At 42.2% G+C, this 1,153,433-nt stretch overlaps 8 protein-coding genes, 3 long non-coding RNA genes and 2 pseudogenes across 21 annotated transcripts in view; 7 read left to right on the forward strand and 6 right to left on the reverse strand.

Annotated features, from left to right (window-relative positions):
* Positions 1–26,986: 26,986 nt before the first annotated feature.
* On the forward strand, positions 26,987–73,848 carry LOC139538342 (ly6/PLAUR domain-containing protein 1-like). Its single transcript, XM_071340289.1, has 3 exons — positions 26,987–27,218; positions 32,743–32,877; positions 70,668–73,848. Exons 1-3 carry the CDS (start codon positions 27,170–27,172, stop codon positions 70,922–70,924), a joined length of 441 nt encoding a protein of 146 aa, XP_071196390.1. The 5' UTR covers positions 26,987–27,169; the 3' UTR covers positions 70,925–73,848.
* Positions 49,233–53,330, reverse strand: LOC139538345 (uncharacterized). Of its 2 annotated transcripts, XR_011667713.1 has the most exons (5): positions 52,959–53,330; positions 51,980–52,062; positions 51,413–51,502; positions 50,256–50,402; positions 49,233–50,159 (listed from the first exon to the last, which is right to left on the reverse strand). It is a non-coding gene; the product is annotated as an uncharacterized lncRNA (long non-coding RNA). The 2 variants fall into 2 exon arrangements; XR_011667712.1 differs by having other exon boundaries at positions 51,980–53,330.
* Positions 73,849–75,442: 1,594 nt separating the features above from the next.
* Positions 75,443–106,641, reverse strand: LOC139538341 (G-protein coupled receptor 39-like). Its single transcript, XM_071340288.1, has 2 exons — positions 105,285–106,641; positions 75,443–80,421 (listed from the first exon to the last, which is right to left on the reverse strand). The coding sequence occupies exons 1-2, from the start codon at positions 106,069–106,071 to the stop codon at positions 79,919–79,921; spliced, it is 1,290 nt and encodes a 429-aa protein (XP_071196389.1). The 5' UTR covers positions 106,072–106,641; the 3' UTR covers positions 75,443–79,918.
* Positions 106,642–113,965: 7,324 nt separating this feature from the next.
* Positions 113,966–145,717, reverse strand: LOC139538346 (solute carrier family 35 member F5-like). 8 transcript variants are annotated; one of them, XM_071340292.1, is made up of 18 exons: positions 144,694–145,715; positions 144,149–144,237; positions 143,804–143,863; positions 143,648–143,720; positions 143,387–143,528; positions 142,710–142,859; positions 142,475–142,540; positions 142,242–142,323; positions 133,392–133,582; positions 132,693–132,774; positions 132,352–132,439; positions 132,200–132,264; positions 131,737–131,841; positions 119,935–120,094; positions 119,221–119,311; positions 117,885–118,042; positions 117,425–117,525; positions 113,966–116,454 (listed from the first exon to the last, which is right to left on the reverse strand). In XM_071340292.1, the coding sequence occupies exons 5-17, from the start codon at positions 143,519–143,521 to the stop codon at positions 117,444–117,446; spliced, it is 1,455 nt and encodes a 484-aa protein (XP_071196393.1). In that variant the 5' UTR covers positions 143,522–143,528; positions 143,648–143,720; positions 143,804–143,863; positions 144,149–144,237; positions 144,694–145,715; the 3' UTR covers positions 113,966–116,454; positions 117,425–117,443. The 8 variants fall into 8 exon arrangements, with proteins under 8 accessions (XP_071196393.1, XP_071196392.1, XP_071196395.1 ...); XM_071340291.1 differs by having other exon boundaries at positions 144,064–144,237; XM_071340294.1 differs by lacking the exon at positions 143,804–143,863.
* A 47,785-nt stretch (positions 145,718–193,502) lies between these two features.
* LOC139538347 (actin-related protein 3-like) lies at positions 193,503–212,845 on the forward strand. Its single transcript, XM_071340299.1, has 13 exons — positions 193,503–193,761; positions 197,072–197,127; positions 197,498–197,610; positions 198,974–199,084; positions 199,745–199,840; positions 200,076–200,183; positions 203,912–204,055; positions 206,615–206,788; positions 208,013–208,105; positions 208,323–208,448; positions 210,909–210,992; positions 211,756–211,874; positions 212,626–212,845. The coding sequence occupies exons 1-12, from the start codon at positions 193,718–193,720 to the stop codon at positions 211,849–211,851; spliced, it is 1,245 nt and encodes a 414-aa protein (XP_071196400.1). The 5' UTR covers positions 193,503–193,717; the 3' UTR covers positions 211,852–211,874; positions 212,626–212,845.
* A 127,066-nt stretch (positions 212,846–339,911) lies between these two features.
* LOC139538348 (inactive dipeptidyl peptidase 10-like) lies at positions 339,912–640,126 on the forward strand. Of its 2 annotated transcripts, none has more exons than XM_071340300.1 (26): positions 339,912–340,239; positions 517,297–517,411; positions 520,105–520,200; positions 574,287–574,381; positions 574,529–574,603; positions 583,822–583,874; positions 584,196–584,277; positions 598,662–598,782; positions 604,939–605,093; positions 608,303–608,400; positions 608,581–608,704; positions 610,744–610,782; positions 611,250–611,357; positions 611,797–611,888; positions 613,825–613,872; positions 614,378–614,499; positions 622,493–622,537; positions 623,701–623,799; positions 623,897–623,966; positions 624,149–624,343; positions 624,555–624,609; positions 626,914–627,013; positions 628,603–628,661; positions 630,532–630,604; positions 631,057–631,130; positions 631,694–640,126. In XM_071340300.1, exons 1-26 carry the CDS (start codon positions 340,168–340,170, stop codon positions 631,832–631,834), a joined length of 2,406 nt encoding a protein of 801 aa, XP_071196401.1. In that variant the 5' UTR covers positions 339,912–340,167; the 3' UTR covers positions 631,835–640,126. The 2 variants fall into 2 exon arrangements, with proteins under 2 accessions (XP_071196401.1, XP_071196402.1); XM_071340301.1 differs by lacking the exon at positions 339,912–340,239 and adding an exon at positions 499,349–499,778.
* A 3,966-nt stretch (positions 640,127–644,092) lies between these two features.
* LOC139539207 (inactive dipeptidyl peptidase 10-like) lies at positions 644,093–841,907 on the reverse strand (annotated as a pseudogene).
* A 20,193-nt stretch (positions 841,908–862,100) lies between these two features.
* On the reverse strand, positions 862,101–863,406 carry LOC139539208 (desmin-like; annotated as a pseudogene).
* Positions 863,407–1,007,983: 144,577 nt separating this feature from the next.
* Positions 1,007,984–1,022,913, forward strand: LOC139538349 (ATP-dependent RNA helicase DDX18-like). The gene is made up of 14 exons (XM_071340302.1): positions 1,007,984–1,008,221; positions 1,008,717–1,008,905; positions 1,009,040–1,009,216; positions 1,010,262–1,010,397; positions 1,010,625–1,010,725; positions 1,012,786–1,012,985; positions 1,014,775–1,014,889; positions 1,015,006–1,015,145; positions 1,015,425–1,015,586; positions 1,016,973–1,017,125; positions 1,017,248–1,017,361; positions 1,017,496–1,017,552; positions 1,021,990–1,022,167; positions 1,022,374–1,022,913. Exons 1-14 carry the CDS (start codon positions 1,008,032–1,008,034, stop codon positions 1,022,517–1,022,519), a joined length of 2,058 nt encoding a protein of 685 aa, XP_071196403.1. The 5' UTR covers positions 1,007,984–1,008,031; the 3' UTR covers positions 1,022,520–1,022,913.
* Positions 1,022,914–1,056,310: 33,397 nt separating this feature from the next.
* Positions 1,056,311–1,064,358, forward strand: LOC139538364 (gap junction gamma-1 protein-like). Of its 2 annotated transcripts, none has more exons than XM_071340334.1 (3): positions 1,056,311–1,056,554; positions 1,060,724–1,061,903; positions 1,062,093–1,064,358. In XM_071340334.1, exons 2-3 carry the CDS (start codon positions 1,060,760–1,060,762, stop codon positions 1,062,104–1,062,106), a joined length of 1,158 nt encoding a protein of 385 aa, XP_071196435.1. In that variant the 5' UTR covers positions 1,056,311–1,056,554; positions 1,060,724–1,060,759; the 3' UTR covers positions 1,062,107–1,064,358. The 2 variants fall into 2 exon arrangements, with proteins under 2 accessions (XP_071196435.1, XP_071196436.1); XM_071340335.1 differs by having other exon boundaries at positions 1,056,418–1,056,538; positions 1,062,093–1,063,158.
* On the reverse strand, positions 1,057,172–1,058,027 carry LOC139538366 (uncharacterized). Its single transcript, XR_011667722.1, has 2 exons — positions 1,057,948–1,058,027; positions 1,057,172–1,057,859 (listed from the first exon to the last, which is right to left on the reverse strand). It is a non-coding gene; the product is annotated as an uncharacterized lncRNA (long non-coding RNA).
* A 31,460-nt stretch (positions 1,064,359–1,095,818) lies between the features above and the next one.
* Positions 1,095,819–1,097,873, forward strand: LOC139538173 (uncharacterized). Its single transcript, XR_011667679.1, has 3 exons — positions 1,095,819–1,095,944; positions 1,097,591–1,097,667; positions 1,097,745–1,097,873. It is a non-coding gene; the product is annotated as an uncharacterized lncRNA (long non-coding RNA).
* A 15,342-nt stretch (positions 1,097,874–1,113,215) lies between these two features.
* hdac4 (histone deacetylase 4) overlaps positions 1,113,216–1,153,433 on the forward strand; it is a 244,528-nt gene continuing 204,310 nt past the window's right edge. The window contains exons 1-2 of the mRNA XM_071340306.1: positions 1,113,216–1,113,671; positions 1,128,339–1,128,586. Coding sequence (XP_071196407.1) covers positions 1,128,565–1,128,586 — 22 coding nt within the window. The 5' untranslated portion in view covers positions 1,113,216–1,113,671; positions 1,128,339–1,128,564. The remainder of the gene's footprint in view (positions 1,113,672–1,128,338; positions 1,128,587–1,153,433) is intronic.

Below are 1,153,433 nucleotides of genomic sequence, written 5' to 3' on the forward strand. Positions count from 1 at the left end.
ATGGACTACATCTGATACTTTTTTAGGGCCCAGTGCAGTCAAAAATGATGTGGTGTTTTATATATATTTACACACTCTGAGGTTGGAATAATACTGTGAAATTATTTTAGCGTAAGAGCTGTTTGAAAAGCCTCCCTGAAATTTCAGCCTGTTTTGGTGGGATGGAGTTTTGGCCTGCCTGGTGACGTCACCAGGTCGTAATTTGGTAATAGACCAATAAGAAAGAGTTCCAAACCTCTCTGCCAATAACAGCTAGTTTTCCCTTCCCAACTCAGACCACCCCCAGACAGTCCTAGCTAAATTCTTGCTTGAGAAATGGCTATTTTCTCAGAACCATTTTAATTTAAAACAATCACAGTAATGTACTTAATTGTTCACCAAAATGTGTTTTCCATTCGTCCAACTTGATCTAAAATGGCTGTGTGAGGTATTGCGTGTAGGCAACTCCATTTTAAGCTCCAAATATAATGTATATTGTCTGACCTTTTCATTGTTATGAATGCATCCTGACATGTTTGGCAACTTAAGCTGCTATATGAAATGTTTTACTTCCCTAACGCTTTTGGAAAATGATTCCCTGCCTTGCCTTGTATAAATTGTGATGACCATTTACCTCAGGGCGGTCTCTCTCCTCTTGGGTATATAGTTCATCTTCAGTCCTGGTAACCTGGGGTATATATAAAAAAAAATACTTAGAGGAAATTGGCACACTACTCCAACAATACAACAACATAGGCCTATGTATCCTAAGCAGGGTTCATACAGACATTGGCAAGTCAAATTCAAGGACTTTCATGGACTTTTTCATGCACTTCATTGTTATTTTCAAGGACCTCAATGTTATATAATTGTACATATAGTATAGAATATATTATATAGAACTCCCTGTCCCCACAAAAAGCATGCAAAAATTGTCCAAAAAGTTGCCTTTTTTCTGTAGCCTACAGTATGTGGCCGACGTAGGCACACATAATTAGACATGCACAGCGGTAGCATGAATCTCACCATTTGAATCTCACCATCGCTGTTTTTAATAATGAGAAAGTGACCAAAAGCGAAGTTATTCTTTTAATGGAAGGATTTGTATGGAAAGCCAAGTCGAAGCCAACATTAAATGCTGTTGTCCTCATAATAACCGCAAATGGTTTTACCGCAACATAGTAGTGCAACACCTTTCAATTGAAGAGGCAGGAAACAAATGAAAGTGGCCACACTGCTCACAAAAATGGTTCAAAAAATAAATAACAGATAATTATAAGGGGGAGGGATAACTTATACATCGGCTCCAATAAACATTAGAACTTTTCAAGCATCAAATTGAGGATTGTCTGAAGGTAGACCTAATGCAGTACTTGAATTTCGGAGCTTCAAATTCAAGAAGGCTACTTCAAGCCCCTGGTATTGTTTAACATTGCAGGTCTAACATGGAAAACAAAATGTATTTGTCATGTTATTTCATTACCAGATCATATTGTGAATAAGCCCATTAGGCTATGTCATTTTGTCATTATATCCAGAATAATTAATAATGTTGCGTGTTGCTCAATAGTCTATCCTACACAATTGCTCACAGTAGACTCAGTGTCCAATCCATGGCACAAAAACATATAAAAACATGAACTCATTAACGTGACTCTTTCTCTGTTAAATCTAACGAGACCCTGCTGTAAATCAAGCAAGACAACAACAGATGATCAACATCAATTCACTAGGGATATTAGATCCAATGTGGATCCAGGCACAATCACTGGTGTAACAGATGAGACAAAAATATTCTGGACATTCCTCGCAAACACCCTTTTTCCAGCACTTGGGTTGTTGTTGGACCACATGCCCTATCACAACATCAGTTTTCACTTGACTGTCATTCTGAAAATTCCTTCCTGGATCAGATGATGTGTGACAATATCATGGGGTAACTAATCAGCTAGACACCAAATGCGCATCCAATAAGTAGTATGCATAATTATTGAAGAATCCCATTAATGACAGTATCGATTTAGGTTTTAAGTATCAAGGTAAGGGGATACTTTTGGTTAGAAGCATTTGATTTTGCAACGCATACATTATTTTGGATTTATGTGCCCATGAAAACTGTTCAACCCCTAACATAAAGAGGCACAAAATGTTACATAGTTACACTGCTTTTCTGAAATCCTTATAGAAGAAACTGTCGGACAGCTGGATCCAGGATTCAAGTTCAAAGTTCCACTTAACTGATTAATTCTCAATATATGATAAAACGACAACTTACACAGCCGTAAATGCAAGGCCAGAAAAGTAATGTTTTATGTCACACGATTTTGGACAAAATCCGCCAAAACACCAACCATAAAGGGTTAAACATAGGTTTTAAATCAACTCATTCATTGTATTGAATATAGCTATGATTCCCCTTATATCTTAATGTAATGACATAAAAAAAATGGCTGATTATTATCAATGACTTATCAACAGCTGTAACAAGTTGTCCAGTGTAGGAAATCCTCACTGGTACCCTAGTTTATTAAAAAATATATATTACCTATTGTATTGCCCCCATATTCCCAACTGACCATAGTCCAGCCTACATCATCACTCATGACAAAATGGGTAAATGTATTATGACAGAAAAAGCCTTTGGGCTTTCTGAGAATCAAGCCAAAAACTCCCTAAAACTATTGGGATACATACCGGGTACATTTTCAATATGACTACTCTATGTATACTCCCTATAAACAGATAAGGGGAAATCTGCAGTTCAAACAATTACAAAGCATATCCCCGCCACCGTTTTGGTAAAAATCTGGTGGGGCTTGAGAAATGTAACCACTCTCAAATTCATAGACAGGGATATAGATGCAAGGACTGACCATCCATGATATCAAAATTATAGTTTTAACCATGTTTTGAGGATGTAGAGTGTTTGTTTACAATTACATTGTGACAAACAATGGAGTAAAACAAGCTTATATTTTGGGTTCTGAAGGGGTATGACAATCAAACTAAGCTAATGGGCCATTTGTAAGTTAAACTCTTTTAAAACCAATGGGCATATATCATTCATTTAAAAGTCCAAAAATGGATACAACCGCAGATTGCCCCTTTAAACTATTGCGTAACATTAATTGACGACAATGAAATGTTTGTCAACAGATTGTAATGCAATTTCAAACAAATAAGTAATTTGACTAGATGCCACTTAAAATATTCTGCTTTCCCCCTAATACACACTAACACGTGCATATCAATGTTTACACTCATTATAACCCTTTAATTATTGCAATATTTTATTTATTTGTAAGAAAATAGGAGTAACTGTCCATTGTTGTTTTGAGTCTCGCAATATACAGGTAACTGCAAAAATAAAGGAAACACCAACATAAAGTGTCTTAATAGGGCGTTGGGCCACCACAAACCGCCAGAACCTCACACTTTAAAACCCCTATGCTCCTTTGAGACCCCTATTTCTAAGTCACTGAGATATCTTCTAGCCATGGTAGCCAAAATAATAGGCAACTGGTAATTTTTTTATAAAAAGCTCGGACACCCATGCATACCCCACAAGACATGCCACCAGAGGTCTCTTCACAGTCCCCAAGTCCAGAACAGACTATGGGAGGCGCACAGTACTACATAGAGCCATGACTACGTGGAACTCTATTCCACATCAATTAACTGATGCAAGCAGTAGAATCATATTTTTAAAAAACAGGTAAAAATTTCACCTTGGAACAACGGGGACTGTGAAGAGACACACAAAGGTACAGACACATGCATACGCACACATTGTGATATTGTTGTATGGTGGTATTGAACATTGTGTTGTGGATATGTGATGGTGTCGGGATGTTATATGACGCACTGTTTTATCTTTAGCTCATTCAGTACAAACATAGTTCATTGTTTTATCTTTTGTTTTATATATAATTTGGCTTTGGTGTGTTTGGACCCCAGGAAGAGTAGCTGATGGCTTGGCAGCAGCTAATGGGGATCCCTGATAAATACAAATACAAATGATGGGATGTTGATGGCTTATTAATTAACTCAGGAACCACACCTGTGTGGAAGCACCTGCTTTCAATATACTTTGTATCCCTCATTTACTCAAGTGTTTCCTTTATTTTGGCAGTTGCCTATACATGTGTAACGTATACTAGCCATTTAAACCATTCTAAAGTGTCAATCAAGTCTTCCGATGTGGTACTAGTAGAGAGAGCATAGAGTCGTGTGTTTTGATATTTATGGAGAGTCAATTTCAAAGGACTATTGTATTTTTCTAGCGTTCCTGTCTTAATACCCAGTATTTGTATGCTGTACTATGTATTATGATTCGTGTTCTTCACCATTTCTTCTCAGCTGCCTGTTTTTCTATGAACCCAATGCCAGTTATGTTCCCACGTGTGATCATTTCTCCAATGTTTGACAGTAATATCTTCTGTTTCATGCTAAACTGTTATCAGGGTGAAATAAACTACTTCAGCACTTATGGTGTTGCTACAACCATAGGACATTGTTGCGGTGTTATATTGACCAAAGAACATTTGTGTGTTGTGTGACGTATTTATGTCTGTGTGTGAAGAGTCAATCTGGCTTGTGAGGGCATTAGTAGATACAATTGCGATATACTGTACGTACAAAATCTACTTGCGGAGTATACTGTACATAAGACTCACAAAGCTGTCACATTGCCTTAAAATCATTGTTGAGCGTTAAGTCCATGGGTCAAATAATCATTGATCACCTAAGGCCACAAGTGACCCCGAACCTCACCTGTGCAAAGACAACCTATCTTTTCTCCCAACTCTGTCTCTGAATGTGGATCTACTGTACTTCCAACTAATCCTCTAAAAGTAAAGGTGACTTTAACCTTGAGCGGTGAGCGCTGTCAACGTGTTATTAAGTGGACCTTCCACTGATCGGATTGACTCTCGGCCTTAGTATCATTCTGCAGCATCAATAATAGGGATAATAAGACAAAGGACAACATCTCTACGTTTCACAAAATGTTAAATATTCTCACCCTATAGAGAGGGCAAGCTTCCTTGATAACAATCTGGTGGATTACAGTCGATGTGAGCCTAAGTTACGGCAGGTACAGTAGCCTAGTGGTTAGAGCGTTGGACCAGTAACCGAAAGGTTCAAATCCCCGAGCTGACTAGGTGAAAAAAGATGTTGATTTGCCCTTGAGCAAGGCACTTAACCCTAATTGCACCCGGGTCTCCGTAAACAATGGCTGATCCCTGGCGGTGACCCCACTCTCCGAAGGTGAGTGGGATATGCAAAAAACACATTTCCCATTTCACACCACACACTTGTACAGGTTACACACTTGAGTTAGAGATTAGGTTATTTTAAACTTAATAAAACAATCTTATTTTTGTAATGCCCTAAGGGGTTTATTTCAAAAAGTAATCTGAATCCCCAAAAATACCTGAACTTTTGTTCTGGCCTACTGGGGCTAATTAGGAGATTTTGAGCTCTGCTGAAGCAGGGTACTCATAACAATTAACAGTCTCTCAATGGGCAATTGTGGAGGAATAAATAAAGCTAATTAACTAATCTCCGTAGCCAATGTCAAGAGTGACTCCTTGATAGCCCTCTGATCCTCTATGTCAAGAGGTTATGATGGAGGAATGTTGGGAGTACGCGGTAGTCCGTCCCTGCCTCCACACTCCTCCCCCACATCACTATGGCAAGAGTGTGGTTGCCATGCTCACTGTTAAGTCAGGGGACACAAACTTTTCATGCCATTTCGCCCAGTGGGCTGTGCTATACCTCACGGTGGGCGTAGATTTCAATGCGCACACGGGTGCACACAGCTTCAAGAACAAGCCGAGCACTCACTCAAGGGTTAGTGCTATTCGAAATCCTTGGGATGTCCCTACCCTAAACCATAACCTAACCTTAAACCTTGCCTTACCCATTTTAAATTGAAACTTCAATGGGTATATACAGTGCATTCGGAAAGTATTCAGACCCCTTGACTCTTTCCATATTTTGTAACATTACAGCCTTATTCAAAAATTGATTAAATTGTTCTGTTTTTCCTCATCAATCTACACACAATACCCCATAATGACAAAGAAAAAACTTTTTTTTAACAAATAGAAGAAAAAAAATCGGACCCTTTACTCAACTACCTTTGGCAGCGATTACAGCCTCGTCATCTTGGGTATAACGCTACAAGCTTGGCACACCTGTATTTGGGGAGTTTCTCCCATTCTTCTCTGCAGATCCTCTCAAACTCTGTCAGGTTGGATGGGGAGTATTGCTGCACAGCTATTTTCAGGTCTCTTTGTTTTAAGTTTCACAAAATAAAGATGTGGAACTCAGAGCACGCTGCACCTTGGTCCGTCTCTACACACAGCCGTGACAGAAGATCCCACCACAACAGGACCAAGCAGCGTGCCCAGGTGGAGAAAGTATCATGGACTTGGGAGGAGATTTTGGATGGGAAGGGATCCTGGACTTGGGAGGAGATCCTGGCAGGACAGGATCGCCTTCCCTGGCGGGAGACGCAAGGAGAGAAGGGAGCAACGACGCAGGGGTTCGCGGCCACAGAGTAAGCCCAAAAGACAGCCCAAATTGTTTTGGTGGGGGGGCACACGGGGTGGTTGGCGGAACCGAGGAATGAGCCAGAGACCATCAGGGAGTCGAAGGAGGAACTCAACGAAAGATTCCGGAGAGAGGTGGTGGCGATGAGAGTGCTGCAGAGCGGGCGTGCTGAGGAGCGTGACACCAGTCCGGTGTCATCTGCACCAGTTTCACGCATCTGGCTTCCAGTGCGCCTCCCCAGTCCGGTACGTCCGGTGTCTCCTCCTCGCACTCGCCCTGAAGTATGTGTCCCCAGTCCGGTATGTCCTGTGCCTGCTCCCGGTACTCGCCCTGAAGTACGTGTCCCCAGTCTGGTACGTCCTGTGCCTGCTCCCCGTACTCACCCTGATGTACGCCTCCACAGCCCAGTACGTCCTGTGCTAGCTCCCCAAACTCGCCGTGCGAAGTGTGTCATTGTTCCGGTACAAGTTGTACCGGCCCCACGGATCAGGCCTCCAGTGCGCCTCCACAGCCCAGTACGTCCTGTATTTGCTCCTCGCGCTCGCCCTGATGTGCGTGTCACCAGTCCGGTACCACCAGTGCCGGCCCCACGCGCCAGACTTCCTGCGACGATCCCCAGGCCAGAGCTTCCGGCGACAGTTCCCAGTCCAGAGCTTCCGGCGACAGTTCCCAGTCCAGAGCTTCCGGCGACAGTTCCCAGTCCAGAGCTTCCGGCGACGTTTCACGGTCCGGAACCTCCAGAGACGGTCCACGGTCCGGAACCTCCAGAGACGGTCCACGGTCCGGAACCTCCAGAGACGGTCCACGGTCCGGAACCTCCAGAGACGGTCCACGGTCCGGAACCTCCAGAGACGGTCCACGGTCCGGAACCTCCTGAGACGGTCCACGGTCCGGAACCTCCTGAGACGGTCCACGGTCCGGGACCTCCTGAGACGGTCCACGGTCCGGAACCTTCTGTGACGGTCCACGGTCCAGAACCTCTGGCTCCAGGGCAGGAGCCTTCCTCTGCGCCGATGCCCAGTCCAAGCACGGCGTCTAGTCCCGCTCCATGGCAGGAGCCTTCCTCTGTGCCGATGCCCAGTCCGAGCATGGCGTCCAGTTCCATGGCAGGAGCCCTTCTCTGCGCCGATGCCCAGTCCAGGCACGGCGACCAGTCCCGCTCCAAGGCCGGAGCCTTCCTCTGTGCCGGTGCCCAGTCCAGGCACAGTGTCCGGTCCCGCTCCATGGGAGGAACCTTCCTCTGCGCCGATGCCCAGTGCAGGCACGGCAGCCAACTCAGCTCCATGGCAGGAGCCTCTTTCTGCGCCGATGCCCAGTCCAGACACGGCGTCCAGTCCCGCTCCATGGCAGGAGCCTTCCTCGGCGCCGATGTCCAGTCCAGGCACGGCGTCCAGTCCCGCTCCAGGGCCGGATCTTTCCTCTGCGCCGGTGCCCAGCCCAGGCACGGTGGCCAGTCCCGCTCCATGGCAGGAGCCTTCCTCTGCGCCGATGTCCAGTCCAGGCACGGCGTCCAGTCCCGTCTAGACTTTGAGGGTGATGTGGTTGCCCATTTTTTCAGTGAGATATTGATTGTCCCACCCCTATCCCAACCATTTCCTTTCCCTCTCAGGACCTGGTTTGCAGACTTCTTCCTGGTTAACCTGATCTTGTGGGTGGAGGACTTCAAGGCAGCCATCCCCTTCGGCATGCTGGAGGCCATCTTTGCTTTGTGGTTTGGCATCTCCGTGCCCCTTACCTTTGTGGGCGGCTAGCCTACTTCGGCTTCAAGAGGCCTGTGAGTTTCACCTATTAATCAGTCTGTATGAATAACTCTTTCAGGTCATCTCACATCATGTGCATTTCCCTCGTGTTTGCAACCTCTTTCACACTGGCATAACAGAGAAAACATGGCACACTAACAAGCGTCTAATGTGTTTCTATGCTACTCCCTGTGCTCAAGACGATTGAGCAGCCATTGCGAACCAAGAGGATCCCTTGGCAGGTCCATGAACATTCTTTCTTTACCAAGCCCGTGTCCAGAATCATCATGGAGGCATCCATCCCTTTGGCTGCATCTTCATCCTCAACAGTATCTGGTTTGGGTTTCTGTTCCTGGTGTTCATAATTTTCCTTATCACCTGCTCCAAGGGCACCATCCTGCTGTGCTACTTCCACTTGTGGGTGGAGCCATACATGCATGGATATGGTTATCACAATATTGGCATACTGTGCTCTCTTTGCATGTAAATGCATTGTGTAATACCTGTAAAATGGATTTCCAACATTTCCAGTTTGCCAGATTATCTGTGCATTTTTGTTAAGATACCAAGTGTAGTCTTCGTGTTAACAGTAAATCTATTTTAGTTTTATGAAAACATACTAAATGATGCAACTGTTTCTTTCTCATATCACTCCAATTTCTCTGCTCATTGATCCAAGCACTTAGACCTCACTAGTGTCAAAAATGTCTATTGAGCCAAACCTAAAGAGTGTGTTGTATAGGACTCACTGGTGGTGGCACTCCTTCCTGAACATCTCTTCATGGCAGTCTACCTGCTGGTCTACGACATGCACTACTTCTTCTCGAAGCTGCAGATCATCCGTGCTGCCACTACCATCCTCTACTTCACCATGATCATCATCTTCACCACCACCACATGGCTAGACAGTAACATGTTTTTGCAAATGAGTTCAAACAAATGGGGTATCTACTGATTTTCAATTTAACAAACACAATGCTGGAACTTTTGGCAGACTTTGGTCAATTTGTCAGCTGTTTCCAGCCACCTTTCTCAATCGGAATTTTATCCGCCTTTAATAAATGGAAATTGGTGGTGCTGTAATAACGAGCCGAGTCAGTTGAAAATATTGATGCCAGGGATATTTTTTGTGTCTGTTTACTTTTTCATTAGTTTCTGCTTTTATTTATTTATTTCTGGTACCCTCCAACCTGCGTGGCGTTTCATTGTTAAAATCATCCCAGTTTTGAGATGAAATGCCTGTGTGTTGCAAAGCCACATGCTCTAAGTCCTCTCTGCTCTACCTAGGTGTTTTAAATGGGCAGATGTGGGTACTACTAATACAGAGAACCATTGTAAATGTATTTTCTCCTCTTTAATGCTTTTTAAACCATTGTTTACCAAGTCAAAGCCCTTAAATCTGTAGTTTGAAGCATATATAAAACCTTTGGTTCACTATTACATATCCAACAAACATATCACACTCTTTTACAAGGGTATCTGACAGAGGTGTGGACTCGAGTCACATGACTTGGATTTGAGTCAGACTCGAGTCACAAATATGATGACTTGCAACTCGACTTTAACACCAATGACTCGTGACTTGACTTGGACTTGAGCCTTATGACTCGACCTGACTTGATACCCTCTCGAAGCCCAAATATAAAAAATTATGCTATTAAAAAAGTGTGCAGTGCATCAACTCTTCATTTAACGGATTACAGTTTGAATCGGACAGCAGCCAATCAAATTGTGCAAGCTGAGAAAAAGTTCTGCGTGGCAGTGCAGAGGAACGTCGGCGGGTGAATTCAGATGGAGCCCTTGGAAAGATGATACCCAATATTATTATTTTCGGATATAAAGACGACGCTGTATCAACAAAAAACGGATTGCAACTTGCAAAACATGCGGGAAGAAAATTACAGACGGAGGCGCAATAATTTCCAACTTTGTTCGACATTTGAAGATGCACAAAGAATGGTAAGTCGTGGCTAATATAGCCGACAGCTATATATTTGATTACTTTACTGGTGTACCATGTAGGCTAACGTAATGTTAAATCAATGAGCCTCCACACTATCAGTCAGTGCGGGAACATGATCATTGCACCCAAGATTGAGCTACAACTGGCTAGGCAGTTGGTAATAAATCCTGCCTTGATGTTACTGCTCTTCCTAAAACCATTGACATACGTTAGCCTATTGTAACCACACAGAGAGAGTGTGTGTGTGTGTTAAGGTTGGGCAATTGTGTACAAGCCTACATCGCCCGATCGCGCCCCATAGAGATCCTCGATAGTCGATCACTATGGGGGGGGGGGTGTCTTTCATGGTTACCCATGTATTTCCATGGAAATATAACGTTTATTTGGAAAGTAATAAATATATAGATATTTTTAAAAGCATTCATGATTTGCGTAAATGTAATATACCATTACTCTTGTTAAAAATATGAAATAGTATTACATTTGGTGAACAGCACATTATGACTTCTTTAGGACTCGAAACTCAAAGTTTAGGACTTGAGACTTGACTTGATACTTGATGGTCTTGACATGGGACTTGACTTGGGACTTGAGTGCTAAGACTTGAGACTCACTTGTGACTTGTAAAACAATGACTTGGTATCTGATGATTCTTGTCATCCAATAATGTATGTCTGCTTTCTCTTCTGGTCAATATTAGTTTTATATGTTTAGGTTTTTAGCACTCACGTCCACTTTACATGCATACTTAAAACACATCCGAGGTTGACGAGTGCTAATTTCACGGAACTTTTTAAAAAGGGGAGACATTTACAGATGTGACGCAGTGGTCTAAGGCACTGCATCTCAGTGCAAGAGGCGTCACTATAGTACCTGGTTTCGAATCCAGGCTGTATCACATCCGGCCATGACTGGGAGACTCATAGGGCTGCACACAATTGGTCCAGCGTCGTCTGGGTTTGGCCGCTGTAGGCTGTCATTGTAAATAAGAATTTGTTCTTAACTGACTTGCCTAGTTAAATTAAGGTGAAATATTTATTTTTTTCTTTTTTTTACATTTTTAAAAAGTGAAAGTAGGTTCAGGAATGACACTACCTCACCCGATTGGTCAGAAGAAAAATCCCTCAACCAGAGCTCGTGTTTTCTGTGCTGTCTGTTTACAGATAAACATTTTTTACAACTGCAACACTTTTGGCACAGGTTAGTTGCAAAATTAGTGCCAAAACTCTATAGTGTAGGGCTCTTTAGGACTACTGTCATTAACATACTTGTTGGATGAAGTGGATGCAAATTGGTGTCAAGCTGTAGCCTAGTTGTCTAGTGATATTGTCGAACATCAGCTGATCCAGGAAAGAAAACAAATATTGATAGAAAACAATAAAGATAAATGGTTGACTACTTCTGGCCACTGATGGCACGGAGAACACCAGTACCTGCGCACACCTGAAAAACAAAGCAATGAGTGCTCTAAACAGCTGATTGACAAAAGCAAAGAATAATAAATAAACATAAATCTAATGCATTGGAATGAAGGGGGGGTGTCTGTTTCATTTGAGAGGTTTTCTTTTCATATTTACCACTGCATTTTGAAGTAGGAGAATGGGTAAATTAGCATTATTTAGAGACTCCACAAAGTTGTACTTTTGTTGCATTTAGGGGAGGTAACATCTCATTCAGGGGAGCTGAGCCCCCCCCACCGAATGACTTGTAACTAGGGTGCGGCAATTAACTAAGGCCATTAAAATTAACAAGTGTGCCCTCTGCGGTCAAGACGGGCAAAATCAACACCATTACAATGAATATCTTTAAATCGCTCCCATTTCCTGGTTGTTCAAATTCTAATAGTAAGCCAAATGGGAGTGTGAAAAAACAAGCAATTTATAGTGTAAAGAATCATTGTACCATCTAAACCGCTGTAAAATATCTGTTCAGCAACCAAAAATGTTGTCTTTTCAGCTGTTTGAAGCTGGTGTTCAAAACTGAAAGTAAGACACAAAAATGAAACCGCTTCTTAATTTTGCTTTCAATGAGAATGACACATATATAACTCACATTTCTATGTAAATTGGGTCGGGTTTCCCAAAAAGTTACATATTGCAGCTTTAATATGGCTGTTTGCTGAACAACATGTTGTCTTGTGTCAAACTTTCGTTTGAAATTTAGCTATCCTCTAGGGACAAGGGCACATCTATGCTGTTGGCAGTGGGTCAACATATGGAATGCCATATAACAATGGCGTGTGAACTCTACTAAGGTGACCTCGAGAGCTCATTGAATGGCCTCTCCAACAATCCATTGCATGTATAATAATCAGAGAGCACATGTTTCATAAGTCTGTAAGCTAGTAATTTATATTTGATATTAATTTTGGCTTACATAATCGTAGCCTTGCTCAAGTGGTGCTTTGTAATTTTATCAATTGATTCGTCAGCAATTCATATGGAATATGTCATCCATGCTTTATGAGCTCAGTAGACCTACTACTGCCTTTAAAACTCTTCACTCTTGGCATTTTTATTTCATTTGTATTTCATCTCCTCATAAACAAAATGTATTCCGTTTACTTGATATGTCGTGTCAGTCACTGCAATCAGTTCTATCTCGAATAATGGCGATATTCCTCAGCAGCAAACTATTGTATGTGGCAGGGTGGTCATCGACAGTAATATGTCAATTAAGAACGGTGGCTTACAGCTTCAGTTATGTTGCGCGTAGCTTACTAATTCAATTTCACGGTTTTGTCATTATTCTAACAATTTGTCGCAGGTGGAGCTTCAGTCCCGTAAGAACAGGTGACACCTTGCCGAACTGATCCGGGGGAAATGCTTCTTTATGCAAGCTTCAGACATCCTGCCCTACTAACAACGGTTTGGTCCCATAGCCACCATCTTGCAAATTTAAGGCTACATAGCAATGGGGTCACCACTCTGTTTCCTATACTGCTACCGCTCATCTGGCACCTGCACGGGTTTGGGTAGCACTCTGTTTCCTATACTGCTACCGCTCATCTGGCACCTGCACGGGTTTGGGTAGCACTCTGTTTCCTATACTGCTACCGCTCATCTGGCACCTGCACGGGTTTGGGTAGCACTCTGTTTCCTATACTGCTACCGCTCATCTGGCACCTGCACGGGTTTGGGTAGCACTCTGTTTCCTATACTGCTACCGCTCATCTGGCACCTGCACGGGTTTGGGTAGCACTCTGTTTCCTATACTGCTACCGCTCATCTGGCACCTGCACGGGTTTGGGTAGCACTCCGTTTTCTATAACACATTTACACAAGTGCCTTTTTTAAGGCTGGTCCCACAGTTTCTATGGTCATGTTGCAATATCGCCTGATTTCAGATCTCATTATGGGTTAGACCACATGTGCCAAACTCATTCCATGGAGGGCCAAGTGCCTGCAGGTTTTCGCTCTTCCCTTGTAGTTGAATAATGGTCACTAATTAGTAAGGAACTCCCCTCACCTGGTTGGCTATGAAAAGCCAACTGACATTTATTCTTGAGGTGCTGACCTGTTTCATCCTCTACAACCACTGTGCTTATTATTTGACCCTGTTGGGCATCTATGAACGTTTGAACATCTTGAAGAACGATCTGGCCTTAATGGCCATGTACTCTTATAATCTCCTCTCGGCACAGCCAGAAGAGGACTGGCCACCCCTCAGAGCCTGGTCCCTCTCTAGGTTTCTTCCTAGCTTCCTGTTTTTCTAGCGAGTTTTTCCTAGCCACCGTGCTTCTACATCTGCATTGCTTGCCGTTTGGAGTTTTAGACTGTGTTTCTGTAAAACACTTTGTGACATCTGCTGATGTAAAAAGGGCTTTATAAATATATTTGATTGATAGGTCTTAAGTGAAAGTAAAAACCCGCAGATACTCGGCCCTCCGTGGAATGAGTTTGACACCCCTAGTTTAAGACGGTTGGCTCTGAGTACGGTTTTACTACAGACGCTTCCCATCAATGTACATCTGGGGGAATTTTTAGACTAGTAGTCTGCAGTTAATCGGTTTTAGGTTACGGATAACTGGTTCATCTTTAGGGGGCCTGACTCATAGGCCTAGTGTCAGCATATCTCACACTAGGCGAATCACATTAGTCAGGCACTACGTCTAGTTGCGTCGTCTCGTGCCATCTTTTCCCATTTATATCCAATCAGAACGACTGTTCATTGCAACAGAACAATTTTAAGGCAAGGGGTGGGTACTTTGAATAATTTGTTTAACACTTTTTTGCTTTCTACATGATTCCATATGTGTTATTTCATAGTTTGATGTCTTCACTATTATTCTACAATGTAGACTTTTGAATAACTTTTAAATAAAAAAAACATGAGCTGGCGCACAGCCAGAATAATAGTTTGTGTTGAAGGTGCTGACTAACGGTGAATAAACTATAAACTATCAAAATGAAGTCGCACACTCCATGTGTCATCTCCCAGCAATTTAATGGGTATTTACCAACGTTTCGGCATCACTGTGCCTTCCTCAGGGTCTGAGGAAGGCACAAGGCACAGTGATGCCAAAATGTAGGTAAATACCCATTAAAATTGTTTGTACTGTATAGTTGGTACTTTATACTGAACAAAAATATAAAACGCAACATGCAAAAATGTCAAAGATTTTACTGAGGCACAGTTCAAAGGAAATCAGTCAATTTCAATAAATTAATTAGGCCCTAATCTATGGATTTCACATGGCTGGGAATACAGATATGCATCTGCAGGTCACAGATTCCAAAAAAAAAAAAGTGGGCCTCGCAATGGGCCTCTGGATCTCATCATGGTATTTTTGTGCATTCAAATTGCCATCGATAAAATGTAATTGTGTTTGTTGTCCAAAGCTTATACCCGCCCATACCATAACCCCATGGCCACCATGGGGCACTTTGTTCACAACGTTGGCATCAGCAAACCGCTCGCCCACACAACACTATACACATGGTCTGCGGTTGAGAGGCCGGTTGACATTCAATTCTCTGGCAACATTATTAGTTAACATTCTTGCAGTCAGCATGCCAATTGCACATTCCTTCAACTTGAGACATCTGTGGCATTGGGTTGTGTGACAAAACTGCACATTTTAGTGTGGCCTTTTATTGCCCCCCAGCACAAGGTGCACCTGTGTAACAATCATACTGTTTAATCAGCTTCTTGATATGCCACTCCTGTTATGTGGATGGATTATCTTGGCAAAGGAGAAATGCACTTTGTGACATTGGCTAATGTAAAAAGGGCTTTAGAAATACATTTGATTATAAATGCTTTTGATTGAAGTGCTCACTAACAGGGATGTAAAGAAATGTGTGCACAAAATGTAAGAAAAAAGCTTTTAGTGCATATGGAACATTTCTGAGATTTCTTTCAGCTCATGAAACATGGGACCAACGCTTTACATGTTACGTTTATATTTTTGTTCAGTGTAGTTACGGAAGTTCAAATCAGTAATGCTGGTCTGAATGGATCGTCACTTTTCATTAATCTCGTAAACTCATGATTTACATGACTTCCTATTTCACTCATCAGCATAGCTGGTATTTGTATGGTAGTGTCTATAATGTTACCTCGTCAGCTTAGAATCACGTCTCACTTCCTTCTTTCCTATTAGCAAGCGTGTGGAATGTCATTCACATAATAAACTGCAGCTTATGAGCATGGCACACTAATGCAATTCTACCATGGTTGCTGATTAACCAATTGGCTCACTTGTGCAATAATCACTATCCTTTCTTTCAACCAATGGGCATGAATCTGGAGGAGTATTTATATGTCAACTCAAACCTTGTCTCCCACTTGTTGTTTTGCAGCAACAGTCTTCCAATGACCTTCCACTTCCCCACTACCACCAGCATAATAACCTTAAGGCCCGACATTGGAACACCTTTCCCCCAGCCGGGGGGTTTCGATTCTAGCTGCCCAGCATAGGGCAACCTGTCATCAGCATCTGACTCTGAGGAGCAATCCTCAGAGACGAGGCCTACCCCAAACGATTCAATAAAATTCCTTATTATATACTGTCTCTTGTCATTCAGTTAAGCCTGTACACGATTGAACCTCGACTAACCGGTACCCCTTGTATATATTCTCATTATTATTATTTTATTGTGTTACTTTTTATTTTTGACTTTAGTATATTTAGTAAATATTATCTTAACTCTATTTCTTGAATTGCATTGTTGGTTAAGGCCTTGTAAGTAAGCATTTCACGGTATTCGGCGCATTCGGCATTTGATACATGGGCCAGTATCCCTATGGAAAGCTTTCGACCCTTTGTAGTCCATGCCCCGACGGATCGAGGCTGTTCTGAGGGCAAAAGGGACACCATACAGCGTATGGTGTGAGTTTTATAGTAGACCCATCTACATATCATAGATTTCTTCAGCTGGATAAAAGTCTGTTTTTGATAGTTGAAGTTATTGTGTAGATAAATTAATATTGTTTAATAAAGGAAATCTGAAGACTAATCTACAGAAGTTCTATCAACACATCTCATGTTCTACTCACGCATCGAGCACTCTTGACCATTGCTACTCGCCCTTCCGGGATGGCTACAAGGACCTTCTCCGCCCTCATCAGATCACACCTCCATTTCTCTACTCCCCTCCTACAGCCAGAAACTTAAACAGGAAGTACCCGTGGTAAGGACTGTTCAACGTTGGTCTGACCAATCGAAATGTTCCGGTTTGCCTCTGAAAATAGTATAGACGTATACACTGACTCTGACTGAGTTCATCAGGAAGTGAGTAGAGGATGTTGTTCTCACTGTGACGATTAGAATTTATCCAAACCAAAAACCATGGATAGATGGCAGCATTCGCGCAAAACTGAAAGTCCGAACAAACGTATTTAAACACGGTAAGTTGACTGGGAACATGGATGTGTACAAACAGACCAGCTATGCCCTCCGTAAGGCAATTAAAGAGGAAAAACAACAGAACGCGGACAAAGTGGAGTCGCAATTTAACATCTCAGACACAAGATGTACAGTGGAGCAAAAAAGTATTTAGTAAGCCACCAGTTGTGCAAGTTCTCCCACTTAAAAAGATGAGAGGCCTGTCATTTTCATCATAGGTACACTTCAACTATGACAGACAAAATGAGAAAAAAAATCCAGAAAATCTCATTGTACGATTTTTAATGAATTTATTTGCAAATTATGGTGGAAAATAAATATTTGGTCACCTACAAACAAGCAAGATTTCTGGCTCTCACAGACCTGTAAATTCTTCTTTAAGAGGCTCCTCTGTCCTCCACTCGTTACCTGTATTAATGGCACCTGTTTGAACTTGTTATCAGTATAACAGACACCTGTCCACAACCTAAAACAGTCACACTCCAAACTCCACTATGGCCAAGACCAAAGAGCTGTCAAAGGACACCAGAAACAAAATTGTAGACCTGCACCAGGCTGGGAAGACTGAATCTGCAATAGGTAAGCAGCTTGGTTTGAAGAAATCAACTGTGGGAGCAATTATTAGGAAATGGAGGACATACAAGACCACTGATAATCTCCCTCGATCTGGGGCTCCACGCAAGATCTCACCCCGTGGGGTCAAAATGATCACAAGAACGGTGAGCAAAAATCCCAGAACCACACGGGGGGGCCTAGTGAATGACCTGCAGAGAGCTGGGACCAAAGTAACAAAGCCTACCATCAGTAACACACTACGCCGCCAGGTACTCAAATCCTGCAGTGCCAGACATGTCCCCCTGCTTAAGCCAGTACATGTCCAGGCCCGCCTGAAGTCTGCTAGAGAGCATTTGGATGATCCAGAAGAAGATTGGGAGAATGTCATATGGTCAGATGAAACCAAAATAGAACTTTTTGGTAAAAACTCAACTCGTCGTGTTTGGAGGACAACGAATGCTGAGTTGCATCCAAAGAACACCATACCTACTGTGAAGCATGGGGGTGGAAACATCATGCTTTGGGGCTGTATTTCTGCAAAGGGACCAGGACGACTGATCCGTGTAAAGGAAAGAATGAATGGGGCCATGTATCGTGAGATTTTGAGTGAAAACCTCCTTCCATCAGCAAGGGCATTGAAGATGAAACGTGGCTGGGTCTTTCAGCATGACAATGATCCCAAACACACCGCCCGGGCAACAAAGGAGTGGCTTCGTAAGAAGCATTTCAAGGTCCTGGAGTGGCCTAGCCAGTCTCCAGATCTCAACCCCATAGAAAATCTTTGGAGGGAGTTGAAAGTCCATGTTGTCCAGCAACAGCCCCAAAACATCACTGCTCTAGAGGAGATCTGCATGGAGGAATGGGTCAAAATACCAGCAACAGTATGTGAAAACCTTGTGAAGACTTACAGAAAACGTTTGACCTCTGTCATTGCCAACAAAGGGTATATAACAAAGTATTGAGATACTTTTGTTATTGACCAAATACTTATTTTCCAGCATAATTTGCAAATAAATTCATTTAAAAAAAATCCTACAATGTGATTTTCTGGATTTATACAGGCCTCTCTCATCTTTTTAAGTGGGAGAACTTGCACAATTGGTGGCTGACTAAATACTTTTTTGCCCCACTGTATGTGGCAGGGACTCCAGACAATGACAGATTATAATGGGAAAGCCAGCCAAGTCGCAGATACCAACACCTCGCTACCGAACAAGCTAAACACCTTCTTTGCTCGCTTCGAGGAAAACACTGAGCCAAAGACGCGGGCCACCGCCACTCACAAAGACTGTGAGCTCTTGTTTTCCATCGCTGGTGTGAGAAAGACAATTAAGCGTGTTAACCTTCGCAAGGCTGCCGGCCCAGACAGCATTCCAAGCCGTGTCCGCATAGCATGTGCAGACAAGCTGGCGGAGTGTTTACAGATATATTCACTCTCCCTATCCCAGTCTGTTGTCCCCACTGGCTTCAAGATGTCCACCATTGTTCCTGTACCCAAGAAAGCAAAGGTAGCTGAACTAAATGACTATTGCCGCGTTCCCGACAAGCCGACCCCAGGTGATGAAGGTAGGCAACAACACCTCCGCCACGCTGATCCCCAACACGAGGGCCCTACAAGGGTACTCCCTGTTCCCCAATGACTGCTTGGCCACGCACGTCTCCAACTCAATCATCAAGTTTGCTGACGACACAACAGTGGTAGTTTTGATTACCAACAATGACGAGACAGCCTACAGGGAGGAGGTGAGGGCCCCGGCAGAGTGGTGCCAGGAAAATAACCTCTCCCTCAACATCAACAAATCGAAGGAGCTAATCGTGGACTTCAGGAGAGAGCAGAGCGAGCACGTTCTTATCCACATCGACAGGGCCACAGTGGAGAGGGTGAAAAGCTTCAAGTTCCTCAGCGTGCACATCTCTGACAACCTGAAATGGTCCATTCACACATACAGTGTGGTGAAGAAGGCCCACAGCACCTATTCAACCTCAGGAGGCTGAAGAATTTTGTCTTGGCCACTTAGACCCTCACAAACTTCTACAGATGCACCATTGATAGCATCCTGTCGGGCTGTATCACCGCCTGATACAGCAATTGCACCGTGCGCAACCCGCAGCGCTCTCCAGAGGGCCCAACGCATCACTGGTGGCACACTACCTGCTCTACAGGACACCTAAGCCAGAAGGTGGAGACCATACAGGTGCATCAAAGCTGAGACCGAGAAACTGAAAAAAAATACTTCTATCTCGAGGCCATCAGATTGTTACATTTATTTTTTCTTTATTTAACTAGGCAAGTCAGTTAATAACAAATTCTTATTTTCAATGATGGCCTAGGAACAGTGGGTTAACTGCCTTGTTCAGGGACAGAACAACAGATTTCTACCTTGTCAGCTCAGGGATTCGATCTTGCAACCTTTCAGTTACTAGTCCAATGCTCTAACCACTAGGCTACTTGCCGCCCCAAATAGTCACCATTCGCCTAGTGTACCCTGCCCTGAACCTTAGTCACTGTTACTAGCCAGCTACTTTACCACTCGGTACTCTACCCTGCACCTTAGAGACTGCTGTGTACATAGTCATTAAACATTGGTCAATTTTTACATACTGTTTTACACACTTCATACGTACAGTGGGGAGAACAAGTATTTGATACACTGCCGATTTTGCAGGTTTTCCTACTTACAAAGCATGTAGAGGTCTGTAATTTTTATCATAGGTACACTTCAACTATGAGAGACTGAATCTAAAACAAAAATCCAGAAAATCACATTGTATGATTTTTAAGTAATTAATTTGCATTTTATTGCATGACATAAGTATTTGATACATCAGAAAAGCAGAACTTAATATTTGGTACAGAAACCTTTGTTTGCAATTACAGAGATCATACGTTTCCTGTAGTTCTTGACTAGGTTTGCACACACTGCAGCAGGGATTTTGGCCCACTCCTCCCTACAGATCTTCTCCAGATCCTTCAGGTTTCGGGGCTGTCGCTGGGCAATACGGAGTTTCAGCTCCCTCCAAAGATTTTCTATTGGGTTCAGGTCTGGAGACTGGCTAGGCCACTCCAGGACCTTGAGATGCTTCTTACGGAGCCACTCCTTAGTTGCCATGGCTGTGTGCTTCGTGTCGTTGTCATGCTGGAAGACCCAGCCACGACCCATCTTCAATGCTCTTACTGAGGGAAGGAGGTTGTTGGCCAAGATCTCGCGATACATGGCCCCATCCATCCTCCCCTCAATACGGTGCAGTCGTCCTGTCCCCTTTGCAGAAAAGCAGCCCCAAAGAATGATGTTTCCACCTCCATGCTTCACGGTTGGGATGGTGTTCTTGGGGTTGTACTCATACTTCTTCTTCCTCCAAACACGGCGAGTGGAGTTAGACCAAAAAGCTCTATTTTTGTCTCATCAGACCACATGACCTTCTCCCATTCCTCCTCTGGATCATCCAGATGGTCATTGGCAAACTTCAGACAGGCCTGGACATGCACTGGCTTAAGCAGGGGGACCTTGCGTGCGCTGCAGGATTTTAATCCATGACGGCGTAGTGTGTTACTAATGGTTTTCTTTGAGACTGTGGTCCCAGCTCTCTTCAGGTCATTGACTAGGTCCTGCCGTGTAGTTCTGGGCTGATCCCTCACCTTCCTCATGATCATTGATGCCCCACGAGGTGAAATCTTGCATGGAGCCCCAGACCGAGGGTGATTGACCGTCATCTTGAACTTCTTCCATTTTCTAATAATTGCGCCAACAGTTGTTTCCTTCTCACCAAGCTGCTTGCCTATTGTCCTGTAGCCCATCCCAGCCTTGTGCAGGTCTACAATTTTATCCCTGATGTCCTTACACAGCTCTCTGGTCTTGGCCATTGTGGAGAGGTTGGAATCTGTTTGATTGAGTGTGTGGACAGGTGTCTTTTATACAGGTAACGAGTTCAAACAGGTGCAGTTAATACAGGTAATGAGTGGAGAACAGGAGGGCTTCTTAAAGAAAAACTAACAGGTCTGTGAGAGCCGGAATTCTTACTGGTTGGTAGGTGATCAAATACTTATGTCATGCAATAAAATGCAAATTAATTATTTAAAAATCATACAATGTGAGTTTCTGGATTTTTGTTTTAGATTCCGTCTCTCACAGTTGAAGTGTACCTATGATAAAAATTACAGACCTCTACATGCTTTGTAAGTAGGAAAACCTGCAAAATCGGCAGTGTATCAAATACTTGTTCTCCCCACTGTATATACTGTATTCTAGTCAATGTTCATCTTATATAGCTACTGCTGTACACACCTTTTCTATTCATATACTGTCCATTTCACACCATTATATATATATATATACAGAGCATTCAGAAAGTATTCAGACCCATTGACTTTTTCCACATTTTGTTACATTACAGCCTTATTATAAAATGGATTAAATACAAATAGATTCTCATCAATCTACACACAATACCCCATAATAACAAATTGAAAACAGGTGGAGTCCATCTGTGGTAAATTTCAATTGATTGGACATGATTTGGACAGGCACACACCTGTCTATATAAGGTCCTACAGTTGACAGTGTATGTCAGAGCAAAAACCAAGCCATGATGTCGAAGGAATTGTCCGTAGAGCTCTGAGACAGGATTGTGTCGAGGCACAGATCTGGGGGGGGAAAAAACTCTGCAGCATTGAAGGTCCCCTTGAACACAGTGGCCTCCATCATTCTTATATGGAAGAAGTTTGGAACCACCAAGACTCTTCCTAGCGCTGGCCGCCCGGCCAAATTGAGCAATCGGGGGAGGACCCGATAGTCACTCTGACAGAGCTCCAGAGTTTCAAGATTCCCTGGTCTGATGAAAACAAGATTGAACTCTTTGAATGCCAACCGTCACGTCTGGAGGAAACCTGGCACCATCCCTATGTTGAAGCATGGTGGTGACAGCATCATGCTGTGGGGATATTTTTCAACGGCAGGGACTGGGAGAATAGTCAGGATTGAGAGAAAGATGAACGAAGCAAAGTACAGAGAGATTCTGGATGAAAAGCTGCTCCAGAGCACTCAGGACCTCAGACTGGGCAAAGGTTCAACTTCCAACAGGACAACGACCTTAAGCACACAACCAAGACAACACAGGATTGGCTTCGGGACAAGTCTCTGAATTGAGTGGCCCAGCCAGAGCCCAGACTTCAACCCGATTGAACAGGTTCAGGTCTCTGGAGAGAACTGAAAATAGATGTGCTGTGACGTTCCCCATACAACCTGATAGAGCTTGAGAGGATCTTCAGAGAAGAATGGGAGAAACAGACCAAATACAGTTGTGCCAAGCTTGGAGCGCCATACCCAAGAAGACTCGAGGCTGTATTCACTGCCAAAGGTGCTTCAACAAAGTACTGAGTAAAGTGTCTGAGTTCTTATGTAAATTTGATTTCATTTTTGTATTTTTTATAAATTAGCAAAAATGTCTTAAACTTTTTTTGCTTTGTCATTATGGGGTGTTGTGTGTAGATTGATGAGGGGGGAAATTATTTAATCCATTTTAGAATAAGGCTGTAATGTATCAAAATGTAGAAAAAGTCAAGGGGTCTGAATACTTTCCGAATTAACTGTTTTTCACCAGTATTACAGTGCCTTCAGAAAGTATTCATACCCATTGACTAATTCCACATTTCGCTGTGTTACAGACTGAATTCCTTGTGTTTTAGGTTATCCTGCTGAAAGGTAAATTCATCTCCCTTTTACTCTGTCTAATCAGGACATAAAGTGATTTTCTTTGCCACATTTTTGGAAGTTTTACTTTAGTGCCTTATTGCAAACAGGATACATGTTTTATTCTGTACAGGCTTCTTTTCACTCTGTCATTTAGGTTAGTATTGTGGAGTAACTACACTTTTGTTGATCCATCCTCAGTTTTCTCCTATCACAGCCATTAAACTCTAACTGTTTTAAAACCATCATTGGTCTGGTGAAAATCCCTGAGCGGTTTCCTTCCTCTCCGGCAACTGAGTTAGGAAGGACATCTGTATCTTTGTAGTGACTGGGTGTATTGATACACCATCCAAAGTGTAATTAATAACTTCACCATGCTGAAAGGGATATTCAATGTCTGCTTTTTATTTTTTACCCATCTACCAATAGGCGCTCTTCTTTGCGAGGAATTGGAAAACCTCCATGGTCTTTGTGGTTGAATCTGTTTAAAATTCGCTGCTCAACTGAGGGATCTTACTAATGCTATTAGTATGTGTGGGGCACAGGAGGTAGTCATTAAAAATGCATGTTAAACACTATTATTGCCCACAGAGTGAGTCTATGCAACTTATTATGTGACTTGTTAATAAGCAAATTCTTACTCCTACATTTACTTAAGTTTGCCGTAACAAAGGGGCTAAATACTTATTGGCTCAAGATATTTCAGCTTTTGATTTTTTATTAATTTGTAGAACTTTCGAAAAACCCTAATTCCATTTTGACATTATGGGTTATTGTGTGTAGGCCACAAAATCTGAATGTAATCCATTTTAACTTCAGGCTGTAACACAAAATGGTGAAGAAGACAAGGGGTGTGAACACTTTCTGAAGGCACTGTAAACGCTGTTAATCCCAGTCGTTTGGTTACATTCATTTATGTTAATGTATTAATTGCAGAGTTCACAACAAAACAAGTTTTGGTTTATTTCATAACCATCATTTACGAGATTTGTAAATGTTTTCATTGTCTTTTGTTTTGAGTGCATGTGAGCATATGTCTGGTTTCTCTGTCCTGATAATGTTGAGGGAGTGCGTCTGCCTGAGCACGCATAGAAGTACCTGGCCTGCAGCGAGCAAATGTAGGAAAGTGTTTGTTTTTTTAACATCCATTGCAAATGATAATATATTAAAACTTTAGTTCCTCACAGTAAGCTATTTGAAAGATCTTTCCAACAATCTCCCCTTCGACAATCAACCATCCTCGGTGTGAAAGAGCAATGACCGGCGATGGATCACGTTGTATCAATGTGTCAATATGGCAGAGGTTGATGATCTCGCAATAGTTTACTTTTAACTTTGAGATTTTGATCATTTTAATTCAGGCTGTAACACAAAATGGGGCGGCAGGTAGCCTAGTGGTTAAAGCGTTGGGCCAGTAACCAAAAAGTTGCTAGATCAAATCCCTGAGCTGACATCTGTCGTTCTGCACCTGAACAAGGCAGTTAACCCACTGTTCCTAGGCTGTCATTGTAAATAAGAATTTGTTCTTAACTGACTTGCCTAGTTAAATAAAGGTTTTTAAAAAATTCGATTTTTCTGATTAAACACATGACATTACGACCACAAGATGTCACAAATTTATTTTCCCAACACTTTCCCTGGCTGCCACTGCTCTTGCTCAACAAAAAGTTCCTCTGTGTCATCACAATTTGTGGACAAAAATATAGTATTTCCACTGAAATGTTAAACATGCTAATTGCTAACCCGTTAGCTAACATTTTAACGACACCAATAATCACAAAACATTGATGGCTTGATTACAACATAACACTGTTGAAGCGAATATATTTTTATATACGCTAGATAGCTACGTTTTGAAGAGAGAGCTTTTCAATTGGTATCTCTCCCCCTGTTTTCAGTCACTGGATTAGGTGTGAGCAGTGCAGTGGTGGACTCATGAGTTGGGCTGCAAATTTACTGGGGATAGCTTTATTTGTGACCTATGTACAAATTAGCATCGTGCAATAGCAGAGCATAAGAGAGTTGCCACATCAATGTTACACTGAGTTAATTAGTTAAGTTATTGTTATTAAATGGTATTCCAATGTAATTTAATGCTATTAGTTATATTCTATTCCAATATTCTATTCCAATTAATATTTTTTATATGAATTAAAAACAAGTATTGAAAACATTTTGTTCCTGAACATCATATTAAAGACGGCTGGATATTAACATTTTTGTCACGCCCTGATCTGTTTCACATGTCCTTGTGCTTGTCTCCACCCCCCCTCCAGGTGTCACCCATCCTCCCCATTATCCCCTGGGTACATACACCCGTGTTCTCTGTTTGTCTGTTGCCAGTTCGTCTTGTTTGTCAAGTCAACCAGCGTTTTGTCTCAGCTCTTGCTTTTCCACAGTCTCTCTTTTTCTTGCCCTCCTGGTTTTGACCCTTGCCTGTCCTGACTCTGAGCCCGCCTGCCTGACCTCTCTCGTGGGAGGCCTTTGCAGGGCAAAGGGAACAACTACTTCAAGGTCTCACAGCGAGTGACGTCACCGATTCAAACACTATTATTAACCCCCCCGCTAACTAGCAAGCCATTTCACATTGGTTACATGTGCATAGCCACCACGGGTAATAAGGGTGCTGAGGGTGCTGCAGCACCCCCTGAAAATATGAATCCGAAAAAATGTATATACTGTATATTAGAAAAAATCTATTTCCACAAAAGTAGTGCACTGTTAGCAGAACGACGTAGCCATCTGTAGTGTGGGCAAATGTATTTTTTGGGGGTGCCCATTGTCGTGCCATTCATCTGCCGCCATCACCTCATGTTTCAGCATGATAATCCACGGCTCCATTTCGCAAGGATCTGTGTACTCACCAGACATGTCACCCAATGAGCATGTTTAGGATGCTCTGGACTACATGTATGACGGTGTGTTCCAGTTCCCGCCAATATCCAGCAACTTTGCACAGCCATGGAAGAGGAGTGGGACAACATTCCACCAGCCACAATCAACAGCCATATCAACTCTATACAAAGGAGATGTGTTGCACTGCATGAGGGAAATGGTGGTCACACCAGATACTGACTGGTTTTCTGATCCACGTCCTTACCTTTTTTAAAGATATATGTGACCAACCGATGCATGTCTGTATACCCAGTCATGTGAAATCCATAGATTAGGGCCTAATTTCTTTCTTTCATTGAACTGATTTCCTCATACAAACTGTAACTCAGTAAAATCTTTAAAATTGTTGCATGTAGCTTTTATTTTTGTTCAGTATATTACTGCATGTTGACTAACCAATTGCAGTAACATTTGATTAAACATAGTCATGATCAGTTTCATGTATTTCATTCAAGGTAAATTTAGTAGATTGGCTTGATAGCAACATTGACGTTGTTTGGTTGGCTCCCATGCAAAACTTGATGTTACACATCGTTCACTTTTGGGAAAACGGGTCCAGCCACTTGGTAGCTATCGTTAGTTCAAATAAAGCTGAATTGTGTAATAATATTAACAGTGCAACAGTAAACTATAAAGCATAAACCCACCATAATGATGTCGGTGAAGAAGTTAGGAATGACCGCCAAGTCAGAGGATTCTCGGTTGAACGTGGACGCGCATCGGACAGTCCTTGCACTTTGAAACCCACGCCCATCGTGACGTGCGGCACCGCATGAAATGGAGTGAAAAGAGTGTGTCCCCTTAAAATCAGAGGTTTCCAGCGCTGGACGTGTATAGGAGGCTACCGTGGACGTTCGTCGGATCCATGTATGAACTCTAACTCTGAGCTCCTCTCAACTTTGCCAGGTCTAATGTTTCCTTACCAAGTGACACCAGCGAGAGAATGCGGGCTCTTACTTACACAAGTTTGTTCTGGTTTATGCTCAAGTCAGGTATGTTACCCCCGGGATGTGTTAATTGTAATGCCAAGCGCGTCTCTTGCAGTTTTGGAACACAATAGCCTACCTAAATTATTTGTAATAACATCAATGTACTAATTGTTTGTTTAAAACGATCTAACAATATTTGGAAAGGAAGAGAAGCTCAGGGTGGGTAATTGATGGCCAGTAGGCTACCATGCAGGGCAGGCAATGATCCTTGGTTATTTGTTAATGGGAAAACATTTGGGGGTCTTCCGTTGAAACCGTTATAATAGCAAACTTGTCGGTACTATTTTGTGACATTTCCTAATGCGTCTTTACGCACGGTTTGGAACGGTTGACGTATGAACGCAAAATATTTTTTCACACCAGCTTGTGGATGTGAAGAGAACCAGACAGGCTTGATTTCAGATGGAAACATTGTTTGAAAATGTTTCACAAATAAGGGTAAGCTACCCGTAGATTGAACGTGGTGTGTATTGATGTTTACATTACGGTATATCTGTTTTTGTTTTGTTTGAGAATAGATTATGGGTAGTTCGACATATGAATGTGTTTTACTCACAAATACAGAAGGAGCTTAATGCTAATAGAACTGCGCTGTACTACTTGTGCAGTCATTCTTGTTTTCTTTCTTTGAGTCACTACTCAACTGTTGATGGATTTAGTTGCTTGCTGTGTCGTAGTTGGTAGGAAGTGAATAGTCTGCATTTAGATTTTATTCAGGTGCATTTTCAAGTTGAATAAGGTCTGACAGGGCTTTCTTACTCTCGTGAAGAAAATTGTATTTGCATCTACCATGTCGTAATATCTGATGATCTGCCAGGGGAGCACATTCTTCAACATGCACAGTGCATCAGGTAAATGTTTCTTTCCATGTCTGCCATTGTCAAGGTATGTGGTTTTGGTGAATTACAACACATACTTTATGATTACATGACTTAACCACAGTAATTGCAGCTACAGTTAGGTAATTCAGCAATCTGTTCAACTCTAATAAGCCACTTGCACATTATCACCATTATCTATTCATCAACAGTGGTGTAAAAATACTTAAGTACTACTTTTTTGTTTTTTGGGTATCTGTACTTTACTTAAATATTTATATTTTTGACTACTTTTACTTTTACTTCACTACATGACTTAAGAAAATATTGTACTTTTTACATTTTCCATGACACCCAAAAGTACTTGTTACATTTTGAATGCTTTGCTGGACAGGAAAATATTTCAATTCACGCACTTATCAACCGAACATCCCTGGTTCCGTATTGCCTAAACACATGCTTCGTTTGTAAATTATGTCTAAATGTTGGAGTGTGCCCGTTGCTTTCCATAAATAAAAAAAATGGTGCCATCTGGTTTGCTTAATATAAGGAATTTGAAATGATTAATACTTTTACTTTTGATACATAAGTATATTTTAAACCAAATACTTTTCGACTTTTACTCAAGTAGAATTTTACTGGGTGACTTTTACTTGAGTCATTTTCTATTAAGGTATCTTTACTTTTACTCAAGTATGACAGTTGGGTACTTTTTCCACCAGTGTTCATCAATAAGATTGTCCCTTATTTTCTTCATCAGCTATGACTCATATTATGAAAAGGTATGCCTACATGCATTCACCTAAAAGGGTTCTTCTGCTGTCCCCATAGGAGAACCCTTTGAAGAACCCTTTTTGGTTCCAATTAGAACCCTTTTTGGTTCCAATTAGAACCCTGTTTAATGGGTTCTGGTATTTAATGGCGCCGAAGGAGATGGCTGCCGTTTTACAATCCCGTAACCAATTGTGCTATTGTGTATGTTCTTTTTTTTGTTGTTGTGTTATTTGTAACTTATTTTGAACATAATGTTTCTGCCACCATGTCTTATGACCAAAAAGAGCTTCTTGATATCAGGGCAGCGATTACTCATCCTGTACTGGAGGAATTCTTCAACGAGTCGGACGGGAGGGATTTACACCAGACACCCGGCAAGGCTCTCATCCCAGTCATTTGCAGGAGGAAAAGATGAAGACATCGTGGACGACGGTCCGGGTGCCTTGTAAGGATCCGTCGCAGAGAGTGTAATTTTCCTTTACCATCGGTCTTATTAGCCAATGTACAATCAATCGATAATAAAATAGACGAACTACGAGCACGTATATCCTACCAACGGGACATTAAAAACTGTAATATGTTATGTTTCACCGAGTCGTGGCTGAACGACGACATGATTAACATACAGCTGGCGGGTTTTAAGCTTTTTCATCAGGATAGAACAGCGGCTGGTAAGACAAGGGGTGGCGGTCTTATGTTTATTTGTTTGCTGTTGCATGAAATCTAAGGAAGTCTCGAGGGGTTGTTCGCCTGAGGTAGAGTATCATGATAATCTGTAGACCACACTATTTACCAAGAGAGTTTGCATCTGTATTTTTCGTAGCTGTCTATATACCACCGCAGACCAATGCTGGCACTAAGACCACACTCAATGAGCTGTATACAGCCATAAGCAAACAGGAAAACGCTAATCAAGAGGAGGCACTCCTAGTGGTTGGGGACTTTAATGCAGGGAAATAAATCAGTTTTACTTAATTTCTATCAGCTTGTTAAATGTGCAACTAGAGGGAAAAAATTCTAGACCAGCTTTACTCCACACAGAAACAGTGTACAAAGCACTCCCCCGCCCTCCATTTGGCAAATCTGACCACAATTATATCCTCCTGATTCCTGCTTTCAAGCAAAAACTTAAGCAGGATGCACCAGTGACTCGGTCAATAAGAAAGTGGTCAGATTAATCAGATGCTAAGCTACAGGACGGTTTTGCTAGCACAGACTGGAATATGTTCTGGGATTCTTCCGATGGCATTGAGGAGTACATCATATCTGTCACTGGCTTCATCAATACGTGCATCGATGACGTCATCCCCATAGTGACCGTACGTACATACCCCAACCAGAAGCCATGGATTACAGGCAACATCCGCACTGAGTTAAAGGGTAGAGCTGCCGCTTTCAAGGAGCGGGACTCAAATCCAGAAGCCTATAAGAAATCCCGCTATGCCCTCCGACGAACCATCAAACAGGCATACAGGACTAAGATTGAATCGTACTACACCGACTCTGACGCTCGTCGGATGTGGCAGGGCAAACTATTACAGACTACAAAGTGAAGCACAGCCACAAGCTGCCCAGTGACACGAACCTGCCAGACAAGCTAAATGACTTCTATGCTCGCTTTGAGGCAAGTAGCACTGAAACTTGTATGACAGCACCAGCTGTTCCAGACGACTGTGTGATCACGCTCTCCGTAGCCAATGTGAGTAAGACGTTTAAACAGGTCAACATTCACAAGGCCACAGGGCCAGACGGATTACCAGGACGTGTACTCAACACCAAAGTGCCCTCAAAGCTCATCACTAAGCTAAGGACCCTGGGACTAAACACGTCGCTCTGAAACAGGATCCTGGACTTCCTGACGGGCCGCCCCCAGGTGGTAAGTGTAGGGAACAACGCATCCGCCACGCTGATCCACAACACGGGAGCCCCTCAGGGGTGCGTGCTCAGTCTCCTCCTGTACTGCCTGTTCACTCATGACTGCATGGCCAGGTACGACTCCAACACCATCGTCAAGTTTGCCGATGACACAACAGTTGTAGGCCTGATCACCGACAATGATGAGACAGCCTATAGGGAGGAGGTCAGAGACCTGGTTGTGTGGTGCCAGGACAACAACCTCTCCCTCAACGTGATCAAGACAAAGGAGATGATTGTGGACCACAGGAAAAGGAGGACTGAGCATGCATCATTCTCATCGACGGGGCTGTAGTGGAACAGGTTGAGAGCTTCAAGTTCCTTGGTGTCCACATCACCAGCAAACTGTCATGGTCCAAACACACTAAGACAGTCAAGAAGAAATGGCAAGACAAAGCCTATTCCCCCTCAGGAGACTGAAAAGATTTGGCATGGGTCCTCAGATCTTCAAAAGGTTCTACAGCTGCACCATCGAGAGCAACCTGACTGGTTGCATCACTGCCTGGTATGGCAACTGCTCGGCCTCCGACCGCAAGACACTACAGAGGGTAGTTCGATAGACCCAGTACCTCACGGGGGCCAAGCTTCCTGCCATCCAGGACCTCTATATCAGGCAGTGTCAGAGGATGGCCCTAAAAATTGTCAGACTCCAGCCACCCTAGTCATGGACTGTTCTCTCTACTACCGCACGGCAAGCGGTACCGGAGCGCCAAGTCTAGGTCCAAAATGCTTCTTAATAGCTTCTACCCCCCCCAAGCAATAAGACTCCTGAACCACTGATCAAAGTGCTACCCAGACCCCTCTTTACGCTGCTGCTACTCTCTGTTTATAATCTATGTATAGTCACTTTATCTCTACCTACATGTACATATTACCTCAACTAACCGGTGCCCCCGCACATTGACTCTGTACCGGTACCCCCTCTATATAGCCTTGCTTGTCATTTTACTGCTGCTGTTTACTTTTTTTAAATGTATTTATGTATTTTTAACTGAGCACTTAAAACATGTTTCTTAACTGTAAGCATTGTTGGTTAAGGGCTTGTAAGTAAGCATTTCACTGTAATGTCTACACCTGTTGTATTCAGCGCATGTGACAAATACATTTTGATTTGATGTAGAACCCTTTACCCAGAGGGTTCTACATGGAACCCAAAATAGTTCTACCTGGAACCAAAAAGGGTTATCTTATGGGTACAGCCGAATAACCTTTTTTGGAACCCTTTTTTCTAAGAGTGTAGTAGAGTTTGGACATATCAACACATATATTTGTGAACTGTTTGATAGTATTACCATGCCATATGTCCTCTGAAATATACTGTACACTGTCCATGGCGTAACAGGCTTTGGTTTTTCCAATTATGTTTTGAGGTTGGACTTTAGCACGTACTGCACAGCAATTAGTGTCACCTCTCTAGTCAGTATGTGTTACACCGGTGCTGGCTTGTCCATCTCGTTAGTAGGAAGGTGTTTCACCTGTGCTGGCCCAGGTGCTTTTTAAGAGTGGCTGGCCCAGTACTCCAGGTATCTTGATAGATTCGGTGGGTTAACCTTTAGTTGGCGCTCCCTATTTAGATTCCTAGACAAACAATCTGTTATCTGATTTCTCTGATTTAGTTTTGCTCTACCTTTTTGGTTTGCTTCTTGTCTTTAAGTTTGGCCTGGGCTTTTCTTTTGTTTACCTCATCTTGGGCAAATTTAGTGGGTGCTCATGGTGGGTCTCTTTTTAAAATTTTATTTTAGGGTCCAGTTGTTGTTGCTAGTCAACTGTCAGTGGACACCCCATGAGTGTCTTTCAGATCTCCTTCTAAACCCCCATCTGTTTTGTTTTGGTTGTTGGTCCACTGACTTTTAGTTCATTCATCTGTTTGAGTGACATTTCGGTCTTCTTGCTCGGGAATGTAACAATGGGTATACCAGTGTCTCACTTGATACTTTTGTATTGTACTTTGCAATTCATGCAGGTAAGTCCATTAAGAACAGATTTGGAATGACAACCTGTGATCCTCCTGTATGTTGTAGGGCTGGCTCTGCAGATCCAGTGTTATCAGTGTGAAGAGGTCACTCAAAATGACTGCTCCACACCTGAGTTCATCGTCAACTGCACTGTCAACGTTCAGGACATGTGCCAGAAGGAGGTATTAGTGACAGAAGACGGTAAGCCAAATGTGATATGAATTTACTTGACTTAAACCCTTCTACTCTGTGAGGAACATACAATAGGTCTTCCCTTGCTGAGAAAGCGTTGTTTTGGTGGTTTGTTCTTGCTGACGAATGTGTTGATCTTTCTGCAAGGTGCCTTCTATCTGTAATGTGTACAAAAATTATACATAAATAGGTGGATATACGCTCTGTCTTGAATAAGAAATGAATGGATCCAAATGAACATGGACTGTCCGGCCTCAACCTATCCACCTGCTGCTAGATAGCCAACTTCTATCGTCTACTGGGTTCACAGACCCAGGATCAGCAGAGTTTCAATTAGCCCACGGTTAGTCAATGGTTTTGATGAAAGGCGAAATGATTGCAGTGCAGCATTAAGTCAGTATTCAAAATCATAGTCAGTTAACCATAATGACTGTGATGAATGTGAAATTATAATATTAAAACATTCATCAGAGCCATTATGGCCAAGTCAGAGTTGTAATCTCAACTAATACACATGACCCTTTGTATTCTTTAATTTGTGTGTTTTTATAGCTTTGAACAAAGAAACATTCACGAAAACTAAGTAGTGAGTAGAAGGGAAATCATGTTTAACCTTTTCACGTGTGAGTTCCAAATTACTCTAACGGTCGCCCCAACGCTAGTTATTTTTTGTTTATATGTGCGTGATGTCAATGCACTCACTGTTCCAAAATGTGATTGTTATACAATAGGACAGTTGACCCGCACTGCCCTCAAACCAAGGTACGCTGCCTGCTAATTATCTATGTTTCAACTTGTCAATTTCAAATAATTTTCTAACAGTTTGAATTGAGGTGTGTTCCGCCTCATTAATTCATATAACAAGTAGCCCATTTCACTGTTGCGGACCATTTATTTGATGCTTTACTGAGCCGGACAAACTTCTCTCTTCAACGATAGCCCAATCACTTCCCCAGTGTTTCCAAAGATCAAGTATGAAGACAATGCGCATCTCCAGTCAAAACAGGCCTTGCACAAACTTTTTCCACCGGCACATTTTCTGGATGGCGCCCACATTTCCTTCATTGTTTTCCTTAGAAACTGGACTTTGACCGTGTGGCTCTATCAAAGTAAGGGGCTTATTTTCTGTGTATCATGTTGTCGTTTCTACAGTAGCACACCAAGTGTATGTATGGATCATAATGTATTTGCTGTTTAATTCATGTGTTTTCAAGTACTGGTTGCAAGTCATGCATTCCAATTCTTGCATAGATTGTAATGGACACGTGTGTGTTGTGATACTTTTTTGAAAGTTGTACTGATTATGATGAGCTAATGCTAAGCTATTTGCCAGCTATGTGTGGCGCCATGTTTGTTGACATCATACAATGCATTCTGGTTGTCACGTAAGCATCGGTCAGACCAAAGATGTTATAACAAGGGATAGTTCACTCGACTGACATATGGTGCTTTCAAGACAACTGGGAACAACTGGGAAAAATACTAGGTCAAATCGTGACGTCAGTGATCTTCAGGTCGGAAAGTCGGAGCTCTAGATAGAGGCCCGTGTTGGATGACCGTTCAATACAACTTTTCCCAGTCGGAGCTAGTTTTTTTCAGATTTCCCAGTTGTCTTGAAGTCAGATTCCAAGTTCCCAGTTCTGAACGCAGCATCAGGCTAACTTTGGCACCTCAGAGTTACCAGCTTAGACCCTCTATTTTATTTACCATATAAACTTCCCCTGTGTTTGCCCCTCATTTATTGATAGAGGATTTATCATAGTAATATTTCCTGCATCATATCCCTCCACAATACCTTCCCCCATGGACTTGAACACCCCCCACATATGAAATGAATCCCCCCTAAAATGGTTTCATCCCTGTTTTAGCTTTTGCGCTACGGTTAGGCAGTAGGCTTGTATTTGTTCTGATGTTCCGAGGTAAAGTTTTATTTGCTTTGTGATTTGTCAGTGTTAGATGACTTGTCAAGTCATGTGCTCTGCTTCTTGAATACACTGTAACAAGTACATTGAAGATTTGTATTATGCTGATCTTTTGACTTTTTATTTGCGTCTTAAAGTGAATTCTGGGATTAGCGAGTGTTCGCCAAGTCCAACATAAACAAATGTGGCTGCCATCATAAAGAATGAATGTGCTATTAGCTTAGCTGACGCATCTCTTTTCTAAACAATCAAATATTTTCCCCTTGTGCTCACCAGAGATGTGGTACATTGTAAACAAGTCTAGCTGTTAGGTTGTGCTGACAAAAAATAAAAAGTTAGCGACCTAACTATTTAGCAGCTTGAAGCTTCCGCTCCATTACAGCCCCGTCAATGTGAATGGGGGCGTGCTTGGCGCTCAGTTTCCGTTTTTTGCGTAGCTGTTGCAACTGGAACACCTCATTTGTGCATCAGGTGGTTCCAATGCTTTGACTGAGTATTATAAACCTTGGGGGGGGGGAATTCTTTCAAGTAAAAATATTTGAAGTTAAAACGGAACCATGTTACGGTACGCGCTGCTGACAGCTGGGTTACTGAGGGGCTGGGAGGTTACAGTCGTGGTAGACTGCCTAACCGACAACCCACAGAATTGCTCCAGCAATGTATTCAATGCGCGGTCATGGCATACTGCCAAGGTCTGGAAACCTTCCATAAGACAACGAAGCAACTCCTCGTGCCTTCCAATGGTGGCTCCTTGGGAGGAGATGGCGTTGTGGAGCGGGTCCGAGTTTGCTGGGTCCGCCATGGACAGTTCGTACTATCACGACTCAGGATAAGACCCAGATGCAGACAGTTCGAATAACCAACGTTTATTATAAAACGGGGCAGGCAGAGTCCGTAAGAGTCCGTAAGATACAGAGTGGCAGGTAGGGTCAGGGAAGGCAGAGGTCAGTAATCAAGGGCAGTGTCAAAAGGTACAGAACGGCAGGGTCAGGGCAGGCAGAATGATCAAAACCAGAAAAACTTACTGGTATGCTTGACAAGACGGACTGGCAACAGACAGAGAACACAGGTATAAATACACAGGGGATAATGGGGTGGCTGGGCGACACCTGGAGAGGGGTGGAGACATGCACAAGACAGGTGAAACAGATCAGGGTATGACACTAATCTCTTTTGACCTAAATTGAGTATTGAATTTCATGGCCTCTAATGGCACATTTTAAAAATATCCTATAAAATAAGGGGATGTATTGTAACTATATGTTATCCAAGGAAAAGTCAGTTTATAAATGATTTTGTCTTGGTTAATTAAGTGCTGCTTGTCATCTAGTAGGCTTTGATAAAATGTCAAATCCCTGACCCATGTGGAAATTCAATAACAGTTACAGTGCCTTCAGAAAGTATTCATACCCCTTGACTTATTCCACATTTTGTTGTATTACAGCCTAAATTCAAAATGGGTTGAATCTTCTTTTTTCACCCATCTACACACAATACCCTATAATGACAATGTAGAATTTTTAGCAAATGTATTGAAAATGAAATGCAGAAACATCTAATTTACATACGTATTCACACCCCAGAGTCAATACATGTTAGAATCACCTTTGGCAACAATTACAGCTGTCTTTCTGGGTAAGTTTCTAAGAGCTTTGCACACCTGGATTGTACAATATTTGCACATTGTTCTTTTTAAATTTCTGTCAAATTTGTTGTTGATCATTTCTAGACAGCCATTTTCAAGTCTTGCCATAGATTTTTAAGCAGATTTAAGTCAAAACTAACTCTGCCAATCAGGAACACTGTTTTCTTGGTAAGCAACTCCAGTGTAGATTTGGCATTTTGTTTTAGGTTATTGTCCTGCTGAAAGGTAAATTCTTATCCCAGGTTTTCCTCTGGGATTTTGCCTGTGCTAAGCTCTATTGCGTTTTTCTTTTTTTTATCCTGAAAAACTCCTCAGTCCTTAACGATTACAAGCATACCAATAACATGATGCAGCCACCACTATGCTGAAAATTAGTGATACTAAGTAATATGTTTGGGGCTAATCCAATACAACACTTTGTATTCAGGACAAAAAGGGAATTGCTTTGCCACATTTTGTGCAGTTCTATGTTCTGGAATATTCTTATTCTGTAAAAACGTCCTTTTCACTCTGTCAATTAGGTTATTATGGTTGAGTAACTTGTCTATCCATCCTCAGTTTTCTCCTATCAGTCATTAAACTCTTAACTGTTTTTAAAGTCTCCATTAGCATCATGGTGAAATCCCTGAGTGGTTTCCTTCCTCCTCAGCCACATAACAAAATAAAGGAAAAGGGGTGGGAGAAGAAGTAAGAACCTATTAAATAGAGAAAAATAAATGAAATAGTACTGAGGACAATAAAACCTAAACCAGATTCTAAGATGACTCCAACACAATTTTTTTGCTGTTATCTTTCTGTGTGTTGTATCTTTCTGTATGTTGTTTTTTTGGGTTGTTTGTTTCTCCCTGGTGTTTGGTCTGTCATCATCAGTTTCTTAGCCCTGGGTCTACTTTTATCACACTCCTTGAAATTGGGTAATTTTGTTAGGGGGCATTTTCCCCTCCAGACGAACAAAATCAATGTCTTTGAATGTACAGATGTAGGATCTTAATTTGATCACTCTTTTTGGTGCTGAAAATGTCAGACTTGATTTGCCCTAATGAAAAATGTGTTAACCCCTACTGAAAATGTCCATTTATTAATTATAATCTACATAATAATTCACATTTGCTGTTGCTGCAGGATTATTTTCCTGCTGTAGAAACCTGGCTCAAATTAAGATCCTACATCTATATGATCCAAAGGACATGAACATTGTACTGCGGAGTCGACAGCTCTTTTTAATAAGAAAATGTCCACATGAATGCTCATGTACATTTATGCTTTTATCATTATCGGCTCCGCTGTGCCACAAGGTTTGGGGAATTCCTCTGACCAGTTTAAGCCTTATCACTGTTTGAAATGTAATACATACATTTCCAATTTTGTAGGACTCTCTGGGACAACATTTAATTAAAAACCACAATCAGTCTGTTTGAGTTAGGTAAATTAACTTAGCTTCAGTATTTCATTGGCTTCCTAGAAAGAGCTTCCTAGAAAGATGGAAGTGTCTGAAGTATGTCTGTTCTAGCATAGATTAAGGACTAGATCCCAAGCCAGGTACTCAATCTGTCTACTTCCATGAACAATCCCAATTATTCTCAGCCAAGTGGCTGATGGTAGAATATTGGAGTTTCTATGAACATCGCCCAAAAGAGCCATCTATGAAGAAAATCCATCTGAGGAAAAAAATCAACACTTCATATTCAAAGGATGGTCATATTCAGCCATGCTCCCTCCTTACCCACCTCTGATTAGGTCTTGAGAAATGACAGGGTGTGCGACTGCTTCACTTGGCCTGGAGTGCTTTCTCAACTCTCCTGGCTGGGTTGATGATTGCTTGTCTCTGCTTGGTTGCAGTTCATTTCAATGGCTGCTTGCTCTTTTGTGGAGCGCTTCAACCAAACAAGCGTGGACTACTAGAGGACTCCAGTGGCTGATAAATTGCCTCTCCCCTGCGTAGATGGTCTGTCATTAAGAATGTATAATATGGCCACCAGGGTTGATTCCATTAATTAAATTCCTGCTCCATTTAATTCAATTCAAGTTCCAGGTCAGTCTCAGTAATTAAATTCCATTGTTAGGTAAATTCCAATAATTAAATTCCCAATTCAATATTATGCCCAACAATTTCACATTCAAATTAAATTCCCTCAGGCTTTCAGGCTGATCATGTCACTGTTCAGACAGCATAGCTATACTGGAAATATAGAAGTTTAAATTATTTAGTGACTCTTGTAGTCAATTTTTGATACCAAGTGCATTCACTCCATTAAAGCTGCAATATGTCACTTTTTGGGCGACCCGACCAAATTCACATAGAAATGTGAGTTATAGTTCTGTCATTCTCATTGAAAGTATGTCTTAGAACATCTTCTATGTGCTCTATTTCTAAGTTTCCTGTATTTAAGTTTTGTTTTTGCGTCTCTTGGTTTTGTACATCAGCTTCAAACGGCTAAAAATACAATATTTTGGGAAATGCACTCTGAAATGTGCAAAAATTGAATTCCAAAAATATAGATTTGTTTAAATTGGAAAAAAATATAACTTGAATATTATTGAAATTCTAATTTGAATTCAACATTTTCCACTTCATGAGTGAATTTAATTGGAATTTCTAATTAGGAGAAATGGCCACCTGTCACACAGTATGTTGGCAGCCATCTTTACAATAGCTTGTAAATAATTCAGTATAATCATACAAACAGGATGGGAAATCAAGGCATAAACGTAAAATTGATGGATACTGCTTGCCTCTGTCTGAGTGGGCATTTTTGTTATTTGTGGTTCAACACAGAATGCTCATATAGTGGGACATGTATGTATTCTTTTTGGACAGTATACAACATTACTGAAAGATAATTTGATTGCCTTACTAACAAGGTAATAATTCCTGACAACCATTCGGAGCTGTAGGCTACAGGTTTACTGATGTGGTCCATTTAATGATTTTTTATTTGTTAGATCTTGCTATGTATGTACTCCACATGCAGTAAAGGCAGCATAACATATGAACATTAACATGTCAACTCCTTAATTCATACAATATGATTTAATGTACATGGTAAGCAGCATTAACATCAATTACTGACTGTTTCATATGTTTTATGACACATACCAGTGATATGCTTACAATTAGTCTGCCTTATTTGCTGTGTATACAGTATGTCACTTGTTCAGCTTGTTTATTCTAAGGGATCTGTTCATTCTATTGTCACTTGTGAATATTAACTGGGAGAGGCGGTGTGCTTGTCTTGATGACAAGACAAATAAGTGTAATGATTCCCTTTCGATTTGGCTGAAGGACCATCTGAATACCAAGCAATAGCAGTGAATCACTTGTGCTTTGAGGCTTTCCAGGTGGTACCGGTATCCATAGATAAGTACCGTGCCACCAGCCGAGCAGAAGAAAGAAAACATGTAACGGGGGTGCTTATAAAGATTTGCTCCAATCAATATGTTTTCAATGAAAATGATAGCTATTATGACATAGATTGTTCTGTCAATAATCAGCTATAGGCTTACCTAAAAGGAGGCATTTTGGGTCAAAATACCTTTATGATGTGAGAAAAGCTTGTGTACATTTTGTGTTGGTCCTGTAATCCGGTCCAAGTAAAGAGTCATGCACAGAAGCTGAGGTCGCCTTGTTGATAGTTATGTATTTGGGGAAGCACACATCATCTTTGTTCATACAATTTACTATGCACTCAGAAAATGTTGTACCGTTTGTGCCATTGTGAAATCATAGACTCCTGGACAGAGCACGGACTAGCTTCTCAGCAGAAATACCCCACCTTATTTTGCAGTTTATCTAAATAAGGAATTACTATTCATAATGATTAATTCAATTCTATGAAGGCTAAAGCATGCGCTGATCTTGTTTCGCCAAGTTGACTTCAGCTAGCTAGCATAGTTTGGTGATAGCTGCATCTGGCTATCCTAACATCTCATTCCGAAATCATGGGCATTAATACGGAGTTGCTGTAGTGTTAAGTTTAATTTCACTGGAACTAAGGGGCCTAGCCCGAACCATGAAAAACAGCCCCAGATCATTATTCCTCCTCCACCAAACTTTACAGTTGGCCTATGTGTCACTGGTGTGGAAAGTAGTAGGCAAAAGGCAGTCACAGGTTTAGAACTACTGAATTTATTTAAGCACCATAGATCAAAGCGGGACGAAACCCAAACGCTGTTGTGCTCAAAATATATCTTCATAAACAAAAACGCACAGGGCGAATGCAAAGTGCGTATTATAAAATATTCAGGACATAGTAGGAGAGATTCCTCTCAGGAAAACAAGTAACATTTACAAAGACAAATGGCAGAGGGAGTATATATACAGTGATAGCGGGGATTGGAACCAGGTGTTTGTAATATGACGATCCAGGATGTCCCGCTCGGGAACCCAGCACCACTCTTCGGGACCGTACCCCTCCCAGTCGACCAGGTACTGGCGAAGATCCCCACGAGGCCGTGAGTGCAACACGCTGCGTACGTCATGGGGTCCAGCACTAGCCAAGGGACCAGCTGCTACCGGCCTGAGAGATGCATGAAATGAGGGTGAGATACGGTAATTGACAGGGAGCTGTAATCTGTACGTCACCTCATTGGCTCTCCTCATGACTTTGAACGGCCCCACAAACTGCAGGCTCAGTTTCCGGCATGGCAGGCGGAGGGGCAGGTCGTTCGTAGAAAGCCAGACCCTGTCACAGAGGTGAAAGACCTGGGCCAGAAACTGCTCTGGAGATGGGTGTTCCATTCATCTTCGGCACGTCGGAACTAGTCGTCCACCGCAGTAGCCTCGATCTGACTCCAGTGCCAGGGCCGGCTGATAGCCTAGAACATACTGAAAGGGTGTGAGTTTAGTGGAGGAGTGAAGGAGGGAGTTTTGTGCGTATTCTGCCCAAGGCAGAAATGCAGCCCACTCCCCCAGCCAGTCCTGACAGTAACTACGAAGGTACCTACCCAGTTCTTGATGTACCCTTTCCACCTGCCCATTTGATTGGGGATGGTACCCAGAGGTGAGGCTGACCGTGATCCACAGTCGTTCCATGAAGGCCTTCCAGACACTGGAGGTGAACTGAGGACCACGGTCAGACACGATGTCCTCCGGGATCCCGTAGTGCCGGAAGACGTGAGAGAAGAGGGGAGACAGGGCCATAAGGAGACCAGGCAGAGGAATCAAATGACAGGCTTTGGAAAACCGATCCACAACGACAAGGATTGTGGTGTGCCCCTCCAAAGGGGGAAGGTCTGTGACAAACCCGGATATCCCGGGCCAAGGTGGGCCACCAGTACTTGGCGGAGAGACAGTCGATAGCATGGGCTATACCAGGGTGCCCCGACACAGGTGCTGTGTGTGCCCAGGCGAGGAGACGGTCCCGCACATCAGAGGGCACGTAGATACGCCACTTGGGACAGTGGTCAGGTGAGGGCTCCTGTCGTAGGGCTCGACGGATGTCCACATTCCACACAACAGGAGCCACAATGCGTTACAGGGGAATAATGGGTGTGAATTTCTCCCTCCGATCCCCTGTGTAATGCACCTGGGACAACGCATCTGCCTTAACATTCTTTGATCCCGGCCGGTAGGAGAGGGTAAAGTAAAATTTGAATAGGGCCCACCTGGCCTGACACGGGTTCAGCCTCTTCGCCGCTCAAATGTACTCCAAGTTTCTGTGGTCCGTCCAGACAATGTATGGGTGTTTAGCACCATCCAGCCAGTGCCGCCATGCTTTCTGCGCCTTCTTGACGGCCAACAACTCACAATCCACCACGTCGTAATTCCGCTCCGCATTAGACAGCTTCCTTGAGTAGAAGGAGCGTGGATGGGGTTTAGGCGGTGATCCAGTGCATTGGGAGAGAACAGCCCCAACTCCAACCTCGGAGGCGTCCACCTCCATGATGAAGGGCAGAGACGGGTCAGGGTGAGCCAGAACAGGTGTGTTAGTAAAACGTTCCTTGAGCGCACGGAAGGATTCGTTGGCCTCCCTAGTCCCGCACAGCTGTCGAAGACCTTCCTTCGGGAGGGAGGTGAGAGGGGCCACCACTGTGCTGAAACCCCTAATGAAATGCCGGAAATATTTGGCAAAACCAAGGAAGCGCTGCACCGCCTTGATGTTGGATGGAACAGGCCAAGACCGTACTGCACTGACCCTCTGCTCTTCCATCTCCACTCCCGCAGTGGATATCCGATATACCAGGAAGGAGACTGCTGAAAGAAAAGGCACTTTTCCACCTTGCCGTACAGGTGATGCCCTATCAGCCTCTCCAAAATGGACCTGACATGAGACATGTTGCTCGCATTTAGTCAAGTACACCAAGATGTTGTCTATGTACACCACTACATAGCTACCCAACATGTCTCTAAACACTTCGTTAATTAATGATTGAAACAGAGGGTGTATTTGTCAGGCCGTAGGGCATTACTCTGTATTCGTAGTGCCCGGTGCTGGTGCTGAAGGCGGTCTTCTATTCATCCCTCTCTCTGATGCACTCCCAGGTTGTAGGCACTGCGTAAATCCAATTTAATAAAGTACTTACCCACTGATCGAACATATGCACAGTGCTATGAGAAGCAGGGGATAACTGAATTTAACAGTAGCTTTATTCAGTGTCCGGTAATCGATACAGGGACGGAGACCTCCCTCCTTCATGAAAAATAAGCTGGAGGCGGTAGGAGAGTTGGACGGACGGATGAATCCTTGGGGCTGTGACTCCTGGACGTAGGCATCCTGGCTTTGGTCTCTGCATGTGAGAGATGCCTGAGCTGGCCGGCGGGTGGGAACCAAAGCGAAGGATGGTGTGACACTGCATTGGGGCAGTTAGCGTTCTCCTGGCATCCGCCAAACCCAGATTTGTCCATCGGACTGCCAGATGGTGAAGAGTGATTCATCACTGCAGAGAACGCGTTTCCACTGCTCCAGATTACAATGGCGGTGCGCTTTACACCACTCCAGCCAAGACTTGGCATTGCGCATGGAAACGGCCATGAAAACCCATTGCATGAAGCTCCCCATGAACAGCTCTTGTCCTGACGTTGCTTCCAGAGGCAGTTTGGAACTCGGTAGTGAGTGTTGCTATCGAGGGCAGACAATTTTTACTCAAAATGCGCTTCAGCACTCGGCGGTCCTGTACTGTGAGCGTGTGTGACCGACAGTTGGAAGTTTACATACATTTAGGTTGGAGTCATTAAAACTTCTTTTTTTTTCAACCACTCCACAAATGTCAACCACTCCACATAGTCGGTTAAGGACATCTACTTTGTGCATGACACAAGTCATTTTTCCAACAATTGTTTACAGACAGATTATTTCACTTATAATTCACTGTATCACAATTCCAGTGGGTCAGAAGTTTACATACACTAAGTTGACTGTGCCTTTAAACAGCTTGTAAAATTCCAGAAAATGAGGTCATGGCTTTAGAAACTTATGATTGGCTAATTGACATAATTTGAGTCAATTGGAGGTGTACCTGTGGATGTATTTCAAGGCCTACCTTCAAACTCTGTGCCTCTTTCTTGACATCATGGTAAAATTGAAAGAAATCAGCCAAGACCTCAGAAATACAATTGCAGACTTCCACAAGTCTGGTTCATCCTTGGGAGCAATTTCAAAACGCCTGAAGGTACCACGTTCACCTGTAAAAACAATAGTACGCAAGTATAAACACCATGGGACCACGCAGCCGTCATACCGTTCAGGAAGGAGACGCGTTCTGTATCCAAGACATGAACGTACTTTGGTGTGAAAAGTGAAAATCAATCCCAGAACAACAGCAAAGGACCTTGTGAAGATTTTTATTTATTTATTTATTTATTTATCCGTTATTTTACCAGGTAAGTTGACTGAGAACACGTTCTCATTTGCAGCAACGACCTGGGGAATAGTTACAGGGGAGAGGAGGGGGATGAATGAGCCAATTGTAAACTGGGGATTATTAGGTGACCGTGATGGTTGAGGGCCAGATTGGGAATTTAGCCAGGACACCGGGGTTAACACCCCTACTCTTACGATAAGTGCCATGGGATCTTTAATGACCTCAGAGAGTCAGGACACCCGTTTAACGTCCCATCCGAAAGACGGCACCCTACACAGAGCAGTGTCCCCAATCACTGCCCTGGGGCATTGGGATCTTTGTTTAGACCAGAGGAAAGAGTGCCTCCTACTGGCCCTCCAACACCACTTCAAGATGCTTGAGGAACAGGTAAAAAAGTATATATATCCACAGTAAAACTAGTCCTGTATCGACAACCTGGAAGGCCGCTCAGCAAGGAAGCAGCCACTGCTCCAAAACCGCCATAAAAAAGCCAGGCTACGGTTTGCAACTACACATGGGGACAAAGATCGTACTTTTTGGAGAAATGTCCTCTGGTCTGATGGAACAAAAATAGAATTGTTTGGCCATAATGATCATTGTTATGTTTGGAGGAAAAAGGGGGAGGCTTGCAAGCTGAAGAACACCATCCCAACCGTGAAGCACAGGGGTTGCGGCATCATGTTGTGGGGGTGCTTTGCTGCAGGAGGTACTGGTGCACTTCACAAAATAGATGGCATCATGAGGACAGGAAATTATGTGGATATATTAAAGCAACATCTCAAGACATCAGTCAGCAAGTTAAAGCTTGGTCGCAAATGGGTCTCCAAATGGAAAATGACCCCAAGCATACTTCCAAAGTTGTGGCAAAATGGCTTAAGGACAACAGTCAAGGTATTGGAGTGGCCATCACAAAGCCCTGACCTCCATCCTATAGTAAATGTGATAATAGCAAAAAATAGATATTTCCCAAATAAATTGTTGAATCTTTCATGTACTGTAGCTACAACATGTACATGACAGAAATGTGAACACTATGGGGATGTTGACCATAGGATGTTTAAAGGGACAACTACTGAATTATTTACATGAACCAAGTGATAACTGAGCAATAGATGTCAACCAATGGAAGTTTAAAAGATAAATAAAAATATGTATAATTAAAACAAACTAAATCGACCCCAATTCAGAACTATTTACTTTTTGGGTGAGCTTTGGCGATGGCGGCCCTGTGGAAGTCCTTTGTCCAAATCTTGTTGAATGCATGCATGCACTGAAACTATCAGAAAACGCAAAACAAACAAATTAGGATGCTGAAAACTATTTACAATTTAGCATTTTAAAAGGAAGCAATTGAGTTATGCCTAATATGGCAATTCATATTATTTTTCCAAAATAAGTTGTTACTCTAAAAGATGCTATGTTATAAATAACCCAATTTGGTTAATTTCGACAACCCAGCGGTGGGTCAATATTGGACAAACACAGCATTAGGTTAATTCAACCCAGCGGGTTTGGGTTGTGCTTCTAACCCAGTGTCTTGGGTTGAGCACTTGACCAAACTGCTGGTTAATATTGGACTATATTGCTGGGTTAAAACCCAGTGTGTTGGGACATAAACCCAGTACATTAGGTTGAGAAAATGGCCCATTTTAGCTCGGTAATTTTTTAAATGTAATCCTTATTATTATTTTCAGTGTCATTCTAATTTAAATTTTGCTTGCAAATTGTTGCCTTCTCTACCATCCCACCCCCTCCATTTCCTACACACACAATCAAGATGCAACGTTGTATTTCAAATGATTTAATTTGTATTGCTTGCATTTCAGAACATCGTCAGACAATTGTCCACAATGTACAAGAATATATACATTTTTTAAATAGCACATTGAAACAAAACCCAATTGTCTAAATACTGCATTTGGAAAGTAATTCAGACCCCTTGACTTTCTCCACATTTTGTTAGATTACAGCATTAATCTAAAATGAACTAATTTGTATTTTTCCCTCATGAATCCACACACAATACCCCATAATGATAAAAGAAAAACAGGTTTTTATACAGTAGCAGTCTAAAGTTTGGACACAGTCATTCAAGATTTTATTTTATTTTTTTACTATTTTCAACGTTGTAGAATAATTGTGAAGACATCAAGATAATGAAATAACACATATGGGATCATGTAGTAACCAAAAAAGTGTTAAAGAAATCAATCTGTTTAATATTTGAGATTCTTCAGAGTAGCAACCCTTTCCCTTTGACCGCTTTGCACTCTCTTGGCATTCTCAACCAGCTTCATGAGGTAGTCACCTGGAATGCATTTCAATTAACAGGTGTGCCTTGTTAAAAGTTAATTTGTGGCATTTCTTTATGTGTTTGAGCCAATCAGCTGTGTTGTGACAAAGTAGGGGTGGTATACATAGCCCTATTTGATAAAAGACCACAAGTCCATATTATGGCAAGAACAGCTCAAATAAGCAAAGAGAAACGACAGTCCATTGTTACTTTAAGACATGGATGTCAGTCAATCCGGAAAATGTCAAGAACTTTGAACGTTTCTTCAAGTGCAGTCGCAAAAACCATTGAGCGCTATGATGAAACTGGCTCTCATGAGGACCGCCACAGGAAAGGAAGACCCGGACTTACCTCTGCTGCAGAGGATCGGTTCATTAGAGTTACCAGCCTCAAAAATCGGCAATTAACTGCATCTCAGATTGCATCTCAAATAAATGTTTCACAGAGTTCAAGTAACAGACACGTCTCAACATCAGCTATTCAGAGGAGACTGGGGCCAAGAAACACAAGCAATGGACAATAAACCGCTGGAAATCTGTCATTTGGTCTGATGTGTCCAAATTTAACCACTGTGTCTTTGTGAGACGCAGAGAAGGTGAACGGATGATCTCCTAATGTGGGGTTCCCACCGTGAAGCATGGAGGAGGTGTGGTGGTGCTTTCCTGGTGAAACGGTCAGTGATTTATTTAGAATTCAAGGCACACTTAACCAGCATGCATACCGCAGCGATACGCCATCCCATCTGGTTTGCACTTAGTGGGACTCTCATTTGTTTTTCAACAGAAAAATGACCCAACACACCTCGAGGCTATTTGACCAAGAAGGAGTGATGGAGTGCTGCATCAGATGACCTGGCCTCCACAATCACCTGACCTCAAGCCAATTGAGATGGTTTGGGATGAGTTGGGAACTCCAAGTCTGTGATGGCATTGTCAGTGTGCATCCATGCTCTGCACAAGTCCTCATATTCTAAAAATCAAATGATTTCTCTAACAGGTTGGGACAAACATGGTTGAGTACCTGCACCAGGCGGAGGTGACCAGACCCTACCCATTTGTGTTGGCTCTTGGGGACTGCTCACATGTTTACAGTCATTAGTGGACCAGCATTGGAGCTAGGTACATTGCTGGGGGCGCTGGATGTGTGCTTCAAGTCGTATTATTTATTTGATAAATCAACTTTCTCAGACTGTTTGCCCCAGAATGGGAATTCCTACAGACCACAGTGTATCAGTTGCCAGGAACAGAATCCCTCGCAATTTTTTCCACTGAACAATAGTGTATACAGTGGGGAGAACAAGTATTTGATACACTGACAATTTTGCAGGTTTTCCTACTTACAAAGCATGTAGAGGTCTGTAATTTTTATCATAGGTACACTTCAACTGTGAGAGAAGGAATCTAAAACAAAAATCCAGAAAATCACATTGTATGATTTTTAAGTAATTAATTTGCATTTTATTGCATGACATAAGTATTTGATACATCAGAAAAGCAGAACTGAATATTTGATACAGAAACCTTAGTTTGCAATTACAGAGATCATACGTTTCCTGTAGTTCTTGACCAGGTTTGCACACACTGCAGCAGGGATTTTGGCCCACTCCTCCATACAGACCTTCTCCAGATCCTTCAGGTTTCGGGGCTGTCGCTGGGCAATACGGACTTTCGGCTCCCTCCAAAGATTTTCTATTGGGTTCAGGTCTGGAGACTGGCTAGGCCACTCCAGGACCTTGAGATGCTTCTTACGGAGCCACTCCTTAGTTGCCCTGGCTGTGTGTTTCGGGTCGTTGTCATGCTGGAAGACCCAGCCACGACCCATCTTCAATGCTCTTACTGAGGGAAGGAGGTTGTTGGTCAAGATCTCGCGATACATGGCCCCATCCATCCTCCCCTCAATACGGTGCAGTCGTCCTGTCCCCTTTGCAGAAAAGCATCCCCAAAGAATGATGTTTCCACCTCCATGCTTCACGGTTGGGATGGTGTTCTTGGGGTTGTACTCATCCTTCTATTCCTCCAAACACGGCGAGTGGAGTTTAGAGCAAAAAGCTCTATTTTTGTCTCATCAGACCACATGACCTTCTCCCATTCCTCCTCTGGATCATCCAGATGGTCATTGGCAAACTTCAGACGGGCCTGGACATGCGCTGGCTTGAGCAGGGGGACCTTGCGTGCGCTGCAGGATTTTAATCCATGACGGCGTAGTGTGTTACTAATGGTTTTCTTTGAGACTGTGGTCCCAGCTCTCTTCAGGTCATTGACCAGGTCCTGCCGTGTAGTTCTGGGCTGATCCCTCACATTCCTCATGATCATTGATGCCCCACGAGGTGAGATCTTGCATGGAGCCCCAGACCGAGGGTGATTGACCGTCATCTTGAACTTCTTCCATTTTCTAATAATTGTGCCAACAGTTGTTGCCTTCTCACCAAGCTGCTTGGCTATTGTCCTGTAGCCCATCCCAGCCTTGTACAGGTCTACAATTTATCCCTGATGTCCTTACACAGCTCTCTGGTCTTGGCCATTGTGGAGAGGTTGGAGTCTGTTTGATTGAGTGTGTGGACAGGTGTCTTTTATACAGGTAACGAGTTCAAACAGGTGCAGTTAATACAGGTAATGAGTGGAGAACAGGAGGGCTTCTTAAAGAAAAACTAACAGGTCTGTGAGAGCCGGAATTCTTACTGGTTGGTAGGTGATCAAATACTTATGTCATGCAATAAAATGCAAATTAATTACTTAAAAATCATACAATGTGATTTTCTGGATTTTTGTTTTAGATTCCGTCTCTCACAGTTGAAGTGTACCTATGATAAAAATGACAGACCTCTACATGCTTTGTAAGTAGGAAAACCTGCAAAATCGGCAGTGTATCAAATACTTGTTCTCCCCACTGTATGTATCTGCACTTCTATGTAGTGTGAGAAGTGACCGGAGGAAGCACAGCCCTCCGTCTGTTTTCCTGTGAATTAATCGATCAAAAAAGCCCTATTTATAGCTCTTACATTGACTTAAAAAAAAAAAATGTATATGCAAATGTACCCACTTTATGCATACAGTCCTGTATGTGGCTCGTTTGCCTTTAGTTCAGCTACTGAAGGACGTTATGGTACGCTTTCATTCTATCACAACAAAAATAAATACAAATGTTACATTTTGAAGATTGTGAAAAGTGCTTTATGAATTACATAGTTATTACTTAAGTAATGAGTCATTCATATATGTCCTTAGTAGAGTCAACCCAATTGTAGACCATTTATTTTATGACAAAACAGCATTGTGTGTGTGTGGTCACCTAAGATAGCTGAGGTGTGTCAGGTAATGTGAATATCTATTGATAAGCTCTGGCACTGTCTGATAGACAGATCTGTTTTAATACCACTTAAGACAGACAGTGGTATTCTCCGGTGGGAAAATGTGCATATTGTTTTATGCAGATTTTAGAATATTCTCATGATAATGTGTCGCAAATTGGATGGAAGTCAAGGTTTACAAATGCTATCATCTAATTTCCCCCATCAATCTCCCTATACCTATCCACTATTTAAACTTAGACTGCAAGTCAATGAAGGACTTTCTGGACTCATTGAAGCTGGGTCGGAATGTCTATAAGATAGTCACGATGTCACCTTGTGTATCTGGAGAGAAGAATGTTTAGTAAATAACTTGATTGTTTCAGGCAAAAAATAAATGAGCATCTGAAGCACCGACAGCAGTATAATTTCAAACTATACCTGCACTTCAAAGAGAAGATCTTGGGACTGCTTCTCTCTGGGCTGCTTCTCCCTATACCTGCTTCTTTTGTCCTTGACGATCGTGATCCAGTATTCAGAGAGTTTCCCTGAGCAGTCCGGGTTGAAAATGTAGAAGTCCTTAGCAATCTGTAGTAAAGCAGACAATTACATTTTAAACATTTTACGTTTAGGTTTTTTGACAAACCAAAACATACATTGACAAAAATGTAACATTTACATACATTTCCAGAAACATTAATAACATCATGCTTGCTCAGATCCACATGTTCCCACCGTATCCACACCCAATGCTGTTTCTAATGCTTGTGAGACTTCATATGACTTAAAATTCTGTTATGTTGGAGCCAGACAATTTACTTTTCCATTGCAGTTAATCACTAGTCAGGTGTTAGCCAAACTCTCAATGTCCTTCTGACTTCAGTCTGGAATGGCTTTTTGATGTCGGCGCAATGCGTCAAATGAAGGGTGCTGTGATTTTACTGGTTGGCTCGCTTGTCTGTCTTTCTCACTCAAACACTCACAGCCCCGAGTGCCGCTCTATTACAATGGTTGGATTTTCAAATCCAAACAATGAGAGAAAAATAATTATTTGAGAGAATCCCATTGCACAATTTATTCATTAGCCTCCTTTCCAGAACAGTGTGGTCACAGCTCTCTGCGCTGTGAGTCATGTGGGTCATGTCAGCCAGGCTAGTAAATCACAGCAAACAGAATCAAATTCAAGTCTGTTTTTGTAAAAAATTTACCCCACCATAGCTGGACTATCCAGCAGACACAGATACTTTCGAACTATTTCGAATGTCTTTGCTCCATTCTGTCTGGTCCACTGAGACCTCTGGATCACGGTCTCCTTCGTGTACTCCGTAAACTGGTTTGCCGGACAGATGTTCAGCCACATCTGGGCTACCCTTTCACATTTGACTCTTGTGAACACACAATATTCCAATTAATTATACATTCCTTTTAAAAATTAGTTTTCAAAATACACATCTTTCAATATGTACCTAGCAAGACCAGGGTACTGCCAAAGATTGGTGTGTCGCTTGGTGCGTCCACAGTTCTATGTATTCACGTTTGTGTGTCCCGAGGACCTCCCCTAGTGTATAAAAAAAATGTGGCGTTTACAGAATACTCACTGCGTGTAAGGCTTTTATGTTCTTCTTTAAGCTTCAGGCTATAGTCGAGTCGTCCAAAAGCAAAAGAGCTTTCCTGGTCCATCTCCTCTGCTGCAAAAGTGAGGGTAAAAGGGAAAGGGGATAACCAATCAGTTGCACAACTGAATGCATTTTACCGAAATGTGTCTTCTGCATTTAACCCAGTACTACCTACTGCAGTTGTGCCCTTGAGCAGAACACTTTACCACTAAGTGCCCATGAGCTGCTTCCAGCCTGTGATGTGTGTCAGGTTGGTCATTGTGACAGAATATCTGTTCAAATGACCCAATAAAACAAGTATGGTCAAATTAAAGCCAGGCTATATATGGTAGCTGTGCATGTAATGTATCTAGTCCAAAATTGGCTACATGGTTCTAAGAGGCTCTGGTTAAGTTGTCTTTCAAGTTTCCATTAAGGTTATACTATTGGTTATCGATGACAATGTGAAAGACATAGATGCTGTTTTACACAGGGTCAATAAAAATCTGTTTTTTTTTCACCCCAAAGCCTGTCCCCACTCTCAAAAAATAATTTCTCAGTTTTACTTACACTCCAACTTTTGAATCAAAGATTCTAGGTTCCACTCATTCAGCGTAGCCTTTACAAAGCTGTCCATTCATTGGCCTTAGTCACTGCATTTAAGTACAGAAATAAATAAATGTTAAACATTACTAGCTCGCTATACTAACTTGGCTACATCAAATATAAGGCACTCTGTTAGCTAGCTAACAGAATTTGCGTCCGTCCTCCTCAACTTAACAAGTCCAACTAATGCTGCCACTGTCAGAAACCATTGAAAACCAGTACAGTAACGCTAGCTAACTCAATCAATCACCATGCAAGCAAGAGATAAGCCTGCCAAATAGCTTAAATTTAACCCAGATGAAGAATAAGTCAAATCTAGCTACGGTGCATTTGGAAAGTATTCAGACCCCTTCCCTTTTTCCACATGTTACGTTACAGCCTTATTCTAAAATGTATTGAATTAATTTGTTACCTTATCAATTTACACACAATACCCCATAATGACAAAGCAAATACCAGGTTTTTAGACATTTTACAAATATGAACAAATCAAGCAAAGATGCACTGTGTTTAAAGGTAGGCTTTGAAATACATCCACAGGTACACCTCCAATTGACTCAAATCATGTCAATTAGCCTATCAGAAGCTTATAAAGCCATGACGTAATTTTCTGGAATTTCCCAAGCTGTTTAAAGGCACATTCAACTTAGTGTATGTAAACATCTGACCCACTGGAATTGTGATACAGTAAAATGATCTGTCTGTAAACAATTGTTGGAAAAATTGCTTGTGTCATGCACAAAGTAGATGTCCTAACCATCTTGCCAAAACTATAGTTTGTTAACAAGAAATTTGTGGAGTGGTTGAAAAACAAATTTTAATGATTCAAACCTAAGTGTATGTAAACTTCCGACTTCAACTGTAAATATAATAGCTATAAGTAAAATCCATAAAACAACTTAATCATGGCCATAAGGCGTGCCTCCCTGGCAGTCACCACCACCTTCCGCTTCTCTTCCCTCTCCCTCCGCTCTTCACGCTGCCGTGCCGCCTCCGTCCTTTCGGCGTTCTTTCGGCATCCTTTACAGCTGCCAACCTTCCATCTTCTCAATGTCCGTCAGCACAGCCATCCACTCTGGTTCCTTATTCTTTTTATTAGGAGGACTGAAGGATCCCTCCTCCACTTCTGGACCCTTCTGGGAGGGAGAGGAGCCCACAGCCGCACGCTGGGAGGAGGATGATATGATGAGAGATAGTGGCCGTGGGGTGATGGAGTGGCAGCCCCTCAGCGCCTCATCGATCACCGCAAGTCACTTCCAGGATGCGGCTGTGGCCTCCCCTCCCTCCATGCTGCCTCCGGTGGGGGGAGCTTTCAACTTCTGAAATGATAGAAAAGGATAGCTTTCAACAACTAGTATTGCATAACATGAACATTACAGTCAGCTCAACACAGATAAACGGACGTGACAAATCAAGACACTGTAAAAAAAAGTCCAGTCTTTTACAGTTAATTACTGTAAAAGTATAGTATATTCACTGTCTCAAATTTACAGGATGATACTGTCAATATAAAAAACTAAGTTACAGTATTTTATAAATGTACAGTATTCCTGGCAGCACAGTAGAACCTTTGTTTAGGAGAACTACAGCGAAAATAGAGTACATGTACATATCAGTCTAATGTACATTACCACACAAATATGGAGAGTCTGTGGACACATGTGAATGACCGACACATTGTTATTTAAGGTAAAATCAATAGGCTGGACCACAAAATGAGCTATGGAAGAGGACTCTAGACTATAACATCCAATTGAGCATATAATTACTTGTTTGCCTTCTCCTAAAATAATAAAACAGGATGTTAGCCTTTTCAAACAAAGACACGGAGGCTTTTAGAACATGCAATCATAACATAGGCATTAAAGTCATCCATTCCAAAACATGTTAATCTGTTAATCAGAACTAGAGTGAATACAGATGCAATGGTTGCCTCGCTCTTGCCTGCCCCTCTCCTCTCGTGTGTGTTAATATTTGTCCTATTTCACAAGTTTGTAATTTATACATGTGTATTGGAAATGTATTTTTTGCATCTCTCACTCTCCCTGAGACCCCCTCAGAGTGTGGTCCATAGCCAGGGTCAGCCATTTTGAACGGCACCGCTGCAGCAATTCGGGTTAAGTGCCTCAAGGGCAGATCGACAGATTTTTCACCTTGTCGGCTCAAGGATTTGAACAAGCAACCTTTCAGTTACTGGCCCTGCGCTTTAACTGTGTGCAAAAAAAAAAACACAAATGAAAAGGATCGAGTTTCCACTCTTGCGTCTTCAACAAACTGGGACGTCAAATGTTTTTTTTTTACATTTCGGTCCTTGAAGCCTTCAACCAAAATATAGAAGCCATTATGCAGGTAACTGAAATAGTCTGCTCTCAACATTGCAATTGTCCAAATGTATACTGTGTCATTCATACCTTCAGAACCACATAACAGAACCACATAACAGAACTCCAGAAGCGCCCCAGTCCGCCGATCCTTTTTGCCCAGGTCTCCCCTAAATGAATCCCAAAATTCAGGCAGTGAGAGAAACAATAACAAATCATATACAGTATGTTACTTCAACCAATAACATTCAAATGAGCATACTGTATACAGTGCCTTCAAAAAGTATTCACACCCCTTTTTCCACGTTTTGGTGCTACAGCCTGAATTGAAAATGGATTAATGTCGAAGTGAAATTTGTTTTTATACAGATTAATAAAAAATGAAAAGCTGAAATGTCTTGCATCAATAACTATTCAACCCCTTTGTTATGGCAAGCCTAAAAGAATACAGGAGTAAAAATGTGCTTAACAAGTCACAAGTTGCATGGACTCTTAATAATAGTGGTTAACATGATCACCCTATCTCTGTACCACACACATACAATTATGTGTAAGGTCCCTCAGTTGAGAAGTGAGTTTCTAGCACAGATTCAACCACAAAGACTAGGGAGGTTTTCCAATGCCTCACAACGGTCACCTATTGGTAGATGGGATAAAATAAAAAAGCAGACACTGAATATCCCTTTGAGCATGGTGAAGTTATTAATTACGCTTTGGATGGTGTATGAAGACACTCAGTCACTACAAAGATACAGGCGTCCTTCCTAACTCCGTTGCCTGAGACGAAGGAAACCGCTCAGGGATTTCACCATGATGCCAATCAATGGTGACTTTAAAAGAGTTAGAGTTTAATGGCTGTTATAGGAGAACTGAGGATTGATCAACAACACTGCAGTTACTCCACAATGCTAAACTAAATGACAGCATGAAAAGGAAGCCTGAACAGAATAAATAAGTAAAATAAAATATATATATTCCAAAACATGCATCCTTTAATACTGCAAAAAATGTGTCAAAAAAATTAACTGTTTTGTTCTGACTACAAAGCAGTGTGTTTGGGGCAAGCACAATACATCACTGACTACCACTCTTCATATTTTCAAGCATAGTGGTAGCTGCGTTATGGTATGCTTGTCATCATCATGGACCACGTTGTAATTTTTTTTACAGGTTTGACATCAGCTTGAAAATCTATGGCAAGACTTGAAAATGGCTGTCTAGCAATGATCAATCAACTTGAGAGCTTGAACAATGAAAATATAAATAATGGGCAAATATTTTACCATCCAAGTATGCAAATCTCTTAGACTTACCCCAAAACACTCACAGCTGTAATAGCTGCCAAAGGTGATTCTAACATGTATTGACTAATCAAGAGAGAGTATTGTTTATAATTTTTTTATCATAGAATTTGCATTAGTTTTTGTATGTTTGTGGATCGTTGACAAAGGACAATTTTAATCCCACTTTGTAACATAAGAAAATGTGTAAAAATTCAAGAGGGTGAAGACTTTCTGAAGGCACTTGAGAGGTTTTGAATTAGCCAATTAGCCAAATAACTAGAAATACAGCATATGTCAAATGTAAGCATAGCTACAGTTGGTCTAAACAACATGAACCACTCATGTCTATCAACCAAGATTCGGTGGCCCATAATGTTGGCTATATTTCTCAGACTAACTGACACTTCAGAAGGAAAACCAACAACAACCATTTACAAAAAATAGAGGCACAAAAACCAGTATCTAGCTTGCTAGCTCAATAGCACAGCTGAGGGTAGCCAAACGTCAGTCTAGTTAGCGATCATAAAACATGCATGCAAATCGATTGCTAGCTTCCTGCGTAAACAGGAAGTGACTTAATTGGGGGTCATATGGGCGGTTTCGAGGGGTTAAAAAGGTTACTCTTCCCAAATTGTACATTTTTGTGACTGGGGGACCCGACATGCCATTTTTTCCCCCATTTTTTTTCAGTTTTAGAACTGGGAGCCTTGTTATGAAGAGGATATTGGCCACATTGTTTAAGACTGACTTGAAATTGTTTGCCTGTCTGTCTATGGGAGAGGGGGGACAAAAGTGAGAAGGGGGAGTAAGAGAGAAGACAATAAGGGGATAAAGAGGGAGAGCGACTGACATGAGAAATTTAAACCATGTGACACTGATCTTTTCCCATTGACTTCAATGTATTGATAAAAATGTCAGCTAATGTGCAAAAAACGTGTCAGGATGACGTTTTCCTATGATATGTTGTGTTTTGTTGTTTACTTGAAGAGAACTATCAAAACTCGAAACCCGCCTTTTTACAAGGTTCCAATACATTGTGTGGGTTTGAAATTCCCAAAATGTGTGCAGTGAATTCTACTAGCTGAAAAGCCGAAATGAGTATAACATACTGGCATTTTAAGCATACTCGATTTCAAAATTTCACATACTATAAAACCAAAAATGTGCGTACCCAAAATGTCTACTATTTAGAACGCAAGTACGTGTATTCGGACACGGCCACTATCTCTCTGCCTGGTAAAGAACCTTGAGCCAGGAAGTTTCCGACCCTTAAATTTGTTGAACAGTGACTGTAAGATATTAGCCAAGACCCTTGCCCCAAACCCTTAGAGACGATAATCCATCTAGACCAGTTTGGGTTCATCCCAGTTCGTCTCTCTGCGAAAAACATTTGAAGGCTAACTCTCTTTATAACCCCAGTGATGGCAGCATCCTTGCCGAGAAGACCTTTGGCAGGATAGAATGACCGTACCGGTTTCATACACTCACCAAATTTGGCTATGGTCCCATGTTCATTAGCTGGGTTAGGGCCTTATACAGCACCCATAATAAAAGATGGGCAACTCTCCCCTTTATGGTGTAGAGCTGAAATCTTGAAGATTAATGCAGTGCCTAAGCTAGCCTATTTCATCGCTTCCATCCCTATCCAGTTCGGGCAAACTCTCTCCCTGCAGTTCTTATGGAAGAATCAGAAACCCAGGTTAGGGTATTGGAAAGTAACTACCTATATTCAAAGGTGGACTAGAGACCTATTCGCATGGGACTAGTATTACCAAAGAATGTTGGTTATGCAATTATTACCCCAGAATGTCGCCATTCCAGAGGACATTTCGGATGGTACTTAAAAATTTAAAATAAATCAATAAATGTACAACTATGACGAAAGCCTAGAGGTTTCTATTCTAGGCGTGAGGCTATTTCAGCATGTCCAAGTGATAACAGGCTACAAAGAACTCGAGCTTGGCTCCCAAGTATCTAAACCATACCAAACCATCTTTTGTAAAGGGTCGCCATAATACTTGAATTGAAGAAGTGTGATCATAATCATTAGGATATTTTATCTATACACAATACCTGCATAATAAATAAAAATGTATTGAATTAAATGCACGTCTCGTTTACATGCCCTTCCATTCGGAAAGTATTCAGACCCCTTGACTTTTCCCACATTTTGTTACGTTACAGCCTTATTCTAAAATTGATTATATTGTTTTGTTTTCATCATCAATCTACACACAATACCCCATAATGACAAAGCAAACACCGGTTTTTAAAATTTTTTGAAAAGTTATTAAAAAGAAAAAGCTGAAATATCACATTTACAGAAGTTTTCAGAGACTTGTTGAAGCTCCTTTTGGCAGCGATTTTTTTATTTATTTTATTTTATTTTATTTTACCGTTATTTTACCAGGTAAGTTGACTGAGAACACGTTCTCATTTGCAGCAACGACCTGGGGAATAGTTACAGGGGAGAGGAGGGGGATGAATGAGCCAATTGTAAACTGGGGATTATTAGGTGACCGTGATGGTTGAGGGCCAGATTGGGAATTTAGCCAGGACACCGGGGTTAACACCCCTACTCTTACGATAAGTGCCATGGGATCTTTAATGACCTCAGAGAGTCAGGACACCCGTTTAACGTCCCATCCGAAAGACGGCACCCTACACAGAGCAGTGTCCCCAATCACTGCCCTGGGGCATCAATGCCTCAATTCTTCTTGGGTGTGACGCTACAAGTTTGGCACACCTGTATTTGGGGAGTTTCTCCCATTCTTCTCTGCAGATCCTCTCAAGCTCTGTCAGGTTGGATGGGGAGCGTCGCTGCACAGGTATTTTCAGGTCTCTCCAGAGATGTTTGATCAGTTTCAAGTCCGGGCTCTGGCTGGGCCACTCAAGGACATTGAGACTTGTCCTGAAGCCACTCCTGCGCTGTCTTGGCTGTGTGCTTAGGGCCTCTGTCCTGTTGGAAGGTGAACCTTCGCCCCGGTCTGAGGTCCTGAGCCCTCTGGAGCAGGTTTTCATAAAGGATCTCTCTGTACATTGCTCCGTTCATCTTTCCCTTGATTCTGACTAGTCTCCCAGTCCTTCACCACAGCATGATGCTGCCACCACCATGTTTCACCGTAGGGATGGTGCCAGGTTTCCTCCAGATGTGACGCTTGGTATTCAGGCCAAAGAGTTAAGTCTTGGTTTCATCAGACCAGAGAATCTTGTTTCTTGTGGTCTGAGAGTCTTTAGGTGCCTTTTGGCAAACTCCAAGCAGGCTGTCATGTGCCTTTTACTGAGGAGTGGCATCCGTCTGGCCACTCTACCATAAAGCATTAATTGGTGGAGTGCTGCAGAGATGATTGTCCTTCTGGAAGGTTCTCCCGTCTCCACAGCGGAACTCTGGAGCTCATTCAGTGGCCATCGAGTTCTTGGTCACCTCCCTGACCAAGGCACTTCTCCCTGATTGCTCAGTTTGGCTAGGCAGCCAGCTCAAGGAGAGTCTTGGTGGTTCCAAACTTCTTACATTCAATTTTAAGAATGATGGAGGCCACTGTGTGCTTAAGGACTTTCAGTGCTGCAGAAATGTTTGTGTCCTTCCCCAGATCTGTGCCTCGACACAGTTATGTCTCGGAGCTCTACCGACAATACCTTTGACCTCATGGCTTGTTTTTTGCTCTGACATGCACTGTCAACTGTGGGACCTTATATAGACAGGTGTGTGCCTTTCCAAAGTTTATTTGTCACGTGCGCCGAATACAACATGTGTAGACCTTACAGTGAAATGCTTACTTACTAACCAATGGTGCAAAAAAGGTATTAGGTGAACAATAGGTAGGTAAAGAAATAAAAACAACAGTAAAAAGACAGTGAAAAACAGTAGCGAGGCTATATACAGTAGCGAGGCTACATACAGACACCAGTTAGTCAGGCTGATTGAGGTAGTATGTACATGTAGATATGGTTAAAGTGACTATGCACATATGATGAACAGAGAGTAGCTGTAGCGTAAAGAGGGGTTGGTGGGTGGGTGGGACACAATGCAGATGGCCCGGTTAGCCAATGTGCGGGAGCATTGGTTGGTCGGGCCAATTGAGGTAGTATGTACATGAATGTATAGTTAAAGTGACTGTGCATATATGATAAACAGAGAGTAGCAGCAGTGTAAAAGAGGGGTTGGTTGGTTGGGGGGGGGGGCACACAATTACAATCATGTCCAATCAATTGAATTTACCACAGGTGGACACCAATCAAGTTGTAGAAACATCTCATGGATGGACAATGGAAAAGGGATGTACCTGAGCTCAATTTCGAGTCTCATAGTAAAGGGTCTGAATACATTTATATATAAAGTGTTTGTGTTTTTATTTTTAATAAATTAATGTCTAAAAACCTGTTTTTGCTTTGTCATTATGGCGTAATGTGTGTAGATTAAGGATTTTTTTTTACATTTAATCCATTTTAGAGTAAGGCTGTAACGTAACAACAAAATGTGGAAAAAGTCAAGGGGTCTGAATGCACTGTAAATGTTATTCACACCTCTAAGTCAAATATATGTTAGAATTACGAATACAGCAGTAAGTCTTTCTGGGTAAGTCTCTAAGAGCTTTGCACACCTGGATTGTACAATATTTGCCCAGTTTTTTATATTCTTAAAGCTGTTGATCATTGCTAGACAGCCATTTATGTCTTGCTGTAGATTTTCACACCGATTTTAAGTCAAAATTGTAACTAGGCGGGCCTCCCGGGTGGCGCAGTGGTCTAGGGCACTGCATCGCAGCGCAAGCTGCGCCACCAGAGTCTCTGGGTTCGCGCCCAGGCTCTGTCGCAGCTGGCCGCGACCGGGAGGTCCGTGGGGCGACGCACAATTGGCCTAGCGTCTTCCGGGTTAGGGAGGGTTTGGCCGGTAGGGATATCCTTGTCTCATCGCGCTCCAGCGACTCCTGTGGTGTGCTGGGCGCAGTGCGCGCTAACCGAGGGGGCCAGGTGCACGGTGTTTCCTCCGACACATTGGTGCGGCTGGCGTCCGGTGTAGCGATGATACAAGATAGTAATTACTAGCGATTGGATACCACGAAAATTGGGGAGAAAAGGGGGTAAAATTTAAATTTAAAAAAAAATTGTAACTAGGCTACTCAGCAACTTGCAATGTTGTCTTGGTAAGCAACTCCAGTGGATATTTGGCCTTGTGTTTTAGGTTATTGTTCTGCTGAAAGTGAATTTGTCTCCCAGTGTCTGTTGGAAAACAGACTGAACCAGGTTTTCCTGTAGTATTTTGCCTGTGCTTAGCTCTATTCGGTTTCTTTTTATTATAAAAAAAACTTTCTAGTCCACCACGCACAGAACGAGCAGTATGACTGATTTCCTGCAAGACAGGAATGTCAGTGTGCTGCCATGGCCAGCGAAGAGCCCGGATCTCAATCCCATTGAGCACATCTAGGAGCTGCTGGATCGGAGGGCTTGGGCCATTCCCCCCAGAAATGTCTGGGAACTTGCAGGTGCCTTGGAAGAGTGGGGTAACATCTCACAGCAAGAACAGGCAAATCTGGTGCAGTCAATGAGGAGGAGATGCACTGCAGTACTTAATGCAGCTGGTGGCCACACCAGATACGGACTTACTTTTGATTTTGACCCCCCCCTTTGTTCAGGCACACATTATTCAATTTCTGTTAGTCACATGTCTGTGGAACTTGTTCAGTTTATGTCTCAGTTGTTGAATCTTGTTATGTTCATACAAATATTTACACATGTTAATTTTGCTAAAGCGCAGTTGACAGTGAGAGGACGTTTTATTTTTTTGCTGAGTTTGTTTTTACACAGGGAGTCCTTCAAGGATGTCTCAGCCAGCTCAGAGATGACAGGTACTAACTATAGAATATTGATTGTTTGTGCTGAAATACATTGCAGTACAGTAGATGTAGATGATGTAGAACAGTAGATGTTCTAGCCACATGCTTTGTTGTGGGGCTAGTTTGCGAAGGCCATTGAGTAGGGGTGTCTGCTTCTCTGCCTTAATGGCACAGCAGAACTCTCATGTAAAAGTTAAATCCTACCGATCCACACAAGGGTTGAGATGTATGATTGTTTGCTGCTGTTCGTGCAGCCAATCATAGCATCTCATTAGTGTTTGGGAGCACTTGGTCCATTTTTTTACTCTTTGCCTACAGACTACCTCAAAATTATATTTTAGACTGGGTAGTGCTACAGACACTTTGGAGTTCCACTCTGAAATTGGAATGAAATCCCTCTAGCGGAAAAATGGTCTAAACACGATTGCTTCTGAAATCTTTATGGTCGTTCATGCAATATGAATTGAGTGTTTCACCGTTGCCTTGTGTTGTGAGATTTATTGTAATGATTTTGACCAAACATACCCGGCACATCAAACACACACTTTTTGAGTTACAACTGCATTACTGGTGGTATGGAATACAATCATAATGCATAATACATAAAGGTGTAGTGGCACTGTGACTTTAAAGCGTGTTAACCCTCGCAAGGCTGCCGGCCCAGACGGCATCTCTAGTGGCGTCATCAGAGCATGCGCAGACCAGCTGTTTACGGATATATTCAATGTCCCCACATGCTTCAAGATGTCCACCATTGTTCCTGTACCCAAGAAAGCAAAGGTAACTGAACTAAATGACTATCGCCTCGTAGCACTCACCTCTGTCATCATGAAGTGCTTTGAGAGACTAGTCAGGATCACATCACCTCTACCTTATCTGACACCCTAGAATCACTTAAATTTGCTTACCGCCCCAATAGATCCACAGACCATGCAATCGCCATCACACTGCCCTATCCCATCTGGACAAGGAGAATACCTATGTAAGAATGCTGTTCATTGACTATGCATGTAGCTCAGCATTCAAAACCATAGTACTCATCATTAAGCTTGGGGCCTTGGGAATGAACCCCGCCATGTGCAACTGGGTCCTGGACTTCCTGACGAGCCGCCGCCAGGTGGTGAAGGTAGGAAACAAAACCTCCACTTCGCTGATCCTCAACACAGGGGCACCACAAAGGTGTGTGCTCAGCCCCTTCCTGTACTCCTTGTTCACCCATGACTGCGTGATCACGCACGCCTCCAACTCAATCATCAAGTTTGCAGACAACACAAAAGTAGTGTGCCTGATTAACAACAATGACAAGACAGCCTACAGGGAGGAGGTGCCAGGAAATTAACCTCTCACTCAATGTCAACAAAACAAAGGAGCTGATCGTCTACTTCAGGAAACAGCAGAGGTTGCACTCCCCTATCCACATCGACAGGACCGCAGTGAAGGTGGAAAGCTTCAAGTTCCTTGGCGTACACATCACTGACAAACTGAAATGGTCCACCCACACAGACAGTGTGGTGAAAAATGCGCAACAGCACCTCTCCAACCTCAGAGGCTGAATAAATTTGGCTTGGCACCTAAAACCCTCACAAACTTCTACAGATGCACAATTGAGAGCATCCTGTTGGGATGTATCACCGCCTGGTACGGCAACTGCACCACCCGCAACCATAGGGCTCTCCAGAGGGTGGTGCAGTCTGCCCAAAGCATAACCAGGGGCAAACTACCTGCCCTGCAGGACACCAACAGCACCCAATGTCACAGGAAGGCCAAAAAGACCAAGGACAACAACCACCTGAGCCACTGCCTGTTCACCCCGCTATCATCCAGAAGGCGAGGTCAGTACAAGTGCATTAAAGTTGGGACAGAGACAGAATCTGTTTTTCAATCTCAAGGCCATCAGACTGTTAAATAGCCATCACTAGCACCTTAGAGGCTGCTGCCCTATATACGTAGACTTGAAATCCCTGGACACTTTAATAATGGAACACGAGTCACTTAAACAATGTTTACATATTTTGCATTACTCATTTCATATGTTTATACTTTATTCTATTTTACTGCATTTTAGTCTATGCCGCACCGACATTACTCGTCCAAATATTTATATATTCTTAATTCCATTCCTTTACTTTAGATATGTGTGCATTTTTGTGAAATTGTTAGATATTACTGCACGTGTTGGCCTAGAAACACATGCGTTTCGCTACACCCGCAATAACATCTGCTAAAAATGTGATTTTAATTTGAATTCTAATCTAAATGATGGCAAACAGTGCCTCAGTAATCGTATACAAAGTTCAGGATAATACATGCAGTCATCCATATTATTGAAATAGCTTAAAAATATGATGTTATTTGTATTTCTATGATCTCACGAGGTACCAATTATTGGACATTAGGTACGTACATCAAACACAAGGTGACAGTTTGAATTGTTCTTGAATCTTGTTAATTTCATGTTGCACTGTTGTAGCCTGACAATAGAAAACAAACTATTGCATACTTCTCTGGTTGCTATGCTGTCATGGACTACTCATCAAAGATCTTCTTTTTTCCCCAGAACTTTTCATAAACTGTCATGTTTACCTGCTTAGGATGCCACTGCGATGACAAATATGTGGACAAAGACCTTTAATTGGAATTATGTCACCGCCTCAGTTTCCACTTTTATAGTGGAAAGGCACCGTGACAGTGTAAACTCCATGGTTGAAATGGCACACTAATAGGAATGCTACATGGGCTTTCTGAGACAAGGTGTCGGCTGAGCACTTTCTCGGCACCAACATTTGTTTTGACACAATGTTCAAAGGTTTGCTAGCACCGGTAGTATTTATACTTTGACATTCAGGCATGTATGTAGTCTATTGGGCTTGACTAACACTGACGTCAAGACTTTTGTAGGTGCACATTTTTGTTGTTTTCTGAATGGTCGTGTACAAACTGAGATTTGAGTTGTCTGTATTTTGAGTCATGACCGTTTTTCCTTGAATTAGATTAGGAACAACTCATGGGTCTGTTTACTTGCAATATGACATTGTTGCTTGTACAGTGAAAGGATTACATAACACAGTAACCTGTTAGACATTAACACTAAATGGAAAATAACCATCAGACAAACAATTTTGTTAAATCTGGCTAATTTTAAATTAGATCCTAAGTGGGGGGGGAAAGTATTTTAATATATCAAGTATACTTAAATATACAGAAATAAGAAATGTCCTCGCACTGCCAACTATGTTTATTTTCAGCAAACTTAACATAAGATTCAACAACTGAGACATAAACTGAACAAGTTCCACAGACATGTGACTAACAAAAATAGAATAATGTGTCCCTGAACAAAGGGGGGTCAAAATCAAAAGTAACAGTCAGTACTGGGTGTGGCCACCAGCTGCATTAAGTCCTGCAGTGCATCTCCTCCTCATGGACTGCACCAGATTTGCCAGTTCTTGCTGTGAGATGTTACCTCACTCTTCCACCAAGGCACCTGCCAGTTCCTGGACATTTCTGGGGGGAATGGCCCTAGCCCTCACCCTCCAATCCAACAGGGTGAGTGCTAGGGCGTTCCCAATGGGATTGAGATCCGGGCTCTTCGCTGGCCATGGCAGAACACTGACATTCCTGTCTTGCAGGAAATCACGCACAGAACGAGCAGTATGGCTGGTGGCATTGTCATATTGGAGGGTCATGTCAGGATGAGCCTGCAGGAAGGGTACCACATGAGGGAGGAGGATGTCTTCCCTGTAACGCACAGTGTTGAGATTGCCTGCAATGACAAAAAGCTCAGTCCGATGATGCTGTGACACACCGCCCCAGACCATGAGAGACCTTCCACCTCCAAATCGATCCCACTACAGAGTACAGGCCTCGGTGTAACGCTCATTCCTTCGACGATAAACGCGAATACGACCATCACCCCTGGTGAGACAAAACCGTGACCCATCAGTGAAGAGCACTTTTTGCCAGTCCTGTCTGGTCCAGCGACGGCGGGTTTGTGCCCATAAGTGACATCGTTGCCGGTGATGTCTGGTGAGGACCTGCCTACAAGCTCAAGCTCTGTCCAGCCTCTCTCAGCCTATTGCGGACAGTCTGAGCACTGATGGAGGGATTGTGCGTTCCTGGTGTAACTGGGGCAGTTGTTGTTGCCATCCTGTACCTGTCCCGCAGGTGTGATGTTCAGATGTACCGATCCTGTGCAGATGTTGTTACACGTGGTCTGCCACTGCGAGGACAATCAGCTGTCCATCCCGTCTCCCTGTCGCGCTGTCTTAGGCGTCTCACAGTATGGACATTGCAATTCATTGCCCTGGCCACATCTGCAGTCCTCATGCCTCCTTGCAGCATGTCGAAGGCGCATTCACGCAGATGAGCAGGGACCCTGGGCATCTTTCTTTTGGGGATTTTCAGAGTCAGTAAAAAGGCCTCTTTAGTGTCCCAAGTTTTCATAACTGTGACCTTAATTGCCTACCGTCTGTAACCTGTTACTGTCTTAACAACCGTTCCACAGGTGCATGTTCATTAATTGTTTAAAGTTCATTGAACAAGCATGGGAAACAGTGTTTAAACCCTTTACAATGAGATCTGTGAAGTTATTTGGATTTTTACGAATTATCAATGAAAGACAGGGTCCTGAAAAAGGGACGTTTCTTTTTTTCAGAGTTTATACATATACTGTCATTACATTTCAACACACTTATTAAAAGTGTAATTTATATTCATTGTCTTTTAGTATACTATGTTCACAATCATTAAACTTAAACCCACTCATTCAATGGATGTGATGGTAGATCTGAGAATGGATCAACAACATTATATTGACTCACATTTAATGATTTAAATGACGGTGAAATAATACAAATATACAGAATAAATGCAAAGTCTTGTGTTTGGGGCAAATCCAACACATCACTGAGTAACTGACGCCTTATTTTCAAGCATGGTGGTGGCTGCATCATGGTATGCGTTACATTGGCAAAATACTGGAGTTTTTCCAGATAAAAAGAAACGGGATGGCGCTAAGCAAGGCAAAATCCTACAACAGGACACCTACAGCACCCAATGTCACAGGAAGGCCAAAAATATCAAGGACAACAACCACCGTAGCCACTGCCTGTTCACCCACTATCATCCAGAAGGCACGGTCAGTACAGGTGCATCCTAGCTGGTACAGAGAGACTGAAAAACATCTTCTATCTCAAGGCCATCAGACTGTTAAATAGCCATCACTAGCACAGAGGGGCTGCTGCCTATATACACAGACTTGAAATCATTGGCCACTTTTAATAAATGGAACACTAGTCACTTTGATGTCACTTTAATAATGTTTGCATATCTTGCATTACTCATCTAATATGTATATACAGTATTCTATACTATTCTACTGTAGCTTTGACATTGCTCGTCCATATATTTATATATTCTTAATTCCATTCCTTTACTTAGATTTATGTGTATTGGGTATATGTTGTGAAATTCTTAGATATTACTTGTTAGAAGCGCAAGCATTTCGCTACACCCGCAATAACCTCTGCTAAACATGTGTATGCGACCAATAAAGTTTGATTTGATTTGAATTCACCTTTCAGCAGGACAGTAACCTACAACACAAAGTACCTACAGCAGGACAGTAACCTACAACTCTACACTGGAGTTGCTTACCAAGAAGACAGTGGAGGTTCCTGAGTGGTTACAAGTTACAGTTGTGACAAAAATCTGCTTGCTTTAAAATTGCTGTGTAGGCATGAGCACCAACATCTTGACAGAGCTTGAAGAATTATGAAAATAATGAAGGGCTAATATTGCACAATCCAGGTGTGCAAAGCTCTTAGAGACTTACCCAAGAAGACTCACCGCTGTAATCGCTGCCGACGGTGTTTCTAGCATGTATGCAATGACAATTTTAGTTGTTAAAAAATAAATAGAAATCTTCCACTTTGACATTCAAGTATTTTTGTGTAGATTGTTGTCAAAAATTACAATTAAATCCATTTTTAAACCAACTTTTTAACAACATTTGAAAAATCCAAGGCGTATGAATACTTTTGGCAGGCACTGTACTTTCTGAATTCCTGTTCAGAGGAGTGCAGAGAAAGTTGACAATAACGGTTGTTTATTGCACTGCTGAGTATACTTTTTCATATCTCAAGAAAATATACTTTTTTGAAAGTATACTTAAATGTCCACAAAATATATTAAAAGTATATTTTCAGAAACGCATGTGCACAAAAATGAGCATATTCCCCAGCATCCTTTTCTGCAGCTCAAGTTTTGATTTATAATATATTGTTCCTCGTATATAGCTTATTCAATATATCGTAGTAGGGATAGTTTCAAGTCTCAGTTAAACATTTGTCATTTTGCGAGACAGTGTTTTTGATGTGTCTTTTCTAACATATTGTCATCTGAAATGAAGTCTCCCTATAGGCACAGACATCAGTTCAATGTCTAGTTTTGATTTGTATTCGGTTGAGTTGTCAACTAACGTGAATTCAACGTGAAATAACCAAAAAATGTCACCATGTCATTGGATTTAGGCTCAAGGTTGGGTGAAAGAAAATACTAAATTCCTTTTACGTTGATTACTTTTTGCAAATCCAATCTATTTTCCAAGTAGATTCAACCATCACATTTCATTTTTTTGTTGAAATGACGTGGAAACAACGTGTGTGACAGAATGAACTGTGGTTCGTCAATAGATTGTGTAATGGTGACAGTCATAACAAGGGTTTAGGAGTTTAAATGAAAAGACATATCAAATGTTAGAAATTCACCCACTCAGCTGCTTTCGCCAGAATTGGAGTCCGAAATATGCCGCCACTAAGTTCCACAGCAATTCTCTCGACGTGAGTTAAATGCAAAGGTAAGTCAACAAGTTTTTCAAAAAGATGGCTTTAATAAACTGGGTCATCTTTGGTATGAAGTCTGTAGCTGCAGGATACTTTCTATTCAGAAGAACAGATTATTTGATAGCCATCTTTGATAGCCATCAAATAAGAGCAAAAGGTCTTATGATACGTTTTGACATACTTTTTTGGGAAGTAAAAACAGGTCTGCTATAATGATAGGTAGCTGTCATGATATTCGTATGGACAATTTTTTGAGACACTAAGGGGATATGGTGAACTGACAGGAATTGAAAACATGTTTTTTGAGTAAAATGCTTCTTTAAAGAATGTGAGTACTGGAACAACAAATATCTATTGTTGCCTCTCAAGTGAATTTTCAGATGCCTTGTTTACTTGATAGAAAAGGAGAACGCTATTGTCTTGCATTTAAGCACAGCGTTCCACCACCTGACAGCTCTGCATGTAACTTACACTGATGTGTTCGTCCTGTAAAGATGTGAGTCAGGTTTGATGGCCCAGTGTCTTTGTGGTGTGGTAGGATATCCCCTTGTTTTTAGCCCACAAAGCCATAATGTTCTAGGCTATACTTCATCTGTTCAGAATTGAAGGTTTGATACCAGTTGGGGAGAGAAGTGGATTTACAATAGCATCTTTAAATGTAGCTGCCAACTGTGAACCATTTATGACATTGTTTTGCGTTTAGGCAGTGGCGATTTTAGCATGTAAATCTTCGTGGGGCAAACTCAAAAAAATGGTTTTAGATGCATGCCAGCAAAGCCACAACACAACACTAAACAATACATGAATTGCACTATAATGATGGCAAACAGTGTCTACAAACTGTTAGGGCCTACTTAAAGCTGTCCCAACAGCAAAGTCCAAACGGCAGTCCCAACACTTTACCACTGTTACACATGGCTATCAGCGGCGCTTTGTCTGGCACTGAAATAGTAAAAAAACATAGCTGTACATTTTTTATTTAACCTTTACTTAACTAGGCAAGTCGGTTAAGAACAAATTCTTATTTACAATGACGGCCAAACCCGGCCAAAGTAGATTGTCGACTTGATTCATGATGATGCTTGCTAGCTAAGATTTTGGAAGTATAATGTTGAGTCCAGTCCAATCAAAGCTACTGTAGATATAACGTGATTTGAACACTGAGCTAATCACGGTGCAACTAGAGAACATTACTAACCCCTATGCTCCGTATTTTCTGCTAACTGCCCCACCACTACAGAAAGCACTGAGCTAGGCTGAAACACCTGCATTTTGGAGCTGCCTTATTCAAGAAAGCAAATAAGCATGTTTGTACAGTATGTGGCTTTTTTAACAAAAATGTTTTTCTTCATTGATGGCAAACTGATATGTGACACGTATTAATGCCAAAATAACATGCAAAACATGTAAAATATGTATTTATTTTTAGCTAAACAGGTGGGGCTCAAAACAGTGGCGACCCTGAACGACGGGTTGCCCCTGCGTGTTAGGCATCTCCCTATTACTGCATTTCATGCTTTGCATGTACTGTTAACACTGGTTATTCCCCCATAAATATCAGTCTGATTATGGCAAATTGTCTTTCCTACATTGTATGCCACAGGTCTACATGTACATTGAGGTCTGAAAGATGAGCATTGTTCTCTCACAAAATGATTATACTACCACAGACTATGTGTAGCAAATTAATCCTGACAAAATATTTTACTAAATCATTCTCAAGAGCCCGGTATCATGAACATTGCAGCATCATTCTTGATAGCCTAGCCGCAAGCCACTGGCAGCATCGGGGTAAATCTCTGGAATGTAGAATGCTGAAACAACATGACATCAAGTCATGTTGCGCTTGTTTGTAATTAGCATAGCCAGACACAGAACATAACATGGGCATGTGACAAAAGTTAGAGAAAAACAAAAATTTTCAAAAGAAAATTGCCTAGAGAAGTAATAAGATTATTGTGTTGGTTGTTCAAAAGTAAACATTGCCATCATCCAATTGTGTGGGCACGTCCCATCTAGGAGTGGTATCTGCATTCGTTACAAATGCCGGACTTTGTGGTTCACTGAGCAGCCAAATACACAGGAAGTTGAAACGTCTCGAATCTTGCAATGCAATGAAAATGTGCTCGTTCTAGGTTGTGGTTACGATCATTTTTATGTTTATGATAACGTAATAATGTCAATATAGTAATGACTATATGCCGTTGAGCCAGAGTGAAGTTTCCCTTTTAAATAGTATTTATTAGTTTTACTAGCTCTGTGCATCTTCAAATTTAAAAAAGTGAGGGAGTGCCGCTCCCTCACGCTCTGGCAGCACTACACCCGTGCTGCGCAAACAGCATCTAATGGCCACGTTTCTGTTCTTGTTCCAGGGAAGCACTACCGCAAGTCCTGTGCATCGTCTGGGGCCTGCCTCATCGCCTCCTCTGGCTACCAGCAGTTCTGCACAGGGAAGCTCTACTCGGTGTGCATCAGCTGCTGCAACACTCCCCTCTGTAATGGACCCCGTCAGAAGAAACAGAGTTCCAGTAACAGAGTTCCGTCTGCCGCCTCGTCCCTAAGCCCACTACACAGCCTCTCCCTCCTTTTTCTTCCCTTCCTCCTGCGCCCACCCTCCATATTCAGCTGAGAGCCTATGATTGGCTGGTTTGGTCTCATCAAGACTGTGGTTCAAATTTTTGATGTACGGTGTCCATATCGTCAATGGATGTATGACGCTGTCCTAACATAGACACTGTATTTAGTTGATGTCCTAATAAGGACAGCAACTACCGGTCGAAGGTCATTGTTTGAAGAAACGTTCTGAAGGAACCTCCCTAATATGTTTATAGTGTCAGTGATATGCACCACAGGAAAGGACTTTGGCGAGTGGAAGTGAGATGGCCATGGAGCAATATCATTTCCAATGGGTCCCAAAAAAATCTGTGGACTCTATGGTGCTGATCTTTACATTGTCATCACTGATTGACAGACATTGACTGGCCAACTGAGGGCACTACAAGGTAATATGTACAGTTGAAGTCGGAAGTTTACATACACCTTAGCCAAATACATTTAAACTCAGTTTCACAATTCCTGACATTTAATCCAAGTAAAAATTCCCTGTTTTAGGTCAGTTAAGATCATTAATTTATTTTAAGAATGTGAAATGTCAGAATAATAGTAGAGTGAATGATTTATTTCAGCTTTTATTTCTTTCATCACATTCCCAGTGGGCCAAAGGATTTCATACACTCAATTCGTATTTGGTGACATTGCCTTTGAATTGTTTAACTTGGGTCAAACGTTTCGGGTAGCCTTCCACAAGCTTCCAACAATAAGTTGGGTGAATTTTGGCACATTCCTCTTGACAGAGCTGGTGTAACTGAGTCAGGTTTGTAGGCCTCCTTGCTCGCACACGCCTTTTCAGTTCTGCCCACAAATATTCTATAGGATTGAGGTCAGGGCTTTGTGATGGCCACGCCAATACCTTGACTTTGTTGTCCTTAAGCCTGTTTGCCACAACTTTGGGAGTATGCTTGGGGTCATTGTCCATTTGGAAGACCCATTTGCGACCAAGCTTTAACTTCCTAACTGATGTCTTGAGATGTTGCTTCTATAGATCCACGTAATTTTCCTGCCTCTTGATGCCATCTATTTTGTGAAGTGCACCAGCCCCTTGCAGCAAAGCACCCCCACAACATGGGATGGTGTTCTTCGGCTTGCAAGCCTCCCCCTTTTTCCTCCTAACATAACGGTGGTCGTTATGGCCAAACTCTTTTTGTTTCATCAGACCAGAGGACATTTCTCCAAAAAGTACAATCTTTGTCCCCATGTGCAGTTGCAAACCGTAGTATGGCTTTTCTATGGCAGTTTTTGAGCAGTGGCTTCTTCCTTGCTGAGCGGCCTTTCAGGTTATGTCGATATAGGACTCGTTTTACTGTGGATATAGATACTTTTGTACCTGTTTCCTCCAGTATCTTCACAAGGTCTTTTGCTGTTGTTCTGGGATTGATTTTCACTTTTCGCACCAAAGTACGTTCATCTCTAGGAGACAGAACGCGTCTCTTTCCTGAGCGGTATGGCGGCTGCGTGGTCCCATGGTGTTTATACTTGCGTACTATTGTTTGTACAGATGAACGTGGTACCTTCAGGTGTTTTTTAAATTGCTCCCAAGGATGAACCAGACTTGTGGAGGTCTACAATTTTCTTTTCTGAGGTGTTGGCTGATTTTATTTTGATTTTCCCATGATGTCAAGCAAAGATTCACTGAGTTTGAAGGTAGGCCTTGAAATACATCCACAGGTACACCTCCAATTGACTCAAATGATGTCAATTAGCCTATCAGAAGCTTCTAAAGCCATGACATCATTTTCTGGAATGTTCCAAGCTGTTTAAAGGAACAGTCAACTTAGTGTATGTAAACTTCTGACCCACTGGAATTGTGATACAGTGAATTATAAGTGAAATAATCTGTCAAAACAATTGTTGGAAAAATTACTTGTCATGCAGAAAGCCGACTTGCCAAAACTATAGTTTGTTAACAAGAAATTTGAGGAGTGTTTGAAAAACGAGTTTTAATGACTCCAAGCTAAGTGTATGTAAACTTCAGACTTCAACTGTATATTTTGTAGATGAGCTGGAAGAGGTATATTTGTACAGTAAGGGCTCTATTCAATCGGTATCGCTGAAGCGCTAAATCTTGCGCGCTACTATACAAATGTTAATTTCTGATTGAGTCTCTGCGACAGCGGGAACGTTGTCTCTAATTGTGAATCGTGCTATAAAGCTGAACTGGACTACAGACACAAAATGAACAAAAACACAAATAAACCAACAGAGTAATTTACAATTTTTTGGATTACGGCATCCATTTTAGGAAGTTGTCAACTCTGTCAGTGGTCAGTTATGGATGCCATGCAAATCAATGGAAAATAATACTTTGGACACAATGTACAATGCAGTCACCAGGTCATGGTGAACAGTGTTGAGAACATTTGGTGAATGTGATAATATGAGTTACAGTATGGAGAAGTGTTTATCTCTTGTCAAGGAAACAAATCACTGTAATCAACACTTCCAATACGAACCTTTTCCAATGTTCCAACTTTTAAAATGTACAGTATGAGATGAAATTGGTAAAAAATGATCCTGACTGTGCTTTGACTGCATGTAATATGTTCGACTCCTCACGTCTTTAGTCTGTAGAGGCACCACACTTAGAAATCAGCTTGTGACAGATTGTTGCAGTGTTTGTTGGACGATATGCTGTATTCCTCTCTGATTGATTGATTGAATACTGTAATAGAGAAGACAGCTTAGTGGCTCTCCTTGGGTTCAACTTTCATGGTCACCTAGAAGTCATTCTTGACTGTGTTTGACTCACCACATCAATTCTACTTCATAACCGAAGCCAAGAAGCATATTTAGTCACGTTTATCAAATCAAATTGTATTTGTCACATGCGCCAAATACAACATGAAATGCTTACTTACAAGCCCTTAACCAACAATGCAACAATGCAACTTTTTGAAAATAAGAGTTAAGAAAATATTTACTGAATAAACTAAAGTTTTTTAAAAGTTACAATGAAAGAACAGTAACGAGGCTAAGTACAGGGGGTACCGGTACTGAGTCAATGTGCGGGGGTACAGGTTAGTTGAGGTAATATGGGCGATCAATGCAAATAGTCCGTGTAGCCTTTTGATTCATTGTTCAGCAGTCTTATGGCTTGGGGGTATTTTGCAGCTATCAATAAAGTGCAGAAATTGTCCAAACTAATGCGTAAAAGTACATAGCTTTTTGTGAGCGTGAGTGCGGCCACTGTCTAATATACTCTGATGTAGGCTTCAATAAAAAGGAAACTTTAGATTACTTTTAGATTTACACTTTATTCCTTTTATAAATCCATTTGCATTGCATGCGTACTCCTTTGCACTTTTTAATCGATTTGACGCTATTATCCATGCATTTTCATAATGTGACCACATGCCTACAGTAGGTTATCATATTGAGGTTCCGTTAGTGAATAATCAATGATTTGGAGGAAAGTAAACCACGTCGTTCTCCCAGCATGTCACTTTTTTTCTTGTTGGTACTGTTTAGGTACAGTATATACTAAAGTTTATTTTCAATGCAAGATTACAATAATATAAAGACAACGTACACTACTGTTCAAAAGTTTGGGGTCACTTAGAAATGTCCTTGTTTTTGAAAGAAAAGCAAAAAAAATGTGTCCATTAAAATAACATCAAATTGATCAGAAATACAGTGTATACATTGTTAATGTTGTAAATGACTATTGTAGCTGAAAACTGCAGATTTTTTTATGGAATATGTACGCATATGTAGAGAGGCCCATTATCAGCGACTCCGGGATGCTGGCCTTCTAGACAGAGTTCCTCTGTCCAGTGTTCTTTTGCCAATCTTAATCTTTTCTTTTTATTGGCCAGTCTGAGATATGGCTTTTTCTTTGCAACTCTGCCTAGAAGGCCAGCATCACAGAGTTGCCTCTTCACTGTTGATGTTGAGACTGGTGTTTTGCTGGTACTATTTAATGAAGCTGCCAGTTGAGAACTTGTGAGTTTCTTAAACTAGACACTTTAATGTACTTGTCCTCTTGCTCAGTTGTGCACCGGGGCCTCCCACTCCTCTTTCTATTCTGGTTAGAGCAAGTTTGCGCTGTTCTATGAAGGGAGTAGTACACAGCACTGTACGAGATGTTCAGTTTCTTGGCAATTTCTCGCATGGAATAGCCTTAATTTCTCTGAACAAGAATAGACTGACGAGTTTCAGAAGAAAGGTATATGAGCCTGGCTATTTTGAGCCTGTAATCGAACCCAAAAATGCTGATGCTCCCGATACTCAACTAGTCTAAAGAAGGCCAGTTTTATTGCTTCTTTAATGAGCACAGCAGTTTTCAGCTGTGCTAACATAATTGCAAAATGGTTTTCTAATGATCAATTAGCCTTTTAAAATTATAAACTTGGATAAGCTAACACAACGTGCCAATGGAACACATGAGTAATGGTTGCTGATAATGGGCCTCTACACCTATGTAGATATTCCATTAAAGATCTGCCGTTTCCAGCTACAATGGTCATTTACAACATTAACAATGTCTACACTGTATTTCTGATCAATTTGATGTTATTTTAATGGACAAAAAATTAGCTTTTCTTTCAAAAACTAGGACATTTCTAAGTGACCCCAAACTTTTGAACTGTAGTGTATGTAAACATACATGCGTAAAGAACAGACCTGTTTGGATAATGCATTGTGTCATTTGGAGATACACTTTGTAGCCTATTCTACTCTGTGCATTAGGGCCTAAGTGTCATTTTATTTATACTGTGCAGTAATTGTACTTTGTACACACACCAGATACTCAGCTCGTCTGTGTGGTGAATTGTTTTATGGCTGGGAGAGATACTCTGAATATTTATTTGTACGGCTGTGGACAGGTCGAGGTTATCGGGACAGTAGCCCCGCACTGGGCACAAACTGGTTGAATCAACATTGTTTGAAAGTAATTTGTCAACGCATTGTGACGTTGAATCTGCTTGGCAAATGTATTGGATTTGAAAAAAGTATATTAAGGCCTATAAAGCATTTGCAAAGCCATCAACAGCTATTGTTTCAATTCACCCCAGAATTCAACTATAAATAAACAATACAATAGGCCTAGTTCTGGTTGATTTTAAATTGAAGGATATTTAATTATATTTAATTGTTTGGTTGTCAGTGCAACCAAATATCAACAGTTAAAGAATAGCACTAAATCAAATCAACCTTTTATTTAAATTGCATTTCAAGTTTGATTTGACTTAGTCCTATTCTTTAACTTAGATTTTTGGTTGAGATGGAGACATGAATTCAATATATCAATTATACATTTGTAGACAAACTGGAATTAAAGGCAGACTAAGTCGGTGGCACAGATGGTACTATCCAATCAGAAGATGCATCTCCTTCAAATGGTGATATTTGGTTAAATTGACATCAAAACACAATGCAATATAACTTATGAAATTCAATAAATAGCCTCCTAACTTGTTAACCAATTATTTGTTGGATCAACTCAGCCATAAACAAAGATTAAAGAATGGGATTAAGCCAGTGGCTCAGATGCTGCCATCTAAGCAGTAGATAAATCGTCTTTAAATGTTGATATTTGGTTGTGTTAACCAGACGCAATTCAATATTACTTTTGTAATACAGAAAGTAGTCTAAAGTTAAGACTAATGTAACATTCAACCTTAAAATGAGTAACACATCCATGGACACATTTTGAGGTCACTCAAACTATTAGTTTCTTCTAATGTAGTCACATAAAGCGCGCATGTTCACGATAGCATGCCTAGGTCATCGCAGGTCTGTGGAGATCTTCACAATTGCTGTAATAATCTGCAGAGAATCTCAAAGGACAATAATCACTTGTACTATGTCCTTTTAATTTAATCTCAACTGCAATCATGGTTCATGATGATGCACAGTGATGACACAGTCTGTTTTATACAACAGTTTTGTTGAATACTAGCTTCTGATTAGCTAGAAGGGCAATCTAGAATGTACATTAAAGCAAGATAACGGGACAGTTAGAAGAGATATTGGGACACCTTGCAATCATGACGCAAAAGGCGCCTACACGCAGACCGTACTTGCTACAAAATTACAGAACGCTAAACCAACAATCACAAACTGAAATTGGATACATTATAAATGCAGGTCCAACGACAAAAAAATGTAGCTAGCTAACATAGATTTCGTTTTTGCAGAGACATTGTATCCATAAATATCGAACAAACGACTGGGTCACGTCTCAAGCAACCAAAAGATGAAAATATGAATTTGCATATATAAATGAAAATATCAACGAAATGTTTTTATTGTATTGGTAAATGTATGCTTATAATATTGTTTCCTTTGGCAACTGTGGTATACGCGGGATAAAAGCTTAAACAAACGCAACAGAATAAAATATACTGTCATTATGGCTGACGAGGTTGTGTAGCTGTAGCTAGCTAGCAGCAAGCAAGGGATATGAACGTTGCCACTGAGCATGGCAACGGAACATAAAGATCGAACGACTGGGTCTCATTCACAAATATCGAACGAACGACTGGGTCGCATGTCTAGCAACAAGAAGGTATGAATTCGCTTATATAAATAAATAAAAAGTATTTCTACCAGTAAATGTGTGCTTTCATATTGTTTTCTTTGGCAACTGTGGCACAAGCGTGATAAATGCCACCGTTCTGTACATTACTTTGGAAAAATTAACTCTGCAAAGTGACGAGGCGGTCGTCATCCATTATTTCCAAGGTAATGTAGTGTATGTAGGCATTTATCCCATAAATAAACAAAACATCTGACATTGTATTCCCATTTGAACGTTGATGTGCTTTTAAATGGTTGAATGCACAAAAAATAAATGGCTTTGAGATAAAAAATAATATTATTACACATCCTACACGTAACGTTAGCTAGCGAGCCAGTCAGCTAACGTTAGCTAGCTAACAGTACGCTTTAACTTGAAATTAAACAACTTTCTGACAAAATTAGAAATATGTAATATCTGAAAATATAGCTAGCTAGACTATCTTACCCGTTTACATATGTGGACGCTTCTCCCCATGTGTCATGGATGCCTTGGTTGCCCTTAGTTTGAAGATGTAATCTGGAAACAGGTGTTTTATACAACAGCAATGTGTTCTCTTTTCGACTCCCACTGCATATTTGCAATCAAACGCCAGAATTTTCTCCATCTCCTTAGCTATCATACTCCAATTCCACTGATTTCAAAACTCATGGCTAGCGGGAAGGTTCTTGTCTTTTTTCTGAGACTTGTAATTTAACAAATGTATTCCTATTTACAGATGGCATACAAGTTTGTTATTAAGGCACACAAAAGTTCACATGTTCCAGAAGGCATTTCTGCCCAAAAACGCATTTTGATAAAATAAAATTTTTTTTACATTCAAATGGCTCTCCTGTGAAGTAATGACACGTGACATTATGCCTAGTTTCCTGAAATGAGTCACAATTTTAATTCAGCCAATCATCAGTCATTTGTGTCAGTTTGCTAAGCACTTGTAACAGGCTAATTGGTCAGCTGTTTGAACCGTTTAAAGGGTTTTCTGTGCTTCTTGAGTAGATGAGTGACCTTTTCCTCCTTCCATGTCTGTGTCTTCTTGGCTTAAATTGAAGATGTGGCAAACAGGAGTCACAATTTATTTCGCTACCAACCTCAGCAATTTACCATCCAGGTTGTCGGTACCAGGTGGTTTGTCCTTATTTATTTATAGGAACAATTTTTTCCCCTCTTCCACACCCAAATTGTGGAACTCAAAACTACAGTGTTCATCTTTCATTATTTGGTCCATTATGCATGAATATGAAGGCTCAGCATTTGTTTATTGCATGTCATGCCTATGTTTGCTAATCTTTCCAAAAAAAAGTTCTTACTGGTAGGTAATATCAAAAGGTTTTGCTATGAACAAGCCACCTGCCTCAATGAAGTATGGAGCCGAGTTTGCTATTTTGCCTAGAATTTCATTTTAAGCTTTTTACTATCATTCTTTATATAATGTATCTTTGTTCCATAGTATAGTTTATTCATCTTTCGGTTTAGTTTATTCGTCTTTCGGTTTAGTTATGTGATTTCTCAATATACTGTATGTTTGCCAGTCTGCTGTGTTGTCAGACTTATTTGCTATTCCCTTTGCCTCATCCCTCTCAGTCATTCAGTTTTTCATTTAATCATCTAGCCATGGGGATTTATCAGTTCTAACAGTGTTTCTTAATGGGCGCATGCCTATCAGTAACCGGAAGAAGTAGTTTCATAAATGCTTCAAGTGCAACGTCAGGATGTTCCTCATTACACTCATCAGACAAACAAATATTTTTCACATCTTCGATGTCATTGCAAAATGATCGTTTACACACAATTTTAGGCCCAGGCTTTGGAACTTAGATAATTTTTTAGATATAGCTATTATATTATGATCACTACATCCGAAGGGTGTGGACACTGCTTTAGAGCAGATTTCTGCAACATTAGTAAAGATGTGATCAATACATGTGGATTATTTAGTTCCTGTTCTGTTTGTAAATACTCTGGTTGGTTGATTGATAACATGAACCAGATTGCAGATGGTTGAAAGCATAGTGAAAACACACTGGAAATTAAACTAACTTTTGACTGTCTTTGGAGTGGGTGAATAACGGTTGCAATCTCATTGATCAACGTCTCAACCAAATATTACCCAATTATCCACGTTGAAATGACGTGGTTTGCCCAGTGGGCTATTGCGCTCAGTCTTGAATTGTCAATAACAAAATTAGGCTGTAATGATGAGAGTATAAAACTATTGACTATAAAAGTGCGCTGTTTTGTCGATTTATACAGTTTGTGTCATATCGGCAGGTTGGATTAATTTGCATACAGGGAGGGAACCAGGAAATCTGGTCACAAAACGGACTAAATGTTATTACCATGTGTCGAAGCAACAAATCTCGATCAGATAGTGATCGGATCATCTCGTTCGGATGACGACAACCACATGTTAATATAAGGTGTAAACACAAGCCAACTTTATGATACATGTATTTGAATAAACTTCAAAGCACCAAATGCGTCCCCTTATATTTCAGTCTCATCAGGCTCATTTCCCTTTCGCACTGAAAACGAGCGTGATTCATTGGTTGTGGGAAGGGCCTCCTCAGGGCTGGGAGCTGGAGTTTCCTTAGGAATATGTAAGGTAGTGAACGTAGGCATCTCGAACTCCAAGCTCTGAGTCTGAGTAGACCTGCCGCCATGACCACAACGCAGCGACTTTAGCAGGGGCCGCAACGAGCGGGCCGAGTTGGCCTCGGAGCTCCTCAGAGTCCGTTTGTTGACATGCTCAATGGTGAGGCGGCAGCGCAGCACCTGGACAAAGACCTGTTGGAACTGGCGGGAGGAGAGGTTGTACAGGAAGGGGTTGAGCACGGAGCTGAGGTAAAAGAAGGTGTCGGCCACGGGGTGCAGCGCCACATAGCTGCGGAAGTAGGGCATGGTCCAGCTGGACTTGGGCACGGCGGCGGTCATCAGGCGACGCACCTGGTTGGGAAGCCAGCAGACAGTGAGGGAGCCCAATATTAAACCTGAGAAAAGAGGGATGGAGACGGAGCGAGAGAGGGGGAAGAAGAGAGAGGGGGAGTAAGTAATTAAGAATAGGGAAGTAGACTAATGAATAATGCTAATAAATGTCAGTGCATGGAGGTCTGTGCTGGTGTACAAAAACCGGGCAGTTAGTCCTTAGGGTATCGCGTTGATTTCAAATTACATTTCAATAATTTTGTTGTATTTATATTCATATTGGCATACCACTAAATGGTCCACTGATTATGAATTGAGGGCTTGAAATGCTGTGAAATCCGAAAATAAATGATGAGCTACGTAAATATTTTATTCAGCCCTCTGTCACGGTGAAGTGGAGTTGAGAGTTGAAGAGGTGCATTATAAGTCGACAGTGAGTAGTCCATTAGAGAGGGTACTTACACATTCTTGCTGACTCCTTGATTGTTTTAGTGAATCTCAAGTCTACAACAGTACCTGTTCTAATGGTAAAAATTCTACAACAAATAAAGAAAAAACAGCAACAGGCAAATGTCTTTTTATACAATTTATGTTTTCATTCATGGGGGTGTTATTTGATGTGTAACAATTATTTTAAAAGAAAACCTCAGAATAAAGGCAACTACTGAAAAACATTGTCTGAACATTATCCTTGCCAAAATAAATAAAATGGGGTTTTAATATGAATTTAAAAAAAAAAAAACATTAATTGAGTGTATAAGTTCTCTGTGATGATGAGGTTCAGGTTCGAGAAACATTCCTCCCTGGCTAATGTATGTACTCTTTGGGGAAAACACTGATGAATAGGTTATACACTGCATGAAAAAGTGGTAGAATAACTCAGAATAACACAGTTACCTATCTTTGTAATTTATTGTAAAACTTTTTAAGTGTTTAAATTAAATAAGTATTAAACATACTGTCGTCTAACAATTTGTAGGTGTTACAATACATGTTTAACACTGTTTAATTAACTAACACTTTTTAAGTGTTGAAATAATTAAAACGGTATAGTTTGCTTACCAACATGTACATAAAGTTGTTGATTCTAGACATACATATCTGCACTGTTCTTATTTCCAGTACATACTATGCTGCTTATCTAAAAATTCACATGCAAATTGGTCAAATCCCACTGCATATGGGTCCTTTTGGCTTTGGCTTATACATCTTTTTTTGTGCAGACTTGAATACAGGTTGATCTTACAGAATTCTTCCAAAGTGTGAATGCACCATGAGGCAAAGTCATACAGTAGCAAGTGTCAGGAATGGGTCTCAGAAAACTCAAGACAGAGACATTTTAAATGTGAAATGTACAGTATGCTATTTATGACTGGAAAGTAGGCTTAGATTATATGGCATCAGCCTGGTGTGTATGCTTTAGCAGGTGCATAAACCATGAAGTATGGTCTCAGCACATATTTATCATATGCTTTAAGCCTCATGCTAAAGTAGACTAAGCTGACAGTAAAGCATGTGGAGATTAAACTCCAACCCTTGGTGGTAGTGAGTTTGGAGTCTTATAGCTAAGCTATTCTATTACCTACAAACATGCCGGAATTGTGTTGAAGATACAATATCCACACTCAACCATATTTCTAATGCTAAATGAATAATGCTTAGTTCCACATCAAAAATGCCTCCTGAAGAGACACATTCCTGAGAGCATTGATCGACTGCATCAAGAACTCAAACGTAACCGGTCGATGGGCTCCAATTTCCCAATTGAAATCAAGTTAAGGAAATAGAAATTGGCTAGATCCACAAGTCAAGTTACATAGGAGGCAAAAAAACGTCTGGTTTTACTAAAATATTTTATTAATTTCAAACATGGCTCTAGACAATACATGCCTAGAGGGGTAAACAGAAAACTGATAGAGATACTATAAGTCAAATGGAAACTTCTCACTGAATATTTAGCGGGAACATATGAATACCAAAACTTTCAAAGCAGGATTTGCTTATGTCATCAAAAAGACTCCAATGGTGTTCGAAACATTCTTACATTTTGAATCTAATATACACATTATTAATGAATGGATATGAATGCTGTTATGAGTCCTAATGTAAGACAGTTTTGTCAAAATTGGCACGTTTTTCAGTGTGTACGGCTGTGCATTAATATTTAAGAGATTATTATAACAAACATTATATTACATTATATCCAAGGGTTTTGTGGTAATTTGACGATCAATAATAGATCTGGCTATTTGTTTTCCACAGACAAAGTTGTTCTTGTGGAAGTTGGCCTTACAATTACTTCATAATTGAAAATTAGCTTTATAATCTTGAGTGTTTTTCATTCCTCTCATTCAACTGTCATGTGGTTTGAGCCGTATCATTTTTACAGACAAATAATGAAATTAGAGAACAATGCCTGAACTGGAAGTGGTCTAATCTGCTCATAAAAGCCACTACTTTACTTATACTTTCCCTCCTAACAGCAAGGTCCTGAGCTAGTCGACACACAACATGCAGACAGCTACCAAATGCCATCAGTGGCCACCCTTCCAACAATGCAGCAAATGGACAAATGGGACTGGAATGAAAGCAGTGTATACACTGCTCCTGTGCTTTATTCCTACACATACACACATTACTCCCCATACATATGGGACTGGAGCTTGGCATAAGACCCAGTGAAACTGCTGGAGGTGCGTTTTGGGACATGGAAATGATGGAACATAATTATTCATTTATTTGATTGTGGAGACATCTATGAAGTCTGAAAAGGATTTAACTCCCTTTGTGTGGAATATTTGTTTTTGTTAGTTCTGCACAGGCTATGAAATACCAAGGCCGCCTATTCAGAACAACATGGCTCTGCAGTGCCTAGTCCAGGTGTTGGCACACTACAGTCAGACAGGATGTCTTGGATGTCAACACTGGTTCTCCCTGACAGGTTTACCATTCTTATAGAATCGATTAAGTCTGTCCTTCGCGTGACCATTTAGCTAATACCATGTCCAAATGTTGAGCAGAGAACCATGAAGACAATTCCCGACAGCTATTTGCTCCAAATTCCTGGGGAGGAGATCGATCTGAGTTTGGTTCTTCCTATCCCAAGGCCTCCTCATTCTAGAGTGGCCAGTCACCTGGAAAATTGGCATTGGGCCCGCATGGATTGGTGCCGTAAAACCGTAATTGAATTAAACTGTAAAACATTAAAACGTTATAGCTTCCATAATGGTAGTTGTCAATGATTGTTGATTGATGTTGTATTTTTATGTCTTTTTGAGTTGTGGGTCTTTGGTTGAATACAGTGTCTAGTATCTGTCTTATGCCATAACAATATAACACATAATGCCAAAACACACACACACATACACCTCAAAACATTTGTAGTAAGATCTTGTTGTCAAGGCACACAAAAGGTACACAAATGGTGCACATCTACACACACATGCACACGCAGGCACGCGCACAAACACATGCACACACACACACACAGATCCTCCCCCCACACACTGTACACCACCACCATTCACCATTATCGTCCTTTAAAAGCGAGTACTTGGCGAAACACACACTCATATTCTGGCTCAGGGTCTGTTTTTTCTTCGGCTATCCTGCTGGGCGCTCCTGCTGCCTCACACTGCAAATGAAAGAACAGTCTGGACAGCCTGGTCCCCTGACACACACACACACAGGCATGCACAGGGTTGGGGAGAAACGGATTACATGTAAGTACCGTAACTGATCTGCTAAAATATTGTAATCCGAATACAGACACTTTTTAAAAACGAAATGATTACTTCTAGGATTACTTTAAAATTCAGAACGTTTTTTTTCTTTCTGTTTCTCAATGACATTCAAATCAGCATAAAAAAGGTGCAAGTTTAAGTTTGTTCCACCAGCGTGAGTCTGACCCACTGTTTTACATATACACTAGATGATTGATAGGGAGGTGCTGTGTTGAAGTCACAATGCCTCCATCTTAGCAAACCCCCATCAGTGTAAAGAATATTTTGGAAACAATAGAAATGCATTTATTGATGTCTACATTTGTTTTTGCCAAGCGCAACATTCAGCGTGTAACTTAGCTAGAAAGTTGTGTTGGCATCGAGTAATTGTCTCTGGCCGCCTCCCAGTAAGAGGGAGTGGTGAAGCTCTACAGCAGACTCACACAACTCAATCTCTGATTGAAAACTGTTTTCTGTCCCTCCCAAAAGAGAGAATTTGTAGATAACTGGCCTGTTGAGGAGTGACAGACTCCATCAAAGCTGGAGGGGTGTTCTCATCTTATCTATCAACATATACATGGGTCTAACTCCTCTAGCTCGACAATGGTATAGGGTGTGGGCCAGGCAGCAGGCAGTTAGCCAGTCTGCCAGCTTAGTGGAGTCTGCCACTAGCACAGTCAATGTAGTCAGCTCAGCTTTCCCCATTGAGACCGTGTAAGCCTCGATCTAGGTCTGCAAAACTTAACATGGCGGTGTTCGCCTTAACAATCTCACTGGAATAAAGACCTCCTCCATTCCTGTCATTATTGAAAGAGATTGTGACAATATCTCACATCTCAAAATAGGACTACTTAATGTTAGATCCCTCACTTCCAAGGCAGTCAGTCAATTAATTAATCACTGATCATAACCTTGATGAGATTGGCCTGACTTGGTTCAAGCCTGATTTATTTACTGTGTTAATTGAGGCCTCTCCTCCTGGTTACACTAGTAACCATATCCCACAAAGGCGGAAGTATAACATTTACGACATAAATTTTTGTTATGAACGGTTTTCATCTTTTGCGCTTCTAGTCATGAAATCTATGCAGCCTACTCAATGACTTTTTATAACTACTGTTCAAAGGCCTCCTGGGCCGTATACAGCGTTCCTCACTTCTTCACGGACCTTGTAGTCATTTTGGTGACTTCAATATTCACATGGAAAGTCCACAGAACAACTCCAAAAGGCTTTTGGAGCCATCATCAATTCAGTGAGTTTTGTCCAACATGTCTCTGGATCTACGCATTGCCACTGTCATACCCTGGATCTACTGTAGTTTTGTCCTGTGGAATAAATATTCTGTATTTAAATGTTTTTCTCATAATCCTGGACTAACGGATCACAAATAACAAATAATCCAACCAAGAATTATCAAAAGCTGGGACAATCCAATTCTTGACAACCTAAAGATTCCTAGACGCCCTCTTAGACTCCCTCCACCTACCCAAGGACGTCCACGTACAAAAATCAGTTAACCACCTAACCAAGGATCCAAATTAAACCTTGCGTAATACCCTAGATCCAGTCGCACCTCTAAAAACAAAAACATATGTCACAAGAGATTAGCTTCCTGGTATATAGAAAATAACCGAGCGCTGTGGCAAGCTTCCAGAAAATAGAAAAAAATGTTTTGACTAGCTGTAACGTCTGCTTCCAACTCACACTCTCAAACACATAGATCTCCTGAACGCAGCTCACTCTCCAGATCCCAATCAACTGAATTCTGATCACCTGTTCACACACCTGTATGTCATTATCACACACTATTTAGTTCAGTTCTTTGCACCCCATCATTGTGAAGTATTGTTTGTTTTGTGACACACTTCTATTCAGAGTGCTGTTTTTCCCCATAATTAATCCTCCTGTGTATGATAGTTTTTGCCCGCCTCACTAACGACGCCTATTCCCTGCCTGTACCTTAGCCTATCGGATTTCCTGTTATTGCCTAATCTCCCGGACGACGTTACTAGCCTTTTCCCTGCCTGTACTGTTGCTTTGTTGTGTATGACCTTCTGCCTGCCTCCTCCTGTGGTCCTTCACAATATACACCTGCTGCGCCCTGCGCTTGAAACTAGCTCTCTGTCTCCCATCGTGTTCATTACACTAGCTTGATAAGACAGTACCATGCAATATCAACGAGCCCTCACTGCTGCTCGATCAGTCTACTTTTTCAACTTAATAAAACTGAATAAAAACAATAAAACATTTATTTTTGATACTGTCGCAAAGCTAACTAAAAGGCTGCATCCCCCAAGATAGGATGGCCTTCACTTCAGCAGTGATGAATTCATAAATTTCTTCTACGAAAAGATCATGAATATTAGAAAGGAAGTTACGGACTCCTCTTTGAATCTGCATATTAATCCAAAACTGAGTTGTCCTGAGTCTGCACAGAACTGCCAGGATCTAGAATCAATGGAGACACTCAAGTTTTTAAATCCTGTATCTCTTGACACATTCATGAAAATAGTCATGGCCTTTAAACCTTCCAGCTGCCTTACTGGGCCCTATTCCAACTAAACTACTGAAAGAGCTACTTCCTGGGCTTGGCCCTCCTATGTTGACGATAATAAATGGCTCCCTATCCTCCATATGTGTACCAAACTCGCTAAATTTGGCAGTAATAAAGCCTCTACTGAAAAAGCCAAACATTGACCCGAAATGTATTAAAAACCCGTAGCGCAGCAACTCACTGCCTTCCTGAAGACAAATCATGTATATGAAATGCTCCAGTCTGGTTTTAGACCCCATCATAATACTGAAACTGCGCTCACGAAGGTGATCAATTATTTTTTAATGGCTTCAGACCAAGGCTCTGCACCTGTGCTCGTAATCCTCGACCTTAGTGCCGCTTTTGACACCATCAATCACTTTATTCTTTTGGAGAGATTGAAAACCCTAATTGGTCTACACGGACAAGTTCTTGCCTGGTTTTGATCTTATCTGTCAGAAAGATATCAGTTTGTCTCTGTGGATAGTTTGTCCTCTGACAAATCAATTGTAAGTTTCGTTGTTCCTCAAGGTTCCGTTTTAATTAAGACCACTATTGTTTTCACTATATATTATACCTCTTGGTGATGTCATTCGGAAACACAAGGTCAATTTCCACTGCTATGCGGGCAACACACAGCTGTATATTTTGATGAGATATGGTGAATCCCCAAAATTGCCTACCCTTGGAAGCCTGTGTTCAGACATAAGGAAGTGGATGGCGACAAATGTTTTGCTTTTAAACTCGGACAAAACAGATATGCTAGAACTGTCCCTACTGGGGAGTACCAATATGGCTGACTGGTGGCTTCAAAGCCTCTCAATGGCCAATACATAGGATCAACAATCCAGGGTTTATTTACATCATCGGTCTGACCACAAGACAGAGACTATTATGGTGACACACCGAATGCGTTTGATGGATTGAGGGAAAAGAGCAGGAGTAAATCTAAGCTATTTCTATGTCTCCAAAGATTATCCAACTTGAATAAACGCTTGCAGGTAAGGATGACAGCAGTGTTGTAGCCTACGGGTGGCGCGATACAGATATCAATTATTATTGATATCTACATAGCGCATTGACATGAATTACACTGCTGCTCTCTCATTCAGGGCTCGATTGAATTCGCAACGCCGAAGTTCAGCTTTACAGCGTGATTGAAATTTAAAGGCAACTGTTGTACTTTAGCGGAGACTGCATTCACGGTAAACGCTGCATGTGTCGGCTCAATCGGAAATGACCTTTATATTTCCATTGTGGAATCTGTAACGCTGAAGATGAAGACAGGTTGAATAGAGCCCTTAGCTATTTGCGCCTTACTGATTGTGGTTGTTGTGGATGGCTGTTCACAAATGTACACTGAGTATACAAAACAATAAGAACACCTGCTCTTTCCATGACATGGACTGACCAGGTGAATCCAGGTGAAAGCTATGATCCCTTATTGATGTCACTTGTTAAATCCACTTCAATCAGTGTAGATGAAGGGGAGCAGAAAAGCTAAAGAAGGATTTTTATGCCTTGAGACAATTGAAACATGGATTGTGTGTGTGTATAATTCAGAGGGTGAATGGGCCAGACAAACATTTAAGTGCCTTTGAACGGGGTATGGTAGTAGGTGCGGGGAATGATAACTCTGCTGGGTTTTTCATGCTCAACAGTTTCTTGTGTATATCAAGAATGGTCCACCACCCAAAGGAAATACAACCAACTTGACACAACTGTGAGAAGCATTGGAGTCAACATGGGCCAGCATCCCTGTGAAACGCTTTCGACACTTTGTGGATTCCATGCCCCGACGAATTGAGGCTGTTTTGAGGGCAAAAGGGGGGAAGGGGTGCAACTCAATATTATAAAGGTGTTCCTAATGTTTGGTATGTTCAGTGTACAGTGCATTCGGAAAGTATTCAGACCCCTTGACTTGGTCCACATTTTGTTATGTTACAGCCTGATTATAAAATGGATTGAATTATTTCCCCTCTCATCAATCTACACAACCAAACCCATAATGACAAAGTAAAAACAGGTTTTTAGAAATTTCGGCAAATGTATCAAAAAATCAATAAAATGAAATATCACATTTACATAAGTATTCAGACCATTTACTCAGTACTTTGCGATTACAGCCTTGAGTCTTCTTGGGTGTGACGCTACAAGCTTGGCACACCTGTATTTGAAGAGTTTCTCCCATTCTTCTCTATAGATCCTCTCAAGCTCTGTCAGGTTGGATGGGGAGCGTCGCTGCACAGTTATTTTTAAGTCTGTCCAGAGATGTTCAATTGCGTTCAAGTCTGGGCCTCTGGCTGGGCCATTCAAGGACATTGAGACTTGTCAAAAATGACCTCGAGTGGGGGTTTTATTGCTCAATCTAATTCGTGCTGAACAGACTTAAAACGTGTGCACTTAAACAGATACACTTAAACAGCTGCAAATGATCAAGTTATGAAAGTGTTAACAAAAAAATGTAAACAAAATTTCGATAGCAAATGGAGCATATGGCATTAATAAAAGCTCAATCAGACCTCCATGACAACAAAATCATAAACAACAGAGTAGGGCAGGCCAATAAGTCCTTTGCTGACTAAATTCACTCCATGGTAGTCAGCGTATAAGTCCTTTGTTTTTTGGGTTATGTTCAGATAAAACAATTTGGATAATCTATAATTACATATTTTCCCTATCCTATTTTTGAAGATCAAGGGGTATTCAATGACTTAGAATGATGGAAATCTCACAGACTTTGTTTTTTTATGTATTATGTATTTTTAATCATATTATTTATCTGTAGTACAAGCAATGGGTTAGAAAAAGTAATGCAACCTCCATTTAGGGCCAGTTATGAAACTCTAACATTGATTTGTCCAGCAATAGATGTCGTTCAATTACATTTTACATTTACATTTTAGTCATTTAGCAGACGCTCTTATCCAGAGCAACTTACAGTAGAGTGCATACATTTTATTACATTTTTACATACTGAGACAAGGATATCCCTACCGGCCAAGAGCAGACGCTCTTATCCAGAGCGACTTACTGTAGAGTGCATACATTTTATTACATTATTATTATTATTATATTTTTATATATATATATATATTTTTTTTTTTACATACTGAGACAAGGATATCCCTACCGGCCAAACCCTCCCTACCGGCCAAACCCTCCCTAACCCGGACGACGCTATGCCAATTGTGCATCGCCCCACGGATCTCCCGGTTGCGGCCGGCTGCGACAGAGCCTGGGCGCGAACCCAGCCCAGCCTGGGCGCGAACCCAGAGACTCTGGTGGCGCAGCTAGCACTGCGATGCAGTGCCCTAGACCACTGCGCCACCCGGGAGAGCTAATTGATATTACTATCAATTAGTAATATATCTGATTTGTCTTCTTCTAAAGGATCTTAAAGGGAGAGTAATCTAAAAGTAAAGTAATCAGATTACGTTACTGAGTTTGGATAATCCCAAAATTACGTAACTGATTACAATGTTGGACAAGTAACTAGTAACTGTGAGGAATTACATTTAGAAAGTAACCTACCCAACCCTGCACACCAGAGGGTGGTGGGAGGAGCTATAGGAGGACAGGCTCATTGTAATGGTTGGAATGGAACAAATGGAACGGAGTCAAACGTGGTTTCATGCCATTCCAGGCATTACAATGAGTCCATCCTCCTACAGCTCCTCCCACCAGCCCCCTCTGCTGCACACACAGGCACACACACACACGACACCACAGAGCCCCGTAAATATGGACAATATGCCAAGCTACTAATTAGAAAACAATTAAAGCTGATTATTCAACCAATTCATTCCATGTCTCTTCTGTAATTGGAATCTCTGATTGAGCCTTTGGTTTCTATTGTGTGGCCAGACATCGCTCTGTGGTGGTTATACCACTATTGTTACGTACTGCAAACAAGTTATAAAACCTGTAAGCAAATGTGAGGTGTAGAGATGCATGCAAATAACGGTTTGTGTTTAGGCCCTAAAGTTTGTAAGTGCTTGAGTATCACAGTGTAATAAAAAGCATAATATGATATAAAACAGCAAACTCACAGTGTGTGTGTGTGTGTGTGTGTGTGTGTGTGTGTGTGTGTGTGTGTGTGTGTGTGTGTGTGTGTGTGTGTGTGTGTGTGTGTGTGTGTGTGTGTGTGTGTGTGTGTGTGTGTGTGTGTGTGTGTGTGTGTGTGTGTGTGTGTGTGTGTGTGTGTGAGTGTGTATGTGTGCGTGCCTGCCTGTGTGGGGAAGATAATACGTCTTCATTATATCTAAGTCCATGGATCCAGTAAGGACACTTATAAGCCTGGGAAAATCTCCAGTCTTTTTCAAGTCTGTCAGTCACAAATGTACTGGCTGCCCTAGCTACCGCGTGTGAGCAAATTCATTTGCTAGCTAATAGAATATCCTCTGTCGTTAAGCCACTCGAGCAACTTCATTCATTCCGAAGAGGATATTAGTGCAATGATACTGGACTGCAACGTCCAGAGGCAAACAGAGTTTCTACATTTGCTTTGGCCATGTCCAAAATCTGTCTTGCCTACTACTTACTAAAACGGCATACTGTGCTGTGTAGTAATCGTGATTCATATGATTTAGAATGTAATGCTTAGCCAAAAAACAACAGCTAGCAACAAATGTCAACATGCTACGGTCATCCATACTGATCATTTGTATCTAGTGCACAATTTAATTGATTCCCGCCATTCGTTCGTTTTGGGAACCCGTCCCCTTCTCTGATTATCAGCTGTTTTTAAACATATGTGGGTCGGGAAAGATGATTCTCTTATTTTATAGTGTGCAGCGAATTTTACTTGATGAATAGCCGAAATGAGTATGACATCCTGGCATTTAAATCATACTACATTTTTCAAATTTCACGCTACAAAACGTTCTATTTTTTGCATACCCAAAATGCCTACTATTCAGAACGAAAGTACTGGTATTTGGACACGGCCTGTGTGATTTCTTCGGAAGAATCACTAGGCATTGGAAAATGTCAGAATCGGATCTGAAAAGACTGGTAGTGCCATGTCATAAAAGATAATGTCATACCACATTAAATAGTGTTTTTAGTCCAGCTTACAACTGGCATAGTAGGCAGGGTGTGACTACATAAAAGGTATAATGACAATACTGTCTCATTACAACGCCACAAAGCTGTTTGTCAAGTTGCCTCAAGCCAATGTGGATTCGGTGGTGCAGCTATATAAAGAAGGGGTACCGGTCGTATCTGTGTCATAGGACCACCAATCACTGCTACTGGCAGGACACTGACACTAACTACCTCACACCTCCAAATGAACAGAGAGGAGTATCGCTCGGTTTTAATCATGCTAATGCTGTAGAGGGAACCTGGGCCCTGGCTTCCATTGGTTTTACCCTGATTAAAACAGGAGGCCCATAACAATGCTTTATGGAAAACAATGACTGCGGTCCAGAGCAAAAAAAAGAATGCCTCCCTTGCTCCATCCATTCATCTCTCAATATGACTCATACTGATCCTCAAGGCATTTTACAGCTGAGTAGCAATAAGGAACAGATTCTTATTTCCAGGTCATTTCACAGTCACAGCCTGAAGGCGGAAGGGATGGCAGGAGCGAGAGAAGGAAAGAAATAAAGAGTGGATAAAAGGTGTTTGTAAGTTTTCGGACATCTTGCTAGACGCTTCTGATATGCCAATTGGGAAGCTAAAGGCATACAACACACCTTTTGTCTGTTTAAAGCTTTGACTTCCAGAAGTGCTCTGGTTGGTATGATAAATCTCAACGATAAAGCTCTAGAACTAATTGAATGCCAACAGACAAAGTAGCAAACACTGCTCAATGCTAAGCTACTAACACTGTGTTCCATGATGCAGAAAATTAGACTAGACTGTTGCATGACTGGAGCTTGCCATCTGCCTCTCTTGACCATATGGATGTGTTTAGTCTCTATTATTTACTCCTTCATATCTGACTAGACGAGATTGATATTCTCAAAAATCTACCCACAAAGGAAAAGGGTTGAATCATCTCTAGGAAAAACACAGCAGGTATACAGGAACCTCCGGTAAAAGAGAATATTAACATATAAGTTAATATTTTAACAAGTAATACTTTTTTTCTCAAAAAGATAGGGGTCAAAATTATTGATACCCCATATTTCAATACCTTTCAATTCCTTACCATGCTTGGATAACGGCCCTGAGCGTTTTTCTCAAACGAGTTGGAGAACACATTGGGAGGGATTTTAGACCATTCCTCCATACAGAACCCTTCCAGATCCTTGATATCCTTTGTCTGCGCTTATGGACTGCCCTCTTCATTTCAAACCACAGGTTTTCAGTGGGTTTCAAGTCCGGATACTGAGAGGGCCAATTATCCATTTCTTTGTGGATTTTGATTTGTGCTTGGAGTTATTGTTTTGCTGGAATAACCAGTTATTCTGAAACCAAGTTTCAGCTTCCTGGCAGAGGTAGGGTTGCAAAGGAAGGGTATATTACTGGAAATTGTATACGTTTATAAGTAAACTACGAGAATGTTGGTAACTTTCAAGGAATATATAGAATTTTATTAGAGGACATCTAGTGGCCTTTTTAGGTACTTCAGAATTTCACTGGTGTCTGTAATTATCTCTGGCCCTCTGTGTGACCTTATCACATGTACAATATATACAGCACCAGTCAAAAGTTTGGACACACCTACTCATTCAAGGGTTTTTCTTTATTTTTACTATTTTCTACATTGTAGAATAATAGTGAAGACATCAAAAGTATGAAATAACACATATGGAATCATGTAGTAACCAAAAAAGTGTTAAACAAATGTTATATTTGAGATTCTTCAAAGCAGCCACCCTTTTCCTTGATGACAGCTTTGCACACTCTTGGCATTCTCTCAACCAGCTGGAATGCATTTCAATTGACAGGTGTGCCTTATTAAAAGTTAATTTGTGGAATTTCTTTCCTTCTTAATGTGTTTGAGCCAATCAGTTGTGTTGTGAGAAGGTAAGTGTAGTATACAGAATATAGCCCTATTTGGTAAAAGACCAAATCCATGTTATGGAAAGAACAGCTCAAATAAGCAAAGAGAAACGACAGTCCATCATTACTTTAAGACATGAAGGTCAGTCAATCCAGATGAATTGTTTTATTTAATTTATTTAGCCTTTATTTAACCAGGAAGGGCACATTGAGATTTAAAATATATTTTTCAAGAGCTTCCTGGCCAAGATAGGCAGCACCAAGTCATTACACAATTACAATTATTGTTATTTATCTTCTTGCTCTTTTGCACCCAAGTATCTCTACTTGCACATCATCATCTGCACATCTATCACTCCAGTCTTAATTCTAAATTGTAATTATTTTGCCTCTATGGCCTATTTATTGCCTTACCTCCCTACTCTCCTACATTTGCACACACTGTACATAGATTTTGTTCTATTGTGTTATTGACTGTACGTTTGTTTATGTGCAACTCTGTGTTGTTGTTTTTGTCGCACTGCTTTGCTTTATCTTGGCCAGGTCACAGTTGTAAATGAGAACTTGTTCTCAACTGGCCTACCTGGTTAAATAAAGGGTAAATAAAATAAATAAAAATAAACAGACAGACAACATGAAAAACTACAAGTAATCTAGTAAAAAACATAGAAATCACAGGAGTATAACGAAATACGTAAACAACCATTTAAAAACATTGTCAGGTCAAGGAATCAGCCTCAAAATCCTTCATCAATGATTTAAAAACAGCAATCGGGACAAGTTCATCCAGTTTAAAACTATTTTGTAAGGCGTTCCAAATTCAGTTCGGACATTTGAAACAGTTAGCAGGGTAAAGTCCTGCGAACGAAGACAATACCCACCACATTTGTGAAGTATAAAAATGCACAAGTAAAATGGTAATAAACCAAATATGGCTTTGTAAATAAAATGATGTCAGTGACTGAGCCTACGAGGTAGCCAACCCTGGTATATAAAGTGCAGTGGTGCGTAAGGGTTTTGCCGTTTAAAATAGGTCTCAATGCTCCATGGTAAAAGGTGTAAATTGATCTCAAACACTGAGCGGAAACGTTCATATATAATATGACCATAGTCTACAATAGGTATAAATGTACCTAATACTAGCCTCCTTCTGACTTCAAAAGAAAAACAGGCCTTATTTTTCAAAAACACACCTTACTCTTCAAGTGCAGTTGCAAAAACCATTAAGCTCAATGATGAAACTAGCTCTCATGAGGACCACCACAGGAAAGGAAGACCCAGAGTTACTTTTGCTGCAGAGGATAAGTTCATTAGAGTTACCAGCTTCAGAAATCGCAGCCCAAATAAATGCTTCACAGAGTTCAGGTAACAGACACATCTCAACATGGTCAAATTGCTGCAAAGAAACCACTACTCAAGGGTGTGCAAAGCTGTCATCAAGGCAAAAGGGGCTTTAGAGAATCTCAAATATATAATATATTTTGATTTGTTTAACAGTTTTTTTATGTGTTATTTCATAGTTTTGATGTCTTCGCTATTATTCTACAATGTAGAAAATAGTAAAAATAAAGAAAAACCCTTGAATGAGTAGGTGTGTCCAAACTTTTTACTGGTACTGTAAATCAAAACACAATAATGTTGAAGTAAAGACCCCTGCCAACTAATATCTACACATTTAGTTTTGGAAAAATGATTTGCCTTAGAAACATTGCCATGTTATTCCGCTACCAAAAACCCACATATTTTTAAACATATCTGAAAGTGACTAGGCAACAAAATAGATAATAATTGTACTGTACTGTACATATCTACTTCCCTGTACTATACTCTACTCTAAGATTTGGTCTTGTGGTCTTGTTTGGGGGCTGAACTCATTAAAATAATTGCCAGTGTGTTGAACAATACCCAAATATGCAACGTGTGATATTGCATATTTCTACCTTTGTGTACCTATTCAGGATACATCACCATGAAGAGAATGACATTCATATCCATAATTATGCATTTCTGTATAGTACAGATCAGGGACCCATGATGTAATTCCGTTACCTTAATTCTGTTACCGGTTGTAAATCCACTTTGCCTACTGTAGTTCAATAACCAAAATAAATGTTTTCTAACTTAAGGTGTCATGTCATCGCTGACACCTCATTCTTTCTGCAGACATCTTTGAATCCTAATTCGGAGCAGATATTTAACAGAGTTTTAAGAAAACGTGCTTGCATAAAAAACTGAGGGAGATTTTAACGTAATTCTGTTACCAAATTTGCATCTGCACAGTTCTTCCAGTACATGTGTTTTTGTGACATTTTCTGTGTAAATTGTTCAAGGTAGTCCTTGTACATAGGGTTGTATGGTTTGTTAAACTTTGAAATCATTGGGTTGTAGTTTAGTATACATTTTAAATGGAAAAATCTGAGTCAGAGTGTAATTTTGTTACCGTGGAATTGCCCTCTACTATAAAAATAATGTTGAAGCCACCAACTGAGAGAAAGGAATCAAACCAACCACTCTGTATGTCTATGCCTCAAAGCACTTACAGCTTTCACCACTCCACATCTCTATCTGACCAGTGTGAGATAATACACAGAAAGAGAATGTTCACATCAGGGCACGTGTCAAAGGCTAAATGCGGCAAAACAACATTTCTGTTCGTTTCAGATATGCAAAGCTGCCTGTGACTGACAAAAAATATCTAAAGCAATTAACCTTGTGTCCTAGCTGTGATTTGTGGGCAACTTAACGAGGTGGCACACTGCTTTTAATTACTCTCCAAAGTCACAGTCGGCTCGAGATTAAAAGTTATTTTGGAGGTAAAGTGGCACAGTGACAGGGGCGTGACTCGCCCTTTCAGAGATAATTGACAACGGCAATCACCACAGCCAGGTTTTTTTTCAGTGAGCTCGTCGAATAACCACTTACAGATACATTGTGACTACTCTCACCATCTGAGCTCTTATATAGGCCTTGCCTATACAGTACACTGAGTGTATAAAACATTAAGAACACCTGCCCTTTCCATGACATAGACTGACCAGGTGAAAGCTATGATCCCTTATTGATGTCACTTGTTAAATCCACTTCAATCAGTGTAGATGAAGGGAAGGCAAGACAAAATATTTCAGCAACTCAATATTAGGAAGGTGTTCTTAAAGGTTTGTACACTCAGTGTATACTGTAGGTTCACTACTATCATCCCAAAGGCATTTAACCATATTGGACCAGCAGTAAGCAAGTTTTCCTACGAGATGGGAGAACTGCATTCCAAACCTGCATGCAGCATTGCGCTTTTGCCATTCACTACAATATTGTCATGTCAGCTTGATTAACTTTAGTTGAAATCCTAGCAGAGAAATACACTATGATACATAAAGCTCAAACCTATTTAAATGTGTAAGTCTCCTGTAGAAGGATGTCGCTTTGAGTTATAAAAAAAAAAATCTACGCAAGCACAAAGTTGGCCCTAAACTCAATAACACTCAATAACACATTGGAAAATGGTGCAATGCATCTCTGAATGTATTGCTGCTGCACTTCCTGTCTCTCAATATTAAGCAGTTATGAATTTTATAGTAGCTGAGAGTGATATGATAATTTTACGATGCTGAGGGGAGCGAGGAAGAGCCAGGTGAAGTAGATTGATTCAAATAAGCCGAAGGCAATGGCACCCATTTTTTACCCATGGCCATCATTTGCACTGAGGGTCTGTGCAGTGGCTCTTGTAATATTCCAATTTCTTAATATTGCTAAGTTGCACTTAAGCTGTAAATCAAATGTAATTTCAGCAAAACTTGTTGGATTCAGTATCTTTCTAATTAGCTTTGCATAATTTGATTGTTTTGTACTTTGATTCATGGGGAAGAAAGGTACAGATTAAGGTTATTGTAGGCCTATGTATCACCCATTTGAAATTAAACAAATTACTATATACTGTTATCAACTAATATACAGTACATAGGGCTGTATATATGCCTACATCTTAGTAAAGTAGGCCTAGAAAAAGACATTAATAAAGACCTAATGATAAGATTCACACAAATACATAACTACACATGCATAGACAATTTATATTTTTCAATTGAAGTTTATTATAGGGAGTTGATTATATCTATTATATCTTCTGGTTAAAAGCAGTCGAGATTGACTAATGTATTATGTTAGTTTATAGGAGCAGAGTAAAGCAAGTCCCTCAACCGCTCAACACAAAACACAGTGATACAGCACAAAAAAGCATTCTGAATAATTGATGTGTTTACAACGTAAGAGACAAGGATCAACATCTTTGCACAAGGCAAATTGACACGCAAAAAAGTCCAACAAATTCTACTCAAGAATAGAAACTCGGAAGCTTTTTCCCGTGCATGAGCTTGACAGAGTATATACAGTAAATTATTTAGCGTATTAGTGGAGAATACTAATGGAAAACGGTTTTGCTCCGGTGCTGTAAATCAAATATACTGAAAACACAACACACTTTAGGGGGAATACATGGTCATGACTTTGCAATTATGGCCTATGACTTTTTTTGTGTGTGTGTGTGTGTATTTTTACAGTTTTCTTGCTATTTAAGAGTTAGGCTAACATTAACCCCATTAACCATTTGCAACATATAGCCAGGTAAAGAAACAATGGAACAGAAACAGTGCCCTTCCATGCATTCATTTCAAGGTATGGAACTATACAACTGAACTACAGTATCACTGTAAAAACTTGCTGAAAAGTGGCATAAAATCCTTTTCTAATTTGGTTAAGTGGGGTTTTGCATATTCTTGACTCAATTTGTTTGTCACACATAGCTGTGATTTGCCTGCTGTTCTCTCTCAAGTGGGGGATATTAGTCTGATTGTGTGTCTGTTGTAATCTGAATGAGAACAGCTGTTCATCTCTGATCTCCACTTGAGACACTCGTGGTGCTTTTCGAACAATCTCAGAATTCATCAGTCCTAACAAACACTGAGGTTTTGTTCAAAGATTAGCTTTCCTGTGAAGCTGATCAGACAGCAATTCATGCAACATACTGTAGGCTACAATAATTGAGTGTATACTACTGGAATTTAATTTATACTCATAAAATACCATTCTCTTAAAAGTGAAGCAGTACAATTAGACTTGCTAGATTAATCCAAAGTAAACATGCACAATCTAAGACGACTCCAAAATAAATTTTTTACCAGGACTACACCGAACTCATTGACAAAGTGAGTTGTGTCAAAGAAGCATGACGAATGTATAGATCATCACTTAAAATAGGTTCCAGGTCATTTCTCCCCCCATGTACATCCAACATACTCGTCAGGAGTATGAGTCCAAGAATTTGCCAGAGAGTCAGAGGGGCGATTTGCTTAAGGGACGAGGCTGGAGGCAAAGGCAGTGACCCACGGTAACAGATGAAGAAGACAAAGGGGGCATCATAAAACTGAGGTACCATGCAGGGGAAGAGCAGAATCACTGGCCTCCTCATCACAGCTACAGTATCTGTGGACTGGCCTCCGGTCTGGTGAGAGAGCTCTTCAACGTCAACACCCTGATGAACTGCACACCTAGTCATACATTCTACAGCGAGAGCACTGCACTGGCTTCCATCGAAGATGTAGCAGGTTTGGATGGACATTTGGATTTGTAATTCATAGTTAGCTGCTATGACTTAAGACAATAGCAGATTGAGAGAATATTCTTACTCATCCTTTTCATTATTGGCTAATTGTATATTAAATGCATAACAATCATTTTGACTGTAAAAACAAGAAATGTATCATTATGTAAATACATTTGTATGACATAGTTGATATAGTTTAGTATAAATAATGCTATCAGGGATATCATTATTTATATGTAGGGATGCAAAAGGGATGACAAGTTTGGTCATTTATAATTGAATATTTATTTTAATATGTATTCATATTTTTTTCATGATCTTTATATTTGTGTTAATGTTGTCCATGTGTGCCTTGTACATAGACCATGTGGTTCAGGAGAAAAAAGCCTAAATAATGAAAACAATGGCTTATTTTGCTATTAACTCTGTAACTCTTCCAACTATTAACTTCTTTCACAACTGCCACCAGTTCGGCCCCAAAACATATACAACAAAGATTATGTTGACATAGTAAAATAAAGTTGTGGAAAGTTGATGGGTTAAATTTAGGATAATGTTTTACAGCCTTGTGATTATTATTTATTATTACTAATAATATATTATTTTACATCTTATGGAAACTTCATGTAGTGCATCCAAATTCTGATATATTTGCCTATTAACTTATGATTGGTTTATTATACTTAAAATAAATTAAAGCTGGCGTCAATTTTATATTGTCACCCTTGTCTGTGTAGTAACTTACTTATAAGCAATATTATCTCTACTAACACTGATAATATACTGAACAAAAATATAAACGCAACATGTAAAGTGTTGGTCCCATTTTTCATGAGCTGAAATAAAAGATCCCAGAAATTTTCCATATTCAAAAAAAGCTTATTTCTCTCAAATGTTGTGCATACATTTGTTTACATCCCTGTTAGTGAAGTAAACAAGATAATCCATCCACCTGACAGGTGTGGCATATAAAGAAGCTGATTAAACAGCATGATCATTACACAGGTGCACTTTTTGCTGGGGACAGTTAAAAGCCACTCTAAAATGTGCAGTTTTGTCACACAACACAATGCCACAGATGTCTCAAGTTTTGAGGGAGCATACAATTGGCATGCTGACTGCAGGAATGTCCACCAGAGCTGTTGCCAGAGAATTTAATGGTAATTTCTTTACCATAAGCTGCCTCCAACGTCGTTTTATAGAATTTGGCAGTACGTCCAACCGGCCTCAAACCGCAGACCACTCGTAACCACCAATGCATAGGACCTCCTGCGGGATCATCTGAGACCAGCCATCCGGACAGCTGATGAAACTGCGAATCCCGGTTTCAACTGTACTGGGCAGTATGGTGTTGTGTGGGCGAGCAGTTTGCTGATGTCAAAGTTGTGAACAGAGCGCCCTATGGTGGTGGTGGGGTTATGGTAAGGGCAGGCATAAGCAATGGACAACGAACACAATTACATTTTATCGATGGCAATGTGAATGCACAGAGATGTTTCAGCATGAAAATGCACAGCCCCATGTCGCAAGGATCTGTACACAATTCCTGGAATCTAAAAATGTCCCAGTTCTTCCATGGCCTGCATACTCACCAAACATGTCACCCATTAAGCATGTTTGGGATGCTCTGGATTGACATGTATGACAGCGTATTCCAGTTCCTGCCAATATCCAGCAACTTCGCACAGCCATTGACGAGGAGTGGGACAACATTCCACGGGCCACAATCAACAGCTTGATCAACTCTACGCAAAGGAGATGTTATTCGCTGCATGAGGCAAATGCTGGTCACACCAGATACGGACTGGTTTTCTGATCAACGTCTCTACTTTCTTTAAGGTATCTGTGACCAACAGATGCATATCTGTATTCACAGTCATGTGAAATCCATAGATTAGGGCCTAATGAATTTATATCAATTGACTGATTTCCTTATATGAACTGTAACTCAGTAAAAACGTTGAAATTGTTGTATGTTGCGTTTATATTTTTGTTCAGTGTAGTAAGATACCGGTAAGAAAACCCCAACCTGATTCAAAAGGTCGTTATCAATAAAAAAGTCACAATAGCGTTCGATTTGGCTGCTGGGGGGCAAGGAGACCCCCAACTCCATTAAAACCATTGACAACTATGTGCCATTTTCAAGGGATTGTTAAATAAACCGCAGAACTATTTGGTTTTAATATCATCACCTCTTGAAGAGAATAGTCAGAAGTACACATTCCCGATTAAAAAATGAAAATGATAAAATGAATAATATAATAATAATAAAATATACTATTATATATTGCGTAATGCATGTGATATGTGCACATATGAGTGAGCTTGGGGGAAGCTGCTAATAAATGTATATTTTTTTGCTGCATTAGCTGTACAAGTTTAGGATAAGGTTTCAGTAGAGGATGCAACTCATAAAACCAATGTGCTACTGTACTGTACATCAATGTGTCTTGTGTTAATACAGTAAAAGCACAAGCGTTTGATACTACAGAATCTTGTTACAGGTAAAGTGGCTAGAAATGGTAGCATTGCACCCTCTACTCAAATCAGCAGGCTGGTTGCATTAGTTATTCTCTCACATTAGCCTAGCTCGTGAGAAACACTGTTGTAGACTGGCTGAGGAATTCTTTCTTCCCCAACTTACTGGGAGGCTGATAAATGACTGAAGCTACTGGCTAAATTGCAGTCAAGCTAATGGAACATTATGTAGTCGAGCCCTTTCTAATGAAAAGGGGGAGCAGATGGTACAAATCCTGACAGGATAAATCATCCCACACAATAAAGACTAGATGAGACAATGAGGGTTTTATGAACATCCCCATAGCAAATTTGGGCGGAAGCCCAGACTAGAATTTTACCCAAGACCAGCAACCATCAACCAGGGACTGTTTTACAGTCTTTCCCAAAATGGCACTTGCTCCATGACACTGTTTATTTATTTTGACCATAGACTGGTACATAAGCTAACTACATTCTGAGTGGAATACAAACTCAAGGATGCTGTTGCAATACTAGCTGCTGAATACAACCGCACCGCTCTGAAAACAAATGCACAGTGAGACCTGTCACTTGTCAAGAGGCAGCAGACCAGCTAGGCGCTGAAATCTATACCTTGCAATCAGTTGAAACACAGCTCTTCAGGCACCACTCAATGAGCTGTTATACCTTCAAGTAGTGATCACTGGGCTAGTAGTGGAATGGAAGCCGAGATAGCACCACCAATTGTGGAGATTGCTGTCGCCTGAAAGGGCTGTGATGGGATTTAGGAATGGAGAAGCCTTAGGAAAAACAGGTACAAGGTAACTAAAGAGAATACTAATTTCTAATGTGAATACAATGATGATTTAGCATGGCTGGTTTACAAGCTTACATAATATGGTTAGCTTGGATGCTACTGTAGGCATAGGCTAAATTTGATTTCTTAGAATATTGGACATCCTGCAAACAGATTTAGTTGAATCATTTATAATAGATGACTGGACAAATATGTTGACACACCGAAATGCAAAATATGCAAGGATATGTTTTCTGCATTTTAAATATTAATATTTCCACTCTGAATGGGTCGAATAGGTGGTTGAGAAGAGTAGAGAGCCGTTATGAGGAGATATGAGGTTAACAATTCTCCGTCTACATTATCAAGTGCCAAATTGAAGTAAATCTGCCCATTTTCATTTAGATTACACAGCAAGTACCCCCATAGAGAACTACTGAACCTGTCATTTCCTACATTATGTTCACATTGGCTTCCGATTCTTTTTGCCATGCGGTAATATTTGCTGTTGAGATAAACTATTGCCTGCAAACCCTGTAACCAATTTAGAGCAAACACTTAAGTACATGCTGATTTGACTACACGCAGCCGCACATATTAATCCTATAGACATTGTTAACCTCTACGGGATTGGTGTCCTTTCAAATGGTATCAAGAATATGCATATCCTTGCTTCAGGGCCTGAGCTACAGGCAGTTAGATTTGGGTATTGCATTTTAGGCGAAAATTGAAAAAAAGGGTTGAATCCTGAAGAGGTTGGATTTGTGAACAAATGTATACAAGGCTACCTGCTTCCAATACCCGAGTACTTTACAACAATTCAACACAAGGAAATACAATAATACAGTCCAGAAAAAATTAAGAAATAACTTTGAATACTAAATGTTGTGTAGTATTTTCAGTGCATTCGGAAATAATTCAGATCCCTTGACTTTTTCCACATTTTGCTATGTTACAGCCTTATTCTAAAATTGATTAAATTACTTTCTTTCCTCTTCAATCTACACATGATACCCCATTCAGATCCCTTGACTTTTTCCACATTTTGTTACAAAGCAAAAACACGTTTTTAGAATTTTTTGCAAATTGATTAAACCCTAAAAAACTGAAATACCTAATTTACAGAAGTATTCAGACCCTTTGCTATGAAACTCGAATTTGAGCTCAGGTGCATCCTGATCATCATTGATATGTTTCTACAACTTGATTGGAGTCCACCTGTGGTAAATTCAATTGATTGGACATGATTTGGAAAGGCTCACACCTGTCTATATAAGGTCCCACAGTTGACAGTGCATGTCAAGACAAAAACCAAGCCATGAGGTCGAAGGAGATGTCTGTCGAGGCATAGATTTGGGAAAGGGTACCAAAACATTTCTGCAGCATTGAAGGTCCCCAAGAACACAGTGGTCTCCATCATTCTTAAATGGAAGAAGTTTGGAACCAAGAAGACTCTTCCTAGAGCTGGCCGCCCGAGTTCCTCGTTGGAGATGGGAGAACCTTCCAGAAGGACAACCATCTCTGCAGCACTCCACCAATCATGCCTTTATGATAGAGTGGCCAGATGGAAGCCCCTCCTCAGTAAAAGACACACAACAGCCTGCTTGGAGTTTGCCAAAAGGCACCTAAAGGACTCTCAGACCATGAAAAACAAGATTCTCTGGCCTGATGAAACCAAGATTGTTCTCTTTGGCCTGAACACCATCCCCACAGTGAAGCATGGAGGTGGCAGCATCATGCTGCGGGGATGTTTTTCATCGGCGGGGACTGGGAGACTAGTCATGATTGAGGGAAAGATGAACGGAGCAAAGTACATAGAAATCCTTTATGAAAACCTGCTCCAGAGCACTCAGGACCTCAGACTGGGGCAAAGGTTCACCTTCCAACAGGACAACAACCATAAGCATACAGCCAAGACAATGCAGGACTGGCTTCGGGACAAATCTCTTAATGTCCTTAAGTGGCCCAGCCAGAGCCCGGACTTGAACCCGATCCAACATCTCTGGAGAGACCTGAAAATAGCTGTGCAGCGACGCTCCCCATCCAACCTGACAGAGCTTGAGAGGATCTGCAGAGAAAAATGGGAGAAACTCCCCAAATACAGGTGTGCCAAGCTTGTAGTTTCATACCCAAGAAGACTCGAGGCTGTAATTGCTGCTAAAGGTGCTTCAACGAAGTACTGAGTATAGGGTCTGAATAGTAATGTAAATGTAATATTTCAGTTAGTTATTTTTAATACATTTGCAAAAATGTCTAAAAATCTGTTTTTGCTTTGTCATTATGGGGTATTGTGTGTAGATTGATGAGGGGGAAAAATACTATTTAATCAATTTTAGATTAAGGCTGTAACGTCACAAAATGTGGAAAAGGTTTAGGGGTCTGAATACTTTCCGAATGCACTGTATTTCTTTCCACATGTGAAATCAATATAACATGATCAAAACAAGGAATGTTCTTTGTGTGAGTTCTCTTGAGATTATCTGTGGACGGTAATGGCACAGACCACCCCAAACAGAAGATGTGTGGGAAATCAATCATTTGAATGGTCATAACATTTCAAAATAGTTTGTTTCAACATGTGTCTTGTGGAGTCAATCAGAGGTTGCTGCCCAGAGTGGTTTTTCCACTGTTAGATAAACAAAGGTGAAGTCGAACAGACATGTCTCAACAACTCCAGTTGGAATGCAATGGTGTACACCCCCTTTGTAACACAAACATGCACACGCACACACACACATTGTGGCCACCAGCTGGCTTAACAAAATGTATCAACATCCATTCCAAATTGCAATCGGTAACATTTTAGATATTTTGGGTAGAGTGTATACTGTAAGTGTTAACATACCTAGAAAAAGTATGGTTTGCTTCTTGGCGGCTTTGACCCGGGCACTCTCGTGTTTTGGCGTGCCCTCTTCTCCGTTGACCCCTCCTCCCATGGGCCTCATGGTTTTCTGAAGGACCAGGATCATGCCCCGACACATGACCCCAACGCTGACCAGCACCACCATGTACACGATGAACGCCACAAAGATACTGGCCCTGTACACCCCCCACTGCTCCCTCAGGTTGGTGCAGAATGTCAGGTTCTGGACCGGCCCAACGTCTGGCTCTATGACGTGGCCCTCCATTCCCGTGGTGAACAGCAGCGGGATAGCCACGAACACGGACGTGACCCAGGCAAGAGCAATGAGGCCCCCCGTTCGCTCTCCTGCCAGGGCCTTAAAGCGGAATGGGTGGCAAATGGCCATGTAGCGTTCAAAGCTGAGTGTCGCCACGTTCAAGATGGTGGCATAACTGCAGGCTTCGAACAGGAAATTGTAGATCTTGCAGGAAGCGTCACCCGAGGTGGAGGTGAAGGGGAACCACGTGGCGCTGTAGAGCTCCACGGGCATGCCTATGAGGAGGACCAGAAGGTCGGAGCACGCCAGGCTCACCAGGTGGTCCGTCACGTACTTCTGCATGTAGCCATTATGCTGCAGCACCTGCATCACCTGGATGGTGACTCCATTACCCACAATGCCTGTGAGCAGGATGAGGCTGTACAGGACGGTGAGGAAGATTTTAATGGCATAGTTGGGCTCCAGCTCTTTCCAGTCTTTCTCCTTAGATATCTCAGCCTCCCCCTCATTCATAGTAAAGGATTTATCTGTTAGAGTTTCGATTTCCAAATATATACTTTTTAAAAAAGCTTTTCAGATCAGCAGGGCAGAGTCTTTGTAATGGATTCCAAGAGGAAATCCAATCCAAACAGCCAGGGAGAAATGTATTTTTTCAGAGATAAAGTAATAGATTTCAGACTCCTTCGTCTAAAACTGTGATTGAGTCCAAAAGTAGATTATCCCACGTGTGTTGCGACACAACACATTTCTCACCACGGGCCACTTGGTTGCCCAGATAAACTATATCACAGAAGAAGATTAGGATCCCATTTGCCATACCAGAAAGTTTCTTCCTCGTTTCAGGTTTTCCGAGAAACACTCCTGTGAATAAGCCCTCAAAGTGGCAGGACTTGAGTTTTGTAGGCAGCCATAGGTCGTCCGTACAGTTCTTCTTCCAGAAAGTGGATTTACATGGCTTGGACCATGCTTCAAGCTGCACTCTGACAGCAGGCACTGATCTCCTCCCTCCTACTAGTTAAACATTAAACTTCAGAGCAGGGGAGATAGATCACAGCCCTGTTTTGTTATCACTATTCAAGTTTAGTATGGCTCTACTTCAAGGTAAAGGGTGATTGTGTGTAGGCGGGACCAAGGGTTACTACACATCTCTTTCGTCATACAGAGGTGTTCCTTACCCGAACATTATCACCTCCCATTTAGGTGAATACGCCTTAGCCTATATGTAGAGTAGACTACGGGCCAGAACAACTCAACTAAGATCATGTCGTTATTCTTAGGCTTATTTACATACATTTAAACTATACTGAACAAAGATAGAAACACAACATGCAACAACTTCAAAGATATTACTGAGTTACAGTTCATATGAGTAAATCAGTCAAATTAAATGAATTCATTAGGCTCTAATCTATGGATTTCACATGACTGGGGGGAAGAAAATAGGCCTCAGGATCTCTACATGACCAAAAGTATGTTGCCACCTGCTTGTTGAACATCTCATTCCAAAATCATTGGCATTAATATTGATTTGCCCCGTCCCCCTTTTACTGCTTTAAACAGCCTCCACTCTTCTGGGAAGGCTTTCCACTAGATGTTGGAACATTGTTGCGGGGACTTGTTTTCATTCAGCCACAAGAGCATTAGTGAGGTCGGGAACTGATGTTGGGCGATTAGGCCTGGCTTGCAGTCAACGTTCCAATTCACCCCAAAGGTGTTTGATGGGGTTGAGGTCAGGGCTCTGTGCAGCCCAGTCAAGTTCTTCAACACCGATCTTGACGAACAATTTCTGTATGGACCTCGCTTTGTGCACGGTGGCATTCTCATGCGGAAACAGGAAAGGGCCTTCTCCAAACTGTTACCACAAAGCTGGAAGCACAGAATCGTCTAGAATGTCATTATATGCTGTAGCGTTAAGATTTCTATTCACTGGAACTAAGGGGTCTAGCCTGAACCATGAAAAACAGCCCCAGACCATTATTCCTCCTTCACCAAACTTTACAGTCTGCACCTGCATTGGGGCAGGTAGCGGTCTCATGGAATCCACCAAACACAGAATCGTCCGTCGGACTGCCAGATGGTGAGGCTACATGCTTCAGCACTCGGCGGTCCCGTTCTGTGAGCTTGTGTGGCCTACCACTTCGCGGCTGGGCCGTTGTTGCTCCTAGACGTTTCCACTTCACAATAACAGTACTTACAGGTGACCGAGGCAGCTCTAGCAGGGCAGAAATTTGACAAACTGACTTGTTGGAATGGTGGCATCCTATGACGGTGCCACATTGAAAGTCACTGACCTCTTCAGTAAGGCCAATGTTTGTCTAGGGAGACTGCATGGCTGTGTCCTCGATGTTATACACCTGTCAGCAACATCAGAAAACTGATCGCCCACACAACGCCATAAACATGGTCTGTGGTTGTGAGGCCGGTTGGATGTACTGCCAATTTTTCTAAAACAATGTTGGAAGCGGCTTATGGTAGAGAAATTAACATTCAATTCTCTGGCAACAGCTCTGATGGACATTCCTGCAGTTGGCATGCCAATTGCACACTCCCTCAAAACTTGAGACATCTGTGGCATTGTGTTGTGTGATAAAACTGCACATTTTAGAGTGGGCTTTTATTGTGCATATGGAACATTTATGGGATCTTTTATTTCAGCTCATGGGACCAACACTTTACATGTTGCGTTCATATTTTTGTTCAATGTAGAATTTACAAGTGACTGACACGCTTTCACGTACCCTCTTATTTTCCAGTGGTCCGCGGTTGTTCTGTGTAGTTTTGCTAATATATTTGAGAAAAGTGTATTGCAGTTAATTTGATCTATGACCTAATAAGAAAGATACAGTATCTTTGAGTAGCAGCCAGGGACACAAGTCCCACTTTTTAATAGAAGACTTTCTACTTGGTGTTGTTGGATTATCTACTGACCAGTGCTTGAAATAAATTGTTTATTTGAAAACATTGCCCTGACTGAGGTTAGAACATTCAGCTTTTTTTCTGTGTGAGTGTGGTGCTGCTTACCTGAATTCTTTGTATTATCTTGTTACCAGAACAACATTATTGACTTTACTCGACTGGTGCTTGAAATAAGTTGTGTTTCTTTGGAAACATTGGCCTGACAGACATGACAATTACATTAAGAGGAAAGGATCAACAGACAGAGGCTTTTATCTTCTATTTGTAATGCTGGCTGCCATGGTTAAAATGAACACAGGACATTGAATGCTACCTGAATTGACTCAGAAAAGTAACATAAATAGGCCTACACCATCACGGCCATGTAAAACACCCAGGTCTGTGTGTGTGTGTGTGTGCGCGCTGGTGCCATTGGATAGCCAGATTATCTAGTGTCCACAGAAACACTATTATTCTCTACCAATTCTTGTGGTGTACTGTGGTTTTAGGCATGCTCTCACTAACCCCATCTCCCCTGCCTGAGGCTCTAGGACCACAGCTGAGTTATCTTGCAAATTGAGCAGGCCATGGTGTAAAATAGGCTATTAGAAGCGCCATCTTTCTTCTTATTACGTATCGTTAATGCCATCTTTGGTGTGCTTTATCAATGCACAAGCACTTTTTTCCCCATTACTATCGATACATTTTTATTAAATGTCCAATGCAGCTTTTTTTATCTCAATATCAAATTATTTCTGCGTAACAATTAAGTACCCTACTGTCTGTTTTAAATTAAAAAGGTAAAAAATGATATAACTTCTTAGCAAAGATAAATTTCTCAAGCAACAATTTTGCTAGAACTGTCTGGCAGTGGTCTGAGTGGGGAGGGGAAAACTGAATACTAGCTGTTATTGGCAGAGAGGTCCGTAACTCTCTTTCTTATTGGTTTATTAACCAGTGGTGTCACCAGGCAGGCCAAAACTACATCCCACCAGGCAGTCTTTTCAAACAGCTCTTACAGGGCATTATCATAATTTTCACAATTTCCCAGTATTAGTCCAACCTCATAGTGTGTAAGTATATATCTATAGGCGTCACTACAGACCCTGGTTCGATTCCAGGCTGTATCATAACCTGCCGTGATTGGGAGTCCCACGATTGGGTTAAATAAATAAAATAAATATATAAAACATACATTTTTTTGGTACTGCACTGGGCCGTTAAGTCATACAAAAGTTTTACTCTGCATTAAGTTGCAAATGCATGCTGTTAATACTAAATGTGTATTTGCAAGAGGAAGCGACGCAGGTAGAGGACAAAGAGCCGGATGCCTGGTCAGATCCCGAAAAAGGCGAGTGGGAAAGCTGCCGTTACCGTCAATACTACTCACCAACGTGCAATCATTGGACAATAAACTAGACGAGGTACGATCACGAATATCCTACCAACGGGACATCAAAAACTGTAATATCCAATGTTTCACGGAATCGTGGCTGAATGACGACATGGATATTCAGCTAGCAGGATATCAAATCAAATCAAAGTGTATTTGTCACGTGCAGGTGTATTTGTCACAACAGGTGTAGTAGACCTGACAGTGAAATGCTTACTTACAGGCTCTAACCAATGGTGCGAGAAAAAAAAGGTATGTGTGTGTGTGTGTAGCATCAGCTGTTCCAGGCGACTGTGTGATCATGCTCTCCGTAGCCGACGTGAGTAAGACCTTTAAACAGGTCAACATACACAAGGCTGCGGGGCCAGACGGATTACCAGGACGTGTGCTCCGGGCATGTGCTGACCAACTGGCAGGTGTCTTCACTGACATTTTCAACATGTCCCCGATTAAGTCTGTAATACCAACATGTTTCAAGCAGACCACCATAGTCCGTGCCCAAGAACGCAAAGGCAACCTGCCTAAATGACTACAGACCTGTAGCACTCACATCTGTAGCCATGAAGTGCTTTGAAGGGCTGGTAATGGCTCACATCAACACCATTATCCCAGAAACCCTTGACCCACTCCAATTTGCATACCGCCCAAACAGATCCACAGATGATGCAATCTCTATTGCACTCCACACTGCCCTTTCCCACCTGGACAAAAGGAACACTTACGTGAAAATGCTATTCATTGACTACAGCTCAGCGTTCAACACCATAGTACCCTCAAAGCTCATCACTAGCTAAGGATCCTGGGACTAAACACCTCCCTCTGAAACTGGATCCTGGACTTCCTGACGGGCCTCCCCCAGGTAGTGAGGTTAGGCAACAACACATCTGCCACTCTGATCCTCAACACTGGGGCTCCCCAGGGGTGCGTCCTCAGTCCCCTCCTGTACTCCCTGTTCACCCACGACTGCATGGCCAGGCACGACTCCAACACCATCATTAAGTTTGCAGACGACACAACAGTGATAGGCCTGATCACCGACAACGACGAGACAGCCTAAAGGGAGGAAGTCAGAGACCTGGCCGGGTGGTGTCAGAATAACAACCTATCCCTCAACGTAACCAAGACTAAGGAGATTATTGTGGACTACAGGAAAAGGAGGACCGAGCATGCCCCCATTCTCATCGACGAGGCTGTAGTGGAGCAGGTTGAGAGCTTCAAGTTTCTTGGTGTCCACGTCAACAACAAACTAGAATGGTCCAAACACACCAAGACAGTCGTGAAGAGGGCATGACAAAGTATATTCCCCCTCAGGAAACTAAAAAGATTTGGCATGCGTCCTGAGATCCTCAAAAGGTTCTACAGCTGCAACATCGAGAGCATCCTGACTGGTTGCATCACTGCCTGGTACGGCAACTACTCGGCCTCTGACTGCAAGGCACTACAGAGGGTAGTGTGTACGGCCCAGTACATCACTGGGGCTAAGCTGCCTGCCATCCAGGACCTCTACACCAGGCAGTGTCAGAGGAAGGCCCTAAAAATTGTCAAAGACCCCAGCCACCCTAGTCATAGACTGTTCTCTCTACTACCGCATGGCAAGCGGTACCAGAGTGCCAAGTCTAGGGCAAAAAGGCTTCTCAACAGTTTTTACCCCCAAGCCATAAGACTCCTGAACAGGTAATCAAATGGGTACCCGGACTATTTGCATTGTGTAAGCATTTCACTGTAAGGTCTACCTACACCTGTTGTATTCTGCACACGTGACAAATAAACTTTGATTTGGATTTGATTTGATAGTTTTTTTGTTAACAGTAATATTAAAATGCCTAAGTTTTTGATTAATACCATATACTTTTATTTTATTTATTTAGTCAGGAGAAATCAGAGACTAGGGTCTCATTATCAAAGGTGCCCAAGCAGAGCAATACAACTATAAAATGATCACTCTAACAAAGATAAAATAAACACAAGTTACAACTTTCAACAGTTTTTATTTAACTAGGAAAGTCAGTTAAGAACAAATTCTTATTTACAATGACGGCCTAGGAACAGTGGGTTAACTGCCTTGTTCAGGGATTCGTTCTAGCAACCTTTCGGTTACTGGCCCAACGCTCTAACCACTAGGCTACCTGCCACCCCAAATTACAACCACAACAATTTCTTAATTCAGTCAAAACATCTGCACCTCTCATTCAACACATCTAATAGTAGTCTTAAATTGCCCTGGCAGCAACAAGGAATCAAGATGCAAGGAGTTCTGCAGGCTATTCCAAGATGAGTTTATTTATTTATATAAATATATATATATTTTTGTAATATTTTTTATTTATTTTAATTTTTTATTCATAGTACAAAAATCAACTTACATTGCTACATCAAACATGTCTAGCAAACCAAACACAGGTATTAACATTACTCAAACATACAAAAAATATCAATAAAAATACAAATAAAATCATTCAAAAAATAAACAATTTAAGTGCAATTATATTCACTCTGAAAAGATCTTATAATGATTTATGAAGATGATATTCTTGTTGTTATTCACTAGGGTTAATGTTTTAATAAGATAATTAAATTCAATCAGAAAAATTTGTAATTTTGGTATAGAATTTTGGAATCTTTGTTTGTGTATAAAGTATTTGGCAACAAGAATATACAAATTAACAATCATTTCAGTGGTTTTGTTATCATTGCAATAGTAACATATTATATATTTTATGTTAAAAATATAGGCAGTGTTCATAATGGTAAATAAGTACTTTGCAAGGTTTTCCCAAAATCCTGACACAAATTTACATTCAAAGAACAAGTGAGACAGATTCTCACCTTCTTTTTCACAGAAAACACAGATATTATCAATAGCCACAAATTTGGAAATCATAGAATTACATGGATATATCTTATGTAAAATTTTGAAGTGCACTTCCTTATCTTTGTTTGGTATACAGTATTTGTAAGGCCTTAACCATGCATTTTTCCAGACAATGTCAGGAATAAGCATGTTCCAGAAAAACTTTCCTCTCGGTGTAAGTTGGTTTTGTGAATGAAGGATTTGTCTTATATATTTATTACAACAAGATCTCTCAAGTAAGCCCACGCCTTCCAATCTGAGTTCTGGATAAACTTCGTGATCATTCCCAAAATGAAGATGACTTTTCATAAGTGTAGTTAGACCACTGGGAACAGCTTTGATCACAGAAATAAACTCTCTGAAAGGTATTGGAAACTCTTTCAATGTTATAAATTGTTCATATGTGAGAATATTACCCTTGTTGTCGAAAATATCAAGAACAAAGTCAATATTCCTCTCATGCCAGCTGGGGTAGAACAATTACTTATTCTATTCCAAGATGAGTTGTCTTCCTCATGAAGGGAATGATGACGCAATCATTGCGAGACAGAGGGAATATGGTCCTCAACTCGTGGCTCAGACACTTCTTTCGGGGTAAATGGGGTTAGCCCTGAGTTCGCTTGCCGCGAAGCAGGTTAGTTCTGAAGGATTTGTTGCCATATAAAAATATCTAAAAGGTAAACCACTTTCGTGTCACCAGCTATCCCGAGTTAAAGTCAGAGTTGAACAAAGTTAGCTCGCTATGACTCTTCTATCTTGCGTACAACACTCGTCCTGAGTTGAGCCTTGGGTCTTTTGTAGGCCGCCCTGTGTCCAATAACAGATACAGAACACCTCACACACAAAATTGAAAAGTGTGAACCAACACACAAACAACACAAACTGTGGCAAACAAATCCTAAGCAACCTGCCATGTAGTGAGTACATGTTGTTTGAAGCACAGTAGACCAATATAACTACAGTAATTTAGCAGGTGTCAAAGCTGCTGGAAAACCTTCCTAGTGCATATGTGAATTTCAGGATGTGATGCTCATTTGAATTTCTTAGCTTTTTCAGCTTTTGACCAGTCAACATTAATTGTGATTTTATTTAAATAGGTTTATATTTTAAGATCACAATAGTAAATGATATGGCAAAAATAAGTATCTTCATTTAGGGAGAAGGTGGGGATACCAGGACAAAAATCACTATTAAGACATCATTCTTACAAAAAACATAGCACTGCCTACATGCCTACATTGAAAAGACAATTATGGCAGAGACAAGAATGAAAATACATCTTCACATCATTTTAATAGTGCAGCATAACATTGAAAAGGGACTTACGGAACAACAAAGACTAAGGAAAGATTCACCTTCACCCATTTTTTTATTTTTAACATATTTTTTTGTGCATGATCCCAGGAATAAATAGAACATCGCTCAGAGACGCACAAAAACGATAAAACATTCAAAATGGGTGAATCTTCCCATTAAAAGAACTTGTGATGATACAGTAAACTACGATAATCACACTTTTATAAATCAGTATACATCTTTTAAAAAGAGATCCATTAATAAAGGAAGGGACATTATCAAAACAAAATCTGATTGGACAAAGGAGAATAAAGTAAAAGTACCTGAGAGAGAAAAAAAATTACTTCATACGATATACGCACATTCCGTAAGCACCATTGAATTTTTTTTGTTGCATTTTTGAAAACACACACATTTTAAAAACATGAGTTTTGAAAAAAAATTACAAACTCCATAAATGGATGATATGGGGCATATGATCATTTGTTTCATATCTACATTTTAGCTTACCAATTTTCATAGGATGTAGTTTCAGAGTTCCTGTTTTTTTTTGCAAATATAAATAGACTACAGGAACCCCATGAATTAAACAACAAAATACATCTCACAGCTGACTTCCTTTGTGCATTAATCATAGCTGATGGTGATAAACGCTATTGGCTAAGATATATATTTTTTTGTTGACAATGTGAATGTAAAAACTGTGAGTTAGACAAAGTTAAAGATGGCTCGAGGGGCTGAACTTTTTTACAGTTTACAGGGCAAGTAATTACTTCCTGCAGTTATCTCTAGTCATAAAATAAGTCCTATCCACACGAGCACTGGGCAAACACTCCATAAAGTTCTGTACACAGGTTGACAGCTGATGGAAAAATATTGATAACATGCACCTTGTCATGGTGTACATCAAGGGTTACAGAGACAAAAAAAACAAAAAATATATGCTTTTTACTCATCAAATTAAATCAGCATCAAAATAAGAGTGAGTGGGTGATTGATTTGCATTGTATGTGCTGATCAAACAAAATGTGTCTAAAGTACAATTGTTGGACATACAAACATTATCATGGCATACATTTTACCAATAAACATAATTGTTGAAAGATAATCAAATCAGATCAAGTCTCCATTCATGGCTCCTAATGCCCACCGAGGAGTGGTAGAAATGATACAACAGTTCATTATTAGGTAATGGTCTCTATTAAGACTAAGGGAACTTAATTGGATGGTAAATAGTGCTTTTGTAAAACATACTGCAAAATATATTTACTTGGTCTGTCTTAAATCCATGCCACCTTTTTTAGTGTCATAATATAGTTAAGATTTACAAAAACAAGTAGAGTAAAACATCTAAGATATTATTTGTATAGAAGGGTCATTATGTGAAATACAAACTAAAGTAACAATTTATTTGCATTTCATGGCATAGTACAGTATTTACACCTGTTTGGAGATGGCAACTGTTTTCAGTTGAAAAGGCAGCAGCATTATAACTTTTGTATTGTAGCTTAGTTTAGTTGAGGGGTTAGTCTTAGTTCACATTAAAACGCATACAAACGTCTTCATCACAGATTTCCTTCATGATCCAGCATTGCCTGGCTGCCAGGGGCCAGAGATGGAGGGATGTAGAGTACGGGGGAGAAATCAAAGGCTGTAGTCAACAGCTGTGCTCAGCTCTCTTCTAATCTCAAACTTCAGATACTGCTTGTTCACAGTGATTCTGAGCAGGCACTGCACAAATGGGCCTGTATTAAAAAAAGTGTCCTTAAGTACCAGTGCTGATATAGTGCAGGTCCTCTGTGTCCATATAATCATAGTCATTATGATCTAAAAGGCTAAACAAATCCTATATCAATACTCCTACTCTGAGACCATTGATGAATATGGACAGATCTGTAAATCAGATTCGTAAATCACCTAAACAGCCTGATAATGAAGTGCATGACCAACTTTTTTCCCACCCATACTATTTCTAGATTAACAGGTCTGAATTGTGCATGCTCCAAACCCACACCTGTGAACAAGCAGTGAGGCGATAGAAAACCAACAAGAGGATACATCTACATTAGCCAATCAGAGCACTTTTCTCCTCGCAACAAAGACAATACCCTTGCTTTTCTCCTTATGGCTTGACTGAAGCCTCTGTCCCATTATTTAAACGTGTACCATTTCAAGTGGTATGAACCATTGATAAAAGGCTGGCACTTTCAGTACCATAAAGTTTTTCTTTTTACACAACGAAATCCGATGTAACAAAACACACACGATCTCAGTCGACGACGAGTCGCGTCAACGTTGTACAAAGGAAAAAAAGAGTTCATCTTGTAGAGATGGATCGGTCATCTCCACACTGCAGAGAATATATAGGTTGAACGAGAGGCACTGGGGGTAAGGTCTCTGTTTGGTCGTTTTGAGATTGTCACTTCACCTTCCGCACGCTGTTCTGCGCCGTACTCACCATCTGGTGAGAGAAAGACACACATTTGAGGAGTATACCTAGTTTTCTCTATTGGAGACCAATATAAACAGACTCACCAATGCACCGCACATTTTTCTGTAATGAACTTTACTCTGTTATACAATGGGCGAGATGAGAGACATCCATTTCGTGTGCATGTTGTTCACTCAAATGATCACATTTTTCATCTTGCCGGTGGTTGGGCTGTTTGATGCACCAAGGAGGGTACAAATGGATGTACTCCTACATTTTGATCAAGTCATAATTTTTGCTATGAAACCACTGACAGCCTTCAGCTGGTTTGTTTGATAAAAACCTAGCTACATCATCATCAGCATAAATCCAGCAGAATACTAGGAGGGTACTTATCAGACAAATCCTGGATAGCCTGGAACCCTCAGAATAGGATAGGAATAAGTACTCAATATCCTTGGGTAGCTCTAATACAGCATTCACCAACGGCACATCTATGAGACACCATGTCTTCATTTACAATGTATCGAAAACCAATAACAGGGAAAACAAATTATATTATTTTTTTCATGGTAAAATCCAGATTCCTTGGAGTGGCTGGGCGATGGTCTAATCTAAAATATTTACATTATGAACATCCTCTACGTCATGTCCTACCTCTCTCACTCGACACTATGTATAAACATTTAATAAAGTAGGCCTAGATAAATGCATAACAGATGCTCAAAGACAAACAAGTTGTGATTATAAGAAGCGAGTTAATCCAGTGTTTTCCTGATGATGTGGCAAATAGCATTGGACAAAAATAGATCCATGTTTGTGTCTCTTATGCAGCTATTCATCAATACTGTACATTGGCCATTCTCTGTATACTACTTGATTGGAAAAACTAGTTTGTAACTAAAAGTTCAACAACAAAAAAAACATTCATTATTATTTCACAGGTAACCTCAGATTGTAACAGGACGTAAAAGAAACAGGAAGTTGGATGTCTCCTTACCTTGTGATTGGCTGGTGCATCACGAGCAGAAGCTTTCATCGTCATGGGAGACCGTGTGTAAGGGAATAAGGCTTTCACACTGTTCGCAGTCTTCTGGCAATCTGACGGAAGAGGACTATCATGATCAACATGATCATAATCACTACCTGAATGGGAACAACTAGCATTCAGTTTAAAATTGAGGGCCATCACAATAATGCAAATAAATGAACGTCATAAAGGCAAACAAATTGAAATACAACGAACTCCACAAGCCTAAAAGTAACCAACGCTATCCATTGTCCTTGATTCAACGTCAGGGAAAAGACTTTATAACACAGATTTGGATAATATAAGAGTGATTCTGTGTGTGTGCGTACATGCATGTGTGTGTTTACAATTATTGTGAAAGTAAAACCTTGCAAAGCATCGGCCAAGTTAACAGCACAATACAAAGAGTAGCAAGTGGTTTCCCCAGCACCTTTGAATCCGGTGTTTCGAGCGGCATATGAAGGCAAACACTCTTCGTAGCGCCACCATGACGGGGTCCCAGTTGTTGTAGTGGCATAACAGAGTGGCGATGAAGAAGGAGAGGAAGACGGGAACTGCTCCAGCGAAAAACAGCCAGGAGAAACGCACCTGGGGACAGAAACATAGCAGTGCCGAATGTGATAGCTGCTTAAATAGCACATGTATAGATGGAAGGCCCAGCTGCCTAACACTGGGTCAGAAACATTATCCAATACTTGCAATGAACTTACGCTTTTAAGAATAGCTACAGGTATAACACTCCCAACCATCTCAGGACTGATTCATAGAAGAGTGGTGCATTGTCTTGACATCTCGACTTTTTAAACTATTGCCACACAAAAATATGCTAATTTGAAACTTAGCATATACAGACAAAGCTCTCTCATCACATCGCTAGATGATACCCTGTCACAAAACAGAATTACGCTAAGTGGCATGTGACATAGCATCCATCACAACCCAGTCCCACTATTAGACCAATGAACCATTTTTACACAACACCTTTGGTAGACCAGTCATGCTAAAGATTATTATGCTCCAGTATTTATGCTGCAGTAGTTTATGTGTCGGGGGGCTAGGGTCAGTTTGTTATATCTGGAGTACTTCTCCTGTCTTATCCGGTGTCCTGTGTGAATTTAAGTATGCTCTCTCTAATTCTCTCATTCTCTCTCTCTCGGAGGACCTGAGCCCTAGGACCATGCCTCAGGACGACCTGGCATGATGACTCCTTGCTGCCCCCAGTCCACCTGGCCGTGTTGCTGCTCCAGTTTCAACTGTTCTGCCTGCGGCTATGGAACCCTGACCTGTTCACCGGACGTGCTACCTGTCCCAGACCTGCTGTTTTCAACTCTCTAGAGACCGCAGGAGCGGTAGAGATACTCTTAATGATCGGCTATGAAAAGCCAACTGACATTTACTCCTGAGGTGCTGGCTTGCTGCACCCTCGACAACTACTGTGATTATTATTATTTGACCATGCTGGTCATTTATGAACATTTGAACATCTTGGCCATGTTCTGTTATAATCTCCACCCGGCACAGCCAGAAGAGGACTGGCCACCCCTCATAGCCTGGTTCCTCTCAAGGTTTCTTCCTAGGTTTTGGCCTTTCTAGGGAGTTTTTCCTAGCCACCGTGCTTCTACACCTGCATTGCTTGCTGTTAGGGGTTTTAGGCTGGGTTTCTGTACAGCACTTTGAGATATCAGCTGATGTACGAAGGGCTATATAAATAAATTTGATTTGTGACGGCAACATGTGCATCCGGCAATAATAGTGCCCCCTCTTACCTTCTGCATGCATATGTCTGCTATGATGGAGAGTGGGATAGTGAGGCTGAGGGCCAGTGTGCCTATTAGGGAGGAGGTGAGAAAGCAGCCCCTATGGAAAGAAGTAACACACAACATTATAAAGAACACAAGCAATTCAATCAAATGCAAAATGCTAGCCTTAAGCAAATCAAATGTTTATCACTCGGGCACAACTCTGCATAACATCCTATAGCAGGGGTCTTCAACCTTTTCTTGACCAGGGACCCCTTCCCAGGCATATTGAACCACATACATTAGCAAAAATAAAACATTTCACGTCTTGTCTTATCAGGTGAAATGAACGGATTTGGTAGATAATTTTGACCTCCAGTCCCCACATTATAATCGAAAGAAGTGTAAACGCTAACAGCCTATTTGCTCGGCTCCAATTGGGGGCCCCAAGGGCTCTCTTGTGGGCCGCAGACCCCCGGTTGAATACCCCTGACCTATAGACATAAGGCCGAATCTTAACTCGAGATCTGTCCGGGTAACTCGAATTTTCATGAATATCTCCCATTGAAATCAATGCATGATTTACATGCAAGTCCAATTTACGCACACAAATATCAAGTTTGGATTAAAGAAACAGGTTTTTGAACAGTGTGTGTTTCCACACAGTGTGAATAGCAGAGCGGACAAGGTGTAGTACACATAATATGTGGCCGTTCAACCCATCCATCAACCGACACGCACCAGAGCCAGAGGAACTCGGAGAGCACGGTACCGATGAGGCCGTTGATGAGGATGTAGATCCACACTAGCTTGCTGGGCAGCTCAAAGGCCTCAAAGCCTGTGTAGTGAAGCACAAGGAACCCTGGCCACAGGAGGAGCAGGTTGAACAAACCCACAAACCCTAAGAGACACAGATAACAGAAAATAACAACTACATTACTACTTATATGTTATTGACATTTAGCACTATTCGCAGGTAAAAATGTTACAAGTTACATATTACTAACATTCAATAATATAATTAGGGCTGTCAAAGGATTTTTTTGAAAGTATCTAGTTAATCACATGCTTTTCTGTGCGATTAACTCCATCACTCTTTTTTTTTTTTTATTGTTCGAATTTGACCCGAAATTAAAGATGTTTCAAAAAAAAATTTTAAACATCACATTGAGTTGTAGGTACACCGCATTCGGAAAGTATTCAGACACCTTGACTTTTTCCATACTTTGTTTGACTATTTAAAAAATGTATATATATTTAACCTTTATTTAACCTTTATTTAACCAGGTAGGCAAGTTGGGAACAATTTCTCATTTACAACTGCGACCTGGCCAAGATAAAGCAAAGCAGTTCGACACATACAACAACACAGAGTTACACATGGAGTAAAACAAACATACAGTCAATAATACAGTAGAAAAATAAGTCTATATACAATGTGAGCAAATGAGGTGAGATAAGGGAGGTAAAGCCAATAAATAGGCCATGGTGGCGAAGTAAATACAATATAGCAATTAAAACACTGGAATGGTAGATTTGACAGTAGACGAGTGTGCAAAGTAGAAATAGAAATACTGGGGTGCAAAGGAGCAAAATAAATAAATAAATACAGTAGGGGAAGAGGTAGTTGTTTGGGCTATTTATAGATGGGCTATGTACAGGTGCAGTGATATGTGAGTTGCTCTGACAGCTTGTGCTTAAAGCTAGTGAGGGAGATAAGTGTTTCCAGTTTCAGAGATGTTTGTAGTTCGTTCCAGTCATTGGCAGCAGAGAACTGGAAGGAGAGGCGGCCGAAGGACGAATTGGCTTTGGGGGTGACAAGTGAGATATACCTGCTGGAACGCGTGCTACGGGTGGGTGCAGCTAAGGTGACCAGCGATAAGGCGGGACTTTACCTAGCAGGGTCTAGTAGATGACCTGGAACCAGTGGGTTTGGCGATGAAGCGAGGGCCAGCCAACGAGAGCGTACAGGTCGCAGTGGTGGGTAGTATATGGGGCTTTGGTGACAAAACGGATGGCACTGTGATTGGATGCATCCAATTTGTTGAGTAGGGTGTTGGAGGCTACTTTGTAAATGACATCGCCAAAGTCGAGGATCGGTAAGATGGTCAGTTTTACGAGGGTATGTTTGGCAGCATGAGTGAAGGATGCTTTGTTGGGAAATAGGAAGCCAATTCTAGATTTAACTTTGGATTGGATATGTTTTATGTGAGTCTGGAAGGAGAGTTTACAGTCTAACCAGACACCTAGGTATTTGTAGTTGTCCACATATTCTAAGTCAGAACCGTCTAGAGTAGTGATGCTGGACGGGCGGGCAGTTGCAGGCAGCGATCGGTTGAAGAGCATGCATTTAGTTTTACTTGTATTTAACAGCAGTTGGAGGCCACGGATGGAGAGTTGTATGGCATTGAAGCTCGTTTGGAGGGTTGTTAACACAGTGTCCAAAAAAGGGCCAGAAGTATACAGAATGGTGTCGTCTGCGTAGAGGTGGATCAGAGACTCACCAGCAGCAAGAGCGACATCATTGATATATACAGAGAAGAGAGTCGGCCCAAGATTTTAACCCTGTGGCATCCCCATAGAGATTGCCAGAGGCCCGGACAACAGGCCCTCAGATTTGACACACTGAACTCTGTCGGAGAAGTAGTTGGTGAACCAGGCGAGGCAATCATTAGAGAAACCAAGGCTGTTGAGTCTGCCGATGAGGATGTGGTGATTGACAGAGTCGAAAGCCATGGCCAGGTCAATGAATACGGCTGCACAGTATTGTTTCTTATCGATGGCGGTTAAGATATCGTTAAGAACTTTGAACGTGGCTGACGTGCACCCATGACCAGCTCTGAAACCAGATTGCATAGCGTAGAAGGTACGTTGGGATTCGAAATGGTCGGTGATCTGTTTGTTAACTTGGCTTTCGAAGACCTTAGAAAGGCAGGGTAGGATAGATATAGGTCTGTAGCAGTTTGGGTCAAGAGTGTCTCCCCCTTTGAAGAGGGGGATGACCGCAGCTGCTTTTCCAATCTTTGGGAATCTCAGACGACACGAAAGAGAGGTTGAACAGGCTAGTAATAGGGGTTGCAACAATTTCATCAGATAATTTTAGAAAGAAAGGGTCCAGATTGTCTAGCCCGGCTGATTTGTGGGGGGTCCAGATTTTGCAGCGCTTTCAGAACATCAGCTGACTGGATTTGGGAGAAGGAGAAATGGAGAAGGCTTGGGCGAGTTGCTGTGGGGGGTGCAATGCTGTTGACCGGGGTAGGGGTGGAAAGCACGGCCAGCCGTAGAAAAGTGCTTATTGAAATTCTCAATTATAGTGGATTTATCGGTGGTGACAGAGTTTCCTATCCTCAGTGCAGTGGGCAGCTGGGAGGAGGTGCTCTTATTCTCCATGGACTTTACAACGTCCCAGAACTTTTTTGAGTTTGTTGCAGGAAGCAAATTTCTGCTTAAAAGCTAGCCTTGGCTTTTCTAACTGCCTGTGTATATTGGTTTCTAACTTCCCTAAAAAGTTGCATTTCACGGGGGTTGTTTGATGCTAATGCAGAACGCCACAGGATGTTTTTGTGTTGGTTAAGGGCAGTCAGGTCTGGAGAGAACCAAGGGCTATATCTGTTCCTGGTTCTAAATTTCTTGAATGGGGCATGCTTATTTAAGATGGTGAGGAAGGCATTTAAAAAAAAATAAAAAAATCAGGCATCCTCTACTGACGGGATGAGGTCGATATCCTTCCAGGATACCCTGGCCAGCTCGATTAGAAAGGCCTGCTCGCTGAAGTGTTTCAGGGAGCGTTTGATAGTGATGAGTGGAGGTCGTTTGACCGCTGACCCATTACGGATGCAGGCAATGAGGCAGTGATCGCTGAGATCTTGGTTGAAAACAGCAGAGGTGTATTTAGAGGGCAAGTTGGTTAGGATGATATCTATGGGGTTGTACCTGGTAGGTTCATTGATAATTTGTGTGAGATTGAGGGCATCAAGCTTAGATTGTAGGATGGCCGGGGTGTTAAGCATGTCACAGTTTAGGTCACCTAGCAGCACGAGCTCTATAACCTATATAAGAATAACCTATCTTCAACACAATACCCCACAATGACAAAGCGAAAACAAGTTTTTTGAAATTTTTCGCAAATTTATAAAAAATTTAAAAAACATACCTTATTTAAATAAGTAAATTAGACCCTTTGCCATTAGACTCAAAATTGAGCTCAGGTGCATCCTGTTTCCATTGATCATCCTTGATGTTTCTACAACTTGATTGGAGTCCACCTGTGGTAAATTCAATTGATTGGATACGATTTGGAAAGGCACACAACTGTCTATAAAAGGTGCCACAGTTGACAGTGCCTGTCACAGCAAAAACCAAGCCATGAGGTTGAAGGAATTGTCCATAGAACAAGACAGGATAGTGTCAAAGCACAGAACTGGGGAAGGGTACCAAAAATGCTGCAGCATTGAAGGACAGAGCTCCAGAGTTCCTCTGCTGAGATGGGATAACCTTCCAGAAGGACAGACAACCAACTTTGCAGCACTCCACCAATCAGGCCTTTATGGTAGAGTGGCCAGACGGTAGCCACTCCTCAGTAAAAGGCACGACAGGCCACTTGAAGTTTGACAAAACACACCTAAAGGACTCTCAGACCATGAGAAACATGATTTTCTGGTCTGATGAAACCAAGATTAACCTCTTTGGCCTGAATGCCAAGCGTCACGTCTGGAGGAAACCTGGCACCATCCCCACAGTGAAGCATGAGTGCTTGCTATCAAGGACTGTGGGCTCTCCTTCTCCGATGTGAGTAAGACATTTAGGCGTGTTAACCCTCGCAAGGCTGCCGGCCCAGACGGCAGCCCTAGTCGCGTCCTCAGAGCATGATCAGACCAGCTGGTTGGAGTGTTTACGGACATACTTGATCGCTCCCTATCCCAGTCTGATGTCCCCACATGCTTCCAGATGGCCACCATTGGTCCTGTACCCACGAAAGCCCAAAGGTAATTTGAAATAATTTCTATCGCCCCGTAGCACTCACTTCTGTCATCATGAAGTGCTCTGAAAGACGAGTCAAGGATCATATCACCGCTATCTTACCTGACACCGTAGAACCACTTCAATTTGCTTACCATCCCAATAGATCCACAGACGATGCAAAAAGCCAATCACACTGCACAATCCCATCTGGACAAGAGGAATACCTATGTAAGAATGCTGTTCATTGACCATAGGTCAGCATTCAAATCCATACTACTGTCGTGACTTTACTTTTATTAATCTGATGACTGTTATTTATTTAATCCACTAACTATGTTTAATTTAAATGAATCATGTAACAACTAACTCATTAGGAATTTGGGGCACCACAGAAGAGGTTGTTTAAAGAGTTACCATCTCCCGAATTAAACCTTTCCTATTACAATCGATAAACAGTCATCTTATTAATCATTACCTCTTATCATAATTCTGAACAGTCGTAACCTCATGCATCTGCAAAAAACCCAGCCTTACTCATGAATCAGTAGTACACAAATTGGTTGAATTATTTAATTACTAGCTAACTAAATAATAACACTGAATAAACATACACCCTTTACATGAGACAAAGGTCCCTAGTGGACTGACAACATATGACGGCTTGATACAAAAAGATGAAGGGGAGCGGGGGAGAAAAAGGCACACTTATCGTGGATAAATTCTAGAACCATTCTCACTTTAATAATATACTTTGCAAACGAACCGCCGCCCGTTTGGAATAAGAAATCATGAATGTATTTGAATTTACTTGCGAGAGCCTTTGTTAGATCGGAACAAGCCCTCTTTATGAAGATTGTTGGCATTTCAGCGGCAAGCTGTATGGCACTGATTGTCAGAAAGGGTTCTCCCCTTTCCCGTCTTCTACGGTTCTTCACTCTGGAAGATAGCCAGCCATGTCGACGGTTCCCATTGATGATGAGCATAGTAGGATAGTTTCACTTAGATTCGCTTTTCTCGATATCTGACTTAGGACAGCTAATCAGCTGTACCAGCGATTGTCTGAGTTGAGCTTCTCACCTCATGGTGATAGTCAGGATTTAAACCACTTTAGACGTGGGCTGCAGCTCCCAGTCTTTCCTGGTCTAAAGGAAGGTGAGTTTATTTCTTCACCTCGTGTTGAGATTCAAAGTTCCAACCATTTCAAACACGTAGCTCTCGCCTCACGTTTCCTGGTTTAACATTAATTTCGTTACCAAGGCTTTTACGCACTCTGGACGAGGGGGACAGCTCCGTCCATCTGACACACTCTCCGACCTCACTCGGGGCGTGGCTACTTACTTACAGTTGAAGTCGGAAGTTTACATACACTTAGGTTGGAGTCATTAAAACTCGTTTTTCAACGACTCCACAAATTTCTTGTTAACAAACTATAGTTTTGGCAAGTCGGTTAGGACATGTACAAGTCTGGTTCATCCTTGGGAGCAATTTCCAAACGCCTGAAGGTACCACATTCATCTGTACAAACAATAGTACACAAGTATAAACATCATGAGACCACGCAGCCGTCATACCGCTCAGGAAGGAGACGCGTCCTGTCTTCTAGAGATGAACGTACTTTGGTGCAAAAGTGCAAATCAATCCCAGAACAACAGCAAAAGGACCTTGTGAAGATGCTGGAGGAAACAGGTACAAAAGTATCTATATCCACAGTAAAACGAGTCCTATATCGACATAACCTGAAAGGCCGCTCAGCAAGGAAGAAGCCACTGCTCAAAAACCGCCATAAAAAAGCCAGACTACGGTTTGCCACTGCACATGGGGACAAAGATCGTACTTTTTCGAGAAATGTCCTCTGGTCTGATGAAACAAAAATAGAACTGTTTGGCCATAATGACCATCATTATGTTTGTAGGAAAAAGGGAGAAGCTTGCAAGCCGAAGAGCACCATCCCAATCGTGAAGCACGGGGGTGGCAGCATCATATGTTGTGGGGGTGCTTTGCTGCAGGAGGGACTGGTGCACTTCACAAACTAGATGGCATCATGAGGAGGTAAAATTATGTGGATATATTGAAGCTACCTCTCAAGACATCAGTCAGGAAGTTAAAGCTTGGTGGAAAATGGGTCTTCCAAATGGACAATGACCTCAAGAATACTTCCAAAGTTGTGGCAAACTGGCTTAAGGACAACAAAGTCAAGGTATTGGAGTGGCCATCGCAAAGCCCTGACCTCAATCCTATAGAACATTTGTGGGCCAAACTGAAAATGCGTGTGTGAGCAAGGAGGCCTATAAACCTGACTCGGTTACACGAGCTCTGTCAGGAGGAATGGGCCAAAATTCGCCCAACTTATTGTGGGAAGCTTGTGGAAGGCTACCCAAAACGTTTGATCCAAGTTAAACAATTTAAAGGCAATGCTACCAAATACTAATTGAGTGTATGTAAACTTCTGACCCACTGGGAATGTGATAATACAATCTGAAATAAATCATTCTCTCTACTATTATTATTCTGACATTTCACATTCTTAAAATAAAGTGGTGATCCTAACTGACCTAAGACAGGGAATTTTTACTAGGAATAAATGTCAGGAATTGTGAAAAACTGAGTTTAAATGTATTTGGCTAAGGTGTATGTAAACTTCCGACTTCAACTGAATGTACAGTTTATAAGAGATATATTCTCTCATACCTCCTAAAATCACATTCCTATCTTAACAAAATACTTTAATTTTTCATATTATATGCACAACGTTTTGGTTGGAAACTTCACAGATAAAGGGGATATACTTTCCAAGTTACAGTATTTCATTGATACAGTTTTTAATGACATCACAAAATAAAAAGCAATATTGTATTAATTTTCCATTTCCACTGACCATTCCGCACAATGTTATAAATATTGTTCCAGTATTCACATTTGACCGTGTTAGAGTTTAAGAGGGAAAACTGTCTGTGAAACAAAGATATTCCTTTGGTTGATACTAAAGGTGGAGAAAGAGCCCACCTCCTCCTGTGATTTACAACAGAGTGTGAACTGTCAAACCGGCCCAGTTCCCTCTTCCTCTTTTCTGTGGGTGAGAGAAGGTCTGGTTATTGTCAATCATTGCCAAGCTGATCTGACCCATTGTGATCCTCACAGGACAGTCATGACAGTACACTCCAAGCTCATCATTAAGCTCGAGGCCTGGGTCTGAACCCCGCCCTGTGCAACTGGGTCCTGGACTTCCTGACGGGCCGCCCCCCAGGTGGTGAAGGTAGGAAACAACACCTCCACTTCGCTGATCCTCAACACTGGTGCCGCACAAGGTGCGTCCTCAGCCCCCTCCTGTACACCCTGTTCACCCATGGCTGAGTGCACACCTCCAACTCAATCATCAAGTTCGCAGACAACACAACAGTGGTAGGCCTGATTACCAACAATGATGAGACAGCCTACAGGGAGGCGGTGAGGGTCCTGGGTGTTTGGTGCCAGGAAAATAACCTCACTCAACTTAAACAAAGCAAAGGAGCTGTTCGTGGACTTCAGGAAACCCCCCTATCAAAATCGACGGGACAGCAGTGGAGAAGGTGGAAGTTCCTCGGCGCATTAAGTACCGCAGTGCATCTCCTCCTCATGAACTATACCAGATTTGCCAGTTCTTGCTGTGAGATGTTACCCCACTCTTCCACCAAGGCACCTGCAAGTTCCCGGACATTTCTGGGGGGGGAATGGCCCTAGCCCTCACCCTTGATCCAACAGGTCCCAGACGTGCTCAATGGGATAGAGATCCGGGCTCTTCGCTGGCCATGGCAGAACACTGACATTCATGTCTTGCAGGAAATCACGCACAGAACGAGCAGTTTGGCTGGTGGCATTGTCATGCTCAAGGGTCATGTCAGGATGAGCCTGAAGGAAGGGTACCACATGAGGGAGGAGGATGTCTTCCCTGTAACGCACAGCGTTGAGATTGCCTGCAATGACAAGCTCAGTCCGATGATGCTGTGACACACCGCCCCAGACCATGACGGACCCTCCACCTCCGCTCCAGAGTACAGGCCTCGGTGTAACGCTCATTCCTTCGACGATAAACACGAAAGCTGTCAAGGCAAAGGTTGGCTACTTTGAAGAATCTCAAATATAAATATATTTAGATTTGTTTAACACTTTTTTGTTTACTACATGATTCCATGTGTGTTATTTCATAGTTATTCTACAATGTAGAAAATAGCACAAATAAAGAAAAACCCTTGAATGAGTAGGTGTGTCCAAACTTCGGACTGGTACTGTACATACAGAAGCAGAGATATTTACGTATATGGGGATCTTAACAATCCAATTGGGAGGTTAGATGACGATATAAATTATATTGATAATATTCCATTGCGTGTTGCTTTGGATGACTTTGTTAATCATCATGCGCAAACCCTATTAGAATTCCTTCAGGACACTAAAATGTGTATCATTAACGGAAGGATATGCCCCTGAAGCGATAACTTTACATCCATATCTGGCAAAGGAAAAGCTGTGGTGGAGTATATAGCTACCCCTCACGACTATCTAGAAACTTGTTTGGAATTTAAGGTGTTACCCCCTACACAGACAGTTGAAGAATACGGATGTTTTGACTTAATTGGAGAAAAAAAAAAGTTTGACTTCCTGATCATTCTCATTTATTTATGTTATTTTGTGTTGGCCACAAACTTTATCAACCAGGTATTACTGTGCATTATTCGTGGCAACAGATACATACCCCGTATAGGCCTATATTTAAGAAAAGACATGTGCCAAATGACTATGTTCTGAAATGTAGAGCTCTGGTGGAACTCTGCAAAGATGCCAAGAAACAACATTTGATTTAGATGTGTGGTATGGAACATTTTGTGATATCATATATTCTGAAATGGGAAAAAAATGATGCGAATAAAGAATACACCCCCAAGTCCAGGAAAGTTTACAAGCCGAAAAAGCCTTATTGGAATGATGAGTTACGGTACCTATGGTCTGTAATGCGCAAGGCTGAGTACTTATTTTTTTTTTACAGTGTGAAGATAGGAATACAACAGAAGAGCGTAGGAAGGAATTGAAGAAAAAACAGCATGTGTTTGATAAAAGACTGTGCATATTGAAACAGAGATATCAGAGAGGGCAGTTATTACAGCTTGAGGAGATACAGACAAGAAATCCTCAACAGTTTGAGCCAAATAAACAAGTTAGGACCAAAACGACATAAGAAAATAGCAGGGGCGGCTGAACTCTCATATTACGCAGGTACTTATGGAGTGGGAGAAGGGGATTGTTAGTTTGTTCTCAGGTAACGAAAATGTGGCATATTTTGGAGGAAGAATTTTATAAAGACATATGTTACCTGAGAACTAAACTGGAAAATACAATGTTACTCCACTTATATATGTAACCCGTACTTAAATGAGGAGCTGTCTGTGGCGGAAGTTTAGGTGATTGACCCTGCAAAAATGGGAACGCATTTGGCATTGTTGCCTAATGAAGTTTTAAAATCCCCTGAATTAAATGACGTCCTATATGATATGCTCCAAATTAGTTGAGTACAGTATACTGCCATCCACTTGGTATAAGTCTATAGTGAATCCCATTTCCAAATCTTTTAAAAAATGACCCTAAAGTGCCACTGAACTATTGAGGCATAAGTTTATTAAGTACGGTCTAGAAATTATATTCATCGATCCCCATTCTAGTGGAAGAACAAAATGGTTTTCGTCAATCCAGAGTATGTATAAATCATATCTTCTCGGTCTGTACAATAATCAGAAATAGATTACATGAAGAGAAGCCTACTTTTGCATTCTTAATTGATTTCCCAATAGCTTTTGATTTTGTAAATAGGGATATTTTAGCCTATAGTTTGTTAAAGGTAGGCGTTGATGGGAAATTTTATCACGCAATACAGTCTCTTTACAAAGTACCAATTGTTTGTGTGCATGTAAATTAATATCATACAGATTGGTTTCCCACACCCTCGGGTGTAAAACAAGGAGACACCTTATCACCGACTTTTTTGGCTATGTTTATACAGTACATTCGATAAGTATTCAGACCCCTTGACTTCTTACACATTGTTTTTTACGTTACAGCCTTATTATAAAATGGAAAAAATATATATTTATAAAAAATACTCAATCTACACACTACCCCATAATGACAAAGCAATAATAATTTATAAAAATTGATAAATAAATAAATATTACATAAGTATTCAGACCCTTTACTCAGTACTTTGTTGAAGCACCTATGGCAGTGACTACAGCCTCAAGTCTTCTTGGGTATGATGCTACAAGCTTGGCACACCTTTATTCGGGGAGTTTCTCCCATTCTTCTCTGCAGATCCTCTCAATCTCTGTCAGGTCGGATGGGGAGCGTCGCTACACAGCTATTTTCAGGTCTCTCCAAAGATGTTCGATCGGGTTCAAGTCTAGGCTCTGGCTGGGCCACTCAAGGACGTTCAGAGACTTGTCCCAAAGCCCCTCCTGCGTCGTCTTGGCTGTGTGTTTAGGGTCGTTGTCCTGTTGGAAGGTGAACCTTCGCCTCAGTCTAAGGTCCTGTGCGCTCTGGACCAGGTTTTCATCAAGGATCTCTCTGTACTTTGCTCCGTTAATTTCAACAGACCAGAGAATATTTAGATGCCTTTTGGCAAACTCCAAGCAGGCTGTCATGTGCCTTTTACTGAAGAGTGGCTTCCGTCAGGCCATTCTTCTTTAAAGGCCTGATTGGTAGAGTGCTGCAGAGATGGCTGTCCTCCTGGAAAGGTCTCCCATCTCCACAGAATAACTCTAGAGCTCTGTCAGAGTGACCATTGGGTTCTTGGTCACCTCCCTGACCAAGGCCCTTCTCCCCCGATTGTTCAGTTTGGCCAGGCGGCCAGCTCTAGTAAGATTCAGGGTGGTTCCAAACTTCTTCCATTTAAGAATGATGGAGGGCAAGGTGTTCTTGGGGACATCAATGCTGCAGACATTTTTTTCTTGTACCCTTCCCCAGATCTGTGCCTCAAAACAATCTGGGGTTGGAGCTCCATGGACAATTCCTTTGACCTCATGGCTTGGTTTTTACTATGACATGCACTTTCAACTGTGGGACCTTTTATAGACAGTTGTTTGCCTTTCCAAATCATGTCCAATTAATTGAATTTACCACAGGTGGAAAATCCAATCAAGTTGTAGAAACATCAAGGATGATCAATGGAAACAGGATGCATCTGAGCTCAATTTCGAGTCTCATAGCAAAGGGTCTGAATACTTATGTAAATAAGGTATTTCTGTTTTCTATTTTTAATACATTTGGTAAAATTTCCCAAAACTTGTTTTTGCATTGTCATTATGGGGTATTGTGTGTAGATTGCTGAGGATTGTTATTTATTTAATGTTTTAGAATAAGGCTGTAACATAAGACATTTTTGAAAAAATCATGGGGTCTGAATACTTTCCGAAGGCACTGTATATACCTATAATCAATTCAGGAGCATTACATAGAGTTATATCAGGAAGTAAAAGAGCATCTGAAAATCAGCAGCAGACCACGCTGCCACACTTGACTCTAGTAAGAAAGGTCATAGATGATCTATGATCTACATACCAAAGAACATGGGGATGTCCAGCTTGTCTTCCCGGTCCACCTTCCTCTTGATCATGACGATGTAGACTGCGTACAGAGCAGCCCCAGCCAATGACCACAGAGAGCCTGAACACAACATGACTTCATCATCACGTTACATCCCTGTATCATGAGTTTACAACTCTCATGGTTACACTCCAAAGGGTTTTTCTGCTAGCAATGCAAGCAAACGTGACATCGTGGCATGGCTTGCACTTTCAGAGTAGATTTAATGGTTTAATAATACATTGTTTTTATATAGCATATTTATATGACACAAGGACGCGTTAAAGTAGTACATCAAGTACAGTACAAGACATGCCAAATACAACCAATATGAAGTGGGATAGGAGGGTAACAGGAGGCAGGAATAAGGAATATAGGGGGGGGAAAAGCCTAACAAAAACTATCTATTTATCTACAGCACTTCTATCTCCCTGGTTACCTATAGTGCCTTTTCCGTCAGGGCTGTCCATGCTGGAGAAACTGACCAGAACCACTCCTCCCATGCTACAGGGTAAGAGACCAGAGAAACAGTGTCACTACAGAGTAACAACCCAGAGTAACTACAATAATTCAGCTGATGTCAAGGCTTACCTCAGAGCCACAGCTAAGAGCTTGGACAGAGTAAAGCGGTCGCTGCTATTACTGGGAAATATGGCCGCCAGGATGAGGGTGAAGAGACCTGGTGAGGAGGAAGATAACAGCGAGACTGTTCACAACACGTACTGTACAGAGTTCAACCTGTTCAAGGTGAAATGTTTAAATACATATGCTGTGATTTTCCAACATTGGAACATTACTTTGCAACAATGTTATTACAAAGGCCCATAATGACTATTAGAAAAAGGTTATAATCATCTGTGTTTTTTCTATTCATTGTAAGATCCTACATGTACATTTCGCTGAGTAAAATCACATTTAGTATATGGACTCACCTGAAGTGGAGGACAGAATGTTCACTATGGCAACCTGCGTGTCCGACAGGGCCTCTTGGTAGGAGAGGTTTGCTAGGAACCACTGTGAGGGAGAGAAGTAGGAGAGGGAGAAGTGTCAGCATGACACACCTCTGATTTGTAACAAAGATGGTAGTTTACTTACTAGTACTAATCGTGTGTGTAGTCTACCCCGAGTTCTGGGTCATTGCTCATGTGGGAAATGAGTTATGATACCAACTTTGGGCTTGTAAACAAATCTTTGTAAGACAAACGAGTTGAAGATTCTACATGCATAATGTGTTAATTTAAACTCATTTACACTATTCATGAAGGGAGAAGTCCAAAGCCATGACTTGTTGAGCGAATTCTTCAGCAAACACACTCTGCAGCAAAATGAGTACCACCAGCAATAACTTAATGATAATAACAGAAACGTTTTGGTTAACTTACCTTGACAGTAATGTCAGTAATGAGAGACATCATCAAAAGGCTCTCATAGCCAAATCCCAAATGCAGGTACTCCAAAGACGCATTCTAGATATAATTTCCCCCCCCTCCAACTTAATACGGAAGTTCCAAGCTAGTATACAAAATGTCTGAGAGTCTAACAAGTCATATGTCTACACACACTGACAAAAAAAAGTTCCCCCTCAAACGGATACAAATAAAGTTATTTGAATTAGACTTGAATTAACTTACCACAAAGCAGAAGAAGAAGCTGATCTTGGCCACGTCGGTGACGGTGAGCTTTCCCACCGTGCGGAGCATGGACTCGTGGTCCTTGGCGGCGGGGTAGGACATGCGCGACAGCTTGGCCTCCAGGGCCTGTGTGGACGGGAGCTGGCGCACCTCCAGGATGTTGCTGAAGCGCACCCGTTGCTTTTTAGAGGCTGAGAGGTTGAAGGGAAAGGACAGGGGGTAAAGTGGTTGATGGGTCACAGCATGACCAATAGAATGAACCGGACAATGAAAACTTTAAGTAGAAATAAAGCATGCGTTAGCTTATGTCATTGTTTTAGGAACCAAAACCATGAGAACATTTTGCACAGTCATTCTCTGAAAAGCATCTCATACCCTATACTGTGCTTTAGGCACAATAGCCTGGGATTGAATAGGGCAGCTTTCGAATTAGAACCACAATTGCCACTTTCCTCAAAATGTGACCCATCACGTAAACTCAGCCAAAACAGAGATGCTAGTTCTAGGTCCAAACAAAGAGATCTTGCTGTTGGATCGGACAATCAATCTCGATGGCAGTGTAGTCGTCTTAAATAAAACTGAAGGACCTCTGCGTTACTCTCGACCCTGATCTCTCCTTTTTCCATCTTCGTAGCACTGCGGAAAAAGCTAATCCATGCTTTTGTCACGTCAAGATTAGACTACGTCAATGCTCTACTCATGGCTACCTGGATAAGGCACTAAATAAACCTCAGTTAGTGCTAAAAATGGCTGCTAGAATCTTAACTAGAACCCAACAAGTTGATCATATTACTCCAGTGCTAGCCTCTCTACACTGGGTTCCTGTTAAGGTTAGGGCTGAATTCAAGGTTTTACTGCTAACCTACATAGCATTACATGGACTTTCTCCTACCCATCTCGCCAATTTGGTCCTGCCGTACATACCAACAAGTATGCTACGGTCACAAGACGCAGGCCTCCTTATTGTTCCTAGAATTTCTAAGCAAACAGCTGGAGGCAGGGCTTTCTCCTATTGAGCTCAATTTTTATGTTATGGTCTGCCGATCCATGTTAGAAATGCAGACACGGTTTCAACCTTTAAGTCTTTACTGAAGACTCATCTCTTTAGTCAAATAAAATACAATTGTATAGACCTTACAGTGAAATGCTTACTTACAAGCCCTTAACCAACAATGCAGCTTTATGAAAATCCCCCCCAAAAAAGTAAGAGATAAGAATAACAAATTATTAAAGAGCAGCAGTAAATAACAATAGTGGGGCTATATACAGGGGGTACCGGTACAGAGTCAATGTGCGGGGGCACCTGTGTCAAGGTAATTGAGGTAATATGTACATGTAGGTAGAGTTATTTAAGTGACTATGCATAGATAATAACAGAGAGTAGCAGCAGTGTAGAAGGGAGGGGAGGGGGGGGCGATGCAAATAGTCTGGGTAGCCCTTTGATTAGCTGTTCTGGGGTCTAATGGCTTGGGGGTAGAAGCTGTTTAGAAGCCTCTTGGACCTAGACTTGGCACTCCGGTACCGCTTGCCGTGCGGTAGCAGAGAGAACAGTCTATGACTAGGGTGGCTGGAGTCTTTGACAATTTTTAGGGCCTTCCTCTGACACCGCCTGGTATAGAGGTCTTGGATGGCCGTAAGCTTGGCCCCAGTGATGTACTGGGTCGTAAGCACTACCCTCTGTAGTGCCTTGTGATCGGAGGCCGAGTAGTTGCCATACCAGGCAGTGATGCAACCCGTCAGGATGCTCTCGATGATGCAGCTGTAAAACCTTTTGAGGATCTGAAGACCCATGCCAAATCACTTCAGTCTCCTGGGGGGGAATAGGTTTTGTCGTGCCCTCTTCACGACTATCTTGGTGTGCTTGAACCATGTTAGTTTGTTGGTGATGTGGACACCAAGGAACTTGAAGCTCTCAAACTGCTCCACTACAGCCCCGTCAATGAGAAAGGGGGCATGATTGGTCCTCCTTTTCCTGTGGTCCACAATCATCTCCTTTGTCTTGATCACGATGAGGGGGAGGTTGTTGTCAGGTCTCAGAACTCCTCCCTATAGGCTGTCTCATTGTTGTCGGTGATCAGGCCTGCCACTGTTGTGTCATCAGCAAACTTAATGATAGTGATGGAGTCGTGCCTGGCCGTGCAGTCATGAGTGAACAGGGAGTACAGGAGGGGACTGAGCACGCACCCCTGAGGGGCCCCCGTGTTGAGGATCAGTGTGGCGGATGTGTTGTTACCTACCCTTACCACCTGGGGGCAGACGATCAGGAAATTCAGGATCCAGTTGCAGAGGGAGGTGTTTAGTCCCAAGGGCCTTAGCTTAGTGATGAGCTTTGAGGGCACTATGGTGTTGAACGCTGAGCTGTAGTCAATGAATAGCATTCTCACATAGGTGTTGCTTTTGTCCAGTTGTGAAGGGCAGTGTGGAGTGCAATACAGATTGCATCTGTGGATCTGATGGTGCGGTATGCAAATTGGAGTGACCAGCCTTTCAAAGCATTTCATGGCCACAGACGTGAGTGCTACGGGACGGTAGTCATTTAGGCAGGTTACCTTAGTGTTCTTGGACACAGGCACTATGATGGTCTGCTTGAAACATGTTGGTATTACAGAGAGAGGTTGAAAATGTCAGTGAAGACACTTGCCAGTTGGTCAGCACATGCTCGGAGTAAACATCCTGGTAATCCTTCTGGCCCTGCGGCCTTGTGAATGTTGACCTGTTTAAAGGTCTTACTTAGATCGGCTGCGGAGAGCATGATAACACAGTCGTTCGAAACACACGACGTCCTCGATGCACTTATTGATGAAGCCAATGACCGATGTGGTGTACTCCTCAATGCCATCGGAAGAATCCCAGAACATATTCCAGTCTGTGCTAGCAAAACAGTCCTGTAGCTTAGTATCTGCTTCATCTGACTACTTTTTTATAGACCGAGTCACTGGTGCTTCCTGCTTTAATTGTTGCTTGTAAGCAGGAATCAGGAGGATAGAATTGTGGTCAGATTTGCCAAATGGAGGGTGAAGGAGAGCTTTGTACACGTCTCGGTGTGTGTAGTAAAGGTGGTCTAGAATTTTTTCCCCTCTGGTTGCACATTTAACATGCTGATAGAAATTAGGTGAAACTGATTTAAGTTTCCCTGCATTAAAGTCCACGGCCACTAGGAGCGCCGCCTCTGGATGAGCGTTTTCCTGTTTGCTTATGGCGGTATACAGCTCATTGAGTGGGGTTTTAGCGCCAGCATCGGTCTGTAGTGGTATGTAGACAGCTACGAAAAATACAGATGAAAACTCTCTAGGTAGATAGTGTGGTTCGTCCTATTTATTGTCCAGCGATTGAACGTTAGCTAGCAGGACGAAAGGCAAAGGCAGATTAGCCACTCGCCGGCTGATCCTCACAAGGTACCCTGATCTTTTTCTGCAAAATCTCAATTTCTTCCTCCAGCGAATGACAGGGTTCTGGGCCTGGTCGGGTGTCTGTAGTATATCCTTCCCGTCTGACTCATTGAAGAAAAACTGTCTAATCTGAAGTAAGTAATCGCAGTTCTGATGTCCAGAAGCTCTTTTCGGTCACAAGAGACGGTAGCAGCAACATTATGTACAAAACAAGTTACGAACAACACGAAAAAACTAACAAAATACCATGGTTGGTTAAGAGCCGATAAGACTGCAGCCATCACCTCCGGCGCCATCATAAACATCTGTAGTAGGTCCTATGATTGAGTGCAGTATGGCCCAGGGGTGCGAAGGTGAACGGCAAGGCACTAAAGTGACGAACCACCCTTGCTGTCTCTGCCTGGCCGGCTCCCCTCGGATTCTCTGACCCTATTACAAGAGTCACTGGCTTGCTCATGCTCTCCCATCCTTCCCATCCTCTCCCATCCTTCCTGTTCACCCTGTGGTGGGGGAGATCTTTGTGGGCTATACTTGGCCTTGTCTCAGGGTAGTAAGTTAGTGTGTTGATCCCTTTGGTGGTGTGGGGGGCTGTGCTTTGGCAAAGTGGTGGGGTTATATCCTGCCGGGTTACCCTGTCCGGGGTTAACTTTGGACGGGGCCACAGTGTGCTCCAACCACCCCTGTCTCAGTCCCCAGTACCTATGCTTTAATACTCTATGTGCCGGGGAGCTAGGGACAGACTGTCATATCTGGTGTAATTCTCCCGGAGATCCTGAGCCCTAGGACCATTTCTCAGGACAACATGGCTATACGACTCCTGTCTGTCCCCAGTCCACCTGGTTGTGCTGCTGATCCAGTTTCTGCTGTTCTGCCTGTGGCTATGGAACCCTGACCTGTTCACCTTGTCCTGGACCTGCTGTTACGACCCTCCTCTGCTGGTCATCTATGTACGTTTGAACATTTTGAAGAACGATCTGGCCTTAATGGCCATGTACTCTTATAATCTCCACCTCGGCACACCCAGAAGAGGACTGACCACCCCTCAGAGCCTGGTTCCTCTCTCGGTTTCTTCCTTGGTTCCTGCCTTTCTAGGGCGTTTTTCCTAGCCACTGTGCTTCTACATCTTCATTGCTTGCTCTTTGGGGGTTTTAGGCTCAGTTTCTGTATAAGCACTTTGCGACAACTGCTGATGTAAAAAGGTCTTTATAAATAAAGGTGATTTGATTAATTGACTTGAACGTGTGAGACCCCTAGAGGTCTTTGCGGGACTGATTTCTTCTTCTTCCTGCTGCTTTTCATACATCACCCGCCCGCTCCCGATGGCTTTTTGTCTGACTCCCACCCACGCCCACAAAAACAGGTTTCACAGTCCTGCAAATGTTATTTTAGGTGTATCTGACTCAGCTCGCTTGGCAGCTTTGGTCCCAGCCATTTTGGACCTTATATGCGCAAAAATAACTTAAGAAACGCAAGAATTACCAGAGATTCTCGCTCGGCCCATTGTATTAGGCTATCGGTATTAGGCCTAATAGGCTATATCAGCCAATAGGCTAAACATAGTTTGAAAGAGAGACAAAGTTGGAGGAGAGCGGACATTTGCACTTTCTCGAACTACGTTTTGCATATAGCCTACCTCTTAGGAGTGGGATGATTTGCAGGCAGATAACAAGTGATCTGATAAGACAATGTAGTAAACTATAGCCCGATCAAGTTTATGAAGTAGATATTCTTGGAAAGTTAACTGTCCCGTGCTTCACCACCCATACATAACCTAGTGCTGATAGGTCTACTCTATTGAATTGAGACCACACGAGCACCTGATCTCGCACGTCCAACTAGGAGAGTGAAGGTAGGCTATTGAACTTGAAGCAGTAAGAATGATGAGAGCGGACACTGACTTCCTCTTGAGCTACGTTTTGCATATAGCCTACCTTTAGGAGCGGGACGATTTGCAGGCAGAGACAAATAAATGGTAACAGGCTATTTATTGAAAAGGAAAAGGCGCAAAGAATGATGATCCAAAAAAAGTGTGCACTTGATTCCGCACGCCCAACTAGGAGAGATAGGCTACTTAACTTGAAGCAGCGAATGATGAGAGTTTGTGAATAGTGTGACAGAGATGTGCTTTTAATAAAATAGATAGGTTAACGCATACAAAACGGAAAGACGGCAGTTTCCAAATAATCTGCGCTGTCTAAAAATATGTTAATCCTAAAGTTGTTAGTCTGACCACCCGGTCCCGCCTGCAGCATGAAAAATTACGACCGCGCCACAATGATCTCTGTCAGGGCCTGTAATGCAGCCCTCTAGCGACATACTGTAATCAGCCAATAACGATCAGCCAAGACAGAGAAATATGAAATCCTGTCATTGTCTCATAGAAAAAAACTAAGCCCCAGTGTCACTCAATGGTGAGACAGAGTTCTCATGAGACAACCTTTCCTTTCACATTGTTTATCGACTCACTATCCTGAGTCAAACCTGGGAGGGCCATCACATCGAACAGCTCAACAGCCCCCTCTGTTGGTCAACACCGCAAAGTGTATTTTCCATTCTACAACTTCATTATTTGCTAAGGTCTTTACATGTTTCTTCCTAGGAAAACCTAGAATTTTTTATGATTGCTTGAGATGTTATGAAATAAATAATTGTTTTGAAGGCTTTGCATTCCATATCCAAAGGACCTTAAAATTCTGAATGTTTGGTTAAATTGTTGCCAAGAGATTTTCTGAATTCAGTCCTCACCTGGCAAGCTAAGATTCCGCAGATTTTTCTGTCTCTCTGGTGGATAATTGCAGAACTTCATTGGAACAACTTTCGTCAACTCTTGCAATCTTATTCTGAATCAAAGGTCTGACGACATTTACAATTGGGGATATACCCTTAGAAGGTTTGAGCCTGTGATCTTCACTAGGTGGAGATGAGGGAGTCTGATTTTGATCTTTTGATCTCCCATGTCTCTGGAGGAGTTTTACAAATCTGTTGTGGATTCTACCAAGAGCTGGGATGAGACCCATGACATCATGAGAGACTATTACAGCAAACTTATTGAAAAGAGGGATGCAGTGAATGTGGACTTTTGTGGAAAGGAGAACAAGAAATAATAAGCACTTAGAAAGAATCAGAGACCAGCTGGTGAAAACGATCAGCTGTTTGATGAGAAGTCGTCAATGCATTTAGTGCCACCTTAAGAAGAATGAAAGTCCTCAAGAAAAAAACTGTCTCACAAGCTGCTCCTTGAAAATATCCTGAAAAGATCAAGAACCAGAGGATGGAAGCTGAGGTGCAGAGGCTTCAGAAGCAGCTGTCAATCAAATCAATTTGCAGGCCGGAGGCCAGTGCTCACGCAATAATTTGGTTCTGGGACCAAAGAATATACACATTACTATTATTTATTATAATGTTAGGGCTATTATTTTATTAATTTGTTTAAACCAATTCCTAATATTTACCCATATTGGGTGAAAATTGCAACAAGATGAGAAGCAACTACAACTTGAGGGAGGGAGACAGCTGGACACATTGTGTGGTTGTAGACAGACCATGTGTGGTTGTAGAGGGATTGTCAAGAGGGATTATCTTACATCTAAAAACAATTAATAACAGTAAATTCAAGTTATGCGATGCTCCTTATCCCCACGGTGGTCAGGATTATCATATTCTGTCAGTTAATTATCTTTTAAATTTGACCACATCTAGCTCTCTAATGTAGAGAACAAAGACTGCCCATAGGGTAAAACAAGTAAATTATTGAAAATAGAAAAGGGCATCTCAAATACAAAGACAGTTCAGAGGATTCCTACTCTCCAACGTGATAAAAAATGGATTATTGAAGGGTTTCTTTCAACAACACTCATTAATTCTATCTGGTAAATGTAAGTGCCTTCAGAAAGTATTTAACCCCAGTACCTTTTCCACATTGGCTTGACGACTTCTAAAGCTTAAATTTAAAATGGATCAACTTAAAATGTTATGTCACTAATCTACACACAATATCCAATTATGTCAAAGTGGGTTTTATTTTGACAAATTTTGACAAAATAATTAAAATGTAAAGATGAAATGTCTTGAGTCAATGAGTATTCAACCCCTCTGTTATGGCAAGCCTAAATAAATTCAGGAGTAAAAATTTGCTATAAGGTCGCTCAGTCGCTGGTGACCAGGGAGGTTTCCCAATGCCTCGCAAAGAAGGGCACCGATTGGTAGACGGGTAAAAACATATATTAAAAAAGTAACAGACACTGAATATCCCTTTCAGCATGGTGAAGTTATTAATTGGGCTTTGGATGGTGTATCAATAGACCCAGTCACTAAAGATACAGGTGTCCTTCCTAACTCAGTTGCCTCAGAGGAAGGAAACTGCTCAGGGATTTTACGATGCGCGAAAAGTAATTGTAAAACAGTTACATCGCTTATTGGCTATGATAGGGCAAAACTGAGGGTGGATCATGAACATTGTAGTTACTCCACAATACTAACCTAAAAGACAGACTGAAAATAAGGAAGCCTAAACAGAATAAAAAATATTCCAAAACATGCATCCTGTTTGCAACAAGGTAGTAATGTAATACTGCAGAGAATGTGGCAAAAAAAGTAACTTTTTATCCCGAATACAAAACATTGAAAGACGGATCCAGAATTCTAAATAATGTCACGAGTCTGTGTCAGATCTGATATGATTGTCACGGGTATCGGGTATGTGGAATTTTAACTGACTTGTCCAGAAGGGCCCGTACAGATCCGAACAAGACTGCTGCAGTAGACAGAGATGCTCTTGCTTTTCAAGAGAGTGAAGCGTGGCGCGTGTAGCTTGTTGTTGGCCAATCATAAAGCAGCAATAGGCTACAGTCGCAGACAGGTACTACGTAATCATTTTTTATTATAAATAACCTATCTATGGCAGCTATTAGTCTAGTATAGTGCTAATCGGCTTGGTTGGTTGCTGTCTCTTGTCTCGCCCTCCCTCCTCCCTGTGTCACTCACTCACAGTTCGGCCCCTCCCCCACCTGCTTGAGCGGCACCTCTCTCCCTCCTCTCGCGCTTTATCAATCTGACAAGGTCAATACGGAACGGGTCTAGTTGTCACCTCTAGTCCAAAGCTCTTAGAGAAACTTACCAAAGAAGACTTACACCTATAATTGCTGACAAATGTGTTTCTAACATGTATTGACTCTGGGGGCTGAATACTAATCAAGTTATATGAGTGTTATTTACATTTTTTCCCACTTTGACATGAGTATTTTGTGTATATCGTTGACAGAAAATGACAATTAAATCCATTTTAATCCCGCTTTGTAACAAAAGCAAAAGGGGTTGAATGCTTTCCGAATGCACTGTATCAGTTTGAAGGCTTCATTTACCAGCAGAAAAAGGCAATACATTGCATTACTTATAGATCAGTCTGTTGGTTAGTCTTCTAAAGATGTTATTTCTCTATTTAAAAAAAAGTTGTAACACTCACTGGAATCACAATCTCCAATGGCACAGTTTGTATGTTCAGCCGGAAGGTCCTGAAACTTCACTGGAACATACAAGGGTTCACTCTGAAGAAAGAAATATAGAGTTCAACTAATGCACTAACTAAAAGCATTACTTATCGTCCCATTTATTTTCATTGCAGTATATTCAGCCAGCCAATAGTAAAATCAAATTGAGAGTAAGAGAGAATACAAAAAGCAAATAAATTATACTCACTAGGGTATGGTCATTCAAACTGGTGTCGTTGATACAGGGGGTAAAGTAGGCCTCGGCATCAGCAAACTGTGGAGAGAGGCGCTATAGGTTAGACTGGGCTGTTTTATCATAGCAAATCAACATAGTACCAACGACTACTACTAAGATACTGCACTAAGCAACAATTCATCTTTAGATGGAAACAACAATGTATCGTTGCCTCCCTGTGGTTGTGAGACATCAGTGCTATACGTACAAAGGCTGCGTGTCGTCCCTGGAGACTGCCCGTGCACTGCTGCCTCCATGGCCGCCACAGCAGGAACCCCAGCAGGTACAGCACAAACAGGGAGGTCTTGGTGAACGTGCTGAAGAAGGGCTTGTTGTACTCCTGCCGCTTGAATATGTACTGGGGGGAAAATAGAGAAAATACTCATGACTTACTGTACAAATGGCTGGAACTTAAAACCGATCCAGTGCAGATTTTTTTTTAATAAATAGGGAGAGGTCACTTTGAAACTAATGAGATGTGGCTAATCCTAGTATTCAAAACTGCCACCTAGTCCCTACTTGTGTAGTTCTGCAAAGGCTGGACAGATATTAGCAACATAGTGAAAACATGACCCCACTGGAAGGCAAGGTGAAGCTACTATCATATTCTTACTCAATCATTTTAAATCTATCGGGTAGGGGTTAGGGGTCAAGCATTGTCTTATAATTGAGCACTAGTCTTAAGCTTTAGCATATTAGCCAAAATAAGGGTTGCCTAACCCAGGCCATCCAGTTCTGCAGTGTTGCTGGTTTTCATGTCTCCCTGTGCACCCTCTGTCTGGAGAGTGCACCTGACAATCAGTTCCAAGCTAAAATGCTAATACAATAATAAGTAGGCCTGTGGCCTGCGGAACCAGGGGACTACAGGAAGTGCTAGTGTCTTACTGAGGTGAGCTCAGAGGAGGCCACCCAGATGATGTCCACCAGCAGGAGGATGACCACCCCCAGGGCCATGCGTCTCCGCTGGGCCACTGTGCTGCCCTGAGACCCCATGCGGTTCATGAGGAACACCCACACCATCTGGACACTGCTTGACAAACACACAAACTCGTTATCGCACAAACACACACACATTTTTAAAAAACTTTTTACAAACTGTAATACCAAAACGTCTGAGATGTTTTTCAGATGTGACAGTGACAGTACCTGGAAATCCTAATACAGGATTATTCAGCGTTTTGGACGTTCTGACTCTCCTCAGTCAGGCAGGAATCTGAAACTGAGTCAAAGTAGGTCATGAGAAAATTGTGCAACAGTCCTCCTATCTGCTGTGCACAGAGCTCATCACATGCAATCTCTTACCAATTAATATTGTTATGTAACACTGAACGTTGTTGTTGGGGTGAAAATCCATATGGACATCTGGAAACCAGAAAGATGACACAGGCTAGGCCTAATTGTTGGGTGAAAACAGTTTCCCAGGACACAAGAATGTGGGTTTTGTTCAGAGCAACATCAACCAAAGCTACTGTCTTTTTTGTGACATAACAAACTCAATTTAACACATTATTTTCACATCTATTCAATTGCTCTTTTGAACTGGTTTCCCCACAAATACATACATGGTCCTAAGTGAGGAACGTCCAGACCCCACTCTATCCCTGTCAGCCGGCGTATCACATTTAGAACCCGTGTACACTTTCTCACCAGTCTCTCGATGCGTTCTGCCCAGGTTGGCCTAGTGTCAAAGTACACCTCTAGGCACCCGATCGTCTCCACTCAGGCGTACCTTCAGCCTGATAAAGAACACTGTCTGAGTTATCTATAGAAAACCTGATTCTCCACCTCAACGATTGCTTCCTGTACCTTCCTGACTGCGTATGGTACATGTATTCCCTTCTAACCATAAGGCCCCATCATCTTCAAATGAAGACCTTTCGATACCTAACGTGAGCTAGCAAGAGCAACAATTTCTTCCTCTGCTCACCACGACTCACAAGCTTGTTAGCTACATGCAAATTAGACAGATGCTAGCTAACTAGCTAGCTAATTTAGTGTACCTGAATTAGTTTACAATATAGCTAGCAATGTCTTTTTTGTTGCAATATGGTACATGCAGTACTGTAGAAACATACGGAGGTCATTGTTAGCTAACATTAGCTAGCTATCCCGAAGTTTAACGTTACAGCTAACTTAGCTGGCTAAGTTGGCTAGCTAGCCGGCAACATCAACAACAAACCATTCGTATTTACCTAGCTACCGTTAGATGGCAAGTAGGCTTCGTTCTTTTTGACGTGGTCGTTACTTCTTCGCCTTTGCAGAAAAATACAACTGCTGGATCATCAGTAATAAACGTACAGTATGCGATGATAACACAAATATCTAAACTGGTTTCGATGTAAACATGAACACTCCTTCTCTTCTTCTATGGTATATTATTGACGATCACAGAATGTAATGTGCATCCCGCCATCTATTATGCGGGATGGAAACAGGATTCCCCTTCTGTTAAAAATAAATAAAACAGATCTGATACCTACACAGGCTCAAGGGGAACCTGGGAGTGCGGTTTTTTCCGGTCTTCAAATGTAAAATCCTTAGGTCTCAAAAACGTTTCTGCTGCAGCCACAATAATGTCCAGTTTTTTAGACTTGTGATATACAGTTTATAACTGTGGCGACACTCTTTCTTCTTGTTGTGGCTTTCCGGCAGACTAGACGCTGTGTTGCATATTGCTGTCTTTCGCAGGTCAGAGTGCGAATTGCACATTTCGGTCACATTTCAGTCCTCTACTCTCTTCACTGCCGCAGCATAGGAAACGTGCCCTCTCAAACTCTGGTAATCTCAACCTGTCTCTCTCTCACAGGGCACTTTGGATCCACAGCTTCATGGGCACACCAACAGTTGACACACAGTGCTTTCTCATTCCAACTGTAATGTTCCTCTGACTATGCCCTCCTGCACATTTCTCACATTGTGGGAACCTAAAGCACCGTAGCGGGTTCGGAACATAGGACCTGACAGAATAGAAAATATAACCTAACCTGACTATCGGGAAAAAACTCTCTGTCAAAGCTCAACAAGACAGACGGTATTCTCAGTTGCGCCATTGCCACTGGGTCTACGCTTCACCAAACGGCAGTTGTCAAACACTAGGAATATTCCTTTTCATTTGATCCACCTCTACACTCAACGCTATGGGCTGGGACCCAGCAAAATTGCACTACTACACCCTGTCTCTCGATTCTTCTTAACATTAATGCCTCCCATTAACACTCCTAATTCTTCTTCTTGTTCTATGATATTATGGCAGTCCCCAAGCATACGTTAGAGGTGCATGTCGCCAACCTGTGTGGGCTGTGTGTCCGCCTACTGTTCTGGAGTGTGAAATTAGTTTTTGTGACAAAAAGGGGAGGGAAAAATGAATCATTGTTTAAAAAAAAGCCCTACCAACTAACCCTACATCCATTAAAACCTCACCACTATTCCACTACTTTGGCCTTTCTTATCCTAGAACACTATCATTCAATACAACTTGTCATTAAAGGTAGACTTAGCCAAATTACGTTGCCACGAGCAGCACCGCAGATATTGAGATGAGCAAGATGCAAGACTTCGCTCTCACTAGCTAGGTTTCCATCCAATTTGAAACGGAATATGTGAATATTCAAAAATTGACAATAAACAACATGCCCATTTCCCACCAGAGATGTTTTTCCATCCAACTGACTTTTTGCGGTTAACGGATAAAAAGCTGTGCGTGATGACGTAGTGCATTAAATTCCCATGTACCGAATAAAAAATACAAGTTAAATGGGTTTCCATCACATTTTCAAATCTACTGATGGTTTTGTCACAAAAACGGTTGCGTTATATAGCAAATGTGCCCACTCTGGTCTTGGCACATGCGGTTTAAACAACAGCTCGCATGTACAGTGCAGGTAGGCTACGTACATTATGAGATTATTATGGATAAGAGCGATATTATTTGTATTTGTCAAACTGCAGCCAAGCATCGATCATCATGTCACCAGAATAAGACCCTCGATATTTATTGAAAAGGAGCATCAAGCTCATCACCTTGCACATTTATCTCCCTATGAGGTTCATCTTAATTGATTTAATCTGTAGTTTAAAGGAAAACTTCACACAAAAACTATATTTTGGTATGGATTTAATTAGTCCATTGTTGACATAGTCTTGCAGTATCATATGATGCAAAATGCATCATACAGTGATGATTTCTGTATTTTCAAAGTTACATATCTTGAAAACTTGAATGCTGGCAAGCAAAACATTTTGGGACTATGTCAACAATGGACTAATGAAACAAATACCAAATGATAGTTTTTGGGTGGAGTTTTCCTTTAATAAAGGCATGCTTTCCAAAGTCATAGTGACCCTACAACATATCACCATTTCTTGCATTATACATTTTACCGACACAAAAAGATCCCACCATATCAAATTAACAAATGTTCTGTCGGCCTTTAATGTTCACATCAGCCCGGTCATTACTTTTTTCATGTGTTAGGTAATTCATCCGCATGAAATGGTTGGATGGAAACATGGTTACAGTAACAGACAGGTTCGCTTCATGCTGTTCACAGCGTGGTAGACAGGGCACCAAAACAGCAGAGAAGCTGAGCCTTGCGCTTCAACGATCTTAGTTGTTGCAGAAATTTACCCACTATGCTGTTTACTTCCTGCATCTACATCATTCTCCTTCTTCTTTGAAGTTTAACGGCAGTTGGCATAAAAATATGTTGCATTACCGCAATGAAATAGAGAATAATATAAATACACTGCTCAAAAAAATAAAGGCAACACTAAAATAACACATCCTAGATCTGAATGAATGAAATATTCTTATTAAATACTTTTTTCTTTACATAGTTGAATGTGCTGACAACAAAATCACACAAAAATGATCAATGGAAATCAAATTTATCAACCCATGGAGATCTGGATTTGGAGTCACACTCAAAATTAAAGTGGAAAACCACACTACAGGCTGATCCAACTTTGATGTAATGTCCTTAAAACAAGTCAAAATGAGGCTCAGTAGTGTGTGTGGCCTCCACGTGCCTGTATGACCTCCCTACAACGCCTGGGCATGCTCCTGATGAGGTGGCGGATGGTCTCCTGGACAGTCTGTGGTGCAACGTGGCGTTGGTGGATGGAGCGAGACATGATGTCCCAGATGTGCTCAATTGGATTCAGGTCTGGGGAACGGGCGGGCCAGTCCATAGCATCAATGCCTTCCTCTTGCAGGAACTGCTGACACACTCCAGCCACATGAGGTCTAGCATTGTCTTGCATTAGGAGGAACCCAGGGCCAACCACACCAGCATATGGTCTCACAAGGGGTCTGAGGATCTCATCTCGGTACCTAATGGCAGTCAGGCTACCTCTGGCGAGCACATGGAGGGCTGTGTGGCCCCCAAAGAAATGCCACCCCACACCATGACTGACCCACCGCCAAAACGGTCATGCTGGAGGATGTTGCAGGCAGCAGAACGTTCTCCACGGTGTCTCCAGACTCTGTCACGTCTGTCACATGTGCTCAGTGTGAACCTGCTTTCATCTGTGAAGAGCACAGGGCGCCAGTGGCGAATTTGCCAATCTTGGTGTTCTCTGGCAAATGCCAAACGTCCTGCACGGTGTTGGGTTGTAAGCACAACCCCCACCTGTGGACGTCGGGCCCTCATACCACCCTCATGGAGTCTGTTTCTGACCGTTTGAGCAGACACATGCACATTTGTGGCCTGCTGGAGGTCATTTTGCAGGGCTCTGGCAGTGCTCCTCCTGCTCCTCCTTGCACAAAGGCGGAGGTAGCGGTCCTGCTGCTGGGTTGTTGCCCTCCTATGGCCTCCTCCACGTCTCCTGATGTACTGGCCTGTCTCCTGGTAGCGCCTCCATGCTCTGGACACTACGCTGACAGACACAGCAAACCTTCTTGCCACAGCTCGCATTGATGTGCCATCCTGGATGAGCTGCACTACCTGAGCCACTTGTGTGGGTTGTAGACTCCGTCTCATGCTACCACTAAAGTGAAAACACCGCCAGCATTCAAAAGTGACCAAAACATCAGCCAGGAAGCATAGGAACTGAGAAGTGGTCTGTGGTCACCACCTGCAGAACCACTCCTTTATTGGGGGTGTCTTGCTAATTGCCTATAATTTCCACCTGTTGTCTATTCCATTTGCACAACAGCATGTGAAATTTATTGTCAATCAGTGTTGCTTCCTAAGTGGACAGTTTGATTTCAAAGAAGTGTGATTGACTTGGAGTTACATTGTGTTGTTTAAGTGTTCCCTTTATTTTTTTGAGCAGTGTATATTATACTTTGTGATACCAAATGGGAAAAGGGAAAAATAAAACAAAACCAAAGAACTGGGAGGATGGGACACCATCACTCAACACACCCTGTAACTCTTCTGAAGTCTTCTGAACTCATCCTTGACCCATCCTCCTCTACCTTCTTCACTGCCTCAGCATGTGACACCTTCTGCACTACTCTGACTAGCCACCTGTGATAGAAAAATTACACATTTACCTAATTTGTTTGAATTTAATAGTTAGCAATTAATACTTAACAAGTAGGAAGATATTTCTGTCCTGTTAGTGTCTGTGTTTTTATGGTCTCAACTCTAGTTCCCTGCAGCTTATCTGGGCATATAGTCACTAGAGATGGCTTGAGCTGACAAATGAGTTAAGGACTGCATTACATAGAAAAGATGTGGTGGGTGTGATAGAGATAGCCAGGAGGAGTTTAGAAAAAATCCTCATTGTCTCTAAATCATCCTTGCATCTGGGAAACTAAGCCAGGGTGGGGTTAAGACGACAACCCATGTGCAGATAACGTCAGGATGAACCCAGAGTGGCTAATTATGCTCCTTGGTCTGCATAAGGGGGGTTAAACCAACCATGACTGAGCATTGTTAGTGTCAGCTATATATAGTATTATGCATTTGTGTAAAGGTTAGGTTACTCGGTCCAACACTCAAGGGTGGGGGGTCAACCAGTCTCATCATTGCAATAATTAATTGATATTAAATACAGATGATTGTTTGAAGAAATGACAAAACGTTTCTCAGTACTGAATTTCCACAACACACCTCAACCTGCTTCTCTCTCACCAGACACTTCCAATTCCCAGCATCATAGGCACCCCTACAGTTGACACACACAACTTTATCCACCAAAACTACACAATCCTCTATCCCATGGCCTCCTGCACACTTCCCACACCTTGGAATTTCCCTCCTACAAACTGCTGAGACATGACCATAAACGTTGCACCAGAAGCAGCGCAGTGGATTTGGCACAAAAGCTCTAACAGGACACTTGATATATCCTAACATGATTTTGTCGGGTAAAGACTCTGCCTCAAAACTCAAAGGGACTGACAGTGACTATGTTTCACCACGCTCACCACCGGGTCTGCGTTGCACCAAACGGCGAGCATCAAAAACACCAGGAATATTCAACTTCAATTGCCCCACCTCCACACTTAACGCTACCCCAGAAAGCATGAAACAGATCTTGACCCAAGTCGCATGACACAGAGCGCCCGCTCCCTCTAGTCAGAAGAAACACAAACAAATATCACAAGTCCACTACAGGTTACCTTCACTCCTCTCTTCTGTCTGATGCTGTCTTCCTCCCATCCCTGACTTTTCTCTGTATTTAAAAGAGATGCCTGCCAATAGTGTCTTGATCTATTCCACTGCTCCTGCCATCTCTGTGACACCACTGTCCATAACGTTACAGCAATTTGCCTCTGCCTTGCTCAGGGTTGCATGCTTAGTAACCTCCTATACTCCCTGTTCACCCACGACTGCATGGCCGCGCACGATTAGGTTTGCAGATGACACGATGGTGGTAGGCCTGATCACTGACGACGATGAGACAGCCTATATCGAGGAGGTCAGAAACCTGGCAGTATGGTGCCAGGACAACAACCTCTCCCTCAACGTCAGCAAGACAAAGGAACTGATTGTGGACTACAGGAAACGGATGGCCGAGCACACCCCCATTCACACCGACGAGGCTGTAGTGGAGCGGGTCGAGAGCTTCAAGTTCCTCGGTGTCGACATCACTAAGGAACTATCATGGTCCAAACACACCAACACAGTCGTGAAGAGGGCACTTCCCCCTCAGGAGGCTGAAAAGATTTGGCATGGGACCTCAGATCCTCAAAAAACACACATACACACGCTACATGTGCTCACACACACACAAAACACACACACAAATGCATATTGATGCCACACACACAATCAATCAATCAAATGTATTTTTAAAGCCCTTTTTACATCAGCCAATGTCACAAAGTGATATACAGAAACCCAGCCTAAAACTCCAAACAGCAAGCAATGCAGATTTAGAAGCACAGTGGCTATTCAAAACTCCCTAGAAAGGTAGGAACCTGGGAAGAAACCTAGAGAGGAACCAGACTCTGAGGGGTGGCCAGTCCTCTTCTGGCTGTGCCGGGTTGAGATTATAACAGTACATGGCCAAGATGTTCAAACGTTCATAGATGACCAGACGGATCAAATAATAATAATAATCACATTGGTTGTAGAGGGTGCAACAGGTCAGCACCTCAGGAGTAAATGTCAGTTGGCTTTTCATAGCCGAGCATTCAGAGTTAGAGACAGCAGGTGTGGTAGAGAGAGACAGTCAAAAACAACAGGTCCGGGGCAAGGTAGCACGTCCGGTGAACAGGTCAGGGTTCCATTGCCGCAGAAGGAACAGTTGAAACTGGAGCAGCAGCACGGCCAGGTGGACTCGGGACAGCAAGGAGTCATCAGGCCAGGTAGTCCTGAGGCATCAGATCCTCCGGGAGGGAACGGAGAGGGAGAGAGAGAGAATTAAAGGGAGCATACTTAAATTCACACAGGACACCAGATAAGACAAGAGAAATACTCCACATATAACAGACTGACCCTAGCCCCCCGACACGTAAACTATTGCAGAATAAATACTGGAGGCTGAGACAGGACGGGTCAGAAGACATTGTGGCCCCATCCGACGATACCTGCGGACAGGGCCAAATAGGCAGGATATAACCCCACCCACTTGCCAAAGCACAGCCCCCACACCACTAGAGGGATATCTTCAAACCACCAACTTACTACCCTGAGACAAGGCTGAGTACGGGACGAACCCGAGGGAGGCGCCAAACCCGGACAGGAAGATCACGTCAGTGACTCAACCCACTCAAGTGACGCACCCCTCCTAGGGAAGGGATGGAAGAGAACCAGTAAGCCAGTGACTCAGCCCCTGTAATAGGGTTAGAGGCAGAGAATCCCAGTGGAGAGAGGGGAACCGGCCAGGCAAAGTGTGTTGCTCCAGTGCCTTTCCGTTCACCTTCACACCCCTGGGCCAGACTACACTCAATCATAGAACCTACTGAAGAGATGAGTCTTCAATAAAGACTTAAAAGTTGAGACAGAGTCTGCATCTCTCAAATGGATAGACAGACCATTCCACAGAGATCAGGGTCCAGAGTAACACTGAGGTCCTTCACAGTTTTATTTGAGACGACTGTCAGATCCAACAGACGTTCTCTTTGTTTCTTGGAACCTAGAACTAGCATCTCGGTTTTGTCCGAATTTAAAAGTAAAACATTTGCCACCATCCACTTCCTTATGTCTGAAACACAGGCTTCCTGGGAGGGCAATTTTGGGGCTTCATCATGTTTCATCAAAATGTACAGCTGTGTATCGTCCGCATAGCAGTGAAAGTTAACATTATGTTACCGAATGACATCACCAAGAGGTAAAATATATATTGAAAACAATATAGGATTACAAAACTTGAGTGTCTCCCTTGATCCTAGGTTCTGGCAGTGTTGTGCAGACTCAGGACAACTGAGCTTTGGAGAAATACGCAGATTTAAAGAGTAGTCCATAATTTGCATTCTAATGATCATGATCTTTTTGTCAAAAATGAAAGCCATCCTCTCTTGGGGAATGCTTTTAAGTTAGCTTTGCGACAGTATCAAAAATACATTTTGGATTGTTCTCTTTCTCCTCAATTAAGTTGGAAAAATAGGATGATCGAGCAGCAGTGAGGCCTCTTCGATATTGCACTGTACTGTCTTTTCATGCTAGTCGGGAAGACTTCCAGTTTGGTAGAGCGCCATTTCCATTCCAATTTTCTGGAAGCTTGCTTCAGGGCTTAGGTATTTTCTGTATACCAATTTCTTATGACAAATGTTTTTTGTTTTTAGGGGTGCGACTACATCTAAGGTATTACGCAAGGTTACATTTAGTTCCTCAGTTAGGTGGTTAACCGATTTTTGTACTGCGACCTCCTTGGGTAGGTGGAGGGAGTCTGGAAGGGCATCTGGGAATCTTTCGCTTGTCCGAGAATTTATAGCATGGCTTTTGACGATCCTGGGTTGGGTCTATGCAGATTATTGGTTGCGATTGCAAACGTAATAAATTGGTGGTCCGATAGTCCAGGATTATGAGGAAAAACATTAAGATCTACAGTATTTATTCCACGGGACAAAACTAGGTGCAGAGTATGACTATGGCAGTGAGTAGGTTCGGAGACAAGTTGGACAAAACCCACTGAGTCGATGATGGGTCCGAAAGCCTTTTGGAGTGGGTCTGTTGGCTTTTCCATGTGAATTTTAAAGTCACCAAAAATGTGAATATTATCTGCCGTGACTACAAGGTCAGATAGGAATTCAAGGGAACTCAGTGAGGATCGCTGTATACGGCCCAGGAGGCATGTAAACAGTAGCTATAGAAAGTGATTGAGTAGGCTGCATAGATTCCGACTGTTCTACCACAGATGCCGGGAGCTGACACTGTCGTAGTCCATGTGGGGTCAAATGACATCAGGAGGGCTAGCTCGGAACATTTGAAAATGGATTTTGAAGAAGTGATTTTAGCGTTAAAAGACTCCAAACAACAGCCAATAATTTCAGGTCCAGTACCATCGTTGGGCCGCGGGTGTGAAAGATTCAGCAGACTGCTGGCATTACACATCTGGCTAAAAGACTTCTGTAGCTCTGCTGGAGTCACTTTTATTGATAACTTTCACACCTTCTGGAAACAGAAGATACTCTACAGGAATGACGGAGTCCATCCAAATCATCTTGGCTCCTGGACTCTGTGTTGAAACAATAACTGGTAAATGATCCAAGACCAGCTCAGTTAATCCCTACCATTGTGACAATGAATGGTCATGATGCTGCATCAAACGTACATGATCTTAGGGGCACTGGCAAACACAATGTAAGTAATTTAATTTATGTACCCCTAATTGCACTGAATACATCTGTTTATCCTACAGCTGTTGTAAGCAGTAATCATGAGCCTATAAACCAGAGTTACACTGTTAGCACTGAGGCAGTGTGCAATTGTAGGAAGACCACTTTATGCAGCTCACCCTGCACTATCAGCTCCAATGTAAATAACATGAGTAAGTCTACCTCTGATAAGCTTCCCAGTAAAGTGCAAAGAATAGCCCATATTAACATATGTAGCCTAAGAAACAAGGTCCATAAAGTCAATAACTTGCTTGTAACAGATGACATTCATATTCTGACTATCTCTGAAACTCACTTAGATAATATATTTGATGATACAGTGGTAGCAATACATGGTTATAACATCTACCGAAAAGACAGAAATGTCAACGGAGATGGTGTTGCGGTCTATATTCAGAACCACATTCCTGTAAAGCTTACAGACAATCTAATGTTAAATACTGTTGAAGGAATATGGCTACAGGTTCATCTGCATCACCTAAAGCCCATGCTTGTGGGAAGCTGCTATAGACCACCAAGTGCTAACAGTCAGTATCTGGATAATATGTGTGAAATGCTTGATAATGTATGTGATATCAACAGAGAAGTATATATTCTGGGTTATTTAAATATTGACTGGCTATCATCAAGCTGCCCACTCAGGAAAAAAATTAAAACTGGAACCAGTGCCTGCAACCTGGATCAGGTTGTCAGTCAACCTACCAGGGTAGTTACAAACAGCACAGGAATTAAATCATCAGCATGTATTGATCACATCTTTACTAATGCTGCAGATATTTGCTTTAAAGCAGTATCCAAATTCATAGGATCTAGTGATCACAATGTAATAGCCATATCTAGGAAAACCAAAGTTCCAAAGGCTGGGCCTAATATAGTGTATAAGAGGTCATACAATAAGTTTTGTAGTGATTCATATGTTGATGATGTAAAGAATATTTGCTGGTCTGTGGTGTGTAATGAGGAGCATCCAGACGCTGCACTTGACATATTTATGAAACTACTTATTCAAATCAAATCCAATTTTATTTGTCACATACATATGGTTAGCAGATGTTAATGCGAGTGTAGCGAAATGCTTGTGCTTCTACTTCTGACCATGCAGTAATATCTAACAAGTAGTCTAACAATTTCACAACAACTACCTTATACACACACAAGTGTAAAGGAATGAATAACAATATGTACATAAAAATATATGGATGAGTGATGGCCGAACGGCATAAGCAACATGCAGGAGATGGTATAGAGTACAGTATATACATATGAGATGAGTAATGTAGGGTATGTAAACATTATATAAGTGGCACTGTTTAAAGTGGCTAGTTATACATTTATTACATCCAATTTTTAATTATTAAAGAGGCTAGAGATTTGAGTCAGTATGTTGGCAGCAGCCACTCAATGTTAGTGATGGCTGTTTAACAGTGTGATGGCCTTGAGATAGAAGCTGTTTTTCAGTCTCTCGGTCGCAGCTTTGATGCACCTGTACTGACCTCGCCTTCTGGATGATAGCGGGGTGAACAGGTAGTGGCTCGGGTGGTTGTTGTCCTTGATGATCTTTTTGGCCTTCCTGTGACATCGGGTGGTGAAGGTGTCCTGGAGGGCAGGTAGTTTGCCCCCGGTGATGCGTTGTGTAGACCTCACTACCCTCTGGAGAGCCTTACGGTTGTGGGCTGAGCAGTTGCCGTACCAGGCAGCGATACGGCCCGACGGGATGCTCTCGATTGTGCATTTGTAAAAGTTTGTGAGTGTTTTTGGTGATAAGCCAAATTTCTTCAGCCTCCTGAGGTTGAAGAGACGCTGCTGCGCCTTCTTCACCACGCTGTCTGTGTGGGTTGACCATTTCATTTTGTCCGTGATGTGTACGCCGAGGAACTTAAAACTTTCCACCTTCTCCACTACTGTCCCGTCGATGTGGAGAGTCCACGATCATCTCCTTTGTTTTGTTGACATTGAGTGTGAGGTTATTTTCCTGACACCACACTCCGAGGGCCCTCACCTCCTCCCTGTAGGCCGTCTCGTCGTTGTTGGTAATCAAGCCTACAACTGCAGTGTTATTCCAGTTACTAATAAGCACGCACCCATTAAGAAAATGAATGTAAAAACTGTTAAATCCCCTTGGATTGATGAGAAATTGAAAAATTGTATGTTTGAGAGGGATGAGGTAAAAGGTTTGGAAATTAAGTCTGGCAGCCCAACTGATTGTCAAACGTACTGCAAATTAAGAAATCGTGACTTAGCTAAATAAAAAGAAACTACGCTATGAAACAAAGATAAAGAATGATAGTAAAAAGCTTTGGGGCACTTTAAATGGGGAAAAAAGCCAACTTGGCTCCTTCATTCATTGAATCAGATGGCTCATTCATCACAAAGCCTACTGATATTGCAAACTACTTAATTGACTTTTTCATTGGCAAGATAAGCAAACTTAGGGATGACATGCCAGCAGCAAATGCTGACACTACACATCCAAGTATATCGGACCAAATTATGAAAGACAGGAATTGTACTTTTGAGTTCCGTAAAGTCAGTGTGGAAGAGGTGAACAAATTATTGTAATCTATCAACAATGACAAGCCACTGGGGTCTGACAATCTGGATGGAAGATTACTGAGGATAGTAGCAGACGATATTGCCACTCCTGTTTGCCACATCTTCAATTTAAGCCTACTAGAGAGCGTGTGCCCTCAGGCCAGGAGAGACGCTAAATTCATTCCGCTACCCAAGAATAGTAAAGCCCCCTTCACTGCCTCAAATAGCCGACCAATCAGCCTGTTACCAATCCTGAGTAAACTTCTGGAAAAAATTGTGTTTGACCAGATACAATGCTTTTTTACAGTAAACAAATTGACAGCAGAATTTCAGCATGCTTCCAGGGAAGGACACTCAACAAGCACAGCACTTACACAAATGACTAATGATGATAAAATGATTGTGGGGCTGTCTTGTTAGACTTCAGTGCAGCTTTTGACATTATTGATCATAGTCTGCTGCTGGAAAAACGTATGTTTTATGGCTTTACACCCCCTGCTATAATGTGGATAAAGAGTTACTTGTTTAACAGCACACAGAGGATGTTCTTTAATGGAAGCCTATCCAATATAATCCAGTTAGAATCAGGAATTCCCCAGGGTAGCTGTTAAGGCCCCTTGCTTTTTAAAATGTTTACTAACGACATGCCACTGACTTTGAGTAAAGCCAGAGTTTCCATGTATGCGGATGACTCAACACTATATATGTCAGCTACTACAGCGACTGAAATGACTGCAACACTCAACAAAGAGCTGCAGTTAGTTTCTGAATGGGTGGTAAGGAATAAGTTAGCCCTAAATATTTCTAAAACTAAAAGCATTGTATTTGGAACAAAACACTCACTAAACCCTAAACCTCAACTAAATCTTGTAATAAATAATGTGGAAATTGAGCAAGTTGAGATGACTAAACTGCTTGGAGTAAAACAAAACATATTGATGCAGTAGTATCTAAGATGGGGAGAAGTCTGTCTATAATAAAGCAATGTTCTGCCTTCTTAACAACACTAATAGCAAGGCAGGTCCTACAGGCCCTAGTTTTATCGCACTTTGACTACTGTTCAGTCGTGTGGTCAGGTGCTACAAAAAAGGACTCAAAATTGCAATTGGCTCAGAACAGGGCAGCACAGCTGGCCCTTGGATGTACACAGAGAGCTAATATTAGTAATATGCATGTCAATCTCTCCTAGCTGTAAGTGGAGGAGAGATTGACTTCATCACTACTTTTATTTATGAGAGGTATTGACATGTTGAATACACCGAGCTGTCTGTCTGAACTACTGGCACACAGCTCGGACACCCATGCATACCCCACAATACATGCCACAATACATGCATTACACATCATGCAAGATGGTGCCGACATTTTTTATGTATTATTTCTTACGTTGTTACCCCAGGAAATCTTAAGTATTATTACATACAGCCGGGAAGAACTATTGGATATAAGAGCAACGTCAACTTACCAACATTTCGACCAGGAATACGACTTTCCCGAAGCGGATCCTCTATTCGGACCACCACCCGTAGACGGGCACATCGCTCACCGCTCCCGATTATACTACTTGCCAATGTCCAGTCTCTTGACAACAAGGTAGACGAAATTCGAGCGAGGGTTGCCTTCCAGAGAGTCATCAGAGACTGTAACATTATCTGTTTCACGGAAACATGGCTCACTCGGGATATGTTATCAGAGTCAGTACAGCCACCCGGGTTTCTTCACGCATCGCGCCGACAGAAACAAATATCTCTCTGGTAAGAAGGGCAGAACTCAAGTCCTTTTGTTCACCTGCCCTAGAATTCCTTACAATCAAATGTTGATCACATTATCTACCTGTCAGGACCCGGTGCGAGAAACAGTCACTAATAATCGTCAGAACCCAGAAGATGAGGCAGACACAGCAGTACTAGCGATAGTGGTTTAATAAAGAACAAAATCTTCAGGCAAAGAAACTAAATCCACAATGTCCAAAAATAAAGCCAAAAGGCACAAAATGGAAATCCACCAAAATACAAAAGAAACTCCACAAAGTGGTAAAAAACAGCAGGGAAAAACAAACCTCAAAAGACTACTCAAATAATACACAAGAACTAAACCAGAGAACCTCTGGAAAATCCAACAAGAGAAATCTCTGAATAAAACAAGGCTTGGGCTGGGGCTGGGTGCTAACTTACAAACACTGAGCAAGGAACTAAGGAACACACAGGGTTTAAATACTAACAAGGAATGACCTACAGGTGCAAACAATAATTAGAGCAAGAAAAACAAAAGGTACAAAAAAGGTGCAATGGGGACATCTAGTGATCAAAACCCGAACAGTCTTGGCCAAAACCTGACACTACCAAGAGAATTCTCTTAGATTATAATCATAGCCGTGTTTATAGACAGAAACTAAAACTGGAAACGCCCGTGCTCAGGTTTGTTCAACGCTGGTCCGACCAATCGGATTCCACGCTTCAAGATTGCTTCGATCGCGTGGACTGGGATATGTTCCGGATAGCCTCAGACAACAACATTGATGTATACACTGACTCGGTGAGTGAGTTTATTAGCAAGTGCATCGGTGATGTTGTACCCACGGTGACTATTAAAACCTGCCCTAACCAGAAACCGTGGATTGATGGAAGCATTCGCGCAAAACTGAAAGCACGACCACTGCTTTTAATTATGGCAAGGCGATGGGAAATATGACTGAATACAAACAATGTAGCTATTCCCTCCAAGGCAATCAAACAAGCTAAGCGTCTGTATAGAGACAAGGTAGAGTCGCAATTCAACGGCTCAAACACGAGACGTATGTGGCAGGGTCTACAGTCAATCACGGATTACAAAAAGAAAACGAGCCCCATCGCAGACACCGACGTCTTGCTCCCAGAGCAAACGGGTTAAACGTGTTAACCCTCGCATGGCTGCTGGCCCAGACGGCGTCCTCAGAGCATGCGGAGACCAGCTGGCTGGTGTGTTTACGGACATATTCAATCAATCCCTATCCCAGTCTGCTGTGCCCCGCATGATTCAAGAGGGCCACCATTGTTCCTGTCCCCAAGAAAGCTAAGGTAACTGAGCTAAACGACTATCGCCCAGTAGCACTCACTTATGTCATCATGAAGTGCTTTGAGAGACTAGTCATATCATCTTCACACTACCTGATACACCATACCCACTCCAATTTGCCTACCGCCCCAAAAGGTCCACAGACAACGCAATCGCAATCACACTGCACACTGCCCTAACCCATCTGTACAAGAGGAATACCTATGTAAGAATGCTGTTCATTGACTACAGCTCAGCATTTAACACCATAGTACCCTCCAAACTCGTCATTAAGCTTGAGACCCTGGGTCTTGACCCTGCCCTGTGCAACTGGGTCCTGGACTTTCATAACGGGCCGCCCCCGGGTGGTGAGGGTAGGAAACAACATCTCCACCCCGCTGATCCTCAACACTGGGGCCCCACAAGCGTGCGTTCTCGGCCCTCTCAATACAGGTGCATCAAAGCTGGGACCGAGAGACTGAAAAACAGCTTCTATCTCAAGGCCATCAGACTGTTAAACAGCCATCACTAACATTGAGTTTCTGCTGCCAACAAACTGACTGAATTCTCTAGCCACTTTAATAATTAATAATGGGACATAATAAATTTATCACTAGTCACTTTAAACAATGATTACATACCCTACATTACTCATCTCATATGTATATACTGTATTCTATACCATCTACTGCATGTTGCCTATGCCGCACGGCCATCGCTCATCCATATATTTATATGTACATATTCTTATTCATTCCTTTACACTTGTGTGTGTATAAGGTAGATGTTGTGAAATTGTTAGATTACTTGTTAGATATTACTGCACTGTCGGAACTAGAAGCACAAGCATTTCGCTACACTCACATTAACATCTGCTAACCATGTGTATGTGACCAATAAAATTTGATTTGATTTGAAGAGGTCTCTTCACAGTCCCCAGAACAGACTATGGGAGGCACACAGTACTACATAGAGCCATGTCTACATAGAACTCTATTCCACATCAAGTAACTGACGCAAGCAGAAAAATGTGATTTAAAAAACAGATAAAAAACACCTTATGGAACAGCGGGGACTGTGAAGCAACACAAACATTGGCAAACACACACACACACACACACACACACACACACACACACACACACACACACACACACACACACACACACGATAACATACGCACTATACATACACATGGATTTAGTACTGTAAATATGTGGTAGTGGTGGACTAGGGGCCTGAGGGCACACAGTGTGTTGTGAAATCTGTGAATGTATTGTAATGTTTTTAAAATTGTATAAACTGCCATAATTTTGCTGGACCCCAGGAAGAGTGGGGATCCATAATAAATACAAATACAAATTTCATGACTAGAAGCTCAAAAGACAAAAACACAGTCATTTTTGGGAGGGAATTGAAATTTGCTATCGTAAATGTTAGCAACACCTCCGCCTTTGTGGGATGTGCAAGGGATATTGTCACTAGTGTAACCAGGAGGAGAGGCCTCATTTAACCAAGTTCATCAGGCTTAAGCCATGTTTTCAGTCAGGCCAATCACATCAAGATTATGAAATTTTGCCTAGTTGCCTAGTTAAATGAAGGTGAAAAAAATGTATGTAAAAAATTCAATGATCAGTATTTAGTTCACTGACTATAACTGCCTTGGAAGTGAGGGATCTAACATTAAGTAGACCTATTTTGAGATGAGATATTTCAATCTCTTTCAATAATGAAAGGAATGGAGGTCTTTATTCCAGTGAGATTGCTTAGGCGAACACCGCCATGTTTAGTTTTGCCCAACCTAGAATCGAGGCACAGACACGGTCTCAATGGGGATAGCTGAGCTGACTACATTGACTGTGCTAGTGGCAGACTCCACTAAGCTGGCAGGCTGGCTAACAGCCTGCTGCCTGGCCTGCACCCTATCTCATTGTGGAGCTAAAGGAGTTAGAGCCCTGTCTTTCACACTCTTTCACACACGCAGCAGCTAATCAGTTTATTATCTATCCTGATTGTCTAGTCACTTTTACCCCTACCTCCATGTACATATTACCTTAATTACCTCAACTACCTCGTACCCCTGCACATTGACTCAGTACCGGTACTCCTTGTATATATCCTCGTTATTGTTATTTTATTGTGTTACTATTTCCTTTTTTTATTTAGCACATTTTTCTTAACTTTTTAACTCGCATTGTTGGGAAAGTACTTGTAAGTAAGCATTTCATGGTAAAGTCTACAACTGTGACAAATAATGTTTTATTTGATTTGATTTAAAACTTGAAAGTCCACCTCCCCAATGTTGAGGGCCTATTTAGCTAGGACATCAGCTGCCTCATTCCCCTCTACCACCACATAGGCTGGGACCCAAGCAAATCTTGTCTGTATACTCATCTGTCTCACCCAGCCATGGGTTTGTAGTACCTCATAAAGCAGGTATTGTCTGCTACGAGTACTAAAGGACTGCATACTCATCAATACTGCACGAGTCAGAGCAAATAACTACTATGTCCGGCTCGACTTCCTCCACCCACTGCAAGGCCAACATTGCGGCCATTAGAGCTGCCCAGCATGTCTCTTATGCTGAGGTGGCAAAAGAGTGAAAGAAAGTGGGAGTGTGTCGGTTGCCATGGTGAAGGCAGGTGCCGGATCCAGAAACCCTTGGCATTTATTGCTATGGTGATAAACTGCACTGCTGGAGTGGATAAGAATTCAAGAAAGATTTATACCATCATATCTGCAGCTGCTCTTCTTGGGTTTGAAGAATGTCACAGGCGAGGAGCTACATGGAATACTGGCTGGAGCAGTTCAGTCCTCTCAGGTACCTAGATCTGTGTAGGGCTATGAGTGAATTTCAATGACTGAGAATTACTTTTTGTTTTTTCTTTTGTATGATGTTTTTCCGATGTTTGATGGGTTAAACTTTGTAGTTTTTCACTCTCTTAGATTTCCCCCCTTTTGTTTTCTGCATCCAATAGTGTCAGTCTGCCCTACAATTCCACCAAAGAAGAAGAAAACTATACGAAGAAGAAGACTGAGTGAGCTTGCTGGTGAACTACTATAATATAGATATTGGACCTGGAAGTGCTGGGGATTTTAATTACAACAATTCCGCACTCTGGGGGGGATGGAAATGGCCAAGTGATGGAAAATCTGATAGGAATGAAAGATCTGGTGTGCCTGCATGATGGCCGAGGGGCCAGGATTGATGTAGCCACAGGGAAAGAGTCTGCCTTGGACCTCATTCTGGTATCTAGTGCGATGGCAGTCTATCAGTTGGAGGTCAATCTGTCAGTTGGAGGTATGGGAGGAGTCGACAGTAGGGAGTGATCATTACCCCATAGTATGCACAGTAGCCCGGAGGGAGGAGGAAGTGTCAGTGGATAGAGTAGGCAGGTGAGTGTTTGGAAGGGCAAATTGGGATCAGTTTCAGGAGTTGAGTGAGCAGGTGATGGCTCGTGTGGATATGAGAGGGGATGTGGATAGTATGAATAACTGGGTGAGAACACCAGGTGAGGAGAACTATTCGTCAGGCAAAGAGGTCATGTTGGCGTTGGTTCTGTGACATCATTGGAAGGGCGACACCTGTGGGAGAAGTGTGGGGGATGATTAAGAGGATGAGTGGGGTCAGAAGGGTGTGTGATTATCCAGTGTTGACGAGTGGGAAGGATGTGGCAGTAACAGATGAGGAGAAGGAAGAGATGATGGCCAAAGCATTTGTCCAAGTACATAGCTTGGCAAATTGGTCAGAGGAGTGGCAGAGGGGGAGAGAGAGAATTAAAGAGGAGCATCCTGGAGTGCTGGATAGGAGGGAGGATGTAAATGAGGCGTTGAATGCACCATTTACCATGGCAGAGTTGAAAAGGGCAATAGGTAAGGCAGGGTTAACTTCACCTTGGAAAGATGAGGTGTGCTATGTTATGTTGGCCCATCTTAGTGATGAGCACTGGATAAGGTATTGGTGTGGTACAACAGAGTGTGGGAGGAGGGGAAACTACCAGGCAGCTGGAAGAAGGCAGTAGTTGTACCAATCCGGAAGCCAGGGAAGGATCCAACAAGGCCAACAAGCTATCGACGAACAGCTTTAACATCACATGTATGTAAGATTATGGAATGTATGATTACGGCGAGGCTAACTTACTTCCTGGAGAGCAGGAAGTAAGTTAGCCACATCAGAGTGGGTTCAGGAAGGGTAGGGGAACTACAGACCCAGTACTCTGCTTAGAAGCAGAGGTCAGGAAGACTCAGGTGAACAAGGAGACTGTTGTATCTTTTTTGATGTGGAGAAGGCATATGATATGATGAGGAATGAGGGGTTGTTATTCAAGCTTGATATTATGAGGGTAGGAGGAAGGATGTCCTGTTTGGAAGGTCTATCCAGGTGAGGGTGGGGATGTCTCTATCAGGCAGCGAACTGGTGGATAACCGTACAGGGGAGCGTGATTAGTCCTCTGTTTTTCTCAGTCATGATCAATGATGTTTACTCTCAGGTACAGCCGGATATTGGGAGGTTGTTATTTGCAGATGATGGGGCCTTATGGAAGTGGGGAAGACATATGCCATACATAGTCAGGAAGGTACAGAAAGCAATTGATGAGGTAGAGCGGTAGGCATTCATGTGGGGATCCAGGTTCTCTGTAGAGAACTCAGACAGTCTTCTTTACCAGAAGGAAGGTGGGAGATGAGGTATGCTTGAGGTTATATGGGAGACACTTGGAGAGCATGGGGGCCTTCAGGTTCCTTGGGGTAAACTTTGACACTAGACTGATCTGGGCAGAACACATTGAGAGAGTGGTGGGAAAGTGTAAGAAGGTGCTAAATGTGATGCGCTGTCTGACGGGGATGGAGTGGGGGGCTGGGCGTTCCTCATTGAGGACCATGTATGTTGCATTGATCTGATCTGTAATAGACTATGGCAGTATAGCGTATGGATGGGCAGCCCGGACCTCATTGGAAAGACTAGAAGTCATACAGGGGCAAGGACTCAGAATATGTAGTGGGGCGTTTCAGACTTCCCCAGTTGCTGCGCTACAGGTGGACATGGGGGATATGCCATTGCAGATTAGGAGACAGCAGCTGGCAATGAATTATTGGGTTAACCTTAAGGGACATGGGGTGTCTCATCCTGCAAAAGGGATTTTACAGGAATGCTGGCTACATGAGAGAAGACAGAACACAAGCTTTGGGTGGGTGGGTAATACCCAGGCGAATGAGATGGGACCGTATGGAAGGGAGTTTAGTCCAATGGTAGCTATTCCTGTAAATCCACCATGGCTACTCGTGCCTCCAGTAGTTGATCTAGAAGTGTTGGAGAAACTAAAGAAAGATAGGGAGGGTGTTGATCCATCTGGTTTGTTTAAGAGACGTCTGGATACTGTGTATCAGGATTTTGTGGCCATTTACACAGATGGTTCAAAAGATCCAAGGACGGGACGTACTGGGTCAGCATTTGTAGTGCAAGAATGTGGGGTGGCAGTCAGGAAACGTATTACAGATCATCTGGCTGTATATACGGCGGAGCTGATGGCCATACTGTTGGCCTTGCAGTGGGTAGAGGAAGTCAAGCCAGACAGAGAAGTTATTTGATCTAATTCATGTGCAGTGTTGATGAGTCTCCAGTCCTTTAGCTCACATAGCATACAAGACCTGCTTTATGACGCTCTACAAACCCATGGCAGGATTAGACAGATGGGTATACAGATAAGATTTACTTGGGTCCCAGCCCATGTGGAGGTGGAGGGGAATGAGGCAGTTGATGTAATGGCTAAAGAAGCACTTAGTAGTGGGGATGTTGATGCTGTAGTTTCAATGAGCAAGGCAAAAGGCCTGCTATGGAGAGGGATGGTGGAGAGATGGCAGGAGCAAGGGAATAGAGATACCAAGGGCAGAAATGTATTTCAAGTACAGAGGAAATTCGGTGAGGGTTAGGACGGCAGGAAGGGACAGAAGAGAGGAGGCTATTTTTACAAGATTAAGAGTGGGACACACCCCGTTGAATAAAACCTTAAATGTGATAGGAAAGCATCTAACAGGAAAGTGTGATTATTGCCAGGAAACAGAGACCCTGGAGTATGTATTGCTACAGTGTGGGCAGTATCAGAGGGAAAGAGAGAGGCTGAGATCTAGTATGAGGGAGAAGGGGATATACAGTTTAACACAAAAGTGAGTACACCCCCTCACATTGTTGGAAATATTTGAGTATATCTTTTCATATGACAACACTGAAGAAATGACACTTTGCTACAATGTAAAGTAGTGAGTGTACAGCTTGTATAACAGTGTAAATTTGCTGTCCCCTCAAAATAACTCAACACACAGCCATTAATGTCTAAACCGCTGGCAACAAAAGTGAATACACCACTAAATGAAAATGTCCAAATTGGGCCCAAAGTGTCAATATTTTGTGTGGCCACCATCATTTTCCAGCGCTGCCTTAACCCTCTTGGGCATGGAGTTCACCAGAGCTTCACAGGTTGCCACTGGTCCTCTTCCACTCCTCCATGACGACATCACGGAGCTGGTGGATGTTAGAGACCTTGCACTCCTCCACCTTCCGTTTGAGGATGCCCCACAGATGCTCAATAGGGTTTAGGTCTGGAGACATGCTTGACCAGTCCATCACCTTTACCCTCAGCTTCTTTAGCAAGGCAGTGGTCGTCTTGGAGGTGTGTTTGGGGTCGTTATCATGTTGGAATACTGCCCTGCGGCCCAGTCTCCGAAGAGAGGGGATCATGCTCTGCTTCAGTATGTCACAGTACATGTTGGCATTCATGGTTCCCTCAATGAACTGTAGCTCCCCAGTGCCGGCAGTACTCATGCAGCCCCAGACCATGACACTCCCACCACCATGCTTGACTGTAGGCAAGACACACTTGTCTTTGTACTCCTCACCTGGTTGCCGCCACACACGCTTGACACCATCTGAACCAAATAAGTTTATCTTGGTCTCATCAGACCACAGGACATGGTTCCAGTAATCCATGTCCTTAGTTTGCTTGTCTTCAGCAAACTGTTTGCGGGCTTTCTTGTGCATCATCTTTAGAAGAGGCTTCCTTCTGGGACGCCAGCCATGCAGACCAATTTGATGCAGTGTACGGCGTATGGTCTGAGCACTGACAGGCTGACCCCCCACCCCTTCAACCTCTGCAGCAATGCTGGCAGCACTCATACGTCTATTTCCCAAAGACAACCTCTGGATATGACGCTGAGCACGTGCACTCAGCTTCTTCGGTCGACCATTGCGAGGCCTGTTCTGAGTGGAACCTGTCCAGTTAAACCGCTGTATGGTCTTGGCCACCGTGCTGCAGCTCAGTTTCAGGGTCTTGGCAATCTTCTTATAGCCCAGGCATCTTTATGTAGAGCAACAATTCTTTTTTCAGATCCTCAGAGAGTTCTTTGCCATGAGGTGCCATGTTGAACTTCCAGTGACCAGTCAGTATGAGGGAGTGTGACACCAAATTTAAGACACCTGCTCCCCATTCACACCTGAGACCTTGTAACACTAACGAGTCACATGACACTGGGGAGGGAAAATGGCTAATTGGGCCCAACTTGGACATTTTCACTTAGGGGTGTACTCACTTTTGTTGCCAGCGGTTTAGACATTAATGGCTGTGTGTTGAGTTATTTTGAGGGGACAGCAAATGTACACTGTTATACAAGCTGTACACTCACTACTTTACATTGTAGCAAAGTGTCATTTCTTCAGTGTTGTCACATGAAAAGATATACTCAAATATTTACAAAAATGTGAGGGGTGTACTCACTTTTGTGATATACTGTAGGATATTCGTTTAAAGAGTATATTGAGCAGAGCGTTTTAATGAGCAGTATATTGAGCAGAATTTTCTTTTAAGAGCAACGGGACTGGCAGGTAGGATTTAGTTTCTCCCTGTCTCTGGCCCACACTCCAGTACAGTAGGTGACGGTAATGCACCATAATATTGGTTGCCAACCACCGATATACTCCACCGAAGAAGAAGAGCTTGCTGGTGGCACACGTTTCAAATAAGCAAACAATCATACTAGCAAACATTACTCGGTGTGGCATCAGTTTGGCATGGCAGTGCTGTGACTGAGTCAGAGGTAGGTTATAGTGATAGAGTAAACAAAGCCAGTATGTAGCATAGTTGTACAAGTAAATGGGGGAATGGGAAACAGAAAAAGAAAGAGGGAGCGAGAGGTCTATGAAAGCGGAGATATTGAAGACAGCAACGTAGATTCCACTGCCAGCAGAGGCAGTTTGGAGGTAGAGAGTGGCGAGGAGGAAGGGCAAGGTACGCCGAGAGGAGATCAATCAAGTGAGCAAAAAGTGACTGAAGTTCATGGAGGAAGGGGCAGGGAGTTGGGGATCTGAATCTGATTAGGTTGATGAATGTGATAAAATAACTGATTGGGGAAGTTGTAAATGCTAAAGTGTTAAGAGATGGGAGCTTTTTGGTGTAAGGGCTAGGTGCAGAGGGGAAAAGCCCTCAAAGTAAAGCAAGTAGTAAGGTGTAAGGTGTTGAACAGAGGGGTAATAACACTTAGACTTCAGTTTATACATACTATATATATTTTACGGACACAGTATATTTTACAATAGTTCTCTTTTGTTTGTTTTTAGTCCGATCCTTCAGCTCCACTCAAACCCTCCCATCTATTTTTGAGTTCTATTTGCCATATATTTTTCAGCTGTGATATTTTACAAAAAGTTCTGAACATTTCTATTCTCATAGATTCTACATATTGTAAATAAAAAATGTACTTTTTTGCTAAGAGTTATTATATCATTGATTGACTATGACTTTTTAAATCACCAACCAGTGCTATTTGCAGATGGGGACATTACGTGGCAGGGGGTCTGGGGGCCCTAACATTTCTTTGGGCATCTAAAACGCATTTCTACACAATCTAATATGACCCTTGGCCCTTCTAGCCTTCTCTATTTAGAACAACAAAAAGTAAGCAAAAATGCTCACAGTCATCAAGCTAGGTAAGCGATTATTAAATATTTGTAGGTGATTGAGAAGACTGAACTAGATCCATGATAATTAAATAATCAATATTGTGTTGCACCTTTAACAAATAGCCTAACAAATGAACAACTTTTACAAATAAAGTACAAAGACAATTTTTTATTTACTTTAAGGCATCCTCTATATCAAATTTCAGCCAGACCGCCCACCCAACCTGAGCCGCCTACACGCCCGACCCCCACCAGCCTATTCAATAACTCAACTCTCTCCCCAAGACAACTTCCTTCCCATCTTTGGAAAATAAAAGTTGAATGAAAACACACATACAGCAGTTCCTCCTTTAAAAGGTGTGTCGTATTGCAGCACAGCTTGCGGGCTGCCGCAGAATTCTATGGCACGTTATTTAAGTGTCAGCCACTGTTGCCATTAATGCTAGTTAGTGCTAGTTTGACCACCAGAGGGCATCTTTGAGAAGCATTTGACTGTTTTTAATATTGGCTGTACTAGAGAATTTAAAACCTTTTTTGTAAGAACATAGTGTATGGGATAGATTTAGAAATGTAGTTTAATAAATTGTATTAATATTATGGTGTTTCTATTCCAAGAAAAACAAAAATGCATTTTACAGTAGCCTATGTGCAGTAGCCCTCAGGGTTTCCGTTAGGAAAATATGGCGCTGTACAACGTGACCGGTCGGGATAGGCCTAGGCTACTAAGTGACTGCGAGTGATAATAAAATAATCCTAACATTTCAAAACCCTAATTTTAGACTAACCAATACCCAAACGAGGATTCAGTGAAAATAAAAATCTCATTGATTTATCAAGACCAGTCCCCATGTTTGTCTCAGAGCAGCGCGAAATGGTGCTGAAATAGTTGACCACATGCGGGTAGGCTATTGCTTCAAATACTATTATAATAATTGAATGACTTTGGGTGTTCCAGTAAGCAACAATTTGGTGCCTTCATTAGTCTACTTTATTCCAATATTTCTGTCATTCAGTGATATTTATTCCCATAGTAATTCGTTATGGATCCATCCAGAGGTGGTTAGAAAACAGTGCATTTGGTGGGCTATGCAAAAGAGATGGAGTAGTAACATGCCTCGCAAACATCCATTAATGTTTAAAGTCCCTAAACTTGGTAAGAGTCTATTGTCCTGCTGATAGCCCATCAAGGGTGGATGGCTTCTTTTGTATTCTTAATAGATTCTTAATAGAACACAGAGAAGAGAAAGGACCCTTGAATAATTAAACATGTCGGTAAAATACTGTTCGATTTAGGGATTATGGTCACGAACAGTGCTATTCGCAAACACTATCAGGTGCCTGTGTTACACCGAACGCAAAAGCCCAGGAAAATGAACAGGTACAGTAGCCTGCAAAACTGTAAAGTAGGCCTAATAATGCTAAAAATAGTGAATAAATAAATCTACTGCTGGTCATTACTGTATGCTGCACATTTTTACATTGTATTCCATTTCCAGCGAGACTATTCAAGCCAACGACTCACTGATGGTTGAAGATGATGAGCGATCGGCAAAGGCCATCTGTAAACTGCTGGCATCACGGCACAACATCACTCTAATCACAGTCAGAAGACAGTTGAAGAAACTTGAGTGGACTTATGGAAAGGCTATGTAAGACATTTTTTTTTTCTCTCCCAGAACATTAACCATGTGTGTTCTCTTGTTTTGTACTGTTCTGTAGTTTCGACCCAATGATTTGTCTGACAACCAAAGCACTTGGTTGGATTAAAGCTGGCGAGACATTCAATGACATCATCAAGAGATATGTCAGAGAAGCGTTTTTGGGACCACATCGTTTCTTTCAAGGTAGATTTATAGACATATTTTGTTATGTTTAGGCCTATTTACATGTATATTTCTATTATTTTATCTAATGTTGACTATTAGGCTAATGTCATTCTTTTTCTCCAAATGCAGACAATGACCCAAAACACACTGCCGCCAGGGTTTGCATTGCAAATGAGTGCATGAACTGGGTCAAGACGCCAGCAGAGTAAGTAGACCTACAACATTTTTAACAGCACATTACTCAACACTAGTGAGACTCACAACACCTACAGTAGGCCTACAGTATATTTACAAATATTTTTTTCATATCTACATCTACAGTTCTCCTGATTTAAACCCGATCGAACTTGTTTGCCTGCAGTTATGCCTGCAGTTAACTGTTCTGCCTGCAGTTATGGAACCGCTACCTGTCCCAGACCTGCTGTTTTCAACTCTTAATGATCGGCTATGAAAAGCCAACTGACATTTATTCCTGATTATTATTTGACCATGCTTGTCATCTATGAACATTTTGAACATCTTGGCTCTCTCTAATTCTCTCCTTCTCTCTTTCTTTCTCTCTCTCGGAGGAACTGAGCCCTAGGACCATACGTCAGGACTACCGGGCATGATGACTCCTTGCTGTCCCCAGTCCACCTGGCCTTGCTGCTGTCCCAGTTTCAACTGTTCTGCCTGCGGTTATGGAACCCCTACCTGTCCCAGACCTGCTGTTTTCAACTCTTAATTATCGGCTATGAAAAGCCAACTGACATTTATTCCTGATTATTATTTGACCATGCTTGTCATTTATGAACATTTTGAACATCTTGGCCATGTTCTGTTATAATCTCCACCCGGCACAGGCAGAAGAGGACTGGCCACCCCTCATAGCCTGGTTCCTCTCTAGGTTTCTTCCTAGGTTTTGGCCTTTCTAGGGAGTTTTTCCTAGCCACCGTGCTTCTACACCTGCATTGCTTGCTGTTTGGGGTTTTAGGCTGGGTTTCTGTACAGCACTTCGAGATATTAGCTGATGTACGAAGGGCTATATAAAATAAACTTGATTGATTGTTTGTTTGGCATCAGCTGAAAACATGAATCTGTAACTGTGTCAAACCTACAAGCAAAGATGAACTGGTGAAGGGCATCAAGACATTTTGGCTTGAGAAACTGATGATACAACAATGCAACAAATACATTGATCATCTCAGAAAGGTTTTACCTGTGGAGCAACTAAAATGTAGCTGAAATGTAAGGTAGTTGAAATAAACATCTGCATTTTGAAATAGTATTTTTATCATTATTTTATTAACGAAAGCATAAATTATATGCTTTATCCAACATTTTGCAGTTGCATGAGGTTTGGAGTTAGAGATGTAAAACTTGTAAATTGGGGGAATTTTCTTTTCACACCTAGCCAAGCTATTAGACTATCCTTTTGTAAATAAATGGAGGTATGAAGAGTCTATTGCTTGCTAGTAGCCCATCATGGAAACGTTGTTTGCAGAGTTCGCAACCTGCTACACTTGTGAAAAACAAGTGTTTGACAACATGTTTTCAAAATGCCTCCAGCTGTCACTACTGTAAATAAAAACAGCATCTACAGTGGTACAAATCTGTTATTGAATTAAATTACAAAAATACAAATGCACATAATTTTCTATGTTATACTAACAAGTGGTTGTAATTGTTTGTAAGCTTGTGTAGTCTCAAATGAATCTATGACCGTATGCTATCCATTTGTTTTTTGTATGGTGTTCTTTGTATGCAAGTTTTATATTTGAGAATTAACCAATGATATTAGGCCACATTTGGCCATGATTACAGACATCTGTGTGTCTTTTGACACTATATAAATGAGTCAACCCGCAGTGCTTGTGATTATACCCTGATGAAGACAGCTTGGCTGTCGAAACGTTGGACATTACATTTTTGCATCTGAGCTCCTAGAGTGTGCGGCTCTCCTTTGTTTTCAAGTTTTCTACTCCGCTGGCCAGCACCTCACCTAAATAGGTGTGCGTTTCTTTTTCTTCTAGATTATACTAACAAGTGGTTGCCATGGTGAATAATCCAATTCTATTTGGTATGACACGGCTCTTAAAATTCTTATGGCTGGGGGCAGTATTGAGTAGCTTGGATGAATAAGGTGCCCAGAGGTGCCCAGAGTAAACTGCCTGCTCCTCAGTCCCAGTTGCTAATATATGCATATTATTAGTAAATCCGGATAGAAAACACTCTGAAGTTTCTAAAACTGTTTGAATGATGTCTGTGAGTATAACAGAACTCATATGGCAGGCAAAAACCTGAGAAAAAATCCAACCAGGAAGTGGGAAATCTGAGGTTGGTCGATTTTCAACTCAGCCCCTATTGAAGATACAGTGGGATATTGGTCATGTTGCACTTCCTAAGGCTTCCACTAGATGTCAACCGTCTTTAGAAACTTGTTTACTGTAAAGGCGGGCTGAATGAGAGGGGATTGAGTCAGAGGTCTGGCAGAGTGCCAGGAGCAGGTCACGCGCATTCAGATGAGAAGTAGCTCCCGTTCCATTGGCTTTTTCTGAAGACAAAGGAATTCTCCGGTTGGAACATTATTGAAGATTTATGTTAAAAACATCCTAAAGATTGATTCTATACATCGTTTGACATGTTTCTACGGACGGTAACGGAACTTTTTGACATTTCGTCTGCAACTAGTGAACGCGTGAGTTTTGATTTGTTTACCAAACGCGCTAACAAAAGTAGCTATTTGGACATAAATGATGGACATTGTCGACCATATCAAACATTTATTGTGGAACTGGGATTCCTGGGAGTGCATTCTGATGAAGATCATCAAAGGTAAGTGAATATTTATAATGTTATTTCTGACTTCAGTTGACTGCACAATATGGCGGATATCTTTTTGTCTTGATTGGGCTCTGAGCGCCGACCTCAGATTATTGCATGGTTTGCTTTTTCCGTAAAGCTTTTTTGAAATCTGACACAGCGGTTGCATTAAGGAGAAGTGGATCTAGAATTCCATGTATCACTTGTATCTTTGATCAACGTTTATTATGAGTATTTCTGGAAATTGATGTGGCTCTCTGCAAAATCACCGGATGTTTTTGGAACTACTGAACATAACGCGACAATGTATACTGAGATTTTTTGATATAAATATGAACTTTACCGAACAAAACATGTATGTATTGTGTAACATGAAGTCCTATGAGTGTCATCTGATGAAGATCATCAAAGGTTAGTGATACATCTTATCTCTATTTCTGCTTTTTGTGTCTCCTGTCTTTGGCTGGAAAAATGGCTGTGTTTTTCTGTGATTTGGCGGTGACCTAACATAATCGTTTGTGGTGCTTTCGCTGTAAAGCCTTTTTGAAATCAGACACTGTGGTGGGATTAACAACAAGATTACCTTTAAAATGGTATAAGATACTTGTATGTTTGAGGAATTTTAATTATGAGATCTCTGTTTGAATTAGGCGCCCTGCACTTTCACTCCCGTTAACAGGATCGCCGCCATAAGAAGAGCGGCTTCTAAATGAAAACATTTGCAGATCAATAAAATTTCCCTGTAGATCTAATTACATTTAGAGGATTGGAGGATTCTAAATTAATATCTAAGGGGCTTTTATACAATTATAATGCAAGTTAATAATAAATTAATATATTTTTAGGGGTTGATGCATTTTTCGTTAGGGCAAATCTGGTCTGTGATATTGAGTTAGAAATGTAAAACCTTACAGAAAATATATAAGGGGATTTTATACAATTATAATGCAGGGTTAATAATAATCGTTGGATAACAAATCGGCACTCGGAACTCAATAAGACTTCTAGCTTCAAAAAAATCTGCAGAGCTGGGAAGGTTGTGTCCCCCATACATATAACATTCTATTGGTTGCAAGAATTTAAATTGAAAAATTCAGAGTTTTAAATCCAGCGTCATTTTGCGTGTCAATTCATGTAACCTTTATTTATTAACTAGGCAAGTCAGTTAAGAACAAATTCTTATTTACAACGATGGCCTACACCGGACACAGACGACGCTGGGCCAATTGTGTGCCACCCTATGGGACTCCCAATCATGGCCGGTTGTGGTACAGCCTGTGCCATAGATACAGCCTGTGCCATGGAATCGGTACATCAAAAATCTCTTCCCAAATATTTTGCAATCTATATGGCACAACTGTCAATTTTTTGGTCCTTGAATGAGCTGGTATATATTTTTATTCAACACAATTTTCTTTAACCAATTTTGGTCTTTAATGCAAGGGCTCTTCCATTTTTGCGGTATTTCTGCAATTAGTTGGTTGTAATTTTGGGTAGAGCAGACATTTCCATATATTTGTGTTAGCTGTATGTGTGACATTACTCCACCAGTCCTACATATGATATAATTTAAAGATTATACTTTTTGTTCTATAAAAAAATAAAGTTTTTTTAATCAATTAGTGTATTTGAGTTTAACCACAATATTTTATGTATTATTTGTTCTGTCTTTTCTGGTGGATTAAACTGAAATTGCAATCAAGTTTCTATGACTTGGGAACTGTCGCCGGACTTGGGAACTGTCGCCGGACTGGGAACTGTCGCCGGAAGCTCTGGACTGGGGATCGTCGCTAGAAGCCTGGTGCGTGGGGCCGGCACTGGTGGTACCGGGCTGGTGACACGCACCTCAGGGCGAGTGCGGGGAGGAGGCACAGGATGTACTGGACTGTGGAGGAGCACTGGAGGCCTGATACGTGGGGCCGGTACAGGTGGCACCGGGCTGGTGACACGCACCTCAGGGCGAGTGCGGGGAGGAGGCACAGGACGTACTGGACTGTGGAGGTGCACTGGAGGTCTAGAGCGTAGAGCTGGCACAACGCGTCCTGGACAAATGACCACCTTCGCACGGCAAGTGCGGGAAGCTGGCACAGGACGCACTGGGCTGTGAAGGCGCACTGGGGACACAGTGCGTAGAGCCGGCGCAGGATGTACTGGACCCTGGAGGCGTACTGGAGACCAGGAGCGCTGAGCCGGCACAACCCGTCCTGGACAGATACCCACTTTAGCACGACAAGTGCGAGGAGCTGGCACAGAACATTTACATTTTACATTTAAGTCATTTAGCAGACGCTCTTATCCAGAGCGACTTACAAATTGGTGCATTCACCTTATGATATCCAGTGGAACAACCACTTTACAATAGTGCATCTAACTCTTTTAAGGGGGGGGGGGGTTAGAAGGATTACTTTATCCTATCCTAGGTATTCCTTAAAGAGGTGGGGTTTCAGGTGTCTCCGGAAGGTGGTGATTGACTCCGCTGACCTGGCGTCGTGAGGGAGTTTGTTCCACCATTGGGGTGCCAGAGCAGCACCGGGCTGTGGATGGGCACTGGAGACACAATGCGTATCACCGCAAAACATGGTGCCTTACCGGTCACACGCTCCCCACGGTGAGTAGATAACCCACCCTAGTCACTGTCACGCCCTAACCAACATAGAGAATAAACAGCTCTCTATGGTCAGGGCGTGACAGATATTTTGGAGATTATTTAGTTTTCAAATAACCGAAAGTGAGTGGTTGTAATCTGAATAAAGGGAAAAAGGCCATTCTTGAACATAGGGTGAGACATTCTTACCAATTTGCTAGAGAACCAGTTCGGATTTAAGTATAACTTTTGTATGACTGACACCTTTAGTGAGAGGTCAAATGCTTTAATTTTCAATCATTTCTGCCCTCCGAATTCATATTCATTATATAAATAGTCCCTTTTAATTTTGTCTGGCTTGCCATTCCAAATAAAATTGAATATTTTTTGCTCATATCATTTAGACGGTTGCTAGGTTTCTAGGTGTAGGCAAAACCATAAGAAAATAGGTAAACTGTGATGTGACTAAAGAGTTTTCCACAAATAGACAGGTATTTTCCTTTCCATGGTAGCAAGATCTATTTTTTTGCTAACTTTCTATAAAAATGTATTGGAGTGAGATCATTTCAGTCCATTTTAAAGGTAAACTACACGGTAATGTAAAATGTATATTTTTTTGTGATCCAATACATAATATAGTAAGTTTAAAAAAAATAAAGCTTGCAGCACGCATCTGATTATTCCTTACAAATAGGATTTATTTGACTTATTTTGTTTACATTCTTCATTGTAACCACAATGTCACAAATAATTGAACACACACAGCATGAGCAGATTAATTTGGTCAAAAGAGTCAAAGCATTTCTTTATTAAAGACTATCAGAAAGGCTGTATGGACTTATTTATTTTGATCCAAAGCCATGAATGAGTGAGTCACTCAGCTTTATGCTGACAAATCCTCGCTGGACTCTCTTTCATTCCGTTTCTTCTTCACATCAGCAAAGAAGGACTCCGTGTTTCAGAAACTCACTTTATATAGAGGGGCTATCACTCTTTCACACTGGTAAATAAATCCAGTTTGTTATTTACAAATATTGTTTTTAGAGGGAGAGAAACCAAAAGCCCAAGGTGCCTATTTTTCGAATTATCGTCAGTCCACATGTCAAGTGTAATTCCCCCATTTGTGTTTAACTAAGTCTCTCTCAACTCCAGGACCACCGTCAACGTTTTTTGTTGTTGCTGTTGCCTGATTCAGGACTCTAGTGCCAGAGAAGAGAAACTCTCGGACTGAAAACACCTCCATTCATTTACGAAAAGGTAGTCAATTTGTGCCACAGTTTAGACTACCGGTAGATCAGCACTCTAACTCCCCCTTGTGATAGTGTGGTGCAATGACAGGACAATGCAATCTGCCACCATCAACCACAAACGGTCCATCAACCACTGTACACCTACACAGTAACACACAGAAGCAGTACACCCTCCATATAATTCATATTGTAGGCCTAATAGTACTGTAGAGCTTTTTTTTAAAACTTATAGCTGGGTAATCCCGTCCTGCTCTTAGGGGTCCACAGCCCTGTAGTGCCCCAACACAACACACCCCACTCAGCTTTAGGATCTTAGTGAAATATTCATTATTGGTTTTAGATGTGTTAGGCCAAGGCCAGAGTAACAACAGTACAGCAGACCCCCAGGGCCAGGACTGAGCAGCCCAGCAGCTAGGGATTGCTTATATCTCCCCTAACGTGGGCATGTTTTCAATACAGACTTCTTTTGTCTTACAGTATTCAATATAAGGCATCCAGACCGTATGAAATTTGCACAGTATAGCCTTAATCTTAAAACAGATCTAGTGATACTGTACATAACTTGACATTTCTTCCATACATTGTGGGAGGATAACCAACCTTCCAATTAATGGCAATGCATTTATTAGCCATTATAAATGATAGGTTACACAGTTTCTTCAGATAACAGTCTCCAGTATTAACATTTCCAAGCAAACAATAACAGGGAGAAGGGAGAATCTGTAGACATGCTGAGATAAAAGAACATACTCTTTGCCAGAATTCAGCCAGCCTTCACAAGACCACAGCATATGCAAATATGTCCCCTTTTGTGCTTTACCCCTCATGCAGAGTAATACAATTTCTGAGTGCATGATATTCAGTTTCACTGGCATGTAGTACTTTCAATGAATGGTCTTAAACTGCAGTAATTTATGTCTGAGATTATATGAACATGACTGGGCATTCTAACATCTGTACCCATTCATCATTATCAATTGCGTCTCCCAGGTGTCACGTTCTGACCTTAGTTCCTTTTTTATGTCTTTATTTTAGTTTGGTCAGGGCGTGAGTTGTTGGGCATTCTATGTTGTTTTTCTATGTTTTGTTCTGTTGTTGGATTTCTATGTGTTGGGCCTAGTATGGTTCTCAATCAGAGGCAGGTGTCAGTCGTTGTCTCTGATTGGGAGCCATATTTAGGTAGCCTGTTTTTCATTGTGGGTGATTGTTTCCTGTGTCTGTACCATACGGGACTGTTTCGATTTTCGTTTGTGCTTTCACGTTGTTATTTTGTATTTTTGTAATGTTCAGTTTTAACTATTAAAATGGACACTTACCACGCTGCGTATTGGTCCGATCCTTGCTACTCCTCAGACGAAGAGGACGAGAACCGTTACACCAGGTCTTCCTCACATTTTTGTTTTACATGTTTTGTGTCATCGGGAAAATCTATCAACCCTTGATACAGTTTGGAAATCGCGTTTGGAGGTTTGTCAGACTGCCTTAAAATAGCATCTGGCTTGTCCAGTGTTCACTAGACAGAGAGAATAAAGTGTTGTATCTGTAAAAATTCACCTCACATCTGTCACAGACTGGTCTTTCATGGCTGCCTGACTCTGCTGAGACCCCCTTCACCATCTGATCCTCCTAAAATGAGTCATGACAAAGATTTACCTTGGTGTACATTTATACATTATATTATCCAAGAAAATAATCAATGCTTCAATAATTTAAGTTACCATTATTCCCAGATCCCAGACTGTAGCTTTAAGCTGAAGCTACTGTCCTGTAGCTACTGTAGGTCTACCCATCTAGCTAGCTAGATTACATTCAACTCGGTTCCATTGTGGCAAGCTAGCTCTCTGCCACGAATGTTAGTAGCTATTTGTCCCTGGCTTTATTTGTAACCTAAAAGGGTTCTGTTTAGGCTGGCTGAGTCCATAGGACTGTGGTCAATTTTTAACTAGGTATACCTAATAAGTGTCCCCATGAATCAATTACAATTCCGTGGTAATCAGATTCCATGCTAGGTAGTAAGTTTTCCGTCAGGCCAGCATCTAAAATAGCTAGCTAGTGAGTGAGTGAGAGCTAGCTAGTTACAATGGAACCGAATTTTATGTAATCTAGCTAGTTAGTTTAGCTAGCTAAAGTTTGCATAGCTACAGTTAGCTCATTAGTTAAATACACTATATATATAGAGATATATATATATATATATATATGCACTACTGTTCAAAAGTTTGGGGTCACTTAGAAATGTCTTTTTTTTTCAAAGAAAAGCCAGCATCCCGGAGTTGCCTCTTCACTGTTGATGTTGAGATTGGTGTTTGCAGGTACTATTTAATGAAGCCAGTTGAGGACTTGTGAGGCATCTGTTTCTCAAACTAGACACTCTAATGTACTTGTCCTCTTGCTCAGTTGTGCACCGTGGCCTCCCACTCCACTTTCTATTCTGGTTAGAGACAGTTTGCGCTGTTCTATGAAGGGAGTAGTACACAGCGTTGTACGAGATCTTCAGTTTCTTGGCAATTTCTCGCATGGAATAGCCTTCATTTCTTAGAACAAGATTAGACTGACGAGTTTCAGAAGATAGGTCTTTGTTTCTAACCATTTTGAGCCTATAATCGAACCCACAAATGCTGATGCTCCAGATACTCAACTAGTCTAAAGAAGGCTAATTTTCAGCTGTGCTAACATAATTGCTAAATTATTTTCTAGCCCTTTAAAATTATAAACTTGGATTAGCTAACACAACGTGCCATTGGAATACAGGAGTGAGGGTTGCTGAAAATGGGCTGCTGTACGCCTACGTAGATATTCCATAAAAGAATCAGCCTTTTCCAGCTACAATAGTCATTTACAACATTATCAATGTCGACACTGTTTTTCTGATCAATTTGATGTTATTTTAATGGACCAAAAATTAGCTTTTCTTTCAAAAACAAGGACATTCTTTTTATTTTTTTTTATTTTATCCCCTTTTCTCCTCCATTTTCGTGGTATCCAATCGCTAGTAATTACTATCTTGTCTCATCGCTACAACTCCCGTACGGGCTCGGGAGAGACGAAGGTCGAAAGTCATGCGTCCTCCGAAGCACAACCCAACCAAGCCGCACTGCTTCTTAACACAGCGCGCCTCCAACCCGGAAGCCAGCCGCACCAATGTGTCGGAGGAAACACCGTGCACCCGCCCCCCTCGGTTAGCGCGCACTGCGCCCGGCCCGCCACAGGAGTCGCTGGAGCGCGATGAGACAAGGATATCCCTACCGGCCAAACCCTCCCTAGCCCGGACGACGCTAAGCCAATTGTGCGTCGCCCCACGGACCTCCCGGTCGCGGCCGGCTGCGACAGAGCCTGGGCGCGAACCCAGACTCTGGTGGCGCAGCATAGCACTGCGATGCAGTGCTCTAGACCACTGCGCCACCCGGGAGGCCCTACAAGGACATTTCTAAGTGACCCCAAACTTTTGAGCGGTAGTGTATATGTGCATTAACAGTCAAAAGTTTGGACACACCTACTCATTCAAGGGTTTTACTTGATTTTTACTGTTTTCTACATTTTAGAATAATAGTGAAGACATCAAAACTATGAAATAACACATGGAATCGTGTAGTAACAAAAGTGTTAAACAAATCTAAATATATTTTATTTTTGAGTTTCTTCAAAGTAACCACGCCTTGATGACAGGTAGGCGCACTCTTGGTATTCTCTCAACCATCTTCACCTGGAATGTTTTCCACATATGCTGAGCACTTGTTGGCTGTTTCACTCTGCGGTCCAACTCATTCCAAACGATCTCAATTGGGTTGAGGTCAGGTGATTGTGGAGGCCAGGTCATCTGATGCAGCACTCCATCCTGCTCCTTCTTCGTCAAATAGCCGTTACACAGCTGGCGCCAGAGAGGATGTGTCACGCCCTGGCCTTAGTTATCTTTGTTTTCTTTCTTATTTTAGTTAGGTCAGGGTATGACATGGGGAATGTATGTGTTTTTGAATTGTCTAGGGGTTTTGTATGTTTAATGGGGCAGTGTCTTGTATAGGTGTTTGTATGTCTATGGCTGCCTAGATTGGTTCTCAATTAGAGGCAGCTGTTGTTCATTTGTCTCTGATTGAGAGCTATATTTAGGCAGCCATATTCATTGGGTATTTGGTGGGTAATTGTCTTTCTAAACGTTAGTAGCTTGTGTCTGCACTTTCGTTTTGTAGCTTCACGGTCGTTTATTGTTTTGTTAGTTTTGTAAAAGTGTTTCGTTCGTGTTCATCTTCTCTCGTTAAAATAAAAGAAGATGTATTCACTTCACGCTGTCCACTCTTCCACATAAAGACGATCGTGACAGGATGGCTGCCGTTTCATGGGTTCTTAACCTTTCACGAGCCTCTACCCCGGGTCCGGGATCACCCCCCACCCCCCCCACACACTGATTAGCATAGCTAGCATAGCTTCACAAGTAGATAGTAGCATCTAAATATCATTAAATCACAAGTCCAAGACACCAGATGAAAGATACAGATCTTGTGAATAAAGCCACCATTTCAGATTTTTAAAATGTTTTACAGGGAAGACACAATATGTAAATCTATTAGCTAAACACGTTAGCAAAATACACCACTTTTCTAACTCCATCAGTTTCTTACTCCTTCAGGTGCTATCACCAATTCGGCTAAACTAAGATATTGATAGCCAATAACCTATAAAAAACCTCTTCAGATGACAGTCTGATAACATATTTATGGTATAGGATAGGTGTTGTTAGAAAAAAGTGCATATTTCAGGTAGAAATCACAGTTTACAATTGCACCGACCATCACAAATCGACTAGAATTACTAGATAGAGCAACGTGTATGACCAATTTACTCATCATAAAACATTTCATAAAAATAGACAAAGCATAGCAATGGAAAGACCCAGTTCTTGTGATTTCAGACCATATTTCAGATTTTCTAAGCGTTTTTCAGCGAAAACACAATAAATCGATAAGTTAGCATACCACATGTGCAAACGTTACCAGAGCATCGATTCCAGCCAAAGAGCGCTATAACGTAATCACCGCCAAAATATATTAATTTTTTCACTAACCTTCTCAGAATTCTTCAGATGACACTCCTGTAACATCATTTTACAACATACATATACAGTTTGTTCGAAAAGGTGCATATTTAGCCATACAAAACCGTGGTTACACAATAAAAATACTAGGAAATCAAGCCTCAATATGTCTGACGTCATCTATCAGAGTGATCTAGTTTAATTGAAAGCTAATCATATACTTGACTAAAAAATACAGGGTTGACAGGAATCGAAAGACAAATTAGTTCTTAATGCAACCGCTGACTTACATTTTTAAAATTATCCTTACTTTTCAATACAGGGTTCGCCAAGTGACGCGATAACAAACAAAATGGCGAAATATGCGTTTAAAATATTTCGACAGAACAACGATTTATCATATTAAATATTGGTTACTTTGAGCTGTTCTTCCATCAGATTCTTGGGCAATGTATCCTTTCTATGTTATAAACGTCTTTTGGTCGATAGATGTCCTCTGTCCTTCGAAATGTCCACCACCAACGACCGACACCCCGAAACGTTTCCAAAGCTAAAAAGGGCACGACAAAGAAATTCCTCAAAATCGCACTAAACGGATATAAATTGCTATAAAACGGTTCAAATTAACTACATTATGATGTTTTTAACAACTATAACGACTGAAAACATGACCGGAGAAATCTAACTAGTTAAACAACGATTTGGAATGAGGCAGGTCCGATGCCCATCTTGCTTGTGGCGCGCGGAGAGAGAGAAAGGTAGTCCCACGTTTTGTGGTTTTATATGGGCTGGGATTGTGCAATAGACTCCATTCAAAACGTGATGACGTACAGACACCCAGAGGAAGACGTAGGCAGTGTCGGTTTCTTCATAGCATTCACTGTCGCCTTAAAAACAGACTCCAGATCAGGGGTAAAAAATTCTGAAATCTGACCCCTGTCATGAAAAGTGCTGTAGATATTGTTCTGTACCACTCAGAGACAAAATTCCAACTTCTATAGAAACTAGAAGGTGTTTTCTATCCAATAATAACAATAATATGCATATTGTACGATCAAGAATTTAGCACGAGGCAGTTTAATTTGGAGACCCAAATATGCTAATGCGGAACAGCACCCCCTATAGTTGCAAGAAGTTAACCAACCGTGCTGTTTGGTTAGTTTTTTTGAATTTTTTGTAACTTATTTTGTATATAATGTTGCTACCATCTCTTATGACTGAAAAGAGCTTCTGGAAATCAGAACAGCGATTACTTACTTTGACCTGGATGAATAATTTCTCTTTAATGAGTCGCACGAGAGGGATTTACTCCAGACACCCGAACAGGCCCTCATCCCCGTCATTCGCAGGAAAAAGAGACAGAAAAGATATTGCGAAAAGATATCGGGGTGCCTTGTGAGGATCTGCCGACGAGTGGCTAAACGTACAATCGCTGGAAAATAAATTGGACAAGCTAAAAACACATATAACCTACCAACAGGACAATAAAAACTGTATACTATGTTTCAACGAGCCGTGGCTGAACAACGACATGAATAACATAGAGTACAGCTGGCAGGTTACACACTGCATCGGAAGGATAGAACAACAGCCTTTGGTAAGACACAGGGTGGCAGTCTATGTATATTTGTAAACAACAGCTGGTGCACTATATCTAAGGAAGTCTCAAGGTTTTACTCGCCTGAGGTAGAGTATCTCATGATAAGCTGTAGACCACACTATCTACCTAGAGTTTTTATCTGTATTTTTCGTAGCTGTCTACATACCACCACAGACCGATGCTGGCACTAAGACCACACTCAATGAGCTGTATATAAGCAAACAGGAAAACGCCAATCCAGAGGCGTCGCTCCTAGTGGCCAGAGACTTTAATGCAGGGACACGTAAATCTGTATTACCTAATTTCTATCAGCATTTTAAATGTGCAACCAGAGGGGAACACAACTATAGACCCCCTTTACTCCACACACAGAGACGCGTACAAAGCTCTCCCTCACCCTCCATTTGGCAAATCTGACCATAATTATATCCTCCAGATTCCTGCTCACAAGCAACAATTAAAGCACCAGTGATTCAGGTCAATAAAAAAATGGTCAGATAATGCAGATGCTAAGCTACAGGACTGTTTTGCTAGCACAGATGGGAATATGTTCTGGGATTCTTCCGATGGCATTGAAAAGTACACCACTTCAGTCACTGGCTTCATCAATAAGTGCATCGATGTCGTCGTCCCCACAGTGACTGTACGTACATACCCCAACCAGAAGCCATGGATTACAGGCAACATCCGCACTGAGCTAAACGGTAGAGCTGCCGCTTTCAAGGAGCAGGACTCAAACCCGGAAGCTTATAAGAAATCCTGATATTTCCTCAGACGAACCATCAAACAGGCAAAGCGTCAATACAGGACTAAGATCGATTCGTTCTACACCGGCTCCGATGCTCGCCGGATGTGGCAGGGTTTGCAAACTATTACAGACTACAAATGGAAGTAAACCTGAGAGCTGTCCAGTGACACAAGCCTACCAAACGAACTAAATCACTTCTATGCTCGCTTCGAGGCAAGTAACAATGAAACAATCAGCTGTTCGGACGACTGTGTGATCACTCTCTCCACAGCCAATACAAGTAATACCTTTAAACAGGTCAACATTCACAAGGCTGCAGGGCCAGACGGATTACCAGGACGTGTACTCCGAGAATGTGCTGACCAACTGTCAAGTGTCTTCACTGACATGGACAACCACTCCCTGTTTAAGGGAGTAATACCAACATGTTTCAAGCAGACCACCATAGACCCTGTGCCCAAGTACACTAAGGTAACCTGCCTAAATGACCCATAGCACTCACGTCTGTAGCCATGAAATGCTTTGAAAGGCTGGTCATGGCTCACATCAACACCATTATCCCAGAAACCCTAGACCCACTCCAATTTGCATACCGCACCAACATATCCCCAGATAATGCAATCTCTATTGCACTCCACACTGCCCTTTCACACCTGGACAAAAGGTAGCTAAATATGTGAGAATGCTATTCATTGACTACAGCTCAGCGTTCAACACCATAGTGCCCTCAAAGCTCAACACTAAGCTAAGGACCCTGGGATGAAACACCTCCCTCTGCAACTGGATCATGGACTTCCTGATGGGCTGCCCCCAGGTGGTAAGGGTAGGTAACAAACATCCGCCACGCTGATCCTCAACACGGGGCCCATCAGGGATGCATGCTCCCTGTTCACTCATGACTGCATGGCCAGGCACGACTCCAGCACCATCATTAAGTTTGCCGATGACACAACAGCGGTAGGCCTGATCACCAACAACGACGAGACGGAGACGGCCTATAGGGAGGAGGTCAGAGATCTGGCCGTGTGATGCCAGGACAACAACCTCTCCCTCAACGTGATCAAGACAAAGGAGGTTATTGTGGACTACAGGAAATGGAGGACCGAGCATACCCCAATTCTCATCGACGGGGCTGTAGTGAAGCAGGTTGAGAGCTTCAAGTTCCTTGTTGTCCACATCAACAACAAACTAACATGGTCCATGCAGATCAAGACAGTCGTGAAGAGGACACAACAAAACCTATTCCCCCTCAGGAGACTGAAAAGATTTGGCATTGGTCCTCATATCCTCAAAAGGTTCTACAGCTGCACCATCGAGAGCATCCTGATTGTTTGCATCACTGCCTGGTATGGCAACTACTCGGCCTCCGACCGCAAGGAACTACACAGGGTAGTGCGTACGGCCCAGTACATCACTGGGGCCAAGCTTCTTTCCATCCAGGACCTCTATACCAGGCGGTGGCAGAGGAAGGCCCTAAAAATAGTCAAAGACTCCAGCCACCCTAGTCATAGACTGTTCTCTCTGCTACCGCATGTCAAGCGGTACCGGAGTGCAAAGTCTAGGTCCAAGAGGCTTCTAATCAGCTTCTACCCCCAAGCCATAAGACTACTGAACATCTAATCAAATGGCTACCCAGACAATTTGCATTGTCTTTTACGCTTCTGCTTCTCTCTGTATCTATGCATAAGTCACTTTAATAACTCTACCTACATATCTATTACCTCAATTACCTCATCTAACCGGTGCCCCCCCTGACGCTGTACCAGTACCCCCTGTATGTAGCCTTGCTATTGTTATGTTACTGCTGCTCTGTAATTATTTGTCCTTTTATTTCTTATTTTTATTTCTGTATTTTTCTTAACTTCCTTTTTGGTTACTGGCTTGTAAGTAAGCATTTCACTGTAAGGTCTACACCTGTTTTATTCGGCGCATGTGACAAATACAATTTGATTTTATTTGATTCCGAGTCAAAAAGCAAGCCGAGATCTACCGCTCAGATGTTTTTTTTAAACTTGGCTTAAAAAACATAAGCCTATGCATCATTAATCTACTAAAAACAGTTATGTAGTAATGAGGCTTGTGCAGTAGGCCCAATACATTATGACTGCATATTTGCTACCCTTGAATTGCCCTGCCAATGTGGTTCTTCTCAGACCGTTTTTAAATAATATTTAAAAAAATTGTAGGTATATGATCACACTGGTAATATGTAATTTATTGTATTACAAAGCTTAGTGAGCATAATAATTAGCTTTATTTTACTGGACTGATGGCCTGCATCTGTTGGTCAGTTTGAGGGGAGGGAGGAAGGGAGAGCGCGGCAGCGAGGTTGAATGACTTCCAACATCTGATTCAGTATAAGCAGGCCCTGGTGAGGAGGACTATACATCAGGCAAAGAGGGCATGTTGGCGTCATTTCTGTGATACCATTGGAAGGGTGACATCTATGGGAGCAGTGCGAGATGAGGATGAGTGGGGTCAGAAGGGAGTGGGATTATCTTGTGTTGACAAATTTGGGGGATATGACAGTAACAGATGAGGAGAAGGTTGGAGTTGATGGACAAAGCATTTGTCCAAGTGCAAAGCTCTGTTAATCTGTCAGAGGAAGGGGAGAGCAAGAATGAGAGAGGAGCACCCTGGAGTGCTGGACAGGAGGGAGGATGTAAATTATGTGGCGTCGAATGCACCATTTACCATGGCAGAGATGAAGAGGGCAATAGGCAAGGCTGGGTTAACACCTGGGGAAGATGAGGTGTGCTATGTCATGTTGGCTCATCTCATTGATGAGGCGCTGGAGAAGGTATTGGGTCTGTACAAGTGTGGGAGGACGGGAAACTAGTGGGCAGCCGGAAGGAGGCATTAGTTGTGCCGATCCGGAATACAGGGAAGGACCCAACGAGGCCTACAAGCTATCGGCCAACAGCCCTAACATCACATGTATGTAAGATTATGGAACGTATGATTACGGAGAGACTAACGTACTTCCTGGAGAGCAGGGGGCTAGTGTCAACACATCAATCAATCAAATGTATTTCTAAAGCCATTTTTTACATCAGCAGATGTCACAAAGTGCTTATACAGAAACCCAGCCTAAAACCCCAAACAGCAAGCAATGCAGAAACAGCATGCAACACATCAGAGTGGATTCAGGAAGGGGAACTATGGACCCAGTGCTCTGCTTAGAAGCAGAGGTCAGGAAGGCCCAGGTTGTCTTTTTGATGTGGAGCAGGTGTACAATATGATGATGAAGGAGGGGTTGCTAATCAAGCTTGATCTTATGGGGGTAGGAGGTAAAACGTTCAACTGGATTGGGAATGGGACTAAAAACAAACAGGGACTATGAGAAAATAATAAAAGGAAAATATATTTTTTATATATACTGTCCATTTGGAAAGTATTCAGACCCATTGACTTTTTCCACATTTTGTTTTGTTAGCTTTATTCTAAAATGTATTAAATTGTATTTTTCCCCCTCAGCAAAAACCGTTTTTTTGACATTTCTGCAAGTGTATTAAAAATTCAAAACAGAAATATCACATTTACATAAGTATTCAGACCCTTTTCTTTGTACTTTGTTGAAGCACCTTTGGCAGTGATTACAGCCTCAATTCTTCTTGGGTATGACACTACAAGCTTGGCACGCCTGTATTTGGGAAGTTTCTCCCATTCTCCTCTGCATATCCTCTCAAGCTCTGTTAGGTTAGATGGGGATGCTGGCCAGCTATTTTCAGGTCTCTCCAGAGATGTTCAGTCGGGTTCATGTCCAGGTTCTGACCGGGCCACTCAAGGACATTAAGAGACTTGTCCCGAAGTCACTCCTGCGTTGTCTTGGCTGTGTGCTTAGGGTCGTTGTCCTGTGGGAAGGTGAACCTTCACCCCAGTCTGAGGTCCTGAGCGCCCTGGAGCAGGTTTTCATCAAGGATCTCTCTGTACTTTGCTCTGTTCATCTTTGTCTCGATCCTGACTAGTCTCCCAGTCCCTGCAGCTGAAAAATATCCCCACAGCAAGAAGCTGCCACCACCATGCTTTACCGTAGGGACGGTGCCAGGTGTCATTCAGACGTGACGCTTGGCATTCAGGCCAAAGAGTTCAGACTAGAGAATCTCATAGTCGGAGAGTCCTATAGGCGGCTTATGGTAAACTCAAAACGGGGTGGCATGAGCCTTTTACAGAGGTGTGGCTTCTAAAGGCCTGATTGGTGGAGTGCTGCAGAGGTGGTTGTCCTTCTGGAAGGTTCTCCCATCTCCACAGAGGAACTCTGGAGCTCTGTCAGTGACCAGCCGGTTCTTGGTCACCTTCTCCCTGATTGCTCAGTTTGGCCCGGGCGGCCAGCTCTAGGAAGAGGCATGGTGGTCCAAACTCGGGTGGTTGTTTTCCTTGATAATATTTTTGGCCTTCCTGTGACATCGGGTGCTGTAGGTGTCCTGGTCAGGTAGTTTGCACCCGGTGATGTGTTGTGCAGACCGCACCACCCTCTGGAGAGCCCTGCGGTTGTGGGCGGTGCAGTTGCCGTACCAGGTTGTGATACAGCCTGACAGAATGCTCTCAATTGTACATCTGTAAAAGTTTGTGAGGGTTTTAGGTGACAAGCCACATTTCTTCAGGGTCATGAGGTTAGAGGCGCTGTTGCGCCTTCTTCACCACACTGTCTGTGTGGGTGGACCATTTCAGTTTGTCCGTGATGTGTACGCCGAGGAACTTAAAATCTTTCCACCTTCTCCACTGCTGTCCCGTCGATGTGGATAGGTGCGTGCTCCCTCTGCTGTGTCCTGAAGTCCACAATCATCTCCTTTGTTTTGTTGACATTGAGTGAGAGGTTGTTTTCCTGACACCACACTCCGAGTGCCCTCACCTCCTCCCTATAGGCTGTCTCGTCGTTATTGGTGATCAAGCCTACCACTGTTGTGTTGTCTGCAAACTTGATGATCGAGTTGGAGGCGTGCTTGGCCACAAAGTCATGGGTGAACAGGGATTACAGGAGGGGGCTGATCACGCACCCTAGTGGGGCCCCAGTGTTGAGGATCAGCGAAGTGGAGATGTTGTTTCCTACCTTCACCACCTGGGGTCGGCCCGTCAGGAAGTCCAGGACCCAGTCGCACAGGGCGGGGTTGAGACCCAGGGCCTCAAGCTTAATGATGAGCTTGGAGAGTACTATGGTGTTGAATGCTGAGCTGTAGTCAATGAACAGCATTCTTACATAGTTATTCCTCTTGTCCAGATGGGATAGGGCAGTGTGCAATGTGATGGTGATTGCATCGTCTGTGGACCTATTGGGGCGGTATGCAAATTGCAATGGTGACAGGTAAGATGGAGGTGATATAATTCTTGACTAGTCTCTCAAAACACAAGTGAGTATGGGGCAACAGTCATTCAGATCAGTTACCTTTACCTTCTTGGGTACAGGAACAATGGTGGCCATCTTGTAGCATGTGGGGACAGCAGACTGGGATAGGGAGAGATTGAATATGTCCATAAACACACCAGCCAGCTGGTCCGTGCATGCTCTGAGCACGCGGCTAGGGTTGCCGTCTGGGCCGGCAGCATTGCGAGGCTTAACATGTTTAAATGTCTTACTCACATCGTCCACGGAGAAGGAGAGCCCACAGTCCTTGGTAGCAGGTTGCATCGGTGGCACTGTGTTATCTTCAAAGCGTGCAAAGAAGGTGTTTAGTTTGTCTGTAAGGAAGACGTCGGTGTCCGTGACGTGGCTCATTATCTTTTTGTAGTCCGTGATTGTCTATAGACCCTGCCACATACTTCTCCTCTCTGAGCTGTTGAATTGCGACCTTTGTCTCTATACTGACATTTCGCTTGTTTGATTGCCTTGCGGCAGGAATAACTACACTGTTTGTATTCGGACATTTTCCCGGTCGTCTTTCCATGGTTAAATGCGGAGGTTTGCACTTTCAGTTTTGTGCAAATGCCGCCATCTATCCACGGTTTCTGGTTAAAGTTTTAATAGTCACAGTGGGTACATGTCCTATGCACTTCCTTATAAACTCACTCATCGAATTGGCGTATAAATCTATATTATTCTCTGAGGCTACCCAGAACATGTCCCAGTCCGCGTGATCAAAGCAAGCATGAAGTGTGGATTCCGATTGGTCAGACCAGCATTGAATGGTCGTTGTCACGGTACATCCTGTTTGAGTTTCTGCCTATAGCAGGGGAGAAGCAAAATTGAGTCGTGTACAGATTTGCCGAACGGAGGGCGGAGGAGGTCCTTGTATGGATGGTGGAAGTTAGAGGAGCAGTGATCCAGTGTTTTTCCAGCCCGGGTACTACAATTAATATGCTGCTAGAATTTAGGTGGCCTTGTTCTCAAATTTGCTTTGTTAAAATACCCAGCTACAATGAATGCAGCCTCCGGATACAGTTGAAGTCTGAAGTTTACATACACTTAGGTTGGAGTCATTAAAACTAATTTTTCAACCACTCCACAAATTTCTTGTTAACAAACTATAGTTTTGGCAAGTCGGTTAGGAAATCTACTTTATGCACAACATAACAAATTTTTTCAACAATTGTTTACCGACAGATTATTTCACTTATAATTCACTGTATCACAATTCCAGTGGGTCAGAAGTTTACATATACTAAGTTGACTGTGCCTTTAAACAGCTTGGAAAATTCCAGAAAATGATGTCTTGGCTTTAGAAGCTTCTGACAGGCTAATTGACATAATTTGAGTCAATTGGAGGTGTACCTGTGGATGTATTTCAAAGCCTACCTTCAAACTCAGTCCCTCTTTGCTTGACATCATGGGAAAATCAAAGGAAATCAGCCAAGACCTCAGAAAAAAATTGTAGACCCCTGTTTCATCCTTGGGAGCAATTTCCAAATGCCTGAAGGTACCACGTTCATCTGTACAAACAATAGTACACAAGTAAAAACACCATGGGACCACGCATCCGTCATACCGCTCAGGAAGGAGACGTGTTCTGTCTCCTAGAGATGAATGTACTTTGGTGCGAAAAGTGAAAATCAATCACAGAAAAACAGCAAAGGACCTTGTGAAGATGCTGGAGGAAACAGGTACAAAAGTATCTATATCCACAGTAAAACGAGTCCTATATCGACATAACCTGAAAGGCCGCTCAGCAAGGAAGAAGCCACTACTCTAAAACTGCCATAAAAAATCCAGACTACGGTTTGCAACTGCACATGTGGACAAAGATCATACTTTTTGGAGAAATGTCCTCTAGTCTGATGAAACCAAAATAGAACTGTTTGGCCATAATGACCATCATTATGTTTGGAGGAAAAAGGGGGAGGCTTTCAAGCCGAAGAACACCATCCCAACCGTGATGCACGGGGGTGGCAGCATCATGTTGTTGGGGTGCTGTGCTGCAGGAGGGACTGGTCCACTTCACAAAATAGATGGCATCATGAGGGAGGAAAATTATGTGGATATATTGATGCAGCATCTCAAGACATCAGTCAGGAAGTTAAAGCTTGGTTGCAAATGGGTCTTCCAAATGGACAATGACCCAAGCATACTTCCAAAGTTGTGGAAAAATGGCTTAAGGACAACAAAGTAAAGGTATTGGAGTGGCCATCACAAAGCCCTGACCTCAATCCTATAGAACATTTGTGGGCAGAACTGAAAAAGTGTGTGCGAGCAAGGAGGCCTACAAACCTGACTCAGTTACACCATCTCTGTCAGGAGGAATGGGCCAAAACTCACCCAACTTACTGTGGGAAGGTTGTGGAAGGCTACCTGAAATGTTTGACCCAAGTTAAACAATTGAAAGGCAATGCTACCAAATACTAATTGAGTGTATGTAAACTTCTGGCCCACTGGGAATGTGATGAAAGAAGTGAAAGCTGAAATAAATCATTTTCTCTACTATTATTCTGACATTTCACATTCTTAAAATAGTGGTGATCCTAACTGACCTAAGACAGGGAATTTTTACTAGGATTAAATGTCAGGAATTGTGAAAAACTGAGTTTAAATGTATTTGGCTAAGGTGTATGTAAACTCCCGACTTCAACTGTATATGACTTCCAGTTTGCATGGAGTATATTGGAGTTCCTTGAGGGCTGTCATGGTATCGGCTTGAGGGGGGATATACATGGTTGTGACAATAACAAACAAGAATTATCTCAGGAGATAGTACGGACGGCATTTGATTGTGAGGAATTCTAGGTCAGGTTAACAGAAGGACTTGAGTTCCTGTATGCTGTTACAATTACACCATGAGTCCTAATGCATTGGGTGGATCGAACAAAGGATCCACTTCGGGAAAGTCGTATTCCTGTTCGTAGTGCTGGTAAGTTGACGTCGCTCTGATATCCAATAGTTCTTCCCGGCTGTATGTAATAACACTTTAGATTTTCTGGGCTAACAATGTAATAAATATTACATAAAAAATACTGCATACTTTCCTAAGGATTAGAACCGAGGCGACCCTCTCTGTCTGCGCCATCTTGCTTTTTATTTTATTTTTTATCTACGAATAGTTACAACGACCACATGATTTGGTTTTTGCTCTGACATGCACTGTCAACTGTGGGACCATATATAGAACGTTGTGTGCCTTTCCAAATCATGTCCAAACAATTGAATTTTACCACAGGTGGACTCCAATCAAGAAGTAGAAACATCTCAAGAATGATCAATGGAAACAAGATGCAACTGAGCTCAATTTTGAGAATCATAGCAAAGGATCTAAATACTTATGTAAATAAGGTATTTCTGTTTTTTTTATTTTTTATATAAAATGTTGCTTGGTCATTTTGGGGTATTGTGTGTAGATTGATGAGGGGAAAATGAAGGTATTGGAAGAACTGTCATTTACTTTTCGTCATCCAACAAGAAGAGTAGGCCTAGTCACCGTAACAGCCCTAAGCGCAGCTCATATTTAGAAATCCAGACTCATAATCCATGCCCTTTTGCTTGGATTTGTCAGAAAACAGAGACAGTGGGAACCAGACAGATCATTTGGGGATATTCTCAGTGCTGAATGACATACTGTATCTGTCTGATGATGATGATATGATTGTCATGATGATGACCCATTGTATTAGATGACAATTTTGTAAAGGTCTATTAAGAAATTGTGCAGAATTGTTTGGTAGATTTATGGAATCTGATGGAATTATATGGAAATTGAGTGAACAACATGCATCACACATCAGTATATGGCAACATAGATACATTGGAAGGAAATTAACTGTATGTTGACATAATACTGTAGATTCATGAATATCAGGCTGTCTAATGCATGTTTGAATAAGAATGCAATAGGTTAATTGTGTAGCACTGTAAAACTCAAATTCTGGATTTGATCTCAATCCTGGTAATGTATTAGTTCTAATAAAGTTAGATGGATTTTATTTAGGCACAACCACCTATTGTGTCACGTTTTATTCCCCTGGCAGTGTTGATGCTTTGCTCTCAGGGGCTACTGTGATTGACAGCTGTGAAGCTGACTCTGCCTGTTTCACTCAAGCGCTCCCCGGCGTCAGCCATCTTGCCTGCCCTAGACCGAGTGCGGAAGTAACGTTAGAAACTGTACTTTGTGCAGGTTCAGGTTTCCGCCTGTGGACGGTTTGCAATATCCTCCAACCGACACAGACAGCTATCGATTAACAGAAAACATTTGTGATTACCAGAAGCACACGAGATGGCAGGACGATTACCGGCGTGTGTTGTCGACTGCGGTACAGGGTAAGCTATTCAAACTAGACCGCCTTGCAGACAGCGCACCGAGATTTTGGGTGTCACCGACTTGGAGCCCATCGCTGTCAGCAACTGGGTGTGTGTGCTAGCTATAGCTTGCTAATACATTGAATCAATGTAACCTTTGGCAATTTATTGCAAAACGAACATGTTTTGTTAGGCTGTTATTGTACTGCTGTTTAACAGCACTTGACTTAACATACATTTATGCTGTATTCACTAGATGGCTAGCTAAGCGCCTGCTATTTGCTTTCATCATCAGAAAATGTTTTCTTCCTATTGGAAAGGGATTTTCAATAGAACATATCGACCCAATCTGTTCTTCATTGCTGGGGATCTAATATATTGCATTTCGGAAATACTTTGAATGGACAGTATAAAGGGACTTCCGTGTTTATTATAAAGTTACATTTTGTATCGTTAATGGTATTCATTTCATAAGTAATTTTACAGTGCTTGCATACTAGTGATGCCCGGCTTTGAGCACGCGCAGAGCGACTTCCTACATTGTCGACTTCCTCATTCAGGGTTTTTAGTCCATATATGGTCGTTTTCGGCAACTGAACATGTTTTTTTTATTAGCATACTTCTCTAATTTCCTAAATTTAGCCGTTCCATTACCATCTCAAATGAAACCATACATTAATAATTTTCTGAATAACAAAGACTGGTTTGTATTCAATAGAAAAGTTCGAGGATTCTCATTTGCGTGACCACAGTTCTACAGCACTTTGTTTTGATTGTGCGTACTTCTGCTTCATGCCCTTCCTTTTTTATAATCTGTAAATATTGTGAATGCCAATATGCTGATTGCACGTCCCAAAATCTATTAAAAGCCAGTTAATTAATAACAGTTGGACCTATGCTAAACCCTCAGTGAACTGTGCAATACACCACATCATTCTAGTTGCCTGCAATAATGTGTTCTTAACTGACTTGCCTAGTTAAATAAAGGTTGTTATAGCAGTTAATCACTTTGGTAAATGTTATTCAGCGACACAATAAGGTGTTTGTGCATTCCGTTACAAGTAATGGGGGGGAACAATCGATATAGTTACGTATCAGGATATTATTTTTGACGATATATCGTTTTGACATTATCGCAAAATTATTTTTGCGCGAGTCAGCTATACCTGCACCAAAACTCCAGTATTTTCCTTTCATATCATGTTCTCCGTGTTCTTTTTAATTAAATTGGGTGCCAATTCGATTTCAGCCCTTTTATTTACATGACTGATCAAAACGTGTTTTCTCATGGCTCTCTCTTGTCCCTCTGCAACAAACATTTGGTGAGCGATATGTTTGCAACATCGAATCGCAATAAATTCACAGTATCGAATTGCAATGCATATAGAATCGTGAGAATCGCAATACATATCATATTGGTACCTAAGTATCGTGATAATATATTTGTGTTCCCAGCCCTAATTGTTACTCTTACTTGCTGTCTATTAATGCACAGATTGTAATCTAAGGAGCGATATCTAATGTAGCCATTTGATATAGCCTAGACCTAGATTTACGTTTAATACTATAGTTGCGGTTATTGCCTAACTACAGATGCTACATTGTTTGCAATCCATACAGAGATTTGAATTCTTCACTCTGCATGTTTCCTTGCATACCTCTCCACTTATCTTCCCCGCTCCCTTTGGGCTATTAGTTAGGCTAGTGCATCTGGTCCACACTGGGAAGGGGGGACTGGAAAACTCCAGCTGAGGATGGAGAATGAGGCTAACTCCTTTGAAGAGCAGATGTTTGAAACGGCTATAAAAGCCAAGATGCTAAAGTACCAGGCCAGCAGAAGTCTGGTTGAGTAGGCTACACCACCACACAGCTCATGAGTCACGCTCACGACAGCCAACATATTTGAACTGAACTCTACATCCTCTTACCTCAAGCACAAGTGGGCCGCTATTCTTAGCACTCAACAGTGAAATGAAGCAGCAGAGTTATTGTGCTGCTTATTTTGTTCACTTCTCTATAACAGATTTGTTGGGAGGTCTGTGAAGAGCCACGGTTTTATGTAGGCTACTGTATGTTTTTTTCTTTTGTAGGGGTTAGTTCTTGGTCTAAACAAACGTTTCAAATGCAGGTGTTACAGGCCAGGCTTGCAGCTAAGTGTAGTACCTGGGGCTATGGTGGAGTCGGAATTTGCTTGTCATGCTCAGCAAACAGTTTTGATTTCACACAGTAAGGCCATTATCATTATTCAAACTTGGCCTATACCCAGGCCACGATTCACATTGTAGTCTTTCATCAAACACAGTAATAAGGTAGCCTAGCTTACATTTCAGGCCTTGCCTAGGCCTAATGCCCAATCCCAAATCAACCTCTATTCCCTACCCTCCAGTTTAGGCACTTGCAGAGGCCTATTTCTAAGAAGATTGAATGGATGTTGCCTAAGCATTGTCATATTTTGTAGGCTATACTTATCTGATCCTCTCAGTGAGGAGGGGCTTGAGGATCGATTTGGATTTGAGCACTCCTGTGGGCATGTCCACTGCTAGGAGTGTAGTGAAACAGGCTTGTTGAGGCAGGTAGCTGCCCCAGACAAGCTAGGACTGTTCTGCGGAATGAAGCCCCAAGCCTATTTTTCTTGTGTCTTCCACATGCAGCTACTAAAATTTTAATGCTTACCAGCTCTGTTATTCCTCACTCATTGGGTAGGCCCTGTTATATTTACAATACTGTTAAAATAGGACTTACAAGCAACTGGGCCTACTTTCTATAGGCTAACCTACTGCACTGAAACGATGTTATTGAAAAGCATCTCAGACAATGTGTCTTAGGCTACTACCGTAAGGATATATGATTCAACTACGATGAGCTCTCTTGGGCTGAGATTTCTAGGCTACCCATTTACAGTAAACACAAACGTAACTGTTGTATGCAGCTTATCGTTCTGCGATAAGGCTTTAGCCGTGTGTAAGTGAACCTTAATTGCGACACTGCTGGCACTCTGACCAGTTGTAGGATGATGCTATGCTAAGATTTCTACTCAAGTGGTGGATTTGGGGAAATGTATGAATAGCCCCTTAGATTCCAAATGCCCTTTACACTCTTCCTATTGAAGGGTAGGCTATTCAGAGTTGAGCTGCAGTTGTTGGCACTAGACTGATCTATGGAAGAACAGGGGTTGTATTGATAAAAATCACAGAAGCTAGGCCTAACCAAAATATAGGCTATGCCTGCTAATCAATTTTTTATTATTTTCATCCTTTAACAAATGGTCACCCATACAAAAAAAATGTGATCAAGTGATGTTCAATCTAATGGTGTGCCTTCTCTCTTTCAGATACACTAAGCTGGGGTATGCAGGGAACACAGAGCCACAGTTCATTGTTCCATCATGTGGGTATATGTGTCCAGACGATTCACCTCACATTGAGGATAGGCCTAACTGTTGCCTAGACAAAAGTCATCTTAATAAGCAGAGCCCTAACACGGTTTCAAAGAGTCTAGGTTATGATCTGATATCATTGATGCTGAAAGTGTTTTCAGGCCTGTTTTTCTATTTTAGAGCACTTTGGGGCCATGCTTTGGAAAAACAAGGCTGGATAGTGAACAGTGAGGGCATACTGTAGGTCACGCTTGCACTTGGTGTTTGACTGGATTTGTGTCTTAAGCCCTTTCATCAAACACGACCTTAGTCTAATTGATTCTCTCTGTCTCTCTGTGTGTGTTTCTTTCTCCCTCCATCCGTCGCTCTCGTCCCTACCAGGTATTGCAATCAAAGAGTCGGCCAAGGTTGGATCAAGGACGGTCAAGGGGGTGGACGACCTGGACTTCTTCATCGGAGATGAGGGGATAGACAAGCCCAATTATGCCACAAAGGTACCAAACCCATGACTCAAAAAGTCTACAGGACCACCCAATACAGTATATTAAAACTCACATATACCACAAGCAAACCTGTCCAATGCCAAACATGACAGCCCTGAAGAGCCATTTGTATGTGACCAATACAAAGCACAAACCTACCAATTGAACATGACAAATGGCCTACAAGTTGTCATGTGAACTTGCATACTGTGCATTTCAAAGATACCTATTCCAAGGGAATACGGAAACCAGTATACTGCACCAGAGAGGCATCTGTCAACGGCCAGTCACTCTCATTTCACATGACTATTTGTCACTACGCAATGCACTCAATGTTTGTTAGTGCACATTATGTGCTACCAGGCCATGCAGGCCTACTCATCGTATGGTCTTGTACTTGATGTGTCATTCAACCATGCACTAAAATGTATGTTGGTGTACTTAGTCGCAAAGTCATTTACTAGCCAGGGCCTAGTTTCCCAGAAGCGTATTACGGCTGCTTTCGTAGTTAGAACCTTCGTAGGAGCATCGTTAAATCTCTGAGCTGTTTTCCAAAACCACCGTTACTAACGTAGCACTTGAAAATGCTTGTTATTTACCGACTGCCTCAGACCTCTCGTAGAACAGCTAAGTGCGTCATTATATGCATTTCCCCCCCACCTACCGCGGCACTTTATACACAGATGAGATCCACTAAACGTAGAATCAAAATGTTTATTTGTCTCTCTGTGACCACTGGTAGCTTCACAAAGAAGTTAACTGTGAGTACAAAGTTGCCAATGTCTTCGCAATTGTTACGAACAAGAGAGGGATGAAAAGATGTTTCAAATGAAAACCGAGATGACTGCATTAAAAGATAAATATACTACATTATAGGATGCATAGGCCTGTATAATAAATTAATATTCAAATCAATTTCATGTTCATTCAATTGAGTTATCTTTTGCTAATTGTAGGCTACTGTTTAATTTTGCTTCAACACGTGGGCAGTGGTGTGCCAAATCTTGATTTTAGTGCATTTATTGTAGGGTAAGCATTAGAATAACCCACCTCAATATTTGCAGCCAGGGATTATATGTTTTTCGGAGCTGAACCGTCGACAGTATTGTGGAATAATTTGAATGTTAAGGTAAGATTTTAATGGGGAAAGCTGATCCGAGAACACTGATGTCTTTCGATCCTATCAGTATCGACACATGCCTCAACGACGCACTTACCGAACGTTCTCTCTCTGTGGTCTTTTGGTAAATGCATGTTAGAACTTCGGCCCTTGTAAGCATTGTTAAAACACTCGTAAGCCTAAGTTCCATCGCTATCGGAAAACCGGGCCCTGTATGTTTGCCAGTGTGATTGACCTTTGACCTCTTGCCCACAGTGGCCCATCCGTCACGGCATTGTCGAGGACTGGGACCTGATGGAGAGGTTCATGGAACAGGTGATCTTCAAGTACCTCAGGGCGGAGCCTGAGGACCACTACTTTCTGTTGGTAAGAGGACCATGGTTCAAATGGGACATTTACAGGATAGAAAGACACCATACAGATGGATAGAGGGCACACTTGCCAAAGAGGGTGGGCTCTCTTTACAACCTGATGGGTGAAATGAAAACCAATGGTTCTGCGGAACTGGAGGTCCTGAGTTGTGCACCCCTGGATAAAAAGTGCTGTCATAAATGCCATGACACTTGAGGAAGTAGGACTATATCAGCACTGTGAGCCAAGTGAAATAGAACACCCAGTGAAGGGAACTGAAACGAAACGGTTAAAACAGTGGGCTTTCTGGGGCATACATCTATACATCTATTAATAGGGTTGGCTACACTTCCAGGATTACAAGCTAGTTACCTTGGAGGTTTCTTGGACGGTCTGATGTAAGTTGTTACTCTGATTTTAAAAGCGCGTCCCAGGAGAATAAAAATATACATTTTCTTTTATCTTTTTTGTCCAATTTTAAGCTGCTGATAAATGAATGTAGGGGGAACACTAAGGCTGTTGTAATACATTGTAACTAAAACCTTTTCTGTAGGTACATAGCATATACTTTTACCTGTAATTGAGGGTGATGTGGTTGTTAATAAATCTGATGCTGGTTGGATTAGTGTGTCTGTGTTGAAGTCTAACTCCCAGTACTGTGGTGTCCTCTTGCAGACAGAGCCTCCTCTGAACACACCAGAGAACCGAGAGTATACAGCAGAGATCATGTTTGAGTCCTTCAACGTCCCAGGGCTCTACATTGCAGTGCAGGTATGGCCTCATCATCCCTGGGAACACTATTTATATCTATCAGAAACAAACACTTGCACACACACACAGCCTTTATGCTTTTATGTAAAACACAGACTTCCTAACTGCCACTGCCCCCTGCTGTTTAATGTTGTGTTTAAATAATGTGGTCAATGACATCATGGACACCCTCAGTGTTGTTTTTACTGTTGTTTTACAATGGTGACACATTGACCTTGTGTTTTCTATACCTAAGGCTGTCCTGGCGCTGGCGGCCTCCTGGACATCCAGACAGGTGGGGGAGAGGACACTGACGGGGACGGTCATCGACAGCGGAGACGGAGTCACCCACGTTATCCCTGTGGTGAGTGACAAACACACCTGATCTGAGGAAAAGCCTTCTCACGTCTGGCAGAAAAGACCGATCTATTACACACATTCACTCACGTGCACACGCTATACAGTGCACACACACACACACACACACACACACACACACACACACACACACACACACACATAGTGTTTCTCAAAATGCATACTACCGTGCTCACGGGAGGGTCGGCGTATGAGTCCAAATTGAAGTATGTGAAACGGAGCATGGAGGGCACTTCTCAAATGTGTACTCCGTTTGTACATATTTTGAAGCATGCATAGATGCATAGATGCATTCAACGGAAAGTCTGCAAAGAAATATGACGCAACCACGTAAAAAATTATGCAACATTTCTTGAAATCAATTTCGGCCATTATTTGAGTTTAAGCGAGAGGAAATACAAGGAGAGAAATGTTGCCTATTCACATCTCATACGTTGCCTGACAACTATTTTATCTTGATACGTTAGTAAATAATAAGTCAAATGGGCTAGCTACTAGTATTGTTAGCTAGCCAGAGGTTAAATTCTTCATGGCTATCTTGCATAATATTAGTTTTAGGTCATTTTTGCCAGTTAAACTATCTGGTTAGCTACATTATTACAATTCATATAAAATGCATTCTGAAAGTATTCAGAACCCCTTGACTTTCTTCACATACAAATACAGCCTTATTCTAAAATTAATTTAAGTATTATTTTCCCTCATCAATCTACACACAATACCCCATACTGACAAAGCATAAACAGGTTTTTAGATATCTGGCTGGGCTACTCAGACATTCAGAGACTTGTCCTGAAGCCACTCCTGAGTTGTCTTGGCTGTGTGCTTAGGGTCATTGTCCTGTTGGAAGGGGAATCTTCGCCCCAGTCTGAGGTTCTGAGCACTCTGAAGCAGGTTTTCATCAAGGATCTCTCTGTACTTTGCTCCGTTCATCTTTCCCTCGATCCTGACTAGTCTCCCAGTCCCTGCTGCTGAAAAAGATCCTCACAGCATGATGATGCTGCCACCATGCTTCACCGTAGGGATGGTGCTAGGTTTCCTCTAGATGTGACGCTTGGCATTCAGGCCAAAGAGTTGAATCTTGGTTTCATCAGACCAGAGAATCTTGTTTCTCATGGTCTAACAGTCCTTTAGGTACCTTTTGGCAAACTCCAAGCGGGCTGTCATGTGCCTTTTTACTGAGTAGTGGCTTCCGTCTGGCCGCTCTACCATAAAGGCCAGCTTGGTGGAGTGCTGCAGAGATGGTTGTCCTTCTGGAAGTTTCTCCCATCTCCGCAGAGGAACTCTGGAGCTCTGTCAGTGACCATCGGGTTCTTGGTCACATCCCTGACCAAGGCCTTTCTCCCCAGATTGCTCAGTTTGGCTGGGCGGCAAGCTCTAGGAAGAGTCTTGGTGGTTCCAAACTTCTTCCATTTAAGAATGATGGTGTCCACTGTGTTCTTGGGCACCTTCAATGCAGCAAAAAAAAATGGTACACTTTCCCAGATCTATGCCTCGACACTACGGTCAATTCCTTCGACCTCATGGCTTGGTTTTTTGCTCTGACATGCACTCCAACCAAGTTGTAGAAACATCTCAAGGATGATCAACGGAAACAGGATGCACTTGAGCTCAATTTCGAGTCTCATAGCAAAGGGTCTGAATACTTATGTAAATAAGGTATTTCTGTTTTTTATTTTTAATATTTTAATTTCTAAAAACCTGTTTTCGCGTTGTCATTATAGGGTATTGTGTATAGATTGAGGATGATTTAAAATGTAATCAATATTTGAGTAAGGCTGTAACGTAACAAAATGTGGAAAATACTTTCCGAATGCACTGTATCTAGCTGATAATTATCAAGTAAAACACTTGCTTTGTGTATATCTTGGAAGAAGGCTCAGTGAATGGGGAGATGAAGCGTGAGGTAATGCAGTAGGGGGAGTGTGTGCTTCTCAAATGTATTGTTTTATGTATTCTCTATACGCATCCTCACAAGAACGTACTCAAGAGATCGTGGTCGAGAGAATGCACTCTGAGCATGAGTGTGGAGTCGCGGTAGTATGGATATTGAGAAACACCCAGAGAGTATAGGGAATTATTTTTAAACAGAGAGACAAATGTACAACCTGAACTTGTCCAATAGGAACACGTTACATTGCTAAATGTTTTTCTACTGCGTGTCATACTGAACACAAACATGGTCCCAGCGAAAGGCTCCCTCAGCCAGACACCTGATCCTGCATGTGTCTCAATACTTCTCAGTGGCCTCCTTTGCCTGTTTCCTTCCCCGTTACTAAAGAAATCTATACTGAACAAAAATATAAACGCAACATGCAACAATTTCCATCATTTTTACTGAGTTACAGTTCATATAAGGAAATTAGTAAATGTAAATAAATTCATTAGGAGCTAATCTATGGATTTCACATGACTGGGGAGGGGCACAGTCATGGGTGGGCCTTGGAGGGCATAGGCCCACCCACTGGGGAGCCAGGCCCAGCCAATCAGAATTAGTTTTTTCCCAACAAATGGTCTTTATTACAGACAGAAATACTCCTCAGTTTCATCAGCTGTCTGGGTGGCTGGTCTCGGGCGATCCCGCAGGATAAGAAGCCGCATGTGGAGGTCCTGGGCTGGCGTTGTTACAAGTGGTCTGTGTTTTTGAGGCTGGTTGGACGTACTGCCAAATTCTCTAAAACGACATTGGAGGCGGCTTATGGTAAAGAATTGAACATTCAATTCTCTGGCAACATCTCTGGTGGACATTCTTGCAGTTAGCATGCCAATTGCACACTACCTCAACTTGAGACATCTCTGGCATTATTCTGTGACAAAACTGCACATTTTAGTGCCCATTTTATTGTCCCCAGCACAATGTGCACGCACCTGTGTTATGATCATGCCGTTTAATCAGCTTCTTGATATGCCACACCTGTCAGATGGATGGATTGTCTTGGCAAAGGAGAAATTACAGGGATGTAAACAAATTTGTGCACTAAATGTGAGAGAAATAAGCTTTGTGCGTATGGAACATTTCTGTGATCTTTTATTCCAGCTCATGAAACATGGGACCAACACTTTACATGTTGTGTTCATTTTTGTTCAGTATAAAAAAGACTGGATGGGTAAAAGCCAGGGAAAGATTACTATCATGCGCATGTTTTCTCTTGTCCATTTCTTTTCAATCAGTGCAGATGAAGGCAACTATCAAAGTAGGCCACTATGCTTTTGACACAGCCTTAGATACAGGAGGAATTGCCTGGCAAGTAACCGTTTTGCAAGAACACACGTTGTGTGGTCAGTGGAGATTAAGTCAGCGTTTTGTAGGATGTACAAGCCACTGCTTAACATACAGAAAGTCAGGCGAACATAATTCAGGGTGTGAACATGTAATGCTGCTATGATAGAAAAATATGCCTATTCAATGTTGCTAAAAGAATAGTCAGTTATATATTCACTGATCCCCTTTTCTAACTACTGAGCCAAATTGAGCCAAACTGTACTGGGCTGGCTTGACTACACATCCACCATAGTTGCTGGAAAGGACAATGTGAAAAGAAAATATCCAGGCCAGCACAGTACGGTTTAGTTCGGCAACAATAGTGTAAATCTGTCATGAGCGTTATTTTAACACGTGCATCTACTTGGAACTATTTATTCTTATATGCTGTGATGTCACCTCAGCCAAGACATTGTGACCTCTGAACCATCTTTCTTTTTGTTTTGCTGTAGGCTGAGGGCTACGTCATCGGCAGCTGTATAAAGCACATCCCCATCGCGGGCCGTGACATCACCTACTTCACCCAGCAGCTTCTGAGGGAGCGGGAGGTGGGCATCCCCCCAGAGCAGTCCCTGGAAACGGCCAAGGCAGTCAAGGTAGGTCATAGTGAACTACGTTTCCCGTCTACCACTACTCCACTCACCAACCACTGTGGTTCATAGTACAGTCAAGGAGTCAATCCCAGACCAAATTCTCAAATGTATCCCTGGTTCTCTGAGGCAAGATTTTCCAGAATGTTGATTTTAAATTGAAGCTATCCTGTGTTGCCTAAGGGCATTTTCACACAGGAATAACGCACTCTGTTGCGGTTCCCTAAGCCATTTTGTGAGAATTCAACAAAATATCTCGTGCTTTCACAAGAACTGTTTTGGGGTGGGATTTACAAGGTGAATTCTACATTGAAGTAGCATACTAGCTTGGCTTGCTAACAACAGTCAGACAGTTCCTCACAACTCGCGCTACTGCATCATAAATAACACTTGTCACTCTGGTCCTGGGTCCTGGACCGACCACTTTGGCAGAAGTCCCACTGTTTTGTCTTTCTCCAACAACTAGTCTACCGCTCTCATTATTGTCCAGCACTTTCATTCAATGAAGGTATGCGCCCCAACCGCATTCCTCTACCACCACTCACCCAGTTCAGATTTTGTCACTGTTTGCAGTGGAAGTTGACTGAGTATTTCAACATTGCTAACACAACTCAGATTTTTTAAATGAAATATAAATGAAGAAATAAATGAACCAAGATGTCTACAATTGGAAATGTATAATTCTGACCGTGTCTGTAGTTTGACTATAACACTAGGTGGCGCAATTGTTCTACCGGTAAGTTTAATAGCTCCTGCTAAGAACATCACCTGATGTTCAGTCTTCTCTTTTGTAAGGTAGTTTGAAACTTGGGACACAGATGCAGTTCTGTTTTTGATTAAGTTTACACTTCAAGATGGACGACTTGACTCCCCAGGTGGTTCAAAGGGTGTGACTCCCCAGGTGGTTCAAAGGGTGTGTGGTGTTCCCATTAACCCCAAGCTTGTAATTGCTCCTTGTTTTCACCAGAATCAATTGGGATTCACTACCCTTGATCCAAAGGAGTACATTTTTCTTGAAAAGCTCATCTAAATCCTTTCTGGGCGTACTGTTGAAGGTCATTGTTGTTCAACCCGAGACAAACAAACACTCTTTTCATCCTACAGACTTGATCACTGACTGCAATTGGTAGCTTGATTTGTGTGCAATGTTCTTGCTCTTAAAAAATAGCTGTCCAATCAGTTGCATTTGTCTCTATTGTTTAAGTGGAGTCCTGTGTTGTTGGAAACTCTTAAGAAAATAATTTGGAATGTAATTAGGGCCAAAATCATGGTCTAAGCAGGTACTAGTGTTGAGCAATTAATGGTTTTGGTTCGATTACATTTAAAAAAAACATTAAATGCACTGCATTATGTGGGTTGAATGCTGTAACACAGAATACAGCAATACACCATGATGGTAGTGACTTCATTACTGCTTATCACAAGTAATCATTATTTTAGTAGTTCTTCAAAGAAAATAAGACATACTTTTATGACTGCTGAATACCAGCTATCAATCACTTAGATCAGGTATTTTCGGGCGACGCTTTCTATCCCTCTCTGTTGTAACTTTAATGTGTTACAGAGTTAATGTTTAAGTTAATTCATTGAGCTGTATCTAAAGATATTTCTTTACTGTTATTTACATATGTAATTGTATTGGTTAGTATTGAATTACGCTTTTGACTGCAAGTTCCAGAATGCCTTGCGACAGGAAGTAGAGAGTGAACGCGCTAGTTAAGTGCAATTAACAGGTGATTATTTTTGGCTCCTTTGCGCTAGCATCTTAGCATTGCTTTGTAGAATCTAAAGTTGTTAAATGTAACGTGATCAAGAATTATTACTAAAAGAAGCTTTCATATCAACCCGACGTCCCGAGTCATTACTTTGAAGATAGTTATTCTATACTCTCTATTCTCTCCCTTTCTGTGTCTGCCCTAAACTAACGTAGCACGTGTAAAAGAAACGCAGACCGGACAAGTAGGTGCACAATTGATTATGGTCATTGTAAGTAAATTACCACGTTTTCTGCACTAACAATGTAGAATATTGGCCTGTTGGAAACTACAACTCTCTACTACATCACCCAGTTCGGGCTTGATCTGATTTATCTCTAGAGATACTGTCGAATGAATTACTTCCTGAATTGTATTGCTCACCAAGATCAAAGACCTTTAATCATGTATACTAAAACAAAACAAATAGAAATAAATGACTATTGAACTTTAAAAAAAAAGTTTCAGTCCAGCTCTGTAAGTACTGTGGACCACACTGACCCTACAGAATGTAACAGACAGAATGTAACCAGTTACACTGTACTTCAGCATCCACTCACGCTTTGTCCTCCACACCTTGCTCCCGAATGGCGCAGCGGTCTAAGGCACTGCATCTCAGAGGCGTCACTATAGTCTCTAGTTTGTATCCAGGCTGTATCACATCCAGCCAGGATTGGGAGTCCCATAAGGCGGCGCACAATTGGCCCAGCGTCAACCGGGTTTTGCCGGGGTAGGCCGTCATTGTAAATAAGAACTTGTTCTCAACTGACTTGCCTAGGTTAAATAAAAAATACATGTATTTTTCCACTAGGAGCGTTTCAGCTATGTGTGTCCTGACCTAGTGAAAGAGTTCAACAAGTACGACACGGATGGCTCCAAGTGGATCAAGCAGTACACTGGAATTAACAACATCAGCAAGAAGGAGTTCACTGTCGACGTGGGCTACGAGCGCTTCCTTGGCCCTGAGATCTTCTTCCACCCAGAGGTAAGCAGTTATCGCTGTGCTGTTAAACTGCTTCATAGCAAGAGGTTAGCGCTATGCTAATTAGACTAGTATACCATGAGTGGGAAATGTTCTCTTCAGTGTCATCGGGCATTAGCATAATGTTAACTCTGACCCCCAGGTCCTAGGTTACAGTAGCTAAACATTTGTGGTAAGGACCATCATAAGTAGAGTAATCCTACATCAGGGATCATCAGCTACATTCAGCCGCGGGTCGATTTCTTCTTGAACAGATGTTATGCGGCCAGAACATAATTATAAATAATTTGTAGACTGCAAATTGACCGCAAGAAGCCCAAACGGATATAATATTTGACCAAAAAAATCACAATTTAAAACCTGGCTTACATTTGTATACGATCACATGTACTCTTACCTGCAAAAAAAGTAAATGAGGGATACAGGGTGTGGTTCCTGAGTTAATTAAGCAGTTCACATCCCATCATGCTTAGGGTCATGTTTAAAAATGTTGGGTAGGCCATTATTTTAGCTACCATGGCTATGTTCCCATAGGATGACAATGCCCCCACATCCACAGCGCACTAATGATCACTGAATGGTTTGATGAGCATGAAAACAATGTAAACCATATGTCATGACCGTCTCAGTCACCAGATCTCAACCCAATTGCTCACTTATGGAAGATTCTGGAGCGGCGCCTGAGACGGCGTTTTCCACCATCAACAAAACACCAAATAGTAGAATTTCCTGTCGAAGAATTGTCTCATCCCTCCATTAGAGTTCCAGACACTTGTAGAATCTATGCCAAGGTGCATTGAAGCTGTTGTCGCTTTCCCTTTTTAAGACACTTTAGGTGTTTTCTTTATTTGGCAGTTACCTGTATCTCTTATGTGTGGGAGTACTTTGGAACAGATTTCCAAAATGTAAATCACTTGGAGCTGATTTGCTGGTGTTTTTAGTTTTATATTCAACAATAAACATTTTTAAATATATATATTTTTCCCTGAAAATGTGGGGTGGGCAGTTGGGGACCCCTGTCCTACAATGTCCTATAATCACAAATGACAGGCAGAAGAGGAGTTGTTCAGGGCTGCAGAGGCCGGCGTGAATGATGGAGATAGACATTCTTTAAAATGGTTAAGATATTCTTTAAGATATGTTTCTGTGAACGGGGATGTGTATAGAATTAAAAATTCTTTCTCTCACACTTTTCTTCTCCCTTCACTCTTCCTTAAAATCCCCCAGTTTGCCAATCCTGACTTCACCCAGCCCATCTCCGAAGTTGTGGACGAGGTTATCCAGAACTGCCCCATCGATGTCAGACGTCCTCTTTACAAGGTAATCATATCCCTGGAACTACATAGATCTTGGTTAAAACCACATCCCCATTAATATCCAATAAGCATTTTGGGTTTGACTTGAACAGACTTATCAGCTCTCTGATAAGGTCCGCAACTCCTTTCAAAATCAAAATGTTCTGTGTGTGCGTGTGAACGAGTTGAACCCCCTTTTATTTGACACAATATCTGACACGTCCCACTGTGTTCCTCTCCAGAACATTGTACTGTCAGGCGGATCCACCATGTTCAGGGACTTTGGGCGGCGCCTGCAGAGGGACCTGAAGAGGTCTGTGGACGCCAGGCTGAAGATGAGTGAGGAGCTGAGTGGGGGCAAGCTCACGGTGAGAGCAGTACCTAGTTATGGTAACCTTACTAGAGCTGTTCCTGTTTCCTTACAGAAGTGGTCCCGTCAAGCTCTGAATCCCTGCTGTTATTAGTCAGAGCTTGTAACCAGCTACTGTTTTGCCTGAGAAATGTATCATCCAGGGATTTTTCAGCCATTGAAATCATTGGGCTGACCACCTAAGTGTTTTTTTGGGATGCCTAATTCCAAGCATTTTTTAAATGTTATTAAAGGCCCAGTGCAGTCAACTTGTGTTTTATATCACACTGAGGTTGGAAAAATACTGTGAAAATGCTCTTTTAATGTAAGAGCTTTTTGAAAAGACTTAGTTAATAGACCAATAAGAAAGAGTTCCAAACCTCTGCCAGTAACGGCTAGTTTCCCCCGCCCCAGCACTGCTCTATGCTAACAAACAATTTGTCTCTTTTTGACTATTTTAATTGGAAACAGAGTAAGGTAATTCATTGTTACCCAGAAATGATTTCATATAGAGATAAAAAACTGCTGCATTGGACCTTATGCTTTCAGTGTAAACTTAAACGGTACAGTGCATTTGGAAAGTTTTCAGACCCCTTCCCCTTTTCCACATTTTGTTACATTACAGCCTCATTCTAAAATGGATTAAATACAAACATTCCTCATCAATCTACACACAATACCCCATAATGACAAAGCGAAAACAGTCTTTTCAAAATGTTTGAAAATATAATAAAAATGTAAAAAATTAAGTATTCAGACTCTTTGCTATGAGACTCAAAATTGAGCTCAGGTGCATCCTGTTTCCATTGATCATCCTTGAGATGTTTCTACAATTGGAGTTGAAACATTGGAGTCTACCTGGGGTACATTTGGGGATACATTTAATTGATTGGACATGATTTGGAAAGGCATAAGGTCTCACAGTTGACAGTGCATGTCAGAGCAAAAACCAAGCCATGAGGTCGAAGGAAATGTCCGTAGAGCTCCGAGACACAATTGTGTCAAGGCACAGATCTGGGGAAGGGTACCAAAAAATATCTGCATTGAAGAGCCCCAAGAACACAGTGGCCTCTGTCATTCTTAAATGGAAGAAGTTTGGAACCACCAAGACTCTTCCTAGAGCTGGCCTTCTGGCCAAGCTCGGGGGAGAAGGGCCTTGGTCAGGGAGGTGACCAAGAACCGGATAGAGCTCCAGAGTTCCTCTGTGGAGATGGGAGAACCTTCCAGAAGTACAACAATCTCTGCAGCACTGCACCAATCAGGTCTTTATGGTAGAATGGCCAGATGGAAGCCACTACTCAGTAAAAGGCACGTGACAGCCCGCTTGGAGTTTGCCAAACGGCACCTAAAGGACTCTCAGATGATGAGAAATAAGAATATCTGGTCTGATGAAATCAAGATTCAACTCTTTGGCCTGAATGCCAAGTGTCACGTCTGGAGGGAACCTGGCACCATCCCTAAGGTGAAGCATGGTGGTGGCAGCATCATGCTGTGGGTATGTTTTTCAGCGGCAGGGACTGGGAGACGATTCAGGATTGAGGGAAAGATGAACGGAGTAAAGTAGAGAGAGATCCTTAATGAAAACCTGCTCAGCGCTCAGAACTTTAGACTGGTTGCAAAGGTTCACCTTCCAACAGGACAACACAAAGCCAAGACAATGCAGGAGCGACACTCCCCATCCAACATGATATAGCCTGAGAGGATCTGCAGAGAAGAATGGGAGAACCTCCCCAAATACAGGTGTGCACTCCCCATCCAACCTGACGGAGCCTGAGAGGATCTGCAGAGAAGATCTGCAGAGAAGAATGTGAGAAACTCCCCAAATACAGGTGTGCCAAGCTTGTAGCGTCATACCCAAGAAGACTCAAGGCTGTAATAGCTGCCAAAGGTGCTTCAATAAAGGGTCTGAATACTTAAGTAAATGTGATATTTCAGTTTATTTGCAATATATTTGCAAACATTTCTTAAAACCTGTTTTTGCTTTGTCATTATGGGAATATTGTGTGTAGATTGAGGGGAAAAAACTAACAATTTAATCATTTTTAGAACAAGGCTGTAACGTAACAATGTGGAAAAAGTGAAGGGGTCTGAATACTTTCCGAATGCACTGTATGTAAAAGAGATAATGGACCTATTTAAAAAAAAAATATATATATATATATATATATATATAATGAGAACTAACAATCATCAAAATAAAAGCTATACAGTCACAGGGGAATTGAAAATTCAAAAACAATCTATTTAGCAATATTGATTTTGTAATTTTTGAGCAAAAGAACACACCATTAGCCATGGCAATTGCAGGAAATTAGCTTTGAAACTGGCAAAATTTGTAGAATTGCATTAAATTGGCTTTACACCGCCAAAATGGGGGCCTCTAAAATTCAGCCGCGCCGACCGTGCCCATTGCCACTCCTATTTGATCCAAAAAAAACTAACATCTATTTATTTCTGGCTTTTGCTTTTGCCTTCTCAGCCCAAACCAATTGATGTGCAAGTCATCACCCATCATATGCAGAGATATGCAGTGTGGTTCGGAGGATCCATGTTAGCCTCAACTGTAAGTATTGCTATTCTGTGGGGGGGAAACGGTATTATAAGTGGAATTGTAGAAATTCTGTCGTGTTCTTTGGAACAAAATTCATATGATAAGGAAACATTTAACTTGTCACATAGTAAAACAGTTTTAATGATTTTAAATGTAATTCAGAAAATTATTTTATGTGCCATCTGCATAACTTGCCTTCCTAGAATGTAGTCCAAGATGATGCGATAAAAGGTTACTGTTAGCACTTTAGCTGAATATCAGTGATTTGCATGGTCGGCATGATTACTGCCATTTTGTGTTTACTCTAAGGGCATACTATCTTCCAGTTTCCTTGTAACCCGATTTGAAATGCCAAAGTAATTGTGTATAATTCCAATGTCAAAGGGAATCATCCATAATGTAATCAGGGGCATCCATTGATAATGTTCATTGTGATTGTTGCGAGTTTACAACATTGCATTAGTCATGATGAGTCAACTGAATAACACCTTTTTACAACAGGAACTCTGGTACTGTAGGATGTGACTAAAGTGGGTTGTGTCATCACTGACATTTTACAGCACAGCATTAAATGCTTTTAGTCTTCGGTTAATAAGGACATATACTGTAGATATATATCTTTTTTTACCGAATGTCCTTTGGTTTGTATCTTAAACATGTCTTTTAAGATAAAAAAAGAAAATGAAAAACCCTAACCCACACTCTTTGACTCATTTGTTTTTAACGTTTTTGTTTTTTTATGCCAAATGTCAACACATTGCTTTCTCTTTTCTAGCCTGAGTTCTACCAGGTATGCCACACCAAAAAGGACTATGAGGAGATCGGGCCCAGCATCTGTCGTCACAACCCCGTGTTTGGAGTCATGTCTTAACTGTGGCCCTCCAATATCTAATGGTTAGACGGGGTGGGTTGGGTTGGGAGGGTAGGGGGTGGTCATGGGAGGGGAATGCCGCGGATCAGGGTTGGTGCGTTTGTGATTTGTAATTGCTCGTTCATTAAACAGAACGAGAGGCGATACAGAATTTTTTTTAAAGGAAAAAAGAGACCATACCAAACACAGTCTGGCTGGAAAATTTATTGGAAATGTTTATTTTTTTTGTTGTTTAATTTTCCAAAATTAGGGAAATATGGTTTCTAAACCAAAACTATAAAAGATCATTTCCGGATCTGTCGAGCAACATGCTGAAAGCGTGATGGTGGTGGGGGATTTGATGGTGACGATGATAACATTGATGATGATAATAAAACCAGAAGTCATAAAACATTATTTATGTTTGTAGGACTTGAGTCCAGGGAATATCTGGCAACTCAAGCTATTGTTGATCATGGCAAGGTTATAGAACATATTAATGTCTCCTTTACATTTTGTTCTTCTGCTTCAAATGCACTTCACTTTATGTACCACAGCAAGAGCTTGTTTATATTTCATACAAAGGTTTTTTATATGTAAAACTTGGGATATCCAGGGGAGAAAAATGTAAATGCATACCAGTATCAGCAAGTGACCATTTTAACCCACAATGCAGCTTTGATACACAGTATTTTTTTAAGTTAGAAAACTTTCTCACCCTCATTATTCTACCTATGTCTGTCCTTGCTATTTCCCTTTTAATTCTACATTAACACGCCTCTGCTTTTATTTTAGATCATTCCAGATTCCCTCTTCTATATTGCAGTGAAAGAAAGAAAGAAAAGAGAACTCTATTCATAAAATAATTATGATGAAATTGAAAGAGAATGACTGTAGGACCAGTATTGTTAGCCTTTTTTTTTTTTATTAATGAAATGCCAAATTATCAAAAAAGGTGGGATTTGTGTATTTAATGCCTTACAACATTCCAATAAAGGCTCAAATTTGTTTCTCAGTGCTTGACTGGACTATTGTTTTTACAGCAACAGACAGAACAGACACAACAAACACAATCAACACCACGCAATGCCATATAAAGAGCTCCAGCCCACGATAAAATAAAACTATGACACATTTTTGACTGGGTTCTTGTTTGCTTTGTCTCTAATTGTCCAGTGCTTTGATAATTCACTGGACAATAATTTCTCAGACATCTTAAATAAGAACATCTAGCCTATACAGTTGAAGTCGGGAGTTTACATACACTTAGGTTGGAGTAACTAAAACTCGTTTTTCAACCACTCCACAAAAATTTCTTGTTAACAAACTAGTTTTGGCATGGCAGTTAGGACATCTACTTTGTGCATGACACAAGTCATTTTTCCAACATTTGTTTACAGACAGATTATTTCACTTATCACTGTATCACAATTCCAGTGGGTCAGAAGTTTACATACACTAAAGTTGACTCTGCCTTTAAACAGCTTGGAAAATTCCAGAAAATCATGTCATGGCTTTATAAGCTTCTAATAGGCTAATTGACATCATTTGAGGCAATTGGAGGTTTTTCTGTAGATGTATTTCAAGGCCTACCTTCAAACTCAGGCCTACCTTCAAACTTTGCTTGACATGGGAAAATCAAAGGAAATTAGCCAAGACCTCAGAAGAAAATTGTAGACCACAAGTCTGGATCATCCTTCGGAGCAATTTCCAAACGCCTGAAGGTACCACATTCAGCTGTACAAACACCATGGGACCACGCAGCTGTCATACCGCTCAGGAAGGAGACTCGTTCTGTCTTCTAGAGATGAATGTACTTCGGTGCGAAAAGTGCAAATCAATCCCAGAACAACAGCAAAGAACCTTGTGAAGATGCTGGAGGAATTAGGTACAAAAGTATCTATATCCACAGTAAAACGAGTCCTTTATCAACCTAACCTGAAAGGCCGCTCAGCAAGGAAGAAACCACTGCTCTAAAACAGCAATCAAAAAGGTAGACTACGGTTTGCAACTGCACATGGGGACAAATATTGTACTTTTTAGAGAATTGTCCTCTGGTCTGATGAAACAAAAATAGAACTGTTTGGCCATACTGACCATCGTTATGTTTGGAGGAAAAACGGGGAGGCTTGCAAGCCGAAGAACACCATCCCAACCATGAAGCACGGGGGTGGCAGCATCATGTTGTCGGGGTGCTTTGCTGCAGGAGGGACTGGTGCACTTCACAAAATAGATGGCATCATGAGGAAGTAAAATGATGTGGATATATTGAAGCAACATCTCAAGACATCAGTCAAGAAGTTAAAGCTTGGTTGCAAATGGGTTTTCCAAATGGACAATGACCCCAAGAATACTTCCAAAGTTGTGGCAAAATGGCTTAAGGACAACAAAGTCAAGGTATTGGAGTGGCCATCACAAAGCCCTGACCTCAATCCTATAGAAAATGTTTGGGCAGAACTGAAAAAGCGTGTGCAAGCAAGGAGGCCTACAAACCTGACTCAGTTACACCATCTCTGTCAGGAGGAATGGGCCAAAATTCACCCAACTTATTGTGGGAAGCTTGTGGAAGGCTACCTGAAACGTTTGACCCAAGTTAAAGAATGGAAAGGCAATGCTACCAAATACTAATTGAGTGTATGTAAACTTCTGACCCACTGGGAATGTGATGAAAGAAATGAAAGCTGAAATAAATAATTGTCTCTACTATTATTCTGATATTTCACATTCTTAAAATAAAGTGGCGAGCCTAACTGACCTAAAACAGGGAATTTTTACTATGATTAAATGTCAGGAATTGTGATAAACTGAGTTTAAATGTATTTGGCTTAGGTGTATGTAAACTTACGACTTCAACTGTATCTTAAAATTATATAGTGGATGGCAATCATACATGAGGCCATGTATTATGACATTTCTATCATGGCTGTGATGTGGACATAGCCACGAGGCAAAGCCACTGTGTCCCAGATCTTATTTTAATATTGCAACAATGTTGCAAGGGTCAGAGATGATGTCGAGATACTTTTTACAGTGGAGATCAAGTTTATAAATTGCATGGCTGGACAGTGGATCTCTAAAAGTAGTAGTGTGTTGCTAGGGATTGACGTAAAAGAAGACACTTTTTACAAGTGTACTGGCCATGTGTATGTTGTCTAGTATATCATGGGCAGGAAAGGCTCTAACAATGGGAATTCCAAATCACCCTTTGTATAATTCATTTTCAAGACTAGTCATTCAACTGAGACTGCTCTTCTCTGTGTCACGGAGGCGCTCCGCACTGCTAAAGCTAACTCTCTCTCCTCTGCTCTCATCCTTCTAGACCTATCGGCTGCCTTTGATACTGTGAACCATCAGATCCTCCTCTCCACCCTCTCCGAGCTGGGCATCTCCGGCGCGGCCCACGCTTGGATTGCGTCCTACCTGACAGGTCGCTCCTACCAGGTGGCGTGGCGAGAATCTGTCTCCGCACCACGTGCTCTCACCACTGGTGTCCCCCAGGGCTCTGTTCTAGGCCCTCTCCTATTCTCGCTATACACCAAGTCACTTGGCTCTGTCATATCCTCACATGGTCTCTCCTATCATTGCTATGCAGACGACACACAATTAATCTTCTCCTTTCCCCCCTCTGATAACCAGGTGGTGAATCGCATCTCTGCATGTCTGGCTGACATATCAGTGTGGATGACGGATCACCACCTCAAGCTGAACCTCGGCAAGACGGAGCTGCTCTTCCTCCCGGGGAAGGACTGCCCGTTCCATGATCTCGCCATCACGGTTGACAACTCCATTGTGTCCTCCTCCCAGAGTGCTAAGAACCTTGGCGTGATCCTGGACAACACCCTGTCGTTCTCAACTAACATCAAGGCGGTGACCCGTTCCTGTAGGTTCATGCTCTACAACATTCGCAGAGTACGACCCTGCCTCACGCAGGAAGCGGCGCAGGTCCTAATCCAGGCACTTGTCATCTCCCGTCTGGATTACTGCAACTCGCTGTTGGCTGGGCTCCCTGCCTGTGCCATTAAACCCCTACAACTCATCCAGAACGCCGCAGCCCGTCTGGTGTTCAACTTTCCCAAGTTCTCTCACGTCACCCCGCTCCTCCGCTCTCTCCACTGGCTTCCAGTTGAAGCTCGCATCCGCTACAAGACCATGGTGCTTGCCTACGGAGCTGTGAGGGGAACGGCACCTCCGTACCTTCAGGCTCTGATCAGGCCCTACACCCAAACAAGGGCACTGCGTTCATCCACCTCTGGCCTGCTCGCCTCCCTACCTCTGAGGAAGTACAGTTCCCGCTCAGCCCAGTCAAAACTGTTCGCTGCTCTGGCACCCCAATGGTGGAACAAACTCCCTCACGACGCCAGGTCAGCGGAGTCAATCACCACCTTCCGGAGACACCTGAAACCCCACCTCTTTAAGGAATACCTAGGATAGGATAAAGTAATCCTTCTAACCCCCCCTCCCCTTAAAAGAGTTAGATGCACTATTGTAAAGTGGTTGTTCCACTGGATATCATAAGGTGAATGCACCAATTTGTAAGTCGCTCTGGATAAGAGCGTCTGCTAAATGACTTAAATGTAAATGTCAATTATTAAGTATGGGATGTGACTGACATGCAAAACAGTCTTCACACCTTGTAGTTTTACCCATAAGTCCATATTTTAATTGGAGTTACGGATACCCATTCCCCCCTCCAGAAACTTTTTCAAACATGCGTTCAGAGACCGCAAAACAGGAGAATGGGACGAGTCATAGGTCTCCATCGGGAAGTGATACCCCATCAGAAAGTGATGTCAAACAGACAACAGGTGATGATGCCAGCATTAGCCACATAGGGATTGTTTCCCAATAATTTCGGATGGAGCCAATGCTTTTTCAACGGGAGTCATCCGTTGCCAGACAACAGTGATGATTGTCTGACAAACCCCCGCACAAATAATATTTTTACGTATGCAACATGCTGCGAACTTGTCCCGAAAAAAGTAGAAATTAGTTGTACTTTTGACAAACAATGATGTACAACGATGTAGAGGCAATCATCTCCATTGTCGTTCATCCAGCAACAGCTGACTCCCATTTAAAAAGCATTGGCTCCATCCGCAATACTCAGACACAAAGTCCCAGTGTGTAAATGGCCTTACTGACTGCTGGAGGAAACCTTTTTCCTACCTCTGGGCTATTTCAGTCCTCCTGGAGAATCGAAGCCACCAGAAACTATCAGTGACTGTGAGTACATGGTCACATAGTCCTCAAGACAATTTGGGACCAGACCACTTACACACGAGTGGGATGGAGGGGATTGAGACCGCAGAGGCCTTTTAGTGATGTCTACTCAAACAGAGTACTAGTGCCTGATTAGTCACTTGGGTGAGGTAGTTAGTCTTGGTCTCAACTTATTTAGCTATTGTCAAAGGGGGAGCACAATTTGGTGCACCACTTGGTGTTTGTAGATTTTGCCCTAATGTAAGATACCTTCGACACAAGGAAATTAGACCACAATTCAAAATAGAAAGTCAATATCAGCTCTCATGCATTAGTTATTTTTGTTGTTGTAATTTTTACCCCCTTTTCGTGATATTGTCTCATCGCTGCAACTCCCCAACGGGCTTGGAAGAGGCAAATGTCGGGTCATGCGTCCTCCGAAACATGACCCGCCAAGCCGTGCTTCTTAACACCCGCTTGCTTAACCCGGAAGCCAGCTACACCAATGTGTCAGAGGAAACACTGTTTAACTGATGACCGAAGTCAGCCTGCAGGCGCCCGGCCCGCCACAAGGAGTCGCTAGAGCGCGATGAGCCGAGTAAAGCCCCTCCGGCCAAACCCTCCACTAACCCAATTGTGCACCGCCCTATGGGACTCCCGGTCACGGCCCGGTTGTGGGATCGAACCCCAGGCTGTAGTGATGCCGCAACACTGCGATACAGTGCCTTGGGAGGCCTCATGGATAAGTTATTTAAAAAAAAATCTGCGCTATTTTGAGTTTGCACCTGTTCTTCTCCAATGGAAATGGTTGGAAAGGAAATCCTTGCTGTTCAAGAGACCTATAACTGGTTGTAGTTATGCCGAAGAAAATATGGAGGGAAGGCAGAATTTTGGTAGCACTTTACATTATGGTTTGGAATAAGAATGTTATGTAAAGTGTTACCAGAATTTCCTTAGCTATCTTGCTCCAAATCTAGCTCACCAACCATACAAGTCTGGAAGCCTGGCAGGGGAGGGTAAATCTACCTCAATAGGCAGGGTTTCATGATATTCCTGGGTTTTGCCATTTGTGTAATGGCCCCAATTACACCTGTGAATGGCTCGTAAGTGCTTCAGTTTTGCTTTGTCGGTAGCTAGGTTGTCGTTGGCCAATTAATTGAGAAAACCCCCCTGGGCATTCAGATTCCCCCAACACTGTAGCAGGACAAATAGAGAGTGCGCTGAGAAACGATAGCCTCATTTATATGGAAAATCGTTTTTTTCTTTGAGCACAGGTAATCGGTTCATGCTTGAAAAAAGGAACCTACCCAAAACAAACAATAAATACAGCACTAGAAGATGCCGATGGAGAGCTGCATTCAAACTGCCTTATTCCACCAACAGAAAATCTATTTCAGGGACCGGCACTTAAATGAGCAATTTTCGCATGGTATTGTTTGGGCAAACTGGGACAAAACAAGGCTCTGACTTATACATTTACTGTGACAGAAGGAACAGATTTGTTTTGTTGACATTGCAGGAATTGTGTGTGGGGTAAGAAATTAAAAAGTCTTATATCGGAAATAACTAAATGTTTTGTGCTGGTTTTTACTTTAATGGGACTTATATCTAGGATTCATTTGAACCAACTTGATGTATGTGATTGATTGTATACATTGTATGCCTAAAAGTAAGTACAAACCATGTTGATGTTCCATGGAATCTAGTTTCAGGCTTGGTAGTTTACTCCTGCAAAATTATCCATAATGTTTTAAGTGTTTTTAAATGTGCATTGTATTTAATAACCATTTCTTTGATAGCTTGTCAAGTATAGAACACAGAAATCTAGTTTTCGGTTTGGATTCAATTACCAGCCTAGCTAGATCTTCATCTCAAAAGATACAGATATGGCAGCAACCTTCTTTCATTATCCGGAAGGATTCCTCAGACGTTTTTCACAGATTAAAACAACCCTGTGTAAGCAGCTCAAGAAAATCCTTGTTCAATAGGGGATCCTACGGGGGAAAAATGCAGATGACAAGTCGGTACGAGACTATTAAACAAACTAAAGTCTATTACGTGCACTCCCAATGAGTGCAGCACAACATGAACACATGAGAAGGATGATAAAGGACAATTGCCACTTCTGCAGGCTGCACATCAGGCAACCCCCAAAATCATTAAACTGTGTCTTTTAAATTATCCGTAAACAAGGGCTTACTGCTGATTGATATCATCACTGATAGAGGTCTAGACTTTTTCTGACTCACTGAGACTTGGTATCAGTCCAATGAGTACATATCCCACAACCAATGCACTCCATCTGGCTACAGTTACCTGGACTGTCCTTGCACATCCATGCGGGGTGGCGGATTGGCTGTAATCTACAGGACTGACTCTATTGCGACATCTACTGCAGTACCAGCTGTCTCATCTTTGAATGCATTGTTTTCACGATCACTGGCTCCGCATCAGTACTGCGCTGATTAATCGGCCTCCTAAGCTCAACTCTGACTTTCTTTCTGAACTATCTGAGCTACTAACACTCCTGAGCCCCTGAACATCTACCTCCCAGCATAACATCTATGATTTATCCTTTTCAGATAAATCTTTCTCCCCCTGATTTGCTTTGGGATCTGTGTTATTGAAGAATAACATCAACTGCTAACACTTGGTGCTGTGACCTGGATGAATTGGTCTGAACAACAACAAGAACAATTTATCAGCTGTGTGTTGATCCAGAGGAAAGAGAGAAGGCTGCGCGCAACCCACTCGGAGTCGACTCTTAATCTCCTGATTAACGGCAGAATTGCTGGGTGAGTCTAGACCAATATCATTTTTAAAGAACCAAATCAGGTTAATTAAAATAGTGCATGCAATGAGTGATATGTATCTGTGATGTATAAGGGTTCAAGCCCTTTGTTCTATTACAGAGTTTAGTCCTTTGTTTGCCGGTTAGGGGTTTGAGTCTTCTATTAAAAGGTTTGAATCTTTTCTCTATTATAGGGGTTCGAGTCTGCTATTAAAAGGTTTGAGGCCTCTGTTTTTGTGACACCTTCTTGTTGCATATAAGTGAGTTGCTAGTTGAGTAACAATTTTTACACGTGTGGGAAATGTAAACCTTGTGAGCTGCATTCAACAAGCTTTGAAGTGAACATACGTTTTATGGGTAACCAGGCTTTACAGAGACAATGTGTTCTATACGAGGTTTGAGTCCTCAAAAGGGGTTATATAAATTCACTGTCTAGTGATATAAAGAACCATTTCAAAGTAGAGGAGGAGACGGGTGAAAAAGTCAGACGTGACCCCCACCTGTTGCCTCTCTGTTCCCAATCTATCCTCACACTGAGTTGTGCAAGGCAGATCAGGTTTCAAGCATCTAGTCAGCACTGCCTGACTTTGAGTCAACAGATTCTGACAGCAGTGACGAACAATGTCTTAGGCCAACCAGAACACAGGCTCTAAAAGCAAGTAAAGATAAACCTCTAGTGACAGTAATCACACATAAATCAGCATCTCCAAAACAGTTGGATGAATGGTCAAAAAGCATCCACGAGACGTGGTTATCATAGTTGTGCAGGTTCCGAGTGAAACCAACAACATTATTCGTTCAGCAAAAGAGAAACCTGGTGTATGTCATTATTGCGGGATTTCTGGTCACTGGCAATGAGAATGTTGGAAAAGAAAACGTGATTTTATGAGAAGTGGCCAGGAGAAGCAGGGTCTGTCTAAGGGAAAATGGAATCAAGACGACAGCCCCAATGACCCAAAGCTGATGCAGAAATTGAAGAAGCTCTCTCCGGCTCATCAGCAGAGTTTGCTGGATGCTGTGGAGGGAAACTAATAGACACCATGTAATCCAGCTACTCTGATGTATCCTCCAGATACCACATTACTTGAACACGACTGTTGTGAGTTGGTTTTGGATCAGCTCTCTTATGGGTTGATAGAGTAATTCGTTGGAAAACCCTGAGTTTATCTTATACACAGATGGTTCAAGCATTGTGGAGGGGGGGTGAGGAAGGCAGACTGGGCAGTTACTACAATGGAGAATGTGACAATACCAGGCACGTTAGAAATGAGAAAAGCAGACGTTCACTTTATGAGTGACACAATGCTTAACTATTGCATACAACTCTAATGCAGTAGGGGAAGCAGAAAGACAAGTAAAAGAGGCGTGGGGAATAACTCCCGAAGGGGGACATGACATAGTGCTAGGACAGTGGGTGATGGTAAGAAAATATGTGACAGACACATTAGAGCCAAAATGGGAAGGTCCTTATCAAGTTTTGCTCATAACGAGGTCAGCAGTAAAAGTCCAGGGAAAATCACAACGGATACATGTCACTCATTGCAAGGTTGTCCATTTTGATGACAAAGCGGAGCCTGGAAAATAAAGAACTGATTAATTAGCAATCGGGGGCCAATCTCGGGTGAAGAAGCATAGTAATATGATCAGAACCTGATAAGCTTCTATGCTGTATACCGCCGTCGTCATGTTAGGGATATCTAGTGGAAATGTACAACTTTTTCGTGAAAATCGGGACATGCTTACTTAGGGAAATCTATGTGAAATATCCATTTCTCTTGAAACAAGGACATGTTACTTTCACGTTTTTGTTTTCTTTGTTTAAATCAAATCCAATTTTGTTTCAGGTTATGAGACTCTATCGTCTGAGGCTGCAGCAATATCCCTCGACCAGGGACTGTACCTGAAACGATACAAGATCACCGGTGAAGTGCAACCAGTGGAACGGAAGAAGAATTCCTCATTACCGGCAGACTGTCAGAACATAATTTCTAATAGATAACTAGCATGTGGGACTGATACCAGTGTGGAAGAGCTGGTCACTTTTAAAAGGACTTTATGCAGTTTTACTGGCACCCAACCAATTGTGCTATTATGTGGTGTTTTTTGCGTTATTTGTAACTGATTTTGTACATAATGTTTCTGCAACCGTATCTTACGGCAAAAAAAGAGCTTCTGGATATCAGGACAGTGATCACTCACCTCGGATTAGACAAGATTCTTTCACAAACAAGGAGGACGCACAAGACATTCTCCAAACACCCCACAGGGCTGACATCCCGTTATTTGCAAGAGGAAGCGACACAGGTACAGAGGACAAAGAGCCGGATGCCTGGTCAGGACCCAGAGAAGGCGACTGGGAATGCTGCCGTTACCGTCAATACTACTCGCCAACGTGCAATCACTGGACACTAAATTAGACGAGGTACGATCACGAATATCCTACCAACGGGACATCAAAAACTGTAATATCCTTTGTTTCACGGAATCGTGGATGAATGACGACATGGATATTCAGCGAGCAGGATATACAGTGAGGGAAAAAAGTATTTGATCCCCTGCTGATTTTGTACGTTTGCCCACTGACAAAGAAATTATCAGTCTGTAATTTTAATGGTAGGTTTATTTGAACAGTGAGAGACAGAATATCAACAAAAAAATCCAGAAAAACGCATGTCAAAAATTTTATAAATTTATTTGCATTTTAATGAGGGAAATAAGTATTTGACCCCTCTGCAAAACATGACTTAGTACTTGGTGGCAAAACCCTTGTTGGCAATCACAGAGGTCAGATGTTTCTTGTAGTTGGTCACCAGGTTTGCACACATCTCAGGAGAGATTTTGTCCCACTCCTCTTTGCAGATCTTCTTCAAGTCATTAAGGTTTCGAGACTGACGTTTGGCAACTCGAACCTTCAGCTCCCTCCACAGATTTTCTATGGGATTAAGGTCTGGAGACTGGCTAGGCCACTCCAGGACCTTAATGTGCTTTTTCTTGAGCCACTCCTTTGTTGCCTTGGCCGTGTGTTTTGGGTCATTGTCATGCTGGAATACCCATCCACGACCCATTTTCAATACCCTGGCTGAGGGAAGGAGGTTTTCACCCAAGATTTGACGGTACATGGCCCCGTCCATCGTCCCTTTGATGCGGTGAAGTTGTCCTGTCCCCTTAGCAGAAAAACACCCCCAAAGCATAATGTTTCCACCGCCATGTTTGACGGTGGGGATGGTTTCTTGGGGTCATAGGCAGCATTCCTCCTCCTCCAAACACGGCAAGTTGAGTTGATGCCAAAGAACTCCATTTTGGTCTCATCTGACCACAACATGTTCACCCAGTTGTCCTCTGAATCATTCAGATGTTCATCGGCAAACTTCAGACGGGCATGTATATGTGCTTTCTTGAGCAGGGGGACCTTGCGGGCGCTGCAGGATTTCAGTCCTTCACGGCGTAGTGTGTTACCAATTGTTTTCTTGGTGACTATGGTCCCAGCTGCCTTGAGATCATTGACAAGATCCTCCTGTGTAGTTCTGGGCTGATTCCTCACCATTCTCATGATCATTGCAACTCCACGAGGTGAGATCTTGCATGGAGCCCTAGGCCAAGGGAGTTTGACAGTTCTTTTGTGTTTCTTCCATTTGCGAATAATCGCACCAACTGTTGTCACCTTCTCACCAAGCTGCTTGGCAATGGTCTTGTAGCCCATTCCAGCCTTGTGTTGATCTACAATCTTGTCCCTGACATCCTTGGAGAGCTCTTTGGTCTTGGCCATGGTGGAGAGTTTGGAATCTGATTGATTGATTGCTTCTGTGGACAGGTGTCTTTTATACAGGTAAGAAACTGAGATTAGGAGCACTCCCTTTAAGAGTGTGCTCCTAATCTCAGCTCGTTACCTGTATGAAAGACACCTGGGAGCCAGAAATCTTTCTGATTGAGAGGGGGTCAAATACTTATTTCCCTCATTAAAATGCAAATCAATTTATAACGTTTTTGACATGCGTTTTTCTGGATTTTTTTGTTGTTATTCTGTCTCTCACTGTTCAAATAAACCTACCATTAAAATTATAGACTGATCATTTCTTTGTCAGTGGGCAAACGTACAAAATCAGCAGGGGATCAAATACTTTTTCCCCTCACTGTACGCTGCACCGGCAAGATAGAACAGCACACTCCGGTAAGACGAGGCGGTGCGGTCCTGAAGTCCACGATCATCTATGTTTCGTTGATGTTGAGTGAGAGGTTATTTTCCTGACACCACGCTCCGAGGGCCCTCACCTCCTCCCTGTAGGCTGTCTCGTTGTTGTTGGTAATCAAGCCTACCACTGTAGTGTTGTCTGCAAACTTGATGATTGAGTTGGAGGCGTGCATGGCCACACAGTCATGGGTGAACAGGGCATACAGGAGAGGGCTGAGAATGCACCCTTGTGGGGCCCCAGTGTTGAGGATCAGCAGAGTGGAGATGTTGTTTCCTACCTTCACCACCTTGGGGCGGCTCATCAGAAAGTCCAAGACCCAGTTGCACAGGGTTGGGTCGAGACCCAGGGTCTGGCAGAGTGGGCCTCTCCCTCAAAAAATGAAGGAGCTGATAGTGGACTTCAGGAGACAACAGAGAGACAGAGTGAAAAGCTTCAAGTTCCTCGGCATACACATCACTGACAATCTGAATTGGTCCACCAACACAGACAGTGTGGTGAAGAAAGCGCAACAGCGCTTGGCCCCTAAGACCCTCACAAACTTTTACAGATGTACAATTGAGAGCATCCTGTCTGTATCACCGCCTGGTAAGGCAACTGCACCACCCGCAACTGCAGGGCACTCTCCAGAGGGTAGTGCGGTCTGCCCAACGCATCACTAGCCGGCTACCACCCGGTCACTCAATCCTGCACCTTAGCGGCTGCTGCCCTATGTACATAGACATTGAATCACCCGTCACTTTAAGTGGAACACTAGTCACTTTAATAATGTTTACAGACTGTTTTATTCATTTCAAATGTATATACTGTATTCTACTGCATTTTCATCAATGCCACTCAGACATGGCTCGTCTTAATATTTATATATTTCTAATTCCATTCTTTTACTTTTTGATTTGTGTGTATTGTTGTGAATTGATAGATACTCCTGAACAGTGTAGTTATTCCCTCCGCAAGGCAAGGCAATCAAACAAGCAAAGCATCAGTATAGAGACAAAGTAGAGTCGCAATTCAACGGCTCAAAAACAAGACGTATGTGGCAGGGTCTACAGACAATCACGGATTACAAAAAGAAAAACAGCCCCGTCGCGGACATCGACATCTTGCTCCCAGATAAATATAACAACTTCTTTGCACGCTTTGAGGACAATACATTGCCACAGACACATCCCGCTACCGAAGACTGTGGGCTCTCCTTCTCCGTGTAACTCTTGCAAGGCTGCCAGCCCAGATGGCATCCCTAGCCCCGTCCTCAGAGCATGCGCAGACCAGATGACTGGTGTGTTTATGGACATATTCAATCAATCCCTATCCCAGTCTGCTGTTTCCACATGCTTCAAGATGGCCACCATTGTTCCTGTTCCCAAGAAAGCTAAGGTAACTGAACGAGTCCCAGGGCCCCGAGTTTAATGATGAGCTTGGAGGGTACTATGATGTTGAAGGCTGAGCTATAGTCAATGAACAGCATTCTTACATAGGTATTATTCTTGTCCAGATGGGATAGGGCAGTGTGCAGTGCAATGGGGATTGCATCATCTGTGGATCTATTGGGGCGACCTATGCAGCCCGGGACCTGATTCAATACGGCCCGTGGAATCATGCTCAGATCACATAAAGAATTTGCGATAGTAAAGTTTTGAAAAACGTATTTGTTATTCAAATTAAAAGCACAATGAACACTCGCTTTTTTTGTAATGATTTAACCTGTTTGGGCTAGGGGGCAGCATTTTCACGTTTGGATGAAAAGCGTGCCCAGAGTAAACTGCCTGCTACTCAGTCCTAGTTGCTAATATATGCATATTATTAGTCGATTTGGATAGAAAACACTCTGAAGTTTCTAAAACGGTTTGAATGATGTCTGTGAGTATAATAGAACTCATATGGCAGGCGAAAACCTGAGAAGAATCCAACAAGGAAGTGGGAAATCTGAGGTTTGTAGTTTTTCAACTCTTGGCCTATCGAATACACAGTGTCTATGGGGTCATATTGCACTTCCTAAAGCTTCCACTAGATGTCAACAGTCTTTAGAACCTTGTTTGATGCTTCTACTGTGAAGTGGGGGCGAATGAGAGGGGATTGAGTATGGTCTCACCCAGAGTGCCATTAGCTGACCATGCGCAATCATGTGAGAGTTAGCTTGAGTTCCATTGCATTTCTGAAGACAAAGGAATTCTCCGGTTAGAACATTATTTATGTTAAAAACATCCTAAGATTGATTCTATACTTTGTTTGACATGTTTCTACGGACTGTAACGAAACTTTTTGACTTTTCGTCTGCTCCTAGTGATCGCGCGTCATGAATTTAGAATACTGGGCTAAACGCGCAAACAAAAAGGAGGTATTTGGACATGAAGAGGAACTTTATCGAACAAATCAAACATTTATTGTGGAACTGGGATTCCTGGGAGTGCATTCTGATGAAGATCATCAAAGGTAAGTGAATATTTATAATGCTATTTCTGACTTCTGTTGACTCCAACATGGCGGATATCTGTTTGGCTTGATTTGTTGTCTGAGCGCCGTACTCAGATTATTGCATGGTTTGCTTTTTCCGTAAAGTTTTTTTGAAATCTGACACAGCGGGAGAAGTGTATCTTTAATTCTGTGAATAATACTTGTATCTTTTATCAATGTTTATTATGAGTATTTCTGTAAATTGATGTGGCTCTGTGCAAATTCACGGGATGTTTTGGAGGCAAAGCCAAATGTAAACTGAGGTTTTTGGATATAAATATGAACTTGATCGAACAAAACATACATGTACTGTGTAACATGTTGTCCCGGGAGTGTCATCTGATGAAGAATATCAAAGGTTAGTGATTAATTTTATCTCTATTTCTGCTTTTTGTGACTCCTCTCTTTGGTTGGAAAATCGCTGTATGCTTTCTGTGACTAGTTGCTGACCTAACATAATGATATGTTCTGCTTTCGCCGAAAAGCCTTTTTGAAATCGGACACTGTGGTTGGATTAACGAGAATTTTATCTTTAAAATGGTGTCTAATACTTGTATGTTTTAGAAATTTCAATAATGAGATTTCTGTTGATTGAATTTGGCGCCCTGCAATTTCATTGGCTGTTGGCGAGGGGTTCCGCTAGCGGAACGGGGTTCCCCGTTCCCACCGCTTGTGGGACATTTATTTTGAAGGCACGTATAAATAACAACTGTACGAGGACAGACAGTGACTGACAGGCTGACACACACGTCACAGTTACAAATAGTATCTCGCTAGGAATTGCGCAAACATTATTTTTTGAATATTTCAAAGAAAAGGAAAGTAGACAATGAATGTAGGGTGTTCCAGCAAGAATGGACATCAAAATATATCTTTATTGAGGTATCAGGGAAAGCTGTGTGCTTAGTGTGCACAGAGAGCATCACTGTCTTGAAAGACTACAACTTGTCCCAACACTTCCAGACAAAGCATGCAGAGAAATATAGGAATATGTCTTCTGAGCAGAGGGCAAGTGCATCGAAAGAGTTGCTGTCTCAGTTGCAAAGGCAGCAAGGACTTTTCACAGAACTGCATTCAGAAAACAACGGAATTGTGAGAGCTAGCTATGTACTGTCCCACAAAATTGCTAAACCTAGCAAGCCATTCACTGAGAGCGAATTCATTAAAGAATGTTTAATTGACTCTGCAGCAATACTTTGCCCCGACAAGAAAGAGCTGTTTGAAAATGTTTCCCTGTCAAGACGAACAGTGACACGGCGTGTTGAGGTCATCGCAGAGAATATGGAACAACAGTTGAAAGACAAGGTAAAGGATTTCAACTATTTCTCCTTGGCCCTGGATGATAGCTGTCAAGTTTTGACCTCTTTCTTGTGCAATTCCCCACTTGAAAAGGACAGTCCCTCCACATGAAGATTTTAACTGGATTTCACTCAATAAACAGCCATGGAATCAGTTGTTTGTCTTTTATTTACCATTCTTTGGTTGGCAGTAAACAGGTGAAAAACCTCAAAAAAGAGATGACAAATACAAGTTGCTATTTGAGTTGACAGCCCAATCAAATACACAAAATTATCCACATTCACCCCAGATAAACACATTTCTGCCACCATAAAACACAAGGTTTCCACTTTTAAGCAAATGTTTCCCAAAATAGAAACCCACCATTTTTAATCAAATGAGCAGAATCAGTATATTTTCTCTAAATTTGCATTTTAGCCAAATACATTCAAAATATTTTTTGTAGTAAAAATTTACATGTATTTTCTAATCAGTAGTTTTAAGCAGACAAATCTTACATTTTTTAGCCAAAGATTTTTTAGACTATACATTTGTTACTGAATTAAGAACTTGGTTTACTAAGATTTCTACAAAGTTTAAATTACTTTTAACCATTTCAAACAAGTTCTTTGTCAACAATGAATTTGGCTCTTCTTACTTTTCCTTTATACCCCACAAACAACATTTGAAGTTATAAATACCACTGCAAAAGTCCTATCAAAGTTAAGAGTTAAGAGTCTGTTTTCCAGAGTATCATTAGCAGTGCACTGCTTAAGTCAGTCTAGCCAAGCATGGCTAATATGGAGCTTACCGGCTGTCTTTCACAGTTTTGTGGAGGGCTTGGACTTGCACAGTCACCTTGATCACAAAGATGAAGTTTCCTTGGTCTTGTGGTGTTATAAATGCTCCTTTCACTGCGGTCTAAAGACAACAGCAGAGCCAGGTGCTGGCACGCCCAGATTACCTGGAAGATTTGTTCCACCTGGTTCACCACTGATTGAAGGAGGAGGAGTTTCACCACTGAGGAGCTCCCAGGCAGTTTGTCAGCACACCTCCCACTCAATCTTCCCACGGGAACCGATGGAAAGATCGTAAATCAGCACCTACATACTGCCGGTCAGCTCCGAGTTTGATCCTCAACTGGTAGCAAGACAACCAGGCGTCGAACATCTCTGTGCAGGACTGTGGTTTGCGTAGCTTCTTTCAGGGCTTTGGCCGATGGCCGGTTTAGTGCGGGTTTTGTGACAGGAAGGCAGGAGCTTTGGACCACTTTGACGTTCACGTCTCGAACAATGCCCTTAGCATCTGGATTAACGCTCACCACCCGTCCTAGCTTGAATTGGCCCCTCACTGCATTTTGGTCACACAACCAGACAATATCTCCGACAGCAATGTTGCGATATGAAGTGTGCCATTTACTTCTCAGAAATAAGTTTGGGCCGGCAAGCTGGCTCCAAGACCTCCAGAACTTGTTGACCTGGTTCTGCATCTCTCTGAGTCTCTTGTAAGGGTAGTTCGCAAAGTCAAATGTTCTGATCTCACCGCTTGGAGAGGCTCGGCCCAGGAGAAGTGTGTTGGGTGACACATACTGCACGCTTTCTTCATGGCTCTGCACCCTGGCATCTATTGGGCATTCGTTGTCAAGGTTTGCAGCAAGTTGTAGTGTTGTCTGAAGCTCGCTGTAGCTAAGGCCAGTGTTGTTGCCCAGGCTCTGCAGTGCCTTCTTGAGAATGCGAACAGCGGCTTCAGCAGCCCCATTGCGGTGAGGTGAGTCAGCAGGGTGAATTGTCCACTCCCATTTGGTACCTTTTTGAGCCGACATCTCTTCTATTGAAGTTCTATTCTGAGCATCCAGGAACTGGTACAGATCTCTTAGGACAGGTTTGGCGCCGATGAAGTTTGTCCCCGGGTCGGACCAGATCTTTCTTGGGTGCCCTCTAATTGCAGTAAAGAGTTGGTAAGCCATCAATAAGCTCTCTGTCGACATTGTGTTGACCAGGTCTGCATGAATTGCCCTGCAGGCCATACAGCTGAAGACGACACCCCACACTTTCATTGAGACCCGTTTCTTGATGTCATCTTTGACAAGGTACAGTCCGAAGAGGTCGACTGTAGTGAACTCGAACGGAGCTGCAGGTGTGGCTCTTTCAGCAGGTAAGTCAGCCATTACCTGTTCGCACCTTCTTGCTCTTGACTTTTTGCAGAAAAGGCAGTTATCCACTATTTTTTGGGAAATGCTTCTTCCTTGGATGACCCAGGCTTTCCTCCTCATTTTCAGCAGGGTTGCAGCCACACCTTCATGACCCTCATCGTGCGCCTCCCGTGCCAATAAAGTAGAGACCCATGCATTGAAAGGCAGAAGGGGAACTGCAGCGCCATCCTCCCTGAAGCCATGGATTTTCCCACCGCAGACTAGTAACCCAGATTCTGGCTCTCTGTACACAACCAAGCGGTCCATAGTGGTAGTTGGGAACGTCACCCCCTCTTGAGCAGCAAGATAGATGTCTCTTATTGCCTCTTGACGTTCTGTGGCGGTGATAACTCTTTTTGTGGGAATCGCCTCCCACTTTGGGGTCTCGATGGACCTTGTTGCAGATCTAAACTTTTTGGCGGCTCTCCAGATAAAAGCAACAGTCTTGATTAGACACTTTAGGCTACTAAAGCGCCTCTCATCCACCAAGTTTAGGACAGCTGCACCAGCAGGAAGTCGTCCCACAAGACTTGGAAGACTTATTTTCGCTTGGGCTCTGGTAAGTGCTGCCACAAATGACTTCTTTTGCATATTGTTAATGCTCTCTCGAGCTGTCACAGACACATCTTTTGACGACATAATTGGCCACTCGCTCTCTGGAAGATATAGAAACTCTGGCCCTTGCTGCCACTCTGAATGGGCATCAAGTTCCTTTGGCCCAGCTCCTCGAGTGATAATGTCGGCTATGTTGAGTGGTCCAGGGATCCACCACCAGTCCTGTAGCCGTGTGCTCTCTTGGATCTCTCCAATTCTATTAGCGAAGAAAGTCTGAAATCCATAGCTTTCACGCTGGATAGCTCCAAGAACAGTCTGACTGTCTAACAAATGGTACCACCTCTTTATCTGGATCTGGGTATGCTGTTCAAAGTACTTTTTCAGGCGGCTTGCAAAGACTGCACCGCAAAGTTCCGCTTTGACTGCATCCCCCTTCTGGTCTAGTGGTGTCAGCTTTGCTTTTGACTCCATTAGTCGAATTGTTAATTGTTTGTTGCAGTTCCACCGCAGGTAGAGGACAGCACCATAGGAGCTTTCACTGCCATCTGAAAAAGTGACAGCGACTGGTTCAGTTGTTGCCTTTGGTGGAGTAAGAGCTCTTGGGAACATTACTTTGCTTAGCTGGACGTACTCCTCAAAAATTCCAATTGCATCTTTGCGGAGCTCATCCGACAGGGGAAGGTCCCATGTGTCCTTGACCATGCTGCACTTTGGTTTTGCCTCTTGGAATGCCCTTCGGACCAAGATAGCCCCTCTTTGCTTTGATGGCGTTGTCAGGCCAACTGGGTCGTACAAACCAGCAACTTGACTCAGCAGTTCACGTCTTGTCAGCTGGTCTGGTGTCTGTGCTCGTACTTCTTCTAGCAGTAAGTCTTGCCCAAGTCTCATCTTTTTCTTCCGCCTGGAGAAGTTGACCCTCACCATGACATGCAACATGTCTTCATCCACAATGTAGCCGAGACCGAGCGCCTTGTTGTCTTCCTCCTTAAGCTGATTTGGCAGGACAACAATATTTGGGGATGCCTTTTCTCTTTCTCCTTTATTTTGGCCTGAGAAGACCCAAGGCTTCAGTGCAAACCCTCCTGCTTTTAGAATCAGCTCCACATTCTTTGTGATGACTTCGAGTTTTTCACGGCAGTTGTGGGATGTCAAGATGTCATCGACGTAGCTGTGCTCATGTAATACTTGGCATTCATCTGTGAGGTGGCTGAATTGAGGCAGGTTAGCCGTCTCCCTCATGGCCAGTTGTGCTATGCACCCTGCTGGCTTGTCCCTGATATTCACTCTGGTTATGGCGTATTGTTCCACCTCATCGCCCTCTAAATCCCGCCACAAGAACCGGTGTAGATGGACTTCCCTCTCCTCGAGCCACACAGCATTGTACATTTTTCTGACGTCTCCTAGAGCGGCGTAGGAGCCTTGGCGGAACTTGAGGAGGACAGCTCGAATCGGATTGAGAACGTCAGGGCCTTTCATCAGAAGGTCATTGAGACTTTGGCCTTTGTACTTCTGACTGCTGTTCCAGACAAGTCTTACCGGAGTTGTAACAGAGTGGGGGTTGGGTGCGATAAGATGACTAATATACCAGACAGGTCCATTCCAGTTGGTTAGATCCTCTTTGGTCAGCTTTCTTGCAGCCCGGCGGTCAACCATTTCGTGGACTTGAGCACCATAGGCTTTTTTCCACTGCGGTTCTTTGGCGAGCTGTCTCTCTGTTCTGAGAAAGGTTGCCTCCACTGCTTTTATGTTGTTTGGCAATGTAGATGGGTCAATGAACCATGGATACCTTGCATGCCAGTGTGGACTATCACTGTGGTCATCAGCACCAACATAAGTCAGGCCACCCTTAACAACTTCCAGCTCCCTTTCTTCAGCCAGAGTCATTTCTTTGCCACCAAGTTGACAACTGCCGCAGCGACATCCTCCACATTTTGGGGTGCAGGGGGCGCCAATGCTATCCCATCTCCACCACTCAATAAAATCCCGAGTGGAAATAGCAGAATAAGAAGACTTGATGGTAGGTTTGGCGCAGATATGTTCTTCATACATCAATGCTGCTGTTCTCATGGATCTGGCGAAGTGCGCTCTGGACTGGTGTGCTGTAACTGTAGCCTCTTCAAACAGACCAGGGTGTGTCCATGCAATTGTCTTTCCCAATGGCCCATCCCATAGTACAAGGTCCCCAACGGTGCGTATTTTCTGTGGGACCAGTCGCCCTTCCTTATGGCTTATCAAAAGCTGTATCTGTCTTGGTCTAACAAGTTCATTTTGGGGGACATCTGGAAAGAATTTTTGGAGTCTTTTGGCTGTCACATGTTTGTGAATCTCTGCAATGCTGTCCAAACCATAGCAGAGGAGTTGGTGGGATCTGACATTGCCTTGCTCTGTGCGGACCCGGATCTTTAGGAGGTACCGTTTTGTGGTGACTTGAACTTTCATTCCTCCCACACCATGGACAACAAGGGTTATGGCTTCACTTCTAAGGTTCAAACGATCAGCTGCATCATGAGTTATATAGTTTGTATCCGATGCCAGGTCGATCAAAGTCCCAACTTTTTGTCCTGCATTGGCCGTGACCTCTAAGAGCATCATGATGACTGGCCACTCCACTATTCCATTCTCTGCTAGAAGACTGGGTTGGTTGGACACAAGAGAGGTTCTGGCTATAGTGTTGCAAAAGGCATTGCAACACTTCTCTGCAAGTTCAGGTGAGAGACTTTTAATGAACTCTTCTTGGGCTTGGGTATAATGTTCTCTTGTGTCACCTCCCACTTTGCTGTTATTGGACCTCTGGACGACATTCCCTTTGGATGTACCAGCTCTCGGGCAGAGGTAATAGTGGTGTTCTGTAACACGCTCTTCTATGCAGTCTGGCCTCCTGCACAGAAACTCTGATTTACAATAGTCACCTTCCTTGTGAATCTCCAGGCATCTTTTGCAGGCTCCCAGCTTCAGGACAGCATCTCTTTTCTCTGACAGCTTAAGCGTGCGAAACTTTTGGCAGAAATATAGCCTTTTCTTATGCTTGCAGTCTCCGCAGACCACACATCCTTGAGCCTGGTCGCTTAGTTGGGTGGAGGTTCTGGTTCGAGCTTGCCGAGGTTCAGATTTCGGTTTTGGTTCCTCCTCTCTCAGTTGGTCCAGCTTCTCATAGATGGCTTCTTGACCTTGAAGAAACTTGTGGAGGTAGTCAAATCGCTTGTCTTCTTCAGCTTCATCACCTTTGCCAGCTACATGAAGAAGCCATTCCTTCTTCAGGCCATCAGGAAGTTTACTCTCTATTGTCTTTGTTACAAGAGGGTTCTTTATAGCACCGGTCTTGCCAAGCTCGTTCAGATCGACCAGGGCTTTTTCTACAGATTGGATGAGCTCAACAATCCTCCTGGGCTGGTTACCTTTAACTGCTTGGAGTCTTTGGAGCTCTTCTACTATCTCAAGGGCTATAGTTGTCTTATTTCCAAAGCGGTTCTCCAAGACCCGGAAAACCTCCTCAGCAGTTGTGTAAGTTGTAAGGTGAAGGTCTCGTAAGGTCTTCTCATCCACACTGTCGAGAAGTTGGAACTTTTTAACCTCTCTGGATCCAGTAGGTTCTCCCTGCATCTGGAGCGCTTCCCAGTCTTTTTTCCACCGGTGAAACTCTCGGCGGATGCCAGAAAACTTTGGGAGGGCAGCAGGCTTTAATTTAATTGCTGGTGTGGCCACAGAACTGTTTGAAGTAGTACTCAATCTGCTGGTTTCTCCTCTAACGTGTGCCCCTGTAACGTCTGCTTGTCTTATTGTGAGATTTGGCAGGATAGTTTCAAGGTCTTTGATACGACTCTGGAAATGTTGTTGCTCTGCTGGGGGGGCCCAGCACTTCCAATGTTTATGCACCTCCTTCGCAGCCTTCACAAGTTTCTCTAGTTGTCCGATCATGAAGAGATATGCATCTGGGTTTTTACTTGGGTCCACAGCTCCCACGTTTTCTGCTTGCGACTCTGCTGTTGTAATTGCTTGTGTCAGTTCATATTCCCCGAAATTGGCCCACAATGTCTTTTGTATGAGGTCCTTTAGCTCTTGCAGTTTTTTCTCACACTCATTGGCTGTTTTGACCAAGTCAGACTTCTGCTGCTCGCTCAACTCCTCTGCATCAGAGTTTTCTTCAATACATTGCCCCTCTACATCATCGTTGGCTTCCAGGACTTTGCCAGCTTCTGCAGTGAGCTTCCTAAAATTGTCTCTGAGCTCCTCTTCTGACATCATTGTATGCATTCGTAGCACATTATTGGCCAGACGGGAAAACTGACGCTTCGCTGATGTCCTTGCGGTCTTTAGCTGCTCCACCAGTAATGAATCAGCCATTTCAATCACAGCAGCAGGCGGGAACAGTCTTTACTTGTCTCTCTGGACACGTGTGGTCACTTTTCTGGTCCTTTTCCAGTCTTGAGCCACGGTTTTTCACTGTCAAGTTTTGACCTCTTTCTTGTGCAATTCCCCACTTGAAAAGGACAGTCCCTCCACATGAAGATTTTAACTGGATTTCACTCAATAAACAGCCATGGAATCAGTTGTTTGTCTTTTATTTACCATTCTTTGGTTGGCAGTAAACAGGTGAAAAACCTCAAAAAAGAGATGACAAATACAAGTTACTATTTGAGTTCACAGCCCAATCAAATACACAAAATTATCCACATTCACCCCAGATAAACACATTTCTGCCACCATAAAACACAAGGTTTCCACTTTTAAGCAAATGTTTCCCAAAATAGAAACCCACCATTTTTAATCAAATGAGCAGAATCAGTATATTTTCTCTAAATTTGCATTTTAGCCAAATACATTCAAAATATTTTTTGTAGTAAAAAATTACATTTATTTTCTAATCAGTAGTTTTAAGCAGACAAATCTTACATTTTTTAGCCAAAGATTTTTTAGACTATACATTTGTTACTGAATTAAGAACTTGGTTTACTAAGATTTCTACAAAGTTTAAATTACTTTTAACCATTTCAAACAAGTTCTTTGTCAACAATGAATTTGGCTCTTCTTACTTTTCCTTTATACCCCACAAACAACATTTGAAGTTATAAATACCACTGCAAAAGTCCTATCAAAGTTAAGAGTTAAGAGTCTGTGTTTTCCAGAGTATCATTAGCAGTGCACTGCTTAAGTCAGTCTAGCCAAGCATGGCTAATATGGCGCTTACCGGCTGTCTTTCACAGTTTTGTGGAGGGCTTGGACTTGCACAGTCACCTTGATCACAAAGATGAAGTTTCCTTGGTCTTGTGGTGTTATAAATGCTCCTTTCACTGCGGTCTAAAGACAACAGCAGAGCCAGGTGCTGGCACGCCCAGATTGCCTGGAAGATTTGTTCCACCTGGTTCACCACTGATTGAAGGAGGAGGAGTTTCACCACTGAGGAGCTCCCAGGCAGTTTGTCAGCACAATAGCAGTGATGCACGTGACACGGCGCAGTTGTTGATATTCTTACGAGGCATAACCCCAGACTTTGAAATTACAGAGGAGCTTGCTTCAGTGCAGTCAATGAAGAGCAAAAGCTATCCAGTGTGACCACTGATGGGTGCCAAAACTTGACAGGAAGAAACGTTGGCCTTTTGAAAAGGATATAAGATCAAGTAGCTGAGCTGAACTCAGATCAAGAACTCAACTACAAAAGCTTTCCTGCAAAAGCTTTCCTGCAACCCGCTTCACCAATTACAAAAAAGTATTATTTACCTCAAATCTGAAAATCCACCGTGGAAGCTAGCCAGGGGCTATTTCAGAAGCTAGCCAGAAAGCTAACCAGAAGCTATCCGATAGCTAGCCAGAAGCTAATCTGTAGCTGCCCAGAAATTAGCCGGTTTGCTGGCTAGCGTTGGTGTTTCAGCTGCCCACGTTTTGTGGTCATCAGCTATTCCTTTAGCTCGATAATCTACCGGCACTTTTGTGCAACGCGACTCGGACCGGAGCATTCCGGGACTTTTTTTCTCTCTCAGTTTCCCCGGATTTCAGCCGCAGGCTCTGGACATTTGCACCTTGATTTCGCAGCTAGCTAGCTGCAAACCGTGTGACTATTGGCTTACGTCGATCCCGGAGCAAACTCAAATCATTCCGGAGCTAGCCAGCTGAGGAGTTCCATCAGCCATTCCTGGGCTACAGTCACCTATCCGGACCCGTTTTTTTTTGTTGTTGCTGCAGATACGGAGCCCCACCGGGCCTTCACGACTGACTGCCGACGTTATCTGCCCGAGGGAGTTATCCAACTGGCACCTCCGTCCCGACGTTACCTGAACGCTCATCTGGGGCCCGCTAATCGTTAGCTGTCTTATCGGCTGCTATCTGAATAAGTATATCGGACAATTATTATTATTATTTTTTTTATTTTTTATTTTTTCTTGGGTCACTATATCTATTTTGCCAATTTGGATTGATCCCCTCTACCACACGGAACCCCACTAACCTACCGACGGAAACGCACGAGGTATCTACAAATAGACCTCCATCCTATGCTATCTTGCTACCGACAGCCATCTACCCGGCCAGCTGTCTGGATCGCCGTGACCCCAACCAACCTCTACTCACTGGACCCTTATTGATCACTCGATTAAGCATGCCTCTCCTTAATGTAAATATGCCTTGTCCATTGCTGTTCTGGTTAGTGTTTATTGGCTTATTTCACTGTAGAGCCTCTAGCCCTGCTCACTATACCATATCCAACCTCTCAGTTCCACCACCCACATATGCGATGACATCACCTGGTTTCAATGATGTTTCTAGAGACAATATCTCTCTCATCATCACTCAATACCTAGGTTTACCTCCACTGTATTCACATCCTACCATACCTTTGTCTGTACATTATTCCTTTAAGCTATTTTATCGCCCCCAGAAACTTCCTTTTACTCTCTGCTCTAGAAGTTCTAGACGACCAATTCTCATAGCTTTTAGCCGTACCCTTATCCTACTCCTCCTCTGTTCCTCTGGTGATGTAGAGGTGAATCCAGGCCCTGCAGTACCTAGCTCCACTCCTATTCCCCAGGCGCTCTCTTTTGATGACTTCTGTAACCGTAATAGCCTTGGCTTCATGCATGTTAACATTAGAAGCCTCCTCCCTAAGTTTGTTTTGTTCACTGCTTTAGCACACTCTGCCAACCCGGATGTTTTAGCCGTGTCTGAATCCTGGCTTAGAAAGACCACCAAAAATTCTGACATTTTCATCCCCAACTACAAGATTGTCAGACAAGATAGAACGGCCAAAGGGGGCGGTGTTGCAATCTACTGCAAAGATTGCCTGCAGAGTTCTGTTTTACTATCCAGGTCTGTTCCCAAACAATTTGAACTTCTACTTTTAAAAATCCACCTCTCTAAAAACAAGTCTCTCACCGTTGCCGCCTGCTATAGACCACCCTCTGCCCCCAGCTGTGCTCTGGACACTATATGTGAACTGATTGCCCCCCATCTATCTTCAGAGCTCGTGCTGCTAGGCGACCTAAATTTGAACATGCTTAACACCCCAGCCACCCTACAATCTAAGCTTGATGCCCTCAATCTCACACAAATTATCAATGAACCTACCAGGTACCACCCCAATTCCGTAAACACGGGTACCCTCATAGATATCATCCTAACAAACTTGCCCTCCAAATACACCTCTGCTGTTTTCAACCAAGATCTCAGCGATCACTGCCTCATTGCCTGCATCCGTAATGGGTCAGCGGTCAAACGACCTCCACTCATCACTGTCAAACGCTCCCTGAAACACTTCAGCGAGCAGGCCTTTCTAATCGACCTGGCCGAGGTATCCTGGAAGGATATTGATCTCATCCCGTCAGTAGAGGATGCCTGGACATTTTTTTTAAATGCCTTCCTCACCATCTTGAATAAGCATGCCCCATTCAAGAAATTTAGAACCAGGAACAGATATAGCCCTTGGTTCTCTCCTGACCTGACTGCCCTTAACCAACAGAAAAACATCCTATGGCGTTCTGCATTAGCATCGAACAGCCCCCGTGATATGCAACTTTTCAGGGAAGCTAGAAACCAATATACACAGGCAGTTAGAAAAGCCAAGGCTAGCTTTTTCAAGCAGAAATTTGCTTCCTGCAACACAAATTCAAAAAAGTTCTGGGACACTGTAAAGTCCATGGAGAATAAGAACACCTCCTCCCAGCTTCCAACTGCTCTGAAGATAGGAAACACTGTCACCACCGACAAATCCACTATAATTGAGAATTTCAATAAGCATTTTTCTACGGCTGGCCATGCTTTCCACCTGGCTACCCCTACCCCGGACAACAGCACTGCCCTCCCCTCTGCTACTCGCCCAAGCCTTCCCCATTTCACTTTCTCCCAAATACAGTCAGCTGATGTTCTAAAAGAGCTGCAAAATCTGGACCCTTACAAATCAGCCGGGCTAGATAATCTGGACCCTTTCTTTCTAAAACTATCTGCTGAAATTGTTGCCACCCCTATTACTAGCCTTTTCAACCTCTCTTTCGTGTCGTCTGAGATTCCCAAAGATTGGAAAGCAGCTGCGGTTATCCCCCTCTTCAAAGGGGGGGACACTCTTGACCCTAACAGCTACAGACCTATATCTATCCTACCCTGCCTTTCTAAGGTCTTCGAAAGCCAAGTCAACAAACAGATTACCGACCATTTCGAATCCCACCATACCTTCTCCGCTATGCAATCTGGTTTCAGAGCTGGTCATGGGTGCACCTCAGCCACGCTCAAGGTCATAAACGATATCTTAACCGCCATCGATAGGAAACAATACTGTGCAGCCGTATTCATTGACCTGGCCAAGGCTTTTGACTCTGTCAATCACCACATCCTCATCGGCAGACTCGACAGCCTTGGTTTCTCTAATGATTGCCTCGCCTGGTTCACCAACTACTTCTCTGATCGAGTTCAGTGTGTCAAATCGGAGGGTCTGTTGTCCGGGCCTCTGGCAGTCTCCATGGGGGTGCCACAGGGTTCAATTCTTGGACCGACTCTCTTCTCTGTATACATCAATGATGTCGCTCTTGCTGCTGGTGATTCTCTGATCCACCTCTACGCAGACGACACTATTCTGTATACTTCTGGCCCTTTTTTTGACACTGTGTTAACAACCCTCCAGGCGAGCTTCAATGCCATACAACTCTCCTTCCGTGGCCTCCAATTGCTCTTAAATACAAGTAAAACTAAATGCATGCTCTTCAACCGATCGCTGCCTGCACCTGCCCGCCTGTCCAACATCACTACTCTGGACGGCTCTGACTTAGAATATGTGGACAACTACAAATACCTAGGTGTCTGGTTAGACTGTAAACTCTCCTTCCAGACTCACATCAAACATCTCCAATCCAAAGTTAAATCTAGAATTGGCTTCCTATTCCGCAACAAAGCATCCTTCACTCATGCTGCCAAACATACCCTTGTAAAACTGACCATCCTACCAATCCTCGACTTCGGTGATGTCATTTACAAAATAGCCTCCAAAACCCTACTCAATAAATTGGATGCAGTCTATCACAGTGCCATCCGTTTTGTCACCAAAGCCCCATATACTACCCACCACTGCGACCTGTACACTCTCGTTGGCTGGCCCTCGCTTCATACTCGTCGCCAAACCCACTGGTTCCAGGTCATCTACAAGACCCTGCTAGGTAAAGTCCCCCCTTATCTCAGCTCGCTGGTCACCATAGCAACACCTACCTGTAGCACGCGCTCCAGCAGGTATATCTCTCTGGTCACCCCCAAAACCAATTCTTCCTTTGGCCGCCTCTCCTTCCAGTTCTCTGCTGCCAATGACTGGAACGAACTACAAAAATCTCTGAAACTGGAAACACTTATCTCCCTCACTAGCTTTAAGCACCAGCTGTCAGAGCAGCTCATAGATTACTGCACCTGTACATAGCCCATCTATAATTTAGCCCAAACAACTACCTCTTTACCTACTGTATTTATTTATTTATTTTGCTCCTTTGCACCCCATTATTTCTGTCTCTACTTTGCGCTTTCTTCCACTGCAAACCAACCATTCCAGTGTTTTTAGTTTTTATTTTACTTGCTGTGTTGTATTTACTTCGCCACCATGGCCTTTTTATATTTTTATTTATTTATACATATATTTGTTTGCCTTCACCTCCCTTATCTCACCTCACTTGCTCACATTGTATATAGACTTATTTTTTTTCACTGTATCATTGACTATATGTTTGTTTTACTCCATGTGTAACTATGTGTTGTTGTATGTGTCGAACTGCTTTGCTTTATCTTGGCCAGGTCGCAATTGTAAATGAGAACGTGTTCTCAATTTGCCTACCTGGTTAAATAAAGGTTAAATAAAAAAATAAATAAAGATCAGAAAATGATTTTCCTGCATTGCATTGAAGTGGTAAACTTCATAAGAGCAAAATCTTTAAACCACAGGTAGTTTGTCTCACTGTTGGAAGAGACAGAGTCGGGTCATGCAAATCTCCCCTACCACACAAACGTGAGATGGCTGAGTTTAGGGAAGGTGCTTAAAAGGGTGTGGGTCCTGTAGTCAGAGATTGCTCAGTTTTTGCAAATGAAAGGAAAATATGTGGATTTCCCCCAATTGCAAGATAAAGAATGATTGGCTGATTTTGCCTTCACCGTGGACAACATGGCCCTCGTGAATTAACTGAATTCCAAACTACAAGTGATGGGCCTTTTTGCACATACAGTCTTGTAAAAGCCTTCAAGGGAAAATTACTCCTCCTGATCCGCCAAGTAGAAGCCAACAATTTCACCCACCTTCCGACACTACTAGTCTGTTGACCAGCGGGAGAAGTATACATCGCTGCTGCGTGCTTTGAACAGTGAGTTTTCTTGTTGGTTTTGAGGATTTCAAAGTGTTGGATAATGACATGCTGTTGGTTTCCTCTCCTCTCACCTTCAATGTGGATAACGCTCCCACTGACCTGCAACTTGAGCTTATCAATCTTCAGTCTGATGCAGTGATTGGAGAACTATTCAAAACAATGTAATGGAAAAGGTTCTATGCTTGATGAACAACACTTTCTAAAGATTAGGAGTCATGCTCAGAAGATGTGTGTACTGTTTGGGTCAACCTATGTATGTGAACAGACATTTTCAGTGATGAAATATAACAAGTCAAGGCACAGATCATCTCTTACTGACTCTCACCTCTCAGCGCATAGCGACGTCAGAAACTATACCTGACTTCACTGCTCTAGTCAATGCCCATCAGAGACTTCACTCCTCACACTGATTGAGTAGTTTAAGTTAATAGCTCTCTATTTCTTGTTTTTGTGCATACCCGTTCTTCTTAGGGATAGGGTCGAGTTTCCTGAATTTCAGCCTGACTGACGTGCCCAAAGTAAACTGACTGTTACTCAGGCCCAGAAGCCAGGATATGCATATAATTGGTAGCATTGGATAGAAAATACTTTGACGTTTATAAAACTGTTAAAATAATGTCTGAGACTATAACAGAATTGATATGGCAGGCAAAAATCCGAATACAATCCAACTGGAAATTATAATTTTCTGAGCTCACTGGCTCTTTTAATGGGAGCCTATTGTTTCTATGTAAATCCGTCTCCCAGATTGCAATTCCTATGGCTTCCACTAGATGTCAACCATCTTTATTCAAGGTTTCAGGCTTGTTTTTTGAAAAACGAACAAATATTTTGAGTTTTTGTGAGAAGAGCACCGGAACAATTATCAGGCTTTCGGCATGCGAGGGAGAGGGCGCGCGTTTACTAATCTTCTTTTCCTATTGAACATACTACTTTCCGTATGAAATATTATAGTTTATTTACATTTTAGATGATTAAGTAGAAACGTCGTTTGACTTATTTGGACGAAGTTTGGCGGTAGCTTTTTGGACTCCTTTGTCTGCATGTTGAACAAGTGGATTACTGATATTGATGGCGCCAACTAAACTGACTTTCTGGGATATAAAGAAGGATTTTATCTAACAAAACGACCATTCATATTGTAGCTGGGACCCTTGGGATTGCAAACAGAGGAAGATCTTCAAAAGTAAGTGATTTATTTAATCGCTATTTGTGATGGTTGAAAAATATGTTGATGTGGGGCGCCGTCCTCAGACAATCGCATGGTATGCTTTCGCCGTAAAGCCTTTTTGAAATCGGACAACGCAGTTAGATTAACCTTTCACGAGCCTCTACCCCGGGTCCGGGATCACCCCCCACCCCCCCCACACACTGATTAGCATAGCTAGCATAGCTTCACAAGTAGATAGTAGCATCTAAATATCATTAAATCACAAGTCCAAGACACCAGATGAAAGATACAGATCTTGTGAATAAAGCCACCATTTCAGATTTTTAAAATGTTTTACAGGGAAGACAAAATATGTAAATCTATTAGCTAAACACGTTAGCAAAATACACAATTTCTTTGTCCACCATTTTTTCTCTCCACCAGTAGCTATCACCAATTCGGCTAAACTAAGATATTGATAGCCAATAACCTATAAAAAACCTCATCAGATGACAGTCTGATAACATATTTATGGTATAGGATAGGTTTTGTTAGAAAAAAGTGCATATTTCAGGTAGAAATCACAGTTTACAATTGCACCGACCATCACAACACGACTAGAATTACTATAGAGAGCAACGTGTATGACCAATTTACTCTTAATAAAACATTTCATAAGAATAGACAAAGCATAGCAATGGAAAGACCCAGATCTTGTGATTCCAGACAATATTTCAGATTTTCTAAGCGTTTTACAGCGAAAACACAATAAATCGATAAGTTAGCATACCACATGTGAAAACGTTACCAGAGCATCGATTCCAGCCAAAGAGCGCTATAACGTAATCACCGCCAAAATATATTAATTTTTTCACTAACCTTCTCAGAATTCTTCCGATGACACTCCTGTAACATCATTTTACAACATACATATACAGTTTGTTCGAAAAGGTGCATATTTAGCCATACAAAACCGTGGTTACACAATAAAAATACTAGGAAATCAAGCCTCAATATGTCTGACGTCATCTATCAGAGTGATCTAGTTTAATTGAAAGCTAATCATATACTTGACTAAAAAATACAGGGTTGACAGGAATCGAAAGACAAATTAGTTCTTAATGCAACCGCTGACTTACATTTTTAAAATTATCCTTACTTTTCAATACAGGGTTCGCCAAGTGACGCGATAACAAACAAAATGGCGAAATATGCGTTTAAAATATTTCGACAGAACAACGATTTATCATATTAAATATTGCTTACTTTGAGCTGTTCTTCCATCAGATTCTTGGGCAATGTATCCTTTCTATGTTGTAATCTTCTTTTGGTCGATAGATGTCCTCTGTCCTTCGAAATATCCACTAACGATCGAACGGGACCACAAAACGTGTCCAAAGTTTCAGAGTGCACGACAAATAAATTCCTCAGAATCGCACTAAACGGATATAAATTGCTATAAAACGGTTCAAATTAACTACATTATGATGTTTTTAACAACTATAACGACTGAAAACATGACCGGAGAAATATTGCTGGTTAGACAACGATTTGGAATGAGGCAAGTCCGATGTCCTTCACGCTTCAGGCGCGCGACGAGAAAGGGAGGTACCTATACGTTTTGTTATTTTATAATGGCTGTGATTGTGCAATCGATTCCATTCAAAACGTGATGACGTACAGACACCCAGAGGAAGACGTAGGCAGTGTCGGTTTCTTCATAGCATTCACTGTCGCCTTAAAAACAGACTCCAGATCAGGGGTAAAAATTTCTGAAATCTGACCCCTGTCATGAAAAGTGCTGTAGATATTGTTCTGTACCACTCAGAGACAAAATTCCAACGCTTATAGAAACTAGAAAGTGTTTTCTATCCAATAATAACAATAATATGCATATTGTACGATCAAGAATTTAGCACGAGGCAGTTTAATTTGGAGACCCAAATATGCTAATGCAGAACAGCACCCCCTATAGTTCCAAGAAGTTAACAAGAATTTAAGCTTTTAAATTATTTAAGACACTTGTATGTTCATGAATGTTTAATATTACGATTATTTATTTGAATTGCGCGCCCTCCAATTTCACCGGTTGTTGCCGGCTTGTGTCCCGGCTGGCACAATCCGTCCTGGCTGGATGCTCAATTTAGCTCGATAAGTGCGGGGCGCTGGCACAGAACGCACTGGGCTGTGAAGGCGTACTGGCGATACAGTACGTAGAGCCAGTGCAGGATATCCTGGTCCAAATAGGTGTACTGGAGACCAGGAGCGCTGAGTCGGCACAACCTGTCCTGGCTGGATGCCCATTCTAGTGCGGCAAATGCGGGGAGCTGGAATAGAGCGTACCGGGCTATGAATGCGCACTGGAGACACCGTGCGCATCACTGCATAACATGGTGCCTTACCAGTCACACGCTCCCCACGGTAAGCACGGGGAGTTACCTCAGGTCTAAACACTACCTCCGCCAATCTCCCCGTGTGCCCCCCCATTTTTGGGGGGAGCTGCCTCTCAGGCTTCCGTGCTAGCCGCGTCCCCTCGTATCGTCGACGTTCCTCTTCCGCTGCCTCCGCCTGCTTCCATGGCAGGGTTTTGTCCCCTGCCATTACCTCCTCCCAGGTCCAGGATGTCCTCCACTCTCTTTTCTCCCGGGCCCAGGATCCCTGCTCCTCTTGAACACGCTGCTTGGTCCGTGTGTGGTGAGATCTTCTGTCACGTTCGTCATAATGATGAGACCAAGGCTCCACATCATTTTTATAAATTGAAACTCACATAACAAAACAGCAAACAAACAAACGAAACGTGAAGCTACTGATGTGCACTAAGGCAACTATACATAGACAAGATCTCACAACACAAATGAGGAAAATGGCTACCTAAATATGAATTCCAATCAGAGACAAAGATAAACAGCTGTCTCTGATTGGGAACCATATCAAGCCAACATAGACATACAAAAACCCCTAGACATACAAAAACTAGAGTACCCACCCTAGTCACACCCTGACCTAACCAAAATATATAGAAAAACAGAGATATCTAAGGTCAGGGCGTGACAATATGGGACTGATTTTAAGAAATTTTGCTTAATTAATTAGAATAATATTATGGTGTTCCTATTCCAAGAAAACCAAAAACCCTCTGGGATGGAATGGAAAATATAGCGCTGTACAACGTGATGGTCGGGAGTAGGCTACAGTACTGGGCTATTTAGCTGAAGAATCCCAGTGTCATGCGGGCACGCGGGAAACCGGGGTTCAATTCCCCAATGGGGAGGAAGGAGTGGGCTGTCCTTGTAAATAAGAATTTGTTATTAACTGACTTGCCTAGTTAAATAAAGGTTACACTAAGAGCTTAATTGTATAATTGTAGTCTAACCCTAATTGTATATTTGTAGTCTAACCAATAACCAAACGGAGATTCAGTTCAAATAAAATCTACTTGATTTATCAAGACCAGTTGCCAATGCTTGTCTCACTCAGAGCAGTGTGAAAACGTGCTAAAATAGTTGTATGCTATTCCTTCTAACTTCAATATGCTCTTTAAATAAATAAGACCGACACCACTTTTAACAGCACATTACTCAACACTAGTGAGACTCATGTCGCCTATGGTAGGCCTACACTATATCGAAAAATATGACGTGACTCTCCACCAATAATTACTCAGCAAGTAGAGTTCTTGGGTGAGTTATAGGAAAAATAAAACACTCAAAGATTACTTGGTTACGCCACGTATTCCCAACTGTATCAGACATGCGTGTGCCCTGTCCTGGACTATTCAGCAGGAGTGTGGGGTGCTAAGAGGTGTTTTAAAAATGAACATGTTCATAACAGGTGTCCACAAGTTTGCACCTATACTTGCAATAACTGGGGACATGGGCTGGGAACCCTGTGAGGTGAGATGGAAGGCGGGTATGGTGAGATTTTGGAATAGACTGTGGGATATGCCAACTGCCAGAATAGCTAGTAAAGTTTTTCAATGGGATCTATCCATAGGAGCCTGGGCAACTGAAATGTCTGACCTTTTTCAACAGTCTGACTGTGAATATCTGTATGAAATCCAAATTAAGGGAGGCATAGATATGATTAAAAAACAACTGTTGATGCAATATGAAAAAAATGGGTGGAGGAGATTAATCATAAACCCAAATTGAGAACGTTTTGTTTGATTAAGGGTGAATTCGTGTGTGAGAGATATATTATGTATATACCTACCTAAAAACAAGAGATCGCTATGTGCACAGGTAAGATCACGGATATTGCCTCTGCGTATTGAAACAGGTCGGTATTGTGGTGAAATAGAAGAGGAAAGACTATGTAATTATTGTGACCTCAAAGAAATAGAGAATTAAACTCATTTAATCCTCTATTGCCCTTTCTACCACGATATACGCTTGCTTTTATTCCAGAAACCACACCAGATATACCCTGGCATCATGTGGCTGAGTGATGAGGAGAAATTGAAATGTTTTTTTGTCCATTGTGTATTTCTGTTTGCGGAATATTTACATAAAGCATGGAATAAAAGAAAAAGAGCTCCCTATTTTATTTTTTTATTTCACCTTTATTTAACCAGGTAGGCTAGTTGAGAACAAGTTCTCATTTACAACTGCGACCTGGCCAAGATAAAGCAAAGCAGTGTGACACAGACAACAACACAGAGTTACACATGGAATAAACAATAAACAAGCCAATGACACAGTAGAAAAAAAAGAAAGTCTATATATAGTGTGTGCAAAAGGCATGAGGTAGGCAATAAATAGGCCATAGTAGCGAAATAATTTCAATTTAGCATATTAACACTGGAGTGATAAATGAGCAGATGATGATGTGCAAGTAGAGATACTGGTGTGCAAAAGAGCAGAAAAGTAAATAAAAACAGTATGGGGATGAGGTAGGTAGATTGGGTGGGCTATTTACAGATGGACTATGTACAGCTGCAGCGATCGGTTAGCTGCTCAGATAGCTGATGTTTAAAGTTTGTGAGGGAAATGAAAGTCTCCAACTTCAGCGATTTTTGCAATTCGTTCCAGTCACTGGCAGCAGAGAACTGGAAGGAAAGGCGGACAAATGAGGTGTTGGCTTTGGGGATGATCAGTGAGATATGCCTGCTGGAACGTGTGCTACGGGTGGGTGTTGTTATCGTGACCAGTGAACTGAGATAAGGTGGAGCTTTACCTAGCATAGACTTATAGATGACCCGGAGCCAGTGGGTCTGTAGCGAATATGTAGCGAGGGCCAGCCGACTAGAGCATACAGGTCGCAGTGGTTGGTGGTGTAAGGTGATTTGGTAACAAAATGGATGGCACTGTGATAGACTGCATCCAGTTTGCTGAGTAGAGTATTGGAAGCTATTTTGTAGATGACATCGCCGAAGTCGAGGATCGGTAGGATAGTCAGTTTTACTAGGGTGAGTTTGGCGGCGTGAGTGAAGGAGGCTTTGTTGCGAAATAGAAAGCCGATTCTAGATTTGATTTTGGATTGGAGATGTTTAATATGAGTCTGGAAGGAGAGTTTACAGTCTAACCAGACACCTAGGTATTTATAGTTGTCTACATATTCTAGGTCGGAACCGTCCAGGGTGGTGATGCTAGTTAGGCGGGCGGGTGCGGGCAGCGAACGGTTGAAAAGCATGCATTTGGTTTTACTAGCGTTTAAGAGCAGTTGGAGGCCACGGGAGGAGTGTTGTATGGCATTGAAGCTCGTTTTGAGGTTAGTTAGCACAGTGTCCAAGGAAGGGCCAGAAGTATACAGAATGGTGTCGTCTGCGTAGAGGTGGATCAGGGAATCGCCCGCAGCAAGAGCTACATCATTGAAATATACAGAGAAAAGAGTCGGCCCGAGAATTGAACCCTGTGGTACCCCCATAGAGACTGCCAGAGGTCCAGACAACATGCCCTCCGATTTGACACAATGAACACTGTCTGCAAAGTAGTTGGTGAACCAGGCGAGGCAGTCATTAGAAAAACCAAGGCTATTGAGTCTGCCAATAAGAATACGGTGATTGACAGAGACGAAAGCCTTGGCCAGGTCGATGAAGACGGCTGCACAGTACTGTCTTTTATCGATGGCGGTTATGATATCATTCAGTACCTTGAGCGTGGCTGAGGTGCACCCGTGACCGGCTCGGAAACCGGATTGCACAGCGGAGAAGGTACAGTGGGATTCGAAATTGTCGGTGATCTGTTTATTAGCTTGGCTTTCGAAAACTTTAGATAGGCAGAGCAGGATGGATATAGGTCTGTAACAGTTAGGGTCTAGGGTGTCACCCCGTTTGAAGAGGGGGATGACGCGGCAGCTTTCCAATCTTTAGGGATTCCGGATGATACGAGAGGTTGAACAGGCTGGTAATAGGGGTTGCAACAATGGCGGCGGATAGTTTTAGAAAGAGAGGGTCCAGATTGTCTAGCCCAGCTGATTTGTACGGGTCCAGGTTTTGCAGCTCTTTCAGAACATCTGCTATCTGGATTTGGGTGAAGGAGAAGCTGGGGAAGGCTTGGGCGAGTAGCTGCGGGGGGGGGCGGAGCTGATGGCCGGGGTTTGAGTAGCCAGGAGGAAGGCATGGCCAGCCGATGAGAAATGCTTATTGAAATGTTCAATTATCATGGATTTATCGGTGGTGACCGTAATACCTAGCATAGTGCAGTGGGCAGCTGGGAGGAGGTGCTCTTGTTCTCCATGGACTTTACAGTGCCCCAAAACCTTTTGGAGTTAGAGCTACAGGATGAAAATTTCTGCTTGAAAAAGCTAGCCTTTGCTTTCCTGACTGACTGCGTGTATCGATTCCTGACTTCCCTGAACAGTTGCATATCGCGGGGACTATTCGATGCTATTGAAGTCCGCCACAGGATGTTTTTGTGCTGGTCAAGGGCAGTCAGGTCTGGAGTGAACCAAGGGCTATATCTGTTCTTAGTTCTGCATTTTTTGAACGGGGCATGCTTATCTAAGATGGTGAGGAAATTACTTTAAAGACCAGGCATCCTTGACTGACGGGATGATGTCAATATCCTTCCAGGATACCCGGGCCTGGTTGATTGGAAAGGCCTGCTCGCAGAAGTGTTTTAGGGAGCGTTTGACAGTGATGAGGGGTGGTCGTTTGATGTGGACCCATAGCGGATGCAGGCAATGAGGCAGTGATCGCTGAGATCCTGATTGAAAACAGCGGAGGTGTATTTAGAGGGCAAGTTGGTCAGGATAATGTCTATGAGGGTGCCCATGTTTACGGATTTAGGGTTGTACCTGGTGGGTTCGTTGATGATTTGTGTGAGATTGAGGGCATCTAGCTTAGATTGTAGGACTGCCGGGGTGTTAAGCGTATCCCAGTTTAGGTCACCTAACAGAACGAACTCTGAAGCTAGATGGGGGGCGATCAATTCACAAATGGTGTCCAGGGCACAGCTGGGAGCGGATGGGGGTCGATAGCAGGCGGCAACAGTGAGAGACTTATTTCTGGAGCGATTAATTAAAAAAATTAGAAGTTCGAACTGTTTGGGTATAGACCTGGAAGGTACGATAGAACTTTGTAGGCTATCTCTGCACTAGATTGCAACTCCTCCCCCTTTGGCAGTTCTATCTTGACGGAAAATGTTGTAGTTGGGTATGGAAATCTCAGACCTTTTGGTGGCCTTCCTAAGCAAGGATATCAGGGTTGGCGGAGTGTGCTAAAGCAGTGAGTAAAACGAACTTAGGGAGGAGGCTTCTGATGTTAACATGCATGAAACCAAGGCTTTTTCGATCACAGAAGTCAACAAATGAGAGTGCCTGGGGACATGCAATGCCTGGGTTTACCTCCACATCACCCGAGGAACAGAGGAGGAGTAGGATGAGGGTACGGCTAAAGGCTATCAAAACTGGTCGCCTAGAGCGTTGGGGACAAAGAATTAAAGGAGCAGATTTCTGGGCGTGGTAGAATAGATTCAGGGCATAATGTGCAGACAGGGGTATGGTGGGGTGCGGGTACAGCGGAGGTAAGCCCAGGCACTGAGTGATGATAAGAGAGGGTGTATCTCTGGACATGCTGGTTATAATGGGTGAGGTCACCGCATGTGTGAGGTGGGACAAAGGAGGTGTCAGAGGTATGATGAGTGGAACTAGGGGCTCCATTGTAAACTAAAACAATGAAAACTAACCTTAACAACAGTATACAAGGCATATTGACATTTGAGAGAGACATTCAGCGAGGCTGAAGTAAGTAATCACAGGTGTTGATTGGGAGAGCCAGCTAAGACAACAACGGGTAAGACAACAACAGTTAATCAGCTAAAACAACAACAACAGGTAAAATGACGATGAATGGGCAGAGAGGGTCGGTTAACTACACACAGAGCCGGAGTTCGCGGCTGGGGCCGACAGATAAACAACAAAAATAAACAGAATGGAGTGCCGTGGTTAATGGACAGTCCAGCAGGCATCAGCTATGTAGCCATGTGATCATAGGGTCCAGGGGGCAGCAATAGATGGAACAGGGAAGCCGCGGAGTAGTCGCTACTATGCTAGCACGCGGGCGATATGGCGTTTAAAGTTAGTAGCCCGGGGCTAGTAGAAGCGTCTGCTCTGACGTCCGACGGAGGCCGGTTGAAGGCACAGCGGATGGAGTATTTGTCGGCAGACCAGTCGTGGTGGTGCGGCGGGGCGCCGTGTCGACAAAGGATCCAAGCCAGATAGCGAAAGAGGTATTGTAGTTGTAGTAATTTAGTTTTCTAGCCGGGAGATGCGCCTGGCTCACGGCTAACTGGTGCTAGCTTCGGGGCAGGGGCGTTAGCCACTATAGCCACTCAGTAGCAGCGGTGATCCGGTGCCAAGGTCCAGAGCTTACGGCAAGGATCCGGTGGAGTAGTGGGTTCTAGCCGTGTTTGGGTGGAGTCCGGGTGAACAACTGAGTAGGCCGGGAGGTGGGCCTCAGGCATAGCTTCAGTACTGGGTAACTCGGTGGGTGCTAGCTAGCTGTGAAGATCAGGAGTAATGGTCCAGGGATTACGGCAGGATTCCGGCATGGTAGTGGAGAGACAGTCCGATACTGGTAGGCTGGCGAGTATTATCCCGGCAAAAAAAAAGGGCTTGTATCTGTGTAGAAGGTAAAGGCCGCTAGCAGTGGCTAACAATGACTAAATAGCTTGTAGCTAATTAGCTGGTTAGCTTCTGATGGCTAGGTAGTTCTTGCTATAAGGTCTAAAAAATTTAAATAATAGCGGTTCCATATCACATTGGGTGAGGCAGTTTACCTGAAGAATGAATGAATTAAAATGAAAAAGATATTGAAAATACATTTGAAATATATACAAAAAATATGAAAAATACAAAAGTACACGAGAGGACCAAAAATAATAAAATAGTACAACTATTTATTTTGTATTTGGTTAATGGTGTGTGTATATAGATTGTGTATAGGCTTGTCTCCCATAGGGATCTTCGCTTTGTGTCAGACTGGGTTCAAATGACCTCTGTTTCTTTTTTTTCTGTATTTATTTGTCTGTTTATGGTATGTATGTATGTATGTATGTATGTATGTATGTATGTAGTGTGTGTCACGCCGTGTGTGTCACGGTGTGATTTGGGTTGGGCATTCTATGTTTTGTTTTCTATGTTTCTTTATTTCTATGTTTTGGCTGGGTATGGTTCTCAATCAGGGACAGCTGTCTATCCTTGTCTCTGATTGGGAACCATACTTAGGTAGCCCTTTTCCCCTCCTTTCAGTGTGGGTAGTTAACTTTGTTAGAGGCTTCATAGCCCTGTTAAGCTTCACGGTCGTTTTGTATTGTTTATTGTTTTGTTGGCGACATTCAAATAAAAAGGAATATGTACGCTCACCACGCTGCACCTTGGTCTTCTTCCAGCATCGGCCGTGACATTGTGCATGTATGTATATGTATATATATTATTTCACTGCTCTAGCAATGTAATTATTGTTTAGATAACCTTATTTACTATTATGAATTGATGTATTTTATTATTATTTTTCTTTTTTTCACTCTTTATGTGATGCGCAATGCAGAGAATGCCGGAAGAAGAATTATAATTTAATTACCATAGTGAATTATTGTAATGTTTGTTTATGTGTCAATTCATCCCATAAGAGATGGGTTGCCAATTGTCGATTTCATAAAATGTTAACTAAATAAACATCAGCATTTTGAAAGAGTATTTTTATCATTATTTTATTAACGAAAGCATAAAGATGCTGATGAAGAAATATAGTACTGTACAGTATATGCTTTAACATTTGGATAATAAAGTATTTAAAGCATTTTGAAGATATAAGCCACCTGCATTTGTTTATTAGGCTATAGCAGAACAGCATAATGGTCCGGACGGCCCTTGCTGTACCTGGTGAGCAGTTGGTCAAGTTCTGTTGTCAGAAGAGGAATGGAAATGTCAGGGTGAACCGACGACATGATGAACGCGCCAGGTATGTTGACTCTGCCTGGCATGGATTGTGACTCCATCTCGTTCCTCGCCCTCTTCAACATGTCATTCTCCGCCTGACTCTCTGCCAATGACGAGTGACTCTCTGCCAATACCACCTGGCTCTGGACCACTGCATCAGCTGTCGCCCGTGTCTCTGTCCTCAGATAATGTTTCTCTTTCTGCTGGTCTGCCTTCAATGACTCGATCTCGGTCTTCAAAACTTTGAATCTGATCCATGTGCACCTTCATCAGATGAGCAGAATGGTACCGCCCTGAGCCCCCATCGATTACAGTGGCCGATGATAGAAACAGTAGATCAATTAAGAATTAAAAGTGACTACAACACACAAATGCTGCAAACACATTTTAAGAATCTAGCAAAACTAACCGCTTTCTTGGCAACCATGCATTTTTTCGGTGCGGCCCATTGTCTAGCCCTTTGTCCTCTGATCTCCACGGATGGTTGTCGGCATGGTTGTATGCAAAAACACATTCACGTTTTTAGTACACAATCATTTTCTTTTATTTAACCTTTATTTAATGATCTATTTAATTACACAGTATTCCTACACATTGATAGGCCATATCTTTTTGTTGTTGTTGAAAATGCACTTAAACCAAAATACCTTAAGTTTTGGTGATCCTCTCAGCTCCGACTCATTTTCAAGTCCTCTCGTGGTTATGGTCCTAAACCTGGAATGGGTAGCACCATAGATAGAAGCTGGTTTGATGAAAACAATGTCCATTTTGTCTGTTCTCTTTGGTCGCAATGTCATTTTTTTTAGATAAACAGCTTGTTTTTGAATGTTAACTGAAGGGTGGAGTTTGGGGCAGGGTGGGGAGTACTGGAAAGATTTGACTTTACATCTACAGTAGCCGGGCTATAAAGAGTCTATTGTCCTGCTAATCGGGCTACAACTATTTGAAGACCTGTTTTCGAAATGCCATCAGCTGTCCATCAGTACTGAAAATAAAAACACAGCATCTTGTTTACATTCTTTATTATAACCACAATGTCACAAATAATTTGTATCTACCTTTCCAATTACTTCTATAGTTCGGGATTTACAAATGTGTGCTTTTCATGTCATTTTTCATTAAATTCAGTTCGGATTTAAGTATAACTTAATGGTGTCTGCGGCCCATCCCGTGCTCCCTGCCCTTGTGCCTTGAATCTCACGCACCCACCACTATTTCAATGGATACAGCTGGAGAACGGCAAGGCAATCAATTGTGCGCCACTCGGGAGCCATGACCAATATGACCAACATCTACTGTAATGTCCTGCTAATAACAAGGTTAATAATATATTTGTGAGAATATCTAAGGGGCTTTTATATAATTCTAAATTATTAATAATAATCGCTTTGTTTAAAAAATAACAATATTTTGGAGATGATTTAGTTTACAAATAACGTAAAATGAGCGAGAAAAAGGTCATTCTTGAATATGGGGTGAGACATTTTTACTAATTTGTAAATCAAGCCAGTTTGTTATTTGGAAATATTTAAGTTTTTAGAGGGAGAGAAACCAAAACCTACTGTCATTTCCCAGTACAGGTATTGAACCAGCATCTATAGCAACATAGCTTGCACTTCAGTGCAGTGTCTTAGACCACTGCGCCACTAAGGCACTGTACAATGTAACCGGTCAGGAGTAGGCTACAGTACTACAGAGACACAGTAGCGCCTTGGGACCCAAAAGCATAATCAGTGTTCTATCTGCCCCTTGCGCTGGTCTGGAGCAATGAAGTAGTGACGCAGGGTACCATACTAAACCACAAATTACCTCTATGTCCTGCAGCATAATCGCAAAACTTTTAGTGGAGCAACCACTGTACACCACCCCCTGCGCGATGTACTGAAAACCCAGCTGGCTGTTTGGACGGGGACAGTATATCCAGAGAGAGCAATGATTCCTTGAAACAGAGTATGTTCCAGAGAGTCCCGGATGTCTCTCTGGAAGGAGATCGCCCTGAGCTCGTCTATGTTATTGTCCAAGGACTGAACAGTAGCAAGTAAAATACTCGGAAGTCGTGGATGGTGTGCTCGCCTCCTGAGTCGGAGTAGAAGTCCACTCTGAATACCTCTTCTACGCCGGCGGCATCTTGGAGCAGCCTCTTGGATAAGTTCAATTGCCCTAGGGGGTAGAAAAAAAGGATCCAGTTTGGGAAAGTCGCATTTCTGGTCGTAATGCTGGTGAGTTAACGGCGCTCTGATATCCAAAAGTTATTTCCGGCTGTATGTACTAACACAAAAAAAACGTTCTGGGCTAATAATGTAAGAAATAACACACAAAAAAACAAAATACTGCAAAGTTGCTTAATAGCTAGAAGCAGAGCTGCCATGTCTGCCGGCGCCATCTTCAAGTGACAAATCTTCAGCGGATACGGGATTGCTAGGCCAGGTATATGACATGCCAAACCGAGATTAGAGAAATTTATTATTTGTAACTCTTAATTGTAAGGGAAGAAGTTAATATGTATTTAGATTCAAAGTTCAGTTAACTTTTCTGTCACTATCAAATCCATGGTCCAAAGATGTGCACACAATAGCCTTACATCAGGCATTTTTGTGAGAAAACTGAAATTCTATTGGGTTTTCTATACTGCATATTCTGGATGTCTCACTGCCATTTCTAGCCTGCGTATAATAATTGGATATGACTGTCAAGGGAAATGCTTTGTATCGAATGACTAATACTGTACTTCTACATTTTAAAGGATCACTCCACTCGTTCCAGAATTAAAATAAGAATGTTATTATTGTTACAAAAACATGATTGAGGCTTGTTTTGACATTTTTGGTCTTCGGGAAGTTATCAAAAAAAAAAATCTAAACTTAGAAACGTACCTTGCTCCCTAAATTGTCAGGATTTGAAAGCTGGAACCACCCATAATTTGCTGAAGACTGACACCTATTCAGCCATACATGTTTGAGATGGGGTCTGACTCTGAGGAATAGGCACTAGTAGTCGTCAAGATGATGTCCTGACTGTGGCATGCCTCAACCAACATGCGTCTCAATATCAAGCTATCTATATCTTATAAGCTATATTGGCGTAAAAGTCCAGCTTTGTTAGATGGAATGTGTGCACTGAACAACAGCTAGCTATCTGTAACTAGAATATCTTACTCCTGAGTGTTTTGAACACGACAGTACTTCATCCTACACAAGTTTCAAATACATTTTCAATTTGCTTTCATAGACATTGTAATATAAAATATATTAACAACATAGATCACCCTGAACAATAGGCCTATTGTGAGTTGAACATCTACTTTTACCATTTCTGAGCAAGTCTTAAACTACAATGGATGCCACGATTATATAAGTCACGGGTCACGTTCATATGTCCAAGCCTGACTCATTTAATAGAATCTCCTCCTCACTCCCCTTTTTCCCAGCCAGATTCCTATCAGCTCCAACTGAATGAATAGTTTTGGGCCATAGGGATGGTTTGAATCTCATCTTGGGGCTCGAGGCAGAGCCCTAAGGTGGATGATTTGAGAAAGAAAGGAAAATCAATTGCTGTGAGTTGCCAGAGATATAGGCTTTTTATTCTTGGAGAAAGGGAAATAAAATAAGTCTTAGGAGATACAAAATAGTCTTAGGGCCCCTTGAAATGATACACTTGCAAGGTCCTGAACCAGACTTTTCTTTCTGGATTTTACACTCTCTCAAACATTGTATGCAAGAAGGGTTAACATTTTTGGTTAGGTTCATTGTCCTATTTTTCATTTTGATCTCTCTAATGCAGTATAATCATTTAAAGTTTATTACTCCAGATCTAATAAATTGGTGGTATAAATAAATTATAATCTAGTTGATAAATAAATCATTCTGAATGCCCATTATTAACCATACAATTAATCAACAAATAGTGTAAATATCGGTAACAACAAACAACCTCATAATTGTTTATAAAACATTAGTTAGGCCATATTACCAGTGATAACTATGCAATGTTAGAATAACATTTTATGTTTTTTATTTATTTGTACTTTTACCCCTTTTTCTCCCCAATTGGTAGCTACAGTCTTGTCCCATTGCTGCAACTCCTGTACGGACTGAGAGGCGAAGGTCGAGAGCCATTTGTCCTCCGAAACACGACCCTGCCAAGCCACACTACTTCTTGACACACTGCTCGCTTAACCTGGAAGCCAGCCACACCAATGTGTCGGAGGAAACACCATACAACTGGGGACCGAAGTCTGCTTGCAGGCGCCCGGTCCGCCACAAGGAGTCGCTAGAGTGCGATGGGACAAGGACATCCCGGTCGGTCAAACCCTCCCCTAACCCGTACAACGCTGGGCCAATTGTGCGCCGTCTTATGGGTTTCCCACTCACGACTGGCTGTGATATAGCCTGGGATTGAACCCAAGGCTGTTGAACCGCCTGCGATGCAGTGCCTTAGACAGCTGCGCCACTCAGGAGGCCCAAAACTGTATTTTAATAACCCAGAAGGTAGTGGTATCTATTTCATCAAGGCCTACCTCCCCAGGTCTCTGAAGTAATAAAGCATTCATTGTCCATATTGTTGCTGAGAGGGGAGCCTCTCAGATCAGCTTGTCATCTGAGTCCTTCCCCCTCTCGTGGTTTACTGAAATACTGATTAAATGAACAAAGATATCTTCCTCTTGAAGGACCACAAACTCAACTCAGGAATGGTGGTGTGTTTGATATTGGCAAGGCTCTTTGTTTCAGAGCTAGCATGCTCAGTGTGGTTCTGCTTGTGGTTCTTTAACATTTGACTGTGTAAACCCTTGCGTTGCTACCTTTTTCTCTGAGAGTGAGGCGGATATATCTCGTTTTGCAACAAAATGTGATTGTTTGTCTCTCTGAAATAAAATGATCTATTAATAGGTTTCAAACAAATACAGTGCCTTACAAAAGTATTTATTCCAATGTTATTGTCTTACAAAGTGGGATTAAAATGGATTTCATTGTAATTTTTTGCATCGATCTACTCATATTTCATGTGTTTTTCACTCATGTAGAAAAAAAAATCCCCTCGTGATATTCATTTTTTACATGTTTATTTTTCTCAACTTCCAGCTACATCTGGTCTCTCATCCAAGGAACGACCAGTACCAACCCTGCTATATACTAGCTCCTGCTATAGCTTTAGAGGAAAGCCAACAATGGGATGCAGGATGTAATGTTGCTGGAATGAATGTACCAAAATTTGCAACTGGAAAAAAGGCTGCGAAAAAGCAAAGGACATGTTAACATAACCAAGGACAGAATTTTTTTAACCGTGTAATTTAAAAAAGGTTTCACCCCCCCAAACATTTTTGCATCCATTTACAGTTAATTTGTTCTACAGTTTAAAAAAAATGATTTCCTTGCTGTCACGCCCTGACCTTAGTTATCTTTGTTTTCTTTATTATTTTGGTTAGGTCAGGGTGTGACAAGGGTGGTATGTGTGTTTTGCCTGGTCTAGGGTTTTTGTATGTCTAGGTTGTGTGTCTAGTCTAGGCTTACGTAGGTCTATGGTGGCCTGGATTGGTTGCCAATCAGAGGCAGCTGTTTATCGTTGTCTCTGATTGGGGATCCTATTTAGGTTGCCATTTTCCAGTTTGGTTTGTGGGTGCTTGTCTAGGTGATGTTGCATGTCTGCACTCGTGTCATTTAGCGTTAGCGGTCACGTTCATCTTGTTGTTTTGTATTAGTTTGTTAAGTGTTCTTCGTTATAATTAAAGAAGATGTATTCACATCACGCTGCGCTTTGGTCTCCTTCCTACGACGTTCGTGACACTTGCAATGTTTTGCTATAAATAGATTAAGGTTTTGCTTGATATTAATGGCACAAAAGTCACTCACTCACTAGAAGGTTGCACCATGTAATTAAACGATTACTCTATTAAAGGTGTTTAAAGCGCTAAACCTTAATAGAAACATTAACACATTGTACTCTCTGCCCCAGTTTCAGTAAAAAGCTACGGGATGGGGCTGCAGATATGCAACCACTCTCAAATCCAGACTACGCTATGGATGCAAGGACTGACCATCCATGATATCAAATGATAGTTTTACCATGTTTTTAGGCTATAGAGTCATTGTTTACATTTACTGTGTTTACAAACATTGGAGTAAAAAAAGTTTATATTTTGGGCTCTGATAGGGTATGGAAGTTGAAATAAGCTCATGAGGAATGTATACTTTGTTATATTCCTCAAGAATCAATGGGTACGTATCCTTAATTTAGAAGTCTAAAATGGATGTAGCAAGTAAGGATGTCTCTTTAACAGGCAGTGACCTATGTCACCATTTGAATGTGATCCATTCAATTATTCTGTCCATTGTTCTGCGTATGTCCCGAAAAATTGTTGCCTTGCCCCGCTCTCAGGCTTTTTAAATGTGATCACCCTAATTCCACTGGGGGAAACATTGCTACAGCAACATGTTAACACCATCTTTTCACATATGAGGGGAATAACATTATTTCAACTCCACATGTGAATCTGCAATTCCACATGTGAAAGGGAGATTTTCACAGTTGGAGTTTTTTTTTTTTACATGTGAAACAGCAAATGTGTTGTTTTTTGTTGTTGTAAAGGCCCCAGACATTAGCATGCATCTTTTCTTCCAGCCTCAGGTAAATGTGAGTTCATTAGCATAGCTATTAGGCATCTGCTTAGAATTCCCTCTCCCATAATCATTTCAGAGCGAGCACATGATCTCTGTAATCGCGGTAGCGAATTCTGCCTCTCCTACCCGGAACTAAATGTTCATTAGGAACAAGTCTATCTCCCTGAGCAGACGCTCCACAGGACTGTAGGCTGGACTGACTCACCTCCATCTCCCAACAATCATCTGGGAAAATGCAGTTAGTGCCAGAAAAATATAAATCAGTTTTGTGTCAAAACACCCTCACTTCAATCAGGGGTTGGAAGAGTAATGAAACCTGATGGGCTGTTAATGTACTCGACTTAAAGGATTCACTTAATTTTCCCTGTCATCTTATATGCGCTTGATTTACATTCAAACCTGTTGACCTTCTGTTCGAAAGTAAGTGGATGAATAGGCAAAATGCTAATTGAAATGTTTGTGGTTTCCAATAGGCAAAAGATATTCAGCTGACATACTGGTCCCCCTACTTATAAGTTGGATTCTAGCATGGAAGCATTGAATGTTCAACCTCAACAAACTGAAATGCAAGTCAATGATACCACAAAGACTTGTTCTATTCAAACATTGCACTGTGTTGTGTAGAGTAACCAAATTGCTGCAACATTCACTAAACTGTTCATTAATCTATTTGAATAATTGTGTGACACATTCCCTGAACATTAGATGTATCAGGTCTGATACAAAAAAAATTAAGTATCAAGCAATCGGTCAATCATGTTGATCTTTAGATTACAGAATTGATGGGAATATGATTTATTGCTTACGTGTGAAACAATTGTTACTGCCTTAAATTGTGATGCTAGAAGCAGGCAAGCATTTAGGCCTGATGCAAGGTTTCAGCCAGCATTTTAAGTGCATAAATAAAGCTAGGGTAGAAATGTGATTGTGTAAAAACAAGTAAAGTGTTCTATCTGTGAAAAATGTTAGAGGTAGATATGTAGCAATGCATGCTGTTTTTTGCTCTGATCTCATCTGGTCTCCTTACCCTTAAAAAATGTTCACAAGTCAGACACAATGTTTTTGGAAATGTGTGAAGTTTCAAACATGTATTTTTCATTACTTCAAGTCTCCCATCCAGGGACTGACTAGGATCAACCCTACTTCAAAGGCAAAGGCAAAACAGCAGTGGGATGCAGGGTGCTATGTTGCTGGAATGAATGTGCCAAAATTTGCAACTGTGAAAAAGGCAGTGAAAGCAAAGGCCAGGGTAGGATAACCAAAGACAAAGAAAATTACATACAATTAATTTGTTCTCACATTTTGAAATGATTTCCATGCAATATTTTGTTTTGCTATTAATACTTTGGGGTTTATGTTTTGCTTTCAATATCATTATTTTTGTTTGCAATACTAAAAATGTTGTTCTTGACCTCAGAAGTTTGCTTGATATTAATGGCACAAAAGGGAGTACAGGAGGGGACTGAACACACACCCGTGAGGGGCCCCTGGGTTGAGGATCAGCATGGCGGATGTGTTGTTACCTACCCTTACCACCTGGGGGCGGGCCGTCAGGAAGTCCAGGATCCAGTTGCAGAGGGACATGTTTAGTCCCAGGGTCCTTAGCTTATTGATGAGATTTGAGGGCACTATGGTGTTGAATGCTGAGCTGTATTCAATGAGTTGCATTCTCACATGTTCCTTTTGTCCAGGTGGGAAAGGGCAGTGTGGAGTGCAATAGAGATTGCATCGTCTGTGGATCTGTTGGGGCGGTATGCACATTGGAGTGGGTCTAGGGTTTCTGGGATGATGGTGTAATGTGAGCCAGGACCAGCCTTTCAAAGCACTTCATGGTTACAGATGTGAGTGCTACGGGTTGATAGACATTTAGGCAGGTTACCTTAGTGTACTTGGGCACAGGCACTATGGTGGTCTGCTTAAAACATGTTGGTATTACAGACTCGGACAGGGAGAGGTTGAAAATGTCAGTGAAGACACTTGCCAGTTGGTCAGCGCATGCTCGCAGTACACGTCCTTGTAATCCGCCTGGCCCTGCAGCCTTGTGAATGTTGACCTGGTTAAAGGTCTTACACACATCAGCTGCGAAGAGCGTGATCACACAGTCTCCCGGAACAGCTGGTGCTCTCATGCATGTTTTAGTGTTATTTGCCTCGAAGAGAGCATAGAAGTAGTTTAGCTCGTCTGGTTGGCTCGTGTCACTGGGCAGCTCTTGGCTGTGCTTCCATTTGTAGTCTGTAATGGTTTGCAAGCCCTGCCACATCCGACGAGAGTCAGAGCCGGTATAGTATGATTCGATCTTAGTCCTGTATTGATGCTTTGCCTGTTTGATGGTTCATCGGAGGGCATAGCGGGATTTTTTATAAGCTTCCGGGTTAGAGTTCCGCTCCTTGAAAGCGGCAGCTCTAACCTTTAGCTCATTGCGGATGTTGCCTGTCATCCATGGCTTTTGGTTTGGGTACGTACAGTCACTGAGGGGACGACGTCACCGATGCACTTATTGATGAAGCCAATAACTGATGTGGTGTACTCCTCAATGCCATCGGAGGAATCCCGGAACATATTCCAGTCTGTGCTAGCAAAACAGTCCTGCATTAAAGTCCCCGGCTACTAGGAGCGCCGCCTCTGGGTGAGCTTTTTCTTGTTTGCATATGGCGGAATACAGCTCATTCAATGTTGTCTTAGCGCCAGCCTCTGATTCTGGTGGTATGTAAACAGCTTCGAAGAATACAGATGAAAACTCTCTCGGTAGGTAGTGTGGTCTGCAGCTTATCATGAGATACTCTACCTCAGGCGAGCAATAGCTCGAGACTTCCTTAGATATCGTGCACCAGCTGTTATTTACAAAAATACATAGTCCGCCGCGCCTTGTCTTACCAGACGCCGTTGTTCTATCCTGCCAGTACATCGTATAACCAGCCAGCTGTATGTTGATGTTGTCGTCGTTCAGCCACGACTCTGTGAAGCATAAGATGTAACAGTTTTTAATAAAACAATATTACTCCATTAAAGCGGCAATTCCTAATTGAAACATTAACAAAGTCTACTCAGTAAAAAGCAGAGGAATAGGGCTAGAGAAATGCAACTACTCTCAAAGACTATGCTACGGATGCAAGGATTGACCATCCATGATACTGTATAAAAAATTACAGTTTTAACCATGTTTTCAGGCAGTACAGGTGTTTTTTACATTTACTTTGTTTACAAACATTGGAGTAAAACAAGCTTATAGTTTGGTTTCTGACGGGGTAGGATAGTTAAACTAAGCTCATGAGGAATTTATCAACTCAGCAAAAAAAGAAACGTCCTCTCAATGTCAACTGTGTTTATTTACAGCAAACTTAACGTGTAAATATTTGTATGAACATAACAAGATTCAACAACTGAGACTCAAACTGAACAAGTTGCACAGACATGTGACTAACAAAAATGGAATAATGTGTCCCTGAACAAAGAGGGGTCAAAATCAAAAGTAACAGTCAGTATCTGGTGTGGCCACCAGCTGCATTAAATACTGCAGTGCATCTCCTCCTCATGGACTGCACCAGATTTGCCAGTTCTTGCTGTGAGATGTTACCCCACTCTTCCACCAAGGCATCTGCAAGTACCCGGACATTTCTGGGGGGGAATGGCCCTAGCACTCACCCTCTGATCCAACAGGTCCCAGACGTGCGCAATTGGATTGAGATTCGGGCTCTTCGCTGGCCATGGCAGAACACTGACATTCCTGTCTTGCAGGAAATCACGCACAGAACGAACAGTATGGCTGGTGGCATTGTCATGCTGGAGGGTCATGTCAGGATGAGCCCGCAGGAAGGGTCCCACATGAGGGAGGAGGATGTCTTCCCTGTAACGCACAGCGTTGAGATTGCCTGTGTAACGGATGTGAAATGGCTAGCTAGTTAGCGGGTACGCGCTAATAGCGTTTCAATCAGTTACGTCACCTGCTCTGAAACCTAGAAGTAGTGTTGCCACTTGCTCTGCAAGGGCCGCGGCATTTGTGGAGCGATGGGTAGCGATGCTTCGTGGGTGTCAGTTGTTGATGTGTGCAGAGGGTCCCTGGTTCGCGCCCGGGTCAGGGCGAGGGGACGGTCTAAAGTTATACTGTTACATTGATGCTGTTGACCCGGATCACTGGTTGCTGCGGAAAAGGAGGAGGTTGAAAGGGGGGTGAGTGTAACGGATGTAAAATGGCTAGCTAGTTAGCGGGTACGCGCTAATAGCGTTTCAATCAGTTACGTCACCTGCTCTGAAACCTAGAAGTAGTGTTGCCCCTTGCTCTGCAAGGGCCGCGGCTTTTGTGGAGCGATGGGTAACGACGCTTAGTGGGTGACTGTTGTTGATGTGTGCAGAGGATCCCTGGTTCGCGCCCGTGTCGGGGCGAGGGGACGGTTTATAGTTATACTGTTACACCTGCAATGACAAAATGCTCATTCCGATGATGCTGTGACACACCGCCACAGACCATGACGGACCCTCCACCTCCAAATCGATCCCGCTCCAGAGTACAGGCCTCGGTGTAACGCTCATTCCTTTGACGATAAACGCAAATCCGACCATCATCCCTGGTGAGACAAAACCGCGACTCGTCAATGAAGAGCACTTTTTGCCAGTCCTGTCTGGTCCAGTGACGGTGGGTTTGTGCCCATAGGCGACGTTGTTGCCGGTGATGTCTGGTGAGGACCTGCCTTACAACAGGCCTACAAGCTCTCAGTCCAGCCTCTCTCAGCCTGTTGCGGACAGTCTGAGCACTGATGGAGGGATTGTGCGTTCCTGGTGTAACTCAGGCAGTTGTTGTTGCCATCCTGTACCTGTCCCGCAGGTGTGATGTTCGGATGTACCGATCCTTTGCAGGTGTTACACGTGGTCTTGAAAAAAAAGGAGAGCCGCACACTCTAGGAGCTCAGATGAAAAAATGTAATATCCAACGTTTCGACAGCCAAGCTGTCTTCATCAGGGTATAATCACAAACACTGCGGGATGACTCGTTTATATAGTGTCAAAAGACACACAGGTGTCTGTAATCATGGCCAAGAGTGGCCTAATATCATTGGTTAATTCTCAAATATTAAAATGGCATACAAAAAACAAATGGATAGCATGCGATCATAGATTCATTTTAGACTACACAAGCTTACAAACAATTACAATGGCAAAGTCACAATAATCACAAGAATGGCTTCAGATCAAAGTCTACGTTGAGACCGAAGGGAGCAAGGGTCTTTAAGTTAAAGATCCAGGCAGCCTCTCATTTTAACAATAAATTATCAAGGTCACCCCCTCTCCTTGGGAGGGTGACATGTTCGATGCCAATATAACGCAGAGACGAAATCGAGTGGCCTGCCTCCAAAAAGTGGGCCGCAACTGGGTAAGTCAAGTTTTTGCACCTAATGGTGCTACGATGCTCTGAGATACGTACTTTGTTGTTACACGTGGTCTGCCACTGCGAGGACGATCAGCTGTCCGTTCCGTCTCCCTGTAGCACTGTCTTAGGCGTCTCACAGTATGGACATTGCAATTTATTGCCCTGGCCACATCTGTAGTCCTCATGCCTCCTTGCAGCATGCCTTAGACATGTTCACACATAGGAGCAGGGACCCTGGGCATCTTTCTTTTGGTGTTTTTCAGAGTCAGTAGAAAGGCCTCTAGTTTCCTAAGTTTTCATAACTGTGACCTTAATTGCCTAACGTCTGTAAGCTGTTAGTGTCTTAATGGTCGTTCCACAGGTGCATGTTCATTAATTGTTTATGGTTCATTGAACAAGAATGGGAAACAGTGTTCACCAATGAAGATCTGTGAAGTTATTTGGATTTTTACGAATTATCTTTGAAAGGACAGGGTCCTGAAAAAGGGACGTTTATTTTTTTGCTGAGTTTACATTACAGTATATTCTTTAAGAATCCATGGATACATGTCATGAATTAATACGTCCAAAAATGGATGTATCATCTAAGGATTGCCCCTTTAACAGTCAGTGACCTTCATACCACATAATTATGTCACCATTTGAACGTGATCTATTTACCTACCTCCCAAAAATCTATTCTATCCACAGTTCCTTGAATGTCCTGCAAAATCGTTCCCTTATCTCGCATTTGGGCTTTTTAGATTTGTTCACCCTAATTCCACCGGTGGAAGCATTGCTACTGCAACATGTTAACACTGTGTAAGGAGAATAATATTATTTTAACCCAACATGTAAATCTGCTATTCCACATGTTAACGTGAGATTTTTACAGTTGGCGTTGTCTTACATGTGAAACTGCAAAGTTGATTTTACTTTCACATGTGGATTTGCAAGTTCACATATGTGAAAAACAATCACATGTGGAAGTATTACGTTTCGAGTTGAATTGGTCTTTCTTTCTTGCTCTTTCCCAAAATGTGCACATCTTATTTTCACATATGAAACGTTAAATGTGATTTTCACATGTAATTGTTTTGCACGTGAAAATGCTATTCCACATATAAAAGTGACATTTTCACGTGAATGTTTAACATGTGAAACAGCAAATTTCAATGAAAACATATTATTCTCAGATGTGAAAAGGTGGTGTTAACCTGTGAACTTAAAATGTAGTACATGTGAAACTATGGTTTCACATGTGACATTTAAGCTCACCTTGTGAATGCAGCTATTTCACATACTGCAAATTAGATTTTTTTGTTGTTGTTGTAAGGGTAGTTTGCACTACACTGAAGATAGCGGTTAGAGAAAAAGAAAGGACATTTAACAGAATTCAATTTAACTTCCATGAGCATCCAAGGACTACTGGGAGAAAATTACTTTTTCGTTTCCAGCAACAAACATGTGCACAAAATGATGATTAGCTTCACTAAAAATGTTATTGCTGTAATACTATTACATTCCCATGGTGATTGCGTGGTGTTTTACAGAGAGAGAGAGAAAGTGTGTGTGTGTGTGTGTGTGTGTGTGTGTACAAGCGCATGTGTGAAAGTGCACTTTTTTATTGGGCTTAATAGGACACAGAGGAAATGTAAGCACACATCTTATTCAAGATATTTGTTCATAGTCATAAATATTCATATTCTTTTGTTTTAGGCCTATTACCTGACTTCTATTAGCATGTACAGTCTGAGCATATCCACAAAAGCTTTCCATGGCAGAGCAAAGGTAACGAGATAATGCTGGTCCTGCCAATTGCTGTGTCTTACAAGAATTGACCTTTCCGAGATTTAGAATTGTCTAATTTAACAAGAAGTTACTGTTTATGATAGTATTCATTTGATACTCCAGTGGTGTGTGTCACAGTGAACCTCTCATTATACGATCATATTAAATACTGTTTGTGTTTGCCAGGTGTTTCTAATGATTAATACACAGTGTGCCAGAAGAGTAATGAGTAAGCTGGCGACACACAGGGGTCAAATATGTATTTCAATTAATATCTAATGGACATTCTTTCAGCATAGGGTTGTACATTTCCCGTAACTTTTCCAGAAGTCTCTGGTTTTTCAGAAATCCCAGTTAGAAGATTAGCATAATGGAAATAAGGAGGGAATAAGCAGGAAATCCAACCAGGATTTTTTGAAAACCTGGAGCATATGGAAAGTTACCAACATTTTGCAATTCCATTTCAACATAACAATTCTTTTGTATACACCATTCAAGATACTGGAAAAACCCGCAGATCACTTTTGACCCGTACAACAGGCTTATCCTGTTTCCGTCAGACTTGTACTTTGCTCTCCATCAAAAGGAAAGAAAGCATAGAAGCACTTCCAAAAATAGAACGCTTGAACTTAATACCCTTTGACCACAGCTTTCAAAGATCGATTTCAGGTCAGAGGAGCTGAATGCTTGTCTACAGGTAGGTGTGTGTACGTGTGTGAGTGCGTGCGTGCGTGCGTGCGTGCGAGGATGTGCCGTGTGTGCCTTTAATCTGTACTTGAGCGTGGCAGATAGAGATGTAACAGCTTAACAGTAGACCGCATCTGGGAACACCCACACATTTTCAACAATGAAGCATTTGTGTCTGAATGGATTTGAGAGGAATCACCGTTTTTTCCTTATTGTTTGATTAATGTCCCGTAAACAAACATAAATCCCACAAAATGTCACATACAATTTTGATGTACTTTATGTGACAACAATATTCTTGCCTGTCATGTAACTGTGAAAAAGAAGGTGAACATTATTGTTGTCACGCCCTGACCTTAGTAATCTTTGTTTTCTTTATTATTTTGTTTAGGTCAGGGTGTGACGAGGGTGGGTATGCTAGTTTTGTATTGTCTAGCGTTTTTTGTATGTCATGGGGTGTTGGTAAGTCTAGACATATGTATGTCTATGGTGGCCTGAATTGGTTCCCAATCAGAAGCAGCTGTTTATCGTTGTCTCTGATTGGGGATCATATTTAGGTTGCCATTTCCCTTTTGGTTTTGTGGGTTCTTGTCTATGTGTAGTTGCCTGTCAGCACTCATTTGTATAGCTTCACGGTTAGTTTTGTTCACTGTTCATTCTTATGATAAAGAAGAATGTACGCATACCACGCTGCGCCTTGGTCTCCTCCTTACAACGGCCGTGACAATTGTAGATGCACCAAAGTGGAAGAAAGCATTCAAACTCATTTGAATGTATTCTGATGAGAACCACTAAAATGATAATCAGCTCAATATATTAGGTAGTTCACTGCATGTTTCCCTCATGCTTCCATCGCTATCCAAATACACAGATGCACCATGATGTTGTTGAATTGTAATTATGGAAATGTAATTGAGAGATTTACCTGTTCTCACATTTTACTAAATCTACCGCAGTCATTATGATGGGTTCATTATGATGTGTGGACTGCAGTCAGTATGATGCTCATTATCATACTGCAGAGATCATCAGCAATGGACTCCTCTCAGGGCAACTACACTGTACCTCTTCCCCTCTCTACGTGATGCTAATGTCCTTTCCCTCTGCCTAATGCCTAACGAGACATGCTAAATGTTTTTAATATCTTAGCTGCTATGTTCCCTGTTTAGCGCTTCTGGACCGACTGACATTTTGGTGTACCAAGCGCTCTGTGAATATTATCGGGTTCTGTGCCTTATAGTGTCAGAAAGCCCCATCTGTCTGCTCTCCACTACCACTCTCTCAGCGGAGCTGACTTGAAGTGTCAGGTTTCACACCCCACATTTGCACCGGGAGTGACGTGTCACATTTTGTGGCCTATCTAGACAAATAATAGATTTCCTCTGCCTCTGAGCGATGGAGCCAAGGAGACGACATGTTCATAGGGACAGTCTAGCAAATCCAGCAATCATTGTTTCACCTCGCTGTGATATTCTCCGCCGGATTTAGAGCTCTCAACATGAAAAAATACTAAATAATTTAGTAGAATTGAAACATGATCACTTTCTTTTGGTCGCAGAAGGACAAATCACTTTGTGCGTAAAGTTGAAGTTGTATCAAGTCTGCAGACATTCCAATGTTGTCTCTGTGTCACTCAGAGGACGCTTGGCAGAAAATGCTCCGTCATCAGTTATATGAAAGGGGGACAAACTTGTCACTAAATATGATCGTATTTATCTTACAGTTATAAGAAAGGTGGATTGTTACTACATTTAAAAAGCATTTCAGTAATTTCCAGCTCTGTTGCCCCACTTTTGTTGAATAGGTGTCACGCCCTGACCTTAGAGAGACGTTTTATTTCTCTATTTGGTTAGGTCAGGGTGTGATGTGGGGTGGGCATTCTATGTTTTGTGTTTCTATGTTTTGGCCGGGTTCTCAATCAGGGACAGCTGTCTATCGTTGTCTCTGATTGGGAATCATACTTAGGCAGCCTTTTCCCACCTGTGTTTTGTGGGTAGTTGTTTTCTGTTTTGTGACTGCACCAGACAGAACTGTTTCGTTTAATTCTTCTTTGTTATTTTGTTTTCAGTGTTCACCTTGGTCTCCTTCCACTACTTCATACGACGAGCGTTACAATAGGAAAAAATATATATTTAAATGTTTTAAATATTTTCATAATGTTTGTACTATGTACTTGAGCTTGTGTCCTCAAAAGTGAATACAATTCAGCAATTTATAACTATTTTTTACCAGAAAGGTGAGTTCTAGACCTTTCTAGAACTAGTTATTGTTTATGGCCATCTCATGAAAGATTATTACTTTTGGGTATGTATATTTAGGCGTACATCTACAATTTACCATAAGGGCATTCTTCACTGTTCAATTCTATCATGTTTGGTGGAGCGAGGCAAAGGGAAAATTCACAGAGATAGGTAAGAGGTATAAATTAATACACCCAAACACAGTCACCTGACTGCTATAGGGGGAAGAATTTACGTGCAACACCTGTAAGAGGTACAGTAAACCTGTAAACCGTTCTTCCAAATAGGTGAAACCGGGTGAAAAAAAAACGGACTTCATATCTTAAATATTGTCTTTGGCTCACGAAACTGTGCCTCAAACTACGTAATATCTGAAAGAGGAATAAGGAGATATGGTGGTGGCTGGGGTGAGAGTGGGTAGTGATGGGAAGAAAATGTTATTGCTTGCAGCTGCTATCCGGGCCATTTTATTTTCATCAGAGATTACAAAGTGTGAAGAGCTTTGTTGTCGTAATACAAAGCCTCGACGTCGTGGCGGGCATCGCTGGCGCTGTTGCTGGGGTAACAAACTGCTGGAGCTGTTGAATTCCCCTTTTTATTATTTAATGGAGTTGGGAACCCAAACAAATGAGCAGCCTTTGCCTGGCTCAGCACTACAGGCCCTCATTAATCTAGATGTGGAGACGCTGATGGTACTAATTTCTCAGCCTCCGAGGTGTCTGTGTATCTACCCCCGTCACGTCCTAGCACAACAGATCGACCTCAATCAGACACAGCCTCAAAGGCATGACACGTCATGTTCATATCTCACCTGGTTGCCCTCAATGTGCTCCCTCACTGTCCCTCCCCAGGGTCATGTGTCCATCCGTCTCTGTGGTAAAACGAAAGACGGAGAGCGCTGCCTGGTTAGATGACGCCCTTGACATTGGAGAGAAAAAATGCAATGTTAAAGTTAATTTCCTGCAATTCTACACATTTTGTCATGGGGCGTAGAGAACATTTTTCAGTTTTATAAAAAATGTCATGCAATTCTACGCATTTGCCATGGGGTGGAGAAAAATGTTTCCAGTTTTAAAGATATTTTCCTACAATTCTACACATTTTGCAATGACTTATGCCATAGTTACATTTACATTACATTTTAGTCATTTAGCAGACGCTCTTATCCAGAGCGACTTACAGTAGAGTGCATACATTTTATACATACTGAGACAAGGATATCCCTACCGGCCAAGAGCAGACGCTCTCATCCAGAGCGAATTACAGTAGAGTGCATACATTTTTTATTACATTTTTTTTTACATACTGAGACAAGGATATCCCTACCGGCCAAACCCTCCCTAACCCGGACAACGCTATGCCAATTGTGCGTCGCCCCACGGATCTCCCGGTCGGCTGCGACAGAGCCTGGGCGCGAACCCAGCCCAGCCGCGAACCCAGAGACTCTGGTGGCGCAGCTAGCACTGCGATGCAGTGCCCTAGACCACTGCGCCACCCGGGAGATTAATAGTTAATATGTTAATATGTATATATGATATCTGAGTGAGAATGACTACCAATATCAAAGGGGGGCCCTGGAAGTCAGGGCTCCTAGACACACACCCTGTATTTCCGGTCAGTATTCGGACATGACTCCTGCAAGTTTAGATAGCTGGCTAGACTAACTACCAATCTAAAAATTGTTAGCTGACATGGCTAAACTCCTGCTGTTTTCTAGTATTCTTACTCTCAATAATAAATTGAGGTGGGGACGCTAGTGGCCCGGGGACCCTAAGTGACTGCTTACGTCACTTATGCCTGGAACTGGCACTGGGTCACGGTGTATTTGTATTTATTATGGAGGCAGGCAGCAGCTACTCTTCCTGGGCTCCAGCAAAATGAAGGCAGTTTATACAATTTTAAAAACATTACAATATCCGTAGACAACATCAACGCAATGGGCACCAGATGAGGATGTTGTTGCTTGGTCCTTTGAAGACCAATCTACTGAGGCCAGAACCTGCGAGTGAGATGGGGATAATTACCTCACAGTTATTTGTGACACAATTGGAGTTCATGATACATAAAATTCTAAACGTGAAAGGAATTGACAGTTACTGTATAAAGAAAAACTTCCATCCTAACACACAAGTATGATGTGATACCATGTTTATAACCTGTAATAAAAAGTAAGTCTATTACTAAGATACTCATGGCCGCTATCGACAGGGGGAGGTGGAGGTTACGAATACACAATGCACCAGACTACATGCAAGCAAATATGCCTACCGTACCACCTGGGGCCATGTTTTTCATGCAGGGCTATACTATACAGTTGTTAAAAGCATGAAATGTTGTCATGAAAATAAACCATGGCTAGCCAACACATCAGACATTGTGTCACCTATACTCCCTCTCCGGCCTCTAGGTCATCAGGCTGCTGATTATCCCGCACACCTGGCACCATCATCAACCGCACCAGCGCCTCATGACACTCACCTGGACTCCATCACCTCCTTGATTATCTTCCCTATATCTGTCACTCCCCTTGGTTCTTTCCTCAGGTGTTATTGACTCTGTTCAATGTCGGTGCGTTGTTTGTGGTTGGTGTTTATTGTTTTGTTGATTTACTAAAACACTCACTCCCTGTACTTGCTTGCCGACTCTCAGTGCACAAGGATACAGAATAACACCTCACCTAAGGGAAGCATCAGGGAGTGTTTTTTTTGTGTGTCAGTGTAAATGACGTCGGGTACGGGAGCCGCTACAGGCTCTCATGCCACAGCCAGATCGCCAGGCTCCCCTGCCTCCGCCGGCTTGTCAGGCTCTCATGCCGCAGCCAGATCTCCAGGCCCCCTCTGCCTCAGCCAGCTCATCGAGCTTTCATGCCTCAGCCAGATCGCCAGGCTCTCCTGCCTCAGCCAGTCTGTCAGGTTCCTGCGTTTCAGCAGGGGTGACCGGGCCACTCCTGATCCCCAGGTTCGTTGCCTTTGTCGGCATCCTGCGTCGGGGAGGGGTTACTATCACGTATACTCCCTCTTCGGCCTCTAGGTCATCAGGCTGCTGATTACCCCGCACACCTGTCACCATCATCAACCGCACCAGTGCCTCATGACACTCACCTGGACTCCATCACCTCCTTGATTATCTTCCCTATAGCTGTCACTCCCCTTGGTTCTTTCCTCAGGTGTTATTGACTCTGTTTCATGTCGGTGCGTTGTTTGTGGTTCGTGTTTATTGTTTTGTTTATTTATTAAAACACTCACTCCCTGTACTTGCTTCCCAACTCTCAGCGCACTCGTTACACATTGGAGATTATGATTATGATCACAAAAAAGATCCTAAGAAATTAAAATGCAACCACACCTTTTGTTTTTGTTCTGTCTATTCTGCAATGTAAGATGACACAATTACTGTCTATAACAATGTAAGATGAGACAATTACTGTCTATCTCCTCAACCCCATTGTCATAAAGACAGGGCACAAATGCTAACCTGTAGAGCGCCTAGGTTATGTCTACATGATATGGGGCAATGGTTACAACACAATAAGATTAACCCAAACTGCAATGATTAGACTATACAACTCCACACACCTCCTTTGAACCTTCTCAAATGCTTCTGTATTTTGGCACGGCAACATAGCCAGTCCATGAAAATAAAAAAGGAACAGCTGTGCCTGAGTTTTTTGGGGTGTTTTATTCCCATCATTTCCGATTGTATACCTTCTGTAGTCATCGTCGATCAAGTGCTTACTAGACACACTTATATTAGCAAGATTGTGTGTGTGTACATCGTTTGAGATTGAGTGTTTGCATCGTATTTACTGTTTTTTATTGCTACTAGCATCTTCTGAATCTGTCTGTATCTTTGAACGTAAAACAGTGACATTATATAAGCAATCTAGAGAAGGCATACAAAGTTCAGCCAGGGAAAGAACACTAGCTTGCTCTTGCTGCCATCCTTTTGGATTTACACTTTTCAGAACTAACCTTAGGCTAACTGGGATAAGGCTTTCAACTTTTGCGCCAGTTCGCCCCCAATAAAACTCACATCTGCCTTCGGAAAGTATTCAGACACCTTGACTTTTACCACAATATGTTACGTTACAACCTTATTCTAAACCTTCTTAACTTCTCTGCGGATCCCTTTTACGGGATCCCTTTCCTAAACAACCGCTAGAATTGCAGGGCGCCAAATGCAAAAATATTACTACAAATATTTATAATCATGCAATCACAAGTGAAATATACCAAAACACAGCTTAGCTTTGTCACGATCGTGTGGAGAGACGGACCAAGGCGCAGCGTGATAGTGATACATCTTCTCTTTATTAACGAAGATGAAAGAACACGACACAAAACACTTTAACTAACAAAAACAACAAACGATCGTGAAGCTAATACAAACTACGTGCACACATGCAACATAGACATAGACAATTACCCACAAACACCTAAAGCCTATGGCTACCTTAAATATGGCTCCCAATCAGAGACAACAATAACCAGCTGTCTCTGATTGAGAACCAAATCAGGCAACCATAGACTTTCCTAAACACCTACACTCAACCATAGACTTACCTAGACACATACACTCAACACAAATCCATACACTACAACCAACACCCCCTATACCATATAATCACCCAAAACACACATACCCCATGTCACACCCTGACCTAACAAAAATAATAAAGAAAACAAATAATACTAAGGCCAGGGCGTGACAAGCTTGTTGTTAATCCACCTATCGTGTCAGATTTTGAAAATATACTTTACAGCGAAAGAAATCCAAGCTTTTGTGAGTGTAGCTTTCAATGCTACAACAGCTAGCCTTATATTAGCTTGGTTAGCTTGGTCACGAAAGTCAGAAAAGCAACGAAATGAATCGCTTACCTTTGATAATCTTCGGATGTTTCCACTCACGAGACTCCCAGTTACACAACAAATGTTATTTTTGTTCGATAAATATTACTTTTATCACAAAAAAACGCCATTTGGGTTGCGCATTATGTTCAGAAAATCAAAGCCATGTTCCGTTCGACAAATTCCAAAAAGTATCCGTAATGGTCGTAGAAACATGTCAAATGTTTTTTATAATCAATCCTCAGGATGTTTTTAACAAACATAATCGATAATATTTCAACCGGACCATAACCTATTCATTAAGAGACAAAAGGAAAATGGGGTGCCCCTCTCTCGCGCGCAGGAAATATTCAGAGGACACCTGACTACTTTTGAAAAAACTCGCTCATTTTTCAAAATAAAAGCCTGAAACTATGTCTAAAGCCTGGTCACAGGCTTTAGGTCACAGACAGTTTTGGAAACTTTGGAGTGTTTTCTATCCTAATCTGTAAATTATATGCATATTCTACGATCTGGGCCAGAGAAAATGTCAGTTTACGTTGGGCACGTTATTTTTAAAAAACAACTTCCGGTGAAACTGGAGGGTGCACAATTCAAATAAATAATCATAAAAATTATGGATATTAAACATTTTGGAACATACTTATATCAGTTAAAAGCTTATGTTCTTGTTAATCTAACTGCACATTCGGATTTACAATAGGCTTTACAGCGAAAGCATGCCATGCGATTGTTTGAGGACGGCGCCCCACATCAAAATATCAGCACAGTTTTCAGAAATTAACAAATAGCAATTAAATATTCACTTACTTTTTGAAAATCTTCCTCTGATTTGTCATCCAAAGGGTCCCAGTTACAACATGTAGTGTCATTTTGTTAGATAAAATCTTTCTTTATATCCCAAAAAGTCTGTTTAGTTGGTGCCATCGATTTGAGTAATCTACTCGGTCAACATGCAGAGAAAGGAATCCAAAAGCTACCGCTAAACTTTGTTAACACAAGTCAAAATACATTTCTATTTAATCATCAGATACCCTAAAATGTAATTAAACTATAATATTTCATACGGAAAGAAGTATGTTGAATAGGTAAACAATATTAGCAGGTGCGGGTCCTCTTCGTCAGGCGCGCATAGACTGATATCCCAGTATTAAAACTCATAATTCTTCCTCTTTTGGGAAGAAACAAGCCTGAAACCTTGAACAAAGACTACTGACATCCAGTGGAGGCCATAGGAATTGCATACTGAGAGCTAGATTATATTTTTTCCCTACGTTCTATTGGAAGAGCATGGGCTCTAAAAAAATATATATTTCCGGTTGGTTTTTCTTTGGATTTTCTCAAACCATATCTATTGTGCTATAGTCTCATACATTATGTTAACATTTCTACAAACTTCCGAGTGTTTTCTTTCCAATGGTACCAATTATATGCATATCCTGGCTTCAGGGCCTGCGCAACAGGCTGTTTACTTTGGGCACGTCAGTCAGGCGGAAATGGAGAAAAATAGACCCTAGCCTTTAATTTTAACAACAAAATTCCTCATCAATCTACACACAATACCCCATAATGACAAAGCGAAAACAGGTTAGTAGAAATGTTTGCAAATGTATAAAAAAACTAAAACAGAAATACCTTACTTACATAAGCATTCATACCCTTTGCTCGAAATTGAACTTGAAATTGAGCTCAGATGCATCCTGTTTAAATTGATCATCCTTGAGATGCTTTTACAATTGATTGGACATTATACGGAAAGGCATACACTTGTCGGGGCACAGATCTGGGGAAGGGTACCAAAACATTTCTGCCACATTGAAGGTCTCGAGAACACAGTGGTCTCCATCATCCTTAAATGGAAGAAGTTTGGAACCACCAATACTCTTCCTAGAGCTGAGCAATTGGGGGAGAAAGGCCTTGGTCAGGGAGCTGACCAAGAACCTGATGGTCACTCTGACAGAGCTCAAGAGTTCCTTTGTGGAGATGGGAGAACCTTCCAGAAGGACAACCATCTCTGCAGCACTCCACCAATCAGGCCTTTACAGTAGAGTGGCCAGACGGAAGCCACTCCTCAGATATAGGAACATGACAGCCCTCTTGGAGTTCGCCAAATGGCACCTAAAGACTCTCAGACCATGAGAAACAAGTTTTTCTGGTCTGATTAAACAAATATTGAACTCTTTGGCCTGAATGGCAAGCGTCACGCCTGGAGGAACCCCGGCACAATACCGACGGTGAAGCATAGTGTTGGCAGCCTCATGCTTTGGGGATGTTTTTCAGGGACTGGGAGACTAGTCAGGATCAAGGGAAAGATGAACGGAGCAAAGTACAGAGAGATCCTTGATGAAAACCTGCTCCAGAGCACTCAGGACCTCAGACTGGGGTAAAGGTTCACCTTCCAACAGGACAACGACCCTAAGCACACAGCCAAGACAATGCAGGAGTGGCTTCGGGACAAGTCTCTGAATGTCCTTGAGTGGCCCAGCCAGAGCCCGGAATTGAACCCGGTCTAACATCTCTAGAGAGACCTGAAAAAAGCTGTGCAGCAACACACCCATCCAACCTGACAGAGGTTGAGAGGATCTGCAGAGAAGAATGAGATAAACTGCCGAAATACAGGTGTGCCAAGCATACCCAAGAAGACTTGAGCTTGTAATCGCTGCCAAAGGTGCTTCAACAAAGTATTGAGTGAAGGGTCTGAATATGTAAATGTTATGTTTCAGTTTTTGTTTGTAATAAATTAGCAAACATTTCTAAAAACCTGTTTTGAATGATCAAAAAATAGCTATTTTGGCCGTATGCATTCAATAAAACAAAGAATTTGGCCACAATTCGACTCAAACGCTCTTTGACTGACGAGCAGAGCTAGTAGTGCACTAAGACACGTCACTAGTCACGTGACCTGTTTTTGCAGCTTTACAGTTTTAGACTGCAGGGAGAGAGAGGAGGAGAAGGCAAACTACTGAACAAATATATACACTTATTGGCCCAGCCAATAAGAATGAGTTTTTCTCCACAGAATGGCTTTATTACAGACAGAAATACTCCTCAGTTTCATCAGCTGTCCGGGTGGCTGGTCTCAGACAATCCCGCAAGTGAAGAAGCTGGATGTGGAGGTTCTGGGCTGGCGTGGTTACACATGGTCTGGACGTACTGCCAAATTCTCTAAAAGGACATTGGAGGCGGCTAATGGTAGAGAAATAAACATTACATTCTCAAGCAACAGCTCTGGGGGACATTTCTACAGTCAGTATGCCAATTGCACAATCCCTCAAAACTTTAGATATCTGTGGCATTGTGTTTTGTGACAAAACTGCACATTTTAGAGTGACCTTTTACTGTACCCAGCACAATGTGCACCTGTGTAATGATCATGCCGTTTAATGAGCTTCTTGATATGCCACACCTGTCAGGTGGATGGATTATCTTGGCAAAGAAGAAATGCTCACTAACAGGGATGTAAACAAATTATTGCACAACATTTGAGAAAAATATGCAAATGGATCTTTTATTTCAGTATCTTTTATTTCAGCTCATGGGACCAACACTTTACACATTGCATATATATGTTTTGTTCAATGGAACCACTTGGGAATTTTTTTATTTTAGGTAAACTTCCCGTTTAAATGCTTCACAGACCATGAGCTGGGGATTCCCTCCGGGATAAAGAGCATGGATGGTGTCTGTGTAATGGATTATGTGATGCAGATGTATCATGCATTTGCATAGAGTTCAAAATGATACTCTGTGATATAACCTACTTTGATTTTCAATATTCCTCTCCATGAATGAGAATTTGAAATGTTGATGTTTCGCAAAAACCGAGGTGTTAGCCAAAATCTATGCATCGGCATGAAACTATACTTGATTTATCCTACTACCTAAGGGATTGAGATCTGGTGATGGATTCTCAGTCTTGAGGAAGCAGATTTATATTCATTTTGGTATGCATGCTTCTTACTGGCCGACCATGAGAGTACTCGAGAGTGCGCCCATCAATATTGATGAAATACAAATGCTAAAACAAGATCCAATTACATGGGAGTACTAGAAGTGGAAGTGTAGGCCTAAAAAAATGTAATACGTGTCTAATGGATGTTCCTTATGAGCCTTTTATACATTTGTTTAATGTTATTTCAGGTGGGATGTGACTTTCCCAGCATGGAATATCATGCTGTGTTGCTATGTCAACCATGTCTTCTAATTTTAGGTGTTTCTCTTTTTCGCCTGTCTTCTACAATTGTAAACTACTGGCATGTTGTATAAGAAGGCATCACAAAACACCTCCCCAACAAAACATCTCCCCAACATACACTGCTGTACAACAGTGTACAGCAATACCAAATGGTGCTACCCTTCTACCTAACCTTGTATGCCTATTCAGTCAAACCTATTAAGCTTGAAGTGAAGGGATCATTTTTGGCTTTGATATCTCTGGTTTGCTAATTAAACTCATGAAAATCTGGAATTTGTTCTGGATTAGATATAGTAGAGTGTATGCGGACATCACTGCTAAAGAAGTAGAGAGGAGAGTGAATGTTTGGGGATGAATCTCAAACGTAGAACATCCTGGGAAATTAGTTGTACTGTATATGGCTCATAAAGAAATGAGCTCTGAATATAAATGTAGGACACGACTTAGGAAAGAATAGGAAAACAACAAAATATCTTGTGGCCAACCCTGCCAATGGGTTTTCTTCCATGCAACCTCTTTGGGTTCCACTCTCTTCATGGCCAGCTGTTGATATTGAAGCCTGTACCAAAATTAGGAGGAAAGGAAGTCCAAGGACACCAGGCTTCCCACCATTGTGACTAGTGATCTAGATTTAGCATCACCGCAAAGGTGAGTTCCATGCCTGCATTGGTTTCATTAAAAAAGGGCTTCTGCTCCTTGGCCAAAATGTAATGTATGAAAAAAAATTTAAGTATAATTTATAATCATGTATTCTTAATGACGATTCAAGTCTAATCAAATCAAAGCTTATTCCTCACATGCATAGTATACAGAGGGTCTAAACGGTACAGTGAAATGCTTACTTGCTGCTCTTCCCCAACAGTGCAGAATAATATAGTATAAAGTAGTAAAGCTAATCAATAGACAGTAAGTAGATGAATAAAGTTGACTAGGAAACATTTATAGGCTTCATTAAATAACATTTTATATAAAAAATTAGATGAGGAGTAAAATGTAGCACACAGATGACCAACTCTTGCCTTTTAAATGCCTTTTGAAATGGTAGAGTTTGTTTGAACCATCCCTCAGGACAGAGCCTCCCATTTAGATATCATCCTCAATACAAGAGAAAGGCAACAAAATGGTTTCCAGATAGCAGTGGTCCCTTGAGACATCACAGGCCTGCTTTGTATAAGGATTTGTTATTGCAGACAAGCATTGAAACACTGATAGATGTGACGCTACCCGGGGACATACTTAATAACCCTTTTATTAGCTTTCACTGATGGTCTACAGAAGATCAAAGACAAGCTTGTTTGACATTCGGATGCATTTGGCTGATTGGAAATTCATCATTTTGCCTCTAATTCACAAGTTCAGCCCTCTGTAAATTGGCATTTTCTATTTCAATAAATTACACACAAAAATGTGTTGACGAAAATCATAAAATCAGTCATTATTTTTCCATCTTTGAGAAATGAATGAATATTAGTTTAATCAAATGTTTGTAATTATAATAAATTACATTTGTTTTGGTTCTGTTTGTAGATGTCGAACATTACGATTCCTTAAATGCCAAGTGGATTTGAATTGTCATGGTGATGCTGGTGCATGTCAGGATGTTTTGCCAGTAATTTAGTAAACCAAATTGACATAAATTATTCTTTCACAACAACAGCAATGTCTTAGACTGCAGACATGATACATTAAAAAAAATGTTTCAGCTATATACACTACCATTCAAAAGTTTGGGGTCACTTAGAAATGCCCTGGTCTTTGAACGAAAAGCACATTTTTTTGTCCATTTTAAAATGACATCAAATTGATCAGAAATACAGTGTAGACATTGTTAATGTTGTAAATGACTATTGTAGCTGGAAACTGCAGATTTTTTAAATGGAATATCTACATAGGCGTACATAGGCCCATTATCAGCAACCATCACTCCTGTGTTCCAATGGCACGTTGTGTTAGCTAATCCAAGTTTATCAATGACTGATAAATGATCCAAGATCAGCTCAGTTAATCCCTACTATTGTGACAATGAGTCGTCATAATGCTGCATCAAATGTACATTATCTTAGGGGCACTGGCAAACACAATGTTAGTAATTTAATTTATGTACCCCTAATTGCACCGAATACATCTGTTTATCCTACAGCTATTGTAAGCAGTAATAATGAGCCTATTAACCAGAGTTACAGTGTTAGCACTGAGGCGGTGTGCAATAGTTGGAAGACCACTTTAGCTCACCCTGCACTATCAGCTCCAATGTAAATAACATGAGTAAGTCTACCTCTGATAAGCTTCCCAGTAAAGCATTAAAAACAATCAAGCAACCCAGAAAAGTGCTAAAAATAGCCCAAATTAACATATGTATCCTAAGTAACAAGGTCCATGAAGTCAATAACTTGCTTGTAACAGATGACATTCCTATTCTGACAATCTGAAACGCACTTAGATAATACCTTTGATGATATAGTGGTAGCAATACATGGTTATAAGATCTACCGAAAAGACAGAAATGCCAACGGAGGTGGTGTTGCGGTGTAAAGCTTAGAGACAATCTAATGTTAAAAATACTGTTGAAGTAATATGGCTACAGGTTCATCTGCCTCACCTAAAGCCCATGCTTGTGGGAAGCTGCTATAGCTGCTATACCACCAAGTGCTAACAGTCAATATCTGGATAATATGTGTGAAATGCTTGATAATGTATGTGATATCAACAGAGTAGTATATTTTCTGGGTGATTTAAATATTGACTGGCTCTCATCAAGCTTCCCACTCAGGAAAGAACTTCAAACTGTAACCAGTGCCTGCAACCTGGATCAGGTTGTCAGTCAACCTACCAGGTGTAGTTACAAACAGCACATGAATTAAATCATCAACATGCATTCATCACATCTTTACTAATGCTACAGATATTTGCAAATCCATAGGATCTAGTGATCACAATATAATAGCCATATCTAGGAAAACAAAGTTGCAAGAACTGGGCCTAATATAGTGTATAAGAGGTCATACAATAAGTTTTGTAGTGATTCATATGTTGATGATGTAAAGAATATTTGCTGGTCTGTGGTGTGTAATGAGGAGCAACCAGACACTGGTTCCTACATTCATTGAATCAGATGCCTCATGCATCACAAAGCCCACTGATATTGCAAACTACTTAATTGACTTTTTCATTGGCAAGATAAGGAAATGTAAGGATGACATGCAAGCAACAAACGCTGACACTACACATCCAAGTATATCATACCAAATTATGAAAGTCAAGAATTGTACTTTTGAATTCTGTAAAGTCAGTGTGGAAGAGGTGCAACAATTATTGTTATCTATCTACAATGACAAACCACCGGGGTCTGACAATCTGGATGGAAAATTACTGAGGATAATAGCAGACGATATTGCCACTCTTATTTGCCACATCTTCAATTTAAGCCTACTAGAGAGCATGTGCCCTCAGGCATGGAGGGAAGCTAAAGTTATTCCGCTACCCAAGAATAGTAAAGCCCCCTTTACTGGCTCAAATAGCCGACCAATCAGCCTGTTACTAACCCTTAGCAAACTTCTGGGGAAAAATGTGTTTGACCAGATACAATGCTAATTCACAGTAAACAAATTGACAACAGAATTTCAGCATGCTTATGGGGAAGGACACTCAACAAGCACAGCACTTACACAAATGATTGATGATTGGCTGATGATAAAATAATTGTGGGGGCTGTCTTGTTAGCCTTCAGTGCAGCTTTTGACATTATTGATCATAGTCTGCTGCTGGAAAAACGTATGTGTTATGGCGTTACACCCCCCGCTATAATGTGGGTAAAGAGTTACTTGTCTAACAGAACACAGCGGGTGTTCTTTAATGGAAGCCTCTCAAATATAATCCATTAGAATCAGGAATTCCCCAGGGTAGCTGTTAAGGCCCCTTGCTTTTTTCAATTTTTATTAACGACATGCCACTGACTTTGAGTAAAGCCAGAGGTCTATGTATGCGGATGACTCAACACTTTAAACGTCAGCTACTACAGCGACTGAAATGACTGCAACACTCAACAAAGAGCTGCAGTTAGTTTCTGAGTGGGTGGCAAGGAATAAGTTAGCCCTAAATATTTCTAAAACTAAAAGCATTGTATTTGGAACAAAACACTCCCTTAACCCTAAACCTCAACTAAACCTTGTAGTAAATAATGTGGAAATTGAGGAAGTTATGATGAATAAATTGCTTGGAATAACCCTAGATTGTAAACTGTCATGGTCAAAACATATTGATGCATTAGTAGCTAAGACGGGGAGAAGTCTGTCTATAATAAAGCGATGCTCTGCCTTCTTAACAACACTATCAACAAGGCAGGTCCTACAGGCCCTAGTTTTGTCGCTCCTTGACTACTGTTCAGTCGTTTGGTCAGGTGCCACAAAAAAGGACTTAGGAAAATTGCAATTGGCTCAGAACAGGGCAGCACGGCTGTCCCTCGGATGTACAGGGAGAGCTAATATTAATAATATACATGTCAATCTCTCCTGGCTGAAAGTGGAGGAGAGATTGACTTTATCACTACTTATATTTATGAGAGGTATTGACATGTTGAATGCACCGGTCTGTCTGTCTGAACTACTGGCACATAGCTCCGACACCCATGCATACCCCACAAGACATGCCACAAGAGGTATCTTCACAGTCCTCAAGTCCAGAACAGACTATGGGAGGCACACAGTACTCCATAGAGTCATGACTACATGGAACTCTATTCCACATCAAGTAACTGACGCAAGCAGTAAAATTAGATTGAAACAAACAGAGGGGACTGTACCCACAAAACACCAGTCTCAATGTCAACAGTAAAGAGGCAACTCCAGGATACTGGCCTTTAAGGCAGAGTTGCAAAGAAAAAGCCATCTCAGACTGGCCAATAAAAATAAAAGATTAAGATTGGCAAAAAGAACACAGAAACTGGACAGAGGAACTCTGCCTAGAAGGAGTCGCCTCTTCACTGTTGAAGTTGAGACTGGTGTTTTGCTGGTACTATTTAATGAAGCTGCCAGTTGAGGAATTGTGAGGCATCTGTTTCTCCAACTAGACACTCTAATGTATTTGTCCTCTTGCTCCGTTGTGCACCGGGGCCTCTGACTCATCTTTCTATTCTGGTTAGAGACAGTTTGCGCTGGTCTGTGAAGGGAGTAGTACACAGCGTTGTACAAGATCTTCCGTTTCTTGGCAATTTCTCGCATGGAAAAGTCTTCATTTCTCAGAAAAATAATAGACTGACAAGTTTCAGAAGAGAGAGTCTTCTTTATTTCTGGCCATTTTGAGCCTGTAATCAAACCCACAAATGCTGATACTCAACTAGTACAAATAATGCCAGTTTTATTGCTTCTTTAATCAGGACAACAGTTTTCAGCTGTGCTAACATAATTGCAAAAGGGTTTTCTAATTATCAATTAGCCTTTTAAAATGATACATTTGGATTAGCTAACACAACGTGCAATTGGAATACGGGACTGATGGTTGCTGATAATGGGCCTCTGTACACCTATATAGATATTCCATTAAAATCAGCCGTTTCCAGCTACAATGCTCATTTACAGTACAATGTCTACACTGTATTTCTGATCAATTTAATGTTATATTAAAGGGCAAAAAAGAAAAACTTTCAAAAACAAGGACATTTCTAAGTGATCCCAAACTTTTGAACGGTAGTGTACAATAATTGTAGTTGTTACAATAACGCTTTGACCTTTTCCACCTCATCTTTTTCAGTGATGAAGTGGCCAAGCTATCAGCCCTGTTTCATACCATATTGTACATACAGTGGAAGTTGGAAGTTTACATACACCTTAGCCAAATAAATTTAAACTCAGTTTTCCACAATTCCTGACATTAAATCCTCGTAGAAATTCCTTATCTTAGGTCAGTTAGGATCACCACTTTATTTTAAGAATGTGAAATGTCAGAATAATAGTAGAGATAATGATTTATTTCAGCGTTTATTTCTTTCACCACATTCCCAGTGGGTCAGAAGTTTACATGCACTCAATTAGTATTTGGTAGCATTGCCTTTAAATTGTTAACTTGGGTTAAATTTCTCAGGTAGCCTTCCACAAGCTTCCCACAATAAGTTGGGTGAATTTTGGCCCATTCCTCCTGACAGAGCTGGTGTAACTGAGTCAGGTTTGTAGGCCTCCTTGCTCGCACACGCTTTTAGGTTCTACCCACAAATCTTCTATAGAATTGAGGTCAGGGCTTTGTGATGGCCGCTCCAATACCTTGACTTTGTTGTCCTTAAGCCATTTTACCACAACTTTGGAAGTATGCTTGGGGTCATTGTCCATTTGGAAGACCCATTTGCAACCAAGCTTTAACTTCCTGACTGATGTCTTTAGAAGTTGCTTCAATATATCCACACAATTTTACTTCCTCATGATGTCATCTAGTTTGTGAAGTGCACCAGTCCCTCCTGCAGCAAAGCACCCCCACAACACGATGCTGCCACCCCCGTGCTTCACAGTTGCTATGGTGTTCTTCAGCTTGCAAGCCTCCCCCTTTTTCCTCCAAACATAACGATGGTTATTTTGGCCAAACAGTTCCATTTTTGTTTCATCAGACCAGAGGACATTTCTCCAAAAGGTATGATCTTTGTCACAATTGGAGGGAAGTTTCAAACCATAGTCTGGCTTTTTTTTATGGCGGTTTTGGAGCAATGGCTTCTTCCTTGCTGAGCAGCCTTTCAGGTTATGTCGATATAGGACTCGTTTTACTGTGGATATAGATACTTTTGTACCTGTTTACTCCAGCATCATCACAAGGCCCTTTGCTGTTGTTCTGGGATTGATTTGCACTTTTCACGCCAAAGTATGTTAATCTCTCGGAGACAGGACGCGTCTCCTTGCTGAGCAGTATGACGGCTGCTTGAACCTATGGTGTTTATACTTGCGTACTATTGTTTGTACAGATAAACGTGGTACCTTCAGGCATTTGGAATTTGCTGGCAAGGATGAACCAGACTTGTGGAGGTCTAAAATTATTTTTTCTGAGGCTGGTTTGTTTTGATTTTCCCATGATGTCAAGCAAAGACGCACTGAGTTTGAAGGTAGGCCTTGAAATACATCCACAGGTACACCACCAATTGATTCAAATTATGTCAATTAGCCTATCAGAAGCTTCTAAAGCCATGAAATAATTTTCTGGAATTTTCCAAGCAGTTTAAAGGCACTGTCAACTTAGTGTATGTAAACTTCTGACCCACTGGAATTGTGATAGTGAATTATAAGTGAAATAATCTGTCGGTAAACAAGTGTTGGAACAATGACTTAGATGTCATTGTAGTAGATGTCCTAACCGACTTCCCAAAACTATAGTTTGTTAACAAGAAATGTATGGAGCAGTTGAAAAACGAGTTTTAATGGCTCCAACCTAAGTGTATGTAAACTTCCGAATTCAACTATACGTACATCCTCACACAAAGTCATCATGTCCTTAGCTAATAATGAAGCTATCTTCCAACATGGTAAAGTATTACTTTCACCTTTACATGGCATGCAGAGCAAACAATCACATGCTTTTCTAAGAACTACTGATTCAAATGACTAATACCCACTGTTTGTGCGTTCACAAAGAAGTACAAAGGGATTTGGTGGTCCTAAAGGAGAGGTGCCATGTTCTATTGTTGTTTTTCAGTATAGTCCAGTTTTATTTTCTGAATTGTATCTTATTTTTTGTCCTCGGCTCACATTTCATGTCCCTCAGCAGCAGTAGCAAATTTGAAACCCCCCCCCCTGACCTTTTTTCCTCTTGACATTCAATGTGTTTTTCAGTTAAAAAGCAATCCTGTGACATGGCAATCAAGTGTCATAACCACTTTAGTTGGCCTTGAACGAAGCACAGTCTTTTTCATTTCTGTGTTCAGAACACTTATGGCTGAGAATAATACTGTCTGGGATCTGAGGGACTGTGAGACATTGTTCGACGGTGAAAATGTATTATTTGAGCAGGGTTTTCTGTATTTCTTGTTGGCAGAAAGATATGAATGCATGATCATTATAATTCACCTTTACATTTCTTGGTAGTCAAAAAAATCTTGCTATCAGGTTGTAAATCACAGCTGGCCCTGGTACGTTGTTTGGTGCCACAACTCATTCGGGATGCACGGTTTCAGTTTCAATGACTCAATATTTTGAACAAAAACAAAACGACTGTAGCTAAGGCTGGGAATGTCAATACAATCAAACTAGCAAGGTCAATGATCTCAGGTCTGTCATAAAGTGGCTAATATGCTAGCGCACATGTGTCAAACACAAGCCCCGCGGGCCGAATAGGACACACAAATGAGAATAAATGAGTCAACAGTTGAGTCATCTAGTTTATGAAATTACAGCCTGATGCGCTCGCATCAAGGAATTCAACTTCAAATGCGCTGCTTTAGTGTGTCCCTTTTACAATGCACAGCGGAGGGAAAGCGTACAGACAAATGCCACCTTCCTAGCTAGGCTACTAAAATGTTGAAGTCTGGCTTCGGTTTTTATTAAAGCGTGGCAATTAATAACCAAAAAACAAAACACCATACAAAAGAGAAATATGTAGGCTGTTATAGCAACATTATAGCAACTCAACCACAATAGCTACATTTTGAGCGAACCATACAACAATGCTGCATTTAACCGCACTGGTGATCCATGTAGTGCAAAAAAATGAAAAACTAAATGTTTTACGTTTAAAACTTCTCTGGGGCAGGTGGGACGCGGCCAATAGCCAGGGAAAATACAGAGCGCCATATTCAAATAACATGATATAAAAATCAAACTTTCATTAAATCACACATGTAAGATACCAAATTAAAGCTACACTCGTTGTGAATCCAGCCAACATGTCAGATTTCAAAAAAGCTTTTCGGCGAAAGCATAAGATGCTATTATCTGATGATAGCACAAAAGTATACAAAGAGAGAAGCATATTTCATCACGGAAAGCACGACACAAAACGCAGAAATAAAATATAAATCATGCCTTATCTTTGACGAAATTATTTTGTTGGCACTCCAATATGTCCCATAAACATCACAAATGGTCCTTTTGTTCGATTAATTCCGTCGATATATATCCAAAATGTCAATTTATTTGGACCGTTTCATCCAGAAAAACACAGCTTCCAACTATCGCCACTTCTCTACAAAATATATCAAAAGTTACATGTAAACTTTACCAAAACATTTCAAACTAATTTTGTAATACAACGTTAGGTATTTTTAAACGTTAATAATCGATCAATTTGAAGACGGGATGATCTGTGTTCCATACAAAACGAAACCAAACTGAGGCAACTTTTTTCATAACATGACTCTCTCCAAAAATGTACTTCATGTGACCCTCATTTACGACAGCCCTACTTCTTCAGTCCACAAAAGAATAACTTCAACCGATTTCCAAGGACTGGTGACATCCAGTGGAAGTCGTAGGAACTGCAAGCAAGTCCATTAGAAATCTGGTCTCTTTTAGATAATTCATTGAAAAGACAGTGGCATCAATAAAATAAAAATTCTGAATGGTTTGTCCTCAGGGTTTTGCCTGCTACATAAGTTCTGTTATTCTCACAGATATGATTCAAACAGTTTTAGAAACTTCAGAGTGTTTTCTATCCAAATCTACTAATAATATGCATATCTTATATTCTGGGGATGAGTAGCAGGCAGTTGAATTTTTGCATGCTATTTTTCCGAAAGTGAAAATGCTGGCCCCTGCCCCGAAGAAGTTAAATGTTACAAAAACCTATAGCTACGTTTTTGTTACATGGAGTCATGAACTACTTTTTGATTAGGGTCGCAGCATATTATGCATATCTGCAAGCATAGCAGCAAAGGCTGGACAAATATTATTGATCTATTTTGTTTTAATATGTTCAAATGCAATTTACAGCATCATATGTACGTGTAAGTGGACATATGTACATGTAAGTGGACATTATAAAGGGTCATATTTTTTCTAATAAAACAAATTACCAGTTTGGGTCGCAGTTGTATCTTTTCTTTGTAGAAACAAATAGGCTATATCTGGTCCGCGATTTCTTTGTGTTTTTTTCTATATGGTCTGGGCACTGATTGAGTTTGACACCCCTGGGTTAGCATATCTATTTATGTAGCTAGCTATTTATTTAGCAAAAAAAAAGAGCCTAACGTTAGCTAGCTAGCTGCTGGGAGGACGTCATGTTATTGGAGGTGTGGATAAGGGACCAACCTTTTTCCCTCATATTGGTTTTCCTTGGCAACAGCTAGAGATGCTGATCTTGAATGACTGCTATCCACAGTTAGAATATTTCTTAGTTGTTTTGGGACAAGCATGCATTGGCAGGCAAGCTGCAGAAGGACGAGCAGGCTACTATTCCCCATCATTTATCATGGAATTTTGACGGCCAACTAGCTGAAAAAGAGAGGGTTTATCTGTTCCCTCGTTAGATTTCTCTCATCTCGCTCTGGCAAGCATTAATTGTTGATCTTCTTGTTGATGTGCATAGGCAAATGAGGGAGAGATAGCATACCTTTTTATGGTTGTTTGATAAATAGGATTGTGAAGTTCCCAAATATAAGTCTCCCATGGTATTTACATATTTGCAAAAATCCATTCGGGTGTATTTTGTGGCTTTTGGCGAATACGTTCTTATGATCACATTCACTGAGTTCAAAGTGAATGATGGAAGGCTCTTGTGGCAAATGGCTTATTTGCATATAGGCATACTGTAGCTCTGATTGGCTATGGAACACCGGTCTGCGTAGAATTTGGTCTTGGTCAGGACAGATGTTTTTATTCTGTGTTATTTACTGCAGTACATATTAATTGTCCAAACGTATGGCCGCTTTCCCACTTTATATAGCTATAGAATTTTCACAAATGCCTTACTATACGTCATTCCCAAACATTCCATGAATTTATGAAAATGACCCCCTCCCAAAAAGTGCAATATTCTTCCTGGGGGTGTATATGAACAGATTTCTATAAGATTTCTTGTTCCTAAAATGCTGTCAGTTTTACTATAAATGGTCATTAGATTTCCAGTTAGTTAAATTAACAATGCATGCTAGGTAACTGAACCTTAGTCCAATTTCACTCACAGATGGGTCAAGGCCATGTGATTTGTTATGTAGTGTCACGTCACGGTCCTTTCCAACAATACTCCTGGAACCAAGGAAAAGTAGAGGCCTCAATGTCTACTATTGAGATGGTCACTTTCTCAGGTTAAATAATGTCCTGCTGTCGTCAAGGCCTGTGTTGTACACTATTTCCACAGATAGAACAATGAGCCAGATATTTTACTAGCTGTATAAATGTGGAACATTGGGTTGGTGTTTCCACTCACTACCAAATATGGTGATGAGAGTAAGCCCAGTGACCGGCAGCGGGAGAAGATGCCGCAAGACGGATTTTTGCCGAAATTCTGCAAATTTTCTCATCGATTAAACATTTGATCTCCATACAGTTTTCTATTTCTAAAACTATAATCTGTAACAAACATAGTGGACTGCATTTTGTAGACTTTACCCTTTGCCAGAGTTGTCAAAAATTGCATTGTTTAGGAGTGCAAGGGCAAATTGAGTTATTGCACACCAGATTTTTGTTTTGGGGATAGGCCTAGAAAAATTTGGATAGGCATTTTTTCTACTTGTTTATTACATTTATTTTGCGATGTGCACAGTATATTATTTCATAATACAATCGTTTTATACCAGTGCATAGTACTTGGAGCAACCTCGTTACATATAAAATAATTACATATCCCAGCATATTAAAATAAGACAGTAACTTTAGACCAGTTGCCAACTTGCCAACAACATAAAACTCATCTTCAGGTGCACTTTAATCTCGTGGGCAAACAAGCCTGCATTTGATATTACCATTTATACCACGGCAGGCAGTAGTACTATAAAAAGGTACTCTACCTTTAGTTGACGTACCATAAGGCGTGACCTACATCACAAGGCGCAGACGGCTTTGAGTTGAATGTGGTGATGATTTCCTCATAATCCAATGTATCTCTCAGTTCACGCTCAAGACAGCAAACTGAAGTGGTTCAGCCTGGCGCTTGTCATTGATGTGCGAAGACGATTTTTTAAATCCTAGTTGTTGTTGAGAAAAGTCTCTCCACACTGCAGGATGTCATTGGAAATGTGACAATGATCCTTAACAGAGAGTTTATATTAGGGACAATATCATCAGGGCAGCTGTCAAGTACACCCATTATGGAGGATACGTCACTCTTTCCCATGTTCATTTTGCAACTCAACTGCTGAATAAAAACAGTGAATCCAGCATCCTCAATTGATATTGCACAATGATCGCATGTGGTCTTCAGCTGCTCTTTAAGGCCGCATGTTTGGGATTCTTTGGAAAAGGAGGCTGCCGCTTGCATGATCCCATATGCGTCTTCTTGAAATCTTGAGTTTAACTCAGTAATCTGTCTGTCTAGAATATTGTTCCAAAGTTGCCTCAGGTCACTGTCACTCTTAATGCTGGATGTTTTCCCTAATGAAGTTGTGACTACACTGTCTGCCAATTTTACGGGCAGTTTTTGCTGCTGTGATGCGCTCACATCCCAATTACTAATATAATGCTTAATCATCATCTCTTCAGTTAGCTTGAGAACTTTATCAAAGTCTCCACCTGAGTTATCTCTGAACGTAGAAAAGCTGCTTTTGAGGATTTCAATTAAACCAATACAGTTCGTCACAGATAATGCAGAGCTTTGTAATCCCTTCGTAGCAAAATCACTAGTGTCAAACAATTTACTAAACGCGACTAACAGGAATAAAAACTTATTGTTCTGGATTTGTTGTAAGAGGGCATCGGCTTCTAATTTGTTTTGTCTACAAGCCTCTGAAAAATATGAAAGAACTTCTAAAATGACATCTAGCAGTAACAGCACTACTGATAGACCCTGATTTTGAACTCCAATGTACATCCGTGGATCTTTCTATCTCGATACATGGTCTATTGGGATGCAACTCTTTCTGTACTTCTATGAATCGAGCATGTCTGTGGGATCCACTCATACATGTGTGTAGCTGGTATACTGTCTCAAAAATTACTGACATGTCCCGACACCTTTGCCGCGGTGCACAGAACCAAATTCAAACGGTGGGAGTTGCAATGCACATATATCGCTTGCTTAATTGTTTGCTCTAGTAGGACATGTACCCCTCCTTTGTTCCCTGACATGACTGAAGCGCCATCGAAACAAGAACCCACACACAGAGTGGGATCCAACTCCAGGGGTTGAAACACTTCAAGTATTTTCTGAGAAATTCCTTGTGCAGACAAATCAGCGGTCTCCATAAACCCAACAGCCCTTTCTTTAATCATTCCAGCATGAATGTATTGGATGCACACAGCAATAAGTTCTCGTTTAGATTGATCTTTATATTCATCTGCTAGTATGGCAAAATACGTGGAAGGCGCAGAATGAACTTAATATTTTATCCTGCACAGTAACAATGATGCTGCACACTCCAGCAACTCGTTCTGAATTTCGGGGCTCATAAGTGTGGCATTGTGAGGTAGCTCATTAAGCCTGTTTTGTATTTCTGAGTCATACTTTGAGATGAAATTGAAGATTTCTAAAAAGTGACCTTTGTTAAATGCCTCTTTGGTGTCTCTATGCCCTCTGAGTGGAATATCCTGCTTTGCACACATTAGAACAATATCTATGACCACTTTAACATGTGCATGGTTGCTTTCTATAAAATCCATGTTTGCATCACCAAGAATTTGGTTCAACTCAGTCTCACGACTTCTAGGCACATGGGTCGCCTTGTAGGATTCACATTTTGCAAGGCCACTAGCATGTCATTTGCTATTCTCGTGTTTGCAGCTAGCATTTCTTGTGAGTTTCCAGTTTTTAAATCCATCTCGTACATATCTGAATTCGACATTTGCCCCAGGAAAGTGCCTACAAAACTTACAATGAATTGCATCTTTTGCTTTACTATACTCAATCCACACGAACTGGTCATACCACCTTGAAGAGAAGCAGCGTGATTTGCCATTTATCATACTTCAAGGGAACTTTGCTGGCTTTGGTTGACAGGCTGGTTCATCAACGGCAGATAAATCTGTCGGTGGACCTACTGTAGGTTCACCCCCGCCCGCAGCATTAAGAACGAGAGGAGAGGGTAGGGTAGGCAATCATGCCTGGCTCAATGTAGAATTGGCGGTTGTGATGGCGATTGCGGTTATTTCTATCCTGGCACCACCTGTTAATGTCTCATTTTGGAAGCTATCGGTAGTTTGATCCAAATTATTTTCTGGCACACACTCCTTTTTTCCTCCAGACGTCTATTTTTGAAAAACCTAGCGATCAACATTTGGTTTACCATTGCTTGAACTACTAAATTATCTTAGCTGGTGAGTCAATTCGAGTAAGCTTGCGTGGTAGAGCTTGCTATCTTATGCCCTACAAAGTTTATCCACGTGACGTTGTTCAGGTAAACCACCGTATGATTTAAAAACAAAAATTAACCAATAGTCGGAAGCCAACTTGATTGTCACGGACTATTTCTTTGTTACATTATATTTAATTTACCCATAGAAAATAAACCTCACAGGCATTTATTTTAAACACGTAATAAAATAAATACAAATAAAATGTTATATTGAATAATATTAATAACTTTTTGGGTTAGGCCTGAGATCAAACTGGGTAGGCCATGGCCACTGTTGCACGCGCACACAGTAGGTGTTCCCTAACGGAAATATGCAAATGAATGCTAGAACCTGCCAATACGATCTCACTAGCTCGTGTTTGGCTCTGCCCATTTCATTGCTTGTTCTGCCGACTATGATTCATTTTCTCCCATTGGCTCTGGTCTATCTTTGCTATTCCTGCAAGGAAGGGATCCTTCCTTGGCTGCAAGAAAAACACATACAGTACATACTGCAAGAGTGCACACACACACTTTTTAACTTGAGTTTGAATGAACCTACAAATCCATGGGCTGTCCTTGCCAGTAAATGAGCCAAATTATAACTTTAAAACACCCCACGAAGTCCTCACCTCTTTCAAATGTGCATATCTCAAACCTGTCTGTGTGTTCCCACTTGTGTGTGTGTGTGCATATTTGTGTGTGTGTGTGTGTGTGTGTGTGTATTTCTCTGTGTGTGTGTGCGCGCTGGATTTTCTCTTCAGTTGGTTAATATATGCCCTTAATATGTCATGCCACCCCTTCTCCTCCTCTTAAAACCAATTTTGGTCCTGGGTTTCTCTTTCCACGCGATGACACACACACACACACAAACACACAAGGACACCCACGCTCCATCGCCTTGATCTGCTTCCAACAGAGACCCCTTAAAGAGCTCTTAATGGGCTGAGGAGAAATTGTAATACATCTGGATTCATTATTGCAAATGTACTGGCTCCTTATTTGTAACCCTTTCTACCATTTTAATAGTCCCAGACAGTGTTCCAGATCAATCCACTATAATACTAAGGCACATTAAATATATTGTAATGGTAAGATTGGAAATAAGATTTCTGAGGAATATGAGACAAGAAGTGAGAACATATTCATTTTCATACACCAATTTGACATTGATGTATAATGTGCCTACTACGATCATCACTGATAATACTGGATAGATGAATATAGTTATGCAAATATAAGATTTGTAAAAATGCTAATGTGCAACATATTTATTTAACCTTTATTTGACATGGGAGTCATACTGAGACCAAGATCTATTTTACAGATGAGCCCTGAATTACTTAAATTACACATTTTGTTACACTACAGTTCAAAAGTTTGGGGTCACTTAGAAATGTCCTTGTTTTCCATGAAAACATACATGAAATGAGTGAATAGGAAATAGTCAAGGCGTTGAAGTCGAAGACTACATAGACCTTAGCCAAATACATTTAAACTCAGTTTTTCATAATTCTTGACATTTAATCCTAGTAAATATTCCCTGTCTTAGGTCAGTTAGGATCACCACTTTATTAAGAATGTGAAATGTCAGAATAATAGTAGAGAGAATTATTTATTTCAGCTTTCATTTCTTTCATCACATTTCTAGTGGGTCAGAAGTTTACATACACTCAATTAATATTTGGTAGCATTGCCTTTCAATTATTTTACTTGGGTCAAACTTTTCGGGTAGCCTTCCACAAGCTTCCCACAATAAGTTGGGTGAATTTTGGCCCATTCCTCCTGACAGAGCTGGTGTAACCGAGTCAGGTTTATAGGCCTCCTTGCTCACACACGCATTTTCAGTTTGGCCCACAAATGTTCTATAGGATTGAGGTCAGGGCTTTGCGATGGCCACTCCAATACCTTGACTTTGTTGTCCTTAAGCCAGTTTGCCACAACTTTGGAAGTATTCTTGAGGTCATTGTCCATTTGGAAGACCCATTTGCCACCAAGCTTCAACTTCCTGACTGATGTCTTGAGAGGTAGCTTCAATATATCCACATAATTTTACCTCTTCATGATGCCATCTAGTTTGTGAAGTGCACCAGTCCCTCCTGCAGCAAAGCACCCCCACAACATGATGCTGCCGCCCCCGTGCCTCACGGTTGGGATGGTGTTCTTCAGCTTGCAAGCATCCCCCTTTTTCCTCCTAACATAACAATGGTCATTATGGCCAAACAGTTCTATTTTTGTTTCATCAGACCAGAGGACATTTCTCCAAAAAGTACGACCTTTTTCCCCATGTGCAGTTGCAAACCGTAGTCTGGAATTTTGATTGCGGTTTTGGAGCAATGGCTTCTTCCTTGCTGAGCGGCCTTTCCGGTTATGCCGATATAGGACTCGTTTTACTGTGGATATAGATACGTTTGTACCTGTTCCTCCAGCATCTTCACAAGGACCTTTGCTGTTGTTCTGGGATTGATTTGCACTTTTCGCACCAAAGTACGTTCATCTCTAGGAGACAGAATGCATCTCCTTCCTGAGCGGTATGACTGCTCCATGGTGTTTATACTTGCGTACTATTGTTTGTACAGATGAACTTGGTACCTTCAGGTGTTTGGAAATTGCTCCCAAGGATGAACCAGACTTGTGGAGGTCTACAATTCTTTGAGGTCTTTGCTGATTTCTTTTGATTTCCCCATGATGTCAAGCATAGAGGCACTGAGTTTGAAGGTAGGCCTTGAAATACATCCACAGGTACACCTCCAATTGACTCAAATTATGTCATTTAGCCTATCAGAAGCTTCTAAAGCCATGACATCACTTTCTGGAATTTTACAAGCTGTTTAAAGGCACTGTCAACTTAGTGTATGTAAACTTCTGAACCACTGGAATTGTGATACAGAGATTTATAAGTTAAATCATTTTTATGTAAACAATTGTTGGAAGAATTGCTTGTGTCATGCACAAAGTAGATTTCGTAACCGACTTCCCAAAACTATAGTTTGTTAACAATACATTTGTGGAGTGGTTGAAAAATTAGTTTTAATGACTCCAACCTAAGTGTATGTAAACTCCAACTTCAACTGTACATATGAAATAAATAAAGCAGTATGTAAACATTATTAATGTGACTAGTGTTCCATTATTAAAGTTACCAGTGATTCCATGTCTATGTATACAGGGCAGCAGCCTCTAAGGTGCAGGGTTGAGTAACCGGGTGGTAGCCGGCTAGTGATGGCCATTTAACAATCTGATGGCCTTGAGATATAAGCTGCTTTCCAGGCTCGGTCCCAGCTTTGATGCACCTGTACTGACCTTGACTTCTGTATGGTTGTAACGGTTTTCTTCTTGGGGTGAAGGAGAGGACCAAAATGCAGCGTAGCCAGTGCTCAACATGTTTAATTATAAGAACAAGTGAACACTACAAACAACTTACAAAATAACAAACGTGCAAAACCGATACAGACCTATCTGGTGCAGAACACAAACACAGAGACAGGTAACAAACACCCACAAAAGCCTACTGCCTATGGCTACCTTAAATATGGCTCCCAATCAGAGACAAATGAATGACAGCTGTCTCTGATTGAGACCCAATCTAGGCAGCCATAGACATAACTAGACAACCTAACAAACACTATCCCATACACATACAACACCCATAGACTAACCAAACACACACAACATACAATGCCCACCCCAACTCACGCCCTGACCAACTAAACATAATCAAAATAACATAAAAATAGGTCAGGAACGTGACAATGGTAGTGAGTGGGGTGAACATGCCGTGGCTCGGGTGGTTTATGTCCTTGATGATCTTTTGGCCTTCCTATGACATCGGATGCTGTAGGTGTCCTGGATGGCAAGCAGTGTGACCCCGGTGATGTGTATAGACACCATCCAAAGTATATATGATTAAATCCTTAGAGTTATTTTTATGCGCTCTAGAGAACAACATATACTTAGTTTTACTTGCATTCAATACTAATTTCAGGTCAATAAAGTTTGTCTGTAATACAATGAAGGCAGGCTGTAGTTCAGATAGATTCTGGTCAATCGTGGGGCAATACACAACAGTATCATTGGCATACTGTACAAGTGCATGTTAAATATTTTTACAGACAAGTCGACATTGTTAATGTAAACAGTAAAAAGCATAGGACCCAAAATCAACCCCTGCAGGATACATTTCGTAATACCCAGGAAACATGATTTAACAACATCAGTACATACACATTGAGTTCTATCTGTCAAGTAATTTCTAAACCAGTTACATGCAGCCTGGTCTAGGCCAATTGAGGAAATCCTCTGAATTAGCAATGAGTGATCAACAGTATTGAAAGCCTTTGACAGGTCAATTAAAAGAGGGCAGCATGATGTTGCCTTTTAGCCATACAGTTAATCACATCATTTATAACTAGGAATGCAGCAGAAGTAGTGCTATGACCTGGTCTAAAACCTGACTGAAGTACATTTAGAGTACATTTTAAAGATAAGAAAGAAGAAGAATTAATCAAACAAATTAAGGCTGTTCTAAGTGCAAAAGGGGGTGCAACTCAATATTAGGAAGGTGTTCCTCATGTTTGGTATACTCAGTGTATAGTCTGAGTTGATATTCACGTAAAGATAAGAAATTTCCCTCGACCACGCCCACAAATTGCGGAAGACGAACATTCTTTTCCATTGACCTCCAGTGTAAAAGAGCTAACATTGATTTTTGTTGTTGTACAGAAATGCCAAAAAGCTGCTGTGTTGTTCAATGTACATGTAACCAGGTAAAATATTCCAGACCTACATAGGGAAATAGAGCCTGAAAGAAGAGCACTGTGGCTTCAGGCTATTCGGCATGGGAAATGTGGGGACCCGGTGTCCAAGTACATAACATGTAGCTATGTGTGTGGAAAACTCCACTCACTACTTGTAGCTGTATGGTCCATTTGTTTGTGTTGTTTGTCTTGGCTAGCTGGAATAGGCGTGCCGCTAGCACCCCCACCTTGACAACATCCGGTGAAATTGCAGAGCCCGAAATTCAAAATAGATAATTCGTAATATTAAACATTCTTGAAAATACAAGTGTCTTACATCGTTTAAAAGGTTAACTTCTTGTTAATCCAGCCGCTTTGGCAGATTTCAAAAAGGCTTTACGGCGAAAGCACACCATGCGATTATCTGAGGACAGCGCCCCGCATACAAAAGCATTACATACATTTTCCAACCGAGCAAGGGCGTCACGAAAGTCAGAAATAGCGATAAAATAAATCACTTACCTTTTGAAGATCTTCCTCACAAGGGTCCCACCTACATAACAAATGGTCATTTTGTTCGATAAAGTCCTTTTTATCCCAAAAAAGTAAGTTTAGTTGGTGCGCTTGACTCGCTTGACTCGCATGCATACAAATGAATCCCGAAAGTTACCAATAAACAAGTCTAAACAAGTCAAACAACGTTTCTAATCAATCCTCAGGTACCCTAATATGTAAATAAATGATACATTTTAAGACGGAGAATAGTATGTTTATTACCGGAGATAAATAACGAAGTGTGCGCCCTCACCGACTCGCACCACAACACTACAGCCAAAATGGCAGCCACTTACAAAAACTACAAATTCTAGCTCATTTTTCAAAAAGTAAGCCTTAAACTCTTTCTAAAGATTGTTGACATCCACTGAAAGCCCTAGGAACTGCAATATGGGAGGTATTCCATTCATATTCCCATAGACAGCCATTATAATGAGTGGTGCGCTCCAAAAGAAAATTACCAGATGGATTCTCCTTGGGTTTTCGCCTGCTATATCAGTTCTGTTATACTCACAGACATTATTTTAACAGTTTTGGAAACTTTTGAGTGTTTTCTATCCAATACTATCATTATAGTATTATATGCATATCCTATCTTCTGGGCCTGAGTAACAGGCAGTTTACATTGGGCACCTCATTCATCCAAACTTCAGAATACTGCCCCCTATCCATAAGAAGTTAATGTTCTGGTTGGTAGCCGGTCGGTAGCACTCACTCAAGTGGCTTCCAGCACCGTCATGAAATGGGGAATGAGGGAAGACCCACAATATAAAAAATTTCTCAGTAGTAAGAAAGCTTGGGAGCAGGCAACGTTGAAAAGTAATTTTTAGACAAGTTCTACTTTTCTTAAATATAGTTTTGTAATTGACTAAATCAAGCAGACAACAACAAAATTGTATTTGAAAAAGGTCATATTTTCGCTGTAAGCTAATGGAGTAACCTAGGTAACCACAGGTTATTTTCCCCACAGGCGGGAAGGGCCGCGACCTATCTAATACCGACTGGGAATATATTTCCTCCCACCAGTCTCCTCTGGCAAGATAGAAATGTAACATTCTATGGGTCCTTAAGATGTGTATAGACTGTGGGCTCCGCCCCAGTCACACCCATGGTCACAGCCATTGTCACTTCCTGGGGCACCTTCTGCAGGACACAACGTTTTGAAACGTTCAGATATGTTCGACAACATTTGGCAACTGAACGTGGACCTGGGTTGCGTTAACTACAACAGAACGGTGTGCAACGTTGAATTCAACAGAAACGGTACTGTACTGAACGACCAGTTGAAAAACGTTGTGATTATGGTGGCCCAGAGGGCATTTACCACAAGGTGTGCTGCATAAGTTTTGCGATTTCAAATGGTCACACCCATATTTATCTGCCCACACCTCGCCAGTCCCACCAAACGGGAGCAAGCGTATCTCAAAGGCTGTTGAAGAACGGTGCACACCGTTTTTGGGAAACGTGTCATTCAATACAAACTGTCAAGCAACTTAGCAAACGTTGAGGGTGCGTTCAGTTCCCTTGAACGTTTGCACTAAACTAAACATTTTCCCAAAACGTAGTTGTACATTCTTGATCAGACTTTGAGATACATTTGCTCTGTTCGGTGTGTGTGCCGGGGTGTATTTGAAGCAATGAATGACGTATTTAAAGGGCAGCGGTGCATTTTGAACCCACAACCCAACCACTCCCTGTTTTTCAACAGGTCATTCAGTACAGCATCGTTTCCGTTCAATTGAACATTCCATTACGTTTATATGTGCTGAATGCAACCCAGAGGTGCGTTCAGTTCGCTTGAACGTTTGCTACGTTGCAGAACGGTTTGTACTGAACTAAATGTTTCCCTAAAAAGTTATTGTACATTCTTGAACAGACTTTGAGGTACGTTTGCTCCTGTTTGGACAGTGTGGCTTGAAACAATGAATGGCATATTTAAAGTGCAGCGGCCATGTAGATTGCGTCCCACAACCCAAACCCTCCACATTTTTCAACTGGCCGTTCAGTACAGCACCGTTTTCATTCAGTTGAACGTGCCAGAATGTAAAAAAGTACTGAACGCAGCCCAGGTTTGAGTGAAGTAGGAAGTGGGTGTGTTAGGAAGAAGGAAGCAATTTTGACTGACTACATGTTGTGGTCAGAAATGTTTTGTAACTAGGAAACTGTGTAAAGTTTAAAAGCGTAACTCCATACAAGTGAGAACATTTGTTGTATGATATGCAGTGGCGGAAAAAGTACCCAATTGTCATACTTGAGTAAAAGTAAAGATACTTTAGTAGAAAATTACTGAAGTAAAAGTGAAATTCACCCAGTAAAATACTACTTGAGTAAAAGTCTAAAAGTATTTGGTTTTAAATATACTTAAGTATCAAAAGTAAATGTAATTCCTAAAATATATTTAAGTATCAAGTAAAAGTATAAATAATTTCACATTCCATATATTAAGCAAACCTACTGAGCCCCTTAGGCATCATGGTGGAGAAAAAAATACAGCCAGGCTAATCCATTCCCTCAGGTTTTTATCCATTCCCTCTGATTTTGTATCTGTTCTCTCAGATTTTTTATCCATTCCCTCAGATGTTTTATCCATTCCCTAAAATGTTTTATCCATTCTCTCATTTTTTATTCATTCCCTCTTCGTCTTATTTAGGCTACCATGATGGTCCCACTTGGCAATAACATATTGCAGCCTAAATGTACTTCTATTTAGTTAATTTCATGTTTCAAATGGTGATGATCACTGACCGTTCAATAGCTTATTTCCAGTTTGTGTTTCATTCCCTCAATTTATTAATTCGATTTCGTTCCGTTGGATCTCCCCTGCAGATTCCAGCGCATGTGCTTACTGCTTATCAATCTGGGTTTGAAATACATTCTTCACGTTTTCAGTGTTAAACACAACATCGTTCTCAGCCTAGCAACTCTGAAACGAATCCCTGCGCCAGCAAAGCCTTTAAAGTCATATAGACATTGACAACTTGGCAGAAACTGTACAGTTTATTAGAGGCGACCTACAGGGCTTGAGAGCTTTGCACGGGTACCGGTGGATATACAATAAGTGCAAAGAAAGGGGGTTGAACGGAAAGAAGACGCACGCTTAATCCTACCCACACTTGACCCAACTGGCACAGAGATTCGAAGGAGCAGAAGACTTACAAGGCAAACATACTTTGCCAATGGGCCCAACTTCGTGTGGCACGTTGATTCCTATGATAAATTGACGCCATTTGGGATCTGCATTAACGGTGCCATCGACAGGTTCTCAAGAAAAACACTCCAACACCAGCAGCAACCCCAAAGTTATTGGTGACTATTTCCTTGATATGGTTGGGGAAGTGGGGGGCTGTGCCTGCATTGTAAGTGTCCGGGTCATGCAACAGTATCTACGACGCAATGATGATGATGCCTACGGGGGTCAGAGAAGCTTCTTATACTGTTGATTCGACAGCAATCAGAGAATCGAAAGCTGGTGGGGGTTGATTTTTGGCTCGAGCACCTCCATGGACTGAAAGACGAAGGTGATTTCGACAGGGACTTCTTGGACAATAACATAATGCTGTTCTGCTTCCTGTGCTTGGTACAGGTATGTGACACACTATTGTGCTAAACTTTTCATTTTTCTCATGAGCTCTGAGTTTAGCGGACGCGTTGCCCCTGGTGCCCGTTTCTTAATTTCTTTATTTTTATTGTTTGGATTTGTGTGTTTTGCAAGGTATTACTGCACTTTTGGAACTAGAAACACAAGCATTTTTCTGCACCTGCGATACCATCTGTAAATATGTGTGTGCGACCAATAAAATTGTATTTGATGCGTTGCTGTCCAGCAACTGATGGTGCTGTTTATTTGGTACAAATTTGTGCCACTGTTCATTGTCCTGAATCAATACGTGTCTGCTTTTTTAACTTCTTAGTGATCCCTTCGCGCGCCAATCCCATTAACAGGATTGATTTGAAAACACCCAGTGAAATAGCAGCGCGCCAAATTCAAAAACAGAAATACTCATAATAATAATTCATAAATCATACAAGTGTTATACACCGGTTTAAAGATGAACTTCTTGTTAATCCAGCCACAGTGTCAGATTTCAAAAAGGCTTTACGGTGAAAGCAAACCATGCTATTATCTGAGGACAGCACCCCATCAAACATGCACATGAAAATCAGAATTCAACCCGCCAGGCACAACACAAAAGTCAGAAGTAACATATAATTCATGCCTTACCTTTGGAGATCTTCTTCTGTTGGCACTCCAATATGTTCATTAAACATCACAAATGGTCATTTTGTTCGATTAATTCTGTTGTTATATCCCCAAAATGTCAATTTATTTAATGCGTTTGATTCTGAAAATACACCAGTTCCAACTCGCGCAATATGACTACAAAGTATCTAATAAGTTACCTGTAAACTTGATCCACACATTTCAAACAACTTTCCTAATACAACTTTAGGTATTTTTTGAAAAGAGAGTGACCTCAAATATTTTTTTTCCTGGATGGTTTGTCCTCGGGGTTTCGCCTGCCAAATAAGTTCTGTTCTACTCAGAGACATCATTCAAACAGTTTTAGAAACGTCAGTGTGTTTTCTATCCAAATCTACTAATATGCATATCCTAGCTTCTGGGCCTGAGAAGCAGGTAGTTTACTTTGGGCACACTTTTCATCCGGACGTGAAAATAGTGCCCCCTAGCCTTAAGAAGTTGAAAACTAAAACAGAACATCTGCTCTGTTTCCTGGCTCCATGTAGACTGAAATTACACGCTGTTCATCAGCTTTCAGTCACAATTTCACAATCAATAATATTGTCACCCATCAGAGTATTCTCAATTTAATATATTATTATGTGTGTGAAAATAGTTTTGATATTGTGTAAGTGTAGATTTGACGGGCATGTTGTGTGAAAACGCAGGGAGGAAAAAAACATATACTCCCAAATATTGCTTATAACATCAATTCTGCGTGTGTTTTGTGATATCGAATTGTAACATTTTCAGTGTGTTTTAAATAAAAGTCAAGGATGGGGACAACAACGACACTGTGTACAGCGTGTGTGTTCTTCAGCAGTCTTGGAGGCTTCTTCCAAAGTCACTCTTGGTTTCAAAGCAAGGACATTTGTACCTTATTAAGAAAGTAAGACAGGGTAAACATAACATTGTGAATGTGTTGTCAACATAAACTCAGCAAAAAATAAATGTTATCTCACTGTCAACTGAGTTTATTTTCAGCAAACTCAACATGTGTAAAGATGTGTATGAACATAACAAGATTCAACAACAAAGGGGGGGGGGTCAAAATCTAAAGTAACTGTCAGTATCTGGTGTGGCCATCAGCTGCATTAACTGGCCATGGCAGAACACTGACTTTCCTGTCTTGAATGAAATCACGCACAGAACGAGCAGTATGACTGGTGGCATTGTCATGCTGGAGGGTCATGTCAGGATGAGCCTGCAGGAAGAGTACCACATGAGGAAGGAGGATGTCTTCCCTGTAACAGTATTGAGATTGCCTGCAATGACAACAAGCTCAGTCCGATGATGCTGTGACACACCGCCCAGACCATGATTGACCCTCCACCTCCAAATCGATCCCGCTCCAGAGTACAGGCCTCGGTGTAACGCTCATTCCTTCGACGAGAAACGCGAATCCGACCATCACCCCTGGTGAGACAAAACCGCGACTCGTCACTGAAGAGCACTTTTTGCCAGTCCTGTCTGGTCCAGCGACAGTGGGTTTGTGTCCATAGGCGATGTTGTTGTCGGTGATGTCTGGTGAGGACCTGCCTTACAACAGGCCTACAAGCCCTGAGTCCAGCCTCTCTCAGCCTATTGCGGACAGTCTGAGCACTGATGGAGCGATTGTGCGTTCCTGATGTAAATCGGGCAGTTGTTGTTGCCATCCTGTACCTGTCCCGCAGGTGTGAATTTCGGATGTACCGATCCTGTGCAGGTGTTGTTACACGTGGTCTGCCACTGCGAGGACGATCAGCTGTCCGTCTTGTCTCTCTGTAGCGCTGTCTTAGGCTTCTCACAGTATGGACATTGCAATGTATTGCCCTAGCCACATCTGCAGTCCTCATGCCTCCTTGCAGCATGCCTAAGTCACATTAACGCATATGAGCAGGGACCCTGGGCATCTTTCTTTTGGTGTTTTTCAGAGTCAGTAGAAAGGCCTCTCTAGTGTCCTAAGTTTTCATAACTGTGACCTTAATTGCCTACCATCTGTAAGCTGCTAGTGTCTTAACGACCGTTCCACAGGTGCACAGGTTCATTAATTGTTTATGGTTCATTGAACAAGCATGGGAAACAGTGTTTAAACCCTTTAAAATTAAGATCTGTGAAGTTATTTGGATTTTTACGAATTATCTTTGAAAGACAGGGTCCTGAAAAAGGGATGTTTCTTTTTATGCTGAGTTTACATGTTCCTATACTGCCAATTCACTTTTCTGGACAATGGAGGAAGTCAGTATATTTTGGGGGGCTTTCATTTGAAAAAGACAATCTCAGCCATTAGCTTCACCCACGACTGCCTCATGTGAACTCCAATCCCGATGCTGTTTTTTAACATTTAGAAACATAAAAAATCATTGCTTCAGATTTCGAAACATATGGCCCTCATCTTTCATCAGCGAGAAAGAATCTTATAAAAACTATACATTTACTGCAGCAGTTTTGCACAGATCCATACTGCTATGCGTGCCTCCATCCGATGAAACTACACTCTGCTACATTTGCCGAGTTTTTTTATTTATTTTACATTTATTTTCACAGGGAAGACATTGAGAACTAGGTGTCTTTTCCAAATGTGCTCTGTATAATACAATATAAAATACACATTAAACTATATTATATATTTAAGTGAAAATGCCGAGAAGCCATGCCAAAATATACTCCAATAATCGGCTTCGACGGCATTATAACTTTTATACACGGGTTACCAACATATTCAAATAATGACTGACATATTTTCATTAAAAACATTATTTTGATGAATTTATTCATACTATTTCATCCTTCCACAAAATATAGTCCCGACACAAATCTAGGGTTGCTACCCAAGCCGGCTGGTCGTTCGTTCTTTCGGTTCGGTTGCTAGAGACGCGACCCAGTCGTTCACTCTTTTTGTTTTGTATCTATGGACACAACCCAGTCGTTCGTTCTAAGTGTTCCATTGCCATACTGGCTGGCAACGTTCTTATCCTTCTTGCTAGCTAGCCAACTACAGTTAACTTACAGTCACATCAAAAAGTGCAGCCAGAATAACAGCAATGTAGCTTAATTTGCATTTGTTTAAGCTGTTTTCTAGTGACATTTATTTGAATACATCCATAACAATGAGCTAATGAGGTTCGATTTCACCTGGTAGAGAAAATGTGCTCACTCGTCAGGACACTGTTGTTCAGTGGCCAACAACACAGCTAACACAATCACTTCAAACTAAAGCTGGAAAGACTGCAAACTTGTTTTTACCTTTTTTCAATTGACATTTCTTTGTATATATCCATAAAATGATGCCAGCTGATTCATGATTTCGACTGGCTGAGAAACGCTGCCTGCCTGTCTGTCTCCTCCCGACTCAAGACACGTTCATTACTATGGGACAGCTGGAGGAATATTGAAACAATGTTGCAAATGTCAGAGAGACAGACAGCAAGGCTTATACAAATCTCCGCTGTTGAAAACAAAATGTTAGTCTAAAAGAAATGTGAGATAATGTCTAGATGCTTTTTATAGTGGAGATCAAGTTTATAAATTGCTTGGCTGGGCTGATGACACAGTGGATTGCACATTCAGATTGAACAGAGTAAATAGGCATTTTAACGTCATAGATTTAGCCTGTGATAACTTGTGGAATAGACGCCGGCTGGAATGTGGTTTTAACCAATCGGTATTCAGGATTAGACCCACCCATTGTATAATAAAGCAATACGGCCTGAGGGAGTGTGGTATATGGCCAATGTACCACGGCTAAGGGCTGGACACAGCCAGTGCTCAGGCCTATCGAGGACAACTTATTCCATGAAATAGCATGATCAACAGTATCAAAAGCTTTTGACAGGTCCACAAACAAAGCAGCACATTTCATTTTAGTGTCGAAAGCAATGACAAAATCATTAACAACTAAAGTGGTTGCTGTAATCTTGATATGCTCAGGCTCTAAACCTGATTGATTTACATTCAAAATTGATTGCTCAGATAAAAAAATCATTTTACCAATGATACGAGAATCTTAGCTAGACAAGGAAGCCTTGAAATGGGGCGATAATTATTAAGATCACTACTGTCCCCGCCCTTACGGAGTGGCAGCACAAGAGCTGAATTCCAGACTTTTTGAATAGTTTTCCTGATAACAATGTTAATTAAAAATGTGGGTTATTGAGCCAAAAATGATGGCGCTGCACAATTAAGCATACCAGGATCCAACTAATTGATCCCTGTGGATTTCTTGTGTATTTCTAGCAAAGCATCCACAACTTGTTTTTCTGTAAATAGCCTAAAAGAATAGCTTTGACTATCATTTCACTGATCACTCAGCACGTTTCCCGTATCAGCATCCAGCCCAATATCATTGTGAATAGGCTAAGAAATCATTTCAATGAGAATAAAATGGTGATAAAATGCATCAATGATGGCCTCTTTTTCCGTAATGAGGCCAGTGTCTGGATTCATTTGTTGTGGCAGAGAGGAGGAAGTAGAACACCAGACATATATTCCTCAATAAACTGACAGTTTCCACATTGGAAATTTGGCCAGCCAATATAATCCCAGCTCCTACATGGGATGAAACATTCACCGTAGTCTCTGAAGGTGGTTGCTGTCAATCTGGAAAAAGTCAGTTTTCCCATATGGAGGAAAGTGGTAAATGTCATTTTGGAAAAATTCTGTTAAAATCCACGCAAATAAAATAGCTTGTCGAGGAATCAGCTAAGTTCATCAATCCAGACACTGGGATAGTTAGATTGAATCACACAGTTTGTAGGATCACCACAGTTATAGGCAGCAAGCCAGAACTCAATCACAAACTAATGACCAGCCAGCAGTAGGACCCACAATAAACACAACCAAGGCACAAATCTCGCCAGCATAACAACAGCAAGGAGAGAGTGGTGACTTATTCAATGCGATTAAATGCTGGGGCTCGTCTAAACAGCAAACTAACGGAGGCCGTGTTAGCAATATGATAGCCAGGAGAGAAGGACATTGGAGGGGATGTAGTTTCCAGTACAGGCCGGTGGAAATCCTGGAGGGTAGCAAGCTCTACACCAGGAGAGTCCAAAAAGAGTAAATCCAAGTGGAGTTCAAGTTTGGCAGTAGTCTAAAAACATCCAAGGCACAATGTCAGGGGGAAGGATAAAGTAACAGTAGGCAGGTGTCTGCTCAGATAATCCCCCAGTGCAGAGTAGGGTGCCCAGGTATATCCAAGTAGGCCTCAAGAGTTTTGTATGTCTCCTTATAAACTCTGTATGCACTATTGTGCAATGTGTTTACAGCCAAATGAAACAAAGGTAAATGGAGACACTAATCCACTAAAAGCTTTTCAGCTACAAACATAGATCATCAAAAAAAGACATGCTTGCCGCCATCTTGAAAAGTGTCTGTTATGCTTACCACACAGGTGTTCGGAGCATGCTAGATAGCTAATTAGCACAGGTGGTCACCTCTTGTTTACCGCGCTGTAACATGGAGATACGGCCATGTGGGAACACTAACCCTGTCAAGGTGTGTATCAATTTAACCTTTCGTTTTTAGAAAATTATTTCTCGATAATATGAAAGATAAGGTCCTTATGCTTCCAATACCGTACCACTCGTGTTAATGTTCAGATTGAGCGTCGGGGATCTTAGCAAAACTCTCCTGTACAGAAGACGCCTTCGTCCAATGACTGATGTGTAATGTAATGGAACTGAGAGTCATGATCAAGGGCTATCCAGGACTGTACACAGATTGTTGATAAACACTCTTCCTATCTTTCTAATGCTAGCTAGAATAAGTCATTTTCCAGATAACAACAATTGGCCCCCGTATCGCTTCATTAACTTCTTGGAACTATAGGGGGTGCTGTTCCGCATTAGCATATTTGGGTCTCCAAATTAAACTGCCTCGTGCTAAATTCTTGATCGTACAATATGCATATTATTGTTATTATTGGATAGAAAACACCTTCTAGTTTCTATAGAAGTTGGAATTTTGTCTCTGAGTGGTACAGAACAATATCTACAGCACTTTTCATGACAGGGGTCAGATTTCAGAAATTTTTACCCCTGATCTGGAGTCTGTTTTTAAGGCGACAGTGAATGCTATGAAGAAACCGACACTGCCTACGTCTTCCTCTGGGTGTCTGTACGTCATCACGTTTTGAATGGAGTCTATTGCACAATCCCAGCCCATATAAAACCACAAAACGTGGGACTACCTTTCTCTCTCTCCGCGCGCCACAAGCAAGATGGGCATCGGACCTGCCTCATTCCAAATCGTTGTTTAACTAGTTAGATTTCTCCGGTCATGTTTTCAGTCGTTATAGTTGTTAAAAACATCATAATGTAGTTAATTTGAACCGTTTTATAGCAATTTATATCCGTTTAGTGCGATTTTGAGGAATTTCTTTGTCGTGCCCTTTTTAGCTTTGGAAACGTTTCGGGGTGTCGGTCGTTGGTGGTGGACATTTCGAAGGACAGAGGACATCTATCGACCAAAAGACGTTTATAACATAGAAAGGATACATTGCCCAAGAATCTGATGGAAGAACAGCTCAAAGTAACCAATATTTAATATGATAAATCGTTGTTCTGTCGAAATATTTTAAACGCATATTTCGCCATTTTGTTTGTTATCGCGTCACTTGGCGAACCCTGTATTGAAAAGTAAGGATAATTTTAAAAATGTAAGTCAGCGGTTGCATTAAGAACTAATTTGTCTTTCGATTCCTGTCAACCCTGTATTTTTTAGTCAAGTATATGATTAGCTTTCAATTAAACTAGATCACTCTGATAGATGACGTCAGACATATTGAGGCTTGATTTCCTAGTATTTTTATTGTGTAACCACGGTTTTGTATGGCTAAATATGCACCTTTTCGAACAAACTGTATATGTATGTTGTAAAATGATGTTACAGGAGTGTCATCGGAAGAATTCTGAGAAGGTTAGTGAAAAAATTAATATATTTTGGCGGTGATTACGTTATAGCGCTCTTTGGCTGGAATCGATGCTCTGGTAACGTTTGCACATGTGGTATGCTAACTTATCGATTTATTGTGTTTTCGCTGAAAAACGCTTAGAAAATCTGAAATATGGTCTGAAATCACAAGAACTGGGTCTTTCCATTGCTATGCTTTGTCTATTTTTATGAAATGTTTTATGATGAGTAAATTGGTCATACACGTTGCTCTATCTAGTAATTCTAGTCGATTTGTGATGGTCGGTGCAATTGTAAACTGTGATTTCTACCTGAAATATGCACTTTTTTTCTAACAAAAACTATCCTATACCATGAATATGTTATCAGACTGTCATCTGAAGAGGTTTTTTCTTGGTTAGTGGCTATCAATATCTTAGTTGAGCCGAATTGGTGATAGCACCTGAAGGAGTAAGAAACTGATGGAGTTAGAATAGTGGTGTATTTTGCTAACGTGTTTAGCTAATAGATTTACATATTTTGTCTTCCCTGTAAAACATTTTAAAAATCTGAAATGGTGGCTTTATTCACAAGATCTGTATCTTTCATCTGGTGTCTTGGACTTGTGATTTAATGATATTTAGATGCTACTATCTACTTGTGAAGCTATGCTAGCTATGCTAATCAGTGTGTGGGGGGTGGGGGGTGCTCCCGGATCCGGGTTTCTGAGGCAGTAGAGGTTTAACTATGTTTTTCATGTGATTTATAGCCACAATGTGCATTTGTACTAGGACACAACTGTTTACGACCATGAACAAGATAAAGGAGGACATGGATATACTTCAGGGTGTGTAGCGCTTCCATCTGTGTCTTGGAAGATAAGTTGTTTCTTTAAAAAAAAAAATATTTAGGACAACCGATTCGGAGCAATCACAATCAAGCCACACAACCCCCCCCCCCCCCCCCCCCACTCACCACAGCTGAGGACGAGAGTCTGTGTCGTCTGTCTGACTGTGATATGAGACGTTCAGTGAAAATGTGTCAACTAGAGGGGGAGTACACAAAGGCATCTCAGTCATTGAGGAACGGGAAAACTGTGACTATGAAATTGGTGCTCTGTTCTCTAAGCACTGCCTCTGAAATATCCATCATATGTAACTTCAGAAAGGCATTCACTGTACCTGGCTTTCACACATTCATATCAAATGGTGACTGGCATTACAATTTGATCTGAAATAGAGAATGGACAACATTTTGCAAACAGAAGTCCAATCCACGTGGTCCTGACAGGTAAACTGTAGTAATAGGGATGTGTAGCCTCATGAAATGGGTAGTGCTGTCCTGTCGGTTTTTGTAATTCCACGACAGCTTTTCAAGGACACTGACAGCATATGATATTAATAACAAGTAGGCCGACACAGTACAATAGTTTCCAAGTTTCCATAACATAAACCCTTTCTTTGTGCACTTAAAGTCTTATTAGAACTCTCTTTGTATGTTTGTACACGTCTAAAAAGCTAGGCTTCACATGCCGACAGATAGACCTGTCTCATTTGAGTAGGCAGTGAGTGAAGCGAATACATTCATAGTGTGGACTGTGGTCGGGGACTATCAGTTTCAGATACAGCTGGGATGCAAGGAGATGGAACTCGATAAGGGGGTCTCCTATGGAAATCTGCAGGGGGGAGCTCACCTGGAGCTTCTTGAACAAGTGTTATGATAGGGTCTATTCATCAGCCTGCCACTCTCTGAAGTATAGGTCTAAAAGGCCTTTCCTCCCCTCACCACCAGATACCCCAAATAACTAATGAGTGATGTGTGCGAGTGAGCAAGCACAACTGCAACAGGATTGGGAAATAGAAAAAGGATCCCATGTCGATTAACTGTAGGCAAGTGGCAACTAAACGATGAAACATTTGTGTCATAAGGCTATACGTGATGATGTGATTGAAGCCTGTACTAGAGCCTAGGTACAGTCCAGGTCTATCAGTTAATCATGTTATAACTAGGTTATTACATAGAACTAAACGTTTTTTAAATGTTTTCCATTTCAAACGTGAAACTTGTGAGGTAGGTTATGATGTCTCCATGCATAAAGTGTTTAAAGAATATTGTGGAAAAGAGCTATCCGAGACTGTAAAAGCTGTGATCCGGAAAATAATGTTGACTTCTCAGGAGGAGGGAGATAGAATGGTGTCATTCATTTTCAGCCAGAATTTTCTTTTAATTATCTCAGTATGCACTCAGTATGCACCCTTGTGTAAGACAATGCATGAAGAATTAGCCAAACAAAACACGCTGTGCATAGACAGGACAACAAACCTAAATTGAAAGTAAATTGCTCCTAGGTAACAAACACATTCTCCTCAAGATTGAAACACTGAACTTTGCATATATTCGTTTGAGGTGACAACGGGTTAGAAAATCAAACCTGCTCAAACTGGTGGTTGAGTGTGTTAACTCTGCTGCCTTTGTCTAACCGAACAACTCCAAGGCATACATCAGTTGACCTATTGTAACAGTAGATCCCTTACAAAAAAACCATATGAACAAATCACATGAAATGTTTTTGTTTGAAATTTTCATATAACTCAGACACGTGGTTTCTGGACACGTGTGAAGTTTCACATGTACATTTTCACGTGTTATTCACTAATGTGAAAAAGAAAAAATCCCCACGTGACATGTTTATTTTTCACTACGTACAGCTACACTGAACAAAAATATAAACGCAACATGAACAATTTCAAGGATTTTACTGAGTTACAATTCATAGAAGGAAATCAGTCAATTGGAAATAAATATATTTGGTTCTAATCTATGGATTTGACATGACTGGGCAGGGGCGCAGCCATGGGTAGAGCTAGTATCTCATAGGCTAACCCACTTGGGAGCCAAGCCCACCCACTGGGGAGCCAGGCCCAGCTAATCAGAATGAGCTTTTCCCCACAAAAGGGCTTTATTACAGACATAAATTCTCCTCGTCATTATAGTTTCAACCATGTTTTTAAGCTACACAGTGGTTACATTTATTTTGTTTACAAACATTGGAGTAAAAACAAGTTTATATTTTGAGTTCTGATGAGGTATGACAGTTGAACTAAGTTCATGAGGCATTTATTCGTTATATCCTTCAAGAATCAATGGGTACATATCATTAATTTATAAGTACAACAATGTAGGTAACAACTAAGGATTGCCCATTTAACAGGCAGTGCCCATCAAACAGCAGAACTGTGTCGCCATTTGAACGTGATCCATGCCACCCCAAAAATTATTCTGCCCACTGTTACGCGAATGTCCTGCTAAATCGTTCCCTTTTTTGGCCTTTTTAGATGAGGTTACTCTAATTCCGCTGGTGGAAACATTGCTACTGCAACATTTATATAGTATGTATAAGCTGGAAGTAGAGGCCTAAGCGTTGTTGTTCACTAGTTTACTCCAATTGGGGAAGGGGTGGTAGGGTTAGAAAGTAATACAGGAAAATAAAGTAAATACAGTACCATTCAAAAGTTTGGACACACCGACTCACTCAAGGGTTTTTCTTTATTTTTTGTTGTTGTAGAAAATAGTAAAAATAAAGAAAAACCCTTCAATGAGTAGGTGTGTCCAAACTTTGACTGGTACTGTATTTACACATATACATACATACATACACACACACACACACATATACATATACACATACACATACATATACATATATTTCCCTAGATATATTCAGTACCAGTCAGAAGTTTGGACACACCTACTCATTCAAGGGTTTTTCTGTATGTGTACTATTTTCTACATTGTAGAATAATAGTGAAGACATCACAACTATGAAATAACACAAATACAATCATGTAGTGGAAATCTGTCCTTTGGGCTGATGAGTCCAAATTTGAGATGCTTGGTTCCAACAGCCGTGTCTTTGTGAGACGCAGAGTAGGTGAACGGATGATCTCCGCATGTGTGATTCCCACTGTGAAGCATGGAGGAGGAGGTGTGATGGTGTGGGGGTGCTTTGCTGGTGACAGTGTCAGTGAGTTATTTAGAATTAAAGGCACACTTAACCAGCATGGCTACCACAGCATACCTCGCTACCTGCAGCGATATGCCATCCGATCTGGTTTGCGCTTAGTGGGACTATAATTGGATTTTCAACAGGACAATAACCCAGCACACCTCCAGGCTGTGTAAGGGCTATATGACCAAGAAGGAGAGTGATGGAATGCTGCATCAGATGACCTGGCCTCCACAATCACCCGACATCAACCCAATTGAGATAGTTTGGTATGAGTTGGACCGCAGAGTGAAGGAAAAGCAGCCAACAAGTGCTCAGCATATGTGGGAACTCCTTCAAGACTGTTGGAAAAGCATTCCAGGTGAAGCTGGTTGAGAGTGTGCAAAGCTGTCAGGGTGGCTACATTGAAGAATACAAAGTATAAAATATTTTTGGGTTACTACATTATTCCATATGTGTTATTTCATATTTTGTGATGTCTTCACTATTATTCTACAATGTAGAAAATAGTAAAAATAAAGAAAAACCCTTGAATGAGTAGGTGTGTCCAAACCTTTGACTGGTACTGTTTATTTGCAAAATAATTTGGAAGTGATGCAGACAATTACATTGATGGAAGCTACAATCTAACTGCAATATTAAAGCTGATCTACCCCCTAATAAAAACAATTTAAAAAACGTTGCTAATACATTGTGAAGGTTTTTCACATATGAAACTACGTATCTAATTTTCACATGTGAACATCTGACGGTTTTACATGTGAAACTGCAATTCATATGTGAGGTGAAAACAGGTTATTCTCCTCACATGTGAAAACATGGTCTTAAAATGTGGTCTGTAAATGTAATACATGTGAAATGTAAGATCAACATGTAAAAACAGATACACTACATTACCAAAAGTATGTGGACACCTGCTCATCGAACATCTCATTCCAAAATCCTGGGCATTGATATGGAGTTGGTCCCCCCTTTGCTGCTACAACAACCTCCACTCTTCTGGGAAGGCTTTCCACTAGATGTTAGAACATTGCTGCGGGGACTTGCTTCCATTCAGCCACAAGAGCATTAGTGAGGTCGGGCACTGATGTTTGGCGATTAGGCCTGGCTCACAGTCGGCGTTCCAATTCATCCCAAAGGTGTTCGATGGGGTTGAGGTCAGGGTTCTGTGCAGGCCAGTCAAGTTCTTCCACACCGATCTTGACAAACCATTTCAATATGGACCTCGCATTCTGCACATGAGCATTGTCATGCTGAAACAGGAAAGGGCATTCCCCAAACTTTTGGCACAAAGTTGGAAGCACAGAATCATCTAGAATGCCATTGTAAGATTTGCCTTCGCTGAAACTAAGGGACCTAGACCGAGCCATGAAAAACAGCCCTAGACCATTACTCCTCCTCCACGAAACTTTACAGTTGTCTATACTTTGGGGCAGGCAGGTAGTGTTCTCCTGCATCTGCCAAACCCAGATGGTGTAGTGTGATTCATCACTCGAGAGAACTCGTTTCCACTGCTCCAGAGTCCAATGGCGGCAAGCTTTACATCACAGCCGATGCTTGGCATTGTGCATGGTAATCTTAGGCTTGTGCGCGGCTGCTCGGCCATGGAAACCCATTTCATGAAGCTTCCGACTAACAATTCTTGTTCTGATGTTGCTTCCAGAGGCAGTTTGGAGCTCGATAGAGAGTGTTGCATCCGAGGACAGATGATTTTTATGCGCTACCTGCTTCTACACTTGGCGGCCCCGTTCTTTGAGCTTGTGTGGCCTACCACTACACGCCTGAGCTATTTGTTGCTCATAGACATTTCCACTTCACAATAACAGCACTTACAGTTGACCGGGGCAGCTCTAGCAAGGCAGAAATTTGACGATCCTATGATCCTATCCTTTGCCACGTTGAAAGTCACTAAGCTCTTCAGTAAGGTCATTCTATTGTGAATGTTTGTCTATGGAGATTGCATGGCTGTGTGCTCGATTTTATACACCTGTCAGCAACGGGTGTGGCTGAAATAGCCGAACCCACTAATTTGAAGGGATGTCCACATTCTTTTGTATATAGTGTGTATTTCACAAGTGAGGTTTGATGTGTTTTTTTCTGAGGGATGTGCACAGTATAAATGCACATCCCGATTTTGGTCCATTAGAAGAAAAAAACCCACATATGCCTACATACAATCTGCAATACTTTGATGAAGTCTGTTTTGTGTTTCAGGATATTGTCTTGTACTCCACAGACCTCGCCAACCTCTTTCAAAATATCAGCTCAATGTGCAGTATGCAAGACCTCTGAGAATACAAAACATTAAGAACGCCTGGTCTTTCCGTTGACATAGACTGACCAGGTGAATCCACGTGAAAGCTATGAAGAGTTATTGATGTCACTTGTTAAATCCACATCAATCAGTGTAGATGAAGGGGTGGAGACAGGTTAAATAAGCATTTTTAAGTTAAATAAGGATGTTAAACTTTGCAATCAATGGTTTTTGCTTGGCGTACATTTTAAAGTGCAAAAGTGAGTCTCAGCGTCACTCTGTTACCATGGAATTGCCCAGAACAGGCTTAATAAACAATGACAGATGGCACCGGCTCTCCCTCCTACTTCTGAAGAAAATGAAGAGCTTTACAAGCTGCATGTTAATGGCCTTACACTAAAGTAGCACTCATATCACATCCCCCAAGTGACTGTGATATTCACAGTGAACAAACAACCAACAAGGGACAGAGATGAGGCGTGCTAAAGTTTTATTTCACCATCTGAGCATAGGATCTGGGAAAATGTTTGTACAAGCTCTGTTTGGGTATTTGCTCTTTGTAATATACGAGATGCATACAGTATTTTATTTATTGCGTATCTTTAACCCAAAAAGAAACTAAAAGTTGATTTGTTTTTTTAAATGAAAAAGCAGATTGATGTGCTCCATTGAAACCCTGATTGCCTTCTAACTTCATTGGAAGAAAGTGCAGAAATGCTTACGCAACGGGTCATAGAAAGAGAAGGATTCACCTCATCAAATAATTCTGGCTCACATGAATGTCTGCAGATTAATTTGAACACTTGTAGTTCTTCGACTGTGTTCAACAGGAGAAAAATTCCACTGTCGTTTCCAATCCAATTACAACATTGACATTTTCCCTTTTGCTGATAGTGCTAATATGACACATCTGTTCTGTTTAAATTTCAAATGGAAAATACTGCCGAAATGACGGGGTAATTTTGGATTCTGAATGGAAACGTCCTTAGCGTCCTACTTTTAATTAAAAGTAAATCCCCCACAATTGAATAGAAACCACACATTGACTTCAGCTATGCTAACAACAATGACATCCTAGCCATGAATACGCTGTGTTTGCCTGCCTTCTGCTTTTGATTCCTGGCTGCCTGCGCCTCGCTGTGGTCCTCAGTGTGATGCTGTAGCTCCATGAATTATGTAGAGGCCCTCACATAAAGGGGAAGGACGGATGATAGACAGTGCTCGCACTCTACGCCGCTGAAAAATACATTAAAGCCGCAGTGGTGGCACCAGGGTTCCAGGGATAGCCCTGGCTAGGAGTGCCACAGGTAATCAAAGACGGTGTCGCTTCCTGTCTGTCGGTGGCATAGGAGTTGCATGATCATGCAGGACGGTGATGTGGTTAAAGATGATGAAGCGTGCGAGAAATGGAAACAAGTCAATCATCTGGCATCCATGCACAGGTTTGAAGACCGTAGAGCAGGGGTGTCAAACTCATTCCACGGAGGGCCTAGTGTCCGCAGGTTTTTGGTTTTTCCTTTCAATAAAGCCCTAGACAACCAGGTGTGGGGAGTTCCTAACTAATTAGTGATGTTAATTCATCAATCAAGTACAAGGGAGGAGCGAAAACCCGCAGACACTCGGCCCCCCGTGGAATGAGTTTGACACCTGTGCCGTAGAGGGTTATGCATCTGGGAGTCAGGTCATGTTCTCTGCAGGGTTATCAACATGGGTTTTATGAATTCACAGGCCTACCCTTTGGGTTCATGTCAGGCACATGTAAACAAATATGTTGTTCGTAAAAGATTGAAATGTAAACATTTTTGTTCTGAATTACTAGCATGTTGATAAGTCTGAGATCAAATCATCACATGATTAATTACCCAGAGCTTTATGACAGACAGTTTACAGAAGCAAATACTTTTATTTGACCGTTCTAAAAACAAAGTTCAACCACATGTGGATAAAATGCATTAACAAAATCATTGAGGATAAAACAAAAAGGTTTAAAAACGTATTTCCATTGTGGTCCACTTCGATTGTGAGGGAGTTGAGGCAGTATGGCCTGGAATGGCAGTATAGATTGAGTGGAGGGGGCATTGATGGTACAGACCGGGAGAAACAAAGACAGTCTGAAAAACAGGCCTGGAGCTCTTCATCGGTGAACCACACCTGCTTTTCGACTGCCATGGTTCCTACACAGGACCCAAAACAAGACACTAGACTAGAAAAAAAACAAGTGTCAGTGTATGGCACAATTGCTTATTTCAGGATGATGTACCTTAATATAATGTCTTCCGAAAAGTATTCAGAACCCTTGATTTTTTTCACATTTTGTTACGTTACAGCCTTATTCTAACATGGATTAAAAACTTTTTTCCCCTCAGCAATCTACACACAATACCCCATAACGACAAAGCAACTCTCAGACCATGAGAAACAAGATTCTCTGGTGTGATGAAACCAAGATTGAACTCTGGCCTGAATGCCAAGCGTCACATCTGGAGGAAACCTGGCACAATCCCTACGGGGAAGCATGGTGGTGGCAGCATCATGCTGTGGGGATGGTTTTCAGCAGGCAGGGATTGGGAGATCCCCTGCAACCTGTATTTGGGGAGTTTCGGGTACTTTTACACAGTACAGTTAATCTTAATTTGGCACAAGATGAACTCAATGACGCAAGTCATACTTTGTAAATGCGTGAAATTAATTAATAGATTTTTTCATGTTTGAGTATCGATACAATCTCAAGCAACTGTCAGAGGTTATTTAAGTCGGAAGTTAGTATTCGATATCTCTAAGGAGCAGCTCATGCACTGGGGTGTATTTTACGCTGTAATTTCAAAGACGTTAATGAATTTGACAAGACATTTTATGAAGAATAATCTTTGAAGATCTCTCCATGAGTATAGTTAATTATTCAGGATGCTGTGATCAAACGCTTGTTGTCTCAGGACGACATATATTAAGCTTTAAAGAGACACTTCATAAAAAATACATAATCTGCTCAGTAATGTAGCGGTGACTCCAATAAAAAAAGTTTAAAGATAATATCTCTTAATGAGAATCAGTTTTGGTAGGTCCATACTTAACAAGTCAATGGCCTAGATTTGAGGGAAAATGTGGAGCCTTCCCCTAATACTGTCCTGAAAAAGATCTGTAAGCATTTCTTGCGTTGACCTGATTTACACTTTTCTTGGACACTTTTGAGGACTTTCGTGGACCACCACGAGCTGCCAGAACAGCTTCAATGCGTCTTGGCATAGAGTCTACAAATGTCTGGAACTATATTGGAGGGATACAACACCATTCTTCAACGATAAATTCCACAATTTTGTGTTTTGTTGATGGCGACTGAAAATACAGTCTCACGAGCTGCTCCAGAATCTCCCATAAGTGTTCAAATGGGTTGAGATTGGGTGACTGAGACGCGCACACTCACACGCACATGCACACACACACACACTTTAACCCCCTAAACCTCTTTCAAAGTCACTGAGATCTCTTCTTCGAGCCATGGTAGCCAAAATAATGGGTAACTGGACATTTTCATACAGTACATGACCGTAAGCACGATGAGATGCTATTTGCTTAATTAACTCAGTAACCACACCTGTGTGGAATCACTGATTTTCAATATACTTTGTATCCTTCATTTGCTCAAGTGTTTCCTTTATTTTGGAAGTTACTGTACCTGTAGTCCCTATTTGCTCACTACAGATTGTTTAAGTGTTTTGCCTCTTGCTACACTCAGATTTACAGTTTATCCTGAATTAAGTGGTTACTGACAATCCTGGTTCAGCAGCAAACATAGACTTTACTGCATAGCAAAACACTTCCACTGATGCTAATGACTAATCTATTGTACCTCAAACATTCCATGTCTCATTGAACCATCCATGTCTCATTGGCTGTCAAAGGAACACGGCAAGATGAGGTTACTTTGAAGACCTTTCTAGCACCTCAAATACAGTATACTGAAGATGTAAGACTTTCCAGTCTGAGTGGCCATCTAAATGCTTTGCTATTTTGTGGTATATCTATGCTTTATTCAGTTTCAAACCAAAAGCTAGGCCTATCCTCTGAAAGGAGTTTGAATATTTAGATACCAAGGGAAAATTGTGAGCCTGTGTATTAAGCCAAACATGTTTTCCAATCAGAATGAGGGATTACTAGCAGGGAAGCTTGAATATCATTGACTTTAAACGGTAGAAGAAGAAAAAACTCCTTAAATCTGGTAGAAAGTATTGTAAATGTCAAGCTTTTACAAGAATACCAAAAAAAAACATGATTCTGCCCTTTCAGCTGCTGAAGGATTCAAGGCGTTTCCATACACCGCTAGATTTAGAAATGGCTGTGAGAGCTTTAAACTTACTGTTTAAACAGGAGTTCAAAAGCAGTGACATAGAAATATTATGATGTCATGTCTGGGGACCATAGATGGACTCGTCTAAGACACTGAAACTTAAACCTTTGGTCCTGTGCTCATGAGTTAGGTGATAAAACAGTTTTTCACAGAGATTCTTCTAATATCAAGATAATATGGTACAAAATCATCTGATATTATAAATGTGTGCTTATGAGGGGATGGGGGTTTGCTCCATAAACAATTGTTTACGTTCTTATGCTTGAAATACTACTTTTAACCAACTTGTGTTCAGTTTGTGTACAGTGTGAGAGTTCAGTGACCAGCCGGAGGAAGACGACATGACAGCACCCTCCTCAGAGGATAGGTACTCCGTGTAAAGGCAGTTAGTACACACCTGGGCACCCACTAATTGCTTTGTTTCTTCCTCTATATAGGTGTGCCAGAAGAGGAGCTGGGAGAAAGGTGAGTAGAGACGGCGACCTGTGAGGACGTTGGATTTTCCTACCTCAGAGAAAGCTTATTTTACTGGGACACCTTGGCTCTCTGTTAATAAGCAGACTGTGTTTGTCTATTGTTGTGACTTAGATGAATAAAAATGTTATGACCAATTTATGCAGAAGTCTTATACTATGCACGCTAGTCTCTCTTGGCTAAGAGTTGAGGAGAGACTGACTGCATCACTTCTTCTTTTTATAAAAAACATTGTGTTGAAAATCCCAAGTTGTTTAAATAGTAAATTTACACACAGCTCTGGCACACACACTTATCACACTAGACATGCCGCCAAGGGTCTTTTCATAGTCCCCAAATCCAGAACAAATTCAAGAAAACGTACAGTATTACATAGAGCCCTTATTGCATGGAACTTCCTTCCATTTCATATTGCTCAAATAAACAGCAATCCTGGTTTAAAAAAACAGATAAAGCAACACCTCGCGGCACAATGCCTCTCCTCTATTTGACCTAGATAGTTTGTGTGTAAGCATTGATATATAGGCTACGTGTGCCTTTTTAAAAATGTATGTAGTTCTGTTCTTGTCTAACGATGTTCTGTATTATGTCATTCTGTATTATGTTTAATGTTTTGTGGAAGAGTAGCTGCTGCTTTTGCAACAGCTAATGGAGATCCTAATAAAATACCAAATCCCTGACCCTAAAGGGTACCAAAGGCACGCTGTGGGTTGGTACAGAAAAAGGGGAGGGAGATGTTGAAGATGGGGGTCATCAAGCCGTCCACCAGTGAATGGTCCAGCCCTATAGTGCTGGTGCCGAAACCCAATGGGTCTATTCGCTTCTGCAATTATTTCAGAGCCCTCAACGCCATCTCCAGGTTCGACGCCTTCCCCATGCCGACCTCAAAAAAGGGTACTGGCCGGTGCCTCTGGCCCCCGAAGACCGCCACAAACCGCCTTTGCCACCCCGGATAGACTATTTCAGTATGTTCGCCTCCCCTTTGGCTTGCACGGAGCGGCCGCCACCTTCCAGAGGCTTATGGACACGCTGTTACGTCCTCACCAGGCCTTTGCCGCAGTCTACATTGATGACGTGGTAATACACAGTAGGGACTGGGAGGACCACCACTCCAGCTGCGCTCTGTGCTGGCCAGCCTGACAGCCAACCCAAAGAAGTGCCACCTGGGACTGAACGAGCCTGAATACCTTGGCTACACCATCGGCAGCGGTCTGATCAAACCACAGTTGGAGAAGCCCCGGGCCATCCGGGAGTGGCCATGGCCCAGGGACATGAAAGGGGTCCACTCGTTCCTGGGCCTAACGGGTTACTACAGGCGGTTCATCCCAAGCTATGCCACCCTCGCCACCCCACTGACCAACATGACAAAGAAGAGGAACCCGGTGAGGGTGGTATGGACACCTGAAGCCTAGGGGGCGTTCCTCCACCTCAAAGACACGCGGTGGTTGGAGCCGGTGTTGATAGCCCCAGATTTCCAGCGGCCCTTCACTGTCCACACCGACGCCTCCAGCACCGGCTTGGGAGCTGTTCTGTCCCAAGGGGACGAGCGGAGGAACGTACATACATAAGCCGCAAGCTGTCCGACAGGGAGTGTCATTTCTCTGGGGATCCCTCAGGAGAGGGAGGTATGATCTGTGTAGGAGGATGGATCACTGTATAGATTATTAATCTAAAAATGGATGGTGCTGATCATATACCTTCAGGCTTGCTGCTCTTAAACTGCAATTGGAGGAAAACAGATATTTGGATCATTGCTTCATTTGCCTTGGTCTTTCACTATAAAGAAGGCAGCAAGTAGACTTTGTAACTCTATAAGGTGTTCGAAAGCAGCCATCTTGTTGCATCTTGTTCATTTTTGAGCGAGCAGAGAAGAGAAATAGAGAGCAAAGTTTGCATAATGTGTGGAATAGTTTACACCCATTAAAGTTTGATTCAAGTTAGGTAACGAGTGAGAGCAATAAAGAACATAGACTAATTGCCCTGAAATGAGAGATGAGCTAGCATGTACTAATCCACATTCCTGATAGTACTCTTACAGTAAGCAACATTATTGCCTTTTCAATTCACTTTGTCTCGTCGGTATTGCATGTCAGAGAGTCACTTTTAAATGGGTTTTTCCATAAGAAAACCTCTATACCACTCAAAGCACGTGTCTCAGTGTGGAATAAAGGCTTTATTGCCTCTAGGAAGAGAGCAACATAATTATTTAATTCACACAGTGCCTTCATAAAGTGTTCACAGCACTTGACTTATCCCACATTTTCTTGTGTTACAGCCTGAATTAAAAAAGAAATAAATGTTTTTGTAATTTTTTTCAAATTAATTAGAAATGAAAAGCTGAAATATCTTTAGTGAATAAGTATTCAACCCCTTTGTTTTGACAAGCCAAATAACTTTTTTAATGACTGTAAGGTCCCTCAGTAGAGCAGTGAATTTCAAACGCAGATTCATCCACAAAGACCAGGGAAGTTTTCCAATGCCTCGCAAAGAAGGGCACCTATTGGTAGAAGGGTAAAAAAAGCAGACATTGAATATCCTTTTGAGCATGGTGAAGTTATTAATTACACTTTGGATGGTGTATCAATACACCCCAGTCACGACAAAGATACAGGCATCCTTCCTAACTCAGCTGACGGAGAGGAAGGAAAACACTCAGGGATTTCACCACGAGGCGAATGGTGACTTTAAAACAGTTAGAGTTTAACGGCTGTGATAGGAGAAAACTGAGGATAGATCGACAACATTGTAGTTACTCCACAATAATAACCTAATTGACAGAGTGAAAATAAAATATTCCAAAACATGCATTCTGTTGCAATAAGGCACTAAAGTAAAAGTGCAAACAATGTGGCAAATAAATTAACTTTATGTCCAGAATACAAAGCGTTATGTTTGGGACAAATCCAACACAACACATCACTGAGTACCACTCTTCATATTTTCAAGCATGGTGGTGGCTGCATCATGTTATGGGTATTTCTTGTCACCGGCAAGGACTAGCAAGTTTTTTAGGATAAAAATAGAGCTAAGCACAGGCAAAAACCTGAAGGAAACCTGTTTTTTCAACAGACACTGGGAGACAAATTCACCTTTCAGCAGGACAATAACCAAAAACACAAGGCCAAATATACACTGGAGTTGCTTACTAAGATGACACTGAATGCTCCTGTGTGGCATAGTTACAGTTTTGACTTAAATCAGCTTGAAAATGTATGGCAATACTTGAAAATGGCTGTCTAGCAATGATCAACATCCAACTTGACAGATCATGATAATGTACCAATATTATACAATAAAGGTGTGCAAAGCTCTTAGAGACTTACCCAGAAAGACTTACTGCTGTAATCGCTGCTAAAGGTGACACTAACATGTATTGACTCAGGGATGTTGAATACTTACAGTGCCGGAATTTATTCAGATCCCTTGACTTTTACCACATTGTTACGTTACAGCCTTATTCATTTTTTTTTTTAAATATCCCCTGATTGATCTACACACAATACCCCCTAAATGACAAAGCAATAACAGGTTTTTAGAAATGTTTGCTAATTTATAAAAAATAAAAAAACAGAAATATCACATTTCCATAATTATTCAGACCCTTTACTCCTTACTTTGTTGAAGCACCTTTGGCAGCGACTACAGCATGAAGTCTTCTTGGGTATGACACTACAATCTTGGCACACCTGTATTTGGGGAATTTCTCCCATTCTTCTCTCCAGATCCTCTCAAGCTCTGTCAGGTTGGATGGGGAGCGTTGCTGCACAGTTATTGTCAGGTCTCTCCAGGCTCTTGTTGGGGTTCGTTTCCTTGTTCCTTGTCAATCATTGGCTCATTGGTGAAATTAGCATTATGACAATATCTTTAATTAAATCATTAAAAAACCTTTATTAATGCAATTGCAGACAGAAGTTGACAACAGAAACATAATGCATGTTTCCGAGTAAGTTCTGCATCAAAGAAAAGGTCCCAAGTTATTTTATTAAACCCGAAGTCCAGCCCTAGTGATGTCACTGCCTACATCATTATCTTCTACTCCTGAGACCAAAACCATGCCTACTCAACACTAAAACTCTTGTTTATATAACTATCTAAAAGCTTAGCAGTAAATGTCCAAGTTGATTTATAGTGGAATATCTGATCTCTTATCTCTTACACTCCCCTGCACAGTTCTGTCTTCACAGTCACACATTTTTCAGACAGTTTCTTCAGAGAGCCTAGAAAAGTACTGTGAAACAATATTAAACCTCATAATGTATATATATATTGTTAATCTGTAGTCTAGGACCCTATAAATGTATTATAACCCCTCCCCTTCTATTAATACAACATCAGCATAATCAATTATTATTATACATCAAACATTTGGTACAGCCCCTATCATGACCCCTAGGTGAACCCCCTTCACTCTGGCTGGGACACTAAAGGACATTCAGAAACTTGTCTCGAAGCCACTCCTGCGTTGCTTTGGCTGTGTACTTAGGGTCGTTGTCCTGATGGAAGTTGAAGCTTCGCTCCAGTCTGAGGTCCTGAGCGCTCTGGAGCAGGTTTTCATCAAGGATCTCTATGTACTTTGCTCCGTTCATCTTTGCCTCAATCCTGACTTGTCTTCCAGTCCCTGCCACTGAAACACATTCCCACAGCATGATACTGCCACCACCATGCTTCACCGTAGGGATGGTGCCAGGTTTCCTCCAGACGTGATGCTTGGCATTCAGGCCAAAGAGTTCAATATTGGTTTCATCAGACCAGATAATCTTGTTTCTCATGGTCTGAGAGTCTTTAGATGCTTTTTGGCAAACTCCAAGTGGGCTGTCACATGCTTTTTACTGAGGAGTGGCTTCCGTCTGGCCACTCTACTATAAAGGCCTGATTGGTGGAGTGCTCCAGAGATGGTTGCCCTTCTGGAAGGTTCTCCCATCTCCACAGAGGAACTATAGAGCTCGGTCAGAATGACCATCGGGACCTTTTATAGACAGTTGTGTGACTTTCCAAATCATGTGCAATCAATTTAATTTACGTCAGGTGGACTCCAATCAAGTTGTAGAAACATCTCAAGCATGATCAATGTTAACAGGTTGCACCTTAACTCAATTTCGAGTCTCATTGCAAAGTGTTTGAATACTTACAGTATCAGTCAAAAGTTAGGACACACCCTCTCACACCAACAATAAGAAGAGACTGTCTTGGGCCAAGAAACACGAGCAATGGCCATTAGACCGGTGCAAATCTTTCCTTTGGTCTGATGAGTCCAAATTTGAGATTTTTGGTTCCAACCGCCGTGTCTTATGAGACACAGAGTAGGTGAACGAATGATCTCTGCATGTGTGGTTCCAACCATGAAGCATGGAGGAGGAGGTGTGATGGTGTGGGGGTGACACTGTCCATGATTTATTTAAAATTCAAGGCACACTTATTACCCAGCATGGCTACCACAGCATTCTGCAGCAATATGCCATCCCATCTGATTTGCACTTAGTGGGACTATCATTTCTTTTCAACAGGACAATGACCAAACACACCTCCAGGCTGTGTAAGGGCTACTTGACCAAGAAGGAGAGTGATGGAGTGCTGCATCAGCTGACCTGTCCTCCACAATCACCCGACATCAACCCAATTGAGATGATTTGGGATGAGTTGGACCGCAGAGTGAAGGAAAAGCAGCCAACAAGTGCTCAGCATATGTGGGAACTCCTTCAAGACTGTTGGGAAAAACATTCCAGGTGAAGCTGGTTGAGAGAATGCCAAGAGTTTGCAAAGCTGTCATCGAGGCAAAGCGTGGCTACTTTGAAGAATCTCAAATGTATTTAGATTTGTTTAACACTTTTTTGGTTACTACATGATTCCATATGTGTTATTCATAGTTTATAGTTATTCATGATATCTTCACTATTATTCTACAATGTATAAAATAGTAAAAAAACTAACATTTTACTGGTACTACATATACAGAAATCAAAGAAAAATATCTTAAATTAATATGAAACCATTTTTTAAAAACTTGATTAGCACGAGAAGCAAAAACATATTTTACTTACTGATCGAAAAACGTAAGGTTACCTTCTATATCCAATCTTTCTTGCCCGCAGGACTCCTCGTGCCACTCTCCCGGTCAATTTCTGCAATAATCTCATCCAAATGTGTATACTTGAATTCGATTTAGCGTTTATACTCTTAATAGCCATCTTGTACTCTCTTTAAGATTTAAGAAAACTTTGTAGAAGAAAGCGAGTGCTGCGTAACGTAAACTGTAGATTTTCAATGGAGAATGAATCGCATTGCGATAGGACAATGCCATTACTCCTACAAAGGGACATCAAATACTCATGTAAAGCCCAGCTCATTGGCTATTTAGCTAGCTATGTTTCAAAACGATAGGTGGTCATTGAACCAAGAGACTGTCAATCAAATGAACACCGCTGTCTCATTGGTGCGTAATGATGGCTGTCCTACTTGGGCTAATAGACGTGTTGTGTAACCAAAACGTCATGTAGAATGATTAAACAACGTTTGGTTGCATTCTAAAGTGTCTGAGGATTGCACAGAAACCGTACTTGACCGGGTGAAACAAAGTTTAGCAATTTAGATTTCATATATTGTTTTGTTGCAAGTTGAAAGAGTCGGAATCCATGAGAAACGCTGTATACAACATGGATCGTGTTAGGATATAAAAATAGATTTTATCAAACAAAACGACGCTACATTTTATCTCTGGGAGCCTCAGGAGGACAAATCAGAGGAAGATTACAGAATGTAAACCCATTACTTACCATCAGAGGTGAATGTATCAAACCAGTTGCCATGATAAAAGTGTTTTGTTGTTGTGCACTATCCTCAAACAGTAGCATGGTATTTTATTGCTGTAATAGCTACAGTAAATTAGACACTGCAGTTAGATTAACAATCATGTACGCTTTCTGACCATATAAGACATGTCTATGTCCCGGATAATTGGCTTTTGTTTACGATGCCATTCTAGTCAAATATCGCATATTGAGCAGCAACTGACACTGATCCAGTAGAGGTTAAACTTACACAAGGCAAATCATTTCTCCAAAACTAAATATATACAGAGCAAAAATATAAATGCAACATGCAACAATTTCAACTATTTTACTGAGTTACAGTTCATAGAGGAAATAATTCTACTGAAATAAATAAATTAGTCCCTAATCTATGGATTTCACATGACTGAGCAGGTGCGCAACCATGGGTGGGCCTGGGATGGCATAGTCCCACCCACTTGGAGGCCAGGCCCAGCCAATCAGAATATGTTTTTCCCAACAAAAGGGCTTTATTACAGCCAGAAATACTCCTTAGTTTCAACAGCTATCCAGGTGGCTGATCTCAGACAATCCCCGAGGTGAAGAAGCAGAATGTGGAGGTCCTGGGTTACACGTGGTCTGTGATTGTGAGGCCGGTTGGAAGGACTGCCAATTAGACAACAAACCAGTAGGGCCATCCTGACATTAACCCAATCTGAAAAACATCATTACACACAAATAGTGAGCAATGAAATGGCCTCTGTGTGCAGGGAGAGTGGAAGCGAAAGTGTAAAATATTGTGATTAGATCTGCAACGCTGTGAGACAGTGAGACAGTGAGACTAATGCTAGTCAAGTGAGATACGGGAGGAATGAGAGCAAGAAAATATGAAAAAGAGGAGTCCTGTAAAACGGTCAGATGAGGCAAAAGTATTTAGAGAAGATGACAATAAGGAAATTACTTGACGAGAGAGAAGAAGAATGTTTTGGGAAAAGGAGATAATGACATAAATGGGGGCAGAAAAAGAGGGTCTCCCTCAAAAAATTGGAGGAGAGATTATATGAGAATACTGGATGCATGGGAAGATGAAAGCAAGAAGAACCACTAGAGAAACAAGTATTGTCATGGGGAAATTGGAGAGCAATGGCAGTTCCGAATTTTGACCTTTTCATTTTTTGTTATTCTTTTGTTGCTTGTCCTTCAGGTTGCATGGGATTGCGAGTATCACCATGATTCGAGAATGGTAAAAAAAGAGTTAAGCATTGTTAGATAAATGTAAGTTGGCTGTCCACATAAACAAGTGTAACAGCGCTCCAATCATGACTGTGACACTTACGTCCATGTTGTGTTTAGAGCGTTTCCATGTTAAAGGACCGGTGAGCGCCAACATATGACATTTAAAGGGACATGTCAAATTGGGTGTCGAAGGAAAGCTAAGAGTCTATATTTTTGAGAAATTATGACATTTTTCAACAATTTTCCATGGTAAAAGATTGAAATAAGCAAAGGCTTTGATTTCTGGTCAAATAGATGGACAATTGGTCTTAGAAAACATCTACCAGAAAAAGTCTTAAAAGGTTTTAAAAATTCATCAAAGATCCCTGCCAGCTAATATCAAAACTTATGTATTTGGCAAATGTTATGCTCAGACACAAAGGCAAATATTATGCATAACCATTTCAATAGAAAACTCATTCAGTTTTTAGAGTTCCACATTTTCCAGCATAGTAACACACAGCTTTTTAAGTTAGACACCAGACAATTGCCTCTTTGGTTACGATCACGCTTTCAAGTCTCAACACAGAACGGCTACAGTGTTAAGTGCAAGATGAGTTGATTGGTTTACTGTATGGGTTCTGTACAGAATCACTACAAATACATAAGATGACTCAGTTATGGTATTACATGAATGGAGAGGGCACCTTAATATATCATTTGGACCGGGAAAGGCTTGTTTCCAACACAGAGAAAAATAGAGATTTTCAGGGATGTTGATTCAGTTCAGAGCAATACGCTTCTTCACTCTTACATTGTCACTTGAACTTCGCTGCTGTGATTAAATTCCACAGTACTGAAGACACAATTTGCCGACAGAGTCCTTCGAAACCCTAGAGGCGATGCTTGAAAGCTAATCAAGGAATTTACCAAATATGGCACTGCCAAGTCCTTTGTACTGTTCCAGTACCTAAACAACAAATCGGATTTTCAACAAATCAGTATTTCGTTTGTCTTTGTCCTTGGTCTTACTATTGAAGTACTGTATAGGAACATCCATTTGAATTCAATCACTTTTTGACAGCATCCCTTTAAAAAAAACTTTCCATACATGTTTGCCCATGGAAGAAGTGGTCAGAAAGTGACTTTTTTGACCTGAATCCCAAAACATTCAGGATGTTAAGGTACTCAAAGGTTACTCATTTTTGCCTTTTGGCAAACTCCGAGTGGGCTGTCACGTGCCTTTTACTGAGGAGTGGCTTCCGTCTGGCCATTACCATAAAGGCCTGATTGGTGGAGTGCTGCAGAGATGGTTGTCCTTCTGGAAGGTTCTCCCATCTCCACAGAGGAACAATAGAGAGCTGTCAGAGTGACCATCGAGATCTTGATCACGTCCCTGACCAAGGCCATTCTCCCCCATTGCTCAGTTTGGCTGGGCGGCCAGCTCTAGGAAGAGTCTTGTTGGTTCAAACTTCTTCCATTTAAGAATGATGGAGGCCACTGTTTTCTTGGGGACCTTCAATGCTGCACAAATGTTGTGGTACCCTTCCCCAGATCTGTGCCTCGACACAATCCTGTCTCGAACCTCTACGGACAATTCCTTTGACCTCATGGCTTAGTGTTTGTTCTGACATGCACCGTCAACTGTGGGACCTTATATAGACAGATGTGTGCCTTTCCAAATCATGTCCAATCACTTGAATTTACCACAGGTGGAATCCAATTAAGTTGTAGAAACAGCTCAAGGTTGATCAATGGAAACAGGATGCACCTGAGCTCAACTTTGAGTCTCATAGCAAAAGGTCTGAATACTTACGTATGTATATAAGGTATTTATTCTTTCTATTTTTAATACATTTGCCATATAAAATAAAAAATCTATTTTAGAACAAGGCTGTAATGTAACAAAACGTGGACTAAATCAAGAGGTCTGAGTACTTTCCGAAGGCACTGTATATTTTCCAGTGATGAAGACATGGATGTTTCATGGTATGGTGGGGTATGCAAAATAGGTCAACGTTGAGCACCATTATCTCCTGAATGTTTTGGCATTCAGGCCCAAAAAGTAACTTTCTGAGCACATCTACACAGAGAAAATATGTATGGAAGGGTTTGTACAAATCAAAAGGGGTGCTCTAAAAAAATGATTGAATTCAAATGAATTTTCCAATAGATGGCTCTCACAAATCATGCCTATACTGTGAAGCAACAGCTGCTTTAGCACCATCTCTGGTGAGAATGTGTCCTTGTGTTTGTGTACCGGCTCCAGTGTAGCATAAGCCACTGGCTAAAGGCATACATTTATGTAGAACACGTGTCTCAGAAAGAGCCAACAGTCTCTTTGTCACACTCTGGCTTCGAGGATAACGAATTCTAGCGCCCACTCCTGCCAGCTAGCATGAAGAGCTTGGACAGATTATCCATTCTGCACAGTCCCACATTTCACGCACAGAAAACTCAACCACTGCTGGCAGGGACGGGATAAAAGCCCACATTTCTCAATTGAAGCCTGCTGCATGGGCAAGAGGAGAAATTCCCAGAGACGGTGACCCATGAAATCAGGGTGGGGGACGCTAGTCTCCACATGGCTCCAACTCTTATCAGATCCTGCCGAGAAAGGGAGGGATGGGTCACAGTGCTTGGCTGAAAGACAAGTAGAGAGGGCTTGAATATTGGTTCATCAGGCTCTTGTTAGGCTCAGATGTATGTGATTAACAATCCCTAAACGGATAGCGGTCATCTGGATAGCCTCTATAGCCGTGGAAAGTATGGGTGCTGAGGGTGCTGCTGCAACCCCTGATAAATTGATATTTTGAAAATAGTTATAATTAAAACAAAAAATTAGTGAACTTGGCCTTAATTGCCTTCATTGTGATTATGTCATGTCCAGAGCCTAGACATTATGAGACATTATTAGACCAACTACAGAGGACAGAGATTTCTTCCTGGGGGTGTGACAATGTCTGAATGAGGACAACCACAAACAGACAATGAGAAAGCACAGAGTAACCATAGGTTCAGCAATATAAAGAAGCTTTCTATCCTTCAAAGTAAATTGAGAGGAATTGATTCCGCTGATCCATTGCACTTATGTGGCTTCAAAGCAAATTGATTTTCCAAGTGCATTGTCGACTTCGTCATCCTGGTGAGATGGCTGAATAACCAAACCCCTTATGTGTTCTCTGATCTTCTCTCTGATAAGTATTTAGTTAATTAATTCCCCTAAAAGACAATTAGTACGCTCAAAGCCCTAAGGCGAGTCTCAGTTGGACAAGTCAGGTTTTCAAATCAAGCTAATGAGTTGCCGGGGTGATTGTTAAATGTGCAGATACTCTATGGCAGTGAATACGACAAATATTTACAGTGACAGTAGAGTGGCTGAATTCACAGGATTATAACTGTAATTGACCACATCCCTGCTGTCCAAACTGTGTAAACTGGAAGTTACAAAATGTTATGATACTACATACTACATTGTCACTACATCCTCATTGAAATGGTCATTGATGAGTTAGATTCCTGGCCGAGTCATACCAAAGACTGTAGAAATGGAACCCAATTCAGCATTAAGGAGGAAGATTGGGGGTAAGGCCCTGCGGTAGACTAGCGTCCTGTCCTGGGAGTGTACTTGCTCATCAACCTGCCTTACACTACAGAAATAGCTGTTCCGGCTTGCACAAGCAGTACTAACTATGTTCAGTACTGTAGGTTAATCTCTGTATTTCTGAAGATTATATAGAGTGCCTTCAGAAAGTATTCACACCCCTTGACTTTTTCCACATTTTGTTGTGTTACAAAGTGGGATTACAACTTATTTAATTGTACTTTTTCGGTCAACCATCTACACAAAATACTCTGATGCCAACGGGGTAGAACAATTCTAACATAAAACACTAATATATTAAGATTAGATAAGTATTCAACCCCCTGAGTTAGAATGTTAGAACCACCTTTGGCAGCAATTACAGCTGTGAGTCTTTCTGGGTAAGTCTCTAAGACCTTGGCAAGCCTGGGATATACAATATTTTTCTTTTTAAACATTTTCAAGCTCTGTCAAGTTGGTTGTTGATCATTGCTAGACAGCCATAAGTCAAATGTTAAGCGGAGCGACATAAGAGCAGACTCAGATGAGGAAACAGGGGTGAATGAACCAACATATTTATTGTTACACAGGGAGATATGGAGTGCAGATCCGGGGAAGCTCGGATGAGTTGCAGAAAAAACAGATGTGGAGACTGAGGTTGGAGTTGGCTGAGTAGAACAGGGTAAACAGGTCCTGAGGGGAATCCAAGGTAGTGGTGGTGAGTAAAATCCAGAGAAAGGTAGTTGGGTGGTGAGATTTACATTTACATTTAAGTCATTTAGCAGACGCTCTTATCCAGAGCGACTTACAAATTGGTGCATTCACCTTATGATATCCAGTGGAACAACCACTTTACAATAGTGCATCTAACTCTTTTAAGGGGGGGGGGGGTTAGAAGGATTACTTTATCCTATCCTAGGTATTCCTTAAAGAGGTGGGGTTTCAGGTGTCTCCGGAAGGTGGTGATTGACTCCGCTGACCTGGCGTCGTGAGGGAGTTTGTTCCACCATTGGGGTGCCAGAGCAGCGAACAGTTTTGACTGGGCTGAGCGGGAACTGCACTTCCTCAGAGGTAGGGAGGCGAGCAGGCCAGAGGTGGATGAACGCAGTGCCCTTGTTTGGGTGTAGTGCCTGATCAGAGCCTGAAGGTACGGAGGTGCCGTTCCCCTCACAGCTCCGTAGGCAAGCACCATGGTCTTGTAGCGGATGCGAGCTTCAACTGGAAGCCAGTGGAGAGAGCGGAGGAGCGGGGTGACGTGAGAGAACTTGGGAAGGTTGAACACCAGACGGGCTGCGGCGTTCTGGATGAGTTGTAGGGGTTTAATGGCACAGGCAGGGAGCCCAGCCAACAGCGAGTTGCAGTAATCCAGACGGGAGATGACAAGTGCCTGGATGAGGAACAGGAGACAGGATCCAGAGACAGAGCAGTAACTGCAAAGAGAGCATAAACGGTGTCAGGCAGGGAAACAGGCACAGCAGTGTAACAGGATCTTGAATAATCACAAATGGCTAGAAACATGAACAGACTGAGCAGAGATTACGATCTGGCAGAGTGGAAGTGGCAGGACTGAGTATTTCTAAAGGTCTTGATTATGGAACGAGTTGCAGCTGGTAGGGATCTGCTCTGACTCCAGTACACCTGTCTCCAACCACACAATCACACAGAGAGGGAGAGCAAGAGAGTGTACAGAGGGAGTAACTGCAGGTCAAGAAGACACCGGATGAACACCAGAAGGCTTAGCAGGAGCAGATGTGACATCAAAACTAACTAAGCCAGTCAGGAACATTCACTGTCTTCTTGGTTAGCAACTCCAATGTAGATTTGGCATTGTGTTTTAAGTTATTGTCCTGATGAAAGATGGATTTGACTCCCAGTGTCTGTTGAAAAGCAGACTGAATCAGGTTTTCCTCTGGACTTTGTTTGTACTTTTTTCTTTTAAAAAACTCCCTAGTGTTTGTCGATGACAAGCATACCCATGACATGATGCAGCCACCACCATACTTCATACGTCAGGTTTACAAGACCCGTTTGGCCCGTCAAGCGTCCGTTGCCGAGTCTACTGAGGATGCCTCAGCTAGCTCGACAGGCTTCCATGCCTTAGCTGGCTCGACAGGTTCACAAAACTCAGTACGCTCGTCAGGCTCCCGCGCCTCACCCGACTCGTAAGGTTGCCGCGCCTCAGCCGGCTCGTTAGGTTTCCGCGCCTCAGCTGGCTCGACAGGTTCCCGTGCCTCAGCAGAAGCGACCGGCCAGTTCCTTTTCCCTGGGACTGTTCCTCTGGTTGGCGTCCTGCGGCTGAAGCCGTGTATCTGGGAGGGGGTACTGTCACTTATACTCCCTCTTCGGCGCTCAAGATCACCAGGCTGCTCATTATTACGCACACCTGTCACCATCATTATGCGCACCAGCACCTCATCAAACTCACCTTGACTTCATCACCTTCCTGATTACCTTCCATATACAGTGGGGAGAACAAGTATTTGATACACTGCCGATTTTGCAGGTTTTCCTACTTACAAAGCATGTAGAGGTCTGTAATTTTTATCATAGGTACACTTCAACTGTGAGAGACGGAATTTAAAACAAAAATCCAGAAAATCACATTGTATGATTTTTAAGTAATTAATTCGCATTTTATTGCATGACATAAGTATTTGATTACCTACCAACTAGTAAGAATTCCGGCTCTCACAGACCTGTTAGTTTTTCTTTAAGAAGCCCTCCTGTTCTCCACTCATTACCTGTATTAACTGCACCTGTTTGAACTCGTTACCTGTATAAAAGACACCTGTCCACCCACTCAATCAAACAGACTCCAACCTCTCCACAATGGCCAAGACCAGAGAGCTGTGTAAGGACATCAGGGATAAAATTGTAGACCTGCACAAGGCTGGGATGGGCTACAGGACAATAGGTAAGCAGCTTGGTGAGAAGGCAACAACTGTTGGCGCAATTATTAGAAAATGGAAGAAGTTCAAGATGACGGTCAATCACCTTCGGTCTAGGGCTCCATGCAAGATCTCACCTCGTGGGGCATCAATGATCATGAGGAAGGTGAGGGATCAGCCCAGAACTACACGGCAGGACCTGGTCAATGACCTGAAGAGAGCTGGGACCACAGTCTCAAAGAAAACCATTAGTAACACACTACGCCGTCATGGATTAAAATCCTGCAGCGCACGCAAGGTCCCCCTGCTCAAGCCAGCGCATGTCCAGGCCCATCTGAAGTTTGCCAATGACCATCTGGATGATCCAGAGGAGGAATTGGAGAAGGTCATGTGGTCTGATGAGACATAAATAGAGCTTTTTGGTCTAAACTCCACTCGCCGTGTTTGGAGGAAGAAGAAGGATTAGTACAACCCCAAGAACACCATCCTAACCGTGAAGCTTGGAGGTGGAAACATCATTCTTTGGGGATGCTTTTCTGCAAAGGGGACAGGACGACTGCACCGTATTGAGGGGAGGATGGATGGGGCCATGCATCGCGAGATCTTGGCCAACAACCTCCTTCCCTCAGTAAGAGCATTGAAGATAGGTCGTGGCTGGGTCTTCCAGCATGACAACGACCCGAAACACACAGCCAGGGCAACTAAGGAGTGGCTCCGTAAGAAGCATCTCAAGGTCCTGGAGTGGCCTAGCCAGTCTCCAGACCTGAACCCAATAGAAAATCTTTGGAGGGAGCTGAAAGTCCGTATTGCCCAGCGACAGCCCCGAAACCTGAAGGATCTGGAGAAGGTCTGTATGGAGGAGTGGGCCAAAATCCCTGCTGCAGTGTGTGCAAACCTGGTCAAGAACTACAGGAAACGTATGATCTCTGTAATTGCAAACAAAGGTTTCTGTACCAAATATTAAGTTCTGCTTTTCTGATGTATCAAATACTTATGTCATGCAATAAAATGCAAATGAATTACTTAAAAATCATACAATGTGATTTTCTGGATTTTTGTTTTAGATTCCGTCTCTCACAGTTGAAGTGTACCTGTGATAAAAATTACAGACCTCTACATGCTTTGTAAGTAGGAAAACCTGCAAAATCGGCAGTGTATCAAATACTTGTTCTCCCCACTGTATCTGTCACTCCCTTTGGTTCTTCCCCTAGGTGTTATTGTTTCTGTTCCAGTGTTCATGTTAGTACGCTACCCGTGTTTCTTGTTTTGTTCTATGTATATTTATTAATTAAATACACTTCCTGGACTTGCTTCCCAACTCCCAGCGTACACGTTGCACTTCCTTCTTTTCACTCTTAAATTTAGGTTAGTATTGTGGAGTAACTACAATGTTGTTGATCCATCCTCATCTTTCTCCTATAACAGCCATTTAACTGGTTTAAAATCACCGTTGGCCTCATGGTGAAATCCCTGAGCGTTTTCCTTCCTCTGTTGTCAACTGAGTTAGGAAGGACGCCTGTATCTTTGGAAGGACTGGGTGTATTGATACACCATCCAAAATCGAATTAGTAACTTCACCATGCTCAAAGACATATTGTCTGTTTATTTTGTATTTTTACCCATCTACCAATAGTTGCCCTTTGCAAGGCATTGGAAAGCCTCCTTGGTCTTTGTCGCTGAATCTGTGTTTGAAATTCACTGCTCGACTTAACAGATAATTGTATGTGTGGGGTACAAAGATGGGGTAGTCATTCAAAAACCACGTTAAACACTATTATTGCACACAGAGTTAGTCCATGCAACTTATTATGTGACTTGTTAAGCACATTTTTACTCCTGAAGTTATTTAGGCTTACCATAACAAAGGGGTTAAATATTTATTGACTCAAGAAATTTGAGCTTTTCATTTTTTATTATTTTGTAAACATTTAAACAAATATGATTCCACTTTGACATTATGGCGTATTGTGTGTAGATCAGCAACACAAAATCTAAATGTAATCCATTTTATATTCAGGCTGTAACACAACAAAAAGTGTAAAAAGTAAAGGGGTGTGATACTTTCTGAAGGCACTGTAGGTCTATGATCTTATGGTATTAACTATGTACTCTCTTGCCTGGATGATGGGCATTCATGTTATGACTTAATGTAGATTCAAAAGACTGGCTCCTTTTCCAGGTGAACCCATGCTTTGAAAGGTAGAGAAATTGAAAAAGTTGAGAGCAGAGACCAATGTTGACGTCAGAGCATTATGGTCCTGTGTGACAAGGCCTTGACACCTTAAATATTGAATGATGCTGATTCACTCGTGGTTCATAGACATCTGGGGGCATGTTTACGAGTGAATCGAACACAAAGGCTATTTTACAGGAACAGTGAAAGCTTGTGGAGGCTCTACTGTGTGGATCTCAAAGACTATGACTTCTCATAGATCAGGACAAGGTCAGAAGTGTTCTAAAAAGCTAGATTCACTTTCTCTAGTCTCCCCAAAAATATTGATCAAATAGGACATTAGCCAGCCAGGTCATTACCAGCATTTCAACCACTATGGGTCTTCCTCAGGCCTGGTGATTGAAACATAGCTGTACTGAACTTTGGGTGAATCTAAACTGTGTGTAGATTTTCCCTTTTATCTTCACAAGATTAGGCTACATGTGCTCTACACTTGAGAAATCTGCTGACTATGAATACAATAGCTGGAAGAGATGTTCCAACATGTTATCATAATAAGAGAATACAGGTATGCATGCAGACCTACATATCGTTATATTTGTTTAATTAAGGGGCACTGACAGTTCTGGATTGTAGTAGTCTGGTTGCAGAGCCCTCAAGATGTTATGATTTGCACATAATGGGATGTCTTGGTTGACTTGGCAATGTATTATAAACTTTGTTGGCTCAAAGTTTACCATGACATGTTTGTATGTTAGCACAGTTCATTTGCATAGCATTAGCCACAGAATATGATGTTTCTTCCACACTTCCTTGTGTTATCTTGAATGTTCAGGTTCTGCTTCACCGCTTGCTTTTGGAGCCTTTACCTATGGAGTGGGGAGGAAGAGACAGGCACTCTTAGGATGATCCATCCATTATCTTGGTTTCATCCAACTATACCCGCAGGTACGGCTAATCTATTAGCCTCCTGTTCTCTGCTCTCGGAGTGTTGAGTGCTCTGCGCACAATGGCGCTTTGTAGTCACCGAACAAAACCTGTGACTCATTGAAAGAACCCATCAGGGGACTATAGTTGCTCAGCCATGTGAATCGCCTGCAACTCTCTCTCCATAGCCTGTTCAAGAAGTGCAAATACTACTTTTTGAAGGGTGTTAAAAACACAACAATGTACACGTTTAATTAGATGTACAGCCCTGCACTTGGAACATCTCTTAAGGTGGGCTATATATGCACTCCCATGCAAGGTCTCTCACACATATACCCAGCCACTCACAAACACTGAAAGACACACACTCAGTCAAACTTCGCATCATATAGCATTTCATCTTGGAGCCAATATTAAACATAGGAAAACCTGAAACTGTTGATTTAGTAACACTCCACATGTCACCCCAGCACCTCTGTTCAATACGTACTGTCATATAAGTTTCTATTCCAGCACACATCTGCACATGCTAATTAATTACTACATTATCTGTAGCTACATGCTAGTGTCTCATTTACACCTGCATGTACAGGTAACTGCCAAAGTAAAGGAAACACCAACAAAAAGCATCTTAAAAGGGGGTTGGGCCACTACAAGCCGCCAGAACAGCTTCAATGCACCTTGGCATAGATTCTACATGTCTCTGGAACTCTATTGGAGGGGTTCAACACCATTCTTCCACGAGAAATTCCATAATTTGGTGTTTTGTTGATGTTGGTGGAAAACGCTGTCTCAGGCACCACTCCAGAATCTCCCATAACTGTTGAATTGGGTTGAGATCTGGTGACTCACACACACACACACCCTTTAAACCCCCTATTCTCCTTTGAGACCCTGCGTAAAAGCGTATTCAATCAAATGGAAAGATACTAAAAGTATATGGTTTTTAGTATCTTAAAAACCATGAATGGTGGGCATATTTTGCATTTCACATGTACTGTGGACATTGATATGCAACCCTCATATGCGAAACGCAATTCAAAATACCATGGAGAGGCATGGTGTAACATGCCTTTCGACGAGCCCGCCGATAACCGTACATGATGAGAGAACAGATGCGGCACAACTGTTCAATTAACACTCCCGTCCTCTGATACAGAGGAACACTGGAGGGAGCCTAGAGGCATCTGCTCAAGTGCAAGCATGGGACAAGAGAGACAGAAGAGAGGAGAGGGAGATCAATGGGGAAGGAAAACAGAGGAAGGGGACAATAGATCGAAAGAAGAGCGACAGACAGACGAGAGAGAGGAGAAGGAGACAATAGAGCAAGGGGGAAAAAAGGAGAAAAAAGGATAACAGATGAAAGGGGAAGCAAAATCACTCTGTCGCACTGCACACACACACACAAGGCAACACTGAGGCTTTGTGTCACGGGAGGCTTGTAGAACAATAATTCTTCAGGTTCTGAAGGCCACTGCAGACACATTTACTCACTGTGTCATGAAAAACATGTTTCTGTCCAAGCCTGTAAAATATTCCAATTTCCCTAGCTTTCCCCCTCTCCATACAAGTTGCTGTTGGAAGTGGTGGAAGTAATAGGTGCCACAAACCATTAACTCATTCGATTTTAGTCATCAACAAATGTGATTCTATTTTTGTAATCCATTTAGAACACCTTCGCTATTGACTAGTCCACCTAGGTAATAGTATGCTTTATGCTGTAAAACCTGATCATAAGGATAACATCCAATGAGCATTACTTAATGGTGCATTGTGTTGATGAATAGCATACTTTGTTAGCTCTACTTCCCTCTCAAGTAAGAATGATTCCGAGTAAATTGATGACAATTGAAAATATGCATGTCTCGTCGATTTCCTATTTCTCAAAGGCTGTTTTGGTTTGTGGTGCTGTGGCTCAAACCACAGACGGCGCCGCATGTACCGGATAGACTATGCGCCGGGACTGCACCCACTTACACCGATCGCGCGTGGTGGTTGCCACATGCAAGCAGTGGATAGGGAGAAGAGAAGTCAGTTGCGCGCGTTGTACACGACTCTCAGGTGGTGAAAGTGTCAGTCGTCAAATACTCGGAGTCCACATATCCAACGGGGAGTTGCTTCATAGACGGTGCCTGGTTTATATTTTCTTTTGGTCGTGTTTACCAGGTGTTTTACCTTTTTTGGATAGGAACATTTCTTAGGTTTCCAAGATGAACCAAACTGCCGGCGTTTCGCACCAATTGAAATACCAGTCTTCTGCGTCTTCGAAGGCTATGGCCAAGGTATGAACTTTATATCTCCAGGACATTGTATAATTTAAATGAGTTTGAAACATTATTGTTGCCCCATTACGCTTGGGTTATTACGCTTGGGTCATTACGTAAAATAACAAGAAGTTCCATGTGAGCACCTCTATGCGCATTAGTAACTTTGTGGTGATGGAAAGCTTTGCGCAAGGAGACAAGAACTCTTTGGGCTGCCTTACATTATTATCATTTTGGATCATGTTTAGATGTGTGGCTATTAACATGACTTAGTTGAGTCTCTGTTAGGTGTCTATTGTTGCTTTTAGGTGGGTTTCGGTTTGAGAAATGTTGCGGTACTACCACATAGATTAGGAAATATGAAGATCCCTTTCACCAATGGCAGTATGTTGAATAGTGTTCAGCATGTTCAACAATATGTTAAAGCCAAATTCACATATTTTATGGCATAAAGAGCATTGTAGCCACAAACAATACTGCAGTACAACTATTTCAAATTCACATCACGTCGAGAGCGAAACATAAGAGGGGGGGTATATGCTTCCAAAATCTTCCTTTGTAGAGTGCATATCGATTCCCAGCCACTTTGATAGAAATATAAAAATATGATGACATGTGGCGTTCTTTTCGTTAAGCCACCAAAAAGGTTATTATGAGCATTAATGCATGTGATGACGTCTCGGGCAGCGTTTCCCAAACTCGGTCCTCGGGACCGCAAGGTGTGCACCTTTTGGTCTTTGCTTTAACACTACACAGCTGGTTCAAATGGTTAAAGGTTGATAATTAGTTCATTATTTGAATCAGCTGTGTAGTGCAAGGGCAAAAACCAAAACGTGCACCCCTTGGGGTCCCGAGGACTTTGTTTGGGAAATCTTGCGCAAGGGAATTTGGGTGACATCGACCTGTTATGAGTAACTCAATCAATGTCCATGAAGACGTGCTCTGCATCTTTTGGCGACTGTTTGAGTAGGTCTCTCTCGCTCTCTCTCTCTCATAAGAATGCAAGTTAAGCAGAATAATATAGGTGTATTATTTTCTGATTTAATTGTGCATCGTTTTACTCTAGCCTTCCATGGAAATGCCACCTTTTGACTGTGTGAATAGAATAATTCATTCAATTCTTATTTCACCTCCAGTGCTTTGTTGTAGTTTTTAGAGGATGGGTATGTACTTTATGGTGCTTGATATTTTATTGATGCCCTCAAACAATTTGATACTGATGCTCCAAAGTGTTTCCATGCTTGCCTCTATCAGTAGGCTATTGTAACCTTACACCACACAACGGCAGCCAGTCCCCATGTTTTTCATATTCTTGGTTGAAGGGGTGAGAAATTATGTTGGTGCAGTAATATACATATATTTATATTCTGGACTCTGACATGGCTCATTCTGATATTTCTTAATGAATTTTTTTTGCATTATGTTTGCATTGTTCTATATTGCTAGATATGATTACTGCACTGTTTGAGCTAAAAACATCAGCATTTCGCTCCATCTGCGACAACATTTGCAAATCTGTGTACCCGACCAATAAACTTTGATTTGATTTTGATATGGTCTTCCACAGTGACTCAAGTTTTATTGATTTTGGCACGGGTTCTCAATCCCTTTTCAACCTCAAACTCCTATGGGTCAAATTTTTGATGGAGGAAATTTGATAGATTTTTACTTCAAAATGTATGTATAAATATTTGGGAATGACATTCAAAATAGAAATGTGCATGCAGTTGATTTGTCATCGAGTTGGTGGATACACTCAATGACAGCCCTTCTCTCCACATGCTTTGTTGAATATAGTTTGAAAGCTGAAAACTATTTTCCAGACATGCTGACAGGTGACTTGTCTTGGGCTGGCAAATGTAAACATGTTGCATCATGAAGTCTTAGTTTCGTTTAGCCACAGAAAAAAGTCAGCAACCTTCTCACTAGCCATGATTGGCTGAGATAATGAGTGGGCTGGACATGCCGAGAGATGAGTTTGGATTGGTCTGCGGTGTAGCATCTTTTGTCTATAAAATGGCTGCTCTTTGTGCATAGATAAACCTTTCTACTGTAGTTTTTTCGAAAGGTATAACATTAGCCATGGAGAACTGCAAATATTGCTGCCCTGAATTTATCAGGCGCTATCAACAAAGGTCAGTGGGAAAAAGTTGTAATGGACTACTTTCCGGAGGACGGTCGTGCCATGCTGACTCTCTCTGACTCTCTGACTCTCTCTGAATTAATCAAACGATGAGAAAATCCCTGATTTAGGTAACATTTTCATTGAATAGGACATTGTAGAGTCTTCTGATGACAGTGATGGGGAAGAAACGGCAAACAAGAGTGTTGTCACGGAGAAGTTGACCAAGTTTTGAAATTAGTTGAATATCTGGTAGAAGCAGAGTATGATAAGGAGATTAATAGAATTCTGGCGTTTGATTGCAAATGCATAGGGAGTCAAAGAGAACACAGAAGGCTGTTGTATAAAACACGTTTCCGGATAACATCTTCAAACTAAGGGCAACCATGGCATCTGTGACAGAGAGGGAGAAAGATCTGATGATTCTTATGGCATTGCACACGGCCAGTGTGAACCACAGTGACTTGACACAACGGGCCAAACAAGCTGTGCAAACTAAAAGGAAACGACACAAGACGTCTATTTAATAAAAGGGGTTGCAGTCTGCTGTGAAGCTTTCAACTATGTATACTGGTAAGAATCTAGGTACAGTTTCAGATATTATACGTTTCAAATTTTGTTAGAAAGTTGTTTTCATTGCAAGTTAATTAAAGATTGCTGTTAGTTAGACAGCTGAAGTTCGATGGCTGGCTTGCTAGCTAACATTGAACCTATTTGGTTAACTTTAGCTACCTATGACAATCGGTTTGTATTGCTAGTTAAAGCTTGCTGTTAGCTAGCCAGCTGACGTTAGATGGCTGGCTAGCTAACTAACATTACGTGTATGAACTGTATGTAGTGATGTTATCTCAGAATGCCATTTCGCATCTATTGTATAATAATGCTAAAATATTTGTATCTGGATTTTGTCTTTCAGCATCAGTAGAATATGCCTGACTCTCCTCCTCCAGTCATACAAGAAGAATGGTCTAATGCCTCCCATCAAAAATAAAGCTGGCCCAAGCAAGCACAGGTTACACCTGAAGTATGAGGACTTGCAGCGAGTGGTTGACTTCATCAACAACTATGCAGAGGATAATGCAATAGTATTATCAACAAAAAAAAAATCCTGGAATTTTTCCTTATTGTAGGCTACTACCACTTTTAGTCTTAATCTTTACTACACTACTCTCTGTTTAGCACATGACCTCACATGTGAATCCTTAAAGAGATGGGTGGGGCTGGCTTAAGAGTGTGTGAACAATGCTGAATGGGTGTAGACAAAGGAGAGCTCTCCAGTAGGTACCAAAACATTCAAAGGCCCTTTTCTAAAAAGTGAGTTTACAAGTTTATCAACTTTCAAAGCAGAATTACTTTCCCATTGTTCCTCAAAAATGCAGTGTATGATATACAATTTTGTAGCTCTGAGTCGCTAATTTTACCATTGTAAAAAAAAAACATTTCAAATTTTGCTACGTAAGACCGAATCCATGTGGTGTGTCACATATGCAGTGTCAAATATTTGACTCCAGATTGATATTAGAGTGATTTCAAGCTAACCAAGTTGGTTTGACATTGCATGCTTCTTGTGGGTGTTGTGTTAGCCCTTAGCCCTGATTGCAGCGACACAGCCTCTGCCATCAACAATCCAATTACCTTGCTATTGTACAGGCCAAGCCTGCCTACATAAGTGCTCTTGTTAGCATTCTGCCATATACAGGACCACATCAGCCAAACGTGGTCTAGGGCCATTCATATTATTCGGTACGTACCCATTTAGTATATGTTACGTTAGGTAACATTATGATTGGAATAGCAGTAATTAGAGGACATATAGTATCGTACGTTTTACCTGGTCATACAAATTGGATTAAATAAGTCTTGGTGGACGTATAGTATTATACGTCTTTCTCTGAGACCAGGTTGCATGTTGTGTAGTAACTACAAAATAAAATTATGGGGAGAAGTTACTTTGGTGGTTAGGATAACTAATGACAAAGTTAGGATAATTTACGTGAAAGGTTAGATGACAAGGGTTAGGTGAATTGGCTTAAGTTTAGAATAAGGGTTAATAAGCAGGAAATCCAAATTCCTCCAACCAGGATTTGAGGAAAAGCTGAGAATTTTTAAACCCTGTTGCGCCTCAGTCACTGAGACTAGGCAGTACTTGGGGACAGCAGCATGGTGCTGAAATGGGACAGAACACTAGGCTGGCTGATTTATGTAACCTATCCTTTGTTCTTGAGAGGAAAACTCAGGAGCATACTTGAAACCTGAATGGCAGTGAGACACTCCAAGACAAAAGGATCACCACGGGATCTTTAATGTTGATGTATTGAAATATTACAATTATTGACATAGTGAAAGACCCAACCCCTATCACCTATTGTGGGCTACTTGCTGTGGTCGTCTGGAATAACCAACCGCCTTACTGTTAAGGTGATAAAAGTGCAATATTATTGTACAATAGCAGGGCTGGCTGTCATATAGGCATAGGTAGGGTGCTATGATGGATTTACATCCCCTTCCCACTAAAGGGTGTCTTATCTGTCTTATAAAAGTGTTGTTATTGTAGTTTATTAAACAGAGAACTGCTCACATGCTTACCATTGGCTCTTTATGATGACACGTGTGAGTGAGTGTGATTGTATCAGACCTTCTGGACCCCTCACCCTGTTACATTGCACTCTATGCAGGACTGAAGACTGTTTTGGGCTGATTTTGCTTTAAGAACCAGACAAATAAGTCCACTCACACATAGTTGGAGATATTTGGGTGAGTATTGCTATCCCCCTCCCCCAGGGCCCAATACTGCAATCACAGCCACTTACAAACTGAGAAACTGAGAAAAAGCAATCACAACTGTCATGTACAAAATTCACTTGCAAAGTTCAATAACTCAAACCTCAGATATTCACTGTTTGAGAGAAAGCAATTTTGAGTTAGAGAGCTTTTGGGGAAAGTAATTGCATATCAGAGAAACCAATATTTATATATTACTAATTGAGTTTACACAGTGGGGTAAAACTAATCTCAGAAGTTCATTAATTAGTAATCATGATCGTTAAATCATTATACATTTTTATACACATATTTATTCACAATTAAAAAGAGCACAGTGAGAGAGAAACATATGACAGGCATGTAGTGAATTTGTCGTGAACTTAATTTTACCGTGTGGAAATATAGCATATCATAACATAACACCATTAGATATGACAAAGCCAAAGTGATAGGCCTAACTGTTTCATATTTCACAGTATGGGGATGATGCAGACGTGTGATGATATGAAGTTGTAGTGAAGGCTGGATGATGAAGGGTCACAGTGAGGGGAAGTAGGGGTTAATGGACCCTATAATGGAAGAGTGATGGAGGCCAGTAACTGAATAATGGGCTGATAGGATTGTGGAAGACAGACTGAGGGTTGTGATGGAGAAAATAGAGACGGTGAGACTGGAGTGAAGAGGGAGGACTGTGGGTTTTCATGATGGAAGGATGTGAAGATGGAAGAAGAATAATGAATGAAGTTGATTCGACTGTGGTGACCCAGCGCGCAAAACTGGTTGCACTGTTGTTAGCAGATGTTAATGCAAGCGTAGTGAAATGCTTGTGCTTCTAGTACTGACAGTGCAGTAATATCTAACAAGTAATCTAACAATTCCCCAACAACTACCTAATACACACAAATCTAAAGGGGTGAATGAGAATATGCACATATAAGTGTATGGATATATGGATGAGCGATGGCCGAGCAGCAAAGGCAAGGTGCAATAGATGGTATAAAATACAGTATATACATGTGATATGAGTAATGTAAGATGTGTAAACATTATTAAAGTGGCATTGTTTAAAGTGACTAGTGATCCATTTATTATAGTGGCCAGTGATTTGGTCTCAATGTAGGCAGCAGCCTCTTTGAGTTAGAGACTGCTGTATAGAAGCTGTTTTGTGGTCCACCCACACATTGTCTGTGTGGGTGGACCATTTCAGTTTGTCTGTGATGTGTACGCCGGGGAACTTAAAACTTTTCACCTTCTCCACTGCTGTACCTTCGATGTGGATAGGGGAGTGCTCCCTCTGCTGTTTCCTGAAGTCCACGATCATCTCCTTTGTTTTGTTGACGTTGAGTGAGAGGTTGTTTTCCTGACACCACCTCCTCCCTGTAGGCTGTCTCGTCGTTGTTGGTAATCAAGCCCACTACTGTTGTGTCGTCTGCAAACTTGATGATTGAGTTGGAGGCGTGCATGGTCACGCAGTCGTGGGTGAACAGGGAGTACAGGAGAGGGCTGAGCACACACCCTTGTGTGGGTCCCCAGTGTTGAGGGTCAGTGAACTAGAGATGTTGTTTCCTACCTTCACCACCTGGGGGCGGCCCGTCAGAAAGTCCAGGACCCAATTGCACAGGGCGGTGTGTTGAGACCCAGGGCCTCCAGCTTGATGATGAGCTTGGAGAGTACTTATATGTTGAATGCTGAGCTGTAGTCAATGAACAGCAGTCTTACATAGGTATTCCTGATGTCTTTCCCATGATATCTTGATCTCGTCATGAAAAAGATGTCTTTACATGGTTGAAAACAGATTTTTTTGCTGGGATGTTAGTGTTGGTAGTATCATTGCAGTGTTTGGTAGTATTCGGTGACATTAGCATATTTCAAAAGCTACAATCCTTGAAACATGGATGAACATCCTGTTCTGACACTTTCCCAACACAAGAACTGAGTCTGGTAAGAGTACTTTGAGATTTGCTGCCCCAACATCTTGAAACACTTTGCAGAAAGTCTTAAAACTATATTTTATTCAAATTAATAATTTGAAATCCTTTATTGGAGGGCTGCTGACCACACATAGCATACATTTTTAAACCTGCTCTTTTAATCTATTTTATGCACATTGCACTGTTTTAACTCCCATTCATTGATATGTTCTATGTGTCGATTGTGTAATTATAATATGTTTGCTGCTCTCTTGGACAAGAGATGTAAATCTCAATGTACCTTCTCTGGTTAAATAAAGGATTTAAAAAGTACATACAGTTGAAGTCGGAAGTTCACATACACTTAGGTTGGAGTCATTAAAACTCATTTTTTAACCACTCCACAAATTTCTTGTTCACACACTATAGTTTTGGCAAGTTGGTTAGAACATCTACTTTGTGCATGACACAATTAGTTTTTCCAACAATTGTTTACAGACAGATTATTTCACTTATAATTCACTGTATCACAATTCCAGTGGGTCAGAAGTTTACATACACTAAGTTGACTGCCTTCAAACAGCTTCGGAAAATTCCAGAAAAGGATGTCATGGCTTTAGAAGCTTCTGATAGGCAAATTGACATCATTTGAGTCAATTGGAGGTGTACCTGTGGATGTATTTCAAGGCCTACCTTCAAACTCAGTGCCTCTTAACATGACATCATGGGAAAATCAAAAGAAATCAGCCAAGACCTCATCAAAAAATGTGTAGACCTCCACAAGTCTGGTTCATCCTTGGGAACAATTTCCAAACGCCTGAAGGTACCACGTTCATCTGTACAAACAATAGTACGCAAGTATAAACACCATGGGACCACGCAGCCATCATACCGCTCAAGAAGGAGACACGTTCTGTCTCCTAGAGATGAATGTACTTTGGTGCGAAAGTGAAATCAATCCCAAACAACAGCAAAGGACCTTGTAAAGATGCTGGAGGAAACAGGTACAAAGGTATCTATATCCACAGTAAAACAAGTCCTATATCGACATAACCTGAAAGGCCGTTCAACAAGGAAGACGCCACTGCTCCAAAACCGCCATAAAAAAGCCAGACTACGGTTTGCAACTGCACATGGTGACAAAGATCGTACTTTTTGGAAAAATGTCCTCTGGTCTGATGAAACAAAAATGGAACTGTTTGGCCATAATGACCACTGTTATGTTTGGAGGAAAAGGGGGGATGCTTGCAAGCCGAAGAACACCATTCCAACTGTGAAGCCACGGGGGTGCTTTGCTGCAGGAGGGACTGATAGATGGCATCAAATAGATGCCACAAATTATGTGGTTATATTGAAGAAACATCTCAAGACATCAGTCAGGAAGTTAAAGCTTGGTCGCAAATGGGTCTTCCAAATGGACAATGACCCCAAGCATACTTCCAAAGTTATGGCAAAATGACTTAAGGACAACAAAGTCAAGGTATTGGAGTGGCCATCACAAAGCCCTGAACTCAATCCTATAGAGAATTTATGGGCTGAACTGAAAAAGCGTGTGTGAGCAAGGAGGCCTACAAACCTGAATCAGTTACACCAGCTCTGTCAGGAGGAATAGGCCAACATTCACCCAACTTATTGTGGGAAGCTTGTGGAAGGCTACCCGAAACGTTTGACCCAAGTTAAACAATTTAAAAGCAATGCTACCAAATACTAATTGAGTGTATGTAAACTTCTGACCCACTGGAAATGTGATGAAAGAAATAAAAGCTGAAATAAATAATTCTCTCTACTATTATTCTGACATTTCACATTCTTAAAATGAAGGGGTGATCCTAACTGACCTAATACAGGGAATTTTTACTTGGATTAAATGTCAGGAATTGTGAAAACATGAGTTTAAATGTATTTGGCTCAGGTGTATGTAAACTTCTGACGTAAACTGTACATTCTTGCCTAGGGGCAATTCCATCATAATGTAATTACGCTGAGACTCTGTTATTTTTTCCCCCAAAGTTTATTCTTTTCCCAAACATTCTATCGGCCCAGTTTATCCAGTAAATGTGTTTTTGTAACATTTTCAGGGCAAATTGTTAAATAGGCCTTGTGCATAGTTGGTTTGTGATTTGGCTTGTTTTGAAATCAACAGTTTTGTTTGGTATACATTATAAGGTAGGAAAATCTGAGTCTGAGTGTAATTCCTTTGTCATGGAATTACCCCTATATAACACCTGATTTTTCTCTAACCCACAATAATCACCCAAAGCACCTTGGATTTTGAATTTCAGGGCCATTTTCAAAACCTCTCAATATACCATCTACCTTCATCATTGCAGTCTACTCCCCCAGTCCCAAACAACAGCAGTGGTGGGTTAATGGAGCTTTGAGGCGCATCTAGTGCATTTTCTCCCCAATCCTCTAAGATCTATCAAATACATTTTCCCGAAAAAGCTACCGGTAACTGGCGCTTTGCAGGCTTCTCGTCAGCCATCCTCATTGTGTGATAGATTGCTTGAATGTGCCTCAAAAGAATAACTGCATCACCTTGCCAGTCTGTGACTCTGTAAATTATAGCCGGCATGCCAACTGATCTGAATATATTCTCTGCCTGCAATGCATCTCTCATTCTTTCTCATACTCTCTGTTCACTGAGGAATGGGTGATTAATGTGTCACTAATTGGTTGTTTTGTTGAGAAATATCTGTCGTTCATTTGCATATCAGTGCCTATTCCCAAAAGGTGGCTTATTTGTCCCTATATCAAGGATTACGCCTTAACCAATACTCATGATTAAAAAAAGCAACATGTCAGAATGTAACATACCATTACCAAATAGACCAGATATGAATCATTATTTGGTTCTCACAGAAGATGCTAATGACTTGAACCCTGAGGCTTCCTAGGCTTCATATTCTTCATATTCCTGAAGTATATTATTGCCTCGGAACAGAACTGACCATCCCTTTGGTTCAACTAGCTTTTGGAGCCTGCAGCAAAATGGACTGATGTGAATATATCATGAGTTTGTAATAGGGGACATTGGGGGCTGCACTGAGGCTTGAGGTGTGATTAAAAGTTCTTTAAGCTTTTGACAGTTGTGCTGAGAGCTCTGTAGACCATTTGTTCTTAATAAGACACAAGTATAAAAGAGGGCAGGAAAGATTAATTGTACAAATATAAGACTTTACTTTGTAAAGCCTCCTCTTTAAAATATTTACCGCAATAAGTTGTAATACACTCGCATTAACATCTGCTAACCATGTGTATGTGACAAATAAAATTTGATTTGACTGATCTTTACTAAACCATCTTTGAAGATCTTTTTATACTTCATTTATACGACATTTTTCGATCCATTTGAAGATGACCTACTTTGCAGATATCACTCTGATACTTTGATATGCTATCTTGCTGATCTCACTTGCTATGGTGTCTTTGGAGATTGTCAACCATGATATGCTGACATACAGTGGCAAGAAATTGCATATGAACCCTTTGGAATTATCTGGATTTCATGCATAAATTGGTCATACACTTTGATCTGATCTTCACATAAGTCACAACAATAGACACACACAGTCTGCTTAATCTAAAAAACATACAAACAATTTTACGTTTGCATGTCTTTATTGAACACGCTGTGTAAACATTCACAGTGTAGGGTGGGAAAAGTATGTGAACCCTTGGATTTTATAACTGGTTGACCCTCCTTTGGCAGCAATAACCTCAACCAAACGTTTTCTGTAGTTGCGGATCAGACCTGCACAGCGGTCAGGAGGAATTTTGGGCCAATCCTCTTTACAAAACTGTTTCAGTTCAGCAATATTCTTGGGATGTCTGGTGTAAACCACTCTCAAGGTCATGACACAGCATCTCAATCTGGTTGAGGTCAGAACTCTGACTGGGCCACTACAGAATGTGTATTTTCTTCTGTTGAGGCCATTCTGTTGTTGATTTACTTCTGTGTTTTGGGTCGTTGTCCTGTTGCATCACCCAACTTCTGTTGAGATTAAACTGGCGGACAGATAGCATTCTGCGCTGGGCTCTTGCAGTCATCTTTGCAGGATGGCCACTCCTAGGGAGAGTAGCAAAAGTGCAAAACTTTCTCCATTGGTAGACAATTTCTCTTACCGTGGACTGATGAACATCAATGCTTTTAGAGATACTTTTGTAACCCTTTCCAGCTTTATGCAAGTCAACAATTCTTAACCTTATGTCTTCTGAGATCTCTTTTGTTTGAGGCATGGTTCACATCAGGCAATGCTTCATGTGAATAGCAAACTTTTTATTTTGCAGGGCAGCTCTAACCAACATCTCCAATCTTGTCTCATTTATTGGACTCCAGGTTAGCTGACTTTTGGAAGTTATTAGCCTAGGGGTTCACATACTTTTTCCAACCTACACTGTTAATGTTTAAATGGTGTATTCAAAATAGACAAGAAAAATACAATAATTTGTGTTTTATTAGTTTAAGCACACTGTGCTTGTCTATTGTTTCGACTTAGAGGAAGATCAGATCACATTTCTTGACAAATTATTTAGAAATCCAGGTAATTCCAAAGGGTTCACATACTTTTTCCTGCAACTGTATATTGCAGGCCATTTAGGCTGTTTGTTATTTAAATAACATGATGTCTTAAACACAAGTTTGACAAAATCTGTAAAAACTGTTTTTGATAAATTACTGTATATCTTCAGACCCTAATTATTTTATCAAGCATGAATGTGTCTGTGCAGTGAGCAGCGATTTTGACACGAGTGAACATAAAAGAGGGTATAGCATGACATTACTTGACATTTTTTTTAAATGTTGTGTTACAGCCTGAATTTAAAATTGATTAAATAAAGATTTTTTTCACTGGCCTACACATAATACCCCATAATCAAAGTGGAATTATGTTTTTCGAAATGCTTACAAATTAATAAAAAAATGTAAAGATGAAATGTCTTTAGTCAATAAGCAATCAAGCCTTTTGTTTTTGCAAATCTAAATAAGATCAGGTGTAAAAATGTGCTTAACAAGTTTGATACAGTCATTGCGTTCTATGAATTTGGGACTTAACTGCTTAACATTTTACTACTTTAATACACATATAAGTGAATTTGTCCCAATAATTTTGCTCCTCTAAAATGGGGGACTATGTACAAAATGTGATGTAATCTCAAAACAGTTCACCCGATATGGATGAGAATACAGTCCATATCACAGTCATTGTTTGATTTCAAATTCAATCTTTTGAAGTATAGAGCCAAAAGAAGAATATATGCTTCATTGTCCCAATAACTACAGAGGGCACAGTACCTTTTGAGCATGGTGAAGTTATTAATTACACTTTGGATGGTGTACCAATACACCCAGTCACTAGAAATATACAGGTGTCCTTCCTAACTCAGTTGCTGTAGAGGAAGGAAACCGCTCATGAGACCAATGGTGACTTTAAAACAGTTACAGAGTTTAATGGCTATGATGGAGATAACTGAGGATGGACCAACAACATTGTAGTTACTCCACAATACTAACCTAATTAAGAGTGAAAAGAAGGAAGCCTGTAAAGAATAAAAATACTCAAAAACAAGCATCCTGTTTGCTACAAGACACTAAAGTAATAGTGCAAAAAATGTGGCAAAGCAATTCACTTTTTTTCCTGAATACAATTATGTTATGTTTGGGGCAAATCCAACACAACACATTACCTCTCTCCATCTTTTCAAGCAAGCAAAATCCTATAGTAAAACCTGGTTCAGTCTGCTTTCCACCAGACACTGGGTTAAGAATTTACCTTTCAGCCAGGACAATAATCTAAAACAAAATGCCAAATCTACACTGGAGTTGCTTACCAAAAAGACTGAATGTTCCTGAGTGGCCGAGTTACAGTTTTGACTTACATCTACTTGAAAATCTATGGCATGACCTGAAAATGGTTTTCAAGCAATGATCCACAACTAATTTGACAGAGGTTGAAGAATGTTGAAAATAATAATGGGACAATGTTGCACAATTCAGGTGTGGAAAGATCTTAAAGACTGACCCAAAAAGACACAGCTGTATTCGCTGCCAAAAGTGATTTTAACATGTGTTGACTGAGGTCTAATCAAGATACATTACTGTTTTATTTTGTAGATTTTTTTTCAAATGTTAGACTTTTTCTTCCACTTTGGCATTAGAGTATTTTGTGTGGATTGATGACAAAAAATGGCCAGCCGTAGAAAAATAATTATTGAAATTATCGATTATTGTAGATTTATCGGTGTTGACAATGTTTCCTATCCTCAGTGCAGTGGGCAACTGGGAGGTGCTCTTATTCTCCATGGACTTTACAGTGTCCCAAAACTTTTTGGAATTAGTGTTACAGGATGCAAATTTCTGTTTGAAAAAGCTAGCCTTAGCTTTCCTAACTTTCCTCCTCAATTGGCAAAATAGGTATTGTTGCCCAAGAATTGGCTGATGGACCTCTTCAACTAGCCGGGAGATGGGCCTAGCTCGAGGCTAGCTCCAGGCTAACTGGTGCTTGCTTCGGGACAGAGACATTAGCCAGGAGTAGCCACTCGGATAGCAGCTAGCTAGCTGCGATGATCTGGTGTAAAGGTTCAGAGCTTGCGGTAGGAATCCAGAGATGAGGTAGAGAAAAAGCAGTCTGATATGCTCTTAGTTGATATCGTGCTGTGCAGACTGGCAGGAATTGACCGGGCTGAGGCTGGCTGATGTCCGAGTTAACGATGATGACCGCTAGCATTAGCTAACTGGCTAGCTTCTGATGGGGGTTCCGGTTCTAAAGTGTAAAAAATAGCAGATCCGTACCACATTGGGTGAGGCAGGTTGCAGGGGAGTATGTTCAGTCTGTAGATAGAAATTTATATATATATATTTTTTTTAAATATATGTGAAATATATATGAAGAAAAGATATATACATGGGACGGGACAAGACAAACAGACATCCTACTGCTACGCCATCTTGGAAGACCCTTTTCAATTTGCCTTTGGGGAAACAGTAAGTCAAATGAGAAACATGTAGTGTATTTTTGTGGAAAGTAATCAGATACTTTGTTGGAGCGACTTCAAGTCAGATTTTGCATTTGTAATCATGCTTTTATTCAAAGTTATTGAACATCCTCTTGGCCTATCAGAATAGACTATTCAACAAAGCTGTGATATAAATAGCCAAATCAATACCACTGTAGGTACAGTAAGTGTGCTTTGATTTGTTTTTAATTAGATCTGGTGTATAGCCAACTTCTCAACAAAACATCGTGACCTCTAAGAATATTTTCGTTTAGCATTTTTTCACAAAAACGGTTTGTCTTTTTTTCCTATTTTTTTTGAGTCTACTGACTTGTGTGTTGCAAGTTAAAACATTGGAATAATTATCTCCAAAACAGTGTTGACACTTGACATATGGTAAGTTGCGCAGAACATGGCTTTGAGGCACAAGCAGTTGAAGGTGTTGCATCTTGAAATGAGCTGTTCTATTCCTTTTCTTTCCCCCTCATTTTTGTGTTATGCATACACGTGTATGTGTGTGAAGTAATGTGCTTCTTTCTTTAAAACATTTACTGTTTCTACTGTTATCCATTGTTCGGTATCAGAAGAGTTTCACATTGCTTAACTTGAATATATATGATTCCCAATAACTCCTGTAGCAATAAGTGGGTGCAAATGGAACGTTGCCTTCCCCATGTTTTCAAAAAGGTCAGGGAAAGGTGATCAATTAAATAGCAACACGTAGTGTAGCTTAGCTATGGACATATTCTCTCACCTTGAAGTTAGACACAAATGTATTGTTCATTATTTTGTCCAAGAACAGGTCAAACACAGTATGTAACCATGTATAAGAGCTTCACCTATAGAGCCTATTGAAACAAACACATTTCCCTGAACCTTGAACAACATACACGATTCAACAAAGGAGAACAGAAGAGGTTGTTTTGGTCAATGGGAGTAGCCTGTTGTTAGTTATGCTGTCATATAACACAGAAAGACTACCTCTGAATGTGTTGAAGGATGGAGGATGATGCCTCACCTTCTTTTAGACAATGAGTCACCCCAGGTGGTCTTGTCTTCTCTTTCTGAGTTACAAGGTGAATGTGGAGGAGGCCTTATACAGTGATGTGTTGTGTGGGATTTGCCCCAAACATAACACGTTGTATTCAGGACAACATTTTCATTTTTTGCCAAATTCTTTGCAGTATTACTTTAGTGCATCCATACAGGATGCATGTTTTGGAATATTTGTGTTCTGTACAGGCTTCCTTTTTTTCACTCTGTAATTTATGTTAGTATTGTGGAGTAACTAAAATGCTGTTGATCCATCCTCAATTGTCTCCTATCACAGCCATTAAACTCTGTAACTGTTTTAAAATCACCATCGGCCTCATGGTCAAATCACTGAGTTAGGACGGACGCCTTTATCTTTGTAGTGACTGTGAGTATTGACACATCATCCAAATAGTAACTAATAACTTCATTATGCACAAAGGGGTAGTCAGTGCCTGCTTTACAGTTGTTTAACCCTACCAATAGGTGCCCTTCTTTTCGAGGCATTTGAAAACCTCCCTGGTTTTTGTGGTTGGATCTCTGCCTGAAATTCTCTACTCGACTGAGGGCCAGAGATGGGGTAGTCATTCAAAAATGTTAACCACCATTATTGCACACAGAGTGAGTCCATGCAACAACTTATTTAGGCTCGCCATAATAAAGGTGTTGAATATTATCGACTCAAGATATTTCAGCTTTTCATTTCTAATTCATTAGTAAACATTTCTAAAAACAAAATTCCATGCTGACATTATGTGTTAAATTCAGGCTGTAACACAACATAATGTGGAACAAGTCAAAGGGGTATGAATACTTTCTGAAGGCACTCCGTTTTCATGGTGCAGCCATCTGCTGCTATAAGGTTAGACCTTTAAACAGAATATGAAATGAGCGGTGGAGTGAGAGGCAGATGCTCCATTGCCATTGACAGCTGAGAACTGCACCTGTTTTGTCTCTGCCCTCAAACAAAGCTGGTTGGCAGGGGTCCTACGATCCTATTGGAGAAGGAGAAGGGTGATGTCTTACACCAAAAAAAGTGTGATTGAGAGGGTCTTCCTCCTTCTTTCCTTTTCCTCTGTTCTGCCCTTGTTCTCCCGGTGTTACTAAGGTGTTGATTGGGGTTTCACGTTTGGTAGAAGGTTGTAGGAACTCGATAGTATTTACTTTATCAAGAGACTTGAACTTTAAAGTAAAAACCAGTGGAACTGTACTTGTCTCCTATCCCTGCCATGTAGGTAACCGCAACCAGTATTTGTTTTACCCCATCCAGAATGAAATATTATGGACATTGGTAGTATTAAGAATGAATATTAGAAAAATACTTGTGTTGCAGAAACAAAAGTTGTTTTTCTTCTCTTCTTCAGTCGGCTTGGGGCAGTGGAAAAAAGCTCTGGAGAGAGAACGACCGGGCGAGAGGGGGAGAAAGAGAGAGTAATCTCCAAAACTACTATGGAAACAATTGATATGTGTTTGTGTGTATGCCCTCGCATGTGAATTTACAGATCAATGTGCCGTAGGGGGAAGAACATGCAAAACAGGATTTGAGCGAAAAGGAAGCAGGTGTCAGATGATCAGTGAAATGTTCTGTTTCTCCTGGAACTGGTTAGCTTAGTAATGGAGCTGTTAGACAGAATCTTAGTTTCGCCTTAAAGATTTTCCTCTCGGCACAACACCTTTATCTCAGTCCCCCACCAAGCTTAAGCTCCAAGATGGCAAAGTGAGATACTTTGTCCTCGGTTGGCCTGTACTGGAACTGCACCAACCTTCTCCTGGCTCTGCCATCTCAGCTCTGATTACGTCTATTATGTTAAGTGCACATTGATACAGGGCATCAGTAGAGGAATGCACACTAAAACCCTGGAGCAGAGCTACACAGCAATATGATGTCATCATCCACAGTGTGATTGTAGGTGTAATTATGTGTGATTGTGTGTGTATAATGTATTAGCGGATCGTTCCTTTCTCCTTTCTAAGGTGTTTGGTAAACCACTCCGTTTGGAAGGAGAAGGTCACCTTGCAAAAGAAATCTCACCCGTTTCAGATTCAGACTGTGTAATCTCTGCCTGTCCCAGTCAAACAAGGACATTTCACAGACAGGATAAAGGCAATTCTATAATAACGGAATTACGCTTTGACTCATTTCTTTCACATTCATCATCAGTTGATGTTATTCTTCAATAACACAAACCCCAAAGCAAATCAGGGGGAGAAAAATAGGTTTATTCAAAGAGGACAAATCATAGATGTTTTGCTGGGAGGTAGATGTTCAGTCTCCCCTGTCCTCAGCTTTTCTCCACAGAACAAAGGAACAGGATGCCATTTATAACCCCCCATCCTAGCCTGGGGTTGACCAATCAGAAGTCCTTGCAGTACGACTGGGCCAATGGCCAAATAACAAGTATCCTGCTCCAGACTCAATGTACAGACTGTAGCACACGTAGCTCTGAGTTCAGGGGTGACATTCCACAGATTCTAAACAGCTGTTGAACTGAAACCCAACTCCTATTTACATTGACAATTCCCTATTGATTGTTAATTCTGGTACTCTTGTCCTCTCATCCCCTGCGTTGTGTATTTATCATCAAAATATTCTGATACAGTTGAATGTATGTCAAACCAAAACCATTGATTTCAAAGTTTTACAAACCATACGACTCCATGCACAGGCACTATTTTTTATAATTTCCACTGAAAATGTACATAAACTATTTTAGTTGAAGAACTGTGAACTTTACTAACGGAATTACATAAAAATCTCCCTCAGGTTTGGATGCGACCATGTTTTTCAAAAACTCTGTTAAATATCTGTTTTGAATTAAGATTTTAAAAAATGTTGGCAGAAGGAATGGGGTATCAGCTATGACATGGCACCTTGAGTTTAAAAAAATCTCTACAGTCGAACTACAGTTTACACCCAGTAACGGAATTATGGTAACGGAATTACATCATGGGTTTCTAATCTGTACTACAGAGAAATGCATAATTATGGATATGAATGTCATTCTCCTCATGTTTCACAAGTAGGGACAGCATAGTAGAGTACAGTGCAGTACACATCTGCAGGGCAGAGTAGAGTCTGGTAGTGTTCGGTACAGCGCAGTACAATACTGTACTCTACTTCAGTGACAATGACCAATAAGCCGGTGTTTGGAGGATATATTGGCATGAGACAAAGTCGAGAGCCGGCAAACCATGCCAATATATCCTCCAAACACCAGCTTCTCGGGCATTATCACTTTTATACAACGGGTTAATCCAATCAAATCCAATTTGATTAGTCACACGTGCCGAATACAACAGGTGTAGACCTTACAGTGAAATGCTTACTTACGAGCCCCTAACCAACAATGCAGTTAAAAAATATATGGATAAGAATAAGAAATAAAAGTAACAAGTAATTAAAGCGCAGCAGTAAAATAACAATAGCAAGACAAAATACAGGGGGGTACCGGTACAGAGTCAATGTGTGGGGGAACCGGTTAGTTGAGGTAGTATGTACATGTAGGTAAAGTTATTAAAGTAACTATGCATAGATGATAACAACAGAGAGTAGCAGCGGTGTAAAAGGGAAGGGGCAATACAGTGATGCACTGGGCCATTCGCACTACCCTCTGTAGTGCCTAGCCCGAGCAGTTGCCATACCAGTCAGTGATGCAACCAGTCAGGATGCTCTCGATGTTGCAGCTGTAGAACCTTTTGAGGATCTGAGGACACATGCCAAATCTTTTCACTCTCCTGAGGGGGAGCGTTTTGTCGTGCCCTCTTCACGACTGTCTTGGTGTTTTTGGACCATGTTATTTTGTTGGTGATGTGGACGCCAAGGAACTTGATGCTCTCAACCTGCTCCACTGCAGCCCCATCGATGAGAATGGGGGCGTGCTCGGTCCTCTTTTTCCTGTAGTCCACAATCATGTCCTTTGTCTTGATCACGTTGAGGGAGAGATTGTTGTCCTGGCACCACATGGCCAGGTCTCTGACCTCCTCACTATAGGCTGTCTCGTCGTTGTCGGTGATCAGGCCTACCACTGTTGGATCAACATGGCGGATGTGTTGTTACCTACCCTTACCACCTGGGGGCGATCCGTCAGGAAGTCCAGAATCCAGTTGCAGAGGGAGGTGTTTAGTCCCAGGGTCCTTGATGGTTTATTGATGAGCTTTGAGGGAACTATGGTGTTGAAGCCTGAGCTGTAGTCAATGAATAGCATTCTCACATAGGTGTTCCCTTTGTCCAGGTGGGAAAGGGCAGTGTGGAGTGCAATAGAGATTGCATCATTTGTGAATCTTTTGGGGCGTTATGCTAATTGGAGTGGGTCTAGGGTTTCTGGGTTGGTCAGCGCACGCTCGCAGTACACGTCCTGTTAATCCGTCTGGCCCTGCGGCTTTGTGAATGTTGACCTGTTAAAAGGGCTTACTCACATCGTCTGCGAAGAGCATGATCACACAGTCTTCCGGAAAAGCTGATGCTCTCATGTATGTTTCAGTGTTACTTGCCTCGAAGCGAGCATAGAAGTTATTTAGCTCGTCTGGTAGGCTTGTGTCACTGGGCAGCTCTCGGATGTGCTTCCATTTGTAGTCTGTAATAGTTTGCAAGCCCTGTCACATCCGACGAGCATCGGAACCGGTGTAGTACGATTCAATCTTTGTCCTGTATTGATGCTTTGCCTGTTTGATAGTTTGTCGGAGGGCATAGCGGAATTTCTTGTAAGAGTCCCGCTCCTTGAAAGCGGCAGCTCTACCCTTTAGCTCAGAGCGAATGTTGCCTGTAATCCATGGCTTCTGGTTGGGGTATGTATGTACAGTCACTGTGGGGATGACAACCTTGATGCACTTATTGCTGAAGCCAGTGACTGATGTGGTGTACTCCTCAATGCCATCGGAAGAGTCTCGGAACATATTCCAGTTTGTGCTAGCAAAACGGTCCTGTAGTTTTGCATCTGCTTCATCTGACCACTTTTTTATAGACCGAGTCACTGGTGCTTCCTGCTTTAATTGTTGCTTGTAAGCAGGAATCAGGAGGATAGAATTATGGTCAGATTTACCAACTGGTGGGCGAGGGAGAGCTTTGCACGTGTCTCTGTGTGTAGAGTTAAGGTGGTCTAGAGTTTTTTCCCCTCTGGTCGCAAATTTAACATGCTGATAGAAATTAGGTAAAACTGATTTAAGTTTCCCTGCATTAAATTCCATGGCCAGTAAGAGCGTCGCCTCTGGATGAGCATTTTCCTGTTTGCTTATGGCGGTATACAGCTCATTGAGTGGTGTCTTAGTGCTAGCATCGGTCTGAGATGAAAACTCTAGGTAGTTAGTGTGGTCTACAGCTTATCATGAGATACTCTACCTTAGGTGAACAAAACCTCAAGACTTCCTTAGATATCGTGCACCAGCTGTTGTTTACAAATATGCATAGGCCCCTGCCCCGTGTCTACCAGAGGCTGCTGTTAGATAGAGTGTATAACCCGCCAGCTGTGTGTTATTAATGTCGTCGTTCAGCCACGACTCGGTGAAACATAAGATATTAAATGTTTTTATGTCCCGTTGATGGGATATATGTGCTTTCAGTTCATCCCATGTATTTTCCAGCGATTGAACGTTAGCTAGCAGTACGGAGGTCAAAGGCAGATTAGCCACTCGTCACCTGATCCTCACAAGACACCCTGATCTCTTTCTGCGAAATCTCAGTTTCCTTCTCCAGTAAATGACGGAGATGAGGGCCTCTTCTGGTGTTTGGAGTATATCCTTCCTGTCCTACTCATTAAAGAAAAACTCTTCATCCAATTCGAGGTGAGTAATCAGTGTTCTGATGTCCAGAAGCTCTTTTCGGTCATAAGAAACGTGGCAGCAACATTGTGTACAAAACAATTTACGAAAACGCGAAAAACAAACAAAATAGCATGGTTGGTTAAGGGCCAATAAAACAGCAGCCATCCCCTCCGGCGCCATCTTCACATCAGCTCTGTTCACTGCCCTTTATAATGACATTAAAACCCACATGGACTATGATAGAATCGATGTCCATGTCCTGGTGTAGTACATTCAGGAGCAGCTTAGTAATGTAATTTACTCAAGCTCTGGGATAAGACCTTGTTTTTGCACCAGGAACAGTCACATTTCTTACCATGGAGCTGCCCAAAATCACGGCTGGCGAGAAGGACGAGGAAAACCGCCCAATCCCACGCTTCACAGGATGGTGCAAGCCGACAGATGGAGAAGCCCTGCTCGATCCAGAGCAGGGACGGAAGGTTGCCGATGGTCGACTTCGGATTCGTAGGGGAAGGAGTAGGAGTAAGCACAGCGGCCGCAGACCAAGGTACCCGTAGTGACGAAGGTGCAGGAAGATCAGGCTCCAGGGCGGCAAAACTATTTGTTGTTTGTATCCGCTCCGGGCCTCTCGATGTGAGTGTAGGCTGCTCTGCGGCAGGCCGCTGTCTTCAGCTTACACGGCTCGTGATATGCGACCATCGTTGATTGCCATGCTCCTCTTGCCGTGCTCCTTTAACTCGGGGGGAGGAGAGGCAGGAGATGGCTCCCCTGGCGAACGAACTCCGGGCAACACCGGCCAGTCGTATAACGACAAACGACAATACGGAGATGCGTCCAACACGCGTGAACGCCATCTAGCCACCGGCATAGAAAAGGTAAACATTCCACACCACGTTCTCCCGTGTTTCTTATGTAGGCTGGCTACCTGCGTGATCAAGGAATCCACCTCAAGCCTATAATCCTTGGCAAGCAAACAATTGCCGCAATGGAACTCTGAGTGATCCAGTTTGTCCCGAAACAAAGCGTTGTAGATACAGCTCCTATAGCGCTGGAGGGTTAACCTTTTTGGAGGTTAACATCAAGGGCAGGGTGGACTGACCAAATTTCAACTACTTTTCAATGTCCATGGACATCCGGTGTCGGTCAGTACTCAGTGGGTGAGGATGCTGGTTAAAGTAAATGGAAAGAGAGGGGGCTCATGGGTAGGTGTCAGTAAGATCTGGGAGAGGTTACATTAATAACTGGAGAGTGAGAAAGAGAGGGAGAGCGAGAGGGAGAGAGGCAGGCATTATTCAGATTGTGGTTTGTGCCGATTATGATTTCCCATTGTAGTTAGTTCAGTTGCAGGAATTTCGTTACAGATTCTTTTGGTAATTCAATCACCAATTTGGTAACAGAATTACGAGTTTAACTTCTCTGATCTACGGATACCGAATACGGGTTCACTTTCCTAAACAACCGCTGAATTGCAGGGCGCCAAATTCAAAAATATTACTAAAAATATTTATAATCATGCAATCACAAGTGAAATATATCAAAACAGAGCTTAGCTTGTTGTTAATCCACCTATGGTGTCAGATTTTGAAAATATATTTTACAGCAAAAGAAATCCAAGCTTTTGTGAGTGTAGCTTTCAATGCTACATTAGCTAGCCCCAAATTAGCATGGTCACGAAAGTGTGAAAAGCAATAAAATTAATCGCTTACCTTAGATAATCTTCGGACGTTTCCACTCACGAGACTCCCAGTTACACAACAAATCTTCTTTTTGTTCGATAAATATTACTTTTATCACAAAAAAACACCATTTGGGTTGCGCGTTATGATGAAAAGAACTACAGCCTCATTCCGGTCCTGAAAGGAAGATGGAAATTTCCAAACGTATCAGATTAAAAAATATTACTAAAAATATTTATAATCATGCAATCACAAGTGAAATATACCAAGGGAGACTGTTGGCAGTCCAACAGACAAATCTTTGTTTGGTAGATGCAAGGAGAACGTTACCTTCCCCAATGCATAGTGCCAACTGTAAAGTTTGGTGAGGAGGAATAATGGTCTGTTTTTTTTTTCATGGTTCGGGCTAGGCCCGCCCCTTAGTTCCAGTGAAAGGAAATCTTAACGCTACAGCATACAATGACATTCTAAAAGATTCTGTGTTTCCAACATTGTGGCAACAGTTTGGGGAAGGGCCTTTCCTGTTTCAGCATGACAATGTCCCCGTGCACAATGCGAGATCCATACAGAAATGGTTTGTCGAGATCTGTGTGGAAGAACTTGACTGGCCTGCACAGAGCTCTGACCTCAACCCCATCGAACAACTTTAGGATGAATTGGAACGCCGACTGCGAGCCAGGCCTAATCACCTGGCTCGCTGTTATGACAGCAAAAGGGCGACCAACTCCATATTAATTCCCATGATTTTGGAATGAGATATTCGACAAGCAGGTGTCCACATTCTTTTGGACATGTAGTGTAAGTGCATTGGTATTCAGGGGCTGTTTTGCCCATCTTGCTGTAATAGTGAATGCATAGACTTTGTGACAAAGTTGAAGCATGCATTTTCATCAACACACACAGACACAGGAGGCATATGCAGAGTGCACCTGATGTTGATTTACTGTAAGAGAGCTTTTAGAGTCAGTGCAAGAAAGAGTGTATAAAGACATTGACAATGTACAGACACACACAGGAAGCACAAGTATGTGCACTGAGTATTCAAAACATTAAGAACCCCTGCTCTTTCCATGACATAGACTGACCAAGTGAAAGCTATGATCCCTTATTGATGTCACTTGTTAAATCCACTTCAATCAGTGTAGATTAATGATTTTTAAGCCTTGAGACAATTGAGACATGAATTGGGTACAGTATGTGTGCCATTCAGAGGGTGCCTTTGAACTGAGTATTGTAGTAGGAGCCAGGCGTGCCGGTTGTGTCAAGAACTGCTGAACAGTTTCCAGTGTGTATCAAGAATGGTCCACCACCCAAATGACATCCAGCCAACTTGACACAACTGTGGGAAGCATTGGAGTCAACATGGGCCAGCTTTTGACACCTTGTAGAGTCCATGCACCGAAGAATTGAGGCTGTTCAGATGGCAAAAAAGGAGGGGGGAGGTGTTCCTAATGTTTGGTATACTCAGTGAATCTAACATTTGCATACATTTTCATTTCATCATTTGAAGCCCTGGTTTGGCATTTTATAACATCAAGCTTCACATGAACTGCCATACAACATTGGGACATTATCTGCTAACTACTGTCCCTTACATCAGTGTAAACAATGCCAACACATGAGCTCTCATGTCTCATCCACAAAACCTGAGGGAGATTTTACAGTAAGATTTCAGTACCAAAGTTTGCATCTGCACAGTTCTTCCACTACATTCGTTTTTGTACATTTTTCAGTGGAACATTTTAAAAGTAGTCCTTGTGAGTTGTATGGTTTGTTAAACTTTGGAATGTTTTTTGAGTCAAAGCATAATTCCGTTAACATGGAATTGCCCACCAGCTCAATACCAAACACTTGCCTGTGGGTATAGAGCACCATGGGAGGGTGTCTCCGAAGGGATGCCCCATAATGACAAGTTTATGGTCCAGAGAGCAGTGAACTGCATGCTGTGATGTTGGAGGTTACGGTATCAAGCTGTTTGCTGCAATAAGGCTGTAGCTTCAGTAAAGCACTTTAAAACAAAGCACTTCATTGGAATATTCCATCATAATGCTGACATGATAACATTAGACGTATGACATATCTTGACATACTGTAGCTTGACATAACATTAGCCAAAAACTGTCATTACATTACATTACAGAAGGCGGTGCAGTCAGCCCAACGCATCACCGGGGGCACGCTGCCTGCCCTCCAGGACATTTACACCACTCAGTGTCAAAGGAAGGCCAAGAAGATCATTAAAACCTCTTGCCGCTCAGATCCCTTTAGCGGGATCATTTTAGTCTACATCCGGTGAATTGCAGAGCGCCAAATTCAAATGAAATTACTACAAATATTTAATTTTCATGAAATCACAAGTGCAATACACCAAAACACAGCTTAAGTTGTTGTTAATCCAGCCGGCGTGTCAGATTTCAAAAAGGCTTTACGGTGAAAGCAAACCATGCGATTATGTGAGGACAGCTCTCAGCAGACAAAACATTAGAAACAGCGAGCAGCAAAGTAGATTGGTCAGGAAAGTCAGAAAAGCAATAAAATGAATCACTTACCTTTGATTATCTTCGTATGTTTGCACTCACGAGACTCCCAGTTACACAATAAATCTTCGTTTTGTTCGATAAAGATTCTCTTTATATCTAAAAACCTCCATTTGGTTGGCGCGTTTTGTTCAGTAATCCACAGGCTCGTGCGGTCACGACAGGCAGACGAAAATTCCAAATAGTATCCATAAAGTTCGTAGAAACATGTCAAACGTTTATTATAATCAATCCTCAGGTTGTTTTTACAATAAACAATCGATAATATTTCAACCGGACGGTAGCCTTTTCAATAGAAGAGAGAAAGAAAAGGTCTCGCTCCCGGCGCGTGCACATGCACAAATCTGAGGACATCTGGCTATCCACTGACGCGATGTGATCATTCTCGCTCATTTTTCAGAATAAAAGCTGGAAAATATGTCTAAAGACTGTTCACACCTTGTGGAAGCCATAGGGAAAGGAATCTGGTTGATATCCCTTTAAATGGAGGATAGGCTTGCAATGGAAAAGAGTAGTTTCAGAAAAACAGCACTTCCCGGATGGATTTTCCTCAGGTTTTTGCCTGCCATATCAGTTCTGTTATACTCACAGACAATATTTTGACAGTTTTGGAAACTTTAGAGTGTTTTCTATCCTAATCTGCCAATTATATGCATATTCTAGCTTCTGGGCCTGAGAAATAGGCAGTTTACTTTGGGCACGTTTTTCATCCAAACATCAAAATACTGCCCTCTAGCCTAAAGAGGTTTTAAGGTGCTCAGTCATCCTAGCCACAGACTGTTCACTCGGCTACCATCTTATAGACAGAGAGAGTACAGGTGCTTCAGAGTCGGGACGGAGAGACTGAAAAACAGCTTCTCTTACCAGGCCATCACTACCTGTCCACCAGGTGATGCACACTCACTCACACAACACATACACAAGCTAACACACACAGCCAACACTCTCATGTTGCAGAATCATTAAACCTTTGGACCCTTCCCGTTTCACATTGTGTATTTAAATACTGTATTATCGACATAAATAATTCTAATATTCATATACTACTGTACATTGCATTTTAGTTGTCTCTTACATCAGTTGTCTCTTACACCCGCTATAACATCTGCTAAACTGTGTACGCGACCATTAAACTTTGATTTGATATGAAGTCACATTCCTGGTTTCAGCCCTAAATGATTTACCAAGCTGAAACCTTTAAGGGTCTCAATGTTTCATAATATATAATTTATTCCAGGTGTTGTGTATGCGTTATGAACTCTTGAAGACTTGAAGTTGTATTTTATCCCCTATTACTGACTTGGCTTTCAAAATAAAATACTTCCAACCTCTGTAATAGACAGCCGGGCACAAGTCGCCACCATACAAGCAAGGCCTAGAGCTTCTTTGGGACCTATACGTTCTATACCCTTTTCTTCAGTGAGACATGGTGTCACGACTTCCGCCGTAGTCGGTACCTCTACTTGTTCGGGCGGCGTTCGGCGATCGACGTCACCGGCTTTCTAACTACCGCCGATCCACTTTTCATGTTCCATTTGTTTTGTCTTTGTTTCACACACCTCATTTTCAATCCCACAATCACCTGTTCATTATTTAACACTCTGTTTCCCCCCATGGTTTTTGTGAGTGATTGTTTATTTATATTTTCAGTCGGTCATGGTATTTGTTACTTTGTATATTTTCATTTTTGAGTAGAGTACGTTTGATTACTCATATCTGCTGTCCTGCGCCTGACTCTCTACACCAGCTACACCTAGGACCCATTACAGAATCACTCACCCGAAGAATGGAGTCAGTAGGAGCAGACACCCTCCCTGTTCCAGTGGAGGAGCACTTTCAGCAGCACGCGACCATGTTGCAACGTCTGGGCACTGCCATGGATTGCGTGCTGCAGAATATGGATCGTTTGGAGAGAGGAGGAGGTTTTTCAGCGCCTCCACCAGCTCCTCTACAACAGGTCCCACTGTCCACCCCTCTTTCCCCTGGTCCCAGCGGGATTCGTCTCCCGCTCCCGAGGGAGTATGATGGGACGGCTGCCGGATGCCAGGGTTTTCTACTACAGCTGGAGCTCTACCTGGCGACCGTCCACCCGGCTCCTTCGGGGCATGACAGTGTGTCCGCCCTCATCTCCTGCCTCTCAGGCAAAGCCCTGGAGTGGGCCAACGCCGTATGGTGTGGGGGAGATGCGGCGTTGGATCATTACGTAGAGTTCACCCGCAACTTTCGGGCAGTGTTCGACCACCCACCTGAGGGTCGAGCGGATGTTCCACTTGAGGCAGGGGACGAGGAGCGTGCAGGATTTACCTGGCCGCCAGCTAGGGATGGAACGACAGGGCCCTGATCGATCACTACAGGTGCAGTCTGCGCGAGGACGTCCGTCGGGAGTTGGCCTGCAGAGACACCACCCTCACATTGGACCAGCTGGTGGACCTGTCCATCCGGCTGGACAACCTGCTGACTGCCCGTGGATGTCCGGATCGGGACCTGTCAGTTCCATCCCCCAGCACCTCCGCTCCGACGCCCATGGAGCTGGGAGGTGCTGCACTTAGGGCGACCGGAGGGGCCATTCCCTGCACCATCTGTGGCCGCAGAGGGCACACTGCTTGTTGGTGCTGGAAGGGTTCCTCAGGGAGTCAAGGCAGCATGCAGGGCACTATCTTGTCACCCCAGGTGAGTCGGCACCAGGTTCACCCAGAGCCCCCCGTTGCTCACATGTATGTGTTTGTTTCATTTCCTGAGTTTTCCCCGCATTCCCAGCATAAGGCACTAGTAGATTCAGGTGCAGCTGGGAATTTTATTGATCGTGCATTTGCTCATAGTTTAGGGATTCCCCTTATTCCTGTGGATATGCCTTTCTCTGTGCACGCCCTAGCTAGTCGACCATTAGGGTCAGGGCTGATTAGGGAGGCCACCGCTCCACTTGACATGGTTGCGCAGGAGGGTCATGAGGAGAGAATCAGTCTCTTCCTTATTGATTCTCCTGCATTTCCCGTGGTGCTGAGCTTACCCTGGTTGGCCTGTCATGACCCCACTATTTCGTGGCAACAGAGGGCTCTCAAGGGGTGGTCACGAGAGTGCTCAGGGAGGTGTGTGGGGGTTTCCATCGGTGCGACTATGGTGGAAAGTCCAGACCAGGTCTCCACCGTGCACATCCCCCCCAGAACATGCAGATTTGGCTCTCGCCTTCTGTAAGAAGAGGGTGACTAAATTACCACCTCATCGACAGGGGGATTGTGCGATAAATCTCCTGGTGGACACAGCACTTCCGAGGAGTCACATGTATCCTCTGTCACAGGAGGAGACGGTGGCTATGGAAACATATGTCTCCGATTCCCTGGGGCAGGGATAGATTCGGCCCTCCACTTCACCTGCCTCCTCGGGTTTCTTTTTTGTGAAGAAGAAGGATGGGGGTCTGCGCCCGTGTATTGACTATCGAGGATCAATCAGATCACTGTGAGGTATAGCTACCCGCTGCCTCTCATCGCCAGTGCGTTCGAGTCAATGCACGGGGTGCGCTTCTTCACAAAGTTAGATCTCAGGAGCGCCAGGTGCATATCCGGGAGGGGGACGAGTGGAAGACGGCATTTAGTACCACCTCAGGGCACTATGAGTACCTCGTCATGCTGTACGGGTTGATGAATGCTCCATCAGTCTTCCAGGCCTTTGTTGATGAGATTTTCCGTGACCTGCACGAGCCGGGTGTAGCGGTGTATATTGATGACATTCTGATATACTCCGCTACACTCGCCGAGCATGTGTCCCTGGTGCGCAAGGTGCTTGGTCGACTGTTGGAGCATGACCTGTACATCAAAGCCGAGAAATGTCTGTTCTTTCAACAGTCCGTCTCCTTCTTAGGGTACCGCATTTCCACGTCAGGGGTGGAGATGGAGAGTGACCGCATTTCAGCCGTGCGTAATTGGCCGACTCCCACCACGGTAAAGGAAGTGCAGCGGTTTCTGGGGTTTGCCAACTACTACCGGCGGTTTATCCGGGGTTTTGGTCAGGTAGCAGCTCCCATTACCTCGCTGCTGAAGGGAGGACCGGTGCGGCTGCAGTGGTCGGCTGAGGCGGACAGGGCTTTTGGTCACCTGAAGGCTCTGTTTACCTCGGCTCCCATGCTGGCTCTTCCGGATCCCTCTTTGGCGTTCATAGTTGAGGTGGACGCGTCCGAGGCTGGGATAGGAGCCATGCTCTCTAAGCCTTTGGGCACGCCACCAAAGCTTCCCCCCTGTGCCTTCTTTTTGAAGAAGCTCAGCCTGGCGGAGCGAAACTATGATGTGGGGAACCGGGAGCTGTTGGCTGTTGTCAAGGCTCTGAAGGCGTGGAGACATTGGCCTGAGGGGGCAAAACACCCTTTTCTCATCTGGACTGACCACCGCAATCTGGAGTACATCCGGGCGGCGAGGAGACTGAACCCTCGCCAGGCAAGGTGGGCTATGTTCTTTACCCGTTTTGTCTTCACCCTCTCCTACAGACCAGGTTCCCAGAGCACTAAGGCAGACGCACTATCCCGGATGTATGACTCAGAGGAGCGGTCCATGGATCACACTACCATACTTCCGGCCTCTTGCCTGGTGGCACCGGTGGTGTGGGAGCTGGACGCGGACATCGAGCAGGCGTTACGCACAGAGCCTACTCCCCCCCACTGTCCAACTGGGCGCCTGTACGTTCCGTCTATTGTCCGCGACCGTTTGATCTATTTGGCCCATACGTCACCCTCCTTTGGTCATCCTGGCATCAGGCGGATGGTGCGTTGCCTTAGTGGGAAGTACTGGTGGCCAAGGACGTGAGGGTTTATGTTTCCTCCTGCTCGGTGTGCGTCCAGTGCGAGGCTCCCAGGCACCTGCCCAGAGGGAAATTACAACCCCTACCTGTTCCACAGCGGCCGTGGTCACACCTGTCGGTGGACTTCCTGACGGATCTTCCTCCCTCACAGGGCAACACCACGATCCTGGTCGTTGTGGATCGGTTTTCTAAGTCTTGCCGTCTCCTCCCTTTTCCCGGTCTCCCTACGGCCCTACAGACTGCGGAGGCTCTGTTCACTCATGTCTTCCGGCACGACGGTGAGGCTGAGGACATAGTCTCTGATCGAGGTCCCCAGTTCAGGTCCAGGGTCTGGAGAGCATTCATGGAACGTCTGGAGGTCTCGGGCAGCCTCACCTCAGGTTTTCACCCCAAGAGTAACGGGCAGGTGGAGAGAGTCAACCAGGATGTGGGTAGGTTTCTGCAGTCATATTGCCAGGCCCGGCCGGGGGAGTGGGCGGCGTTCATCCCCTGGGCAGAGATGACCCCAAACTCACTCCGCCACTCCTCCACTAACCTCTCTCCTTTCCAGTGCGTACTGGAAGCTCTTGTAAGATCAAAGCTCCTGCGGTGGACGAATGGTTCAAGCGCTCGGAGAAGACCTGGGACGCTGCCCATGTGCACCTACAATGGGCCGTGAGGTGGCAAAAAGAGGGTGCTGACCGCCACCGCAGCAAGGCGGAGGACCGGGTCTGGCTCTCGACCCGAAACCTGCCCCTCCGCTTGCTCTGCCGGAAACTGGGTCCGCGGTTTGTGGGGCCATTCTGAGGAGACTGAATGAGGTATGTTACAGATTACAGCTTCCCCCAGATTATCCAATTAATCCCTCGTTCCATGTGTCTCTCCTCAGGCCGGTGGTGGCTGGTCCACTCCAGGAGGCTGAGGTGCGGGAGGTTCCTCCGCCCCCTCTGGACATCGAGGGGGCCCCGGCTTATGCTGTTCGAGCTATCCTGGACTCGAGGTGTCGGGCGAGGGGCCTTCAGTACCTCGCGGAGTGGGAGGGGTACGGTCCGGAGGAGAGATGCTGGGTGCCGGTGGAGGAGGTCCTGGACCCTTCGTTGCTGCGAGATTTCCACCGTCTCCTTCCGGATCGCCCTGCGCCTCGTCCTCCGGGTCGTCGCCGAGGTCGGTGTTGGCGCGCGGCAAGGGGGGGGGGGGGGGGATACTGTCACGACTTCCGCCGAAATCAGTCCCTCTCCTTGTTCGGGCGGCGTTCGGCGGTCGACGTCACCGTCTTTCTAGCTACCGCCGATCCACTTGTCATGTTCCATTTGTTTTGTCTTTGTTTCACACACCTGTTTTCAATCCCATAATCACATGTTCCCCCCATGGTTTTTGTGAGTGATTGTTTATTTGTATTTTCAGTGTATTTGTTACTTTGTATATTTTCATTTTTGAGTAAAGTACATTTGATTACTCATATCTGCTGTCCTGCGTCTGACTCTCTACACCAGCTACACCTAGGACCCATTACACATGGCCCCTGTCACACCCACCAACAACTTGTGATTTCTTCTTTCTTTCTTTATATTTTGCTCAGGTAGCTCGACCGTTCCACCAAAGATAGTGGGGAGAGAAAGAAGGCTAGGCTAGTTGATAAATGGCTTGGTGAAGGAATGGACATCTGATAGGCCATTCCAATGAGAGAGCAAATCAGAGATATTGGGTAAGAAAATAAAACCGCTCACTCAACTCAGATAGCACCTCAAACCGTCTCAGTGCAATCAAAAAAGAGATTTCCCTCTGTTTTATATATATTTCCACAGTATGAGGTTGGAATAATACTATGACATTGTAAAAATTATGATAATGCCCTTTTAGCGCAAGAGCTGTTTGGTGGGATAGAGTTTTGTCCTGCCTGGTGACATCAGAAATTATTTGATATTAAGATAAAAAACGACTGCATTGGACCTTTAAGCAGGTAGAAGAATGTGTGCCTTCAGAAAGTATTTAAACCCCTTGACTTATTCCACATTTTGTTGTGTTACAGCCTGAATTCAAAATGGATTAAATCATTGTATCTCACCCATCTACACGCTATACCCCATAATGACAAAGTGAAAACAGGTTTTTATAAATATTAGCAATTTTATTGATACTGAAATACAGAAATATTTAATATACATAACTAGTCAATAGATGTTAATTTCACCTTTGGCAACAATTACAGCTGTGTCTTTCTGTGTAAGTCCTGAAAGACACAGGTTTGTACAATATTTGCATATTCTTGAAAATATTCTTCAAGCTCTGTCAAGTTGGTTGTTGGTCATTGCTAGACAGCCATTTTCAAGTCTTGCCGTAGATTTTCAAACCAATGTTAAGTCAAAACTGTAACTAGGCCACTCGGGAACATTCAATGTCCTCTTGGTAAGCAACTCCACTGTACAGTGCATTTGGAAAGTATTCAAACCGCTTGACTTTTTCCACATTTTGTTAAGTTACAGCCTTATTCTACAATTGATTGATTTGTTCCCCACCCCCCCACCCCCCTCATCAATCTACACACAATACCCCACAATGACAAAGCAAAATCTGGTTTAAAGACATTTTTGCAAATGTATAAAAAAAAGCAACTGAAATATCACATTTACATAAGTATTTAGATCCTTTACTCAGTACTTTGTTGAAGCACCGTTAGCAGTGATTACAGCCTCGTGTCTTCTTGGGAATGACGCTACAAGCTTGGCACATCTGTATTTTGGGAGTTTCTCCCATTCTTCTCAAGGATCTCTCTGTACTTTGCTCAGTTCATTATTCCCTCGATCCTGACTAGTCTCCCAGTCCCTGCCGCTGAAAAACATCCCCACAGCATGATGCTGCCACTACCATACTTCACAGTAGGGATGGTTCCAGGTTTCCTCCAAACGTGACGCTTGGCATTCAGGTAAAAGAGTTCAGTCTTGTTTTCATCAGATCAGAGCATCTTGTTTCTCATGGTCTGAGAGTCCTTTAGGTGCCTTTTGGCAAACTCCAAGCGGGCAGTCATCTGCCTTTTACTGAGGAGAGGCTTCCGTCTGGCCACTTTACCATAAAGGCCTGATTGGTGGAAGTACTGCAGAGATGGTTGTCCTTCTGGAAGGTTCTCCCATCTCCACAGAGGAACTCTGGAGATCTGTCAGTGATCTCGGGTTCTTGGTCACCTCCCTGACCAGGGCCCTTCTCCCCAGATTGCTGAGTTTGGCCAGCAGATTGCTGAGTTTGGCCAGAAGGCCAGCATCCCGGAGTCGCCTCTTCACTTTTGATGTTGAGACTGGCGTTTTGCAGGTACTATTCAATGAAGCTGCCAGTTGAGGACTTGTGAGGCGTCTGTTTCTCAAACTAGACACTCTAATGTACTTATCCTCTTGCTCAGTTGTGCACCAGGGCCTCCCACTCCTCTTTCTATTCTGTTTAGAGCCAGTTTCTGCTGTTCTGAAGGGAGTAGTACACAGCGTTGTACGAGATCTTCAGTTTCTTGGCAATTTCTCGCATGGAATAGCCTTCATTACTCAGAACAAGAATAGACTGACGAGTTTCAGAAGAAAGGTCTTTGTTTCTGGCCATTTTGAGCCTGTAATCGAACCCACAAATGCTGATGCTCCAGATACTCAACTATTCTAAAGAAGGCCAGTTTTATTGCTTCTTTAATCAGAACAACAGTTTTCAGCTGTGCTAACATAATTGCAAAAGGGTTTTCTAATTATCAATTAGCCTTTTAAAATGATGAACTTGGATTAGCTAACACAACGTGCCATTGGAACACAGGAGTGATGGTTGCTGATAATGGGCCTCTGTACGCCTATGTAGATATTCCATAAAAAATCAGTTGCTTCCAGCTACAATAGTCATTTACAACATTAACAATGTCTGCACTGTATTTCTGATCAATTTGATGTTTTTTTTTATTAACTTAAAAAAAAAAAAAAATACAAGTGCATTTCTAAGTGACCCCAAACTTCTGAACAGTAATGTATGTTTTGGAAAATGTGTATTCTGTACAGGCTTCATTCCTTTCACTCTGTCATTTATGTTAGTACTGTTGAGTAACTATAATGTTGTTGATCCATCCTCAGTTTTCTCCTATCACAGCTATTAAACTCTGTAACTATTTTAGAGTAACCATTGGCCTCATGGTGAAAACCCTAAAACATATCCTTCCCCTCTGGCAAATGAGTTAGGAAGGACGCCTGTATCTTTGTAGTGACTGGTAGTATGGATACACCAATACAAATTGTAGTTCATAACTTAACCGTGCTCAAAGAGATATTCAATGTCTGCTTTTTTAAATAAATGTTTCACCCATCTAGCAATAGGTGCCCTTCTTTGTGAGGCATTGGAAAGCCTCCTTGGTCTTTGTGTTTGAATCTGTGTTTGAAATTCATTGCTTGATGGATGGACCTTTCAAATAATTGCATGTCTGGGGTACAGAGATGAGGTCATAAAAAAATCACGTTGAACACTTGTTAAGCACATTTTTTTACCCCCTTTTCCCCCCAATTTCGTGGTATCCAATTGTTAGTAGTTACTGTCTTGTCTCATTGCTGCAACTCTCGTACGGACTCGGGAGTGGCGACGGTTGAGAGCCATGCGTCCTCCGAAACACAACCCAACCAAGCCGCACTGCTTCTTAACACAGCGCGCATCCGGTGAGTGGACATTCCCCCTTTCTCTTGATATTGGATCTTTATCCAGCTCCTGTGAAAAGTTTGGATGTGCATAAAACCCTCCCTTGTCTAAGTTGCCTTGTCTCTGTTATACACCGAATGGGAGCAGTTATTGTGCCTGTATTTAGACAGACTATTTTTAAACAAGTTGTTTAATTTTTATTAGCCTAGTGAATTTAATTTTACTTATTGACTGCGTCTGGCATGTCCAGACTGCAATTTACAGTAGACCTAAACCCTATATCAGTGTGAATGCTATAGCTTATCAGAGCTTGGCACTATAAGGTTATATCTGCAAAAAGATATCTCTATCTGAGATAATTGGCTTTAAAGTTCCGAACCCTCATTATCTTGTGTGTTTTGGGTCATTGTCCTGTCGGAAAACAAATGATAGTCCCACTAAGCGCAAGCCAGATTGGATGGCGTATCGCTGCAGAATGCTGTGGTTGCCATGCTGGTTAAGTGTGCCTTGATTTCTAAATAAATCACAAACTGTGCCAACAACAAAGCATCCCCAAACCATCACTTTTCCGCCTCCATGCTTCACGGTGGGAACCATACATGCAGAGATCATCCGTTCACCTAATCTGCGTCACACAACGACACGGCGGTTAGAACCAAAAATCTCAAATTGGGACTCGTCATTCCAAAGGACAGATTTCCACCGGTCTAATGTCCATTGCTTGTGTTTCTTGGCCCAAGCAAGGCTCTTCTTTTTATTGGTGTCCTTTAGTAGTGATTTCTTTGCAGCAATTCGACCATGAAGGCCTGATTCACACAGCCTCATCTGAACAGTTTATGTTGAGATGTGTCTGTTACTTGGACTCTGTGAAGCATTTATTTGGCCTGCAATTTTTGAGGCTGGTAACTCTAATGAACGTATCCTCTGCAGCAGAGGTAACTCTGGGTCTTCCTTTCCTGTGGTGGTCCTCATGAGAGCTAGGACTTTGAATTTTCCGTATTGACTGACCTTCATGTCTTAAAGTAATGATGGACTGTTGTTTCTCTTTGCTTATTTTAGCTGTTCTTGCCATAATATGGACTTGGTCTTTTACCAAATAGGGCTATATTCTGTATACCATCCCTACCTTGTCACAACACAACTGATTGGCTCAAACGCATTAAGGAAAGAAATTCCACAAATATATTTTTAAAAGGCACACCTGTTAATGGAAATGCATTCCAGGTGACTACCTCATGAAGCTGGTTGAGAGAATCCCAAGCATGTGCAAAGCTATAAAGTGACAGTAATTAAGTTTGTTTCTATAAGTGAAGATGTTTCAACAGGTTCAGGCGAAAACAGGATACTCTGATAACTCGAGTTTGGTTACAAAGTTTATAAAACATACCAAAACACCTTTGGTATAGTGTCGCCATCATTTTTTAATTGAGTGGGATCACAATCATTCTGTTACGTCCTAAATATCCCTCAGCCTTCAGATGTGAGCTAAACAGCTAACTTGCACTTGATATGCGTTTTTAGGCTATGAGAAAGTGTTCCAAACGTTTAGCTCAGTTGTATACTGCTTTGCGATCTATTAACAGCAAGGGTTTTATTAAATAGGCGCACTATTTGTTAATGATGCACTTGGCCATGTTCAATTCATTCGCACAAAACGTACAGTATACACAAAAGCATTCACTTTGAAAGTCGATACATGTAGACCCTTCATATATAGGCTATGCGCAGCACTTCGTTCAATTTATCGAAACAGTTATTATTTTATTGCTCAAACCACAAGCAACGCCTGTCAAACTTTTCTCTCAAAATACAGGGGTGTCGTTTCGCGCGGGACTGGTACTATCAGACAGGGCCACCCCTGGACGTTCTGCCGCCCTAGATGAGACAAAAATCTTTTGGCCTTGGGTTGGAGGAACAGAACATAATAGCAGCCCAATTAATAGGCCTATGCTACAAATATATATATTTTTTAACACATCTGGTCAGTAGGCTATATAATCAGTTCAATGTCAATAACATAGCCTACTATTTTAATTCTGACTACATTGATAAAATCACCAATGCCCTGGACGTTCTGCCGCCCTAGGCGAGACCAAATTAATGACATCTTAGACATCCTTACGAGTCTAAGCATGGCACTTTCAAAAGTTACCTTTCCACCCAGACAGAGGCTCTACCGACGCAGAAAACTGTAAACTTCAACTACTGGCTACTCGTCCGTTGTATAACCCAACAACAGAAGTGCTTCCCTGAAAGCTGCCTGTGTTTAAACAAACATATTCTCTTTTCAGAAAGAGAAAATCTCAATTAAAGGGACAGAGTAGCAAAGAAAAAAATGTATATTTCCTCGAATATTATAGGCTGCAGTTTAGCTTCAGATTGTCATAGAGAGGAAACAATATATCCCCATAGGCATTGGAGTCACGTCTTTCACGGGCATTTAGGAGCTTGTTTCTACCATAAGGCATCACCGAGTAAAGCATTGTTGTAGAATGCTTGATATTTATTTTATTTTTTATTTTATTTCACCTTTATTTAACCAGGTAGGCAAGTTGAGTACAAGTTCTCATTTACAATTGCGACCTGGCCAAGATAAAGCAAAGCAGTTTGACACATACAACAACACAGAGTTACACATGGAGTAAATAAATATACAGTCAATAATACAGTAGAAAAATAAGTCTATATACAATGTGAGCAAATGAGGTGAGATAAGGTAGGTAAAGGCAAAGAAAAGGCCATGGTGGCGAAATAAATACAATATAGCAAGTAAAACACTGGAATGGTAGATTTGCAGTGGAAGAATGTGCAAAGTAGAGATAGAAATAATGGGGTGCAAAGGAGCTAAATAAATAAATACAGTAGGGGGAGAGGTAGTTGTTTGGGCTAAATTATAGATGGGCTATGTACAGGTGCAGTAATCTGTGAGCTGCTCTGACAGCTGGTGCTTAAAGCTAGTGAGGGAAATAAGTGTTTCCAGTTTCAGAGATTTTTGTAGTTCATTCCAGTCATTGGCAGCAGAGAACTGGAAGGAGAGGCAGCCAAAGGAAGAATTGGTTTTGGGGGTGACCAGTGAGATATACCTGCTGGAGCGCTTGCTACAGGTGGGTGCTGCTATGGTGACCAGCGAGCTAAGATAAGGGGGGACTTTACCTAGCAGGGTCTTGTAGATGACCTGGAGCCAGTGGGTTTGGCGACGAGTATGAAGCGAGGGCCAGCCAACGAGAGCGTACAGGTTGCAGTGGTGGGTAGTATATGGGGCTTTGGTGACAAAATGGATGGCACTGTGATAGACTGCATCCAATTTATTGAGTAGGGTATTGGAGGCTATTTTGTAGATGATATCGCCGAAGTCGAGGATCGGTAGGATAGTCAGTTTTACTAGGGTAAGTTTGGCAGCGTGAGTGAAGTAGGCTTTGTTGCGAAATGGAAAGCCGATTCTAGATTTAACTTTGGATTGGAGATGTTTAATATGAGTCTGGAAAGAGAGTTTACTGTCTAACCAGACACCTAGGTATTTGTAGTTGTCCACATATTCTAGGTCAGAACCGTCCAGGGTAGTGATGCTAGTTGGGCGGGCGGGTGTGGGCAGCGAACGGTTGAAAAGCATGCAGTTGGTTTTACTAGCGTTTAAGAGCAGTTGGAGGCCACGGAAGGAGAGTTGTATGGCATTGAAGCTGGAGGGTTGTTAACACAGTGTCCAAAGAAGGGCCAGAAGTATACAGAATGGTGTCGTCTGCGTAGAGGTGGATCAGAGACTCACCAGCAGCAAGAGCGACATCATTGATGTATACAGAGAAGAGAGTCGGTCCAAGAATTTAACCCTGTGGCACCCCCATAGAGACTGCCAGAGGCCCGGACAACAGGCCCTCCGATTTGACACACTGAACTCTATCAGAGAAGTAGTTGGTGAACCAGGCGAGGCAATCATTTGAGAAACCAAGGCTATCGTGTCTGCCGATGAGGATGTGGTGATTGACAGAGTCAAAAGCCTTGGCCAGGTCAATGAATACGGCTGCACAGTATTGTTTCTTATCGATGGGGGTTAGGATATCGTTTAGGACCTTGAGCTTGGCTGAGGTGCACCCATGACTAGCTCTGAAACCAGATTGCATAGCAGAGAAGGTATGGTGGGATTCTAAATGGTCAGTGATCTTTTTTTAAACTTGGCTTTCGAAGACCTTAGAAAGGCAGGGTAGGATAGATATAGGTCTGTAGCAGATTGGGTCAAGAGTGTCCCCCCCTTTGAAGAGGGGGATGACCGCAGCTGCTTTCCAATCTTTAGGGATCTCGGACGATACGAAAGAGAGGTTGAACAAACTGGTAATAGTGGTTGCAACAATGGCGGCGGATAGTTTTAGAAATAGAGGGTCCAGATTGTCTAGCCCAGCTGATTTGTACGGATCCAGGTTTTGCAGCTCTTTCAGAACATCTGCAATCTGGAATTGGGTGAAGGAGAAGCTGGGGAGCCTCGGGCAAGTAGCTGCGGATGGGGGGGGCGGAGCTGTTGGCCGGGGCTGGGGTAGCCAGGGGGAAAGCATGGCCAGCCGTAGAGGAATGTTTTTTGAAATTTTCGATTATCATGGATTTATCGGTGGTGACCGTGTTACCTAGCCTCAGAGCAGTGGGCACCTGAACAGTCATTTCATTAAAGGGTGAACTGCTGTTGAAACGACATCAAAGCCTGTACCCCGCTACTGTTTTTGGTAAACATATGGTGGATGGGGTTGAATAAATGTAACCACTCTCAAATTCATAGACAGACCTATGGCTGCAAGGACTGACCATTGGCGTTTCCATGTGAAAAGCCCCATGAGTACTAATGTCTAGTTCATGGGAGCACTACAAATTTGGTGTCAAATGAAAGCTAAGAGTCTATTTTGTTATCAAGGCAAATATACATTTTAAGTATATTTGACTTAAAACATGTAGCCTAAAAAGTCTTAAAATATTAAAAGATAATAGAAATACTACAAGACACAATGTCGAAGTAAAGACCCCTGGCAACTAATATCAACATTTTATATTTTGTTTTGCAGAAATTATTTGCCTTCTGTAAGTTTATGAAATATTGCCTAGTGTCTTGTCATTCTTTTACCAAAAACCCACATATCTTTCGATTTTCTCTCCCTTGTGAGGAAGGTGCAATTCCATCATAATGGAATTCGCTTTGACTTACGATCTCTCAGGTTTTTATGTGACCACGTTTTCCAAAAACTCTGTTAAATACAGTGCATTCAGAAAGTACTTAGACCCCTTGACTTAGAATAAATTATTTCCCCCCCTGATCAATCTAAACACAATACCCCATAATGATGAAGCGAAAATAGGTTTTTATATATTTTTGCACATTTATAAAAAATAAAAAAACAGAAATACCTTATTTACATAAGTATTCAGACCTTTTTCTATGAGACTCAAAATTGAGCTCAGGTGCATCCTGTTAGCATTGGTAATCCTTGAGATGTTTCTACAACTTGATTGGAGTCCACCTGTAGTAAATTCAATTGGACGTGATTTAGAAAGGCACACACCTGTTTATATAAGGTCCACAGTTGACATTGTATGTCAGAGCAAAAACCAAGCCATGAGGTCGAAGGAATTGTCTGTAGATCCCCGAGAGAGGATTGTGTTGAGGCACAGATCTCGGGAAGGGTTCCAAAAAATGTCTGCAGCATTGAAGGTCCCCAAGAACACAGTGGACTCCATCATTCTTAAATGAAAGAAGTTTGGAACCACCAAGACTCTTCCTAGAGCTGGCCGCCCGGCCAAACTGAGCAATCGGGGGAGAAGGGAACCAAGAACTTGATGGTCACTCTGACAGAGCTCTAGAGTTCCTCTGTGGAGATAGGAGAACCTTCCAGAAAGACAACCATCTCTGCAGCACTCCACCAATCAGGCCTTTATGGCCAGACGGAAGCCACTCCTCAGTAAAAGGCACTGCCTGCTTGGAGTTTGCCAAAATGCACCCACAGGACTTTCAGACCATGAGAAGCAAGGTTCTCTGGTCTGATGGAACCAAGATTGAAGTCTTTGGCCTGAATGCCAAACGTCACGTCTGGAGGAACCCTGGCACCATCCCTACAGTGACTGGGAGACTAGTCAGGATCTTGTTTTTGCTTCGTCATTATGGGGTATTGTGTGTAGATTGAAAAAAAGAATTGTATCCATTTTAGAATAAGGCTGTAACGTAACAAAATGTGGAAAAAGTCAAGGAGTCTGAACACTTTCCGAATGCACTGTATCTGCTCCGAATTAAGATTGCAGAAAGAAGAAAGAATGGGGTATCAGAGATGACTGCTGAAAGAATGGGGTATCAGAGATGACTACAGAAAGAATGGGGTATCAGAGATGACTGCAGAAATAATGGGGTATCAGCTACGACATGGCACCTTGAGTTTGAAAAAATCTATTTTGGTTATTCAACTGCAGTAAGTGAAGTGGATTTGCACACTGTAACAGAATTACAGTAACGTAATTATATAATGGTCCCTGATCTGTACTACACAGAAATGCATAATTATGGTATGTGACTACTATGATTTCCCATTGTAGCCAATTCAGTTTCAATAAATCTGTTAATATTTTGCTGTATTTCCGTTCCCAATTAGGGAACAGAATTACGTGTTTTAATCACTTAACCTTTTACTGCAGTGGGCTAAATCAGGGTCACACAGATTGTTTCTTGGTAGTCTCAAACAAATCTACGTTGAAACCAAAGTATACACCTTTAAAAAAAAGAAAACACCTGTACCATGTCAGATACAGAGTTGAAATGTATTCAGTTTTGAGTTTGCATCCCAATATTACACTTTAAATGCATCACAGAACACTGAAATATAACAAAACTGTTTGACAAAGAAACACCGGATTTGTGGCGGGTTTTTGTAAATAATTTTGATATATTCTGAAATTATAAAAAATATGAATGAGGTCCCATGAGGTCACTATTTAATTTGACTGCAGGAAAGGGCTACTAATTCATAAACAAAATGTATATCAGTAAAATCACTATACCATTATTTGTTAATTCTGTGAACATTCCTTATCTTAAAGATACACTGCATGTGGGTTTTTGGCAACAGAATTACAAGGCACAAGGCAATATTTCTTAAACTTACAGAAGGTAAACACCTTTGTCCAAAACTAAATCTAAGTGTTGATATTAGTTGGCAGGGGTCTTTACGTCAACATTATTGTGTTTTGGTGTATTTCTGATACCTTGTTAGACTTTTCTGTTAGATGTTTTCTAGGACCCCTTTTCAATCTGTTTATTCAAAAATCTAAGCCTTTACTTTTCCAAATGTTTAAGATGGAAAATGTTTGAAAAATCTATGTATGCCTTCATTTTGCAAAAATATACACTTAGCTTTCATATGACTCACATATTGATAAGTTCCTATAAACTTCACATGATGGTGCTCATGTGACCTTTTCAAATAAAATAACAGAGGGAGGACAATGAGCGTTCACAGTAAAGGTAGACCTACCAATTAGACAGTGTTTCTGATAACAATTCAATTTGGTTTATGATTTATTAAGTGATTAAAACGTGTCATTCTATTACCAAATTGGTAACAGAATGAACAAAAAAATCTGGCTACAATGGGAAATCATAATAGTCACAAACCACAGTTGTCACCTGCTACTGTCCTCCTTTCCACTGGCATACTGTTACAGTATGTTCAGTTTATAACGGTTTTCTTTCTCTTTCTGTCTCCCTGTCGCTCTCTCTCTCTCTCTCTCTCTCTCTCTCTCTCTCTCTCTCCAGCTATTAATGTCACCTATCCCGGCTCTTACTGACAGCTATCCGTGAGCCCCCTCTCTTTCCATTTACTGTAACCAGCCCTCTCACACACTGAGCTTCGATCGACACCAAACATCCATGGACTTTGAAAAGTAGTTGACATTTGGTCAGTCCAAATCTGAACCAATCTTAGACGTCTGTTTCACAAGTTTGGACAGCATAGTGTACAGTGCAGTAGAGCACAGTAAATAAAAGTATAGTATAGGTCAGTACATTACAGTATAGTACTACTTCAAAGGTTTACACCAGCACAAGAGATGGAAGTTATCGGTTGATATGATTTAGGACCGAGGTGGAGTTTCGCCCTTATCTGTGGAGCAGCAGAGAGCATTGGGGGAGCAGACAGACAGGGGATGTGCCAGGCGATTATCTCCATCTCTGTGGGCCCGCTGTATCATCTAATGTGATCACACATACCACCAGGGGAGCACAGAGTACAACAAATCCATCGGCATCCCTTGGTGTGTGTGTGTGTGTGTGTGTGTGTGTGTGTGTGTGTGTGTGTGTGTGTGTGTGTGTGTGTGTGTGTGTGTGTGTGTGTGTGTGTGTGTGTGTGTGTGTGTGTGTGTGTGTGTGTGTGTGTGTGGGGGGGGACGTGTTTAACTATTCTTGTGGGGACCAGAAGTCCCTACAAGAATAGTAAACGAACAAAAAGTTGACCAGCTGGGGACATTTTGTTAGTCCCCACAAGGTCAAATTCTATTTCTAGGGGGTTTAGGGTTAAGGGTAAAATTAGTGTTAGGGTTAGAATTAAGTTAAATATTAAGGTTAGGAGCTAGGGTTAGTTGTAGGGTTAGGGTTAGGAGCTAGGGTTAGGATTAGGATAAAGTTTAGGTTTTTGGGTTAGGGTTAGGGTTAAGGTTAGGGTTAGGGTTAGGGTAGGAGTACGGGTTAAGATTAGGGTTAGGGTTAGGTTTAGGCTTTAGGGTTAGGGTTAGGGTTAGGGTTAGGGTAAGAGTACGGGTTAGGATTAGGGTTAGGTTTATGTCCCCACAAGGTTAGCTGTACAAGACTGTGTGTGTGTGTGTGTGTGTGTGTGTGTGTGTGTGTGTGTGTGTGTGTGTGTGTGTGTGTGTGTGTGTGTGTGTGTGTGTGTGTGTGTGTGTGTGTGGTTGTAGGGTGGGATGAGTGGGTTGGATAGTTTCTGTGTGCTGGACGAGAGGCCGACTTTTTCCCCCCATATCTTTTTTCGGTGGCTACAGCTAGAGATGCAGATGTAATTTGGTTAGCTAGCAATACATATGAATCACTTTGCTAGCTATGTTGAGCTTTAACAACTGTTCTCCAAAGTTAACTTATCTCTTAGTTGTCAATCAAATGTATATGGCATCGATCAAATGGGAGGGCAAACAGGCAAGTTCCCATTCAGTTGTCAAAACATGGGTTAGGAGCTAGGGTTAGGTTTAGGGTTAGGATAAAGTTTAGGTTTTTGGGTTAGGGTTAGGGTTAGGGTAAGAGTACGGGTTAGGATTAGGGTTAGGTTTAGGGTTAGGGTTAGGGTAAGAGTACGGGTTAGGATTAGGGTTAGGTTTAGGGTTAGGGGTTAGGGAAAATAGGATTTTGAATGGGACTGAATTGTATGTCCCCACAAGGTTAGCTGTACAAGACTGTGTGTGTCTGTGTGTGTGTGTGTGTGTGTGTGTGTGTGTGTGTGTGTGTGTGTGTGTGTGTGTGTGTGTGTGTGTGTGTGTGTGTGTGTGTGTGTGTGTGTGTGTGTGTGTGTGTGTGTGTGTGTGTGTGTGTGTGTGGTTGTAGGGGGGGATGAGTGGGTTGGATAGTTTCTGTGTGCAGGGGTGTGTGTGTGTGTGACAGTGAGAAAGTGACCAACATTCAGGAGATAAAGGTGCTCAAAGTCAACTTATTTTGCCTACCCCATCATACCGTGAGACATCCATGTCTTTATCACTGGATAAGATACATGGTTGAGATGTACAGTACCAGTCAAAAGTTTGGACACACCTACTTTTTTAAGGGGTTTTCTTTATTTTTACTATTTTCTACATTAGAAAATAGTAAAAATAAAGAAAAACCCTTGAATGAGCAGGTGTGTCCAAACTTTTGACTGGTACCGTACATAATGTCAACGCTTACAAGCAGGGTTGTCAAACTATTTTATAATTTCTTTAAAAAATGAATTATTTTGTGGATCAAAAAACATATGTTATAGCTTCGACCCCATTTTACATCAGAGTTTTTGTGTTGTGCCTGCCATCAGCTACTGTAAGACACAACATTTTATTGGTTGGAGGTTCACACATCAGAGAATGATGACTGGAATGTGAACATCTGTTGTTTTAAATTATACTGTTAATCCTCCATAGGAAACCATTGAAATCATAGACATATAGATAATAGAATAGACATGACATGACCATTTAAATTGACGTTCGACGGTGGGTGGACCGGTGGCCATCTTTGTGGTAGTAATTAGAAATGAAAGTTGCAGTGGTCTGACGTGATAGGTCCATTCTATGAATTATATTTCTATGATTGAAAAAACACCTACCCTGTATTCAAGAGGATGTTGGGCGGTATAGATGTTCGTGAGATGTGTGTGTTTGTTTCTGTTACAGGCTTTGGTTTTTCCATTTATGTTTTGAGGTTGGACTTTAGCACATGTAGCTCATTAGCATGTAGTGCGCACCGATTGACATCAACTCGTTAGTTATTATGTGTTACACCTGTGCTGGTTGCCGTCTCGTTAGTGGGAAAGCATTTCACCTGTGCTGGCCCAGGTGATATTTAAAAGTGGCTAGCCCAGTGCTCCAGATACGTAGATGTGGAGGGTTAACAACTTTAGTTGGCGCTCCTTATTTGGATTTCTAGACAAACAATCCTTTATCTGATTTTGTTTTGCTCTACCTTATTGGTTTGCTTCCTGTCTTTAAGTTTGGTGTGGGTTTTTCTTGGGTAAATTTAGTGGGTGCTCATGGTGGGTGTCTTTTAGGTTCCAGTGGACACCCCCATGAGTGTCTTTCAGAAGCTTTCCTAAAACGTCACCTGTTTCGTTTTGGTTGTTGGTCAGTGACTATTCGTTTGTTCCCCCTTCTGTTTGAGTGACATTTTTGGGTTTTCTTGCTGGGGAATGTAACAGTTTCCTAATGCCGGAATCACTCTGTGTAAAATGCCTCTGTGTAAAATTCAATCAAGTTTCATTTGTGCATTACCATACTTGTCTTAATCTGATTTGCACAACACACCAGCAAAATAGCCTACATTGGTTGTTCTACAAAAGTGGTATTAATTGGGAGTTGGTATCCTATTGGTATCCTATTTCTGTCACACCCTGATCTGTTTCACCTGTCTTTGTATTTGTCTCCACACTCCTCCAGGTGTCAACCATTAACCCCTGTGTATTTATACCTGTGTTCTCTGTTTGTATGTTGCCAGTTCGTCTTCTTACCAGCTTTCTTTCCCGCCTTCCTGTTTCTCTAGTTCTGTTTCCTAGTTTTTCCCGGTTCTGACCATTCTGCCTGCCCTGACCCCGAGGCTGCCAGCCGTCCTGTACCTGCCTGCCTCTCACCTGATCACAAACCTCTGCCTGCCCTCGACCTGCCCTTTGCCTGCGCTGTGTTTCTAATAAATCATTTGAACTGTACTCTCCGCCTCCCGTGTCTGCATCTGGGTCATATCATGAGTCGTGACAATGTCTCCCAAACCTTTACCTGTCTTACACGTATACACTGAACTACTCACACTTTTTTTGTATTGCATATTTGAAATATTTAACTGGATTCCTTACCATCCCACTATATGTGTCAATACTGAAACATAGTGGGAAAAGTAGCAGAAAAGGAGAACCATGCACGTAATAATTTTGATGAACCTTTTATTACAGATACATTTTAGAAATGTTATTTGCATACCACATTAACAAAATAGTAAAATCATGATTTCTAACCTGATTTTCAAAACCTTTAGACCATTGTACGGGAGATAATATTGCTAAATGGTTCATAATGATTGGTAAATGGTTCATTATTGTGGGAGTAATGACTAATAAATGGTGAACACACAATGTATAAATGGTTTATTACAGACCCTTAAAATAAAGTGTTACCCATCCTAGTAGTGAATGAATAAACACATATGTTAGACAAACAAGAAAATCATGAAATAAATACCTTATAACAGCCTAACTACACATTTCAAATTAGTGCATTTCAAGTGTTCCCCCTTGCCCAATTTAGTTTAAATATTAGACTACATATAATTCAATAGAAGAAACAGAGACAGTGAAGGAGAGAGAGAGACTGTCATTTTTTAAATGTTTTGGCTGTAGCCAATGGTTACATTAAAGTGGAACAGACAGCATGTTAACTACTTTGCAGATATGAAACAAACAGACAATCATAATATCAGTCAAAAATATAAAATTCCCAGTTCATGCTACCAAACCTTAAAACTTAAGATGTTTTAAAAATAGGTTATATTTGACAAACAATGCCATGACGTAGAGTATGTTGGCAGAATAGATGGATGCAGTTCAATGCATGATTAATATAACTAATTCACCAATACATTTCTTGGTAGACCAACAAATATTGCTATCAGGTTGTAAATCACAGCTGGACTGATACAATGTCTGCTGCCTCCAGCCCTTCGGGATGCACTGTTTCAGTTTCAGTGACTCAATATTTTGGACAAAAACGGACGGCTGTAACTAAGGCTGGGAATGTCAATACAATCAAACTAGCAAGGGCAATGATCACAAGTCTGTCATAACGTGGCTAATAGGCTAGCTTATCTATTTATGTAGCTATTTATTTAACAAGCTAAAAACACAGAGCCTAACATTAGCTAGCTAGCTAACTTGCTGCTGGGAGGGTGTCATGTCATTGGACGAGAGGCCGACTTTTTCCCCCCATATCTTTTTTTCGGTGGCTACAGCTAGAGATGCAGATGTCATTTGGTTAGCTAGCAATAAATATGAATCACTTTGCTAGCTATGTTGAGCTTTAACAACTGTTCTCCAAAGTTAACTTATCTCTTAGTTGTCAATCAAATGTATATGGCATCGATCAAATGGGAGGGCAAACAGGCAAGTTCCCATTCAGTTGTCAAAACATGGGTTGGGACAAGCATGCATTGGCAGGCAAGCTGCAGAAGCGTGAGCAGGCTACTATTCCACATCATTTATCTGTGCAATTTTGATGGCCAACCAGATGAAAACGTTTGAGAGGGTTTATCTACTGTTCCCTCATTAGATTTGAGCTCTTCTTGCTCTGTCTAACATTAGTTGTTTATCTTGTTGATGTGCATAGGCAACTAAGGGAGCGAGAGCCTACCTATTCATGGTTATTTGATCAATAGGATTGTAAAGTTCCCGAATGTAAGAGGACTCTAGTGGTATTTACTTACAGTATTTGCAGAAATCCATTCAGGTGTATTTTGTGGCTTTTGGCTAATGCTTTCTTATGATCTAAAGTCGCGCTGTTGCTACTGCCTGTAAACACACAGTCCAGTTTAAAGTGAATAATGGCAGGCCCGTGTGGCAAATGGCTTATTTGCATAATCCTACTGTATCTCTGATTGGCTATGGCGCAACAGTCTGTGTTGAGTCCAGTCCTGAGGTGCGTTCAGTTCGCTTGAATGTTTGCTATGTTGCGGAACTGTTTGTACTGAACGACGCGTTTCCCAAAATGTTCTTGAACAGACTTTGAGGTACGTTTGCTCCCGTTTGGTGGGTGTGGCGAGGTGTGGCTTGAAGCAATGAGTGAAGTATTTAAAGGGTAGTGACCATGCGGACAGCATTCCCAAACCCACAACCCCTCCCCGTTTTTCAAATGGTCGTTTCCGTTCAATTTAATATTCCAGAACGTAAAAATGTACATAATGCAGCCCTGGACAAGACTGACACGTTTTTATTAGGTTTTATTTACTGCAGTGTCTGTCATTCGTCCAAATGCACGGCCGCTTTCCCACTTTATATTACTATAGAATTTTCCCAAATGCCTTACTCTACAGTACCTCATTCCCAAACATTCTATGAATGTATGAAAATGAGAAAATTACCATATCTAATTGCTCGCTTATCAGAAAATTAAAAAAAGGTATCATATTCTTTCTGGGGGTGTACTATATATGAACAGATTTTACTAGTATTCATGTTGCTAAAACGCTGTCTGTTACACTTTAAGGAACTGGCAGTCTCTCTCTCTCACTCTCTCTGTTTTCTTATATTGAATTCAATATACAACCTTCAGTGTTTGTCAAAGAACGATGCCGGGACTAGTTTATGTGGAAGCAGATAGATTTACAGCGTTGTGCTTCGTTTGACATGCATATCTTTCTGTCAAGAAGTGACAGGCCTTTCAGCGAATGAAGAAATAAGCGGGAGATAGGCGGACTTTCCAGCCTTTCAGTGCAGTGGCTATGTAATGTAATCTGACACCAGTCACTTGTTACAACTACAGCTCATAAACTCACTTGCTGGGCTGAAGAGACAGATTCAGAAGCGAATAAACATTAAAATAGACAGACAGTCCCCAAATTCACTTTTATTGTAACACATAATGACTTGTGTTCAGCAGTGTAAAGTACTTAAGTCGTACTTTCAAGTATTTTTACTTAAGTAGTTTTTTGGGAATCTGTACTTTACTTTACGATTTATATTTTTGGCAACTTTACTTTTACTTCATTACATTCCTTAAGAAAAGTATGTACTTTATACTCCATACATTTTCCCTGACACCCAAAAGTTCTCATTTCATTTTGAATGTTTAGCAGGACAGGAAAATGGTCTAATTCACACACTTATCAAGAGAACATCCCTGGTCATCAACTGCCTCTGATCTGGCGGACTCACTAAACACATGCCTTGTTTGTAAATTAAGTCTGAGTGTTGGAGTGTGCCCCTGGCTATCCGTAAATAACAAATAAAAATAATAAAATGGTGCCTTCTAGTTTGCTTAATATAAAGAATTTGAAATGATTTATACTTTTACTTTTGATAGGTAACTACATTTAAAACCAAATACTTTTATACTCAAGAATGATTTTACTGGGTGAAATTCACTTTTACTTGAGTCGTTTCCTATTAAGGTATCTTTACTCTTACTCAGGTATGACAATTGGGTACTTTTTCCACCACTGCTTGTGTTTGGTAAAAAGCACTGTATAAATGTACAGTAGATGGCTATTGCCTTACCTATGTGTTATAAAAGCCAATCTAACGACTTGTTAGGCTATTTTGCTAGTGGCCTAGTGACTGTCAAGTCTACTCCCGCTCCCCCTCTCCGGCGCTCGACAACACCAGTTTATTCATTATTACGCACACCTGCCACCGTCGATAGGCGCTCCTGCGCCTCATGAGACTCACCTGTAATCCATCACCTTCCTGATTACCTCCCCTATATCTGTCACTCTCTTTGGTTCTTTCCCCAGGAATTATTGTTTCTGTTCCTGTGTTTCATATCTGTACGCTACTTGTGTTTGTTGCTTTGTTCCATGTTCCGTTATTTATTAAATTCACTCCCTGTACTTGCTTTCCTCATTCTTAGCGTACACGTTATAGAATAACGCCCCCTTTAACATGGAAATCATAGCGAGTAAATAGGTCACCCCTGAGTGTCGTTAATGTCTCTAGGACGGTCTCTGCCGCCCTCTGGTGACAGGTGGAACCATGACAGTGTCTAAATGTTCCCCTGAATCCCCCTTCCCTAATTAGCCTACTATAGTAGTTATGAAATATATTTCATACAAAGCCAAAATATTAGGCACTATTATGGCAGTATTATGGCAGTATTATGACAGTATTATGGCAGTATTATGGCAGTATTAGGCTAAATGATCTGTGTCAGCGTGCGTGAGTGTCCTTCTCTGTTTTCTTCCTACCTCGCTGCATCACAGCAGATGATCTGTCATCTCTCACAGAGACAGCACTCGGATCAGCAGAACCAAAACATTTAGGAAATAATTTGGTTAATTTCACATATTTAGCAGTGTCTGCCACGAGCCCTTTTTCGGCACCCCCATTCCGTTTTCTGTTTTGACTGAGTGACTGACAATCAGAGCAGGTCTGACTTTTAATGTGAATTTGCTCCACGTCAGCTCAAACGTTCAATATAGACGTTTATGACAACAGAGAAATAGTGCAAGAGCCATGAAGAAAAACAGGCTTATGGGCCGCTGGCATTGTCCATAATTTTTTTTTATACACAGTGCCTTCAGAAAGTATTCATACCCCTTTACTTATTCCACATTTTGTTGTGTTACAGCCTGATTTCAAAATTGATTAAAATATATAATCATAACCATAATGACAAAGTGACACATTTTTGAAAATCTATTGAAAATGAAAATGAAATATAAGATTTTAAATTATTCACACCCCTTTGCTATGACGCTCCAAATTGAGCTCAGGTGCATCCAAATTCCTTTGATCATCCTTACGATTTCACATCAACTTGATTGGAGTCCACCTGTTTCCAATTCAATGATTTGGACATGAATGAGAAAGAAACATACCTGTAACGATCGTCTAATGGAGGAGACCAAAACGCAGCGTGGTAAGTGTTCATATTATAATTTAATTCAAAACTGAACACTAAACAAAATAACAACGAGAGTGAACGAAAACGAAACGGTTCTGCTAGGTGAAGACACACAAAACAGAAAACAACTACCCACAAACACAGGTGGGAAAAGGCTACCTAAGTATGGTTCTCAATCAGAGAACCACCCCAACTCACGCCCTGACCACCCCAACTCACGCCCTGACCAACCAAAATAGAGACATAAAAAGGTCAGGGCGTGACAATACCTGTCTATATAAGGCCCCATAGTTGACAGTGCAAGCTAGAGAAGATATTATACCATCAAGTCCAAGAAACTGTCCGTAGAGTGTTGAAATCTGTCCTTTGGTCTGATGAGTCCAAATGTGAGATTTTTGGTTCCAACCGTCGTGTCTTTGTGAGATGCAGAGTAGGTGAACGGGTGATCTCCGCATGTGTGGTTCCCACCTTGAAGCATGGAGGAGGAGGTGTGGGGGTGCTTTGCTGGTGACACTGTCCATTATTTATTTAGAATTCAATGCATACTTAACCAGCATGGCTACCACTGTATTCTGAAGCGAAACGCCATCCCATCTGGTTTGCACTTAGTGGGACTATAATTTGTTTTTCAACAAGACAATGACCCAACACATCTCCAGGTTGTGTAAGGGATATTTGACCAAAAAGGAGAGTGATGGAGTGCTGTATCAGATGACCTGGCCTCCACAATCACCCGACCTCAACCCAATTGTGATGGTTTGGGATGAGTTGGACCGCAGAGTGAAAGAAAAGCAGCCATCAAGTGCTCAGCATATGTGGGAACTCCTTCAAGACTGTTGGAAAAGCATTCCAGGTGAAGCTGGTTGAGAGAATGCTAAGAGCGTGCAAAGCTGTCATCAAGGCAAAGGGTGGCTATTGGAATAATCTAATTTGTTTAACACTTTTTTGGTTACTACATGATTCTATATGTGTTATTTCATAGTTTTGATGTTTTCAAAATTATTCTACAATGTAGAAAATAGTAAAAATAAAGAAAAACCCTTGAATGAGTAGGTGTTCTAAAACTTCTGACTGATAGTGTACATCCCAGTAAACATATATTTTAATCCCATAACCATACTTTACCTACTTCTTGATATATTAGATGTTCAGTAGTGACACTTCTTAAAAATACATAAAGATTTTCAAACAATTTTTGACGTTTATTATGAAAAATAATTGCTCCTGTAAGTCACTCTGGATAAGAGCATCTGCTAAATGTCAAAAATGTAAATAGGACAGCCACCTCTCAATAGAAATAAGTGTATTAACAATGACTTTGACTTTATTAATTAACAATCTGTTTGTTATTGCTTTGGATTGAATTGGAACATATCATTATCCAAATAAATGTGCTAAGTTTGGAGACTTAACAGATGTTTTCTAACAGTTTTTTGGGGGTCGGACAACATTTAAATCTCTTCTGTAGAATCACCCACATATTGATCCACTTATTACTCGTGTCGTAGTAACATTAGATCCAGTCCAGTGCAATTTCAAAATGTGATTGTTCAGCAGCTGTTTTCTCTTGTTATGTCAGTCACTGACAGTCTTTCAATTAGCCATGGGGCAATTCCATCGAAAAGGACCCATAAGCATTTACATGTTCATAGGACCACATCAAATGAAAGCTAAGAGTCTATCTTTTGGGAAATGAAGGCATATATAAATTTTTCTACCATTTTCTAACTAAAAGAATGTGGCATAAGTAAATGCTTTGATTTCTGGATAAACAGATGGAAAATTAGTCTTAAAATGCATCTACCAGAAAAAGTCTTAAAAGGTCTCAGAAATGCATCAAAACACAATAATGTTTGACGTAAAGACCTCTACCAACTAATATCAACACTTATATTGAGAAATTGTTTACTTTCTGTAGTGATTTTACTGATATCAATTTTGTTCATGAATTACTAAGTGATTAAATCTCGTAATTCCGTTACCAAATTGGTGATTGAATTACCCCCAAAAATTGAATTATTGCAACGGAATTGGCTACAATGGTAAATCATGATAGTCACAAACCACAGTTGGGTCACGCGCTACTGTCCACTGGCATACTGTTATGTTCAGTTCATAACTGTTTTATTTCTCTTTCTGTTGTCTGGTGGTCAAACCAAGATTGTTAGAACAGTCCTGAAAACTACGCCCTCTCTCTCTCCCTTTCTATCTCACTTTCCAGTTAATGTCACCTCTCACAGCTCTTACTGACACCTACCAATGAGCCCCCTCTCTTTCCATTTAGTTTACCCAGCATCCTCACCCACTGAGCCCCGACCGACACAAGACGTCCATCGACGTTGAAAAGTAGATGACATTTGGTAGGTTCTCCCAAGCATTAATGTTAACGTCAACAGTCGGACCAGACTGGACCAAATTTGAACCTATTAAAGACACTGTATGTTTCGCAAGTTTGTATAGCACAGTGTAATACAGTACCATACAGTGAGTAGAGCACAGTAGAGTACAGTTCAATATAGTACAACACAGTACAGTGCAAGAAAAGTATAGTACAGTAGAGTACAGTATATTGTACTGTACTGAACTATACTCTATTTTACTGTGCTGAACTCTACTGTACTGCACTATACTGAACTCTACCGTACTCTACTCTAATCTGCTGTATTGTACGACACTGTACACTGCTGTGCTGTGCTGTGATAACCAAACTTGTCAAACATGAGGAGATTTACGTTCATATCCATAATTATGCATTTTTGTGTAGTACAGATCAGGAACCCATAACGTAATTTCGTTACCGGGTGTAAATCCACTTCACTTACTGTAGTTCAATAACCAGCTGACACCTCGTTATTTCTGCAGACATATTTGAATCTTAATTCGGAGCAGATATTTAACAGTTTTTGGAAAACATGGTCGCATAAAAACCTGAGGGAGATTTTAATGTAATTCCGTTAGCAAAGTTTGCATCTGCACAGTTCTTCCACTAAATTAGTTTTGTACCTTTTTTCAGTGGAAATTGTTAAAATTAGTTATTGTGCGTAGAGTTGTATGGTTTGTTCAAATTTGAAATCAATGTGTTTTGTTTGGCATTTTAAAGTAAAAAACTGAGTCAAAGATTAATTTCCGTGGTTTTGCCCCATGTTAGCTAACAATTGTTAGATTGGTAAGTTAGTCTAGCCAGCTATCTAAAGTTGTACCATTATGGCCGAATACCTACTGGGCACGCAGGGCACGTGCCCAGGGGCCCTGACCTCCGGGTGGCCCCCAATGATTTTGTTAGCCACTCTCACTCTGATATCATGCTAACATGGCATGAGTCAAAACGTGTAGAATTGCAGGAAATTTGCTGTAAAACTGCAAAATATATATATCTCCACCACATGGCAAAATGTGTAGAATTTCTGCATTTGCTTGAAAACAGCAACATTTTCTCTCCGACGTCAAGAAGGCGTCGACTAAAATGTATTGCCAGCAAGGTGGGCCCTCAAAAGGGGGCATGTTTTCATGAGCTTGGGTCCCAGGAAAAACTGAATTGTAAAGTATAGTATACAGATAACTGCCAAAATAATGGAAATGAGGGATACAAAGTATATTGAAAGCAGGTTCTTCTACACAGGTGTAGTCCCTGAGTTAATTAAACAATTAACATCCCATCATGCTTAAGAAAGCGGCACAGGTCCTAATCCAGGCACTTGTCATCTCCTGTCTAGACTAATGCATCTTGCTGTTGGCTGGGCTCCCCGCTTGTGCCATCAAACCCCTGCAACTTGATGATGCAGCCCGCCTGGTTTTCAACCTTCCCATGTTCTCCCATGTCACCCTGCTCTTACGCAGACTCCTCTCGCTTCCAGTCGAAGCTCACATCCACTACAAGACCATGGTGCTTGCCTACAGAGCAGCAAGAGGAACTGCCCCTCCCTAGCTTCATGCTATGCTCAAACCCTACACTCCAACCTGAGCACTCCGTTGTGCCACCTCTTGTCTCTTGCCCCTCCCACTGGCACCCCAATAGTGGAATCAGCTTCCCCCTGAACCTACAGTAGAACCGCAGAGTCCCTGCCCAACTTCCGAAAGCACCTGAAACCCTACTACCTCTTCAAAGAGTATCTTAAATAATCCTACTCTTCACCTCGACCCCCCCTCTTCTAACTCTGACTTTGCTGATAGCTACTTTATTGAGGAAACATTTACTATGCCTGTGATATGTGGTTGTCCCACTTAGCTATCTTAAGGTGAATGCACTAACTGTATGTCGCTCTGGATAAGAGCGTCTGCTAAATTTCTCAAATGTAAAAATATTTTGGCCATCAAGGCTACGCCCCCATTGGATGACAATGCCCCCATCCACAGGGCACGAGTAGCCACTGAATGCTTTGATGAACATGAAAACGATGTAAGCCATATGCCATGGCTGTCTCAGTCACACGATTTTAACCCAATTGAACACTTATGTGAGATTCTGGAGCGGCGCCGGAGACAGTGTTTTCTACCACCATCAACAAAACAACAAATTATGGAATTTATCATGGAATAATGGGTTTTTTTCTCTCCAAAAAAGTTCCAGACACTTGTAGAATCTATGCCAAGGTGTTTCCTTTATTTTGGCAGTTACCTGTAGTCAGTGGTGGAAAAAGTACCCAATTGTCATACTTGAGGTAAACTATAGTTACCGTAATAGAAAGTTACTCAAGTAAAAGTGAAAGTCAGCCAGTAAAATACTACTTGAGCAAAAGTCTACAAGTATTTGGTTTTAAATATACTTACGTATCAAAAGTATAAATCATTTAAAATTCCTTATATTAATCAAATCTAATTGTATTTGCCACATGTGCCGAATACACCGGGTGTAGACCTTACAGTGAAATGCTTACTTACAAGCCCTTAACCAACAATGCAGTTTTAAGAAAAATACCAACAAAAAAAAAGAAATAAATGTAGGTGGAGTTATTAAAGTGACTTTGCATAGATAATAACAGAGAGTAGCAGCAGTGTAAATGTGTGTGTGGGGGGGGGGGGGGGGGCAGTACAAATAGTCTGGGTAGCCATTTGATTAGATGTTCAGGAGTCTTATGGCTTGGGGGTAGAAGCTGTTTAGAGGCCTCTTGGACCTAGACTTGGCATTCCGATACTGCTTGCCATGCGGTAGCCCTAGTCATAGAGAACAGTCTATGACTAGGGTGTCTAGAGTCTTTGACAATTTTTTGGGCCTTCCTCTGACACCGCCTGGCATAGAGGTCCTGGATGGCAGGAAGCTTGGCCCCAGTGATGTACTGAGCCATTCGCACTACCCTCTGTAGTGCCTTGCAGTCGGAGGCCAAGCAGTTGCCATACCAGGCAGTGATGCAACCAGTCAGGATGCTCTCGATGGTGCAGCTGTAGACCCTTTAAGGATCTGAGGACCCATGACAAATATTTTCATTCTCCAGAGGGGGAATAGGTTTTGTCGTGCCCTCTTCACGACTCTCTTGGTATGCTTGGACAATATTAGTTTGTTGCTGATGTGGACGACAATGAACTTGAAGCTCTCAACCTGCTCCACTACAGCCCCGTCGATGAGAATGGGGGCATACTCGGTCCTCCTTTTCCTGTAGTCCACAATCATCTCCTTCTTGTTTTTAAAATGTATGTATAGTCAGGGGCACATTCCAACACAGACATGATTTACAAAAGATGCATTAGTGTTTAGTGAGTCCGCCAGAGGCAGTAGGGATGACCACGTGTTCTCTTGATAAGGAATGAATTTGACAATTTTCCTGTCCTGCTAAGCATTCAACATGTAACGAGGTTGTCAGAGAAAATGTATGTAGCAAAAAGTACAATATTTTCTTTAGGAATGTAGTGGAGTAAAAGTAAATATAAATATAAATAGTAAAGAAACCCCAAAAAATTACTTAATTAGTACTTTAATGTATTTTTTACTTAAGTACTTTATACGTTCACACTTCATTTGGTTAGTCCCAAATAGATGATCTAAAGTTGGTCATAATATTAACAAACGATCTGTTGATAAGCAAATGCTTTCTAAGGTTACAGTTAGGGTGAGGTTTGGAATAAGGGTTAAGGTTAGGGCTATAGTTAGGGTAAGAGGTAAGTTTGTTAGGATAAGGGTTAAGGTTAGGGTTGGGTGGATAGTAAGTTAAAATGTTGTTAACAGTTTTTGAACCATACTGAACATCTACAGACCCTCTTCTTGGGACTATTCAAACTAGGAGGCTAGTGGTTCTCACCCCCTTCCATAGACTTACACAGTAACTATGACAACTTCTGGAGGACATCCTCCAACCTATTCAAATAAAGTGAAACCTAGTATATTATGGCATATTATAGTACGGTAATGTGTTGTATATATTATATATTATAGACCATACCAGTGGCGGTCGGTGCCGTTTAAGACGAGGGATGTCAGGTTTTGGCCAAGACTGTTCGGGTTTTGGTCACTAGATGTCCCCATTGCACCTTTTTTGTACCTTTTGTTTTTCTTGCTCTAATTATTGTTTGCACCTGTAGGTCATTCCCTTGTTAGTATTTAAACCCTGTGTGTTCCTCAGTTCCTTGCTCAGTGTTTGTAAGTTAGCACCCAGCCCCAGCCCAAGCCTTGTTTTATTCAGATATTTCTCTTGTTGGATTTTCCAGAGGTTCTCTGGTTTAGTTCTTGTGTATTATTTGAGTAGTCTTTTGAGGTTTGTTTTTCCCTGCTGTTTTTTACCACTTTGTGGAGTTTCTTTTGTATTTTGGAGGATTTCCATTTTGTGCCTTTTGGCTTTATTTTTAGACATCGTGGATTTAGTTTCTTTTCTGTGGGGGCACTTGAATCGGATGAACTGGAGCAGAAGCGGTTGCCGGGGAAAGTCGATCCGAAATCTGCTTTATGGAAGTCAGCATCTCTGACAGAAGTTGAGAATGTCTAGCCATTAAGGCCTCTTGCTGAACCAGAGCAGCTTCGTGGCGTTGGACAGTCCCCTCGTGGTGGGACAGCATGGAAAAAAAATCCTGGGTACTGGCTGCCTCTGGGTTCATTATAATGGCTCAGTGTTTCTGTCAGGACCCGGTGCGAGAAACAGTCACTAATAATCGTCAGAACCCAGAAGATGAGGCAGACACAGCAGTACTAGAGATGGTGGTTTAATTAAAGAACCAAATCTTCAGGCAAAGAAACTAAATCCACAATGTCCAAAAATAAAGCCAAAAGGCACAAAATGGAAATCCTCCAAAATACAAAAGAAACTCCACAAAGTGGTAAAAAACAGCAGGGAAAAACAAACCTCAAAAGACTACTCAAATAATACACAAGAACTAAACCAGAGAACCTCTGGAAAATCCAACAAGAGAAATATCTGAATAAAACAAGGCTTGGGCTGGGGCTGGGTGCTAACTTACAAACACTGAGCAAGGAACTGAGGAACACACAGGGTTTAAATACTAACAAGGGAATGACCTACAGGTGCAAACAATAATTAGAGCAAGAAAAACAAAAGGTACAAAAAAGGTGCAATGGGGACATCTAGTGACCAAAACCCGAACAGTCTTGGCCAAAACCTGACAAGGGAAGACGATTCTTATAATTGTTTTGCATGCCCTAATTTCTATTACATCATATTGAATGACTGTAATTCATATTCCATTCACCCAGCTCAATGTAACATCGATAGGTTTAGGCTACTAAATGATACTTGTATTTTCATATACCCATCATGAGGTTGCTACAACCTAGCCTATGAATGAAAGTTAACAATGTAGGTACACCGGTTGAGAGAAATATAAGTGATCAAGGTGACAGACATTGACAAATAGTACAGCCTTGCATACTCTTACCTGCATCTAGTGGACCTTCATATCATAACTGCTAACAGCTAACAGCTACACACCGCCTACATTGTTGTCACCATATTAACATCATAGTCAACATAGCTACCAGAACTAACGTGTTAGTAAATCCGCTACAATCATGCAGCACAGTGTATAGTCAGCAGCAAGCAGTTGAGCAGTTACACCAGCGGGCCCCGGTGGCAATACATTTATAAAACCAAAAGCTTACCTTGACTTGGAAGAGTTACAGTGTTGGTCAGCCAGATAGCTAGCATAGCATCCCTCTCTGTTTGAGCCGGGTAGGCTAAGTAAGAAATGTGAAAAAAATACTATGAACGGAATCTCTCTCGCTTCTCCTTCATTTTTGAAGAAATTAATTTGTTCAAACTGTTTAACTGTTGTCTTTCTCTCTCTCACCACATTGTATGCACTGTAGTGCTAGCTAGCTGTAGCTTTTGCTTTCAGTACTAAATTCTTTCTCTGATCCTTTTTGGGTGGACAACATGTCAGTTCATGCTTCAAGAGCTCTGATAGGTTGGAGGATGTCCTACAGAAGTTGTCATAGTTACTGTGTAAGTCTATGGAAGGGGGTGAGAACCACTAGCCTCCTAGGCTTTGTATTGAAGTCAATGTACCTAGAGAAGGACGGAAACTAGCTGTCCTACACCGTGGTGCTACCCTACAGAGTGCTGTTGAGGCTACTGTAAACCTTCATTGTAAAACTGTGTGTTTTAATCAATTTTGTGATGTGAATATATTTAGTATAGTTTTATCTAAAAATTACTATTTCTATGACATTCACTGAGGAGGATGGTCCTCCCCTTCTTCCTCTAAGGAGCCTCCACTGGACCATACGTTCCATAAGCATATGATTTTCAGTCAAGCAACATTACTCATTACTCAGTACTAAGTTAACATACAAAACGGAGCCTCACATCTTGTGGGTAATCATTGACCTTTCATACGATAAAGAAAACCTAACCACAATGTCTCTATTATTTCTTATGGTACACCAGCTCTTGTGTGCCACTTACAACTGCTATAGTATAGACTCAAGACCACTGGGAGCTTTTGAAAGAAACACTCTTTCATTTAATCTTGTTGCTCTCTAACCTGATTTCTCTCATCTAATTCTCCCATAGTGGCAAGGAGAATCTAATTCATCGGCGACAGATGGCAGAATGGGGATTGAGGTCTTTTTAAAAGGGCCTTTGTCCATCTTCATCTTTATAAGTCACTAGAAGGCCGTGAGAGAGGTGAAAAGGAGGGGAAAAGCTGTGTGTACATCACAAAATTACTGTTCGAAGCCATTCTCCAGGGCAGAAAACCTACAGTAGATATCTGAAATCCTTAACACTCATTATGGCCATATGTGGCTCATCACATGCTGTTTTTCTCAGCTATAATCTTTACTGATATGGGCAACTTCACAGTAACGGATTTGCGCTGAGACTCAGATTTTTACCCTTAAAATGTATGCCAAACAAAAACCATTGATTTAAAAGTTTGCAAACTTATGCACAATGACTACTTAAAACAATTTACACTGAACATTTTACAAAAACACATTCACTGGAAGAACTGTGCAAATGCAAAGTTTGGTAACAGAATTTCTATAAAATCTCCCGCAATTTTGTGTCCATGTTTGCTCCGAATTAAGATTCAACAATGTCTGCAGAAAGAATGGGGTGTCATCTATGACATGACACATTGACTTTGAAAAAATCTCTTTTGGTTATTGAACTACAGTAAGTGAAATGGATTTACCTTTAATGGAATTGCGGTAACAGAATTTCATCATGGGTCCCTGATCTGTACTACACAGAAATTCCGTCACAAATGTTGAGTTTAAATCACTTAGTAATTCAAAAAACTAAATTGTTATAAGTAAAAAAAACTATAACTAATTGATAGGTCTACCTTTACTTGCAAAAGGCAATGTTTCTTAAACTTACAGAATGTAGAAAAATGTATCATAAACTAGATATAAGTGTTGATATTAGTTAGCAGGGATATTTACTTATTGTGTTTTGATGCATTTTTAGACTTTTCCATCTGTTTGACCAGAAATCAAAGCCTTTGCTTATTCCTCATTTTTAGGATGGGAAATGGTTGAAAAATGTATGTATACCTTAATTTCTAAAAAACGATAGACTCTTAGCTTTCATTTGACACCCAATTTGATATACTCCTATGACCTTCTCATGTTTATGCTCATAGGTCCTTTTACATGGAAATTACCACATGCAGGTCAGACACTAGACCTATGAAACTCATCATAATGAGGAAAAAGTCTCACAACAGGGAAACTACGTCAATCTTGGCAGAGGACTCGACTAATTGCCAGAGTGAATTTACGGTTATTTCATTTCTATTGACCAATGCCTCTTCTATGGGACTACGGTCCTCAACCCCAACGTAACCACCCCTTGCCCAACCATGAAATTAACCTTGGCCCAGGGCCCTGGTGCTGCGACAAGCCTAAAGAAAGGCGATAAAATGCCCACTCTCCCAGGCACTGCAGGAGTGTGCAGAGAGCAACCTTGGCCCGTGCAACGTCTGCCTGTTGTCATTGTCCGCTGGCTGCAGGTTGGAGGGAGACTGAACGCAGCCCCCCAACGTGCTTGCCGCATATTAAAATTCATGAGCCACTTTGGGTTTGAATGCCAAGGTTTATAGCAGCACTCACCCTGTGCATAGGTCCTCAGGGATGCACACTGTGAGAAGTGGAAGAGAGGAGGGAGGTTGAGAGGGAGAGAGAGAGATGTATTGGGAGAGAGAAAGCATACGAGAGCATAAGGGCATTGCTCACTGAAAGAATGATAGTGACGGGGAGATAGGGGGCCAGTGAGAGATGGGGAGGGTGAAGATCAAATGACACTGTCAAGGAGTGATTGTGTGGGGTGAGAAAAATAAATGAATCTTCAGAGTAAGAGGGGAGTGGGTTGAAGAAGGAGTAGGGGATAAATAATTTGAGGTCTAGAGAAAGATAAAGGGCTAGTGGGCAGAAGACCGAAAGTAGAAAAATCCACGGCAGATTGTTGAGAATGAAAGAGGGACCAAGGGAGAGGTGGTGTGGTGCTGATAGATTGGGGAAGATGGAAGTGAGTGAATGAGAAAGAGGAGAGCGAAGGGAGTGCAAATAAGGAGAAAGGGAGAGAGTGAGATACTTGACAGACTGAGGTGTGGAGCTACTGACTGCATAAGAGAATGAGACGTCGCTGACAGATTGAGAGAGAGCGAGCAAGAGAGGGAGAGGGAGCAAGAGAGGGAGAGATTGTGTGACAGTCTTACTCAGTGAGACATACAACAAAATAAAATCACCTTGAAAATCCTCTTGTGTAGAAGATTCTCTTGTGTATTTTTCCTTTTTTGAGGGGGAAACACAAGAGGGCAGTGTTGCACTGATCTGATCCATTGTTAGTTCATAGGGATTGACTCAGACGGGTACTGGCTAATGTACTTGGGCTTTTAAGCCTTTCCAGCAAATATGCACATCAGTGTTTCAGATCATAATCGATTCTTATCTCAACTGTCTGAGGTTCTTTAAAAATCTCTGTGAATCATGCGAATGGCCAATTCTGCTTTGACTACAACAATGCTAAACCAAATTAGAAGCAAATGGGATTGTGGAAGGCTTCATATTACATTAGCCTCGTTTTGAATGCCATTTGCGAACCTCTATTTGACTTTACGGGAGACAAGACACCGGTGTCATTCAGACACATACTTTATAAGCCTGCAGACCGTTTTCGCTATCATTGCTAGCTAATTGTTAGCCTTCAAAGTTGCACAAACACTTCAACCAAAAGCATTAGATCATAGACAAATGTTATATGACACTGAAGGCAAGGTCCCCTTGAGTTCCCTAACATCTGAGTCAGCTAGCAACATGACCACCTTTAAATGTCACAGTGGCAATTAGATGACTATAACACATTAGCACATTAGCCATTGACTCCTCTTTTGCATCTTTCTGCATTCTACTTTTGAAGTATGGCCACTGCTGCATATTGTGTATTCTGAGAGTAAAACTCTGAAAACCTTTTAAAAAAAGGGACTAATTTGGAATTCGAGCATCTAGGAGTGCTGCTCGAAGTGCTGCTCAGACCAAATCCCTAAAGGCTGAATGGACTTTGATCTGAGCCGTTGATTCACAAAGCTTGTACAGTATGTTCTCGTTACATGTTATACTGTAGGTCCAATCACTGAGAATCCCTGTAGAATGAAATTAATCAGAAGTACATCCATGGTATTGAGAGGGATTGTGATGTGTAGGCCTATACTATACACAGGATGAGCATAATATACGCCCTGTATTTTCAAGGATCTTGTGTGTAAATGTGACCATGTCTTTGGCATTGATATGATTTGATTTGATTCTAGATAGCTATTCTGCAGGTTAGACAATCACAAAGTGTTTACATGCTAAGCAGGGGGATCCATAATGGATCTTGTCTGGCTCCGTAGTTAATCTACTGTGACTCGTGGTTCAATATCTTTCATGTGTTGTTCTTATCATTGCAGTGCACTTAGTCAGAGGACTCCTCTCCCTCACCTCTCCTATGGCAGCAATACACATTCATTAAACAACAGAGAATTAAATTGTTCTGACTTTAAGGTCCCCAGCTCCTGATTAGTTGTCCCATCTTTAACAGAGGTGATTATTAAAAAAGGCCAAGCAAGGCAGATATGATTGCCTCTGATAAGACTGAGAGCACTAAACTCCCACCCGCACCTCTCCTCCCTCATCCCTCCCTCCCTCCTCTCCTCTGGCTGGTTCCCCCTCCTCTTCCATTTCCCTCTCAACCTCCCCTCTCCACCTATCTCTTGCTATCTCTGTACAAGCCCTCCATCACTTTGTCTGCGTCCTCTCCCCCCATCTCTCTCCCTCTCTCTCTCTACCCCTTGTCCCACTGCTCTATCCTCTTTTGAAAATGATTTCCATTTAAAGAGCACCTTTCACAGGGGCGACCTAAAAAAAATCCTCTTAGGACACATTTTCCCCATTCTTCCTTACCTACTGATGTTCTCATCTTCCTACCTACTGGTGCTCTCATCTTTCTATTCGGGGCTGGTCAAACGAATGCTCGCTACTTATGCATCAGAACTCGCACATCAAGTGATGCTGGATTATTTGGAGAGTACATTATTTTTGTACATATTCATTTTTATTTTTAGAATGGATCCATTAAGCTAGTTATGGTGGCTGAGAATATAGCAGGGAAATCTATCAATTGGTCCTATTATATCAAAAGCACCACATAAGCCAATTCATAACATTCAATTGGGCCTTTATGAGTAGAACGACAGATTTTTTTTTACCTTATCAGCTTGGGGACTCGATCTAGCAACCTTTCGGTTAATGGCCCGACGCTCTAACCACTAGGCTACCTGGCACCCCATGACCAAAAAGATGTGTGGACACCCCTTCAAATTAGTGGATTCGGCTATTCCAGTCACACCCGTACTGACAGGTGTATAAAATCGAGCACACAGCCATGCAATCTCCATAGACAAACATTGGCAGTTGAATGGCCCATACTGAGGAGATCAGTGACTTTCAACGTGGCACTGTCATAGGATGCCATCTTCCCAAAAAGTCCGTTTGTCAAATTTTGGCCCTGCTAGAGCTGCCCTGGTCAACTGTAAGTGCTGATATTGTGAAGTGAAAACGCCTAGGATCAACAACGGCTCAGCCGCGAAGTGGTAGGCCACACAAGCTCACAGAACGGGATCACCGAGTGCTGAAGCGCGTGGTGCATAAAAATCGCCAGTCCTGGGTTGCAACACTCACTACCGAGTTCCAAAATGCCTCTGGAAGCAACGTTAGCACAAGAACTGTTCATAGGGGAGCTTCATGAAATGGGTTTCCATGGCCAAGCAGCCACACACAAGCCTAAGATCACCATTCACAATTAACATGTCTAACTCAGGCAGTTTACCACTGGAAAAAATGGTCACGGTTCCCGTCTGTGTAAATGGGTTTTCCATCTAATGCTTTCCAGCGTTAGCTCACGGTTCCTCCATAAACTTCCTCCACAAATTTCAAAGATCCAATTATATTTAAACAAAACAATGTTTCAGGAATGCTAATCGTATCTGTGACTAACTACAGAAACTATTTCAGAAAGATCTGAGATGGTGGCTGTCTAAATACTCTTTTGCTTTTTGATTCTGGGCCAAAGTTATGAGTGTTCAATCTGAATAAATATGCTGAATCACAAATTCAACTGTATTAAAAATGAAAGATCAGTTTGGGCCTTTAGGGGATAGTCCATATTTTGTAATGGGGTTTAAAGGGATACTTTTGGCAACGAGGGCCTTTATCTACTGCCCCAGAGTCAGATTAAATTGTGAATACCATTTTTATGTCTCTGTGTCCAGTATGAAGGAAGTTAGAGGTAGTTTTGTGAGCCAACGCTATCTAGCCTTAGCGCAACGACTGGAAGTCAAAATCCAAAGTATCCCTTCAAGAAAGAGTATTTGTCTTTGGCACAGAACACCATTCTGTGTTCTTCCGTATTCACAAAGATCCTCAAGTTGCATAGAGGTCCACACTTACCGATGTAAACAGAACCCCTATACCAATCACTGGACAACAACTCACTCATCCACTTCCCCTCAATTACTTGTGGAGAGTTTGACTGTCTTTGAGGCCGATCGGGTTATGAAGGGAGTTTTATATAATGTGCTTCCCAATTAAGGAGATGCACATAAAGGCAAGAGACGCCCAAAGGTGATGGGATTTAAATAACTCCTTTTAATAGGCAGCAACTCCGAGGGGTATGCAGGCAATTATCACTTGTGACCCGTCACAGTTATCACCTGCTCCCTGGTGGACAGAATGCAATTCGGAACTAATTGAGTGTTAAGCTCCAGGAATTCAGAGAGCTCGACCTTTTAACCGTGGTTTGGTAGCAGGTTCTGTCACATGTTCTACTCTGGAAGGCCCTTATTGGAAAAATCCTTTTTACTTCCTTTTTGTCAAGGAAGTGCCCAGAGAGGTCAAGGAAAAGGTATATTCTTCATAACATTGTATCCATGTGTTTTCATTTGCTCCGGTAGTCCTATCTTAGGGTAGTTGAAATTATTGACCAAGGTCATTCATTTGGATATCTGAATCTTGACTTAATCAATGAATCAATGTTGACTGCATCAATTCAGTATTGACTGGAGTATGCCCTGCACCCCTTGGTGAATTTGATGCTGAAGTAAAACCTCTACAAACGGCAGTGGAGGCAAGTTCAAAGCCTCATCCATACTTTCTGGGAATGTTGAAAAAGTGAGTACTACTATACCTTGTTACTCCGCAAAGCTGTCAGAAATGGCCATGTGAGAGACCTGACCTACAACAAACAGTAAAGTAAAACATTTTAAATTGCTTTTCTTCTTTTCAATACATGTGCAGTTTTAGCATTTCAAAATGTATGGCTATATCTGGATGTAATTTTTTTTTATTACATCAAACAATATCTATCTATTTTCTCCTTGTAATTGTAGTGACTTTATGCAATACGGTGTGCTGTTCTGTGCTGTCTTGTTGTAGTATCATGTATTCCACTCTATGCGAACATGTGAGTTATGTGGTATGAATAGGGTTGCAAAGCTACCAGTAATTTACCAAGGCTACTAGAACATTCAGTGATTTTGGTAATTAACATGTAATCAATGACAATTTATTGTAACTTTGGTCATTTATACTTGCATAACTTACGAAAAAATATATATTCATACAGTATATAGTATTCGTTTTTTATATCCTAATGTCCATGAGTTTCTAGTGGATAGATGATATGGTTCAAGAGAAAATCGTCTAATTAATGAAAAATGCATCAAATCAACAATGGCATTATTTTCAATTAACACTTCAACTCTTCCAACAATTGACTTTTTTCACAATTGCCACCAGTTTGGCGCCAAAACATTCACATCAAAGACTTCACACAGAGGGCCAGAGATAGTTACAGACACCTGTGATGATCTATAGTACCTAAAAAAAAAAGCCAGTAGTTGTCTTGTGATAAAATCCTCAAAAACCTTGAAAGTTACCAAAATTCTGGTAGTTTACTGGAAATATTAGAAAATTGCCAGTAATATACCCTCCCTTTGCATCCCGAGGTATGAGCCATGCCGCTCTATACTGCTCCTTCTGGTATAGCTAACTAGACAATGTATCTCTGCTGTAGAACGTTCTCCTCAGCTCTGTATCATCAATGCACCCTGAGGAGACAGGCTGGCTAATTGAAAAAAGACCTCGGTGCTGGCACTGTCTGCAGGACGAGGGAGCTATTTTTGGAGAACGAGTGTTGAGAAAGGTTGCTGTGATCCTACAGGGAGATACGGCTCCATTTACAGTATGAATTAAATAACGAGACCCGATCTCCACCCTTGGCCCGGGAACCCAGGTATAAAGTATAAATTGGTGACAGATTTCCAGGTGAATATTCAAAAATGTTGCATAAAGAAATATTTTCCCACCAGTGGTGTGTTTCCACCAAACTGACTTGTTGCAGATAAAAATCAATGTGTGATGACGTAGTGCACACAACATTTTCTTTTCACTTCAGTTTTCTACTGAGTAAAAATCTGAAGTTCAATGTGTTTCCATCGCATTTTCAATTCTACTGATAGTTTGTAACAAAAACTGTTGCGTTAAATAGAAAATGTGTCTACTCTGGTCTTGATACTTAACAGCTCGCAGATAAAGTGTGGGAAGGCTGTGCGGGAAGGCTAGTCTACATAATGAGATTTAAGAGCGAGAATATTTGTATTTGTCTAACGGCAGTCAAGCATCGATCATCATGTCACCAGAATCAGACCCTCAATATTTATTGGAAAGGAGCATCAAGATCAAAGTGAACTTTCACTACAATGTGAAGTTCATCATTATTACTGACACAAAAAGATCCCACCATGTCGAATGAACAAATGATCTGTCGGTATTTATAAAATTGTACCAAAATGTCCTGTTTCCTCACAACGGTCGTGATTATTTTTTATGATTATTCGGTAGGACTTTACTTGCATAAACACTGTGGCTGGAAATGTGGTTACTGTGCCATTTTTCACAAGCTGACCTTTGAGGAAAGCATGAGCATTGTAGCAGTGTTGTGCTGATAACAATGGACTGGGTTGCACATCATTCATAGAAAGGCATAGAAAAAGAACAGTTAAACCTATTGACTCCTGAGTAAGATTGAACCAGTAATTGGGGAAGGGCTCCCGACTGGCGCAGCAGTCTAAGGCACTGCATCTCAGTGCTAGAGGCGTCACTACAGGCACTCTGGTTTGAGTCCAGGCTGTATCACAACCGGACATGATTGGGAGTCCCATAGGGCGGCGCACAATTGGCCCAGCGTTGTCTGGGTTTGGCTGGTGTAGGCCGTCATTGTAAATAAGAATTTGTTCTTAACTGACTTGTCTAGTTTAAAAAATAGAAAATAGTACACCCACGTACAGTGCATTTGGAAAGTATTCAGACCCCTTGACTTTTTCACATTTTGTTACGTTACAGCCTTATTCTAAAATTAATGAAATTACATGTTTTCCTAATCAATCTACACACCATACCCCATAATGACAAAGTGAAAACAGTTTTAAACATTTTTGCAAATGTATAAAAAAATAACAAACAGATACCTTGTTTACGTAAGTATTCAGACCATTTGCTATGAGACTCAAAATTGAGCTCAGGTGCATCCTGTTATCATTGATCATCCTTGAGATGTTTCTACAACTTGATTGTAGTCCACCTGTGGTAAATTCAATTGATTGGACATGATTTGGAAAGGCACACACCTGTCTATGTACGGTCCCACAGTTGACAGTGCATGTCAGAGCAAAAACTAAGCCATGAGGTCGAAGGAATTGTCGGAATTGTCCGAGACAGGATTGTGTCGAGTGATGATGTTTTTCAGCAGCAGGGACTGGGAGACTAGTCAGGATCGAGGGAAAGATGAATGGAGCAAAGTACAGAGAGATCCTTGATGAAAACCCGCTCCAGAGTGCTCAGGACCTCAGACTGGGGCGAAGGTTCATCTTCCAACAGGAAAACGACCTTAAGCACACAGCCAAGACAATGCAGGAGTGGCTTTGGGACAAGTCTCAAGTCCTTGAGTGGTCCAGCCAGAGCCAGAGCCCGAACTTGAACCCAATCAAACATCTCTGGAGAGACCTGAAAATAGCTGTGCAGTGACGCTCCCCATCAGATCTGACAGAGGATCTGCAGAAAAAATGGGAGAACCTCCCCAAATACAGGTGTGCCAAGCTTGTAGCATCATACCCCAGAAGACTTGAGACTGTAATTGCTGCCAAAGGTGCTTCAACAAAGTACTGAGTAAAGGGTCTGAATACTTCTGAAATATCACGTTTACATTTGTAATACATTTGCCAAAATTTCAAATTTTTGCTTTATCATTATGGGGTGTTGTGTGTAGATTGATTTAATCAATTTTAGAATTAGGCTGTAATGTAACAAAATGTGAAAAAAATCAAGGTGTCTGAATACTTTCCAAATCCACTGTAAAGGGAGGCTACACTTCAATATTAAACTGCCAGGCTGTCCTGAACTCTCCCACACAAAATATCAGAAAGTTATAGGGCCAGTTTCCCAGTTACATATTAGAGGGATAGTGTGAGATTCTAGCAATTAATTTGTATACTTACCCAAAGTCTGGTGAACTCGTAGGTACGCAGGTACCGTTTTTATGTCTCTGCATGACGCATGAAGGAAGTTAAAGGTAGTTTCGTGATTCAATGCTAACTAGCATTAGCACAATAACTGGAAGTCTACTGGTAAGCTAGTGTATGCTAATTACCCGAATCTCGCAGTATCCCTTTAAGTCCAGTCCTGGACTGAAAATGCTTTTTAGTTGATTATAGGGTAAATTGAATTATGTTAATTGAATTGTTAGGTTTTTGGGAAAATATTTACTCAAATGCTTCACATAGTTGATAGAGAAAATACGAAGGAAAAAGTGTGACTCTTTCATACACATTCTAATACATATTTACAGCCATTGTTTGGAAGTGTGACATGGTGGTTGCATAATCCATATTTAGTCATATTTTTTGGCCAGTACTAGCCAGAAGCATTACCAGTGGAACATTTGTTGAAAAAAATGATTGATATTCTCTGCAGACCCTCCAGAAAACCATACAGTGCACAGTGTAAAACACACAGTGCCTTCAAAGCTATCTGGGAATTCAGGATAGGACAGTACGGTCTAGTGCTCACACCAATAGCAGGCCAGGGAAATCAGTGGTGCAGCTCCACTTGTACTCAACACAGCTTGTGTGGTTGGGCTTGGCTGGTCAGTGATTAGGTAGTGGACAGTCCTGACCAGTCCCACCAGAGCCAGATTTTTAAACCACCATTTGCAGTGTTGGCCTTAAGACGTCCCTTTCTACAGCACAATGTAATAACAATACAATTGGGTTATTGATATTTTGAAAGGGCACGGAACACCCTCAACGGACTTGCCAGTCTTCCTAAGTACATTTTTATTAGGTTTGTTTGCCTCATGGGACTTTAGATGACCTACCATGGTCTGAAGTTATACTTTTGATTGAAATGTATTATGATACTCCATATTTGATACACTATATTTAATATGATACTCTATTTAAGTAAGACATTACAATATATATATAAAATATGGTACTCTATATTTGATTAACTACTTAACATCATATAATATAACATATGGTATTGTTTATTTAATATGAAACACTATATTTCAACCTCAGTTGATAGGGGACTTAACATTCTACAAACATGTCATACAACAATTAGCTGCTATGCGCTAGCTCAGCACAGGGATTATACTGCTAAACTACATTTGCCTTTAATCGAGATTGTAACATTTTAGTAGTCTATTTTAAGTTGTTGGTATTAAACTAGGGTATGGGGACTGACATACTCTGACATACCCAATTGATGCCCCTGCCGCCCACTTTAAGTTGCTATTAATGTACTTTTTGACAGCTTCCCTTTTGATTTAAAGGTGCTCAAAGTTTACTCATTTAAAAAAAAAAAAACATACCATGAGACATCCATGTTTTCTTCACTGGAAAATATAAACTGTTGAGTTTGATATCATTTGAAACTTACAAAGTGTTGTCAAACTATTGTTTTATTTATTGAAAAAATACCCTGTTTTACATCAACTAACATTTTTGTGTTGTGCCCGCCATCGGTTGAGACACAACATTCTCTTTAAATTTAATTGAAACATCAACTTAAATTACTAAACTCAGCAAAAAAAGAAACTCTCCGTGTGGTCCTCTCACTGTCAACTGCGTTTATTTTCAGCAAACTTAACATGTGTAAATATTTGTATGAACATAACAAGATTCAACAACTGAGACATAAACTGAACAAGTTGCACAGACATGTGACTAACAGAAATGGAAAAATGTGTCCCTGAACAAAGGGGGGGTCAATCTGGTGTGGCCACCAGCTGCATTAAGTACTGCAGTGCATCTCCTCCTCATGGACTGCACCAGATTTGCCAGTTCTTTCTGTGAGATGTTACCCCACTCTTCCACCAAGGCACCTGCAAGTTCCCAGACATTTCTGGGGGGAATGGCCCTAGCCCTCACCCTCCGATCCAACAGATCCCAGACATTCTAAATGAGCTCTTCGCTGGCCATGGCAGAACACTGACATTCCTGTCATGCAGGAAATCACGCACAGAATGAGCAGTATGGCTAGTGGCATTGTCATGCTGGAGGGTCATGTCAGGATGAGCCTGCAGGTAGGGTACCACATGAGGGAGGAGGATGTCTTCCCTGTAACGCACAGCATTGAGATTGCATGCAATGACAACAAGCTCAGTCCGATGATGCTGTGACACACCGCCCCAGACCATGACGGACCCTCCACCTCCAAATCGATCCCGTTGCAGAGTACAGGCCTCGGTGTAACGCTCATTCCTTCGACGATAAACACGAATCCGACCATCACCCCTGGTGAGACAAAACCACGACTCGTCAGTGAAGGGCACTTTTTGCCAGTCCTGTCTGGTCCAGCGACGGTGGCTTTGTGCCCATAGGCGATGTTGTTGCCGGTGATGTCTGGTGAGGACCTGCCTTACAACAGGCCTACAAGACCTCAGTCCAGCCTCTCTCAGCCTATTGTGGACAGTCTGAGCACTGATGGAGGGAATGTGCGTTGCTGGTGTTGCTGGTGTAACTCGGGCAGTTGTTGTTGCCATCCTGTACCTGTTGCGCAGGTGTGATGTTCGGATGTACTGATCCTGTGCAGGTGTTGTTACACGTGTTCTGCCACTGCAAGGACGATCAGCTGTCCGCCCCGTCTCCCTGTAGCGCTGTCTTAGGTGTCTCACGGTTCGGACATTGAAATGTATTGACCTGGCCACTATGATCTTTATGTCTATGATTTCAATAGGTTTGCTATAGAGGATTGACAGTATAATTTTAAACAACAAATATTGCCATTCAAGTCAACATTTTCTGATGTGTTAGCCTCCAACAATCTTCATGGTACCATTTGAAAGTAGAAATTTAAATTGTATTACTTTTATTCATTTTAGTACAGTTGAAGTCGGAAGTTTACATACACCTTAGCCTAATACATTTGAACTCAGTTTTTCACTTTTCCCGACATTTAATCCTAGTATAAATTCAGTTATAGGTCAGTTAGGATCACCACTTTATTGTAAGAATGTGAAATGTCAGAGTAATAGTACAGATAATTAATTATTTCAGCTTTTATTTCTTTCATCACATTCCCAGTGGGTCAGAAGTTTACATACACTCAATTAGTATTTGGTAGCATTGCCTTTAAATTGTTTAACTTGGGTCAAACGTTTCGAGTAGCCTTCCACAAGCTTCCCACAATAAGTTGGGCAAATTTTGGCCTCCTTGCTCGCCTACGCTTTTTCAGTTCTGCCCACAAATTCTCTATAGGATTGAGGTCAGGGCTTTGTGATGGCCACTCCAATACCTTGACTTTGCTGTCCTTAAGCCATTGTACAAACTGCCTTAATTCTGCAGGACCTCAGGAAGAATAGCTGCTGCTTTGGCAGCAGCTAATGGGGATCCATAATAAATACAAATACAAATACAAATATATGATTTTATAGTTTTGATGTCTTAACTATCATTCTACAATGTAGAAAAAAGTATAAATAAAGAAAAACCCTGGAATGAGTAGGTGTGCCCGTGTCTAAACTTTTGACTGGTAATGTATATACAGTGCCTTCAGGAATTATTCATGCCCCTTGACTTACTGTTGAAGTCGGAAGTTTACATAGACCTTAGCCAAATACATTTAAACTCAGTTTTTCACAATTCCTGACATTTAATCCTAGTAAAAATTCCCGGTTTAAGGTCAGTTAGGATCACCACTTTATTTTAAGAATGTGAAATGTCAGAATAATATTAGAGAGAATTATTTATTTCAGCTTTTATTTCTTTCATCACATTCCCAGTGGGTCAGAAGTTTACATACACTCAATTAGTATTTGGTAGCATTGTCTATAAATTGTTAAACTTGGGTCAAGCTTTTCAGGTAGCCTTCCACAAGCTTCCCACAATAAGTTGGCACATTCCTCCTGACAAAGCTGACAAAGTCAGGTTTGTAGGCCTCCTTGCTCGCACAAGCTTTTTCTGTTCTACCCACAAATGTTCTATATAATTGCAGTCAGGGCTTTGTGATGGCCACTCCAATACCTTGCCTTTTCTGTCCTTAAGCCATTTTGTCACAACTTTGGAAGTATGCTTGGGGTTATTGTCCTTTTGGAAGACCCATTTGCGACCAAGATTTAACTTCTTGACTGATGTCTTGAGATGTTTCTTCAGTATATACACATAATTTTCCTCCCTCATGATGATATCTATTTTGTGAAGTGCAATAGTCCCTCCTGCAGCAAAGCACCCCCACAACATGATACTACCACCCCCGTGCTTAACGGTTGGGATGGTGTTCTTCGGCTTGCAAGCATCCCCCCTTTTCCTCCAAACATAAAGATGGTCATTATGGCCAAACAGTTCTATTTTTGTTTCATCAGACCAGAGGACATTTCTCCAAAAAGTACGACCTTTGTCCCCATGTGCAGCTGCAAACCGTAGTCTGGCTTTTTTATGGAGGTTTTGGAGCAGTGGCTTCTTCCTTGCTGAGCGGCCTTTCAGGTTATGTCGATATAGGACTCGTTTACCTGTGGATATAGATACTTTTGTACCTGTATTTTCCAGCATCTTCACAATGTCCTTTGCTGTTGTTCGGGGATTGATTTGCACCTTTCGCACCAAAGTACGTTCATGTCTAGGAGACAGAACGTGTCTCCTTTCTGAGTGGTATGATGGCCGCGTGGTCCCATGGTGTTTATACTTGCATACTATTGTTTGTACAGATGAACGTGGTACCTTCAGGCATTTGGAAATTGCTCCCAAGGATGAACCAGACTTGTGGAGGTCTACAATTTTTTGGGGCTGATTTCTTTTGATTTTCCCATGATGTCAAGCAAAGAGGCACTGAGTTTGAAGGTAGGCCTTGAAATACATTCACAGGTACACCTCCAATTGACTCAAATGATGTCAATTAGCCTATCAGAAGCTTCTAAAGTCATGACATCATTTTCTGAAATGTTCTAAGCTGTTTAAAGGCACTGTTATGCAGATGAATGAGGACCCAAAAGCGACGTAATAGTAACAGAGTCTTTATTCCAGTATAAAACAAATAATGATACTCCTGGATATAAATCAATGGAAATCCAAAACAGGAAACTGAAATCCTCTCGTCAATAGAGAGGAACGACTGGAGACGCGACCACAGACTGCAGGTCGCTACAGGAAGGCACAGGCCGTAGCTGACATAGACACCTGCTCACACGCAGCATCTGAAGAAGGCAAAAGAACACGACAGGGCGGAACAAGACACAGGAACTGCAAACATCAAACAAGAATCCGACAAGGACAGGAGCGGAAAACAGAGGGAGAAATAGGGACTCTAATCAGAGGGCAAAATAGGGGACAGGTGTGAAAGAGTAAATGAGGTCGTAGGGAGAATGAGAAACAGCTGGGAGCATGAACGGAACGATAGAGAGAGAGAAAGAGAAAGAACCTAATAAGACCAGCAGAGGGAAGCACAGGGACAAGACATGATCAAAGACAAAACATGACAGTACCCCCCCACTCACCGAGCGCCTCCTGGCGCACTCGAGGAGGAACCCTGGCGGCAACGAAGGAAATCATCGATCAACGAACGGTCCAGCACGTCCCGAGATGGAACCCAACTCCTCTCCTCAGGACCGTAACCCTCCCAATCCACTAAGTACTGGTGACCACGTCCCCGAGAACGCATGTCCATGATCTTCCGTACCTTGTAAATAGGAGCGCCCTCGACAAGGACGGGGGGGGGGGAGGGAAGACGAACGGGGGCGCGAAGAAAAGGCTTGACACAGGAGACATGGAAGACAGGGTGGACGCGACGAAGATGTTGCGGAAGAAGCAGTCGCACAGCGACAGGATTGACGACCTGAGAGACACGGAACGGACCAATGAACCGCGGAGTCAACTTGCGAGAAGCTGTCGTAAGGGGAAGGTTACGAGTGGAAAGCCACACTCTCTGACCGCGACAATACCTAGGACTCTTAATCCTACGCTTATTGGCGGCTCTCACAGTCTGCGCCCTGTAACGGCAAAGTGCAGACCTGACCCTCCCACGCCCACCTCTGAAGCGTCAACCTCGACAATGAATTGTTTAGTGACGTCAGGAGTAACAAGGATAGGAGCGGATGTAAAACGCTTCTTGAGGAGATCAAAAGCTCCCTGGGCGGAACCGGACCACTTAAAGCAAGTCTTGACAGAAGTCAGAGCGGTGAGAGGGGCAGCCACTTGACCGAAATTACGAATGAAACGCCGATAGAAATTAGCGAAACCGAGAAAACGCTGCAACTCGACACGTGACTTAGGGACGGGCCAATCGCTGACAGCCTGGACCTTAGCGGGATCCATCTGAATGCCTTCAGCGGAAATAACAGAACCGAGAAAAGTGACAGAGGAGACATGAAAGGCGCACTTCTCAGCCTTCACGTAGAGACAATTCTCTAAAAGGCGCTGGAGTACACGTCGAACGTGCTGAACATGAATCTCGAGTGACGGTGAAAAAATCAGGATATCGTCAAGGTAAACGAAAACAAAAATGTTCAGCATGTCTCTCAGTACATCATTAACTAATGCCTGAAAGACAGCTGGAGCATTAGCGAGACCGAACGGCAGAACCCGGTATTCAAAATGCCCTAACGGAGTGTTAAACGCCGTTTTCCACTCGTCCCCCTCTCTGATGCGTACGAGATGGTAAGCGTTACGAAGGTCCAACTTAGTAAAGCACCTGGCTCCCTGCAAAATCTCGAAGGCTGACGACATAAGGGGAAGCGGATAACGATTCTTAACCGTTATGTCATTCAGCCCTCGATAATCCACGCAGGGGCGCAGAGTACCGTCCTTCTTCTTAACAAAGAAAAATCCCGCTCCGGCGGGAGAGGAAGAAGGCACCACGGTACCGGCGTCGAGAGAAACAGACAGATAATCCTCGAGAGCCTTACGTTCGGGAGCCGACAGAGAGTATAGTCTACCCCGAGGGGGAGTGGTCCCCGGAAGGAGATCAATACAACAATCATACGACCGGTGAGGAGGAAGCGAGCTGGCTCTGGACCGACTGAAGACCGTGCGCAGATCATGATATTCCTCCGGCACTCCTGTCAAATCACCAGGTTCCTCCTGAGTAGAGGGGACAGAAGACACAGGAGGGATAGCAGACATTAAACACTTCACATGACAAGAAACGTTCCAGGATAGAATAGAATTACTAGACCAATTAATAGAAGGATTATGACAAACTAGCCAGGGATGACCCAAAACAACAGGTGTAAAAGGTGAACGAAAAATCAAAAAGGAAATGGTCTCACTGTGGTTACCAGATACTGTGAGGGTTAAAGGTAGTGTCTCACATCTGATACTGGGGAGAAGACTACCATCTAAGGCGAACATGGGCGTGGGCTTCCCTAACTGTCTGAGAGGAATGTCATGTTTCCGAGCCCATGCTTCGTCCATAAAACAACCCTCAGCCCCTGAGTCTATCAAAGCACTGCAGGAAGCAGCCGAACCGGTCCAGCGTAGATGGACCGACAAGGTAGTACAGGATCTTGATGGAGAGACCTGAGTAGTAGCGCTCACCAGTAGCCCTCCGCTTACTGATGAGCTCTGGCTTTTACTGGACATGACATGACAAAATGTCCAGCAGAACCGCAATAGAGGCAAAGGCGGTTGGTGATTCTCCGTTCCCTCTCCTTAGTCGAGATGCGAATACCTCCCAGCTGCATGGGCTCAGTCTCTGAGCCGGTGGGAGGAGATGGTTGAGATGCGGAGAGGGGAAGCACCGTTAACGCGAGCTCTCTTCCACGAGCTCGATGACGAAGATCTATCCGTCGTTCTATGCGGATGGCGAGTGCAATCAAAGAGTCCACGCTGGAAGGAACCTCCCGGGAGAGAATCTCATCCTTAACCTCAGCGTGAAGTCCCTCCAGAAAACGAGCGAGCAACGCCGGCTCGTTCCAGTCACTGGAGGCAGCAAGAGTGCGAAACTCTATAGAGTAATCCGTTATGGATCGATCACCTTGACATAGGGAAGCCAGGGCCCTGGAAGCCTCCTTCCCAAAAACTGAACGATCAAAAACCCGTATCATCTCCTCTTTAAAGTTCTGATAATCGTTAGAACACTCAGCCCTTGCCTCCCAGATAGCTGTGCCCCACTCCCGAGCCCGACCAGTAAGGAGTGATATGACGTAAGCGATCCGAGCTCTCTCTCTTGAGTACGTGTTGGGCTGGAGAGAGAACACAATATCACACTGGGTGAGAAAGGAGCGACACTCAGTGGGCTGCCCAGAGTAACATGGTGGGTTATTAACCCTAGGTTCCGGAGACTCGGAAGACCAGGAAGTAGCTGGTGGCACGAGACGAAGACTCTGAAACTGTCCAGAGAGATCGGAGACCTGAGCGGCCAGGGTCTCAACGGCATGACGAGCAGCAAACAATTCCTGCTCGTGTCTGCCGAGCATAGCTCCCTGGAACTCGACGGCAGTGTTGAGAGAATCCGTAGTCGCTGGGTCCATTCTTGGTCGGATTCTTCTGTTATGCAGATGAATGAGGACCCAAAAGCGACGTAATAGTAACAGAGTCTTTATTCCAGTATAAAACAAATAATGATACTCCTGGATATAAATCAATGGAAATCCAAAACAGGAAACTGAAATCCTCTCGTCAATAGAGAGGAACGACTGGAGACGCGACCACAGACTGCAGGTCGCTTCAGGAAGGCACAGGCCGTAGCTGACATAGACACCTGCTCACACGCAGCATCTGAAGAAGGCAAAAGAACACGACAGGGCGGAACAAGACACAGGAACTGCAAACATCAAACAAGAATCCGACAAGGACAGGAGCGGAAAACAGAGGGAGAAATAGGGACTCTAATCAGAGGGCAAAATAGGGGACAGGTGTGAAAGAGTAAATGAGGTCGTAGGGAGAATGAGAAACAGCTGGGAGCATGAACGGAACGATAGAGAGAGAGAAAGAGAAAGAACCTAATAAGACCAGCAGAGGGAAGCACAGGGACAAGACATGATCAAAGACAAAACATGACAGGCACAGTCAACTTAGTGTATGTAAACTTCTGACCCACTGGAATTGAGATACAGTGAATTATAAGTGAAATAATCTGTCTATAAACAATTGTTGGAAAAATGACGTTTGTCATGCACAAAGTAGATGTCCTAACCGACTTGCCAAAACTATAGTTTGTTAACAAGAAATGTGTGGAGTGCTTGAAAAACAAGTTTTAATGACTCCAACCTAGGTGTATGTAAACTTCCGAATTCAACTGTATATAAAGTGTAATATTGGGATTCAAACTCAAAATGTAATACATCTAACCTCTATATCTGACATGGTACAGGTGTCCTCTTTTGTTTAAGCCCATAACTATGTGTGTGAGGTGTATATTTTTTAAAACATTTGATTGTTTAAGACTAACAAGAAACACTCTGTGCGACCCTGATTTTTCCCACTGCAAATCAAATAAAAAATGTTATCCAATTTTATTGGTAACCATATGATTAGCTGTTCAGGAGTTTTATTGCTTGGGGGTAGAAACTGTTAAGACTTTTAGACCTAGACTTGGCGCTGCGGTACCGCTTGCCATGCAGTAGCAGAGAGAACAGTCTATGACTAGGGTGGCTGGAGTCTTTGACACTTTTTATAGCCTTCCTCTGACACAGCCTGGTATGGAGGTCCTGGATGAGAATCGGGGCATGCTCAGTCCTCCTTTTCCTGTAGTCCACAATCATCTCCTTTGTCTTGATCACGTTGAAGGAGAGGTTGTTGTCCTGGCACCACACGGCCAGGTCTCTGATCTCCTCCCTATATGCTGTCTCATCTTTGTCTTGATCAGGCCTACCACTGTTGTGTCATCGGTAAACTTGATGATGGTGTTGGAGTTGTGCCTGGCCATGCAGTATTGAGTGAACATGGAGTACAGGAGGGGACTGAGCACACACTCCTGAGGGGCCCCCGTGTTGAGGATCAGCATGGCGGATTTGTTGTTACCTACCCTTACCACCTGGGGGCGGCCCATCAGGAAATCCAGGATCCAATTGCAGGGGGAGGTGTTTAGTCCCAGGGTCCTTAGCTTATTGATGAGCTTTGAATGCTGAGCTGTAGTCCATGAATAGCATTCTCACATAGATGTTCCTTTTGTCCAGGTGGGAAAGGGTAGTGTTGAGTGCAATAGAGATTGCGGTATGCAAATTGGAGTGGGTATAGGGTTTCTGGGATAATGGTGTTGATGTGAATCATGACCAGCCTTTCAAAGCACTTCATGGATACAGACTTGAGTGCTATGGGTCGGTAGTCATTTAGGCAGGTTACCTTAGTGTTCTTGGGCACAGGGACTATATGTTGTCTGCTTGAAACATGTTAGTATTACAGACTCAGTCAGGGACAGGTTGAAAATGTCAGTGAAGACACTTGCCAGTTGGTCAGCGCATGCTTGGAGTACACGTCCTGGTAATCTTTCTGTCCCTGCGGCCTTGTGAATGGTCTTACTCACATTGGCTACGGAGAGCGTGATCACACAGTCGTCCGGAACAGCTGATGCGCTCATGCATGTTTCAGTGTTACTTGCATCGAAGTGAGCATAGAAGTAATTTAGCTTGTCTGGTAGGCTCGTGTCACTGGGCAGCTCATGGCTGTGCTTCCCTTTGTTGTCTGTAATAGTTTGTAAGCCCTGTCCCATCCAAAGAGCATCAGACCCGGTGTAGTACGGTTTAATCTTAGTCCTGTATTGACGCTTTGCCTGTTTGAATGTTTGTCGGAGGGCATAGCGGGATTTATTATAAGCGTCCGAATTAGTGTCCCTCTCCTTGAAAGTGGCACTCCCTCGGCTCCCACTCCCCCACCCCCGTCAATCAAGCAACAACAATCCCAGCAGGATGTCCCTCTCAGCTCTACCTTTTATCTCAGTGACGATTTTGCAAGTAATCCATGGCTTCTGGTCGGGGTATGTACGTACAGTCACTGTGGGGACAACATCATCGATGCACTTATTGATGAAGCCAGTGACTGATGTGGTGTACTCCTCAATGCCAGCGGAAGAATCTCAGAATATATTCTAGTCTGTGCTAGCAAAACAGTCCTGTAGTTTAGCATCTGCTTCATCTGACCACTTTTTTATTGACTGAGTCACTGGTGCTTCCTGCTTTAGTTTTTGCTTTTAAGCAGGAATCAGGAGGATTGAATGCAGTATATGCTGCTGCTCGATTGTTTTAACGAGAGTGGCGCGTATAGCTTGTTGTTGTTGTTGGCCAATCATGTCATCAAAGCGGCAATAGGTTATAGTGATAGAGCCTCCACGTGGAGCAAAAGTAAGGAGATATCTAATCAATGGAAGAAATAATTAAAATTATGGATTTAAAAGATAAAAGAGAAGGATAGGCTAAATGACCAAGAGCCAACAAGTAGGCTACAACGTAATATTCTGAATGGAGTTTGTTACTGTAGGAAAATAAATAACATGAAGCCTCAATTAGCCTAGCTAGCTATAGTAGCTACTATAGCTTAACTAGCTTCTCCTGGTTTGATGCAGTCAAGACAGGTACTACGTAGTCCTATTGGATGATAAATAACCTAGCTATGGCAGCTATTAGTCTACTATAGTGCTAGTTGGCATGATTGGTTGCAGTCTCTGGTCTCTCCCTCCCTCCTCCCTGTTTCGGTTTCACTTGCTCACCCTCACAGTAGCCTACACACACAGCATGGTCCCTGCTAGAGCCTCACCTCTCTACCTCCTCTCCCTCGTGCTTTATCAGCTCTGTTGAATATAGTAGCTTAAAAATATACTTTTATGCTGCTTCCCTCAATTGGATAGGATCGGACCGGGTCTGAATGATCAAGTATATATGGAATGGATCTAGTTGTCCTCGGGTCCGTTGATGGAACCGTTTGGAACCATTTTGGAACCGGTTCAACTTTTTGGGCCCTTGAAGGCCTCTGCAGTACAGTACTGACTACATTACAGCAAACCACAGAAGGAGTACAATACAGTAGTACAGTACAATGCAAGGCAGTACAGTTCAGTACAGGAAAGAAAATAAAAGTATAATATTTTACTGTACTCTACTGTACAGTACTGCACTATACTTTACTAAACTCTACCTTACTCTACTCTGCTGTGCTGTATTGTACTACACTGTACTCTGCTGTGCTGCACTCTGATGTCCAAACTTGTGAAACATGAGAATGACATTAATTTCATAATTATGTAGTTCAGGGACCCATGATGTAATTCCGTTACCGGGTGTAAATCCACTTCACTTAATGTAGTTCATTGACCAAAATAGATTTTTGGGAAAATGTGGTCACATAAAAACCTGAGGGAGATTATACTATAATTCAGTTACTAAAGTTTTCATCTGCACAGTTCTTCCACTAAATTAGTATTTGTTCATTTTTCAGTGGAAATTGAGTTGTATGGTTTTTAAAACTTTGAAATCAATAGTTTTTGTTTGGCATGTATTGGCATGAAAGCGTAATTCCATTACCATGGAATTGCCCTTAACCACAATGTTTGTTAGCTTTTTATATTTTCCAGTGATGAAGACATGGATGTCTCATGCTATGGTGGGTTAACTTTGAGCATCTTCATCTCTAAAATGTTTTGGCATTCAGGTCCAAAAAGTCACTTTCTGAGCACTTCTACAATGGGCAAATATGTATTCAAGGTTTTGTTCAAATCAAAAGGGGTGCTGTCAAAAAGTGATAGAATTAAAATTGATTTACCCTTAATATTTACCTTAGGAACTGCAGGATATGATTTCTCAAGGTTAGTTAGCACTGTATCTCCTGCATGGCTGATCCTCTGGTATAGCCCTGAACACAGACTCCCCAATACAAACAGGGTCTTACCTCCCTCCTGCACTCATTGAAATCTTTCACATACATGAGATATGCAATTCATAACCTTGAATGGAGCAATGTCTAAGGCTCACAGGCATCTCATTCCATCTGACAGTCACAGAGACATGATGGACAGCGCTGCTTTAACTACATCGATTTGGATTTAGGGCCCCGCCTCTCCACTGATCACTTTGGGCGAGATAGGTGGAGAACGCAGCCTAAAGAGAATGAACACCTTAGTCGGGGGACCATGGATTAAATCCACTAGTTGCGCAACACTTTCAGTAGGCGAGATATGTAATACAACATAAGACTTCAGAACCAAAAAATGTGCTAGCTGAATGTTCATTGATTTTCCACAAGTTGTCGCCATCTATGTCACGGTCAGAGTAGTGCAATAACATGTTCATCATAGACTACAGAAAGCAGTTTTCAGGGTGTAGCTCATGCTGCCAAAAGCCTTCTCTGAAGTCTAGACTTTTCCAGACTTTATCGATACAAGCAAGGCCATCATATCAATGCTGGAGCTTGCTGTCTTGTTGTTGTTATTTTGTGTTGGTTCGCCGGCATTGCCTATGCCTGTCATTTATTTGTATGAGCCTCAGCAGCAACAAATATATTTCCTAGCAGTACAGTGCGAGTGAATTGCATGTTGGTGTGGATTAGTGATGCACAGGGAGCGTGCGGGTGTAGGGTCATTAAATATTGTGTATATGAAGGGTGGGAGCTGGTTGAATAAAAATAAAATAATGCCTTAAAAATCCATTAATATATAATTCTTGTGAATTTTAGATCTATAGGCTACATTGAGGTTTTTCTTTAATTATTGTACGTTATCTGGTATAAGTGAGCAAGCCTAGACTCTAGGGCCTAACTGTATGCATGCCAAATAGCCTACAGTGCCTTCGAAAAGTATTTAGACCCCTTGACTTTTCCCACGTTTTGTTACGTTACAGCCTTATTCTAAAATGTATTCAATCGTTTTTTTCTCTCATCAATCTACACACAATAGCCAATAATGACAAAGCAAAACACGTTTGAAGACATTTTTGCTAATTTATTAATAATGAAAAACTGAAATAAGACATTTACATTAGCATTCAGACCCTTTACTCAGTACTTTGTTGAAAACCCTTTGGCAGCGGTTACAGCCTCAATGACGCTACAAGCTTGGCACACCTGTATTAAGGGTGTTTCTCCCATTCTTCTCTGCAGATCCTCTTAAGCTCTGTAAGGATAGATGGGGAGCTATTTTCTGGTCTCTCCAGAGATGTTCGATCGGGTTCAAGTCCGGGCTCTGGCTGGGCCACTCAAGGATTTTCAGAGACTTGTACCAAAGCCACTCCTACTTTGTCTTGGCTATGTGCTTAGGGTCGTTATCCTGTTGGAAGGTGAACCTTCACCCCAGTCTGAGGTCCTGAGCGCTCTGGAGTTGGTTTTCATCAAGGATCTCTCTGTACTTTGCTTCATTCATCTTTGCCTCGATCCTGACTAGTCTCCCAGTCCTTGCCGCTGAACAACATTCTCACAGCATGATGCTGCTGCCACCGCGCTTCACCGTAGGGATGGTGCCAGGTTTCCTCCAGACGTGATGCTTGGCATTCAGGTCAAAGAGTTCAATCTTGGTTTCATCAGACCAGAACATCTTGTTACTCTTGGTCTGAGAGTCTTTAGGTGCCTTTTGGCAAACTCCAAGCGGGCTGTCAAGTCCCTTTTACTGAGGAGTGGCTTCCGCCTGGCCACTCTACCATAAAGGCATGATTGGTGGAGTGCTGCAGAGATGGTTGTCATTCTGGAAGGTAGGGATGCACGATATATCGGTGAACATTTTGGAATCGGGCGATATTAGCTAAACATGCTAACATCGGTATTGGCCGATGTCCAGTTTAACGCGGATGTGCAAAACCAATGTCAAAGCTGACGTGCATACCTATATAACGTAGGTACATGCCGTAATGACGCCATGTAAAATTTTGCGCTACACGTGCAACGCAGCATTCATAACCTAGCCCACATTGTCTCCTGTGTGGATCGAGCAGTCAACAAGTCGAGCAGTCATTTGAAAGAGTAAGAACATTTCAGCGAAACAACTCAAAAGGCGAAATACATTAAAGCCAAGATAATGGGATTCACTGCCCGTTACACAGTAATAGCGTCACTGCTATTAGCTTCAAGAAATACATACTATGGAACGCCGTTTGGGTCTTTGCGTGTCAAAAAAGATACAGTAGCACTGTGAAGCTGTACAAAAAAGTCTGCAAACAAGCAAACACCGGCCACGAACAATGTGTTTACAATACCGCGTTGGTAATAAAGTATCATTTGTTCGACCGCAACTTCTGGGGTAGCTAGCTTTAGCTTGGTACCAAGCTAGCACCAATACAACCAGCCTGAAAACAATGACCAGTAGAAACTGCGGTCATTATTCTTAGCAATGATTTAGGAATCCTTGTGAGTAAGTATTAGCTAGGTTGCCACTTGTTGTTCACTTATTGAAATTGAACTTCAGTTCATAAAAATAAATAGCTAGCCAGCTACATAACCCTGTTTCCCAAAGCTAATGTTATAAGCAGCCAGCTAGCTTCATCTGGCTAGTGAGGCTCAACCGGACTTGCTTATGTGTTGTGAAGCTAGCCACAATAAGGATTAGGCACAATAGTGGAATTTGCAGTTTGCCTTCAAAATAAAAGTGTGTCGTTGACAGTGATGCAAAATATAAAAAATAGTAGAATTATGCCATACTTTTATTTTGAAGGCTAACCGCAAAGTCCACTATTGTGGCTAATCCTAGCTTCACATAGATGGGTCCGACCACCATTAATCAACTAAAAACTGTCTTATAAATTAGGGTTATTTTAGATGATGGCACCTAGCTATATAGTTAGCTAGCTAACTATACCTACTGAAACAGTCTTTTGCTATGTTGTTTGGGGAAGAACATTGTTTGCATCCATGAGCTAGCTAGCTTTTTTTATGACCAGCACTGTAGGTGCGCGAGACAACTTCACCAGCATCATAGCATACATATCGATGAATCGTTGTGACATGAGATACAAGTGATAGTGTAATCAATGTGTAATAACTACGTAGTCATATTCAGGTCATTATTTGTCAACAAGCTCATTTGACACGTCAAATAGTGTTATCTACTGGTCATTGTTTTCTTTTTTGACACACAACTACCCAACAGGCATTCCATAGCAAAGACCAAAACGGCGTTCCATTGAAATCCTGGTTGAGAATGAAACGACTGAACAAATGAACAACGAAGTAGCACAGCAAGTAAGTGAAAGAAATAGGTTTTGATAATGTTTTACTGGTAATGGGGACATATATAAATGCCAACAAAATAACTTGTTGGTGTTTGTGTGTGTGTAACCTTTATTTAACTAGGCAAATCAGTTAAGAAGAAATTCTTATTTACAATTTTATTTTTATTTTTTATTTTTTTTACCGTTATTTTACCAGGTAAGTTGACTGAGAACACGTTCTCATTTGCAGCAACGACCTGGGGAATAGTTACAGGGGAGAGGAGGGGGATGAATGAGCCAAATATAAACTGGGGATTATTAGGTGACCATGATGGTTTGAGGGTCAGATTGGGAATTTAGCCAGGACACCGGGGTTAACACCCCTACTCTTACGATAAGTGCCATGGGATCTTTAATGACCTCAGAGAGTCCGGACACCCGTTTAACGTCCCATCCGAAAGACGGCACCCTACACAGGGCAGTGTCCCCAATCACTGCCCTGGGGCATTGGGATATTTTTTAGACCAGAGGAAAGAGTGCCTCCTACTGGCCCTCCAACACCACTTCCAGCAGCATCTGGTCTCCCATCCAGGGACTGACCAGGACCGACCCTGCTTAGCTTCAGAAGCAAGCCAACAGTGGTATGCAGGGTGGTATGCTGCTGGCATACAATGACGGCCTACCCCGGCCAAACCCGGACGACGCTGTGCCTATTGTGCACCGTCCTATGCGACTCCCAATCACGGCCGGATGTGGTACAGCCTGGATTCGAACCAGGGACTGTATTGACGCCTCTTGCACTGAGATGCCGTGCCTTAGACCGCTTCGTCCATGTGTGTGTGTTAACTATTTAACTGTACTAGAATGCTTAAAAGGCCACAAAAATGTTAAATATCGGTATTGGGGTGTTTTTTGTCAAGGAAAATATTGGATACCGATATCGGCCAAAAATGTCATATCGATGCATCACTACTGGAAGGTTTTCCCATCTCCACAGAGGAACTCTGGAGCTCTGTCAGAGTGACCATCTGGATCTTGGTAACCTCCCTGACCAAGGCCCTTCTCCCCTGATTGCTCAGTTTGGTTGGGCGGCCGACTCTAGGAAGAGTCTTGGTGGTTACAAACCTCTTACATTTAAGAATGATGGAGGCAACTGTGTCCTTAGGGATCTTCAATGCTGCAGAAATGTTTTGTTACCCTTCCCCAGATCTGTGCCTCATCACAATCCTGTCTCGACGCTCTAAGGACAATTCCTTCGACCTCATGACTTGGTTTTTGTTCTGACATGCACTGTCAACTGTGGGACCATATATAGACAGTTGTGTGCCTTTCCAAATCATGTCCAATCAACTGAATTTACCACAGGTGGACTCCAATCAAGTTGTAGAAACATCTCAAGAATGATCAATGGAAACAGAATGCACCTGAGCTCAATTTCGAGTCTCATAGCAAAGCGTCTGAATACTAATGTAAATTACGTATTTAATTTTTTTAATAACTTTGCAAAACAGTCTAAAATCCTGTTTTCGCTTTGTCATTATAGGGTATTGTGTGTAGATTGCTGTGTAAAATGATTTATTTAATCAATATTAGAATAAGGCTGTAACGTAACAAAATGTGGAAAAAGTCAAGGGGTCTGAGTACTTTCCGAATGAACTGTACATGCCAATGCCAAATGCTTTTGGGAACGGGTAGAAAAGTTAATGTCCAACCATGGAGGCAAAAAGGACAACGTAGGAGTTGAAATCGATAAGAGAACAGCTGCGAAATGGAGAGTTGAAAATAGAAAAGGGAAGGCCAGGAAAGTGGTGTTTGGGAAAGATTTGGTGGTGGTAAATGAGGATGATAGCAGTGCCAGCTATGTTAGCTATGTTAGCTATGACAGCTATGTTAGCTATGTTAGCTATGACAGTCACAAGATGGAGACTTCAAATAGGCCTATGGCCATAGCCGCGGGAGGTAGGGGTGCTGAGCAATGTTCCCTCTAAGCTGTGCAGAAGAAATATCAGCTTGTGCAGAGAGGCACAAGATTGATCTTTCTACAGTTTTATCCCTAAGATAACACTGTCAATGTTTCCCTTTACTTTGGGAACTGTGATCGAATCAACGCAATAAAAGCCACTTTCAATGCAACATACCAAAACAAAACGAACAATGCAAGAGATTTTATTGTAGGAAGAACACATCTGAGTAGGATTCTATTGCATTGACAAGCAGGACTCAGCCCCCACTCTACACAGACCGGTGCGGCAAAACAAATCAGAGCTGCAGTAGGCCTAAATGCAAATATACCATTGCCATGGATCTGTGTCTTTCACCTTGAACTGGAGTGTGTTTACAGCATGAGCGGTAGTGAGTACTGTAGATGCACTTGTTTTAAGATCAAAGCGAGAGCTGCATGTAGCCACAAGTGCACAATTGTTCATATCCTTTGCTAGTTAGTGAGGTATTAGCTCAGTTATAGATAATTTGTAGTCAGCAATGGGGGAGTTATTGCTTCCTACAAGAGCACAAAACATGTACAATTCTAGACATATTTAAAAAGTGAGTAGGGTAAAGTGCATGTTTTGTCTTAAAAGGGAAGTGTTGTATTTTGAGACAGGCTTGAATAAACTAAGTAGCTAATTTGGCAGAGGTTAGCATTATTTGTCAAATTTTCTGTAATAATGGTATGGGAATAATAATGCATTTTATTTTGTAAAGTGGTTTCTTTCATCAAACAACACAACAACATTGTCTGTCACCTCCTTGTCTGAAGGACAAGTGGATAAACAGGTTAACTTCAAACCCTGCATGTATTTCAAAAGGCTCATGGTATGTAGGCCTACATGGAACACCACACACTGCTACTGTAGGCTGAATGATAGAACAGCTATTTCCATTTTAAAATGTAATGGGATATATTTTCTCCATTGTTTTTGTTGGTAGCCCATTCAACTCAATTATGTGAACATGGGTTCATGATCAAAAGGAACCATTAGCCAGCTGATTGTTTAGCCATGGGTGCGTTCATAAATTCAATCACCCATTTAAAGATTTTGCTTTTGTTAAATTTGCAGCTACAATGAACCAACCCACTCCTCCCTCTAATACTGCTGGTCGAAGCAAAGACAAGCCGAAAGCCCCTTCACGCTGGCAGCTAGTGGGAGGATGACTGAGAGGGTGAATGAGTGCCACCTAGCCGTGACCAAGTTCATAGTGAAAGGCCTACACCCCTATGCAACAGTGGCTTTGGGTAAGGGCTTTAGGTAACAGTCTGTCAGTATATATTGAGGTGTATTCATTTTTAGGTTATAGTAGTATAAAAGGGTTGAATGTTAGTCCCATCACTCCACAATACAATACAATAATTCAACACATGAAAACTATATATTTTTTTACTGTAGGGAGATGAGCAAGACACTCAACACCAAATATACCCCTCCCTCCTGGAGTTACCTCAGTGACACATTAATTCCTACCTGGTATGGTGTAGAAAAGGCCAGTGTGATCACCGAGCTGAAGGACGTGCCAAAGCTGGCCATCACATCAGACGGGTGGACCAGCCTCTGTCAGGACCCATATCTCTCTGTTACAGTGCACTACACAAGCCAGGGCAGTGTAAAACAGAAGGTCCTCCACACCAGTGCAGTGTACAAATCGCAAACTGGCGAAGTAGTGGCAGAGGATATCTCAGACATTCTGGAAGAGTTTCAAATAGGGACGAGCAAGATTGTAGCTGTGACTTTTGATAATGCTGGCAATATGGATGTTGCCATCAAGAGCCTACACATCCTAAAAATAGGATGCTTTGCACACACATTGAATCTGGCAGCGCAGAAAATCTACAAAATGACTACCATTGATAAATGGGCAGCCCAAATCAGAGCAGTGGTCGTGTGGAGATCCTCGATGTCCAAATCAGTCTTAAAGAAAAAGCAGCAGCTCCTTGGTAAGAAGCCAGTTCAATCTATTAAAGTATTATTTTGCAATTCCTACGTTTAACAATTGAATTCAATATTCAAGTGTGCGGTAATTATATGTATGTTGTTTTTTGTTGTTTGTTCAGGCCTTTCGCAACACTCATCATTGATGTCAAGACCAGATGGAACTCGCTCTATCTAACAATAGAGAGATTCATGGAGCAGTATCCAGCGATCCAAGCAGAAGCCTTGGACCCACAACTGCGAAAAGCAATGACCAAGGACAACCTGGACCGTCTGAAGGACGAGGACTTCCATAAGGCTGAGAAGTTTGTCCAGCTCATGAGAATCCTCTATACATCCACACTGTGTGTGTCATGTGAAAAGAATGCCATCTGTGGACAGATCATACCCATTCTCCAAAAACTGGAAGAGCACTTCACTGTGAAGCATGAAGATACGACGTTTGTGGCAACCATCAAAGAGAAGGTGTGGGAGAACCTCTCCGAGTGCTATCAGGATGAGGACATTCAAGCCTTCCTGCATGAGGCCACTGCAATGGACCCCAGATTTAAAGGGAGGCCGGTGAGTGACGCCACCTGGGACAGGCTGAAGAAGACAACTGTTGAGGCCAATGTGACAGGAGCAACACCAGATCTGTCAGAGGACCCGGAGCAGACAGACACAGAGCACCAGCAACAGGAGGAGGAGTCTGAAGGAGAATGAGAGGAAATGTAAGAGACAGTCCCTCCATTGTACAAAACAAGGAGTGCCTTGGAGGAGCTGTATTCAGAAGAGGACAGGGAGTTGAGGTTGACGATCCAACAGGACACCTCGTCCCTCACCCTCAGCGAGCGTGTTGACCTAGAGGTCGAGCTCTACAAAGGCCTGCCTCCCATCCCCATAGCTGAAGATCCTGTGATGTGGTGGTGGGAGAAGAGAGCTACTCTGACCCGCCTCACAAACATTGCAACAAGCTACCTTTGTGCTCAAGCCTCCTCCACCCCTAGCGAGAGGGTATTTTCGACTACAGGGAACACAATAAGCCAGGAGAGGTCCCGACTTCTGCCAGAGAAGGCAAATATGTTGATCTTTCTCCAGAAGAACTGCTAAGAACTGTTAGTCCTTTTCCTCCCATGTTGCTCTATACTACTGTATTTTCTTTTGCAGGAAAATATTGTTTACATCACAACATTAAAGTCTATAATAGTGATTTTTTCAAAACATTGCTGTTTCTTTTGCTGTAAATAGTTGTTTCTTTTATTTATTTTACATTTCAGAAAATCTATTAATTTGTTTAGTTTTTCCGTAACAAAATAACAAAAAGAACCGATAAGAATACCGTTAAAGTAACGGATCGATAAGAAGTATCGGTAAGAGTAGTAATACAGTTAAAATCTTAACGATACCCCTTCCTAGCCACGGTAGCCTACTTGACCACTTTCTGAAACAGTACACGCGCGCTGGAAGTTGCGCAGAATTTTCACAACATTCAAGTTTGCGCTCAGCAGACCTGACATTTGCTCAGTGCTGCAGCACCTTCTGAAAAATCTGAATTTAAAAAAGCCTATTTTTAACAAAATATATAATTTCGAAAACTTTTTTTTTTTTTACAAAAGTGAACCTTTAACAGTCCTGTGTTAGCGGACCGATATAGAAGTCTGTAGCGCCAGCATCAGCGAAGAAAATCACCAATGGCACGTCAAGGGAACTGTATACTACTGTTCAGATGGGTTAAATGGAAACTGAAATCTGGACACTGACTGTAGGTCTATACCTCTCACATTCCTTGCAGAAAAATGGTACACCAATTATGGGCAAAATTTTGACGGGAACAGGAGTTGAGAAATATGATTTCTTTCTTTCACCATCTTGAGAAAATGCAAATGCCCAGTTAGTACCTCTACAGATGATATCTATCTTTATCAGCATCATAAAATACTATTAGTATTTAAAACACATCAAATATGCCGAACTGTAATCTATCAGAAACTTGTTCGGTCGTTTTCACATCTTTCTAGTTCCTTACAACCGGTCAAACTGATGTCATTTGGAAAATTTGCACAGGAAATTTTTCCCCATTGTTTAGTTATGGTATTTTCTCCCCGGTCCTAAGCGTCTTTGCTCCACGAAAACTTTTGCGATGTCAACTAGATTGAATCATTAATTCTATCGATTTTAATATGACCTCGTTCTGGTGAACAAGAGTTTATTGAGTCTTCTAAGGCAACATATAATGACAGAAGAGAAGCTGCATGTATCTAATTATAGACAAGATGACTAACAAATAGCCTACCATGTCGGAAATTTTATGCAGAAACATATCTAAATCAGGCAAAAAAATTATCCTGCACCCCCTGTCAAAAAAATGTTCCACTGTCTCTGACTGTAGCCTACAGCACATTTTCTATAGGCTTATTAGCAGGATAGGGTCGGAGGGGGCCTCAGATGTTCACTTTATCACTGTAAGGACCGACGCTGATGTAGAGAAGCAGGTACGGGGAATCAAACTTTTAATAGGAACAGACATGGAACAAGATAGAAACAGCGTCAGCACACAAGTATACAAGGACATTAGTGCTGAAGTGGGGAACAGAGCGGGGGAACATACGGTAGGGGAGGTAATGACAGAGGTGATTGAGTCCAGGTGAGTCCAATGATCGCTGATGCACGTGACGGGGGAAGGCAGGTGTGCGTAATGATGGTGGCAGGAGTGCGTAATGCTGGGGAGCCTGGCGCCCTCGAGCGCCAGGGTGGAAGAGCGGGTGCAGGCGTGACAATCACATATAGTCGGGTGGTTGAGGATGGGTTTTTAGCAAACAGCTAACCCGCGCACCACTAGTGTGGGTAGCATGAAATGGCTTATTGATTGGCTGGGTGCCAAGTGATAGTGATAAAATGCAACAGAGGAGATAGATTAACAACATCGGACGCTGTGACAAAATGGTCGTGCGCCCACCTTTCTGAAAGTATATTAACTGTACATTTACTGCAGATCTATTTCGAGCGGCAGGCTAACTGGTGAAATAATTGTTGATTGGACTTAGTGAGATGTTTGGGAGTATATGGGGCTGTGTATGTCACAATATGTGAGTGTATGCATTGGGCTTCTCAGTGCATGGGGAGATCATGAAGTGAGCAGCCAGCAACTGCATGCTTTGATAAGGTCTTTATGCTTCAGCAACCATGATCCGTATGTGATTCTATCTGGCACAGGGCAGTGGACTATGAATACTGCATGTACAATATGTACTGCATGGTGCTATCCAGATTGCCTTTAGATCTGGGAGATAGAAAAGTTGACTGATGGATATACAGTGGGGCAAAAAAGTATTTAGTCAGCCACCAATTGTGCAAGTTCTCCCACTTAAAAAGATGAGAGAGGCCTGTAATTTTCATCATAGGTACACTTCAACTATGACAGACAAAATGAGAAAAAAAATCCAGAAAATCACATTGTAGGATTTTTAATGAATTTATTTGCAAATTATGGTGGAAAATAAGTATTTGGTCAATAACAAAAGTTTATCTCAATACTTTGTTATATACCCTTTATTGGCAATGACAGAGGTCAAACGTTTTCTGTAAGTCTTCACAAGGTTTTCACACACTGTTGCTGGTATTTTGGCCCATTCCTCCATGCAGATCTCCTCTAGAGCAGTGATGTTTTGGGGCTGTTGCTGGGCAACACGGACTTTCAACTCCCTCCAAAGATTTTCTATGGGGTTGAGATCTGGAGACTGGCTAGGCCACTCCAGGACCTTGAAATGCTTCTTACGAAGCCACTCCTTCGTTGACCGGGCGGTGTGTTTGGGATCATTGTCATGCTGAAAGACCCAGCCACGTTTCATCTTCAATGCCCTTGCTGATGGTAGGCTTTGTTACTTTGGTCCCAGCTCTCTGCAGGTCATTCACTAGGTCCCCCCGTGTGTTTCTGGGATTTTTGCTCACCGTTCTTGTGATCATTTTGACCCCACGGGGTGAGATCTTGCGTGGAGCCCCAGATCGAGGGAGATTATCAGTGGTCTTGTATGTCTTCCATTTCCTAATAATTGCTCCCACAGTTGATTTCTTCAAACCAAGCTGCTTACCTATTGCAGATTCAGTCTTCCCAGCCTGGTGCAGGTCTACAATTTTGTTTCTGGTGTCCTTTGACAGCTCTTTGGTCTTGGCCATAGTGGAGTTTGGAGTGTGACTGTTTGAGGTTGTGGACAGGTGTCTTTTATACTGATAACAAGTTCAAACAGGTGCCATTAATACAGGTAACGAGTGGAGGACAGAGGAGCCTCTTAAAGAAGAAGTTACAGGTCTGTGAGAGCCAGAAATCTTGCTTGTTTGTAGGTGACCAAATACTTATTTTCCACCATAATTTGCAAAATAAATTCATTAAAAACCATTTTCTCATTTTGTCTGTCATAGTTAAAGTGTACCTATGATGAAAATTACAGGCCTCTCTCATCTTTTTAAGTGGGAGAACTTGCACAATTGGTGGCTGACTAAATACTTTTTTGCCCCACTGTAAACCCTATATTCTTGGACTGGGGAATGAGTTAGTAACCATTGAATGTTTTTACCTTTTGAAATCACTTTGTGCTATCCACATGAATTTTAGCAGAATATTGGTGGGCCTCATGCCTGTAGACACCGCACCTAGCTAGAAACGTTCACATTACCAACATTTTGCAACAAACTTCCTAAAAATATCGGGATGTACAAACATGACATTTGTGGGGAATATCGTGTTGCGTAAGAGCAGCTCTACTGTCCCCCCCAGGGCCCCAAAGGTGAAGGTCAAGCAGAGGTTCCACATGTGGACCTTTGACAATTTGATTGTCATACATGACTCAGATTGCATCAGAGCTGTAACATACAACCATATTACAACCAAATGGACCAAACATGTATATTGATCTTCTTGTTGGGCCCTGAGTGGACTCTATTTATTTTTGTAAGCCAGCTAAAATATATGTACAAATGTACTTTCTGAAGGTGAATTGAGCCATTGTAAGCCAGACTTGGTTAGTATGGCACTCTCCATCCCTTATGTTCTTTCCCAGCCTTGCTTAGTGCTATTTCCTGTCAGTTGTAAGGAATATGATTTCATGGGTATGTGTACAGTGGGTATGTACAGAATGCTTTGATGTAACGTCAGGAAAAAATCCAAGGTAACTGGGGACTAAAATATGCTTATTGGGCTTATTCCTCAATGTTGCAGAGCAAGCAAAACATTTTGTCCAAGCATCATGTTAGATATATCCAGCTCATGAACCTTGGTGCACACGTACATTAAGAATGTACACACACCCATACTCACACAATAGGTCATAGGCACATAGAATAGAATTTCAAGATAGAATTTCACATAGTTACACAGGTTCACACACACACACACACACACACACACACACACACACACACACACACACACACACACACACACACACACACACACACACACACACACACACACACACACACACACACACACACACACACACACACACACACACACAGTGACTGCTTCACTAGTGTCTGTGCATTTATTATTGTGTCTCTTGAGTTGAGCTTAAAATATTTTCTCATGCATGAAGCAGAGCTCAATGCAAGATGATTCTTTTTTCTTTTTTACAAAGGAAAATTCTTCAGTACATGGTGAAAGCAAGCCCATGTCTCTATGCTTCATGCGTTAAAAGATCTTCTGAGATACTGTAGGAGTGGGTGGCAGACTGGGGGAGTGAGGGTCCGTTAAGGACTTTACTTTTCTCCTTGCTCAGCCCACATGGGAATGTTTGTGTTCATGGCCTCTGTAACCATTGGGTAAGACCTTTCTTTCCTATTCTTCATCTCCAGCACCACCACAACATCAACATGTGAGAAGATGCTGCCTTTCTATGTTTTGTAGTAAAAAAAAGATTGAGGAAGATAAGTGTTTCCAATGACATCATAGGTGTGCATCGTGTGATTTTGACCAATTGTGAGGAGGCATTGCCTACTAATTGCCTACAAAACATTTTCTACAAACCATTTTCACATACAATGTATGTTAATGTTGAGGTGGTGCTAGAGATGATGAATATAGGGTTGAACATTTTTTAAATGTTCCTTTTTAAATGCAGATCTTCAAAGTATGCTCAGGTGTGCACCCATAGATGACTAGATAGTGTTTGCCATTAACCTTTCTAGCCCAGGGGTTCCGCTAGCGGAACACCCACAACATTGCGCTGAAAAGGCAGCGCGCCAAATTCAGAAATATTTTTTTGAAATATGTAACTTTCACACATTAACAAGTCCAATACAGCAAATGAAAGATAAACATCTTGTTAATCTACCCATCGTGTCCGATTTTTTAAATGTTTTACAGCGAAAACAAAACATATATTTATGTTAGATCACCACCAAATCCAAAAAACACACAGCCATTTTTCCCAGCCAAAGATAGAGTCACAAAAGCAGAAATAGAGATAAAATGAATCACTAACCTTTGATAATCTTCATCAGATTACACTCATAGGACATCATGTTACACAATACATTTATGTTTTGTTCGATAATGTGCATATCTATATCCACAAATCTCGGTTTACATTGGCGCCATGTTCAGAAATCTTCTGTGTGAACGTGCCTTAGGCATGCAGCAAGGAGGCATGAGGACTGCAGATGTTGCCAGGGCAATGAATTGCAATGTCCGTACTGTGAGACGCCTAAGACAGCACTACAGGGAGACGGGACGGACAGCTGAGGCAGACCACATGTAACAACACAGGATCGGTACATCCGAACATCACACCTGCGGGACATGTACAGGATGGCAACAACATCTGCCCAAGTTACACCAGGAACGCACAATCACTCCATCGGTGGTCAGACTGTCCGCAAAAGGCTGAGAGAGGCTGGACTGAGGGCTTGTAGGCCTGTTGTAAGGCAGGTCCTCACCAGACATCACCGGCAAAAAGTGCTCTTCACTGACGAGTCGGGGTTTTGTCTCACAAGGGGTGATGGTCGGATTCGCGTTTATCGTCGAAGGAATGACCCTTACACCGAGGCCTGTACTATGGAGTGGAGGTGGAGGGTCCGTCATGGTCTGGGGCGGTGTGTCACAGCATCATCGGACTGAGCTTGTTGTCATTGCAGGCAATCTCAAAACTGTGCGTTACAGGTAAGACAGCCTCCTCCCTCATGTGGTACCCTTCCTGCAGGCTCATCCTGAGATGACCCTCCAGCATGACAATGCCACAAGCCATACTGCTCGTTCTGTGTTTGATTTCCTGCAAGACAGGAATGTCGGTGTTCTGCCATGGCCAGCGAAGAGCCCGGATCTCAATCCCATTAAGCACGTCTGGGACCTGTTGGATCGGAGGGTGAGGGCTAGGGCCATTCCCCCCAGAAATGTCCAGGAACTTGCAGGTGCCTTGGTGGAAGAGTGGGGTAACATCTCACAGCAAGAACGGGCAAATTTGGGGCAGTCCATGAGGAGGAGATGCACTGCAGTACTTAATGCAGCTGGTGGCCACACCAGATACCGACTGTTACTTTTGATTTTGACCCCCCCTTTGTTCAGGGACACATTATTCCATTTCTGTTAGTCACATGTCTGTGGAACTTGTTCAGTGATTAGAGTACTGTAAATGAAGTACACAGAGAAAGTGCAACTATACAAACACTACACAAGACCAATGCTGCAGACTGAGGAAATAACATTTATTTCCCTCCATATACCCAAATCAGTCAACATGTCAACATGGAGAATCACAACAAAACATGTCCCAGTTTTCATGCTACTACAGTAGTGTGCATAACACTGTTAGCTCAGCAAACAACAGACAAACGTAAAATACTGTATCCAGTACAGGTTACAATTACAGTAAATAACAATAACAACAACAACAAACATAAAGAATTATCTGAAAAAAACTGACAATATTGTACAGAAAATACTACAGTAAACATACTATACATTATCTCTTCGCCTAGCTGGATCTGGCCAGAGAATTTCATCAACATCACAAGCAATATCGTCATTAGCAAGACAACGAGGGAAGAACTGTCTTGAATGTCGAATCGATCCTTGCACAGCTGCGGCGTCGACTTGGTCACAGGCGTCCTCCATGGCCTGAATGAGGGGTACGTGAGCCTGGGGCTGGAGATCGTAAACCTTCCACCGCCATGCAGAGAAAAACTCTTTGATAGGGTTTAGAAACGGAGAGTATGGTGGAAGGTATAGTACTGTCAACTGTGGATGGTGTTGAAACCAGTTCTGGACCAAAGCAGAGCGGTGGAATGTCACATTGTCCCAGATGACCGTGTATTGCATCTGGTGCATTTCATTACCTGCTGTGACGATGTGGTGCAATCGGTCCAAAAATGCGAGAATGTGAGGTGTGTTGTAAGGGCCCATTTTGGCATGACGGAGGACAACCCCATGCTGTGAAATGGCAGCGCAAAGGGTGATGTTACCCCCACGTTGCCCTGGGACATTGATTATAGCCCTGTGGCCAATGTTATTTCTGCCTCTCCTTCTTGCTTTTGTGAGGTTGAACCCTGCCTCATCAATATATATGAATTCATGCAGGATTTCCTCAGCATCCATCTGCAAAACTCCCCGAAATACAGTGAAAGACAAGATTGTGTAGTTCAGGATAGGTCTAGTATACAGTCAATGTAAAAAAGTAATGTGTGCAGTATGCAACATCACAGTGCTAAAGTGAACAATACAAACCTCCGCATACTCATGCCGCAGCCGTTTGACCCTCTCTGAATTCCGCTCAAAAGGCACATGATAAAGTTGTTTCATTTGAACCTAATGTCTTTTCAGGATGCGTGCCAGTGTTGACTGAGAGACCTGATGGACATTATTGAAAATGGCATGGTCACCGATAATGTTGGCTTGTAGTTCTCTGAGCCTGATAGCATGATTGGCCAAAACCATGTTTATTATCTCTCTCTCTTGTTCTTGCGTGAACATGGGCCCCCTTCCTCCTTGTCGTTCCCGACCCTCAATCCTATGTAGAGAATAATACATGTAACTTACTGTACAATGTCACAGGAAGGGGCATCACAAGTGCTGATACCCCATACAATAAGCGGCTGATTACTGTAACTGTAGACAGATCTTCTTTTACCTGTTTGCCACTGTATATCCGCTAAGATTTGGCTGAACTCTCAGTCCAGCCTCCCTCAGCGTCAATCCGTGGTTCACAACATGGTCCACTAGTGTTGCACGAATGTCATTTGATAAGTTTGGTCCTCTTCTTCTTTGTGCACGTTCTCCTCCTGCTTCAGGTCTTCCTCGACCTCTAGCTTGGCCTCTGCCTCTTCCTCTACCTCCTTCTCCTCCTCTGTGTACTCCTCCTCTCACCCTCACTCTTCTTCTGACTCCTTCCATTTTGGTTGAAGGCAGGTGAACCTACCTGCTGCATTTTTATAGTGCTTAAACCTGATTGGTGTGTCTACAATTTAGCAATCATGTGTTTGTGCACCTGATGGCTGTGTTTAACAGATTGGCTCATAGGTGAGGTAATTTGACACAGTGCTTTGGAATTGCAAGGAAGTGGCATCATGATATACTTCTGTGTCTGATGTATACAAGTGTTTTGCAAATCACTGTGTGTAATGTTTTGCAAATAGTGTGAAGCTGACAATGTGCTTACAGTTGTGCAAATCTAGCCTTGTGTTTTGCTCCTTGAGTGTAAGGTTTTGCTAATTGTGGGAAAAGTTACATTTTAGTGTGTAAGCAATCGTAAAAAACTGTAATCAACTAAGAACTGTCTTATAAATTCATTTTTTTTAAAGATGATGACACCTACATAATGTCGTTTTGCTATGTTGTTTGGGGAAGAACATTGTTTGCATCCATGAGCTAGCTAGCTTTTTTTATGACCAGCACTGTAGGTGCGCGAGACAACTTTTCCATCATCATAGCATACATATCGTTGAATCGGTGCGACACATGAAATACGAGTGATAGTGTAATCATGTGTAATAACTACTTAAAACGTGTATGAACGCGTTAAATTATTATGTGACGTGCAGTCATATTCCGGTACTAATTGGTCAATAAGCTTATTTGACACGTAAAATAGTGTTATCTACTGGCCAATGTTTTCTTTTTTGACACGCAAAGACTCAAATGGCGTTACATAGCAAAGACCCAAACGGCGTTCCATAGAAATCCTGGTTGAGAATGAAACAACTGAACAAATGAACAACGAAACAGCACAGCAAGTAAGTGAAAGAAATAGGTTTTGATTATGTTTTACTGGTAATTGGGACATACTGAAAGTTAATTTGTTGCCTATTACGTGTGTGTGTGTGTGTGTGTGTGTACCCTTTATTTAACTAGGCAAGTCAGTTAAGAACAAATTATTATTTACAATGACGGCCCGGACGACGCTGGGCCAATTGTGCGCTGCCCTATGGGACTCCAAATCACTGTCGGAAGTGATACAGCCTGGATTCGAAACAGGGACTGTATTGACGCCTCTTGCACAGAGATGCAGTGCCTTAGACTGCTGCGTCCGTGTGTGTGTGTGTTAACTATTTAACTGTACTAGAATGCTTAAAAGGCCGCAAAAATGTTAATATCGGTTATCGGTATCTGTATCGTTTTTTGGGGGGGCAAAGAAAATATCGGAATCAGTACTGGCCAAAAATGTAATATCGGTGCATAACTACTTTATAGCGCATGACATACGGTTATAGATCATTTGTGAAACGGTTATGTAGTGTTTATGAAGGCTTTATTAAGCTGCACGTTTTTTAAAGTGGGACCAATCTTTATATGAACATGTACAGTGCCTTCGAAAGTATTCAGACCCCTTGACTTTTTCCACATTTTGTTAATTTAGCCTTATTCCAAAATGGATTAAATAAATACATTTCCACAGCAATCTACACACAATACCCCATAATGACAAAGCAGGTTTTAAGAATTTTTTGCTCATTTATTAAAACAAAAAAACAGAAATGCCTTATTTACAAGTATTCAGACCCTTTGCAATGAGACTCGAAATTCAGCTCAGGTGCATCCTGTTTCCATTGAGTATCCTTGAGATGTTCCTACAACTGGATGGGAGTCCACCTGTGGTAAAATCAATTGATTGGACATGATTTGGAAAGGCTCACATCTGTCTATTTAAAGTCCTACGGTTTACAGTGCATGTCAGAGCAAAAACCAAGCCATGAGGTCAAAGGAATTGTCCGTAGAGACAAAATTGTGTCGAGTCACAGATCTGGGGAAGGGTACCAAAATATTTCTGCTGTTGATCAAATGTCTCCATAAAGGGCTCACCAATCTTGGTCTGGGAGAGGAGCAGGGTTCGCCAGCTTATTAGAGCTATTTGAGTGCTGGGCATAAAAAACAGCTGAACACTCTGCCCTAAATGACCAATTGCCACCAAAATGATGCCACCATATTAAACATATAATTTGTCAACTCAACAGACAGAACCATGAAACACCATGTGGGCCAAGATACAAGCGTCCACACACAGTAGGACCCCCGGGACTTGATGCCAAATTCCTAGGTCCTAAGAGTAAGCAGAGAGCCTCCATTCTCCACAGCAGGCACATGGTGACGCCTACACACACAAAACCAAAGTGTGCCATTATCAACGTTCCCAGAACTGAGGCTGAGGCGGAGACATTTAGCAAGGTGTCAAAGTCACTGGAGTCCTCCATCAAACACAGACTATGAGAATAAAGGCTCTGTCAGAAACACTGACAGCTGTAATATTTCACGAGCCCCTGGAAGCTATTCCTTCACCAAAACGCAGACATATAAAAAAAAATCTGTGCCGTATGAATATATATTTTGGGGGTTTTGCCTTAGCAATTGTTGTCATTGTGGGGTATTATTCTAAAGTTAAGACCGCAATCTTCTTTCATGCAGGCTTTGAGCTCTCCTCTTCTTGGCGAAGCCTTGATAGACATGATAAGGCAATAAATATACAAATACACCACAAATGTGTTATTCTCTGATTCATACAGTATAAAGGACTCAGGGGTTACATCAGGCAATGTTATTTCTTTGCTGCTTATACATTTCTCTACTTATTATATTAGCCTTCTTTAATCTGCTTTGAGAAGATCCTAGATTGTTTCTATGGAGTTTGTGGAAGAAATAAATCCAGAAGCCAATTGAAAGCGGTGTCTTGGAGGGACAGACAGTGTCACCTACAAGGTCATTGATCATTTTTAAACGATGTCACAGATGCCACATTTTCTGTTCCTGTCACTGTCCTCACTTTTGACCCATTGACCTTAGAGGGAGGTGGGTCAATGCTGCTTCTGGGCTCTGTGATTGGAGCAGACAGGATATTCTTTCTTGAATGATTTAATTAACTCGACTCAAATCAAACTTTGTCACATGCGCTGAATACAACATGTGTAGACCTTACCGTGAAATGCTTACTTACAAGCCCTTAACCAACAGTGTGCAGTTCAAGAAAGAGTTAAGAAAATATTCCAAATAAACTGAAGTTAAAAATAATATAAAAGGTAACACAATAAAATAACAGTAACGAGGCTATATACAGGGGGTACCGGTACTGAGTCAGTTGAGGTAATTTGTCCATGTAGGTAGGGGTGAAGTGACTATGCATAGATAATAAACAGCGAATAGCTGTTGCACTGCTGCACAAAACAAATGGAGGGGGGGGGGGGGGGGTCAATGTAAATAGTCCGGTGGCCATTTGATTAATTGTTTAGCCGTCTTATGGCTTGGGGGTAGAAGCTGTTAAGGAGCCTTTTGGTCATAGACTTGGCGCTCCGTTACCGCTTACCGTGCGGTAGCAGAGAAAACAGTCTATGACTTGGGTGACTGGAGTCTCTGACAATTTTTGGGGCTTTCCTCTTTCCTATAGGTCCTGGATGGCAGGAAACTTGGCCCCAGTGATGTACTGGGCCATACATAGTACAGTCTGTAGCGTCTGACGGTCAGATGCCAAGCCGTTGTCATACCAGGCGGTGATGCAACCAGTCAGGATGCCCTCGATGGTGCAGCTGTAGAACTTTTTGAGGATCTGGGGACACATGCCAAATCTTTTAAGTCTCCTGAGGGGGAAAAGGTGTTGTTGTGCCCTCTTCATGACTGTCTTGGTGTGTTTGGACCATGATAGTTTACATTTACATTTACATTTAAGTCATTTAGCAGACGCTCTTATCCAGAGCGACTTACAAATTGGTGCATTCACCTAATGACATCCAGTGGAACAGCCACTTTACAATAGTGCATCTAAATCTTTTAAGGGGGGGGGGGGCAGAAGGATTGCTTTATCCTAGGTATTCCTTGAAGAGGTGGGGTTTCAGGTGTCTCCGGAAGGTGGTGATTGACTCCGCTGTCCTGGCGTCGTGAGGGAGTTTGTTCCACCATTGGGGTGCCAGAGCAGCGAACAGTTTTGACTGGGCTGAGCGGGAACTGTACTTCCTCAGTGGTAGGGAGGCGAGCAGGCCAGAGGTGGATGAACGCAGAGCCCTTGTTTGGGTGTAGGGCCTGATCAGAGCCTGAAGGTACTGAGGTGCCGTTCCCCTCACAGCTCCGTAGGCAAGCACCATGGTCTTGTAGCGGATGCGAGCTTCAACTGGAAGCCAGTGGAGAGAGCGGAGGAGCGGGGTGACGTGAGAGAACTTGGGAAGGTTGAACACCAGACGGGCTGCGGCGTTCTGGATGAGTTGTAGGGGTTTGATGGCACAGGCAGGGAGCCCAGCCAACAGCGAGTTGCAGTAATCCAGACGGGAGATGACAAGTGCCTGGATTAGGACCTGCGCCGCTTCCTGTGTGAGGCAGGGTCGTACTCTGCGGATGTTGTAGAGCATGAACCTACAGGAACGGGCCACCGCCTTGATGTTAGTTGAGAACGACAGGGTGTTGTCCAGGATCACGCCAAGGTTCTTAGCGCTCTGGGAGGAGGACACAATGGAGTTGTCAACCGTGATGGCGAGATCATGGAACGGGCAGTCCTTCCCCGGGAGGAAGAGCAGCTCCGTCTTGCCGAGGTTCAGCTTGAGGTGGTGATCCGTCATCCACACTGATATGTCTGCCAGACATGCGGAGATGCGATTCGCCACCTGGTCATCAGAAGGGGGAAAGGAGAAGATTAATTGTGTGTCGTCTGCATAGCAGTGATAGGAGAGACCATGTGAGGTTATGACAGAGCCAAGTGACTTGGTGTATAGCGAGAATAGGAGAGGGCCTAGAACAGAGCCCTGGGGGACACCAGTGGTGAGAGCGCGTGGTGAGGAGACAGATTCTCGCCACGCCACCTGGTAGGAGCGACCTGTCAGGTAGGACGCAATCCAAGCGTGGGCCGCGCCGGAGATGCCCAACTCGGAGAGGGTGGAGAGGAGGATCTGATGGTTCACAGTATCGAAGGCAGCCGATAGGTCTAGAAGGATGAGAGCAGAGGAGAGTTTGTTGGTGATGTGGACACCAAGGAACTTTGAACTCTCGACCCGCTCTATGGATTGATATTATTCTCTATTTACATGAGCAGTCTTTTTGTTACTGTTAATCAGATATGTGGAATATATGGTCAATCCTACAGCAGACAAATATGCAGTTGATTCAATGCATATTATCAGCAAATCCTTGGAATCCTCAGCAAGACTATATTGGCATTCTGTACATGAATATAACATCTGCAAGATGCATGCCACCAGCCAATTAGCATTCTGTCAAAATCAATAATGCATCAATAATGCATAGTGATCTTTCTGTAATCAACATTAAATGGTTAAATTACTGATTGGGGTACAAATGTAATCCAATCAGTAATTTAACCATTTCATGTTGATTACTGTGACCCGTTTCAGGAAACTAGGCATATGTCGCGGGTCACTACTTCACAGGAGAGATATTTAGAGACGTTTTTTGGGGGCAGAAATGTCACAACTTCCGCCGAAGTTGGTGCCTCTCCTTGTTCGGGCGTCATTCGGCAGTCGTCGTCACCGGCTTTCTAGCTGCCACCGATCCACGTTTCTGTTTCCATTTGTTATGTCTTGATTGTACACACCTGGTTCCCATTACGTTATTATTATTTCCCTATTTAACCCGTGATTGTTCCTGGTTTTGTGTTAGTCTTTTGTGTTAGAGTTTGTTATCCCTGCGTGAATTTATTGGCTGTTTATTTTTCAGAGTAAAGTACGTTATTTTACTCAGTTCTGTGTCCTGCGCCTGACTCCTTCCTCACCTCTGCACAACTGACACATTACAAGAAATAATAACAAACTTAATAACAAACTTGATAACAAACTTGTATGCAATGTGTAAATATGAATACAATTGTTAATTTACGAGCCTAGTTGGTTTAGCCAAAGAAAAAGTTAGCAACCTACCCGCTAGCAATAATTGGCTGAGATAATGAGTGGGCTGGACATGCTGAGTGATGAGTTTGGATTTGTCTGCCACATAGCACGCTTCTGTCTATTTGAGCTGGTCAGTATGTCTAGGTAATCCTGTCTAACATGTCTTTTTTTAAATGTATAGTGTGTTAAAACTGTATAAGTGTTGCTTTCCACTTTCTGGAGGACTGAGTTTTGAAATCAGTGGAATTCGAGTATGATAGCTTCCGGATTACATCGTCAAACTAAGGGCAACCATGGCATCCGACAGGAGACGCGTCCAACCATGAATGATGCATATGGGTAAGATAGTCTGGCTATCTACATTATCAGATATTACATGTTTCTAATTTTGACAGAAAGAGCCATTGTACTTGGCTAGCTATAGGCTAATATTCGCTACCTAAAATGTAACCTGGTTGGTTAGCTACCTGCAGATCCATGCAGGGTAGTAACGTCATGAGTTGTGATTATGGTTCATTGTTTACCTAGCTGACAAAAGACTCCACTATGCAAGTAAACATTTCGGGTGCGTTCGTAAATTCAGTCTGGCCATCGACTCCGATTTCAGAGCACTCTCGTCTGAGTGTGCCAGTGAGTGCAGAATAACTGATGAAATTATGAATGCTCCACACCCATTAAATATGGTCGGTGTCAGTAAACATCAGTAAACTCATTGACCAGAGCGTCCGCTGTGCGCTCTAATCTCGAAACGCTCAGAATTTAGAGCGGACAATCTGACAGCACAGTTGCTGTCACCAACGCTGTGAATAACATAACAGCCTAACCAGCTCTGCTAGGGCGAGTAATGTTCAGTGAGCTGTTGTTTCTCATTTAGATATCTGGAAGTAGCTAGCAAGTTAGCTTGGGTGCTTGACTGCTGTTGTTAGTACATTCAGGATCAACCCTTGAAAGTGATGGGTGGGGCTAAAAGTTAAGAGGGTGTGAACGATGCTTTCCCATTGTTCCTCAACTGTAGAGTATGATATACCATTTTGTAGCCTTGAGTCTCTACTTTTAACCAATGTAAAAAACACAATTTCCAATTTTGCCACATAAGACCGATTTGAGCCAGTTGGACACATATTAAGTTTCATACATATTCAACTGGGCAGCTTATTGTGAGATATGTAGGGCCATACCATGTTCCCGACAGTGAGTCCTGGTTTCTATTCATTAGTGCACAGCATAGCAAAACTTTTTGCACCGTAGCAACATGTTTTACAACAGACCCTGAAAACAAGCCTTTTTGTTGGACAAATTCAGGCAGCCCCTCCCATTTTCTGTCTGTTTACATTCTGTTTGGGTCCTAGTGAATACCTCCCTGTTGATATGCCGTCCTTCAGGCTGTGTCCTTAATGATGTCACATATCCAAAGACATTGGCTATCCATTCCACAAGGGCTTTGAGTATAACCAACCTTGTGAGAAAGATAGATACATCAGTTATGTTGTGCTGTTGTACTCAGGGATACAAGGACATAGTGTATTTTCCACACTCAGTTGATTGAGAGAAGGTGGTGATTGACAATTCTGGAGATACTTTAATTACGAGTGACATCACTGACTGGAATGCCCTGTCCACCTGAACTCTCATTTGAAGTACACGCACGCACACACACACACACACACACACACACACACACACACACACACACACACACACACACACACACACACACACACACACACACACACACACACACACACACACACACACACACACACACACACACACACACACACACACACACACACACACACACACACACACACACACACAGGGTACAGCAGCAGCAAACAACTGTTGCCAGAGCTAGCTAGGGGCTCGCCTATACCCTTTATTACTGCTGCATTTCAAGGATACATGAATTAAAGAGAAAAGCTAGTTGAACCCAGCCTATGTTAACCATCAATTTTGTTGGGGGAGGTGTACATGACACACGTAGCGTTTCCATGAAAAACGGTAAAGGGCAGGCGGCTGCCACACTGTGTACAGTGCTGTCAGCCTCTTAACTTTTCATTTGGAAAGAGTGGCACGGTAATGAAGGCCATCCAGGACAAAGCCTGACCTTATTTATGACAACGCGGTCGACACCTCTGAAAGCCTGTTGATGTTGATAAGGTGCCTTTGGCTAGGAGTGGGGAGTGATGTGTGTGTTTGTGTGTTTGGGGAGGGGGGGGGGGGGCAGTGTGCAGGTGGTGTGTGTGTGCAGACATGCATATGTATAAGAACAGTGTTAGAACACATACACTGCGTATGCCCATTATCCTCCTTCTTGGCTTAACGTATAAACATTAGAAGATTACTAATAGGTGATTTAGTATTTTAGAAGGCAATGTCAATGGTCTGACTCATAGACTAGCTCATACATTCTCCATGTCACATCTCTTTAAAATGCAGAGCGACAGAGGACATAAGGACATTGTACACATCATGATATTATAAAAACACTCCCCATATAGCTTGCGAGGAGAATTACATTAATTCAATTCCATCTCCTCTGCCGTGTGTCCTAAAGATAAATATCTTGGGGGAAACAAATCATTGATCTTCCCAAGAGCAAAGAGGAGAGCTCATTCTTTAAGCATTTGCTCTGAGCAATGGTGTGTGTTTTCCCTGCAGACGAAAAGCCCATCCACAAGTGTATGCTTCATTAAGTGTCTGAGAGCCTAGCGTGTATACACAGCGCCTCTGACAAATACACCCCGCCGCAATCATAGGAGTGTGCATGTGTGAGAGAGACAGACAGACAGACAGACAGACAGACAGACAGACAGACAGACAGACAGACAGACAGACAGACAGACAGATTAGAAATGTCAAGAGGTACACTCTTGTATGATAACAAGAGGAGTCGTACCACCAGAGCAAAGTCACCTTCATCAGGATTGCCTGTTCATTGTGCATGCAGAAAGCACATCTTTGCTATCATCTGTACTGTGTTAGAATTAGAGCTGGGCAATTCCACTGTTACATAGTGATGCTGAGACTTAGATTTTTCTAATGATTGCAAAGTTACAACTGCACACGGACTACTTTTAACGATTTCCACTGGAAATGTTTTACTTGAAGAACCTTGCAGATGCAAAGTTTGGTAAAAGAATGACAGCACAAACAGCACAAACCGTCATTCTGTTTCGGAACTTTGCATGTGCACTGTGTTTCAAGTACTGTAAATGTCTTTGTGTCAAATCTTCAGTGGAAAATGTTAAAGTAGTCATTGTGCATAGAGTTGTAAGGTTTGTTTAAATTTGCAATAATAGTTTTTTGTTTGACATGCATGTACATTTTAAAGTGAATCTCAGCATCTGAGTCTCAGCATCACTCTGTTATAATGGAATTGCTCAGCTACAAAGGGAAAGGAGTTGATTTGAGGAAAGCGCTTCTCATACGAGTGTTACTCTGAAAACATGCATAATTCGTTTTCAGTTGCTTGTAGACAACTTGAGAAACTCTCTCACCACTTTATAAAACACAAGGATATTGAATGTTGCCTGGAAAATGACATTTTCTGCAGGTAATATATTGTTCTTTCCTCAATAAGGCGTCTTTGTATTTTCGATAGGGCCTCAGACATTCAAATTTCAGGCCTCCGACTGAAATTGAACAACAATTTGAAAAAAATATATATGTTTGTTTAGATGATTTTCTTTACTGAAAGAATTTGGAAGCATGCCCATGGATATCTTCATGAATTATGTATTGTAGTCCACTTAGGAACAAATGTTGTGCTGTTGTTTGGTTTCTGAAAAAGAGCATTGACCATGGAGTCAATGGCAGAACTAGCCATCCCCTTATGTACAGTGAATTCAGAAAGTATTCAGATCCTTTGACTTTTTCCACATTTTGTTACGTTACAGCCTTATTCTAAAATGTATTCAATAAATAAAATCCTCATCAATCTACACACAATAACCCATGACGACAAATTGAAAACAGGTTTTTAATTTTTTTAGCAAATGTATAAAACAACTAAAACAGAAAATCTTATTTACATACATTACCAGTCAAAAGTTTGAACGCAATAACTCATTCCAGGGTTTTTCTTTATTTGTAATATTTTTTATATTTTAAAAATACATCAAAACTATGAAATAACACATATGGAATCATGTAGTAACCAAAAAAGTGTTCAAATTAGATTTTATATTCTTCAAAGTAGCCACCCTTTGCCTTGATGACAGCTTTGGACACTCTTGGCATTCTCTCATCCAGCTTCATGAGGTAGCCACCTGGAATGCATTTCAATTAACAGGTGTGCCTTGTTAATTTGTGGAATTTCTTTCCTTAATGCGTTTGAGCCAATCAGTTGTGTTGTGACCAGTGGCGATTTTAAGCATATACATCTTGGTGGGATGCATGCCAACAAAGCCACTACACAACACTAAACAATACATTAATTGCACTATAACGGTGACAAACAGTGCCCAAAAACTATTAGGGCCTACATAAGTCCCAACAGCAGTCCCAACACCTTACCACTGCTACACCTGGCTATCAGGCAGTGAAACAGTTCATTCAGACTCATTTACTGCCTTTTAAAAAACATAGCTGATATGGCTGACTTGCTTGAACAAATGTGGATTCTACTGACAATTGAGATATGCCATAGTTTGTACAAGGGGACGACAAGCGGATAAGAGGCAATCCGTAATTTCGATTAAGACGTTAATGAGTGAGCTAGGACGGACGAGGTCAATATAACTATTTGTTCAGCACTTCTGAAATGTACAGCAACAGAATTCAGAACATGGGCCGTTCTTACACCAAGTCAGAACCGTAGGATAAATAAAGGGGGCATATAAGCAGACAATGAAAGCTCTTACAATATTCGATGATTACATTTCTCAAAAACAGGTTATAGGCTACATGTGCACCACCAAGTCAGAACAGTAGGCGGAATTAAGAGGGGTAAATAGACCAAATTATTAGGGTGAGGTACATGGGTACTAACAGCTTACTACACAAAATACACTTAGTATTGCTTTCTTTGCTATAGTATACATATCTCCATGGCATATTACGTCATTTATGCAGTAGCATACAATACATTTTTGTTGTGCTCACGTGAACAGGAAGGTGGTGCAGCGGTCCTTCGTTGACAAATTTGGTTATCAAAGTCTGTCATTCTCTGAATTCTCTGGGAACTCAAGAAAAAAAAGGTTGGATAATGATGATGTCAGTGATCTTCAGGTTGTAGCTCTAGAAAGTGGTCCTAGTTCCCGAATTTACAATTCCAAGTTGGATAAAAGTTCAAAACGTTTTTTCCCGAGTTCCCAGTTGTCTTGAACTAACTAAAGTCAGATTTGCAGTTCTGATTTAACAGTTATTTTGAGCATGGCACAGATCATGCTTAATAGACAGCATGGCCATTGTTGAATGTTTATAATTTTAAACTAGGAAAAGAAGCCCTTAATCTTCGACTTTGGACCACACAGCCACTACACTAAATAGCAATATAAGGATTACTTTGCAATGCTTGCAGTTAGTAACTGATTCCTTCCAAACAGCTCATTGTTGATTTTGCGATTTCCAACGTGTTGTGTAATGTTTATGTCCAATGGCTGAGGACCACCGATATGTTTTATCTATAATTTCTCTTTGTTATTTCTCTTCATATGACAAGGAATTAAAAGGATTTGCCAGTAGAATGTCAACTTGTGTAACGGCAGTCTAAGTCGTCCTCCTCCTCAGACGAGGAGAGGCGAGAAGGATCGGAGGACCAATGTACAGCGTGGTAAGTTTCCATGATTTAATGACAAGAAAACTAGACAAAATACAAAACAACAAACGTACTAACCGTCACAGTCCCGTGTGGCACAAACACTGACACAGGAAACAACCACCCACAAATCCCCAACACAAAACAAGCCACCTATATATGATTCTCAATCAGGGACAACGATAGACGGCTGCCTCTGATTGAGAACCATATTAGGCTGAACATAGAAACAGACAAACTAGACACACAACATAGAATTCCCACCCAGCTCACGTCCTGACCAACACTAAACAAGCAAAACACATAAGAACTATGGTCAGGACGTGACAGTACCCCCCTCCTGAGGTGCGGACTCCGAACGCACCCCTAAAACTCACGGGGAGGGTCTGGGTGGGCATCTGTCCGCGGTGGCGGCTCCGGCGCAGGACGAGGACACCGCTCCACCATTGTCTTTGTCCCCCTCCTTAGCGTCCTTTGAGTGGCGACCCTCGCTCCCGACCTTGACCTAGGAATCTTCACCAAGGTCCCCACATGATTTAGGAGACAGCTCAGGCCAGAGAGGTAGCTCAGGACAGAGAGGTAGCTCAGGACAGAGAGGTAGCTCAGGACAGAGGGGCAACTCCGGACTGAAGGGCAGCTCCGGACAGAGAGGCAGCTCTGGACTGTAGGGCAGCTCCGGACTAATGGGCAGCTCCGGGCTGAGGGGCAGCTCCGGGCTGAGGGGCAGCTCATGACTGGAGGGCAGCTCATGACTGGAGGGCAGCTCATGACTGGAGGGCAGCTCATGACTGGAGGGCAGCTCATGACTGGAGGGCAGCTCATGACTGGAGAGCAGCTCATGACTGGAGGGCGGCTCTGGCAGCTCCTGACTGGCGGGCGGCTCTGGCAGCTCCTGACTGGCTGGCGGCTCTGGCGGCTCCTGACTGTTTGGCGGCTCTGGCGGCTCCTGACTGACGGACGGCTCTAACGGCTCGGGACAGACGGGCGGCTCTAACGGCTCGAGACAGACGGGCGGCTCTGACGGCTCGGGACAGACGGGCGGCTCTGACGGCTCGGGACAGACGGGCGGCTCAGATGGCGCTGGGCAGGCAGGCAGCTCAGACGGCGCTGGGCAGGCAGCTCAGACGGCGCTGGGCAGGCGAGCAGTGCAAGCGGCGTTGGGCAGGCAGGCAGCTCAGACGGTGCTGGGCAGGCGAGCAGTGCAGGCGGCGTTGGGCAGACGGCCGACTCTGACCTGCTGAGGCGCACAGTAGGCCTGGTGCGTGGTGCCGGAACTGGTGGTACCTTACTGGAGACACGCACCTCAAGGCTAGTGCGGGGAGCAGGAACAGGGCACACTGGACTCTCGAAGCGCACTATAGGCCTGGTGCGTGGTACCGGCACTGGTGGTACCGGGCTGAGGGCACGCACCTCAGGGCGAGTGCGGGGTGAAGGAACAGTGCGTACAGGGCTCCGGAGACGCACAGGAGGCTTGGTGCGTGGTGCCGGAACTGGAGGTACTGGGCTGGAGACACGCACCACAGGGAGAGTGCGTGGAGGAGGAACAGGGCTCTGGAGACGCACTGGAAGCCTGGTGCGTGGTGTAAGCACTGATGGTACTGGGCTGGGGCGGGAAGGTGGCGCCGGATATACCGGACCGTGGAGGCGTACTGGCTCCCTTGAGCACCGAGCCTGCCCAACCTTACCTGGTTGAATGCTCCCCGTAGCCCGTCCAGTGCGGGGAGTTGGAATAACCCGCACTGGGCTGTGTTGGCGATGCCATGCGTAAGGCTGGTGCCATGTACACCGGCCCGAGGAGACGTACTGGAGGCCAGATATGTTGAGCCGGCTTCATGGCACTTGGCTCAATGCTCAATCTAGCCCGGCCAGTGCGGGGAGGTGGAATAACCCGCACCGGGCTATGCACACGTACAGGAGACACCGTGCGCTCTTCCGCATAACACGGTGTCTGCCCGTACTTCCGCTCTCCACAGTAAGCATGGGAAGTGGGCGCAGGTTTCTTACCTGCCTTCGCCACACTACCCTTTAGCCACCCCCCCCCCAAGAAATGTTTGGGGTTTCTTCACGGGCTTCCAGCCACGCTTCCGTGCTGCCTCCTCATACCACCGCTCCTGGGCTTTAGCTGCCTCCATCTCTTCCCGAGAGCGGAGATATTCTCCAATGTGAGCCCAGTGTCCTTTTCCCTCCAAAATGTCCTCCCATGTCCAGGAGTCCTGTGTAGCTGGCCGCTGCTGCTGCTGTCGCTGCCCGTAGCCACGCTGCTTGGTCCGAGTTAGGTGGGTGGTTCTATAACGGCAGTCTAAGTCGTCCTCCTCCTCAGACGAGGAGAGGCGAGAAGGATCGGAGGACCAATGTACATGGTAAGTTTCCATGATTTAATGACAAGAAAACTAGACAAAATACAAAACAACAAACGTACTAACCATCACAGTCCCGTGTGGCACAAACACTGACACAGGAAACAACCACCCACAAATCCCCAAAACAAAACAAGCCACCTATATATGATTCTCAATCAGGGACAACGATAGACAGCTGCCTCTGATTGAGAACCATATTAGGCTGAACATAGAAACAGACAAACTAGACACACAACATAGAATTCCCACCCAGCTCACGTCCTGACCAACACTAAACAAGCAAAACACATAAGAACTATGGTCAGGACGTGACAACTTGATTCATGATGATGACTGCTAGCTAAGATTTTGAAAGTATGATGTTGACATGATCAGTCCAATTATTTGACGTCATTTAATCTGTGGCCGATGACCTTGAGCCTTCATGGATGGGCACTTCTAATATAGGGGCTTGCATTTTCTAGCTCTACCCTTAGAATTGATGGTGTCCCACAGGACAGGAAGACCCAGAGTTACCTCTGCTGCAGAGGATAAGTTCATTAGAGTTAGCAGCCTCAGAAATTGCAGCCCAAATAAATGCTTCACAGAGTTCAAGTAACAGACACATTTCAACATCAACTGTTCAGAAGAGACTGCATGAATCAGGCCTTTCATGGTCGAATAGCTGCAAAGAAACCACTACTAAAGGACACTAATAATAAGAAGAGACTTGCTTGGGCCAAAAAACACAAGCAATGGACATTAAACCAGTGGAAATCTGTCCTTTGGTCTGATGAGTCCAAATTTTAGATTTTAGACTTTTTTCACTCTGCGTCATTGTGAGATGCAGAGTAGGTGAAATGATGATCTCTGCATGTGTGGTTCCTGATGTGAAGCATGGAGGAGGAGGTGTGGGGGTGAAGAGTGAAGGAAAAGCAGCCAACAAGTGCTAAGCATATGTGGGAACATTCTTCAAGACTGTCGGAAAAGGTGAAGCTGGTTGAGAGAATGCCAAGAGTGTGCAAAGCTGTCACCAAGGCAAAAGGTGGCTACTTTGAAGAAACTAAAATATATTTTGATTCGTTTTTACTCTTTTTTGGTTACTATGTGTTATTTCATAGTTTTTATGTCTTCACTATTATTCTACAATGTAGAAAAATAAATTAAAGAAAGAAAAACCCTTGAATGAGTAGGTGTGTCCAAACTTTTGGCTGATATTGTAAGTATTCAGTCCCTTTGGTATGAGACACTAAATTAAGTTCAGGTGCATCCTGTTTCCATTGATCATACTTGAGATGTTTTTACAACTTGATTGTACCTGTGGTAAATTCAATCGATTGAACATGATTTGGAATGCTACACACCTGTCTATATAAGGTCCCACAGTTGACAGAACAAAAACCAAGCCATGAGCTCAAAGGAATTGTCCGTAGAGCTCCGAGACAGGATTGTGTCAAGGCACAGGTCAGGGGAAGGTTACCAAAACATGTATGCAGCATTGAAGGTCCCCAAGAACACAGTGGCCTCCATCATTCTTAAATGGAAGAAGTTTGGAACCACCAAGACTCTTTCTAGAGCTGGCTGCCCTTCCAAACTGAGCAATCGGGGGAGAAGGCCCTTGATCAGGGAGGTGAACAAGAATCCGATGGTCACACTGACAGAGCTCCAGAGTTCCTCTGTGGAGATAGGAGAACCTTCCAGAAGGACAACCATCTCTGCAGCACTCCACTAATCAGGCCTTTATGGTAGAGTGGCCAGAAGGCATCCACTCCTCAGTAAAAGGTACATGACAGCCCGCTTGGAGTTTGCCAAAAGGCCTTTATGCTTGAGTGGCCAGACGGAAGCCACTTGTCAGTAAAAGGCACATGTTTACCAAAAGGCACCTAAAGGACTCAGATGATGAGAAACAAGATTCTCTGGTTTGATTAAACCTAGATTGAACTAATTGGCCTGAATGCCAAGCGTCACATCTGGAGGAAACATGGCACCATTGCTATGGTGACGCATACTGGTGGCAGCAACATTCTGTGGGGATGTTTTTCAGCGGCAGGGACTGTGAGACTAATCAGGATCGAGGGAAAGATGAACAAAGCAAAGTACAGAGAGATCCTTGATGAATACCTGCTCAAGACCCTCAGGACCTCAGACTGGGACAAAGGTTCACCTTCCAACAGGACAACGACCCTAAGCACACAGCCAAGACAACCTAGGAGTGGCTTTGGGACAAGTCTCTAAATGTCCTTGAGTGTCCCAGCCAGATCCCGGACTTGAACCCGATCAAACATCTCTGGAGAGACCTGAAAATAGCTGTGCAGTGACGTTCCCCATCCAACCTGACAGAGATTGAGAGGATCTGCAGAGAAGAATGGGAAAAACTCCCCAAATACAGGTGTGCCAAGCTTGTAGCGTCATACCCAAGAAGACTCGAGGCTGTAAACACAAACGTGCTTCAACAAAGTACTGAGTAAAGGGTCTATGTACAGTTGAAGTCGGACGTTTACGTACACTTAGGTTGGAGTCTTTAAAACAATTTTTTTCTACCACTCCACAAATTTATTGTTAACAAATGTGTAAATGTGCTATTATTATTTGCAAACATTTCTAAAAACCGGTTTTTACTCTGTCATTTTGGGGAATTGTGTGTAGATTGATGAGGAAAAAATTATTTAATACATTATTACATTTTAATTTTAATCATTTAGCAGACGCTCTTATCCAGAGCGACTTACAGTAGAGTGCATACATTTTTATTACATTTTTTTTTTTTACATACTGAGACAAGGATATCCCTACCGGCCAAGAGCAGACGCTCTTATCCAGAGCGACTTACAGTAGAGTGCATACATTTTATTACATATTTTTTTTACATACTGAGACAAGGATATCCCTACCGGCCAAACCCTCCCTACCGGCCAAACCCTCCCTAACCCGGACGACGCTATGCCAATTGTGCGTCGCCCCACGGATCTCCCGGTTGCGGCCGGCTGCGACAGAGCCTGGGCGCGAACCCAGCCCAGCCTGGGCGCGAACCCAGAGACTCTGGTGGCGCAGCTAGCACTGCGATGCAGTGCCCTAGACCACTGCGCCACCCGGGAGACCGGGAATAAGGCATTATGGAATAAGGCTGTACCGTAACAAAATGTGGAAAAAGTCAAACGGTCTGAATCATTTCCAAATGCGCTGTGGCACAAAATTTTCCTGACTTCGTCCTTCAAACAGGGAGAGTCCTGCGGCGTGTTCAAGTAGAAATCTGTTATGTAGAAAAGACATGTCTCTCAGACATGAAATGTTGGCTCTTTTCCTAGACGGCCAGCATCCCTGAGTCGCCTCTTCACTGTTGACGTTGAGACTGGTGTTTTGTGGGTACTATTCAATGAAGCTGCCAGTTGAGGACTTGTGAGGTGTCTGTTTCTGAAACTAGACACTCTAATGTACTTGTCCTCTTGCTCAGTTGTGCACCGGGGCCTCCCACTCCCCTTTCTATTCTGGTTAGAGCCAGTTTCCGCTGTTCTGTGAAGGGAGTAGTACACAGCATTGTACGAGATCTTCAGTTTCTTGGCAATTTCTCGCATGGAATAGCCTTCATTTCTCAGAACAAGAATAGACTGACGAGTTTCAGAAGAAAGTTCTTTGTTTCTGGCCATTTTGAGCCTGTAATCGAACCCACAATTGCTGATGCTCCAGATAGTCAACTAGTCTAAGAAGGCCAGTTTTATTGCTTCTTTAATTAGGACAAGTGTTCAGCTGTGCTAATATAATTGCAAAAGGGTTTTCTAATGATATATTAGCCTTTTAAAATTATAAACTTGGATTAGCTAACACAACGTGCCATTGGAACACAAGAGTTGTCACGCCCTGAACATAGTAAGCTGTTTTTTCTCTGTGTTGGTTGGGGCGTGATGGTGACGTCTATGGTGGCCTGATATGGTTCCCAATCAGAGGCAGCTGTTTATCGTTGTCTCTGATTGGGGATCATATTTAGGCAGCCATTTCCCTTTTGTGTTTGTGGGATCTTGTCTATGTTTAGTTGCCTGTCTGCACTATTTGTATAGCTTCACGTTTCGTTCGTTGATTTTGTTGTTTTTGTTAAGTGTTCATTCATTAAAAGAGAATGTACGCATACCACGCTGCGCCTTGGTCTCACTCATACGACGATCGTGACAGGAGTGATGGTTGCTGATAATGGGCCTCTATACGCCTAGGTAGATATTCCATAAAAATCTGCCGTTTCCAGCTACAATAGTCATTTACAACATTAACAATGTCTTCACTGTATTTCTGATCAATTTGATGTTATTTTAATGGACAAAAAGTGTATTTGCTTTTCTTTCAAAAACAAGGACATTTCTAAGTGACCCCAAACTTTTGAACGGTAGTGTGCATCTGATGTCAAGAAACGTGATTGATATTCAAATGGACATGACACTCCAAAATCTAAGTTTGTAAGATATTTTGCATACATCAAAAGGGGTCTACTGTTGAGATAAATCCACATCCCAGGTGATCTGTTTTGTAGACTGAGCTATGTACCACAATCCAAAATAAATGGAAAACATGAGAAAACATGAGAAATAATAGAATATTTCCAGAACTGCAATGACCTTTTCCAATCATTTGAAATTAAAGCATATCGCTGGAAACGCACAACCGCTGTTGTGGGACGTGGATTCTTCTTTACATTTAAGGTCATGCATTGTCTTGAACAGCAGCACTATTGTCTTTGGTGGCGTAGTTAAGCTGATTATTCAAAGTGATCTTAGAGGAAGAATGACTGACAAGGAGAAACACGTCAACTCTTCTGTTCAATGAATCATTCCGATTTTATAGGCAAACCTTCCATCTGCAAATGGCAACCCTCAAAACCGGGCAAAACTGCAGCAGAAATCAAGAGAGCCCGAGACTCGCTTGAAACCAATCCAGACCTCTATTATAGATTGATTGGCTGAATTGAGTGTAAATCTACGATAGGCTGTAAGAAAGGGTTGAGCAAAGCATTTGTAGTCTATGTACACCAGAATATCTGTATATAGAGTAGCCTACAAGTGAGAATGATTATATGTTACAGTATGCAATGTATTATGATATATGTAGTTGTCATATTTGGCTAAGTCTTGTTTTCAGGGTGGTTTCTCCTCTGTCGAAAGCTCTGATGAAGCCGATACTTTGCAAAGTGCAGAGCTTCTTTCCTTTAAATGACATTGGACCATTTCTGAAGCCCCTGCTGAAGCAGCCCTCATACTGTATATGCGCGTGAATTTCATTTATCTGTTTCTCTGTCTTCAAATAAAACCCAAATGTACTTGTCACATGCACTGAATACAACAGGTTTAGACCTTACCGTGAAATGCTTACTTACAAGCCCTTAACCAACAATTATGTTTTAAGTAAATAGAGTTAAGAAAATATTTACTAAATAAACTAAAGCACAAAAAAGAAAAAAAAAGAAAAAAAAACATATGTAAATAAAAAAGTTACACAACAAAATAACAATATACAGGGGGTACCGGTACTGAGTCAATGTGTGGGGGTACAGGTTAGTCGAGGTCATTTGTAACTGTAGGTAGGGGTAAAGTGACTATGTATAGATAATAAACAGCGAGTAGCAGCACCCAGACAATGCAAATAGTCCGGGTGGCCATTTGATTAATTGTTCAGCAGTCTCATGATTTGGGGGTAGAAACTGTTAAGGAGACTTTTGGACCTAGACTGGACGCTCTGGTACCACTTGCCATTCAGGAGCAGAAATAACAGTCTATGACTTGGGTGACTGGAGTCTTTGAAAAAAATTTGGGCCTTCCTCTGACACCCCCTGGTGATGGTGATGTACTGGGCTGTACCTGGTGATGTACTGGGCTGTACGCACTACCCTCTGCAATACCAGGAGGTGATGCAACTGGTTAGGATGCTCTCGATGGTGCAGCTGTAGAACTTTTTGAGGTTCTGGGGACCCATACCAAATCTTTTCAGTCTCCTGAAAGGGAAAAAGTGTTGTCTTGCCCTGTTCATGACTTTATTGGTGTATTTGGACCATGATAGTTTGTTGGTGATGTGGACACCAAGGAACTTGAAACTCTCGACCTGCTCCACTACAGCCACGTCGATGTGAATGGGGGTGTGTCCGGCCCTCCTCTTCCTCTAGTCCACGATCACCTCCTTTGTCTTGCTCATGTTGAGGGAGAGGTTGTTGTCCTGGCACCACACTGCCAGGTCTCTGACCTCCTCTTTATAGGCTGTCTCATTGTTGTCGGTGATCAGGCCTACCATTGTTGTGTCGTCAGCAAACATAATAATGGTGTTGGAGTCATACTTGGCCACGCAGTCGTGGGTGAACAGGGTGTACAGGAGGGGGCTGAGCACGCACCCTTATGGGGCCCCGGTGTTGAGAATCAGCGATTTGTGGCTACCCATGTGAGTGCTACGGGGCGTTAGTCATTTAGGCAGGTTACCTTCGCTTTCTTGGGCACAGGGACTATGGTGGTCTGCTTGAAACATGTAGGCATTACAAACTCGATCTGGTAGGCTCGTGTCACTAGGCAGCTCACGGCTGGGTTTCCCTTTGTAGTCCGTAATAGTTTGCAAGTTCTGACAGTTTGCAAGCCCTGCCACTTACGACGAGCGTCAGAGCCGGTGTAGTAGGATTTGATCTTAATCCTTTATTGAAACTTTGCCTGTTTGATGGTTCGTCTGAGGACATAGCGGGATTTCTTTTAAGCGTCCGAATTAGTGTCCCGCTCCTTGAAAGCGGCAATCCCTCAGCTCCCACTCCCCCGGGTCCCACTCCCCCACCCCTCGTCAATCAAATAACAACAATCTCAGCAGGATGTCCCTCTCAGTCTGGCTTCCTGTAGTGTTACTGAGGTATACATATCTCTACCCCAAAGCTCTATCACGAGTATCAGTCAGATATGGTTGCTGGGTTCACTCTTACCATTTCCTTTCCCCCTATAGGGCCACTTATTCACTCATCCTAACGCCACTCCCGCCAGTATTGCTCGCCCATCAGCCCTCAACACAAATGAACGATGTGCTTCACCCCTCCAGCAGACATCGGAGGGCCGGTCTCTCCTCCCAGAGCTAGGTGTATTTATTAAATGTCAAGCACCCAAATCACTCTCCGTTTGCTGATCGAGAGCTCTTCAAGTAAGGTACAGGGAGCACCAGAGCTAGGCCGTAGATGGATGAGTGCCTCGTACACAGCCTGTAATTTAGATTTCATTATGATAGCGGCACAGGTACAGTAGAGGTCAGAGGGAGTGGATGGGAGGAAGGAGGAGGGGGGAAGGAGGGAATCGAGCCATGATGGCTCACCCAGGAGAGTGTGTAGAGAGGTGGGTATGAACAAGTGAAGGGCGGGTGGTAGTGGAAGTGTATTGCCAGGCTATGGAGATGGAGGCTTGGCCGGTTAGTAAAGAATGCGGTTTGCATGGCTGCAGGGCGGTGCCGGTACACTTATGACAACAGCCACTTCAAGTGCAGGGCGCGAAATTCAAAATACACTGCTCAAAAAAATAAAGGGAACACTTAAACAACACAATGTAACTCCAAGTCAATCACACTTCTGTGAAATCAAACTGTCCACTTAGGAAGCAACACTGATTGACAATAAATTTCACATGCTGTTGTGCAAATGGAACAGACAAAAGGTGGAAATGTTCGGCAATTAGCAAGACACCCCCAAAAAAGGAGTGATTCTGCAGGTGGTGACCACAGACCACTTCTCAGTTCCTATGCTTCCTGGCTGATGTTTTGGTCACTTTTGAATGCTGGCGGTGCTCTCACTCTAGTGGTAGCATGAGACGGAGTCTACAACCCACACAAGTGGCTCAGGTAGTGCAGTTCATCCAGGATGGCACATCAATGCGAGCTGTGGCAAAAAGGTTTGCTGTGTCTGTCAGCGTAGTGTCCAGAGCATGGAGGCGCTACCAGGAGACAGGCCAGTACATCAGGAGACGTAGAGGAGGCCGTAGGAGGGCAACAACCCAGCAGCAGGACCGCTACCTCCGCCTTTGTGCAAGGAGGTGCACTGCCAGAGCCCTGCAAAATGATCTCCAGCAGGCCACGGTGTGATTTTTTTTCCATAACCAAAAATATTGTATTTTCAGCTGTTTGAAGATGGTGTACCAAACTGAAAGTGAAAGACACCAAAACAAAACATAAGGCTTTGGCTCCCAAATGGCTCTTTGTTCAAAATGCTTAAAAATCGACCTAGAACCATGAACAAAATGTAAAGCCCAAAAGGTAGGCTACCACTATGTCAGATCATGAAATACACGTTGAAATACATTTTTACATGGTCAAATTATTAGATGACCTGCAAAAAAAAAAAATGACTTTTTTTTTTGCACTACAAAAATATGCGTGGACCAGATTGACCTTCTCTCCCCACTATTTATTGCTTCTGCAGTAACGATCCACTCTCTTTTTAAATAACTACAGTATTTTGTCATTTATCTGCAGAAAAACTTTGTTTTGAGGTTAAAGCAGTAGTAGCAGTAGTAGCAGTATGCAAATCAGAGAGCCAAATTCAATGCAATTCGGTTCCTGACATTTACCTAAAAGATGTGTTCACAAAGAACCGTTCATTCGCAAATGACCCATCACTAATACAAAACACCCAATATGAATTAATATTCTGTAATGTGTAAACTACTGTAAAGTACACACCTCTCCCCTCAATGAAAGTCATTCATTCTGATTACGGTAGCATTTAATTTTTTACAGTATAATACAGTACATTTTACGGTATTGTACTGTGTGCCATTACACAGGACTTGCTTTCCTACTGTATATATGACAGTAGGTGTACTGTAATATGAAATACAGATTTTTACTTGCCCTTGAGCATGTCCCTGTCAAATTCACAGCTACCCCTTTACAGCGCAGGAACGAGGTGGGTGGATATTGATAGTTATTGATGTGAAACACAGAGGGGAGTGGGTGATATGAACGATATGACATTGGAGGTGGGTGTTTTCAACCATTGAATTGAAAGTGGTATGAAAGGTTATCTTGGCTTGCTAACTTGAAAGACGATGCATGTTGAACAGCTAGTTCAAGCATCATAGGTTAGAGATAAGGAAACGTATTCTTCAATATAACAAGAAGTATGGAAGCAATACATGCTGTAGAACATATTGAAGCATAATTATAGTTTTTTCTTTTGTACATTGAAAGCTGTTACTGTTCACTGTTGACAGTACATTTGAAAAGGAAACAGCCTTTATGTTATGAATGTATGAATGCTCTTACATAGCTGCCACAGTGTTTCTACAGCCTGTGTGGTCTAAAAGCCTATTTCATTTTCATGAGTTGTAGATCGCTGTTCTCTGGTCCATATGCCAGGCTTATTCGCAGATGCAAATTTTAAATCGGAAAAAGTCTAGATGTCAACTCCTTTAGCCATTCCTTGAGTAGATGCTGTTTCACCACTGAACTGTTGCCTTATCAGCCAAATTGTCTTATTAATAGGTTTCAACAAGCTAAATTACCAAAAATTATTGAAGACCCAGTGCAGTCAAAAAAATGTGAGTTCCTGTGTTTTATATACAGTACCTGTAACGATCGTCGTATAGAGGAGAAGGAGAAGACCAAGGTGCAGCGTGGTAAGTATTCATAATTCCTTTTAATGAATACAAATACTAGAACAAAACAACAAAACCGATAAACGAACAGTTCTGCAAGGTGACATACACTAAACAGAAAACAATCACCCACCAACACAGGTGGGAACAGGCTACCTAAGTATGATTCTCAATCAGAGACAACGATAGACAGCTGCCTCTGATTGAGAACCATACCAGGCCAAACACACAGAAATACAAAACAAGGACAACATAGAACACCAGACATAGAATGCCCACCCAAACTCACGCCCTGACCAACCAAAATAGACACAAAAAAGGATCTCTACGGTCAGGGCGTGACAGTACCAGTCAAAAGCTGGGACACACCTATTGATTCAAGTGTTTTTCTTTATTTTTACTATTTTCTACATTGTAGAAAAGTAGTGAAGACATCAAAACTATGAAATAACACATATGGAATAATGTAGTAACCAAAAAAGTGTTGAACAAATCAAAATATATTTTATATTTGAGATTCTTCACAGTAGCCACCCTTTGCCTTGATGACAGCTTTGCACACTCTTGGCATTCTCTCAACCAGCTTCATGAGGTAGTCACCTGGAATGCATTTCAATTAACATGTATGTCTTGTTAAAAGCTAAATTGTGGAATTTATTTCCTTCTTAATGTGTTTGAACCAATCAGTTGTGTTGTGACAAAGTATACAGAAGATAGCCCTATTTGTTATAACACCAAGTCCAAATTATGGCAAGAACAGCTCAAATAAGCAAAGAGATACAAAAGTCCATTATTACTTCAAGACATGAAGGTCAGTCAAATTTCAAGAACTTTCAATGTTTCTTCACATGTAGTCGCAAAAACCATCAAGCGCTATGATGAAACTGACGCTCATGAGGACTGCCACAGGAAAGGAAGACCCAGAGTTAACTCTGCTGCAGAGGATAAGTTCATTAGAGTTAGCAGCCTCAGAAATTGCAGCCCAAAAAAATGCTTCACAAAGTTCAAGTAACAGACACATCTCAACATCAACTGTTCAGACGAGACTGCGTGAATCAGGCCTTCATGGTTGAATTGCTGCAAAGAAACCACTACTAAAGGACACCAATATAGTTAAATAAATACAAAATATAATAATAAGAAGAGACTTGCTTGGGACAAGAAACACAAGCAATGGAAATTAGACCAGTGGAAATATTTGGTCTGATGTTTGGTTCCAACCGTTGTGTCTTTGTGAGACACAGAGTAGGTGAACGGATGATCTCCGCATGTGTAGTTCCCACCGTGAAGCATGGAGGAGGAGGTGTGATGTTGTGGGGGTGCTTTGCTGGTGACACTGTCTGTGATTTATTTACAATTCAAGGCACGCTTAACCAACATGGCTACCACAGAATTCTGCAGTGATACGCCATCCCATCTGGTTTGCACTTAGTGGGACTATCATTTGATTTTCAACAGTACGTTTGTTTATCCCATGTGTAATTCTTGTTGTTTGTGTCGCACTGCTTTGCTCTATCTTGGCCAGGTCGCAGATGTAAATTAGAACTTGTTCTCAACTATCCTACCTGGTTAAATAAAAGTGAAATAAAATTATATAAAAGCAGGACAATGACCCAACACACCTCCAGGCTGTGTAAGGGCTATTTGACCATGAAGGAGAGTGGAGTGCTGCAACAGATGACCTGGCCTCCACAATCACCTGAGATTGAGATGGTTTGGGATGAGTTGGACCGCAGAGTGAAGGAAAAGCAGCCACAGGTGCTCAGCATATTTGGGAACTACTTCAAGACTGTTGGAAAAACATTCCAGGTGAAGCTGGTTAAGAGAATGCCAAGAGTGTGCAAAGCTGTCATCAAGGCAAAGGGTGGCTACTTTGAAGAATCTAATATATAAAATGTGTCCAAACTTTTGACTGGTACTGTATATTTGCACAATATGAGGTTAGAATAATACGGTGAAATTGTGAAAATGATGATGATGCCTTTTTAGTGTAAGAGCTGTTTGAAAAGATTGCATGAAAGTTCAGCCTGTTTTGGTGGGATGCAGTTTTGGCCTGCCTGGTGACATCACCAGGTGGTATATTAGTTAACCCTTTAGACCCCAATAGAATTCCAGAATGCTGCTGTAGAATTTTCAAGTTGAAGCTCATTTTCTCACACATTTCAAACAGACATAGCTAAAAATAGAGAACAAATAACAAGTTAACTTACATTGCATTCGGAGAGTATTCAGACCTCTTGACTATTTCAATATTTTGTTACGTTACAGCCTTATTCTAAAATTGATTAAAAAAAACGTTTTTCCTCATCAATCCACACACAATACCCCGTAATGACAAAGTGATAACAGATAACACGATGGGACAAGAACATCCATGCCGGCCAAACCCTACCCTAACCCGGACGACGCTGGGTCAATTGTGTGCCACCTCATGGGTCTCCCGGTTGCGGCCGGCTGCGACAGAGCCTGGACTCGAACCAGGATCTCTAGTGGCACAGCTAGCATTGCGATGCAGTGCCTTAGACCACTGCGCAACTCGGGAGGCCGCCTCCATCATTCTTAAATGGAAGAAGTTTGGAACCACCAAGACTCTTCCTAGAGCTAGCTGCCTGGCCAAACTTAGCAATCTAGGGAGAAGGGCCTTGGTCAGGGAGGTTACCAAGAACCCTATGGTCACCCTGACAGAGCTCCAGAGTTCCTCTTTGGAGATGTGAGAAGGACAAGGACAACCATCTCTACAACACTCCACCAATCATGCCTTTATGGAAGAGTGGCCAGACTAAAGTCACTCCTCAGTAAAAGGCATGTAACAGAAGGACAGAACAAAGTACAGAGAGATCCTTGATGAAAACCTTCTCCAGAGCTCTCAGGACCTCAGACTGGGTTGAAGTTTCACCTTCCAACAGGACAATCACCCTAAGCACACAGCCAAGACAACGCAGGAGTGGCTTCGGTGAAGATTCTCTGAATGTCCTTGAGTGGCCCAGCCAGAGCCCGGAGTTGAAGCGGCTCTCCCCATTCAACATGACAGAGCTTGAGAGGATCTTCACAGAAGAATGGGAGAAAATCCTCAAATACAGTTGTGCCAGGCTTGTAGCGACATACCCAAGAAAACTCGAGGCTGTAAACGCTGCAAAAGGTGCTTCAACAAAGTACTGAGTAAAGGTTCTGAATACTTATGTAAATGCAATATTTCTGTTTTTTTGCATAATTTTTTGGGAAAACATTTCCAAAAATCTGTTTCTGCTTCGTCATTATAGGGTATTGTGTGTAGATTGATGGATTAACAAAAACAAAAAAGTCAAGGGGTCTGAGTACTTTCCGAATGCACTAAATGTTTTGTTTGATAGTGCTTGGCAGTTTAAATCGCTATTTGTCCCAAGTTCTTCATGTTTGACAGTTTTTTATATTATGTATATTATGAGTATAATTCAACTGTGAAACCTAGTAAAAATGCCTACATTTTGTGGACAATAAAGGTTTCCCATTCTCTTCTAGGCTTTGTAACTGTAAAGCTGCATTCCCTGTCCTTAATAATGCCACTGTGAAACCTAGTGAAAATCCCCATGTTGTGAAGACAATAACTTTTTTTTCTCTATTCTATGATGTGTAACTGTAAGGTACTGTAGTTTACCTGTCCTTTCTTCGCACTGTTGCTTCTTCACTTTCAAGTATGGCCGTGACCTTTGTGATTGAAAAATTACATATTTCTCTGATTTATTTGATATTACTGGTTAACAATTCATATTTAACTAATAGTAAGACATTTCTGTTCTACTAATGCTATGTCTTTATGGTCTCCACTCCCTGCAGCTAATCTGGGCGTATGGGACACTAGGGATAGCTTGAGCTCACAATTGATTTACAGCCGGCACTCCTTAGACAATATGTGGTGTGTGTGACCCAAGATAGAGAGAGCCTGGAAGAGTTTAGAACACTCCCTTATTGTTCTAATCATCCTGGCATCTGGGAAACTAAGCCGGGGTCAGGTTAAAAGGGCACCGGGTTTATATGACCACAGGATGAACCCAGGATGGCTTGTGGTGCCCCCCGATAAGCATGGGAGGGGTGGAACCAGCCCTGAATAATAATCTTTAGGTCTCCTATATAAGATCTCTGTTTTTTCATGATCAGTTAGGCTGCTCGGCGCAACAGTCAAGAGTGTTGGGTTGACTAGTCTCATTATTGCAATAATTCATCGATATTAAATAAAGATGATTGTTTGAAGAAATGACAAAGTCTCTCTCAGTATGAATTTCCACGACACCTTATAGCCTGGTTAACTTCTCTGCGCTACGGATCCCTTTTACGGGATCATTTTCCTAAACAACCGCTGAATTGTAGGGCGAACAATATTACAAAAAATATTTATAATCATGCAATCACAAGTGAAATATACCAAAACACAGCTTAGCTTGTTGTTAATCCACCTATCGTGTCAGATTTTGAAAATATGCTTTACAGAGAAAGAAATCCAAACTTTTGTGAGTGTAGCAATCAATGCTAGAACAGCTAGCCCCAAATTAGCATGGTCACAAAAGTCAGAAAAGCAATAAAAATAATCGCTTACCTTTGATATTCTTCGGATGTTTGCACTCACGAGACTCCCAGTTACACAATAAATGTTATTTTTGTTCGATAAATATTACCTTTATAACAAAAAAACGCCATTTGGGTTGTGCGTTATGTTCAGAAAACTACAGCCTCGTTCCGGTCCTGAAAGGCAGAAGAAAATTCCCAAACGTATCAGATTCAAAAATATTACTACAAATATTTATAATCATGCAATCACAAGTGAAATATACCAAAACACAGTTTATCTTGTTGTTAATCCACCTATTGTGTCAGATTTTGAAAATATGCTTTGCAGCGAAAGCAATCTAAGCTTTTGTGAGTGTATCAATCAATGCTAGAACAGTTAGCCTTATATTAGCTTGGTTAGCTTGGTCACGAAAGTTAGAAAAGCAATCAAATTAATCGCTTACCTTTGATAATCTTCGGATGTTTGCACTCACGAGACTCCCAGTTACACAACAAATGTTCTTTTTGTTCGATAAATATTACTTTTATAACAAAAAAACGCCATTTGGGTTGCGCGTTATATTCAGAAAACCAAAGCCTCGTTCCGTTCGACGAAAATACCAAAAAGTATCTGTAATGGTCGTAGAAACATGTCAAATGTTTTTATAATCAATCCTCAGGTTGTTTTTAACAAACAAAATCGATAATATTTCAACCGGACCGTAACCTATTCAATAAGAGGGATAAAGAAAATGGAGAGCTACCCTCTCGCGCGCAGGAACTAATCAGAGGACACCTGACTAGTTTTGAAAAATCTCGCTCATTTTTCAAAATAAAAGCCTGAAACTATGTCTAAAGCCTGGTCACAGCCTGAGGAAGCCATTGGAAAAGGAATCTGGTTGATACCCCTTTAAATGGAAGAAAGACGGGCCAGGAAACACAGATTTAAAATAAATAAAAAACACTTCCGGGTTAGATTTTCTCAGGTTTTCGCCTGCAGAATCAGTTTTGTTATACTCACAGACAATATTGTGACAGTTTTGGAAACTTTGGAGTGTTTTCTATCCTAATCTGTAAATTATATGCATATTCTACGATCTGGACCTGAGAAATAATCCGTTTACCTTGGGAACGTTATTAAAAAATAAAAAAAACCTAGCGTCAAGAGGTTAAATCAGATTGAATGCTGTACACACAATTGATTCACTTCACATTTCATGCCCAAACCCTAACTCTATGCCTTTTGTATCCCCGTCAAGGTCCAACATAGTATTTTTCTGAAGAAAACCGACAGCCGAATAACCATTTTTTTCTATTCCTCACAAACAAGGGTCCGTAAGATTTAAGACAATATGACTGAACAAATGGCTTGATATAATACCCCTTTCAGTATATCTCCTCTACGTGCCTCTCCCTGCACTGAAAGACATCTACAGGGAGGAGAGAAATCATCTACTGTGTAGTTAGCAATCCTGACTGCTTTAAAGGATTCATCCCTGCCCTGCAGTTGAGTTGACTGCTACCCCAACCTGGGTTTCCTAAACACTCTAAGTAATGTGGCCAGTTAGAGCTTACCTCTCCCCTCCTCCTTCTCTCCTCCCACGTTCTGTTCCCCACCACCCAAAGCCTCTTATCAGTCCCCTCAGACCTACTCTGATCCCCTCATCTTTGCTCACTCTCTCCAATATGCCTTCTCTCTGGAACTTTCTTTCTCTGGGTCTCTATTAAATCAAATCAAATTTTATTTGTCACATACACATGGTTAGCAGATGTTGGTGCGAGTGTAGTGAAATGCTTGTGCATAGTTTCCTAAGAACGCGAAGCGAGGCGGCCATCTCTGTCGGCGCCGGATGTAGTTAAATTTGCCATGTCTGTGTGTGCTCATTCACTCTCAAGTTGGATTACCAACCACTGTATAACGGTACTCTAGTATCTTATGGAGGTAAATGTGATCTCTTTAAAATACTAAGAGTACTCCAAAGGAGGCTTGCAGAAAATAAGTTGCAGGAAGTAGTTATTTTGGAGCTACTCAACCTGATACAGGTGTCATTGTCTTGTCCTTGGATGGGAGCCTACAGAATGTCACTGAACAGACTGGTAGACAACAAGGGTCATTTGATTGTGATTGATAGTCTGTTGTGTCATTGATCCTCTGGCAGGTAACAGGTTAATATTTGATTAGAAAAGCTAGCCTGGAGGCCCTGTCTCTGGTAACATTGATCTTTACTGATCCCATCTGCTATTTCCCTTTCATTATCCGAGGTAGAAAGTGGACCAGTCTGAAATTGCTCCCTTTGCACTACTTTTGGACTCTGGACAAAAGTATTTAGTGCACTATGTAGTGAAAAACAAGCCATTTTAAATGGAATTTTAGGGGTTATTTAATCATTTTGTTGTGTGTCCTTCTGTGGCTTGGTTAAGAATAACCTCATCCTCATCTCCAACACAGGCAATGGCCACCACGTCTCTCTGTTTTCTCCATATTCCGGGATAAAGGTTTAAGATGGCTTTACACAGCGCACACTCCCTTGGCTATTGTGTGTTTTCCATAAAACATCACTTCAGTGTCAAAGAGTGCTCAAAGCCCCTCAAACCCGTCCTTTCAACTTCAGCCAAACTCTGCTGCCTCCCCTCTCTCCAGCCTCGTGGCTCTTACTGAAGAGCCAGGTTGTTAAAATGAGGAACTTTGAGCATAGTTGTGCTAGCCCATGCAGTATGAATGTGGAGATTCTGTAGAGAGGCTGCCTTGATCTGAGAAACATTGTTGAAACAGAGCTCTGCGCTTTTCAAGTACCTAGGAGCCCTATTGATATAGAATTATGTTTCCTCTGTAAATATGCATACATCATGCATAATTTGTCTTCATTACACCAGATCTGCATATTTACTTTGTATTCTTAATGGTGTGTGGTTTAGGAGTCTAGACCTCCAAATTTAATTATGGATACTTAAGGGAAGATGTTTTATATTTCATCACAGCCAAGTAGGAGCATTGTATGACGCTACCAGTCCTTCTGGTTGATGGCATAGCGTAGGATAATGATTCCTAAGTGGGTTTGACCCCAGTGTCACCTGCTGTCTCTACGCTCTTATAAAAAATCTTTCCAAAAGGGTTCGGCTGTTGTCCCCATAAGATAACCCTTTTTGGATCCAGGTAGAACCCTTTTTGGCTCCAGGTGGAACCGTGTGTAGAAAGAGTTCTACATGGACCCAAAAAGGGTTCACCTGGACCTTAAAAAGGGTTATTCAAAGGGTTCTCCTATGGGGACACGGAGAACCATTTAGATAGCACCTTTTCTTCTGAGAGTGGAGCTAGGTTACTCATCAAGCAAAAATAGTTCACCAAACCACTCGTCTCCCATTGCCAGCCTTTCAAAATCTTGTTCATCAAAGCTTGTTCACTCAACTATAAGAATTCTGGCAAACTTTACGCTTGGATTGAGCTGAGAATGTCACCGGAGGAGATGGCCACCATTTTACAGGCTCCTAACCAATTGTGCTATTGTGTGTGTTTTTTTGCATTATTTGTAACTTATTTTGTACATAATGTTTCTGTTTCTTATGACCAAAAGAGCTTCTGGATATCAGGACAGTTATTACAGATTTTTTATTTAATGAGTCGGACACAAAGGATTTACTTCAGACACCGGACAAGGTCCAAATCCCCGTCATTTGCATGCAATAAAATGCAAATTAATTACTTAAAAATCATACAATGTGATTTTCTGGATTTTTGTTTTAGATTCCTTCTCTCACAGTTGAAGTGTACCTATGATAAAAATTACAGACCTCTACATGCTTTGTAAGTAGGAAAACCTGCAAAATCGTCAGTGTATCAAATACTTGTTCTCCCCACTGTATCAACATGGTAAATTAAAATTTCATCAGCTGCCTTCTTCCAGTCCCCAAACTTCAGAGGTTAGTCTTGTCTTTTCAATACACGGACAAATATCAATTTTTCATTAAATGTCTCCAATTTAAAATGTTTGGAGAAATTATGCACACATTCACTCAACAGTCCGATGAAAGGACTACTGCTGGTCATTTGATGCGTCTGATGTTTTTGTGCCCAGAGCGAAACCTTTGAAAAACTAATTGCAGAGCAAAACGACCATTTTGGTGTCAAAATCCGTGACAGCAGGATGCTCAAATTGGTGTCGATTTTCAAATGTACCCTGCAACAGGAAATTATGTTGTTCCATAGGGTCTTTAGCTGAATGTCATGCCACTATGGCAAAATGTGCACAAAGAGCTGTGGAATGATATAAATGAATGGAAATATATGCTGCAATTGTACATAAAGAATCATACTAGTCAAATGTCACTTTATTACAGTTCATTTAAGTATTGAAATAAAAACGTAAAGTTATAAGTGTAAATGTGTTTGTTTCATTTCATAGAGCTTGTGTCTTCTTTGAATACCTAATGCTAGCTGTTCAAACGTGAAATGAGGTAGTACAACGTGAAGTGTTGTTGCTGGAAAAACGTCTCTCCTTTGATGAAGTCCGGATAAATCAGATACCATGGCCCGTTGTGTCTCTGTGAAGTCAGAACTCAGGCACAAACCCTTCAATCAAATCAAATTGTATTTAACGACAAACTCACCAGTTCAAAGCCCTTGAGAATAAAGTAAACACAAAAAAAATGAAATGTAGGTAAGAACATCAGGTTGAGACAATAACAGTACAGCACTTATTTAAGAGATTTCGTTACATGACTGTGTGTTAACAATATTGGTAATACATGGTTGTGACTTTAAAGGTATACAGTGCCTTCAGAAAATATTCATACCCCTTGACTTATTCCACATGTTGTTGTGTTACAACCTGAATTCCAAATGGATTAAATAGATGTTTTTCTCACTCATCTACACAGAATACCCCATAATGACAATGTGAAACATGTTTTTAGAAATGTTTGCAAATGTATTGAAAATTAAATACGGAAATATCAAATGTACATGCAGTACCAGTCAAACGTTTGGACACACCTACTCATTCCAGGATTTTTCTTTATTTTTACTATTTTCTACATTATAGAGTAATAGTGAAGACATCGGAACTATGAAATAACACATATTGTAACGGTCGTCGTATAGAGGAGAAGGAGAAGACCAAGGTGCAGGGTGGTAAGTATTCATAATTCCTTTTAATGAATACGAATACTAGAACAAAACAACAAAAACGATAAACGAACAGTTCTGCAAGGTGACATACACTAAACAGAAAACAACCACCCACAAACACAGGTGGGAACAGGCTACCTAAGTATGATTCTCAATCAGAGACCACGATAGACAGCTGCCTCTGATTGAGAACCATACCAGGCCAAACACACAGAAATACAAAACAAGGACAACATAGAACACCAGACACAGAATGCCCACCCAAACTCACGCCCTGACCAACCAAAATAGAGACAAAAAAGGATTTCTACAGTCAGGGCGTGACACATATTGAATCATGTAGTAACCAAAAAAGTGTTTAACAAATCAACATGTATTTTATATTTGAGATTCTTCAAAGAAGCCACCCTTTACCTTGATGACAGCTTTGCACACTTAGCAGAATGACAGATTTGACATTGTCAGGTCGGGGATTCAATCCAGCAACCTTTTGGTTACTGGCCCAACGCTCTAACCACTGGGCTACCTGCAGAGTAAGCCTGTGTAAAACACAGACCTTACTTTAAGTGTTTCTAAAAATCGAATCCCTATAGGAAAAATGAATGGTTGAAAAACAATTGGAACCATCTCCCTGTTTGACCTCTTTCTTTTATGGCTATTATGAAACCTCCACTGTGGGGCTCTATTGTGCGTAGATGGGAGCAAAAAAATGTTGAATACATTTTAAATTCAGGCTGTAACATAACAAAATGTGGAATAAGCCATGGGGTATGAATACTTTCTTAAGGCCCTGAAGACTAAAAGCTATGACATCATCATACACCGCTGGGCGACTTCCTGCTTACAGACAACAACAACAACATTTGTCTGCCAAGACTGTCACTATTGTCTGTCCCCAATGTTGGCATGACTCATGGGAAGGCATACATTGGGAAGAGCCAACCGTGGCAATCTGGACAGATATGAATTTTGTTCTTGATATCTGTAAGCGAAAGGAGCCCCACTGTGTATGATGAAATGGTATCACTATGTCTACCTTAAAACACTGCACATGAGATGTTGTCTGGCACAGCAGAGAAAAGATTAATAAGCAATACATATATATCACAAACCAAACCTCACTGTTTGTGAGTGTGAATTTGAATGTCTTGAAAACATCTAATGGTATTCGTTATTACTACAAATCCAAAGCGATGAGTACAACTGGGCTGGTCTTTCAAATCCGAAGTTTGCACAGTTTGGTCGTGAAAGTTGAATCAGCAGTCCAGTAACATGGAGTTCCTGAATGTGTGTACTAAATTGCCCCAGGGTCAAAAAACAGCAGACACCTCAGCAACAACAAAAAAAATACTTCCCCAGGGCTCTCTCTCTCCCCTCATATCCTCAATGCCTTCTCAAGTCTAAAAGGAGATTTCACAGTACAACCTTATCTCCCACTTTTAAACACTCGTGTGCAGACGCACACACACACACACACGCTCAAGCCTTCCTCAAAGTCAGCACAGTGATTTCACTGTACAACCAACCCATTCCACCCTAAACTAGCTGCTGAATTGAATCAAGAGGAGTCTCAAGAAATACCTACCATAGGGCAATGTGAATTCAAAATACTTTCAACTTTAGAAATCCATATACTACTGTACTTTGGTATCACTTCAGTTCAAGGTTCTCTTATGGACAATTTCACGGTAACAGAAATACGCTTTGACTCAGTTTTAAGATATTTAAGAGTTTTCTTACAAAAAACTGCGGGAGATTTTACTATAATTCTCTTACCAAACTTTGCATCTGCACAGTTCTTCCAGTAAATGTGTTTTTGTGAAATATTCTGTGTTATTGTTCAAACTGGTCGTTGTGCATAAAGTTTTATAGTCTGTTAAACTTTGAAATTAATGTTTTTGTTTGGCATACATTTCAAAATGTAATTCTGTTTTCGTGGAATTTCCCCACAGCAATTAATGGAATGGCATGTCTTGTTTGCGTGTCTCGTTTGCATTATCTTCCATTACAGTATCTGTTATTGTAATGTTAAATTATTCCGGTCATTAATTCTGCAAATGTTATGGCCATGTAGATTTGTTGTTGGAGGAATTATGTCTCTGGTATAGTTAACTATTGCAATGTACCTCTAATCTTACCTCAACCAGACCCTAACAAGAACCTGCAAATAGTATTCTGTCTATAACATAAGCTGGTTGGTATGTGTAGGTCATTTCTGTCTAACACTGCTTTAAAAAAATATGTATATTGCCTAGTAGAACTGCATACATGTTGCTCTCCACTTTATGGAGCGCCGAGTTTTGAAATCAGTGGAATTAGAGTATGATAGCTAAGGAGATGGAGAAAACACCTGTCTCTGGGTTACATCTTCAAACTAAGGGCAAACATGGCATCCGTGACAGGGAGAAACATCCAACCATGGTGTATAAAGGGTAAGATAGTCTAGCTAGCTACATTTTCAGATATTACACATATCTAATTTTGACAAAGTCGTTTTCAATCCAGTTAAAGTGTACGGTTAGCTAGCTAGCTAACGTTAGATGGCTGTCTCGCTAGCTAACGTTACGTGTATGATCTTATTATTCATATTGCAGAGTCATTTGCTTGGCTAGTTATAGCCTAATGTTAGCTAGCTAACATTGACCCTGGTTGATTAGCTACCTGCAGATTCATGCAGGGTAGTAATGTCATGAGTTGAGATTATAGTTCATTGTTAAGCTAGCTAGCTAGCTACATGTCTTAACAAAAGACTCCACTCTGCAAGTATCCATATCAATAGAATGTCACTGCGACAACTATTGATAATGTAGCTGGTAAATCCGCTCTGGATATCTACCCCGATTTCAGACCACGGGTAAGATAGTCTATCTAGCTACATTTTCAGATATTACACGTTTCTAATTTTGACAGTCATTTTCATTTAAAGTTCAAATGTACTGTTAGCTAGCTAGCTAATGTTAGCTAATAATATAATAAACGTATAATAATTGTGACCACACCAGGGTCCGAGACCCTAACTTTGAATACCACTGGTGTAAGGCTTCTTGTTTTTTTCTGAGTCCCAACCAGCCTATCCCAGCAAACAGGGAACATCCTACGAACATTAGGTGATGTTCCCATTAGGTCCCTTTAAGGTTTTTGGTAGATGTTATCCCACTGACATTCTGAGAACGTTCTAGGAACATTAAAACATTACTTAAACCTCAGAACTATAAGAGCATGTTCAGTACAGGTCCTGGTTTGGTCGCAGTATGACGTTATAATAAGGTATTTTGATGTCCATTAGTGAACGTTACAGAAAAGTTCCTATTTGGTTCTGATAGGACATTATCCATGGGACATTGAATGACCACAAGGGGACGTTTCACGATGGTCAAGAGGACGTCGCATGATGGTCCCAAGGGAACGTTGTCTGGTGGACCTTTGCCTAGTTCCTTGTTAATTGCCAGGACGTCACTGAGAACCATGTCAAGACCTTTTTGGGACGTTCTCAGGACTCTCATTTTACTAGTCTTCATGACGTTGCTTGATGGTCCCAAGGGAAAGTTCTCTGCTGGACCTTTGTGTAGTTCTCTGTAAGTTACTAGGACATCACTGAGGACCATGTCAAGACGTTTTGAGGACTATCTCAGGACTTTCATTTCACTAGTCTTCATGACGTTGTGTGATGGTCCCAAGGGAACTTTCTCTGGTGGAGCTTTATCTAGTTCCCTGTAAGCTACCAGGACTTCATTGAGGACCATGTTAGGACGTTTGCAATATGTTCTCAAGACATTTGTTTTACCAATCATCAGGATGTCACACGATGGTCCCTGGTGTCCCAAACCATTAAGGATCGGTGTCCCGCTAGCGGGACAACTTCCAGTGATTCTGGAGGGCGCGCAATTCAAATAAATAATCATAAATATTATGGATTTTAAACATTAAGTTACATTTAGGTGTCTTATATCGGCTGAAAGCTTAAATTCTTCTTAATCTAACTGCATTTTCTGATTTACAGTAGCTATTACAGTGAAACCATGCCATGTGATTGTTTGAGGACGGCACCCCACATCAAAATATTTTTCCACCGGCACAGGTTTCATACATTCACATATGATTAAATATTCACTTACTTTTTGAAAATCTTCCTCTGATTTGTCATCCAAAGGGTCCCAACTACAACAAAAAGTCAGTTTAGTTGGCACCATCGATTTGAGAAATCCACTCGTTCAACTTGCAGAGAAAGGAATCCGAAAATCTACCCCTAAACTTTGTTTCAACAGGTCAAAATACATTTCTATTTACTCCTCAGATACCCTAAAATGTAATCAAACTATAATATTTATTTCGGAAGAAAGTATGTTCAATAGGAAACCGATTTTAGCAGGTGCGTAATGTCTTGATGGGGCGCGCAAACACGAATTTCCAAGACTGTGTCATTCAACTAAAACTGATATTTCTTAATCGTTTTTGAAGTTACAAGCCTTGAACATATACTGCTGACACCCCGTGGAAGCCATAGGAATTGCATCCGGGGAGCTAATTTTCAATATGATCTTTCTCTTGCATTTCTAAGTGGATGGTCTCTCAAAAATAATAAGATGCCGTATGGTTTTTCTTTGGATTTTCTCCTACCATATCTATTGTGTTATATTCTCCTACATTATTTTAACATTTACACACACTGCAAATGTTTGTTTTTCTATTTTTTGTCTATCACAACATTTTGGCTGCAATTACTACTTTTTGGTGAAGATGTCTTTTTCTGGCCATAGAATGCAAGGATGACGTCATTTTAGGCAAAAAGCTAAGAAAAATGGCTTACTTCAAGGAACACAAGCTACAAACTTAGCAGAAGTAGTTATTGTTCCCCAAGAAGTAAACTAGCTACTAGCTAGCTAGCTACCTAGACAGCCATTGATGCTGCAATCAGCTAGCTAATGATAACTAGCTAGCTTACCGAAACCTGGCTAATGAAAATAATACAGCTAGCTATGGTAATTCTGATTAAATGTTATCATATACTGTAGCTAGACCATTTTTGCTAAGTGTACTGTGAGCTGGGGATTATATCTAGTAGCTATCTAACTAGCCAAGAAGATCCATCAAGGCTAAATGTCTTTGAAAATTATTTTCTCAATTACAAATACTCTCACCACTTTAGCACTATCCATAAAGATAATTGTAAACAATAGTGTCATTTCAGATGATTTATTATATACTAAACAAAAATATAAACACAACATGTAACGTGTTCCATATGCACAAGAAACATATTTCTCTCAGATTTTGTTCACAAATCAAATCAAATGTTATTAGTCACATCATTTGAATTCAACAGGTGAAATGCTTACTTATGAGCCCCTAACCAACAATACAGTTTTAAAAAATACAGATAAGAATAAGAAATAAAAGTAACAAGTAATTAAAGACCAGCAGTAAAATAACAATAGCGATACTATATACAGGAGGCTACCGGTACAGAGTCATTGTGTGGGGGCACCGGTTAGCTGAGGTAATATGTAGGTATAGTTATTAAAGTGACTATGCATAGATGATAACAACAGAGAGAAGCAGCTGTGTAAAAGAGGGGGGGGCTATGCAAATAGTCTGTGTAGCCATTTGATTAGGTGTTCAGGAGTCTCATGGCTTGGGGGTAGAAGCTGTTTAGAAGCCTCTTAGACCTAGACATGGCGCTCCAGTACCGCTTGCCATGCGGTAGCAGAGAGAACAGTCTATGAATAGGGTGGCCGGAGTCTTTGAAAATTTTTAGGGCCTTCCTCTGTCACCGCCTGGTATAGAGGTCCTGGATGGCAGGAAGCTTTGCCCCAGTGATGTACTGGACCGTTCGCACTACCCTCTGTGGTGCCTTGTGGTTGGAGGCCGAGCAGTTGCCATAACAGGCAGTGATGCAACCAGTCAGGATGCTCTCGATGGTGCAGCTGTAGAACCTTTTGAGGATCTGAGGACCCATGCAAAATCTATTCAGTCTCCTGAGGGGGAATAAGTTTTGTCGTGCCCTCTTCACAACTGTCTTGGTGTGCTTGAACCATGTTAGTTTATTGGTGATGTGGACACCAAGGAACTTGAAGCTCTCAAGCTGTTCCACTGCAGCCCCGTCGATGAGAATGGGGGCGTGCTCGGTCCTCTTTTTCCTGTAGTTCACAATCATCTCCTTTGTCTTGATCACGTTGAGGGAGAGGTTGTTGTCCTGGCACCACACGGCCAGGTCTCTGATCTCCTCCCTATAGGCTGTCTCATCGTTGTCGTTGATCAGGCCTACCACTGTTTTGTCATCGGCAAACATGATGTTGGTGTTGGAGTCGTGCCTGGCCGTACAGTCATGAGTGAACAGGGAGTAACAGGAGGGGACTGAGCACGCACTCCTGAGTGGCCCCGTGTTGAGAATCAGCGTGGCGGATGTGTTGTTACCTACACTTTCCACCTGGGGGCGGCCTGTCAGGAAGGCTAGTATCCAGTTGCAGAGCAGGTTTTTTAGTCCCAGGGTCCTTAGCTTATTGATGAGCTTTGAGGGCACTATGGTGTTGAAGGCTGAGCTGTAGTCAATGAATAGCATTCTCACATAGGTGTTCCTTTTGTGCAGGTGGGAAAGGGCAGTGTGGAGTGCAATAGAGACTGCATCATCTGTGGATCTGTTGGGGCGGTATGCAAAATGGAGTGGGTCTGGGGTTTCTGGGATGATGGTGTTGATGTGAGCCATCACCAGCCTTTCAAAGCACTTCATGGCTACAGAAGTGAGGGCTACGGGTCAGTAGTCATTTAGGCAGATTACCTTAGTGTTCTTGGGCATAGGCACTATGGTGGTCTGCTTAAAACATGTTGGTATTGTGTTTAAATGTGTTTACAACCCTGTTAGTGAGCATTTCTCCTTTGCCAAAGATAATCTTTCCACGTGACAGGTGGGGCCTATCAAGAAGCTGATTTAAACAGCATGATCATTACACAGGTGCACCTTGTGCTGGGGGCAATAAAAGGCAACTCTAAAATGTGCAGTTTTGTCAGACAACACAATGCCACAGATGTCTCAAGTTGAAGGAGTGTGCAAATGGCATGTTGACTGCAGGAATGTCCACCAGAGCTGTTGCGATAGAATGTACAATTATTTTCTCTACCATAAGCTGCCTCCAACATTGTTTTAGAGAATTTGGCAGTACGTTCAACTGGCCTCATAGCCGCTGACCATGTGTATGGCGTCGTGTGAGTTAGCGGTGTGCTAATATCATCTTTGTGAATAGAGTGCTCCATGGTGGCGGTGGGGTGGGGACTATGGTATGGGCAGTCATAAGCTACAGATAACGAACACAGTTGCATGTTATCGATGGGAATTTGAATGCACAGAGATTCCATGATGAAATCCCAAGGCCCATTGTCGTGCTATTCAGCCGCGTGCCATTCTGTACACATATCCTAGAAGCTGAAAATGTCCCAGTTCTTCCATGGCCTGCATACTCACCAGACATGTCACCCGTTGAGCATGTTTGGGATGCTCTGGATCGACGTGTACGACAGCGTGTTCCAGTTCCCTCCAATATCCAGCAACTGCGCACAGCCATTGAAGAGGCATGGGACAGCATTCCACATGCCACAATCAACAGCCTGACCAACTCTATGCGAATGAGATGTTTCACGCTGCATGAGGCAAATGGTGGTCACACCAGATACTGACTGGTTTTCTAATCCACGCCCCTACCTTTTTTAAAAAGGTATCTGTGACCAACAGATGCATATCTGTATTCCCAGTCATGTGAAATCCATAGATTATGGCCTAATGAATTTAGTTCTATTGACTGATTTCCTTATATGAACTGTAAAATCTTCAAAATTGTTGCATGTTGCGTTTATATATTTGTCCAATATAGTTAGCTAGATGGATAACAGTACATTTTCTTCTCATTCCGCAGCATAAATCTGACTGGCAACAGAAGGTCTCACTGTGCAGCACAAGTTAAAAGTGAAAACTTCTTCAAAAGCTCATTACCAGAATGTTTTTCTGACTGGAATAGCTAGATCAAATGTAAAACGTGAAATAGAGTTCAGATGAGGTTCTCAACTGTACAATATTGTGATTGTGAGCTTAGAGATATGAAATTGTGCCCCTAAATCAGATAACTTTGGAGCATTCCAAAGGAGCATGTTGACAGCTGGTCATCCCTGTCTTAGTGCTATATCAAAGATACTACTCTGACTAAAATACACTGCTCAAAAAAATAAAGGGAACACTTAAACAACACAATGTAACTCCAAGTCAATCACACTTCTGTGAAATCAAACTGTCCACTTAGGAAGCAACACTGATTGACAATAAATTTCACATGCTGTTGTGCAAATGGAATTGACAACAGGTGGAAATTATAGGCAACTAGCAAGACACCCCCAATAAAGGAGTGGTTCTGCAGGTGGTGACCACAGACCACTTCTCAGTTCCTATGCTTCCTGGCTGACGTTTTGGTCACTTTTGAATGCTGGCGGTGCTTTCACTCTAGTGGTAGCATGAGACGGAGTCTACAACCCACACAAGTGGCTCAGGTAGTGCAGCTCATCCAGGATGGCACATGAATGCGAGCTGTGGCAAGAAGGTTTGCTGTGTCTGTCAGCGTAGTGTCCAGAGCATGGAGGCGCTACCAGGAGACAGGCCAGTACATCAGGAGACGTGGAGGAGGCCGTAGGAGGGCAACAACCCAGCAGCAGGACCGCTACCTCCGCCTTTGTGCAAGGAGGTGCAGGAGGAGCACTGCCAGAGCCCTGCAAAATGACCTCCAGCAGGCCACAAATGTGCATGTGTCTGCTCAAACGGTCAGAAACAGACTCCATGAGGGTGGTATGAGGGCCCGACGTCCACAGGTGGGGGTTGTGCTTACAGCCCAACACCGTGCAGGACGTTTGGCATTTGCCAGAGAACACCAAGATTGGCAAATTCGCCACTGGCGCCCTGTGCTCTTCACATATGAAAGCAGGTTCACACTGAGCACATGTGACAGAGTCTGGAGACGCCGTGGAGAACGTTCTGCTGCCTGCAACATCCTCCAGCATGTGGCATTTCTTTGCGGGGCCGCACAGCCCTCCATGTGCTCGCCAGAGGTAGCCTGACTGCCATTAGGTACCGAGATGAGATCCTCAGACCCCTTGTGAGACCATATGCTGGTGCGGTTGGCCCTGGGTTCCTCCTAATGCAAGACAATGCTAGACCTCATGTGGCTGGAGTGTGTCAGCAGTTCCTGCAAGAGGAAGGCATTGATGCTATGGACTGACCCGCCCGTTCCCCAGACCTGAATCCAATTGAGCACATCTGGGACATCATGTCTCGCTCCATCCACCAACGCCACGTTGCACCACAGACTGTCCAGGAGTTGGCGGATGCTTTAGTCCAGGTCTGGGAGGAGATCCCTCAGGAGACCATCCGCCACCTCATCAGGAGCATGCCCAGGCGTTGTAGGGAGGTCATACAGGCACGTGGAGGCCACACACACTACTGAGCCTCATTTTGACTTGTTTTAAGGACATTACATCAAAGTTGGATCAGCCTGTAGTGTGGTTTTCCACTTTAATTTTGAGTGTGACTCCAAATCCAGACCTCCACGGGTTGATAAATTTGATTTCCATTGATAATTTTTGTATGATTTTGTTGTCAGCACATTCAACTATGTAAAGAAAAAAGTATTTAATAAGAATATTTCATTCATTCAGATCTAGGATGTGTTATTTTAGTGTTCCCTTTATTTTTTTGAGCAGTGTATTATTGCAGATCATATTCTGATATTATTAGTTGTTGTAAAAAGAAAAGTTTTAAATGCAGGAAAACCTTTGCCTGTCACCTTTAAGGTAAGTGGTTCGCTGTTCAGATAAAATAGTGTAAAAAGCTTTCATGGACGACAATATGATCACATTTGACATGATCACTTACTACTGACTTCCAATATGAACCCACCTGGGATTTGAACTCATATTCTCTGATCTTTCTGCAGTGTCACAAAGTCTCTAGCATTCTCAGAAGTCTCCTACACATGCATGACCTATAATACATATTTGCACTTAGCAAAAGAGTGCCATCTGCACTGCTATTTTAGTTCTCAGTTAATCTGACTATTATCTCATCATTGATTTAATTGACATATTTCAGCAATTTTAGTGTTTTCGGTGTAGTTGTCTAACGGTGGGCCATATTATTCTGTTTTAACTCTACTGGATCGTTGTCCCTAAATCAGGACAGTTGTTGCTAAACATGCGATAATGTGACTAGAATAACGTTGTAAACAACAGCCGACTTTCCGGGACATAAACATGTCTTATATGGGCAGAAAGCTTAAATTATTCTCAATCTAACTGCAGTGTCCAATTTACAGTATCTGTTACAGCTAAAAAAGACCATGCTATTGTTTGAGGATAGTGCACAACAACAAAACACTGGTTTGATACATTCACCTCTGAAGGTAAATAATGTACTTACATTCAATAATCTTGCTCTGATTTGTCATCCTGAGGGTCCCAGAGATAAAATGTAGTGTAGTTTTGTTTGATAAAATCTATTTTTATATTCAAATGTACTCCACTGCTGTCTCTGGCTCCACACCCACCCCGCCCGGCCATCTAGATGTCTGAATGTTAGTGTCTTTTCTGTAGAGAAGCTAATGAACCATCATGTATGACATTCCTGGGAGTGTGTAAACGCACATTTTTTTGTACCATAGCATTTTTGTGTGTTCTATATAGTTATGTACTTGAACATTTATCAATTGACCAATTTGACACATTTGGGCAAACTCGTGAAGGACACCTGGCAGACTTACATTAATATGTAAGTATACACAATGTTATCATGTATGTCTCAGTCTGCCAAATATCAAAGTTGAAAACACTATGTTAAATAGTGGGGGGTTGTTGCTAACAGACAAAGAGCTGTGAGTGGTTCACCAATCAGGGCATTGATGGGCTTGGCAACAGTAACAAGGGGTGATGTGTAATGAAAAACTAGGATTATTGAGTATAACTTTTTTTGAGGGGACGACGTTTCTTTGCGACCATCAGATGATGTCCCCGGGAACTAGACAATAACCTACAGGGGACCATGACAGAACGTTCTAAGAGTGTCTGATAAACGTCCTTGAGATAAACGTCCCTGGAACAAGTAAACTGGAAAGTAGACGAAACCTTCAGGGGACCATGACACAACATCCCAAGAACATCCTCGGGACAAACCGGGAACTAGACAAAGCCTCTAGGGGACCTTTTTAATATTATATATATATTTTTTTACATTTTAGTCATGTATCCAGAGCGACTTACAGCAGCAATTACGGTTAAGTGCCTTGCTCAAGGGCACATTGACAGATTTTTCACCTAGTCATCTCTGTATTCGTACCAGCAACCTTTCAGTTACTGGCCCAATGCTCTTAACATCTCAAGAATGTCCTAAAAACGTCTTCTAGGTCTGTCCCGGGAAAAACCAGGAGCTAAAAAAATCCTCCAGGGGACCATTAGGCGACCATTTTGTGAAGTTCCAGGGACGCCCTAACAATTCTTTTTAGTTTGCACGTTTCACTCAAACGCTACAGTGAGTTTGATGTAGCTGTGTGTCTCTAGATGGCATAGTCAATTGTACAATTGCACAGGCCCCACTGGGCACACACTGGTTGAATCAAAATTGTTTCCTCTTCATCAATAGAATTACGTTGAACCAAGGTGGAACTCACCAAACAATGTAACATTTACATGACAAACTGACGACGTAAGCGTTCGTACTGGTTTCGTACTATATAGTACGTAAAATAATCTACAAAGTCAAAGTGAAAGATTAATTTTGTTTGGTACAACGTAAGTTGCTTACATTGGAATTTTGTCACATCGTGACAACTTTATGTATTTAAGGTTACCTATTCTTCATTTGTTAACCGGCATTGCAGGTATTTGGCTATGCTATATTGGTCTTGCCATTTTTGCATGAGGAAAATTTGTCCACCAAGCCTACCTGTTGACTTCTGTCCAGTCCTGGTTCACTTTCTGCAGCATCAATCTGTGTACATGGTGTGGTCTTCTAGTTCTTAAGAGAACACTTTGTAGAGTTAGATCGTACTCCTACATTCCACACTGTTCTTCTGCTTCGTGTTTATCTAATTACTCACCCATGATTCCATGCTCTCATAACTTCTCTAGGGTATGTGGGACGGTAGCGTCCCACCTCGTCAACAGCCAGTGAAACTACAGGGCGCCAAATTCAAAACAACAGAAATCCCATAATTTAAATTCCTCAAACATACAAGCATTTTGCACCATTTTAAAGCTACACTTGTTGTAAATCCAGCCAAAGTGTCCGATTTCAAAAAGGTTTTACGACGAAAGCACACTAAACGATTATGTTAGGTATGAGCCAAGTCACAGAAAAAGACAGCCATTTTTCCAGCTAAAGAGAGCAGTAACAAAAAGCAGAAATAGAGATAAAATTAATCACTAACCTTTGATAATCTTCATCAGATGTCACTCATAGGACTTCATGTTACACAATACTTGTATTTTTTGTTCGGTAAAGCTCATATTTATATCCAAAAATCTGAGTTTAGGCAAGACGCTACTGTCTCACTTGGCAAAAAGCCTGAGAAAATGGGGAGCGCCAAATAAAAATTAATTACTATGAAAATTACTATAAAATCAAACTTTCATTAAATCACACATGAAAGATACCAAATTAAAGCTACACTGGTTGTGAATCCAGCCAACATGTCAGAATTCAAATAGGCTTTTCAGCGAAAGCATACGATGCTATTATCTGAGCATAGCACCATAGTAAACAAAAGAGAGAAAACATTTCAACCCTGCAGGCGCGACACAAAACGCAGAAATAAAAATATAATTCATGCCTTAGATCATCCCGTCTTCAAATTGATCGATTATTAACGTTTAAAAATACCTAACGTTGTATTACAAAAGTAGTTTGATATGTTTTGGTAAAGTTTAACCGTTTAGCCAGTGAAAGTGCAGGGCGCCAAATTCAAACAACAGAAATCTCATAATTAAAATTCCTCAAACATACATGTATCTTATACCATTTTAAAGGTAATCTTGTTGTTAATCCCACCAAGGTGTCCGATTTCAAATAGGCTTTACAGCGAAAGCACCAAAAACGATTATGTTAGGTCACCGCAAAATCACAGAAAAGCAATTTTTCCAGCCAAAGACAGGAGTCACAAAAAGCAGAAATAGAGATAAAATGAATCACTAACCTTTGATGATCTTCATCAGATGACACTCATAGGACTTCATGTTACACAATACATATATGTTTTGTTCAATAAAGTTCATATTTATATCCAAAAACCTCAGTTTACATTGGCGCCATGTTCAGAAATGCCTCCAAAATATCCGGAGAAATTGCAGAGAGCACGTCAAATAACATAAATACTCATCATAAACTTTGATGAAAGATACATGTTTTACATAGAATTAAAGATACACTTGTTCTTAATGCAACCGCTGTGTCAGATTTCAAAAAGCTTTACGGCAAAAGCACAATATTCAATAATCTGAGAACAGCGTTCAGCCACAAAAGGAAGCCATACAGTTACCCGCCAAATTGTGCTGTCAACAAAACTCATAAAAAGCATTATAAATCTTCACTTACCTTTGCTGATCTTCGTCGGAATGCACTCCCACTTCCACAAGAAATGTTCGTTTTGTTCGGTAATGGCCATCATTTATGTCCAAATAGCTATTTTTGTTAGCGTGTTTGGTAAACAAATCCAAAGTCAGGAAGCACGTTCACTAAAAGCAGACGAAATGTCAAAAAGTTCCGTAACAGTCAGTAGAAACATGTCAAACGATGTATAGATTCAATCTTTAGAATGTTTTTAACATAAATCTTCAAAAATGTTCCAACCGGAGAATTACATTGACTTCAGATGTGCGATGGAACAGAGCTCCCTCTCATGTGAACACGCATGGTCAGAGCATGGTCAGGTCATGGTAGACCTGACTATTTCCTGTCTCCCTCAGCCCCACTTCACAGTAGAGGCATCAGACAAGGTTCTACAGACTGTTGACATCCAGTGGAAGCTGTAGGAAGTGCAAACTCATCCATATCCCACTGTGTATTCAATAGGGACTGGGTTGAAAATCGACCAACCTCAGATTTTTCACTTCCTGTTTGGATTTTTTCTCTGGTTTTTGCCTGCCTTATGAGTTATGTTATACTCACAGACATCATTCAAACAGTTTTAGAAACTTCAGAGTGTTTTCTATCCAATACTAATAATACTATGCATATATTAGCAACTGGGACTGAGGAGCAGGCAGTTTACTATGGGCACCATTTCATCCAAGCTACTCAATACTGCTCTGCAGCCATAAGAAGTTAACCTGTTATGGCTGCAAGGGAAATTATTGAGTAGCCAGAAAAAAGGTGCCCATTTCAAACGGCCTCGTACTCAATTCTTGCTCGTACAATATGCATATTATTTATTACCTTTGGATATAAAACACCTTCTAGTTTCTAAAACAGGTTTAATTATTTCTCTAAGTGAAACATAACTCTTTTTACAGCCCATTTTCTGGAAAAAGTGAATTTTCCAAGAAGCTATGTCTCTCTTCAAGATACTCTCTATAAAAGGCCTTGGCACTTGGGACTGTACAAACACGTCACACATCTTCCCCTGGTTGTCATGCGGAAGTGAGAGAAAAAAGGACTTGATTATCTCTGTCAGGGACTGAAAGGAACCTCTTTGAGTGATAAGTGCGCACTTTATAATTTTTTCTGGGCGCGAAGTAGGAACTGGACCGCGCTCCTGGAAAACACTCGTTATAGGTGAATATGACCTCCAGCTTCGATTTTCTTTGATACATGTCACAAAATCATCCTAAAGTATGTTTTTTCAATATACTTTAATTATATTATTGAAATTTATTCTGGACTTTAGACGTGATGCGACGCAAGAATTTTGTCAAGACGGAGAGGTTAGCATGGCATGGCCAGTGTGTCATGCTAATTCAACAGGGACATCGTTCGTTCTAGGTCCAAATGAACACGGTTCTGAACAAAGGACCCTTTGGAGAACATTCTGATGGAAAATCAACAAAGATAAGGACCCAATTTGGGATGCTTTTTCATATATCTGTCGAACTGTGCTATCGCTAGCGTTTGACTAGAATCAATGCTGCTGTGTGTTAGCTATTGTAGTAAGCTAATATAACGATATATTGTGTTTTCGCTGTAAAACACTTCAGAAATCGGAAATATTGTCTGTATTCACAAGATCTTTCTCTTTCATTAGCTATCCACCATATATTTTTCTGAAATCTTTTCTGATGTGAAATTAGAAGTAGACGTTGGTGTCTGTTTTCTCTGGCTACTGCCGTGCGATTTCTTACTGTAGCTATGATGGTAGCAGTAATGTAAAACTGATTTATAGCTAAAATATGCATTTTTTTTGAACAAAACATAGATTTATTGTGTAACATGTTATAGGACTGTCATCTGAGGGAGTTTTTTCTAGGTTATTTAGGTTAGTTCTAGGTTAGTTAGGTTGGCTTTGCATGCTAGCTGCATGCTAGCTGCATGCTACCGGTGCTGTGAAAAATATCTGTCTCTCTTTTTGTATTTGGTGGTGAGCTAACATGAATATATGTGGTGTTTTCGCTGTAAAACATTTAAAGAATCTGAAATATTGTCTGTATTCACAAGATCTTTCTCTTTCATTAGCTATCCACCATATATTTCTCTGAAATGTTTTCTGAAGTGTAATAAGGTAGTTGACGTTGGTGTCTGTATTTTCTCTGGCTACTCCCGTGCGATTTCTTACTGTAGCTATGATGGTAGCAGTAATGTAAAACTGATTTATAGCTAAAATATGCATTTTTTTTGAACAAAACATAGATTTATTGTGTAACATGTTATAGGACTGTCATCTGAGGTAGTTTTTTCTAGGTTATTTAGGTTGGTTCTAGGTTAGTTAGGTTGGCTTGTGCATGCTAAATGCAGCCTACTTGTGCTGTGAAAAATGTCTTTCTGTCTTTTTTTATTTGGTGGTGACCTAACATAAATATATGTGGTGTTTTCTCTGTAAAACATTTAAAAAATCGGACATGTTGGCTGGATTGACAAGATGTTTATCTTTCAAATGCTGTATTGGACTTGTTAATGTGTGAAAGTTAAATATTTTACAAAAATAGATTTTGAATTTCGCGCTCTGCACTTGGACAGGCTGTTGTCATATTGATCCCGATGTCGGGCTTGCAGCCTGAAGAAGTTAACTTCTTCAGGCTGCAAGCCCGACACCGCCCACAATATGACAACAGCCACTTCAAGTGCAGGGCGCGAAATTCAAAATCAATTTTTTTTAAATATTTAACTTTCACACATTAACAAGTCCAATACAGCATTTGAAAGATAAACATCTTGTCAATCCAGCCAACATGTCCGATTTTTTTAATGTTTTACAGAGAAAACACCACATATATTTATGTTAGCTCACCACCAAATAAAAAAAGAGGACAGACATTTTTCACAGCACAAGTAGGATGAAGTAGCATGCACAAGCCAACCTAACTAACCTAAAACCAACCTAAATAACCTAGAAAAAACTACCTCAGATGACAGTCCTATAACATGTTACACAATAAATCTATGTTTTGTTCAAAAAAATTGCATATTTTAGCTATAAATCAGTTTTACATTACTGCTACCATCATAGCTACAGTCAGAAATCGCACGGGAGTAGCCAGAGAAAATACAGACACCAACGTCAACTACTAATTACACATCAGAAAACATTTCAGAGAAATATATGGTGGATAGCTAATGAAAGAGAAAGATCTTGTGAATACAGACAATATTTCCGATTTCTGAAGTGTTTTACAGCGAAAACACCACATATATTTATGTTAGCTCACCACCAAATACAAAAGACAGACAGACATTTTTCACAGCAACGGTAGCATGCAAGTAGCATGCACAAAGCTAACCAAACTAACCTAGAACCAACCTAAATAACCTAGAACCAACCTAAATAACCTAGAAAAAACTCCCTCAGATGACAGTCCTATAACATGTTACACAATAAATCTATGTTTTGTTCGAAGATTTTGCGTATTTTAGCTATAAATCAGTTTTACATTACTGCTACCATCTTAGCCACCATCATAGCTACAGTCAGAAATCGCACGGGAGTAGCCAGAGAAAATACAGACACCAACGTCAAATACTAATTATACATCAAAAAACATTTCAGAGAAATATATGGTGGATAGCTAATGAAAGAGAAAGATCTTGTGAATACAGACAATATTTCCCGATTTCTGAAGTGTTTTACAGCGAAAACACAATATATCGTTATATTAGCTTACTACAATAGCTAACACACAGCAGCATTGATTCTAGTCAAACGCTAGCGATAGCACAGTTCGACAGATATATGAAAAAGCATCCCAAATTGGGTCCTTATCTTTGTTGATTTTCCATCAGAATGTTCTCCAAAGGGTCCTTTGTTCAGAACCGTGTTCATTTGGACCTAGAACGAACGATGTCCCTCTTGAATTAGCATGGCACACTGGCCATGCCGTGCTAACCTCTCCGTCTTGACAAAATTCTTGCGTCGCATCACGTCTAAAGTCCAGAATAAATTTCAATAATATAATTAAAGTATATTGAAAAAACATACTTTAGGATGATATTGTGACATGTATCAAAAAAAATCGAAGCCGGAGGTCATATTCACCTATAACGAGGGTTTTCCAGGAGCGCAGTCCAGTTCCTACTTCGCGCCCAGAAAAAAAAATTAAGTGCGCACTTATCACTCCAAGATGTTGTTTTCAGTCCCTGACAGAGATAATCAAGTCATTTCTTCTCTCACTTCCGCATGACATCCAGGGGAAGGCGTGTGACGTGTTTCTACAGTCCTAAGTGCCAAGGCCTTTTATAGAGAGTATCTTGAAGAGAGACATTGCTTCTTGGAAATTTCACTTTTTACAGAAAATGGGCTGTAAAAAGAGTTATGTTTCACTTAGAGAAATAATTAAACCTGTTTTAGAAACTAGACAGTGTTTTCTATCCAAAAGTAATAATAATATGCATATTGTAAGAACAAGAATTGAGTACGAGGCCGTTTGAAATGGCCACCTCTTTCCACTGCTGATACTCACTGCTGATATTTGAGCCATAAGAGGTTTTAATTAAGGATTGGCGTTCCGTCAAAAGGGACAGTTGTAAATCATGCAGTCCGTTATATCAAAATCACAGATTTTAGAGTAACAACAAATGTCGGTACATAGAAGTGTCTTACATCAGCTGAAAGCTTAAATTCCTGTTCATATAACTGCACTGTCCAGTTTACAGTAGCTATTACTGCGAAAAAATGCCATAATATTGTTTGAGAGCTCCTAACAACAAACCACTTTTTTCAACGCAATAGGTTTTATAAATTCACCTCTGAAGGTGAAATGTGTACTTACATTCTGAAATCTTGCTCTGGTTTATCATCCAAAGGGTCCCAGAAATAACATGAAGTGTCATTTTGTTAGATAAAATCCTTTTTCATATCCTAAAAAGGTCCATATAGCACGCACGATCAACTTTGTATTTCACTCGTTCAATTTGCAAAGAAAGGAATCTGTGAAAGTGAGTCAAATCACGTTTGTATCTATTCCTCAGAGATCCTAGAAGGTAACAAGACTTCACAATTTCATTAGGGGTGTAGTATATCCTATAGGACACCATATTTGGTCAGAGAGCGACGCCTTCATGGCACGCCGATGACGCGGGCGGCAATCACTTGAACAACTGTAGCTTTGTCAAATAAGCACCATTCGGGGTCAAACAAAGCTAGCTAGATAGCCAATGAGCTGGGCTTTACACTATTATCTGGAAACCATATATATATCGTAAAATGTAGCTTCTAACCTTGTACGACAGCATGCCCTTTCATTTTGGACAAACATTTTAAGGATATTCAGAGTATTGAAGTTATGAAAACTGGTTGTTTTGCAAATGTTGGACTTATAATAAGGCTACTAATACTTGGAAAGTATTAGATTTGACAATATTCTTGCAGAAAAATGGAATATGAATGCAAATGTCTTCTTCACGATTTGTCTAAATGTACCTGGGAACTTCACACTAAAAGTATTGTTGTTCGCTCATTTGTCAAGTTATCCATCTGAAACTTTGCACATACACTGCTGCTCTCTTGTGGACACTATCGGAATTACAACCAGAGTGATGGCTATAACTATGACCTTTCTCTTGCATTTTCAAAGATGAAGTTCTTCTCTTTGAAGTTTCTTCTACCAGATCTATTGTGTTATATTCTCCTACATTCAATTCACATTTCCACAAACTTCAAAGTGTTTCCATTCAAATGGTACCAAGAATTTGCAAATCCTTGCTTCAAGGCCTGAGCTACAGGCAGTTAGATTTGGGTATGACATTTAGGCGAAAATTGGGGGCTATCCCTAAGAAGTTTTTTAACCCATAGGAAGTCCCACCCAATTGACTTCTTCAAAATGGTGAAAGTCCTCAATGGCACTGCCCGTGATAAAACGGGCCTTTTGGGCACGAGAGTCCTCAGTCTGTCTCTATGATCAACCCCTGTCCCTTATCCATATAGAATTAAATGCTGCTGATAAAGCTCACCAGTCAATAAATGTTTTCTAGTTGATGGCATAGCAACATGCAAGAAAAAGCACATAGCATAAATAGCATAAATAAATATTAATAAAAAAGTTCAAACAGGCAGATATACAGTATCAGTCAAATGTTTGGACACACCTACTCATTCCAGGGTTTTTCTTTATTTTCACTATTTTCTACATTGTAGAATAATAGTGAAGACATCAAAACCATGTGTAGTTCCCACCGTGAAGCATAGAGGGGGAGATTTGATGGTGACACTGTCAGTTATTTATTTAGATTTCAAGGCACACTTAACCAGCATGGATATCACAGCATTCTGCAGTGATATGCCATCCCATCTGGTTTGCACTTAGTGGGACTATCATTTGTTTTTCAACAGGACAGTAAAGGCTATTTGACCGAGAAGGAGATTGATGAAGTGCTGCATCAGATGACCTGGCCTACACAATCATCCAACCTCAACCCAAATTGAGATGGTTTGGCATGAGTTGGACTGCAGAGTCAAGGAAAAGCATCCAACAAGTGCTCAGCATATGTGGAAACTCCTTCAAGTCTGTTGAAAAACGTTATAGGTGAAGCTGGTTGAGAGAATGCCAGAGTGTGCAAACCTGTCATCAAGGCAAAGGGTGGCTACTTTGAAGAACCTAAATTCTTAAATATATTTTGATTTGTTTAACACTTTTTTAGTTACTACATGATTCCATATGTGTTATTTCATAGTTTGATGTCTTCACTATTATTCTACAATGTACAAATAAAGAAAAACCCTTGAAATAAAAAATGATTAGATGTGTCCAAACTTTTGACTGCTACTGAAAATGCCAGATATATTTTCTCTTATTTTACATTTCCTCATCACCGACTTTGCACACACCCGGATTGGCCCACCTATAAGGCTGAGATAGCGAGCTAGCAATGCACGGTTTGGAGGTGTTTTGGCAGAAACAATAGAGCTGAGTGAAGTTTGTCATACAAGGCACATCTTTATGCACCTTGGCCATTGAGCAAGTCGACTGATGTCGATTGGTAAGCCTAATTGATTTATTCCAAGGCCCATTTTCAAAACGTTTGTATAATTATGGGAGCAAAGGGCGACCTGAGGATACAACTCAGTCAGTTACACGAAGAGATTTAAAAAATGTACTGTGTCAATACATTAGCAATATTTAGGAAGCCTGAATTTTTTTTGCTGAAATCCAAGCATCAGCCCCTTATTGAGGGCAAATTTTCAAGACAAGACATGTTCAGTTAAATAAACAAACAATACCTTGTGGTGTCTCATGTATTAATTGGGGCCCAGTGTTTTGTAAACCACACTGCTTTCTCCTTCTGAAATGAAACACACAACTGTTTAATACTGTAGGCCTGTATTACAGTGGCTTGCAAAAATATTCACCCCCTCGGCATTATTTTGTTGCCTTACAACCTAGAATTAAATAGATGTTTTGGGGGTTTATATCATTTGATTGGCACAACAAGCCTATCACTTTGAAGACGCAAAATATTTTTTATAGTGAAACAAACAAGAAATAAGACAAAAAACGAACTATTCACCCCTCCAAAGTCAATACTTTGTAGAGCCAACTTTTGCATTAATTATAGCTGCAAGTCTCTTGAGGTATGTCTCTATAAGCTTGGCACATCTAGCCACTGGGATTTTTGCCCATTCTTCAAGGCAACACTGCTCCAGCTCCTTCAAGTTGGATGGGTTCCGCAATCTTTAAGTCATACAACATATTCTCAATTGGATTGAGGTCTGGGCTTTGACTAGGCCATTCCAAGGCATTTAAATGTTTCCCCTTAAACCACTCGGTGGTTGCTTTAGCAGTATGCTTAGGGTCATTGACCTGCTGGAAGGTGAACCTCCGTCCCAGCTTCAAATCTCTGGATGACTGAAACAGGTTTCCTCAAGAATATCCATGTATTTAGCGACATCCATCATTCCTTCAATTCTTACCAGTTTCCCAGTCCCTGCCGATGAAAAATTGTGTTCTCGGGGTGATGAAATGTGTTGGGTTTGCGCCAGACATAGCATTTTCCTTGATGGCCAAAAAGCTCAATTTTAGTTTCATCTGACCAGAGTTCCTTCCTCTACATGTTTGGGGGAGTCTCCCACATGCCTTTTGGCGAACACCAAACATGTTTGATTTTTTTTCTTCCTTTAAGCAATGGCTTTTTTTCTGGCCACTTCCGTAAAGCCCAGCTCTGTGTACGGCTTAAAATGGTCCTATGGACAAATACTCCAATCTCTACTGTGGAGCTTCGCAGCTCCTTCAGGGTTATCTTTGGTCTCTATGTTGCCTCTTTGATTAATGCCCTCCTTGCCTGGTACATGAGTTTTGGTGGGCGAACCTCTCTTGGCGGGTTTGTTGTGGTGCTATATTCTTTCCATTTATTAATAATGGTTTTAATTGGTGCTCCGTAGAATGTTCATATTTTCAGATATTTTTTTATAACGCAACCCTGATCTGTACTTTTCCACAACTTTGTCCCAGACCTGTTTCGAGAGCTCCTTGGTCTTCATGGTGCCCCTTGCTTGGTGGTGCCCCTTGCTTAGTGGTGTTGCAGACTCTGGAGCCTTTCAGAACAGGTGTATATATACAGAGATCATGTGACAGCTCATGTGACACTTAGATTGCACACAGGTGGACTTTATTTAACTAATTATGTAACTTCTGAAGGTAATTGTTTGCACCAGATCTTATTTAGGGGCTTCCTAGCAAAGGGGGTGAATACATATGCATGCACCACTTTTCAGTTTATTTTTTCTGTTTAATTTTTTTAAACAAGTAATTTTTTAAATTTCACTTCACCAATTTGGACTATTTCTTGTATGTCCATTACATGAAATCCAAATAAAAATCCATTCAAATTACAGGTTGTAATGCAACTAAATAGGAAAAACGCCAAGGGGGATGAATAATTTTGCAGGGCACTGTACATTCTTCTATAGTCAATTAATTAATTAATCCACTAGTCAATAAATCTGAATGGCAGTGTGGCCAGTGCACTCACTCTGTGGATGATGTCTTGGGCAGTGTGAGAGATTAGCGATCCCCATTTAATGAGAAGGAGCCGTCCAAATTGGTGGAGGAGGGAGATGAAGGGGGGTTAGCTGGGGGTTATAGGAGGAAGAGGGGAACGGACTAAACTGAGAGTTTCGGAAATTAGATAAGCTGACCTCAGCTAAATCCCTAAACGGAGTTATTGCAGTTATTAAATCAAATCACATGGTTTGCTTGTTCAATGTATTTTCTCAGTTCAGAAGGAAACATGGTTTAAGAGTGATACCGACTAAATAATAAACACTGTCTATAGTGGAAGTATCAAAGAGCAAAATAACATTTTGGAGTGATTCTTAAAACCATAAAACTGCTTAATGACTGTAAAACTCTGCGTGCCTTTTAACAAGCACCACACACACACACACACACACACACACACACACACACACACACACACACACACACACACACACACACACACACACACACACACACACACACACACACACACACACACACACACACACACACACACACACACACACACACACACAGAGAGAGAGAGACATTCACAAAGGTTCTCCTCCACATACCTACTGTAACTGTTGTTAGTGAAATGTTAATTGGCAAATATCTTCCCATTCTTTGCAAATCCACACATGTGTGAGTTTAAGTGAGCAACAGGGATAGTGAGCCAGAAAGAAAGGGGAGAGACTTCACAACTCACCAAGGGAAGTGTCTGTTGAATTAGGACACAAGGTGTTTCACCTGAAAAAAGGGTTGTTAAAGGACAAGTTAAAAGTTATTTGCTTTACAAACTTAAATGATTAGAAGTGATTCTATTTTGTTATTATTATTTTTTAAATGTTATTTAGTTTTGCCACAATTAATTGTAAACTTAGACATACAAAGATCCACAAGACATATTGCACAACAGTCCAAACAGAAAAAGACGAGAAAAGAAAAATCATAAAAACTCGACAAACATTAATTACATCACACTTGCTCAGACCCACATGTTGCCACCATATCAGTACTTATCCATATTTATTCAATGTTTTGTTTATTTCTCATATTGTTAATTATTTATTATCATAATCAATTGCCATTACTTTCAGTCATTGGTTGTGTCCAATGCTTGCAAGACTCTCCATATGGCTTCAGATTGTGCTATGTTGTTTTTGTCTGTAGCCAGATTATTTTTCCACATTTAAATAATAAAGCTTTTGATTCTTCCATTCTCTTAACATACATTTAAAGATAAACTTCTCCTTAATGCAACCGCTGTGTCAGATTTCAAAAAGGCTTTACTGCAAAAGCACACTTTGCGATTATGTTAGGTCAGCGCCTAGCCACAGAAAACCATACAGCCATTTTCCTACCAAGGAGAGGTGTCACAAAAGTCAGAAATAGAGTTAAAATTAATCACTTATCTTTGATGATCTTCATCTGATGGCACTCCCAGGTCTACATGTTAGACAACAAATGTTTGTTTTGTTCGATAAAGTCTATCATTTATGTCCAAATACCTCCTTTTTGTTAGCGTGTTTAGTCCAGTAATCAAAATGCACAAGGAGCGAGCACAAAGTCTAGACGAAAAGTCTAAAAAGTTCTATTACAGTTTGTAGAAACATGTGAAACGATGTATAGAATCAATCTTTAGGATGTTTTTATCATAAGTCTTCAATAATATTCCAACCGGAAAATTGGTTTGTCCGGTTGCGCTCACGGCCGCGCACGTGACTAAACTAATGGCTTTCAGCCAGACCCCTGATTCAAACGGCTCTGATTCGCTCCCCCTTCATAGTAGAAGCCTGAAACAAAGTTCTAAAGACTGTTGACATCTAGTGGAAGCCGTAGGAAGTGTATATGACCAATATGACCCCATAGACACTGTATATTGGATAGGCAATCACTTGAAAAACTACAAACCTCAGATTTCCCACTTCCTGGTTGGATTTCTCTCAGGATTTCGCCTGCCATATGAGTTCTGTTATACTCACAGACATCATTCAAACAAACTTCAGAGTGTTTTATATCCAAATATACTAATAATATGCATATCCTAGCTTCTGGGCCTGAGTAGCAGGCAGTTTAATTTGGGCACGCTTTTCATCCAAAATTCCGAATGCTGCCCCCTACCCTAGTGAGGTTCTCTTAAAGTTGGGGTATCATTTGACTTCCAGTATTTAAGTAACAGCTTCTTCAATATAAGTGATGAAAATGATATTGTCCAAACCATTGGATATCTCATCATTCTCCCATACACCATGTCTTGAAGTATTCAAATAGACGGGTTAAAATTATGGATTTTGATGGGGACTTTTTTATTATGTTTCAAAGTACATTTGTCTAAGACTACCAAGATTCACTCTGTGTGACCCTGCAGTAAAAGGTTATTAACTAGCACCTCATAAAATATATTGGGTAAAAATACATATTTTTGGCGTGTCTAATATATACACATGAAAATAAAAAATGATGTGCAAACAAAACCATTAGGAGCTAAAAAAAAATCGAATTTAAAATAAAATAATTTTGGCCACCATTTTGTCTCATACACTTATATACAAAACTGTCCAGCTAGCCTTCATAAACACAGCAATGCAAATGCGAACGCAGCACATCAGTCATACTGTGATGTTCGTTCTCCATGGGTATAATCTGTATTTGGGACCAATATGTAATAATATGAAATCACGTTGCTGCGACATGTTGTGGAGGTAGGAAGATGACCAAATGCGGTGGTTAAGATATTACCTTAAGATTGCGTAGTCACAATGTCATGGGAAGGTAATTACATGACATTACCAATAATTACCAATCCATTACGTCAGGGTTGGTCGTGGTTATGTAACTTTTTTGCTGGAAAAGCTGCTTCTCATCAAACATATTCCACCAAAAATAAATAAACTCAGATTACATCAGTCAGATAAAATGTAATTGTATTTGTCACATGCTTCATAAACAACAGGTGTAGAGTAACAGTGAAATGCTTACTTACGAGCCCTTCCCAACAATGGCAGGGACCATACCAAGCGGTGATGCAGCCAGTGAAGATGCTCTCAATGGTGCAGCTGTAGAACCTTTTGAAATTCTGAGGGCCCATGCCATTTTTCTTTCAGCCATTGGTCATTGGTAAACGTTTTTGACAGGGTGGTATCAGTAAAAGCAGGATTTGGCTTGTTCATTTTGACAGGGTTCAGGACTTCAGCACCATGAACAGAATGCGCTCAGTAGCTGAAGAGGGTTCATGATTCAAATTGATAAATATTAACCAACCAATAGCTAGCTATATGCCATAATGTAGCATATGGTCCTTGACTTGGACTGGAGCTGTCCAGCGCCCCGTACTGGCACTTCACATTTTGGGAGAATTATCTACCTGCTCCTCTACAAAACAAAGTAGCTTATCTCTGGCCGAGATTCACACACCAAGCCGAAAAAGGTTGGTCAAAGCAGAATATAGGTGGTATCTGCATTGAATAGTAATGGAGAGTGGCCATTCATTTCCTGATTCCACTTTGTTCAAGTTTATTTGCCTCTAGTCTGTGAATCAGTGCGTGACAGTAGGCTGGTCGATATTGTGCAGATCTAAAATGAGCCAACCTGAATGCACATGATGCGCTTCTCCAAGTTGTCAAATGAGGGTTTGTTTGTAAGGTCATGGAAATTAGTTTCATAATTTTAGTTAATGTAATTCATGAAGGCACACTTTTAAATAGTATCAATCACTTAAAATCTACATATCAGCCATTATCGGAATGACCCTTAAGTGCGTGTCTGTGTGTGCTGTGTGTAAGAGTGCGAGTGGGCTGTTGCCTGAGGAGACAGCGTGACATTTCAGCAGCAGGAATACAATAATGACAGACAACAGACTAACTAGATAGCCAATTCAAAACATAACTTGTAGCAGTTAACCCGCTTGTTAACAATAGCTAACTAAGCATTAGTTAGTCGCCTTTCCACTGGCACTGTAGGAAGCCTAAATAAATCTGCACCGTTGGAAAACTGGGATTCCCCTCTATTAAATAGTAGACATGTAATTTCAACAATGTAAAAAAAAAATCTAAGAATGGACTTACTGACAAATAACTTGCTGAGCATAGATCGCCCCTGAAACATGAATATTTTAGCCTTATATATAAACATGTCTAGTTAGATACCTTGCTTTGAAGTATCCTACCTTATGCATGTGATCCCTGATTCATTGAATGAGTAATTCGTTGCCACCATATCAAGGGTGGCAACCATCCTCCAGGACAGCTACTGGGTGTGCCGGCTTTTGTTCAAGCCCTGGTCTAACCACATTGTAGCCTAATCATCAGCTGCTCAGTGGGACCTTGATAGGCAGACTTGGGTGTTCCAGGGCCCGGATCAAAAGCCAAGCCCGCACACCCAGGAGTTCTCCAGATGGAGGATTGACCACATGTTGATGTGACTAACGGTGCAGTTCTACTTTATGGGGGGTTAAATGTCTAAATGGGATCAGACACAGCAGCCTTCCAGTCTCAATAATGCTTACTTTTCATGTAGGTTATAATAATAGTCATGACAATTTGGTTAAAAGTCATGGAGAAGTCATCAAACATGTGTATGAATCCTTAACAGAGAATAATCAGAGGTCTCTATAGCATAATGTAATTTGTGAATGTCGGTGAACATAATATAATAGTCCCATGTCATGTCAAGCCCTGAGCCTACCATCATCAACTGTACACATACTGGGAAAACTAGAAGAATATACAAGCTAATGCTTCGGCTATTAACATTGTGAATTAGCAAAATATATGTAAATAATTTTCTCATTTGAGCTCTTTGGGTCGTCATTCAATTTATATTATGTCAAACACGTAATCACCCCCACCCATTTTTACAGTGGGAACGCATCGGCATCAGATCACTCCGTTGCCCCATCCTCTCCTCCCCCTCCCAGTTCCTCACCACAGCCTCACCCTGGATCACACAGACTAGACGAGGACCGAGCAGTCAAGATCCGCTCGTTAGTCGCTTGCAGACTGATAGAGGTGTATAGGCAGCCAGTATATTTTCTGTGTTTAGGCTACTTAATTCTGACGACTGAATATTTTGCCCTCTCTTGAACATAATGTGGAGAGACAAGTGTTCTCGGCAGACATTCGAAGACCTAGCATAATTCATTCGTGACGGACCCCATTGCTGCATGCCTCCTGTTTAAGATTCTGCAGTTTTGACTAATCCACGGGACAGTGGGATCCGACTACAGAGCATCTTTAGGATTCACAGCGAGTTGAGTCCAAGTTCTATTACCAGGAGTTTACCATGACAGCCACTAAGGAGGCGGCGCAGCCGAATCAGAGACAGAAGCCACTGCCAAAGGATGATGAGGAGGTGGGCTTGCCAGTTTATCCATTTGCCAGGATCTGTGGTTAGACTATTGAAGAGTTAACGAGCTAATTTCTATTTTATTATCATGTGTTCCCCATCAGTGTTACACAACTATGTGTCAAACGTATTTACTTTGTCTATTCTACAAGGTCAGTTGGGCTATATAATTATATAGTGTCCAAAATGTGACGCTGCAAATTAATGCCAGTTCTTGTGTGTGGTAGGTAGAGTGTGAGAAATAGGGGTCATATAACATCTGAATAGGCCTACTATCTATATTTTAGAACATGGTATATTCAGGAATATATTTCGTAGTCTACAGCAGGGGAGTGAAGGGATGTATTTCACTTAGATTGTGGTTTAACTGTTGGCTATTAGATAGCCGGTGGCTTATTTACCCTATAGCTTTCGCGCTCCCAATCGTGCGAGAATATTAAACGACATTAATTAAGCACTTGCGCTGCATATATCGCTATTATATAAATTAGTGGCTCTGTATGAAGAGCTTGTCAGCGGTAATGCCCGAGAGTAATGAGTGCTCTCGTGGGAATCGTGAAAACTTGCACTGCCAGAGATAGATAGAGAGGGAGACGGCGCCGCGTGCGTGCTCGGCTCGGGCAAGATTGTAATTCAGCGGTTGCCTCCTGTCAGCTTGGTCAGTGCTATCCGGGATCCGTGGGACGTCCTCACCCTAACCTAAACCAACCATTATCCTAACCCTTACCTTAACCATAACCTTTACCTAACCCTAACTATTTTCTGTATTTTGGGCATGTAAACCACAATTATCCAGGAGGCAGGCCTGACGATGATTATTGTCAGTATGTTCATGCAGTACAGATATCTCTCAGAGATCATGTTCCAGTCTGCAATGTTTTGGTTCGGCATCTGCAATGTTTCTAGTTAAACCTTTAAACGGGTGACATCAGCGTCTGGAGGAATTGTTGGAGCGTTGCAACTTAACAACTAGCGGCTGGTCGGTGCATCAACTGTAATTATTGACATTGCTTCCCTAAATGTTTAAATAACCCCCATGTGCAGTGTGGCACCCGGCAAAAAGATCTTCCAGACCATTGCTATCCATCTGCTGTGATATGGGTGGTCTCATACTGTATATTTTATTGTCTGTGGCCACCAGAATGTCAATTTTAAATGTCAGTTTTTGGTGTCACTTGTGGGGTCTTAAGAGTTTATTAAGCACCATGGACAGCACCCACAAATACTGTACCACCTCAGGAATATATGGCAGCCCCCACACCTCTCTGTTTCAGAGGGGTTGTGTTAAATGCGGAAGACACATTTCAGTTGAATTCATTCAGTACAACTGGCTAGGTATCCCGCTTTACCTTTCCCCTTTCCTTCAAATCTAAGTCTCCAAGCAATGCTCCTCTTGTGCTTATGATGTAGCGTGTATGTTCTTGTGATGAAGGACACACTGCAGTCTGAACAGAAACTCAACCACACTATAATACATACCAACATCCTTTATCGTATCTCTGAAATGCCGTTTTGCTATAACCTTGAACTTCTGCTTCGAATGAAGGATGTTGTGTCAGGGGTACCATTTCATTTCCAGAGTTCAAATAGCATTTCATATGAGATGAGATTTTGATTGGGCCTGCCTGGAGTGACAGTTGGACATGCAGGGTTTGCACTTTTGTGATTATTTAATTGGTTCCATTGCACCAGGCATGCTCAATCAAGAACGCCATACTTGAGCCCAGGTCTGAGTAATTCATTCATGACAAACATGCAGTTAGCTATATGTCACAGGATGGTAGTGACACGCAATGGCACATAGGCTATTTATGGCACTGACTGTGCCTGACTCGCTGACAGCCCTAGCAGATCAACCATCCACAACATTTAATTAGTGCATTGAGAGATATACAAATAGCGAAGTTGCAAATAACTTTTTTATAATCTTGTTCCACTTCACTGTCAACTTTCCCATTTCCCTTGTTCTTGTAATCATAACTGCTGCATGGGGATGGAGAATCTTTTGATAAGGTGTAAAAAAAAAAAGACTTCTTTATAAGCCACGACAATCATGTACATTTGTTTAGGCTCTGCAGTCCAGCATTTTGGAGTTGAAATGATACAGTAACTATGAGGTTAAAGTGTAAACTGTCAGCTATAATTTGAGGACATTTTCGTGTGAACCGTTTAGAAATTCCAGCACTTTTTGTACATAGTCCACTCATTTTAGGAGACCAAAAGTATTGGGACAAATTCACTCATGTTTTTTAAAGTAGTCAAAAGTGTAGTATTTGGTCCCATATTCCAAGCACGCAATGATAACATCAAGTTTGTGACTCTACAAACTTGTTGGATGCATTTGCTGTTTAATTTGTTTGTGTTTCAGATTATTTTGTGCCCAATAGAAATGAATGGTAAATAATGTATTGTGTCATTTCAGAGTCAATTTTATTTTAAATAAGAATAGAATATGTTTCTTAACACATACATTAAATGTAGATGCTACCATTATTACGGATAATCATGAATGAATCGTGAATAATGATGAGTGAGAATGTTACAGACTCACAAATATCATACCCCCAAGACATGCTAACCTCTCACCATTACAATAACAGTGGTATGATATTTGTGCTTGTTCTCGGCAGGAATGTTTCAGATGAAGTATATATTTAGATTGCACGCATTAAGTACACGTTTTAAACCAACCAGTGATTTCTGTAAGGTAACAAGGTCAGATTGCACCTCTAACAGTTGGGGCAACGGCATACATACAGATTAATATTGCATGTTTTTACAACCACGGGACTAGAGAGGAGAGGACAGGAGAGCGGAGTAGAGGAGGGTGGAGAATAAGGAGCGGAGAGGAGGACAGAGGAAAGGAGAGAGGGGAGGAGAAGAAGGTGAAGTGGAGAGGAGCGGAGCGGGATACTGCCAAATGGTTTTCAACATAGCCGTGAGACTAGGCTGCCAACGGACCTGGGGAGATGCTACATTTTTAACAACATAATGTAGTTTACATGTAGTTAACACAGCCTTTCAAAGAAATCCACAATGATTGTGAAGCAGGCCTCAGTCGTTCCTTATCCAATTATCAAAAAATGGAAGTACTAACATAACAAGCCAATGACAAATAAATCATTATATGGTATGTTCACGCTGGGATCATTATCATTTGGTAACATGGATGAGCCCTATTTATAGATTAATCTTAACCATGCTTCCTGGATTTAGATTTGGCAAATATAACAAACTTTTGACATATGTTCTTAATATTTTCCTGTGGGAATAAAAGGGAATATGAGGAAGTCCGTGGAGAGTTCGGTCTAATCTCTGATCAGAGGCGGAGAGCAGGCCGAACTTTTAAGCCCTGTTTGTCTGTATGTTTGTTTCGGTGTCAGTGTGTTGGGTCTGTGTTTTGTGTCTGTGTGCGTGGTGAATAAACAGCACGTCTCCGTTACACTAATCCACTCAAAGGCTGTTTTTCAAGATTAACCACATCACAAGATCACTGGCTTCAGATAGAGGAAGATGGGGTTGTGTTGTATGTCTATGGCCCTATGTCCTCTCAGATATCCACAGGTGCATAGGGTGTGTGGGTGGGTTTGGAATTGGGGCTTTGTTTTTCAGTAGTATTCAATGGGTCAATATATGTTGTTGTTTAGATGGGTGTTGGTGTAGACACATGGTTGTCTACTAATAATTCAATTACTTTTTTGTGTTCAGATGGGTTTCTGTTGGTGTGCCTAAAAGTTAAACCTATTTTAAAACATGCTGATGTGTCAATACGGGTCAGGTTTATGTCCTCTCTTGACATGGGTGCAAATGCCTAAAGATGTGCCTTGTATTACTATAGCTTAGTATGGGGGGGGATATGTACCTTTCTCTCCCAACAATCTACATAAATCTCAATGACAAATTTGACCTTTTAGATAGATATGTACACCTCTAACTTATAAAGTCATACTTTACGACCTTAAAGTTAGTCATTGGCACAGTAATCTGTTGCCTACTTACCGAGCTACAGTGAATTTAAAATAGTTGCTTCGAGAGAGGTTGAAAATAAGAACCAAACTCCTGGAGCAGCAGACAGGGCTGAGGAACAAAAAGAGTAAATCAGTTGCATGAGCAGCCCTCTCAATCCAACTCCCACTGGCTTTGTCCTTCACTCTTGCTCCTCCGTTTTCCCTTAATTCGCCCCTCGCCGGTAATTTTATAGCTCAGTGGCTGCTGGATGCCCCAATGTCACCTATGTCTCCAAAAAATAAATAAACGTAAAGTGAGAGACTCTTAAAGTGCAGAGCCTGTGAGTTTGACTGTGTGCATGTGACGACAATCTCCACTCAGACACATTCCGTTGTGTCTCAATGAGCTTACCCTGTAGATGACTCCCCCATTACGATTTTTTTTGTTCAATTTGATTTCCCTAGAATAGATGAAATACCTTCTTTTTTTTTATTTCGAGGGAAATAGCTCAATTCTTATCCACGCTTTGAGCATAATTTGACTACGAATGTAGTCAGCTGTGTCTAATTGGCTTCAGTTAAATTTGATTGCAGGAGAGAAAAAGGCTTTAGCACATACCGTGTAATTTCCACCAAATCACATTTTAATTTGCGGTTGTGGATAATTCATTCAGATAGTAAAAGCTGATTAATATAATTAGTCTATTGTCCTGCATACGCTTCTGGCGGAGGTGGTCTGGGCTAATATTCAGACATTATGTGGTCTAATACAGATGATTGGATCCTGTGAATGGCTATTTCCCAATCTGACTCGACGTTGCTAGAAAACATATTCTGTTCTATGCACGTCTTTGACTCCGTCCGTCTTTTTACTAACACCAATATCGATATCAAAATACACAAAAAAAATACAGGGAGGAATTGTTTTTGGAATGAAATCATTGAGGGCTCGTATCTGTTTTATATCTTGTTTGCTTTATAAACAATAAACATCACTTGGAATAGCAGATAAGAGAGTGAAGGATTAGACATTCATAACAGATCATATGAACGCCATTGAGTGCAAACGTGTAATAGATTTTAATCCGGACTAGACACTTGACTTCAGCGCTAGACAATGACTATCACATGAAGCATCAAACATCGGTCATTAGATCTCCGATCAACAAACAAGGAACCAAATAGGGCACCTGTTCATTTGTGAATAGCACAGCTGCAACTCTCCATACCTACTGTGCTCAGCCACTCACATGAAAGAAAAACAGACTCGTAGATTGAGCTGTCTCACAATCAATGTTGAGAATTTAGTTCCATCAGGGCCCACTCATGTTTCCCTGTGTGTGTCATGGGCATGCTGGGTAGTGTAGTTTATACATTAGAGCCCAACTGTGGAGTATAGACAAGAATTCCAACAGTGGGTGAATGGCCTGTGGAGGCGATCAATGTCCATTTTCGGAGTAGCTTTAACTTTAACGTCCGCCGAAAACTTGCACTTCGTACAAAGCTGCTGTGGATTGAATGTCTTGGTCGCTTATTGGAACGTGTTGTCTGTTCTTTGGTCCCCCCAAAAAAGTGTTCTGTTTATCCACTTCTCTTTGAGGCTTTAACTGTTGAAAGCATTTGTAAGGCTTGCATTGAGCAAGGTTCTGTGTTCTTGAGGCCAGTCATGTATGGAAACCCAAGGTGTATATTACAGTAAATACGTGACAGGGTAATGTTGTGCTGTATGTTGTGTGGTGGGTTTGCGTGGTGTTGTGATGTGATCATTGGCAAATGTTCAATTATCACTGGTGGGTCTTGGGTACAGATGGATCAGATGCATGTCATTACCGAAATAACTAACACCTTCACAGTTTAAGGTGCTGTACTGTCTACTTTGAAGTAAAAACACTCTACAAAGAATGACATATAGTTGAGCCATACTCTTCCAACTGTCATAGTCCTATAGACAAATCAGTAAACATTGAATTTGCTTTAGCAGATCATTTCAGTACATACAGTGACTTCAGAAAGTATTCACACCTCTTTACGTATTCCACATTTTGTTGTGTTACAGCAGGGCGGCCAACTTTTGAAGAAAGCTTAGAGTGAGATTTGCTTTGTGAATTCCATTGCCCACTGGCACAACCCCTAGATGGGAAAAGTTACTGTTTAAAGCTAATTTCCTACAATTCCATGCATTTTGACATGGCTTAGGCATATAATCAGGGTGGAAATAAAACAAAATAAAAACCACAGGTCACGTGTATTTAGAATGCTTTGAACATTAAATGAACACTCACAATTCGACAACTTTGTGACATTGAGAATTTTTTTTAGATTGCAGTCTCCTTGTCCATAGACTGCTTTCAAGGTAAAAACACAAACATTTTGTAATTTGGGTGAACTATCTCTTTAAAATAGGTCTGGAAGAAAATCCTGCTTGCTCTCCAAGAGGGTTGGCCTCCCCTGAAGTGCTGGGTGTTTGAAAATGTTCTTGTTATAACAATGAATTTCTCAATATCAATATTCAGTTGGTTTATGCCTACTAGTTGAAGATCCTTGTCATCATCTTGCTCTACATGGACAAAATATGATGTTTTTATGAGTTGTGAGTCCCCCTATCATCTCTGCCTAGCATGTGCACAATACTAACATTTAATTTGATTCCTGGAGTATTTAATATCCAATGTTTATTTGTATGACTTATTCAAGACTGTCCATGAATGGCTGCAAAATGACATAGCCTCATGTAATTCATTTTCAAAGACAAGTAGGTATATCAGATTTCAAATATGTGATTAACTGGCAAAATTGGGAAGAAGTGGAAGAATAAAATAAGTGTAGGGAATAACAATAGTGTTCTTGCTGACAAGCAAATAATGACCATATATTTTTTTCAGGGTGGTAGGTAGCCTAGTGGTTAGAGCGTTGGACTCGTAACCGCAAGGTTGCAAGATCGAATCCCCAGCTGACAAGGTCAAAATATGTGTCGTTCTGCTCCTGAACAACGCAAATAACCCACTGTTCCTAGGCTGTCTTTGAAAAGAAGAATTTTAAGGTGCATTTCTTTAAAACATGCATCAAATCCCCTTGATCCCTTACATAAGCTTCAATGTGCCGCTGTTCACAGTGCTGTGGCAAGACAGGACAATGATAAAGGTTCAGCTCGTGATGTTAAATTGCAGGTGCAGATGCTCCGATTTCAAAATGATTTGTAGCAGTTGAAAGTTAACGCGCTGACAATACAATAGACTAATTGGACAAATATAAGCAGTACTTTTCAATGCGTGAGATATGAGGTGTGCGGTGAGAATGTGAGGTCAAATGCATCTGTCTCATGACCAATACGTGAGAGTTGGCCGCTCTGTTACAGCTTGAATTTAAAATGGATTATGGTGATATTCTGTGTCAATGATCTACACACAATACCCCATAATGTCAAAGTGGAATTTTGTTAGTAGAACATTTCTGAAATTAGTAGAAAAGAAAATGTCATCAGTCAGTCAGTATTCAACCCCTTTGTTATGGCAAGCCTAAACAAGTTCAGGAGTAAAAATGTGCTTAACAAATCGCATAATAAGTTGCATGGACTCACTTCATGTTCAGTAATAAAGGTTAACATGATTTTTGAATGACTACCCCATCTCTGTAACCCACATATACAATTATCTGTAAGGTCCCTCAACCAAGTAGTACATTTCAAGCACAGATTCAACCACAAAGACCAGGTAGGTTTTTCAATGTCTTGCAAAGAAGGGCACTGATTGGTATATTTGTAAAAAAATATTTTAAAAAAAGCAGACGGTGAAAATCCCTTTGAGCATGGGAAAGTTATTAATTATACTTTGCGTGGTGTATCAATAAACCCAGTCGCTACAAAGATACAGGCGTTTTTCCCAACTCAGTTGCCGGAGAGGAAGGAAACTGCTCAGGGATTTCACCATGAGGCCAATGGTGATTTTAAAACAGTTACAGAGTTTAATGGTTGTGATATGAGAAAACTGAGAATGTATCAACAATATTGTAGTTACTCCACAATACTAACCTGAATGACATAGTGAAAAGAAGAAAGCCAGAATAAAAAAAATGCATCCTGTTTGCAACAAGGCACATAAGTAATACTGCAAAATAATGTACCAAAGAAATTCACTTTTTGTCCTGAATACAAAGCATTATGTATTTTCACACATGGTGGTGGCTGCATCATGTTATTGTTACGCTTGTCATCGGCAAGGACTAGGGAGTTTTTTAGGATAAAAATAAATGGAATACAGCTATAAGAACAGAAAAAATCCTAGAGGATACCCTGGTTCAGTCTGCTTTCCAACAGACACTGGGAGATTTTGTCACCTTTCAGCAGGACAATAACCTAAAACACAAGACCAAATCTACACTGGAGTTGCTTACCAAGACGAATGGCTTAGTTACAGTTTTTACTTAAATCGGCTTGAAAATCTATGGTAATAATTGAAAACAGCTGTTTAGCAATGATCAACAATCAACTTGACAGACCTTGAATAATTTTTAAAATAATAATCCAGGTGTGAAAAGCTCTTAAAGACTTACACAAAAAGACTCACAGCTGTAATCGCCGCCAAACGTGCATCTACAAAGTATTGACTCAGGGGTATGAATACTTATGTAAATTAGATATTTCAGTATTTAATTTGCCCAAATAATGCTAAAATGTCTAAAAACTTGTTTTCACTTTTTCATAATGGAGTATTGTGTATAGATGGGTGAGAGATAAAAAAAAACAATTTAATCCGTTTTGAATTCAGGCTGTAACACAACAAAATGTGGAATAAATCAAGCGGCATGAATACTTTCTGAAGGCACTGTATAATGCAAAAATAAGTAAGTTGGCCATTGTTGTCTTTCCGTGACTTTTTGGATTCTGTCTTAATGTCTTAAGAAAGTTATTATCCCCTCCTTATGACTGTTTTATGAAGGCATCATGACTGGTTGCTTCAGGTAAAAGTGTGAACCAAAACCCAAGTCTCTTAGCCAAACAAACATTGACATTTCATATATGATTGGTGTGATTAAAGCATGTAGAGCATGTAGAGTCTACAAAGCATGTATAGTCTATAACGATAAAGGGTATAGGATATGTGTGATGATTTCTTCAGATATGTTCAGCATGCTCTTGGGTAGATTTGGTCCTTAGGCGTGCTCAGAACAGCACAGATACACAAAACGCAAAACAGCTCAACATTGACTAGAATTTTAACGTACACTAATGCAACAGACTGTATACAAACATAGCGACCGATTATGAATCTGGAATAAGTAATTGAATGCGTCCCTACAAATCAGTTGGATACCCTCTTTGATTAGAGCGGTATGTAAATCATTTGAATCATGGATTTGAATGCACTATGGCTACATCCCAAATGGCACCTTATTACCTATGTAGTACACTCCTTTTGACCAGGACCCATAGGGCTCTAGACAAATGTAGTGCACTAGGGAAAATGGTGCCATTTGGGATACAGCCTAGGAAACCAGCATTATTACCACATTGGAGAGATGTTTTGCTGTTGTATCGTGTGGTACAGATTTGGAATTAAGAATATTTTAAACAGTTGTTTACCACATTTTTGATAGAACCATAACCCCCTAAGGTCTAAGGGCCCGGGACTCGGTTTCTACTAAGCTAACATATGGAATTGTTTTAAGATTTCAAGGATAATTTAGCTATTTTATTTTTTATTCTGTAAGTATATAAAATGTTGTTTTAATTATTTGATGAAATGCATTGAATAACATATTCATACAAGGCTAAAGAGTTTGGAAGAAATATATAAAGGAAGTTTGTTTTCAAGTGTCTGTCCTATATCTAAGAGATATAAGAAAGATCAGGAAATAATATAATTTTTTCCACCCATATTTAACCCCTTTTTTAGGCACTAAAGTACTTCCATATACACTGAGTGTCCAAAACATTAGGAACACCGGCTCTTTCCATGACATAGACTGATCAGGTGAATCCAGGTGAAAGCTATGATCCCGTATTGATGTCACCTGTTAAAAGACAGGTTAAAGAAGGATTTTATGCCTTGAGACAATTGAGACATGGGTTGTGTAAGTGTGCCAAGTGAACGGGCAAGACAAAAGATTTAAGTGCCTTTGAATGGGGTATTGTAGTAGGTGCCAGGCGCACAGGTTTGAGTGTGTCAAAAACGGCAATGCTGCCGGGTTTTTCATTCTCAACAGTTTCCTGTGTGTATCAAGAATGGTCTACTACCCAAAGCACATCCTGCCAACTTGACAAAACTGTGGGAAGCATTGGAGTCAACATGGGCCAGCATCCCTGTGGAATGCTTTTGACACCTTGTTGAGTGCATTGCCCTGACGAATTGAGGCTGTTCTAATGGGAAAAGGGGTTGCAACTCAATATTAGGAAGATGTTCCTAATGTTTAGTACACTCAGTGTATACTTCCATTCATTTTTTTAAACTAATACCGGGCTACCTTCAGATTAGTCTTGTGAGGCTTGTGGGCGTCCTAGAAGAAAATGGAGAACACCATCGAATTCGTGAGTCTAAAAATATAAATTTGTAGCCCAAATTAAAAAGACCGATTTTCGGGATGTCCACAGGTCTTACAAACACTGCTGTAGCTGTGGTGGATTGAGATGCAGCCCAAAAGCTTGTGACCTTTTTGGTACGTCAGAACAGTGGCATGTATTCATGGATGCCAAGGGAAACCAGGCTTCCTCAAAAATTGGTCCAATAAAAACATACAAATTCTAGAACAATTTATCTTTAGTCAATCTGTGTTTTCATAATTTTCCTTAAATTCTCAAGTGGCTGAATCTATCTCATCAGAGAAATCCTCAGAGCGTGGGAAACAGCACCCCTCTGTCTCAGTATGTGGAGCCCATGTATCTGAGGCTGTTTGAACAAAAAGGGTATGACATGTTTCAAATCAAATCAAATCAAGTTTATTTTTTATATAGCCCTTCGTACATCAGCTAATATCTCGAAGTGCTGTACAGAAACCCAGCCTAAAACCCCAAATAGCAAGCAATGCAGGTGTAGAAGCACGGTGGCTAGGAAAAACTCCCTAGAAAGGCAAAAACCTAGGAAGAAACCTAGAGAGGAACCAGGCTGTAGCATTAATTAATGCCAGTGAGCATTTTGCCAATCAGTGTTGAGCTGAGCTCAATTGTGGTAAGTCCCAGTGCAGGTATCTTTAAATTTGTTTTCACTGTATTACACTAAGCATATATAGCCTAGTTGATTTGATGATGTTTAAGTTGAAATCTAATAATAGAGGAAGTGCTCCTGTTTTCTTTGTGATGACTTGCGTTAACTCTCCATGATTCTAAATCAGTAGATGTTTAGTAAACTATCAGCCTGGTCTCATAGACTAGAATCAACATACTAAAAGAAAATCCATATGTTACGTTTGGTATGGGTACAGAAGACAGAAGGTTACTTAAGGCAAAAACAAAAGAAGGGTGCTTGGTCAGGGTGGATGAATGGGCGTGAAGGTTGCATGTTTGAATCTCATCATAGACAACTTTACCATTTTACCTAATTAGCAACTTTGCAACTACTTAGTATGTTAGCTAACCCTAACCTTAACCCTTTAACCTAACTCCTAACCTTAACCCTAGCCTAGCTAACGTTAGCGTGAGCCACCTTGCTATTGTTTGCCACAACAAATTGGAATTCGTAACATGTCACACTGTACGTATTGAAAATTCGTGCCGTTATACGAATTGGAATTCGTAACCTATCAAACGAAATGGATAATGGAAATCCACAAATTAAAACATACTATACCAAACTTTAACAGAGTTAAATTAATCACTCATCATATTCACGATTAACTCAGGACTATCCGTAATCATGGTAGCATCCACATTAATGTAGAAGTGTTTAGAAACATATTCTATTCTTATTTACAATAGTGTGACTCCAAAATGACAAAATACATTATTTACCATTCATTTTTATTGGACAAACATTTTTCTGAAACACAACCAAAACAAACAGCAAATACACCCAGCATGTTTGTGGGGTCACAAGCTTGATAATAATTGCATGCTAGGAATATGGGACCAAATACTAAACTTTTGACTACTTTAAATCACATAAGTGAATTTATCCCAATACTTTTGGTCCCCTAAAATGGTGGACTAAGTACAAAAAGTGCTGTAATTTCTAAAAAGTTCACACGATAAGGGTGAAAATACCCTAAAATTGAAGCGGATAGTCTGCACTTTAACCTCATAGTCACTGTATACAGAACCAAAACTACCTAAAATGTGTCACTCTCCCAACACTTTTGGAGCTCACTGTAACTAACAGGAATATTTTATGTGTACCTACAAAACATCTCAACCCTAACTCCCCATAGACATGTGCTTCTTCTCCCTTGAGTTTCTTCTCTGAGACATAGATAAATGAAGACTCTGGCTGCATCCCAAATGGCACCCTATTGCCACACATTGCACTACTTTTGACCTATAGGCCCTGGTGAAAAGTAGTGCACTATAAACAGAATAGTTTTGGAACACAGCCTTTGTCTGATTGCTTATTGCCAGAGCTGTCAGATATTTATTTATGGTTTTCAGTGTCTCCCTGCAACACAGACTGCACACTCCGATGTGGAGTAACATAGCACATTTGGAAGATGAATGACATTCTATGACAGAAAATCAAAGGGCAAAAAAATTGGCTTCTGAAAAATGGTGTGGGCAGCCATATTAGTTTTATGACTCTGTTGTTTTATTTGGACTGTAAATCGAAACGAAAACTCTGTCTAGACTGGTGAAAGTAATGAAAGTTAGACTTGCAGTGCTTCTAGATGGCAACATGCTTGTTTGGTTGGGCTCTACTGTTTAGCAGTCCTTTGCCTGTGGATATGTCTGTGTATTTTATTTAACCTTTATTTAACTAGGCAAGTCAGTTAAGAACAAATTCTTATTTACAATGACGGCCTATCCCGGCCAAACCCTAACACGGATGACGCTGAGCCAATTGTGCGCCGCCCTATGGGACTCCCAATCACGGCCGGTTGTGATACAGCCTGGAATCGAACCACAGTCTGTAGTGACGCTTCTAGCACTGAGATGCAGTGCCTTAGACCGCTGCGCCACTCGGGAGCAATGTGTACAGTAGGTGTGATAACAATTTCCTTGACGTGTTATTTATGACACATCCATAATAGGGTCATAAGCATATTATAAAGTGGCATAACTCCTCAAGTAAAGACATGTGTCACTGAATGTGTTTTGGGGCAACTGTGATTCCAATGACTTCAGCTATGAAGCTCTGAATGACTTCAGCTGTGAAGCTTTGACTACAAAATATGAGCTGCAGTAGAACGGTCATGGGGGATGTCTCCCCACTGTGTGTGTGTGGGGGGGGGGGGGGGGGGGGGGGGCTCTAAGTGAAACGCACCCAGGCAATTTTTTTTATTTTCCTGGAGGCTAGGCATTTGTCAGGGCCCTGCCACGGTTTCCTAATCCCCATAATGGTAATGGAGAGACACATCGGGCCAGAACTCTCCTGACTCTATCTTTGCTCATAATTGAGTTAATAAATTAAGGATGATGATTCAAAAACTGCTAAGTAGGAAATTGTAGAAAGAGAAAGAGGTAGAGTGAGGTGAAGAGAAGAGAAAAGCTCATGCATGGAGGGCTTTGGCAATTTAGAGCTGCTGTCAACATTCAAGGACAAGGCAGCCTTTTTTGTGGAATTAATGAAATGAGCGTCAGCCTAACCTCTGATAATAGATCAGTCTCCTTGGCCCTTTGGGGGTCGTAAATGATACAACACTTTGTTCCCAGAACGAAGGGGTGCCCCCTGGCATGCAAATGTGGACAGCCGAAAACTGCCCTCTACATAGCTGTTGGAGAGGTGCTTGAGCATTTGAACATTTTCCAGAGCAGGAGAAATACGATGGTTTGGTTTACAATTACCCTGTGAAACCTCCAAGATACACATTTAATAAATAGACACTGAACGCCTCCTCTGGAAGATGGAGCAGAAATGTCTAAAAAACGTTTCGATACAGCGACCTGGGTCTAACTGCCCATTTTTCTACTACATCTAGCCAATCACATCTTAGAAGTGGGTCGGCGGCCAGTAATCCCCTCCCTGTACCTGCAGGGTTTTGTGGGCAATTGAAGCCAGGAAAGCTAGTGGTTTGGATGATGTGGAGAGAGGGTCTTAATGTTGCCACCTTATCAGAACTAGCAGATGTGGCTGGATGAGAGCCTTTTTAAGACCACTGAGGCAGGACTCTGACACAGTGCCACAGCCTCTTACCCCACCAGTGCATGGCTATTAACTTAGGCGGCCATCTTGACCCGATGACCAGTGTCCTTTGTCCATGTTAAGCTGTGAAATTGTTAAACGCAAACCGTGTTGTGTTTCTGTCTTGTCGAATAGAGGTAATGACACACGCTGATACTGTACAGCTGGTAAAAGGCTGCTTGTTTGTGCCAGGGAGTTGCTACAGTAGTCGGGGGTCATGAAGTTGGAGTGTGAGAGAGAGACTCCGAGAAAGGGTTTAATGCAGTGGAGAACATCTGCCCCCTCCCATTGAAGCCAGGGAAATTCAAGGCAGACCGCGGTACTGCAGGAAACAGGATCCCCCATTATAGTAAATAGAAAAAAATGGCAATACTCATGGTTAATCTTCGAGCAAATAAAAACATGTTTTGAAGACAATCATGGTACCAATTATTTATTCTTATACAACAGATGTATGTCCTTGAACCGATTATTTAAAAATCTCACACAGAAGGATTAGGATTATTTAGTTTCTAATAGCAGCCCGCAGTACCCCGGTCGGCATTCAACTTGAGTTAATCAATGAGAGGGGGCGGCACTGAGCTAGCCAGCAACATGACTTCCTGGTGTAGTTCAAACTGCGCATGTTATGGGGTTTTTCTCGTTTGGGCAAAAGTCTGTCCTCCATCTTTTCTCCTCCGTGACCCGGAAACCACTAAGTGGTTGAGTGGTCGAGGAGTGTGTCAGTTTTTTAGTAGGCAAACGGAAGAGTGTCCTTTCCTCCTAAAAAAATGTTGTCAAATTTTATTTGTCACATGCTTCGTAGAGGTGTAGACTTACAGTGCAATGTTTACTTACGGGGCCATTTCCAACAATGCAGAGTAAAGATAAGATAAAAATGAGGAATAAATACACAGTGAATAACATAAAAATAATGAGTAAAAATAACATGACTTTATATAGGGAGTACCAGTCCTGAGTTGATGTGCAGGGGTACGAGGTAATTGAGGTAGGTAACAGGATAGATGATAGACAGTAGCAGCAGCGTATGTGGTGAGTGTGAAAGCGTGTATGTGCGTGAGTGTATGGTGTCAGTATGCATGTGTGTGCATGTTATGTGTGTGTGGATGTACGTGTGTGTGTGTGTGTGTGTGTGTGTGTGTGTGTGTGTGTGTGTGTGTGTGTGTGTGTGTGTGTGTGTGTGTGTGTGTGTGTGTGTGTGTGTGTGTGTGTGTGTGTGTGTGTGTGTGTGTTAAATAAAGGTTAAATAATTTTTTTAAGTATTTGTGCGTTGAAGTGTCAGTGTAAGTATGTGTGAGTGTGTGGGTAGAGTCCAGTGGGTGTGCATAAAGTATGTGCAAGATAGATAGTGCATAAAAGGGTCAATGCAGGTAGTTTGGGTAGCCATTTGATTACATTTTAGCTGTCTTGTTTAGAAGTCTTATGGCTTAGGGGTAGAACCTGTTCAGGGTCCTGTTGGTTCCAGACTCGGTGCATTGGTACCACTTGCCGTGCAGTAGCAGAAAGAACAGTCTGTGGATTGAGTGGATGGAGTCTTTGACAATTTTCTGGTCCTTCCTCTGACACCGCCTGGTATAGAGGTCCTGGATGGCAGGGAGCTCGGCCCCGGTGATGTGCTGGGCCGTTCACATGAACCTCTGTAGCGCCTTGCGGTCGGATTCCAAACACTTGTTTAAACCAAGCGATGATGCAGCCAGTTAAGACACTCTTTTTGAGGATCTGAGGGCCCATGTCAAATCTTTTCAGCCTCCTGGGAGGCATGAGGTGAAAGGACGCAGGAAGTGAGCAAATCTAATTGATTAAAGGCCAGAGTCTCCATTAGACGCCATCTTAGCCGATATAATTTTGCTTCAATGCGCTATTGAGTCATCACATAGGAATGAATGGTGTCACGTGATCGATGGCTATAACCATTATTGTTATTTTATTGTGTCACTTTTTATAATTTTTTACTTTAGTTTATTTTGAATATTTTCTTAACTATTTCTTGAACTGCATTGTTGGTTAAGGGCTTGTAAGTAAGCCTTTCACGGTAAGGTCTACACATGTTGTATTCAGCGCATGTGGCAAATAAAGTTTGATTGGATTTGATATATACAGTCATTGGTTTACTGAAAACAATTCAACCATGCAAGTAGCCTTTCCCTCTTGAAATGCAAATTATGAAGTATTAACTTTACTCTGAGCTCCTCCATGCCACTTATAAACCACTCCCTACCTCGGAGTTGAATTTAAACACAAAATGCCATAATGCTGCTCGTGTTATTCATTGAGCCCCACCGCACAGCTTAGATTGGGCCCTATCACGCAGCTCATTTCGAGCCTCGCCATGGAGCTGGTTATCAATGCAGCTCAAGGTGACATGCTGAAACATCGTGGCTAGCACATTGACTACTATACAGCTGAATGAGTAACTTTTGTGACTGTATTATTTAGTACTTTATGTTATTCTACTATTACAGATTTATAATCTTAATTTGCTCATCCTGTTGTTGCAGGAAATGCAAACTTGTGGTGTGTACAAGGTTTAAAAAGGCTTCTCAAGTTTGTTATTACCACTTCAAAATTTCTAATTTGATTTGCCCTAACTAAAAATGTATCAACCCATGCAAAAATGTAAATTCATTATTTCCACACAATAATTCACAATTTCTGTTGCGGCAGGCTTATTTTCCTGCTTTGAGAAACTGGTCAAATCGAGATCCGTCACCTGTACCTAGTGCATGAGTAAACATTTACTTTGCTGTCATTGACATTGCCACAATCATTGACATGGCTATTGTGACACAAGGACCAGCACTTAATCCTAACACACTGTGCTGTTTTAGAATTGTGTTTTTTTTTCTTAGGTTGTTTACATCGTATCGTAGGGATCAACCCATGCTAACTCATGCTGCTTCCTATTGTGTCCCTGCTTCAAAATGGATGTGTATGGCATGCACAATGTCTGTGATCTGGGAATTGGATTTGGCTTTCAATTTGACATTCCAGCAATTTTACGTTATGGGTATGTTTTTTGTTAGCTCCTACATAACACTTTGACTCAACATAGAAGAACTCGTGTATTGACAATCTGTGGTCTTAAATAGCTTGTATGGATGGACGCAAGAAAATAGAGCTCGGAAGAAAATGGGCTCAAATCTATAACATTTATGTGGGGTTGTTATCCTTCTGTGTGTTTGTCTACTTTTGCTGAACACTGGTATTTTCCAAAGATGTTGAAAGGTATTATCCAGAACGCTCTTTTGACAACTGTTGCTCTCTCTCTCTCTTTCTCCCTCTCCCCCTCTCTCCCTAACTCTCTCTGTTTCTCTACAGGACCTTGGTGCGGGAGCTCCACCTGACCGGAACTGGAAAGGAATTGCTATTGCTCTGCTGGTTATATTGGGGGTCTGCTCTCTTATCACCATGTCTGTCATCCTCCTCACTCCAGGTACGGTATTGGGCATAGATAATAAGTATACTACACCTTGTATATTGACTTAGTTTCAGCACTCAGCTGTTCATCAACATCCTCAATTTGCTGCAATTAAGAACAGGTTATGCTGAGTGACGTACTCAGACATCTTTGGAATGACTCACAGATGAACGGAGACCAGATTGTCCCCTGGTGCTCCAGACAATTTAACACCCCTTGAGTATCTGCTGGGCTAGCTATCTATTGCATTTGGCTGCCACATCATTTACAAACAGAAGTGCTTTGTCGTTATCCAGCCCGGGCCAAAATGGCTGACATTCAAAATCATTTGGGCCTTCTCTCTCTGCACAATTAGCAGCTGTCCTTGTCAACAGTAGTTTACAAATGGCTGAACAACATCCTATTTTATTAATGGCTAAACATTTTACAGTTAAAACATGTTTACGAAAGCTATTTATTACACAGCTGAGGGACTCAGGTAGGATAACAACCATTTTAATTACCATTGCATGTATGGGTTGTGTGTGCATGCATGCCTATGACATACACTACCGTTCAAAAGGTGGGTGTCACTTAGAGATGTTTGTCCTTGTTTTTTAAAGAAAAACAAAAAATTTTGGTCCATTAAAATAACATAAAATTGATCAGAAATACAGTGTAGACATTGTTAATGTTGTACATGACTATTGTAGCTGGAAATGGCTGATTTTTAATGGAATATCTACATAGGCCCATTATCAGCAACCATCACTCCTGTGTTCCAATGGTCATGTTAGCTAATCCAAGGTAATAATTTTAAAAGGCTAATTGATCATTAGAAAACCCTTTTGCAATTATGTTAGCACAGCTGAAAACTGTTGTGCTCATTAAAGAAGCAATAAAACTGGCCTTCTTTAGACTAGTTGAGTATCTGGAGCATCAGCATTTGTGGGTTTGATTACAGGCTCAAAATGGCCAGAAGCAAATAACTTTCTTCTGAAACTTGTCAGTCTATTCTTGTTCTGAGAAATGAAGGCTATTCCATGCGAGAAATTGCCATGAAACTGAAGATCTCGTACAACGCTGTGCACTACTCCCTTCACAGAACAGCGCAAACTGGCTCTAACTAGAATAGAAAAAGGAGTGGGAGGCCCCAGTGCACAACTGAGCAAGAGGACAAGTACATTAGTACAAGTACATGTCTAGTTTGAGAAACAGGCGCCTCACAAGTCCTCAACTGGCCGCTTCATTAAATAGTACCCGCAAAAAACACCAGTCTCAACATCAACAGTGAAGAGGCGACTCTGTGATGCTGGACTTCTAGGCAAAGAAAACGCAAAGAAAAAGCCATATCTCAGACTGGCTAATAAAAAGAAAAGATTAAGATGGGCAAAAGAACACAGAGGAACTCTGCCTAGAAGGCCAGCATCCCGGAGTCGCCTCTTCACTGTTGACGTTGAGACTGGTGTTTTCCGGGTACTATTTAATGAAGCTAGCAGTTGAGGACTTGTGAGGCGTCTGTTTCTCAAACTAGACACTCTAAGCTGTCATCAAGGTAAAGGGTGGCTACTTTGAAGAATCTCAAATATAAAATATATTTTGATTTGTTTAACACCTTTTTGGTTACTACATGATTCCCTATGTGTTATTTCATTGTTTTGATGTCTTCACTATTATTCTACAATGTAGAAAATAGTAAAAATAAAGAAAAACCCTGGAATGAGTAGGTGTGTACAAACTTTTAACTCGTACTGTATATATATTTGTAATCATATTTTTTGGAATGGCAGACGATGCTGCAAAATGAATATACTATAAGGGAAACACTGATCATTTCTCTATATCTCTTTCTCTACATTTGCCTCTCTCTTTCTCGTTCTTTCTCTCCCTCACCCCTCCAACCTTCCCTCCCTCTCTGTTAAATCCCGGGCTCCCTCTTCATCTGAATTTAAAAGGTTGCTCAAAGTGTCTGCCTCTAGAGCAGGTGAAGCCGTCCAAGTGCATCCAATCTTCTGATAAGATTTTATCCAGACTTATTTTATTCATAAAGGCTAGAGTAAGCATCACACTCAAGAGTCCCAACAGCTTTAAAAACCGGCTTAGATTAAAATCCCTGTTTCCAGACCACTCCACATCTCTAGTCCTTGGTATATTAATCTGAGTGTCATTTTTCTGACTAAAGCACAGACCTAAGACATTATAAACAGCTGGATGCATGTCTCCAGTATAGGTTACTCTTATACAGCTATATGCTGTATACAGAACACACTATAAACATAGATCTAGAATCAGATTCATTTACCCACCAATGCTGACCTTGACCAGGAGCAACAGCATAATGCTGACCTTAGATCAGTGTCTAGAGACAACCTCTTGCCGGAATATGTCTGGGATAGCTTCTAGGTCAAGACCAAGGAGTCTTGACTTTGATTGGACACTGACTTGATGACCCTAAGTTCTGGGTAACCCCAAGTTCTCGAAAATGTCTTCCAGTTCCTCAGAAAGACTTTGATGCAGCAGGCTTCACAAATTCAAAAAAAGAAGCAATACTACACCCCTTTTCCTTTAGTATCATATGCCTTATTGCTGTTATTTGCTCCATCTGTGAGAGAATAAACAATGCTGGAAACTTCAATAATGATCATGATAAAATAATGATTTGATCATTATTGAGTTCCCAGTGATGATAGAGTTTGCAATTAATAAAAACATTTTGTGCTTTTTTTTAGCGGACAGCCAAGCTGGCAGTGATACCAAACTCACAGTGGAAGATCTGTTCAAGCCTGAGTTTGTTGCCCACGACCCGGAGGCCAAATGGATCAACGGTAAGTGCCAACACGTATACCACAATTCTGCCATAGCTGTTGGATGATGGACAATTTTGATGGAACTTGGTTGCAATGTTTTGGTGAGCAGAATGTTGTGTGACATGGTGCATGTCCTTACTTCTTTAAACAAGGTGGCGTAGATTGGCAACGAAGTCTCACTGTTGAGAGTTTATTGTTGCTGGTCATGTGGATACTTAGTTATTTAAGCATTTTTGTAACTGAACACAAATATCTGTGGCAGGGTCTAGGGAAAGTATGTGGAGATTATGCCTGCGTCTTTATTTTCACAGTTAGGCTTCATTGATACAGTCTCTCACTTGGGTTTCATTGTTCCCCAAATAGCGTAATCAATTATATCTATATAGTATATACTGTATATGTGGTATGAGTAAGAATGCTTCAAAACACCTAGAAATAAACTGCTTTGTTGGAGACACTTACACAAAAATAAACACTAGCTCAAAATCATGTTCGACATTAACACGATCTTGATATACTGAAAGTCTGCAGTCGGTTCTGCAAAGCGACAACAAAGGGCTGAGTTAGTTCGACAACAAAAGGATGAATGATCCCTCGCCTGCCTTCAACCTTTTTTAAAGTAACTGCCTAGTGTTTCCAGATTTCTATGAAATATGACCTATAGTTACTTACAATTTGAGGGAAATAGTTTTCCTTCCCCCCCTCAAAGAAGTTTGTTAAAAATCAGCTTTTCTGTTGGAATGGTGTGGGTGTACCCCAACAACAGAATGGTGTGGGTGTATACCAGCCATTAAAAATATTCATGCAAGTAGACCGCTGATTGACCAGCTCATCCTCCTTTAGACCGCTGATTGGCCAGCTACTTTAAATGTGGCGCGGTAAAACAAGCTTATATAATTCATTGTCAAACAAAACCAGGCTTGCATGTCTCTTATCCCAGCCTTTGTGTATACCAGCAACTGATTATGCAAATTCAGATACTGAATTTGTACTGTCTTTTCTATCCCTCTGGTACATATTTACATTGTATTGATTCCTTATCTGCTGGATGGGGCTTGCATGTTAAAGTAAGAGCCTGGAAGAGCAGATCTCTGAATAAAGCGTGTTAAGTGAAGCAAAAGTGAATCTGATTATGGTTGTGTTGTACAGACAAGATAACGATCACATTGAGAGAATGGGACGCCGACTCTCTAAGACGCTCCGGAGAACCAACTTACAATCTGTTTTTCTTTCCTGCTTTCCCGATGCCATTTGGGCTGTTTGTTTCAGATTCCTCTCTGCCCTTAACTGCTTGACTTCGATCGCATGCATCCAATTGGCCACAGGAAAGAAGCAAGGCCTTTCTGTCCATCAATATTTTATCACCTCAGTGAAATTTCTCCACTATCTCCACACCACCATCTCATTCACAGAGCTGACCTCAGGCTAGAGATAGAGAGGGATAACATTGCGTCAAACCAGTCAGAAAGCCAGGTTTATGAGTACGGCTTTGAGAATAAATGGGACAAAATGGACCCCAGACAAATAGGATGAGATAACAAATAGACAGTGAGTGTAACATGGGAGACCTGAAATTGATCTTGGTGTGGCTTTGTAGGTTTTAAGATGATCCAGATGAGAGAGAAGCTTTAGATCACTGATGGGCAGTTCCAGTCTTCGGGGGCCTGATTTGTGTTACACTTTTCCCCCCATGTCACGCCCTGAACATAGTAAGCTGTTTTTTCTCTCTGTTGGTTGTGGCGTGATGGTGACTTATCACGCCACAACCACAACTAGGGTTATCTAGGTGAATTTGTATGTCTATGGTGGCCTGATATGGTTCCCAATCAGAGGCAGCTGTTTATCGTTGTCTCTGATTGGGGATCATATTTAGGTAGCCATTTCCTCATGTGTGTTTGTGGGATCTTGTCTATGTTTAGTTGCCTGGTAGCATGATTTGTATAGCTTCACGTTTGATTTGGTTGTTTTTGTTGTTCAATGTTCATTCATTAAAAGAGAATGTACGTATACCACGCTGCGCCTTGGTCCATTCCATATGACGATCATGACACCCCAGCCCTAAAGCAAACACAGCTGATTTAATAAACTAATTGCATTCTAAACTGAAGACCATAATTAGTTGAATATTGGAGTCAGGTGTGTGAGGTGGGGCTGGGGCAAAAGTGTGACACCAACGACTGGAGTTGCCGATCTCTGCTTTAAATAGTTTAGATTGGAAGCTATGTGTATGTGGTATTGCAAATGTAGATGTGCAGGGTTATATTAAAACTAGGGCTGATGAAGGTAATATGTTAATTACAGTTAATGTTAGATATCTTTAACAGCGTAATTTGTTTTTGCGCATTTAATCGCATCTCCATTCCTTCACTCAAAAGTCTGTGTTTCCTCACAGACCCTTTTAAGAGCAACACACAAGGCGCTCTGCCTGTGGGTTGTCACTAGTTACCCCAGCCACAAAATTGTCTATATCGTAAAAATTCATGAATACTAAAATTGGCTAATTGGTCTTAATTTAAGGTTAGGGTTAGGTATAAGGTTAGTAGTGTGGTTAAGGTTAGGGTTAAGGTTAAGTTTAAAATCAGATTTCAAGAAGATCATTTGTAGAAATAGGTGGTTTAGCCTTAATTGTGCTGGGGGAGGAGAGTGGGAGATGGGAGAATTAGAGGGAGCATACTTAAGATCACACAGGACACCAGATAAGACAGGAGAATTACACCAGATATGATAGATTGACCCTAGCCCCCCGGCACATAGACTATTGCAACATAGATACTGGAGACTGAGACAGGGGGTTGGGGGACACTGTGGTCCAGTCCAAAGTTATCACCAGACACAGCCAACCAGGCAGGATATAACCCCACCACTTTGCCAAAGCACAGCCCCCACGCCACTAAAGGGATCAACACACTAACTTACTACCCTGAGAGAAGGCTGAGTATAGCCCACGAAGATCTCCCCCACCGCATGAGCCCCAGGACAGGAAGGATGGAAGAGTGCGAGCAACAAGTTACTCAGCCCCTTTAATAGGACAGATGCAAAGAATCCCAGTGGAGAGAAGGGAGCTAGCCAGGCAGAGACTGCAAGCGTGGTTCGTCACTCCAGTGCTTTGCCGTTCAACGTTGCAACCCTGAGCCGACTACACTCAATCATAGGACCTACTGAAGAGATGTGTCTTCAGTAAAGACTTAAAGGTTGAGACTGAGTCTGCATTTCTAACATGGATCGGCAGACCATTCCATAAAAATTGAGCTCTAGGCCTCCCGAGTGGCACAGTGGTCTAAGGCACTGCATCGCAGTGGTCTAAGGCACTGCATCGCAGTGCTAGCTGTGCCATTAGAGTTTCTGGGTTCGAGTCCAGGCTCTTTTGCAGCCGGCCGCGACTGGGAGACCCATGGGGCGGCGCACAATTGGCCCAGCATCGTCCGGGTTAGGGGAGGGTTTGGCTTGCAGGGATGTCCTTGTCCCATCGTGCACTAGCGACTCCTGTGGCGGGCCGGTCGCAGTGCACGCTGACACCGTCGCTAGGTGCGCGGTGTTTCCTCCGACACATTGGTGCAGCTAGCTTCCGGGTTAACTGGGCATTGTTTCAAGAAGCAGTGCGGCTTGGTTGAGTTGTGTTTCGGAGGATGCACGCCTCTCGACCTTCGCCTCTCCCGAGCGTGTATGGGAGATGCAGCGATGAGACAAGACTGTAACTACCAATTGGATACCACAATTGAGGAGAAAACGGGGTAAACGTTTTTTTCAACAAGTAGTATTTGGAACTCTATAGGAGAAAGCCCTGCGTCCAGCTGTTTACTTAAAAATTCTTGGAACAATAAGGAGGCCTGCGTCTTGTGACCGTAGCGTATGTGTAGGTATGTACGGCAGGACCAAATCGGCGAGATAGGTAGTAGCTAGTCCACATAGTACTTTGTAGGTTAGCAATAAAACCTTGACGACCTTAGCTGTGCTTCGTGCTCTCGTTCTCAGTAGCTAGTAGCTGCTGTAAAGTTGACCTGTCTCTCTTGTAGTGCTTAAACGCCCACACCGGCACAAATCCACTTCTTCGAGCTAAAAGACGATCACCAGAGCTTACCTACAGTATGATGTTGCACAACGATTTAAGTCAATAAGTCATCGTTTTAGTTATTTGGGCTTGAAGTGACAAAATCCGAAACGGCCCACTTCGTGCAAATCTGTGTGAATGTGGTGTCTTTTCCTATGATAAGACATTCACATTTTTTTCAACCTATGTTTTGTTTAAGGGCTGAATTTTATTTAAAATGTTACCACCCATCAGCGTGGCATTTTTTATTAATCATAAACAGCAGGCATGTTATGCTTCTCTGTGACTGAGATGAGCCAAACACCCTTGTGTTGACTTGGCTGCCTGAGCCATTGAGCAAATAACAGCAGGGGGTGCAAACTTCACTTATTTTTCCCCTGAAAATTATTATAATCCATTGGGTAACTTGTCAATTTTCACTTGTTTTTTTAGCTAGTCTGTATTAAATATATATATATTTATATGACCATTTTGTAAATGGTAAAATTGCTTCATATGATAGGATAGAATGTTGCAAACCTACTCTCCCTCTGCCTTTGCTGTACCACAGCTGAAGCCTGGCAGCAGCCTCCTAAAGGTTGCACCGTGCCAATTACATTGTAGAAAAATGCACATCAGCTATCTTTCAACCGGGTGTCCTTTAAACATTCTCTATGCTCGCTGCTTTGAGCAACAAGTTTTGAAGGAAAATATACAGTTAGTTCAACCATAAACACATTCCCAGGTGTTGTTGTAGATAACAGCAAAAACTTAATTTGCACTTATTAAGTTATGCTAACTACCTAGCTAACCAGACAATAATGTTTACAATGGAATGGTTGAATGCCTATTGAATTAAGTCTAATTTCCCACAATGATTTTAATCTGAACAGGACAATCGTTAAAAATACAAGTGCAACGTGCAACAATTTCAAGTTACAGTTCATATAAAAAAATCAGTCAATTGAAATAAATCCATTAGGCCCTCATCTAGGGATGTCACATGACTGAGCAGGGGTGCAGCCATGGGCAGCCCACCCACTGGGAAGCCAGGCCCAGCCAATCAGAAATAATTTTATTACAGACAGAAATACTATTTACTTTCATTAGCTGTCCGGATGGCTGGTCTCAGACGATGCCGCAGGTGAAGAAGCCGGAGACACGTAGTCTGCAGTTTTTAATCCGGTTGGACGTACTGCCAAATTCTCTAAAATGACGTTGGAGGCGGCTTATGATAGAAAAATTAACATTAAATTCTCTGGCAACAGCTCTGGTGGACATTCCTGCAGTTATAGCGTGCCAATTCCACACACTCTCAAAACTTGAGACATCTGTAGCATTGTGTTGTGTGACAAAACTGCACATTTTAAAGTGGCCTTTTTTTGTCCCCAGCACAAGGCACTTATGTAGTGAGCATGCTGTTTAATCAATTTCTTGATATGCCACACCTGTGAGGTGGATGGATTATCTTGGCAAAGGATAAATGCTCACTAACAGCTATGTAAACAAATTTGTGCCAATTTTTTTGTTGTTGAAATAAGTGTATGGAAAATATCTGGGATCTTTTGATTATCTTGTCAAAGGAGAAATGGAGAATTTCGGGCATCTTTTATATCTGCTCATGAAACATAGGACCAATACTTTACATGTTGGGTTTATATTTTTGTTCTGTATAGTTTATTTGGAGTTTTCTTCCCCTTTAATAAAACTATATTATACCTACAACCCAATGTGATTTTACATTTAAAAAAAAGAATATTTAATTTGGGTCAAATTTGAATAAAAATTTGAATAAAAATGATGCCAAAATTAGAGAGAAATACACTTCTGGGATATGGGACCAACACTTTACATGTTGCGTTTATGTTTTTGTTCAATATAAATTGCAAAGGGTGAATATGTGGGATGCATGAAATGGTTGATAGGAGAATCAATGGCAAAGTGTAAATCAAATCAAAGCCTTGATTGATGCTGCCTTTCCTGAGTCCATGAGGCTAAAGATTCCTGTGACAGAGATGAAATACTGCTGCTATGGATGAATGATACAAATTGATGCTAAGAACAGATGATTGGTTAGATGGAAGGGATAGTTTAAGAGAATAGATGATAAGTGGAATCAGTTCAGTTCCTTTAGTTCCTTTTACTATTTATTTACATATTCCTATTGTCCAACGTCTCTACTAACAGGATTTATCCCTCACCAACTGAATTCTTGCCTTTTATCCCATATCTTTGGTGTCTGATTTTGAGTTTTCTTCCAGCCCTCCGAGTGACAAGTTAGAATGCCACAAGTCTGAACTGCAGTAACCTAAAAGGATACACATTATGTCAATTGGTGCAGAAGGCCTGGGAGGGTTGACCAATCCAGTTCAAGATTTTTTTCATATCCCAAATTAATTCCACAGTCAAAACATGCTCTACCAGCCAGTTGAGAAAACAGTTAAATGGTTATTAATCGGGTGTTCGGCCTCCACAAGCCAGAACAGCTTCAATGCTCCTTGGGAAAGATTCTACGAGTGTCTGGAACTCGATTGGAGGGATGTGACACGCTTCTTTCACAAGAAATTCCAGTATTTGGTGTTTTGTTGATGGTGGTGGAAAATGCTATCTCAGGAGTCCCTCCAGAATCTCCCATAAGTGTTCAATTGGGTTGAGATCTGGTGACTGACACACACCCTTTAAACCCCATATGCTCCTTTGTCCTTCTTTCAAAGTCACTGAGATCCCTTCTTCTAGCCACGGTAGCAACTGAGCATTTTTATACAGGACCCTAATATTATGGGATGTTAATTGCTTAATTAACTCAGGAATTTACTCAAGTGTTTCCTTGATTTTGGCAGTTATCCTGTAACTACCCAGTAAACATGCAACTTTCCTACATTAGTTAACATTCCATGCCATAATGCCGATACGAATCTCTCTCTCTCTCTCTCTCTCTCTCTCTCTCTCTCTCTCTCTCTCTCTCTCTCTCTCTCTCTCTCTCTCTCTCTCTCTCTCTCTCTCTCTCTCTCTCTCTCTCTCTCTCTCTCTCTCTCTCTCTCTCTCTCTCTCTCTCTCTCTCTCTCTCTCTCTCTCTCTCTCTCTCTCTCTCTCTCTCTCTCTCTCTCTCTCTATCCATCTTGTCAGTTGAGGGAAATTACCATTTATGCATCGTTGCATGTTGATAATTTGTTATTCCATGTGACCAGTTAATGAAGAGCAGTATAAACATTACAGGGAGACAACTGGCAAAAGTATGCACATGTGTGAAGTGTGACATAGAATGTGTACGTACCCCAGCTGTTGTTTTCTTTGTCTGTGTGTGTGTGTGCATTCCTCTTTGTGTGTGTGTGTGTGTGTCACAGTCAGCCACTGTCACGCAATGCTCTCTCTTTGTCAGTCTCTATCAGTATTAGCACAGTCTTCCCTTGAGGGCTGAAAGTCCTCAACCTGCCAGTGACAATCTGGTGAGAAGAGTATATCACCTCAGCTTGCATCTTGTAGTTCAGTAACATAACACATGAATTACCAGTTGGCTCCATCACCCTCTCACGTCCTATCCTTCACTCACCTTACTAGTCAGTTCAGTAACCAGTCAGTGCTGTTACATCCTACATCTACCAGTCAACTCTGTTACTCTGTAACATGTCAGTTCTGTGACTCCCTCGCATCCAGTCAACTCTTCTTAAGCCACGTACCAAGGTTGTGGTGGAGGAAATGAAAACCCGCCAGGGTAGATTTTGTCATTAGCAGGTAAGAATGGCCAGTGGTCACACAGAGCATTTGGGGTCCGTTTTTTTTGTATCCAAATGCCACATGTAGAAGTTGGTCAAATTGACAAGAAATGCTACTTTCTTGGCCAGTTGTACAACTCTGGAAAAAATTAAGAGACCACTGCAAAATGATCCGTTTCTCTGGTTTTACTATTTATAGGTATGTGTTTGGGTAAAATTAGCATTTTTGTTTTATTCTATAAACTACTGACAACATTTCTCCCAAATTCAAAATGTGTTGTATTGTGTTGTTTAAAAATGAATATGAACTTATTTCCTTTGTATTATTCGAGGTCTGACAATACTGCATATTTTTTGTTATTTTGACCAGTTGTCATTTTCTGCAAATAAATGCTCTAAATGACAATATTTTTATTTGAATTTATTTGAAAATTAATCACTAACCTTTGATGATCTTCATCAGATGACACTCATAGTACGTGCAAGTAGAGATACTGGGGTGCAAAAGAGCAAAAGTAAATAACAACATGGGGATGAGGTAGTTGGGTGGGCTATTTACAGATGTGTACAGGTGCAGGTGCAGTAAGCTGCTCTGAGAGGATGCTTAAAGTTAGTGAGGGAGATATAAGTCTCCAGCTTCAGTGATTTTTGCAATTCGTTCCAGTCATTGGCAGCAGAGAACTGGAAGGAAAGGCAGCCAAAGGAGGAGTTGGCGTTGGGGATGACCAATGAAATATACCTGCTGGAGCACGTGCTACGGGTGGGTGTTGCTATGGTGACCAGTGAGCTGAGATAAGGCGGGGCTTTACCTAGCAAAGACTTATAGATGAACTGGAGCCAGTGGGTTTGGTGACAATATGAAGCAAGGGCCAGCCAATGAGAGTATACAGGTCACAGTGGTGGGTAGTATATGGGGCTTTTGTTGAAGGCTATTTTGTAAACGACATCGCCTTAAGTCAAGGATCAGTAGGATAGTCAGTTTTACGAGGGTATGTTTGGCAGCATGAGTGAAGGAGGCTTTGTTGCGAAATAGGAAGCCGATTCTAGATTTCATTTGGGATTGGAGGTGCTTAATGTGAGTCTGGAAGGAGATTTTGCAGTCTAACCAGACACCATAACATGTATGTGTACATTTATTTTGCAACGCTCGCTCACGCAACGCTCGCCCACACAACACAGGCGGTCTGGTCAGCATGTTAGGAGCACATCATGTACTCCTTGTAAAAATGTCAGCGTAGAGCCCTGAACTATAATAATACACAAGCCATATCACTCAGCCATTGGTGGCAGGGTAGGCTCTTTGTTGATTCTTGATTTTCAGTTTTAGGACTGTTTATCTGTTTTTACTATTGTATCTAAATGATTTATTTTAACATACATTGGTTGAAAGATGCAGGTCACAAAAATGAAATGAAATGAAGCATTACTTCTTACTAGTAACATTTATTGTTTGAGAAAAACAGAAGGCATGCTCATTCGTTTAAAAAAAAAAAAAATTGTTGGTGTAATTATGGCAACAACAAAAAAATGTGGCTGGTAAAAATATCTGAGTGGCTGGTCGATTTATTTTATCTACCTGCCACACTGGCTTGTGGACCGAAAAGTGAATTTCACCATTCTGTCTGTAACATGTCAATTCTGTTACTCCCTCATATCCAGTCAACTCTGTTACTCTGTACCAAGTCAGTTCTGTTACTTCCTCTCTTCCAGTCCTCTCATATAGGCCTACAATCATTCCCATTACTTTGCTTACACCATTAGTCTGTTCCATGTGTTTATATCCTTTTTTTGTTATACTGTATTTGTATTGTACAATTCGTAAGGCTATTATATGTAGAAACGTTGTTGAAAACGACATTAGTAATCTCGTTTCCAGACACTAGTTTCCGCCCAAATGCGTGAAGAGTCTGGTAGACCAAACATCAAACTTGGCCTTTCTTAGCAAATACAGAAAGTCCAGGAAAAACTCCCGGTGCATAGGCATTGGCTTACTCTACCAAACAATCCTTTCCCACCACACCTTCCTCCTAGCCTTGCAGTCATGTTATTTGCTCAAATTAAATGACAAATACTTTATTCAGAACAGTTCTGAACTGTGTGTGTCACACTCACAGCCCACCCGTCTGCTTCATCTTGGTTCCCCTCACAGTAACCTTTAACCGCACCTAGATTCTCTAATTTACCTGATTAGCTCCGTAATTAAGTCAATTAAGTCACTATATTCGTCTGCCGCTTGCCATTAAGAAGCCAGAGGTAAAGAACGGCCTCAATCTTGTCAGCTGCCAATGATCAGTAGAGCAAGATGCAAAGAACAGATCAGAAACAAGTAAAAAGGTACAAAGGCGTCCCTTTTATAGTGTTTTTCCTCGTGCATGCTTCTGCAGCATCGTTCTCTGGGGTTAATGAGAAATCCCATGCTCCGGTGCCTGCCATTAATTAACGTTTGAGATTCCCCAAGCGGCGCTGTAGGGCATCATAGTAAGGGAGAATGTGCCAGGCCTGTGTGTGTTTGTGTGTGTGTGTATGCATATGTGTGTCTGTGCATGTGTGTGTGTGCGGAGGGCGTTAATGGCATAATTTAGCGCTTAAGCAGCTCAGGCAGTGCAGGCAGCCAGCCACAGCTGGATGGAGGGAGGGAAAAAAAGGAGAAACAGGGGAACGGGTGTAATATCCTTACACCTCTCTCATCCTTCCCACAAAGACAAATATTCTGTTTTGAAATGCTTCCTCATTTGTGCAACATCCTCCAATGCCAGTCACCTGTGGTGTAGAGGCCTCTATAAAATGTTTGTATTTGCTATTATTCTCCCTCTATTGCAAGGTTACTGTGACACCAATCAATTCCAGCAAGTGCAGGCACACCCATTATCCCTATTCGGAACAGTGAGGGAGAATGATTAAAACTGTAAAACGGTATTTCTTTTAGTCTATCGTTGTCCGTCTCTTTTTCGCATCACTGACTTTTCCTCTGCCATTGTTCCTAGTTTTACAGGAGTTGTGACGAGTTGTACGGTATCCCATGATGTGTCAATTTGTTCACCATGATCAGTGTCAGAGGAGAAATCTGTGTTATTTCCAAGTCGTTTGTGTGTTTTTCCTGATTAAGTTGGGTAGAATATACCTTTTGATTTGGAATTCCCAACAGACCTGCCAAAAATACAAAGAGAGAAAGCTTGTCAGTAATTATTAGTAAGAAAGATAAACACAGACAATGAGTATGAAAGAAATAGAAAGACAGATATACTTCCAGAGATGTGAGAGAGATATAGAGAGTATAGTATGGAGTTTAGAGAAATACATTTTCTACAAACTGTGATGTGGAAACAGTGGGGTCTCCAAAACAGAAGCAGAGCGAGAGATTAAGATAGGGGAAAAGTGAGACATCTCTCTTGGTCTCTGATGAGGAGAACCATTCCAGTCCTGTGGTGTTCCTCACACCCATGTGTGGCAGGTGGGAATGACTGCCTCAATCTCCTGTTGATTCTATTTATCGGAATCGGTAATCTCCTGTCGATACTGGCCAGACATTGGGGCTCCAGCCCAGTTGATTCCCATTGATTTCCCAATTCCATAACAGGGAATAGTGGCAACATTCCCCCTCCCACTTGGTTTGCATGGAGCCACAACACTCCACTCACACCTAAGGTAGCCTTGTAATGGTAGCCTTGTAATACACAGTAATACACCGTCCAATCCTGTATTATGTAACTGACCAGTGTGTGATGCTCTGTAATTATCATATCTGTGTTAAGTCACACTGTTTCGAGAAGGAGGACAAACGTAGTTAGTGGCAGGCAGGCCCTTGCCGACGGGTGAGCAATCGGAGAAGGCCATTTAGTGGCATCCTGACGAGTCTAGGTATTGATTTGCTCTCACCTGGTGGTGTGGGTGAGGGAGGGCCAATGAGAGCTGACAGAGATGTATTAGATAAGGGTGCGTGGCTGGCAGGGCTCAGCAGTAGGCCGGCACAGGTTAGAGCCACCAGCCACTGCTCAGTGAGAAGTTTGGAACTCAACTTTATGACAGCACATAGGACTTTCTCTTTTAAGCCGGCAGGTTTTAAATAACACTTACATCGTGTGGATCCTCTGACCTTCATATCATCTAGACCCACTCTCCTGTCCAGGACCTTTACAACTGTCTGCTGACTGCAAAGACCCCTGCCTTTCCTCAGCATTGATCACGTCAAACAAAATCAAAACCATGAGACGATTATGTCTAGCCCATGTGGCGCATTGTTTGGATCACACGGACTGGGATATGTTCCGGGTTGCCTCTGAGAATATCATTGACGTACACACTGACACGGTGACGGAGTTCATCAGGAAGTGCATAGGGGATGTTGTTCCCACTGTGACTATTCAAACCTTCCTAAACCAAAACAGTGGATAGATGGGAGCATTTGCGCAAAACTGAAAGCACAAACCACTGCATTTCACCACGGCAACGTGACTGGGAATATGGTTGAATATAAACAGTGCAGTTATGCCCTTCGTAAGGCAATCAAACAGGAAAAACGTCAGGACAGAGACAAAGTGGAGTCAAAATTCAACTCCTCAGACACGAGACATATGTGGCAGGGACTCCAGACAATCACTGATAACAAAGGGAAAACCAACCACGTCGTGGACACGGACGTCTTGCTCCCGGACAAGCTAAACACCTTCGCCCGCTTTGAGAATAACACAGTGCCACCAAGGCGGCCCGCTCCCGAGGACTGTGGACTCTCGTTCTCCATGGCCGATGTGAGTAAGACATTTAAGCATCTTAACCTTTGCAAGGCTGCTGGCCCAGACGGCATCCCTAGCCATGTCCTCAGAGCATGCGCATACCGGCTGGCTGGAGTCTTTACGGACATATTCAATCTCTCCCTATCCCATTCTGCTATCCCCACTTGCTTCAAGATGTCCACCAATGTTCCTGTACCCAAAAAAGCAAAGGTAACTAAACTAAATTACTATCGCAACATAGCACTCACTTCTGTCATCATGAAGTGCTTTGAAAGGCTAGTTAAGGATCATATCAGCCTTCAACACCATAGTACCTTCCAGCTCATCATTAAGCTCTGGGCCCTGGGTCTGAACCCCACGCTGGGCAACTGGATCCTGGACTTCCTGACGGGCCGCCCTCAGGTGGTGAAGGTAGGAAACAACACCTCCACTACGCTGATCCTTAGCACAGAGGCCCCACAAGGGTATGTGCTCAGCCCCCTCCTGTACTCCCTGTTGACCCATGACTGAGTGGCCACGCATGCCTCCAACTCAATCATCACAACAGTAGTAGGCCTGATTACCAACAATGACGCGACAGCCTACAGGGAAAAGGTGAGGGCCCTGGCAGAGTGGTGCCAGGAAAATAACCTCTCCCTCAACGTCAACAAAACAAAGGAGCTGATTGTGGACTTCAGGAGACTGCAGGGGGAGCACGCCTCATCCACATTGATGGGACCGCAGTGGAGAATGTGAAAAGTTTCAAGTTCCTCGATGTACACATCACTGACAATCTGAAATGGTCCACCCACACAGACTCTGTGGTGAAGAAGGCACAACAGTGCCTCATCAACCTCAGGAGGCTGAAGAAATTTGTCTTGGCCCCTAAAATCCTGACAAACTTTTACAGATGCACCATTGAGAGCATCCTCTCGGGCTATATTACCGCCTGCTACGAAAACTGCTCCACCTGCAACTACAGGGCTGTCCAGAAGGTGGTGCGGTCTGCCCAACGCATCACCGGGGGCACACTGCCTGCCCTCCAGGACACCTACAGCACTTGATGTCACAGGAAGGCCAAAAAGATCATCAAGGCCATCAACCACCTGAGCCAAGGCCTGTTCACCCCGCTATCATCCAGAAGGAGAGGTCAGTACAGTACATCAAAGCTGGGACCGAGAGCTTCTATTGCAAGGCCATCACTGTTAAATAGCCATCAATAGCTGGCCTCCACCCAGTACCCTGCCCTGAACTTAGTCACAGTCACTTGCCGGCTACACCGGTTATTCAACCCTGCACCTTAGAGGCTGCTGCCCTAAGTACATAGACATGGAATCACTGGTCACTTTAATAATGGAACACTGGTCACTTTAATTATGTTTACTTACTGTTTTACTCATTTCATATGTGAGGCTTGATTCAGTCTTATGTATGGCAAAATTTGGAATGTTTTTTAACATTGGGTAAAGGTAGAGTCTCTGAGCTAGGAAATGGTATATCATACACTACAGTTGAGGAACAATGGAAAGTAATTCTGCTTTGAATGATGATACACGTGTAACCTCACTTTTGAGTGAATGACCCTTGAATAGTTTGGTACACCTACTGGAAAGCTCTTCTTTGACAACACCCATTCAGCATTGTTCACACCGTCTTAAGCTGTAGCCCTAGCCATCTCTTTAAGGATTCACATGTGAGGCCATGTACTAAACAACCAAAGATTTCAAGACTAACGGCTGGTTTATACTACAGGTGTGTTCGTAAATTTAATCTGGAGTGCCAGAGTGTGCTCAAAGCGTTGTCAGATTGTCCGTTTGTAAATTCAGAGCGTTTCGCTCTCGGAGCGTTCAGAGCGCACACTGGACACTCTGGCCGAGGAGTAGGGTTGATCCGAGCATTCTGACCTAACAACAGCACCCAAGCTAACTGGCTAACGTTGGCTAGCTTGCTAGCTACTTCCAGACACAAATGAGAGAACAGCTCACTCTGACCATTTTACTCGCCCTAGCAGAGATGATTAGGCTGTTTTTATGTTTTCCAGAGCATTGGTGACTGCAACTGAGCTGCTGGCAACAATTTAGTTACACTTTTTGCCAACGTTTACTGACACCGTCCATATTTAATGGGTGTTGAGAATTCTTAAGTTATTCTGCGCTCTGGCACACTCAGACGAGAGTGCCCTGAAATCGGAGTAGATAGCCAGAGCGAATTTACCAGCTACGTCTTTCGACATTTGTCACAGTGACATCATGAACATTCTATTGAAATGGTTACTTGCATAGTGGAGTCTTTTGTTTAGACATGTAACTAGCGGGATCACGTGACCCCTGAACGAGATGGCCGCATGAACTAGGAGCTCCGCACAAGTAGTTTCCAATTCCTAATCTTACCTCCACTTCAAGTTTAAACTCATTTAGCTTTAGTCAAAAAGTCATGGCGGCTACAAAAGGCGACACTACAGGTGACATTTTTACCCGGACTCGAGCACTAGCGACGGAAAAAGCCTCCAAGAAGCAGCTAGCTTCAGAAAAAGCTAGCGCCATTAGCCAGGAGCAAGAGGACCCGTTCCCCCCCGAGGCCCAACGAAGGCCAACCTCGCACTCTGTCGAAGACATCTTTTCTGAGCTGAGATCCCAACGTACAGAACTCAACACTAAACTAGATGCCATTAACGCTCAGCTCAGTGCGATAGGGGGCAAGGTGACAATCCTGGAAAATGCTTTGCCTGACATAAACAACAAGATAACCATAAACGCGGGGCGCCTGGACGAGGCAGAGGGGCGAATCCTATCCACGGAAAACTTATTGACAGACGCCATGGAAACAATAGCATATGCTAAAAAAAAAAATAGAGCAGCTGGAAGAGAAAACAGAGGACCTGGAAAACAGGGGGCGAAGGAATAATTGTGTTCTATTAAATCTGGGCGAAAAAGAAGAGGGAAACATGCCACTGATCCGCTACCTGCAAGACAAACTTCCCGAGTGGCTCCACCTGTCCACCGACAGACCCATAGAACTCGAGAGAGCTCACCGAGCACTGAGGCCCCCACCAGCAGCCAGACAACCACCGCGCCCAATCACCATACGTTTCTTGAGATTCACCGACAAGGAACGAGTCCTACAGGCGGCGAAAACCAACACCATTACAGTGGGAAACGCCAAACTCACCTTACTCCAGGACCTGTCAGCTGGAATACGCCGAAAGCGCCGAGAGTTTGACGAGGTGAAGAAATGCTCCATTGACCGAGGCATCTTTAGGGGATTCAAATACCCAAACGAGCTCAGGATTCTTCACCAAGGAGCCCTGCGACACTTCAAAACTCCCGAAGAGGCAAAACGTTTTTTGAAAGACAACCCCGGTCAATGAGAAATGGACCAATGACTAAATGCGATTACTATTATTACTAAAGGAGGTAAGACAACATATAGCCGATATCCAAAGACCCACCCGCCCTGCTAAATGTCATTATAGCCGTCTAATCTATATTTATGTTCCTTTAACTGAGAGGGATAGGCTCTATATCATAACCTAGGCCTACTATATGTAGGCTGGGCTATTGATTTTATTTTCTCCCATTTTTATTGTGGTCTGGACGGGGGCTACGTTGTCATTTACCCAATGCGGGGCGGAGAGGATGAGGCATTTCTTTGGTGGGGAGGGGGAGACGTTGTGCGTTGCTAACTGTTCCCGTTTTTTTTTTTTTTTGTTGGAACACAGAATTGTGACTGAGCGGGGAGGTAATAGATCCAACGGGATATGTCGAGTTGTTTGGGAACTCGGCTGGGGTGTTCAGAGACTGTTATTTTATGTAAACCATTTATTTTCCTTTTATGTGAACGCAGCTGTAACTACTATCCACCTTTACCCAGAGATGACTTGCACTAAAGTTCGATTACTGTTCGATGACGATGACTAGTACCTTAAATCTATTGACATGGAACTGCCATGGTCTAGGTCATGCAATAAAACGGAAAAAGATACTATGTGCTCTAAAAAAGGAAAAAGCAGACATCGCGCTATTGCAAGAGACACACCTCTGTGATGCTGAACATGCCAAACTCCGCAGAGCTTGGGTGGGACAGGTGTATTTCTCATCTTTCAAATCCAACAGTAGAGGCACAGCCATACTTATCCATAAGAATGTTCCATTCATAATTGACAAAAACATATCTGATCCGGAGGGGAGATTTATTTTGATAACTGGGTCACTGTATGGGCAACCAATTACTATCTTAAACATATACGCCCCTAACACAGATACTCCTGCTTTTATGTCGAAAATGATAACCCTGTTCAATGAGCATTGTGTTTCCTTTGGAGTGTTGGCCGGAGATTTTAATTGTACCCTGAACCCAACCCTAGACAAATCATCTCAAGTCCCCACCACAAATCCTAGATCTGCAAAGATGTTGAACTCTCTTACTAAAGAGATGGGACTGATAGATATCTGGAGAGAGACTAATAGCTCATCTATGGACTATACATACTACTCTAATGTCCATAACACCTACTCCCGTATAGATTACATTTTTATCCCAAAGAGTTTCATAAATTCAGCCACGTGTAGAATCGGACCCATAGCGCTTTCGGATCACGCCTTTGTCCACCTCCGCTTTGACCTCTGCAAAAACATCCCGAGGTCAAAGAGCTGGAAATTCAACACCTCCATGCTATCAAACGAAGCATTCCATGGTAACTACATGGATAGACAACTACACACAAGACAACAAAGATTCTCCTGTTTCTCCGGCCACAATGTGGGACGCTGCTAAAGCCACACTAAGAGGTCAGCTAATTGCATATGCTTCCTCTAAGAAAAAAGTAATGGAAGCACACAGGCTAGATCTGGAGAGGGAGCTGGAACGCTGTGAAAAAGTACATAAACAATCCCCAGACAGCACCTCCTGGAGTCAACTTAAAGCAGCCAAAGCCAAACTGAATTTGGACTATACTCGGGAGATTTAAAAAAAAAAGTTTTCTTTACTAAACAGAAATACCATGAGTATAGCAATAGGCCTAGTAGATTGCTTGCTTATCAATTAAAAAAAGAGCAGTCAGAGCGTACAATTATGGCTATCCGAACAGCAGAGGACGAGGTCACATATGACCCAAAAAAGATCAATTTAACTTTTCATGATTTTTACTGCAAACTATATACCTCTGAGAGAAAACACACGGAGGCAGAACTCCACTCCTTCCTAGAGGGAATCTCGCTACCTAAACTATCAGAGACCGACCAAGAAGATCTCAACTCCCCCTTCACTCCTGAGGAGATCCTGGAGGCAATTACCTCCATGCCACCTAACAAGTCCCCAGGCCCAGATGGATTCCCCAGAGAGTTCTACACAGCTTTTTGGCCCCAGCTTAGCCCTATTTTCATGCCAATGCTGGAGGATTTTTGCAAAAACGGAGTTCTCCCAGACTCAATGCACACAGCTCGCATTACAGTGTTGCTCAAAAAAGACAAGGACCCCCTATCCTGCTCCTCCTTCCGGCCCATAAGCTTGTTGGATTTCGACTACAAAATAATTACCAAATTGCTGGCCAAAAGACTAAACACTCTTCTTCCCAAAATAATAAAAGCGGACCAAACTGGATTTATTAGAGACAGATACTCTTCTGATAACATTCGCCGTCTTTTTGATATTATTGATCAAGTAAACGCACAGAAGACCCCTGTCCTGCTGGCTTCACTGGATGCTGAGAAGGCGTTCGACAGGATGGAGTGGAGCTTTCTGTTCTCAGTCTTAGAAAAGTTCAATATGGGCCCAAACTTTATTAAATGGATCAAATCACTATACTCTCATCCAAATGCCATGGTGACTACTAACGGACTGAACTCTGACAGATTCCCTTTGGGACGGGGCACAAGACAAGGGCGCTCGCTATCCCCCCTGCTCTACTTGTTGGGGGCGGAGCCTCTGGCAGAGTTGATAAGGAGCAATCCAAGTATTACAGGTGTTCCTGCAGGTGGCCTGCAGCACAAGATTTCGCTTTACGCGGATGATGTCTTGCTCTACATATCCAACCCTGAGAAATCCCTTCCTCCCATTTTAGACACAATTGCTCAGTATGGCACGTTTTCAGGTTATAAGATTAATTTTAACAAATCCACTGTCTGCCCTCTCAATATTACACTCACCAGTTCTATGAAGACACTATGCCCATTCCAATGGAAGACACAGGGGTTTCAATACCTTGGGATATTCATAACACCAGATCTGAATAGGCTTTTCAAGGAGAATTATCTTCCACTCCTGGATCGAATCAAAAACAACCTCCAAACCTGGATCTCCCTCCCAATTAGCTTAGTAGGAAGAATTAATGTAATCCGTATGAACATCCTCCCTAGACTGAACTATTTATTTCAGATGCTCCCATGCTATCTCCCAGCTTCCTTTTTCAAAACAATTAACCAAAGCATCACCAAATTTATATGGGGCAATAAAAAACCTAGGATCAAGCTCTCCACTCTATCGAAACCTGAATCTAAGGGCGGTCTTGCCCTTCCCTCCCTTCAATTGTACTACTGGTCTGCCCAAATCCGCAACATGCTAACATGGATCACAAACAGACAAGAGTCAATGTGGATCCAGATAGAAGCCCAATCCTGTGGTTCATTGCCACTAAGCTCAACTATATTCATTAATAACTTTAGTGAAGTGGGCAACATAGCCAAAACATTTGTGATTTACAGCACCCTACTAGCGTGGAGGGACTGTAAGAAATACCTGGGCATCTCCTCCCAAATATGCTCTCACTCGCCTATAGTAGGCAACCCAGACTTGCCAAAAGCCCTGAGGGATGCCAACTTTAATCTTTGGCATACTCTAGGAATCAGGACCTTTTCAGACCTATTTCATCAGAAGACCACTACACTGAAATCCTTTCAAGAGCTCTGCAGTGAATTCAATGTGCCAAGATCCCATTTTTTTTAAATATCTTCAAATTAGACATGTCATCTCCTCATTTACTTCCAAGAGGAGGTTTAGAACTCAGTTGAACGAAGTTGAAACCCTTCTTGTCACAGCACAATCCATTAAAGGCAAAATATCCTATATCTATAGACTCCTTTCTGAGAAAGGAGGCTCCTCCTTTACTCCTTTGAAAATAATCTGGGAAAAGGACCTTGGTCTGACTATCAGTGATGAGTTATGGGCGGAGGTTTGCGACAGGGTATACTGCTCCTCTACTAATGTAAAAATGAAAGAATCGAATTACAAATTTTTGTACAAATTTTATTACACTCCCTTGAGACTCCATAAAATGAAAACAGACATTTCTCCTAACTGTAAAAGATGTACCTCTGAAAGTGGAACCTATATGCATGTATTTTGGAGCTGTAGAGAGATTGCCAGATTTTGGCAATCTATACATACTGCTGCACAGAAAATACTAGATGTACAGTTTGATATGACCCCGTGTCTCTATCTTCTTAATGCCCAGCAGGACTTTGTTCTTGATCCTGACAGAGAAAATTTGCTCATGACCATTACATACTTTGCTAAGAAATGTATCCTTCTATTGTGGGCCTCTAGTACCTCTCCTACATTTAAAATGTGGATTGACCAGATTGTTGACTTTCTCCCTCTTGAAAAGCTCACTTATGACCTCCACAAGAGACAGCCCAAGTTTGATAGACTCTGGTCTCCACTACTCCACTATATCTCAAATTGGACAGAGTGAATGGGGGGGTCGGGGAGGTGAGCAGATGCGTGTTGTGTAAGGTGCTGTAAAATCTAAAAACTAATCATTGGCTCGTCATCTCAGCTAAGGCTGGAAATAGCAAATAAGAACCTTGATAGTGCTGCTGCAAGTTTTATATTTTAAATTTTGTTATAATTATTATTTGTGTGTATGTGTGTATGTATGTATATGTACAGTGGGGAGAACAAGTATTTGATACACTGCCGATTTTGCAGGTTTTCCTACTTACAAAGCATGTAGAGGTCTGTAATTTTTATCATAGGTACACTTCAACTATGAGAGACGGAATCTAAAACAAAAATCCAGAAAATCACATTGTATGATTTTTAAGTAATTAATTTGCATTTTATTGCATGACATAAGTATTTGATACATCAGAAAAGCAGAACTTAATATTTGGTACAGAAACCTTTGTTTGCAATTACAGAGATCATACGTTTCCTGTAGTTCTTGACTAGGTTTGCACACACTGCAGCAGGGATTTTGGCCCACTCCTCCCTACAGATCTTCTCCAGATCCTTCAGGTTTCGGGGCTGTCGCTGGGCAATACGGACTTTCAGCTCCCTCCAAAGATTTTCTATTGGGTTCAGGTCTGGAGACTGGCTAGGCCACTCCAGGACCTTGAGATGCTTCTTACGGAGCCACTCCTTAGTTGCCATGGCTGTGTGCTTCGTGTCGTTGTCATGCTGGAAGACCCAGCCACGACCCATCTTCAATGCTCTTACTGAGGGAAGGAGGTTGTTGGCCAAGATCTCGCGATACATGGCCCCATCCATCCTCCCCTCAATACGGTGCAGTCGTCCTGTCCCCTTTGCAGAAAAGCATCCCCAAAGAATGATGTTTCCACCTCCATGCTTCACGGTTGGGATGGTGTTCTTGGGGTTGTACTCATACTTCTTCTTCCTCCAAACACGGCGAGTGGAGTTAGACCAAAAAGCTCTATTTTTGTCTCATCAGACCACATGACCTTCTCCCATTCCTCCTCTGGATCATCCAGATGGTCATTGGCAAACTTCAGACAGGCCTGGACATGCACTGGCTTAAGCAGGGGGACCTTGCGTGCGCTGCAGGATTTTAATCCATGACGGCGTAGTGTGTTACTAATGGTTTTCTTTGAGACTGTGGTCCCAGCTCTCTTCAGGTCATTGACCAGGTCCTGCCGTGTAGTTCTGGGCTGATCCCTCACCTTCCTCATGATCATTGATGCCCCACGAGGTGAAATCTTGCATGGAGCCCCAGACCGAGGGTGATTGACCGTCATCTTGAACTTCTTCCATTTTCTAATAATTGCGCCAACAGTTGTTTCCTTCTCACCAAGCTGCTTGCCTATTGTCCTGTAGCCCATCCCAGCCTTGTGCAGGTCTACAATTTTATCCCTGATGTCCTTACACAGCTCTCTGGTCTTGGCCATTGTGGAGAGGTTGGAATCTGTTTGATTGTGTGTGGACAGGTGTCTTTTATACAGGTAACGAGTTCAAACAGGTGCAGTTAATACAGGTAATGAGTGGAGAACAGGAGGGCTTCTTAAAGAAAAACTAACAGGTCTGTGAGAGACGGAATTCTTACTGGTTGGTAGGTGATCAAATACTTATGTCATGCAATAAAATGCAAATTAATTATTTAAAAATCATACAATGTGATTTTCTGGATTTTTGTTTTAGATTCCGTCTCTCACAGTTGAAGTGTACCTATGATAAAAATTACAGACCTCTACATGCTTTGTAAGTAGGAAAACCTGCAAAATCGGCAGTGTATCAAATACTTGTTCTCCCCACTGTATATATATAAAAAAAAATATATATATTATTATTATTTTTTTTTTATTTTTTTTTAAGTCTGTCACATCTGTGAATGTGGAATGTGTTTGGTTGGTTGATTGAAAACTTAATAAAACTTTAAATTGAAAAAAAAGACATGTAACTAGCTAGTTAGCTAAATAATGAACCATAATCACAACTCATGACGTTACTACCCTGCATGAATCTGCAGGTAGCGCAACTCTGCCAAAGGAGCTGATCGTGACCCCCATTAACATCAACAGGGCTGAAGTACAGCGGGTTGAGAGTTTCAAGTTCCTTGGTGTCCACATCACCAACGAACTATCATGGTCCAAACACACCAAGACAGTTGTGAAGAGGGCACAACAACACCTTTTCCACCTCAGGAGACTGAAAAGATTTAGCATGGGTCCCCAGATCCTCAAAACGTTTTATAGCTGCACCATCGAGAGCATCCTGACTGGTGTATCACCACCTGGTATGGCAACTGCTCGGCATCTGACCATAAGGCAGTGAGTACGGCCCAGCCATCCAGGACCTATTTACTAGGTGGTGTCAGAGGAAGGCCCAAAAAATTGTCAAAGACTCCAGTCACCCAAGTCTTAGACTGTTGTCTCTGCTACCGTACGGCAAGCAGTACCGGAGCGCCAAGTCTAGGACCAAAATGCTCCTTAACAGCTTCTACCCCCAAGCCATAAGACTGCTGAACAATTAATCAAATGGCCACCCAGACTATTTACATTGACACCCTGACTACACCTGTTGTGTTCAGTGTAAGTGACAAATAAAACGTGATTTAATTTGATTTTATCATGCAGGTAACATTAGCTAGCGAGCCAGCCAAGTAACATTAGCTAGCTAGCTAACAGTACACTTTAACTTGAAATGAAAACAACTTTCTAACAAAATTAGAAATGTGTCAAATCTGAAAATGTAGCTAGCTAGACTATCTTACCCACATACATGGATGGACGTGTTGGGGTTCGTTCCTTGTTCCTTGTCAATCATTGGCTCATTGGTGAAATTAGCATTCAGACAATATCTTTAAGTAAATCAATCATTAATTTATTAATGCAATTGCAGACAGAAGGAACATAGCAACATGACAACATGTTGACAACAGGAACATAGCACGCATGTTTCCGAGTAAGTTCTGCAAAATAGAAAAGGGTCCAAGTTGTTTTATTATGCCTGCAGTCATACTGTATATCTTAGTGATGTCACTGCCTACGTCATTACCTTCTACTCTTGAGACCAAACCCATGCCTACACAGCTATACAAACAAGAGTTTCAGTGTTATCTAAAGGCTCAGCAGTAAATATCCACTCCCTAAGTTGATTTATAGTGGAATGTCTGACTAGTCTCTTATCTCTTTCACTCCCCTGCAGAGTTCTGTGTCTCTGTATCTCTTTTATCTTTGACACATCTCTCAGACCATTTTTTATAAGAAGCATAGACTAGAAAAGTACTGTGGAACAATATTAAACCTTATAATGTATATATATATTGTTAATCTGTAGTCTAGGACCCTATACATGTAAGGGGGAGGGGTCTTATAACCCCTCCCCTTCTATTAATACAACATAAGCATAATCAATTCTTATAATACATCAAACATTCGGTACAGCCCCTATCATGACCCCAAGGTGAACCCAACAGACGCTTCTCCTTCTCTGCCATCGATGCCATAGTTTCCCTCAGTTTGAAGATGTAATCTGGCAACAGGTGTTTTATACAACATCCTTCTGTGTGTTTGCTTTTCCACTCTGTCAGCATACTTGCAATCAAACACCAGGATTTTCTCCATCTCGTTAGCTATCATACTCTAAGTCCACTGATTTCAAAACTCGGTCCTCCAGAAAGTGGAGAGCAACACTTATGTAGATTACCTAAACATACTGAGCATCTCATGTTATAGACAGAAGTGTGCTACATGACAGACCAATCCGAACTCATCAAATACAATTTGATTTCATTTGAATAGAAGTATACACTGAGCAAAGCTACTTAGACAAAACATTTGTGCATACATTTCCCCTGTTGCACTAAGACAAAAAAGTCATACAAATTGCAAGTGGATTTTTCTGGGTCACTGGGCCTCCTATGGAGTGTGAACTTTTGTTTTGTAGTTGAATGAAGTACGCCAGCAAAACAATAAACTTGCTACTGCAACACCTCTCAGGAATACTAAAAGCAACCGAATTAGTATATTTACAGTTGTAAATCTATGTCTAAATGTAGAATTTGTCGAATGAATTCCCTTGTCAAGGGTGCACTTTTCATCGCAAGCAGTTTTCTCACTTTTGTAATTGCCTAATTACAATTTGGGAACTTGCCGTTGCTGAAACAAAGAATAATTTGCAATAACTGGTTTACAGTTCAATAACACTTAGCCTCGCTAATCATACTAGTCATTGAAGTGTCCACTCACTCTTCCTGCGTTGACCTAACCCTGAGGCCTAAACGGTAGCAAATATTTTATTTTACATTTTCCAAACAGACAAGAGTTTTGTTTGAAGCTGAGAACAGAATTTAAATGTTTTTATATAACATTCTTAGAACATTCTTTGACCTTACTAATGTTTTCTTGTGGTTTTTATGGAAAGTTTTCTTAATGTTCTGAGAACATGACTTTAAATAGAACCATGAGGAAATCTATAGAAAATATTATGCTGATCTACTGAAATTCTGACAGAAGAATGTTGTTTCTTAACGTTGATAGGTTTTGATTTCTGAAATTTAAATGTTATTATTCATTAGTTGTAATAGAGACCTGAGGGGTGCCATAGCCGAGGGGCTACACCAGAAGTTAATGGGTATCTTGGAATGTACCGAGTGTAGGGAAAACAATCACATGTGGCAGGCATTGATAAGGGGAGAGAGCCATGGATTAGTGATGAAGGGGGTCAAGGTCAGGTCAGGTCACATTAAGGGAGAAGGAAAAGTTTATGGCCCGTAATCACTTAGTTTCCTATCTAGCAATAAAGATAAAACATTTTGCGAGAACGAGGAGACTCCACCAAAAGTGGGGTACATATACACCGCTATTGTAAACATGTTATTGTCGATTCAGCTGTTCGATCCTTTGGGAAGAATACACTTGGTTTAAGCTTTCATAGTGTCCGTCGAGTTCTTACTCTGATAATTGGAACCTAACAACATTCTCGGAACAATTTGAGAACATTACTTTAAGCGCTAGCTGGGTATCCTGCACCATTCCCAGAATCTTATGGGAAGTTTGTATGCAAAATAACCAAAGGACAACCACGCTCTCACCAAGCTCGAAGAAACATATGGTTCTCAGAACGTTATGTGCTAGTTGGGCTGTGCCTCTGGGTTGTACCCTGACTTCACCCCTCTAAAAATACTGCCTTTTTCTCCTTTCACTTCTTCCTTCCCATGGGATGTGTCACCATAGTGACCGTGTTAATCTAACCTTTTGAGCTTTCACATTTGATCAATCAGAATTTGTTTGTGAAGGTGTCACACGCTTATTTAGGGTTGTTTTTGGCTATGATTACTCTATGTTCTAGAAAATTCAGTCATGGCATATGTCAAGTTGCCAACAGTTACTCATCTCTCCATCAATATTAGTTTTTCCAAAGCATGCCACTAAAGGGCTCTTCTATGCTAAACTATATAGAGTAGCATTAGACTAGTTCAGGTTCCTCTATGAGGCAAACGATAAACAAACACCTTTTTTTCATCCATCTACTTTTATTTTCAGGTGTTCATCCATCCGATAATATTTTAGGTTCAGCCAAAGACTAAGGTTGAATCCAAATCAAACACTCGTCTACGTGCGTCATATACTGTAAGTCAAATCCCTGCCACAGTCCCCTGCATCCCTCGGGCACCAGGGCAATGCATTGTGGGATGACACTCCTATCCACTCTTTCGCCCCACCATAGGCCTGTGACATTCCACTTCATTATGTACTGAGAACATTTAATGTGGAACATTTGACTCCCCAATATTGAAACAAGACCTTTTGACCATGAGGGGATAATGCGCTAGGAATTAAATATGTTTGTTTTAAATATAGAACAGGAAAAAGATGGCTGTCTTTCATTAGTCCATCTTCATAGATAGTTCACTTTGTCTCCTCCATGACAACCAACGGCAAGCTGATCTACAAGCCTCAATCGGTTGCCATGGCAACTAAACAGACGTCAGAGGGATATGAAGACGCAGGACCTTTTCTGGTCTTGGGTTTCATGTATTTTTCAGAGTGCTGTTGGAGCTAGTCAATTTCGGGAAGAATCTTGTCTTTTTACCTACTTGACACTCAGGCCTATTATCATATTCAAATCGGGCTGAGCCACAGGTCTGCCTGAAAGGTTGAAAATTATTTTCTAATTTAAAAGGACTCTTGAAAGTCAGTCACTGACTGTAGCTTGAGGTATGAGTGTGATAAAGCTGGTCAATTTACAGACGTTTTTCTACTTATGCCTCTTGGGCTCCAAGAGTTTAATCGTGAAAGAAAAAAACTGCCACTTTCAATATACCAAGACTGGCCCTTAAGCATTTTAAGATGAAATCTATTCTATTTGGATCATGCAACGCATCTTTTGAAATATAGTCATTCCTGAGAGATGCCCCAAAAAATACGGTGCTCTGTTTGTAATTTTTAATATGTTTGTTTCTGCAGCAAGTGGAAATGATAGCTTCAAATACATTGTGAATTGCATCAACATGGCATCTGGTGCATGGGCACAATATATCGAAAAAGGTTTTTTCTTTATTTTTACTATTTTCTACATTGTAGAATAATATTGAAGACATCACATGGAATCATGTAGTAACCAAAAAAAGTGTTAAACAAATCCAAATATATTTTATATTTGAGATTTTTCAAATAGCCATCCTTTGCCTTGATGACAGATTTGCACACTTTTGGCATTCTCTCAACCAGCTTCATGAGGTAGTCACCTGGAATTTATTTAAATGAACAGGTGTGCCTTCTTAAAAGTTAAGAGAGTGCAAAGCTGTCATCAAGGCAAAGGGTGGTTACTTTGATTCCATATTGTGAGGTTGTTGGTGAATGGAAAAATGCGGAGTCAGGCGCAGGACACAGATATGAGTAATAATCGGAAATTTACTCAAAATATAAGTCATGTTCCAACAAGGAAAAACACAATATTCCAGAGCACGACAGAACGAACCCACATGACAAACAATAACGCACAAAACAGAGAGGGAAGCCAGAGGGTTAAATAAGGAACGTGAATTAATAGAATGGAAACCAGGTATGTATGAATAAGACAAAACAAAACGAAAATGAAACATGGATCGGTGGTGCCGAACGCCTCCCGAACAAGGAGAGGCACCAACTTCTGCAGAAGTCGTGACACATATGAGTTATTTCATAGTTTTAATGTCTTCACTATTTTTCTACAATGTAGAAAATATTAAAAATAAAGAAAAACCCTTGAATGAGTAGGTGTGTCCAAACTTTTGACTGGTACCTTATATATATATATATATATATAACACACAGGCAAATCACATTTTTGACAGCACTGGAACATTAATCGTCTACCAAACATTATGATTTGCTGAGAGGCATTACAAGACATGCTAAAATGAGAACAGTATAACAACTAGCACCTTGTACCTTTGACAGCACAGCCATGCCAACATCACACAGAAACACGGCCCCTTGTGTATTATTGCTCATCTTTATAACTTCATACTTTATGACAAGCATGAATAAGAACTGTCAGTTACTTCTACGAGGCTCCTGTTTAACCACAACTTTGCAGTTTCATTTTTAATTCGAGGTGGAAGGAAAACTCACAGGCGACTAGAAAAAGCTCAAACCAAGTTTATTCACCCGACTGGGTCATACAGCTGCAAAAGACAAAGCATGACTACACAAGCACATATATTTAGAACTTCCTACGGTTAGGTTCTAATTCTAAGAGTAAACACTCCACGGACACTATGAAAGCTCAAACCAAGTTTATTCTTCCCAGAGGGTCAATGCAGCTGCATTAGACAAAGACATGTTTGTGGTACATGTACCCCACTTTGGGTGGAGTCTCCTCCTTCTCGCTAAACATTGTATCTTTATTGCTAGGCAGGAAACTAAGTGATATGGGTAATACACTTTTCTTCTCCCCTAATGTGACCTGACCTGTCCTCAACCCCTTTCTTTCATCACTAATCCATGGCTCTCTCCCCTTATCAATGCCTGCCATATGGGATTGCTTTCCCGACTCAATTCATTCGAAACTTAATTGCACCCACCATATACCTCTGGTGTAGCCCCTCGGCTATGACACCCCTCAGGTCTCTATTATAACTAATGATTAATAACATTTAATGTTCAGAAATCCAAACCTATCACTACGCGGCGGAGTTGACTCCTTACACATCTAGACAGCCAATACATCTCTGTTGCTAGGCGGGAACTTAATTGTTTCCTCTCACTGTTGTAGTCATGGCTAGGGCTGTGTTGGTCACGAAATTTCGTCAGCCGGTGATTGTCAAGCAAATAACTGTCGGTCTCACAGTAATTGACTGTTAATTAACATAAACACATTTAACATCTCCTGGCTTCCACACATAACCTACAAGCCATTTTAAAGAGTATAATAAATACATGCAATATAGCCTACACCTTCTCAATAAATCCATTATTTATTTTAGACAGGTCTAAAGACGCATGATATGAAGAAAATGTAGTATATTTCAGAAGAAAGAAATAGCATACTCTGAGTTGTCCTTATGTTAGGTCCTGATGTTGGTATGCCAATTGGCTGTGGCCTACACTAGTTAATTTAGCAGACAAGATTTGCTTATAAATCTGTGGAATTATTTGATATTATTTTATAGTATGAAAAATACAATTGAACAAAGCTGAATAAAATCTAAATATTTTCTCCAACGATTTGAGGGATTGCGCACATGCGGCTATTCTGTGTTGAGCGGTTAACAAATAAACAAGTACTCCTATATGCTTAATTTAGAGTTATTAATGTAACTTTAGTTGTTCTACAAACGTTGGGCTATATTTTGACATTTTTTATACGTTGTAAGGCTGCATGATGACACTAATGATGATTTGAAAAAAGTTGCTTGAAATGTATGCGCTCTGCTTTGTTTTTTTACTCAGGTTGTACACACTCCAATAGTCTCTCATTCACAATTTGACAAGCCCTTGATAATGCCTTGAATTTTACAGGGGCATCCACTTTGTGGCTGTAATGCACCCTAAAAAAATCCATGCCTTTTGCGGCCCGTAGTGCTACATTGTGCTCTTCTCCCTGAGGGTGCTGCACAATCCGAAGCATCTCTCACTCACAAGGCTCTCCTCTCCATCACGTGATCGGGTCTTTCTCACAGCCTACAAGTTAAGACAGACACATCAGGGATGCAACGGCGCCGTCCTTATCCAATTCCAAGGTGCATTTTGAAGATATTGGAAGAACTGTCCACATTTACTTTTCATCAGTTAACAAGATGAGTACACTTAACAAACAGCAAAAGCACTAGCCTATGTCAATCTACTATCCCCCATAGTACAAAAGTCAACCTATTCTGTGCGAGAAAGAAATATTCCAAACATAGTCTGGGACAGTTGTGGGATGCGATAGATCACAAATTAATACAGCCACTAACATCAAACAACCTTTTTATATGCAATGTGGCTGACGCAACAGATCAGAATGTTTAGCTTAAAATGTTGATAAACTATTAGGCTATTTCTTCACATTATAAGTGCAGCAATACGCACATTGTAGTAGGCTATAAGTGCGAGTGTTACATTAGCAGAAAACACCATTATCAAAAGTGACTGCAAATGTAATTATGCAGGTAAAGGAGGTGAACGAAGCAAAGTACAGAGAGATCCTTGATGAAAACCGACTCTAGAGCGCTTAGGACCTCAGACTGGGGTAAAGTTTCACCTTCTAACAGGACAACGACCCTAAGCACACAGCCAATACAACGCAGGAGTGGCTTCGGGACAAGTCTCTGAATATCCTTGAGTGGCCCAGCCAGAGCCCGGACTTGAACCCGACCTAACATCTCTGCATTGACCTCAAAATAGCTATGCAGCGACGCTCCACATCCAACCTGACAGAGTGTAAGAGGCTCTGCAGAGAAGAATGGGAGAAACTCCCCAAATACAGGTGTGCCAAGCTTGTAGCGTCATACCCAAGAAGACTCGAGGCTGTATACCCTAACGTGCTTCAACAAAGTACTGAGTAAATGGTCTATGTACTTATGTAAATGTGATATTTCAGGGTTTTTTTTAAAACCGGTTTTTGCTTTGTCATTATGGGATATTGTGTGTAGATTGATGAGGGAAAAAACTATTGAATCAATTTTAGAATAAGGCTGTAGCGTAACAAAATGTGGAAAAAGTAAAGAAGTCTGAATACTCTCCGAATGCACTGTATGGCAGTACATAAACAAAATCTAGCTCACTTATTTTGCCAGCTAGAAAGAAATAGACAGAAATTAATTCAGAAATGGAGGAAGAGGCTCACCAACTCGTTAGCTGCAAGCAGCATTCCAACCAACATTATTCAGCGCTACAAATTCAGACTTGATGAATTTATATACCAGTATGGGCAAAATTCTGATAAAGTCAGAGGTAGGCTACTATTGGTGTTCCTAGTTTGTCTGTAACATCAGAGAAAAAGGGAAATAGTTGCTGTAAATAAGGGCGAATACTTTCTGTATTAATAGTACCGTTTTTTTGCTCATGCTTTGGTTCCCTGTGTTGCCAATCTGACGTGAGAGAATGTGAGATATATGTTAGCTTAATCTTTGGCATTTTGTAATAATTTACAGTATTTTTATTCAAGGGGTGTTGCGCTTGTTTCGGCCTGCACACGCTCTCACTCTACAGTGGCTCTCGCGCTAGCCTGCCTAGCCAGTGAGTCAGTTGAATGAGAGAGACAAGCTAACTGAAAACTGAAGAGAGAAGTGCCAGTTAAACAACATATTTTAAACGTTATCATCAAGGTTTGGCGAATTATAAGCATATAATATGAAACACAAAGCAGAGTGTAATGCTATAATTGTTATTATTTCTTGATAATGTTTTAATAGTTTAATTAATTTATAAACGTCTGTTAGCATAGAAGCTAATGTTGGCTAAAGTTCAGTCAAGCTAGCCGGTCGTAGTCATGGCAACAGGACCAACGAACGTTCACACAGTGTAAACAAATGGAAACATTGTAACTAGCTGTTTTTAGGGATATTTTGAGAATTACATGATCAAAATGTATCTATGAGATAAAATTATAATTCATACCTTTTTACAAAACATTTTTTTAGTATGTTGGCTATTTAGTTTTGTATAAGAGTAGCCAAGTCAGTTGAATGAGAGAGAGCCAACTGAAAACTTTATTTAAGAGAGAAGCACGAGATAATCCAAGATCATATTCAAGGTTTCATTGTTCTCACCATACCCTATCCAAGTCCCAAGGTTTAAGAGGGTACACTACACTACTAGACCATGTGTGTTGTGGTTTTTCAATATGACGTAACAGAGTGTAAGAGGACACTAGGCCTATGCTTTGCCATTGCAGAGTGAGTAGTAAATGTTGCATTATGTGAGTACCATAAGTTACTTAGTTTGATCATTTTATCTGAAAAACTGTGTTTCACTACATGCTGCTAGCACAAAATTATGGTATTTTTTCATTGTACTACCGTGATTAATTTTGTACCATGGAGGCTAGTACAATGAAACAAAATGTTTAAAAAATTGGTCACTACCATAGCAGGAAAATACCATGGTACTGGCGCAAATTTCATGGTATTTTCCTGCCATGGGAGTACAATGAGAAAAATACCATGGTACTATCATGTATTTGCACCAGTACCATGGTATTGTCCTGCCATGGTAGTGACCAACAAAACATGATAGTACCACGTCATTTTTTTTATCATACTACCATGGTACATTTTTGTAAGGGCTGGTAAACACACACTATATCAAATCAAAGTTTAGTTGTTGAACAGGATACAGAATGTGTAAATGGTGCAGTGAAATGCTTCCTTGTACATTTCCATAGCAGCAATATCAAAAATAGAAAGTGTCAATAGAAAAGAGTTAATGCGTTTTTTAAATAACAAGTGTCAATGAATAAACGAAAGAATATACAGTACACTACATGTATGTACGTAATAACAATGTCAATAACGATAGCACTGATAGATGAGATTAGTTATATGCATATAATCAGGGGTAAAGTGGCTTAGCAGCAGGATAAAAAATAAATAGTAGCAGCAATGTATGGAGGGTATGGCCGAAATCATCCCCAGACACAGCTGGCTAAGTTGATGGGTCATGTAATCATCTGGCGAAGTGGAGTCTTTTGTTTAGTTAAGTAACGTTAGCTAGCTAGCTAAACAATGAACCATAATCCCAACCCATACGGAATAGCAATACAAATAGATTGTCAGAGCTACCCACCATGCATGAAATTATGTATTATGAATTTGCAGGTAGCTAAAGCTAACCAACTAGGTTCAGTGATGGGTAGCTATAAAAGGACTTTCTGAAATGAAAAATATTACTACACAGATCATACACGTAGCTAGATAGCCAGCCAGCTAACATTAGCTAGCTAGCTATGTAGATAGCAACATTAGGCTTTATTAACTTGCAATGAAATGATTTTCTGACTAAATGTTAAACTTATAATATCTGAAAATGTAGCTAGACTCTTACCCTTGTATATGGATGAATGCTTCACGGCAGACTGGAATCATTTTCACTAAGTTAAAAGTCCTCTTGTTTGTAGAGCTTGCATGTGCCATTGTGTCAAGTCAGTCTGGTTTACACTGACAGTATTCAATGCCATAAGAATCATCAGATCTTTCTCCCTGTCTGTCATGGATGCCATGGTTGCTCCTACTTTGAAGATGTAATCTGGAGACAGGTGTTTTACACAACAATATTCTGTTCTGTTTCTCCGCATTTGCAATAAAACTTCATACTCCGATTCCACGGGGCATTCCACTGATTTCAAAACTCTGTCAACTTCTTCCGTGACAACACTGTTGATCTCTGTTTCTTCCCTTTTACTTTTACGAGACTGAAATAGAATTGCTAGTGTCCGATAGATTATTTGGCTTGATCAGTTGTGGCCTGACAAGTAAAAATAAAAACGTACATACAAAGAGAGGACCATTAGGACAAGTCATTTTGCTTTAGCAATGGCAGATATACCTCAAATGAGTAAGCAACACTCACCAATAAGCCATTCTTCCTCAACACCTCCCCCTGTAGGTGTATAAGCAAACATTGCTGTTCTGCAGAATGATCGAGTCATGCGTTCCACCTGGCCACCACATTCAGCAGCGTCTTTTGCATATCACATAGCCCGCACATAAAGAGTGGAAGCCTTTTCTCTTCACATACATTAGTTGAAATCATTTTGGGATGGTGATTTTATGGCAATGTGGGTGCCGTCTTTTGCCCATTCGTATTTGGGAACCTATTTATGGCATCATGGCAAGGAAACCCCTCTTGACTTCACCCTATTGTGCGATGGCTTATGGAAATGTTTTATGTTACTGTTTGTTTTGCTGATGATTGCATCCAAAACATTGGCTCATCGAGAGCTGTGAGATGCCGATTGGCAAGCTCCCTCTGAAAAGTGCCCGTTGCCAAAAACTTGTGAGGATAGCACTTGGATGTGCACCAAAATGGCATGCGTTTGCCTTGTATGTCTTAAAATTTAGCAAAAATCCTATAAGATTGGTTTTGGGAAACAATATCTGATGACCAATCTGATACCAATCTGTACTTTCTGCAGAAAAAGTCTCACCTGTCTCTAAAAACATGTTCTCTGCTAAATGCAGCGTGTGCCAAATCTTCAAACAGTGCAGATCAGCCATCTCTCATTCTATTTCACATTATCTCAGTCTTTTATAGTATTTCAACAATGGTTTCACTTTCTCATTTAACAAATTACTGTATATGGATTATAAAAATAAAAAAAATTGAAAGCTATCTTGAATCCAGGTGTCAAGATATGTTGCATGAATTCACAATGGAAACACTAGCATGCTAGCAGATACCCATAGACTACCAGTTATCATGATTTACATTTACATTTAAGTCATTTAGCAGACGCTCTTATCCAGAGCGACTTACAAATTGGTGCATTCACCTTATGATATCCAGTGGAACAACCACTTTACAATAGTGCATCTAACTCTTTTAAGGGGGGGGGGGGGGGGGGGTTAGAAGGATTACTTTATCCTATCCTAGGTATTCCTTAAAGAGGTGGGGTTTCAGGTGTCTCCGGAAGGTGGTGATTGACTTCGTTGACCTGGCGTCGTGAGGGAGTTTGTTCCACCATTGGGGTGCCAGAGCAGCGAACAGTTTTGACTGGGCTGAGCGGGAACTGTACTTCCTCAGAGGTAGGGAGGCGAGCAGGCCAGAGGTGGATGAACGCAGTGCCCTTGTTTGGGTGTAGGGCCTGATCAGAGCCTGAAGGTACGGAGGTGCCGTTCCCCTCACAGCTCCGTAGGCAAGCACCATGGTCTTGTAGCGGATGCGAGCTTCAACTGGAAGCCAGTGGAGAGAGCGGAGGAGCGGGGTGACGTGAGAGAACTTGGAAAAGTTGAACACCAGACGGGCTGCGGCGTTCTGGATGAGTTGTAGGGGTTTAATGGCACAGGCAGGGAGCCCAGCCAACAGCGAGTTGCAGTAATCCAGACGGGAGATGACAAGTGCCTGGATTAGGACCTGCGCCGCTTCCTGCGTGAGGCAGGGTCGTACTCTGCGAATGTTGTAGAGCATGAACCTACAGGAACGGGTCACCGCCTTGATGTTAGTTGAGAACGACAGGGTGTTGTCCAGGATCACGCCAAGGTTCTTAGCACTCTGGGAGGAGGACACAATGGAGTTGTCAACCGTGATGGCGAGATCATGGAACGGGCAGTCCTTCCCCGGGAGGAAGAGCAGCTCCGTCTTGCCGAGGTTCAGCTTGAGGTGGTGATCCGTCATCCACACTGATATGTCTGCCAGACATGCAGAGATGCGATTCACCACCTGGTTATCAGAGGGGGGAAAGGAGAAGATTAATTGTGTGTCGTCTGCATAGCAATGATAGGAGAGACCATGTGAGGATATGACAGAGCCAAGTGACTTGGTGTATAGCGAGAATAGGAGAGGGCCTAGAACAGAGCCCTGGGGGACACCAGTGGTGAGAGCACGTGGTGCGGAGACAGATTCTCGCCACGCCACCTGGTAGGAGCGACCTGTCAGGTAGGACGCAATCCAAGCGTGGACCTTGCCGGAGATGCCCAGCTCGGAGAGGGTGGAGAGGAGGATCTGATGGTTCACAGTATCAAAGGCAGCCGATAGGTCTAGAAGGATGAGAGCAGAGGAGAGAGAGTTAGCTTTAGCAGTGCGGAGCGCCTCCGTGACACAGAGAAGAGCAGTCTCAGTTGAATGACTAGTCTTGAAACCTGACTGATTTGGATCAAGAAGGTCATTCTGAGAGAGATAGCAGGAGAGCTGGCCAAGGACGGCACGTTCAAGAGTTTTGGAGAGAAAAGAAAGAAGGGATACTGGTCTGTAGTTGTTGACATCGGAGGGATCGAGTGTAGGTTTTTTCAGAAGGGGTGCAACTCTCGCTCTCTTGAAGACGGAAGGGACGTAGCCAGCGGTCAAGGATGAGTTGATGAGCGAGGTGAGGTAAGGGAGAAGGTCTCCGGAAATGGTCTGGAGAAGAGAGGAGGGGATAGGGTCAAGCGGGCAGGTTGTTGGGCGGCCGGCCGTCACAAGACGCGAGATTTCATCTGGAGAGAGAGGGGAGAAAGAGGTCAAAGCACAGGGTAGGGCAGTGTGAGCAGAACCAGCGGTGTCGTTTGACTTAGCAAACGAGGATCGGATGTCGTCGACCTTCTTTTCAAAATGGTTGACGAAGTCATCAGCAGAGAGGGAGGAGGGGGGAGGAGGGGGAGGAGGATTCAGGAGGGAGGAGAAGGTGGCAAAGAGCTTCCTAGGGTTAGAGGCAGATGCTTGGAATTTAGAGTGGTAGAAATTGGCTTTAGCAGCAGAGACAGAAGAGGAGAATGTAGAGAGGAGGGAGTGAAAGGATGCCAGGTCCGCAGGGAGGCGAGTTTTCCTCCATTTCCGCTCGGCTGCCCGGAGCCCTGTTCTGTGAGCTCGCAATGAGTCGTCGAGCCACGGAGCAGGAGGGGAGGACCGAGCCGGCCTGGAGGATAGGGGACATAGAGAGTCAAAGGATGCAGAAAGGGAGGAGAGGAGGGTTGAGGAGGCAGAATCAGGAGATAGGTTGGAGAAGGTTTGAGCAGAGGGAAGAGATGATAGGATGGAAGAGGAGCGAGTAGCGGGGGAGAGAGAGCGAAGGTTGGGACGGCGCGATACCATCCGAGTAGGGGCAGTGTGGGAAGTGTTGGATGAGAGCGAGAGGGAAAAGGATACAAGGTAGTGGTCGGAGACTTGGAGGGGAGTTGCAATGAGATTAGTGGAAGAACAGCATCTAGTAAAGATGAGGTCAAGCGTATTGCCTGCCTTGTGAGTAGGGGGGGAAGGTGAGAGGGTGAGGTCAAAAGAGGAGAGGAGTGGAAAGAAGGAGGCAGAGAGGAATGAGTCAAAGGTAGACGTGGGGAGGTTAAAGTCACCCAGAACTGTGAGAGGTGAGCCATCCTCAGGAAAGGAACTTATCAGGGCGTCAAGCTCATTGATGAACTCTCCAAGGGAACCTGGAGGGCGATAAATGATAAGGATGTTAAGCTTGAAAGGGCTGGTAACTGTGACAGCATGGAATTCAAAGGAGGCGATAGACAGATGGGTCAGGGGAGAAAGAGAAAATGTCCACTTGGGAGAGATGAGGATCCCAGTGCCACCACCCCGCTGACCAGAAGCTCTCGGGGTGTGCGAGAACACGTGTTAGGGTTAGGGTGTTAGGGCAAAAAACTAAATGCACACCCCTTGGGGTACCGAGGACTGAGTTTAGGACCGCTGGTCTATGTCATGGAAAGAGCAGCAATGTTTTGTACACAGTGTATATCATCAATGTTATACACGGATCTTGATCATTGAATAACATCTGAATGATCTCGTGACACTTCCTCTAACTTCCTTCATACTGGACACAGAGACATGGTAAAGTTCATCTGACACTGGGAAGTAGATAAATGGCCTTGCCAAAATCCTGATGGATCCCTTTAACAGGGTGAGAGCTAAGTAGCATGGATCCATGATCCTACATAACTCATTGCCAGGAGCAAAACAAAGTAAACAAACTCAAAAGTAATACAGTAACGGTGATAAATCTCAAAAATATTCCACAACAGACTCTTGTTGTTGTAATTTCATATTTGATATCCACTGTCTGTGGATAACCTGGTTCTCCACTGGCGCATGGGACTCCAGTCTGCATATAGCCACACCACTATAACACAACCAATGGAGTGTGTTTTCCACTTTCCAAACACTCATTAGAGGTGTTGGGTTGAATGCATTCAGTTGTGCAACTGTCTAGGTATCCCCCTTTCCCTAAATGTGTCAACAGAGTAAGGTTAATGAATATGTGTTCTTTGTAGCTAATTCAGATGTTATTCAATGATCAAGATCCGTGTATAACATTGATGATATACACTGTGTACAAAACATTGCTGCTCTTTCCATGACATAGACCAGCGGTCCTAAACTCAGTCCTCGGGACCCCAAGGGGTGTGCATTTAGTTTTTTGCCCTAACACTAGTCAGCTGATTCAAATGATCAAAGCTAGATGATTAGATTATTATTTGAATCAGCTTCGTAGTGCTAGGGTAAAATCCAAAACGTGCACCCCTTAGGGGACCGAGTTAGAGCACCCCTTAGGGGACCGAGTTAGAGCACCCCTTAGAGGACCGAGTTTGGGAAACCCTGACATAGACTGACTAATTGAATCCAGGTGAAAGCTATGATCCCTTGTTGAAGTCACCTGTTAAATCCACTTCAATCAGTGTAAATTAAGGGGAGGAGACTGGTTAAATAAGGATTTTTAAGCCCTGAGACAATTGAGACATGAATTGTGTATGTGTGCCATTCAAAGGGTGAATGGGCAAGACAACATTTTTATGTGCCTTTGAACTGAGAATGGTAGTATGTGGCATGCGCACCGGTTTGAGTGTGTCAAGAACTGCAACGCTGCTGGGTTTTTCATACTCAACAATTTCCTGTGTGTATAAAGAATGGTCCACCACCCAAAGGACATCCAGCCAACTTGACACAACTGTGGGAAGCATTGGAGTCAACAAACATCCCTGTGGAATGCTTTCAACACCTTGTAGTCCATGCCCCGTTGATTGAGACTGTTCTGCGGGGAAAAGGGTTACAACTCAATATTAGGAAGGTGTTCCAAATGTTTTCTACACTCAGTGTATATGCATGGTTTATTTAGCCTACGGTGTGGTGCAAGATGGTGTAACTTCAGAAATACATATCATGGGTCCTGATGAAAAAGGGTTATAAGTTGCACATATCATCTTGGCCGTCTGTCTTTGTCAGCTGTGATATATTCATGTGTTGATTTATGGGGGCGCTAATTGCTCCGGAAATCCAAAGTTAGATTCACTGAGGCGACTACAGCAGGCTCATTCGTAGTCTCTGACACTCACAGTAATCAATTAACTCCTTTGATATTACATTTATTGAATAGCAGAAGCATATGATACTGATACAAATTAGCTATTTCTGCAGGACACTGATGACTAGTGCAGTGTCTTCTGCACATTGTCACATGCCTATCCATAAAACATGTGGTGCGCACTGTAGCGAGTACTGCGGACTCAGGCACTTATAAGTTTAATCTTTGCCAAGTTAGCTTCAAGCTTGACCGGGTCTGACTTTTTGGAGAACCTTAGGGACCAGCACTACATCGTTCATTTGTTCGTTCCATAACCTTTGATTAAATTAAGCAGTTGCGTGTTGCATATTTCATTGTGCAGTGTTTCTCCCTTGGACATGAGCCTCTGCAATCGTAGTACATTTAGCAACCATTACCTTTGTATCCCAATCTGCAAAATGCCATTTGAATCATCAATGCTTTCACTTATAGGTCTAGAGAAAGTCAGATGGTTGTGTTCGTGATCTGATTTAGCACTGTGGCTAGTGTACTTTTACAGAGTTTTGCTTGTACTTTTAACACTTAATGTTCGTGTGACACAAGAAAGACAGATTCATGGGCGTAATGCCAAGGTGGATGAGTAAGTATTGAGTAAATCCAGTGGAATTCAGTCACTTTTTGTCAGCACCCGTTTTGATTTTAACGACACCTTACATACATATTTGCCCATTGTAGAAGTGCTCAGAAAGTGACATTTTTGACCTGAATGCCATAACATTCAAGCCATAAAGGTGCTCAAAGTTGACTCATTTTGTATACCCTACCATACCATGAGACATCCATGTCTTCATCACTGGAAAAGACCAACAGTTGAGAATGATTTCATTTAAAAGCTTTCAAACACATTTGTCAAATTATTAAATGATTTAATGGATTTTTTTTTTAAAGAATTATTTTGGTCATTTTTAAACCTTTAATGTAAATTATGTAATAACATGTAGACTCTTTTTCGCATATGTTGTAGCTTACCCAGCAAACCGGAAACATTCCCAGAACATTAGCTAAGATTTACAATGAGTTGTAGTTCGGGTTTTATTTTAACACTAGGATGATAGAATGTTTTTGATTACAAAAATGTGTTTTTGTTTTAAATGAAATAGGATTACAATGTTCTCCTAACATTCACTAAAATATGCTCAACATCTGTAACAACCACCAGAGAACAGTTCTCATTCGGTTTCCAGGTAACGTAGTGACATAACTTACCAGTAAAGTTTTCCCAGCAAAACTAAAATGTTTATATTTATTGTGTTCTTTAAAGGTTCCCAGAATGTTTCATTATGTTGTAGCAACAGTCTCGTGAGAACATTGTGGGGACATCACAAAATATATTTTTTACAAAACACAGAAACTGTCCAGTTGTGCTGTTGATTGGTATTGGTATTTTATAAGGATCTCCATTAGCTGTTGTGAAAGTAGCTGTAACGCTCGTCGTTGGAATGAGAAGAGGAGGACCAATGCGCAGCGTGGTAAGTATCCATTTTAATAAGAATACTTGAACAATGAACAAAAACAATAAACTGACAAATGACCGAGACAGTTCCGTATGGTGAAACACAGACACAGAAAATAACCACCCACAAAACACAAAGGCTACCTAAATATGTCTCCCAATCAGAGACAACGACTGACACCTGCCTCTGATTGAGAACCATACTAGGCCAAACACATAGAAAAAGACAACCTAGACATACAACATAGAATGCCCACCCACATCACACCCTGACCAAACAAAACATAGAAACATACAAAGCAATCTAAATTGTGGAACATTGTGCAACATTGTGAGAATGTTCTGCGCAACCTACAGTATGTGAATTTCAGAAGAATATTCTTGCTACATACCAGACAACTCCCATAACTTAATTAAATGTTCTGGGAACCTTAAAGAACTTAGACCAGGTGTTCTGTCAACATAGAGCAATTGCTTCTATAATGATGAGGCTGTTCGGCTCAACACTTCCAAGTGTTGTGACGAGTAGCTCTGACATATGATGAATACAAATATATTTTATAGAAAAGATACACCCTTTTAGTCTTCATGACGAACAACAGACGTATGGAATGGGTCACAAGGTGAAACTTGATATATGAGAAAGGAGTATCCCGCAGCAGATAGCATTTGCTATGAAGACTGTTCTTATTTTTCAGTCTGGCCCCTAAGACGAGGCTCCTATCTTGTTCCTGGTACTTCATAGCACAGAAACACCAATTCATTATATGGCATAAATCAATTGTCAACTCCAGATACCCCCATCTCAAGTAAAGCCCCTTCTTGATCACACGCCTGGACAAGCTCACTGAGAGAAGTGAGCCTCTAGGTCATATACTACCCTAGGATAGGTGCAACATCAGAGATGACATACAATGGTTCCCCCCAAGGCCGAAGGAGGGAGTGACTGGCGCACAGACATTGTGGAGACAAGTAATTGGTTCCCCATTAATCGCGCCATCCCTTCACATGGTTTAGAATAGGTAAAGACACGTTCACATATGAAGACAATGTTCCCTCCTGTCCTCCTCTCTTGCTGATATTCTGCATAGCACCAGAGACATGTGAAAGGCAAGCCTGACTTCTCCCCTCTCTGGGCCCCAGGTGACTGAGCCCCAGCTGAGGGAGGAAGTGCAACGCCAGAGTCCGAAGGGATACATTCAAATAACAATCATATCATATAAGCATATTATATAGATAAGACATCTTAATTATCTATGTTACCTAACTAGTTATGATTCTTCCGCCACACAGACTGTTCCCGCACCTAATGAAACATTGTGGGAACCTTTAAAGAACAGATTAAATGTGTTCTAGGAACGTTCTTGTAACATCAGGCAAGTGTTTTATACAACATTCTATAATCATCAGCACGGCTGGACAGTTTTTGTGTTATGAGGACCTAATGAACTTTCACAGAACCAATTTTGGTTTGATGGGTAGACTCTATTTCACAACATGTGATGTTTTTGTGTTGTACCCGCCATCGGTTGAGACACATCATGCTCTTGAATACAGGGTGGGTGTCATTTCAATCATAGAAATATAATTCATAGATTCGACCTATCCATTCAGACCACTGCAATTTAGCTAATACACCATTGAAATGTTTATTGAATTACAATTTTTATTCTAATTAATACCGCAAAGATGACCGCCAGTCCACCCACCGTCGAATGTCAACTTAAATGGTCATGTCTATTCTAGTATCTGTATTTCTACGATTTCAATAGGTTTCCTATGGTGGATTGACAGTGTAATTTAAAACAACAGATATTCCCATTCAAGTCAACATTCTCTGATGTGTGGACCTCCAACCATCTTTTTGGTATCATTTGAAATGTTTTATTAATATTTTATCACATTCATCAGCCAAAACATGATTGTATTCATGAGCAAGTTGTGTCTCAACGTATGGTGGGCACAACACAAAAACATTAGATTATGTAAAAGAGGGTCTAAGCTACAACATGTGCAAATATGAAACATATCTGAGTTTGTGTTTTTTGATAATTGAGGCTAGAGGGAGAAAAAAAAGTGCATTTATATTATAAAACATATTGTTTTTGAAAGTATAAAATAGTTTGATAACCCTGTATGTAAGCTTCTAAATTATATAAATCTCAACTGTTTATCTTTTCCTGTGATGAAGACATGGCTGTTACAATAGATCCAAAAAGTCCCTTTCTGAACACTTCTACAATAGGCGAATATGGATGGGAGGTTTCGTTCACATCAAAAGTGGTGCTGTCAGAAAGTGATTGAATTCAAATGGATATACCCTATTATTTGTCAGGTTTGACTATCAAACATAACTTCTGTTTCACTGGTATTGTTCTACAAAGTAGGACGGAAGGACTGACACATGCCATCAAAAACGATCATTAGGAATTCTATGTTAGTATGTTACATCAGAATCTATTGTTAATATCAAATACCTTGATATTTCACAGACTGCCCTAGGAGGAAACCAATTCTGCATTGTCAATCATCTGTCGTCTGGTGTTTGTTCATGTACGTACAGTATGTGTGTGTGTTCAGTCTGCCTGGGTTACAGCGGCAGATGCCACAGACAGAACTCGAGAACGTAATCAAACCGACGGTTTAATAAAAAATGATGTGCTCAATATTTCAGAGTATGTCTGATGAGGAAGTGCATAACTCTCACAACCCCTCAATCACATCTATTTCTACAGGGAGCTGGTTCTTATACCCTTCTTTCCATTAGAATCTGACTCATAATGACTCCACCACTCAGGGCCATTTTCATTAACTGTTTCTTGGCTGCTTGAAGGAGGAAGAAGAAGGAATCTGATTCATTGAAATCTTCTTATGGCTGCAATCCCGTTAACGGGATGATATGACAACAGCCAGTGAAAGTGCAGGGCGCCAAATTCAAACAACAGAAATCTCATAATTAAAATTCCTCAAACATACATGTATCTTATACTATTTTAAAGGTAATCTTGTTGTTAATCCCACCAAAGTGGGATTTTGCGGTGTTAGGTCACCGCAAAATCACAGCTATTTTTCCAGCCAAAGACAGGAGTCACAAAAAGCAGAAATAGAGATAGAAATGAATCACTAACCTTTGATGATCTTCATCAGATGACACTCATAGGACTTCATGTTACACAATACATATATGTTTTGTTCGATTAAGTTCATATTTATATCCAAAAACCTCAGTTTACATTGGCGCCATGTTCAGAAATGCCTCCAAAATATGAGAAATTGCAGAGCACATCAAATAACAGAAATACTCATCATAAACTTTGATGAAATATACATGTTTTACATAGAATTTAAGATACACTTGTTCTTAATGCAACCGCTGTGTCAGATTTCAAAATAACTTTACGGAAAAAGCAAACCATGCAATAATCTGAGACTGCGCTCAGATAGAAACAAAATTTCTCCGCCATGTTGGAGTCAACAGAAATACGAAATTACATTATAAATATTCCCTTACTTTGATGATCTTCATCAGAATGCACTCCCAGGAATCCTAGTTCCACAATAAATTGTTGTTTTGTTCGATAATGTCCATTATTTATGTCCAAGTAGCTACTTTTGTTAGCACGTTTAGTACACATATCCAAACGCTCGTGCAGGTCCAGGCGAACGTCGGACGAAAACTTCAAAAAGTTATATTACAGGTCGAATAAACATGTCAAACTAAGTATAGAATCAATCTTTAGGATGTTGTTATCATAAATATTTAATAACGTTCCAACCAGAGAATTCCTTTGTGTCTATAGAAGTAATGGAACGCAAGTCGATATCATGTGGAATGCGCGTGACCAGGACCTGGCTCTCTGCCAGACCACTGACTCAAACGGCTCTCATCCGGCTCCACATCACCTCATCCGGCCCAGCATCACAGTAGAAGCTTCATTCAAGGTTCTACAGACTGTTGACATCTAGTGGAAGGCGTAGGAAGTGCAAACAGATCCATATCCTACTGTGTTTTCAATAGGCGATGAGTTGAAAATCGACCAACCTCAGATTTCTCACTTCCTGGTTGGATTTCTTCTCAGATTTTTGCCTGCCATATGAGTTCTGTTATACTCACAGACATAATTCAAACTGTTTTAGAAACTTCAGAGTGTTTTCTATCCAATACTAATAATAATATGCATATATTAGCAACTATGACTGAGGAGCAGGCCGTTTACCCTGGGCACCTCTGTGCACCTTTCATCCAAGCTACTCAATACTGCCTCTGCAGCCATAAGAAGATATGATAGGTCATGCAAATGAGTTTCTTGGTAAACAGATTTGTGTGACTCATGCAGACAATACCTGGGATCTAATCAACGGTGCATTGTCAACAAGCACATGGCGCGTGACCTTTTCACCTCATTTAACACCTGATTTACTGATCAAAAGGCACATCTCAATAGGTCCAGGTGTGTCGTGACAGAGCACAAGTGGGCCTCTCCTCTTTTTGTTCTCTATTGCTCCTCTATTGTTCCTCAAGCAAGGGGGGAGGCCGATGACATCACAAGTTCCCGTCAGATCAAATCTTTGAATGCCCTACTCCTTGAAGTTTGCAGTTGTGTCTAAAGAACAATAGAGGACGTCTTTAAACACATGTTTTTTATTGAGCCGACATCTACAGCATTTACAGTGAATGTGATCTCTGCCAACGTTAGGGAAACCGACATTAAAAGGTGCATTGTAGGGAGGCAATAATGCATGTTTCAGACCGTTTCGGTCACATGATGCGTATATGACTGCATTTGAAGTATGTTAGTGTTGCGTGTTGTCTACAACTATGGGCAGGTCATCGCTCTAGGAAAGTGATCCAGACTTTGGTAACGCCAGTATAGGGATCACTCCGACAAAGGCACTGATTTGCAGTATAAGTAGCTAATTAGGCCTTTATTGGGTATTATTAGCCATTCATTAGGCATAATGGCTGGTAATTCAAATTAGCTACTTATATACACACTTCATATACGCAAATAAGTTCCTAATATGTGATCCCTATTTTGAAGTGTTGGCAACACTTTCCTTGAACCATCCCTCGTATGGGCTAGGCTGCATGTCAATGCCATGTCATAGATGTCTGTTATGAAAGTCACAATTATAGGACTGAGGAGTATTCAGTCTGTAAGAACGGAAAGAGGAATGTATTGAGTTTAAATTAAAAACTTGAGAGGGACACTGCAGTCCTGACAGAGTCTGGTTGTGTGTTCCACAGCCGTGGTGTACTGTAGCCCAGCGAAAAGCCTGAAAGGTCTGTCTCATGGTTTTGAGTTTAGTTTAGTTTGCAGGGGGCTGCTGCGGGCAGATGGAGATGGAGCTTGAGGACAGGCTACAGTGGGAGGGCAGGGTAACTACAAGCCCAACCCTAAGCTGGGGATTTTCAGACTGGTAAAAGGGCCCGAGTTATTCATTATTTAACATGTTACAGAAGTAGTACATTACTTATGCATTAGAGTCTTCGTTTGTACTTTTCAGTGTGGAACGTTCCATTATTTAAGTAGACAAGCACGGAAAAAGGCCTATCGATGGCTCGCAATGTTTTAAAGATCATCCTCTCACCCCTATCTCAATTAAACCTCAAATGGAAAGTTACCCAAAACCCCTACAGTAACTTAGTTGCCATAAAGTCGAAGTTTAGTAGTGCTACTTCACACATAAGTATCTCCAAATTTAGGCTCAGGACCAGAGTTTTTGATTTCAATGAGAGATGATTTTTGACATTTGCGATGCATGCAGCGGCCTAGGTGACCGCAGTTCTTTGGAACACCAGGATTATTCCTCAGGGTCCGCTGTGCTGTCCAAACTCGTGGTCGGCATCTGTTTGGGGTTAGACACTCTTTTGCAAGGACGAATCTGTAAAGTTTAAGCCATTGGGGTGGGGTTTCTACCAAGCCACATATGGAATTGTTTTAAGATGGTCATGCCATGGATCATTTAGCTATTTGATTTAGAATTGTAGGACCCTTTTAGGTATAAAAACATCTATATAAAAATATTTATTCATAAAATATTGAATTTGGTCTTTACTACTATAGCCCATAGAAACACATTGAATAACACTTTCATAAATGGCAAAAAAGACAGTCACAAAATAAATCTTAAGGAATAGGGTTTTGAAGTGTTTGTCCTATATCTAGGAGATATAAGAATGTAATGGAAATCTTTTTTAACATATTTAACCCCTTATTTTGTTGTGTCAAATCTGCCTCCATACTGCCATTCATTTGTATGGGTTACCTTCAGTTCGGACGCTACAGACGTTTTCGTGAGATTTTCGGGATGTCTCATTGTCTGACAAGCACCGCCGTAACTCGGCCACCTTCAATCGCAGATGTGGAAGGCCGACATAGGCAGATAACTCTAGCTTAAACTGAGAGATTTTGATGGAGATTTTTTGATGTGGAATAATTATAAAGCTACTTCATTGCCATGCCTGACTCTAAAGGACCTCACAACAGGCACAAACATGTGTCCTGATATCCTCATAAGGTTCTACAGCTGCAACATCGAGAGCATCCTGACTGGCGGTGTCAGAAGAAGAACCTAAAAATTGTCAAGGGCCCCAGCCACCCCAGTCATAGACGGTTCTCTCTACTACCGCATGGCAAGCTGTACCAGAGTGCCAAGTCTAGGACAAAAAGGCTTCTCAACAGTTTTTTACCCCCAAGCCATAAGACTCCTGAACAGGTAATCAAATGGCTACCCGGACTATTTGCATTGTGTGCCCCCCCCAACCAACCCCTCTTTTTACGCTGCTGCTACTCTCTGTTTATCATATATGCATAGTCACTTTAACTATACATTCATGTACATACTACCTCGATTGGGCCGACCAACCAGTGCTCCCGCACATTGGCTAACCGGGCTATCTGCATTGTGTCCCGCCACCCGCCAACCCCTCTTTTACGCTACTACTACTCTCTGTTCATCATATATGCATAATCACTTTAACCGTATCTACATGTACATACTACCTCAATCAGCCGGACTAACTGGTGTTTGTATGTAGCCTCACTACTTTTATAGCCTCGCTACTGTATATAGCCTGTCTTTTTACAGTTGTTTTATTTCTTTACCTACCTATTGTTCACCTAATACCTTTTTTGCACTATTTGTTAGAGCCTGTAAGTAAGCATTTCACTGTAAGGTCTACACCTGTTGTATTCAGCACACGTGACAAATAAACTTTGATTTGATTTGATTTAATAGAAGCATCATTACAATGACAGCGTAGTGTCATCATTATGGCTGTTCTCAAAAGCCATAACAGTGTTAGTGAATATTCCATAAGGCCAAACCAAGTTTTGAAAATGATAATAGCCTGTACCAGCCCCATTTCCCCCTCCAGCCAGTATAGGCCCGTCACGCGCCTGCACAGCAATGCACAGCAAAAAATGTTGTTAGGGCCTTTTAAAATTCGTTTTTATTTCTTGCCTACAAAATATGTTTTCTTGGTTTTTCCAGGTTTCAAATTCCCCCTTTTTTCTGGTTTACCCATTTTTTTCCAACTTTTTTTGAAAAGCAAAAATGGGATTTACTGTGTTCACTACAATGCTTAAACCACATCAGGGGATGACTTTTGCCGTCTGCAAAGAATCTCAGAAACATAGATTTTTGAATGAAGTTGCCCTTTAATTCAGTGGGCATGCTCTGCACTGTTGTTTGGTTAGGGGTATTCTGTAGTGCAGTAAGCGCACATGTGATGTGATTTGGGCGCAAATAGAGTGCAAAGGAACAAATCCTTGTTTTCAATGACGGCCTACCGGGGAGCAGTGGATTAACTGCCTTGTTCAGGGGCAGAATGACAGATTTTTACCTTGTCAGCTTGGGGGATTCGATCCAGCAACCTTTCGATTACTTGCCCAACGCTTTAATCACTAGGCTACCTGCCGCAAATAACCCTAGATCAAATCAAATTTGATTTGTCACATGCTCCAAATACAACAAGTGTAGACCTTACCGTGAAATGTTTACTGACAAGCCCTTAACCAACAGTGCAGTTCAAGAAGAGTTAAGAAAATATTTACCAAATAAACTTAAGTAAAAAATAATAAAAAGTAACACAATAAAATAACAAAAACGGAGCTATATACAGAGGGTACCGGTACCGAGTCAGTGTGTGGGGGTACAGGTTTGTTGAGATACAGCCACATCTCATAGTCACATCATGAGATTTTTAAATGAAAGAGGAATGTAGTGACATGAATTGAATGGAGATTCCACACTTCCCATTTTAGAGTTTCTGGCTCAACACAGAAATGCCCTTATCCAGATGGCGTGAGAAACGAATTTCCTTACAGACACGCTAACTTTGTTATTACTTTTGAGGTCGGAACAAACATGCAGCAGGAAGAGGGGCAAGAACCATTTATCCGCCAGCTCAGGGACAAGCTCCACTATTCAGTGTAATGTTCAATGTAATTGCATTGCTAGACTTTTTGAAACTTCATGCATTTGTGTTGTTTTAAAAATGTACAAATAAAAGGAAATGTATGGTTTAAACATGTCTTTAATCTTTATTTGTTTTAGCTGTTAGTGATAACTCCTGTGTGTTTACATTTTTAAGCCTTTATGTATGTTTTGAATGACCAAAGGTGTCTGACTTTATAGTAAGTACAGCGTCATATGATAAGGCATTTATGTATGTGTTATAAATTACCAAAGGGTTCTGACTTTAAATTAAGTAAAGCACCATGCGATAGTCTTTATGGATGTGTTATGAATGACCGAAGGTGTCTCACTTCAAACTAACTAATACAGGACACTACATAAAGTGTTAATAAATAGGTTATTAACGTTCTGCTGACTTACGAAGGTTCTCATTATCCACATGTTACTGTAGAGTGTAAGAGGTATTGAAATGGGTTGATGGACCTGCAAAGCTTGCGTTTGGGTGTCAGAACCAAGATTTGGAGTAGTCCAACCTGAGACTACTGCAACACGTATTCCTCTTCTATTCCCATGCTGGAGACGAGGGCTTGTTTACAACCTCAAATCAAATCACATTGTATTTGTCACATACACATGGTTTAGCAGATGTTAATGTGAGTGTAGCGAAAGGCTTGTACTTCTAGTTCCGACCATGCAGTAATATCTAATACGTAATCTAACCTAACAATTTCACAACAACTACCTTATACACACAAGTGTAAAGGAATGAATAAGAATATGTACATAAAAATATATGAATGAGTGATGGCCGAACGGCATAGGCAAGATGCAGAAGATGGTATAGAGTACAGTATATACATATTAGATGAGTAATGTAGGGTATGTAAACATGATATAAAGTGGCATTGTTTAACCTCTCTAGGGTATGTGGGACGGTAGCGTCCCACCTCGTCAACAGCCAGTGAAACTGCAGGGCGCCAAATTCAAAACAACAGAAAGTATTTTACACCATTTTAAAGTTACACCTGTTGTAAATCCAGCCAAAGTGTCCGATTTCAAAAAGGTTATACGACGAAAGCACACCAAACGATTATGTTAGGTATGAGCCAAGTCACAGAAAAAGACAGCCATTTTTCCAGCTAAAGAGAGCAGTAACAAAAAGCAGAAATAGAGATAAAATTAATCACTAACCTTTGATAATCTTCATCAGATGACACTCATAGGACTTCATGTTACACAATACATGTATTTTTTGTTCGGTAAAGTTCATATTTATATCCAAAAATCTGAGTTTAGGCAAGACGCTACTGTATCACTTGGCAAAAAGCCTGAGAAAATGCAGAGCGCCAAATTAATATGAATTACTATGAAAATTACTATAAAATCAAACTTTCATTAAATCACTTTTGTAATATAACTTTAGGTATTTTTTTATGTTAATAATCGAAAAAATTGAAGACGGGATGATCTGTGTTCAATACAGGATTAAAACGAAATGTAGCATGCCTTTTGGACATGCACTTCAATCAAACACGACACCTGGAGTGACTCGACTTCAAGATGGCCGTATTTCTTCATTACACAAAGGAATAACCTCAACCTATTTCTCAAGACTGTTGACATCCAGTGGAAGCCGTAGGAACTGCAAGCAATTCGCTTAGAAATCTGGTTTCCCAATGAAAACTCATTGAAAAGAGAGTGATCTCAAAAAGAAAATCTGAATAGTTTGTCCTCGGGGTTTCGCCTGCTAAATAAGTTATGTTATACTCACAGACATGATTCAAACAGTTTTAGAAACTTCAGAGTGTTTTCTATCCAAATATACTAATAATATGCATATCTTATCTTCTGGGGATGAGTAGCTGGCAGTTGAATTTGGGTATGCTTTTCATCCAAACGTGAAAATGCTGCCCCCTACCCTAGAGAAGTTAAAGTGGCTAGTGATACATTTATTACATCAAGTTTTCCATTATTAAAGTGGCTAGAGTTGAGTCAGTATTTTGACAGCAGCCACTCAATGTTAATGATGGCTGTTTAACAGTCTGATAGCCTTGAGATAGAATCTGTTTTTCAGTCTCTCGGCCCCTTCTTTGATGCACCTGTACTGACCTCTACTTCTGGATGATAGCGGGGTGAACAGGCAGTGGCTCGGGTGGTTGTTGTCCTTGATGATCTTTTTGGCCTTCCTGTGACATCGGGTGGTGTAGGTGTCCTGGAGGGCAGGTAGTTTGCCCCCGGTGATGCGTTGTGCAAACTTCACTACCCTCTGGAGAGCCTTACGGTTGTGGGCGGAGCAGTTGCCGTACCAGGCGGTGATACAGCCCGACAGGATGCTCTCGATTGTGCATCTGTAAAAGTTTGTGAGTGTTTTTGGTGACAAGCCGAATTTCTTCAGCCTCCTGAGGTTGAAGAGGCGCTGCTGCGCCTTCTTTACCATGCTGTCTGTGTGGGTGGACCATTTAATTTTGTCCGTGTTGTGTACGCAGAGGAACTTAAAACGCTCCACCTTCTCGACTACTGTCCCGTCGATGTGGTTAGGGGGATGCTCTCTCTGCTGTTTCCTGAAGTCCACGGTCATCTCCTTTGTTTTGTTGACATTGAGTGTGAGGTTATTTTCCTGACACCACACTCCGAGGGCCCTCAACTCCTCCCTGTAGGCCGTCTCGTTGTTGTTGGTAATCAAGCCTACCACTGTAGTGTCGTCTGCAAACTTGATGATTGAGTTGGAGGCGTGCATGGCCACGCAGTCATGAGTGAACAGGGAGTACAGGAGAAGGCTCAGAATGCACCCTTGTGGGGCCCCAGTGTTGAGGATCAGCAGGGTGGAGATGTTGTTACCTACCCTCACCACCTGGGGGCGGCCCGTCAGGAAGTCCAGGACCCAGTTGCACAGGGTGGGGTCGAGACCCAGGGTGTCCCACCCTGTGCAACTGGGTCCTGGACTTCCTGACGGGCCGCCCCCAGGTGGTGAGGGTAGGTAACAACATCTCCACCCTGCTGATCCTCAACACTGGGGCCCCACAAGGGTGCATTCTCAGCCCTCTCCTGTACTCCCTGTTCAATCCTTCCAGATCCTTGATATCCTTCATCTGCGCTCAAACCACAGGTTTCCAATGGGGTTTCAAGTCCGGAGACTGAGATGGCCATTGCAAAATGTTGATTTTATGGCCAATTAAGAATTTCTTTGTGGATTTTGATGTGTGTTTGGGGTTATTGTCTTGCTGGAAGATCCACATGCAACCACGTTTCAGCCTCTTGGCAGAGGCAGAAAGGTTTTTGGCTGATATATCCTGTCCTGGTACTGGGTAAGGTTCATGAAGCCATTGACAGTCAACAAGGGCCTTAGGACCAGTGGAAGCAAAATAGCCCCATAACATCAAAGATCCACCACCGTATTTTCCAGTAGATATGGAGTTATTTTCTGCTTATGCGTTTTCATTTCGACCCCAAATCCACCACTGATGTGCGTGGCCAAATAGCTCTATTTTCATGTCATCTGACCAAAGCACCGATTCTAACCCCATACATACATTTTTATTAGTATGAAATAATATAATTTGAGCATACAATATAGCTCAGTATTTTAATTATTTATTTTATACAGTCCTTTTTGCTTACCTTTATCAAGGTTGTCAATCATTTCAGACCCCACTGTATATGGTCGTGGTAAACACAAATATTTCGACCAGTGGTCTTGAGGCATCAGATTACTTGTTTTAGATGATGACATTTATGTCTGTGATATGCGCACAGAGGTTATGACAGGAACAAAATATGGGGCCGGATTGGGCCGTGAGGGCCCCATCAATCAAACCCATGGTAACTACAGCATGGCAACAGGGCCCTGATTGGCTGTGAACGAGAAAATAGTTGACGGACAAATGAGACTCTGCTGAGAGGCGGGTATAGGTGATCATCTCCCACTGTAGGAATCCAATATCTGCCGGGGTTGCCAGGTCTGCTGGGGTTGCCCTGTCAGTTGCATAACCCCCAAATAACCTTTTGACAGAGATGAATAACTTCATTATTAGCACAGCACGTTATGGATTGTCTTCCATCTTTGTTTTGTTTGCATTTGATCATAACTCATGTATGAATTAGTGATTAGCAATGCATGGTATCATTTGCTCAATGTGTGTGTGTGTGTGTGTATGTGTGTGTGTGTGTGTGTGTGTGTGTGTGTGTGTGTGTGTGTGTGTGTGTGTGTGTGTGTCTGCCATTTGCAGTACTCCCTTGCTGGATGACATTTCAGGGTCATGTCTGCGTATGAGATCACATAGCAGATAATGCTGTGGCATTCAACAACAAGAACACAGGACAAAATACAAGCTACATACAAGTATTCACACACCTTGACTTTTCCACATTTGGTTGTGTTACAAAGTGGGTTTAAAATTGATTTAATTTGAATTTTTTGGTCAACGATCCACACAAAATACAAGTGGAAGAAAAATTATAACATTTGTGTAAAAAAAAAAAAATACATGATCTTTTATATTTTATTAGATAAGTATTCAACCACCTGAGTCAATACATGTTAGAATCACATTTGGCAGCGATTACAGCTGTGAGTCTTTCTGGATAAGTCTATAAGCTTTCCACACCTGGATTGTGCAACATTTGCCCATTATTGTTAAAAAGATTATTCAAGCTCTATCAAATTGGTTGTTGATCATTGCTAGACAATCATTTTCAGGTCTTGCCACAGATTCTCTGAACAGATTTATGTCAAAACTCAGGAACTTTCACTGTCTTCTTGGTAAGCAACTCCAGTGTAGATTTGGCCTTATGTTTTAGATCATTGTAAGCAACTCCAGTGTAGATTTGGCCTTATGTTTTAGATCATTGTCCTATACCATCCACGCTCAAAGGGAAATTGAATGTCAGCTTTTTTAACCATCTACCAATAGGTGCCCTTCTTTGCGAGGCATTGGAAAAACGACCTGGTCTTTGTGGTTGAATCTGTGTTGGAAATGTACTGCTCAACTGAGGGACCTTACAAAACAGGAGGTTGGTGGCACCTTAATTGGGGGAACGGGCTTGTGGTAAAGAGTGGAGTGAGTGGAATGGTATCAATAAATGGTTCCCAGATGTTTGATGCCATTTCATTTTCTCCATTCCAGCCATTATGATCAGCCGTTCTCCCCTCAGCAGCCTCCTGTGCTATTCCACAACAAAATGTGGAAAAAGTAAAGGGGTGTGAATAGTTTCTGATGGCACTGTGTGTGTTTCATTCCTTAGGCACAGAAAGCATTTCCCATCAATAGAGAACATGCAGATTTTTGTAACAAAAATGTTACTTATTGTGACTGTTTCTATACACCATTCAATTATTATTTGGCTTCACACGCTGATGTGTATGAATGGAGTCAGTGCCGTCATGTTACTATTGTTATTTGATTTTCCAGAGACAATGATGTGACAAGGTACTGGACATTCTGTCTTTGCTATGCTGAAGAAAAACAAGGACATTGGTATAGAATGGAGACTTTTTATTGTCAAAATGTTGGCTACAAAGCCTTATTCAAGGTACAGTTCTGGTTTTGACAGCCATCCGGCCTTGCCTTCAAATGGCAACAAAGGCCTTGCAATTTCATCTTAGTAGAAAATCGACAGAGGAATTATTTCAGAAAGACATGTTTTTTTCTTATTTGTCTCTCCTTTCATAGACTCAGAAGTGATCTACAGGAATCGCGATGGCCACGTAATCAAGTTTAACATCCTCACCAATGAGACTGAAATTGTACTGACAAACACAACATTTGTAAGTGAAAACCCTTTACCATCTGAACATGCATGCACACAGACTTACACGTAAACGTATACCCTGCCACTCAAAGTGACATGTTAGCAAACGGATATACCCACTTAAAAATGCTCTCACTCTCTTTTCCTCTTCTTTGTCTTGTAGGTCAATTTCAATGTTGCAAAGTACTCCGTTTCCCCGGACTTGAAATATGTGCTCTTTGCCTATGATGTTAAACAGGTAAACTGTATTATCTTTTTACTTTAATGCTCTTAATCCCCCCACACTCCATTTGCATCTCTCTCTCTCTCTCTCTCTCTCTCTCTCGCTCTCTCTCTCATATATTCTATAGCGCACTATTAAATCTTACAATAAGCTCAATCTTAAAGGCATGCATACTAGACCAGTGTTTCCCAACTCCTGTCCAACAGCACACATTTTTGTTGTAGCCCCAGACAACTGATTCAACTCAATGAGGGCTTGATGATTAGTTGACAAGTTGAATCAGGTGTACTTGTCCCCCCCCAAAATGTGTGCTGTTGTGGGTACTTGAGGACTGGGGTGTATTCATTACGGGAACTTTTTACCGTTCAGAACCAAATGGAAGCAAACAGAGCTAAACAAGAGTTTCTATTGGACAAATTCAGGTAGGTCCCTTCCCATTTCGTTCCGTTTGCTTCTGTCTAAGAAACGTTTTACAACAGAATTGGCAGTATAATAGACCCCTGTAGTTGCCAAACATTGTACTAGGCTACCATACAAGCCAACGCACTACAACACACACACATCTTGAAGTCAGCCAACTATACAGTGGGCCTGTTGATCAAACACCCACTCAGACCTTTTTTTATTTAAAAATGTTTTTCCTATAATCACAAGCTTTCCATCAGAAAAGTGAAGATGCAAAATGAGATACGCAAATTGAACCCTCTGTTCAGGAAGGGATAAACTATGAGGATTAGCGACAAGGAGATGAGTCTTAATTTATTTGCATATTTCACATAAGGTCTTGTGTGTAATTATTTTGCTGGCTAATAATAAGCCTGTGCCCTGTGTTGTCCCTTTCTTTTGACGTGTAATGTTATTGTCACGATGTTTGCAATAATGGTCGGACCAAGGCGCAGCGTACGTAGAGTTCCACATAATTTATTAGAAAGTGACATTTAGAAAACCAAAAACAATAAAGAATAAACAAACCGTGATGACAATGCAGTGCTAACAGGCAACTAAACATAAACAATATCCCATAATCCACAGGTGGAAAAGTGCAACTTAAGTATGATCCCCAATTAGAGACAACGTTTACCAGCTGCCTCTAATTGGGAATCACACACAAACCCCAACATAGATAATAAACCTAGAACCCCACATAGAAATAATAAACTAGACTAAAACCCCTAGTCATGCCCTGACCTACTCTACCATAGAAAATACAGGCTTTCTATGGTCAGGACGTGACAGTTCTGTTGTATTTCATAGATAGACAAGCTCGGAATTGATTATGAAAGATATGTATAGAGGCTGTCATTTGTTCATCGTTTAATTATATGTTCACAGTATATGTTTAGGCACCTACTGTATGAACACAATCTCTGGGCCCTTGGGAAATTGTTTAGTTGAACAAACAGGGCAATACCGGTACAGTATGTTAGAATGAAAAGAAAGCACTGAATAACGGTGTGGCAATTGAACACGTATGTCCACATCAACTGGTGTAGATTGAAGTTGTTGACAGAGTTTCCCCCTGGAAATCTCTGGACGTCTCACCTACAGTAGCTCTAAGATTACACGCCTTTATCTCATTACTGAGGTGTCCAAGAGCGATTAAGATTTATAAACACTCGTAAACTCTGTGTCAATGGTGACAATAGGATATGTTTTCTTTGCTGGTAAACATCTTGTAATGCTCGTCCAGGTTTTAAATCCTCCAGGTCTATGTTGATCCAATGCATTGTGTTTGCAATAATAATTAGAGAATAACTTCAAGCTAATCAGGTTTGAGTAGGTCGTACCCAATGATGTATATAAACCCTGGATTGCTGATGCTATGTATTGGCCTTTGAGAGGCTTTGAAGCTACTGGTCGGCTATATTAGCACTCCCCAGAAGAAGCAGTCCGACATAGTATTTCATGGAATAAATGAAATGTTCCAACGACAAAAATGTACTTGTATTTAAGTATTTTTGTGTTGTCGTGGGGATGGAAACATGAGTAATCTCCAAAGATGATTATTTCAGGAAAATGTTATTAGATACTTGTTCATTTTTAATTGTTCTGTTTAGCTCACATAATATAATTTAAAAGTACGCAGTAACATGTCTGTAACAAAATAAATGTGGCAAAAACGAATGTAGACATGAATAAATGTTTATAGCTTTTCTATAGCTTCCAAAATATTTTCTACAATGGTGTATGCATTAACCAAGATGGAGGCTCCATGGCTTCAACACAGTGTCCCCTATCAGTCATATAGTGTAAATATAAATAATTGGTTGTACCTCACCAAACAATAACCGGGATTTACGTTTTTATTTGTATTTGTATTTTTTGTACCTTTATTTAACTAGGCAAGTCAGTTAAGAACAAATTATTATTTACAATGACGGCCTACCAAAAGGCAAAAGACCTCCTGCGGGGACGAGGGCTGGGATTACATATATATACTGTATATATTTTTTAAATAGCATATAAATATAGGACAAAACACACATCACGACAAGAGAGACAATACTACATAAAGAGAGACCTAAGATAACAACATAGCAAGGCAGCAACACATGACAACACAACATGGTAGCAACACAACATGGTAGCAGCACAAAACATGGTACAAACATTATAGGGCAGAGACAACAGCACAAAGGGCAAGAAGGTAGAGACAACAATACATCACGCAAAGCAGCCACAACTGTCAGTAAGAGTGTCCATGATTGAGACTTTGAATGAAGAGATTGAGATAAAACTGTGCAGTTTGAGTGTTTGTTGCAGCTCGTTCCAGTCACTAGCTGCAGCGAACTGAAAAGACGAGCGACCCAGGGATGTGTGTGCTTTGGGGACCTTTTAACAGAATAGGTTTGGCAGAACGGGTGTTGTATGTGGAGGATGAGGGATGCAGTAGATATCTCAGATTGGGGGGAGGGAGGCCTAAGAGGGTTTTATAAATAAGCATCAACCAGTGTGTCTTGCGACAGGAATACAGAGATGACCCGTTTACAGAGGAGTATAGAGTGCAGTGATGTGTCCTATAAGGAGCATTGGTGGCAAATCTGATGGCCGAATGGTAAAGAACATCTAGCCGCTCGAGAGCACCCTTACCTGCTGATCGATAAATGATGTCTCCGTAATCTAGCATGGGTAGGATGGTCATCTGAATCAGGGTTAGTTTGGCAGCTGGGGTGAAAGAGGAGCGATTACGATATATGAAACCAAGTCTAGATTTAACTTTAGCCTGCAGCTTAGATATGTGCTGAGAGAAGGACAGTGTACCATCTAGCCATACTCCCAAATAATTGTATGAGGTGCCTACCTCTAGCTCTAAACCCTCAGAGGTAGTAATCACACCTGTGGGTTGAGGGGTTCTTCTTGCCGAACCACATGACCTTTGTTTTGGAGGTGATCAGAACAAGGTTAAGGGTAGAGAAAGCTTGTTGGACACTAGGAAAGCTGTGTGGTAGAGCATTTAACACAGAATCCGGGGAAGGGCCAGCTGAGTATAAGACTGTATCATCTGCATATAAACGGATGAGAGAGCTTCCTACTGCCTGAGCTATGTTGTTGATGTAAATTGAGAAGAGCGTGGTGCCTAGGATTGAGCCTTGGGCTACTCCCTTGGTGACAGGCAGTGGCTGAGATAGCAGATTTTCTGACTTTATACACTGCACTCTTTGAGAGAGGTAGTTAGCAAAACAGGCCAAGGACCCCTCAGAGACACCAATATTCCTTGGAATGGTCTACCGTATTAAAAGCTTTGGCGAAGTCAATAAAAATAGCAGCACAACATTGCTTAGAATCAAGGGCAATGGTGACATCATTGAGGACCTTTAAGGTTGCAGTGACACATCCATAACCTGAGCGGATACCAGATTGCATACCAGAGAGAATTCTATTGACATCAAGAAAGCCAGTCAGTTTTTACAACACTTTTGATAAACAGGGCAAAATAGAAATAGGCCTAATAACAGTTAGGATCAGCTTAATCTCCCCCTTTAAATGAAGGACGAACCGTGGCTGCCTTCCAAGCAATGGGAACCTCCCCAGAAAGGAGAGACAGGTTAAAAAGGTCAGAGATAGGCTTGGCGATGATAGGGGCAGCAACCTTAAAGAAAGAAAGGGTCTAAACCATCTGACCCAGATGGTTTTTTGGGGCCAAGTTTCAGGAGCTCCTCTAGCACCTCGGACTCAGTGACTGCCTGCAGGGAGAAACTTTGTAGCGGGGCAGGGGAAAAAGAGGGAGAAGCATCGGGGATAGTCGCATTAAAAGTGGTGGGAGATGAGGAAATGTTGGACGGGCAAGGATGCATGACTGAGTCAAATAGGAATCCTGACTTAATGAAGTGGTGATTAAAGAGCTCAGCCATGTGCTTCTTGTCAGTAACAACCACATAATCAACTTTAAGGGACATGGGCAGCTGTAAGGAGGAGGGTTTATTCTCCAGGTCTTTAACCGTTTTCCAGAACATCTTGGGGTTAGACCCACAGAGAGAGTACTGCTCCTTAAAGTAACTGACTTTGGCCTTCCGGATATCCTAAGTGCACTTATGTCTCATTTGCCTGAACGAGAGCCAGTCAGCCTAAGTATGCGTGTGCCGAGCATTTCGCCAAATTCTTGAGGTGGAGTAACTCTGCAAGATCACGGTCGAACCAGGGGTTGAACCCGTTTTTAATTCTCATTTTCTTCATGGGGGTGTGTTTGTTAACAATACCACTGAAATTATCAAACAATAAGGTCCAAGCGTCTTCTACAGAGGGGATCAAGCTGATTCTATACCATTTTACCGAGGCCAGTTCATGAAGGAAGGCTTGCTTATTAAAGTTTTTTAGCAAGCATCTATGACAAATCAGGACAGGTTGTTTCACTGAGCAGCCATTACGAACGCAGGCTGTAAAACAGTGATCACTAAGGTCATTACAGAAAACACCAGACTGATACCTATCAGGATTATTTGTGAGAATAACATCAAGAAGAGTAGCCTTTTCTGGGTGTTTGGAGTCATACCTTGTGGGATTGGTAATAATCTGAGAAAGATTTAGGGAGTCCCATTGTTTTAGCACTTGGTCAGGTGGTTTAAGTATGTCCCAGTTTAGGTCACCTAGCAGGACAAATTCAGACTTGGTGTAAGGGGCCAGGGGAGAGCTTAGGGCAGGTAGGGTACAGGCTGGTGCTGATGGAGGACGATAGCACCCAGCAACAGTCAACAAAGAGCTATTTGAAAGTTTAATACTTAAAACCAGCAAATCAAATTGTTTGGGGACAGACTTGGTGGAGATAAACGAGCACTGAAGGTGATCCTTGGTAAAGATTGCCACTCCCCCACCTTTAGAAGATCTGTCTTGCCGAAAAAGGTTATAACCAGAAAGGTTAACATCAGTATTCAAAACACTCTTCCTTAACCACGTCTCAGTAATGACCAACACATCTGGTTTGGAGCTCTGAACCCATACTTTCAATTGATCCATTTTAGGTAATAAGCTTCTCGTGTTAATGTGCAGAAAACCCAGGCTTTTACGAGAGCAGAAATCAGTGAAGCAGATATCAGAGCACAAGTCATTGGGGCTAGCAACAGTAGATGGGCCAGGGTGTACATGCACATTTCCAGATATCATCAACAGTAATACAATCAAGGCACGGCATAGTACAGGGAGAGCTCTGCAGTGCTGATTTATGACATCTGAATGTGCATCAGATGGCAACAAGATCATATTGTACAGCAATTTCATCAGGTAACATGAATACAAAGCCGGCGAGCGGTGTTAAGAATGGGATGGGAGGCCAAAAGTCTGTGTAATCAATAGAGAGTCAGAGTCAGAGTCCAGAGTTTACCCATGGAGTATAACAATGAAGTCCATTGTTTACTTGACATGACAATCGCTCTGTGAGGAAATTGTGTTTTCTTTCATTTGATGACAGATCTCAGTCAAATAGAAGATTTTACGTTTCAGTTCTTTCTCAAATTGTAGAACCACAAAGTTTATTACATTGTGATCGGTTTTTTGACATACTGTCGAGGGAAATATATTAAGAATTCCGTTTCTTTACCTTCTGGTCCTCCAAACCTTGATATATCTTTGTGAAGGATAAAACATTGTGTAACATTGATGAAGTAGCCTTCAGTGGCTCGCCGCCTTCAAATGAGCAGAGGCTGAATACGTACAGTAGGTCCTACCTCGCCTAACCCCTCAAGGCTGATTACTGAACAAATGAGCCTGGCGGGAATCACAAAGGAAGACGAAGGAGAGACAGAATCTTTCAGAGCTATCTCATCAGGACTATACGGGGGTCACGGTAACCCAAATAGCCCAATGTTGTGTGATTTAGCAGGCCAAAAGCAGCACCTGGGGCCCTAAGCACCGTTATCACCGTATCCGTATTCCCTCCCACGCTAAATGGGTCTAGATTGGGTCTGGCAGACCCCTGAGACTGAACGGTCGTCACAGCACTGGCACCTTGAGGGCCCATGCTATTATAGTTAATCTGATGGGTCCAATGTGCTGTAAGGGTCCAGAATTGCTATGGTAACCTGAGGGCCAAATACTGACTGCTGTCAGGGTTGCACTGATTCTGTCCTTCACACTGGGCCAACATTGTGCACAAAATATGTAAGGTAGCAAAACATGATACGGCATCGGTAGCTTCAGGGACCATTTGGTTTTGATACTCGTAGGGGTGCAGCCTGCTCTTATGTTCATTGCACAGGCACCTCTAGAGCGGCTTACAGCCTTCCCACCCTCAAGTGTTCTATTGATCTCCCCACCTTCTCTCCTCCCCTTTTGCTGACAAATGGATTGATCCCATTGGGGCTGGAGACGCAATTAAACTTGTTTTGGGGTGAGAGTGCTAAGAAAGCTGGCTCATTGGCTCTCTGCTATGTTGGTGCTATGTTGGTGCTAGAATTTGCTTAAGTTTCTTCACTGTATTTGGTTAAGGCTCCTCTGTAACCAACAGCCAGTTGACGCAAAGTTTTGCCTTAAATGTGGTCATGTTCGAATAAGGGCCGTAAACTAGGCCTTTAGTTTCTAAATGCAAGCAAGTCATCTGTTTTTAGACACATGATTAAATACAACAATCATTCCCATTTGTATTCAACTGTCCTACTGTATAACACCGTTATTAACAGCCTTAAACATGTTATTACTATGTAATAAACTCTTTTCACACGTACAAGCATCCAAATACTATTTTCATCTCAAATACTATTTTGTAACATTTATTTTACCCAGAGGCTGAAAGCAGCCATTGGAAACCTTGGCATGCATTTCTCCGTTAGCTGGTCCAGTGGACTCTTCTCTGAGGCAGTATAGAAGAGCGCCTAAAGCTGTCTGAACCAGTCTAGATATTTAATCATATGTTTTAATCTGTGGGCCCCTGCTCCCAGGCACGTGCCACACACTGCCAGAGATTAGGGGATCTCTGGGTAATATACAGAACCATGATCCGCCACACCTCTCCCATAAATCAAGAGAATCCATGTTTTCATTTCATTCAATCCGATTTGCATACGTAATATGAGGGGAGGAGGGGAGGAGGGAGTGGGCGAGTCACCTTGGCAGTGGAAGAGGAGCAAGGAAAAGAGGGAGGGAAGGATGGTCAGTGTGTGGCAAATTTAATAATCAGATGATATTTGAAATGGAGGAACATGGTGATGAAAATCGACAAATACAACATGGGCTTTTCATTGGTTTGGGCAGATGCGTTTCCCTCTGTGTGGTTTTATACTAAACTTTTGCAGTGTTATTAATCGTGTTTGATAAAACTGCCCTGTGCAGACCACTCGTATTCAACATTGAGTTGCAGCAAAAGTTTTAGTGCAGTAGGAGTTGAAAATGTCAACCTACTTGTCTTTGATTAAATCACCACACTGAACACAAAGGTCATTGTGCCAGCTCTTGAAGAGATGTAGTGAGGGAAACAATGTGAAACATTTCAAAATGATCCTCTAACTGTACACCTGATACTGGAACTGTTATTAGCCATTTTATCATCATATACAGAGTAGGACATTTTATCAAAGCTAGAGATGACGAGCAGCTCAGAGAGAGTGAATTCCACCCGACAGCAAATATATCTGCGCAATCTTAAATCTTAAATCTTAAAATGATAACTTCAAACACTTTCTCAGACACTCAAAGTAGTATCTGACAGGCAGTTAAAACTTTTTTTGCCAAAGGTTAATGTTTGGAAGTAAAACTCCAACTGGAGGGAGTCAATACGGTTCAAATAAAAGTTACAGAGTCTATTCCTCTTCTGTGCCTTCCCAGGGAACAAGAGTCTGTGGTTTTGCTGTGGATATTTCACAGCAAAACCACAGACTCTTGTTCCCTGGGAGCATTACCTCTAGTTCCAAATGATCACCTTGAATTTGTTTTAAAGAGACGGCGTATCTAAACGCTTGGGCGTTTTAGTTCCTAGCCAGGGATGTGTTTTCACAGAGCTTTAACCCTGACCTGCGTCTCTGTTGCTTAGCAGCTTATAGCAACATATTTTTTCAAAGCCATCGGAGGTGCACTCTCCACCTCCCTCCCTTTCTGAGATCACTCATCTTGGCCTGTCAACACTATTTCTGGTGCTCATCAATCTAGCGCTATCACATCTCTGCCACCACCTTCGGGCCTTTCCGCCGTCCTCATGCGCTATGCATAATTCACTGTGGCAAAGTGCATCCTTTTCAAATGAAGAAACACTTTTTAATTTGAGCTATCCATCCTCGGCTGTGGCATCCCTGTTTTTAGACTCCTGTCTGCTCAAACAGATATATCAAACACTTGAGTCTGAATCAGGTGTCTCTATCCCTCTTTTTATTTCTTTCTTTCTTTCTCTCTCTCTCTCCCTCTCTCGCTCTCTTTTCCCCGTCTACAATCTGAATTATACTATCATGTCATGCACTGCTTCTCGAGGGGAATCCAGACAGATTTACAAACACCCTAGTCAGAACCATTTGGATGCTCTCTCTCTCCCTCCCTCCTGCCTTTCTCTCTGTGTCTTTCATACTCCCGGGCTTTCAGACCTAAAGTCATGGGGGTTGCATGATCGGTTTCTCAGATGGAATTAAAATGTCTCATCTCCCAGCTGTCACCCATGCAAATTGCATTGTCCCCAGAATCTATTTGTGAAAACAGCTACCGGTCTATTCTGTTTGATGCCTTTCTCTGCCTGTTTTTTTGATGTTGTTATCAGCCAAGCTGCCTCCATCGTAAATATTTAATGCAGTAATCTCCTCTTTCTTTTCTCTCTTTTGTTTTAGGTTTTCCGGCATTCATACATGGCCTCATATAGCATTTACAACGTCCACACAAGGTATGTTTTGTTTGCTTGTTTACCATTAACTTTGTTGGGGTCTTGATGTGTTTGTTTACTTGTCAAGACAATCTATTCTCAGGCAGTTTATCTCAGGCATTAAGTACATTTCAGTTGTGATGATAAAACAATGTGGTGAAATGAGCTTTTAAAGTTTTTAAATGTGAATTTGAATAGAGGCAGTCCAAGTTTTCAAATGTTAATTTGAAAGGCAGGCAGTCCAAGTCTAGTAGGCTGAGAGGAGTTGAGCGCTGTCCTTCAAACAAAGTGTGTCAGCTGCTCTAAGCAGCAGTGTTACTGTTACTTAATGTTGTTTTTCAGGGAGGTGTGGGAGCTGGATCCTCCAGAGGTGCTGAATTCTATTCTGCAGTATGCTGCATGGGGAGTACAGGGCCAGCAACTGGTAAGTCAAAGACAAGTGGTCTGTGACCACAAGTAGGCCATTCGTCCATGCAATCCTCTTATACCTCCCATGTTACCATTTATAATGTGATTTTTCCTGTGCCTGCAAGTAGGGCGATTAAAGTCACAACCATTTATCACGTTGCTTTTGAATATTACTCCCAATTAGGAAGTTTTTTTGGCGTAATGGCTAAGGTATCAGGTTGATAGTCGCTGGACCCAGGTTTGAGTCCTGGTCAGGGCTCCCCTCCAAATGTGCAATATTCCGCATTTTCCCACCCCAATGTTGAAGGTAACTGACTATAGTCATTACTTAGACTTATGTCAGCTACTTTTGGGTACAGCTTGTATAAACTTAAAAGAAGTTGCTTTAACAAGTTTTGGCTGTGGCCTTAAATATACAGTACCAGGTGACTACCTCATGAAGCTGGTTGAGAGAATGCCAAGAGTGTGCAAAGCTGTCATCAAGGCAAAGGATGGCTACTTTGAAGAATCTAAAAATCTAAAATCTATTTTGATTTGTTTCACACTTTTTTGTTAATTACATGATTCCATATGTGTTATTTCATAGTTTTGATGTCTTCACTATTATTCTACAATGTGGAAAAATTGTAAAAAATAAAGAAAAACCCTTGAATGAGTAGGTGTGTCCAAACTTTTGACTGATACTGTATGTGCAAAGGATTAGGAGCGGTTGGTATGCCAAGGATCAACAGTTTTAATAAATCTCTTTATTCTGTATTTTCAAAATGATGTTCTTTCTTGGTTTGGCCTTCGGGATGATTTTCTTTCCACTTCCTCATGTAATTGCTTTGTTTAACTTAATTGTTCTCCTATTTAATCCCCACATGGAGTGCATTCTGAACTTTTAATTAGAATGTGTTTTGATTATGTTGCTGTTGAAAGCGAATCATGCTTCTCATTAAAGACGCAACAATGGACTATGTCATATTCACATTATCTCAGACAATGGAAGAATCTATGTTTTGATATACTCTGGCAGCTCCCCTGTTGTCTGCTATTGCCTTGCTGTCATATACAAATGGCTCTATTTATGCACTATTTCGTTTTTTTATGTATTATTTCTTACATTGTTACCGCAGGAAATCTTGTCTTATTACATACAGGAATACGACTTTCCTGAAGCGGGTACTCTGTTCGGACCACCACCCAGGAAAATTGATCTAATCCCAGTAGCCTACCCAAAACAACGGCGCCGTAGAAGGGGCAGAGCTAGCAGCCTCCTGGTCAGGCTCCGTAGACGTGCACATCGCTCGCCGCTCCCGAGTATACTACTCGCCAATGTCCAGTCTCTTGACAACAAGGTAGACGAAATTCGAGCGAGGGTTGCCTTCCAAAGAGACATCAGAGATTGTAACATTCTCTGTTTCATGGAAACAGGGCTCTCTCAGGATATGTTGTCGGAATCGGTTCAGCCACCGGGCTTCTCCATGCATCGTGCCGACAAAGATAAACACCTCTCTGGGAAGAGGAAGGGCGGGGGTGTATGCTTTATGATTAACGACTCATGGTGTAATCATAACAACATACAGGAACTCAAATCCTTCTTCTCACCCGACCTAGAATTCCTTGCAATCAAATGCTGGCCATTTTACCTACCGAGAGAATTATTGTCAGTTATAGTCATAGCTGTGTACATTCCCCCTCAAGCGAACACCAAGATGGCCCTCACGGAACTTCACTGGACTCTATGTAAACTGGAAACTATATATCCGGAGGCTGCATTTATTGTAGCTGGGGATTTTAACAAAGCAAATTTGAGAACAAGGCTACCTAAATTCTATCAGCATATTGATTGCATGACACGCATGGCTAATACTCTCGACCACTGTTACTCTAACTTCCGTGACGCATACAAAGCCCTCCCCCGCCCTCCCTTTGGCAAATCCAATCACGACGCCATCTTGCTCTTACTGTCTTATAGGCAGAAACTCAAACAGGATGGCCCAGTGATGAGAACCATTCAACACTGGACTGACCAATCGGAAGCCACGCTTCAAGATTGTTTTGATCACGCGGACTGGAATATGTTCCGGTCAGCCTCAGAGAACAACATCGACGTATACACTGACTCAGTGAGTGTGTTTATAAAGAAGTGCATTGGAGATGTTGTACCCACTGTGACTATTAAAACTTACCCTAACCAGAAACCGTGAACGGATGGCAGGATTCGCACAAAACTGAAAGCACGATCCACCACATTTAACCATGGAAAGAGGTCTGGAAATATGGCTGAATATAAACAGTGTAGTTATTCCCTCCGCAAGGCAATCGAACAAGCGAAATGCCAGTACAGGGAAAAGGTGGAGTTGCAATTCAACGGCTCAGACACGAAACGTATGTGGCAGGGTCTACAGGATATCACGGACTACAAAAACAGCCACTTCACAGACACAGTTGTCACGCTTCCAGACAAACTAAACACCTTCTTTGCCCGCTTTGAGGATACAGTGTCACCATCGCGGCTCACTTACAAAGACTTCACCCCCCCTCCTTCTCCATGGCTGACGTGAGTAAAACATTTAAACGTGTTAACCCTCGCAAGGCTGCTGGCCCAGACGGCATACTCAGACCAGCTGGCTGGTGTGTTTACGGACATATTCAATCGCTCCCTTCCCAGTCAGTTGTCCCCACATGCTTCAAGATGGCTACCATTGTTCCTGTACCCAAGAAGGCAAAGATACCTGACAAAATGACTACCGCCCCGTAGCCCTCACTTCCGTCATCATGAAGTGCTTTGAGAGGCTAGTCAAGGATCATATCACCGCCACCTTAACGGCCACCCTAGACCCACTTCAGCTTGCATACCGCCCCAACACGTCCACAGATGATGCAAACGCCATCCCACTGCCCACTACCCTATCCCATCTGGACAAAAATAATACCTATGTAAGAATGCTGTTCATTGACTACAGCTCAGCATTCAACATCATAGTACCCTCCAAGCTCATCATCAAGCTGGAGGCCCTGGGTCTCAACCCCGCCCTGTGCAACTGGGTCCTGGACTTTCTGACGGGCCGCCAACCCAGCTGGTGAACATAGGAAACAACGTCTCCACTTCGCTGACCCTCAATGCTGGGGCCCCACAAGGGTGTGTGCTCAGCCCTCTCCTATACTCCCTGTTCACCCACGACTGCGTGGCGATGCACACCTCCAACTGAATCATCAAGTTTGCAGACGACACAACAGTAGTGGGCTTGATCACCAACAACGACGAGACAGCCTACAGGGAGGAGGTGGTGTCAGGAAAACAACCTCTCACTCAACGTCAACAAAACAAAGGAGATGATTGTGGACTTCAGGAAACAGCAGAGGGAGCATCCCCCCTATCCACACCGAAGGGACAGCAGCGGACAAGGTGGAAAGTTTTATGTTCCTGGGCATACACATCACAGACAAACTGAAATGGTCCACCCACACAGACAGTGTGGTGAAGAAGGCGCAACAGTGCCTCTTCAACCTCAGGAGGCTGAAGAAATTTGGCTTGTCACCCGAAACCCTGACAAACTTTTACAGATGCACAATCGAGAACATTCTGTCGGGCTGTATCACAGCCTGGTACGGCAACTGCACCGCCCTCAACCACAAGGCTCTCCAGAGGGTGGTGCAGTCTGCACAACGCATCACCGGGGGAAAACTAACTGCCCTCCATGACACCTACAGCACCCGATGTCACAAGAAGGCCAAAAAGATCATCAAGGACAAGAGCCACCCGAGCCACTGCCTGTTCACACCACTATCATCCAGAAGGCAAGGTTAGTACAGGTGCATCAAAGCTGGGACTTTGAAAAGAGATTGAAAAACAGCTTCTATCTCAAGGCCATCAGACTGCTAAACAGCAATCACTAACTCAGAGAGGCTGCTACCTACATTGAGACCCCATCACTGGACAGTTTACTAAATGGATCACTAGTCACTTTAAACAATGCCACTTTAAATAATGCCACTTAAATAATGTTTACATATCTTACATTACTCATATCACGTGTATATACTGTATTTTATACCATCTATTGCACCTTGCCTATAACCGTTCGGCCATCGCTCATCCATATACTACATGTACATATTCTCATTCACCCCTTTAGATTTGTGTGTTAGGTAGTTGTTAGGGAATTGTTAGATATTACTGCACTGTCGGAACTAGAAGCACAAGCATTTTGCTACACTCGCATTAACATCTGCTTACCATGTGTATGTGACCAATACAATTTGATTTGATTTGATATTTCTCTTTCTTACATGGAAATGTATGTTTGAGTGAATTACATGTGAAGCCAGAATGTATAGATAATAGCCACTCAATCTCTTGTCTTGGGTTAGAAGGTCAACCAAGTTACCTGGCCTTTAAAACATTTGCATCAAAGAATTCCTTTGGTCCTTTTTTTAAGACACAAAATTATGAGGTGCTGGTTTTTATTTATTTTCCTGTTGTGAAGGTGAATGTCTGGCCCTTTTTGGCAATTCACTTCTAGTGGACATTCAAACATGTTGACAGCTTTCAGTCAGATTATTGGAAAGATGATATTTGATAAACGATAACAATCATTAGTGAAATGCCAAGTACACCTGAAATAACCTATACTAATTTGACATTCAGTATGCCATTTAAATGTAGACCATTTCCATTTCCTCCAAGCCTGACTATTTATCTCAAATCTGCTCGTTTTGTAGTACTTTGTAGTGAAGCTCCGGAGCAGGATTAACCACATTGCCCCATCACCTCTGGAATTCTTCTTTTAAGCTTTTACATCAGGCTGCTCAGACACAGTTCTGATGGTCTCACATGTGAAGGATCACCAAATATTATGAAATTGGGTCATGTTTGATTCAAACCTAGTACGGTCCATTTGGATAGTGGGCGCGCTGCTGTATCTAAATGTTTTAATTGAACCTTTATTTAACTTGGCAAGTCAGTTAAGAACAAAGTCAGACTACCAGGGAACAGTGGGTTTACTGCCTTGTTCAGGGGCAGAATGACAGATTTTTACCTTGTTAGCTCGAGGATTCGATCCAGCAACCATTCGGTTACTGGCCCAACGCTCTAACCACTAGGCTACCTGCCGCCCTTAAAGTGCCAAGAAGGTTCATGTATTTGTCCGACATCATGGGGAAACTAATGGCAGGATCATTATGGTATCCCCCAAAAATGTGATACAATAAAGCAGTTTTTCGAACCAAGACCCCAGAACCCTATTAGTCTAATCCAGGGCAAGTGGCATCCAAAATGCACCTGAACTAAAACGAGAGGCCAGCCATTCTGAAACGTTGGAAACAGCATAAGCAGGTTGATTTGGAATGCTAAATGACCGATGCATTGTCTTACTTGCGTAACCCCGGTTCTCTGAGTGAGGTGTCGTACATATGGGGACACGCCCTTCGAGACGGGAACACAAGGAAGCTCCAATCACACAACGTCTGTCGTAGACAGACAGGGGGCATGGTGGATAGTGGGGAACCCCACGTCTTATAAGGCACCACAATCCCACCCTGTACTGATTATCAAGCATATGTTTTCTTCCTTACACATAGCGAGAAGGGAAACGCGGTGAGATACAGTACCTCACTCATAATATCAGAGTAACGGGGTTACTCAAGTAACCTTAAGTTCTCTTTCAAATACTTGTTTCGGTATCTCACATATGGGGAAAGACTCATCCCTCAGAGGCCCCGAACTAAGGGACATATGCGTAGAGCAGGTGGTAGCTTTCCTGTCTAGCCCAACTCCGTCCAAACAGATGGGAAAACTCAAAAATGGATCCAAACTTAAGCCCTTAAACAGATGGGAATTGGTCTATATGGAAAGGGCTAAATTGAAATGTTTCTTACAGAAGAAATATGGAAATGCATAACCTCGGCACGCCGCAGGTCTATCTGGTGTTTCCAAGTGGCCATACACCTCTCCAAAGTGTGCACAGTTCCTAAGCAATTTCAATAACTCAAACAAGAGTCTTCAACTATAATGTGATTCTTTTTTTTAGCTCTCTTAGCTGTGCCATTGAGGAACTAGTGCAAGCACATTTTCTGTTGTTTTGTGTGGAACACAGCCCTGTATGCCCGCCTTTACACAATTAATGTTGTTTACGCAATCCAAAACGTTCCATTATAAATCACAATCTGGGTCAGGTGGACATAATTTGAAAGCTTGTTCTATTACCAACGTGACTGGCTAAATTATAAAATACGATCTTACAGTGTTAGACTTTCACAATGCAATTCAGAGAACAGATCATCATTTTGGTTAATATAGATTGGAGTCAGAAACTTCTTGTCATGCGTGGAGCTCAACTTCAGAACAATTGTCAGTCAGAACCCATACAGAGCTGTGAAGTGGAGACCCTGACACGGATCATCACGTAGTAGAACTGCATAAGTGTTGCTCTCCACTTTCTGGAGGACCGAGTTTTGAAATCAGTAGAATGCACGGTGGAATTAGAGTATGATTGCTAAGGAGATCGAGAAAATTCTGCCGTTTGATTGCAAATATGCAGACAGAGTTGAAAAGAGAACACACATAAGAAGGTTGTGGTATAAAACACCTGTCTCCGGATTACATCTTCAAACTAAGGCAAACATGGCATCCGTGACAGTGAGGGAGAAGCATCAGCTGATGTCACAAAGTGCTGTACAGAAACCCAGCCTAAAACCCCAAACAGCAAGCAATTCAGGTGTAGAAGCTACTTTTGGGAAGAGAGGAAGTAGCATTTTCAACGTACTGAATGGTCCCTAGCTCAATAGCACAATCCTCTAGCAATAGAGCTGAGTTGCCGTAGGCCACTAAAACCGAAGTTGCAGAGATTGCGTTGCAGGTAGCTGGCTGAAGACTGTTGTCCCCAAGCGACTATACCCACCATGCGTGACAGATCTCCACCAACTTGGTGGGGTGCCTTTCAGGCGCTGAGACTCTCATTCGCCGAGGCAACAGTACCTTTTGGCGGCGTGCCAAAAAGTCGCTTCTTTTGCTCATAGCTATGTAGCTCTGAGCACTTGGCAAGGCGCCTGGATGCAACAGAGAAAAATATTATGAGGAAAGATGCTGAGAGCACTGAACGGGAATAGTGTTTGAGGGCAACTGATGTTCTGTCATCCTGCTCCTGTCTGAATCATATTGTCTTCTGGTCCCGGCTGGAACCTAAAGGTGTCGGGGGAGAGCCTTGATAGGGAGGGCACTCGGGGGAGAAGTGCAACTTCCACACCTACTGCTGTCAGCGGGTTGGAACGATGAGCTGCTGCACAGGGGATAGGTTAGGAAAACGAAGGAGTGTCTCTCTAGTACCACAAGTTGGGGAGAGATGGATATGCTAAACTAGTTAGGGCAGGGAGCCACCAGTGCTGTGTGCTGCCCCTCTCATTAGCTAGGGGGCTAGGACTGCTTAACTCCAGGTCTGCCCTAATTCTGACAGTAGGCTCTGTAGCTAGAGCTGTAAAATGCAGACTCCTCCATGCGCTGCATGTCCAGGCTAGAAAAGCCCTTAGTGGCCAGTCTGCTGGAAAAGGGATGCCCCAGGACAATTTGGCCTCATCAAGCCTGACCATGGAGGTAGGGACGTCGTTAGCCGGAGAGTTGCTCTACAGGCTCTCTCCCAGAGAGGAAAAAAAATTGTCAGCCTAGCCAGAGAGGGCGCTGGTAAGCTAAACGAGGGGATAAGTGATGCTACCAAGTACAGGTAGAAGAAGCTAGCGGATAAAGCTAACTCTAAGCTAACAGAGTAAGAAAATATATCCGGTTTTATTTGTGAAGTTCATCGAAATGATTGAGTTCATGCTTTTGAGTTCATCTTTTGATATGTCTTATAGTTTCGTTTATTCCTATTGACATGTTTCATCTATAGTTGTATTAAGCTCAACGCTGGGGTCGCTGTTGAGTAAGTTTGAGGCTTGAATGTAGCACATGGTTATGTGAATAACTTACTCCTTAGCCTGATGTGTCCCCACTTGCACCAGCAAATAGCTGGCTTTTCGAGTGGTGGTGACTGGTAAAACACTTTTTTCCTCGGATTTACGAACGGACAATCTCCGTTGTTGTATATAGTGCTATTTTATTTCTATTGGTGTATTTTTTTATTACCATTTTCATTATTTTATTTCACTTAGCCCTGCATGTTGGAGCTTGAACCATAAGATGTGCACTGTACCCCGCAATCACACCTGCAACCCTGTACATATGACTATTAAACACTCTGAATCGGAATCTAACTGTCTGATGCAGGTGGGGATGAACAATTTGTGAGAGGAACTTAGAGAGAGCTTGTGATTTCCGTACAGTAGAAAACAATAATGACTAGAGGGCGGGATCGTAGCACCTTATAAGGAGTTGGGTTCCCCATTATTCGCCATGCTTCCTGTCTGTATATGACAGACGTGTAATTGGATCTTCCCTGTGGTCCAGCCTTGAAGGGAATGTCCCCATATGTGAGATTCTGAAACGAGTATTTGAAAGAGAAACTCCAGTTCATTTTCAGCCAAATTAGATGATTGATTCCAACATACAGCCCTTTGTCAACATCTAACAGGCTTTAGTATATTAGTGGCTTCTTGTCTACATTTGGAACATTCTGTGTGGTTTATTTGGGCATAAATCAAACTCACCTCCATTAGAAGGCCATTACTGGTGATGAGGGGTGAGAGGCAGACAGATGTGCAGGGATGCGGGACTCGAGTGGCATACGCTGCATCATTAGCCATAAGTGTATCTTATGAATAGATGATACTGCCAGTACACATCTTCGATACCCATACGGGAAAAAAATACATTGGCAAAATAATGTATTTGAAAAACATTTATTTAATACATTTTAAATACATTCCAACATATATTGAAAATGTGTATATATACTGTAAATGTGTGTAAAATGTACACTGAGTGTACAAAACATTAGGAACACCTGCTCTATCCATGTCAAAATCAAATCAAGTCAAATGTTATTTGTCACGTGCCCCGAATACAACAGGTGTGACCTTACAGTGAAATGCTTACTTACAGGCTCTAGCCAATAGCGCACAAAGGGTATTAGGTGTACAATAGGTAAGTAAAGAAATAAAAAACATTAAAAGACAGTTGAAAATAACAGTAGCGAGGCTATATACAGACACGGGTTAGTCAGGCTGATTGAGGTAGTATGTGCATGTAGATATGGTTAAAGTGACTATGCATATATGATGAACAGAGAGTAGCAGTAGCTTAAAAGAGGGTTGGGGGGGCACACAATGCATATAGTCCGGGTAGCCATTTGATTACCTGTTCAGGAGTCTTATGGCTTGGGGGTAAAAATTGTTGAGAAGCCTTTTTGTCCTAGACTTGGCACTCCGGTACCGCTTGCCATGCGGTAGTAGAGAGAACAGAGTATGACTGGGGTGGCTGGGGTCTTTGACAATTTTTAGAGCCTTCCTGGTGTAGAGGTCCTGGATAGCAGACAGCTTAGCCCCAGTGATGTACTGGGCCGAACGCACTACCCTCTGTAGTGCCTTGCGGTCGGAGGCCGAGCAATTGCCGTACCAGGCAGTGATGCAACCGGTCATGATGCTCTCGATGTTGCAGCTGTAAAACCTTTTGAGGATCTCAGGACCCATGCCAAATCTTTTTCGTTTCCTGAGGGGGAATATGCTTTGTCGTGCCCTCTTCGCGACTGTCTTGGTGTGTTTGGACCATTCTAGTTTGTTGTTGATGTCGACGCCAAGGAACTTGAAGCTCTCAAACTGCTCCACTACAGCACCGTCGATGAGAATGGGGGAGTGCACGGCCCTCCTTTTCCTGTAGTCCACAATCATCTCCTTAGTCTTGGTTACGTTGAGGGATAGGTTGTTATTCTGGCACCACCCAGCCAGGTCTCTGACCTCCCTATAGGCTGTCTCATCGTTGTCGGTGATCAGGCCTACCACTGTTGTTTCATCTGCAAACTTAATGATGGTGTTGGAGTCGTGCCTGGCCATGCAGTCGTGGGTGAACAGGGAGTACAGGAGGGGACTGAGCACGCACCCCTGGGGAGCTCCAGTGTTGAGGATCAGCGTGGCAGATGTGTTGCTACCTACTCTCACCACCTAGTGGCGACCCGTCAGGAAGTCCAGGATCCAGTTGCAGAGGGAGGTGTTTAGACCCAGGATCCTTAACTTAGTGATGAGCTTTGAGGGTACTATGGTGTTGAACGTTGAGCTGTAGTAAATTAATAGCATTCTCACATAAGTGTTCATTTTGTCCAGGTGGGAAAGGGAAGTGTGGAGTGCAATAGAGATCATCTGCATCATCTGTGGATCTGTTTGGGCGGTATGCAAATTGAAGTGGGTCTAGGGTTTCTAGGATAATGGTGATGATGTGAGCCATTACCAGCCTTTCAAAGCACTTCATGGCTACAGACGTGAGTGCTACAGGTCTTTAGTCATTTAGGCAGGTTTCCTTTGTTTTCTTGGGCACAGGGACTATGGTGGTCTGCTTGAAACTTGTTGTTATAACAGACTCAATCAGGGACATGTTGAAAATGTCAGTGAAGACACCTGCCAGTTGGTCAGCACATGCTCGGAGCACACGTCCTGGTATTCCATCTGGCCCCGCAGCCTTGTGTATGTTGACCTGTTTAAAGGTCTAGCTAACACAACGTGTCATTGGAACACAGTAGTGATGGTTGCTGATAATGGGCCTCTGATCGCCTATGTCGATATTCCATAAAAAATCTGCTGTTTCCAGCTACAATAGTAATTTACAACATTAACAATGCCTACACTGTATTTCTGATCAATTTGATGTTATTTTAATGGACAATTTTTAAAATGTTCTTTCAAAAACAAGGAAATGTCTAAGTGACCCCAAACTTTTGAGCGGTAGAGTAAGTTTTCAGATCCTTTACTCAGTACTTTGTCGAAGCAACTTTGACAGCAATTACAACCTCAAGTTGTCTTGGGTATGATGCTATAAGCTTGGCACACCTGTATTTGGGGAGTTTCTCCCATTCTTCTCAGCAGATCCTCTCAAGCTCTGTCAGGTCGGATCGGGAGCGTTGCTTGATTTCTCTGTAATTTGCTCCGTTCATCTTTCCCTTGATCCTGACTAGTCTCCCAGTCCCTGCCGCTGAAAAACATACCCACAGCATGATGCTGACACCACCATGATTCACCGTGGGGATGGTGCCAGGTTTCCTCCAGATGTGATGCTTGGCTTTCAGGCCAAAGAGTTCAATCTCGGTTTTGTCAGACCAGAGAATCTTGTTTCTCATGGTCTGAGAGTCTTTCGGTGCCTTTTGGTAAACTCCAAACTCGTTTTCATGTGCCTTTTACTAAGGAGTGGCTTATGTCTGGCAACTCTAACATAAAGGCCTGATTGGTGGAGTGCTGCAGAGATGGTTGTCCTTCTGGGAAGGTTCTCCCATCTCCACAGAGGAACTCTGGAGCTTTGTCAGAGTGACCATCCAGTTCTTTGTCACCTCCCTGACCAAGGCTCTTCCCCCCCCGATTGCTCAGTTTGCCCGGGCGGAATGATGGAGGCATTTCCTAATAACGTCCAATCAATTGAATTTACCACAGGTGGACTGCAATTAAGTTGTAGAAACATCTCAATGATGAGCAAAGGAAACAGGATGCCTCTGAGCTCAATTTCGAGTATCATAGCAAAGGGTCTGGATATTTATGTAAGTAAGGTACTTCTGTTTTTATTTTTTATACATTTGTAAACATTTCATTATGGGGTATTGTGTGTAAAGATTGACGAGGAAAAAATACATATTTAATCAATTTTAGAATGCGGCTGTAACCTAACAAAATGTGGGAAAAGTCAAGGGGTCTGAATACTTTCCGAATGCACTGTATATGGAGACCGCCCTACCCCGGCATAGACAGGGCTTAGAGTCTTATGGGTTATAAAATCCTGTTATATTAAATGAAGTGCCCTTTTATATAGACCACATGGAGAATCCAATAAATCTGATTTTCCAGATGAATAAAGACTTGCTAAAGTACCCCAAAATTGTTTTCATGTCCCCCCATGTCCCTCATTTAAGGGTCAAGCCTGTTACGTGAACGGATCTCTTGTTTTAATATGGGTGAAACTATTCCTATATTTTTTATAAAGAAACACTGAACATCTAATTGTCAAATCTGTTACCCATAGATAGATAGGCTAGAAATGTTTTAACAAATACATGTTTATTTTGTTCATCTTGCATTCATTTGCCCCTCCCTGTTGCACACAACAAGCTTCCATTCCCCAGTCACGGGATTTATGGCTGATTTAAGAAGAAATCAAACAGAGGGTTCATTACATGACAGATTATTTGTCTGATATGGTTTACATGTATTATGAAGTTATGAGTAAATGTTAAGAACTGCAGTTCCGTGGTTTTCATGGTATTCATCCATGATATTCATATCGACAAACAATACATCAATTGATTTAGGATGACCTGGAGCTTCATTTGGTATAAACTGTGTCGAAATCAGACGAACACATGAATTGAAAATGTACTTATTGAAATGTTGCTTACAGGAGGCCGGAGGGGGGGGGGGGGGGGGGAATCCTACAGCAACAATGTTTTTCTGAACCCGCTGCCAAAGATGAAGAGAAATATATCTTCCATTACGTTTTCACTAATGTGGAAGTCAGTCTTTCGGGGATTGACATCTAGTGAGCATGAGAAGGTTTAGGTCTGCATACACAATGCTATGTATAGCACCGCTAGCCGTACACTGTAGAGCCGTATAATACCACTCATTGGAAGCACAACATTTACATTTACATTTTAGTCATTTAAGCAGATGCTCTTATCCAGAGTGAATTACAGTTAGTGCATTCATCTTAATATCACAGTCATAGTAAGTACATTTGTCCGCGATAAAGTAGCTGTCAGCGAGGTCAGCGCTAGTAAGGGTGGGAAAAAAGTCAAGTGTGAGTGTTAGTTCACGAAAGTATTTTTTTTGGTGGTGGTGTGGGATTATTTAAGGTACTCTTTTGAAGAGGTAGGGTTTCAGATGTTTTCGGGAAAGATGGGCAGGGACTCTGCTGTCCTCGCTTCAGGCTGGTTCCACCATTGGGGTGCCAGGAGAGTGAAGAGCTTGGACTGGGCTGAGCAGGAGCTAGCCATACATTGTACAACCTATAGTAAAAAAAAAAATGGAATAACAATAATCATCTCGAGCTCCATAATGTTTTCATTATTTAATTAAGCTGAAGACAGGCCCTTACTATACTCTTCTTTTTTTTACCTCTTGAGATGGGAAAACATGTTTTTATGAATTTGAGCATGTGATCTTGGTGACAGAATGTTAAAATTAGGTGAAATCAAAAGTATATTTGTTTACTCACCATCACAATTAAAATTATATTACTGGCAAAGTTTTGGCCTGGTAGGCCCAAAAAATGATACTGATACTCAGTTCGTATACAGAACTGTGTGGGTCAACAACAACAACAGTTTGTGTGGGTCAACAACAGCATCCTTGAAGTGAAGGTTTTTCCTGCTGGGCTGATCTGTGAACGCAACCTCAAGCCCAAATCAAAAAGTAACCAATATAGAAATGTTAAGAATGGCGCTTCCTTGTAACCAAACCTGTCATAACCAAATTTCCTAACAGACGCCTCATAGTTTCAAACACACTCCTCTCCTAGACCACTGTGGTACTGAAAATCCTACCCCATTTAAGGACAGCTAGTCTCAGCTTTTAGTGAAGCAGATGGCACATTGATGTGGAAACTGTTCAAACTGTTCAAGTCATTGCTGTTAAAAGCAGCTCTTTTGGCTGAATCCTATACCACACACACACTACTGAAGCGATTTAGACAAGTTGCCTTTGCTTAATGTCTTTGATATAACAGCGGGGCCTGCAGAGCTTGAGATGGGGTCAGCTCAGCTCCAGGACCAAGTGACTACATAACAGTGCTTTATGTAAGTCTGGCTGATGCAGACAGCTGGCTGGCTGAGAAACGTTGAATGGTTCTGGGAAAAGTAGTCATCTGAGGCTGAGGAATTGGGTGCTAATTTCAACACTGCTCTATATAACACAGGTCCTTTAGGTTGATGGAATCGGACATTAGGTTTCTGCTGTTTCTCTGGACAGGGATGATTCCAGGCCACTTCAACCGTATCTAATCAGGGAATAAGACCTGAATGGAAAATGTGTTATTATTTCCCCCTTTCATGAATTTCAATATCTGCTAAATTGAGTGGGTTGAAAGGGATTTTACCGTAGGCCTTGTATTTGGATTTACTGTACATTACCATAGAAGTTTATTCTCTCTGGGTTCAAAACATAATTTTTGTCAAACGCTGATGTTTCATTGAGTTTCACAGTGCATGCCTGTAGAGGTCATACCAAGGTGTAATGTTAAATGTGATATGTCAGTAATGACTTTCCTGATCTCATTGTGTGTCCTTGTGCCCACAGATCTACATATTTGAGAACAATATTTACTACCAATCAGATGTGAAGAGCAACTCCCTCAGACTGACATCGTCTGGAAAGGAAGGGGTCATCTTCAATGGGATCGCTGACTGGCTGTACGAGGGTAGGTGGGTCGTTCCACGAATAGAATACATTTTGCGCCCCTTTGATATTTGAAGTAGAAATTGTGCAGCAATATTTCATCTTAAATGCCTGTTATATTAAATGAAGTGCCCTTTAATATGGACCACACAGAACATGTTATCAGCTTTTTTATATTAATAAAAAGACTTGCTAAAGTGCCAACATTGAGCATTTTGGCATGTCCCTCTGTACCCTCCGTGACTTCTATGAAGATTTTAACCCACTTAACCCCAAAATATATCAATGTTTTCACCATCCTCTGCGGTTGTGATGTACTGCAAAATTCTCAAAAATGGAGGAGGCGGCTTATGGTAGAGAAATGAACATTACATTTTCTGGCATCATCTGTGGTGGAAATTCCTGCGGTCAGCATGCCAATTTCATGTTCCCTCAAAACTTGAGACATCTCTGGCATATTGTTGTGGGATTTTTTTTTTTTGTGGCCTTATATGGTCCCCAGCACAAGGTGCACCTGTGTAATGATCATGCTGTTTAATCAGATTCTTGATATGCCACACCTGTCAGGTGGATGGATTATCTTGGCAAAGGAAAAATGCTTATTAACAGGGATGTAAACAAATTTATGCACAACATTTGAGAGAAATAAGCTTGTTGTGCATATGCAGTGGTGTAAAGTACTTAAGTAAAAATACTTTAAAGTACTATTTAAATCGTTTTTGGGGGTATCTGTACTTTACTATTCATATTTTTAACTACTTTTACTTTTACTTCACTACATTCCGAAAGAAAATAATGTAGTTTTTTACTCCATACATTTTACCTGACACCCAAAAGTACTCGTTACATTTTGAATGCTTAGCAGGACAGAAAAATTGACCAATTCACGCACTTATCAAGACAACACAAATGCATCTATTGTAAATGATGTCTGAGTGTTGGAGTGTGCCCCTGGTTATCCATACATTTTAAAAACAAGAAAATGGTGCTGTCTGCTCTGCTTAATAGAAGGAATTTTAAATTATTTCTACTTTTACTTTTGATACTTAAGTATAATTTAGCAATTACATTTACTTTTGATACTTAAGAATATTTAGAAGCAACTACTTTTAGACTTTTACTCAAGTAGTATTTTACTGGGCTTTTACTTTTACTTGAGTTACTTTCTATTATAGTGTCTATACTTTTACTCAAGTATCACAATTGGGTACTTTTTCCACTACTGTGCGCATGGAACATTTCTTGGATCTTTTATTTCAGCTCATGCAACATGGGACCAGCACTTTACATGTTGCGTTTATATTTTTGTTCAGTTTAACTCAAGATATTTGTGACTGAATAACACAGTTCAGTGATTTTCAACAATTCTAACATGCCTCATGTTTTCCTGATGATATCAAATTAGTCAAACACAGTCGGGGAGTCAAACTGCATTTTTTAAACAAAATTTCCATTTCCCTTCAGCCGAATGCCGAATGCCAGTTTATGCAAAACAATGATTAAATATAAATGTGATGAAATAGCAGATTTGAAAAGGGAAGAGCTAATTAAATTTAGGAGAAAGACAGCCCATTACGTTACTCAGGAGAAATGAAACTTTACACAGATTAAGAAAGCGTTTCAGCAAGCAGTTACTTCAACTGTGCAATTGTGTATAATTTTTGTAAATTTTTCCATCATCTGTACCTTTGTGAAGAATTATCATTGTAATTATTTACTGTGTGGGCATTTTTGCCTCGATATGGACATTCAGAGCCGTATTAACTAAGCGTGTGCACCCAGCAATGTATAAAACACCAAAAGGAAAGCCAAAACATGACACTATTCATTTAAAGTACAGTTTACCATTACTTTATTCTTTCTCTTGATCTGTATTTGACCTTTTTGTTATTTCACCACTCTGGGGCACTCTGTTCACAACATTGACACTCACCCACACAATGCCATCTGCCCAGTACAGTTGTAAACAGGATTCATCCTTGAAGAGCACCCTTCTCCAGCATGCCAGTAACCATTGAAGGCGAGCATTTTCCCACTGAAGTCGGTTACGACGCCCAACTGCATAAAGGTCAAGACCCTGGTGAGGATGACGAGCACGCAGATGAGCTTCCCTGAGATGGTTTCTGACAGGTTGTGCAGAAATTCTTTAGTAGTGCAAACCCACAGTTTCATCAGCTGTTCAGGTGTCTGGTCTCAGACGATCCCACAGATAAAAAAGCCGGATGTGGAGGTCCTGGGCTGGCATGGATACATGTGATATGCGGTTGTGAGGCCGGTCGGACGTACTGCCAAATTCTCTAAAATTACATTGGAGGCGGTTTATGGTCGAGAAATGACCATTCAATTACCGGGCAACAGCTCTGGTGGACAATACTGCAGTCAGCATGCCAATTGCACGCTCACTCAAAACTTGAGTCATCTGTGGCATTTTGTTGTGTGACAAAAATTATTATTTTAAAGTCCCCAGCACAAGATGCCCCTGTGTAAAGAGCATGCTGTTTATCCAGTTTCTTCATATGCCACACCTGTCAGGTGGATGGATTATCTTGGCAAAGGAGAAAGGCACACTAACAGGGATGGAAAAAAAATAGTGCACAACATTTGAGAGTAATAAAGCTTTTGGTGCGTATGGAAAATGTTGTGGATCTTTTATTTCAGCTCATGAAACATGAGACCATAACTTTATATGTTGCGTTTATATTTTTGTTCAGTATACATGATTTTCATGGTAATATGACAGTTTCTATGACAACCTAAATATTCCTCAGTTTGTCTGTTTTGAACTCTGTGACAATGTGAACTAAAATCTCTCTCTCTCTCTCTCTCTCTCTCTCTCTCTCTCTCTCTCTCTCTCTCTCTCGCTCTCGCTCTCGCTCTCGCTCTCTCTCTCTCTCTCGCTCTCTCGCTCTCTCTCTCTCTGGAGATTCAAATGACTCCCAATCAGACCTAATTAACATCTCAAATGTTTGACATTATGTTGCCACAGACCGTTAAGTACTGTTAACTGCACTCGAACATCATGCTTGAGTTGTCGCAATACTTTAGTGCTCTCTATTTTTTTTTTAGCACACTATCGACATATGGCCTTCTCATATGGAACAGTACAGATGGAAACTTCAGGAAAGATGGTTATGTCAACTATTATCTCAAGGTGTTTCACACTAAATTTCCATATGCAGCGTTTACCGTGAATGAAGTCTCCGCGGATGAGGGAACGCAATACTTCAGTGATACGGATTGAATCCAGCCCTAACACTACTACATGGCCATTTTGTTGGAGAATACAGTGCCTTATGAAAGTATTCACACCCCTCGACTTTGTCTGCATTTTGTTGAGTTACAGTCTGAATTTAAAATGGATTAAACTGAGATTTTTTACACACAATACCCCATAATGCCAAAGTGGAATTATGTTTTTCAAAATGTTTACAAATTAAGTAAAAGTGAAAGCTGAAATGTCTTGAGTCAATAAGTATTCACCCCTTTGCCATGGGTAACCTAAATAAAATCATGAGTAAAAATGTGCTTAACAAGTCACATAATAAGTTGCGTGAACTCCCTGTGTGCAATAATAGTGCTTAACATGATTTTTGAATATCACTGTACCGCACACATACTGTACAAATATCTGTAAGGTCCCTCAGTCGAGCAGTGAATTTCAAACACAGATTAAACCACAAAGACCAGGGAGGGTTTCCAATGCCTCGCAAGGAAGGGCACCTATTGGTAGATGGGTAAAAAAAAGCAGACATTGACTATCCCTTTGAGCATGGTGCAGTTATTAATTACTTTTTGGATTGTGTGGAAGGAAACTGCTCAGGGATTTCACCTTAAGGCCAATGGTATCTTTAAAACAGTTAGTGTTTAATGGCTGTGATAGGAGAAAACTGAGGATGGATCAACAACATTGTAGTTAATCCACAATACTAACCTACCAGACGAGCTAAATGGCTTTTATGCTCGCTCAGTAGCCGATGTGAGCAAGACCTTTAAACAGGTTAATATTCACAAGGCCGGGGGACCAGACGGATTACCAGGACCTGTACTCAGAGCATGCGCGGACCAACTGGCAACCAACCTCTACCTGACCGAGTCTGTAATACCTACATGTTTCAAGCAGACCACCATAGTCCCTGTGCCCAAGAAACCGAAGTTAACCTGCCTAATTGACTACCGCCCCGTAGCTCGCACATCGGTAGCCATGAAGTGTTTGAAAGGCTTGTCATGGCTCACATCAACACCATCATCCCAGAAACCCTAGACCCAATCCAATTCGCAAACCGCCCCAACAGATCCACAGATGACGCATTCTTAATCGCTCCACACTGCCCTTTCCCACCTGGACAAAAGGAACACCTACTACTATGTGAGCATGCTGTTCATTGACTACAGCTCAGCGTTCAACAACATAGTGCCCACAAGGCTCATCACTAAGCTAAGGACCCTGGGACTAAAGACCTCCCTCTTCAACTGGATTCTGGACTTCCTGACAGGCCGTCCCCAGGTGGTGAGGGTAGGCACCAACACATCTGCCATGCTGATCCTCATCACAGGGGCCCCCCAGGGGTCCGTGCTTAGTCCCCTCCTGTCCTAACTGTTCACCCATGACTGCGTGGCCTAGCACGACTCCAACACCATCATTAACTTTGCTGACGACACAACAGTGGTAGGCCTGATCACTGACAACGATGTGACAGACTATAGGGAGGAGGTCAGAGACCTGGCAGTATAGTGGCGCTACAGAGGGTAGCGCGTACGGCCCAGTACATCACTGGGGCCAAGGTTCCTGCCATCCAGGACCTATATACTCGGCGGTGTCAGAGGTCACCCAAATCATAGACTGTTCTTTACCACTAGGTCTAAAAGTCTCCTTAACAGCTTCTACCCTCAAGCCATAAAACTGCTGTACAATTGATCAAATGGCCACCCGGACTATTTACATTGACCCCCCCTCCCCTTTGTTTCTACACTGCTGCTACTCGCTGTGTATTATCAATGCATAGTCACTTTACCCCTACCTTCATGTACAAATTACCTCGACTAACCTGTACTCCCGCCCATTGACTCGGTACCAGTACCCCCTGTTATATAGCCCCGTTATTTGATTGTGTTACTTTTTATTTTGTAATATACTTTAGTTTATTTAGTAAATATTTTCTTTACTCTATTTCTTGAACTGCATTGTTGGTGAAGGGCTTGTAGTAAGCATTTCACCTGTTGTATTCAGTGCATGTGAAAAATAACATTTGATTTAATAATTGACCGAATGAAAAGAAGGAAGCCTGTACAGAATACAAATATTCCAAAACATGCATCCTGTTTGCAACAAGGCACTAAAGTAACACTGCAAAATATATGGCAAAGCAATTAAGTTTTTGTCCTGAATACAAAGTATTATGTTTGGGGCAAATCCAACACATTACTTAGTACCACTCTTCATATTTTCAAACATAGTGGTGGCTGCATCATGCTATGGGTATGCTGATAATCGTTAAGGACTGGGGAGTTTTTCAGGATGAAGAAGAAACATAATAGACCTAAGCAGAGGCAAACTCCTAGAGGATAACCTGTTTCAGTCTGCTTTCCACCAGACAATGGGAGATTAATTCACCTTTCAGCGGGACAATAACCTACAACACAAGGCCAAATCTACACTGGAGTCGCTTACCAAGAAGACAGTGAATGTTTCTGAGTGGCTGAGCTAAAGTTTTGACTTAAATCTGCTTAAACATCTACAGCAAGACCTGGAAATGGTTGTCTAGCAATGATCAACAATCAATTTGACAGAGCTTGAAGTTTTGAAAAGAATAATGAAAATAATTTTGAAAAGAATAATGGGCAAATGTTGCACAATCCAGGTGTGGAACACTCTTAGATACTTACCCAGAAAGACTCACAGCTGTAATCGCTGCCAAAGATGCTTCTACAAAGTATTGACTCAGGGTGTAAATACTTATGTAAATGAGATGTTCCTGTACCTAAAAACAAAAGGCAAACATTTCTAAAAACATGTTTTCACTTTGTCATTATTGTGTGTGTAGATGGGTGAGAAAAAAAAATATATTGAATCCATTTTGAATTCAGGCTGTAACAAGTCAAGGGGTATGCATACTTTCTGTATTTAATTTTCTCGAGATCTGCAATGTATTTCTTATATATTCCTTGTGTCTCTTTACAGAGGAGATTCTCCAGTCACATATAGCACACTGGTGGTCACCGGATGGAGAGAGGTTAGCCTTCCTGGTCCTCAATGACACTCTGGTGCCCAATATGGCCCTTCCTCGCTTCACTGGCGCTTCATACCCCAAAGGAAAGCAATACCCCTACCCCAAGGTAAGCAATAGCTTTAACCTGAGATGATGTAGAAGTACATTGTCTGCTGCCACCTACCTATCTAGCTTTGGATGGTGGAATGAAACAAATTGACACTACTCCAAGATAACTCTGAGTACTCTGAGATTACAGTAAGATAAAACATTTTTAAAATAATTTTTTTCACCTTTATTTAACCAGGTTGGCTAGTTGAGAACAAGTTCTCAGTTACAACTGCGACCTGGCCAAGATAGAGCAAAGCAGTGCGACACAAACAACACAGAGTTACACATGGGATAAACAAACATACAGTCAATTACACAATAGAAAAGTCTATATACAGTGTGTGCAAATGTAGTAAGATTAGGGAAGTAAGGCAATAAATAGGCCATAGTGGCGAAATAATTACAATTTAGCATTAACAATGGAGATGATAATGTGCAGAAGATGAATGTGCAAATAGAGATACTTGGGTGCAAAGGAGCAACAAAATAAATAAATATGGGGATGAGGTAGTTGGGTGGGCTATTTACAGATGGGCTATGTTATATATCTCTAATCATTCAATCAACACCACAAACTGGGTTTCCGGAGTAAGACAAATTAACATTCCTCTTGAACTTTTAGAAATCACAATTAGATATACTACCGGTCAAAGGTTTTTACTATTTTCTACATTGTAGAATGATAGTGAAGTCATCAAAACTATGAAATAACATATATGGAATCATGTAGTAACCAAAAATGTGTTTTATATTTGAGATACTTCAAATAGCCACCCTTTGCCTTGATGACAGCTTTGCACACTCTTGGCATTCTCTCAACCAGCTTCACCTGGAATGCTTTTTCAACAGTCTTGAAGGAGTTCCCACATAGCTGCTTTTCCTTCACTCTGTGGTCTGACTAATCCCAAACCATCTCAATTTGGTTGAGATCGGGGGATTATGGAGGCCAGGTCATCTGATGCAGCACTCCATCACTCTCCTTCTTGGTCAAATATCCCTTACACAGCCTGGAGGTGTGTTGGGTCATTGTCCTGTTGAAAAACAAATGATAGTCCCACTAAGCACAAACCAGATGGAATGGCGAATCGCTGCAGAATGCTGTGATAGCCATGCTGGTTAAGTTTGCCTTGAATTCTAAATAAATCACAGACAGTGTCACCAGCAAAGCACCCCCACACCATGACACCTCCTCCTCCATGTTTTGCGGTGGGAAATACACATGCAGAGATCATCCGTACACCAACACCGCATCTCACAAAGACACGACGGTTGGAACCAAAAATCTTTCATTTGTACTCCAGACCAAAGGACAGATTTCCACCTATCTAACGACCATTGCTTGTGTTTCTTGGCCCAAGCCAGTCTCTTTTTATTATTGGTGTCCTTTAGTAGTGGATGTTGATGTTGAGATGTGTCACTACGATGTGTTACTTGAACTCTGTGAAGCATTTATTTAGGCTGCAATTTCTGAGGCTGGTAAGTCTAATGAACTTATCCTAATGAACTCTGGGTCTTCCATTCCTGTGGCAGTCCTCATGAGAGCCAGTTTCATCTTAGCGCTTGATGGTTTTTGGACTGCACTTGAAGAAAGTTTAAAAGTTATTGAAATGTTCCTTATTGACTGACCTTCATGTCTTAAAGCAATGATGGACACACACACACACACCTTGCACAACACAACTGATTGGCTCAAACGCATTAAGGAAAGAAATTCCACAAATTAACTAAGGCACACCTGTTAATTGAAATGCATTCCAGGTGACTACTTCATGAAGCTGGTTGAGAAAATGCATATGTGGGAACTCAGCATATGTGGGAACTCCTTCAAGACTGTTGATAAAGCATTCCAGGTGAAGCTGGTTCAGAGAATTCCAAGAGTGTGAAAAGCTGTCATCAAGGCAAATGGTGGCTACTTTGAAGAATCTCAAATGTAAAATATATTTTGATTTGTTTAACACTTTTTTGGTTACTACATGATTCCTTTTGTGTTATTTCATAGTGTTGATGTCTTCACTATTATTCTACATTGTAGAAAATAGTAAAAAATAAATAAAAACCCTTGAATGAGTAGGTGTTCTAAAACTTTTGACCAGTAGTATAAATGTACTTTGAGTTATTTACAGTTTAAAACAGCAAATCCATTACCACTATAATTCACTATAATTCTAAGACCCACAGCATGTCTGAACTTCAAGGTACAGGAAGATCCATCCAAACAGTGTCCCTTTCCTGCAGCAATTAAGACTGAAACTCCCCACCAGATGTCTGTTGTTCCCCCAGTCCTGGGTGCGTCCCAATGTACACCCTTTTCCCTATATAATGCACTACTTTGACCAGGGGCCAATGGTACCAGTAATGTACTATGAAATTAATAGGGTACCATTTGGGACACAAACCCTGTGTCCTCTGTTTCTACATTGATAATTAGATAACTGAGGATACATAAATGATCCCTCTTCCTGCTTTTTGTCCGCCTCTTGCAACACAGCACTGTGGCCCAGTGTGAGGCCAATCCGGCCATGTGTTCTTGGCCCAAGGTTAAACTAGAAGCGGCAGAATCCATACCGAGGGTGAGAACCAGTAGAGCTTGGCATATGGCATTTAGGGTTGAGTGCCAACAGTGAATATGACACTGGATGTAGAAAAAGCATTGCTACTCTATTAGGGAGGATTAGCATTAGAAAAGGTCAATACAATACTGTGCTGTAGCAGTGCCTATAAGAGGACTATTCATTCTCTATTGGGGCTTATACAGGCTTTGGTTCATATCTTCATCCATTGTTCAAGGCCAACCTTTGTGATTCTTATTCAGGTTTAAACATGGTTAGGCTAAATCCAGTGCTGTGTGTAAATGAGGTGATAACTTTAGTCATGCTGTTTTTCTCATTTTCTTTCATAACCATTAACATTTGTATCACTGTTAAATAAAACGAGTTGATATTATGCGTTGTATTGTGTAAAGCCATAGCTATTATTCATTGTTAGGGCATGTGTTCAATGATTCTAATGTGTTACTATTATCACCATCCATTGTTTCAGAATGTTTTGAAGTCGTTTTTTATGTTGGTAGCACATATACAGTATAAATTGCTCTACATAACTACAATGTAATTATGCAATTGTTTGTTTAGTTGATATTGTGATTGCCTTCGTGTGGTGTTTTTAATCTGTGATTCATAATGTTTAATGGTGCTACAATATCTAAAGGACTGATTCTGTTTTCAGGCTGGTCAACCCAACCCCACAGTGAAGTTATACGTGGTGAATCTGTACGGGCCGACACACACACAGGAGCTCACACCACCAGACAACCTCAAACTAAGGTGTGATTTACTGCATGGAATAATGAAAACACATATTGGAAAGTTCGCTATTTGGAGGGACTAGGTCATGGTACATGTTGCAGATGATAACAACTTCTGTCCGTTCTCTCTCGTAGGGAGCACTATGTGGCAATGGGCCACGTTTCAGACAATAATCACTGTGGTTGTTCTCTCTCGTAGGGAGCACTATGTGGCCATGGTCAATTGGATCAGTAAAACCAAGACGACGGTCAGGTGGATGAACCGTGCCCAGAATGTGTCCATCCTTACCGTATGTGAGACCACCACGGGGGCCTGTGTTAAGGTGAGAGGCATGCTGGGTAGGGGGTGGGGGGCTTGGTAATGTTGAGACTAGGTCACACTCACCCTGGGGAGGTCATTCTGTTATTGTGTCAGTGGGAGGACAGAGCAGACAATGCAATGACTTTATTACTGCTATGCTACCAAAGGGAAAGATATCATTGACTCGAATGCCTCATCTGACAGTACTGTATCAGCTGTTGTGCTTTTTTTTGTGCTTTTTACTATGCATGCTAAAGGACACTTGTGGAGGGGTGCACTTTTTCTGTTCTGTTTATCCACCACTTTGAATACAAATATTATCTTGTGGCATTTATCAGATAAACACACACTATAAGTCATATTCATTATTCTATTACTTTCAACTGGGAAGCCTTTATTAAATGATCATCTCAGCAAACTGTTTTCATTAAGTAAAGACTTATTCTTCCCACTATTTGTTTTGATGGCAATGATTGCACAGTGTTATTATAAGCTATGTCTGGAAAAGGGCAAAGCTGCGGTCCCCTGTGGGGAAAGCATGGGAGTCTATTGGACACAGTCCAGTTTGACTGTCCCAGGGTCAGGCCCCACAGACGGCTGGACCACAAACAAACAGACGCTCCAGCCAAGAAGCGGCTCCGCCTGGGCGCAGACTCAATTTCTCTGCCAAGGCTTTTGTCTTTGTCTCCAATGGGTTTTAAATTAAAGAACACAGATTCCGGATTTCCCCATTTGGCATTTTAACCCTAAAAGCACCAACAGGGGGTCAAAAAAATGCATAATTTCTAAACCTTTTTCTATACTCGGTCAAGCAACTTGTAACCAACAACAAAAAACTACATTCATCTAGATGCTTGTGTTAAAATGGAGGAATGAAACATAATCTGTCTTTTGTATTCTAGCGATGTGTGGTAGTATGAAAATGGGCGGAATCAATACCAAATTTGGGGCATAGCAGCCACTATAATAAATAAATAAATAAAAATATATATATATGTAAATAAATATTTAGCTTTCAGTCAATTTCTCTACACCAAGTTGAGAGTCTCATCGTTCAGATACAATTGGAACTGAGTTGATCGCCCATAGCATTCCAAAGTTAGAGCTAAATGTCTGATGCCACCATATCGTCTAAATCGGCCATATCGGTGGACACTTTAGGTCCTACCAGTATCTCAGATTCGCCAATTTCTCAGCCTCTTAGTATTACAGAAAGAAAACACTTTGAATAAATAACAGACAAATGTTCATAATTAGTGTCTATGGGTGAAATTGATCAAAATATTAACAAATTTTTTAAAACATTTTTAAATGTATTCTTATTTTGGGGAATTAAAAACAATTTACTTGTGTTACAAAAGATTAATAAAATAAAAGGTGTTAGAGTTTGACAAAGTGTTTCATTTATTTTTTTGAAAAGAAAAACATAACACTTTTGGTACTTTTAGGGGTTGAAATATGGTGGCGCTTTTAGAGTTAAAGTATTGGGGAAGAAAGGGAATTGAGTGATTTTGAGGGACTTTGGGCTGTCTGTAACGGCTGTCTAATTCCTCCTCCTCGGATGAGGAGAAGGAGTAAGGGTCAGACCAAAACGCAGAGTGGTTAGTGTTCATTATTTACTGAAAGTCAACAAAACACTTCAAAATACAAAACAACCAACAAACGTGACAAAACCGAAACAGTCCTGTGTGGGACAAAACCTGACACAGGAACAAACACCCACAAAACACACGTGAAACCCAGGCTGCCTAAGTATGATTCTCAATCAGGGACAACGATTGACAGCTGCCTCTGATTGAGAATCATACCCGGCCGAACACAAACATCCCAACATAGAAAATCACACATAGACAAACCCACCCAACTCACGCCCTGACCAACTAAATAAATACAAGACAAAAGAAAACAGGTCAGGAACGTGACACTGTCTTTGTGGGATGCTTAATTCCAACCAGGCTCCACGGCTATTCAGGTTTGCTGAAGTAGGTTGGGATGTAATATGGGACAATTATAAATCGGGACATAATATTAACTGTTAACATTTTGGCCTTTCTATTTCAGAGGCATGAGGAGACCTCAGAGCTCTGGCTTTCAAAGCAGGTAAAAAATCTTTACTTTTGTCAGTAATAGCCAAACTTAATAAATCAAAGTTCCATTCAATCTTATTCAATAGATCTTTGTTGTGCACCCATGGTAGTAAATGGCCTAAAGTGCCATTACACTTGTACCGATGTAGGATCTTAATTTGATTACTCTTTTGTTGCTGAGAATTGCAAACCTTTAGTGTATTTGAGTTTTAAAAAGGCTTCTAAAGTTTATAATTTCACTTAAAAATGTCAGACTTGATTTGCCCTAACAGAAAATGTATCAATCCCTACAAAAATGACCATGAATTATAATCCACATAATAATTCATATTTACAGGATTATTTTCCTGCTGTAGTAAACTGGTTTAAATTAAGATCCTACATCTGTATATTACTAGTGTATTTTACACAATCTCTGTGATCATGTAATGACGTCATAACACTCTAAACTAAAAATGTTTGCTGTGTTTGTTTCGGCAGAACCAGGAACCAGTGTTCTCCAGGGATGGCAGCATATTCTTCCTGACAGTGCCCGTCAAGCAAGGCGGGCGCGGAGAGTTCCATCACATCGCCATGTTCACCACACAGGTACTAGGGTCACGTCACCATGGTTACATCTCTGATGAGGGTCACTCATGTCACCATGGTTACCACTCAAAGGGTTCTGTTACCATAGTTTCCACCGGGGTGAGAGTAATATCTCCATGATTACAGCACAAGTGAGGGTAGGGTTACTACTGTGTGCCCATAGTGGTGAGCATCATCTCTCAATGGCCACTGTACTTTTTTTGCAAATATATTATGTGATAACTCAATGAAAGTGGCTTCAACCACATCAAATTGCAATCCTTGCTAGTGACCAGTACTTAGGACGTATGATAATGATGATGATCTTGATGAGGATGATGATGATGATCTTGATGAGGATGATGTGATGACTCTGAAAACAGGAAGGCTTTTTTTAAATAGATATTGTAGATCACACTCATAGCTTATTTCCTGTTTCTCGTCTCCTTCCTTGCTCCAGTTCAGAGCAGATCAAAACGAGGTCCGCCATCTAACATCAGGAAACTGGGAAGTAACTAAGATCCTGGCCTATGATGAGAGCAACGACAACATGTGAGTGTCTCTTCTGAACTGTGCATAATAAATCAATAATGAGGATTCAGGTATTTAGTACGTACAGTGAAGTACAAAATTATTTGGACAGTGACACTTTTTTTTCTGTTTTGGCTCTGTACTCCAGCACTTTGGATTTGAAATGATGCAGTGACTATGATTAAAGTGCAGACTGTCAGCTTTAATTTGAGGCAAACTCTTTAGAAATTACAGAACTCTTTGTACACAGTCCCATTTAAGGGAACCAAAAGTATTTGGGCACATTTAACTTATGTGTTTTAAGGTAGTCAAAAGTATGGTATTTTTGGGCCCATATTCCTAACACGAAATGATTACACGTTGTAAACTTTCATTCATAGTCTAGGTTGGAGCAACCTCATGATGGGTATATGGACAATTTGAGTAGCCTAAACCTATCGATGTCACATTGAACTGGGTGAATGGAATATGAATGACAGTCATCCAACATGCTGTAATAGAAATAAGGCCGTGCTCATAAAAAAAATTGTCCTCCCTTGTCATAAACGGCACTGACCGCCACTGTTTTGAATACTTGCACATTAATGTGGGTGCTACCATGATTACGGATAATCCTGAATGAAACGTGAATAATAATGAGTGCGAAAGGTATAGCGGCACAAAGATCATACCCCCAAGAAATGCTAACCTCTCACCACTAACAATAAAAGGGAAGCTTTGCATTTTTTGGGGGGTATGACATTTATGCCTCCAACTTTTTAAATCTTCATGATGATTTTGCAGGGAACACTTTGCTTCTTGAAAGTACAATATCTTGAAAACTTGCCTGCTGACATGCAAAACATGTTGGGAATGTATCGTCAGTGGACTAATGAAACCTCATATTCATTGTATAATTTCAAATCCGAAGTGCTGGAGTACAGAGACGAAACAACACAGCATTTATTGGTAACACTCTTGGATCGTCCATCTGTCGATGCACTACAGACCATCTACAGACTCAGTAACATTTCAACTATCTACTAATCCTAACCTTAGTCCTAACCTTAACCCTTATCCTAACCCTTAACCTAACCTTTATTCTAAACCTAACAGTATATCTGGCAAGTAGTTGCTTATCAAAAGATAGTATCTACAGATGGACTATCCAAATAAAGTGTGACCAATGTGTCACTGTCAAAATATGTTTGGACCTCACTGTATATGACTCTTATATGGATAGGTGATAGACAGTTGAGCATCTGCAGCCATGTTGATATGAGTCCCATATGTAATCATGCCTGCATTGACTATACAATGACATGAATCATAATTCAACACATTCCTCATCAGTTCTTGACACAAAGGTATCTCATACATATGCAGCAGCTAGTCTGGTTCGACAGATCACATTATGTGCATGTATGGAATGATGAATGAATGCTGTGGAGGAGTTGACGACAGCACAAACAGAAAACATAATTGTTATCACAGTGAACTTGATTGTATGTTATGAGGGGCTTTGTGTCATTACTCTTGTAAGAGTTGTGGTGTCAGGTACATTCCGAATCAAAACCTCAGACGAATGTAACTGCAAATCATAGACAGCACGCCATAGTGCATGGTGGGAAAAGGAGGTTTAAGAATGGACATTGCATTTTGCATCGTAAAACATAGAACCTTGAGTGTGAAACTGTATGGTACCTGTATGTTATTGTAGCTTGATAGGCAGATTTTTCTCTTCTCAACTTGACACTCATAAACCTCATGCGTATTGCCTCAAGACTGAGTGTCATTTGCATATGAAGTACACAGACAAATGCTGCTTATTTGAAAGTATCAGGTTTATTTCTCATCTAAATATGACATGTTGCAGGCACAAAGCTGAGCTTGAGAGTGTATTTATGGCATAACCTTGTTAGCAAAGGCCACTGGGTTTCTTTGAGACTCAATTAACTTATTTGTTTCTTCTATACAGATATTTTCTCAGCACTGAAGGCTCACCGCGAAGAAGACAGCTTTTCAGGTGACTCATTTAGCAACCTGTCCTGAATCTTGCTTTTGACAGCTCCCCTTTGATTTACAGTCCCTCTCATATTCTGTAATTTTTCTTTTCGCGAAGAACATGTCATAACAACAGCAAACATCTGAGGTTTTGTGCTTACAGAAATATAGAGACACTCTGATGTAAGATCGTGTACACTGGATGATACTTGTTTCATAAAGCGTATGGAGGTTGCAAAGGCACATTAGGTTATGATAATTACATTTTTCAAAAAAAACTTTTCCAAATTCAGCTGCTCTTTTGATAAGGGAGAATCGGCTTAATTACATTTAAAATGCTTTCAGGTGAACCGATGACGTGAAGCTCCCGACCTCAACATTGCTTGTCTCCTCATTTATGTAGAGTGTAAATATCATATGCCAACTGCAAACACCACAGGTGCTAGATACTCTATAGGCCTGTTCTTTGGGGTTTGCAGTGGACGTTAAAACGGTCTCCTAATCTTCCGTCTTCCCCTTCCTTTCAGTGTGAAGACTGTCGGGTTGTTCCCTCGACACTGTCTGACGTGTGAGCTAAATAAGGCGCACTGTCTGTTCTTTAATGCCGAGATAAGCCCCAATGATAAGCATATCATCCTCCACTGTAAAGGTAAGCTAGCCGAGCTAAATGCTGAGTTAGCTAAATGCTAACTCAGTGCATTGGATTCCACTCTTTACCACCAAGATAGCACTAGCAGGCCAATGCAAAGTAAACATGTCATTATGCACTGTAAAAGTTATCCAGCTTAGCTCAATGCTAACACAGACAGTCCATTGTATAGTAGTGCTCCATAGCGCCAAGACAGCACTAACAGGCTAATGCAAACATGTCATTTTGCTCTTTAAATGTTAGTCAGCTAAGCTAAATTCTAACACAAGCAGTGCATCATTCTGAAGGCTAATATTGATCTACATGCTAGCACCCCTCATCTGTCTTTGTTGAAGCTAGATAAATATTGATAGAGCTTAGGAAACCAAAGCATCAACTTTCTTTGAGAGGTAATATCAAGACATTAGGGACCAACATCAACCAACCATTCATTATTTGAAACCGTGAAGTTATGCCAGCTAGGTCATTAGTTAAACCCAACCAATGCATCATCCGCTTAGACGTAGATTCAGGATCAGAGACACAGTACATATAAGATTCATTATCAGATCCAGCAAATGTACAGCGTTTCCTCTAACTGCTCAGTGTTTCCCTGTAAGGTATATCATATGCTAACACCAATGTGATAGTAGGATAGTAATGCTAAAAGCGAACATAACCGGCTCCTAAACATACACTGAAGAGATACGTTAGAGACACAAACAGAATGTGATTTTATACCAGGGATATACACTACCGTTCAAAAGTTTGGGGTCACCTGGAAATGTCCTTTTTTGTCCATTAAAATAACATCAAATTGATCCGAAATACAGTGTAGCCATTATTAATGTTGTAAATGACTATTGCAGCTGGAAACATCAGATTTTTATGGAATATCTACATAGGCGTACAGAGGCCCATTATCAGCATACCATCACTCCTGTGTTCCAATGGCACGTTGTGTTAGCTAATCCAAGTTTATCATTTTAAAAGGCTAATATATCATTAGAAAACCCTTTTGCAATTATGTTAGCACAGCTGAAAACTGTTGTTCTGATTAAAGAAGCAATAAAACTGGCCTTCTTTAGATTAGTTGAGTATCTGGAGCATCAGCATTTGTGGGTTCGATTACAGGCTCCAAATGGCCAGAAACAATTAACTTTATTCTGAAACTCTTCAGTCTGTTCTTGTTCTAAGAAATGAAGGCTATTCCATGCGAGAAATTACCAAGAAACTGAAGATCTCGTACAACGCTGTGTACTACTCCCTTCACAGAACAAACTGGCTCTAACCAGAATAGAAAGAGGAGCGGCAGGACCCGGTGACCAACTAGCAAGAGGACAAGTACATTAGAGTGTCTAGTTTGAGAAACAGACACCTCACAAGTCCTCAACTGGCAGCTTCATTAAATAGTACCCACAAAACACCAGTCTCAATGTCAGCAGTGAAGAGGCGACTCCAGGATGCTGGCCTTCTAGGCAGAGTTCCAAAGAAAAAGCCATATCTCAGACTGGCCAATAAAAAGAAAAGATTAAGATGGGAAAAAGAATACAGACACTGGACAGACAAATCTAAGTTTGAGGTGTTCAGATCACAAAGAAGAACATTCGTGAGACGCAGAAAAATGAAAAGATGCTGGAGGAGTGCTTGACGCCATCTGTCAAGCATGGTGGAGGCAATGTGATGGTCTGGGGTGCTTTGGTGGTGGTAAAGTGGGAGTTTTGTACAGAGTAAAATGGATCTTGAAGAAGGAAGGCTATCACTCCATTTTGCAACGCCATGCCATACCCTGTGGACGGTGCTTATTTGGAGCTAATTTCCTCCTACAACAGGACAATGACCCAAAGCACAGCTCCAAACTATGCAAGAGCTATTTAGGGAAGAAGCAGTCAGCTGGTATTCTGTCTATAATGGAGTGACCAGCACAGTCACCGAATCTCAACCCTATTGAGCTGTTGTGGGAGCAGCTTGGCCGTATGGTACGCAAGAAGTGCCCATCAAGCCAATCCAATTTTTGGGATGTGCTTCAGGAAGCATGGGGTGAAATCTAATTATTTATAACCTTGTCAACGTCTTGACTATATTTCCTATTCATTTAGCAACTCATTTCATGTATGTGTTTATGGATAAAACGGACATTTCTAAGTGACCACAAACTTTTGAACGGTAGTGTATATTATATTGATTGATTGGTTTAATTTATTTGGCAATTTGTAAAATCCATACATAAGGGCCAGCTGGTGACGCCTCCACATACAATTTTAAGAAAATCATCAAGGATAACACAATTAAGCTTAACAGCTTATTTCCATTGTTGTCCTTTTGAAGATGCAAGTGGGAATACAACAAGGTTAGGCGGCAATTGTAATGACAACAGACAATGACAGACACAATGACAGTCTCACATACCCTTAATATATGAACAATCAATCCCTAATATATATATAAGATATATATATATATATATATATGTATATATTAGGGATTATCCCGAGCATTTTCCTCTCCGCCACCTACTTTAATCTTACCACTCACTTTAAAGACATGCTACTATTTAGCAATTCTTTTCAGTGAGAACTTGAAACTACCTATGGAGGTTATAAGTTTGAAATTCTTTGGAAGATTATTCCAAAGAATGGCAGCCGAGTATAAAAATGTTTCTTTCCCTGTACCACTTTTAAATCTTAAAGGAACAACGTCAGTTTGACTCCTAGTTGAATAGTTATGGTTATCCCTTACTAAGTTAAAGTAGTTACATAAGTACCTGGGGACCATACAGTGGACAATCTTATGTACAAGGAACAATTTTCAAAGTGGGAGTAGTCAAGATGTATAAGTGCTGGAAGTTTAAGAATAATCCTGACTAATTTGTTCTGAGATGTCTGCAATTAATTTTTTTATATCTTGGGGGCACTATTGTACCAGGAAGAGCATGCATAGTTGAAGTGGCACTGAACAAGAGCCCCTGCCAATGTCCCCATTGCGTTCTTATCCAGATATTTGGAGGTTCTAGCCAGGAAGCTAATTTTATGGATCAGTTTGGCGATAACATTTTGTGCCATGCTCTCCCCTGTCAGATGGTTATCTAGCACACATCCAAGATACTTAACATAGTCTTTTTCTGCGACTACTATGTCACCTACTACCACCTTAAAAACTGGGGATTTCCTCAGTTTCACTTTGGACCCGAACAAGATGGACTGACAGCTTTTTGTCATATAGCCATTTAATGACATTCAGAAGATCAGCACTGAGGGCTTTCTCAACCACATTTTTGTATTTGTGGGAAACCAACAGTGCAGAAAAGATCACATGTACAGGCAGATTTCAGATCATTTATATACAACAGAAATAAAAGTGGACCCAGCACACTCCCTTGGGGTACCCCGCAGTTCAAGATTTTGGGTTTAGACAGGGTCCCATCCACATCCACCGTCTGTTTTCTTCCTTGCAGGTAAGAGCTGACCTATTTTACTGCTAAGTTGTTAAAGCCCATGGCTCTTAGTTTGAATAACAGAATCTCATGATCCACTGTATCAAACCCCTTTTGGAGATCTAACATAACCATAACACAAAATTTCCCCCCGTCTACTTCCTTATGTGGTCAGTCAGATATAGTAGGCAGGTGTCAGTGGAATGGAATAATTTACTTCCTATCTGCAATATCATATACAGTGCCTTGCAAAAGTATTCATCCTCCTTGGCGTTTTTCCTATTTTGTTGCATTACAACCTGTAATTTAAGTAGATTTTATTTGGATTTCATGTAATGTACATACACAAAATAGTCCAATTTGGTGAAGTGAAATGAAAAAAAAAACTTGTTTAAAAAAAAACAGAAAGGTGATGCATGCATATGTATTCACCCCCTTTGCTATGAAGCTCCTAAATAAGATCTGGTGCAACAAATTACTTTTCAGAAGTCACATATTTAGTTAGATTGCACACAGGTGGACTTTATTTAAGTGTCACATGATCACAGTATATATACACCTGTTCTGCAATACCGCTAAGCAAGGGGCACCACCAAGCAAGCAGCACCATGAAGACCAAGGAGCTCTCCAAACAGGTCAGGGACAAAGTTGTGGAGAAGTACAGATCAGGGTTGGGTTATAAAAAAATATCAGAAACTTTGAACATCCTACGAAGCACCATTAAATCCATTATTAAAAAATTAAAAGAGTATGGCACCACAACAAACCTGCCAAGAGAGGGCCGCTCACCAAAACTCACGGACCAGGCAAGGAGGGCATTAATCAGAGAGGCAACAAAGAGACCAAAGATAACCCTGAAGGAGCTGCAAAGCTCCACAGCGGAGATTGGAGTATCTGTCCATAGGACAACTTTAAGCCGTACACTCCACAGAGCTGGGCTTTACGGAAGAGTGGCCAGAAAAAGGTCATTGGTTAAAGAAAAGAATAAGCAAACACGTTTGGTGTTCGCCAAAAGGCATGTGGGAGACTCCCCAAATATAAGGAAGGAGGTACTCTGGTCAGATGAGACTAAAATGGAGCTTTTTGGCCTTCAAGGAAAACGCTATGTCTGGCGCAAACCGAACACCTCCCATCACCCCGAGAACAGCATCCCCATAGTGAATCATGGTGGTGGCAGATCTAAAAACTGGAAAATTCTTGAGGGAAACCTGTTTCAGTCTTCCTGAGATTTGAGACTGGGACAGAGGTTCACCTTCCAGCAGGACAATGACCCTAAGCATACTGCTAAAGCAACACTCGAGTGGTTTAAGGGGAAACATTTAAAAGTCTTGGAATGCCCTAGTCAAAGCCCAGACCTCAATAAAATTGAGAATATGTGGTATGACTTAAATATTGCTGTACATCAGCGGAACCCATCCAACTTGAAGGAGCTGGAGCAGTATTGCCTTGAAGAATGGGCAAAAATCCAAGTGGCTAGATGTGCCAAGCTTATAGAGACATACCCCAAGAGACTTGCAGCTGTAATTGCTGCAAAAGGTGTGTGTGGGGGGGGGGGGGTGAATAGTTATGCACGCTCAAGTTTCCTGTTTTTTTGTCTTATTTCTTGGTTGCCAATATTTTGCATCTTCAAAGTGGTAGGCATGTTATGTAAATCAAATGATACAACCCCCCCCCCAAAATCCATTTCAATTCCAGGTTGTATGGCAACAAAATAGGAAAAATACCAAGGGGGTGAATACATTCGCAAGCCACTGTAGCTTTGGAATCGTGTCATTACGTACTTTTGAGGAAAATAGGCACGTTTCTCGACATATACACTGACTTTGAGAAGGGATTGCATGACAATTAGCTTAGCAACCACGTGACGCAGCATGACAACGTGAACACGGTTGGTTGACAGTCTGCTGGGTCGGGCGTTATGCGTCATCCATTGGACTCCTATTGCACCCTGGACTAAAGATGCAGACAAATAGGAAAAATGTGCTAGACCCTCCGTTAAATGAAACATTTCTCGAGGTAGGAATATCTAAAATAAAATATGATCAATGGCTCATTAGAGAGAACATCCTCCCGACCTATGACATCGGCCAGTATTGAATTTTGACATTTATGATAGACGTTTCCGCGATCTAAAATCCTATTCCTATTAACTTCCAGTGTAGTGAGAGGGACTTTATCACAGTGCTACGTCATACCTGCCGGATTTCTGCCTGCTTGAACTCCAATAACTCACATACACATGAAAACATGGAATGACACAGGAAATCAATAGAACATCACTCAGGGATGCACATCAACAATAGAACATTACAAAATGGGTGAACCTTTCCTTTAAAAGGCCAGAGACACGTCATTGCCGGGGGGAGTTCTTGCAATGTGTGCTGGGAATTATCTTATTTTTGCGTGTAGATTAAATTATCTTGTTGTGATGAAGTGTCTAATATGAAATAATATGAAAATTAACTCCAGGAACACCTTCCTAATATTGAGTTGCACCCAATTCATTGGGGAATGGACTCTACAAGGTGTCGAAGGAGTTCCACAGGGGTCCTGGCCCATGTTGAGTCTAATGCTTCCCACAGTTGTGTCAAATTGGCTGGACGTAGTTTGGGTAGTGGACCATTCTTGATACATAGGAAACTGTTGAGTGTGAAAAACCCAGCAGCTTTGCAGCTCTTGACACACCCCGACCGGTACAGCTGGCACCTACTACCATACCCCTTTAATAAAAGGCACTTAAATATTTTGTCTTGCCCATTCACCCTCTGAATGGCACACATACACAATCTATGTATCAATTGTCTCAAGGCTTAAAAATCCTTTGATATTTCTCCTCCTCTTCATTTACACTTATTGAAGTGGATTTAACAAGTAGCATCAATAAGGGATCATAGAGTAGCTTTCACCTGGATTCACCTGGTCAGTCTGTGTCATGGAAAGAGCAATGTTTTGTTAACTCAGTGTCTAGTTCCAATTTAGTCTACTATTATGTATCATTGGCCCTGTGAGTCACAATCCATTTGACAGATGTCAGGAGTTTGCCTTTGGCAATCTGTCATTATTGAACATTTAGTGTAGAGACACTATCAAACAATTCAAAATAAAATTAGCCGCTCTATTGTGTATAATTGCTTTACGTGCTGTTATTGTGCCATGCACACACAGCGCATTAAAAAGAGTTTATTGCCACTGCGGTTGTTTATTGTTTAGGTTTGTTTTAACCACATGTATTTGTACTGTATGCTTGGGTGCGTTTGTCTTGTGCACCATGAGTTAATGGGCAAAATGTACTATCCTGTTTTTGAGCTATAAACACAATGCAGTTAGCACGTCATCTGAGGATAAGGCTAAATTCAGTACCAACCAAGCAGTTTGTCATGACCACTCTCCTCAACAAGCGTATTAAAGCTAGTTAATTCCCTCCATTAAACGCAACGGATATCATTACCATTGTCGAGCAGGTACAAGTGCCCTTTTCCTTTGCTGAGTTTGCAATTTCCTTGAGAGCCATTGCTCCTCGAATGTTTTAATGGTGCATTGTTGTGAATTCTCTCTTATTATATTTTCTAAGAAAAACAACAACCATGTAAGACATGATAAAACTTGCTTTAGGGGTGAAAATGAAACTTTGCTTCTTCTTCATTGATCCGTGTGTCACGCCCTGACCTTAGAGAGCCGTTTTATTTCTCTATTTGGTGAGGTCAGGGTGTGATGTGCGGTGGGCATTCTATGTTTTGTATTTCTTTGTGTTTGGCCGAGTGTGGTTCCCAATCAGAGGCAGCTGTCTATCGTTGTCTCTGATTGGGAATCATACTTAGGTAGCCTTTTTTCCCACCTATGTTGTGGGATCTTGTTTTTGTACAGCTCTTGTAGCCTATGGAACGGTACGTTCGTTTTGGTTTCACTTTGTTATTTTGTTGCTGGTTCTCATTTAAATAAATATGATGACCACAAATTACGCTGCGCCTTGGTCTCCTTCAAACAACGAACGTTACACCGTGTTGGGCTTTAAAAGCCTCATATGTTTACCATTCCTGTTAATAGTGTGTGGCTGTTAAATCACCATTACCTCGGCTAGTATTATTCAAACGGAAGGGCTAGCCTGAGTGAACAGTGATTTGTAGAGGGTCGGGGTATCACCCGAGGTATCCGCTTGATCTTATTAACCTCAGATTGGGTGTCTTCCAATGGGCGCTGAATATAATTGACTTAATCTGAAAGGCCTGGGTTATAAGAGGCAGTTTGAATTACCTTTAACTACTGACTGTAATTGGTAAAGAAGTGGAGGTAAAATTGGTTACAGTGGTTGTGACAGCAGCTAGGGGATTGGAAAGGCTGCTGTATTGTATTTGTGACTATGCTACCCTGCTTGAGACATGCTATTTTTGTAACTCTTTATGTACAAATAGGATGCATTTGTATGTCTTACTCCTCGAACGTGTATTGCTTGGGGAAACTGGTATTTTGTGACTCAAGCTTAAGTTGTCGACTCAAGTCACACCAAATTGTAAATCTTCAGCCATTCAAAGGATTTGAGGATACCGATTTCAAATCTTTTAATCCTTTATTTTTTTCTCGCAGGTCCCGGAGCACCCACTGTGATCTTACACAGCCTCAATAATGCCAGTAAGAAGTCAACTTAATCTCTCTTAACTGATAGGCATGTCATAAACTGCTCAAAGGAGTTAGCGAGAACTTGGAACGTTGGCATTTTGCCAGAACCAACAAGTGTAAAAAAAGAGAAAAAAAGCCATTGCTCACTTTGTTCAAATATTGAAGATTTGCTGTTGAAAAATACCATTCCCCCTCTCACTTGTACCCTTGTTGACTCTGAACTAGCAATGCGAATCGACCCCCTGCTGTCTTAATTTCCTTATTTTCATTTACACCGTCCATGTCTGGATATCTGTCAATGTTTTCTCTTGAACGTTAACAGCTGCAGTGGAAAAAATGCAATCAATTTGCCCAGGGTTACTTGGACAAACCTTCCAATCCACAGCTGAGAACTTCGGGGCCTTGGCAGTTTCATAATGAGACGCCTATTGATTTGGGGTTTCTATTGAAAATACCGGATGAATTATTTTCCATTCAGTTTCCTCTCAGATGGCTGGAATGAAGGATACAATAGGAATTCATTTTGTAGTTCAATGTGGAGAAAATGGCAGGGGGGGCTTCTTTTAAAAACAACCATTGACAAGCAGTTGTTGGTAAATCTGAGATATCTTTGGCGAAAGGAAAACTTTCTGCATGCCAGTGAGTCTGCTATTTGCGCTGCCAGCTGTGGCAAGATCAATAGCACACCTACTCAATCGTATACAGCAGACACTGATTATGTTACAGTGGTCAAACTCAGATGCAGGCAGCACCACTCAGGCTACATTAGTTCATTATTTGGATGCTGAAGTACAATGTTGAGTTCAAAATAATTCCCATCTGTCCTCAGTGTTTGTGTGTTTTGATGATACCACAGTCTTTATGGTAGACCAATAAACATCTTATTCTGGGTTAGAAAATACAATGCATCTGGTCATATGCACCGTTCAAAGGCCAAACAATTGGCACCTGGTTGGTTATCAAGGACACTGTTCAACTCCCCACTAGAAGTATCATTAAAAAGTGTGCCGGAATTCCTTGAAAGCTTTAAAGTTTATTTTTATTTCATTTCAGGCCTGAAAGAGAAGTCTTTATGCGTTATATAAGTCTAATATAATTCCACTTGCATCTCTCTAGATTAAGTGGCCCACATTGTGAACAGTTCTAAAACTGATGAAACCTTGTTCCCCTATTAGATTTCTACATCCTTGAGAACAACTCTTTACTAAAGGCTGCCTTAAAGGTCAAGAGGATTCAGATGACAGATTTCAGAACAATCCAGATGGAACATTTTGGTACGACCGATCATTTTGGCTAATAACACATTTTTTCTGTCAGTTTCTCTAATCTATTATTCTAAGGTTGTTGCTAATGGCTACTTTCTCTGCTCAGATCTGCCTTTGAAGATCTCTTACCCACCAGACTTTTCTGAATCGCGTCACTATGGCTTGCTGTTGATAGTGTACGTATCGCCATCAGTATCTGCGCTCACTGTTGTTGAATTAATTTGTTTGAAGTGTTTTTATCTATGCATTCCCATCTATTATGATTGATATGAACCCCATCGCGTGAGAGTCAGACTGTCGTTACAGTGCCCATAGTGTCAACGCTGTTTCATTCTAACAGTTATGTTTATTCTTTCAGCGATGGTTCCCCCGGGGGCCAGGCGGTGAGCGACCGTTTCGTTCTGGACTGGGACTCGGTTCTGGTCAGCTCGGATAATGTCATAGTGGCTCGTCTGGATGGCAGAGGGAGTGGCTTCCTGGGCCAGAGGGTTCTACATGAAGTCCACCGGCGTTTGGGAACCGTAGAGGTGCAGGATCAAATCACAGCTGTGGAGTATGTATTAGTTTGATCCCATTAAATCTCATTTAGTTTTAACTCTAGCTATATCTATAAAAGTCATTAGCCTTAGAATACATGCTAATTCAACAATCTGCTCACGTTTTCCATTTAGCTGAATTTGTCAAACAATCTTAAAACATTTTGGGGAAGTGAATTCATATTGCTGTTATCTATGAGTGATATCATGCTTTGTAACTTATTTCAGATACATGTTGACATTCCCGTACATTGATCGGACACGGATAGGAGTATTTGGGAGGGTAAGAATCTATCATACTTCTAATAGGCATCTGATTTTGAAAATAATAAGAAAATATATTTCAAGTTTGTAGACCAATTTTATGGAAACGTTGCAGAAATGCTCCATTGGGCTTCAATGGTAGGAAAACTGTGTGCTAAGAAAACTGTGAAATTCTATAAAAATTACAACGTGATGAAATATATTGTTTTATGGTATATACAGTACATCTGAAATTCAGTCAAATGTCTGGAATAGCACAATGTGACAATGTGACAATGTGACATTTTACATTTTATAAAAGTACAGACTCAGAGTTTAAATTGTATATCAAACACTCTAGTTATGGGAAAGTTATGCTTCTTTTAAATTTGATAAACTTGTTATCCCACTTTGACGAGAAGTAGGAGAAAAATGACCCTGAATGCTTTTCACACTTTCTAGAGAGCTATTCTTTGTTTATGCCCATTCAGCATCATTCACACCCTCTTAAACCTTAGCCCCACCCATCTCTTTCAGAATTCACATGTACATGTGTGAGTGAACATGGCGTTGTCCTCCAGAAAGTAGTCTCTCTATTATCTCCCTCCATTGTCTCAGCCAACCACGGATCCTGCCTTTCTCCCTACAGAGCTCAGTACTTCTCCTTGACTAAACTAGACTCATCACTTCTTTATTTAATTCATATTTACAGACCCCATACACATTTTTAATTAAGGCATATGACATTTTCAAACAGCCCTACTGTGAAGTAGGAAATGGCGTCAAACGCCTGCGATCCCGAATCTGGTCACAAATTGATTAAAATGTATGTACAGTGGGGCAAAAAAGTATTTATTCAGCCACCAATTGTGCAAGTTCTCCCACTTAAAAAGATGAGAGAAGCCTGTAATTTTCATCATAGGTACACTTCAACTATGACAGACAAAATTAGGGAAAAAAATCCAGAAAATCACATTGTAGGATTTTTTATGAATTTATTTGCAAATTATGGTGGAAAATAAGTATTTGGTCAATAACAAAAGTTTATCTCAATACTTTGTTATATACCCTTTGTTGGCAATGACAGAGGTCAAAAGTTTTCTGTAAGTCTTCACAAGGTTTTCACACACTGTTGCTGGTATTTTGGCCCATTCCTCCATGCAGATCTCCTCTAGAGCAGTGATGTTTTGGGGCTGTTGCTGGGCAACACGGACTTTCAACTCCCTCCAAAGATTTTCTATGGGGTTGAGATCTGGAGACAGGCTAGGCCACTCCAGGACCTTGAAATGCTTCTTACGAAGCCACTCCTTCGTTGCCCGGGCGGTGTGTTTGGGATCATTGTCATGCTGAAAGACCCAGCCACGTTTCATCTTCAATGCCCTTGCTGATGGAATACTGACTAAATACTTTTTTGCCCCACTGTATTTTGCTATCAAAAACATCTATTCTTTTAAAGGATCAACTATTTGGTGGGGTTTCTATGTATGGAGAACATCTACTTTTTGGTTCTCCTTTCTGGGTTAACTTGGAGAGAGAGAACCTATCCTACTTCTTTACCATTATATGAATGGTCGTCAATGGCAGTATTCTGACCACTTTTCTTTAAAAATACATTCTTGTTCTTTGATGTGTAGAGGGGACATCAAAGTTACTCCTGATGTATTTGTTCGTCCATATTTGCATTATTTGAAAGGGAAATAATCTCTCTTACTTGTCTGTCAACATATGAATGTGACACTATGTCTGTGTTGCAACACACTTTAAGCCCAATGATGTGTTTTTGCCACAGTTACAAAATGACCTCTAGCTCTGGCTCAGAATGTTTGATTCAAAAAAATATATATATACATAATCACTACATCTTAGAGAAGACAGTAAGCAAATGTTCAAGTCATGTACTTGCATGGATGGCTACCAACATATGCATGTTTAGGGGACCAGTGTGGTCTTAGACAAGTGGACAGGTTTCTAATGTTTCAGGGGCTACTGATGCCACAAGAATAATACTGACACAAAACAAATGCTACTAAGATACATTTAGGTCAAAGGAGATGCACTCTGTAGTGTTTAGCATGCTTGTTTGTTGATGAGCTGTACATTTTATGACCTGTAGGCAGCGTTGCATTTTTGCAACCATGGGTCTCATAGGGTTAATGACTTTAGGAGAAACGCACTCAGGACCAAATTTCATATTATTTGTTTGCAGTTTCCCGGGATTTATTAAAAGTTGAAATGTTTTTTGATTGATTTCAAAATGATAAAGCGGTCCCGATTCTGTGGATTGTACGGAAACGGCATTTTTTTGTTTACTTGTTTGTTTCTTGTTGTTTTGATTGTTTTCCAGGGTTATGGTGCCTATATTACATTAATGATGCTCAAATCAACCGACAGCCTGTTCAAATGTTCAGTAGCAATGTCCCCCGTCACGGACTGGAAACTATATGGTGAGTAGAAGCTTGGACGTCCCAATGTCCGTTCCATTGACGGATTCCAGATATTACACTTCACAAGGATGGATAGAGGGGTAGGAAAGGAAAGGAGAGGTGACTGAAGTGTTGACACCTAAGTAGGGTATCCTCTTCACTTGGGGGCATCATTTATGTAGGTGATTCTTCTCACACAGGGCACCATTTATGTAGGAGATTGTCCTATTTGTAAAACATTCCTCAATAAGGAATTGGATACTGTTCAAATTGTACATTAACATGATACATGGCAACACATGAGCCACACAGAGAGACCAAATGACTGACGATTGAACCATAGAGATCCCAGTATCTTCAATGGCTGTGTGAAGTTGCTGGATATTGGCGGGAACTGGAACACGCTGTCGTACACGTTGATGCAGAGCATCCCAAACATGCTTAATGGGTGACATGTCTGGTGAGTATGCAGGCCATGGAAGAACGGGAAAATGTTTTGCTTCCAGGAATTGTGTACAGATCCTTGCGACATGAGGCTGTGCATTACCATGCTGAAACATGAGGTATTGGCGGCGGATGAATGGCACGACAATGGGCCTCAGGATCTCGTCATGATATCTCTGTGCATTCAAATTGCCATCGATAAAATGCAATTGTGTTCATTGTCCGTTGCTTATGCCTGTCCATACCATAGTCCCACCTCCAATGTTGACGTCAGCAAACCGCTTGCCCACACAACACCATACACGCTGCCTGCCCGGTACAGTTGAAACTGGGATTCATCCATGAAGAGCACACATCTCCAGTATGCCAGTGGCCATCGAAGTTAAGCATTTGCCCACTGAAATCAGTTACGACGCTGAACTGCAGTCAGGTCAAGACCCTGGTGAGGACGACGAGCACGCAGATGAGCTTCCCTGAGAAGGTTTCTGACAGTTTGTGCAGAAATTCTTTGTTTTAGCATACCCACAGTTCCATCAGCTGTCTGGGTAGCTGGTCTCAGACGATCCCGCAGGTGAAGAAGCCGGATGTGAAGGTCCTGGGCTGGCGTGGTTACACGTGGTCTGCGGTTGTGAGGCCGGTTGGATGTACTGCCAAATTCTCTAAAACGACATTGGAGGTGGCTTATGGTAAAGAAATCCACATTCAGTTCTCTGGCAACAGTTCTGGTGCACACTCCCTCAAAACATGAGACATCTGTGGGGTTGTGTTGTGTGACAAAACTGCACATTGTCCCCAGCACAAGGTGTAATTATCATGTTGTTTAAGTAGCGTCTTGATGTGCCACACCTGTCAGGTGGATGGATTATCTTGGCAAAGGAGAAATGCTCACTAACAGTAATGTAAACAAATGTGTGCACAAAATTTTAGAGAAGTAAGCTTTTTCTGCATATGGAAAATGTATGGGATATTTTATTTCAACTCATGAAACATGGGACCAACACTTTACATGTTGGTTTATAGTTTTGTTCAGTGTAGTTTGGATGCAGAATGACAGCGATCACATTTTGTATAGCATTAGCAAAAGTACCACTTAGATGCACCTGAAACACTGAAGCTCTGTCTGTACCTGCCATCCTGTTTGGAATGTATTACTTTCTATTAAACAGCATCAGCGTTTTCCGAGAGGTACCTTGGCATGCCATTACGGGACGACAGCAGATATCAGGTGCGTTTGCTTACCGCCTCCCTGCACTTGTTTGCCGTCAATCTTGTTTAGCTCTTTGAAAGCCGTCTCGCCATATCGTTGCTGACATGCTTGCGGTTAAGCTCCTGCAGTTACTGAGTGTCGCTACCATCAGAATTTTTCCCCCTTTTCTTTTTTTGATGCTTCCAGAGCGCTGAGACTTTGTCACTCATCTCCACGGTAACTGTGGCGCATTAACTTGTTAGATCGCACTGCGTTCATGTTTTGACGAGCTGCTGAAAGGGGACGTCTGGCTTTCCCAGACACCCCCGCGGTGTGGATCTGCCGCTATGTCAAACAGCTGGTTCAGTTACACTGATGAGAGAGACGGAACTGCAGCAGGTAAAATCCCGAGAACTGCTGTTCCACTGTCATGACTTCTAGACAAAATAAATAAACTAACTTGGTATACAGACAAAAAAAAGGCAATGTTTATGAAGGTGACATCTAAGGTTAAAAGACACAGTTCATACTGTTATGGCATACAATTTAACTTTGTATACTTGTGTTATTGTAATTTACAATGGATTGATCGTTGATTATTTTATGCCTGATATCAATTAATTCAATTACAGCGCCTGTCAGATAAATCAAGCTGTTTATTTATGAGTGACTGCATTTGCACAGTAAGCTAACTTAAATCCAGATTGTGCACAATAACCCTCAATCTAACTTACATAGCAGTCACAACCATTAGGAATTTTTGTTATAACAGTATACATAGGAAGCTTAGCTTCCCCTAAAGTGAAATTGCCAAATTTAAATAGCCTAATAAGCCTACTCCTGTCTATACAGAAATATATAAAATAATTTAAAATAGGCTACTACCACAGAAAGCATGATTTGGCCACACAGGCTGTGGATTGAAAAAAAAGGTGTGGATTGTTTAAAATCGCATTGCCTACAGTCTGAAGGGCCCGGGCAGCGTGTGTGGCAAATAGCCTAAAAAATAGATGATTGTTGAGTTGCGACTGTCAGTGAAAAGTAGAGGCCCAGCCAGGCGTATTGCAATATTTCCGAATACAATCGAAGAAAAACATAGTTTGGAAAGCAAATGGCTATTGCTGCAAAGAGAAGACAATGAAAATACCGTAATCTGTCTTTTAATGATCAAAATATTCAACTTAATTGAGCGAACATTATAGCCTATCTTATTGGCACCATGCAGAGGAGAGCATTGTCCATATCGGCAGTGAGTGCGCATATTCACTCTTTATCATTGTTGGGTAAGTGCCACTTGAAAGTTTGTTTTTGGACAATCATTTCCTCCTCTAGTTTAGATGGACATCATATTGTATTTGTGTCTCCCCTTTTCGTAGGCCGATGATCAGACAACATTGTTTTTATTGATCTGTTTGTCAGTGTCAGTAGACTACCCTGTAATTTGTATTGTATTAAAAAAGATTCTGCTCACGTCTCCAGTCATATAGCAGAATTCATTCCTGTGCAGAGAAAGAAGAAACGTATCTCATATAGCCTAGGCCTATTCTATGCCACTGCGAGCTCAGCCATCCATGTCTCTTTTGCGACCAGTTATTGAGTTATATTATTAGCCTAAATTATGACTATCCAATCTACCACATTAGGAATAGTAGGCTATCCTACATAAGTCTGCAAATGCCATGATGCATGGAATGCTTTATTATAAAGTTGCATTGTTACGGTGACAATTAGCTTCTCCAAACTAGAAACGTACTTGCCGCCAATGACAGTGTCCATACCGCAGGAATAAAGTACCGTCTGTACCATTACACTCCTCTCGCTAGGAATTCCTCTTGACCTTCCCTTCTCACAGCATGCCAGCACACTGTGTTTATGATTCTTAACACTTCTATGGGTGGCTCTGTTGCAGTTCTCCAGCGTGTTGCAGAACGTCCAGCCACTGAGGGAACAGACTCTGATGCTTGTCCACGGTACAGCAGATGGTGAGTGACTAACTAAGAGAAACCACGGAAAAAAGACCTCCGCATTGATCTGGGGTCAGTTTTGTAGCTGTTGTGTTGTTCTTTATTTTGTATGACCAATCTGCAGTGTGCTTCTTGCCAGACGGCACGTGAGACAGCAATAACCTGACAATTACAAAAACTGCCACAACTGAAGAACTTGTAACAAAAATGACTGATTTATGAAATATGAGTTTTTTTAAATAATATATGGGACATAGAATACATGAAACATAGTCAAGAATTGGGCCATTTCCATGGTACAGAGAATGGATCAGCCCCAAGAAATCTCAAATGTTTCAAGTTAGACCAATTTATTTAAGGTAATTTCATCTCCACCCTGTCATGTTTTATGTTAAAATGTGTTCTTGCCTCTCTTCCCTGTGATGATTCAAGCAGAATTCTGCTGACATATTTTCTTCTGCCTCTTTCAGCCAATGTTCACTTTCAGCATACTGCTGAGCTCATCAGGAACCTTGTGAAAGTTGGAGCAAACTACTCAATGCAGGTATGGAGAAAGTAATTGCACACTGTACTGCAGTATACAGGTACTGTGTAGCGTGCAGGTACACTAGATACATGAAGCCATAAGCCTACTCAAGCTATGGTTGCTTTGAATGTACACTAGCAAAAACAAAACTATGTACAGTATGTTACTGTATGTAGTACCATAACCATACAGTACCACCAGCTACTGTGATGAAAAGAAAGTAATTACACACATCCATACAGTGGTGGTATAAAGAAATAGGAGTAAAAGCTTTTCACCAATGCTGCTTTGCACATGTTGTGTTCATGTTGTACTCATGTTATACTCATATTGCCTTACCTCCTTACTTCATTTGCACACACTGTATACTGATTTTTCTATTGTGTTATTGACTGTGCGTTTGTTTATCCCATGTGTAACTCTGTGTTTTGTCGCACTGCTTTGCTTTATCTTGGCCAGGTCGCAGTTGTAAATGAGAACTTGTTCTCAACTGGTTCTCAACTTGTTCTCAACCTGGTTAAATAAAGGTGAAATAATAAAAAATGAATAACAAATGTTGTGCTTATGTCGTGGTGTTCTAGCTCTATCCAGATGAGGGTCATTTCCTGTCCCAGCGGAGTCGGCAGCACCTCTTCGCGTCGCTCACCAACTTCTACAGGGAGTGTCTCAGGGAAGAGATCCTACCACTGCCCGATGATGATGAGGAGGAGGAAGAAGAGTAGGAGTATGATGTGTTGGGAACCTTCGGCAGGACTTTGGCAGGACTTCCTCTCTGTAAACATTTGCTGAAGCCTGCACTAAAGGCTGGTGGCTTTTGGACCAAGTGTTAAGACAGAGGTGGACAGTGAGAGTTGCTGATGCTTCTAGTGTGTCTGTGTGTGTGTGTGTGTGTGTGTGTGTGTGTGCGTGTGTACATTAGATCGTTTGTGTTAGTTTGCGAAAGAGAGTTTGATAGTGTTTGTGCGTGTGTCTGCGTATGTACGTTTGTGTGTGCATGTGTTTTCATTCAGAGAACTTCCAAGGACACCTGTCAAAGACAATGGAGACTGGCATTGTCGAGACTACAAGCTGGATCTCTCACTAATCCAAAATGCCACTTCAATCACTTTCGGCAAAGCACATAGCAGACTGCCTCCATCACCGATGGCGGCCATTAGCTTTGCAACATCCACACTTGCAAGTGCATGGTTCTTTTCCCCTTGCAGCGTCACTAGTTTTGTTAGTCTTTGTTGTAGTAGTCATTGGGAAGAGACAAACACAGATGAAGTACCCTTTTCAATTCCTCCCCCTCAATATTATTTGGTCTTGTTGCACAAGGAAATGCTCCACTGCTCTTCAGAGGCATACTGTAGGCAATGCAAGTTCACCATCACTGTGACGTTGTCCACAAATAAGTGTAATTCCTGCTGAATGCTCTCTCATCGTCAACCCCCCACTGAAAAGAACAGTCCTGAAAAGAACAGGGCACACTTAAACAATGGTCTTATGTAGACATGTCCAATGCCTTATGATGTGCTACATAAGACCGTAAGACCACGTACTGGCATTCATAGCCATTCATTATTAGCAGCTTCATACCAGCCTGTGTCAGCTCAGTCCTTTGAGACGCAATATGACATAGTGCAGTCTCATAGACAGTTAATATCAGTTATAAGGTCAGGTCATAAACCAGTTATAACTCCAGTGAGTAGAGAGTGGTCACAAAGGCCATAAAGTGACATTGTGTAGGCCTAAGTAAGGGGTTTGCATGTCTACAGCAGTGTGTACATACATATATTTTTTAGATATGTCAGATCTCGTGGATAGGTTAGTCTATGGGAATGGAATGATTTGACCTGTATGTCTTGTACATTTTCCAGTTGATTTTGGTTTTGGTTTATTTTTCTTCCAAGGGTAGATTTTGTAATGCTTGTTCTTGTTAATTTAGCTGTTTCTAACGGGAGGGGGGATGTGGGTGTTGGGTTATTGTGATTGTCCTCTAGTGATGATTATGAATAAAAAAGCACAGAAAAACAAATATATTACCATTAGGTATTTTGCACAAATGACATCCAACCACAGTGTCTTCAGTATTGATTGAGAAATGAACGAATGATCCAGTCAATGGTATATAATCGGTTTGTTGACCTTGGACTCACCTTTGTGCCTAGACTGATTGAGTTGGTCATGGTCTGAAGACAAATTCAATAAGGGCCTTGGGGCAGTTGGCCTACAGATATCTAACATTGGATAGGTCTCAATCCACCACATCCGCCGATGTTGCACTTCCGTCATCTACAGTACGTTGCTTTCTCCTGGGTAGATACATGATAATTACAAGTATATCCTCTGTAACTACATTGTTCTTACATTACACTTCATTCAGTAAAGCCTTTGAGCCAGGACATAACATAGAAATAAACACATTGAAAATAACCTGTAGTTAATGACAGGGTGTGCCTTTGTTACAATTGTTGTTTCCAGGTCCCAGCCTATTTATCGATCCTGGTATTACATGTGGCTTCAATGGTAGTGGCATATTTTGGTTTGACTTTCAAATGTATAATTACAAAACATTAGTTACATAGTGGAACAAGATAATGTGCAGTAACATCAGTAGTTACACATGTGGAATAACCTTCAGCAAGGGAATATGTAATAACACATTCCTTGTTCCAATTGTGTAATAACTGATTCCACAAACAACCCTATTAACATGTAATTACTTAGTAAAACCTATGTAACTACTATGTTAAGCTATTACTGTGTTAGTTACATAGTAATAAGGGCCACATAATGTAAAGCGTTACCCAGTAATATTGAAGCTTTTTTCTTGTTTTTCAAGCGAGGGTTTTTTAAGGGAGTACGCGAGGCACAGATGTTCGTTTTGCCTAGCCGAGTTCTGCTAGGAGCAAACCGAGCCTAGTATGCGGGCGCCTTTAGTTGGATCTACGCCAGGAGTGAGCATCTCTGGTCCTAGAGGGCTACAGACTGTGTGTGTGTGTGTGTGTGTGTGTGTGTGTGTGTGTGTGTGTGTGTGTGTGTGTGTGTGTGTGTGTGTGTGTGTGTGTGTGTGTGTGTGTGTGTGTGTGTGTGTGTGTGTGTGTGTGTGTGTGTGTGTGTGTGTGTGAAGAGAGAGAAATATGGAGAGATATATTCCATAAACCAGGGCTGGTAGAAAACATGTGGCAAGGCAGCATTTGCCACAGCACTTTTCAATCAGGTGTGGCATTGCCACACCACTTTTGATTTAATCGAATAAAATATATGGACACAAAGCGTTAAAAAGAGGGTCAAAGTGCTGTTCTTTAGACCGATTTGCCTCATGATTTGTCATCTCGCACACAATTTCTGTGTCCTTCACATCGGGGTGCTGCTACAGGCAGTTTGCATGTCTTGACTAATCAGATTAACAGAAATCGCAGGTCGCGTGGGCCGGGCACAGCGCAAAAAGCTCAAGGCACACTCTCCACTTTCCTCCGGTATTTGTATAGCAAGCGTGATAACACAACACAACACTCCCGACAGACACATGCAAAAACTCTTACATACTGTAAATGTAGCAGCCTATACACCTAAACATTACAGTAGCTATCTGGCAGCAGTACTTCACCTGCACCTGTCGACGACACAAGTTGTTCTGCTTCCACGAGCACATCCAATGCTAGCATCAGTAATTCTACATTTGTTCTTAGCCCAGCTAGCATGGACACTGACAGTTGTGAATCTGATGCAGCCGAAGAGCTACTGCCCCCTTACCCGGGAAAGCACAGAACAACAGACAGGGACGTTGGACCATCGAAGAGGCGCAAATATGACGAGAACTACATTGATTTGGGCTTCACTTATATTGGGAGTAGTACCTTTCCTCAGCCACAGTGTGTTATATGTGCAAAAGTACTATCTCACAACTCAATGAAACCTTCACTCTTGCACAGTCATTTAGAAACAAAACATGCCAATTTGAAAAATAAGCCACAGGAGTTTTTGGAGCGACAATTAAGACGACTTTCGAGTAGTAAGACATGTATAAAAGTAACAGATACCAATAATAAGAGTGTTTTATATGGTGAGCTACCGAGTGGCTAGGACAGGCAAGCTCCATACTATTGTGGAGGACTTAATTCTTCCTGCCGCCGCAGATATGGCTGGGAAAATGCTGGGGGAAAAGGCCCAAAAAACTGTACAGACAATTCCTTCATCAAACAACACTGTTTCACAACACATCAGTGACATGGCAGGAGATGTTTGAAACAATTACTTCTTCGTACACAAGCCAGTGAATTCTATGCGTTACAGCTGGATGAGTCAACAGACATGGCGGGCCTGGCACAGCTCCTGGTATACGTCCGTTACGGTATACGTCCGTTACGTTTAGCACTAACTTCAGTTAGTGCTAAATACGGCTGCTAGAATCCTGACTAGAACCAAGAAATTTGATCATATTACTCCAGTGCTAGCTTCCCTACACTGGCTTCCTGTTAAGGCAAGGGCTGATTTCAAGGTTTTACTGTTAACCTATAAAGCGTTACATGGGCTTGCTCCTACCTATCTTTCCGAGTTGGTCCTGCCGTACATACCAATACGTACGCTACGGTCACAAGACGCAGGCCTCCTAATTGTCCCTAGAATTTCTAAGCAAACAGCGGGAGGCAGGGCTTTCTCCTATAGATCTCCATTTTTATGGAACAGTCTGCCTACCCATGTGAGAGACGCAGACTCGGTCTCAACCTTTAAGTCTTTACTGAAGACTTATCTCTTCAGTAGGTCATATGATTGAGTGTAGTCTGGCCCAGGAGTGTGAAGGTGAACGGAAAGGCTCTGGAGCAACGAACCGCCCTTGCTGTCTCTGCCAGGCCGGTTCCCCTCTCTCCACTGAGATTCTCTGCCTCTAACCCTGTTACAGGGGCTGAGTCACTGGCTTGCTGGTGCTCTTTCATGCCGTCCCTAGGAGGGGTGCGTCACTTGAGTGGGTTGAGTTACTGACGTGATCTTCCTGTCTGGGTTGGCGCCCCCCCTTGGTTTGTGCTGTGGTGGAGACCTTTGTGGGCTATACTCGGCCTTGTCTCAGGATTGTAAGTTGGTGGTTGAGGATTTCCCTCTAGTGGTGCGGGGGCTGTGCTTTGGCAAAGTGGGTGGGGTTATATCCTTCCTATTTGGCCCTGTCCGGGGGTTTCTTCGGATGGGGCCACAGTGTCTCCTGACCGCTCCTGTCTCAGCCTCCAGTATTTATGCTGCAGTAGTTTGTGTCGGGGGGCTAGGGTCAGTTGGTTACCTGGAGTACTTCTCCTGTCTTATCCAGTGTCCTGTGTGAATTTAAGTATGCTCTCTCTAATTCTCTCGTTCTCTCTTTCTCTCTGAGAACCTGAGCCCTAGGACCATACGTCAGGACTACCGGGCATGATGACACCTTGCTGTCCCCAGTCCGCCTGGCCTTGCTGCTATTCCAGTTTCAACTGTTCTGCCTGCGGTTACGGAACCCCTACCTGTCCCAGACCTGCTGTTTTCAACTCTTAATGATCGGCTATGAAAAGCCAACTGAGATTTATTCCTGATTATTATTTGACCATGCTTGTCATTTATGAACATTTTGAAAATCTTGGCTCTCTCTAATTTTCTCCTTCTCTCTTTCTTTCTCTCGGAGGACCTGAGCCCTAGGACCATACGTCGGGACTACCGGCCGTGGTGACTCCTTGCTGTCCCCAGTCCGCCTGGCCTTGCTGCTATTCCAGTTTCAACTGTTCTGCCTGCGGTTATGGAACCCCTACCTGTCCCAGACCTGCTGTTTTCAACTCTTAATGATCGGCTATGAAAAGCCAACTGAGATTTATTCCTGATTATTATTTGACCATGCTTGTCATTTATGGAAATTTTGAAAATCTTGGCTCTCTCTAATTTTTTCCTTCTCTCTTTCTTTCTCTCGGAGGACCTGGGCCCTAGGACCATGCGTCGGGACTGCCGCCCGTGGTGACTCCTTGCTGTCCCCAGTCCGCCTGGCCTTGCTGCTATTCCAGTTTCAGCTGTTCTGCCTGCGGTTATGGAACCGCCACCTGTCCCAGACCTGTTGTTTTTCAACTCTTGATGATCGGCTATGAAAAGCCAACTGAAAATTATTCATGATTATTATTTGACCATGCTTGTCACTTATGAACATTTTTGAACATCTTGGCATAGTTCTGTTATAATCTCCACCCGGCACAGCCAGAAGAGGACTGGCCACCCCTCATAGCCTGGTTCCTCTCTAGGTTTCTTCCTAGGTTTTGGCCTTTCTAGGGAGTTTTTCCTAGCCACCGTGCTTCTACACCTGCATTACTAGCTGTTTGGGGTTTTAGGCTGGGTGTCTGTACAGCACTTCGAGATATTAGCTGATGTACGAAGGGCTATATAAAATAAAATTGATTGAAAATTGATTGATTGGTCAAGTAAGGAAGACATCCTCTTCTGGAAACCACTCGAAACCAGGACAACAGGAGATCATTTTTTAAAGTACTGGATAGCTTTGTGACATAAAATGGACTTTGGTGTTCAAAATGTGTTGGTATCTCTGATGGCGCAAAAACCATGACAGGGAGACAGTGGGGCGGTAATGCGCGTGCAAGCAGTTGCTCCCGACGCCACTTGGGACCACTACAGCATCCACCGAGAGAATCTTGCTGCCAAAGGAATGCCTGACAGCTTGAAAGACGTTTTGGACACTACAGTGAAAATGGTTAACTTTGTTAAAGCAAGGCCACTGAACTCTCATGTATGTTCTGCACTATGCAATGATATGGGCAGCGACCATGTAACGCTTTTACAACATACAGAAGTGCACTGGTTATCAAGGGGCAAAGTATTAACACGTTTTTTGAATTGAGAGACGAGCTTAAAGTTTTCTTTACTGACCATAATTTTCACTCGTCGCTTGCATGATGACGGGTTTCTCACACGACTGGCCTATTTGGGTGATGTTTTTTCTCGCCTGAATGATCTGAATCTATGATTACAGGGACTCTCCGCAACTATATTAAATGTGGGGGACAAAATTGAGGCTATGATTAAGAAGTTGGAGCTCTTCTCTGTGCATTAAGGACAACACACAGGTCTTTCCAGCATTATATGATTTGTTGTGTGCAAATGAACTCAAGCTTACGGGCAACTCAAATGTGATACAGCGAAGCATCCGAGTGAGTTGGGTACGCAATTACGCAGGTACTTTCCCGAAACGGATGACACAAACAACTGGATTCGTTATCCCTTCCATGCCCTGCCTCCAGTCCACTTACCGATATCTGAACAAGAGAGCCTCATCGATATTGCAACAAGCTGTTCTGTAAAAATTGAATTTAATCAGAAGCCACTGCCAGATTTCTGGATTGGAATGCGCTCAGAGTATCCTGCCTTGGCAAATCGTGCTGTTATTGTATAGTGTGTGTGGCAGACTTACAATGATGGAGAAAAAAACATTTGAGAGTGCGCTGACCCTAGTGCTAGAGGGGGTACGCGGGTTGAACGTTTGAAGGGGTACGGGACTATAAAAAGTTTGGGAACCACTGATATACATGATCAACAATTAGTAAATCTGCACCATAATAAGATTAGAATTGTACACAATTCATTCAGGGATATACATGTTGACCAAAAGTTGTGTGTTTTGTATAGGATTCATACATTTAGGCCGGGATTTAGGGCTGGATTCAATCCGTATCACTGAAGTATCGAGGAAGAGTCACGTTATAGTTCGATTGAAAATTAAAGGCAATGTGCCCGCATTCGCCGAGACTGCATTTACGGTAAACGCTACGTGTCGGCTCAATCGGAAATTACCTTAACATTTTACTGCGGCTCTTCGCGTTACGGATTGAGTCCAGCCCTAACGTTTACAATGAATGTGATTTCTGCAAACGATGCGGAAATAGCCTTTAACAGGCACATTTTTGGCTCTATAGTGTACTGCCCTATAAGTCCTGGCCCTACTGTCCACCCTGAACCTTTATTTACATTATTTTGAAAGCCATATATCTTTTCAATTCTTCCCATACTCTTCAACCAAAATATATTCGTAACTTCTACTATATAAGAGACATGGGGGTCAAGCAAGTGGTACTGCTAAGTAACTAAAGAAATTGACATTTGATAGGATCTTTATGTGTACTTCAATATAGCATGGACCTTCGTGGACTGAAGGACTGAGGTCAGGTGGAGTGGAGTGTCAGTATCTGACTTGAGTGTCTGACGACTAATGAAAGGGTTGCCAGATGACAACACAAAGGCTAGATTAGGATTGCAAAATGTGTAACTTTCCCCAAATTTCCAGGATTTCCATTTTGGATTCTCTGCTCTTTCCCTCCTGATTCTAGGAACCTTCCAACCGGGTTATCGAAAACCTGGGTTTTTTGGGAAACCTGGGTTTTTTGGGAAAGTAACAGGAATTTTTGCAAACCTGTGTGTGATCACAGACAAATATCCAGAGGCAAAAGTCACAGACAGGAATCTAAAGAATTATCTTATTGCTTCCCCATTTTAATTGCTTCCTGGATGTACCTGTTCTACCATTGTGCTGTCATACAGGTCATGCTCATCTAGTTGTAGGCCTACCCCAGACTTTGTGCGTCCTATAGGTTATCAACTGGTGAAGAGTGATCAGAATTAATCATTGTCATACTGTATATAAATCATATTCATCAATTAATTTATGTTACAATGAGTTCAATCATGCTATACGATTAACCATTCTAAACATTATTCTGTTTTCATAACACTTAAAATGGAAATTGGAAATTACATGCATGGATATCAAGTTAGGATTCCACTCTACAATGCCGTCATTATTAATGATCTGTAATTCTTTTCTAATTTGGAAATATGATTGAGTTTGCTAGTGCAATTTCAATTTCTTTGTTTCGTAGTGATGACTGGAATGAGGTAAAGGCCCCTGTACTATGAAATGAAAGGAGGTATATACAATAGAGGCTCAGTTGGTAAAGTAGCAACGGTCATCAAAATTGTGAAAAGGTTTTAAAAACAATTCTAATAAATGCAACAGTTGGACAATGGATTATTTTTTTCAGTTATTGACTGAATTATAGCTCATGCAATTGTTTACTGGCACGGATAAATAATGGAGTTCGTTTTTTCTTAGAACGCACTTATATATACACTAACTGTACAAAACATTATGCAAAACTTCCTAATATTGAGTTGCACCCTCTTTTGCCCTCAGAACAGCCTCAATTCGTCGGGGCAAGGACTACAAAGTGTCGAAAGCGCTCCACAGGGATGCTTGCCCATGTCAACTCCAATGCTTCCCACAGTTGTGTCAAGTTGGCTGGATGTTCTTTGGTGGTGGACCATTCTTAATACACACGGGACACTGTTGAGCATGAAAAACCCAGCAGCGTTGCAATTCTTGACACACTCAAACCAGGGCGCCTGGCACCTACTACGATACTCCGTTCAAAAGGCACTTACATCTTTTGTCTTCCCCATCCACCATCTGAATGGTACACATACGCAATCCATGTCTCAAGGTTTAAAAATCCTTCTTTAATCTGTCTCCTCTCCATCTACACTGATTAAGTGGATGTAATAGGTGACATCAATAAGGTATCATAGCTTTCACCTGGATTCACCTAGTCAGTCTGTTATGGAAAGAGAAGGTGTTTTGTATACTCAGTGTACATTCCCTAATGCTATCAGGTATTTGTTTTATATTTTGTGTTCAAATGAAGAAAATTGTATATGGCTCATTTACATAAATGCACTGGGTGTATTTGCATATATGAAGACATTAACATAAAGGGGTGGGCAAAAACTTCTTCTGTCTAGGCCTAACTGCACTCACCTCAACTATCTAGACTGACTCATTACTTACTGTTGTTGTGTGTCAATAGCAGGAAAACCCTCAAATTAAAAATCAACAAGCTTGGCTTTAGATTACACATACTTATCTATACATACTCTACATTGCTTGCGAGATCAGACAATCAGACACTATAATGCAAGTTCATTTTTGGAAGTTGCTTTCATTTCAGCACTTCTAATACACTATATACTGTATGCAAAAGTATGTGGAAACCACTTCAAATGAGTGGATTTGGCTATTTCAGCCACACCCATTGCTGACAAGTGTACAAAATCGAGCACACAGCCATGCCATCTCCATAGACAAGCGTTGGCAGTAGAATGGTCTTCCTGAAGAGCCGAAGAGCTCAGTGACTTTCAAAGTGGCACCATCATAGGATCATAGTCAGTTCGTGAAACTTCTGCCGTGCTAGAGCTTCCCCGGTCAACGGTAAGTGATGTTATTGTGAAGTGGAAACGTCTAGGTGCAACAACGGCTCAGCTGCGAAGTGGTAGGCCACACAAGCTCACAGAACGCTCACTACCAAGTTCGAAACTGCCTCTGGTAACAACACCAGCACAAGAACTGTTTGTCTGGAGCATCATGAAATGGGTTTCAATGGTCGAGCAGCCCCACACAAGCTTAAGATCACCATGCGCAATGCCAAGCGTTGGCAGGAGTGGTGTAAAGTTTGCCGCCATTGCACTCTGAGCAGTGGAAACGCGTTCTCTGGAGTGATGAATCACGCTTCACCATCTGACAGTCTGACGGACTGGGTTTGGCAGATGCCAGGAGAACGCTACCTGCCCCAATGCATAGTGCCAACTGTAAAGCTTGGTGGAGGAGGAATAATGTTCCTGGGCTGTTTTTCATGGTTCGGGCTAGGCCCTTTAGTTCCAGTGAAGGGAAATTTTAATGTTACAGCATATAATGACATTTTAGACAATTCGGTGCTTCCAACTTTGTGGCAACAGTTTGTGGGGAGGCCCTTTCCTGTTTCAGCATGACAATGCCCCCGTGCACAAAGCGAGGTCCACACAGAAATGGTTTGCTGAGATTGTTGTGGAAGAACTTGACTGGCCTGAACAAAGCTCTGACCTCAACTCCATCGAACACCTTTGGGATGAATTGGAATACCGACTACATGCCAGGCCTAATTTCCCAACATCAGTGCCCAACCTCACTAATCCTCTTGTGGCTGATTGGAAGCAAGTCCCTGCAGCAAATATTCCAACATCTAGTGGAATGCCTTCCCAGAATAGTGGAGGCTGTTTTAGCAGCAAAGGGGGGAACCAACTGCACATTAATGCCCATGATTTTGGAATGAGATGTTTGACGACAGGTGTCCACATACATTTGTGTAGTGTACCATGTAGTGTATGATAACATTTCAACTGTAGCAAATTATAACTTTTTTCAATTCCACAAGAAAACAAAGACAATGTATCCCATTAAGCCCATTTCAGCCATAACCAGGGTGTGTTTGACAGAACCTTCCATGGTCATAACGTTAACGGGAAAAAACGACAGGCACAAGCAAGAGAATGAAAGAAAGTGTTCCAGAAGGAAGTGAAAAGTGGATTTTTTCACCACTCAAAAACAGGAAATGAATGGCTGAAAAAGACAGATCCTCAGGTTGGAGGGGCATGCATGTTGCAAGGTAAAGCATGGCGCTTTGAACCTCAGGTTTGTGGGTTCGATTCCTACTGGGGCCACCCATACCAAAATGTATGCATGATCTACTGTAAATTGCTTTGGATAAAGCGCCTGCTAAATGGCATATATTATGAAAGCTGAATAGGTATCTAGGTCGAAAATTCACAGTAGATCACAGCAGTCTGAAAATAACTATATTCTTCTTCTTCAAAAAAAAAAAATATATATACATATCTTTCTTTCACACTCTTAAACAGTAAAGACAACATATCTCCCATACAAAGAGCTAATCCAAATCTAATCTCTTATAATTTCGATATTTTTATTTTGGGGATTTGTGTGTATTGTTCGGTATTACTGCACTGTTGGAGCGAGAAGCATAAGCATTTCGCTGCACCTGCGCTAACATCAGCAAAATATGTGTACGCGACCAATACAATTGTATTTGTTCTCGTTTCACCATGGTACTGAAACGCTAGCATGCTACAGTATGCTTTTGATATTTGGAGCACACTGGTAGACCTTAATAACACCCTAAGTGTTCCTAGATACACTGTTGTTTGATCATAGCATTAAGAAAAATTACACATCACTGTACAGGAAAAATACATCTTCAATCTCATCTCGGTCTATCATCACCTGTCACGATCGTCTTGAGGTGAAAGAGTGGACCAAGGCGCAGCGTGATAATTATACATCTTCTTTTATTTTAACAAAGACGTAACACGAACGAAATACTTACAAACTAAACAAAACAACCGTGAAGCTACAAAACGAAAGTGCACACACACGCTACTAACGTATTGACATAGACAATTACCCACAACCTGTCAAATGCCTATGGCTGCCTTAAATATGGCTCCCAATCAGAGACAATGAAAGACAGCTGTCTCTGATTGAGAACCACTCAGGCAACCATAGACATACCTAGACACCTACACTGAACACAACCCCATAAACTCTACCAAAACCCCCTAATACAATACAACCACCCGGGCGCGAACCAGGGACCCTCTGCACACATCAACAACAGTCACCCACGAAGCATCATCACCCATCGCTCCACAATAACTGCGGCCCTTGCAGAGCAAGGGGAACCACTACTTCAAGGTCTCAAAGCGAGTGACGTCACCGTTTGAAAGGCTATTAGCGCGCACCACCGCTAACTAGCTAGCCATTTCACATCGGTTACATTCACCCCCCTTTCGACCTCCTCCTTTTCCGCAGCAACCAGTGATCCGGGTCAACAGCATCAATGTAACAGTTTAACTTTAGTCCGTCCCCTCGCCCCGACCCGGGCGCGAACCAGGGACCCTCTGCACACATCAACAACAGTCACCCACGAAGCATCGTTACCCATCGCTCCACAAAAGCCACGGCTCTTGCAGAGCAAGGGGAACCACTACTTCAAGGTCTCAAAGCGAGTGACGTCACCGTTTGAAAGGCTATTAGCGCGCACCACCGCTAACTAGCTAGCCATTTCACATCGGTTACACTAGTCGTCCTCAGACGTAGGAGGAGCTTAAGGGATTTCCTCTAGGAAGCATTCCCTGAAGAAGGTCATGACAGAGTTCAGCATGTACTGTCGACTCTTCACAGAGTCAATGTTGTGGCCTTCGTCTGGGAAGATCTAGGGAATAGAGAAATAAATAATTGTTCATTATGGTTATATTGAATTCTATAGCAGAGCAGCTTTATCTGGGTGTTAGGTGACGCGATAAACAATGGACACGATGCGAGAATATACATTTAAAAATGCAGTAAACTTCAATAATGTGGTCATCAAAATACATAAATCCTTTGAAAACATGTGGCAGTTATGATATTTATGTGATATGAGCCCAAATGTAAAGCAAATTTGTGGGATAGCTCTTTTTGTGAAACCTGCAAAATCGGTGCGTTTATATCGGTTTATATCGTTTATATAGGTATTCCTTATTAACCTACCAGAGTAAGATCGATGTGAGATTGTATTGCCAAGAAGTATGGGAAAGTCCTGAGAGTGTTTCACGATCATCTGACATCTCTTGAATAAAATATTAGGTAAAACTTTATTCCTTCGCTTCCGTCATTCGGATGTTTTCAGAGACACACAAAAAAAAAATAACAGGTTACAAAGTAGAGCTTTGTAGCTATGTTTTGATGTATAGGTTGTCAGGGATTGGTCCAAATTCACATTTCACCACCCCCATTTCCATGACGAGTGCTAGCTTGATAGCTGTGTGCGAGTTCCTGATGCCGTTCACTGAGGCAACGAGCCTGGCAAGAGGCAGCCCTGCGCGGGGTTGGCTGTATTGTGCACCAGCTGCAAATTTCATGATTGATGTTTTTATTCTTTCAAGTATATACTAATAGAATTCAGTGGCTAAAACCCTACAATAGATTTTTTTTAAACAGCTAAATACCAGTGAATTGAAAATGTGTCCCATCTATCTTTCTGTGCAGCTGGCTAGCGAGAGGCTCACACCTTCTCTACTGTGCCTAGGCAAATTATTTGCTGCAGTTTATCCTCCCATCACCAGAGTAACTCATCAACACCAAAAATAACATTACAATGTAACTCAACTCAAGTGTAAACCTACTTTAGAAGTAAGCTATGTTATTAGATTAGTAGCCCTCTATGTTACAGTTCAGATTTAGTGAGAAGTGTGCATCTGTGTTAGGCTGTGTGTGTCTGTGTTAGGCTGGGTGTGTCTGTGTTAGCTATGTGTGATGTGGTGGGGGTACTGAGAAGTGTGTCTGTGTTAGGTTGTGTGTGTCTGTGTTAGGCTGGGTGTGTCTGTGCTAGGCTGGGTGTGTCCGTGCTAGGCTGGGTGTGTCGGTGCTAGGCTGGGTGGGTGTGTTAGGCTGTGTGTGTGTGTGTTACCTATATGTGATGTGATGGGGTACTGAGAAGTGTGTCTGTTAGGCTGTGTGTGTGTGTGTGTTAGCTATGTGTGATGTGGTGGGGGTACTGAGAAGTGTGTCTGTGTTAGGCTGTGTGTGTTGGTGGGGGTGTGTGTGAGTGTGTGTATTAAGTATCACATTTTCATAATGGTGTATTCTAATTTCATAAATTGTTTCAAACTCTCTGTTTTGCATAAAGCATGAAGATTTTCATTTTTTTTCATAATATAGCATTTTAATGTAACCATTTTGTATTTTATTTGAATCGTCTCTGTGTTCTACATCAACCCTGAAAATGTCAAAACAATATGACCACCCTAACTCGAGATATTGGCCAAAACGTGTTGAATTGACTAGGGATTAACATTGACCTGTCCGCGACCCTTTTGACCTTTTCCGATTTTATTTATTTATTTATTTTACCTTTATTTAACCAGGTAGGCAAATTGAGAACAAGTTCTCATTTACAATTGCGACCTGGCCAAGATAAAGCAAAGCAGTTCGACACATACAACAACACATAGTTACACATGGAGTAAAACAAACATACAGTCAATAATACAGTGAAAAATAAGTCTATATACAATGTGAGCAAGTGAGGTGAGATAAGGGAGGTGAAGGCAAATAAAATATATAAAATATATATATAAATAAATAAAAATGTAAAAAAAGGCCATGGTGGCGAAGTAAATACAATATAGCAAGTAAAAAAAAACACTGGAATGGTTGGTTTGCAGTGGAAGAAGGTGCAAAGTAGAGATAGAAATAAAGGGGTGCAAAGGAGCAAAATAAATAAATACAGTAGGTAAAGAGGTAGTTGTTTGGGCTAAATTATAGATGGGCTATGTACAGGTGCAGTAATCTATGAGCTGCTCTGACAGCTGGTGCTTAAAGCTAGTGAGGGAGATAAGTGTTTCCAGTTTCAGAGATTTTTGTAGTTCGTTCCAGTCATTGGCAGCAGAGAACTGGAAGGAGAGGCGGCCAAAGGAAGAATTGGTTTTGGGGGTGACCAGAGAGATATACCTGCTGGAGCGCGTGCTACAGGTAGGTGCTGCTATGGTGACCAGCGAGCTGAGATAAGGGGGGACTTTACCTAGCAGGGTTTTGTAGATGACCTGGAGCCAGTGGGTTTGGCGACGAGTATGAAGCGAGGGCCAGCCAACGAGAGTGTACAGGTCGCAGTGGTGGGTAGTATATGGGGCTTTGGTGACAAAACGGATGGCACTGTGATAGACTGCATCCAATTATTGAGTAGGGTTTTGGAGGCTATTTTGTAAATGACATCACCGAAGTCGAGGATTGGTAGGATGGTCAGTTTTACAAGGGTATGTTTGTCAGCATGAGTGAAGGATGCTTTGTTGCGGAATAGGAAGCCAATTCTAGATTTAACTTTGGATTGGAGATGTTTGATGTGAGTCTGGAAGGAGAGTTTACAGTCTAACCAGACACCTAGGTATTTGTAGTTGTCCACATATTCTAAGTCAGAGCCGTCCAGAGTAGTGATGTTGGACAGGCGGGCAGGTGCAGGCAGCGATCGGTTGAAGAGCATGCATTTAGTTTTACTTGTATTTAAGAGCAATTGGAGGCCACGGAAGGAGAGTTGTATGGCATTGAAGCTCGCCTGGAGCGTTGTTAACACAGTGTCAAAAGAAGGGCCAGAAGTATACAGAATAGTGTCGTCTGCGTAGAGGTGGATCAGAGACTCACCAGCAGCAAGAGCGACATCATTGATGTATACAGAGAAGAGAGTCGGTCCAAGAATTGAACCCTGTGGCACCCCCATAGAGACTGCCAGAGGTCCGGACAACAGACCCTCCGATTTGACACACTGAACTCGATCAGAGAAGTAGTTGGTGAACCAGGCGAGGCAATCATTAGAGAAACCAAGGCTGTCGAGTCTGCCGATGAGGATGTGGTGATTGACAGAGTCAAAAGCCTTGGCCAGGTCAATGAATATGGCTGCACAGTATTGTTTCCTATCGATGGCGGTTAAGATATCGTTTATTACCTTGAGCGTGGCTGAGGTGCACCCATGACCAGCTCTGAAACCAGATTGCATAGCGGAGAAGGTATGGTGTGATTCGAAATGGTCGGTAATCTGTTTGTTGACTTGGCTTTCGAAGACCTTAGAAAGGCAGGGTAGGATAGATATAGGTCTGTAGCTGTTTGGGTCAAGAGTGCCCCCCCTTTGAAGAGGGGGATAACCGCAGCTGCTTTCCAATCTTTGGGAATCTCAGACGACACGAAAGAGAGGTTGAAAAGGCTGGTAATAGGGGTGGCAACAATTTCAGCAGATAGTTTTAGAAAGAAAGGGTCCAGATTATCTAGCCCGGCTGATTTGTAAGGGTCCAGATTTTGCAGCTCTTTCAGAACATCAGCTGACTGTATTTGGGAGAAAGAGAAATGAGGAAGGCGTGGGCGAGTAGCAGAGGGGAGGGCAGTGCTGTTGACCGGGGTAGGGGTAGCCAGGTGGAAAGCATGGCCAGCCGTAGAAAAATGCTTATTGAAATTCTCAATTATAGTGGATTTGTCGGCGGTGACAGTGTTTCCTATCTTCAGTGCAGTTGGAAGCTGGGTGGAGGTGTTCATATTCTCCATGGACTTTACAGTGTCCCAGAACTTTTTTGAGTTTGTGTTGCAGGAAGCAAATTTCTGCTTGAAAAAGCTAGCCTTGGCTTTTCTAACTGCCTGTGTATATTGGTTTCTAGCTTCCCTGAAAAGTTGCATATCACGGGGGCTGTTCGATGCTAATGCAGAACGCCATAGGATGTTTTTCTGTTGGTTAAGGGCAGTCAGGTCAGGAGAGAACCAAGGGCTATATCTGTTCCTGGTTCTAAATTTCTTGAATGAGGCATGCTTATTCAAGATGGTGAGGAAGGCATTTAAAAAAAATATCCAGGCATCCTCTACTGACGGGATGAGATCAATATCCTTCCAGGATACCTCGGCCAGGTCGATTAGAAAGGCCTGCTCGCTGAAGTGTTTCAGGGAGCGTTTGACAGTGATGAGTGGAGGTCGTTTGACCGCTGACCCATTACGGATGCAGGCAATGAGGCAGTGATCGCTGAGATCTTGGTTGAAAACAGCAGAGGTGTATTTGGAGGGCAAGTTGGTTAGGATGATATCTATGAGGGTACCCGTGTTTACGGAATTGGGGTGGTACCTGGTAGGTTCATTGATAATTTGTGTGAGATTGAGGGCATCAAGCTTAGATTGTAGGATGGCTGGGGTGTTAAGCATGTTCCAATTTAGGTCGCCTAGCAGCACGAGCTCTGAAGATAGATGGGGGGCAATCAGTTCACATATGGTGTCCAGAGCACAGCTGGGGGCAGAGGGTGGTCTATAGCAGGCGGCAACGGTGAGAGACTTGTTTTTAGAGAGGTGGATTTTTAAAAGTAGAAGTTCAAATTGTTTGGGAACAGACCTGGATAGTAAAACAGAACTCTGCAGGCAATCTTTGCAGTAGATTGCAACACCGCCCCCTTTGGCCATTCTATCTTGTCTGAAAATCTTGTAGTTAGGGATGAAAATGTCAGAATTTTTGGTGGTCTTCCTAAGCCAGGATTCAGACACGGCTAAAACATCTGGGTTGGCAGAGTGTGCTAAAGCAGTGAACAAAACAAACTTAGGGAGGAGGCTTCTAATGTTAACATGCATGAAACCAAGGCTATTACGGTTACAGAAGTCATCAAAAGAGAGCGCATGGGGAATAGGAGTGGAGCTAGGTACTGCAGGGCCTGGATTCACCTCTACATCACCAGAGGAACAGGGGAGGAGTAGGATAAGGGTACGGCTAAAAGCTATGAGAATTGGTCGTCTAGAACGTCTAGAACAGAGAGTAAAAGGAAGTTTCTGGGGGCGATAAAATAGCTTCAAGGAATAATGTACAGACAAAGGTATGGTAGGATGTGAATACAGTGGAGGTAAACCTAGGTATTGAGTGATGATGAGAGAGATATTGTCTCTAGAAACATCATTGAAACCAGGTGATGTCATCGCATATGTGGGTGGTGGAACTGAAAGATTGGATATGGTATAGTGAGCAGGGCTAGAGGCTCTACAGTGAAATAAGCCAATAAACACTAACCAGAACAGCAATGGACAAGGCATATTTACATTAAGGAGAGGCATGCTTAATCGAGTGATCATAAGGGTCCAGTGAGTAGAGGTTGGTTGGGGTCACGGCGATCCAGACAGCTGGCCGGGTAGCTGGCTATCGGTAGCAAGATAACATAGGATGGAGGTCTATTTTTAGTCACCTCGTGCGTTTCCGTCGGTAGATTAGTGGGATTCCGTGTGGTAGAGGGGATCGATCCAATTGGCAAAATAGGTATAGTGACCCAGGAAAAAAAAATGTCCGATATACTTATTCAGATAGCAGCCGATAAGACAGCTAATGATTAGCAGATGGGTCTTCGGAAACATCGCAACGGAAAAGCCTGTTGAAACCACCTCGGACAATTACGTTGGCAGACCAGTCGTGATGGATCGGCGGGACTCCGTGTCGGCAATAAAGGGTCCAGTCCAATTGGCAAAAGAGGTATTGTAGCCCAAGAATTCGCTGGTAGACCTCTTCGGCTAGCCGGCAGATGGGCCTAGCTCGAGGCTAGCTCAAGGCTAACTGGTGCTTGCTTCGGGACAGAGGTGTTAGCCAGTAGTAGCCACTCGGTTGCAGCTAGCTAGCTGCGATGATCCGGTGTAATTGTCCAGAGCTTGCGTCAGGAATCCGGTGATGTAGTAGAGAAAAAGCAGTCCTATATGCTCTGGGTTGATATCGCGCCTGCAGACTGGCCGGTATTGGCCCGAGCTGAAGCTGGCTGGTGTCCGAGTTAAGGGTGAAGACCGCAGCAGTGGCTAACTGACTACTAGCTAGTAGCTAGTTATCTGGCTAGCTTCTGATTGGGGTTACGGTTCTAAAGTATAAAAAATAGCAGATCCGTACCACATTGGGTGAGGCGGGTTGCAGGAATGTATATTCAGTTCCTAGATGGAAAGTGAAATTAAAATATATACGAAATGTATACGAAAAATACGAGGACTATTTACGCGGGACAAGACGGGACAAGACAAACACACGTCTGACTGCTACGCCATCTTGGAGAAAATGTCGATAACACGACAATACGGTATCTCAGCAATGGTAAGTCCTATCCTCATGAAATAAAGTGTTGTGTTCATGAGAAGCTTCTCATGAACACAAAGTATAACACCAGAACCAACGTTTAATGTTGTCCCCTAACAACAAATAGAAAATACTTCTATTTGACCTCTTCCCATTATCACAGGTAGGCCTTTTTTTAATGTATCAGACAGAGTTTCCTCGAGTCAGGTTTGGCACAACGCAGCAGGTAATCATTTTCAAACTCAAAATAATAAATGATTCAACACGGAGGGAGGAGGCCAGCTTGAATTATAAATGTGTCACTAAGGCCTCCTTTATCAAGGGCACAAAATAACACTTCAATCAATCAATTTTATTTTATATAGCCCTTCGTACATCAGCTAATATCTCGAAGTGCTGTACAGACACCCAGCCTAAAACCCCAAACAGCTAGTAATGCAGGTGTAGAAGCACGGTGGCTAGGAAAAACTCCCTAGAAAGGCCAAAACCTAGGAAGAAACCTAGAGAGGAACCAGGCTATGAGGGGTGGCCAGTCCTCTTCTGGCTGTGCCGGGTGGAGATTATAACAGAACTATGCCAAGATGTTCAAAAATGTTCATAAGTGACAAGCATGGTCAAATAATAATCATGAATAATTTTCAGTTGGCTTTTCATAGCCGATCATCAAGAGTTGAAAAACAACAGGTCTGGGACAGGTGGCGGTTCCATAACCGCAGGCAGAACAGCTGAAACTGGAATAGCAGCAAGGCCAGGCGGACTGGGGACAGCAAGGAGTCACCACGGGCGGCAGTCCCGACGCATGGTCCTAGGGCCCAGGTCCTCCGAGAGAAAGAAAGAGAGAAGGAGAAAATTAGAGAGAGCCAAGATTTTCAAAATGTTCATAAATGACAAGCATGGTCAAATAATAATCAGGAATAAATCTCAGTTGGCTTTTCATAGCCGATCATTAAGAGTTGAAAACAGCAGGTCTGGGACAGGTAGGGGTTCCGTAACCGCAGGCAGAACAGTTGAAACTGGAATAGCAGCAAGGCCAGGCGGACTGGGGACAGCAAGGTGTCATCATGCCCGGTAGTCCTGACGTATGGTCCTAGGGCTCAGGTTCTCAGAGAGAAAGAGAGAACGAGAGAATTAGAGAGAGCATACTTAAATTCACACAGGACACTGGATAAGACAGGAGAAGTACTCCAGGTAACCAACTGACCCTAGCCCCCCGACACATAAACTACTGCAGCATAAATACTGGAGGCTGAGACAGGAGCGGTCAGGAGACACTGTGGCCCCATCCGAAGAAACCCCCGGACAGGGCCAAACAGGAAGGATATAACCCCACCCACTTTGCCAAAGCACAGCCCCCGCACCACTAGAGGGAAATCCTCAACCACCAACTTACAATCCTGAGACAAGGCCGAGTATAGCCCACAAAGGTCTCCACCACAGCACAAACCAAGGGGGGGCGCCAACCCAGACAGGAAGATCACGTCAGTAACTCAACCCACTCAAGTGACGCACCCCTCCTAGGGACGGCATGAAAGAGCACCAGCAAGCCAGTGACTCAGCCCCTGTAACAGGGTTAGAGGCAGAGAATCCCAGTGGAGAGAGGGGAACCGGCCTGGCAGAGACAGCAAGGGCGGTTCGTTGCTCCAGAGCCTTTCCGTTCACCTTCACACTCCTGGGCCAGACTACACTCAATCATATGACCTACTGAAGAGATAAGTCTTCAGTAAAGACTTAAAGGTTGAGACCGAGTCTGCGTCTCTCACATGGGTAGGCAGACTGTTCCATAAAAATGGAGATCTATAGGAGAAATCTATAGGAGAAAGCACTTGGTATAGGAACGGAGAATGTAACTGGTCACCTGCAGAGTGTGGTTCACATTTGATATTGACAGCAGTTTCACCAGCTCCGCGGAATGCTGAACATGAACAGTGGCTGAAAGAGAAATAGTAAGTGAATTTTTGGTGTCCTTGCTCGACAGGCAGTTTCATCCAACATTACTATTGTAGGCAATTTTGCACAATGGAATTGTAACGTGTGCTGCTCAGTTCGATTTTGTTAGTGTCTGACGTTCATACCGTACAAATTTCATAGACAATAGTCTGAAACATCTATCTTTGAATCAGCACTTAAGCCTAACAATCAGTTCTACTGAACACGCTGCTACAGTAAGCCCATTGTTTGTCCTACAAACTGTCTGACAGATTAAACGCTCATTAGATGACTGATTGTCTCCCATCTTCTTTATAAATCTTACAAAGAGCTCCACCTTGAAGTCCAACAATGGCGTGCAACCACTGTCCAGAAAAGCTACTAGAAGAACTAGAACTCACCATCTGCTGTTCCATGGATGATGAGAAACTTCAGATGACTTGTGCCTGTGATGTTAGTCAACAGTCTGGAGAGCTGTTGGAGACACAATGCCAATTTTATATAACTGAGAGAAACTGAAAGCATAAATAACAACTATATTGAACAAAAATAAATGCAACACAAGAATGTAAAAGATTTTACTGAGTTACAGTTCATGTGCATCTGTTGGTCACAGATACCTTAAAAATACAGGTAGGGAAGTGGATCAGAAAACCAGTCAGTATCTGGTGTGACCACCATTTGCCTCATGCGGTGCGACACATCTCCTTCATATAGAGTTGATCAGGCTGTTGATTGAGGCCTGTGGAATGTTGTCCACTCCTCTTCAAGGGCTGTGCGAAGTTGCTGGATATTTGCGGGAATTGGAACAAGCTGTCGTACACGTCGATCCAGAGCATCCCAAACATGCTCAATGGTTGAAATGTTTGCGTATGTAGGCCATGGAAGAACTGGAAAATGTATAGCTTCCAGGAATTGTGTACAGATCCTTGCAACATAGGGCTGTGCATTATCATGCTGAAACATAAGGGGATGGTGGCAGATGAATTGCACGGCAATGGGCATCAGTATCTCGTCATGGTATCTCTGTGCATTCAAATTGCCATCGATAAAATGCAACTGTGTTCCTTATCCGTAGCTTGTGTGACAAAACTGCACATTTTAGAGTGGCCTATTATTGTCCCCAGCACAAGGTGCACATGTGTAATGATCATGCTGTTTAATCCGTTTCTTGATATGTCACACCTGTCAGGTGGATGGATTATCTTGGCAAGGGAGAAATGCTCACTAACAGGGATGTAAACAAGAATTTTGTGCAAATGGAAATATGCATTTTGTACATATGGAACATTTCTGGGATCTTTTATTTCAGCTGATGAAACATGGGACCAACACTTTACATGTTGTGTTTATATTTTTGTTCACTGTTGTATTCTCAAAGATTTCACAGAGAAAATGCATTCAAGCACAGATTGCTGTACTTTAACAAGGGTCTTGCCATGAGAGAAAAATCAATATACAGTATATGAGGCTATTGCACTGTAACAGGTGTTTATTGGATCAGTTGCTATGCCAAGATTAAATTTAGAATTTTCTAAGTGCTTCCACCTTCACCACCTCTCAATATTCTTCATAAAGACCATGGAAAGTCAATCATACTTGGTATTTATGCTCATCCTTGACTGGGAATCCAAAGTATCGCTCAGTGAAGGCCGAACCTTTAGGGGGAAAAAACACAAAACATCACACTTAAATGTGTGAACATCTTAAGTCGTTGAAAAATGACAGGCAGGAAATATGAGATTGATACCGTCAATGAAATATCCAAAATGCAGGTGAAATGAAAAGTGAGAAAAAGATTCCAGTAATTGAATAGACAGAAATCAGGTATATTTTTCCTTATGATTACCTCTGCATTCCCTGTACTATCAAATGAGCTTTATGCCACTGTGTGATGAAGATATTAAAATGTAGCTCTAAAGTAGTAGGAAACACTATTTCCTCCCATATGGAGGACAAAGTGCCTGCCAGATATCTATAGAGTAATAGTGCATGCTGGCCTAACCATTTATATGAATGGTATAGTCAACAACATACATCAGCCTTATTGGATGGGGCCGGACATTCCAAGTCAATGGATGATTGTCACATCTGCCTGCCCTATTTGACAGACCCTGATGTATTAAGTAAATGGCCATCAGCATAACTCCTCAGCCCTATTGAGCAGGACCTGACAATCTGTATTAAATGAATGGCCGCTGAAAGGATTTATCTTAGACTGGTGAATTACCGTTGAGTCTCCAGTCTGTCACAGGAGCAACCGCAACCCCACACTTGAACATGGAGCCAGAGGAGAGGAGAAGAAGAGAGCTCAGGAAGCCCCCATAAGCCTGGGGAAAACAGAAAAACATATTGGACATGCAATGTCGGATGTTGGTAGAAACCTATGTAAGTAGGAATACTAAAGACAACACGATTTGAAAGGTTATAGCAAAATATATATCTTCAAATATAATAAATTACACTTCTTTACCTTTCCATAAACTGCCACCTTGTTTTAAACTACATATGGCAGCTTGGTCAGGTACCTAATAAAATATGAGGGTATAAGTCAAAGATTTCTGAAATGCAATTGAAACAGCTCCCCACAAATCAATTGCTTTCTAAGGGTCTACTAAGTCCCATGTGAAAGCTTTCAGATCATGCTCCAGTACATACTCTACTGCTGTGATCTGATCCTGCACCGCCACAGTTCCCAAACGCTGATGGACTTCATGTAGAACCCTCTGGCCCAGGAACCGACTCCCCCTGCCATCCAGACGAGCCACAATGACGTTATCTGAGCTGACCAGAACTGAGTCCCAGTCCAGAACAAACTGGTCACTCACTGCATGGTCACCAGGTGCACTGTCACTGTGGAACACCATCAACGTTGGTCAAACTGAATTTACCAACAAGCTTTAAAATGAGGGACTTCTCTATGTGTTCAAATGATCCTTGGAATCTCGTATTTCCAAGTTGGTCAAGTTGTAAATACAACATGAGTCTGTTCAAGTGTTTTTGAATGCGTCAACCACTGACACATCAGCTAGCTAACTAAGCTAGCTAATAATGAGTTAGCTAGATTGCTAACATTCACAATATGGTCAAACTAGCTACATTATTCACTACATTATTCACATTGTAAATGGCTTCATTTTATCATCCTGTGGTTGAAAAAGTGAAAGGTCAGTGATGAAACATCTCACATCATAAATTTGGTTAACCAATTCTGGGCAAAGTTTCCAACTTTGGAGCATCTTTTAAGTGGTTATTTCCATGTCGGAATGTCTGATTTCCGAATTTCCAACAGTACTTGAAGACACCATTCATTCCATATCTCAGGTAAAGAAATAAGAGCTTTTAGGAAATCACTATTTGGATAAGCACACTATACTTATTTTCGAAATCCCTGAAGAGATATGAGAAATGACAATAATCTTTATCTTGATCCCTCAATCATCTCAGGAGAAATGCTGATGCGAAACTTTGGTTCTACTATTGCCCTCATACAATATTCACTCTGAAGCTAAGGATTGATAAAGATAAGGGTTTAGGAAATGACATACAGTACACTCCAAGATAAGGATGCAGAATTGGTAAAGGGGAAGGATACGTACAGGATCAGCAGAAGTGGATGTGCAGTGGTCTCTTTAAAATCTATTGGCAAGGTCAGCTCCAGACGGAACGCTGTAAAATAAATTCACAATTCCCTTACACCTCAGCGGTCCATATTATGCAGGCAATATAAATGCACATTGACTATGCTGAGTACCAATCAGCCTGCCAAATGCAGAATCTAAACATATCATGTTTATTTCTACAATGAGAATCTTGAAATCATGATTTGACCAATTACATATCACATACAGTAGCTCAACAAATGACCTAGCAACTGATTACATTGCAGACAGAATTGCATCAAGACATAAGAGGAAAATAGGTTGGAAAAACAGATACAAAAGACAAGCCTAGAAATTGAGGTACAGTCTCCATTCAGAAGCCTTAACAAAATGTAGCACATTGTGTCTAATTGCACACATGGACCGGAGCGACGAAACCATATGATGACCTTTCCCATTTAATTGGATCAGTAGATTGGCAAGCTTCTCATTCCAGAGCTGATTCACAATCACCTCACACAGCTGTGCACCTGTTCTATTAATTGTGTTTATCCCTGGCCATGTCTCACACTCTACAGCTAAAAGCCATACCTGTAGCCCATGTCAACAGCCAACATATGTTACCTGTAACTGTGTCTTTATTCCATGTGAATGAACCACAAGAGGGATAAGGATGATGGTTCATGACGACGATAACAACTATACCTTTGATTACGACGACAGGGGTGATGGGGATGATGGTAATGATGACGACGATGCACAAAGACAGGGGTTAAAGTTATCCGTTGTTGCAACTGATTTCCGTCATATGGATTCTGGAGATGTAATTTTCGCCATGTAATGTTGTTGTTAGTTTACCTATTTACCTAGTTGGCTTGTTGTTTGTTCTATGTGAGAAATATTCCTCTCGAAGCGCATTAAAGTTGCGAGAGCAACTTGTTATGAAGAGGGGGAATCCTAGTTTTACATTGCTTCCATATTTATTTCTCTACTTCAATTGCGCGTCGGGCATCATTTTACGAGTTCAGTTTTACAAAGTCTTAGACCTTGGTTTAGAAACAGCTGCGCAAAAGAGCTCTGAAAGGAGCTATGACATACTTTGTAATAGAAACAAAATAATATTTTTGGGGAGTTAATAATAATAATTTCTATATTCATGTTTATAATAAAATATAATAATTTATCATAAAACCCCATTGGACACAACTTATTGTGCTTATTGTGACTTTTATAGTCACTATGCTGCATCAGTTGGGGTACAGGTAATAACGATTATTGCTAATAGCACATAATATAGACCAGGGATCATCAACTAAATTCAGCCGATTTCTTTCTTGAGCGGATGATCAGAGGGCGGGAACGTAATTACAAATAATTTGTAGAACGCAAATTGACCGCAAGAAGCCCAAACATATGTTTGACTAAAACATAATCATTTCAAACCTTACATTCGTATAAGACCACGTGTCTGTCTATTATGTGTGAGAATACTTGGGAACAGATTTCTTAAATTAAAATCACTTGGAGTGTAACGATCGTCTAATTCCTCCTCCTCGGATGAGGGTCGGACCAAAATGCAGCGGTAAATGTGGACATAATGATATTTATTAAAGTAAAGATGAAACACAAAAACACTTTAACAAACTACCAAAACAAATAAACGATGTAGACAGACCTGCACTTGAGAAATTACAATAAACGAAGAACGCACGAACAGGAACAGACTACATACACGAACGACAAACGAAACAGTCCCGTGTGGTAGACATACAGACACGAGAGACAACCACCCACAAACAAACAGTGTGAACAGCCTACCTTAATATGGTTCTCAATCAGAGGAAACGTAAAACACCTGCCCCCTAATTGAGAACCATATCAGGCAACACGTTGCACCCAACATAGAAACACAAAACATAGAATGCCCACCCCAACTCACGCCCTGACCAACTAAACACATACAAAAACAAGAGAAAACAGGTCAGGAACGTGACATGGAGACGATATCCTGGTGTTTTTACGCCCAACAATGAAAATTCCAGTTGGGGAACCATCATATATACCATGCACAGGATATATGCATGGTCCAATATGTTAACATCATTTTTACCAATATGTTATTGAGCAAACTTCTGGAGGTGGACATATTTTAGATAGTGTCAGCATCATTTTAGTTTCTTACATTTTGGAGTAGAATGTCCCTTTAAAAGGCACCAGAACTGAGCTTCTCACTCCTCCCCGGACCCCATATGCAAGGGGAATGAATTGGTTAAACTCGCAGTTTAATACATGGACAAAATTATCTAAAAGAATGATGGTCATGACCTTCTTACATGAAACGGGAGGTTAACTTGGCCTCAGAAAATTGATCTGAGATCGACTTAAGTTTCAGTCTTTTGCTTTAACCTCTTCCCAAATATGATTATGAAGATGATGGTCAAGATGATAGCATGATCATGATAAAGGGATTGTCATACCGAAGTTGTTGATTTGTAGGGTTCTGATGTCTCTCGGAGGTATATTCCTATATATCAGCGCATCACTTGGTGCTGTGTTCTTCTCCAACATGTAATTATCTATTTACAGTGAAGGAACAATACATAAACAAATAATTGGATTAACCAGACACATCAAAAAACGATCTCTTAAAATTGTCACGAGAAAGTACTATGTTTACATATCTGCATAAACTCCTAATTGCATATAATGTTTTTAATGTATTTGCATTTATATGATGTACTATAATGTTCTGATATTCTACAAACACATCTATGGTTGAAATTGAAACCCATATCACCGAAATGAGCAGCATAATCAAATCATATGATAGAACATGATCCTTTAATTAGTCACATTACCATATCTATGTCCATGCACATTTTCCAAACACTCCCACTCACCCAATGCACACATCTGCTTTAAGGATGCATTTAAAGACTGTACAAGCTCCTCATCCAGCTTAATGAGGATCAAATTGCTAGGAAACTGATTCAGCGATATACATTTGTTGTGGCCCCACAGAGGATATAATGATGCAACTTTAATGAGTGAATTAATCAACATCACTCATGCCATGTGCCTGCAGAGAAGGAAGAGGTTGATCATTTATCTACTGCAGTATCCTAGGGTATGTCCCAAACGGCAGCCTCTTCCTTATTTAGTGCACTATTTTTCACCAGGAGCCATTTGGGACGCGACCCCTAAAACTTCACTGCTTGAGGCCCTTGTATACACTGGTGTTCATTTAAACGGAGTTATAATGCTTTAATTGGTCCAAGTGTATATTTACTGTTGTATTGTATTGTCAGTGTTGAGCATTTGCGGTTGAATGGTGCGGCATCGTGGATCACGTACAGCGCCTTCAGAAAGTATTCACACCCCTTGACTTTTCCACATTTTGTTGTGTTACAGCCTGAATTTAAAATGAATTAAACGTATGTCACGCCCTGGCCTTAGTATTCTTTGTTTTCTTTATTATTTTAGTTAGGTCAGGGTGTGACATGGGGTATGTTTGTGTTTTTGTCTTGTCTTGGGTGGTTGTAGTGTCTAGGGGGATTTGTTAGAGTGTATGGGTTTGTGTTGAGTGAATGTTTCTAGGGAAGTCTATGGTTGAGTGAATGTGCCTAGGTATGTCTATGGTTGCCTGAGTGGTTCTCAATCAGAGACAGATGTTTTTCATTTGTCTCTGATTGGGAGCCATATTTAAGGCGGCCATAGGCATCATGTATTTGTGGGTAATTGTCTATGTTCTATGTTGCATGTGTGCACTAGTTTTTCATAGCTTCACGTTCGTCTGTTTGTTGTTTTGTTTCATTTTTCTTCTTATAATTAAAGAAGATGTATTTTGCACACGCTGCGCCTTGGTCATCTCTCTCTCCTATAGACGATCGTGACAGAATTACCCACCAAAACCGGACCAAGCAGCGTGTCAAGCAGCAACAGGAGCAATACACAAAGGATTCATGGACATGGGAAGAGGTACTGGATGGAAAGGGTCCTTGGGCACAACCGGGAGAATATCGCCTCCCTCGTGAAGAGCTGGAGGCAGCGAAAGCCGAGAGGAGGCGATATGAGGAGGCAGCACGGAGGCAAGGCTGGAAGCCCGTGAGTACTACCCAAAAATTTCTTGGGGGAAGGCTAAGAGGTAGTGGGCCGAGGGCAGGTAGGAGACCTGCGCCCACTTCCCAGGCTAACTGTGGAGAGCGGGAGTACGGGCGTACACCGTGTTACGCAGTAGAGCGCACGGTGTCTCCTGTACGTGTTCATAGCCCGGTGCGGGTTATTCCACCTCCCCGCACTGGTAGGGCTAGATTGGGCATTGAGCCAGGTGCCATGAAGCCGGCTCAACGCGTCTGGTCACCAGTGCGTCTCCTCGGGCCGGCTTACATGGCACCAGCCTTACGCATGGTGTCCCCGGTTCGCCTACATAGCCCGGTGCGGGTTATTCCACCTCCCCGCACTGGTCGGGCGACGGGGAGCATACAACCAGGTAAGGTTGGGCAGGCTCAGTGCTCAAGGGAGCCAGTACGCCTGCACGGTCCGGTATTTCCGGCGCCACCTCCCCGCCCCAGCCCAGTACCACCAGTGCCTACACCACGCACCAGGCTTCCAGTGCGTCTCCAGAGCCCTGTTCCTCCTCCACGCACTCTCCCTGTGGTGCGTGTCTCCAGCCCATTACCACCAGTGCCTACACCACGCACCAAGCCTCCTGTGTGTCCCCAGAGTCCTGTGCGTCCTGTTGCTGCTCCCCGCACTAGCCTAAAGGTGCGTGTCCTTAGCCCGGTACCTCCAGTTCCGGCGCCACGCACCAGGCCTATAGTGCATCTCAGCCGGCCAGAGTCTGCCGTCTGCCCAGCGGCGCCTGAACTGCCCGTCTACCCAGCGCCATCTGAGCCATCCGTCTACCCAGCGCCATCTGAGCCATCCGTCTACCCAGCGCCATCTGAGCCATCCGTCTACCCAGCGCCATCTGAGCCATCCGTCTACCCAGCGCCATCTGAGCCATCCGTCTACCCAGCGCCATCTGAGCCATCCGTCTGCCCAGCGCCATCTGAGCCATCCGTCTGCACAGAGCCATTAGAGCCGCCCGTCTGTCCCGAGCCGTCAGAGCCGTTAGTCAGTCAGGAGCCGCTAGAGCCATTCGTCAGACAGGATCTGCCAGAGCCGCCAACCAGACAGGATCTGCCAGAGCCGCCAACCAGACAGGATCTGCCAGAGCCGCCAACCAGACAGGATCTGCCAGAGTCGCCAGCCAGCCATGAGCAGCCAGAGTCGCCAGCCAGCCATGAGCAGCCAGAGTCGCCAGCCAGCCATGAGCAGCCAGAGTCGCCAGCCAGCCATGAGCAGCCAGAGTCGCCAGCCAGCCATGAGCAGCCAGAGTCGCCAGCCAGCCATGAGCAGCCAGAGTCGCCAGCCAGCCATGAGCAGCCAGAGTCGCCAGCCAGCCATGAGCAGCCAGAGTCGCCAGCCAGCCAGGATCTACCAGAGACACTGAAGCGGATATTGACAATGGTGGAGTGGGGGCCACGTCCCGCACCCGAGCCGCCGCCATATTAAGGCCCACCCCGGACCCTCCCTTTATTTGTCAGGTTTTGCGGTCGGAGTCCGCACCTTTTGGGGGGGGTACTGTCACGCCCTGGCCTTATTATTCTTTGTTTTCTTTATTATTTTAGTTAGGTCAGGGTGTGACATGGGGTATGTTTGTGTTTTTGTCTTGTCTTTGGTGGTTGTAGTGTCTAGGGGGATTTGTTAGAGTGTATGGGTTTGTGTTGAGTGAATGTTTCTAGGGAAGTCTATGGTTGAGTGAATGTGTCTAGGTATGTCTATGGTTGCCTGAGTGGTTCTCAATCAGAGACAGATGTTTTTCATTTGTCTCTGATTGGGAGCCATATTTAAGGCGGCCATAGGCATCATGTATTTGTGGGTAATTGTCTGTTCTATGTTGCATGTGTGCACTAGTTTTTCATAGCTTCACGTTCGTCTGTTGTTTTGTTTCATTTTTCTTCTTATAATTAAAGAAGATGTATTTTGCACACGCTGCGTCTTGGTCATCTCTCTCTCCTATAGACGATTGTGACAACGTAGATGTTTTGTCACTGGCCTACACACTTTATCCCATAATGTCAAAGTGGAATGATGTTTTCCCAATTTTTCCTAAATTAAGGAAAAATGAAAAGCTGAAATGTCTTAAATCAATAAGTATTCAACCGCTTTGTTTTTTTTATTTTTTTTTATTTCACCTTTATTTAACCAGGTAGGCCAGTTGAGAACATGTTCTCATTTACAACTGTGACCTGGCCAAGATAAAGCAAAGCAGTGCGACACAAACAACAACACAGAGTTACACATGGAATAAACAAACATACAGTCAATAATACAATAGAAAAAGTCTCTATACAGTGTGTGCAAATGAGATAGGATAAGGGAGGTAAGGCCAAAAAATTGGCCATAGTGGCGAAATAATTTCAATATAGCAATTAAACACTGGAGTGATAGATGTGCAGAAGATGAGTGTGCAAGTAGAGATACTGGGGTGCAAAATAAATAAATAATTAACAGTATTTTATTTTTTATTTTTATTTCACCTTTATTTAACCAGGTAGGCTAGTTGAGAACAAGTTCTCATTTGCAACTGCGACCTGGCCAAGATAAAGCATAGCAGTGTGAACAGACAACACAGAGTTACACATGGAGTAAACAATAAACAAGTCAATAACATGGTAGAAAAAAAGAGAATCTATATACAATGTGTGCAAAAGGCATGAGGTAGGCAATAAATCGAATAATTACAATTTAGCAGATTAACACTGGAGTGATAAATCATCAGATGATCATGTGCAAGAAGAGATACTGGTGTGCAAAAGAGCAGAGAAGTAAATAAATAAAAGCAGTATGGGGGGTGAGGTAGGTAAATTGGGTGGGTAGTTTACAGATGGACTATGTACAGCTGCAGCGATCGGTTAGCTGCTCGGATAGCAGATTTTTAAAGTTGTTGAGGGAGATAAAAGTCTCCAACTTCAGAGATTTTTGCAATTCGTTCCAGTCGCAGGCAGCAGAGAACTGGAAGGAAAGGCGTCCAAATGAGTTTTTAGCTTTAGGGATGATCAGTGAGATACACCTGCTGGAGCGCGTGCTGCGGGTGGGTGTAGCCATCGTGACCAGTGAACTGAGATAAGGCGGCACTTTACCTAGCATAGCCTTGTAGATGACCTGGAGCCAGTGGGTCTGACGACGAACATGTAGCGAGGGCCAGCCGACTAGGGCATACAGGTCGCAGTGGTGGGTCGTATAAGGTGCTTTAGTAACAAAACGAATGGCACTGTGATAAACTGCATCCAGTTTGCTGAGTAGAGTGTTGGAAGCTATTTTGTAGATGACATCGCCAAAGTCGAGGATCGGTAGGATAGTCAGTTTTACTAGGGTAAGTTTGGCGGCGTGAGTGAAGGAGGCTTTGTTGCGGAATAGAAAGCCGATTCTTGATTTGATTTTGGATTGGAGATGTTTGATATGAGTCTGGAAGGAGAGTTTGCAGTCTAGCCAGACACCTAGGTACTTATAGATGTCCACATATTCTAGGTCGGAACCGTCCAGGGTGGTGATGCTAGTCGGGCGTGCGGGTGCAGGCAGCGAACGGTTGAAAAGCATGCATTTGGTTTTACTAGCGTTTAAGAGCAGTTGGAGGCCACGGAAGGAGTGTTGTATGGCATTGAAGCTCGTTTGGAGGTTAGATAGCACAGTGTCCAAGGAAGGGCCGGAAGTATATAGAATGGTGTCGTCTGCGTAGAGGTGGATCAGGGAATCGCCCGCAGCAAGAGCAACATCATTGATGTATACAGAGAAAAGAGTCGGCCCGAGAATTGAACCCTGTGGTACCCCCATAGAGACTGCCAGAGGACCGGACAACATGCCCTCCGATTTGACACACTGAACTCTGTCTGCAAAGTAGTTGGTGAACCAGGCAAGGCAGTCATTAGAAAAACCGAGGCTACTGAGTCTGCCGATAAGAATATGGTGATTGACAGAGTCGAAAGCCTTGGCCAGGTCGATGAAGACGGCTGCACAGTAATGTCTTTTATCGATGGCGGTTATGATATCGTTTAGTACCTTGAGCGTGGCTGAGGTGCACCCGTGACCGGCTCGGAAACCGGATTGCACAGCGGAGAAGGTACGGTGGGATTCGAGATGGTCAGTGATCTGTTTGTTGACTTGGCTTTCGAAGACCTTAGATAGGCAGGGCAGGATGGATATAGGTCTGTAACAGTTTGGGTCCAGGGTGTCTCCCCCTTTGAAGAGGGGGATGACCGCGGCAGCTTTCCAATCCTTGGGGATCTCAGATGATACGAAGGAGAGGTTGAACAGGCTGGTAATAGGGGGTGCGACAATGGCGGCGGACAGTTTCAGAAATAGGGGGTCCAGATTGTCAAGCCCAGCTGATTTGTATGGGTCCAGGTTTTCCAGCTCTTTCAGAACATCTGCTATCTGGATTTGGGTAAAGGAGAAGCTGGGGAGGCTTGGGCGAGTAGCAGCGGGGGGGGCGGGGCTGTTGGCCAAGGTTGGAGTCGCCAGGAGGAAGGCATGGCCAGCCATTGAGAAATGCTTGTTGAAGTCTTCGATTATCACGGATTTATCGGTGGTGACCGTGTTACCTAGCCTCAGTGCAGTGGGCAGCTGGGAGGAGGTGCTCTTGTTCTCCATGGACTTTACAGTATCCCAGAACTTTTTGGAGTTAGAGCTACAGGATGCGAATTTCTGCTTGAAAAAGCTGGCCTTTGCTTTCCTGACTGACTGCGTGTATTGGTTCCTGACTTCCCTGAACAGTTGCATATCGCGGGGGCTCTTCGATGCTATTGCAGTTCGCCACAGGATGTTTTTGTGCTGGTCGAGGGCAGTCAGGTCTGGAGTGAACCAAGGGCTATATCTGTTCTTGGTTCTGCATTTTTTGAACGGAGCATGCTTGTCTAATATGGTGAGGAAGTAACATTTAAAGAATGACCAGGCATCCTCAACTGACGGGATGAGGTCAATATCCTTCCAGGGTACCCGGGCCAGGTCGATTAGAAAGGCCTGCTCGCAGAAGTGTTTTAGGGAGCGTTTGACAGTGATGAGGGGTGGTCGTTTGACCGCGGACCCGTGGCGGATACAGGCAATGAGGCAGTGATCGCTGAGATCTTGATTGAAGACAGCAGAGGTGTATTTGGAGGGCAGGTTGGTCAGGATAATGATGAGGTAGTTGGATGGGCTATTCACAAATGGGCTATGCACAGGTACAGTGATCTGTGATCTGCTCTGACAGCTGGTGCTTAAAGCTAGTGAGGGAGATATGAGTCTCCAGCCTCAGTGATTTTTGCAGTTCGTTCCAGTCATTGGCAGCAGAGAACTGGAAGGAAAGGCGGCCGAAGGAGGAATTGGCTTTGGGGGTGACCAGTGAAATATTCCTGCTGGAGCGCGTGCTACGGGTGGGTGCTGCTATGGTGACCAGTGAGCTGAGATAAGGCGGGGCTTTACCTAGCAAATACTCATAGATGACCTGGAGCCAGTGGGTTCGGTCGCAGTGGTGGGTAGTGTATGGGGAGGTGTCGCAGTGGTGGGTATTCGGTCGCAGTGGTGGGTATTGTCTGCGTAGAGGTGGATCAGAGAATCACCAGCAGCAAGAGCGACATCATTAATGTATACAGAGAAAAGAGTCGGCCCGAGAATTGAATCCTATGGCACCCCCATAGAGACTGCCAGAGGTCCGGACAACAGGCCTTCCAATTTGACACACTGAACTCTGTCTGAGAAGTAGTTGGGAAGCCTAAAAAAGTTCAAGAGTAAAGATGTGGTCAACAAGTCACATACGTTGCATGGACTCACTCTGTGTGCAATAATAGTGTTTATCAGGATTTTTGAATGACCCCACACATTAACTAAAATTAATGTTCCTTTTTCAGGACCCTGTCTTTCAAAGATAATTGGTAAAAATTCAAATAACTTCACAGATCTTCATTGTAAAGGGTTTAAACACTGTTTCCCATGCTTGTTCAATAAACTATAAACAATTAATGAACATGCACCAGTGGAACGGTCGTTAAGACACTAACAGCTTACAGACGGTAGGCAATTAAGGTCACAGTTATGAAAACTTAGGACACTAGAGGCCTTTCTACTGACTCTGAAAAACACCAAAAGATGCTCAGGGTCCCTGCTCATCTGCGTGAATGTGCCTTAGGCATGCTGCAAGGAGGCATGAGGACTGCAGATGTGGCCAGGGCAATAAATTGCAATGTCCGTACTGTGAGACGCCTAAGACAGGGAGGAGACAGGACAGACAGTTGATTATCCTCGCAGTGGCAGATCACGTGTAACAACACCTGCATAGGATCGGTACATCCGAACATCATACCTGCGGGACAGGTACAGGATGGCAACAACTGCCCGAGTTACACCAGGAACGCAAAATCCCTCCATCAGTGCTCAGACTGTCCACAATAGGCTGAGAGAGGCTGGACTGATGGCTTGTAGGCCTGTTGTAAGGCAGTTTCTCACCAGACATCACCGGCAACAATGTCGCCTATGGGACACAAACCCACTGCAGCTGGACCAGACAGGACTGGCAAAAAGTGCTCTTCACTGACGAGTCGCGGATATGTCTCACCAGGGGTGATGGTCGAATTCGTGTTTATCAATTAAGGAATGAGCGTTCCACCGAGGCCTGTACTCTTGAGAGGGATCGATTTGGAGGTGGAGGGTCCGTCATGGTCTGGGGCAGTGTGTCACAGCATCATCGGACTGAGTTTGTTGTCATTGCAGGCAATCTCAACGCTGTGCGTTACAGGGAAGACAATCCTCCTCCCTCATGTGGTACCCTTCCTGCAGCCCCGTCCTGACATGACCCTCCAGCATGACAATGCCACCAGCCATACTGCTCATTCTGTGCGTGATCTCCTCAAAGACAGGAATGTCAGTGTTCTGCCATGGCCAGCGAAGAGCCCGGAGTTGACAATTATCTGTAAGGTCCCTCAATCGAGCAGTGAATTTCAAACACAGATTCAACCACAAAGACCATGGAGGTTTTCCAATGACTAGCAAAATGGGCACCTATTGGTAGATGGGTAAAAAAAAAAAAAAGCAGACATTGAATATCCCTTTGTGCTTGGATGATGTATCAGTAAACCCAGTCAATACAAAGATAGAGGCGTCCTTCCTAACTCAGTTGCCGGAGAGGAAGGAAACCGCTCAGAGATTTCACCATGAGGCCAATAGTGAGTTTAATGGCTATGATTGGAGAAAAATTAGGATGGATCAACAACAGTGTAGTTACTCTACAATACTAACCTAATTGACAGAGTGGAAAAAAAGGTAGCCTGTAGAGAATACAAATATTCCAAATCATAAATCTTGTTTGCAACAAGGCACTAAAGTAATACTGCAAAAAGTGTGGCAAAGCATAGTGGTCGCGGAATCATGTTATGGGTATGCTTGTAATCGGGACTGGGGAGTTTTTCAGGATAAAAAAGAGCCTGAATGGAGCTAAGCACAGGTAAAATCCTAGACAACCTGGTTCAGTCTGCTTTCCACACTGGGAGATGAACTCACCTTTCAGCAGGACAATAACCTAAAACACAAGGCCAAATCTACACTAAATGTACTTACCAAGAAGACTGTTGTTCCCGAGTTAGAATGTTCCCGAGTTAGAGCTTTGACTTATATATACTTACAAATCTATGGCAAGAAATGAAAATGGTTGTCTGGCAATGATCTACAACCAATTTGTCAGAATATTGGGCAAATGTTGCACAATCCAGGTGTGGAAAGCTCTTAGAGACTTACCCCGAAACTTTTACAGCTGTAATCGCTGCCAAATATGTTTCTACAAAGTATTGACTCCGGGGTGTAAATGAGATATCTCTGTATTTTATTTTCAATGAATTAGCAAAAATTTCTAAAAACATGTTTTTACTTTGTCATTATGGAGTATTGTGCGTAGATAGGAGAGAGAAAAAAAAATTCAATACATTTTGAATTCAAGTTGTAACAACTAAATGTGGAGTATGTCATGAGGTATGAATACTTTCTGAAGGCACTGTGTGACATTTTTTCAAACCACTGACGCAGTTTAAAGACCAAGGGGCAACCGGGTGTATTCCTACTCACTATAAAAAACTTGACCTGCTGAAAAATGTCCTTTCTTCCCTTCTTCTCACTGTTCTTAATTTCTTATGCAAGCAAGCAGCATACACCCAATGCCATGGTCATGGTTGTTTGAATTGGTCATGTTCTTGTATTTACTGCTCATGTCATTCAGTTTGTGAATGGTAGTTCTGGGTATGCCAGGACCTGCAGACAGGAGACCAAGCATATGACAGTATTTATAATCATTTGTTGAGATTGAACGGACTCTGATTAACTATATTGAACTATTAACTCTACAGTTCAGCAGGACATACTGACAGTCTGGGCTGAAGACTGCATCACAGTAGGAGCACTGTGGTTTGAACAGGGAGCAGGTCAGGCATCCACGTTGAAATGGATCCATTGCCGACACCCTGATTGAAAAAACAACAGAAAATATTGACCTCTAAACAAATATTTGTCCAGAGTTGATATGTGTTCTGTTTTCTACTCTCCAGTTTCTATTTGTAAAGAGCTACTGTTGCTCATGAAGAAAAACGAGATTTCAGTCTTGAGGGTGTGGTTCGATGTGCTTTGATGTGGGTGTGTTACCGTATCTTGGCAGTTACTGTTGTTAATCGCTCCTGAGACACCGTAGCAGCAACATAGCCACTAGACTACCACTTCCTCATGATAGTTTAGATCTTTTCTTTATTTAACCGGTAGTTATACATTTCCTTTTACTTACTGTTCTGAGTTATGATATACAATCTTGATGTAGTGATCTACTCATTCTACAATGTGTTTTCTTGTGATTTAAGTACTAAGTTTGAAATAGGCAATATTTGATCGTGCACCAGCTACAGTATTTTACCAAACTTGGTTCACCCTACTTTGAACTGGTTTCATCCAAATATCATCCAATTTGATAGAAAAAAAAACATGATTTTCACTGTTCGGGACCTTTAAAGCTTGTCTAGATTGACAAAGAAAAAGTGGACCTCCTGGATGCCCCTGTGACACCCAAGGAGTTGTTTGGGCCCCCTGCCGCCGCCATGCGGCACAGGTGTGACATGCTTAAAGAAAGAAAGCGTAGCCTTCAACTTCTGCCTGCCTCGCAGTCCCGGGCCCCATGGCATCCCGTTGGTTCCTGGAGCTAACCCTCCCAGCTTCACAGCTGGGAGGTGGCAACAAGCTGGTTTTGTCAGTTGCCATCTATCATTGTGTTCTTCCCAGGCCCAGCAACATTTTGCCTGTAAACTGTCTATTATGACCAAGCACCCACCACATTATAACAACTTCACGAGTGCATCTCCTTGTTACGCTACCAGGGGTGCCATCACCCAAGGTGAGCGAGGCAAGAAAACCTGCTAACACTCTCCCTTTTCTTAAGTGGATTCCTGCTGCTTGAGGGCAGTTCATCCCCAGGTTGTGTGTTTGGCTTCAAAGAGAGCAGGCTATCTTGGCTCACTACGAAAACTCCCTCAGCACAGAAGTTTTTAGGGGGGGGGGCAAGCCTATGGCAACTCAGCTCAATTGAGTTCCTCTCTGAGGAAGTGGAACAGTGTAGTGTTGGCCTGTGTGCCTGCCACTACGTCTTTGTCTCTTCTTCCGAGACGTTAACAATAACTCCATCTCGAGGCTCCAGTCTTACTCTACCTTTAACACTTACACAGCACCAGTTAGAGAAAAGGAGAAGGGGACATTCTTTACCACAGGGTTGGGGGACAGTCCAAGAAGACTGAGCTAGGTTTTTAATAAAAAAATAAAAAATAAAAAAATAACTCTAATATGTGCCTTGGACTCATTAGGAGGTATCTCTATTACTGGGACACACTCTATGCCCCCTCTGCAGCATTGTTTCACCCTGGGGTGTGCATGACACGCTAGCACTGGCTGTTTACAACCTCCAGGGCTGTGCCTGCTCTTTGCATCTGTCCAGATTGATTCCCAGGTGGTTAAAAGCGACAAGCTTCTTCCTCTTTAAGATCTATGGCCAGGATAGTGCTCGTTAGCGTTACACTACCTGTGCCCTGCCCTGGCGGCTCCGTCTGCAACTACAAATGGTGGATTTACCATCCTTGTTCGGGCGCCCCGTGGCAGTAGGAATCCTATTGCGACAAGCCGGATACTCAGACTTTTCTGGATTTCCAGGACCCCTTCAACGCATTTTTCATTCTACGAAAATGCATTAAGAGATGGTACAATTTACTTGTCACTAGAGCAAGTTTTGGGTTTAAACTGTTGGCGCAATGCGTAGGGTGTTTGCTTTTCACGTCAGAGACCCAGGTTCACTTCCCGCACCCTCCGCTGGTTTTCCATATGCTTTGGTATACCCTTAGCATGAAGACAAGCTTCCCCACCGGTCAGGTGGATGCTAGCTGTCATCTTTGCCTCGACAGGCAACAACACTGAACAGAGAATTTCCACAATCTCTGTGTTGTATTGCTTAGGGAGGACGTATGGTATGTCGCTTATGCCCAGTCTCCTAGCGGTGGCCCTGTTCAGGGTTTGCTATGGGGCTCTACTGCTGGAAAATGTTATATACAGTGGGGTCCGAAATTATTAACAACCTCGATAAAGATGAGCAAAAATGACTGTATACAATAAATAATTCAAATACTGAGTTTTATTGAATGCACATATTATATTATTTTATACTAATACAATTGCTCAGAAAGAGATTGTGTTTAGGTAATAAGTAATAATGTTTTTTCTTTAAAAAGTAGGGGTCAAAATTGTTGACACCCCTCTTTGCAATACCTTTCAATACCTCACCTTGCAAGGATAATGACACTGAACCCAGGAACGATCTTAGACCATTCCTTCATGCAGAATCCTTCCTCGATATCCTTTGTCTGTGCCCTCTTCAATTCATACCACAGGTTTTTAATGGGTTTCAAGTCCGGAGACTGAGGTGGCCATTGCAAAATCTTGATTTTGCAGCCAATTAACAATTTCTTTGTGGATTTTGATGTGTGCTTGGGGTTACAGTCTTGCAGGAAGATCCACCTGAGGCTAAGTTTCAGCCTCCTGGCAGAGGCAAACATGTATTTGGCTAAAGTTCATGATGCCGTTGACATTAACAAGGGCCCCAGTACCAGTGAAGAAAAATAGCCCCATTACATCAAAGATCCACCACCATATTTCACAGTAGTTATGGGTTTCTGTTCTGCGTATGCATTTTCATTTAGACGCCAAACCCACCACTGGTGTGCGTGGCCAAAGAGCTCTATTTTCATGTCAACCAACAAATGTAAACAGCTGGAGTTTGCTAAACAACATTGGCACTTGGATTGTAACTGGTGCTTTGGTCAGATAACATGAAAATATAGCTCTTTGGCCACGCACACCAGTGGTGGGTTTGGTGTCGAAATGAGAATGCCTGAGCAAAAAAGAACTCAATACGGCATCATGAACTTTACCCAGTACCAGGATATTTTAGCAAAAATCTGGTTGCTTCTACAGGCGGCTGAAACTTGGAAGCAAGTGCTCACCTCACCACTCAAGCTGTCTGTCTCCGACAGACGTTGTGTGACTGGTACTTCCGTACAGAATCACTTGTGATGCAATTTTCCATAGTTACGCATCTCACTCATATTCTCAGAGAACCGGGGTTATGTAAGTATTATAGTGTTCCTGCACCTAATTATACAACGGGTGGGTCTAATCCTGAATGCTGATTGGTTAAAACCTCATTCCAGCCAGTGTCTACTCCACAAGTTTCCACTGGCCAAATCTATGATGTTAAAATGCCTATTTACTCTGTTCCATCTGACTGCGCAATCCACCGTCTCATCAGCCCAGCCAGGCCATTTATTAAGTTGATCTCCACCATAAAAAGCATCTACACATTATCTCACATTTCTTTCACACTAAAATGTAGTTTTCAACAGCGGAGATTTGTATAAACCTTGCTGTTGTCTCTCCGATATTTGCAACATTGTTTCAACATTCACATTCAATCTCCAGCTGTCGAAGAGTAATGAAAGTGTCAGGAGACGGGATGAGAGACAGACAGGCAGACAGCCTTTCTTAGCCAGTCGAAATCATGAATCAGCATAATTTTATGGACGTAAAGTGCATTCATAAAGTATTCAGACCCTTTGACTTTTTCCACGTTTTGTTATGTTACAGCCTTATTCTAAAATGGTTTAAATAAAAACATGTCCTCATCAATCTACACACAATACCCCATAATGACAAGGCAACAACAGGTTTTTAGAAATGTTTGCAAATTTATAACAAATAAAAACATAAATACTTTATATACATAAGTATTCAGACCTTTTTGCTACATGACTCAGAATTGAGCTCAGGTGCATCCAGTTTCCATTGATCATCCTTGAGATGTTTCTACAACTTGATTGGAGTCCACCTGTGGTAAATTAAATTCATTGGACATGATTTGGAAAAGCACACACCTGTCTATATAAGGTCCCACAGTTGACAGTGCATGTAAGAGCAAAAACAAGCCATGAGGTTGAAGGAATTGTTTGTAGAGCTCCAAGACAGGATTGTGTCAAGGCACAGATCTGGGGAAGGGTACTAAAAATGTTTTTCAGCATTGAAGGTCCCCAAGAACACAGTGGCCTCCATTATTCTTAAATGGAAGAAGTTTGGAACCAATAAGACTCTTCCTAGAGCTGGCCGCCCGGCCAAACTGAGCAATCGGGGGAAAAGGGCCTTGGTCAGGGAGGTGAACAAAAAACTGATGGCAACTTTGACACAGCTCCAGTGTTCCTCTGTGGAGATGGGAGAACCTTCCAGAAGGACAATCATCTCTACAGCACTCCACCAATCGGGCCTTTATGGTACAGTGGCCAAATGGAAGCCACTCCTCAATAAAAGGCACATGACAGTCCGCTTGGAGATTCAATCAATGTTAAGAATAAGGCTGTAACATAACAAAATGTTGAAAAAGTCAAGGGGTCTGAATACTTTCAGAATATATTGTATACAAAGAAATATCAATAGATAACACATCAAATGAAAAGATATGCAGCTAGTTTCAGTATTTCCAGCTTTAGTGTGAAGTGATTGTGTTAGCTGTGTTGTTGGCTAGCTCCTTTAAACAACAGTGTCCTGACGAGAGAGCACATTTTCTATGGAAGGTTAGCTCATTGTTATGAATGTATCCAAATAAATGTCACTAGAGAACAGCTAAAACAAATGCAAGTCAGCTACTTTGTTGTTATTCTGGCAACACTGTTTGACGTGACTGTAAATTAGCCATAGTTAGCTAGCAAGCAATCAAGGGAAAAGAACATTGCCAGCTAGGGCCTCCTGAGTGGCGCAGTGGTCTAAGGCACTACATTGCAGTGCTAGCTGTGTCACTACAGATCCTGGTTCAATCGCAGGCTGTGACTGGGAGACCCATGAGGCAGTGCACAATTGGCCCAGCGTCATCTGGCCAGGTTGTCCCTGTCCCATCGTGCTCTATCGACTCCTGTGGCGGGCCGGGCGCAATGCACACTGACACGATCACCAGGTTAGTGTTTCCTCTGACACATTGGTGCTTCTGGGTTAAGCGAGCATTGTGTCAAGAATCAGTGCGTCTTTGTGAGGTCCAGAGCACTCAGGTGAAAGTTTCTACCTTTTTCTGTGGCTTAACCAACAAGTCTCGTAATTTAACAATTTTATTCTTATTTACAGATGGCATACACATTTGTTATTAAGGCACATTAAAGTTCACATGTTCGAGAAGGGAGAAACTGCCAAAAAACGCATTTTCATAAAAACATATTTTTTTTACATTTACATTTACATTTAAGTCATTTAGCAGACGCTCTTATCCAGAGCGACTTACAAATTGGTGCATTCACCTTATGATATCCAGTGGAACAACCACTCTACAACAGTGCATCTAACTCTTTTAAGGGGGGGGGGGGTTAGAAGGATTACTTTATCCTATCCTAGGTATTCCTTAAAGAGGTGGGGTTTCAGGTGTCTCCGGAAGGTGGTGATTGACTCCGCTGACCTGGCGTCGTGAGGGAGTTTGTTCCACCATTGGGGTGCCAGAGCAGCGAACAGTTTTGACTGGGCTGAGCGGGAACTGTACTTCCTCAGAGGTAGGGAGGCGAGCAGGCCAGAGGTGGATGAACGCAGTGCCCTTGTTTGGGTGTAGGGCCTGATCAGAGCCTGAAGGTACGGAGGTGCCGTTCCCCTCACAGCTCCGTAGGCAAGCACCATGGTCTTGTAGCGGATGCGAGCTTCAACTGGAAGCCAGTGGAGAGAGCGGAGGAGCGGGGTGACGTGAGAGAACTTGGGAAAGTTGAACACCAGACGGGCTGCGGCGTTCTGGATGAGTTGTAGGGGTTTAATGGCACAGGCAGGGAGCCCAGCCAACAGCGAGTTGCAGTAATCCAGACGGGAGATGACAAGTGCCTGGATTAGGACCTGCGCCGCTTCCTGCGTGAGGCAGGGTCGTACTCTGCGAATGTTGTAGAGCATGAACCTACAGGAACGGGTCACCGCCTTGATGTTAGTTGAGAACGACAGGGTGTTGTCCAGGATCACGCCAAGGTTCTTAGCACTCTGGGAGGAGGACACAATGGAGTTGTCAACCGTGATGGCGAGATCATGGAACGGGCAGTCCTTCCCCGGGAGGAAGAGCAGCTCCGTCTTGCCGAGGTTCAGCTTGAGGTGGTGATCCGTCATCCACACTGATATGTCTGCCAGACATGCAGAGATGCGATTCACCACCTGGTTATCAGAGGGGGGAAAGGAGAAGATTAATTGTGTGTCGTCTGCATAGCAATGATAGGAGAGACCATGTGAGGATATGACAGAGCCAAGTGACTTGGTGTATAGCGAGAATAGGAGAGGGCCTAGAACAGAGCCCTGGGGGACACCAGTGGTGAGAGCACGTGGTGCGGAGACAGATTCTCGCCACGCCACCTGGTAGGAGCGACCTGTCAGGTAGGACGCAATCCAAGCGTGGGCCGCGCCGGAGATGCCCAGCTCGGAGAGGGTGGAGAGGAGGATCTGATGGTTCACAGTATCAAAGGCAGCCGATAGGTCTAGAAGGATGAGAGCAGAGGAGAAAGAGTTAGCTTTAGCAGTGCGGAGCGCCTCCTTGACACAGAGAAGAGCAGTCTCAGTTGAATGACTAGTCTTGAAACCTGACTGATTTGGATCAAGAAGGTCATTCTGAGAGAGATAGCAGGAGAGCTGGCCAAGGACGGCACGTTCAAGAGTTTTGGAGAGAAAAGAAAGAAGGGATACTGGTCTGTAGTTGTTGACATCGGAGGGATCGAGTGTAGGTTTTTTCAGAAGGGGTGCAACTCTCGCTCTCTTGAAGACGGAAGGGACGTAGCCAGCGGTCAAGGATGAGTTGATGAGCGAGGTGAGGTAAGGGAGAAGGTCTCCGGAAATGGTCTGGAGAAGAGAGGAGGGGATAGGGTCAAGCGGGCAGGTTGTTGGGCGGCCGGCCGTCACAAGACGCGAGATTTCATCTGGAGAGAGAGGGGAGAAAGAGGTCAAAGCACAGGGTAGGGCAGTGTGAGCAGAACCAGCGGTGTCGTTTGACTTAGCAAACGAGGATCGGATGTCGTCGACCTTCTTTTCAAAATGGTTGACGAAGTCATCAGCAGAGAGGGAGGAGGGGGGAGGAGGGGGAGGAGGATTCAGGAGGGAGGAGAAGGTGGCAAAGAGCTTCCTAGGGTTAGAGGCAGATGCTTGGAATTTAGAGTGGTAGAAATTGGCTTTAGCAGCAGAGACAGAAGAGGAGAATGTAGAGAGGAGGGAGTGAAAGGATGCCAGGTCCGCAGGGAGGCGAGTTTTCCTCCATTTCCGCTCGGCTGCCCGGAGCCCTGTTCTGTGAGCTCGCAATGAGTCGTCGAGCCACGGAGCAGGAGGGGAGGACCGAGCCGGCCTGGAGGATAGGGGACATAGAGAGTCAAAGGATGCAGAAAGGGAGGAGAGGAGGGTTGAGGAGGCAGAATCAGGAGATAGGTTGGAGAAGGTTTGAGCAGAGGGAAGAGATGATAGAATGGAAGAGGAGAGAGTAGCGGGGGAGAGAGAGCGAAGGTTGGGACGGCGCGATACCATCCGAGTAGGGGCAGTGTGGGAAGTGTTGGATGAGAGCGAGAGGGAAAAGGATACAAGGTAGTGGTCGGAGACTTGGAGGGGAGTTGCAATGAGATTAGTGGAAGAACAGCATCTAGTAAAGATGAGGTCAAGCGTATTGCCTGCCTTGTGAGTAGGGGGGGAAGGTGAGAGGGTGAGGTCAAAAGAGGAGAGGAGTGGAAAGAAGGAGGCAGAGAGGAATGAGTCAAAGGTAGACGTGGGGAGGTTAAAGTCACCCAGAACTGTGAGAGGTGAGCCATCCTCAGGAAAGGAACTTATCAGGGCGTCAAGCTCATTGATGAACTCTCCAAGGGAACCTGGAGGGCGATAAATGATAAGGATGTTAAGCTTGAAAGGGCTGGTAACTGTGACAGCATGGAATTCAAAGGAGGCGATAGACAGATGGGTCAGGGGAGAAAGAGAGAATGTCCACTTGGGAGAGATGAGGATCCCAGTGCCACCACCCCGCTGACCAGAAGCTCTCGGGGTGTGCGAGAACACGTGGGCAGACGAGGAGAGAGCAGTAGGAGTAGCAGTGTTATCAGTGGTAATCCATGTTTCCGTCAGTGCCAAGAAGTCGAGGGACTGGAGGGAAGCATAGGCTGAGATGAACTCTGCCTTGTTGGCCGCAGATCGGCAGTTCCAGAGGCTGCCTGAGACCTGGAACTCCACGTGGGTCGTGCGCGCTGGGACCACCAGGTTAGAGTAGCAGCGGCCACGCGGTGTGAAGCGTTTGTATTTTACGTTGAAGTGGCTCAAATAAAGAAAAACCCTGGAATGAGTAAGTGTGTCCAAACTTTTGACTGGTATTGTATGTTAATCGTTATTTGAATATGTTGGAAGCCCGTTGTATAAAAGTGAGAATGCCCTCGAAGCCAGTGTTTGGAGGATATATTGCCATGGTTTGCCGGCCCTCGATTTAGTCTCGGGCAAAACAATACTTGTGCCAATATATCTTAAACTTACATTTTTTATTTTTTTATTTAGCCTTTATTTAACTAGGCAAGTCAGTTAAGAACAATTTCTTAATTACAAGGACAGCCTACAAATACCTGCTTCACTGGCATTATCACTTAAATATAAACAGTACCGGCACCCAAAATGAGTAGGGTACCGGCACCTATTTCAGACTAAGTCAGGTCACTGGGCAGACTCGAGTGATCACTATCAAACACATCAGCAAATGGCCACTCCATAAAGGGTTTTAAAGGGGCCAAATGTTCTCTCAACATAACATTGACAACATGTTTTCTTATGTAAACAAGTCTAAGGTGTACAGTTGAAGTCGGAAGTTTACATACACCTTAGCCAAATGTATTCAAACTCAGTTTTTCACAATTCCTGACATTTAATCTGAGTAAATATTCCCTGTCGTAGGTCAATTAGGATCACCACTTTATTTTAAGAATGTGAAATGTCCGAAAAATAGTAGAGAGAACTATTTATTTCAGCTTTTATTTCTTTCATCACATTCCCAGTGGGTCAGAAGTTTACATACACTCAATTAGTATTTGGTAGCATTTCCTTTAAATTGTTTAACTTGGGTCGAATGTTTCGGGTAGCCTTCCACAAGCTTCCCACAATAAATTGGGTGAATTTTGGCCCATTCCACCTGACAGAGCTGGTGTAACTGAGTCAGGTTTGTAGGCCTCCTTGCTTACACATGCTTTATCAGTTCTGCACACAAGTTTTCTGTAGGATTGAGGTCAGGGCTTTGTGATGGCCACTCCAATACCTTGACTTTGTTGTCCTTAAGCCATTTTGCCACAACTTTAGAAGAATGCTTGTGGTCATTGTCCTTTTGGAAGACCCATTTGCGACCAAGCTTTAACTTCCTGACTGATGTCTTGAGATGTTGCTTCAATATATCCACATCATTTTTCTACCTCATGATGCTATCTATTTTGTGATGTGCACCGGTCCCTCCTGCAGCAAAACACCCCCACAACATGATGCTGCAACCCCCCGTGCTTCACGAATGGGATGGTGTTCCCATCCCATTCCCAAGCATCCCCCTTTTTCCTCCAAACATAACGATGGTCATTAAGGCCAAACAGTTCTATTTTTGTTTCATCAGATCAGAGGACATTTCTCCAAAAAGTACGACTGCAAACCGTAGTCAGGCTTTTTTGTGGCGGTTTTGGAGCAGTGGCTTCTTCCTTGCTGAGTGGCATTTCAGGTTATTTTGATATAGGACTTGTTTTACTGTGGATATAGATACTTTTGTACCTGTTTCCTCCAGCATCTTCACAAGGTCCTTTGCGGTTGTTCTGGGATTGATTTGCACTTTTCGCACCAAAGTACGTTCATTTCTAGGAGACAGAACGCGTCTCCTTCCTGAGCGATATGATGGCTGCTTGGTCCCATGGTGTTTATACCTGTACTTGCGTACAATTGTTTGTACAGATGAACGTGGTACCTTCAGGTATTTGGAAATTGCTCCCAAGGATGAACCAGACTTGTGGAGGTCTACAATGATTTTTTCTGAGGTTTTGGCTGATTTCTTTTGATTCTCCCGTGATGTCAAACAAAGAGGCACTGCGTTTGAAGGTAGGCCTTGACATACATCCACAGGTACACCCCCAATTGACTCAAATGATGTCAATTAGCCTATCAGAAGCCTCTAAAGCCATGACATCATTTTCTGGAAGTTTCCAAGGTGTTTCAAGGCACAGTCAACTTAGTGTATGTAAACTTCTGACCCACTGGAATTATGATACAGTGAAATAATCTGTCTTAACAATTGTTGGAAAAATGACTTGTGTCATGCTCAAAGTAGATGTCCTAACCGACTTGCCAATACTATAGTTTGTTGACAAGAAATTTGTGGAGTGGTTGAAAAACGAGTTTTAATGACTCCAACCTAAGTGTATGTAAACTTCCGACTTCAACTGTATGTGTTCTGCCATAGGCTACAATTGGATAGAGCGCACCACCGCAGCTGTTTAACCGTGCATGACATTTCTCCTTAGGCATTACAATCCTGTGTTAGTGGGCAAGCTGGTATGATCGAAATCAAAACCCAACCCCATGTAAGTCGTGACGAACTCAGTTAAACAAATCTCACAAAATTCAATTTTGGAATATACTGACTTTATGACCATAACTATCCTACTAACACTTTGTAGTACATTTTGGCAATGGAATAAATGTTTCTGACTAATATCGATGACACATAGACCGTTTTCAACCAGAGAAGTTGTTATTGTGTTCAGTTGCCCTTTAAATGCATGTTTACAGTACCTGTAGAGTTGTCTTTGTGTTGAACCATCTTCTGTGCTAAGGAAGTAACTAGAGAAAGACATAACAAAATATTCTGTTAACGTTGGTTTGACTTTCCTGAATATTATATTGGAAATGAATTCAGCCCTACATCGAAGGCATATCATGTCAGAGTAAGGTTGTAAATTCCTGGAAACTTTCCCAAAATTACCAAGTTTTCCAAAAATCCTGGTTGGGGGATTCCGGATATCCTGCTTATTCCTTCCTGATTCTGTGAATGTTCCAGCTGGGATTTCTGGAAAACCTGAGAATTTGGGAAAGTTAACGGAATTTTGCCACCTTATTTAAGAGTATGGCCTTCAGGACGTATTCAGACCCCTTGACTTGTTGCACATTTTGATAAGTTACAGCCTTATTCTAAAATGGATACAATATTATTATTATCTCAGCAATCTACACATAATACCCATAATGACTTAAGTATTCAGACCCTTTGCTATGGACTCGAAATTGAGCTCTGGTGGATCCTTTTTCATTGATCATCTTTGAGATGTTTCTACAACTTGATTGGAATCCACCTGTGGTAAATTCAATTGATTGGACAGGATTTGTAAAGGCATTGTCACGACTTCCGCTGAAGTCGGTCCCTCTCCTTGTTCGGGCGGCGTTCGGCGGTCGACGTCACCGGCTTTCTAGCCACCGCCGATCCACTTTTCATTTTCCATTTCTGCTGTCTTTGTCTTTTCACACCTGGCTTCACTCACCAATCACTTGTTTATTATTTAACCCTCTGTTCCCCATGTTGTATTTGTGATTGATTGTTATTTGCTACGTGGATGATTGTTTTAGACCGTGTTTTTGGCACTTGTATGTGTTATGTGCTGTCATTTGGTAACCGGTATTAAAGTGCGCCTGTTTATTATACTCCACTCTCCTGCACTTGACTTCGCCTCCCATATACACGCATTACAGGCACACACCCATCTATATAAGGTCCCACAGTTGACAGTGCATGTCAGAGCAAAAACAAAGCCATGAGGTTGAAGGAATTGTCCGTAGAGCTCTGACACAGGATTTTGTCGAGGCACAGATCTGGGGAAGGGTTCCAAAACATTTCTGCAGCATTGAAGGTCCCCAAGAACACAGTGGCCTCCATCATTCCTAAATGGAAGAAGTTTGGAACCACCAAGACTCTTCCGAGAGCTGGTCACCCAGCCAATCTGAGCAATCAGGGAGGTGACCAAGAACCCAATGGTCACTCTGACAGAGCACTAGAGTGACTCTGTGAAGATAGGAAAACCTTCCAGAAGGACAAACATCTCGGCAGCACTCCACCAATCAAGCCTTTATGGTAGAGTGGCCAGACGGAAGCCACTCCTCAGTAAAAGGCACATTACAGCACGCTTGGAGTTTGCCAAAAGGCACATTAAGACTCTCATACCATCAGAAACAAGACTCTCTGGTCTGATGAAACCAAGATTAAAGTCTTTGGCCTGAATGCCAAGTGTCACATCTGGAGGAAACCTGGCATATCCCTACGGTGAAGCATGATTTTGGCAGCATCATGCTGTGGGGATGTTTTTCAGCGACAGGGATTGGGAGACTAGTCCACCTGTCTAAAATGGCACCGGAGCAGAAGGCAGACATTTAACGTGCCCCCAACCGATTGTGTTTTGTTCGTTTATCTGCATTGTTTGTAACTTATTCTTTTTACTATTTTTGTACATAATGTTTCCGCTACCGTCTCTTACGACCGAAAATAACTTCTAGACATCATGACTGCGATTACTTACCATGGACTAGCAGAATCCTTTTTCTTCTGTCATGACTCTGATGAACAGGCCCCGACCCCAGTGATCTGCATGAAGAGGAGGTTGAGAAAGAGAGGCCGGAGGGCGGGCTGCCTTCTGAGGAGTAGGAGGCGATCGAATAAACCCCAGTTCCACTCAATTCTGCTCGCAAACATGCAATCTTTGGACAATAAAATGGACGAGTTATTGGGAAGATTAAACTACCAACAGGACATTAAAAACTGCAACATCTTATGCTTCACAGAGTCATGGCTGAACGACGACAATATCAACATACAGCTGGCTGGTTATACGATGTACCGGCAGGATAGAACAGCGGAGTCTGGTAAGACAAGCGGCGGCGGTCTTTTGTATTTTTGTAAACAACAGCTAGTGCACGATATCTAAGGAAGTCTCGAGCTATTGCTTGCCTGAGGGAGAGTTTCTCATGATAAGCTGCAGACCACATTACCTACCGAGAGAGTTCTCATCTATATTTTTTTGTAGCTGTTTACCTACCACCACAGTCAGAGGCTGGCACCAAGATAGCATTGAATGAGCTGTATTCCGCCATGAGCAAACAAGAAAACGCTCACCCAGAGGCGGCACTCCTAGTAGCCTGGGACTTTAATGCAGGGAAACTTAAATCAGTTTTACCTAATTTCTATCAGCATGTGCAACCAGGGGGAAAATAACTATGGACCACCTATACTCCATACACAAAGATGCATACAAAGCTCTCCCTCTCCCTCCATTTGCAAATCTGACCATAATTCTATCCTCCTGATTCCTGCTTACAAGCAAAAATTAAAGCAGGAAGCACCAGTGACTAGGTCAATAAAAAAGTGGGCAGATGAAGCAGATGCTAAGCTACAAGACTGTTTTGCTAGCACAGACTGGAATATGTTCTGGGATTCCTCCAATGGCATTGAGGAGTACACCAGATCTGTCATTGGCTTCATCAATAAATGCATCGGTGACGTCGTCCCCACAGTGACCATACATACATACCGCAACCAGAGACCATCGATTACAGGCAGCATCCACACTGAGCTAAAGGCTAGAGCTGCCGCTTTCAAGGAGCGGGACTCTAACCCGGAAGCTTATAAGAAGCTCTGATGCTCGTCAGATGTGGCACGGCCTGAAGCACAGCCGAGAGCTGCCCAGTGACACGAGCCTACCGGACGAACTAAACTACTTCTATGCTTGCTTTGCGGCAAATAACACTGAAACATGCATGAGAGCACCAGCTGTACCGGAAGACTATGTGACAACGCTCTCTGCAGCCGATGTGAGTAAGACCTTGTAGACAGGTAAACATTCACAAGGCCGCAGGGCCAGATGGATTACAGGACGTGTACTGCGAGCATGCGCTGACCAACTAGCAAGTGTCTTCACTGACATTTTAAACCTCTCCCTGTCCGAGTCTGTAATAACAACGTGTTTTCAGCAAACCACCATAGTGCCTGTGCCCAAGAACACTAAGGTAACCTGCCTAAATGACTACTGACACGTAGCACTCACGTCTGTAGCCATGAAGTGTTTTGAAAGGCTGGTCATGGCTCACATCAACACCATCATCCCAGAAACCCTAGACCCACTCCAAGTTGTATACTGCCCCAACAGATCCACAGATGATGCAGTCTCTATTGCACTCCACACTGCCCTTTCACAAATGGACAGAAGAAACACCTATGTGAGAATGCTATTAATTGACTACAGCTCAGCGTTCAACACCATAGTGCCCTCAAAGCTCATCAATAAGCTAAGGACCCTGGGACTAAACACCTCCCTCTGCAACTGGATCCTGGACTTCCTGACAGGCCGTCCCCAGGTGGTAAGGGTAGGTAACAACACATCCGCCACGCTGATCCTCAACACAGGGCCACCTCAGGGGTGCGTGCTCAACCCCCTCCTGTACTCCCTGTTCACTCATGACTGCACGACCAGGCATGACTCCAACACCATCATTACATTTGCAGATGACTCAACAGTGGTAGGCCTGATCACCGACAACAACGAGTCAGCCTATATGGAGGAGGTCATAGACCTGGCCGTGTGGTGCTAGGACAACAACCTCTCCCTCAACGTGATCAAGATAAAAGAGATGATTGTGGACTACAGAAAAAAGACTACCGAGCACGCCCCCATTCTCATCGACGGGGCTGCAGTGGAGCAGTTTGAGAGCTTCAAGTTCCTTGGTGTCCACATCACCAACAAACTAACATGGTCCAAGCACACAATGACAGTCGTGAAGCGGGCACGACAAAACCTATTCCCCCTCAAGAGACTGAAAAGATTTGGCATGGGTCCTCAGATTCTCAAAAGGTTTTAAAGCTGCACCATCGAGCGCATCCTGACTGGTTGCATCACTGCCTGGTTTGGCAACTGCTCGGCCGCCGAGGGTAGTGCCAACGGCCCAGTACATCACTGGGGCCAAGCTTCCTGCCATCCAGGACCTCTATACCAAGCGGTGTCTGAGAAAGGCCCTGAATATTGTCAAAGACTCCAGCCACCCTAGTCATAGACTGTTCTCTCTGCTACCACACAGCAAGCGGTACTGGAGCGCCAAATCTATGTCCAAGAGGCTTCTAAACAGCTTCTACCCCCAAGACATAAGACTCCTGAACATCTAGTCAAATGGCTACCCAGACTATTCACATTGCCCCCCTCCCCTCTCCACACCTGCCACTATCTGTTGTCATCTATGCATAGTCACTTTAATTAACTCTATCTACATGTACATACTACCTCAACTAACCGGTGCCCCCGCATATTGACTCTATACTGGCACCCCCCTACATATTGTTATTTTTTACTGCTCCTCTTTAATTACTTGTTACTTTTATCTCTTATTCTTATCCGTATTTTTTCAAACGGCACTGTCGGTTAGGGGCTCGTAAGTAAGCATTTCACTGTAAGGTTGTGGTGAAATCCTGCACGGAGCCTTCACCGTGCGCTGCCACTTTAAGAGCGCTTCAGCAGTGGATCTCATGAATTAGTAGCAACATTGTTGCGAAGCTTTGACATACAAACCATCTGACGGTCAGACAGTACACCAGCACGCCTGAAGACCACAGCTAAGATCTCTCTTGTTCTCTTTCTCTCTTTCTCTCCCCTCTATCGTTCCAGTGCTTTACCCTGCAACAGACTTTCTATTTTTCAAATGCACTTCCCATTGAAGTTCATTAGAGCTGGACTATTATTGACCTGCCAGAAGTATTTGGGTGGACATTTTAGTTAAAAGGGAGATTGCTTGCAAGTTGTGTATTGTTATTTGAACTGTATTGAGGTGGGGTGTACTAATGACATGTGGCCGAGAAGATTGTGGACATTTTTAAGGCCTTTGTTGTGTCTATGAACACCCCCCATTCATACCCTCTGCACTCCTCCACTGGAAGATAATACATATTACTGCAAATCCTCTGTTGATGACTGGGTTCTTTCTTGTATGAAGTTTCTGTTCAATTGCTCTGCCATTATTATTATTATTGTATGAGGTATTCTTGGTGGGGTTACCCCTGTGCTGTGATGTGGGTTTTATAGGGTGTGTATTCTCTTTTCTCTCCAATGGCTATCTGGTAAACAGGCTACACTCTAGGCAGTCTCTTCTGCTGATGTGTGTGGGTCTGGTAGTGGTACTCTCTCTATTCTACTATTTTCCTTTCGGCATGTTTAATACCTGCCTAGCGCCCGAACAAAATCTTTATCTTTACCCCTCTCTAATAAATACCGCTACAAGGTTGAAATTGGATTTGATTTGATTAATCAGGTTCAAGGCAAAGATTAACAGAGATCCTTGATGAAAACCAGGACTTCAGACTGGGGCAAAGGTTCACCTTCCAACAGAACAACGACCCTAATTACACAGCCAAGACAACGAGACAAGTCTCTGAATGTCCTTAAGTGGCCCGGACTTGAACTCAATCTAACATCTCTGGAGAGACCTGAAAATAGCTGTGCAGCAAAGCTCCCCATCCAACCTGACAAAGGCTGGATGGGATCTGCAGAGAGGAATTGGAGAAACTCCCCAAATACAGGTGTGCCAAGCTTGTAGCGCCATACCTAAGAATATGCGATGCTGTAATCGCTGCCAAAGGTGCTTCAACAAAGTACTGAGTGAAGGAATACTTATGTAAATGTGATATTTCAGTGTTTTTTTTATTAGCAAAACTGTCTAAAAACCTGTTTCAGCTTTGTCATTATGGCGTATTGTGTGTAGATTGATGAGGAAAAAACAACAATTAAGGACATTTTGAAATAAGGCTGTAACGTAACAAAATGTGGAAAAGGGCAACCGGTCTGAATACTTTCACTGTGAGAGCAAGTCTACCGTCCAGATGCTTACATGTATGTACCCTGCTTATCTTTGGAATCAAGCTGTGTTTGTTTCTGCTGAGCTATCATGTCAATACATGTGGATACTCATCAGCTTCCATACTCATATTCATAGGTATGATTTACCTTAATAACATTGAGTAGTTGAAAGTATCTCCTCTAACTTGTTTTACACAAGCTATGTGAAAGTAAATTCGGAGTGAGGTTGGGTTTATGTAGGCTACATTCAATGTAGTACATTGACATCTGATTTTCCCAAAGGACACTGCCATTTCAACGTATAGCTAGGTATACTATCATTGATTCATGATTGATCTTTAGAAGTAGTTGCCATTAGCCCTATAAATAGGATGACAAATAGTAATAATAATAAGTTTACCTTTGGATATTGTCTTTTATAAATATGTTATTCATAATGTCCACTGAGTGTACAAAACATTTAGAATTTGTTGAGCGTGAAAACCCAGCAACGTTGCAGTTCTTGACACAAACAGGTGGACCTGGCACCTACTACAATACCCCATTCAAAGGAACTTAAATACTTTGTCTTGCCTATTCACTGTCTGAATGGCACACATACACAATCTATGTCTCAATTGTCAAGGCTTGAAAATCCGTTAACCTGTCTCCTCCCCTTTTTCTACACTGGTTGAAGTGGATTTAATACTTGACATCAAAAAGGATCATAGCTTTCACCTGGATTCACCTTGTCAGTCTATGTCATGGAAAGGTCCATGTTGTGTACTCTCAGTGCATATGGATAAGACAATATCTAAATGTAAATGTTTACTATATCAATATCATGAATTCTGTTTTGTAATTTACATTGCCACACTCGTGAAAAAGGCGTCTGGTCGACCTGTTCGCTGCGTCATCTGACAGCTGCATCCGATTGGCCTGATTGCCTTAGTATGGGTAGCCTACGATAATTAGCAGGGAGCACAACCAATTTCAAGCTAATCAAACCCTGTGGAGAAAAAAACAATCGCTGAAGAGGTAAGACACAATCATTTTGTCACTTTTATAAATGGAATTTGGGTGGTATATGTGTGAAGCTGGCATCTTGGGCTAATGAAAACAACCTCACCAGGCGTGCAGTAAGTCGTTTATTTGTAATTCTCAGAGAAGGGGGGGAGCGTAATGTTCCACACACTGCATACACCCAGAGAGCACACAGTTGAGAAATGTAACTATGCATATTTTGGTGTTGAGCAGGGTATAGTGAAGACTGGTAGAGCATCGAGAATTTAATAGATTTTAAAATAAAAGTTGGTGGTTCCTCTCTTCTAGCTGCCAACTGTGGGTTATTTTATGCAGCTTTAATGACATCCCTTTGTTGTTGCCTTATTCACTGGAGAGGCTAAGCCAGTGCCGATGGATGATTACCTGAGTGATGTCCTATTTGTGTTGAAGGTGATCCTGGATTCAGGTATCAATCTCACAAATTATCACTACCATGTCACAATCAAAGCTTTTCTTTGTGATGCACCAGTGCGAGCCATGCCAAAATCCATCAAATCCCATACTGGATATTTTGCTTGTATTTCAGGGTTTCCATTAGATTATATGCATATGATGAGCCTAGGTGTCATGAGGATGTTGATTTTCCTTAATCAGGCCCACACAGTGATTCTTGGTAGTCTTAAACAAATCTACTTTGAAACAAAAGTGTACACCTCACACACGTGGTTATGGACTTTAAAAAATGAAGGCACCTGTACCATGTCAGTGTTGAAATCACAGAAGACTGATAACAAAAGTTTGACAGAAACACTGGATTTATGTTGGGTTTTTTAAATAATCTTTATTAAATATGAAAATTATGTAAAATATTATTTACATTTGTGGTGGAATTATTCTAATCAAAAGGAGAGTTGAACATTTTTGTATTTTTATTTTTTTTTTACATTTCCTCTAAACAAGTTAACGTTATTATTTAATTACTGCAGTAATGGAATTTAACAACGACCCTCCCGTGGGTGATTTGTTCAGAGCCCAACCATCAGGACTAAGCCACAGCATTTTATAGCAGAGTCCATCCTCCTGGAAGTTCATTACAAATCACAGATGAGAGAATGTATACAAGAAGGTACATTTTGCTCTCATATCTGTCTCGTTAATTTACGCTTGCTTGTACAAAAATACTAATGCAACCTAGAATACTAAATCCTTTCTTTAAAGAAACTGGAGATTGGTTCTCCTTGTTACCGACAGACAAATCTGTCTGTGTTAAATCTCCCAGAGGCCCACCTTCAGTCCACACACACAGATGAGTGTTCAAAAAAAAGTATTCTGTTGCATAAAACCATTTTGATGCAATAACAGGATTATAACATAATCTTGTAATTTCTGTTCTCACACATTCCTCCCATGAGGCCAAAGATGGTGCTTTTGGTCATTTGGTCATTGACTACAACCTCGGTCACTGGCAGAACTTGACCAAAGGAAGGCAACTGAGTAAAGGCAGTTTCTTATACACGGGTCCCATAGTATTGAAGGATGCTGTTTACAAAAAAGTCTCCCTACTTTCTTCCTCAGTGTAGTCATGTTCATTTTGCTAAATTCAAATGATGAAAGAAGGAGGCATTACCTTGATTATGCCAAACAGCTGCTGATGCACTTTGTTGAGATGAGCAAGAGTATCTATGGTGATACATTTACAGTGTCACTTGGCAGATTTGTTGAATTTCACAACTGCTCACTCAATTACCTTTAATTGCTTTGAGTATGAGAACCCTTTGCAGTCGCTTAAATGTGCCATCAAAAGCCCACAATCCATTGGTACAAAGTGATGAGGCGACTGTCTGAATCAAGCCAAGTGAAACATACTGCCAAGAACACCCAACCATAGATGAAGAATAAAATGTGAGATGGTTGCTTCCTCCTGGACAAATATGCATTTGTCAAAGAAAAAGGAGACAATAGATACCTTGTCTGTGATGTCATTCACCATACTCTAACTGACAACTTTATTTTTCCATTTGCCTCCAAAGACTTCAACATCGCAAGTATCTCAAATATTCGCAAATGCTAAATAAATAAAAATTATCCCGAGGGCAGACACAGCCTTGCTGATGAGATCCTATCATAGGCACTACATAGTGATCCCTATATTGCACAGTTCTGCCAAGTAAGACCATATGTATTGGAATAGTTTGGTTTGCAATTATTAGATTTCCCCAGGTTCTAATCTCAGAGGATGTGAGCCAGAGCAGTGTGGATGGACAATGAGAAAGAAGTAGGTGTTATTCCAAAGCACTGAATCAAAGTCCAAACTGTGGTGGCCCCCAAATAAATATGATGGCGCAATAAAGGATTGGTCCGCACCCTCTCTGAAATGGAAGTAATTTCAGCTTCTGAGGATTAAACTGACATCTGGTAAATAGCAGATACATTATAAACTAAACAAAAATATAAACGCAACAATTTCAAACATTTTACTGAGTTACACTTCATAGAAGGAAATCAGTGAATTAAATTAATTAGGCCCAAACCTATGGATTTCACATGACTGAGCCGGGGCGCAGCCATGGGTGGGCCTGGGAGGGCATAGGCCAAACCACTTGGGAGCCAGGCCCAGCCAATCAGAATGAGTTTTTCCCCACAAAAGGGCTTTATTATGTACAAAAATATTCTGGATTTGGGGACTGTGAAAAGACCCCTGGTGGCATGTCTGGTGGGGTGTGCGTGTCAGAGCTGTGTGTAAGTTGACGATGCAAACAATGGGATTTTCAACACAATGTTTGTTATAAAAATAATTGATGCAGTCCGTCTCTCCTCAACTCTTAACCAAGAGAGACTGGCATGCATAGCATTTAAATCAGCCCTCTGATTACAATGAAAAGCAAGACATGCTGCTCTGTTCTGGGCCAGCTGCAGCTTAACTAGGTCTTTCCTTGCAGCATTCGACCACACGACTGGACAATAATCAAGATAAGAAAAAACTAGAGCCTGCAGGACTTGCTTTCTGGAGTGCGGTGTCAAAAAAGCAGAGCATCTCTTTATTAAGGACAGACATCTCCCCATCTTCACAACCATTGAATCGATATACTTTGACCATGACAGTCCAAGTAATTTAGTCTAGAACTTAAGGAATGATTTGTACCAAATACAATGCTCTTAGTTTTAGAGATGTTCAGGAGCAGTTTATTACTGGCCACCAATTCCAAAACAGACTGCATATCTTTGTTAAGGGTTTCAATTACTTCATTAGCGGTGGTTGCTGATGCATAGATGGTTGAATCATTAGCATACATGGACACACATGCTTTGTTTTATGCCCGTGGCAGGTCATTGGTAAAAATAGAAAAGAGTAGAGGGCCAGGAGAGCTGCCCTGCGGTACACCACACTTTACATGTTTGACATTAGAGAAGCTTCCATTAAACCCTCTGAGTTATATTAGATAGATAGCTCTGAATCCACGATATGGCAGAGGTTGAAAAGCCATAGCATGTAAAAAAAAATCAACAACAGGTTATGGTCAATAATATCAATGGCTGCACTGAAATCTAACAGTACAGCTCCCACAATCTTCTTATCAATTTCTTTCAACCAATCATCAGTCATTTGTGTCAGTGCAGTACATGTTGCGTGCCCTTCTCTACAAGCATGCCAAAAGTTTTTTGTTAATTTGTTTACAGAGAAATAGCATTGTATTTGGTCAAACACCAAGAGCTGGCAGTAAGCTTATAGGTCTGCTGTTAGAACCAGTAAAGGCTGCTTTACCACTCTTGGGTAGAGGAATAACTTTGGCTTCCCTCCAGGCCTGAGGACCAAGACTTTCCTGTAGTCTCAGATTAAAAATATGACAGATAGGAGTGGATATAGTCAGCTACCATCCTCAGTAGATTTCCATCTAAGTTATCAATGTCAGGAAGTTGGTCAGTATTGATCGATAACAATTTTTCCAACTCTCCCACACTAACTTTACAGAATTCTAACTTGCACTGCTTTTCTTTTTTTTTTTTTTATGCATGAATAAGATGGCTCACTGTTTGTTGTTGGCATTTCCTGTCTAAGTTCGCTCACTTTGCCAATGAAATAATCATTAAAATAACTGGCAACATCAAATGGTTTTCTGATGAATAAGCCAACTGATTCGGTTTCTTTCTGCATATAATTTAATTTACTCTTTCCATCATTCTTTATCATTGATCTTGGCTTCATAACGCAGTTTTCTTTTTGAGTTTAGTCTCATAAATTCTCAATTTGCAGCGTCAACCAGTCAGATGTGCAGCCAGACTTATTAGCCACTCCTTTTGCCCCATCTGTCAACCATACAGTTTTTCAGCTTGTCACGTTCGTCGTATTGAGGAGACCAAGGCGCAGCATGATATGAATACATACTACTTTTAATGAAGAATCAACACTAAACAAACTAACAAAACGAACGTGAAGCTATATAAACCGAGTGCTGACAGTCAACTACACATAGACAAGAACCCACGAATACCCAAGGGAAAATGGCAACCTAAATATGATCCCCAATCAGAGACAACGATAAACAGCTGCCTCTGATTGGGAACCAATTCAGGCCACCATAGACCTACATATGCCTAGACTTACAAGCACACCTAGACATACAAAACCCTAGACAATACAAAACAATCATACCCACCCTCATCACACCCTGACCTGACCAAAATAATACAGAAAACATAGAATACTAAGGTCAGGGCGTGACACAGTTGCTCATCAATCCATGGAGCCTTAACAGTTCTGTCAGTTTCTTAACAGGTGCATGTTTATCAATAATTGGAAGAAGAAATGTCATAAATTGCTCAAGTGCAGCATCTGGATGCTCCTCATTAATCACATCAGAACAACAAATATTTTTTAACATCATCCAAATAAGAGTCACAGCAAAAAATGTTGTATGATCTCCGACACACTATTTTAGGCCCAGCTTTTGGAACTTTGGATGTCCTGGATACAGCGACTATATTGTGATCACTGCGTCCAATGGGTACGGATACAGCTTTAGAACAAAGTTCTATAGTATTAGTAAAAATGTGATCAATACATGTGGATGATCTTGTTCCTGTAGTGTTTGTAAACACCCTGGTAGGTTGATTAATAACCTGAACCAGATTACAGGCACTGGTTACAGTAAGAAGCTTCCTCATGAGCGGACAGCTTGACGAAATCCAGTCAGTATTCAGCCCCCCAAGAAATTAGACCTCTCTGTTTACACTATCAAGCATTTCACCTATTATTTAGCTACTGACTGTTAGCACTTGGTGGCCTAAAAGAAAATGCTTCAATACAACACTTCAATAACAATTGACATAAGATATTCTCTCAGCATTACAGAGATATGGCTCTGAATATATAAACTCAGCAAAAAATAAACGTCCTCTCACTGTTAACCGTGTTTATTTTCAGCATACTTAACATGTTTATATATTTGTATGAACATAACAAGATTGAAACAAACTGAAAAAGTTCCACAGACATGTGACTAACAGAAATGGAATAATGTGTCCCTGAACAAAGGGGGGGGGGGGGGGGGGGGTCAAAACCAAAAGTAACAGTCAGCATCTGGTGTTGCCACCAGCTGCATTAAGTACTGCAGTGCATCTCCTCCTCATGGACTGCACCAGATTTGCCAGTTCTTGCTGTGAGATGTTAGCCCACTCTTCCACCAAGGCACCTGCAAGTTCCCGGACATTTCTGGGGGGAATGTCCCTAGCCCTCACCCTCCAATCCAACAGGTCCCAGACGTGCTCAATGGTATTGAGATCCGGGTTCTTCGCTGGCCATGGCAGAACACTGACATTCCTGTCTTGCAGGAAATTATGCACAGAACGAGCAGTATGGCTGGTGGCATTGTCATGCTGGAGGGTCATGTCAGGATGAGCCTGCAGGAAGGGTACCATGAGGGAGGAGGATGTCTTCCCTGTAACGCACAGCGTTGAGATTGTCTGCAATGACAACACGCTCAGTTCGATGATGCTGTGACACACCGCCCCAGACCATGATGGACCCTCCACCTCCAAATTGATTCCGCCCCAGAGTAGGCCTACAAGCCCTCTGTCCAGCCTCTTTCAGCCTATTGCGGACAGTCTGAGCACTGATGGAGGGATTGTGCGTTCCTGATGTAACTCGGGCAGTTGTTGTTGCCATCCTGTACCGCAGGTGTGATGTTCGGATGTACCGATCCTGTGCAGGTGTTGTTACACGTGGTCTGCCACTGCGAGGACGATCAGCTGTCCGTCCTGTCTCCCTGTAGCGCTGTCTTCGGCGTCTCCCAGTACGGACATTGCCATTTATTGCATTGGCCACATCTGCAGTCCTCAAGCCTCCTTGCAGCATGCCTAAGGCACGTTCACACAGATGAGCAGGGACCCTGGGCATCTTTCTGTTGGTGTTTTTCAGAGTCAGCAGAAAGGCCTCTTTAGTGTCCTAAGTTTTCATAACTGTGACCTTAATTTCCTACCGTCTGTAAGCTGTTAGTCTTAAAACATTTACAATGAAGATCTGTGAAGTTTTTTGGATTTTTACGAATTATCTACGAAAGACAGGGTCCTAAAAAAGGGACTTGTTTTCTTTGATAGATATATCTATATACACACACAGCATCACCTCCCCATAAGCATTTCTGTCTCTTCTATATATGTTATATCCTTATCTAAGTGAGTCTCAAATGGCTAATATCTGAATGTTATCAAGTTATTGATTTCATGAACCTTATATCTAAGGCTACATATATTAATATAGGCTATTTTCAGACCTTTCCTGGGTGGACATAATATGGAAAAGAGCAAACAAAGCAAGAGAACAAAATACATTCAGCAGTCAATTGTTGTGTGTGCTGCGGGGTTGAAGATACAAACCAGGCTTCTGGGATGGGGGTGGGCAATGAGCCTGTCATAGTGGATGTAATTAATGTACCCACGCACTCTGGCAGCTTTCATAGCTGGGATCAGTTCTTTCCTCTTCTGGCGCAGAGCTTCAGGATAGTCCTCGTTGAGGCAGATATGCGTTCCTCAAGTTCTTGGCTCTTTCCAGAACAGCTCCCTTGTCCTTGAACCTCAGGAACTTGACCACTGTCACCTGGGCCAGAGGTGTGTTTTCCAGTCCTGTGGGTGCACTCCACCTCAGTCTTCCTGTGGTCCAGACTCCGTCCAGGTTTCGTGGAGATTCTGCAATTCCGTCCACAACCATGTTATTCTGCCTTGATTGTCCCCCGAGATAATCTGATTTATCCATCATTGTTATCATGGATTCTCACACAGAACTGATGTCCTCTCTCAATGACATACAGATTGCTGTCATCTTGCTGTTCTCCTGTTTCATCTCGTCGAGCTGACTCTGGGAGAACTGCAAACTGTTCTTCAGGTCCTGGACCTCTCTGGTCAGGTCGTACATTCTTTTATTAGTTGAATCCACCAGCATTTGGACAAAACACGGAACTATTTTCTTGCTGTTGTAACAACTGCTTTAGAACTCTTTGTTGGTTTTTAAAAGACCCTTCACCTGTGATCGAGAGACACCACTGTCCTCAACGGTACTCCCGCCGGCTTTGGTCTTTGTCATGGTAGCTAGCAATGTAGGTTACGCTCCTCGCAGTTCCAGACAGGGCAGGTCACATGGAAGATTTAAAACAACAAACAGCGAGGGATCTAGACAGCCACATACCCAGGTCAATATGCAGTAAAAAGTTTGGTGTTTTCAGTTTTAATACATTTATTTCAATCAAATGTATTTATAAATCACTTTTTACATCAGCAGATGTCAAAGTGCTTATACAGCCTAAAACCCAAAACAGGAAGCAATGCAGATGTAGAAGCACGTCACATGCACAAGTACAGTGAAATGCCTTTCTTGTAAGCTATAACCCCAATGCAGTAATCAATATAATACAAAAAAAGATAGAATAAAAACACAGATATATAAAAAAATAAGCACACAAATGTATTTTTACTGTTCTATTTCTTTACTTACCTACACAGGTACACATACACACACACACCTTTTTTTTCGCACTATTGGTTAGAGCCTGTAAGTAAGCATTTCACTGTAAGGTCTACACCTGTTGTATTCAGCGCACGTGACAAATAAACTTTGATTTGATAAAGTAAGTATGCATACTATATACAGGGTCAGTTCTAGTACAATATTTACAATGTGCAGGGATACTGGATCGATAGCGGTAGATGCAGTATGTGTAGGGGTAAGGTGACTAGGTATCAGGATATGATAAACTGTAACTGCAGTGTATATGGTGATTGCATGTGAGTGGGTATGTGTAGAGTCAGTATAAATGTGCTGTATGCATAGTATGTGTGTGTGTGAGCAAATTATTGAGTGAGTGTTTGTGTGTTCGTATCAGTGTGTGTAGGACCTTGAGTGTGCATAGCGACAAAAACAAACTCAGTCTGTGCAGCCATTTAGCAGTCTATTGCCGTACCAATCAGTGATGCAGCCAGTCAAGATGCTCTCAATGGCACAGCTGTCTCATCGTTGCCAGTGATCAGGCCTACCACCGTCGGGTCGTCAGCAAACTTGATGATGGTGTTGGAATCGTACGTGGCCACGCAGTCGTGGGTGAACAGGGAGTACAGGAGGGGACTAAGCACACATTCCTGTGGGGCCCACGTGTTGCGAAGATGATGTTGCCTACCCTTACCACTTGAGGTGTGCCCGTCAGGAAGTCCAGGAACTAGTTGCAGAGGGAGGTGTTCAGTCCCAGTATCCTAAGCTTGGAGGGGACAATGGTGTTGAACGCTGAGCTGTAGTCAATGAACAGCATTCTCACATAGGTATTCATTCCTAATATCTAGGTGGGTTGAGTGCAACTAGTCTATGGATCTGTTGGGGCGGTATGCAAATTGGGTGTCTGGGATGATGGAGTTGATATGTTCCATAAGCAGCCTCTTAAAGCACATAATGATTACAGATGTGAGTGCTACAGGGCGGTAGTCATTGTGGCATGAAGCCTTAGCTCTTTGGAAAAGGAATGATGGTGGTTATCTTAACATGGAGAGGTTGAAAATTACTGTGAATATACCTTTCAGCTCTTCTGCACATGCTCTGAGAACACTCCCTGGAATACCATCTGGCCCCCATGGTCTTGCTGGTATTGACCTGATTTACTCACGTCGGCCTCAGAGAGCGTGATCACCAAATATTCTGATAAATGGTCTGACAGTGAATACTACTCGGTATTCATATCCCAAAAGAAATAAATGATCTCACTACAATGCAGTAACAGAAAGTTAGCCAAAGTAGTTAAGGTTTTGCTACTATGGAAAGGACAACACCTGTCTTTGTGGAAAAATCACACTGATTTTAATGATTTACATCTTTAATCATATCCCAGTTTACCTATTTACTTATGGCCCTGCCTACACCTAACGACAATTTTTAAATTGAGCAAAAAAGATTCCACATTACTTGGAACGGCAAGCCAGACAAAATTAAATGGGCCTATTTATATAATGAATAGGAATTTGGATGGCAGAAATGAAATATTAAAGCACTGGCACTCTCACTAAAGGCTTCAGTCATACAAAAATGATACTTAAATCAAACCGGTTCTAAACCAGATTAGTAAGAATGGCTCAACCAGTGTTCAAGAATGGCCTTTTTGCCTTTATTCAGATCACAACCTCTCACTTTATTTGAAAATGAAATCAACTCAAATGTTGCTACACGTTAGCCAAATAAATTTAAACTCCAGTTTTTCACAATTCCTGATATTTAATCCTAGTAAAAATAACATGTCTTAGGTCAGTTAGGATCACCACTTTATTTTAAGAATGTGAAATGTCAGAATAATAGTGGACTGATTTATTTCAGCTTTTATTTCTTTCATCACATTCCATGTGGGTCAGAAGTTTACATACACTCAATTAGTATTTGCTAGCATTTCCTTTCAAATTGTTTAATAACTTGGGTCAAACGTTTCAGGTAGCCTTCCACAATAAGTTGGGTGAATTTTGGCCCATTCCTCCTGACAGAGCTTGTGTAATTGAGTCAGGATGTAGACCTCCTTGCTCGCGCACACTTTTTCCGTTCTGCCCAAAGATTTTCTATGGGATTGAGGTCAGGGCTTTGTGATGGCCACTTCAATACCTTGAATTTGTTGTCCTTAAGCCATTTTGCCACAATTTTGGAAGAATGCTTGGGGTCATTGTCCATTTGCTAGACCCATTTGCGACCAAACTTTAACTTCCTGACTGATGTCTTGAGATGTTGCTTCAATATATACACATCATTTTTCTACCTCATGATGCCATCTATTTTGTGAAGTGCACCAGTCCCTCCTGCAGCAAAACACCCCCACAACATGATGCTGCCACCCCGTGCTTCACGGTTGGGATGGTGTTCTGAGGCTTGCAAGTCTCCCCCTTTTTCCTCCAAACATAACAATGGTCATTATGGCCAAACAGTTCTATTTTTGTTTCATCAGACCAGAGGACATTTCTCCAAAAAGTACGATCTTTGTCCCCATGTGCAGTTGCAAACCGTAGTTTGGCATTTTTATGGCGGTTTTGGAGCAGTGGCTTCTTCCTTGCTGAGCGGCATTTCAGGTTATGTCGATATAGGACTCGTTTTACTTTAAATATAGATACTTTTGTACCTGTTTCCTCCAGCATCTTCACAAGGTCCTTTGCTGTTGTTCTGGGATTGATATTCACTTTTCGCACCAAAGTACGTTCATCTCTAGGAGACAGAACACGTCTCCTTCCTGAGCGGTATGACGGCTGCATCGTCCCATGGTGTTTATCCTTATGTACTATTGTTTGTACTGATGAACGTGGTACCTTCAGGTGTTTGGAAATTGCTCCCAAGGATGAACCAAACTTGTGGAGGTCTACAATTTAAAAAAATTCTTGGCTGATTTATTTTGATTTTCCCATGATGTCAAACAGAGGCACTGAGTTTTAAGGTAGGCCTTGACATACATCCACAGGTACACCTCCAATTGACTCAAATTATGTCAATTAGCCTATCAGAAGCCTCTAGAGCATGACATCATTTTCTGGATTTTTCCAAGGTGTTTAAAGGCACAGTCGACTTAGTGTATGTAAACTTCTGACCCACTGGAATTGTGATACAGTCAATTATAAGTTAAATAATCTGTTTGTAAACTATTGTTGGAAAAATGACTTGTGTCATGCACAAAGTAGATGTCCTTACCGACTTACAAAACTATAGTTTGTTAACAAGAAATTTGAGGAGTGGTTGAAAAACGAGTTCTAATGACTCCAACGTAAGTGTATGTAAACTTCCAACTTCAACTGTATATACACACACACACACAGTGCATTCGGAAAGTTTTCAGACCATTTTACTTTTTCCACATTTTGTTCCATTACAGCTTTTCTAAAATGTATTAAATTGTTGTTTTTTCTCTCAATCTACACACAATACCCCATAATGACAAAGCAAAAACATTTTTTTAAATAAATAAACTGATATCACATTTACATAAGTATTCAGACCCTTTACTCAGTACTTTTTAGAGCCTTGAGTCTTCATGGGTATAACGCTACAAGCTTGGCACACCTGTATTTGGGGACTTTCTACCATTCTTCTCTGCAGATTCTCTCAAGCTCTGTCAGGTTGGATGGGGAGCATCGCTATTTCAGGTCTTTCCAGAGATGTTCAAATCGGGTTAAAGTCAGGGCTCTGGCTGGGTCACTCAAGGACATATAGAGACTTGTCCCTTGCCACTCCTTCATTGTCTTTGCTGTGTGCTTAGGGTCTATGTCCTGTTAGAAGGTGAAACTTCGCCCCAGTCTAAGTTCCTGAGAGCTCTGGAGCAGGTTTTCACCAAGGATCTCTGTACTTTAATCCGTTCATCGTTCCCTCGATCCTGACTAGTCTCCCATTCCCTGCCGCTGAAATACATCCCTACAGCAAAATGCTGACACCAAAGTGCTTCACCGTAGGGATAGTGCCAGGTTTCCTCAACTTGACACTTGGCATTCAGGCCAAAGAGTTCATTCTTGGTTTCATCATACCAGGGAATTTTGTTTTTCTCATGGTCAGAGTCCTTTAGGTGCATCCAGGCTGCATCACATCCGGCTGTGATTGGGAGTCCCATAGGGCGACGCACAATTTGCCCAGCGTCGTCCAGGTTTGGCCTTGATAGGCTGTCATTGTAAATAATTTGTTCTTAACTGACTTGCCTAGTTGAATAAATTAATAAAATAAATAAAAAAGTTCCTTTCGGCAAAGTTAACCTTTTCTCAATATAGGGGGTGCTGTTTCAACGTTACCATTTATCGTTCCCAAATTAAACTGCCTCGTACTCAATTCTTGCTCGTACAATATGCATATTATTATTACTATTGGATAGAAAACAATCTCTAGTTTCTAAAACCGTTTGAATTATGTCTGTGGGTGAAACAGAACTCTTTCTGCAGCGAAATTCATGACAGGAACTGCGAATCAGTTCTCAGATCAGTTTAAAGCTCTGTATGTATCCTATGGGTCGACATGAACTGCACCCGCCTTCCCCTGGATGTCAGTAACCAATGAGAATTGGAATGGAGTTTCTACGCAGATCTCAGACCTTATAAAGCCACAAGGAACGAAGGGAGCTCTCTTTTTGACGTTCGTCATGACGCAAAGCAAGACCTCAGGATGGCATTTTGAAACGCTCAGTTATCGGCCTTAGATATATCCGTCTGTAATTTAATTCGATATAGGTGTTAGAAACATCATAACGAAGTTATTTTAAACCGAGTTATATCAGTTTATGCGAGTATATTGCTATTTTCGGAATTTCCTTAGTATTGCGTTTTGAGGATTTGGGCATGTCTGCGCCACATAGCTATTGTTAGCTGCTAGTTCCAAAGTTGAAGACGACGTTTTACAACCGAGCAACGAATATTTTGGACAAAGGACAACTTGCCCAAGATTCTGATGGAAGCTCGTCCAAAAGTAAGAGCTATTTATGATGTTATTCCGTATTTATGTGGAAAAATGTAAATGGATTTGTCCGCCATTAATTGCGGCACTAGTCTGGCTGTATGTCTAGTAACGTTAATTTTAAAAATCTAACTCAGCGGTTGCATTAATAACTAATGCATTTTTCATTTGCTGTCCAACCTGTATTTTTTAGTCAAGTTTACGATTATTTATCGATTAGATTAGGTGCCTCTCCAAGATGGCGCCGGCCAGAATGCATGAACTGTTGCTACTGTTCACATTGTATAACCACGATTTGTGCTGCTAAATATGCACATTTTCGAACAAAACCTATATGCATTGTGTAATATGATGTTACAGGACTGTCATCTGATGAAGTATATCAAGGTTAGTCCAATTATATATCTTTTGCTGGATTGTTACGATCGCTAACATTTGCTGCTGGTAAATGCGGTTGTGTTTCTGGCTATTGGGGTAAGGTAATATAATGCTATATTGTGTTTTCGCTGTAAAACACTTAAAAAATCTGACATATTGGCTGGATTCACAAGATGTTGGGCTTTCATTTGCTGTACGCTGTGTATTTTTCAGAAATGTTTTATGATGAGTAATTAGGTATTTGACGTTGGTCTCTGTAATTATTCTGCCTGCATCGACGCTATTTCAGATTGCAGCTGCAATGTAGAACTGTGATTTATACCTGAAATATGCAAATTTTTCTAACAAAACATATGCTATACAATAAATATGTTATCAGACTGTCATTTGATGAAGTTGTTTCTTGGTTAGTGGCTATTTATATCTTTATTTGGTCGAAATTGTGATAGCTACCTATGCAGGAAAAAATTGTGGGAAAAAAAAGTTGTGTCTTTTGCTATCGTGGTTAGCTAATACATTTACATATTGTGTCTTCCCTGTAAAACATTTTAAAAATCAGAAATGGTGGCTGGATTCACAAGATGTGTATCTTTCATCTGGTGTCTTGGACTTGTAATTTAATGATATTTAGATGCTAGTATTTACTTGTGACGCTATGCTAGGCTATGCTAGTCAGCTTTTTTACTGATGGGGGTGCTCCCGGATCCGGGATGAGTACCAAGTAAAAGTTAACCTGTCTAGCCCCCGGGTTCCGCTAGCGGAACCCCCCCCCCACATTCCACTGAAAAGGTAGTGCGCGAAATTCAAAAAATATTTTTCGAAATATTTAACTTTCACACATTAACATGTCCAATACAGCAAATGAAAGATAAACATCTTGTGAATCCAGCCAACATGTCTGATTTTTTAAATGTTTTACAGCGAAAACACCACGTATATTTATGTTAGCTCACCACCAAATACAAAAAAGCACAGACATTTCTTTCACAGCACAGGTAGCTTGCACAAAACCCCCAAATAGAGATAGAATTAGTCACTAACCAAGAAACAACTTCATCAGATGACAGTCTTATAACATGTTATACAATAAATCTATGTTTTGTTCGAAAAATGTGCATATTTCAGGTATAAATCATAGTTTTACATTGCAGCTACCATCAAAAATATCACCAAAGCAGCTAGAACAATTACAGAGACCAACGTGAAATACCTAAATACTCATCATAAAACATTTATGAAAAATACATGGTGTACAGCAAATGAAAGACAAACATCTTGTGAATCCAGCCAATATTTCAGATTTTTTAAGTGTTTTACAGCGAAAACACAATATAGCATTATATTAGCTTACTACAATAGCCAACCACACAACCGCATTCATTCACCGCAAAGGTAGCGATAGCGAAAAAAACAGCAAAAGATATACATTTATTCACTAACCTTGACAAGCTTCATCAGATGACAGTCCTATAACATCATATTACACAATACATATATGTTTTGTTCGAGAATGTGCATATTTAGCGGTACAAATCGTGGTTTTACAATGTGAATACGTAGCCAAACTGCACAAAATTATCCGGATATATTTCTGACACTCACCTAATCTAATCAAAGAACTCATCATAAACTTTACTAAAAAATACATGTTGTACAGCAAATGAAAGATACACTAGTTCTTAATGCAATCGCCGTGTTAGAATTCTAAAAATAACTTTAGTACGACATACAGCTTACGTTATAGCGAGACAGCGCCTGCAATGAGGGCGAAAAATAGTACTAAACATTTTCCACAGAAATACGAAATAACATCATAAATGGTTCCTACTTTTGCTGAGCTTCCATCAGAATCTTGTACAAGGGGTCCTTTGTCCAGAATAATCGTTGTTTGGTTTTAGAATGTCCTTTTCTCCTGTCGAATTAGCAACCAAAGCTAGCCAAGTGGCGCGAAGCTGTCCATCTTCACCAAACGCAGAGAACGGAAAACGCCAAAACTCCCGATAAACGTTCAATAATCTGATAAAACTATATTGAAAAAACATACTTTACGATGATATTATCACATGTATCAAATAAAATCAAAGCCGGAGATATTAGCCGTCTATAACGAAAGCTTTTCAGAAGGCAATCCAGGGTTCCTTCCCGCGCCTTGCTGAACAAAGGAAATAGTGGTCACGTCATTCCAAGAGCTCTTATTCGACCTCAGATCTAGCTAGACACCCCATTCCATCTCTCACTGCCTCTTGACATCTAGTGGAAGGCGTATAAAGTGCATGTATATCCATAGATTTCAAGCAAATGAATAGGAATGCCCTGGAACAGAGCCTCGATTTCAGATTTTTCACTTCCTGACAGGAAGTTTGCTGCAAAATGAGTTCTGTTTTACTCACAGATATAATTCAAACGGTTTTAGAAACTTGAGAGTGTTTTCTATCCAATAGTAATAATAATATGCATATTGTACGAGCAAGAATTGAGTACGAGGCAGTTTAATTTGGGAACGATTTTTTACAAAGTGAAAATAGCGCCCCCCTATCCCAAAGAAGTTAAAGCGGGCTGTCATGTGCCTTTCACTGAGGAGTGGCTTCCTTCTGGTCACTTCACCATAAAGGCCTGATTGGTGGAGTGCTGCAGAGATGGTTATCTTTCTGAAAGGTTCTCCCATTTCCACAGAGGAACTCTGGAGCTCTGTCAGAGTGACCATCAGTTTCTTTTTCACCTCTCTGACCAAGGCCCTTCACCCCCGATTGCTAGGTTTGGCCATGAGGCCAGCTCGAGAAAGAGTCTTGGTGGTTCCAAACCTCTTCCACTGTGTTTTGGGGACGTTCAATGCTGCAGAAATGTTTTGGCACCCTTCCCCAGATCTGTGCCTCGACACAATCCTGTCTCGGAACTCCTTCAACAATTCCTTCAACATCATAGCTTGGTTTTTGCTCTGACATGCACTGTCAACTGTGAGAGCTTATATAGACAGGTGTGTGTGCCTTTTCCAAATCATGTCCAATCAATTAAATTTACCACAGGTGGACTCCAATCAAGTTGTAGAAACATCAAGGATGATCAATGGAAACAGGATACACCTGAGCTCAATTTCGAGTCGCATACCAAAGGGTCTGAATACTTATGTAAACAAGGTATTTCTGTTTTATTTTTAATGTGCAAACATTTCTAAAAGCCTGTTTTCACTTCGTCATTATGGGGTATTGTGTATGTATATTGAGGGGAAAAAAACTATTGAATCCATTTTAGACTAAGGCTGTAATGTAACAAAATGGGGAAAAAAGTCAAGGGTTCTGAATACTTTCCGAATGCACTGTATATAGGGGATACAACCATCCCAGCGCTGCAGATTTTGCTGCGAAGAGATAGAATCATTAGATCACTTATTTTGGTACTGTCCATATGTAGCTTGTTTTTGGTCGAAGGTTCAGGATTGGCTGAATTTTTTTAAACATTTACTTGGAGCTAACCATTAATGTCACGCCCTGACCATAGAGAGCCCTTGGTTCTCTATGGTGTAGTAGGTCAGGGCGTGACTAGGGGGTGTTCTAGCTCAGTATTTCTATGTTGGTGTTTTGTATGGTTCCTAGTTAGAGACAGCTGGTAATCGTTGCCTCTTAATTGGGGATCATATTTAGGTAGCCATTTTTCCCACCTGTGTTTGTGGGATATTGTTTTGTGTTTGTGCATGTGCACCACTACTTTCACGTTTCGTTATTGGTTTATTGTTTTTTGTTTAAAATTTCACCGTAATAAAGATGTGGAACTTCAATCACAAATCAAATCAAATCAAATCAAATTTTATTAGTCACATACACATGGTTAGCAGATGTTAATGCGAGTGTAGCGAAATGCTTGTGCTTCTAGTTCCGACAATGCAGTAATAACCAACAGTAATCTAACCTAACAATTCCACACTACTACCTTACACACACACACAAGTGTAAAGGGATAAAGAATATGTACATAAAGATATATGAATGAGTGGTGGTACAGAACGGCATGGCAGATGCAGTAGATGGTATAGAGTACGGTATATACGTATGAGATGAGTACTGTAGGGTATGTAAACATAAAGTGGCATAGTTTAAAGTGGCTAGTGGTACATGTATTGCATAAAGATGGCAAGATGCAGTAGATGATATAGAGTACAGTATATACATATGAGATGAGTAATGTAGGGTATGTAAACATTGTATTAAGTGGCATTGCTTAAAGTGGCTAGTGGTACATTTTTACATAATTTCCATCAATTCCCATTTTTAAAGTGGCTGGAGTTGAGTCAGTATGTTGGCAGCGGCCGCTAAATGTTAGTGGTGGCTGTTTAACAGTCTGATGGCCTTGAGATAGAAGCTGTTTTTCAGTCTCTCGGTCCCTGCTTTGATGCACCTGTACTGACCTCGCCTTCTGGATGATAGCGGGGTGAACAGGCAGTGGCTTGGGTGGTTGTTGTCCTTGATGATCTTTATGGCCTTCCTGTGACATCGGGTGGTGTAGGTGTCCTGGAGGGCAGGTAGTTTGCCCCTGGTGATGCGTTCTGCAGACCTCACTACCCTCTGGAGAGCCTTACGGTTGTGGGCGGAGCAGTTGCCGTACCAGGCGGTGATACAGCCCGACAGGATGCTCTCGATTGTGCATCTGTAGAAGTTTGTGAGTGCTTTTGGTGACAAGCCGAATTTCTTCAGCCTCCTGAGGTTGAAGAGGCGCTGCTGCGCCTTCTTCACAACGCTGTCTGTGTGGGTGGACCAATTCAGTTTGTCCGTGATGTGTACACCGAGGAACTTAAAACTTTCCACCTTCTCCACTACTGACCCGTCGATGTGGATAGGGGGGTGCTCCCTCTGCTGTTTCCTGAAGTCCACAATCATCTCCTTTGTTTTGTTGACGTTGAGTGTGAGGTTATTTTCCTGACACCACACTCCGAGGGCCCTCACCTCCTCCCTGTAGGCCGTCTCGTCGTTGTTGGTAATCAAGCCTACCACTGTAGTGTCATCCGCAAACTTGATGATTGAGTTGGAGGCGTGCATGGCCACGCAGTCGTGGGTGAACAGGGAGTACAGGAGAGGGCTCAGAACGCACCCTTGTGGGGCCCCAGTGTTGAGGATCAGCGGGGTGGAGATGTTGTTACCTACCCTCACCACCTGGGGGCGGCCCGTCAGGAAGTCCAGGACCCAGTTGCACAGGGCGGGGTCGAGACCCAGGGTCTCGAGCTTGATGACGAGTTTGGAGGGTACTATGGTGTTAAATGCTGAGCTGTAATCGATGAACAGCATTCTCACATGGGTATTCCTCTTGTCCAGATGGGTTAGGGCAGTGTGCAGTGTGGTTGCGATTGCGTCGTCTGTGGACCTATTGGGTCGGTAAGCAAATTGGAGTGGGTCTAGGGTGTCCGGTAGGGTGGAGGTGATATGGTCCTTGACTAGTCTCTCAAAGCACTTCATGATGACGGAAGTGAGTGCTACGGGGCGGTAGTCGTTTAGCTCAGTTACCTTAGCTTTCTTGGGAACAGGAACAATGGTGGCCCTCTTGAAGCATGTGGGAACAGCAGACTGGGATAAGGATTGATTGAATATGTCCGTAAACACACCAGCCAGCTGGTCTGCGCATGCTCTGAGGACGCGGCTGGGAATGCCGTCTGGGCCTGCAGCCTTGCGAGGGTTAACACGTTTAAATGTTTTACTCACCTCGGCTGCAGTGAAGGAGAGCCCGCAGGTTTTGGTAGGGGGCCGTGTCAGTGGCACTGTATTGTCCTCAAAGCGGGCAAAAAAGTTGTTTAGCCTGTCTGGGAGCAAGACATCCTGGTCCTCGACGGGGCTGGTTTTCTTTTTGTAATCCGTGATTGACTGTAGACCCTGCCACATACCTCTTGTGTCTGAGCTGTTGAATTGCGACTCGATTTTGTCTCTGTACTGAGACTTAGCCTGTTTGATTGCCTTGCGGAGAGAATAGCTACACTGTTTGTATTCGGTCATGCTTCCGGTCACCTTGCCCTGGTTAAAAGCAGTGGTTCGCGCTTTCAGTTTCACGCGAATGCTGCCGTCAATCCACGGTTTCTGGTTTGGGAATGTTTTTATCGTTGCTGTGGGTACGACATCGTCAATGCACTTCCTAATGAACTCGCTCACCGAATCAGCATATTCGTCAATATTGTTGTTGGACGCGATGCGGAACATATTCCAATCCGCGTGATCGAAGCAGTCTTGAAGCGTGGATTCAGATTGGTCGGACCAGCGTTGAACAGACCTGAGCGCGGGAGCTTGTTGTTTCTGTTTGTAGGCTGGAATCAACAAAATGGAGTCGTGGTCAGCTTTTCCGAAAGGGGGGCGGGGGAGGGCCTTATAAGCGTCGCGGAAATTAGTATAACAATGGTCTAGTGTTTTTCCAGCCCTGGTAGCACAATCGATATGCTGATAGAATTTAGGGAGTTTTGTTTTTAGATTAGCCTTGTTAAAATCCCCAGCTACGATGAATGCAGCCTCAGGGTGTGTGGTTTCCAGTTTACAAAGAGTCAGATAAAGTTCGTTCAGGGCCATCGATGTGTCTGCTTGGGGGGGAATGTATACGGCTGTGATTATGATTGACGAGAATTCCCTTGGTAGATAATGCGGTCGACATTTGATTGTGAGGAGTTCTAGATCAGGTGAACAGAACGACTTGAGTTCTTGTGTGTTGTTATGATGATCACACCACTTCTCGTTAATCATAAGGCATACCCCCCCGCCCCTCTTCTTACCGGAAAGATGTTTGTTTCTGTCGGCGCGATGCATGAAGAAACCAGCTGGCTGCACCGACTCCGTTAGCGTCCCTTGAGTTAGCCATGTTTCCGTGAAGCAGAGCACGTTGCAATCCCTGATGTCTCTCTGGAATGCTACCCGTGCTCGGATTTCATCAACCTTATTGTCAAGAGACTGGACATTGGCGAGTAGTATGCTAGGGAGTGGAGCGCGATGTGCCCGTCTCCGAAGCCTGACCACGAGACCGCCTCGTTTTCCCCTTTTTCGGCGTCGCACAGGGTCGCCGGCTGGGATCAGATCCATTGTATTGGGTGGAAGGCAAAACACTGGATCCGTTTCGGGAAAGTCATATTCCTGGTAGGAACGATGATGAGTTGACGTTAATCGTATATTCAGTAGTTCCTCCCGACTGTATGTAATGAAACCTAAGATTACCCGGGGTACCGATGTAAGAAATAACACGTAAAAAAACAAAATACTGCATATTTTCCAAGGAACACGAAGCGAGGCGGCCATCTCTTTTCGGCGCCGGAAGTGAATAGGGTATGTAGTCCTAGTCCCACTGCGCCTTGGTCCGCTCATTACGACGATCTTGACAATTAAAATAGTACTGCTGTGTGATTTGATAAGTCATAGTCAATCGATCAATAATATACTATAAGAATACTCTTAGCAAAGGTGTTTATATTTAATTTACAATATACATACAACTTTGTGAAACATCACAATGGAAAAATATATGGCAATTAGAAATCAAAACTGGATGTCTTCAGAGACAGATGGAAGGGGTTGCGAGTAGCTGAAGGCTGGGACTAAAAACAAACAGAAGATAACTAATGTAAAATATACTGTCAGTGAGATGTATGTAGGTATAAGCTGAAAGTGGAAGCCTAAGTATTGTTGTCCACTAGTTTACTCCAATTAGGGGAGGGGTGGTAAGGTTAAATAATATACATTTAAAATAATAATATTGGAAATGATGCGGACAATTACATTGATGGAAGCCATAATCTATCTGCAAAATTATAGCTGATCTACCTAATTTATTTTCTTCAATAGACTTAAATGGCTGTATAGCAATGACCAACAATCAACTTAACAAAGCTTGAAGAATTTAAAAAGAATGGGCAAATATTGTACAATACAGGCGTGGAAAGCTTTTAGATTTATCCAAAAAGACTCACAGATGTAATTGCCATCAAAAGGTATTGACTCGGGGGTGTGAATACTTATGGAAATTAGCTGTATTTAGTTTTTCAATAAATGTGCAAACATGTCTAAGAACATGTTTTCACTCTGTCATTATGGGGTATTGTGTGTAAATGGGTGTGAGATGTTAAATCATTAATGTACAAAAATATAAATGCAACAAGCAACAATTTCAGTGATTTTACTGAGTTACCCCGCCAGCCCAGCACACCTCAGAAGATTTGGCAGGTGAAGAAGCCGGATGTGGAGGTCCTGGGCTGGCGTGGTTAAACATGGTCTGTGGTTGTGAGGCCGGTTGGAACATGTAGACATTCATTCCATCCGTAAATACCAATAAAATAGTTCAATTATGAGCCTAATTGGTTTAGCCATGGAAAAAGACAGGAACCTTCCCGCTAACCATGATTGGCTGAGATAATGGATGGGCTGGAAATGCTGGGAGATGAGTTTGGAATTGTCTGCCATATTGCATGCTTCTGTCTATAACTTGAGCTGCTTGGTATGTGTTGATAGTCCTTTCTACAGCGCTGTTTTTGAAAGACATAATGTTAGCTATCGAGAACTACAAAAGTTTTGCTACTTTTCTCAACATTGATGCCTTAAATTTAGCAGGCGCTATCGACAGATCAGTTGGAAAAAGTGATGGGCTACTTTCTGCACATGCTACGATCAGTGTGAACCGGAGTGACTTGACACAACGGCGCTGGCCAAATAAGATGTAGCTACAAACAAAACAGAGTTACTGTTTCCGTTCTGTCATGAAGCGTTCAACCATGTATACAGGTAAGAGTCTAGCTACATTCAGATGGTATACGTTTCTACTTTTGTCAGGAAGTCATTTAAATTGCAAGATAAAGCGTGCTGTTAGCTAGCTAGTGAATGTTAGCTCGCTAGCTAACGTTACGTGTATGATCTGTGTAATAATATTCAAATCAGAAAACCATTTGCATTGCTAATAATAGCCTAATGTTTGCTAGCTAACATTGAACCTAGTTGGTTAGCTTTTTAGCTACCTGCAGATTCTACAGTTATGACAATATCTGTATTGGTAGCAGTATAAATTGGGATTATGCCGGTAATTTTTTTTAGCTAGCTACATGTCTAAACAAAAAAGATTCCACTTCGCTAGATGATTGCATGACCCATCAAGTAAGCCAGGTGTGTCTGGGGTTGATTACGGCCATCTGTTGTATTTCATGTTTACATGTCTAGAGAATAGTGACCCATCTACTTAGCTAGATGTGGCTGGGGGGGTGGTTATAGCGGTTCCTTCACATGACCCATCAATTTAGACAAGTGTGTCAGGTAAGCATCATAAATTATTAAATATTTATACAATATTTTTCGGGACACTTTGTTTTTGATATTGCTACAATGCAAGTAACCATTTGACTGTACCGTTTACACCTTCTGTATCCTGTGAATGTGACAAATAAATGTACATTTTATTTGATATAGTGTGTGTGTGTTTACCAGAGACAGTAATCTGGTACACTACTCACTCTGTTTTTAGCACATGGCCTCACATGTGAATCCTTAAAAAAATGGTGGGACTAAGGCTTAAGAGGGTGTGAACAATGCTGAATGTGTGTAGACAAAGGAGCTCTCCAGTAGGTGTACCAAAACATTCAAGGGGCAATTTCTGAAAGTTTTTCAACTTTCAAAGAATAATTACTTTCCCATTGTTCCTCAACTGCAGTGTATGATGTACCATTGTCTCTCCTTTTATCCAATGTAAAAAACACCATTTCAAATGTTGCTACATAAGACCGAATCGAGATGGTTGGTTACAAATTCTCTAAAACAACGTTGGAGGCAGCTTTTGTAGAGAAATTAACATTTAAATCTATGGCAACAGCTCTGGTGGGCATTCCTGCAGTCAGCATGCCAATTTCACGCTCCCTCAAAACTTGAGAAATCTGTAGCATTGTGTTGTGACAAAACTGCACATTTTAAAGTTTTTTTGTCCTCAGCACAAGGTGCACCTGTGTAACGATCATGCTGTTCAATCAGCTTCTTGATATGCCACACCTGTCAATTGGATGGATTATATTGGCAAAAGGAGAAATGCTCACTAATAAGGATGTTATCAAATTTGTGCTCCAAATTTGAGAGAAATCAGCTTTTTTGTTCATATGGAAAATGTATGGGCATTTTTTTTTTCAGCTCATGAAACATGGGACCTACATGTTGCGTTTTATATTTTTGTTCAGTGTGTTTTTAATTCAGGCTGTAACACAACAAAACGTGGAATAAGTCAAAGGGTATGAATCATTTCTCAAGGCACCGTATATTGTGACTCGGCCTAGTTAACTCTGATAAAGGCACTGGATTATGAGCGGTCTTGTTTGCTAAATGAAATAGGCAGTGGCATGGTGCATATAGCTATAAAAGCACAGTGGCATATGCCTCAATGCAATGATTTGTGGCTTAATTGGGGTGTGGCTTTCCGTTAGTTCTTTTTGGCAGCCTATCCCGTGAGAATGAATGTCATTCCAATTCATCTGTTCTGTTACATTTCATCAAATCTGACTAACTCAGTGCACAGATTGCTATGAATCTGATGGTGTTTGCATATTTAGGTAAAAAGACAAATAATATCCCGTTTTGGAACACTGACAAGAGCATAAAATATATATCTGATTGGGCCCACCCATGCCTATGCCCCTGCAGTGGAGTCCAAATCATGACAAAGGATTTGTTTTCCCCTTTACAGCAAGTCTTGGCAAATCAAAGGCTACAGAGGCAGAAATGCTACAGGCAATGTCAACCTGCCTGCAAGGGAGGCAGTGGGAGGGCCAATGAGTAAGGAGATGAAAGAGTTCTTAAGTTAAAAGCATCAAAGCCCGTTCCGACAGTGTCTTTTTATTGGTTTATTGTATATCTCATTTGTGTTTCAAGAAGCTTGTGCAAGAAATTATTATTTTTAGGCTTTTTATAAATTATTTGGGCTTGTACATCTATTTTGTGGCGCAATACATGTGTTTAAACTGTTCTTGAATAATAATAAAATAAAGATATGCATAACAGTTTTTACATGGACAAAGGTTTACACAATTCTGTTCCAAGTTACTGCTCTAGTTGTGTTGCACGGAATGACAACAGCTAAGATTAGTATAGACCCTAAAGTCTGGAAGATACATTTTGCACCAATGAGTAGAATTCTATTCTACATACAGTATCAGGGTGCTTTTCAAGAGTGTGCAACATCAGAAAGGTCCTTGTTGATACATTTTGTTTTTCTATTCTTAGCTCGGGCTCTTATCCTTTCAATGTAAAGAAGCTTACGTCACAAAATGGCAACTACTTTTAAACATCTAATCACACTTCATGGAATGGCGTGTTGAATTCATGGTGTGTTTTGGTCAAATCAGATCATTGTGTTCTCAACCTCACTCCGATATTTAAATGTACTGTAGTTTATTTAATAGTCAAGTACAGTTTTCAAAGTCAGTACCGAAATCAAGAAATTACTGTCAGCTGTCTTTTTGAGTGGGTGAACAAAGGTTGAAATGTCATTGAACGACATCTCAACCAAATTTAAACACATTTCCATGTTGAAATGACATGGTGTGCCCAGTCGCAAGAGCTGTGTTGAGCAGCAGCTCTCGAGGCCCATCGTAACTAGGCTATTGCTTTCTCCCAGCTGAGCTCAGTCCTCCCCTTTAAAACATACAGTTCATTAGTCTAACATGGCTAGATGAGTCCCGTACCACAGATCCCAAGCCCATTATAGCCCTGCTCTACCATGACCTTTTTCTGGCATAATCGGGTCTCTGGATGGCACTGTTATAGTGATGGTTGGTTGCTTCGTATTAGATCACAGAGGAGATGAGAACTACAAGAATAGATGCAGTAGAATGGCATATCACAGGCAAAATACAGTACACCAACTCTTATTTTTTATTTAACCAGGTAAGTTGACTGAGAACACATTCTCATTTACAGCAACGACCTGGGGAATATTTACAGGGGAGAGGAGGGGGATGAAAGAGACAATTGTAAACTGGGGATTATTAGGTGACCATGATGGTTTGAGGCCCAGATTGGGAATTTAGCCAGGACACCGGGGTTAAAACCCCTACTCTTACAATAAGTGCCATGGGATCTTTAATGACCTCAGAGAGTCAGGGCACCCGTTTAACGTCCCATCCGAAGGACGGCACCCTACACAGGGCAGTGTCCCCAATCACTGCTCTGGGCCATTGGGATACTTTTTAGACCAGAGGAAAGAGTGCCTCCTACTGTCCCTCCAACACCACTTCCCACAGCATCTGGTCTCCCATCCAGGGACTGACCAGGACCAACACTGCTTAGCTTCAGAAGAAAGCCAGCAGTGGTATGCAGGGTGGTATGCTGCTTATTCTGAGAAAAAAAGTAGGGAGAAGGCAATCCATTAGCTTTTTCGTCGACTCCCTCTATTAGCCTGCCTCTCTTGCGGGTATGAGCAAGATTCTCATTGTGTGTGTCGCGTGCGTGCGATCAGAACTTGATGTGGTTTATTAATAAGATTACCTCCTACAAACCTCTGACTCTCATTCTTGGTCTGGGCGAGGCGAACATTCGGCTACCCCTACCCCACCACTCCCTTGCCTCTCCGAGGGTTAGCTCCACTCCAACCCTTCAGATCAGAGGATGGGAGAGCATTACCTCGCCTTACCATGGCATATCACAGCATTTCCCGCCCATCACGCTACAGATCTCTACAACCACCATTGCCGTTCTCTTCAAAGGAAGCCCGCCTGCGTCGATATGAATAAAACAAAAGATTTTCTAACCAGGATGAAAAAGCTAAACCCTTAAAAGCCCTGTGCAGGATGAATTATTAATTGCACCTGTGATATGAAGCTGTTTCTCCTTTATGCCCCCTGAAATAGTTTGGTTGTAGCCAGGAGAGGGCTTTGGGTACAAGGCTGCTCTAGGGGATGTTCTCATCAACAGAATTTGAATTTCACAGTCAGTGTCAATAGCTGTGTGCATCCTGTTTCTCGGTACAACAGAAGGACCCTCTATGGACAGCTGTTTGTGTCCTTACACGCTCTACATCCTTGAAGTGGTAGTATTGCTTGAACACTACACTGGAGTAAAGACAATGCAGGGATCATTTAGGTAGCCTAGTGGTTATGAGTGTTGGGCCAGTAACTGAAAGGTTGTTGGTTCGATTCCCTGAGCTGGCAAGGTGGGAAAAAATGCAGTTCTGCCCTTGAGCAAGGCAGTTAACCAACAACAACTGCTCCCCGGGCGCCGATGACGTGGACGTCTATTAAGGCGGCCCACCTGTCTGATTCAGAGCAGTTGGGTTAAATGCGGAAGAAACATTTCGGTTGAATGTATTCCGTTATGCAACTGACTAGGTATCCCCTGTTAGACCCAATACTGATTAGACTAACTTACATTGGGGTACTGGCACTGTTGGCCCAGCTCTTACCTAGGGTTGAAAGTGTATTTTTGGCTAAACTCTTACCTTGGGGTAAGGGTACTGTTGGCCCTTGGGGTAGAGGGAGCCAGTGAAGCGAGGCAGGATCATGTTGGGTACCAGGGTGTTGTTAAGGGTGAGGTAGGCCAGTCGGGACCCGTCAGGGGACCACCAATGAGCCACTTGAGAGTGCAGCACTTCCTCTGTAATTTTTTTTTTTTTTTTTTACCTGTTTATACCAAGTGGTAAATTTACTCTAACTCTGTCAATATTGCAGACGACACAACAGTGGTAGGCCTGATCATCGACAACGACGAGACAGCCTATAGGGAGGAGGTCAGAGACCTGGCCGGGGGGTGCCAGAATAATGACCTATCCCTCAACATAACCAAAACTAAGGAGATGATTCTGGACTACAGGAAAAGGAGGACTGAGCACGCCCCTATTCTCATCAACAGGGCTGTAGTGGAGCAGGTTGAGAGCTTCAAGTTCTTTGGTGTCCACATCAACAACAAACTATCATGGTTCAAACACACCAAGACAGTCATGAAGAGGACACGACAAAGCCTATTCCCCCTCAGTAAAAATGGGCATGGGTCCTGAGATCCTCAAAAGGTTCTACAGCTGCAACATCGAGTATCCTGACTGGTTGCATCACTGCCTAGTATGGCAATTACTCGGCTGCAAGGCACTAGAGGGTAGTGCGTCCGGCCCAGTACATCACTGGGGCTAAGCTGCCTGCCATCCAGGACCTCTACACCAGGCGGTGTCAGAGGAAGGCCCTAAAAATACTCTGTTCTCTCTACTACCGCATGGCAAGTGGTACCGGAGTGCCAAGTCTAGGACAAAAAGGCTTCTCAACAGTTTTTACCCCCAAGCCATAAGACTTCTGAACAGGTAATCAAATGGCTACCCGGACTATTTGCATTGTGTGCCCCCCCCCCCCCCTCATCTTTACGCTGCTGCTACTCTCTATTTATCATATATGCACAGTCACTTTAACTATACATTCATGTACATACTACCTCAATTGGGCCGACCAACCAGTGCTCCCGCACATGGGCTAATCGAGCTATCTGCATTGTGTCCCACCCACCACCCACCAAACACTCCTTTACGCTACTGCTACTCTCTGTTCATCATATATTCATAGTCACTTTAACCATATCTACATGTACATACTACCCCAATCAGACTCACCGGTGTCTGTATGTAGCCTCGCTACTTTTATAGCCTCGCTACTGTATACAGCCTGTCTTTTTACTGTTGTTTTATTTCTTTACTTACCTATTGTTCACCTAATACCTTTTTTGCACTATTGTTTAGAGCCTGTAAGTAAGCATTTCACTAAGGTCTACACCTGCTGTATTCGGCGCACGTGACAAACTTTGATTTGATTTAAATCAATTTATATAATTAAAACTGTAAACAACAAATCATGAAGCCACTGAGCTGAGAAGCATGTCAAAATACATTCACAGCACTGTACGTTTGGCAGGTATTTAGAATTTTAAAAAAATGCAAGGACGCTCTTTTTATTTTGAATGATCAGCCTTTTTTTTAGATCCTTTTCTCTTTCCACTTTTTTATTCCTCCAGAAATAATGATGTGCATGTGTACTGCTCAATTCTGTCTGCATGTACAAAGTGTGTTGAGTAGAATGAATCTGAGAGGCTGAACCATTATGCAGTAGGAGTGCCAGGAAGGCAGAAATAATGTGGGAGACAACATAATTATCAGCATTTTCACTCTCCATTGGCCAATTCAATAAAATATGTAAAAATAGCTGGAAATTTTGGGGGTAGTCATTGTAATTGGTTTTAAGTTACCTATCGTAATAACAATGTACTTCCCATAATGAACGAACATAAAACCAGGGTTGGGAAGGTTACTTTCTAAATAAAATCCGTAGTTACCTGTCCAATTGTTATCAGCAACATAACTTTTGGATCACCCAAACTCAGTAAGGTAATCTGATTACTTTCCCCTTAAGAGGCATTAGAAGAAGACAAATATATGTTACCAATTGAACGATATCTATTGCAGGCCTGGCGCACTAAAGAATCATTTTGATAGCTCATGTTGACCACTAGTGTGTGCCACGGAATGTATTTGACTCTAACCACAAAATTAAGGAAATTAAAAAGGGGGGGGGGGGGGGGGGTTTGGCAAACAAGAAAATTGCCTTGCTGAAAACGCCCCACCCTTCTAATTTCCTTAATTTTGTGGCTAGAGTCAAATACTTTCTATAGAACAAACTTCAAATCAGGATAGGCAACTGAAATGAATAAATTCATGTACAGTTGAAGTCAGAAGTTTACATACACTTAGGTTAGTCATTAAAATGTGTTTTTCAACCACTCAACAAATTTCTTTTTTAACAAACTATAGTTTTGGCAAGTCGGTTAGGACATCTACTTTGTGCATGACAAGTAATTTTTCCAATAATTGTTTACAGACAGATTATTTCACTTATAATTCACTGTATCACAATTCCAGTGGGTCCGAAGTTTACATACACTAAGTTGACTGTGCTTTGAAACAGCTTGGAAAATTCCAGAAAATGTCATGGCTTTAGAAGCTTCTAAAGCAAATTGACAGAATTTGAGTCAATTGGAGGTGTACCTGTGGATGTACTTCAAGGCCTACGTTCAGACTCAGTGCCTCTTTGCTTGACATCATAGGAAAATCAAAAGAAATCAGCCAAGACCTCAGAACTAGACCACAAGTCTGGTTCATCCTTAGGAGCAATAGCCAAACGCCTGAAGGTACCACGTTCATCTGTACAAACAATAGTATGCAAGTATAAACACCATGGAACCACGCAGCTGTCATACCGCTCAGGAAGGAGATGCGTTCTGTCTCCTGGAGATGAACGTACCTTGGTGCGAAAAGTGCAAATCAATCCCAGAACAACGGCAAATGACCTTGTGAAATCTCAACTAGGAACCAAGTCGCAGCAATGAATAATTGAATGCGTACGCTTTCACGCGAAGGGGGGGGGGATTCTGGCAGGGGGGAGATTTTCAGCACAACACCATATCGCTGTAGACGATGCTTGGATAATCTTTGGATGCCGACAGCAGTCGCACCGTTAGAAGAAACAGCTTGGACTGTAGCCTGCAAAAGCCCATTCCTGCTCTTTTCCCGCGATCCAGCAAACACATTTGGTGTGTCATCATAGTTGTCTCTGACTTGTGGTCAGACTCACTCAGATGGAACAAACTTAAACTTGCGGCATTTTTCAATGCTGATTTGAATGTCATTGAGAAAACAAAGAAGTGTCCGATTTATTTTTTTCTTCAAACATTTCTGATTTTAAAAGTTTTCTAGTTTTTCAAAAGTATCTGTAATGTGATTATAATATTTTTGCTGGTAATGTAACGGATTACAGTGACTGTTTTTTGTTATCCCTTACATGTAACGGATTATATGTAATCAGTTACTCCCCAACCCTGCATAAAATGAAATCTGCTCTAAAAATACTATCTTTGTCGATTTGTGTGTATGAATCCTGTTCTATGCTTGGCACCCATGAATTCCTTTTACTATCCGTGGTTACAAAAGACAAGACTCAGGACAAAAACAGAAAGGAAGCCATTTCAGAGTAGTGGATTGTGCATATATTGTCATTTATGGACATTAACCATTGTTGACCATAATTATCCGAACAGTGGCCGTCTTACCTTCATATAACCAATCAGCGATCCCATTAAAGACCACTCCTTCTTGTACCGAGGACGTCAGTCTCCAAGAGCTTCTTTTGACATCCTTCTGGTAGTAAATGTTATTTTCAAAGACATACACCTGATGAGGAAGACAGATGGTTCACTAATAGGCAGATATCAAATCTACTACAGGCACCTACATTTCGTTTAGGTTCCTGATTCGTAATAAGAGCATTGCTCATCATTATCACTAAAACACCTTTGTGTGGAGGCGTTTGTGTATAACACACCGCTGCACGGCTTTTCTAGATAACTGATTACATGGGGGCCAGGTATAAATACTGCAGAAAGTAGATAAAGATGTTATCAAACGGTTAATTACTTATCTACACAGTCAAATCGCAAGAGTTAAGTCAACTCTTATGTAGTCAAAGTGAACACTTTTGAGGTTTAAATGTCCCATCACCATTTGGTGTTACCTACTCTGGTCATGGTGTTATTTTTGGAGTTAAAACTACACTAAATGGAGTAAATATCCAACTCGCAGAGTTTTACTTAAATGTACCTTCAGAAAGTATTCACACCCCTTGACATTTTCCACATTTTGTTGTTACAGCCTGCATTTAAAAAGGATTACATGTAGATTTGTTTTGTCACTGGCCTACACACAATACCCTATTGTCAAAGTGGTATTGTGTCTTTCGAAATGCTTACAAATTAATTAAAAATGAAAAGCTGAAACGTATTGAGTCAAAAATTATTCAATTATGGCAAGCCTAAATAAGTTCAGGAGTAAAAATTTGCTAAAGTAATAATAATAATTAGCATTTTCCTTTTTTGAACTACCTCATCTCTGTACCCCACACAAAATCAAATATAATCAAATGTATTTATTAAACCCTTCTTACATCATCAGCTGATGTCACAAAGTGCTGTACAGAAACCCAGCCTAAAACCCCAAATAGCAAGCAATACAGGTGTAGAAGCACGGTGGCTAGGAAAAACTCCCTAGAAAGGCCAGAACCTAGGAAGAAACCTAGAGGGACCCGGCTCTGATGGGTGGCCAGTCCTCTTCTGGCTGTGCCGGGTGGAGATTATAACAGAACATGGCCAAGATGTTCAAATGTTCATAAATGACCAGCATGGTCAAATGATAATAATCACAGTGATTGTAGAGGGTGCAGCAGGTCAGCACCTCAGGAGTAAATGTCAATTGGCTTTTCATAGCCGATCATTCAGAGTATCTCTACCGCTCCTGCTGTCTCTAGAGAGTTGAAAACAGCAGGTCTGGGACAAGGTAGCACGTCCGTAATTATCTGTAAGGTCCCAAAGTCGAGCAGTGAATTTCAAACAGATTCATCCACAAAGACCAGGGAGGTTTTCCAATGCCTTGCTAAAAAGGGCACCTATTGGTAGATGGGTAAAAATAAATTACATTGAAAATCCCTATTAGCGTGTTGAAGTTATTAATTACTCTTGGGATGGTGTATCAATACACCCAGTCACTACAAAGATACAGGCGTCCTTCCTAACTCAGTTGCTGGAGAGGAAGGAAACCACTCAGGGAGTCCAATGGGGACTTTAAAACATTTAGAGTTTAATGGCAGTGATAGGAGAAAAGTGAGGATGGATCAACAACATTGTAGTTACTCTACAATACTAACCAAATTGACAGAATGAAAAGGAAGGTTGTACAGAAAAAAAACATTCCAAAACATGCATCCTGTTTGCAAAAAGGCACTAAAGTAATACTGTGAAGAGTGTGGCAAAGCAATTACATTTTTGTTATAAATACAAAGAGTTATGTTTGGGGCAAATCCAATACATTAGCGAATACACCATAGTACCACTGTCATATTTTCTAGTATAATGGGGGCTGCAGTATAATGGGGGCTGGTATGCTTGTAATTGTTAAGGATTGGGGAGTTTTTCAGGATAAAAAAGAAACCAAATGGAGCTAAGCACAGGCAAAATCCTAGAGGTAAACCTAGTTGAGTCTGCTTTCTACCAGATACTAGGAGATTAATTCACATTTCATCAGGACAATAACCTAAAACACAAGGCCAAATCTTCACGGGAGTTGCTTACCAAGAATACAATGAATGTTCCGGAGTGGCCAAGAATCAACTTGAAATTCTATGGCAAAACTGGAAAATGGTTGTCTAGCAACGACCAACTTGATAGACCTTGAATTTTTTACAGAATAATGGGCAAATGTTGCACAATCCAGGAGTGGAAAGCTCAGCTGTGATCGCTGCCAAAGGTGGTTCTACAAAGTATTGAATCCGGGTTGTGAATACTTATGTAAATTAGATTTCTGTATTTTATTTTCAATAAATTAGCAAAAGTTTCTAAAGTATTTTCACTTTTTCTTTATCGGGAATTTTATGTAGATGGGTGAGAACAATTTAATACATTTTAAATTCAAGCTGTAACAAAATGTGGAGTAAGTCAACGAGTATGAATTCTTTCTGAAGGCAGTGTAACTCCAATAGCCACTTGACTATTTTCAGTGTCTCTTTTAATTGACTCCCGTGCCATTTTATACTTGTGTGTATTGTTTTTTCATTAACCATCACTCCAGCCGAGTACATTTCTCTTTTGGGTTACTTTGAGTTATAAGGGTGAAAGCCTTATTTGAATATTTCTGAATGTGTCACTTTATGGTGGTTTGAAATGTGATTTCCAATCTCTGTTGGATCCAACTTAAAGGAAGATATCCAGAAATGTTACATCACCCACAGCTTGCATTTAGAATGCCTGCCATAGTAGGGAAGAAAATACAGTTCATGGAAACTATGTACACAATGTAAAATGGAACAACTCTCACACAACAGTTGCTATACAGTAAATCCAACCACTTACAGATTGGATTAGTTTAGAAAAATGTATGTTTACTATCTTTGAGTAGCATAAGATAAACAATGTACAGTTGAAGTCGGAAGTTTACTTACGTCTGAGCCAAATACATTTAAACTCAGTTTTTCATAATTCCTGACATTTAATCCTAATAAAAATTCCCTGTCTTCGGTCAGTTAGAATCACCACTTTATTTTAAGAATATGAAATGTCTGAATAATAGTAGAGTAATTTATTTCAGCTTTCATCACAATCCCAGTTGGTCAGAAGTTAACAATCATTCAATTAGTATTTGGTAGCATTGCCTTGAAATTGTTTAACTTGGGTCAAACGTTTCGGGTAGCCTTCCACAAGCTTCCCACAATATATTGGGTGAATTCTGGCCCATTCCTCCTGACAGAGCTGGTGTAACTGAGTCAGGTTTGTAGGCCTCCTTGCTCGCACAGGCTTTTTCAGTTCTGCCCACACATTTTCTATAGGATTGAGGTCAGGGCTTTGTGATGGCCACTCCAATATCTTGACTTTTTTGGCCTTAAGCCATTTTGCCACAACTTTGGAAGTATGCTTGGGGTCATTGTCCATTTGGAAGACCCATTTGCGGCCAGGCTTTAACTTCCTGACTGATGTCTGGAAATGTTGCTTCAATATATCCACATCATTTCCCGTCCTCATGATGCTATCTATTTTGTGAAGAGCACCAGTCCCTCCTGCAGCAAAGCACCCCCACAACATGATGCTGCCACTCCCGTGCTTCACGGTTGGGATGGTGTTCTTTGGCTTGCAAGCATCCCCCTTTTTCCTCCAAACATAACGATGGTCATTATGGCCAAACAGTTCTATTTTTGATTTATCAGACCACAGGACATTTCTCCAAAAAGTACGAGCTTTGTCCCCATGTGCAGTTGCAAACCGTCTGGCTTTTTATGGCAGTTTTGGAGCAGTGGCTTCTTCCTTGCTGAGTGGCCTTTCGGGTTATGTTGATATAGGACTCGTTTTACTGTGGATATAGATACTTTTGTACCTGTTTCCTCCAGCATCTCCACAAGGTCCTTTGCTGATGTTCTGGGATTGATTTGCACTTTTAGCACCAAAGTAGGTTCGTCTCTAGGAGACAGAACGCCTCTCCTTCCTGAGCTGAGCGGTATGACGGCTGCGTGGTCCCATGGTGTTTATACTTGTATACTATTATTTGTACAGATGAATGTGGTACCTTCAGGCATTTGGAAATTGCTTCCAAGGATGAACCAGACTTGTGGAGGTCTACATTATTGTTTCTGAGGTCTTGGCTGATTTCTTTTGATTTTGCCATGATGTCAAGCAAAGAGGCACTGAGTTTGAAGGTAGGCCTTGAATTCCATCCACAGGTACACCTCCAATTAACTCAAATTATGTCAATTAGCCTATCAGAAGCTTCTAAAGCCATGACATCCTTTTCTGGAATTTTCCAAGCTGTTTAAAGGCACAGTCAACTTAGTGTATGTAAACTTCTGACCCACTGGAATTGTGATACAATTAATTATAAGTGAAATACTCTGTCTGTAAACAATTGTTGTAAAAATTACTTGTGTCATGCACACATGCACAGTAGCTGTCCTAAACGACTTGCCAAAACTATAGTTTGTTGACAAGAAATTTGTGGAGTGGTTGAAAAACACGTTTTAATGACTCCAACCTAAGTGTATGTAAACTTCCGACTTCAACTGTATTACCTTGACTAACCAGTGCCACGCACATTGTCTCTGTACCGCTACCCCTGTATATAGCCTCACTGTTATTTTACTGCTGCTCTTTAATTATTTGTTACTTTATTTCTTATTTTTTTTAGGTATTCTTCTTAACTGCATTGTGGGCTAGGGACTTGTAAGTATGCGTTTCACTGTAAGGTCTACACATGTTTTATTTGGTGCATGTGACAAATAACATTTGATTTACAGTGTGAAAAGTAAAGTTCAATGACATAAAAAGTCAGAAACTATAAAACAAATCAAGGTCAATGACACACACTACTGGTCCTCAGATGGCTGCTGTTCAGTTCATTGTTTGGTGTGGGTATGGCGTAGTGGAGGCTGCTGAGGGGAGATTGGCTCATAATGGCTGGAATGGAGTAAATTGAATAGAATCATTCCAGCCATTATTAAGAGCCATCCTCCCCTCAGCAGCCTCCACTGGTATGGCGGCCATCTTAATATGGTCAGATGGTGACCACATGACCCATCAGGTGACTTGGCAGCTATTTTGGAGGGGCACTTTTTGCACTGTGATAGTGAGTTTGATAGTGAACTGGGGATTTACTTCAGAATATCCGCAACACCATGTTTACTCTTTCGGTGGATTGAATTTCACAAAACAACATGTCTTAGAGCAATGGCTTGATTAATTGTACTGTTCTTTTTTCTCCTGATAATTGGTTCCTTTTACAGCTTTTGTTTACACTTTCTCTCATGTAAAAAATAAACCTTCAAACATTCACATTTGAGCAAAGGGGGTCTGAATGATTTCTACATAATAACGTTACATAGATGTGATTGAAAATGAGAGTCAAAGCAACGTATTTGGTTGGCAAAACACAGAATAAAATATATTGGAGCCATACTTGCAAACATAAGCAACCATTTACATTTAAACAGTTTCTCCAGCTCAAAATGCATATCGACTAATTAAAATCATCAATTTACTTGCTTGTGACAAAACGCTAAATTGTAGCTGGTCCCATCAGATAACATGGCACACAGTAGCCGCCATTTTTGGTGTTGCCCAAAGCCGACACCAAAAATGCTCTCAAAGCTCTTCATTAGACATTGAACAAACTGGAGACCACATTTCCGGAAGCAGCGTTCATTGCTGCCGGGGACTTTAAAAGTCATTTGAGGACCGTGCTTCCGAATTATTAACACAGACTGTCTAACTCGCGGAAATTCTACTCTTGACAACTGCTAAACAAACACCTTTTCAATATGAATATAAGGTCTTCTCCCGTCCTGCTTTTGACAAATCCGACCATGACTCCATCTTGCTTCTCCCAAGTGGTGCAGCGGTCTAAGGCACTGCATCTCAGTGCTAGAGGTGTCACTACAGACCCTGGTTCGATCCAAGGCTGTATCACAACTGGCCGTTATTGGGAGTCCCATAGGGCGGCGCACAATTGGCCCAGCGTCGTTAGGGTTTGATCGGGGTATGCTGTCATTGTAAAAAATATTTTTTTATTTTCTTGTCTAGTTATATAAAGGTTAAATAAAATAACCTACAAAGACTCAAGAAGGAAGTTCTGGTGGTGAGGTTTGTACAACGTTGAACCGACCAATAAGACTTCATGCTCAAGACTGTTTTGATCGTGGACTGGAATATATTCCGGGTCGCCTCTGGAGATAAATGAATACGCCGATTCAGTCACCAGATTCTGTTATTTTACTGCTGCTCTTTAATTATTTGTTACTTTTATTTCTTATTTTTCTAGGTATTCTTCTTAACTGCATTGTGGGCTAGGGACTTGTAAGTATGCGTTTCACTGTAAGGTCTACACATGTTTTATTTGGTGCATGTGACAAATAACATTTGATTTACAGTGTGAAAAGTAAAGTTCAATGACATAAATCTGATAAGTCAGAAACTGAATATATTCGGAATATATTCCGGGTCGCCTCTGGAGATAAATGAATACGCCGATTCAGTCACCAGATTCTGATAAGTCAACGTGGACTACATTCGCAGTCTCCACTGAGGATGTATGTTAGTAATTCAAACCTAAACCCTCGCAAGGCTACCGGCCCAGATGGCATCAATAGTCATTCCCTCAGAGCTTGTGCAGACCAGCTGGCTGTTGTGTTCTGACATTTTAGATCTCTAACTCAGGCCGCTGTACCTGCCTGCTTCAAGATGTCCACTATCATCCCTGTGCCCAAGAAAGGGAAAGTATCTGTACTGAATGAATACCGACCAGTAGCACTCACTTCCGTCATCATGAAGTGCTTAGAGAGTCTAGTCAAAGACCATATCACCTCCTCCCTCCCCAACACACTTAACCCTCTGCAGTTCACCTACCTCCCTGACATATCCACGGACGACGCAATCTCCATTGCATTGCCCTTACCAACCTAGACAAAAGGAATGCATACGTGAGGATGATGTTTGGACTACAGCTCTGCCATCAGTACCATAGTGCCCTATAAGCACATTGTAAAGTTCACGGCCCTGGTTCTGAACTCCTCCATTTGCAACTGGGTCCTGGACTTCCTGACGGGATGCTCCCAGGTGGTGAAGGTAGGTAACATTACTTCCGACACTGATTCTCAACACAGGAGCGCCACAAGGGTGCTTCCTCAGCAGGGCCTCTGTAGAGCCAGTCAATAACTTCAAATTCTTTGGCGTACACATCTCAGAGAAGCTGAAATAGTCAAACCACACGGACACTGGTGAAGAAGGCACTACTGCAACTCTTAAACATCAGGATGATAAATAAATCTGCCCTGTCCTTGAGGGCCCTCAGTGTTCTACAGGAGCACCATCAAGAGCATACTGTCGAGCGGCATCACGGCCTGGTATGGCAACTCCACCGCAGCGGACCACAAGGTGTTTCAGAGGGTGATACGTGCAGCCGAACGCACCATTGGGTGCACACTGCATGTCCTCCAGGACACATACATACAAGATGTAAACATATAAAGCGTTAGTACCATGTTTCATGAACTGAAATAAAATATCCCACAAATGTTCCATACGCACCAAGAGCTTCTTTCTCTCAGAATTTGAGCACAAATTTGTTTACATCCCTGTTAGTGAATATTTCTCCTTTGCCAAGACAATCCATCCACCTGACAGGTGAGGCATATCAATAAGGTGATTTAAACAGCATGATCATTACGCAGGTGCACCTTGTGCTGGGGAATAAGTCAAGGGGTATGAATATTTTCTGACGGCACTGTGCTTGGATATATCCATGATAATGACGATGTGTGATTTTTGCATGGCTTAGAGAAAGTTAATCTCGTCTAGGCACTGTTCAATCTTTATGTATGGTACAAAGATGAGGTCAGACAGGCAGACAGCGAGGTGTATATTAACCCCCACTACCAAACCAAATGCTAGGCTAGAAACAAGGGGAAATAATGTGCGAGTTGAGATAAATACAACATATGATTTAGACAGCAACATGAATATTATTATGAAGGCGTACTGATAATTCAGATGGAACTGTTAGCATGCATAGCGTGACGGTCAATACAGTACGGCTTGGAACACTGCTCGTCCAATCAGCATCCAGGATCCCCAAAAAACATTTAATAATTATAAATGAATTCTGTCCTGCAAATGGACCGAAAGCACAAAAATTATTTTGAACCTTGATTTACATTGGGAAACGATCACAAACAAAGTAATTGTTACACTATTCGTTTTTTTTAGGTGATCATGGTGACAGTCTTATCACAGAGATGGGCGACTGGTCCTCAGAATGCAATTAGTTTAATTAGGTGTGTTAGCTGGGTCTGTGGAAAAAGTGTGACACGGAAGACAAATATCACGATGAGGATGACCAGATCGAAATGGAATCAACAGACTCGACGCAAGATACAGCATGATCTGAGAGTCCTGGAGAGTCACTGTCTTATGGATTTTCTCCAACCCTAATCTAGTGCACCCGATTCTAATAACTAGCTGGTTGATGAGCTATAGGAGAGTAATTCTCCAGGAGATCTCAACCTCCACCTATTTCCCCCCACCCTTTTTCTCTTATAACCTCTCCCTCTAGTGTAGCCGTCTCTGTTGATTGGACTGAGAGGGATGCAAACACAGACAGCTTGCAGCTACCACATTTAACAATTTGAGATTCATTCACCATTACATCATTTAAAATAGAGTAAATCATCTTTGTTTCATGTTCTTGTACTAAGGAGGTCCAGTAGGTTAATATGAATAGTACTGATGACTGTATTACATTCATGTTGGTAAGGTTGGCTTAACATTTCACTTATGTTTTTTAAAATGTTTTGGTATTGTAATGCTTTCTGTAACTGGTCTCATCACCTGCTGCTTGCATTTCAATAGCCAAGTTGTTTATGACTTACACAATTGTCAGAAAGTCAGGATCAGTCAGGCTAATATGCTGCAACATCAGTCAGCCATCTTAGTGCAGAAAGACATTGCATTGACACGTATTATTTGGGGTGAGACTCAATATTTTAGATAATGGGCAGAGTAACTAATACAGACGATCAAGGTAAGAACATACATGGCTATAACTTCAGTTTGATGAAAGTGTCGCGGCATTATGCTATTGTATGTAATTTGAGCATTGGTTTGATTAGCTAACAAGCTAGCTAGCTATGGTGGAGATGTCGATTTTGATGCAACAAAATGAATGTTTGTAGCCGATCTGAGGTCATGCCTGATAGTTAATCTGCCTTGAATTTGGTTGTGAATGTGGCTGAGGTAATTGAACAAAAGAAATATGTTGAGGGTGTTGTCAACGTGTTGTCAACGTAAAGCAAGTTAGCTAGCCAGTTTGTGCTATAACTTGGTTGCTCGGATGAGACATTAACCCGGGTCTGTTTCGCATGAATGGAAAACTAAGACTGTTCTCAGGGCAGGTTTGCTGGTTTTGACTAGCATAAGTAGATTTTTATAGCACAGGTTAGAACTTAAGTAGCAGGTTAGGAGAATTAGGTTAAGGTTAGGAATAGGTTTAGGGTTAGTTAAAATGCTACAATTGTCCCCTACGTGACTCAAACATACAGTGGGGAGAACAAGTATTTGATACACTGACAATTTTGCAGGTTTTCCTACTTACAAAGCATGTAGAGGTCTGTAATTTTTATCATAGGTACACTTCAACTGTGAGAGAAGGAATCTAAAACAAAAATCCAGAAAATCACATTGTATGATTTTTAAGTAATTAATTTGCATTTTATTGCATGACATAAGTATTTGATACATCAGAAAAGCAGAACTGAATATTTGGTACAGAAACCTTAGTTTGCAATTACAGAGATCATACGTTTCCTGTAGTTCTTGACCAGGTTTGCACACACTGCAGCAGGGATTTTGGCCCACTCCTCCATACAGACCTTCTCCAGATCCTTCAGGTTTCGGGGCTGTCGCTGGGCAATACGGACTTGCGGCTCCCTCCAAAGATTTTCTATTGGGTTCAGGTCTGGAGACTGGCTAGGCCACTCCAGGACCTTGAGATGCTTCTTACGGAGCCACTCCTTAGTTGCCCTGGCTGTGTGTTTCGGGTCGTTGTCATGCTGGAAGACCCAGCCACGACCCATCTTCAATGCTCTTACTGAGGGAAGGAGGTTGTTGGTCAAGATCTCGCGATACATGGCCCCATCCATCCTCCCCTCAATACGGTGCAGTCGTCCTGTCCCCTTTGCAGAAAAGCATCCCCAAAGAATGATGTTTCCACCTCCATGCTTCACGGTTGGGATGGTGTTCTTGGGGTTGTACTCATCCTTCTATTCCTCCAAACACGGCGAGTGGAGTTTAGAGCAAAAAGCTCTATTTTTGTCTCATCAGACCACATGACCTTCTCCCATTCCTCCTCTGGATCATCCAGATGGTCATTGGCAAACTTCAGACGGGCCTGGACATGCGCTGGCTTGAGCAGGGGGACCTTGCGTGCGCTGCAGGATTTTAATCCATGACGGCGTAGTGTGTTACTAATGGTTTTCTTTGAGACTGTGGTCCCAGCTCTCTTCAGGTCATTGACCAGGTCCTTCCGTGTAGTTCTGGGCTGATCCCTCACATTCCTCATGATCATTGATGCCCCACGAGGTGAGATCTTGCATGGAGCCCCAGACCGAGGGTGATTGATCGTCATCTTGAACTTCTTCCATTTTCTAATAATTGTGCCAACAGTTGTTGCCTTCTCACCAAGCTGCTTGGCTATTGTCCTGTAGCCCATCCCAGCCTTGTACAGGTCTACAATTTATCCCTGATGTCCTTACACAGCTCTCTGGTCTTGGCCATTGTGGAGAGGTTGGAGTCTGTTTGATTGAGTGTGTGGACAGGTGTCTTTTATACAGGTAACGAGTTCAAACAGGTGCAGTTAATACAGGTAATGAGTGGAGAACAGGAGGGCTTCTTAAAGAAAAACTAACAGGTCTGTGAGAGCCGGAATTCTTACTGGTTGGTAGGTGATCAAATACTTATGTCATGCAATAAAATGCAAATTAATTACTTAAAAATCATACAATGTGATTTTCTGGATTTTTGTTTTAGATTCCGTCTCTCACAGTTGAAGTGTACCTATGATAAAAATTACAGACCTCTACATGCTTTGTAAGTAGGAAAACCTGCAAAATCGGCAGTGTATCAAATACTTGTTCTCCCCACTGTATCTAGCTACAACCAGGCCTGCCCTGAGAACGGTCTTGCTGCGAACCTGGCTAATGTTACAACATCAACTAACGAAGCAGATAGCATTACTGAAATTGTATCTGGCTGAGAACAAAACTATATTGAGCAATAATGTTGTCGGGATATATTGTTAGCTAGCTACTGATGCTAAGATACAGGAGTGGACATGCTCCTATGAGGACATGCTGCATTTCTCACTTTGAATTAGACTTTGATCTGTAATCCTAATTATGTTTCTTGTTCAACAAATATTAAATATTAGCCTGTTAGTACATGTAATTAGTTTACTATCTTTACAGCAAACAATGAAGGAAAGCTAAGAAAATAGTTTAACTAAATCAACAACTTTCTTGAATATTCAAACGGAAGGAAGTGTTCATAATTAATAATTCTCGGTGATTCGAGTGTCACCGTTGTCAAATTTGGAATTTCTTGGAGGTCATTTCCAAAAGTGCCTTTTGGATAACACTAACAAATTAAACCCCCTTTTGCAAGAACTAGCGAACCGATCGCAGCGCCATCTGGTGACCATTTAGGGAATGGAGTTCTCAGCTGAGGTATCAAATGTTGTTCAGGAATATGGAGTCTGAAAGAGATGATGGGACAAACTAACGTCAACATGTATTGGCCAATCAAAACCTCTAAATTCAGGTCCAACTGAAATTTGACTCACTGGGCGCGCCCGGTACACACACACACACACACTTTTCACACCCTTTCAGTGGGTGGGGGGGGCTCCTATATGTCACAGTGGGTGTAGATTTAAGGTGGAATCGCTGGGATAAGATGTAACAGAGCCTATGTTAAAGGTATAAAAAAAGTAAAAAGTGTTTGTTAGGTGTTAAGCCTGTGTTAAAAGATGGTTAAAATGATTAAAAGGAAAAAGTGATTGTTTCATTTTATTTGGGAAATAAAGATAATGGCATTATCTTGTAGGAGGCCCAACTTACCCGATACTTTTTTGGGACAAGCTGTGTTTTCAAAACAGTAATGATTACATATGTTCTGATTATTTCCAGGGATACATAACATCCTGAAGTATATGTTGATAACTTTGGTAGAAAGAATACTATATTTCCCTTGACGGAGTGATACTGAACGTAAAGAATGCTCAACTTACCCCACACTCCCCTATAGGCGGTGAACAAAAAAAATGCAATGTACAGTAGTAGATATTTGACTGTGCTATGTGAAGAATACAGCATATGAATACACAGTGTGAAAAATGGTATGAAAGAAACAGGAAGTGTCCAGTGTTTAATGTCTCTATATCTGGGACAGCAACATTGGTGGTGTAGGTGTACATGTGTGTGTGTGTAAGTACAACTCACACACATACACTATATGACCAAAGGTATGTGGACACCGGCTCATCGATAATCTCATTTCAAAATCATGGGCATTAATATGAAGTTGGTCCCCCTCTGCTGAAGTTGGTTCCCCTTCCTTCTTCTAGGAAGGCTTTCCACTAGATGTTGGAACATTACTGCGGGGACTTCCATTCACTTCCATTCAGCCGCAAGCATTAGTGAGGTCGGGCGATTAGGCCTGGCTTGCAGTCGGTGTTCCAATTCATCCCAAAGGTGTTCGAAGGGGTTGTCATGCTGAAACAGGAAAGGGCCTTCTCCACAAAGTTGGAAGCACAGAATCGATTAGAACGTAATTGTATGCTGTAGCATTAAGATTTCCCTTCACTGGAACTAAGTTGTCTAGAAAAAGAGCCCAAGATCATTATTCCTCCTCCACCAAACATTACCGTTGGCGCATTGGGCAGGTAGCGTTCTCCTGCATTCACCAACCCAGATTCGTCCGTCGGACTGCCAGATGGGGAAGCGTGATTCGATTCACCACTCCAGAGAACACGATTCCAGTGCTCCAGAGTCCAATGGCGGTGAGCTTTACACCACTCCAGCTGACGCTTGGCATTGCGCATGGTGATCTCAGGCTTGTTGTGCGGCTGCTCGGCCATGGAAACCCATTTTATGAAGCTCCCAACGAACAGTTCTTGTGCTGACATTGTTTCCAGAAGCAGTTTGGAACTCGGTAGTGAATGATGCAACCGAGGACAGACGATTTCTACACGGTATGCACTTCAGCACTCAATGGTCCCGTTCTGTTGTAGGTTTTGTAGGTTTTGTGGCCTACAACTTTGCGGCTGTGCCGTTGTTGCTCCTAGACGTTTCCACTTCACAATAACAGCACTTACAGTTGACCGGGTCAGCTGTAGCAGGGCAAACATTTTACAAACTGACTTATTGGAATGGTGGCATCCTGTGACGGTGCCACATTGAATGTCACTGAGCTCTTCAGTAAGGCCATTTACTGTCAATATTTGTCTATGGAGATTGCATGGGTGTGTGCTTGATTGGATACATCTGTCAGCAACAGGTACGGCTGAAATAGCCAAATTTACTAATATGACAAATTATGTACTAATATGAAAGTGTAATTCTAAACTAAAGTATAAACACACCATAATGATGTCGGTGAAGTAGTTATGAAAGAGGTCCCAGGCGGAGGGTTCTCATTTGAAAGTGGACGCGCATTGGACAGTCCTTGCACTTTGAAACCCACTGCCCACTGTGACATAGCACTGCCCAAAAACGGATGAAAAGAGTGTCCCACGCTCGGAGAGCTGTTGTTTCCGAGGAAAAAAATGTAAGTAATCAAAAATGTAATCCCCAAAATTAATTATTCATCATGAGGGCCATAAACAAGAACTAGTAATGCTGCATACTCAAAGGTTTAAATCTCACCTTTCTTGTACAAATAGTCATCAATTGCTGAGGTGTAGTCACTTGAGGACACCAGCTCAAGTACACAGTACAAATATGAAACATTATATGGTGTATTTCCTATTCAACAAAACGGTATGAATAAGGCTTGAAATGACTTGTGCGTTCTAAATTTAGCATAATCAAATTATAAAAAGACTTCACCTTCCTTAAAACTAAAATACATTTGTATGTCTAAAATGTGCATCTTTTCTAAAGGTGTCTCTTGATCAAAACATCTGCCCCCATCGCTGTGAACGTTTCACAGAGCTCTAGCTTGGCTTCCTGAACTCGTTAGGAACTCACCTTTCATCTCATATTAATCTTGTCCATCTATGACAGTGGATCTACCATCTAAGAGGTTAAGTGCCTTGCTCAAGGGCACAACAGCAGGCAGTTGCATCTAGGATTTTATACAAGCAACCCTCCGGGTTCACTGCCGGTCCTTGATGCTTGATTCAAAATGCATGTGACGAAGTATATAAACAAAGTGCATATAAATGTAACAATTCAAAACGAATACAATCTGAAAATCATAATAGAATATTGCGCCATATCAAAGAAAAATAAATAATGTGAAAACTGCAGCATCCCACTTAAAACATTAAACTGGTCCCTCTTTTCGCTCTTCTTTATTGCCGCCATGTTATAACCATCACGCCACAGGAATGCTGACCATATTTTGCTTTTATGAGAGATTTTGCATTCAGAAATGCAAGCTGGCTCACTTCCGAGGGGCTGATGAAGTTTCTTCTCTCAGTAATTATTTGTCCCGTTTTCGAGAAGACCCTCTCAGAGTGAACGGATGTGGCCACTATGCAGAGTTTCCTTGTCATGACTTTAGTAAGCTGTGGGTAGACAGAGGCCTTGTTCTTCCACCAGCTCAGAGGATCTGCAGATCCTCCAAATAGGATCGGACCTCCATTATGGCATCTGCTGAGGGATTCCTTCGTGCTGCATCCCCAGTTGCTCTCTCTTCAAACAGCATCCAAACAGCAGACGTTTGTGGCACTACTGCTGGTGCTTCTGCTCCATCTGATCACTCTTCTTCCTGTTGCCCTGGTACGTGAGCCAGCTCACTGCTGGGGCTGTCCCTCCCTTCTGCTGAGGTTATTCTTTGAAGAGCCTCATCAATCGCTGGCATCATTGAAGGCTAACTTCTTAAACCTGGGGTCAAGTGCAGCGGTTTCTGATAGCACGTGATTATATTCCATTCTGTGGAACTTTCTGTCCATTGATGAACATAGGGTGTCCATCAACTCTGTCACATGTCCTGTGGTTACGTTTGCTTCTCTCTGGCTGTGAGTCACTGCAGACCCTTACACATGAGTATAATTTTTGAGGCTGTCACATAGTTGAAAAGAGAGAACAGTAACTTATTAGTTCAGGTTCCTGTTTTGTCTACTGATACTACATTCGCATCTACTGCTCATATACATATATAATGATGTAGTAATAGCTACTTACTGTACCTCTCTCCACTGATCTCCAGTGACCTGCTCAAAGGGTTCCAGGACTCTATACACCACCTCCCGTTCCTCTTGGGTCAGAGCATCAACAGGCGCATTGACAATGGCCAGGGTAGAGATGATGGCATCCTTTGACTTAAGAAACCGCTTCAACATATACAATGTTGAATTCCACCTTGTAGTGCAGTCTTGTTTAGGCCTCTGCTCAGGCATCCCCATCTGGCGTTGTGTATTTCTTTAGTTTTTCAGCACCTACTGTGCTTCTGTGGAAGTATTTCACAGCTGCTTTCACTTTGTCCACAGTGGGCTTCATCAAATTCAGATCATCTCTTATAATCGGGTTGATTGTGTGGGCAAGTTATGGATGATGGGTCCATTTTAAAATGTATGGCTTTGGTTATGCTAGCTGCATTGTCGCTAACACAACATTAACAATTTTCCATTTTACTTGCCATTCTCTGGCCACTCAACAGTTCCTCTGCTAAGTTCTGAGGTGTGTCTGTCGCTGAACTCAAAGCAGTCCAGAAGACAGCTAGACATCGAAAAAGCTTCAATGAAGTGACATATAACTGACATGTAAGAAGTGGTTACCCATGATATCCAGCAGTCAGTGGTAAGGCAAACTCCAGTAGCTTTTTGGACTCATTCCCGCACTGAAGACTGTGCTCTCGTACAGTTGTGGAATAAGTGATTTTGATAGAGTTTTCCTGCTTGGAATTGTGTACATTGGATTTAAACTATTGCTATAATTTCTAAAACCTCTGTCCTCCACGATCGAAAATGGCTGGAAATCAGTGGCAATCATTTTAGCCAATGCAATATCAATTTGACCTTGTTTTGCTACAGACAGACTTTGGCATAAACTGGTCCATAGAAGATTGCGTTGTCGTGGGTCGCAGAGTAGGCCTACTTGACTGAGTGGATACATCTCCACATGTGGATAGTGGTGCTGGCTCCACCACTATCACTAGCAAGCCCGCTAGTTTCTCGAAGCTCCGCTACAGCTAGCTTCACAGTTGGGTGCACAGTTCGCATATGCCGGTGTAGGTTGTGAATAGACCAGGCTTTATATGTTGTTTTGGCAAATTCTACAATGTGCTCTAACATTGTCTACATTATTAACCTCTAACGAGCCTCAACCCCGGATCCGGGATCACCCCCCACCCCCCCCACACTGATTAGCATCGCTAGCATAGCGTCACAATTAAATAGTAGCATCTAAATATCATTAAATCACAAGTCCAAGACACCTAATGAAAGATACAGATCTTGTGAATAAAGCCACCATTTCAGATTTTTAAAATGTTTTACAGGGAAGACACAATATGTAAATCTATTAGCTAAACACGTTAGCAAAATACACAATTTCTTTGTCCACCATTTTTTCTCTCCACCAGTAGCTATCACCAATTCGGCTAAACTAAGATATTGATAGCCACTAACCAAGAAAAAACCTCATCAGATGACAGTCTGATAACATATTTATGGTATAGGATAGGTTTTGTTAGAAAAATGTGCATATTTCAGGTATAAATCATAGTTTGCCATTGCAGCCACCATCACAAATCTCACCAAAGCGACTAGAATTACTACAGAGAGCAACGTGTATTACCAATTTACTCATCATAAAACATTTCTTAAAAATAGACAAAGCATAGCATTGGAAAGACACAGATCTTGTGAATTCAGACAATATTTCAGATTTTCTAAGTGTTTTACGGCGAAAACACAATAAATCGTTATATTAGCATACCACATATGCAAACGTTACCCCAGCATGAATTCAAGCTAAAGAGAGCGATATCGTTATCATCGCCAAAATATATTAATTTTTTCACTAACCTTCTCAGAATTCTTCCGATGACACTCCAGTAACATCATTTTACAACATACATATAGAGTTTGTTCGAAAATGTGCATATTTAGCCATAAAAAAACGTGGTTATACAATGAAAATAGTAGCAAAACAAGCCTGGAAATGTCGGTCGCCATCTTTTAGTGATCTAGTTTAATCAAAAGCTAATCATATACTTGACTAAAAAATACAGGGTTGACAGGAATCGAAAGACAAATTAGTTCTTAATGCAATCGCTGATTTACATTTTTTTAATTATCCTTACTTTTCAATACAGGTTGCGCCAAGCGAAGCTATACAAAACAAAATGGCGGCATAAGCGTTTAAAATTTTTCGACAGAAACACGATTTATCATCATAAATTGTTCTTACTGTGAGCTGTTCTTCCATCAGAATCTTGGGCAAAGAATCCTTTCTTGGGTCTAATCGTCTTTTGGTCGAAAGCTGTCCTCTTGCCATGTGGAAATGCCCACTAACGTTCGGCATGAACTGGAAACGTGCCCAGCGGTTCAAAGTGCCTCAGAAATAAATGGCTCAAAATCGCACTAAACGGATATAAATTGCTATAAAACGGTTTAAATTAACTACCTTATGATGTTTTTAACACCTCTAACGAGTAAAAACATGACCAGAGAAATATTACTGGCTAAACAAAAGCTTGGAAGGAGGCGAGTCCGACGTCCTCCGTGCGCAAGGCGCAGGCAGCAAAGGGATGCTACTTCCGGTATTTGCTCTTTTATGCAGCCCCTGATTGCGCAATCGACTCCATTCAAAGCGTCATCACGTACTGACATCCAGGGGAAGACGTAAGAAGTGTTTGTTTCTCCATAGCATTTACAGGGACCTTTAAACTGACTCCAGATCAGGGGCCAAGATGTCTGAAATCTGACTCCCTATCATGAAAAGTGCTGTAGATTGAGTTCTGTACCACTCAGAGACAAAATTCCAACGGCTATAGAAACTAGAGTGTTTTCTATCCAATAATAACAATAATATGCATATTGTACGAGCAAGAATTGAGTAGGAAGCCGTTTAATCTGTTGAGCAAATTATGCTAATGCGAAACAGCACCCCCTGTAGTGGCAAGATTAAAATGCATCCAAATGCTATTGTGCTTCCAACTCATTTTCCAGCTGTTTTCACAGCTGTCCCTTCCTCTCTCTCCTCGGCTGCTAAGTGTGTGACTGGGTGAGTTGGCTCGGCCCTCCCTCATGCATCTTTGTTCATTGGTTGACACTGCGTGTTTGATTGAAAGGAACAACAGGTGAGGCTGTTAGTCTGAGCAGACAGAACAAATTTGTGTTTGCGCTTGAGCATTTAAGCCAATACTCATATTTTTTCTTTCTTTGAATTAGTTAATTCTATTCATTTAAATCTTTTGATTATTCATATCTTAATTTTTTAAAACATTTATATTTATATTCGGCTCTTCTGATGTGCGAGCCGGCTCCCAATGTTCGCCTAAAGGAGCCGGCTCGTTCGCGACCCACCCATCACTACCGGATCCCCCCCCCCCCCCCAAAAAAAATCATAGCATTTCTTATTTCTCTTTAAGTGTTGTAAAACCACAATATGTACAGCTTCAGGTTCCCGCAAAATCATACTCAACCAGATCCCTGAGAAATGCATAGTCATGTGAAGTTACTGTACTGAATTTTATAGCTGGATGCATTGTCTGAGGTGATCATGAGGCAAAAATTCGGCCAACCACCTAGCTAGCTGGCTAGGTTTCATCAACAAACCATAGCTACATACTGTCATGTTAACAATGTGTAAATCTATGTTTTAGCTAGCTAGCAAATAGTTGGAACAAAGCATTATGAGGTTCATGAATTTTAGATTATGTACAGATGTTGGACCTTCACTTGACCACTCTTTTGTTGGAGAATTTTCCTACTACATCATGAAATTCAAATGAGCGTTGTGAATCCCTGAAAAATAGCCATCCACATATAGGCTTACCGTGCTGTTTCGGGTTAAATTCTGGCCCATGCCCTTGTGGTACAAATAACTCATCCCTGATGACTTGATTTAGTTACACATTTCGAAAACTATCTTTTGGTATTTGTTTCATTAGTCCGTTGTTGACATATCCCAAAATGTTCTGCTTGTCAGCAATCAAGTTAAGATATGTAACTTTGAAAATACAGAACTCAACCCCATATGATGCATTTTGGGACTGTGTCAACAATGGACTACTGAAACAAGTACTAAAATATAGTTTTTTGGTGGAATTTTCCTTTAACCACTGGGAATTAATGCCTAAACTGTGAACCTTAGTTTTTTCTGTTTTAACCTTTCACGGCTACTAACCCCGGATCCGGGAGCACCCCCCACCCCCCACACACTGATTAGCATAGCTAGCATAGCTTCACAAGTAGATAGTAGAATCTAAATATCATTAAATCACAAGTCCAAGACACCAGATGAAAGATACAGATCTTGTGAATAAAGCCACCATTTCAGATTTTTAAAATGTTTTACAGGGAAGACAAAATATGTAAATCTATTAGCTAAACACGTTAGCAAAATACACCACTATTCTAACTCCATCAGTTTCTTACTCCTTCAGGTGCTATCACCAATTCGGCTCAACTAAGATATTGATAGCCAATAACCTATAAAAAAAACCATCAGATGACAGTCTGATAACATATTCATGGTATAGGATAGTTTTTGTTAGAAAAAAGTGCATATTTCAGGTAGAAATCACAGTTTACAATTGCACCGACCATCACAAATCGACTAGAATTACTAGATAGAGCAACGTGTATGACCAATTTACTCATCATAAAACATTTCATAAAAATAGACAAAGCATAGCAATGGAAAGACCCAGTTCTTGTGATTTCAGACCATATTTCAGATTTTCTAAGCGTTTTTCAGCGAAAACACAATAAATCGATAAGTTAGCATACTACATGTGCAAACGTTACCAGAGCATCGATTCCAGCCAAAGAGCGCTATAACGTAATCACCGCCAAAAGATATTAATTTTTTCACTAACCTTCTCAGAATTCTTCCGATGACACTCCTGTAACATCATTTTACAACATACATATACAGTTTGTTCGAAAAGGTGCATATTTAGCCATACAAAACCGTGGTTACACAATAAAAATACTAGGAAATCAAGCCTCAATATGTCTGACGTCATCTATCAGAGTGATCTAGTTTAATTGAAAGCTAATCATATACTTGACTAAAAAATACAGGGTAGACAGGAATCGAAAGACAAATTAGTTCTTAATGCAACCGCTGATTTACATTTTTAAAATTATCCTTACTTTTCAATACAGGGTTCGCCAAGTGAAGCTATACCAAACAAAATGGCGAAATATGCGTTTAAAATATTTCGACAGAAACACGGTTTATCATATTAAATATTGCTTACTTTGAGCTGTTCTTCCATCATATTCTTGGGCAATGTATCCTTTCTATGTTATAAACGTCTTTTGGTCGATAGATGTCCTCTGTCCTTCGAAATATCCACTAACGATCGAACGGGACACCAAAACGTGTCCAAAGTTTCAGAGTGCACAACAAAGAAATTCCTCAAAATCGCACTAAACGGATATAAATTGCTATAAAACGGTTTAAATTAACTACCTTATGATGTTTCTAAGTCCTATATCGAATTAAATTACAGACGGATACATTTCAAGTTGATAACCGAGCCTGTGAAAATGGCGTCCGGAGGTCCCTTCCTGCGTAAGGGCGAGCGTCGAAAGGGGGGCTACTCTCACTCCTTGGTCTTTTATAACCTCTGAGAGCTACCTAGAAGGCCCATTCCACTTCTCATTGGTTACTGACATCCAGGGGAAGGCGGGTGCAGTTCGTGTCGTTCCATAGGATAGACAGAGACCTTAAAAACTGATCTGAAACCAGAGCTTCGCTCTCAGACCTTTCACTGTCTGTCATGGATTTCGCTGTAGAAAGAGTTCTGGGTCACCCACAGACATAATTTCAACGTTGTATGAAACTAGAAAGTTTTTTCTATCCAATAGAATTAATAATATGCATATTGTACGAGCAAGAATTGAGTACTAGGCAGTTTAATTTGGAGACGACAAAATGCTAATTCGGAACAGCACCCCCTGTAGTCGCAAGAAGTTAACACTGTAACCACGAGGAATTCATGCATAAAAAAAGACGTTCATCCATGAGTCCAAGGACAGTGTTAGACTTGGGTGATATACCGTTTATACAGTATACCGACGGTATGATTTTCACTACCTTATTAAAAAAAAATAAGGTAAGGGCTGCGGGGGGGGGGGGGGGGGGTGCTACGCCACTGCTTATAACTATAAGTAGAACTTTAAGAAATCTAAGACATATTTGGGCTCCAGCTATGCATTTGGCTTGCTAACTTGCTAGCTAAGTGGCTAGATGTCAAGATCAGCAAAGATCAGCAAAGACCTACTGTATCAAGATACCTGTTGCCTAAATTGTTTTGTGCATTTATACATTTTTTTAAAAGCGCCCCTTGTGTGCACATTTGGTAATACCGTATATCCCTGTATGGTACAAAAACTATGACAGTGGGCCAGATTTGAACCCATGCTGACCATGGCATACTGTATGTGTGCCAGGGTCAGTGGCTGTAACCACTGGACCACTGAGGACACCACTAAATTATTCTGCCTATATTGCTTGCCTTCAACATATAAAACAATTGATTGAAGAAAAAAAAAGAGTTCCGCTAAGGAAAACATCTACCCACTACAAATATGTTGATTTATTATAATCTACATAAGAAATCACACGACACGCTGTAGCCTGCATTTAGCCTACATATAAGGTACAATGTAGATACAGTGTACAGTCGTGGCCAAAAGTTTTGAAAATGACACATATTACTTTGTCTGCTGCCTCAGTGTCTTTAGATATTTTTGTCAGATGTTACTATGGAATACTGAAGTATAATTACAAGCATTTCATAAGAGTCAAAGGCTTTTATTGATAATTACATGAAGTTGATGCAAAGAGTCAATATTTGCAGTGTTGACCCTTCTTTTTCAAGACCTCTGCAATCTGCCCTGGCATGCTGTCAATTAACTTCTGGGCCACATCCTGACTGATTCTTGCGTAATCAATGCTTGGAGTTTGTCAGAATTTGTGGGGTTTTGTTTGTCCACCCACCTCTTGAGGATTGACCACAAGTTCTCAATGGGATTACGGTCTGGGGAGTTTCCTGGCCATGGACCCAAAATATCGATATTTTGTTCCCCGAGCCACTTTGTTATCACTTTTACTTCATGGCAAGGTGCGCCATCATGCTGGAAAAGGCATTGTTCGTCACCAAACTGTTCCTGGATGGTTGGGAGAAGTTGCTCTCGGAGGATGTGTTGGTACCATTCTTTATTCATGGCTGTGTTCTTAGGCAAAATTGTGAGTGAGCCCACTCCCTTGGCTGAGAAGAAACCCCACACATGAATGGTCTCAGGATGCTTTACTGTTGGCATGACACAGGACTGATGGTAGCGCTCACCTTGTCTTCTCCGGACAAGCTTTTTTCCGGATGCCCCAAACAATCGGAAAGGGGATTCATCAGAGAAAATTACTTTACCCCAGTCCTCAGCAGTCCAATCCCTGTACCTTTTGCAGAATATCAATTTGTCCCTGATGTTTTTCCTGGAGAGAAGTGGCTTCTTTGCTGCCCTTCTTGACACCAGGCCATCCTCCAAAAGTCTTCGCCTCACTATGCGTGCAGATGCACTCGCAGCTGCCTGCTGTCATTCCTGAGCAAGCTCTGTACTGGTGGTGCCCCGATCCCGAAGCTGAATCAACTTTAGGAGATGGTCCTGGTGCTTGTTGGACTTTCTTGGGCACCCTGAAGCCTTCTTCACAACAATTGAACCGCTCTCCTTGAAGTTCTTGATGATCCGATAAATGGTTGATTTAGGTGCAATCTTACTGGCAGCAATATCCTTGCCTGTGTTTTTTTGTGCAAAGCAATGATCACGGCACGTGTTTCCTTGCAGCTAACCATGGTTGACAGAGGAAGAACAATGATTCCAAGCACCACCCTCCTTTTGAAGCTTCCAGTCTGTTATTCGAACTCAATCAGCATGACAGAGTGATCTCCAGCCTTGTCCTCGTCAACACTCACACCCGTGTTAACGAGAGAATCACTGACATGATGTCAGCTGGCCCTTTTGTGGCAGGGCTGAAATGCAGTGGAAATGTTTTTGGGGGATTCAGTTAATTTGTATGGCAAAGAGGGACATTGCAATTCATCTGATCACTCTTCATAACATTCTGGAGTATATGCAAATTGCCATCATACAAACTGAGGCAGCAGACTTTGAAAATTAATATTTGTGTCATTCTCAAAACTTTTGGCCACGACTGTACATTGTATACAAACACCACTTCCAGCTGCCACCTGGAGGCGATTCCAAATATTTATTCAGATGTTAAAATCCTACAGCTACAGGATTATTTCCCTCCTGCGACGAAAAGTGTCAAATTAAGATCCGACATATGTAGCTATACTGAACAAAAATATTTTTAATGAGCTGAAATAAAAAGATCCCACACATTTTCTATACGCACAAAAAGATGATTTCTCATCCTTATTAGTGAACATTTCTCATTTGCCAATATAATCCATCCACCTGACAAGTGTGGCATACAAAGAAGCTGATTAAACAGCATGATCATTACGCAGGTGAACCTTGTGCTGGGGACAATGAATGGCCACTACAATGTGCAGTTTGGTCACGCCACAATGCCATAGATGTCTCAAATTTTGAGGGAGCGAGCAGTTGGCATGCTGACTGCAGCAATATGCAACAGAGCTGTTGCAAGAGAATTTAATGTTAATTTGTAAGCTGCCTCCAACATCGAATTTGGCAGTACATCCAACCGGCCTCACAACCGCAGACCACGTGTAACCAGGACCTCCACATCCAGCCTCTTCACCTCATCTGAGGAGGGGGGGATGATTGGCTGGGCGTGGCTCCCCAGTGGGAGGGCCTATGCCCTCCCAGGTCCACCCCTGGCTGCGCCCCTGCCCAGTTACGTACATCCTTAGATTAGAGCTTAATGAAGGTTAGCAGGCTAACTTGATTATAAAGGTAACAATGTCAACACTGACCTGAACAGGAGAATGTTGGTCATTCATTTGTGGCTTTGTCACTTGTCAGTGTGTGTCGGCTGTGTCTGCTGTGTTTGAATCTGGTGGCAGTAGTAGCAGCTAGAGACTCCACTGGCTCCCAGAGTGAAGCACAATGAAGATTGTTCAAGTGGGCAGGATTTAGCACAGACACACCATTCCCCAAGGCCAGCCCAGCGGCTATGACCAAACTATATTTTTCTCTCACAACACAAGCAGTGCCTTCCGTTGGGGAAAGCAACTCTGGAACCAAGCTTCAAGAGGTTACTGTGCATTTCACAATAACTTAATGGAAGTTAGTTGGTTGGAAGTTGCTGTGAGTTAGTTGCCAGTAGCTCACTGTATCTTCACTGAACTTACCTGATTACTTATCTGATTACAAGATTGCTTAGTAGGTGTCAACTAATGCTGTAAGCTTTCTTTGTTGTGAGCACACTTGGGACCCAGCCTCACTTGGCCTCAACCTCTTGGTTGGCAGCAAACTGACCTTCCTTCCACACCATCAGGTCAGTGAGCGTGACAGTGATCAGCCACAGTAAGTTACTGTGAATTTTATAACTACTTGCAGAAAGCTGACACTAAGTTATTGAAAATCAAACATGAACTTCCCAGTAGCCAACTGCCATTGTTACTGGAATATAGACATTAACCAGTGCAGCTCTTGATTTTCACAAGCTCTTACAAAGATTGTAGAACTGGGAGTGGACGAATGAGGAGCTCAACCTTCAACACTTAAACTGATACAACACTTCCACTACTGGTTCACTGCATCACTGCAGTACCTGGTTCGAAGCCAGGCTGCATCACATCCGGCTGTGATTGGGAGTCCCATAGGACGGTGCACATTTGGCCCAGCATCGTCTGGCTTTGACCGGGCTATGGCCGTCATTGTAAATAAGAATTTGTTCTTAACTGACTTTCCTGAATAAAATTGGTTGGCACATTTTAGACAATGCCCCCAAATATGCAAATGTTCCCCTCCTGCACATTGGTAAAAAAAAAAACATTTTACAACAATAACGCCTTAATACAACTGTAAAAATACTGTATTTCTACTGCCATGCAGCCGGTAATTTATTGTCAAATTACAGGTAATTTTTAACAGCGTGTGCCATAAGCACATCTGAAGTATCCTAAAAGTATAACTGTAGAACCTGTCATTGATTCTAACTAGAACCAGAGGGTTCTTCATGAGAGGGCTCTAAATGGAACTCAAAAGGGTTCCCCTACAGGGACAAATGACAGAACTCTGTATCCAAAGGCTACTTCATGACAGGGTTCTAGGTAGAACTTAAAGTAGTTCCCCTACAGCAGTGTTTCCCAACCTTTTTCAGTTACTGTACCACCAACCTGAATTCTGCTCTGCCCAGAGTACCCCTGAAGTGCCACCTCATGGGCATTTTACCAGTAAGCCTATGGTCTCATGAGTCTCCAAGTACCCCTGGTTGGGAACCACTGCCCTACAGGGACAAAATGAAAAGGGTTAAAAAAATGTAAGGGTTCTATGTGGTGCAAAACTGAGCAAGAGGACAAGTACATTAGAGTGTCTAGTTTGAGAAACTAGCAGCTTCATTAAATAGTACCCGCAAAACACCAGTCTCAACGTCAACAGTGAAGAGGCGACTCCGGGATGCTGAACTTCTAGGCAGAGTTGCAAAGAAAAAGCCATATCTCAGACTGGCCAATAAAAATAAAAGATTAAGATGGGAAAAACACAGACACTGGACAGAGGAACTCTGCCTAGAAGGCCAGCATCCCTGAGTCGCCTCTTCACGTTGAGACTGGTGTTTTGAGGATACTATTTAATGAAGCTGCCAGTTGAGGACTTGTGAGGGTGTCTGTTTCTCAAACTAGACAATAATGTACTTGTCCTCTTGCTCAGTTGGGCACCGGGACCTCCCAACTCTCTTTCTATTCTGTTTAGAGACAGTTTGTGCTGTTCTGTGAAGGGAGTAGTACACAGTGTTGCACGAGATCTTCAGTTTCTTGGCAATGTCTCGCATGGAATAGCCTTAATTTCTCAGAACAAGAATAGACTGAATAGAAGAATAGAGTTTCAGAAGAAAGGTCTTTGTTTCTGGCCATTTTAAGCCTGTAATTGAACCCACAAATGCTGATGCTCCAGATACTCAACTAGTCTAAAGGCCAGTTTTTTTTTATTGCTTCTTTAATTAGGACAACAGTTTTCAGCTGTGCTAACATAATTGCAAAAGGGTTTTCTAATGATCAATTATCCTTATAACATGATAGACTTGGATTAGCTAACAATGTGCCATTGGATCACATGAGTGATGGTTGCTGATAATGGGCCTCTGTACGCCTGTGTAGATATTCCATAAAAAATCTGCCATTTCCAGCTACAATAGTCTACTACATTTAGTTTAGCTTACTACATTAACAATGTCTATATATAAACACAGGAAATCACATTTTTGACAGCACTGGGCTTTAACTATTTAATAGGATCCCAATTAGCCGATGCCAATTGAGACAGCTACTGGGGTCCGACACCATGAAAAAATACATTACAGACAAAAGACTTTACAATTTACATACGTTTAAAAACATTAACATGTAGTGTGTTCATCTATCAGTTACACATACATGTCAGTACATACACACAACAAGTAGGTCACATGGGGCGAGGAATAGTGCCGTGAGATGTTGCTTTATTTGTTTTTTGAAACCAGGTTCTCTGTTCACTTGCGCTATATAAGATGGAAGGGAGTTCAATGCACTCATGGCTCTGTATAATACTGTACGTTTCCTTGAATTTTTGCTGGACCTGTATGTCTGTGCTGTGTGTAATTTGACTATGCAAATAACTAGGCATTTCAAAACACATTGTTCCTTAAAAAACAAGTGACGCAGTCAGTCTTTCCTCAACTCTTAGCCAAAAGAGACTAGCATGCATAGTATTAACATTAGCCCTCTGAGTGCAAGCCATGCGGTGGCTCTGTTCTGGGCCAGCTGCAACTTAACCAGGTCTTTCTTTGCAGCACATGAGCTATGACGAGACAGAAATCAAGATAAGATAAAACTAGAGCCTACAGGACTTGCTTTGTGGAGTTTGTTACTGGCTACCCATTCCAAAACAGACTGCAACTCTTTAAGGGTTTCAGTGACTTCATTAGCTGTGGTTGCTGGTGCATAAATGGTTGAATCATCAGCATAAATGGACACACATGCTTTGTTTAATGCCAGTGGCAGGTCATTGGTAAAAATATTTTTAAAAGTCATAAATCTACTACCAAAATGAGTAATGGATATCAACTCAACGTGATCAAGTACACTACTCACCAGCTGTTGATCCCGGACACCCCAGGAAGCAAATTGCAGGACAGAGTCTGACATTTCTGGAGGGTTCAGCTCCCGTACCTCCCTGGTTCAAAACCCAACATCATTATACAGTCTCCCGTATAGAAACGGCCATTATGGAATAATTGCTTTCTGTTTATTAGTCTACTCACATCGCGACATACCTTGTATGCAGGTTGTATATCACGTAAGATGCCAGGAAAGAAAGCCGGTACACCTAAGAAAAAATCCATATCAGAGAATGTGTTATCATTACATTCATAATCTGATATTTCTGGTGATGAAAGAAAGCCTGATGTATTTACCATTATAAAATGTCTTTGCACATCATATATCTAATATTGTTTTCTTTGTGATAGTTCAACTGTGACCTAAATGGAAAGTTGGACAGGGAATTATTGCATAACTACAACACCATTAAAACTCAATCTATATCCATTGACAGAGCTTTTGGTTGTCATTATGTAAAGAGAGAATGGCTGAGCGGTTCTGTATGGGTAATCAGTGAGTTAATTTGCATAAAAATCATACATTATGCTGACCCTCGAGCCTATTGATAAATACAGTGGAGACGCTCCACTCGCCTTAACCAGAGCTCAATTGCCCATGGAAATGGAGTCTGCTTAGCCGCTTGTACCAGTCACCCAGCCTTCAGTCTTAATTTGGGCTCTCCTGTTTGAGTCGCCCGAGAGAATTTTCACAGAAAAAGATATTGCATCGTAACTGGTCACTCAGACTCACACTCCGATGGCTGTCTACTCTGACACTGATAGGTGACATTTAGCAATGATTTGTTGATAAGATTGTCAACAGTTGGCTGGAATGGCTATGGGAGAAAGTGTTAGAGAGATGTGAGGATAGGCCTCTCAGAGTAACAAAGCCTCTTAACAGCTTTGATATGTTTGAGTGAAGGATGGGAAGGGGAGAGGGGTAAGATATTTTATATTTGTGTGTGGTAGGAGTGGGTTGGGTGTGATAAATGTGAAAGATTACAGTGAGACGAAGAGGTGTATTTGAGCTTTGTGAAGGAATACTTTAATTTATATTTGACTTGATGAATACTTTGCCCGGAAGCATGACTAACACGTTTCATGTTCAAAATGTCCGTTTTCACCAATGGAAGGACAGTGTAATGACATTTTCTCTGGATGAGTATGCATGAGGATATGGAAAATGTACTTCCATCTTAGACTCAATAAGCAATCCAATAGATATTCACATCTTACTGCTATCATTGCAAAATTGGTGTATTGTTTTTCAAGTCTATAGGCGTAGCAGGAAAACATTCACGTTCAAACTTTGCCTGAATGATTTACTAACCTCAGAAATTGACAATGAACAATAAAAACACACACGGGAGAAATGTACACTTCACCATGGTAGGTGAGCCATACATGTTTCATAATAGTGAAGATCATTGCTACTCATGGCTCTTAAAATTGGTTTTGCTACATTAACTGCCAAAAAAAGAGTAATTGTAACAGATATTCAGAGCTTCGACTTCTCAATTCTAAGGGGAAGTATTTCAAGTCATGCAAAACATGCATAACACAAGAGGAGAGGTATAATATTAAGATTGGATTTCAGCTTGAAGCAAATGTCCACTTCCTGCTGTTAAAACTGCCAATACTTATCGCTTGGCACAAGCTATCATACTGAGCATGGAGGCTACTGGAGGCTATTACTGCTGCATAGCAGTAGCACTATTAGGATGAATTCATAAGACAACTGGAGATGGTGGTGCAAGGGCCATGCTATAACACTCCATAGACAGGGTGTCAGTGTGATGAGAAACACATCTGGCAACATCATCCCAGTGGATATCAGACCCAGTCTCCATCAAACTACTGTCTCAGGCCTCTTCTCATTATGACATCTTCTATCATGCGTGAGAGGCATCGCACGTTTTCAATTTCACCAAGTAGAAAGAAGAAGTTGAAACGATGCTGCGGTCTCTTTGTGACGATATGTCACCAGGTACAGATCATCTTGATGACAAATTTCTTAGAGTTTTAGCCACAATTTGTCACATTTTAAATAGGTGCTTGATTTGTATTTCTACGTATTGTGGATCCCCATTAGTTCCTGCCAAGGCAGCAGCTACTCTTCTTGGGGTCCAGCAAAATTTAAGGCAGTTTCTACAATAAAAAAAAAAACATAATACATTCACAGATTTCACAACACACTGTGTGCACTCAGGCCCCTACTCCACCACCACCACATATCTACAGTACAAAATCTATGTGTACGTGTGTGTTTAGTGCGCATGTTATCGTGTGTGTATGCATGTGTCTGTGCCTATGTTTGTGTTGCTTCACAGTCCCAGCTGTTCCGTAAGGTGTATTTGTAACCGTTTTTTAAAATCAAAGTTTACTGCTTGCATCAGAGTTCCATGTAAGTCGCTCTGGATAAGAGCGTCTGCTAAATGACTTAAATGTAAATGTAAAATGTAGTCATGGCTCTATGTAGTACTGTGCACCTCCCATAGTCTGTTCTGGACTTGGAGACTGAAGAGACCTCTTGTGGCATGTCTTGGGGGGTATGCAGGGGTGTCTGAGCTGTGCGACAGCAGTTCAAACAGACAGCTCGGTGCATTCAACGTGTCAATTCCTCTCATAAAAACAAGTAGTGAAGAAGTCAATCTCTCCTCCACTTTGAGCCAGGAGAGATTGACATGCATAGTATTAATATTAGCTCTCTGTGCACATCCAAGGGCCAGCCGTGCTGCCCTGTTCTGAGCCAATTGCAACTTTCCTAAGTAATATTTTGTGTGACACTAAACCACACTACTGAACAGTAGTCCAGGTGCGACAAAACCAGGGCCTGTAGGACCTGCCTTGTTGATAGTGCTATTAAGAAGGTAGAGCAGTGCTTTATTATTGATATACAGTTTACAATCCAGGGTTACTTCAAGCAGTTTAGTCACCTCAACTTGCTAAATTCCACATTTATTACAAGATTTAGTTGAGGTTTAGTGAACGATTTGTCCCAAATACAATGCTTTCAGTATTATGAATATTTAGGACTAACTTATTCCTTGCCACCCACTCTGAAACTAACTGCAACTCTTTGTTAAGTGTTGCAGTCATTTCAGTCACTGTAGTAGCTGACATGTATAGAGTTGAGTCATCCGCATACATAGAAACTCTGGCTTTACTTAAAGCCAGTAGCATGTCATTAGAAAAGATTGAAAATAGTAGTGGGCCTAGACAGCTTCCCTGGGGAATTCCTGATTCTACCTGGATTATGTTGGAAAGGCTTCCATTAAAGAATACCTCTGTTCTGTTAGACAGGTAACTCTTTCCACAGTATAGCAGGGGGGTGTAAAGCCATAACACATATCTTTTTCCAGCAACAGACTATGATCAATAATGTAAAAAGCCACACTGAAGTCTAACAAAACAGCCCCCACAATCTTTTTATCAAATCAAATGTATTTATAAAGCCCTTCTTACATCAGCTGATGTCACTAAGGGCTGTACAGAAACCCAGCCTAAAACCCCAAACAGCAAGCAATGCAGGTGTAGAAGCACGCTGGCTAGGAAAAACTCCCTAGAAAGGCCAGAACCTAGGAAGAAACCTAGAGGAACCAGGCTATGAGGGGTGGCCAGTTCTCTTCTGGCTGTGCCGGGTGGAGATTATAACAGAACATGGCCAAGATGTTAAAATGTTCATAGATGACCAGCAGGGTCAAATAATAATAATCACAGTGGTTGTTGCGGGTGCAACAGGTCAGCACCTCAGGAGTAAATGTTAGTTGGCTTTTCATAGCCGATCATTCAGAGTATCTCTACCGACCGCTCCTGCTGTCTCTAGAGAGTTGAAAACAGCAGGTCCGGTGAAGAGGTCAGGGTTCCATAGCCGCAGGCAGAACAGTTGAAACTGGAGCAGCAGCACGGCCAGTGGACTGGGGACAGCAAGGAGTCATCAGGACAGGTAAGGCATGGTCCTAGGGCTCAGGTCCTCCGAGAGAGAGAAAGAAAGAGAGAGATAATTAGAGAAAGCATACTTAAATTCACACATGACACCGGATAAGACAGGAGAAATACTCCAGATATAACAGACTGACCCTAGCCCCCCAACACCTAAACAACTGCAGCATAAATACTGGAGGCTGAGACAGAAGAGGTCGGGAGACACATCATTCATTTGTGTAAATGCTGTGCTTGTTGATTGTCCTTCCCTATAAGCATGCTGAAAGTTTGTTGTCAACTTGTTTACTGTAAAATAGCATTATATCTGGTCAAACACAATTTTTCCCAAAAGTTTACAAAGGCTTGGTAACAGGCTGATTGGTCGGCTATTTGAGCCAGCAAAGGGGGCTTTACTATTCTTGGTAAGCGGAATGACTTTTGCTTCCCTCCAAGCCTGGGGGCACACACATTCTAGTCGGCTTAAATTGAAAATATGGCAAATAGGAGTGGCAATATCGTCCACTATTATCCTCAGTAGTTTTCCATCCAAGTTGTCAGACCCCGGTGGCTTCTCATTGTTGATTGACACCAATAATTTTCTCACCTCTTCCATACTCACTTTACGGAATGCAAAATTACAATGCTTGTCTTGGTCAGATATAATTGGATGTGTAGTGTCAGCTTTTGTTGCTGGCATGGCAGGCCCAAGTTCGCTAATCTTGCTAAAGTAGTTGGCAATATCAGTTGGTTTTGTGATGAATGAGCAATCTGATTCAATGAACGATGGAGCTGAGTTTGCCTTTTTTCCCAAAATGTCATTTAAGGTGCTCCAAAGTTATTTACTATAATTCTTTGTCATTTATCTTTGTTTTATAGTGTAGCTTCTTCTTTTTATTCAGTTTAGTCACATGATTTCTCAATTTGCAATATGTTTGCCAATCTGTTGTGCAGCCAGACTTATTTACCATTCATTTTGCCTCATCCCTCTCAACCATACAATTTTTCAATTCCTCATCAATCCACAGGAATTTAACAGTTTTTACAGTGATTTTCTTAATGGGTGCATGCTTATTAGTAACTGGAATAAGCAATTTAATAAATGTGTCAAGTGCAGTGTCTGTTTGCTCCTTTTTACACACACCAACAAATATTCTTTACATCAACAGCATAGGAATCACTACAAAACGTACTGTATGACCTCTTATACACTATATGTGGACCAGCCTTTGGAACTTTGGTTTTCCTAGATATGGCTACTATATTGTGATCACTACATCAGATGATTTGGATACTGCTTTCAAACAAATCTCTGCAGCATTAGTAAAGATATGATCAAAACATGATGATTTCATTCCTGTACTGTTTGTAAATACCCTGGTAGGTTGATTAATAACCTGAACCAGGTTGCAGGCACTAGTTACAGTTGGAAGCTTTCTCTTGAGTGGGCAGTCTGATGAAAGCCTGTCAATGTTTAAATCACCCAGAAAGTAAACCTCCATTGACATCAAACATTATCAAGCATTTCACACATGTTATCCAGATACTGACTGTTAGCACTTGGTGGTATATACTCACAGACATTATTTTAACAGTTTTGGAAACAGAGTGTTTTCTATCCACATCTACCAATTATATGCATATCCTAGCTTCTGGGCCTGAGTAGCTGGCAGTTTACTTTGGGCACGCTTTTCATCCAAAATTCCGAATGCTGCACCCTATCCCAAAAAAGTTAATGATCAATATATTGAAATGCCATACAGACTGGGGTGCTTCCTTGTGGGATTATAGCACATCCTCATTTGCACATCTATCACTCCAGTGCCAACTGCTAAATTGTAATTACTTCGCCACTATGGCCTATTTATTGCCTTACCTCCTTACTTAATTTGCACACACTGTATACAGATGTTCTATTGTGTTATTGACTGTACGTTTGTTTATCCCATGTTTAACTCTGTTGTTTTTGTCGCACTGCTTTGCTTTATCTTGGCCAGGTCGCGGTTGTAAATGAGAACTTGTTCTCAAAACGCTATTACACATTGGCAATCATTGTCTACTGGCAGTATTCCTACTGTAGCAGCATTGTGTAGAATATAAGACATCTCACAGACACGTTAGTTGCTAGCTACAACAGGTATAGTTACTTTAAGACTAATATGAGTCAAGCCAAAGTCATTCCTTTACTCTATGCCATAATTTTTTTTTACAGTTTTGCTCATGAGGCACTGAGGCTAGCTAGGCTTCACTAGCTAGCTATAACGTTAGACTACCATACATTTTATGTATAGCAAACACAGCTAGCTAACTAGGCTTGTAGTGGTTCTAGCCAGTCCTGTTATGGAGGAATCCATCACCAAATTGTACTGTACAACACTGCCTTGATTAAAAGAGCTTATATTGCTAGCTAGCTATTGACAGCCAAACAACTTACTCGTTTGTCATTTATCATCCTGAGTCCAGGTCCAGCTGGTCTAGGCTGCCACCGCTGCTTGCTGGTCTTGCAATTGTTTTTCTCGTCATCGCAACTCCTGTACAATGTATTCTTGCTCAAATAAACCTCTAAACTAGTACCGCCCCTTTGTGAAAACCCTGCCTTCTAAGGTGGGAACAAGGAAGTATGACTCCCGTCAAGCTGTAGTCTTTACAAACCAGATGAGTCAACAACGATAAGAACATTGTTGCGACAAGTCCAATGGCTCTATTGAACAAGGACAACCATATCTACTCACATGATTGTGCAATCAGGGAAACAAAGGCCACAATAATTGCTACAAAACATGACTCAATTAATTTTTAGATCAGACAGCAGGCTCAATCAACCAATGACGTCATTGGTTGGACTCTCCCGGCACAAATTCTAAAATACAGCTATAGTGCATAATTATGTCTGAAACACCCTCTCATCACTCATAATTATGTAGATAGACTGGAAATACACCCCAAATAGTGTCTAGCAGTGAAGGTCCCCTTTAACTGGAACAGAACATGGAAAAATATGACCTTGGCATCCCGTAATCCAAACCAATTTATCAATTTTAATTTGTTCACGGACTGTATTTAAGACCAAGGAAACGTTTTACGATGAAATTGGCCCCAACTTCCAACTATTCACTGTGTCCCCTAAATCAGGTAGGCACATTCCTTCACATGATCTGTGAGGGTCCTGTAGTTAAATGCTTCTGGAGAAAAGTTAAAATTAATTTTGAAGTGCATGAATTTACGTAATATGCATCCTTCCTGGTAGTCCAAAAAGTAAAATGCATTTACATTCTGAGACCCATAACATTTTCAGAGTTCCACAGTGTGATATCATTACTGGCACCTCAATGAAAAAGTTGGCATGGCACCGTAACATAGTCAGGATATAAAATGTCCCTTTAGCTCTTAGGGGACCGTCTCTCAGGACAGCAAGCACATATGCCACAGGCTCTTGAATATTTAATAAAAGAACAGCAAACTTCAGCACTAGGGATTTCTTGCAGTGCCATCACTAGTCAGTAATGAAGACTATATGCTGGCTTCATACAGGATGTTCTGCTTAACTACTAACAACCTGTTTCCCATTTTAGAACTGAAGTCAAGCAAAGACGGGACTTGACAAAGCACAATGAGGATACGCTAAGCATTTAGGTCAGAATCCTGACTTGAGATCCACTTGGTAAGTAGAGTTTTTGCACATTTTCCATTTAAATCATTGCATAGCATTGCCTTTATATTGTTTAACTTGTGTCAAACGTTTCAGGTAACCTTCCACAAGCTTCCCACAATAAGTTGGGTGAATTTTGGCTCATACCTCCTGACAGAGCTGGTGTAACTGAGTCAGGATTGTAGGCCTCCTTGCTCGCACACACTTTATCAGTTCTGCCCACACATTTTCTGTAGGGTTGAGGTCAGGGCTTTGTGATGGCCACTCCAATACCTTGCCTTTGTTGTCCTTAAGCCATTTTGCCACAACTTTGGAAGTATGCTTGGGGTCATTGTCCATTTGGTAGACCCATTTGCAACCAAGCATTAACTTCCTGACTGATGTCTTGAGATGTTGCTTCAATATATCCACATAATTTCCCTTCTCATGATGCCATCTATTTTGTGAAGTGCCCCAGTCACTCCTGCAGCAAAGCACCCCCACAACATAATGCTGCCACCCCTGTGCTTCACGGTTGGGATGGTGTCCTTCGGCTTGCAAGCATCCCCCCTTTTTCCTCCAAACATAACGATGGTCATTATGGCCAAACAGTTCTATTTTTGTTTCATCAGACCAGAGGATATTTCTCCAAAAAGTATGAACTTTGTCCCCATGTGCAGTTGCAAACCGTAGTCTGGCTTTTTTATGTCAGTTTTGGAGCTGTGGCTTCTTCCTTGCTGAGCGGGCTTTCAGGTTATGTCGATATAGGACTCGTTTTATTGTGGATATAAATACTTTTGTACCCGTTTCCTCCAGCATCTTCACAAGGTCCTTTGCTGTTGTTCTGGCATTGATTTGCACTTTTCGCACAGAAGTACATTCATCTCTAGGAGACAGAACGCGTCTCCTTCCTGAGCGGTATGACGGCTGCGTGGTCCCATGGTGTTAATACTTGCGTACTGTTGTTTGTACAGATGAACGTGGTACCGTCAGGCATTTGGAAATTGCTCCCAAGGATGAACCAGACTTGTGGAGGTCTACAATTTTTTTCTGAGGTCTTGGCTGATTTCTTTTGATTTTCCAATGATGTCAAGCAAAGAGGCACTTAGTTTGAAGGTAGGCCTTGAAATACATCCACAGGTACACCTCCAACTGACTAAAATGATGTCAATTAGCCTATCAGAAGCCTCTAAAGCCATGACATCATTTTCTGGAATTTTCCAAGCTGTTTAAAGGAACAGTCAACTTAGTGTATGTAAACTTCTGACCCACTGGAATTGTGATACAGTGAATTATAATTGAAATAATCTGTCTGTAAACAATTGTTGGAAAACTGACTTGTGTCATGCACAAAGCAGATGTCCTAACTGACTTGCCAAAACTATAGTTTGTTAAAAAGACATTTGTGGAGAGGTTGAAAAACTAGTTTTAATGACTCCAACCTAAGTGTATGTAAACTTCTGACTTCAACTGTAGCCTCGTTATTGTGTTACTTTGTATTATTTTTTTGTTTAGTTTATTTGGTAAATATATATACTTTTTTTTTCTTCTTGAACTGCACTGTTGTTTAAGGGCTTGTAAGTAAGCATTTCACAGTAAGGTCTACACTTCTTGTATTTGGTGCATGTGACAAATAAAGTTTGATGTCCATTTCACAAACAACAAAAGCTGGTGAGTTCATTGCTGATGGTTTTTTCTTGGGATGTAGGGCCTGCTCTCTCAGCGATTACATTTTGTGCTGATAATCGTCCCGTAGCATTTTCACCAGCTTGTTCTATCTAACCGGTGCCGTCCCTTCCTCTCTCCTGTCTTGCTGTTTCATTTGGTATCAGCGTGGGGACCTCGCTCAGTGCGCACTGTTCTGGCTATTTTGCATTTTTTTTGCCCCGGAGGTGTAGTTTTTTCAGGCTGAGGCTCTGAATCAGAAGAATAATCTATCAGAGATGTCATGATTCATTTCTTTCCTGCTATCTGAGTCGTTTTTATTACAATCGTGTAGCACTGCTAACACAGCATGTGTATCCATTCCTCTTCATCTTCTTGCCATTTTAAAATATGCATGCTCTCACTGTGTACTCCAAGTAGGTCAGAGTACACTGATAAAACTGCTTGGATTTGGTGGACTGATATAGGGTACATACCATTGAGATTAGAATTAGAATATACTAGAATGGCCCACCCTGTTCTTCATTCACAATTGGTGATTACATAATTATTCATCGTTTGCTACCCTCGTTCATCAACTAACCCATTCTCCCCCCATCATGCTTTACTTCATTAATTTAATCTCTTATATGTGTGAAATTAGTTTCGGTATAATTTAGGTTCAGTTTCGAGGCAATTATCAGGTGATAATCATCTAACATTCCACTGTCAGGAGGAGCAGAGCAGGCCCTACAGTCAGGAGAAGGAGGGGCAACGGTTGATTTAAAAAATAAAAAAAAATTAAATGACATGCACTCAAAACTGGTGATTTAAAACACCAGTTCTATTTGTGAGATTAAGATTGTAACAACGGTAGTCTGTTATATAGACTAATTTAAGAAAAGTAAAAGACACAGGGGGGCATGACATTAAAAATGGTAGCGTAATACACCAATTTAATTAATGAGATATCTAAATGACTGCTTTAGCGGTTCTAGTGTTAATCATTGAGGTAAGCATGTATATCTGGAATTTAACATTAGTGATGTACATTATACACACCACACTAATTCCATTACACTACCGTTTCAAGCTTTTTTTTATTATATAAAAGCAAGCTTTGCTATTATACTTACAAGACGTTCATGCTTAATTGAGCCCAAAATAACAGGTGGTGGTTTTTTGGACACGGTCACTTATATATAGAGGTCTATAAAGCTTGTCTCCATACCTGATTTCTGTTACCGTTAGCTTATCTGTGTAATATCGACATAAGCGCAGAAACACTTGTTCTGTTTTATTACTTGCATTGCAGATCAATGGGCAGTTCAATACCTCTGTCAAATGAATATGAATTTATTTTTGCAAAAAAGATGGTGTCGCTACAATATACATTTAGAAAAGGCCTTTCTAAAAATACATAGAGCCTAATGAGAGAGAGAATATATACAGTTGAAGTCAGAAGTTTACATACACTTAGGTTGCAGTCATTAAAAATTGTTTTTCAACCACCCCACAAACGTATTGTTAACAAACTATAGTTTTGGCAAGTCGGTTAGGACATCTACTTTGCATGACACAAGTCATTTTTCCAACAATTGTTTACAGACAGATTATTTCAATTATAATTCACTGTATCATAATTCCAGTGGGTCAGAAGGTTACATACACTAAGTTGACTGTGCCTTTAAACAGCTTGGAAAATTCCAGAAAATTATGGCTTTAGAAACTTCTGATAGGCTAATTGACATCATTTGAGTCAATTGGAGATGTACCTGTGGATGTATTTCAAGGCCTACCTTCAAACTCAGTGCCTCTTTGCTTGACATCATGGAAAAATCAGTCCTCCACAAGTCTGGTTCATCCTTGGGAGCAATTTCCAAACCCCTGAAGGTACCACGTTCATCTGTACAAACAATAGTGCGCAAGTATAAACACCATGGGACCACGCAGCCGCCATACCGCTGAGGAAGGAGACGCGTTCTGTTTCCGAGAGATGAACGTACTTTGGTGCGAAAAGTGCAAATTAATCCCAAAGGACCTTGTGAAGATGCTGGAGGAAACGGGTACATAAGTATCTATATCCACCGTAAAACGAGTCCTATATCGACATAACCTGAAAGGCCGCTCAGCAAGGAAGAAGCCACTGCTCCAAAACCGCCATAAAAATGCCAGACTACGGTTTGCACATGGGGACATGGGGACAAAGTTAGTAGAAATGGAGAAATGTCCTCTGGTCTGATGAAACAAAAATAGAACTGTTTGGCCATAATGACCATCGTTATGTTTGGAGGAAAAAAGGGGAGGCTTGCATGCCGAAGAACACCAACTGTGAAACACGGGGGTGGCAGCATCATGTGGTGGTGCTTTGCTGCAGGAGGGACTGGTGCACTTCACAAAATAGATGGCATCATGAGAAGGGAAATTATGTGGATACATTGACACAACATCTCAAGACATCAGTCAGGAAGTTAAAGCTTGGTCGCAAATGGGTCTACCAAATGGACAATGACCCCAAGCATACTTCCAAAGTTGTGGCAAATTGGCTTAAGGACAACAAAGTCAAGGTATTGGAGTGGCCATCACAAAGCCCTGACCTTAATCCTATAGAAAATGTGTGGGCAGAACTGATAAAGCGTATGAGAGCAAGGAGGCCTACACTCCTAACTCAGTTACACCAGCTCTGTCAGGTGGAATGAGCCAAAATTCACCCAACTTATTGTGGGAAGCTTGTGGAAGGCTACCTGAAACATTTGACCCAAGTTAAACAATTTAAAGTCAATGCTACCAAATACTAATTGAGTGTATGTAAACTTCTGACCCACTGGGAATGTGATTAAAGAAATAAAAGCTGAAAAATATCACTCTACTATTATTCTGACATTTCACATTCTTCAAATAAAGTGGTGATCCTAACTGGCCTAAAACGGGGAATTTCTACTAGGATTAAATGTCAGGAATTGTGAAAAACTGAGTTTAAATGTATTTGGCGCAGGTGTATGTAAACTTACGACTTCAACTGTGTGTATATATATATATACACACATATACACACATATATAGATATACATATACATATATATACACACACAGCATTCGGAAAGTATACAGACTCCTTGACTTTCCACACTTTGTTATGTTACAGCCTTATCCTAAAATTGAATAATACATGTTTTTCCTCATCAATCTACACACAATACCCCAAAATGACAAAGCAAAAACAGGATTTTTGAAATGTTTGCAAACGTATTTGCAAACATAAACGTAATAAAAAACAGAAATACCTTATTTAAATAAGTATTCAGACCCTCTGCTATGACCCTCAATTATGCTCAGGTGCATCCTGTTTCCATTGATCATCCTTAAGACGTTTCTACAACTCTATTGAGTGCACCTGTGGTAAATTCAATTAATTTGACATGATTTGGAAAGGCACACCCCTGTCTAAATAAGGTCCCACAGTTGACAGTGCATGTCAAAAACCAAGCCATGAGGTCAAATTAATTTTCCGTAGAGCTCCGCGACAGGATTGTGTCTTAGGAAAAGGTCCACAACAGTGGCCTCCATCATTCTTAAATGGAAGAAGTTTGCAACCACCAATATTCTTCCTAGAGTTTCAGAGTACATTAGTGGAAATGGAGAACATTCTAGAAGGACAACCATTTCTGCAGCACCCCACCAATCAGGCCTTTATGGTAGAGTGGCCAGACAGAAGCCACTACTCAATAAAGGCACATGACAGCCCACTTGGAGTTTGCCAAAAGGCACCTAAAGGACTCTGACCATGAGAAACAAGATTCTCTGGTCTGATGAAATCAAGATTAAACTCATTAGCTTGAATGCCAAGCGTCACTTTGAGGAAACCTGGCACCATCCCAACGGTGAAGAATGGTGGTGGCAGCTTCATGTTGTTGAGATGTTTTTCAGCGCCAGGGACTGGGAGTCTAGTCAGGATCGAGGGAAAGATTAACTTTACAAAGTAGAGCGAGAGAGATCCTTGATAAAAACCTGCTCCAGAGCATTCAGGACCTCAGACTGTGGGATAAAGTTCACCTTACAGCAGGACATTCAACCCTAAGCACACAGCCAAGACATCGCAACAGTGATTTTGGGACAAGTCTCTGAATGTCCTTGGTCGGCCGATCCATAACCTGGACTTGAACCCAATCGAACATCTCTGGAGAGACCTGAAAACAGCTGTGCAGCAACGCTCCCCATCCAACCTGAGTGCGTGAGAGGATCTGCAGAGAATGGGTGAAACTCTCCAAAAACAGGTGTGCCAAGCTTGTAGCATCATACCCATGAAGACACAAGGTTGTAATGTTATAATTGTTCATTTGTTTTGCAAAAAAAATCATAACTTTTTGCTTTGTTATTATGGGGTATTGTGTAGACTGATGAGGATTTTTTTGAACGCTGTAATCTAACAAAATGCGGAAGAAGTGAAGGGGTCTGAATACTTCCCGAACACACTAGCCATGTACATTTTACAGACACATGTTTTATATTACTTATCTTGTTTCTAGTCCCACCCTCCATTCAACCCCTCCCATCTGTCGATGAACACCATCCAGTTTTGATTTCTATTTGCCATATTTTTCAAATCTGCTGTGATTTTTCACAAAAGTTCAGAACCTTTCTATTCTCAGTTTCTACAGATTGTAAATTAAATACAACATTTTGCTAAGAGTATTATATTATTGATCGATTGAAAATGAATTGAAGTCACCCAGCAGTGCTATTTGCTAAGGTCTCTCCAGGTAAATGTTGAAATTCTTCAGCCATTCCTGAACCTGCGACCAAAAACAAGCTACATACGGACAGTAGTACCAAACCAAGTGATATAATGATTCGGTCTCTTCGCAGCAAAATCTGCAGAGCTGCGATGTTTCTATCCCCCATATATGTAACATTGCACCTACAAACTTAAGTCAATCCGACATTGGACGCTATAGTCTTGGCTATCGACCCCACGATGTGTTCATACTTCTGTTCTGTTCACTTTGGCTAATCCTTGTTGTTAATATTCAAAGTTAAGAATAGAAAGTTGGACTTAGACCATGCACAGTAGATTTGTTTTTGGGTGTTAAGAGTATGTCGGTTGTACAACATTCTCCAAAGCACGAAACACAGAAGAAAATTCACTGCCTGTACACCTTGCACTGGAGACCTTGTTTTTAGATCTTGTCCCAGAATATGTTGTCAGGTTGTGATATTAGCAGTTTGTCCCTTTCTCTGCAAATGCAACCAAAGATGCTGCACCTAGTGATCTTTGAAAGTCTGTTGTGCATTTCTGACAGAAGTTAACAAATGCCCTTCTCTATTCTGCAAAGCTAGTGAGTCTTCAGCGAGTGTGAGCAGCCCGTTTCTATATTTAGTCCCTTATCTTTGCAGCACGGATAACCCATCAACCATGATTACAATGCCGCCACTGAGAGGCTTGATGTAGACTTTACTTTGCAGGCTATTGAGTTTTAATGTCCCATACATTGGATGCCCAAATCAACTGGAAGTATCTACAAAACAAGTTCTGAAGCCACATAATCCAAACGAAAGGCTACATCTATTCTTTATTCCTACAATTTTTGTTCACGTTTCACAAATTATTTTGATTTACATGATTCAATTAACCGCGATTGAACCAAATCCAAACTAATACAATGGTGTGGTGAATCATTTGTCTAAAAAAATAGTTTATATGAATCATTAAAAGTAAATCAACTTTATGTTCTTATTCGCTAAAATAAGGGGAAATTACGAAAACATTACATGCTAATAATAGCTCATCAGTTAACTAGAGGGTACAAGAGATGTTTTGAATTGGCTACCTAGTTAATCTGTTCTTGATCATATTTTATAAACTAGACCTACCTGCTGCTTTAATGTCAGACTGTCTTTTTCTCCACTAGTCGCGCACTATGCAGGTGATGTGCGCAAACAGTGTCATTCCGATCCTGGCTGATATGTTGATTTTTATTTGATCGATACAATATTTAAAAACTGTGCCTAATAAATTATATTAACAGAAATTATACAATTTTCCCATTACTTTTCCAAAACTTTTCAGATTGAATCATTTTCCAAAACCTGGAAAACAGTTTTAAAATGTCATGGATTTTCATGACCGTATGAACCCTGAATATTGTTACAACCATGCAATTGCCTTACTGCCTGGTGTTCCCAGAATGCTGTGCTCTATAAGAGATAGAATAAACATCCCACTTTCCAGTGCTCAGTGATGTGGGTAAACGGCTAGAAAAACATAATTTGGCCCAAATTCAAGTTTGACTAAAATTGAAATATGAACTCATATGGCGTGGCGCATAGCTTGCTGTTGGATGTTTGCAGGGATTGCTCACATCGATTTCAGAGCTCCATCATTCTCCGTCGATCAATATGAACTCACAATGAGCTTTAGTCAGACGCTATTTGAAAATACATTTCCACAAGGCTCAAGGCCTGCCCACTCAATTCATAAATAACATTTGAGGCTGATTTTAATAATTGTTTTACTACATCACTCCTGGCACATGTTTATAGAAACACAGTATTATACATTACTCAGCTGTTGCATTGCCTCTACTTGATCTCTTGAGCATACTAAGTTACCATATGTCAATTAGTCTTAATGATCTAGAGGAAAAGTGTGAAAAATATGTACACACATACCCTTTCAGCTAAATAAAACAGTTAACACAGCTTCCATACTGTTCCCACTTGGCATATGATGTTTTTAATGCCAGAGCGGTACTTTATGCAGCTTTTCATTACAGCATAATGTAGAAACATGGCTTGTCTCATGTCCATGGGATTCAGTTTATGGGAAACTATCTGAAAACACAGGTTATATTTTTCAGTTTTTAATGTAATGTCTTTTTAGGGAGCATCTAAAACAAGAAGCTACTAAAACAAGCAGTCACAAACCTTTCTTTTAAAAATGCCAAGAGTTTGGGTAGAAATGACCAGTCATTGTTTCTATTACAACAAAATCATGACATACTCTAAAAGATTTAGAGCCTAAAAATAGTACACGACAAAAGTCAGATATGTGTCTTGTGTGACCTTGTTATTTGCTGTTTGGGCTATCTTTAGAACGTTTTTGCTCTAGAGTCGAATCTGAATGCAGTGTCTTTACTTACACTGTCATGATGATTTCTAAATGGTGAAATACATAAAGGCATAATCTGTAATATGTCTTGCTGTTCAAATGGCTTTTTTTAGTTTAGATTTTTGAAGAATGTAGCGTATGAATGCCTTATGCACTTAGTACAACTCACTTTACCCCATCATAACCCCATATCTCAGGTTATTCCATTGTTTGTTTTAGTCTTTGTAAACAAGCAACACATAGCTTTGAAATATGTTGACCTCATGGTCCTTGCATTCATAGCGCTCTCTATAAATGTGAGGTTGTTTATTATCCCAGCCTAATCCCCTGTACGGGTAAGTGGCAGGGTCAGGCTGTTGAAATCACAGATTGTGCAGTTAATACTTAAGGATCGGAGCCTTTTTTTCAATTTTCCCCTAAAATGACGTACCCAAATCTAACTGCCTGTAGCAAAGATATGCATGTTCTTGATACCATTTGAAAGGAAACACTTTGAAGTTTGTGGAATTTGTAAATTTATTTAACTAGGTAAGTCAGTTAAGAAGGAATTCTTATTTTCAATGACAGCCTAGGAACAGTGGGTAACTGCCTTGTTCAGGGGCAGAACGACAGATTTGTACCTTGTCAGCTCGGGGATGCAAACTTGCAACCTTTCGGTTACTAGTCCAATGCTCTAACCACTAGGCTACGCTGCCACCTCAATGTGAAAATAATGTAGGAGAATATAACACATTAGATCTGGTAAAAGATAATACAAACAAAACAACATGCATTTTTTATATATTTTTGTTCCATCAACTTTGAAATGCAAGAGAAAGGCCATAATATTGTATTTTAGGCGCAATTTAGACTTTGGCCACTAGATATCAACAGTGTATGTGCAAAGTATCAGACTTATCCAGTGGAGCATTGCAATACATCAGAAAATGTTGTATAAAGTCTGGCCAAATGTACCAAATTGGTCAATTGATACATTTAAGTACATAACTATAGAGAACGTTCAAAAATGATATGGATTAATGCAAAAGTTTACACACTCCCAGGAAGGTTATACATGATGGAAAATTAGCTTCCCTACAGAAAAGACACTAACCTTCACACATCTAGATGGCCGAACAGCAGGGGTTCAAACTGTAGAACCCAGTTCCTACATTTGAATATAATAAATGATTTTATCAAACAAAACTATGCTACATTTTATCTATGGGACCCTCAGGATGACAAATCAGAGCAAGATTACTGAATGTAAGTACATTATTTACCTTCAGAGGTGAATGTATCAAACCAGTTGTCTTGATAAGATTTTTTGTTATTGTGCACTCTCCTCAAACAATAGCATGGTATTTTTTCACTGTAATAGCTACTGTAAATTGGACAGTGCTGTTAGATTAACAATTTAAGCTCGCTGCCCATATAAGACATGTCTATGTTCTTGTTACTTACAAAGTCATGCTAATCACACTAGCGCACGTTAGCTCAACCGTCCCGGTGGAGGGACACCGATCCCGTAGAGGTTTTAAACACACTTCTAAGGTAGCTAAGATAAATGACTAAACTAGAAAAGTTAAATTTCCTGAAAATGTGTGGGCTTGCTTCAGCTGAATAAAAATATTTGCAACCTACCATAGCCATTTGATCTTTGTAAATTGGACAATTTGCTCATTGAATGAGCAAATTATTTAAAAAAGGCATAAAACGTATTTGGTTGTAATGTTGCAATGTTTTACATCAAAGATGGTCAACCATCCTCCAGGAGAGCTGATGGCCTGGTGTGCAGGCTTTTATTTCATTCCCCCTCTAAGAAACCACATTTTAGAAATTAGCTGCTCTACCGAACCTTGATAAACTGTGTCTGATGCATTTGAGCAGGACTTGCTCAAAAGCCTACACACCCAGCAGCTCTCCAGACTGAGTGTTGACCACATGTTTTATACAGTTGCCTAACAGTATTCTACTTGATGTGGAATACGACAGGAGATGGTACATGGGATCAGAGAGCAGAGATCCCACATTCCACTTTTTAATACGTACATAGACGCTGTCAATTTAGTTCAGAGTCAAGGAGAAGTAAAGGAATTCCATCTGTCAAAATGTGTATGAACCCTAAATATTAATACATATATTAATTAATGATTATAGCACAATAAATGACAGTCAAACCTTTCATTTAGATGTACTCAGGAGGAATATAACATTTTATTTAAATCAACCATACTGCAATTATTGATGCCAAGGGAATTGAGAGATGTTGCAGCTTGAGGCTAAACATACTTCAATAACAATATTGACAAGCCTCATTCATACACCTGTCTAGCCAAACTTAAAAGCTAAGTCAATCTATGAATGGCATGTATGTAATTCTAGTAAGTGGATTTGGAAATCAGAGTGTCATGTGTTAGAAGATCAGGACTAATTCTCCATATCATGCGTCGGTATTTAAGTGATTTAAAGCCGCTGGAGCTTTTATAGTTAAATTATAAAGCCTCACTGACAGACTCAGATATTGTTATTGTAGTACATTAGAGAACTGACATTTTCACATTTGAATTCTAAAGTGATGGTAATTGCCGTATTGCTGTCATCTTAAAATTGGATAATGTACTTTGTAGTTTGGGAGAGGGAGTACAACCCTACTAAAATAGCTACCCTGAGCAGCTTCTATCCCCAAGCCATAAGACTGCTACATAGCTAACAGAATTGCTACGGTCTATCTGCATTGACCTTTATTTTTGCAATGACTGTGCACTCACAGGACTCTACACACTCACTCACACACTGATACTCCAACACACACACTTAATTTGATCACACATAACATGCACACACATTCATACAGACTACACACACATGCACTCACAAACAATCATAATTTACGCTGCTGTTACTCTGTTTGTCATATCCTGATGCCTATTCACCTTACCACTATACACATTGACCCCTACCACTCCAGTATCCCCGCACATTGTAAATATGATATTGGCACTGATCCAGGAATTGACCCTGTATATAGCTCACTTGCTTTCTCTTGTTCTTATTTTTTGTTTTTGTTCTACTTACTTTTTTCATTGTACTATTGATTTTGATTACTGCATTGTTGGGAAAGAGCTTGCAAGAAAGGCATTTCACTATACTTGTGCATGTGACAATAAAACTGTAGAACTACTGCTCAACTTGTCAAAATAAAGAGACATGACATTAAAAGTTAATTCTATAATTTATCATACTACCGCAACACATTAAAGGGATAGTCCGGGATTTTGAGTCAGATTAACTTGTGGATACTTTTATCTGCGTCCAGTATGAAGGAAGCTGAAGGTAGTTTTGCGAGCCAATGCTAATTAGCGTCAGCGCAATGACAGTCTGGTTCCCAACTCCGGTCCACAGGTACCACGAAAAGTCCAAATTATTATTGTCGCCCCGGGGAAGAACACCTGATTCAACTTGTCAAATAATATCAGGCTCTCAATGAGTTGAATCGGGTATGTTTGTCAGGGGCTACAACAAAAATGTGTGCTGTTGTGGGTACTCGAGGATCAGAGCTGGGAACCACTGGTCTACAGAAACATAGATTTCCAGTCATTGTGCTAATGCTAGTTAGCCCCCGTAGAGCAGAGCTCTCCATCCCTGTTCCTGGAGAGCTACCCTCCTGTAAGTTTAAAATCTAATCAAATTGTATTGGTCACATACATATATTTAGCAGATGTTATTTTGGGTGTAGCGAAATGCTTATGTACCTAGCTCCAACAGTGCAGTAGTATCTAACAATTCACAACAATACACATTATTTGATGGAACATTGCATTTGGCCTTACTGCGATTAACCCATCGAAACACATTGAATAACATTCATATGTGGCGAAACAGTAAAAAAATATATCAAAAGTATGTTTCTAAGTCTGTCCTAACTCTGAGAGATGAGAAAGCTCAGGAAATTCTAAAAAATATTATTTTACTCATATTTAACCCCTTTTTGGCACTAAAGTACTTCAAAACGTACATTTATTTTTTAAACTGTAACTGGGTTACTTTCGATTTTCGGGACGTCTACTGGTCTGACAAACACAGCTGCAGCTCTGCCACCTTCCACCGCAGATGCGGAAGGCCGACATTGGTGGATGCAGTGGATTGAGATGCAGCCCATGCAAAAACATCTCTATCTTAACAAATGCGCTAATGCAAGTTAGCAACTTCCTTCAAACTGAACAAAGAGACAAAAATGGTATCCACAAGTTCATCTGACTCTAGGGAAGCAGATAAAGGCCCTCATTTCCAAAATTCCAAACCATCCCTTCAAAATCTATTTTTAAGAGTAGTTAAAGGTCTCACACATTTCAGCAAAATGTTATGTCTGTGCTGGAAATAAAACTTGTATAGCTCTCCGTTACCAAGGTTGGTGACCACTATTGAAAAGTCTTATCTGCTTGAGTGAGTCAGTCATACAACCACTCATCCCAGGGTCTTTGCTTGAGGAGAAAAAATCCAAGAAGGAAAGTTGAAATAGTCAGAATCATGAGCATGCAAGCTGCTACAACTAACCCTCAACACAAACACACCCTCCAGCCCTCTGTGCAAACACAATGTTAAACGGTAGTGCAAAACAGGAGCAAGTGGCTAGGCTAAGAAGAGGTGTAGTGGTGCCTGGAGAAGCGGGTATACTCTAATTTTGCACACAAAAAAATCCCCAACGGCCCTCCCAGCGAAGAACAGTCACACTGTGCGAAAAATTCTATGACAAACAGTGACACACTCTGAATGTCCTAAAATGATATATCCCATATTGGTCTTTCACAATCAGGCCAATTCAAGTGTCGTGACTTAAATAACTTTAACATTAATCTGAAGAATATTATCTAATTAACTATGTTGAATTGTTACCCGATTTAAATTAATCATGTAACTCATTAAGATCTGCGGCACCACGAGCGCGGTTCTTTAAAGAGTTACCATCTCCTGAATTAAACTCTAAAAGGTCTTTACCTATCACGTCTATAAACAGTCGACTTAATCATAACCTTGTATCATATCATTCTGAACAGTTGTAATCTCCTTGCATCTGCAAAAACCAGAGCCTTATTTAGATTCAGTACTACACAAATTGGTTTATTTATTTACTAGCTATTTAAATGGGAACACAGGAGAAACACACTCTGCTGCGGTTATTGACTGGAGACTTAATACGTTATAACAGGTCCCAAATGGAATGACAACATGGCTGCTTGTTACAAAAGAGATGGAGAGGGACAGAGACACTTAACATTGGTACATTCAGAAACTACTCACCTACAGTAAGCATATACTTTGCACACAAACCACCGCCCGCTTTGAGTAAGTAATCATGAATGCATTTACATGAAATGCCTGGGTTCGCCGGGGATCTCTCTCGGTGAACAGGGCAGCCTTGGAAAGGGAGTTGAGCCTTTTTGTGGCATGCTTGTAAGGCTTTGATTGTCCAAAACGGTTTCAACAAGTCTTGTTGTCCGGTATCCGATGACTTGTGTAGTCTTGAACAGAACTACAGAGTTGACTTTCCTTCCATTCACTCCATACCAGTGATTGTCCGGGAGGTGATTTTTCGTCTGTACCTCGTGTTGAGACTCAAAGTTCAAACCACTTTGGTGCAGCTACACATTTTTCTAGTCTGGTATGTTAATTTCTTAACCCATCATTTATACAGTTTTCAGGAAAGGGACTCTTTCGGCAGGCTGACAAGCTCTCTGACCTCACTCATGGGTGGTGACTACTTACTGTGCACAGTTATAAAAACAATTGTCTCTTATAGCTTTTCAAGTCACATCCCTCTCTTTAAAAACACAAATTATTTTTCATATTACATGCACAACACATAGTATGTGTAACGATCGTCGTATCGAGGAGAAGGAGAAGACCAAGGTGCAGCGTGGTAAGTACTCATAATTAGTAATGTTAGTAATGAATACTAACAAAACAACAAAAACAATACAAAACAATAAACGAACAGTTCTGCCAGGTGAACATACACTAAACAGAAAACCACCACCCACCACACACAATGGAAAAAAGGCTACCTAAGTATAGCTCCCAATCAGAGACAACGATAGACAGCTGCCTCTGATTGGGAACCACACCAGGCCAAACACAGAAATAGACAACCTAGACATACAACATAGAATGCCCACCCACATCACACCCTGACCAAACAAAACATAGAAACATACAAAGCAATCTATGGTCAGGGCGTGACAGTATGGAAACTCCATACATGTATTGGGTATACTTTCCAAGTTACAGTATTTCCTTTATAACATTTAATGACATCACAAAATAAAAAAAATTACAGTGTTCTATAGATCCCTCACACCATTCCCCAGGTTCTATGTTAGAAATATTGTTCCAGTATTCGCTTTTGAACGTGTTAGTTTCAGCGGCAAAAAGGTGTGTTGAGACAAAGCACATTCCTTAAAGAGCACAGGCCTGGATCTTCTCTCTTGATTTACAACAGGACGTGAATGTCAATCCCAACTAGTTATTTCCTCCCCCTCTACGGGTGAAAGGGGGTCTGATTGAAGTTATTCATTGCAAACCAGATCTGACCTATTTGGATTCTCGTGGACAGTCATGACACAAGCTGTACTGTGTACTGCACGTTGGCTAATAGTAGGCCTATTATTGAAATGGATAAATGAGGCAGTAAACTGAGTCAGAAATTCACAAGTTTCAGATTTGTCAAATTCAGTTTTTCGCTCTCAAAGTCACACTTTAATAGGAAAAAAAACCTATCCATCTACCATTAGACGGTTAGGCCCATCATTAGCGTCGCTATATTTTTCCTGTTTGTTAATTGTTTGAAACCTGGACATTTTACTTCATACTATGAGGCATGTCTTACCTTGCTTCAAAGTAGCCTATAGCCACAATCCCACCATAGAAAAGTGGAGGTAATTATTTTATAAAAGACCTCATATGCTCTCTCCTGGTTTATTGGTTTTCTTTCATTGTCTAGCAGCTAAAGGCATTATCCTAGTCATATCAGCAACCCAAGATAGTTGTTGCATCTTAAGATCTCCCTTCTTCCTAAATTTCTAACATATATTTCCATCTCCATGAAACCGCTCGCATGTGCTCATTTTCTAACTGTGTTTTCCACAAATTGCATTTTGGAACATTTGCGCATAGGTCTACCGCCATGTGCACATAGCTAAGCTTAAAATGTGAATAGTTATCAACATTTTAAGCGAAACATTCTGAGATTTTCCATCAGCCTTATTAATTGATGCGGCATATACCTCCACTAGACTACTTTCATACGCATTGTGGGTATTAAGTATTGAGTATACGCAATAACATAAAAAAAAGTGGGTGTGTGTCGTATATCTGCATATACCCTCCACTACACCACGGAGGCTAAGACAAAAATACTTTTGTTTTGGGATATTGCATTTTTGGGGTAAGCCACCATGCACCACGGGAAGGCATGAGAACACAGAGAGCTTGAGCTCTTTCTAGACTCTGCTCTGTGTGAGACTATGGAGTAATCACCACACCCGACTGTGTAGCAGCGGTCCCCAAGCCTGTTTTAAAGGCCCACTGATTTGTACAGCCTTTTTGTATCATTTAAACTAATGATACACCCAGTGAGTCTTTAGAATTTGAGTGATTGCGTTTCTCCAATTCTCTTCCATCAGCTTTATATAAATCAAATGGTAGGGATGGCGTTTTGTTGTTTTCAAATTAAGGAGCGGGCCTTTTGAAGCTGCACGGCTGTTACCAATGTGTTTAAAGAGAACGTATGCAGCGGATCATATCAAAGGTCTCAGTGTGACACTGATAAGGCAGGAGGCGTGTAAATGTTCATGATTGCAACACTAAAGTTGATACCCATAGGAAAGGAAAATAAATAATGAGATCTATCACCTTGATGTCTCCTAATCACAACTTGAGTACTATTCAACACCGAAGAGATTTGTTCCTGAGAAATAACCATGAATTGGTCTCACATTGATCGATGTATGAGTTCTATAAATTCTCTTAAGTGTCTCCTTTCAATTAAATCCGCACACCGAGTTTCTCCCTGCAACTTCAGACTATAGGCATACACTAGTGGCATAGTGTGTTCACCCATAACCCAGAAACTGTTGGCACTGCACTGTCACTGACTGAAGAATCAGTCTGCCCTCCGAATTTGCTACAACGTTCTGCTGTGTATCCTATTGGCGAACACCTTGCAGAGCCAACTATAGAAGCTTAGTGTCTAACAGCTAGGCCTGTATGACGAAAAGAAAGTTCAAAATAAGGGGGAACAAAAATATGTGCGTAATGGCAACTATTAACGACCTATCCATGGTGCTTACCAACAGTATTTGCCCCTTATGGCAACTATATTTCTAACGTCTTTAAGCTAGTATGCTAGCCTACATGAGCACACCCAAAGAAACACATTATCTTGGGATCCTGGGGGCTATATGCGTGTGCAGGCTCCAAATTCTCTACATCATTTTGCAGACCATTGTCTATACAGCGGCCCACTAGATTGAGTAGCCTACCCTAACCTGTAGGCTAATAGTATGCCTATGTTACATTGGGCAAGTGAAAGTAAATTAGACTATAGCCTATTGGAATTTTAGGCCTATATCCAACTGCCGCGGGAGGAGTGAAGAAATTTTACGCAAACGTGTCTGTGGGAGGAGAGGCCACTTGCATGCGCACAGCAGCTAATTAGGCACTGTTTGACTATAGTCATGGACGGATTCTCCTTTTTCTTGAAATAATAATTGATCTAAGAGGGCCTATAAGACCAATCATGCTCAATGATCATAGGCTATGTATAAAGAAATAATCAGTAATCTGATATGACTTGGTTGAAAGGAGATCTTAAGCTATAAGCTTTCACCTATACATCTATAGGTGATGTCTTCAAGGAAAGGAATGAAGAATGCATAGGCACTGGCATTTAAAACAGTTTCTCTGGACCCCCACAAAGTCAGAATTCGCCCAGATTTGAAAATGTACACTACCGTTCAAAAGTTTGAGGTCACTTAGAATTGTCCTTGTTTTTGAAAGAAAAGCAATTTTTTTGTCCATTACAATAACATCAAATTGATCAGAAATACAGTGTAGACATTGTTAATGTTGTAAATGACCATTGTAGCTGGAAATGGCAGATTTTTTTAAATGGAAAATCTACATAGGTGTACAGAGGCTCGTTATCAGCAACCATCACTCCAGTGTTTCAATGGCACGTTGTGTTAGCTAATCCAAGTTTATCATTTTAAAAAGGCTAATTGATCAATAGAAAACCCTTTGCCATTATGTTAGCACAGCTGAAAATTGTTCTGCTGATTTAAAGAAGCAATAAAACTGGCCTTCTTTAGACTTTAGATTACAGGCTCAAAATGGCCAGAAACAAAGAACTTTCTTCTGAAACTCATCAGTCTATTCTTGTTCTGAGAAATGAAGGCTACTCCATCCGAGAAATTGCCAAGAAACTGAAGATCTCATACAACGCTGTGTACCCTTCACTGTACAGCGCAAACTGGCTCTAACCAGAATAGAAAGAGTGGGAGGCACCAGTGCACAACTGAGCAAGAGGATAAGTACATTAGAGTGTCTAGTTTGAGAAAGACTCCTCAAATCCTCAACTGGCAGCTTCTCAACGTCGACAGTGAAGAGGCGACTCCGGGATGGTGGCCTTCTAGGTAGAGTTCCTCTGTCCAGTGTGTGTTCTTTTGCCCATCTTTTATTTTTATTGGCCAGTCTGAGATATGGCTTTTTCTTTGCAACTCTGCCTATTGGCCAGCATCCCGGTGTCGCCTCTTCGCTGTTGACGTTGAGCCACATACAAAAAATAAACATATAAAGTGTTGGTCCCATGTTTCATGAGCTGAAATAAAAGATCCCAGAAATGTTCAATATGCACAAAAGCTTCTCAAATTCGGAGCACAAATTTGTTCACATCCCTGTTAGTGAGCATTTCTCCTTTCACAAGATAATCTATCCACCTGACAGGTGTGGGATATGAAGAGCACCTTGTGCTTGGAATAATAAAAGACCACTAAAATGTGCAATTGTCACACAACACAATGCCACAGATGCCTCGAAGTTGAGGGAGTGTGCATTTGGCATGCTGACAGCATAAATGTCCACCAGAGCTGATGTCAGAATTTAAAATACATTTCTCTACTATAAGCCGCCTCCGTAATTTTTGAGAATTGGCAGTACGTCCAACTGGCCTCACATCCACAGACCACGTGTATGGTGTCTTGTCGGCGAGCTGTTTGCTGATGTCAACGTTGTGAACAGAGTCCTCCATGGTGGGGTTATGGTATGGGCAGGAATAAGCTATGGACAATGAACACAACTGCATTTTATCATGGCAATTTGAATGCACAGAGATACCGTGACGAGATCCTGAGGCCCATTGTTGTGCCATTCATCCGCCACCATCACCTCATGTTTCAGCATGAATGCACGGTCCAATGTCACAAGGATCTGTACACATTTCCTGGAGATTGAAAATGGCCCAGTTCTTCCATGGCCTGCATACTCAGACATGTCACCCATTGAGCATGTTTGGGATGCTCTGGATCGATGTGTACGACAGCATGTTCCAGTTCCCGTCAATATCCAGCAACTTCGCACAGCCATTGAAGAGAGGGACAACATTCGACATGCCACAGTCAGCAGCCTGATCAGCTCTATGCGAAGGAGATGTGTTGCGCTTTATGAGGCAAATGGTGATCACACCAGATACTGACTGGTTTTCTGATCCACGCCTCTACCTTAAGGTATCTGTGACCAACAGATGCATATCCGTATTCCCAGTCATGTGAAATCCATAGATTAGGGCCTAATGAATTTATTTAAATTTACTGATTTCCTTATATGAACTGTAACTTAGTAAAATCTTTGAAATTGTTGCATGTTGCGTTTATATTTTTGTTCAGTATATATAAGCTAAGGGCAGCCTGACAAGGACTGATATGCAACTCCATGTCTCTTCGCAGTCAGTGATGGGCAACCAAGAGTGTCGTTAGAGTCCTGACAATGCACCAAGGCTATTAGAATGGTAGCGTATATAGCATTGCTTTGGGGATACTGTGTTTGTGTGTGTCTTCACCTCCAAGAGGATGACATTCGCAGATTTGTGTCAAAAGTTATTGTTTACAGCGAATAGAATGTTGGGAATGAAGTCACAATGGGACCTTTAAAATGCTGAGGAAATTCCATGAAAGTGGATGACGACAACAAGAAGGACAAAAGTGTAATAGTTTATAAAGTATAAAAGATACCAAAAAGTTGTATGCAAGCAAATTATTACTGACCTGCCTACATGCTTTAAAGTTTGAACAACTTTTTTTAGCTTAAAATTGTATAAGAGTACTAGCGGTTTAAAGAATAATAACTATACATCTGAAATAATTGTTACAATATCTAAAGTGTGGCTGCCGCGCAAGCCACAAATTATTATATTGTTCAATTTCAACAAGTGTATTAGATCAACCCATTGCACAGAGCTAGTACAAATGACCACACTTGTTTAGATCACGGCACCTAATTGGACAAATCGACCACCCACCACACCAATATCATTCTCTGTGATTGGACGACTGTGATTGCTCAACTACCAGAATCAAATCTTGAAGGAAAAATAAATTGGGATGTTGGATTGGTGAAGAGGAGAAGACAGAAGTAATATGAATGCAATACAATTTCTCTTCAACATACAGACATGCATTTTCCAGTGCTCCTTATCTACCTTCTGCCTCGTTTCTTGCTTGCTTATACTCATATCGTTTTAAGCTAGAAAAGTCTTCCATCAGAACCAGCCTGTTCCCTATCTACCCTCTCCTGGCCCCTTACACTAAGTCTGAATTTGTCCTGCTTGGTGAACTAAACTGGGACATGTTTAACCATTTCATGCGTGAGTTCCAAATATCTCTAACGGTCACCCCAGCGTGAGTTTTTTTTATGCACGTGATGTTAGAATGTTCTCTCCATTCCAGAATGTGATTGTTACGCAACAGTACATTTAATCCACGCTGCCCTCAAACCAGGGCACGCAGCCTGTTATCATTTATAGGCTGTTTTCAACTTCTCAATTTCAAATGATTTTCTAACAAGTTTTTATTTTCTAAGAACAGTTTGAATTGAGGTGTGTTCTGCCTCATTCATTCCCATAAAAGTAGTCCTTTTTACTTTTGCGGACAATTCCATTTTTGGACATTTCTGACCCGGACAAAATTCCCCAAGCACTTCCCAATTGTTTGTGCAGTTCAAGTCTGCAGACATTTGTGCATTTCCCGTCAGAACAGGATCTGCACACGTGTTCACATTTACCGTCTGTTGCCACGTCGCAGTCATTGTTGTTTTTGTTACCAATAATAACTTTGGAAATGTGAGCGTTTCTATCAAAGTGCCTTATTACGTTATAATAGTTTGTGTCATGTTATGTCATTTCTACGGTAGCTTACTGTATGTATGGAGCATAATATATTTGTGAATATTCCTTACAACCGCGGACAAGCGAGGTAACGTTACTCATTTCATAACCTTTATGGTGTTACAGTTAAAGTCGGAAGTTTACATACACCTTAGCCAAATACATTTCAACTCAGTTTTTCACAATTCCTAACATTTAATCCTAGCAAAAATCCCCTGTTTTATGTCACTTAAGATCACCACTTTATTTTAAGAATGTGAAATGTCAGAATGGTAGAAAGAATGATTTATTTCAGCTTTTATTTCTTTCATCATATTTCCAGTGGGTCAGAAGTTTACATACACTCAATTAGTATTTGGTAGCATTGCCTATAAATTGTTTAACTTGGGTCAAACGTTTCAGGTAACCTTCCTCAAGCTTCCCTCAATAAGTTGGGTGACTTTTGGCTCATTCCTCCTGACAGAGCTGGTGTAACTGAGTCAGGTTTGTAGGCCTCCTTGCTCGCACATGCTTTTTCAGTTCTGCCCTCACATTTTCTATTGGATTGAGGTCAGGTCTTTGTTATGGCCACTCCAACACCTTGACTTTGTTGTCCTTAAGCCATTTTGTCACAACTTTGGAAGTGTGCTTGGGGTCATTGTCCATTTGGTAGACCCATTTGCAACCAAGCTTTAACTTCCTGACTGATGTTGCTTCAATGTATCCACATAATTTCCTGCCACATGATGCCATCTATTTTGTGAAGTGCACCAGTCCCTCCTGCAGCAATGCACCCCCACAACATGATGTTGCCACCCCTGTGCTTCACGGTTGGGATGGTGTTCTTCAGCTTGCAAACCGCCCCCTTTTTCCACCAAACATAACAATGATCATTATGGCCAAACAGTTCTATTTTTGTTTCATCAGACCAGAGTACATTTCTCCAAAAAGTACAATCTTTGTCCCCATGAGCAGCTGCAAACCGTAGTCTGGCTTTTTTATGTCAGTTTTGGAGCAGTGGCTTCTTCCTCGCTGAGCGGCCTCGTTTTACTGTGGATATAGATACTTTTGTACCTGTTTCCTCCAGCATCTTCACAAGGTCCTTTACTGTTGTTCTGGGATTGATTTGCACTTTTCGCACCAAAGAACGTGCATCTCTAGGAGACGGAATGCTTCTCCTTCCTGAGCGGTATGACAGCTGCGTGGTCTCACGGTGTTTATACTTGCATACTATTGTTTGTACAGATGAACGTGATACCTTCAGGCGTTTGGAAATTGCTCACAAGGATGAAGGTCTACAATTTCTTTCTGAGGTCTTGGCTGATTTCTTTTGATTTTCCCATGATGTCAAGGTAGTTTTATACAATGCCTTCGGAAAGTATTCAGACCCATTGACTTTTTCCAGATTTTGTTACAGCCTCAAATCAGCAATCTACACACAATACCCCATAATGACAAAGCAAAAGCAGGTTTTAGAAGAAAATAAATACATTTACATCAGCATTCAGACATTTTGCTATGCAACTCAAAATTGAGATCAAGTGCATCCTGTTTCCATTGATCATCCTTGAGATATTTCTACAATTTGATTGGAGTCCACCTGTGGTAAATTCAGTTGATTGGACATGTTTTGGAAAGGAACACACCTGTCTATTTAAAGTCCCACAGTTGACAGTGCATGTCAGAGCAAAAACCAAGCGATGAGGTCAAAGGAATTGTCCATAGAGCTCCAACACACGATTGTGTAGAGGCTGGGGAAGGTTATGCCGAAACATTTCTGCAGTATTGAAGGTCCCCAAGAAAACAGTGGCCGCCATCCTTCTTAAATGAAAGAAGTCTGGAACCACCAAGACTCTTCCTAAAGCTGGCCGTCCGGCCAAACTGAGCTGGTCTTGGTCAGGGAGGTGACCAAGAAACCAATGGTCACTCTGACATAGTTCTTGAGTTCCTGTGGAGATGGGAGAACCTTCCAGAAGGACAACCATATCTGCAGCACTGCACCAATCAGGCCTTTGTGTTAGATGGCCAGACAGAAAACACTTCTTAGTAAAAGGCCCATCATGACAGCCCACTTGGAGTTTGCCAAAAGGCACCTAAAGAGTCTCAGACCATGAGAAACAAGATTATCTGGTCTGATGAAACCAAGATTGAACTCTTTGGCCTGAATGCCAAGTGTCACATCTGGAGGAAACCTGGCATCATCCCTACGGTGAAGCATGATGGTGGCAGCATCATGCTGTGGGGATGTTTTTCAGCAGCAGGGATTTGAATTTGGAAGAAGTTTGACCTTCTAGCAGGACAATGTAGGATTGGCTTCGGCACAAGCCTCTGAATGTCATTGAGTGGCCCAGCCAGAGCCCGGACTTTAACTTCTCTAGGATAGAGGGCAGCATTTTCACGTTTGGATGAAAAGCGTTCCCAGAGTAACCTGTCTCCTACTCAGTCCCAGATGCTAATATATGCATATGCATTATTAGTATTGGATAGAGAACACTCTGAAGTTTCTAAAACTGTTTGAATCATGTCTGTGACTATAACAGAACTTATTTGGCAGGCAAAACCCTGAGGACAAACCATTCAGATATCTTTTGTTGTTGTTGAGGTCACTCTCTTTTCAAAGTATTTTCATTGTGAATCCAGATTTCTAAGGGACCTTCCTGCAGTGCCTATCGCTTCCACTGGATGTCAACAGTCTTTAGGAATTGGTTGAGGTTTTTCCTTTGAGAAATGAAGAAGTAGCCATGTTCAGAATGAGGCTCCAGTGAAGTGTACTGTTTGTTAGAGGCGCGTGACCAGAAAGCATGCTACACATTGTTTTCCTCCGGTATTGAACACAGATCATCCCGTCTTCAATTTTATCGATTATTTACGTTAAAAAATACCTAAAGTTGTATTACAAAAGTAGTTTGAAATGTTTGGACAAAGCTTACAGGTAACTTTTGAGATATTTTGTAGTCACGTTGTGCAAGTTGGAACCGGTGTTTTTCTGGATCAAATGCGCCAAATAAATGGGCATTTTGGATATATATCGACGGAATTAATCGAACAAAAGGACCATTTGTGATGTTTATGGGACATATTGGAGTGCCAACAGAAGAAGCTCGTCAAAGGTAAGGCATGAATTATATCTTTATTTCTGCGTTGTGTGTCGTGCCGGGATGGTTGAAATATGATGGTCTGTGTTTGTTAGCTGGGGTGCTATCCTCAGATAATAGCATTGTTTTCTTTCACCGTAAAGCATTTTTGAAATCTGGCTGGATTCTGGCTGACGTTGGCTGGATTCACAACAAGTGTAGCTTTAATTTGGTATATTGAATGTGTGATTTCATGAAAGTTGCATTTTTAAAGTAATTTATTTGAATTTGGGTGCTCTGCATTTCACTGGATGTTGGCCAGGTGGGACGCTACCGTCCCACATATCCCAGAGGTTAACCTGATCAAACTTCTCTGGAGAGACCTGAAAATAGCTGTGCAGCAACACTCCCCATCCAACCTGACAGAGCTTGAGAGGATCTGTAGAGAAGGGGAGAAACTCCAAATACAGGTGTGCCAAGCTTGTAGTGTCATACCCAAAAAGACTCAATGCTGTAATCACTGCCAAAGGTGCTTCAAGAAAGTACTGAGTAAAGGGTCTGAATAATTATGTAAATGTGATGTTTCGGTATATTTTTTATAGATTAGCAAAAATGTATAAAAACTGTTTTTACTTTGTCATTATGGGGGCATTGTCTGTAGGGAAAAAAACGATTTAATACATTTTAGAATAAGAAAGTAATGTAACAAAATGTTGGAAAAGTCAAGGCGACTGAATACTTTCTGAAGGCACTATACATTATATTGAATGTGTCACTGTATGTCCATGTGTCACGGTCTCAAATCGTTCTCACGACCTGTGTGCACCTACGTTTGTAAACTTCTATTCATAGGCTATGTTGCAACATCCTCATGATGGGTATAGGGAAAATGGGTCTTCCCTCATCTTAAACGACACCGACTGTCACTAGTGTGCATGCAGGCAGAAAGACTTGCTCTGAAATCCCGCTCACGTTTTTTAAATAGAGCAGAAAGCAAGGCATTTTCACATTTGGTTTTTACCTCAGGCATTCTTGATCAAATTGTTACAATTTGATGATTAAATGCAAGTTTTACTGTGCATGTTCTTTAAAAAAAAAAAAACGTATTAAATCCTTCTTTCAGGACTGTTTGCCTTTGTCAGATTTGAAGTTGAGGGTTGACCTGCAAATATGTTCACAGCTTGTGATATTCTTAGAGAGGATGACGCCCGTTGGTAGCTTGGATGTCCTTCGGCCAGGAGAGTTTATCCTTGCAAAATGGTCAGATGGAAAATTTTAGAGCTCAAGTGGAATACGTCGAGCAGGATCAATAGAGTAAGAAATAAATTATGCAGCCGCAGACATGTTTTATAACCAAGAGCAAAGTATCTCAAGCCAAGGGAGTCATTCCTCGCTTTACTCCGTCCTTCAACTTCATCCTCAGCTGATACTAAGATAATTGAATGGAGCCCCTTGACGGAACACATACCACCCCTTCCCTGGGATTGATGCTAACAATGGACAAAGTGAAGCAGGCCCCCCCGTCTGTGGGCGGAGTGAAGCAGGCACCCCCGTCCGTGGGCGGAGTGAAGCAGCCCCCCCCGTCCGTCCGTCCGTCCGTGGGTGGAGTGAAGCAGGCCCTCCCGTCCGTGGACAGAGTGAAGCAGTAATAGAATGGCAACCATGTGAGGCAAGTAAAAGCATTAAAAATGATTGTGGAGAAGAGAAAGGTGTAGGAAATGTTCAAGAATATGTAAATAATTCTCTGTCAACACAGACACACAATACCGTTAATGTAGGCAACAGTGAACATATCGCACTAGATTTTATTGTACGGTCCATAGTGATTGATTGAATGCTTTATTTCCCCATTTTTGTCTGAATCAGGTGGGGCCAAGGGTTTTGTAGAAGACCTGCATCAACGACCTGGGACACCACATCTCACCAAAAGGGATAGGAATTATATCCAAATAGGGGCCTATACCTGTCCCCGTTTTGCTTGGTAGCGATGCACCAGGCCTCCAAGCATAGCTGCCTTCGCCTGTTTCATATCCTTTTTGATAGTTCTTCTCTGAGAAAGAATGCATCAATGTATTGGCATTAGGAATAAGGAAGGAAAATCCCAGAGGGGAAAAAAGTTCTGGACTGCCAGGAAGAGAATGGCATCATGTTGTTATTAGAATATTATACATGTATCACTTGTAATGGCAGGCGTGCCATACTTCTAATGCTTTGACCATTTGTTTTCTTAGTTGTCAGACTTAAATCAGTTATTTATCCGTGCCGTCTCTTTCAATCTGCTTTTGTGTTGCAGCCTACGTCCTGCGATTTGTCACGTTGGAGGGCTGGACCCCGATCAATTACACAAATCTAAAGGTGGCAGTGATAAACAAGTGTCGAATGAGCGCAAACAAGTACAATGTTTTTTTTTTTTAAGCACACACAACCACCCCCCTTGGACAGTGTGAAGCAGACACATTCTTCATTGTGTTGGTACCACATTGGAACATTATTCCTGGCCTTGAGAAATAAAGTTAGTTCTTGAATGTATGCGAACAAGCTTGGTTAAATCATAAATTCTTTTTTTTCTTTCTAGAAATATAGGATTGGCTAACTTAACACTCGATAGATTGTTCTGGGTGCAGAGAGAGTCTGACGTTACAATTACATTTTTAAACGTAACGGCATCATAGCCTCTGGAAGTAAGCGTTCTGAGGGTGCTTGTAGCACCCCCTGAAAAATCTGAATGAAAAAAACATGAAACAAAACAGTGCGCCGGGGCCTTTACTATTCCTTCATTAGCAATAGCCTTGGGTTCATTTATGTTAACAGAAGCCTCCTCCCTAAGTTTGCTTTATTCACTGCTTTAGCACACTCTGCCAACCCTGATGTCCTAGCCGTGTCTGAATCCTGGCTTAGGAAGGCCACCAAAGATTCTGACATTTCCATCCCCAATTACAACATTTTTCGTCAAAACAGAACTGCTAAAGGGGGTGGAATTGCAATCTATTGTAGAGATAGCCTGCAGAGTTCTGTCATACTATTTAGGTCTATGCCCAAACATTTCAAGCATCTACTTTTAAAGATCCATCTCTCCAGAAATAAGTCTCTCACTGTTGCCGCTTGTTATAGACCCCCCTCAGCTCCCAGCTGTGCCCTGGACACCATATGTGAATTGATTGCCCCCCGTCTATCGTCAGAGTTCGTACTGCTAGGTGACCTAAATTGGGATATTCTTAACACCCTAGCCATCCTACAATCTAAGCTAGATGCCTTCAAATCTCACACAAATTATCAAAAAATCTACCAAGTACAACCCCAAATCAGTAAACATGGGCACCCTCATAGATATCATCCTGACCAACTTGCCCTCTAAATACACCTCTTCTGTTTTCAACCAGGATCTCAGCAATCACTGACTCATTGCCTGCGTCCGTTATAGGTCCGCGGTCAAACAACCACCCCTCATCACTGTCAAAAGCTCCCTAAAACACTTCTGCGAGCAGCCCTTTCTAGTCGACCTGGTCCGGGTATCCTGGAAGGATATTGACCTCATCCCGTCAGCATCTTAAATAAGCATGCCCCTTTCAGAAAATGTAGAGCTAAGAACAGATATAGCCCTTGGTTCACTCCAGACTTGACTGCCCTTGACCAGCACAAAAACACCCTGTGGTGTACTGCACTAGCATCGAATAGTCCCCGCGATATGCAACTTTTCAAGGAAGTCAGGAACCAATACACACAGTCAGTTTGAAAAAGCTAACCTTTGCTTTCCTAACAGAAAATTGCATCCTGCAGCACTAATTCCAAAACGTATTAGGACACTGTAAAGTCCATGGAGAATAAGAGTACCTCCTCTCAGCTGCCCACTGCTCTGAGACTAGGAAACTGTCACCACTGATAAATCCACGATAATCGAGAATTTCAATAAGCATCTCTACGGCTGGCCATACTGTCCACCTGGCTACCCCAACCCCAGCCAACAGCTCTGCACCCCCCGCAGCAACTGGCCCAAGCCGCCCCTGCTTCACCCAAACCCAGAAACCTGATGTAGTGAAAGAGCTGCAAAATCTGGATCCCTACAAATCAGCTGGGCTAGACAATCTGGACCCTCTCTTCCTAAAATTATCTGCAGCCATTGTTGCAACCCCTATTACTAGTCTGTTCAACCTCTTTCGTATCGTCTGAGATCCCTAAAGATTGGATAGCGGCTGCGGTCATCCCTCTTCAAAGGGGGAGACACTCTAGATCCAAACTGTTACAGACCCATATCCATCCTGCCCTGCCTTTCAAAAGTCTTCGAAAGCCAAATGAACAAACAGATCACCGACCATTTCGAATTCCACCGTACCTTCTCCGCTATGCAATCTGGTTTCCGAGCTGGTCACGGGAGCACCTGTGCACCTCAGCCACGCTCAAGGTCCTAAACGATATCATAACCGCCATCGATAAAAGAGCATACTGGGCAGTCGTCTTTATCGACCTGGCCAAGGCTTTCGACTGTCAATCACCGTATTCTTATCGGCAGACTCAACAGCCTTGGTTTCTCTGATAACTGCCTCGTCTGGTTCACTAACTACATCTCAGATAGAGTTCAGTGTGTCAAATCGGAGGGCCTGTTGTACGGACCTCTGTTGTCCAGACTCTTATCTGTATATATCAATGATGTCGCTCTTGCTGCTGGTGATTATTTGATCCACCTCTATGCAGACACCATTCTGTATACATATTTGGACACTTAAACCTCCAAACAAGCTTCAACGCCATACAACACTCCTTCCGTGGCCTCCAACTGCTCTTAAATGCTAGTAAAACAAAATGCATGCTCTTCAACCTATCTCTGCCCGCACCCGCCCGCCCGACTAGCGTAACTGCTCTGGACGGTTCTGACTTAGAATATTTGGACAACTATAAATACCTAGGTGTCTGGCAAGAATAAACTCTCCTTCCAGACTCACATTAAGCATCTCCAATCCAACGTCAAATCTAGAATCGGCTTCCTATTTCACAACAAAGCCTCCTTCACTCATGCTGCCAAACTTACCCTCGTAAAACTGACTATCCTACCAATCCTTGACTTCGGCAATGTAATTTACAAATTAGCCTCCAACACTCTACTCAGCAAATTGGATGCAGTCTATCACAGTGCCATCCGTTTTGTCACTGAAGCCCCATATACTACCGACCACTGCGACCTGTATGCTCTCGTTGGCTGGTCCTCGCTACATATTCGTCACCAAACCCACTGGCTCCAGGTCATCTATAAGTCTTTGCTAGGTATAGCTCCGCCTTCTCTCAGCTCACTGGTCACCATAGCAACACCCACCTGTAGCACACGCTCCAGCAGGTATATTTCACTGGTCATCCCCAAAGCCAACACCTCCTTTGGTTGCCTTTCCTTCCAGTTCTCTGCTGCCAATGACTGGAACAAATTGCAAAAATGACTGAAGTTGGAGACATACCTCCCTCACTAACTTTAAGCGTCAGCTGTCAGAGCAGCTTACCAATCACTGTAGCTGTACACAGCCCATCTATAAATAGCCCATCCAACCAACTACCTACCTCATCCCCATATTTGTTTTGGTTTTTCTGCTCTTTTGCACACCAGTAGTTCTACTTGCACATCCTCATCTGCACATATCACTCCAGTTTAAATTGCTAAATTGTAATTACTTCGCCACTATTGACCTATTTATTGCCTTACCTCCTTAGTACATTTGCACACACTGTATACAGATTTTTCTATTGTGTTATTGACTGTACGTTTGTTTATCCCATGTGTAACTCTGTTTTTTGTCACACTGCTTTGCTTTATCTTGGCCAGGTCGCAGTTGTAAATGAGAACTTGTTCTCAACTGGCCTACATGGTTAAATAAAGGTGAAATAAATAAAAAATTATATTAGCTAAGCAGAACCTAACCTCAGGCTGGTACAGTAAAAACATGTTAAGGATAGCATAAAATTTACGTCAGCCAGACATTTCTTCCCCAGTTTCATGTATCCATAGAAAAAAAGCATTCCCTCATCAGGTCCATATCCTCCTCTGCATTCTGAATAGGCTCTTGGGTTATCCACTTCTCTACCCTACTAAACATCTTCTGGTCCTTGGTTCTATCGTTCCACAAATCTTAGTAGGATGTAGACTACTTTATGCAAACCAGTATCTGAATCAATACAACTAGTGTGTGAATGTGTGTGTTGCAGAGCTTCTCTCACGTTCCCCGTTTGAAGCTCATGTTCTCCGGTTTTGAAAGTTGGCTCCACACCAAAGAGCCTGAAACGAAGGGCTTTTATGCGCTCCAAAAGGATGAGAGAGAGAAGCAATATAGACAACGGGGAAAGATTTGTGGAGTGCGGAAACCAAGTTGTGTTGTCATGGACACACTTTGGGAGACATAGGAAAGAGTATGCATTCAGACTGAATAAACATTCATATTTTAATAGGTTTTGTTGTCAGGTCATGCTTTTTGACAGCAATTTATTATATTCCATCAGGGCATTCATTTGATGAAATGTGTAAGTGGCATTGGTGTCGAAGCTGTCCCTGTTTATTGGGTATTCAGTGTTATTCAATGTTGTGTTTGGAGACTTTATGCCTGTGGTACTCTGACATACAGTTCAGGTGAAGTATCGGGAACAGAAAGTAGGTGGTTATTCCATTGAAATACCTGATTCGACTGAGGGGTCATGTTTTAGTGAAATGCCCTTAATCCTGAAGAAATACCAAATAATTTATACAACCGCTTTTTAATAAAGTTAGGTCATTAGAGAACCATCAACAGTTTCCAGATTGCATTCAGAAGATCAGAAGCAATCAGTTGTTAGCGTTTAGCCGACAAACTATTTTTGTTTGCAACCAAACTATTGGATAAGTGGCCATTTGAGTTCAAGGTTTCCCCTGGATACCACCTATCTTTTCCTTCACCTGAGCCTCTTCCTATTATGAAAGAGAGAATCACTGAACACATGAATGGGAAATGGTTTCTGATCGAGAAAGCGCATATTGGCAGAAATCAAGTATCGCAAAGTATTTCCTATCATTGCATGCTGTTAATTATTCAACCAAGTGGAACATTTAAATTGCACATATCAAACAAATACAATTTTGATTAGATATTAAATGATAATTGCTTTCTCTGAACAGTTGTTTTTGTAAAATTATGGAAAACGTTTATTGGATTGTTTACCCCAATTACTTGCAGAGACAACACAAAACTTGAAGATAAGTAAAGGTTTGAGTTTGATTGGACCAAAACAGCTTATAATAAATAAACACAACCTCTCATTTTCAAAACTTTTAGAAACAGGGCAAAAACATGTATTTTCGCTCTCGTCAAATCACAATGAAGAATCACACAAGATTGAGACCAAAAGAACCTTCAGTGTGCATACCATTAGCCCAAAAGTGCCAGAAGTGCACAACATCCATCTCCTAACACCTCTCCCACTCCCAGTAAAATGGGCTTAACTTCCACCATCGTGTGAAGCTCTATGGTCAGGAATGTACATCTACTGTCAGAAGTGTGGGCCCACCAAAATTCACCGTCACCCCGTTGTGCCCGAGTCCTGGACATCAACTCATGCCTGCCCTCTATACTAAAGGGTTGCTCAAAGCAACAACAAAAAAATCCCATCAAAATCCATCAGTTTAAGCTAGAGATGTTTTTTTGCATTGGATGCTTTTCAATCCACGGGATTCCGCCAGTGTCGAACTTTCGCATCGGCGTTAAAAGGTGGCAGAGCTAGAGCAGTGTTTGTCAGACCATGTGACATCCCGAAAATCAGACTTCATGAAAATGTCTTGAGTGGCCAAATAGTTTGACGTACAAACTATTATGACCACTAGATGGAAAGGGGAGACTCTCACAAACAAGATGGTGTTCTACGACTCCCACAAGTGTCACAGGACTCGTCTGAAGGTAACCGGTACCGGTTTAACAAAACTACTGGAAGTATGAAGGTAGTATTATGCTTACCCAAAAAAAGGGTTAAATATGTGTTAAAAGAAATACAAAATTACATACATACATTTTTAGTGTAGTCGGAAAGTATTTAGAACCCTTTATTTTTCCTACATTTTCTCACGTTACAGCCTTATTCGAAAATGCAAATTTCTCTCATCGATCTACACATAATACCCCATAATGACAAAATGAACAAGTTTAGAAATGTTTGCACACTTATTAAAAATTAAAAACAGAAATAAATTATTTACATGAGTATTCAGACCCTTTGCTGTGAGATTTGAAATTGAGCTCTGGTGCATCCTGTTTCCATTGATCATCCTTGAGATGTTTCTAAAACTTGACTGGAGTCCACCTGTGGTAAATTCTATTATTTGGACATGATTTAGAAAGGCACACATCTGTCTATATAATGTCCCACAGTTGACACTGCATTATGGAGCAAAAATCAAACATCCGAGGCAGGATTGTGTCTGGGGGCACAAATCTGGGGAAGGTTACCAAAACATTCCTGCAGCATTGAAGGTCCCGAAGAACACCGTGGCCTCCATCATTCTGAAATGGATGAAGTTTGGAACCACCAAGACTCTACCTAGAGCTGGCCGCCCGGCCAAACTGAGCAATCGGGGGAGGTGAACAAGAACCTGACGGTCACTCTGACAGAGCTCCAGAGTTCCTCTGTGGAGATGGGAGAACCTCCCAGAAGGACAACCATCTCTGCAGCACTCCATCAATCAGGTTTTATGGTAGAGTGGCCAGACAGAAGCCACTCCTCAGTAAAAGGCACATGACAGCACACTTGGAGTTTGCCAAAAGGCACCTAAAAGGGCTCTGACCATGAGAAACAAGATTCTCTGGTCTGATGAAACCATGATTGAACTCTTTAGCCTGAATGCCAAGCGTCACGTATGTGTCAGGTTTTGGCCAAGACTGTTCGGGTTTTGGTCACTAGATGTCCCCATTGCACCTTTTTTGTACCTTTTGTTTTTCTTGCTCTAATTATTGTTTGCACCTGTAGGTCATTCCCTTGTTAGTATTTAAACCCTGTGTGTTCCTCAGTTCCTTGCTCAGTGTTTGTAAGTTAGCACCCAGCCCCAGCCCAAGCCTTGTTTTATTCAGATATTTCTCTTGTTGGATTTTCCAGAGGTTCTCTGGTTTAGTTCTTGTGTATTATTTGAGTAGTCTTTTGAGGTTTGTTTTTCCCTGCTGTTTTTTACCACTTTGTGGAGTTTCTTTTGTATTTTGGAGGATTTCCATTTTGTGCCTTTTGGCTTTATTTTTGGACATTGTGGATTTAGTTTCTTTGCCTGAAGATTTTGTTCTTTAATTAAACCACCATCTCTAGTACTGCTGTGTCTGCCTCATCTTCTGGGTTCTGACGATTATTAGTGACTGTTTCTCGCACCGGGTCCTGACAGAAACACTGAGCCATTACAATGAACCCAGAGGCAGCCAGTACCCAGGATCTTTTTTCCATGCTGTCCCACCACGAGGGGACTGTCCAACGCCACGAAGCTGCTCTGGTTCAGCAAGAGGCCTTAATGGCTAGACATTCTCAACTTCTGTCAGAGATGCTGACTTCCATAAAGCAGATTTCGGATCGACTTTCCCCGGCAACCGCTTCTGCTCCAGTTCATCAGATTCAAGTGCCCCTGGCAGTTAACCCCCTGGCTGAACCTCGTCTACCGCCTCCCCAACGGTTCTCAGGGGATCCGAGTGTTTGTAAGGGGTTTTTCACCCAATGTTCTCTCTCCTTTGAGCTGCAACCATCGTCGTTTCCCACCGACCGGTCCAAGATAGCATATATCATCACCCTGCTGTCGGGAAAAGCCCTAGCCTGGGCTACTGCTGTGTGGGATGCCCAAAGTCCCTGCTGTGCCAGCTACTCTACCTTTGCTGAAGAATTCAAGCGAGTGTTTCAAGGTCCTACCAACGGCCCTGACTCAGCCAAACAGCTCCTGACTCTCCGCCAAGGTCGGCGCAGCGTGACGGACTATGCCATCCAGTTCCGCACTGTGGCAGCAGCAAGTGGCTGGAACGACGAGGCGCTCACAGTGTTTTTTGAAGGGTCTTTCTGACACCATCCAAGATGAACTGGCCACTCGGGAACCACCGGACAACCTCGAGTCCCTTATCAAGTTGGCTTCACGCATAGACCAGCGTCTGAGAGAGAGAGAACTCAACCGTAGACCGCTCACCCTAGCTCCTATCGGTTCCAGCTCCGAGTCTCCACCTTTATCCTCGCTGGCTCCACCAGAACCCATGCAGGTTGGACGCATCTCCCAGGCTGAGAGAGACCGCCGGATGAGGGAGCGATGCTGTCTATATTGCGGCAAACCGGGCCATTTCCGCTCCACGTGTCCCGGGCTCCAGGGAAACCAGGGAAGTGATGAACTTTCATCTGATCTCCTGTTCCGAGTTCCCTCTCGTCCTTGGTTATCCCTGGCTTCACAGCCATAACCCTCACATCGACTGGTCTGTGGGCACTATCAAGCAGTGGGGTCCTACGTGCCAAGCCACTTGTATCTTCCCGAGTTCCCCGAGTTCCCCTTCCGAGTCTCTAGAATCCATCGACCTGTCCCGAGTTCCCGAGTGTTACCATGACCTCAAACTGGTATTTAGCAAACAGAGGGCCACCAAACTACCACCCCATAGACCTTACGATTGCACCATCGACCTGTTTCCGGGGACCTGCCCTCCCAGGGGTCGGATCTTTTCCCTTTCTCCTCCCGAACGAGCTGCTATGGATACCTACATCAAGGACGCTCTGGCAGCAGGCCTCATGCGTCCATCTACCTCGCCGGCGGGAGCAGGGTTTTTCTTTGTGGCCAAGAAAGACGGTGGATTACGACCTTGCATCGACTACCGGGGACTCAATGCCATAACCGTCCGTAACCGCTACCCGCTACCCCTTATGGCCACAGCCTTTGAGCTGCTCCAGGAAGCAGTTGTCTTCACTAAGCTTGACCTGCGGAACGCATACCATCTTGTGCGGATCAAACCCGGGGACGAGTGGAAGACCGCTTTCAACACGCCTACTGGTCACTACGAATACTCGGTGATGCCCTTCGGCCTGACCAACGCTCCGGCTGTGTTCCAAGCGCCCATAAACGATGTGCTTAGGGATATGCTTAACATCTTCGTGTTTGTTTACTTGGATGACATCCTCATCTTTTCGAGCTCCCTTCAAGAACACACTAAGCATGTCAGACAAGTGCTCAAACGCCTCCTAGACAGCCATTTGTACGTTAAGCCGGAAAAGTGTGAATTCCATTCCTCTCGAGTACAATTCCTGGGATTTATAGTGGAACCCGGTCGAGTCCAGATGGACCCCAAGAAGGTAGGGGCGGTAGCGGATTGGCCCACCCCCAAGTCCGTTAAGGAAGTTCAGCGTTTCCTAGGCTTCACCAACTTTTACCGCAAGTTCATCAAGAACTTCAGCTCGGTGGCAGCCCCTCTCTCAGCTGTAACCAAGGGTGGCAACACAAGGTTTCTGTGGGGAAGAGAAGCTGAGACGGCCTTCTAAGGACTCAAGCAGCGCATCCTCTCTGCTCCCATCCTGACACTACCAACGGCGGATGAACCTTTTGTGGTGGAGGTAGACGCATCAGAGGTTGGGGTTGGAGCTGTCCTGTCTCAGAGGGGTGAAGACAAGAAGCTTCATCCTTGCGCCTTCTTCTCTCACCGGCTTACCCCGGTCGAGAGGAATTACGATGTGGGGGATCGTGAACTCCTAGCGGTTAAGATGGCATTGAAGGAATGGAGACACTGGCTCGAGGGGGCTTCTCAACCGTTTCAAGTGCTTACGGACCACAAAAATCTGGAGTATATCCAGCAGGCGAAGCGGTTGAACTCCAGACAAGCTCGATGGTCTCTTTTCTTCAGCCGATTTCAGTTTATCCTCACCTATAGACCCGGGTCGAAGAATCTCAAACCGGACGCCTTGTCACGAATCTACTCTCCTGCCATTCGAGAAGATACTGACATGACTGTCCTTCCGGCCGCTAAGATCGTGGCTCCGATCTCGTGGCAAGTGGAGGATACCGTGAAACAAGCTCAAGCCATCGAACCGGGCCCTGGAGGAGGTCCTGCTAATCGGTTGTTTGTTCCCAAGGCAGCAAGGTCCCAAGTCCTTCTGTGGGGGCACTCCTCTCGCCTCACCTGTCACCCGGGCGTAGGTCGCACCTTGGAGTTCATCCAGTGTAAGTTCTGGTGGCCCACCATAAAAGAAGACGTTGCCACTTTCGTCAAGGCCTGTTCCGTGTGCTGCCAGGGCAAATCTTCTCACCTCCGCCCTCAAGGACTCCTTCACCCTCTATCTATTCCCCACCGACCCTGGTCCCATATCTCGTTGGACTTTATTACTGGCCTTCCTCCGTCCCATGGTAATACTACGATCCTAGTCATCATCGACAGGTTTTCTAAGGCGGCCAGGTTTGTTCCCTTGACCAAATTACCTTCTGCCAAGGAAACAGCTGAGTTGGTGATTAACCATGTGTTCCGAGTCTTTGGGATTCCGCAAGATATGGTTTCCGACAGAGGTCCCCAGTTCGCCTCAAGGTTTTGGAAGGCCTTCTGCCAACTCATAGGGGCCACGGCCAGTTTATCTTCAGGGTACCATCCGGAGTCCAATGGCCAAACTGAGAGGATGAATCAGGAGCTGGAAACCACCCTCAGATGCATGGTTTCCAACAACCCGTCCACATGGTCATCCTTCATTGTTTGGGCCGAGTACGCGCACAACACCTTGTGCTCCTCCTCCACTGGTATATCCCCGCATGAGTGTCAGTTTGGCTATGCGCCTCTATTGTTCCCGGACCAGGAGGCAGAAGTCAGAGTGCCTTCAGCCTCGAGGTTCATCAGACGCTGTCGGCTTACGTGGAAGAAGGCACGTCTTAATCTTCTGCGTTCCTCTCAGCAGTACCAACGACAAGCCAACAGACGTCGCCGTCCCGGTCCTACCCTGTACCCCGGCCAGAGAGTATGGCTCTCAACTAAGAATTTACCACTACGGGTGGAGTCTCGCAAGCTGTCCCAGAGGTTCATCGGTCCCTTTAAGATTGCCAGGAGAGTCAATCCCGTTACTTTTCGCCTGCACTTACCCAGATCCCTTAAGATCAATCCAACATTTCACATTTCTTTATTAAAACCTGTTGTTTTTTCTCCCCTTATCCCGGCAGGCAGACCTCCCCTCCGCCCCGTGTCATCGGTGGCCAGTCGGCTTATACCGTCCACCGGATACTGGATTCCCGCCGGGTGCAGCGGTCCTGGCAGTATCTGGTGGACTGGGAAGGCTACGGTCCCGAGGAGCGCTCCTGGGTTCCTGCCAAGGACATACTGGACCCTGACCTCATTCGTCAGTTCAGGACCCTCCACCCTGAGAAGGCTGGTAGGAACGTCAGGAGCCGTTCCTAGGAGGGGGATTCTGTCAGGTTTTGGCCAAGACTGTTCGGGTTTTGGTCACTAGATGTCCCCATTGCACCTTTTTTGTACCTTTTGTTTTTCTTGCTCTAATTATTGTTTGCACCTGTAGGTCATTCCCTTGTTAGTATTTAAACCCTGTGTGTTCCTCAGTTCCTTGCTCAGTGTTTGTAAGTTAGCACCCAGCCCCAGCCCAAGCCTTGTTTTATTCAGATATTTCTCTTGTTGGATTTTCCAGAGGTTCTCTGGTTTAGTTCTTGTGTATTATTTGAGTAGTCTTTTGAGGTTTGTTTTTCCCTGCTGTTTTTTACCACTTTGTGGAGTTTCTTTTGTATTTTGGAGGATTTCCATTTTGTGCCTTTTGGCTTTATTTTTGGACATTGTGGATTTAGTTTCTTTGCCTGAAGATTTTGTTCTTTAATTAAACCACCATCTCTAGTACTGCTGTGTCTGCCTCATCTTCTGGGTTCTGATGATTATTAGTGACTGTTTCTCGCACCGGGTCCTGACAGTATGGAGAAGCATGGTGTTGGCAGCATCATGCCGTGGGGATGTTTTTCAGCGTCAGGGACTGGGAGACTAGTCAGGATAGGGAAAGATGAACGGATCAAAGTACAGAAAGATCCTTGATGAAAACCTGCTCCAGAGCACTCAGGACCTCAGACTGGAGCAAAGGTTCACCTTCCAACAGGACAACGACCCTAAGCACACAGCCAAGATAACGCAGGAGTGACTTCGGGATAAGTCTCTGAATGTCCTTGAGTGGCCCAGCCAGAGCCCAGATGTGAACCCGATCGAACATCTCTGTAGACATATTTAAAAAGCTGTGTGTTCAGACAAGGGACTCCCCATCCAACCTGACAGAGCTTGAGAGGATCTGCAGAGAAGAATGGGAGAAACTTCCCAAATACAGGTGTGCCACGCTTTTAGCGTCACACCCAAGACTCCAAGGCTGTAATCGCTGCCAAAGGTGCTTCAACAAAGTATTGACAAAAGGGTCTGAATGCTTATAATTTTTAATACATTTGCAAAACAATATCAAAAAACCTGTTTATGGGTTTATGGATGAGGGAAAAACATTCTAATACATTTTATAATAAAGCTGTAACGTAACAAAATGTGGAAAAAGTCAACAGGTCTATACTTTCCAAGTGCACTGTATATACACACACGACCAAAAGAATGTGGACACAAGCTCATCGAACATCTCATTACAAAATCATGAGCATTAATATGGAGTTGTTCCCCCCTTTGCTCTTATAACAGCCTCTACTCTTTTAGGAAGGCTTTCTACTAGATGTTGGAACATTGCTGCGGTGACTTTGCATTCAGCCGAAAGGTCGGACACTGATGTTGGGCGATTAGGCCTGTCTCGCAATCGGCGTTCCAATTCATCCCAAAGGTGTGCAATGAGGTTGAGATCAGGGCTCTGGGCAGGCCAGTCAAGTTCTTCCACACCAATCTCAACAAACCATTTCTGTATGGACCTCACTTTGTGCACAGGGCATTGGAATGCTGAAACAGGAATGGGTCTTCCCCAAACTGTTGCCACAAAGTTGGAAGCACAGAATTGTCTAGAACCATTGTAGGCTGTAGCATTAAGATGTCCCTTCACTGGAACTAAGCGGCCTAGCCTGAACCATGAAAAACAGCCCAAGACCATATTCCTCCACCAAACTTTACATTTGGCTCTCTGCATTGGGGCAGCGTTCTCCTGGCATCTGCCAAATCCAGATTCTTCTATTGGACTGCCAGATGGTGAAGCATGATTCATCACTCCAGAGAACGCGTTTCCAGTGGCGGCAAGCTTTACACCACTCTAGCCAACGCTTGGCATCGCGCATGGTGATCTTAGACTGTGTACAGCTGCTTTGCCATGGAAGCTCCCGATGAACAGTTATTGTGCTTACATTGCTTCCAGAGGCAGTGTGGAACTCTGTAGGGAGTGTTGACGATTTTTATGCGCTACACACTTCAGAACTCTGCTGTCCTGTTCTGTGAGCTTGTGTGGCCTACAACGTTGCGGCTGAGCCATTGTTGTGCGTAGACGTTTCCACTTCACAATAACAGCACTTAGTTGACCAGGGCAGCTCTAGCAGGGCAGAAAGTTGACCAGGGCAGCTCTAGCAGGGCATAAATTTGACAAACTCACTAGTTGGAAAGGTGGCATCCTATGGTGGTGCCACGTTGAAAGTCACTGAGCTCTTCAGTAAGGCCATTCTACTGCCAATGTTTGTGTATGGAGATTGCATGGCTGTGTGCTCTATTTCTATAAACATGTCAGCAACAGGTGTGGCTGATATAGCTGAATCCATACATTTAAAATGGGTGTCCACATACCTATGTAGTGTATCTATCTTAATTTCCTTATAACCTTGCACATCAACTCGGTACTGGTAACCCGTGTATATAGCCAAGTTATCATTACTCATTGTGTATTTTTTTCTCTTGTTATTTTATTTCTATAATTTTCTTTACTTTTCTCTCTGCATTGTTGGGAAGGCAGAGGCATTTCACTGTTATTCCACACCTGTTCTTTACAAATACAATTTGATTTATCAGCCAATTCAAATTGTCGATTCACTAGCATGTGACAAAGCTAAATCGGATAACATGGCACAGCTCTTTGCTAACCTCCCCAGGAAGCAGTGAAGACATCTTGGCACAACTTCTGCAGCCAATTAAAATCATAGAAGTGATCTTACTCTTGTTCATGGAAGCCTCCTTAACATACCTCAGTCCAACAGCACATTCTGATCATTAAAGCAACTAGGCTATCACGTGTTTTTGACTGACTGGTTAAATTGCTCTCTGTATAAAGTGCCTAGTCCATGTAATTGTCGCAAATAAAGTGCCTAGTCCGTGTAATTGTCGCAAATCTCACATGAGTTACATGTAACTCACATGAGTTAACCCCCCCACCCTTTGAAATGTAGATTTAAATTGGGTTAGTGTGTTGAAAAGGGACTTAGCCCAGAGCAAACAGCTTGAAAATTAAAAAGTTATTTAATTTCAGCCTTGTACAAACACTGCTACTGCCTAAAAATCATATTACATAGGCTATATTACATGGACGTGTACACCTAAATGTAGGCTTATGTTTTGTATGCAGTTTTGTTATCTGCTTTGGTTTATTTCACTCGAGGATAATCCAAAATTCAAAAGGCACTCGCACATCTGAGCAATCTTTTTTTGCAGGTGCATGGTAACAGTTGAACAAGATTAAGAAAAGAAAAAAAAACTGCACACTGCTCTTGATAGCATGACTGATCTTTAATAAGCTTACGTATCTGCCTCACGGCCTTCGTCCTAGCTTTGGAGGGTAATCCAAAATTTACCGTAGAAATAGTTTGCGATCGGTGTCGTCCAACAGATGGCAGTATTTCAGCTTGAATTGACATACTTAATGTAGAAAGACACTTGGCTACTATATCGTTACTATATTCTTATGTAGGCTACACTTACACGCAGGCCTACAATTTTTTTTTTTATAGTTTATGCATTATCGACTTAATTTTATGCGTTTTGAATCCAGCATCAAGGACCGACATTTAATTTTTCCCCACCAAAAAAGCTTGATGCGATGTGGGCTTGAACCCATGGTTAAAAAGCACTATCAATTATAAGGCAACTGCTTTAGCAGTTTTTTTTGACAATGTTTGATAAACTCTTATAATGACCTCATTTATCGTTTTCCATAAAAGCATGTGTGTGACACAGATAAACAAACATTTTGATTTTGTCATATGGGAAAACTTGAAAATGTTGTCGAAAGTTACTAGTAGCTAGTAGCCTAGCCAAGGATGCATCAGTGCAATAATAGCACACAACATTTTGTTACATACCAACGGAACACATAAACCTTGAAGTTGTAGGTTGAAAATATCCCTTTAGTGGCCAGAGTTGACCTATTTTAAGAGATGCCATTGGTTGGTGGATAGGAAATCTAAGATCTTGGATAGGCTGAAGAAAAAGTTGTGCCAGGAAGTAATCACTGCCACCAAGTGAGTTTAGCATAGGGCTAACTAGTACTGTGTTCTGATGTGTGTGAGAACCTGTTTAACTTTAAATGTGTGCTTACTCTCGGGGTGAAAACCTGAGGTGAGGCTGACCGAGACCCCCAGCCGTTCCATGAACGCTCTCCAGACCCTGGACGTGAACTGGGGACCTCGATCAGAGACTATGTCCTCAGGCACCCCGTAGTGCCTGAGGGCCTCCGGAGTCTGTAGGGCCGTAGGGAGACCGGGCAAAGGGAGGAGACGGCAGGACTTAGAAAACCGATCCACAACGACCAGGATCATGGTGTTGCCCTGTGAGGGAGGAAGATCCGTCAGAAAGTCCACCGACAGGTGCGACCACAGCCGTTGTGGAACAGGTAGGGGTTGTAATTTCCCTCTGGGCAGGATGACCAGAGGAGGGTGACGTATTGGCCCAATAGATCAAACGGTCGCGGACAGTAGACGGAACGTACAGGCACCCAGCTGGATACCGGGGGGGAGTGGGCTCTGTGCGTAACTCCCGCTCGATGTCCGCGTCCAGCGCCCACACCACCGGTGCCACCAGGCAAGAGGCCGGAAGTATGGGAGTGTGATCCATGGACCTCTCCTCTGTGTCATACATCCGGGATAGTGCGTCTGCCTTAGCGTTCTGGGAACCTGGTCTGTAGGAGAGGGTGAAAACAAAACGGGTAAAGAACATAGCCCACCTTGGCTGGCGAGGGTTCAGTCTCCTCGCCACCTGGATGTACTCCAGATTGCGGTGGTCAGTCCAGATGAGAAAAGGGTGTTTAGCCCCCTCAAGCCAATGTCTCCACGCCTTCAGAGCCGTGACAACAGCCAACAGCTCTCGGTCCCCCACATCATAGTTCCGCTCCACCGGGCTGAGCTTCTTCGAAAAAAAGGCACAGGGGCGAAGCTTTGGTGGCGTGCCCGAGTGCTGAGAGAGCACGGCTCCTATCCCAGCCTCGGACACGTCCACCTCAACTATGAACGCCAAAGAGGAATTCGGATGAGCCAGCACGGGAGCCGATGTAAACAGAGTCTTCAGGTGACCAAAAGCCCTGTCCGCCTCAGCCGACCACTGCAGCCGCACTGGTCTTCCCTTCAGCAGTGAGGTAATGGGAGCTGCTACCTGACCAAAACCCCGGATAAACCGCTGGTAGTAGTTGGCAAACCCCAGAAACCGCTGCACTTCCTTTACCGTGGTGGAAGTCGGCCAATTACGCATGGTTGAAATGCGGTCACTCTCCATCTCCACCCCTGATGTGGAAATGCGGTACCCTAAGAAGGAGAATGACTGTTGGAAGAACAGACATTTCTCAGCCTTGACGTACAGGTCATGCTCCAACAGTCGACTAAGCACCTTGCGCACCAGGGACACATGCTCGGTATGTGTAGCGGAGTATATCAGAATGTCATCAATATACACCACTACACCCTGCCCGTGCAGGCCCTGGAAAATCTAGTCAATAAATGCCTGGAAGACTGATGCAGCATTCATCAACCCGTACGGCATGACGAGGTACTCATAGTGCCCTGAGGTGGTACTAAATGCCGTCTTCCACTTGTCCCCCTCCCGGATATGCACCAGGTTGTAAGCGCTCCTTAGATCCAACTTTGTGAAGAAGCGCGCACCGTGCATTGACTCGATCGCACTGACGATGAGAGGCAGCGGGTAGCTATACCTCAGTGATCTGATTGATCCTCGATAGTCAATACACGGGCGCAGACCCCCATCCTTCTTCTTCACAAAAAAGAAACTCGAGGAGGCAGGTGAAGTGGAGGGCCGAATGTATCCCTGCCACAGGGATTCGGAGACATATGTTTCCATAGCCACCGTCTCCTCCTGTGACAGAGGATACACGTGACTCCTGGGAAGTGCTGCGTCTACTAGGAGATTTATCGCACAATCCCTCCGTCGATGAGGTGGTAATTTAGTCGCCCTCTTCTTACAGAAGGCGAGAGCCAAATCGGCATATTCTGAGGGGATGTGCATGGTGGAGACCTGGTCTGGACTCTCCACCGTAGTCGCACCGATGGAAACCCCCCACACCCCTCCCTGAGCACTCTCGTGACCACCCCTTGAGAGCCCTCTGTTGCCACGAAATAGTGGGGTCATGACAGGCCAACCAGGGTAAGCCCAGCACCACGGGAAACGCAGGGGAATCAATAAGGAAGAGACTGATTCTCTCCTCATGACCCTCCTGCGTAACCATGTCAAGTGGAGCGGTGGCCTCCCTAAGTCGACCATTAGGGTCAGGACTGATATCTAGGCCGTGCACAGGGAAAGGCATATTCACATGAACAAGGGAAATCCCTAAACTTTGAGCAAATGAACGATCAATAAAATTCCCAGCTGCGCCTGAATCTACTAGTGCCTTATGCTGGGAATGCGGGGGAAACTCAGGAAATGAAACAAACACATACATGTGAGCAACAGGGGGCTCTGGGTGAGCCTGGTGCCAACTCACCTGGGGTGACACGATAGTGCACTGCCTGCAGCCTCCACTCCCTAAGGGACCCCTCCAGCACCCTCTGCGGCCACAGATGGTGCAGGGAATGGCCCCTCCTCCGGTCGCCCTAATTGCAGCACCTCCTAGCTCCATGGGTGTCGGAGCGGAGGTGCTGGGAGATGGAACTGACAGGTCCCGATCCGGACATCCGCGGGCAGTCAGCAGGTTGTCCAGCCGAATGGACAGGTCCACCAGCTGGTCCAATGTGAGGGTAGTGTCTCTGCAGGCCAACTCCCGACGGACATCCTCGCGCAGACTGCACCTGTAGTGATCGATCAGGGTCCTGTCGTTCCATCCTGCGTTGGCGGCCAGGGTCCGGTAGACCAAAGCGAAATCCTGCGCGCTCCTAGTCCCCTGCCTCAGGTGGAACAGGCATTCACCCACCGCGCGACCCTCAGGTGGGTGGTCGAACACTGCCCAAAAGCTGCTGGTGAACTCTGCGTAATGATCCACGCTGCATCTCCCTCACACCATACGGCATTGGCCCACTCCAGGGCTTTGCCTGAGAGGCAGGAGACGAGGGTGGACACACTCTCACGCCCCGAAGGAGCCGGGTGGACGGTCGCCAGGTAGAGCTCCAGCTGTAGTAGAAAACCCTGGCATCCGGCAGCCGTCCCATCATACTCCATTGGGAGCGCGAGTCGAATCCCGCTGGGACCAGGGGAAAGAGGGGTGGACAGTGGGACCTGTTGTACTGGAGCTGGTGGAGGCGCTGAAAAACCTCCTCTCTCCAAACGATCCATAGTCTGCAGCACACAATCCATGGCAGTGCCCAGACGTTGCAACATGGTCGCGTGATTGCTGAACGCGCTCCTCCACTGGAACAGGGAGGGCGTCTGCTCCTGCTGACTCCATTCTTCGGGTGAGTGATTCTGTAATGGGTCCTAGGTGTAGCTGGTGTAGAATCAGGCGCAGGACAGCAGATATGAGTAATCAAACATACTTTACTCAAAAAATGTATATATACAAAGTAACAAAACACGCGCACACCATCTCAGACCAAAATACAAATAAACAATCACTCACAAAAACCATGAAGGGAACAGAGGGCTTAATAATGAACAGGTGATTGTGGGATTGAAAACAGGTGTGTGAAACAAAGACAAAACAAATGGAAAATGAAAAGTGGATCGGCGGTAGCTAGAAAGCCGGTGACGTCGACCGCCGAACGCCGCCCGAACAAGGAGAGGGGCCGACTTTGGCGGAAGTCGTGACAGGTTGGAACTGGTTCACAGAACAGAAAACCAGAAAAAACTATATTTTTCAAGAAACAGACCCGGGAACGAAAGTGATCCATTCTTTTCCAGAACTTAAACGTTATTTTAAAAGCATGGAAAATGGTTAATAATGTTATTTTACGTTTCAGGCATTTTTTTTGGTCCCACAAATAAATGCAACAAAGCGACTATGCAAAGCCCTCAAACTTACTCCAGTGTCTGCTTGCAAGCTTTTGCCAGTGTGTGTGAGTGTTTAGGCTACCTGCCCCTTCCCCCTCCAAATCATAAGCTACTGTACTGACGTTACAAGCATGACTGAGAAGATGGGGAGAGAGATTTTTTATTAACTTCAGAAGAAGGGACAAACTTTTTCAAGGCTAGTTAAGGATAATATGGGCCGAGTCATCATGCTTCACAATGGATTTATTAACTGCAAAAAGGTAAGACGTGTTTTTAATTCTGGGGCCGCTCTGCACACTGAAGCTTGTTAGCTAGCTTGCTCAAGCTTGTTAGTTAGCTAGCTCAAAGGACATTCAAAGTTGCACCATAGAAGCCGCTCCTCCTACGTAAAATTCTGTGGACTTACTTCAGATAATGCATGCCATAAGATGCCCTGCGCTTCAAGCCTCCGCCTCAACCCTCTCTACACTTGTCTGTCCATCACGCATGTACTGTAAACAACTAGTTTGCCTGATCTAGCCGCACTGATTGGTGAAGTAATTTATTGAGTTAAATGTTGTTGTTTTTTAAACGTAATTACACAGGTTTAAAAAGGAACAGAAAGGAACAATATTAACCAGTACTTTTCGGGGAATTGAACCAGTTCAGAACGTTATTTTGCTGGTACGGAACAAAGAAAGAAAGTGATTCTGTTCAGAACGAAACTATTGGAAAATATCAATATCAACAAATGTTGGCTATACATCACAACTGACCTGGGACCAGGCTACAGATGTGTCTCATTTTGACGATCGTCAGCACATTAATAAGAGTCACTTACCTCTTTAATATCATAACCCAGAAGAACAAAGTTGAGATCCGGAGAAACCCCAAACTTGGAAGCCTTAAACGTTGCCTAAAAAAAGAACAGAAACACATGAAAAAAAGAGATACTGTGAATGTTCACTTACAGTTTGTTACATTCACCAACAAGAAACCCCAAACCGTTGCGCAAACAGAAGTGGAAACTAACAACCAAAACGAAATAGGTGGGGTTCTAAAAGACACTCATGGGGGTGTTCACTGAATGTTGACTAGCAACAAGAAATTCACTACTTTTGCCCCAGACAACGCAAACCAAAATAAAAACCCACACCAACTTATAATATGGAGTAAAAAATAAGTGCGAGGTGACAGCAATCAGTGCACCCAACGCGCTAACGTTCAACCTCAAAATATAAATGGAAAAAAACAAAGCCCATAACAAGTAACATTTCATGTGGGAGTAGAGGGGAATGAGACGGTGGATGTTAGCGCCAAGCAGGCTCTTAAACATCCTAATGTTGCGATCGAATTGTCAATCAGTAAAGCAGAAGCCAAGGGATTGATAAAAACAGGGGTTAAAAACAAATGACAAGAGTTGTGGATAAGGGAGGGTAAGGGAAGACACCTGTGTAAGATTCAGGAAAAGTGGGTGCAGGGCGCTCATCAGGCTGAGAGAGAAGGGAGGAAAGTGTAATCACAAGGCTGGGACTAGGATACACAAGGCCCAATAGTACATTGAAATTGGTGGGGAAACTGGGAGGTGTGATCATTGTCAGGAAGAGATGGAGACAGTGGAACACGTTGTATTTCAGTGCAAGAAATATGGGAGGGAAAGGGAGCAATTGTTATTAGATTTGAGGAGTAATGGGGTTGAAGAGCCAAGATCAGCGGGATGTAGTATTTAATTATGTATTTAGTTTCCTTAGGGAGATGAGAATATTGGGTAGGATTTAGACCTTCCCTGTCTCGTCCACACTCCAGTCCAGTTGGTGGCGGTAATGCACCTTAAAGGTGGTTGTCAACCTCCATTAAAAAAATCCACAGAAAAATAAGTAACATTTCAGTGTTGCAAAAAAGCATGCAAAAAAACTTTAATGGTTAATATGATAATTTGTTGGGTAAGCATCAACTACGCATGTATTCCAACGTGTGTTCTTGCAGTACATAATATTTGGCAAACCCAACAAGATGGGAAGGTTTCACTGGAGGCAACCACTTGCTGAATAGGACAGGATGTTTCCCTAGAAAAATGTAAGTTATCTGGGAAGTGAAGTTGGTATGCAGCTCTCACCAGCTCTAAGACTGTAAGTACTCACGAAAGTGGTGTTTTTCAGTAGAAGGTCTGTCTCATTGCTCTGCGTGTTGGCTTTGAACACGTCACCATCCCAGGTCCTGAAAATTATCTCCTCATCTGTCATAGAGAGAGAGGGAGAGAGTGAGAGAGAGAGAGGGGGGAGTGAGAGAAAGAGAGAGAGTGGGGGAAGTGAGAGAGAGACAGAGGACCCTGTGAGTGTTAAAGGTTGTAAGGTGAATAAGTGAAGGGTTAAAGGTTAAAGGTGAAGTCAAGGTTGAGAGCAAAGGTTATGGTTACAACCTGGGTTTGTTTGTTTTTATCTTCCATCTTCCTGGAGAACCTTGCTCATTAAAACCTTTACGGGATCGGTGTCCCTAAACCGGGACAGTTGATGCTCAATATGCCAATGACTAGAACGACATTGTAAACAACAGCCAGTTCCGGGACACGGACATGTCTTATATGGGCAGAAAGCTTACATTTTTGTTAATTGAACTGCAGTGTCCAATTTACAGTAGCTATTAGTGCCAAAAAATGTCATGCTATTGTTTGAGGATAGTGCACCACAACCAAACACTTTTATCATGGCAACTGGTTTGATACATTTACCTCTGAAGGTTAATAATGTACTTACATTCAGTATTCTTGCTCTGATTTGTCATCCTGAGGGTCCCAGAGATCAAATGTAGCATAGTTTTGTTTAATAAAATACATTTTTATATTCAAATGTAGGAACTGGGTTCTACAGTTTGACCCCACTGCTGTCGTCTCCTACATTAATTTCACATTTCCACAAACCACAAAGTGTATCCTTTAAAATGGTATCAAGAATAAGCATATCCTAACCAAAAAGCTTTTACATCCATGAATGTGTATCAATAATTTGTCACTATTGCTGAGGCTATATTCTTCAGCAGATTAACTATGTAATATTAATTTATTTGTTTTATTCTCATGATTTATTTTACATGCTATCAGATTGCCGGTGGGGGGGATAAAAAATTATATATATATATATCTATAAATGTATGAATTGAAATAATAAAACTTGATGTAAAATAAATAATATTCATATCCTTGCTTCAGATACTGAGCTACAGGCAGTTAGATTTGGGATGTCATTTTAGGCAAAAATTTAAAAAAAGGCTCTGATCCTTTACTTCATTCATTCAGCAAAGTTTTCCAGTGCGCAGACACAATGATGAGGATGGTGCCAAAAATGTCTTTAATCATGGGCAGTTGTCTCATGCATCCTGTATAATGACATCCCATTTGAGACATCTCTTGAATGAAGCACCAAATTAGACTTGTCATTTCAATGAGAAATTACAACTGCAGAAAGAGGACTCGGTTACACAATCACACACACAGACACGCACACAAGAATCAGATCAGCAACACAACAGTCAGATGAAGAGGACTGTACCCCCTGTTCACCCACAACTGCGTGGCTGTGCATTCTCCAAGACCATCATCAAGTTTGCTGATGACACAACAGTGGTAGGACTGATCACTGACGATGATGAGGAAGCCTATAGGTATGGTGCATGGACAACAACCTCTCCCTCAATGTCAGCAAAACAAAAGGTTTCTGATCGTTTACTACAGGAAACGGAGGGGGGGTTGTAATGTAGCGGGTCGAGAGCTTCAAGTTCCTCGGTGTCCACATCACTAAGGAAATAACATGGTGCACATACACCCTGACAGTCAACGCTTTTTCCCCATCAGGAAGATGGGGTCCTCCGATCCTCAAAAAGTTCTACAGTTGAACCACTGAGAACATCTTGACCGCCTGCATCACACCTTGGTACGGTAACTGCAAGCCACCCGACCGCAAGGCGCTATAGAGAGTGGTGTATGGCCCAGTACACCACCGTCTAAAATCTTGATTCTCATGGTCTGAGAGTCGTTTAGGTGCCTTTTGGCAAACTCCAAGCGGGCTGTCATGTGCTTTTTACTGAGGAGTGGCTTCTGTCTAGTCACTCTACCATAAAGGCCTGATTGGTGGAAGTGCTGCAGAGATGGTTGTCCTTCTGGAAGGTTCTCCCATCTCAACAGAGAAACTGGAGCTCTGTCAGAGTGACCATCAGGTTCTTGGTCACCACCCTGACCAAGGCCGTTCTCCCGCGATTGCTCAGTATGGCAGGGCGGCAATCTCTAGGAAGAGTATCGTGGTTCCTAACTTCTTCCATTTAAGAATGATTGAGGCCACTGTGGTCTTTGGGACATTCAATGCAGCAAAAAATATTGGTACGCTTCCCCAGATCTGTGCCTCGACACAATCCTGCCTCGGAGCTCTATGGACAATGCCTTCGACCTCATGGCTTGGTTTTTGCTCTGAACTGAACTGTGGGACCTTATATAGACAGGTTTGTGCCTTTCCAAATCATGTCCAATCAACTGAATTTTCCACAGTTGGACTCAAATCAAGATGTAGAAACATCTCAAGGATGATCAATGTAAACAGGATGGACCGGAGGACAATTTTCTCATAGCAAAGGGTCTGAATGCTTATGTAAATAAGGTGTTTCTGTTTTTAACATTTTTGTTTATTTGAAAACATTTCTAAAAATCACCAGGCGGTGACAGAGGAAGGCCCAAAGAATTGTCAATGACTCTAGCCACCCAAGCTTCACCCAAGCTTCTGAACAGCTTCTACCCCCAAGCTAAATTGCTAAATTGCTTATCAAATGGCTACCTGGACGACCTGCATTGACCCTTTTTTGCACTAAATCTCTTTCACTGACTCTATGCACACACACTGGACACTACCCACGCACTCACACATACTTACACTGACACCTCAACACACACACACTACATATACGCCCACACACACACACATAACATGCATATTGAAGCCACACACATATACGCTGTGGCTACTGTCTATGATCTATTCTGTTGTCTAATAACTTTACCCTACCTATATGTACATAGCTATCTCAATTACCTCATACCCCTGCACATCAACTTGGTACTGCTACTCTCTGTATATAGCCATGTTATTGTTATTCGTTATTCACTGTTTATTTATACCTTGTGTCATTTTTTTTCAATTTAATAGATTTGTTTTCTTTATCTTTAACTCTGCATTGTTAGAAAAGGACCCTTAAATAAGCATTTCATTGTTAGTCTACACCTGTTGTTTACGAAACGTGACAAATAAAATGTTATTTTAATTGACCCTGATCATCCCCTTCTGAAGAATAGAGACTCTCATCAGGTACAAGAACCTACTGACTCACTTAGAGAGTATCAGTGACAACTTGGCTCAGTGAGATTAGGCCTACAGATTAACAGGAGAAAATATGACGGGAGCTTTGGCCAATAACTCTTATCTAATCCCTGGCCAAATTTACAATCCGGGGAGTCTAGGATTTCATGAATGCTTTTGACAGGTCTAAAACCTCCCAAAGCCCTAATCTCATATAAATGTCAATGAGCTCTAAGGTGTCAACCTTGGGCCGGTGGGCTATAAAACAGAGAATGCGTTAAAGCACAATGACAGGAAAATAAACATAAAGAGTGATGGATGGTTGACTGATGATCAATAGGAGAAAGAGGGTAGACGAGAAGAGAGAGGACCGGAATGTTATTAAGTTAGAATTTTAGAGAACACTTGTTTTGTATGAGTACTTTATGAGAATGTATAAAACTGTCATTGTGATTCATAGTTGGTTTGCAGTAAGTGACATTGTACAGTAGCATACTGAGGGTGCGTTCGTAAATTCACTCTGGCTATCTACTCCAATTTCAGAGCACTCTCGTCAGAGCGCAGAATAACTGAGGAATTTATGAAAACTCAACACCCGTTGAATATGGCCGGTGTCAGTAAACATCAGTAAACTTAATTAAATTGTTGCCAGCAGCACAGTTACAGTCACCAACGCTCTGGATAACATGAAAACAGCCTAACCAGCTCTGCTAGGGCAAGTAAAATGATCAGAGTGAGGTGTTCTCTCATTTATGTCTGGAAGTAGCTAGCAAGCTACCTAACTTTATCCAGTTAGCTTGGGGGCTTGACTGCCGTTGTGAGGTCAGAATGCTCGGATCAACCCTACTACTCGGCCAGAGCGTCCAGTGTGCTTTCTAAATGCTCCGAGAGCGAAAAGCTCTGAATTTATGAACAGACAATCTGACAAAGTTCTGAATTGATGGTTTTTGCAACTAAACTTGAAGAAACTTTAAAAGTTCTCCCATAAGAAGCTGTTTGAGAGAATGCTAAGAGTGTGCAAAGCTGTCATCAACGCAAAGGGTGGCTACTTTGAAGAATCAAATATAAAATATATATTTATTTTTATTAACACTTTTTTGGTTACTACATGATTCCATATGTGTTATTTCATAGTGTTGTTGTCTTCAATATTAGTAAAAATAAAGAAAAACCCTGGAATGGGTAGGTGTGTCCAGTTCGCTCTTTGCTGAAGCCATGGGTGCACGTTTCAGTGCACGTTTCAGTGCCCAACAGGTCGTAGATCTGATTTTATCAGATGTCCAGGAGGAACAAGAGAACAATGATTTAGAAGAGGAGAAGGTATCTGAAGAAGAAGATGGGAGTAATACAACCCAGAGCACTATGCATCATCTTCAGATGAAGAAGAAATCCCCCAAGCTGAAAGGGAGACATTTTTGTCAAAGAACAGCAAAATAACATGGTCCTTGTCACCATACAGTGGGGAGAACAAGTATTTGATACACTGCCGATTTTGCAGGTTTTCCTACTTACAAAGCATGTAGAGGTCTGTCATTTTTATCATAGGTACACTTCAACTATGAGAGACGGAATCTAAAACAAAAATCCAGAAAATCACATTGTATGATTTTTAAGTAATTAATTTGCATTTTATTGCATGACATAAGTATTTGATACATCAGAAAAGCAGAACTTAATATTTGGTACAGAAACCTTTGTTTGCAATTACAGAGATCATACGTTTCCTGTAGTTCTTGACTAGGTTTGCACACACTGCAGCAGGGATTTTGGCCCACTCCTCCCTACAGATCTTCTCCAGATCCTTCAGGTTTCGGGGCTGTCGCTGGGCAATACGGACTTTCAGCTCCCTCCAAAGATTTTCTATTGGGTTCAGGTCTGGAGACTGGCTAGGCCACTCCAGGACCTTGAGATGCTTCTTACGGAGCCACTCCTTAGTTGCCATGGCTGTGTGCTTCGTGTCGTTGTCATGCTGGAAGACCCAGCCACGACCCATCTTCAATGCTCTTACTGAGGGAAGGAGGTTGTTGGCCAAGATCTCGCGATACATGGCCCCATCCATCCTCCCCTCAATACGGTGCAGTCGTCCTGTCCCCTTTGCAGAAAAGCATCCCCAAAGAATGATGTTTCCACCTCCATGCTTCACGGTTGGGATGGTGTTCTTGGGGTTGTACTCATACTTCTTCTTCCTCCAAACACGGCGAGTGGAGTTAGACCAAAAAGCTCTATTTTTGTCTCATCAGACCACATGACCTTCTCCCATTCCTCCTCTGGATCATCCAGATGGTCATTGGCAAACTTCAGACGGGCCTGGACATGCACTGGCTTAAGCAGGGGGACCTTGCGTGCGCTGCAGGATTTTAATCCATGACGGCGTAGTGTGTTACTAATGGTTTTCTTTGAGACTGTGGTCCCAGCTCTCTTCAGGTCATTGACCAGGTCCTGCCGTGTAGTTCTGGGCTGATCCCTCACCTTCCTCATGATCATTGATGCCCCACGAGGTGAAATCTTGCATGGAGCCCCAGACCGAGGGTGATTGACCGTCATCTTGAACTTCTTCCATTTTCTAATAATTGCGCCAACAGTTGTTTCCTTCTCACCAAGCTGCTTGCCTATTGTCCTGTAGCCCATCCCAGCCTTGTGCAGGTCTACAATTTTATCCCTGATGTCCTTACACAGCTCTCTGGTCTTGGCCATTGTGGAGAGGTTGGAATCTGTTTGATTGAGTGTGTGGACAGGTGTCTTTTATACAGGTAACGAGTTCAAACAGGTGCAGTTAATACAGGTAATGAGTGGAGAACAGGAGGGCTTCTTAAAGAAAAACTAACAGGTCTGTGAGAGCCGGAATTCTTACTGGTTGGTAGGTGATCAAATACTTATGTCATGCAATAAAATGCAAATTAATTATTTAAAAATCATACAATGTGATTTTCTGGATTTTTGTTTTAGATTCCGTCTCTCACAGTTGAAGTGTACCTATGATAAAAATGACAGACCTCTACATGCTTTGTAAGTAGGAAAACCTGCAAAATCGGCAGTGTATCAAATACTTGTTCTCCCCACTGTATGACAACCAGGGCAGGATGGCAGCACAACATGTCATAAGGATGACCCCAGGGCCTTATGACCCCAGGGCCCACAAGACATGCAGTTGCCCATGCCCAGTACATCGCCTCAACATTCTACATGTTCATCACACCAGCCATCGAAAAAATCATCCTGGAGATTACAAATTTGGAGGGTTTCCGTAAATATGGAGACAACTGGAAAAGGATGGATGAGATTGACCTGCGTGCCTACATAGGGCTGCTAATCTTAGCGGGTGTGTATAGGTCCTGAGGCGAGGCTACATGTAGTCTCTGGGATGCAGAGAGTGGAAGGGCGATTTTCCATGCCACTGAAAGTCTTTCACACGTTCACAAGAATGCTACGATTTGATAACCGTGAGTCAAAACCTGCAAGACGTGTGAGAGAGAAACTGGCAGCCATAAGAGAGGTCTGGGAGAAGTGGGTGGAGCGTCTGCCATACCTCTACAACCCTGGGCCTGAAGTAACAGTGGATGAGCAACTGGTTCCATTCAGAGGTACATTTTTATTTTCATATCTGTAATGTAAGTGATATTCACTGTTCATTTTATTATGCATTGCTGTAATATCATTGATTTATGTGATTGGTTTCTGTGACACTGATACTAATTACTGATAGTAATCTCTTTTGTCAAAAGGTCCCTGTCCTTTCCGGCAGTATATGCCCAGCAAGCCAGCAAAGTATGGCATCAAGCTATGGGTGGCCTGTGACACACAATCCAGCTACACCTGGAATATTCAAGTCTACACAGGGAAACCGACCAGTGGAGGCCCGGAGAAGAACCAGGGGATGAGGGTTGTGCTTGATGTGGCAGATGGACTGAGGGGACACAATGTCACGTGTGACTATTTCTTCACCTCTTATGAATTCAGCCAGCAGTTCCTGAAGAGGAAGATCACCATGGTTGGCACAGTTAGAAAGAACAAGCCTGAGCTCCCCCTGCACTCCTTGCAACAAGGGGCAGAGAGGCCTTCTCATCAAAGTTTGCCTTCAACCCCACCACCACTCTAGTTTCTTACCTCCCAAAGAGGAACAAGAATGTGGTCCTCCTGAGCACACTGCACAAAATGGTTGAGATCAGTGATAGTGAGGACAGGAAGCCAGCCATCATCCTGGACTATAACCACAACAAAGGAGGCATGGACAACCTGGACAAGGTGATTGGAACTTGCAGATGCAGGAGGACTGCCCGCTGGCCCCTGGTCATCTTCCATAACATCATTGATGTGTCCTCATACAATGCCTTCGTGATATAGAACAAGATCAACCCTACCTGGGTGCCTGATAAGCGGAACAAGAGGAGGGTGTTCCTGGAGCAGCTGGGAAAGGCACTTGCAACCCCACACATTCAAAGAAGGGAGCACCTCCTCCACACAGCAGCCTCTACAGCGCTTGTGAAAGCTGTTCAGGGGGCTGAATCTTGTCCTGATCCACCTGAGGCTACAGCTGGGGCAGGCAAGAGGAGGAGATGCCAATTTTGCCCCCCAAAGAAGGACTGTAAAACAAATACTATGTGCTGCACATGTGAGAAATACATCTGCAAAGTTCATGCACACACACTTGCATACTGTCCTACATGTGCTAATTAGAGTTGATTGATTTATGTTCTTCACATTTTTGTTTTGTATCTATTATCTTATTTTATTCTTATTGATTGTTGTTGTTTAAACAGTACACCTTGTGGGTGGGGGCAATGGTTCAAAAACATGGGAGAATACTAATATTTTGTAGTTGAATTCCTCATTGTACAGTATATAAGAATATATCACGATGTTGCCAAATAAGTTCAAGACTGTTATTGTTTCCCTTCAATAAAATGCATTCAAAACTACTTTCTGCAAAGTTCTGCTACTTTCTTAGGCGATACAAGTGCTATCTCTTGCAACAACAAAAAATTATGTTTACACCTATGCAGTACCTTTAGCAATAATAATAATTACAATAAACCTCTAGTTTAGTAAAGAAAACAATTAAGACAAGGGGTGTTGTAATAAAAATGAGTGGTGTCCACTGATTAAATGCAATATTTCTGCATTGTGAAGAGGGAAAACCCAGATATTCACCAAAATATATTTGGGGTTTAAAATTCAATTAAGCTGCTTTATTTTAGGGGTTTAGTGAAGGCGGGTCATTTTTTACCCTTAAGACAAGGGGAGTATACAGAATGTTAAGACTACACAAGGGTTAAGTCTGCATAGCCTGCCCCGGGACGTCTTCCTGCAGGCTTGGGAGAAGCCTCAGATCTCTCTACAATTCTCACAGAGTACCTGGACCTCCGGGAGGTCTTCAACCAGGCCCGTGCTAGGTATCTCCCTCCGTGTCGACCCTACGACTGCATCATTGACTTTCTTCCAGGCATCATCTCTGGGGCGGCTTTACTCCCTATCGGGTCCCGAGACCAAGGCTATGGAGGAGTACATTGAGGACTCTCTCACTGCAGGGAGTATTCATCCATCTGCTTCTCCCGCCGGCGCAGGGTTCTTCTTGGTGTATCGACTGCCAGGGTCTTAATGACATCAAAGTTAAAAACTGTTACCATCTACTACTCATCTCCTCAGCTTTCGAACCTCTTCAGGGATTGACCATCTTCTCAAAGTTGGACCTTCGAAATGCCTACCATCTGGCTCGGATACAGGAAGGAGATTAATGGAAGACAGCCTTTAACATGGCTAGCAGGCACTAAGAGTACTTGGTTGTGCCATTCGGGCTGTGTTCCAGGCTCTTGTCAACAATGTGCTCCGGGACATGCTGAACCGGTTCGTGTTTGTCTACTTCGATGACATCCTTGTCTTTTCCCATTCAGCTCAAGAGCACGTACGACAGGTCCTTCACGTCTCCTGGAGAACCAGCTTTTCGTTAAAGCTGAGAAGTGTGAAATACATCGCTCCACCATCTCCTTCCTAGGATACGTCATCGCTGCAGGACATACAGATGGATCCAGACAAGGTGAGAGTGGTGGTGAATTGGCCTCAACCCACATCCAGAGTGCAGTTGCAATGTTTCCTGGGTTTGCTAACTTCTACGGCCACTTCATCCGGGATTACAGCACCCTGGCTTCCCCCCTCTCACGACTCACCTCTCCCAATGTTCCATTCATGTGGTCTCCAGCAGCTGACCAGGCGTTCTCGGACCTCAAACATTGATTCCCTACAGCCCCCACCTTAATCCACCTGGACCCGTCCTGTCAGTTTGTGGTGGAGGCCGATGCCTCGGATGTCGGAGTGGGGGCCGTCCTTTACCAGCGTTCTGCCCAGGACCATAAGCTGCACCCCTGTACTTTTCTTTCCCGTCGTCTTACCACTGCTGACAGGAATTATGATGTGGGAAATCGAGAACTCCTCAAGATGGTGTTGGATGAGTGGAGGCACTGGTTGGAGGAGGCGGAACACCCATTCTTAGTGTGGACTGACCATAAGAACCTGGAATATCTCCGCACCGTCAAGAGCCTCAACTCTAGGCAGGCTTGTTGGACCATGTTATTCACCAGTTTCAATTTCACTCTCTCCTACCGCCCAGGGTCCAAGAATGTGGAGCCTGGCGCACTCTCACTTTTGTATAGCCCCAGGGCTACTCCGTCTGCCCTCGAGACCATCCTCCCTACCTCCTGTCTAGCGGCTGCATTCGTCTGCTGGCCTTCTTCAACCACTCCCTGTTCCTCACCACCCCTGGTCCCATATTTCCTTGGGCTTTGTTTCTGGTCTTCCTCCAATCCTGACTGTGGTGGATAGGTTTTCTAAAGCCACCCATTGTATTCCCCTTCCCTAGTTGCCCTCAGTCAAAGAGACGGCTCAGCTCATGGTGCAGCACGTCTTCCGGATCCATGGACTTCTGGTCGACATGGTCTCCGATCGTAGTCCTCAGTTCTCGTCCCGGTTCTGGAAGGCGTTCTGCACTCTTATTGGGTCGTCGGGCAGCCTGTCCTCTGGTTTTCATCCCCAATCTAACTGCCAGTTGGAGCGTGAAAAATCAGGACCTGGAGACAGCTCTTCGATGCCTCGTCTCCGCCAACCCCACCACCTGGAGCCAGCAACTTGTGTGGGTGGAATACACCCATGACACCCTTCCCTGCTCGGCTACTGGTCTCTCACCCTTTGAGTGTTCCTTGGGATATCAGCCCCCGCTCTTCCCTGAGCAAGAGGAAGAAGTCAGCATACCCTCTTCCAAGATGTTCGTCCACGGATGATGGTGGAAACATTATGTACAAAAAACAGCATAAAAAACTCACAAATAGCAGCTTTGGTCAGGAGCCCGTAAAACGGCCACTATCCACTGCAGCGACATTAAAGCCTTTGCCATGTTTTGAACATTTAAACTTGTGCAAGACAACTTCTGCATCTGCAAGAGCTTTGCTATGATATTTTTTGCAATTTGTTCTGTAGTCTCAAAGTCTGTGAACTAAAGCTCAAAGCAAAATGCATGGTTGATGTTTTAGACAGGCGTGACATACCTTAGCTAGGTGGGTCTAGGCATGGCTATTGGCAAAGTCAAACTCAAGCCTCGATCAACAACGAAACCGAAATTGTTGAATACACAGAGAATTCTTAATAAGGTTTCACTTTCCAGCAATAACATTTGAACTCATACATTTTGTATAGTGTGCTCTTCTTTTGTGCCTTTAAGAAAATACAGACCTTTTTGCAGGAAAACAAACTTTTTGAAACGGCATCGTGCATTAAAATAGAAGTCTGAATCGGCTAAGAATGTCAGTGAAGTAGTAATAGTACATCAGGGGTTTGCACTCAGGCAGCCGTGAGTAGCGCTCTTTGGAATTGAAGGATGAATAGTGAGGCCCCATCTTTTAGGAGTGGAGAACAGAGCATGACTGCAAGAAGACAGCAGCATTCCTAGCCTGTCAGAAGACTGAGATACTGACTAAAGTGACACGCTGACAGCACCTATACGGCCAAGCCAAACTCAAACTCTTAGACAGACTCAGAAGGGGAGGGGTGCTTTGTCATGAAAGGTGGTATTCGTGATGCTTTATTCATTATATTTTGGGAAGAAAGTCTCCCTCAGAATCCACATGAAACTATACATACATTTGAGAGTGTTATAAATTGGACTGACATTTTTCATATCTGAAACATTGCTTCTGACACTTGCCATAGCCTGACAAATAAAATATATAAAATACAGTACTTCAGCAACAACAAGTCTTCACATACTGTAAACACAAACAAACAAAAGCAGCAGTGATTTGCAAGCTTGAACATAATGAATGAAATCCCTTTCTGATCTTCTGGAAAATCCCTTTCTGATCTTCTGGACATGAGGTGTTAATTGTTGCAGGTGGTGCATCCCATACTGTTCTGGCTCCGGTGTACCGAATGTATGCGCAGGGAACGATTCACAACTGAGTGCTGGTTCCCAACTGATCAAGAATTCCCATAGATTACTGTATTCTATCGTTGTTCTCTGCTGGTGGTATGATTCATTTACACTCCTCTGGTGGTATGTAAACAGTGATTGTATCAATGTTACCTTATCATCCATCATCTTTCAAGACTCGGTTTTGCCTTTAAGGCTTCAATAAGGTTTGAATTGAATCTGTTTCAGGATATAAGGTTAAAATTAGTGTAATAGAGTTTATTTTCTTTCATGTTTTTGCTTAGCTGCAGGAGCAGCTTAAGTATTTCATGCCCATGTGGAGAAGATGAACCACTTCTGGCCCCTCTGGATGATTTAAATGAACGCCCCAGGCAAGCTAACTGTAATATTCATATGTGTAAACATACTGAATTATAATTGGATGCATTTTACCGCCATATCATACTGTGCTATGATTGGTTAAGACCACCCAAATGGTTAGGTGATGGTCAGTTTGATCCTGGTTGGCGATACGTGAACATGCCAGTTATAGCTAGCTAATAAAGAGCTATGTTAAGAAATATCCTGTAGTACTGCATTTTATTATTTTGTACAAAGTGTGCAAAACAAGACACTAACCACACTAGCATTACTACAGTGGTTCTTCCTTTAAAAGTTGTGTTGTACTGCAGCACACCTGGCGGGCTGCCACAGAATTCTATGGCACATTATTTAAGTATCAGCCATTGTTTCTATTAATGCTAGTTTGACCTCCAGAGGGAATCTTTGAAAAGCATTTGACTGTTTTTAATATTGGCTGTATAGAGAATTTAAAACCGTTATTTTGTAAGAACATAGTATATGAGTTTTATTTAAAAAAAAACTTAACTTAACTTAATTAATCTGATTAATATTATGGTGTTTCTATTCCAAGAAAAATAAAAAACAAAACCCTCAGGGTTTTTGTTAGGGAAAATATGGAGCTGTACAACGTGACCGTTCGGTAGTAAGCTACTAAGTGACTGCGAGTGAAGGGAAAAATAATCCTAATATTTCCACACCCTAATTGTTGGCTAACCAATACCCAAACGGAGATTCAGTGAAAATAAAAATCTCATTAACTTCTAATTGGTCCCATCCCGGATCCGGGAGCACCCCCCACAGTAAAAAAGCTGACTAGCATAGCCTAGCATAGCGTCACAAGTAAATACTAGCATCTAAATATCATGAAATCACAAGTCCAAGACACCAGATGAAAGATACACATCTTGTGAATCCAGCCATCATTTCTGATTTTTAAAATGTTTTACAGGGAAGACACAATATGTAAATCTATTAGCTAACCACGATAGCAAAAGACACAACTTTTTTTTCCACCATTTTTTTTCCTGCATAGGTAGCTATCACAATTTCGACCAAATAAAGATATAAATATACACTCTAACCAGGAAACAACTTCATCAGATGACAGTCTGATAACATATTTATTGTATAGCATATGTTTTTTTAGAAAAATGTGCATATTTCAGGTATAAATCACAGTTCTACATTGCAGCTGCAATCTGAAATAGTGCCGAAGCAGCCAGAATAATTACAGAGACCAACGTCAAATACAGAAATACTCATCATAAAACATTTCTGAAAAATACACAGCGTACAGCAAATGAAAGACCAACATCTTGTGAATCCAGCCAATATTTCAGATTTTTTAAGTGTTTTACAGCGAAAACACAATTTAGCATTATATTAGCTTACCACAATAGCCGGAAACACAAGCCGTTTACCAGTAGCAAATGTTAGCGATCGTAACAATCCAGCAAAAGATATATAATTTTTGACTAACCTTGATATACTTCATCAGATGACAGTCCTGTAACATCATATTACACAATGCATATAGGTTTTGTTCGAAAATATGCATATTTAGCAGCACAAATCGTGGTTATACAATGTGATTAGTAGCAACATTTCAGGCAATCTGGCCGGCGCCATCTTGGAGAGGCACCTAATCTAATCGATAACTAATCGTAAACTTGACTAAAAAATACAGGTTGGACAGCAAATGAAAGACACATTAGTGCTTAACGTCCCTAAACTCGGCAAGAGTCAATTGTCCTGCTGATAGTGGAAATAAACATCTGCATTTTGAAAGAGTATTTTTATCATTATTCTACTAACGAAAGCATAAAGATGCTGATGAAGAAATACTGTACAGTATAAACTTTATCCGACATTTTGCGGTTGCATGAGGTTTGGAGTTAGAAAATTAAAACTTTAGAGTACTTAATACATTACAAGTTTCACACCTAGCCGAGCTATCCTTTTGTAAAGGTTGAAGGGTATATTGTCCGGCTAATACTCCATCATGGAAACGTTTGCACCAATAGGTTTTAGGCCTGCAGTAGGTTATAATAATCCACGCCTTCCGAGAATGTTTGAAAGTCCAAAAGTTATGGGTGGAGTTAGAATTTTGGCTGTCAGAAGTATTCAAATCAATCAATACTTTATTATCCAAACGTTTAACGTGCAGCACGTATCAGGATTTATTTTGTTTACTTTCTTCATTGTAACCACAATGTCACAAATATTTGAACACACACACACAACATGAGCAGATTAACTTGGTCAAGACAGTCAAAACATTTATTTATTAAAGACTATCAGACTGAAAACACCTCCATTCATTTACGAACAGATAGTCAATTTGTGTCACAGTTTAGACTACCGATATGTCAGCGATATTTTGGAGATTATTTCGTTTTAAAATAACCGAAAGTGAGTGGTTGTAATCTGAATAAAGGGAAAAAGGCCATTCTTGAACATGGAGTGAGACATTAGGCCCTTTTAATTTTGTCTAATTTTGTCTAAAATTAAATATTTTTTGCTCATATTTACATTTTTACATTTAAGTCATTTAGCAGACGCTCTTATCCAGAGCGACTTACAAATTGGTGCATTCACCTTATGATATCCAGTGGAACAACCACTTTACAATAGTGCATCTAACTCTTTTAAGGGGGGGGGGGGGGGTTAGAAGGATTACTTTATCCTATCCTAGGTATTCCTTAAAGAGGTGGGGTTTCAGGTGTCTCCGGAAGGTGGTGATTGACTCCGCTGACCTGGCGTCGTGAGGGAGTTTGTTCCACCATTGGGGTGCCAGAGCAGCGAACAGTTTTGACTGGGCTGAGCGGGAACTGTACTTCCTCAGAGGTAGGGAGGCGAGCAGGCCAGAGGTGGATGAACGCAGTGCCCTTGTTTGGGTGTAGGGCCTGATCAGAGCCTGAAGGTACGGAGGTGCCGTTCCCCTCACAGCTCCGTAGGCAAGCACCATGGTCTTGTAGCGGATGCGAGCTTCAACTGGAAGCCAGTGGAGAGAGCGGAGGAGCGGGGTGACGTGAGAGAACTTGGGAAAGTTGAACACCAGACGGGCTGCGGCGTTCTGGATGAGTTGTAGGGGTTTAATGGCACAGGCAGGGAGCCCAGCCAACAGCGAGTTGCAGTAATCCAGACGGGAGATGACAAGTGCCTGGATTAGGACCTGCGCCGCTTCCTGCGTGAGGCAGGGTCGTACTCTGCGAATGTTGTAGAGCATGAACCTACAGGAACGGGTCACCGCCTTGATGTTAGTTGAGAACGACAGGGTGTTGTCCAGGATCACGCCAAGGTTCTTAGCACTCTGGGAGGAGGACACAATGGAGTTTTCAACCGTGATGGCGAGATCATGGAACGGGCAGTCCTTCCCCGGGAGGAAGAGCAGCTCCGTCTTGCCGAGGTTCAGCTTGAGGTGGTGATCCGTCATCCACACTGATATGTCTGCCAGACATGCAGAGATGCGATTCACCACCTGGTTATCAGAGGGGGGAAAGGAGAAGATTAATTGTGTGTCGTCTGCATAGCAATGATAGGAGAGACCATGTGAGGATATGACAGAGCCAAGTGACTTGGTGTATAGCGAGAATAGGAGAGGGCCTAGAACAGAGCCCTGGGGGACACCAGTGGTGAGAGCACGTGGTGCGGAGACAGATTCTCGCCACGCCACCTGGTAGGAGCGACCTGTCAGGTAGGACGCAATCCAAGCGTGGGCCGCGCCGGAGATGCCCAGCTCGGAGAGGGTGGAGAGGAGGATCTGATGGTTCACAGTATCAAAGGCAGCCGATAGGTCTAGAAGGATGAGAGCAGAGGAGAGAGAGTTAGCTTTAGCAGTGCGGAGCGCCTCCGTGACACAGAGAAGAGCAGTCTCAGTTGAATGACTAGTCTTGAAACCTGACTGATTTGGATCAAGAAGGTCATTCTGAGAGAGATAGCAGGAGAGCTGGCCAAGGACGGCACGTTCAAGAGTTTTGGAGAGAAAAGAAAGAAGGGATACTGGTCTGTAGTTGTTGACATCGGAGGGATCGAGTGTAGGTTTTTTCAGAAGGGGTGCAACTCTCGCTCTCTTGAAGACGGAAGGGACGTAGCCAGCGGTCAAGGATGAGTTGATGAGCGAGGTGAGGTAAGGGAGAAGGTCTCCGGAAATGGTCTGGAGAAGAGAGGAGGGGATAGGGTCAAGCGGGCAGGTTGTTGGGCGGCCGGCCGTCACAAGACGCGAGATTTCATCTGGAGAGAGAGGGGAGAAAGAGGTCAAAGCACAGGGTAGGGCAGTGTGAGCAGAACCAGCGGTGTCGTTTGACTTAGCAAACGAGGATCGGATGTCGTCGACCTTCTTTTCAAAATGGTTGACGAAGTCATCAGCAGAGAGGGAGGAGGGGGGAGGAGGGGGAGGAGGATTCAGGAGGGAGGAGAAGGTGGCAAAGAGCTTCCTAGGGTTAGAGGCAGATGCTTGGAATTTAGAGTGGTAGAAATTGGCTTTAGCAGCAGAGACAGAAGAGGAGAATGTAGAGAGGAGGGAGTGAAAGGATGCCAGGTCCGCAGGGAGGCGAGTTTTCCTCCATTTCCGCTCGGCTGCCCGGAGCCCTGTTCTGTGAGCTCGCAATGAGTCGTCGAGCCACGGAGCAGGAGGGGAGGACCGAGCCGGCCTGGAGGATAGGGGACATAGAGAGTCAAAGGATGCAGAAAGGGAGGAGAGGAGGGTTGAGGAGGCAGAATCAGGAGATAGGTTGGAGAAGGTTTGAGCAGAGGGAAGAGATGATAGGATGGAAGAGGAGAGAGTAGCGGGGGAGAGAGAGCGAAGGTTGGGACGGCGCGATACCATCCGAGTAGGGGCAGTGTGGGAAGTGTTAGATGAGAGCGAGAGGGAAAAGGATACAAGGTAGTGGTCGGAGACTTGGAGGGGAGTTGCAATGAGATTAGTGGAAGAACAGCATCTAGTAAAGATGAGGTCAAGCGTATTGCCTGCCTTGTGAGTAGGGGGGGAAGGTGAGAGGGTGAGGTCAAAAGAGGAGAGGAGTGGAAAGAAGGAGGCAGAGAGGAATGAGTCAAAGGTAGACGTGGGGAGGTTAAAGTCACCCAGAACTGTGAGAGGTGAGCCATCCTCAGGAAAGGAACTTATCAGGGCGTCAAGCTCATTGATGAACTCTCCAAGGGAACCTGGAGGGCGATAAATGATAAGGATGTTAAGCTTGAAAGGGCTGGTAACTGTGACAGCATGGAATTCAAAGGAGGCGATAGACAGATGGGTCAGGGGAGAAAGAGAGAATGTCCACTTGGGAGAGATGAGGATCCCAGTGCCACCACCCCGCTGACCAGAAGCTCTCGGGGTGTGCGAGAACACGTGGGCAGACGAGGAGAGAGCAGTAGGAGTAGCAGTGTTATCAGTGGTAATCCATGTTTCCGTCAGTGCCAAGAAGTCGAGGGACTGGAGGGAAGCATAGGCTGAGATGAACTCTGCCTTGTTGGCCGCAGATCGGCAGTTCCAGAGGCTGCCTGAGACCTGGAACTCCACGTGGGTCGTGCGCGCTGGGACCACCAGGTTAGAGTAGCAGCGGCCACGCGGTGTGAAGCGTTTGTATGGTCTGTGCAGAGAGGAGAGAACAGGGATAGACAGACACATAGTTGACAGGCTACAGAAGAGGCTACGCTAATGCAAAGGAGATTGGAATGACAAGTGGACTACACGTCTCGAATGTTCAGAAAGTTAAGCTTACGTTGCAAAAAATCTTATTGACTAAAATGATATAGTACTGCTGGCTGGTGAAATAGGCTAGCTAGCAGTGGCTGCGTTGTTGACTTTGTTTGAAAGTGTAGCTGGCTAGGTAACCTCTAACTGGCTAGGTAACCTCGACAATTACTCTAGACTACACAATTATCTTGGATACAAAGACGGCTATGTAGCCAGCTAAGATCAAACAAATCAAACTGTTGTACTGTAATGAAATGAAATGTAATACTACCTGTGGAGCAAAGCGGAATGCAACTACTCGCTCCAACCCGGAAGTGCGTATCGTAGAGGGAGAGGCAATAGAAGTGTTGTTTCTTGTATTATTGTCTTTTGTGTCTTTAGAAGACTGCTTCACCTTAATATCCCCTTTCCCTTTTCTTCTGTCCTTATTTTGTCCCACTTTGTCCCTTCTTTGTCCCTTCTTCTCTTCTGCCAACTAGACACTCCTTGTTAGCTAGCTAGCTTCTTCCAGGAATGTCCCTAGCAACTGCCTAGCAACAGGTAAACAACTTAGCTAGCTAAGAAAACGGTATAATTTTATGAAAAATTGTTACTTTTTCAAAAGCCTTTCTTCTTTGTTTGCTGCTTGTTTGGTCTCCTATTCAGTTTGCAGTTTTCTTTTGATTTTTTTTCGATGTACTTTACTCTAAAAAAACATTTAAATTTCAATATTTGTAGGAGCTCATCTTTTCAGCTGCTGCTGCTTAATTTGGAACTCCGGAACAAAAAAGTAAGTATCATATCATTTAAACAGTTCGCTAGGTGTATGCAAAACCATAAGCAAATAGGTCAACTGTGATATGACTAAAGAGTTAATCGCAGGGATTTTTCCACAACTTTCTATTAAAATGTATTAATTAACACATACAAGATAATTTCATGTATGTGTATACTGAGTATGTCCACATCCCCGTCAGTCCATTCTATTGGTAAACTACATGGTAATGTAAAAGTAATATTTTTTTTGTGATCCAATACGTAATATAGTAAGTAAAAATAAATCAAGCTTGCAACACGCATCTGATTATCAATTATGAAAATAATTTTTTTCTGGTCTGTGAGAATATCTAAGGTGCTTTTATATAATTATAATGCAGGGTTAATAATAACAATAATAATAATTGTTGGATAACAGATCGGCTCTCGGAACTCATTAAGAGGCGGCTTCTGTCTTCAATATGCTTTAAAAGCTTTATTTTCCAAATGTTTAAAGTGCGTGTGGGCGACGGAGAGAATGCATTTGACTGTTCTTAATATTAGGGCTTTCAGGAGGAACGGAAAATTGCGTATCAATTCATAAACCACGTGCCATGGAATCGGTACATCGAAAATCTCTTCCCAACTTTTTTGCATGGCACAGCTGTCAATTTTACAAACAGATAGTCAATTTGTGCCACAGTTTAGACTAACGATAGATCAGCGTTCTAACTCCCTGTTGTGATAGTGTGGCGCAATGAAAGAATGCCACCATCTACCACTAACGGTCTAGTTTAACCTACATTTGTTCATTTGTGTTAACTAGACTGAATGTCTAGCCTCACGGCTCTGCGGTCGTGGGAGAATACCTTCCCGAAGTTGAACTGTCCCCACGTGGTTTCCTTCAGATAGCATACCGTAGCTGCTAGCAAGCTTGCACATTTGTATTTTTTAAAGATCCTGTTCATGAGGTCCAGCATCATTAAGGCAGTTTATTACACTTTAAAATATTACATGATATTACATTTCATAAAATATTAAGTGTGTTCCCTCAGACCACTACTCTACTACCACATATCTACCATACAAAATCCATGTGTACGTGTGTATAGAGTGTGTGTCTTATCATGTGTATGTGTGTCTGTGCCTGTGTCTGTGTCTCTTCACAGTTCCCGCTGTTACTTAAGGTGTATTTGTATATGTTTTTTAAATCTGATTCTACTGCTTGCATCAGTTACCTGATGTGGAATAGAGTTCAGTGTAGCCATGGCTCTACATATGTAGTACTGTGCACCTCCCATAGTCTGTTCTTGACTTGGGGTTGTGAAGAGACCTATGGTGGTGCTAGTAGTTTAAAACAGACACCTCGGTGCATTCAGCACATTACAATGTCACCCTAGCTAGCATTAGCTGTGAGGCTTCTAACGAGCTAGCTTATGGTGACTGGCTCGCTGGAAAGTAAGCTATTCCTACCTGCACATACGGTTGCATTAGCATGGCTAGATAACTCAGAAACTAGTTACCTACATGCCCAGATGGTAGTATTGCTAGCTCCCTTCTCTCATTTAGTTCACTTGTTTGTGTTGACTAACCTGACCTGTTGAGCCTCACGGCATTAGGGTCATGGGAGATTTTTCAGCAATGCTGAAAAGCCAGCTACTACTGGCCAGCTTTCATCTCTCATTTAGTAACCTAACGTTCACTCGCTTTTCATTGGCTAAACTGACCAGCTAAGCTTCATGGTTTTATGATCAAAAGAGACTCTCAGGACCAAAGAAACAATCTATTTACACGGTTGTCTTCGGCTAACGTGGTGCTAGCTAGCTAGGCTATTAACCAGCTAGAATACTGGCTAGCTAACACCAAAAGACTCATGGCTAAGCGTTGACTAGCAAATGCATACCCGTTCAAGCAATACTTTCCCCCTGGAGTTATGGCCCATTCAATCGGAAACTAACATGCTCATGCAGCTCTCTAATGAGTCCCGTGAGTGTTGTGAGGTTTTACAGAGTACCCACTTGTGCTAAGCCTAGGCCACGCAACTGGTCCTCATGACTAACACCAGCTAGCTAACAAGTCTGTCTATTTTGTGCTTACTTATCCAAGTGCCCTCCAAGTTACAGCTCACTCATCTGCACCTTTTCTACATTTAAACTGAGGTTGAATGAGTTAAATGTCAGTCGCAAACAAGACATCACTCTCTGTCCCCTCGTAACAGGGGCACAGAGCTGTTATTTCGATAAAAGTGTCTCTCTTTGACGCCAGTTCTTTCTCATAGCAGAGAATTCATGTGCGTGCGTGGTTACACCCTTATGGCTGTCTATTTTTACGAGAGGACACAAGCTTCAGTTCGCTATAAAATCACCCATTTTCTACTGGGTTCTATTTTTAATAGCCAACGGCGACTAGACAAAAGTCGCCACCATGCGGTAGAAGTGTGACATGCGCAGAAAGAAAGTGAGGCCTTCATCTTCTGCCCACCCCGCAGACCTGGGCCCCGTGGCAGCCCATTGGTTCCTGCATCTCGCCAACTCACAGCTGGGAATGGGCAACAAGCTAGCCTTGGGGGTCCCCTGCAACGCAGCAATCTGCCAAAGGTTAGGCCCCTGAACCAGGCCAAACTTGTAGGGATGCAGTCTTACGCTGCAGCCGAACCTAGGGCGCAGGCCTTGCGACTGAGGAGAATAGTATGCAGGGCTTACATCTCTCTGCCCTACCCTCCCTCTTCGAATTTAATGGTTGCTACTCCTTCCCCTCTCAGAGTTTCACAGCAGTGGGAAGGTAGGGCTGCGTGAAGACAAAACCATATTCTCTGTGCAGCAGCTCACTTTCATGACCATGGTCACATGAGAAAATGTACAGTTGAAGTCGGAAGTTTACAGACACTTAGGTTGGAGTCAATAAAACTTGTTTTTCAACCACTCCACAAATATTTTGTTAACAAACTATAGTTTTGGCAAGTCAGTTAGGACATCTACTTTGTGCGTGACACAAGTAATTTTTCTAACAACTGTTTACAGACAGATTACTTCACTTATAATTCACTGTAACACAATTCCAGAGGGTCAGACGTTTACATACATTAAGTTGACTGTGCCTTTAAACAGCTTGGAAAATTCCAGAAAATGATGTCATGGCTTTAGAAGCTTCTGATAAGCTAATTGACATAATTTGAGTCAATTGGAGGTGTACCTGTGAATGTATTTCAAGGCCTACCTTCAAATTCAGTGCCTCTTTGCTTGACATCATGGGAAAATCAAAAGAAATTAGCCAAGACCTCAGAAAAAAATTGTAGACCTCCACCAGTTTGTTTCATCCGTGGGAGCAATTTCCAAATTCGTGAAGGTACCACGTTCATCTGTACAAACAATAGTACGTAAGGATAAACACCATGGGACCACGCAGCCATCATACCGCTCAGGAAGAAGACGCGTTCTGAACATACTTTGGTGCGAAAAGTGCAAAATCAATCCCAGAACAACAGCAAAGGACCTTGTGAAGATGCTGGATACAAAAGTATCCATATAAACAGTAAAAAAAGTCCTATATCGACATAACCTGAAAGGCCGCTCAGCAAGGAAGAAGCCACTGCTCCAGAATCGCCATAAAAAAGCCAGACTACGGTTTGCAACTGCACATGGGGACAAAGATCGTACTTTGAAGAAATGTCCTCTGGTCTAAAGAAAAATAAATAGAACTGTTTGGCCATAATTACCATCGTTATGTTTGGAGGAAAAAAGAGGAGGCTTGCAAGCCGAAGAACACCATCCCAACCGTGAAGCATGGGGGTGGCAGCATCATGTTGTGGGGGTGCTTTTCTGCAGGAGTGATTGGTGCACTTCACAAAATAGAGGCATCATGAGGCAGGAAAATGATGTGGATATATTGAAGCAACATCTCAAGACATCAGTCAGGAAGTTAAAGCTTGGTCGCAAATGGGTCTTCCAAATGGACAATGACCCCAAGCATACTTCCAAAGTTGTGTCAAAATGACTTAAGGACAACAAAGTCAAGGTATTGGAGTAGCCATCACAAAGCCCTGACCTCAATCCTATAGAACATTTGTGGGCAGAACTGAAAAAGCATATGGGAGCAAGGAGCCCTCAAACCTGACTCAGTTACACCAGCTCTGTCAGGAGGAATGGGCCAAAATTCACCCAACTTAGTGTGGGAAGCTTGTGGAAGGCTACTCGAAATGTTTGACCCAAGTTAATCAATTTAATGGCAATGCTACCAAATACTAATTGTTTGTTTTCTGACCCACTGGGAATGTGATGAAAGAAATAAAACTGCAATAAATAATTCTCTCTATTATTCTGACATTTCACATTCTTAAAATAAAGTGGTGATCCTAACTGACCTAAGACACGGAATTTTTACAAGGATTACATGTCAGGAATTGTGAAAAACCCAGTTTAAATGTATTTGGCTAAAGTGTATGTAATCTTCCGACTTCAACTGTAAGGCATTCAACCACTAATCTAGTATGTAGTGTAATGTGGGTAAATTCACGAGGGTGCTACATTCCAGGTGAATCACATAAAATGAATCATTAGATTGTTTTCTACAACATTACAAATTTAACATGCTTGTACTTAACAGTGTGTAAGGGCTATTTGACCTAGAAGGAGAGTGATGGAGTGCTGCATCAGATGACCTGACCTCCACAATCATCCGAGCTCAACCCAATTGAGATGGTTTCGGATGAGTTGGACCGCAGAGGGAGGAAAAAGCAGCCAACAAGTGCTCAGCATATGTGGGAAGTCCTTCAAGACTGTTGGAAATAGATTCCCTGTGAAGCTGGTTGCGAGAATGCTGTCATCAAGGCAAAGGGTGGCTACTTTGAATCTAAAATCTATTTTGATTTGTTTAACACTTTTTTGGTTTCAACATTATTTTATTTGTATTATTTCATAGTTCTGATGTATTCACTATTTTATACAATGTAGAAAATGTTAAAAAAATAAAGAAAAACCCTTGAATGAGTAGGCATGTCCAAACCTTTGACTGGTACTGTGGCACGCTTGCCAAAAGAACGGAGGGTAGAGGTGGTTTTTCCACTGGTCAACTCTTCTTCGAGTGTCGGGGATTTGGGCCTGGACCAAAAAATCCTAATCCAAATCGAGGTTAGTGATTGGTGTTCTGATGTCCAGAAGCTCTTTTTGGTCATAAGAAATTATGGCGGAAACATTATGTACAAAAAAAGTTCAGATCAGGGGGAAAAAAGGACAAAATAGCACAGTTGGTCAGGAGACCGTAAAACAGCTGCTATTCCCTCCAGCGGAATATTTTCACCAAAAAAATAAAAAGCTGGCATAAGGTGTTTTATCGCACTGAGATTCTGATGACTATAGATGAATGATGATGATTTAAGCATAATTATTTTAACACTGTGTAAATGGAGTTTGTTGTATTGTATTCATTTTATTTTGTCATGTTTTGTCTCTGCTGCTGTCTGACACTGAGTATCCGATCGGAGATCTATCTATTAAATATTTTTTATCATAGTTTAATCTGATACAATTTTTGACAAATACTACACTGTATTGTAGTATACAACCCGGCATTGTTTAATTGTTGTGAATTTTGTCAATGCACACCTGTTCCCATAACAGGTTTTATTTCCTTTTATTTTTATTTTGGGATGAGTTGGACCGCAGAATGAAGGCAAAGCAGCCAACAAGTGCTCAGCATGTGTGTCACGCCCTGGCCTTAGTTGTCTTTGTTTATTTATTATTTTAGTTAGGTCAGGGTGTGACATGGGGGATGTATGTGTTTTTGTCTAGTCTAGGGTGTTTGTATTGTATAGGGGGTTTTGTAGAGTTTATGGGGTTGTGTTCAGTGTAGGTGTTTAGGTAAGTCTATGGTTGCCTAGTTTGGTTCTCAATTAGAGACAGCTGTCTATTGTTGTCTCTGATTGGGAGTCATATTTAGGCAGCCATAGGCATTAGGCAGGTTGTGGGTAATTGTCTATGTCTATGTTGCATGTGTGCACGTAGGTGTGTAGCTTCACGGTTGTTTTTTTTGTATATTTGTAAAAGTGTTTGTTTCGTCTTCGTTATATTAAAAGAAGATGTATTCGTATCACGCTGCGCCTTGGTCCTCTCTTCCACAGAAAGACGATCGTGACAGAATTACCCACCATACCAGGACCAAGCAGCAACAGGAGCAACATACACAGGATTCATTGACTTGGGAGGAGATACTGGATGGTAAGGGACCTTGGGCACAACCGGGAGAATATCGCTGGAGCTGGAGGCAGCTAAAGCCGAGAGGAGGCGATATGAGGAGGCAGCAAGGAAGCAAGGCTGGAAGCCCGCGAGTCAAACCCAAAAATGTATTGGGGGGGGGGGGGGCTACAACGGAGTGTGGCGAAGTCAGGGAGCATTCAACCAGGTAAGGTTGGGCAGGCTCAGTGCTCAAGGGAGCCAGTACGCCGTCACGGTCCGGTATATCCGGCGCCACCTCCCCGCCCCAGCCCAGTACCACCAGTGCCTACACCACGCACCAGGCTTCCAGTGCGTCTCCAGAGCCCTGTTCCTCCTCCACGCACTCGCCCTATGGTGCGTGTCTCCAGCCCGGTACCACCAGTTCCGGCACCAAGCCTCCTGTGCGTCTCCAGAGTCCTGTGCGTCCTGTTGCTGCTCCCCGCACTAGCCTTGAGGTGCGTGTCCTTGGCCCGGTACCACCAGTTCCGGCACCACGCACCAGGCCTACTGTGCGACTCAGCCGGCCAGAGTTTGCCGTCTGCCCAGCGCCGTCTGCGCTGTCCGTCTGCCCAGCGCCGTCTGCGCTGTCCGTCTGCCCAACGTCGCCTGCACTGCCCGTCTGCCCAACGCCGTCTGAGCTGTCCGTCTGCCAAGCGCCGCCTGCGCTGCCCGTCTGCCTAGCACCGTCTGAGCTGCCCGTCTGTCCTGAGCCTTCAAAGCCGCCCGTCTGTCCTGAGCCTTCAAAGCCGCCCGTCTGTCCTGAGCCTTCAGAGCTGTCCGTCAGTCAGGAGCGGCCAGAGCCGTCCGCCAGTCAGGAGCAGCCAGAGCCGTCCGCCAGTCAGGAGCAGCCAGAGCCGTCCGCCAGTCAGGAGCAGCCAGAGCCGTCCGCCAGTCAGGAGCAGCCAGAGCCGTCCGCCAGTCAGGAGCAGCCAGAGCCGTCCGCCAGTCAGGAGCAGCCAGAGCCGCCCGCCAGTCAGGAGCAGCCAGAGCCGCCCGCCAGTCAGGAGCAGCCAGAGCCGCCCGCCAGTCAGGAGCAGCCAGAGCCGCCCGCCAGTCAAGAGCAGCCAGAGCCGCCCGCCAGTCAGGAGCAGCCAGAGCCGCCCGCCAGTCAGGAGCAGCCAGAGCCGCCCGCCAGTCAGGAGCAGCCAGAGCCGCCCGCCAGTCAGGAGCAGCCAGAGCCGCCCGCCAGTCAGGAGCAGCCAGAGCCGCCCGCCAGTCAGGAGCAGCCAGAGCCGCCCGCCAGTCAGGAGCAGCCAGAGCCGCCCGCCAGTCCGGAGCCGCCCGCCAGTCCGGATCCGCCCGCCAGTCCGTAGCCGCCCCTCAGTCCGGAGCCGCCCCTCAGTCCGGAGCCGCCCCTCAGTCCAGAGCCGCCCCTCAGTCCAGAGCCGCCCCTCAGTCCAGTGGCGCCCCTCAGTCCAGTGGCGCCCTCTGGGATGGTCTTCAGTCCGGGACTCGCTGCAAGGGTCGCCGTTCCAGAGGCGCCACCAAAGCGGGGATTGACTATGGTGGAGTGGGGCCCGCACCCGAGCCGCCGCCGTAAGAAGGCCCACCCGGACCCTCCCCTTCTGTGTCAGGTTTTGCGGCCAGAGTCCGCACCTTTGGTGGGGGGGGTACTGTCACGCCCTGGACTTAGTTGTCTTTGTTTATTTATTATTTTAGTTAGGTCAGGGTGTGACATGGGGGATGTATGTGTTTTTGTCTAGTCTAGGGTGTTTGTATTGTATAGGGGGTTTTGTAGAGTTTATGGGGTTGTGTTCAGTTTAGGTAAGTCTATGGTTGCCTAGTTTGGTTCTCAATTAGAGACAGCTGTCTATTGTTGTCTCTGATTGGGAGTCATATTTAGGCAGCCATAGGCAGGCAGGTTGTGGGTAATTGTCTATGTCTATGTTGCATGTGTGCACGTAGGTTTGTAGCTTCACGGTAGTTTTTTTTGTATATTTGTAAAAGTGTTTGTTTCGTCTTCGTTATATTAAAAGAAGATGTATTCGTATCACACTGCGCCTTGGTCCTCTCTTCCACAGAAAGACGATCGTGACAATATGTGGGAAATCCTTCAAGACTGTTGGAAAAGCATTCCAGGTGACTACCTCATGAGTCTGGTTGAGAGAAGGCCAAGAGTGTGTAAAACTATCATTAAGGCAAAGGGTGGCTATTTGAAGAATCTCAAAAATCAAATAGATTTTTATTTGTTTAACACTTTTTTGGTAACTACATGATTCCATGTGTGTTATTTCATAGTTTTGATGTCTTCACTATTATTCTACAATGTAGAAAATAAATAAAAACCTTTGAATGAGTAGGTGTTCTAAAACTTTTGACCGGTAGTGTAGATATGTATGTATATGTTTAACATGTCAAACATGATTAACATTAGTTACGTAGAGTTATGAATATGTGAGGTGCACTACATAAACCTACCATTGAGCCACTTGGCATCAGAGTCATGCACCTGGAACTCTCGCTGAAAGAGGTCATCTAGGGTCAACTGGGTGCCTAGAGACTAGAAATTTCACAAAATTGGTCTGTAAGTCGACATACAAACGACTTGTACTCAAATGATTAGTAAATGGCCCTAAAGATTTTCAAGTGACTCACACAGCAACAATTACTACTAAGGACATTGATACAATCCAAGGTTGGAATTTTAATTGTGAATAAAAGGGATAAGCAAAAGCAGGTATGATAATCCGAACCTCGAGGCAAGTCCTTCATCTGAATCATCATCTATATGAAATCAACCATTTAAATGACCTAATGAATTGAGAGGACGGTCCGGGGAGAGACAGCTTGACCTTAATCAAGTCCAGCAGCAATAATCAGAAGTAGTGGCAATATTTATTTTTAATTACCTATGCAAATATTCACCTCAAGCATTCAAATCCTTTCATTTGCAAGGGCAATGGAGTGTTACACTTTTAACCTACAGTGGGGAGAACAAGTATTTGATACACTGCCGATTTTGCCGATTTTCCTACTTACAAAGCATGTAGAGGTCTGTAATTTTTATCATAGGTACACTTCAACTGTGAGAGACGGAATCTAAAACAAAAATCCCGAAAATCACATTGTATGATTTTTAAGTAATTAATTCGCATTTTATTGCATGACATAAGTATTTGATACATCAGAAAAGCAGAACTTAATATTTGGTACAGAATCCTTTGTTTGCAATTACAGAGATCATACGTTTCCTGTAGTTCTTGACCAGGTTTGCACACACTGCAGCAGGGATTTTGGCCCACTCCTCCATACAGACCTTCTCCAGATCCTTCAGGTTTCGGGGCTGTCGCTGGGCAATACGGACTTTCAGCTCCCTCCAAAGATTTTCTATTGGGTTCAGGTCTGGAGACTGGCTAGGCCACTCCAGGACCTTGAGATACTTCTTACGGAGCCACTCCTTAGTTGCCCTGGCTGTGTGTTTCGGGTCGTTGTCATGCTGGAAGACCCAGCCACGACCCATCATCAATGCTCTTACTGAGGGAAGGAGGTTGTTGGCTAAGATCTCGCAATACATGGCCCCATCCACCCTCCCCTCAATACGGTGCAGTCGTCCTGTCCCCTTTGCAGAAAAGCATCCCCAAAGAATGATGTTTCCACCTCCATGCTTCACGGTTGGGATGGTGTTCTTGGGGTTGTACTCATCCTTCTTCTTCCTCCAAACAAGGCGAGTGGAGTTTAGACCAAAAAGCTCTATTTTTGAATCATCAGACCACATGACCTTCTCCCATTCCTCCTCTGGATCATCCAGATGGTCATTGGCAAACTTCAGACGGGCCTGGACATGCGCCTGCTTGAGCAGGGGGACCTTGTGTGCGCTGCAGGATTTTAATCCATGACGGCGTAGTGTGTTACTAATGGTTTTCTTTGAGACTGTGGTCCCAGCTCTCTTCAGGTCATTGACCAGGTCCTGCCGTGTAGTTCTGGGCTGATCCCTCACCTTCCTCATGATCATTGATGCCCCACGAGGTGAGATCTTGCATGGAGCCCCAGACCGAGGGTGATTGACCATCATCTTGAACTTCTTCTATTTTCTTCTATTTTCTAATAATTGCGCCAACAGTTGTTGCCTTCTCACCAAGCTGCTTGCCTATTGTCCTGTAGCCCATCCCAGCCTTGTGCAGGTCTACAATTTTATCCCTGATGTCCTTACACAGCTCTCTGGTCTTGGCCATTGTGGAGAGGTTGGAGTCTGTTTGATTGAGTGTGTGGACAGGTGTCTTTTATACAGGTAACGAGTTCAAACAGGTGCAGTTAATACAGGTAATGAGTGGAGAACAGGAGGGCTTCTTAAAGAAAAACTAACAGGTCTGTGAGAGCCGGAATTCTTACTGGTTGGTAGGTGATCAAATACTTATGTCATGCAATAAAATGCAAATGAATTACTTAAAAATCATACAATGTGATTTTCTGGATTTTTGTTTTAGATTCTGTCTCTCACAGTTGAAGTGTACCTATGATAAAAATTACAGACCTCTACATGCTTTGTAAGTAGGAAAACCTGCAAAATCGGCAGTGTATCAAATACTTGTTCTCCCCACTGTAGATATTTTTCATGTCAATGGGGATTAAATGAAAGGTGTTAGTTTTAAATTGGAAGACTAAATTCTAAGCAGGTAGCTCTTGGTCTGTTTTGTAAAACTGCATTAATTGAGAATGGTGAGAAGTTAGAAACAAGGCCTTTTGAAATTCTGTTAATAGTAAATGCTTAAAAAAATACTGCAGGTTTTGATGATTTTCTCAAAACAATGTTTTACTCCAGGTGCTTACGTTTGGACAGAAGAACAATGGCCAGTCCAATGAGCGACAGCATGACCACAATGACCAGCAGAGAGATGGCAATACCTTTCCAGTTCCTGTCTGGCCCTAAATCCGGTACACCCTAGAGAGAGAGAGACAGAGAGAGGTTAATGTTCATATAGTTATGAGGAAGATATACAATTGATTTGTAGCAAAGGTAGAAGGGGAAACAAACAAGATACACATCTCCCAACCCATCAATCTGGTCACAATGCCAAATAGTACAGACCCTAGGCAGGGCAACAGAGCAGGTGGGCAACGCGCAGTGTCATTTTCCAGACGGAAGTTTCGAATATAAGTCCCACCCACTGGGCAACCAGGCCCACCCAATCAGATTGAGCCAAAATATATTATTTTACATTTTTTGAATGCTCTTTACTTGTCAGTTTTCCAAACAGAACATTATTTGTCTTTTTACCTAAATATGCAAACACCATCAGATAGAATTCATAGCAAGCAGTGCACTGGGTTAGTCAGATTTGGTGAAATATAACAGAACAGATTAACTGGAATGACATTCACTATCAGGGGATGGGTTGCCAAAATTAACTAACTGAAAGCCGAACACCTTTTAAGCCATGAATATGACTGCATAAAACCTAGCGGTCAAACAGGGAAATGGTTTCAATAATTTTTCCCTTAGGGGATTTTAGAAACACTTCAAATAAGGGCATGTTTTGTGTAGGCTTACCCTGGCGTGACGTCTCTCTAGGACAAGGTGACTTATCAATATATTTTGCTCTATTTACTCTGATTCGAAAAATGCAAATTAGCATCAAAGAAGACATCATGCAAAACTACAAATCTCTGCAAGCTCATGCACATCATCTCCAGCGGACACCTTTGCTAACAGGTATTGTGTCAATTTAAACCTGCACAAGACAGTTCACAGAATTGTCCATTTAAAGAAATGTAGCCAATTTATACATTACTACATTTAGCTAACATTAAATAGTTAATCCAGAGATTCTTAGCTTTGATGTGGCAGTCTTGTCCAGATCATCATGGCATTTGTAGTTCTTTATGATAGCTACATTAGCAGCTAATTTAGCATTTCATTTTGGGGGGGTAAATTCAGGCGAATATATTGATAAAAGTCACCTTGTCCCAGAGAGATTTACACAGTTATCAAAAGGTCACATCAGGGTAAGCCTACATGAAACACAGCCCTTATTTTAAGTGTTTCTAAAATTCCCTATGGGAAAAATAAATTTTGGAACCATTTTCCTGTTTGACCGCTAGGTTTTATGGGTATTATGACTCATACTGTGGTACTCTATAGAGGCATATGCCACTGTGCTTCTATGGCTATATGCACCAGGCCACTGCCTATTTCATTTGCTCATTTAGAAAACAAGACAGCTCATAATCCAATGTCTTTATCACAGTCAGAGTCAACACCCCTATATTTTAGCTTTAATTAGAATAAAAAATGCTAACTTTTCTCTCAGCCCCATAGCAAAATGTGTAAAATTGCAGGAAGTTAGCTGCTTTTTTGGGGGGATCCACCCAAATTTCTGCAAGCCCGCCCACCAATGAATTTTTGGCTACGCCACTATATTATAGCTACCTAGCTTAGCATCGTACTGTAGATTCAGCAGGTGGCCTAGCGATTAGAGTGCTGGGCCAGTAAACAAAATGTTGCTCGTTCGAATATCCGTGCTGACAAGGTGGAAAAAATATTTTGATCTGCCTTTGAGCAAGGCACTTAACCCTAATTGCTGCAGGGTCGCCGTCATTAATGTCTGATCCCTGGCCGTGACCCCAATCTCCGAGTGTGTCTCAGGGGGAGTTGGGATATGCAAAAAAATAAATTTCCATTTCACACCTTACACTTGTACAGGTTGCCAACTTGTGGCTTGCGAAAGTATTCACCCCCCTTAGATTTTTCCTATTTTGTTGCCTTACAACCTGGAATTAAAATGGATTTTTGGGGGGGTTGGTATCATTTGATTTACACAACATGCCTACCACTTTGAAGATGCAAAATATGTTTTATTGTGAAACAAACAAGAAATAAGACCAAAAAAAACAGAACTTGAGCGTGCATAACTATCCCCCCCCCCCCCCCCCCCCTTTTGAGCCACCTTTTGCAGCAATTACAGCCAAAAGTCTCTTGGGGGTATGTCTCTATAAGCTTGGCACATCTAGACACTGGGATTTTTGCCCATTCTTCAAGGCAAAATGGCTCCAGCTCCTTCAAGTTGGATGGGTTCCGCTGGTGTGCATCAATCTTTAAGTCATACCACAGATTCTCAATTGGATTGAGGTCTGGGCTTTGACTAGGCCATTCCAAGACATCTAAATGTTTCCCCTTAAACCACTCGAGTGTTGCTTAGGGTCATTGTTCTGCTGGAAGGTGAACCTCCGTCCCAGTCTCAAATCTCTGGAAGACTGAAACTGTTTTCCTTCAAGAATTTCCCTGTATTTAGCGCCATTCAACATTCCTTAAATTCTTACCAGTTTCCCAGTCCCTGCCTATGAAAAACGATGGTGTTCTCGGGGTGATGAGGTGTTGGGTTTGCGCCAGACATAGCGTTTTCCTTGATGGCCAAAAAGCTCAATTTTAGTCTCATTTGACCAGGGTACCTTCTTCCATATGTTTTGGGAGTCTTCCACATGCCTTTTGGTGAACACCAATCGTGTGTGCTTATTTTTTTCTTTATGCAATGGCTTTTTTCTGACCACTTTTCCATAAAACCCAGCTCTGTGGAGTGTACAGCTTAAAGTGGTCCTATGGACAGATTACATTTACATTACATTTAAGTCATTTAGCAGACGCTCTTATCCAGAGCGACTTACAAATTGGTGCATTCACCTTATGATATCCAGTGGAACAACCACTTTACAATAGTGCATCTAACTCTTTTAAGGGGGGGGGGGGGGGTTAGAAGGATTACTTTATCCTATCCTAGGTATTCCTTAAAGAGGTGGGGTTTCAGGTGAAAGATACTCCAATCTCCGCTGTGGAGCTTTGCAGCTCTTTTCAGGGTTATCTTTGGTCGCCTCTCTGATTAATGCCCTCCTTGCCTGGTCCATGAGTTTTGGTGGGCGGCCCTCTCTTGGCAGGTTTGTTGTGGTGCCATATTCTTTACATTTTTTTATAATGGATTTAACGGTGCTCTGTGGGATGTTCAAAGTTTCTGATATTTTTTTATAATCCAACCCTGATCTGTACTTCTCCACAACTTTGTCCCTGACCTGTTTGGAGAGCTCTTTAGTCTTCATGGTGCTGCTTGCTTGGTGGTGCCCCCTGCTTAGTGGTGTTGCAGACTCTGGGGCCTTTCAGAACAGGTGTATATAGACTGAGATCATATGACAGATCATGTGACACTTAGATTGCACACAATTGGACTTTATTTAACTACTTATGTGACTTCTGAATGTAATTGGTTCCACCAGATCTTATTTAAGGGCTTCATAGCAAAGGGAAATGCGTGCATACAAATGCACGTGCCAATTTTCCGTTTTCAATTTTTTAGAAATTTTTGAAACAAGTAATTTTTTTCATTTCATTTCACCATTTTGGACTATTTTGTGTATGTCCATTACATAAACTCAAAATAAAAATCTATTTAAATTACAGGTTGTAATGCAACAAAACAGGAAAAATGCCAAGGGGGTGAATACTTTTGCAAGGCACTGAACATGTAGTGAATCTGGACAAATATACACTAAGCAACCCCTATTTGCAGTGGTGTAAAATACTTTAATGTACTACTTAAGTAGTTTTTGGGATTATCTGTACTTTACTTTACTATTTATATTTTGGACAACTTATACTTTTACTTCACTACATTCCTAAAGAAAATCATGTACATTTTACTCCAAACGTTTTCCCTGAATACCAGAATTACTTTTAGAATGCTTAGCAGGACAGGAAAATGGTCCAATTCATCCACTTATCAAGAGTTGGACTGTGCCCCTGACTATCCATTAATTAAAAAAACAAGAAATGGTGCTGTCGGGTTTGCTTAATATAAGGAATTTTAAATTATTTATGTTTTTACTTCTGATACATAAGTATATTTTACCAATTACATTTACGTTTGATTCTTAAAAGTATATTTTAAACCAAATACTTTCAGATTTTTACTCAAGTAGTATTTTACTGCTTGACTTTCACATTTGGGTACGTTTGGGTACTTTTTCCACCACTGTCTATTTAACCTTTGATGATAATGAACCTCCAATTGAGTCCTTTCTTTGCAAGCGCCTGTCACAAATCAGAAAACATGAGGACAGCTGTTTATAATGGATCAATACCAACCCCTCCTTCTCATCCCCATCCTACCCTGCAGTAGCTCAAGGCTGGGTGACACCACCATTGACAGCCCACTTTAAAGGTGAAGAACCACCAGCACCTCCATCTACCAGTAGTAAAATTCCAAAGACAAAACAGTTGCTGGCGTCAATATTGTTTTAAAAATTGAATAACTGCCTTAATTTTGCCTCATTTTTGCTGGACCCCAAGATGCACAATAAATACAAATGCAATCGGATCAGTAATGCTTTATTTTAGAGTAAGTCTTGTCAGAGCCAGAACAGCCCACAGGGCAGGAGCATATCTCCTATTTCTGCAGTGTGAGGCAGCTTTGATGTACAAGTACAGCCCCTGGACATGAAGCTACACAGTTATTTTCAGTATTTATTAACCTGGGAAATATAACCACTCTCAAATTCATTGATGGAGCTATGGAGTCCATCAGTTCAACAACATAGTCTCCATATTTTGAGAGAGCAGATGACACACAGCAGATGTGGGCTGGGTGACTGGGTCCAATACAAGTACTCTGACCACTGAAAGACAAAAACCCACTTTAGGGTACAGCACACTAAATGTCAGGTCCTCTGAGGTCCTGGCATCCATTACATGGCGCGATTTGATTTCCAGTGACAGAGCAGGAATAATAAATAATCCATCTCGCACACTAAGCCCTGAGCAACCAGGAAACCATCTGCTTATAAGTGGTGCTGTTTGCCTTTCAAGTCCTTTAATTGTGAATGTAATTTAAAGATACATATCTTCCAGGCTATCCCAAGTCTACCTCCTCCGACTTTCCCTCTCTTCCCTCCATCTCCCTTCTAGTCCTTCATTGCAGTGGGTTATTAATATGCGGGATCAGTCAGAGGGGGAAAAAATAGCTCCTCAGGGAGGAGTTTCCCTCCTGTGTAAAATCAACATAGTTTTGCCGTCATGTTGTTTGTGTTTCTATGGCTCTCCGTAGCCTCATTAACCACACCAAACCCTATCTTGCACCTCTGGGAATGTTTTTTGTTTCCTAGTCTGCTTTCTCAGGAGGAAAGGTCGTTATTCAGTCTCCCACATACTTTGTCGGGCAGGATGTGTGGTTATTTGGCTCGGTGTCTGTTTCCCCATTCTGGTGTTGATGTGTGATATTATAGTTTTAGCATAGGTTTGGCATTTATACTGAGGTAAGCTAAACAATAGGCATCTGTATGTTCTTTACATTGGTGCACCTGCTCTGTCAACAGACAACTGCAGATGATATTGTTCAAGGTCGCTCACAGACCCTGTAGGTTATGTTCAAATAATTTGTCGTGTGAAAAGTTGCATACAAACCCAACCAACTCACCTATTTGGTGATTCAAAGCTTTTGTCATCCCAGACATTACATATCAGGTTAAAGAGAGGCTAGGCTATCACAGGGTTAAAGAGAGGAGAGGCTAGGCTAGGCTATCACAGGGTAGGTAAACATCAGTAATACTCAGGCAGTAGTTGAAGAAAAAAGACAGAGGATTTTTAAAGTGAAATCTTAATCACTTTGAGGGGAGAAATGTAATCTCCTTATCCTATTGTCTACACCCACTAAGCCGCTTGCCCTTGCTCCTTAATGCAAGGGTACGAGGAGATAGAGAGAGTGTGTGTGTGTGTGTGTGTGTGTGTGTGTGTGTGTGTGTGTGTGTGTGTGTGTGTGTGTGTGTGTGTGTGTGTGTGTGTGTGTGTGTGTGTGTGTGTGTGTGTGTGTGTGCTCACGCATTTGGGTGTCGTCTCTTGGTCTTCTGTACTCGATAAAAAGGAAGAAAGGTCAATTTTTCGACAAAAACATTATGCCAAGCCCTGCTCTTTGTGTTTGTCAGGGCTGGAGGGCTCCTCACATAGAGGGAAAAGTCATAAATTCAACACACTAAATATATTGCTCCCTTTTTATTTTCCTCCATCAGATGTCGAACCATCTTGACCAGACCAATCTGGCCTATCGGGGTACCCAAGGCCTCTTATCCTTTGACGTCCATGGTGGGAGATACTATTGATTTCATAATAGGGATATTTAACAGAATGTGCTCGCTAATTTTGGAAATAAAACCTGTTATGGGAACAGGTGTGCGACGAGAACAGCTGTGCATCGATAAAAATTCACAACAATTAAACAAAGCCGGGTTTCCTTTTACAGTGTAGTATTTGTCAAAAACTGTATCAGATTGAACTATGATAAAAAAATATTTAATAGATAGATCTCCGATCGGATACTCAGTGTCAGACAGCAGCAGAGACAAAACCACAAACATGTCAAAATAAAATGAATACAATACAACAAATCAAATCAAATCAAATCAAATTTATTAGTCACATACACATGGTTAGCAGATGTTAATGCGAGTGTAGCGAAATGCTTGTGCTTCTAGTTCCGACAATGCAGTAATAACCAACAGTAATCTAACCTAACAATTCCACACTACTACCTTACACACACACACAAGTGTAAAGGGATAAAGAATATGTACATAAAGATATATGGATGAGTGGTGGTACAGAACGGCATGGCAGATGCAGTAGATGGTATAGAGTACGGTATATACATATGAGATGAGTACTGTAGGGTATGTAAACATAAAGTGGCATAGTTTAAAGTGGCTAGTGGTACATGTATTGCATAAAGATGGCAAGATGCAGTAGATGATATAGAGTACAGTATATATACATATGAGATGGGTAATGTAGGGTATGTAAACATTGTATTAAGTGGCATTGCTTAAAGTGGCTAGTGGTACATTTTTACATAATTTCCATCAGTTCCCATTTTTAAAGTGGCTGGAGTTGAGTCAGTATGTTGGCAGCGGCCGCTAAATGTTAGTGGTGGCTGTTTAACAGTCTGATGGCCTTGAGATAGAAGCTGTTTTTCAGTCTCTCGGTCCCTGCTTTGATGCACCTGTACTGACCTCGCCTTCTGGATGATAGCGGGGTGAACAGGCAGTGGCTTGGGTGGTTGTTGTCCTTGATGATCTTTATGGCCTTCCTGTGACATCGGGTGGTGTAGGTGTCCTGGAGGGCAGGTAGTTTGCCCCTGGTGATGCGTTCTGCAGACCTCACTACCCTCTGGAGAGCCTTACGGTTGTGGGCGGAGCAGTTGCCGTACCAGGCGGTGATACAGCCCGACAGGATGCTCTCGATTGTGCATCTGTAGAAGTTTGTGAGTGCTTTTGGTGACAAGCCGAATTTCTTCAGCCTCCTGAGGTTGAAGAGGCGCTGCTGCGCCTTCTTCACAACGCTGTCTGTGTGGGTGGACCAGTTCAGTTTGTCCGTGATGTGTACACCGAGGAACTTAAAACTTTCCACCTTCTCCACTACTGACCCGTCGATGTGGATAGGGGGGTGCTCCCTCTGCTGTTTCCTGAAGTCCACAATCATCTCCTTTGTTTTGTTGACGTTGAGTATGAGGTTATTTTCCTGACACCACACTCCGAGGGCCCTCACCTCCTCCCTGTAGGCCGTCTCGTCGTTGTTGGTGATCAAGCCTACCACTGTAGTGTCATCCGCAAACTTGATGATTGAGTTGGAGGCGTGCATGGCCACGCAGTCGTGGGTGAACAGGGAGTACAGGAGAGGGCTCAGAACGCACCCTTGTGGGGCCCCAGTGTTGAGGATCAGCGGGGTGGAGATGTTGTTACCTACCCTCACCACCTGGGGGCGGCCCGTCAGGAAGTCCAGGACCCAGTTGCACAGGGCGGGGTCGAGACCCAGGGTCTCGAGCTTGATGACGAGTTTGGAGGGTACTATGGTGTTAAATGCTGAGCTGTAATCGATGAACAGCATTCTCACATGGGTATTCCTCTTGTCCAGATGGGTTAGGGCAGTGTGCAGTGTGGTTGCGATTGCGTCGTCTGTGGATCTATTTGGTCGGTAAGCAAATTGGAGTGGGTCTAGGGTGTCCGGTAGGGTGGAGGTGATATGGTCCTTGACTAGTCTCTCAAAGCACTTCATGATGACGGAAGTGAGTGCTACGGGGCGGTAGTCGTTTAGCTCAGTTACCTTAGCTTTCTTGGGAACAGGAACAATGGTGGCCCTCTTGAAGCATGTGGGAACAGCAGACTGGGATAAGGATTGATTGAATATGTCCGTAAACACACCAGCCAGCTGGTCTGCGCATGCTCTGAGGACGCGGCTGGGAATGCCGTCTGGGCCTGCAGCCTTGCGAGGGTTAACACGTTTAAATGTTTTACTCACCTCGGCTGCAGTGAAGGAGAGCCCGCAGGTTTTGGTAGGGGGCCGTGTCAGTGGCACTGTATTGTCCTCAAAGCGGGCAAAAAAGTTGTTTAGCCTGTCTGGGAGCAAGACATCCTGGTCCTCGACGGGGCTGGTTTTCTTTTTGTAATCCGTGATTGACTGTAGACCCTGCCACATACCTCTTGTGTCTGAGCTGTTGAATTTCGACTCGATTTTGTCTCTGTACTGAGACTTGGCCTGTTTGATTGCCTTGCGGAGAGAATAGCTACACTGTTTGTATTCGGTCATGCTTCCGGTCACCTTGCCCTGGTTAAAAGCAGTGGTTCGCGCTTTCAGTTTCACGCGAATGCTGCCGTCAATCCACGGTTTCTGGTTTGGGAATGTTTTTATCGTTGCTGTGGGTACGACATCGTCAATGCACTTCCTAATGAACTCGCTCACCGAATCAGCATATTCGTCAATATTGTTGTTGGACGCGATGCGGAACATATTCCAATCTGCGTGATCGCCATTACACAGTGTTAATATAATTATGCTTAAATCATCATCATTCATCTACAGTCATCCGAATCTCATTGCAATAAAACACCTTATGACAGCATTTTCTTTATTTGTGAAAAGATTCCGCTGGAAGGAATAGCAGCCATGTTACGGTCTCCGGACCAATTGTGCTATTTTGTCAAATGTTTTTCCCTGATCTGAACTTTTTTTGTACATAATGTTTCCGCCATAATTTCCTATGACCAAAAAGAGCTTCTGGACATCAGAACAGCAATTACTAACCTCGATTTGGACGAGGACTTCTATTTCAATGTGTCAGAGGCGAATGACATAATGCTCATCCCGGTCCAGGCCCAAATCCCCGACACTCGAAGAAGGAAGAGTTGGCGAGTGGACAAACCACCTCTACACTACCCTCCGCGTGCAATCACTGGAGAATAAACTGGACAAGCTCCGTTCGAGACTATCCTATCAACATGATCTGAAGAACTGTAATCTCCTCTGTTTCTCAGAGTGGTGGCTGAACATCTAGCTGGTTTTTCTATACATCGTCAGGACAGAACTGCAGCGTCAGGTAACCTCAAAGGGGGTGTGTATTGTCTCTTTGTTAACAATATTAAGGAAGTCTCGAGGTTCTGCTCGCCTAATTTAGAATACCTCATGATAAGCTGTAGACCATACTATTAACTAAGAGAGTCATCTATATTTTTTGTAGCTGTCTACTTACCACGACAAACCGATGCTGGCACTAAGATCGCAGTCAACGAGCTGTGAAGGGCTACACAGAAGGATTACCAGGACTCGTACTCGGAGCATGCGCTGACCAGCTGGCAAGTGTCTTCACTGACATTTCCAACCTCTCCCTGGCCCAGTCTGTAATACCTACAGTAGCAGTCAAAAGTTTGGACACGCCTACTCATTCAAGGGTTTTTCTTTATTTTTACTATTTTCTACATTGTATAATAATAGTGAAGACATCAAAACTATGAAATAACACATAGAATAATCTAAGTATATTTAGTATTTTAGATTCTTCAAAGTAGCTAATAATAGTGAAGACATCAAAACTATGAAATAACACATAGAATAATCTAAGTATATTTAGTATTTTAGATTCTTCAAAGTAGCCACCCTTTGCCTTGATGACAGCATTCTCTCAACCAGCTTCACAGAGAATGCTTTTCCAATAGTCTTGAAGGAGTTTCCATACATACTGGGGCGGCAGGTAGCCTAGTGGTTAGAGCGTTGTACTTGTAACCAAAAAGGTTGCAAGATCGAATCCCTGAGCTGACAAGGTAAAAATCTGTCATTCTGCCCCTGAACAAGGCAGTGTTCCTAGGCTGTCATTGAAAATAAGAATTTGTTCTTAACTGACTTGCCTAGTTAAATAAAAATATGCTGAGCACTTTTTGGCTGCATTTCCTTCACTCTGCGGACCAACTCATCCGAAACCATCTCAATTGGGTTGAGGTCGGGTGATTGTGGAGGCCAGGACATCATGCAGCACTCCATCACTCTCCTTCTTGGTCAAATAGCCCTTACACAGCCTGGAGATGTGGGTAATTGTCCTGTTGAAAAACAAATGATAGTCCCTCTGAGCGCAAACCAGATGGGATGGCATATTGCTGCAGAATAGTGTGGTAGCCATGCTGGTTAAGTGTGCCTTCAGTTCTTAATAAATCACAGACAGCGTCACCAGCAAAGCACCACCACACCATCACAGCTCCTACTCCATGCTTCACGGTGGGAACCACACATGCAGAGATCATCATCATCCTACTCTGCATCTCACAAAGACACGGTGGTTGGAACCAAGAATCTCAAATTTGGACTCATCAGACCAAAGGACAGATTTCCACCGGTCTAATCTCCATTGCTCGGGTTTCTTTTCCCAGGCAAGTCTCTTCTTATTATAGGTGTCCTTCAGTAGTGGTTTCTTTGCAGCAATTCGACCATGAAGGCCTGATTCACGCAGTCTCATCTGAACAGTTGATGTTGAGATGTGTCTGTTACTTGAACTCTGTGAAGTATTTATTTGGGCTGTAATATGAGGTGCAGTTAACTCTAATGAACTTATCCTCCGCTGCAGAGTTACATCTGGGTCTTCCATTCCTGTGGCGGACCTCATGAGAGGCAGTGTCATCATAGCGCTTGGTTTTTGCGACTAAACTTGAAGAAACTTTCAAAGTTCTTGACATTTTCCGGATTGACTGATGGACTGTCGTTTCTCTTTGCTTATTTGATCTGTTCTTGCCATAATATGGACTTAGTCTTTTACCAAATATGGCTATATTCTGTTTACCACCCCTACCTTGTCATAACACAACTGATTGGCTCAAACGCATTAAGAAGGAAAGAAATTACACAATTAACTTTTAACAAGGCACACCTGTTAATTGAAATGACTACCTCATGAATCTGGTTAAGAGAATACCAAGAGTTTGCAAAGCTGTCATCAAGGCAAAGGGTGACTACGTTGAATAATCTCAAATCTCAAATATATTTTGATTTGTTTAACACCTTTATGGTTACTACATGATTCCATATGTGCTATTTGATAGTTTTGTAGTTATTCTACAATGTAGAAAAGAGTACAAATATAAAAATACCATGGAATGATTAGGTGTGTCTAAACATTTGACTAGTATTGTACATGTTTCAAGCAGACCACCATAGTCCCTGTGCCCAAAAATGCCAAGGTAACATTTCTTAATGACTACCATCCCATAGCACTTATATCTGTAGCCATGACATTTTTTGAAAGGTTGGTCTTGGCTCACATCAACACCATCATCGCAGACTCCCGGAACCCACTCCAATTCGCATACTGTCCCAACAGATCTACAGATGACAAAATCTCTATTGCCCTCCACACTGCTCTTTCCCACCTAGACGAAAGGAACACCTACGTGAGAATGCTGTTCGTTTACTACAGCTCAGCGTTCAACACCATAGTGCCCCCCAAGCTAAGCTCAGTACCCTGGGACTGAAAACCTCCCTCTGCACCTAGATCCTGGACTTCCTGACGGGCCACCCCCAGGTGGTGAGGGTAGGCAACATCCTCAGGGGTGTGCGCTTAGTCCACTCCTATACTCCCTGTTCACCCACGACTGCATGGCCACGCACGACTCTAACGCCATCATTAAAGGTCCCGAACAGTCATTCTGATTCCCATGTAAAATAACCGTTTGAGTGACTAAAATATCACCAATACATTTTTTCAGGTAGAACACGGCCTTCCTCGGACACCGCCTTGTATAGAGGTCCTGGATGGCAGGGAGCTTGACTCCAATGATGTACTGGTCTGTACGCATTACCCTCAGTAGCGCCTGGCGGTCAGATGCCAAGAGATTGCCATACCAAGCTGTGATGCAGTCAGTCAAGATGCTCTCAATGGTGCAGCTGAATAATTTTTTGAGGATCTGAAAGCCCATGCCAAATCTTTTCAGCCTCCCGAAGCGGAAGAGGTGTTGTCGTGTCCTCTTCACGACTGTGTTGGTGTGTTTGGACCGTGATAGGTCCTTAGTGATGTGGACACCAAGGAAGCTCTAGACTCACTCCTCTACAGCCCCGTCGGTGTGAATGGGGGTGTGCTCTGCCCTCCATTTCCAGTTGTCCACAATCAGCTCATTTGTCTTGCTGACGTTGAGGGAGAGGTTGTTGCCCTGGCACCACACTGCCAAGTCTCTGACATCCTCCCTATATGCCGTTTCACCGTCGTCGGTGATCAGGCCTACCAACGCCATGTCGTCGGCAAACTTAAAGGTAATGAACAGTAAAAAATCATGTTTTTCATGAAATTGGATGATATTGGGATGAAACCAGGTCTAAGTATGATGACCAAAGTATGAACAATGACTGTTGCTTCTACATTGATAAAGTTAATGGTCCCCTCCCCCATGTCAAACACTTGGATTCAGGAGGCGTGATTATTAAGGGGATGACATCACCCTATCAGTCATTGTATTAAACCAATGGTAACGTGATTTTCTCCTACATAATTATTTGACCTAATTTAAGTACCTCCTTGTAACCAACATCGGAGAAGGCGTGTTTGCAGAGGGGCGTGGTTTATATAGCTAGATATCTACCCTTCTGGTGGCAACATTTTACAGTAGGGTGTGAGCAAATATAATGAAACATTTATACTATTCATCTATGGCAAAGATACTTATGTTTCCCCTTTCATCTGTGTCTGGTATTAGCTAGTTGCTGCCTAGCTAGGTCTTTAGCCAGCATGGAACAAAAGGGTGGGAGTGTTGTGAAAAACTCAACGCAGTTGTCATGACAACACATCCATCAGTGCTGTTGGGAATTGCATCACAAGAGACATGCCAAATGGGAGACATCATTGATGTAATTTCAATGTTGTTTGAGTTGCTTTATGTATCACCAAATTAGCTTGAGAGGAATTTACTGCAACACTGCTCACTGCATCCAAGTTTCATGATATAGGTGTTTTAAAGAGCTGTCAGTCAAGGTGAGCTCATGAATATAAGCTCCCTGCCCTCTCAGCCTGCCTTTTCAAACTTCCTGGTAGTTAGCCATGAGAGAAAAAGTACTTTAAAAAAAATGCAATGACTGTTCTCTCTGCTACCGCACGGCAAGCGCTACCGGAGCGCCATGTCTGGGACCAAAAGCATCCTGAACAGCTTCTACCCCCAAGCCATAAGACTGCTGAACAGTTAATCAAAACGCTACCCTGACTATTTGCATTAACACCCTTTTTATTTTCACTGACTCTCTTGCACCGTCTCTATGCACACCAACTGGACTCTACCCACACACTCACACATACTACACCGTCACTCCAACACACACATAGACTACATGCTCCCGAGTGGCACAGTGGTTTAAGGCACTGCATCTCAGTGCTAGAGGCATCACTACAGACACCCTGGTTCGAATCCAGGCTGTATCACACACTCACATCATACTCATACTCACACCAACACAAAACACACACGTGCGTATTGACGCCACACACACTTTCACAGTGTTTTACTCTTCACATACGCTGCTTCTACTCAGTTTATCATCTATCCTGATTGCCTAGTCACTGTTACCCTTACCTAAATGTACATATTACAGCCAGTGCATTTGGAAAGTATTCAGACCCCCTTTTCCACATTTTGTTACGTTACAGCCTTATTCTAAAACAGATTAAATAAAAAATCTACACAACATTTTTGCAAATGTATTAAAAATAAAAAACTGAAATACCTTATTTGCATAAGTATTCAGACCCTTTGCTATGAGACTCGAAATTGAGCTCAGGTGCATCTTGTTTCTATTGATCATCCTTGAGATGTTTCTACAACTTGATTGGAGTACACCTGTGGTAAATTCAATTGATTGGACATGATTTGAAAAGGCACACACCTGTCTGTATAAGGTCCCATAGTTGGCGGTGTATGTCAGAGCAAAAACAAAGCCATGATGTCGAAGGAATTGTCCGTAGAGCTCCGAAACAGGACTGTGTCGAGGCACAGATCTGGGGAAGGCTACCAAAACAATTCTGCAGCATTGAAGGTCCCCAAGAACATAGTGGCATCCATTATTCTACCTCTTAAGGATCGGACCCTTTTTTTAAATTTTCGCCTTAAATGACTTGCCCAAATCTCACTGCCTGTAGCTCAGGACCTGAAGAAGGATATGCATATTCTTGATACCATTTGAAAGGAAACACTGAAGTTTGTGGAAATGTGTAGTTAATGTAGGAGAATATAACACATTAGATCTGGTAAAATAAAATGCAAACCAAAAAACATGCATATGTTTTTTCATCATCTTTGAAATGCAAGAGAAAGGCCATAATGTAGTATTGCAGTTTAGGCACAATTTATATTTTGGCCATTAGATGGCAGCAGTGTGTGTGTGTGCAAAGTGTCAGATTGATCCAGTGAAACATTGCAATACTGGACAATATTTTGTGTCAAGTCTGCCCAAATCTGCCAAATTGGTCAATTGATACCTTTTCAAGTACATAACTACAGAGAACATACACAAATATATTGTAACACAAAATTGTAGTTTACAGGAATGTCATACATGATGAGTCATTAGCTTATACACTAACTTTCACACATCTAGATGGCCGGGCGGGGTGTGTGTGGAGCCAGGCACAGCAGGGGTTCAAACTGTAGAACCCAGTTCCTACATTTGAATATAAAAATGTATTTTATCAAACAAAACTATGCTACATTTTATCTCTGGGACCCTCAGGATGACAAATCAGAGCAAGATTAATGAATGTGAGTACAGTATGTACCTTCAGAGGTGAATGTATCAAACCAGTTGCCGTGATACGTTTTTTGTTGTTGTGCACTCTCCTCAAACAATAGCATGGTATTATTTCACAGTAATATGTACTATAAATTGGACAGTGCAGTTAGAGTAACAATAATTTAAGCTTTCTGCCCATATAAGACATGTCTATGTCCTGGGAAATGTTCTTGTTACTTACAACGTCATGCTAATCACAATAGCTCATGTTAGCTCATCCATCCCAGTAGAGGGACACCGATCCTGTAGAGGTTTTAAATGGAAGAAGTTTGGAACCACCAAGACTCGCACGACCAAACTGAGCAATCGGGGGAGAAGGGCCTTGGTCAGGGATGTGACCAAGTACTCGATTGTCACTCTGACAGAGCTCCAGAGTTCCTCTGTGGAGATGGGAGAACCTTCCAGAAGGACAACCATCTCTGCAGCACCACCAATCAGGCCTTTATGGTAGAGTTGCCAGACGGAAGCCACTCCTCAGAAAAGGCACGACAGCCCGCCTGGAGTTTGAAAAGGATTCTCAGACCATGAGAAACAAGATTCTCTGGTCTTTGGCCTGAATGCCAAGCGTCACGTCTGGAGTAAACCTGGCACCATCCCTACAGTGAAGCATGGTGGGGGAAGCATCATGCTGTGGGGATGGTTTTCAGCGGCAGGGACTGGAGATCAGATAGTTCCTTGATGAAAACCTGCTACGGAGCACTTAGGACCTCAGAATTGGGCAAAGGTTCACCTTCCAACAGGACAACGACCCTAAGCACACAGCCAAGACAACACAGGAGTGCCTTTTGGACAAATCTCTGAATGTCCTTGAGTGGCCCAGTGTTACGGATACAGGTATCCTGTGAGTGTATCCTGTGTGTGTGTATTTCTTTTCTCTCCTTCTCCCCGCACAGGTGGCAATCATCATTCCCCAATCAGTTATCAATCAGAAGACACACCTGCTCCTTTTCTCTTACCCTACCACATTTCCTTTCCCTTGGTTTAAAAACCCTGTCAGTTGTTTTCTCTGGAGCTCGATCTCTCTGCATGCAATCTCTCTCTAGATCTCTTGTGTTTTGCAACTACATGTCACTTTGTCCGTTACCCTGTGAGTATTGTTTTGTTATGGTGTTTGACTGTTTGTTTGATGGTGAGAAAAGGGGGTACGAAGACAAGTCGCCCATGGGCATACACTACCCGTAGGAATACTTTGTCTAAGAACACTAGTTAGAACTGGGCGGACCACCCACTGTATTTTTGGTTAGTTAGCTAGCTGTATTGAAGTAGGCTAGTCTAGCTTAGGGGTGTTTTTGGATATTTGTTTCTTTCCTTGGGCCCTTTTCCTGCCCCCCTTTACCGTGTGTTTACCAAATAAACCATGAGTGTTTGAAGGTAATTTAGTTGTCTGTGGTTATTTCGTTCTCACTGTTACTTTTTCACTACTATAATTTGCATGAGTTATGTTACGGGTCTCGTTACCATCACCCCTAGACTGCCGGGCAAAAGGGATTCGTAACACCCAGCCAGAGCCCGGACTTGAACCTGATCGAACATCTCTGGAGAGACCTGAAAATAGCTGTGCAGCGACGCTCCCCATCCAACCTGACAAGAGCTTGAGAGGATCTACAGAGATGAAAGGGAGAAACTCCCCAAATACAGGTGTACCAAGCTTGTAGTGTCATACCCAAGAAGTCTCGAAGCTTTAATCGCTGCCAAAGGTGCTTCAACAAAGTACTGAGTGAAGGGTCTGAATACTTATGCAAATGTATTATTTCAGTTATTTATACTTTTTTTTAAATTTGCAAACATTTTGCTTTGTCATTATGGTGTATTTTGTGTAGATTGATGAGGGGGGGAACTATTTAATACATTTCAGAATAAGGCCGTAATGTAAGTAAGCATTTCACAGTACAACAACACCTGTTGTATTCGATGCATGTGACAAATACATTTTGTTTGGATTTAATGTGAGGTAACGGTGTACCTGCTGTTTTGCTAGTTGTCGATTGGTGTGAATAAAGCGATGCAGGACTGCATTCAATCAGTGTCACACTCCATCAACCAAGAGGCCTGCACCCATCCAATTCAAGTCTTTTCACTTGCCTGTTCATCTGTAATGGAGAAAACTACCTTTTGGTCCTACTGTTTGAGGCTACTCTTTTTCTAGGGAGTTTAGTTACAGTACATCACACATACTACTAATAAAATAATAATAACACATGTAAAGCGCATTTCAAAAAACCCAAGGACACTGTACAGCAAAGAGTGTAAAAGCAAAATCAAGAATAAACAATTACAATTAAAATGAACAACTTAGCTTCAGCGAGGGCTGGGTAAAGCTGAGGGGAAAGCCAGACTGAACAGGAGGGAGAGCCTTGTAGATGAGCAGTATGATCTTATAGGTGATGCGGAATTTGACTAGGAGCAACGGAAGGTGATGCAGAGTGGGGGGGATGTGTTGCCAAGGTTTAGTGCGTGTGAGGACTTGCTGGAGCCTATCCAGGGCTTTTCTGGACACCCGAGTAGGACTCCATTGCAGTAGTCAAGATGTGAATGAACAAAGGTGTGTATGAGGGTGTCCGCTACCGGGTCCGTGAGGGACGGTCAGAGTCGGGAGAGGTTACGGAGGTGGAGGAAGGTGGATTTGGTGTGGGGCTCGAAGGAGAGAGTGGCGTCCAGGATGACATGTGAGGCTATGAACAATTTAAACATGAGATCTTTGGATGACAGGCTATGACTACGTTAAAGAGTCTTAACTACCATCATTCCATAACCTAATTATCAATTTATAACCAATATAACTTCTTACAACCTTTAAACCTTCTTACAAACTATACTTTATCTGTGTCAATAATAGTGCATTGTGAACTTATATCAATATCAATTAAATTAATTATAATTATAATAATTTACAATAGATTACAGTATATACTCGAGCCTCTGTTTACAGAAGGCCAGTATTTTGCCTGATGTTCATTCTGTTATTCTGTTATTACATTCAGTGCAAATCTCGACTTTTACAGCATCCTTATTTCAACTTCTCTAACTTAGGTCTCAAGTTAATTTAACTTAATGGAGCTTTACCATTTCCTTACTGTTGGTCAGCATTATCTGTTGAAGAATGTTAATACTTCCCAGTAAATTCAAACTCAATTTGGTTTTCGGCCCCCAAAAAGACTGCTACATTGCATATAGTATCTAACTGTACAGGGCCCATATTTTGTGGGGACTTAGGTGGATGTGTATGTAGGTAGATGATGAATTGACGGAATACAGAATGCTAATACATATCCCAGGAGCAGAATTTGAGTGATAATAAATCAATTGGTTTGAATCAGGACCGCTTGACATTTCCGTCATATTAAAGCAGAGATGAATGCTGTGCTTCAGTAGCTATCCAGGACACCACATATTGAACAGAAGGGGACTGCAGGAGGAGATGTCTTTTGGTTGCTTAAAAATCTATTCATGGTCTGTTTGTGATTGTAATCTTAGTGTCTGAACTTATAGAGATAAAACACACTTTGGTGCTCTAAAGAAAGTGCATTATTCATCGTCGTCAGGGACGGTGACTAGGCTACATCCCATGCATACAACCAAAAAGTGATGTTTTGTATTATTTGTGTAGTCATTATTTAAAGTGAATTTGCATTTAAACCTGATTCATGTCTATACAAAATAACTTTTCACGCTTATGAAGTGAATGGGGATGAAATCCAATCATTAATTAAGGTGAATGACGTAACATTAGTCTGATATATCATAAAAAGGTTTGGGGGAAATAATTAGTGTCCTCATTTAACTCCTACTATGACTCCCAGCGTACTCTATCCAATCTTCCCCAAACTGGGCCAATCACTCCTAGCCTCTCTGCTGTGATGAGTCATTCCGGCGCAACATGGCTGCCGCTCACCATCCAGATGCATGCTACACATTGATGATAGACGGAGAGAGTTTACCTCTATTTAACGCTAACTCTTTTGAGACTGAGTGAAAAGCAAGTACATAAACGTAATCCATTAGCATTATTTAATTCCAGACCGAAATGCTTCTAAACAATCTACACAATCTTAAACTGATCTATTTGAGTTCAAACTAAATGTTCACCTCAACGTGCAGCTGTAGGAGGCCGCTATACCTCACTGACTGCTGAGACGTGAATTGATGCATACTGAGTTTCCCTGGCCCACTAACCCCTCTCAATTTAATTCATGGAATCCAAAAACCTGACTACAGCAATGTCTGAACGTAATCGTGCCAGCCAAGACTAGAAACTGGTCTTAAATGATTAAATCTAGATTAACCCAGATATGGATCTGAATTGACTCAATAAAAAAAGTGCAAAGTTGAAAGGACTTGTCCTTTTCCCTCTTGCAATAGCAGTAATGAGCATTGCGAAGACAATGACTGAAGAACCCAGTAGTGTCAGATAAGTCAAGCAGGGATGTAATTCGTATTAGCGCCGGTAGCTGTGTGCATGGTTGATGCACTACTGACTCACTGTACGTTCTAAGGCCTTATCATAGAGGTGCAGCTTGCGTCTTGTGTAAAATGGTGGGAAGCTTATGGCAGGAGGGTAAAACCAACCTGCACAACAGGAGGGGAAGGGCAAAGATGCTCGAAGGAGTGTTACTTTAATAACAATTCTAAAGGGATTTGGGTGTTACATGGACCAATCACTTTCACCTATTGACATAGGATGCTATCTTTTAGCTTACTGCTCCTTTTTGTCTGTTTCTGGTTGGACAATGTCTTCTTGCCCTCAGAATAGGTTCTTGCCATCCCTTCTTGCATGTGTCAGAGGATGACCAAAAGAGTGTTATGCCAGGCATAGCGCTGCCATAAACTGGCACAACGGCCAACTCATCCGATGCAGATTTGTAGAATATTAATTTCCCAAAAAAGTAGTCATCCTTAAGTAGTCATCCTTAAGAAAACTGTTCCCCTCGTGATTTGTGGCTCAATTTACAGACTTTGTGATCATTTCACGACTCCAAGGGGAAACGTTTGCTGAACTCCATTATTTGAATGTGTCTTTTGGGAGAATATTGCATACAGTACAGTGTATCTGAGATACAGTCTGGACTAATGGCTTTTTAGAAGCAGAGTAATTTCATGGTGAAGTGCTCTGTTTTTTGGCTACCGCAGTTCCTCAATCATAGTCTGCAATTAAAAGGTTGCACAGTCACACCGCTTGGCTCTGACAGTGACTTTGACCGCTACAGTGTACAGACAGGCTTTTTAGCGTGATTCAAGACTGCACAAGCCCACTAAGCTACTGTAGCTATGGGACCTAAAACCGAAACACTTCACCTACGGCTATCAAACTACTTTAGTTACTTGTATGTGTAAACAAGTGACCGAAACACTAAAGACAAAAAAAATACCCAAAAAAAGCACTCTGTCTCTCTGCAACATTGGTTTCGTAGCTAGTTCAGAATAATGTACAATGCCAACTTCTAAAGCCATCTGTTTACTCTCACATAATCTGTCAAGTCAACTAAGAAAATAGGCGTCGATTCCACTCGATGTGGAGACACAGATCATTCTCCAGGCAGTGCATTTCAGAACATGTTCAGAACATAAGAGAAAGAAAACACCTGACTCAGACAGAGGTGGTCTAATTAATTCAACTGGAGTTACACATTTTTTCCCCATAATTTTATGGCCCCAAAAAGTTCACTAGACTCATTTCGGGAGGCTAACGGAGCATAATCGAGTTCGAGAACAAACCAGCCATGTTATCGGCCAATTCATCACTGTGGCAACATAGCGTTTAATTAAGAGCGAATGAAAAGAGAGTAGCAAGTTGTCTGTCTGTCCGTCCATCTATCAAAGACTGACGCAGAAACAGAATGCTATTGCACTGTAGCGGAGAAGAATTGTGGATGTTGCTTTATAATTCAGTTAATTCATAGATTGGTTGTTGTGGTAGAACTACTGGATGTCTTAGCATCACACTGCAAATGTTTTCCTCCTGTTTTTTTTTTTTAAACTCTGCGAGGCCTTAGTTCATGGACAAGCTAATGAATAAGTGAATAACATGAAAGCTATTCATTTCATGTCCATTAGCCGTGTACAATTTAAGTTTTGAATACTCAATTTGTTGATGGTGTCTAGGGCTGTTTCATCGATTTGTGTCTGTGCCTATGGGCAACTTCGACCCCAGAGCTTGGTGCTGAAGCGTCTACAAAGCTGTTTATCCCTGTGGCAAGATGTAGCCCGCTGAAACATGCTGGTGCCTGCTGTGCCACAGCACACTACCATCAAATTATCCCCCAACCCCAAGAGGAAATAAGAGATATCAGATACCATTAAAGCTTAATGTGGCCACCCAGACCTGCTTCACGTAGCCTTGATGTGTTCTTCTGACTGCTGCTGCTGACAAGCCCAAGATGCATGACTCTGTCAATTTGGGGGAGGAAATGAACTGCTACTTGACTTCGTACACTGCTTCAGAGTTGATATGAATGGGTTCCTAGAAATGATCAATCCAGGAGACGTTCTATCATCTCCCCGTGCTGCTAGAGAGCGTGTTTCAATTGTTACGCCTTACATTATTTACCTTCATTTGAGGTCATTAGTATAGCTGGAGTAAATGTCAACCATCAATCCTCTCCTTTACGGTACATAATATTTACTGTGCATGTAACCTACAGGCCCTAAAGTGAAACGTCAGGTGAAGGCTTCTGCTTCAGATGTAGTTCAAAGCAGAGACGATACTCATTACCATAGCGACATTCAGGACTCGACTTTGAAAATATCCCCGTCTCAGACACCAATTCATCAAAGTTGCCAACGTTGGAAGAAGCGGCCCACTTTAACCTTGAGCTGTGGACATTAGTGTGGAGATGTGACATTTTAAGTTGGGAGAAAATATGCTGATCCCGTTGAAGACTTATGATGGTTGCATTTTCCCCTACACAGGAATTCCAACAGTATGTTTCAAACAGACATTATTTGACACACAACCTTTCTGTGGCGTTGATCATTAAAATGTGTCTTTCTCAACATTTTGGCCTTCAGTCCCTAATTGGTATGTTAATTTGCAAAATACCACATTGATGCTTATGGGTGTAACGTACTAAACCTTCTTGCTTTTTTCCACAGTTACAGCAGTTACTGTAACTAATCTGTCTTTATTTTGGGAATGGTTTTGAATTGCTGCCTTAGGGCCCGTTTCAATACGATTCTCCATGTATGCAGACTTTGAGAATACTTCAAAGTATCTGTTATCTGTTAAAGGATGATTTGTACATCCTTAACAGGCCTCGCAAACCTTTCTATATCCAGAAAGATTAAGCTGAAATGCTTGGAAATGCTAAGTCACAATCAAGTGATCTTACTCCTGTTGTTCTATGGGAGAGAGAGAGAGAGGTTCCAACGTATGACGCGAAATCAAAACATAAGCTCCAGCTACAATCATGACGAGCCAACATAATGATGCAGTGCTTTCATTCTCCTCAAGACCAAAGGCCCACTGCTGTCAAAAACACGATTTTCCTGTTTTTTATACACTGAACAAAAATATAAACTCAACATGTAAAGTGTTGGTCCCATGTTTCATGAGCTGAAATAAAAGATTCCAGAAATGTTCCATACGCACAAAAAGCTTATTTCGCTCAGATTTTGTGCACACATTTGTTTACATCCCTGTTAGTGAGTATTTCTCCTTTGTCAAGATAATCAATCCACCTGAAAGATGTGGCATATCAAGAAGCTGATTAAACAGCATGATCATTACACAGGTGCACCTTGTGCTGGGGGGCAATAAAAGGCCACTCTAAAATGTGCAGTTTTGTCACACAACACAAGTTTTGAGGGAGCGTGCAATTGGCATGCTGACTGCAGGAATGTCCATCAGAACTGTTGACAGAGAATCTAATGTTCATTTCTCTACCATAAGCCGCCTCCAACGTCATTTTAGAGAATTTGGCAGTACCTCCAACCGGTCTCACAAACGCAGACCACGTGTAACCACGCTGGCCCAGGACCTCCACATCTGACTTTTTTACCTGTGGGATCATCGGAGACCAGCCACCCGGACAGCTGATGAAACTGTGGAGTATTTATGTCTGTAATAAAGCCCTTTTGTGGTGAAAAACAAATTCTGATTAACTGGGCCTGGCTCCCAAGTGGGTGTTCCTATGCCCTCCCAGGCACACCCATGGCTGCGCCCCTGCCCATTTATTTCTATTGACTGATTTCATTATATGAACTGTAAATCTGTAAAATCGTTGAAATTGTTGCATGTTGTGTTTATATTTTTGTTCAGTATATATCCAGCATATTTCCACTTTGAGGTTGGAATAATACTATGAAAATTATGATTATGCCCTTTTAGTGTAAGAGCTGTTTGAAAAGACTTCCTAAAATGTCAGCCTGTTTTGCTGGGATGGAGACCAATAAGAAAGGAGCTTGCCAATAATAGCTACAGTAGTTTTCCCTACTCAGACCACTCCCAGACAGTCCAAGCAAAATTATTGCTTAAGAAATGTCTCTTTGCTAATAAGCAAAATGTTTACATTTTTTACCATTTTAATTGAAAACAATCACAGGAAGGTACATCATTTTTTCCCCAGAAATGATTTGATATTGAGATAAAAACATCTGCATTGAACAGAATCCAATGATTTCAGGAAATCAGGTAATTACACATCGGACACAGTAACAGGAGGTCTCTGTGAGGAGGGGAGAAGCTAGTGGATAAACAAGAATTGCGATTAACCACTACCATTATTGTGGTTAGACGACAAGTCCAAGGCTAGTGATGCAGGTCCAGTTCAGGGACTGAAATACTGTATGTTTTAAAGATATAATATTTCTTGATGTGTAGCCATGGGTTTAGAAAAAAATAAAAAGGTGGTGAATGGAAAATAGAGTAGCAGGTTTCAAAACATTAACAGATTATCAAGAAGGAAAACATACACTTCAGTAGCATCAAAGAGAGAATGAATAGAGCCTGAATGTTATCTGACCGAAAGGTGAAGAGGCAGCCTAAAAATAGAAGTGATATCTTTATAACCTAAACCTCAATACTCGATGACGATGTTGAAAGCTGTGAGAGAGCCTTGCAGCCTTTCGTCTTTGTGAGTGTGACAAGAAAGCAGTCTTTGAGGAAAATGACTGCTACTTTGTGATTATGTCTTATCATATAAACGTAAGAAATTTACATCAGATAGCTGAGACCCAGTGTGACCATACTTTCAAACATTAGAACAAGTTTAAATTTTAGTTTAAGCTTAAGCATCAGCCAATTAATATTGTCCATGTAGTTGCACTTGATCAAAGGCTACATGTTAGCTGTTCCCATCACATTACCTGGTACATTTACCCCTATGCTAACCTATATATATATATATATATATATATATATATATATATATATATATATATATATATGTATAGGTGGCCTTGATTATTTCCTGTAACAATTTCTGCATCAGACTATGAAAGATTTTTAAACTTTTTCTCCACAAACCAATAGCATTTCTTAAAATAGGTCAACCTGGCCACCAAAGGGATATACTGTATTTAAACCTCCAAACTCAAGGATTACTTTTGTTCCCCTTCACTTGGTCTCAAGTGTAGTGACAATATTGCATGATTATTTCATCCATAACTAGGCTACTTACTAATTCATAAGGCTAATTTTCACATATATGACTAAATCCCAAATAAGTTTAACTAAATACTTTTTTGCTAATCCGTTTCAATAATATCAATGTGCTTTTATGGAGAAAAGATAAAGGAGGTCTCGATACAACATTCAAGTTTATCATCATTGCTTTCCTGGTGGCGCACACCGTTAAAGTGGTTGATTGCAAACAACAATGCTCATTAACTGTGGGTTCAAGCCCCTTTCGCTTCAAGCATCTTTGTTAAGGGAAACATTGTTCACTGCTGGTCCACGCATGTGTGACTAAGTGGATGATTATAATAATGCATATAGAACATTATACATGTACGTAAGTGTAAACCTACACTTCTATGTAATATAGCCTTTAGCCCTCAAACTCAACTCTGGACCTCGAAGCCAGTTCCACTGCATTGTTTCATTGTTCAGGGACTGATTTAGACCTGGGACACCAGGTGTGTGCAATTACATTTACATTTAAGTCATTTAGCAGACGCTCTTATCCAGAGCGACTTACAAATTGGTGCATTCACCTTATTAATTAATTATCAGGAAGAACAGAAAACCAGCAGGCTCCGGACCTCCGGACCTCGTAGGGTAAGTGTTGAATACTTCTGGCCTGTACTATAGCAGCGAAGATGATTTATGTAGCAATGACAGTGACCTATGTGTCGGTCTGCAACAGGGACTCCAACAAGAATCTCCTCATTAAATGTATTCGCAATCTTCATTTACAAGGTTTTGGCTGCACTTCTCTTCTCAACACACTAACACAATAAATGTAATTCTACATTTCAAAGGAAAAAAACTATATTCCAGCTGGGATTCGAACTTGCCGCAAACAGCAAAACTCACCAGGAGCAAGATGAACACTGTGAGAAACCCTGTAAGCTAATCATTCATCTGAAAACTGGTGCGTGTTTTAGTAACTTTAGTTAGCGGATGGTGCCATTTGACTGCTTTTATGGACGCTCTAATGGAAAAGTGTTCTATCACGTCATACTACCAGTGTTGTGTTTGAGACCAACTAAAGCCAAGATCGGAGCAAATCGAGTCCGAGTCAAGACCAAGAACGGGGGGTGGGGGCAACACCGAGACAAGACCGAGACCGGAAATGGGGACAACAGGTCTGAGACCGAGTCAAGACCGAGACCAGAAAAATGCGAGTCCAATTCAAGACCATGATTGTAATTTTGTCAACTAACCACCATAATAAGAGATCAAAATGTCCAGTATTTCTCTGTTCATATTTCAGAACAAGATATGGATTCTTTACCCATTCAAAATAGTGGAGAAAAAATGCATGCTGAGGGTAAATAGAGCCACTCTACAAATTAGTACTTAACCAAAGACAGTGGGGAACAATAGGCCTTCTACACCTTCATAGAAGAGCTAAGGATTTATAAAATAATGGTTATAATAATATAATAATAATGATAATTATATTATTATTTTAAAGTATGTTCTGATTTAATCTCTTTAGTTTTTATTGAAAATGAAAGGGTTAACACTGAAGAGAAAAATGGATCCAATCAGGATTTTTCTATGCTGGTCTCTGCAGAGATAAATCTAGCTAGCTAAGTCAGCCATTGGCTAGGCTAGGCCATCAGAAGTTCGATAAAGGTGTCTGCCATTCAACTGTATTAGGGCAACATTTTCGAGTGACAGTGGAATCAACCAATCACATGTTTACTTAATGGGTGGAACCATTTTTACAAAACGTATTGAAACTTCTGTCTTCTTGAAGGCCAACAGGTCACTGCGCGATAGCAGTTTTCCCACGGTCGAGCTAGCTAGCTTTTGTTGTCGGATTGTTTGCAGCTGCTGTAGCAGGTGTTATCAAAGAGGATGTTGTTGCTAATTTGTTAGCTTCTCCCTTTTCAAGAATAACTTTCAACAAGTTAAGTTTGAAATGATCATCATCTGGTGAGTGGAACTGTGTTTTTTATTTTTTTATAGCAGTGCACTTGCTGTTGAGAGACGAGATTGCTCTGAAATCGGAGTAGATAGCCAGAGTGAATTTGAGAGCGCAAGAGATATGCTAACTGGATAACAGTCGTTCAAGTTCTTGCTAGCTACGCCCCTGATGCAAACAATTGCACATCACAAATAGCCTACTAACGAACACTTCAGACTAAACTTTTTCAATACCTGGTTTGCATACCCATTGTTGCCTTAGTTAGCATTTACTGGTATATATCATACGTTGAAATGTCTTTCCTACCCTACCGGCTACCGATGTCATTCTTCTGTGAGCTGCTCCATGCCAAAACCAGTTGAGAGCTGCACATTCTTGCTGCCTGCAGATTACATTCCGTTTAAAGTAGGCGATATGTGTGGCGCGCATGTGAATATATTTCACGTGCTTTGCGCTTGTGTAGCCTGCTTTGTGCATGATTTCTCTATTGTACTACATAATTGATCAATCCTATACCTCCACTACACCACTTTGATATGAATCAGCAGGGATTAAGAAGTGAGTATACACAATGCCCATTGAAAAAAATAGTGGGTATACGGCTTATACCTGCGTATAGCCTACACTACTGGCCCTTTGTGTTCTACAAAAGGTTCACTCTCCTACATGAGAGCGCTGGTATTATGGTTGCTGTCCTTTCAGAATCACAAACCTGTCACACACTGAAGGCCTAGATCCAACAGGTTTGCAACTGCGCAAAAATGTCTATAATAGATATAAAGGCTGCTAATATACTGTTTTAATGTTTCAAGAAAGGAGTGTATATATTTTGCCTGGTTTAATGCGCTGATATTTTAGTTTTTTTACTCTTCAGACGAAGAGGAGGAAGGCTGCCGTTACAATGGCAACAGCTACATGTAGTCTTTGATCACGTGCAAATGCAGTGGTTCCTCAATTAAAAGTTGTGTAATACCTCAGTTTAGTGTGCTTACCTTTAATGCTCATTCGAGCCACCAGAAGACATCTTTGAGCACTTCTACTCCGTCTACTACATAATATGACCGCTGCAGTTTGAGATTATGTATTTTCTTGATGAAAATAAGGTGATCCTGGCCTTTATTACTAACCATTTATTTTTGGTATTTTACCTTAATAAAAATGCATTATGTATTTTCTTGATGAAAATAAGGTGATCCTGGCCTTTATTACTAACCATTTATTTTTGGTATTTTACCTTAATAAAAATGATTAATTTCGTAGTGTTTCTATTGCAAGAATAACGAAAATGCGTTTTACAGTAGCCTATGTAGGACTCGTCCTGTATCCAAAACATCCGTTAATACAAGTTCTTTAAAAATAGAAATATGGGCAGAATATTGTATACGCAACAAAAATATAAACACAACATGCAACAATTTCAATGATTTTACTTAGTTACACTTCATAGAAGGAAATCAGTCAATTTAAATAAAATCATTAGGCCCTAATCTATGGGTTTCACATGACTGGGCAGTGACGCAGCCATGGGTGGGCCTGGGAAGGCATAGGCCCTCCCACTTGGGAGCCAGGACCACCCACTGGGGAGCCAGACCCAGCCAGTCAGAATGAGTTTTTTTCCAACAAAAGGGCTTTATCACAGACAGAAATACTCAGTTTCATCAGCTGTCCAGGTGGCTGGTCTCAGACAATCCCGCAGGTGAAGAAACCGGATGTGGAGGTCTTGGGCTGGTGTGGTTACACGTGGTCTGCAGTTGTGAGGCCGGCTGGACGTACAGCAAAATTCTCTAAAATCTCTAAAATGACGTTGGAGTCGGCTCATGGTAAAGAAATGAACATAATCTGGCAACAGCTCTGGTGGACATTCCTACAGTCAGCATGCCAATTGCACGCCCCCTCAAAACTTAAGATATCTGTGGCATTGTGTTGTGACAAAACTGCACAGTTTGGAGAGGCCTTTTATTGTCCCCAGCACAAGGTGTACCTGTGTAATGATCATGTTGTTTAATTAGCTTCTTGACATGCCACACCTGTCAGGTGGATTGATTATCTTGGCAAAGGAGAAATGCTCACTAACAGGGATATAAACACATTTGAGAGAAATAAGCTTTTTGTGAGTATGGATATTTCAGCTCATGAAACATAGGACCAACACTACATGTTGCGTTTATATTTTTGTTCAGTATATAAAATGTTCAGATGGTTAAAGGCTAACATTTGGTTGTTTCGCACTATACCACAACGTACCAGCATAACCTCTAAACTTTTTTAATTGAGTAATCGCAGAACATCAACAATTTTAATTGGCTGATGCTTAATAAACTTAAATGTAATTTTTTACTAATGTTCCCAGTGTGTTTTGACTCAGTGTCTGAGCCTCCGGTGTTCAGTTAAAGATTCTCAAATTCTTCATTATTCAAACCCAACTCTTTAAAAAGTCACCTCTTCCAGTGGGGAGACTTCACCCACATACAAGGTGCCATTGTTCAAGACAATGACTAAGATTGCATATATTCAAGTACTCACCATCTCCCCAATCTGAATTTACCCAATACGAAAAAAAGATGGGCCATGAAGGTCTTTATGTGAAAGTCAGGGAGAAAACAGAAGTGAAAAGGGAACAAATTAAGAGAACTTAGTCATCCTCCTCAACGAAGGTGACATAAATAACACACATTAATAACTAAGTCTTTGACTGATTGTTTTGCTTCCTCCTCCTTGCTGTAGAGAAAGCTCTCAAATGAGAGAGAGGGAACAGAGACTATTCCAAGGCTCTGCGGGGGAAATAGGCAGAAAGAACTTGTGTTCTGCATAGCAAGTATGAATGAGTGACAATCCAAATAAAATACATCCTTCATCTTAGCCAAAATGATTGACCACTTTTGTAAACATGGAACATATGGTAAGTAAAGAGCTCTGTCTTTAACAGAGGACGAACACTCCCAGGGCCATCCGCGACTTCGCCATTTCCAGGATGTTGTATATGTGTTCTGTTAATATTCCACACCTCACATTATTAGTGTTCTCACCTGTGTTTACTTCATCTCTTGTTTCTCCTCGCCATTTGCCGTTGTGAATAGTGGAACGTGAGGGTGGACCTTTGGGAAGTGACAGTGTTGACGTGATAGTGAATGTGACGGGGTGATGTGTCGCCTCGTCATTCAACTCCTCCCATTACTTCAGCCACCCTGTCGCTGGAAGGATCATAATTCATCTTCATTGAGCCACGGGGCTGTCTCTGTGACAGGCTAAATGATCAGGGCGGTGGAGGGGCGGATAACAAGATCCTCAGATGCGGCTCTCAAGTGAAATTCAATGGAGTTTATTAACGGTAGAACCGCGAAGCAGTGTCGGCTAGCATTGGCTCACTGACTGTCAGGTCACAATGGGAGTAGAGGATATACTGTAGCTACAGTATAGATCGTTTTAAAACTGTGGAAATGGGTTGGCATTAGGTTTACGGTTGTTTCATTTGAACACGTACCTAATTCCACATATTGACATAAAGGACTATACTGAATATGTCTATGTATTTGGTATTATTGTGAACTGAGACCTCATATGCTTGTTTTACACTAGTATGGCATCTTCCCTGCCCCAAATTATCTGTTTTTCCCTGCTCTATTGTCGTTTAGCATGGATTTAAATGCACCCTATTTTGCTGTATTGACATAGTTCACGAATGCCATGAATCTTGGAGCTCTCGGTACCAAACAGACAGCGTTTAGTTAACCTACTGGCTGTGTTGTCTTTGCTTGAAAGTGATCAATTGTCTAATCAATCCTGACTCTTTGTGCTCATTGGTTTAACAACACTGAACTTCTCAGGGAGAGTCGGTTTATTCCGCCAATGAGGGCAAGCATGTGGTTAAGTCTGATTTACAACCAACTGGGTTTCAGCTATAATGTCATCCTATACAAACTTAGCCATGTGCTGAATCGTGAATAATGATATTGTGTGTCCATATGTATCATGCTCCATCATGTAATCAATTCCATTCCAAGTGCTCTTAGGAGTGCACCACTATAGAACACATGAATAGAACCCGAACCAGCAGTAACTCCTTAATTAGGGAGCTAACGAAACCGGAGGTAAGCCCTATCAGAATGCTTCATTAAGTCCAAATAGGCAACCGGATGGTTGGGTTGGATCCCAACACACCATGCAGTCATTAGGCAGAATTCATGCACAAACACATTAGTCTTTTGTTGTTTGCTCTTTCTCTCAAAATGGATGTTAAATTGTATAATCATGACAATTGTTAATTGACCACATCAAAATCACAGCCCGCAGATGGCCAAATCCATCAGTGACTGCTGGATTTTTTTTTACAAAGTCTTACATAATTGTATTGAGACAACAACCTTACATAAGCTTCTTGACAAACAATTGAACATATTTATCATTGTACGTTTTAAGACATTTCCACACTATTTTAGGTTAAATTGCTCTCTCAATACCAATCTTTAGTTGAAGTCACTTTCAGTTAGTTGGTACCATCACTGCTCCATAACTGTTGGTCAGTGTTTGAAGGCCAACATCAGTCCAGATTAGTGTAGATCATCACAGACGTTTCAATTTTAATGTTCAGCATCTTGCACTTGCACCCATTTGAAAAGGCTCCAGCTCAGCCATCCCCTTGTATATTTAGGTACGGCATTGGTTTGAGGTGTAGTAAAAACAGTCGCCTATTTTTTGACACATCAACCAACACCATAATACATCCCTCCAACAAGGAGTCACACACAAGCCCTTTATTCAAACACGTGTCTGCCTCTTTGCATCTTAGAGATCCTAGTCTTTTATTAGCCAAACGCTCATCTTATCTGCCACTCTAGACATATGCTAATCTTTCCTCTCCCGATTCTCTCTAATTATTAATCAGAGAGGGTTATGAAGACGGTTCCATCAGCACACTGACATGAGTAGACACTCTGGCATAGTGACTTCAATGCCAAAGGCCCATTTGTCTTTTTAATACTGAGAATTTGATTTGTTTTTTTTAAGCAAATTGAAGGCACACAAAGGCACACTTTACATAGTTACAGGGGCAGTTCAGGGTCTCATGTCCAGGTGACAGGCCAGGCATGGGTCCTCATTGCAAAGCTCTTGGGGCGTAAGGGTTTAATTAAAGATTGAGAAAAGGTCACGTGATCGTTCAGTTGTTCCTCATCTGTGTCATCTGCTGCACCTTCAGCGGTGTAGCTCTTCTCTTGGATGTCGCTCTCCAGCACGTCGTCCTCTGTTTTCACGGTTCTTATGAGGACCGTATTCCTCTCAGTCACTTCCACTGCCTGTTCCTCATGGGTGAAGATCGCTCGAATTCCACCTGCACCATTTCCCTTTCCATTGCCCCCGATCATTTCCGTTGACTTTACCGTTTCCTCCACAGTTTCCATTACCTCCACCATTTCCGTTGACTCCAACAATTCCACTCAATGCCACTCCTCCAGCCACACCTCCAGCCACACCCACACTCATTCCCAGTGTTAGGGGTAATGCGTTACGTAATCAGATTACTTTCATCAGTATTATTACAGTTACTTTCAGAGTCATATCTCTACCGGCAGCGTGTTTCCATGATCCGATCTCGACTCGTTTCCTCATTTAGTTCACGAGCGAGCGGAGAAAGACTGTTTGGAGAAATGTCATATGCTCTCCATAGAAATGTATAGAGGACGTACCTCTGATCTTTGCCATTGATCGCTTCTGTGATAGCAAATCCCATAGAGGGCTTTCCCGTCTAGTGGCAAGTGTGCCCTCTATACGTCTCTATAGGTCCCTGTACGTGCGGTCTATAACCAGAACTGGCAGCTCGAGAGAGATTTTGAATGAAAAGATAGCCATATGTACTGTACAGATTTCCTAATTAAACAGCCCATATGTTAGTGCAGCACTTGTAGACTAGCACAGGAAATCACCGCCACAAATGAAAGGAGAAACTAGTGATCAAACCTGAGTTACTATGTATGTCTATTTCTGGTAGAGCGTGCACAGCTCGCCTTGCTCCCTCGAACAGTTAAACAAACGGTGAGATTTTTACATTTTTCATGAAAGTAAAGTAAAACTAGTAAAGTAACCAGTTACTTTGTTAAATGTATCGAGTAATATGTTATATTACTTTTACAAGTAACTAATCCCAACACTGCTAATTTCTGAGCTCATCGCACTCATTCTGCCACTCATCCAAGACAGGTTCTTGACCATGCTGCTGAGTCGCAAGTCCTCGCCTTCAATCAGCTTCCTGTAAGTCGTGATCTCAATCTCCAGAGCCATCTTGATGTTCAGAAGGTCCTGGTACTCGCGCAGGTGGTGAGCGATCTTCTCCTTGGTGGTTTCCAGCTCAAGCTTCAGGGCCTCGATCCTCGCCTGCAAGTATTCCAGTTCCTTCTTGTACCTCTCCGTTGCTTCGTTGATCTCTGCTTCCAGAGCATCATTCAGAGCATCCAGGTCACACTCTTTGTTTTGGATATCCTTCCTGGCGCTCGTAATTTCTTGTCTTACGCTTCGGGCCTTGTCGATGTGCTTTGTCGTCTTGTTGGTAATGTCTTCCAATTTTGATTTGTACCAGGAATCCATTTCAGCCAAGTTTTTGGCTGTGATTTCATTGTACTGACTTTGGATTTGTTTGAGAGCAGCAAATAGGTCAGGGAGGGCGAAGGAGCTCTGGGATGAGGAATGACCAGAATAGACCTGAGCCATCAGCTCTTCAATTTCCTGTTTCTGCACCCTCTTTTAGGAACTTGAGCTCCACCTCCAACTGTTTCTCCAAAGCGATGCGCGCAGAGGAGGCCGCGTCAACATCCGGACGGAATGCTTCGATTTCCACCTCGGCCACCTTCCTCTTCTTAAGGGCCTCCTCATATTTGGCTTTGATCATCTCCAGTTGGCCGACCATGGCCTCCGTAGCGGCGAGGGCCAGGTCCCGCTGGACTCGCATCTTATCTGCGATCTTCATCAGCTCCCTCAGTTGCTGCTCGTACAGCAAGCGCAGGCCAGACGGCTTCACAAAGCGATTCTGGAGGCCTTCGATCTCCATCTCCAACTGCTTGTTCTGCTGCTCCAATGAGTGAACCTTGTCGATGTAAACAGCCAGCCTGTCGTTAAGGACGACCATCTCCTGTCTCTCAACGCTGCGTGTGCTGAGGAATGCTTGGTTCTCAGTGGCGGCTGCATCCAAGTCGATGCCACCCTCCATACCAGCACACATTGTCCCACCAGCCGCGTCAGATCTTTGTGTTGAGGACATGGTCCTTGGGGCCACTGTGCCACCTCCTGAACCACCATGGGTGGAGATGGCAGATCGGGTACGCGCATCTCGTCGGGTGAGGGAAGGGCTGGACACCCTGACCTGGTAGGATGTAGAGCTGCAGCTGATGTCCTCAAAGTGGCGGCGGTAAGACGACATCCTTTCTGGGCTATGACTCATGATGACGGTGAGTTGGTTTTTCAATCTCTGTGTCTGAAGGAGGACCTCTGGTTGGCTGTGCACCTCTGCTCTCCAACTCTCATCGTATGGGCCTCTTTATACCCAGACAGCCTGGCCAATCCCTGCCTAACTCCTGAGCAAAGAACTCTGTAATTTCTAACCTCTAAGACAAAGGACCTGACCTGCCTCATGGACATCTGTCATGTCCCAGTGAGGAGTGGAGTTAGGGCTATGAACCAGTGAGGCAGTCGGGCCCATTAAGAAATAAAGAGAGACATAGGCATTGTTTATCAAGCCTGTAATTATGGATTTACTGCATTTTCATTCCCAAGATTCTTCCCATTCACGAGGCTGCAGTGATGTGAACAGAAGCTAAGTCTGCTCAAAAGCCCTATTCCGCATCTAATCATAGTACACTACATCATACATCACTTGCTCCCTCCTAAGACACATTGTTCTAAAGATGAAGTCAATACATAAAAATAATTAAATTCTACATTTTTGTTGATATATGCATTCAAAACCCTCATTTAGTTAAACACTTTGATTGAGCCAAATAAATGAAGATAAGCTGAAAGCCACTTTGTGTTAGTATGCCCATCGGTAGACCTAAATTGTGTCCGCAGGGGTGTTTATGTTGGGGTGAACACTTGGTGGATTCATCCAATAAAGTTAAAGGGGCAATCCGCAGTTGTTACTTAAATTGTTGGACTTAATTATATGTACCCATTGATTCTTGAAGAATATAACATCTAAATGCCTCATGACTGTCATACCCCATCAGAACGCAAAATATTCTTTGTATTACTTTGTATACAAAGTAAATATAAACAAACACTATATAGCCTCAAAACCTGGTCAAAACTATAACTTTGATATCAAATGCAAGGATCAGTCCATGCATCCAAAGCTCTGTTTATGAATTTGAGGTTGGTTACATTTGGTTACAGCTGGTTACAGCCCCGTCCCTTAGCTTTTTACCAAAACAGGGGGGGATGCTGCTTTATTCATTTTCAACTGCTAATTGCCCAGTTTAAAGGCCCTGTGTCCTGTTTTGCTTTACATCAGATTAGACAAATATGTACAAAAGATGCAGGGCTTACTCCTCCTGTCCCATAGTTGAAACGATGGGGTATAACAGTAACTTGTGACATCATAAGGTCCTAATCATTTTGTTAAACCAGTTATAAAATGTGTTCATATTGTATTTTTCCTCCCTTTTAATCTGGTCATGTCTCCGGAGTTGGAATCATGCTTCCAAAGTTTGCATGTTGTTGAAGTTTGCTAGTTTGTAGCTAACTATATAAAGTTTAATTTGTTCAGAAGTAACTAAACTAAAATGCAATAGCATCTTGCTGCAGCGACACATGCTGCATACATCCATGTAGAGACATGCTGTAGGCAGCATTTTTCAAACAATAATGTATAGCACACATTAGATGTCAGCGGGGACTAAATCACCTGACTGTGCCACATATACTGTATGCAGCAGAAAGACTGATCTGTTCACATACCAATTTGCCAGTACATTTGACACATCTATCACACTTTAGATGACATAGGAACCTGCTAATTTCTTCTCGAGGTTAAGAGACAAACTCTGAAGTGATTGTTTGAAAAGGTTATGAATATTGCACTCCACTGCACCAGGGCTTTATCTCAATTAGTCTTTCTTCGATTCCTTGCATCCTCTTGCTTTCATCTCAAAGCACATTGGAGAAGAACATCCATGGTCCCTAACCCTGACCTTTGGGAAATGATGTGAGGAGAGAGGTTGCAAGGTACCGAAGAAAGACAATAAACAGCCCAAGTTTCTCCCTGACAGAGATGAATCACTTTCCATTACAAATACCCTTTACTTTTGTCTTAGTCCCCCAAACATTCAACCTGTAGTTGAGTCTACCCAATGGAAACAGAATGACCATTTCCAAAACGTTAGTTCACAATCACACTGGAATAGTGAAAACCATGTCCCATACACTGAGTATAAAGCATTTCACTTTGGAAATCTTATAAAATTTCATACAATGCTTGCCTTACACAATAAGCTTCAAGCCCTTTCTAAGTAAAACCCCAAACAGCAAATACAAGATGAAAATCTAAGACTGTCTACGGTGCCAGCTGACCTCGAATGGGACCTACTGCTTTCAGCAGAGCACCTGTGGCGTCTGACTAATCTATCGCAGCCTCACATGAACAGATGGGCACCACAGCCAGCTCGTTAGTACCCACAATCCACAGCATCAGCACTTTGTGATTGAGCTCTGTTCATGAATATTCATCCGCCTTCTTCTCTCTGACAATGTGAAGAAGGTTAGTGCTATGGTTCTATTCAACATACTGTATGTGATTGGAGATGGATCCGTGTATCTCTTTTCTTCTCACGCGCCCCCCACACCCATTTTTAAGGTCCATTTTATGAACGAAGACTTGCAATACGTCTTTGAACATAACAGACTTGTATAGGCCCACACATGAATGAGCATTTGCTATTAGGAGTCATGCTGTGGTGAGGTATTACTCTTATACTCATACAGTATCTTGGGAGGACCCGAGTTTTTGAAAGTCATATGCGTCATTGTACATAATGCATTCTTTATGAAAAAAGTTGTGCTCTACAGCAGCTGAGCCCAGCTGCTTGGCTCCTTGTGTGTTGTGTGAGTCATTGTTTGGAGTTTGTCTAGACCTCACCAGTTTCAGTTGTCTTTCAAATCCTGAATCAACACGACACATCTGCTCATCATTACAACTAGTAATACCTTCCAATATGGTTAAGTCTGGTAACCAGTCACCAGTTCGGGAGCCAATCGGCTAAAAGGGTGGGACAAAGAAGTGACGGACTTCTCCATTAACCACACTGTCACCCTGAATGTCGACAGAGCCGTCCCCACAGACACAGGCGACCAGAGCAGGCCTCAACTTTGTCAGTCTGTCTCTTCCTTATTTTGTTTCCTGTTAAGTTAATCTGCCCCGCTGATCGCTTCTTGCCTTCCTGGGTCTGCCAAGCTCCAAGAAGCCAATCAGGCAGCAGAGCTTTATGTCACTGTAACCCAGCCCCAAACACAATTAACTGGACAGATTATCCTAATGTCGTCACATCCCGAGAGCGGTGTAAACCTCCGCTCAAAGATAGGGCCACATCACCTAGTCGGAGTATACAGCAGAAAATTTGTTTCTAGTTCCGGATCGACTGTTATTTGTCAGACACGTTTCCCAGAACTTAAATGGATTCATAATCCACCCGTGTGCCTGAGAAATCACTGTCCTTGAACATTGGTGTGCTTCTCGGGAGGTATAAGTCACAGGCTAAAGTAAGAAACCAACAACAACAACAATACCTCACAAACATTTCAAAATCAAAAGTATTGTGTGGTCAGCTGTAGCATTTCTCAAGTGATTTACTTAAGGTATACTAGAACAGCTTTGTAACTGCTTTGCTCACCTTGCCTGTTTTGTTACGCAAGGACGACCCAGGTTCAATTCACTGTCAGTCATTTTATAAAATAAAGATAGATGCCCGCACATTGATGAATGCAATGATCGATCACTTTGACCCGAAGGTCTTCGTCAGGCTTCTAGTTTTATTTCACTGGTTTATTTTTTTGTACCCATCACCTGCAAGTTAATGGATGTGTGTACTCTGTTTGAAATGGGTCGTTCTTTGCCATTTTCACTTACCCTTACCTAGAACTCAACACTCATCTCTCTCCATTTCGAAAAGTAAATGGCCTCAATTAACTTACAACCAGCCGCTCTGTGTCAAGTACCCATTTAGTTTGAACAAGAGTGTGATAAACACAAACCCAAATCAGAGGTCCATTAACCTTACAGACATTCATTACTGCTAAGGACTTTGACACAAACACCCATCTATCTGAGGGCACACAGTTTCCAGGAAACCATCAAAAGAAAGGTTTCCATCTGAATTTCTGGGGAAAACTAAGCTGTATAGGCCTCTAATGCTGAACTCAGGCCATTGGTAACTGTGACTCCTACAAAAGCATCACGTCCTTGATTACTCAGAAGGCTTTTAAAGCATGCTCCCACATATGAAAACATTAACATAGCTTTGTATCTTACCACAACCATACAGGTATAAGAGAAAAGGCACAATCCATCACTGATATCAATGGTTTGATTGAATAAAGGGGTTATTTACTAGACCAAGACAAGGATTGAAGGGCACTATAGGTTAGTTGACAAAAGAGCCCACAAGCAGAAGAGCCCACAAAGGGAAGATACATAAACATTTCATCAAGTTAATGGAACATGACAAAGCCAAGATTCTGAGGAACATAACAGTATCTTCAAAAGTTCCCATTCATTATTTCTGAGCAGAGTAAAATAGTGGTTCATGAATGGTCCACGACTAAATTGTATATCACAAGTTATTGTATTCTATGAATGGTGTATGCTTATTAACATACCTATGTGTTGTTTACCTGATTTGGAATGTACCTCGGTGAGTAACTTGTTTACACCCTTAGAGGTATGTGAGATTATACTCTAGCCATATTTATTTCATTAACAACAATACCAGCATGCCCAAGCTCTAACTCCCCAGAGCTGTTTCAGACCATGCAGCAGTAGACATGGCCTTAGCTCCTCACCACTGGGTATGAGAGGGGCTCACTCGGGGATTCACACCCATTGTTACTTTTGTTCTTCCTGCACATATCACCAGCCTCAGCTGCACACAGGCAACCCAACCAATTCATTGGAAATTAAGAGAATTTGGCACCCAGTAAATAGCCATATGAAAACGCTCTGTTTTGAATAAGTTGGAGGGCATATCTCACCAAGAAAGCCAGGATGCCTCTGTTTTCTTTGGTAAGCACAGTCAACTGCAGCTGCCCAGGAGAAAAACGAAGCAGATTTGAGCTAGTCTCTTAGTTCAAAAGTTATTTTTGAAGATCTTCCTCATAGAAACACGAGACTCCCATTTTTTTGTTCACTTTTTGTTTCATCATTCATTTAATTGCTTTGATGCCTAGTCGGAGCGTAATGAGTCGTCAGTGGATTGAGTCATCAGTGTAAAGATGTGGCTTTCGACACCGACTGCACAGACATAAAATCGTATGTATGGGTGTGTTTATTAAAGATGCAGTCCGGGACCTTAAGCACTTACAATTTCATAACATATTGTACAAATTGGACAAACATTAAAAAAAATGCAATTCTTAACGTTCATGTGAAATGGATGATGTAGTGCACAATTGTGCACAATTTCCGGGGACCGTTTTGGCTTGTGAGCACTACTTTCAAAACGAATGGCAGCAATCATACAAAACCTTAGGAGCATAACTTTAACTGGATTAATATTAATGCCCTCAGAGACATGGGTTCGCTCCCAGAGTCCACCCTTCGATTCGCTACTTTCTTTCCTATGTTTCCTCTCGCATTCGTTTCACTATCTTCACTACACCACTGTCTAAAATGTTTTTCACTTGCTTTACGGTTGTGAGAGAGGTAAATAATATTTCACCCATCAAAAATGACTCAGACCATGAACATGGTAATGGTCAACGCACGTCCGGATATTGCCAAGTTGGAATGGGGCAACATATAAAATAGGATATGTAGGTAACTTGCTCCTAAAAAATGTTGGGGCCTTTTTGATGAACAATAATTTGACAGAGCCTTGTCTTTCATTCTTCACTCTCCAATGTTAGTTTGTTTCTGGATAGACTTTGTATTATTTAAACCATACACCACCAGCTGATAGTAATCCTACAGGAGTGGGTATACCATACATCAACTGTAGTTAGCCTTGTCTCACCACTCATTAAACATTTAGCCGGGAGTCATTTGGGCTTTGGCCTTGTACTCTGTTTCGAATGTTGCTCCTGCTTTGATTTGGGCTTTGATGTTCCCCCACAATTTCATGGCTCTTGTCGAACCGGGTTCTCCCTTCCACACTTTTCATTGCATTTCGTCTCGTTTTTCCTGTACTGTAACAGGGTTCGACCTCACATAGTGGCAGTATACATTTTAAGGAGCTCAAACCAACTGCTCCATATTGCTCAATGGCCCTCTCAGTGGAGACTTGGTTTCAAGGCAAGACAAGGGCAAATTCTGGTAAGTACTGAGAAGAGAGCGTTACTTTCTGTTTCTCAGGAAGAATCAAAAGTGGTGTCCATGTATACAAAGGTGGAAATTAAAGAAATAAGGGAAAGAAAGTTGACACTATACATATTGAGTTGTAATTGTACAGTAGGCTATAACCTACAGGGCATAATAAAGTTCCATAACAAGCTAAACTTATTTGATTTAGATCTTGTTCTGTCTTAGATCTTGATACAGCCACGTACTGTATATGAATGTGATTTGTGGGTGAGAGAAGTCCCTCAGATGAGCTAAAGCGAGAGAACTTCAGAGCAGAGGTACTCAATATTTCATTGCACCCCCTCCCCAACCTTCTCCACACACAGACCAAAACATGCATTGATATTTGCTTTCAAAACAATAGTCTACGTGTAGGTGAATTGAGTGTCCATTTTCAGCAGGTCTTTATAATGATCTACAATTGTTGGTAAGGATACAGTACCCACAAAAAAAAAATTATCCTTCTAGTACCAGAAACAGAAGTATTACATGTAAAAGTAACAGGATCTATAAGAATACTCTTTATTTCCACAGTAGCAAGTGTAACCCCAAGCCCCATTCGAATAAGTACACAGCCGATGTGTGCTCAGAAACAGGGAGGTCGGCGTGGAGAGTCCTTGAGGAGAGGATCGTGGAGGCAAGACCTTACTACCCTGACTCATTAGGAACACAAGGGAATGGAGGAGGGACAGTACACCGAGAGAAGTATCGAGACTGCACTTTCTCACTCTGCCTCTCACACATGAGATGAATAATATACACTAAATGACCAAAAGTATGTGGACACCTGCTTGTCGAACATCTCATTCCAAAATCATGGGCATTAATATGGAGTTGGTCCCCCTTTGCTGCTATAACAGCGTCCACTTTTCTGGGAAGGCTTTCCACTATATGTTGGAAAATTGCTGTGAGGACTTGCTTCCATTCAGCCACAAGAGCATTGGTGAGGTAGGGCACTGATGTTGGGCGATTAGGCCTGACTCGCAGTCGGCATTCCAATTCATCCCAAAGCTGTTCGATGGGGTTGAGGTCAGGGCTCTGTGCATTCAAGTTCTTCCACACCGATCTCGACAAACCATTTCTGTATGGACCTCGTTTTGTGCATGGGGGAATTGTCATGCGCAAACAGGAAAGGGCCTTCCCCAAACTGTTGCCACGAAGTTGGAAGCACAGAATTGTCTAGAATGTCATTGTATGCTGTGGCATATGCTCTGTCTGGGCTCCCGAGTGGCACAGCAGTCTAAGGCACTGCATCTCAGTGCTTGAGGCATCACTACAGACACCCTGGTTTGAATTCAGGCGGTATCACAACCGTGATTGGGAGTCCCATAGGGCGGCGCACAATTGGCCCATCGTCGTCCGTGTTTGGCCGGTGTAGTTCGTCATTGTAAATAAGAATTTATTCTTAACTGACTTGCCCAGTTAAATGTAAAAAAAAATAATAAAATGTTCTTTCACTGGAACTAAGTGGCCAAGTCTGAACCATGGAAAACAGCCCCAGACCATTATTCCTCATCCACCAAACTTTACAGTTGGCACTATGCATTCGGGCAGGTAGCGTTCTCCTGGCATCCGCCAAACCCAGATTTCTATGACGGTGCCACGTTGAAAGTCACTGAGCTCTTCAGTAAGACCATTCTACTGACACTGTTTGTCTATGGAGATTGCATAGCGGTGTGCTCGATGTTATACACTGGTCAGCAACGGGTGTGGCTGAAATAGCCGAATCCACTAATTTGAAGGGGTGTCCACACACTATATATAGAAAGTATATCTCCACTTCAAAGAAGGGGATTCTTTCTACAGGAGCTTTTAATGCTGGGGGCTTGAGTAGCCCAGCTCTGCACATTTCTCTCTCCTTCCCTCCTTCCCTCTCCGCTCTGTCTGGGCAAGGCTCTCTACTGCTCAGCAGTAGAGACTGCCTCTCGCTGGCATGTTATCAATGTTTAATTAGCAACAGAGGAAGAGCAACCCTAGCACAAACATGCATAAGGATGTGAAACTCGAAATACACATGTTCTGTGTGTGTGTGTGTGTGTGTGTTTGTGTGGACTTCGGTAGACACAAAACACATGCCAAGGAATGCACACACACTTCACCAGAGTTAATGCGTTTATAGCCTTCTAATGAATGTTTACAGCCACTCAATGAATCACATGAGGAGTGTGAAAATTATAGCACTGTAAACCATGCCTGAGATCCCATTTGGAAATGAGAGTGCACTGCAGACCTTCATCTGTTTGAGAAAACAAGTCATGTATGGACTTGGCTGTTTAGAGAGAGAGGTATTGATTGCAATACAAACTCAAGACTCCGACCCTCACCTCTCACTACGGAGAGTTTTTTTTTGGTTAATGTGGGGATATTGATTGAACGAGGCTAGCTGGCATTTAGCAGGAGTCTGTATATATCAGTGTAGTTTTGACTGAATGCAAAGCACATCAGGATGATTTACAGAGTATCTCCCTCATTTCCAAAAGGTTGTCAAGGAAATGTTTCTCCTGATAAGAGATACACGCCCACACAAATGTAATTTAGCAGGAGGAGTAACATGTAATAACATGCAAAGGCAATGTTATTACAAGTAATACGTTTTAAGTATTTGAATGTCATCACATATTATGGCCACTGGTTAAATTAGCTGTTATACTTGATGAGCTCACAATGGCTATCATGACCAATTTTGTTGAAGACAGTGTGTTCTTCAAGAAACTCGCTTGCCGTAACTTTGACATACTTATTATGAGGCACTATACAATATATTATTTGAGGTTTTACAGTATATTAGGCCTATCTGATCTAAAGCAACCATTTCCTTCTTTAGTATCTCTCTCCATAAAGATACATCTTCTGATAGCAGTGGCCTTAAAAGTCACTGTGACAGGACGGGGGACAACAGGGATCTCGTTTTTGGATTTCAGTTGATATTTTATTTGGAAGAGGAAGAGATCCACAATGAGGGGCACAAACGCCTCAGTGAGCTTCGCTTCTGCACTCTTCTGATCATTTTAATGGGAGACCTTTAAACCATATATATCTTATTAACTCTGACACATACTGACAAGCAAGCACAAGGACTGTAATCAATTGTCCTGTTTCACAATTTTTCTATTCGTTTATGTTAGACTGTATCTAACAAACTTTTAATTCACGATTTGAAGTGTGCTCAATGACGAGCTATAGATTTTTCTTGACTCTTACAAAATTCTACGTGATGAGTGTAGATACAAATAACTTCATGTGGCACTTTTTCCTCTCAAGTAAGTTTGTTAAATGCTGTCAAAACCACGTGGCGAATGGATACTTATGAAAACTGGTATTTCTACAGTTCTTTCTCATCTCACTGTCTGAAGAATTTTGAAGCTTTGGCTCTGTATAGAAGCTAACCATCAAAGCCCATTCACTATTCACCTCTGAGGTCTAGACGCTGCACTGAAAATAATTGAGAATCTTGGTTTCAAAGAGAAAATATAAGAGAATGCGGCTGGTTGGCCGAATGAACTATTCCTCCAACTCCTATTTCTAAATAATTAATTGTTTGTCCGAAACAACACCTGAGAGAACATTCATTCTATCACCTAGCCACATGGAGAGATTTGCAATTCTAGCAAATTGCCATTACTCACCAAGCGATCATAACCAGGTAACAAGCGTAATGGCTATGTGATACATGACGACACTGTAATGAGATCATTTTGATTATTAGTGGACACCTCATCATGGCAACACCTTGTGATGCTACTGGCGATAATGTCCCTTCAATTAAATGGTGATGAACTACAAGTCGCTGCTTCAACGATCTGAAGGCTCAGGCAGGTCTAATGAACATGACATGATGGATAAAGATGTGGGTGGAATCAACATTTCACTGACCTCTCGGAATGATTTTCCTACCCTCCCTTTTTGGATTGAGTTATAGGGGCCCAAGGAACAGATAACGGGTAGGCTAGCATTTGTCTGACTTCTCCACGGGGAGCAGTTCGTGTATTTGATCTGTTCCAGAGCTACCACACTTGATTCAATTCTTCAAGCCTTTGACTTGTTGAATCAAGTCTGCTAGATTAGGACTACAACAACAACAAAAAAAGGTCTGAGAAAGTCCTGAAAATTTCATGGCGAATTCTCAAAGAAACACACTGATGCCCTGATACCTGCCTCGCAGCTCGTCTGAGGTGAACGTGATGGAGACGAGAAACATCCGTGTAGCAGAAATCCTCGACCAAGAGACATATACAGTGTACATTTCCATAGATATGAGCAGTTCTGTCTTTGATATTTAATACATATTTTCTTTCCTATTTGATTTTTATAAGATTAGGATGGAGCAGCCAGATGGGGCATCAGCCTGGATAAATATCCCTCTGCATACCACAGCCAGAGATGTTATTATGGTGGGCAGATGACTGCTCATATGCAAGTCCAAAACAAATACGCCAGGAAGCGTATACAGACGAGGTCAGACTAATACCCCGCCTGAGGAGAAGGTAAATAATCACCTCAGAGAGGGGGTGGATTAAGGTAACTGGCCTCTGTCACGCCGCCATGGGGGAAAAATAGGTGAAGTATGTACGATTCTCATCAAGCACATGAGATCAAAAACAGCTAGCTGTAGCTATCTGCTGTAGTGTTGCAGCATGGAGTAGCATGTGAATGTTGAATGTACTCCCTTTCCATATGGAGGGGCGGAGGACTAAACTGAATACAATGGTTTTCCATTGAGGGAAGACTACACTGAATACAAAACACAACGGCAGGAAGGCATTGACAAGATGGTGTCATACAAGCAATAGCAATAGTATATCTCACAATACCTGTATGATAGTTTGAGAAAGCACTGTGATGCAAATATTTGAGGGCTTAAAACCAGCGGAATTTTTTTATCAAAGATGCTACACAGGGAACTGCTAGGAGAATATACGGCCATGAAAAGTTTGAGCACCACAGCTGTCTAATATATTCCTAAAACTATTTCATACATAACTGCAGCACAACAAGACATTTTCCCTGCCACATCTACACTGGTCATACAGTATAGACTAGAGTGTTCCTTCCTTTCAGTGAGGATAGATAGAACGTCTTAACGCAAGGAGGCTGCAGGATACAGATGGTCTATGAAGACTCTCACTGTAGTCCGTCATGCCAGCGAAAGCAGAACAGCACCCTATGGCCATGAATGGCCTACCAGGTCGTGACAGAAAATAGAAGAATAAATAGAGCCAGATGAACAGGCTGAGAGTGTCTCAGCTGCATGTGGAAAGAAAAATTACTGGGCCGTGACAAAGGATAGAAAGATGCTAAGATATGTTAGACAGCTAGTGTCTACAGTGTGCACTCCAAACAGAGGTGCACTTATTTTTTATGAGACAGGAAGGTCCCAATTGGCCAAGGATACATTTATATTTCACTTTTGGCAAAGTGTCACTCTCCTAAGGGAATAAGTCTAGGGCTATGACGGTATTTTATATGGTTGCAGGTTAAGGAAAATCTATGGATACAACAAATTACATTCCAGCACAATGGATGGTGAGTTGGACCTGAAATAATAGCAAAAGTATATGTGCTGGGTGGGCTATATCCTACAAGATTATTTTCCAAGCAATATTGATGGAGGCAATATGAAATATGATTATGTTATATTAGGATTTCCCAAACTTGGTCTTCGGGACCTCAGGGGTGCACATTTTGGTTTTTGCCCGAGCACTACACTGCTGAATCAAATGATCAACTAATCATCAAGCTTTGATCATTTGAAGTGTTTGGGAAAAAAACCAAATGTGCACCCCTTGGGGTCCCAAGAAACACGTTTGGGAAACGCTGTGTTTTATGATTATAGACCCAAAACTGTGTGTATTAGAGTAATGTACAGTCACGTCACCTCCAAAATGATTTGCACCTTTTGATAAAGACTGTCTAAAATAAATAATTCAAATACTGAGCTACAGTATATTGTACGCTCAGACTTTTTAGAAAATTACATTATGTTATACTAACACAATTGTTCAGAGAAAGAGATTTTGTTTAACAAGTAATATATACATATTTTAAGATAGGTGAAAAATGATCGGCACCCCTGTTTTAAATACTCCAGATACTGAGCCTTTTTCTAAAATGTTTTATGAGATTGGAGAACACATTGGGAGGGATCTAAGACCCTTTCTCCTCCAGCACCAGATCCCAGTGTTGTGTTCAAGACAACCTAAAGCGAGACCAATTCAAGACCAAGACCAGAGCAAATCGAGTCTATAATGGATAAAAACACCAAATATGTTACAATTTCCCACAGTCTCCCCTTACTAATAGTGAGTGCACAACTTTCAAACAATTTTCCCCACTCCTCCATAATTTCCCCCACTCTTCCCGTTCCCTACCGAGGAAATTCTGATATTTTTCAAAGAACGTAACGGACAGTAATGTTACTAGTGAAGTAGAAGGCCCAGGTTTCAAAAGGCGATAACAACTGTATGTGTCATGAAAGGAGTGTGGCCTACAGAAGTGGCTTTATGCGCTGACTGAATGGGAGCTGATAATTGAGTTTTTTTCACTCTGCATGTCTCTCTCGGCTGGTCTCGGGAAGAAATGACATCAATACCGAGTAAAACTGTATCTGACACCTAGACAAGAACAAGACACTTAATATGTGGTCTCGAGACCGGACTCAACGGACTCAACATTGCCAGAACAAAATGGCTGCACAGACTGAGTTGACACTTGTATTTAATGTTATTTTTGCACTGTCTCTATGCACACTCACACACACACCGACCCTCCACACACACAAACATCCACTTCATCATCATTTGCTCACACATAATTTCAGTTTTGCGCGAATGCTGCCATCTATCCAGGGTTCTGGTTAGGGGATGTTTTAAAAGTCACAGTGGGAACAACATCTCCTATGCACTTCGTTATAAACTCACTCACTGAATCAGAGTATAAATCTATATTATTTTCTGAGGCTACCCGGGACATATCCCAGTCCGCGTGATCAAAACAAACTTGAAGTGTAGATTCCGATTGGTCAGAACTGCATTGAATGCTCCTTGTCATGGGTACATCCTATTTGAGTTTGTGCCTATAGGAAGGGAGAAGCAAAATGGAGTCGTGGTCGGATTTGCCGAACGGAGGGCAAGGGAGGGCTTTGTAAGCATCGTGGAAGTTAGAGTAGCAGTGATCCAGGGGATATACACTGCAATGACAATAACCGACCAGAATTAACTTGGGAGATAATACGGACGGCATTTGATTGTGAGGAATTCTATGTCCGGTGAACAGAAGGACTTGAGTTTATTTATGTTGTTACAATTACACCATGAGTCATTAATCATGTAACACACACCCCCGCCCTCCTTCCCTGAGAGATGTTTATTCGTGTCGGTGCGATGCACAAAGAATCCAGGTGGCTGTACCGACTCCGACAGCATGTCCCCAGAGAGCATTGTTTCCGTGAAACAGAGTATGTGTAACGGTTTTCTTCCAGGGGTGAAGGAGAGGACCAAAGTGCAGCGCGGCTAGTGTTAAACATGTTTAATAACGAACAAGTAAAACACTACAAACAACAATACAAAATAACAAATGTGCAAAAACCGAGACAGACCTATCTGGTGCAGACAATCACAGAGACAGGAAACAACCACCCACAAAATCCCAACACAAAACAAGCCTCCTATATATGATTCTCAATCAGGGACAACGATTACCATCTGCCTCTGATTGAGAACCATATTAGGCTGGACATAGAAACAGACAAACTAGACACACAACATAGAATTCCCACCCAGCTCACGTCCTGACCAACTAAACACATACAAAACAACAGAAAACAGGTCAGGAACGTGACAGAACCCCCCCCTCAAGGTGCAAACTCCGGGCGCACCCCTAAAACTCAAGGGGAGGGTCTGGGTGGGCATCTGTCCGCGGTGGCGGCTCCGGCGGTGGACGAGGACACCACTCCACCACTGTCTTTGTCCCCCTCCTTAGCGTCCTTTGAGTGGCGACCCTCGCCCACGACCTTAGCCTAAGAATCCTCCCCAAGGCCCCCACATGATTTTGGAGGTAGCTCAGGACAGAGAGGTAGCTCAGGACAGAGAGGTAGCTCAGGACAGAGAGGTAGCTCAGGACAGAGAGGTAGCTCAGGACAGAGAGGTAGCTCAGGACAAAGAAGTAGCTCAGGACAGAGAAGTAGCTCAGGACAGAGAAGTAGCTCCGGACTGAATGGCAGCTCCGGACTGAGTGGCAGCTCCGGACTGAGTGGCAGCTCCGGACTGAGTGGCAGCTCCGGACTGAGTGGCAGCTCCGGACTGAGTGGCAGCTCCGGACTGAGTGGCAGCTCCGGACTGAGTGGCAGCTCCGGACTGAGTGGCAGCTCCGGACTGAGTGGCAGCTCCGGACTGTAGGGCAGCTCCTGACTGTAGGGCAGCTCCTGACTGTAGGGCAGCTCCTGGCTGTAGGGCAGCTCCTGGCTGTAGGGCAGCTCATGGCTGTAGGGCAGCTCATGACTGGCTGGCGGCTCTGGACGCTCATGGCTGGCTGACTGCTCCGGCAGATCCTGTCTGGTTGGCGGCTCCGGCAGATCCTGTCTGGTTGGCGGCTCCGGCAGATCCTGTCTGGTTGGCGGCTCCGGCAGATCCTGTCTGGTTGGCGGCTCTGGCAGATCCTGTCTGGTTGGCGGCTCTGGCAGATCCTGTCTGGTTGGCGGCTCTGGCAGATCCTGTCTGGTTGGCGGCTCTGGCAGATCCTGTCTGGTTGGCGGCTCTGGCAGATCCTGTCTGGTTGGCGGCTCTGGCAGATCCTGTCTGGTTGGTGGCCCTGGCAGATCCTGACTGACGAACGGCTCTAGCGGCTCCTGACTGACGAACGGTTCTGACGGCTCGGGACAGACGGGCGGCTCTAACGGCTCGGGACAGACGGATGGCTCAGACGGCGCTGGGGAGACGGATGGCTCAGATGGCGCTGGGGAGACGGATGGCTCAGATGGCGCTGGGGAGACGGATGGCTCAGATGGCGCTGGGGAGACGGATGGCTCAGATGGCGCTGGGGAGACGGATGGCTCAGATGGCGCTGGGGAGACGGATGGCTCAGACGGCGTTGGGCAGACGGACAGTTCAGACGGCGTTGGGCAGACGGACAGTTCAGACGGCGTTGGGCAGACGGACAGTTCAGACGGCGTTGAGCAGACGGGCAGTTCAGGCGCCGCTGGGCAGACGGCAGACTCTGGCCGGCTGAGATGCACTATAGGCCTGATGCGTGGTGCCGGAACTGGAGGTACCGGGCTGAGGGCACGCACCTCAGGGCGAGTGCGGGGAGCAGGAACAGGGCACACTGGACTCTCGAGGCGCACTATAGGCCTGGTGCGTGGTACCGGAACTGGAGGTACCGGGCTGAGGGCACGCACCTCAGGGCGAGTGCGGGGAGAAGGAACAGTGCGTACAGGGCTCTGGAGACGCACAGGAGGCTTGGTGCGTGGTGCCGGAACTGGAGGCACTGAGCTGGAGACACGCACCATAGGAAGAGTGCGTGGAGGAGGAACAGGGCTCTGGAAACGCACTGGAAGCCTGGTGCGTGGTGTAGGCACTGGTGGTACTGGGCTGGGGCGGGGAGGTAGCGCCGGAAATACCGGACCGTGCAGGCGTACTGGCTCCCTTGAGCATTGAGCCTGCCCAACCTTACCTGGTTGAATACTCCCCGTCGCCCGACCAGTGCGGGGAGGTGGAATAACCCGCACCGGGCTATGTAGGCGAACCGGGGACACCATGCGTAAGGCTGGTGCCATGTAAGCCGGCCCAAGGAGACGTACTGGTGGCCAGATATGTAGAGCCGGCTTCATGGCACTTGGCTCAATGCTCAATCTAGCCCTACCAGTGCGGGGAGGTGGAATAACCCGCACCGGGCTATGCACACGTACAGGAGACACCGTGCGCTCTACTGCGTAACACGGTGTCTGCCCGTACTCCCGCTCTCCACGGTTAGCCTAGGAAGTGGGCGCAGGTCTCCTACCTGCCCTTGGCCCACTACCTCTTAGCCCCCCCCCCCCCAATAAATTTTTGGGGTTTCTTCTCGGGCTTCCTTGCTAGCCGCGTACCTTCATAGCTTCGGTTCCTTTCTCCGGTAGCCTCTGCTCTCCTCAATGCCTCCAGCTGTTCCCATGGGAGGCGATCCTTTCCAGCCAGGATCTCCTCCCATGTGTAGCAACCCTTGCCGTTTAAGGCATCTTCCCATGTCCATTCCTCTGTCTGTCTCTGCTGCTGTCGCTGCCCGTTGCCACGCTGCTTGGTCCGGGTTTGGTGGGTGTTTCTGTAACGGTTTTCTTCCAGGGGTGAAGGAGAGGACCAAAGTGCAGCGCGGCTAGTGTTAAACATGTTTAATAACGAACAAGTAAAACACTACAAACAACAATACAAAATAACAAATGTGCAAAAACCGAGACAGACCTATCTGGTGCAGACAATCACAGAGACAGGAAACAACCACCCACAAAATCCCAACACAAAACAAGCCTCCTATATATGATTCTCAATCAGGGACAACGATTACCATCTGCCTCTGATTGAGAACCATATTAGGCTGGACATAGAAACAGACAAACTAGACACACAACATAGAATTCCCACCCAGCTCACGTCCTGACCAACTAAACACATACAAAACAACAGAAAACAGGTCAGGAACGTGACAGTATGTTACAATCCCAGACGCCTCTCTGGAACGCAACCCTAGCCCTTATTTCGCCTACCTTCTTATCTAGAGACTGGCTATAGCGAGTAAAATACACTGAAGCGGTGGGTGGTGTGCGTGCCTCTGAAGTCTGACCAGGAGGCCGCTCCGTCTACCTCTCCTACGGCGACGTTGTTTTGGGTCAGCCTCTGCAATCAGTTTGAATGCCTTGGGTGGTTCGAGCAAAGGATCCGCTTCGGGAAAGTTGTATTCCTGGTCATAGTGCTGGTAAGCTGACGTCGCTCTGATATACAATAGTTCTTCCCGGCTGTATGTAATAACACTGAAGATTTTCTGGGCTAACAATTTTCTGGGCTAACAATACATAAAAAAAACAAAATACTGCATAGTTTCCTAAGGACTAGAAGCGAGGTGACCATCTCTGTCGGTGCCATCTTGCTCTGTACTAGCAAAACAGTCTTGTAACCTTGCATCTGCTTCATCCGACCACTTCCATATTGAGCGTATCACTGGTACTTCCTGTTTGAGCTTTTATTTGTAAACAGGAAGAAGGAGTTTGCATTCAGATTTGCCAAAGGGAGGACGAGGGAGGACCTTATATGCGTTTCTGTTGTTAGAAAAAAAGTGGTCTACAGTTTTAGCGGCCCTAGTGGCACAGGAGATGTGTTGGTAGAAGTGAGGTAGGACGGTTTTAAGTCTTCCTGCGTTAAAGGCTCCGTCCAACAGAAATGCTGTTTGTTGAGTGCCAGAGTGGTGTTGGCTTGTGGAGGGATGTAAACAGCCGTGATAATTATGGATGAGAACTTTCTTGGTAGATAAAAGGGTCTACCAGGAGGCATTCTATATCAGGTGAGCAAAAGCTCAAGGTTTTCTTCACACTTGAAGCAGCACACCATCCTGCATGATTTTGGTAGCCCATGGTACAAAGGAAAAGTGTCCGGTAGGAACAGTGGAACAGTTGAGTCGGAGTTGAAGTCGAAATCGAGGTTAGTAACTGTCAATCTGATGTCCAGAAGTGATTGGCGATCTTATGTGATAATAGTATGGAAGTTGGGTTGGAACTCGTAAGATGTCGTCCATCTCCGTCGGCACCATCTTGTCTATTTGATAGAGCTTGACGAATTTTTTTAATTATAAATGGGAAAATGTTGTACAATCCAGGTGTGGAAAGCTCTTGGAGACTTAACCAGAAAAACTCACTGCTGTAATCGCTGCCAAAGGTGATTCTAACATGTATTGACTCAGAAGGTTGAATAGAGTCGATTCTGCTGCGGGGAGGACGGCTCATAATAATGGCTGGTATGGAGTGTAAAGGCTAATTGATCATTAGAAAACCCTTTTGCAATTACGTATGTTAGCACAGCTGAAAACTGTTGTGCTGATTTAAAGAAGCAATAAAACTAATTGATCATTAGAAAACCCTTTTGCAATTACGTATGTTAGCACAGCTGAAAACTGTTGTGCTGATTTAAAGAAGCAATAAAACTGGACTAGTTGAGTATCTGGAGCATCAGCATTTGTGGATTCGATTACAGGCTCAAAATACCCAGAAACAAAGACCTTTCTTCTGAAACTCGTCAGTGTATTCTTGTTCTGAGAAATGAAGGCTATTCCATGCGAGAAATTGCCAAGAAGCTGAAGATCTCGTACAACACTGTGTACTACTCCCTTCACAGAACAGAGCAAACTGGCTCTAACCAGAATAGAAAGAGGAGTGGGAGGCCACGGTGCACAACTGAGCAAGAGGACAAGTACATTAGAGTGTCTAGTTTGAGAAACAGACGCTTCACAAGTCCTCAACTGGCAGCTTCATTAAAGAGTAACCGCAAAACACCAGTCTCAACATCAACAGTGAAGCGGCAACTCCGGGATGCTGGACTTCTAGGCAGAGCTCCTCTGTCCGGCGTGTGTTCTTTTGCACATCTTAATCTTTTCATTTTATTGGCCAGTCTGAGATATGGCTTTTTCTTTGTAACTCTGCCTAAAAGGTTTTTTTTTCTATTTTTCTTCCACTTTGACATCAGAGTATTTTGTGTAGATCATTGACAAAAAAATTACATTTAAATCCATTTGTCTCACTTTCTAACAAAACCAAATGTGGAAAAACTCAAGGTGTGTGAATACTTTCTGAAGACACTGTTCATAAATATGGGCTAATTATGAGTCTATTGAAGTGCGTCAATCTACTGAACATAACAAAAAAATCCCCACCAAAATCCATCAGTTTAAGCTAGAGATACATTATCTGCATAGGCTGCGTTTCAATTCACCACATCCACCTATGTCGCCCTTACGCATCTGAGGTGGAAAAGTGGCAGCGCTACAGCCAGGAGACATCCCGAAAATTGTTCTTCTCACGAAAGCATCTATAGCGTCTCAACGGTTTGGCCTACTAACTCATATGGAAAGATGATACATACAAATCAATGGAAGTATGGAGGTAGTTTTCTGCCAACAAATATAAGGCGTTAAATATGTGTTCAACAAATCAAAAATATTTCCTGACCTTTATTATGTCCTAGATATAGGACATACGCTTCAAAATCTTATGATTGATTGTTTTACTGTCTTTTTTGCCATTTAGTGCCTTCAGAAAGTATTCATACCTATCACGCCCTAATCTGGTACACCTGTCTTTGTGCTTGTCTCCACCCGTCCAGGTGTTGTTTATTATCCCCGGTGTATTTATCCCTGTTTTTCCTGTCTCTCTGTGCCAGTTCGTCTTGTTTGTCAAGTCAACCAGCGTTTTTGTGTCTCAGCTCCTGCATTTCCCAGTCTCTCTTTTCTCGCCCTCCTGGTTTTGACCCTTGCCTGTCCTGACTCTGAGCCCGTCTGCCTGACCACTCTGCCTGTCCTGACTCTGAGCCCGCCTGCCTGACCACTCTGCTTGCCCCTGACCTCGAGCATACCTATCGTCTTGTACCGTTTGGACTCTGACCTGGTTACTGAACCCCTGCCTGTCCTGACCTCGAGCCTGCCTATCGCCTGGTATTGTTTGGACTCTGACCTGGTTAATGAACTCTCGCCTGTACCAGACCTGCCTTTTTCCTACCCCTTTTGTTATAATAAATATCGGAGCTCAACCATCTGCCTCCTGTGTCTGCATTTGGGTCTTGTGCCCTTATAATACCGCTTGACTTATTCCACATTTTGTTGTGTTGCAGCCTGAATTCAAATGGATTAAATTAATTTTTCTCTCATAAATCTACTTAAATTACCCCATAATGACAAAATGTAAACATGTTTTAGACATTTAGGATTTTGGAGGGGGAAATGAAATATAGAAATATCTAATTTACATAAGTATTCACACCTCTGAGTCAAAACATGTTTAAAATCCCCTTTGGCAGCGATTACAGCTGTAAGTCTCAAACAGCTTTGCACACCTGGATTGTACAATATTTGTCCATTTATAATTTTTTAAAATAATAACGTATTCTTCAAGCTCTGTCAAATTGGCTGTTAATCATTGCCAGACAATCATTTCCAAGTCTTGCCATAGATTTTCAAGCAGATTTAAGTCGAAACTGTAAATCGGCCACTCCAGATCATTCACTGTCTTCTTGGTAAGAAACTCCAGTGTAGATTTGGCTTTGTGTTTTAGGTTATTGTCCTGCTGAAAGGTGAATTAATCTCCCAGTGTCTGGAGGAAAGCAGGCAAAACCATGTTTTCCTCTAGGATTTTGCCTCCATTACATTTATTTTTTGTCCTTAAAAATTCCCAAGTCCTTAATTATTACAAGCATACCCATAACATTATGTCGCAACCACTATGCATGAATATATGGAGAGTGGTACTCAGTAATGGGTTGTATTGCTTTACCATATTTTTGCAGTATTACTTTAGTGCCTTGTTGCAAACAAGATGCATGTTTTGAAATATTTTCATTCTGTACAGGCTTCCTTTTCACTCTGTCAATTCTGTTAGTAATGTGGAGTAACTACAATGTCAGTCAGTTTAAGCTAGAGATACAGTATCTGGTTTTTGCATTGGATGAGTCTCAATCCCCCATATCACACCATGAGACATCCCGAAAATCAGTCTTCTCATAAAATTGTATGTAGAGTCCGAACAGTTCGGGATACACACTGATTATGACCCCTCTGTGGAAAGTCTCTCACAAATAGGTATACACTACCGATCAAAAGAACACCTACTCATTCAAGGGTCTTTCTTTATTTTTACTATTTTTATATTGTAGAATAATAGTGGAGACATCAAAACTATGAAATAACACATGTGGAATCATGTAGTAACCAAAAAAGTGTTAAACAAATCAAAATATGTTATATTTGAGATTCTTCAAATAGTACCCTTTGCTTTGCACACTCTTGGCATTCTCTCAACCAGCTTCACCTGGAATGCTTTTCCAACAGTCTTGAAGGAGTTCCCACATATGCTGAGCTCTTGTTGACTGCTTTTCCTTCAATCTATGGTCTGACTCATCCCAAACCATCTCAATTTGGTTGAGGTCAGGTCATCTGATGCAGCACTTCATCACTCTCCTTCTTGGTAAAATAGCCCTTACACAGCCTAGAGCTGCGTTGGGTCATTGTCCTATTGAAAACAAATAACCCCAAACTAGATGGGATGGCATATCGCTGCAGAATGCTGTGGTAGCCATGCTGGTTAACTTCTCTAGGGTAGGGGGCAGCATTTGGAATTTTGGATGAAATGCATGCCCAAATTAAACGGCCTGTTTCTCGGGCCCAGATATGATATGCATATAACTGGTAGATTTGGATAGAAAACACTCTAAAGTTTCCAAAACTGTTAAAATAGTGTCTGTGAGTTTAACATAACTGATTTGGCAGGTGAAAACCTGAGAAAAATCCATTCAGGAAGTATTTTTTTTTTTTGGTTTGTAGTTTTCTATTCAATGCCATTACAGTATCCCTTGACTTAGGACTCAACTTGCAGTTTCTATGCCTTCCACTAGATGTCAACAGTCTTTAGAAAGTGTTTCAGTCTTGTATTCTGAAAAATGAGGAAGTAAGAGCAATCTGAATGAGTGGAGCCTAAAGTTTCACTGAGCTTTTTCTTGCGCACAACCGAGAGAGTGCGTTTCTTGTTTACATTTTATATTGATGATGTTATTGTCCGGTTGAAATAGTATCATTTATTTGGGCTAAAAACAACCTGAGGTTTGAATATAAACATCGTTTGACATGTTTCTATGAACTTTACGGATACAATTTGGATTTTTTTGTCTTCCTGTTTTGACTGCGTTTGAGCCTGTGGATTACTGAAGAAAACGCGCGAACAAAACTGAGGTTTTTGGGTATAAAGAGACTTTATCGAACAAGAGGAACATTTATTGAGTAAATGAATGTCTGCTGAGTGCAACCATATGAATATAATCAAAGGTAAGGGATGAATTGTATCTCTATTTCTAAATTGTGTAACTGTTCTATCTGGCTGGCTACTTACTGTATGTAATGATTTGTCTTGTAGGCTATGTTCTCATAATCGTCATGTATGCTTTCGCCGTAAAGCATTTTAAAAATCTGACACAGTGGTTGGATTCACAAAGAAGTTAATCTTTAAACCTATGTAAAATATGTTTTGTTTTCTGAATTTTTATAATGAGTATTTCTGTACTTGAATTTGGCGCCCAGCAGTTTCACTGGCTGTTGAAGAAGTGGGACGCTACCGTCTCACGTGCCCAAGAGAGGTTAAGTGTGCCTTGAACTCCAAATAAATCACAGATGGTGTCACCAGAAAAGCACCCCCACACCATACCACCACCTTCTCCATGCTCTACGGTGGGAAATACACATGCGGAGATAATCTGTTTACCCACACCACATCTCACAAAGACACGGTGGTTGGAACCAAAAATCTCCAATTTGGAATCCAGACCAAAGGACACATTTCCACAGGTCTAATGTCCATTGCTCATGTTTCCTGGCCCAAGCAAGTCTCTTCTTGTTATTGGTGTCCTTTAGTAGTGGTTTCTTTGCAGAAATTCGACCACGAAGGCTTGATTCACACAGTCTCCTCTGAACAGTGGATGTTGAGATTTGTCTGTTACTTGAACTCTGTGAAGCATTTATTTGGGCTGCAATTTCTGAGGCTGGTAACTCTAATGAACTTATCCTCCGCAGCAGAGGTAACTCTGGGTCTTCAATTCCTGTGGCTGTCTTCATGAGAGGCAGTTTCATCATAGCACTTCCAGGTGACTACCACATGAAGCTGGTTGAGAGAATGCCAAGAGTGTGTACAGCTGTCATCAAGGCAAAGAGTGGCTGCTTTGAAGAATATCAAATATAAAATATATTTTGATTCGTTTAACACTTTTGGTTACTAATTGATTCCATATGTGTTATTTCATAGTTTTGATGTCTTCCCTTTTATTCTACAATGTAAAGAAAAACCCTTGAATGATTGTCCAAACTTTTGACTGGTACTGTATGTATGGAGCAGGGGAGGCTGCTGAGGTGAGGACGGCTCATAATAATGTCTGGAATGGAGTGAATATAATGGCATCATACTGTGTGTTTGATGTATTCGATAACATTACACCTTGTGCTCCAGCCATTACCTCGAGTTCCCAAATCAGGTGCCACCAACCTCCTGTGCTATGGAGACTGTTTCGTGCCAAAGATTAGGGGTTAAAAACTTGTTAAAAAAATGTGTTTCCTGATCTTTCTTATCTCTCAGATATAGGACAGTCACTTCAGAACAAACTTCATTTTGATTGTTTGGGGGGGGGGGGGACTACAGTATCTGTTGTTCCATGTAGTGAATTTTGTATGGACTAAGAACAGTAAGGCCAAATAAATGTTTTCATCAAATCAGAAAAAAAATGAAATAAATGATACCTCAATGAGTCAAAATGATCCTTGGTATGACCTTCTTAAAACAATTCCATATGATTTAGCTTAGAAGAACCCCCCTTCTTAAACTTTAACTGTTTAAGTCACTAAGTCACTGTCACTAACTGTTTAAGTCACTTTTGGCTTATTCTAATGCTTACCCAATAAAAATGCACGTTAGGTTACACAAATTACAGACAGTAGCCTACAAGTAGCAAAATAGTACTAATTTGATTCAACATGAAATGTATCAATGTGTTTGAAATAGTCCTATAGCTTACTGTTTACATTTTAATGCAGTCATCTCTTTTCATTTTAAGCATATTTTTATACTTCACTTGTTTGTATCAATTGCAAAGACATTGGCAACTTTGTATTTGTAGTCAACTTTGTTCTGACGTTATCTGTGTCACAGAGAGATGGAGAAACCATGTGATTATGTGTTTTGGCTCCCGAGTGGCACAGCGGTCTAAGGCACTGCATCTCAGGGCTAGAGGCGTCACTACAGACCCTGGTTTGATTCCAGTGTGTATCACAACCGGCCGTGATTGGGAGTCCCATAGGGCGGTGCACAATTGGCCCAGCGTCGTCCGGGTTTGGCCCAGGTAGGCCGTCATTGTAAATAAGAATTTGTTCTTAACTGACTTGCCTAGTTAAATAAAGATAGTAGAGATGTTCTACACCTACATTGCTTGCTGTTTGGGGTTTTAGGCTGGGTCTCTGTACAGCACTTTGAGATATCAGCTGATGTAAGAAGGGCTATATAAATAAATGTGATTTAGATTTTTTTTAAATCTTCTGTGTATAAAGTGACGCAGAAGGGCAAAAAAGCCTCTGACGCACTTAGCTGTTCTACGAGCAGTTTGAGGCAGGCGTTAGATTATGAGCATTTTCCAAGGATCTACCGATGCACTTAGCCTTAAAATGCTTTTGGGAAACCGGGCACAGGCATTTTCAGCAAAACACAGTCATGTATGTCCCAAGGTAAAAACAGAGTACGTATGCTTGCTGTGTAGGATCCAAGACTAATTTCCCCCGAGGGATATACAATTAAGGAAAACTAACAAACTACAGGCATGTGTCTTACAATTCACCCCGCTTTCCTCCCTCTCAACACTATCCCTGTAAGATTCTCTCCCTCACTCTTTCCCTCTCTATCTCCCTCCCTCACTAAATATTGATTTGATCCACTTGATTTGGTATTCCCATCAGATGCTGAGATTAATATGATATGCATGGAGCCTATGTGATGGACCTGGTTTCCACTAGATAACACGGCCACAAACAAAATATTCTATTCACTGATATATTATGTTCACTGATCTAAGGTCAGTTTAGAGTTTTTCTCCATAATGGTTTATGGTTAGGATTTGAAGGGGAGGGGGAGGAGAGGAGCTGATCCTAGATCAGTAAATGTTAGGGACAACTTCTACTGTATTACAGCATCTAAGATCAGACTCAGTTATGTCAGAGTGCCCCCTGGTGGTGAGGGTACACAATCACTCATCCATCCATAGAAATAGAATGACTAGAACGGAGCAAAGCCTGTCCATTGACATGAATGGGGATGTCCATTCTAAATATTATATTTCTATGCCTCTATCCCCAGAGAGATATAAGACGGGAGTCTCACTCATCCCAGCAGGCAGACTGACAGTATGATTCATGAGCAGCACTTAGGCCACTGACTCAGGCATCAATCTGATTTCAGTTCACTCTTTTTCCCATGGATTAAGCAACAAAGTGTCACATATCTGGGCAGGGGTGCATGGCTGTATTACAAAACATTGGGATATGCATAATCATACTCTGAGGGATGAACGGAATGTATATCAACTGCCATCTGCAGCATCTCAGAACACACTGATGGATTGGCTGATGCAGAGGAATGTGATGTGTTAAGGCTGGTTTACAGTTGGTTTTATCGACATGTCTGTAGACAGTTGTCGCAGTGACACCATGAACATTCTATTGTAGTTCGACATCTTTGTCGTGATGAAAAAATCTAAACACTAAAAAACGACAGGCTGCATGACATCAGCCGCCTCATGGTCCAAATAGCACAACTGCTGTATGTTACATCAATAATGACCAGAGCATAGCTGACAACATCTTAACTTTAGCACAGTCTCATTTATTATTAATCATTATAACTCAAAACAATATAATTTACAAGTTAATAGCGAGCTGATGGAGGAAGACATGTTCGTGTCATCAGTGATGTGAGGCCCATTGTTTAGCTTAGCAATGACCACGAAGGGTAAAGTAAGCTTCAGAACATTGAAAAAAAAAAATGTGAAATTAACATATTGAAATTAACATGTTATGTTTTTAGGCTTAAGGCATATCCATGCCATCTTAACTGGCTGCACTACTAACATCCAACTTCAACTTGAAGAATGTATTTTTTGTACTAGAAATAGTTAGCTAGCCAGCTGACCATTGCTAGCTGTTTGGATGGGCAGCTAGGCACTGCATAGCTAGCTAGCATTACATATCGACAAACAAGGCAAAAAGTACAATGCAGGCTAGATCAAACTAGCTTACAACCTTAGCTAGATGGGTTATAAAAAATTGTTAGCTAGCTTGCTGACTTTGGGTTGGTTGAAAGCTGTTACATTCAAAATGTTCAACAAGTAGCAACTTGATCATTGACTTTCGGCCGTGCAGTCCGTCCCGAACATAAAACACATGTTTAGGTTTTATAAACCTGATCGGTCATTGACGACAACTAGCTGGCTCGGGTCTTTGAAGTGCACAAAGTGGTGATGTCGTTTTCTCATCAATATTTTGGGATTTATGCTGATGAAGATTGCCGCTGCTTCTTCCTTGCCTTAAACTATATACTGTAGCTAGCTAGGTATACATGACACTTGAAGAACGTTCCTCTTTTTAGTTTTGTCTCATCGAAATGAGCTACTAGTAGTAACTTCGCTTAGCAGCCAGACTGGCTGGCTATCTGACCAGTTAATGTGCATGATATATTTCTAGTCCTAGCCACGAGAAATACACTGCAGTGGAGAAGAAGCAAAGCAAAAAACGATGATAATGTTCCCACTTACACTAGATACGGATTCAACAAACTTGTCTTTTTTTACAGTGGCACAGGACACCCGAGTGCATGCAGTTATTGCATTTAATTAGAATTGTAGCACCTCGGCTTCGTAACTTGAAATAAGTGGTAAAAGGGATGCATTTTTTAATTAGACTTGCTGGCTCTGCGCATCACAGATCAGGCATCAACTCTGTTATAGATATAACACATGGTTATTTGAAAGTATTATTTATAAGCCATTTAGCGCCGCATTAGAATGCATGCATTTCAATGAGAGATTCATTTTTCCTTTACCCCTTGTGGGCGGGGCCGAATCTGTTGCTACCCACTGGGCACAAAAGTCAGTTCAACATCTAGTTTGGTTGAATTGTTAACTAATGTGAAATCAACAAAAACATTCACCATGGCATTGGATTTCGGTTAAAAGACGAAATGCTATCCCGTTGATGACTTTTTGCAAATCCAATCCGTTTTTCACATTGATTTAACATCATCACATAGATCTTTTTTTGTTGAAATGATGTGCAAACAATGTTCATTCAACCAGTTTTTGCCCAGTGCAGTTCTAACATTTAAACCTGTCTAACTCCATTACAGAACACTGCTTAAGGTTGTGAGTGTGACTAAATAAAAGCAAAGCATTCTACCAGAGAATTTGAGAATTGCTGTCTCAGTCAGGTAACCATGACAACGAATGCTGTGACAGGATGGAACTTTTTTCCGTCTGTCTCTGCCCTCAGACAAGGAAACCGAAAATCGCAGCGACTGTCTACACACATTTCACTGGAGTATAAAGGATATGTAGTTTTAACCTACATGTCTTTAGGTCCAATCACAGAGGAGCTTCGGAAGAAAAAGTGTGAGTTGATTAAATCTAGGACTAAACCTTTAATTGAAGGAAAAGTCCAATAAATATGCATTAAGTTAGACCACAATCTATTGCCACAATTTGATCAATAAAATAGTATTTTGAGCAGAGGGTTTTGTACATGAGGCTTGAGCCTCACAATACAAATTAGTTCCTAGACACCACAGGAGGGCAGTGTGTTTGTTCAAATACTCCTCCCACTTAAGGAATCATGTGGGAATAGAGTAAAAACTGTCACAAAACTCATTTGTGTGTTGGTTTTTTGTGCTTTTGTGCATCTGCCTACATACAGTATTCACATGTAACTGTGTGTTTGTACTTGAATGTTGTTTCTGGGAGTGTGCTTGTGTATGTGAGTGTGCATAAAAAAAATCACTAATCGACTATGCCTGTATTGATATTGCAGTATGGATTCTTTCCTGTTGTCACAATTAATGATCTACAATGTGCTAATGTGTTGACTACAAACATTACCAATCATCAAGGCAAGCCATGAAGCAAGCCGCTCTCTCTCATTTTATCCGTCTCTTTTCCTCTCTCTTTTTTTCCCTCCCCCTCTCAACCTCTACCGTTATCCCCCTCTCCCCCTCCCTCTCTGATTCAGAGGTGTTGGGTTAAATGCGGAAGACACATTTCAGTTAAATGCATTCAGTTGAACAACTGACTATGTATCCCCCTTTCCTTTCTCTCTCTCTCTCTCTCTCCAATTAAAGCCCTGAAGAGAATCCATTTTCGCAGAGGCTAATTCTACACCGGCACTAAGCTACCTCTAAATATCCAGAGGCGTCCACTTTTTTACGTCACACTTGGCAAATTACATAGATTCTTCAGGTGTATAATGGGCCCTTCATCATACGACATGTGATCTGTAAACACTCTGGATCCACAGCCGCACCCAATAACTTCATGGTGTTTTACTGCCAATTATATTTGAAGCAAGTATGCACACGTGTTCTATTTGCTGCGTAGGAAGCTTAAAGGGACCAGGGGGAGTATGGTATGGCTGAGATTGCCTTTGTGACATGAAGACCTATTCCCTGGGTGCATTTAAATGGCTGTGATTATAACAGCAATAAACTGTTCTATCAGAATTTTGGTATCTTTCAAGGATTTTATGTGATCTATCACAAAACATCTAGTGGCGCTTTTGGGTACTTCAGATGATCACAGGTTTCTGTAATTATCTCTGGCCTTCTGTGTGGCCTTATCACATGTAAAATATATTAAATCATTAAATAAGATGATTTTTAAATGTAAAAAAATTGGATGACAAAGCTGTAAAACATCCTAAATATAAACCATTAACTTAGTAAATTAATACCATTGGTGTGTAATATGAGAGTTTCAGCATAAAATATCCTTTACTTTCTTTTGCACTTATTTATTTTACTATGTCGATGTAAACTCATGGACAATATTTTATAAATAATATATAAATTGTCTTAAAAACACTTCTTTAACCTGTCTCCTCCCCTTCATCTACACTGAATGAAGTGGATTTAACAAGTGACATCAATAATGGTTCACCTGGATTCACCTGGTCGGTCTATGTCATGGAAAGAGCAGGTGTCCTTAATGTTTTGTATACAAATACATTTTTTTAAAGTATAAATTACCAAAGTTACAATAGATTGCCATAGATTTTCAGTTTAAAAACTTCTGGCTAGGTGGGATGCTAGCGTCCCAAATCAAAACATAAAATTCGTAATATTAAACATTCATGAAAATACAAGTGTCCTACATCATTTAAAACCTTAACTTCTTGTTAATCCAGCCGCTTTGTCAGATTCCAAAACGGCTTTACGGCGAAAGCATACCATGCGATTATCTGAGGACAGCGCCCCGCATACAAAAGCATTACAAACATTTTCCAAACAAGCAGAGGCGTACAGCTACATAACAAATGGTCCTTTTGTTCGATAAAGTCCTTCTTTATATCCCAAAAAAGTCAGTTTAGTTGCATACAAATGAATCCCAAAAGTTACCAATAAACTTCGTCCAAACAAGTCAAACAATGTTTCTAATCAATCCTCAGGTACCCTAATATGTAAATAAACTATAAAATTTAAGACGGAGAATAGTATGTTCATTACCGGAGATAAATAATGAAGTGAGCGCTCTCATTCATGCGCGCCACAATACTACAGCCAAAATGGGAGCCACCTAGGAAAACCATTGACATTCCCATAGACAGCCATTTGAGTGGTGAGCTCAAAAAACATATTTTCCGGATGAATTCTCCCCGGGTTATCGCGTACTATATCAGTTCCGTTATACTCACAGACATTGTTTTAACAGTTTTGGAAACTTTAGATTGTTTTCTATCCAATTATATGCATATCCTAGCTTCTGGGCCTGAGTAACAGGCAGTTTACTTTGGGCACCTCAATTCATCCAAACTTCCGAATACTGCCCCTTATCCCTAACAAAATGACTGAAAATAACTTATGTAAACTACCGGTAGATTTGCAACCCTAATGCAAATACTTGGTGTGTATTGTTTAAAGAAACTCAGTCTGACACTAGAGTCAATATGGTACTCTGGAAAATCATTAACATCCTTAGCTCTCCAGATTGTAGTATTCTAGGAGCTTTACGAGCAATAACCGAGAATATACACTGAGTATACAAACATTAAGAACACATGCTCTTTCCATGACATAGACTAACCAGATGAATCCAGGTGAAAGCTATGATCCTTTATTGATGCCACTTGTTAAATCCACTTCAATCAGTGTAGATGAAGGGGAGGAGAAGGGTTAAAGAAGGATCTTTAAGGCTAGAGAACATTTCTCAAAGTAGAGCAAATGCAACACAATGAAAGCTAAGTGTGCAGAAAGCAGATATGTAGCTACATATTGAAAACTAGGTGAGCCAAAAACAGAATATCTTAATATTGTATCTTATTCCATTCTTTGTGAATAAATGATCAATAAATGTGGCGGGAGGGTAGCCTAGTGGTTAGGGCGTTGGGCTAGTAACCTAAAGGTTGCAAGTTCAAATCCCCAAGCTGACAAGGTACAAATCTGTCGTTCTGCCCCTGAACAAGGCAGTTAGCCCACTGTTCCTAGGCCATCATTGAAAATAAGAATTTGTTCTTAACTGACTTGCCTAGTTATTTTTTTTATTTTTTAAATGAACACGTTGCAGTGGTAAAATGAGACAAGAGGATTATTAAATGGGTAATTGGCAATTCAAACATAAATGTTTGGACTTTTAAATGAAAGATATACTGTATACTCATTGATTATTGAACAATATAAACACAAGATGTAAAGTGTTGGTCCCATATTTCATGAGCTGAAATAAAATATCCCAGAAATGTTCCATACGCACAAACGTACTTCTCTCAAATTTGTTTACATCCCTGTTTCTCCTTTGACAAGATAATCCATCCACCAGGTGTGGTATATCAGGAACCTGATTTAAATCAGCATGATCAGTACACAGGTGCACTTTGTGCTGGGGACAATAAAAGGCCACTCTAAAATGTTTTGAGGGAGAGTGAATTTGGGATGCTGACTGCAAGAACGTCCACCAGAGAGCTGTTACCAGAGAATTTTATGTTAATTTCTCTACCATAAGCTGCCTGGTTTTAGAGAATTTGGTAGTACGTATAACTGGCCTCACAACTGCCGATCACGTGTAACCACACAAGCCCAGGACCTCCACATCAGTCTTCAGTTTGACGTTGTAACCGACTTCAGTGTGCAAAATCTCACCTTCGATGGACACGGGCACGCTGGAGAAGTGAGCTCTTCCTGGCTGAATCCGGGTTTCAACTGTACTGGGCAGATGGCAGACAGCATGTATGGCATCATGTGGGCAAATGGTTTGCTGATGTCAACGTTGTGAACAGTGTGCCTCATGGAAATGGTCAGTGATCTGTTTATTAACTTGGCTTTCGAAGACTTTAGAGAGACAGGGCAGGATGGATATAGGTCTATAACAGTTTGGGTCTAGAGTGTCACCCCCTTTGAAGAGGGGGATGACCGCGGCAGCTTTCCAATCTTTAGGGATCTCGGACAATACGAAAGAGAGTTCGAACAGACTGGTCATAGGGGTTGCAACAATGGCGGCAGATAGTTTTAGAAAGAGAGGGTCCAGATTGTCTAGCCCAGCTGATTTGTATGGGTCCAGGTTTTGCAGCTCTTTCAGAACATCTGCTATCTGGATTTGGGTGATGGAGAAGCTGGGGGGGGGCAGAGCTGTTGGCCGGGGTAGGGGTAGTCAGGAGGAAAGCATGGCCAGCCGCAGAGAAATGCTTATTGAAATTTTCCATTATCATGGATTTATCGGTGGTGATCGTGTTTCCTAGCCTCAGTGCAGTGGGCAGCTGGGAGGAGGTGCTCTTGTTCTCCATGGACTTTACAGTGTCCCAAAACGTTTTGGAGTTAGTTTCTGTTTGAAAAAGCTAGCATTTTCTTTCCTGACTGACTGCATGTATTGGTTCCTGACTTCCCTGAACAGTTGCATATCGCGGAGACTATTCGATGCTATTCCAGTCCGCCACAGGATGTTTTTGTGCTGGTCAAGGGCTGTCAGGTCTGGAGTGAACCAAGGGCCTTATCTGTTCTTAGTTCTATATTTTTTGAAAGGGGCATGCTTGTTTAAGATGGTGAGGAAATTACTTTTAAAGAACGACCAGGCATCCTCTACTGACAGCATGAGGTCAATATCCTTCCAGGATACCCGGGCCAGGTCGATTAGAAAGGCTTGCTTGCAGAAGTGTTTTAGGGAGCGTTTGACAGTGATGAGGGGTGGTCGTTTGACCGCGGACCCATAGCGGATGCAGGCAATGATGCAGTGATCGCTGAGATCCTGATTGAAAACAGCAGAGGTGTATTTGGAGGGCAAGTTGGTCAGGATAATATCTATGAGGGTGCCAATGTTACGGATTTAGGGTTGTACCTGGTGGGTTCCTTGATGATTTGTGTGAGATTGAGGGCATCTAGCTTAGATTGTAGGACTGCCGGGGTGTTAAGCATATCCCAGTTTAAGTCACCTAACAGAATGAACTCTGAAGATAGATGAGGGGCAATCAATTCACATATGGTGTCCAGGGCAAAGCTGGGAGCTGAGGGGGGTCTATAACAGGCGGCAACAGTGAGAGACTTATTTCTGGAGAGATTAATTTCTAAAATTAGAAGCTCGAACTGTTTGGGCATAGACCTGGAAAGTATGACAGAACTTTGCAAGCTATCTCTGCAGTAGATTGCAACTCGTCCCCCTTTGGCAGTTCTATCTTGATGGAAAATGTTGTAGTTGGGTATGGAAATCTCAGAATTTTTGGTGGCCTTCCTAAACCAGGATTCAGACACGGCAAGGACATCAGGGTTGGCGGAGTGTGCTAAAGCAGTGAGTAAAACAAACAGGGTTTATGTGAAATGTTACAGCTGGACAAGATGGAAACAGACACAGTGACAGTACGGACCGAGGAAGAGAGGTAATGGACAGACAGAGCTGAAACTTCACTGCTTGACATGTACGATGAAATCCTGGTTGAGTAAGTGAAAGAAGTAGGTTTTGATTATGTTTTACTGGTAATGGTAAATGCCAACAAAATTACATTTTGGTCAGTGTGTGTGTGTGTGTGTGTGTGTGTGTGTGTGTGTGTGTGTGTGTGTGTGTGTGTGTGTGTGTGTGTGTGTGTGTAAACTATTTAACTGACTAGAATGCTTAAAAGGCCATTAAAGTTTTAAATATCAGTTGTCGGTATCGTTTTTGGGGGGGGGGGGGGGGGCAACGAAAATATCGGATATCGGTATAGGCCAAAATGTTCATATCGGTGCATCCCAAATATTCGTAGGTTTTTTAAACTTTTATTTAGTCATGAGAAACCCATTGAGACCAGGGTTTAATTTTCAAATGTGCCTAGAGCACAGCAAAACAACAGTACAAAATGATCACTGTAACAAAGAACTTTCAGCATTACAGGCACAACAATCTATTCATCCAGTCAAAACAACTGCAACTCTCATTCAACACATCTAACACAAGTCTTAAACTGCCCTGGCAGCACCAGGGACTCAAGATGCAAGGAGTTCTGCAGGCTATTCCAAGACTGGGAGGCATTAAAACTGAAATAGGATTAACCTAGATCGGTACGGACTAGTGGAACCTCGAGAGTAAACCATCCCTGTGAATGGGTTTGGTGTCTCATATTTTAACATTTTTGTTTTGCTATAAGAGACCCTCAAATTTACGGGATTGTTTAGTAAGGTCAGATTTGCCTAAAAAAAAACATCACATTTTGTCTCATTCCTGATGGCAATTTCCCTTGTCACAACTGTGTCCAATGTTATGCCGTGATCAGATGGAACTCTCATCTATCCCCATTCATGTGAGAGGATAAAGGTTTGAGGTAGTATAACGTATCACACAAAATATGTTGTATATCTCCTTAAGTGTTCCTGTAACATTTATTATGTGGGTAAGACCAAACGTGAACTGAAGACATGAGCATAAGAGCTCCATTTGCAACCATGATGAAAAATCACCTGTTGCCAGACATTTCAATAGCCACAATCATGAACAAAGTGCCTTACGTTATATGGGTATTGAATTCAAATCAAATCGCACTTTATTGGTCACAAACACATGGTTAGCAGATGTTATTGCGAGTGTAGCAAAATGCTTGTGCTTCGTGTACCGACAGAGCTGTAATATCTAGCAAGTAATCTAACAATTCCACAACAACTACCTAATAGACACAAATCTAAGTAAAGGGATGGAATAAGAATATATACAGTTAAATATATGGATGAGCGATAACCGAGTGGCATAGGCAAGATGCAATAGATGGTATAAAAAAAACAGTATGTACATATGAGATGAGAAATGCAAGAAATGTAAACATTATTAAAGTGACTTGTGATCCATTTATTAAAGTGGCCAATGATTTCAGGTCTGTATGTAGGCAGCAGCCTCTCTGTGTTAGTGATGGCTGTTTAACAGTCTGATGGCCTTGAGATAGAAGCTGTTTTTCAGTCTCTCGGTCAAAAATGGGATGTAATAAATGTATCACCAGTCACTTTAAACAATGCCACTTTACATAATGTTTACATACCCTACATTACTCATCTCGTATGTATATACTGTACTTTATACTCTATACCATCTACTGCTCATCCATATAATTTTATGTACATATTCTTATTCATTCCTTTACACTTCTGTGTATAAGGTAGCTGTTGTGAAATTATTAGATTACATGTTAGATATTACTGCATGGTCGGAACTAGAAGCACAAGCATTTTGCTACACTCGCATTAACATCTGCTAACCATGTGTATGTGACCAATATGATTTGATTTGTGTCTGAACCGGTGAACTGCGACTCCACTTTATCGCTATACTGACATTTCGCTTGTATGATTTCCTTGCGAAGTGAATAACTACACTGTTTGTATTCAGCCATATTCCCAGTCATTTTGCCTTGGTTAAATGCGGTGGTTCACGCTTTCAGTTTTGCGTTTTGCCATCTATCTACGGTTTCATGTTTAGGGTAGGTTTTAATAGTCACAGTGGGTACAACATCTCCAATGCACTTCCTTATAAACTCACTCACTGAATCAGTGTATAAATCGATATTATTCTCTGAGGCTGACTGAAACATTACCCAGTCCGTGTGAAAAACAATCCTGAAGCGTGAATTCCAATTGGTCAGACCAGTGTTGAACAGTTCTTGTCACGGGTACATCATGTTTGCGTTTCTGCCTCTAGGACAGGAGGAGCAAAATGGAGTCGTGGTCAGATTTGCAGAAGGAAGGGCGGGGGATGGCCTTGTATGCATTGCAGAAATTAGAATAGCAGTGATCCAGTGCATTGCCCACACGAGTGCTACAATCAATATGCTGATATAATTTAGATAGCCTTGTTCTCAAATTTGCTTTGTTAAAATCCCCAGCTACAATAAATGCAGCCTCAGGAAATATGGTTTCCAGTTTGCATAAAGTCCAGTAAAGTTCCTTGAGGGCTGTCGTGGTATCGGCTTGAGGGGGGTTATACATGGCTATGACAATAACCGACGAGATTATGGTCGGCATTTGATTGTGAGGAATTCTAGGTCAGGTGAACAAAATGACTTGAGTTCCTGTATGTTGTTACGATTATACCATGAGTCATTAATCATGAAGCATACACCCCCACCCTTCTTCTTCCCAGATGTTTATTTCTGTCGGCGTGACGCATAAAGAATTCCGGTGGCTGCACTGACTCCGACAACATATCCCGAGAGAGCCATGTTTCCATGGAACAGAGTATGTTATAATCTCTGATGTCTCTCTGGAAAGCAACCCTTTCCCTAATTTCGTCTACATTGTTATCTAGAGACTAGACATTGGCAAGTAATATTCTCGGCAGCAGTGGGTGGTGTTCTAAATGGTGGTCTAAATCTTCTGCGGCGACATTGTTTTGGGTCGGCCTCTGGAATCAGATCCAATGCCCTGGGTGGTGGTTGTTTAAGGCGCCACGTAGGAGAGGAGATGGAGTTAAATGACTTTTCCAAAGAGAGAAATACAGTATTGGATAGACTGCTTGGGCACTCTTGCACCAGCAGGCCATGAGGAATGTACATTTGTAGTAGGTTCAAATCAAATCAAATTGTATTTGCCACATGCTTACTTACAAGCACCTAACAGACAATGCAGTTATAAGAGAAATACGAGTTAAGAAAAAATATTTACTAAAAAATAACAATAACGAGTCTATATACAGTGGGTACCGGTACCGAGTCAATGTGCGGGGGGTACAGGTTAGTTGAGGTAATTTAGGTAATATGTAGTATATTGTCCTGCTAATAGCCCATAATGGGCTATTATAATACTGTACATGGTGTCCAGGTCAGGATAACCAAAACATTTCTTTATTAAAGACTATCAGAAAGAATGTTGGTACGTATTTATTTTGATCCAAAGCCATGAATGAGTGAGTCACTCATGACGGTCTGGAGTAGGCTACAGTACTGGGCTATTTATCTAATGAGTCAATATCCGGTCATACCATGTATGATATCTGGAGGGAATCCAAAAATGATTTGAGCATGAAAGGAAAATATAGTTTTCATATTTGTCAAATTATTGAGCATATGCTGAAAACTCAGAAATCGTACTTATTTTCAGCATATCAAAAAACATATCAAGATCCGGATTTGGACCTCAGCCAAGAAAGCATATCTGGAGTCAATATAGCTTAATATATTGAATGTACAGTCAGTATTTGTCAACATGAACATAGAAAATAGGATGCCACATATCTCAGCATATTGAATGAGTCCATATCCAACCATAGGAAATGTTCATGTGTGATTTTCTGAGTAATCCCAATATCATATACAGTTGAAGTCGGAAGTTTACATACACCTTAGCCAAATACATTTAAACTCAGTTTTTCACAATTCCTGACATTTAATCCTAGTAAAAAATCCCAGTTTTAGGTCAGTTAGGATTGCTACTTTATTTTAAGAATGTGAAATAAATTGTCACACCATGACCTTAGAGATCCTTTTTATGTCTCTATTTGGTTTGGTCAGGGTGTGATTTGGGGTGGGTATTCTATGTTCTATTATTTGTATTTCTATGTTTTGGCCGGGTAGGGTTCTCAATCAGGGACAGCTGTCTATCGTTGTCTCTGATTGAGAACCATACTTAGGTAGCCCTTTTTCCCACCTGTCTTTGTGGGAGGTTGACTTTGTTAGAGGCATCATAGCCTATGTTAAGCTTCACGGTCGTTTCATTGTTTTGTTGGTGACATTTACCAAAATAAACAGAAATGTACGCTCACCACGATGCGCTTTGGTCTACTTCAGTCGACGGCCGTGACAAGAGAATGATTTATTTCAGCTTTTATTTCTTTCATCACATTCCCAGTGGGTCAGAAGTTTACATACACTCAATTAGTATTTGGTAGCATTGCTTTAAATTGTTCAACTTGGGTCAAACATTTTGGGTAGCCTTCCACATGCTTCCCACAATAAGTTGGGTGAATTTTGGCCCATTCCTCCAGACAGAGCTTGTGTAACTGAGTCAGGTTTGTAGGCCTGCTTTTTCAGTTCTGCCCACACATTTTCTATATGATTGAGGTCTGGGCTTTGTGATGGCCACTACAATACCTTGACTTTGTTGTCAAGCCATTTTGCCACAAATTTGGAAGTATGCTTGGGGTCATTGTCCATTTGGAAGACCCATTTGCGACCAAGCTTTAACTTCCTGACTGATGTCTTGAGATGTTGCTTCAATATATCCACATAATTTTCCGTCCTTATGATGCCATATCTATTTTGTGAAGTGCACCAGTCCCTCCTGCAGCAAAGCACCCCCACAACATGATGCTGCCACCCCCGTGTTTCACGGTTGGGATGGTGTTCTTCGACTTGCAAGCCTCCCCATTTTTCCTCCAAACATAAAGATGGTCATTATGGCCAAACAGTTCTATTTTTGTTTCATCAGACCAGAGGACATTTCTCCAAAAACTACGATCTTCGTCCCCATGTGCAGTTGCAAACCGTAATCTGGCTTTTTTATGGCAGTTTTGGAGCAGTGGCTTCTTCCTTGCTGAGCGGCCTTTCAGGTTATGTCGATATAGGACACATTTTTACTGTGGATATAGATACTTTTGTACCTGTTTCCTCCTGCATCTTCACAAGGTCCTTTGCTGTTGTTCTGGCATTGATTTGCACTTTTCGCACCAAAGTATGTTCATCTCTAGGAGACAGAACGCGTCTCCTTCCTGAGCGGTATGACGGCTGCGTGGTCCCATGGTGTTTATACTTGCGTACTATTGTTTGTACAGATGAACGTGGTACCTTCAGACGTTTGGAAATTTCTCCCAAGGTTGAACCAGACTTGTGGAGGTCTAAAATTATTTTTCTGAGATATTGACTGATTTCTTTTGATTTTCCCATGATGTCAAGCAAAGAGGCACTGAGTTTGAAGGTAGGCCTTGAAATACATCCACAGGTACACCTCCAATCGACTCAAATTATGTCAATTAGCCTATCAGAAGCTTCTAAAGTCATTACATAATTTTCTGGAATTTTCCAAGCTGTTTAAAGGCACAGTCAACTTAGTGTATGTAAACTTCTGGCCCACTGGAATTGTGGTACTTTGAATTATAAGTGAAATAATCTGTCTGTAAACAATTGTTGGAAAAATGACTTGTGTCATGCACAAAGTAGATGTCCTAACCGACTTGCCAATACTATCGTTTGTTAACAAGAAATTTGTGGAGTGGTTAAAAAACAAGTTTAATGACTCCAACCTAAGTGTATCCAGACACATCTGGATTCAGAATTTATCAGGATATGGTGCATATCTACAAAAAAAGAAATGCATTGGAAATGGTCTGTATTCTCCAGAATATCAAAAACGTAAAGATATCCCTTGATATGGACCTTTTCTTCCAGTGCCAACTCTTACTTCTTAAATAGGGAAAAAATTGGCTCCTACACAAAGCCCTCTTGTTGTTAGTATGAAGACGGTTTAAATGAATTACTGTATGCCTACTGTAATCTGCCTACTTTCAGCACCACGAGCTGTCCATTTCCGATTGGTTGTGCCGTGACTGCTTCTTCAATTTTCAGTACCACAATCTAAATTACTCGAATCTGGCTTATTGTGAGGTCATAAACGCTGATAAATACATAAATCGGCAAGAAACTCAATGTTATTATTTACATCAATTATAGTAGTAGCAAGCTATCAAAGTTAAACTCCAGTCAGCCTAAAGCCCGCAGAGTGTCAGAGATGAGGGGCGGCATCGAAATATAGCCTAGTTAGCAACTAATTCTAAAATCGATGAAGTATTGAAATTTCATCAATTACAAATTAGATGACCGTCCCCTGGACTAGATTTAAAACATTCTAAACCCTTCGCTTGACTGAAATTGAAAAAGCATGACCCTCCCCCATTTTCCTCTAGGTAGACATTCTGTGAATTCCGATCCATCCTTAATCCCGCAGACTCTTTCTCCATAACTTATGCTCCAATGCATCCAACATTATGCATGTCCACCATGGTTTTGCGTAGGTGCAGACATTTAGAACTCATCTGGTTTAGAAATCAAATTCTGGTCATCCTTTTACACAGCACATTGTATACATTTTGCCCAGCTGTTTTTAGGGAATATTGTATTGCAAGTTATGCTACAGGGCATTCGAAAGTATTCAGACCCTGTGAGTTTTTCCACATTTTGTTACATTACAAACTTATTCTAAAATGGATTAAATAGTTGTTTTTACCTCCTCAATCTACACACAATACCCCATAATGACAAAGCAAAATCTGATTTTTATGACTGTGTGATCACGCTCTCCGCAGCTGATGTGAGTAAGACGTTTAAACAGGTCAACATTCACAAGGCCGCTGGGCCAGACGGATTACGAGGATGAGCATGCGCTGACCAAATGGCAAGTGTCTTCACTGACATTTTCATTCTCTCCCTGACCGAGTCTGTAATACGTCCATGTTTCAAGCAGACCACCATAGGCCCTTCGCCCAAGAACACCAAGGTAACCTGCCTAAATGACTAACGACCCGTAGCACTCATGTCTGTAGCCATGAAGTGCTTTGAAAGGCTGGTCTTGGCTCACATCAACACCATTATCCCAGTAACCCTAGACCCACTCCAATTTGCATACCGCGCCAAAAGATCCACAGATGATGCAATCTCTCTTGCACTCTGCACTGCCCTTTCCCACCTATACAAAAGGAACACCTATGTGAGAATGCTATTCATTGACTACAGCTCAGCGTTCAACACCATAGTGACCTCAAAGCTCATCACTAAGCTAAGGACCCTGGGACTAAACACCTCCCTCTGAAACTGGATCCTAGACTTCCTGATGGGCCGCCCCACGTGGTAAGGGTAGGTAACAACACATTCGCCACGCTGATCCTCAACACGGGTGCCCCTCAGGGGTCCGTGCTCAGTCCCCTCTTCTTTCCCTGTTCACTCATGACTGCATTGCCAGGCACAACTCCAACACCATCATTAAGTTTGCTGATGACACAATAGTGGTAGGCCTGATCACCGACAATGATGAGACAGCCTATAGGGAGGAGGTCAGAAACCTGACCGTGTGGTGCAAGGACAACAACCTCTCCCTCAACATGATCAAGACAAAGGAGATGAGTGTGGACTACAAGAAAAGGAGGACCGAGCACGCCCCCATTCTCATCGACAGGGCTGTAGTGGAGCAGGTTGAGAACTTCAAGTTCCTTGGCGTCCACATCACCAACAAACTAACATGGTCCAAGCACATCAAGACAGTCGTGAAGAGGGCACGACAAAACCTATTCCCTCTATACCAGGTGGTGCCAGAGGAAGGCCCTAAAAATTGTCAAAGACTCCAGCCACCCTAGTCATAGACTGTTTTCTCTGCTACTACATGGCAAGCGGTACCAGAGCGCCAAGTCAAGGTCCAAACAGCTTCTGAACAGCTTCTACCCCCAAGCCATAAGACTCCTGAACAGCTAATCAAATGTCTACACAGACTATTTGCACCCCCAGCCCCCCCGCTGCTGCTGCATAGCCACTTTAATAACCCTACCTGCATGTACATAATTACCTCGAGACCGATGCCCCCGCACATTGACACGTTGACTCTGAACCGGTACCCCCTGTATATAGCCCCGCTACTGTTATTTACTAGTGCTGCTTAATTATTTGTTTTTCTTATCCCTTAATTTTAAGCATTTCACTGTATGGTTTACACCTGTTGTATTCGGCGCATGTGGCAAATAGAATTTGATTTGATTTGACTTTGATTCACCGTAGAGATGGTGCCAGGTTTCCTCCAGACTTGACGCTTGGAATTCAGGCCAAGGAGTTCAATCTTGGTTTCATCAGACCAGAGTTTCTCATGGTCTGAGAGTCCTTTAGGTGCCTTTTGGCAAACTCCAAGTGGGCTGTCATGTGCCTTTTACTGAGGAGAGGCTTCCGTCTGGCCATTCTACCATAAAGGCCTGATTGGCGGAGTGCTGCAGAGATGGTTGTCCTTCTGGAAGGTTCTCCCATATCCACAGAGGAACTCTAGAGCTCTGTCAGAGTGACCACTGGGTTCTTGGTCACTTCCCTGACGAAGGCCCTTCTCCCCCGAATGCTCAGTTTGGCTGGGTGCCTAGCACTAGGAAGAGTCTTGGTGGTTCCAAACTTCTTCCATTTAAGAATGATGGAGGCCACTGTGTTCTTGGGGACCTTCAATGCTGCGGAAATGTTTTGGTAACCTTCCCCAGATCTGTGCCTCGACACAATCCTGTCTCTGAGCTCTACGGACAAATCCTTCGACCTCGTGGCTTGATTACATATACTTATGAAAATAAGGTATTTGTGTTTTTTATGTTTAAAAATTGTGCAAAAACGTCTAAGAACCTGTTTTTGCTTCGTCATGATGGGGTATTATGTGTAGATTGATGAGGATTTTTTTATTTAATCAACTTTAGAATAAGGCTGTAACGTAACAAAATGTGGAAATAGAAAACGAGTCTGAATACTTTCTGAATGCACTGTATATGTGTATGCAACTATAGAATTTAAACCTCCATTCTAGTCTTTAAATAAGCTATCACTGTTTTCAAAACAAGAATCAACACACAGCACCTCTGAGATGCAAGCCCAACAAAGCACCTCACATCGAAGCCAACCAGCCATTGCTTATTTAGATGCAACACAGTTGGCGAGGTGGATGAGTTTCACAAGAGGCGCCGCAGATGTCTCTGAAATGTTCTCTGACCAAATATTGTTTTCGAATGCAAGGCTGGTGAATGGGAGGGTTAACATACACACACGCACACACGTCCCTACGGGTTTGTTCCTGAAGCATGTTCTGCTCTTGAAAGCCGTCTCAGAGATTGCATGTGTATGCTCCAGAGAGCATCTTTGGAGTGCGGGAGATTATTATAATGGGGTGGATGGCTGTGGAACATACTGTATAAACATAAAACGGATGGTTAATACAGCTTCTCCCCAGCTGGATCTCACATTTCAGATCTTGTCTTTGACTTGGGGGAAGGACAACCTCCAGTGTCATAACGGCACTCCCCCATTGGTGGTCCAGTTGTCTTGGAAGATGAAGAAGCAAAAAGGACAAGATCAAGGCAAGTTTCATAAGAATTGTGATTGGCTTACACTGTAGGGTTCTGCATAACAACAGCGAGATTAGATCAAGATTGTGGAAGTGACAACAGCGTGTTAAGGCGTGGATGACGTGTAGGGCATTTTTAGCATGTGAGGCAGAGACAGAGGTGTTAGCGTTGTCAGATAAACTGGATCAATATGGTTTGTTAGAAGGTGAAACCAAGTGTATGCAAAGTAGAGTGAGATAAACAGAGTTGGGTGAGAGTGTGAAGAGCTTTAAGTCACCAACGTGTATGGGCCAGTCCTGGTCTGTATGAACCGACCTACAAGTGAATAGGCTGAAGGAGAACCATGTAGTAACAAACTTCCTCAGACCAGATCTTGTTCAACTCACTGGCTAAACACTGATAAAAGCTGATTCAGCAAAGATCCCCATGCAGAGAGATTTAAACACCTGTGCAACTGTTTTACCCACAAAAAAGCACTGCTGAACCTCCCTCTCCCCACTATCTCTCTCCACAATGAAACAAGTAGGAGATTTCCACATTTCTCTATAAGCGCCCAGCTTCATAAAGAATGTATCAGCCAAGAAACAGCTCTCTCGCCTCCTTTAAGGCATCCTTTTAGTGGTAAAAGCATGTTGTATGTACTCCCGAGAGAGGCCTTGCTGCTAAAAATATATCTGAAAACACCTTTGAAGGAAAGTAGGCCAGGCTTATCTTCTGACATTTGTCGCTGCGGTTTCTCACATTTTGTTTGTTTGGTTTGTTGGGCTTGCTTGCTCTATAACACATTTCACGGACACCTGCCTCAGATGCTGCACCCCACCAATGCTGAGTTACTATGGAAGCTAGCGGTGTACTTCCACACATGCACTAGTGGCAATTTTAGCATATAAGTCTTGGTGGGGCAAACTCAACCAAATTTTATAGATGCATGCCACCAAAGCCACTAACAAAATAGTATTATTTTATTAGCCCTATGTGGTCTAAAAAGGAAAGAAAATACAATCACGAGGTTCCACTTTTATAGGCAATATACCCACTCACAGACAGTGCATTGCGCAAACAAAACTCTCAATATCAACTGTAATTACATGGGTCCCTTACTGAACATTATGTTGAATAAAAAAATATTTGAATGGGAAGAGACTGTCACTGGCAAACATGGTTACAGACCCAACAACATTATAGTATTCCCTCCTCGTGAAGAAAAGCACATGAGCTAATTATAATACACAACAATGAAATAATTCCAACATTGCCTAAAATTAAAACTCGTTTTTCAAGCACTCCACAAATTTCTTGTTAACAAACTATAGTTTCGTCAAGTCGGTTAGGACATTTTCTTTGTGCATGACACAAGTAATTTTAGCAACAATTGTTTACAGACAGATTATTTCACTGTATCACAGTTCCAGTGGGTCAGAAGTTTACATACACTAAATTGACTGTGCCTCTAAACAGCTTGGAAAATTCCAGAAAATGATGTCATGGCTTTAGAAGCTTCTGATAGGCTAATTGACATAATTGGAGTCAATTGGAGGTGTGCCTGTCAATGTGTTTCAAGTTCTACCTTCAAACTCAGTGCCTCTGCTTGACATCCTGGGAAAATCAAAAGAAATCAGCCAAGACCTCAGAAAAAAATAGTAGACCTCCACAAGTTGGGTTCATCCTTGGGAGCAATTTCCAAATGCCTGAAGGTACCATGTTCATCTCTACAAAAAAAATAGTACGCAAGTATAAACACCATGGGACTCCGCAGCCGTCATACCGCTCAGGAAGGAGACACGTTCTGTCTCCTAGAGATGAACCTACTTTGGTGTGAAAAGTGCAAATCAGTCCCAGAACAACAGCAAAGGACCTTGTGAAGATGCTGGAGGAAACAGGTACAAAAGTATCTATATCCACAGTAAAAATGTGTCCTATATCAACATAACCTGAAAGGCCACTCAGCAAGGAAGAAGCCACTGCTCCAAAACAGCAATTAAAAAGCCAGACTACGGGTTGCAGCTGCACATGGGGACAAAGATCATACTTTTTGGAGAAATGTCCTCTGGTCTGATTAAACAGAAATAGAACTGGTTGGCCATAATTACCATCGTTATGTTTGGAGGAAAAATGGGTAGGCTTGCAAGCCGAAGAACACCATACCAACCGTGAAGCACGGGGGTGGCAGCATCATGTTGTGGGGGTGCTTTGCTGCAGGAGGGACTGGTGCACTTCACAAAATAGATATGGCATCATAAGGACGGAAAATGATGTGGATATATTGAAGCAACATCTCAAGACATCAGTCAAGAAGTTAAAGCTTGGTCGCAAATGGGTCTTCCAAATGGACAATGACACCAAGCATACTTCCAAATTTGTGGCAAAATGGCTTGACAACAAAGTCAAGGTATTGGAGTGGCCATCACAAAGCCCAGACCTCAATCCTATAGAAAATGTGTGGGCAGAACTGAAAAAGCAGGCCTACAAACCTGACTCAGTTACACCAGCTCTGTCAGGAGGAATGGGCCAAAATTCACCCAACTTATTGTGGGAAGCATGTGGAAGGCTACCCGAAACGTTTGACACAAGTTAAACATTTTAAAGGCAATGCTACCAAATACTAATTGAGTGTATGTAAACTTCTGACCCACTGGGAATGTGAAAGAAATAAAGGCTGAAATATATAATTCTCTCTACTATTATTCTGACATTGCACATTCTTAAAATAAAGTGGTGATCCTAACTGACCTAAAACAGGGATTTTTTACTGGGATTAAATGTCAGGAATTGTGAAACACTGAGTTTAAATGTATTTGGCTAAGGTGAATGTAAATTTCCGACTTCAGCTGTAAGTCTGTGATTGATTTTTGGGAAAACCTTGCAGAATATATGGCTCCCCATGAGTGACAGAACACTGAGCCAATCACGGCGCAACTAGGGAAGATTACCAATGCCTATGCTCTCTGGCTGCCCCAACACCACAGAAAGCACTGAGCTAGGCTGAATCACCTCCATTTTGGAGCTGCCTCACTCAAGAAAGAGACCATGTTTGTATGCGGCTTTATTAACTTAATTTTTGTATTTTATTACATTGTTCGCAAACTGATTTGTGACACAAATTAATACCAAAATAGCATGCAAAACAGGCAACACATTTTTTTGGTTTTGTTTGCTAAACAGGTTCTGCCCCACCTGCTCTGAATGACGGGTCGCCACTGCCAATCAGACCAAATTAATCATAGTGGGCAGAACAAGCACACGCTAGAGAGATCCTATTGGCGAGTTCTAGCATGTACAGTGCATTTGGAAAGTATTCAGACCCGTTCACTTTTTCCGCATTTTATTACGTTACAGCCTCGATGAATCAATCGACACACAATACCCCATAATTACAAAGCAAAAACCGGTTACATTTGTATTTTTTTTGCAAATGTCTTCTAAATAAAAACAGATACCATATTTACACAAGTATTCAGACCCTTTGCTATGAGAATCCAAATTGAGCTCAGGTGCATCCTGTTTCCATTGATCATCCTTGAGATGTTTCTACAATTCGATTGGCGTCCACCTGTGGTACATTCAATTGATTGGACATGATTGGGAAATGCACACATCTATCTATAAAAGGTCCCATTGTTGACAGTGTATGTCAGAGCAAAAACCAAGCCATGGATTTGTTCGTAGTGCCATCCCTACGGCGAAGCACGGTGGTGGCACCATCATGCTGTGGCGACATTTTTCAGTGGCAGGGACTGGGAGACTAGTCAGGATCAAGGGAAAGATGAACGGCACAAAGTACAGAGAGATCCTTGATTACAACCTGCTCCAAAGCGTTCAGGACCTCAGACAGGGGCGAAGGTTCACCTTCCAACAGGACAACGACCCTAAGCACACAGCCAAGACAACGTAGGAGTGGCTTCGGGACAAGTCTCTGAATGTCCTTGAGCTGCCCAGCCAGAGCCCGGACTTGAACCCGATCGAACATCTCTGGAGAGATGGAAATAGCTGTGCAGCAACGCTACCCATCCAACCTGACAGAGTTTGAGGTGTGCCAAGCTTGTGGTGTGCCAAACAGGTGTGCCAAGCTTGTAGTGTCATACCCAAGTAGACTCAAGGCTTTAATTGCTGCCAAAGGTGCTTCAACAAAGTACTGAGTAAAGGGTCTGAATACTTATGTACATGTGATATATATTTTGGGGGTTTATATGAATTTGCAAAAACTTCAAAAAAAAACGTTTTTGCTTTGTCATTATGGGGTATTGTGTGTAGATTGATGAGGATTTGTATATTTTTTCCTTTTAGAATCAGGCTGTAATGTAGAAAAAGTCAAGGGGACTGAATACTCTCCGAATGCACTGTATTTGCATATTTCCGTTTGGCAACGCCTCCTCCGTGAAGTGCGCGTGTGCAATAACTAAATTCACCCTTGCAGTCCTTCTAAACAATGACCTTTTTTTAAAACTTTGTCAAGGGGTGAAGTCTACAAAACTTAGTCCACTCTGTTTCTAAAAGATTTTAGTTTTGAGAATAAAAAACTGTATTGAGATCAAATGTTCAATTGATTAGAAAAATAGCAGAATATCGGCCAAAATCCATCTCACTTCATCTTCTCCCGCTGGGCTTCCTCTCATCACCATATTTGGTAGTGAGTGGAAATGCCAACCGGATGCTTAAGATTTCTACATCCAGAGAAACTGTCTCATTGTTCTGTGATTCCGTTGTTAGTAGATCAGTGGTGTGTATTCATGGATGTCAATGGAAGCCAGGCTTCCCCAAATATTTGACCATATAATTTTACCTCAATTCGCAAGTGGCTGAATCTCATTGGAGAAATCATCAGAGCGAGGGAAACGGCGCCCCGCTGTCTCAGTAAGTGTATCCCATGTTTCTGATGCTGTCTGGACTAAAAGAGCAAAACATGTTGCCGCAATAGCATTTGATTGATTGATGCCAGTAAGCATTTGGCCTCCCTTGATAAAAAAATAAAGATAAGTAGCCAATCAGCATTGAGCTAAGCTTAGCTGTGGGTTGTCCTGGTGCAGCAAAACGCCCGCCAAGGACCGCCAGTTTGGATTTAGCTACACACAAATCAAATCACTTCCTAAGCAACAAGTCATTTTTTGAAAAACGTGTATTTTTCTGGTCTGCTTGTGTTGATGTCCTGTAGTAGCTAGTTTGCTAACCTGTTGAGGACAGAGGGCGCTGTTTTCACTTTGGGGGAAAATCGTGCCCAATTTAAACGGCCTCGTACTCAATTCTTGCTCGTACAATATGCATATTATTATTACTATTGGATAGAAAACACTCTCTAGTTTCTAAAACCGTTTGAATTATATCTGTGAGTAAAACAGAACTCGTTTGGCAGCAAACTTCCTGACCAGGAAGTGGAAAGTCTGAAAACTATGCTCTGTTCTAGGGCCTGCCTATAAATGGGCATGATACGTATTAGTATACATGCACGTCATACACCTTCCACTAGATGTCAAGAGGCAGTGAGAGGAAATGGGGTGTTTATCTTGGTCTGAGGTGGAATAAATCCTCTTGGAATGACGTGTCACCCATTTCCTGTTTTCTGGAAAGCGCGAGGATGGACCTGGAATTGCCTTCTGGAAAGCTGTCGTTATAGGCGACTACTATCTCCGGCTTTGATTTTATTTGATACATGTCACAATATCATCGTAAAGTATGTTTTTTCAATATAGTTTTATTAGATTATTGAAATTTATTCGGGACGTTAGGCGTGTTGCGTTGGGTGCTTTTGTTCAGGAAGGAGAGCTTCGCGCCACTTGGCGACTGTGCTTGCTAATTCAAGAGGGACAAAGGACGTTCTAAAACCAAACAACGATTGTTCCCGACAAAGGACCTCTTGTACAACATTCTGATGGAAGCTCATCAAAAGTAGGACCCATTTTATGATGCTATTTCATATATCTGTCGAACTGTGTACTATTAGTTTTGCGCCCAGGTTTTGGGCACTATCTCGCCATAACGTAAGCCTTATGTCATAATGAAGTTATTTTTAGAATTCTAACACTGCGATTGCATTAAGAACTAGTGTATCTATCATTTCCTATACAACATGTATTTTTTTGTAATGTTTATGAATAGTTATTTGGTCAGAATAGGTGAGAGTCTAATAGAAATATCCGCACATTCTGGGAAAAAGATGCTACGTTAGCACAATGTATAACCACTGATTTCAGCTCTAAATATGCACATTTTCGAACAAAACATAAGTGTATGTATAACCTGATGTTATAGGACTGTCATCTGATGAAGGTTTATGAAGGTTAGTGAAAATTAATATCTTTTGCTGGTTTATTCGCTATCGCTAACGTGCCTTGATGAATGAATGCGGTTGTGTGGTAGGCTATTGTAGTAAGCTAATATAATGCTATATTGTGTTTTCGCTGTAAAACACTTAAAAAATCGGAAATATTGGCTGGATTCACAAGATGTTTGTCTTTAATTTGCTGTACACCATGTATTTTTCAGAAATGTTTTATGATGAGTATTTAGGTATTTCACGTTGGTCTCTATAATTACTCTGGCTGCTTCGGTGCTATTTTTGATGGTAGCTGTGATGGTAGCTGCAATGTAAAACTGATTTATACCTCAAATATGCACATTTTTCGAACAAAACATAGATTTATTGTGTAACATGTTATAGGACTGTCATCTGATGAAGTTGTTTCTTGGTTAGTTTGGTTGGTTCTTGGTTAGTTTGGTTGGTTTCGTGCATGCTACCTGTGCTGTGAAAAATGTCTGTCCTTTTTTGTATTTGGTGGTGAGCTAACATAAATATATGTGGTGTTTTCACTGTAAAACATTTTCAAAATCGGAAATGTTGACTGGATTCACAAGATGTGTATCTTTCATTTGCTGTATTGGACTTGTTAATGTGTGAAAGTTAAATATTTCTAAAAAATATTTTTTGAATTTCGCGCTCTGCCTTTTCAGTGGAATGTGGGAGGAGTTCCGCTAGCGGAACGCTGGGGCTAGACAGGCTAAATCAGCCCTTTCCTAAGCCATGGATGGGATTTGGACTTAATTCTCTGTACAGGGCAATGGTTATGGTGGCGATTCTGATCTAACCATAAATTAATATGTTGTGCCACTGGCCTGAAACGATTGAAGTTCAATATGTAGCAGCCTAGATGTAGCCTAGTAGGCTCACGTCAACTAGCTAGCTAACTTAGCTGGTTCATTGTTGCCCATGTGAGGAAGTTAGGCTAGCAAGCATTTTAGCGAGGTAGCCTATGACAACAAAAACTTCAGGTGCACAGTAGGACAGAGCCATAGACCGTTTTGCCAACATGAAAGAGAGGCGGATGGCATTGTCGTTCAAATAGTCTACAAGTAGGGTGAGCCTAAAAAATCATTCTTAAATGGAAAAAGTTTTTACTGGCTTGGCTTCGTCAGTGATTTTACCCACGTACCGCTAGTGTAGCAGATACTGGATCATCTAAGAATCATGTTTGGCATTTGACCTTTGATTCATCTTCATGAACACCAAATATGTGACAAAATTGGAAGTTCAACTTTAAGTCATTCAATATCACATTCCTGTGCCAAAACCATTGGGTTTTGAAATAAATGATTTGTCTGTTTGCTGGCTTGAGCCCCAGCTGATTCTTCTAATGCATTCATCATCACTTCATTTGCGTAAGTATAGCTGATGAATGGTTAACTTCTACTATTTGTGCATTGCAGTGGCATGATAGAATTCTAACTTCCAAAATGTTGGGATGATTACACACACCACTTCGAGCCAATGAAGCAAGTGCAAAATACATAGTTAGCGAGGGCTCCAGTATAGACTGTAACATATGGTCCTCTGGGATATAGGTTAGACACCTCACAGAAAAAATCAGTACTGTAGCGATATACACTGAGTGTACAAAACATTAGGAACACCTTCCTGATATTGAGTTGCACCCCTTTTGCACTCAGAACAATTCGTTGTGGCATGGACTCTACAAGGTGTCGAAAGCGTTCCACGCGGGAAACTTTGAGCGTGAAAAACCCAGCAGCGTTGCAGTTCTTGACACAAACCAGTACGCCTGGCACCTACCACCATACCACGTTCAAAGGCACTTAAATATTTTGTCTTGCCCATTCGCCAACTGAATGGCATTCATACACAATCCATTTCTCAATTGTCTCAAGTCTAGAAAATCATCTACACTGATTGAAGTGGATTAAAAAAGTGACATCAATAAGGGGGATCATAGCTTTCACCTGGATTCACCTGGGCAGTATGTCATGGAAAGAGCAGGTGTTCCTAATGTTTTGTACCACCAGTGTAGAAGGGATTAACGGCTCACACAGCAAAACTAGCTATCAATCAAATTAAGTACTTCATTCATCAAAACCAGTATCTAGATTGTTATTTTTCAAGAACTTCCCATTTAAGCCACTTGTTGACTGAGTACAGGGCCCTTCTGTGACCCAAATCCATATCTGATGTGCTACTCTAATAGGTGACATTTGTGGGGAGGCAAGGGACAAAAGTGATAATCCTGTCCTGGCCATGCAGGGGGACAGCATGGAGCAGTGGGAGGCTTCTGCCTAGTCCGTGAGATCTCTGCCTCTATCTCTGGTGCTCAGTTCCCCAGAGTACTGATCCTGTCCCTAGGGCCAAGTGTATCTTCCCGAGCTGTCTGCTGAATCTCTCACTTCCATAGGTAGAGAGCTATAGTAGCTTACATGGCCTTGCACAATATCTCTATCAGTTAGGGCCATTTTTACTGCCTCACAGACAGAGAGCTTTGTTCTATTTTAAGGCAGCCACGTCAAAGTGCTCCATTTCTCAACTTGACAAGCCCACTTTTTAATCGTTCATCAGGCTTTTTTTGTGCCATCCCTCATTTTCAAAGAGTCCAATATCCTGTTAGGTTTTTTCTACCTTTTAAGAGATGATAATGATCTCAGTTTTCCTGCTTTCAGAGCTCTTCGACATGTGAAGAGGATGAGAAGAGGAAGACAGACGAAAGATAGAGATTCATTCTAAAATAACTAGAAATGGAGCGACACATTCACAGTTTCAAGAGAGCTTCAATATCCAAATGAAAGACGTATCTGAAGTCATATTATTTTGATCTCAACTTCAGACTTGTGCTTGAAAGTCTTGTCAAATCTTGAGAGTGGACAAGACTCAATCCCATGCAAGAAGAAATACCACTGTTGAAGTGTGACCTTACCAAGTAGTCCAACTTTCCTTTCTTAATCTGTTGTTTCAACTATTGGTATGAATTGTTATTTTTCAAAATTACTCTCTGGATGTTTTTGACTCAACTACTTGGGGGTGAGATTGCCTCGTAGGTACATTGCAAGTTATGTGTCTCCACAACCCAGCCTCACAGCCACAAGAGAGAAACATAAAACCTTTGACCGTCAAACAATCTTCTATGTGTGAGCAAACGAAATTCGTAGAATGAAGCACTTTTTATTTTCTACAAGAGGCGTGATTCTAGATCGGCAAGATAAATAACATGCTACTTTAGCTACGAAAGCTTTGGGAAACTCACCCCTGACTATTCCGTGGATTTGAAGTAACAGCTGCCAAGTTTGATCAAATCAAACTAGCACATGAGGCACTCATGCTTATACTTCTACGTATGGGACAGAATTATTATGACATGCAACTGTGCATGTTTAAATCATTTCAGTTAGAAAAGTCAGCAGGTTTGTCTTATTCATACCGGGGTCTGTGGTGGAAGCTGGCAAGTTTTGCAGTTGTAAGCATTCTCTCCTGAATGTTTCATAGCGAGTTTCCTGAGTGAAGGTTCACCCATGCACAACAAATAAACTGACCACATATTGCATTAAAGAAACAATTCATTACAAATCGGAGATTAAATAAACATGATGGCAGATTCCTGAATGCAGCTGTGAGTTAATATTGAATCCCCATGGACATTCTGAGAAAGGAGATGATAGTCTGCAAATCATTTCTACTGATGATATTTCAGAAGACCAACTGTAAAATTGTGAAAGCACGATGTAAATACTGTATGTATCCAATTTCATGGCTATTGGTATTGTGACAAAGATGACATGATGAGAGGCACTTTTAGGGAAAAAATGTGTTATTTAAAACCTTAAAGGGTTCTTCGGCTGTCCCCGTAGGAGAACCCTTTGAAGAACCATTTTTTGGTTCCAGGGAGAACCCCTTTGGGTTCCATGTAGAACCCTTTCCACACAGGGTTCTACATGGAAACCAAAAGCGTTCTACCTGGAACCAAAAAGGGTTGCTGAAGAATCCTTTTGGAACCCTTTTTTCTAAGAGTGTGGGAGCAAAACCGGGACGCTCAATGGATCTGTTTATCTAGAGCCGTGCATATCAATTATCTCAAAATAGCTGGTCTAGGATCAGGGAACGGCTGTCCATGTAATCTTATTCATTGTGATCTAATAGGCAAAACTGATCCTAAATCAGTACTCACAATCTAAAACATTTGACACATTTGGCCCCAGGACACAATTGCATGATCCAAAACACGAAGAGACCACTTTTTTTTGCAAATCTGTTAGGTTCTATGTTTTTACCATCACCCACCCGTGTAGAAAACATTTTAAACACCTGTGCTCTGATGAATCACACGACATGTCTGAATTACTCTGCTCTGAATCCTGATCTCTATTCACGCCACTGAGACAAACAGAGAAACGCTGCTAGGAAACTGCAATCTTTATCATCTACTTTCAGAGTAGGGCTTGGATCTCCCCAGCTGTTTCACTACTTACAACGTGCTTGAAAAACCCCTGCCTGTTTTGACAGTAGGGAGGGCAAACACACCCTAGGGCAAACACACCCAAACACACCACAATAAAAAGGGTGTGTTTTCTTCTCAAAGACAACTGAAAGTGAAACAATTGTTTTGAGCTGGGTCTTTATAAAGAGCAATCATCATATGTCATGTCGCGATGTACCAAGATGTGTGTTGCGTGTTCTCTCTTGATATTTGCCAAGATGGTGTCATTAGATCATGATGCTGAGTCAGAGATTGGGAGAAACTGCAGGAACTGAAAGTCTACTGAGGGCTAAGAGCGTAAGACCTCCTTTATTAAAAAAGAGCTTGTGTGAATCTCATTCTAGGTATTGTTTCCATTTATTTGTTTTTTTGCCATGATCCCAATTGGGGTTTTAAGAAGCTTGAAGAGGAGGAGGAAAACCGTTACATGTACATAGTAGCACGGTCATACATCTGGCACAGGTTAGGTAACCTACTGTCGAACCCAATCTCAAGGATTTACAAATTGATCCATGGGCTGAACTCGTGACTACACGTTGACTATACATTGTGCATACTGTATCATAATAAGAGTAAGAATGCTTCTGTAATTGATACATAGATATATCATTATGAATCCGTAGTGTAGCTTTTAGATGGCGGTCCTATGCACATTTAGGTCGATCACTTGGCAAACGCATTATTGGCAAACATTGTTATTGGCGAACGCAGACAGGTGTTGTTTTGACGAGGGTCTACTTTGAACAGCACTTCTGCTAGGCTCACTCGAGTCAACAACAACGTCAAAAACAAAAACTGTTGACCTAGTAGCTCCTCGTCTCCAAGGGCAGAGTGAAGCATCATGGGAGTTGAGTCTCCTTGCCACAACAACCCATGCAGTCCCTCTCTAGCCAACTTTAAAGCACTTATTTCCTTTATATAACAACATGCCCACCAGGGAATCTAAACACGCTGATACAATGGCCATCTACGACTCCCTAGGCTGAGTGCATCTTCACGGAGCCAGACTCAAAGAGCATTGTACTGCACACCAGACACTAGATATCTCAAGAGTTTACTCTGTTTGAGATCTTGGTATTAACTGCCATTTTCTCCAAGATGAACACTGTTGGCCAGACATGAGATACGCAACTCAAACTCAGTATGCATTGCTATAATGGCTTAGTATTGCTATTAATTGCTTAATATCATCTTATTGAGAAGTCATTCAAAATAGATGTCCTTTTTTCAATTGTTGAATCGTGATTTTGAATTTAATTCCTGAATTGACAGCCTTCAAATTGACCCAATTACTACTAATAAAAGTAGATTTGCACCAAAAACAAAAATCAAGGTAATATTTGTCCCTGTAAGGTAAGCCAGGTAGCATTGAGAGCTAGTATTATGTACAATATAATGTTGTAATGATATAACATTTTGTCATGTTATATATAGCGATACAAAAAGTCATTAAGCAGACACTGCTAACCAAAACAACTTACAGGCATTGCATGCAGTATGGTCCAAGTGGGATCTGAATTCCCAATGAACTGGTAATCATGTGATTATACACTAAGTCAAGCATCAGTGCAGTGGCACATTCCATGGCTGTAAAGCCATGGAATGTGGTTCTGTGGTGGCAGTACCTGTCACGACTTCCGCCGAAGTCGGCTCCTCTCTTTGTACGGGCGGCGTTCGGCGATCGACGTCACCGGCTTTCTAGCCATCGCCGCTCCATTTTTCATATATCCATTTGTCTCGTCTCGTTTCCATACACACCTGCTTTTCATTTCCCAATCAAGCTACTTGTATTTAACCCTCTGTTTCCCATCATTTTTGTGTAATTGTTCTCATGTTATGTGGTGTTAGTTTAGGCGCTTTACTTTAATGTTCCGTTTTTTTGAGCGTGTTTGTTTTATGTGATGCTCTCATGTTTGGAACTAGAATAAAAGTGTGCCTGTTTATTATACTCTGCTCTCCTGCACCTCCAATACACCTATTGACAGTACCTCTGAATTACAATGATTTATATGTACATGAACCTTGTTAATAGCCCACTGGCCTAGAGCCTGTAAAAGCATGTGTTGAGAAAAGGCAGGTGAGGTTTTGAGGGTCATCCAACTTACCATCAGAAAAACCTTTGGGTATAAACTGGTGGTTTTGTCAGTTCTTCCCCAGTTACTGTAAGCACCTGACATACGGTATGTTCAAGATTTTTTGGGGGGGGTTTAACTGTTGTGTCAGCATCCATGATATCGTTCCAAGTGATTCACTGCAGTAGATGCGATGGGGCCTTACTTTGAAACTTGCAACGTTCCTTCATGGAAATCCACAGAAAAATATTGTCATTGACAAGCAAAGGCACAATTCAATTGCCCTTGGTGAGATGTGCACTTTAATCTCTCTGTCTAAACTCTAGGGAGTCCATGCCCGAATTGTATTCATTTTTCCCAGGCTTGTTTTTTTATAACACAGACACAAAGAGGTGAACGCATTAATGCAAATGTAGGCTAAACTGTAGAGTCAGGTTCTCACATGTTCCACTTCATTGAGATCTGAGTCTCTAACCTTGGGGTCTTTCATTTCCAAGCCCATAACTGTATGTAAACTACAGCCAAAAAGACAGGCTGTGGAAGGTATCACGCTTCAAATGAAGATCCCCCTCACCGCAGATCCCCCTCCCCCCAGAGCCCCATCCCTCTAGAGCCCCCTCAAGATCAGTAATCCCCCTTCACCCATACAAACACACAGGCACACACACATACACATATACAAACACTTTTTTTTTTTTACATTTGAGTAATTTAGTAGATGCTCTTATCCAGAGTGACTTACAGTAGTGAGTGCATACATTTTCATACTGTTTTTGTACTGGTGGGAACACACTCTCACTCTCTCATTCACACACACATACATTACATTACATTACATACATACATACATACATACATACATACATACATACATACATACATACATACATACATACATACATACATACATACATACAGTGGGGAGAACAAGTATTTGATACACTGCCGATTTTGCAGGTTTTCCTACTTACAAAGCATGTAGAGGTCTGTAATTTTGATCATAGGTACACTTCAACTGTGAGAGACGGAATCTAAAACAAAAATCCAGAAAATCACATTGTATGATTTTTAAGTAATTAATTTGCATTTTATTGCATGACATAAGTATTTGATACATCAGAAAAGCAGAACTTAATATTTGGTACAGAAACCTTTGTTTGCAATTACAGAGATCCTACGTTTCCTGTAGTTCTTGACCAGGTTTGTACACACTGCAGCAGGGATTTTGGCCCACTCCTCCATACAGACCTTCTCCAGATCCTTCAGGTTTCGGGGCTGTCGCTGGGCAATACGGACTTTCAGCTCCCTCCAAAGATTTTCTATTGGGTTCAGATCTGGAGACTGGCTAGGCCACTCCAGGACCTTGAGATGCTTCTTACGGAGCCACTCCTTAGTTGCCCTGGCTGTGTGTTTCGGGTCGTTGTCATGCTGGAAGACCCAGCTACGACCCATCTTCAATGCTCTTACTGAGGGAAGGAGGTTGTTGGCCAAGATCTCGCGATACATGGCCCCATCCATCCTCCCCTCAATACGGTGCAGTCGTCCTGTCCCCTTTGCAGAAAAGCATCCCCAAAGAATGATGTTTCCACCTCCATGCTTCACGGTTGGGATGGTGTTCTTGGGGTTGTACTCATCCTTCTTCTTCTTCCAAACACGGCGAGTGGAGTTTAGACCAAAAAGCTCTATTTTTGTCTCATCAGACCACATGACCTTCTCCCATTCCTCCTCTGGATCATCCAGATGGTCATTGGCAAACTTCAGACGGGCCTGGACATGCGCTGGCTTGAGCAGGGGGACCTTGTGTACACTGCAGGATTTTAATCCATGACGGCGTAGTGTGTTACTAATGGTTTTCTTTGAGACTGTGGTCCCAGCTCTCTTCAGGTCATTGACCAGGTCCTGCCGGGTAGTTCAGGGCTGATCCCTCACCTTCCTCATGATCATTGATGCCCCACGAGGTGAGATCTTGCATGGAGCCCCAGACCGAGGGTGATTGACCGTCATCTTGAACTTCTTCCATTTTCTAATAATTGCGCCAACAGTTGTTGCCTTCTCCCCAAGCTGCTTGCCTATTGTCCTGTAGCCCATCCCAGCCTTGTGCAGGTCTACAATTGTATCCCTGATGTCCTTACACAGCTCTCTGGTCTTGGCCATTGTGGAGAGGTTGGAGTCTGTTTGATTGAGTGTGTGGACAGGTGTCTTTTATACAGGTAACGAGTTCAAACAGGTGCAGTTAATACAGGTAATGAGTGGAGAACAGGAGGGCTTCTTAAAGAAAAACTAACAGGTCTGTGAGAGCCGGAATTCTTACTGGTTGGTAGGTGATCAAATACTTATGTCATGCAATAAAATGCTAATGAATTACTTAAAAATCATACAATGTGATTTTCTGGATTTTTGTTTTAGATTCCGTCTCTCACATTTGAAGTGTACCTATGATAAAAATTACAGACCTCTACATGCTTTGTAAGTAGGAAAACCTGCAAAATCGGCAGTGTATCAAATACTTGTTCTCCCCACTGTACATACATGCACACACAAGCACAAACAAACACACACATACCGATATTGAAAGTGATGCAGATATTCAGAACCAAACAGCAAGTACCCAAGTATGTGCTACTGAAAGGTCAAACAAATGGAATGTTATTTTGATGTGCATTCAGCTACCTCGTCTCCAAAGTCATATTAATCAGTCAATCAACTCCTACGAAGGCACTCAGAGGTCCTTAAAACCTCTCTTGGGTATATGGGACGTTAGCGTCCCACCACTTCAAGAGCCAGTGAAACTGCTGGGCGCCAAATTCAAATACAGAAATACTCATTATAAAAATTCAGAAAACAAAACATATTTTACATAGGTTTAAAGATGAACTTCTTGTGAATCCAACCACAGTGTCAGATTTAAAAAATGCTTTACGGCGAAAGCATACCTTACGATTATTTGAGAACATAGCCCACTAGACAAATCATTACAAACAGTAACCATCCATGTAAAACAGAGTCAGAGTCAGAAATAGAGATAAAATTAATCCCTTACCTTTGATCTTCATATGGTTGCACTCAGCAGGCATTAATTTACTCAATAAATGTTCCTTTTGTTCGATAAAGTCTCTTTATATACAAAAACCTCCGTTTTGTTCGCGCGTTTTCTTCAGTAATCCACAGGCTCAAACGCAGTCAAAACAGGAAGACAAAAAAATCCAAATTGTATCCGTAAAGTTCATAGAAACATGTCAAACGATGTTTATATTCAAACCTCAGGTTGTTTTTAGCCTAAATAATCGATAATATTTCAACCGGACAATAACGTTATCAATTTAAAAGGTAAACAAGAATTGCTATCTCTCTGTCGTGCGCATGAAAAAGCTCAGCGACACTTAAGGGTCCAGTCATTCCGAATGCTCTTATTCCCTAATTTTTCAGAATACAAGCCTGAAACTATTTCTAAAGACTGTTGACATCTAGTGGAAGGCATAGGAACTGCAATTTGAGTCCTAAGTCAATGGATACTGTAATGGCATTGAATAGAAAACTACAAAACCCCCCCCAAAAAAATACTTCCTGAATGGATTTTTCTCAGGTTTTCGCCTGCCAAATCAGTTCTGCAATTTCACACGATGATTGAACTAACGGTGTCATTGCGATCACGTGTGTCCATGAATTGTGCCTGCAGGGTCCCCCGAACTCAAGTTTAAAGCTTAACTTTGTTGATCTCACATCACAAAAACAGAACACTTTTCCCTGCCTTGGAATCTTGTTTGCTCAGTTCGGCTTGTTTGCTCAGAAATGTAACCATCTTACAAACTTGCAAAGACAAACATCACATCTGTGCATGCAAAATATCCATCTGTATGAAATAATTGTTCACTTTACATCGATGCTGCTTACCTTATCATCAGAAGAGGGACAAAGAACATTCTGGCTTACTCCGCCACTTTGTTGTCCGGCATTCATATTTCAGCACCTTGGACAGCTCCAGCAGCGAGAGAAACTAATACATACAAATCACAGTGTGCCTTTATGAATCTGCGTTATCTTCGTATTGAGCAAACAGTGTTGGATAGAGAGTAATAGGCCAACAGGGGACTCGCTGCAACCAGTTTACTATGACATGTATGGTTGTCAGCCAATGATGCACGTGCGAGAAAGCTAGGTCTACTTGTGCGAATACTCATTCATGCGAGGCAAATGTAACGACTCATAGCAGTTTGCTCAGAAGCCAAATACTGTAAATTGCCCTATTTTAAATGAAAAGTTTGAAGTTTGAACGAGTAGGTGTGTCCAAACTTTTGACTGGTACTGTATATACAGTGGCTTGTGAAAGTATTCACCCCCTTGGCATTTTTCCTATTTTGGTGAAACAAACAAGAAATTTGACCAAAAAAAACAGAACTGGAGGGTGCATAACTATTCACCCCCCCCCCCCCCGCCCGCCAAAGTCAATAGTTTGTAGAGCCACCTTTTTGCAGTAATTACAGCTGCAAGTCTCTTGAGGTATGACTCTGTAAGCTTGGCACATCTAGCCACTGGGATTGTTGCACATTCTTCAAGGCAAAACTGCTCCAGATCCTTCAAGTTGGATGGGTTCCACTGGTGTACAGCAATATTTAAGTCATACCACAGATTCTCCATTGGATTGAGGTCTGGGATTTGACTAGGCCATTCAAAGATATTTAAATGTTTCCCCTTAAACCACTCAAGTTTTGCTTTAGCAGTATGCTTAGGGTCATTGTCCTGCTGGAAGGTGAAACAGCTTTCCCTCAAGAATTTCCCTGTATTTACCGCCATCCATCATTCCATCAATTCTGACAAGTTTCCCAGTCCCTGCCGATGAAAAACATCCCCACAGCATGATGCTGCCACCACCATGCTTCACTGTGGGGATGCTGTTCTCGTGGTGATGAGAGGTGTTGGGTTTGCGCCAGACATAGCGTTTTCCTTGATGGCCAAAAAGCTAAATTTTAGTCTCATATGACCAGAGTACCTTCTTCCATATGTTTGTGAAGTCTCCCACGCCTTTTGGCAAACACCAAACGTGTTTGCTTATTTTTTTCTTTTAGCAATGGCTTTTTTTCTGGCCACTCTTAAAGCCCAGCTCTGTGGAATGTGTACAGCTTAAAGTGGTCCTATGGACAGATACTCCAATCTCCGCTGTGGAGCTTTGCAGCTCCTTTAGGGTTATCTTTGGTCTCTTTGTTGCCTCTCTGATTAATGCCCTCCTTGCCTGGTCCATGAGTTTTGGTGGGTGGCCTTCTCTTGGCAGGTTTGTTGTGGTGCCATATTGTTTCATTTTTTAATAATGTATTTAATGGTGCTCCGTGGGATGTTCAAAGTTGCGGATATTCTTTTATAACCCAACCCTGATCTATACTTCTCCACAGCTTTGTCCCTGACCTGTTTGGAGAGCTCCTTGGTCTTCATGATGCTGCTTAGTGGTGTTGCAGACTCTGGGGCCTTTCAGAACAAGTGTATATAGACTGAGATCATGTGACAGATCATGTGACACTTAGATTGCACACAGGTGGACTTATTTAAATAAGTATGTGACTTCTGAAAGTAATTGGTTGCACCAGATCTTATTTAGGGGCTTCATAGCAAAGCGGGTGAATACATATGCACGCACCACTTTTCTGTTTAGAATTTTTTTAAATGTTATTTTATTAATTTCACTTCACCAATTTGTACTATTTTGTGTATGTCCATTGCATGAAATCCAAATAAAAGTACATTTAAATTACAGGTTGTATATCAACAAAATAGGAAAAACGCCAAGGGGGATAAATACTTTTGCAAAACACTGTACACTGAAAAAATTAAAACAATAAAAAAATTACGCAACACAATATTTTCAAAGATTTTACTGAGTTACAGTTCATGTAAGGAAATCAGTCCATTTAAATATATTCATTAGGCCCTAATCTATGGATTTCACATGACTGGGTAGAGGCGCAGCCCTGAGTGGGCCTGGGAGGGCATAGGCCCACCCACTTGGGAGCCAGGCCTACCCACTGGAGAGCGAGGCCCAGCCAATCAAAATGAATTTTCCCTCACAAAATGGCTTTATTACAGACAGAAAATCTCCTCAGTTTCATCAGCTGTCCAGGTGACTGGTCTCAGGCAATCCTGCAGGTGAAGAAGCCGGATGTGGAGGTCCTAGGCTGGCGTGGTTACATATGGTCTGCTGTTGCGAGGCCGGTTGGATGTACTACCAAATTCCCTAAAACAACGTTTGTGGCAGCTTATGGTAGAGAAATGAATGTTAAATTCAGCCTGGGGGACTTTTCCTGTAGTCAGCATACCAATTGCACACTCCCTTAAAACTTGAGTCATCTGTTGCATTGTGTTGTGTGGCAAACTGCACAATTTAGAGTGGCCTTTTATTGTCCCCAGCACAAGTTGCACCTGTGTAACAATAATGCTTTTTAATCAGCTTCTTGATATGCCAAACCTGTTAGGTGGATGGTATATTTTGGCAAAGGAGAAATGCTCACTAACAGGGATGTAAACAAAGTTGTGCACAGAATTTGAGAGAAATAAGTTTTTTGTGCATACAGCATGGAACATTTCTGTGATATTTTATTTCAGCTCATGAAACATGGGACCAACACTTTACATGTTGCATTTATATTTTTGTTTAGTCAATTTGAAAATGCACAGCCCTCTGGAATTCCCCACCTCCACACCGAACCTCACTCATCATTGTAATCACTCCTTTTTTTGAGGGCCTCTCCTTTCGACCCTCTGCTCACTTCTCCACCACCATATCTATGGGTTACATTCCAATTCTCTCCCCTTCTCCTGAAGTATGGACTAGTAGTGCACTATCACCTCATGCATTTAAAGGAATGGACTGTGGAATACGGTGGTGAAATCTCCCTCCAGCCGTGCTTGCAGCAAAACAATGGAGTGAACATTCTTTTTTGAACGGCAGAGAATCGGAACCCGACCATTGATCACCAGCCCCCATGGGGACTTTTTATTCTAAACTGGTCCCCACGTAAATCTCCTGCTCCAGGGCCCAGAGGGATTTCATGACCCAGATTCTCATCCAGGGACTGGGTTTTGGGCAGTGGGCATCTCCATAGACACGTTGGGAGCCTGGCTGCCTGAACCAGTCAACTGTATAAAAGAGCATGAGGTTGCCATATTGCCTCTGAGACCTGCAGAACGCACTCAATGAGTATAAACAGTTTCCCCCAGAGAACCTGCCAACCAGGATAGCTGATAAGCTACAGCAGACTGCAGACTGCAGGCACTTTGAGAACTTGCCTGGGAGTCTCTCTCAACCGCTGTGATAGATGTACGCCAAATACATCAACCTGATCAATTCCATGATTTTTTTTCCTACTGTACATAACAAATCTTAATACAAATCTTAATATTTCAATAGTTTCAAACATTTAACATTTCCCTTTTTTCAACGGTCAACTCTTTTTTCACATTGTCTTATTTATTTATTTTTCAACCACTCTATGCTCAAAGTATTTCAGGTACTCTGGCCTGACAACTGTGAGGCCAGATCTGTAAAATACAGTGTTTTGTGCATTGTCAGTGTTCTATATGTCATGACTCCACTTGTCTCAATGTTATGGTGCAGTGACATCTACCTATGTTTTGGGGTTACTACATGTCTCCAATTATTGTCATGAATCTTGTCCTGAAGGCAGAACAGAACAAATTCCGCTAGATCGGCCCACTGCAAAGTCAAAATTGCATATAATATTGCAAAAATTAATGAAAGCAAAAATTTGCTTTTTGGTCTTCATTTAAGCTTAGGGTTAGGCATTAGGGTTAGCAATGTGGTTAAGGTTAGGGTCAAGGTTATTTTTTTTACTTTTTGCCCCTTTTTCTACCCAATATCGTGGTATCCAATTGGTAGTTACAGTCTTGTCTCATCGCTGCAACTCCCGTACGGATTCTGGAGAGGCGAAGGTCAAGAGCCATGCATCCTCCGAAACACGACCCAACCAGCCACACCAATGTGTCGGAGGAAACACCGTACACCTGGCGACCGTGTCAGCGTGCATGCGCCCGGCACGCCACAGGTGTTGCTAGAGCGCGATGGGACAAGGACATCACTGCCGGCCAAACCCCATGGGTCTCCCAGTCGTGGCCGGCTGCGACAGAACCAGGATCTCTAGTGGCACAACTAGCAACTATGATCCAATGTCTTAGACCACTGCGCCACTCGGGAGGCCCCAGAACAAGATTCATGATGGAAAACGCTAACCTGTGTATCAATTCTAATACTCAATTTTTGCAATGGCCAAACAAACTCTATTTCTTTATCTGAAGATACACACATGGGATGACACTTGTTAACATACAGTACATGGCTCTATCATCTGTCCTAGAATGGACCCTGGAAATGAGTTTCCAACACACGGTTTGATTATCACAGAGACAAGTGCACCATTAATATTAATGCTACCTGCAGGCTCTCCTCCCAAGCCTGTGACAGCTAGAATTGACTTCGCCCAGGGTTTGAGCGCAGTGACATTTGAGGATTGTTAGAGCGCGTCTTCATGAAGGACCTTATCCTCACAAAATCGGATGAAGGGGAAATGGCCAGCTATACGCACCTCGATGTCACCGTTCTGTTCCAACCTGGGCCACACAGAATAGAGATTTTCGCACTACTGTGCTGAAATGAGCCAAGGCAAACTGAGCTGAGCTGGTCCGGTTACACATCCACCATAGTTGCTGGAAGCATTCTGAAATGGACAGAAAATTACAACTTCGATTGAGTCAGCAGGATAATGGGAAAGGGTGTTGACAGCTACACAATGTACCAATCTGGAGCAAAATACAAGAAAGGTGTCTCAGTTTGGGTGGTGCTGTAAAAGCCCTCCAGTCTATACCTGTGTTGGTGTTTTCCTCGCGAGGGGGCCAGAGTTTGCCCCCCGCCCAACCCCCTCGCCTCACTCCTGAACTTCAGCATCAATAAGTGAAGAGTGTCTCATCTGTTTGGTTTTCACAGAGCATCCTGAAGAGCTCGGAGGAATGCTTTCCCCCAACTTGAAAGCCGTTTTCGAAGAGAGAGGCGCTGCCTTTTGAGCATGTAAAGGTTGAGGTGGGAAGGTGAGGGGTCACTGTCCATCGATCGGCATCCAAAATGCCACGGGTAACTATAGAGTGTCGGATGGGCTCTGAAATGAATCCCGTTGCAGGAGTCTTTAGACTGGGCTTCTCATTCGAAAGACTGTCCTTGCATATCAGTGTGTGTGTGTGTGTGTGTGTGTGTGTGTGTGTGTGTGTGTGTGTGTGTGTGTGTGTGTGTGTGTGTGTGTGTGTGTGTGTGTGTGTGTGTGTGTGTGTGTGTGTGTGTGTGTGTGTGTGTGTGTGTGTCTTTCTTCACATTGTGACCCCTATGTGACCCCTAACTTTTAGTAATATGGAGAACTGATACTTTATCTGGTTTAATGACTTTCTGGTACATCCGTCAACCCATCTTTTTGTTACTTTGTAGTTACAATGGAAAAACATAACCAGGAGGTTGGACTTTTCTTTGACAGTTGGACTTTTCTTTGACAAAGATTCATATTCAAACCATTCAAATTCATTTTCCGATTTCAGACTCAAACCAATAGCTATTTTAGTAAAACGTCCTAACACAGGGTGGTAAAGCTACCTCAGCTAGCTAGCATTTCCCCATTATTCACTAATATGTAGCTAAGTATAAGTATATCCTATGTAAAAAATATTGTTTTTACATTACACTTCATTCGGTATAGCCTTGGAGCCAGGTCATAACATAGAAATAAACTAACAACCGGGAGTTAATGGCAGGGTGTGCCTTGTTACAATTGTTGTTACCAGGTCCCAGCCTATTTATCAACCTTGGTATTACATTTTGTGTTGCATTGTTAACATTGTAATTGTCAGGGGACTTTAAAATGTGTAATTACAAAACGTTAGTTACATAGCGGACCAGGGACATTTGTAATAACATCAGTAATTACACGTGAATTAACCTTCAGCAGGTGGATGTGTAACTACACCTTCCTTGTTCCAATTGTGTAATAACTGACAGCGCTATTACCGCGTAACACCTATGTAACTACTATGACTGTAGTTATCACTGTGTAGTTACATGGTAATAGGGGCAACTTAAATGAAAGTGTTACCTAATTCTCTATCATATTCTGTGAACAACTCCAGGTGACAGTAATCCTTATGTTTCAGCCTGATGATGACAGCACAGCACAATACAGACTTTATCCACTCAAACATTCTCTTTAATCTGTCTTATTTACAGCCCTGGCTGTGTTCTATTCACATTTACCCATATGGATTCATTTGTACGTTATTCACTCTCGTCAATCTTCTTTGTTATTTATGCAAGAATTATTCCTGAAACGTTGAAATGAGGATGATCATGAGGGGGGTGTAAGAGAAGGGCGGGAGACAGCCTCATGCCTTCTCTTCTTGGTTCTTGAGTTAATTGTCATCTGTCTTAGCTCAACATCAATCGTTGGGACCGTTAAAGTACCAAAGACTTTGTCAATCAATCAATCAGTAATCAATCAACCAACCTGCTTGATTTCCCAGTGCCCACTCTACCATAAAGAGAGTGTTGTCTCCTGTGCCTACCTTCACCTGAGGCAGATACACTGCATCCTTCCTAGACTGACAACCACTTTCTCTCCCTCCTCTCGTAGGACCCGAGCTCTGTCTCATGAACTCAAATCTGTCACTCTCTGCTTAGTTTTTCCTATGCACTAAACAGTATTGTCTTCGATCCTTTCATTAAAAATGACCACTGCCAATGCACTTTTTCTATCACATCCTGGTCTGTTTCATCTGTCTTTGTGCTTGTCTCAACCCCCCTCCAGGTGTCGCCCATCTTCCCCATTATCCCCAGTGTATTTATACCTGTGTTCTCTGTTTGTCTATTGCCAATTCGTCTTGTTTCGTCAAGCCTACCAGTGGTTTTCCCGTACTCCTGTTTTTTCTCTAGTTCCTGTTTTCTAGTTTTCCCGGTGTTGACCATTCTACCTGCCCTGACCCTGAGCCTGCCATTCTGTACCTTTCTGACTATTCTCTGGATTACTGACCTCTCCCTGCCCTTGACCTGTCGTTTGCCTGCCCCCTGTTTTTGTAATAAACTTTTGTTACTTTGGACTGTCTACATCTGGGTCTTCTCCTGTGGCGGGATATTTTCTCTCCTACCCCTATGGAACAGGGAATTAGAATATTGGGATATAATTGTGCATATGGATGAGGAGGAGAAGAAGTCATTTGCTGGCTTTCATTTATTTCTTGTAATGGAAAAATGATATATTCCCATAATGGAAAATATTACCACAATTATCATCCTCATACAAAAAAGAAAATGTTATCCAAGCCCACTTTGTAGCCAAACCCCATCCCTTTAAGTTGTGTGTTCTCCCATGATAAGACTATGCATTAATAACAGTAATATGGAAATAGTAATCTCTGACATTAATGTATTCTCTTTACGGCGCTTTATTTAATTAAACTCTTAGATGGCTTTACGTAGGTTTATGCCTTAATGATTTCTGGGGGGGGAAATCATAACTTGCTCTGACACAAAGTTGTTGGCCAATTTCATCCTTATGATTGTAATCAAATAAGGTCTGCTGGAAATGTCTGTTCCACACAGCAAATAACACTCAATCCCTTGGCCTCGCAAACTCAACCCACAAAGTTAATCAAACAGAGAATTTAGATGAAATTATATCCAATTGTATCCGGCAATTGTTCTCATCTATCAAGCCCAATCATTTAAAATGAATGGTTTAATTGCAATTCCATTTGCCATGTCACAACCAGAGAGATGTCATTCTTCTTAGTGGACTCATCTACTTCTGTGTTTTTCATCTTGGAAAATGGAGAGAAAGTCGTTTAGCATCCAGCCTCACAATCCACACATTGCCGAGGAAAGGTGAAGTAGGCAGGTTGACCTTCTAGACGCTAGCTGTGATTACCACTCAGGTTCCTATTAAAGCCAGGTCACACCTATTCAGCATCCGCCGTGCAGCAGTACACTAGCACTTTTGCTCTCGTCCTTTCCTTTACCTCTTCCTTTGTCTGACTTCTTTTTCCTATTTCATCACGCATATCGCTGTGTCCTCTCAAGCGTGTTCTCCAGGGCCTTTTTTCCCTATTCATATGTTGTCCATTAATTATAATTGAAATATTGTGCCTCTAAAGGGTGTCGTTAGGGACATGGTTGATGTTATGGGGCCAAGGTGAGAGGAGACCCTAAGGATTTACCTCTACTTTTATAAAAGAGAAAACCACGCTCAGAGAGATGGAGGGAGGGAGGAGAGAAGCTTTATTTTACAGCACCCTGCAGGGTATGAGGAAGTGTAAACAGTACCTGGAATTATTTAAAACCACCCATACATGGAATGATAGCTTTGTGAGTCAGAATTATGTGGCTTTCATGAAAGAGTAATGTCCTGAAAGCTGATTTATATCGGTCAGTCCTGTTGCATCTACAGGACAGTGCCTTCAGAAAGTATTCATACCATTTGATATATTCAAAATGTTGTTGTGTTACAGCCTGAAATCAAAACGTATTAAATGTGGGGGGGGGGTTCTCTCCCATCTACACATAATGGAATAGTGAAAACAGCTAAATAAATGTAAAATGAAATACAGAAATATATAATTTACATAAGTATTCACACCCCTGAGTCAATACATGTTAAGGTGTAATCACCTTTGGCAGCGATTACAACTGGGAGTCTTTCTGTGTACGTTTCTAAGGTTTTGCACACCTGGATTGTACAATATTTGCACATTATTCTTTTAAAAATTCTTCAAGCTCTTTCAAGTTGGTTGTTGATCATTGCTAGAAAGCCATTTTCAAGTCTTGACATATATTTTCAAGTCGATTTTAGTCAAATCTGTAACTAGGCCACTCAGGAACATTCAATGTCCTCTTGGTAAGCAACTCCAGTGTATATTTGGCCTTGTGTTTAAGGTTATTGTCCTGCTGAAAGGTACATTTGTCTCCGAGTGTCTGTTGGAAAGCAGACTGAACCAGGTTTTCCTCTAGGATTGTGCCTGTGCTTAGCTTTATTAAAAAAAAATTATCCTGAAAAGTGTCCTACTCCTAGCCAATGACAAGCATACCCATAACATGATGCAGCCACCACCATTCTTGAAAATATGAAGAGTGGTACTCAGTGATGTGTTGCGTTGGATTTGCCCTAAACACAATTCTTTGCCACATTTTTTGCAGTTTTACTCTAGTGCCTTATTGCAAACAGGATGCATGTTTTGGAATATTTTTATTCTGTACAGGCTTCCTTCTTTTCACTCTGTCATTTAGGTTAGTGTTGTAGAGTACCTACAATGTTGTTGACCCAATCTCTGTTTTCTCCTACAGTGTCACAGCCATGAAATTACCTGAAACTCTATAACTGTTTTTAAAGTATATTTGTAGTGAATGGGTGTATTGATACACAATCCAAAGTGTAATTAATAACTTTTTATTTTTAACCATCTACCAATTGGTGCCCTTCTTTGCGAGGCATTGGAAAACCTCCCTGGTCTTTGTGGTTGAATCTGTGTTTGAAAGTCACTGCTCGACTGAGGGACTTTACAGATAATTGGATGTATGGGGTACAGAGATGAGGTAGTCATTCAAAAATCATATTAAACACTATTATTGTATACAGAGTGAGTCCATGCAATTTATTATGTGACTTGATAAGCAAATGTCTACTTATTTATGCTTGCCATAGCGAAAGGGTGATGTCACGTTCTGACCTTAGTTCCTTTTTTATGTCTTTATTTTGGTTTGGTCAGGGTGTGAGTTGGGGTGGGCATTCTATGTTCTATATTCTATGTTTTGTTCTATGTGTTGTATTTCTGTGTTTGGCCTTGTATGGTTCCCAATCAGAGGCAGCTGTCTATCGTTGTCTCTGATTGAGAACCATACTTAGGTAGCCTGTTCCCACCTGTGTTTGTGGGTAGTTGTCTTTGTATTAGTTACCAGACGGAACTGTTTCGGTTGTTCTTTGTTTGTTTATTTTGTATTTTAGTGTTCAGTGCATTTTAATAAAATGACGAACACTTACCACGCTGCACATTGGTCCGATCCTTCCTACTGCTCCTCAGACGAAGCGGAGATCCGTTACAGGTGAATGCTTATTGACTCGAGATTTCGTTTTTAATTAATATGTAAACATTTCTAAAAAACATAATTCCACTTTGACATTATTGGGTATTGTGTGTAGGGCAGTTAGACAAAATCTAAATGTAATCAAATTTAAATTCATGCTGTAACACAAAAAAAATTGAAAAAATCGAGGGATGTGAATATTTTCCGTAGACACTTGTATCTACACAGTAGGTTGGCATGTAAATCCCATGCAGAATGAATAACCCAGAACAATAGATACGTGGTGCTTAGTTAGTGTTACTCAGTCTGACCCGTCATTCCAGCATTACTTATTGATGACATTTGGACAGTGTATCAGTGGAGGAAGGGGAGGACCATCCGCCTCAGTGAAATTTCATTTATTTTTTTATAGTGAAACATTAAAAAAGTTTTCCTTTTTAGATAAAACTCTAGTAAATATATTCATATGTCACCAAATAATTGGTTAAAATACACTGTTTGCAATGGGGGTCTACAGTAACTTCAACAGCACTGTCTGGGCTACACCATGGTGTAGCAGGAGGACAACTAGTGTAACGATGTGCGCTGAGAGTCGGGAAGCAAGTTCAGGGAGTGAGTGTTTTAATAAAATAAACGGAACATAATACAAAACAAGAACCTCGAACAACGCACAGACATGAAACAGAAACGCCTGGGGAAGGAACCAAAGGGAGTGACATATATAGGGAAGGTAATCAAGGAGGTGATGGAGTCCAGGTGAGTCTGACGATGCGCAGGTGCACGTAACGATGGTGACAGGTGTGCACCATAACAAGCAGCCTGGTGACCTAGTGACCGGAGAGGGAACACACGTGACAGTACCCCCACCCTGACACGTGACTCCAGCTGCAGGACGCCAACCAAAATGACGATCCCGGGGAACAGGAGCGGACCGGTCACCTCTGCAGAGGCACAGAAAACCTGTCAATCCGGCTGAGACGCAGGGAGCATGGCGACCTAGAGCGCTGGAGAGAGAGCACAACTGACGGTACCCCCTCCCCGGCGCGTTCGGCTCCAGCCGCAGGACGCCAACCCAAGGGACGATCCCAGGGATCAGGAGCCGACCGGTCACCCCCACTAATGCGCGAGAACCTGTCGCCTGCAGGGAGGCGGGAACTTGACAGACCGGTTGAGGCATGAGAGCCTGACGAGCCAGTGGAAGCAGGGGAGCCTGGCGATGCGGCTAAGGCATGAAAGCCAGATGAGCCAGCTGAGGAATGAGAGCCTGTAGCGGCTCCCGGACCCAACGTCATTCCCACCTAACCAAAAAAACAATAACACTCCCTGATGCTTCCCTTTTGGTGAGGTGTCATTCTGTAACACGTGCCTGGGAGTCGGGAAGCAAGTTCAGGGAGTGCATAATTGAATAAACAAATGAACAAAACAAGAAACACGAACAACGCACAGACAGGAAACTGAAACAGAAACATTGACGCCTGGGAAAGGAACCAAAGGGAGTGACATATATAGATAGGGCAGGTAATCAAGGAGGTGATGGAGTCCAGGTGAGCAGCATAATGCGCTGATGCGCGTAACGATGGTGACAGGTGTGCGCCGTATCGAGCAGCCTGGTGACCTAGAGGCCGGCGAGGGAGCACAAGTGACAACTAGCTTCCGTCCTTTTCTGGCTACATTGACTTCAATACAAAATCTAGGAGGCTGGTAGGCCTCACCCCCTTCCATAGACATACATGGTAATTATGACCATTTCCGGAGAACGTCCTCCAACCAATCAAAGCTTTTGTACTATGAACTGACATGTTGTCCATCCAATCATAGATGTAGGATCAGAGAATGAACCTAGTGTGTTGAATTAGGATTGTGCCAAAGAGCATTATGGGTGTTCTATGTGTTGAGAAGCTTGGTGACATTGTTGGATAGAGATTAAGAGTAAAGAGTGATAGTTGAGCATTTTTGGGACATTATTCAATTCAAATTAGTTTTCTTTTGATTACAGGAGATAGAGGTATATTATACATTGTTTTCTTGGGTTTAGAACTTTCTTTTGTGTCCAGTTAGTGCAATTAATTTACATTTGCCTTGCTAACTTCAGTAGCTAGCTAGCTAACAGTGCGACAGTGCCATTTTCTCCGCCCGAATGGTAGAATGGCCAAGGCTGTCGAAAATGTTGTGGACTTTTTGTTGAAGAACCCCTTTCATTCTCTGGGGTACACGGAAAAGGTGCAAATTTAAAATCGAGGGTCGACCTCTGCCTGAGATCATGAAGAAGGATGAAAAGATGAGGGCATTCAATACCAACTGGTATCAATTGTATAGCTGGTTAACAGGGAGCCTATCATCAAGCCGCCTGTAATTGAACGTTACGATGCTTTACATGCTAGACATCTTTTCTGGGATGTCGAAAACAATTCCGAATGATTTGATAGCTACCATCGCATCATCCATTAAAAGTTAGATTAGAGAGGCTGATGCAGCACATGTTTTTGCGAGCGCTTAAGTAGGCTTTGCACTTTCCTCCTGTATTTATTTAGCTCATAACACATACCACTCCGGACAGACACAAGCAAAAACTCATGATATAAGTGTCGCAGCAGCCTAGGCTACACCTAAACATTAGAAATCTGACATGCTGTATGCGATGAAAACGATACTATTTTTAGATTATATTCAAAATTGGGCTGGAATTAATCAATTAACATCATAGTGATGGCAGATGTGAGTCCTTTTTTTACACAGCCTGCAGTTGCATGGGCCTGCATGATGACAAAATGCATAAAGCAAGCTCAGCCCTGTGAGTTATTTGTCTATCAGGTGTTGTCTGGGTAGAGGAAATCCCCCTCCTAATCTAGTCTAAATATAATATATATGAACAAATATAAGGTTGCTGCAGTTTGACAGGGTTTTCATTTGACAGGGCCTCTGAACACCTCAACTCATGCCTCATATCCTCATTCAATCACTGCTGTGATCCCTTTCCAACACGGTGTAAGTAGCCCTCTCATTACCATTCCCCATAATATTGTACTATAAATGTCTTTATTAAATGCTTTTGGTTAAAATAATTAGTCTTTGATGATTTTTGAAACACACTTTGTGGTCTCTGTGCGTTCTGCGCCTATACCGTGAGTTTCCCATCGTCCTCAATTTTTCATGTCACTAGCCTCCACTGCAGTGTGTGGAAGATTGTGCTGTTAATAAATAGGCTAGTCTTTCAGTGTTTTCTGTTCTAGCTTCTGAACATACAGTACGTCAAAGAATATGGGAAACACCTTACTGTGAGCTGTTGGTATTTTAAATACTTTACTGTCTGGATTCAACCTGTGTGTATTCTGTATTTCTTTCTTCCTTAAAACGATAAAAAAACGTTATCACTCGTGTAGATGTGAATGGATTAGTGAGTGTGGATTCACCTTGAACCCCATTTACTCTGAGAAGGAGAGATTCACACAGCTAACTGTGTCCTTAGTAGAGCATCAAGTCAAGATTATTCAAGGCATTTGGAACCTCCACTGGCACACTTCACAGTATGGCTGAGTAAGCCTGACAGAATAATGATTAATGCGTTGGAGCTATTTAAGGCTTTTTGTAATTAAGAAGAAAATAGAGTGACAGTAGTCACACAGGAAATAACCCAGGAGCGGGAACGTTTCTTTTTGAACAGAGAGATAGTGACACAAAGTGCAGCGTAAATCGTATTTTTAATTGTTATGTCTCCTGGGTTTCAGAACCACGTCTGTATGACAATTCAGTAATGATGAGACGGGAGACAGGAATCATTTCAACCATTTATCTGCAATGCAGCTCAACACACATCACCCATGATGCTACTACGGTAAGTATGAAGGTGTAAATGGTACTACCCTAATACATAACAATTCTTCCCCTAGTACATGACCTGTGTGGAGAGTCACGTGGACTGGGATATGTTCCGCATTGCAGCGAACAACAACATTGATGAAGACGCTGATTCGGTGAGCGGGTTTATTAGCAAGTGCATTGGTGATGTCGTACCCACAGCGTCTATTAAAACATTCCCAAACCAGAAACCGTGGATTGATGGCAGCATTCGCGCAAAACTGAAAGCGGGAACCACTGCTTTTAATCAGGGCCAGGTGACCGGAAACATGACCAAATACAAACAGTGTAGCTATTCCCTCCGCAAGGCAATCAAACAAGCTAAGCGTCAGTATAGAGACAAAGTAGAGTCGCAATTCAACGGCTCAGACACGAGAGGTATGTGGCAGGGTCTACAGTCAATCACGGACTATGAAAGGAAAACCAGCCCCGTCGCGGACCAGGATGTCTTGCTCCCAGACAGACTAAACAACTTCTTTGCTCGCTTTGAGGACAACATAGTGCCACTGACACGGCCCGCTACCAAAACCTGCGGGCTCTCCTTCACTGCAGCCGATGTGAGCAAAACATAAGAGATATTAGTTTTACATAACTTTGCACAAGGACAAGTTACTCCCCTGAGTGAGGTAACTGCCCTTTGAACAAACTGTATAAAATGATGGGTTAGCTCATGTTTGCAGCTCATGTTTGAAGTGGTTTGAAACTCAATCTCAACACGAGAGAGTTAATAAAGTCACCTCCCGGACAGTCACTGGTACGGCTGATTAGCTGTCCTAAGTAAAGTATCTAGAAAAGCGAACTTAAGTGGGACCATTCTACTACTCTTTTCAAACCATCATATTATGCTAAGCTCATCACCCCACTGGGAACCATCGACACGGCTAGCTAGCCTATCTTCAAAGAAGCTTCTTCCAGAGCGAAAGATAAAGAGAATAAGCCTGTAGTTCTGTTCACCAGATACCGGACGTCTACAGAGGAGAACAACAGAGAACCCCCTTTTGGACAATCAGAGCCTTACAGAGTGCCGCGAAAAGGCCCAACCCTGTTTCCAAGGCGGCCACGTTTAGAGAGATACGCGGCGAACCAAGGCATTTTCACATAAATACATTCATGATTTATTACTGCAAGTGGGCGGTGGTTCGTGTGCAAAGTATGGGAGTACTATAAGTGAGAGTAGTGTTTAAAATTTACCAACATTAAGTGTCTCTGTCCCTCTCTCTCTCTCGCCCTCTCCGTGTCTTTTGTAACAAGCAGACAAATTATTGTCAGTCCACTAGGGAACTGTTTCTAATGTATTAAGTGTGTATGTTTATCCTGTGTTTCCATTTAGTTAGCTAGTAAATAAATAATTAAGCAAATTTGTGTAGTACTGAATCATAAGTAAAGCTCGGGTTTTTGCAGATGCAAGGAGGTTACGACTGTTCAGAATAATGATATGACACGAGATTATGATTAATAAATTGACACTTTATAGATGTGATAGGTAAAGACCTTTAGAGTTTAATTCGGGAGATGGTAACTCTTTAAAGAATCGCTCTCCTAATGAGTTAATTGTTACATGATTCATTTAAATGGGTAATAATTAAACATAGTTAGTTGATTAGATAACAGTCATCAGATTGATATTATAGTAAAGTCACGACAGTGGTTTCCAGATTGCATAAAGTCAAGTGTAGTTCTTGAGGGCTGTCGTGCTATCGACTTGAAGGGGAATATACACGGCTGTGACTATAACCGAAGAGAATTCTCTTGTGAGTAATTGTGAGGTATTCTAGGCGGGTGAACAAAAGGACTTTAGTTTCTGTATGTTATCACAATCACACCATGTGCAGTAGTATCTAACTACACAACAAAACAATACACACAAATCTACCTTTGAAGATCTTCATCTGGTTGCAGTCACAAGGGTCCCAGCTACATAACAAATTGTCCTTTTGTTCGAAAAAGTCCTTCTTTATATCCCCAAAAAATCTGTTGCATTGGCGCGCATGACTCAGTAATCTACCAGTTTCCCTCTTTCAAAATGCATACAAATGAATCCCGTAAGTTACCAATAAACTTCTTCCAAACATATCAAACAACGTTCCTAATCAATCCTCTGGTACCCTAATATGTAAATAAATGATAAAATTTAAGACGGAGAATACCATTACCGGAGATAAAATAACGAAGTACGCGCACTCACCGGAATGCGCAACAAACACTACAGCCAAAATGGGAGCCACTTACTAAAACTACAAATTCTAGCTCATTTTTTCCAAAAGAACAACCCTGAAACTCTTTCTAAAGACTGTTGACATCTAGTGGAAGCCCTAGGAACTGCATTCTGGGAAGTATTCATTTTATATTCCCATTGACAGCCATAGTAATCAAGGGTGAGCTGAAAAAAAATCTGGATGGATTGTCCTCGGGTTTTAGCCTGCCATATCAGTTCTGTTATACTCACAGTCATTATTTTAACAGTTCTGGAAACTTTAGAGTGTTTTCTATCCAATACTATATTATATGCATATCCTAGCTTCTGTACCTGAGTAACAGGCAGTTTACTTTGGGCACCTCATTCATCCAAACTTCTGAATACTGCCCCCTAGCCCGAAGAAGTTAAAGTGACCATTGATTCCTTGTCTATGTAAATAGTCTGATGGCCTTGATATCTCAAGCTGTTTTTCAAGCTGTTTTTTAGTATCTTGGTCCCAGCTTTGATACACCTGTACTGACCTTGCCTTCTGATAGTGGAGTGGTTGATGTCCTTGATGATATTTTTGGCCTTGTGCCATTGGGTGCTGTAGGTGTCCTGGAAGGCAGGCAGTGTGCCTCCGGTGATGAGTTGGGGAGATTTTGCACAACCCTCTGGAGAGCCCAGCCGTTGTGGGTGGTGCAGTTGCCGTACCAGGTGGTGATACAGCCCGACAGGATGCTCTCAGTTTTGCATCTGTAAAAGTTTGTGAGGTTCTTAGGGGCCAAGCCAAATTTCTTCTGCCTCCTGAGGTTGAAGAAGCGCTGTCTGTAAGGGTGGACCATTTCAGATTGTCAGTGATGTGTTCCCTGAGGAACTTGAAACTCTTTACCTTGCCTCAACTGTTGTCTCCTGAAGTCCACGATCAGCTCCTTCGTTTTGTTGATGTTGAGGGAGAGGTTATTTTCCCGGCACCACTGCGCCTGGGCCCTCACCTCCTCCCTGTAGGCTGTCTCATCATTGTTGGTAATCAGACCTATTACTTTTGTGTCATCTGCAAACTTGATGATTGATTTGGAGGTGTGCGTGGTCACGCAGTCATGAGTGAACAGGGAGTACTGCAGGGGGCTGAGCACGCACCCGTGGGGCCCCTGTGTTGAGGATCAGCGTAGTGGAGGTGTTGTTTCCTACCTTCACCACCTGGGGGTGGCTCGTCAGGATAGTCATTTAGTTCAGTTAACTTTGCTTTCTTGGGTACAGGAACAATGGTGAACATCTTGAAGCAAGTGGGGATAGGGAGAGATTGAATATGTCTGTAAACACTCCAGCCAGCTGGTCTGCCCATGCTCTGAGGAGACGGCTAGGGATGTCGTCTGGGCCGGCAGCCTTGAGAGGGTTAACACGCTTAAATGTCTTACTTACTTTGGCCATGGAGAAAGAGAGCCCACAGTCCTTGGGAGCGGGCCGCATCTGTGCTGCCATCACCAAGGTTTTGGGTTTGGCTAAGTTTTAATAGTCACCATGGAAACAACATCCCCTGTCCATGTATACAGCAATGTTATTCTCATAGGCAACCTGGAACATGTCCCTGTCCTTGATCAAAACATTCTTGAAGCATGGATCCCGATTGGTCAGACCAGCGTTGAATAGACCTTAGCATGGGTACTTCCTGTTTGAGTTTCTGCCTATAGGAAGGGATGAGCAGAATGGAGTCGTGATCTGATTTGCCGAAGGGAGGGCGGGGGAGGGTCTTGTAGCTATCCCGGGTAGGCTTGGCAGAGGTCGATCTGCAGGTAGGTTTGGCAGAGCTCGATTTTGCTGAACTTTTGACCCACAGCTAAACCTGCGAAAAGTTTATCGATGGAGGGTAGCAGATACTGCTTAACAGACAACACACGGTTAACTGTGACTTTAAGGTCTCCACATATCCGGATTCCACCATCCTTCTTAAGGACTGGTATGATGGGTGTAGCCCAGTCACTCACACTGACAGGCTCCAGTACTTTGTTCTTCGATTACTAGGGGGAAAACTCTAAGTGATGAACACCAAGGGAGACGGCCGTGTGAGAACTATGCGTGTGGCATGATGTGGGTAGGCATGAATTTAGTATGAGGCACTGACATACCGTAAGCAGACTGGGATTTTGAGTCTAGGCCTGCACATCTCCAGCGGGCCAGAGAAGAGGATGTTTGTGGTATGCAGGTGGTGGAAGAAAGACGGACAGAGCGGCAATGTTTTGTACAGCTGGTTGAGTCGGAAGACACTCATCGGAATTTCCTCTTCAAAATAGAAGAATGAGTTACAATCTAATTAGGTCACACATCCACGCAACTCTTACCCAGAAAAAAAGTTGTTGGCATTTAATTTCTGTCCTAAAAACACTAAGCTTTTGACTTTCATATTGAGAAGGCATAAGAGTACACTTAGGCCTAACATCAGTTTCCCTAGTTAAAATACTGTTGGTAGTTGCATATATAAAGGCTTTTAGAGAACACGTACTCATTCTGGCTCTTTGGCCTCTTTTGAACCCGCATGTCATCTCAAATTCAGAATGTTAAATGATAATCAGGGGGACAAAAGTGAATCATTCACACAATTCACTGAAAAAGAACTGAAAACGAACAAGGGTACAGAGGTAATGAAAAATCATCCTGCACCAGCAAAGTAGCTAGTTTGAAAAAATTCCCTTAATTCCAAAATTAGATGAACAGCAATTACTTTTGAATTAATCCCTCTGACTCGATGTCCAGGCAATTCAATAATGGATGACAAGGAGACACAGGGATTAGTTTGAAAGCGTGTGAGCTACAAAGAAAGAGCAGCAGTCTAGCTCTCCCTCTCAAATTTTGACTGTGATGGAGAGTTGATACAAGTGTGGTTGAGTGTACAATGAATCATTTAAAATAAATTATATTAGCTATTTTTAAATGTATCCACAAAATGGCATGAAGAGTTTCTCTTCTATTGAAGAAGACTTCAGTTCAACATGATGTAGATATGCCCAACTGGAACCTCAGGAAGTACAGTTTACAAAAATATAAACGCAACGTGTAACGTGTTTCATGAACTGAAATAAAATATATAAAAAATGCGAACAAAAAGCTTATTTCTCTCAAATTTTGTGCACAAATTTGTTAACATCCCTGTTAGTGAGAATTTTTCCTTTGCCACACCTGTCAGGTTATCGCAGAAACAGCATAATCATTACACAGGTGCACGTTGTGATGGGTCAATAAAAGGTTACCCTAAAATATGCCGTTTGTCAAACAACACAATAACACAGATGTCTTGAGGGAGTGTGAAATTGGCATGCTGACTGCAGCAATGTCCACCAGAACTGTTGCCAGAGAATTGATATATTAATTTATCCACCATAAGCCGCATATAATGTCGTTTTAGAGAATTTGGAAGTAAGTCCTACCGGCCTCACAACCACAGACCACTTGTGTGGGTGAGGGGTTTGCGGATGTCAACGTTGTGAAGGGAGTGCCTCATGGTGGCGGTGGGGTTATGGTGTGGGCAGGCATAAACTACGGACAATGAACAAAATTGCATTTTATTGATGGCAATTTGAATGCACAGATATAACGTGACGAAATCTTGAGGTCCATTCATCCACCACCATCACCTCATGTTTCAGAATGTTAATCCACAGCCCCATTTCGCAAGGATATTTACACAATTCCTGGAAGCTAAACATATCCCAATTCTTCCATGGCCTGCATACTCACCAGACATATCGCCCATTGAGTATGCTTGGGATGCTCTGGATGGACGTGTACAACAGAGTGTTCCAGTTCCTGCCAATATCCAGCAACTTCGCACAGCCATTGAAGTGGGACAACATTCCACAGGACATAATCCTGATCATTGAGCCTGATAATCTCAATGCAAAGGAGATGTGTTCTGCTGCATGAGGCAAATGGTAGTCACGCAAGATACTGACTGGTTTTCTGATCCCCGCCCCTACCTTTTATTTAGGGTATCTGTGACAAACAGATGCATATCTGTAGTTCCAGTCATGTGAAATCCATAGGGCCTAATTTATTTATTTCAATTTACTGATTTCCTTATATGAACTGTAACTCAGTAAAATCTTTGAAATTGTTGCATGTTGCGTTTATGTTTGTGTTCAGTATATACTGTATCAATTTAGTAGCTATTTGAGATTGCGTTAATTATTCATGATGGCAGATAGATATTTCTTACAAATATAATAATTTTCCTGCTTAACCAAACGCTGCGGACAAGGAACATCCATAATGGTCAGATAAATTGAAATGCATTATGGGAAAAATCAATAGCGGCGGCAGGCCGCAGACGGAGTGTCAAATGGTACACTGCTAGTTTCAGAGGCCTCCTGAAGGCTCATGTTGAAACAAAGTTGTCGGTTCAAGATGAGTCCACAGATATGAGTCTGCATTATTAAAACTTCTTATGGCTGCAATCCCGTTAATGGGATGATATGACAACAGCCAGTGTAAGTGCAGGGCGCCAAATTCAAACAACAGAAATCTCATAATTAAAATTCCTCAAACATACATGTATCTTATACAATTTTAAAGGTAATCTTGTTGTTAATCCCACCAAAGTGTCCGATTTCAAATAGGCTTTACAGCGAAAGCATCACAAACGATTATGTTAGGTCACCGCAAAATCGCAGAAAAACAGTCATTTTCCTAGCCAAAGAGAGGAGTCACAAAAAGCAGAAATAGAGATACAAATAATCACTAACCTTTGATGATCTTCATCAGATGACACTCATAGGACTTCATGTTACACAATACATATATGTTTTGTTCGATAAAGCTCATATTTATATCCAAAAACCTCAGTTTACATTGGCGCCATGTTCAGAAATGCCTCCAAAATATCTGGAGAAATTGCAGAGAGCCACGTCAAATAACATAAATACTCATCGTAAACTTTGATGAAAGATACATGTTTTACATGAAATTAAAGATACACTTGTTCTTAATGCAACCGCTGTGTCAGATTTCAAAAAGCTTTACGGCAAAAGCACAATATTCAATAATCTGAGAACAGCGTTCAGCCACAAAAGGAAGCCATACAGTTACCCGCCAAATTGTGCAGTCAACAAAACTCATAAAAAGCATTATAAATCTTCACTTACCTTTGCTGATATTTGTCGGAATGCACTCCCAGGACTCCCACTTCCACAAGAAATGTTCGTTTTGTTTCGGTAATGTCCATCATTTATGTCCAAATAGCTATTTTTAAACAAATCCAAAGTCAGAAAGTGCGTTCACTAAAAGCTGACGAAATGTCAAAAAGTTCCGTAACAGTCAGTATAGAGACATGTCAAACGATGTATTGAATCAATCTTTAGAATGTTTTTAACATACATCTTCAGTAACGTTCCAACCGGAGAAATACATTGTCTTCAGATATGCGATGGAACAGAGCTCCCTCTCATGTGAACGCGCATGGTCAGAGCATGGCCAGGTCATGGTAGACCTGACTATTTCCTGTCTCCTTCGGCCCCACTTCACAGTAGAGGCATCAGACAAGGTTCTACAGACTGTTGACATCTAGTGGAAGCCGTAGGAAGTGCAAACTCATAAAAGATAACAACTACATATTAAAGTAAGTGTTGTACATACAGATGAACACAGCTGTGTTGAAAATCTACCAACCTCAGAATTCCCACTTCCTGTTTGGATTTTTTCTGAGGTTTTTGCCTGCCATATGATTTCTGTTATACTCACAGACATCATTCAAACAGTTTTAGAAACTTCCGAGTGTTTTCTATCCAATACGAATAATATGCATATATTAGCAACTGGAACTGAGGAGCAGGCAGTTTACTATGGGCACCTCTGTGCACTTTTCATCCAAGCTACTAAATACTGCCCCTGCCTGATTGGCAGAGATAGCTCGCATCTCCTCCAAACGTCACAGCCTTGTCTTACTGTGCAAGAGGGCATTTATTTCAATGGACTCATGTTGAGAAGAGCTCATTTGGCAGGCATCCAGAGAGGGTTGTGGTAGGCCTTCACTGCTGATGGTCTGTATAATAGAGACTAAATTGAATGAAGACGTGAAGTAATGACTAAAGGTGTGATATAGTGATGACTTTGTGTGTCAGTCTTTTAGCCGAATAGGTGGTCAATCCCATTGTGTGAGACAAAGTTTCTATAACCCTCTTGTGCATTGGAGAGCTGGATAAAAAAACTTTAATTAACTGCAGTACGATCAATTTAACTAAATCAATTTGTCAAATCGGAAAAAAATCTACATTTCTCAGCTCAACAAATATAGCCAATCTATTATAATGTGAAAAAACATTGCTTTGAACTACGTGATTCTGTCTTAAAGTATCAAAAAGTATTGATTACGAAGCATTTTCAAATGCCTAAATCACTTCACAACCATGCATGTATAAAGATGTATAAATGTAAGAGGGCGATAGTTAACCAATTGAATTACTAAATTATCCTCCATCCTTTATCCATGGTTTCATTCAGCTACAAGGAAATTAATAATATGGGACACATAAAGGATTTGAAAACTGCTACTCTCACTCTATACATATAAAGTAACAAAGCCGTTATTTACACAGCTAGAAAGTCAGACAATTTGGGTCAATTTCAAATGTGGCCCACGCTGCGTACGAAATGGGGATTATCCGGTGGCTTATTGGGGCCGTGCTGGAATACTGGCAGCACATCCACTCCCCTGGTACATGCTAAATATGAGAATGCTGTCCACTGAACTAAGGGGTATCTCTATCACCACTGGCCTCGGGAACATCAGCATAGCTCCTTCTAAGGGTTGTTCTTTTATTCTGGTTTGAATATAAGTGTGAATATAAGTGTGTGTGTGTGTGTGTGTGTGTGCGTGCGTGTCGCATAGATAAGAGAACAAGACATGAAAACAATGCTAATATAAACAGATGGGGATGCTGTAATAAAGGGAATGTTATGCAATATCTTGCAACTTCTACATTGTGTGTGTGTGTGTGTGTGTGTGCCCCCTGCAGTTTTCATCTGGCAACTGATGACAGTGCTCCTAGGAGGGTAGATGGGAGAGACTATAGACCCCTACTGCAACACACACGCAGAGTAGGATGCGCACACACACACACACACACACACACAAACAAGCGTACAAACATCAACTGCTGTATCTAGCTCCGACAGCCCCTTTCACCTACACTCATTCGTCAATAAAGTTGACATGAGGCTCCCAGAGTACCATAGAAGTAACAGTGCTTTGCTCTAATGGAAGGGTCAGCCATTTTCACTCACTAGTAAGGAAAATATTTAGCTGAACGATGGCTCTGTCGGCAAAGCCCACAAACAGGGGTCAGTGAGCCCAGGACTCAGCACACTAAAACAATAAGAATAAAAACAACTAGATGGTAAGTAAAGTTGTGGGGCTTGCTTTACCTGTTTGAAAGTAGTTGTGGTAGTTGAAGAAATGTAAAAAGTTGTATTTAAACAAGACCGTTAAATATTGTCAAAGCTAAATGTAGTCAAATAATTGGTCTGATTACTTTGATACACTACAATATCAACCTTATTTGGTTTGAGGAGCAGTTAGATCACATATTTCATCAGAAATAACTACACTCGGACTACCACATGTGTATACACTCTCCTACAAGAATACTAAAGAATATGACAACTGTTATAATTGTCAGGACCCGGTGCGAGAAACAGACACTAATAATCGTCAGAACCCAGAAGATGAGGCAGACACAGCAGTACTAGAGGTGGTTTAATTAAAGAACAAAATCTTCAGGCAAAGAAACTAAATCCACAATGTCCAAAAATAAAGCCAAGAGGCACAAAATGGAAATCCTCCAAAATACAAAAGAAACTCCACAAGGTGGTAAAAACAGCAGGGAAAAACAAACCTCAAAAGACTACTCAAATAATACACAAGAACTAAACCAGAGAACCTCTGGAAATTCCAACAAGAGAAATATCTATATAAAACAAGGCTTGGGCTGGGGCTGGGTGCTAACTTACAAACACTGAGCAAGGAACTGAGGAACACACAGGGTATAAATACTAACAAGGGAATGACCTACAGGTGCAAACAATAATTAGAGCAAGAAAAACAAAAAGGTACAAAAAAGGTGCAATGGGGACATCTAGTGACCAAAACCCGAACAGTCTTGGCCAAAACCTGACAGAATCCCCCTCCTAGGAACGGCTCCTGACGTTCCTACCAGCCTTCTCAGGGTGGAGGGTCCTGAACTGACGAATGAGGTCAGGGTCCAGTATGTCCTTGGCAGGAACCCAGGAGCGCTCCTCGGGACCGTAGCCTTCCCAGTCCACCAGATACTGCCAGGACCGCTGCACCCGGCGGGAATCCAGTATCCGGTAGACGGTATAAGCCGACTGGCCACCGATGACACGGGGCGGAGGGGGAGGTCTGCCTGCCGGGATAAGGGGAAAAAAAACAACAGGTTTTAATAAAGAAATGTGAAATGTTGGATTGATCTTAAGGGATCTGGGTAAGTGCAGGCGAAAAGTAACGGGATTGACTCTCCTGGCAATCTTAAAGGGACCGATGAACCTCTGGGACAGCTTGCGAGACTCCACCTGTAGTGGTAAGTTCTTGGTTGAGAGCCATACTCTCTGGCCGGGGTACAGGGTAGGACCGGGACGGCGACGTCTGTTGGCTTGTCGTTGGTACTGCTGAGAGGAACGCAGAAGATTAAGACGTGCCTTCTTCCACGTAAGCCGACAGCGTCTGATGAACCTCGAGGCTGAAGGCACTCTGACTTCTGCCTCCTGGTCCGGGAACAATAGAGGCGCATAGCCAAACTGACACTCATGCGGGGATATACCAGTGGAGGAGGAGCACAAGGTGTTGTGCGCGTACTCGGCCCAAACAATGAAGGATGACCATGTGGACGGGTTGTTGGAAACCATGCATCTGAGGGTGGTTTCCAGCTCCTGATTCATCCTCTCAGTTTGGCGATTGGACTCCGGATGGTACCCTGAAGATAAACTGGCCGTGGCCCCTATGAGTTGGCAGAAGGCCTTCCAAAACCTAGAGGCGAACTGGGGACCTCTGTCGGAAACCATATCTTGCGGAATCCCAAAGACTCGGAACACATGGTTAATCACCAACTCAGCTGTTTCCTTGGCAGAAGGTAATTTGGTCAAGGGAACAAACCTGGCCGCCTTAGAAAACCTGTCGATGATGACTAGGATCGTAGTATTACCATGGGACGGAGGAAGGCCAGTAATAAAGTCCAACGAGATATGGGACCAGGGTCGGTGGGGAATAGATAGAGGGTGAAGGAGTCCTTGAGGGCGGAGGTGAGAGGATTTGCCCTGGCAGCACACGGAACAGGCCTTGACGAAAGTGGCAACGTCTTCTTTTATGGTGGGCCACCAGAACTTACGCTGGATGAACTCCAAGGTGCGACCTACGCCCGGGTGACAGGTGAGGCGAGAGGAGTGCCCCCACAGAAGGACTTGGGACCTTGCTGCCTTGGGAACAAACAACCGATTAGCAGGACCTCCTCCAGGGCCCGGTTCGATGGCTTGAGCTTGTTTCACGGTATCCTCCACTTGCCACGAGATCGGAGCCACGATCTTAGCGGCCGGAAGGACAGTCATGTCAGTATCTTCTCGAATGGCAGGAGAGTAGATTCGTGACAAGGCGTCCGGTTTGAGATTCTTCGACCCGGGTCTATAGGTGAGGATAAACTGAAATCGGCTGAAGAAAAGAGACCATCGAGCTTGTCTGGAGTTCAACCGCTTCGCCTGCTGGATATACTCCAGATTTTTGTGGTCCGTAAGCACTTGAAACGGTTGAGAAGCCCCCTCGAGCCAGTGTCTCCATTCCTTCAATGCCATCTTAACTGCTAGGAGTTCACGATCCCCCACATCGTAATTCCTCTCGGCCGGGGTAAGCCGGTGAGAGAAGAAGGCGCAAGGATGAAGCTTCTTGTCTTCACCCCTCTGAGACAGGACAGCTCCAACCCCAACCTCTGATGCGTCTACCTCCACCACAAAAGGTTCATCCGCCGTTGGTAGTGTCAGGATGGGAGCAGAGAGGATGCGCTGCTTGAGTCCTTGGAAGGCCGTCTCAGCTTCTCTTCCCCACAGAAACCTTGTGTTGCCACCCTTGGTTACAGCTGAGAGAGGGGCTGCCACCGACCTGAAGTTCTTGATGAACTTGCGGTAAAAGTTGGTGAAGCCCAGGAAACGCTGAACTTCCTTAACGGACTTGGGGGTGGGCCAATCCGCTACCGCCCCTACCTTCTTGGGATCCATCTGGACTCGACCGGGTTCCACTATAAATCCCAGGAATTGTACTCGAGAGGAATGGAATTCACACTTTTCCGGCTTAACGTACAAATGGCTGTCTAGGAGGCGTTTGAGCACTTGTCTGACATGCTTAGTGTGTTCTTGAAGGGAGCTCGAAAAGATGAGGATGTCATCCAAGTAAACAAACACAAAGATGTTAAGCATATCCCTAAGCACATCGTTTATGAGCGCTTGGAACACAGCCGGAGCGTTGGTCAGGCCGAAGGGCATCACCGAGTATTCGTAGTGACCAGTAGGTGTGTTGAAAGCGGTCTTCCACTCGTCCCCGGGTTTTATCCGCACAAGATGGTATGCGTTCCGCAGGTCAAGCTTAGTGAAGACAACTGCTTCCTGGAGCAGCTCAAAGGCTGTGGCCATAAGGGGTAGCGGGTAGCGGTTACGGACGGTTATGGCATTGAGTCCCCGGTAGTCGATGCAAGGTCGTAATCCACCGTCTTTCTTGGCCACAAAGAAAAACCCTGCTCCCGCCGGCGAGGTAGATGGACGCATGAGGCCTGCTGCCAGAGCGTCCTTGATGTAGGTATCCATAGCAGCTCGTTCGGGAGGAGAAAGGGAAAAGATCCGACCCCTGGGAGGGCAGGTCCCCGGCAACAGGTCGATGGTGCAATCGTAAGGTCTATGGGGTGGTAGTTTGGTGGCCCTCTGTTTGCTAAATACCAGTTTGAGGTCATGGTAACACTCGGGAACTCGGGACAGGTCGATGGATTCTAGAGACTCGGAAGGGGAACTCTGGGAACTCGGGAAGATACAAGTGGCTTGGCACGTAGGACCCCACTGCTTGATAGTGCCCACAGACCAGTCGATGTGAGGGTTATGGCTGTGAAGCCAGGGATAACCAAGGACGAGAGGGAACTCGGAACAGGAGATCAGATGAAAGTTCATCACTTCCTGGTGTTGGGAAACTGAAAGTCGCAAGGGGGTAGTGGCACGAGTGACAAGTCCAGATCCCAAAGGGCTTCTATCCAACGTAGTAACCCTTATGGGGTCACTTAGAGGTTCAGAAGGAACGCCATTCTCCTTCGCCCAGACCCCATCCATGAAGTTACCTGCGGCTCCAGAGTCTACCAAGGCTTGAAGAGAAAACTCGTGGTCGTCCCAGGAAAGGGTAACTGGAATGAGCAGGCGGGAGTTGGATGGATGGGAGGAGGTTATGTTTCCCGTTACAGTCCTCCCAGGCCTGCACGGGAGAGTGCGTTTCCCTGGAGCCCGGGACACGTGGAGCGGAAATGGCCCGGTTTGCCGCAATATAGACAGCATCGCTCCCTCATCCGGCGGTCTCTCTCAGCCTGGGAGATGCGTCCAACCTGCATGGGTTCTGGTGGAGCCAGCGAGGATAAAGGTGGAGACTCGGAGCTGGAACCGATAGGAGCTAGGGTGAGCGGTCTACGGTTGAGTTCTCTCTCTCTCAGACGCTGGTCTATGCGTGAAGCCAACTTGATAAGGGACTCGAGGTTGTCCGGTGGTTCCCGAGTGGCCAGTTCATCTTGGATGGTGTCAGAAAGACCCTTCAAAAAACACACTGTGAGCGCCTCGTCGTTCCAGCCACTTGCTGCTGCCACAGTGCGGAACTGGATGGCATAGTCCGTCACGCTGCGCCGACCTTGGCGGAGAGTCAGGAGCTGTTTGGCTGAGTCAGGGCCGTTGGTAGGACCTTGAAACACTCGCTTGAATTCTTCAGCAAAGGTAGAGTAGCTGGCACAGCAGGGACTTTGGGCATCCCACACAGCAGTAGCCCAGGCTAGGGCTTTTTCCGACAGCAGGGTGATGATATATGCTATCTTGGACCGGTTGGTGGGAAACGACGATGGTTGCAGCTCAAAGGAGAGAGAACATTGGGTGAAAAACCCCTTACAAACACTCGGATCCCCTGAGAACCGTTGAGGAGGCGGCAGACGAGGTTCAGCCAGGGGGTTAACTGCCAGGGGCACTTGAATCGGATGAACTGGAGCAGAAGCGGTTGCCGGGGAAAGTCGATCCGAAATCTGCTTTATGGAAGTCAGCATCTCTGACAGAAGTTGAGAATGTCTAGCCATTAAGGCCTCTTGCTGAACCAGAGCAGCTTCGTGGCGTTGGACAGTCCCCTCGTGGTGGGACAGCATGGGAAAAAAATCCTGGGTACTGGCTGCCTCTGGGTTCATTATAATGGCTCAGTGTTTCTGTCAGGACCCGGTGCGAGAAACAGACACTAATAATCGTCAGAACCCAGAAGATGAGGCAGACACAGCAGTACTAGAGATGGTGGTTTAATTAAAGAACAAAATCTTCAGGCAAAGAAACTAAATCCACAATGTCCAAAAATAAAGCCAAGAGGCACAAAATGGAAATCCTCCAAAATACAAAAGAAACTCCACAAGGTGGTAAAAACAGCAGGGAAAAACAAACCTCAAAAGACTACTCAAATAATACACAAGAACTAAACCAGAGAACCTCTGGAAATTCCAACAAGAGAAATATCTATATAAAACAAGGCTTGGGCTGGGGCTGGGTGCTAACTTACAAACACTGAGCAAGGAACTGAGGAACACACAGGGTATAAATACTAACAAGGGAATGACCTACAGGTGCAAACAATAATTAGAGCAAGAAAAACAAAAAGGTACAAAAAAGGTGCAATGGGGACATCTAGTGACCAAAACCCGAACAGTCTTGGCCAAAACCTGACAATAATAGAGCACAAAAGGCGATGAGACAATGAGACAGTTTTTTAAATAAATACCAATTTATTTTTTACAACATACTTGGACGATGTTCATGAAGTCCTCTCTGGGCTGGAGGAGGATCAGTGGAAAGAAGGACCCACTGGCCGGAAAGGGGGAACCCCTTCCCTCTGAGCACCTCATACATAGTGTCCTATAAAATGTATTTTATTTTGGGCTTGATTCCATTTGTTTTTTTCCTAAATTCCATTTTCTCCACTTAGTTTTTCCATGTTTCAGTTTTTCTCCAAATCAAATTCATTGGTCACATACACATGTTTAGCAGATGTTATTGTGGGTATAGTGAAATGCTTGTGCTTCTACATAATATCTAACAAGTAATATCTAACAATTACACAACATATACCCAATACACACAAATCTAGTAAAGGAATAAGATACAGTAGAATAGAATAGGATACAGTATGTACATATGAGATGGGTAAATGGGTAATGCAAGATATGTAGACATTATTAAAGTGAAGCAGCCTCTATGTGCTAGTGATGTCTATTTAACAGTCTGATGGCCTTGAGATTGAAGCTGTTTTTCAGTCTCTCGGTCCCAACTTTGATGCACCTGTACTGACCTCGCCTTCTGGATGATAGCGGGGTGAACAGGCAGGATTTCAGGTGGTTGTTGTCCTTGATGATCTTTTTGGCTTTCCTGTGACATCCGGTGCTGTAGGTGTCCAGGAGGGCCACCTACATGCGTTGGGCAGACCGCACCACCCAAATGCGTTGGGCAGACCGCACCACCCAACTGAAGGGGGTGCAGTTGCCGTACCAAGCGGTGATACAGACCGACAGGATGCTCTCAATTGTGCATCTGTAAAAGTTTGTGAGGGTTTTAGCTGACAAGCCAAATATCTTCCTCCTGAGGTCAAAATATCTTCCTTCTTCTTCGCCACATTGTCTGTGTGAGTGGAACATTTCAGTTTGTCAGTGATGTATGCAGAGGAACTTGAAGCTTTCCACCTTCTCCACTGCAGTCCCATCGATGTGGATAAGGGGGGTGCTCCCTCTGCCTGTTTTCTGAAGTCCACGATCATCTCCTTTGTTTTGTTGACGTTGAGTGAGAGGTTATTTTCCTGGTACCACACTCCCAGAGCCCTCACCTCTTCCCTGTAGGCTGTCTCATCATTGATGGTAATCAAGCCTACTACTGTTGTGTCATCTGCAAACTTGATGATTGAGTTGGAGGCGTACTTGACCACTTAGTCATGGGTGAATAGGGAGTACAGGAGGGTGGGAAAGAGAAATGGCCCTGAATTTACAAGAAAAGGTAGCTCATCCACCATGGCAGAAGAGGAAAGTCGAGACTGTTGATTTGGAAACATCAGAACAAACAATGAGGCATGAGGATTGGATGTTGAGGGACCACTTGTCACATTGTCCAAGTGTTATGATAAACAATGTGTTTTCTGTCCAGATAAAGATGGTGATACAGAATTGAAAAATACCACTGACCAAATGTCTCTGTTTTCCAGCGTCAAGCTGAGGAGACTACAGCACATCAAGCCTGTGGACGGACTGTTCAGTAACTAAAAATATGATACAATATTGTGTAAAACATTGAATTTGTAGATGCATCGAAATGTTGACTTTATGTCCCTGTTTCCCCATGTTTTAGACAAGAAGTGTGACATGGGGAACATCGGGCTCACCCAACGAGAGGCAGTGCATGATGAGCACCACCCTCAGCAAGGAGATTTGCTAAAAGTGATGTTCTCTCTCTCAATCTCTCTCACTCTGGGGGTAAGATATCATTTAAACATCACAGATATAAATTCCCACTAACCCATGATAAAATGCAATGAATTGTGTTGTACTATTGAATGAAACTGTGAGGAGATGCACTCAGGTCAGCCATTGTGATTGAACTTACGTTAACTACATTACTTTAGTTGGCTGCTTTGAGCAAAACTTTAATATTATATAACCTATTCCGGGAGCCTATTGTTTGTGTATGATCTTTATTAATTGTTCACTTGTTTTTCAACAATGTCAGTTACAGACAGGGATGACTGGGGCCTTCAGCAAGTAAGACACAGGGGGTAAGAAATCATTTGAACATCACAGATATAAATTCCCAACTGTACCCATGACAAAGTTAACTACATTACTTTAGTTGGCTGCTTTTAGCAAAACACGTATGTAATATATCCTATTCTGCGAGCCTAGTGTGTGTGTATGACCTATGTGGAATATTTTTGGACCATTGGCTTCCCTGAAAACAGGTACTGACAGGAGGAGTACTATGAGTCTGTCAGAGGTCGTCTCGCTGAAAGGGGATGGTGATGAAGGCTTTCATGGTAAACACAACAAAAAAGCTGGTGTCCCTTCCAGTGATGTTGTAACGGCTGTCATATTCCTCCTCCTCCTCGGACGAGGAGAGGCGAGAAGGATCGTACCAATACGCGGAGTGGGTAGTGCTCATGATGATTTATTATATCGAAACTGAACACTAACATGAAACAAAATAACAAATAGAATACAACCGAAAACAGTCCCGTGTGGCACGAATACTAACACGAAAGACAAACACCCACAAACACACACGTGAACCCCGGCTGCCTAAGTATGATTCTCAATCAGGGACAACGATTGACAGCTGCCTCTGATTGAGAATCATACCAGGCCGAACGCACAAAACCCCAACATAGAAAACAACACAGACAACCCACCCAACTCACGCCCTGACCATACTAAATAAATACAAAACAAGAGAAAACAGGTCAGGAACGTGACAGATGTAAAACTGACCTTGGACCTGATGCCAGTATGAAGGGTATTCACGAAGGCTGTAAGATCCTCCCTCCTTGATATAGAAATCCTTTGATTTCACTACCTCTTCACTGGTATGGTCCCTTGCACCAAAGGGACACTTGACCTCCACCATTGCTGTGGTGCCCACCAGACCATCCGATGAGGCACCTAGAATCCCAGACCCAATGACACAAAGCCCTGACTCCTGCACATCCATCCCAGTAGCCATTTTGAATGCCTTGATCCCCTCTTCATTATCTGTACCCCACTTTACAGACAACACCCCATCCAACGACTGTGATCTGAGGATCCTTTTAAGCAGTGACGGAGTAACGCGTTTGACCCCAACCACTGCTCCATAATTGCTGTCCGTCAACCTCCCTCTCCTCATGGTGTGCCAGTTAGTGTTGGTGCACTGTCTAACTGTTGCCTGCCGTATAGCCTCCTGCTGCTCCACCGACATCGCCATGCCAGCCAGGATGCCTGTATGCCCCAGGTGCCCTTGTTTTTTAACAATGTCCGGTACAGACAGGGATGACAGGGAGGGTAGCGGTTGTTCTGGTTTCAGGTTCAAGGAGACATGCCATTCCACTGAACCTGCCCCGGAGACGGTTCCTTAGCCACTGAAGATCCTCCTCTGTGGGCTCTTGGGACAGAGGCACCTGGTTGGGCACGGATGGCTTCCTCCACTTGCATTCCACATCTGTACAGCCGATATTGTGAACTGTCAAAATCGGCTGCATGGCAGAGGCATTCGCATGTGGTAGAGAATCCCCTGGTCACCTATAGAGACCTGCCAAAAGGAAGGATGTTAAGTGCCACATGCTTTTCAATGCATGACTTAGAACACCTTGAAAAGCATTTGTTGTAAGAAATGTGCTATGTTTATTTTATTTTTATTTCACCTTTATTTAACCAGGTAGGCTGGTTGAGAACAAGTTCTCATTTACAACTGCGACCTGGCCAAGATAAAGCAAAGCAGTGCGACACAAACAAAAACACAAAGTTACACATGGAATAAACAAGCGTACAGTCAATAACACAATATAAAAAAATAAAGTCTATATACAGTGTGTGCAAATGGCGTGAGGAGGTAAGGCAATAAATAGGCCATAGTAGCGGAGTAATTACAATTTAGCAAATTAACACTGGAATGATAGATGAGCAGATGGGGATGTGCAAGTAGAAATACTGGTGTGCAAAAGAGCAGAAAGTAAATAAAAACAATGGTAGGTAGATAGATTGGGTGGGCTATTTACAGATGGGCTATGTACAGCTGCAGCGATCGGTTAGCTGCTCAGATAGCTGATGTTTTAAGTTAGTGAGGAAAATATAAGTCTCCAGCTTCATCGATTTTTGCAAATCGTTCCAGTCATTGGCAGCAGAGAACTGGAAGGAAAGGCCAAAGGAGGTGTTGGCTTTGGGGATGACCAGTGAGATATACCTGCTGGAGCGCGTGCTACGGGTGGGTGTTGTTATCGTGACCAGTGAGCTGAGATAAGGCAGAGCTTTACCTAGCATAGACTTATAGATGACCTGGAGACTGTGGGTCTGGCGATGAATATGTAGCGAGGGCCAGCCGACTAGGGCATACAGGTCACAGTGGTGGCTGGTATAAGGGGCTTTGGTGACAAAACGGATGGCACTGTGATAGACTGCATCCAGTTTGCTGAGTAGAGTATTGGAAGCTATTTTGTAAATGACATCGCCGAAGTCGAGAATCAGTAGGGTAGTCAGTTTTATGAGGGTATGTTTGGCGGCGTGAGTGAAGGAGGCTTTGTTGCGAAATAGGAAGCAGATTCTAGATTTATTTTTGGATTGGAGATGTTTAATATGAGTCTGGAAGGAGAGTTTACAGTCTAGCCAGACACCTAGGTATTTGTAGTTGTCCACATATTCTAAGTCAGAACCGTCCAGAGTAGTGATGCTAGTCAGGCGGGCGGGTGCCATGTAAATAAGGTTTGATTTGATTGATGACGTTACAGCTGCGGGAATATTAAATAAACTGTCATTTTCACGAGGACAAGTGCAGTTGCCTCTCACTATAGTTGCACTTCTCCACATGGCCAGACTATAGTGGCCTTTAAACAGTTTGACAGTACCAATAAATGGGTGTGATCATTCTACAGTGGTCCCTGCAGCGTAAGCTCAAACCGGTGTGATTAGAAAGGTTATTTAGAACGTACAGTTTCGATTGATGCAACAGTCAGTGTTTGAGCTGTCCACACTGTTTTTTCACAAACATTGAGCACAAACACAGTCCTTACAAAGTTGTCCTGAATGTGACCAGCTTATTTTTGGATGCAATGTTCAGATATTCACAGACATAGCAACAGCATAACACAATCATCCAAACCGGAAAATGTAGGCTACATTAGTCCTAGCACTAACTGAGGAAAGGTGGCCCTAAGCACAAGCAGTCATATTTAGCTAACTCTTGGCTGACAGAAACCACAATATGAATTAGCTAATATCAATTACTATTTACAATTCATCACATCACGGGTGAGCCCACCATTGATCAAAATAATTTAGTAATACACTTTCTAAAAACGAAAGCAATCCGACGATGGGTAGTTTGTGCGCACCACCATGTTTGCTTTTTCGCGTTAACCAAATACAAGAAAAGGAGACAAGATGAGTTTGGTCTGTTTGTAGAATGCATGTTGACTACAATCATTCACTTCCCTTCATTCATTTCCGGAGTTTTACTCGAAAGATGAGTGAACCATCCCTCACCTAATTTTGTTTTAACATCTTTGATCCAACAGACGTTTATGTTACACCCAGAACACACCATATATAATGTCAACAAACATTGCACCACACATAGCTGGAAAATAACTTAGCATTAACTCACAATAATCATTACAATCTTCAAAAAAGTATTTTACCCACATCATAGGTGTCCATTATAATCTATGCAATAATCGGAATGCATGATTTGTCACCAGAACTTGAAAACGTGAATGAAACTGTAAATACATTATGCTCCATACATACATACACACACACATACATACATACATACATACATACATACATACATACATACATACATACATACATACATACATACATACATACATACATACATACATACATACATACATACATACATATTGTAGCGACCCGCACAGACAGCTGTGTGTTATGTGTTAGGCTAGTAGGTGGTTGTGTTGTACTTACCAGTACCCAGTGTTCGCGGGGTCCGACATGCCAATCAACCCGCTATCTGCCAATCACAGGAATGCCTGGAATGTTCTGATGCCGGGCATCCTGGCGCTTGGCGGAGTGGCGTGGAGGGGGGTTGGGCAGGGGGATGGAGCATGGAGCATTGGAAGTTAAGACCAGGTTTAGCCTTTGTTCTCTTTCTTATGTCTGGCCTTCGCAAGAGAAGGTCACGGTTGGCTTGTGGTTATCTTTCATTTATTTGGCGTGGGCTACGGCCAAACAGTAGCCTGTGTAAAGTTGGGTTAATAAACCGTTAATTCGTAAACTCAATCTTCTGTCTGGACAATTGCTCCTTTATGATCTAGTCAGGTCATTACAATACATACAAACATACATACATACAGTTGAAGTCTGATGTTTACATACACCTTAGCCAAATACATTTAAACTCCGTTTTTCAAAATTCCTGACATTTAATCCTAGTAAAAATTCCCTGTCTTAGGTCGGTAAGGATCACTACTTTATTTTAAGAATGTGAAATGTCAGAATAATAGTAGAGAGAATGATTTATTTCAGCTTTTATTTCTTTCATCACATTCCCAGTGGGTCAGAAGTTTACATACACTCAATTAGTATTTAATAGAGTTGCCTTTAATAACTTGTTTAACTTGAGTCAAACGTTTCAGGTAGCCTTCCACAAGCTTCCCACAATAAGTTGGGTGAATTTTGGCCCATTCCTCCTGACAGAGCTGGTGTAACTGAGTCAGGTTTTTAGGCCTCGTACATGCTTTTAAAGTTCTACCCATACATTTTCTAAGGATTGAGGTCAGGGCTTTGTGATGGCCGCTCCAATATCTTGAATTTGTTGTAGTTAAGCCATTTTGCCACAACTTTGGAAGTATGCTTGAGGTCATTTGGAAGACCCATTTGCGACCAAGCTTTATACACAATACCCCATAATGACATGAGATTTTTGTTTTTTTCACTGTTTTCGCTTTGTCATTATTAGGTATTGTGATTCGATTGATGAGAAAATAAATAATTTAATACATTTTAGAAAAAGGCTGTAATGTACAAAATGTGGAAAAAGTCAAGGGGCCTGAATACTTTCCGAATGCACTCTCCAATTTCAGCAAAAGGAGTATCTTCCTCTTCATTTTATTTGAATGGTGAACACATTTTTCTCAACTGAAACTTATCCCAAAGGCTGCCCCAAGACACCAGAGAAGAGGTATTTGGAGTGGATTTCTAGTCCGACTCAGGAGGCGGGCACACCATCCACCACTTCCGAGTATATTTCTCGCTAATGTTCAGTCTCTGGACAATAAAGTAGACAAGCATCTCCATCACCAGGGACTGTAACATACTCTGTATCATGGAATCATGGCTCTCTCGGGATATACTGTCCCCATCCATACAGCCAGCTGGGTTCTCAGTTCATTGTGCAGACAGGAGAAAATAACTCTCTGGGAAGAAGAAAGGCGGGGGTGTATGTTTCATGATTAACTACTCGTGGTGTGATAAAATACAGACACTCAAGTCGTTTTGTTCACCCGACCTAGAATACCTCACAATCAAATGTCAACCGTATTACCTCCCAAGAAAATGATATTTGGTTATTATAGTCACAACCGTGTATGTTCCCCCTCAAGCCGATACCAGGAACGACACTAGACTTTATGCAAACTGGAAACCACATATGCTGAGGCCGCATTTATTGTAGCTGGGGATTTTAACAAAACAAATTTGAGGACAACGCTATCGAATTTCTATCAACACATGATTTACTAATAGCCTATTGGAGGAGCTTGTTGAATTTAAAATAGGCTACAGAAATCGTGTAACCACTTGATCATAATAATATATTGTAGCTCAGGGAGAATAATATTATTTTCTAAAAACGTTGGCCTTGGCCAAATCAGTAGTGGAGGTTTGCGTGTCTGGGGACCACAGAGCGCAGCCTGGAGGTACGCACAGATATTTCATCTGTCAAAAACAAAAAAACTCTCTGCAAAAGGACATTCCTGTTTTCGTGAAATCCCAGGAAAAGCTATAGGCATAGGCTGCAACAGCAATGTGCCATATATTTTGATCCCTTTTTATACTGAGCCTAATAGCCTTTTCGGGGAAAGAAGCAGGCATGCTCTTGCTAATTGTTGAATGTAAAACAGGCCTACAGCATAGGCCAAATTAACTGTCGGGAAAGTTGAGGAGAGAAAGTGCATTGGTGTGATCACATTTGTCCGGTTATGATAACATTGTTGCACTGTCACATTGCAAATACTTGACAAATGGAAATCACTTGCAAACCACTTGAGCAACAAGGCAATGTTGACATGCTGTGAAAGATGTGCAGGCTTAACCTTTTGTCAATAGGGGGAGCTGTTAGCATTATTTTTTTTTTTACATTTCCAAATTAAACTGCCTCGTACTCAATTCTTGATCGTACAATATGCATATTATTGTTATTATTGGATAGAAAACAGTCTATAGTTTCTATAGGAGTTGAAATTTTGTCTCTGAGTGGTACAGAACAATTTCTACAGCACTTTTCATGACAGGGTTCAGATTTCAGAAATTTTTACCTCTGATCTGGGGTCTGTTTATAAGGCCACAGTGAATGCTATGAAGAAACCGACACTACCTACGTCTTCCTCTGGGTGTCTGTACGTCATCACGTTTTCAATGAAGTCTATGGGACGTTCACAGCCATTATAAATGACAAAAATGTACAGAGACCCCTCTTTCTCAACGTGCGCCTCAAGCGTGAAGGCCATCGGACCTGCCTCGTTCCAAATCGTTTTCTAACCAGCAGTATTTCTCCGGTCATGTTTTCAGTCGTTATAGTTGTTAAAAACATCATAATGTAGTGAATTTTAACCGTTTTATATCAATTTATATCCGTTTAGTGCGATTTTGAGGAATTTCTTTGTCGTGCACTCTGAAAGTTTGGACACGCTTTAGGGTGTCGGTCGTTGGTGATGGACATTTCGAAGGACAGAGGACATCTATCGACCAAAAGACGTTTATAACATAGAAAGGATACATTGCCCAAGAATATGATGGAAGATCAGCTCAAAGTAAGCAATATTTAATATGATAAACCGTGTTTCTGTCGAAATATTTTAAACGCATACATCGCCATTTTGTTTGGTATAGCTTCACTTGGCCAACCCTGTATTGAAAAGTAAGGATAATTTTAAAAATGTAAATCAGCGGTTGCATTAAGAACTAATTTGTCTTTCGATTCCTGTCAACCCTGTATTTTTTAGTCAAGTATATGATTAGCTTTTAATTAAACTAGATCACTCTGATAGATGACGTCAGACATATTGAGGCTTGATTTCCTAGTATTTTCATTGTGTAACCACGGTTTTGTATGGCTAAATATGCACCTTTTCGAACAAACTGTATATGTATGTTGTAAAATGATGTTACAGGAGTGTCATCGGAAGAATTCTGAGAAGGTTAGTGAAAACATTAATATCTTTTGGCGGTGGTTACGTTATAGCGCTCTTTGGCTGGAATCGATGCTCTGGTAACGTTGGAACATGTAGTATGCTAACTTATCGATTTATTGTGTTTTCGCTGAAAAACGCTTAGAAAATCTGAAATATGGTCTGAAATCACAAGAACTGGGTCTTTCCATTGCTATGCTTTGTCTATTTTTATGAAATGTTTTATGATGAGTAAATTGGTCATACACGTTGCTCTATCTAGTAATTCTAGTGGATTTGTGATGGTCGGTGCAATTGTAAACTGTGATTTCTACCTGAAATATGCACTTTTTTCTAACAAAAACTATCCTATACCATGAATATGTTATCAGACTGTCATCTGATGGTTTTTTTTATAGGTTATTGGCTATCAATATCTTAGTTGAGCCGAATTGGTGATAGCACCTGAAGGAGTAAGAAACTGATGGAGTTAGAATAGTGGTGTATTTTGCTAACGTGTTTAGCTAATAGATTTACATATTTTGTCTTCCCTGTAAAACATTTTAAAAATCTGAAATGGTGGCTTTATTCACAAGATCTGTATCTTTCATCTGGTGTCTTGGACTTGTGATTTAATGATATTTAGATGCTACTATCTACTTCTGAAGCTATGCTATCTATGCTAATCAGTGTGTGGGGGGTGGGGGGTGCTCCCGGATCCGGGTTTCTGAGGCAGTAAAAGTTAACGGCGTTTGTTGATGAATTGCTACATTTAAATAGGAGTTTCTAAATAGTTTTTCATTAGGTCTACATGTACATTGAAGTAGCCTATTATTTTGCAGTTGTCACTACCCTATAAGCACCGAATGGTCTTGTTAACACCTTATTAATAGGCAGCGTGCAGTAGGATGTGTTGATTGACAGGACTATAGAACGATAAATGATTAACTTTCTTCTAGTGTGGATGCTCACAAACGTTTTATAGTGAGGCTATGTAGCCTATATCTTATGGTTACAGTTCTACTTGTTTACTTTACTTTTATACTCTATAAATTGACTCCTAATAATTTACCACAGAGTGCTGCAGTAAGGAATTAAAGCAGAAGTCGAATCCATCACTTCCTGTTGTTTGGCTGTGCCCATAGCAACGTTTTAAAATGAGGTAGATATAGGAGATATATAAGAACTCAAGAGGATTGAGTCTCCCCTTTCGATATTGGTGACATGTTAGTTTGTATCTCCAACGGTTCGGTCTGGACAGTTGGTTTTGTGAGACGACCTCTTTGAAATAAGGACGTCCGCCACAGAGAGTTCAGACAGCTGCTGTGAAGCTTGTGGATGTTGTAGAGTCAGTTTGTCGCTGGAACGTTTCGTTTTGGGGGGTGGGGAGGGGCAATACATGAAATTGGGAAATACATGATAGCCTCACCAGCTAGCTATCAATCTATTTAGTTTCACTGTCTGATCATTCAAAAAAATGAGCCCACTAATTGTTACTTTTACTTTTCCACAAATGGTCTGTTGTGTGTTGCTTGATTTGAACAAGTTAACCCAAATGTATCAAATAATAGGTTATGCAGCCACAATTAGTTAGTGGCTACTGCTTGGCAAGTGATCTAGCTAGCTACATTTTAGTCAGTAGATATCCTTCCTAAGTGAGGTGGTCACTGTATAAACTAGCTATGAGTTGAACATATTCGGCTGAAAACGAACTAGTACCCAGTAAATAAGATGGTGGCACTGAGGAGGGCGCGGGTCTGGCCAGTTCCTGCACAATTTTGCTTTTTTATGGCAATTTTTGTGTTAATTATTACTTCGTTTGCTCAGAATGTTTGTGCAATAATTTCCTGATACGACGGACAAAGACTTCTGGATCATGAATCAGAAGCTACACACGTACAGTGGGGAGAACAAGTATTTGATACACTGCCGATTTTGCAGGTTTTCCTACTTACAAAGCATGTAGAGGTCTGTAATTTTTATCATAGGTACACTTCAACTGTGAGAGACGGAATCTAAAACAAAAATCCAGAAAATCACATTGTATGATTTTTAAGTAATTAATTTGCATTTTATTGCATGACATAAGTATTTGATACATCAGAAAAGCAGAACTTAATATTTGGTACAGAAACCTTTGTTTGCAATTACAGAGATCATACGTTTCCTGTAGTTCTTGACCATGTTTGCACACACTGCAGCAGGGATTTTGGCCCACTCCTCCATACAGACCTTCTCCAGATCCTTCAGGTTTCGGGGCTGTCGCTGGGCAATACGGAATTTCAGCTCCCTCCAAAGATTTTCTATTGGATTCAGGTCTGGAGACTGGCTAGACCACTCCAGGACCTTGAGATGCTTCTTACGGAGCCACTCCTTAGTTGCCCTGGCTGTGTGTTTTGGGTCGTTGTCATGCTGGAAGACCCAGCCACGACCCATCTTCAATGCTCTTACTGAGGGAAGGAGGTTGTTGGTCAAGATCTCGCGATACATGGCCCCATCCATCCTCCCCTCAATACGGTGCAGTCGTCCTGTCCCCTTTGCAGAAAAGCATCCCCAAAGAATGATGTTTCCACCTCCATGCTTCACGGTTGGGATGGTGTTCTTGGGGTTGTACTCATCCTTCTATTCCTCCAAACACGGCGAGTGGAGTTTAGAGCAAAAAGCTCTATTTTTGTCTCATCAGACCACATGACCTTCTCCCATTCCTCCTCTGGATCATCCAGATGGTCATTGGCAAACTTCAGACGGGCCTGGACATGCGCTGGCTTGAGCAGGGGGACCTTGCGTGCGCTGCAGGATTTTAATCCATGACGGCGTAGTGTGTTACTAATGGTTTTCTTTGAGACTGTGGTCCCAGCTCTCTTCAGGTCATTGACCAGGTCCTGCCGTGTAGTTCTGGGCTGATCCCTCACATTCCTCATGATCATTGATGCCCCACGAGGTGAGATCTTGCATGGAGCCCCAGACCGAGGGTGATTGACCGTCATCTTGAACTTCTTCCATTTTCTAATAATTGTGCCAACAGTTGTTGCCTTCTCACCAAGCTGCTTGCCTATTGTCCTGTAGCCCATCCCAGCCTTGTACAGGTCTACAATTTATCCCTGATGTCCTTACACAGCTCTCTGGTCTTGGCCATTGTGGAGAGGTTGGAGTCTGTTTGATTGTGTGTGGACAGGTGTCTTTTATACAGGTAACGAGTTCAAACAGGTGCAGTTAATACAGGTAATGAGTGGAGAACAGGAGGGCTTCTTAAAGAAAAACTAACAGGTCTGTGAGAGCCGGAATTCTTACTGGTTGGTAGGTGATCAAATACTTATGTCATGCAATAAAATGCAAATTAATTACTTAAAAATCATACAATGTGATTTTCTGGATTTTTGTTTTAGATTCCGTCTCTCACAGTTGAAGTGTACCTATGATAAAAATTACAGACCTCTACATGCTTTGTAAGTAGGAAAACCTGCAAAATCGGCAGTGTATCAAATACTTGTTCTCCCCACTGTATGTCTCAGCCTCCCAGATCTGGAATACTACATCCTGTAACGGCTGTCTTCGGGTAAAAGAGAGGAGGACCAAAATGCGGCGTGATGATAATCCATATTTTAATTAGGATATTTAAACGACAAACAAAAACAACAAACTGACAGAAGGAACCGAAAAGGCTACAGTCCTGAACATGGGAACACAGAACAGATGAACACACGAACAGGAACAATCACCCACAAACAAACAGTGAAAACAGGCTACCTTAATATGGTTCCCAATCAGAGACAATGACAAACACCTGCCTCTGATTGAGAACCATATTAGGCCAAACAACAAACCCAACATAGAAACACAAAACATAGAATGCCCACCCAGCTCACGTCCTGACCAACTAAACGAAGGAAATAAGGTCAGGAACGTGACACATCCACTCCTTTGTTCCGCGCACAGCGGGTTTACCTGTTGCTCCTGCTCTAGATGACCTAAGGCAATGCCGGTGACAAAGAAGAGGATGGAAAGGGGGGCTCCAAGCTAGGCTGAAAAGACAGGCTACAGAGCCTCCTCTTCCCAGTATCCTGATGGCTAATGTTGCAACAACAAAAACAAAAAAAAGTTTTTGCTTTGTCATTATGGGGTATTGTGTGTAGATTGATGAGGAAGAAAAACAATTTAATCCATTTTAGAATAAGGCTGTAATGTAACAATATGTGGAAAAAATCAAGGGGTCTGAATACTTTCCGAATGCACTGTATGTGAGAATGCAGTTCATTGACTACAGTTCAGCATTCAACACTAGTGTTCCCTTGTAAAAAAAAATGCATAGCGGTAAACCTAGACATGTGCATCTTACAGTATTCCATACCCACTGGATATGATTATGGGCCAATAGCAGTCTCATGATAATGGAGTCAGATTGATGAATGTAGTTTATTATTATATTCAACATAATGTTTGGATAATTTCCATCCACCTACATAAGTGACTCATCCAGTTGATGGGGATTTTCTATATTACACTACAAAAGTGAAAACATTTTAGCAAATTTGAAAAACGAAAAACAGAAATATCTCATTTACATAAGTATTCACACTCCTGAGTCAATACATGTCAGAATCAGTGATTACAGTGATTACCTTTGGCAGTGATTACAGATGTGAGTCTTTCTGGGTGGTAAATCTCTGAGTTTTGCATACCTGGATTATACAATATTTGCACATTATTCTTAAAAAAATTATTCAATCTGTCAAGTTTGTTGTTGATCATTGCTAGACAGCCATTTTCATGTCTTACCATAGATTTTCAAGCCAATTTAAGTCTAAACTTTAACTACGCCACTCAGGAACATTAAATGTCATCTTGGTAAGCAACTCCAGTGTATATTCGGCCTTTTGTTTTAGGTTATTGTCCTGCTGAAAGGTCAATTTGTCTCCCAGTGTCTGTTGGAAAGCTGTTTTGCTCTAAGATTAGCTCTATTCCGTTTCTTTTTATCCCCCCAAAAACTCCCTAGTCTTTGCCAATGACAAACATACACATAACATGATGCAGCAACATTTCTAAAAACTTTGACATCATGGGGTGTTGTGTGTAGGCCACTGACACAAAATCTCAATTTAATCGATTTTAAATTCAGGCTGTAACACAACAAAATCTGGAAAAGGTCAAGGGGTGTGAATACTTTCTGAAGGCACTGTATGTGAGAATGCAGTTCATTGACTACAGTTCAGCATTCAACACTAGTGTTCCCTCCAAGCTCGACACCAAGCTCAGAGCCCTGGGTCTGGATACCACCTTCTGCATCTATATCCTGGACTTCCTGAAGGGCAGACCACAGGTTGTGAGGATTAGCAACAACACCTCCTCCATACTGACGCTTAACACAGGGACCCCCCAAGGGTGTATCCTCAGTCCTCTGCTGTACTCCCTGTTCACTCACGACTGTGTGGCTTTGCACGACACCAACTCCATCATCAAGTTTGCTGACGACACAATGGTCATAGGCCTGATAACAAACATCAACGAGTCAGCCTATAGGGAGGAGGTAAGTGAAATGGCATTGTGGTGTCATGACAAGAACCTCTACCTCAATGTCAGCAAAACAAAGGAGTTGATTATTGACTTCAGAAAGTAGAGGAGGGAACATGCCCCAATCCACATCAACGGAACTGCGGTAGAGAGAGTCACGAGTTTTAAGTTCCTCGGCGTTCACCTCACCGAAGACTTGTCCTGGACCAACGATACCACCAGTCTTGTCAAGATGGTGCAACATTATCTCTAATTCCTACAGCGGTTGAAAAAATCTGTCATGCTGCCGTGGGTCCTCTCCAAATACTACCTCTGCACCATCGAGAGCGTCCTTACCGGTTGCATCACTGCCTGGTACAGGAATTGCTCCGTCCACGACCGCAAGGTCCAATAGGACATCTACTCGAAACGGTGCCTGAGGAAGGTTAGCAGCATGTACTCACTCATGCACATACCACACACAGTCATACATACATACACATATACACTGAGTGTACAATACATTAAGAACACTTTCCTAATATTAATCCCTGGAAAGCGCTGCGGTTCCAGCGGCGTCCAGTGAGGTCTCGCTGGCCCTTGAAAATCAGGGGAAGAGGGTGTAAATCTCTCGCCGGGCTGTACCTGTTACGGTAGTCCTCCTCCTCTTCAACCGAAGAGGAGGAGTAGTGATTGAACCAAGGCGCAGCTTTGTGAAATGACATGATTTAATAAAGACACGACCAAACAACTAAGACAGAAAACGAACTAGACTTGAATAAACTAACAAAATAACAAAACGAATGTGTAGACAAACCTAGACATACGAACTTACAATAAAACACGAAGAACGCACGAACAGGGAAAAATAGACTACACAAAAATGACGATGTACAAACATACCGAACAGTCCCGTATGGTGCGACAAACACTGAAACAGGAGACAACCACCCACAACGAACACTGTGAAACAACCTACCTAAATATGACTCTCAATTAGAGGAACGCCAAACACCTGCCTCTAATTGAGAGCCATACCAGGCAACCCTTAAACCAACATAGAAACAGACAACATAGAATGCCCACCCAAACTCACGTCCTGACCAACTAACACATACAACAAACTAACAGAAATAGGTCAGGAACGTGACAGTACCCATATTCACATCAGGTCTCCAAGGTGAACAGCCTCTGGCATATTAGAACTATGTAGGTAAGGGAAGTCGTCAAGTCAGATCCATAACTTCGGGAAAAGGATTGCCTCGACCTATCAGCCCAGGACGATAGTAAAAGGGGCAATAAGATACACTTCAAGAAAAGGCACACGAACAGTTGAAGTCGGAACTTTAGATACACTTGGGTTGGAGTCATTAAAACTCGTTTTTCAACCACTCCACAAATTTCTTGTTAACAAACTATAGTTTTGACAAGTCGGTTAGGACATCTACTTTGTGCATGACACAAGTAATTTTTCCAACAATTGTTTACAGATTATTTCAGTTATAATTCACTGTATCACAATTCCAGTGGGTCAGAAGTTTACATACACTAAGTTGACTGTGCCTTTAAACAGCTTGGAAAATTCCAGACAATTGGCTTTAGAAGCTTCTGATAGGCTAATTGACATAATTTGAGTCAATTGGAGGTGTACCTGTGGATGTATTTCAAGGCCTACCTTCAAACTCAGTGCCTCTTTGCTTGACATCATGGGAAAATCAAAAGAAAACAGTCAAGACCTCAGAAAAATAATTGTAGACCTCCACAAGTCTGGATCATCCTTGGGAGCAATTTCCAAACGTTTGAAGGTACCACGTTCATCTGTACAAACAATAGTACGCAAGTATAGACACCATGGGACCACGCAGACGTCATACCGGTCAGGGAGGAGACGCGTTCTGTCTCCTAGAGATGTACATACTTTGGTGCGAAAAGTGGAAATCAATGCCAGAACAACAGCAAAGGACCCTGTGAAGATGCTGGAGGAAACAAGTACAAAAGTATCTATATCCACAGTAAAATGTGTCCTATATCGACATAACCTGAAAGGCCGCTCAGCAAGGAAGAAGCCACTGCTCCAAAACTGCCATAAAAAAAGCCAGACTACGGTTTACAACTGCACATGGGGACGAATATCGTACTTTTTGGAGAAATATCCTCTAGTCTGATGAAACCAAAATAGAACTGTTTGGCCATAATGACCATCGTTATGTTTGGAGGAAAAATGGGGAGGCTTGCAAGCCGAAGAACACCATCCCAACCGTGAAGCACGGGGGTGGAAGCATCATGTTGTGGGGGTGCTTTGCTGCAGGAGGGACTGGTGCACTTCACAAAATAGAAATGGTATCATAAGGACGGAAAATGTGGTGGATATATTGAAGCAACATCTCAAGACATCAGTCAGGATGTTAAAGCTTGGTTGCAAATGGGTCTTCCAAATGGACAATGACCCCAAGCATACTTCCAAAGTTGTGGCAAAATGGCTTAAGGACAACAAAGTCAAGGTATTGGAGTGGCCATCACAAAGCCCTGACTTCAATCCTAGAGAAAATTTGTGGGCAGAACTGAAAAAGCATGTGCGAGCAAGGAGGCCTACAAACCTGACTCAGTTACACCAGCTCTGTCAGGAGGAATGGGCCAAATTTCACCCAACTTATTGTGGGAAGCTTGTGGAAGGCTACCCGAAACGTTTGGCCCAAGTTAAACAATTTAAAGGCAATGCTACCAAATACTAATTGAGTGTGTGTAACTTCTGACCCACTGGGAATGTGATGAAAGAAATAAAAGCTGAAATAAATCATTCTCTCTACTATTATTCTGACAGTTCACATTCTTAAAATGAAGTGGTGATCCTAACTGACATAATACAGGGACATTTTACTTGGATTAAATGTCAGGAATTATGAAAAACTGAGTTTAAATGTATTTGGCTAAGGTGTATGAAAACTTCCGACTTCAACTGTATATATATAACCATAAAAACGGTCGGAGGGGCATCTAACAAGTGCAGATTGAGGAGGAGTCTCAACAAAGTAGGGGTGTTAGCGGCGGGACGCAATATGACTCTCTCAAGATAGCCTTTTGCCCTCAGCCTCAATTTGTCAGGGCAGTCAGTGTAGATGAAGGGGAGGAGATAGGTTAAAGAATCATTTTCAAGCCTTGAGACAATTGAGACATGGATTGTGTATGTGTGCCATTCAGAAGGTGAATGAGCAAGACAAAAGATTTAAGGATCGTATACTTTTTTTCCAATTTTCACCTAAAATGACATCCCCAAATCTAATACCACAACATAGCATGACAACGAATGAGCGCATGTTGCAGCACCGGAGACGTTTTGATTTCTATACAGGCTATTGTTAAAAAGAGGATAGTCTATGTTTGAAACAGTACTAAAGGCAACAGAACCAGTTACAACTGAAGTATCTGATCATCAATGAATTTGGCTGCTGTTTAACACAGCAGCTGCATATGGTAGGCCTTTTTTTATTCCATGATATTGTTGTTACAAAATAGATTTGTGTTGACTGTGACTAGGTCATGGGAATATAAGAGCATCTGCTAGGCTAAATTAACAAACTAGGCATGCATAGCTCACCGCATGATCTTCAAACCAAAGACTGGCCAAACTCATGTTTCTAAAAGTGAATTCAAATGCACTGTAGCCTGTATAGCCTAATAAGGAATTTATATTTTCATTATAATTGAAGGTTAAGTTAAAAAATATATATAATAATTCTACAGCCTAAATGTGAAATTTATAGGCATGTTGTTGAAGTGCTGTTGTTGATGTGTTGTTGAAATGCTGAGTGCTCCTGCCAGCCTGTAGTGTGTCACAAATGCATCACATTTGAGTTTTTAAATGGCAGGCTATAGCCTTGAAATAATAATAAAACAGCATGCTCCTGACTCATTTTGAGTTAGTATGTTGTTTAATAGCCTGTTGAAATTTCAAACGTCAATTGATAGTGAGAGAATCACACATTACTTCCAAGCAAAATAATGTTTTTGTCTCCTCAGCTATAGAAGATTGTAGCACAGCCTCTGAACGTCAAAGAGACTAACCTCAGATATCCCATATGCATCAGAGTCACGTCGTTCCCTAGCATTTTACAGCATAAAGCATTGCGGATTAAAGCATCGTTATAGATCGCTTTATATAATCAGGTCCTAGGGGTAGGCTTATGCATTTAGCCATTTTCTTTAAGAAAAGCCACAAAAGCACCACATATCCCCTAAATTTGAGTCCTGGTTTTAACTTAACACACCAAGCCCTTCAGTGACACTGAGATTTTACGGAGTGCATCGTGACTGAAGGAATTGGCTGACAAAACATATAGATAGTAAACTATAATTTTGTCTGTCAAACAGGTAGGCCTACCTCTTATTTTCTTGAATCGGAAGAAATAGGCTTCAACAAAAAGCCCTCCTGTTGTTAGTAGCCTAAAGTCAAATTAAAATGAAGACTGTTTAAATTAATTAGGCCATCTCGAATTAGCCTACTTTCAGCACCCATGTGCCGTCCATCTCCGCGGCTGTCGCTTCGTAATATTGTAAGTTATGTAAATTACTCAAATATGGCTTATTGTGAGGTCAATAACTCAATAAAATGATAGCGTCATTGTGGGCAACGAAACATATTGTTTTTATTCAAATCAATTATAGCAGTAGCAAGCCAACATCCGGACCTCCTTCGGGGAGTAGGTGTGTCCAAACTTTTGACTGGTACTGTACACCATCCCAGCAGTGCAAAAACTTTTAACATTTTCTTTAACTTTGCCCTGTGCTTCTCTGAGCATGCTCTTTCTATAGCCTAGGCCTATAGCCTATAGCTTATAGTATAGGCTATGGATAATTTTATTGAGACCACACTAGGCGCACTTGAAATTGCGCGCCCAGCAGAGAATCAGGGATGAGGGGCATCATCGGGCACACATTGAGATACTACATCTCCAGCGTCATCGTGATACATCATCTGATCACAGTTGTGTTAAGTTGGCTGGATGTCCTTTGGGTGGTGGACCATTCTTGATACACACAGGAAACTGTTGAGCGTGAAAAACCCAGCAGTTGTTGGCACAAACCTTTGCGCCTGGCACCTACCATAACCCGTTGAAAGGCACTTAAGAAAGATTCTGCTTGTCTCCAGTCATGTAAAATGATGTAGAATTACATGAAATCCATTTATAAAAGGCAATTTCTTCTCGGACTGTAAATAAGATGATAGATTCATGCAGTGATTTTATTATAATGGGTATATTTTCACTCCTACCCTAGTCCGTGGTGATCTGCAAACCCACAACCTTCTGGCTACTTTGCCATGTAATGCTTCTAAAACGAAGAACAGTTTCGAAAACTTAAAAATAAAGTAAAATATATTTTTACCTGACCCTCCCTGAACGCTTGAAAAAGCCTTTGGTCTGTCGTAGGAGTGAGGGTAAACGGTAGGCATGTTCTCTCCTATCCACTTTATGTTTTAATTATTATTTTGGGTATAAGGGAGGCTTTTTTTTCAAGCTTTCAGGGAGGGTCGGGTAAAAAAATATTTTACTGAAGGGAGGGCCATCCATTTTCATTCCAATTTTCTCCAGTTATCCCTAAAACAGACCCTGCACAGCCAGAGATCAAATAATCTACAGAGATTCAGTTAAACAAAATCATATTGATTGATTATCATTCAAGTCAAGGGTTTTTGGTCGGGATAGGCTATAGGCTATACGAGTGAAGAGCAAAAATAATCCCATTTTTTATACGAGCCTATATAGCCTAACATGCTAGCAAAATGTTCTGATCGGCGCTAATAGATGAGCAAACTGAGCATTCACCTCAATTTAGTTAACATTTTTCCAGCCTAATTGTTACCAATTATCCAAACGGTGATTCAGTAAAAACAAAAATCTCACATTGATTGATTTATCAAGACGAGTCCCCACGCGTGTCTCAAAGCAGCACTGTCCCAATCAAAACGATGCTGAAATTATAGTTGACCACACACACGGCTATTGCTTGAAATTATTTTAAACGGTTAGATGACTTCGGGAGTTAAAGTAAGTAACAATTTGATTCATGCTTTAGCCTACTTTATTCCAATATTTTTGTCATTCAGTGATAGTCATTCCCACAGTAATGATTTGATCCATCCAGTTGTGGTTAAGAAAACATGAATGCATAGTGGTGGGCTTTGCGAAGTAATGGACGAAGTGACATGCCTGCGATCTTCAGAACTGCCAGGACTCGGGTAACAGCCTAGTAACGGGCGCTGCTTAGCAACCATCAAGCAACAAATTTCATGAAAGCTCCTTGCTTAGCCCGGTTTAGCCAAGACTAGTCTTATTTTTGGTTGGTGCAACAGGTGTAAATAAATTCTGATCACAAAGTTGGATGTAGCTATGCCATTTTCAAGATATATTGTCCCCATTCACTAGGCTACGCTTGACAAGGAGTTCCCTTATTCCACCACTTCCACCACATGGCTGTGCAAAAATCTACACACACTCTCAAGCAAACGTTCATATTGACAAATCTCACACTTTGAGTGGACATGATCCCATACATAGTTTATGCACAGATTTGTGCCAACACATGATGGATAAATAAGGCCCCAGAAACCTGCATTTGTATGTGAAAATCATATATTTTGTTGTCAATTAGAACACATCCTGAGCACAGGCTGTCCCCTGACCCACAGATCAGTTGATTAATTACCAGGCCTGAGTTCAAATAGTGTGCGTGACAGCTTGCCTGGTGCATGGAACCAGTGGAATAGTCCCATAAGTCCAAACCCTGACCATCTGGCACTCCAGGCAGGCTCAAATAAAATGCTCCAAGAAAACAAATACCATTTCAATCCATGTCTGTTAGTTACTGCTAAAAATCAGCCATAAAACACTGACCTTTTTTTTTACAGGTGAAGGTGGATCCGTACATCTGAAAGTTATGTGGTTGAGCAAGGCAACTGATAATGGAGGAACGTAGTGAAACCAGGAGTCCTTGCTGTAAATGGTGCAATCAGCATAGTCTCTGTCTCGTTATGTTTTCCCACAGGACTGCATTATTTCAGTAAACACACTGTTGGCTCCCAAGCCATGCAATCTATAGTAACAAGAGGTCTGTGCTGTATCAATTATTCATGACTTGAGCAGACAATGTGGTACTGTAACTTAAAAACATTACAGGTACTGTGGTTATATCTGTTGTTATATTTTTCTTGATGGAAAGACTCAGTTAACTGTAAGTTATCAGTGATAATGTTGCTATTTGAACAGCTAGAACATTTCAAACCCTCTTGACTAGCAAAGTCATACACACCCTGCTGTTGCAGCTTTTCACACATATTGAGGATGTTTTCATGATGTGTCAGTCCTTTAGGCTCTCTCTCATCAGACACGCATCTTGTGAATGCGACTAACGTTATCCAACATGAACGGTCAAAACGCAACACATCAGACATCAAACATCATGCAAAAAGGCTTTTTGGTGCACAGAATGTCAGCAAAAACAGCTACAATTGTGCTGGAACAAGTCTTGGCTACTGAGAATTTGTCTGAGAGCTGGCATTCTTTTGAAGGAAGTGTGAAGTGCTGTGAATTACCCCGAGACAGTAGTGCCTGGTAAACACACAAAATGGGACCAATTTGCCAAGGCAATTATGTACACATCAAAAACCTACATTTTCTATGTGCAATATAGTGGTGGGGGATATTCACGATGCATTCAGATAAATCATGAATATTGTATGGTTTCATTCCTTAATTAAGGGAACATCGCAGGGATCTTGAAAATCACCACTCCCCATGTGTTTGGATTCCTCCACCTCTATATAGACTGAAACATAATGATATAGATGGAAGAACGTTACAAAATGGACAATCAAAGGGCCTGAAGATTGTGCCAAGATTAAATATGAACTGGGGCCTCCAGGGAGTGAAAGCCCATCTTGATTCAATGAATGTCAATCAAGTCTAATGGCAACTCAAATGATCAGATACTTTGAAAAGTCTGTGTCATTAAAATAGGGTTTGACAATTCAATCACGCTTGCTTTGGCTCATATACTGGACATATACAGTGCCTTCGGAAAGTATTCAGACCCCTTGACTTTTTCCACATTTTGTTACGTTACAGCTTTATTCTAAAACTGATTAAATAGTTTTTTTCATCATCAATCTACACACAATACCATCCAATCAATTGAATTTACCACAGGTGTACTCCAATCAAGTTGTAGAAACATCTCAAGGATGATCAATGGAAACAGGATGCACCTAAGCTCAATTTCGAGTCTCATAGCAAAGGGTCTGAATACTTATGTAAATAATACATTTGCAAACATTTCTAAAAACTTGTTTTCGCTTTGTCATTATGGGATATTGTGTGTAGATTTTAAAAATATATATATATATATATATATACACTGTTCAAAAAAATAAAGGGAACACTAAAATAACACATCCTCGGTCTGAATTAATGAAATATTCTTATTAAATACTTTTTTCTTTACATAGTTGAATGTGCTGACAACAAAATCACACAAAAATGATCAATGGAAATCAAATGTATCAACCCATGGAGGTCTGGATTTGGAGTCACACTCAAAATTAAAGTGGAAAACCACACTACAGGCTGATCCAACTTTGATGTAATGTCCTTAAAACAAGTCAAAATGAGGCTCAGTAGTGTGTGTGGCCTCCACGTGCCTGTATGACCTCCCTACAACGCCTGGGCATGCTCCTGATGAGGTGGCGGATGGTCTCCTGAGGGATCTCCTCCCAGACCTGGACTAAAGCATCCGCCAACTCCTGGACAGTCTGCGGTGCAACGTGGCGTTGGTGGATGGAGCGAGACATGATGTCCCAGATGTGATCAATTGGATTCAGGTCTGGGGAACGGGCGGGCCAGTCCATAGCATCAATGCCTTCCTCTTGCAGGAACTGCTGACTCACTCCAGCCACATGAGGTCTAGCATTGTCTTGCATTAGGAGGAACCCAGGGCCAACCGCACCAGCATATGGTCTCACAGGGGGTCTGAGGATCTCATCTCGGTACCTAATGGCAGTCAGGCTACCTCTGGCGAGCACATGGAGGGCTGTGCGGACCCCCAAAGAAATGCCACCCTACACCATGACTGACCCACAGCCAAACCGGTCATGCTGGAGGATGTTGCAGGCAGCAGAACGTTCTCCACGGCGTCTCCAGACTCTGTCACGTCTGTCACATGTGCTCACGTGCTCAGTGTGAACCTGCTTTCATCTGTGAAGAGCACAGGGCGCCAGTGGCGAATTTGCCAATCTTGGTGTTCTCTGGCAAATGCCAAACGTCCTGCACGGTGTTGGGCTGTAAGCACAACCCCCACCTGTGGACGTCGGGCCCTCATACCACCCTCATGGAGTCTGTTTCTGACCGTTTGAGCAGACACATGCACATTTGTGGCCTGCTGGAGGTCATTTTGCAGGGCTCTGGCAGTGCTCCTCCTGCTCCTCCTTGCACAAAGGCGGAGGTAGCGGTCCTGCTGCTGGGTTGTTGCCCTCCTACGGCCTCCTCCACGTCTCCTGATGTACTGGCCTGTCTCCTGGTAGCGCCTCCATGCTCTGGACACTACGCTGACAGACACAGCAAACCTTCTTGCCACAGCTCGCATTGATGTGCCATCCTGGATGAGCTGCACTACCTGAGCCACTTGTGTGGGTTGTAGACTCCGTCTCATGCTACCACTAGAGTAGAGGCACCGCCAGCATTCAAAAGTGACCAAAACATCAGCCAGGAAGCATAGGAACTGAGAAATGGTCTGTGGTCACCACCTGCAGAACCACTCCTTTATTGGGGGTGTCTTGCTAATTGCCTATAATTTCCACCTGTTGTCTATTCCATTTGCACAACAGCATGTGAAATTAATTGTCAATCAGTGTTGCTTCCTAAGTGGACAGTTTGATTTCACAGAAGTGTGATTGACTTGGAGTTACATTGTGTTGTTTAAGTGTTCCCTTTATTTTTTTGAGCAGTATATTTATATATATTTCACCTTTATTTAACCAGGTAACCAGGTAAGTTCTAATTTACAACTGCGACCTGGCCAAGATAAAGCAAAGCAGTGCGACACAAACAACAACATAGAGTTACACATGGAATAAACAAGCATAAACAAGTCAATAACACAATAAATAAAAAAGTCTATATACAGTGTGTGCAAATGGCGTGAGGAGGTAAGGCAATAAATAGGCCATAGAAGCGAAGTAATTACAATTTAGCAAATTAACACTGGAGTGATAGATGAGCAGATGGTGATGTGCAAGTAGAAATACTGGTGTGCAAAAGAGCAGAAGAGTAAATAAAAACAATATGGGGATGAGGTAGGTAGATTGGGTGGGCTATTTACAGATGGGCTATGGACAGCTGCAGCTATCGGTTAGCTGCTCAGATAGCTGATGTTTAAAGTTAGTGAGGGAAATATAAGTCTCCAGCTTCAGCGATTTTTGCAATTCGTTCCAGTCATTGGCAGCAGAGAACTGGAAGGAAAGGCGGCCAAAGGAGGTGTTGGCTTTGGGGATGACCAGTGAGATATACCTGCTGGAGTGCGTGCTACGGGTGGGTGTTGTTATCGTGACCAGTGAGCTGAGATAAGGCGGAGATTTAGCTAAGAACTCATGGCGCTGACAGAGATGGTCACCTCACTTCAAGTGCTTAGGAAACTATGCAGTATTTTGTTTTTTTATGTGTTATTTCTTACATTGTTACCCCAGGAAATCTTAAGTCTTATTACATACAGCCAGGAAGAACTATTGGATATAAGAGCAACATCAACTTACCAACATTACGACCAGGAATTCGACTTTCGCGAAGCGGATCCTCTGTTTGGACCACCACCCAGGACAATGGATCGGATCCCAGTAGGCGACCCAAAACAACGGCACCGCAGGAGGGGCAGACGGAGCAGTCTTCTAGTCAGGCTCCGTAGACCTCTCCCGAGTATACTACTCGCCAATGTCCAGTCTCTTGACAACAAGGTAGATGAAATTCGACCAAGGGTTGCCTTCCAGAGAGACATCAGAGATTGTAACATTCTCTGTTTCACGGAAACATGGCTCACTCGGGATATGTTATCAGTCGGTACAGCCACCCGGTTTCTTCACGCATTGTGCCGACAGAAACAAACATTTCTCTGGTAAGAAGAAGGGCAGGGGTGTATGCCTTATGGTTAACGAGTCGTGGTGTGATCATAACAACATACAGCAACTCAAGTCCTTTTGTTCACCTGACCTAGAATTCCTTACAATCAAATGCCGACCACATTATCTACCAAGAGCATTCCCTTAGATTATAATCACAGCCATGTATATCCCCCCGCAAGCAGACACCTCGACCGCCCTGAAAGAACTTCATTGGACTCTATGTAAACTGGAAACCATATATCCTGAGGATGCATTTATTGTAGCTAGGGATTTTAACAAAGCTAATCTGAAAACAAGGCTCCCTAAATTTGATCAGCATATCGAATGCGCGACCCGGGCTGGCAGTGTTCTGGATCATTGCTACTCTAACTTCCGCAACGTATACAAAGCCCTCCCTCGCCCTCCTTTCGGCAAATCTGACCACGACTCCATTTTGTTGCTCCCAGCCTATAGACAGAAACTAAAACAGGAAACGCCCGTGCTGAGGTCTGTTCAACACTGGTCCAACCAATCAGATTCCATGCTTCAAGATTGCTTCGATCACGTGGACTGGGATATGTTCCGGATAGCCTCAGACAACAACATTAATGTATACGCTGATTCGGTGAGCGAGTTTATTAGCAAGTAAATCAGTGAAGTTGTACCCACGGTGACTATTAAAACCTTCCCCAACCAGAAACCATGGATTGATGGCAGCATTCGTGCAAAACTGAAAGCACGAACCACTGCTTTTAATCATGGCAAGGCGACCGGAAACCTTGACCGAATAAAAACAGTGTAGCTATTCCCTCCGCAAGGCAATCAAACAAACTAAGTGTCAGTATAGAGACAAAGTAGAGTCGCAATTCAACGGCTCAGACACGATACGCATGTGGCAGGATCTACAGTCAATCGCGGATTACAAAAAGAAAACCAGCCCCGTTGCGGACACCGACGTCTTGCTCCCAGACAAATTAAACAACTTCTTTGCTCGCTTTGAGGATAATACAGTGCCACCGTCGCGGCCCGCTAACAAGAACTGCGCCACCCCCCTCTCCTTCTCCGTGGCCGATGTGAGTAAAACATTGAAACGTGTTAACCCTCGCAAGGCTGCTGGCCCAGACTGGCTTGTGTGTTTACGGACATATTCAATCGCTCCCTATCCCAGTTTGCTGTCCCCACATGCTTCAAGATGGCCACCATTGTTCTTGTACCCAAGAAGGCAAAGATAACTGAACTAAATGACTACCGCCCCGTAGCACTCACTTCTATCATCATGAAGTGCTTTGAGAGACTAGTCAAGGATCATATCACCTCCACCTTACCGGCCACCCTAGACTCACTTCAGTTTGCATACCACCCTAACAGGTCTACAGATGATGCAATCGCCATCACCCTGCACTATCCCATCTGGACAAGAGGAACACCTATGTAAGAATGCTGTTCATTGACTACAGCTCAGCGTTCAACACCGTAGTACCCTCCAAGCTCATCATCAAGCTGGAGGCCCTGGGCCTCAACCCTTCCCTGTGCAACTGGGTCCTGGACTTTCTGACGGGCCACCCCTAGTTGGTGAAGGTAGGAAACAACATCTCCACCTCGCTGATCCTCAACACTGGGGCCCCACAAGGGTGGGTGCTCAGCCCCCTCCTGTATTCCCTGTTCACCTACGACTGCGTGGCCATGCACGCCTCCAACTCAATCATCAAATTTGCAGACGACACAACAGTCGTGGGCTTGATTACGAACAATGACGAGACAGCCTACAGGGAGGAGGTGTGGGCAATCGGAGTGTGGTGTCAGGAAAACAACCTCTCAATCAATGTCAACAAAACAAAGGAGATGATCGTGGACTTCAGGAAACAGCAGAGGGAACTATCCACATCGAAGGGACAGCAGTGGAGAAAGTGGAACGTTTTAAGTTCCTCAGCGTACACATCACAGACAAACTGAAATGGTCCACCCACACAGACAGTGTGGTGAAGAAGGCGCAACAGTGCCTCTTCAACCTCAGGAGTTTGAAGAAATTCGGTTTGTCATCCAAAACCCTGACTAACTTTTACAGATCCACAATCGAGAGCATTCTCTCATGCTGTATCACAGCCTGGTAAGGCAACTGCTCCGCCCTCAACCGCAAGGGTCTCCAGAGGGTGGTGTGGTCTGCACAACGCATCACCGGGGGCAAACTACCTGCACTCCATGAGACCTATAGCACCCGATGTTACAGGAAGGCAAAAAAGATCATCAAAGACAACAACCACCTGAGCAACGGCCTGTTCACACCGCTACCATCCAGAAGGCGAGGTCAGTACAGGTGCATCAAAGCTGGGACCAACGAACAGCTTCTATCTCCAGGCCATCAGACTGCTAAACAGCAATCACTAACTCAGAGAGGCTGCTGCCTACATGGAGACCCAATCACTGGCCACTTTAACAAATGGATCACTAGTCACGTTAAACAATGCCACTTTAAATAATGTTTACATATCTTACATTACTCATATCATATGTATATACTCTATTTTATACCATCTATTGCTCCATGCCTATAACCGCTCGGCCATCGCTCATCCATTTGGTTATGGAATGATTTTTGACAGCGGAAACGCAGCCTATCCAGCCGTGACGCACACTGCCCATTTGCTCACGAAACAAGAGTAATGTGCTTTTGGTGTCTGCATACTTCGGATTTAGTAACATAAAAAACGTATGCTTTTTCCCATTTCGTTTTATTTGATTAAAAACCAAGTCTAGCTTCCCCTCCTCTCAACAAATGCTGTTTTCTTTTTGTTCTATACCCAATGCAAGTAGGCTAGTCAAGACCGTGGATAAAGGGTTTGGCTTGTGAGACCACTTGGAAATAAATCTTAATCACCAGAGCTTTACTAAAAGATCAAGTTTTAGAAGAGCAAAACAGTGAGCTGACGTTCCCTTTTTATCTACAGTATGTAATGTAGGCAGGTGAGTACCGGCAACCTCATATTAAGAAGTCTCACATTCTTGATGGGCCTCCCGGGTGGCGCAGTGGTCTAGAGCACTGCATCGTAGTGCTATGCTGCGCCACCAGTCTCTGGGTTCGCGCCCAGGCTCTGTCGCAGCCGGCCGCGACCGGGAGGTCCATGGGGCGACGCACAATTGGCTTAGCGTCGTCCGGGTTAGGGAGGGTTTGGCCGGTAGGGATATCCTTGTCTCATCGCGCTCCAGCGACTCCTGTGGCGGGCCGGGCCCAGTGCGCGCTAACCGAGGGGGGCGGGTGCACGGTGTTTCCTCCGACACATTGGTGCGGCTGGCTTCCGGGTTGGAGGCGCGCTGTGTTAAGAAGCAGTGCGGCTTGGTTGGGTTGTGCTTCGGAGGACGCATGACTTTCGACCTTCGTCTCTCCCGAGCCCGTACGGGAGTTGTAGCGATGAGACAAGATAGTAATTACTAGCGATTGGATACCACGAAAATTGGGGAGAAAAGGGGATAAAAAAAAAAGTCTCACATTCGTAGAACACAAATCCCACTGTAGGCTACCCGTTACCTAGGCCTAGTATAATGAAGGCTGGTTCGACAGCAATGTGTCTGTCTTTTATATCCTGGCGATTTTATGATATCATTACATTTGACATGTATTTATTGTTGTTGTTGCTGATTGCTTGTTCTTCGTTGAATTTTATTAAAGCCAAACTTATTAGAATGATCCACACTGTCCTGGTTTTATGGCGAGAACATCCTTGGCAATGCAACGTCTGGAGAAATGTGAATGTGATCTGTAAAATGGTTCCAATATGTATAATAAACATATTTGGGATCAGTATATCAGTGAGTGGACATTCTCCCTTTCTCGTTATATTGGATCTTTGTCCGGCTACTGTGAAAAGTTTGGATGTGCCTGTAAGTGTATTTACACACAGCCTATGTAAAACAAGTTGTTTCGTTTTGCTTAGAATTTGATTATAATTATTCACACTCTTTTTTGGCCTTTTTAGGCCTCTTTTTAGGCCTAATGAAATGTATCTTTCTTATTGACAACGTTTGACATGTCCATGCTCAGCCATAATGAAATGTACAGTAGTTCTAGCCCCTATATCAGTGTGAATGCTATGTCTATATTTCCACATTGAAGCCATTAAATTACTTAGAACAATGTCGACTGCAAACTGGTTCAAGTGAACATATTTAGCAGAGATGGGATGGATCTCCATTTTGTTATTTTGTTTCTATAAGCTGTTTAACCGACTATAATGGAGTTAATTCCAGTCTGTTTAACAGACTATAATGGAGTTAATTCTACAAATTACATGACCCTCCCCTGGACTAAATAAAAAAATACTAAACCTTCCCCCTGACTGAAATTAAAAAAGCATGACCATCCCCCATTTTCGTCCGGGTAACAATGTGCACATTTCGACTACTCCCTAACTAAATCAAGTGTATCTGGGGTTTGAGTTCATGGGTTGGAATCAAACCAACACCAACATGGTAGAGCGATATGTTCCCGCTGAAGGCATTAGACCACCCCAGGGCAGGATTGGACTCAACTTTGAAAGCTCATACGTAACCTTAGGATACACCTCACAGTTGTATGTCGTAGCCTAGTGGAGCAATATCTAACTTGTGTTATTAAGCTATATAAAACAACGGTTGTTGATGTGTATGGCTGCATTTCAGATACATTTTTGTACATTTTAATGTTACAGTAATAGGACTTAGGCCTAGCGTTTGATCGAGCGAGAGAGAATATTATTTAATAGCAGGCCTGATCCCAATGAGTAAACTGCCCCCGCATTGAAAGAGAACTGCTCATTTTTAAGGAATCACAAGGCTCATTTGAATTTCCTGATACAGAAGAAAAATTCTCCTCGAGAAAAGAGTGATCAAGTTAAGACTCGACATCTGTATAAAACAGGTAGTAGCCAAGGTAGTGAAATGACTGGGATTGACTTCGAAGGGCCTTGAGTAAACCATGCACCCACTTGATCAGTAGAGTATGTACAGACACTATCGCATTAACTCTAAAATCTTGATAGAAATATTGAGGAGTCAAATTTGATGTCTAACAAATAAGTCCCATATTCTATTATATTCATGTAGACTGTGGCCATATACCATACAAACTCTTCACAATTTAGTGGATTTGAGCAGTGAACTCTTGCCAAGATCACAAAAGAAAATTGCTTTGGTATCCCCTTGGCTGTGATGCCATATGTGAGAATAGGTCATACTTATTATTTTACAAAGACAATAAAACAAAACAAACAGCATTATGGCCTCTCTCTGTGCTTGATGAAATGCTCTCATAATCTCTGTCTTTGGGACCGGAGACACTTTTTAGTCTAGCCCAGAAACTCTATAAACCAAGATTTGTGGCGAGTACCATGCACAGACAAATTCACAATCGTGTATACAAACAAACAAGAAGCAGAGGTATTGCATGTTCTCCATGTTTGACGTGACGCTAGCGCTAGCCACACCCGATAGCCGGTGTAGTAGGATTCGATCTTAGTCCTTTATTGACACTTTGCCTGTTTGATGGTTGGTCGGAGGGCGTAGCGGGATTTCTTATAAGCGTCCGGATTAGTGTTACGCTCCTTGAAAGCGGCAGCTCTAGCTTTTAGCTCAGTGCCGATGTTGCCTCAATCCATTGCTTCTGGTTGGGATGTGTACATACAGTCACTGTAGGGACGACATTGTCGATGCACTTAAGTCAGTGATTGATGTGGTAAACTCCTCAATGCCATCGGATGAATCCCGGAACATATTCCAGTCTGTGCTAGAGAAACAGTCCTGTAGCTTAGAATCCTCTTCGTTGGACCACTTCCATATTGAGCGTATCAGTGGTACTTCCTGGTAGAGTTTTTGCTTGTAAACAGGAATCAGGAGGATAGAGTTATGGTCAGAGTTGCCAAAATGGAGGGCAAGGTAGAGTTTTGTGTGTTGAGTAAAAGTGATCTAGAATAATTTTGCCTGTAGTTGCACAGGTGACATGCTGGTAGAAATGAGGTAAAAACGGATTTAAGTTATTAACTTGCATTAGAATCACCGGCTACTAGGAACGCCACCTTTGGATGAGCATTTTCTTGTATGCTTATGAGCATAGGCAGGAGTGCGGTAGTGAATGGGGATCTGGGCTATTTTCTACATGCAAACACAAAAACACAATCCCCTCATATTGGAACAACGCACTGAGAACCTTGTCAGATTCACCCCTGCAGCTGTTTACAGTCATATCACTGCATATTTCTGAAGGATAATTTAGGGAAACAAAAAAAAAAGCCTGTGAACCCTAAATGAAAGTGTTACTCCAAGAAAAGTGTTACAGAACACAAAGCCACTCCCCTTGCAGTTCGCTTAATTAAGGGAGTGTTGAAAGAATGTGGCAAAACATGGAATTTGAAGAAGTTGGCTGAAAAGAACACTTGGAGAAGGAGGACACACAGTGTCTTCAGCCCTTGCAAGGGGGTGTTTTTGGACTGGTGATAAAGGAATTTAAATGTTTAAAGTAATGACTAAAGGATTCCACTCTGAAATCATATAAATGTATGAAATGTGTTAAGAGTCATAATTCCATAATATGTGTGACTAGATCATTGTGTTACTATGTAGTAATGTGGGACAAGTTCAGAGGGAGAAATATATGGTTGAGAAAACAGAGGCTGGTAGACTACACATGACCTGGTTATAACTCTGAAAATGTTGACAACAGGAAAGAGGGCCCTTCCAAGGCCTCTCTAATCTAGGGAGGAGAGGAACGGCGAGAAACTGCCAAGGCTGGTAGAAAAGGTGTGTGTGTGTGTGTGTGTGTGTGTGTGTGTGTGTGTGTGTGTGTGTGTGTGTGTGTGTGTGTGTGTGTGTGTGTGTGAGTTATAAAATGACTGTCTTTGCATTCTTGACTTCAGAACATTCTCTGAATAAAGAACCAACCTTTTGCAGAAATCTGGGACTTTGCTTAATTCTTATTAACCCTAGCTTTACAACCTAGGGGGAATTGGTCAAAGCTGTAGTCATTGTTATCATCATTGGGATTGAAAATTCTTGTGACAACTGGCCAACACATCTGCAGCTTTTTAATCTGTTGGGGAAAAACACTGAGTGGGCGCCCTTGACATCACTCTCCCGATATCCGAACACTCCAAACAAACCCATGAGGTTCAGCTTACACTCCCTCGGAGAGAGGAACATGCACATATTATGTTTGAATTGATGAATTAAGCATGAGCTGTGCTTCACTCAACCTGCGGTGAGGGCCCATCCGCTCAGCAAGTGTGTTTTTAATTTGTTATTTAACCTTTATTTAACTAGGCAAGTCAGTTAAGAACAAATTCTTATTTAAAATGACAAGTGTGTAGCGACAAAGAGTGAAATTGTTTGTGGCTGGTGCGATGTGCCGCACGGAGCGCCCGGCTGCGATTACATATTCATCGATGATAAACTCTAATTACATAGGGATCATAAAAACAATCTGTGTATTAGCATATGAAACCCAACTGCAGTCTGACATGTCTATGAAGTGCGTAATATAAACTAAAACTTGGCAAGTCGTGTGTTGCAAATGTGCAGGCTACACAGCCTTTTGTGTTGCAAATCCAACAAAGACATTCACAGTGCGAGTGCTCTTGTTGTATCAATGAATGCATACTTCTATTTCTGGGTTGTCAGTTAATGTGTACAAAACCCAGTGTTATCAAGCTCACAGAATGGACGCCAAAAAAAAGGTACTACCTGATGTGAGCAAGGGTTACGAATATATACGGGGTTGGTTTGAAACCAAGCTCCCGTAATGAGTAACCTTGCCTGAGACTTGGAAGGCTCCCTAAAAGCTAATGTTTTGGATTTAGCTCAGTGAGACCGAGTAGAGCTAACACTCTTGTGAGACTGAGTAGACCTGGGTTCAAATCCCAGTCGGTCACAAATGCAGGCCAATCCAAGGGCATTTACCATTGTGTATGTTTTGTATATTTGAGTGCAATCAATGAAATCGAACAAAATAACTATTGATTTGACCAGTTCAGTTCTTAGTCTGTGTAATAATCCAAAGGAAAGTAATCAGCAAGAAGTGGTGTTCTTGTCACAATGGTGTTCTGGTCCCCTTACCTGTCCAGTGATGCATCCTAGAGCGACAGGGAGTGAGTGAGGCAATCCATCAGTGACTTAAAGCGGCCCCACACCCACCGCTCAGTCAGACTGCAGTTGGGGAGCCACTATGAATGTTTCAGAGGGAACCTGACACAGGTGAAATAGGGTCATCAGACAGCTTTGGGTGTGTTTCAATAGTCCAAATCCTTGGGTTGTCTCCCACATCTACACTGATCTGATAACACAAATGGAAGTAATATGTCAGCAGTGGTAGGCCACACTCACAGAACGGGACCGCCGAGTGCTTGTAGCAAGTAAAAATCGCCTGTCCTCGGTTGCAACACTCACTACCGAGTTCCAAACTGCCTCTGGAACCAACGTCAGTACAAGAACTGTTCATCGGGAGCTTCATGAAATGGGCTTCCTTGGCTGAGCAGCCGCACACAAACCTAAGATCACCATGGGCAATGCCAAGCGTCGGCTGGAGTGGTGTAAAGCTCGCCGCCGTTGGACTCTTGCCGAATGCCAGGAGAACGGTACCTGCCCGAATGCATAGTGCCAACTGTAAAGTTTGGTGGAGGAGGAATAATAGTCTGGGGCTGTTTTTCATGGTTCGGGCCAGGCCCCTTAGTTCCAGTGGAGAGAAATCTTAACGCTACAGCATACAATTACATTCTAGACAATTCTGTGCTTCCAACTTTGTGGAAACAGTTTGGGGAAGGTCCTTTTCTGTTTCAGCATTGTTTTTATGTGAATAACTAATGTCGGAGAGTTTGGTATAATCCTTTACTCAGGTATAACATATTACAGGTCACAACATCCTAATCAGACACTCATAATGAGTTTATATATCCTAGATAGGTGCCCCATTAGCACCATCTCTGGGTTGGCATTATGCTCATTATCTTCCTTTTCATATAGAATTAGCCCGAGCACTTCATACCATTTTAATACCACATTGAACTTTTTTTTTTACCATCATTTAACTAGGCAAGTCAGTGAAGAACAAATTCTTATTTTCAATGACGGCCTTCAATGACGGCCTCAGATTTTTACCTTGTCAGCTCGGGGATTCGATCTTGAAACCTTTCGGTTACAAGTCCAACGCTCTAACCACTAGGCTACCTGCCGCCCCAAAATAACTATTTACATTATCAACACCCTTTTTTCTTTATTTTTTATAAGATCAAAAAAGAATTGTCCATCTCTTATGGGACATAGTCCCCATACCGCAGGGGCGGTCTTATGTTGGCCCTTGTCCTAGTGTGTCGAACTGGTAGCATATTGGGCACCTCTGGGATGTTAGGCACCTCTGGGAGCCTGAGGGCCTCTCCACTCCACAGCCTCCTGAAATTGTGGAGGCACGGTCGGCAGAGATAACTGCCCTGGTGAGGTCTTCCCTGTCTTCGCATTATGTGTCCTGCACACACCATCCAGGAGATATTCCCAGTCTTCCCATGTGTCCCTCCTGGGCCCTACACTCTCATGAACTGGGCGTATGTCCTTCCGGTTCCTTCGACACTTTCGGCCCTTTACTTCCACTTCATATGACCTTGCGCTGATGTGCCCTGTTCATGTGCCAAGACTCCAGGTGGGAGTATTTCTCCATGCCAAAAGAGCTTGCCACACATCTGTGCCTTCCTGGATTGCCTTTGTGATGAGAGTTACTGCTGACTCCGCCTTACCATTACTCTGACTGTGGTATGGTGAAGAGGTCACATGATGGAATTCCCAGGCTTTTGCAAATTAAGCAAAGTCTTGACTCGTGAACTGTGGCCCATTATCCGTAACTACACCACTGTCAGGTATGCCATTTCTGCTAAACTGCTGTGTACAACAGTCGATGATGCAACCGGCTGTTGTGCCAATCACTTTCTCCACCTCACAAAAATCTGAATAGTGGTCCACTATAATCAGAAAAGGAACGTTCTTTATGGTGAACAGATCCATTCCCACTTTAGACCAAGGATGTGTTGGTATGTCATGTGGCTGCAGCGTTTCCTTTTGCTGCTTAGGTAGATTAGCATTACAGATGCTTCACACAGCCACAAAATGTTTAATTTCTTGGGTCATGCTGGGCCAGAATAGTGAGTCTTTCCTGAGACTGGCTTCGACCCCTGAGTGCCTGCACGGATACGAGAGAGAATCATTGGGCGTAGAGTTTCTGTCGCCTCTATAGACAACCTCTTCCTGAATTGTGAGTTTGTCTCTGTATGTCCAGTAGTCCCTCACCAGGATGGGCGTACTCTTTCTTGGATAAAAGACTGAAGCATTCGAGAAGTTCTGCTGAATGAGCTTTAATAGCATCCCGTGTCTGCGGGGAGATGTTTTGATCAGTAGCATAGTTCACATCTTCCAACTCAGCCTGTAGAGCATATACCGTCTCATTTGTCCGATATTGCGGGTGACTAGTTACTGTTAGTGCTGCTAGACAAGAAATCTGCAATGTGAAGCTCTATTCCTTTCTTCTATACTATCTGTAGTTGATAACGCTGAAGCTTTAGCATCATCCTTTGAAATCGCGTCGGGGAAGACAGAATATATTTTTTTAAGATAACCTCAAGCGGCTTGTGATCAATGTGCACTGTGATAAAGTCCCTACCATGAAGGTATTGATCAAAATGGTCACAGGCGAACACTATGGCTAGGCACTCCTTTTCAATTTGGGCATATCCTTGCTCCATAGGTGTCAATGTCCTTGAAGCAAATGCAATGCGCTGCCCCTAGGCCTTTGTCACTTGCATCACTTCTTCTGGCGCTCCTGTTTTTATGTGTATGTGAATAACTCACATACCAGTTTGGTAAAGTTCAAGCCTAATCTTTTACTCGGGTATAACGTGTTACAGGTCACGACATCCTAATCAGACACTCATAATGCACCTGTTTATGCTATATCCTAGGTAGGTGCCCCACTAGTGCCATCTCTGTGTTGGCATTATGCCCATTATCATAACAAGCATGACAATGCCCCCGTGCACAAAGCGAGGTCCATACCGAAATGGTTTGTCCAGATCGATGTGGAAGAACCTGACTAGCCTGCAAAGAGCCCCGACCTCAACCCCATCGAACACCTTTGGGATGAATTGGAAAGCCGACTGCGGGCCTAATTGCCCAACATCAGTGCCCGACATCACTAATGCTCTTGTGGCTGAATGGAAGCAAATCCCCACAGCAATGTTCCAACATTTAGTGGAAAGCTTTCCCAGAAGAGTGGAAGCTGTTATAGCAGCAAAGGGGGACCAACTCCATATTAATGCCCATTATTTTTTAATGAGATGTTCGACGAGCAGGTGTCCACATACTACTGCTGTAAATATCATTCTTAGTATATATTGTCTATATTCATCCGCTGTTCATACGGTATACTTATAGATTGCATTTGGATTACTGTTAACGTGCTATTTATGTTGTTTGACATTTTGCTGCAATGTTAGGAGCCAGCAATGTAAGCGTTTCGCTGCACCCGCTTCTACATCTGCGAAACTGTGTACGCGACCAATACACTTTGATTTGATCTGTTTTTAACGCTGTTTGTCCTTCCCTAAAATGGGCTTTAATGGCGCTGTAGTAAGTCCTGAATGCATCATGGATACTTTGAGATTACATCCCTTCCCAGATGCACAAAGCCCATGATACTCATAGTTGGGCTAGATGAAAGCGCAATAAACATCATTTACAAAAGTTGAAATCCCTACAGGGTTCAAGTTTTGAGTATTTTATTTTCAATCAGCAGCATACAACAACTTTTATAAACATATTTTATTAAGTATTTATTTGAGAATTAATAATAATCAATTAAAAAGCATAGTATAATGCAGAATGCAACCTTTAACTGGTAAAAGATAAATGTTTATAGCCAAAATGGTCGACGTTATCGGATTTAAGAGCAGTGTCAATGTTTTTCTGCAGCCATAGATTGATCACCAAAGGCTAATCAGTGGTTATATTTTCAATATGGACTGTGTGTGTGTGTGTGTGTGTGTGCGTGCGTGCGTGCGTGCGTGCGTGCGTGCGTGCGTGCGTGCGTGCATCATTAATGAAGTCTCCTAAGTCCCCTTAAATGAAGACACCTTGTACTTTCATCTTTTAATCTCACAAAGATAGTTAGGATGGCAGTAAAAAATACAAATCAGATAAATCAACCAGCTCTGCTTTTAAGCAGAATGAAAATTTTTATTTTAGATGAGAAAAAGCACTGTTGGCAAAGAGATGCTCCCAGAATAGCTAAAAGGGGAATTCTTTGAAGAGTCAATAGATTGGGCCCTAATTACTAAAGTATAGCAGCTTGACTCCACTCGTACTAGAATGAATAAACCTCTGCAATTGTCTCATAACGGTTCATATGAGTTCTATCATTTAATTGTTTCTTGAAAAGGTTGTAGTGACATACAAACACACATTGAAAAGTTGACTTCCTTATAATGAATGAAGTCTAATCATAAACGACGGGCACAGAAAATAAAACACAGTATGTCAGGTTAAGTGTATTTTTAGAACACACCATCCACCCCATAGAATCCAGAAGTGCACACTGTAAAGTACGACATCCTTACGTATATTGTATACCCTCATCAACGATTGAAGATGTTTCACTCAAACATGCATAGCTAGGCTAACAACACACAAATAACTCCCTCCCTTATGCGCAGAGAGAGAGAGAGAGAGAGAGAGAGAGAGAGAGAGAGAGAGAGAGAGAGAGAGAGAGAGAGAGAGAGAGAGAGAGAGAGAGAGAGAGAGAGAGAGAGAGAGAGAGAGAGAGAGAGAGAGAGAGAGAGAGAGAGAGAGAGAGAGAGAGAGAGAGAGAGAGAGAGAGAGAGAGAGAGAGAGAGAGAGAGAGAGAGAGAGAGAGAGAGAGAGAGAGAGAGAGACACACATGATCAGACTCAAGAGCACTTCATCTGAGAGTTCCCAGTGGGGGAGATGGTGGGTTCTTCTATGTAAAGGATGCCATCAATCATTATGAATTCTATTGAAGTTGGCATCTTAGTGAGATGGATTTCCACAGCTGTAGATGCACATTCAGGGATGTTCACAGCTGACGAACAGTAAACACAGCTTTGGTGCTATTTTCTCAAGAATGTGGTGAATTTTCAAAAGTACAAAACTCCAAACTGGTAACACTTGTAACACAGCAAGTCTTATATACAAAAGCTTTTATTGTGCGTTCAATTTGTGTGGAAACATCTTTCATTGATCCAAAACTGTGAAATACCATGAGAACATTGATTTAATCACCAAAACACAACATCATTATATTTTATCAATGGAATTGTTTTAACAACCAGTCAATCCGATAGCAGAGAAATGCAAGATACATGTTTCAAAATTGCCCTTTGAATGCAATATGTTACAGTACTGTAAATTACAGTACATTACCCTGTTTTTTACATTAGGCAATACACTTCCATTACTTATCAGAATTGACAAAAATGTCAAATAAAATGTCAATCTCTAACCAACGTGTGATCAAAGGTGTGATCATTGAGGATATCTTTCACAATCATTGATGCAAAAAATATATTGTGCAGATATAATTACAACATACAGTACCAGTCAAAAGTTTGTACAAACCTACTCATTCAAAGGTTTTTCTTTATATTTTACTATTTTCTACATTGTAGAATAATTGTGAAGACATCAACACTATGAAATAATACATATGGAATCATGTAGTAACCAAAAGATATATATTTGAGATTTGAGATTCTTCAAAGCCTTTGCCTTGATGACAGCTTTGCACACACTTGGCATTCTCTCAAACAGCTTCATGAGGAATGCATTTCCAACAGTCTTGAAGGAGTTCCCACATATGCTGAGCACTTGTTGTCTTTTTTTCCTTTACTTTGCGGTCCAACTCATCCCAAACCATCTCAATTGGGTTGAGGTTTGGTTATTGTGGAGGCCAGGTCATCTGAAGCAGCACCATCACTCTCCTTCTTGGTCAAATAGCCCTTGCACAGCCTGGAGGTGTGTTTTGGGTCATTGTCCTGTTGAAAAACAAATGATAGTCTCACTAAGTGCAAACCAGATGGGATGGCGTATCGCTGAAGAATGCTGTGGTAGCCATGCTGGTTAAGTGTGCCTTAAATTCTAAATAAATCACAGACAGTGTCACCAGCAAAGCATCCCCACACCATCACACCTCCTCCATGCTTCACGGTGGCAACCACACATGCAGAGATCATCGGTTCACCTATCTGCGTCTCACAAAGACACGGCGGTTGGAGCCAAAAACCTCAAATTTCAGACCAAAGGACAGATTTCCACCGGTCAAGTGTCCATTGCTCGTGTTTCTTGGCCAAAGCAAGTCTCTTTTTATTATTAGTGTCCTTTAGTAGTAGTTTCTTTGAAGCAATTCGACCATGAAGGACTGATTCATGAAGTCTCCTCTGAACTGTTGATGTTGAGATGTGTCTGTTACTTAAACTTTGTGAAGCATTTATTTGGGCTGTAATTTCTGAGGCTGGTAACTCTAATGAACTTATCCTCTGCACCAGAGGTAATTCTGGGTCTTCTTTTCCTGTGGTGGTCCTCATGAGAGCCAGTTTCATCATAGATCTTGATGGTTTTTGAGACTGCACTTGAAGAAACTTTCAGAGTTCTTTAAGACCTTGCTTATTTGAGCTGTTCTTGCCATAAGATGGATTTGGTATCTTACCAAATAGGGCTATCTTCTGTATATCACCCCTACCTTGTTACAATACAACTGACTGGCTCAAACGCATTAAGAATTAACTTTTAACACGGCACACCTGTTAATGGAAATGCATTCCAGGTGACTACCGCATGAAGCTGGTTGAGAGAATTCAAAGAGTGTGCAAAGCTGTCATCAAGGCAAAGGATGGCTACTTTGAAGAATGTAAAATATAAAATATATTTTGATTTGTTTAACACTTTCTTTGTTTCTGCATGATTCCATATGTGTTACTTCATAGTTGTGATGACTTCACTCGTATTCTAGGTAATAGAAAATTGTGAAAATAAAGAAAACCCTTGAATGAGTAGGTGTGTCCAAACTTTTGACTGGTACTGTAGGTCACTGTAATCAAATGCAGAAAATGAAAGAAATGAAAGAAACATAACAATTTGCAGGCACTAGTTTGCATCAAGCCGGTCTAGAGCATTTTGCCATAGGTTCTCATCGACATCGCAGTAAATGTCCTCATTGTTCATGCACCTGGGGAAAAACCTTTTTGTTTGCAAATCCAAGCCTCACATAGATTTAGATTGATGTCTTAATTATGTATTTACTAACTAACTAAATAATAACACAGAATACCCATACACACTTACATGAGATAAAAGTCCCTAGTGGACTGACATGATATGGCGGATACACAATGGAAAGGGGTGGGGAAAGATAAAGAGAGGGAGAGACAAACAAGAGTCAACTTATCGTACATACATTTGGAAACTACGCTCACAGTAACCAGAATACTTAGCACCCTAACCACCGCTAATTCGGATTAGAAATGGAATATATATTTACGCGTAGATGTCTTTCTCTGTCGTCTCTCTTGAAACCAATTGATCCGTCTATGGGTAGTGGCTTGATGTAAGGCTCTGTTTGTCCACCAGAGGTCACAATGTCCTTCTTAGTAGTAGAGCTTCGTTAGAATAGATACTTCAGACGTACCAACAGTTGTATCAGAGGGGATTGTCTTCCTTCCCCCCTCGTGTTTTTAGTCAAAGATCTAGGACCACTTTTTCACAACATTTAGATGTAAACCTGATACATAGTACCTGGTACACTTTCAGAGTTACTTTGATATACCATCCTTAATGACATCACAAAATAAAAAACAATGTGACAGGATTATTCTTTAAGTCCCCACTGATCATTTTCCACATTCTTTATGTTAGAAATATTGTTCCATTATCCACTTTTGGATGTTAGAGTTTTTGGCAGCAAAAGTCTCTCTGTAACAAAGGGATTTTTACCTTCCCATACTAGAGAGCCAGAGGGAGAGTTTCTGCAAACTATTTATGACCGGCTGTTAAGTCATCAAACTGGCCCAACTCCCTGATCTGGCACCTTTGATTCTCACCAAGGAGAGAGAGTCATGACACTGTATTCTTATCATGGATTGTTTTTTACAGTATTGTAGTGGTCCTGTGTTGCTCAGTTTTACTTACTGTGAAGTAAAATCATAATAGGCATAGTACACTACAGTATGCAGGCATAGTACACTACACTTTTTATAATAGGCATAGTACACTACACTTTATATAATTAGACTTTACAAACATACATTTTTATTATGTCATTCTCAAAATCTGTAGTGGACAAACCAGTATAAAATCTTTAGGTTTACCAAATGGTTAAGTGTTTAAAAATTAAGAGCAGTCAGATTAAGTAATAGTAAAATGTATTTTAAAAATCAGAAGAAAATCATGTCAAAACTAATTGTGAAAGGCAATTACTTTATGTAAACATGTATTGTAATGTGACACCTGTATTTTCACCAAATTAAGTTTGGTGAAAAAGTGACTGTGTGATTTTGTGTGTTGTACTTAGTCCATTGCAAATGTCCTCAGAGTTTTGAAAAAACTGCCTTTTTGGTGATTTGTTTTGAGTTGTGAAAATGTACCACATACACATACATACTTGTGAAAATGTACCACAAAAAACTGCAAGTACATTAGAGATACCTCTCATTTCTTATTTACCATAGAGGTTTTATTTCTTTATTTATCTTCCTCCGCTGCAATTCAGCTGGTATTACTGTACTGTAGTCATAAAGTGATGGACTCTATTTCATGACTTCCACCGAAGGTTGTTCCTCTCCCTGTTCGGGCGGTGCTCCGTTTGTTTTGTCTTTGGTTCATTCACACCTGGTTTTAATTTGCTTCCATTTCTGTGTGTATATTTACCCCTGTTTCCCCGCTTAGGTTTGTGCGGGATTATTTTTCTTGTTGCTTGTGGAGGCTTTCCTCAGTGTATTTCGCTTATGGTTATTATAGAAAGGTGCGTTGTGTTTTTGCGCCTTACGGGAGTACTGTTAGTTCCCATTGTCTTGGGCGTTGTTTTGGGGTATTGTACTGTACCGTGTTTTTGGACTTGCCCTTATTAAAATATACGCTACACTGACATCTCTGCTCTCCTGCGTTTGACTCCTCACCTACCTTCAGTGCGTAAACGCAACACTCTATTTGTCTATTTTATCTGAGAATGGAGCATTTCTCAGAAGAATCCAAACAGATATATTTGTTTTCATTGTGTTGTGTACAGTATTCACAACCCTTGAATTTTTCCACATTTTGTTGCATTACAGCCTGAAATTTACATTTTGATTTAGTGTCACTGGCCTAGACACAATACCCCATAATGTCAAAGTAGAATTATGGATTTACAAATTAATGAATAAACAATGAAAATATTAAATGTCTTCAGTCAATAAGTATTCAAACCCTTTGTTATGTCATGGCTAACTAAGTTCAGGAGAAAAAAATTGCTTAACAAATCACATAATAATTTGCATGGACTCACTGTGTGCAATAAGAGTGTTTAAGATTAACATGATTTTTGAATGACTACCTCATCTCTGTTCTCCACAAATACAATTATATGTAAGATCCCTTAGGCGAGCAGTGAATTTCAAACACAGATTCAACCACAAAGACCAGGGAGGCTTTCAATGCCTTGCAAAGTAGGGCACCTATTGGTAGATGGGTAAAAAAAAGCAGACAAGGAATATCCCTTTGAGCATAGTTATTCATTAAACTTTGGATAGTGTATAAATACACCCAGTCACTACAAATATACCGGCGTCCTTCCTAACACAGTTGCCGGAGAGGAAGGAAACTGCTAAGGGATTTCACCATGAGATAAATGGTGACTTTAAAACAGTTACAGAATTTAATGGCTGTGATAGGAAAAAACTGAGGATGGATCAACAATGGATGAAGTAGTGAAAAGAAGAAAGCCTGTACAGAATAAAAATACTCCAAAACATGTATCCTATTTGCGGTAAGACAATAAAATAAAACATCAAATAAAAATGTGTCAAAGAAGTTAACTTTATATCCTGAATACAAAGTGTTATGTTTGGTCCAAATCCTACATCAATAGTACCAATCTTCATATTTTCAAGCATATTTTCAAGCATGGTTGGTGGCTGCATCATGTTATGAGCTTGCTTGTCATTGGCAAGTACTATGGAGTTTTTTAAGATAAAAAGAAAATAAAGAGCTTAGCACAGGCAAAATCGTAGAGGAACACTTGGTTCAGTCTGCTTTCCACCAGACACTGGGAGAAAATTCCCCTTTCAGCAGGACAATAACCTAAAACACAAGGCCAAATAAACACTGGAGTTGCTTACTAAGAAAACATTGAATGTTGGCTTGGTTACAGTTTTGACTTAAATCGGCTTGAAAATCTGTGGCAAGACTTGAAAATGACTGTTTAGCAATGATCATCAACCGACTTGAAAGAGCTTGAAGAATTTTTTAAAGAATAATATTATACAATCCAGGTGTGGTAAGCTCTTCGTCTTACCCAGAAAGACTCACAGCTGTAATCGCTGTGTGAATACTTATGTAAATTAGGCATTTCTGTATTTCATTTTTAATACATTTGCGAAATCTTCTAAAAACCTGTTTTCACTTTGTCTTCATGGGGTATTTTGTGTAGACGGGTGTGAGAAAATAATCTATTTAATCAATTTTGAATTTAGGCTGTAACACAACAAAATGTGTAATACGTCAATGGGAATTAATACTTTCTGAAGACACTGTACAGTACATTATTTATGTACAGTATGTGTATATTATTATAAACATTTGGGGTATAATTAAGCAATAAGGAACCTCGGGGATTTGTGGAATATGGCCAATATACCACGACTAATGGCTGTGTCCAGGCACTCCGCGATGCATTGTGTGTAAGAACAGCCCTTAGCTGTGATATATTGGCCATATACCACATCCCCTCGTGCCTTATTGCTTAATTTACCCCCAAATTATTTTCTGAGTATTATCACGAACAGGGACATTTATAAATAAAGTAACACATTAAGATCAGAAATCTTGCCTCAGAAATTGCTTAGCACATTTGTTTACAGCCTCCAGTATTTTGCAATAGCAGGTATCTGTTCAAATAATTGAGAATTATTCCATTGTCATTGTATTTTTCTTGTATTATTCCTTCCTTTCTTCCACAAGATAACATGTAATTGGATAGGTGCAAAGTAGAATGGTGGAAAATGTGAATTCTCCCTCCCAAATCACTGCCAAATCAGTGATCCTTTCAATATGAGGTTCAATGGTAAGGAGAATGCATTTCACTGGCCAGCTCCCCGACAATAAAGGTTTGCTGCCCCCATGTGTTTGTTGAACTGAAGTAGATAGGCATTGGGCTTGTACAAAATGTTTGCAATGTAGTGGTAATATTACTAAAGCTGTTAATAAATAGTAACTAAGAACATTTCATTGTATGAAAACAAAAACCGGATATTTCCCAGTAGTGTACTGTAATTAAATCCTCCAGGACATTCATTGGCTCTCAATGAAGGAGAGGATAAACTTCAACGTTCAACTTCACACTTTCAAGACCCTACATGACTCTGCCCCCCTCCTACCTCCCACAGCTACCACTGACCTGGCTGACCTGGCTGCTCCCTACGCTCCTCTGACTCTGCCCCCCTCCTACCTCCCACAGCTACCACTGACCTGGCTGCTCCCTACACTCCTCTGACTCTGGCCTCCTCCTGATGTTCCCCAAGACCAGGCTTCACACAAGACCCCCTCAAACCAGAGAAAGAAATTCGTAAAAACATTCAGCTAACTTCAATAAACAACCAGAAATAACTGTTGATGTTTTTGGTTGTTGAGTGAATTAAACCATGCCCATTTTAAGCTTATCTTTCTGAAAAACTAAAAGTTATGGTAACACAAATAAAAATATCACCTTGTAATAAAGCATTATAATGCATTAGTAAATAGTTTATTCATAATGTATTAATCATTATTCCCACATGTGTAAATGTTAGTAAGATAGTTATTCACAAATGTATAACCACTTTTAAAGTATGTAATAATGATTCAGAAAATGTTTAATATATATCCGCATAAACCATTTACTAATCATTAGTAAAGTATTTTTACAGGGTCTAATCTAAATTGAGGACTATTTATACTTTATACATTATGTATATTTTGAACAGTGGAATTTTTCAAAAAAGATGGACATACCGTTGGTAGACAATAAACATTTCAGCATTAGCTGAAGTAGAACAGCCTTTTTCAAAAGTCTCCTCGGGGACCACAACAACATTGTGAAACATCTGGGGGTCCCCAAGGAGAGGTTTGAAAAACAATGGAGTCGAACATATCAATGGTTAAACACTAAACATACATCACAGATTATGTTTAAAGTGCAGTCAAAATTTGTTTTTTTCCTGTGTTTTATATCATATTTTACAACTGATTAAACTAACACTGCAAAAGTGTGCATATTTGGAGGAGGGGGGGCAGTGTTATTTGCTGATAGTTGCTGGTTGATAATACAATCTACACAGGACCTTCTAATCAGCAGGTTTGCTAGGGTGAGATTTTCGGCTTTCCATGGTGTCCTAGCAAAATTATTGGTTGATAAATAGTTTCTTGCTAAAAAGCTACTTTTGCCTATTTTAATGGAAATTGTAACGGCTTTCTTCCTGGGATGAAGGAGAGGACCAAAACGCAGCGCGGCTAGTGTTCAACATGTTTAATAAAGAATAATAACGTGAACACTACAAGCTACAAAACAATAAATGTGAAAACCGAAAACAGTCCTATCTGGTGCAGAACACAAAGACAGAAAACGATCACCCACAAACCAACAGTGCAAACAGGCTACCTTAATATGGTTCCCAATCAGAGACAATGACAAACACCTGCCTCTGATTGAGAACCATATTAGGCCAAACAACAAACCCAACATAGAAACACAAAACATAGAATGCCCACCCAGCTCACGTCCTGACCAACTAAACAAAGACTAAACAAAGGAAATAAGGTCAGGAATGTGACAGTACCCCCCCCCCCCCCCCCCCCCCAAGGTGCGGACTCTGGCCGCAAAACCTGAACCTATAGGGGTCTGGGTGGGCATCTGTCCACGGTGGCGGCTCTGGCGCTGGACGTGGCCCCCACTCCACCATAGTTAATCCCCGCTTCCGTGGCCTCCTCCTAATGACGACCCACCAAAATAACCCCACTGTACTGATGGGCGCCTCCGGACAGAGGGGCAGCTCCGGACTGAGGGGCAGCTCCGGACTGAGGGGCAGGTCCGGACTGAGGGGCAGCTCCGGACTGAGGGGCAGCACCGGACTGAGGGGCAGCTCCGGACTGAGGAGCAATTCCGGCATCGAGAGTACAGGCAGCAGCCTAGCGGCTCCTGGCTGACTGACGACTCTGGCAGGTCCTGGCTGACTGACGACTCTGGCAGGTCCTGGCTGACTGACGGCTCTGGCAGGTCCTGGCTGACTGACGGCTCTGGCAGTTCCTGGCTGACTGACGGCTCTGGCAGGTCCTGGCTGACTGACGGCTCTGGCAGGTCCTGACTGACTGACGGCTCTGGCAGGTCCTGGCTGACTGACGGCTCTGGCAGTTCCTGGCTGACTGACGGCTCTGGCAGGTCCTGGCTGACTGACGGCTCTGGCAGGTCCTGACTGACTGACGGCTCTGGCAGGTCCTGACTGACTAACGGCTCTGGCAGGTCCTGGCTGGCTGGTGGCTATGGCAGCTCCTGGCTGACTGACGGCTCTGGCGGCTCCTGGCTGACTGACGGCTCTGGCGGCTTCTGGCTGACTGACAGCTCTGGCAGCTCCTGGCTGACTGACGGCTCTGGCGGCTCCTGTCTGGCGGGCGGCTCTGGCGGCTCCTGTCTGGCGGGCGGCTCTGGCGGCTCCTGTCTGGCGGGCGGCTCTGGCGGCTCCCGACTGACGGACGGCTCTAGCGGCACCTGACTGACGGACGGCTCTAGCGGCACCTGACTGACGGACGGCTCTAGCGGCTCCTGACTGATGGACGGATCTGAAGGCTCAGGACAGACGGGCGGCTTTGAAGGCGCAGGACAGACGGGCGGCTTTGAAGGCGCTGGGCAGACGGGCAGCTCAGATGGCGCTGGGCAGACAGGCAGCTCAGACGGCGCTGGGCAGACAGGCAGCGCAGGTGGCGCTGGGCAGCGCAGGCGGCGCTGGGCAGACGGGCAGCGCAGGCGGCGCTGGGCAGACGGGCAGCGCAGGCGGCGCTGGGCAGACGGGCAGCGCAGGCGGCGCTGGGCAGACTGGCAGCGCAGGTGGCGCTGGGCAGACAGCAGACTCTGGCCTCTGGAGACGCACAGGAGGCTTGGTGCGTGGTGCCGGAACTGGTAGTACCGGGCTGGAGACACGCACCACAGGGCGAGTGCGTGGAGGAGGAACAGTGCTCTGGAGACGCACAGGAAGCCTGGTGCGTGGTGTTGCACTGGTGGTACTGGGCTGGGGCGAGGAGGTGGCACCGGATATAACGGACCGTGAAGGCGTACTGGAGCTTTTGAGCAACGAGCCTGCCCAACCTTACCTGGTTGAATGCTCCCCGTAGCCAGGCCAGTGCGGCGAGGTGGAATAGCCCGCACTGGGCTGTGCTGGCGAACCAGGGACACCATGCGTAAGGCTGGTGCCATGTACACCGGCCCCAGGAGACGCACTGGAGACCAGGTGCGTTGAGCCGGCTTCATGGCACCTGGCTCGATGCCCACTCTAGCCCGGCCGATACGTGGAGCTGGGATGTACCGCACCGGGCTAAGCACACGTACAGGAGACACCGTGCGCTCTTCCGCATACCACGGTGTCTGCCTGTACTCTCGCTCTCCACAGTAAGCCCGGGAAGTTGGCGCAGGTCTCCTACCTGACTTCGCCACACTCACCTTTAGCCCCCCCCCCCCAAGAAATTTTTGGGGCTGACTCACAGGCTTCCAGCCTCGCTTCCGTGCTGCCTCCTCATACCACCGCCTCTCGGCTTTAGCTGCCTCCAGCTCTTCACGAGGGCGGCGATACTCTCCAGCTTGAACCCAGGGTCCCAGGGTCCCTGAAATGTATTACAGTAAGGTGCTTAATTGTTACCCAGAAATGGTTTGATTTTGATATAAAAACGGCTGCATTGGGCCTTTAAACCTCCACTGCATAACTATGTGTGTACAGGTGTTTTTGGAGAGCCCTCTGGCAAGAATGCAGTTTTCTTTCAAGATTTGAACAAGCTATCCCAGAAACTCCAGCTCTCATTGGTTGTTGCTGCTTGGTTGACATGGCATCAACATCCGCTCTGAGACTTTGTGGCTGTGTTATCTAGTGGAAACCCAGTATACACAATTTTGACTTTGTGGCTGTGGTAATTGAAGATAACTCAATTCCATTTGAACATTGAAAAACTCAGCAAAAAATAAATCGGCCCTTTTTCAGGACCCTGTCTTTCAAAGATAATTCGTAAAAATCCAAATAACTTCACAGATCTTCATTGTAAAGGGTTTAAACACTGTTTCCCATGCTTGTTCAATGAACCATAAACAATTAATGAACATGCACCTGTGGAACGGTCGTTAAGACACTAACAGCTTACAGACGGTAGGCAATTAAGGTCACAGTTATGAAAACTTAGGACACTAAAGAGGCCTTTCTACTGACTCTGAAAAACACCAAAAGAAAAATGCCCAGGGTCCCTGCTCATCTGCATGAACGTGCCTTAGGCATGCTGCAAGGAGGCATGAGGACTGCAGATGTGGCCAGGTCAATAAATTGCAATGTCCGTACTGTGAGACACCTAAGACAGCGCTACAGGGAGACAGGAGGGACAGCTGATCGTCCTCACAGTGGCAGACCACGTGTAACAACACCTGCACAGGATCGGTACATCCGAACATCACACCTGCGGGACAGGTACAGGATGGCAACAACAACTGCACGAGTTACACCAGGAACGCACAATCCCTCCATCAGTGCTCAGACTATCCGCAATAGGCTGAGAGAGGCTAGACTGAGGGATTGTAGGCCTGTTGTAAAGGCAGGTCCTCACCAGACATCACCGGCAACAACGTCGCTTATGGGCACAAACCCACCGTCGCTGGATCAGACAGGACTGGCAAAAAGTGCTCTTCACTGACGAGTCGTGGTTTTGTCTCACCAGGGGTGATGGTCGGGTTTGCGTTTATCGTCCAAGGAATGAACGTTACACCAAGGCCTGTACTCTGGAGGGGGATTGATTTGGAGCTGGAGGGTCTGTCATGGTCTGGGGCGGTGTCATGCAGGCAATCTCAACGCTGTGCATTGCAGGGAAGACATCCTCCCTCATGTGGTACCCTTCCTCTGCATGCTCATCCTGACATGACCCTCCAGCATGACAATGCCACCAGCCATACTGCTCATTCTGTGCGTGATTTCCTGCAAGACAGGAATGTCAGTGTTCTGCCATGGCCAGCGAAGAGCCCGGATCTCAATCCCATTGAGCACATCTGGGACCTGTTGGATCGGAGGGTGAGGGCTAGGGCCATTCCCCCCCCATAAATGTCCGGGAACTTGCAGGTGCCTTGGTGGGAGAGTGGGGTAACATCTCACAGCAAGAACTGACAAATCTGGTGCAGTCCATGAGGAGGAGATGCACTGCAGTACTTAATGCAGCTGGTGGCCACACCAGATACTGACTGTTACTTTTGATTTTGACCTCCCCTTTGTTCAGGGACATATTATTCAATTTCTGTTAGTCACATGTCTGTGGAACTTGTTCAGTTTATGTCTCAGTTGTTGAATCTTGTTATGTTCATACAAATATTTACACATGTTAAGTTTGCTGAAAATAAACGCAGTTGACAGTGAGAGGACGTTTCTTTTTTTGCTGAGTTTACATATAATATTCACGTTGTCAGCCAGAAAGGTAGCTAACACTAGCAATGTCAAATTAGCTAGCTAGCTACGTGGTTGATAATATATTTTGTGAATTTCCCTGCTTGGTACAAGATAGCAATATGATGATAGCTTTTGTACATTAGTTGAGGGCGCTGGAGTTTGAGGGCGCCAGGCTGCCCTGCATCACACACTCCTATCATCCATTAAGCACACCTGCCTTCCCTCGTCATGCGCATCAGCGATATTGGACTCACCTGGACTCACTCTTCACCTGTTATTGCCTCCCCTATATTTGTCAGTTCCTCAGCTCTGTTCCCCGCTTCTGCCTTGAGTGTCTTTTGTTTGTGTTACCTGTTTGCTGACGCTGTTCCTGTCTCATTCCATGTCCGCTATTTATTAAATGTTTTACTCCCCGTACCTGCTTCGTCTCTCCAGCATCATTCCATGTGACAGAGAGGTGCTGGAGCTGGCCGCTTCCCATCTACTGGAGTTATTTTTTACATCATGGAGTACCAAAGAGCTATCCCAGGGTCTCTGGATAAACTTGCTGGTGCACCTGCATGAATTGCAGGGAGATTCCTGAACTTTACAACACACTCAGTGGCTCAGTTGGTAGGGCATGGCGCTTGCAATGCCAGCATTCCCCAGTACAAAAAACAATAATATGAAAATGTATGCACTCACTACTGTAAGTCGCCAAGTATGTTTACATAACAGTTAAACACTTAATTTGGATCCCAATTAAGAAAAATACTCAATTTGGTGATAACTTTGTGTCATTTTCTGTTCATTTTTCCTTGGTCTGGATGATATTAGTTCGGTACTTAATCAGAATGTTTCCCTTACACTGTGCTTTTGTTATTTTGAGGTAGGTTACAGAGACTACCTTGTATTCTTGTTTATCTCCCTAATAAATCTATTTGACCTGATCTGTGTAATCGGAGGGACTTGTTTTGTACTGTATTTACACCAGGGTAGTCCATCCGTCTTTCTGGTATCTCTACCCACCTGTTGGTCTGCTAATTTGAAGTGTAAACCGTCAGGAGCATTGTTATCTAGGAAGAAGATTTTAATCATTTTTTTAGGGGGTAGATCAGCTTTAATATTGAATATAGATTGTAGCTTCCATCAATGTAATTGTCTGCATTACTTCCATCCCCCATATATATTTTTTGTGGTAATGCCGCAATTGGTTGGTTGTAATTTTGGGTAGAGCAGACATTTCCATATGTTTTAGTTAGCTGCATGTATGACATATGATATCATTTACGAAGATTATACCTTTGTTAAAATACATACATACATACATACATACAGTTGAAGTCGGAAGTTTACATACACTTAGGTTGGAGTCATTAAAACTCGTTTTTCAATCACTCCACAAATTTCTTGTTAACAAACTAGTTTTGGCAAGTCGGTTAGGACATCTACTTTGTGCATGACACAAGTAATTTTTCCAACAATTGTTTACTAACAGATTATTTCACTTATAATTCACTGTATCACAATTCCAGTGTGTCAGAAGTTTACATACACTAAGTTGACTGTGCCTTTAAACAGCTTGGAAAATTCCAGAAAATGATGTCATGGCTTTAGAAGCTTCTGATAGGCTAATTGACATCATTTTAGTCAATTGGAGGTGTACCTGTGGATGTATTTCAAGGCCTACCTTCAAACGCAGTGCCTCTTTGCTTGACATCATGGGAAAATCAAAATAAATAAGTCAAGACCTCAGCAAAACATTTGTAGACCTCCACAAGTCTGGTTCATCCTTGAGAGCAATTTCCAAACGCCTGAAGGACCTTCCAAAGGACCTTGTGAAGATGCTGGAGGAAACAGGTACAAAAGTATCTATATCCACAGTAAAACGAGTCCTATATTGGCATAACCTGAAAGTCCGCTCAGCAAGGAAGAAGCCACTGCTCCAAATCCACCATAAAAAAGCCAGACTACGGTTTTCAACTGTTTGGAGGAAAAAGGGGGAGGCTTGCAACCCGAAGAACACCATCCCAACCGTGAAGAACAAGGGTGGCAGCATCATGTTGTGGGGTTGCTTTGCTGCAGGAGGGACTTGTGCACTTCACAAAATAGATGGCATCATGAGGAGGGGAAATGATGTGGATATATTGAGACATCAAGACATCAGTCAGGAAGTTAAAACTTGGTCTCAAATGCGTCTTCCAAATGGACAATGACCCCAAGCATACTTCCAAAGGTGTGGCAAAATGGCTCAAGGTATTGGAGTGGCCATCACAAAGCCCTGACCTCAATCCTATAGAACATTTGTGGGCAGTACTGAAACAGTGTGTGCGAGCAAGGATGCCTAAAAACCAGACTCGGTTACACCAGCTCTGTCAGAAGGAATGGGCCAAAATTCACACAACTTATTGTGGGAAGCTTGTGGAAGACTAGCCAAAACGTTTGACCCAAATTAAACATTTTAAAGGCAATGCTACCAAATACTAATTGAGTGTATGTAAATCTCAACTAGCAAGCAAGTCGCAGCAATTAAGAATTGAGTATGTGCACGTTCACGCGAAGGGGGAGATTCTGGCAGGGGGGAGATTTTCGGCACAACACCGGACACCGGTTTTGCATATCAGTTCATTAACCATGTGCCATGGAATCGTTACTTCAAAAATCTCTTCCCAACTATTTTACAATCTATATGGCACGGCTGTCAATTTTTTGGTCCTTGATAATGATACTGCTATACTTTTTATTTTTTTATTTATCAGAATTTTCTTTAACCAGTTATGGTCTTTAATTCAGGCCCGACAGACAAGCTCCTTACTTACTCCCCCTTCCATTTTCCTCTTCCATTTTTGTGGTAATGCCGTAATTGGTTGGTTGTAATTTTGAGTAGAGCAGACATTCCCATTTATTTTTGTTAACTACATGTGTGACATAACTCCACCAGTCGTATTTATGATATCATTTACGAAGATTATACCTTTGTTAAAAAAAAAATACTGTTTTATTTATCAATTAGTATATTTGAGTTTAACCACAATATTTGTTGTATTATTTGTTCTGTCTTTTTTGGTGGATTAAACTGAAATTGCAACCAACTTTCTATGGCTTGTTTTAAAAATAGCGATATTTGGGAGATTATTTCCTTTTCAAATAACTGAAAGTGAGAGGTTGTAATCTGAATAAAGGGGAAAAAGACCTTTCTTGAACACAGGGTGAGACATTCTTACTAATTTGCTAGAGAACCAGTTTGGATTTCAGTATAACTTTTGTATGACTGAAGCCTTTAGTGAGAGGTCTAATGCTTTAATATTTAATCATTTCTGCCCTCCGAATTCATATTCATTATATAAATAGATCCATTTAATTTTGTCTGACGGGAGAACAGTTTAGTAAATCATTTAAAAACCATTCCAAAAGTACAATAATGATTAAAAAAATTCACAAGTATTGTTGCCCACACAAACTTCCCTTATTTCTATGATTTATATGCTTGGCTGTAGGCCACCTCTTTCATCAATAATTCTGAGTACTCTGTAGGTTTTCTCACTTCCCGGGAATGACCAAGTCTGACAACAAGGAAAGCTCAGGTCCTTCCCAGCTCAAAGGTGTGCTTACTGCACACTGTGTTGCGTGGCGACATCTCCTCGAAGTTGTAGCTGCTCAGCCGTTGTTGGTGGTGTCACTTCAGGAAGGCTTGGGACATCTGATGTCAGGATCAATCTCTTTGGTAGTCCGATTTGAGAACCCAGTCTTATAAACACTGCTCTCCAGAAGTTCTGGGATTTCGGTGTAGTCCTTTGCCGTTTTCAATGCGGTGATACTTCACCTTCGACATTGTTATTGTAACCTCCTTTCGCTGAAAGATAGAATAGTATTTCATAAGTATTTTGTCTATAGAATGAACTATCACACCTGATTAAACTAATTGCATTCTAAACTGAAAATCATGATTAGTTGATTATTGGAGTCGTGTTAGCTGGGCCTGGGGCAAAAGTGGGTCACCAATCAAGCCTCCGAGGATTGGAGTTGACCATCCCTGACCTAGATCAGAGATACAACTACCTAGTTTTAGAATGTGTTGTATAACAGCTGACTAAAGACGGGACATTGAGATCGAGAACATGTGATGTGCAGTTGAAAACGTTTCCACGATTATGGTGCCGCTTAACAATTCCATGATGAAACTTTGAAACAAAGTTGCCACTTGTTGTAGCAAACGAGTGTCATGAAATACATGCACCAGAAACAAGGTAAAATGTTTGACTTGTCAGAATTGTCAGCAAGCCAGGCTAGTTGCAGTAACTTCAAATAGTATTCACACCGCTTGATTTCCCCCACGTTTTGTTGTGTTACAGCCTGAATTTAAAATGTATTAAATTCAGATTTTTTTGTCACTGACCTACGCACAGTACCCCATAATGTCAAAGTGGAATTATGTTTGTCTAATTTTTTAGGAATTAATAAAAAATGAAAAGCTGAAATGTCTTGAGTCAGTAAGTATTAAACCCCTTAAGTTCAGGAGTAACAATTTGCTTAACAAGTCACATAAGTTTCATGGACTCACTCCGTGTTCAATAATAGTGTTTAACATGATTTTTGAATGACTACCTCATATCTGTAACTCACACATATAGTTATCTGTAAGGTCCCTCAGTTGAGCAGTGAATTTCAAACACAGATTCAACCACAAAGACCAGGGAGGTTTTACATTGCCTTGCAAAGAAGGGCACCTGTTGGTGGTGGGCAAGACCTGAAAATGGTTGTCTAGCAATAATCAACAATCAATTTTGACAGACCTTGAAGAATTGTTAAAATATGAATGGGAAAATATTGCACAATCCTGGTATTGAAAGCTCTTAGAGGCTTACCCAGGTGCTTCTACAAAATATTGTGTGAATACTTATGTAAATGAGATGTTTCTGTATTTAATTTTCAATAAATTTGCAAACATTTCTAAAAACATTTTCACTCTCATTATGGGGTATTGTGTATTGATGGCTGAGAAAAACATATATTAATTCGATTTTGAATTCAGGCTGTAGCACAACAAAAATGTGGAATAAGTCAAGGGGTAACTTTTGTTCTCTTTTTTAATTAAGAGCAACGGGGCTGGCAGGTAAAATTGAGTTTATCCCTGGCCCAGACTCCAGTACAGTAGGTGGCGGTAATGCACCATAACGTTGGATGCCAATCACCGATAAACGCCAGCGAAGAAGAAGAGTTCCACGTGTGTGCGTGCTCAGCTGCAATCATGGCAGATCTTCAGATGAGGCTTCTTCGGCAGAAAATCCAGAAAAGAAGCGAAAAGAACAAAGAGCGAAAGCTACTTCAGAAACGGAAAAAGGAGGAAGATAATGGTAACTGTTTTTCCAGTACTGAAATCATTGTCGACAAGTTGTATTGGCACTTTATCGCGCTAGCCCACCTCGAAGCAAGGCCAAGTAGCCTTTGCCTATGTTAGCTACCTTAACTAGCTAGTATCTCTCTGCAGAGTTGTCTATATCGGAAATCACGCTTTAAAGACAGTATTTTAGTTAATACACGTAGCTAAACCAACGATTATAACGAGTTAATGAACATGATCTCCTTTCAGTTAACTTGTGGTGTTTTTATAGCTAGTTACTACAGTACTGCTTTTAATTGTTTTAATGTGTTTCTAATCTTAGACACAAGCGAAACATTGTTGTACATTGTTGGTTTTGAGACGTTGAATTCTCTTCCCGTTATTGATATCTGCCATATTTGAATGAAGTTGTCAGTTAGCTGCCACGTAGCTAGTTCGTTGAATGATAGCCTAGTTGATGTGATTAAAAAAAATATATATTATTCTGTGTGACTTACGTTATTCACAGACGACGCAAACGGACTTCCAGATGAGTGTTGTGATGAAAGGAGTCAGGTGGCCACAGCAATATCAAAGCCACAGAATGCCAAACCCACGAATAAGCAGCAAAAAGAGAAGAATGTGTCGGCGAAGGTGGACACAGAACATTTTGTCAAGAAGAAAAATAAAAGAAAGCTCAACACCACTGATCAGCCAGGTAATGTTGTGTACCACTCAGTCGTTTATTAGAATGGTTGTTGAACCATTCAAGGGGTAAATGGCTTAAAGTGTCCGTTTCCCAAGTTAGTGAATCTTGTCCATGTCAAAGAATATTTAATGTTCCTAATGTAGGTGTGAAAAAAGCGAAGAAGGAGGAGGATGCTGATCAGACCACAGAAAAACCCACACAGCCTCTTGAACAGGGAGATGAGGGGGAGGATGATGAAGAGGGAAGTGAGGATGGGGAAGGAGAGAAGCTTGAGGAAAATGAGGAGGAAGATGAACCAGAGCTCCCATCTGGCTTGACAGGTATTCCATGTTCAATGACATAGACATTGGTCAATCAGAGGCCTTTACACAACCAAATGTTAGCCTTGTCAGTTGTGCATGTTGTGTAGCAATCATTTCTCAGTCTTAGATATGGGCCAGGAACTATTTACAATTGAGCCTCTGCCAGCATACAAATATGTATAATAGTCTGTGTTTTATCTTCCTGGTAACCATGGTCCTTTACTGTAGGTAATCCCCAGTCAGTCTACTTGCCGTGTTCTGTGTTAGTAGGGATGGGCATTTAAAATCATTTCACTATTTAGAATAAAGGTTAGTTTCTTTTGTAACTTTAATCAAGTTGGGCAGGGGCCAGCGGTGTGAGACACCAGAGGGAGAGGGGTGAAAAGGTATCAAGTGACTCACGCTAGTTAGACAAAATTGTAAATGGCATAGGTTATCTATCATCCCATCTGGCAGTGCCTGTCTCTACTGCATCAAAACGATGTAAAGAAGCTAGCAAAGATAGTCAGATGTTAGCTAGCCAACTAGAATAGTTTAGGCTATTTGACTGCGCTCCCCGTTCCTTGTCTACAACATTCCATTCAGAATAAACCACAGCCTACCTGTCAGTTGTTCATTGTCGCCTACGCCTTCTCATTTATCTAACTTAATTATGTAATTTTGCTTCCATTTGTCATTGATTAGTGATCTCCCACTTCACGTGGTGCCTCTGACTGTATTGCCAACAAGCTACACGCAACGCATGGAACTTGTGTAGGCTATACGGAAGCCTATGTCTTTTTATTGGGCACTTTTTATTGAGCATTTCAAATGTCATTGTGTGTAGCAATGTCACATCGATCATTTTATTTAATTGAGACAAAGCCTTCTCATTGTTAAGCTAGGTCTGTGATTTCTATTTTATGAATCGACCTACTCTCGCAAGTAGGCCTATTCGAATACAAATGTCAGTTTGGATATTAGAATAACCGTGCCCATCCCTATGGGTTAGTGCTAGACTAGAGCCCTTCCATGCCAAAACCCACAGAGGTGGGAACTGTTAACTGTGGTTTCTGTGTTTCAGGTGCGTTTGAGGACACGCTGTTTGCCTCTCTGGCGCCTCTGGTGAGTGAGAACACTCTGAAGGGTGTGAAGGAGATGGGCTTTGAGCACATGACTGAGATCCAACACAAAAGCATACAGCCCCTACTGGAGGGAAGGTACGCCTACAGTTTATCTCCCAAGTTTCATGTTAGGCGGAATCACCACCTGTTCATGTATCACTGCATGTCTAAAGCAGAGCTCTGTAAAAATCCATGCAGGACCACCAAAAGTTGGTGACTTGCATCCTAGAATCAGCCCTACAGGACTGATAAAGGACTGAGTAGGCTAATATTGTTTTGACTTGATAGATGACTCCCTTTTATATATATTTTGACTCTTCTAGAGATATCCTGGCTGCTGCTAAGACTGGCAGTGGTAAAACTCTGGCCTTCCTCATCCCCTCCATCGAGCTCATCTACAAACTTAAGTTCATGCCCAGAAATGGTAAGATTAGTAGATTGCTTCAACCGTCTATATTGGTTCAATGTTATAAACATTCTGCATCATAATGCTACAAGCTTCACGTGCATATATCTATATCTATGGATTTTTGGAGCGGTGGACACATTTTGGTAACATGATACCTCGCCGGTCCATGCGTTTCTCCCAAACAGCGAAGTTCACAAGGGGGTGATGGCAGAGATTTTTCTGTTGAAAACATCATCACTGCTGTAAGCTAAATCAAAAAGAACTAAGTGCATATTTAAATAATAGCTAGGCCTACATGTAATGAAAGTTAATGTTTTATTTACATGACCATGTTTTGTGCCTGCCAGTAAGGTGTAGGTTACTTAGCATCCCACATGTCACCCATGTGAAATAATTAGTCCTGGCAGATATTTTTTTCGCCTACTCGCCTGTGTAACTTAAAACATTATCCCAATTTAATATGCATCTTCAATGTATTTGCTTCCATATCAGCTAAAAATAGAGAAGGCACTTGGCTACCAGCTGTTTTTACCGTGTAGTAGTAGTTATTACTTCACAACAAAATACCTTTTGGGGTGGATTCTAATAAGGCAACAATGTTTGGTTTATTGTTTGAACAGTTGCTGGGGTTTTATTTGGTTATCAATGCTACTTTCATGCGTAGCCTGTTGATCAGATCAAGGAACCGAGCGACGGCTCCGCAAGGAATAAGGCACCTTAATTTTCAGGTAGCACAAAAGTATGTTGAATGGCGACGCATATTACAAGGAGCCGCCCCTTTTGTGACTAAAAACAAAATTTCAGCACTGCGCTGTATCTATTGTCTCCGTGGAGTGTGTAGACACCTTTTTTAGGTGTTCAGATATGAAAGGACTGGGTAGGAGTAAGAAATATGGCAATGTTTTTGACTCAACTCTCCAGTAGACTAGGCACAATTTCCCTCATTACCTTTCAACCATCCAGTCTTACTAGCTCTGTTAACATCAATGGTGTAGGGTCTAGACCAGGGGTGTCAAACTCATCTTGCCCTGGGGGCCGCATTCGGTCTTCAGTGAGGTCCGGAGGGCCGCATTGAAAATTTGTTGCATATCCTCTACATCAAAATTGGAAACTGAATTGTTCTCTATCCATCGTTCTGGGAATTTTCTATGTCTAGCTTTCATTCTGGTGATTATTAGCGAGCTGGGCACAATCTACAAATTGTTTGTTTCAATTTGATTTGAGTCATTTTAAAGTATACTGAGTTCATTTTATTTTTTACTCAAACCACACGCGGGCCTGATTGGACACTCTCGTTTGCACAAGTTCAGCCGCCTTCATCATGCATCGTTTAACAAAGTCACCGTCGGAATACGGCTTCGATGCTAATGCTATTTCGCTAGCAATTAGGTAGCTGGCTTTTACCGCTGCTTCACTGACTTCTCGGCTCTGGATGAAAGTTGACTGCTGTTTCCTCAGACCCGCCAGCAATTCGTTAATCTTATCTCTTCTCAGTTGTCCTTGCAAGCCGTCATATTTTTCGCTGTGATGAGTCTCGTAGTGGCGTCGAATATTATATTCCTTCAATACCGAAACTTGTTGCAAATACACCAAGCACGAAGGTTTTCCGTGCATCTCTGTAAATAAATAGGACGTGGTCCATTTTTCTTTGAAAATTCTACACTCCTTATCTACTTTTCTCCGTTTGTATAACGACATTTTGGCTAATGAGGGTGTAGCGGAGAGGTAGAGACCAAGGTATTAACAACGTCGTAACAAGCAGCAGATGGCGCATTGATACCGTCTGCTGTTTTCAGTCTGTCTCAGTGATGCGGCTTGTCTTCTACTCTGATGGAAAGAGTGCGCCCCTTAGCGGATAATCCATGAATTGCAGCGAATTAAAAATATTAATTCCATGTCTTTTATGCATTTTTTCCACTTTCAAATTATCCTGCGGGCCTGATCGAACCTCCTTGGGGGCCGGTTCCGGCCCGCGGGCCGTATGTTTGACACCCCTGGTCTAGACTCTAAAGAAAGGGCCTTGGAACTGAACTGAAATGTGCCTGAGACGCAGCCCTGCTCCCCACTATCCTAAGGTACAGGCGTGGTAATCTTGTCCCCAACGCGCGAGTTGGCCATGCAGACGTACGGCGTGATGAAGGAGCTGATGACCCACCACGTGCACACCTTCGGCCTGATCATGGGCGGCAGCAACCGTACGGCCGAGGCCCAGAGGCTGGCCAATGGCGTCAACATCCTGGTGGCCACGCCCGGCAGACTGCTTGACCACCTCCAGGTAACCATGGTGATAAGAACAGTAACTGTATTCATATATATCAAAGTTGGGACCAGGTAACCTCTGAGCACCGCAATGTTGACTAAGGATCAGATTGTACACTGGGGGGAAAAGATATAAACGCAACCCTTTCGAGGTTTTACTGTGTCAGTTCATATAAGGAAATCGATCAATTTAAATAAATAAATTGGGCCATAATCTATGGATTTCGCATGACTGGGAATACAGATATGCATCTGTTGATCAGATCCCCCCCCCCCCCAAAAAAAGGTAGGGCGTGGATCAGCAAACCAGTCAGTATCTGGTGTGACCATTTGCCTCATGCAGCGCATAGAGTTGGCAATAGCAATATAAGTTACTTTAAGATGGAATTTTGATGAACCACGTGACATTGATTTTGAGATATGAAGGCTTTATTATAAATCAAACTGTTCCATGAAAATCGTAACTGGCACGCAGATTAGTAGTAATGGTACGATAACTTGGCACTCCAATTGGAAAAGGTTGACGGAAACTTCAGGAGCGTAATGGCAGAATCTGCGAAGGCCAGCACCGGGAGGAGGATGGTCCGGAACAGTTATTTATTTTTATTTTTTTCCTTTCTGATTAGGCTGTATTGATCTCTGCTCCCTCTTCAATGATTTCTTACTTTAAGCACTGCGATTTAAACGTTTTCAGTCAAGTTCAGTCGCCTACATATCGTTTATTTTATTCAAACATAGGGTGTGTCTATATATGGAAAAATACACATTTTAAAATGTTGACCGATCGATTGGTCGAAAGAACAAATCACACTCGGTCCACAACACACACACAAATTGTCGGGCAGCCCTAATTGTCATTCAATGCAAGTAAAAACAGACTTTGCTAACTTGCTTTTTGAGAAGCTCCACTTTGGTGGTGAGTGACGACAATCAGAAATACTATCAGACGTCCCCAAATGGGCACATTTCTACGTTTGCTCACAGGCCAGGTCGCCTACTCCGACGCGTAGTCAGTTGTGCGTTCTTACTCAACATTGACAGGAGCGCTCCAAACAAAAGACGATTTAATAAATTGACAAGACTCCGAAATTAAATAAGTTTTGAGCAAATAACGTGTCCACTCTGACAATGAGAACGGTAAACGACTGTAATAGTATATTGAATGCATTAACAGTAGTTACCATAACCAACAAACATTGTAGATTCAAAATGATGGGGATTAACAGTAAATGTACGACTGGTGATATATAAGTAATGGGGAATTGATAGACACTAACACTCAAACAATTCATACAATGAAGTTATGAAACAATGAATGTGCAAAAACTGTCAGGAGAGCACATTCTGGGGAGAGACACGCCTTGTGCATCTTAGCCTCACAGCCCCTCCTTGACTCAAATTTTTTTTTATTATACCAAAGACACATCTTCACATACTGTAGACCAAAGGAATACTCTCAAACGGTGTCAGGTCCAAAGCAGTAGCCATTTATGGAAAACCAATGCAATTTTGAAACCAATGCAATTTCACTTATTTCCAAAATGTTATCAAATTGCTTGCGATGCCTGTGCTAGACTGTGCCATCCCTGCAGCCTCCACAATGGATCAGTCCACTGAGAGAGGTGTGAATCAGACAAGTGTGTCTGCCATAAAATAAATACAATTAATTTGCGACCACTCGACAAAACAAATCTGTCGACCAAATAATGGACCACTCGACGAAATGGGGTCGGACCTAGATTTTTGCACACGTTCAGTCCTGGACTTTTTTCATTGTTTTCTCTCCACCCCCTTGCTCTCTGTAGAATACTGCCGGCTTCATGTATAAGAACCTCCAGTGTCTGATTATTGACGAAGCTGACCGTATCCTGGAGGTCGGCTTCGAGGAGGAGCTGAAGCAGATCATCAAACTCCTGCCAAGTATGTACCCACCTCATGGCTTTAAATGTCTTTGCACATACTGTACCATGGAGTTTGATGCTATTTGTCTCTGTATCTCCCAGTGTTTAACATGTTCAATGTGCATTGTTCCTCAGAGCGGAGGCAGACCATGCTGTTCTCGGCCACCCAGACCCGTAAGGTGGAGGACCTGGCCCGTATCTCCCTGAAGAAGGAGCCCCTCTACGTGGGTGTGGACGACAACAAGGACAATGCAACCGTGGACGGCCTGGAGCAGGTAAACAAAACGACTCACTGCTGCAGAGTGACGATACTCGTGCATGACGTGCCAGGGGGTCCGCTTGTTGTAGCTAGTTAAGTTAAGCGGATAGTCGTCACTTGTCCCAAGACTCAAAGTATCTGAAAGTAGCAAAGCTTTAATGTTTTTGGTTAGAGTATTGGGTCGTTTGAGACCTTACCGTGTCTCATCCACGGCAAGGTTATAGGTAAACCTCACATCAGTTAGAATCAGACAGGGATGCGTGGTCTGATATGTAAACGTTGTCTTGGTTTTCAGGGCTACGTGGTGTGTCCCTCAGAGAAGCGCTTCATGCTGCTCTTCACCTTCCTGAAGAAGAACCGCAACAAGAAGCTGATGGTGTTCTTCTCATCCTGCATGTCGGTCAAGTTCCACTACGAGCTGCTCAACTACATTGACCTGCCTGTCATGGCCATCCACGTGAGTTGTCACCTCTGTCATTAAGAAAGCTCAACTATTTTGTGTGTTGGGTTCTTGAGTCAATTAGACCATGCTCATTTCATGCTTATCTTTATATTAAGAAATATATATATATACATGTATTTTATAACATTTAGGTAAGTTACCTGGCTAACTCCTTAATCCTGCTTTGTAGTATACCCCTCGGGGTTGTAAACATTAGGGCACACCATAGCAAAGCGTTTTGCAAAAGAAACCAAAAATGTGTGTTCTATAGGACAAGTTTAGATAGTACCTTCCCGTTTCTGACGGTTTAGTGCCTGCTGAACATGACCCAACTCACTTTATTCACTTGTCTCAGGAAGTTATTCTGAGCCCTTTGAGTCTAAAAGACACTCAAGCCATATACACCACAGGTGATAATTACGACCAAACTAAAATGTAATTAATCTGTGTCTTGAGTAACAGCAAGCTAGTTCCAAGACTAGCAACATATTGCAGGCTACACTCTGTCAGCAGTTTTCGGGCTATTATCTGACTCAATTTGAGCTTTGCTACAGTGAACCCCAGTCTGACTCCACAAGGCATTCTCTCTCATTTGTCTGCTGCAGAGATGACTGGTATTTCCACAATTGGGTCTAAAGGCCTTAAACCATTCTAGCACAATGATATGTGCTATAATATGATATGACCAAATATTGTGCTGTGGCATTAAACATTAACATGTGCTGTAATATGCTTGGCAAAAATGTCAATCGATGACAGATTTCTTGAGTTAGATTAATTCGGACTGTTTTGGCTACGGTGTCTCATGGACAAACATTACTATTTTTGCTTTATCTAATTTTTCAAGCGATGGTCTTTTATTTTATTTTTTTACCCTTTTTCCTCCCCGATTTCGTGGTATTCAATTGGTAGTTAGTCTTGTCTCATCGCTGCAACTCCCGTACGGACTCGGGAGAGGCAAAGGTCGATAGCCATGTATTTTCCGAAACACAACCTAGCCAAGCTGCACTGCTTCTTGACGCAATGCCCACTTAACCTGGAAGCCAGCCGCACAAATGTGTCGGAGGAAACGCCGTACACTTGGTGACTGTGTCAGCATGCGTGCGCCCGGCCTGCCGCAGGAGTCGCTAGTGCGTGATGGCGCAAGGCATCCCTGCCAGCCAAACCCTCCCCTAACGATACTGGGTCAATTGTCCCATGGGTCTCCCGGTCGCGGCCGGCTGCGACAAAGCCTGGACTCGAACCCAGAATCTCTAGTGGCACGGCTAGCATTGCGATGGTCTTTTTAAGGGAGTATGCTAGCATGCACGTTCAGTTCGCCAACCGAACCGAAGCATGCATCCTCTGTGGTCAATGCTGTCTGTGGCTGACGTCTAATCTCCTTTTGCTTTGATCTCTCAGGGGAAGCAAAAGCAGACCAAGCGTACCACCACCTTCTTCCAGTTCTGTAACGCCGACTCAGGCATCCTGCTGTGTACAGACGTGGCGGCCAGAGGCCTGGACATCCCTGAGGTGGACTGGATTGTCCAATATGACCCCCCAGATGACCCCAAGGTACCTAGTGACGTTCGAGACACTGTTTCATGCAGCCAGAAATAACGCCTAGCCTATAGGCATCTCTAGCCGAAGCATTTACGTTGTTTTCCCTCTTCCTTATTTCTTCCCTCTTTTCCTAGGAATACATCCACAGGGTGGGTAGAACGGCTCGCGGGATCAACGGCATAGGCCACGCCCTCCTAATCCTCAGGCCAGAGGAGCTGGGCTTCCTGCGCTTCCTCAAACAAGCCAAGGTAGGACCCTAACCCAACCATCTCTGACCTTACCTCAACCCAGCAAAACCAAGAAAAACATGCAAAAGATTAATTCTTTCAGCAGTGATATGTTATAAACTGAAATTTTAGATTGTGTTTTCATCTCGCCTCAGGTTCCTTTGAGTGAGTTTGAATTCTCTTGGGCAAAGATCTCTGATATCCAGGGTCAGGTGAGATATTCATCCACATTTTATTTCTGCATGTGAATCAGAGCTAATTGACATTACATCTGTCACGTGGACTGCAACGGCTAATTCATTGATCTGTTAACAGAGTTAACTTCTGTTACATACACTCCCCAACGTATTTATTTGGACAAGGAAGCAAAAAAAATTTTTTAATTTTTTTTAAAAAAAAATCGTTATTTTACCAGGTAAGTTGACTGAGAACACGTTCTCATTTGCAGCAACAACCTGGGGAATAGTTACAGGGGAGAGGAGGGGGATGAATGAGCCAATTGTAAACTGGGGATTATTAGGTGACCGTGATGGTTGAGGGCCAGATTGGGAATTTAGCCAGGACACCGGGGTTAACACCCCTACTCTTACGATAAGTGCCATGGGATCTTTAATGACCTCAGAGTCAGGACACCCGTTTAACGTCCCATCCGAAAGACGGCACCCTACACAGAGCAGTGTCCCCAATCACTGCCCTGGGGCATTGGGATCTTTGTTTAGACCAGAGGAAAGAGTGCCTCCTACTGGCCCTCCAACACCACTTCCAGCAGCACCTGGTCTCCCATCCAGGGACTGACCAGGACCAACCCTGCTTAGCTTCAGAAGCAAGCCAGCAGTGGTATGCAGGGTGGTATTTGGCTCTATACTCAAGCATTTTGGATTGGAGATAAAAGGTTTTGAGGCGACAGTAAAGAATATAATTTTTTATACACAAATGAGGGGACTACCGTAATTTCTGGACTATTAAGCGCACCTGAATATAAGCCGCACCCACTGAATTAAAAAAGAAAAATATGTCTTTTGTACATTAATAAGCCGCACATTACATTTACATTACATTTAAGTCATTTAGCAGACGCTCTTATCCAGAGCGACTTACAAGTTGGTGCATTCACCTTATGATGTCCAGTGGAACAACCACTTTACAATAGTGCATCTAACTCTAAGGGGGGGGGGGGGGGGGTAGAAGGATTACTTTATCCTATCCTAGGTATTCCTTAAAGAGGTGGTGTTTCAGGTGTCTCCGGAAGGTGGTGATTGATTCCGCTGACCTGGCGTCGTGGGGGAGTTTGTTCCACCATTGGGGTGCCAGAGCAGCGAACAGTTTTGACTGGGCTGAGCGGGAGGGGGGCGGGAGCACATGTCTATAAGCCGCAGGTGCTTACCGGTACATTGAAACAAATGAACTTTACACAGCCTTTAAATGAAACACGGCTTGTAACAAAAATAAATAGGCTTTAACGAAACACGGCTTGTAACAATTATTATTTTTTTTTTAAATAGCAGTAAACAGTAGCCTACCAAGAAAGTCATTGGTCACTATCTTCCTCCTCCTGTGCACTGAAACCACTGAAGTCATCTCCTTCGGTGTCGGAGTTGAATAGCCTCAGAATTGCTTCATCCGATGTTGGATCGTTTTCATTGTCGCTCTCGTCACTTTCATCCGGAGGCAAATTCCCCGCTGAGCTCATGCTGCCCTCTTCAACACGCAGCAGTCCAGCCTTTCGAAACCCGTTGATGATAGTGGATCTTTTGACAATGCTCCACGCTGTCAGGACCCACTGGCAGACTTGACCATAAGTTGCTCTTCGCATGCGGCCCGTTTTAGTGAAGGATTTCTCCCCACTTGTCATCCAAGCCTCCCACTGAACACGGAGCTCCACCTTAAATGCACGATTTACACTGATGTCGAGTGGCTGCAAATACTTTGTTGTGCCCCCAGGAATCACAGCTGGAATTGAGTTTGTCCTCTTGATGGCTTCTTTCACAGAATCTGTTATGTGGGCCCTCATGCTGTCCAACACGAGCAATGCCTTGTTCTTGTGAAAGAATCCTCCCGGTCGCTTGCCGTAACACTCTGTATGCCATTCATGCATTAGGCTTTCCGTCATCCATCCTTTCTTGTTGACTTTCACAACAATTCCTCTCGGGAATTTTTCTTTTGGCATCGTCATGCGTTTGAAAATCAACATCGGTGGAAGCTTTTCTCCCGATGCCGTGCAGCTCAGAACACAGGTGAAGTGCGTTTTTTCATGCCCAGTTGTTTTCAGCGTGATGGATGATTCGCCTTTCCTGTTGACAGTCCGAGTGAGAGGCAGGTCAAAAGTCAGAGGAACCTCATCCATATTTATGATGTCGTGCGGGCCGATGGAATGCTCCGCTATCTTTGCATCAGTGAATTTGCGGAAGTTTGAAACGTTTTCCTCGTAGTCGGGAGGGAGCTGCTGACACAGACTCGTCCGTACCCTGATGGACAGGCCTTTACGTCTCATAAATCTTAGACACCACGATGGTCCACCTCTAAAATCCTCAAACTTCATTGCGGTGGCGATTGTTTTGGCTTTCAGTCGGATCTGCACAGTTGAAACACCTCGGCCGTCTGCTCTCTGTGTGTTGAGCCAGTCTTCAAGCTCATTTTCTAGGTCGGGCCATCTGCTTTTCTTCCCTCTGAAAGCTTTTGTTGTCTTTCTGCATCGAGTCAGTTCCTCACACTGCTGTTTCCAACATCTTATCATCGACTCATTAAGGCCAAGCTCCCGTGCAGCAGCTCTATTTCCTTTTACAACAGCCAGAACGATCGCCTTCAACTTGAAAGCTGCATCATATGCATTTCTCCGTGTCTTTGCCATGATGAGGGTGACAAAATGACTACCGTAATCAGAATGATGGGAAGTTTGAGCGCGCTCGATTTACGTCACACAGTTTTTTGGCGGCATGAATTTGTGAAAGCGGGAAAAAATCCATAAATTAGCCGCGTCATTGTATAAGCCGCGAGGTTCAAAGCGTGGGAAAAAGTAGCGGCTTATAGTCCGGAAATTACGGTAGATACATTGTGCTTTCATTTCTAAACAGTTGAACATATACAGTGCCTTCAGATATTATTCACACCCCTTTACTTTTTCCACATTTTGTTACAGCCTGAATTTTAAATGATTTAGATTTTATCACAGATCTACTCACAATACCCCATAATGTCAGTGGAAATTTGTTTGTAGAACATTTTTTAAATTAATACATTTGCCACTGAAATGTCTTGAGTCAATAAGTATTCAACCCCTTTGGTATAGCAAGCAAAATAATTCCAGGAGTAAAAATGTGCTTAACACATCTCATTTGTTGCAAGTTGCATGGACTCATTCCGTGTTCAATAATAGTGGTTAACATGATTTTTGAATGACTACCCATCTCTGCACCCCACACACAGAATTATCTGTAAGGTCCCTCAATCGAGTTGTTATTGTCAAGCACAGAATCAATCACAAAAACCAGGGGGGGGAGAAACCAAGGGCACCAATTGGTAGTGTAAAAAAATAAAATAAATGCACAGGCACTTAATATCCCTTTGAGCATGGTGAAGTTATTAATTACACTTTGGATGGTGTATCAATACAGCCAGTCACTACAAAGATACAGGTGTCTTTAGCTCTGTTGCCAGAGAGGAAGGAAACTGCTCAGGGCCAATAGTGATTTTAAAACAGAGTTTTAGTGGTTGTGATATGAGAACTGATGGTGGATCAACAATATTGTAGTTACTCCACAATACTAACCTAAATTACAGAGTGAAAAGGAAGCCTGTACAGAAAAAAAATATTACAAAACATGCATCCTGTTTGCAACAAGGCACTTAAACAGTACTGCAAAAATCTGTGGCAAAGAAATTCACGTTTTGTCCTGAATACAAAGTGTTATGTTTGGGGTGAATCCCGCACATCACTGAGTACCACTCTTCATATTTTCAAGCATGGTAGTGGCTGCGTCATGTTATGGGTATGCTCGTAATCGGCAAGTACTAGGGAGTTTGTGAGGATAAAAATAAACGGAATGCAGCTATAAGCACAAGCAAAATCCTAGAGGAAAACCATGTTCAGTCTGCTTTCCAACAGCCACTGCGAGACAAATTCACATTTCAGCAGACAATAACCTTGAACACAAGGCAAAATCTACACTGGAATTGCTTACAAAGACTACATAGAATTTTTACAGTTGACTTAAATCAGTTTAAATCTATGGCAAGACTTGAAAATGGCTGTCTAGCAATTATCAACAATCAACTTCACAGAGCTTGAAGAATAAAAATTTAAAAAAGCAAGTATTTTACAATCCAGGTGTGCAGAGTTTTCAAAGTTTGTGTGTAGATGGGGACAATTGTTTTTATATTGAATCCATTTTGAACCCGCACTGTAACACAACAAAATGTTGAATACGTTCAGGGGTATGAATACTTTCTGAAAGCACTATTTGAAAATGCCCTCGAATAAAAGTTGCCATTCTATACTGTCGCCTCACATAAACATTTGATCTCTATTCCAAAATGCTGTGGTATAGAACCAAATATAAAGTTTTAGCTTCACTGTCCAAATAAATACGCAGTGGAGTGTATGCAATTATCTGACAAGCCTTAATCTGTTTTCTCAATTTGTTTTTTTGCAGCTGAATAAGCTGATTGAGAAGAACTACTACCTGCACAAGTCGGCCCAGGAGGCCTACAAGTCCTATGTGCGGGCGTACGACTCTCATTCCCTCAAAGCGATCTACAGTGTCAACACGCTCAACCTCCCCATGGTGGCACAGTCTTTCGGCTTTAATGTGCCTCCCTACGTCGACCTCAGTATCCTTTTCTACGTCCAAGTGCCTGGGCATATTTTCACCAATGTCGTTTCTGAAGGGTTGCATACTTTGTTTGTCAATGTCTGTTGTCAAACATCCTTTATTCCATCCCTCTGACCCCCCCCCCAGGTCGTAACGATAAAAGTCATATCAATTGGTCAATTCAGTGCAGTACAGTGTTTCCCTTAACCCAGCACTCCTCTCCAGACGTTCACAGCAAAGGAGGACTGAAGATGACGAAGAGGGGTGGAGGCGGCGGCTTCGGCTACCAGAAGGGCAAGCCCGCTCACAAAGCTAAAATCTTCAAGCATGTCAACAGAGGAAATGGGGACAAGAGGCAGTTCTCACGCTGACCTGCGGTCCTTGGGGGGCCACTACAAAATGGCTTCCTGACCTGGACGCACTCCCCTCTCGCTCTCTATCTTATCTAGAGACCCTGTAATGGGCATCGTGTCTCGCTCCCTATTTGTATGTGTTAGAACAGTCTCTTGCTACCTGTAGGAGGCCCAATTTCTGCTTCAATGTCTCCACCTGTCTTTCTGGACAGGTACTTTGTATCTTTAGTGACAGGACTCTGTGGGCTAATAACTGTTGAGACAGCCCCTGCAGTCCTTTACTCACAGCAGATGTGGATTTTACCATGGACTGTCTTTGATTTACTTATGCAGAACTGTACATTGATAAATGTATTTCCATTATTTTCATCCTTCTACTTTACTGGCTAATTAAAACGTTTATATACACCCACACTGTTGTTGGCACACAGCATTTCCGAGCGTTGCAACCATCGTATTTTATAGTATACTTTAATTTATATATTTTTAAATAAGCCTTTTCAGTTGTTGAACCATTTTGTGCCTAAGAGTTAGTGCACTTGCGTCCTTCATAATTATAGGTAGGGTATTGCAACCAATTTCCAGAACAAAAAAAACATTTGTGTAATTTGAGGAACTGATCACCATTGAAGAGATCCTGAGCAAGTGGATGTAGTGACATAAGTTCCACATGGGGGCGGTGTATTCAAGCACAGGTTTAATATAGGTGGTGTAGTGAAGATATGGGTCTGAACCAGTCTGAAGACAGTAGTCCAGTTGTGCAAAATAATATTGCGAACACTTGACACCCAGCGTCTCAACACGTTATGACATGGTTATAACATTTCATAACAGCTGACATACAGTAACTTGTCAACCTGTTATATAGTCGTAATACTGTCATGAAGCATGTATTTAGACGTGTTATGACACGTATTACATGTTATGGTTGGTTATGACACCTACATAAGTGTCAATCCACAAAACCTACCACACAAGGTAAAACATTGCATTACACCATAGCCTAAAATTCAACAATGTTTTTTAGTTGGCCATGTTACAGTTGATGTCGGAAGTTTACATACACTTAGGTTGGAGTCATTAAAACTTGTTTTTCAACCACTCTACACATTTCTTAATAACCAACTATAGTTTTGGCAAGTCTGTTAGAACATCTACTTCGAGCATGACACAAATACATTTTCCAATAATTATTTACAGATTATTTCACTGTGTCACAATTCCAGTGGGTCAGAAGATTGCATACACTAAATTGACTGTGCCTTTACTTGGGAAATTCCAGAAGATGATGTCATGGCTTTAGAAGCTTCTGATAGGCTAAATTCCATAATTTGAGTTAATTGGAGGTGTACCTGTGGATATATTTCAAGGCCTACTTTCAAACTCAGTGCCTCTTTGCTTGACATCATGGGAAAATCTAAATTAAATCAGCCAAGACCTCTGAAAAAAATTGGCGACCTCCACGAGTCTGGTTCATCCTTGGGAGCAATTTCCAAACGCATGAAGGTACCACATTGATCTGTACAAACAATAGTATGCAATTATAAACACCATGGGACCACGCAGCCATCATATCGCTCAGGAAGGAGACGCGTTCTGTCTCCTAGAGATGAACGTACTTTGGTGCGAAAAGTGCAAATCAATCCCAGAACAACAGCAAAGGACCCTGTGAAGATGCTGGAGGAAACAGGTACAAAAGTATCTATATCCACAGTAAAACGAGTCCTATATCGACATAACCTGAAAGGTAGCTCAGCAAGGAAGAAGCCACTGCTCCAAAACCGCCATAAAAAAGCCAGACTACCGTTTGCAACTGCACATAGGGACAAAGATTGTAATTTTTGGAGAAATGTCCTCTGGTCTGATGAAACCAAGATATAACTGTTTGGCCATAATGACCATCATTATGTTTGGAGGAAAAAAGGGGATGCTTGCAAGCCGAAGAACACCATCCCAACTGTGAAGCACGGGTGTGGCAGCATCATGTTGTGGGTGTGCTTTGCTACAGGAGGGACTGGTGCAATTCACAAAATAGATGATGTGGATATATTGAAGCAACATCTCAAGACATCAGTCAGGAAGTTAAAGCTTGGTCGCAAATGGGTCTTCCAAATGGACAATGACCCCAAGCATACTTCCAAAGTTGTGGCAAAATGGCTTAAGGACAACAAAGTCAAGTTATTGGAGTGACCATTACAAAGCCCTGACCTCAATCCCATAGAAAATTTGTGGGCAGAACTAAAAAAGCGTGCGCGAGCAAGGAGGCCTACAAACCTGACTCAGTTACACCAGCTCTGTCAGGAGGAATGGGCCAAAATTCACCTAACTTATTGTGGGAAGCTTGTGGAAGGCTACCCGTAACGTTTAACCCAAGTTAAATAATTTAACGGCAATGCTACCAAATACTAATTGAGTGTATGTAAACTTCTGACCCACTGGGAATGTGATGAAAGACAAAAAAGCTGAAATAAATAATTCTCTCTTTTATTATTCTGACATTTCACATTCTTAAAATAAAGTGGTGATCCTAACTGACCTAAGACAGGGAATTTTTACTGGGATTAAATGTCAGGAATTGTGAAAAACTGAGTTTAAATGTATTTGGCTAAGGTGTATGTAAACTTCTGACTTCAACTGTAAATGATCATTGTTATTGCGCACACATTGATGTCAGACATGCACCTACCCAAATGCTGTTGCTGATACTGGGATGAGCACGGGAGCAGATTTCAGGTGCGGGACAATACACCCTTTTTTTTACTGATATAATGGCATGTACGTGATAGACCTATCTGACTTACATGATTATGATGGTCATAAAGTTTGACCATTTCATAGTGTATTATCTTAATCCAAGTAAAGTGATACAGGATGGTAATAATGCTTCATGGCAGTGTCATGGAGTGTTTTTTTTCTACAAGTTATTTCAAATGTGATGGGGGGAAAAAACATGAATAAATAATTATTTACAACAAAGGATTAAAGAAACAAACTTTCAAACAAAAGGGAACTTCTTTCCAGGGAAAAAAATTATTTGACTAAATGTGGGTTTTGATAGTTCTGTAGGTGTCAAAACCAGCCATAAAATGTACACAGGTGTAAATGTATGGGTTGTGACCGTGTTATGACCATATTATGACAGGTTATGACACAGGGTGTCAAAGTGTTAAAACAATATTACCTGGTCATGATATAGGTAAATAATTATAGTATATGCTAGCATAATAGCAAGCAGAGCCGTGATCTCTAACAAGTGTTTATGGGGGTGCCAGTGTCACACGTCATATCCACCAACAAGTTATATTACACTATTCATGGTAATGTCTGAAAAACATTCAAAGAAGATTTTCCAATGTGCAAGCCTGCTAGTCCAGGACAAAGCTTAGTCTGTGTCTGAGTAATAGAAGATGTTATGATGACTTATGCCCTCGCCTCTAACTGGTTGTTCCTGTTTCTTGGCAGAAGTTTCATTTCATTAGGTCTGACTTTTCCCCTGGTGGTTACACTCCCATCCCCCTCTACAGTGTACTCTTGTCACGGGGCAGCTCAATCTTCATCAATGCCATGAACTTGTCATAACCCGTCAAATCATTCGTGTTTGATGGAACATCAGTAATTGTCACATCTTTGTTACAGTGAGCCTGTGGCATGCACGTGCACAGATAGGAGTAAACCTGTGGCCAGCACATGTCCCTTTGCCCTCTCACTTGCCAAGTCCCCGTTTTGGGTGGTGTGTATATGTACATATATATATATGTGTGTATATACAGTGGGGAGAACAAGTATTTGATACACTGCCGATTTTGCAAGTTTTCCTACTTACAAAGCATGTAGAGGTCTGTAATTTTTATCATAGGTACACTTCAACTGTGAGAGACGGAATCTAAAACAAAAATCCAGAAAATCACATTGTATAATTTTTAAGTAATTAATTTGCATTTTATTGCATGACATAAGTATTTGATCACCTACCAACCAGTAAGAATTCCGGCTCTCACAGACCTGTTAGTTTTTCTTTAAGAAACCCTCCTGTTCTCCACTCATTACCTGTATTAACTGCACCTGTTTGAACTCGTTACCTGTATAAAAGACACCTGTCCACACACTCAATCAAACAGACTCCAACCTCTCCACAATGGCCAAGACCAGAGAGCTGTGTAAGGACATCAGGGATAAAATTGTAGACCTGCACAAGGCTGGGATGGGCTACAGGACAATAGGCAAGCAGCTTGGTGAGAAGGCAACAACTGTTGGCGCAATTATTAGAAAATGGAAGAAGTTCAAGATGACGGTCAATCATCCTCGGTCTGGGGCTCCATGCAAGATCTCACCTCGTGGGGCATCAATGATCATGAGGAAGGTGAGGGATCAGCCCAGAACTACACGGCAGGACCTGGTCAATGACCTGAAGAGAGCTGGGACCACAGTCTCAAAGAAAACCATTAGTAACACACTATGCCGTCATGGATTAAAATACTGCAGCGCACGCAAGGTCCCCCTGCTCAAGCCAGGGCATGTCCAGGCCCGTCTGAAGTTTGCCAATGACCATCTGGATGATCCAGAGGAAGAATGGGAGAAGGTCATGTGGTCTGATGAGACAAAAATTGAGCTTTTTGGTCTAAACTCCACTCGATGTGTTTGGAGGAAGAAGAAGGATGAGTACAACCCCAAGAACACCATCCCAACCGTGAAGCGTGGAGGTGGAAACATCATTCTTTGGGGATGCTTTTCTGCAAAGGGGACAGGACGACTGCACCGTATTGAGGGGAGGATGGATGGGGCCATGTATCGCGAGATCTTGGCCAACAACCTCCTTCCCTCAGTAAGAGCATTGAAGATGGGTCGTGGCTGGGTCTTCCAGCATGACAACGACCCGAAACACACAGCCAGGGAAACTAAGGAGTGGCTCCGTAAGAAGCATCTCAAGGTCCTGGAGTGGCCTAGCCAGTCTCCAGACCTGAACCCAATAGAAAATCTTTGGAGGGAGCTGAAAGTCCGTATTGCCCAGCGCCAGCACCGAAACCTGAAGGATCTGGAGAAGGTCTGTATGGAGGAGTGGGCCAAAATCCCTGCTGCAGTGTGTGCAAACCTGGTCAAGAACTACAGGAAACGTTTGATCTGTGTATTTGCAAACAGAGGTTTCTGTACCAAATATTAAGATCTGCTTTTCTGATGTATCAAATACTTATGTCATGCAATAAAATGCAAATTAATTACTTAATAATTATACAATGTGATTTTCTGGATTTTTGTTTTAGATTCCGTCTCTCACAGTTGAAGTGTACCTATGATAAAAATTACAGACCTCTACATGCGTTGTAAGTAGGAAAACCTGCAAAATCGGCAGTGTATCAAATACTTGTTCTCCCCACTGTATGTACAGTTGAAGTCGGAGGTTTAAATACACTTAGGTTGGAGTCATTGAAACTCGTTTTTCAACCACTCCACAAATGTCTTGTTAACAAACTATAGTTTTGGCAAGTCGGTTAGGACATCTACTTTGTGCATGACACAAGTCATTTTTCCAACAATTGTTTACAGACAGATTATTTCACTTATAATTCACTGTATCACAATTCCAGTTGATCAGAAGTTTACATACACTAAGTTGACTGTGCCTTTAAACATCTTGGAAAATTCCAGAAAACTATGTCATGGCTTTAGAAGCTTCTGATAGGCTAATTGACATAATTTGAGTCAATTGGAGGTGTACCCGTTGATGTATTTCAAGGCCTACCTTTAAAGTCAGTGCCTCTTTGCTTGACATCATGGGAAAATCAAAAGAAATCAGCGAAGGCCTCAGAAAAAAATTGTAGACCACAAGTCTGGTTCATCCTTGGAAGCAATTTCCAAACGCATGAAGGTACCACGTTCATCTGTACAAACAATAGTACGCAAGTACACTGCTCAAAAAAATAAAGGGAACACTTAAACAACACAATGTAACTCCAAGTCAATCACACTTCTGTGAAATCAAACTGTCCACTTAGGAAGCAACACTGATTGACAATAAATTTCACATGCTGTTGTGCAAATGGAATAGACAAAAGGTGGAAATTATAGGCAATTAGCAAGACACCCCCAATAAAGGAGTGGTTCTGCAGGTGGTGACCACAGACCACTTCTCAGTTCCTATGCTTCCTGGCTGATGTTTTGGTCACTTTTGAATGCTGGCGGTGCTTTCACTCTAGTGGTAGCATGAGACGGAGTCTACAACCCACACAAGTGGCTCAGGTAGTGCAGCTCATCCAGGATGGCACATCAATGCGAGCTGTGGCAAGAAGGTTTGCTGTGTCTGTCAGCGTAGTGTCCAGAGCATGGAGGCGCTACCAGGAGACAGGCCAGTACATCAGGAGACGTGGAGGAGGCCGTAGGAGGGCAACAACCCAGCAGCAGGACCGCTACCTCCGCCTTTGTGCAAGGAGGAGCACTGCCAGAGCCCTGCAAAATGACCTCCAGCAGGCCACAAATGAGCATGTGTCAGCATATGGTCTCACAAGGGGTCTGAGGATCTCATCTCGGTACCTAATGGCAGTCAGGCTACCTCTGGTGAGCACATGGAGGGCTGTGCAGGCCCCACAAAGAAATGCCACACCACACCATGACTGACCCACCGCCAAACCGGTCATGCTGGAGGATGTTGCAGGCAGCAGAATGTTCTCCACGGCGTCTCCAGACTCTGTCACGTCTGTCACATGCGCTCATGTGCTCAGTGTGAACCTGCTTTCATCTGTGAAGAGCACAGGGCGCCAGTGGCGAATTTGCCAATCTTGGTGTTCTCTGGCAAATGCCAAACGTCCTGCACGGTGTTGGGCTGTAAGCACAACCCCCACCTGTGGACGTCAGGCCCTCATACCACCCTCATGGAGTCTGTTTCTGACCATTTGAGCAGACACATGCACATTTTACTGAAGAGCTCAGTGACTTTCAACGTGACACCGTCATAGTATGCCACCTTTTTCAACAAGTCAGTCAAATTTCTGCCCTGGTCAACTGTAGGTGCTGTTATTGTGAAATGGATACTTCTAGGAGGAAGTGGTAGGCCACACAAGCTCACAGAACGGGACCGCTAAAGCACGTAGCGCGTAAAAATCGTTAGTCCTTGGTTGCAACACTCACTACCGAGTTCCAAACTGCCTCTGGAATCAACATCAGCACAAGAACTGTTCGTTGGGAGCTTCATGAAATGGGATTCCGTGGCCGAGCACCATGCACAATGCCAAGCATTGGCTGGAGTGGTGTGGTGTAAAGCTGGAATCTGGAGCAGTAGAAATGCATTCTCTGGAGTGATTAATCGCACTTCACTATCTAGCAGTCAGACGGAAGAATATGGGTTTGGCGGATGCCAGGAGAACGCTACCTGCCCGAATGCATAGTGCCAACTGTAAAGTTTGGTGGAGGAGGAATAATGGTCTGGGGCTGTTTTTCGTGGTTCGGGCTAGGCCCCTTAGTTCCAGTGAAGGGAATCTTAATGCCACAGCATACAATGACATTCTAGACAATTCTGTGCTTCCAACTTTGTGGCACAAGTTGGGGTAAGACCCTTTCCTGTTTAAGTATGACAATGCCCCTGTGCACAAATCGAGGTCCATACAGAAATTGTTTGTCAAGATCGGTGTCTTAGAACTTGACTGGCCAACACAGAGTTCTGACCTCAACCCCATCGAACACCTTTGGGATGAATTGGAACGCCGACTGTGAGCCAGGCCTAATCGCCCAACATCAGTGCCCGACCTCACTAATGCTCTTGTGGCTGAATGGAAGCAAGTTCCTGCAGCAATGTTCCAACATCTAGTGGAAAGCCTTCCCAGAAAGTGGAGGCTGTTATAGCAGCTAAGGGGGCATCAACTCCATATTAATTCCCATGATTTTGGAATGAGATGTTCGACGAGCAGGTGTCCACATAATTTTGGTCATGTAGTGTATTTATTTATTTAAATTGACTGATTTCCTTATATGAACTGTAACTCAGTAAAATCTTCGAAATTCTTGCATGTTCAGTTTATATTTTGATTCAGAAAAATATAAACACAACATGTGAAGTGTTGGTCCCATGTTTCATGAGCTGCATAGGCCCTAATCTATGGATTTTGTATTACTGGGAATACAGATATGCATCTGTTGGTCTCAAATTTTAAAAATAAACAGATACACTCAGTATCTGGTGTGACCACCATTTGCCTCATGCTGTGCGACACATCTCCTTCGCATATAGTTGATCAGGCTGTTGATTGTGGCCTGTGGAATGTTGTCCCACTCCTCTTCAATGGCTGTATGAAGTTGCTGGATATTGGTGGGAACTGAAACACGCTGTCGTACATGTCGATCCAGAGCATCACAAACATGCTCAATGGGTGACATGTCTGGTTAGTATGCAGACCATGGCAGAACTGGAACATTTTCAGCTTCCAGGAATTGTGTACAGATCCTTGCAACATGGGGCCGTGTATTATCATGCTGAAACATGAGGTGATGGTGGCGGATGAACGGCACGACAATGGGCCTCAGGATCTCGTCACGGTATCTCTGTGCATTCAAATTGCCATCGATAAAATGCAATTATGTTCGTTGTTCGTAGCTTATGCCTGCCCATACCATAACTCCACCGCCACCATGGGGCAATCTGTTCAAAACGTTGACAGCAAACCCCTCACCGCAGGACGCCATACACGTGGTCCGCGGCTGTGAGGCCGGTTGGACGTACTGCCAAATTGTCTAAAATTACATTGGAGTCGGCTTATGGTCGATAAATAAACATAATCTGGCAACAGCTCTGGTGGACATTCCTACAGTCAGCATGCCAATTGTGTGCTCCCTCAAAAATGTTTGAGAAATAACCTTTTTGTGCGTATGTAAAACTTTGGGATATTTTATTTCAGCTCATGAAACACTTTACATGTTGCGTTTATATTTTTGTTCAGTGTATATCATTTTTTGGTCTGCTGAACCCATTGCCCGCAAGTCATCTTGAAGTTAAGTTTGCTACCCCCCACCCCATTCGTTGGTTGCATATGTTGGTCTGCCCTGTACGGAGGTTGTACGCGCCGGTTGCCACTGTTTCCCAGCATGCCCTGTACTGAAATTGCGCATGCCCTTTATCCAAACATGCATGGCTTGAGATGCAGTCACTGGTCAAGTGTGTGAGTGTGGCTAGCTACCTAGTTTTAATATCAACAGTACTGTCACAGCAACATAACATTTGATTTAACACTTCTTGAAGACTTTATTTTAAAACCATCACCATTGTAACAATTTTTTTCAAGTGGGCTGGGGTGCCCTTTTTTCAGTTGGAGCACGTGCCCTCTGAAAGGTCTGTGCACGGCCCCGGCCTGTGGCATACATGTTTAACATTATACCTACAACATAATTACTTGCAAGTCAGAATGAGTTTCTATTGACTGAGTATTTGCTGGAAGAGAACATTTTTTAAATAACACTATGTTGCTGTGAGTGGAAAAGCTTAAATAACATGTTTATCGGGGAGTGCTTTTGAAGACTATGCGATGTAAAGCCTTTATAAATTGTAGTTTGTTTAAAGTGGGACCGATAAGGGTGACGTCATAATAGACCTACTACTGTTGGTTGCCAACGGTCTGGTTAGTTCAGATTACAGTACCACGAGGGATGCCGTTGGGCAGGAAACATAACATTTATAATATTTCTGATAGTGCTCACTCTCCACCATGCAGCTGCCAGCCCAATCATGAGATGTAAGCTCAGCCTGTCAGTATCTGCCATACAAGGCTTTCCCAAAATGCATGCTAAAGTGGATACTGTATCTCAAAAGAACATACATTCAGGCCCAGTCTGTCACAATCACAGATTTTGTTTCATGTCGTAATTCTCTCATACTGGCAAAGACATGCATGGACCTACCTTAAGCCATTGCGACACCACTTAAGTTCAGTTCATGTCAACCCAAAAGATTGAAGAACATTGTGTAATTTGAACACTGAGAAATTCATATAAGGAAGCGTTGGAATGTGGTATTACAAGTAAAACCTTTTACCAGGTGTCATTGTACAACACTATACCAGGTCAAATACATAACTGTATTTTTTTAACCTTTATTTAACCAGGCAAGTCAGTTAAGAACAAATTCTTATTTTCAACGACGGCCTTGGAACAGTGGGTTAACTACCTTGTTCAGAGACAGAACGACAGATTTTTGACTTGTGAGCTCTGGGATTTGATCTTGCAACCTTTCAGTTACTAGTCCAACGCTCTAACCACTAGGCTACCTGCCGCCCCACAATACTTTTATATGGGGTGACACATTGCAACCAGTACATTTGTCCTGAAAGTGCAAACACCAAGTGAAATCATGTTCTTGGCTAATTCAAGTAATCAGCTGTTCCACAAAGAGCTGAAGAGTAAAGTTCCTCTTCCTTTTGTGACAGTTTTTATAACAGGTGGCGTAGACAATTCTGCAGTTGCTGCACCAGTTCTGCAGAGGCAGCCAATAGAGAACAACCATAAGGGCACAGACATTCAGCTCCATCAGCACAATCCATCTGTTCCAGTCAGTTGTCCCCAGATTGAGTAATACAACTTTATAATGAGGTAGGTCTGAAGGAATGTATTCACTCTGTAGTTTTTAGAGGGGTTCCCATGTCAATATGGGACAATGAGTTGAAACCCATGGCAGCCGCCATCTAAACAAGGCAGTAGACACTTTACACATCTGCTTACATTGTGTGTCACACTCCTGACGTGACCACACATTAACGTGATTTAAGACAGTGTTAAGAACCCTATCAGGTAGGTGAGTGGGGCAGACTCGTAGTGGAAGAGATAAGATACTGTAGATCCAGGCTGATCCAGGCTGTATCACAACCGGCCGTGATTGGGAGTTCCATAGGGCGGCGCACAATTGGCCCAGCATCGTCCGGGTTTGGCCGGTGTAGGCCGTCATTGTAAATAAGAATTTGTTCTTAACTGACTTGTTAAATGAAGGTTAAAACTACTGTAAAGTTAACCATTTCAAATCTTTGACCGGTTGCATGACAACCTAATGGTGTATCTCTTTAAGTAGCAACCCCTCATTGAGGGAAGGCGGGCCAAAGCCCCACCTGTTTTGATTGATATATTCCATGTCTATGTGTATAGGGCAGCAGCCTCTAAGGTGCAAGGTTGAGTACTGGGTGGTAGCCAGCTAGTGATGGCTTTTTAACAGTCTGATGGCCTTAGATAGAAGCTGTTTTTCAGTCTCTCAGTCCCAGCTTTGATGCACCTGTACTGACCTCGCCTTCTGGATGATAGCGGGGTGAACAGGCGTTGGCTCGGGTAGTTGATGTCCTTGATGATCTTTTTGGCCTCCCTGTGACATCGGGTGCTGTAGGTGTCCTAGAGGCAGTGTTCCCCCGGTGATGCGTTGTGCAGTCCGCACCACCCGCTGGAGAGCTCTGCGGTTGCGGGCAGTGCAGTTGCTGTACCAGGGCGTGATATAGCCCGACAGGATGCTCTCAATTGTGCATCTGTAAAAGTTTGTGAGGGTCTTATGGGCCAAGCCGAATTTCTTCAGCCTCCTGAGGTTGAAGAGTTGCTGTTGCGCCTTCTTCACCACACTACCTGTGTGGGTGGACCATTTCAGATTGTCAGTGATGTGTATGCCGAGGAACTTGAAGATTTCCACCTTCTCCACTGCGGTCCCGTCGATGTGGATGGGGCCGTGATCCCTCTGCTGTTTCCTGAAGTCCACGATCAGCTCCTTCGTTTTGTTGACGTTGATGGAGAGGTTATTTTCCTGGCACCACACCGCCAGGGCCCTTACCTCCTCCCTATAGGCTGGCTCGTCATTGTTGGTAATCAGGCCTACCACTGTTGTGTCGTCTGCAAACTTGTTGATCGAGTTGGAGGCATGCGTGGCCGCGCAGTCATGGGTGAACAGGGAGCACAGGAAGGGGCTGAGCAGACACCCTTGTGGAGCCCCTGTGTTGAGGATCAGTGAAGTGGAGGTGTTGTTTCTTACCTCCACCACCTGGGGGCAGCCCGTCAGGAAGTCCAGGACCAAGTTGCACAGGGCGGGGTTCAGACCCAGGGCCCTGAGCTTAATGATGAGCTTGGAGATTACTATGTTGTTGAAGCCTGCGCTATAGTCAATGAACAGCATTTTTACGTAGGTATTTCTCTTGTCCAGATGGGATAGGCCAGTGTGCAGAGCAATGGCATCGCCTGTGGATCTATTGGGGCGGTAAAACAAATAAATAAATCATTGAGTTAATAAAGCTGCATATTAACTTTTTTTGCTTTCCAGAGTAAGGCAGCTCCTAAATGCAAGTGTTTCAGCCTAGCTCAGTGATCCAGGCTGCGTCACATCCGGCCGTGATTGGGAGTCCCATAGGGCGGCACACAATTGGCCCAGCATTGTCCAGGGTAGGCCATCATTGTAAATAAGAATTTGTTCTTAACTTACTTGCCTAGTTTTTTAAACAATTCTGTGGTGGTGGGGCAGCCAGCGCAAAATTCGGAGCGTAGGGGTTGGTAATGTTCTCTAGTTGTGCTGTGATTGGCTCTGTCACGCCCTGGCCTTAGTATTCTTTGTTTTCTTAATTATTTTGGTTAGGTCAGGGTGTGACATGGGGAATGTATGTGGTTTTTGTAGTGTCTAGGGTGGTTGTAAGGTTTAGGGGGTTTATTAGAGTAGTTGGGTTTATGTTTAGTATAGTAGTCTAGCTGTGTCTATGGTTGAGTGTTTATTTTTTTATTTTATTTTTATTTCACCTTTATTTAACCAGGTAGGCTAGTTGAGAACAAGTTCTCATTTGCAACTGCGACCTGGCCAAGATAAAGCATAGCAGTGTGAACAGACAACACAGAGTTACACATGGAGTAAACAATAAACAAGTCAATAACATGGTAGAAAAAAAAAAGAGAATCTATATACAATGTGTGCAAAAGGCATGAGGTAGGCAATAAATCGAATAATTACAATTTAGCAGATTAACACTGGAGTGATAAATCATCAGATGATCATGTGCAAGAAGAGATACTGGTGTGCAAAAGAGCAGAAAAGTAAATAAATAAAAGCAGTATGGGGGGTGAGGTAGGTAAATTGGGTGGGTAGTTTACAGATGGACTATGTACAGCTGCAGCGATCGGTTAGCTGCTCGGATAGCAGATTTTTAAAGTTGTTGAGGGAGATAAAAGTCTCCAACTTCAGAGATTTTTGCAATTCGTTCCAGTCGCAGGCAGCAGAGAACTGGAAGGAAAGGCGTCCAAATGAGGTTTTGGCTTTAGGGATGATCAGTGAGATACACCTGCTGGAGCGCGTGCTGCGGGTGGGTGTAGCCATCGTGACCAGTGAACTGAGATAAGGCGGCACTTTACCTAGCATAGCCTTGTAGATGACCTGGAGCCAGTGAGTCTGACGACGAACATGTAGCGAGGGCCAGCCGACTAGGGCATACAGGTCGCAGTGGTGGGTCGTATAAGGTGCTTTAGTAACAAAACGAATGGCACTGTGATAAACTGCATCCAGTTTGCTGAGTAGAGTATTGGAAGCTATTTTGTAGATGACATCGCCGAAGTCGAGGATCGGTAGGATAGTCAGTTTTACTAGGGTAAGTTTGGCGGCGTGAGTGAAGGAGGCTTTGTTGCGGAATAGAAAGCCGATTCTTGATTTGATTTTGGATTGGAGATGTTTGATATGAGTCTGGAAGGAGAGTTTGCAGTCTAGCCAGACACCTAGGTACTTATAGATGTCCACATATTCTAGGTCGGAACCGTCCAGGGTGGTGATGCTAGTCGGGCGTGCGGGTGCAGGCAGCGAACGGTTGAAAAGCATGCATTTGGTTTTACTAGCGTTTAAGAGCAGTTGGAGGCCACGGAAGGAGTGTTGTATGGCATTGAAGCTCGTTTGGAGGTTAGATAGCACAGTGTCCAAGGAAGGGCCGGAAGTATATAGAATGGTGTCGTCTGCGTAGAGGTGGATCAGGGAATCGCCCGCAGCAAGAGCAACATCATTGATGTATACAGAGAAAAGAGTTGGCCCGAGAATTGAACCCTGTGGTACCCCCATAGAGACTGCCAGAGGACCGGACAACATGCCGGACTCTGAACTCTGTCTGCAAAGTAGTTGGTGAACCAGGCAAGGCAGTCATTAGAAAAACCGAGGCTACTGAGTCTGCCGATAAGAATATGGTGATTGACAGAGTCGAAAGCCTTGGCCAGGTCGATGAAGACGGCTGCACAGTAAGTGTGGGTATCTAGGAAAGTCTATGGTTGCCTGAATTGGGTCTCAATTAGAGACAGCTGGTTATTGTTGTCTCTGATTGGGAGCCATATTTAAGGCAACCATAGGCTTTAGCTGGTTGTGGGGAATTGTCTATGTTGAACGTTTGTAGCATGTGTGTGTGCACTACGTTTATAGCTTCACGGTCGTTTGTTGTTTTTGTATAGTTTGTAATAGTGTTTCGTTTCATGTTCATCTTCGTAGTAAAAATAAAAGAAGATGGCTTATTTTCCACATGCTGCGTTTTGGTCCGTCTCTCCTCCACACGATCGTGACAGGCTCAGTGTTTTGTCACTCATGGGGACACTACGTCGCTACAAAATCTACGGGTAGAGCTAAAAAATTCAAGCCCCTTGTGTGCTGCCATACAATTACATTAGAAGTGCCTATCCAAGAAGGCTAAAGTTCGGGTAGGCCATCATTGTGAAATAAGAATTTGTTCTTAACTGACTTGCCTTGTTAAATAAAAAAATTAAATAGGTAATTTGCCAGAGATAAAATTACGTCAAATCACGTTATATCTACAGTAGCTTTGATTGGACATCATACTTTCACAATCTTAGCTAGCAAGCTAGCAGTCATCATCATGAATCAAGTCAACAATCTACTGGGAAATCCTTTTCAATCCTTGTAATATGAAGATAAATAAATAAGATACATTTTTGATAAAACTTATAAACATTACACAACAAGAAGGAAATCACAAATTCAACAATGAGTGGTTTGGAAGGAATTAGTGGCTAACTGCAAGCATTTCAAAGCAATCACAAGCCTGCTATTCAGTGGAGTGGGTGTGTGGTCCAAGTCTGGGTTTAAGGGTTTCTTTTCCAAGCTTAAAAGGATAAACATTCAACATTGGCCATGCTGTCAATCCAGCATGACTTCTGCCGCGCTAAAAACAACTGGAAATCGCAGTTTGTGGGCACCGTTTGTCACTGTTATAGTGCAATTCATGTATTGTTTAGTGTTGTGTAGTGGCTTTGCTGGCATGCATCCCGCCACTGATCTCATTGTGCTGTTGTAGATGGTGCTGTGAAGTCGCCCGCTATGATAGGGGTTTGGGGCTGTTTGGAGAGGTTGACCTCCATGGAAGGCTTTGTTGGGTGTAAAGTTAGGGCTGTTGCAGTGACCATATTACCGCCACTCCGGCAGTCATGACCACAGTCAAATTCCATGTGACAGTTGAGTCACCGTAATCTCCTCCTATATTCGCTCTGTACATGGAGCTGATGCGTTGATAGTAGGCCTACCCAACTCGCTCTACTGTCCCTCTAATCACTCTGACATCAATGCAATTGAAAATCACATCAAACACTTATCATCAAAACAGTATTGTGCTTTTAAAACTCACCATCAGGCTACAATGTTTGACCTCACTGCGGTCGATCAATTTGAGGAAAGAAGTTCAACAACAGGTTGAAACTGAGTGGAAAACATGGTTGTTGTGCATCTTGTTTCAAAGGCAAACACAACGAAATAGATTAAGGTGATGATTAATTCAAAGCCTTTAGGATGTTGCATGTACAGTGGAAGACTCATACGCATATTAGAGCTTATGCATAGGCCTATATATGATCTCAAGCCCGAAAAAAAGCCTGAATTAAAATAATTATTGTGCTGTTATACAATACATACTGTAGCCTAATAGCCTACCGCACGGTAAAATAAAATAAAAACATATTTAATTGGTCTAGCCTATAGGCTTCTCCAAAATTAAACAAACTCTAGTAATCACCTTTGAGGGTGGACTGTATTATTATGCATACTGGATGGACTGGTTACCTTATGCTCCAAACTTTATATACATTAGTCTGGGAGAGAACGTATAGGCCAGGGATCATTAACTAGATTCAGCCGTAGATCAAAATTACAAATAATTTGTAAACTGCATATTGACCACAGAAAGGCCAAACAGATATAATATTTGACTTAAACAGAATCATTTCAAACCTGGCTTACATTTGTATATGATCACGTCTATCTATTATGCATGGGAACACTTAGGAACAGATTTCCAAAATTAAAATCACTTTTTTATTTCCAACAAAATGTTTTGGTTTTGTTCTCAGAAAACTTGGGGGGCCAAATAAAAACTCCCGTGGGCAAAATTCAGCATGCAGGCCGGCAGTTGGGGAACCCTGGTATAGGCCTAGGCGATGCTGTTGGTTCATTGATTGTGCAGGGCGGCTTACAGAGTATAGTTAGCCTACAATTATGGTGTATTTTGATTTGATTTTGAATAGCTTTTTTAATATTTTCATAATTAATAGGCAATTACCTGGTTTCCACTAAAAAGAGGATGATCCCAGCTTTCTACTGCTACTATATTTATTTCTCAGCTGCTAATATTCAGCACATTGCTCTGCTGTAAAACCGGAGTAGATTACCAGCATGATTGAAAAAGGAACCGCAGGAAAGCGCAGCCTCCATTTGTTATTCAAGTGCATACGAATTACATGTCTTTTTTCCCCTGCCCCTGTTCCTGCCCATTTGATAATGGCCCATTCTAAATTTAAACTAATTTCACTGATTTGTAAAGACGAGATTCAATTGAGAATAGTCTGATGGGCGAGAATATTATCACTTGAGAGAACAGCACAGCATGTGAAGCCTGAGGCAAGGAACCGAGTGATAGCTTTTTTTGTGACTTTTTCCAAATGATCAATATAGCAAAGTCATGCAGCCCATATATGTTTTTATTTCTAAGACATTCTAAGGTTTGTATGATTCACAACTAAACTTGCCAAATAACTCTAAATCTAGTGGATAGGTCGCTCAACTTAGCTCATATGCGCACTTGCTTAGGAATGGGAAAAATATCCTTTCTATTTTTTTCAGCTAAGTTCAATTATATTCTTCTTACTGTAAAATCCTATAATTAAACAATAAGGCCAGGGGAGGTGTGGTATATGACCAATATACCACGTCTAAGGGCTGTTCTTTATCACAACGCAACACAGAGTGCCTGGATACAGCCCTTAGTCGTGGTATATTGGCCATATACAGTATATTCAATTTCATTATTTATACTTTTTTTTAAATGTAGATGTTCCAAAGTCGCGCATCAGTGGCTTGTAGCCCTATGCGTGGAGGCCTGGAGATGCTAAAGTGTTTATGTTAATTAACGGTCAATTACATTGAGACCGGTAGTCCTTTGCATGACAGTTACCTTCTGACAACATTTCATGACCGCCACAGCCCTAGGTCAAGTCCCCCCTCTCACCGCCCAAATTTGATTTGATGACCTGCCCTGGGGACTCTGGGTCCTATTTGTCAACCCTACCACACTCTTTCTTGTTATGTTAAAGCAGAGAGGAGGAGCGGTCCTCTCTAATAGGATAGGGTGACATGGAATCAGTGGTGTAAAGTACATAAGTATGTTTTGGGAGGTATCTGTACTTTACTATATATATTTTTGACAACTTTTCATTTTACTTCACTACATTCCTAAAGAAAATAATGTACTTACTCCATACATTTTCCCAGAAACCCATAAGTACTCGTTACATTTTGACAGGAAAATGGTCCAATTTGCACACTTATCAAGAGAACATCCCTGGTCATCCATACTACCTCTGATCTGACAGACTCACTAAACATAAATGCTTTGTTTGTAAATGATGTCTGAGTGTTGGAGTGTGCCCCTGGCTATGCGTAAATAAATAAAAACTTGAAAATTGTGACGTCTGGTTTGCTTAATATAAGGAAAATGAAATTATTTATACTTTTACTTTAGATACTTAAGTATATTTAGCAATTCCATTTACTTTTGAAACTTAAGTATATTTAAAACCAAATACTTTTAGACTTTTACTCAAGTAGTATTTTACTGGGTGACTTTCCCTTTTACTTGAGTCATTTTAAGTGTAGTCTGGTCCAGGGGTGTGACGATGAATGGCAAGGCACTGGAGCGATGAACCGCCCTTGCCGTCTCTGTCTGGCCAGCTCCCCTCTCTCCACTGGGATTCTCTGCCTCTGACCGTATTACGGGGGCTGAGTCACTGGCTTACTAGTGCTCTTTCATGCATTCCCTAGGAGGGGTGCGTCACTTGAGTGGGTTGAGTCACTGACGTGATCTTCCTGATTTTTTCCTCCTGCGGTGGAGGAGATCTTCATGGGCTATACTCAGCCTTGTCTCAGGGTAGTAAGTTGGTGGTCTGTTGATATCCCTCTTGTGGTGGGGGCTGTGCTTTGGCAAAGTGGGTGGGGTTATATCCTGCCTGGTTGGCCCTGTCCGGGGGTATCGTTGGACGGGGTCACAGTGTCCCCCCCCCCCCCTGTTTCTGCAATAGCCTGTGCTGGGGGACTAGGGTCAGTCTGTTATATCTGGTGTAATTATCCTGTGATCAAATCAAAGTTTATTTGTCACGTACGCCGAATACAACAGGTACAGTGAAATGCTTACTTACAGGCTCTAACCTTATCTGGTGTCCTGTGTGAATTTAAGTATGCTACCTCTAATTCTCTCTCTCTCCTTCTCTCCCTCCCTCCCCTCCCAGAGGATCCTAGGACCATGCCTCAGGACTACCTGGCCCGATGACTCCTGGCTGTCCCTTGTCCAGCTGGTTGTGCTGTTGGTCCAGTTTCAACTGTTCTGCCTGCAGCTATGGAACCCTGACCTGTTCACCGGACATGCTACCTTGTCCCAGACCTGTTGTTTTCTACTCAATTTCAATTAAATTTAAGGGCTTTATTGACATGGGAAACATATGTTAACACTGCCAAAGCAAGTGAATTAGATAATAAACAAATGTGAAATAAACAATCAAATTGAACAGTAAACATTACACTCACAGAAGTTCCAAAAGAATAAAGACATTTCAAATGTCATATTATTTCTATATACAGTGTTGTAACGATGCGCAAATAGTTAAAGTACAAAAGGGAAAATAAATAAACATAAATATGGGTTGTATTTACAATGGTGTTTGTTCTTCACTGGTTGCCCTTTTCTTGTGACAACAGGTCACAAATATTGCTGCTGTCATGGCACAATGTGGTATTTCACACAGTAGATATGGGAGTTTATCAAAATTGGGTTTGTTTTTGAATTCTTTGTGGGTCTGTGTAATCTGAGGGAAATATGTGTCTCTAATATGGTCATACATTTGGCAGGAGCTTAGGAAGTGAAGCTCAGTTTCCACCTCATTTTGTGGTCAGTGTGCACATAGCCTGTCTTCTCTTGAGAGCCAGGTCTGCCGACGGCGGCCTTTCTCAATAGCAAGGCTATGCTCACTGAGTCTGTACATAGTCAAAGCTTTCCATAGGTTTGGGTCAGTCACAGTGGTCAGGTATTCTGCCACTGTGTACTCTCTGTTTAGGGCCAAATAGCATTCTTGTTTGCACAGTTATTTTGTTGATTCTTTCCAATGTGTCAAGTAATTATCTTTTTGTTTTCTCATGATTTGGTTGGGTCTAATTGTGTTGCTGTCCTGGGACTCTGTGGGGTCTGTTTGTGAACAGAGCCCCAGGACGAGCTTGCTTAGGGAACTCTTCTCCAGGTTGATGGCTTTGTTATGGAAGGTTTGGGAATCGCTTCCTTTTAGGTGGTTGTAGAATTGAACGTCTCTTTTCAGGATTTTGATAATTAGAGGGTATCGGCATAATTCTGCTCTGCATGCATTATTTGGTGTTTTACGTTGTACACTGAGGATATGTTTGCAGAATTCTGCATGCAGAGTCTCAATTTGGTGTTTGTCCCATTTTGTGAATTCTTGGTTGGTGAGCGGAACCCAGACCTCACAACCATAAAGGGCAATGGGTTCTATAACTTTTAGCCAGATCCTACTTGGTATGTCGAATTTATATAATGTTGTATGTTTTTCTCCCAACACCACTTTCCATCAATTTGTATAGCTGACCCTCATGCCAAATTGAGTCAAAGGCTTTTTTGAAATCAACAAAGCATGAGAAGACTTTGCCTTTGTTTTGGTTTGTTTGTTTGTCAATTCGGGTGTGCAAGGTTGAATACGTGGTCTGTGTTACGGTAATTTGGTAAAAAGCCAATTTGACATTTGCACATTGTTTTCACTGAGGAAATGTATGAGTCTGCTGTTAATGATAATGCAGAGTATTTTCCCAAGGTTGCTTTTGGCGCCCTATCCAACGGTAGTTATTGGGGTCAAATGTGTCTTCACTTTTGTGGATTGGGTTGATCAGTCCTGTCACGACTTCTCCCGAAGTCGGTTCCTCTCCTTGTTCGGGCGGTGTTCGGCGGTCGACGTCACCGGTCTTCTAGCCATCGCCGATCCATTTTTCATTTTCCAATTGTTTTGTCTTGTTTTCCCACACACCTGGTTTTCATTTCCCTCATTACGTGTTGTGTATTTAACCCTCTGTTCCCCCCATGTCTTTGTATGGTATTGTTTGTTTGTAAGTGCTTGTGCACATGTTGACTGGTGCGCGTCGGGTTTTGTACCCAAGTTGTTATTTTCTTGATGCCGTTGGTTTTGGAATTAAACTGGTCCGGCTATTACCTAGTTCTGCTCTCCTGCGTCTGACTTCCCTGCCACCAGTTACGCACCCCTTACAAGTCCTTGGTTCCAAATATTGGGGAAGATGCCAGAGCTAAGGATGATGTTAAAGAGTTTAAGCCAATTGGAATTTGTTGTCTGTATATTTTATAATTTCACACAACACCACAGGCTTTTTTTGAGTTGGAGGGTTTTTATTTTGTCCTGTAGTTCATTCAATGTAATTGGAGAATCCAGTGGGTTCTGGTAGTCTTTAATAGTTGATTCTAAGATTTGTATTTGATCATGTATATGTTTTTGCTTTTTGTTCTATGTTATAGGGCCAAATATATTGGAGAAGTGGTTTACCCATACATATCGGTTTTGTATAGATAACTCTTCGTGTTGTGGTTTGTTTAGTGTTTTTCAATTTTCCCAGAAGTGGTTTGATTTTTTGAAATCAAATCAAATTTTATTGTATGATAGGGAAGCTGAGAGGTCAAATATACTGTTTCGGTTTTCTACTGTCAAGTTTACACCTTCACTATTACAGTGGAATGTTTTGATTGTTTCTCTCTCCCTGTCTCTACCGCAACTACTTTTTCAACCTCTGAATGCTTGGCTATGAAAAGCCAACTGACATTTACTCCTTCGGTACTGACCTGTTGAACCTTCTACAACCACTGTGATTATTATTTGACCCTGCTGGTCATCTATGAACTTTTGAACATATTGAAGAAGAATCTGGCCTTAATGACCATGTACTCTTATAATCACCCGGCACAGCCAGAAGAGGAATGGCCACCCCTCAGAGCCTGGTTCTTCTCCATGTTTCTTCCTAGGTTCCTGCCTTTCTAGGGAGTTTTTCCTAACTACCGTGCTTCTACATCTGCAATGCTTGCTGTTTGGGGTTTTAGGCTTGCTTTGGGGTTTTTGGGTTGCTGTATAAGCACTTTGTGACATCTGCTTATGTAAAAAGTGTTTTATAAATACTGTACATTTGATTTGATTTTCTATTACGGTGTCATTACTTTTACTCAAGTATGGCAATTCAGTACTTTTTCCATCACTGCATGGAATAGGGGGTAGCGGTCCTGAGTAGAAACCCTCGAACACAAAAGCACTGCACTGACATTATTTATGGATTTCTCATGACCAATGTCAGTGAGCGCCTTTGGGGTCTAAGAATGGACAGAATGGCTGCCTTCTGTCAGATAAGCACTGTGAAAAGGGAGTCTTGCACAATGTGACCAAAGGCAGAAAAAGGCAGAAACTTTAGCACAATAAACAAGTGATACTCTGCAAGGACAGTGTACAAGCAACCTCTGAATGTACGAGTGCTTTTCACTTTCAAACCAGTTGATGATTTGCAGCTATCGTGAGATCTGTTTGTTCAATCTTTCATGATATGAGTGACAACAAGCAGATCAAATTATACCACACTACAGGTTCCCATATAATATTAATGAACACTGTATTTGAAGTACAGGTGTGGTTTCGCATCAATATCCAATTACAATATTTGTGAAAGAAACAGCATGCGGGTTTAGATAGGGCTGGTTTTAACACCAGTGTGGGTTACCTTCATCAACAATTGATTGACTTGGGGCCAACGTATTTTATTGCAAAACAATACGCAGGAAATATAGTTGATGCACCACAATGGTGTGTTAGCTGATGAGGTGAGAAATCAAGCAACTTGTAAGAATGCGCAATAGACAGTATATTTTGATTCATTGTCAAAGTTCTTACTTACTTATAATTTGAAGTCAAATATAACCGTTTTTATTTGTTATAAAATATAAAACAGAAGTTGATACACTTGCTAATTGCTGTCTACGTCGTCATTTGTATTTACGCTGCTAAACTGCTCTTCTAAAATGGCACTAGTAGTGTTCGACCCCAGCCCAAACGCCCCCTCCCACACACCCCTGTCATGGGCCAGATATAAACCAGCAATGTTTCCACACAAACACAGCTAGTCATGCTCTCTCTTTCCAAGGCATTTTAGCATTCTGAGACAGTTGCTACTCCGAGCTACATACCAACAACGCATGACTAAGACTGCTGTCTCATTTGTTAGGGAAGACATTGCTACCACTGTAAGTTGACTCACACCAAACAAAACGGTTGTAAACTAATTTGATGAGTATTGTGCTTTTGGAGCTTCTGGGGAAAAGGTTTACCTGACCTACTGTATGCACTGTGGTGTAACTATAAGCTTCTCTGAGCCCCTAAGTTAAATTGTTGATACCACTGCCTAGGCAAGAGGGGAGAGCCGGATGGAATAGACACACGCCAGATGCAGGAGAGAACATCCCCTCTAAACACACACACCGGGGCGGCAGGTAGCCTAGCGGATGGAGCTTTGGGCCAGTAACCGAAAGGTTTCTAGTTCAAATCCCTGTGCCGACAAGGTAAAAAATATGCTGATCTGACCTTGAGCAAGGCACTTAGCCCTTATTGCTCCAGGGTCACAGTCAGAAATGTCTCATCCCTCTCCGAGGGTGTCTCGGGGGGTGTTGAGATATGATTCCCTAAATTACTTAGACACACAGAGAGACAAACTACAAGTCAAACATTTTAGAACACCTACTCATTCAAGGGGGTTTCCTTTATTTTTACTATTTTCTACATTGTAGAATAATAGTGAAGGAATCAAAACTATGAAATAACACATACAGTTGAAGTCGGAAGTTTACATACACCTTAGCCAACTACATTTAAACTCAGATTTTCACAATTCCTGACATATAATACAAGTAAAAATTCGCTGTTATAGGTCAGTTAGGATCACCACTTTATTTTAAGAATGTGAAATGTCAGAATAATAGTAGAGAGAATGATTTCAGCTTTTATTTCTTTCATCACATTCCCAGTGGGTCAGAAGTTTACATACACTCAATTAGTATTTGGTAGCATTGCCTTTAAATTGTTTAACTTGTGTCAAACGTTTCGGGTAGCCTTCCACAAGCTTCCCACAATAAATTGGGTGAATTTTGGCCCATTCCTCCTGACAGAGCTGGTGTAACTGAGTCAGGTTGTAGGCCTCCTTGCTCACACACGCTTTTTCACTTCTGCCCACAAATTCTCTCTAGGATTGAGGTCAGGGCTTTGTGATGGCCACTCCAATACCTTGACTTTGTTGTCCTTAAGCCATTTTGCCATAACTTTGGAAGTATGCTTGGGGTCATTGTCCATTTGGAAGACCCATTTGCGACCAAGCTTTAACTTCCTGACTGATGTCTTGAGATGTTGCTTCAATATATCCACATAATTGTCCTGCCTCATGAAGCCATCTAGTTTGTGAAGTGCAACAGACCCTCCTGCAGCAAAGCACCCCCACAACATGATGTTGCCACCCCCGTGCTTCACGGTTGGGATTCATTTTTGTTTCATCAGACCACAACCCACATTCATAAAGAAGGACTACTGATGGACCTAGAATTACATTTCTCCAAAAATTACGATCTTTGTCCCCATGTGCAGTTGCAAACGGGTGTCTGGCTTTTTTATGGCAGTTTTTGAGCAGTGGCTTCTTCCTTGCTGAGCGGCCTTTCAGGTTATGTCGATATAGGACTCGTTTTACTGTGGATAAAGATACTTTTGTACCTGATTCCTAGAGCATCTTCACAAGGTCCTTTGCTGTTGTTCTGGGATTGATTTGCACTTTTCGTAACCAAAGTACGTTAATCTCTAGGAAACAGAATGCGTCTCCTTCCTGAGCGGTATGACGGCTGCGTGGTGTTGGTGTTTATACTTGCGTACTATTGTTTGTACAGATGAACGTGGTACCTTCAGGCGTTTGGAAATTGCTCCCAAGGATGAACCAGACTTGTGGAGGTCTACAATCTTCTTTCTGAGGTCTTGGCTGATTTCTTTTGATTTTCCCATGATGTCAAGCAAAGAGGCACGGAGTTTGAAGGTAGGCCTTGAAATACATCCACAGGTACACCTCCAATTGACTCAAATTATATCAATTAGCCTATCAGAAGCTTCTAAAGCCATGACATCATTTTATGGAATTTTCCAAGCTGTTTAAAGGCACGTCAACTTAGTGTATGTAAACTTCTGACCCACTGGAATTGTGATACAGTGAATTATGAGCGAAATAATCTATCTGTAAACAATTGTTGGAAAAATTACTTGTGCCATGCACAAAGTAGATGTCCTAACCGACTTGCCAAAACTTTAGTTTGTTAACAAGAAATTTGTGGAGTGGTTGAAAAACAAGTTTTAATGACTCCAACCTAAGTGTATGTAAACTTCTGAATTCAACTGTATGGAATCATGTAGTAACCAAAAAAGTGTTAAACAAATCAAAATAGATTTATGTTTAGGTTATTCAAAGTGGCCAAATGGACAGTGACCCAACAAACCTCCAGGCTATTTGACCAAGAAGGAAAGTGATGGAGTGCTGCATCAGATGACCTGGCCTCCACAATCACCCGACCACAACCCAATTGCGATGATTTGGGATGAGTTGAATCGCAGAGTGAAGGAAAAGTAGCCAACAAGTGAACTCCTTCAAGACTGTTGGAAAAGCATTCCAGGTGAAGCTGGTTGAGAGAATGCCAAGCATATGCAAAGCTGTCATCAAGGCAAAGGGCACTAATAATAATAATAAGTATGCATCCCAAATTACACCTTATTCCCAAAGGTATTGCACTATATAGGGAATAGGATGCCATTTTTGACTCAGACTAAGTGTGTCACATTCATAAGGAAGAACTACTGAAGGAACTAGAATGTGTGGTGGTTGTTTTCTCTCCAGGAGTCTGGAGAAAAGATCTCTGCCAAGCCAGGCGATGCAAAGCTCCTAAATGATGATTGACAGAGAAGCAGACAGAAGCAGGAACATTCTGACAAAGGAATATTGCGCTGCATTCCTGAGGTGGCAATAGAAATTACATTCAGACTATATTATGATTATTATATCTAATCACAACCACATATTTTCTCTGAGCACGTCTAATTACTTCATTACAACCATGAGACAACATGTCGAAGCAACCTTTACGGTGGGAAATACACGTGCGGAGATCATCCGTTCACCCACACCGTGTCTCACAAAGACACGGCGGGTTGGAACCAAAACCTTTGGACTCCAGACCAAAGGACAAATTTCCACTGGTGTATCTTGGCCCAAGCAAGTCTCTTCTTAATATTGGTGTCCTTTGGTAGTGGTTTCTTTGCAGCAATTCGACCATGAAGGACTGATTCATACAGTCTCCTCTGAACAGTTGATTTTGAGATGTGCATGTTAATCAAATTAATTTATCCAATGCAGCAGAGGTAACTCTGGGTCTTCCATTCCTGTGGCAGTCCTCATGAGAGCCAGTTTCATCATAACGCTTGATAGTTTTTGCAACTGCACTTGAAGAAACTTTCTTGAAATGTTCCATATTGACTGACTTTCATGTCTTAAAGTAATGATGGACTGTCATTTCTATTTGCTTATTTGAGCTGTTCTTGCCATGATATGCACTTGGTCTTTTACCAAATAGAGCTATCTTCTGTATATCCCCTCTATCTTGTCATAACACAACTGATTGGCTCAAATGCATTAAGAAAGTACACAAATGAACTTTTAAGAAGGCACACCTGTTAATTTAAATGCTTTCCAGGTGACTACCTCATGAAGCTGGTTGAGAGAATGCCAAGAGTGTGCAAAGCTGTCACCAAGGCAAAGGGTGGCTATTTGAAGAATCTCAAATATAAAATATATTTTTATTTGTATAACACTTTTTTGGTTACTACATGATTCCATGTGTTTTTTCATAGTTTTGATGTCTTCACTATTATTCTACAATGTAGAGAAAAATTAAGAAAAACCCTTGAATGAGTAGTTGTTCGAAAACTTTTGACTGGTAGTGTATAAATAACCAAATAACCAAAGCTTAAAGTTAATTTCACACTCTCACTTCTGGCCCCTGTCCTCTCCTCAGCATGTAAAAAATGAGTGATTGCCTATCTGTGAGTTTCCTCAGTATTCACTATTCTGAGAACAGATGTGATGTGTTCTCCCATTCTCGCTTATTCTCCGAATAGTGTTTTTTAGTTTAGTTTTTTATCTCATTGTTCATTGTGAAATGTAATCCCAACATACGTGGGCTGATGTAGCTCTTTGGCACAATTCACCACTATCCGTCCCAGTCACCAAGGCAGGCCAAGCCTCACATTATTTTTATGTCTCTGTCATGCTGACGTTTTTCTCCAACACTCGAGCACATTTCTCAAAACTTTACTCACTTCTTCAAAACTATTTAGACTGACCCAACCTCAATCATGTTCAGCAAAACAAAACATTTATTTAGCAAAAAATACCGCAAGGCTCTGAAAAGGTAGAATACAAGGTCACAAAAACAAGTATATATTTGTCATCTGCTGAACATGTTAAATCATGAATTTAATAAGGTGCCCGAGTACATGGTTATAAAAAAATGTTGGATTAGCAACCTCATTTTGATATTAATCTCTACTCAAATTGAAATTGGAGATACGCCACATGATCAAAAGTATGTGGACACCTGCTCGTCAAACATCTCATTCTAAAATCATGGGCATTAATATGGAGTTGGTCCACCCCTTAGCTGCTATAACAGCCTCCACTCTTCTGTGAAGGCTTTCCACTAGATGTTGAAACATTGCTGCGGGGACTTACTTCCATTCAGCGACAAGAGCATTAGTGAGGTCGGGCACTGATGTTGGGCAATTAGGCCTGGCTCGCAGTCGGCATTCCAATTCATCTCCTGGCATGCGCCAAACCCAGATTGGTCCGTCGAACTGCCAGATGGTGAGCCGTGATTCATCACTCCAGAGAACGGGTTTCCACATCTCCAGACTCACCAATGGCGGTGAGCTTTACAGCACTCCAGCCGACGCTTGGCATTGCTCATGGTGACCATAGGCTTGTGTGCGGCTGCTTGTCCATGGACACCCATTTCATGAAGCTCCCGACTAACAGTTCTTGTCCTGACGTTGCTTCCAGAGGCAGTTTGGAAGTCGGTAGAGAGTGTTGCAACCAAGGACAGACGATTTTTACGTACCACGCGCTTCAGCACTCAGCGGTCCCGTTCTGTGAGCTTGTGTGGCCTACCACTTAGCAGCTGAGCCATTGTTGCTCCTAGAAGTTTCCACTTCACATTAACAGCAGTTACAGTTGACCGGGGCAGCTCTAGCATGGCAGAAATTTGACAAACTGACTTGTTGGAAAGGTGGCATACTATGACGGTGCCACGTTGAAAGTCACTGAGCTCTTCAGTAAGGCCATTATACTGCCAATGTTTGTCTATGGCGATTGCATGGCTGTGTGCTCGATTTTATGTACCTGTCAGCAACAGGTGTGGTTGATATAGCCAAATCCAGTCGTTTGAATGGGTGTCCACATACTTTTGTATATAAAGTGTATATATAAGTTAAACACAGGTTTAAAGTTATGTTTCCACCCTATGAAGGAATGACTGTGTTGAGGGAGTTAGCAAACATTAGAAAGTACACAAACTAGCTTCTGTAGGAGTAGATACTGGGGGAGTACTGTCTGCAAAGCAAAGCAGTGATTCTACAAAGCTCATCTGAGGCCAGATGGGATCTAGAGGGGGGTCTAGTGGGGGAGGGTGTCCCAAGTTTTCTGATCCTTGAAGCGTAGGCTACTCCATTCCAGTCGTAGCTGTCCTTGTTCTTCACAACCATGTTTGTGTTGTGTGAGGGTGATCTGAAGTAAAGACACAATAAGTTCAAGAAAAAACAAGTAACCGTTACTAAATCTATAAATAACATACAGTTCATTAGGGGGGCCTACATGTCAGAGCAGAGGGTATGAGTGTCAGAGGCGTCACTACAGAACCTGGTTAGATTCCAGGCTGTATCACAACCGGCCGTGATTGGGAGTCCCATAGGGCGGCGCACAATTGGCACAGCGTCGTCCGGGTTAAGGTTTGGCCGAGGTAGGCCGTCATTGTAAATAAGAATTTGTTCTTAACTGACTTGCCTAGTTAAATAAAGGTTAAATAACAAATACAATTGCCAAGTGTCCATGTCGCCTGCAATACTTTCATATTGGGGTCAGGACAAATCATTCTCAAGTCTCTTGTTCCAGTTCTTAATTCATTCTCAGTCTAGTTTGGGTCAGAGTGACATATGCACTGAAAAGCTGCCTGGGTCAATCAACAATATTACTGCCAATTAGGATTATCATGTATTAACAACAGCAAATTAGGATCCTCTTGTAATTTCAGTGAACTACTGTATGACTACCGTATGTTTTTGGCAGGCACACTTTAAAGAAATTCCAGCTTAGAAGCTCAAGTTTAGGGGGAAAATAATCATCTTTAGCTGCCGCCACTTTAACCAACCTGATCCCCCTCACCTCCTACCATCTGTTCCGGGGTAGAGCCGTCTGTTTCCATGGCAACCCAGTACCCCTCTTTCCTATATGGGTTGTGGGTTCTTTTGTGTGCCCCACCATGCACTATTCCGAGTGTAACCCTACAATGGTTGGTGTGTGTGTGTGTGTGTGTGTGTGTGTGTGTGTGTGTGTGTGTGTGTGTGTGTGTGCGTGTGCGTGTGCGTGTGCGTGTGCGTGTGTGTGTGTGTGTGTGTGTGTGTGTGTGTGTGCTTGCATGCCTGCGTGCACACGGTGACGATGCAAAGGAGACTGGACTGAAATAGGAGAAACATCACCCCCCCCCCCCCCCCCCCCCCCCGCTGACTACCACCAACACCCCCATCCCCCCTCACAAAGCCCGCCTAGGCGCCCACCCATCCCCCTAAAGGTGTCCGCATGCTTCCCAGCCGAAAGAGTTTGTGCATATATCATGACGACATTTTGTGATGTTTTTGTTCGTTTTGGACTTCGGTGTGTTTTTGGGGGGGCTGTTCGGGCACACACAAAAATGTCTGAAGGCAAGCCGAAGTTCGGAGTCAAAGTCTACACCCCGTTGTCGGTGATTGGTCAACAGTAGGGACATTCAATGAGAGACGACGAGTTTTCATGCACATTTTTTATTTGAAAATTAGATGTAAAATTGCGTGACTAAGATCTCCGGCAAAAACGTCAAAATAAATTACTATTTTGAGGCTACTCAATACACTGAGCTGAGGTGCTACTAGTAGTGGGAATCGATTGCCTTGTCTCTCCAGTAGTGGGGTGTGCATGACTGCAGGGCAGTGTCCCCATTTGCATCCTATTGCGTTCTAAAGTTTGTTTCACCTTAAAAAGAGCCCACCAAACAAACTACACTATCCACCAAACAAACTAAACTATCCACCAAACAAACTACACTATCCACCAAACAAATTACACTATCCACCAAACAAACTACACTATCCACCAAACAAACTACACTATCCACCAAACAAACTACACTATCCACCAAACAAATTACACTATCCACCAAACAAACTACACTATCCACCAAACAAATTACACTATCCACCAAACAAACTACACTATCCACCAAACAAATGACACTATCCACCAAACAAACTAGACTATTTACTCTATAATCATAAAAAGAGAAAATGCCTCAGATGTCAACAAAAAGGAGATTACTGTACAGCATGCAAAAAGTTCAATACATTTCTCTCCAAAATTACAATTTCAGTGCAAGATGGCCGTTTGCATTCCTACGGCACTGCCTTTAGCCACTGTTCCTCCCAACAGTCAATGCAATTATTGTTTTACATATGTAAATGTTCCACTTATAAGCGACCTTAGGGCTTGAGGCTTTACACAGCAGTGTGACTGTTTTATGAATTAATTTAGCCTTAAATCAGTTGTAAACTGAGCTCCAAGGTACTATATTAGGCTACAACTGCCCACAAACACAGATGGGAAGCATTAGGCTTGCTGGCACCTGGCTTCACTTCCCCAAACTGTGAATGAAGTAGTAAAAATGCAGAGAAAATTTACTGCTGAACTTAATTACTGTATGCTCAGTAATGGAATTGCCAAAAACGAACAGGTGCAACTAATAATCACACCGCCTTCGATATGCAGCAGAATTTCATGAATGGGATTTCCAAGTGGGATTGAGCATGTTTATGATACAAGTGTTTTGCATTTGGCTGAAGCATTGGGGTGGCTGTGAATGTATGAATGTATGTCACGACACAAACAATATGATTTATGTGGATGAAAAATTTGTTTATTGAAAGCAAACCCGTCTGACGGAACCACAGATAGACATTTTATTGTTTCATAGCCCATCCAGTTATAAACATCATCAACCGAAATTACAACATCAAAGACCATATAAAACAACACAGCAAATAGACATTATCAAAAACACATGGATAGCAGAGTAGATTGATCTTGCAACGTGAACAAGCAGTCTGTCTTGTGCCTCTGACATGTAGCCCATACCTTCAGAATTAAGTTATACAAGGTAAACACAAAAAGAGTGTTAATAAAAAGTGTTAAGATGATATTCTTATAATTATTCAAACTGAACTCAACCCGCAAAATGTTTGTTTTGGACCGCAAACATGAACCATGCATGCCACCTCCCAAACAGGACACAGTAGCGTCACGTGTATGTCCATTATCACTGGATCTGTAAGTGTAAAGAGTCTTGCAAACAATAGCACAACAATTGATCCAACGTCTTGCAAATGGCATGGTCTATTGTGAGCCAGTGTGATGGTATGGAGATCCCCTCAAGAATGTGAGGGGAACATTACAACCAGTGGGGGAGTGAGCCAGGCTCTAATAATTCAACTGCCTCAAAGCACATCAGCATGACTAAGGGCTTGGACAGAGAAAGACTATAGAGTTGCTGAGGGAAGTGTAAGTGCAATTCCACATCCACAGATTTGTTTCCTAGTGACTAAAACAGGCACAGCCACCTTTTCTTGGGGAAGAGGGTGGGGATGGGTTTTGAGTTAATGCTGTTGGCACATACTGTATGTAGGTGTGAGTTTCTCCTCTGTTGACCAGAATACTTAGTGTATAGCTAGTCAATTCTGTGACAATTCGTATTTGAAATGTTTAAGTACAACCAGGGGTGGAATTGGTGGGGAATATCAGTTTGCAATGTAGCTGAATATCCAATGATTTTAAAGTGGTGAGTTCCCAGGGTGATTTTCCTCTTCTTCGTTGTGATATCCTTTTTTTTTTACTGTGCTCCAAAGTATGGTGTAGAACCCTAGGTCTCATTTCTAATGTTCTGTGCCACTCACTCCCCCATTCCTTCTTCCTCTGCCTATTACACTGACAAAAGAGCTGTCTATAACTCCTTAATGGGTAAACTCACGGCAGAACGAAAATATTCAGGCAAAAGCCAGTTATGACCTTTCTCAAAAGCAGGGAGTACGTGGCATTGAGGAAGACAAACATCACGAGGGGATGATTCAACCCCCGCCAAACCCGAACGACGCTGAGCCAATTGTGCGCCGCCCTATGGGAAAGAACAAGCTGCAATCCAGGGCACAAAGCAAATCATAACAGCACACTATTGTCAAGCAACTTGAATAACCACCAAGTTTTGGGTTCCTGCTGTTTAGAGTTTCTACCTCTGTGGTGAAAAGGAAGCTTGTAAGTCTAGTTAACGAGGGGACCACACATTGAAATCCATGAATGAAAGCACGCTTGTGAAATCTCCCCAAGAAGAGGGAAGGGGAGCACATTCCATCTCTGACCTGTTTGCAGTGAAGAGCAGTATGATGTGCTTTGAGTGGTAAACTGCCTTGGCCAGACAATAAAACTCGGTCATCCACAATCACGAAGTCTTTTCGCAAGCAATTTGTTGAACACAATACATCTGCTTACTTGCCAATTGCATAGCGATGTTGCTTGAATTTCTGTGAATACAGGAAGAACAATGACCACGATCATTGACTGACTGGCTGGCAACCAAATGGTAGGCTACCCTCTGAGATTGCTGAACTATTTTAACAGTGAAACATACAGAATGTACCCAATCTAGTGGAATGATGTCTAGTTGATGACATCGTTGTGTGGATGAAAAGACCACACATCTCCACCTCACAGAAGACTGGAGTGCCTTTGATGTACTTCCTGCGTGTGCCAACTGATGACAATGGAGGATAAAAATGTACTGTATATGGAAGCTAGACTTTACATGCCGCGTTTTCTATTTGTGTTCGGTGTATATATCCATCCATTCATCGTGTGTGTCTGTCAACCCCCCGCACTAGGTCTCGGCAGTATGTTTTGTATAGTGACACCACAGGTTGGACGTTTTGTGCAATTTGTGCCTCCCCCCTCCACTCATAAATGTTTATGGTAAAATTATTTGTAATCATGATTGGTAACTGGCCCTAATTGATTTGACTACATTTTTTAATATAAACTTTTTTCCCCTTCTGTTTTTCATGTTTATGGTCACATGTTTGTCAGTACAGGTCCATAGTGAAAGTTTATACAGTATTTGGTTCCTCATGCCACAGATTCTTTGAATAATAAATATGATGTACAGTTTGAAGAAGAAAAAAAAAGGGGGGGAAAAGGAAGCTAGTTTGGGAGGAAGGATTCCCACCTCCATCTTGCCAAAGAAAGTGTCGAGAAGGAGGATAGGTTTCAAATAATAACTACTTCCGAACGCCCGCTCCGACAGGAAAGGGGGGGGGCGGCGGCGGCTATGTGCCACATAACAGCTGGGGGCACATCCCACAACAATGAGGATTGTAGCACCATTTTCAAATTCCCACTACACCAACATGCAGGTAAAATACTGCGACCAACTTGCAGGTAAATCATACTGCGACAGTTGCCTAGTTGTGCTAACTGAAATCTTACAGTAATAAATATATTGCAATTTTCTTAAATCTCTATTATAGGGGTGCATACAGACATTTCATTATGACAGATGTGCGTACACATTCTACATTGTGGATGATATAGTTATTGATGTTCTTATTAATATCGTAAACATTTTATTGTGAGAACAAATGAACATTGCATTACGCCCAGCCATAGTCTGTCTATGAACTCAGGAGAGAGAGGGACATACTTTTTTGATGAATTGTACTGCCGTCTTCATTTGCAATGTAAACGGATAAATCTGTTTTGGTGGCTGACACAGCTGTGTGTATCGCATTGTATAAAAAAAAAAAATACTCAGGTTCTGAGGATGAAGAGTGTCGACGTAGATCCTTGTCTCAGATTTCATGAGAAGGTCCTGGAGAGGGGGGTGGGGTGCATGCGCGCGTAGGGGAGGAGAAAATTGGGATTTAGGGATGTTCTTTGTCTGTCTCCCCCCCGTATTTCTCGAATGCGGGTAATAAAGTGAAGCTTTTTTTCGATAGTGGAGAGAAAAGTGACCAGACATTTGAAGAACATTTTTTTTAGGCATAGCCTACAGGCAAAATTCAAGGAATTTAGAAACGGAGTAAGTAGGATTCAAGGTAAGATTAATAACAAATACGTCAACCAACAAAACTGAGCGTTAGTTTGTGTTTAGGATATTTTTTGTGTTTCTGAGTGTTGTGCGCTAACGTTAGCTGGCTGCTTGAAGCAAATGTTTTTCTCCTAGCTAACTTAGCTACTGCGTTCAATATTTGATGTAAGTAGCTATCCTCTCTGTCTAGTTTAGATACCAAACAATTGACTGATTGGCTAAGTGTTACTAGAGAGAAATAGATATCTTGATTTGTGCTAGCTTGTTCCTTCGTGCGAGGGGATGAAGGTGATGGAAGCTATCGAACGCAGCACGAGGGCACCGTAGGAACGTAGATTTGTATTTAACCCATTTTCTACGGCCGTATGTAATAGCTTCTCTCTGGCTGGCAACTTTACGTGTACATGGGGTAGTATAGTTAGCTGATTAAAGGCAAAATAGCAGAAATGTACTTTTAAAGCCACTGGAGGCCAGTTCTTCGGCGCGAGCAGCCTACTGCTTGCCCTCCCCACCACCCTGTACATTCAGGCTAGACCGCTCTAACGTTGGAACGTGCCTGGAATTTGTACGTTTTTTGAAACGTACAAATTTGTACGTTTGTTGAAACAACAACAAAGCCCCTACTTCGCCGCCTTTTTAATGTAAATAGCTTCTAGATGGGGCTGGAGAGATGGACTCACTCACAAATTCATAGACGGGGCCACCCATGATATCAAAATTATAGTTTGAACTAGGTTTTCAGGCAAATAATGTTTGTTTTCAATTACATTGTCTGTAAACAATCAATCAAATTCATTTATAAAGCCCTTCTTACATCAGCAGATGTCACAGCTGTACAGAAACCCAGCCTAAAACCCTAAACAGCAAGCAATGCAGGTGTAGAAGCACGGTGGCTAGGAAAAACTCCCTAGAAAGGCCAGAATCTAGGAAGAAACCTAGAGAGGAACCAGGCTATGAGAGGTGGCCAGTCCTCTTCTAGCTGTGCCGGGTGTAGATTATAACAGAACATGGCCAAGATGTTCAAATGTTCATAGATGACCAGCAGGGTCAAATAATAATAGTCTGTGGTTGTCGAGGGTGCAACAGGTCAGCTTCTCCAGGAGTAAATGTCAGTTGGCAATTCATAGCTGATCATTCAGAGTATCTCTACCGCTCCTGCTGTCTCGATTGTTGAAAACAGCAGGTCTGGGACAGGTAGCACGTCCGGTGAACAGGTCAGGGTTCCATAGCCGCAGGCAGAACAGTTGAAACTGGGGACAGCAAGGAGTCATCAGGCCAGGTAGTCCTGAGGCATGGTCCTTGGGCTCAGGTCCTGAAAGAGAGAATTAGAGAGAGCATACTTAAATTCACACAGGACACCGGATAAGACAGGAGAAATACTCCAGATATAACAGACTGACCCTAGCCCCCGACACAAACTACTGCAGCATAAATCCTGGAGGCTGAGACAGGAAGGGTCAGGAGACACTGTGGGCTTGCTCCTACCCACCCTGACGATACCCCCGGACAGGGCCAAACAGGCAGGATATAACCCCACCCACTTTGCCAAAGCACAGCCCCCACACCACTAGAGGGATATCTTCAACCACCAACTTACCATCCTGAGACAAGGCCGAGTATAGCCCACGAAGATCTCCGCCATGGCACAACCCAGGGGGGGCGCCAACCCAGACATGAAGATCACGTCAGTGATGCACCCCTCCTAGGGACAGCATGGAAGAGCACCAGTAAGCCAGTGACTCAGCCCCTGTAATAGGGTTAGAGGCAGAGAATCCCAGTGGAGAGAGGGGAACCGGCCAGGCAGAGACAGCAAGGACGGTTCGTTGCTCCAGAGCCTTTCCTTTCACCTTCACACTCCTGGGCCAGACTACACTCAATCATAGGACCTACTGAAGAGATGAGTCTTCAATAAAGACTTAAAAGTTGAGACCGAGTCTGCGTCTCTCACATGGATAGGCAAACCATTCCATAAAAATTGAGCTCTGTAGGAGAAAGCCATACCTCCAGCTGTTTGCTTAGAAATTCTAGGGACGGTAAGGAGGCCTGCTTCTTGTGACCGTAGCGTACGTGTAGGTATGTACAGCAGGACCAAATCGTAAAGATGGGTAGGAGCAAGCCCATGTAATGCTTTGTAGGTTAGCAGTAAAACCTTGAAATCAGCCCTTGCCTTAACAGGAAGCCAGTGTAGGGAGGCTAGCACTGGAGTAATATGATCACATTTTTTGGTTCTACTCAAGATTCTAGCAGCAGAGTTTATTTAGTGCTTTATCTGGGTATCTGGAAAGTAGAGCATTGCAGTAGTCTAACCTAGAAGTGACAAAAGCATGGATACATTTTTCTAAATTTTTGGACAGAAAGTTTCTGATTTTTGCAATGTTACTTAGATGGAAAAAAGCTGTCCTTGAAACAGTGTTGATATGTTCGTCAAAAGAGAGATCAGGGTCCAGAGTAACGCCGAGGTCCTTCAGTTTTATTTGAGACGACTGTACAACCATCAAGATTAATTGTCAGATTCAACAGAATATCTCTTTGTTTCTTGGGACCTAGAACAAGCATCTCTGTTTTGTCCGAGTTTAAAAGTAGAACGTTTTCAGCCATCCACTTTCTTATGTCTGAAACACAGGCTTCCAGGGAGGGCAATTTTGGGGCTTCACCATGTTTCATCGAAATGTACAGCTGTGTGTCATCCGCATAGCAGTGAAAGTTAACATTATGTTTCCGAATGACATCACCAAGAGGTAAAATATATAGTGAAAACAATAGTGGTCCTAAAATGGAGTCTTGAGGAACACCAACATTTACAGTTGATTTGTCAGAGGACAAACCATCCACAGAGACAAACTGATATCTTTCCGACAGATAAGATCTAATCCAAGCCAGAACTTGATTAAAAAGGGCCAAAAGTGGCGTAAACAAGGTTATATTTTGATTTCTGATGAGGTAGGACAGTTGAACTAAGCTCTTGAAGCATTTAAGTTTCATATTTGTCATTAATTTAAAAGTACAAACATGGATTTAGCAATCAGATTGCCCCTTTTTAAGGCAGTTTATGGTCAAGAATTTATAATGCCCAAATCATCCATTTCTAAAATGTACTGTGCATAGCTCATTGATGTAGTTTTGAGTAAATATATATTTGGTGCCCATTTCATGAGATCCTTGCCCAAGCTTGTGACATCTCAAGAAGGAAAAGCTGACATAACTGGTATTATACATACTGAGCCAAACTCATGAGGGCTGCCTTTGTGAGACGCTTACATTGATGTTAATGCCATCTGGTGGCTATTAGTGATATCTTGCTGATGGATCACATCTGTCTCCTGATGGTAGTACATTGCAGCTAAGGCAAGATATAGGTGCATTTGCTCATCTATCGTGTTATGTGCCTTTTAATTCCTTGAGCCATCTGATTTTGCTAGGGTTTTTTGTTTTTAATATTACCAATCAAATAGACCATATGAGTATCCATTAATTGATTGACACTGTTTCATAGAGGCCTGTAATGACAAACAGAAAAAGAGGCATACATCACACAGACCCATTTTATCCTTTTATTAGTAGCCTATGCGTATATCACATCTACACACTTCAGTTGGTTGGTGTAGTAAATGTACTGGTTCTCTGCAGGCAATAGAGGTCTTCTCTGCATATTATGTGAGCAGTTTCAATATTGTAGTATTTGTGGGCACTGAAACTGATTTGTGCCTATTATTTGCCTAAAGAGTTGAGGTATTTGATGACAAGCAAGCCTCCTATATCCACTAGAATAGTCCAAATTTGTCAAACAGTCTGGTCTTTGTTCTACATAACTATTCTTACCCAATAGCTGGTCTGAATTTCCCAGGAATAATTGGCAATGAAGTTGGAATTGTTTAGGGGTGTGTGCGTTTGGTGCTCACACGTGTTGCAAACTCTCGTACTGAGGAGAAGTCTTTTTCGTCATTTTTTCCAGCAATGAGCTGCACACTTCTGGCAGTTGAGAGGTTGTCGTTATAGAGTCGGGTTAGACACCATTCTTGAGAAATCCAAATAGTAAAATATGATTCAATAAAAATGTAAGTTGAATATTGCATAGTTTATTCTAGGTACTGCCTCACTCTCAGGAGCTATACAAAATGGTGTAGGCCTATATAGTCTGTTTTGCTCACTTTTTATCCACTCTTCCCCCCCATATAGAGTTGAGTGTCCCTCTCCCCCCACTCCGGAGTCACCATGAGCTGGAGTTTCCTGACTCGTCTCTTGGATGAGATCTCCAACCATTCCACCTTTGTGGGCAAGATCTGGCTCACGCTGCTCATCGTCTTCCGCATTGTGTTGACGGCTGTAGGAGGCGAATCCATCTACTACGATGAACAGAGCAAGTTTGTGTGCAATACGCACCAGCCCGGTTGCGAAAATGTGTGCTACGACGCTTTTGCGCCGCTCTCGCACATCCGTTTCTGGGTCTTCCAGGTGATCATGATCACCACCCCCACCGTCATGTACCTGGGCTTCGCCATGCACAAGATTGCCCGCATGGACGACGAGGAATACAGGCCCCGTGGTAGGAGAATGCCCATGGTGAGCCTAGGGACCAACCGGAACTACGAGGAGGCGGAGGATAATGGTGAGGAGGATCCCATGATTTCGGAGGAGATTGAGGTGGAGAAGGAGAAGAAGAAAGAGGAGAAGCCCAACAAGAAGCATGACGGGCGCCGGCGCATCAAGCGCAATGGCCTCATGAAGGTGTACATCTTCCAGCTGTTGTCGCGTGCTGCTTTCGAGGTCTCCTTCCTGTTCGGCCAGTATATCCTCTACGGCCTGAAGGTGTCTCCCTCGTACGTGTGCACACGCTCCCCCTGCCCGCACACGGTGGACTGCTTTGTGTCGCGCCCCACAGAGAAGACCATCTTCTTGCTCATCATGTACGGGGTGAGTGCCCTCTGTCTGCTCTTCACCTTGCTGGAGATCCTCCACCTGGGCTATAGCGGCATCCGGGACTGTCTCTGCCGCCCTCGTCCTCGCCCCCCAATTCCCCACCAACTGGCTAGCCAGCGTCCAACACTATGTGGCCACCGGGTGCCCACAGCTCCTCCAGGCTACAACACAGCTCTGAAGAAGGACCCCAAGGGCATGCGGTTGGACTACAACCTGGGCGACTCGGGCCGTGAGTCGTTTGGGGATGAGACTTCACAGCGGGAGCTGGAGAGGCTGAGGAGGCACCTGAAGCTGGCCCAGCAGCACCTGGACCTGGCCCACCTGAACGAGGACACCAGCAGTCCGTCGCGGAGCAGCAGCCCAGAGTCCAACGGGACGGCCGTGGAGCAGAACCGCCTCAACTTTGCCCAGGAGAAGCAGAGCAGCACCTGCGAGAAAGGTGTGTTTATCTGGGCTCTGGCATGCATCACAAAAAGTATAACATGTTGGTTTTAAGATAATACTTCTGTAGTATTTTGCATGTAATTGTCATTTTACAGTGGTTCGAATAAATTAATGGATGTTGTGGATTAGGTACAATTATTGTCTACTTGAAACTGACATTACATTTTTCTCCTTTTGCCTCCAGGTTTGCGAGCCTAACTTCTTCATTTGCCCACCTGGCCCTCTTATGATATATTCTCACATCTGGGACAGTGAGGGTATGAGGGAGCATTGTGTGGGAACAGTTGTTGTGTATATGTGACTCGAGGAGGATTAATTGGTCTGCCTTTCAGTATTTAGGCCAGTGAACGCTCAACTGAAACATGCCAAACTCAACGAGTAGGCTCTTCCTACCCAGCTACACTTGACCATGTCTGAAGATCCAAAGTGACCCAACTGTTTTCAGAACATGTCTATTAGTCTCTCAGGGCAGCTGTGCTGTTTTGTTGAACTTCCTTTAGTAGTTTGTAGTTATTCCTCTTTGCTGGAGTTTAGAGGGGTCCATCTCAAGTTGGCCTTGAACCTTAAACTGGAGTTTACATTTCAGCCATTCCAAGAGGGTAAGGTCAAGCAAAGTGTGTCACAAAACCATGTCAAATGAGTTTTTTTGGTGAGGAATACGGAACCACAGTGAGTCAGTGTTTGAACTGATATGGTAATAGACAAGGCTCTCTGCTGTTGAGCATAAGAAAAGGTACTAAGTGGCCAATTCAGAGGGTGTTGGTGATATTATGGAGTGAATAACTGTCTTCCATGTGCAACAGCTTACAATTAGTGAATGGTTAAAACTGTGTGTCAACCACCAGTCATAACTGTTATATTTGAGTTGTAGCACACCAACAGCAATACGTAGTTTGCAGAAATAACCTACTTTGATCATGAAACCCCCCCCAAATCTGATGCCAAGTCTGGGAACTGGAAGCCTTTTTTGGCACCTTTGTCCAAAGGATCAAAAACCTGGGTAATGCTTGAATTCATGTACATTATCTTGTATGTTTATGTAACACATGCTTTTGATACTGTTCTTTCATTTAGTTTTATATGGTAAATGTTTGGATGATGTTGACACTTGGAAGTGCAAAATGAAGCCTTTAAGGCAGTGGTATTCAAAGTTGTGGTCATGCCCAAATAGTTTTGTACACATTTTTGTATGGGACAAACATTTTGAGAAAGATGATTAGGGGGATAAAAATTGTGTTCAGTAAATGTATCTATTGGTTTCTTCATTTTGATAACCTTCAATTCATCACACTTTCATCTCTTATTTGTTGATGTAAAGATTGGAATTCACCCCCAAAAAAATCATTTACGGTTGTCATTAGATTCGGTCGGGGTGGGGTTGCAATACATTTTTGCGAGGGTGGGGAAATGGGCTCCCGCTAAACATTTTTGAATACCACTGCTTTAAGGCCACTGTGACCAACTAGTAACAAGTATGAAGTTCCCTGCTTGGTGGGGGGGGGGTTAACCCCCAACTCTGGGTTATTTTTTATACATTGTGTGTTTTCCCTGAATATTTGTGTCTTTGTTACTTCTCTACACATTTCAAAATCTATGCTCGGTTCAGTGTTCATTGAGGCAGTGAGTATGTTTACATGCACACTAATAATTAGATGTTAAACTTATGGCAATAGGCTGAGTATGGCAATAGTCATGTAAACACTACTCTGCTCATCTTGAATCGGCGTAATGTTAAAATCGAAGTAAGCATACGCTGATTAAAATACCTGGTTTTCTGAAATCTGTAGAATTATTAAGATGGCTGATTCGGCGTTCCAGCTGTGTATTTGATCTGCCATGTGCCAGCACCAGTAGTGCACGCCTCCCTCTTATCTGCAAGTGAGTTTGGGAAAACTGAAAGGATGCATCTTAGAAATGGTTCACATACAAACTTTATATGTCCGAACTCAGAATCAAATAGGTGTCAGAAAAATAACATGGTCCGATGTTTATTTTGATGATTTTCTGCATTTATTGAAGTCCCATTAGGTAGCCTGATAACATACGTGAAAAAAGATTATTAGGGAAATTGTTCTTGCAAGGCTTTTAAACAAACTATTATATATTAATCTGGCTATGCACGAACCGTATTGTGTGCATGTTACCGTACTCTGATGCAAATCAAATTCAAAAGCCATAAACTGTTAAGAATGCCTCCCCCATGCTCCAGTCTGTTTTATCTTCTAACAGTTAAAACAACCCAATGCCTTGACCATGATCTATAATGCAAATGTTCATGTTATCTTTTGAAGGTTAAAATGATCCGATGCCTTGAATGTGATCTGATGCTGTCAGAGCACTCTAACAGCAGTGCCATTAAGTGTAAACTCATCTCAAACTATTTTTTGATACTTGCTTTAGTACTTTTTTTATTTCTTAAACTTTTTCAAATAAATTCATGTCTACCTTGAGTATCTGCAAGTTGTATGTAATGCAATGTGTAGGCTGGTATATATTAGCTGTGTACATTTTCTGTCTACAATATAACACTGAATTGTGCCAGTAAAATATCTTGGCACGGCCCAGTACATCACTGGGGCCGAGCTCCCTGCCATTCAGGACCTCTATACCAAGTGGTCTCTGCTACCACACGGCAAGCGGTACCGATACACCAAGTCTGGAACCAACAGGACCCTGAACAGCTTCTACACCCCCAAGCCATGAGACTAAATAGTCTGGGTAGGTATCTGGTTAACTATCTGCCTAGACACTTTACCCCTACATATCTACCTGTTAAGGCAGGTTGCCTATTTAAGAATGCACTGGGTGAGGTAGGAGCTCAAACGGTTAAAGGACAAGGATAGGGCAGTAAGACTTGATGTTCAGGTTTAGCGAGTATGAGCCCACATTTATTTTCTTCTTTCAAATCATTTCCAGCATTGATTTGTATGTGCTAAGAAAAACATTTACATGAGCATATTTCATATAAAGAATTCACATGATCATATTGTATATCATAAATATTACTTGTCGTACACAACAATCTCATAGCCAGTAGCCAAACCATAATTATATCGAACCGATTATTTCCATGTCATAAACAATAATTCCCTCTAAAGAAATGACAAAATAAATTCATTTCCAGGCATATCCAACATAACCATCAAAACATTCTACCACTATTGAAAACAGTGCATCTTCAGAAGCACATTGATTGACACAAACCAGAAAGGAAAATGGAAATATATGGTGGGTTACTCAAGTTGGAAATTGGACACATGCACATAGAGGAAATAAAAGTTCTTCCAAGGCATGGATTGTTCTTCGGTGAGGTTTAACGGTGGTTGGCATCCTATATGTTGCATTACTGCCCCCAACTGAACTGTAATATATATATCCATTACACTTTGTGATACAAAATTGAAAGGGGAAACATATATATTTTTAAATTACCCTACACTCATTAAAACCCATCTCCTTATTCCACTACTTTACCTATCTGATTCTACCACAGGCCGACAACCCAGAGGACTGGACACTACCACTCAACACACCCTGTAACTCTTCTGAAGTCAAATCTCCTACCCCCAAGTACTTCTCTGCAGCTGCCACCACAACATCTATTTTCGGTGATTTACGTTCCATTTCTGCAGTACAGTTGATAACCGTTGCTGTGAACGCTAAGAAGCCAACCCTACTGAAGCGTATCAGTTATTGGCCTGTCCCTCTGTGCTGTCACATATCTACTATTCACAGGGATCCTGTCAGAATCCCTCACCCATCTTCCTCTACATTCTTCACTGCCTCAGCATATGACACCTTCTGCACTACTCTGACTCTAGTCACCTCAACCTGCTTTTCTTACGCCAGATACTTCCGATACCCAGCAACATGTGCACCTCTACAGTTGACTCATACAACTTTATCCACTGAAACTACACAATCCTCTATCCCATGCCCTCCTGCACACTTCCCACATATTGGAATCTCCCTCCTACACACTGCTGCGACATGACCATAATTGTTGCGTTTGTGGGGAATTCACTGTGCTAACAGGATAACGGCAGGCGTCACAAACTCCAGGAATCTTCAACTTCAATTGCTCCTCCTCCACACTTAATGCTACCCCAGAAATCACTCCTTTCAATGGTGCCCTGTCCCTAAGAGAAAAGCAAAAAACAGATATTGACCCAAGTTGCATCGCACGGAGCGTCTGCTCCCTCTGATCTGAAGAAACACAAACATCACAAGTCCACTTCGGATTACCTTCACAGACTCAACAGCACCCACTATCTTTTCCGCCCAACCTGAAACCACCCATGGATCAGCCAAAAGGCCTGGTTCCACCCTCCTCAAAAATCTCACTTCCACTGGACCAAATGTATCTTTATCATAACCATGTCCATCAATGCAAGGCTCAGTCTCCTCACAACACCTTCTACCCCTTTCATTTTACCTCCAGAACTCGAACTGGTGTCCGGCTCACTCTGAACGTGACACCAATATTCAAAGGGGGAGACACTCTAGATCCAAACTGTTATAGACCTAAATCCATCCTTCCCTGCCTTTCTAAAGTCTTCGAAAGCCAAGTTTATAAATAGATCACGACCATTTTGATTCCCACCGTACCTTCTTCGCTATGCAATCTGGTTTCCGAGCTGGTCATGGGTGCACCTCAGCCATGCTCAAGGTCCTAAACGATATCACAACCGCCATCGATAAAAGGCAGTACTGTGCAGCCGTCTTCATCGACCTGGCCAAGGCTTTCGACACTGTCAATCACCTCATTCTTATCGGCAGACTCAACAGCCTTGGTTTCTCAAATGGCTGCCTCGCCTGGTTCACCAACTACTTCTCAGACAGAGTTCAGTGTGTCAAATCGGAGGGCCTGTTGTCCGGACCTCTGGCAGTCTCTATGGAGGTGCCACAGTGTTGAATTCTCGGGCCGACTCTTTTCTCTGTGTATATCAATGATGTCGCTCTTGCTGCTGGTGATTCTCTGATCCACCTCTACGCAGACGACACCATTCTGTATACATCTGGCCATTCTTTGGACACTGTGTTAACAAACCTCCAGACGAGCTTCAATGCCATACAACACTCCTTCGTGGCCTCCAATGCTCTTAAATGCTAGTAAAATGAAATGCGTGCTTTTCAACCGATCGCTGCCAGCACCCGTTTCTGACTTGGAATATGTGGACAACTACAAATAGTCTGGTTAGACTGTAAACTCTCCTTCGAGACTCACATTAAACATCTCCAATCAAAAATTAAATCTGGATTTAATCTCTATTATACTTGGGTTAAACGTTACGGGTAGCCTTCCACAAGCTTCCCACAATAAGTTGGGTGAATTTTGGCCCATTCCTCCTGACAGAGCTGGTGTAACTGAGTCAGGTTTGTAGGCCTCCTTGCTCGCGCACGCTTTTTTAGTTCTGCCCACAAATGTTCTATGGGATTGGGGTCAGGGCTTTGTGATGGCCACTCCAATACCTTGACTTTGTTGTCCTTAAGCCATTTTGCCACAACTTTGGAAGTATGCTTGGGGTCATTGTCCATTTGGAAGACCCATTTGCGACCAAGCTTTAAATTCCTGACTGATGTTTTGAGATGTTGCTTCAATATACATAATTGTCCGTCCTCATGATGCTATCTATTTTGTGAAGTGCACCAGTCCCTCCTGCAGCAAAGCACCCCCACAACATGATGCTGCCACCCCCGTGCTTCATGGTTGGGATGGTGTTCTTCGACTTGCAAGCCTCCCCTTTTTCCTCCAAACATAACGATGGTCATTATGGCCAAGCAGTTACATTTTTGTTTCATCAGACCAGAGGACATTTCTCCAAAAAGTACAATATTTGTCCCCATGTGCAGTTGCAAACCTTTTTTTATGGCGGCTTTGGAGCAGTGGCTTCTTCCTTGCTGAGCGGCCTTTCAGTTTGTCGATATAGTACTCGTTTTACTGTGGATATAGATACTTTTGTACCTGCTTCCTCCAGCATCTTCACAAGGTTCCTTTGTTGTTGTTCTGGGATTGATTTGCACTTTTCGCACCAAACTACGTTCATCTCTAGGAGACAGAATGTGCGTACCATTGTTTGTACAGATGAACGTGGTACCTTCAGGCGTTTGGAAATTGCTCCCAAGGAGGAACCAGACTTGTGGAGGTCTACAATTTTTTGTCTGAGTTCTTGGCTGATTTCTTTTGATTTTCCCATGATGTCAAGCAAAGAGGCACTGAGTTTGAAGGTAGGCCTTGAAATACATCCACAGTTACACCCCCAATTGACTCAAATTATGTACATTAGCCTATCAGAAGCTTCTAAAGACATTACATAATTTTTTTTGAATTTTCCAAGCTTTTTAAAGGCACAGTCAACTTAGTGTATGTAAACTTCTGACCAACTGGAATTGTGGTACTTTGAATTGTAAGTGAAATAATCTATCTGTAAACAATTGTTGGAAAAATTACTTGTGTCATGCACAAAGTAGATGTCTTAACCGACTTGCCAAAACTATAGTTTGTTAAGAATTTGTGGAGTGGTTGAAAAACGAGTTTTAATGACTCCAACCTAAGTGTTTGTAAACTTCCGACTTCAACTGTATATAGCCATTTAAAAAAAAACATATATATACTTTTTTTTTTTTAACCCTGTTTATTTTTTCCCCCATAATTAGCTATTATTATCTGAAGTAATGTAGGCAATTTATGCAAAGGATTTTTACCTCAGCAGTCTCGCCATTTACAAAATTACATTATGGCAAGCAATTGTTATATTAGCAAACAATTATTGTGAATCATCCTATATTGTCCCTAACATCTTTTACTCCCTCGCAACAGTTGTGGGATACACACACTCATCCACACTCAACCCCATTCCCCCACAACAACCATGACTGACATTCTCAACAGCTGCACCATCCCAGAGCCCAACTCAAGAAAGGTCTTGATTTACGAATGCATATACAGTTGCAGCTGTATGAGAAGCCCTGCAAAACTGTGCAAAAATAAAATGGGCAGAAATGGGGAGATTTTATTAACCATTGTCATGTCCTAGATGATGGAGGTCAGATATACCCCCTTCCCCTGAATCACCCACAGCATGGTACCCCATATTGACCATATTCCCAAGCATATCCATGCAGTCAGACCTTTGATTGTGTGCCACCAGGGCCACAATAATATTCCCCCTCTCTGAATGTCCGAGTGTGACCCCCTCCCCATGGGTTAAGTCTGTTTCTGGCCATTTTGAGCCTGTAATCGAACCCACAAATGCTGATGCTCCAGATACTCAACTAGTCTAAAGAAGGCCAGTTTTATTGCTTCTTTAAACAGCACAATAGTTTTCAGCTGTGCTAACATAATTGCAAAAGGGTTTTCTAATGATCAATTACCCTTTTAAAATGATAAACGTGCATTAACTAACACAACGTGCCATTGGAACACACGAGTGATGGTTGCTGATAATGGGCCTATGTAGATATTCCATAAAAAATCTGCCGTTTCCAGCTACAATAGTCATTTACAAAATTAACAATGTCTGATCAATTTGATGTTATTTTAATGGACAAAAAATGTGCTTTTCTTTCAAAAACAATGACATTTCTAAGTGACCCCAAACTTCTTATTTTTTACCCTTTTTTTCTCCCCAATTTCGTGGTATCCAATTGGTAGTAGTTACAGTCTTGTCTCATCGCTGCAACTCCCGTACGGACTCGGGAGAGGCGAAGGTCGAGAACCATGCGTCCTCCGAAACACAACCCAACCAAGCCGCACTGCTTCTTGACACAACGCACATCCAACCCGGAAGCCAGCCGCACCAATGTTTCGGAGGAAACACCGTACACCTGGCGACCTGGTCAGCGTGCACTGCGCCCGGCCCGCCACAGGAGTCACTAGTGCACGATGAGACAAGGATATCCCTGCTGGCCAAACCCTCCCTAACCCGGACGACGCTGGGCCAATTGTGCGTCGCCCCATGGACCTCCCGATCGCGGCCGGCTGCGAGAGAGCCTGGGCTCGAACCCAGAATCTCTGGTGGCACAGCTAGCACTGCGATGCAGTGCCTTAGACCACTGCGCCACCCGGGAGGCCGTGACCCCAAATTTTTTTACGGTATTGTATATCCATTTGTACACACAATACCCCATGATGTCAAAGTGTTATTATGTTTCTATGTTTTTAGAAATGTTTATAAATTTAAAATGAAAATGTAACGGCTTTCGTCGGTAGAAGGAGAGGAGGACCAAAGCGCAGCGTGGTATGTATCCATATTTATTAGAATACTCTTCCGCATAACACGGTGTCTGCCCGTACTCTCGCTCTCCACGGTAAGCCCGGGAAGTTGGCGCAGGTCTCCTACCTGACTTCGCCACACTCCCCTTTAGACCCCCCCCAATAATTTTTGGGGGCTGTCTCTCGGGCTTCCTACCGCGTCGTCGTGCTGCCTCCATTCGCCGGTATCCCTCCGCACATTGCTCCATAGAATCCCAGGCGGGCTCCGGCACTCTCCATGGGTCGACCGACCACCTGTCTATCTCTTCCCAAGTTGTAACACATTCCACATTCTGCTGCCGAGCTAGCTCCTCAAAACGCCGCCTCTCTGCTTTCGCTGCCTCCAGCTCTGCCTTGGGGCGGCGATATTCCCCTGGCTGTGCCCAGGGTCCTCTCCCGTCTAGGATTTCCTCCCACGTCCAGGAGTCTTGACATCGCTGCTGCTGCTGCACGTTACCACGCTGCTTGGTCCGAGTTTGGTGGGTGATTCTGTAACGGCTTTCGTCGGTAGAAGGAGAGGAGGACCAAAGCGCGGCGTGGTATGTATCCATATTTATTAGAATACTTCTTCAATACTAACAAAACAATAAACAAACGAAAACCAACGAAGCTACAGTCCTGAACTAGAGAACATAAACCACATGAACGCACGAACAGGAACAATCACCCACAAACAAACAGTGAAAACAGGCTACCTTAATATGGTTCCCAATCAGAGACAATGACAAACACCTGCCTCTGATTGAGAACCATATTAGGCCAAACAACAAACCCAACATAGAAACACAAAACATAGAATTCCCACCCAGCTCACGTCCTGACCAACTAAACAAAGACTAAACAAAGGAAATAAGGTCAGGGACGTGACAGAAAAGCTGGAATGTCTTGAGTCAATAAGTATTCAACCCCTTTGTTATGGCAAGCCTAAATAAGTTCAGAAGTAAATATTTGCTAACAAATCTAATAAGTTGCAAGGACTCACTCTGTGTGCAATGATAGTGTTAAACATCAATAAAATGATTTTTGAATGACTACCTCATAACTGTACCCCACACATACAATTATCTGTAATATCCCTCATTCAAGCGGTGAATTTCAAACACAGATTCAACCACAAAGACCAGGGAGGTTTTCCAATGTCTCGGAAGAAGGGCACCTATTGGTGATGGGTAAGAATGTTAAAAGCAGACATGTAATATCCCTTTAAACATGATGAAGTTATTAATTACACTTTGGATGGTGTCTCAATACACCCAGTCACTACAAAGGTTCAGGTGACCTTCCTAACTAAGTTGCCGGAGAGGAAATCGCTCAGGGATTTCACCATGAGGCCAATGTTGACTTTAACATAGGAGAAAACTGAGGATGGATCAACAACATCGTACTTACTCCACAATATTAACCTAATTGACAGAGTGAAAAGAAGGAAGCCTGTACATAATAAAAATATTCATAAACATACATCCTGTTTGCAATAAGGCACTAAAGTAAAACTGCAAAGAAACTAACTTCATGTCCTGAATCCAAAGCATTATGTTGGGGGCATAGGCCAAAATACACTTGAGTTGCTTACCAAGACAACATTGAATGTTTCTGAGTGGCCTAGTTACAGTTTTTATACTTAAATTGGCTTGAAAATCTATGGCAAGACTTGAAAATGCATGTCTAGCAATGATCAACAAACATTTTGACAGAGCTTGAAGAATTTTTAAATGTTCAAATATTGCACAATCCAGGTGTGCAAAGCTCTTAGAGACTTAACCAGAATGACTCACAGCTGTAATTGTTGCAGAAGGTGCTTCTACAATGTATTGACTTAGGGGTGTGAATACTTAAGTAAATGAGATATTTCTGCATTTCATTTTTCATACATTTGCTCAAATTTGACCTTATATAATCACGGCCACCTGGTGAGATTAGCATAGCGCTAAATGTACCAGGTTTTGTGACGGAAACAGATCACATGTAACTACATCAATGTAAATTTGAATTGTCTGGTGCTTAAACTTAAACTAAAATGTAAACTTTTTCTGATGTTCGCAAGTATGGCCCCATAGTTTCTAAACAATCTGCAAATACTGTACTTGAAAAGTGGCTGTTTATTTGTGGAATATGACAATGCGTTGTTGATTATATACCGGACTTGTCACTAGTGTGTGTGCTTCACAGACCACAGAGAGACTTTTCAATCTCCATCTGCATAAAAAGGGACACAATGGAAACCATTTTTTTTTTTAAACTTTGTTGGATTATCCTCTTTTATGTTTAAATGTATTATCCGTGTGTGTTTGAATTGTGTTTTTAAATTGTAAAATAAATCATCATCCCCAAACAGTGCCATCACTTGTTCTTTTGAGAAATACAGGCAACACTAACTTTTGTAGCATTTCCAGTCTGTGATTATTGTCATCAGTTGTCCAATAGAGGAAGCTGTTGCATCATATCCTCTGGTCTTTGGGTTAGAACAAAGGTTTACAATGCAGTGTTTACACCTTTTAGGTTACAGTGTATACTCATTTTTCTCAATGCAATCAGAATGCATTATAGTTAGTGACATCATGCAAAGTCCCAGGGCCCACCTCCCACCACCTCTTAAAGGTGAAGTGAGATATGCATCATGAAAATACTGTAGTCCTTGATGTGGCGCAGCGGTCTAAGGCACTGGATCTCAGTGCTAGAGGCGTCACTACAGACCCTGTAGTCTGTATCACACTACAGACCTTTCAATTCCAGGCTGTATCACAACCGGTCGTGATTGGGAGTCCCATAGGGCGGCGCACAATTGGCCCAGTGTCATCCGGGTTAGGGTTTGGCCGGGGTAGGCCATCATTGTAAATAAGAATTTGTTCTTAACTGACTTGCCTAGTTAAATAAAGGTTAAATAAAAAATGTCTATGAAATGCTGTTATTATCAGACAATTAATCTCTGAGAGAGAAACGTATCAGTTAGACCATTATTCAAAGTTATATTTAACGGGTGACATTTCTGTCTGCAAAACAGTCCTGTATAGTGATATTAAACATTTCGTTACTTGACAATGGTATACAAGTTATACATGATATCAATTAAAAATTATGATTGTCAAACAGAGGGCATTGTCTTGAAATTAGTCCTCATTTAAAAAAGCATTTAATATGTAACACTTAATAATAACTTTAACGAATAAGCCATTATAAATGCTTATAAATGCTTTAATGCTTTCGACATGATTATAAATTCTTGAAGTTCTAATTAATTAAATAATGTGTGTTTACAATGTAGTAGTGCTGAAAGTCTATTATTTTTACCTCTGCTCAGATATGTCCTTGTGGGGCCCTTCTGTCTTCTGTGTGAACCCTCTGACTTTATCAGAGGCACTCAAGGTGGTGAACATCATTACAAGCATCATAAACCATCGCATCAATGTCATGATTTTGAAACGCACAGGGTCTGTGTGTGTGAGAGAGTTCAAGTTAGTAAATAACACCATTATAAAAGGCTTATACTGTGTGGACTTCCACTATAACCAAGATGGGATCCATGGGGAGGATTCTCTCTCTGTTTGTGCTGTGTCTCTATGGCTGCTAATGTCAAGAGGAGGATGACCCACAAGACTTCATGCTTCTTGCACCCACAAGACTTGATGCAATCACTTAGTAAGGGACCTAAGCAGCAAGCCCTTAGCCATTCCATCAGGGATTGATGCCTTTGACTGCATACGATCCCTTCCCATGGGCTCCAGGGACTACTTCCAGTACCTTCAGAGTCGAGGAGTAACTCATTTTAAAGTGCCTCTGTCCTGGGCTCACCTTTTGCCTACAGGTGAACTCAGCCAGTACAGTCAGCCTGCATTGTCCTGCTATCAGACCCTCCTGGACTAGCGAATGGAATTGGCCTCAAACCCCTTGTGGTCTTGCATCACTCGGTTTCTTTAACAGAGGTCCTTAGATCCAGATATGGGGCTAGAAAAGCCCAGAGCTGCCAGAGGTCTTTGAGCAATATGCGGAATTAGTTGTTTTGGCATATGGAGAACTGGCATACACTTGGGTGACGCTGAGTCATCTTGAAGAGCTGAGGGATGCGGGGCAGCTCCAGCTAAAACATGCCCTCCATGCCCACGCCAATGTGTAAAATCTCTTCCATCGCTTGTTTCCTGGCAAAGGTACAGTAAGAGCTGATTATTGAAATAGTATGAAGGACACATGGCCCCCAAAAAATATAAAAGAGATATACAGTGGTATTTTTTATCAATGCAGTAAATGTATCACATATTTTCTTTGATCACATTTTAGAATTCAAAGAGATGACTGATACATGTTTCATACTTAGGATGTTAACAGGATATAATATGAAAATGTATAGTGCAAAGCTATTTATTTGCAAGGTGCAATCTTAAGTACATGGATATTCCTGTGAGCATTTCTCTTGAACAAAAAAATAGGTCATACATTTCATAACATTTAATGAATTATAAACACAGGGCCCTATTTTCAGTTATTTTCACCTATTTTCAACGCACACTCTTTTGCAATTTTGACTTGTAAAAGCCAGCACTCTGCTATTTTCCAACACTGGCGCCAGGGTTGGTAATTTACCTGTCTTATATCAGCTCGCTATTTTAAGTGTGTCGTGGGAGGGGTAGAAATATTTGAGGTGTGTCCTAAAAAACATGCACCAATGTGCCAATTTCAAGCAGTGCTACTAGTGATGGTTAAGACTCACCAAAAGCAGGTCTTAGCGGTACGCAATTGGTTATGGCATCAATTTTGCCAGCAGATGTGCACAGTAGCCTAATCAGTAGCCTATAACTAATGCTTTTTCCTGTTTTGTCTTTATATTGAACATTATATGTGTCCATTAATTTTGTCCGGCTACCTAGACTTTTTGCACTGACTCTCTTGCACTGACTCTATGCACACTCACTGGACTCTACCCACACACACACATACTTAATCTGACATTCCAACACACACATACACACACACACTACATACGCTCACACACACAAAACAGGCAGATAAGAATATTCCCATGATCTTATATATCTTCAACTAATTCCAGCCACTCGCCAGTGTCCTGAAAGGTAACCCCTGTCCACAATCAGGCATAAACATGTGGTACTTTGAATTACAGTAGGTGTGTTGTCATTTTAACAGGGTTCCAAAAAGAAGCTATATTCTTATCTGCCTGTTTATTATCTCTGTTTACTGCCATAAGACACTGACCTGCTGGGTACACATGGGAAGCAGTCAAAAGAATGATCTTGTAAGGCCACTGTATGTTGTATAAGCTGTAAAATAAAACACTTTATACACACACAACATCCCAGAGATATAATTGAGTCCAGTTTTGCATGGTCACTTTACCCCTGCCTACATGTACAAATTACCTCGACTGACCTGTACCCCTGCACATTGACTCGGTACCGGTACCCCCTGTATATAGCCTCGTTATTGTTCTTTTTTTAAACTTTAGTTTATGAAGTAATATTTTCTTGAATCTATTTCTTGACCTGCATGTTTGGATAAGGGCTCGAAAGTAAGAAGTTCATGATAAGGTATACCTGCTGCTGTATTCTGCTCGTGTGACAAATAACATTTGATTTGATGGGCAGATACAGATATGTTGTTCTCTGTCACTGCTTGAGGGAGACTGAGAGGGGCGGCAGGAGTTGGGGATCTGGGACCCAATGTCACGTTCCTGACCTGTTTTCCTTTGTTTTGTATTCATTTTAGTTGGTCAGGGCGTGAGTTGGGTGGGTTGTCTATGTTTGTATTTCTATGTTGGGATTTTGTGTTCGGCCTGGTATGATTCTCAATCAGAGACAGCTGTCAATCGTTGTCCCTGATTGAGAATCATACTAAGGCAGCCTGGGTTTCACTTGTGTTTTGTGGGTGTTTGTTCCTGTGTCAGCGTTTGGGCCACACAGGACTGTTTCAGGTTAGTCACGTTTGTTGGTTGTTGTATTTTGTAGTGTTTGTTGGTTTGCCATTAAATCATGAATACTTACCAATCCGCATCTTGGTCCGATCCATGCTCCTCCTCGTCTGAGGAGGAGAACGACATTGACAGCCGTTACAGAAACACCCACCAAACCAGGACCAAGCGGATTGGAGAAGGACGGCAAGAACAAAAGCAATGGAGAGAAGAGGAATGGACATGGGAGGAGATCCTGGACGGCAAAGGACCCTGGACTCAGCCAGGGGAATATCGCCCTCCCAAGGCGGAGCTGGAGGCAGCGAAGGCAGAGAGGCGCTGGTATGAGGAGGCAGCGCGGCGACGCGGTTGGGAGCCCGAGAGTCAGACCCAAAAATTTCTTGGGGGGTGGCACACGAGGAGTGTGGCAAAGCCGGGTAGGATACCTGAGCCAACTCCCCGTGCTTACCGTGGAGTGAGAGGGCGTCGTACTGGTCAGACACCATGTTATGCGGTAAAGCGCACGGTGTCCCCAGTACGCGTGCTTAGTCCAGTGCGGGCTATTCCACCTCGCCGCACTGGTAGGGCTAAGTTGGGCATCGAGCCGGATGTCATGAAGCCGGCCCAACGCATCTGGCCACCAGTGCGTCTCCTCGGGCCGGCATACATGGCACCAGCCTTACAGATGGTGTCCCCGGTTCGCCAGCATAGCCCAGTGCGGGCTATTCCACCTCGCCGCACTGGCAGGGCTACGGGCACCATTCAACCTGGTAAGGTTGGGCAGGCTCGGTGCTCAAGAGCACGTGTCCTCCTTCACGGTCCGGTATACCCGGTGCCACCTCCAAGTACCAGTCCACCGGTGGCAGCCCCCCGCACCAGGCTGTCTCTCCGGGTTCTCTCTCCAGCTGCTTCCACCTGTCCAGCGCTGTCAGAGCTTTCCTCCTCTCCAGCGCAGCCAGTGCCTATACCACGCACCAGGCCTATAGTGCGTCTCAGCCGGCCAGAGTCTGCCGTCTGCCCAGCGGTGCCTGAACTGCCCGTCTGCCCAGCGGCGCCTGAACTGCCCGTCTGCCCAACGCCGTCAGAGCTGGCCGTCTGCCAAGCGCCATCGGAGCCATCCGTCTCCCCAGCGCCATCTGAGCCATCCGTCTCCCCAGCGCCATCTGAGCCATTCGTCTCCCCAGCGCCATCTGAGCCATCCGTCTCCCCAGCGCCGTCTGAGCCATCCGTCTGTCCCGAGCCGTTAGAGCCGCCCGTCTGTCCCGAGCCGTCAGAGCCGTTCGTCAGTCAGGAGCCGCTAGAGCCATTCGTCAGTCAGGATCTGCCAGGGCCGCCAACCAGACAGGATCTGCCAGAGCCGCCAACCAGACAGGATCTGCCAGAGCCGCCAACCAGACAGGATCTGCCAGAGCCGTCAGCCAGTCATGAGCGTCCAGAGCCGTCCAGCCAGGACCAGCCAGAGCCGTCCAGCCAGGACCAGCCAGAGCCGTCCAGCCAGGACCAGCCAGAGCCGTCCAGCCAGGACCAGCCAGAGCCGTCCAGCCAGGACCAGCCAGAGTCGTCCAGCCAGGATCCGCCAGAGCCTTCCGCCAGCCAGGATCCGCCAGAGCCTTCCGCCAGCCAGGATCCGCCAGAGCCTTCCGCCAGCCAGGATCCGCCAGAGCCTTCCGCCAGCCAGGATCCGCCAGAGCCTTCCGCCAGCCAGGATCCGCCAGAGCCTTCCGCCAGCCAGGAACCGCCAGAGCCTTCCGCCAGCCAGGATCCGCCAGAGCCTTCCGCCAGCCAGGATCCGCCAGAGCCAGCCAGCCAGGATCCGCCAGAGCCAGCCAGCCAGGATCCGCCAGAGCCAGCCAGCCAGGATCCGCCCCTCAGTCCGGTGCTGCCCCTCAGTCAGGTGCTACCCCTCAGTCTGCTACTGCTCTTTAGTATAGTGGGATTGACATGGAGGGTGGACATTGGGAGGAGGCCACGGAAGCGGGGGTGGACTATGGTGGGGTGGGGACCACGACCAGCGCCAGAGCCGCCACCGTGGACAGACGCCCACCCAGACCCTCCCCTAGACTTTGTGCTGGTGCGCCCGGAGTTCGCACCTTAAGGGGGGGGTTCTGTCACGTTCCTGACCTGTTTTCCTTTGTTTTGTATTCATTTTAGTTGGTCAGGGCGTGAGTTGGGTGGGTTGTCTATGTTTGTATTTCTATGTTGGGATTTTGTGTTCGGCCTGGTATGATTCTCAATCAGAGACAGCTGTCAATCGTTGTCCCTGATTGAGAATCATACTAAGGCAGCCTGGGTTTCACTTGTGTTTTGTGGGTGTTTGTTCCTGTGTCAGCGTTTGGGCCACACAGGACTGTTTCAGGTTAGTCACGTTTGTTGGTTGTTGTATTTTGTAGTGTTTGTTGGTTTGCCATTAAATCATGAATACTTACCAATCCGCATCTTGGTCCGATCCATGCTCCTCCTCGTCTGAGGAGGAGAACGACTACGACAGCCGTTACACCCAAGTTACCCGCCTGTGATTGGCTGACACCATAGTGTGATAAGGCCCGTGGCAACAATGACCCCTAACAACCAATCGGTGGCCAGGGCCCTAGGTGTGAAAGGCAAGTTTACGACCCTCCTGGCCTGCTTGGCTCCAGTGGGGGAGGGGAGCCTACTTCAGTAGTTAGAAAGTTATAGAGTATTTCATTTTTTAAATTTTTTATTCACCTTTATTTAAGCAGGTACACCAGTTGAGAACAAGTTCTCATTTATAACTGCAACCTGGCCAAGATAAAGCAAAGCAGTGCGACAAAAACAACAACACAGTTACACATTAACAAACATACAGTCAATAACTGTCACGAGAATTTTCAATCCCAATGATATCAACTAACAATCAATAGCTTTGACCAATCCCCGAGGTTTGTAAGACCATGGGTTTAATAATAATTAGGCAAAGACTCAGCTGTTATGGGATTTTTATGAATAATGACTAAATGATGTATACATTTAACGTGGAACTATAACTAACAGAATTATATCCTGTCTGATGAAGAATGTTCATCCATAAGAAAGAGGGACTGTTGGTAGGCAAGGAACTGTGGCAGACAACGTGTGACCACTGGGGAACTGATAACAGGGAAGGAAGTCTCCCCACCCAGGGAAGGGGGAAACCTTGGGCTTGTAGTAGATTGTATAACAGGTGGCAGGCAATGTATGAGTAGGAGAAGACTTGTGAACTATATTGTCATTGTATTAGAGGAGGGGCATTTATGATGAAATGTGAGGTATATAAACCAATGTACATGTAATGATTGGCAGAGCGCTCTCCTAAATAAATGTTCTGACTATTGTGGCTGGGCCTCCGTCTGATTCATTTCAACCAGTTTCTTACAAATTATGGGTTTCAGGCTGAGTAATTCATTCAATTGGGTATTATGAACACTGAGAACAAAATTCTCGTGACACAGCTTATGCAAAAGGCTCATACAGTTTATTCACGAGAGCGCTCTGAAGTCCATAACACAAACACAGTCTTTATAACACACACACAAACAAGTTCAAATCTTAAGCTACGCCTTGCTCAGACAGTCAGCGTTTTTCCACTACACAGATACATTGTTTCTTTAATCTGCAACATGTTTCATAATCTTCTGCAAGCCTAACAGTTTCTCCCCTCCACGGGTGAAGACAGAATGTCCTGTAAGGAACACAGTAATACAACTCGTCTGTCGATAGCTCCTCTTATCATTTGTTTCCCACTTGCACCCTGCTTACATACTAAAAAGGAGCAAAAGGTCCGTGTTCTAATTCTGACTAAAACTACACACATCATCAGATTATAAATGTATGATTCTAATAAATTTCATACAATTATATGGTTTCAGGGTGGAATATTTTAATCATTACCTTTAAGCATATCAATAACACAATTGAAAAATCTATGTACAGTGTGAGCAAATGTAGAAGAGTAGGGAGGTAAGGCAATACATAGGCCATAGAGGTGAAATAATGACATTTTAGGATTAACACTGGAGTAATAGATGTGCAGATGATGATGTGCAAGTAGAGATACTGGGGTGCAAAAGAGTAAGAGGATAAGTAACAATATGGGGATGAGGTAGTTGGGTGTGCTATTTACAGATTGGCTGTGTACAGGTACAGGGATCGGTAAGCTGCTCTGACAGCTGATGCTTAAAGTTAGAGAGGGAGATATATGTCTCCAGCTTCAGTGATTTTTTTGCAATTTGTTCCAGTCATTGGCAGCAGAGAACTGGATGGAAAGGCGGCCAAAGGAAGTGTTGGCTTTGGGGATGACCAGTGAAATATACCTGCTGGAGCGCGTGCTATGGGTGGGTGTTGCTATGGTGACCAGTGAGCTGAGATAAGGCAGGGATTTACCTAGCATAGACTTATAGATGACCTGGAGCCAGTGGGTTTGACAACAAATATGTAGTGAGGGCCAGCCAACGAGAGCATACAGGTCACAGTGGTGGGTAGTATATGGGGCTTTGGTGACAAAACGGATGGCACTGTGATAGACTACATCCAGTTTGCTGAGTAGAGTGTTGGAGGCTATTTTGTAAATGATATCGCCGAAGTCAATGATTGGTAGGATAGTCAGTTTTACGAGGGTATGTTTGGCAGCATGAGTGAATGAGGCTTTGTTGCGAAATAGGAAGCAGATTCTAGATTTATTTTGGGATTGGAGATGCTTAATGTGAGTCTGAAAGTTTGTCTCTGTAAGAGGGCTGTGAGATAGTGTGCTGAAATTCACCGGCAAATCGTAACAGCAAGTTAATCTAATTGATTTAGCCTCTGTTACTATCACGGCTCAGGAGAAGACCCAGATGCAGACAGTTCAAAGTAATAACAGTTTATTACAAAAACAGGGGTAGGCAAACAACAGGTCAAGGGCAGGCAGAGGTCAGTAATCCAGAGCAGAGTGCGAAAGGTACAGAATGGCAGGCAAGCTCAGGGAAGGCAGAGGTCAGTAATCGAGGGCAGTGTCACAAGGTACAGAACGGCAGGCAGGCTCAGGGTCAGGGCGGACAGAATGGTAAAAAAACAGGAAAACTAGAAAACAGGGACTAGAGAAAAAACAGGAAAACTGGAAAAACGCTAGTAGGCTTGACGAGAGAAGACAAACTAGCAACAGACAAACAGAAAACACAGGTATAAATACACTGGGGAAACTGGGGAAGATGAGCGACACATCGAGGGTGGTGGAGACAAGCACAAAAACTGGTGAAACAGATCAGGGTGTGACACTTACCATATCTTTAGCTAGTTAAAAATATACTGTAAATCCCTTGGTTGAGAGTCTACGAAGCTATCTAGCTAGTAGCTAGCATAGTAAAGACACTTAGCAATTAATATTAGCCAAGTATCATTATCTATATGCTGCTATCCACTGCGGACTTGCTAGTTTTCAAACATTGAAAGCTGTGGTTTACATTTTGCAGTCGTCCTTTAGCTGATTCACCAGTTCTAGGCATAATTAGTTGCTAATAAAGTAACTAACTGCTTAGCTGACATTCAATTTAATTAAGTTAGGTCATTACTAAATGCCTTTACAAGTTAGCTAGCTAACATTTCTTGGCTAATATTAACTTAAAGGCCCAATACAGCTGTTTTTATATCAATATCAAATCATTTCTGTGTAACAATTAAGTACCTTACCGTATTAGATTTTCATTAAAATAGGCAAAAATAGCTTTTTAGCAAAAACAATAATTTTGCTAGGACTGTCCCGGAGTGTTCTGAGTGGGGAGGGGAAAACTTAAAATCAGCTGATATTGACAGAGATGTTTGTCACTCTCTTTGTTTAAAGCTGCAATCAGTATGTCACTTTTTGGGTGACCAGACCAAATTCACATACAGTGTCAATGTCAGTTATAGATCTGTCATTCTGATTGAAAGCAAGTCTAAGAAGTGGTAGATCTGTTCTATGTGCGCTATTTCTATGCTTCCCTTTCTTAATTTTGTTTTTTGAGTCTTTTATTTTCGGTTTTGTACACTAGCTTCAAACAGCTGAACATACAATATTTTTACCCGCAGTTTCGATGGTATAATGATTCTCTACACTATACATTGCTTGTTTTGTCACATAAACTGAAAGTAGCTATTAGAAATTGAGCAACCAGGAAATGGCGGAGAGATTTCTGCATACTGCACCTTTGACCAATTTGCAGCATGGTGGTGACACCATGCAAAGCCAAAACTCCCAGCATGCAAACCTGCTGACTAGAAGGTTCTGTGTATATTGTATTTTCAACCAACAACTATCAGTAAGTATATTTAAAACCAAATACTTTTATATTTTTACTCAAGTAGTATGTTCCTAGGTTAATTTCACTTTTACTTCATTTTCTATAAAGGTATCTTTACTTTTCCTCAGATCTGACAATTGGCTACTTTTTTCCACCAGCTGTTGTACAATATGAAACAAAACATAATTTTGACTGCACTGGGCCTTTGTTCTATAGATATTTACCAAGCAGCTAGCTTAGCAAGCTCTCAAGCGTAACTAGGTAAATAGTGATACATTGTGATAAGCCCTATCTGGCAGCTTACCTCAAAGATCTTGTGCAATTACTCCTATCTAATTATTTGTTTGAAGCGTGATGCTATTTCACAGTAAACAAATTGACAACAGACTTTCAGCATGCTTATAGGGAAGGACACTCAACAAGCACAGCACTTACACAAATTACTGATGTCTGACAGAGAAATTGATGATAAAATGATTGTGGGGGCTGTCTTGTTAGACTTCACTGCAGCTTTTAAAATTATCAATCATAGTCTGCTGCTGGAAAAACACACATGTTATGGCTTTACACCCCCTGCTATAATGTGGATAAAGAGTTACTTGTCTAACAGAACACAGAGGGTGTTCTTTAATGGAAGCCTCTCAAACATAATCCAGGTAGAATCAGGAAATCTCCAAGGTACAGTACCTGTTTAGGCCCCTTGCTTTTATCAATCTTTACTACTGACATGCCTCTGACTTTGAGTAAAGCCAGAGTGTCTATGTATGCGGATGACTCAACACTATACACGTCAGCTACAACAGAGACTGAAATGACTGCAACACTTAACAAAGAGTTGCGGTTAGTTTCAGTGGGTGGCAAGGAATAAGTTAGTCCTAAATATTTCTATAACTAAAAGCATTGTATTTGGGACAAATCATTCACTAACTAAATATTGTAATAAATCTTCGGAAATTGAGCAAGTTGAGATGACTAAACTGCTTGGAGTAACCCTGGACTGTAAACTGTCATGGTCAAAACATATTGATACAACAGTAGATAAGACGGGGAGAAGTCTGTCCATAATAAAGCGCTGCTCTGCCTTTTTAACAGCACTATCAACAGGGCAGGTCCTACAGGCCCTAGTTTTGTCACACCTTGACTACTGTTCTGTAGTCGTGCGGTTGTGTGGTCAGGTGCCACAAAAAAGGAATTAGGACAATTGCAATTGGCTCAGAACAGGGCAGCACGGCTGGCCCTTGGATGTACACAGAGAGCTAATATTAATAATATGTCAATCTCTCCTGGCTCAAAGTGGAGGAGAGATTGACTTCATCACTACTTGTATTTATGAAAGGTATTGACATGTTGAATGCACCGAGCTGTCTGTCTGAACTACTGGCACACAGCTCGGACACCCATGCATAGCCCACAACACATGCCACAAGAGGTCTCGTCACAGTCCCCAAGTCCAAAACATGGGAGGACTATGGGAAGAACTCTATTCCACATCAATTAACTGATGCAAGCAGTAAAATTAGATTTAAAAAACCAAGATTAAAAACACCTTATGGAACAGCGTGGACAGTGAAGCAACACAAACTTAGGCACAGACACATGCATACACACACGATAACATACGCACTATACACACACATACACATGGATTTAGTACTGTAGATATGTGGTAGTGGTGGAGTAGGGGCCTGAGGGCACACAGTGTGTTGTGAAATCTGTGAATGTATTGTAATGTTTTTAAAATTGTATAAACTGCCTTCATTTTGCTGGACCCCAGGAAGAGTAGCAGCAGCTAATGGGGATCCACAATAAATACAAATACAAATATTCATGCATGGTAGTAACGACATGATTTGACGATACAGGGCCAAACAGGCAGGATATAACCCCACCCACTTTGCCAAAGCACAGCCCCCACACCACTAGAGCGATATCTTCAACCACAAACTTACCATCCTGAGACAAGGCCGAGTATAGCCACATTCAAATCAAATCAAATCAAATGTATTTATATAGCCCTTCTTACATCAGCTGATATCTCAAAGTGATGTACAGAAACCCAGCCTAAAACCCCAAACAGCAAGCAATGCAGGTGTAGAAGCACAATCACAATCTGCTTGTGTTGCTTCACACATGCATATTCACATTCCAATGAACTAAAAGGCTTGTTATTATGTCAGAAACTCCGCATAGGCAGGAGAGATGGATCTCGATCATCCATGCTTTTTCCCCATCTGTCTCCAAGTTGACTGACAGGGGGGCACTGTATTGAAGTCACCATGCAGCCATCTTGGTACTCCTCCATTGTAAAAAAGGTTTTGGAAGCTAATGTCTACATTTCTTTTTGGCATGTTTATTCTATTACAGACACCTAAATGCATACTTTTAAATTATATTATGTAAGCTAAACATGAAAAAAACATACTTTTAAGGAAAATATATTCGTTTAGAGTACTAATGTTACTGTCCCCACTACAACAGAAAAGAAAATACTTCTAATTTTGGCCATTAATTGAAATACTGTAGAATTCCATTCATTCCTATGGAGGACTGCTCCCACTGGGGAGTGCCAGTATGGCCAACCGGTAGCTTCAAAGCCTCTCAATGGGCAATACATAGCATCAGCAATCCTGAGTTTATATACATAATTGGTTGAAACGCGGGTGCAGAATGACAACCCCTCACCTGGTTGGTCAGAAGAAAAGGCAATGCGCTCACGTGATTGGTCGGAAGAAAAAGCCCTGCCCGCACCAGAGCCTTCATGTCTTCTCTTGCATAGACACAAACACAGGTAACCCCAGATTTACAACTACAACCATTTTGGCACAAGTTACAAGTTGTAACTGTATGTATTTTTTATTCACAGAAGAAGATTCACCAGTTGCAAGTTTAGAGAGCACTTGCCAGTCTTTAAGGTGTCTATAGTTAGGTTCCCATCCAATTGGCAACAGATTTCCATGCGAATATTCAAAAATTGGCATAAAAACACAACAGATTTGTGTTTCATCAAATTGACTTGTTAGGATAAAAATCTGTGTGTAAATACGTAGCGCACATACAATTTACTTCTGCAGTAAAATTCCCTTGTACTGAATAAAAAATACAAGCTAAATGGGTTTCCATCATATTTTCAACTCTAGGCCTAGTGATGGTTTTGTCACAAAAAAATGCTGCATATTGCTGCATATTGTAGGTGTAGTGAATGTGCCCCCTGGTGTGTTCTAGTCAACAGCCTGTAGGTACAGTGCGGGTATAGCCTATACACGATGAGATTATTATAAACAAAAGTGAGAGATTACTTTTATTTGTCAAAAGGTAGCCAATCATTGATCATCATGTCACCAGCGTAAGACCCCCAATTATTATTGAAAGGAGCATCAAGCTCATCACTGTGCACTTTCAGAACCCTGTGAAGTTGATTATTTATTTAATCTGTAGCCTAATTAACTGCATGCTTTCCCATGATGTCTTGACATTTTTTCCCTTGATAACAAAACATTGTGACTGGTTCTGTTTATGCCACATATAAAAGGTAATACATTTTAAAAGTTCAATTATAAATATTTACAGTTGAAGTTGGAAGTTTACATACAACTTAGCCAAATACATTTAAACTCAGTTTTTCACAATTCCTGACATTTAATCCTAGTAAAAATTTCCTGTCTTAGGTCAGTTAGGATCACCATTTTATTTTAAGAATGTGAAATGTCAGAATAATAGTAGAGAGAATAATTTATTTCAGCTTTTATTTCTTTCATCACATTCCCAGTGGGTCAGAGGTTTACATACACTCAATTAGTATTTGGTAGCATTGCCTTTAATTGTTTAACTTGCATCAAATGTTTTGGGTAGCCTTCCACAAGCTTCCCACAATAAATCGTGTGAATTTTGACCCATTCCTCCTGACAGAGCTGGTGTAACTGAGTTAGGTTTTGTAGGCCTCCTTGCTCACACACAGTTTTTCACTTCTGCCCACAAATTTTCTATAGGATTGAGGTCAGGGCTTTGTGATGGCCACTCCAATACCTTGACTTTGTTATCCTTAAGCCATTTTGCCACAACTTTGGAAGTATGCTTGGGGTCATTGTCCATTTGGAAGACCCATTTGCGACCAAGCTTTAACTTCCTGACTGATGTTTAGAGATGTTGCTTCAATATATCCACATAATTGTCCGTCCTCATGATGCCATCTATTTTGTGAATTGCACCAGTCCCTCCTGCAGCAAAGCACCCTCACAACATGATGCTGCCACCCCCGTGCTTCACGTTGGGATGGTGTTCTTCGGCTTGCAAGCCTCCCGCTTTTTCCTCCAAACATAACGACGGTCATTATGGCCAAACAGTTCTATTTTTGTTTCATCAGACCAGAGGACATTTCTCCATGTGCAGTTGCAAACCGTAGTCTGGCTTTTTGTTGCAAACCGTAGTCTGGCGGTTTTGGAGCAGTGGCTTCTTCCTTGCTGAGCGGCCTTTCAGGTTATGTCGATATAGGACTCATTTTACTGTGGATATAGATACTTCTGTACCTGTTTCCTCCAACATCTTCACAAGGTCCTTTGCTGTTGTTCTGGGATTGATTTGCACTTTTCGCACCAAAGTACGTTCATCTCTAGGAGACAGAACGCGTCTCCTTCTTGAGCGGTATGATGGCTGCGTGGTCCCATGGTGTTTATCCTTGTGTACTATTGTTTGTACAGATGAACGTGGTACCTTCAGGCATTTGTAAATTGCACCCAAGGATGAACCAGACTTGTGGAGGTCTACAATTTTTTTTCTGAGGTGTTGGCTGATTTCTTTTGATTTTCCCATGATGTCAAGCAAAGAGGCACTGAGTTTGAAGGTAGGAATCGAAATACATCCACAATTGACTCAAATGATGTCAATTAGCCTATCAGAAGCTTCTAAAGCCATGACATAATTTTCTGGAATTTTCCAAGCTGTTTAAAGGCACAGTCATCTTAGTGTATGTAAACTTCTGACCCACTGGAATTGTGATACAGTGAATTATAAGTGAAATAATCTGTCTGTAAACAATTGTTGGAAAAATGACTTGTGTCATGCACAAAGTAGATCTCCTAACCGACTTGCTAAAACTATAGTTTGTTAACAAGAAATTTGCGGAGTGGTTGAAAAACGAGTTTTATTGACTCCAACCTAAGTGTATGTAAACTTCCGACTGCAACTGTAGGTGAGCAAGGAATAGCTGCTCGGATTGGAGAGGAGGGAGAGCGCTCCTTAAGCTTTCCTGAACAACTGGGCCTGCTGGGAGCATATGTTGCCACATTATTATAGGACGACTTGGGAGAATGATGGTCTGCAACAGACAGCGCATCCCAGTGTCAGAAGTAAAAATACAGCCAGACTGGCCTGCTACTGTGCCTTCCTAGACCTTATGAACTATGGAGAGGAGACCCACAGCTGATCCAAATGGAATGAAACATTCAAATCACAGGGCTTTTGCGAATTTTGTACTCACTTGAAAACAATAATTCAATTATTCATTGCATTGTGGTGTTGTAGGGTAGTCGAGGTAGGATACACCTTGATATAGGGATGGTGCATGCAAGCAGATGAGGAAATGTGGCTAGGATGGAAGAAATTATATAGTAAAACCTGCAAAAGAACGAATGAAACAGGGATAAAATGCACTACCCTCTCGTGCCCAATAAAAAACCACGCAACCCTCCCCTATTTTGGGCATGGTGGCTAACTACTCCACCTATTTGTAGTGCGGCACCGTCACTTTGTATCATTCATGGGATGTAAAGCAGAGGAGGCTGGTGGGAGGAGCTATAGGAGGATGGGCTCATTGTAATGGCTAGAATGGTATCAATGGAATGGTACCAAACACATGGAAACAACGCGATTGACTCCGTTCCATTGATTCCATTCCATTACAATGAGCCCGTCCTCCTATAGCTCCTCCCACCAGCCTCCTCTGATGTAAAGGCTAAGCTTTGTAGCATTTTTCACGTCTATGGTCATTGTCATCAATCGTCCAGTATGTGGCAGTGTTACATCAGTTATTCTGTGCTGTGGATTGGAAACGCTCAGATACTGCACACACACCATAGCTCCAGGGAGATGCAGTTCACCTCTTATCAGATCGGCTTGGAAAACGTAGGGGGTGCTCTTACCTGATGTGACATGGAAGTCCATGGTAAGGAAGTGTTTTGTATAGAGAAGAATCTCGCGTGCTATTCTTCCTGTCATATTTTGTGACATTTAAGATTTACCCAATTGTTTCCATAACTCTAGGGATTTTTTTCAAACTCCCCTGGCTAAGATAATAGATTCCTGCCACTGACCATCTTTGTTTGCTTTTCTACTGGTCAGTATTTTGGGGAATATACCTGAATGCTCGTCAGTGACACATTGTTAAATCACTAGGGCAGCCACACAGGGAAACTGTACACAAAAAACCCTGCCAGCATTCTACCCCAAGTGTGACACCTGCATCAACTAGGAAGATGAGAATAGCTCTTGTTAAGATAGCTCTTGTTTTGTGGTTTTAATAAAATGTTCAGTGGGTGTAAGTGCCCGCTCTCTGCCACAGAGAGAGTGATGGGGATTGCAAACTGCCACATGCCTGCATTGCTCCCTAGTTGGCACTCCTCTTTGCCTAACAGCTAACTGCTTCACAAGCACACAAAGCACACTGTTTCTCTTGGACATGCCACTGTTTCTCCAGCCCATTATCAGCCGCAAAACACCCTGTCATGTTTTTGCTAAAAGTTAGGCATCAACCTATTGATGCTTATGTCAACTGGCCATGCTCCCAGCAAGCTTTGAGGTGCCAATGGAAAAAGATGAGCGTCAACCAATTGATGCTGATGTCAATATGTTGCAGTCAATAGAAAATATGAGTGTCAATGGGTTGACGCTTATGCCAATACATTGCATTCAATGGGAAAAGATGAGTTTCAACCTATTGACGCTTATGGTAATATATTGCACTCAATGGGAACAGATTAGTGTCACAGGGTTGATGCTCATGTCAATGCATTGCAGTCAATGGAAAAAGATGAGAGTTAATACATTGTGTTCAATGGGAAAAGATGAGTGTCAAAAGGGTTGAAGCTTATGTCAATACATGGCAGTCAAAGGTAAAAGAAAATGTTGTCTTTCTCCCTCCCTCCCTTATTCTCTCTCCTTTTTATACCCCCTCCTCTTTTCTCTCCCTCACCTTTCTTTTACCCCCTCCACACTCTCTCTCGTTCTCCCCCTATCTCTCTCCCCTCCTATCTCTCAGTTCAATTTCAATTTAAGGGCTTTATTGGCATGGGAAACATAAGTTTACATTGGCAAAGCAAGTGAAATAGATAATAAACAAAAGTAAAATAAAAAATAAAAAAATGTACAGTAAACATTACACTCACAAAAGTTCCAAGAGAATAAAGACATTTCAAATGTCATATTATGTGCAAATAGTTAAAGTACAAAAGGGGAAATAAATAAACATAAATATGTGTTATATTTACAATGGTGTTTGTTCTTCACTGGTTGCACTTTTCTTGTGGCAACAGGTCCCAAATATTGCTGCTGTGATGGCACACTGTGGTATTTTACCCAATAGATACGGGTGTTTATCAAAATTGGGTTTGTTTTCAAATTCTTTGTGAGTCTGTGTAATCTGAGGGATATACATACTTGTCTCTAATGGTCATACATTTGGCAGGAGGTTAGGAAGTGCCGCTCAGTTTCCACCACATTTTGTGGTCAGTGTGCACGTAGCCTGTCTTCTCTTGAGAGCCAGGTCTGCCTACGGCGGCCTTTCTCAATAGCAAAGGCTAGCTCACTGAGTCTGTACATAGTCAAAGCTTTCCTTAAGTTTGGGTCAGTCACAGTGGTTAGGTATGCTGCCACTGTGTACAGTACTCTCTGTTTAGGGCTAAATAGCATTTTAGTTTGCTCTGTTTTTTGTTGATTCTTTACACTGTCAATTAATTATCTTTTTGTTTTCGCATGATTCTGTATCCCAGTGGTTAGAGCGTTGGGCCAGTAACCAAATGGTTTCTAGAATCCCCGAGCTGACAAGGTAAAAATCTGTTGTTCTGCCCCTGATCAAGGCAGTTAACCCACTGTTCCTAGGCCGTCATTGTAAATAAGAATTTGTTCTTAACTGACTTTCCTAGTTAAATTCAAAAATTAAATAATTGTGTTGCTGTCCTGGGGCTCTGTGGGGTCTGTTTGTGTTTGTGAACAGAGCCCCAGGACCAGCTTGCTTTTAGGTGGTTGTAGAATTTAACAGCTCTTTTCTGGATTTTGATAATTAGCGGGTATCGGCCTAATTCTGCTCTGCGTGCATTATTTGTTGTTTTACGTTGTGCACAGAGGATATTTTTTACTGAATTCTGCATGCAGTCTCAATTTGGTGTTTGTCCCATTTTTTTAATTCTTGGTTGGTGAGCGGACCCCAGACCTCATAACCATAAAGGGCAATGGGTTCTATAACTGATTCAAGTATTTTTAGCCAGATGGTATGTCGAATTTTATGTTCCTTTTGATGGCAGATCGTTCACAGCTTTGTGCAAGTTACCTGTGGCGCTGATGTTTAGGCCGAGGTATGTATCGTTTTTTGTGTGCTCTAGGGCAACTGTGTCTAGATGGAATTTGTATTTGTGGCCTTGGCAACTGGACCTTTTTTGGAACACCATTATTTTTGTCTTACTGAGATTCACTGTCAGGGCCCAGGTCTGTCAGAATATGTGCAGAAGATCTAGGTGCTGTTGTAGGCCCTCCTTGGTTGGGGACAGAATCACCAGCTCATCAGCAAACAGTAGGCATTGGACTTCAGATTCTAGTAGGGTGAGCCTGGGTGCTGCAGACTGTTCTAGTGCCCTCAACAATTCTTTGATATATATGTTGAAAAGGTTGAGTCTTATGCTGCATCCCTGTCTCACTCCACAGCCCTGTGGAAAGAAATGTGTGTGTTTTTTTCCAATTTTAAATGCTCACTTGTTGTTTGTATACATGGATTTTATAAGGTCGTATGTTCATCCCCCAACACCCCTTTCCATCCATTTGTATAGCAGGTCCTCATGCCAAATTGAGTAAAAATATTTTTTGAAATCAACAGATCAAGACAAGACTTTGCCTTTGTTTTGGTTTGTTTCTTTGTCGATTAAGGTGTGCAGGGTGACTATATGGTCTGTCGTATGGTAACTTGGTAAAAAGCCAAATTGACATTTGCTCAGTACATTGTTTTTACTGAGGAAATGTACAAGTCTGCTGTTAATGATAATGCAGAGTCTTTTCCCAAAGTTGCTGTTGACGCATATCCCACGGTAGTTATCGGGGTCAAATTTGCCTCCACTTTTGTGGATTGGGGTGATCAGTCCTTGGTTCTAAATATTGGGGGAAATGCCAGAGCTAAGGATGATGAGTAAGAGTTTAAGTTTAGCCAATTCATTTAGGATACCATCAACACCACAGGCCTTTTTGGGTTGTAGGGTTGGTATTTTGTCCTGTTGTTCATTCAATGTAATTGGAGAATCCAGTGGGTTCTGGCAGTCTTCAATAGTTGATTCTCTTTATTTGTGTTTGATCATGTATATGTTTTTGCTGTTTGTTCTTTTTTATAGGCTCTTTTCTCTGTATATATCAATGATGTCCGTAACGTTCGTCTTCCTCCTCGTTTGAGGAGGAGCAAGGATCGGACCAATATGCAGCGTGGTATGTATCCATATTTTATTTCTTTAAGCGACGTAATGAAGAACACTTAAACAAAATACAAAATAACAAAAACGACGTGAACAGACCTGAACTTGAGAACATAAAACATGAACGCACGAACAGGAAGGAACACACGAACGAACGAACGAAACGAAACGAAACAGTACCGTGTGGCGAACAAACACAGACACAGCAACAATCACCCACAAACAAACAGTGAGAACAGCCTACCTTAACATGGTTCTCAATCAGAGGAAACGTAAAACACCTGCCCCTGATTGAGAACCATATCAGGCTAATACAATGAACCCAACATAGAAACACATAACATAGAATGCCCACCCAGCTCACGTCCTGACCAACTAAACAAGGCTAAACAAAGGAAATAAGGTCAGGAACGTGACAATGTCGCTCTTGATGCTGGTGATTCTCTGATCCACCTCTATAAAGACAACACGATTCTGTATACATCTGGCCCTTCCTTGAACACTGTGTTAACAAACCTCCAAACGAGCTTCAATGCCATACAACACTCCTTCCGTGGCCTCCAACTGCACTGAAATGCTAGGAGAACTAAATGCATGCTCTTCAACCGATTGCTAACCGCACCTGCCCGCCCGCCTAGCATCACTACTCTGGACGGTTCTGACTTAGAATATGTGGACAACTACAAATACCTAGGTGTCTGGTTAGACTGTAAACTCTCCTTCCAGACTCACATTAAGGATCTCCAATCCAAAATTAAATCTAGAATCGGCTTCCTATTTCGCAACTAAGCCTCCGTCACTCATGCTGCCAAACATACCCTTGTAACACTGACTATCCTACCGATCTTTGACTTCGGCGATGTCATCTACAAAATAGCCTCAACACTCTACTCCAACACTCTACTCTACTCTACAGCAAATTGGATGTAGTCTATCACAGTGCCATCCGTTTTGTCACCAAAGCCCCATATACTACCCACCACGGCACCCTGTATGCTCTCATTGGCTGGCCCTCGCTACATATTCGTCGCCAAACCCACTGGCTCCAGGTCATCTATAAGTCTTTGCTAGGTAAAGCCCTGCCTTATCTCAGCTCACTGGTCACCATAGCAACACCCACCCGTAACACGCGCTCCAGCAGGTATATTTCACGGGTCATCCCCAAAGCCAACACCTGCTTTGGCTGCCTTTCCTTCCAGTTCTCTGCTGCCAATGACTGGAACGAATTGCAAAAATCACTGAAGCTGGAGACTTATATCTCCCTCACTAACTTTAAGCATCAGCTGTCAGAGCAGCTTACAGATCACTGTACCTGTACACAGACAATCTGTAAATAGCACACCCAACTACCTCATCCCCATATTGTTATTTATTTTTTGCTCTTTTGCACCACAGTATCTCTACTTGCACATCATCATCTTCACATATATCACTCCAGTGTTAATGCTAAACTGTAATTATTTCGCCACTATGGCCTATTTATTGCCTTACCTCCTTAACCTTACAACATTTGCACACACTGTACATATATTTTTCTATTGTGTTATTGACTGTACTTTTGTTTATCCAATGTGTAACTCTGTGTTTTTTTTTTTGTCGCACTGCTTTGCTTTATCTTGTCCAGGTCGCAGTTGTAAATGAGAACTTTTTCTCAACTGGCCTCCCTGGTTAAATAAAGGTTAAATAAAATAAATAAATAAATAGGGCCAAACAGTTTGGAGAACTGGTTTACCCATACATCTCCGTTTTGGATAGATAACTCTTCGTGTTGTTGTTTGTTTAGTGTTTTACAATCTTCCCAGAAGTGGTTAGAGTCTATGGATTCTTCAATTATATTGAGCTGATTTCTGATGTGCTGTTCCTTCTTTTTCCGTAGTGTAATTCTGTATTGTTATAGTGATTCACCACAGTGAATCTCAGGTTTAAGCTCAGGTTTTCTGGGTCTCTATGTTTTTGGTTGGATAGGTTTCTCAATTTCTTTCTTAAGTTTTTTGCATTCTTCATCAAACCGTTTGTCATTGTTGTTAATTTTCTTATGTTTTCTGCTTGACATTTTTTTTTTAAAGGAAATCTGAGAGGTTTAGGTTTTCTACTACCAAGTTTACAACTTCACTATTACAGTGAAACGTTTTGTCCAGGAAGTTGTCTAAAAGGGATTGAATTTGTTGTTGCCTCATTGTTTTTTGGTAGGTTTCCACACTACTTTCCTTCCATCTATAGCATTTTTTAAATATTCTCTCTCCCCTCCCTCCCTCCTTCACCCTCTCCCTCTCTCTCCCCCTCCCTCCCTCTCCCATTCTCTCTCCCTCTTTCTCCTCCACCTCCTCTCATTTCTCTCTCTCCCTCCTCTCTCCCACCTTTTTGTCTGTTGACTCTCTCCCCTTCCTCCTTTCCCTTTCCCTTTCTCTCTCTCCCTCCCCCCACCATTCTTTCTCACTCCCTTTTTCCCTCCCTTCCTCCCCCTTCTCATCTCTCTCCCTTCTCTCTCTCTCCATAATCTCTCCCACCACCACCACAGCCTGCCTGCCTGCCTCTCTTTCTGTCTGTGTCTGTCCATTGCAGCTGTATCACCAACTTTCTTGCCTTGAATGCAATGTATTGACTTTATACATCAATGCCCTTGATGTATCTTTGTGCGTCAGTATCCTGTCTGTGGAGGTGGGAGAGAGGAGGGAGAGAGAGGAGGGAAAGAGAGATGAGAAGAGGGGGACGGAGGAAAATAAGAAGGGAGAGAGAATGGGGGATGGAGAGAAAAGGGGGAGAGTGAGGGAGGGGGAGAGATAATGGGGGATGGAGAGAAAAGGGGAGAGAGAAATGGAGAAGATGAAGGAGGGAGGGAGAAAGAGGGTGGAGGGGTGAAAGAAGGGGGAGGAAAAGAGAAGAAGGGGGATAAAGTGGTAGAGAGAAAGAGACACAGGGAGGTAAAAATAAGTAGAGAGGGAGGGAGGGAGAGAGAGAGAGAGCGAGAAGAGAGAGAGAGAGAAGAGAGAGAAGGGGCAATTAGAGAAGAGCGAAAGAGAGATGTCTTTCTGTCTGTGAGTCTCATATTTTCATATTTTTCCATTAACTGGACTGTATTAGCATAAGCGTCAACCGTGTGACCCTCATCTTTTCCCATCTTTTCCCATTGAATGCAGTGTTTTTGCAAAAATTAGGCATCAACCAATTGATGCCTAATTTTTGCAAAAACATGACAATATGATGTTTTCCAATGATTTCATATTGGTTTCTCTTTTTTTACATTGAATATGTTGCTATTATTGAATTGTAGGTTGCAAGTTGGTAAACAATGCAAAATAGTAGTAGTTGTAGTACACATCTTATACAATCTCTCTAAAATAAGTGTGCAGAGCAGTGAGGGGTTGTGTGAGAGTTTGTTTCTTTTTGCTCCCTGTGCAGAGCTGGATGGCTCACAAACTCCCTTTCCAGGAAAGAGGCAGAGGTCTTGCCACTTAAAACGCTAGAGCAGGAAAACATTATTGTAAAGGAATGGTGTGGGGTGGGACACGGAATGATAGCCTCAAACCGAGCGGGAATATTTTCACTTCATTAATGGCAACATGATACTGGAAGAATGATTCCAGCTGGGACAGGGCGATCAAAATGAAGAGCCTTTAACGCCACACCCGCCAAAAATTCACCAAAAGCTTACCCATGATGTTGCACAAAGATTTAAGTCTGCAAGTCATCATTTTAGTCAAAGTATGATATATTTGGGCTTGAAGTGAGAAATCCAAAGTGGGAACTTTGTGGAAATCAGTGTCAATGACATGTAGCTAAGTTATTTCTGATTTACGTGTCAGTTATAGGGCTGGCATTAGTTAATTTGGAACCACCTACCCACAAACATGTTAGACCCTAGACCTAACACGTGTGGGCTCATTGCTGTTTACAACCTGTTGCTACTGTGGCTTAATGCGTCTGCAATGCACTTCGACTCTTGGGAGATGTGGGATGGGCTGACGCTGGTGAAACGGTGAGTAAGAAAATAGCTAAATTATTCTGATGAGTGGATAGGTGAAATGTCAACACAGCTGGGACACCACGTTGATTCTGGAGACGTGCACGGCTGCGCTACAAAAAGTGTAGTAGTTGCTCGCTAACTATACAAGTTTGGCTGGCTAGTTAGCCATAGCTAGCATGGCTAACTGTGTGGTGAGGTCAATCCATTTTAAGTAATTTAACATATAGCTCAGTGAGTAAATCACTGCTTTACCCATAATAACACTACCACGTTGCCTAACACGCAAACCACATCGGCAACGTTGCGTGCGCGAGCGTTGCAAAAGACATTTACACATACATGTTACGCATGTGAATGAGCATCTACATAGCCAAGCCTAAAATTGAACTGGTTTCTATTTGAGAGCCTCCATGCGCTGCAAGTCCCCCCCCCCCATAAAGGGTATCAGGAAGATACAAACCGACGTGGATGCTTGAAAGACAAACGAGAAGAGATTAATTACGGATAATTAACTAAAAACTAACTAGGTTTTCCTTTTTATCTGTGGATGAATTGTTATTGTAGAGAAACATGATTTTATATGACTTCGGGGCAAACTTCTACAGAGATCCAGCAAAAAATAGGACCATATGTATTTCAGGTAAAATAATAATCAATTTTTAATCTCATAGGACCAATTACTTAGCAATAGCAAGCTAGCTAAATGTCCATGAATGTTTCGACATGCCCCCAAATTAATATAGTTGATTCACAGTTGGTTTTGATACTTTAACCTGTGTGTCTAGTGTGGATGGAAAAAATCTACACGCACGTGAAGGCCTGCGCGTGGCCGATGTAGTCAATATGTTACACCCAAACCAGATCGGCCACCTTGTATGCGCCAGCGTTGCAAAATAAATGTACATGCACTACCGTGCGTCAACGGGCGTTTGCGTAGCGCTGCAAGTCCCGCCTCTCCCATCTAATCCTTCGCTTTCAGGAGCATACAAACCCACGTGAGTATTTAAAAGATGAATGAAGAGAAATTAATCATAGATAACAAACTAAAAACTAACTAGGATCATTTTGAGGTCATATGAATTTAACTACTCTGCCATTTTTAAAGTCACCCCCATGGGCACAGACATCAGTTCAAACGTGTAGTTTTGATTAACATTTGGTTGAGTTGTCAACTAACCTGAATTCACCGTGAGAAAAAAATGACACCATGTCATTGGATTTAGGTTAAAGGTTATCGTTTTTTTTATACAATTCCCTTTTTCACGTTGATTCAACATCATCACACGACATTTGTTTTGTTGAAATGACGTTTTTGCACAGTGGGATGTCGCTCCATCCATGACTTTTCCTAAATAAGTCTACAACTGTTGTTGTTAGAATTTCGATATCACAAACAGGTTTTGTGTAGTTTTAGGAGGACATGTCATTTTTTCCCCCCTGCCCTTCCTTCACTCAGCAGTTGGCTGCCATCTGACAATGGCCCATTGAAACTACACCAAAATGATGTCTAAACTAATTTCACACATACTCTAGGTAATGCAATTAGTTCATCCCTCAATTTTGCACTTCTGTGTTCATCAGAGTAGCATTCTGTCCCATCCAACAGGCACCAAATGTGAGAACTAATATGCATTTGCCTATATGCCATTTTCTCTTAGGCTACCCATCCCAGCCCCCCTCTGCTCTGCATGGCCACAGAAGTGAAACCATGGCCAGACAGACACCTTCCTCTTGAGTAGGTCATTGTATGTCATTATCAAGTTTATAGAATTTAGGCTATTCACTAACTCCACCTCTGTGTCTGTGTTTCAGGAGTCAACAGACAACAACAATTCAGCCTCACGGAAGTTGGTTTAGAAAAATGTACACATTCATTTGAGTAGCTTATTGTGAAGGTAGGCCTATGTCACTGTAAGTAACATCATAACTCACACATGCCCAGAAAACTGAGAAAGAGAGGATCTCACACAAAAAATGGTAATCAGGTCACGCACCGTCCATGATTATCCAACCCTGCTAAAATCCCTACACCACCTAGGTGAAGAATAGTAGAGTCAGGACTACAACTATGCTGGACAATCATGGATGGCTTGACCCGGGTGCTGATGTACACAGTGGGTAGAAACCCCACAGACTGTCTTAACTGTACAGTTGAAGTCGGAAGTTTACAAAAACCTTAGCCAAATACATTTAAACTCAGTTTTTCACAATTCCTGACATTTAATCCTAGTAAAAAATCTCTGTCTTAGGTCAGTTAGGATCACCACTTTATTTTAAGAATGTGAAATGTCAGAATAATAGTAGAGAGAAGGATTCAGCTTTTATTTCTTTCATCACATTCCCAGTGGGTCAGAAGTTAACATACACTTAATTAGTGTAGCATTGCCGTTAAATTGTTTAACTTGGGTCAAACGTTTCGGGTAGCCTTCCACAAGCTTCCCACAATAAATGTGGTGAATTTTGGCCCATTCCTCCTGACAGAGCTGGTGTAACTGAGTCAGGTTTGTAGGCCTCCTTGCTCTCACACGCTTTTTCACTTCTGCCCACAAATTTTCTCTAGGATTGAGGTCAGGGCTTTTTGATGGCCACTCCAATACCTTGACTTTGTTGTCCTTAAGCCATTTTGCCACAGCTTTGGAAGTATGCTTGGGGTCATTGTCCATTTGGAAGACCCATTTTTGAGACCCAAGCTTGAACTTCCTGACTGATGTCTTGAGATGTTTCTTCAATATATCCTCATAATTTTCCTCCCTCATGATGCCATCTATTTTGTGAAGTGCACCAGTCCCTCCTGCAGCAAAGCACCCTCACAACATGATGCTGCCACCCCCGTGCTTCATGGTTGGGATGGTGTTCTTCGACTTACAAGCATCCCCTTTTTCCTCCAAACATAACGGTGGTCATTATGGCCAAACAGTTCTATTTTTGTTTCATCAGACCAGAGGAAATTTCTCCAAAAAGTACGATATTTGTCCCTATGTGCAGTTGCAAACCGTAGTCTGGCTTTTTTTAATGGCGGTTTTGGAGCAGTGGCTTCTTCCTTGCTGAGCGGCCTTTCAGGTTATGTCAATATAGGACTCGTTTTACTGTGGATATAGATACTTTTGTACCTGTTTCCTCCAGCTTCTTCACAAGGTCCTTTGCTGTTGTTCTGGGATTGATTTGCACTTTTCACACCAAAGTACGTTCAGAACACGTCTCCTTCCTGAGCGGTATGACGGCTGTGTGGTCCCATGGTGTTTATACTTGCGTATTATTGTTTGTAAAGATGAACGTGGTATGAAGGTAGACCTTGAAATACATCCACAGGTACACTTCCAATTGACTCAAATTATGTCAATTAGCCTATCAGAAGCTTCTAAAGCCATGACATAATTTTTCTGGAATTTTCCAAGCTGTTTAAAGGCACAGTCAACTTAGTGTATGTAAACTTCTGACCCACTGGAATTGTGATACAGTGAATTATAAGTGAAATAATCTGTCTGTAAACAATTGTTGGAAAAATGACTTGTGTCATGCACAAAGTAGATGTCCTAACCGACTTCTCAAAACTATAGTTTGTTAACAAGAAATTTGCGGAGTGGTTGAAAAACAAGTGTTAATGTCTCCAACCTAAGTGTATGTAAACTTCCGACTTCAACTGTATGTAAAGAGAGAATCCCTGCCCGATTCTCAGTCTCTGGGCTAAACTGAGAACAGCAAAATGGTCTTGTATGGATCGGATCCATGATAAACATAATGACAATTCAACAACCTACCGATATGTTTCATGTGGCTTACAGGACTCCCAAGTTGAGTGATGTAGACCAAGGCTGAGCACGCAGCAAAATTGCAATATTGACATAAAGTGAGGATGTGGAGGAAATTGTAAAATATATATATATATATATCACAGAATGGGTCTGTATTTTGTTTGATTGATCATTCAATACCTGTTCTGATAATGTACACATATAACAAGCTGAGCAAACAATATAATGGAAAATAAATGATTACAATGTACAGAAAGCACACGTCATTATAGTCTACTCCTGCGCTCAGGGTAATATCACACATTGACTACTGAAGGTTCCCAGTGTTACTATATGTTCTAGGGGGGACACATTTAAATGTCAATTGTTATGGGGGTCCTCATGAGTGCCACTGAAGTTAGAACCATGTCTGTGCTCTAACAAGCCATCACATCCTCCTCTCTTGGGTATAACCGATATTACAGTATACACATTATGTTACAGGAACACTGGTGTTATGTTTGTTATTATTTTGGGGAGAATACAAGGTAACTAGGAATGTTGTACTCCATACACATCAACAGTGTAGCATCTGGATGACCTTTGATAATACTAAGTAAATAATTAGGAAAATACATAAAAATTTGATATGTATACATTGTACGATGTTTATTGTTAGGCGACGCATTTGGTACAGAGTATGATTTGACCAAGTGACAGCCTCATTCTAACATCAAAACAATGTGTGTGAAGTGAGGCTATTGTATTAGTAGCTAGCTATATTGCTATAAATGTATTTGATCACATTCTAGCTAGTGTCCATCACTGATACTGGCATTATTTGCTTTCCTTGGCTTCACACAAAAACCTTTAGGGCCAACTGTTACAGTGCCTTCGGAAAGTATTCAGACCCATTGACAATGTCAATATTTTAGTAAGTTACAGCCTTATTCAAAAAATTATTACATTGTTTTTTTTAACCTCATCAATCTACCCACAATACCCCATAATGACAAAGCAAAAACAGGTTTTTAGAAATTTTGTATAAAAAATATAAAACTGATATCACATTTACTTAAGTATTTAGACCCTTTACTCAGTACTTTGTTGAAGCCCCTTTGGCAGCGATTGCAGTCTCATGCCTTCTTGGGTATGACGCTACAAGCCTGGCACATCTGTATTTAGGGAGTTTCTCCCATTTTTCTCTGCAGATCCTCTCAAGCTCTGTCACTCAAGGACATTCAGAGACTTGTCCCGAAGCTACTCCTGCGTTGTCTTGGCTGTGTGCTTAGGGTCGTTGTCTGTTGGAAGGTGAACCTTCGCTCCAGTCTCAGGTCCTGAGCACTGTGGAGCAGGTTTTTATCAAGGATCTCTGCACTTTGCTCCATTCATCTTTCCCTCGATCTTGACTAGTCTCCCAGTCCCTGCCGCTGAAAACCATTCCCACAATATGATGCGGCCACCACCATGCTTCACTGTAGGGATGGTGCCAGGTTTCCTCCAGACATGCCGCTTGACATTTAGGCCAAATAGCTTAGTCTTGGTTTCATCAGACCAGAGAATCTTGTTTCTCATGGTCTGAGAGTCTGTAGGTGCCTTTTGGCAAACTCCAAGCGGGTTGTCATGTGCCTTTTACTGAGGAGTGGCTTCCGTCTAGCCACTCTACCATAAAGGCCTGATTGGTGGAGTGCTGCAGAGATGATTGTCCTTCTGGAAGGTTCTCCCATCTCCATAGAGAAACTCTGGAGCTCTGCCATAGTGACCATCGGGTTCTTGGTCAACTCCCTGACCAAGGCCCTTCTCCCCCGATTGCTCAGTTTGCCCGGGCCGCCAGCTCTAGGAAGAGTCTTGGTGGTTCCAAACTTCTTCCATTTAAGAATGATGGAGGCCACTGTGTTCTTGGGGAATACCACGCTATTGTTTGAGGAGAGTGCACAATTAACTTGAACATGTATTAATAAACCAATTAGTCACATTTGGGTAGTCTTGATGAAACATTTTGAACAGATATGCAATGGTTCATTGAATCAGTCTAAAACTTTACACATACACTGCTGCCATCTAGTGGCCAACATCTTAACATGCTTTTTTCTTTGTATTATTTTTTACCAGATCTAATGTGTTATATTCTCCTACACTAATTTCACATTTCCACAAAATTCAAAGTGTTTCCTTTCAAATAGCATCAAGAATATGCATATCCTTCAGGTCCTGAGTTAGATTTGGGTATGTCATTTTAGGGGAGAATTGGGAAAAAAGGGTCAGATCCTTATTAACCAAGGGAGGTGGAAACCTTATCAACTAATCCACACAGATAGTGTATACTGAAGTCGAACACGTTAGAAGGTTCTTTGTTTAGATGAGAGTACAGAAGTCCCTGAGCGGTGTCTTATGGAGTGAAAACCAATTCACCCAATTTCTCTTGATAGCTTTCAGGATCTCGCCCCTGGGAACGTGGTTTACACAAGCAACAGCTTCGATTTCACAAGGAGAAAAGGTTTCGGTGAGGAGGCAGCAAAGCAGGATAACATCTCCAGTTACCTGGTTTCACACAATTGTACAACATGAAAGAAATACCCCAAAATATTAATTTGGCTTTAGCTCTTCTAAACAGTGTGAAACAGAAATGTAGCATGAATAGTGAGTTTCAATGTAGTCTTCTAAGCATCTGGGAGGAATTAAGGTTGTAAATGTTAGAGTATTGTGTCTGGTATCCCTAGTAACGTTGGATGTGGGAATCCAGGTTGGATAGAGTGGTGCTGTGTGTAAAGTTTTACAAGACTCATTACTGGGGCACTGATTGAGCAGGGGTAGGGGGGAACCCTCACACAGCTTGAGTAAATGGATCAGATAGCTGGGGGGGATCTGTGGACAGGGCTGATGCCTTATCTAAGACCCTGTTTAGAACTACATGTAATATTAAAGTACGACGTGATTGGATCATTGCCACATTAGACACAATTGGATGGTGGAGGTAGACACCCCAAAGACGAATTGTGGTCTGGTTGTAATCATATCTTGCTGACTACCTCCGGAGGTAGACGAGGAGGATACGTTGAGTCTGTGTTTTTGGAAAGTGTAAATGCGTCAGGCTACCAAAAACAGTTTCCTTACACTTCAACCTCAAATTCTCAAACTTTCAACACTGTTCGAAGCACAACTTTTAAAACCCTTATCCGTCCACACACCCTCTGCTGAATTTTATTTCCATCATTTCCAGATATTTTCAGAAAGGCGTGTGTCATTCAATTTGTTCTGATGACTGCGGCCCTGTTCAGCTCTCTCGCTACTTGATTGCTACACTAATGAACAGGCATCTCCTCTCCCTTGTGCTCTTCCTCGTCTTATCTTCCAGTCCCTTTCACCTTCACTCGTCAGATTATTGTTGAAAAGGTTAATTTGCCTATTTAACTGATTGTCCCTACACTCTACAGCCTGGCTTTGATTGACCTCTTGTGTAAAAATAGAAAAGAAAGATCTAATCCTTAGAGGCCCAGCGGACATTTGGAGTCCTACAACGCTTCACACGCTGCAAGAAAAATAAAAAAATCCGGTAAAAAGACCAAACCCAGGTTCTTACCATAACTACCGTTGTTTACACTAACTAGCTATCAGTGTTGCGGTTGGCTCTTTGCTTGTCTGATATACAGTATTTATGACACTTATCTCTCATTATGAACAAGATCATCGCTGAGTCATCCATCAAACCCCATTCCCATGGTGCTATATCTTACACAACCTGTGATCCTTATCTGACAGATGCATTGTTTTCAGCTTGCAATTAGCACAAAGTGCTGTCTGGTTCTTTCTGGTGTGCCGCTGCTCTTCCGGAAATTATTAATTAGTCCTCCGGCATGACAGGAGGTGTCCCGTCATTCCCCTTGCTAGGACCTTCCCCTCTTTTAAGAATGAAAGCTGCATTATGCTGGGGCAGGGTTTCACAAACTCTGTCTTGGGGCCCCCCCCTGGGTGCAGATTTAGGTTTTTGATCAGTTGGTTATTTGAATTAGCTGTGTAGTGCTAGGGGCAAAAACCAAAACGTGCACCAAGGGGTGCACCAAGACCGACTGTGATAGGGTGTCTTCTCTGTTAGAGGGTGCCAGGTCCTACCCTGTTTAAGGTGCCATCCACACAGAGAGAACAAGAGACTGATAGCACCATTAGGTGTTACTTCAGATCTAAGGATATGCTGGCGAATGTGTACATTTTGTCTAGTTTCGCTGAAAGTAAGCATGCAGCTGAGGATAAAATTGAGCTTTGGGTAAGGGCCACAGGGTTGAGAACAGACAGCATTATTACTAAATGTGCTGGTGAAACATTGTTCTTTCAGTAAAAATACCAGCCACCACCAACTAACGTCCACTAGGGGCAACGTGAGCACCTATTACCATCTAGTAGGCTTGTGTGGATGGGGATGGTGGATGGGCGTTTAAGCCTCAGGCTCCGAGGGTCGCAAGTTCAGGTTTCCCAGTGGTGTTATTGTTGTTTTAAACCTTTCCCGAACCTTAACCCTTAACTTAACGACTCAGAATGAATGACTCAACTTAAGTTGAACCCTTTCCCTAACCCTTAACCATTCAGAATGAATGTGTAAAATGAAGTTCTAGTTGAACTTTTGTGGAGTTTGACTGGCAGCTAAGATACGGCACAACATGGTGTAATTAAAACATCAAGCCATAATTCTGTTGCTGCAGTTACGCCACGAATGTGTGTTTTACTTGGAGATTGGGTGGAACCATACGTTGGGCTGTCTCTGAGCTCATAATATGACTTGACCAGGGTGAAAAAGAGATATTTATCTATCCACTGCTACTGAAGTGGTAAACCCAAGGCTTTTTATGGGGAGACGTTCAAGAGATTAGATTTTAAGGCAATTGATCTCACAAAGATGGATAATTGGTGGACTATCAAATTATTCCAGCTAAGCTAATGCCCAATTTCTTTGCTTAATTTCACTTAGCAATGTACGCGAGCCTGAAAGGGTTATTTATACCCTCTCCGTGTTTGGTTACAGCGTGAGCATATCTGATAACACTCTAATAACACGGTGAAAGACAACACCAACCTTTTAGAGTCTGTATTTCACAGCACAAAGCATCACTCTCACTCTGTTTTTCATGATGACTCCTTACAAGTTGTAATGCAAAACGGACATCCTCATTCCCCTATTTCAGTTTTATTAATGAATCCTATTTTAGTTTAATTCAAACAACAGGGAGGAGGTGAAGAAGATAGCCATCTTGGCATTAGGGGCCTGATGACCTGGGGGAGTGATGGGAGAGAGGCAAGCCAGGGTGGAGTTCAGGGTGGGGTGGAGGGGGCGATGATACCTTAGATATCTGGTCTTCCTCTTAAAGCGAGGAAAGTTAGAAGACATCTTTATTCAAGCATGGCGATCATTCCTACAAGATGTCTAAGTATTTGAACCTTTGAAAAACAGTGATTTCCGGAAACCTCATTAAATGGAAACTTGCTATGATTTAATCACATGCCGGATTTGAGGACGGGATGATTTTGCGCTCCACAGCTGAATATGTAAATTAGATCATTCTAATTGGAAGTGAGCGACTGGTAGATTAACTCTTGCTCCCAGATCATTATTGATGGGGAGCACTGCTGTCTTCCTAAACTCTGCCTGAATGTTTAATATCTCAGGACTTCTCGTCTTCATAAAATTGGAAATATGCATATTAAAGTCTTTGTTCAGAAAAATTTGATTTTAAAAGCTGTTTTTAGCTACGCAACTGTAAAATGAAGGTTGGGAACCCTTGGCATTTCTTACCACTGTGGTAGATGTTAAACCTACTTTTTCTGAAGTAGTGCTAAATTAATGTTGCGGTTTAACGGTTTAATAAATACAATGGACACATTCAGAATGCTGCATTTTGAGTCCAAAAGTACATCACATTTGAAATGGAGTATGGTTGTATTACACGCATCTGCACTATTTCATCGTACAATAAAAGGTTTTAAAATAGATGCTGTCATATATACTGGGAGTAACGCACATTTTGTTTTGTGTTGTTGAATAGAAGCACAGAAGATTGTTTTGGTGAAATATCCTTTTATATGCCCTCAGTTTCTAGAGAGTTGTGTAAAAGCCATGGTGGCCTTCCAAAGTGTTCATATCAGGATTTGTAGTCGGGGTCAAGATCAATCTTTTTAAGAAGAATCCTTTGGTCTGGCGCTCAACAGAATTTGATTCAGATGATAGATGATTACATATGATCTAGGACCCGTTTGGTGTTGCCAATCTCGATGTAGATGATTGAAAAATCACGTCACTCAAAACCCTGAGTGCCAGCACGTCTGTGCTATTGACAAAGCCTATACATTTGTTACTTATAGACTTCTACAGCGGATGCCTTGAACACACACACATATTTGGTAACAAAACTAGTGCACTGACTGTTGTGGTTAATTTAGGGGGTTTAGATGCCCAGCCGTCGTTATGTAAGAGATGATAATCCTACGTTACCATGGAGACGGCGCTCCCAACTGACTTGGCGTTCGCTGCGAGGAAGGTACAAATCTAAGCCCTCACTCACTCTACAAAAGCCCTCTTCCTGGTCCTGCCAGGAAGCGTTGGTGTCGTCGACGGTGGATTAGAAGGGTATTGTGGGTATTGCCTGTGTGTGTGGTGTAGCAAGCCTTTCGTGGTACTTTGGCTCGGTTGGCTGTGCGCTCACATTTTTCTGTCTCTTTCAATGTTCCCGAGGGACGCGTTCTGGGCTTCTGAGTGAGCTCACCTCGTCAATGCACACAGAAAAATTATTTCACCACATAACAGGCACAGAATGGACCGTATCGCTCCATTAAGCTTTCTTGTAGGTGTGCAGAACCAGAGAGTATAAGATTTACCCTGATGTAAAAAGGGTTTATATACTATTGTCCGAAGCAAAAACAACCTCACACCTTTTGAAAAGCGTACTCCTCTTTCAGTACGATCTGAGTCGTTAAGCCAAACGTTATGAAAAACACAGTGTACTTGACAAACATGTGAAACTACATGTCCACAGCTGTAAATCGAGTACGCCTGGATAAGCTCCACTACGTCCCAGGAATTGAGAGGCTGTGCAGTTGAGCACAGTAACAATATGGGGTATATGGTGTTTCATTAACACCCTGGGATAGTGGCAGACACGTGTGCGTGTGTGTGTGTGGGCAGAAAATAGAATAGATACTTTATTGGCCATTTTGTGAGAAACAGAATACTAACACATGGTAAGCCGGAGCAGCACCCGAGAAGGGAGCAGTTTAGGGGTTAACTCACTAAGCAACGTCTTTTGGACCTGTCTGATCCGGACGTCTTTTGTTTGTCTTTTTTTCGGAACCAATCATAGACGTCAATGTTTCACAACTTTGGACAGAACAGTACAGCACAGGACAGTCAGGAATAAAAGTAGATTTTAAAAAAATCCCGGTACCAGACCTCCTACTGTATGTGGTTGGGCCTAATCATAGAATTCCATATAGAATCCCTATTAATTCAATAGGATCTCTGTGGGCCTAGTCGTAAAGATTTCTCATTGGATTTTTCAAAGGGCTCCTTTACTAGGCTACCTGAGCACATTCATCCACTCACAACATATTTCCAGGTCGTTTTCAATTAAAAGGGTCCAAAAAAGATCAATAGCAAAATCATAAAATACAGTATTACAAGTACACAGCACATGAAGAGGAAAGGAACATTTTAATAACTCGGAAATTGTGTTTTGTTCTGATTGACGATGTTAGACTGAAAATAACCCGCAAGGCCACATCTATCCCCTGGTGGTGCAGAGTGTTAATGATCTAGCTGCAGATCCGAAGAGTGCAGGTTAAATCCCCCATGTTTCTTTAAAAAAAAACTGAAATTGTAACTCAGTCCCTTCAGAAAGTATTCATACCCCTTGACTTATTACACATTTTGTTGTGTTTCAGCCTGATTTCAAAATGGATTAAATCTTTTTTTTTTCTCATCCATTTACACACAATACCCCATAATGACAAAGTGAAAACATGTTTTTATAAATGTTTGCAAATGTATTAAATTAAATGCAGATATATCTCATTTACATAAGTATTCACACCCCGGGGTCAAAACATGTTAGAATAACCTCTGGCAGCGATTGCAGCTGTGATTCTTTCTGGGTAAGTCTCTAAGAGCTTTGCACACCTGGATTGTACAATAGTTGCACATTTATACTTTTACATTTTCAAGTGTCAAGTTGGCTGTTGACCATTGCTAGACAGCCATGCTAGACAGCCTAGTCTTGTCATAGATTTTCAAGACGATTTAAGTCCTAACGGTAACTAGTCCATTCAGGAACATTCACTGTCTTCTTGGTAAGCAACTCCAGTGTGTATTTGGACTTGTGTTTTAGGTTATTGTCCTGCTGAAAGGTGAATTTGTCTTCCAGTGTCTGTTGGAAAGCAGACTGAACTAGGTTTTCCTCTAGGATTTTGCCTGTGCTTTTCTCTATTACGTTTCTTTTTATTCTAAAAAAACTCCCTAGTTCTTGCCGATGACAAGCATTCTCATAACATGATGCAGCCACCACCATGCTTGAAATATGTAGAGTTATACTCTGTGATGTGTTGTGTTGGATTTGCCCCACACATAACACTTTGTATTCCAGACATAAAGTAAAGTAAATTTCTTTGATAATGTTTTGCAGTTATACTTTAGTGCCTTGTTGCAAACAGGATGCATGTTTTGGAATATTTGTATTCTCTATAGGTGTCACGCCCTGGCCATAGAGGCTTTTATTCTCTATTTTGGTTAGGCCAGGGTGTGACTAGGGTGGGCATTCTAGTTTCTTTATTTCTATGTTTTCTGTTTCTATGTTTTGGCCGGGTATGGTTCTCAATCAGGGACAGCTGTCTATCGTTGTCTCTGATTGGGAATCAAACTTAGGCAGCCTGTTTTGCCACCTTAGTTGTGGGTAGTTGTCTGTGTTAGTGGCCTGTATAGCCCTAGTCAGCTTCACGTTCGTTTTTGTTGTTTCTTGTTTTGTTGGCGACATTTATATCATTAAAAGAAAATGTACGCTCACGACGCTGCACCTTGGTCCGGTCATTTCCCTGACGACGTTCGTGACAATAGGCTTCCTTCTTTTTTCTTGTCATTTAGGTTAGTATTGTGGAGTAACTACAATGTTGTAGTTGCTAAACCATGCTGGTCAGACCAGTTTGACAAGAATCTGACCAGCATGGACCAGCTTTGAAATGTACCGTATGCTGGTCTACATCAGCAGGGTTTGGATAGTGTTAGTGGATGGGAGGCCTTTGGTGGCATAGTATCCCTGGTATAGAAAGCAGAAGCCTTGCAGGGAAATAATTTACGTAATCATAATATTTTCCTCCGACAGAACAAAATAGGCCTCACTTCCAGATCTCAACACACCTCCATTCCCTTCAGTGACATCCATCTCCGTATCCATCCAACCATCCATCCATTGCCAGAAGCAGAGAAGCTTGATGTTTAATGCTGTGCTCGGTTCTCCTTTGCTTCACTGAGAGTGTAATATCCTCACGGTGATGTGCATTCACTGAGCAATCCACTGAAGCTGGTTTCTTCATGAGCAAAACTGAGTCCTTTCCATTATTTTGGGAGGGGATTGAATGTGTTGTCTCTTGACTTACAATGCGGGAAATTGCCTTGCCAAACAGTTTAGTGGACATTATCCTGTGAGTGGATGAGACTGCTATAGTGTGGTGTACATAGTGTTTTTTTTGTGTAACTTTTTTGTTTATTTGTAGCTCGAGAGGAAGAGCTAGTGATATAAGATCATTTTCTTTTTGAAGAGGAAATGTTCGGGAAGTATGGCTCAAATACTCAAACAATGCCATGTGATGGGTAAACAGCCTGTTGTACCAGTGACATGATTTGTTTATGCAATTTTTTTCTAATTGATCACTTGAATTCATAACTAAACAGAGCTATGAAAACTTTGGTCAATGCCGTAATGTTTGTGAAATTGCTCATAAAAATGATATCTGCACAAATGTGTGCTGCTCACACTTGATAACTGAGGCCCAGTGTGACTGGAAAAGGCTGGTGGAGCCATCGACCCAGAGTTTTCCTCTTAGCAATCAGAGTAGTTTAAAATCGTCATTTATGATATGTCAGTAGTGATGTAAAAATATATGAATGTAGATGTCGATGGCTCCACCTGCCTTTTCCACAATGTGCTGGAAATAATGATGCTATAGGCTCTTTGTTGAGTACAGCTCCCATCAGATGCTGTAGAGTTAGTCCGTCCAGTAATGGTATCGCTTATTCAAATACTTCTGCTGCATTAGGCAAAACGGCATTTTCATGTATAATCATGTAGATGCAGGTAATTTGCAAACATATGAACCAGAAATCTGTTTCTTCTATAGTAAATATCGAAATAATGGGATGTTGACAGAACCTCTCATTATTCATAACACTACTATTTAGCTTGGATGATTGTGCATCATTCTTGGCAGTCTTCCCGTCTTTGAACGCAAAGAGTCTGTGTGTGTGTCAGCGTGCGTGTGTTTCTGCGTGCATACTTATGTGTTTCCCCACCACATGAAAATGCATTGGCTTTCCATGGGATTATGACATGCAGTGAACAAATTCCAAATCTGCTTTTAACTTGTGATTTTTGTTAATCCACGCCAATACGTCATTTTTTGAGTGGTGCAGCAAATCGTCAGATAATGACTGACGTCAATGACCCCGACGACAAAGAGGAATGGGTTCATTAGTTCAAACTGCTTCTAGCCACTGTCATTATTATTTTTGACTGCACTGTTATTGATTATTACTGTCATTATTGCCAGTGCAGCCATATATAAACTCAGTACTTGGCAAGCAGCCAAATGACTAACACAATTTCAACAAATGTATTATAATGGTTTGACACAATTTCAACAAATGTATTATAATGGTTTATGACACAAAATAAACTATCTATAAATTAATAACAGTTTGTAAACTACTTATACACCCATTGATAAATACTGTTTTAAGTAGGCCAACCTTAATGTAAATATGTCATGACTTCAAGATGATTGGCGCCTTAAGTAGGAGCAGATCCTGAAAGTCTTTATCAAATCAATATTCTTGTAAACAAAACAACCTATGAGTGACTGTTTGTTTTGCTATTGATACAATTGCCATGTTCCCAACACAATCAGAATAGCTACTTCATATTTGAATTGTAAAAGTGGACCCACCTCAGTTTAATAGGCAATTTTAAAAAGCCATATAATAGCATCATGGTTGGGGAGTAACTGATTACATGTAATCTGATTACAAAAAAACGTATCAGTTACGTTACCAGCAAAAATATTTTAATCAGATTACATATACTTTGGAAAAAATAGATGATTACTTTTAAATTCAGAAAAGATGTTTGCGGAAAGAAAATACATAATGACACCAATTCAGCTTTGAATAAATGTGGAAGATTAAGTTTGTTCCACCTGAGCGAGTCTGACCACAAGTCAGAGAGCACTATGATGATGACCATCTTTCCTGTATTTTTTTTTTTTGTCTAGCCAACATAGTGTCGCTCACACTAAAAGATGTGGCACAGACGGGGTCACCGTACAACAGCGGTGGGCAAACTTTTTGGCTCGAGGGCCACATTGGGATTTTGAAATTAAACGGAGGGCCGCATTTTCTGGGGGACCAATTGTTTGTTAAAATCAATTTGCGGGGGCCTCCCGAGTAGCACAGCGGTCAAAGGCACTGCATCGCAGTGCTTGAGGCATCCCTACAGATCCGGGTTCGATCCCAGGCTGTGTCACAGCTGGCCGTGACTGGGAGACCCATGAGGCAGCGCACAATTGGCCCAGCGTCGTCCGGATTAGGGTTTGGCCGGGGTAGGCCGTCATTGTAATTAAGCATTTGTTCTTAACTGACTTGCGTAGTCATATAAAGGTTAAATAAATCAAAAATATATACACTACCATTCAAAAGTTTGGGGTTACTTAGATCCTTGTTTTCTGGTTAGAGCCAGTTTGCTCTGTTCTGTGAAGGGAGTAGTACACAGCGCTGTACGAGATCTTCAGTTTCTTGGCAATTTGTCACATGGAATAACCTTCATTTCTTAGAACAAGAATAGACTGACGAGTTTCAGAAGAAAGTTATTTGTTTCTGGCCATTTTGAGCCTGTAATCGAATCCACAAATACTGATGCTCCAGATACTCAACTAGTCTAAAGAAGGCCAGTTTTATTGCTTCTTTAATCAGGACAATATTTTTCAGCTGTGAAGGGTTTTCTAATGATCAATTAGCCTTTTAAAATGATAAACTAGGATTAGCTAACACAACGTGCAATTGGAACACAGGAGTGATGGTTGCTGATAATGGGCCTCTGTACGCCTATGTAGATATTCCATAAAAAATCTGCCGTTTCCAGCTACAATAGTCATTTACAACATTAACAATGTCTACACTGTATTTCTGATAAATTGTATGTTATTTTAATGGACAAAAAAATTGCTTTTTTTGAGATGCATATTATCAAGACATCAAAGTGTCACCAACAAAAAGGTAAACAATAGCCCTAAAGCAAATGCAGAATATGGCATTCATTTTTGTCATGTAAATAGCACTTTTCAGTAGTGCTCAAAGCATGCCATGAGCGCAGCATTTTTTTCTAACTCAAATCAATGAGCCCAACCAGTCCTCCATGACAACAAAATCATAAACAACAGACTAGGGCTGACTAATCAGTTTTTAGTTTTGGGGTTATGCTCAGGTAAAACAATTTTGCTAATCTATACTTTCATATTTCTATGTCCTATTCTTGAAGATCAAGGGGTATAAACATTGATTGGAATTACTGGAATTCTGATAGACTTTGTTTTTAATGTAAAGATATAATTAAATCATATTATATGTAGTAGAAAGCAATGGGTTAGACGAAGCCTACATAATCAACCCATAAAGTAAAATGTAACATCCATATATGGCCAGCTATGTAAACTTTAACATTGTTTTATCCTGCAATAAATGTCATTCAATTGCTAACATACATTTGTGTCTTCTTCCAACGCCTCTTGAGAAAGTAATCAGATTACGTTACTGATTTTGGGTAATCCAAAAGTTACATTACTGATTACAATTTTGGGCAGGTAACTAGTAACTAACGGATTACATTTAGAAAGTAACCTACCCAACCCTGGTCGTGTGATGCCATGCTGTCTCGCGAAAACAATGATGTGATTAAATGTAATTTAGCTACGAGCTGTGGCTCAAAGCAGCCTCATACACGTTTTCAGTCAGACATTCACAATTGCCATACAGAGTTGAAATACTGTATCTAGCCAACATTTTGAATTGAATAACATTGCTTGCTTGTGAACGTCAGAGCTGTAACGATTTGACACTTTGGCAAGCACAAACGCATACTAGTAGTTGTCCTAGTCATCGCTCCTGCTCGAGCGTCTACACATTCTGGGTGATGCGAAACAACTTCGTCATCTCACTGGCTTCTCTTGCGAGCTCTCATTGGCTATTGGCTATTGCTGATCACCCTCATATTGCATCTCCCGAACCGCTCACATTAAACTAGCGTCGGTCACGGCCCCTCGTCCCGAGTAGGCAACGAAATTAGGATTTTGTCGTGTAGCCATAAGGGGATAGTAATTGGAAGTAATTTGGGTTATCCAAAAATTACGTTACTAATTACAATGTTGGACAGGTAACTAGTAACTGTTACAGATTACATTTAGAAAGTAAGCTACTCAACCCTGAACAGCATTCTGTGGCAACATGAAGTTACTCCAGTGTCAAACAAGCCGACCGACATCATTCGGTGAACCCGCCTCCTAAGGAAATGCAGGAGAGCGCGACCACTGGGGTATAGCGCACGACACGTGATTTATTGGTTAGCCAAAATCCAGTATGGCGGAATCTGTGAATGACTCTCTCACTGTCGTTTTCTCCAACGGGTCCTAAATTCTACATGTTCGATAGAGTGGGGCTGCTGCATACGGAGCCTGGATAGAAATCACAACATTCAGGAGGGCGTTTGTTCAGGTAGCTTTCTTTTACACAAATACGACAATCTGATACAGCAGTTGTGAGATTGGACAATTTAAACCATGTTTGCTTGATTTGATAAAATTTGCAACACTATTCAGACCGAGGTGAAGTTGTTATCGTGATCTATTTCTTGGTAGCTATGGTTTTGACTTTCTTTTTCAATTCAAGTATCGCCTAGTTACATATATCTTTGGGAAGTGGTGGGTGTGTAGCATCTTAATGTCAGATAACATCTTAATGTCATAACGTATTTCATGAGTAGCTACATTACTTACACGGGCGATATTTTGAAGCAATACAGTGATCTCCATGGTCCAATACTCAAATCGGATAAACATGTAACGTTAGTCCTGTAAGATTCCACGAACACAACTGTTACATTATCACTTGAGCTCCCCAGTGTGTAACTAGTTGAAGTAAGATTATTGGGTTATCGCTGATTATGCATGTTACAAATTGACACTATTGCACTTTTGTGTGAATTCGTTTTTTAAAAATCTGTAGCTCGTGAAATCCTGTATGTTATTTCATGTAGTTAATGGAGTTAATTCGCAAGTGACAATTTTTCACAGCTGAGTTGGTATTGGTTGCTAATTCGAGGGTGTCCAATCATAAACGCATTTTTTGACCAATGAGTAAAATAAGGCCACAGAAAAAAAGTGGTAAAAAATATGGAAAATAGCATTGCGTCAGCTAGGCTGGATGTTGAAAAGCTAGCTGTTGAATTTAGCTGTTGAACTCTTTCTTCTCTAATCCGGAGTGTCATTACACTGTCATGACACATATAAAGTGCATTCGGGAAAGTATTCAGACCCGTTGACTTTTTCCACACTTTGTTACCTTACAGCCTTATTCTAAAATGGATTAAACTAAAATGTCTCATCAATCTACACACAATACCCCATAATGACAAAGCAAAAAAAGGTTTGTATATATTTTTTGCAAGTGTATAAAAAAAAAACACCTTATTAACATACGTATTTTAACCCTTTACTATGATTCTCAACATTGGGCTCAGGTGCATTCTGTTTCTGTTGATCATCCTTGAGATGTTTCTACAACCTGATTGGAGTCCACCTGTGGTAAATTCAATTGATTGGACATGATTTGGAAAGGCACACACCTGTCTATATAAGGTCCCACAGTTGACCGTGCATGTCAGAGCAAAAACCAAGCCAGGAGGTCGAAGGAATGGTCCGTAGAGCTCAGAGACGGATTGTGTCGAGGCACAGATCTGGGGAAGGGTAACAAAAAATGACCCCAAGAAAGCAATGGCCTCCATCATTCTTAAATGGAAGAAGTTTGGAACCACCAAGACTCTTCCTAGAGCTGGCCGCCCCAGCCAAACGGAACAATCGGGGGAGAAGGGCCTTGGTCAGGGAGTTGACCAAAAACCCGATGGTCACTATGGCAGAGCTTTAGAGTTCCTCTATGGAGATGGGAGAACCTTCCAGAAGGACAATCATCTCTGCAGCACTCCACCAATCAGGCCTTTATGGTAGAGTGGCTAGACGGAAGCCACTCCTCAGTAAAAGGCACATGACAGCCCGAATGGAGTTCGCCAAAAGGCACCTAAAGGACTCTCAGGCCTGAATGCCAAGCCTCACGTCTAGAGGGAACCTGGCACCATCCCTACGGTGAAGCATGGTGGTGGCAGCATCATGCTGTGGGTATGTTTTTCAGCGGCAGGGACTGGGAGACTAGTCAGGATTGAGGGGAAAGATGAACGGAGCAAAGTACAGAGAGATCCTTGATGAAAATCTGCTGCAGAGCGGTCAGGACCTCAGACTGGGGCGACGGTTCACCTTCCAACAGGACATCAACCCTAAGCACACAGCCAAAACAACGCAGGTGTGGCTTTGGGACAAGTCTCTGAATGTCCATGAGTGGCCCAGCCAGAGCCCGGACTTAATTGAACATCTCTGGAGAGACCTGAAAATAGCTGTGCTGCGACGCTCCCCATCCAACCTTGACAGAGCTTGAGAGGATCTGCAGAGAAGCATGGGAGAAACTCCCCAAATACAGGTGTCGAGGACTTGAGGCTGTAATCGCTGCCAAAGGTGCTTCAACAAATTACTGAGTAAAGGGTCTGAATACTTATGTAAATTTGATATTTCAGGGGTATTTTGCAAACATTTCTGTCAACCTGTTTTTGCTTTGTCATTATGGTGTATTGTGCGTAGATTGATGAGGGGGAAAAACTATAATGCATTTTAGAATAAGGCTGTAACGTAAAAAGTCAAGGGGTCTGAATACTTTCCAAGTGCACTGTATTTAGATCTGTTGTGACACACAGGATATTGCATCATTTCATGGCTGGTTATGACAACCTACATAAGAGTCAAAACCTACCACACTAGTTATTTCATGGTTACTTGTTTATGTTATTTAACATTTTCTGAAACTGACCATATTAAATGATCATTGCCCACAAATTGATGTCAGACATGCACCTACCCCAATACTCTGTTACTGATGACTGGGATGAGCAGATTTAAGGAGCAGGACAAGACACCCTCTTTTTGACTGATGACTAGTGACATAAGGGCATGTACATGATAGGCCTATCTGGCTTATATGATTATGATGGCCATAATGCTTCATGACAGTGTCATAAAGTGTATTTTCTGCAAGTTATTTAAAATATGATGGAAAAAACATGACTGTTAACAGAATTCATTACAACAACAACAAAGGACTTAAGAAACAAACTTTAAAATGAAAGGAAACTTCTTGGCAGGGAAAAAACACATTTGAATAAATGTGGGTTTTTGAGACTTATGTAGATGTCCTAAAATAACACAATATATGTCACTGCAGGTGTAAATATATGGGTCAGGATAGTGTTATGACAGCTGTTATGACCTGGTTATGACCGTGTCATAACGTGTTATAGCGCTGGGTATCATGTAAAGTGTTACCAAATTATCGTATCTAAATGTGAAATGTCATAGACTACAAATTAAAAGAACAGATCACTCTGGAGTCAGATGTTAGCAGAATGTGTAATTTAGCCTATAAAACAAAAAATATATGTTTTATGAAAGAATTAGGCAGGTCTGATGCTGAAAAAGAAAGGAAATTCTTGCCTATTACTTCTTGCATATTTTATTTGAGCAAAAAAGTAGTGTGTACTTCCAGTAGTTAGCTACACTTCTACATGGCAAAAAAAAGTAATTAACAACTGAAAACACTACAAAGGTTTTAATTTAGTTTAACTCCCACCAAGCTACTGCAAAATGTAGTTAAATTACTAGTTGAATGATATGTAGTCCACTACACCCAAACCAATACTGGTAAGGATAGATATCGATTTTGAGACGTGACATGTAGTATTTTAATATATGCTTTTTATATTAATGCGAAATTCCTGTTATTTTTAGAAGATTTCTCACAAAAACAAGCATATCTTTGTGAAATGTCAACAAAGCACCTTTTATTTTCAAAGCCTTTTACATTTAATTCCGCTCCCGTCATGTTAATTTCGTTTTTTACAACCCGCGGAAACAACTTTGCAGACAACCACCACAACATGTAAAATCCTCAAACGTCGCTGCGAGTAAGCGGCACCACTCTGTCAGCAGAGCTCGGTGCTTATTACCGGATGAATAATGTTATAAAATCCGACTTTGGGATATTTTCTTAATCATATGTAAGAGGAAGACCTCACTGAACAATTCAGAACAAATAATCATATTTGTCTAGGTAAAATTTAGTTTATAACATAAGGAAGTGAAATTTCATCACCAAAGTGCGTTTTCACCCACACTGGGCAGAGAGGGTGGACCCTATTTACCATATCGGATTCCCCACAATGTTTTCAGGTGACATTTAACAAATCCTACTGTTCACATCGATTTACGCTACTCAGTGACATCTTGTTTACTTCAATTAGTAGACCAGTAATTGCCAGAATTTTCTATGGCATCGATGTCATATTTGCTTAAAAATTGGCTTGTCCTTTGTGGAAGGCTACTCCATAATTTTATATGTTGGTGTTTGTTGGTGTTTGAACTGCAAATTTCCCCTTTAAGTTTATCTTAAACCTGTAACATTGTATTAAAGGCACAATATGCAGAAATCGCTCCGCCATAAAATTAGAATAGTTCGCCTAATTTCAGTTAAAACAAGCAATGTAAAGTGTAGAGAATCATTGTACCATCTAAACAGCTGTGAAATATATTTTAAATAACCAAAAATATTGTATTTTCAGCTGTTTGATGCTGATGTAGAAGACGCAAAAACTAAACTTAAAAATGGGGACCATAGACATGCCGCACATAGAACATATCTACTGCTTCTTAGGCTTGCTTTCAATGAGACTGACAGATCTATAACTCACATTTCTATGTGAATTTGGTCTGTTCTCCCAAAAAGTTTCATATTGCAGTTTTAACTTTATAGCATTTCAATACTTGTTTTGCAGGCTATATGCATTGCTATTGCATATACATGGAATTGAGGTAGTTTGTGTAATTAGTAGAATATGCACTGTTCCTTATTAATCATGTTATGATGTTGTTAGTGATTGTTCAAATGTGCATGTCAGAGTTTGTTGGTTTTTGCATGTGTTGAACTTGACTTATTGGGGTTATGTGTTGGTATTTGTAGGCCTATGTCTGTTTGAGTTCGTATATGAGGTGAGGTGACATCAGTGAATCAGGGTTATCTAAACTGGAGTCAGAGGGAGTGTCTCGATTGCATTGCCTTTATTCATTGCATTCTCTTTCCTCGCCTCCTACCCAAAATCCATTGGATGAGAAGGTCAAAGGGGAAGGCCCCCTGACCTTCTCATCAAATGGGTTTTGAGAAGGAGGCGAGGAGAGAGGACATGAGGAATCAAGGAAATGCATTTGAGATTCTCCCAGAGGCCTCAAATTAAGTAGTAAACATACAAGCTCTAATCTGTGCTCTTGTGCCTAGCGTCTAGCTGAAGCAATTTTTTCCACATTCCAGTTCTCAAGGACTGGCGTTCCTGACTCGTAAATTCCAATCCTCACAGGAAGAAGGTCATAGCAGCCTTTCAAGAACTTGGCACTGACAGAAGACCGCTCCTTAATGACAACTCGATCTCAGGGAAAGGGACTGAATGGTGTAACAACCCAAGTTTTCTACTGCTGAGAATAAAAATCTGTTTAAAGCCAGAATCCATAATTGCTACATTCATTTTTCGACTTACTGTATAAATGAATGATATTTACCCATTAATTCTTGAAGAATAAAACACATAAATGCCTCATAAGCTTAGTCAAATAGTCAACGCGTGTGCTGTATTGTATGGAGAGGTGGTGCAATATTTTTTGTACTCTATTTCTTAAAACTTATGTCTATTTTCCGTAACAACACCTGGCCAGATTCATCTGATTTCACAGGACATGCTTTGATACCAGGGTCGTGTTCAGTAGTGCACGTCATAGCAAACTTTTCAAATGTTTTGCAACAGAAAACAAAAATTAACCTATTAGATACGTTCAGTTAGTAACTCCCTGTTTCACTCTATTTCAAAACGTTTTCTCCCCACTGAACATGACTCAGCCAATAGAAGAATTCTCAGACCGTTGTGCCGGGGGCTCTGAGAATAGCCCTGGCTTCACCCTCCTGTACCCATTGCCCCCTCAGCCCTGTTAACAAACAGTTTAGCATCCCATTGAGCGGCTCGGAACTCAGACCCGGCTGTTGTTTATTTGGCCTGTTCCAGACGGTTTAAAAAAGTCCCCAAGAATTGGCAATTATGCAGAGTTGTCAATTAGAACGGTCTTGTTTGTTGACGTTGTCGCTCTAATGAATGCTAATGGTCCATTAATGTCAGGGAGACAAGGTGACATGACGCCTACGCCTCACCAGCGGGGCACAGTAAACAGAGTTTGCCTCGTTCTCCCTCATTCTACTGCTTGTTAAAGTGCTGCAGCGACTATGGAGATGTGAAGAAATGGAGGACGAATGATGGAGTGAGTGTGGTAACGTGAGTTTTTGAGAATGGCAGAGAACAGGTTAATGACATTGCGGAGGGAAGGTAGGAGAAAATAAAAGGAGAGACAGCGAAAGAAAGTGATGGTAAAATGGTGGTAGAGAGGGCAAGTTGACACGGATGTCGTTTAGAAGGCTCGGTAGATGGCAGGGAAAGTGTTCACTTCCTGCTTTTTGTTTGGCTGAAAATTGACTGGCTTTTGTGGCTGCGGCACAAGGCGGGGTGTCAGGATTTCAACTATAGAGACACGCCGAGCTGAGTTCATTGTCAATGTTGAGTACGTAACCACTCAATGCTGAGGCTTGGACGAGAACTTAGCCTACACATGACAGAATTTACATTTCCCATGTCTTTTCTTCTCCAGTGAGCTGAACTTGTAAACTAAAATAGCACATTTCTGACATAGTATTGCACTGTTGAAGAGACGTTTAACTCTGCTGCTAACATTTATAGAACTGGATAAGATGTTATTTTATTAACCAGATGTCTGTCAGCGTTGCTGCCACCTAAAAGTAAAATAGGATTTAATGCAAACTTATCTTTGTTTGACAGTTAGTCCTTCACTGTACTGAAAAAGCTGATTCCGCCTAAACTAGACAGAGACTAATGAGTAGGCCTATTATTAGTGCTGGGAATTGCCAGGGACCTCACGATACGATATGATCACAATACTTAGGTGCCAATACGATATGTATTGCAATTCTCACGATTCTATATGTATTGCGATTTGATACTGTGATTTTATTGCGATTCCAAACATATTGCTCACCATATATCTGCTGCAGAGGGAAAAGAGAGAGCCATGAGAAGACAGGTTTTGTTCAGTCCTAGAAATAAAAGTGCTGAAAATAAATTGGCTCCCTATTTTAAAAAGAAGACGGAGAACAAGCTATGAAGGAAAATTCCCTAAGCCAACCAGCACAAAAATAATATTGCGATATTGCTAATACAATACGATATATCATATATGTAACTGTATCAAATCCCCCTCCCCCATCACTACCTGTTATGTGCTTATATTATTTTTGGGATTCATTATTTTATGCTGTAATAATGTTTGTTTTACCACATGGTTGATCAGCATCTAGAAAATCAGGAAGTAAACTCTGCACTATAAGATTACAAGGCAACGTTTGAGAGAAATGACTGCATACAGTGCATTCGGAAAGTATTCAGAAGCTTTGACTTTTTCCACATTTTGTTATGTTACAGCCTTATTCTAAAATTGATGAAATATTTTCCCTCCCTCATCAATCTACACACAATACCCCATAATAACAAAGCAAAAACAGTTAATTTTATAAAATAATAGAAATGGAAATACCACATTTACATAATTATTCAGACTCTTTACTCAGTACTTTGTTGAAGAACCTTTGGCAGCGATTACAGCCTTGAGTCTTCTTGGGTATGATTCTACAAGTTTGGCACACCTGTATTTGGGGAGTTTCTCCCTTCTTTGCAGATCCTCTTAAGTTCTGTGAGGTTGGATGGGGAGCGTCGTTGCACAGCTATTTTCAGGTCTCTCCAGAGATGTTCGATCGGGTTCAAGTCCGGGCTCTGGCTGGGCCACTGAAGGACATTCAGAGACTTGTCCCAAAGCCACACCTGCGTTGTTTTGGCTGTGTGCTTAGGGTTGATGTCCTGTTGAAAGGTGAACCTTCACCCCAGTCTGAGGTCCGGAGTGCTCTGGAGCAGGTTTTCATCAACGATCTCTCTGTACTTTGCGCCGTTCATCTTTCCCTCGATCCTGACTAGTCTCCCAGTCCCTGCCGCTGAAAAACATCCTCACAGCATGATGCTGCCACCACCATGCTTCACCGTAGGGATGCTTTCAGATTTCCTCCAGACCTGACTTGGCATTCAGTTCAATCTTGGTTTCATCAGATCAGATTATCTTGTTTCTCATGGTCTGAAAGTACTTTAGGTGCCTTTTGGCGAACTCCATGTGGGCTGTCATGTGCTTTTTACTGAGGAGTGGCTTCCGTCTAGCCACTCTACCATAAAGGCCTGATTGGTGGAGTGCTGCAGAGATGGTTGTCCTTCTGGAAGGTTCTCCCATCTCCACAGAGGAACTCTAGAGCTCTGTCAGAGTGACCATTGGGTTCTTGGTCACCTCCCTAACCAAGGCCCTTCTCCCCCGATTGCTCAGTTTGGCCGGGTGGCCAGCTCTAGGAAGAGTGTTGGTGGTTCCAAACTTCTTCCTTTTAAGAATGATGGAAGCCACTATGTTCTTGGGGACCTTCAATGCTGCAGAAATGTTTTGGTACCCTTCCCCAGATTTGTGCCTCGACACAGTCCTGTCTCGGAGCTCTACAGACAATTCCTTCGACCTCATGGCTTGGTTTTTGCTCTTACATGCCCTGTCAACTGTGGGACCTTTTATATAGACAGTTGTAGAAACATCTCAAGGATGACCAATGGGAACAGGATGTACCTGAGCTCAATTTTGAGTCTAATAGCAAAGCGTCTGAATACTTATGTATATAAGGTATTTCATTTAGTTATTTTTAATAAATTTGCCAACATTACAAAAAACCTGTTTTCACTTTGTCATTATGGGGTATTGTGTGTTGATTAATGAGAGAAAAAAATGATTGAATCAATTGTAGAGTAAGGTTGTAACGTAACAAAATGTGGAAAAAGTCAAAGGGTCTGAATAGTTTACCGAATGCACTGTATATGCAGCCAGTCCATAACATAATGGATACAGCGAATGTTAAAGTTCATCAACAGAATAACCTCAAAACATTAAATCTCAGCAAGTAACAATTCAAGCCCACAAAGCTATATTTAAGTGATAATGCCTGAGAAGCCGGTGTTTGGAGGATATATTGGCACGGGTGTTGTTAGACCCGAGACGAGGTTGAGGGCTGGCAAACCGTGCAAATATATCCTCCAAACACCGGCTTCGAGGGCATTATCACTTTTATACAACGGGTTAAACATATTCAAATAATGATTGACATAGTTTCATTAAATGTTAATTTGATAAATTTATTCATACTATTTCATCCTTCCACAAGATATAGTCCCGACACAAATTAAGGGTTACTATAGACAGTCGTTCAGTCTTTTTGTTCTGTATCTATGGACGCAACCCAGTCGTTCATTCTAAATGTTCCATTGCCATACTGGCTGCTTTTTATAGTGGAGATCAAGTTTATAAGTTGCCTGGATGGGCTGATGAGACAGTGGATTGCGCAGTCAGATGGAACATTAAATAGGCATTTTAACATCATAGATTTAGCCGGTGGCAACTTTTGTAATAGACACCGGCTGGAATGTGGTTTTAACCAATCAGCATTCAGGATTAGACCCGCCCGTTGTATAAATGACAGTGTCTTCACCACTTTAGACTTCTATACAAGGCCTAGATAAGAAATCTAAATGATAGCTCTTGTCTAGAAGGGTCTGGTGTTCACAAAGTTTGACAGTTCTAAGCTTTAAAGCTGACAGACATCGGTGTCAGGGTACTTGTAGCTAACAAAATGGCAGAAAGCCTAACGCGAAGAGTAGTTTAGTCTGTGAACAGCACCAATTATAGTACAGTGCCAGATTTGAATGTTAATGTAGTTTTAATTGTCTCATCTCAGACTTGTGGATTACGGGAAGCTTTGTCGAGAACATGGAATAATATTTTTGTTACCTCTGTTTGCATTCCACCATAAAATATTTGGCAGACATTTAGTATAATAACTTGAAATAAGTGCATGTAGAGTCAGAAGCGTTTTTTACTGCCTAACGTCGGACTAAATCCTTAACTGGGAAGTCAGTTGGATTTCCAAGGGCTGTTTTGTTCTTGTCAACTGTTGAGAATGTTTAACTTTTCGACAGAACTGTCAGTTTTGAGGTATTGCTGTCTATTACTCATTGAAAGGGTCAAGACTTCTACCTATTCAGTTTTGAGATACGAGCCTCCCCAGCCCCCACGCTCTCCTAGCCAACACATACCACACTCCCTGCCCCTACGAGAACTCCAACATCACACTGAGCAATATCCCAGCGATTGTCTGTGCTTGTGCCTGTCCTCTTTTTTTAAACTGCTGATTGATGTGAAACCTGCGGGCTACGGCTCGTCTCTCTTTTCTCTGAGAACATGAGCATGCAGCAGCGAGTATTGTGTCAACACGGGGAGGGTTCTGTCATGTCAGATAAGGTGTCACTTTTCTCTCAGCACAGCCAGGCTCCACTTTCTCCCGCCTTCCCTTCTCTCCCTTTCCTCTCCCCTGTTGTCTCCCAAGTGCCCTGCCATCAGCACCAATGAGTTCAGACAACCATGGGGTCCTCACAGCAGACAATATTTTTGGGGAGGGGCTTTGCACTCTAAATGCTCACCTGTTCCTATCCAAGCCTTTGTGAACACCAGACCCTTCTAGACAAGAGCTATCATTTAGATTTCTTATCTAGGCCTTGTATAGAACTATATAAGTTCCACTCCACCCCAGCCATCACCTGCCTTAACAAAAACTTTCAGGAGCAGCCTTTGTCAATAAATGGAAGAAATACTTCAACCACAACAAAAACACAATAACGTGTCAAGCCGCCATCGCGTAATTTTTCCGATACATACGTGCAGGCATGTACATACACTACCGTTAATTGTGGTCCCTGAGTGAATTATTCATACTCAATTAGGCTCGAGAGGCAGGCAGTAACTGTCGAACACCAGAAGTACATTTCAGTGATTAATTTTGCGCGCCGCACGGCCCTAGTTGTTGTTTACCGCTGGCAATCTCGACCCCGTGTTATTTTTATGCAGACATGATTACCTTCGGTACAGTTCGGAGCACTGGGGAAATGAATTATTTTATTGGCTGCAAGAGACACATTTCTGTCAAGTGAGGAGACATTTTCAGACCTGCATATTTTTGATGTGCACTTCTTATCCAATCGGTCGGTCAAAAGGGCCTACAACTGGAGACAGTAAGGTCCAATGCAGTCGTTTTGCTCTTAATATCAAATCATTTCTGGGTAACAATTAAATACCGTACTGTGATTGTTTTAAATTAAAATGCTGAAAAATAAACAAAAAAGAGCTTCTTAGAAAAAAGCAATTTCTAAAGCAAGGCTTTTGCCAGGACTGTCTGGGAGTGGTCTCAGTGGGGAGGGCAAGCTGAAAACTAGCGGTTATTGGCAGAGAGGTTTGGAACTCTTTCTTGTTGGTCTATTAACTCATTTACCGCCTGGTGATAAACTCCATCTCACCAAAATGGGCTGAAATTTCAGGCGGTCTTTTTAAATATCTCTTACACTAAAAGGGTATTATCATACTTTTCCCAATTTCGTAAGATTATTCCAACCTCATAGTGTGGAAATATCTAAAACACAGGTAAATCATGTTTTTGAATGCACTGGGCCTTTAAGATGGAGATGTTAAGACAGATTTGCAAGATAATTATTAGATAATTATTAATTATCATATTCATGTATATTGATATAAGTAGTCATGTTATATGATATGAGTGTTGACAATTTTATTTAACCTTCATTTATCCAGGTTAGTCATTATGAACAAATTAGCCTTTTACAGTAAAATAATGACCTTGTTTGTCAAGAACCCTAGTCTATTCACAAATGCTCAACATGCTATGGCTTTGGTTTGACATTTATGTGTTACGACATTTATATGCGACAGACCCCAACTTCCCCTGATTTAAAAAATATGGTTGGGTTGACTATAGCAGCGCAAACGTATGCTGGCAAGTCTCTCATGGCGCGGCAGATCAGACGACAAGCCAACACTCCCCCTTACCAGATTGTCACTTTGAGTATTATGTCACTGGATCCCTCCAGGCCATATGTTATTCCACGCGCACGCATGCACACGTACACTGAGGAGATCTCGTCAGCACAGACTGTAGTATTGGTAAGTCTTTTTGACCCGTTCCTCCTGAGTGGTATTAAACTAAGTAGGGCCTTTTGTAAATGAACATCTGTGTTCCTATTGCGCAAGTTCAGTAGTTACCTCCTCGTTTCTAAACGTTTTCTCCCTCCTGAACACGAATCTGATTTTCATTTGGTGTCAAATAATTGCTTGACCTTGGAACCTTTTTGCATTGAGGAAACAGAAGGGCAGATGTTCCAGTTCAAGGGCTGCAGTCCAAATCTCTACCTTACTTAGCCAAGTGTCCACTTGTTCACGCTCCCTCATTGATTTCAAACCATTGGATTGGTATAAGCATGTGTTTAACCATATTGCTCACACCTGTTCATTCCTTGTAAATCCATGAAAGTGCACACTTCGGGGGGGGGGGGGGGGGGAGTATGGCGAATCGGAGGGCAGCCTGAGAGTGTTGAGTGTTGCACAGATGTGTATTGTTTTTAAGGATGTGTGCCATGCCAGAAAGAGTGGAAATGATGTGTTGTGTGTCAAATAGCGAGTGAAGACAACTAAATGCTGTCTTGTTTGACAGGTTGGACTATTATATTGGAGCAGAGGGGGTAGATTGAGACAATGTGTCGTGTGGCCTCACCAAAGCAACGGAACTAATGTGCATCGTTGACACCGGAAAGTAAACACTGTTGTTTAGAATGTCGGAGGTGATGTTAATATTGTGCTGTACAATAGCAGTAAGACAGGCTTTGATGCTGCTTTTGCAGCCGAGGCCTAGGGTTTTGCCCAGGCCCAGTCTTCTGAATAAGTTATTAACCTACTCCAATGAAGGCCATATTTGGCTGTTATTATTTCTGTGGTTAAATACAGGACTGACCTTTTCATTGTTAAGTACCTCTCTCTCTACTGAGAAGGGCAGTGTGTGTGTGTGTGTGTGTGTGTGTGTGTGTGTGTGTGTGTGTGTGTGTGTGTGTGTGTGTGTGTGTGTGTGTGTGAAGGGTGGGGGTGTGTGTGTGGCGCGTGTGGGTGTAACTGCCTGTATGTGATTCTGTCACTGTCTCATTGTTTGCCCTAGCCTGTGGACAGCATTGGCACCTTTTAGGCACCTTGTGTACAGGGAAGGACTGGAGGCGATCTCAGTGTTAGCATGTGTAACCCAAACTGCCCTTGTAGTGAAGAATCTGTTAGAATTGAGACTGACTATTTTTGTACAGGATGATATCTAATAGTCTACAGGACTGAAAGAGAGACCGTCTGCACATATACAGTGCATTGACTTTTTACTCATTTTGTTACATTACAGCCTTATTCTAAAATTGATTAAATTGTTTTCCCCCCTCATTAATCTACACACAATGCCCCATAATGACAAAACAAAAACAGTTTTCTTTAAACATTTTTGCTCATTTATTGAACATAAAAAACATATCACATTTACATAAGTATTCAGACCCTTTACTCAGTACTTTGTTGAAGCACCTTTGGCGGCGATTACAGCCTAGAGTCTTCTTGGGTATGACGCTACAAGCTTGGCACACCTGTATTTGAGGAGTTTCTCCCATTCTTTTCTGCAGATCCTCTCAAGCTCTGTCAAGATGGATGGGGAGCGTTGCTGCACAGCTATTTTCAGGTCTCTCCAGAGATGTTCAATCAGGTTCAAGTCCGGGCATCTGGCTGGGCCACTCAAGGACATTCAGAGACTTGTCCTGAAGCCACTCCAGCATTGTCTTGGCTGTGTGATTAGGGTCGTTGTCCTGTTGGAAGGTTAACCTTCTCCCCAGTCGGAGGTCCTGAGCAGGTTTCCATCAAGGATCTCTCTGTACTTTGCTCCGTTCATCTTTCCCTCGATCCTGACTAGTCTCCCAGTTCCTGCTGCTGAAAAACATCCCCACAGCATGATGCTGCCACCACCATGCTTCCCCGTAGGGATGGTGCAGGTTTCCTCCAGACGTGACTCTTGGCATTTAGGCCAAAGAGTTCAATCTTGGTTTCATCAGACCAGAGAATATTGTTTCTCATTATTTGAGAGTCTTTAGGTGACTTTTGGCAAACTCCATGTGGGCTGTCATGTGCTTTTTACTGAGGAGTGGCTTCTGTCTGGCCACTCTACCATAAAGGCCCGATTGGTGGAGTGCTGCAGAGATGGTTGTCCATTTGGAAGGTTCTCCCATCTCCACAGAGGAACTCTGGAGCTCTATCAGAGTGACCATTGGGTTCTTGGTCACCTCCTTCTCCCCCGATTACTCAGTTTGTCCGTGCCGCCAGCTCTAGGAAGAGTGTTTGTGATTCCAAACTTCTTCCATTTAAGAATGATGGAGGCCACTGTGTTCTTGGGGACCTTCAATGCTGCAGACATTTTTTGGTACCCTTCCCCAGATCTTTGCCTTGACACAATCCTTTCTCGGAGCTCTACGTACAATTATTTCGACCTCATGGCTTGGTTTTGCTCTGACATGCACTGTTAACTGTATTTTTTATTTTTTATAAATGTGGATATATTGGCACGGGTGTTGTTAGGCCCGAGATGAGGTCGAGGGATGGCAAACCGTGCAAATATATCCTCCAAACACCGGTTTCGAGGGCATTATCACTTTTATACAACGGGTTACCAACATATTCAAATAATGATTGACATAGTTTCATTAAATGTTAATCTATTTTAGAATAAGGCTGTAATGTAACAAAATGCGGAAAAAGTCAAGAGCTCTGAATACTTTCCGAAGGCACTGTACAAAGGCTTGTACAGGTGCATTATATGTGAAGTAATATGCCTATATAGTATTTATTTAATGGGAGCATACTTGGTCCACATATGACTAACCTCACTCAAACTTGTGTGTTCGTGTGCCCTTGACAGGTTGAATTCACGGGAGTGAAGAAGCAAGCCAACGGCAAAACCCTGAAAGCTGCGTTGTCTAGAATGAGCCCTTGAGACCCCCCCCCCCCCCTTCGTCATAGTCTTCCTCGCAGTGTCCATCCAGCCGGACGGCGGATGGTGTTCATCTTACACCCCCAAGAGGAGTACTGAGGCCATTGTCCTCATCCTCTTCATCAGTTTCGCTTCTCAGGAGTGGTACCCTACGATGAATTCCTACAGTCGACAAGGTAAGAGTTTGTCTGGGCTTGCTAACAGTAGCCAGCGAGCAGCTCTAGCACCCTGGGAATTGAAATGCACTCTGGGAATCGTAGTGTGCTGTGTAAAAGCAATTGTATTTCTATGGTGTGTAGACCTATTGCAAGATAGAAGCTTCAGAAATGAGCTTCAAAGTGCTTTTTTAACTAAACTATTAAGTTAATACATTCAATTATTTAGCTGTAATGAATAATGAATCACGGGCCTAATGAATGTCATTTGACCCAATATTAAGGCCATAGATCAAATTCCGATTTAAAACAGTTTAGATGTAATTGTAACATTATTTTGTATGATCTGAGTCTTAGATGGTTTTGCATAAAGAAAATTGCTGGGGCTTACATTCCTGGGGCCTACATCCATATATCTACATTATATATTTCTGCTGCTAAATGCATATGGGGGAAACAATGAGTATGGTTACATGCACACGAATAATGCAACATTAAACTGATTATGGCAGAAGGCCATACTAATGAGCGTAAGCTCATAATCAAAGTTTGCATATGCGATTTAAAATACCTGGTTTTCTGAGCAATGTTTAGAATTGTTAGGACATGTAAACAGCTTAGTTGGCGTTCCAGCGGTGTATTTGATCTGTGTATGTGGCAGCAGCTGTAGCACAAGCCTCCCTCTTATGTGTGAGCAGGATTGGGGAGTAACGGATTACCAAAATATTGTAATCAGATTACAGATACTTTTGAAAAACTAGATGATTACTTTGAAGATTACTTTGAAATTCGTAAAGGATGTTTGCGAGAAAAAAAATCTTTGAAATTTTCTCAATGACATTCAAATCAGGGTTGAAAAAAGGTGCAAGTTTAAGTTTGTTCCACCTGAGCGAGAGCCCACTATGATGATATACCAAATGTGTTTGATGGATTGTGGGAAAAGAGCAGGAATAGGCTTTTGTAGGCTACATACAGTCCAAGCTATGTCTTCCAATGGTGTGACTGCTGTCGGCATCCAAAGATTATCCAATTTGAATAAACACTTGGAGGTAAGGATGACAGCAGTGGTGTAGTCTACGGCGATACGGATATCAGTTATTATTGATCTTTACATAGCGCATTGATGTGATTGTGAATCACACTGCTGCTCTCTCATTTTTAGCTACAGTATTTGCGCCTTATGGATTGTGGTTGTTGTGGATGGCTGTTCACATATCCAAATGTGTATTTGATCCCAATAATGGTTGAATTCAAGAAGTTTAAGCTGCCTATCAATCTTTGTTTTTGAAACCAGTGAACAGCCTGTGAAATATGCGCTCTTGCAACAGCTGCATAGTGCGGATCCCAGCCTATGGAATAAAAGTGGGGCTTTTATTGCTCAATCCAATTCATGCGGATGAAAACAATTATCCATAGGCCTAATGGACACATGCTGAAACTCGCACACTTTTGATAGACTTAAAGGGGCAATCTGTAGTTGCTACATCCATTTCTGGATTGATATATATATATATATCCATTGATTCTTGAAGAATATAATTTAGAAATGCCTCATGAGCTTAGTTCAACTGTCACACTCCATGAGAACCCAAAATATAAGCTTGTTTTTCTCTGTTTGTAAACATTATAAATGTTAACACTGTATAGCCTCATAACATTGTTAAAAAATATATGGATGGTCAGTCCTTGCATCCATAGCCCTGTCTATTAATCTTAGAGTGGTTACATTTCTCCAGACCCATTCCTCAGCTTTTTACCAAAACAGAGGCGGGGTGACCGTTTTGTTGTTGTTTCATCTGTGGATTTGCCCTTTAAACAGCTGCATATTATCAAGATATCAAAGTGTCACCAACAAAAAGGTAAACAATAGGCCTATAGCAAATGCAGCATATAGCATTCATTTTTCACATGTAAATAGCTCTTTTCAGTAGTGCTCAAAGCATACCATTCCATGAGCGCAGAATTTATTTTTCAACTCGAATCAACGAGCCCAATCAGTCCTCCATGACAACAAAATCATAACCAACAGAGTAGGGCTGGCAAAAAAGTCCTTCGTTTTTGGGTTATGCTCAGGTAAAACAATTAGGCTAATCTATACATCCATATTTCCAAGTCCTATTCTTGAAGATGAAGTGGTAGGCTATCGTTTTTTAATGTAAAGATCTAATTTGATCGTAGTAGAAAGCAATGGGTTAGAAGCCTAAAAGTTGCGTCATACTGCAGCACACCTTGAGGGCTGCTACAGATTTATATGGCAGGTTATTTAATTGTAAGCTATTTTTACCATTAATGCTGATTAGTGCTAGTTTGACCACCAGAGGGCATCTTTGAGAATCATTTGATAGTCTTCAATATTGGCATTACCTTTTTTGTAAGAACATAGTATATGGAATTGATTTGAAGAAATGTAGGTTCATTAATTTGATTAATATTATGGTGTTTCTATTCCAAGAAAAACGAAACCCTCAGGGAACGGAAAATATGGCGCTGTACAACGTGACGGTCGGGAGTAGGCAGTAAACAGATACAAAAGTATCTATATCCACAGTAAAATGGGTTCAATATCGACATAACCTGAAAGGCCGCTCAGCAAGGAAGAAGCCACTGCTCCCAAACCGCCACAACTGCATATGTGGACAAAGATTGTACTTTTTGAAGAAATGTCCTCTGGTCTGATGAAACAAAAATAGAACTGTTTGGCCATAATGACCATCGTTATGTTTGGAGGAAAAATGGGGATGCTTGCAAGCCGAAGAACACCATCCCAACCGTGAAGCACGGGGGTGGCAGTATCATGTTGTGGGCGTGCTTTGCTGCAGGAGGGACTGGTGCACTTCACAAAATAGATGGCATCATGAGGACGGAAAATGATGTAGATATATACTTTTACTTTCTTGTCCAGCACTGTGTTTTTGCATTATTTAAACCAAATTGAACATGTTTCGTTATTTATTTGAGACTAAATATATAAAATGTATGTATTATATTAAGTTAAAATAAAAGTTTTTATTCAGTATTGTTGTAATTGTCATCATTACAAATATATACATATACAAATCGTCTTATTTAATCGGTATCTGCTTTTTTTGGTCCTCCAAATCGGTATCGGCGTTGAAAAATCATAATTGGTCGACCTCTAGCGTCATTATTTCATGTACCTACTTTATAAACAAAGATGTTCTCATCATCAGCGTTAAAATGGACCGGTACCGATGTTGGCATTTTTAGCTAATATCGTCTGATTCCGATATGTTCACTGGTATATCGTGCATCCCTAGAACCTACCCAACCCTGTGTGCGAGTGAAGTGTGTTCTGCATTCATCAAAAGTCCCATCAGGTAGCCTGATTTCAGATGTGTCCATGTAAACAGGATTATTAGGGAAATCGTTCTTCTTGCAAAGTATGTAAACGTTTTAAACAGAGTATTATATTAATCTGACTATCCACAATAATACAATTGTATTATACAATTATATACAATTGTATTATTGTGTGTATGTAACCGTGCTCCTTGAGTCCTTTATGAGCCTCTGGCCAAAGATCCCTGATCACAGGTCTGAGAGAGAGAGAGCAAGATCCCTGGTGGTGTTGCCCCACTAATTCTGTAGAATGATCTAACAATGTAAAGGGCTTTCCCCTCACCATGGGTCTGGTTGGAGACCTGGGTGTCACCTTCTGCTGCCTCGACCTGTTAATCCTTTTAAAGAAACAGGATCTGAGAGAGGAAACTTTCAGCCAGGGACCCCCAACTGTTTCACCATCCATGATCCAGCAGGGATCACCCACCCAACACTTAACACCACAAAGATCCTGGTTGTCTCCACCGGGCGAGGTCAAGCTTTTTAATTGCCTGTCTGACCGACCGTCATTCACTTTTGATTACATGTACAGACAGATGGAAAGACGAACTGTCTTTCACACACATGTGCACATACAGTACCAGTCAAACGTTTGTACAGACCTACTCATTCCAGGGTTTTTCTTTTCTTTTTACTATTTTCTACATTGTAGAATAATAGTGAAGACATCAGAACTATGAAATAACACATATGGAATCATGTAGTAACCAAAAGTGTTAAAGAAGTCAAATATATATTTAATATTTGAGATTCTTCAAAGTAGCCACCCTTTGCCTCGATGACAGATTTGCACACTCTTGGCATTCTCTCAACCAGTTTCATGAGGTAGTCACCTGGAATGCATTTCAATGAACAGGTGTGCCTTGTTAAAAGTTAGTTTGTGAAATGTCTTTCCTTCTTAATGCGTTTGAGCAAATCAATTGTGTTGTGACAAGATAGGGGTGGTATACAGAAGATAGCCCTATTTTGTAAAAGACCAAGTCCATGTTATGGCAAGTACAGCTCAAATAATAATGACAGTCCATCATTACATTAAGGTCAGTCAATCCATAAAATGTCAAGAACTTTTCAAGTTTCTTCAAGTGCAGTCACAAAAACCATCAGGCGCTATGATGAAGCGCTCATGAGGACTGCCACGGGAAAGGAAGACCCAGAATTACCTCTGCTGCAGAGGATAAGTTCATTAGAGGTACCAGCCTCAGAAATTACAGCCCAAATAAATGCTTCAGAGTTCAAGTAACAGACACTTCTCAACATCAACTGTTCAGAGGAGACTGTATGAATCAGGCCTTCATGGTTGAATTGCTGCAAAGAAACCACTACTAAAGGACACCAATAACAAGAAGAGACTTGCCTGGGCCAAGACACACAAGCAATGGATGTTTAACCGGTGAAAATATGTCCTTTGGTCTGATGAGTCCAAATTTTTGATTTTTGGTTCCAACCACCGCATCTTTGTGAGATGCAGAGTAGAATGATGACGATCTCTGCATGTGTGGTTCCCACCGTGAAGCATGGAGGAGGAGGTGTGATGGTGTGGGGGTGCTTTGCTGGTGACACTGTCTGTGATTTATTTAGAATTCACGGCACACTTAACCAGCATGGCTACCACAGCATTCTGCAGCGATATGCCATCCCATCTGGTTTGTGCTTAGTGGGTCTATCATTTGTTTTTCAACAGGTCAATGACCCAAAACACCTCCAGGCTGTGTAAGGGCTATTTGACCAAGAAGGAGAGTGATGGAGTGCTGCATCAGATGACCTGGTCTCCACAATCACCTGACCTCAACCCAATTGAGATCGTTTGGGATGAGTTGGACCGCAGAGTGAAGGAAAAGCAGCCACCAAGTGCTCAGCAAATGTGGGAACTCCTTCTAGACGGTTGGAAAAGCATTTCAGGTGAAGCTGGTTGAGAGGATGCCAAGAGTGTGCCAAGCTGTCATCAAGGCAAAGGGTGGCTACTTTGAAGAATCTCAAATATAAAGTATATTTTGATTTGTTTAACGCTTTTTTTTGGTTACTACATGATTTCATATGTGTTATTTCATAGTTTTAATGTTTTCACTATTATTCTACAATGTAGAAAATAGTAAAAATAAAGAAGAACCCTTGAATGAGTAGGTGTGTCCAAACTTTTGACTGGTACTGTACACACACGCAAACACACACAATCCTCTAGTGCCTGCCCCTCCCCTCCGGTAAATCTGTCCCTGTGCCAGACTGCTTGGGTAAGCTTATTCTGGGAACACAACCCAAGCATGCCGGAAGCAGCAGCAGCAGTAGTAGCAGCAGTGGAGGATTACGATGCCACAGTGAGGGACACGGTAGGCCCCCTAATTGAGATGTCTTAATGATTTATTAATCGAGGCGCTGCAGTCTTACACTGGGAACAGAGGCAATAATCCCTCTCACTCCTCTGAAATTGAGAAATCTTCTCTTCTCTCCTCTCTATGCTTTTTAGGGTGTCATTCTCTTAAATTCCCACAGTTTTCACACTATTAAGGCTGGAAGGTGTATGTACAGTGGGGAGAACAAGTATTTGATACACTGCCGATTTTGCAGGTTTTCCTACTTACAAAGCATGTAGAGGTCTGTAATTTTTATCATAGGTACACTTCAACTGTGAGAGACGGAATTTAAAACAAAAATCCAGAAAATCACATTGTATGATTTTTAAGTAATTAATTCGCATTTTATTGCATGACATAAGTATTTGATACATCAGAAAAGCAGAACTTAATATTTGGTACAGAAACCTTTGTTTGCAATTACAGAGATCATACGTTTCCTGTAGTTCTTGACCAGGTTTGCACACACTGCAGCAGGGATTTTGGCCCACTCCTCCATACAGACCTTCTCCAGATCCTTCAGGTTTCGGGGCTGTCGCTGGGCAATACGGACTTTCAGCTCCCTCCAAAGATTTTCTATTGGGTTCAGGTCTGGAGACTGGCTAGGCCACTCCAGGACCTTGAGATGCTTCTTACGGAGCCACTCCTTAGTTGCCCTGGCTGTGTGTTTCGGGTCGTTGTCATGCTGGAAGACCCAGCCACGACCTATCTTCAATGCTCTTACTGAGGGAAGGAGGTTGTTGGCCAAGATCTCGCGATGCATGGCCCCATCCATCCTCCCCTCAATACGGTGCAGTCATCCTGTCCCCTTTGCAGAAAAGCATCCCCAAAGAATGATGTTTCCACCTCCAAGCTTCACGGTTAGGATGGTGTTCTTGGGATTGTACTAATCCTTCTTCTTCCTCCAAACACGGCGAGTGGAGTTTAGACCAAAAAGCTCTATTAATGTCTCATCAGACCACATGACCTTCTCCAATTCCTCCTCTGGATCATCCAGATGGTCATTGGCAAACTTCAGACGGGCCTGGACATGCGCTGGCTTGAGCAGGGGGACCTTGCGTGCGCTGCAGGATTTTAATCCATGACGGCGTAGTGTGTTACTAATGGTTTTCTTTGAGACTGTGGTCCCAGCTCTCTTCAGGTCATTAACCAGGTCCTGCCGTGTAGTTCTGGGCTGATCCCTCACCTTCCTCATGATCATTGATGCCCCACGAGGTGAGATCTTGCATGGAGCCCCAGACCGAGGGTGATTGACCGTCATCTTGAACTTCTTCCATTTTCTAATAATTGCGCCAACAGTTGTTGCCTTCTCACCAAGCTGCTTACCTATTGTCCTGTAGCCCATCCCAGCCTTGTGCAGGTCTACAATTTTATCCCTGATGTCCTTACACAGCTCTCTGGTCTTGGCCATTGTGGAGAGGTTGGAGTCTGTTTGATTGAGTGGGTGGACAGGTGTCTTTTATACAGGTAACGAGTTCAAACAGGTGCAGTTAATACAGGTAATGAGTGGAGAACAGGAGGGCTTCTTAAAGAAAAACTAACAGGTCTGTGAGAGCCGGAATTCTTACTGGTTGGTAGGTGATCAAATACTTATGTCATGCAATAAAATGCGAATTAATTACTTAAAAATCATACAATGTGATTTTCTGGATTTTTGTTTTAAATTCCGTCTCTCACAGTTGAAGTGTACCTATGATAAAAATTACAGACCTCTACATGCTTTGTAAGTAGGAAAACCTGCAAAATCGGCAGTGTATCAAATACTTGTTCTCCCCACTGTATGTGTGTGTGTTTGTCTTCCCAAGTATCACATTTATTTATTGTGATAGCCTGATGGTTTGTTGTCAGGCTTTCTGTCCAAGCCCCACACTGTAAAACTTTCCCCTGTAAATTTACAGTATTATTCTGGCACCAGAGTTGGCAGCTTAGTACTGTAATTTTGCTTTACAGCAGAGATGCTGTAATGTATTTCACAGTACTATTTTCCTTACTGTAAAACATATTACAGCCTCCCGGTTGTAAATTTAGAGAGATGATGTCATGTTTTACGGTAAAGAAAATAGTACTGTGAAATATAGAAAATAGGGTGCCACTTGAGACGTAGCCATAGATCCTGCAACTTCCTAGCAACATTGTGCTGGTTGTGCGCAGGGCTGCGTTCGTTTTGATGCCTGGTCATGGTTAACTAGGGGAAGCACTATAACTTTATATATGAGGAAATACCACCGCCACACCTGGCTATGACCAATATTCCCTCCAATTGTTTTGGGACACTGAGCAAAATGTTGGTCTTGTGATTGGAAACTGGAACGTTGTGTGAATTATGTGCAACTTCCAATGCACATTTACAGTGAACACTGAGGCTGTACCCTTACAGTTTTAAACCGTAGCCAATAGGCTATTGTGGCTATTTGAGCATAATGTAGGCCTACCAACAATACCAATGGAGCAAATCCCATAACATTTTCACATGGAAATAGCTTTTGATTTCTATGATATAGCCTACAGTAGACTATATATGGTGTTCTATGCAGGTATATATTGCATGAGACTTTTAAAACATTTGTACATTATGAAGGGCTTTACATTAATTCATGATTTTTTACTTGGTCTGTAACACCATGGGCCCAATAAGTGACTACATTGTATTGGGTTGTATGATGCAAGAAACCACTTCACAACTAATTATTATTACCATCCAGAGAATTAGACAATGTAGGCTACCCCTCTGCCTATTGGCTTATTTGCATATTCAAGTCTGACTCAAAATACACACTGCCCCTTCAATTAAGACATAAGCTGTGTTCAAATACTCCTACTAACCGTACTATTTGTGATGTAAATTAAGTATATACAGTACCAGTTAAAAGTTTGGACACACCTACTCATTCAAGGGTTTTTCCTTATTTTTACTATTTTGTACAGGTTTCCTAGAAGTTTTGAAGTCGTAAAATGTCTAGTTAGTAATTTATGCTAACATGATAGCAAGAGGTTGCATAGCAAGAGGGCATCAACTTCCGGTAGACAGGCAAAGCGCTTGTACGCTCAACTGAAAGGATACATTTACAGTATACTAAAATATACTTATAGTATGTAGTATACAGTATGTTAGTATGGGTATTCGAACACAGCTATAAGCGTTTTACCTGACTGTCTTTTCAAAGACAGCTTCTAATGCAGCCTACACTTATGTGCTCTTGTAGGAAGCAGTTACTCCGCATTGCTGACGTATAACGTTACTTATCTATAACTGGGCTAACAACTCGCTAACTAGCAAAGAATATCAACAAATGTGCACACGCTCTGCGCTCTGATCTGAACTGATCTGAAAAGCGCATTAACTCATGGGTGATTGAAAGATCGCTAGTGGGCTAACCCGCCAATAGAATTATACTACGTTGCGCTCTGGCTCTGCCTACAGCAAAATCACAGGCTCAATCTCGCAAAGTTAGATTTGTTTTGGTTTGTTGCTTTGAAAAGGGGCTGCTATAATGTTGCTTCGAGTACAGAAAATGTTTTGATCTATATAATGCAAACTAATGGGGTGAACTCAGTGAAGTTAAATCTCTTGCATCTCTGCGCAGCATGGCATTTCTTCTGCACTGCAGTCGGTGAGGAGGTGCCCAGTTTAGAGGGAACATTGCTTATGACTACACAATTTGAGTGAACAATGATGGGGTCAGGTTTACTAATACTTTTCTGTTCATGTGTGTGAGTGTGTACATGTGCCTGTCTCTTGTCTCTCTGTCTGAGGAATCTGTGGTGCACATGCCTCTGGGTGAAGTAAACAGCGCTGAAATGGAAACCCCAACAGCATAGCTGTACTGTTTACAGGGCTCTTCTGGTAGGTGTAGATCTACCATAACACACGTGATTCAACTAATCTTGGTTTCAATTGACGATGGTGAATCAGGTGTGTTAATCAGGTGTGGACCAGCTGGGCTGGAACAAAAGTCTGTTGTATGACACTCCAGTTCAGAGCAGTGCCAACGTTTCTGTTTGACATGTGGAGTTGTCTCGACAAAGTTCATATGTGAATGTGTCTTGTTGTAAATGTTTTATGAGAGCACTGCTGGGCAGAAAGACATTTTTTTTTAAAAAATGCTTTCAAACAACATGATGAGTTTGCTTTTTAATGTTTTTCCTTAACAATACTTATGGACACACAGATAAATAATCAAATAAATACATACATAAATACATCTAAAATAATCATTATAGTAATTTTCAGAATTCTGTGACATTTTGCAACAGGAAATTATGTTTCAGATTAACCACCGACATTTCCTTTTTACAGTTTTTTTTCCTTCTGACTTTTTGCTTGTAGTATTGCCTAGTTAGATGAAAGATTACACATCACATATCGCTCACATTTGTACAGGTTTCCTAGAAGTTAGGAAGCTATCGTGCAGATATTGTGGTGTCTGATTGAAGATCTCATGGTAACAAGCTTAGGTGTGTTTTTGAATGAGATTATAGGTTGTTAGGGATCCCAGTCATTTAGGTGCCTGGCTGTCTTAAAAATTAGAACCCTGTTGACACACATTTCTCTCACATTTGACATACTTTTTATGAGTTTGTCAAATACACACTTCCACAGTTCATGGTCAACCAAAAGTTATCCTTTAACACAGAATAACACCCTTTAACTTGTAAGCTGTCCATGTTGGCTTCATATTTGTATGTGTTTTGCTGTTGGGTCTTCAGTGTCAGGGTGTTTTGCAGCCAACCTTTCATGATTATTTTATTATTTAATGTTTATTTGGCCTGTTAATGTCTATCCTACTTTCCCTCTAAGCATCTGGCAGGTGTCTTACTACAAACAATGAAGCCCTTATTAAGGCATCAGCATTATTCACTTTGGCTGGCGGCTCACCGAACGAGTCCTCAAAATAGTCCGAATTAATCTAAGATAACTCAAGAAATCTGTCATTAATTTTTTAATTTTTGCAGAGGAGATCTTAGTCACGCAATTTTACATCTACCTAAGCTGTTTGGTGCAGTATTTCTCAATGAAAGAATTTGCATGAAAACGAGTCGTCTCTCGTTGAATGACAACAAAGACTTTATTGAAGAATCCCTACTGTTGACCAATCACCAAGGAAGTGACGTAGACTTCGACTACTGACTTCAGCCTGCCTCCAGAAAAAATGTTGTGTGCCCGAACAGGCGGGGGGAAAAAACTCGCCGAAGTCCAACAGGAACAAAAACGTCACAAAACTCTTCCGAACTGTTTCGTCTGGAAAGCATGTGGACGCCTTTACAGATTAAAACGTCTGTCCCTCTGAGTAGTGCTCTGGTCTTAGGGCTTGAACAGTCCACCAAGACTGTCAGCCACGGTACTTAGCACTTCTGCCCAGAATGCTCCCCAGCTAATTGAACCAATGTAGCACTGCACATAGCCCCAATACCGAGGTTGATAATACCAAGGCTGTAGCGGGATACAGCAATAAACTTGCACCAGAGTTATTCTTTAATTTGCGGTGACATTTACATCCCTTGCCTTTGCAACCATGAAAAACACTTTAAAATGACAAATAGTTACACATCATACATGTTTTTGTTTAAAATAAACTGTGTATCAATGATGATACATAATGTACTGTAAAACATTATGTTTGCATTGTTTAAAGCAAATTAGCTTGTCCCAGTAGTGATGTGTAGTGTGTGTAACTTATACGCTTGGTGATGTGTAGTGTGTGTAACTTATACGCTTGGAATGCTTTGGCTCCCGAGTGGCGCAGCGGTCTAAGGCACTGCATCTCAGTGCTTGAGGAGTCACTACAGACACCCTGGTTCGAATCCAGGCTGTATCACAACCGGCCGTGATTGGGAGTCCTATAGGGCGGCGCACAATTGGCCCAGCGTCGTCCGGGTTTGGCCGGTGTAGTCCGTCATTGTAAATAAGAATTTGTTCTTAACTGACTTGCCTAGTTAAATAAAGGTTAAATAAAACATGAATAAATAAAAGGAAGCAGGTGCAGAAGGAGAATTTAGTGATGAAGAGGGAAGGCAGATAAACAAAACAGGAGAAGTGTACTGAATGTGACCAAAACCAATACTGCCTGGTGACTGAGGCTACTGAGGGCTAAATGAAGGGAGAGTAATCAAGGTGATGATGAGGTCCAGGTGTGCGTAATAATGGTGTCAGGACCGGTGGTTAAAAGACCGGCGATGTCGAGCACTGGAGAGGCGTGACAGTGTCCTGGACTGGTCCGCTCCTCGCCCTCGGGCCGGCCAGGAGTGCGGCCCCAGAGGGCGAGGAGTGGACCAGTCCGGACTGCGGAGATGGACATCCCGGATGATTTTGGGGTCCAGGATGTTGGCCACCGGGACCCAACAGCGCTCCTCTGGACCGTACCCCTCCCAGTCCACCAGGTACTGAAGCCGACCCCCATGACGTTGGGAGTCCAGTAGGGACCTGACGGCATAGGCGGGGGTCCCATCGATGTCCAGGGGAGGCAGAGGGGTGTCGTGGGTGATGGCATCAGCCAGGGGACCAGGAACCACCGGCCTGAGGAGAGAAACATGAAAAGATCCGGTTGTTAGTGGTGGGTTATGGGGCCAGAGCCGGCTGATATTCCAGCATGTACTGGAAAGGAGTCAGCCCAGAGAAGTAGTGAGGAAGTGAGTTCTGGGCATACTTGGCCCAGGGAAGGAACCGGGCCCACTCACCCTGCCAGTCCTAGCAGTGACTCCTAAGGAACCTCCCCAGCTCCTAGTTGGTCCTCTCCACCTGTCCGTTGGACTGAGGCCGGTAATGAAGACTCTCAATACCCGCGACATGAATCGGGGGCACGGTCGGAGACTATGTCCTCCGGATGGCCATAGTGCCGGAAGACCTTTTGGAACAGTGCCTCAGTGACGTGAAGAGCTGGAGGGAGACCAGAGAGAGAGATACAACGGCAGGATTTAGAGAATCTGACCACAACAACCATAATAGTGGTGAAACCATCAGACGGAGTGAGATCAGTAACGAAATCTATGGACAGATGGTATCAAGGTTGCTGAGGCACGGGAAGGGGAAGGAGTTTCCCTGTTAAAGTGTGCCTGGGAGATTTATTTTGGGCACATACGGAGCAGGAGTTGACATAAGGGGCGACATCCTGCACCAAGGTGGGGCACCAGTACTTCGCAGGGATGGATTGAATGGTGCAGGTGATACCTTGGTGTCCAGCGCCCAGGTCAACATCCGATCCCTTACCCCTGTGGGGATGTAGATGCGCTCAGGAGGGCAGGCGCAGGTTCCCTCTCTGGAGCCTGGTGGATGTCCACATCTACGTTCCAAAACACGGGGCCAATGATATGGGAGGCTGGAATGATGAGCTGGAGGACACCTACAGGACTCTCAACCAACGTGGAACCACAGGGTAAGGGAAATCATGTCCTCCGGCATCCTGACCAGGCGGTGATTTTCATCCTCGTCCAGGAGATGGTGGGGTTATGACGTTGGAGCCACGGGAGGCCGAGGATGACTTTGTGTACGGGTGCGGTGATGATGAGGAAGGGAAGGCTTTCTTGGTGCATGGGTCCCACGGTGAGGGTGAGTGGTGCTGTGATGTGTGTGATTGTGCCGGATCCCAATCGTCTATTATCCAGGGCTTGGACCAGAAAAGAAGAGGAGAAAGGGTACGAGGTGATGTTTAGGGAGGAGGCGAGGGCCTGGTCGATGAAATTCCCCGCAGCACTGGCGTCCACTAGAGCTGTAGCGACAACACCCGAGGGACAGCCAGCCAGTGAAATGGAAACCAGGAAGGGTTTGTTGGAAAACGATGATGAAGGAATACTCACGCCTACCCTGGGAAACAGATGATCACGAGGCCGTCCCTCTGCTCCAGTGGACCTCGGGTTGGGATGCACTGGACACCGCTGGAGGTGCCCCTCCTGGCCGCAATAGGAACACAGCCCCAGCTGTCTCCGGTGACGCCGCTCTGCATGGAGAGGTGTGTCTCCATGCGATCAGGCTCTGCCTCAGGACGGCTAAAGGAGGAGGGCGGGGGAGTTGCCGGCACTCCTGAAGAAGGTTGTCAATACAGATGGCCATCGCGATGAGCGCGTCCAAGGAAAGGTTGTCGTCCCGGCACGCCAACAGCGTGTGGACCTCCTCGTGCTGTCCTCTACAGAATAGGGTGCAGAGCACTGGTTCATCCCGTCCGCTGGAGGCTGCCACGGTCCGGAAGGTGAGGGTGTACTCCGTAGTGGTCTGGGCACCCAGCCAGAGTTGGAATAGTCGCTCACCTCCCTCTTCCCTCCGGTGGATTGTCGAAGACCGCCCTGAACAGAGCCATGAACCTCTCGTAGGAACCCAGCTCTTCCTCTCCTCTCTCCCAGATGGCTGTAGCCCACTCCAACGCCCACCCGGTCAGTAGGGAAATGACCGTGGCAACCTTGGAGCTCTTTTTGGTGGGAGATTAATCAAGGTGATGATGAGGTCCAAGTATGCGTAATAATGGGGAGTAGGTCTGCGTATTGATGGTGCCAGGACCGGTGGTTAGTAGACCAGTGATGTCGAGCGCTGGAGAGGGGGAGCAGGATTAGGGAGTGACATAGCAACATTCTTTGGGCTTTAGCAATCTAATATTTTGAATGCTAGAATGTGAGCAAAATTATTATTATATTGTATAGAACTATAAATACAAAGAAGGCTATTAAAATACCTTTTTTTTTTTTAAACTAATGTCTGTCCCTCTGTTTTATGTCATTGGTGTTACTGCCTTGAAAATCACTCATTACAAAGATATACAAGGACCTTGAGCATTCCCTTCAGCGGCAAACGTTTATCGGGGGAGTGGTCTATATACAAGTAAATTAGAAGCTGATCACACATAGGTGTTACTACTCCTACTGGTGGTACAATGTTATCCTGATGGTAAAAATTATTTAAAGTCATTAAGCTTTCATATTATTTGATTTAAAATGAGAAGATGTACCCAAATACATTTAAATCGATGTCTTGCCCAAATGCCACCGCAATTCAAGAACAACCCACCAACATCTCTCCCGGTCTTCCTAGACTGCATCGCTACTCAGCTGCATCACATTGACTGAAGTCATATGGAGACATGCAGCCCAAGACAGTCAGGCTATGCCCTCAAGTGCTTTCATTTTTGCTTTTGTATGGCATCGTTGGGGAGAATTCCATTTAGAAGAAGTTGTCAATACAGTACCAAAACCAAAGAGACTTTATTGCAGGATGAATTCTTACATTTACATTTTTACGTCATTTAGCAGACGCTCTTATCCAGAGCGACTTACAAATTGGAAAGTTCATACATATTCATCCTGGTCCCCCCGTGGGGAATGAACCCACAACCCTAGCGTTGCAAGCGCCATGCTCTACCAACTGAGCCACACGGGACCAATTCTTGAGTTCAGTGTGTTTTCTATTCTCTAAGTGTTTTAAAACCACATCTTTGTAAGACATTTTCTAATGCCATAACAGGGGACTCGGAGAGGACAACTAAAAAGAACAGTGATTTAGCTTGGCTGTGGAGAGCTTAAGGCCTTCATCATACCCTCTCTCTCTTTTATTTCCAGTGTTCTTTGCATGGAGTATGCTAGCATTTAATAGCAAATAGCTCCAACCACACCCACAGTAGGATGTTGAGCTCACTCAGCATGAGCTTTGGTTGAGATATGCCAACAAACACAGCCCAAATATCCAACATTTTTACTGCTCAGTGATGTTACTGTTGCTCGGAATGGTGTTGAGCTGTCAATCCAATACCGAGCATCACCCGTGTTTAGTTACTTTTTCACGGCACTGTTGTATTTGCCCCCTTTCTGATTTTCTCTCTTTTTCCATATTTATTATACTGAATGTTATCAGATCGTCAACCAAAACATAATATTAGATAAAGGGAACCTGCGTTTTCAAATAACCCCAAAAAAGTATAATATTTTATTTATTTAATTATGCAAAACCCAATTCCCCTGTGTTAAAAAGTAATTGCCGCCTTACACTCAATAACTGGTTATGCCACCTATAGATGCAATGACTAACCAAATGCTTCCTGTAGTTGTTGATCAGTCGCATACATCGTTGTGGAGGAATTTTGTCCCACTTTTGCATGCAGAACTGCTTTAACACAGCGATATTTGTGGGTTTTCAAGCATAAACTGCTCGTTTCAAGTCCTGCCACATCTCAATTGGGATTAGTTCTGGGCTTTGAGTAGGCCATTCAAAAACTTCAAATTTGTTGCTTTTTAACCATTTTCATGTAGACATGATTGTCTGTTTTGGATCTAGGGCTGTCCCCGACAAAAAAAAAGTTGGTTGACCAAGAGGAGTGTTCCTTCGACTATTTGACTGGTCGATATTTTAAACCGTGTATTTTTACAAATGTGTTTTAATAGCATCTTCTATATGAAGGCTACTGAGCTTGTCTGGTGATTTAAGCACACTAATTAAATAATTAAGATACACAAATGACTCGAGGGAGCCAAAGATCAAGATAGCCTAACCAGAAGAAATATACCTGTTCCCGAACCTCCTCCTGCAGCTGCTGGCCTTCACAGATTCTGCCATTACACTCCCGAAGTTGCCGGTAATAGGCTACACCAGGGGTCAACAACTTTTTCCATTTGGAGTGCCAATTTATCTTACAATTTCTACCAATCTGCGTGCCAGTTATGATTTTCATATGCACATTTTTGTGGAACAGTTTCATTTGTTTTATAATGAAGTCTATCTCAAAATCATTGTTGTGTGAATAATACAAATGATATCTAAATTAAAATGTATAGAATTCTAAAAGTATCTTCTATTGCAATTGCCAACTATGTATAAATAGCCTACATAAAGCCAACAAATAAATAAAAACATTGCAACATGCAGGTAGAAAATATCCTGATAAAAAATAAATTACATTGGCTATGCATGACCTGTCTGCAAGGAACTTGAAACATTGTATCAACTATCAACTTGGTCCAGCCAGAAGCTTGCACTAACAAACTTGCAATCTTGTATAAAATATTCTGGACCCTCAGTTTCCCCATGAAGTGAGCTCTGGATAGACACAACTGTAGGCTATTTGTGCAAGGGATAAGAAGTAATCAGGTAGGCGTATTTTATGACGTTTCCACCGAGCCAGAGCACAACATTCTTTTCCCCTTGCACGCCAAGTGGTTATCGGAAGGGAGAGAACTTGAAAGATTTTTCAAATAGGCTACATTGAGGAACTATTATCATTCTCAACGGATGTAAAACAGACTTTGTTTACTTGCTATTTGAGGTGAAGAAGAAATGACTTTGAGAAGCTCCACACCTCTAGTGGTGATGAGTTAAGACAATCAGAAATACTATCAGATCCCCAAATGGGCACATTTAGAAGCCTACATTTGTGCGCAGGCCAGGTAGCCTAGGCCTATTTCTATGTGTAATCAGGTGCGTGTCCTTACTCAACATTGACAGGAGCGGTCCTGGATCATACAGCAAGACAATGATCCAAAACACATAATCAAGTCAGCATGAAAATGGCTAAAAATCAACAAATTTGACCTCATCCCAATTGAAATGTTGTGGCAGGACTTGAAACAAGCAGTTCATTCTTGAAAATCTACAAATGTCACTGAGTTAAAGCAGTTCTGCATGGAAGAGTGGGCCAACATTCCTCCACAGCGACGTGAGAGACTGACCAACAACTACAGGAAGCGTTTGGTTGGAGTCATTGCAGCTAAAGGTGGCACAGCCAGTTATTGAGTGTAAGTGGGCAATTACTTTTTCACACAGGGGCATTGGGTATTTCATAACTTTGTTTATGAAATAAGTATGTAATTGTGTTATTTGTTCACTCAGGTTCCTTTTATCTAATATTAGGTTTTGGTTGAAGATCTGATAACATTTAGTATCAAAAATATGGAAAGGTAGAGAATTTGAAAGGGGGCAAATACTTTTTCACAGCACTGTATGTCTTTGTAACACCCTTCTTGGAAAAATGTTTTTTTTCCAAACTGGATGAAAGTTTCTGGGTATATTTTATCCAACAAACATCCTGCTATGTTAGCCTCCCCATGAAAGCCAATTGTGCCTCACCCCAAATGTTCTGGCCATCTTCACTGTGTCTAACAAGCTGAGGTCCTAGGCACTCATTGTTTATGGTTGCGCTATTGACCCAGTGCAGGTCAGGGCATTCTGGAACGCTGGCGCGACCTCTCTCGGGTTCTGGATCCAAGGGATTATGTGTCAGCCTGGACACTGCAGTGCCTTACTGTCTCAGGCCGAAGTTATCTATTACGTTCTCTCTCTCTGGTAGAGTGGGTCCCGGCTTTTTTTCTTTGCCATTGTAAGTTTGGTTATATAAATGGATTGTGGGAGGCCACATTGTACGTTTCATTTGAGTTCTGATCATGCTTTCCCTGGCATGTTTATTTTGCTTCGCTGTCTCATGTGCTTTGGCTGAAGACCCGTTTCTTTTCCCTGAAGTTGTTGAAAGTCGTCAAAGAATTCATGAGGCCGGATTAGAATTTCAGTGTCGTTGATCTTGAGGCATGCGTGTTATTTTCTGCTTCTTTTCACCGTTGCTTCATCACACTGGCATGCGGCAGGAATGTGCTCCCAGGGCGAATGGAACAAAAATGAAATGACAATAAACCAGAAGCTTTTTAACTAGCGGTCTTTTTCAGTGACATTTAGTGAAGTCATCCCAGTTGTAACATTTACCAAACTGAGACGGAGATGAATCCTTGTCAACAGCAAACAGGTGATCGAAACCCATCAAGCATGGGTCAGCTTTGAACTGCTGTGGATGTGACCTTTGACCAATACAGGTTAACACAGCAATGAGACCGGATTGACAACACAGTCCTACATATTAGGAAAGGGATTCTCTACAGACCTTCTGTATGACCCATGATAATGCAGGTCTTTGCTGACCTTATTCGATATTGGATAAAGGGCCACATAACTTTTGATAATGTTATCGGGATGGTCTTTTATTTGAACAAGCCATTCCTCGGTCAACAGGTTGTTCCCCCTAGGAGCCAGGAGCTAAGACCTTTCACTGGTCCACTTGAAAGATAGCGGAAACCTTGTCCACTTCTTTAGAGTTAATCCTTTTCCATTTCTAGAACAGTCCTAGGTTGCATCTGAAATGGCACTCTACTCTCTACATACTTCAAGTGCAACAGTCTCCACTTGAAGGCCTTTGTCCATGTTAGACTTGGGTGGCGATGCCTGGCTGGGTGACATGTACATTTTGCTTGGCGTTTTGTAACTGGGTTGAATCCCTGGCCAGGTCGAGCTAACTCATGTCGATCCAGCATGCACACACATACGCACATGTCTGAGCCAGGCCCCCCCCCCCCCCCCCTCTTCTCTCCACTCTCCCGCTGTGAGTAATTGCTGGCAGGCCAAGCCGGGGGGATCTTGCGTCAATAAATCGACATGAAGGGCAACTCCCCTGCCTAGAACACAAACACAGAGAGGGCGAAGCGCTGAGAAGAGAGGCCCAAGCCAGCCCTAGTTAAAGGCCCTCGCAGGCCTACGAACTTACATAGTATGTGAAATATGAGCGTGCTGGTTTTATTGGGTGTGGATACATTGTGAAGAAGCTGTTCCAGAGACGGTTCAGATGTGTGGTCCAACGTGAGGGTAGGTCTGAGCTGATATTTTATCTGTTTTTAAGCGCAGAACATAACGTTTTTTTATTAGATTTGGATGCTCGTAGGACCCCTTAAATGTTGTGATTCAAGCAAGGCCTACGTTTTATCCAATGCTTTTGAAGTTGTAACCTTGCCAGTGTTGTCGATGCTGATCGACAATTCACTGTTATTCCCCCAAAAGAACATTGCCACTTCTCTTTGCGCAGGATCCCACTTCTGTCACATATGCGCTGTGCACCCATTGGTGTATGACACTGAAATAAAATCAATCAATCAATCAATCAATGTTCCACCTGCTCCCCACCAGCAAAGGGTTGCCAGTTCTTGAGGAGAGAGTACACTGGATAGACTGAGACGAGTCAGCTTGGGTTGCCAGGTCTTTCGGAGAGTATATCAGCTTGGGGGATAACCAAGAGAATGACGGTTCGTTAAGCACCTTGAGTCCTGTTTTGACTCTCGATCTGTGGCAGATGGTTGTAAATAATTAATGTCAAGTTTGTGGGAAGTGCATGGCCAAGTGCAGATTTATCCTCAATATTATTCCATATCAGAGAGAGAAAATGATTCAGAGACTTTTTAGGACTAATCTTACAAGGAATTGTAAACAACGAATAGCAAAGAACACGGACTCCTGTAATCTCACTCTGCAATATTAAGCAAAAGGGAATGCTGCTAATTGAGTACCAGTTTGTTAAAATCTTTTTTGGAGGAGTTTGATACTTTCCGTTCCATGTTAGAATAACTTGGGGGACCATCACTGGCATCACAAGACTAGTCATTTATTTTGAGAAGCACGATTTTGGGATGTCAACACCGTTTGCTCCCTTTACGACATTAAGAAGATACTTGCACTGAAATGTGTTTTACAAATTACTTTTTAAAATTGCATTTGCTCACACAAAAAAAACAAAAGAGAATGGGAAGTTTTGCTTCTAAAGTGTTTTAGTGTTTTTGTTATGTTTTAGTCAAATACAAAAAGAGGTGGTGTGGGAGAGGATCAAACAACAAGCGGTTGTAGGGGTTAAAAGGGTAAGGAGATGGTGAGGCTAGTTGTTATCTACAGAAAGGGTTTGGCAAAGACACAGCTGATACATGGAGCTGGGTACATAAGTATATGTAGCAATCAACTAGTTGGGTCCGGTGACATTTCAAGCCCCATTTACCCCACACTGATATGTGACTACCCTTCGTTGCCATGTGACAGCAGCTTCACAAGAGTAGTATATTGTTATTGATTTTGAGACAATAGCTTACAATATAGTGGTATAAATGTACAGTAGTTACCCATAATACCCCACATAGGGAGAGTTTACATCAGTTTTGACGTCTTTTCAAAGTGTCACCTCATCATCGGAAAGACGCAGTTAATCCATTTCACTAGGTCACCCCAGTTTAGTTGGAGCATTTAGAATTTAGTTTCTGCTCCTTCACTGCATCCCAAAAAACTAAATCTCCTCTGTCTGTCACTCTAACTCTCAATCTTTCTCTCTTTCTATCTTTCTCTCTTTCTTTCTTTTTAATCGAATAATGACTTGCTCTGGGAGCAATCAAAAGCCTGCAGTGGTGGATTACAGTGGTTGTCTAGTCTCTGGCCCGTGCGACTGGAAAGCGAAGCGTTATCTTCAAAAGAGGGGCTTAACCTCCACCACCCCTCCTAGAAGAGTCCTCATTCACTGGGGCAAAGGCCCAAGAAAAGGCTCCCCGATGTTAATTGATATAATTCAGGGAAGAGGTTTAAAATGCTGCTTCAATATGATTGAAGTTAATCAAGGAGGCGGCTTCATATATCAAACCTTGAACAATTTTTTTCCCCTTTTACGGATGCCTCACGTTCAGTTTCTTGGTTTCTTTCAACCAGCAAATAATTCATGTATCGACCGATTTTCAAAACTGCTCGAGGGATAGAAATAGCGTTCCCTTGTATCTTGAGTAGATCGTTTGAACATCACAAAAATATTTTGATTCTCATTCATCCTCTACTTTGGAAAAATGTCCTCAATGGAAAGATGGAAATGAAGGCATAGTAAGAGTGGGACCAGACTAAACAAATCCTCTGGAGAACAATGGAGCTGACTGTGGAGTTGAGATTATACTGCCTCATCATAGTCCCTCTCTTACAGTTTTCCATAATATTCCATTCAGCTAATCTCATTAGAGGATGAACCAAGCAGCCATATTGTCTTTGTAATGAATTTAGTGAATGCTCAAGGCACTGCTATGCCAAAAGGGAAGTTTACAATTAAATCATTTTTCAAAAAATCTCAAGATTCAGTGTGCTATTGTTACAAATAAGTATTAGGATGCGGTTAATCTTCCTTTGTGGTTGTTTAAAAGAAGAGTTTGTTCATTAGACCAGCTATAGGCTAGCACAGATGCAGCCCACCCCAGCGCTGCAACAGCAGAAACTAGCCATCACACAAATGGCAGTTAGGAACAGGCAACAACTTCAGACTAACCCATGAGGACTGACGTCTGTTTTAAAGCATACTAAGTGCAAACGTTCGGTTTGTCTCCAGACCAGGGTTCAAATAGTTTTCCTTCAAATACAGTGAGCCTTTCATTGAGCCTTTCCTACCTGCTTGGAGTGCCATATGTGTCAAGTGTCAGTGTGCAGCGGGTAGGACGGAGTCAGGCGCAGGACACAGAACTGAGTAAAAAAAACGTACTTTACGCGAATAAACCACAAATTAATTCCACGCAGGGAAAATACTCCAGCTCACAGAAATAGCGAACACTTAACAACAAACAAACACGCACAAAACAAAGTGGGAACCAGAGGGTTAAATAGGGAATAAATAATAATGTAATTGAAAGCAGGTGTGTACAATCAAGACAAAACAAATGGACAATGAAACGTAGATCGGTGGCGGCTAGAAAGCCGGTGACGTCGACCGCTGAACGCCACCCGAACAAGGAGAGACATCAACTTCGGAAGTCGTGACAGTACCCCTGGAGCAGTGCGCTGACACCGGCCTCGGGGATGACCCGGAGGACGAGGCACAGGACGATCCGGGTGGAGACGGTGAAATTCTTGCAGTAAGGAAGGGTCCAGGATGTCCTCCACCGGCACCCAGCATCTCTCCTCCAGACCATACCCTTCCCACTCCACGAGGTACTGAAGGCCCCTCGCCCGACACCTTGAGTCCATGATGGCTCGAACAGTATACGCCGGGGCCCCCTCGATGTCCAGAGGGGGCGGAGGAACCTCCCACACCTCAGACTTCTGGAGCGGACCAGCCACCACCAGCCTGAGGAGAGACACATGGAACGAGCGGTTAATACGGTAATCAGGGGGGAGCTGTAACCTATAACAAACCTCGTTCAGTCTCCTCAGGACTTTAAATGGCCCCACAAACCGCGGACCCAGCTTCCGGCAGGGCAGGTGAAGGGGCAGGTTTCAGGTCGAGAGCCAGACCCGGAACCCCCGGGTGGCGGTCGGCGCTTGCCTTCTGCCGCCTGATGGCCTGTTGCAGGTGCAGATGGGCAGCGTCCCATGTCTCCTCCAAGCGCCGAAACCATTCATCCACCGCAGGTGCCTCGATCTGGCTCTGATGACACGGTGCCAGGAACGGCTGATAACCTAGTACACACTGAAAAGGAGATAGGTTAGTGGAGGAGTGGCGAAGGGAGTTTTGGGCCATCTCTGCCCAGGGGATGAAAGCCGCCCACTCCCCCGGCCGGTCCAGGCAATAGGACCGCAGAAACCTACCCACATCCTGGTTAACTCTCTCCACCTGCCCGTTACTCTCAGGGTGAAAACCTGATGTGAGGCTGACCGAGACCCCCAGGCATTTCATAAACGCCCTCCAGACCCTAGACGTGAACTGGGGACCCCGATCAGAAACTATATCCTCATGCACCCCGTAGTGCCGGAAGACGTGGGTGAACAGGGCCTCCGCAGTCTGTAGAGCCGTAGGGAGACCCGGGCAAAGGAAGGAGACGGCAGGACTTAGAAAACCGATCCACAACGACCAGGATCGTGGTGTTCCCTGTGACGGAGGAAGATCCGTCACGAAATCCACCAATAGGTGTGACCACGGCCGTTGTGGAACGGGTAGGGGTTGTAATTTCCCTCTGGGCAGGTGTCTAGGTGCCTTGCACTGGGCGCACACCGAGCAGGAGGAAACATAAACTCTCACGTCCTTAGCTAAAGTGGGCCACCAGTACTTCCCACTAAGACAGCGCACTGTCCGACCGATGCCAGGATGACCAGAGGATGGTGACGTGTGGGCCCAACAGATCAAATGGTCGCGGACATCAGACGGAACGTACAGACGCCCAACTGGATACTGGGTGGGAGTGGGCTCTGTACGTAACGCCCGCTCGGTGTCCGCGTCCACCTCCCCATACCACCAGTGCCACCAGGCAAGAAGCCGGAAGTATGGGAGTGGGATCCGTGGACCGCTCCTCTGTGTCGTATATCCGGGAAAGTGCGTCTGCCTTAGCGTTCTGGGAACCTGGTCTGTAGGATAGGGTGAAAACAAAATGGGTGAAAAACATGGCCCAACTTGCCTGGCGAGGGTTCAGTCTCCTCACCGCCCGGATGTACTCCAGATTGCGGTGGTCAGTCCAAATGAGGAACGGGTGTTTAGCCCCCTCAAGCCAATGCCTCCACGCCTTCAGAGCCTTGACGACAGCCAGCAGCTCCCGGTCCCCTACATCATAGTTTCGCTCTGCCGGGCTGAGCTTCTTCGAAAAGAAAGCACAGGGGCGGAGCTTTGGTGGCGTACCCGAGTGCTGAGACAGCACAGCTCCTATCCCAGCCTCGGACGCATCCACTTCCACTATAAATGCCAAGGAGGGATCAGGATGAGCCAGCACGGGAGCCGAGGTAAACAGAGCCTTCAGGTGACCAAAAGCCCTGTCCGCCCCAGCTGACCACTGCAGTCGCACCGGTCCCCCCTTCAGCAATGAGGTAATGGGAGCCGCTACCTGACCAAAGCCCCGGATTAACCTCCGGTAGTAGCTGGCAAACCCTGAGAACCGCTGCACCTCCTTTACCGTAGTTGGAGTCGGTCAATTACGCACGGCTGAAATGCGGTCATTTTCCATTTCCACCCCTGACGCGGAAAGGCGGTACCCTAGGAAGGAGACGGACTGTTGGAAGAACAGACATTTCTCAGCCTTGACGTACAGGTCATGCTCCAACAGTCAACCAAGCACCCTGCTACCAGGGACACATGCTCGGTGCGTGTAGCGGAGTATATCAAAATGTCATCTATATACACCACTACACCCTGCCCATGCAGGTCCCTGAGAATCTCGTCTTCAAAGGATTGGAAGACTGATGGAGCATTTATCAACCCGTACGTCATGACGAGGTACTCATAGTGCCCAGAGGTGGTACTAAATGCCGTCTTCCACTCATCCCCCTCCCGGATATGCACCAGGTTGTAAGCGCTCCTGAGATCCAATTTTGTGAAGAAGCGCGCCCCGTGCAACTCTGTCACACTGGCTATGAGAGGCAGCGGGTAACTGCCAAGATTTTGGAGCATCGTCGTGTGCTGCTGGACGCGCTCCTCCACCGGTAACGGAGGACTGGGTGTACCTGCTGACTC

This window comes from Salvelinus alpinus, chromosome 14, assembly GCF_045679555.1.
Source record: "Salvelinus alpinus chromosome 14, SLU_Salpinus.1, whole genome shotgun sequence".
Taxonomy (NCBI): Eukaryota; Metazoa; Chordata; class Actinopteri; order Salmoniformes; family Salmonidae; genus Salvelinus; species Salvelinus alpinus.

Excerpts from the sequence above, each read along its gene's own strand:
- LOC139538349 (XM_071340302.1), top strand. The coding sequence starts at position 1,008,032 with ATGCACCATAACGTTGGATGCCAATCACCGATAAACGCCAGCGAAGAA. Across the intron at positions 1,008,222-1,008,716 it reads GAAAAAGGAGGAAGATAATG|ACGACGCAAACGGACTTCCA; the intron begins GTAACTGTTTTT and ends CGTTATTCACAG. Across the intron at positions 1,014,890-1,015,005 it reads GATCATCAAACTCCTGCCAA|AGCGGAGGCAGACCATGCTG; the intron begins GTATGTACCCAC and ends ATTGTTCCTCAG.
- LOC139538347 (XM_071340299.1), top strand. The coding sequence starts at position 193,718 with ATGGCAGGACGATTACCGGCGTGTGTTGTCGACTGCGGTACAGG. Across the intron at positions 204,056-206,614 it reads AAACGGCCAAGGCAGTCAAG|GAGCGTTTCAGCTATGTGTG; the intron begins GTAGGTCATAGT and ends TTTTTCCACTAG. Across the intron at positions 210,993-211,755 it reads GATCCATGTTAGCCTCAACT|CCTGAGTTCTACCAGGTATG; the intron begins GTAAGTATTGCT and ends TCTCTTTTCTAG.
- LOC139538341 (XM_071340288.1), bottom strand. The coding sequence starts at position 106,071 with ATGAATGAGGGGGAGGCTGAGATATCTAAGGAGAAAGACTGGAAAGAG. Across the intron at positions 80,422-105,284 it reads GCAAACCATACTTTTTCTAG|GTTTAATATTGGGCTCCCTC; the intron begins GTATGTTAACAC and ends CTCTTTTCTCAG.
- LOC139538348 (XM_071340300.1), top strand. The coding sequence starts at position 340,168 with ATGAACCAAACTGCCGGCGTTTCGCACCAATTGAAATACCAGTCTTCT. Across the intron at positions 598,783-604,938 it reads CGCTGACTGGCTGTACGAGG|AGGAGATTCTCCAGTCACAT; the intron begins GTAGGTGGGTCG and ends GTCTCTTTACAG. Across the intron at positions 608,705-610,743 it reads CCACGGGGGCCTGTGTTAAG|AGGCATGAGGAGACCTCAGA; the intron begins GTGAGAGGCATG and ends TTTCTATTTCAG.
- LOC139538346 (XM_071340297.1), bottom strand. The coding sequence starts at position 143,521 with ATGGTGTGGGTGTTCCTCATGAACCGCATGGGGTCTCAGGGCAGCACA. Across the intron at positions 119,312-119,934 it reads TCCGAGTTCCTCTGGCTCTG|GGGCTGCTTTCTCACCTCCT; the intron begins GTGCGTGTCGGT and ends TTCTTTCCATAG. Across the intron at positions 117,526-117,884 it reads TCGAAACACCGGATTCAAAG|ATTGCCAGAAGACTGCGAAC; the intron begins GTGCTGGGGAAA and ends CTCTTCCGTCAG.
- LOC139538364 (XM_071340334.1), top strand. The coding sequence starts at position 1,060,760 with ATGAGCTGGAGTTTCCTGACTCGTCTCTTGGATGAGATCTCCAACCAT.
- LOC139538342 (XM_071340289.1), top strand. The coding sequence starts at position 27,170 with ATGCGGGCTCTTACTTACACAAGTTTGTTCTGGTTTATGCTCAAGTCA. Across the intron at positions 27,219-32,742 it reads CTGGTTTATGCTCAAGTCAG|GGCTGGCTCTGCAGATCCAG; the intron begins GTATGTTACCCC and ends TGTATGTTGTAG. Across the intron at positions 32,878-70,667 it reads GGTATTAGTGACAGAAGACG|GGAAGCACTACCGCAAGTCC; the intron begins GTAAGCCAAATG and ends TTCTTGTTCCAG.